Raw genomic sequence first — 1,153,433 nt, 5'->3', positions numbered from 1 at the left:
GTGACATACTAAGAGCAATGAATGGAAAGCCATAGACGGCTTTTAAGCAGGAAAAGTAAAATTATCATATCTTTGTTGTTAAAAGGTTCACTCTGAAAAGAACATAGAGGATGACTAGGAAGAGAATAAGACTAAAGATGAGAAAGGAGGAGTATGCTTAAGATGTGTAGCTTAGCAAATTAAAGTTTTTAAGACATTTAATTTCATGGGATGATGACAAGAGTTGGCATGGAGAAAGAGTCACTGAACCAGGAACTAAATTTGTAATGGCTGAGACAGCAAATGATAATAATGAGGAGTATCACTACTAGAAAATGCAACAGGTGTAAGACTATGTGAGAATCAAAGGAATCAGACTTTTTTTTTTTAATGAAGAAGTAAAACTGCCTTTATTCATAGATGACATGCTCATCGAGGTGGGAACATCTGATGGAATTTACAAAAAGCTACTAGAACTATTAAGGAAGCTCCATTTGGTAGTAGAATATAAGCTTGAGATACACAGATCAATTGTAATTCCATTTACCACAAATTGGACATTTAAAAAAAAATACTATAATAGCATCAAAAATTTTACATACTTGGGCATAAATTAGGGACAAAAGATGTGAAAAGTATCTCCATATTAGAAACTGTAAATGGTTGTTGGGAGCAATGAAAGATGATGCAATAAGGAAGAGCTTTACTGCCATATTCGTGGGTTGGAAGTCTCAGTATTACCAAGATGTCAGTTCTCTCTAAATTGATCTATAAATTCCATGCAATCACAATCAAAACTTCAGCAACCTTATTAAGGTAGAAATGGACAAATTCACTTTAAAACTCATATTAAAATGCAACAGACCTAAAGTAGCCAAAATAACTTTGACAAAGAACCAAATTGGAGGATTAATATTTGATTTTAAGATTTATATAAGACTAGGGCAATCAAGAAAGTGTGGTATTGGTGTAAAAATAGATCAATCAGTGGAACATAACAAAGTCCAGAAAAAGACCCACACATGTATGGGCAATTGGTTTTTTACAAAGGTGCAAAGGTGACTGAGTGGAGCTAGAATAACCTTTTCAAGAAATGGTGCTAAAATAATTAGATAGCATAGGAGGCAAAAATGAATGAACCCATACCTTATTCCATATGTAAAAATTAACTGGAAATGGATCATGAATCTAAATGTACAATCTATACTATAAAACTTCTCAAAGAAAACCTGAGCAGGAGGCAGAGAGAAACTTCAGTGTGAGAGAGACACATCAATTAGTTGCCTCCCACAAGATTGAGTCTACAAGGGATGTACAAGCCCTTGATGGAAACCAAACCTGGGACTGTTCAGTCCACAGTCTGTCCAAACAGCTAGGGCTCCTCCTCCTCCTCCTTGAGGCATCTGGTCTCAGCAGGATCCATCCAGTGTTCCTGGGCTGAAGGGGGCTGGGGTGGCTGTTTCTGGGCTCCAGGGTGCTGGGACAGTGGCTGCTGGGGAGCCATCCCTGGCTCCCAAGCAGGTAGAGGCTGCCGCCCGCCCCCCTCTCCCCCCCCCTTGGCTGCTGCCCATCAGAAGGAAAATGCTGCCCCTGCCCTTGCAGGGCCCAGTCCCCATATATGAGCGCCCTGGGGTCCCCCAGATGTGTGTGTATGCCACCAGCTTCTACCTGGAAGGGCTGTTGGGGAGCAGGCAATGCACCCATAGCTGAAGAGTGATGGGAATTCCTGGAAGGTTCCCCCAGTGTCTTGGCTGGAGTCTCCAGGTCAGGAGAGGCCACATTGGCGCCCAGCATACCAGTGTGCCCCCAGGGGACTGCGGGCCCAGAAGCACGCTCCGCCTCCCAGGAGAATTGGTCGCATTGGTCTGTAGAGTTCCTCCACCGGAGCCACATGGTGGGGGAAAGGCCCTGGAGGCCTTGGTGGCGGGGGGCAGGGAATGCACCCTGGCGGGATCCGGGAGCTGCAGCGTCTGCCTCCGGTCGGGGCCGCCTCTGGGAGTCCTTTGATTGTCTACCTCTCCGGTTCTGAAACCACACCTGGATTCTGGACTGAGGAATCTGGATTTGCTTGGCTAGTTCTTCTCGGACAGTGACATCAGGGTATGCGTCCTTCTCAAAGGCCTCGATAAGAACCTGAAGTTGGTTTTTGCTGAACTTGGTCCTCTTGCGCGTCCCGCTTCCTCCGGGCCTGTTGGAGGCCATGTCCGATGGCACCTACCCACCAGCAAGGACCCAGGCAGGAGCTGCCTTCCAACGGGAGTCAGGAATCGGACTTTTTGAAAGAAGACAGAGGAGCAATAAATGACCCAGGATTATACAGAGCACACGTCTGATCTTAAAATTAGTGTTGAGTGGAAGAATGAAAACCTCCACTTAGACTGCAAAAAATTCAACAACCTGCCGAAACCGGTTTGGCTCAGTGGATAAGAGTGTTGGCCTGCGGACTCAAGGGTCCCGGGTTCGATTCTGGTCAAGGGCATGTACCTTGGTTGCGGGCACATCCCCAGTGGGGGGGGGGGGGGGTGCAAGAGGCAGCTGATCGATGTTTCTCTCTCATCGATGTTTCTAGCTCTCTATCCCTCTCTCTTCCTCAATAAAATATTTTTTTTAAAAAAAATTCAACAACCTCAAAGGAGAACTGGGTTTCTTTTGAAGCCAGGAGTTCTTGAAAATGTTTTTTGTTCGTTTTGTTTTTTGTTGTTTTTTTTCCATAGGCTGAAGATGCTAGGAAATGTTCCAGTTAATCACAAATAGCTTCTGAGAATTGCGTAGAGCAGTGCTAAGGGGGCCGTGTTATTTTGCACAAACCCCTGAATACAACTTCCATAGCAGTCATGCTGGGCTACTGAGCCTGTCCTCTGGCAATTTCCATGTAGAGCTTGCTTGGTGATTTCCTGCCAGGGAAGGCCTCCAAATATGTCTTAAGGATTCTATGAAGCCCTGAAACTGCTCAAAGATATCTCACCTCTTTGCTTTCACTTGCTCACCCTGGATACTCTTTATTATAATCACACTAGAGGTCCAGTGCACAAAATTCGTGCATGGGTAGGGTCCCTAGTGGCTGCCAGCCGCTGGCCTTCCTTCAGTCCACGCTGACCCCTGGTGGTCAGCGCATGTCACAGCAATCGAATTCCCAGTTGGTCGAACTCCCAAGGGGACACTTTGCATATTAGGCTTTTATATTTATAGATTACTTGCTAAAGTTTTGTTCTCATTTTGTTTTATTCAACTGCTTTTCAACTTTAAGCATATCAAAAGCAGAGGTTGTGAAGTATTTAACTTTTTTCTTCAGTGTTTACCAATTAGAAGTTATTAATAAATATTAATTTAAATCATTAGTTAATTAATGAATGAAACCTGTCCAGGTGAGGCATCTTGTTATATTATAAAAGAAACAGTATCCCCTTTTCAGCAAAATGAATGATATCCTATATCTATCGCTAGTATAAATATTTTGCTATCAATTTTCCTTAGAATATTTGCTTTTAATGGGAAGAAATTAATATCTCTCAAAAGATTTTCTGCCAAGATGAAGTGAGATACATATTTGAGCTCATATGTCAACTCTACTCAATTAGCTGTCACTCCTTACAGTACTACTTTGAGAATTTTGAGACTCCTTCCAGGCACTGCATGAATGAGTATCAGAATTGATTTGGAATCCATAGCATTGGTTCAAGATCTGGGAGTGATGGCAATTAGGCCACATTTTGTCCATTCCTAATCTAGACCTACTTAACATATGTTGAAGTAACACTCTAATGCTCTCAGTAGAGACATTAGGTTATTTTACAGTTTTAAATGGTATGTCTATATTCCAACTCTCACGAATCTTTCCCTTGTGAAAACTATGAGATCTTATGGTTTAAACTGTACAATCTAGGTTATCAGTGAAAGTTTATGGGCATAGGGTTATTTTCTTTTCTGATTAGATTATAAGCAATATGAAATAAGAATCTTTATTTTTTTCCTGATTATTAACTATCTGACTTCGGATAAAGTAATTGTATCAGTCAGTTAGTGCTGCACAACAAACCACCCCAAAATTCAGTGGTATGAAACAAACAAAAAAAAACATTTATTATTACGTTCACATTTATTTGGGTAAACTGGGGTGGTTATGCTTCAAGCTGCAGGTTTATAGGTTGTCTGGGGCAAATTGGTTACCAATGTTTTATGGGGCAGTTACCTAGAGTAACTGCTCAACATAGGTCTTATTCTACTGAGACAAGTGAGCTGCAAAAGTCATTGTTTTCAGCAATGTCAGAAATACCAGACAGCTTCTCTAGTGCAGAAGCACATTTCAAGTCTTTGCTTGGAGCCTGTCTTATAACAAACACCTTTTGGGCAAGTCAAGTCCATGGCCAAGCCTAACATTTACCCACATGGAGGGGTAGGCGAGTGACTGATTATTTGCTAAATCCAAACCCCAAGAGTATTCATTTTCCTCAAATTGAATGTGATGATAACCTGCAGGGCTCTGAGATTGTATTGTGACCATTGAGAAGAAAAATGTCTGGCACACACTGGCATTCAGTAAATATTTGTCGAGTTATTGGATTTATTTTTCTACTCTCATAGTATATATAGTAGATGAGACCAAGTTGAATTTTAGAGATGTCCTAGGAGACTTTGATCAAGTTGGGATTTCTATATTTTATTTCACTTTACTTTGTGGCCTTAGGCAGATTCAGAAATGCTTCTCCTCATTTTATCTCAAGTCAAGTTGCAGACCTCAGAGACACTATTTACTAGAGAATATTTGGGGACTCTATAATATATATTATGTAAATGGTTCCAAAAATTCAAAATTTTAGTTTCTAATAAAATCTCAGCAGTAATTGTATGGAAAATGTTCCTGTTAAATTACTTGTTGATTTTAAGTAAAAATCACTTCCATTTTAAAAAATACAATTAACTTTCCACCTTTGAGGCATCAACTGTTGTAATTCATGAGTCCCAAAGTCAAAATCTTTGGCTTTGAAGCTTCATTTTTTGAAACTTTATAAATATAAATAAGTTCTCATGAAGTATTAATACATCATCTCCAGGCCACAAGAAAAAAAAAAAGTCATAACAAATAAAGAGACTCACAAAAACCTTTAAATCCAAATAATGAAAAAATACATTTAAAAAGCAATAATCATAAAACTATGTTATTCATAATACACCATTTAATAACACCTCCCCTTCTCCAAAATGGGGGAAAATGTACTTATCATATTCACACATGACAAAAGGCACAAGAGTGTGTCATCTGGTAGTGACCCCAGTGTGGCTGAGTAAAGAACCCTCTGTAGGAGACTTTATTTTCTTTATTGACCTTTTAATTTCTTATGGCTAATCACACTTTAATGGAAGTTTCAGGAAGGGAGAAACTTCACTCTGTGGAATGATTGTTGTTTTGGAACTGTGTCAACATTTTTTCATACTGTTTCCTAAAATATGTGGTGCAGGTTTATAAAATACCTTAATACATTAATAAATATCTGTTCATTGATTCAACTGTATTTCTCTTGGTGTATATCTTTAAATTTTATGCCAGATAAATTAATATTAAAGTTAATATTAATATTGTATGTATTATGCATCAATCTTCTAAATGGTTTACTTATATTGCATAACAACATTAAGAGGTAGATACTATTATCCCCATTTTACAGATGAAAACAAGTCACAGAGTATAGGTAGCTTAATGAAAATCACAAAGCTAGTTAAGTGTCAATAAGCAGGATTTAAACTCAAACTTTCTATTCCCAAGCTCTGCTCTTAACTAATATGAGACCAAGCTAGCTAGGAAGGTACATACTTCTTAAGAAGGCAAAATAGCATCCTAATATATTAAAACCCAGCATCCATAATGACTGAAGGCTCGACCAAACACAAACACCAGAAGTCAGTCCTGCAGTCAGTGCTGGGTTGTCATGGAGATCCAGCACTGATGGCTGCCACTGTGGGTGCAGCAAACCAGCACTGACTGCCAAGGGGGCTGCAGATCAGGCCCAGAGAGAGAGGCAGGCAGGGCCTGATCTGCAGCCTCTGTGGCAGCTGTTGATCAGCCATTGCCTCTCTCTTTCTCTCTGGGTTTTGCCAGCAACCACACCTCTGTTTCACTCTGGGCCTCTGAGGGGGCTGCCGATCATCCCTGCCTCTCTGATCAGGCCCAGAGATAGGCCGTGAGATGCTGATGGGCATAAACCGACCAATCAGAACTAAATCTGAGTGAACTGTGAGGAGCCAATAGCTGCCTAGGAGGTGGAACTTTTGATGTTGACTGGCATAGAAACTTACCAATCAGAACCAAATCTTGGTGTACTGCAAGGAGCCAATGGCTGCCTAGGAGGATGAGCTTTTGACGCTGACAGGCATAGAAACTGACCAATCAGAGCCAAATTGGCTGGCAGGGGAAGAACAGTTGGGGGCCAGATCAGGCCTGCAGGGAAGGGCAGTTAGGGGTAATCAGGCAGGCAGAGGCAGTTAGGGGTGATCAGGCCTCCAGGGGAGAGCAGTTGGGGGCAAGATCAGGCCAGCAGGGGAGGGCAGTTAGGGGCAATCAGGCAGGCAGGCAAAGAGGTTAGGGGTGATCAGGCAGGCAGGCAGAGGGGTTAGGGGCAACCAGGCAGGCAGAGGTAGTTAGGGGTGATCAGGCAGGCAGGCAGGCAGGTGAGCGGTTAGGAGCCAGCAGTCCCAGATTGAGAGATCGGGCCTAAACTGGAAGTCTGACATCCCCCAAGGGGTCCCCAATTGGAGAGGGTGCAGGCTGGACTGAATTTTGTGCACCAGGCCACTAGTAAGTGATAAAGACATAGGTTTTAGAATAAACATGCCTCAATTAAAACTGCATTTCTACTCTTTATTAGTTTGGCAACCTTGAGTAATTTTCTTACAACTCTAAACTTCAGGTTTGTTTTATTTTCTCTATGTCAAATATTTACTTAGAAGGGTTATTAATGAGATAAGAAAGTATACTTAACAGAATATTGGCATATAATAAACTGGAATTATTAATACTATTTTAGTCTAAGTGCCCAGGGAAATTAAATGGCTTGCCCAAGGTCATATATCTAGTTATGGAAAAGTGAAGTCTAAACTATGGATTTCTTGGTTCAAAGTCCAATACCTTACACTCTAGTAATGGCCAGCCCCCAGGGACTTCTTACATTAGTTCTTACATTACTTGATGAGGTGAGGTGATTCAGAAAGGAAACATATTGCCTAATAATGTGGTTACAAACCACACAGGGAGGCTAGGCTTTGCAAATGTGTCACATCACTTCAATTAACCTGCATGCTATTGTCATCATGTTTTCTTCTGTAGATCAGAAACAATAAGTAACAGAATATTCATAACAAAGCCAAAGTTTTCATGAAAGTTTTCCAAATAAAATTTAAAGTGTAATAAAATTAGGTTTACACCACATCATCAATATCTGCATCCCCCTAGTAAGTGCTTCTCCATTTCCAGCTCTACACTCTAACATTTATCATCACTCACTTAAGAATGTCATGCATGTATAGATTTCCATACCGCAGCATTCATCTGCTAGTTTCCTGCTTAATACAGGGTTGGCAAAAGTAGGTTTACGGTCATGAGTACGCAAAACACAGTTACTAAAGCTATTGTAATAATCATAATCTGTATGTCTTTTTTCCATATGAACAACTGTGAATCTACCTTTGCCCATCCCTGTATAATGTTATATCAAGCCTTTTAAAATATCTACTTGTTCCTAGTCCATCAAGTTATCTTTTACCCTCCCAAGTTTAATAGGAGATGTAAGTGTAGAGGACATTCTATTTTCCTGGTGATTTGTATTTTTTAAAGCTCTCATAGCCATTGTAATACATAAGCTGTTTTGTTCCCTTCTTATATATTACCTTGCTTAAATTATTTATATTTCATTTAATGTATAGGAATTAAATTCATGCAAACACACTTAAAGTGGTTTCAAACATCTTTGATGTCTTTCCAGCATTTTTCCAGAAAGGCCCTAAATGTACTTTTAAGTCATATTTTTGATGACTCCCTGATGCTTCCTGCAAATATTTTCTCTGCATTCTCCAAGTCTGATTTGATTAGGCCTGCAGCTTTATAAATGTCCCTGAGACACATGGGGCATGACTATAATCGATGATTCAGCACATTTCCATCACATAAAAATCAAATTTCCACTGGCACCACTTACTCTTTATTGTGCTGAGATCAATAGTTGAAGGAACCCTTCACCCAGCCGCATGACTGTCTACCCAACATTTATTCATAATATCAGTCTATAAATTCAATAGAAATATTAGGTTACAGGGGAATTCATGCTCAGCATAGCAAGATTTCTTGAGTTTTTGGAGTATGCTTCAGACAAATTACTCTTCTAATTCTCAAAGTCTTCCAGGATGAAAGTGCACCAAAAGCAGGACCCTGTGAGTTACCACAACTGTGAGTGGTGAGGAGCAGGTCCTGTATATTTTTAGGACATATAAAAACTCATTCCTGCCCTAACCGGTTTGGCTCAGTGGATAGAGCGTCGACCTGTGGACTGAAGGGTCCCAGGTTCGATTCCAGTCAAGGGCATGTACCTTGGTTGCGGGCACACCCCAAGGTAGGGGGTGTACAGGAGGCAGCTGATTGATGTTTCTAACTCTCTATCCCTCTCCCTTCCTCTCTGTAAAAAATCAATAAGATATATTAAAAAACAAACAAACAAACAAACAAAAAAAAACCTCATTCCTTCCCATCTACTTAGTTGACAACAAGAAACTGATGTCCTTGGACAGGTCTATATTCTTTCTTAGCTGAAACTTTTGCAATACCTGGGTGAGATCTGTTTCTTTCTGAGACAGAATGGGATTTCTTAGCACCTTTCCACAGAAGGTTGCACCTCACTAAATGCATACTCAGAGCTAATTATTATCCTGGTCCTGCTTTTCCTATCCATGTATCTCTTATATATTTATAGGAGATATAGCTACACATCTTTGTAATGTCACATCTAAACTCTAAGAAAAATATGACTTGGACAACAGGCATTTAACACCAGCTTTCAAATATACACAGTTTAGAAGCATCTTTGAAACTTTGGTTCTTAGAACAAGAGTGAAGCACTTTTTTAAAAAAGGTTTCCCTGAGTCCTGGCCTATGTGCCTCAGTTGGTTGAGTATCATCCCATACACTGAGAAGTCACCAGCTCAATTCTGGTCAGGGCACATGCAGAGGTTGCAGGCTCCATTCCCAGGAGAGGGTCTGCAGGAGGCAGCCATTGATGCTTCTCTCACATCAATGTTTCTCTTTACATCTCCCACTGCCTTCCTCTGGCTCTCTAAAATCAATAAAACACATTTTTAAAAAATAAAAAAATAAATACAAAGGTTCCCCTGATAGAGTTTAACACTTTCTGATTTACAATGCATTTTTTAAAAATAAAAAGGTAATATTTTCTTATGTTTTGCTTAAGTTGGTTCACTGTTAACTGATCTAAATCTAATTATTATTCCCTCTCTTACCACTCAGTCTGTGAATGTTACCAAAAACTTCGCTATTTTAAGGCAGGAAAATTCCTTTGAGAAAAGAACTACCTTTTATATATATTTCATGGAATAGACAGGAGGAGTAAGACAAAGAGAAAGCTAAACTGCTATGCATAATACAATAAATAATAGCATTTCTGGGTGTGGCCTGGAAAGACAGAATGGGAGGGCACAAGGTGGTGTGGTGTGTGTGGGGGAGAGGGGTGGAGAGGGACCTAGTATAAGGTAATGGAAGATGGCTTGACTTTGGGTGGTGGGCACACAATGCAATATACAAATCATGTATCATAGGAATGTACATACACTTGAAACTCATATAATCTTATTAACCAATGTCACCCCAATAAATTTCATTTAAAAAAGAAAAAAAAAAAACAAGAAAGTATATATTCTCAAACAATCTAAAAATAAAATAAAATGGGAGCTGGTAAAGTAGATTAGGCATGCAGGTCCACATTGCTTTTCACTAACCCCTGCATGTCCTGGTCGCCTTCCTACACATAATATGCCTCAAAAACCTACTAGATTATTCCATGGCCTCTAGCACAATTTTTTGAAGAGTTAGAGAATTTTATGTATCAAACATTAAAATAAGTCTTGCCAATGGGATTGAAAAAGTCCAAGCAAATTTAAGGATCACTGCCCTGAAATAGAACAGAAATAATTCAAGAATGGCAGGGCATGGTGTACCAAGTGTCTGAGAACATAAATGCAAATCTCACTCCTCGGCAGCCACTGCATGGTTATGAGCGAGAAGAACCATGCAATTGTGTTAACGTCATTTATATGAACCCATGCATGGCTTGCCTTTGTTTCTTCAATCTTGAGAAGTGATCAATAGCTTAATGAATTTTTCAGGAGAAATGCACACACCAACTGAATGAGGCTTCTATAAGGACATCCCTAAAGCAGAATCAGAGTTAACCAGTTAAATGAATATTGTGACCAGGAAGGTGGAATGACACACTCTAGTTTTCTTCTGCTTGGAGAACCTACTATTTAGTCTTTCTCATGATCCTAGTCCTCTGCCCACCACCTCAAAAACCTCAGACACACATTTTACATGCAATAAGATATTTTAGAATGTGTACAGGAGTGCATAGATACCAAAGAGGCTCCATCATTGCCTTATGTGAAACTTTGGGCGAATCAGCTAACATATCTGAAACCCCTTTTCTCATATGGAAAACAATCTATAATAATAAAAGGGTAATATGCTAATTAGACTGGACATCCTTCCGGACATCATTCTGGATGCCCTTTTGGACAAAGCCAGGGCCAGAGTAAAGCCTGGGTCCCAGGTGCCTGTGCGTGGCCGGAAGGAAGCCAGCCCAGGTACCGAGTGCCAGAGGGAAGCCAGTGCTGGCAGCCAGGAAAAGAAAGGCCCACTTTTGCATGAATTTCGTGCACTGGGCCTCTAGTCTATAATAATAAAAGGGTAATATGCTAATTAGACCAGACATCCTTCCAGACGACCTTCCGGACGAAGCCACGGCGGTGGGGGCCGTGGCAAAGGCGGCCACTGCAGTGGCGAGGCCGAGCCTTTTGCACGAATTTTGTGCATCGGGCCTTTAGTAGAATAATAATAACCAAGAATGTTTTATGAGAGTTACTAGTAAAATATGTTATTTAAAAGTGCTTTTGTTTTGTTTTGTTTTTTTGCTTAATCCCTTCACCTATTTCACCCAGCCCCACAAAATTCCCTTCCTTCTGACAGCAGTCAGTCTGTTCTCTGTATGTATGAGCCTGTTTCTATTTTGTTTGTTTGTTTATTTTTTTCTTTAGATTCCACACCACATATAAGTGAAATCATATGGCACTTGTCTTTCTTTGACTCGGCTTATTTCACCTGTCATAATACTCTCCATCCATGCTGTGGACAATAATATGATGATTACCAGAGGGGAACAGGATTGGGGGAAAGTAGGAGAGGGTGGGGAGGCGGGTAAATGGTGATAGAAGGAGACTTGAATTTGGGTGTAAACACAGATGATGTATTATAGAATTGTGCACTGGAAACCAATACAATTTTATTAACCAACTAGAGGCCCGATGCACAAAATTCATGCAAGGGGCTCGGCCCTCACAGCTCTGGCTTCATCTGGAAGGTCATCCAGAAGGTCATTTGGCTGTCCAGTCTAATTAGCATATTACACTTTTATTATTATAGATGACACCCCATTAAATTCAATAAAAATTTTTAAAGTGCTTTTTAACCACCAAGTAAGTAAATGTCTTAGAATGCCTGTTAATTTTATTCTAAGTGGTCTTCTGTGTCAGGGCCCTCATACTGTTGCCTCGCATCTCCTACTGAGCACACCATGGCTTCTGCCATTTCCAATCATCTGTGAAGCCAAACAGCCTCCTAGGCTAAATACATTTTTAATGCTCAGAGTCAGGAGTCTTGCTAGTGACTGCAATGAGAGAGATTTTTGGCCCCACTCGATTGTAGCAATTACAGGCAAAAGAATGAAGGGCTGGAAGCCAATGTATTGGCCAAGCAAATGTCACAAATGCCTGTTTCTTTTAAAAACAGATAAAAGCTGTATTTTCATAGATAAGCACACATATATAGACACGCACTACTACCACAACCACCTCAACCACCACCAAAGCATTAGTCATTTGCTTCCCAAAGCCAAAAGAAACTATTTACATTTTACTCTCATTTTTGCTTTCTTGGGATATGTTTTTATAGGAGGTAAATATATCACATTTCCTCCCTAACCCATAGCAATTCTAGAACTCTCACCTCCTGTTTAATGGCTCTAAAACAGTGGTACTCAACCTTTCTAATGCCGCGACCCTTTAATACAGTTCCTCATGTTGTGGTGACCCCCAACCATAAAATTATTTTTGTTGCTACTTCAAAACTATAATTTTGCTACTGTTATGAATCATAATGTAAATATCTGTGTTTTCAGATGGTCTTAGGCGACCCTGCTAGCGGTTCTCAACCTGTGGGTCGTGACAGGTTGAGAACCACTGCTGTAGAGCCTAAGGCCATCAGAAAACACAGATATTTACATTATGATTCATTAACAGTAGCAAAATTACAGTTATGAAGTAGCAACGAAATAATTTTATGGTTGGGGGTCACCACAACATGAGGAACTGTATTAAAGGGTCGTGGCATTAGAAAGGTTGAGAACCACTGCTCTAAAAGAACAGATAACTTCATTGGGCACTTGCTATATGAGAGGGGCTATGTTAAGTGTTTTGCATCTTGGCTCTGATACTTCTTCAGTTTACAGACACAGAGAAGTTAAGTCACTCCCTCAATGATCTCAGTAGTGAGTACTGAACGCTGCCCGAGTCTTTCCACCTGACTCCAGTCCATGCTATTAATCACCATTTCACATTGCCTTCCAAATTCTTCATTAACTTTTATAAAGGGGTGGGCATTAAATTGTATAAAGGGGTGGGAATACCACTCTTCGTATGGAAAAAGAGATCCAAGTTATGATTATCAAAATAGCTTTATGAACCCAAAAGATCACCATGCATAACTGTAAACCTACTTTTGCCCACCCCGGTATATATTCTTAATACTAACATATTTATCCATATTAAAATACTATTACCATTACTTAGTACACTTCTGTGTGACAGGCACTGTTCTCAGTTCTTTATATATATATTGTTTTATTGATCCTCAAAACCACACTACGAGGTTGGAATCACTTTCATCATTCCCAATATACAGGTGAGAAAACTGAGGCATGAATAGGGAGCTAACTTTTCAAAGATCCCGCTGTTATTAAACTGGAGGGACAGATCCAAATCCTGTACCTGCATCCCCTGTCTGTCCCATACCCTGCTCCCAGGGCCACGCCCAGGATCCAGAACCACTGAACCCTGGTCTCAGGTTCCTCTTTCCACCCTGTGCATGCCACGTCCTCATCATCACAGCAGATTGCCCATTATCCCGGATGTGCGCACGCTCGGGGCTATCCCAAGCCCTGGTCCCAGGCCCAGCTTTTCCTCTCCGCCCCTCTCCCCTGTGCTCACCTGGAGAAAGGCCTTCATCCTGCTAGGCCTTCCATGTGGACTTCGCCCTGTGGGCTCCTCCGTGCACCTCCCTTCCCCAGACATTTAATTATTTCCAGGACCCGGTGGGCGGGCTTCTGTTGCTCCTGTCGGTACCCTGCAGGCACACCTGCGGGACAGTGCAGGTTGGGTTCCAGGCCTCGGTAATAATAGCAAAGCCTAATGCCTTGCAGTTGGAGGGTCCAGACTTTAGGCTCCGAAAAGCACAACAGCTGTGAAGGGCGATAAAGCGAAGAGCAATGGCACGGGGTCAGCGGTGAGTTCCTGTTGCTTACGCTCCTCTCTGGAATGGGAGCTCCTCAAGCAGGATCACTGTAGAGGAGGTCATCGAGGGGATCTGACCTCCGGATGACCTTCAGGCTGGACCTGGGCAATCACAGACTCCCGCCCCTCCAGGGTTCTTGGATAAAGGTACCTGCTGGGCGCGGACCCACGCCCTACGAAGGAGGTTTTCTCAAGATGCAGCACGAGGAAGCGAGGTGAACAGGTGAGGTACCTGAGCCCGGAACGTGGCTGACCCTCGTAAATGCCTTTCTATAAACTTTAAGATTCTGGGAGGCGGCCGTGGGGCTCATCTCCTGGGGCCTGAGACAAGGCTCCTATGTAGGTTCCCTTGCTTGTTTACCTGCCACCCACCAATCTGCATGGTCTGCTGCTTTCTTAGGCCTCTCCTTGCTCTCCGTGTAGGGGAAACAGTTTCAGATCTGACCCAGGGAGCGCCTGAGGTTGTGAAGCAATAGATGGCCTTTTATTTGTTTGTGGTCTCTAATGTCTGACAAAGTTTCTGGCATATAGTAGGTATGCATTTCCTTAGGTATTGAATTGAATTTGGTAGGACTCCTTTTGTTGTCTTTTATATTCTGTACCCAATATGATTAGAAAATAATAATAATAATAATAATAATAAAACCAGAGACCCTGTCATGTAGTTTGCTCTAAGCAGGACATTTTTGTAAAAAAAATAATAGGTTTAGTCCCTATTCAGGATGCTTGAGTCCATGAATTTTGTTTCTCTGAGGTAATTTTAGTGCAATAAAATAACTGTTTGTCAGTTCATTATCATTAATACTGGGGGCCCAGTGCACAAATTTGTGCACCTTGAAAGGAACTGTGGGCCGCAAGGCTGCGGTAGGCACAGGGGCAGGTCTCAGCCCATCCTCCAAGCCCCTGCCCGGCCCCTCCCGCCACAGTCCCCAGTCCACTGTCTGCCTGAAGCCCCACTCCCGCCGCCACTCCCATCCGCTGAAGGAGAGGATCGATTGGGGCTGGCGCAAGCAGGGGGTGTGAGCAGCAGCTGCTGCCCCAATCACCCTCAGGAGCACGGGGAGGTGGAGAATCCCTCAGGGGCGATTGGGGCTGGCAGCGAGTGATTGGGGCAAGCGCCGGGCGCAAGCGGTGGCTCTAGCGCTGGTGGCAGGTGCAAGTGGGGCAGTGCGGCAGCAGGTGCAAGCACTGGACGGGACCACAGCATGCAGGAGCAAAGAATTTTCAGTAACCACCAGAGGCTCACCCCGATGACAGCGACTGGCACCCTGCCTTGGTCTGGTGCCCCTGCTCACTTGCTCCACTGTCCTGCTGCGGCCGATGCCTCTCATGTTCCGCGTACGCCCCTGGTGGTCAGCGCATGTCATAGCGACCGGTTGTTCCACCCTTCGGTCTATTTGCATATTAGCCTTTTATTATATAGGATAGTGGGCTTGAGTTTGCAGTTTGGTTTAGCACTACTCTCTGGTCTCTCTCTCTCTATCTCTCTCTCTCTCTCTCTCTCTCTCATTTCCTTTACATTAATAGTTGATTTCCAGACCTTTTATAAATTGCTCTTTGCGATCAGTGAAATTTACCATTTTGTCTTGTGTTCAGATTAAGACACCAATTTCAGAACCATCTCACATAAAATCTCATGTGATGCTTTTCTATATGAAGCTAATATTAGTTTCTTCACATGTTCCAAATGTTCCCTCTTAATATTAAGTTTTATTATGATAAGTGATTTCTGATGTGTGAAAATTTAACTTAATGTGCTATTCCTGAAATAGTCTTTCAAGTTGATGTTAGGAGCTGCCCCAGTCCCCTTACAGAATAGAGATGGGGGTGGAAAATGGGAGTCATGTCCTGGCCCACAAGGACATACAAAGTCCAGATGGAGCAATAATGCCCATACTATGGAATTTTCCCATAAGGCCATTCCTGGCAGGTTTTCGTTTTCTAAACTCTTTGATGCTCTCTACAGCATTTTGTGCGTCTCTGTTGATTTGACATTGACATTTGTCTACTCTCTTGGGATGTTCATTATCTGATTAGTGTTTGCAGTAAGCCTGTGATACTTGCTGCTTCTACACCCTCCCAAAATATTTCCCTATTTCTATTACTCTGAATTTTGCCACTCCTACTACTGTACCTCTAGTTCCATTCTTTTCCAGACCCACTCAATTCACCAGTGACCATGAATTATACCAATTAGAGCCTTTTACTCCCAAAACTGCCTAAATTTATATTGTCTTACCTGGTTTGTTGGTCTTTGCCCTGACTTAATGTCTCATTCTCAGTGTATGACTTCCACAGGAAAAAAATGACTATATTTGATATTTTTTGCTTAGATGGCATAATTGAAATATCACTGGTCTAGATCCTGTTCTTATTGAGTTGTGTATCCTTAAGCAAACAATCAATGAGGCATGTGCATCAAAATAAGTTGTACAATCTTTTTGATATGCAAATTCTCATGCTCAACCCTAGAACTATTGAAATGGAATCTCTTCAAGTGGAATCTCAGGAATGTATATTTTTCAGATACTAGATGATACTAATGTGTACAACTCAGTTTTGATATCTCATATTTTTCTTCCAGGAAGATAATGTTTCCCTCTCAAAAGTATTTATCTTCTAAGAATTCTGGAGAATCAGACACAAATATTAAAAACTTAACTTTATATTTATCCAGAAGATATCAGTTATTTTTTTATAATGTCTGTGTTAATTAGCCATGTCTTAGTATATTGTCTCAAAGGATTATCATGACCCAGGCTGCATTTTTATATTTTAAATAAGAAACACAGAATTTGAGTCATCTGGAAGAGTAACCACAAATAATGCATTTTAAATTCTAAGTAATTGTTGTACATATTTCTCAAAACCTCCAGGACTTGTTGATAATTGTGGTGGTTAATACCACATTTTATGACTTCTGAATAACTAACTGGCTTTATTTTTAAAGACCAATGGGATTGCACCTAACATCATGCATTATACATGCAATAACTATTGTCCCATGACAATCTAGCCCTTACTTTGCAAGTGTCCTCAACTACGGCCCGCGGGCCACATTAAGTCAGGGCAAAGACCAACAAACCAGGTAAGACAATATAAATTTAGACAGTTTTGCCGTTTTTTTTTTTTTTTACTTCAAAATAAGATATGTGCAGTGTGCATAGGAATTTGTTCATAGTTTTTTTTTTAAACTATAGTCTGGCCCTCCAATGGTCGGAGGGACAGTGAACTGGCCCCCTGTTTAAAATGTTTGAGGACCCCTGCTTTAGGGTATGAAAATTCTAAACACAAAACATCAGTGGTGGCAACAGAACTTCTTGCTGGAGATGGAGAGGAAACAATAAAGGGAAAGGAGAAGAATTAATATATAATATAGCAGGGGAAGTTGCACAAAGCCATTGGCTTCTGCTAATGCAATAGTTTTTTCACCTAAGAATCAATTTTAAAGTATATTTTCTTCCTACAGGGAAGTTTATATCATCTCTTCAACCACCACCTTAGAAGGTAGAACAGAGAAATTTGTCATTTGAGGGTAATTAGTAACAATACCTTTGTAGTTAATGCCCTGAAAGAAACAGAGCTTCTAACATAAAGTAGGAAATCAAGAAGACAGATAAATAGGATTATGAATTTACAATTGATGAAGAATATCTGTCTTGAAATTGTGATTTTTTTGCAATTACTTATAGGGAGACTGAGTAATATTTTCATTTATATTAAAAGCCACATCATGGAAATTGACCATTTTTGCAAAGACCAAGAATAGCAAAGATAATTAATAGAAGGCATTGAACCAGAATAAGGTCAGGATTGCACTAAGCAAAGAGAATTCATTACCAATGCCCCTGACTGGAGATTTATCATGTTCTGAGTAGGCAAGATTTGACATCAATGTTGCCCACTTCATATAGTTTGTATTCACTTTCTTTCTATGCATGTTTAAGTTGATTTTTTTCGTACACTGTGTATTACTAATTTCATGATGTTTTTCTTGTCATTTCTTTCTAATCAATTTTGTTGCTATCTATATATATTTTGAATCAAATAAACATTCAAAGGATAAGTACGTTGGATAGGGTGAACCTAACTAATAATTAAACAGAATATAAAACAGAAATATTACAACATGATGGGAGAGTGATTGAGTATTGTCAAGCTTCATTTTGCATTCTTTCTGGAAGGGTAAATCCTAGAAGGTGAAGTCTTAAGTGAAAAATAAAAGTCAGGTTTCTTTCTGCACATCTGTTCTATCTTTTCTCCTAGTCCTCTTTCTCATTCTAACTCCCTCACTTCACCCCCCTTTTTCTCTTCTCTTCCTCCCTTTAACACTTTCTGCATCCTTCATTCCCTACCATAAACATATTTTGAGCAGCAAACACAGTGCATATTTTGCTTCTTTTCTTTATTTTCCTCTATGACTAATGAAAAAAATGCTCAAAAAGGAATCATTGTCAGTGAGTTCCGGCTACAGAGTCCAGTCTCACAGCCCTGAAATGATGTTCCATGGTGCATAGCTTTGCTGAGTTGGACACACACGGCAGCACTAAGATAACAGAAAACTCAGATGATGCTGTCTTGTGAACTGAGGTGAGGCAGCTGTAAGTAAGAAGGGTGGGAAAATGCACTTTAAAAATGTACAGAAGCCTGGAGATGAGCAATCTGGCATAGCAGGAGCTCCTAGGTAACAGCTGGAGCAGACAGAGAAAATAGCCTGGTGTTTAGAAATTAAAAACTAAATTTCAGCTGAATACTAGTCTATAGTCGCTGATACTGAAACTCCATAGGATCTATTATTTTTAATGTTGAAATGTTCTCCTAATTGTCAATCTCTATATCTATACATGATTACCAATCTTGAATAAGTAGGTCCATTTGCAAGATAGCTGAATATATTACCCAAGTTGCGTCCAAGGTCTAGACTCTCTTTCTTGTTCTCACTCTTCCTTCCTGCTTCTCCTCCTCCTCCTCCTTCTTCACATTTTAACAATTTTAATGAGGTATAAAGTAAATACAATAAAATAAAAAGTGTACAACATGATGAGTTTTAGCATATATATGAATCCATGAAACCATCACCACAAACAAAATAAACATTTTGTAACCCCCAAAAGTTTCCTCCTGCTATTTTGTAATTTCAGCTCTTTCTCATCACTGGCTCCAGGTAATCACTGACCTTTTGTCATTATGAAACCATTTTCATTTTAAAGAATATTATGTAGCCCTGACCGGTTTGGCTCAGTGGATAGAGTGTCGACCTGCGACTGAAAGGTCCAAGGTTCAATTCCGGTCAAGGGCATGTACCTCGGTTGCGGGCACATACCCAGGAGGGGGTGTGCAGGAGGCAGCTGATTGATGTTTCTCTCTCATCGATGTTTCTAGCTCTCTATCCCTCTCCCTTCTGCTCTGTAAAAATAAATAAATAATAAATAAATAAATAAATAAATAAATAATAAAATTAATAAATAAAATTAATGTATTTTAAAAAAAGAATATTATGTAAATGGAATAATATAGAAAGTACTCTTTTACTGCTTTATTGCCTCAGCATAAATTTTAAGAGCCATATATTCTTTATATATCCATAATTTGTTTCTTTTTATTGCTGACTAGTATCCCACTCTATGAAAATACCATAGTTGGTTTATCCATTTCAGTTTTTTGCTACAAATAAAGCTGCTATAAGCATTTGTACACAAGTTGTGTGTCTGTGTACAAATGCTTTCATCTCTCTTGGGTAAATATGTAAGAGTGAAATATCTGGACCATATGATGGGCACAGGTGTAACTTTTAAAGAAACAGTCAAACTTTTTCCCCAAGTGATTAGCCATTTAACTTTCTCACCAGTAATGTTTGAGTTCCAGTTGTGTCATCTCCTTGTCAACCCTTGATACTCTTGGTCCTTTTCATTTTAGCCATTCTAATGTGTCTATAGTAGATTATCATTGTGTTTCAATTTGCATTTTCTTAAAGATTAAAGGTGTTGAGCATCTTTTTATGTGTTTATTAGTCATTTGTATCTATTTTGGTTAATATCTATTCAAATCTTTTACCTATTTTTTAAATTGGGTTACTTGTCATATTGAATATAAAAGGGATTTTAGCCCTGGCCAGTGTTGCTCAATTGGATGGAGCATTGTTCTGTTCACTGAAGGTACAGGTTCTTTTCCTGGTCAGAGCACATATCTGTGTCTCTCACACATTAATGTTTATTTCTCTCTCTCTCTCTCTTGCTCCCTTCTCCCTCTCTAAAATCAATAATTTTAAAAATTTTAATAAAATATCTTAAAAATTATATATATATATATATATATATTTTTTTTTTCTTCTTTATCTGACACATGTATGTCAAATGTTTTCTCCCAGTCTGACTTTTCTTTTGATTTTTAAAAATGGTGTCTTTTAAGCAACAAAGATTTTTATTTTTTATTTTGATCCAATTGTGACCAAAATAAGTTTTTCTTCTATGATTCAAACTTTTTGTATTTAAGAAACCTTTTTCTACTGCAAGATCACAAATATATTTTTGCTATGTTTTCTTTTAGTAGTTTTATCATTTTAGGTTTGTCATTTTGGCTTATGATCAATTTCAAATTAATGCTTGTGTGTGGTGTAGTATAAGGATTTACTTTTTTTTCTAGTATGGATGTTCAATTGATATACCACCACTTTTTGCAAAGACTTTCCTTTCTCCCACTGAATTTCTTTGCCATTTGTCAAAACTTATGTTAACATATGTTAACTGTATGTTTGTGCATGTTTCTTGGGCTATTGTTCTTATTGATCTACATGTTTATCTTTTCACCAAAACCAAATTGTCTTGACTATTTATTGTAACTATTTGGTAATTGTTGAAATCAGGTATAATAAGAACTCCAACTTCGTTAAATCCCTTTGGTAGTATTGGCCTTTTGCATATTCATATAAATATTAAGCTTGTCAGTGTCTACAGAAGAGCCAAGTAAGATTTGTTTGGGGTTTGCATTGAAAAGTCCTGGCCTTTTAGGATTCATATAAATTTCCTACACCTAAACAACTTCTTACTACTCAAGTTTTACATAAACTACAACTTATGTTTAGACATAGCTGCTTTGAAAACCTCTGGCAGCTGCTGCCCCTGCCAGGTAGAGAGACATAGGCTGCGGCTGTTAGTTTTCAGCTGCAGACTTACTGAGGCGCATTTTCAAATACTTTGGAACTGTGGTGGTTAAAATAACTTCTTTAAAGGAGAGAAGTGATACATTGGAAGTTAAGATCGTTATCACTGCACATTAATTTTTTTTGGTATAAATGCATTTCTTTCAGACTTTCAGAACTCAGTTTTCATAATTATTCAATAAATATAAGCAGAAGGAAAAAATTCCACCAGAATCCCAGAAGCGGAAATAACATTACAATGCTAATACATTCAGTAGGAGGCCACAGTAATCCAGATTATCATACATAACTGTCTCATGGAAACTAATTTGACTTTTATTGTGCTGCTAAATGAAATTATTACATGAGCTATAGATTATTGAGCCCTGCAGCAATGCTGGAAAAGGAGGCACTGTGCTGCATCTTTTACTTTGATGACTGCAAGGTTTTTAAAGTACTTTGCAGATTAAGAGTGAGTAGAGAAGACTATAATACTCAGAAACAATACAGTGACTAAAACCATTACTTGCCAGAAACCATAAGTATGACAGAAATAATGCAGCAAACAAAGCATTTCCTCATTAACCATGTGCATCCAATGAAGACAAGGCCGCATTGAAAATAACTTGCATGTGAGCGCTGTGTAATTATAAAGACAGAGTGATTCCTCTGACAGGCATGCCTAGGACAATGCCCGCAGCTGATTCCTATGCACTCCCCTAAGGGACTTGGAATATTCTGGAGAATTTGTCGTCTTTCATGATGGCTTTGGAAACAATGTACTGACCATGTAAATTCTACAACTTTGAAACCATTGGAAATGGTACAATCTGATTAAGGATATTGTTTATTAAAGACATAGTTTAAGGCCAAAGAGAGGACTTGTGTTTGGAGATAAGAAAGTCTTTTTGTTATAGGAATTACATGTAAACATTACAAGGCATATAATTCTTGACACAGAAATTGGCATTTGAATTACAATTATGTTAACAGCAATGGTTCAGATTAGTAGTATTTTTTTTTTCTTTATTCTATTTTCTCCACCCCCTATACCTTCTTCCACCTCCATCTACTTCTTCTCCATGCCTGTTCCTGCAATCACCACACTGTTGTTTGTGTCCATAATTACTTTCTCTTTTTTGCTTAATCTCTCCACCCAACACCCCTCACCACCACCATTTGGAGATCCTCTTTGGACACACTTTGCAAATGGAGTTAGTGTCCTCGGTCTTGTTATGAGAACCACTGTGCTTTATTTAGATCATTACTGGAGCATTTGCCACATTTATTGCATGTAAGGCTTTAATATACATACCTCTCTGCCACTTTGAAAGCTCTGGTATTTTGGGGTCTGTACTATTATATTATGCCATCCTGTCCTCCACCTAGATACAACCTATCAGCTCTTCAGGCCCATTTGTTGAATATTTAATTATGTGACTATAATCCTCCACACTAACCCAAGTCCTAACACCCCCACCCAGGGTGACTTCAACATCGTTGTGTAGCCAAGTCTGTCAGTCTTCTGAAAACTATAAATTCAAAACTATCAACCTAAGGCCATGACTTTCTCTTCTCCTAGCTTGTTTTCTTTTCTTTTTTTTTTAAATTTATTCCTGCTACAAGCCTTTCACCTCATCTAGTTTCCCTACATATTAATCCCTTTTACCTTTTTGCAGACCTCTAACTCTCTACTTTTTCAATTTCTCCCTTTATCCCGTGAAGGTTCTATGGTCTATTTTGGCAATATCCTTTGCTCTACTGTTTGTTTGTTTGTTTGTTTGTTTATTCACTCATTGCAACTAAGCATCAGACTGGAAGACATCTATTGGCTTCTTTCTTCATGTTTACTCACCAGTAGCCTAGCACTACGTGGAACAAAAAGACAGATCAATTCCATGGATACTTACAATCACCAGCTTCAAATAGGTTCTCAGTAAGTATCTAGTTGACTCATTCTCCCACTTTCTGCAACAAATATTATATGCTTTCTTCACTGTTTTTAAAATTCCAAGCCACCCTTGCTGCTCTTCCTACTGTGAGTTGATAATTGTTTCCAGAGCAATAGAAGCAACCAAAGCAATAGCAGCAACCAAAAAAAAAAAAAAAAAAAAGCACTCATTTTACTCATTTTTACAGTAACAAGTATCAATTTACCTCCTTCTGCACCTAGTCTATCATTCTTTTCTCTGATGAAATTGACCTATGTCTCCTCATGTCTGTGGTCAGACAATTCATCTACCTATTCATTGGATTTCACCTGCTCACCAATTCTTAAAAATTCAGAATATTGATAACTTCTCCTTCTGTATATTTAATTGCTTTCTCAGCTCAAGCCTTTCCTCTGATATTTAAGCATGCTGAAGTATCTCCCATATTAATAAAAATGCTTGCTGGGTCCCAAAACCATTCAAGTCTCATCCCCTCTGCTTCCTTTCTTTCACTGACAAACTTTTAATCTCATGGTCTCCATTCCTAATCTGGAGTAATCACACAAAAATCTAAAATGTAGTGTCTTTTCCAACCACTGCATTGAAAAAGCTAGTACTGGAATCCTCAATGAAGTCCATGTTATTTGGCATCCCAGCAGTATTTGACAGTGAACCGCTCCTTCCTTGAGATGCTTTTCCAGCGGCCTCTGGAATTCCTCTCTGAGTTGTCTTCCTGCCTCTCTGGTCACTTGCTCTACGCTTCTTAGAAAATAATTTCTCCTCTACCAGGCATTAAATAATTTGCTATCTTAAAGTTTAGAATCTCACCTTCCCTTCACACTATAATACCACCTAGAGATTAGAATCTCACCTTCCCTTCACACTATAATACCACCCCAAGCTTTTTAGTAGTATTAACATGCCAATGACCTTCAGCTCTGGCCTCACTTCTGAGCACTAGACCCATGTATATAGTGGTCTATCCATCAGCATCTCTATCTGGATACCTCAAATACACTTTAAGTACAACATGACCAAAACTGATTTCATGATTCACTGCCCATGTACAGGGGGGAAATATCTGGTTCATTTTCAGTGCCCTTTATCTCAGTAGAATAGCATCATCATTCAACCAGTTACATAAACTAGAAACCTTGGGGCACCCTTGACTCTCTCTCTTCACCAACCTAGATTTCTCATTTATTGCTAACATCCATTCAAAGCCTTTTTACTGTGAATATCTTTCAAATTCCATCCCTTCATTCCATCTTCATGGTCACTAACCTAGCTCAAGCTGCCATACTCTCTTACCTGGAGCTCTATAATAGCATATTGCTAATCCTTCAGATCTATAATTTAATTTTCAAAATAAAGCTAAATGGATTACCTTAAAATATGAATATGATTGTGCTCCCCCAATTCTACTGTCTAAAACTTTTAGTGTTCCTGCTGTTCCAAAGATACAGAAAACAGAAAGCCCTTAATGGGGCTATTTATTCAAACTCCTTACTGTTAAAGCCTCTTGCTACATACTATTTGTCTCACTCTCTAGAACCTTGCCACGCTAGCTCTCCCAAAATTCCTCCAATGTGTCATGTTCTGTCCTGTAACAGGAACTTGACACATCAATTTCCTGTGTCTGCACACCCTTCCTCTCTTTGTTATTGAATAAATTCATAATCAGCTTGATCATTTTCTGAAACAAGCTTTCCCCCATCCACAGACTAGATCAGATTCCTTTAGTTCCAAGCAAATTGACTTATGTCATTTTCATACATGCACAGTAGCCTTAGTTACTTTGGTCTGTGCCTATCTAGTCTCCACTGCCAAACCAGGCTGGATGCTCCATGAGAATTGGACAGGGTCTATTTAGGACTGGCCTTTAGTAAAACTAAATACATATTTTTCGTTGAACAGATGGATGGATGGATGAGATAGATAGATAGATAGATAAAATATAAAGAGCATAACAGCATGTTCAAAATATCAATAAACTAGAAGACAATATTTTTCTGTTTTCTTTGTTTCTCGTGTTTCTTATCCTATCTAATAAAAGAGTAATATGCAAATTAACCATCAATCTGCTGCACCCACAAGCCACACCTACCATCCAATCAGGAGGGAGTATGCAAATTAACCCAACCAAGATGGCTGCAGCAATGGAGTGAGCAGGAGGCTTGGGTTTCTCTGACGATGAAGGAAGCCAAGCTTTCCGCACATCCTGGCTGGCCCAGGCCTCCACTCAAGGCTACAAAGTTTCAATTATAGAAGATAAATAAATCCCAATAAAAATGGCGCCAGCCACGGAGCTGGAGAGAACAGGAGGCTTGAGTTGCCCCAGGCAATGTAGGAAGCCAAACTTCCACAGCCCTGGCCTTCCTTGGCCTCCGCTCAAGACTACAAAGTTTAAATTATAGAAGATAAATAAATCCCAACAAAAATGACTGTGGCCACAGAGCAAACAAGAGACTTGGCTCCACTCAAGGCTACAAAGTTTCAATTATAGAAGATAAATAAATCCCAGATACCAGAGCCTCCACTTAGGTTGCCTGGGGGCATGGCCATCCTGCAAACCACCACAGGCCTCTCGCTCAGGCCACCTCATGCCCCAAGGGAACCCCCACCCTGATCCGGGACACCCTTCAGGGCAAACCAGCTGGCCCCCACCTGTACACCAGGCCTCTATCCTATCTAATAAAAGAGTAATATGCAAATTGACCATCACTCCAACACACAAGATGGCTGCCCCCATGTGGACACAAGTTGGCCAGCAGGGGAGGGCAGTTGGGAGGGACCAGGCCTTCAAGGGAGGGAAGTTGGGGGCAACCAGGCCTGTAGGGAAGGGCAGTTGGGGGGGACCCAGGCCTGCAGGGGAGAGCAGTTGGGTGGGGACCCGGCCTGCAGGGGAAGGCAGTTAGGGGTGACCAGGCCTGCAGTGGAGGGCAGTTAGGGGCAAACAGGCTGGCAGGGGAGAAGTTAGGCATCAATCAGGCTGGCAGGGGAGTGGTTAGGGGGTGATCAGGCTGGCAGGCAGAAGTGGTTAGGGGCAATCAGGAAGGCAGGCAGGCAAGCTGTTGGGAGCCAGCAGTCCTGGATTGTGAGTGGGATGTCCGACTGCCAGTGTAGGCCCAATCCCGGATTGGGCCTACACAGGCAGTCAGACATCCCTTGAGGGGTCCCAGATTGGAGAGGGTGCAGGCTGGGCTGAGGGACACACATCCCCATGCACGAATTTCATGCACCGGGCCTCTAGTATTTTAATAAAGCAAAATCTATTAGTGACTTTTTAATCTCTTGTGTGATTTGATTTTTTATTTTCTAATTGAGAAAAAATTGGGTTCTTTGGTTTTTCTTTTCCTTAATCAGTGGGGTTTTTATATTAGACCAATATTCTGAAATAATCTTTCATCTCCCCAATTACCTACCTGGGTTTAAACAGAAGCAGCAGAAGTAATTTATAGCTAGGGAGTAAGCTTGGTAATTAGGGAAGAAACAGAAAAGTTCAATTATTAATTTTATTTTACTCTAAACTACTTGATTTAAATTAAAGTGTTTATACTTTCCTAATATGCGTGGTATGATAGATGAGTTTTATGAAATGATGTGATATAATGTATCCTATGTATTAGTATAAAATATTAAAATATAATAACAGGAGACAGGAAGTGGGTAATTTTAAACAATGAGTATGGAGATCACTTTAGTAGGTTGACTTCACAAAAATCTAACATTTCTGGAAAATTAGACACAGCATACAGGGAAGTTTTACTTATTCTTGGTGAAATGATTTGCCCAAGATTCTTTACAAAGATTTCTTGAAATAAGAACTGTAATTGAACAAAAACACACAAACTAATGACACCCACTAATGTGTGTATTGTGATATAAAGTACTGAAATCTATAACTTACTATGAAAAGTGTCAATAAAATAAGATGGACTAATGACTGGTTAGAGTGATGGCTGGTGGATAGTATTACATAAAGTAAGAGTTAAATTTTTTTTTAAATATATTTTTATTGATTTCAGAGAGGCAGGGAGAGGGAGGTAAAGATAGAAACATCAATGATGAGAGAGAATCATTGATCGGCTGTGACCTCCTGGTTCATAGGTCGACGCTCAACCACTGAGCCACGCTGGTCTGGCTAAAGATTAATTATAAAATCTAGGTAGAGTAATTAGTTGTCCACCCTATTATCTTATCAACCACTATGGATATTTAATTTTTTCATTAATAAAATATTGAACATTTTTTAGTACAAACAAAATAAAATAAAATTACTATGTTTCTCTGTCCTTGCTCTTGACAGATTCTTAATGTATTTTAGCCATGGACTCACTTTGCATCAAAAGGTTCCCAAACTACCCCTCTTAGTTTGTCAAAGGAGCAATTCCAGTTTTGAGCAAAAATCTAACACAAGGAAAATAGTCCTTCCTAGTCTGGCTCCCTTTTCCTGAGGTAATTTCATTATAGGGACTTTTTCAACATTTCCACTTTAGGTATTTGCCTTAGAGATTCTTACAATTTGTCTCCAAAAATTGATCCTTAGTATAAATACTACATAAAGTTCTCTGGCCTCAGGGAATAAATATTTAATTTTTCTATAAAATTTGAACATACCTATTTGACCTTTGTTGTTGTTGTTTTGCGAGAAACTTTAAAATTTAAGACCTGCTTATGAGCCAATTGCCAAGTTGTCTCAGAATCTCAGGATTGGAAGCCGAGGTGTTCAGGGAGATATTAACATGAAAGAGAACATGGTGTCTTATAAAAACCCACAATAGATTATTCAGCAATGCTGAAGGTCATGACATAGATTCATCTCATGATATTCTTTCTGTTTTTAATTCCTAATGTTCAATTTTAATGTGGATGGACCTCAGGCAAACCATTTCACCACAAATAAGTAAAACTTTTGTTCATGTTGCATCTAATTTTCCAGAAATGCTAAATAAGGAGAAGATAAGGAAATGTGGTGATTTCCAAGTATCTTCCATATTTTAGGTTCAAACATTCAGTGAGTCTTCCTTAATACTACATCTGGCTAAGGGCTAATTTTTCTTCAATCCTACTTACTCTGACATCTATTTCTACAAAATGAGAAGAGAAATGTGGTTTCTAGATGTGCCAAAGACTCAGTAAGGCCAGTATTCTTGGGAACCACTAAGCAGGACCACAGCAGAAAATCTGTAACACTTCAGCTTTATCACTGTCTCATTCAGAGAACTGGATGCCAAGAGTCTTGTTGCTGTTGCTTTGGTTCCTTGAGATATAAAGTTTCAAAACAGCTCAATAGCTCTTCAACTTTGTCCTGAGTAGTCTCTAACTAGAAGTGGAGACTTAGAAGTTTTATGTTAAGATAAAAATAAAAATTTAGCAAGTGCAAGGGCAAATGAAGCAGCAAGAACAAATGGCCAGTTTGGCTTCCCTAAGCAGTATTAAAATATGAGCTGCACATTTCGAGTGATATGAGAGCCTCTTTGCAAACATTCCACTCCAGATATTGTTGTGTTGGAGAGTCACGCCTAAAGGATCTCAGAAGCTAATAGCTTGCCAATAGCCAAAGCTCCTCACAAGCCTCTGTAAATCTCCTCTATTAATCTCCATTTTAAAAACTAAAAAGTAAATAGATAAGTAAATAAAAATAACTAACTGAACAGCATCTCCAGGACATTAAGAAAAAAATGCAATATATCATTTTTGTTTTATAAGAACAAAGAGATGGGGAGAGACAGGGAGAGAAAGAGGATTTATACAAGGGTATGGGCAGGGAGAGGTTGAGGGCTTTGAGTCAATAATGAGCATCAACTCACATTAAGAACCTTATTAATGTTTCTATTAGAGATCCCATAGCTTAATCATCCCAGGCCATCCTACCCCTGTTGCACGTGTAATGTCTGGTGTCTGTTTTCACTGTTGCTATAGGATAAACTGGATTGAGTATCCAGGGAACAGAGAAGACATTCCTTGCAGATTTTGTCTTACTCCCTGAAATCATATCACTTCTCACAGTTTCTCAGCTTTATTATCTACCCACTGGAAGGAATCACATCCTCTGAGGGATAATGCATAGTTCCAACACAAGTGGAAAGTTCTTGGAACAGCCTGTGGACAGGGACTCAGGAGACCCAGGGTTTACTCTCATCTATGACACTTTATCCCATTCATCTTGAGTAGAGTTTTTACCTTCCTGGAGTCAGAGTCCCAATGTTGGTAAGATTGAAAAATCAATCCTGAACCACAAAGTTCTGCCCTCTAGCTCCAGGCAGGATGTTATAAAGGAGTTGGGGTGGTGATGATGATTTCTGATGATGGTTTCTAACATTGATCAGGTACCTACTATATTTGGACACCATGTTAAATATTTTATGAGTGATATTTAACTTGTTCTCACAGAATTCCTATAGATGATAAATCTAAGGCATATTCTTACATTGCAGAGAGAGAGTGTATTCTAGGGCTTTTACTGTTTCTTACAAATCTTTTTTTTTTTTTTTACCTCTTTGTACCCAGAACTATTGAGATGTCAAAATAAGTAAATGTATGTAAAAATTCTTTAGAAATTATAAAACAAATTGTAAATGTGAATTACTATTTGGATCACTAGTCAGCACTCCATGCAAAATTGGGGACAAGCTATTTGCCTCTTTCCTGGATACATTGCAATCTTAATTTCATCTGCTCTCTAGTCATTTGAACTTGTATCTTTCTTACCTGTCTTTATTTTTTTAAAATTTCATTCTATTCCAATAAAAACTTAGACATTGCTTGGCCTCACTATTGAAATGTTAGAGTCTTTATTCTCAAATTGTAAAGAAAATGTAAGTAAATTGTCATAGATTATTTTCCATTATAATGGGATGGAGTTTTCAACAATAAAAATAGAAGTTACTGCTAAGTTGTCTCTTGTGGTGTTCCTACACCAAAGGTTTATTCGGGATGACTCTTAAGAATAACAGCAAGGAAGCCCGAGCCGCTCTGTCAGTGGATAGAGCGTTGGCCTGCAGCCCGAAAAGCCCTCCTCAGTTTGATTCCAGTCAAGGGCACATGCCCTGGTTGAGGGCTCAATCCCCAGTAGGGGGCGTACAGGAGGAAGCCAATCAATGATTCTCTCTCATCATTGATATTTCTATCTCTCTCTCCCTCTTTGTTCCTCTGGGGCGGCGGGGGGTGGGGGGGTGGGGGGGTGGAGAATAACAGCAAGGAAGAAAAGGGTTGAAAACAGGTTGGTAAGAGGAAGAAGTGGAACTGCAATGTAGTTTTGATGGGAGTGCAGCCATTGTTACAGTGAATTCTGAACCTGCAGATGTATTCTAAGTTGGTATGAGAGGGCCAGGCCTTGCTCCTCCCATGTAGCTTAGTCAGGAAGGGATATGACCTTGGCTTTGTTCAACAGAGGCAGGTCCCAAAGGGGCCTGACTGCTGAGGACTGGTTGCCTGCAGCAATTCCAGAAGCTGTGGTAACAGGTACTTCCTCCCTTTAGTCACCCACTGCCCTGGAGCATGGGCAAGAGGACATTTTGTGACCTGGAAAGCTTCTCTTCGAAATATACTTTGCTGTGCAAAACTGGTCACTGAATAATTTTGCTAAAGACCATCCTAGAGGGAAAAGGTATATTCCCTGAATTTTTCTTTTTTGAGACTGAATGCAGCAAGGAGACATTTTCTGTCTACTGAGATATTCCTAATTGAGATCTGCAAGCAGGAAAGGACCAGCAAAATGGCAAAGAAGAACTTAGCAGGTCACAAATAGGAAACTGGCCTGATAACTCATACTTTTCATAGGAACTGAAGGATTGTACTCAAAATGAGTTACACATGTTTTTCTCTTGTTAATCTGTCTTTTGTTATATGGGCCCCAGACAAGAATTCAGAAAGGTCGAAGGCTAATTGTTCTTTCCACCCTTACAAGACCAATAGTTGAGAATGTGATTAGGAAACAAAAATGGCTGCTATTTAGCAAACTTAAATGTGCACCACCATTGCAGATATACAGAGATCTGAACTAAAAAAAGGCAACACTGCAGTGGGCAAGGATGCTTAGAACTGGGTGAGACTTTTTTGTACTAGTGACATCTTACGGACTTGTTCAAGGCAATTCAAATATTTATTTAATAAATATTTATTGAGTGACTACAGTGTAATGAGACTTCATCTAGGCACTGGGGATACAGCAGCAAACAAAACAGATGTAATCTCTGCCTTTAAATTCTAGTAGCAGAGACATAAAATAAATAAGCAACTAAAGAAATTAGATTGCTTAAGATAGGATATCTACAATGAGGAAAATAAAACAGAATTAGTTGTGTGGAGAGTGGCTGGAGAATGCTGGCTCCTGACAAAGCCTCTCTCCTTTAACTAACTAACTAAGGTTTGGCTCCTCTGAGCCCTGTTCTCAACTAGGCCTTGACCTTGGCCCCTGTCATTGTGAGAAGCTGCATATCAAAGTCTTAGCAAGAATCTTGCTAAATCAGTTTAATGAGAATCTCCCACCCTTAATATTGAATCACATTTATATCTGATCAAATTCCTCATCCCCCACGATTGACATCTTATCTGTCTTTAGCAAGAATCCTGTGGTTAGTTTAGCAAAAATTCTCCCCTATCCTTGATGTCTCTCCTCTTAGAAACTTTCCATCCACTGATCCTTTTTTTTCTTGCTCATGGGCTATAAATCCTCAGTTGCCTTTGCTGTAGTCAGAGTTTAGCCTGATTTCTCTCTCTCTTGTTGTGATACAATTGACTCCCATTCCAATAGTCCTAATAAAGTCATCCTTACCATTTTAACAAATGTTAGAATATTTTTTCTATAATAGTCTCCAAAATCTCCTGAAAAAAAAAAAAAAGTTGTTTAATATATCAAGAACAACCACTACCTCAACAGAGTCTGATAGCATCTTGGAGGAGGAAGGATAAGATCTGATCTATTGAGATTTGGAGGTCTGGTTTAAGGTAGATCTTTCAATAGGAAAGGTGGTGTTGATCAATATTGAGTAAGCATCATGATATAATAGTTTAAGATTTGTGGACAGAGCCAGAGGAGGAGTTTGAGGCAAGGGGTTCAAGAGTCTTGAGATGTAAACTTCCTATTCATGCTTTTTCTATTAAAAGTCAGTCAGTCTTTCTGAAAGTTCTTGTAATAAGTTATTTGCAACTTCTTTTCTTGAACAACAGTCTCCTAGAATAGTAAAGTTATGCTAAATAATGACAATAGTATAGCAAGGTCATGTTACTACAGTCAGTGATTACCAAATATTTACTATAGAGATACTATAGCAAATATTTTAGACTTTGAGGACCACATAAGACATCTGTCACATTCTCCTCTTTGTTTTTGTTTTTACTTTGTTTACAACTGCTTAAAAAATAATAATTGTTAAAAGCAAAGCAAAACATTATTTCCTTATATAAGAACAGGCCACAGACTGGATCTGGCCAACAGGTCATACTTTGCCAGCCAATTAAGTAGAGAGTAAATTGTGTGAAGGAAGATGGGTTTGCCCTTTAATAAAGCTACTTTAGGATGGTCAGAGAAGGCTCCAAGTAAATGAGACTTTTTGTCTATTCACCTGACTGGGAGAATCAGGAATATCATACTGTACTCTGAGGAAATCCACTCAGGATTGGAATATTTGGTGATGGTGGAAGTCATTAAGAGGCAGGCACTTAGCAATTCTCTTAGCAATAACAGGGGATGGCGTTTAAGTAACTAATTAAAAAAAAATAAAAGTGAGCTTACTTGTACCCCAAATGTTGAATCAGATCACAGATAGTATACCAATGAAAAATTATGAGCTGGGTAAGGGGTTGGAGTCTCTTTGAGAAAAATATGCTTTTTCAGTTAAAAAGTCGAGCTTCATCTTTCTTGCTTCCCTTCTCACTTCAAACTAAGATTAATATAACTCGGAGAAATAATACTGCATCACTGAATATTTTATAAGCTTGTGAAGGTTAGTCATTATATATGTTCCAGGATGTGCCTTATTCACAGCCATTTGCAGCTAATTATAAAAGAGCCTTAGAGGTGTCTGTGGAGGGTAAATGGAGGGAGCCATTAATTGCAATGGAGATAAAACCTTGTAAACATATATATAAATATTTTAGAAGCAGGGTTAGAAGAAAAATCTACTATAGCTTAAATCCAATTTCATAGAACATCTAGCACAATAATTTGTAAATAATAGGTGCTAATGACCATTTCTAAATGAAGATATAAAAGCAAGCATAAGCAATGAAAATCATGTAGTTCTACACTGGGAATTATTTCCTTATTTTTCATCCAGGCAACATATGTTCTTAACAACTCTGTTTTCAGTTGCTCTCATACCCTTTCCCATTTGGTGATTTCATTGCTTACTGTATAGCTCCTCCCTAGATGGAAAAAGAAAACTTATATCTCTCTTTATTTCAGGAGCTGTTATAGTAGGTACAGACATAAAAGAGATTGATAAAACAAGATAATGGGGAGGCTTGATGATTTCACCGAGTTTTATTTTTTTTAGCTATCCTGCTTTACCAATATAATTTCAAGGTGGTCCAAGCAAAATAATTCCAAGAACGTAAATTGCTTTAAATTATGCTCTCTATTTCAAGCTGAGTTAAACTTCATTCCATGGTTAGCTAGTTGCTATATGGAAGTAAATACTTTGTGGTTATTTTAATCTTCTTGCCCTGTCTTCATGAAACAGAAGAAATAATTTATCAAGCAATGGAACAATATCATTGAATAAGATTTGGAAAAGTTTTATCTTGTCTTCAAGAAAAGTGGCTGTTTTTTTCAGAATCTCTTCGGTGTTGCTTTGTCTTTGGAGATAAGGATGTTCCTTCCCTTTGGCTATAGGGAGGGCACCTCTCACAGGAGGGTTTATTACCTATTTCAGGGGAGAAGTATAGAGGAGAGGTGAGTGGCCTCCCTGCTTCTGCTGTCTTCTCAAACTCCTTCACTTTAAAATACTCAATATCCCATATTTTGGGGTAACATCTCCTAAACCCCATCACTTCCTTGTGTTAATATCTGGCCCTAAAAGCATTCTCTTCAAATATTAGCTATAAATAGAATTGGCCTTAGAAATCAAGAAAATAAAGTTGTAATTAAAATGCAGCCCTAGCCGGTTTGGCTCAGTGGATGGAGCATCGGCCTGTGGACTGAAGGGTCCCGGGTTCAATTTTGGTCAAGGGCACATACCTCAGTTACAGGCTCCTCCGCGGCCAGGGCCCTGATCAGGTCACATGCAGTAGGCAGTCAATCGATGTGCTTCTCTCACATCAATGTTTTTCTGTCTTTCCCTCTCTCTTCTACTTTCTCTAAAATTCAACAGAAAATATCCTCAGGTGAGGATTAAAAAAAATAATAAATAAATAAATAAATAAAATGTTTTTAAAAATAAATAAATAAAATGCAGGTAGATTCACAGCACACACTTGTCATAGAACACAAATGTTTGTGGGCTAATTCTCAGTTGGTGTATGAAACTCTGAGCTTAGTCAAGAGGCTCCAGGATGTGAAAGCTAGTGTTTTGTTTTGGACTTTTTTGAGAGAGAGAGAGAAAACATATACAGTGAAGGGGTCCAGAACAGGCCTTCCCAAGTTCTGCTACTTTGTCATGTGAATTAGTTTGAGCTGAGGGCAAGACCCTGAAGGCTCAAGAGAAACTTTCACCTCTCCCTTAAGAAATTTAAATTGGGGACTTTCCCATAATAAGAATTATTGCCTAAAATAACTCTTTATGGCCTACCTATAGTGCAGGACAAACTTCTGATTACTGAACATCTGTTTTTCTTATCATCCTGTGAATGTCCCTTCTCCCCTCTGAAACCCCAGGAAACCTTACTTTATTCCTTGATTCAAAATATCACATAAACCTCATTTTACCTTTCTGTTTCTGAACTTCTTATGTAAGTAGGGTCTCTGACTCTCATATATGCGGAGTTCCTCTATGTATATATGTAACTAAGTTTGGTTATTTTCCTTTGCTACTCTCTTTTATGTTGACTTAATTATTAGACAAGGCAAAAGAACCTAGAAGGGCAGAGGAAAATTTCTTCCTTCCCAAAAACAGGTTGACAATATATCTATAGTATCAAAATTTCATGGAGGGTACAATTAGGAAAAATGTCTAAAAATCTAAAACATGTTTTAGAAATAACTAGTTCAGATAGAAGGCTAAAGAAAACTGAAAAAGAGAAAGGGTAGTTACAATTAAAAGAACCAAATTAAAATTGAGATGGTTGAACCTGGTTTCAGAGCAAAAAAGACATTGTTGGGTAAAAATACACAAGTAATTTTCAATTGTGTATGAGTAGGGCAGTCTAGTAGTTAAACAGTAGTTCCAAAAACTTATGGTTAGAAATGATATCTGCTAACAGAAAGAGGATTTGTTAACATAAAAAGAAACATTCAAATCTGTAAATAATTTTTGTGAGTTTATTTGAGCCAAACTGTCAATAATTGCCCAGAAGAAGAATCTCACCATATTGGGATAATGCTCCTGAGAATGGGAGTTTTTCACCTTGTTTTATACATCACCATCAAAGAAGGAGATGTAAGTGGGTTACATGAAATCCACTGGTGATAGATTAGGGAGACAGGAGAAAGTAAAGCTCCCCCCTCACCCCGCCCACCAGCCCCCCCCCCCCCCCCCCCCCCCCCAGGAAACCTCTGGGATTGGATAAAAAGTAAAATGATAGACACATACTTCTTTTACTTAGGTGGGTATAGGATAGTTAATAATCAACAATTAGCATGATAATGATAACAATGGAGGAATTTGTGGTCTCCATCTTGGCACCCAGGCACATTTGATTGTGCTCTGAGAGGTCCAGAAAAGGGGAAGTTACAAGTTACCCTAACATTTCACAGGTACGTTATCTTAGATACAAAAAGACTATAGGCTCAGTAAAGATGGAAATTGATTTTTGTCAAGGAAGATCCTGGCTTAGGACATGACTACCCACTATCAACTGCTTTTTAATGAAAGGTTTTTAATTTTAGAGCATCCTTTGTGATTACTTTAGGTCTCATGAGTTTGCAAGGCCACCATACAGGCCTTCTCTGAGTTAGTCAGGTTAGCACATGGCCCTATTTTTTCATCCACAGATTGAAAACCAGAAGGACTTATTTAATGAATTAAACCTTTGCCAAATAAATAGTGACATGAAGTGACACTTTTAAATTATGTCAATTCTATATAATTTATTATCTAAAATCCCTTACCACTCTTGTGACAATAAGCTATGCAATTTAGATTGACCAAGAATGCTGCACTTCAAGGACTGGACAGAAAGGGATTAAGTATATTCAATGCCAGTGTCCTGGTTGTGAGACCTTTTGTAGTTACACAGGGCCCCATACTTGGAAGGACTCTGTGCTTGGTTTATGACTCTGTTGCCACTGTCCTGAAATCTATATATACAAAAGGCTAATATGCAAAGTGTCCCCTCAGGAGTTTGACCAGGAGACTAGGAGTCTAATCGCTCGCTATGACATGTGCTGACCACCAGGGGGCAGCGCAGAACAAAGGAAGGCCCCAGTCAGCAGCCAGAAGGCCTCGATTGGCCCTGATTGTCGGCCAGGCCTAGGGACCCTACCCATGCACAAATTTCGTGCACCAGACCTCTAGTTCTTTATAATTTTTAACAAGGGGATTTATTATGTTCATTTTTCACTAGCTTCCACAAATTATGTTGTTGGTCCTGAGTATAGTAATAAAATAAGGGTGATCTCAGGAGCAGAGAGGTCTAGTCTTTGGAGGAGAAACTTCCCTTTCCCAATTTAATTTCTCAAGATATTACCAGAAGAAAGCTTCCCCTGGGAAGCAGTGGGCAAATGCTTCTTTCTGTTTGGGTGCTCTAGGGGCCGCTTCACTGAATATTTGCAGAAATAAGAGGCTATTCTGTCTTTTCACCAAAATGTATCCCACTTGTAGAAAAGCAATGCTACTATTACCATTGCAATTAGCTAGTTATTAACAACTAGAGGCCCAGTGCATGAAATTCATGCACTGGGGTGGGGGTGGGGGTTGTCCTTCAGCCCAGCCTGCATCCTATCCAGTCTGGGACCCCTCGGGGGATGTCCGGCTCACAATCTGGGACTGCTGGCTCCCAATCACTCGCCTGCCTGCCTGCCTGATTGCCCCTAACCGCTTCTGCCTGCCAGCATGATCACCCCCTAACCACTCTCCTGTCAGCCTGATCGACGCCTAACTGCCCCCCTGCCAGCCCGATTGCTCCCAACTGCACTCCTCTGCCAGCCCAGTCATCCCCACCTGCCCTCCCCTGCCGACCTGGCCGCCCCTAACTGCCTTCCCCTGCAGTCCTGGGTCCTCCCAACTGCCCTCCCTCCCCTGCAGGCCCGGACACCCACAACTGCCCTACTCTGCCGGCCATTTTGTGGTGGCCATCTTGTGACACATGGTCGGCCATCTTGTGCGAGGGTGTGACGGTCAATTTGCCAATTACCTCTTTATTATGTAGGACAGCAAAGGAGCAAAAGGAAAGACAGACATTGAAAGCATGGCCATCTGAGCAGCTCACTAGGAAGTTGCAACTTTATTTTTATTTTTTATTTATTTATTTATTTATTTATTTATTTATTTTTAAATATATTTTATTCATTTTTTACAGAGAGGAAAGGAGAGGGATAGAGAGTTAGAAACATCCATCAGCTGCCTCCTGCACACCTCCCACTGGGGATGTGCCTGCAACCAAGGTACATGCCCTTGACTGGAATCGAACCTGGGACCTTTCAGTCCACAGGCCGACGCTCTATCCACTGAGCCAAACCGGTTCTGGCGGAAGTTGCAACTTTAAACTCCCCAGGGAACCACCAGTCCATTACCTGCTAATCCCTAGCGGGAGAGGTCCAGCAAAGGGGGAGATGGAAGTATGTGCAGTGAGTTGGAGTGAGGTAGGGTATGCACTTGACTGTTAGTCTAACCTGGGAACCATGGATTGGCTAGAGGGGATGGATCACTGCAAGTGCACGAGATTTTAGAAGGTTAAAAATCCCCAGACAAAGGAGTTCTCACCTTCTTGGCTCTCTTGTTTCTCTGGTTTTGTTCCTGCTTCCTTGCATTTGCCCATGTTCCTAGAAACCACATGACCCATGTCCATGTGGACCCCACTTATAATGGACTAATGGACTGCAGTTGGGAACACAAGCTAAACTAATCTGATGCTGGATTAGACTTTGCAAATATGGAACAAAAACTCCAGGGAATGGCTTTAATTCTAGCTCCACTGAAGTCATAGCTGGAATTCTTTCATGGTGGGATGGAAGGAGAGGGGACCTTGGAAACTCAGGGTTTTAATTCCCATACAAATACTAGTAAGTGCCACTCATTCCCCATGTGAATCTCAGAAAATTCATTTTCTCCTCACATCGCAAGAAGCCCACTTCAACCAGCAACAGGTGGGAACATAGAGAGCTCCCCACCAGTAACACTACTGCCAATCTGTGCATGCGATTGTGGCTAGGTTATTTGCCCTTTGTAGTCACCAGTGTCTACCACCTTCATGTTGGCCAGGAATCCACTAAATCAAATCTAATATATGCTCAATTAGCCTTATTCTTTGCATCTAAAATCATATAAGGTTATACTTTGATTATTGGTATCATAAATAAATAAATAGATTCCATCAAAGTAAGCCTATTCCAAACACTTTACTCCTACCAACTCTAAAATTCCATCATTTTATAATATAAGAGTGGGAGAAATTATGGATAATTATGAGAGATTGCTTTAACTAATGTGAGAGGTACAAGTGAAAATTTGTGGATGGGCTAAGGAGTTTCTGACTGTAATGTTTTAAAAAGTAAAACTATGCCGGAGCAGCTGTTTGCATTGCAAAATGATTGTATTTCAGAAGCTGATGAACTTTAGTTGCTAGAAGTGCAATGTGGCAATGGCAAAGATGAATGCTCCCCAAAAATGTTCTCTTTCCTTCCTTATGAATGCTTCCTGTCTGGAGGCCTCTCAGGAGCAGAATCAGATCCTTTTTCAGGGCACCAGCCCTATTCACAGGTGTCAACAGGAGTCATGGAAGAAGCTCTCAGCCAGTGAAGCTGCCTTTCTCCCCCAGGGAGTCTGAAGCTCTTTGCAGGTGATGAGAAGAAGGTGTGATTCTCACATTTAATGAAATCCCTGGAATTTGAGGCTTTTCTTTAACATCTGGTCTTGAAAGAGAAACTCTTGTCAGTCTATTTCCCTGCTGCTGGCTGACTGGTTGGGTCAAAGGGACCCCCTGTCCTCCTCCCCAGTCAAGAAAGCATTAGCCAAGGTTTCAGCTCCATTCACCCCAGCAGGAGGAAAGCAGCCAGAGGGAGCCCACTCAAATGCCAGAGACTCCTGACAGCTGCCTCTCGCCATTCTCAGCCTGTGCCCTCTAATCAGGTATCTGTTCAATTATGTCCAATGAACCCTAGCTTGGCAATTAAAAAGGCAAACACTTCCTGAGAACAGCATGGCTGGAAAAATTGATAAATTTGCTTTTGCTTGTGACTCAAGGTACAGTGAAAACTGTATAAATGTTACCTTAGAGCCGTGGCTTAGTTGAGCTTTAGAAAGAGCTTACCTTTCTCAAAGGGAAGGGGCTAAAATCTGCCAAGGGCAGTGGGAAGTTCTTAAACAATTGACAATCGTTACAGCTCTCTCTCGTATCTATCCTGCCAGTAAAAACTGTCTTTCTGGTAGTGATGGTAAGTATTATTGCAAATGCTCGGATTGGCTCTTGTTACTGTGCTGGGGCTGACCAGCAGATCCTGAGCAATGGATGAATAGATTACTCAAACACATTTGCTGTGAAAGAGAGGGCTAAGGGAATGCCTGGCTAAAAGAACCAGACAGCCTACATCGCCTGCCTCATTAGGCTTTTATTGTAACAGCAGTTTGAGATAAAGCTTATATTTTAGATACAGTCAGCAGGGTAAGTAATATTGGGAGGACACGTGTTTGTAATGTCCTTGACGCAAGGACACACAAAGATTAAGTATAAGGATTCCAGTAAACACCCGGGGGTCTGTATGTGCACAGACTTGTTTGGAAAGGTCAAGGAATAATTAGAGGCACCACCTTCAGCACTCCCGTAAGTCCGAGTTCTAATAAACAGGGAAGGTGGCCTTCCACACACTTCCCTTTTCTCAGAATGTCCTCCTTATAAACTGTCCAACCAAGTCTTGTGTGCTCCCCAACATTACTGTAATCTATGCCCCACCAGAACTTTCTTTTCCCTCTCATAATTGGGGTTGTTTTGGTTCCAGAATTGATTATATGACATTATTGCAGGAAGATTTCCCAGATACAAATGGGAGTGAGATTTTTGGGGTGCCACTCAAATGAACACTTTCAGAAGCCCCCTCGGGAGAGTAAGATATGGTAAAAGGCTTTATTGGCATGGAGTTACATTCCTTGGGTTGTAAAGTCCCAGCCCCTTAACCCGGTCCTGAAAGAGGTACAGCTGGGGTTCTAGTAGAGCCAAAAGCAAGGCCAGTATCCAGAGCTTCCATTCCATTCCATGTTGCAGTCAGGTGTAGTTCAGCATTCAGGCTAATTGAAGTCCATTAGTCCACTTTGTGTAGGGCAGCGCATCCCCTGCAACAGGAGTCATGAAAGCCCAGCACGCTATAGAAAGAGACAGACAGAGGGAATGGGGAGGGTGGGGGGAGAGAGAGAGTGGGAGAAGAGAAAGCATTCCTTTGTTTGGAAGTTTAGATATTCAGGTTTTGTGCACTTGCAGTGGCCATGTCCATCCTGGCCACTAATTTGTTTCCAGGTGTGACCAATAGACAGGCACCTTCCCGTGTCACTAAGACCTTAAAGGGCATGCATCTAAACTGCCTTTGTTCAGTCCCTTCCCCCATTGATCAGCAGGAAATAGACTTGGAGAGTGTTTAATTTTAAAGCAGTATAAATGACATGCCTATATTATCTAGTATTCCCTATACTTTATTTACAAAGTATTATTTACTTTCCTGTAAAATAATAACCAGATTATTACAACAGTATCAAAGGGTTGTTTCATTGGTCATTGCTTCTCTCTTCCAATCTGCAGTTGTTTTCCTCTCCTCTTCTCTCTGGTTTCTATCCATTTCAAATGACCCAAGCTTTTCAAAACAAGAAGCTCAAAAAGTAACTATGAAGCAGGACATACAGGAACAGAGGGAGCCTGAACATGTCATCCTGTTAGTGGGGAATGGCTATATAGTGATCAATCACCGAAAACAGTTTTTCCTGTGTGGAGCTGGTATTAAATAGATTTGTATTTTCAGAAACAAATGCTATTATATTATTTGACTTAAAAGGTACCAGCTACAAAACTATATTCTTAGGAGACAACCAAAGATGTGTAAAGATATTAGTTCTTGGAAATTTACTAGTATTATATGTAGAGGTAAAAAAAGGGGGGGTATAAGTTAAGTGTTAAGTAACAGTACTGGCTAAATAAACCAATGGTATGTTTATGCCATGATTACTAATGAAGTCATTAAAAGGATTATGTAGATGTATAGTTATCCTTAGTCCATATTTAACCTTTTGCACTTGGATGTCGAGTGTGACTCGACACGGTTAGTATTAAAATAAAGGAATCGAGAAAAAAGCAAGTGAGTGCAAAGGGTTAAAGACCATAAACTGATATAGAAATACTGTTTTTAAAGTCCTGCTCTTAAGAAGCTTATAAATTAACTAGAGACCCGGTGCACAAAATTTGTGCATGGGGCGGGGGGTGTCCCTCAGCCCAGCCTGCACCCTCTCCAATCTGGGACCCCTTGACTGCTGGCTCCCAACCGTTCACCTGCCTGCCTGCCTGATTGCCCCTAACCGCTTCTGCCTGCCAGCCTGATCACCCCCTAACCACTTCCCTGCCAGCCTGTTCGATGCCTAACTGCTCCCCGGATGGCCCGATTGCCCCTAAATGCTCTCCCCTGCCAGCCTGGTCACCCCTAACTGCCCTCGCCTGCCAGTCTAACCACCCCTAACTGTCTGCTGCAGGCCTGGTTTCCCCCAACTGCCCTCCTCTGTCGGCCAAGTCACCCCTAACTTCCTCCCTGCTTGCCTGATTGTCCACAACTGCCCTCCCCTGCAGGCCTGGTCCCCCCCACAACTGCCCTCCCCTGCAGGCCTGGGTCCCCCCAACTGCCCTCATTGGCCTGGTCTCCCCCAACTGCCCTCCTCTGCTGGCCTTGTCACCCCCAACTGCTCTCCTCTGCTGGCCTGGTCACCCCTAATTGCCCACAACTGCCCTCCCCTGCTGGCCATCTTGTGGCAGCCATCTTGTGTCCACATGGAGGCAGCCATCTTTGACCACTTAGTGGTGGCCATCTTGTGTCTTGGAGTGATGGTCAATTTGCATATTACTCTTTTATTAGATAGGATTGAGAAGAAAGGCAGATGTCCGTGAACATAGCAAATGTATAACTAATATAAATATATTAACTGTTATCTATTATTGTTAAACATAGAATGTTCTGGTTAAACACTATAGTATTTACCAAAGAATTATCTTCAATGGTTTCCAACCAATAACTCCAAAATCCATTCTCTAACTAATTTACAGTATTTTTAAACATTCTAGCACTATATATTTAAAATGCCAATTAAAAGAATGATCAGCAGAATGTCAGTTAACACATTAAGTGCCCAGCCTGTTATGTCTTCGGGACGGAAAGTATAGTGTCAGTCACCAGTGAGTGACATGGCGCTTAACGTGTTAATGAAAATTATAGATTTTTTCATAGAATTTATTTTAAGCTATACTAAATAAGCCTTATATGAGGAATTTATATGTATATCTATATATGAATGTACCAACATAGATGCAAATAATGACAACCATATGGTATATTTGTATATATGTCAATGCAGGAAATAAGTAATTTCAAGGTGTGTAGCACATGATTTGATAAGGAACTACAAGGGCTTTCCACAAATACTTGCAATCACTGTGACATTTTGATTCATTGTCAATCTGGTATTGCAGTTTTTCTGACAACTCTATTCCTTTACTGTAGTTTTCCCCAGTTACCATGCTATACTCTGTTTCTTGAGTCTGAAAAATTAGTAATTACCTTTCCTGCATGAATGTCCTACCACTCTCCTTTATTTTCCATATTATTCATGGCATAATTATATTGTGATAAGCGCCTGAGTAATATAGCCATTCAACATTAAACTAATATAACTTTGATTGATATAGTAATTCAGAAAACTCTCTTAATTCACTTTTTTCTATAGTTCAGGAGTTTAAGGACCATAGGGTTATCTTACAGTTGTGGATATAAATATGTGGCTTGCACTTCCAATATTTTATGCATTATCACTTTGAATGTTCATGGAAAACTCTCATTGTCTGTATTAATATGTGAAGTCTCTGCTATTATGTAGATAAAATGAGTATCTCTTTCTATCATCCAAAAAAAAAGACCTCTGAATCTTATTTGAAGCTTCTCGTATATTTTTATAATTTCTAGAGATGAGAAAACTTATTCAAGGTGTTTTGATTTCAGTTTGAACAAAGTCCAGGAGGTAATTTGTTAAAGCATGGGAGCTGGCATCATTGACTTTGGTATATTATTATCTTGGTGCCTGGGCTTTAATGAATGCCATTCAGGGAGGCCAGATGCATCAGCCTAGGAAAGAGCCTGGTGAGGGACATTGTTATCCTTGGTATTCGTTGCTAATGTTATCTTTATGAGGAATAAGGAAATCTGCCAAGTGTGTGGTACACATAACAGACTGCTCTCTACTACAATAGAAAATGTCTTAACAAAGAAAAATAAATTAGGACATGTTCTCTGGGAAGGAACAGAATCTCATACAAGGGCAGAACTAATGATAAAGAATCAATATGGCTGAAGCAAAAACATTGGTTGAAGGCTGGTGGACAAACTTGGAGAAAACCATGTGGTCTAGGATTATAAAATAACAATGCCCACTTATAATAGGTTTCTTTCCCTTATTGTGGAATAAAACTCAGATCCATGAGGCTAAACAATATCATTCAAAGAAGTTTTACGATTATGAGGAGGCATTGGCTTCTGGATTCAAAAAGTAAAATTCTGATAAAAAAAAAATATGAAGATAAATTAAGATTACAATGACTTAGGAAGCTGGAATCTCTAATATAAAGAAGAAAATATTTTCATTAGTTTCAGTTTTCAATGCTGTTGCTTGTAAAATGAACAGCACAGTTGTTCCTGGAGTATTGTTAGTCCTTTAAAATGTTAATACATGAAAAAGCAAACTTCAGTGACATTCCCACCCTTTACTACCCATGCAACAAGTGGTATCATTAAAATCTGAATTTGGCATTGCTTTGTCTTCACTATCCTATGTTTACGAGGCAATTTTCTAATTTTCTCTATCCCCGGGAGAAACTATTAGGTCCCCTGTTGAGTTCATTAGCATTGCCCAGTAAATTAAAATGTAGGAGACAGCTTGAAAGGAACAAGAGAGCACTATTTGTTAATGAAGCATCTTACCTGAACAAGTTTTTACTAATCAGGCTAGGGAAAACAAAGCTATGTTCGACAAGGTGCCCGTGCAGGAGAGAAGGGAAGGGATCATTGATTGTATAAGCAAGAAGGTAGCTGGTATTTGGCCTAACCAGCAGGGTCGGCAACTCTCTCCTTAATGCATTCAGTAGACTGTAGTGTGGTTGTAGCTCAGTCCATGAGGGCGTGGTATTTAATCTGTTTAAATGGAGATCTGTTTAAGGCAGTCCTCGGGTTACGTCAGACTCGAAGTATGTCGTTTCATGGTTATGTCGCCATCTCCCATCCTATCTAATAAAAGAGTAATATGCAAATTGGCCATCACTCCAACACACATGATGGCTGCCCCATGTGGTCAAATATGGCTGCCCCCATGTGGACACAAGATGGCTGCCACAAGATGTTTCAGCAGTGGAGGGCAGTTGGGAGGGACTAGGCCTGCAAGGGAGGGCAGTTGGGGGCAATTAGGCCTGCAGGGGAGGGCATTTGGGGGGGACCAGGCCTGCAGGGGAGGACAGTTAGGGGTGACCGGGCTGGCAGAGGAGCAGTTAGGTGTCGATTAGGATGGCAGGGGAGTGGTTAGGGGGTGATCATGCTGGCAGGCAGAAGTGGTTAGGGTCAATCAGGCAGGCAGGCAGGAGAGCAGTTGGGAGCCAGCAGTCCCGGATTGTGAATCCCAGTGGGATCAGGCCTAAATGGGCAGTTGGACATCCCTCAAGGGGTCCCAGATTGGAGAGGGTACAGGCTGGGCTGAGGGACACCCCCCCAACATGCACGAATTTCATGCACTGGGCCTCTAGTTTATATATATAAAAAAAAAGTTCCATCATTTTGACGTATGTCCATATGTGCTTTATGTTTTTTATTATTTACTTACCACAAGTAAAGGTCAGGAATTGTTATCTTTCTTTTAATTTTTTTTACTGTTTTACTTCATTACTGCTGTGTATGTGTTCCATGTGAGTGCTGTGTATGTGTTCCATGTGAGTGACGTAGGTGCTTATGTAGGTGGGTTCCTACTTATGGCGAATATCGCGTTACGTCACGCCATAGGAATGGATCTCCGACGTGACCTGAGGACCTACTGTACAGAGACGTGTAGGAAAATTGGATCTTAAGGAAACATCACTTTTTTAATAAGGACGAAGTGATTGCATACTCGCATGGATCTTAGTTCAGCTTCTCCTCATTTCTTATTTGCATTAGTGTCTGATATTCCTGCCTCTAAGCTGCAGGCTCCCACCCCAACCAACCTCAAAACTCCTCAGGGTGAATGTCCTGAAATGTGTCACTCATCTGCTGAAAACCCTTCAGAGGTTCCCATAACCTAAAGGATAAAAATCAAAATCCTTAGTCAAGCAGAGAAATCCCTATTACTAGTAGACTTGGCACCAGATGACCTTTGCTGTTTTATCTCCGGCTGCTCTTTACCTTGGGCACACTTGAGCATTAGTGTACCAAACCGCCTTAGTTCTCTAAACTCCCTGTGCTCCATCAAAAAACATTTGGCCACCTGAACATGTTGTAGTGACCATTACAATCCTCCTCACCTCTTGTATTACTGGTGAGCAGTTACCCTGCCTTTAAGACTCAGCTTCTATACCTTCTTTCTCATAGTTTATCTGTATAGGTGTATAGAGGTATATTTGTCTTTTATACACACGTACAGGGAGAGAGCCCTCATTTTGTGCAATAGCACAGGACCACACAATGACTATGCAAGCTAAAAAACAAGCAAAATGCTCTTAATAATCAATATGGAAAAGTACAATTGTTCCATGAACTTTAATTCTTTTTTTTTTTTTTTTTGTCAAAACATTAAACACTCTCTCTTAGTGTCAATTATAAATGTATACAGAAATAAAAAATAAGATGAACATTTATTTAGCACACTGTGATTAAAAACATTAGAAACACTGAGAATTTGTTTTATTTCTTTATATAAAAAAAAGTAAGTATTTCGAAGAGTGCGTTTCTCCTCATGGCATAACTTACAACATACACTAAGCATCTTCTCCATGTCTTGACAAATGGTCATATTCCTTTCTCAGTTTGAATCAGCTTCCAACACTTCATTCTTTGGATTTTCAATGTCATGAAATATCTCTAAGGTTTTCTTTAATGCAGTCTTTTGCCAGCATCACTCCCTCTGGGACATCTTCACCCTTTTTGTAATAACCTTTTTCCTCATTTATGTCGGCAAGTTTGCTTTTATTGAGTTCTTCTGGCTGCATATCTGGGGTCTCTCAAATGGCAGCTGTGTATATATTCCCACAGTCACCTATTTCTTCTATAATTCTATTTAAATCCAATTCGAATTTCACTTCCAATGTCATCACTTTTCATTTTTTTTGCTGACTTCTCATCTTTGCTAGCCAGGTCCCTCTTTTCATTATTAATACTTGTAAAACATCACAAAGTTCTATAAGTAGGAGACAGGAGGCAACAAAACTATGTACCCTGTTGCCTGAGTCTGAGGATGCACGGTGAGCAATCTCTGACAGACTCTAAAAGGAGTGACATATTTGTCACTGATCATGATGCACTCCTATTATTTACATTACAGATTGTGAATGGGAGAGCTAGCAATGGAGTGTGTACTTTTTGCAATTACCCTCATCCCTCAGTATGGGTGGGGGATGGGTTCCAGAAACCCTCATAGGTACCAAAATCCACAGATGCTCAAGTCCCTTATATAAAATGGTGTAGCATTTGCATATGACCTACACATACCCTCCTTGTACTTTAAATCATCTATAGATTATTTATAATACCTATTAGAATGTAAATGCTATGTAAATAGTGGTCATACAGCATTGTTTAGGAAGTAATGACAAGAAGAAAAGTCTGTACATATTCAGTACAGATGCAGCCATGCTAGGCCTAACTACATAGTACATGTAAGCAATAATGTAACTTTTTCCCCCAGTATTTTCCATCCACAATTGGTTGAACCCATCCATGGATGTGGAATCCTTGAATACAGAGTGCCAGCTGTACTTACAGTTAATATACTAAAATTTAAACCATGTTGTTGAGGAACTGGTGTTATTTAAGTTAACTATGAGTCAAGATAACTAAAATGTATGTGTATTGGAATGTTGCAAAGCAAGGACTACGTGTGTGAGTGTGTGTGTGTGTGTGTGTGTGTGTGTGTGTGTGTGTGAGAGAGAGAGAGAGAGAGAGAGAGAGAGAGAGAGAGAGAGAGAGAGAGATGTGTCATATATTTGCAAATATCTTTCCATTTATAATGTAAATCTCTGTGTATGGAACATCACTTCAATACTTTTGGCTGCTAGTTTCACTCCAATTGCTCCTTGACTAACTCTGAAAAAAAAAAAAATCAACTGTGCTTAGCTTAAGGTACTTCTCACCTCCCATCCCACATTTTTCTGTTTTTACTGAGGTATGAAATGCCAGGGGATCTGTTTGATACCCACACATAAGCACACAAGTATGGAAACCAATAGAGAATTCCTCCCATTCCTTTACTTAGATAGATTGTTCCGAAACTCAGTAATTCATATAACCTCTCACTGGACATTCCTACAAGATTAAGCAATCTCTTATGCTGAACAAAAGGCAAAGACTTGATGCTGAGTTCTCAAGTGTTAACACACGTGGATCTGGTACTCAGTGAAGGCTTAAAATGCAGCTGCAGGTGATATCCTATATAATAAAAGTCTAATATGCTAAGTGTCCAGTCGTCCAGTCTTCCGTTCAACCAATCAAAGTGTAATATGCTAATGATATGCTAACCACTGGCCATGATGTGCACTGACTACCAGGGGCCAGACAACCAACTGGTTGACCAGTTGCTATGACATGCACTGACCACCAGCGGGCAGGTTAGCTTGCTACTGGGATCTGGCCAATTGGGACTGAGCGAGACAGGCCAGACCTGCCCTGGAGCCCTCCTGCGGTCCCTCCCCAGCTGGCCAACCTCCTGTGTCGCTTCCCATCCCTGATCATGCACTGATGGGGTCCCTTGGCCTGGCTTATGTCCTCTCGAAATCTGGGACCCCTTGGGGAATGTCAGAGAGATGGTTTCAGCCCAATCCCATAGGCCAGGCCGAGGGACCCCACTGGTGCACGAATTCATGCACTGGACCTCTAGTTTGAAGATAACTATCAGATGTCCAAGCAGACAAGAAGGATGAAGTCCTTCCAGGCAGAAGGAGTAAAGGTACAAAAGCATGAAAACATGCTAGAACATGGTATATCTGGGAGAATCACCAGTAATTCAGAAAGACTGGACTGTGTGAGAAATAAAAGTGAGAATGGAAATAATACCAGTAATAGTCTTTAGACCATGCTAAGCAATTATCACATGGGCTACAGGTAGCCATTAAGAAACTTTAAGCAGGAGACCAGCATAAACTGATTTTCCAGACAGAAGGGTTCTTGGAAGGTAGTGAGAAGGATGAATTGGAGATAGGAAGCACTTACTCTAATCCAGCTAGAAGATTTTGCAAGCCTGAAGTAGGCAGTGGCAATGTAGAAAATATCAGTGATCATGTTGAAAAGACTTTCAGAAGGTAAAACAGCACTGCATGAGATTGTAAGAAAGAGGGTAAAGGAGAAGGAATGGTCTAGAATTTTTACCTAATAACCAGTGGGAAATGGCTTATTTTTGGCTTTACCAATAAACTGAGTTTGGGAATTAAAAAAAAAAAAGAGAGAGAGAGAGCTAAGTTTTTGTAACCTCAACATCTAGCAGCAGAGTATTTGGGTGAGAGCTGATATTTGGTACTTTTTAAATTTATTTCTAAAGTATTCAACTTCTGCCCTAACCGGTTTGGCTCAGTGGATAGAGCGTCAGCCTGCAGATTCAAGGGTCCCAGGTTCGATTCCGGCCAAGGGCATGTACCTTGGTTGCGGGCACATCCCCAGTAGGGGGTGTGCAGGAGGCAGCTGATCAATGTTTCTAACTCTCTATCCCTCTTCCTTCCTCTCTGTAAAAAAAAAAAATCAATTAAAGTATTCAACTTCTAATACTTTCTCTATCCCACCAGTCCAGCAAACTGAATCCCCTTAAGAAAGACAGCATGATTGTTTTCTTAAGGAATAATGTAATGTTTCTCTCTTAAATATAATGAAAAAATAATGTTCAGCAATAAGTAAGTAAAATGCTTTGACTAGATTCAGGCTTTGAAGCTTAGTTTTCACATTTATGAGTTGAGTTGTTGGCCATCTGGATTTTCCACATCGATCTATTTGAAAAGGAAACTTGAATGGTTTATAACGCTAAATTAATTTGTTTCTGGGGCCAAGTAACAGATATGCGTCTCCTTATGTAGCCTGACAGCTCACTTCTTTGCATTTTATCTATGCATGTATTTGGGAAGAAATGTGTCTCTCATTTTGGTTCTTGACAGTCATATCATTTAAGATCTGAGTGTTTTGCCTTACGAGAACTTGAGTCACATTTGTTAATTTTGATTTATAGCAAATGTTTGGTACTCCACTCATGACTTTCACTTAACACACTTAATGAGCATCAGTTCTCACAGTGCCCCGTATGTGGTCTGGAAATGTGATTTACAGCCTCTCAGTGAGGGAGATGTCACAACAAGGAGGCAGCAGAATAAGGCAGACTGGGATGAGCTGGGAAATAGTCAGTTCATATATGCAGTTTCAATGGGTCACGTGCTCAGAGATGAACCTTTCTTAGCCAATGCGTATGTTTAGCCAGATAGATAATAACAAAGTTTCAAAAATCCAAATGTCACAGCAATGAAAATGCTATGTTGATGTCTTATAGATTGAGAAATTAAAGGGCAGTTGAATTTATCAAGTAGGTCATGTGTGATCACGATCCAGGTATTTCCAATAGATTACAGAGGAAGAAGCCCATTTTCAATAGGTTGATGTGAGAATAAAAATTTTGAAAATATGGGCAGAAGTTGTGACTTCTCTTGTAAGAATTTTAGTGGTGAAGGAAAGAAGGTAGCTAGAACTACTATATTTTGATTGCAATATAAGGCAGTAGTGGAGAATTAGTGTTTAACACTGTTTTTGTAAAGGGAAGTTTTTGAATCTATTTGTAGTTTTAAGTGGGAAGGCCAGTAAAGAGAGAAAGTTTGAAGAACAAAGCGAGAGGGAGGGTAAAAAGTTCTGGAGAAATAGAGAAAAATTAACTCACACAAAGGGAAGATAACTGATTCTGTTTACTTAGAATGTTGAAGTGGGATTTTGCTTTATTAGATTACGCCAGACTAAGGAAATCGACGTAGACAAAGGAGATTTATGGTGGAGGTAATGTGGGTTGCTTTCAGGAAGCTTGGTTTATACTAGTATAGGGTCCTCCCTTTCAAGGCCCTGAGAGGGCCCTAATGTTACCTGGTCATAAGTGTTTGTAAAATTTCAAAAACATGATATTTTACAACTAATTCGTAGAGACTGCTTTGTATTTCTACTCCAGCTTTATTTCCACCACACTTCTTGTGTTAAGTAGCCAAAGAATGGCTATGGACATCTTGGAGATTCTATCTGGGTGGAATTTAATTCAGTACTATAGTTTGGTTTTAGTGGGATATATATGTGGCTTTTAGGTACTTTCATGTGCAGATAAATTATTGACCTTCATTTCAGCATAGAAATATCTTTCATGAATACATTCCTACCACCAACTTGTCTACTCCCTGGAAGCGATAGCATCAGTGTGCAGGACTACAGGTTGTCTAGCTGAATAAAAGTATCCAATTGTGGCAGCAAAGTATGTGGGCAGTGGAGCGGAAACAGGTTTGAAATGTATAAAGCCAGAAGCTAATCTTTGGAAAATTCTCCAAACTATAGAGCTTATGTAGTCAAACCTCATTTCTCAAAAGTCTCCCATTTTGAACAATTCAGTTCTCTACCAAGTTATTCACAGAAAGAAAGAAAAAAAAAAGTATGTATCGGTTGTTGAACCAAACTTTGGTTTTCAACCTGACAACCCTTTCTTGCAGCTACCTCAGCATGACCAAAAGCACCTCTCAGGAAATGAACAAAGGAGGGAATGCTTTTGTTGTTGGGGGAAATCAACTATTAGCACAATTTTAAAACATAAAGAGGCCTTCAAGAATGTCAATGTTGCTAAGGGTATGAAAGAAACAATGATCACAGGCAATTGAAGAAGTAGAAAAACTGTTGTTGATTTGGATAAATGAAGAGCTGTTAGCCTGGTGACAGCATTTCGGAGGCAGTGATGTGTGAAAAAGCAAAGAAGCTGCATACTGACCTGAAAGACACCCCTGGACCAAATCCTAAAAGTGATTCATTTAAGGATAATAGGGGGTGGTTCCATAAATGTAAGGAAATAAGTGTTTATTTAAAGATTAAACAATACATTAGACATATGATAGGGGAATTTTGGACTGGAAACATGCGGTGTTTCCCTGGGCAGAATGGTGTCCTGGGCTCCTGTCCGGTGGAGTCGAAGAATGAAACCACGGATGGAAGGTGGTATAGTAAAGGTGGAAATTTATTGAAGAACAAGTACAGACTCCATGTGGGGAGGGGGAAAGAATATCATAGTACAGACCCCCCACATGGGGAGGAGGAAAGAGTCCCACTGAGTCCCTTTTTCCATGGCTTATAAAGGCTGCAGTTTTTTTGTGCCTCGAGATCCCCTCTGATTGGTCACTATTTCCCTTTGATTTGGTCACTATAGCAACTCCTGAACTCAAAGATCAAACCTCACAGGGGACACGTGAGGCTCTCCTCCCCTGCTTCCTTATAGTTTCCCTGTTCCCTCTGGGCTTTCTTCCTCCTTCCCTTTATTCTATAAATGTGTACCTTTTGCTACTCCCAGCTCCCTTATCTTATAGAAATATAACTTCTGCTGCTCCCTTGTCTTATGGAAATGTACCCTTTTTGCAACTCTGTATCCCTGTGTTTTTTCTATGGATCCCTTAATTTTTAAAATTTCCTAAACCTGCCTATTTCACCCCCCCAAATTCCTATTTTACCCAAAAAAATTCCTTTTCCATATACACTGAGTAGCCAGATTATTATGATCTCTGAACGCATAATAATCTGGCCACTCAGTATATATATATATTAGAGGCCTGGTACATGAATTTGTGCATGGGTGGGGTCCGGCCCCCTGGCCAGGGGGAGGGGACATGGACAGTTGGCTGGCCTGCCTGCTGGTTGAACTCCTGGTTGAGGGGACAATTTGCATATTAGCCTTTTATTATATAGGATATACACTGAGTAGCCAGATTATTATGCGTTCAGAGATCATAGTAATCTGGCCACTCAGTGTATATAAGAAAGGTTAAAACAGGAATCATTTGGGGGTCTGGAACAGATTAATTCAATTTATATTATTTCTAATGGGAAAAAATGATTTCATTTTCAAACAAATCACTTCTTAAACAGCATTCTGAAATGAATGGTTCCACTGTATATGAAAAATCTTGAAAAAGTCCCCAAAGCTAGCAATATTCTAAAATTGAATATGCTTTATCAGTGAATTGTAAAGCTGATACTTTTTTAAATGATCAATAATTAAAACATAACAAATTTAGTCAATCATAATCAATACAATTATCTATTTTTCTATAGAAAATTATACGTATTTAAAGGTCATTCTAAGAAGGGGCTTTCGGAGAGTATGTAGCCCAAACATGTAGGATAAAAAGAGTTTAGAAGGATCAAGCAGTTAATTAGTAAAAACTATACTATTTTTCTGAAATTTTTTGATAATTGTGTTATTTATCAGATTTTAAATATATAATTTATTGTCATAGCTTTCTCTTTATAAATATTCATCTTTGCATGCAATTTTGTACTAATAATTTTTTAAAGGAGTTTTTTGGGTAAAATAGGAATTTTGGGAGGTGAAACAGGCAGGTTTAGGAAATTTTAAAAATTAAGGGGTCCATGGAAAAAAACCCAGGGCTTCAGAGTTGCAAAAGGGTACATTTCCATAAGACAAGGGATCTGGGAGCAGCAGAAGTTATATTTCCATAAGACCAGGGAGCAGCAGAAGTTACATTTTCATAAGACAAGGGAGCTGGAAGTAGCAAAAGGTACACATTCGCAGAATAAAGGGAAGGAGGAAGAAAGCCCAGAGGGAATAGGAGAACAATGAGGGAGGAGAGCCTCATGTGTCCCATGTGAGATTGGACCTTTGAGCTCAGGAGTTGCTATAGTGACCAAATCAGAAGGGGATGGTGACCAATCAGAGGGGATATCAAGGCACAAACATCTGCAGCCTTTATAAGGCATGGAAAAGGGGACTCAGTGGGACTCTTTCCCCTCCCCAGGTGGGAGTCTGTACTTGTTCTTCAATAAATTTCCACCTTTACTATACCATCTTCCATTCGTCATTTCATTCTTTGACAAAGAGCCCAGGAAAAGCCATCCTGCCCAGGGAACATCATGCATTCCAGTTCAAAAATTCCCATATCATTTTGTAGTCTTTTCTCAAAGAAGGCTCTCAAAATTGTATGAGTTTCAAGTCTCACAGATCCTGGATTCACTGTGGCTAAGTGTCCAGCTGGGAGTTAGGGACTTCTAAATTCCCACCCTGGTGCCTGGCAGTTCACTACAGAAAATGAATGGTAAACTGACTTTGTAAATTCCAAGCTTCTGAGAATAAAAACAGTGGGAGGAAGAAGTGTATGTGAGGCAGTTAGGAAAGGGAGGGTAATATTATAGAGCATTGCAACTTTCGAGACATTGTGGTAGACAGTTTATGTAATTCATTTAGTCACTTACTATATGATAGGTACTATTCTAAGCATTTTACATACCTTAACTCATTCTATCCTCACAACAACCTTATCATATTAGTATTATTATTATTCCTCATTTTACTGATGGGGACCTTAGGAACAAGTCTAATTAGTAGTACAGTTATGATTTATACACAGGCTATTTGTTTACAAAGTTACAACTTTACCCCTACTGTATCCTTGCCTCACAGTAACATTGGTAAATCCGTTCTTTTGTTTCTTTGTTAACTATAAGTGCATACAAAATCAGATAATCTAAATAACTTGTTCAAGGTGTCACATAGTTTGTGATGGAGCTGAGATCTGAATTTATTCTCAGTGGTTTCCAAACCCATACATTTTTCTGCTGTATCAAGCAGCCACTTATTAAGTCTAGTTACTCTGCAATGGGTACTCACCAAAAAAACTCTAAATATGGGGAATGCAAGAAGTACTCATGGGTCAGTTTACTGAAATTCAGAAACAGTGAGCCCCTCTTTTAAAAAAACACACACATATTTTTATTGATTTCAGAGAGGAAGGGAGAGGGATAGAGAGAAACATCACTAATGAGAGATGTGCCCTGACCAGGAATCCAACCATGACCTCCTCGTTCATAGGTCGATGCTCAACCACTGAGCCACGTCGTCAAGCCACCCACCTTTTTGTTTCCCGGTACTTAATCTGCAGCAAAATGTAACCAGGTGAGGAGGTTGGGGAAAAAATACTGAAATACTTGGTCTGTGCCCAATAGGACAGTGCTGTTTGTTGGGCAAGTCATTGGCGGTCAACTAGAGTAGAACTGTCAAAAGATATAGAAAGCATGCACTGGATTAAGAGATGTGTCAGTACAGGTTACAGCTCAAGGCAGTTGCAGTTTCAGAAATGCTAAGTGACCCTTTACCAAACTCAAAAAATAGTGATATAAATAAACTCTTGCCACCTTCATTTTCAAAAATTGCATTCTGTTTGGGGAGGTTTTTTGTTTGTTTGGTCAGTTGGTTTTATAAGTCAACTAGAGGTCCTCATTATTTTGTCATTGCAAATCACTTAGTAAACTATTAAGTGTCTGTGACATGACGTAAAATGACAAATCTTGTTCACTGAAGTTTTATCACAAGGAGCAAGCCAGTACAGGCTAAGGCAAATGGCAGAGTTTAAAATTACGTGTGTAATGACTTATCAATAAAATACATATTTTGCCTTATGTGGCCATATTAGTTTGGTATAAATCAACTAGATTATAAATCTACTGTGATTTGTATTCTAGTTTTGGAAACAGACAGACAAATAAAATTCTGAAAAAGCACAACTGCCCAGAACATGACATACATAGGAAGTTGGAGAAAGGGAAAAACTAAAAATGACACAGTCTGGGCTTCTAGTGGCACTAGATAGACAGTGGTTTAGAAAAGAACAAAGGGAAACATATTATTAAGAAAGTGAAAACAGAATGGTATGATGGAAGACTAGAGAAGAGAGGTGGTTTTTTTGTTGTTGTTGGAGAACTATTGTAAATGATGTTTGATAGGTAGGTCAGGAGTAGATTTTCAAGGTCAAATTGAGGAGTCTGGACTTCATAAAATGGAGAATTATCAAAATGTGAAAGAGATCAATAACTGGGTGTTATTGTTTTAAGAAAATTGATTAGGTGTTAATATGCAGAGTTATTTGGGAAGTCTGAGTCCCAGAAGAGAGATTAATGAATGGATATCCTATAGGATGTTATTAACATTTTCCAGAATGAGGTGGTAAAAGGCAGAAGTGAGGTAGGAAGTACTGGAATTCACTTTTAAAAATACGTATTTGTATTCATTTTAGAGAGGAAGGGAGAAGGAGAGAAAGGAAGAGATAGAAATACCAATGATGATTGGCTGCCTCCCCCATACCCACCACTGGGAATCAAACCATGACCTCCTGGTTCATAGATAGATGCTAAACCACTGAGTAATACAGTCTGGGCCACTTTAGAAAAAACAAACAAACAACAAACAAACAAAAACAGGACTTGAAGACTATACAGTCTAGCCAGTTGTGTGAGGAAGGGTGAAAGCATTTACTAGGTAATGTATAGGCGAAATATGGTGGTGTTCAAGTACTTCAAAAGAAAGAGAATAAGCAATGTTGGAGAGAAAGAGAGAGAGGGCTAATGTACTGAATTTCAGCATTCATGGAAGATATTGGCTTCTGTGGAAGTAAACCACGAGACTGTTGGTAAATGTGTAACCTGTGTGTTTTGGGACACTGGACTCTCTAAAAAATATCCACCTTCCTGTGCTCTAGTTCCAAGCTCACCAATCAGCTATCTCATTATTTATTTGGTTTCTCATACATATATATATCAGGAAAGCACTGGCTGGAAATCATGAATACCACAGGCTCAAGAAAGTTCTCTCCCGACCGTAAACAAATCCTTGGCTTCTTGTTTATACATATGTTCTCTGTAAATCTGACTGGCAGAATGTGTCTCATTGGGTCCAATTAACTCTGGGGCTTGGACAGGACAGAACTTCTGAGATCAGCTCTGCACTGTGCCCAATTAACCAAGGTAATGCTTCTTGTGAGGTTGTCTGGGTGCTCTGCCTCCTTGTCTGGTACACTTTTCATAACGCCATCCCCTTGGAATTGCAGTCCCCTACAGAGAGAGGGCCATCCCTGTACTGTCTATACTTCCCTCCACAGGGAAGTCCCTGTGTGGTTTCTCTCTTTCATCCTTTGAGGTTCATTAGAGGAATTGAAATTTTACATAAATGTGTTGATCTGACTTGAATATTTTAGAAGGTATGATAGAGAATATTATCTTCATATATGCTCACATTTGCATTGTGATACAGTATTCGTAAATAGATGTGACGTTTCAGAGAGAAGGTCTGAAAAAAATTCTTGTGAAAGTGTCCTATGTGACCCATGCTGAACCACCACATTGTCTTCTAAATTATAAAGCAATTGTGAGAGGTAATCAAATGTGTTCCTATTGATTTTTAGTTCCCCTTATGAAAGGTGCTTATATAAGGAAAACAAATACTATAAAAAGCAATTTAGGATTATAGAGATGTTCTTGAATGATCTACAGGTTTATTACTTAATGAAGTAAAAATGAACATACAAGGACTCTTACCCAATGTGCAGCAGACCATTTATCTATAATCATGTCAAATGCTAAACATTTCTTTCTTTTCTTTTATTGCCTCCTCTTCTTTTCTTTATTCCTTGCTTTTTCAGTGTTGGAATCTATGATATACTGTCCCATAATTCCTATACCTTGATTACATTTTAAAATAAGAATCAGAAGTCCCATGTGACCCATGAATATAGAGAAGAGAAGATTGAAATGAAAGGATGTAAATTTGTGTATATATTTGTGAGATTAAAAAGAAAACAGAACAGTGTATCTTAGGAAAATAGGCAATATCTCAAAAACCCAAACCCAGATGTAATCAGATTTCAATTCAATCTAGCATCTTTTCAAATACTTTGCATCTAATAACAGCACAAACGGGAGTGCATTACATCAAAATGACATATAGAAGGGGCTCACCCAGCTGGCAGATAGAGACTCTTAGTGGTTGGGATGGTGTTATTTAATGCGTTTATGACTATTGCTTAAGCATGTTCAGAATTTTATAACAGAGATACGAATAGTACTTACTGTATATCATTACAGCCACATCTGCATAAAAAGCATATGGAATATGGGTTTCCTCTGCACACTTTACCCCAAATTACTGATGTTAATGGCTATCCAGAAATTTTATTGAAAAAACAAATACTGGGAAGCAAAGCAAAGGTGTTGTTGTCAGGAAGGAAGTTTGATCCTCAAATTCATTAGTAGGGAATATTTCAAATGAGCTTTTTATTAATTGCAAGTTGATGACCTCTTCATGAACTACGCTTGTAACATGGCATCATTTCTCCCAGGCTTCAAAGTGATATAAATGCCCTTTCCCATGAAATGGGCTTTTGTGAAACAGTAGAAGAAATTCACACTCTTCAATTTAGCCAACACCTCTAAGGAGGAATTGAAGTGAAGGACAGATTCCAGGGAAAGCCAGATGACCACATACTTAATGGCAGAATGCTGAGAGATTTTCTAAAGTATATAATGAATGTAAATAATCCTTGCCTATATAAATGCCTCTGGGGGTGCTGTACCCACAAACTCTTTGGAATATGTGGAACAGTTTTATTTCTCAGTATTTCTTAGCTTCTGAATTTAGTAGGTTCCCTGTTTTGTTATAACTCTTTCTTTTATGGCAGCAATTTTCATGTTTTTATAGCATTTTTACAACCCATCGAAAGGCCTCTTGGCACAATGTTTCAAAGCAGATCTGTCACAAAAGAAGTCACAATAGTAGGGAGCAGAGCTTCATCAGTGGATTCAACCTACACTTGCCTTAGGTCTCATAGATGTCAGCCCCAAGGTATCTCAAATGACCTGATGACTAACTTGATTCTCCTAAAAGTCCACAACCAATGATGGCTGAGCCTTTCTCAAGAGTGATTTCATAGCTTTAAGCATCTATCTTTGGACACCACACAAGAAACATACTGCTGTTCAGTCTCAATCCATCTAATTTGTCCTCTGACATAGTTTCAGTAAGAAATTTTGTTCCCTACCAATACTAGAACCTTTCAGTAAATTGTAGATGAGTTAGTTGACCTTCCTGCACATTTTTTTCTACCTAGTTCATGGCAGTTTCCAATGTCCCACATTCTGGACCTGAGTCCCATAGTCTCAGTTGCTAAATGGAGCCTTACCTGAACTTATTCAAATGTCTCTGAAATACTGATGCCCATCCCTAAGACTGCTTAAACAAGAGGCAAAATATGAGACTATTTAAACAACATTGTATAAAGTCATATTATGATTGCACATACAGCTCAGAGGTCATCGGACAGCATTGGCTCTCAGAGAACTAGTTAAAGCTTCATTTTCACCCTTTAGTCACGATTTGTGGAAATTCAAAGCCACCCCTCCCCACACACACACTTCTACTCATTCCCAAGGGCTCAAACACTCCTGATTCAGAATCTAAATTTATAGATGATGTAATTTTCAGGCATCATAACTCCAGGTCAAATGTTCCATCTTGTTAGCAGTTTCCACAAAATATCTACTTATATTAAGTTTATGAGATTGTATCAAATTCACTGAATATCTGGGATGTGTCAGAGGTTACAGGGATGCATTACACTGCGGTGCACTTAAGCTTCCACCACCTATCTTGGCCTCTGTACTCCCTCCTCTCTACTCCCTCCCTCCTGGCCCTCCTCTCTCTTCCCTGGTCTTTACTCCCTCTCTCTTGATTCCCTGGTGCCATTTGATAACCAGGCCCTGCCTAGGGATTAAATTCTATCTCAAAGATCAACAAATACAGCTATATATGTGTAGGCTGTTATAGTAATAATTAATTCCCAACCAGTTACATATATTTGCATAGATGAAAGAGGAGTATATCAAAATATTAATATCAGTTAATTCTTGATGGTAGATTTAAAAGTGACTTTATTTTATTATTCTGTAATTTCTAAATTTTCAAAAATGAGTAAATGTTACTTTTTCATTATAAAGAAAGAAAATATTTTTTAAATGAAATTGTCTCATAATATAGTGAATTATCCAAAATTAGAGACTAGATCATAATTTGGGGAACTATTTTAAAAGTAATGGTATCAAAGGGCCCTTCTATCTATAAAAGTTTAGTATTCAAGGGTAATTGTTAAGCTAAAATGGTGTAATGAAAATGAGAGTTCTTTGAGAAGTACGAATCTCCATAAAATATGTTCTTTTGAACATATTGCTTTGTAGTGCAATGATGAGCACAATTGCTGGCACTGAATAGATTATAAAAAGCAAGTTGATTCATGAATAAAAGTTAGGAAAAGCAGAGTTAATAGGTAAGAAGATTAATAAATATTTTGGGTTAGAAAAGTAGTCAGCTCTTTTACAATTAGTCCAGAAACGGTTAAAATTAAACAAATTAATATTTCTTGCTTATTGCATCTGAAAGTGTTAGCCACTTAAATCATAGGGGGCTCTTATTTGTTTTTTTGTTTTTTTATAGTTCTTTAAGACATTTTAAACAGGTTAGGATAGAGCAAAAATCAAAGGAAAAAACTCCTTAGAAATCCAAGGTCCCTGCCATCATTTTTAAGGAGTGTCATCTATGCATATAAAACATACTTTCAGTTCCGTGAAACCTTAGCATTAAGATTATTGCACATTTTATTAGCCTTTCCCAAGCTGTGAAGCTGGAAATTCATCTGCCTCTAACCTTTCCACCCAAGTCGACTTCATACATAAGTAAAGAGCAAGTGGAAATTACAGGGAGCTGTAAAAAAATGGAAGTTCTTCACTTTCCTCTTTCAAAACCAATATTAAAATATATGAGGTGCAATTGTCAAACCAAAAAATTGCCAGATGATTCATAAGAAATGAGTGGCCGGCAGGCTAGCCTGACTACTTCCTTGCATTTCTGATTTCTAACTGGTCTTTGGGAAGGAAGATGGTGACTGACTATGGAAGTCAGACAGCAGTGAAGGGGCTAGCAGGCCAAGGGAAAGGAGAATGTCCAGGTGCTGAATACAATTGGAAGTAGTACTACTTGGCACATCATGTTCAGATGTTAAACTTTTTAGTAAACAGCTTATAAAGAAACCAAAAAAAACTCCATTCCCTTATCTCTCCCACCTGCCTCCATTTTATCATTCCCCCAAGGAGAAACAAGCATACCTGTCAGGCATCCTTTTAACTTGTCAGGGACTGAACTCCAGCCAAGGCCAGATATTACAACTAAATGGATTTACACGTGAGGGTGACTATCTGTTTCCATTCACTGAACCATGACTGAGTTCTAATTTGTTGCTTACTTGTCACAACAGCATTGATTATTATTACCGGTCTGTGAGCAGGTGATCCTGCCCCATCGGAAAGGTCCTGAACCTGCATCTTCTTCACTTATGTGATAGGGATATGGTATGAACTTGGAAAGAGTGCAAAGGGGATGTGAAATCTTATTCCTGTTCTTTAGAAATTCCAACACCACTTCTGTGAACATCATGATGAGTAACATTTGAGGCTTTTCTCACATCCTGATTGCCTTATATTTGGAACTTTTATTGACTTCTCCATTCATTCATCAAATATTTATTGATATTGTTTATAAAGTACTAGCAACTGTCCTTCAAGGCCTTGAATCTAATGAACATGAAAACTGAAGTGAGTGCATTCAGATGAATATATATGTCTAGATCCCAGAGGGAGAGGGAAAGGGGTCATTCTGCTGGAATTGGACATAGGGTGAAGGTTGAAGGTTCTCATTGCATGAAGAGCTAATAATCCTAATGGGAGAGACAGTTAAGATATATTGTAGTCAATGACCAATGCCAGAATTGAAACAATGGGGTAGGAAGGAGTATAGATAGGACTAGACATTTAAACTCTTGGGAAGTTTATTTGTTTAGAAAATCACTCCAGTAGAAAATAAAGTTGGTGTGTGCCCTAGCCGGTTTGGCTCAATGGATAGAGCATCGGCCTGCGGACCCAAGGATACCGGGTTACATTCAAGTCAAAGGCACATACCTCGATTGCAGGCTCCTTTCCAGCCCAGGCCCGGGCCCTCCTCGGGGCTAGTGCAGGAGGCAACCAATTGATGTGTTTCTCTCACATCAATATTTCTCTCTGTCTTACCCTCTCTTTTCCACTCTCTCTAAAAATCAATGGGAAAATATCCTTGAGTGAGGATTAAAAAAAAAGAGATTATAAGAAAGTTAATATGTATCTTATTAACAGGCACATTCATTGAGTATCAATCATATGAGGAATGATTTGGGAGAATATTGTGTGGTATTAATTAAAGCATTTTTGACCTAGTGGCTCCAGGAAGATATACACAACTGCTATCTAAATAAACTAAACAAGCAGTGTTAAATAACAGAGAAGTGGTGCCATGAAGTAATTCTTATACGGAAGGGACAGAGTCCTTCTCCATGCCAGTAGAGTGATTGTGGAAGTGAGGTAAGGTATCAAGGACTAGAGCAGCACTGGAGATGACCCATGGAATGATAACAAACCCCAAAGTCAACTTCAGGATCAACTGAGAGCAACAGACTCTACAGCAGGTAGAGAAATTACAGAATTAGCAAGACTAGAAACCACTGGGCAGAGAATGCTTTAAAAATATAACTGACAACAGAAACATGTATCAACTCTCTTGCTGTGAAGGAGTATTTCTCAACCTTGGATACACAGTGGAATCACCTAGAGAACTTAAAAACAAAACAAAACAAAACAACAAAAAACACATGCCTAAGCCCTATCCTCAGGAATACAGATTCAATTGGTCTAGCATGAAACCCTGTCATCCCTGTTAGAATCCTCAAGGTTCTAATGTGCAGCCAGGATTAAGGACCATTATCATCAAGAAAAGGAGTGACTGGATAGGCTGGCTCAAGCAGTTAAACCCAATCTGCCCTGGAGCCAAAGACTAAGCCTATGATAATCCACGCCTACCCACTTGAAGGCAGTCCTCAAGATTGTAGTGGCTTGAGAAATATAATCTATATATATAAAAGCCTAAGTGACCATTCCACCAGTAGCTATGACACACACTGACCACCAGGGGGCAGACACTCAATGCACAGGCATGGAAACATGGAACAGACTGATGAATCTCAGGAGGAAGAGGAGAGGGGGGAGGGAGGGAAGAGATTAACCAAAGATCTTATATGCAGTGGGGTCCCTTGGTCTGGCCTGTGGGGATTAGGCTGAAACCAGCAGTCTGACATCCCCTGAGGGGTCCTGGATTGTGAGAGGGTGCAGACCAGGCCAAGGGACCCCACCAGTGCATGAATCTGTGCACTGGGCCTCTAGTTTACACATAAAAGATCAAACAGATAAACTTAATGTATCTTCAGACAGCATATCAGCTAAAATGAAATTATATTTGCCCTATAAATCAAAATAAGTCTCAGGAGATACATAACATAATATATAATACATATTAATGTATAATGAATATATATACACATATATTGAAAGGCATTAATACATTCATAGTAGATTGATCAAGAAATTGCCTATATCTTTGCAATGAAGCTGAAATACTCCCATAGTTAAGAAGGATTGCAAGATAATGTTTAAAGGCATATAATTTTTACTTTGTGAGCAAGGTAAGAGAGAAAATTTAAAACACAGGGCACACATGTATGACAATGAGGGTTTGAATGATTAAAGGATCAGAACTAGTCCAACACCTTCAAAATGTGTCAATAAAATAAACTTTGTGAGGGTGGGTACTGTGTTTTTGCTTGTGAATTGTGACTGCCATATTCACTGCTCGAGGGAGCAATTCTTTCAGTTCCTATATAACCCTGTTTGGAAGTTGGAATATGAGAGACAAAAAGGGAGCTGATGTTATTGCTATCTCCTGCAAATAGATAGCATGGTGGCTGTGCTGGGAACTAGAGGCTGGAGGAGGGGGGAAGAATCAAAGAGATCAGTGCTAGAAAGTTTCTTAAAGAGCTAGAACAAATATTTTTTTAAAAACAAATAAAATCTGAAACTGAGATAAAAAGATTTACATAAAATCCATTACTATTTCATTTATTGAAAGGGTTAGAACCCATAATCTCCAGATTCCCCATCATTCTCTCAACTAAAATATTCTTTTTTAAAAATAATTTTTGTCTATTATGAAATTGCTTTCTAAGCTTAGCATTTCTAAATTAAATTAAAGCTTAGCATTTCTAAATTAAATTAATTAGTCTTACAGCTTTATTTTATATGCTTTATCCTGCAAAATCTTATAAACCTTATCTGTCCTATAAAAACATAAAGCCTCTCTTTGTCAATCATTTGATCACCACAAAATGGCCTGAGATGATAGGGTCAAGCCAATCCCATCAGAAGAACTATGAAATGGAGAGACCATGAGAAACATTGGCATGAAGCTTCTGGGTCATATTTTAATTGTAATTCCAATGAAATAACATCATACTTTTCACATACAACAAAACACGGAGAATAGTGCAACCAGATATGCTCAGAGGTTCCAGTATGTATACATTCTCTATCTAACACCGAATATATAAGAGATGATAACTTTGATTTAATGTAAAAATTGGAAGTGGGAAATATGGAACTACAAATTGAGTACCATTTATTTGGAAAATGAAGCAAAATTTAATACATTTTTATATTAACAGTTTATGTAGTAACTTTGAGTTAATTACAAATCCAATATTATCTGCATCTCAATTCCTGTGAGGTAGGCAGTGCTATCTTCATCAGAAAGGTTTAGGGATTTACTCAAACTGACACAGCTCCAAGTTAGGAATCCAGGACCTGAAGTTATTGTGTTCTTTCTTAAACAATAGTTATTGCCCCCAACTTATTTGAAACACTTTGTTTTCTGTACTAAAAATGAATAAATAATAAATTAATTAATTAATTAATTAAAAACAGAAACATGTGTAGCATTTTGAGGTTTTAAGAAATGTTTTCCTGTAATACTTTCAACATAAACTGTATAGACAGAGTACAAAGAAGAAACCACAACTGGAAAAAGAATCTTAAAGGTCAACTGGTTTGAGAGGGCAGCCAAGGAAGTCATCTCAATTTTACTGTGTTCTTGATGTATGGATCTAAACACAATCTGAAAAGACTAACCTAATATCTTTCTGACCCAGAGTTGACCCAAACACAATCCTAACTTGCAAAAGAAAGAAAGCAGGAGTTAAAGGTTTAAGGCCATCAATCTTATAGTATATCTTAGATGGAAAACATGAACAAACTAGCCAAAAAAAGGATTACTGACCAAAAGTGAAGGAAAACAAATAACAGGTGGGAATAGTTTAGATGCACATTAAAAAGTAGTGAGAGTTTAAGTATAATAAATATCTTTTTCACTGTCAACAGTTATCTGTATATAAATTGTTTATATATACACTAGAGGCCCGGTGCATGAAATTCGTGCACTCGGGGGCGGAGGGGTCCCTCAGCCCGGACTGAACCCTCTTGCAGGCTGGGAGCCCTCAGGGGATGTCCAACTGATGGCTTAGGCCCACTCCCTATGTGGGAGCACACTGACCACCAGGGGACAGCTCCTTCATTGAGCATCTGTCCCCTGGTGGTCAGTGCATGTCATAGCAACCGATCATTCTGCTGTTCAGTTGATTTGCATATTAGCCTTTTATTATGTAGGATAATGTCTTATTATGGGCAATGCCTCTAATTCAATTTTTTTTTTTTTTTTAGGTAGTTAAAGGGAGGGGCAGAATTTTCACTTGAGCCTGAAGCTAAAATTGCCCTTAGCTCAAAAATCTTCATACCACTGAGACACATCTTGGTGAGGCTCATTCTGAACCCCCACACTGTTCTATTATGTATATAAGTATCGGGAACCATCTTATCTCTTTAGTGAAAGGAACTTTTTGTTATGTTACAATGACTAACTTTATCTCATGAGTTGTGTATTGGCTTTAAGCCTGTATCCAGTATACATGCAGCAACTTCAGCTCTTCTGTTCAGTATTTACCTGGCATATCTTTTATTTTATTTTCTCTAAATCTTTCTAGATTTTTATGTATTAGATAGGAATAGCCCATGGACACAGACCTTAGTCTGGCGAAGGCCTGAAAGGGGTGGGTGCAGAATGGAGGAGATCAATAGGAAAATAAAACTAAAACAAAGGGACATCTGTAATACTTTCAACAATAAAGATACATTTTAAATAAAGGAAAATATCTTAGTTGAAAAGAGTTTTATGTGAAATAATATAAGTAATTGCTCTACACTCTACTTTATATTCTCAACTCCTCTCAAAGAGATAGTAATTGACCCTATGTTCACTGACTGCAGGACTGACATCCGCCACGCTGACCCAGCACTGATTGCCATGGAGGCTGTGATCAGACCCTGCTTTTCTCTTCCAGCCCTCTGTCCAGGCCTGATCGCAGACCCCTCGGCAGTCAGTGCTGGGTCGCTGAGGCTGGGTTGCTGACTTCCGGTGTTTGGTCGAGGCTTTGGTAGTTTTGGATGTTACGGACCCTGGCTCTTTATATATATATATATAGAGAGAGGATATATACACAGTAATATTATTATTTTTTTGCAGCCAACATATGCTGAAATTTACCTGGAAAACCAGTGTAGGAAAAACAATGGACTATAGAATGATTGCCAATCTTCTCTCATAAAACTACAAAATGTGACTGAATGCATTAGTCAGCATTCTCCCAAGAAATAGAACTAGTAATATATATATTTAGACACACACACACACACACACACACACACACACATAGCTATATTACATATATATTATATACATCAAGAATAATAAAGAGCTTTTTGAATTTTTTTATAGTTGACATGTAATATTATATTATTTTCAGGAGTACAACATAATTATTAGATATTTGTATATTTTGCAAAATGATCACCACAATAAATCAATTTAACATCAACCCCCATTGTGATTTGTACATAGTTACAAATATTTTTATTGTAATGAGAACTTTTAAGATCTGCTCTCTTAACAGATTTTAAAAAGACAATCTAGTACTATATAATAAAGAGGTAATATGCAAATTGACCATCACACCATCACTAGGCTGCTCCACGCACCTGCCGCCGTAATCCCCTTAGCCCCGCCGGGGGCCTCGGGTCCTCTTGCATCCCACACTGACTGACAGCTCACCCAGGCTCCTCCAACAAGCTGCCCATCCCTCCCCCAAAGCTGAAGCCTGCCTGTAGTGTCAATATATTGGAAGTTATAACTCATGTCGTTGAGAGTATCCTCCATTCCTCAGCCAGGGTCAGCTGCTTGGCACGCCTGCCACTGGAGTCCCCTCAGCCCCGCCAGGGGCCTTGGGTCCTCCTGCACCCCCTACTGACTGAGGCTCAGGAAAGCAGGGCTGGCCCAGGTGCAGGCAAGCCTTGGATGGTGGCTGCCCGGCCACCCAGGGCCGGCTCAAAGCACAGGTAACCAGGGCTGGCTGAGGTTTGTGCTACCGGCAGTGGCAGCAGCAGAGGTGTGATGGGGGCATCGCCTTCCCCTGATTGCCTGGGTCGCCTCCCACCCCTGAGGGTTCCTGGACTGTGAGAGGGGCAGGCCAGGCTGAGGGACCTCCCCCCCCCCGCTCCAGTGCATGAATTTTCATGCACCGGGCCTCTAGTATTAACTATAATCATCATGCTATATATCACATCCCCATGACTTATGTGAGATGAAGTTATTATAAGTAATTGGCTTACTGGATCATTCAACTATACAGGCTGACAAAGTCCAAGACCTGTAGGGTGAGACTCAAGAAAATTGATGGTTTAGTTTCAGTACTTGGGGGAGAGTTAGCCTTTTGGTTCTATTCTGTCCTTCAACTAATCGAATGAGGCTCACCCACATTAGAAAGAGTAATTTGCTTTACTCAGTCCACCAATTAAAACCTAATCTCATCCAAAAACATCCTCTATAAACAACCAGAATAATTTTTGACCAAATATCAGGTACTTCATAGCCCAGACAAGTCAATGCATAAAACGAACCATCACAATGGCTAAAAGTATAGAGACCAATGTTATAACAAATATATAGAATTTATAAAAGCAAGTGAATTTGGTTCTTCAATGTATTTCCTTTTGGAAATAATATATTCATTACCATAATGTGGTAAAAATATTTATATGATGTCCTTAAGATCAGGTATGTTGGCAAAGGACAGGACATCCAAGAAAAAAAATTCAAAGCTAAGTTTAGGTTACATGAAAGATCAAGTGGGTCTGTAATCAATCCCATTGTCTTGGACTGAAAGTCAAGAGAAACACAGGGTGAGTCCTTCACCCCTGCTCAGGCTAAGGACATGTATATGAAAAGTTTTGTATTGCCATAGAAGTATGGTGTGTGTGTGAGAGAGAGAGAGAGAGAAAGAGAGAGAGAGAGAGTCTTGCTTTTTTAAAAAAATTATTCCTACCCTAGCTTAGCTGGTTTGGCTGAGTGGGTAAAGTGTCAGCCTGCAGACTGTAAGGTCCCGGGTTCGATTCCAGTCAAGGGCATATGCCTGGTTGTGGCTTGATCCCCAGTAGGGGGCATGCAGGAGGCAGCCAATCAGTGATTCTCTATCATCATTGATGTTTCTATCTCTCTCTCCCTCTCCCTCCCTCTCTGAATCAATAAAAATATATTTAAAAAAAAAAATAAAATAAAAAAATTATTCCTCCACTGGCAGATGAGGCAAATGTAAAGTAGAATCTAGGATTCCTCTGCCTTTAGAATAGTCTTGACAATTGCCATTTTAGAAGAAAAGTGTTGAATTCTAAATGTCAGATAGAGAATGTGTTTGATATTGTGAAAAGCGTTGTCTGTAATTAGCATGTTTTAAAAGAAGCTGAGCAGGTAAAAATCAAAACAAACAAAAATGTAAGAAGGCTTTAGAAGCGGTTAGCTAAGAGCTTATTTTTAAACTTCTGACACAAAACACATTGGGGTTTTCTATTCTTTCCCCCCATATTTTCTGTTTTACACAATCAAATATTGAATATACCGCACGACCAAATATCTAATCATATATAATAAAAGGCTAATATGCAAATCGACCGAATGGTGGAATGACTGGTTGCTATGATGTTCACTGACCACCAGGGGCCAGACGCTCAACGCAGGAGCTGCCCCCTGGTGGTGAGTGCGTTCCCACAGGGGGAGCGCTGCTCAGCCAGAAGCGGGCTCATGGCTGGCAAGCGCAGTGGCGGTGGCGGGAGCCTCTCCTGCCTCCATGGCAGTTGGACATCCCCCAAGGGCTCCCAGATTGTGAGAGGGTGGCAAGCGCAGCGGTGGCGGGAGCCTCTCCTGCCTCCACGGCAGTTGGACATCCCCCAAGGGCTCCCGGATTGCGAGAGGGCACAAACTAAGCTGAGGGACCCCCCTGAGTGCATGAATTTCTTGCACCGGGGATATGATGATATATAGTTACATTTCAAAATAACTTTTAGAATCTGTCATGTAATTGATTCTTACAAAATGTCTGATGTTGTTAGAATGGGTGTCTTATCTCCAACTTACAGATGGAAACACTGAGGCACAATTCAGGGAAATACCTTTTTAAATGTTACATAAAAATTGGGTGGCAGATCTGGGGAGGCATTAGACTTTCTAATTTTTATACCACAATGCCACAGCATTCTCCATGGTTCTCTCATGATTTGTGTATAGTCATTGAAGTTCTTTTTTTAAAAACTTTCTTTTTTAAGGGGAAGTGATACTTATTTTTCTCTTTCCTATTTTGCATGGGCTGAACAACTCAATTATATCTGGATCACAGGGACTACCATTTTGTAATGTCTGGCATCCTCCTGTTCCCTGTGCTTGAACTGAAAACCTGATGCATTTGCTTGCTCCTCTCTTCTATTGCTTAAGCAATGAAGAAAACATTACCCTAATCACACTCAGTGTGTGCTATCTCCCAGCACAGCTGTTGTGTAGGCCTTCCAAGCTCAGCCATTAAAGAGTTTTACCAATGGCAGAGCCCAACGCGAGCTGCAACTCCAGATACTTGCCCGCTAATATAATTCATTTTTGCTTTCCTAGGTAATTCCAGGAAAGACAGACTGTCAGGCAAGGTTTCACAGTCCATAACTCTCTCTTTATTGTCATATCCCCTCCTCCCCTTGAGGGGCAGTTTGTGAGCCAAACATAGCACATGGAGCAAAAGATTAAGCATGGCTTGGAGTCAGCCTCTTTAGCAAATGAACCCATTGAGTTTGAGCAAAAGTAAGCTTCAGAAAGATAGATCTGTTTTGGCATCTGGTCCACCAGTGAAGATGCCTGTAGGAAAAGCAGTTGGTATCAGAGATGAAAAATGGCAAACTTTTCTGGCTGCCTGAGAAGACAACCACTTAAACTTGTCTCTTTTTGCTTAGTAGAGTAATCAGAACTGATTGTTAGTGAACTTTGAAGATCACATTACTGAACTGCTATGGGTGGGCTTGGAGTTTTCTAGAAGTGGGAATGGAAGAATGAGAAAGCCAGATTTATATTATAACTTGATTTACAATCACACTCACTACTATTAACTCCTTTGGGGATATAAAGGTAAAAATATGGATTTTTAGTCAAAGATCTCAGTTTAAATCCCAGCTCTGTTCTTTACTAGTTGTGTTACTTAGAACAATTTATTAACACTATTTAAACTCAAGTTTCCCTATCTGTAAATTGGAGGATAATCATACCTACCTCTCTAAGTTTTTGTTTGGATTAAAATCTAGATGTAACTTAAGTCTAAAATGTAATACACATACTTCATAGAATATGGGGCATCTCATTAAATGGTGGTTATTATTACTTATTGTAAGAGCCATGCGATTGACGATGATTATTATTTCATCAGTGAAAGTAGTGAGGCTCAGATTACAGAGCTGAAAAAAATAAAGCTAAGACCAAAACCTATCACTCAAACATATAATTAATTAGTTCTGTCATTCCAGAAATTGGACAAGTAACCAAGGATTTAAAAGAGCCTCCAGCTCTTTACCTTGGCTTTTTGTGTACAAATTGCATGAGATTATAGTCCTTGATTGAATGTGCCTACTATTAAAGAGGTACACTAAAGAAGGATGATGTGATTGGCCTTGAGTAGTAGCAGAAGAAGGAAAATCTGGTTGGGAGGGGCATAGGAATAAAATACATCCTTCGTTCACTTAAATTATTTCATAGAACAAGTTTAAGAAAAATGAATAGAAACATATCTCTTCTAAGATTGAAAATAGTAAAAGGAAGGACTGAACACATTTACCTATAGAAGGGATATGGATGTGATATGTGATTTATCTATCTGAATTGGTAAGTGGAAGGAGGTAAATTAGATAGAAAGGATAATAAATAGTTATTTGCAAGTGTTCCTTAGACCTAATTAGCTTTAGTACAGCCTTGTTACCATTCGATGACAAGCTGGTATAGGGCAGACTGTAATGAAATTATTAAACTCTTCTAATATACTTCCTGTGGGGTTACACTCTTTTAGCATATCAAGATGGCTATTTCTGGAAAGAATCCCTGCAGGGTCAGTGATTCTTATTGAGAAAGCATTGAGAAACTTATTTTATGAATTTATCTTTATTGTTGAAAGTATTATAGATGTCCCTCTTTTTCCCCCCATTGACCCCTTCCACCCTGCTCCCACCCCTCCCCCAGGCCTTCACTTCACTATTGTCTGTGTCCATAGGCTATGCATATATGCATGTAAATTATTTGGTTAATCTCTTCCCACATACCCCACCCCTCCTTCCTTCTGAGATTTCTCCGTCTGTTCTATGCTTCCATGTCTTTAGATACAGAACTTATTTTTTAGGTTCTACCCTCCTAAATTCTTATCATGACTGTGCTACCATTCTGCAGCTGTGTCCCCTTATATCCAAGGATTATCAGAGTCCTCACAATGTGCCAGACTTTAAAGCTTTATATCCTCACAACACTCCTAGAAGGTAATACTGATGTTATCACCATCTATATAATAAAAGCCTAGGCGACCATTACGGCAGAACGACCAGAACGACTGGTCGCTATGATATGCACTGACCACCAGGGGGCAGACGCTCAACTCAGGAGTGTGCTAAGGAGCAGCAAGCAGGCAGGCGGTAAGAAGTGAGGGGTCCCAGACTGCAAGAGGGCACAGGTTGGACTGAGGCACCCCCCACCCCCCAGTGCATGAATGTCATACACCAGGCCTCTAGTAGTGAAATAAGAATAATGAATCACATGGAAGTTAAACAATTTGCCTTTTAGCACACAGATAGAAAACGATGACTTTGGCATTGGAACTCATGCAATCTCGCTCTAGAGCACAATCTTGTATCCAAGACAATATATCCAATGCCAATCCTTCTCAAACTATCTATGGTCAAAGACTGGATTTATTTTGTCTTTTAATATGCTAGAAACAGATACCCTTATAAACTACTAAAACTCACTTGGCAGAAATATGAATTTAAAAATATATCCAAAATAGAACTCACCCAGCCAGTGTGGCTCAATGGTTGAGCATCATCCTGTGCACTGAGAGGTCACTGTTTAATTCCCAGTCAGGGCACATGCCCAGGTCATGGGCTTGATCTCCAGGAGGGGGCATGCAGAAGGCAACCAATAGATGTTTCTCTCTCATCAATGTTTCCAACTCTCTATCCTTCTCCCTTCCCCTTTCTCTAAAATCAATAAAAACATATCTTAATAAAAAAACAAAATAGAACTCTAATTTTTAAATTATTATAAAATTTAACATGCATAAAATTACCCTGTAAATTGCCGTAAGTGTTTCTCAGTGCTTACTCTCGTCTTCTTTATGTACCCTGGTCCATTAGTGGTCCCCAAACACACTTTGAGTAACACTGCTCTAGGCTTAGGTGGCTGACTGGAGCTGGGCACATTTGTATCATTGAAATGAGTGAAGTTGGCTGCTCTGCAACAAAGTCCACTCTGATACCCTGAACTTCTAGACCTGTGTTCTTTAATCAACTACGTTAACCAGTCATCTACACTGATTGAGAAATTAACAGATTGAGGGGTCCATTATAACTGGAACTAGGGTTTATTATATATCCTACTAAGGGAAGTTGAATGTTCTGGTGCATCAACTTATAAAACAAAGTTTGCAAAATTTCTCCTTAAGAACTAGCCATCTTCTCTCCCCAAATTTCTCCTTTATTGTAATATGAATTTCCTGTTGTTTTCCTAAGAAAAAAAAGTATTTGCCACATTTTTTGAAAAATAATAGGTATCCAATAAAAGTTTGTGATTGAAAATTCATATTTTTTCAACAAATACGATTCATATCAAATCTCCAGGTATGAATGATATCATATGAGTACTACCTGGGTCTGAAGGGATGATATATCTTCCCTGACTAGAGGTTAAGTACTAAAGGGAAAATATTACTGACAAACTTCCTAAGTGATGATTTATTCAAATGAAGTAGGGGAAATTAATAAGAAAAGAGTTAAACTCAAAAGTTTTATACTTTTGTTTTATTAAAAAATTCAAATCTTTTAATTTCCATGCTACAAACTTAATGTTCTTGTTATTATAACTTGGAGGCTTTAAGTAATGCATGATTGCTTACAGAGTAAAGATTGCCTTCATAATAAAATTTTGTGTAAAAGTCTTTAAATTAAGAGTGCCAAATTTCATGTTAGTCTTCAAAACTTCAATTAGTCATTGTTTTTCTAACAATTCATAAATATGAGTCACACATAATAAAAGCATGCAGCTTGTCACTTGTGGAGAGCAAATTATTAATCTCAGCACCTACTAAATGCTGAGAACTTGGTACTACTGGATAGAGATGGGGATCGGGTAAAACGGAATATCAAACTGAGTTCTACTCAAGTAGCATGTAGTTTAGTTGGGAACATATGAAGCAATGAGGTGATGGTTATCTTTCCTTTGTATAGCAGGGCTCTGTTCCAAACCCTGAATCCTCCCATTCCCCCCCTCACTCTCCAAGCCTAATGCAAGTGGACAGTGAAAGAAGCATGCTTAGGCTTTCATTAAATGTTACATTGTTCAGTCCACTCCAGAAGGGCGGAGGGGATCAGGGCATAGGTGAAAGTTGTATAATAATTGTCAATATCTTGTCTGATTCCAACTATCAGAATTTAAAATGTATCAGAAACTTGAGAGATCTTTAGCTAAACATCCCTCGTAGAGAAGAGTGGGCTTTGAATTAGCTGCTGGAAAGTAACGTACATTGACCTCTCCTGTCCCTCTTAGTTGGCATTTCTGCTAATACAAATCAGGTCATGGGCAGGGTTAAGGCAGCCTTTGGATCCAGAAAACACTGCAATATACATTGCCCTCCCCTCCCCACACTGGATTCAAACCATAGAACTCACCTCCTTTTAGAGTTAGGCTTTAACTTAATCTATGTATTGGAGTCATAAGAACCGCACCCCAGCTCTCATAACCATCACAACCATTTTAAAAATTCAGTCTGTTGGGAAAATAGAAACATTTCTGAACCTTCCCTTCTCTTCAAGTAATGGCATTACTCCTCTCATTTTTTTTTTTTTCTTTCTTGGGTATTTAGCTTTGTCCTTTCACATAGCTTCCATCATTTGGAACACATTTCCTATTATTTATGTAGAAACCTCTTACTTCAAGATAAAATGGCATGATAAAGTCCCTGAAGAAGAGCAGGGACAGAGAAATCATGTTCTACAGTATTGACTAAACAGAATAGGAAAGTTACATAAATGTTCATCTCACAACAGATACACTTTCATGTGGTTATACATTAAAGAAGACAGGAAAGCAACTCTTCCTGATAAAGCTGGTTGGGAGAGGAAGTATCCAGAGCAGGCTAGGCTATGCTGTATTAAGACTTGAACTCCCAATTCTAGTGAGTATACACAAAAATTGCTTATCTCTTCTATAGTGTTAAGTGTAAAAATCCCTGGCAATTCCCTGCCCAAAAGTGACTCAGGGATCTAGGCTCTTTTCACTCTATGGATTCATTATTTCCAAGAGCAGACTTTCTTAGAGTCCAGGAAAAACTTAAGACTTGATGACCTAAGGCACCCATAAATAGAATAACACTTTCTTATACATCTAGAATACCGTACATCTACTAACTATGTACCATCCTAGGAAGAACTGAGGAAAAAAATCACACAGATAATTTTCTGTGTGCCTTAATTTGCTCATAGAACCTAAGTTCTGAAAGACTACAGTGAGGTTTCCTTGGAGTCCTCCACTAGATCTTCTGTATCCTACCTTCCAAAAGAGAAGAATGTCAACCATTGCTTAAGACATGTTATGGTCTCGCCAAAGAGCGATGTGAAACACTTGCACTCACTTTCCATTGGCCAGGAAGCCCTGCCTATTCGTAAGAAGTCGGAAATTGAACCTTCCTGTGTGCCCAGGAAGAGAAAATCATTTTTGTTTGTTTGTTTGTTTGCTTGTTTTCATAAAGCCATTCTCTGTCCCAGGAGCAACATGGGTAGGTAGCATTGTAAGGCTTTATCTTATAGATCATTTCCTTCTGGTGGATCATCTTTGTACTTAATATAATTTATTAACGTACTTAAAATGATGCCTGGAACATAGTTAATGCTATGAGTTTTTTATTATTTGTTATTATTATCATCAACAGTGTTATTACTACCATTATTATATGATGAACAATACACTATTAGAAATGCTCTTCCAGAGATTTTGTTCCTTGAGAAAACAGAGAAGTTCCTCAAGGTACCGTCTAGCCCTTCTCAGTTAGTTCATGGTCCTAGAATTGTTTATCATTTATCTAACTAGAGGCCCGGTACACGAAATTCGTGCACGGGGGTGGAGGGGGGGGGTCCCTCAGCCCAGCCTGCACCCTCTCCAATCTTGGACCCCTCAAGGGATGTCCAACTGCCCGTTTAGGCCCGATCCCTCTCACAATCCAGGACTGCTGGCTCCCAACTGCTCGCCTTCCTGCCTTCTTGATTGCCCCTAACCGCTTCTGCCTGCCAGCCTGATCACCCCCTAACCACTCCCCTGCCAGCCTGTTTGATGCCTAACTGCTCCCCTGCCAGCCTGTTTGCCCCCAACTTCCTTCCTCTGCCGGCCTGGTCACCCCTAACTGCCCTCCCCTTCAGGGTTGATCACCCCCAACTGCCCTCCCTTGCAGGCCTGGTGCCTCCCAACTGCCCTCCCCTGCTGGCCATCTTGTGGTGGCCATCTTGTGTCCACATGGGGGCAGGATCTTTGACCACATGGGGGCAGCCATCTTGTGTGTTGGAGTGATGATAAATCTGCATATTACTCTTTTATTAGATAGGATTCTCCACTTAGACCACAGAAAGACCCTGTCTCTAACAGAAGGATACTCTTTCACCAGGGGAGATGCTCTGGCAGCTCAAAACCTTGAGTAGCTATGACAACAGAGGTCCCAGCCCAGAGTTTCAACAGCACATGCCATGACCTTGAACCCCAGATGGAGAGTGGGGCCCTCCAGACCAGGTGCTGGGTGCAGGCATTTGATGGGCTTGGGCAGCCTGGGCAGAAGGGAGAAAGCCTCACAAGAAAACTAGAATGAATGGTGCTCAGAGAATCCCTCCCCCTGCATCCCAGTTCTCCCAATGCTCTTTCCACTCCCCAGGACCTTTGGTAAGAGTTTTTGTTTAGCCATTCTCAGTCAATAAAATTTCATTTTCCCAATAAAATGTCAAATTCCCCAAGGGAACCTTTCCTCAAAGCTTTAGTGCATGGTGGTTAACTCCCCAATCCCTCAATCTCAAGTGCCAGCCATGTGCTACAAACTACTGAGCAGGGACCTCCCAGGGCTACACAGATTGGCTTTTTATTGCTCACTGATCTCAACAACCCCCACCCCTTCCCAAAGAAAGACACACACAAAAAAATCTACACCTTTACTGCTCAAAGCCTGAAAAAGCTGGAAAGTAGAGACAGAAAGATCATTTCACTTATTTGGATTTATCTTGCATTGTTTTGTTAACGTTTTCTGCCTTTTTTTTTTTTCCTCTAAGAGTTCCAGTTATTCTGTAACCATGGTGTTAGTTAACACTTAAAGTGTCCCCTTTTGACAGGAGAATAAATACCATGAAGAAATGGTTTATAATCCACCTTCCATAGAAAAAACACATTTTGGGAGAGCAGACATTCTCCTGGACATTTGTTAGGTGTGTTTCTGTCTAGGAGACAAACGTAATGGCCCATTCCTATGAAGGCTGCAGTTCTGTCAATGAACTGTTCTTTCCCTGAGTCTGTAATTAAAAGTTGACCCATCCTCAGGACCCAAGGCTAATGCCTCCTACATCTTCTTCCCCCAACCCTTCTTACAACTTTCATGGCATTTACTCTTTCCTCAAGTAGACCTGATCCCCCTACTACATTAGGGGTAAGATTTCAGGAGTAAGATTTGTATATGATTCATTCCTGTATACCTCATAATGATGAACACAAATTAAAAGCTTAATACTTTGAGATAACATTTTAAAACATAAATATGTTGAGAAGCTCATGTCAGCAATATTGCCTGAAATGAGAGTGAACAATGCGGTTCAGAATGTGGACTTATCACAAGATAAAAGGTGAATTTGAAGGAGAGTTCTCGTATGCATGTGAAATTCAAATGTAATTATATCTTGATCTTCATTGTGTGAATGCATTCTTTCCAAAAGAGCAAAGTTACAAATTTCTACAGTAAAATATTCCTAGATGTATCAAAATGTATAGAGAAGTGTTTATTTTTGTTTACCTGCCCATAGTTTATCCAAAACATCCCATTAGTCCTATTCTATAGATTATTGGGAATGGCTGAGCATCTTAATTACAGTGGGCACCTAAAGATTATCAAATGGATAAAAGCAAGAATCAGGTATAAGGTAGGATGGAGGCACACACGGCCTTCCAAGTATGTGTTTAAAGCCGGGTCTTTTCCTCCTGGAAAAACATTTACAAATGTTACAACAAAATTTTACTGACTTCTGACTAAATGTAGGTGTCAGATGATACACATTTCAGAACATGCAATGATGAATAAGTCCTGCCCCGAAGAAGCTTCTATTCTATTTAAGAGAAGTTAGATAAATAGAAAAACAAAATATACAATGGGATATAACAAATTTTATGTAAAGCATCTATACAAAATATAAAGAGGGGTCAGAGAAAGGAGTAATTGCATTTGTTAGGGTGACTCATATATTTTTTTTTTTAAAAGAAAACATGTTGGTTGTGTTTTAAGAGACCTTGACATAGAGTAGAATTTGACTGCAAGGTAAAGTGATTGGAAGGGAACCTTAAACAAAGGGACAAAGAAGGCAAGGACCTAGTGAAAAGATTTTTTATCATTACAAAAATTATCTCATCTTTTTGTTTAATATACTTGAACCATAATCTTTCTCATAAACTTTATCCAGATATTATTTTCTTTAATTAACTCAGTGTATGTAGGTGTGTATGTAGGTATGTAGGTAGGTATGTAGGTGTGTATGTAGGTGTGTATGTAGGTATGTAGGTGTGTATGTAGGTATGTATGTAGGTATGTAGGTGTGTATGTAGGTATGTATCACCTCCATTGCTTTGCCTTCTATGGTTTTAATCTAAGACTGGCCCCACCCAGAAATCATTGGCTTGAAGAACATGTCTTGTGTTTTGCCTCATTTGCTGGCTTTCACCATCTTTATCTTGATATTTTTCTTTGATTCGAATAATCCCTGTCATTCCTGCCTTTGATGTCTCTGGGATTTGGGGATTAACATCTTTGGTTTGCTCCCAAACATCACTTCTAGCTTTGCTTTTGGATTTTGATGCTTCCTCTTATCTCCCTGATTACTGTCGTCCTAAACCAAGCATGTCAAACTCAAAGGCTAACACAGGCCAAATAAACAAGGTTTAAGTTTCTGTGGGCCACAAAAAGACAAAAGCTTCAATTTTCATAGAAACGTAGGTTTATTTCGATAGAGACATGCTGAATACAAAGGGCTGAAATAAATGAGTAATCGTTAACATAAAATAATAGAATATCTTAATAAAAATTAATATTTTTTCTTGAACATTAACTTATCAGACACTGAGTAACTGCACAAATTAATAGACGTAACGCAAATAAACCTATTTTTCTTGTTCTCTGAAAGCGAAATATTTCCTGTTGCTCACACCAAACAAGTCAGTCCAAGACTGATGATGTGGCCATCGGCTGCTAAAATATTCACTGCTAGTATTAGTGGAGAGAAATGGTGCACCTGCACGTGTAAGGCGCGTAGTAAGGGAAATGAATGCAACACGATTATAATAATCAGTCATTAGCGAACGTTGTAGTTTGTTATTAATAATTACGTATAACAGGATATTGTAAAAATTAAGTTACAAAATTTTATTAAAATGTTTCTTACATACCATTGTATTGGCTGGGCCACAAAAATATTCATTGTGGGCCACGTGTGGCCCGCTGGCCGTGAGTTTGACATGCTTGTCCTAAACCCAAGAGATCAGGAATAAAATTATCACACAATTAAAAATAAAATGACAATTAATATGGCCAAAGATAACTTCTGAATCATATAAATTGGGGGCTAAAATTCTTTCCTTGATTTAATTAAAAACATTCCTGTATAAGACAAACATTTTTATTATACAAGTAGATGCTATCTTCCACACATAACCCAAATTTTCTAGTGCTGACCTTATTATATTCAAGATATGAAATAAAAATAAACTAAAAAATATGTACTTTTTGCAATGGAAGTATAAACAAAACCATAGTATGTATTTATTTCCCAAGTTATTCTCAGTTTTCTCATCTCTGGCTGTACAAATATGGATGCATAATGAAACCAATCCTAATAAACTGTGCTGTGTTTTAAATCCATGCCAATCCTACCCTCTATCACAGCTGTGCTTCTTAGCATGCCTACAAGAAAGGAAATCAATGTCTGATTCATTCCTATTTGCTCTCCTTTATAACCTGAATTTAAATGTTAATTAATCATGATGATGATGGTATGTTTTATAATTATTAAAAATATGAAAAACACAGCAACCACCTACAGAAATTCTATTTCTTCCCCAACTGCAACTTCCCTCGTGCCATCTAGCCTACCACCTCACCATCTGTTATCATTCCTTTTCTTCACTGCCTCATCCTCTTGTCCTTTTTCCAGACTCCTTCCTCCACCTTCATTCTTTGCCAGACATTTAACAAGAGGCCCTCCCTAGAAAACAAGTTTATGAGAGAAGAAGATAAATCCTGCAATTTCATAAAGGTGGTGGCTGTTTTCTGCACTTAGCTACAAAAATTAATTTTCTCTGTGCACCCACATCAGTGTTGTCTGCTTTAGCAGATAAGCTTCTTGGGAGCGGGGACCATGTTTTTCTTAATTAGGTACAGGCTTTTTTAAAGCTTTTCATCCTGGACCGAGGTCTCAAGGTCCCTATAGGTGCTCAATAAATATTAAACACAGGCGAGCCTTGTCTAATGGCATTTATTAAGCATGCCTTTGCACATCCAGCTGCTCAGAAAAAAGTTCAACAGTCCAAGTCCTGCCTACTAGGAATCTGTGCTGGAAATCGGACAGCTCTGATGCACCATTGCAATAAAATGATAAAAGTAAGAAAGACTTTCACGTGTTCCCATACCCAAGGACTTTACATAGGTTTCTTAAGTAAATATTCCCATTCTTTATTTTGATTGGCTTTCTATCAAATCAGCCATCTATTGAGTACTGAGTCACCAGTCCTATGACAAGTTCAGAGAAACATAGCACATACTCCTTACATAAGAGATCTTGAAACCTATTTCTTGTTACTTAAATTCCTATATTTATCAATAAGTTAACTGCTTACATAAATGGCACTACGTGATGCATTAAAAGTCACATGAATAAATTGTTTAAGGGGGGATTGGGTTTGAGTGGTCTTAGGCAAATGTTGAGCAGATTTCTGTAACTCTCCTTTATTAGACTTAAATATATCTTTAGACAAATTAAAGTTATAGTTCCTCTAATCTGTAACTGAGAATATAAATCAGATACCCGCCATTTCACCCACTAGCTACATAATTTTAAATCATAGCTATCAAATAAGGTAATTCCTGATAGTTTTCTTTTCTTAAGATAATGTTTTTATTGATCTTTAGAGAGAAAAGAAGGGAGAGAGAGATAGAAACATCAACGAGAGAGGAACATCATGGATCAACTGCCTCCTGCACACCCCCTACTGGGGATCGAGCCCACAATTGAGGCATATCCCCTGACCCCCGACCGGGAATAGAACTAATGACCTCTTGATTCCTGGGTTGATGCTCAACTGCTACCAGCTGGCTTTTTTTTTTTTTTTTTTAACATTTTGATAACTATTTATTACACCTTTCTCTGTGCCTGGCTTTGTGCCCAAGGCTGTGAACTCAGTTTCTTCAACTGGAACAGAAGCTACTCAACATTATTTCTGCAAACACTAACACATTAGAATCTGATCCTTTTTTAAAGTATTGGTAACTTACTTTCAAAATAATTTATAAAATTATTGTTTTTACTTTTTATATTTTGTAGGAAATTATATAATAAATATTTTTATGTAGGTGCAAAAATAAGGTTTTAGTCTAAAACAAAGTGAAACCACCATGAAATTTCGAATTAAACACCAAAATTACAAGTCCTCTATTGCATCTGGAAGGCATATTGCATCTGGAAGGCAACCCTTGATTCCTCCAAAAGAGTTGTTTCCACTTTGTCTTATTTTCTATAGAAAGAATAAGATATATAAGGTAGATTTTTAAATAGGTGTGGGTTGATCAGATGTTAAATAAAGCAGCAGCTTCCAGGTTGGAGGAATCATTTCCATAGCTTTAGCTGACATGTCACCCTGAATTACTAAGATGTCTCTGTGGAATTTTGTCTTTATTTGAATCTTGCAGTCCCTCTGTAGAGAGTCCCCTTAATTAAAAACTGTTTTATTTAAGTAACTGGAGAGAGATCCTGGGAATGAAAGCATTAAAAATCATTTTTTATTATTACACCTGTGTTTCTATGGGAAAATACATGTATAGCTAGTACTTCCTCATCCACATATGCAGACTATTTTTCTGTCAATAGCAGCTCGTTTGTAAGGTGTTTAAAGCAAATATCAGGACACTTGACTTTTTTTAGTTATAATGGGTAAAATTAATTATTTTCTAGAAAAATCTTAGATTTCCCTGCTAGTAATCATTTTGACATTTTTCTTTTTGCTTTGCTTTCTGAAGCCAAAGCTAGAATAGCCTTTAAATGAAAAGGTGTGAAGTTTTATCAGAAAAGGCTTGCACATAATAGTGTGATCTCAGTTACAGAGTGATTATCAAAATGGCAAGCACAAGTACTAGGTCCTTTTTCATTTCCCAAAGTAAAAGCAAATAGCATTTTCTCTCACGTATATTGCTGTAGTAGGAACAGACTAAAGACTACGGTAAAATCAATATCATTTGAGAAGCAGGAGTGTATGCTAGAATGAGCACAATATTTGGAGAGGAGAAATGAGAATTAAATTCTGACTTGGTCTCTTATATTTTATGTGCCTGAACAGATGACTTAACCTTCATGGCATTATTCTCTTCGTCTGGAATCCAGAAGGATTGTTGATAAGCTTAAATAAAGCAAAATATATAAAAGAACTATCATTATATTAAATATAATGAAAATAAGCAATCATTATATTACTCCTTCAATAACATATTTATAACACATTTCATTCAAATTTTAACATTCTTAAAAGATATTCATTGCGACAAAATTATTGTTTGCATTTATAAACTTATATAGGACATAATTCATTTATTTATCTACTTCTTATTTTATTGTAATATTTGAATTATAGTACCAAAGAGTTACTGAGTTTTACATTTGGATTTCTATAGTTCATTTGAACTGTTTTTAGAAAAATTGCTAAAGCGTTGCTGCTTGGAAAGGAAACATCATTGTGTGCTAGTATTTAGAGGAGCAGAGAAACAGATTTTCATGCTATAAATTCATGATAAAAATTTTATGAGACAGGACATAAAAAGAGAAGACACCCCCAAGTAAGCAAACCTATGTGTTCTTATTATTGAGATGAATGCAAAAACAATTGTCTGTCACATGTCAGGCACATCAATTAAAAGCTATAGAAATTGTCAAATATCCTGGAACACATCATAGAATTTTCAAAGTCAGGAAAGGTTATATGAACAAGTCATACCTCATGAAATCACTCAAGTGCTGACTGTCTACCTTCAAATTTTCCAACTGGCTTTCAAGAGTCTGTTTAAATTCTATAGATATTTAATTCAATCCAGGCAAACACCAGACTAATTTGACAGTAAATCTCGAAGTATCTAATCAGTAGTAAAGGTTATCTCAATGATAATTAAAATACCTATTGATACTATCTTACAGAGGACCTAGTGTGATTTAAAAAATAAATTCTGAATATAAAGAGATCTGAGTCAAAAATTTTTGTTGTATCCCTGTGGAATAAAGTAAATTATAATTGCATTGATAAATGCATACTACTTGTTGAGTGACTTAAAAAAATCTCCACGTTTCTTTCCTTACACAAACAGAAGTTGTTATGATAGCCTCAATGTAGTAATTTAAAAATAACATAAGTGATTTCTATAAGGAATGATAATAAAAATTTAGATTTAAATAATATTTTTCTTTATAAATGGTCAAATATCCCCAAGCAAATTATTATTATATTTTATTTAGTAACTATTTTGATGAGGTAGGATAGAATATTTCATATTAGTTTACAGGTAGGAAAGTAGGTACAGAGATGTTCCATGGCTATTTTCTTATATTATCTACTAGAGGCCTGGTGCATGGGATTCATGCACTGGTAGGGGACATGGCCTGTGGGGATAGGCCCACTGTGGGAGTGCCACTCATCCCAGACAGCTAAGCTGTGCTCCCACTGTGGGAGCACACTGACCACCAGGGGGAAGCTCCTGTGGTCAGTGAGTGTCATAGCAACTGGTCAACTGGTCATTCTGGTCATTGCACCATTCAGTCACTGGATTTTTATTATATATGGTTATCTTAAAATAAGTCAGTTTAAAATAGTGAACATTTATTATGTACAGAGTTCCTAAAGGTCAGGAATGCAAGAGTTGCTTAGCTGGATCATTCTGGTTCAGAGTCTTTTAAGAAGTTGTAGCTAAGCTGTGGGATAAGGATTCAGTCTCTAAAGACTAGACTGGGGCTGTGATATTCACTTCCAGGCTCCCTCACATAGTCACCTGGCTGTTAGCAAAGGCCTCAACTCTTTCCCACATGGGCTTCTCCATAGACTTCTCACAATATAGTTTCCAGAGCAAGTGATGAGAGACAGAGAGACAGCAAGAGACCAAAACAGAAGTTGTGTCTTTTGTATTCTCAAATATGCTATACCATCGTTTTTTTCCCCATATTATATTTACACATAGACCAAACCAGGTAGAGTATGGGAGGGGACTATTCAAGTAGATGACTACCAAGAGGTGGGATCACTGGGGTCATGTTGGAGGATTTTCACAGTATTTAGTGCGCATGACTGGTGACACAGCTGGTGCTAGTGCTATTAATTCTACTCTAAGATTCAAGAAGAAAAGAATTACATTTAGAAACTACATAACTGCTCTGCATCCTAGAAGGCTAAAAGAGTTGGAATCATCTGGTTTGTATCTTTCTTTTTGTTTTGATAACAATAGAGCTAATAGCTTGATGACATTCATCAAGAATTTTCTGAAATAATGGTATAATTTAAGCCATTCAGATGTCTATGTACATACATGCAAATTGGGGAGACATCAGATAAATGCTTCCTAAAATATGCTAAGCTGAAAGTGTGCTTACTAACAGCTCCTAAACTAGCAATGTGGAGCAGAAAGTAGATAAAGAGCACTAAAACTGTTGGCATGGAGGATGCTAGATGAATTTGGAAAGTCCATTTCTAGCCTGTGATTGTATTAGCTTCAAACTGCATAATACCTAGAGAAACATTCTGGTGGACAATTATCTAATTTGTGAAGTAACTGTTAAAGTAATATGCAAATCTACAAGTTAAAAAGTCCCAGTAGTATAACTACTAAATATAGCAGGGTATTTATAGGAATTCTTAATGACATAGAGTTTTAAGCTAGAAAACAATTCCTGCTCCTCCATGACAGTAGGCTGTTTTGAGAACTTCTTTCTAGCTTCCAACTCTCTGAATTTATTTGTTTTTGACTCAATTTATTCAGGATCAATTTTTTTAAGAATTTTTTTTTAATATCACAAATTATTTCATCAGTTCACAATGAAAATAGAAGGATTCCTGTGCCTTAACAAATGGATAATAGCTATTATATTTGCATAGAATCCCTGTCATAAAATTTCAAATCACTTGGATTTTAGGGCATTTTTATCAGATAATTTTTGTTTAGAATCAGCAGACTGTTATTAGAGAAGTACAGTGGGTCCAGGAAAACTTCTAAAGATATAATGCATTTTCTCTGCTATTTTTGATACTCCCCACCCCTTCTCCCCAATTGAAATCTGGTTGTATCAGAGCTTGAAAACCTTCACACAAACAAGAGATGTCCTTTTTATCCAGAAAAAACCTCCTTATGGGTACACATTTCTAATGTCATTATGATTAAAAAGAATCTAACCAGATAGGCCTGCTCAAGATGATTGACTAAATTTGCAAGCTATTTTTCCTTCTTAAAATTCCATTAAAAGTCACAATAAATTAAAATATAAGAATAAGTATATGGTATTACTGGAAGAATAAAATAATGCTATCCCCAGACTGAAATAGTTATTTCCTAAAGATATAAATATATTCTACTGAGTGAAATCCGACAGAGAGGTGGAACTTACAAACATATAAAAATGAAAAGATTCTCCAAAATAAGATGAGTCTTCTTGGCAAAACTTACAATAAGGACTCAGTTAGTGGAATTCAATACAAAGAATGGGCCATGGGCAAGTAGGCTAATGTATTAAACAGCTTTTGTTGTAACAGTGCACACAACCAAAATACCATTGCTTTGTATCAATGAATATTAATTTCTTGCTCTTGTATAAGAAGATTGGCTCTGAAAGCTTCACTTAGAGTGTGGCTTAGGTTCAGCTCCTCTCCAGTTGTTTTCTTTTTAAAAAATATATATATATTGATTTATTTCAGAGAGGGGGAGAGAGAGAGAGATAGAACTATCAATGATGAGAGAGAATCATAGATCGACTGTCTCCTGTATACCCCACACTGGGGATGGAGCCCATAACCTGGGCATGTGCCCTGACTGGGAATTGAACCATGACCTCTTGCATAGGTCAACCACTGAGCCATGCCAGTCAAGCTTCAATTGTTTTCTCATTTCAGGACCCAGGCAAAAGCACATCCTATCTGGGGTGTTCTGTTTTCATGATCAAAGACCGGAGCACAATAAAGTAAGTGGAAACCTGTGATGCCTGTAAAGTTTGTGCTTGGAACTGGGATACCTTTCACTTACCAAGTAAATTGCATGACCAAGCCCAAAATCAATGGGACAAGAAATATACTCAAAGCATAGAGGATAGGGGGTGAACATTGTAAGCACTGAATAATAAAATCAACCACGGGCTTACCTCTTAGTCAAAAATATTCACTTGATTAGTAATATAAAATACATTCACCTCATACTTCATAAAGAAACCCAAAATCCCATTCAAACATGACATCAGACTTAAAATTTAGTACCTCAGGATAATCACTTTATGGTTCTACACATATAGGTTCTCTTTACCCAAAGACCTAAAATGCCAAGTTATCTCTCCCACAGCAAATAACATACAATGTTTGAGCAGAAATAGGATAACTGCATAAATACTCATATTCAGAAAGGGTAAAGATGGGAGACATATGCTAGTCATTGATCAACAGCAATTCTGAAATTTCACAGGAAAACTTTACAAGGTTCCCCAATCTAAGTAACATAGAACTGATTAGGCGCCAGTCTTAATTGTCCCTAGGAGTAACATTTTGTTCCCTTAGCTCTGAACTCTGTTCTTGTGAATTTCTTCCTTTTTCATTTTCTCCTTGAATGTATCTGAAAAGCATGTCAGAAAATATTCTTTCCAAGGTGGCTAAGCAGCATCCATCCCAACCTGCTTTCTGCTGATTTAAAATGTGAACGCTCAAGTGTCATTTTATATCTGAAAGATTTTAAGTATCTTTTAGTCCAGATTGGAAATGTATTTGTCAAAACTTTGTATTTTGGTTTAGTTTATTTTTATATATTTTATTCTACCAGTTCCTTATGCAGATGTACCCATTCCTAACTGTTTGCAAGTTATGACTCTGCATTTCTGCTGATTCTGAGTTTCTTAGATGTCTGTGGGAACATGCCCTGAGTATCCTACCTAATAAAATGGTAATATGCAAATAGCCATCACTCCGCTACACCCACGATTGGGCCATTGGGAGGCTGGGGGAAGGACTCGGGGTGGCCGATTGGGCTGGCGGGGGGCGGGGACTTGTGAGGACTCATGGGGCCCTGCGGGAGGACCCATGGGGCTGGCGGAAGGTGCCAGTGGCGCAACTCGGGGTGGCTGATTGCGTGGCTGCCGGCACCAGTTTTCCGCCAGCAACAGTTTTCCTCTCGCCACCTACCGATCGGAGCGCCTCCCGCCAGTGCGATTGGCCACCCTGAGTTCCTCCAGCAGTGGGTGGCCAATCGCGCTGGCGGGAGGCGCTCCGATCGGCGGGTAGTGAGAGGAAAACTGGTGCTGGCGGAAAACGGGTGCCAGCAGCCAGGTGAAGGAAGGTCTTTTGCACGAAACTTCGTGCAACGGGCTTCTAGTCTATTATAAGAGTCATTTTTATCTTGGGTCAGAATAGTCCATCAGTGGATTTAACAAAAAGTGCAATTGTCATGCCTTGTTAGGTCTTTTTCTGAGGTTTTCTTGCTCTGGGTCTCACCAGGCCTTTCTCACTCAAAGCTATTCTCAATTTTATCTTTTTTAAAATTCATCTTTATTCTTGAAAGTATTACATATGTCCCCCATTAACCCCCTCTAGCTCAGACCTGCCCCCCGCCCCAGGACTTCACCACATTATTGTCTGTGTCCAGGGGTATGCATGTATGCATGTAAGTGTTTCGGTTAATCTCTTCCAACCCACCCACCCATCTTTGACTGGTTGACAAGGAGATGGAATTGAATCATTCAACTTTGCAAGTGATGACATTTGTGGATTTTTCTCTCTTTCTCCTCATTCCTAATTTCAAACTGATTAATCAATTTTAATTTTTTTTTTAGCTAATGTCATTTTTTAGAACCTTCTCTAACACTACCAGTAACAGTCAACTCAACTACCAACGTTCTCTCTTTTCCTACTACATCAAAGGCATGACTTTGTCAGATATCTTGACTACTTTCAAGATATTGCAAGAGGCAGTTTAATCAACTGTCTACCTCTATAATAGGATTGTCTTTTTTCCAATCTCCTATAACAGTTTCCTTGCCATTCACTGTCCTGCCCTAAAGCCAATGACATATATTTTTGTTTAGTTTTGTTGTTTCCTTTTTTTTTTTTTTTTATAACAGCATCACCCCATTCCTGGTACCAACTTCTATATTAGCTAACTTTGTTGCAGTAACAAATAGTTCCTAGATCAGTCTCTTACAATAACAGGCATTTACTTCATGCCCACAGATCTGCATTGGCTCTGTTCAAGGCATTGGGAGTGGTTCAGGTCTATTACATTGGCTTAATTTGCAGAGATCCAGAGCAGTAGTTACCTGGGGCATATTCTATTTATCCTTGAATGCAGGAATAAAAGAGGATGAGCAAATAACACAAATACACTTAAAGGGCCTCTGTATACCTTTGCAGTGTCCAAAGTAAGATATGCCTAAACTCAACTGTATTAGGACAAGTAAACATAATGCTCCCACAGGTGGTAAAACAGGCAGTAATTAATAACTGCTGTAGAAAAAAATGTGTCACGTATGCATTTTCATATAAGTAGGCACCAGTATTTGCCCTCAGGATAAAGCAAGTCAAGTTTACTTCTCACAAAATAATTAGGAATTCTGACACAAGAGACTCTGAAAGCAGGTGTTCATGCTATAGAAGTAGGACAGTGTCCTACATAAATTGTTTCTGCCAAAAAGGACAGGAAAATCCTACACCCAGAAGGCCAGCTCCACCCATGACACAAAGCAGGATTCATTAATGACCCATGTTAAGGGAGGATCAGTTCTTATCAAGACAGAAGACTTGTTTCATTTGTCAGAAAAAAAAAAAGTTTCACTTTTCTGTTTATTTGAAAGGATGTAGACATGGTACACTGTCCAGTTCACCACAGTAGCCACCAATTCTCACTATGCTAAAACCTCATTAGTTTTGAGTATTTGCTTTACCTACTTGGCCGATAAAGGCAATATAGTTTCTCATGTTCTGTGAGGACCACCCATCTGGCCACAAACCTACTCCGCAGTCTGCCCTCCACCATGCCAGGGCAAAGAACTTTGAATCCTTGGTGTCTGCCATGAAAACCGATATATTCCCCAAAGCTGAGGAAATACTCTCCAGCCATAAAATTTGACCAAATAGTAGAACCTCACTCACAAAAAAGAGCAGAGAAAAATTATGAAAATGAAGCTTAAAAATAAAAAACAATAATTATCCATTAAGGAAACAGTTAATACAAGAAACATAAATGTAAACTAAGTATAATTTTCCCAGCTTTATTAAGAAATAATTGGCATACATCACTGTAGAAGTTTAAAGTACACAGCATGACAGTTTGGTATATATACAGGGTGGCCCAAAAATATGTATACACATTTTAACAGCTGATAGTTCAATTTTAAAAATGAAATGTATTTTAATAAACACTGTCTTTATAAGTGTGTGTGTGTACATTTTTGGGATGCCCTATATATATTGTGAAATGATTACCACAATAGGTCTAGTTAACTTACATGATCTCATATAGATACAATGAAAAGATAAATTTTATCCATGTGAAACTCAGTACAATTTTAATTCCTAAATATAAAATAATGTCATGGGCAGAAAAATGAGAGAGTGAGAATGGGAGAGAAGTGGAAGAGAAAGACCAGAGGGGAGAAAGGAAGGATAGAAGTGCCAAGCAAGTGCAGTAATCAAAGTTATTGAAAAATTAAATTCTGGAAATAAGGTTGCACAAATAAAATAAATAGAAGGATTAATGTTGAATGTTCACAGGTTACATACATTTAAATATGTCAGTTTAAATTAGTTAGCAGAAAGATCAAGCCGAAGTATTCTTTCAGATTGCCAATGCAAGAGTTAAAAAGATAAAAATTCTGAAAAAATAATTAAGAGATATGGAGCATCCATATTAAACATTCAATATCCCACTAAACAGGGAAGATGTTCACAATATTTAACCAACTGTGTGGCAAAAGTGCCAGACAATGGTAACAGATATCCGGCAATCACAATGGAAAGGTCCTGGTACACCATAATCATAGTTAGCTGACCATTAGCCCAGCTTTAATAAAAGATCCGGGAGTTGAAAACAGAAAGAGTAAAGAAGGAAACATATGGAATGTGCTTGGGAAATTAAATGTTACTTTAGTCATTAAGGAATAAACTGGCCTCAGAATCCTAAATTGAATTATGCTTGCTAGATAGAATACAATAAATCATTATTGTCAAAGTCCTGAAAGATGATAAAAATAGTGATGATTGTGCTGACAATTACTATTGGTTATGATAATTTTATTCCTTAATTCTATACTCAGGCACTACCTCCAATAGTTTCAGTCTTTGAGTAGAAATGAAGTTTCCTTTCCTGTTGACAAAGCTTGGTAGCCATCTAGATTTTTCCCTTTAAATTCAAATCCTAATGGACTACAACTTTACTGTGTTTGTAATTAACCACCAAAGAAAATGAAGAATTATTTAGAGAAATATGAGAACTGTATTATAGATAATCCTAAGAATTATACAAGGAAGCCCTTGTTGCTACCTAACACTGAATTCTCTTTCTCCTTCTTCCCTCTGGTAGATACAGCTAGACTTCCAGTCTGGAAATTTATCTTGATGCCCCATCACTGCCTCATTTTGCTCTGTAGGGAGGTAGTTACATGCTACTCCGGTTGAAGCCATGACAGGTTCTCAGAAAGTCACAATAGTTGAAGAAACCTAAGTTGAAACTTCTGGCAGAGAAGAACTTGTTTCTTTTGAGATCAGAAATTTAGACACTTTCTTCCTAAAAAACAGTGTCTAGCAGGTAGGAAATGGTCAATGAATCCATGTTCAAAAAAATTAAACCATTACATCAAATTTCTCCCATCATAAAAACTAGGACTTTATATAAGTTACAACTTTGTTTTTACAGCAGAATATAATGGAACCATGTATTTTTTTTTTACAAGGACCCTCCCCTTTCAAACAATAATAAGAAATGGGAGAATGGCTTTCTTAATTTATCAGTTGTATAACTTGGGAAGTGTATTAATGTCTCAGAATTTCAATCTCCTTCATATATAAAATGTGAATAATTCCTAATGTACAGAATTATTGGAAGATTTTATAAAAAAATGTCTGATTCTTAGAAAATCACATGTTGTTTTTATTTTTCATTATTTTAATCTCAAAAAAACAATGGATTTTCCACACAATTAGCATAGTTTAGAGGAAGATTTCCTCCAAGGGGAACATTATTCCTGTTTTGGCAGCCTGGTCAAGAGAGAGATTTGTGAGCAGAGTGATGGGCCAATTTGTTGCCTGGATGAATTATATTCAAATAACTTCAGCACATCTCTCCAGAGAACTGTTTATAAGGTTACAAGCTCATCAAGATCCTGCTCTGTGTAAGAGAAGCCAATTGGGTTTGAACTGTGGGATCTTAAAGCATAAACCAGGGTGTCAGGGTCTCCCAAAGCTGATTGGAGTTCTGCCCTCCTGCGCCCTCTGCTTCCATCTACTTTTGGCAATCCCATGTGGCAGGTCAGGTTTCTGGGAGGCTAATGCTTTTGAGGTTATGATTAAGTTGGAGAAAGGGAGAAGTTTCTTGAATGGCAAGTTTCTCCCTCCCAAGAATTTGCATGCTCACTTGCCCCTCCCCCCCATAAGCCAGCTTAAATATTTATAGAAATGTTAAAGATGACAGGAGACAACACCGTGTAGTTCCTGCTAATTCTGCTTCTAACATTAGCGTTGTAGTAAGGTTCTTGCCAGAGTAGTGCTTACCTTGCTGGTAAATAAATCTTAAATGTCACCTAGAAAAAAAACTTGAAGCAGCCCTGACTGGTTTGGCTCAGTGGATAGAGCGTCAGCCTGCAGACTGAAGGGTCCCAGGTTTGATTCTGGTCAAGGGCATGTACCTTGGTTTTGGGCACATCCCCAGTATAGGAGGTGTGCAGGAGGCTGATCGATGTTACTGACTCTCTATCCCCCTCCCTTCCTGTCTGTAAAATATCAATAAAATATATTTTTAAAAAAACTTGATGCATAAATTGTGTTTTATAAACACTTTCTGCTTTGTTTCTCCACAAAATCGTGGAAAGTGACTCCTGTTTTTCTTTCTGGAAAGAGGAAAGATGCGTGTGATTCTGTCCATCCCTGGTGGTCTCCACAGGGACTGCCTCCTCCTGGAGCTGACTTTCCAGGGTGAACTCTTGCTGTAAGTCATGGCGGGGCATTGACTGTGGAGTGCCCAGCAGGATTTGTCCCATGAGGCGTTGCTTTTCCAGAAGATTATTTTCCTAATCATGTCTGTGTTCTGTAAGCTCTTTAATCAGCCCTTAATCCTTCCTCTTTCCTTTGCTGGAACTAATCATGGGGTGGGCAGTCTCCATGATGTCTGCAGGAATGGATGCTTGAACGGCAGGCCAGGGGTTCTGTGGTGGAGATGGTGATCAGAGTGCCCAGCCCAAAGATGGCAGAAATGGTTCACTGACCGCAACAGGAGAGCAGAGACATCGTATCTTTTGAGGAGATGGCATTTCTCCATTAGGAAAGAGGGTCCTTTCGGACAGAGCATTCAGTTCCGGGAATTATGCAGGAAGCAGTGAAAGGGGCCTGTCTAGCCCTCCAGACCTTGGAAATCTTGCTTAAATTAATGATGAAAGGGATCCTGCTGATGTTGTCGGCTGATCACCACCCACAGCTCACCATCCTGGAAGGTACTGACCAGTCACATCAAAAGGTTGTGTCCGGTTTGGTTCCTCTGTGAAGTCTTTCATGGATCACCTGCCTACCCACTCTCATTCTTGAAATTTCTTGTATAACAAGTATAACTCACCCAGCAATTAATCTGGTGCTTTCTGATAGCATTTCTTATGTCACTGGCTTGAAGTATATTTAGTCATTGCCAGGTATCCGTCAGTGTTGTAAACTTTCATTTCTCAGTAACCAGGCCATACATTTATTTATTATCTTCCTTATATTGCTTTATTAACTACATATGATTTTCCAAGACCTCTATAGGTGGAATGTTTCCTAACTGAAAAATCTCAGGGAGTTACAATTCACCATTGCCAGGTCATCAGTTCCATTCCTCTACCATTCATGTCTCTGATGAACTTTTATTAAAGTAAGTTTACTTTAGTACATAAAGTTTCTAACATCCTAGGCCAGTGGTCGGCAAACTGCGGCTCGCGAGCCACATGCGGCTCTTTGGCCCCTTGAGTGTGGCTCTTCCACAAAATACCACGGCCTGGGTGAGTCTATTTTGAAGAAGTGGCATTAGAAGTTTAAGTTTTAAAAATTTGGCTCTCAAAAGAAATTTCAATCGTTGTACTGTTGATATTTGGCTCTGTTGACTAATGAGTTTGCTGACCACTGTCTAGGCTATAAGGATGCCTAAGAAAAGCTCTTGTTCAGCCCAGCTGGTGTGGCTCAGTGGATGAGCCTCAAACTATGAACCAAGAGGTCATGGTTCCATTCCCGGTCAGGGCACATGCATGGGTTGCAGGCTTAATCCCCAGTGTGGGGTTTGCAGGAGGCAGCCGATCAATGATTCTCTCTCATCATTGATGTTTCTGTCTCTCTCTCCCTCTCCCTTCCTCTCTGAAATTAATAATAATATATTTTTTAAAAATAAAAGAAAAACTCTTGTTCAAAAGGAAAGCAGTGCCATCAATCGAACTTTCTGCGATGATGAAAATGTTCTATAATATATACTGTCCAATCAGGTAGCAGTTAGTTATATGGTACTAGAGGCCCAATGCACGAATTCATGCAAGGGGCTCAGCCCTCACAGCCTCGGCAGCTGCCTTGGCCCTCGAAGCTCTGGCTTCATCCAGAAGGTCGTCCAGAAGGACGTCCGGAAGGTTGTCCAGCTGTCCGGTCTAATTAGCATATTACTCTTTTATTATTATAGTTGTGGTGATTGAGCACCTGGAATGTGACCAGTGTAACTAAAGAACAAAGTTTCTAATTTCATTTTATTTTAATTAATTTTACTTTAAATAGCTACATACTATATTGGACCCTAAACCTGTCATTAGTTCGCCTCACACCCCTACACACAAAACACAAAAATTACAATTGCAATTTAGTTTGCAAATACAAAGGAGGTCTCTATCCCCACCCTCCCCCCTTACTGGCTATTTACAATGTAAACAAAAAAGGAAGCCCAAACCAAGATCATTCTGGTATCAGAGAGCCTTCCAGAAAAGGGGACCTCTCTGTGTAAGCAGCTAATGAACTAGCACAGGAATTGCAGTGTGAGAGATGTGAAGATTAAAGAACATAGATTGAGTTGTTCAGTGGTGTGGAGCGCCTGCCTAGAAAATAATTTAACCTTTGATAGTGCACTCTGGGGAACAGGGAAGACTGGATCTCACTTTGTAAAGAAAAGTGCTTTCTTATAATGGATCCCCATGTAGAAATAGATAAGGTAGCTAGTATCTTTTAACATGATTGCAGATAAATGAGAATGATTATAGAAAGCCACACAAATTAGGCAGTAACTATGACATCCTCACCAACTCCCCCGACACCTTTGGAAATACATTACCACCTAAGACAGTTCTGCTCATTTATTACCACCTTATTTGTATTTCTCTCCTCCCAGGATATGTCACACAGGATGTTTATATAAAAGAAAAAGCAGGACAAGATCATCTGGGGAACTTTTCGGCTCCTGCTGTTAACAGTCTAACACAAAGAAGGCACTCTGGCAGACTTCCTGCAAACAGGCTGGGGACAGCTGATGCTAACGTTTGTCCTGCCACTCAGAGCCGGTTCTGTTAGCAGGAGTTGTTGAAGCTGAACAAATTACTCCCCTGCTTGGGTGCTCCCTTTGTCTCACCTCCACGCCCTTTCTAGGACTGAGGTTTTGCCCAGCTTGTGGCTGATGAAGCAAAACCTTAACACTATTCACTGAGTGATGGCAGGGACAAAGGTATCCATGGTGGGATGACTTAAACAGTAATGCTGGGAAATTCAGGTATGGAATTGGCATCGTGCCACTGTCTATACTACTGAATGTCAAAACAGAAGGCAAACACAGCAATGAATTAAGTAGTACAAAAACCTACAATTATTCCCTACATTAATGTGTAATGTTGAAGCTTCCCTGAGCACATCAAGAGAAGCACTTTGGGGAAATTCTACTCAGGTTTCAGTCCTCAAAAGGCAGGTAGACTATTTTGTGCTAAGCCATCTAAACGTCTTGTAACATAATTAGAGCTGTTTGGAGTTCTGGGGAACAGGCTGTCAATTCTTCCTGGATTTCATTTTTAATTTGCCTCGGGAGCATAGGACCTACTTCAGAGTCTATTCAAATAGAGACAATATCGCACAGGTAGAAAAGTAAATATCCCTCCAAGGCAAAGAGGGGATGCTAAAATAAGCTTCTATGGTTATATGCCAACTTGTTTATGCTAAACACTTGAGAAAGTCTGGTCTCCAGGGAGATCACTTTGAAACTTATAATTACCTAATAATTCTTCCTCATTCCTAAATGTGCTCTCAGTTTTGTTATTTTTAAATTTGTATAATATTAGATGATATGACTGAGCAATTCAATTTCCAGGTATATACTCAACTGATGTGTGTGTAGGTGTGTGTGTGTACTCATTAAAAGACATGTACAAGAATTGTTGTAGAAGCACAATTTAGAAAAAGCCCAAATATCTCCCAACAGGAGAATGTATAAATCCATTATGGTACATTGATAGAATGGAATACTATACAGCCATGAAAAAGAATTATGGTTGCACACAAGATGGGAAACTATCACTATATCACTAACAAACATTAATACAAATCATGCAGTGCATGAATGAGTTTATAGAGGGGTGGGAAAAAGCATTAGTTCTAAAGATAGGATGGCCAGCACTAAGATGATTATCTCAAGCTGGTTAAAACACGGTCAAGGCAGAAAGATCAATGTTTTCTATGAATGAAACTCTCCTTCAGGATTCCATAAAATATTTTCCATCATTAGATGGGTTCAGTTACTAATTTTCTGGTAATTATTTTAAAGTAAGTTTCTTGATCCAAACAATGTGCCAAAACAAAAGTAAAAAACAAAACAAACAAACAAAAAACATGTTTTATGAAAATTATAAATGAAGCAAACTTCAACTCTTCACTGCTTAATTGAGCCTGAATTGTGTTTATCTTATCATCCTACTCTTAACTTCAATTTGGTTACTATGCTCTGTTTTCATATAAGAAAAACCAACTTTTACTATTTTAGAGAAAGAAAAAGAATTTTCCAAAATAATCTAAATGGTTCAGAGAAGACTTCCCAAGCAGAAGGATTGACTTGGAGACAACTTCCAGGTCTGAGAAATTAGGAAGTATAACCATAGTTTTTTTAGCAAACACCCCCTATTAGGACACTTCTGCTGCATCGATACTACATAGCTATTAAAGTTGGGTATTGTTGTACACTACCAGTACCATAGCCATTGATGTTTGTATCACTTGCTTAAGATTCAAAGTCTGGGATAGGAGCATCTTTTTTGCATGAAATGACTGAGTCTTGGCTGCTGGGGTGAAAAGAGAGAGGAAGTACCTTATTCCTCATGTATTCATACAAAGACAAATATTGCCTGCCACCAAAAACAAAAACACAGATTGGCCGGTATGGCTCAGTGGTTGAGCGACAACCAATAAGCCAGGAGGTCACAGTTCAATTCCAGGTCAGGGCACATGCCCAGGTTGTGGGCTCAATCCTCAGTATGGGCCGTGTGGGGGCAGCCAATTAATTATTCTCCCTCGTCATTTATGTTCCTATCTCTCTCTCTCCCTCTCACTTCTTCTCTGAAATCAATAACAAAAAAGCATACACAAAGTGAGGGAGCATTCCCAACCAAGAAATTCAAAGGAATGCTAAATTTAAAAATGCATTTATTTAATAGTAAAATGATCTCATTTTTGTCTGTTAGTTACTGGTCTCTGATCAACTTGACTGTAGAAACAGCATCTGGTTGTATCTCCCTTTGCCTACAAGAATGTTTACATTTGAGCACTTAATGGAAGCTCAATGACTGTTTGATGGGTAGATGGATGAATGCAAACAATTAGTGAATCCTTCAAACCAGAACCTATGCTTGCAAAATTTTGTAAACTCTCAAACTATTCTTGTACCTGAATCTAAGCCAAAGCAGCATTTGTTTTGACCTTACATATCAATAAGTAAAAGACTAAAATTTCATCAAAAGTGGTGAAAGGACATAAAGTTCATAAAGGAGGAAACACAAATAATTATGTACATATGAAAAACCTGGCTAGTTGCTACCAAAATGCAAAATAAAGCAAATGTGAGACTCTATCTGATTCCCTGGAATCTAGAGCAGGTCTGGGTACACAATGTTTCTAACACACCTACACAGTGCTGACCACAACACACAACCACACTTCCTCAGAGTCAACCTACATAATCTCTAGAAACCATGTTCCACCTGTTGGAATGGCTGTTCCAACTGATAGCATCTCTCCCACAACAAAGGGTAGAGAGAGCTCTAGATTCCATTCCCTTCCATTCTGCTCCATCAACTTCAATGGACCAAGCAGCGGAAAAACTGCCCTTGAGATTTGAGAAGCTCTGAAATGACATAATTCTTGTTATTAAATTTGAACTTGGCTAAAGATCATTTCTTCTCTGTGGTCATTTAATAATTTTCTATAATAATATGCTCTATGAGCCCTTTAAGAGGCAAGAATATGGACTTTGGATTCAGACTGCCAGCTCTGCCACTTACTATTTGAGTAATGTCTTGAGCAATTAATTTAACTGTCTAGTGTCTCCGTTTTCTCATTTGTACTATGGACATAATTAATGGGAACTACTTCATAGGGTTGTTGTAAGAATAGAAGATGTAATTATAAGTAAAGTGCTTAGAACAGTGAATACCACCCACATTGTGGCTTCTCCACAGGTAGAATCACACAGCCCTGCTTCTGCAGTACTTCATGGCTTTAAATAATGATCTTCTAAGGAAGTCAGTAGAATATCTCTGAATAACATAGGGTATAAGGAAAGACTGCATACGAAGTACTATTACTGAAGGAGTTAGGACCCCTTGGATAACCTGGGTTGCAGGAAATCTCCAGAAAGTAGAATAAAAGAATTATTATGGCCGTCAAAATTGTAAATAGGGGTATTTTCCTGATGTATATATGATAAAAATGATCATATTCTCTACTACTACCTCTCCATTAAGGAGGGTCTATGGGCATGATTACCTGGAAACTGGGTGATATCATGGGCTTTAGAGACCTTAATAGTAAAAAGGCTTTTATTCACAAACCCAAGGAGCATCTATGAGTTACACCTATATTGGCAACATGCGGTGATAAATGAAGCTGACTCAGAGTGGTGAAATCACCATCCTGTAAAATAGTAATTCACTTTGTGTTTCCTCTATGGAGATATTTCTGTGACTAATTCACAGTTTTCCTAATTTTTTTATCTTTCCACTGCTTGTTCTATAACCTGTAAGCCATACGCTTCTCAATTTTAGGCTTTCATTAAGTCCGTCATTATTACATTCCATTTATTTTGTTCATCAACTGCTACAACATCACTGATATTTACTGGCAATTTGAATATGAGGTATCATTTCCCTATGTAGATATTACTTGACAATATTAAATGAATAACAAAAACTCTTCTCTTAGTTTTAGCCTATATGAACACATTCTATGGACACTCTCAAAGGCCTCTGGGAACAGTCCCGCTTGACCCCTGAGCTGCAACTCAAGAAGTGCACCTCCTGGCCACCATGCTGAAGAGACCACATGGAAAGCCACACCAACCACAGGAAGAGAGGAGAGAGATGCCCCGGCTCAGCTTTTCTAGCTTCTAGCCATTGAGTCAGTCAGCGTGTGGCTCCAGACACCATAATGCAGAGGTGAGTGAGCGCCACACTTTCTGCCCAAATTTCAAATAGTAAGAAATGTAAACAACCATTATTATTATAAACCATAACAATACAATGGGTTGTTTGTTATACAATGATATAGTACAGAAGCATAATCAATGTGTGCACAGCTAAATTCCTTGGCTAAAAATAAAACTGGGCACACGTGGGGTATGTAATGCACTCTATCGCCAATGACCTGAAGAATATAAGGGACAGTATACTTGACACCATATATCCTGAATGCCCAATGCTGGTAGCATTGTTGTCCACCATTACCCACTCTCGGGCCCACACATTTACCACAACTAAATCCAAATCTCAGCTGTACCCCATAGTAGTTCAATCAACAATACAGAAGATTGGCCCTGCTGGCTGAACCCTAACTTCCAGAGCTTGGGTTTTATTATATGCCAGATGAAAATTATGAACATATTTCCCATTACTTTTGTGAAAGCTTTATGGGCACTATACCAGAAAACTCTAAAAAAATTGAGTAACACCTTGTTAATTTTGTTCTAAGGAAGCTGTAAAAAACTTTAAGTATACTAGTATATTATCTGATATTTTATTTAAGAACAGTGAGACATTTAAGTCAACTGGGGAGAAAGAACTCCTTCAAATTCATGCTTTTTTGAATAAAACTATATTAATTTAATAAGATTTCATTGCATAAAGGAATGCCATTATTTCCCAGCCAGCATGACTCAGTGGTTGAGCATCGACCTATGAATCAGGCAGTCATAGTTCGATTCCCGGTCAGCACACATGGCCTGGTTGCAGGCTGGATCCCTGACATGAAGTGGGGAGGAGGCAGCCAATCAATGATTCTCTTTCATCGTTGATCTTTCTATCTTTCTCTCCCTCTTCCTTCCTCTCTGAAAGCAATAAAAATATATTTTTAAAAAAGAAATGCCAGCCCTAGATGCTTTGGCTCAGTGGATAGAGTGTAGGCCTGTGGACTGAAGGGTCCCAGGTTCAATTCTAGTCAAGGGCACATGCCCAGCTTGCGGGCTCGATTCCCAGTAGGGGCATACAGGAGGCAGCCGATCAATGATTCTCTCTCATCATTGATGTTCTATATCTCTCTCCCTCTCCTTTCCTCTGAAATAAAAAAATATATATTAAAAAAGAAATGCCATATTACATTGTTGGATACATTATAGGAAGGTGTTTAGAATTATGGTGGCCATGGCCCAAATTTCATCTTTGTGCTAACCAAAGGTTCTGTGACATTTGTCATTATTCTTTGATAAGTTTTAGGGGTTCTTTCTCACCCCTCAAGGCAGGCCTCCCTCAGCTATGTGTTTCTGTTTCACCTGCTGTCTGTCCTGACTGTGGCCCTTAAAGTTTTCCAAACCATAAGTCCCTATTCCACAGCTCCTGGAGGCAAATTGAAAATATTTACTAGGAATCACAGCAATTGTCTTTGAAAACTCATTTCAAAGATTCCTCCCACCGACAGAGGATTCTTTAGCTCTGAAACACTCTGCATTGTTCTTGTACATTCCCTAAGTTTTAAGTTGGATGTCTCTAGTTGGTCTGTCCAGTGCCTGGCCTACAACTTCCTCCAGGCACATACCTCATTCTGTCCTTGTCCTATGTTGCCACCAGCTGTCACGAAGGCAAGAGTGGGGGGATGGGTGTTTATTCTCAAGCTTCATGAAACCATACCTCAAGCCTGGCATCTGCTCATGTGATCTTAGCTGCTCTCCTTTCATATTTCACCCTCTCAGGAGTATCTGTAGTTCAGGTTGGTGCCATGGGGTGATTTCCTGGGATACTGTATCAAGCCCTACAAGTAAATTCTCCCCTGGAAGCAGGGGAGGAAATGGTTGGTGGCTTGGAAAATTTAACAACATTTCTCAAGTAAATTAGATTTTCATGGTCTTTATAGTTTATAAAACACTCCACATTTACTGTATGAATATCCTTGTAATGAGGGACATGTTGGTAATCAGCTCTCTAGATTAAAAATTAAAATTCAGAAGCTTAAGTGGCTTGCCTAAGGCCCCATGGATATGTAGCATATAGATTTGGAGTACCTTGGCATGAAGACTGACTTTACAATTTTCACTGTTCCAAGATTTTGGACTTAGACCTTGGGGTCTGGGCTAGGGATGAGACAGAGCTCAGATTTCTGTCAAGATTTCTTAATTCAGGCTTTCTAAGAAGAAATGTAAAAAGGCAAAAACAGAGCTTATCCAATGGGTCTGTTACTAAAAACAAAGGCCATTTCAGAAGGGAGGAATCACAGCAGATCAGAACCAAGAGTGGAGAGGCAGGAGTTCATCCAGATGATTCTATAGGAAGAGGTGAAAAGACGGGAGGTGAGACATGTCACACAAGGTTGAAAATGGAGTAGGTAGAAAATAATAAAGAGCAGACAGTTGTGTCAAAGACTGATAAGAGACCGATCTCTTAAATTTTGGATGCTTGCTGCAGTCTTCACTCTCTACAGTACTGGTATAATTTTTGAGGCTGGATAACTATCCAAGACCATGAAACCACTTTGATGTGACCCTCTCCCTACCTTCCTTTCCTTTCTATGCTTGAATCTCCTTTACTCTTTGCCATTTATACTTACCTGTTCTGTCTCAGCCTCTCCTCTTTACTTCTTCATGCTTCCTGGAGACTAACAATCAACGATTTATGAGAACTTGACAAGCAAGGTGATGACAACTCTGATTCCAAAGCATCATTTATGGATCCTGTTTAAATTTCCAGACTGACAGAATACCGCCTGACACTCCTTGAGACCAAATCTTAATCTACAACAAAAGATGCCCTGCTGAAGTTTTATACTTCCTTCTCCTCTCCCTTCATGGATATCTGTTAACTAACTGAAGTTTCCCTGATTAAGCTTAGAGAGTTTGTTCATTTTATTATAACTAACCCTTTGCAATTATAACTCATAGGTAGAAAATTTAATAAAGTGCCACAATTTTCTTGCTTTTGCCTCATTCTTTCCTACTACTTTGGTGCCATTGGCAACAGGCATACCAAAGATCAGTTGCTGATGATTCAAAGAAAGTGCATGCTCCTGAATGCTTCATGGCTTCCCCTGTGAATGACTTTAGGTATTTGCCTCAATCCAGAGTATTATAAGCAGCTATTGGTTTTGCTTGGCCCCAGGGAGCAGGATAACAGGAATAAATCAAATGCCTTCATATGCCTCCACTGGTTCTTAATCAGGAACTCATCCCTGCCTTCTCCTAAACAAATACTTTCTAGCTGAGTAGGAAAAGCCTTCACTACTCCTGTATTTCTCCTTTATCCTACTATAATACTCCCAACACTTCTGACACTAGCTGGGTGTCCTACTATCTAACTCAATTCTGATATCAGTTACCTGCATATAGTGTCACCTGTAACAGGTTAAGGGCTCAGTGCCACAAGACTGCAACCCTCAATCCATTTTGAATGCCAATCAGAAGTCCACGTTGTGGCTTGTGCTTCTGACCAGTACTATAGACTTTTCATGTAAGAGCCGCTCTGCCTCACTTTCTGATGGAACTGTAGGCAGGTATGACCAGGGCTTGAAGGGAAGCTACAAAATAATAACTGTAATGAGAAAAAGCTTTGAAAAATTTACAGCTATTAATTCTTCCTCAAATGACGAAGGGCTGAGCAAACATGCAAATAACCTCGACATATCCAGATGTATGTCATGGAAGTTGATGTTATTTTTTTCTTTTCCCCCCACTTTGATTTATTGTGGTCTCTGATTTGGTTGGTTTGGACTGTAATCATGCATACCCAAGTGTTTGGTTTTCTTTCACTAATGTATCCAAAAGCTATCATATTTGTTTCATCTTTTAGTTTTGCAAACAAAACAGCTTGAATTTACTGCAGGGATTTACTCTATTTTACCCTACCTTTTGTTTCATTTCCCCCCTCTCTCCTGGCTGGTTAAAATTGGCAGCTGCTTTGCGCATTCCCTGGAGGTAATCCTACAAAGCTAGTGATGCTAGTAGGGGTTCCATTCATTGCAGAAAAATGTCAAACAATGTACTTAGGAAGTGTTATTGTACACTATTATTTAGAGTGCAGGGGGTGGGGAAAGAAGGTCTGTCAATTCCTTGCATTTAAATGTCATTCTTGTCTATTTCATGGAATTTTATTTCAGATTGAATATAATTGAGATCTGGCTAGTATGAGTTAATGGAGCTACTTCTGCTGGTAAATACCTTTTTCCCCTTGTTTTCAGAAGTTATAAAAATCTTGGCAGTCTGATGAAAATTCAAAGTGTTTTTATGACACACACACACACACACACACACACACACACACACACACACACTCACACACTCCATGTAGTCTCTTGTGTCACTAACTTAAGATTTATTTGGTAATCACATTGTGGGTATTGCCCCAGCAAACCTATTCCATAAGTATTCATATATAAGACATGCAATCTTCCACTATATCATCTTACACAGAATTAGTCTCTGCCTCCTCTGTCTTCTCATCTTCCTCCTTGTTCTCTATCTATCTATCTATCTATCTATCTATCTATCTATCTATAATGGCCAGATTATTATGATCTCTGAACACATAATAATCTGGCCACTCAGTGTATATCCTATATAATAAAAGGCTAATATGCAAATTGTCCCCTCGACCAGGAGTTCGACCAACAGGCAGGCTGGCCAACCACCCATGTCCCCTCCCCCTGGTCAGGCTGGCCAGATCCCACCCATGCACGAATTCATGCACTGGGCATGTGTGTGTGTGTGTGTGTGTGTGTGTGTGTGTGTGTGTATACACACACACACACACATCCTGAGTGGCCAGATTATTATGCATTCAGAGATCATAATAATCTGGCCACTCGATGTATATATATCAATAGATCTATTGTCTTTTTTTTTTTTTTACATATGAAGATAATGAGTTTAATTGGTCCCTGTTATGAACTAAATTTTGTTCCCCAAATATGCATATGTTGAAATTCAAGCCCCAATGTGACTGTATTTGGAAACAGAGCCTTTAGGGAGGTGATTAAGGTTAAATAAGTTTGGCACCCTAATCCAATAAAGCTAGTATCCTAACAAGAAGAGAAAGAGACAACAGAGAATTCTCACTCATTTTCCTGAACACACAAAGAAGACAGCAAAAAGTTGACTCTATAAGCCAGGAAAAGAGGCCTCACTAAAAACTGATTCTGCTGGCACCTTGATCTAGGACTTTGAGACTCCAGAACCCTGCAGTTCTGGATCCAATTCAAGTTCTTTATTGTGTTTAATCATTATGCATCTTTCCCCTTCAATTTTTGAAAGTTCCAGTCTTCATTTATCTCTCATGTACTTGACAATTTTGAAGAATACTGATTAGGTGTTTTATACAATACTTCTAAAATTTAGATTTCTCTGATACTTTCTCCGGATTAGGTTGAGGTTATGCAATTTTGGCAATAATGCCACAGAAATCATGCTGTACCCTTCATAACAGGGAGCACATAATTTTGATGTGCCTTATTATTGGTGATGTTAATTTAGATCACTTTCTTAAGGTGGTATCTGTTAAATATAGCCACTATAGTTACTATTTTCCCTTTGTAATTTTACGTATCTTTTGAAGAGATACTTTGAGATTATGCAAATATCTTTTTTATCTCATCATATTTTTGTCCACTAATTTTAGCATCCATCATTGAACTTGAAACTGAACACAGGTTCAGCTGCCTGCAGGTTAGGCTGCTGCCACTTCAAAAGCCAATATTTGAGAAGTAGGTGCTGATGTAAGGAAAAATGGTTTATTAAAGAGCTGGAAGCCTGAGAAGATAGGGGACTCTCACCCCAAAGACCACCTTAACATCTCAATGCAGGCAAAGGAGGGGGAGGGAAAACAGAACAAAGAGAACAATGGGAGGTTGAAAAGTTCTCTACAAGCAGACCAGCAAAGTCCATTCTATTAAGGATCTCAGACCTGGTCAAGTGATGGTCTGGTGTGCATCATCCTGGTATTTTGGCTAAAGCTGAAATACCTGAAAGTGAGAGTCTATATCTTTTGAAGTTAGTTTCTAGTATTTTTACACAAACATGCTGTTTATCTTCAAGCTACATATTAGTCAGCATCAGCCTTTACAGAAACAATGTCAAAAGAGTGGTGGGGTGGGTTACTAACCTTATCTGTAACTATTTTTATTTCTATCACTCCTTCTACATTGTTAAATTGGAATTCTTCTGTAAGAAGATGCTTTGCCTGATCCCTAATTTATTTGTTTACTCAATTATTTATTTCTATCGGTATGGTCTGATGAATATTTTATTCTTTGCATTATAATCTATTAATGTCATATTTTGTTGTTCAAGTTGTCACACATTTGGCCAATGAGAGATCTGCATATGCCTCCTGAGTTCTTTTGTCAGACCTTCTTTATGTTTTAAGCACTTTCTTACTTCCTGGCACCATAAAATATTCCAAGATGATTTTGTATTTCTCCTGCCACAGTCCTATAATCAATCATTTCTCCAAGGAGCTCTACTTCCTTTTATTGAAGAATGATGTTTAGAAACCAAGATCTGGGTAATAGATGTGTTCATTTCTATTTTCTTACACGTCTCTCTTTAGACAAAGATAGTGAAATATTTGTATATTCACATATACACAGATATAGCCTTGCCCATTTTATTATATGTAACTTCTCTTTTCAACAGTGAGAAGCCTGATTTTTATTATATACTATATATTTATTTATTTTCTCAATCGTATATACAAAAATTTATTTCATAATTACTAGCCATATCCCCATGAAAACCAAGTGTAATAATGAGAATGACATGTGCATTTCTTTTTGTTTTTATCCTGCAGCATATAAGCAAAGACTTATTTTCCAACGTTATTTAGGTCAGTTCTTTTCTTTCCCACCCCCTTTAATGTAATTATTTTGTTCATGTTTTTCAAGCATTAAGAGTCACAGTCATTTGTTACAGTTTGAATTCCATTTGGGATTCCCCCCTTGCCCACCACAGCATCCTGGTTGATGTTAATTCTTTATTTATTGAGGAAGAGGTTCTGCTCACCAAATTTCAATGTGGAGCTAGTGATTTCCCCTCATATTTAACAAGCAATCCTAGGCCACCCATCTGAGTATCCTACAATTCAACTCAATTCTGACATTATCTACCTGGATAAAGGGTAAGATCCCATAGGTTAAAGTCCCCCTTCCCAATGTTGTAAGTGAAAATCAGGAAGACCATGGGATCTTGAGGAAAGCATTCTAAGGATGCATGCCCAGGAGATTGTGGTGTAGCAGAAATTATTTGGGTTGAAATAGACCCCTGGGTTTCCAATGTCCTATCTTTACCCATCCTGCCATGGAAAAAGTCCAACTGTGTCTTTAGCAAAGACAAAACAAAGGCCACTGTGCAAAGTTTCTGTTTTATACTAAGTTTCAGTTTAGTCTTTTAGAGCCCGTGTGGTCTGCTGTGGGCCTCAGGTTGGACTAGACTTTCATGGTTGCTTATGGAGAGAACACTCAAATCAATAGGGCTAGTTCAGGTCCCGAGGAGCGGGGGAGAGAGAGAGAGAGAGAGAGGAGAGAGAGAGAGAGAGAGAGAGAGAGAGAGAGAGAGAGAGAGAGAGAAAACTTCTTTGTTCCCCTGAGTTTTTATCATCTTGGGCTTGGGAAGAGCCAGGAGCCTCTTTTCAAAATAACTAATGAACTTCCCAAGCTTTTGTGGGCTTTCAATGGGACCACCTCCTAGCCAATGATTCATTCCCCAGGTTAGACTGACAGGACCCTGTACCATTTTGACTTCTATTGCACATGTGCTTACCTCCCCCTACTCCCCTTGACAATCTGGTACTGGAGGGCGAGAAGTGCTCCTGGGGAGATTTCCTGTCCACTCTGAGAGGATTAAGTCTCCTTGGTGTCAGTCCCCTGGAGTATGTGAATGAGTCTGTAGCTTCCTAGTGAAGCAAACAGGCTCAGTGTCCAATTCCCTTTGCTCTATTTTCTTTACCTAGCTAACCAGGGTAACAACTTCAGACACCAATTGCAAGTCCTTCTGATCTACTGGGTACAGATCAGAGGTTCTTAATGACATCCTCATTGGATTCAAATAATTTGCTCGAGTTCCTCACAGAACTCAGAGAAACATTTTACTCACTAGGTTGCAGGTTTATTATAAAGGTGTATGATTTATGACAGCTAGATAGAAGAGATGAGTAGGGCAAAGTATGGGGAAAGGGAGAAGGTGCTTCCATGCCCTCTCTGCAAACACCACATTCCTTAAATTTCCAAGTGTTCACCAACCTGAAAGCTCTCTGAACTCTGTCATTTTTATGGAAGTCTCATTACATAGGCATGATTTATTAAACGATTGACCATTGGCTATCAATTCCACCTCCAGATCCTCTTCCCTCCCTAGAGGTCAGGGGGTAAAATTTCCAATCCTCTAAATTACATGGCTGATTCTCCTGGCATCCCCCCCTTAGGTAGTTTCCAAAAGTTGCCTCATTAACATAACAAAATACAGCCTTATTGCTTTCATCACTTAGAAAATTCCAAGGGTTTTAGAAGTTCTGTGCTAGAAACTGGGATGAAAACCAAATGTACATATCTTATTATAAATCACATTATCACATTAAGCATGTAAAACTTTAGAAGAGCTAAACAATTTAAATATATATATTTAATATATATATTTATTATTGTTTAAAGTATTACATATGTCTCCTCTTTCCCCCATTGACCTCTCCCCGGCCACTCCCACCCCCCAGCACATGCCCTCACCCCCTTAGAGTCTGTGTCCATTGGTTATGCTTATATGCATGCATACAAGTCCTTTGGTTGATCTCTCACCTACCCCGCCCCTACCCCCCATCCTCCCCTGCCTTCCCTCTGAGGTTTGATGGTCTGTTCCATGCTTCTCTGTCTCTGGATCTATTTTTGTTCATCAGTTTATGTTGTTCATTCCACAAATGAGTGAGATCCAGTGATATTTATCTTTTTCTGATTGGCTTATTTCGCTTAGCATAATGCTCCAAAAAGATATATTTAAATAAGTTTCACTCCTCATCCCTTCTACCCTATTACCATTCCCCTGTTCTTCCCCACCCTCTTCTCTTAGGTAACAATTCTCACTATTTTCTGGTTTATCCTTCCTTCCTTTCTTTTGTACAAATGAGAAGATACATGCATACTTTCTAATGTCTCTTTTATTCCTATGTAAATAATAGTATATTCTAGATAATCTTTTGTAATTAATTTGCATACTAGTATATTTTGATGAGAAAATAGGATACATTCTCCACTCATATACGGACCATCCTACCTAATAAAAGAATAATATGCAAATTGACCTTCACTCTAACACACAAGATGGCTGCCCGCATGTGGTCAAAGATGGCTGCCCCCATGTGGTCAAAGATAGCTGCCCCCATGTGGACACAAGATGGCTGCCACAAGATGGCCAGCAGTGGAGGGAAGTTGTGGGCAATCAGGCCAGCAGGGAGGGCAGTTAGAGGGGACTGGGCTGGCAGGGGAGGGGAGTTGGGGGTGACCAGGCCTGCAGGGGAGGGCAGTTAGAGGGGACTGGGCTGGCAGAGGAGGGGAGTTGAGGGCGACCAGGCCTGCAGGGGAGGACAATTGGGGGTGGGGCAGGCCTTCAGGGGAGGGCAGTTGTAGGGGACCAGGCCTGCAGGGGAGGGAAATTGGGGGGAACTAGGCCTACAGGGGAGGGCAGTTTGGGGCAACCAGGCCATCAGGGGAGGGCAGTTAGGGGTTACCAGGAAAGCAGGGGAGGGCAGTTGGGGGGGACCAGGCCTGCAGGGGAAGGCAGGGAAGGGCAGTTTGGGGGCACCAGGCCTGCAGGGGAGGGCAGTTGGGGATGATCAGGCCTGCAGGGGAGGAGGGCAGTTAGGGGTGACCAGGCTGGCAGGTGAGGGCAGTTAGGGGTGACCAGGCTGGCAGGAGAGGGCAGTTAGGGGTGACCAGGCTTCCAGGGGAGGGCAGTTAGAGGTGACCAGGCTGGGAGGGGAGGGCAGTTAGGGACAATCGGCCTGGCAGGGGAGCAGTTAGGCATCAATCAGGCTGGCAGGGGAGTGGTTAGGGGGTGATCAGGCTGGCAGGCAGAAGTGGTTAGGGGCAATCAGGCAGACAGGCAGGCGAGCAGTTGGGAGCCAGCAGTCCTGGATTGTGAGAGGGATGTCCAACTGCCCATTTAGGCCCGATCCCTATTGGGCCTAAACCAGCAGTTGGACATCCCTCGAGGGGTCCCAGATTAGAAAGGGTGCAGGCTGGGCTGAAGGACACACACACACCCCCATGCACGAATTTTGTGCACCAGGCCTCTAGTAGCTTGTAAAACTGGAGACTAATAACCTGGACTTTGGGGCCAGAGAACTTGGGTTTGAACCCAGATTCATCAAGTACTAATTTGTGATCTTAAGAAAACCAACATATATAAATCTTAGTTTTTTGGTCAATAAAATAGAGATAACAATATCTATTGTATAAGGCTGCTTAAGGATTAACTAAGCATCACATTGAAAGCTCTTAAAAAAATGCTTGACATTTGGTCAAGTGCCCATGAAATGTTAGAGTATTAGTAATATTAAGTGTATTAGTACAGTATCTGTGACTTTGTAATTAGATAATTGTCCCTTGCTAGCAATTTTTTTTTGTCATAATTGCTTTCTTTAAGTGAAGACCATCATTAACTTTGCATATAAATAAAAATTTTCCCAGGGAATTATATAAAAAGCAGAACTAATCTTACTTTTAATTTGGAAGAAAGTCCTCAAATCTTTCACATTAAAATTATAGTTGTATATATATTTTAAAAGTTCAACTGTTCTGTTGTACTAATCTTAATCTCTTACTTTCTACTATGAGTCAGAAAGCCTCTCTCTGCACCAACTTTATATGCTATTTGTGATAACAGAACTTGTAATAGACAAAATCTTGGTGCATGTAATTTTTGTACTAAAATAAAAGGTTTCTTTTTATTAATTGATAAATTGTTTATTAATTGGTTGCAGATAGGCTGTTGAAGTAATTTTAATAACATTTAAATATACATTTAAAGTGGGTTGATGTTGTTTAGACTGATCAGACTTGGTTTGATGCATGCTATACTGGCAAAATTTTAATTTATCAGCATTTATTAAGAGTCTGATATGGGTCATGCCTTTGTTAGGTGCTGAAGGTAAAACAACAAAAAAGAGATAGCCTTTCCTTCAAGGATCTTGCTGTCTCATAGGCTCATAGAAGTTATTTGAGTGGTGGAAACCAGGAAAAAGGAACTTCATATCTTGGGTCTTCTTTATCCAGCCAGAATCTGGCTGGATCATTAAGAATTAATTGGGGCTATTCAGAATGAATTTATCTGGTTATAATCAATTAGAATAACCTTGAAAGTATGCCTTCATTTTACAAATATACATTGAGTAAATAGCAGATGGTATGTTCTGTTTTGATGCAAGAGCTACCATAGGAAAGCTTTTGTATTCAGAAAGCTCAGAGGAACAGGGAGTCAGCGAATCAGTCAGTCCAGATCACACCGGTGAGAATACATACTATGGACAAAGTTGATGAAGCATGTAGAATGGGTGAGTTGGATATTTTGCTAAGATTGGCAAAGAGAGGCCCCTCTAATAACAGAACATCTAAGCAAAGATGATGGAGAAATGTAGAGAGTGTGCTATGCCGCAATTTCCCCACAGTAAGTTCTTCACAGCTGTAGAGGGTTCCCGTAGCAAATTCAGAGGTCCAGAGTTGAGACTACACTTGACATATTTCAGAATGAGCAAGAAAGTCAGTTGGAAGAGAGAAAGCAAATGAAAGGGTAAAAGAAGTAACATCAGTATGGCAGTGAAGACCACTTTCCTACCTGTGAAGCTATTGGAGGATTGTGAAGCTATTGGACGAATGGCATGATTTGGCTTACAAGTTAGAAGGATCCCTTTGGCCATGGTTCTGAAAATAGGCTGTAAAGATATGTGGGTATAAGCAGGGAACTCAGTAGAGGAAGGAATCCTGGCAACTGAAATCAGACAAGAGATGGTGGATTCTTGGACAAGAATGTTGAGGTGGTGGTTTACTTGAATAATTTTGAATGTAGAACCTACAGAAAAAAAGTTATGTGGGGTATACAGAAAAGAGAATAGTTCATGACAAATCCAAACTTTGGACCTGAGCTTCCATAAGAACTGTTTGAATAACTTATTATGTCTTAAGAGCCCCAGTAAAGAAGCCATTCTCTCATTCCTTGTACCAATATACATTTCAGGAATACTGAGAAATATTGTGTCTTACTCACTTGCATAGAATAGTGACATCCAGATCTGCAGGGACATTTTCTGATTTGGGAGACTTCGGGGGGGAGGGAAGCTCAGGCTAATTCAGTCCTATGAAGTCCAGTTGGAACCTGCGTCAGTGTGGTTCACATCTCTATAGTGTAAGCTGATACATTTTCCATGTCCTCTTCCAGGGCCTGAAATATGCTTTACCCTCTAAGCACTTTTGAAAGTTTACTTTGTTAGACTAATATCTTGAGATTTATGCAGCTTAGTAAACACCATCCTTGAAATTACAAAGTTTCTGCCCCAAAATGATCTGGGGTCCACTGTCCAAGAGATTAGAGCACTTTATTTAACTCTAGAGTAGAAAGAAAAGAAGAGCTTTTCTGCCCAAATGTCTTCCCACGATGTAGAAAAATCTGATGTTCCTTTGCCCACGGTGGAGGAACACCTGACATATAATGTTTTATCTTATTGTTAGATGTGAAAGTTTCCTGTATTCTTTCTATTTTTGAAGGCTGTGGTAGGTTTATTTATTGTTGGGAATCATAGTGTGTGTGTTTTTTATGTCTGAAACATTGTGTTTTTCTTTTCCTTCCACAGTGTGTCAGGTTGCCTACATCTATCCAGATTCTTAGAAAAATAATAAGACTGACTTGAGAAAATGAATTTATGTTGGCTCCACTGCACTGCCATATGCATTTTAAATGACCCAGAGGAATTATCTGCATTAGTAAAAATGAATTATTAATTATGTCTTATAATTTAATAGTTGAGGGCTGATTTTTTTAAGTTTAATTTTAGAAAGAGGTGCCATTTAAAACTATAGTGAGCGCATTTGCACATTTAGATACACTGGTCTATGTTTCAAACCCTGCTTTTGGAGAAGGCAGTTTTAGCTGCAAATCTTGCTGCAGAAAAAAAGGAAGAAACAAGAGATTCATAGGAAAAGTTGTCCATGCATTTCATGTGACACTTGGCCTATGTTATAAGAAGCAGAGAGCTAAGTTGAATTTTATTCCTGGGGTTTCTGGCAGTGCACACAGCTGGTGTAAACCCACTGAGTGTATCAAGGTCTAATGGAAATGACTGTACTAATTTACGCATGGGCTCTATTTGCTCATTAAAAGCTGCATGCAGGTAAGCAGTGCTCCCAAAAGGATTTGGGGCTGGATTCACAAGGGACCACATCCACTGCTACTTTCCAGGCATAATTAAACTAATTCCACCCAGTTGAATCCAGGGATGTTTCATCATTGGAAAGGGTCCTAGAGTTGCAGTGAGGTAACATAAATTAAATAGTCTGACAAGTGGCAGGGCACACAGATTTCTGAGTCTCGCTTTACTTATCTGAAAAAAAAAGTGTGTGTGTGTGTGTGTGTGTGTGTGTGTGTGTGTGTGTGTGTGTGTGTATTAAGGGCCCGGTGCATGAATTCGTGCATGGGTGGGGTCCGACCAGCCTGACCAGGGGGAGGGGACATGGGCAGTTGGCCAGCCTGCCTGCTGGTTGAACTCCTGGTCGAGGGGACATTTTGCATATTAGCCTTTTATTATATAGGATTATTTTTTTTTATAATGTAAGTCATAAAGTTCTGAGAATTAGAGATATGGCCAAAACCAGAAAACTGTTAAGGTCATCAGAGCTTTGTAGCTAATAGTTCAAACAGCTCTGGATGAATTATTACACTATCTACATTGTAAACAAACTTGAATACTGGGCAAGTTAGAGATTTAGGAGCCCCCAAAATAGAGACTTAGTTATAGAAAGTAGAGTTTAAGATGAGGGTTTGGTCTGAAACTCATATTGGAAGACCTGGTACTTAAGTTTAAAACAAGCGGAAATTAGAACTAAGGTTGGTTTAATTCTGAGCTGAGTCACTTAAATTTTCATCCCTGACTTTGGGCATATTTGAATAGATACTCACAATTGGTGATACCTGGTGTCAGCATTTATAGCTCCAACATTGGGAAGAGACATGGAGAACCAGTTACGTAGATATCAAGTTCTATCATAACAAAGGGGAAATGAGGTTGGCTTTTGAGTGCTGATTAGTAATGCTTCTCTTTATGGTTTGCTTATCTGTTTGATAATAACCTTTCTAGTTAGAAAATTGGGTTAGATGAAGAACTAGCTACTTTTCCCTCTGGAAAGAAAATAATCACTAAAGATTGACATTGTCTCATAGATTCTTTCTCATGAGCATTAACCGTACTGATAACTACAGACAATTGGCTACTCATACCTTGCCTCCCTGGAAAGAGTTTTCATATGTCATAATCAGACTAGGGAAAGTCTAGGTCAATCACAGATTATTCATCAAAGACCCAGCTCACAATAATAACACAGCATCATTTGTTCCTTTATTAACTAAGATCTTCAACTTGCTGAGAATTCTATGAAAACTTTGTGGGAGCTAGACCGGCACCTCCAGAAAAGGATAAATTCTCTCGTTGTTATGAAATTCTAAAATATATATCAATGACCAGCATGCAGTTGATAAATACTTTTTCATTCAAACAAACTAGTGATCATGAAAGGAAAATACAACCTAAGACAGTGGATTTGCTTGCAACTCAAGGCAAATTACTTGCTTACCAATCTCAAGACAGAAACAATTTTGTCATCTTCTTTCCTAACTTTTTCTCTAACTTGGGTGAAACCTCATTGCCAATGTGATATGTCTGCCCAGCCAGGGTGGCTCAGTGATTGAGCATTGACCTATGAACCAGGAGGTCATGGTTCGATTCCTGGTCAGGGCACATGCCCAGGTTGCAGGCTCGATCCCCAGTAGGGGACCTGCAGAAGTCAGCCAATCAATGATTCTCTCTCTCATTATTGACCTTTCTATCCCTCTCTCCCTCTCCCTTCCTCTCTGAAATCAATGAAATATATATTTTTAAATGTGATATGTCCAAGACATGTCACAGCAAGAAAAATAAGTTCACCCAGCTGTGCCTACTCTTCTATGAAGTTTCAATGTTACCCACTAGCATTTAGCAGGAAACAGAGGTGATAACTGGCTGCCTTGTGGTCCTGATGCACACCAGGCATGGAGCCAAGTGGGGACCATCTCTCAACTTGTACAACATGACAATCAAATACTTGAAAATAATGTGACTCAGGCTGTTGCATTGTGTTTATTGGGAACAGAGACCAACTCAATGTGAGAGCAACTTGGATTAACATAATAGGAGTTAACAGAGTAATTAAATCTTCCACATCACATGTAAGTGTAATGTGTTAATAAAAAAGTAATCGCACCTCCATTGTTTCTGCAGGTTCAGTTTAATTACATGGCAGTTAGAACTCTCTCTCTCTCCTTATTCATACTCAGCAAGAACCCCCTTTACCATCTGCTGATATTTAATTAATATACATTAAACACCCGGCTCTGTTATTAAATGTAATTTAGCAACTTCCTCTGTACTCTCAATTCAGGGCAACATGAATGTAAGATGAAATGAAAGAAAACAGTCTACTCCCCTTATTAAAATATTATATACATATTTATCCACACATTATTTAATCTCATTTAGGAAAGATTATTTTTTCACCTCTTAAGCATGGGATGTCTCTTAGAAGCTTCAAGCATTTGTGGCTTATACACAGCCAAGAAAGAGGTTTTTTTGGTTGGCAGAATTACCTGGTTGGAAAATAGGGCCCTGTTGACCCTATTTCAAAAGCTTGGGAATTTAAGGAATTGGCAGATAATCAGAAGAAAAGTTATGTTTCTTTCCATCTAATATTTTCAGTATATGTTTATTACCAAAATATTATACTGTGCAGACCTCAAAGATCAAAGAGAATTATGACAGGATATAGAGAACATAATTGCCCTTTTACAGAAATTCAGATGCTGTCAAGGTTATAGCTTAACTTATATATATACTTAGCATTATAAACCAAATAATATTAAAACTGCAACTTTCTAAATTTTGTAAGTTAGGAAACAGAAGGGGAGGACAATCAGGATGGTCTGTTCCCTCCCCCAGGTACAGACAACAAAGGAGTAGATAGTGTTTAAAGACAAATTTAAAAAATTATAAAACCAATTAAAGTTGGGCTGCTTTTTATTATCACCATGCAGTGGCAATTTTGATGATAAAATACTTCTCCCAGCAGGTCAGACTTCTGTCCCAAGTTCCCCTCATTTCCTGTTGATATGCCACTGCCCAGAGCTTCTGGTGCCAAGATCCAGTCACATGTTACAACATCATGCAATCTCAATTCTCTCAAAAATATCAAAAATTTTTTAAAAGTTTTATACAAATAATTTTTCAAATGGGGTATCTTTAGAGAGGTGAAAATCCATTTTAGGTCTATCTGAGCTAATCTAAATAGTATGCTTACTGAGTTATCAAGAGGTAGAGGGCAAGGGGGGAAGTGTCTCAGGAATCCCCCCTCTGAACTTTGCATTCCTGAAAATTGAAAAACCCTGTTGTCATAGTAGCAACAGAGAACATGTTTGAACCTCATGAATGTCAAAATGTGAGTGCTGGGGTCTTGCACCAGGATCCCAGGCCCAGGCTCTATAAACACAACTGGCCCTTTAGTTTGTAAGAATGAAATCATGGGGAAATCTAAGTAGAAAAGATTGGAGACATTGTCTGAAGTTTCCTGTGCCAACCAGGCCTTTTCTCTAACCGACCAACATTGTCTCATAAAAAGAAATTGTAAAACTTAACAAAGAAAACCAGAAAACAATTTCTAAGAATGAACCTAGAGGTGCTGAAGTCCCACACCATGCTTTTAAAGTGAGGTAGAGGTCATGGGTATTGAGTCCCTTTCTTATTTGTTGTTTTCTTCTTCAAGGAAAGTAGATGTGACCTTAAGACCAATTATGTGTATGTAGAATCATTGTAAGGACTGGTTTTATTCCATTTTACTTGCCCCAAAATAAACAGCTGATAAACTCTGGACTCAGGTGTCATAAGCTCAGTGTCTACTCGGCAACAGTATACCAGAGTGCCCCATACCTGAGTTGTACACTGCCATGATCTCCCTGTATCAAATACCTAACCATCTATTCTCTTAACAACTCCACTTGCAAACACCATACACACACACACACACACACACACACACACACACACACACACTGAGTGGCCAGATTATTATGATCTCTGATGCATAATAATCTGGCCACTCAGTGTATATCCTATATAATAAAAGGCTAATATGCAAATTGTCCCCTTGACCAGGAGTTCTACCAGCAGGCAGGCCAGCCAACCGCCATGTCCCCTCCCCTGGCCAGGCTGGCCGGACCCCACCCATGCATGAATTCATGCACCGGGCTGTTACACACACACACACACACACACACACACACACATTGAGTGGCCAGATTATTATGTATTCAGAGATCATAATAATCTGTAATCTTGCCACCCAGTGTGTGTGTGTGTGTGTGTGTGTGTGTGTGTATACAGTATATACAGTATATATATATATATCCTATATAATAAAAGGGTAATATGCAAACAGACCAAACGGCAGAACAACCGAACAACAATCAAAGCATAATATGCTAATGTTATGCTAAGGCTGCTCAACCACTCGCTATGACGTGCATTGACAACCAGGGGGCAGATGCTCCAACCGGTAGGTTAGCTTGCTGCTGGGGTCCAGCCAGTCGGGACAGAGTGAGATGGGCCGGACATGCCCTGGACCCCTCCCACAGTCCCTCCCTGGCTGGCCAACCTCCTGCGTCCTGCCCCGGCCCTGATTGTGCACCAGTGGGGTCCCTCAGCCTGGCCTGTGCCCTCTCGCAATTCGGGACCCCTCGGGGAATGTCGGAGAGCTGGTTTCAGCCGGATCCCACAGGCCACTCCCCTTGGAGTCCTACCATAACAAAGGGAAAAATGTGGTGAGGTTGGCTTTTGAGTGGTGATTAGTAATATGTTCTCTTTATAGTTTATTTGTCTGATAATACTTTTACCTTTCTAATGAAGAACATATAAACTACAAAAATAGTGCCATATATCATATATATGTATATATATTTTTTCACATATTAAGATACATAGCATATATTAGTATAAATCTAAGATATATTAGTATATATTAGCACTGTGCTAATTTAGTAGTGAACATTTTTTGCAATGTAGCAGGAAAGAGAGACATTAAACCAGAAATTATAGTTTAAGTATTGTAATGGGGGGTTGGGATACACAGTATTATGAGAACACATAGCCCATAAGATCTAATTAGTTTTGAGGTCAATAAATGTCTCCTGTGGGAAAGGATATTTAAGCTGAGACCTAAAGGATCAGCGGAAATTAGTCAAAATAAATCAGAAAAAAAGAAAAAGAAAAAACATGTGAATTTCCTGGAGTCAAATATTCTGGTGGACTCAAAGAATTAGAGGCTATAGCTGGAATCCACTTGAGAGGTGATGATGGCCTGGATGGGTCTGTTGGGAACACTGAGAAGCAACAATGAGAGGTGGGCATTGTTAGCTGTGGTGGATCCGCCATGAGAGGCCAAGGATGGCTCCTGGGTGTGTCTGTCCACTCAGCCTAGTTCAACATGTCTTAGTCCTCCCATTCTCTAAGACACATGGAACATACCCCGTGATGCCTTATATTAAGGTTTGTTATTTCATATTGAGCCCATAAGATGATGAGGTATTCTTCTTTATGCCCCTAGGACTTTGATCAGCACCCCTATGTAGGTAACTTTGTTAATGTGTATTAAATTGAAATCATTTAATCAGAACCCCTGTTCTACCAACTGTTATAGAAAAAGTTAATTGGGATTAAATTATTTGCTATGAGATCATAAGGCAAAACCACAAAATTTCTCATTTTTGCCTCTGAGATTCTCTTTCCAAAGTTCAAAAAGAATATATCTCCCTAGTCCAGTTAGCGATCAAGGTTCAGCATTATTCTCTCAGGGACTATTTTTCAAGATCCTCTCGTTCTCCCCCATATCTCCAGTAAAATAAAAATCCCCTCAGGATGAAAAATTTAAAATAGAAGAATGCCTAAAAGTCTCGGTTACCTTTAAAGAGATGGTCAGAAGATGTTCTCATCATTGTAGCTGAAGCACCCTGTCAATCATTATTGAAAAAAAAAGCCAGCAAAAGCTATGCTTGGGACCATCCCTCCCTCCCTGCTATTGCTACCTTACCCATAGGAAATTCTCAGTGCACTTTCCATTCTAGACAGCCAATCCATTCCCAGAAGTCACACAAATGCATCAGTCAAGGTTGCTTTTACTTTTTATTCAGGTATTTCTTTCAAAAAAAAAAGTGTAGGCGGTATATAAAGGGAGAAAACAACCCAGGGAAAACATTTAACTGTAATTTCAGGTAGTAGATAACAGCTCTAGGCTGGCCCTCTTCTGTGTTTGATTTTACAAGTGTGAAATTGAAAGCATTCATGCTTCCATCCTCAGGGGGCCATCAGCAGTTTCACCCTGCTGGCTGCACAGTTTCTGTGTTCAGAACAGAGAGGACCAGACACTGGTGTGGCTCAACCTCATGATGCTCCCACTGTGATGAGGGACCATTATTGTTTTATGCTGGATATAGTCATTGCCTTGCCAATTGTTTTTCTACCTGCACATGAATGATATGTAAAGGGTATGTCCTATTAACTTCCAAAGTTAATATTTTCTCTTTTTAGTATTATTTCTCACTTCCTTTTAGAGTACCATTCAAAACCTTTTAAACATAACCTAGAGTAGGAAATACATTTTGCATTGTAATCCTGTAAGTATGCACGATATTTGTTGTGCATTTAAGTACATATAGTAAAACAAACGTTTCATGCTTAACCGTATGGTGAGATATTTTCTATTGTTTTCATTTTCTCTCTTTCTTCCTCTTTTCATTCTCTCTCTCTCTCTCTTCTCTCTCTCTCTCTCTCTCTCTCTTTCTCCCTCCCTCCCTCCGTGCCTCTCTCCCTCCCTCTTTTATTTTTTGAAAAAACATGTCACGGCCAACTAATGGGTTCCACTTCAAAATATTGTCTTATGTGGCGCCACAGTCATGCATATTATTCCTAGATATAAAAATCTATTTTATAACTGAAACTGATCATCTTTTCCATAAAGAAAATGATCCTGGCTGTCATTTTGAATAGTTTCTGGATGACTCTTGTTGAATATACTTCCGTGGCTAAAAGACCAATAAGTGTTTAGACCAGCCAAGAATATGGGACATAAAACAGGAAAAAACATTTCTACCAAGTGCTGGTTAGGTCCCATGTGGACTAGTGCATGCGATACTTCTTGTTAAACTACTCCAAGAAAGAGATAATGAAGCTGGGGAGATTTCAGGAAGGCAAATGACGAGGTTGAGTCTCCTGAGATACCAGGCAAAGGAGAAATGTGAGGATGTAGGCTTCTCACAAAGCACTCAGGTCCTGTTCTCATCGGCCTCATGGCACAGTCACACTGCCTTGTCTCTGGCCAGCAGTGAGACTGAGATTTTTTTAACTGGCTTTTTTATATCACTATTAAATAACATTTATTTATTTGTTTGTTTGTTTGTTTCTTACTTATTTGTTTTGTAAATCAAGAAAATACTGCTATGGACTGAATGAGTCTTCCCAAAATTCAGATGTTTAATCTCCAATGTGATGACATCTGTAGGTAGGGTGTCTAGGAGATAATTAGATTTAGGTGAAGTTCTGAGCCTGGAGCCCCATGATGGAATCGGTGTTCTAATAGGAGATGAAGGGAGCAGAGGTCTCTCTCTCATCGGGTGAGCCTCTGTGAACAAGAAAGACGCTGTCTGTCAGCCAGGACACAGGCTCTCACCAGACACCGGAAACGCTGGCACCCTGATGGACTTCCCAGCCTCCAGGACTATGAGAATTAAATGTTTGTCATTTAAGCTACCCAGTTTGTGGTATTTTGTTATAGTAGCCCACTGAGTAAAAGAAATACTATTTTAATGTAATCTGTAGCTGACAGTGAGGAAAAAATATCACTTCACCCTCCATAGATTGCTTTCACTTCTTTGTCTCCATATTCCCTGAATCTAATCTCCACACCAAACACAGGTAAATTGAACACCTGGCTACGAGTGAGACCACCTGACCACTACTGGGCATAGGCCAGCAGAGGTAAAGCAGGACAATATTATGCCTGAGACCGCTTTCTCATCTGCCATCCATATAATAATTGTGTACTTGAGCAAATATTTGGGTCAAGGTAATTGTCTGGAGAATTTATTAATTGCACTAGTTAATGAGTAATTATCAGATCACACCCAGATGCTCTCTTTTTCCATTTTTCCCCCCACTGGCACACCTAATGCAGCAACAAATTTTCTATTTAATATACTAATAGATTTGCTTTGCCTTGTGTTTCACTGGGAATTTATTTAACCAAGACTTCACCAGTGTGAGCAGTTGTTTAAATTGAAAAATTGCAATGCCTTCCCCAACAACCTTGATACAAGTCTTATCTGTGCTTGAAAGTGAAAAACATATCTTGTTATTGAGACAGTGTAGGGATGAGCTAACTACATAGACATGTTATTTTATATCTAGGATTAGAAATAAAGCAAAGGCTTGGTCCTTTCTCAGGGATCACCTGATTGTGGGCATAAACTGGATGTGAGTGAGTGGCTGGGTCACGTTCAGCTGGAACTACAGCCGCAGTCTAAATGGGGACGGTAATATACTTCCATAGAGAAAGGTGTGGATTTGACATTTAGGTTTAAAAGGGGATAGGGTGATAGAATCTGGGGAGTTCTTTTCAATGCAGGCTTCTAAGTATTAATTATGTATTGTATCAACTTGACATTTTTATAGGGGCATCTGTAATGTATTTTACTAATAACCTCTCCTTTGCAATGGCCATACTTAAACATCAAAATAATAAAAGAATATATTCAGAATAGCCACTCCTGCTTAAAAAACAGAAGTTTTAAGTATTTAATTTCTTATCAGAAATAAATACAATTCTCTAGGCCAAAATACATCACACAGATGAATACTTGTTCCTACACATAAGACAATCGTGTTTATGGAAATGCCTGGACACAATCATAACATGTTGATTTTTTCCCCTCATTTTTCATTATAATTTTCCTTATATGAAATGATAGAAATTGTAGGGATCCATAGTGTGGGGAGAAGGAAGAATGACTGGTATGTGTTTGTGAGTGTGTGTGCATGAGAAAGAGAGAGAGAAAGAAATTGGGAGAGAGAGAAATTGGGTGGGGAAGGGAGAGAGAGATTAGGAGAGAGGTGATAACGGTTTGGTTAGACATTAAGGGTACAAATAGAAGATAACTAGACCACAGGACATCCAGAGGAGGAGGAGAAATGCTCCTCAGAGAGTTGCAGCTGGTTCCAGAAGTGACTGCTGGTATGTGGACCAGGGGCGTACTGTGTTCAGATAAATCATTTCATAGAAGTCTATTCCCTAGGTGGGTTAGTAAAAGAATATTACTGGGATTTAAAAAAAGAACCAGAGAAGAGCACATAATATATTTTAGGTTCTAACACAGTCTTATAGCCTCAAATAGATTTTAAAATGCTTCATATCTTTGACTGAAGAAGATGCAGCGCCAGCTACAGACAGTTTGCCTCATTCCCATGCAGAACCCCTGGGCTGGCAATAACACATTCATTGTTATGAGATACTTTGAGATATCTTCAATCCGTTAAAAAAAAAAAAATACACACACACACACACATACACACACATTTTGTAGCACTTCTTTTCGGCAGCAAATCATCCCTAAGAGGGTTAGCTCACTTGTTTATGTCTATGTACGTGAATGAAATTTATCTGTGGTGTAAGAGAATATAGTCGCTGACCTTTACATGATATATAAGGAAACACTATCAATCTTACTTTGTTATCACTAACCCCTTAGCTAGTCCTCAGCCCACAAGGCATTAGTAAAATGCTACCTGTAAGGAAATAAAATTTTAAAAAGTCAAGTAAGAAAATGACAGTAGCTAAAGACACTTGGCGCCTATGGGCGGAACGAAGGAATTCTACCCATGGCTTTTTGCAGAATGAAATGCTTTCCTAGCTTCAGAGCCTTCACTAAATTTCCTTCTTGTTTTGCCTGCTAGGAATCCATTTATAGCCTGTTGGCATAACACCATTTTTTCAGTTATCATGAGGAAGGTTTAAGCTTCTTTTAGGGAATAGGTATTAAAGAGGATCGTCCTGACTCAGTCATAGAGAAAGAGAGCAAATTGCACATGTGTCCCCAGGGCTCAGGACCGAGGTAGATGCAGAGATGTTGCCCTTGACTTGGCAGAGCCTCACAATCCTCACCACAGAGGCAAGAACTCAGGCATTTAAACAGGGATAGAATAACCACATTCATCAAGCACATATTGTTTGTGTTCCTTGCCTTATTCTAGCCATTTTGCACATGACTAACTCGAGGCCTAGAGAGCTTAATTTATGTTCTCAAGGTCACCCAGCTTGTGAAAATAATGGCCAAGTCAGGATTTGGTCACAGGTCTCTAACTGATTTTACATTTTGCCATTACTTCACAAAGGTGCCCAAGAATCAAGCTTGAGAGGGGAGAAGTTTTTTATCCAAAACAATTGGGCAATAGCTCTCATCCTGGTACCTAAGTTCTGACTTAGTGTAAGAAAGTCTGTTGAGTATCATGGACCCATTTACGCAAACACATAGTCATGTAAGAGAATGAAACACACAGCACAAGAAAATTGTAATGAGTGTATATTGGATACACACACATACACACACACACACACACACACACACACACACACCAAGTGGGAAAAGGGGGAATGGAGGAATAGAAAAGAAGTAGATTAACTCTTTTTTGGATGATTAAGAAAACTCATGAAAATGGTTTAAATTTAATTATGTTCTGAAGGATAACTACACAGAAAGAGAAAATTATAGATAGAATAGAATGGTTGGGATCAGCTCTGAGCAAAAAAGTTTTGGGCAAAGTCTGTAAGTTTCATGATCTAGATGAATGAATGAGAACATAAGGGTTAAAATAGACTTCAAAAAAACCCAAGTTAAGAAATTTAGATTTTACTCTGCATGCAAAAGGGGTACTTGAATTTTTCTAAACATGAAAGTGGAGTGCTTGTTTTACAGACTATGTGTGAGGATAACCTGGTCCCAGTAAGCAAAAGATAGAATTTGAAAATCTTTAGACTCTGGGGGAAGTGCATAGAGTCTGATAGAAATAGAAACAAAAATATCTGGAAGAAATATTTCTGTCTGAAAGCATTTAGATTTGTAAAGAGTAGCTGGGTGACTTGCCAGTGTGCCCAGCAGGAAGTACTAATCTATACTAATAAAGAGCTAATATGCTAATGGTTGATACGCCCTAACCTGGGGTGTTGCTCCAGAGACAGGGCAGAAGGGGGGAGGCGCCCAGAGAAGGCGGGACCAGCCCAAGGCAACTCAAGGGACTGAGGGTGGGGCTTGAAGCGGCCAGAGAAGGCCAGAGGGTTTGGGGGCTGGGCCAGGCACACTGGAGCTCTGCGTGGACAGGTTTGGGTGTCAAGGCAGGGCTGCAGGTGGGTGGGCAGCTCTGCGCAAATTCACACGCTGGGCTCCTAGTAGATAATAATCCCAGATAGTACCCATTCAATTATCATCTCCATGTCTGAGAACTCATTCCTTGTGCTAAGAAGAGGTTAGTTGTTTTTAGAGGAATGGATTGCATGCATCTCCTCCAGAGAGAGAGCAATAAACATCCCTTCCACCAACCACGCTTTGGATAAGCGTTAAGGGCAGTGAACTTCCTGACAAGTGTCTGGAGAGCTGTAAAGTGTGGAGCCTTATCTTTTAAGTGCTGGCTAAGGTAAGCTTTGGGCTGACATCCTCTTGTAAAAGCTGAGAGTGAGAAAAGACATGTCTGTGCTCTTAAACCCACTCACTCGCACTCGCTCTATGCACAGAGGCCTCCTAAATACACCTGGCAAAAAAGACCAAAATTCTTTCTAAAAAGTAGCTTTTAGTGGTCACAGTCAAGCACCCAACTGTCTACTTGCCTTCAAATCTTATGTCTACATCATTTAGGTCTCAAAATATTTAGAGCAGACAAACCCAAACTCCATCATTATTTTAAATAAAGCTCCCAGGGACGGAGGTGGATTTAGGTGGAGCTAATGAAGTTTAAGTCTCAGTACTCTGATTCACAGGACTCTGGAAGGCTCTAGAAAGATCCCAAACCACAGGAACTCTGTAGTGTTTGTTAGTTTTTTTGTTTTGAATTGTAATTTGTTAGTATTTTTTTCCTTGTCTAAGTAAACATGTAGAATGTGGGTGCGTTTTTTTGTTTGTTTGTTTGTTTTTATTTGTTTTATTTGTAATAAAGAGGGCCTTCCCAAATATTCTAACCTGCACCTTGGGTCATATAACTTCCTGGTATAGTCACCAAGGTAAATTGGTTGAAAATATAAGCTATAGCTAACTACATGAATTGACTCACCAAACGCAGTCACAGTAGTTGCCCCCTGTATTCACAGTCTGGCTTTCCGCAGTTTTAGTTATCTCAGTCAACCACACTTAAAAAAGACTAAATGAAAAATTACAGAAATAAACATTTCATAAGTTCTAAATTGCATATGGTTCAGAGCATTGGGATGAAGTCTGGCACCAACCTTCTCCATCTGTGGTAGGCAGTTAGACATGAGTAGAGCAAGGACAATGGGCCAAGTACAGAAGGTCACCAGGGTAGAAAGTCCTTGGTGCCTCGCAAAAGACAATTGTAGGGCGGGACATTACCCCCAGGTGACCTATCTTCCCCTAGCACCGTGGTTGGCAAACTGCGGCTTGCAAGCCACATGTGGCTCTTTGGCCCCTTGAGTGTGGCTCTTCCACAAAATACCACGGCCTGGGCGAGTCTATTTTGAAGAAGTGGCATTAGAAGAAGTTTAAGTTAAAAAAATTTGGTTCTCAAAAGAAATTTCAATCGTTGTACTGTTGATATTTGGCTCTGTTGACTAATGAGTTTGCCAACCACTGCCCTAGCATATTGCTGGTCATTCGGTTTGGACCCTCTGATCGTTCCTCCCTAGACATAATATCTAGGCCTCAGTTGTAGTTCAGCTCCAGGTCCAGAAAAGCTGCAAAACCAGACAAGCAATGCCATGGCTGACCTCAGGACCAGCTGCATTGGAGAATGAACCCTACCCTGGTGCCAACAATCAATCAGTGGAGACCTAGACCCTGAAAGGACCCACCTGGAAAGCTGCTGAATATTCTGTTAAGATCTTCCCCTAGGAGCTCCCCTAAAATCTCCACCCTTAAAACCCTTAGGACAGAGGACCCAGCAAGCTCTCCCTCCAGGGAGCATGCCTCTGTCTTTCCCTCCCCATCCCCCTCCCATCAGACACATAACCTTACCTTCCTCACTCCCATGCTCCAAGGGCCCTTCTTTTACCTCCATAACCTGTTTCTTTAGCCCATTTCTTCTATGAATTACTTCTTCTACCTCTGTGATTTTATAAATAAATGTTCTCTTATAGTTGGAGTCTTGGCTCTGCATTCTGCCCTAGCTGGAACTCAACTGCTGAGGTTGAAGAACCCAGGTCATATCTGACCCCCAGTCTAGCCCCCACTGCCTCCGACAACCCCAGAGATGAGAATCATGCTGGTCCAGCCTCTCCAAGCAGTATGCACTCCCTGCACAAAGGAGCCATCTTGATATTGTGGTGTCTGCTGTGGTCAAGGAGGCCTTATTTTACATAACAATGGCTCTAAATCACAAAAGTAATGATGCTGACAATTCAGATATGCTAAAGAGAAGCCATAAAGCACTTCCTTTAAGTGAGAAATGAAAGTTCTAGACTTACTAAGGAAAGAAAAAGAGCGTATGCTGAGGTGGCTAGGATCTATGGTAAGAATGAAGCTTCTATCTGTGAAATAAGATATTTTGAGAGAGAAAGAGACAGTACAATTGTTCTATTTTATTACCTGTTATTGTTGTTAATCTCTTCCTGTGCCTAATTTATAAACTCAAACTTTGTCTTAGGTATGTAATACAGGAAAAAAACAGTATATATAGAGTTAGGTACTATCCATGATTTCAGGCATCTAACTGGGGATCTTGGAATGTATTCCTTCTAGATGCATTGGTTTCAAGTCATTTAAACACCAGGGGTCATACACCAATCATTAAATTGGTTTTGTAATACTTATTTTATAGCCACTCATGTTAACAGTTGACAAAAATGCCAGTTCTTTATTAAGGCCAACCCTCACCTGACAAAAATCTATGTAACCTGCATATAAGAGAAGGTATCATTTTTTTTTTTTGCTCTGTGGTAAGGGGCAATTATTCATTCTATCCAAGAGTAATTTCAAGTTACCAAGGAACAAGTTAAAAAATGGAGGTGCAGCACACATCTCAAATTTGAATTGCTGAAAATTGCATTGTTATCTGATATACATAATACTAGCTCCTCTAGTATTATGATAAATGTTTTATACGAACAATAATAATATAGTAACCAGAGCTTATATTGAGCTCCAGCAGTGTACCTGGCAACAATTCATATCTATAGTCAAAAAAAGTATAAAGGCCAGTAATAGCCATAACCTTGTATTCTTCCAGCTAATTGTACATAAGGTGATAAAGAGTTCCATTAATTGGGGTCAGCAGCCATAAAACTTACATCAAGCCTGTTTTCTTTTTGTGTAGAATATCAGCCTTAGGATAAACAACACAGTGATCAATAAGAGAATTGGCAAATGTTTTATATGGAATGTTTAGTGAGCTAATGACAGCTAATTAAGAGGAATAAAGGTTTGAAAGTTTAAAAAATTGATATATGCTGCAATAAATTCTGGCAAACCAGATGATGTTCATGGAGTTGATAAAGATAAATAAATTAGTGAGGATGTATGTCCGTCAGCCAAGTGGAGTGGTTTTGGACAGGTGCAAAAACAGAAAATCAACTATTTTTTTTTTAAAAAAAACTTCGTTGAGTTTTCTTCCAATTATGTAATAAATATGGACAATTAACAAAATTCTGTCAGCACCTAATCAGAGTGGCTTTGGCTTTATGAAGTTCAGGGCAATTTGCCTCATTTGTGAAGCTTGGGAAAGCCAGCCCCTCTGTGTTCCTTAGGATTTATACTTTCATATCATTTGCATCCCAGATCTGTTGGCCACCAAGATCTTTGTTATTACATCTGAGGTTTTGTGGTTTTAAGATTTAAAATAAAGTTTAAGTAGAATAAAAATCCTAGAGAAGTTTTTAATATTTTACATTAATATGCAGGATGTCCTCCCAAAATGTATACACACTTTAATAGCTGATAGCTCAATTTTGAAAATGAAATGTATCTTAATAAACTTCCGGGGCTGACAAGCAGCCCCTGAATGACAGATGAATGGATTACTCCAGTGATGGTGAACCTATGACACGCATGTCAGCACTGACACGCGTAGCCATTTCTGATGACACGCGGCCGCTGCGGCCGCATGCCGAGGATGAAACATTTGCTGCTCCTGAGGATGAAACATTTGCGAAATAATGTTTTTTCCTCAAAGTGACACACTACCCGAGTTATGCTCAGTTTTTTGGCGAAGTTTGACACACCAAGCTCAAAAGGTTGCCCATCACTGGATTACTCTGACACAACGTTTGCTGTGAAAGAGAGGGCTAAGGGATGGCCTGGCTATAACAACCAGGCAGCCTTAATTGCCTGCCTCATTAGGCTTTTATTGGAATTTTTATCTTTAGATACAATCAGTAGGGTGAGTAATCTTGGGAGGACACATGTGTTTACATTGTCCTCTAGGCAAGGGCATCCAGGGATTAAGCATAAGGATTCCAGTAAACACCTGGGGGTCTGCATATGCACAGGCTTGTTTGAAAAGGTCAAGGAATAATTAGGGGCACCATCTTCGACACTCCCCTAAGTCTCCCCTAAGTTGGAATTCTGATAAACTGGGCAGGTGGCCTTCCACACACTTCCCTTTTCACAGAATGTCCTCCTTACAAACTTTCCAACCAAGTCTCAGGTGCTCCCTGACAATCAACACTGCCTTTATAATTATTCAAAGTGTGTGTATACATTTTTGGGAGACACCCTATATATATATATATTTTTTTTTTTTTACTTTGTAAGCTGCTAATGTGTGTTAAACATTATGCTGCCTAGAATAAGAGTCTCCTATTTACTGATATGCTCTCAGGGTAGAATTAACTTTAGAGTATCAGCCATCTGTTGATAATGAGTTGTTTTTAATGGCTGGAAGGAGATTCTACATTTTATTTTATTTTTTTTATTTTTTTTTTTTTTTAATTTCTTTATTGATTAAGGTGTCACATATTTGTCCTCATCCCCCCATTCCCATCCCACCCCTCTCCCCACGCATGCCCCAATCCCCTGTTGAACTTAACCGTTGGATAGGCTTATATGCATGCATACAGGTCCTTTGGTTGAACTCTCCCCCTCCCCCCCACCCTCCCCCTACCCTCCCGTATCCTCCCTCTGAGGCACGATAGTCCGATCGATGCCTCCTTGCTTCTGGTTCTGTTCTTGTTCCTCAGTCTATGTTGTTCATCATTTCCTCTAGATGAACGAGATCAAATGTCACTAGATATATACTAATAAGAACTGAATGTGAGACGAGCAATAATATTTATGCTGACAGGCAAATGAATCAATCTGTAGCGAGCTTCCCCCTGGACCAACAGTTCTTTTGAGACCCAATTTCGATGTCCAGTAGTTCCTTATGTGTACATGTCAGCACTGACCCCTCAGCTCTGGATGGTGGACAAATGGTGGTAATGGAGGTCTGACTCCCTCTGGTTTGGTCTCGGCCGATCCCAGGGGCACGACGTCACCTGGACTAAGGGGCACGTGGCCTCACCCATACCCAAGGGGCGCGTGGTCTCACCCGGGCCTGGGACCCAGCCTCACCCGGATGGATCCAGGGGCGCACGGCCTCACCCGGACCCAGGATCTGGCTTCACCCGTACCCAAGGACACTTGGCCTCTCCCAGACCCAGGGGCACGTGGCCTCACCCGGGCTTGGTTGCACAAGGCCTCACCTGGATCCAGGGACACATGGTCTCTCCCGGACCCAGGGAGGCTTGGCCTCTCCCAGACCCAGGGCCACTTGGGCTCACCCGGGCCTAGGTGCACGAGGCCTCATCCGGATCCAGGGACGCATGGTCTCACCCGGACCCAGGAACGTTTGGCCACTCCCAGACCCAGGGCCACTTGGGCTCACCCGGGCCTAGGTGCACGAGGCCTCATCCGGATCCAGGGACACATGGTCTCACCCGGACCCAGGGACGCTTGGCCTCTCCCAGACCCAGGGCCTCTTGGGCTCACCCGGGCCTAGGTGCACTAGGCCTCATCCGGATCCAGGGACGCATGGTCTCACCCGGACCCAGGGACGCTTGGCCTCTCCCAGACCCAGGGCCACTTGGGCTCACCCGGGCCTAGGTGCACGAGGCCTCACCCGGATCCTGGGACACATGGTCTCACCCGGACCCAGGGACGCTTGGCCTCTCCCAGACCCAGGGCCACTTGGGCTCACCCGGGCCTAGGTGCACGAGGCCTCACCCGGATCCAGGGACACATGGTCTCACCCGGACCCAGGGACGCTTGGCCTCTCCCAGACCCAGGGCCTCTTGGGCTCACCCGGGCCTAGGTGCACGAGGCCTCACCCGGATCCAGGGACACATGGTCTCACCCGGACCCAGGGACGCTTGGCCTCTCCCAGACCCAGGGCCACTTGGGCTCACCCGGGCCTAGGTGCACGAGGCCTCACCCGGATCCAGGGACACATGGTCTCACCCGGACCCAGGGACGCTTGGCCTCTCCCAGACCCAGGGCCACTTGGGCTCACCCGGGCCTAGGTGCACGAGGCCTCATCCGGATCCAGGGACACATGGTCTCACCCGGACCCAGGGACGCTTGGCCTCTCCCAGACCCAGGGCCTCTTGGGCTCACCCGGGCCTAGGTGCACGAGGCCTCATCCGGATCCAGGGACGCATGGTCTCACCCGGACCCAGGGACGCTTGGCCTCTCCCAGACCCAGGGCCACTTGGGCTCACCCGGGCCTAGGTGCACGAGGCCTCACCCGGATCCAGGGACACATGGTCACACCCGGACCCAGGGACGCTTGGCCTCTCCCAGACCCAGGGCCACTTGGGCTCACCCGGGCCTAGGTGCACGAGGCCTCACCCGGATCCAGGGACACATGGTCTCACCCGGACCCAGGGACGCTTGGCCTCTCCCAGACCCAGGGCCACTTGGGCTCACCCGGGCCTAGGTGCACGAGGCCTCATCCGGATCCAGGGACACATGGTCTCACCCGGACCCAGGGACGCTTGGCCTCTCCCAGACCCAGGGCCTCTTGGGCTCACCCGGGCCTAGGTGCACGAGGCCTCACCCGGATCCAGGGACGCATGGTCTCACCCGGACCCAGGGACGCTTGGCCTCTCCCAGACCCAGGGCCACTTGGGCTCACCCGGGCCTAGGTGCACGAGGCCTCACCCGGATCCTGGGACACATGGTCTCACCCGGACCCAGGGATGCTTGGCCTCTCCCAGACCCAGGGCCACTTGGGCTCACCCGGGCCTAGGTGCACGAGGCCTCACCCGGATCCAGGGACACATGGTCTCACCCGGACCCAGGGACGCTAGGCCTCTCCCAGACCCAGGGCCACTTGGGCTCACCCGGGCCTAGGTGCACAAGGCATCACCCGGATCCAGGGACACATGGTCTCACCCGGACCCAGGGACGCTTGGCTTCTCCCAGACCCAGGGCCACTTGGGCTCACCCGGGCCTAGGTGCACGCAGCCTCACCCGGATCCAGGGACACATGGTCTCGCCTGGACCCAGGGGTGTGTGGGCTCTCCCAGACCCAGGGGCGCTTGGCCTCGCCCGGGCATGGGGTCCAGCGTCATCCGGGTCCAGGGGCACTTGGCCTCACCCGGACCCGGAGTCCGGCCTCACCTGGACCCAGGGGCATGTGGCCTCACCTAGACCCAGGGACGTGAGGCCTCACTTATACCCAGAGGCGTGTGACCACACCCGAGTCCAGAGGCGCGCAACCCCGCCCGCACCCGGGTCTCAGCGGGGCCCCGTCTTCCCGATCCCAATTCCTGCCGGTCAATCCCCCCTCAGCAATTCCCCTGGCCATCCTTCCAGAGCTCCAGTATGGCTGCTGCAGAACTCGTCGGGCGGCGGCTCGGCGAAGTTCCGGTGCACCCGGTGCATGGCGGTGGGCCAGTCTGGCGTCGCTGCGTCGGCCCTTGGGTCTGCATAGGTGGCCGGTCGCCGAGCATGCGCACCTGGTCGCTTCCGGGGCGTTGAGATTCTTGACGGACTCAGAGGTCAGCAAGCGCGGAGTCTCCCACCCCATGTCTCATAGGGGCTCGTCTGTCCGTGCTTGGCTGCCAGTGGAGCCGTCCCCTCAGCCGGAGACCACCGGGGGAACTGCGCCGAGCACGTTCCAGGCCGCTGTTGTATCGCCTGAGCCATAGTTCTTTTGTGTCGCCTGAGCTGTAGTTCTTAAAGTGTGGTCTTTGGGTCACCGGCATCAGCATCATCCCACATACCCCTCTTTTATTCTAGTTGTAGAGCATCTACTCAGCCAGCCCTATGGTGGTCTTGGATGGTGTCTGCTCTGCTCTCTTGTCGTAGTCTCAAAGTTGTTGTGGTAGGCAACAATCAGGCTTCCGCCCTATGCCTCCATCTTGGTCCTCCTTTGTATAGTTAAGTCTTGATTGTTGTTGGTGTCACTGGGGGGGCTCTCTTTGTCTATAAAGGAAGAGTTGCTGTGCAGGAGACACGTTTATCAGATTCTACATTTTAATGATATTTATTGCATTTTCCTGATTAAAAGGTAGTAAGTGTTCCTTTAAAAAGACAACATGATTTATTTTTAATTGTAATTGTCCATATTCCTACTTTATAAGTCACTTGAGATTTTGATTCAATAGATATGATGTGGGCCAAGACATCTGTGACTGTAATAAATCCCCCAGGTGATTCTGAGCTACACTAATTTTGAGAACCAATTTTGAATTATATATGCTATCTGGTTTTAAATATATATATATATATATTTATATATATATATATAATATTCTGCATTGTTAACAAAATATTTATAAGAAATTTTTTTCTTCACTAAAAACACCTTGAAAGCATGATTTTCAATGAGTTAATGACTTCCCATCACAGGACTGGATCATAAAATTTAAAATATTTTTCCATTTTGAGCATATGTTTATTCTAAATTTACTCTTACAAATTATGTAACAGTAAACCTTTCAATGTATAAACACTTGAAATCTTCTGATAATTTTTTGCAGATATATTTTAGAAATAATATTACTGAATAAAAAATGTTCATTTTTAAGTCTTTAAAGCAAGTTGCTAAATTATTTTCCAGAAAAGTTATGATAATTTATACTCACAACTATATTGCCCTGTGACCCTACTCCTCCAATTTTAAATGTTTTAATTATTTTTATCATTGCTAATTTGACAGCTGAATATCATCTCCTTATATTCTTAATTTGCATATATTTGTGTATATACAAGTTAAACATTTCTTTTCTATGTTTATGAGCTCTTGGTAATTTTCTTTAGTGAATTGTCCAGATCCTTTCCAAGGCAAGGTTAAAGGTCCTCAGATAACCATGGGTCATGAAAAGATTTTGAAATCCACCTAGCACGTCTAAATATTATCCTTCCTCTGGCCTTGTCAAGGCATTAGGGGTGAGTTATTTAAATGTTTGACCAAATATAGCAGGCTAATTTTTAAATTTATGATGGCCCAAGAATGATGTTACAGATATCCAAATAGCCTTTGGCAGAAGAAAGGTTCCCCACCCCTATGCCCTCAAGTCTAATGAGTACAAATGGGTTTCCAGGCAACTATGATAAGGTTATAATTTAAGGGTTCAGAATATTCCTTCTCAGGATGAAAGATGACAGGAAGGAATCAGCTTCCATAGTCACTATCCTGTCCTTGACCATAGGCAGAAAAGAGGTAGAGCCCTAAAGCTCTGTCTGCTCCTGACGAGACTCCATTTCCTCTACTGAAACTCTCATGTTCACCGCCACCATACAAGAAGAATCCCTTCAGTGCCACTAACCCTGTCAACTACTGTCACCACAAGAAACTCACTGGACACTCCAGGTTTTCCAACCTCATTCTCCAGACTCTGGCCTCCAACACCCCCAAGTCCATCTCCTGCCGTCTCTCAGCTCCTGACACCTTCCCACTGTACCCTCTGAGATTCGGGGTCCCTCATCAGCCACACCTTTTATTTTTGGGTTCTTCTTTGAATGCTTTGGATTCACAGTCCTCTATTTGGCTCAGCTCTCTCTGCTGCTGGCTGCTTTGTCTCTCAGGTACTTTGTACTCCTGAGCTTGGATGTGTAGTTGTGTCCTCGCTCCTCGGGCTCTGCTCAGAGCACAGTCCCTCCATATTCTATAAAAGCCTTTAGCTTTGAAGCTCTTGTTAACACTCCACAGGTGTCTACCCCTCATTGTTGCAGTCACCTCTGCACCCCTAGTGTACTTACTCTCATTCCCTGATTGTTTTGGCTCATTGTTGCTGGATGGAACACTAGCCACATGGTCATTTTTGGTGACTTCAATACTTTAAATTTAAAAGTTATTTTTTAATATATTCGTATTGATTTCAGAGAGAAGGGAGAGGGAGAGGGAGAGAGAGAGAGAGAGAGAGAGAGAGAGAGAGAGAGAGAGATCAATGATGAGGGGAATCCTTGATCAGCTGCCTCCTGCACACCCCCTACTGGGGATTGAGCCCACCAATCCAAGCATGTGCCCCAACCAGGCAGTAAACTGTGACCTCCTGGTTCATAGATTGATGCTCAACCACTGAGCCACCATGGCTGGGCAAAAGTCTTCTAAATTTAAGGAAATAAAGCTCTTGGACTTTCAAGAAACCAGGTATTCCCAGCAGAGTGCATTGCCCCATCCCTGAGTATTTCTGTTCACCTGATCCAAAGTGGAGTTTGATCCTGGGATCGGGGAACATTATAGGGCAGTGTTCAACTGATCCAAAGTGGAGTTTGATCCTGGGATCGGGGAACATTATAGGGCAGTGGTTGGCAAACTCATTAGTCAACAGAGCCAAATATCAACAGTACAACGATTGAAATTTCTTTTGAGAGCCAAAAACCGACTTCTGTGCATGAGCCACGAAGTTTCAATCGCACTGTACATGTGCACCCGCACGTGGTATTTTGTGGAAGAGCCACACTCAAGGGGCCAAAGAGCTGCATGTGGCTCGCGAGCCACAGTTTGCCGACCACTGTTACAGGGTATGTGGACTAGGTTTGCATCTTTAGGCTAAGTCAGCCAAATAAAATTTTCTCAAGGATTCAAATCACATAAAAGCTTCTATAGGCATTGGTGGGATAAAAGGTGGGAAACAACATCACTCAGCAAGCCAATGTACCAAGGTGAAAAGACAAGGCTCAGTGTCCAGATCTCTTGATAGTCTGGTGTGAGCTGTCTGAGCAAAACAGCCTAAGGATGGAGGTACCTCGCAGGGTGCTTTGAGGAGCAGCTCACAGGAAAGGCCTCTGGGCTTTAGGGTCCAGGTTCTCATTTATACCAACACACCTGTAGCCATAGTCATCACAAATTAAAGAAAAACACACATTTAAAATAAGGATAAATATTAAAGGAGAAAGTCTTTTTATTTATATTTTCTTATTTAAAATAATGACTGTATGGCAGACCATTAAATGTAAATAAAAACCTAAATACGGAGAGTAAAGTATGAGAAAAAATAAAAAGAATCCAAAAAAAGTTAAAAATAAAAATTCAAATTACAATAAAATTAAAGGTTAAACATTAAAAATAATAAGATAAGAATAGATGAGATGTAAAATAAAAGATAGAGAGCAAGAAGCCAATGAGATAAAAGGTTAAACACATGAGAGTAGAGAAAATGAAAAATTAAGATAAAAGACTAAAGGTCATGAGATAAAAATTTAACTATGTAAAAGAAAAATGGATTACAGGTTAAGAATAGAATGAGGAAGTTGAAATATAAAGTTAAAAAATGTGTACTGAAAAAGTAAAGAGCATTAGGAGAAAAATATATTAATGGAGGATGAAAATAAATAGCATTTTTTAATAGCATAGGAATATCTTTCAACTGTTGACCAGGAGCAAGAATTTGCTGTAACATATTTCTTAGGGGTACTTGTGGCATTCCTCTTCCTCCAGTGCAATTTGTCCTTTGAAGTAGCATTTCCTCAGGAGCCCCACTTGTAGAGAGCTTTTCAATGAAGTACATTTCATGGTAGGGCCTGGTTCTCCTTTGTTTAAAGTAACAGTAAGACTGAGCTCTGAATTTACAAAAGCAACACCCAGTTTGTCCCCTGAAAAGCTCTAGAAAAAAAAAAGTATATATGACATATAGAGTAATTATTCATCATACATAATTATGTAATATGTTCATTTAGAAAGCATTTTCATGTATTATTTCCTTTGGGCCTTTATAGCATGCTCACAAGGTGGGCAGAGATCATTTGCACTTTCAAGAAGAAACAAGTTCTTAGAGATCGGAGGCTTATAGAGCTGAGGAACATGGAGTCAGAATCCTATATAATAAAAAGGTAATATGCAAATTTACCATCACACCCTTGCACAAGATGGCCACCCCCATGTGGTCATAAGATGGCTGCCACAAGATGGCCGGCAGGGGAGGGCAGTTGTGGGTGATCAGGCCAGCAGGGGAGGGCAGTTAGGGGCAACCAGGTCAGCAGGGGAGGGCAGTTAGGGGCAACCAGGTCAGCAGGGGAGGGCAGTTGGGGGCAACTGGGCTTGTAGGGGAGGAAGGGCAGTTAGGGGTGACCAAGCCTGCAGGGGAGGGCAGTTGGGGGGACCAGGCCAGCAGGGAAGGGCAGTGGGGGCAATCAGGCCAGCAGGGGAGCAGTTAGGCGTCAATCAGGCTGGCAGGGGAGTGGTTAGGGGGTGATCAGGCTGACAGGCAGAAACAGTTAGGGGCAATCAGGCAGGCAGGCAGGTGAGTGGTTGGGAGACAGCAGTCCCAGATTGTGAGAGGGATGTCTAACTGCAGGTTTAGGCTCGATGCCACAGGGATGGGGCCTAAACCTGTAGTTGAACATCCCCCGAAGGGTCCCAGATTGGAGAGGGTGCATGCTGGGCTGAGGGACACCCCCCGGCAGGGCACAAATTTTGTGAACCAGGCCTCTAGTTACCAGTATAATAGGAAGAAAGAGTACTCTCCTTGAGAATATTATTTTAAAGCTAAAAGAGATATATCCATGTGTTAACACACTCATAAAACAAGAGGAAGACTCAGGGTGGGTAAGAGGAAGCCTTGCAGAATGTTTGAGAGAAAGCCAATTGCTCAACCTATGCTGTGAATTGCCTTAGCAAGAAGGAAGTCTCTGTAAGGGCCTCGGTGCCATTCAGTCTAATCCCTTTCCTGTTTTCTGCTTGCCCTGCCATATGCAATCTATCCCACCGTCATTTGTGCAGCCACCTTGTGACCTTGCTATGGCAGGTAAGAAATGAGAAATTTTGAGGACGGCTGCACTCCCTGGATTTTCATGGCCTTGGCATGAAAATATTTAGTTCAGGTGCTTCCTGAGCAGTGAACTGGTGAGGAAGTGTTGCAGAATGCCGTGAGCCTCAACATCACCTTTCTGCCTACAAGGGGCTACCCCTGCTTCGGGGGTCACAGTAGTCTGTAAATACCAAGGCCAGCAAGGAAGAATTATTGTTTGCTGTGCTATCATTAGAGAATTCCCACTTCTTCTGAGCTTTTCCAGACCTCAATATAAAAATATGAGTGTGTTGATTTTTGTTGTTTTTGTTTTGTTTTGTTTTAGGATGTGTGTGTGTGTGTGTGTGTGTGTGTGTGTGTGTGTGTTCTTGTTTCTTTGGCTTATTTCTGATCTTTGAAAGGAAGCACTTCATAACCAAGGATTAATATGGACTGGAAACCATTTTGGGTCTGAAAGAAGCATCATTGTTTTCTGATTAAGCAGATGTTTGATGTTGGAGAGGTTCTAGAATGAGTAGGCAAGGACAGCTATTTCTCTATAGCCTCTGCTTCCTACAAGTCTGAATCTTGTTAGTATGCTGACTTGTTTTCCATGCTCCTGAGCTGTTGAAAGATAGAAACAACTAGGCATGAAAGGGAAAAGTTAACAAGGGCAACAAAGTAAAGAGAGAAAGACATTGTAGGTTACAGAGAAATACTCATGAGATATTTTTACAGAGAGTCAAATATTCTTAAGAATAATAAGTAAGCCATGGATGTCATAGAAAAATCTGAAAAGTCTCTCCTTGAGCCCCTCTATTGTAGACTCTTGTTCCCTCTCTGTTCTGACTTTTAACCACCCCCCTCCCTTCTATTGTTTCTCTTTTATTTTTCTGACTTTTTAGAAAGCTGAACACATAGCTTCTTTCTAGCATCTCCACCTCCAGGTAGTGGCAACATGGTACGACTATACATTCATTAATTTGCAACTATTGTGTGCCCACCATGTACTAAGCACTGAGAGTGCTAATTACAATAGATGCTTATATTGAATATCTTCTATGTACAATAATATTCAGTATAAAATATTATGGAAAAGTAGCCGGAAGCCTTCTCTAAGAAATGCTGACTCAAGCTTGCTTCACTAAGAAGTTACTCCTCACCAGTTTTGCTCAGTGGATAGAGCATCAGCCCACAGATTGAAGGGTCTAGGGTTTGATTTTGGTCAAGGGCACATACCTGGGTTGCAGGTTCAATCTCCAGCCCCAGTCAGGATGGGTACAGGAGGCAACCAATTGATATGTCTCTCTTAAATTGATGTTTCTTTCTCTGTGTCTCTCCCCTTCTCTTCCACTCTCTCTAAAAATCAATGGGAAAATATCCTCATCTGAGGATTAACAAAAAACAACAATAACCAGAAAGTTAAGTCACTTCAAATACATTCTCTTTCCCTTGACCCATATTTTTTTTATTTGCAGGAAGAAATTATGGCTAGATAGTTCTTGTTTATCACTTTGTATCAATTTCTTATTCACCCAAATAACTCTATTGGCAGAAAAGTTATAATTGGTACATATCCTGTATCTAATGTCAAATATTAATGTCTCCTACATTTAAAGCCGAAGACAATACAGCAGTCCTTCTTACCCACAGTCTCAATTTCTGCGGTTGCAGTTACCCATGGTCAGCCACTGTCCAAACATGTTAAATGGAACATTCCAGAAATGAGCAATTCATAGGTTTTAAATTGCAAGCTGTTCTGAGTAGCATGATGAAATCTTGCTCCATCCCCTTCCATTCCCTCTGGGATATGACTTATCTCCTTGTCCCCTTATTCACTAAGTAACCAGGTTATCAGATCCACTGTTGTGGTATCACAGAGCTGGTGTTCATGTTACCTTTATGTTCCTGTGGCCCCATAGCACAGGAATAGTGATTCTGGCAATTTGGATGTGCCAAAGAGAAGCTGCAAAGTACTTTCTTTAATTGAAAAGGTGAAAGTTCTCAACTTGATAAGGAAAGAAAAAAATCACACGCTGAGGCTACTAAGATCTACAGTAAGAACACATCTTCTACTCATGAAATAGTCATGAAGGAGAAAGAAATTCCTACTAGTTTCACTATTGGACCTCACATGGGTCAAAAGGTCAATAGTAACCTAGTGCTATGTTACAATGCCTACATCATTCACCTCACTTCATATCGTTACCTAGGCAATTTATCATTTCACATCATCATAAGAAAAAGAATGGTGAGTATAGTACAATAACATATTTTAAGAGAGAGAGAGACCACATTTACGTAACTTTTATTATTGTACTAGAGGCCTGGTGCATGAAAATGTGTGCACTTGTGTGTGGGGGGGAATCCCTCAGCCTGGCCTGCCCCCTCTCACAGTCTGGGAGCCCTCAGGGAATGTCCTACTGATGGCTTAGGCTCGCTCCTTTCTCTGCGGGAGGCGACCAGGCAATCATGAGAAGGCACAACCCCCATGACCCCCTTGCTGCTGCTGCCTCTGGCCTCCCTCTGCAGGAGGCAACTGGGCCAATCAGGGGAAGGCAACGCCCCTATCACACCACTGCTGCTGCCACTGCTGGCCACCGTGATTGCCAGAGCCTCAGCCCGGCCCTTACAGCAGCAGCTGCCACCATCAGCGGCTTGCCTGAGCCTCGGCCCAGCCCTCTCAGCAGCAGCCACTGTGGCTTTGTCTGGAAGGATAGCTGGAAGACGTCTGGTCTAATTAGCATATTGCCCTTTTATTGGTATAGATATTGTGACATTTGCTCTATTTCATTATTATTGTTGTTAATCTCTTAATGTGCCTAATTTATAAATTAAACTCTATCATAGGCATGTACATATAGGGAAAAACATAGTATATATAGGGTTTCATACTATCCAAGTTTTCAGGCACCCATTAGGGATCTTGGAACATACCCCTCCAGAGGTAAGGGGGGACTATTAAATATAAGAAGGGGTTACCACATGAAGCAGGTCTGAATTTACATACTACTAAGATATGTAAACAACAATAATTTAAAATTTTTTAAATGAAGCACATCCTGTTATTGGACCCCATTATCAAGGTTTGTGATTCATATTAAAAGTCATTAGATTGTGAGTCTTTGACCCCAGAACATGTGTCATGAATGCTGGAATCTAGACTAAACAGCAGGTACTAACAAGATACCCAAAGGCAGCAGGTGGGACCACCACATCTGAGAAGACATCAGCAAAGAACACTCAGGGATGCGGAAACCCAGCAAAATGAGGGATGCCTCCAGAAAGGTCAGCAAGGACCACCTGTGTGGCAGAAGACCATAGGCCATTCTTCCGGTAGCTTCCCCTGTACTCAGTTTCCATCATGGGAAGGGCTGAGGAGAGAAACAATCTTGATAGAGAATTTGCAAAAGTTACAATAATTTGACAAGTTTGACTATTTTTTCTCAAGAACTAGAAGAGATCATGTAAAATACAGAGAATGCTACCATGTTTTGGACATAGGAGTCATTGTGTTTCTAATGCATTGTTATGCATTGTTCTGCCTGGAACTCTCTTTTGGAAGGATAGATCCCAAGACAGCTTTGGTGTCGATTTGTTAATAGGATACCAGAGGAAAAAGCAGATCAATGAGTAATGTAAACTTTAGAATGAGCCTAACTTTATCTATTAAAAGGTGCACTAAGCTGTGCCTTATTGGTGAAAACCTGGACTCACACTGGTGAACATATGGCAACAAAAGCCAGTGTTCGAAAAAGCAATTTTCCCCCAATATAACTCAGATAAAAAACTATTTGACCAAACTCTTTCATACGTCAAATATACCTTTGTCTTCTACTAATCTCAGCAAACAAAAATAAAACTAAAAATGAATCAATAAACTTGTTCTAATAAGTACATCAATTTTTTTTAATGCTCTGTATTGAAGCAAAGGCAACTGACATATCACCTAAAAACTGAAAAAGGAAAGAGAAAGGCTCATCACACTCTATGTCTCTCACTTTTTAAAAACTGTATGGTATTGGCAATACAGTCTGGCCTAATCAGGAGACTTTTGTTGTTCTTTTATGTTCCTTACTCAACTGTTCATTACAAGGACAGGATCTGGGAGTTTAATTAGCGGAGGGGCTCAGCATGGAACATTTGTGTCTTGGTTGGATGCAAAACCTCACTTGATTTCCAGCATTGTTCAATAATAAATATTTAACAGGAAGCTGTGAAGAGATGGAAGGTATTCAACTCAGAGGAAGATGTAACACACCAGGCCAGTGGTTAAACCAAATTACTACAGTTTGCAAACTGGAGGCAGCAGATCTATAAATGAACTAACAGAAAAAATGGAACCACCTTCTAAAGAGCATTGAGTCCAGAAGATGTTAATCCACCTACCAGCCTCAATTACTTTTATTTAAGTGTGTATAACATGTATTTTCATTAAAATGTATATACTTATTTAAACGGTATAAACATTTCATTTAAACAGGTATAGGACATAAAGGAGGACATTTATAAGTCCAGGTAATAGGAATCATGGAACGGTGATCTTTAGAAAGAGGGCTGTGTCTGTCACTCCCTGCCACAGGTAAAGAAATGACTGAAATGATTGTCCTGTCTGGTCCACACTGCTAATCAAATAGAAAGAACCCTTCACCAGGGACTCACAAGCTCTTGGTGAGTCTATTCTTCTCAAAGTCTTTTCAAGAGCTGGTATCATCGGTTTTTCTCAGTCTCTGTATCACTGCTCCTTCAGAACTTTAAAGATGAGGATTCAAGACTTTAACAGGGTTTTCGGAGGGTCTAGTTATCACTAATAAAACAATGTAAATAAATTAATAAATAAATAAAGGGAGGTTCTTAAAAAGCTGTTTGCAAACTGATTTTTGTGCAATTGAGTTCTGTTTTAAATACAACTAAGAAACTTCTCTCTCTTAGGCAGCCCTGTCTTAAATCCTATAAAAAAGCAAAGATTGCCTTATATCTGTTTTGTATGTTAGATTTCAACCCACTGAATTCCCTAAAGCAAGAAAATAATAAATAAATGCCAATGATAAAACTCACTATGAAGTTTTTAAATGATCCAAGCTATTCCTTGTCCTTCTAGCTGTCTTCCTTTTATGCCTTTGCTCTTTCTCTCCACACCTTTCTCATTAAAAGGAGACTAAGTCTGGTCTCTTGAGGCCATTATTTTTTCTGAAGACAAAAGAAAAAGACAGCAGCATCCACCCTGCCTCCCACCTCCCTTTTGTGTATACTCCATGAGGGACCTAATTGTCTAAAATAGGTCAGATATGAATATAGTCAGGAAAGATTTATGGGAGGTTGCCTCTTCCCACTTAAAATTCCTGAGGTACACACATATTCTGGCAGTCTTGTGAAACAGAACAGCTTTAATTCATTTAAATTAGAATCTTTCTCTTTTCCTCCTGTTTAAAAAAAATTCACTCAATTCAAGTGACATTTTGCTAATAGTGATTTTATCATTCATTGAATATTTAACCTCTGTAAGCCTCTGATTTTCCTGATGAATAGTCTTTATTGTGGACAGAAAGCCACTATCAGGACAGAAGGTGGAGAGACAGAATGGTTTTCTATAGGCAGAGGTGAAAGACAAGGGTGCATTTTATATCCCTATTTGTTTAATGTGTGTGTAGAAATATACAAAAAACACTGGGCTTGACTGAGAGAAAGAGGAGGAAATATGGCTGGGAGAAATAACTTAAGATTTACAGATTACACTATCTTACTGGCATAAAGGAGCAATGATTTGAAATGACTTTTGATGAAAATGAAAGAAGAAAGTGTCAAAGCAGGACTGCATTTGAACATCAATAAGACAAAAATCAGGACTACAGAAGAAATACACAACTTTAACAGACAATGAAGACATTAAAAATTATTACAGATGTTGCTCACCTTGGTTCAGTCGTCAATTCAAATGGAGACTGAAGCCAAGAAGACAAGAAAAGGCTGAAACTTGGAAAAGCAATAATGGAAGAATTAGGAAAGCTCAAGAGCAAATGATAAGTCATTAGAGACCAAGGCTAAGATCTTCCACACCTTTTCATTTCCAATTACTATGTACAGATGCAAACGTTGGGTAGTGAAGGTTGTTAAGAAAAAATGGATTCATTTGAAATATGGTATTGGGGGATAGCGCCATGGACAACACGGAACAACAAAAAGATGACCAAATCAATCTTGGAGCAAATTAATTCTGAACCATTGCTGGAGGCAAAAACAACAAAACTGAAGCTATTCAGGCACATCATGAGAAGGCAGAGTTCTCTGGAAAAGATACTACTACTCAGAATAATAGAGGCAGCTGGGAAGAAGGAAGATCAAATATGAGATGGATTGACCCCTTAAAAAGAGCTAGAGGCATGAGTCTACATGCTGAGTAGGGCTGTTGGGGACAGTACATTGTGGACATCTCCCATTCATAGGGTCACCAGGAATCAGAGCCAACACAATGGCAAGTAACACACACACAAGCCACTGACACTATTCTTGTTAGTTTTAAACACAGATTTATTGAGTAGTGTATACATGCATTTTATATGCATTGAAAGTTCAATACTTTTTAAATCTTCTAAGTAATGTAAGGGAAAAGTAGCAGTAATAATAACTAGAATTTATTAAAAGAATGGTATGTGTCAGGCCTTGTTCTAAGTCCTTTGCATGTGTTAACTGGGGATCTTTAAGATGTGTCTGTAAGTGAGAGGACGGGGTCTTCCATAGGGAACTAACTGAGAGGGTTGGGAAAAGTGGTGTTAAGTTGAAAAGCCAATTTCAGCTTTGTTCACAATTGAGTGCTACCAAGATTCAACCTCAACTATTCTCAGAGAACCACACATTTTTTGTTGTTGTACAGTCTGTTCTCAATAGAAATCAGAGCAATCCTATTCAAATACAAATAGACACATGTGACCGCTCTGCCCAGACAACTCCAATGGCTTCCCATCTACTGGAAGCAAAATCCAAACTTTTACCAGAGCCCACAGACTCTTCCACAGTGGTCCTCAGTCACATAGCTCTGGCCTCTTGCTGTTCCTCAGTTCTGCTAAGTAACCTGTCTGCCTCAGGGCCTTTGCACCCTCTATACCAGTGGTCAGCAAACCGCGGCTCGCAAGCCACATGCGGCTCTTTGGCCCCTTGAGTGTGGCTCTTCCACAAAATACCACAGCCTGGGCGAGTCTGTTTGAAGAAGTGGCGTTAGAAGAAGTTTAAGGTTAAAAAATTTGGCTCTCAAAAGAAATTTCAATCGTTGTACTGTTGATATTTGGCTCTGTTGACTAATGAGTTTGCCGACCACTGCTCTATACCAATTGCACTTAACACAGCACTAGGCACACAGTAGACATTCAATAATAATTGTTGAATGAGCAAATACATTAGACATTGCTGGGAATGTTGAATAATGGTAATGAGAAAAAAAGGTTAAAAAAAAAAGAAGCCTTATTTTATTAGTCTAGAGGCAATAGACTTACTGCCCCTAGGCTGAATTCAGTCCTCAGCCATGTTTTGTTTTATCCACAGAGCAATTTTCAACAACATAAACCAATATTTAAATATCAGGAGAGTTCACATAAAACTCTAGATTTCTGTCTTCTTTTCAAAAGTGAAAAGGACTTGGCATCCATTGTCCTATATTCCCACATTTCAACAACCGACTGGGCTTGAGTAGGAGCTGCCCCTTTAAGGCCAGGCCTGCATTCTCCAACTTGTACACACACCCACAATTATCCTCCAACATCAAGGCCAAGTGTTAGTTGCCACATATCATTGTTATTGCACTATTGCATGAATTAAAGTAAAGAAATATTTTTCTATACCCATGTCTCTGTCAAGAGCAAAAAAATAAAAGATTAAGAGAATGACATGACTCAAGAAAAATGGGAGCGAGTATACTTCTTTGTGGAAGTGAAGACATTCGTATATATTTAAAATGCCAACATTGGGCTCCTTGTGTCATATATATTACCTGCCTGTTCCCTGTAGTCACTTGAATTCATCATATCTGCGCTCCACACACACGGAGAAAGACAAGGGGAAAGAGGGGCTGAGTCTAGCAGGCCTCTTGGAGACTGGGCTTCAGTGACCTTAGGAAAAGGTCACTGAAAAGACACTCAAATATGAGTGTCTACTTCTGTGCTTTTGTCTTCCGTTTTTGTTTGTTCTATTTTTTACTTCGTTTCTTAGAAAAGTTTCTTTGGAAACAACTCTTTATCTCAGGTGAGGAACATGACATCTATGATTTATTATCAAGTATTAAGTGCCTGAAACAATGTTAAGTGTCTTACTTGTATTGATTATATCATTTAATCTCCCCAGTGAATTTACACAATAATAACTTCTACTCCATTTAATAGATTGGGACAGTGGTCGGCAAACTGCGGCTCGCAAGCCACATGCGGTTCTTAGGCCCCTTGAGTGTGGCTCTTCCACAAAATACCAGGTGCAGGCGCGCACGTACAGTGCGATTGAAACTTTGTGGCCCATGCGCAGAAGTCGGTTTTGGGCTCTCAAAAGAAATTTCAATCATTGTACTGTTGATATTTGGCTCTGTTGACTAATGAGTTTGCCGACCACTGGATTGGAATATTGAGGCACATACACCAAAACACCTTATAATAATATCAGAGCTAGTAAATGGCAGAGCCAGAATTTATGACCAGGTCTGCCTGGCTCTAAAATCTGTGCTTGTAACCACCTCCCTGCACTGCCTTCACTGTAACACCCCAGCAATCTCACACCCTGGCACTTACTGACATTGGAGGGTGGGTGCTGTTCTGTGCAATGTAGAATGCCTAGCAGCACACTTCACTTCTGTAATCACAATCTCCCCACCATGGGACAACCCAAAATTTTTCCCGACATATCCAATGTTCCCTGGGGAGCAAAGAGACCCTGGCTGAGAACCACTTTGTAAGGTGACACTAAGGATTGCTTGTCTCTTCTTGGTCAAGCTAGTTAGAAGGCTCAAAGGGCCAAAAGAAAAGAGGACAGTTAATTTTTTTTTGTTATTGTTGCTATTGTTATATATGAGTCCCTTTTATTTAACTTAGCTTGAATCAGTTTTGTTCCCACCCACCAAAAGATTCCTGACTGGAATAGTGATAATACAAATGAAACATTACGTAAGTTGTCAGTTGGTACTTTGTAAATCAAAGTCATTGTTATTATCATCACCACCAAGACCCTTTAGAGTTGACTAAAATATGTCAGTGGAATGGTAAATCTTATTGCAAGGAAAAAGATCCAACAAATATTCAAGTAGTTCTACATACCAATGTGTCCACATATTTAATTACTCAAAAATTTACTGAGCACCTACCATGTGACAAGATAATGCTAGATAACAAAAATTGCATCTTTCTATTCCTAGCATCTAGAAAGGTACCAGGCACAGAGTTGCATTCAATAAATGTTTCCTAACTTCATAAAGTTCACCTATAAGGAGATCTAGAACCCAAGGATAGAGACAATAAAAATAATTTAGCAAATTTTGAACTTAAACATGTAGATACAAATTATGCATATAAATTTTAGATACAGCACCAAATTGTGGCATGTAGGCAAAGAATGAACTGCAAGACAGGGCACTAGTGATTGTCAATCCATTCTCATCATGAATTTCCTCTGCCGAGCACCTGTGGTGTAATGTAAAGCGAAGGCAATCACAGTACTGGCGGTCAGTGTGAGGCCTGGGCAGAGGTGAATTGGAAAGGTAATAGAACCAAAAGAGCTGGGAATACTAAAATAGTTTAGCAACACACTAGGCACCTACTTGTGTTTTTTTTTTTAAAAAAAAAACATATGCATTAATTTATAAGCTGAAAGGTTTAATTTTTAAACAGAACTAAAACATGCATCTTAAAATTTCACACTGTACAATAAACATGTTTTCCTGCTCTCAAAACAGAAAATAGTACAAGAATAAAATTATGATCTATCCTTCTCAGCTTTGCTTCACTGCTGTTGCTGCTCTGGCTAAGTGCCTCCCCTCCACTCAGAACTGTCACTGGTTATACAATGCCTTTCACTGTAGAGTCAGCGCACTGTGCTTTTAGAAGGGTTTGCTTCAGTCATTTCTCAAGGCAAGAAGTGCTATTTCAGTTTGAGCAAAAAGTGGCTTCTGGACTTAGTATTAGTTATAAGAACTAGATTCAATGGTGTATTTATATTTCATAAAAATAAGTGGTTTTTTTGGATAAATACCTAAAGGAAATAAATATTTGTTGACTAAACACCTAATGGAAGTTTCTAGCTACCAAATAAAAAGAAAAAAATTAATGTAAAAAAGTGAAATATAGCTAAAGCCACTTTTGTTTGTATTTGAGTCTGCCTTCCCTTCACTGGGGGAAGAATAATAATATGTGTGTGGTTTGGCAAAATAGTATTTATTATTGGATGCCTGTTTGACAGGTAGCCTGTGTGCAAAAGAGTGCTAAAGGGAGGCAGCGTGGCTTAGTGAAGACCCTTGCGTACAAGTCACCATCTCAAACTGGCTTCATCATAAAGGAAATTGATTGGAATGATTCTCAGGTGCCACACAAAATCCAAGGACATTATTAAAACCAGGAGCCAGAAAAAGGGGAAGCAGAGCAGCCTGGGATTCTTAACAGCAGGAGTTCACAAACATTTCCTGGAGTTGTACTGTTCAGAGTTCACCCACCATTCTCAGCTCTGAGGATCTCTTAGGTCCTTGCTGGGTAGGGTCCAAGAGGTGAGAATCCTATGGCAGGAACAGGCTATAAGAGGTTCACATTTTGCTGGGAGATAGGGCAGTCCTCGATAAATAAAGACTAAGTCTAAGCAGGTACTCCATAGGTGTCTAGAATTATATCTTTGAGGTGGAGAAAAAAAATAAAGTAAGGAGAAGTAAGAATTCAGAAATCATGGGACTACAACATAATGGCATGCTCTCTGAAACAAGTGAGCCTGGGTTCAAATTATAGCTCTGCCACAGACTCTGAGCGACTTGGAGCAAGCATTTAACTTCTGTATGCCTCCGTTTCTCCATCTGTAAAAGGAAGCCAGTAATACAATCTAATGTATAGCATTGTTGTAAAGATTTAGAGTTAATATTTAGATGGTGCCTGGCTCAGAGTAAGTCCTAGATAAGTGTTAACTAGTATTAATATGATCGAGATATAACCCAGATGTGGCTGGCTGCTGGTGTTGGGGCATTGGCTCTTGATCTTGCCCACCTTTAGGTTATACTGAACCCAAACTTTGGATGTTCCCTTGCTTGAAAAATTTTCAATTTTGAAATACATTAGATAGATAGATAGATAGATAGATAGATAGATAGATAGATAGAAAGATAGATAGATGATAGATGGCACTTTTATGGAAAAGCAAGAAAATGGTTTACATATATATCAAAATTTAATAAAATCCTTACTAGGCACTTCTGGTCTTTCCTCAAATTTCTCTACTGCTGCAAGTTTCTTTTGTTTTCCCATGCAGGCTTTTTTGAAGAGCCTTCTAATAGTGTCACCAATTCAAATGGACTCCAGCTTTGCAGTCTGATGAGGGGGTAAAAAAAAAAAAAATGCTGCAATTAATCAAGTAGGTGCCCATCCAAGTATCCAGACACAAATCAAACAGACCCTGTCCTGGGCTGAGTTCAGAGAGAGGGAAAGAGCAGGAAACTGAAGAGGATGGATTCTGCTGCTAAGAAAATCTAGATTATTTTTTACTCCAAATTTTTAAAATTTCAAAACTGGAAGATATAGGAATATTATTTGAGGCAGCCTGTATCTCAGGAAAAAAAAAAAAAAAGAGTACGTATTTTAAGTTATGGGCAAATCCACTGCAGTAGGTCTGAACTGAGGAGGCTGCCAGTCACATTATCTCATTTTGGTGGAAATGAAAAGCTTAGCGTGGAGACCCCTAGTGGCCATGTGTGGAGGACACTGGGTCAAGGTGGGTCCCCTGGAATCCAATGCCCTGCAGCTTGGGCTACAAGAAGCAGGTAAAGTGTGTGATTGGCACTTAAGTTTTGAATTACAGTTCTGCCTCTCAGTAAGGCTTTGGCAAATTACTTGACCCCAGTCTCCTCGTCTGTAAAATCAGGATAAAAATAACACATACCTCATAGGGTTGTTTTGCTTATTAAACAACATATGTGCAGTGCTTATGACAGTGCCTGCACATCACCAGATCAAGTTGTTATTACAATGAGTATGATGCATTGTGATCAAATTGTCTTTCCAAGAGGCAGAAGATGCATGAGGCTTGGGGTGGGGAGTGAGGAGGTGGAACTGAGAACAGGGAGTCTGGTATGAAAGCCTGTTAAAATTCCAATTTGGTTTAAGCCATGGACATTTTAATATAATATTCGAAGTTATGAAATTGTATACTTGTATATAATTTGTGTGATTGAAACAAACTGTAATAAAGTAACTTTTCACCCTAAAGAATGGGGAGATGAAAGGGAAGTAAAAGAAATACTGTAGGTCATGATCCAATAAACTGTGGTTGGAAGAAGAGTCCCATCACTTACTTCCTCATGCCCAATGGCCTCAGAGTGTGGCACTCCTGGCCTCAAACTCTACCTCACCAAAGAGCTTGTGAAGCCTAGAACAGGGTGAGTCATAGGTTGTACCCATACATGACACCTCCTCAGCTTGGTTCTCAGCTTCATTGTCATCATTATCCACTACCTAGTTAAGTGCATAGTTCAAGGCATACTTATTTAATGAAAGACTAACACCCCTGGATGTATTATCATCCACATTACTGACAATGAAGCTCAGAGAGAGAAGTATTTCTCCAAGATCATACAACTAAGCAGGATTTAAGTTCTGACCTTTCTTCTGCTGTAATATTTTGCAACCATCTTTTTCTGAAAGAAAGCAAAAGAACAAACAGAATAACCTCCTATTGCTTCCCATTGCAGTAAGAAGTGATTAGAATGACATTTCAGTTCCTGCAGAGGCCTCACACCCATCCACCCTTTAAACTTCCTTTCCAAGTCAACTTACTTACACTTCTTTTTTCTTCACCAAGTCAACACTGCTCTCTAGGATCCTGAAATTGCTACATGTTGCCTTTGCTCTTGTTTCCACACCTATAAGAACTCCTCCACCTCATGTCTTCTCCATTAAGCCTTTTCCAACCACAAACTGGAAGTAATTCTTTCCCTTCTTAATCAGTATAGCATATTCTTGTGTCTCTACTAAAGAATTTTTTATTACAAAATGATGATTGCAGTGTCTGTTTTATCCCTGAACACAAGAAAAGGGAACCACATTGTGTACATCTCTCTGCTGCTTAAGGTGTAGTTTCTGGCAGCCTCTGACAGGCAGTCTTGAGCATAGGGGTACTCACTATTAGCTGAGAGAAGGAGCATACATTATCAGATGTGATCTGGTAGAAGAGCGAAATACACTTTTGGACACTCAGTTATGGCACAGCCTGGGATACAATACCTTCATAGAGCTAGATAAAATCCTTTGGGTGTGATACGTGATTTGAGCCAACATGTAGCTGGGACCCACAAGTCTGGGAACCCAAGGGTGGACATGAGAATGGATCCTATGACAGGTAATGACTCACTAGAAGTTTGTTGCTTTTCATCCTCAAAACTTTGGGTTCCTTTTGATTAAAGGTCTCAGTTTCCAAAAGAGAGAAACATCCATGTGACTTGACCTGAAAGTTGAGACTGACAAGTGGCTATTTTGTGTTCCTCAAACAGATGAAGAGTATATGTTGTCTGGGTGACTATCACGGGGAAACAGAATTACTGTTACACAATAGGGTATAAAGGAGGTGCCTGGAACCCAGAGATTCTCTGTGGAAACTTTTAGTATCCCCATATTCTATAGTAAAAGCTACTGAGAAACCACAATAACAAAATACCATCAAGACAACTAAAAGTATAGACCCACCAGGATAAGAACTATACCATCTGGGGTACTGGCTGAGTGCAAGGAAAAAATGAAATGAGCAGTAGAGAAAGTTACAATTTGTAATTATAGATTTGTGGTCAATTGTAAAATTGGCCACTGGATTATTTATGCATATTTTCATTGTTTTAATATGTGTGTGTGTGTGTGTGTGTGTGTGTGTGTATACACAGAACTATTTCTTTTTCCTTTCTCCAATTCACTTTCTATCTGATATCAGATGTGTTAATAGTGGTTAATTCTATAAGCCAGTATTTAAGTTAAAGGATATCAAAAGGATTGTGACTTACTAGAAGAGCAATAAATATCATCTAGGGTGAATAAAGTAGGATACACAACTTGATGTCCCCATTTTTGTGAGAAGATGAGGATGTATTTGGTTATAGTCAGAGGGCTACATCATGCTAGGCAGATGTTGTTCTGGTGTTTTTTCAAAAGCTAAACATGGACTAAAGGAGCACTATGGATGCTAAGTTGACAAAAGGGGTGGACTGTGCTAGATTGCTAGATGCCAACCATTGACTAGATCCTCCATGAGGTGGACATGAGGTGGAGATCATGAGGATGTGTTTCAGAGACCTCTGTTGCTGAGTGCTTTCTTGGGGAAGGGCCCCTTGGAGATCATGAGGATGTGTTTCAGACCTTCAGTTGCTGAGTGCTTTCTTGGGGAAGGGCCCCTGCTGTGTGCTCTGAGATTCATCACTACACTTGCATTGAGACCCATAAGTTACTCACAGCCAGTAGCTAAGTGTGGCAGGGATATAAGGCGGGCATCTTTTGCGGAGGAGTGGGATTCCACTAATGATCAACTTTTGCTTTAAGACTCTCCAACACCTTGATAAACCTTTATTAGGTTTATAGAATTACTGGAGGCCCGGTGCACAAAATTTGTGCATGGGGGGGGGGGGGCATGGGGGGGGGGGGTTTCCCCTCAGCCCAGCCTGCACCTTCTCCAATCCGGGACCCCTCGGGGGATGTCCGACTGCCGGTTTAGGCCCGATTGGGCCTAAACCGGCAGTCGGACATCCCTCTCACAATCCGGGACTGCTGGCTCCTAACTGCTCACCTGCCTGCCTGACTGATCACCCCTAACTGCCCCCACTGCCAGCCTAATCACCCCAACTTCCCTGCCCCCGCCAGCCTGGTCACCCCTCACTGCCCCCCTCTGCCGGCCTGGTTGCCCCTAACTGCCCCCCCCCCACCAGCCTGGTCACCCCCAACTACCCCCCCTGCCAGCCTGGTTGCCCCTCACTGCCCCCCTCTGCTGGCATGGTCGCCCCTGACTGCCTCCCCTGCTGACCTGGTAGCCCCATGCAGCCTGTGGTTTGGGGGTAGATGGTACCTATAAAAATAACTTGAAATACATTCAGAAGGCAAAATGGAGGTGAAGCCATTATCATGTGGAGGTTACTGTGAGCAAATGCAGTGTGTTCTAGACTTCTCTGTGAACTGTCTCTATCACAGTAACCTAGAGAATGGTCCGAATTTTTTCTCAGAGACTTCAAATTTGCAGTGCTTCATCACAGTACTTTTGAAAAACACCCACTTTGTGTTTCAGGCTGAAGTTTTTAGTGACTCTTACCCCAGTCTTACAACTGCAGCCTTCCAGAATGTCATTGTCTAAGATAAACCCTATCTCCTATATTGAACCCCTTTATTCCAGGAATATTTGGAATAGCTCAATTTTCCTAACCATATCCAAACTGATACAAGAAGAAATTGTGGTTTATATCTTTATATGATGTTTAAGAGACTTAAGTGTCTTCAGAGCCCCACACTATAATTGAATATGAAACATATTCAGTTAACTATTAAGTAAAAGAATGAAGAGAGTGGTTAATTTTAAAAGGGATAATTATCAATTTTAAAAACTAGGTAAAATGCCCAAATACTTGACCTTTTTTATTTGTCTTGCCCTATTCCACCATTTGTATAGACTCTTTGTTTTATTTGTACTCCCATCTCTGCTCTCCCCATCAAGTTCTCAATCCCACTCTTTCCCTCTGCCCTCACTCACATTTGAACCTCTAGCTTCTAGCATTTACCAGGCCCCTTCCATTCTAAACTGACTGCCACCTCCCATTGGCTCATGTTGGGTTTTCTATTAATGATCTGTTATTTCCATAGAAAATATAATGCATTCCCACACAGAACTCATATGATCTTCCCAAATCACAAATATGATTTTATGTCAAGTCTCATGTTTAACACACTTAAAGGTCTTCTCCTTGATTTTATAATAGAGCCCAACCCAATCTAACATCCTTCAATTGACTTTCATAACTCTGGATGATATATCTGTTCTCACTGAAAACACTTTTCCACTTACTCTCTATGCCCCACTACTCCAGACCTTTTTTGTTTGTTTTTATAATGCATATCTTCTTCCTTTCCAATTCATATATTTTTCTTATATAATGTGCCTCTCCCTGAAATACTTTCCTCTCTGTACACATTCACTGTTATGTGTGTGAAAGACACATGTCTTTCACCACGTTAATTTTACTCATGTTGCAGGTGTTAGTTTAAATCCCATTTTCAGGAAAGCCATTCCTGATGCCCTGACTAGGTCAAGTTCTAGTATTGTCAAGTTCTAGTATTATCCATTCTCAAAGAGCTGCTTCTGTGAAGTACTTACCACAGTGGTATTTAGTTCATTGTTCTGTGATATTTTCCATTTAAAAGTTCTGTGGGAAGAGACCAATACTCTTATATTTATCATCATGTTTATGTATGCTAAGCATTTAATAAATATTTTAAATATATAGATATTCTTTATATAAACAAAGTTCATAATATTTTTTTGTCAATGTAGCTATTTTCTGTGTTGGATTCCAAAAGTGAGCTAGTGACAGATCATTGTCTTCAAGACAGAATATTGAAACTGGAGTGAATGTTAACACTTATCTCCATTTTCCTAGAAAGCACAATAACTTACTGGCTTATCAAAAGCCTAGATCATACAAGTTAGAGTGGAAAATTATAATAAAAATAAAGCATGTTCACATACCTAGATCACTTAAACCAATCTTCTTTGAAAGTAAAACTTTATGTCCATGAAAACAAAGTTTAAAAAGAAAGAGACAGAATTAGTAGCCTGGATTGGCTTTATTATAGACTTCCAGGGAACACCACATATAGACAAGTTCTGATGAAACAATACCGGCAGCATTGTCCAGATTTGTCTTGGGGCAACAGCATGGGATCAACTGATGAACAAATGTGCCCCTCTCCCAATTACCATCCAGGCTCCCACTTCTCTCTTTTATGTTTTATGAAACAAACATGCATGCCCATGCTTTAAGACAAGACTCTCACACTTCCTAATGACTGTGAGATGAACCATTTTAATCTGTACAAACAAAAATGTAACACCTATTCCATTACTGATTTTAGAAAGAGGCAGTATCTGTGGAAAGAACAATACTTCCGGCTATGTTGAAAATCCAAACAAGCTTAAAGTCGTCCTTGGAAACCTCCTTTGCTGGTAAGTGGATTGTATTCATGTTTCACACCTCATTCTTTTTCCTCCCAACTGAAACATTAAGAATTTCTCCGAACAATCTGATCTATTTGTCTCTAGCTTCAATGGTTATAGATCATTCTTTTGGATCTTGACCTCAGAAAAATATTTTCCATGGTGTTTTTTAATTTAACTCTTTAACTTCAAAGTAGGCTAATATTACAGGAAAAGACAGTTCAAGCTTAACATTTAGGCTCTAGTAGGTTTGGTGAATCATATTATATGAAGTCCTTGGCACCCAATACTTTTGGATGAATAAAGGCAGAACTTAGAAGCCTTGTAATTTAGAAAGTGTTGCATCTCTATCCTCTAGAATAGTAACCCCAAGGCATTAGCCCTCCCCTGGGAGTGGTGGAATGATTTGTGACACCATCAATGGCTTCTAATATTTAGGAGTAGGTGATTTCTGTCTCATTTAGAAAATCTAGATGTACCTCCGAGAGTGACCATAAATTGTTATAAAGTTTATCAGATGGTGATGCCTGTTGTGGCTATAGTTCTGGAGCTGGAATCTACTATCACAAATCAGCCCAGCTTCTTGGCAATGCAGATATTGACTGAACAAATGCTTTCTTTTTAGTCCACTTCAACAACAACAACAAAAATCAAGAGCAGTTTGCCTTTAGCAGACAAAGACCGCAACTCAGCCTCATTATCTATGCTCTGAGATAAGTGAACCCTCCATCACTTGTCTGAAGGGCATTGAAATCCTGGATGTATCTTAGGAGAGACTACATTGGTTTATTACACTAAGAATAATTTTCCTAAATTGCCCTGGTTATTTCTTGGAATGTTTGTTTATGCTTAAGTAAGATATATTCATATCAGAATCTGAGAGATAAACTGAAAGAAGTGCAGGGCCCACCACATTGGTGAATTTCCTATGGCCCACTAATGGGAAACAAGTCTCTGCCCATGTACTACTCATTCAATCATTCAATACAACGAGGCACAAAATTTGGGGGAGGCAATTCTTTTTGGTTTCTGGGGGACAACAAACAAATGTCACATTTGGATGTATTGTGCTGTCCAATTTGCTAAGTAGTCCAAAAGTCTACCTGTTTTCAATAGGATCTGGAGAAAGAGGAGACTGAATTACGAGTAGGCTGCTGTGCAAGGTACTCTACTCCTTGCCTCTTTTGAGTGGTGTTGTACATATATTAGACCAAATCTAAGAAGATCCAAAAGTTACAAATAAAGCACATTAGCAGGTGCTTCAAATTTTGTTAGTACCCTCTGTTGCAACCTCTCCTTCAACCCACACATATGATCAATTCACAGAGGAGGGCAATGCATGGGCCTGGTTTATGGACAGGTATGAATAGTATGCTGGTATCAGCTAGAAGTTCATAGTTGGTACATTAAAGCCCTACTGATGGTTGCCTCTGAAAAACAATGCCGAAAGGACATCCTCCAGTATACAGAACTTCAAGCAGAAACATCTGTTTGTCCATCTTCTTTGAAGAAAATATTATCTAAGGTATAGAGACACATTGAATGATAGACAGTTGCTAATAGTTTTAGTGGTCAAGGATTTGGCACAAAAATGAAAGACTGAAGATATGTAGTTGGGCTTCTTAGAATAGAAAGAGAATGTAAATATACTTGTAAATACCCACTAGAAGGCAACCTTTGGAGAGGAGATAAACAAAATATCCCATTTGCTAAATATGTCAGCCTCTTTTATTTGTTTTTTTTTTAATTTCTTTATTGATTAAGGTATTACATATGTGTCCTCATCCCCCATTACCCCCCACCCCACCCCCCGACTCATGCCCTCACCCCCCTGTTGTCTGTGCTCATTGGTTAGGCTTATGTGCATGCATACAAGTCCTTTGGTTGATCTCTCTCCCTTATCCCCACCCTCCCCTACCTTCCCTCTGAGGTTTGACAGTTCTTTTATTCATTTCTTTATTTGTGCCTCTTTTCTTAACCACCCCAGTTTTGGCTCAATGCACCTGTTTTAAAAGTGGTCATGGTGACAGTGATGGATGCAAACCTTGAGCTCAACAGCAGAGACTTTGCTTTCCTAAAGTTGATCACCCAATGGCCACTTAGTGCCAACACTTAGACCCCAAAGAAGCTTATTACTTAGAAAAAGCAGCCATCTTCCTGGTGGTAGGTTTATTACATTGAATCTATTTTCATCATGGAAAGGGCAGTTATTTGTTTATGTTAGGATCAGGGTCAGAGTGTTTTTCTACAAGATGCAACTCATTCCTTACGCATGTGAGCAATCATTATACCTACCCATTAGCAAAGTGAACTGGTCCTGAGTAAGGAGCATGCCAACGGAAGAGGCCACTCTCAATATAACACCTCACACTTAAGGAGCTTCTACTTCCCTTCTCCATTAGCTTGAGTGGATTTGGAGGTCCGAGTGCCCAAGAAAGAAGTGCTTCTACTGGGAAATACAGATTAAATTGAAAAACTGAGGCTGCCTCCTGGCCATTTGAGGCCCCTCCTGCTGCTTAACCAATAAGTAGAGAGGTAATGACTTTACTGGCTGGGATGATTCCTCCAGGTTACTAGGAGAAAATTAGATAAATCGGGGATTTTACTGAAATTCAGCATATTCACTTGAATGCCTCTTAATGAATTATACTAATCAATAAGAAACTGAGGCAATTCAATAAAATCAGGACCACCAAGGACCCAGCTGTTATAAAAATTATTGTTTGGTTCACCTCATCTTGAGAAAAATTCCATCGTGCAATTAGTGACAGAAAAAGGAAACTTCGCTTTTCAATTTTGTCCTTATAAGCAGCTATAGAAGTCAAGACTATTGCATGTATATATTATTTTAATTAATTGCTATTGTTCTTTTAATAACTTCCCTTTTCCCACTTTTGGATAATACAGAGCATATTAGTGAGGGCTAATATTTTTGGCTTCAGGTGGAAATCTGACTGAAATTATACCACTTTGTGATAGTATGATAGCTTATGGGGCACTCCAAGAGGAATACAGATTGCTATCTAGATAAAGAAACAAGAGTGGATGCTGATGGACAAACTTAATGGACTATGCTACATAATCTCAATTTGCCATCACATTCATCTTCACCAGTTTCACTCCCTCTTTTCTAGTGTTTTGCCCAGAAAGACTAAACACTATGGACTGCCTGAACTTTCTTGCCTCTGTCTGTGTTCAGCCAATGATAGGCAACTATGAGACATCATTGGGCAAGAGATTTACACTCGTGTGTCTTTGCCTGTCAAGCCAGAATTGGTAGAAGATACATTCTTCAACTGAGGGTCAAAGATCTCCAACAACTCTCTTCTATGATGATATCTCTCCCTTATTTTTGATAACCACTTCCTCCCTGTCCCACTTTAGGTGGGGTAGTAACTACTTTATTAACTCTAGGTAGTTTCCATTAGTCTTGTTGACCTCTTTGCAAATAATTCCCTCTTTAAATTATCTTCAATTATACCTTTGGAATGTGCCATTTGTTTCCTGCTGTGACTGAATTGAAGAAATTCTATGTTCCATCAATCCTGGAATTCTTTGTTTCTTTTCAGTTCTTATCGTGTCTTTATTTTTTTTAAATCTTTTTTTTTCTTTATTGATTAAGATATTACATATGTGTCCTTATCCCCCCATTGCCTCTCCACCCCCCACTCATGCCCTCACCGCCCTGGTGTCTGTGTCCATTGGTTAGGTTTATATGCATGCATACAAGTCAATTGGTTGATCTCTCCCCCTTACCCCCACCTTCCCCTACCTTCCCTCTGAGGTTTGATGGTCTGATCGATGCTTCTCTGTCTCTGGATCTGTTTTTGTTCATCAGTCTATGTTGTTCATTATATTCCACAAATGAGTGAGATCATGTGATATTTGTCTTTCTCTGACTGGCTTATTTTGCTTAGCATATACTCTCCAGTTCCATCCATGCTGGTGCAAATGGTAAAAATTCCTTCTTTTTTACTGCAGTGTAGTATTCCATTGTGTAGATGTACCACAGATTTTTAATCCCCTCATCTGCTGATGGGCACTTAGGCTGTTTCTAAATCTTAGCTATGGTAAATTGTGCTGCTATGAACATAGGGATGCATATATCCTTTCTGATTGGTGTTTCTAGTTACTTGGGATACAAGGTGTACCAGTTAATAATGCGGATTTTGTAATCAAAGAAAACACAATAATTTCAAGAGAAACATCAAAAGTGCTTTATTCAAAGTAATGTCCATTGCTAGCTACACATTTCCCCCATCTTTCAGGTAATTTGTGGATACTGTCCCAATAGAACTTCTCTTGTTTTGAGGCAAACCATTCAGAGATCCAACTTTTTTCTTCTTCATACATTTTGAAGTCCTGCTGAGAAAGTGCGAGTGCCATCTATCTGAACAAGTGGTAATCTGAAGGAGCAAGGTCTGGTGACTATAGCGGGAGGGTTAATACTTCCCAGGCAAGATCTTTTAACATATCTTTAAGTAGTTTTGAAGTATGTGATGGTGCGTTATCATGGAGCATTATTACTTTGCTGTGTCATCTGGCACATTCTGGTCATTTCACGATCAAAGCGTGGTTCACATTGAGTATTTGTTGTTGGTAGGGATCAGTAGTAACGGTTTCACCTGGTTTTAGAAGCTCATAATACACCACACCTTTCTGATCCCACCAAACACAGAGCATTGTCTTCTTTCTGAAGCGATTTGGCCTTGCAGTCGATGTTGATGGTTGACCTGGATCAACCCATGATTTTGTGCATTTGGGATTCTCAAAATAAACCCACTTTTCATCGCCAGTCACAATTCGATGCAAGAAAGACTTTCTTTCGTGCTGTTGGAGCAACATTTTACTGATGACTGTTTCAGTTTTCCATTTGTCTTTCATTCAGTTGATGTGGCACCCATTTTCCTTCCTATAAAATCTTTCCCATTGTTTATAAATGATCAGAAATTGTTCGCTGAGCAACGTTTAATCTTTCTGCAAGTTTTTTTTTTAGGTTGACATGCATCTTCATCCAACAATGCTTGTAATTGTTGGTCTTCAAATTTTTTTGGTTAACCTGGATGTTCTTTGCCTTTCACATAGAAATCATCATTTTTAAAGCATTTAAACCAGCATTTACAAATATCTTGAGATGGAGCATGTTCACCATAAGCTTCCCAAACTATACGATAACTTTCAACAGCACTTTCTTCAAAATAAAGCAATGAATTAAAACTTCCTGCAAATGCTCATTTTTTGGCACGAAATTTGACATTTTTAAGCGTAAAAATATCTATGATGTTAACACCTTCAGAAAATTTGACATATGAAGTTTTGAAGCCTGTTGTCAATATAACAAAATAGCATACATATCAAATCGCATATATATCAACATATGTATAACTCCTTCTATTGAAAAAAAATCTGCATTATTAACCGGTACACCTGGTATATTCCTAGAAGTGGGATCACTGGGTCAAATGGGAGTTCCATTTTTAGTTTTTTGAGGAAACTCCATACTGTTCTCCACAGTGGCTGCACCAGTCTGCATTCCCACCAGCAGTACACGAGGATTTATTGTGTCTTATCTCCAGTGTTAACTTACCTGTTTCTCTTGCCTGGAAGATTATTCTGCGATAATATTTTTAAATATACTAGAATTCTATATCCTTTTCTAGTCTTTAAGTTCCATAAGTACATCTCCTCAGCACCTCCCATAGAGCTTGGCATAAAATAGGCACTGAATACCTGGGATAAATGATTCCATGCTCTCAACAGCCCCATCCAGAAAATGTTACATTAAAACTTATTTTTATAAAAGGGTTTTTGCTTAGTGAAAATTGACAATTCATTCACATTATTTGTCATGCTTTCAGCATATTCTCAATTAAACTGAAATTACCTTATTTGCCCCAGGGGTACATGCTTCTCTGATTCCATGACTAACAGAAGCTTACAGGATAAATTAAACACATGACAGAGCAGGTTCTAAAGCTTATGTTCCCCCAAATTAGAGATGAAGAATAATGTATTGACTCTGATTTCAGGTTAAACATATAAATTGCCACTCCTGTCTTTACAGCTATGATAATAATAATAATAATCTGAACAAACTAAAAATCAATGAATTTCCTTGGATCAATCAGATAATTGAATTTTGAAGGGCAAATTACCGATGTGAAATATGATGAGACAGGGAAGCCAAGAGATTCTGTTCACTTAGAGCAGTGATTGGCAAACTGCGGCTCGCGAGCCACATGAGGTTCTTTGGCCCCTTGAGTGTGACTCTTCCACAAAATACCTCGACCTGGGCGAGTCTGTTTTGAAGAAGTGGTGTTAGAAGAAGTTTAAGTTTAAAAAATTTGGCTCTCAAAAGAAATTTCAATCGTTGTACTGTTGATATTTGGCTCTGTTGACTAATGAGTTTGCCGACCACTGACTGAGAGCGGAGGTTACTAGAGTCAAAACCTCACAGAAACAATTTAAGCAAGAAAATCCTGGGAACTGCAGTCCTGGAGCCCCCGACCTTTGCAGGTTTTACCTCCAAGAGCCAACTAGTTTCTCAAGGTGGAGATCTAAGAAAGATTGTCTTGCAGTTCCAGAGAAATCAGTGCTGGGGAGAGCAATTATCATGAAATACACCCAACAGTGTTCTTCAAAACAAAGACCTACTCTCCAGGGAAAGAGATTTTACCAAAGGCTTATCTGAAATGAGGGAAGAGCACTGTTGTCACTCCAGGCCCTTTAGCTTTCCTGTCTCATCTATGGGAGGAACAAAGCTATAAAAATGGTGAAATAACCTGTGAAGGTCACAGCCCAGAGTCCCAGATCCCTGAACAGCTGGGATTAAATCTTAGGTTTATAAAATACCTTCTCTCCCCTACTTGCCATCACATCCTTTTATGATAAAAACTCTCAGCACTCTCAGCAAACTACCAATAAAAGGAAACTTCCTCAACTTGATAAAAAACATCTTCAGCTAACATGATACTTAACGGTGAGGTACTGGATACTTTCCTCTCTAACATCTGTAACAAAGCAATGATGTCCACTCTCCTTCCTATTCAGCACGGTATTGAAAGGACTAGTAGCTTCAATCATACCAGAAAAAGAAATAAAAGACACAGAGTTTGATAAGGAAAAAAACCAAACTCATTGTTCTCAGAAGACAGGATTGTCTATGTAGGGAATCTTAAAGAATCAACAAGAATTCCTGAAACTAATAAGCAAGTATAACAAGGTTTCAATATAAAATGTTAATATAATGAAGTCAAATGTTTTACTATATGCCACCAATAAACAATTAAAAGTTAAAGAAAATGCCATTTAAAAAGCACCAAAAATTGAATTCTTAAGTATAAGCTCTAACAAAATATGTAGAGACTCTATACATGAAAAACTACAAAACTGATTTAGAAATATCAGACTATTGCATAAATGTAGAAACAGTTTGTGTTCATAGATTAAAAGACTAAACATTATTAGAATGTCAACTTTTCTTAAATTGATCCAGAGATTTAATACAATCTTATTCAAAATATCTGTAACATATTCAGCATATATTAACATAAACTGATTTTAAGTTCTCCAAATGTATTCTTTTCACTTAGGCAAATAATCTAGATTAGCCAACATACTACTAAGTGAGAAAAATATAGTTGGAAAACTCACACTAACTTAATTTTAAGTGTTAACTATAAAATTGTAGTAATAAACAGTGCAGTATTAGTGGAAAAAAAAAAGACATAAATCAACATAACAATAGAGAGCATCCAAATATAATTAACTAATGTTTGATCAAGGAGTATGGACAAGTCAAAAGAGAAAGTATAACCTTTACAACAAATAATGCTGAAACAACTGAATGTCCAGATGCAAAAACAAACAAACAAACAAAAAAAACCAACAACACATTGCATAGAAAAATATCCAACACCTTTCACAGAAATTAACTCAAGTAAATCATAGCCCTAAATGTAAAATTCAAAACTATAAAACTCTGGAAAAATACTTAGAATTGGCAATGAATTTTTGGATACAACACCAAAAGTAAAATTGATGTGAAAATAAATAGGGCTTTATTAAAAACAAACAAACAACAAACAAAAAACAACCCACAAAACTTCTGCTGTGCAAAAAACACCATGAAGAGAACAGAAAGAAGAGCCACAGAAGGGAGAAAAAATTGCAAAGCACAAATATGACAAGGCACTTGTATCCAAAATACACAAAGAACTTATAAAATTAAGCAGTAAGGAAGCAAACAACCAAATTTAATAAATGGGCAAAAGTCCTGAGCATATCACCAAAGAAGATATGCAGATGGCAAATAATCATATGAAAAAAATGTTCTTCAACATTTTGTGTTAATCAATTACAAATTAAAGCAACAAATGTGATACCACTAGCACCTATAAAAATGGCTAAAATTTCCAAAAGAAGGACAATACTAAATGCTGGCAAGGGTATGGAGCAATAGAAACTCTCATTCACTAGTGGTGGTAATGCAAAATGATATAGTCACTTTGAAAGACAGTTTCACAATAGCTTATACAGCTAAACATATATTATGATACAATTCAGCAGTCATGTTCCTAGATATTTACCTAACTGATATCAAACTTATGCCCAACCTAAAGCCTGCCATTGATGTTTATAGAACCTTTATCTATAATTACTCCAAACAATAAGCAACCAAAATGTGTCTCTATATATGAATATGTAATCACACTATTCTATATTTATAAAATTGAATATTATTCTTCAATAATAAGAAATGGGCTATTAAGCCACCCAAAAAAAAAAAATGAATATTAAGTGCATACTGCTGTGTGTGACAAGCCAATATGAAAGGCTACATGCTGTATGACTCAAATTATATGATATTCTGGAAATACAAATCAATAAAAGAGCCAAAATGATAGAAAGATTAGTGGGTTCCAGGGTTATGGATTAGGGGGTATGAGGTTGAATAAGTCAAACAAAAATAATTTTCAGGGTGGTGCAGCTATGCTGTATGATACTGTAATGGTAAATATATGGCAATGTACGTTTGTCAAAACCCATGAAACTTGTACATACCTTTCAATAATTACTTTAAATGTAAATGGACTAAATTCTCCAATAAAAAGATATAGAGTAGCTGAATGGATATGTAAATAAGACCCATCTATATGCTGCCTATAAGGAACTCACTTCAGAGGTAAGGGCACACATAGACTAAAAGTCAAGGGATAGAGAAAGCTATTCCATGCAAGTGGAAACAAAAAGAAAGCTGATGTTCATATCAGACAAAGTAGACATTTTTTAAATATATTTTTATTGTTGATAGTATTGTTGATATTCTATTTTCTCCAATTCTTCCCTCCTCCTAAAACAAAGAATATAGCCCGGCTGGTGTGACTCAGTGATTGAGCATTGACGTATGAACCAGGAGTCACAGTTCAATTCCTGGATAGGGCATATGACCGGCTTGTAGGCTCAATCCTCCACCCCTGGGGCGAGGGTCGGGGTGGGGGCGGGGGCATGTGGGAGGCAGCTGATAAATTATTCTCTCTCATCATTGATGTTTCTATCTCTCTCGCCCTCTCCCTTCCTCTCTGAAATCAATAAAATCATTTTAAAACAAACAAACAAAACAAGACTGTAATAAAGACAAAGAGGGGCATTACATAATTATAAAAGGGTAAATATAGCAAGAAGACACAACTCATACATTTATATGCACTCAATGTGGAAGCACTAAAATATACAGAGCAATATTAACAAACATCAAGGGAGAAATTGATAGTATCCAATAACAGTCGGATTCTTTAACATCTCACTTGCACCAATGAATACATCATCCAGACAGAAAGTCAACAAGGTAACATTGACCTTAAATAACACATTATACCAGATAAACTTAATAGTTGCATTCCATTCAAAAGCAGCAGAATACACATTCTTCTCAAGTATACATGAAACATTCTTCAGGATAGATCACATGTTAGGCCATAAAACAAGCATCAATAAATTCAAGAAGGTTGAATTATATCAAGTATATTCTTTGACCAAAATAAAATTAAAAATCAATTACAAAGTAAAAAAAAAAGAAAGAAAGAAAGAAAAAATAAAAAAAAAAAAACTGTGGAGACTAAACATGCTACTGAACAGCCAATGGATAACCAAAGGGAAAAAAAAAATTAATCACAAAATACCTAGAGACAAATGAAAACAAAAACATAACATACTAAATCTATGGGATGTAGTAAAAATAGTTATGAGGGGTGTTCATAGCAATACAAGCCTACCCCAACAAACAAGAAAAATCTCAAATAAGCAATCTAACTTAACACCTAAAGGAACTAGAAAAAGAAGAACAAACCAAGACTGAGGTGAGTCTAAGGAAGGAAATAATCAAGATCAGAGTGGAAATGAATGAAATAGACACTAAAAAAGATAAAAAGAAAATACCAATGAAAAAAAACACCAAAATGGCAGGTTCATTGAAAATATGAGCAAAATTGCCCTAACCGGTTTGGCTCAGTGGATAGAGTATTGGCCTGCAAACTGAAGGGTTCTGGGTTTAATTCTGGTCAAGGGCATGTTCCTTGATTGCGGGCACATCCCCAGTAGGGGGTGTGCAGGAGGCAGCTCATCAATGTTTCTCTCTCATCGATGTTTCTAATTCTCTATCCCTCTCCCTTCCTCTCTGTAAAAAATCAATAAAATACATTTTAAAAAAAGAAAATATGAGCAAAATTGCCTGACCGGCGTGGCTCAGTGGTTGAATGTTGACATCTGAACCAGGAGGTCATGGTTCGATTCCTGGTCAGGGCACATGCCCGGGTTGTGGGCTTGACCCCCTAGTAAAGGGCATGCAGGAGGCAACCTATCAATGATTCTCTCTCATCATTGATATTTCTATCTTTTTCTTCCTTTCCTTTTCTCTCTGAAAATCAATAAAAATATATTTAAAAAAAAGAAAAGATAAACAAAATTGACAAACCTTTAGCTGGACTGACCAAGAAAAAAGAGAGAGAGCTCAAATTCAAAATCAGAAATAAAAATGAGGAAATTACAAAAAGAAAAAGAGAAAAAGTAATATTCTATATAATAAAGAGCTAATATGCTAATTAGACCAAACAGCAGAACAACCATCCAGACGACCTCCGATGACCTTCCAGATGAAGCAGGGGCTGCGAGGGCCAAGCCCCTTGCATAAATTTTGTGCATAGGGGCCTCTAGTTGGATTATAACCCAAAGTATAAAATAAATACCCATGAGTGCTATACTGATAAAAATAAATGAATAAACAACAAAATAAGGAAGAAGAATTCAAAATAATCTACCCTCAAGGAGATGTGGTATAATGTCCTCTCCTTATGATTGGGTTGCATGTAGTGACTTCCTTTCAAAGAGTACTGTATGGAAAAAGGAGACCATCACTTTACAGTAGAGAAACCTGGCAAACACTACCTCAGCCAGGTGATCAATGTTTGTATCAACACTGATGTTATGTTGCTTGCATGTACCCTTGGTATGTGTGAAAATGGCTTTTTATCTTTGTGATGTAGTAGCAAAGACTAACTTATCTTTTAAAGAGTTGCACAATTCCCTAATGACTAAAATGTAAAACCTCAACTTTTCAGTTCCTTCACTGAATTCTGCTAAATTTAATCTCATCTCTGATATTCTTCCTTATTTACCTTGTGTGCTAAATTAATAATTCAGTTTTCTTTGGATAGGGACATACATAGTTGGAAGTGAAATTCATTCACTCTGCTCATCTACTTCCTCAATAAAGCCACTTTTAACCCTTCAGTTTAAGATTTAGGTACTTTTTACCCTGTCCTCCTATATTATTTTAAAGTATTGCATCACACTATTTCAAAGTATCTCTCTACAACACTTGTTACATTGATGCAATTATGTTTACCTATCCACCTTTCCAACTACACCATGAGATTGTCAGTAAAAAGGGCTGTATTTTCTTCTTTATAGCCCCTATAACTCACAGAGTAGTTGGCATTTATCGTATCTTCAAATGAGAACTTATTGAGGGAATAAATAAACGTGAATATAGAAAGAAATATATTCTAGCAAGTATGTTATCCAGTGTCTAAAAAACCATAGAAATTTGGCATTGTTGACATATTTTCCACAATATTCCAGAAAATGTAAACTATCCTAAGAAATACATTGTAGAAACACCACTATCCCTCTCAGTGAAGGGTCTGAATCTTTAAAGCACATATTCCATAGATGCCACTCCATGGCTGTGGCCCTTCTTTATTACTTTATATTGTATATTTTGATTGACTTATTCTTTATATAGAACTTTACAGTCTATAATTCACCTATATTGTTTAAGGACCTGCCCTGTCCCCTGCACAAATATGAATCAGCTATCTATCTGAAGCACAGATTACCTCTCTCAGTTGCAAGTTCCCTTGAACTTTCTCTATAATAATAAAAGTGTAATATGCTAATTAGACCGGTTGTCCTTCCGGATGAAGCCGGGGCTTCGAGGGAAGCCCAGGTCCCGGGTGCCAGAGGGAAGCTGGTGCTGGTAGCTAGGGGAAGGAAGGCCTACTCTTGCACACTTTTGTGCATCGGGCCTCTAGTGTTTTATAAGAATGTGAACTACTAGAGAATGTGGCCCCATTTTCTGTCAGGTTCCAGCCAAGCAAATGGAATTTGCTAGCACATTGGTCAAGTGGCTGCTACCTGGCCCAGACAGGCACATAAGTAGATCATTGCTTTCAAGGTGCAAGTTAGCATCCTAGAATGGTAACGCTGGAAGTAGTTTCTCTTCATTCACTTAGCACACGTTTGGAGGGCACACCACCTGCGTGCAGGTGTGAAGCTGGGCTCGGGGATGTTACAGCCCCAGTTCAGCACTTTCATTTTATGCAAGAAAAGACAGAGGTCCTGAGGGGTAAGTCAGTTCTCCCCAGTCACTGAACTAGTTATTGCTGGAGTACAAACTAGAAGCCAGGCCTCCAAGATTTTTTCATTATTGCTTTTTCCAGATGTGAAGAATCTGGTCAAGTTTCCAAAAGGAAAATTGTATCCTTTCCAGAGTGGCCTCAGTGCTGAAATCCCACTATCCATTCTTTAGGGCTTCTTTCAACTTCTCCTGGGAGAAGTAACTAATATTAAAATCTATAACATTTTAAAATAAATTAATTTTTTTAAGTATGAAAACAATTAGAGCAGCATAGAAACACTGGGAACCTGGCAGGAAACAGATAATACGGAGCAGATGGGAAGAAAAACTCGGAGATGCACTGAGGCCGATGAATGCCAAGTACCGCAGGTCTTTGTCCCAGGCTGCCCCGCGTGTTTCAGAATGGAGTTAATCACCTTGCTGAAGTTTGCGCCCTGGTTCTTCGGTCAGAAGGTTTCCCTGCAGTTAATACACTTCATCCTTCTGTTTGTGAGGAGGCAGACCTACTGAAAGGTCTCCCCAGGCATGAAGTTTGCTGCTGATTAGCAGGGTTACTTCAGGAGTGCCCACTCTCGAGGCCAAAGAATCTCTGAGGGTTGTTTTTTTTTCAAGTATTGATTTGCAATGCTCTTTCTTGTTCAGGGTCATAAATATCAACAGGAAGAAAGGACAATTAAGAGAGAATTTGTTTATTAATTTTCAAGACCAAAAGCAATTCTAGCAAGAACACAGGTGTTTTGATAAGAGACAGCCAAAAAAAAAAAAAATGCTTTAGCCTAGATGGCTGGATTTTTTCACCCATAAATTGATTAGGAATACGAGGTAGACCCTCAGTGAAAGTAGAAAAGAACCACTTTGGACAACCCAAAGGTCAGGCTTAATAGGGCTGTGCCTGGGCAGGTGGCCAGCTGGGTGGAAGCATGTTAAAGGAAGAATAATGCCAGACAATGCAGAACTACAAACAAAGCGCCAATGTGTTTGGTATTCTGCTGTTGTTAAACTAATACTTCCTTTCTTTTGCCTGTTACTTTCTTTCTTTCTTTTGGCTCTTGGTTGTGGAAAGATTCAGACACAAATGGTAGAAGAGTACACAGGGCCATATTCAGGTACCCATCACTGAGATTTTAAATTACAACTGTTTGCCAATCTGGTTTCATCTCTTTTCTCCCAGTCCTCTCCCTACTACCACTGGGTTATTTTAAAGCAAACCTCAGACATCCTATCATTTTGTCGTAAATAAGTCAATGTAACTTGCATTTGTATAACCTGTATTTCTTAATAAGATGCACTTGACTACAGAATCATTTGGCTGGCTGTGCTGGGGATCAGATGCTGCCTTCTTAGATAGCACACCCACTTCTCTGTGCCCAGAATGCTGCCCTCCATTGTCAGTGACATCCTTAAGAACACTGGATTTGGAAGCTCAGGAAATACAGTTAGAAACGAGAGGGGATATCCATGGCAACTCTTCTCCCTGGCCCCTTGCCCTGAGTTCTAGTCTCTATGATTTGAATAAGGGTAGGAAGTGGATGGAACGATTTCCCTGTGAGACTGAGAATCTGGGTGTGCGGTTGGGGCTAGTGCCTGGAGGAATTGTTTGGGAGAGCATGGAAAACGCTGATCAAAATAAAATGTATTTTGAGGCCCATGTGTGAGATGGGGCTTGGCAGAAAATCACTTCCCTGACTTTTGCATGGAACACAGCAACACTCTGACCCTCTGAGATTTCTATAGTATTTGGTGGTAATTTCTTCGGCAGTCTTAAGCATTTACATAAAGGACACTATCAGTTCTGGCAAGAGCAAATTCCCACCATTTATTCATTGATTGTTTTTATTTTACTTATTTAAAAATATATTGAGCTCCTCCTATTGTGGGCTTGGTTCATGTTACCGGAGTCATAACAGAGATCAAGACAAAAAATTGCTAATATTTTATAGAGAAGAAGAGACAATAGTCTTTCCATAGACAATATAATGTTGGTAGATAAATGCAAGGAAAGTAAACCAAATTAATAGGAGACTAGCCTCAGGCTCAGGGCTGTCTTTTACACAGGTGGGTATGGAAGGCCTCTATGAGAGAAAAAGTTCTGAGCAGAGGCCTGAATTAAATATGAGGGCAAGACACACACAGGTATGGGTGAAGAACATTTGGGTTAAAGAAACAGCAAATGCAAGCTCCCTTAGATTTAAATAAGTTTGGCATATTCCAGAGAAGAAAGATCATGCCCAGTAAGGGTCATGCAGCAGGTAGCCGATCAATGATTCTCTCTCATCATTGATGTTCCTATCTCTCTCTCCCACTCCCTTCCTCTCTGAAATCAATAAAAATGTATTTAAAAAAAATAAAGACCAGTGTGGCTGCTGTGGTGTAGTGATCAAGGGGCAGAATGATAGGGGTGAGACCAAGGCAGTTTGGATCTATCTTGTGTGGCTCCAGAGACCACAGTCATGAATTTCTGCTGCGTTCAGGGTCTCTACTTGCTTAATGACAGACGCCATTCATTTCTTAGTCCACACTGGGCACCACGTAATCTGCATGAGTATGGGCCATGGGCCTGAGGCTAAGTGTTTGAGCAAGGGAGTAACAAGATCTGTTTCAATTTTAAAAAGAAGACCCTGGCTTCTGTGTAGGCAAATGATTGCAGGGCAATATAACAAAAGCAGAGATCTTACAAGAAGCCATTGGAATAGATCTTACAAGAAGCCAACATGATGGGGTTAAGCCTAACAAGGAGATAGTGAGATGCACTTGGATTGAAGCTCCTTTATCAGCTACAGCCAGCAGGACTGCTGATTGTCTGCCCTTTCCCAAGATGGAAGAGAGTAGGTTTGAGAGTGATGCAGATCCTTTTATTTGCTACCAAATCAACTTTCCTCTTTGTTCTCTTTTTTTTCTGCATCAATGTGTCCCTCTCTGTTTATTCCTAGGAGTAAACAAAGGAACAATTATATTTCCCATTCATATCTACTCCTTGGGCCTCCCTGGCTCTGCAAAATCTGAGTCAGCAGGTGGTACTTCCCATGCTCACTGGTTAGGAGGCTTCCGCTGGGTTTGGCCAATGGGAGAAAACGGGGACAGATTGGAGGATAAGGGAAAGAAGAACACAATGTTTCCCCTGCACCCTCTGCCTCAGGTGGGCGGCATCTCTGGGGGAGTCAAGGACTGATCCCTTTGGCACTCTAACTCTATTTAGGGTTCAGGAGGTCAAGAGGATCCAGAAAAGGGGACTAACATGGAGATACCAATAGAAAATGGGGAACCCCATAAACCAAGTGATAAACCCTTATCCAAAAGAGAATAATTAAATGTGTCAAATGCTGCTGAGAAGTCATGTAAGATAGCGACTGAGATTATTGATTCTATCTCACAGTTGATCCCGTTTGAAGAATTGATTAGCTGGATTAGTGGAAGTGAATGCTTGATCAGGAAAGATTAAGGCAAAATATGAGGAGAGGAAATAGAAGCAAGTATTGGTAAATTTTAAGGGGACCAAAGAAATCTGACTAACTTGAAAATATAATGTGTGATGGAAATTTTCTAAAGAAGGGATATCTATCACCAAGAGTCCGTACAGTAAAACAGAGCTCTCTCCAAGCATTTAAAATAAAGGTAACCTAAGGAAATGGGAGAGCTGAGGCCCCACACTAGCACCTGCGGGCCACTATTTCCTTCTGCCTAAAAGGACAAGGAACGAAAGATGTCACTAGAGCCCAAAATTTGGGGTCACCCGCAGAAGCTGGAACTATAGCAGTCATGTCCATCTGTAGCTGGAGCCAGGGAGGAGACTCAGCTTTTACCAGAGACATTCTACAATTTAAGATTCTTCTTTCTGCCACTGCCTTGGATAAGTTTACACTGGGCAATGATTCTCAACCATGCCTGCACACATGAACCCTCTTAGGAGCCTTTAAAACATACCAGTGCCAAGACTATATACCCCAATCCAATTAAATCAGAATCTATAAAGTGGGGAGCAAAGCCCTGGTATTTTTTTTAAAGATCCCCAATTGATTATAACATAAAGCCAGGACTGAGGACCCCTGCTCAGAATTCTGCATTGTAAAACAGAACTCAGTGCTTCCTTGCACAAAACTGTCTCTGAGGCTTGAAGCCAGACCTAAGGTATCCATCATAGCAATAAATGGTGTAAGCCCCATATCTCTCTGTAACACTGAATTAATTTCCTTAATGAAATAGGTGCCTGAAAGCTCCATCCTTTAATGTTGTTTTGAGGTTATGAGAGCAAAAACTGAAAAGCCCAGAAGCAACATTCTCTGTTTCCTTTCACCGTAACAGAATGATTAGGCAGCGTGGTTTCCCACGAGGCACGGAGAGATACGTTTTCCCGGATGCCATAGGTCGCAAGTGATAGAGGTAGAGGGGCATATGATAGCCACGTGGAGTGAGGAATTAACATATCTCTTTCCAAACCACTAAAGCTCCTTTCAGAGTGGCTCCTGTGTGTGTTCCTCTAATTTGGAATATACTATATACCTCATAACGAGGGCATCTCTTTTTCTTGGAGCCTGAAACATTTGTTACTTTTAGGGATTCCATATCTTGAGTCCGTGGATCAGAAATAAGTTTCTGGTCTTTTACTGAGAATCCTACATTTCGGATAGGTAATTTCCCCAAGCAGCTGGGATTTAGTCAGTGTTCTCAGTTATAATTAAATGATAAATCTTCACACGGAAGGCATCCAACACCAAATATGTCAGTTCCATTAAAGTGGAATAGATCACAAGATACATTTACCTAGGAAAGTGATTTCACTTTGGAAAACTACATTCTCTTGTCAGGAGCCAGATGACAAGCAGTTGTCTTTGAACAGTCAATAACAAAAGGCTCTGAGTGGCTCACGAAGCATCTTTCACAGCCGGCATCCATGCAGTTTTCTGGAAATAATGAGTGTCTCCCTCCCCATCTTCCATTTCCTTATTGGCATCAACATCTCCAATGTCCAGATAGACTTAGCATTCAGTGTAGATTTAGGGATATTGTAATACTCAGCTGGGATGTGAAACACACAGATCAATCTACCTTTCATGACTGTTGCTTATGCTACTTTCAAATCTCTTTACTGAGCACTTATTACATACCTACAATGGACTGGGCTTACTGGGCAATGTAGGAGGTACACTTTTGATTCACTTGTCCAATCAGGCATTGGAAATTCATTAAGATGAGGGAAAGAAGAGAGCCTGGACTTTGTGGTTCAAACTATTTTGTCCTTTCCAGATTACAAATTATTTGGCTCTGATTACATATGTGTCCTTATCCATATATATTTGTATGTTTATATAGTACTGTTTAATTCACTTTTGTATATCATGTATCCTAGCACAAGACTCTGTAACTATAAAGAATTCATTAAGTTTGTGTTGACAATACACTACATGAATGGGTTAATTAGTTATGATCATTGGACATGCAGGGCATAAAAATTAAAAATGTTAAGCAACACATATGTTGCTTATTATGTGCAGAACACTATTAGAAATCATTTACTCCTCACAAACCATAGGAGGTGAGTATTCTTTTCATTATCATTTTTCATCTAAGAAATTGGAGACATATGGAAAAACCCATCTAAGCACACATAACCGGAAAGGGGGCAGAAATAAATAGGCTGACGCAGACTCAGAAAAAAAAAATTCTCATTTGAAATGCAATAAGAGGAAACATACTTTTAAAGAAGATCACCTATATCTTTCTGGGAATTTTTCTTAGTAATTAGATAAGGAGGACAAAAAGTCATATAAAGATATTTTTAAATTAACTCAGCACCACACACCAGGACATGGAGGCCTGTGGAAATGAAATCAACATAGATGATACTTCACAGGGAGCATCGGCCAGGAGAAAGGCTTTGGCTCCTTGGGAACTGAAGGAGTAAAAATAGGCTCTCAGGCTTCAGAAGAGCCTTCCATCCACTGTCCTTCTACCCCAAATCCAATCATTAGGGCTGTATCAATGCACATTCTCATTGATAATAATCAAATAATTCTTTGGAGGAATATGATACTTTTGTTTAACACCAACAATGAAGTCTTTAGCTATTTGGGGTTTATCTTTTTTTTTAATATATTTTTATTAATTTCATAGAGGAAGGGATAGGGAGAGAGAGATGGAAACATCAACGATGAGAGAGAATCATTGATCGGCTGCCTCCTGCACGCCCCCCACTGGGGATCGAGCCTGCAACCATTGCATATGCCCTTGACAAGAATCGAACTTGGGACCCTTCAGTCTGCTTGCCGATGCTTTATTCACTGAGCCAAACTGGCTAGGGCATTGGGGTTTATCTTAACACTAGAGGCTCAGTGCACAGATTCATGCAGGGGGCCCTCAGCCTGGCCTGCACTCTCTCACAATCTGGGGACCCCTTGGAGGATGTCCGCCTGCTGGTTTAGGCCTGAACCCCACAGGGCCAGGCCTGCAGGGATCAGGCCTAAGCCAGCAGTCAGACATCCCACAAGGGATGCAGCAGTGCGCCAAGCCAGAAGTGGCCAGGGAGAAGCCTGAGCCAGGGCTGAGCACCGTGCAACTCACACTCATCCTGACCCACTGTGCCTGCTGCCGCCACTCGGTAGCACTGATGCGGCATCGGGAGAGGCTTCTGATGTGGTGGTATCTGCGCTCACCAGCCGTGATCCTGGCTTCTGGCTGAGCGGCGCTCCCACAGAGGGAGCGCACTGACCACCAGGGGGCAGCTCCTGCATTGAGTGTCTGCTCCCTGGTGGTCAGTGTGCATCATAGCGACTGGTCAACTGGTCGACAGTCTTTCCAGTCATTCCAGTCATTCAGTCGTAACAGTCTCTTAGGCTTTTACATACAGCGATGCCTTTATTACAAATAGCCTTTCTTTTGGCTTTAACATTGTTTATTGTGGTTTTTCAAATTAAAAAAATGCATCTTCCTGTTCCCATTACCTTTGTCATTGGGGGGTGGGAGGGTAAGTCATCAGAAGCTGGGGGATTTAAAACTCTAAGTCCCCTTCAAGTGCGGAGTCCTCTGATGGCCCACCTCTCTGCACATCTACGGTTATACAACCACTCACATCAGACTTGTATTGAATGGAATCTCTGAATTTCTAACTCACATTAAACTAATTGCCATCCATGCCCTCTCAGGTCTTTCTCTCATTTGCACATAACTTCTCCTGTATTGACAAAGTGTGTTTTGCTTTCATAAGAATAAACTTCTCTTTGTTTCCACGACCCTTTTGCAGCTTTTCAGGGAGTCACAAGTGTCAACTGTTGAGGTGGTTTTTAATTATTGACTCATCAGCCTTGACCTTCCCCGGAGAGAGGGAATCTGCTTTTCGCACACACGTTCTATTGAGGGCACTGTCTAAGATGTGATAAATACATAACAGGTCATGATGAATGTCTGATCCTCCATAGGCCACAAGAGGAAACTTCTGTCAAAGCAGCTTCTTTCTCTCTTTAACAAGGCATCATCACAGCCACAGCTGCTGTTGTGGAGCACAAGCGAGTGCTTCAAGCACCCATTTTTTTCTATGTTTGGGAAAAGGGGGTGGCAGGTTTAATAAATCCTGAGTTGTAGGGGTTGTCTCTTTTTATCCTTTCTCTGGCCCATTTTAAAAGAAGAAGAACGAAAGTGAGATTTCCTCTCTGGAGACCAAGATGCATGTCCTTGCTTCATCATTGTGGTTCTCTTAGCAACCTGCTGTCTCTGATGTTCAGTTTTCTTATCTTCAAAATAGAACTATTACTTCATTCTACCTACACTGTAGCATTGTTAGGAAACCCCAATGAAATTATATGCATGGAAAACATCCTATATAATAAAAGCCTAATATGCTAAGTGTCAGGTCGACTGGTGGGCTGTTCAATCAAAGTGTAATATACTAATGATATGCTAAGGTCTCTCAACCACTCACTATGATGTGCATTGACCACCAGGGGGCAGACAGTCAACCGGTCAACCAGTCACTATGATGTGCACTGGCCATCAGGGGGAAGACACTCTGACCAGTAGGTGAGCTTGCTGCTGGGGTCTGGACAATCAGGACTGAGCGAGATGGGCTGGACACACCATGGAGCCCTCCCACAGTCCCTCCCGGCTGGCCAACCTCCCAAGTCCCTCCCCAGCCCCAATCGTGCACCAGTGTGGTCCCTCGGCCTGGCTTATGCCTTCTCGCAATCTGGGACCCCTCAGGGGATGTTGGAGAGCCAGTTTTGGCCCGATCCCACAGGCTAGGCAGAGAGACCCCACAGGTGCAATAATTCATTCACCGGGCCTCTAGTAAAATTATAAATGTGTATTAGCATCACACATTCTTTCATTTTACAAATATTTTAAGATCTATGAAAGCTGGGGCTTTGTTTTGCTTACTGCTATATTCTCAAGATTTAAAACAACACCTGACACATGGTGAGAACTCATTAAATGTTTGAGAAATAAATGGATGAAGGAATAAAGAAATGAGTTAAGCATCCACCATGCAGTTACTATGCCTGATACTGGATAATGTAAAAGTAAATAAAACAGGTATACATCTGACCTTTTGGGATTTATAGTTTCATAGAAAATATGGTGCTTAGAGAAAAATATACTGAATTTCCTCTCTAGTTAGACAGGACTAGGAAAAATACAATATAATTTAAGTTTAAATTTTAAGTGTGCTTTTGAAGCTGACAAAGCCATCTTGGGGATTCAAAATCTGTTTTTCCTCTATTTTCAAACTCTTCTTATGAAAATACATCAGTGGTTTTCATATTAATGTAATTCTCAAACTAGTGTTCTTGGAGATGTCAATATTTGTTCCAAGTAAAGTGGATTTTCGTGTTCAATAACTCTGGAAAATGCTTGTTTAAACAATATTAAACAGATGTTATTGAATCTATACATGAAATTGGTAAGAACTGACATCTTTGAATGATTAAGTCTTCCCATGCATGAATGTGTATATCTCTCCATTTACATAAGACTGTTTAATTTTATTCAGCTATATTTTGTAGCTGTTAGTGGAGGAGTCTAGTACCATCCATGTTAAATTTATTTTTGTCTGTTGCGTTTTTATGTTATTTTAAATATTTTAAAATTAAATTTCAAATAGTTTGTTACTAATATACAGAAATATAGTTGATTTTTATATACTAACATTTTATCTTCTGACTTTAAAAAATTACTTTGCTTATTTCTAGTAGTTTTTGTAGATTCTTTTGGATTTTCTATGCAGCTAACCATATCTTTGAGAATAAAGAATATTTCTTTCTTTTTTCCTAATAAATATGTCTTTTATTTTCCTATCATATCCTATTGACTCAAGACAGCCAGGTCAATACAGATAAAATTAGTGAGAGTATATTCAATGTTTTATTCTTAACTATAATGCTAGCTGTGGACTTTGTCAGGATGGGGAAGATTTCTTCTATTCTCAGATTGCTGAAAGTTTTAAATTATTATGGAGTTAATTGAAATTTTATTAATTATTAATGTAAGTGATTTAGTATTTGTTAATAATCTTATTAAGTTATTATTTTATGAATCATGGGGTAAGTGTTGGATTCAGCATCTAATGAGATGGCAATGTGAGATTTTTTTATTCTGTTAATATGTCAAATCAATTGACTGGTTTTGAATGTTAAATCAATTTTGCTTTTCTGGAATAAGTCCCACTTATTCATGATATATTATCATCTTATATATCACTAAATTCAGTTTGCAAATACCTTTTTTAAAAGTTTGGTGTCTATATTCATGAGTAATATTTGTATATAACATGTTCTTTTTGGAATATCTTTGTTAGGGTTTGCTATCAATATTTTGTTTGTCTAATAAAACAAGTTGGTACATGGTTCCTCCTCTACTTTCTCATAATATTTGTGTAAGATTGGTAGTATTACATTCATAAATGTTTCATAAAATTAATCACTAAAGCAATCTGGACCTGGAATTTTCTTTGTGGAAGGATATTTGATAAGCAGTTAAATTATTTTAATGGGTATATGAGTCTTTAGATTTTATTTTATCTTGTGCCACTTTCTGTCATTTTAAAATTACCAGTAATTTACCTATTTTGTCTGAGTTGTTAAATTTAGTGGCATAAAATTGGTCATAATATTTTCTTAATACCATTTAATATCTCTACATCTATTCTAATATGCCATATTTTATTGCTGGTACAATATTGGTCTCTCTCTCTCTCTCTCTCTCTCTCTGTATACCTAGAGATATATTAATTCTGTTAATACTTTCAAAGGAACAACTTTCAAATTTATAATTTTCTTTTACCTGAATTATTATCACATTCTCATAACTTGTCTCCTGGTTGTTTTTTTTTTGTTTTTTTTTTTTTATCTTTGCCAAACCAGAATCTACTGTCAACCATTGTAGGTCAAATCCTATTACTTCTGGCTTTAAATCCTCTACTGGCTTTCTACTCAACTCAAAGTAAAAGTCAAAAATATTTCAAGAGCCTAGAAGTCCTACACCTTTAACCTTGCCCATGACCTCTCAAATCTCAACTGCTACTGTCTCTGTTCACTTACTCTGTTCTAGCCATACTGGTCTTCTTGCTTTTTTTCCCCCACACACATTTTATACACACTTAGGAGTTTCTGATGCAGTTTCCACTTCCTGTAATGCTTTCCTCAGATTGTTGTGTGCCTTATTTTCTTACTCTGTCAGATCTCTACTGAAAATATATTATCAATGAGGTCTTCCATGATCTTCTTATAATTAGAATCTTCCCATCTTTTCTACTCCCTTCTCTTCCTTATTATTTTCTTTTGAGAACCATCACCACCTCCCAGTGTACCACATCAATTTTTCTATCTATCGATTCATCCATTCATCCATCCATCCCTCCATTTATTTACTTTTGTCTCCCACTCGCTTACTTCCACATGTGGATAGAATTTTGCTTGTTCTATCTACATATTTTAAAATAATATATTATAGCCAAGTATTAATTTTTCCAACCAATATATGGTATATCTAAAATTTAAATAATGAGATACTTTTATGTGTTGGATAATTGAAATAGTTATTATTTATTGAGGATTTAGAGTATTCAGCCTCTAGGTTCTTATTTTACCTGTACTGTCTCATTTCATAACAATTTATTGAGGTAAAAATGTTCTTCCCAAATTTTCAGGTGAAGAAACTACAGCAGAAGATAAATAATATTCCCAAAGTTGAACAGCATGTTGGCAAGGTTAGTATTTGAACCGGGGCATTCTGATTCTTAGCCACCACTATAACATTTGAGGTAGGTGTGCCTTTCTACCAGGAATTCTTTCTAAGTTTTGTCTTTTGCTTGCTTTGCATGTATGTTATAGATATTTGTGAACAAATGTTTACTTTTCCTATAGATTATAAACTATCTGCAAAAGAGAGATTCAACCTTAAACATCTTTGAATATACCATAGTGCCCAGAGCTGGATCTTTCACATGGAAGGAGCTCATTAAATGTTGGGTTAAAAAATATAGACTAATGTGTGACAGTTTGATGATAGATTAAAATTAAAATAGTAATTTGGCATTATGGACATTTGATCCTAGAAATACAGTGAAGCTCTCCAACTTCTATTTTTTTTTTTCTTTCAAGTCACCCTTAGGAATGAGAGGCGTGAGATGAATTAGAGGCAATGATTTCTCAGAATGATGCTAAGCAAGTTTACCTTCTTTCATATATTGTTTAGTATATCGTTTTCAGCATTATGCATAAAAGTAGAATAGATTTATGTTAACAAAAATATTCAGAGTAAGGGCTTTATAATTAATTAAATAATGCCAAAGTACTCTTTTAGGTTTGTGAGATATAAAAAAAAATGACATAAATAAATTTGTCTTTCAATTAACTTGAAATAATTTAATCACCAATAAGATGGTTGTCTCTTCCCAAACATAAGTTTTTTTTAAAAAAAAAAATATTATTAATCAGGAAAAAAACTTACAAGATGTTTTAGAATTAAAAATATAGAACCATGATCTCATATTTTTCTTTGGTAGGCTCCTTATTATGAATTATGCAATTGTTAAAGTTACTTTTTTTTGTAATTGGTAGCTTTGAATATATAGTTCTTAAAAACTCCTAAAAGGACACAAGTAAAAGTTTAATGGGCATTTCAGTTAAGTCTGTTTCAATTTTGTATTAAATTTCCCTTTAGCCTTGGGTAAAGACACAGAAAAAAATTGCCTGCTTAAAAATGTAATCATCACATACAGGAACCTTCCTAAAGTCAGCATCAAATAGAATAAAATATATTTTATTAATGATACAATTCTCAAAATTACCAGGTCTGCCACTCTTTGCCCTCCAGAAACACCTCCTACTTTTATTACATGTACACCCACTCACTGGTGTTTGTTCTGTGCAATTTAACCTTCTGATTGCCTTGAATGCTTAATGAACTAGATTAAGTCCAATGCTGATTAGGAGTGTTGACTTCAGTTGAGAAAGTAGACCAGTAAAATCCCTGTCTTGAGGCAGAACCCAAGGAAGGCCCAGTCCTGGTTGAGGAACTAGAATAAAAAAAAAGGACATGCACATTTTGTTTGTTTCCACATCTAAAGTTAAGTTTAGTAAATAAATGGAGTCCATTTTCAAAGATCCAGTCAGGCCTAGGAATCTAGGTCCCTTTTAAGTTGCGGTGGCCCTGTTTATACTAAATGCCTTATTTCTTTTTTAAAAATATGTGTTTATTGATTTTGAGAGAGTGAGAAAGGGAGAGGGAGAAGGAAGAGAGTGATAGAAACATCAATAAGAGAGAAACATTGATCGCCTGCCTCCTGCACACCCTCTACTGGGGATTAAGCCCACAACCCAGGCCTTCCCCTGACTGCCAATAGAACCAGGGACCTCTTGGTGCATGGGTAGATGCTCAACCGCTAAGCCACACCAGCCATGCTACATGCCTTATTTCTTTTTCAATATGTACATCTAGAACTCATACTAAATTATAATTACTCTCTGCTCTCTTGCCACAATTTAGTTGGTTTATCTGTATCTCAAAACTAAATAAGTTTCTTCCACAAATGTGTCTCAAAGAAGGAGGAGTTATACTTCCCTAGATTAGTACACACGCCTAAGATTGGCTCCATTATGAAGCAAACACCTCACCTTTACAAAGACTCCCAGAAAGATGTTATGGCTTCTTAGAGAGATTTGTTAAAATACTATTGGTTAATGTTTATCATTTTATCAGAAATAAAATTTGATTGTTGTATTTTAATCTAGGATTCATTAAACAATGAATATTTATTGACTATTTCTTGGATATTAAAATTTGATTAGACTTTGTGGGTGAACCTTCCCCCCCAAAAATAAAATTTTCTTAAGCAGTTTGTAGCCTCAAGATCTGGCAAATAGTGATATAACAACTAAGAAATACCAAGTAGAAATTTTAAGTATTATTGGATATGGCCAAGTTTAAAAGCTAAGATGCAAAAGATAAAGTTAGAGCAATCTATAATAATAAAAGCGTAATATGCTAATTAGACCTGATGTCCTTCTGGACGTCCTTCCAGATGACCTTCCGGAAGAAGCTGGGAAGCCCAGGTCCTGGGTGCCAGAGGGAAGCCAGTGCCAGTAGCTGGGGGAAGGGAGGCCTACTCTTGCACGAATTTCATGCATCGGGCCTCTAGTTTATAATAACAATTTTCCAATATCTAACATGAATTTTATTATTTAAATAGAAGAAAAGGTCAAAATGGCACATTGATTGTTCTAAGAGTAACTTTTTACTAGCTAAGTGGGGTTATATAGAAAATTAATGATTTCATAAACTTATTTAATCCCAATGAAATTACATCTCTACTTCAGAGGACATAAACCAATGAGAAGATAAACTCTTGTTTCTGAGGTATCTTAGAGTTGAACAATAAGCTAACCCTCTTTCAACAGACAGGAGCTTTATGCATGTATTTGTGTGGGGGCTGCTAAGGGACATATACAGCAGCAACGCCATAGCTACACACTGGACCTTGTGTAATTGTCATTATTTCCATCCTGTTCAAAAGCTTCTCCTGCTCAGGGCGGGGCTCCAATTTCCTGTAGCGGGTTGGAGGCTGGGCCAGGGCGGAGCCAGACGGGCAAGGAGGGTGGGTTTAGCCGCACCCCCAGCGAGGTTCAGTGGGGTTCAGCTGTGGAGACGGTGCTGCTGCTGTGGGGGGTGAGGGGGAGTGTCTGACTCTGGGGGGCCACTCAGGCCTGCCTCCACTCCGGTCTGGAGTTGTAGGGAGGAGAGGTGTGCCCAGGTCCCAGCGGAGGGGGCCCGGCAGTGGCAGGCCGTGGGCCCCGGGGGTGCTGACCGGTGGTCGCCAGCATGCTATTGTTGTGGGCGCCCCTGGCGGGAGTGGCAGAGGAAGAGATTGGGAGTCGGAGGTGTGGGCTGCAGCTACCCCCGAGGCTGGGTCTTCTCTCCCGTCTGGTAAGCCTCCCCGTCCCCCCAGGGGTGCAGGGGCTGGGGTAGGGTGTTTGTCCGTTCCCCTGGGGGTGAGGGGGCTGGGGTAGGGTGTCTGTGCAGAGATTGGAAGAGCTCCCCGTAGCTGCTTCCTCTTCCTTCTTTGTAGTCCGGGCTCCTATCAGACACTCTCCTCAGACCCCTGGGAACTTGGCTCTGGCCACCTGCCCCCTGCTGCGTGCACATCAATATGCAAATAGGTTGTTACGGGGACACCATCACAGACAAATTAGCATATTACCTCTTTATATGAATAGATGACAAGGTTGAAGTATTTTCTGAAGAGATGGAAAAAAAAAACTTGATCAGATAGCTAATGTAGACAGAGAAAAACTTCAAGAAATACTTATACCTAATTCTAGTTGAGAAATAGTACAGTAGTTTATAACAATTATAAAATGATAAATAACTATATGTACATGTGTACATATTCACACAAATGAAAGTATACACATACATTTACATACACTTATTTGATTACACTGGGGAAAGACCAAAAGCAAGCAGATAAGGATACTGGGGGACATACTGTTTACTCTTAAGATTTGACTAAGGATATACCTAAAATAAAAGTCAGAGCTAAAATAGATCCTCACACAAACTGTAAACCAAACTGCCCAATGAAGGTGATCAACCGTAATTTCACTGCCTGCTAAAATAAAAATCATGACTTTTCAGAGAAGCATAACTGAATTCAGCATCTCTATAATGCATCAACAAAGTCAATTATGCAATAAAAATTATACATATTAGGAAGCTAGAGTGTATGGACTATAGTCAAGGGAAAAGGTAATCAAAAGAAAATTATTCTGAAGTGATCAAGATATTGGAATTAGCATACAACTATTTTTAAAAAGCTATTATAACTGAACTGAAATATTAAAAATATAGGCTCATAATGAAAGAATAGGAAAATACACAAAAACTTAAGTAATATAAACAAGGACCAAATGAATGTCTTAAAAATGAAAACTATAATGTCTGAAATAATGAATAGTTCACTAAATGGACTCCACAGTGGACTAGAGATGAAGGAAGAAATATTCAAGGAACTTTAAAATTCAGGAACAAAAGTACCCACTATGAAATGAAAAAGAAAAAAAATGGGGGGGCGGGAGAAAAGATCAAAAGCATGTGGGAATGTACTAAATGATTTGCATAATATATTCATAATTTTAGAAGAAGAGCAGAAAGAGATCAGAGAAAATATTTGATGTAGTAATGGCTAAAAAATCCACAAATCAATGAAAGCTATAACTTTTAGATTTAAGAAGTATAGTGAACTCCAATGAGAATAAATACAAAAGAAATCAAATCTAGGTTTATCATAGTAAAACTCTGAATTAAAGAAAAATTGAAAGTAGGCAAAATAATATGACACATTACATAAATGGGTGATAAGATATGAAAGATAGCTGATTTATTATCAGAAACAATGGAATCCATAAAATAGTAAAACATGATATTTAAATACCCAAATCTGCCAACTCAGAATTTTATATCTTGAAAATATAGGAGTCAAGAATGAAGGCAAAATAAAAATCCTTCCAGATAAATAAAAATGTTGATTTGTTTCTCAGTTGATCTACACTAAAAGAAATGTAAATATGGTTCTTTAGACTTAAAAAATGATTTTAGATAGAAACTTGGATTTTCAAGAAGTGATAAAGAATGTGGGTGAAGATAAATATCTATCTATAATAATAAAAGCGTAATATGCTAACTAGACTGGATGTCCTTCCAGACAAAGCCGGGGCTACAAGGGAAGCCCGGGTCCTGGGTGCCAGAAGGAAGCCAGTGCTGGCAGCCAGGGCAAAGAAGGCCTACTCTTGCACAAATTTCATGCATCAGGCCTCTAGTGTATATACATAAGAGGCTGTTTTCCTTTTTTAAGACTGAAGGAGAGCCCTAACTGGTTTTCTCAGTGTTTAGAGCATCTGCCTGCAGACCAAAGGGTCCCAGGTTCAATTCAAGGGCATATACCTCAGTTGCAGGCTCCTCCTTGGCCCAGGTGCTGGTCAGGGCATGTGCATGAGGCAACCAATCCATGTGTTTCTCTCACATCAATATTTCTCTCTGTCTCTCCATCTCTCTTCCACTCTCTTTAAAAATCAATGGAAAAATATCCTCAGATGAGGATTTTTAAAAAATAGATTGAAGGAGAAGTAAGTTGGAGGACTGACACTACCTGGCTTTAAGACTTATTATAAAGCTACATTAATCAAGATAATGTGGTATTGGTGAAAAGTAGATAAAACAAATTAATGGAATGGAATAGAGAACCCAGAAATAGATCCACATAAATATAGTTAATTGATCTTTGACAATGGAACAAAGGTAGACTTTCCAACAACTATGATTGGAACAACTGGACATCCACATTAATATCTATATATAGATAGATAGATAGATCTTATACTCTTAATAATAAAATTAACTCAAAATGGATCATAGCCTACAAGAAAATACAAAATTATAAACTTCAGTGAAGATAACGTAGGAGAAAAACTAGATGACCTTAGGTATAGCAATGGCTTTTTAGATAAACATGATCCATGAAAGAAATAATTGATAAACTTAACTTTATTAAAATTAAAAAGTTGTGCTCTCCAAAAGGCAATGTCAAGAGACTAAGAATATGAATCTCAAACTGGGAAAAAATTTGGCAAAAGACACATCTGATAAAGAAGTGTTATACAAAATAAACAAAAAATTCTTAAACTCAAAAATAGGAAAACAAACAACTTGTTTTAAAAATTGGCCAAAGACCTAAACAGGCACCTCAGCAAAGAAGATATACAGATGGCAAATAAGCATACAAAATGATTCTCCACATCATATGTCATCAGGGAAATGCAAATTGAAGCAATTATGAGATACCACTACATACCTATTATAGTGGCCAAAATATGGAACACTGACAACATCAAATGCTGATGAGAATGTGTATCAATAGGAGATCTCATTCACTGCTTGCTAGTGGAGATGCAAAATGATATAGCTTTGGAAGGCAGTTTGGTATTTCCTTAGACAATTAATGTACTCTTACCATAAGACCCAGCAATTATGTTCCTTGTTAGCTAAATTAATTGAAACTGTTTTCAAACCAAAACCTGCATTATTGTACAAACTTGCAAGCATAAGCATACATGATGTCCTTCAAGAGGTGAATGGATAATAAACTCTGATCCATCAGGCAGTGGAGTCTTATTCAGGACTAAAAAAATGAGCTATCAAGCCATGAAAAGACATGAAGGAACTTTAAATTCATACTCTAACTGAAAGAAGCCTATCTGAAAACACTATGTACTGTCTGATCTAACAATACAACTTTCTAAAAAAGGCAAAACTGTAGAGACATTAAAAAAGATTAGTGGTTGACAAAGGCTGGTAAAGAAACGGGGAGAAATAGGTGGATAAAAGAGTATTTTTAGAAGAGTAAAAGTACTCTGTATATTATTATAATGAATGCATATCATTATAACATTCATATACATCTATAGAATGGTCAACACTAAAAGTGAACCTTAAGGTATATTTTAGAGCTTGGGTGGTTATATGTTAACTAGCGTTCCCTTTGCAGGAAAAATCCTGCAATAGGATTTCCTGCTGCACTCTACCCCGCCTCCGCTCCTCCCTTGCCGCCTGCCCTGCCTTCTCCACCAGCCCGCCTGCTTTTCCCTTCTCCCCCGGCCCCGCCTCTGTTCCTCCCTTGTCACCCGCCTCGCCTTCTCTGCCAGCCCGCCTGCTTTTCCCTTTGCCCCCGGCCCCGCCTCCGCTCCTCCCTTGCCGCCTGCCCCGCCTTCTCCACCAGCCCGACTGCTTTTCCCTTCACCCCCGGCCCTGCCTTCGCTCCTCCCTTCTCCTCCCCCACCCCCAACGGCTTGCTTGCTTCTTCGAAGCTTTACTCCCTTCTGCAGCTCTTGGCTTCTTTCGACGCTGTCTTGATATGCAAATTAGCCTCATCTTTGTTGGGGGTAATTTGCATACTCATCCTGATTGGTTGGTGGGCATGGTTTGGCTGGTGGGCGTGGCTTGGGTGTAGCGAAGGTGCGGTCCATTTGCATATTTGTCTATTATTAGATAGGCTGTAAGTTCATCAATGTAACAAATATATCATTCTGGTGAGTGATGTTGATAATGGAAGAAATTTGGGCCAGGGAATATATGGGAAATCTCTGTACTTTCAATTTTGCTATGAACATAAAACTACTCTAAAATAATCCTATATAATAAAGAGGTAATATGCAAATTGACCCTCACTCCATCACACCATCACAAGATGGCTACGCCCACAGCAGAGGCAGGGTTCCCATAACACAAGATGGCTGAGTCCAGAGTGGAGGCGGGGTTCCCATAACAAGCCATAGTGAGTGATCAGCAGGGACCTGAGGCTGTATGGCGCCAGACCGGGGCAGGGGACCTCAGGCCACGCCCCCTGCCCCAGTGCTGGGCCGGGGGACCTGAGGGTGCACCAGGTGACTTGAGGCTGCGCCCCCCCCCCCACCCAGAAGAGCTTGACAGGGGCCCTGAGGCTGCATCCCCCACATGGCAGGGCTTGACAGGGGACCTGAGGCTGTGCCCCCTGCCCAGCAGGACTTGACGGAGATGGGGCCAACCAGGTCTGGATCTCACTCACTGGGGGTGAGGCCAGCCAGGTCTGGGTCTTGCATGATTTCGAGGTGCACACAGGTGGGTGGGGACTTGACTCTGCAGCATGCCCCAGACTCTGACAGGAGGAAGATTTTCATATACATTTTATTAATTTTCTTTCATCTCTGACACTTCTATTATAGAGAAAGGGCAAATAGCAATATTAAAATATATCCTCTAATTAATTTCCTTTTAATGAGCACAACTTTTGTGCACCAGGCCACTAGTTGTCTATAAAAAAATAAAAAGAATTATTAATGATGGGTAAAGGTGAATTACTATAGTGATGTCCTTGGGATGTTGGGATGAATTCAGTCCTAGAAGCACCTTAGATGGTAAATGAGGTTACAGGATATTATGAAAGTTTTATTCTGATTATTTCTATTTTCTTAGAAAATGAGGAAATACACGATAAACAGAAAGTGTTAAGGAAGAGAGGAGAGATATGAAAAAAATTTTAGGAGGGTGCTACTTTTCCCTAGTCTTTTAGTAATTATAATGAGCTGTCCAGTTTGTAGAAACTGCTGTCTGCCAAGTTAGCTTATTATCTGCTTATCTCTAACATTTTCTCTGCTGAGATGACTGACTCAGTTTTGCCACTTTACTGTTAATTGAGAACAATAATGTTTTTGTATTCCTGGCACTTATTCCAGTGTCTGGAACACAGTGGGCATTTAATTAATGCTTAAAATCAATAAATATTTTAGGACCTTATTGTATTTGTGAGAATTGCTAATTTTTTTACATATCTATATCAGTTGAGGCCACTACTTATCCAGTTAATTCAGAATACTCTGTGTTTCTCCAAAAGTTAAAAAAGAAATATGCTGTCTTTTAAGGAATATTTTAATGGCCCTGTAAATGTTAAGATTTGGAAATAATCTTTACGCTGACATGTATCTCAGGGCAGAGATTTCAATTATTTCTAGTGTACTATCAGCACCAAGACATTTAACATGGAAGAAAATCTATACTGTTTGAAATCAGAGAGATTGTAATTGGAAATTACAGTTCTATTTGGAAAGTTATTTTAACCCTCTCAAGGTCTCTGTCTACAGACATGGATTACATATTAAATGAGATATTATGACCCATATAAATGTTAATATATAGTGGGCATTTAATAAATTATAGCTAAGGAACCAACTGCCTGCATATTATATTCCTACTAGTGCTCTGGATTTGTGCACATTGAAAGGAAATTAATTAGAAGGTGGCTGGTGGGGTGGGACTTGGCAAGATTGGCTGGACATGCCCTGGAGCTAATCTCCCGTGGTCCCTCCGACATCCCTGAGGGGTCCTGGATAGCGAGTGACACACCCTGGAATCAGGCTCCCTCCTCTCTGGTTCCAGGGTGCGTCACCTGAGAACCGCTGCTGCCATGTCACCACAGCTTGGCAGCTCCTGCATTGAGCATCTGTCCCCTGGTGGTCAGTGTGCATCATATCTACCAGCCGGTCAGATGGTTAGATGGTGACTTAGCCTTTTATATATATAGATTTTTTAAAGACAAGCTGATATTGAGAGTTGTCTAGTTGGAGGCCACAAGTTACCTTTGACTGTATTTTAATTAAGGAAGAATTACATGAGTAGAATCCCATTTTAATATAAATGTAAGACTCTAAGCACCCAATGACCCAGGGGAAAAGACGGTAGTCAAAACTTTTTATGTAGGCTGAAGAGGCCAAATTACATTCAATGGACCATTTTTGAACATGGAGACAAATTGAAGAACATCAGTGGACGAGTGGACCTTACCACCCAACAACCACTGAGATTTCTGCGAGTGTTGGAAACAGAAAAAAACATAATTATCTCAGTGAAATAGATGGATTTCGACTGGTTAGACCAGTACTTTACTGATGGGCAAGTGCATAAGAAGCAGCAGTAAAAGAAGCCCATGATGTATTAACATAGTAAGCCTCCCTGGTTTCAGACATTTCTGCCCAAATGTCTGAACATTAGCCAGTGAATTAGGTCATAACAATTACAATTTTTAATTAATATTATAATCATTATTAGGTGCTATCTTCACAGAGGAACTCGAGGGGAAAACAGAATGGTCCACTGTTTCCCTCTTGTATGATTCCCTTGAGTGCCAGATGTTCCTCTGAAGCGTTTTTATCTCAGGCATTTAACTAGGACTAAGATTCTGAACCCAAGGCCCTACTATTTTTCACTTAACTCTTTTACCCTGTTTTCATTCCAGAGGACTCCAAGGACAATAGCAACAGCAGAGCAGCTGAGCATCCTCTTTGGAGAAAGTGCCAGCATGGTCTTGCCTTCCTAGAAAATCCATTAGCTCTTAGTAGGTAAGTACTATCTTATACTTGATTTATGGTTCTCCATAACATCCAGCACAGTGAGTAGATTTATGATTGATGGATTGTTTAGTTGTGAAAACCCATTTTTTAGTGGGCAGTGAACCTAGGAATGAAGAAAGCTCGGTCACAGCTGGAATTTCCAATATTCCTGTGGTGCTAATCATGACCTTCCTGTAGCTTTACTTATCTGACATGTCTATGTCTCATTAGCCTTCACCAAGTGCAATGGTTGATGTTCCACTATTCTTTACATTGACTTTGCCATTCCACCCCACCTCAAAAAAAAAAAAAAAACACTCAGAAAACTTTTTTGTGTTGCTTTTTGTGTAAAATGCCAAGTCTGTGAAAACAGTTTATACAGAGATCAAAAAGGGAAAAAGAAAAGGTAGTTGGCATGAAAATTTTACTTGATTTGTCCTGACCCTCACACTAACATCACTGCTTTTGAGCCTCTTCCTTTTGCTATTCTACTCTATGACAGCAACTATATTTAGTACATTGGACTATTTCCACTCTTAAAAGTAAAAAAAAAATAAGTAAAAAAAATATTCACTGTGTCAAAGGCCTTTAAGCATCATTTAATAGCATTTTTAAAAGAATGTTAAAGGCATTGAAAGTATTTAACCACCAGGTGAACTTCGGTAAAGGAGCAAGATTAAGAAGTACAGTGTTCCAATTCAGTGAGCAGCAGGCTGGATTGAAAGAATGTGAGTCAATGGAAGAGAAAATGTGATTAAAATGTTGGTCCTGCCAATAGTCAATTACTTTTTTTCCCCAAAAAATATATGAATAGAGTTCCTCAAGCCGTTTATTGTGTCTTTATCTCCACCATCACCTTTCTTTGGGGGGCAAATAAGGCCTTCAATATGGTTTCCCAAATAGTTTCTTACTATTGAAGCAAGGTAAGCCTTCAAAAATTATGTAATTATTATTTGACAACCAAGCACTTGAATGTTTTGTCTGGGTTTATCTTCCTAATGGGAATTTTAGCCCTAATTCTCTGCCTCATACTCTTAACAGACTAGATAAAATTGTTGTGAGTGATTGGGTAAAAATGACTCAAAAGCATTGAAACTATAGTAGGGTAAAGAGAAAATTGATGTTAAGATTAAGTTCAAGGTCCAAATATCAGGTGCTCACCACCAAACCACTTCCTCTGAAGAAGCTCCTCTGATTGCAGGCTCCTGAGCATCACCCACCCCCAACCACATCCATTCTGTTCTAATTCACCATCTCTAAGTTTGTGTGTATAAGTATTTGATGTATTATTTATTCAACCATTAAATACATATTTCAACCATTAAACATATACTTCAACCATTAGATATACTTAGCACTCCTTCTAGGCCATGTTGGGTAAAGGGGATAGAAAAATAAAATAGCATGTGATCCTTTTCCTAAAAGGCTCAGACAGTCTTCCGGGGGGTGGGGGGGGAGCACATTCATATAAACAAAACAAAGCCTGAACCAAGGGCAGTGAAGCTTAGAAGAAAGAATCCCAACTGTACGTGGGGAGACCAGCAAAAGCCTCACAGACACATAAAGCCTGAGCTTGACACAATAAATGATTGATAAGGAAGACACCCCCTTCAAGAGAGCAGCGGAAACAAATGCACGATGGCACAAAAGAAAATGGTGGGTCTAAGGAAACCTATTCAATTGCGATAGCAGCAGTGCAGGCAGCTCAGGGGAAAGGCAAGGGTGGCAATGATTGAAACAAAAAGATGCTGTCAGTGACTGGAAACTATTGAAGAAGAATTTTGTAAAGAAAATTATGTGATTGTTTGTTCTGATGGGCAAGTGTAGGTAAAACCAGAGTGAAGGAATAATCCTGGAAGGAAAAGATACAAGCTTTTGTGAAAGCAGTGGCAATGGTTATGGAGAAAAGTGGTCGATGAGATAGTTGAAGTTAAAAATTATATAACTGAGTTATACTGAAAGATAAAAAAAAAAAAAAGAAAGAGAGACTCCCAGGTTTATAATGCCCTTGATAAAATTAAAAATATAGGAGGAAGAATAAACTTGAGTGAAAAAGTTGTGCCTAGATTTAAACATTTTTTTTTATTTTGAGTTATTTGAGGGATTCCTTAGTAATTGACCCATAGCAAGGATTTAAGTATATATGTCTGTAATTCAGAAAAGAGTTCTGGTCTGGAAACTTAGAAATGTCTGTTATTAGGAAAGACTTATGTTCTGGAAAAGAATCATCTACCTCACTTCTAAACTGATTATAACATTTTAGTAATGAAGATGATGTGGCATTGACATCAAGAGAGAAAAAATAAATAGAACCATAGAAGTGAATAGAATATTCAATTCACACTCATGTGGTCAATTATCTTTTGGTTAAAATACAAAGATAATTTAGTGGAAATAGCTTTCTAGAAATGGTGCTGGAACCATTGGATAACTATATACAAGAAATTAACCTTAATATTAAACTTACAGCTTATATAAAACTTAAATTGAAATTGAGCATAAGCTTACCAGTACATGTAAGAATTAAAAATCTAAATCATCTAAAAAAAAACAGAGAAGAAAATCATAATGACCTTGGGTTTAGCAACAGCTTTTTAAAATAGGATACAAAAACAATGAACTATAAATACAAAAATCAATAATTTAGTCCTCATCAAAATAAAAAACAAAACTTCTTCAAAAGATACTTCAATAAGAGTGAAATGACAAGCCACAAACTTTGAGAAGATACTTGCAAAACACATATATGAGAAAGGATTTGATGTTTCAGTAAATAAAGAATACTTACAAATCAATGTTAAAGAGACAAATAACCCAATTTTTTTAAATAGGCAAAAATAATTAAATAAACATTTCACAAAGATAGATAGATGAGCAAATAAATATGAATAAAGAGGCTTAATATCATTAGTCATTAGGAAAATGCACATTGTTATCACAATGAAATATTACTACATAACCACTAAAAAGGCTAAAATTAAAAAGAATAATCTTATAAATTATTGGTGAGACAATGAGGCAGTTAGAACTCACATTTATTGCTGGTAGAAATGTAAAATGGTTCAACTAGTCTGGGAAATGTTTAACAGTTTCTTAAAAAGTTAAACATAAACATAATATACAACCCAGAAATTCTACTCCTAGATATTTTCCCAAAAATAATAAAAATATATGTCCAAATTATTTGGGCATGAATGTCCATAGCAGTTTTATTTGTCATAGAAAATTAAAAACTGGAAACAATATACCTATTAATATGCGAATGAATAAATAATTTACAATATATTCATACCATAGAATGCTATTCAACATTAAAAAGGAATAAACTACTAATATATGCAACAACATGAATTTATCTCTAAATAATTTTGCCAATGAAAGAAGCTAAATAACAGAGAGCCTAAGCTATATGGTTCCATTTATATAAAATTGTAAAAAGGTGAACTAAACTATAGTAACAGAAATTAGATCAGCTGTTGTCTGGGTCAGGGACAAGGGTGTGGGGGAGGAAGAGACCAAAAGGAGATACAAAGAGGCATAAAAAAATTGTGGAGTGTGATAGATATGTTCATTGTCTTGATTTAAACATTAACAAGTCGTACACTTAAAATACCATTTATCAAATGTCAATTATATAACATTAAAACTATAAAAATATATTAAAGACTAAATACCTCAAACAAAAAGCATATGCCTATTTGTATACATTTTTAAGAAAGTAGAAATAACCATCATAACTTCTGCTATGTTTACCATACCACCCTCTTTGATTCATATTTATATAATCAAGCCTCCTAGAGGTCCCACTTCCATGATCCATATTGTGTTTGGTCAGTGGAAAAGGATAACCAATAATCTATCTAGGGACCAGGAAGGCATGAATTTGCTCTTTTGCCTCAAATGCTGCCCACCAGACCCCAGATTGGTACTGTGTTTGGGTGACAATTTTGCTATGTCAATAAAGCATTTCTACTTACCAGCATTGATCGTGGAATTTTATTGAAAACTCCTGTTGTTTGAACCAGAACTTTGCTTCTATAGGACCTCTCATTTCAAGAGGACCTCTATGAGACACTTTCATCATCCCATCTACAAAGTGAATTCTCAACCTTTTCTTTCCATTGGAAATTTTGTTAAGTGTGTGTATTACCAGGTTTCTCAACAGATTGTAGAGATGTGTCATATAGACCACAATTTCTTTATCTTTCCTTCCAACTTGCTACAATTTTCCCATAAATGTTTGCACCCAATTTTCTATGGACTATGAAACTCATGTCACTCTTAGCTCCAAATATCCTTATGGCTCACTTTAATATTCAAATATTGTATTTGACTTACCAGAAATTCATAGAGGATATCCAAAGTTAGTGTAAATAACAAGCGTCAGGACCTCAAAAGCCAGGCAGAGGCAGAGACCATAATTTAATTCAAATGTCAGAATAGAGATAAGTTGATCATTCTACAGAGAGAATTACCAAGAAAAAATGATTTTTCTAGAATAATATAATCTGGTCATGTTCTCTGACACAGTAAAAGAAAAAAATTGTAGATAGGGGGAGGCTGAAGGAAATGCTAAAGGAGGGAGTTAATCTAGGGAAGCCAGTCTGAAAGAAAGAGAAGGGGTTATGAGAAAGTGTATAGGAGAGAACATTGGCAAAGATGAGGGATGCAATTTTATATGATGCTGTAGCAGACAGAGAGGAATACCAAAAGAACACTGATGATTTTTGAGATATTGAAGAAAGTAGAGAAACTTAGGTCAGAAGTTTTTTATTCTGCCAATATCACAGGTGTGATTCACACCTTCAGATGATAGGTGTAGGGGTGACAACCTAAGGAAATGAACATGTGGAATAATGTGGAGGAGTTGCTGTGAAGGATGTTTCTTGCATCCCCCACATATAAATAAATAAAGGATTGCTGAGCAGCAGGGAGGAAGACCTAACTGTGTTTACTTAGCATGAAATTGCAGTGGGCCCAATTATTTTAGTTTTTTACTTTCGTTGGCTACTGCTAACAACCCACCAGAAAGAGCAGTGATGATGCTTGTTGGGGTTATCCAGGGTTAGGGATATATAAAGTAGACTTGATAGAAGCTCCGGAGTGGTGGTGGAGAATCCCAAGATGTTAATAAGATGTCACTGAATTGTTTTACCATGGGTTCCAGGATTTGTAGGAAGCCAAGTGAATTCAGATAAAGTTGGTAGACTACAAGAACTGGGAGAGTTTCAGGGATTCAAAGTTATGAAGAAGATGAAACCCATGTCAGAAAGAAAACAGATTAGAATAAGGGCCTGATAAAAAATATTATGGTCACTCACACACACACAAAAGCATCGTAGCTATCCCATACTGAATGATAATGAGGTCTAGTAGGCATTATTATTATTATGTATCTGAAATGGAAGAAATGTAAAAGTCAAGACAGTAGCAAAAAAACAGAATTGAGAGTAAATGTGTAAGGGAAATATTATACTAGTTTCAACAGATGGAGAAATGCCCTGTGTGTAGACAGATGAATTTGGTGAACCTAATCAGTCTTTAAAGGAGACTAAAGAAAATGGCATAAAACTCCAAGGTAAATACTAGAGTCTGGAAGTAGCCATAGCATGACAGAGGTTTTTTAAAAAAAGTCTGACTCCATCAACTTGCCTCAACAATTGTCAAGGCAATGGAGCCGAGAATGATTGGAAGAGGAATTTAGAAAAAGTAATCCATTGGAGGATATGGATTTTCAATTAACGCTAAGAGATAGAAGGATCACTAGTGTAAATTTATTAATTATAGGGAAATTTTCTTGCTTAAGGTACCACAAAGTTTCCATATAGCACAATTAAAAGGAGCTGGGGAGGGGGGTGGAACGTGTGTAGAGTGCCTCAGGCAGGAAGAAGCTAACCTGAAAGGAAGTGGGAGTGCTGAAATAGGAAGGAAAGAATTTGCTCCTCCAACAGTAAGTGTCGGTAATTGGCATGAAGGAAGTGTTTAAGAATTAGCTATATTATCTCTACTCTTCTTTGCTAAATTTATTACAGCTTCACATTACTTCTTACAGATGATACTTTGATATTAGAAATAAAAGAAATCATTGAGGGTTGGTGGAGGAAAAAAATTAAAAAATAAAGTGGGAAAGACATTTAGAATTCAATCAATTCTTACAGTAAGGCAAGTGAATTTAATGAAGTTAAATAACCTGTTTAAATGTCCTCAGCTTGGAAATAGGAGTCATGTCTTTTAACAATACTGCCCCCAATTAACTACAAATCAAAAGATTCATATTTTCACCTCCTCTCTGCTATTAGCTAGCTTTCTTTGCATTATTTTAAGCACTACATGCTTTTTTAAATTGTTATTTTTCATAAAAGCCACATAAAAAACCAGAGTGCTTTAATCTCCCAGTGTCTCTTGGTGGTAGGGTAAACTCAACCTGGGACCATTTGCCAGAAATACTGCATGGAGCTTCATTTCTTTTCTCAAGTAGAATGGCAGGTAAAACTTTGAGTTTGAATTGAGGATTCTCACATTTCCAAATCTTATTAAAATTACAAACAGCTACAGAATTTCATTCTGGTCTGTTCTTTTTTCTTTTACTTATCTTATTCTTTCCCTGTGGATTAGCATGTAAAATATTAACAGACTTTGCTACTGACAAATATTTATATTAACCAGTTCTTCTTTCTGATCTCTAAGTCATTTATATGTGAAACTAGAGGCCTGGTGCATGAAATCTGTGCATGGGGGGGGGGGGGGAGTCCCTCAGCCCTAAACTGGCGGTTGGACATTCCTCTCACAATCCAGGACTGTTGGCTCTTAATCACTCGCCTGCCTGCCTGATTGCCCCTAACCACTCTGCCTGCCAGCCTCATAGCCACCTAACTGCTCCCCTGCTGGCCTGATTGATGCCTCACTGCTCCCCTGCTGATATGATTGTCCCCAACTGCCTTCCCCTGTGGGGCTGAGGGGACTTGGGGGACTGAGGTTGGATGAGGCTGGATGCTCTGGGCACTGGGTGAGGTGGGGATGAGGGGACTGGAGAACTCCAGCTGTATGAGGCAGGGCTGAGGGGACTGGGGGACTGAGGCTGGATGAGGCAGGGCTGATGGGACTGGGCACTGCCATCTTGTGAGGATGTGGCAGTCAATTAGCATATCCCCTCTTTATTGGCTTTGGGTGCCGCCATCTTTGTGAGGGTATGGTAGTCAATTAGCATATTCCCTCTTTATTAGATAGGATGAGAAAGTCCTACTACACCATTTCTAGAAGATGCAAGAATTTGCTATGAAACTCATGTGTCCTGTTCTCTTTTTTCTCTTTCCCCACAAATTTCAAAGTGTCAGGATTTCCCCCAACCTCTATGAGTTCAGAAGTCTGTTTAGTTCTGAAATGTGTAGCAATTAGAATCTACCCTAAGGGCCATGCTGCAGTAACACGTGGCCCTCAAATTGCACACAGTTTGTTATGCAAGATTTACTGTCTAACAGTGTGACTATAGTTACAATATTGTATTCTACACTTGGCATTTGGCAAGAGGATACATCTTAAGAGTTCTCACTACCATGGAAAAAAAAAACAGAAAAGAAAAAATAACTATGTGAGGTGATGGATATGTAAATTTGTTTGACCATGGCAATTGTTTCACAATATATACACATATCAAAACATCAACGTCTATACCTTAAAACTATAAATAAAGATGGAGAAAAAGTACACATTCATACAAAGTCCACTAGAAGTCTGAATAAACCCCAGGTTAATTTTCTTCCATGTGAAAGCTCAGCATTCCTGGCTGCTCTAATTGTATGGTGCCTCCACATCACATATACTATCAAGATTTCTGGGCAGATGACCGAGTGGAGCATTGAAAATAAAATGCTTTACCAGAAAGTGGCATGCATCACTTTTGCTCACATTATATAGGCCAAACAAGTTCTATGGTCCTGCAGGATTTCAAAGGGTTGGGAAGTGCCTTCTATGTCTTCTGATGAGCAAACCGGTTCATGGGGAATAGTTGAAATACCCACTACAGGATGGGAAAGTAGCATTTCAATTCTATTTTCCCACTTAAGTGTTTATAATAGCTGGCAATAATTCAGTATCCTAGGTGGTCTTGTATTTACATGCTATTAAGATGTTTATAGTAATGTGCAGGTGCTCTGGTCTCAGTTTAAATGTTAGCTAAGGGAAATCAGTTGCTTCTTAAATGGTTGTAAATGGAGAATAGTTAAGATTTATGGACTCTAAGGCATTATTTCCATGAATTTAATTCTCTGTATATATTTTTTAAATCCAGGGGAGGGGAGGTGGTTATTATTTGTGGAGTTGGTTTTCTGTTTGCTTTTTTGGAATTTTAGTCTCTAAAGACATGTAAAATCTAAAAGGTATTCATACAATATAGAAATCTGCTATATTAAATTATATATTGCAATAACATAAAAATAAAATTCTGACCCAGCTTGTTGTTCCAATGCTATACTGAAGAAAATGCTACTAGCGGTACTTTCAGAAAGGGAACTAGGAAAATTACATGCATGAAGTTTGGATTTCTTACCAACTACGTGACAAACTTACCCAAAACTTATTTAAACTTAGTAAGGCCAAGATACAATGTCTGGGGATATTTTTTAAGAGGCATTTTACCATTGGCCTCTTTATTTTCCTTGGTCTGGACTTTATCTATGGAGAGATAGAAACATATACCAGGAGCCTGCCAAGGTATAATGGGCATTTTTCTAATATGCTTCATGCTAAAAAGTCTGTGACTAAATAATTAATTTGTCTTCTCGAGGCCCTTTCTCATACAGTATGTTTCCACAATAAATGTGAACAATTGGGACTCATGATTCTGGACCTTTACCTACAGTTGATTGGACCAGGGACAAGGGATCATGTGACCCCCAAGAAAGTAAGACAGAGTGTCTGCGATGGAAATCCAGAGGGCTTTCCAAATTGTGATTCAGGAACTCCCAGAAAACCAACAACACTTTCCATAAGATACTGCTTTAACTTAAAAAAAAAATGTAGCTTTTCATATATTTGTTTTGTTTGAGGTAGTTTCCATGCCTTTAGGCCCCTTTATAGCCATATTATCACTGACTAAGAAGACACTAGGCATATGTTGGAAAATAGTAGGTAACAATTTTGAGCACTTACTGCTTTCAGACACAATTCTAAATGATATATATTTTTAATTCTCATGAATGCTGAAGGTAGTTGCTAAAATTATCCCCAATTGACAAAAAAGGAACCAAGGCACAGAAAGGTTGAATCACCTACCAAAACCACAGAGCTAGCAAGCGGCAGAGCCAGGACTCAAACCGCTAGTCTGGAGTATGTGCTTTAGCCGTTGTGCTATCATGCCCTGGAAGGTGAAAGTGCTTGTGTCTCTCTGCTTGGCTTTGTATTCATTTAGGCCAAAATCAGAAAATGGTAGGTCTGAGAAGTTCCAAAATAGACAACCTCCAGAATAAGAAGTCTGGGAAAGCATTGAAAATGAGAGAGCATCTCAGGTCTAGAGATGCCAAGGTCTAGTTAGTGTCCAGTGATGAAGACATGTCATTTATTGCCTGAAAAGTTTGTTGAAATCCTTACTTGGAGCAATGATCTGGAGAAATTCTTCTTTTTGCTTTTTCACTTTTAGCTTCTTAAGTAAGAGTTTATAAGTTAAGGCAACAGCTATTATACATAAATTATTTGCTGAGTAACCAAGTTTCTCAAGTTTTGACTTTCCCGGAAAGATAATTGATTGAGATGCTTTGAACTATACTTTCTATTGTTAATAAACTCTGAGTACTGTTGTGACTGATAAAGATTGAAGAGATAGATAGATGATGATGATAGATAGATAGATAGATAGATAGATAGATAGATGATAGACAGATGATAGAGAGGTTATTATCTATAATAATAAAAGCATAACATGCTAATTAGACTGGACAGTTGAATGACCTTCCAGACGTCCTTCCAGAAGGACCTTTCGGACGAAACCGGGGCTGCTAGGGCCAAGGCAAGCTGCTGGGGCTGTGAGGGCCAAGCCCCTTGCACGAATTTTGTGCATCTGGCCTCTAGTAATTTTATAATCAGCTAACTCCAACAAGTGAATTAGTCTCTAGCACTTCATTACCAGAACTGGCACAGACTAAGCATTCTTCTGCCTCAACAGATTTCCGCAAAGATACTGCCACAAGTCATGCTTCTAATTTCCTCCCCCTTGACAAGAGACATCGGATATATTGTGAAGTGTGGCTGATTTTTATCGACTGCGTTAAACAAAGCACCTTTTGTTAGCTCAATCATACTCGGCTCCTTCATGGGAAACACTCAGCATGATGCATGGCACCTGCTGCTGCTTATTACCTTGGGCTGTGCAAAAGGTAACATAAAAATGATCATATTTAAAGGGCCAGAAATAACAGAGATACGGAAGGAAAATCATCTGAAATAAATGGTTATTTGAAGGCATGGCAAATGCCCAGTAGCCAAGTTCTGAGCTGTGGTAATGATTCCCAGTCCCCACTACTCATGAAGGTAAAACCAAAGTTCCAACATTTGGGGCAGTGAGAATCAAATCAGTCGCTTGGCAGGGAGAAATGCTTGTGATTGCTCTGGTACTTAAGACTAAGTAAAAGTGATAAGTAGATGAGTCAAAATCATTGCAGGATATTGAGAATACCTTGCTGTTAACAGTTTTGTATCCAGGTTGAGATAAAGAAAACAATGTTAAGGAATATGTCTGTATAAAATGTTCACAGACTAAAGCTACTGAGAAATAAGATTCACATTTCTCTTTTTAAAATATAATTTTATTGATTTTAGAGAGGAAGGGAGAGGGGAGAGAGAAATAGAAACATCAACGATGAAAGAGAATCATTGATCAGCTGCCTCCTGCACACCCTCTACTGGGGATCTAGCCCACCACCCAGACAGGTGCCCTGACTGGGAATCAATCCATGACCTCCTGGTTTATAGGTCTATGCTCAACTGCTGAGCCATACCAGCCTGGCCTCACTTTTCTTTTTACCAATGAAATCAATGTGCACTTAAAAAATCTGGAGATTGAAATATGGACAAGCAACAATGTGTCCCCCTCTGTGTCCCTTAGTGATCCAGCCCTAGAGTGTAATACCTTCCACTCTAATTTTGGAATGTCCTAAGTGCTGCAGCCCTTGTTTTGAGCCTTTAACTACTGTAATAAAGGCCCCCTTTCATCAACTTGGCATTTTTTTTTGGGGGGGGAGGGGTGGCGATTTTGGAAGACTATCCATCAGTTTCATAGGGAGGAGAGCAGAGGATTACCAGGCAGTTTTATACGCTACAGTTTTCTTACATATTAGGCTCTTCTATCATTGAGGTCGGTTAGGCATTCCCCAACATCAGTGAATATAAGAATCACTCAGAGATAAAACTTCTATACAGATTCCTGGGATTGTCCCCAGTAGTTCTAGGTGGGGTTTAGTAATCTGATTTTTTAACAAAGACTTAGCTGATTCCTATGTTCCAAGGCCCTCACTTTGGGAAATGCTCCTGGAATCACCAAGTTTCAGAGCCCATTGCTTAAGAATAATCCTGGCTCGGACTCCGCTTAATACCATCCTGAGATGGATTCAGAGAAGAGCAGGATAACAGACGATGGATGGACAGGAGAGTCTATTGCAGGCCCGAGATGCACCTACCTCCATGCGTGTCTCTACAACGGGAAGCAAGTCTCGTTTTTGATGAGTAGAGAGGAACTTCAGAACAAGTTCCTAAGGAAATGGAGTTTCCTAACGTCTTAGATCTATCCATTCTAGAGGTCAGGATCTCACTCATTTCCAATCAGATAACCAGGGTTATTCAGGGAGTAAGGTGGTCAGGCTCAAAACAATAACCCCACTCCTCTCTATCTGTTCGTGGTCTGGAAATCCCAGAGAAGAGTAGCTCCCATTGATGCTGTTCCTTGCTTAAGGTGGCAAGGTATACAGAGTTTTGTTATCACTGCGATCAAGTCCCTTAAAGTTCCAGTCTTGACCAGCACAGGTCTAAGAGGAAACATGCAATAGCTCAGTCATTTGTTAAATCGTTACATATTATGTAGCTGAATTTTCTCCTTAGGCCCCATCTTTGAGATCAGAATTGAACCTTAGTGCATGTTAAATAAACAGACCTACTTAAAACAAACAAACAAACAAATAAATGATATTTTATAAATGTTTCATTTTATAAATGTTTAAAAGGAACGAGGGGAACTATTGCATTATGCACAGCATTTCAGTTAAAAAAGCAAAACTGTTTCCCCACACAATTTAATAACTCCCCCAGTTTGCACACTTCACTAAACAAAGCCCTCTGATACTAAGACTTAGGGAAGCCAAACCATGTCTGAAACTCACATCGATCCCCGGTGAAGTGAGGAAGGTCTCTTTTAATTAGTTAAGCTTTCAAACTCTGACTGCCTCCGTGAATTAAGGGAAGATGTTTCCCTTCTTATTAACCACCAGCTCGCTCCTATCTGTTCCTTTCCTTTGGAATCTGAAATAAATCAAAATGGGAAGTATTTTGGGCTCCTGAACTGATTAACTGCTTGACCAACATTTACAAAATGTATATGTTAAGGCCTTTGGGAGCAATTTCTTAACATAAGTACTTACAAGTTGCCTTCCATTTGCCTAAAGTCATCCTCTCCCATAAAATGTAGTGAGGTGACTGAGTGTCCTTGCTATTTCTTTGATGGCCAACGATGAGCCTTGCGCTAAGGGCAGTGGCCTCATCGTTTTACATGACAGTCCCTAGTCATACATCATGCCTGACACTTAACCCCTTTCCCACCCAGTGGGAACACAGGCCCCTGCTGTTTCAATGCCGGTGGGAGAATCAAATGCGCTCCGGGATGTCATCAGTCCTTGTTAAGGGAAGTCTTAGCCTCCCAGTAGCCTGTTTTTAATGTTTTTCAAAAGCTCACAGCTGAGAGTAGATAAATCTGTCAGAAAACTGTTCATATTAAAGTTTAATTGTATTATTCTTGCAGAAGAGTGGGCTTCTTTGTGCATTGCCTTTCTTGCATATCAAATATGGGAATATGAGAAATAGAAGTCGGAGACAAAAAAACAGAATCTTGGAAGAGTGAAGTTTAACAGGCTTTAGAGATGATGGCATCTAATCTCCTCATTCTACAGATGAGAAAAATGACGTCCAGAGAGAAGTGTCACTGCTCTGCAAATGTGTAACTTTCCAATGACTCCTCCAACTCCACCTGCAACTTTCCGATATCTTTTTTTTCCATTTGACCAGCTTCTAAATACCCTGAAACTCCAACTCAGTGCTGCAAGTCCAAAGCCCTTTGCTCTTATAATAATACCTCTATTTTAAACTAACAGTATTTTAGTAAATAATTAGCTGCATGTTTATCACTTTAGAGGCAGTGCCTTAATTAAACTTTTCATTCTCAGTTCCAACTGCAATGCATTGTAGAGAGAGGTTACTGGAAAAAAATCTGTGTGGCTTGCTCAAGGTAACACAGCAGCCATGAGAGGAGCCACTGATTCGTTGCTGGTTTGTGGGTTTTGTTGTGTGGGTGTGTGTGTGTGTGTGTGTGTGTGTGTTTTAGCTCTCTTCAACTAGTACTATTTCTAATTCATCATGGAGATTCAGAGATTGTACAATAATCAGCTATTCTGCTTTGCTTCTCTTCTTATCAGCCTACATCTGGGCAAGGTGTACATTGTTGAAAATACTTAGCCAGATACATTGTTTTTAGTGACACTCTATCTCATCTTTATGGAATGGAGAAACAAAAATAACAAGACTTTGGGGATTTATAATGCATAGTATTAAAATGCCAGTTCTCCCACTGTCCTTTTGTGAAATTATTCAGCTAATATGAACTATCTATCTGATAAATTATTCTTCATCTTATCTGAATCTCCCTTCTAAAAGGGTTATTGTAAAAACTAAATGAGATTAAGTTTATAAAGCATGGACAAACAATAGGCATTTTGTTGAGGTTACTCCTCTCCTGTCTTCCTCTTTAATTTGGCACATTATAATTTCCAGTTTTTTTTAATGTACATTATGTGATTTGAGACATTATTATTCTGTGAGGTGGGCAGAAGAGATATTACCCTCTAATTATAGACAAAGAAAATGGCATGCTTGAGCTACTTTTATAAGAAATAAAATCAGGCATTATTTTTTTACATCTATCAACATAGTATCCATCCAGTGCCAAGAGTGAAGGCTAAATGTTTCCATGTGCTAAATCAGCAATTTTCAACCTCTGTGCTGCAAAATTTTTTAAAATATGCAATACCCAACTATTTTGTCAGGGGCACTGACCTATTTTCCCCTAGATTGTCAAATAAAATAAATAACAGCCAACACAACAATAACCGTCTGCTGTGAATGAATCAAAATTATACCTACTTTTTTGTCAGATCAGCAAAAAATACAATATATCTTTTGGTGTGCCACAGAATTTTAGTAATTAGTTTATGTATGCCATGAGATGACAAGGTTGAAAATTGCTGCAATCAAGTATAAGATAAACACAAGCTCTTCCTTCCATGGATACCTGAACTTCCTTAGAAAATTCAAGGAGAACTGAAGATGAACCATAGTAGAATCTAGAAATAACCACAATTCTATTTAGTAAGGTCTTGTTTGAGTCAAGTGTACCATCAATATGGTAGGATTGTAAAAAATATGCAATTGAAATATATAATCCAGATAGGGGGTTATTGTCATTGATTTGTAATTAAAATATACAGATATATCTTTCAACATACCACTGATCTCTGTGTCTATATATATGCCAGTACCACGCTATTTTGATTACTAGAGCTTTGTAGTATAGTTTGAAATCAGGAAGTGTGATGCCTCCCGGTTTGCTCTTCTTTCTCAGGATTATTTTAGCGATTCAGGGTCTTCCGTGGCTCCACACACATTTTAGAATTGTATTTTTATTCTGTTTCTGTGAAAAATAACATTGGGATTTTTATAGGGATTGCATTGAATCTATGGATTGCTTTTGGTAGTAGGACATTTTAACATTAACTCTTCAGATTCATGAACATGAAATATATTTCTATTTGTTTTTCATCCTTTTTTTTTTCATTAAAGTCTTGTCGTTTTCAGCATGCAAATTTTCAATTCATTGATTAAATTTATTTCTAAGTATTTTATTATTTTGTTGCTATTGTTTATAGAATAGTTTTTCTTCCTTTTTTTCAGATGTTTTGTTGTTAGTGTATAGAAATGCAACTGATTTCCATATGTTGATTTTTGGACCCTGCAACTTTACTGCATTTGTTGATTAGCTCTAAAAGCTTTTTTTCTTGTGGAATCTTTAGGATTTTCTATATTATAGGCTCATATTATATGCACACAAATACAATTTTATGTCTTCCTTTCTGATTTGGATGCCTTATATTTACTTTTTTCTTGTTTAATTGCTCTGGCAAAAACTTCCAGTACTATGTTGAATAGTAGTGGTGAGAGTATTTACTTTTGTCTTGTTTCTGATCTGAGAAGAAAATCTTTCAACTTTTCATCGTTTAGTTGAATGTTGGCTGTGGGTTTGTCACATATACTTTTTATTGTGTTGAGGCATGTTCATTCTATACCCAATTTTTTGAGCATTTTTATCATAAAAGGATGTATTTTTTCAAATGCTTTTTCTGCATTTAAAAGATGATCCTATAATTTTTATCTTTCATTATAATAATGTGATATATCACATTTACTGATTTTCATATATTGAATCATCTTTTCCTCCCAGGAATAATTCCCACTATACCCTGATACAGATACTACAAGAAAAGAAAATTGTAGACTGATATCCCTGATTCATATAGATGCAAACATTCTCAACACAGTATTAGCAAAATGAATTACACAACACTTTAAAGAGATCATGTGCCATAAACGTTTCATGCATAAAAGTTATGCTAGGACTAAGGACAAATTAAATGATGTACTAATATCATTTTCAGGGAACTTGAATCAAGGAACTAGAACCTGTGGAAGAGAGCAAGTAGCACACAAATAACCTTCATCCTTCCTACAAGCAAGATGGAGGCAGACCATCCCAAGCTTAAATCCCACCTCTACAAATTAATAACCTATGACATTGGGAAAGTCACTTAATCTTTATGAGAATAAGATTATTATAAGACAACAAAAAAATCTTACTTTATATACCTGCATAGAAGATAACATTTTAATTGAAAAGGGGGTAATAGATCATTGTGATTGAAACCAGGCCTCAGGAGCCATACTCTGCCTGACCCACTACTATCTCTGTGAAGAGTTAGAAAACTTGTCTAATTGGAAAAAATAATTCAACTCTTTATCCTTAGTTTTAATCACCTGTGAAATATACAAATGGGGGAAAGGATAAGATTGGGCAGGTTTGTGAGGTTACCAATATATTTACTCTGAATTTTTTATTATTTTAAGAGACAGGGGGCTATTCCAGGAGAACTCATGACTGGAGATACAGATACAGGAGTGTCAGGCATTGCAGTGATATTTAAATCCGTATTAGATGTAAGGCGGAAGGTAAGAAGTGGGAACTTAAAAGGAGCATACACTTGTAAGGCTTTGTAGCCACCGCCAACTGACTAGTGGCTACCTAAGCCCCCCAACATCAGATTCCAGCTTAAAATCTTTCCTTCTGAAGCTTCAGAAGTGAAAGTGCAAAGGTAGCAAACAGGATGTAGAAATCTATTCTGTTTCAACTACCAGAGTACAGTGAGTTAACAGGAAATAGCTTGATTTAAATGTCTGTCTCTCCATTGGGATCTAGGTTCTTGAGGGCAGGGATTATATCTTCACAGCCCTAGCTCCTAGCACTGAGCAGAGCAGACACTGAATAAATGTGAGGTTGTTTTTGTGTTTTTTTTGTTTGTTTGTTTTTTTTTACAAAATGAATGATACATATAGGTTTCTTAGTGCTTGCTGGAATTGAACTTCCAAACATATAAGGTTCTTAACAGTAAAACAGCCAACACTGACATCAAATGACTTACATTCATTATTAAAGAATCAGATATGCAATATGAAATAGTCAAAAAGAAAATTGCCCTAGAAATGAGATATCATGTCTGTTATGCCTGTTTCTCTGGATTCCGGTCTCATCAGCTTCTTGTCCTGCAATAGTTATTGTCATTGTATCCTCATTCAAGCTCAGTCCTTTCTGAGGCTCTGAGCGAGGCTGTTGTGGTCCCCACTGAAGGGAATTTACGTCACTTTCCCACCGGACTACTAGACCTTTTCTGAACTTGAGACGGAGCTTTAACAATAGGACTCCTGCCTTGTTCTTGAAGCCCAAACCCTGTCTTGATTTCTGGTTTTGGACACTGGACCCCTTTTTTGTTGACTACTTCTTACCCAGTGGCAAAGTTATTCTAGGACCAGGTCTGCTTCAAACCTGTCAATCTTTAGAACTGGAATATCCCCATTGAATGGTAGACCTGAGTTTGAAGGCTGCATTTCATACCCCTTTTAATAATCTATTGGGCAATTTATATCCACACATAAACTATACCACAATTTCTGCATACCAATTTTAAATCTGCCAATTTTAAATCTTTTTCTTACCCTTCCTTTGTTTCTTACTCTTCCCTTTTTCTCTGTTTCTCCTCTGAAAATAAATGAAGGACCGTTCAAGTGAGAACAGATACTACAGAACTTGCTGTACTGAGGGAGTCAGCCACTGTCACTTGCATTTGGGCAGAAACTCCAAGGTAGTCAGAGAAGTGGCAAAGCTTTTTACTGAAAAAAGGAAGGCTCCGGTGTGCTCTGAGTGGAAGCTGTTAGACTGGGAAGTTGTAGGCTAGCTAGTCACAAGAGGGCATCCCATGTGATTGGCTCTGGATGCATATTTGGCTTCCTCTAGTTGATCCTTAAGTTGGAAGCAAGGACAAAACTCAGGAAAGCTGTCAGTTGTTAATCAAGTTCTGGTCACTTGGGGCTTATTGTTGTAGAAGTTATTGTTTACCCTCCTGGATTGTTCTTAGAGATGATAATCTGGCTTTTCACAAGTTTGACTCACGGCAAACAGGCCTCCTGGGATGTTCATTATAGATAAAGAGGTTGGCTTCCTGAGAAGTTGGCTGCAGATTGGGGATCATATTTCTATTTTCATATATGGTCTGCCCATCACCCATTTGTATATTCAGTCTCTCGGGCTCTTAACTTTTTCACCTCCTTTTCTCCAAATCTTTTTCTCATTTTCCTTTATTTCTTCTTAATGTTTATGTCTTTTCTCCGAGTTCAATAAAGACTGCGGAATGGGACTGTGAAATGTGGTTGAGTTTCAGTGTGTCAGGAAACATTTTGTTCATTCACATCAAGCTCTGAAGAGCTCTTAAATAAAAGATGGAGAATTTGGGCAATTTTATGACCCAGAATGTACAGTAAAGTTTGTTTTTATGAACAAATATTAAATGTCATGTCATTATCTGGCTATGGTCAAACATAACATTGAAATGCTTTTCTATATAAGGTTCACAGAAAACATAAAATTAAACTCTGAAAACATGATTCAGTATCTTCTGGAAGTGAGATGGAACTTAATGCACTTCCATTTCTCTGCTCTGGACTTGCCAACATATGGATATATTTTGAGGTGAGACAGCAGAAATCAGTAACAGCCTTTTCTGTGTGCCTCCAAAGTATTTACTATATTTTTTTTAGGAATTATGAATGGATCTTAAATGCAGCTATTTGCCCTAACAATGCCTCCTGTTGGAAGATGCACCCAAATGAAAAAAATTAGACTTTAAAGAAAGTGGGTGTTTGTTGTCTTCTTGGAATATTGCCAACTGGAGCAGTAAATCTAAGTGAGTCAGTGAGCATCAAGAGAGAGAAACTCATTTAAATAAAGAGCCAGAACTGATATTTTTGTATGACACCTGCTCCTGTGTACTGAAGATCTATGATCAAAAAGCTAGAAATATTTCATATTCATTGCATACTTGCTAAATTTGTGCATCACACTTTGTTATGTGAAATTTACTTTTAATGGCATTCTTCCTCTCTTTTTTTTTTAAAGCCAATTAGGCATTAGTATCTGTAGCTGTGAACATCTGCAGCATCTTCTCCACTCCACTCTTCACCTAGCATAACACTGGGTCTTTCCAAGGGAAATGAATGTTGCTGTATATCCCTAAACCCAAGGAGCAAGGCAGGTTAGGCACCAAATCACAAATGGCCTCCTACTGAACAATTGTGCCCCAGAACAGCGTTTTTGAAGGTGATCCAGCTGTGCTAGCTGAATCATTGCTCCCAGTAATTTTACTAATGCATCCCATCCTGAATTTTAAAAGCCTGATGAGTCACCCTATATGCCCAACTGCTTTCATTATTAAGCAGAACAGGAAATCATTTACATATATTGGCATAATCCATTGCTGGATCAACCAAGTTAACTCCTACTGTTATAATTCTTCAAACTTCACATGAACAAAGTAAATGATCCTTTAACCAATAGAATGTGCTGGCAAATATAGAATTAAAATGTCAGTTGTTTTATTCAATCTCATATTTTATATCTGTGTTGTTCTTCCATAAAAGTAGTTAACCACTTTACATAAATCTGAAGGAGAATGAAGGAGTAAGTTAAGTTGCCTAATATGCTAAAATGATACCCCCGTGAGGATATAGGACAATTTCCTATTGTGGTTTACCAAGAGAGTAACTTCCACTAATTTAAGAGAGTCTAGAAATTTTTTCCTTCTTGAGAGCGAGATTTATTTGAGGTGTCTTACAGTCCTTTATAAATAAATAGCAATGCTACTGTGTTTCAGAAGAGGAAGCAACTTGTGCCAGATAACAGGAGTGTCTCTATTTCCTTGGCCATTCTCTAGCACTATGATCGTCACTCATCATTCATGGTATATGGCACTTTTAATCTTCAGAACATTTGAGGCATTTTATCAAATTTTCCACACATCACTAGCAGGCACAGCTGCCTATGACATCCTGGATCTCACACTGTACTTTTGAAAAGTGTCTTGAGATTTTATTTATTGAGTCATTAATGCTAGGAACAGACCATCGATATTTATCATTATCTGTAAAAGAACGCCGTCAGTCATTTGTCCATGCTTCAAAAGTATTTGCTTATAATAATCCCCAAGGAAAAGATGTGATGTTTCCAATATTGCACTTCTTTGGGGCATGAGGTGTTTTCTTACAGTGGCTTTTACATTTTTGTTCTATGTTCTAATCATGTTATCATGCTAGGTCATCAGACATCTAGTTTGGTCCCTGAACATTTTACACTCAGTGTTCGTGTGATAATGATCTCATTAGTGGAACAAAGTGTGAGACAATATTTAAGCAGTATTAGATTATCAAAATGTTGTAGGGATCTTGAGGAATCACTATATCATTTTCACAGATGTTTGAATATCTCCAGTAATAGGTAACTCACTACCTTCAGCATTTTGAGGAGACTCTAGTTTCTAAAGACTACAAGGACTAGAATTTGAACATGAATGAAAGGGCAAGAGATCAGGCTTGGTTCTTACAAGGCAGAGAGTGGAAACTGAGATTGCCACGCAAAATAAAAACTTCTTTAGCATTACAGATATAGCAAATGAGTATACTAAAAAATTCTAGACACCGGAATAGGTAGAATCACAGAAGTCTCTTTGGGGTTTTCTAGTTGTTGCTGTTGTTTATTTTTTTTGTTTTGTTTTGTTTTCAATTTGGTTTTGGCTTAGTTTCTGTGGTTGGAAAAAGCCACCTTCACTAAAACTCTATAACATATACATTTGAGATTTAAACTTATCATACCTAAATGGTTCAAAAACACCTATCCCCAGGCTAATAAAAAATAGTCCTTGACCATTGACAACTATGAAAAACTTAGCATAAAACATAAAACCTCTCACATGTCTCAAATGATGTCATCTAGAAATCCCCCCAAAATGTCAACAGTAAATCATTTTATGAACCATGTTTATTCAACAAATAAACAATGTACTATAAGTGAGAGAGAGGGCTATTGGAATTAAATAACTCTAAGAGCTGTGTATCTCTTTCTTGTACATTCACTGTTGAATCTGAAAAATCAAGTATGGATATTGAAAATTTATGGGTACCTACAGTATTTATGTATTTTCACTTATACCACCTTGGTTGTGAAAGATTTTTACTCTATCCACCATTCTTTTTTCTTGCTTTTTTTCTTCTGTCATTTTCTTTCTATTTAGAGACTTCCTTTTATTATTATTTTTAGAGTAAGTCTACTGACAATGATTCTCTTAGGTTTCCTTCATCTGAGAATGTCTTGATTTTTACTTCATCTCTAAAGAATATTTTCATTGCATATAGAATTTGGCTTTGAAATTGCTCTTCTTTTCACACTTGAAAATGTTATGCCACTCCCTCCTGGCCTCAATACTCTCTGATGAGAAATCTACTGTCAGTTAAATTATTATTTTCATTTCTCACTGCTTTCAATATTTTTTTCTTTGTCTTCAGTTTTCAGAAGTTTGTGTTTTGGTGTGAGTTTCTTTGACTGTGTCATGTTGGGATCCTTTCAGCTTCTTGAATCTAAAGGTGTATGTCTTTTGCCAAATTTGAAAGTTTTCAACCATTGTCTTTAGTTACTTTTTCAGCCTCACTTTCTCCTCTCCTTCTGAAATTCCAATGACACAAATCTATAGTTAGAGTACTATAAGTTGCTAAAACTATAGTTTTTTAAAGTATATTGTCTCCCTGCTTTTCATAATGGGTGATTTCTATTGTTCTATCTTCACATTCTGTGATTCTCCCCCTCCCCCCATTCTGCTTTTGAGCTAATACATTGATATAAAAATTTCATTATTGTATATTTCATTTCTAATTTTTTTCAGTTGGTTATTTTTATTTATTATATTGCTTTGCTGGAAGTTTCTACTTCTTTGCTTTGTTTAGGCTGTCTATTTATTTCATTTATTTTAAGCATTTTTGTAATTATTCATTGAAGCATTTTTATGATGGCTACTGTATCATTCTAAGATAATTACAGCTTTTTCATGTCCATGTTGGCATCTATTGGTCATCTTTGCCTTTTTCTATTCAAGTTGAGATATTCTGGTTCATTTCATGGTGAGTGGTTTTCTTTTGAAATCTGGATATTTTTATATTATGTTATGTAACTTCTAATCTTATTTTTTTATCTGGCTTTTCTATAACACTGCTTAGGCAAGGAAAGGGAGCAGGAGGGCAAGGTGCTGCATTGTTGATATAGACAGATGTCTACAGTCCTCACTCAGCATCATTGACATACAATTGGGCAGGGATAGGAGTTCCAAATCTTCAGTCAGCTTCACTGATACCACCCTGGCTGGGACACAAGAGAGTGCTTTATTATTGCTCCCCATGTAGCTTCCACTGATGCGACATTGGGGTGGCTTTGTTGCTGCTGGATGGAAGTAAAATTCCTGACTCTTCACAAAGATTCTCCTTTTCTTTTCTTTTTAATATATTTTATTGATTTTTTACAGAAAGGAAGGGAGAGGGATAGAGAGTCAGAAACATCGATGATAGAGAAACATCTATCAGCTGCCTCCTGCACAGCCCCTACTGGGGATGTGCCTGTAACCAAGGTACATGCCCTTGACCGGAATCGAACCTGGAACCCTTCAGTCCGTAGGCTGACTCTCTATCCACCGAGCCAAACTGTTTAGAGCACGAAGATTCTTCTTATCTCATCCCAGCAAAAAAAAAAATGAGAGGGGTTCCTCATTATTGTTGGGTAAATGAATGGGTAAAAAAATGTCCAAGATCTTCACGTGACACTGTGGGAAAGCAGGAGGGAATAATATTACCACCTGGGAGGGACAGAAGTCTCAGCTTCTTATTCAACCTTCTCTAACAGTCGTGTGGGGATGGGGCGCCTCAATTCATCTGGGTGAAGGTGAAACTAAGTTCCTGATCTGACAACTGCAGACTTGGGTGAGATGGAGTGTTTGTCTGAAGAAGAGGGATTGTCTAACATTTTTCTGTGTTATTATATACCTCCTTTCCTTGTCCTTTGGATAAAAACGCAGGAGGGCGGAGGTTGTTTCTTTGTTTTGTGCCCATTTTCAAGTTGCTTCTTCCAGTCTGGGTATATAAGGCAAACTGAAAATCTAGAGAAGTCACCATGTATTGTTCTTCAGGTGAGGTCCCTGGCCATTCTGCCTTCTTTTCAATCTATCAGAGTCCTCCTATGTTTGTTTGTACATAATTTTCAACATGATTAGTTGTAGTTGATGGGGGCGGGGAGATACAGAAAAGTAGGTTTACTCCCTCTTCCTAAAAGTGGAAGTTCTGTAGTTTCCTTTTTGAGTCTTCTTGTGCCCTGAAATAAGATATATTATAGCCAAAAGAAGTTAATATTTGTATAGCAGCTTGGTATTTTCTTATAGTCTGTTTTACTAAACTTGGATTTCTGTTCACTTATGTTTCTATTATAACATTTTTATTCCAAAGAGCAATATACAGATTTTTTTAAAGAAAGAAAAAATTAAAGTTGTCAGGTTTTCTGTATCATATATCAGTATTACATATTAACAACTTCCCTCGCCCCTCTGGGAAGCAAACTTTATTCCTTTTATTGTCTTCTGGTTTATAATGTAATTTTAAATGCATGTACTTATTTTTCTTAGCATTTTTAGAGGTTTGAATATTTTTAATCCTACCTGCTGTGATTCTTCATTTTTAAAAATAATTTCTCATTTTGCACTACCATTTATTTAATGTCCATATGTGATCTGCCAGATGACATGTCTTTTAAAGGATGACTATAATATTACTAATTTTAAAATTATACAAAAATGGGTTTCAGAGCTATTCATTTATGAAACATATTTATCCACAAAACATGCTCACTACACACACAAAAAAAAACACCACACACACACACAAAACAACAAAAAAAACAATAAAACAGACGTGGTTTCAACCTTCATGGATTTTACAACAGAGAGAAAATATAAGTAAGCAAACAAAAATGTACAGTAATCGTACATATTGTAAATGGTATAAATGACTTAAAAATATAGACTATGGAGAATAACAGAGTAAAACAACATAGGAGGGTTATCAAGGAAGGCTGCTCTGAGGAGGTAATATATAATCTGAGAATCAAAGGCACAAAAAGAAGTCAGCCTTCCAAATAATGAAATAAATAGTGCTCTGGGCAGTCAAGGGCAAAAGCAAAAATAGAATGTACCACAAAGTGGGACAAGAGGTGCAGGGCACAGCCCACCACATTCTGCAGCTCTCATCCAGAGACCATTTCACGTTGGCTTTCTTCGGCTTTTCCAGATGTTGCTTCTGCCCACCATCTGCTCAGGCAGAAGGTGATCAAGCCTCAGGGGCATGGGCAGTGTCAGCTTCCCTGACGCTGCAGCAGCCTCTGGTCACTAGCGGGAGATCCATTCCATCTGAAGTCAAAAATCTCAGAACAATCGCTTTTTCTAATGCATCCACTCTCCAAACCACAAGCTACAAGGAAAGAAACTAAATCAAGAGAAAGGTTTGCATGGAACCATTGTAGACTGGGAATAGAATGCCAGAGTTCCAGTCTCAATTCTGCCAGGCTTCACTCTTTTGTATGTGTGGTCTATTGCCTTCACTTGAAATTATTCTTTTCTCCCCGGGAGGATAAAAATCTTAGAGGAGGAAAAGACCTTAGAGATTTGATTCTGCAGCTCTCTTAACAGCATAGCCAGGTACATGCCGATTTCCAACCTCCACATCCTGTGATCTACTACATCTCACAGCTGTTACACATAAAACCTGCCTTGTCTTAGCTCCCAGGAATTTAAACTACAATCATGCTAAGTAATCCGTTTACGTGGATGTAGATGTGTATAGTATTTGTAAACATAATCTGTAAAATACAGGTGTAAAATGGTTGCATAAGGGATTCAATTTCCTCAGAAGAACAGCTATACATACCCAAGGAAATGGTAATGTTGCATAAGATAAAGTCAAGGTCTTACAGTTTTTCTGCCTCTATGTATATTCCTACCTCTGCAAAAGACAGAGATAGTTAACTAGTGATTGCCTTAGGAAAATGAGACACACTGAACTTTTTTTTAAAGATAATGCTGAGCATCATCCCAGAGAATAAGACTTGACAAGAGGCAGAAGCATGAGAGAGTTTTCTTTTTAAGTAATCCAAACACCAACAGTCAGCCTCAAAGGGGAATAATAAGCAAGACAGAAATAAAAATGAATGATGACTTAACCAGGACAGTATTAGAAAGGGCACTGAGAATTTTAACTATGTCACTTACAAATCTTGCTTATTCCCAGAATCAAGGCATAAGCGATGTCTACACATATGAATTTAGCATGATCTCAGATATACATCATGTTTCTGGGATTTTAAAATATTTTCTACTTTGGCCAGAGTAATTTAAATAAACATAGTTTATTTATTGACTCCAGTGACATTGCCCATCTTGTTCATTATTTAGTGAGTTCATCTGACCTGCCAATCCCCATTCTGCCTCTCCCAGGACGAACATCTTCCAAAGAGTTCCATTACAATTTCAATATATTTCTTAGGGGGAAAAAATTCCATGTTAAGTTAGAGAAATGTTGAATGAAACAAAGCTGCATGTACAGTTTCTGCAGAGCTTTTAACAAAATGAGCTGCATTTCCCATATCTTTTGAGAAACAAACACCTTTATGCATCAAGAGAAGCACCAGCATTTCTTGAAGCCTAACTTAGGAACCAAACCCTAGGCACTCCAGTCAATCTGCAATACCCCGACCACAATTCATGGAATTCCTGTATGAAACAAAAATATTACTTTCATGTTGCAAAAATGTTTCACAGGACGTGAGTAGGATATTATTTGCCACTAGTGATACAAAACTTTGTACTCTTAGAACTTTCAGAAGCAAGGAAGACATATCTTTTTCTCCTTGTCTGCCTCAAAGCTTGTAACCTACAACATAATGATTGAATCTAGTTTTCGTATAGCCCAGAGTAGACAATAGCAACCTTATTCTCAATATTCTCCCCTTGTTTCTATTTTTTAATATCATAGTGTTTTTTTTGCTAGTTATCAATAACAAATTCATGCTCATTGTGGAAAATTCACCAAATGACAAGAAAATTTATATAATCTGATTTGATATTCTATAAATTATTAAAGTTTATATCTATACTAATAAAAGAGAAAGATGCAAATTGACCATAACTTCATGATGCCCACCAGCCAATCAGGAGTGAGTATGCAAATTAACCCAACAAAGATGGTGGGTTAATTTGCATACACAGGCACCAAGAGGCCAGGGGTGGGACACAGGCGTTCTGCACTGCCCCAGCCACTCTGGGCCTCTGGACAGTGTGGGAAGGCAGAAAGGTGGCTTCAGGCCAGAGCAAAGGCGGTGCCGGCAGCCAGGGGAAAGAAGGCCATTCTTGCACAAATCTTCATGCATCAGGCCTCTAGTTAAGTGATAAATACTTGAGAATAGCCAAGAAAATAGTGAAACAAAAGAACACAAGTAAAGCCCTGACCAGTTTGGCTCAGTGGATAGAGCGTCAGCCTGCGGACTGAAGGGTCCCAGGTTCGATTCCAGTCAAGGGTATGTACCTTGGTTGCAGGCACATCCTCAGTAGGAGGTGTGCAGGAGGCAGCTGATCGATGTTTCTCTCTCATCGATGTATCTAACTCTCTATCCCTCACCCTTCCTCTCTGTAAAAAATCAATAAAATAAATATATTTTTAAAAAGAACATAAGTAAAGGTAGTATAGGGATTTGCCTCACCAGACATCAAAATGTACTAAAAACTCACTGTAATGTAATTAATGTGATAGTGCAGAGCAATAGATAAGTAGATTATTAAGACCATATATCAAACCCCAAAATATATCTAAGAAAATATGCGAACTTAATATCTAATAAAGGAATATTTGAATTCAATGGCAAAAAAATGCTTTTTAAAAGGACACATGGACATCAAAGAGAAAATAAAATCACATCTCTTTCTTACATCATATAAAAGATAGATTACACACTTAAATTTATTTTTAAATAAACATATTAAACCCTTCAGCAGAAAATCTAGATTACATGTTTACAAGCTAAAGAAGAGGAGACATTTTGAACCTTAATAAGAAACCCAAACCCACTAAGAAATAAATATTTGAATATAGGTATGAAAATTTTTATATGCCAAAATATAAAATAAAAAATCAATAGATATGGCTTTGAAAAAATAATGCAAATGACCAACTAAGTGCATATATTTGTAATGCATAGGTTTAAAAAACAACAACAAACAACCCTATAAGAAAACTGGCCAAAATAGAAAAAGGCAATTTCCAGAAGAAAAAATTAGAATACCAAAATTAATACTAATTAGATAAATTCACCTAAGGTAATAATAAAATATAACCTTATACCACTAATATTAGCAAATATGTTTTCTTTAATATCTATTGCTGGCAGAGTATGGAATGGAAATGTAAGTTGCTAACATCCCTGTAGAATGTGGGAAGAAATCTGGCATGAGCAATTCAAATTTAACATACTCAGCCATTTAACATTGAATTTCTGCTCTTGGTCATATTTCCCACTAAAACAATTCCTCAGTGTGTATAAATGCATCTACATAGATGATTTTTGCAGAATTATTTGTAGTGACAAAAAATGAACTTTGCTTCCATTAGGATGTAAAAAAAGAAGAAAAAAGGAAAGTACTTGGATCCCACATTAACAACGAGAAAAACTTGTATCAACTAAAAAATGACCACTTTTCTTGACCTCATCAGAGTAGCTTGAATAACCAGAGAGAGACAGGCCCCACTCAGGCAAGACAAGAGAGGCATTACTGACTTGCCTGGGACAGCACAGAGAGAGGCGAGGGTTATTCTAGCTATCCTGGGAAGGCTCCTTTTCATGGAACCTCATCCGGCGCTCACCAGAAACACCAGTGGCAGGACAGGGGGTCAGAGTGACCCTCCACATGCCTGCTTTGTCAGTGCAGATATGTAGGAGGGGGTTAGGTGCCACCGTGGAAAAGGCGCAGAGCCTTACACCCCTAATCTGCTACCACAGACATTTACCTCATGGGAAACTGCAGCCCTAAGCTTCAAAGGAGGGCTAACAAATACTATTACCTGCTGGGTACACATCGAGGCTTATGGGGGCTAGAGGAGGGATCAAAGAATAAACAAAATGACTCACTGCTAGTGGAAAAGCAAAAAGATAACATTGGGCCCTAGAACATACATGGGAGATTACTTACCAGTGGGGAACGTGCCACAAATGCCCTTCTATTCAAGATTTCCCCCTGATACACAGGAGGCTCTGGTTATCATGGAGACGCGAGACAAGAAGGCCCTCCCCTTGAGGTCCAGGCATGGCGGGTCTGCCTAAGACTGAGCTGGACCAGAACCCCCATCACCAGCCTGGCAAAGCACTGAGAAATGAGAACCATGGTCTAGCAGTGCTCGGAGAGGGGAGGGAACTTGGAGACAGACCACCCTCTGTGCACGTATAGACAAGCATGAAAGGCTAGAATGTAAGGATAGGAAGTAAACGCTAAGAAAAGTCCTCTGACGCAGCAGTCCTCTCCCTAAACACAAGGGAACAGCAGATTAACACTAGACTATGTTTTCCCCGATAACAGCTTTATTGAGATATCGCTCACACAGCATACACTTTATCAATTTAAAGTACAATTCAATGACTTTTAGTACGTTCAGAGTTGTGCAGGTGTCACCACAATCAATTTTTCATTTCCATCACCCCAAAAAGAAACAACCTTTTAGTTATTATCCCCAATCTTTCCATTTCCCCCATGCAAGCTCTAAAACTCTACTAATCTACCTTCTTCCTCTACCAATTTGTCTAAGCTGGACATTTCATATAAATGGAGCCATATAATTTGTAGCCTCTTGTGATTGACTTCTTCACTTAGCATGACATTTTCAAGTTCATCTATGCTGTAGCATGTGTCAGTACTTCATTACTACTATGGCAGAATAATACATGGCATTTTGTTTATCAGTTCATCCGTTGGTGACCATGTGAGTTGTATTCACTTTTGGACTACTATGAATAATGCTATTAGGAATATTCATGTGCAACTTGTTGTGTGGACATATGTTCTCTTCTGTGGCGGGTATAGACTTAGGAGTGGAATTGCTGGGTCAAATAGTAATTCTAGGTTTAACTTTTTGAAGAACTGTTAAACTCTTTTCCAAAGTGCCTGCACCATTTCCAGCAATTCATGAGGCTCCTAATTTATTCACCAACTTGACAAAACTTATCTCTCTTTTAGATTACAGCCTCCTAGTTGATGAGAAATGTTATCTCATCATAGTTTTCATTTCCATTTTCCCCAATGGCTAATTGGGGACATCTTTATATATGCTGCTATCCATTGATATGTCTTCATTGAAAAAATACCTATGTAGCTTCTTTGCCCATCTTTAAGTGGGTTATTTGTCTTTTTATTATTGAGTTGTAGGAGTCTAGTGTTTTATATATTTTATATACAACTCCTTTATCAGATATGTGATTTGCAAACATTTTCTATCATCTTGTGAGTAGTCTTTTTACTGTTCTTTTTTACTAGCTTTATCCTACATAATAAGAGAGGAATATGCTAATTATCCATTATGCCCTGAGGCGTAATGACTGACCACTGAACGACCAGATCACCGATCTGCAGGAGGGTGCGGCAGCAAACTACAAGCGGGCAGCAGAGAGCTACAAGATGGGGCAGAGCAGCAAGCAAGTGAGCTACAGGAGGGGGCAGGGCAGCAAGCAAGTGAGCTACAGGAGGGGGCAGGGCAGCAAGCAAGTGAGCTACAGGAGAGGGCAGGGCAGCAAGCAAGTGAGCTACAGGAGGGGGCAGGGCAGCAAGCTATGAGGGGGGATGGAGGGAGCTACAGGAGGGTGGGCCAGTGGGCAGAGAGCTATAGGAGGGCGGTAGCAACCTACTGGCACACGGATTCGTGCACAGGGCTACTAGTTGAGATATAATTGCCATATAACATTGTGTACATTTAAGGTATACAATGTGATGATTTGATACATGTGTAAATTGCAAAGTGTTTATTAAAATAAGGTGAGTTAACACATTCTTCAACTCACATAATTACAGTTTTGGTGGTGGCGTTCTGGTGAGAACATTGAAGCTCAGAACATTAAAGCTCTACTCACATTGCAACCTTGAAGTATACAATACTGTACTGTTAACTGCAGGCAGCAGGCTATCCCTTAGACCCCCACAATTTCTCCATCTTATAACTGAGAATCTGTAACCTTTGATAAACATCTCCCCAATTCCTCCATCCCTCAGCTCCTGAAAATAACCATTCGACTCTCTGTTTCTATGAGTTTGATGTGCCCTCAAGGACCATCCATGTTGTTGCAAATGGCAAAGTTTTCTTCTTCTTTTTTTTTTTTTGATAAATAATATTCATGATAGATATACACACTGAGTGGCCAGATTATTATGACCACCCCATCAGTACTTCGTTGGGTCACATTTTGCCTTCAATACTGCGGCGATTCTTCTTGGCATTGACTCTACGAGATGTTGAAAGGTGATGCGAGGAATCTGACACCATGCCTGATGAATAGCACTGTCCAGTTCTGTGAGATTTGATGGTTGTGGAACCAGCTGCCTGATGGCTCTTTTAACTTCGTCCCACAAATGCTCGATTGGATTGAGATCTGGTGATTGTGGGGGTCCCCTAAGCAAGGTAAAGTCTCCCTCATGTTCTTGAAACCACTCCTGCACAATACGAGCACCGTGGCATGGCACATTGTCTTGTTGGAAGAAGCCATCTCCATTGGGATACGCCATCAACATGATAGGATGAACTTGATCAGCAATGATACTTAAATATGTTGTGCTATTCAGACGTTGTTCCACATGAATTAAAGGGCCCAAATCATGCCAGGAAAACATGCCCCAAACCATAACACTGCCCCACCAGCTTGAAGGGTTGTACTCATGCATGTGGGGTGCATGCTTTCATGCTGTTTCCGCCAAATTCTCACTCTGCCATCTGCATGATGCAACTGGAAACATGATTCATTGGACCACATGACTTTTTTTCCAATGCTTGACTGTCCAATTCTTGTGCTCCTGTGCGAATTGGAGACGTTTTTATCTCGGTAACTGCAGACAGCAAAGGTGTTCGAACAGGCCTCTGACTTCCATATCCCATATGATGCAGTGTATGGCTAATTTGCCTACAAACGTCAGATGGTCATAATAATCTGGCCACCCAGTGTAGATGATAGATAGATAGGTAGAAAGATAGATAGATAGATGATAGATAGATAGATAGATAGATAGATAGATAGATAGATAGATAGAAAGATAGATATATAATCACACTTTTAATGAATTCTTAGATCTTTTCATATCTTGGCTCTTGTGAATAATGCTGCAGTGAACATGGGAGTGAAGATATCTTAAGATGGTCATGTTATTTCCTGTGTATATATAAATAGAAGTAGGATTGCTGAGTCATATGTAGTTCTATTTTTTATTTTTTAAGAACCTCTATACTGTTTTCCATAGTAGTTGTATGAATTTATATTCCCAAAAATAGTGTGGAAGAGTTTTCTACACATTCTCACCAACATTTGCTATGTCCAGTCTCTTTGATGATAGCCATTCTAACTCTTGTGAGGTGATATTTCATTGTGGTTTTAATTTTCATTACCTGGCTAGTGAAGTTGAGTGCCTTTTCGTTATTTGTTGGCCATTTGTATGTGTACTTTGGAGAAATGTCAATAAAAGTCCTCTGCCCATGTTTTAATCAGATCATTTGGGTGGTGTTGGTTTTTTTGTTGTTGTTTTTTGTTTTTTCTTTGTATCAAGTAGTATGAGTTCTTTATATTTTTAGATATTAAACCCTTATCAAATATTTGGTTTGCAAATATTTTCTCCTACTCCATAGGTTGAATTTTTATTTTGTTGGTCATTTTCCTTTGCTGTACAGAAACTTTTTAGTTTGATGTAGTCCCTTTTATTGATTTTGCCTTTGTAGCTGTGGTTTTGGTGTCTTATTGAAAAATAAATCATTGCAAAGACCAATATCAAAGAGTTTTTTCTTATGTTTAATTCATTTCATATTAATTTTTAGTAATTGGTGTAATATAGGGGGCTAATTTTATTATTTTTCATGTGAATATCCAGTTTTCCTAACAACATTTATTGATGAGATTATCCTTTCCCCATTGAGTATTCTGGACTCCCTTGTCAAATATTAGTTGACTGTATATATGTGGGTTTACTTCTGGGCAATGTCAGTTTTCTGGTTCTGATATTTACAGTTGTAAAAAAAGGTTACCATTGAGGAAAGCTGGATGAAGAATAGCAGGACTTTACTATTTTTACAACTTCTTATGGAGGAGAACCTAAAAAGAATAAAATCTTATATAATAAAAGGCCAGTGACCATAAGTGTAATGACTGGAATGACCGCTTGACCAGTCACTATGAGGTGGGGGGCCGGCGAGGGGAACCAGGTGGCTGGTGGTGGTGGTGGGGCGGGATGAGGGCCAGTGAGGGGAACTGGGTGGCTGGCAGCAGCGATGGGGCAGGACCCGAGGCTGGTGAGGGGAACCAGCTGGCTGGCGGAGGTAGTGGGGTGGGACTGGGGACTGGTGAGTGGGTGGAAGATGGGCCTAATCTCAGGCTAGGCCCAGGGACCCTACCTGTGTGCACGATTTCATAAGCTGGGCCTCTAGTATACAAAGTAAGAAAGGATATAGCAGAAATAAATAAATAACCACAGATTCAGGGAGAATTCAAATTCTAGAGGAGTATTTTTTCCATCTTAGGAAAGTGATATTTAAATGGCATTAATCATTAGAACTTGATTTATAATTTATTGATTCACATCTCAAATCTGTGCATTTTCCCTCTATCAAAAGCTGCTGTATTCAAATGGCACCATCATTTCTCTCTTGCACATTGCAATAGCCTTCCAACTCATCTCTGATTCCATCTTTCACCTTTCCAATCATTCTTCACACAATAGCCATGGTAACCTTTTTAAAAGGTCAGTCCTGCCTGGCTGGCATGGCTCAGTGGTTGAGCATTGACTATGAACCAGGAGATCACGGTTCAATTCCAGGTTGGGGCATATACCCAGGTTGTGGGCTCAATCCTCATTGTGGGGTGTGCAGGAGGCTACATCTACCACTTTCTATTCATGCCTCCCTGATTTATTTATTGATTGGTTGATTTATTGATTGATTGATTAATTCATTCATTCATTCATCCATTCATTCCAAAATCTCAGCCACTGATTGTTTTGACACTCAAATTTAAACAGAAACATCACCTTATTACAGCCTTTAAAGCTTCTATGACAATTTACAATATAAAGTTTATTTAATGACCATAGGTTCCCTAAACCCAGTTTTCCTAGAGATAAAATTCTTTTAACTGATTTTTTCCCCTCTCCTTAAACTTTTTTGCTGACACACTAAGTTGATGCAAGTCATGTGATGTGCTGGAATATGAATCGGCCATCCATCTTGATACATCCCAATTCAATGTGTCAGCTGAATTCATTTTCAAAAGCCCTGCAGCTCCACAAAAATTCAGCTTTTCAAAGTCCCATAAAATAAAAGATTGCAGGTTGAGTGTTAACTTTCTGAAACACCACAAGCAAGAAAAGGAACCCCCTCAACATGAAGTGTTCCCTGCCTGTCCCTCATAATGGCACATGCCACTCTCCAGAAATACCCAAGGTAGGGCTCATCCATCTGGGACAAGAAAAGAGATAGTAAGAGACTGCATAGTCTGCAGTCCCAGTCACAGACATCAAAGCTGGCACAGAATGTAGCATTTGAGTGTAACCTGAAACTTCTTCTCTTCTACTTGGAGTATTTTATTATTATTTGACATTCTCTCTAGCCACCTAAAATGAGAGCTACGTAACTGACAAATGTACATTTATGTGTGTAGTGGAAACAAATTGTGAAATCAGATATTGCATTTCAAGTGTCATTTACTGTCTCTGGATTTAGCTATAAGAGGTCAGTGTCTCCTTGCCAAAAAAAAAAAAAAAATGCTTAGAAGAAATATTTTCATTGCGTGATGGTTAATTTTACATGTTAACTTAACTAGGCTATAGTGCCTAGATATTTGTTTGAATACTGGTCTAGATGTTGCAGTGAAGGTAATAGTTAGATGAGATTAATTTTTAAATTGGTAGACTTTGAGAAAAGCAGGTAATCCTCCATAATGTAAGTGGGCCACATCCAATCAGTTAAAGGCCTTAAGAGAAAAAGGACTGAGGTTCCCCAAGGAAGAGGGTGTTCTACCTGCACTTTGCGCAACATCAACTCTTCCCTGGGTCTCCAGCCTGCCAGGCTGTCCTAAAAGTTTTGGATTTGCCACAATCATGTGAGCCAATTCATTAAAATAAATCTCTATCTCTTCACTCTCATAAAGCTGTGAGACAGAGAGAGAGGAGAGAGGAAGAGAGACCTACATCTTTATGTATATCCTATTGGTTCTGTGTCTCAGAAGAACCCAGATAAATGTACATGGTGCTTAATATTATTAAGGAAAGAAGGTCCAAATCAATACAAAGGGAAGTTAAATTTGTTCTTTTCATTCCCCTCAACTTGTAAAAAATGAACCAAATTTGGTATCAATGAACCAAGAAGCTTATGCATTTAATTATTTTTAAGAATCAATGCTTCTAAGAAGGAAAATATTTCCTCATTTTGAACCTATAAGAGAATATGTGACACTGGCCACAGTGTTATACTTCATAGATTTAAAAGTTCCTCTCTCCTAGTATAGGCTATTAAGTATCTTTTTCAGAACAAGTATAGAGAACACACCCTTGGTTGACATTTTGCACATTTCTTCTTAATAAAAATGTTTAAAGTGTTGGGCTTAATACTTATTATCGAAAGATTTGTTTTCCAAAATAACACAAGTGGTATAGTTTTATGTCAGAGCATGTTTAATAAGCTTGATTTTTAGATGTGGGGAGAAGGGAAATGCTTATTTGGGTAAAGTACTGTGTTTCTTATCAACACGGCATCAGATCTGGCCATCCCCCAGCTATGCTTTCAGCAAAACTATAAAACAACAACAACAAAAACAATGGATAACATGTATTACTTTTTAAAAAATTGCAGTTTAACACAAAACTGCAAGCCATCAGTATACAAATGTGTCTGAGTTTGAATTATAATTTTACCACTTAATAGCCATATAATATGGGACAAGTTTTAATCTCTCTGGTCCTTTGTTTCTCACCCCATAGAGAAAAAAAAAAAGTATCTTTCCTCATGTTATTGTGCTGCTTAAATGAGTTGATGCATATAAATCCTTGAATGTAAAAAGCACTCAATCCATTTGATCTTTATGTATAGTTAGAGAATTCAAATTTATTTTTCTGATTGTATCTCTATGTAAAACCAATTGACATTAAGTGACTCATCTGAATTCAGTTTAACAAACAAGAGTAGTTATTAATTATTTGGTTTCAAACGTTTTGTTTATTCTGTACCTCTTGGCATCCATGCAATGGAGTTATCTATGTTACTACCTTTTCTGTGGACGCAGCCCCCTTTAATGGGAGACCTCTGATTCCTGATATGATGGCAAGTAATCAGCCCTGCTACCTAATGGATGTTCATGAGAAATTTTCTGAAAAATATTCCCTTGTGATTTTGTTTCTTTTCTGCAAGTGTAGCAACTACCTGTAGGCAAGTGAGTAATCTTTTTTTTCTAATTCATTTCATTAAAGTTTTCCATTAAAATACTTGAATATTTTTATTTGTTTGTCCACCTCCAATCCCTCCCACTAATTATATTCCTAACAGGTTGCATTCTTTCTTTACTTTAGTTTGCAACAGTTTTATTTGTTTACTAGAGGCCCGGTGCGTGAAATTAGTGCACCTCAGCCCAGCCTGCACCCTCTCACAGTCCAAGAGCCCTCGGGAGCAGTCGGACATTCTTAGTGCTGCCGTGGAGGTGGGAGAGGCTACCACCACCACCGCTGCACTCGCCAGCCCTGAGCCTGGCTTCTGGCTGAGCAGTGCTCCCCCTGTGGGAGCGCACTGACAACCAGGGGGCAACTCCTGTGTTGAGTGTCTTCCCCCTGGTGGTCAGTGCGTGTCATAACAACTGGTCATTCTGCTGTTCAGTAGATTTGAATATTAGTCTTTTATTACATAGGATGTCTTGACATCATAAAGCCCTACTGTGGAAGAATGGGCACATCTGAGTTAGCTTAATGAAGAAGAAGTAGTTATTAATTATTTGGTTATTAAATGCTTTACTCTCAATTTACTTTTATTTCTCTTCAATTTTTCATTTTGCGTATTTTTTTTCTTTTGTCTACTGACAGAGGTAAAACTGAAAACCACATTCAGATACTATAGTATGAGTATATAAAATACACAATATCTATTAAATAATTTTCTATTAAATAAATAAATTGAATCTCAGTTGTTTTTAGCCCATATTTTATTTATTGTCTCTTTAATTCATAGCCAAGCTAAATTCCTATTCTCTCCCAACTCTAAGGAAAAAATAAATCTTCACCTTTCCCCCCACTGAATCATTTTTTTTTTTTTTTTTTTGCTTAAGGTGGTTGCCATATGGACATGTTAAAAATTACATCTAAAATTATATGTATGCAGATGTTCCACAAATACTTGTTTTAGAGAAACATTTTTGTTGCGTTTTTTTTTTATCTGAAACTCCAGATATGTCCCATCTTTATTTAATGGAACAGTCTAAACCTTGCTAAAATTATAGCTTTCATGATTGATTACATCATTGATCAAACCAAAGCTATTCTGGCATTAACATCTGTTAATCAACCAGATGTTCTCTTTGTCTCACTGACTGAATAAGACATTTTCCCTGCTGGTTGTGGACTAATGGGGGAGAGGTGGGGTTTTTTTGTTTGTTGTTTGTTTTTGTTTTTGCAAAGGACTCTTCTCAATACTGAAGGAGGAACACATAAATTCTAAAAAAAGCAAAAATGTTTAGAGTCTCTTTAGGTTTATACTTTGGTACACTGGGGATGATGTGCACAATTTGCATTCTTCTCTGGGTTAATACACTATGAGTCACTTTCTGACATCTACTCCAGCCTTATTTTAAGGGAGTATATTTTGGCTCCCTTTCAGTGAAACATCTGCATCCCATCAAAAAAAAGAAAAAATGCTACCTATAAACCAAAGATCTTAACCTATATATTTTTAAGTCCATCTCTTACTATCCCTTTACTTGTCCAAGTAAAATTTCAGTATGAATATTTACCTCCTAGCAACAATACAAAATCTGTGTGAATGATTCACAATCAGTATCTCTTTAGTTCCTGCAGATTTAAAAAAAAAAAAATTGTTCCAATAAATTGGATGTAGGAAACTAAAGAATGAGTGACGTCACCAAGATGGCACCATGAGTTGTTCCTGATTTCACTCCCCCCACAGAATATCAACCAATATCTATTCAAGAACAAGACCCCACTGAGAGCACCTTAGAACACAGGGGTGAGGCTCAAGCACCTCCCTGCACCTCAAAGACCAAGACAGACTACATTAGAGGAAAATCGCCTACATGTCGACCACATTGCCCCTCCCCAGGACAGCACAGCACCATGTGGAAGGTCTCCTGTGAGCCTCTGGCTCCTCCAGTGGGAAGAGTGAACCGAGGGAGCCAACCAGCCTTCCCCAGCATTGAGGGTCACTTTGTGGGCGCCCCTATTCTGACCTTGCACCACAAGGATTACACGGGAATCTGTGGGGCCCAGCCACTGAAGATCTGACTTTGATGGACAAGTGGGGAGAGGCTTGCAACACACAGCACAGGCATCTTGGCAGACCAAGTTCACACCTGCATTCCTCACCCCAACCAGAGGCTTTGCTCCTCTGTACAACCAAGTCGGGGGCACACTGACCAGGGAACTCCGCGGGGTGTAGATCTGCCTGACTCAGATCCTCAAAGAAAGAGTTTCGCCCGCCCTAGAACCCAGTTTGTCCACACCCAGGCAAGGTGCTGAGTCACAGCCCCCACACCCTGCTGAACAGAGTGCCTTCCAGCCCCATCTGCCCAGAAGGGCTGGTGACAGTTCCTGGAAGCTGAGCAGCCCGGCACCTCTGGAACCAAGAGGCCTGTGGGCAGAGCTGATTGACCCCAGAACAAAGCCAGTGCTGGACGTGGAAGCTTCCTGTGCTGCAACACATGGCGGGAGGATTAACTCATCTCCAGCCAGAGAGTAACCTCCCCTCCCATTCTGTTAGACAAGGGGGCTGAGACGGGAGGATTAACTCATCTCCAGCCAGAGAGTAACCTCCCCTCCCATTCTGTTAGACAAGGGGGCTGAGACATAAGAACAGGAACAAGACAGGGACCTCCGCTTTCACCACTCTTATTCAACAACCCCACCCACTGTGGAGAGAGTCTTCTGGCCCCATCCAACCAGATAGACTGGCAAAAACATCTGAAAGGGATGCTGCCAAACAGATCGTGAGCCTAGAGAGTGGCAGGCAGAGCTGAGAGTTTGCAGAACAAAGCCAGTGACCCTGTTTGGCCAGGAACTTGGGATGCAGAATGACTTAAGACAAAGAAGTTGCAAAATATTTTAGCCATAGAGGTGTAGTAAAAGGAAAAGGGTAATGGATGTCCAATACCAAGGACTGGCCTTTGCATTGTGGGGAAGGTGAGAAGATATTTACAGTTTTGAGCTCCAGATTGTTTTAGCAGCAGGTAGCAGAGCAGTTTGGCCTTGGCTCTGTCCCCTCCCAATTTTCCTTGACCACTTCCTGTATCTAATCCCAGTCCAGGTAAGCTGGACACAGCAAAGCAAGGGGAAAGCAGGACTGATCCTGACTACCCAAAGGTAATGCTGTTTACACCACACTCGAGCTGCATGATATCCTTCCTGTCACATTTCTGTTCTTTCATCATCTCATTTTTATCCTCACAACAAACCTGGAGAGTAAGCATTATGACGTTGATTTCATAGCCAAGGGAACCAAGACTCCAAATAGTCGAGTGACCACCCAGGGCACACACGTTTTGAGGGGAAGCTGGAATTCTAACCTGGTCTTCAAATCTCGAGTTAGGGGGATTTGTCCTTTCTCTATTCTCCAGAAGGTAGCTCACTGAAGTGACAGTGAAAGGTCAGAAAGGATCAGGGCTGAACAAGCTGCCATTTCTCCTTCCTCTGTGTCACCACTTTTCTCAGAATAACATACCCAGAGCCCCAGACACACACTCAAATACACTGACTAATCTAAGATGCTAGATCCCCTAATGGAAGAGAGGATATTTCCAGAGACAGTAACCTGGACATGTGACAATTGTTCATTTCTTGAATCCATGGAAAATGAAGGAACACTAATAAATTCATGCTCACAAGCAGCCATTTTTTTAAAAAAAACAGCCCAAACAAGTCGTATTTGTGAGCATTCCTTGCCAGGTGGGACAATTACTGACCTTTCCTAAAGCCACACACAGCGTAGAGCTGTATGCATCTGTCTCACCTTAGAAAAATAACAAGAATTAATAACAGCATTCTTGACAGTAGGAGGGGTGGAGGAACTTTGATTTTGAACAGGGAGTTGGCAGGCTTTTACCATTTTGAGCTTCCCATGCATTATGCTAATGACACAAAATTCTAGGGTTTAGAAAAGCTGGCTTTTCAGGCCAAGGACCCACAGAGAAATCTCTCCCTTCCCCAGGTAAATTTCCAGCTGTAGCCAAACCCAACTGAGAACATGTCTCCTTCTCCTTTAAACAAGCTGATCACAGACTCAGATGATAGAGAGAAGAAAGGAACCCATAACGTCATGTGGCCCATCCCACAGCTGAAAAGTAATAAGAATTGCTTGTAGTTCAAAATCTGGCCCCTACTCACCTTCCTATCTACTGTCCATCATAGATAAGAATTCTTCAGCCAAGTGGTCATATTTTTAAAATATCACATTTAAAAAACTTCATGCAGAATGAGCATTTATAAACAAATGAGAAGCCCGATGCACGAAATTAGTGCAAGGGGCTCAGCCCTCATAGGCCTGGCTTCATCCGGAAGGTAGTCTGGACAATCATTCCACTGTTCGTCCGTCCTGTCTAATTAACATATTATGCTTTTATTGTTATAGATGCTATGGAAATTCCCAAAGACAAATTCAGCTACTTGTTGGCACAAGATTCCGCCCACACTAAGTCTCAGTTTCTCCAAGATTAATTCTTTTTTTGGACTTCTCTTTAATTCTTCTAAAATGTGGTCATCGGCAGTCTATATGGCCTTGTGATTATAGAGTGTGTTGGCTTGGGGTATAAGAGTTTGTGTTGTGTTCGTACAATAGTTCCCCTTATCTAAAGAGGCTCCCAAGAATCCCAGTGGATGTCTGAAACTACAGATAGTACCAAACCCTAGATATACTGTTTTACTTTTCTATATATATATTTTTTCACTTAAAGGGAGCATTTTGTAACTCTTCTTTGGCATATCTATATTACCAGTACCATTCTTATGTTTTGGGGCCATTTTAAAATAATATAAGGGTGACTTGAACACAAGCACTGCAATACCACAATTGATCTGACAGACCAGAGGGGTACTAAGTGAGTAACAGGCGGGGAGTGTATACAACACAGACACTGTGGATAAAGGCACCAGTGGGACAGAGAGGAATGGTGGGAGATTTCATCACAACACTCAGAATGGTGAGCAATTTAAAAGTTATGTTTATTTCTGAAAATTTTCATTTAATATTTTTGAACTAGAGTTGACCATGGGTAAATAAAAGCAAAGATAAAGGGGGATTACTGCACGAGCTCTACCAATTCTTGGCCTCATTTCTTTCTTTTTTAATTCTTTAATGTTTAAAGAATTACATATTATTCCTTTTCCCCCATTGACCTCTCCCCACTAGTCCCCTCCTCCCCGCACATATCCTCACCCCTCCCCACTGACTGTGTCCATGGGTTATGCTTATATGCATGCATACAAGTCCTTTGGTTGATCTTGGCCTCATTTCTTTCATCGGTTTAGTGGAGATAAGGATAACTAACGTTTAGGGTAATTGTGAAGATTACAAGAGTAATAGAGGCAAAACACTTAGTACATTACCTAGGACATTACATGTGCTTAATAAATAGTAACTATACAGATAGCACCACAAAGAAAATTAAGGAATATATATTACACATTTTTAAAAAATCTTCTAAATAAAGATTGTAACAACTAAACTTTATTTTTTTAAAGTTCATCAGGAAACTTTAATAACTTTAGAAATATTGACTCTAGCTATAAAACCATATTCCTAGTCTTACATCTTTTCATCTGCTCAGTCCCCATCCCTGACTCCAAAGTTAGCTCTACTAATTTAGCTTGTTATTCCATTGGCTTGGAGGAACAAGGAAACAGCCAACAAGGACATAGAAGGCAAGACTCTCTTCACATTGTTCTTTTAATTTAAAGAACTTGAATGTCTTGTACACTCAATAGAAAATTCAGAGCAATATCAGTTTGATTTCCCAAAGGGTAAGATTCAATGTTATAATCATCACATATGGAATACAGCTTCACAGACTCAAAAAAAGAGAGCAAAGAGAGACTATAGTCCTTGTTTGACGTTAATTAAAGTGGTAGTGAAACAGCCCATAAAACACTGTCTACAGCCAACTAATTCAACTGTAGCAAGGATGCTGATTTATCTTGCTTATGGTGCATATATTTTTCCAAGGGTATTTTTCTACTTGAATTAAGAGAGAAAACAGTTCTGCTACTCAAATAAATGAGAGTGCCTCTTTCTGTGTGAAACATTATCAGGGACACTTACAAGTGGAGATTTCAAAGACTTACCACTTGTCTTTTTTCAGGGTACCCACTGCAAGTTACAGAAAAAGGGAACAAAACTTGTGTGCCCTGTTTTATTTTCCCTCTGCATTTTAGTCTTTGTCCTTTGTCCTTGGAGCTTCCCATGAATTATGCTGAAAAATTCTAGGGTTTAGAAAAGCTGGCTTTTCAGGCCAAGGACCCCTGTCTCTAACACTTAGAGATAAGACCATTCTCCATTATGTTAAGGCCATCAAGGATACAAACCTGATGCAAATTAAGCATTTACACAGGATAAATATGGAACAAGACTCTTCCCTATTCATCGCCTTCTCATTTCCTACCATATAATAATTTCAATTTATTTATCTTTCAAAGCCACAAGAATCTTCCTTTGCTTTTCCAGGCCACAAGTAACCACTCCTTACAAACTCATAGAATATGATGTGCCACTTATTTGTTAATTAATTACTACCTTTTTTTGATATTCTATGATATTGCTTACTACTATTACTGATCCTTCCGCTATTTAATTTCAATATGCATATTCTTTACTTTATCTCCTTGCTATATTTTAAACTCTTTAAGCATGAAAAAAATCCCTTGGGAAATAGTGATCTGCTCCATATATTCTTCAAGTAATAACTCAAATTTTGTTTGGGCTTTGCTTTAATCTTTAGAACACCCAGTGAAATATGCATGAGAAGTGGGTGCATTTGTTTTCTTAGTTTAATTAATTTAACTCTATGTTGTATGTTTCACCTTTGCTGTGCCTCACTTCTGTGATGGTGATCAAGGCGCTTAAAGCCAGCAAGGCTCACTGGGTGTATTTTGATTAAACAGGAACTATTTGGTGAGACAATAAGAAAGAGAATCATTTTGTGATTCATATTATTTTGCGCAGGACTTGACTGTTTGAGCATACATGGTTCTAGAATGGGTTCTGATAGATGACAAGGTTCACTCTAAAGTTTAAATGTCAAGGCTGCTATCAACTCACAAAGCTTCCTCTTTTGTACCCTCATAAGGTCAGCTATTGTTTCAGCCTTTTCATTGTTTGGGTTTATCATACCTACTGTCAGGAAGGACTTTGTTTCCTTAAGAGCTATATTCTTGCTTCAGAGTCTTAGGTTTATATATTATTCCAATGAGGAAGAATTTATAGAAATGAGGGCCTGCAGCTAGATCCTTGAGGCTATTTTGTTATGATAAATAAATGACTATGGGAGTCATGTTTATATGATGGCAATAAACCTGCTCCCAATTTAAAAATGTGAGTGCACTTGGGAGAGAAGGGGAAATGGTCTCTTTGCTCCTACCCATCAGCCCTGGCCTGGATTCTGCTTAGAAAACACCAAAATAAGCGTCCTGTCTTCCTTCACCACCCATTTTGAATTTGGGGAAAATAAAGGAGGAATGGTCAATCAGAAGCAGAAGGTAAAATTAAAGCTATTCAACAGAAGATTGGACCACCAGTGTTGCTAGGTAGCCCTCTCCCATACAACAACAAAATGGCAATGGCTCCAATTGCATTTGGAATGAAAAGTTAAGGAAATTATCAGTATTCAAAGATTTTCTAAAGTTTCTATAAATCGACTTAATTTCAACATCAACACTGCCGCAGCGCCTTGCTAAGCATCTGCTCAAGAGACCACCTATCCTACTGGCATCCCCTTGCCTAGAATGTAGAGGATGGACAGTTTTGTATTTTGGCATGTCAGTATGCAGCCTGCTCTCCAAGGCCTCTGAAATCCTAAGCCAGAAAGTCTGTTTGCTGAATGAAATTCCTTAATCGAATGTTCAGAGCTCATTATCTTTAAAGAGGTCTGAACTTCCTTCCCCATGACCACCTGGCAGATGGAAAAAGAGGTCATTGCCACAGTTTCCAAGGGATGAAAATCTTTGTCAATACGTGTTAGTAACATGAAGCTTGAAATCCTCAGGCAGCATTTCTCTTCATTTAGTCCTCCTATTCGCTCACGAACCTTTTTTTGTGTAACAGAGTTAATTCCCAGAGCCAACACTAAACTAACACACGATGACAGCTTCTCCTTCAGCTCAGTTTGGGGAACATGCAATGTCAGGTTCAAAATGACGGAGCCATGCCCTAATGCCTTCTGTTCCCTAGCAGTGAGGAACACTACAGCCAAGCAGTAAAACCTGCCTTGAAGTCAATTTGCATTGGCCTGGCCCCTGCCCTTTGTTACCGATAGGTGGAGCTGTTGCAATGCAGATCATTACATACATGCATGAACCTATGGTGTCTACAGACAGGAGTGTGTTAAGCTGACACCTGCAGGGACACGAAGGCACTCTAGCACATGGACCCTTGCACATCCTGACAAACAGCAGAGGGCCGGCCTTATTTCTGTCACCAAAACGGGTATTTATTTACTAAACAGATGATCACCCACATGATTAAAACAGTATGTTTGAACAGGACCCAAAATTTGACCTATAATTAAATAAATCTAGGCTTCCCTTTAATCATTTTTTAGATTATTTTCCTTAAATGAGCCTAACTATAGTTTACTTCATTAACATTTTTAAAATATTCATTTCTTTTCAATTCCCTCAGCAAGTCCTACTATTAAAGTATTGATGTTGTCTGTTTTAATATATGAGAAAAAAGACTTCATTCTTTCCTCCCCTTTTCATCCCCTTACCTGGCTCTGTCTTTTTTGGCTTTGAGAGAAATGCTGTCTAATGATGCCATAGAACACAGACAAGAACAGAAGCTCGGACTTCAGAAATCTGTCCATCAGAGACAAGGAAAAATATCAAAACCCGATCAAAGATTACATATGTATGTGTGTATATAAAATCTCCCCTATGGAATTCATCCATGTTTTATGCATTAATGCTTTTTCATATCTTGGCAGAGAAAATGTAGCAACAAGTTGAAAATCACTTCTATCTATCTGAAATGTGTTGCTGATCAGCTAAAGAGAAGCTGTGAGGAAGTCAGTGCTAAATAAGGCCAATCTTCCTACCTGTCCAGTTCCTGTCCATCTTTCCTTCACAATTGTAGGATCATTAACCAGTGAATGATAGTAGAGCTCTGCTTCCTGGAATTATGATCCCACAGAGAATTTAATATAGACCAGTACAAACTCTTCCAAATTCATAAGACATCTCTGAATTTTTTATTTTTATTTATTTACTAGAGGCCCGGTACACAAAATTGGTGCATGGGGGTGGGGGGGGTTCTCTCAGCCCAGACTGCACCCTCTCCAATCTGGGACTCCTTGGGGGATGTCCAACTAAACCGGCAGTCGGACATCCCTCTCACAATCCGGGACCACTGGCTCCTAACTGCTCACCTGCCTGCCAGCCTGATCACCCATAACCACCTCTGCCAGCTGGCCTGATTGCCCCTAACTACCCCTCCTGCTGGCCTGGTTGCCCCATGCAGCCTGCTGTTCAGTTGTTTAGTCATCCTTCACTAACCCCCCTGCCGGCCTTGTAGCCCCAGGCAGCCTGCTGGTCATTATTGTTAAGGTGATGGCATCCTGAACAATTTGCATATTCCTCTATTATTATTATTATTTATTTATTTATTTATTTATTTATTTTTATTTTTTCTTTGTAGAAAAGTGACTCTAAGTGTTCCAAATTGTCCTGAATAATTTTGTTCATAATTCTAGCAAGCCATTAATTTCCAGGGACACCCAAAATAACTCCCCCCCCAAAAAATGAACTGCTTCCAGGAACCAGCTCCATCCTCTCTACATGAGCAAGTGACAACAGGCAAATGTTAGTTTCATAAGACTGGAAGAACTGGGTAGGACAATGTTAAGCAGGGTGCACAGTGGATATCAACAGCAGTGTTCCACATTAAAGTTATTGCCACTTGGTCTCAGCTCCAGTTGCACCACGAGTGAAGCTGTTCATTCCTCCCAAGCTCCGTCTTTCTAAGGAAGGCCAGAAATAGGTTTAACGCATTCAGCTTAGTGTCAGTGAATCTAAAACCTAAGCTGGACACCACCCTAGGTTTCTCCGTATTCTTAAGGTATCCCATTGGCAAAGGTTCCATGATTAATATTTTAAAATATCTTGTTTCAGAAAATCTGACTCTTTCTCTTAGGTAAATAATGTGTTTCTACTTAAGGGAAATGTTGATAGTATCAGAGAAACTGCTCTGACACCTGGACCTCCATCCCAAATGGAAAATTATTGAACGAGAAATTTAATATTATGAAAATCAACTCCTAAACCTCATACAGCTAAACATTTTGTTCATGCTTCCACCCAGGATATTATATGTCTCTCTAAATGATGTATTTTAAACTAATTCATCATTTTCTTTTTTTAAAAAATCTACCTTCCATTTCTAAAGACAGTAATACTTGTAACCCAATTGAATTAATTTTCCTTAATAGCACATTTTTTAAGTCAACTGTCAGTCAATGCAGGGTGTATCTTAGATGACTATGGAGAATTCCCTCTATTTCTGATCTCTCTTCCTCTGCTCTCTACCTTCATTCTCCAAATAAAATTTTTAAAAATGAACAAACAAAAAACAGATGCTTGTTCACTTGCTATGCAAGCAAAATATTTTAGATCCAGAGGGCTAGTGAAAGATTATAGTTTGTGTAATTTTCTTTGAATAATACATTTCCAAAGCATCATTTCAGAACACACATGATGCACTGATTGGTGTCAGTAGATTTTTATAAGTTCTTAGTCAAGGTGGTGGGTGATGAAATTTTAAGGCTGCAATTCTTCAAAGTGGTTCATCTCAATCACAGAACAATATTCTTAATACACTCATCACTCTCTAAAATTATCTATTTGTATACACATTAATTTTCTTTTTTACACTTAATGAAATCTTTTCTTTAAAAAAGACATTTGAATAGCGCTTGATACATAGAGCCTCAACAAGTAAATTATAATAAATATACAATGTCCCACATGTTCTAGCGTTATGGATGGAAATAATAATAATAAAGAATGCCCTAACCAGTGTGGCTCAGTTGGTTGGAGCATCATCCCATGCACCAAAAGGTGGCAGGTTTGAGTCCAGGCCCATTGAAGTTTCTCTCTCTTCCTCTCTCTGTCTCTCTAAAATCAGTTCCTTATGAAATTACACATACACTTACCATATGACCCAACATATGTGGGGCCCAATAATCACACTTTTAAGTATTTACTCAAGTGCATTAAAAAGCTACATTCACAAAAAAATGTATGCAAATGTTTTAGCAGCTTTATTTATAATTGCTGAAAAGTGGAAATAGCCAAGATGTCCTTTAACAGATAAATAGATAAGCTAACAATGGAACATCCAGACAAATGCAGTATTATTCAGCAATAAAAAGGAATGAGCTTTGATGAAACTTGAATTCATTTTTGCTAAGTGAAATAAAACATACCCAAAAGCCTACATATAGTATGGTCTATTTATGTGACATTCTTGAGAAGGCAAAACTATGGGGATGAAGAACGGATAAATATTTGTTTGAGTAATTTGAGAAGAAGGGGGCATGCAAATGAATTTATAGGGACATAGCACAGTTCTAATATGGTACTGGGGAGGCATATACACGATTGTGTATTTGTCAAAACCCACAAAACTATACACCACAAAAAGTGAAATGTATTACATGCAAATTAAAACAAACAAACAACCTGGCAGGCATGGCTCAGTGGTTGAGTGTTGACCTATGAATCAGGACATCACAGTTCCCTTCCCAGTTAGGGCACACACCTCAGTTGTGGGCTCGATCCCCAGTGTGGGTGTGCAAAAGGCAGCAGATCAATGATTCTCTCTCATCATTAATGTTTCTATATCTCTATTCCTCTCCCTTCTCTGAAATCCATAAAAATACTATTTTAAAAACAAATAAGCAAACAAACAGAAAATGTTATGAGATCTCAGATGGACTACAGACTTTGACAAATGAATCTAACTATATTACAAATATGTCAGAAAATTGTACTGAAGGGGGAGGGCAAAAAAATAAGCTGACCTAAGTAAATTTGTTAAACAATGGTTTGAGTGGAAAAACAAGAGAAAAGACAAAGAAAGAACTCTACATAAACACTGTACTATAATTGGTAAGTCTATTTTTCAGTGTTACAGGTTAATAATTCTGAAATGAATTTGCATGTATACTAGAATTTAACAAATCAGTAAATAAATTGTAAATAACAGGGGCCAAGTTTCTCACTGCCAAAGAAAGAAATTACAAAATCAAATGAAAGGTGGGTCAGAGTAAGAGATGTAGTATGAAATTTCTCTATGTAGTTATCTTTCCTGTGCCTGTGTCTCTCTCTCTCTAAAAGAAAGGAGGGAGGGCAAGCATGTGTGTGTGGAGAGAGAGAGAGAGGAGAAGAGGAGGGTAAGGAGGTACCAAAATATAGATTTGAATATATACATAGAATAGTGCCCATACAGAAATATTCTCTAGTTTTGTACAGTGAGAGAACCTAAAAGCAAAGCAATGACAGGCCAGTAGCAACAAGCACAACTAGTGCCCAGATCTTGGTTTCTAAATGCTATTCTCTGATAATAGGAACCAAGGCTCCTTGGAGAAATAGTTAATTCTAGGGTCCAGGAAATACAAGATGAGCCTGGAGCATCTTGAAGTGCCAAAAATTAAAGATGTGATAAATGTTGGTATCTCAGAAAGAAATATAAGCTCCCAGTGGATAGCACTGGAACAAAATAAAGAGAATATTAGATTATAGGACAAATCTATAATAATAAAAGTGTAATATGCTAATTAGACTGGTCAGCTTAACGAACTTCCGGACATCCTTCTGGACATCCTTCAGGACGACCTTCCAGGCGAAGCCAGGGCTGCGAGGGACGAGGTAAGCTGCTGCAGCTGCAAGGACTGAGCCCCTTGCACGCATTTCGGGCATCGGGCCTCTAGTAGTAATATAAATGTCCATGGCATGCTGAATAAATAAATGATAGAGTAAATGAACAAATATCCCTAATAGATGAATCCCAAATAATAAATGAGGGAAATAGAAAAACACCATTAGATCATTATAGTAATAATTGCTTCTTGCGAGATCTACTGATAGATTCTAAAATGAGTGAGCAAACTGTTAAACAAAAACAGGATAAATGAATAGCTTAAAACTTCTCTCCCATCATGCTTATTATTTGCTATTGTGACTTTTAATATATTCCTGGACATTCTTTGGTACTGCTTCTTACAGAAGGTGGACCTACATTCTCCTCCCCTAAAATGTGGGCTAAACTTAGTGAATGACTAAATAGAATGTGAAAAGGAAAAAAAAAATGACAGTAGAGAAACCTGGCAGACAATGGCTTACTAAAGTGTTTGAGGCTACATTGCCAGCCAGTAACAAGTCACTATGCTAACAGGCCCTCTGCTGCAATGTGATGATAAGGGCACTTCACCTCTTTAGTATTCATTCCCAAACTCATAACCTCCATTTAATCATGAGAAAACCTAAGACGAACACAAATGGACATACCTCTGCAGAATACATATCCAGTACCCTAGAGTGTCAAGGTCACACACCAAAACAAAAAAGAAAGTAAAGGAAAGAATAAGAAATTGTCATAGGTTTGTGGAGACTACAGTGATGTGAAGACTAAATGCATTGTGGAATCCTAGACTGGATCCTGAAACAGAAAAAAAAAAAAGGATCATATATGAAAAACTAGAGAAATCCAAATAACCACTGCAGTTTAGTTAATAGTATCAGACCAATGCAAATTCTTAGTTTGGATTAATGTACCATGATTATGTAAGATGTTAACATTAGGGGAAGCTGAGCGGCTCTGCACATGGGACTCTCTATACCAACTTCACAACACTTCAGTACATCTGAAATCATTTCAAAATTTAAAATGAAAAACAAGTTAATTAATAATAGATATCCAGTGGGTAGGGAATCCCAAAACTGACCATGAATACCATGGTGAGCTTAGATGTTATCAACAGGGGAGCACATGAGAAGTTGAGTGTTGAAGGGTGTTTAGGATTTAAAGATTTAGACATTAAGAAGCAGGTGCAAAATGAATGGAGTTGTAGCAGCTGAAATGCACAGCTGGGTTAAGAAAGCTATGAGTGAACCCGTCCAACTAAATCTTGGGTTGGAGAATAAGGGAGGACAGAGTTAGCAGGACTTTCTTATTATAGAAGTAATGGTTTTGCAAGGTAAACATCTTATTCAGTTATTTGCAACATTTATATTTCTAAATGAAAATATCTTCACCCTTGGTTCTAGATAAAAGAGTGAGTTCCATGCTATAATCCAGACATTATCTCATCAGTGTGTATAACTAGTAAATACATAGTGTTTCTTGTGATCTGGTTGAGGGCATTTTTTAGCTCTCAATGAATTCATTACTGGCCAAAACAGTTGGTAAAACATCTACTTAAGCCATTGTCTCAGGAGGAGGAAAAGTGGAGACATTAAAATCATTGAGTCTGATTGAACTCTTATTATTGGGCTAGAACAGTGAGAAATGATGTGGGCTCCCCTGCATCACTAACTTTTGTTGACATTTGTCAGTCAAAGACCTTCCCATGTGTCCCAGAGTCACAGTCCTCAGGTATTGGCTGTTTCCTCACAAGATGGTATCCAGTCAAAATTCTTGTCATATTTGTGTATTGAGGACTTGAGTCATCTTTGCTGGTAATGTTAATAGTGTCTCCATTTGATGCGCCGTTTATAGTAGTTGAGGAGTCTGCATGGAATGACCATGCATTGTGTATTTCAGATCCCCTGTGGGTCCATCTAGAAAACTTCTACAGCTCTCCAGAGCCCTCTGTGGCCTTCTACAGTGGGCACCATCGTTGCCACTTTGACATTTTATGGGAGAAATACAAAGCTGGTCATCTAGGGCAAAGATTTTCAACTGGTGGACCACAACCATTTTTGAAACAGGCAGTACCTGACTATTTAGTCAGGGACACTGACTTCTTTTCCCTCAAATTGTCATTTCTTAAAAATGACAACAGCCAACACAATAGCCATCTGGTGTGAATAAATCAAAATTATACCTATTTTTTTTGTCAGATGGGCAAAAAATATATTTTTTGGTGCAGCAGAATTTTAGTAATTAGCTTATGTGTGCCATGAGATTAAAATGGTTGACAATTGCTGCTCTAGGGAGCTAACATGCTACTTAGTTGAGGTTTAACTAATGATAGAACCACAGAGAAAGCATGGAAACGAATGCCCCTCACTATGTTGGTTTCATTGGCAATCATTAAAATGCCTGGCAAAGTGTTTCCAAGTATCAATCTCACCATCCAAATGCAAACACATATGGACCCTTCTCATTGCAATCAGCCCTTACCCACACAGACACCCCCCTGACCTCCAACCCCCCCCCGCCCCCCCCCCCCCCACTCTCCCACACACACACACTTTGCTCTCATTACAGGGAACCTAGCCTAAAAACAATTGCCAGCTTTTGGAGAGAAAAATTCTTTCTTTCCTGCTAGTAATGAAAAGTGTAAAAATGTGCCCATAAAACCTCTGTCTCCTAGGGATTTACTGCTGCTCAAGCTAGGAGCTCACTGGTAACAAATTACTGAGGCGGGGAGGCAGCCTCTCCACGGCTTGAGGTGTCTCTATCAAATCCCACGTGAACATATGGACGGTGTGTGACAAAGTAATCCTGGAAAGCGAGTCTATGTTTTGCACACCTCCTCGGTGTGATCAAAGATGAATAACTTTTAATGATTCTACTTTTGTTCCTACAATTAATTATGGCCTAGTCCAGAGAGCTCTGAAGATTAGCCCCTGCCTGACAAGAGTGTCTATTGTAGAGGCTGCAGGAAGGCATTTCCTAGGATATGGACTTAATTAAACTGAAAATACAGAATGTCAAGGTTAAAACCTTAGACTCACAGTGTGGTTTGATCCAGCAAGGGGGGGAAATGCCTGTTAATCCTTGCAAAAAATAATGTGCATAAGAATGTGAATTTGGTGCCAATGAGGGATCCCAGACAGAGTTCCAGAGGCCAAGCGAAAGCCCAGGCAATTGTCACCAGGAGCTCTGGGCATATCCCCTGCCCACCTGGCAGCTTGGCCCTGTCCCAGAAGTGCCCTGTCCTCTACAGAGAGCGGCATTACTGTGCAGATTCAGACAAAATCTCCTTTACAGGAGTGGTTTCCATCCTGTGGATACCCCAGCTTCAAAACCATGCCTCGGAACTGAATTTTCTTCTCTCTTTGGTGCTGCTGAATTTGCCTGCATGAGTTCTCCCAGGTCTCCCCATGCTCTCCAATCCTTTCTCCTTGGCACACATGCCCCAAACATTCATTGGAACCTGAATCCCTAAGAAGATGGAGACACAAGCCTCTTTTTCATGCATGGTGCCAACCAGAGCAAAAACGGTCTGCTCCTACTCATATATTCTGTTTCATTTCGACAAGAAAGCACACCCCTCCTCTCTCTCTCTCTCTCTCTCTCTCTCTCTCTCTCTCTCTCTCTCTCTCTCTCTCTCTGACACACACACACAGGCACACACATCCACTCACAGAAATCTTCCTACTTCCAAGGCATGATCAATAGGAGGGTACACTGCTGGGGAGAGTTGCAGAGTGGGCCTCCTGCATGCAGCAGGCAAGAGAAACGAGCAAAGCTTTTCCTGGGTGGACCAGCTGTGTGGTCGGCATGAGGCCTGATTTCAGTCACCAAGAGAGAAAGAGTGAGTATGGCCCAGGGTGACTTGGTACCCACGGGCACATCACCAGCCAGACAAGGTGCAGGTTGTCCTGACATGATAGCTTGACATTTGATAAACAGATGCACAGATGAGAAATCCCCGGAAAAAAAAAATAATTGCACTTTGAAGAGAGGAATAGTGTGACATTTCTGGCTCGCCAACCGCCTTTTCTAAGAAATCACTCTCTAGCATCAAAAAGTCTGGGAGTTAAAGTCAGATAAGGTTAAGGGATTGTATTCTCTCTAAAGAGAAAAAAGCAATAATCAAACAAAAACTGTTTAATAGAAAAACAATGCCGTGGTTTCTTTCACACCTCAGATGAGAACCTCAAAAAATCAATTTACAAAGAATGTCTTGCTTTTCTTGTGAAGTAGGAACTCTGCCGATGAAAAATTCTCATCTTTCACTTCAATTTCTGCTGCAAAACTGAGCAGCATCTCAGTCGATGTTCTTGAAAGCTCCCCCTGTTGGGTTAAGGGTATATGATGCCCAGGGTTTGTTTTTTGTTTTTGTTTTTTTAATAAAACTATCTTTTCCTGTCTTCTGCATACCCCTTCCATTTTCTCCTCCTGGATACTTAGCAAATACAAGTAAAATTTGTGCATTTGAGCAGACTTGGCCACCAAAGCCTCTTCAGGCATCATGCTGAAGTCTAACCTCAACCATTTCGAATACTTCTTAATGAAATCATTTTCTTTGCTTCAAAAAAAAAATGAATATCCAGCTTTGAAATGTTATAACTCAGCTCATTACAATTACCCTTTCAGTAATCAGTGATTACCCTCTTTTATGGCGCATTACAGGAACCCCGCCTCCGCTGTGGGCACAGCCATCTTGTGACTGTGTGATGGCGTGAGGACCACCTAGGCTTTTATTAGTAAGATATTTTTTATTGATTTCAGAGAGAGGAAGGGAGAGGGAGAGGGAGATAAATCAATGATGAGAGAGAATAATGGATTGGTTGCCACACTGAGAATTGAGCCTGCAACCCAGGCATATGCCCTCACAGGGAATTGAACCATGACCTCCTGGTTATGGGTTGACACTCAACCATTGAGCCACACTGGCAAGCCAACACTACCTTGTAAATGGAAGAGAATATGTATGTGCCGCACTCACACTCCATCCTATGCTACTTTGCTTCTTTCTCACCCTAACCATATGAGAGCATCACCATTGATCTCAAGGTACAAGGGAGGAAACTGGGGGTACCGGGTTTATGTAACTTATGCACAGCTCATCTGAGGGGTAGGACGCCAGTCCAAGCTTCTGTTATTACAGAGCCTAACTCCCTCTTCTGCACTGACCTATTCCCCAAGGTCATTAAATGGGTGAGAACTAGCAGAAAAGACCTAGGAAGTCTGAAACTGGGTCATTTTTATATGCTTGCCTTTCACATGAAATAGTAAGCCCTTAAAAATAGCATTTGTATTGTTTAAGCTTCAGTATTTAATATTAGTGTTGTAGGTTTTTTTTAATGAATACTCGTATTGTACACTATATCAGTTAATGTAAAATAATATGTCAAAACTAATAAATGTATATTTTTAATTCTAAGAAAAAGACAGAGAACTTTACCCCTCATTAGCATTTTCTGGATCTTTGATAAAAATTCCTAAGAAAAGAAAAATAGTGCTGAAAGACAGACACTGAATAGAAAGAATTGGGCCTTTTAATTACCCTAGCTGAATGGAATTTTAAAAGCACATCATGAATGATGAAAAATATTTCCTTTCCTGATGATAAAAGAAATCCAAATTTAATATAAAAAACATATAAATCCATCTTGTATTCGTAACAAGAGCAGGAAATATTTTTAAATATTAACTCTTTGTGTAAGGCATTTATAAATATATTGACATCAAATGGCAAAGAATCATTTATCACCTACAAATATAAATATAATCTCAGCATTTTATCCTTAAAAATATAACTTGTCTCAGCATCTTATCATTAAAAGTCCAATTCATCCAACTCAATTTATTGACAGTGTGAATTAAAATTCTGTCTTTGAAGGAATCAGGAATCATATACAATAAAATCTGTAGAGCAATAAATCATAACATCTAACTGAATTCTCATTTTTTAGTCTTTTTAATTATAATACTTTTTATGAGAAGTAATTATTAGAATACTATTAAAAAGACCAGCTGAATATCATACCAGTGTTAGAAATAAATGATATAAAAAGTAGAAAAGAAATAGTTTTATAATGCATACATCTAGATTGAATATAGAATGTGTGTTCTATATCAGAGGTTGGCAAAATACACTTACGGGCCAATATTCTGCCCTATTTGGTAAATAAAGTTTTATTGGGACACAGCCAGGCTCACTTTTTACAGTGTCTATGGCTGCTTTCATGTATAAACAATGGCAGAATTGAGTCATTGCAATAAAGACAGTCTGGCCTGCAAAACCTAAAATGTTTATCATTTGGCCATTTACAGAAAAAAAGTTTGCCAATCCCTAATCTACATGTAACACATAACTATTTAGCAGTTTTTGTGGGATTTCATTTCATTATGGATCATTCCTGAATTTGTTGCAGCAACAAATTCTGGAGTTAATTCTGTAAGTTGATGAACAGGTAAATTCATATACTTGAATAAATTCATATACTTGAATAAACTCTGTGATTATGTTTTGGTTCAACATGATGAAACTGAGAAGTTAGTATATATAGAGATGTATATGAATATGTAATTCATACAGACATACAAATCCTATAAGTATGCCTACTGATGAGTTATATAAGCAAGTATTCACATATATAGGCAAATGTTTGTGTAAACTCTCGGAGGCCTCAGTTTCCTCATTGATTAATGGTGATAAGGATAGTCATAGTATTGCTTACTAGCATATTTCTAAATAAAGATTAAAATAAATGAGTGCTTAGCAGATTGCCCAGCACAGACTAAGCACTTAATAAATGAGAAGTCACTAACATCTTCATTATTGTTGTAGTATTATTGAGAATCCTTGCCCTCAAGCAGGCACCTCTATCCTGAGAACGCGTGTGATCTTTTCTATAGGAAAGACTAGAAATCAGTATCAGAATATTAACTTTGCCATTCAGACAACCAGTATGTAACGCAAATGGATGTGCTTATCAAAGTGCTGGCAATCTGAACTCCAGATTCTTGTCAGAGCACAATCATAATCTAGATTAGCTCTTACTCAACCCCTGTGAAAAGAAAACGCAGAATGATTTGAACGTGTCAAGAGTAGTATGCTAATCATCCATTCTCATGGGCTTCCTCGAGTTTGCTGGTAAAGAGAACAGACGATGTGGGCTGCATGACCTTCATCTTGCATCAGTTTACCAGGTGCCAGGGAACATCTGGGGGACATCATAAATACTAGCTTAGCCCTATAGAAAATTGCTCTATTTGGTGGTTTTTTTTGTTGTGTGGTTTTTTTGTTTGTTTGTTTGTTTGTTTTGCATCCAGTGACATTTGGGGTCTGCTTTTTTCTTGTACCTCTGTCTGTCATCAGCTCAACCTGAAGCCAGGTGATAGTTTCTTGGCTCTGGTTCTGGTTTCTCTCTTATACGGCTTTGGTCATCTTCTAAGTATTTCATCATCTCGGCGTTCAATTCTCTTTTTCCTTTACCACAGGAAGTGAATACGGTTAACTCACTGCTTCTCCAGCTCCTGCCAATCTTCACCCCTTTTCTGCATCAGACCAGATATAGTCAAATACTATCACTGAATTAAAATATAACATTGCATCCTTATTTTTATTTAGGGTCACTGTAAGAAATGTCTTCATGAAGTAAATTTTTGCATCTTCTAACCAATTTTATTTTGAAGGATTTCTTTTGTTATTAACCAGGAACTCAAATGTCAAGATTTGTGTTAGGTTGTTATGCACAGAATTTAGTGCCAGAATCTGTCTCTTCTACATAACTGAAATACATGTGTGTGTTTTTTCAGGCTATGAAGGCAATATGAACATTTCTATCTATCTATCTATCTATCAATCATTTATCTATTGGCTTAACACCTCGAAATTTAGACTAAATGTGACATTTAAGTATACTGTTTAATCTAAGTTTGTATGAGAATTTTCATTCCATTTTCTAAAAAATTACAGATCTCTTTTTTGGGACCTAAAAAGAATGTGGGGAAAAAACCCTAAACATATAAATATGCATGTATATAAATTTATATATTTTTTTATTTTTATGTGCCATGATTTTTGAATAGTATTCTAGAATTAATAATTACACTTAAAATTTTAATGAAGTGATAAAGGCATACTTATATTAATAGCCATCTGAATTTTCCTGGAATCTTAATTTAACAAATTTTCCAGTATCTTTGATAATCTCCAGTAGGAAGTAAATACATTTAGGAACAAGCTAAAAACTATATAGAGAATAGGGTTGGATATTATTAAATACAATAGATATTGAATTAGTTTCTCACAGTAATCAGTGGTGTTTTTTATTTGTTTGTTTGTTTTTTGTTTTGCTGTGACAAGGTTCCTCTAGAAGTTATGGAATCTCTCAGTTTTGTGCAAAAAAGTTGTTATTGAGCTATAATTGCCATAAAACATTATGTTAGTTTCCTGTATACAACATAATAATTTGAATACTGTGAAATGATCACCACAAAATGTGTAGTTAATATGCATCCCCATATATAGCTACAATTTTTTTATTGTGATAAGAATTTTTAAGGTCTATTCTCTTAGCCACTTTCAAATATGATTATTATTCACTATAGTCACTATTCTATACATTATATTCCCGTGACTTATTTATTTTAAAATGGAAAGTTTATACCTTTGACCCTCTTTACTCTGACAACCACCAATCTTTTCTCTGTACCTGTGAGCTTAGGTTGTTTTGTTTTAGGTAACACATATAAGTGAGATCATGCAGTATTGATCTCTCTATGTCTGACTTATTTCTCTTAGCATAATGCCCTCCAGGTCTATACACATTGTTTTAAATGGCAAGATCTGATTCTTTTTTATAGCTGAATTTATACATTCTTTATACATTCATCCACCAATGAACATTTAGGATGTTTCCATATCTTGGCTATTATAAATAATGCTACAATGAACTTGGGGATTCACTTTTTTTTTTCAAATCAGTGTTTTTATTTCCTTCAGATAAAAACTCAGGGGTGGCATTGCTGTATTATATGGTTTTGAGGAAAGGAAGCTCCCTACTGTTTTCCATAGTGGCTGTACCAATTTACATTCCCACTAACAGGGTTCCCTCTTCTCCATATCCTCACCAACACTTCTTCTCTTTTTCATAATAGTCATTTTTACAGTTGTGCAGGGTTTTGACTTGCACTTCCCTGATGGTTAATGATGTTGAGCACCTTTTTATGTACCTGTTCACTATCTGTACGTCTTCTCTGAGAAGATGTCTATTCAGATCTTCTGCCCATTTTTAATCAGAGTGAGATTATCTTGTTGGTTTTGCTATTGAGTTGTATTAGTTCTTATAAAGTTTGGATATTAACCCTTATCCGATACATGATTTGCAAATATTTTCTCCCATTCAGTGGGTTATGTTTTCATTTTGTTGACCGTTTCATTTGCCGCACAGAAGATTTTTTGGTTTTTAATTTGAAGTTGTTTCCCTTATTTGTTTTTGCTTTTGTTGTTTTTGCTTTTGGAGTCAGATTAAAAAAATCATTGCCAAGACCAATACAATACATATTTTTTATTGTGAAATTCTTTTTTTTTCTGTGCTTATGATTTACATATGAATTGGACATAGTATTAATATACCATACATTCTCAATAAATAATCATTAGCTTTAAAATGTATGTGATTATCCCTCAGACATGTTTGGAAAAAAGAGAACTCCTTTGTCAAAATGCATGTAGATAAAAATCAAGTGGTTTGAAAGCTGTATATTGTTATGAAGATCCATTGATGTGGTATATCAGTACTTTAACAAAGATATAAAAGTGAAATAATAGGCCACCTATAGTGACTGTTGCATAATGTGGGGGAGGGGCTAGCTCTTGGGAAATACAAAACATGTAATGAATAGCATGCTTAGAAAAAATAATAATATATTTTGTGGCTTAAAACAAAAATTAATTATTATCCCTCATGGTTGTGAGAGTTGCCTGGGCCACCTGGATGTTTTATGTTTGGTCTCTCATTCTGCTGCAGTCAGATGGCAAGGAGGCAGGAGTCACCTGGAGGCTTTCTCACTTATCTGTGGTGCCTGGGCTGGGAGGACAGAATGCCGGGATGCCGGGGATGGGGTGGGGGTGGGGCGCTAGATGGGCGTGTCTTTCTCATTCTCACAGTCTCTCTGGCAGCCTTTATACACTGTGTGAAGATTTGGGGGAGTCTAACTTCTCACCTGGCACCTGGATTCCCCCAAGCAAGTGTATCAAGAGCTTAAAAATCATCTTCAAGAGATAAAATAATACTAATAGTTAAAATTTCGCCTATTCCTATGCCAACTATTATGAATATATTTCATTTCATTCTTATAACAACCCTGTAAAATGGAGTACCGTTATTCCAATAGTAAAGATGTAGAAATGGAGACTCAGAATTGTTACCTAATTGCATCAGCCACATAGCTATAAAATGGTGAAGCCAGCTTTTTTTTAAATCCAATTCAGATCCAAATTGTTCTCTCCCTAAAACCCACATTCTTTGTCCTATGCTGAGCCACCTCATTAAACCTTGAAGAGTTAAATGGCAATACCAGAGATGAATAACAGTTCGATACACAATATAAGGGATGTCATAAATTCCACGTGATTAATAACCAAATTAAAGTACAGTCACCAGCTACTCCAGGAGTCCAGCAGAGGGAAAATTCTTTAAGAGCTAGTGTTTCTGAGGAGCTTTCTTAGAAGAGAATACGTGATCTAAGTGTGACAAAGTTTTATTAGTCAACTAAAGATAATTCAAGAAAATTTACACTTCATTTTTTGTTCATCAGAAATTTGTACTTACCTCAAAATTCTGTGGCTGTATTTTCCCCTTACATGATATTAAAATTCCAGGTCTGTAAAAAAAAAAGCAGAGCAGATAGAGTTTTCTTTAAGTGGCTTAGATAATAACTCTAGATATTTTTGCTGATTTCCTTTTTACTGTGTTAGATTATACGACCATTATTATTTAAGCCTAAAAGAGAGTCCAATCTGCTGATTAAAGCAGGAAGGAAGGACTTTCTCATTAGACAAGGCAGTTGTACTTTCCTTTATGGGGAGAATGATGATTACAATGCTAAATTGATGGAATATTTTCCCTGCTGGTTACAGACAGGGAGACATGGGCCGTGTGCAATCCTAAAATTCACCTCAAACTTTGCCTTATTCCTGCTGGCTATGCCACAGTCAAGTTTAGGGCTTTATGTTTGTGTTGGCTCTTATTTTCTCCTGCACTCCCATCCTTAGAGAAAGCTCCTGGGAGGGTCTCTTTCAACAAGTGCAGATTCCAAGAGAGAGAGAGAGGGAGAGAAATGATGCATGCTTATGTGGGGAGTACAGCAGATTCGTCTTCATGCTGATTAAATTGCCCAATCAAGTAAAGTGGATCCATGACAAATGAGGTAGTGGAGGCCTGTAACGGCTTTGCAAGCTGAAGTTTCCCAGAACTCTCAGTGTCTATAAAGTAAAGTTGGCACCATTTGCTAGATAGGAGGGCCATAAAGTTGCCTGGGTAAAGTCTACACACAAGTGTTGTCCAGATCTTTCTCTTCCTAGGCTTACAGATATTTCAGACTTCTGTGGCACCATCCAGAGTTGTTTGGCTAAATACAAAGAGTAATCTAATGATACTGCCAGGCACCTCGACTCCAAGCTACTAGAGGAAGTGATGTAGGCAAAGCAAGCAGATCCTTCTAGGTATCTAAGGTAGAGCTTGCCTACATTGTTGCTGATTTTTTTTCATAAATAAATATCTTTTGAATGTCTGCCTGCTGCACATTTTACAGGCAAGTGATATCAAACTCTTGCAGTTGGTTTCATATCCAAGTCATGCGCTGTAACTTGCATCTGTTCTTTGCTCTGTCATTCTTCACTTGCCTTACTCCGCTTAGCTTCAGCTCAGATATTTCTCCTCCAGGAAACTTTCCAAAGCCTCATCCAACATCACACACACTTCTGTCATGTCCCTGAAATAGTCGGTTGGAGGCATCTATATGTCATGTCTGGCTCCATAAACTCATTGAGAATAAAGATTTTTTTAATGGTCATTTCTTATTCATCCGTGTATGTCTGTGCCCATCTCCATGCCTGACTTGTTGTTTCAGCTCAGTTGTATTTGTTGATTTTAACTGCAGAATGGGAAGAGTTAGGAGCTCAGTGAGGCCAACAAGGGAGCTGGATGTCCCAGGCACCAGCAATGTCTTCGGAGTCCCGTAGAAGGGGTTTCTTGTACAGGGATTTTGTTCAAATTAACTCCATAGTGCCTCACGGAACTATAACTCCATTTTTAGTTTTTTCTGAAGTTCAAACCTGCTATAGAAAACGTAACTGGAGGTTCTGACAATTAATCGAGTCTGTCCCTCTTCCCTTAGGAGTCAGGGGAAGAGCCAAGAGGAAAAAGGTAGAAACCAATGCAACCAGAGGGGTTTCCTACGTCTCAGAGCTGGAGTGGGAATTCCTGATGATCCCCAGAGAAGTACTGAATCCAGGAAAGTAGACAGAACAGAGGAATACCAAACTGAAGACCTGTGCCACCTTGGCACAGGAGGGAAGACAGCAAGCCAGAGGTTAAGCATAAGTGGAAAGGAATTCAAGTTAATCTCCTAGAAGAATTGACACTATTGGAGATGTGCTTGGATGTGTGAGATTTTAAACAGCCACAGGCTAAATGGGAGTGATGCTGGCTGCCTTGCCGTGCTTTCCAGAGATCTGCAGCAGACGCTGGCCTGCTGCACGGCAGATCAGAAATGAGAAAGCCTAGACTGTTGGCTGGTCCTGTGAGTGATCCCAGTGCCAGGCAGCAGATCACAAGTTTATTTAAGGCCAGCACGAAACCAGGCCCTAAGGTTTTCTGATGCACTTAGGAGAGGCAATGGGATACACTCAGTACTCTTCTAAAATCAGTGAACCTTTATTGGCATTTCCTTGGGGATTAGGAGATGGTGCCAACATGAAAGCACAGGAGAGCGTTTCCTTCACTGTCCTCTGGGAAGCTGCTGGGAGCTTAGTCCCAGCCTCGCTTCCTCCAATGCTATTTGAATGAGATTGTCTGCAAAATGCTGCTTTTGCAAAAGATGGTACTAATGTCTCCCACTGAGTTTAAAGGAAAAGAGTGAAAGAACTGCCTCACCTTCCTTAGCCTCGTCATCAGTGAGTTGGATTCATGACCCTGGGCTGAGCCAGGTTTTGGTTTCTTCAGGTCAAATACTGTCCACAAGAGTGTAGTATGAAGGTTGCCCTGAGCTATTGAGAGATGCTTCTGAACAGAGGAGAGCAATGAATTGCAGTTCCCAGCTGCATATTGAATCCTTCCTATTAGCTCACTAGCCTTTGCAGTAAATCAACTTACTCCCCATTACAATAGATGGCAATAGTGCATTGCTTGTCAGCAGCATGCTGCAATAATAAGGCTCTTTCAGACAGCCTCTCAAATACAGATTGTGATGTCTGTGGAGGAATAGAACTGCTTTTAAAAAGAATATGAGCAATAGCTCCATAATAAGGCCAGATCCACTATTTCAACAGAAGGGTCTCTGAATTTCCTTACATCATGACAAGAAATGTACTGCAAAGAGGATGATGGAAAGTCATTATTTAATTGAGAACTATTTATGAAGCTGAGGTCCTATTAACTCAGCAACAGAAATACAGCCTCTAAAATGTTTAAAGCCTACAGAAACTACAAATTATCTGGTGGACTCTGGAAACAGCCAGAAGGCTCGAATTCAAACCCTGCCTCCATGGTTTACCAGCTGTATGAGCATGGGTGGATTACTTAGACCCCCTCCTGACCTCCTCTGTCTAACGGAGGTAATGATAACGCCTTCTGTACAGAAATGTGGGTTAAATGAGATAACATCCACAATATACTACAAAATGCCTGTAATACAAAGATCTAATAAACATTACTTATTATTCTCTCACACACAATGTTTTTGAGTTTTTAACATTGTAGGGCCAGTTGCTCCATTTGATTCAGGGGACCGATGGGATGCCTACTCCTCTCTTGCCCTTCCCTCATGCCAATATTAATTTGAGTTCTCAGAAAATATTCCAGGGAGATTGGATGTTGAGCTTCCCAAATGAAGAAATGAAGAGACCAAAGTCAGCTTGTCCCCACTGGGTTGGCATCTGACAAAGATTTGAAGTGGCTCCGAGGCACCATGGAGAACAGCTGAAAATCACATCATCAACCCCAAAGGCATCAAAGCTAGGTGCAGGCTGGAGCTGCCCCAGGAAGAATCCCCATTCAGCATAGTCCCTGCAGAATCACACTTGGCCCCGGCAGGATGGGAACTAGCTTACCACCCCATATGGCACCTCATTTGTTGTGAGCACTTGATGAAAAAGAAATAATGACAGTAATAACCTCTCTTCACCCACAAACAGTGTGCAGTTAGGGACATCTGTCACCATTATAACTACAGACAAAAATCCCGATATCACTTTGTGCTGCTTCAAACCCGAAGACGGTCTTCACTTTGAAGCTAATGGGGAGGACACCTTGCCTAACCTGTGAACATTAAGGAGGCCCAGCAATGGTGACAAGTACACCGGCCCCTGCTTTCTGGGGGCGTGCTGCTGGCACAGAGAAAGGAGTGTTTCATCCACTTCAGAGTATTTCTCTTGTGCTTAATTCCACTTCATTAGCCAGAATCCCTTCTGTACCTCCATATAATCCAGATCTAGTGAGTTCCTTATTTTAAGTCTTGGCCGGCTGATGATTGTGTTCCCTCCCACCAAAAAGGTCTCTGCAGACATTGGGAGCAAGATTCTTAGGAGAGTCTTGACTGGCCTCTTCTTTCTCTCTGGTGCGTCAAGCCTTCCTATCACACATGTCACATGAGCCTCTTAGTGACCAGAGGTGTACAGTGTTCCTGGGACCATGGTTTCTAAGACATAAAATTGTTTTCAGTTTTCTTGTAGATTTAAGGTTAAGTAGCAGGCTATTTCTATGCAGAAGGAACCGACGGAGGAAGGTTTCCAAACCCTTCAGAATTTGACAAAGGTCAGCCCAAATTGGAGGCTTTGTTCCCTCCTGATTTCTTAGCAGGTCTTAATATTCTGGTTACTAAAAGGAAGTGAACTTTCCATGTGTGATTACTCCAAACAATGTGCAAATCAACGTCTAGTGAAATGTCTCCAATCAAGGCCAACACACCCCACATGGAAGTGGGAGGGGATCCAAAATTCCTTTTTCCTTCGCAGACTTTATTTTAATATAGAACCTGTAAATTCACTTAATAGTTGTTTTTTTAATAACTTATTTTGCTAAGTTAACACTCTTTGTCCGAGGTACAAATTGATAGATATCTCAAGGGTTAAGTGATTTTACTGTAATGAGGTTTGAAGTGATTCTGTCTATGCAAGACAGCATATGCCATCATAATGTGTTTTTTGCTTGTTTCTCCAGTTTTATTAAGCTATAATGGGCATATTACATTGTATAAGTTTAAGGTGTACAACAAAATGAGTTGATATGTGCATATATTATGAAATTATTACCACAAGAGTTTAGTTAACATCTATCACCTTACATAGTTACAATTTTTGTGTGTGACAAGAACATTTAAAATCTGCTCTCTTTGGAAATTTCAAATACATGATGCAGTATTATTAACTATAAACCCAGGGATATATATTCAATTAATATCTTAGAAGGTAGCCAAGAATACTCAATGAAGAAAAAAACAATAAACATTGCTGGGAAAATTGGATATTCATATCCAAAAGAATGAAACTAGACTTCTACCTTACTGTCTTCATAAAAATTAACTTGAATTAGACTAAAGATTTGAAGCCATAAAACTCCTTGTAGAAAACACAGGGGAAGAACTCTTGGCAATGATTTTTTTATATGACACCTAGAGCACAAGCAACAAAAGCAAAAATAAATAAGTGGGACTGCATAACATTGTTTTAATAATATAATAAGGATGATAGCTAATGTTTACAGTCAAACCTTCTTTCTCCAAAGTCTTTCGTGTCAAACAATTCAGTTCTTGACCAAGTTGATCAGGGAAAAAACAATCTGGGTTGTGGAACCAAATTGACAACCCTTTCAAGCTGCTACCTTAGCATGACAAAAGTTCCTCTCAGGCAACAAACAAAGAAGAGAATGCTGTTGTTGCTGGGGAAGTCAATGACTAGCACAATTTTAAAACATAAAGAGGCCATCAAGAATGCTAATGTTGCTAAGGGTTTGCAAGAAACAATGATCATATGCAATTGAAGAGGTGGAAAAACTGTTGTTGATTTGGGTGAATGAAAAGCACTTTGCCAGTCACAGCCATTTTGGAGGCAGTGATATGTGAACAAGCAAAGATGAGGCATATTGACCCCTTGAAGGAATGCTGAAAGTGATTCCTTTAATGCCAGTAGGGAGTGGTTCAATAAATTTAACAAAATGCATATTTGTTTATAGATTAAACAATACATTAGACATGCACTGTATATAAGAAAGGTTAAAACAGGGTATCATTTGGGGGTCTGGAACAGATTAATTCAATTTACATTATTTCTAATGGGAAACAATGATTCGGTTTTCCAACAAGTTGCTTCTCGAACAGACTTCCGGAAGGAATTAAATTTGAGAAGCAAGGTTCTACTGTATTTGTTCTTACTATATGTTAATAGTATGCTAAGTACTTAACAGGGCTTATAGCAGTCAATCCTCATAACAGTTTGATGAGGTCCATGCTGTTGCTGTCCCCCATTCTGTAGATGAAAACATTGAGTTTAAGAGAACCTAATGGCTTGCCAAGTGACAGACAAAAATAGATGGTGAAAATCAGGATTTGAACGTAGGTGTGTCCAAGCTCCACTATGCTCAAATAAACACTCATCTAACATCTACCTTTCATACCTTTCTGCTCCCATTTACTTTCTTTATTCCCTTTCTCTACATTGTGGTGGTTACGATTAATTGTGGCATAAGGCATTCATTTATGGAGTAAATATTTATTATGGTCCATGAGTGTATAACAGCCATTTCGACTAGTCGAGAAAATGAAGTGGATACAATAAAGAATTATTTTCTAAACTCACCCATATTATATCTTTCTCTCTCAGATTATTTATTTCTCCACATTTTGTGTGTTAAGTATAACCTCTCCATCCTGCTTTCTCCTGTGGAGGCTTCACAGCTCTGTGTACTTAACAACCCCTATTTTAGACTAGGTAGTGATGTGCAAAACAGTACATAAGATCTTTTAAAGACCACCTTGGGTAACTTTCCTGCAATGTTTGAATCTGAAATATTTACCCCAAACCCACAATTTTCCATATAGTCAAACTGCTAAATTGCCTCTCTGAGAGTCAGAAATTACTCTGTTGATTTGATTTCCTTTGTCTTCTTAAGTAGGTGTAAGATATTACAAATTTCATTTTAATCCCACCACCACTGCCACGTCTCTCTCCTCGTTTCTAGAAGTCTAGATAATTTTCAACATAAATACTTGCAAAAATATTAATGGTTAAGGAATGGTAAAAGTTATGTGCACAAATGTTCTAATCGTCATACTTGAACCTCTTTAAGAATGTTCTAGCTCAGATTAGAAACAAAACAGCAACAACATACAAGCAGTCACAACAGCCAGGACTCAGCTGCCTCATCTCCAGTCTCTGCTTCTGTGTCTGCTTGTCTAGCACTTATTGTAACGCTGCCTTAAAGAAACTGAAGTAGATGTGGCTGGTTTGTTTTTTTTTTAATCGTCTATGTGCTAATAAGTCAGTTTGAGAAGACACAGATTTATGTGTTATGAAAAGTTGTGACACCACTTTTGGTAAAGATTTGGACTCTGGCTTTCCATATGTGAAAGCTACTTAAAAAATTAGAAGCAAGCCAGTAGTTAGTGAATACTTTCTTCCTCTGAACCTGGATAATTAAGTCAAGATAATATCAAGTAGGGATAATTTCTCTCAGTTACAGAACAAGTAAAGTCTAAGGACTTATGCAACTTCTTTAAATAACCAAATCCAATCATTCAAGAGCTGGAATTTCATTGTGCACTTGTGACCAGAATCCCAGCATTGTACCTACTCTACTGAAAATGAGGCACCTCCTCCTATTTTCTGTTTTGGTCAGAAGTTTCCTTATGGAATTTGGTCAGATTTTGAATGTCTGTTCACCTTCCTTGTAGACTATTTTGCATACTCATTCTGGGTTAGTTTATGACTTAGTCATATGCTGGCTTTGTTCTGTAAGTCATATTCTGGCTTTGGGTTATTCCAGAACCTCAGAGGTAAGGATTTCATCACAGTTTGCATGAGTAATTGAAAGCTTGTGCACTTCTGTGAATAAAAGCAGATACTTAGAACATTCTAATATAAACACACAAGCATGTGCACACACACTCACAACCAAACCTAAACTTAATATACTGTACACAAAATTTACTCCCACAAAAACACTTTGGTTTTATTCAGATTAAAAGAGAAAGGGCTAAAATATGTGCAGATGGAAATGGCCATACAATAGAGGGGCGTGAAACAGAAGCTGATAAACTCAGAGAGAAAAAAGAAAAGGAAGGCAAAAGGGCTACAGAAATGAAAATGAGCAGAAAGAATACAAGGAGAATAGGTGCTGTGGCTATTAGTAGTAATAGAAGGACAAAGTAGAAATTAAAGAAAGAAAAAAATTAATAAATAATTAGAAGGGATATGTAGAGGGGGAAAGCAAAGGCTAGGCAATGTATTCATATTTGTCTTTCTTAAAAACAAACACAAAAGTATTAGAAAAAAACAAATGTCTGAAAATTTAATTCAAGGGTGGAGAGATGTGGAAGAAGGTATCCTATATAATAAAGATGTAATATGAAAATGGTCTTTATGCCGTGAAATGTAACGACCGACCGAGTAATAGCCGGATCACAGATCAGCAGGAGGGTGGGGCAGCGAGCTACAAGCAGGTGGTGGAGAGCTACAGGAGGGGGCAGGGCAGCAAGCCATGACAGGGGGCGAGGGGCAAGGAGGGTGGGGCAGCTAGCGTAGAGCTACAGGAGGGTGGCAGCGAGCTACTGGTGCAAGTATTCATGCACAGGGCTACTAGTAAAGGAGATAAATGGTAATGGGCAGAGATGACAGTGTGGTGAATACACCATACAGTGTACCAATGATGTGTTGTAAATTGTGCACCTGAAACCTGTATAACTTTGTTCACCAGTGTCATCCAATTAAATTTAATTAAAAAAGAAAATTTTATGAAAATAGAGAAACTTGACCCTACATTTTGTCCCAGAAAAAAAATGACCAAAATAGTTAAGTTTATGATGTGCATTAATAAAGTTATTGAATGTTAAAGATAATGAAAGAATCCTCCAAATACAAAACAAAAAATTAATTCTAAATTTTAATCAAGTAACATCAGACTTCTCTTTCACAATATCCAATTCCAGTAGACAGTGAAGTATCACCTAAAAAATACTAGAGGCAAAAAGAGTAGTGAATCAAAGATTTTATATCTACCCAAACTATCCATAAAGCATATAAAATATGAGAGGCCCAGTGCATGAATTTGTGCATGTGTGGGGTCCCTCCCGGCTGATCGGGGCCAGCTCGCCCAATCCTGATTGGGCTGGCCGGCCAGGGGGGAAGGACCGTGGGAGGTTGGCTGTGGGAGCACACTGACCACTAGGGGGCAGATCCTGCATTGAGTGTCTGCCCCTTGGTGGTCAGTGTGCATCATAGCTACTGGCCGGTCATCTGGTGATAACAGTTGCTTAGGCTTTTATATATATAGATATATATATAAACATATATAACAAATACAGACAAACAATTTAAAATGGAAAAATTCAAAGTATATCTATTACTTAGTGGCACTTAAAGTCATGATTTTAGTATTTTTACTCAGCCAATAAATGACTGAGAAAAGTTTAGCAATAGGCTCACGGTGAGCAATGACTATATTTTGCTATAGCTAAAATTAAAGCATGTGGGGATAAGGGTAACAGAACAGTATAGAAATACAAGATGGCTTGATAACATAGAAATAAAATGGCTAAGAAAAGAATAGAAGAGAGTGCAAGTAAAATAAACTCCCAGGTGCCTCATTACTAGTAGCTGAGTGGCAAAGATAGCATGTAAAGCTAGCAAATCAAAAACAGAAATATGAGTAGAACATAAAGGAAAAATAAGTTACTTTGGGAGTGAGTGGGGAGATAGAAAGGAGGGAGAGGAATAGGGATGAAGAGTATAAGAAGATGTAAAATAATTTTTTAATGCACATAAAATGAAACTGGTAGAGACTAGGTTTGATTATAGTGATAATCACCTGAAAAATGCAAATTTTTTCATATCAGAGGTTGTGTAATTTTTAAAAAGTAATTAGGGGTAACTAATTAAACAGAACCTAACCCACTTGGGTATTATCAGAGCTTAGATGGCCTGAGGGAAGGAAAATACCCAACTCATGCCCACCCCAGCCATCCTCCCCAACCTAAGGGAGGAAACAAAGAAGAGGGGTGGGGATTGTGAAGTTCACAGCCCAGAGGCACTTCTACACCACATTACTAAAAGCACCAGTAAACACAATGGATGCCATATGTTCATATTTCTTTATTTTGCATAAAGAAAAATCAGGAAAAATATTCAAGAAAATGATCCACGTGGTTGCCTGTTAGAGGCCAACAGGCATAAACCAGAATAAATGGGGGCTTGCCTTGGAGGGAAATTTGCATTTTATCTTAGTTTGATATTTTTTGTACAGAAATGAAAATATTACCTGTAAAAATGTATTTTCATTATTTGAAATTAAAAAATTAAATATTTAAAAATAAAATAAATTGCATTTCATCTGCAATAATTCCATCGGAAAATTGTACTATGGTTCACACTATCAATTTATTTCTTTTTCATATATACTCGGGCTTCTTAAAAGAGTAATAAATATTATTTTAATAAAAGCATGAGGAAATTGCATCAGCTTTCTCCACTTCCTCATCATCATCTACTTATCCCATAAATATTTGCAGTTGACTTCCCAAAGTTACCAATGATCTCATGTGGTCAAAGTTATAAAAACCATCATCATTAATATACCTACTTTTACTCAACATTTATGTATAATGTTAAAGCTAAATCAAATGTTGCTTGTATTTAAAGGGAATTAAAGCCCAGCCGGCATGGTGCAGTGGGTGAGCATCAATCTATGAACCAGGAAGTCACAGTTAGATTCCTGGTCAGGGCACATGCCCGGGTTGTGGGCTTGATCCCCAGTAGGGGATGTGCAGGGGACAGCTGATCAATAATTCTCTCTCATTGATATTTCTCTCTCTCCCCCTCCCTTCCTCTCTGAAATAAAAAGAAAATATATGTATTAAAAATAAAGAGAATCAGAAATGACTCTTTTTTTTTAGTAATTGATATTTATTTTCTAATTTATTTGTTTATGTTGCAACTAGAGGCCCAGTGCATGATTGAATCATGCATGTGTAGGGTCCCCTACACGCTTTCACTTTTCGCGGTGGAGCTGGGTGCCTGTCCGCTGGTGCACCAGGCCTTTCAGAAGCCTCTGGCTCAGCGGAGGCTTCTGAAAGGCCTGGTGCTGGAGCAGACAGGCACCCAGCTCCCCCTCTTTTGATGGTCCGCGGCCGCTGAGGGGGGCTACCCTGCTGTTGAGAGGCACAGGGGGCGGGACTCCCACCCCCTGCGCCTCTCAACGGCCGCTGAGGGGGGCTGCCTTGGACACCTGGCTACCCTGCTGTTGAGAGGCGCAGCTGGATGTCCGTGGCAGGCCCCCTCAGCAGCCTCGGATCTGGCCATTGAGAGGCACAGGGGGCGGGAGTCCCGCCCCCTGCGCCTCTCAACAGCAGGGTAGCCCCCCTCAGTGGCAGCAGATCCGTGCCTCTCAATGGCCGGATAGGCCACCCCAAGTCCCGCCCCCCAGCCTCCCGCCGCCCAATCGTGGGCGTATTGGAGTGATGGTAATTTACATGTTACTCTATTATTAGATAGGATTTTTGGTAGTTTTAATTTTATTAAAATAATGTTAGATAGAATGATTTTGATTTTTAAAATGGGATTTTAGTAAGATTACTTCTTTATTTTATTATTTAAAACAGGTTTCTGTGTGTAATTCATTGTGTATTTACACAAGGTTTCACAAAGTGTCCATACTCCAGTTAGAGTGCAGTAATCATGCATTGCAATTCAACCACCATGATTCCACACCACAAGTGTTCATTCATGGAAGCTCCTTAACCCACCACCTCAGGGTTTCTTCTCAGATGCTCCCCACCTACACACCCACCAGTTTTGAAAATGGTTTTTATTAAATCAACAAGTGCATTGCCATGTCCTTGCTTCCTCTAGCTAGTGCGCACTTCATTTTTCAAACTTAATGTGATAAAACAGAATCTGAAATTGTATTTTGTCTGAGGTGATAAGGGAGCACTAATTTTTGTGACACAATTTAAAGAAAATGTGTTTTAAAAATAAAAAAGCACATATAACCTAGAAAATGGCCTTTGTTTTCCTTTTGGCGCCAGAGCTTACTTCATTATGTTAATTCTAGAGGGCCCACAAAAGAAAATTGACTTAAATTGAACAGTAATCCATAATGAAATTGACCAATCCAGTTTCTCTTATTATGAACTCCATTAAATGCAAAAAGTAGTATATTAAATTGGAAATAACAAAAGGACAAACAGTGTTTCTAAATTGCTAATATATTGGAAAGCTAAGGTCCTCTTGCATGAGGTGTGCATGTAGCATAGGGATGTGTGTGCAAGTGGAAATTCTGCAGCCTGTTCTTATAAAAAACTGTATGAAACTCTATCAGAATTCAAACGCGTCATCTTTAACTCAGGCAAATCAAGGAGGCATTTTTATCTGGCAAAACCAGGCACAAACAAAGAAGAATAAGTAACTAGCAATTAAGAATTTCACTAGGAAAAGCCATAAAACATTACAAATGAATGTTCACTGTAGTATGTAATGAACTTCAACGTTGTGTCTAACGGATTCCTCCCATCCACACAGTCACCGAACTGCAGCTTCTGGCATGACAGGTGGTCTTCTTAGGAACTGTCCCAATGCCAATTTAAAAAGCATTCTCAAAAGTACTGAATAGTATGTATAGTTTGCTAGCATTTATCTAAGGGGGAAGGGATACAAATGTGTGTGTGTGTGTGTGTGTGTGTGTGTGTGTGTGTGTGTGATGCCTATAGAGGGTATGTGGGAATAAGGTAAAGGGAAAAACAATTCAAGCTAAACTTCTTTGAATATAGTTTGTCTTATAAATTAGACTTTGAAAATCAAATAGTTATATGTTATCCTATATAATAAGAGAGGAATATGCTAATTATTCATTATGCCCTGAGGTGTAACAACCGACTGCGTGACAACCAGATCACGGATCAGCAGGAGGGTGGGGCAGCGAGCTACAGGAGGGGGCAGGGCAGCAAGCTATGAGGGGGTTTCGGGGGGAGCTACAGGAGGGTGGGGCAGCGGGCAGAGAGCTACAGGAGGGGGCAGGGCAGCAAGCTATGAGGGAGTTGCGGGGGGAGCTACAGGAGGGTGGGGCAGTGGGCAGAGAGCTACAGGAGGGCGGGGCAGTGGGTAGAGAGCTCCAGGAGGGTGGGGCAGTGAACTATGAGCAGCAGAGAGCTACCAGCGGCAGTGGGTGGGTGGCCAGCTGAGGCAAGCGGCAGCAAGCTACTCACACACGGATTCGTGCACAGGGCTACTAGTATAAATATAAAGCAAAATTAAAAAATGACCTTAGTGTCTGGTGTGGCTCAGTGATTGAGCATCAACCTATGAACCAGGAGGTCATGGTTTGATTCCCAGGTCAAGGAACATGTCTGGGTTGCAGGCTCGATTCCCAGTGGGGGATGTGCAGGAGGCAACAGATCAATGATTCTCATCATTGATGTTTCTATCTCTCTCTCCCATGTCTTTCCTCTCTGAAATCAATAAAAAAATATTTTAAAAATGACTTTAGAAATAAAAAATTAAATTAAATTAAATAAAAACAGTGTAATTCAAATTTTTGCATAGCCAGTCGGGTAGAAAATATATCAAGAGACTTTCAAACACAATGATTTGGCTGCACATCTATCGTGGGATAGATCCCAAGGGAAGCAAACTGCAAAGTAAGATGGAGAGGTACCACTGTTGTGTGCAAATGGGATTCAATCCCACTGGACACGCTCAGAGACACTGGGTGGGGCATTTGTCAGAATTGTCCCACAGAATGTCAAGGAAACTGGGCATTTATACTCTGTCACATATCACAGGTTGAGAGTTATTCTCTGGGACTTCTGGACTGTACCCAGGGCCTAAAATGTCCTCAGACAGAGAGATTCTGGAAGACTATGGCAGTCCCAGGAACTACTGAGCCTCTGACCTCAGAGGAAGACTGATGGAGTGCTCCTCAGACACAGTAAGCATTCCGTATATCACTCACTTTGCACAATTCTTATATTATTTGTACTCTTTGTTTATGGAATTGGGACCCAAATAAGGTATATACATTGTGACTGATTAACATGTCTATTAAGCGTCTTCTAATTTATGATTCATCCTCCATCTCTCTATTTTTTGCATTTGTCTTATAGTTATAGGTTCTAGTCATATTTCCTATAGAAGCTATCACAGACTGTGTTGTGAAGTTTATCTCCACAATACTAACATGCTCCGTGTTCTTTATTTTAAGTACATTGCTAATTATCATATTCAAGTTGGAGTTTTTCCTGACTAGTTTATACGTAGTGGTATGTTCTGATAGATGGTACATACTTTCCAGGCTTCCCTCTCATTATGACAGTAATCAAAAGTGAAAGTCGCTATCTAGATGCAGTAACTCATTAAAGGTTACAGAAAGGTAATGTTTCAATTCTATCATTCCTTTTTCAGTCATTAGTGTTAATCCTTCTGTAAAGAGAAATTTCTTCATCAGCTATTTAGCTGCCGAGAGTCCATTTTCCTTCCCACCCCTATCCACTTCCTCTCACTCATAAAGTGCTTCTGTTGCTGTTTTTAAAAAAAATGAAGAGATTTTGGTCATATAGGAGTTTCAGGAAAAAAATTTAACCTTTTATAGAAGAAAACATTGTCACAAAAATTATAGAAAAAGCATGACCATTTTGAGCATTACCTCTGATGTTTATACTGTTGAAAACAATTAGAAAAACAGTCTTTTAATTTCTAGGCAAAATCTTTGTGGGGACTTCTTGATGGTGCAAGATATACAGTGGTCCCTTCTATCCATGTGGAAAGGTTTCAAAGCCCCTACTGGATGCCTGAAACAATGTACAGTACCAAACCCCCTACATGCTATGTATTTTCCTTTATGTACACACCATGATAAAGTTTAATTTATAAATTAGACACAGTAAGAGATTAACAATAACTAATAATGTAGAAAAATTATAATAACATATTAAAATAACAGTTATGTTAACTATAACTGTTTCTCTCTCAATCAAAATACCTTCTTGCCCTAACTGGTTTGGCTCAGTGGATAGAGCATTGGCCTGTGAACCAAAGGATCCCAGGTTCGATTCTGGTCAAGGGCACATACCTCAGGCAGGCTCCTCCCGACCTGGGCCCTGGTTAGGGTGCTTGCAGGAGGTAACCAATCAATATGTTTCTCTCATATTGATGTTTCTCTCTGTCTTTACCTCTCCCTTCCATTCTCTCTAAAATTCAATGGAAAAATATCCTCAGGTGAGAATTAAAAAAATAAATATGCCGAAACCGGTTTGGCTCAGTGGATAGAGCGTCGGCCTGTGGACTGAAAGGTCCCAGGTTCGATTCCGGTCAAGGGCATGTACCTTGGTTGCGGGCACATCCCCAGTAGGGGGTGTGCAGGAGGCAGCTGGTCGATGTTTCTCTCTCATCGATGTTTCTAACTCTCTATCCCTCTCTCTTCCTCTCTGTAAAAAATCAATAAAATATATAAAAATAAAAAATAAATAAATAAATACATATATATTAGAGGCCCAATGCACGAAATTCGTGCAAGGGGCTTGGCCCTTGCAGCCCCGGCTTCGTCCGGAAGGTCCTCCGGTCTAATTAGCATATTACACTTTTATTATTATGCTTTACTGTACTCACCTTACATTTGAAGAAAGCACTTTATGGCTTCTCTCTGGCATATCTGATTTGGCAGCATCACTACACTTGCACTTTGGGGCCATTATTAAGCAAAATAAGGGTTACTTGAACACAAGCACTGTGAGACCAGGACAATCATCTGATAACCAAGACAGCTGCTAAGTCACTCACAACCATGTAAGGTACAGAGCCTGAAGATGCTGGACAAAGGGATGAGGCATGTCCCAGATGGGAGGAAGCAGGAAGATGAAGATTGTATAAAGCATCCCAGAATGGCCTGCAATTTAAAAATATGAATTCTTTATTTTTAGAAGTTTTCATTTAATAGTTTTGGACCATTGTTGATCGAGGTTAACTGAAACAGCATGAAGCAAAACTGCTGATAAAGGGGGGTGGGACTCCTGTATACTCATGAATGTGATTTTCTTTTAATAGCCACTTGATCTGATATTTTTAGCAGCACAGCAGGTGCACATTTATCCTCCTATTCTAAACTGTATTGTAAATTCATTTGAAATACTTTCTGAAGAGATGGACTATGTTGATTCCCCTTTCAGCTAGTTGTAGTGACTCACAGAATCAGTCTTTCTCCCTTTCCGCTGATACTAACCATGTCTGACTCAGCTGCAAAATCAGTTGATTCATCAAGCCGAACTCCACCATCAGAGATGATCTATAATTGCTACAAGAAGTTCTTGTTCATCTTATAATGCGTCTTTGGAGCACCTAACCCCAGCTTCTATGCTTATGGTGTCACTAAGGTTTTGACTCTTATAGTCAATTATTTTTACGGTACTTGTTTATTCAGATAAGGATCTTGATCTTATACTTAATCTGACTTATTAAATAAACTTCAAGTTACTAACTCTTCAATTCTTCAATATTTTACTAATGAAACCATGCCTCTTGGGTGTTAGGGTGTCAAATTATGTCTGGTTTAACTCTTTGCCTTTTATTTGGTTATTTGGGAAGCACAAAAAGTGTGAGATTAGTGTTTAAAAGTTGAGTTGCCCAGTGTTCATGGCAGTCGAATTCCATCTACCTCCCTTACACAATGGAGTAAGTATAGCTGTCACTGTATTTGAGGTTCTTCAACATGACACCACTCAGACATGTGGGAACATTTTTTCTATGAAAACAACCTGAACCAAAGCTTTAACAAGGAAATGTTAACTGAATTTGAAAAGGGCCCGGTCACTCACTAGAACACAGGCTGAAAAAACCCTCACAATAGTCAAAAGGCAGATCTTTTTAGCAGCAATACTACCATTCAACTCTCCACTGCCCATGAATCATTTGTCATTTTGACAAGTTTTGCACCAGCAATTGTGACTGTTCACCAGAGAGTCATACACACCGATGAATTATTTTGTCAGAGCTTTGCTCTCATGTCTTATTTGGATCATAATGAAATCGTGGAGGGAAATACATCCAAAATATCAATTGGTACCAAGGCAGGAAGGCAGTGCTAAAAAATGGTTTGGATCAATGTGGACATTTTTATAACCTTCATTACTGTGAGGTCTGAACTCAAGGTATTACAATAAGGCAAAACTTGTCCCTTCCTTCATGTCTAATAGATGAGAAGAGAAGAGTCTAGATATAATTGTCTTCTCTCTCTCTCATCTCATATGTATAAGAATACATGTTATATATATACTAGTGGCCTGGTGCACGAAATTTGGCATGCAATGGGGGGATGTTCCTCAGCCCAGCCTGCATCCTCTCCAATCTGGGACCCCTGTGGGATCAGGCCTAAACTGGCAGTCGGACAACCCCCTTGCAATCTGGGATTTCTGGCTCCTAACCGCTCACCTGCCTGCCTGCTTGATCACCCCTAACCACTCTGCCTGCTGGCCTGCTTGCCCCCGACTGCACCCCCCTGCCAGCCTGCTCACTCCCAACTGGTCCCCTCTGCCAGCCTGCTCATCCCCAACTGCCCTCCCCTCCTGGCCTGATCACCCCTAACCACCTCTGCCTCGGCCTCGCCACCATGGCTTTGTCCGGAAGGACGTCTGGAAGGTCATGGTCTAATTAGCATATTACCCTTTTATTAATATAGATAGGATATGACAAACTGCCATAACTATAACATATCTACCAGTATTACTCTATGAGAATACATACTTCATGCGATAGGAAGGCATCTAATACATTATATTGTATATGTTGTAAGTAGTAGGAAATACTGTATTCGTAGAAATAATATACACCCTATGACTTCCCTTCCTGATTTGGGAATGGTTCCCCAGTTCTTTGAACGTTTCCTGGCCCCTAATGTATTTTTTTTTTATCATTCAGTGTAACTTTATTTACTGTTTATTGCACATGATTTGAGGTCTGTAATTTCTAACCACCAAAGATTCAAAGGACTATTTTTTCCATGAAGTTTAACATTAACATCAGTGAATTCATGTATTCATGTGTTTTTATTGTAAACATCTGAACTATTCACATTGTCATAGATCCTGAACTCATAAGCATGGACCATGCACAGGCTGGCAACAAGTGAGGAAGATACTCTACAAGCAAACAGATACTCTGCATAAGGAGAAAAAGTCATAGCTCAACATTTAATGTCCAACCTGAGTCACCTCAGAATGTTATATATATTGACTTCTTAATTCATATAGTATCAGGAACTCAACTGCTTGGTTGGTGACGGGGTTGACCTGGTTTCAGGAGGATTGTTCCTGAAATAATTAAGGAAAGGGGAGCTCAATCTTTCTTCTTGGTTGCTTGCTCCTCCCTAGCACCTTCATCTTTCTTCTCATCCTCAGCTTCTAGGGCATCTTATCCTTTACCTTCACCTCCTCCTCCTCCTTCTTCTTCTTCTTCTTTTTTTTTAAATATATTTTATTGATTTTTTTATTTTTTTACAGAAAGGAAGGGAGAGGGATAGAGAGTCAGAAACATCAATGGGAGAGAAACATCGATCAGCTGCCTCCTGCACACCTCCTACTGGGGATGTGCCCGCAACCAAGGTACATGCCCTTGACCGGAATCAAACCTGGGACCTTTCAGTCCAAAGGCCGATGCTCTATCCACTAAGCCAAACCAGTTAGGGCCACCTCCTTCTTATTCCTCCTTTGCATCCTCAAATTCTTCCTTGGCACCTTCTTCTTCTTCCTCTCCTTCCTCTTCGTCAGCCACTTCCTTCTCCTTCTACTCCTCTTCAGCTTCTCCTTCAGAGGTGGGGGTTCATCCTTAGCTTCCTCGTCTTTTGCAGCCTCAGTGGTCTCCTCCACCTCAATCTGCTCCTCCTGGATGTGGCTGGTATATTAAGAAGGGAAGGAGCAAGCGAACATCAAGTAGGAGCTAGTCTGTAATCCACTTTAGGCAGATCGACCAATTATCTGGGAACTCTGGGAGTAGCCACTGGCTATGCTTCTCACGCTGGTGAAACTGAGCTGGGTCTCCTCACCTTCCAAGAGTTTCCTGTAAGCTGCAATGTCAATGTCCAAAGTCACATTGAGGAGGTCCTGGTATTCTTTTAAATATCATGCCATTTCACTCTTAGTAGTTCTCAACTCATTTTCTAATTTGTTGATTGTGTCCTGCATAGCACTAACGTCGGAGTTCTGCTTATCCTCCAGCTCTTGTGGCTGCTTTCCCAGAGCTTAGTTCATGCCCCGGCATGCTTTGATCTCCAGGGTCTTGGCCTTGAGCAGGCGGTGGCTTTCAGACACCTCATCCTTGGCAGCGGGCACCCTGTAGGTGTTCTTGGCAGTGTTCTTGGCAGTGCTCTTGGTCAGCATGGTGAAACAGCTCTTGTACCATTCTTTGGCATTCTGCATGTTCTTGGCAGCCAGCTTCTCATACTGGGCACGGCAGAGAGGTCAGACTTGGAGAACATGTTCATCTCCACGGAGATCTGAGCGTACTGGATCTGTGCCTGCAGATTGGCAATGTCCTCTTCATGCACCTTCTTCAGAAAGGTGATTTAGTCCATCAGGCTGTCGATGTGCTTTTCGAGCTCATCGCCAGTGAGAGCCGCCTCGTCTGCACCTTTGCACACCTCCATCAGCCAGCCCTCTGCATCCTCATGGTTCAGCACCTCTTCCTGGTAGCATGCCTGCAGGTTGCTCCCAGTCCCTTCCATGCCCTGGTGCCTGCTAACTGCCCCCTTCCCTCTCCTCACCAGGGACAGGACATGGTGGGCCAGGGCACAGGCATCCCATTTTCATTAAAATGTTCAACCCCGGCCTGCTCCACCAGTGTCCGCAGGCGGCCCAGGGGCAGACAGTGATCCCAGAGACACTGGCCATCCCCGCCTGCCCGGGTCCCGATCGCAACATGGACCTCATGGGCAGCATCAGGCGCTGCCCGCCCAGCCTGCCCAGTTACTGATCGCAGGCTACATCAGGCGCTGCCCACCTGGCCTACCCAGTCCCCGATGAAGGCCTAGACCCCTCGGCTGCGTCAGGAGCTGCCCGCCTGGCCTGCCTGGTTACCGATCACGGCTTGGACCCCGCAGGTGGCATCAGGCGCTGCCTGCCCCATCTGCATATGCAAATTTACCCGCCATCTTTGTTGGCTTAATTTGCATATCACTCCTGTGGGCATAGTGGAGGTATGGTCAATTAGCATTTTTCTCTTTTATTAGTGTAGATAATTGATATCTCTCTCTCTCTCTCTCTCTCTCTCTCTCTTGATACTGCTTGGCTATGAAAATGCCATGTTAAACATAAGGTCAAGATATATATATATATATAATGACATTCTCATAGCCAATCAGTAGACTTACATTTTTATTGGATTTTTGTAACTGAGCACCTTGGAATACTTTGCATCATTTAATTACATGCTGGTAATTAAATAACTATATTCAGGGAGAAAAAAATGCCACCAAGCAGATGTTGTATACTCAAGGAATGTCATCTTTGTTCTACAGATAAAACAACTGTATTAGTTTACAGTAAATTTATGATTAGCACAATATTTCCCATGTTGTGTCGGTGCTTTCCCTCTAACTATACATACTCTATGCCAGGAGTGTTTCTCTATTTCAATTCTAAAAGCCTCTTCCCAGTTGTCAGTAAAGAATCATCTTTTTCCCATGTCCATAGCCTAGTAAGTGAAGACACAGAGTGAGCAGGTCATTTTCACAACCACCACCCAGCCTTCCTTCCCCCGGTTTTATGATCTGCAGTTCACACTTCTCAACAAATAGAATCCTCCTACAACAATATTCATGCACAATACAATTGATTTGATTCCTTTTTACCAAGTGTCTTTGCTCTGACATTTTTTTTTTCAGTATTTGAAAGTCTGCCTTGTTTATATTTATTTTTCTGAGTACACATTATTTTTGTCATGGTTATCATGAAAACCCTTAGATGGCAGGACTGCCTGCCTTGTGTTTAAAAAAACAACAACACTAATTGATTAAATTTCCAAACATATTTTTCTATAATGCAATAATAGCAATGCTGGCTGTGGTCAAGTTAAATACTGTGACAGAATACTTAAGCATTGTACAATAGATGTGCTTTAAGTTATGAGTTAATAAACACCTTGACCCAATACAACAAGAACACATAATTAGTCTATTTTTTACATATAATTAAGCACAATATAATTGTATTAGATATCACTTAAGTACAAACCTAATTGTGTTTTAGTGTTGATGGATTTAATTGATGCAGGTATATTTTAATAGAGAGTAATACGTGCCCTTTAGACTGTATAAAAAGAATCCCCACTCCTACTTAAGCATTTTGTTATCAAGTTAGAAAATATTCTACCCTATGATTTTATCACAAAGAATGAACATGTATTTTAGACAAGCCATTAAAAGAAAAACTTAGAAGGAAAATAGTTCACAAGTGGTTGATGGCATTTGGGATATCTTCAAAATCATTTCATACACACATTTTTTGGCAGTGTCATAACACCAGAATATTTTGATCACTCAAACAATAGCAAAAAAAAAAAAAAGAAGAAAATATGTGAATTAAAGGGTTTGGCAATGTGTGTTTTTATATTTTCCAAAATATCCAGTGGATATGATCATTCTAATGACCAGCTCAGATTACATAGTGCAGTGGTCGGCAAACTCATTAGTCAACAGAGCTAAATATTAATAGTACAACGATTGAAATTTCTTTTGAGAGCCAAATTTTTTAAACTTAAACTATATAGGTAGGTACATTATTAACTTAATTAGGGTACTCCTAAGCTGGCCTTTGCTAAAAACTCAAGGGGCCAAAGAGCCACATGTGGCTCACGAGCCGCAGTTTGCCGACCACTGACATAGTGAAAAGACCCTAGAATGAAGAAAGATAACCTATGATGTTAGGATAATGTGTTAGAAGTTTCTCTGAAGGTCCTTCCTCATCTTCAGTTCTATGTCTTCAAAACAGCCACTATGTATGCCTTCAAATTAGCCACTTACTAATCTCTATGCCTTCAAAACAGCCACTGTCTACAGATTGGGGCTTACTAATCAGAACTCTCCAACACTACACACTACACACCACAATCTCACAGAAACAGGTAGGATTATGTATTTAGTAATTTCTATTATTCAGTGTAATAATGGAGCATTTTTGTTCATCCATTTCACATGGGGTTGGGATTACAATGCAGCCAAATGATTTCAGCTCAAACCACTGAGAATAAGTTCTTGAAGCCACCATGATGAGACAGGATTTTAATCAGCGGTGACAAGAATAAAGTGCAGATCATCCTTGTAGTCATGCTTGCAATTGAATGCCAACTTCTTATTCTCCAATATGGCAAAATTGTTATTTTTATTAAATGCTAATTAATAAACAGTTAATGAAAATACTTATAAATAACATGATTTGTATAAAGCTAAATCAGATTTTAGTTTCTATATCCTCAATTCATTTGTTCTAAAATTGTGTCAATATCCAGAAATTTCTCTAATACCCTAAAATTGTATGATAATAATCATTTTTAAAATAAGCATTATCACATTTGCACAAACAACAAGGCCATCTCATGATCATATAGAAAAAGAGATGACTTGCTTATAAAGAATAACTCTCTTTATGGCAATGGAACAAGGTCTTGTTTTATGTTCAATAGAATGACCATAAGTCCAAGGGCTGGGGTCATGTACCCAATAGGACAGTCCCAAACTTAAAATAAAAATTGGCAATAGAGTAATGTTATTTACATCAAGAGAAATAAAATAGCATTTTGAAAATGAGTTTCAATAAAAATATAAATTATGTCAGACATATTCTTTATTTTGCTTATGTGGATTGATTTGCTTCACAGTTCAAGATTCTTGAAGTGTTGAATTTACCAGTGAACTTTTGTCATGGTATATGCTCTGTGTATATCCATATTTTTTAAATACTGAGATAAATTTGCCACATCATAGCAAGAAGCAACTCTTTGCTTTGTCTTAGGGTTTGTGAGGTATACACTACTTACTATATTAAATATTTTAAAACAAAAAAGATGTTACTTAATGTATTAACCCATAGAAAATAAATTTATTGAAAGTGACAGTTTAAAAGAGAAGGAGAATATATCCACTATTCAAATTCATAGGTTTTGGGAGCTGGAATTCAATAAATGGTTTTATACTATTTGATATAATATCCTATTATTAACCTTTGAGAACGCAGAGCATTGTACATATTATAAAATACCAACTGAAATGATTTTCACTAGATAAAAAGCAAGAATCCATTGTATATGCTGAGACCAGAAAGTACGATTGTACTTGAAAGTTAGAAGTATTTACCTGCCAAATAGTTTGTAGGATAGAGGAGACCAGAGAGAGACTGTGGGCAAAATCATGCAGTGAAGTCATGAGATCTCAGACTGGTTGGGTTGTCTGTGAATATAAGAATAAAGGAGACATCAATAACCATTTGGTCATCTTTCACTGAAAATAAAGACTTTTTTTTCAAAAAACGTGGGGCTACATCCAAATAAAAAACGTATTTTTCTTCTCCTGTCTTTGGCTTTGGTAACAAGGTAATTCTAGTCTTATAATATGTGTTAGGACATATTCCCTCCTCTTCAATTTTTTGGAGGTATTGGGAAATACAATTTTTTAATTTAAATTCTTTTTTGTCTGATACTAGTATAGTCCCTTCTCTCTCTTGTGTACTACTTGTATGAAATTTCTTTATCCATCCTTGCACTTTTAACCTATGTATGTCCTTAGATATGAGTCTCTTGTAGACAACACATAGATTTTAATCCATTTGCCTTTAAGGAAATTACAGATGGGTACTTATATTTTGACTTTGTGTTATTTATTTTTTGCATGTCTTATAGCTCTATTTTTTGTAATTTTTTTTTTTTCTATTTATCTTTAGCATTCAATTGCCTCTGTAGTGAGTCAGTTTATCCTATTTTCATTTAATATTTTTAACATAGTTACCTTTTCCTTGAAAAAATTTATGAACTGCCTTAAAAGCTTTCTCTCCTAAATCCAACCTTTTGGCTCTTATTTCCTGAGTATAGATAACATTTTCAAGTTTCTTTGCATGGCTCAACATTTTTGTTAAAAAATAAACATCAAAAATACCATGTAGCAACATCCCAGGTTCTGTTCTTTTGTGTGTTTTTTCTTTAATTTGTTTTACTTTTAATATCTTGCCAAGACTTAAACTCTAAAATCTGTCTCCCACTTAATGTGAGTGATATTTCTGCTTAATTTTTAATATTTCCATTTTATTTTTTTATCTGGTTCCCTAGGGTTTGCCCTTGTGTCCGCATAGCTTCATGGTCAGCCAATGATTTAAGAACTTAGATTCAAACGCCTAGAGCCCATAAGGCTGCTCTCCTATGCAGTTAGATCTCCTTGTGGTTTGGGGAGCACATTCAATGTTGAGCCAGTTCCTCCATCTCCCTGGCCTTTTACTCTGCTGGATTCTTTCAGGTCTTTTGCTCTTGTATGTAGTTTCCCAATCACCATGGTATCTACAGAGAATTCACCTCAGCACTTCTAGGGCTTTTCATCTTTCCAAAATCTCACATTAATTTCTGCCTAACTGTATGTTCCCCCCAACTGGGACTTCAGTCTTCGGGTAGCACAGTCCCAGCTGTTTCCGCCATTTCCTACTGGGTTTGCCATTTAAAGCAGGCAAAGCTACACGATGCCCCCCTGACCAAAACTGAGCTTCCCACTCTGGCAGCAAAACTGCTGGGAGTTTTGGCCAGGTCTATGCTGTGAAAGCTATAGTTCTCATTGATCAGGCTGGGAAGGTAGGGTGGGCCATAGACCCCCACTGCTAGGTCTTTTCATTTTGTCTTTCTGATTTGTCTCACTTTCCCCCATTAAAATGGCTCCTTTTTTTTTTTTATCAACTTTTAAATTTGTATTTTGCGGATAGGATTTGTTGACAATGCTTTCATAGTCACAGTGTGTCTTCTTTATCAATTTTTGAAAACTCTGAAATAGTTATTGTATTGTACAGCCCACCAAAGTAAGATAGATATAACAATATCTCTATGGGTTGTATTATTTTGTTTTTTAATTCTATTTTCATAAATTTTGCCCTGCATGCCTCTGTCTTCAGTGGCATTTTGGACAATTATGTCAACCACAAACACTTACTGAACAATTCCTGTCTACTAATTGTGTGCAGGATCATATTTATACAGAGAAAAATATGACACACTCCTTGAAATGGAATACCCTGTAAACTTCCTGAGGGAAATAATCTATTCAGACCTTTTTCATATCTATTTAGTCTTTTTGTGTGACATCTTGCCTCTTGCCTTGTCTTCAAGTATTTTATTTCATTAAATATTATAAAAAGGCTTATTTAAATCTTATAAACAAAATTGTAATATCAGAATTTCTCAGTAATGTGATTCTTTAGCTCATTGATTCTGTTTATGCACTCTTATGTAGGCTCTTTTCCTAATATTTGTCATGTCAATTTTATGCTCATATTTGTCTGGGTTTTATGGGGCAAAAATCCCAGTTTTCAAGAGTTTGCTCTCCCAAGAGGACATTTTTTTTCTCTTTTGCTACATACCCTGGGACACTACCCATCTTGCACAAGTTAATTTCATGGTTTTGCTTTTCTGTAACTACATAGGTAATACATTTTTCACCCTCAAGCCTATATTCAGGAAGGACTCATTTAAAATTCTTACCCATCAAATCTTTGCAATGCTTACAGTGAGCAAAGTAACCTTTGGACTGGGTCAAACCAAGACTGTATTCCAAACAAGCATTTGCAAAGCTAACAGGACGGCAGACATCCTGACTACCAGGCTGAAAATTAAAGACATTTTTTAAGAATTCGCATCACCATATATAGCTAACAAATAATTTCGGTTTATTTGTACCTATAGAAATTCCTTCCTTGACTTATAAATATCAATAAAAATTCCTTTCTTCAATACATTCCCCTTCTCTTTCTTATAAAAACTCCTTGCCTTCACCCCCTAATTGCAACACCATTTGGGTTTCTGCCAGAATCAGTATTTCTCAAATACCTATTCTTTTGAATCTCACATGCTTGTTGCCTCTCACTTTGACCCTTTATTTTTTGGATAACAGAGTGATAGCCTTCTAGTTCATTAATGGTTTTAATAAGAATGACATGTATTTTGCTTTATATCTTTGGATCTGGGTTTGGAATAGTCAATCATAAGGTTTTTATACTCATTATGGTTTAATCACTGTTATAGTCAATATACATATGAAAAATGGAACAAATGTAACAAATACCTTGTTAGCACCTATTGAGATGACTGCCAGGTTTCAAGTATTCAAGGACTAAATTATTTTGGTTGAGTAAGGGACAGCTGTTATCACTGCCATGGGAGAAGTCCCACTCCACCAGGATCTGCTGGCCCCGGTGGTCAGCTCACTCCATTTGGGGTTTCAGGAAAGACACAAATCACACAGATATTAGGTGAAACAAAACTTGCTCCCAAATAGAAGAGACAGCAATAGTAGGTGTAGGACCCCCACCGCGGGCAGGACTCCTCTGAAAACTCATGCAATGGGCCATGGTCCACGCTTGCTTCTCCCCTTGCAAGCAAAGTGTTCTGACCCCTCCCCTGTGGGGTCTGACAGACAGAAAGTTGGAGGCATACCTGACGGCCATATGAAGCACACCTTTAAGCAGAAAAAGAAGCGCACAGCAAGGCCAGAACAGGGAAAGACACTCCCAAACAGGGCACTATGCCTAGCACAGGCTGGAGGCCTTCCTGTCTCTCTGAAAGGAAATATTCCAGGCCCACGGCCACTCTTATGCGGCTCTGCGGGGGTCAAAAGATGGCACACTGGAAAGGAAACATGCAGCCTTTTCCAACAAAATTCTAGGACTGAACCTCTTAGCACTACCCAAAATCCCAACTTGGTCATATTCACACATACACACACACACATGCATACAAGTGCAAATGTATATGTATTTTATATACTAGTATTTGTAATATATATTTTACATGTATTATGTACACACATATACATTCATTTTAATTTAGGACTTTGTAATTATATTTATATCAAAATTATTTGAAGTGTGCTTTTCTGTTTCCAGTACATATTGTACATTTAGATGTCTGAATTACGTTAGTTTTGTAATTAGAAAATAATTTTTTCTTCCATTTTCTTTGTTGAATTTTGAATTTAAAAATTAACAATGCTCATTTTATCTAGTGGAATAATGTAAAGATACATAAAATAAAGATAGTGATCTCTTCCCACTCTCAAACTTTTCGCACTTTATTTCCACATTTTTCTGTTTATAAAAATATACAAACACATTATATATTTAATTGTTTTGTTGTTGTTTAGGTGGTTTGTTGGTTTTATTGAAATGGGATTTTTCCTGCTCATGACTTACTTTCCTAAAATAATGATATTGAATGTATTAGATGTGCATAGATTTATCACATATTTTTTCATAGCTCATAATATTTCATAATGTGGCTGAACTGCAATTTATTCAAATTTTCCTCTATTAGATGAATATTGACGTAAGATTTATACAGATTTTATTTTTGTTTTGTTTTTATTTGCCCCTACAAAAATAAACATCATTGTATATATAAATTATATACAAGTATTTTTAAGTTTACAAGATAATTTTATCAAATTGTGATTATAGTATAACATATTTTTTGAGTAATTTCCCAAAGGGTGTTAGTAATTCTATCTTCCATGAGTAAAATACGAGTGAACATTTCTTGTTCATATTATAACCATTTCTGTATTACATCTTATAATATTATTAGAGGCCCGGTGCACAGATTCGTGCACTGATGGGGTCCCTCAGTGTGGCCTGTGGGGATTGGGCCAAAACTGGCTCAATCCCCCAACGAGTCAGGGATTGTGAGATGGCAGTTTGCGGGTGATGCACCCCGGAATTGAGCTCCCTCCTCTCTGGTTCCAGATGCGTCACCCGAGAACTGCAGCTGCCAAGTCATCACAGCTCAGCAGCTCCTGTGTTGAGCATCTGCCCTCTGGTGGTCAGTGTGCATCATAGCTACCAGTCAACCAGTCGGATGGTTGGACGGTCGCTTAGGCTTTTATATATATAGATAAGATGATGTATAGGTAATATTATGGGTGAAAGATAGTATTATATCATAGATTTCATTGGCATTTCTCAGATTGCTAATTAGATTGATCACTTCTTCATGTGTTTATTGGATTTCCTTTTCTGGATAATTGCCTTTTATTTGAATATAATATTATTAAATTACTTTTACTTATCAATTTAATATTATCAATATAATATTATCAATTACTTTTACATGGCTAGGGCTAATGTAATCATTTTGTATGAAGCGAACCGTCAAGAAGCATCATCTGCATCTAGAAATAGGACAGTCCTAGCTGGTTTGGCTCAGTGGATAGAGCATCAGCCTGTGGACTAAAGGGTCCCAGCTTTGATTCCGGTCAAAGGCACATGCCTGGGCTATGGGCTTGATCCCCAGTGTGGGGTGTACAGGAGGAAGTTGAGCAATGATTCTCTCTCATCATTGATGTTTCTATCTTTCTCTCCTCTCTCATCCTCTCTGAAATCAATAAAAATCTATAATAATAAAAGCATAATATGCTAATTAGACCGGACATCCTTCCAGATGAAGCCGGGGATGCGAGGGAAGCCCGGGTTCTGGGTGCCAGCCAGAGGCTGGAGGGAAGCCCGGGTCCTGGGCACTGGAGGGAAGCTGGTGCTGGCAGCCAGGGAAAGGAAAGCCTACTCTTGCACGAATTTCATGCATCGGGCCTCTAGTATATTAATAAAAAAGAAATAGGACAATACCAGCAGCCAAAATATTCTCTTATTGTCCTAATATTTTATTATACCTTCCTTTATCCCTCACTTTTAACACTATGTATTAGTTATGCCCACTACTAAAATTTATATATGTACATATATTTTAAACACATTATGATTTTATTGTTGGATATAATGAATTATTGTTTTACAAAAACGTCATATTGTATTGCCTTTCTTCTCTATTTTCATATTTATGCTTTCACATGGTATCATTTTCCTTCTGCCTGAATAACTCCCTGTACTACTATTAATGTGAATCTGCTGATGATAAATTCCTTCATGTTTTATTTGTATATAAATGTGTACTTATTTACCTTCATTTTGAAGGGTATTTTTACTGAATACAGAATTTAAGTTAGCATTTCTTTCAATCTTTTGATTATACTCTTCCACTGCCTTACTACTTCCATCATTTTGTAAGCAATTATTATTCTTGCTACTCTGCCATTCCTTTGTTTTTACTGCTTCCATTAAAAAAAAAAAATGTTCTTTTTCCCCCAACAGTTTTACTTGAAATGTCTTGTTGTGGCTTTCTTTTGATGGCTGCTTCATATTTTTAGCAGTTTTTGAATCTTTGTCTTAATGAATTCCATTGATTATAAAATGTTCAGATGTTATCTCTTCAAATATTGCACCTGCTCTTTCTCCTTTCTTTTCCTCTGATACTGAAATCCCAAATTAGACCTTTTCAAAATATGTCTTTTGCTCTTTTCTCCATTTATTTTTTTTGTTTCTCAATATTACATTCTAGATATTTCCTTCTGATATCTTCTTCATATCACCAATTAACTCTTCATCTGCATCTATTATAATGTCACCTATCCAATAATTGTCTAATTTTAATTTCTGTATTCTTTAGATCTAGAATTTTCAATAGATTATTTTGACTTTTCCCAGTGAAAAGGCTGTGCCTTTGGAATTCTTACTTCCATAAACACCAGTCTTAGTGAGATGCATTTTTTTTTTGAGGCACTCCTCTTGAGTTAGATAATTTCATCCCAGTCTCTTCTTTAAGCTATGCAGTTGGCTCTGATGTCCCATCTAGCATGAAACCATTTATTACACTGCATCATTCAGACTTCCATCTACCACCGCCTGCTTTCAAGAGCCAGAGCCCAGAAATTCCCTGGAGTTAGCCTCACTTACCATTCAGCAATTCTGTTCCGTTGATGATCCATACAAATAGTTATCTTGGGCCCTAACTGGTTTGGCTCAGTGGATAGAGCGTTGGCCTGCGGACTGAAGGGTCCCAGGTTCGATTCTGGTCAAGGGCATGTACCTTGGCTGTAGGCACATTCCCAGTGGGGGGTGTGCAGGAGGCAGCTGATTGATGTTTCTCTCTCATCGATGTTTCTAACTCTCTTTCACTCTCCCTTCCTCTCTGTAAAAAATCAATAAAATATATTTTTAAAAATATTTATCTTGGTTTTGAACCAGACTGTGTGACTTCACTTTTCTTTCTGATATGCTGCCTTTCATTCAGAGTTGAAAAGGATTAAGGTGAACAATTACTATACCATCTTGAACAGAAGACATCTCTTTTTCTTCAGAGTGTTAAAGAATACCTTGAAATATTTCAGTTTTATTGTTTCATACACACATGCGCGCACGCGCATACACACACACACACACACACATACACACACTCTGGGTGGATGTGCCAGTTCATTCATACACACACACACACACACACACACACACACACACACACACACGTGTGTATGTCATTTATTCATATATACACAAACAATTCATATTCATGTATACATATACATATGTGTGTGTTTGTATGTGTAATTTGCATTCTCTTCTCAGCAGAGAAGTATGTTGTCATGTTCCCAGTAGTTTGATTGCAGGAGAATCAAAGGAGTTCTAGCTTTATTTTCTGTTTGAATTATTTGTTACCAAAGTACTAATAATGATCTTGGCCTTCTAGTAATCTCCAAAATCTATTCTAGAACTATAATGTCTGTCTCAAGGGAAGTTAGTACTTGAGTTGGGATGAAGTCATCCTTATACCTGACAAGATGAGTAGAATATGTGTTTAAATTAAATTGCAAATGGTACTCTCTTAAATTTTATTTTCAGTAAAATACTACTTAACATGTAAAGCAGATCTTTTTCCCTTCAAAATGCATGACAGCCATTTACTAATGAATGCTTTTAAATCCACTGCCTGAGCTTAAGATATAATAAATTATAAATTCATAGTTTTTTTTTTCTTTTTTGCTACCCATATGGAGGAAAGGATTCAGGTATGGTAGGATTTGGGCCAGGAAAGTAAAAATATCAAAGCTTTATTTGAAAATTGGAAACAATTCTGTTTGTTAAGCCAGCATTTTCTCTTTGCACACCAATGGAAATCATTTAACACTTAATTAAGTCCCACTTAAATGAATAAACAATTGTTTTTCTCCTCCTAGTGACAGGGATTTATCACAAAAACAAAAAATAAAAAGAAAGAACTTGTATTGCTTATTTCTTTTGTTTTACTTTTCAGAGAACCCGTTCCTCTCTTTCCTTAGTGACTTCTACTTGGCATTCGTACAAGTACCTTGTTATTGTTAAATGTTCTTAGATAAACTCATCTGATTGTATAAGCCACTCCCCAAAGGTGTACACTATCCTTGTGTTTGTCACATTTTGTTCCAGAGGCCAGATACCGCCTCCTTTTGGTTCATGGCAATATGTTCCCTTCTAGTCTCCAACTTGGACATACAGATATCCTCCTGACCGCATCCTTCTATTTCTTAGCCCTTGTTCTGGAGTAAAACAGGTAGCTTTAATGTACAAGGACATTTGACAGCCTTAGTCATGTCCATATACTAGAAACTCTGCATCCAACCCTACTGTCCCCCAACCATTCACTCTGGGTAGTTGGCCAGATCTGAAAACCCAAACACCCCTGGATCTTGTGAGAGGAATGAGGAGCAATGAGGAGGTTGGATAGAAGTTTGTTCCACTGTCACATTTCTGACTCTTAATTCTATTCCTGACCAGAGCCCCTCATGCCTTCCACCTTCTATTTGGAGATGGCTGTGTGGTTTACATGTGTGTTCTAGTAATGGCTACACGGCGTTCATATGACTTGGAATTATAAATTTACTTTTATTATCTTTGGGTGTCTCCTCCCTTGTCTCCTCCAGCAGGTATAGTGTCTACCAAAGTATGTAGAGAGTAAAGAATGAATATATAAATTATGTCCTAAGGAGGGTTATGGAAGGAATAAATAGAGAAGAAAAAGGGTAGCAAACACTTGCCAAAAATGCACACCCCACACAGGTTTGGCAGCATGTTCCATTTGACAGTAAGAGTCATGGTATTTTCTCCCACTATGGAAAGATTCCAAGCTATCCCTGAGCTACCACAACGACCGCAGAGTGCTGGAATACATAAATGGTCATGTTTCTGATGCTGAATGCCAAGGTCAGGTAACCTAGGCCTTGTGTGTTATGCTATAATCAGATACCACATCTTCTAGGAGTTAACACATCTCTTCTTTTCAAACCGCAGCTTATTATTTTTTAAAGCACTAACACATTAATTTACTGCCAAAGGATTGTGTTTCTTGTTATTATTTTTAAATTCTTTCACTTGTCTGTGTCAGCATCTGCAGCTGAAACTCCAAGACGCCTGGTTCCAGGGCGAATTCCCAGGGTGCAACATGGGAAGGGCATGCTTGCAGAGTCAGGAAAAACTTGTTTAGTTAGAGTCTTATCTTGGTGCCCTGCTGCCCTTTTTAAACAAATGTATTGGATTTTCGTACTTTATTGCTGCTTCATAGCCGAATGTCTAAAATAGACTTCTCTAATTCTGTGTGAGATAGAGTTTACTTAACAAACGATCCCATATTGCCTTTACAGGCGAGGTTGTTAACCGGGATTATTGTACACAGATAGCACATCACATGGGAAGCACTCACAGCTCCCTGGCTGTTAACATCCCTTTCCTCTGCCTCCACCAGGTTCATGAATCATGAGCAGGGCTGTGAGCACACAGTGGTGAATAAAATTTGGTATGCTCTCTGTAAGTCGCATGCATTTTTTAAATGCGTTGCTCTGATTGAACAAGGTCTTCCTGGGGGAATGACTGGCATGGAGCATATTCCCAATAGCAATATTGCTTGTAGAATATCTCATTTAATTGTATTGCCAAGTTCATCAATTGAAGTTGCCAGCTGTTGCCCTTTCATCAGGTTGATTTTGGCCTTCCCTATTTATTATCATAATTGTATGATTAACAGAGACAGTGGCGGAGCTAGAAATGGTCATCCGGGTCTTTAGTAGTTATCAGGTTCAGGAAAGAGGAACGCTACAATGTTTGCATCCCATATGTGGGAAGATTGCCTCTCTGACCCACGTCTAGGGAAGGATCTGTGTGCAGCTTTAAAAGGCCCTAAGAAAGAGAGAAAGATGGTTACAGTGGTTACAATCAACACTACCTGTTCAGTCCAGAAGGTGTACAAATGTATTGTGGAACCTTCTCAACTCTTCTCCTTTAAGTCTTTAATCAATGTTCATAAGCCCATCTTCTCTTTTTTTTAAAGGGACAGTTGTGTTCTATTCCCAAGAGTCTCAATCACAGTGACTTCTGACACTTCGCTTTCATTCAGATTTTAAATGAGGCACCTACTTCTCCTAAAAGAATCCAGTTGCATTGTTTAGGGCGGTCTAAGAATGTTTCCATACTTTCTGAAAGCTTCCATGAGTAAGGTGTTTTTTTCTCTCTCTCTCTGAGTGTCTCTTTTGTCTTTAGTAATCTAGGTGGGAACTGCAATTCCTTCACTATTTTTCATAAAGAGTTCACTTGCCTCCATAATCTTAATGCAGGCTGAACTCTAAAGAGAAAGGCCACATCTTAACAGGCATTGCTTCCACCAGCTCTTTGGGTCCTCTCTTTCTTCCCCTTCTCCTAGAACAACAAATCCTTCCCCTTTACTCATGTAAAATATTTCTACCTTCTTTAACTTCTCTTGGAGTTTTACCACTTATACCAAACAGGTAGGATCAATCATGTAAAATAATTTTTTTCAGGCATGTATAGAGCTTTTCCTCAGGAATTATAGTAAACTACTTACAAATAATCCTATATAATAAAGAGATAATATGCAAATTGACCATCAGGCCCTCACAAGATGGCTGTCTATGACCAGGCCGGCAGGGGGGTTAGTGAGGGATGACCAAATGACTGAACAAGCAGGCTGCATGGGGCGACCAGGCCAGCGGGGGGGGGGGGGGGGGGGGGCAGTAAGGGGTGACCAGGCCAGGTGGGGGGCAGTTAGGAGCGACCAGGCCTGCAGGGAGGGGGCAGTTGGGGGTGACTTGGCTGGCAGCGGAGGGCAGTTAGGGGTGATCAGGCTGGCAGGGGGGGCAGTTGGGGGGGGGAGTAGGGACGATCAGGCTGGCATGCAGAGGCAGTGAGGGGCAATCAGGCTGGTGCGGGGGGGGGGAGGGGCAGGCAGTCAAGGGCGACCAGGCAGGTAGGCAGGTGTGCAGTTAGGAGCCAGCAGTCCAGGATTGTGAGAGAGATGTCCGACTGCCGGTTTAGGCCCGATCCCTGGGATCGGGCCTAAACCGGCAGTCAGACATCCCCCAAGAGGTCCCAGATTGGAGAGGATACAGGCTGGGCTGAGAGGACTCCTCTCCCCCATGCACGAATTTCATGCACCGGGCCTCTAGTTTATTATAATTGGAAGGACATATCACTCTATGCCTGATCTCTATGTCCCCTCCTCTAAGTTTGACTTGACTTAAACATTTTCTATTTTTTGAAACTAGCTTGGCTAGAAATTATCAACAGGCAATGGAAAAAGAAGGAAGTCCTGCCATTTGTGACAACATGGATGGACCTTGAGGGCATTATGTTAAGTGAACTAAGTTAGATAGAGAAAGACAAATGCTATATGATCTTACTTACTAGTATATGTGGAATCTAAAACAAAACAAAACAAAGCAAAACAAAAGAACCAACTTCATAGATACAGAGAACATACTGGTGGTTGTCAGAGGTAGGGTGTGTGTGTGGGTGTGTGTGTGTGTGTGTGTTGTGTGCTGTGTGTGTGTAAGAAATGGGTGAAGGAGGTCAAAGGTACAAACTTCCAGTTATAAAATAAATAAGTTCTGGAGATGTACAGCGTGGTGGTTACAGTTAATAATATTGTATAGTATGTTTGAAAATTGCTAAGAGAGATCTTAAAAGTTGTCATCACATGAAAAAAATTATAACTTTGTGGTGATGTTAACTAGACTTATTGTGGTGATCATTTTGCAATATAAAACTATCAAATCATTATGTTACACTTCTAAAATTAATATATGTTAATTATATTTGAATAAAAAGAAAAAAATGTAAAATAAAAACTTTCTATCACTTTACCTTTATGTATACTAGTAACATGTTGGAAAATAAATATAGTCAATTGAAATAACAAAGAATTGAGAAAAATACTTTACTAAGTCTATTCATTATATTAATATTACCTGGTCACAGCTAATACTTATGGGTTGGCTCTAATTCAAAATAATCTCTCACAACATATTTGTGACATAATTGTCCCAATTCCAGAAGAGGTGACTTAATTTCCAATTTTGTTGTATTGAGTATTCAAAATCATAACATGCTGCAGTTGAAAATGATGGATCTTAAATATGATTGATATTAAAACCATCTAGTAAAACACTCTCATTTTAAAAGTGAAATATAGGAAATATTGACTTGCCCAAGACCCCAAAACCAGCCCCTGGCAGTGTCAGGGACTAGACCTTTGGGACTCGAATCACATCCTGATTCTACTATTCTAGGCTCTTCTCCTTGGCCAGACACATGACCCTGGGTAGCAATGGATGGGGATATATCTCTAACGGAAATGGAATACAATTCATACATGTTTCAAAATAGCCAGGATAAGGTTAATACAGGGTGTATAAATATGTGGAACATAATCGATACATTACGTACATCCAATACATGGCATGTAACATGGGGTTAATTCTAAAGATTCAATTTCTCCCAGCCCGCTAGCTAAATCGAACTGAGGTGGATGAGGTGGAATGTCTCTGGAAAACCTGATGGAATGGACACTACCTCAGTCTTGATCTTGGGCCTGGAATTGCTCTCAAGCTGGTGCCTCATTCTTGGTGTTCAGCAACTTAGTTATGTGACCCTGAGCAAATCACTTCTACACTCAGCCTGACTTTCTTCACCTGCCAAACAGGGGTCAGAGTGCCTATCTTGAAGAGTTTGATTTCTGCTCTAAACAAAATTATATGAAAGACCTAGTCCTTGAGCAGAGTACGCAATCGAAGGTTCTTGGTTTCCTTCCTTCTCTCTCATCTGTCTTTGCAATTTTACTTCCATTATTAACCTACGATTGTCTCATCTTTTCCTTGATAGTTTTTCAAAATAAAACTGTTTTTACTTTCGTTCCCCTCTGGGGACAGCAGTGATATTTAAATACTATCTTGGGAACATGGTCAGTTACACTTTCTTTCTTTTTTCTTTTTTGTATGGAAATGCTCATTTGTGATAGAACTGCCACATAGCCTGAAGAATAAGGAAAGTCAGAGGATGAATGACTATTTTCCAGAAGACAGGTAAAGCATATTTGGTAGATTAATTCTCAATTCACCTTCTCAGAGGAAAAAGGACAGAACCCTCATTTACCAAGATTCTGAAGAGATCTTCAGCAGGTCCCTAGCCAGTGCCACATCACTTGGCTTTGAAGCATTCCTTCCCCAGAGCTTGGTTTTCTTTTCCTTTATTTTTTTTTTTATTGTCTAAAGTTTTACATATGTCTCCTTCCCCCTCCCACCCCCCCCCCCCCGGATTGACCCCTCTCCCCCAGCCATTCCCACCCCGGGCAAGCCCCCACCGCCCCAGTGTCTGTGTCCATTGGTTATGCTAATATGCATGCATACAAGTCCTTTGGTTGCTCTCTAACCCGAGCTTGGTTTTCTTGACCAGGTCCCAAACCTTTCATTGAGCTGCAAGAAGACTTGAGGAAACAGTAGCTCTTTTCCCCGACATTCACATGTCTGGTGGAGCTCAGGAGAGGGAGGGCATGCGTGTTGATCAGGGAATCAATCTTTCTGCCTATCATCCTCTTTTTCTCTGGAAGAAAGTGAGTTAGTGCAATTACCTTACCCAGAACAATTACCTTGTTTTAAGCTGTTTATTCTCCAGAGAAAGGTGTTTTTGGAAACAAATAGCACGTTGCAAGAAAGATGGATTTTTAAAAAGTTACTTGTATCAATATTGATTGTGGGCAGTGGGGACCTGTTGGGAAGGCTGTCTGTCCTTCTTTCAGACTAAGACTGCATTTCCTATTGGGGTCCACCAGGCAAAAGGGGACACATATGCTGACCAGCTGAGTTATGATACCCTTTTGGGGGCTGGATATTGTGAGAGAGAATCTGGTGCTCTGACCTTGGAGCTTTAGACTCAGGGTCAACTCCCCAGGTGTGTTCTTTGCTCTGAAAAGTGTGTCCTAACCCAATCACTCTTAAATTACTCTTCTGCACAGGGGAGAATAAGAATCAACCATGAAGTACTTTCAAAAGCAGTTAAATAAAGATTTGACAGTCTATTCAAAACAACTCACACTTTTTAAGAAAAGTCTGTCCTCTAGGAAGGGCCCAGCGTGACTTCCTTTCCCTGAGACCTAGGATAAAGGCAATTAATTCCCAGAGCCTAGATTTCAGCAAACACAACAGGAGCCATCAGAAGGGAGGGAGCTTTCTGAAAATTTGGGGGATCCAGGAGTGATTAGGATCACAGACAAGGGAATTGGGGGTGTGGTAAAAAGTGAATATGGATCACATACCCCTTAAAGCACCCATGATTGTAATTTCCCCATACCTCTCCTGAGTGTCATGGTACGTGCACGCATATTTAGCATAATTGCAACAATGGCTTTATTCTAGTGTATTTTTCCCAGCTTGGCATTTAAAGCCTTTTTTCATTTCCTTTGAGTTTTTCAGGAGTGATATCTGATCTGCTGTTAAAAAAAAAATTGGAAGAAGGAGAGGCACGACTGAGAAAGGCTCAAAGTTGAACAAAACAGAGTTTCCGCGGAAGCAGCAGATTGTGAGTTGAGCTGCCGAGGCGGCCACATCTTTCGGCGCCGGGCTCACCTCCGAGAGGCCCGCCAGCTTTGCTCACATCCTGAGGCTTGTGCGGGTCCCCGCGAACCCGAGTCTGGACACGATTCGGGAGCGGGTTTCCTTTGCGGAGCGAGGAGAAACCTTGGGGGGCGCGCGGTCGCCGCAGGGCTCACCTGCGCCTCCCGCCCCGCGCGGCCGCCGGCCACCGCCCCTCCCGCCGCCCCGCCCCGGCCCGGCTCATTGGCTGCCGCTCGGAGGGGCGGAGCCCGGGCGGCCGCGGGGGTCTCATTAGCGATGCGGACTCGTTTCTGCACTCGGTAGTGCCCGACCCGGCAGCGGCGGGCACGGCCAGCGACTCCGGCAGCGGCCGCGGCGGCAGCGGTCGCCCCGCCGTGGGAGGCCATGGGGGCGCGCTCTTGCTCTGGGTGTGCAGCCAGCGGCGTCTCGGTGCGCCCTGCCCGGCTGCTGTAGGGAGCGGCCGTGGAGCAGTCACTCGCTGAGGACCCTCGGGACCTGCTCGCTCAGCCCCGGGCTCGCCGGGCAACCCCGGGCTCCCGGGCGTGGAAGAGGAACCGTCCTCGGGAACCGGGCGAAGATCATGGGGAGAGCGGCCGCCGCAGGAGAAGGCGCGGGAGGAGCGCGCCGGTGGCTCCCGTGGCTGGGGCTCTGCTTCTGGGCGGCGGGGGCTGCGGCTGCCCGAGGTAAGCGCTGGGCAGAGCGGGCGGCGGGGCTGGGGGCGAGGCGAGAGGGCGCCGGCCAGACCGAGCGGGACCCACACCTACAGCGCTGGCTTCCCAAGTTGAGCCCTGCGCCTCTCCGCGCGCCGAGCCCCGCTGGGTGGGAATCGGGCGGAGGACCTCAGAGAGGACCACTGCTTCCCACCCCAAGTTTGCGACCAGGCGTAATCCTACAGGTTGCTGTCACGGGTCCCTTACCCTTGACTCTCCCGGCTCGCTGCATTTCCCAAGCCCTCCCCAATTGCTGCAGACTGGAGTACCCACCTCTTTGCCTCCCAGTCTCGCTGTCCCCCGTTTTCTCCACTTCCTTCCAAAGCGAGATCGCTCCTGGGTGGGCGCCCATCGTGGTGCCCAAGAGTTCCTGGGAAGAGGGGTCTGGTGACGGGAGTCTCAGTGGGGTGGGCTTGGAGAGGGCACCTTTTCCCTCCCGGGAGTAGCACCAGGGCCGAAGTCCGCTAAGCTTTGCACCCCTCGGGCGACGCTAGCCCGTGGTCTTAGGTTGCACCGGGCTTTCGTTTGAGGAGGCTGCGTGGGTGCGGGAGCTGGGAGAGCTGAGCGCACCGCCCGCGTGTAACTGCGCCCTCAGTGCGGGGCGCGGAGAAGCGCTTGGCCCGAGGCCGCTCGCTGGCGCGTCCTCCCTACCGGGTGCCTACCCCAGCTCGGGAGCTCGCGAGCGCGGGGCCCCACGGAGCAGCAGGGAATCCGCTGCCTTTCCCGACTTAAAAACGCAGACCCCGTTTTCCTGGATCCTCTGGACTCCAGCAGAGGGAAATTGTATGACTGGGTTCGGCTCCACCTTGAGCGAGGACAGGGAGCGTGAACTTAGAGACCAATACCGCGGACTTGTTTGGAAGCTGATCAGAGGCATTTGGCACAGAGCTTGAGTATTGTGGCTTTACCTTTGAAACAATCGGGAAGCTTCACCTTCCCGCCCTTCTTTCCCTTTCCCGTTCCCCGGGTAGCATCCATTAGGCTTAGAATATGCCATTGCATTAAATGATGTCCCTAAATGCTGGTCTGCTGAGAGATGGAACTGATGTGGCGACCTCCCCTCTGTTCTGCTGGCCATCCTGGACAGACTCCAGTGGCCGCGAGACTGAAAGGGGTGGGAAGGGCTGAGGACGGTCACAAAAGAAGCAACATAATCTCATTTTTATAAAAGCTAACGGCTTGTTAAAAGCAGCCGTGCTGTCTGGAATAAGGGATTGTTTTTAAAAAGTAGGTTGAGGCTTTCCGTTTTATGATCCTGTTCAGTGACTATTTGCATTGCATTTCCTAAAAAGTTTTTTTTTTTTGTTTTTTTTTTAAATGGAGCAGGCTTTTTAAAAAGCAGGAAAGGTTTACAAAGGCGCCTCAGTGATTGCACACTGAGGGACAGCGAGGAGGCATGGTTCTCTTTTTCTTGCTGGAAGAAGCACAAGCTTCAGCCATTTCATTTACTACTGAGAAGCCTCCTTGCAAAGTCAGCTCCGAGTTGTTTTCAATCTACTGTGATGGGGGAAAAGCCGGCCTTTTCTCTTCTAGATGTTGACCTAAATGTACGAGTTACCAATACCTAACAGTGACTGACTGTGTCCTGACCCCTTAGACTCTGGTTGGTGGAGCTGTCTTGAAGCCAGCCCCAAACAAGAAGTGGGGGCATGCCAGGAGCCTCTTGGCTCCAGTGTTGCTGGCTGTGAAACTAAGGCTAGCACCTCTTGTCTGCAAGCTGTTCTCTAAAGGTCTCCTGGAAAACATACTGTACACTCTGCAGGCTTATTTACAACAAATGTGTGACATAGATCGTAGTAATGTTCGAGACACATGGAGTGGAAGCACTACATCTGACTAATATTTCCCTTGTAATATTTTACTTTCTGGGGCATGAAGTCCATTACCCTTAGCATCTGTCAGAGATTCTTCAGTCAGCAGGCTGTGAAACCTGTGAAGCCACGTGTACCTGGCTTTGGACAGGTGGGCACAATTGGAGTGCTCAGAACGCAGGGTGTGTTTTAATGCTACTTAAGTTCTCCCAGCCCAGGGAGGGGGCCCATTCAGTAAAAGCAAGGGCAGGTGCGCTCTGTGGCGTGCTGGCCCAGGAGTCTCACCAGGCTCTTTCTGGCTGGCCCCAGGTTCTTCTTATTTATTCAAGTAACTCGTTCTTTCTTCTGCAAACCTTTTCATGTGGATTTGAACCAAGATAATCTGCCTTTCCTACTTAACAGGACTTACAGAATTACGCCATTTGCTTCAAGGATGTAAGAATGTTTAACAATTCAGTAGCATTCTCCTTACAATTGTTCCTCATTTATTTGTTTTCATGATTGCACCAATGACCTCCCTCCCCCCTTTTTTTCACCCTTTCCTTTTCCACACTTAATGTAAAACCCTCTGAAGCTCAGAGGGGGATTTCTGATGATAGGCTCTGAATATAATGAGAGAGGAAGATACTTGAGGTAAGGGAGTGTCTGCAGAAACCAGTAGTGGCCCAAATAGCAGTGTTCTGTTTCTCTCCCTGGTAAGCAAGACTTGCCTCTTTGGATTTATGTTCCCGACTGGTGGCGTGCTCTAAGGAAGGCACTCTTGTGCCACGTTTACTGTACATTTCAACACTTCCCAACTTAAAAGAAGGTTGTTTAAAAGTTATTCGTGACCTGCCAAGTGTTAATTGAATCTACATCATGTTGTCGTACTAATTGGTTTCTGTTCTTTGCAACAAGGAGTATGCCTTTGCTCTGGTTGGGATCCTGTATTAGATACTGTTCATAAGATGTCCTAGTCTACCGGCGTGGCTCAGTGGTTGAGCGCCGACCTTTGCACCAGGAGGTCATGGTTCGATTCCAGGTCAGGGCACATGCCTGGGTTGTGGGCTGGTTCCCCAGTGTGGGACGTGCAAGAGGCAACCGATCAATGATTCTCATCATTGACGTTTCTATCTCTCCCTCTCTTCCTCTCTGAAATCAATAAAAATATATTTTAAAAAATTAAGGCAGGGAGACAGATTGAGCTTTTGCACAATTCCTTGCTTTAAAATTTTCCTTGTCAATGAAATATTTCTTACAATAACTGTAGTAAAGCATTAAGGGCAAGAGAAGCACATGCTTATTTTATAGGCATAATAGGGTCATATGGTATGTGCATGCTTAAGTCTCCTTATCTACCTAGTTCATACAGTATTAAATCTATAGTCATTTTCTCCTTTATGAATGTTATTAGCATATCCCGACTCACCCCCACCTCTTTTCCTCATTCCGTTCCCTTTCCTCAAAAAACGGCCCTTCTATAGGGCTCCACGAAAAGAGTCTTTTCTCTCAATTTCCTGCCAGGCTTGTCTTTTCCTGACTCTTGGGTTGTGCTCTGAGCTTGAGCAGACCGGAGGCTCCATCTTTTCCCACCCGACAGAGTGTTTGCATTAAGTGTCTCAGTGCTGTGACCTGGCTCTGTAGCGGCAGCACTTGTCACACTTTGCCATGGTCTTGACTGTGACAAACAGTAATGCCCCTCCATCCTTCCTCATGATTTGAATGGCCCATCCGTGGGTCTGTGGTTCTTCAAGGGGTACCAATAGGGTAGGAAAACCCACGGAGCCCCACGAATGCTCCGGGAGCTCCCTCCAGACCTTCTCACTCAATCAGGGAGGCCCTCCCGACCTTGCTGTCTTATCAGTTAAGGACACACTTGTCTATCTCCTCACTGACTTATAAACTTGTTTTTTTTATTGTCCTCCTTCTACGAAATATAGTATACAACTTAAAATGGTGCCAACTTTGAAGATTCATCAAGAAATCGGTTTATCTAATGGACACAGACAACAGGGGGGTGAGGGCATGAGAGGGGAGGTGGGGGGGGGGCAATGGGGCGATAAGGACACATATGTAATACCTTAATCAAAAAAGAAAAAAAAATTTAAAAATTGGCTTCTCAGGAGATGGGGAATATTTGATACCTTTCCCTTAGACTTTCCTTCCTCCTGTTTTAATACAGAGGCTGGAGACCCAGATCCCATGTATTAAAATGTAATCCAAAGACAGGTGTACAGAGAAAGGAAGGTGGTGGTGGTGGTGATGCAGGTGTCCTCTTAGTGGATGGGCACATGTGTTCACAGAAAGGCCAGATGTGCCCTGCTTCTGATTACACCTTTGCCATTAATTCTGACTATTCTACACTCCAGACAGTGCTACTTGACCAGCCCTGTCATTGTCTTCTCTTCTGTCCTCCTTATCCTGATGCCTTCATGAACTGACAGCGTGATGGAAACTTTCTTCTGTCATTCTCGACTGCGCACTCCAGATAAAGACACCTATCTGCTCACCCCCTTCACTGGCTACTTGGCCACCGTTGACATGACAACGGCCATCGTCTGCTACACTTTTTAGATTATGCTTATTTTTACGAGAAAGCATTTTTGCAGCCTTGTTTGATTATGAAAGAATAATAGTAATTGTTGCCTGTAGTGTCTGCCGTTGATTATTCTAAAAGCTTTACACATATGAGCCCATTTAGGTCTTAACTCTGTAAGATAATATTAGTTTCTCATTTTTAAGGTAGGAAAAGAAGGGCACACAGAGGTTAAATCACTTGCTCAAGACCATGGAGTTAGCATGAGGAGGAGCCTGGATTTGAACCGACGTAGGCCAGCCCTAGAGTCTACAGCAATGCCAATTTTCTAAACTGCGCCGAAAAGAAAATGCCCCTGATATTCTGGTGACAGAGTACTAAAATTATATCTCTATAACTGTGAGAGCTGTAGAGGAGTTTAGAGTAGCTTAAATAAATCTATAAATATATTCAGATAAATCTCAGAGATTTATGTTGTGTGAAAACAACCACCCTCTCACCATTCAGCTTAATATACTTTGGGATTGGATTCACGCTTAACATTCCGAACGCCCGTGTCTAATATGATAGCTTGCTTTTTTTTTTTTTTTTTCCAATTTTGAATTTCAACAAAAAATATTACTCTGATTGAATACACCATCCATGGAATGGCAGATCCCAAGAGACTATTTGTTGCATGTCTTATATTTTTAGCCTTGTTTGCTGGCAAAATGTGGAGCATGAGATTTGAGAATAGATTGTTAACACCAGAGGCTGCTGTTTCTGCTGTTTTGGGTACTCCTGCTGCTGCTCTCGCAAGGCAGATGGCTGGATTCATTTATAGAAAATAGATATTCATTCTATTTTGCATTTCCACTTTGAAAAGAACTTCTAATTGTTTGTGCCACATTGCATCGTATGGCCTTATTGTGCGCATACACATGCCGTGTGTAGATAATTGTCAGAATTAGGCGGGTGTTAATGTGTTCAGTTTGGACGGCGTTAGAAGTCTATTGCAAACTCTGTTGTGCTTTTGGAGTATTTCTTTGGGAAGTGGGTTTGTGTGTGGTATGGTGTGTACAGCATATTGTGTCCTTAACCCTCCCATCCCTACCCACCCCCTCCTACACTGAACTAAAAATGGAGGGCAGAAATATTAAAGTTTTGTTTATGTGGCTAAAGTAAAAATGATAAGCATGTATTATGCTTCTCTTATGACATCAGAGACATCAGACGGCTACAGGACATACATTACTTCCTAATATTGTTTCCAAGAAGACAAGAGTAAGGTGAAGATTGTATTCTTCTTATATGACCAGTTCCTCTGACGGTTTCCTTCATAAATAAGGGAAATGCAAAGCTGAAAGCTGTCTTTCAAGTGAGGTCAGTGCAGCTCCACTCAATGCAGATACTGACTATTTGCTCCCACGTTTCTGGTTCATAAAGTGCAAAAGAGACTTCCTCCCCAGAGGGAGACATTGGCACACGGATCCTTTGGAAACCAGCCCTGTAAGGATAGGAGGAATTATGTGGGAAAATATCACTGCGACAAGCGCAACTTGACTAAGAAAAGACAAATGTTTTGTTGTTACCCAAATTGAAAATGTAATTTCTCAGTCAGGTAAGTCGAAGGGAAAATGACATTGCAGACATTCCAGAAGTAGTTGACTGGCAGGCAGGCAGGCATGGGAAGCAGGAGATTCACGAGACCAAAGTGGAGAAATCCTTCTGACTACTTCAAGAACCCAACCAGTAGTGGGATAACTATGTTTAATATCATTCATACATTTTGAGAACTTACTATAAAAGCAAATTTATTTACTAAATATTGAATGAGCAGATTTGCCTCTAAATACATTTGTAGCATGTTGTTTAGAGTTGTTTGAAAGTGATTGGTGGCTTCTGCTTGCAACAGTACTTATTTAGAAACTATCATCTTTATTTGAATTTAATTTAATAAAATCTACTGGGAGAGGTGGGGGAACCAAATAAATGATCATGGGTTAGGGAAGCTAAGCTGGTAATATTTGAAACTCACAAATCAGTGCCTTTCAAATGTTAATGTGCATTTGAGTCACTGCCGATCTTATTAACATTCACATTCTGATTTCGCAAACCCGAGATTCTGCATTTCTGCCACGCTCCCTGATGACATAATCCACTGGCCATAGATGATAGTCATTCAGGTTTTTTATTTTCAATATTGTTTTTTACTTGGAAGCCAGTATGAAGTGGAATTCAATGTGTGACTATTTAAAAAAAATGCCAACACAAATGTCAGTTTTAACTCAAACATACAACCACTCATAAAACGAATAGACATTCAGGGAGCACCATTCTGGTGCAATATAATGTCTTAATTTCAGCATTTGTAAAGATAAATGAAATACTTTAAAACTCTTGAGTTTTATTTTGAAGTAGTTGAGGACTTACCTCTGCATCTAACTAATTTCCTGTAATAAAGAGGAAACTGAGTCCTCCAGAAGTTGAACAGTTTGCCCAAGGTTTTTGTTAAAGAAGAGGCACTATTCGCCCTCTTCAATGTTCCTTCATTTTACTGTATCTCTTAACTGGAGCTACACTTAAAATGATCCAGAGTATAGGATAATGAGGGAGGTAGGCTATAGTTATGTGTAGAACAAAACCAGTTGGTTAAAAACAAACAAACAGCAGCATTCATTCAGGGTCTTGATGGTCCCCAAGCAGCTGGATTGTTATAGTCACATGTGGTGTAGGAGCTGGCGTGTGGGGTCTTTGTCATAAGACAGTCATCTCTACCCATTATGTACTGTTACTCAGCACCTGGCAGCGCTTGTCCAATAGCACGTGCTAAATTATATATATATTTACTTTAACCTTTTTATGTTAAGGTATAAAAGTTTAAAATTTCTAAAATCTACTTATTATTTTGGTAAAGCATCAGGAACATTTAGCTGCTAGAGAAAATTAAATAACTGTTAGAGGGTTTTACATTTTGTTTTTTTAACGTATTGTAAAGTCTACATTCCTAGGTGGACTGCTATTCTAGATAGATGATTAAGTATATGATGTGACACAATCATGGTCTGCTGTTTTAAATAATTCATTTGCATGAAACTTGACACTTTTAAGGTACATTGACAGTTGTGGTCACTTTGTATTTTCACATCCACCCTGATGATGGCATTGAGGTTTAGAAATGTTTCAACCAAGGACAGACAGGTAGCAATAAACAGTATGGGGACTGGAAGCTGAGTCCACAAATGGTGTCTGGACATTTTTTACTTTCTTACCATGTTGTTCTCTTTTATTACCAAACTAGAGGCCCGATGCATGAAATTCATGCAAGGGTAGGCCTTCCTTCCCCAGGCTGCCGGCACCAGCTTCCTTCTGGCCGCCGGCTCTGTCTGGAAGGTCGTCTGGAAGGACATCCGGTCTAATTAGCATATTGTGCATTTATTATTATAGATAGGTGAATTACACTTATTTGGACAATACAATAGTCTTCTGACATTACATTTGAGATAGGGCTCTGGATGCCTGAGCATAGGAGAAACAAATAAATACACATTTGTAAATGATACCTGTTTTCTTCTTGGTATACATGCCGTTATGCTTCTCAAGGTTAAAAACATATTTTTTCCATCTGGGAAAAGGGGCGGTAGGAGCTGTGTCAGGAGGGATTGGAGGAAAGTAGAATTTTGAATATATTTAAAATGGTATACCATAGTATGGAATGGTGGTATGTAAAATATTCTGAGAAGCTTGCTAAACAATAATATTTTCTTAAAAAGAAAAGGAATTAAAGTGTTCATTAAAGTAGGTAAAATTACAAATTAGTTTTGTAGTTTTATTTTTAATGATGCCATTATGGATACCAAATACTTTTTAGAAATATAACACTAGCTCCTCAATCTGCATAGTTGACCAAATAACTTGTCTTTATTATTAATTTTGCGTGCTGTGTGCCTTATTTATTCTTTCTGTGTACAGTTATAAAACAAGATTATCAAGTCTTAATTTGTATTGTAATGCAGTGTAGTGGCACAATGCAGTTGGCCTTCCAATAACAATTTTCATCAATGTGTCGTTATGAGTGGTCTAACCTATTTTTTAGAAGAGATAGGGAAGAAATACAAACCCCCAAAATAAAATTCTTTGCCAGAGAAATGTGTGTTACTAGCCTTTTGAAAGGAGCTGGAATGAGTTCAACTCTCCTGCATCTAAACAGACAACCCTGTGTCTCCCTCCGTCTTGGAACCAGAAGCTGCAGTGATTGCCAGCAACTTGCATCCGGAAATTTCTTAAGTTGTTCCCCTTAAAAAAAGCAATCAGGAGGTTTACAGGTTTAGTCAGTGTGAGGTGTGTGGGTGGGATGTCAGCACTTGGGGTTTGCTTTAAAGAAATAAAGCTGGATAAAAATTTGTCATTATATATTTTTTTCACCTTGGAGAAAAAACACACCACATTGGCTATTTTCTCACATTTAGCGGACAGGTTGAAGTGCCCAGTGACCTCTGGGATAGCATGTGGAAACGACGGCCCTATCATACCACATCCTGCCGCAAAGAAGACCATCACCGCACAGCCAATTATTCATATTTGTCAAGGTGCTAAGTGCTTCAATGCATAGATATGTGTGTATGTATTATATATTAGGAGACTGTCATACATCATCATTATAGCAAACATATCATTAAGGTTCTCTGCTATTAATTTAAAAGGCATTAATAACACTTAAACTTGAGGTGTAGACACAGTTTTGACTTGAACATCAGCTTGTTCATTCAGGCACTGCCCTTTCTCTCTTTCTCCACGTATCTTCCATCTAACCTCCAATTCTTCGTCTCCTCTTGCTCCCTGTCTCTTCTCAAGTCAAAACTCCCTTCTCAATTAAGCATCGCCGCGGGCTGGTCAATTCAAGACCACGTGCCCTTCAACACGTCACTTTTCCCCCTGGTTCTTTTCATGTCTCAGATGAGAAGTGACTAGATTATTTTTAAAACTCTTTCCCACTCTAACATTTTATGATGCTATCTATTGTTTTCAGTACCATTTACTCGCAGTACTTTTTTTTTTTTTTTTATCATTTCGGGAAGCGATTCTTGGCATTTTAAATATATTTCAAAACCTTCAAGAAAAAAATGCTCTGGAAATAGAATGTTCAGGTCAAGGCTAGTGTGACTTCAGAGATGATACTGGTAACTGTGGCTTAAGCATTTTCAGCAGTGTACCAACAATAAAAGAACTTTCATTTTATGTATCAGTTTCTCTTAAATCAGTCATTCTAAACTAATGCTTACCTGTGCAACTATAGCAACAGAGTTGGGACGAGGGGAAACTGGCCCAAGGGGTTAGGAATCCCTCCAGTGCCTGGGCTCATTGTTGCTTAGGTGACTTTAGGTGGGTGCCCAGGCCCGCAGTTGCTAGATTGACATTTTCTTTTTTAATAGAAACCATATATATGACATTTCATGTTACATTTCCAGACTTGGAGTCTTTTCAAATGATTTTAATACAAAACCTTAGGCTCATAACTCACAAGATTCAGACTTCCAGTTTGTCTCAAATCAAATGACTTTTTCACATTTTGTTGAGATTTAAAGGCTCAGGGAATCAGTTAATCCTCATTTCCTTAAACTTTGGGCAATGCATGTAAAGCTTCTCTAGCTTTGTGGAGGAGCATGGTGTGAAAGAAGACAATAGAAAGCATTTAAGTAGCCTTTTATTTACCAATTGATACACACTAATTTGATCACAGAATGTATCTGTTTCCCATTTGTAAAGAAGAATCTTGACCTAGCTGGTTTGGCTCAATGGGTAGAGCATCAGCCTGCGGACTGAAGGGTCCCAGGTTCGATTCTGGCCAAGGACACTTGCCTGGGTTGTGGGCTCGGTCACCAGTAGGGGGTATGCAGGAGGCAGCCAATCAATGATTCTCATAATTGATGTTTCTATCTCTCCCTCTTCCTTCCTCTCTGAAATCAATAGAAAAATATATTAAAAAAAGAAGAAGAAGAATCTTAAAATTATATTGCTGAAAAGGACCCTAAAGTTTCTAAGCCAAAGCCCATTTCTCCACATGAACCACCAAGGTCTAAAGAAGCAACGTAACTTGCTTGGTTTTTAGAGGTCATTTCTATCAGAGCTGGCCCCTGAATCCAGGTCTTCACAGTCTCATTTTTCCTGCCTCTTTCTTTTTCGGGACTATTATAACAACAGTAATCAATGGAGGCACAAAGAAATTTTTAGAAAAAGATACCAGAAGACTAAAGACTATTGATCATATTACCCTTCTGTTCAAGGCTGTTTTTCTTTTACGTTTATATTTTTCTAAATGCCTTTGAAATAGGACAGATCCTCACTCCCCCTCCCCCCTGGTTGTGTTCTTAATCATAGAATATTGAAAGACTCAAGTTGGTTCAGTGTAGCAGAGCTAATTAATATTGCAAAAGAGGTTTATATTATAGATGCTATATATTTGTATTGAAATTTAGTGTAAATTTTAAGTTTTTGTTCCAATGAATTAAATTCTGCATCCTTGGTAAAAAAATAAATAAAAATTGGTCAGTATGAACCCACTAGTAGATGTACACATAGAAAAATGTATTCACTTCATATTTGCTAATAAATATGGGATGTTAGTGCCATGAGTTAGAATAGGAACCTTCCGCCTTACCCAAGGAAGTAACTTTAGAATGGTATTTAACCACACAGCTATTAATTCTTATCTGGATAAGTAAATTACTTCCAATTTTCACTATTCTCTGTTTACATCTGGTTTTACGTTGTGGTGAGAAGGTAAAACTTTCCAATTTGAATGGGTGGCCAGGTCTGTTGTTAGGAGGGGGTATTATTGAAATGGCGCCATGGACACCGGCTGGAGCAGATTTTAAGGAACACAAGCGCTGACTTGTGCTGCTTAGAAGAAAGCTTTTGAGGTTGGCCGCAACATACCAATAATGCCCCCATAAGGCCGTAAATCTGCATCCAGAGAGAGTGGATATGATTTTAAAAGCTTCGGATGCTTCTTCTCATGTACTCCCTATTGTTGTGAATTTTAAAGTGAATTCTGCATCTCTGAAGGCCAGGGGAGCTTGCAAAAAGCACTCCCTGTAATTGAGCTGGAACTTATACACTCTGGTGCCTCTGTCATGATTATTCATGCTGAAGCCACCTTGCTGGGGAAGTGTAAGACGCGGAGGGTGTTGCAAACTTCTGATTCTTGGAGATTAGGTGTCAAAATATTCAGAGTTTGGTTATTTTAAGCAATTATCAGTGAAGGATCTCAAGGCTGGAAATGGTAGTCAGGTTTAAAATTTTTAAATCCCTGGTTATCACCCAAAGCCATTTTTTTTTTAAACTTGCAGAAAGTTAAACATCTAATATTGGGTTAAGTGAGAAAATGATAGACAGGTGCTTTCAATGTGGGTCAGCATTAGCTTTCATTTTTCTTTTTACTTAAAAACTGATATTTCAGCCTGGCCAGTGTGGTTCAGTGGTTGAGCATCGGCCTGTGAACCAGGAGATCATGGTTCAATTCTTGATTAGGGCACATGCCTGGGTTGTGGGCTTTGTCCCTAATAGGGGGCATGAAGGAGGCAGCCAATCCACGATTCCCTCATCATTGATGTTTCTATATCTCTCTCTCTCTTCCTTCCTTTCTGAAATCAATACAAAATATATTTTTAAAACTTGATATTTTATAGTTTAACATGCATTTAACATTTAACCAGTTTTTTGAAACATAATAGATTGAAAGGTGACCACTAAAAGTTTAATGCAGCCCCTGTTTGTAGAAATACACATGATTATATTTTAAATTCGAAAGATAAACAGTGTAATTCTGACGTCTTCAGTCAGCTGATGCCAGGACCTGCATCTCAGAAAAATCAAGTTAGAACCTCAGCGGGCAGGACCCACTGATTTTTTTTTTTTTTAAGTTCTTCTGGTGATTCTCAGTTTGAGAACCCAAGATTGAGAGCCACTGACTTAATGAGTGCATTGATGGTGTAAAATTGTAGAAACTGATTATTATTATTTTTTTTAATATTTAGAGAAGATCTTTAAGAATCCCTATCAGAGCAAAAGTGTACAGGGTGAAGGTGACCGCTCACAAATCACCTTCCCCTCCGCATTAGGCCTTATCGGTCCACGTTGGATCTCAAATGACGTGGGTGAGTGAAATTAGATGCTGGCACAGAACATTCCACCTTTCAGAGCTAGACATTTCCTGCTAGGATGGAAGCACTGAGGAATTAATAGAAGGAATGAGATTATATAAGAAACATTATATAATAAGGGAAGGGACTTTAAGAACAGAGTTGGAGGGTATACCATATGTTTTTCTTCTGGAAAAAAGCACAGGGCCCACAAATGGAGATTCCTATTTTACCCCTCATCTAATGCCTCCTAGGCCCAACAATAAGCGATAAGTGAACATATTGATGAGTGGATTAATATCTTTGTGCTGGTCTCGGTGTCTGAAGTACGTAGGCTTGTACCTACTCCTACAGTGTAGGGCAAAATCCTAGTCAGCACCACAGTTGTGGCTAAAAGAAGTGTGCAGGGAAGCTGGTACACCTCCGACACTGTAGGAAGCGAGGCATAGGAATTCTTCCGAAAGCCAGCTTTTCTAACACTACCATTTCGTTCACAGCTCCCAGTGGTTCCTTATTCGTGAAACTAGAGACAAATGCTGTAAAACATGGGGTGATTTATTCATTGTTGCATATGAATATAGTTTAAGCATCAAATTTAAATGGATATCTGTGAATTTACACCACACTTCAGAAGTAGAGCACAATCAACATTTATCTGAGCTTCCCTTGAACTCACCGCTCAGGTTCTCCTTTGGAAGTCATCACGTTCACATTCCGTGCTTATTTCCTTGTTTTTATAAATAGTTTAAACAGATATGTATGTTCTTTGGAACATAGTTTACTTTTGATTTTTTTAAAGATATATTTAAATTATATTATAGTGTACAAAGTCTTCACCATTGTTTTCATACCTGGTATTGTTTCATCTGTGTTACTATTGCATGTTTTTTGTTTGTTTTTAGAGAGAGGAAGGGAGAGGGAGTGATAGAAACATCGATGTGAGAGAGAAACATTAATTGGTTGTCTCTTGCATACACCCCACCAGGAATCAAACCTGTGACCCTTAGGTATATGGGACGATGCTCCAGCCAACTTATTCACACTGGCCAGGGCTGCATTTGTTGTTGTTAATCCTCACCTGAATATATATATATATTTTAGAGAGAATGGAAGGGAGGAAGGGAGGGCAGAAAGGAAGAGAGAGAAACATCCATGTGAGAGAGACACATCCATTGAGTGCCTCCCCCACAAGACCTGACGGGGCCAGGATCGAACCGCCAGAAACCCAGATACCTGCCCTGAATAGTAATCAAACCCGAGACTCTTCAGTGCATGGTGGAAGCTTTAACCACTGAACAACACCAGCCAGGGCTGCAAGTCCTAATTTTGGTTCACTTATTTCAACTACAACATTCAATGGTGTGACTAAACCATAATTGACTTATTTATCTTACTGTAACTGAAATTTTAGTTGTTTTCAGATTTTTTTCTATTAGGAAAATTGCTACTAGGAACATTCGTGTATATGTCTGCTGTTACATCAGAACTATACTGTTTTGCTTTATGATTTAAATTACACACATATGTATTTCTATAAAACAGGAGCTCCATTAAATATTTCAAGTGTTTCGTATTTATCTGAGAATAGATTACCAATAGCTAGGGCATGAACATGCTAAATTTTCCAGATAATGCCAAAAATTTTCCAGCAATATGAGTTTCCATTACTTCACATCGGCCAACATTTGATGTTTCCAGGCCTAGAGATTTCTGCTAATTTAGTGGATATAATATGATTATCTCTGCATGGGCTTAATTTTCATATCCCTAATTACTAATGAAGTTAAACATTTTTCATATATTTTATTGCCATTTATTTTCTATGAAACACCTATTCAAGACTTCTGTACATTTCTTTCTATTTATCTTATGTATTATAGGAGTTTTAGATATATATGTATGTGTAGGTATATATAAAACTAATAATCCTTATTGTATGATTGGAATTACTTCTTTTTTATTTATTTTTTTTACTTTATGGTATTTTCTGGTGACTTGAATTGAATTTTTTGTTCTCATGAACTAAAGTTTTAATTTTAATGTAATCAATGTTATCAATAATTTTATGGTTAGTTCTTTTGTGTCGTGCTTAGGAAATTCTTCCTAAATTTCATTAAATGTATTTTATATTTCTTTTGAATTTTATAATTTGGCCTTTCATATTTGTACCTTTATTTCACCTAGAATAGATTTTTGTGTGTGTGTGTAACAGTTTGAGTTAGGGATTTAATTTCATTCTTTCATGTGAACAACCAATTGTCCCAGGACCATTACTGAGGAATCCCCCTCCTTTCTCTAATCATTGGCGATGTCACCTTTGTAATGTAGGAAAGTCTCCTATATGCATGGGGATTTGTTTTGTCTGGCATTAACTGTTTTTCGAAACAGTGCAGCATACCTTTCTGGTTTATTTTCTACTGCCCTTTTAGATACCCTCTACTCAACTGGACTCCATCCTCTGCCTCAAAACTGGCCCTGAATTTCCTTTGTCTTACAGATTTTACCTTTTAAAAATATATTCTATTGTTATTATTAACATTATTACAGATGTGCCCCATTTTCCTCCCCTTTATCCCCCTCCACTCAGACCTGCTTCCTTGTGTTTTTAGCATGCTTGTTTCTATTTTACTTCATATTATCTGTACATTTTTAAAGCAGCCATAGTGTTTTGCTCAGATTTGATACCCTTGAACAGAATATGATACCTTTTACTTAATAGATACTTAATAAATTATTGACCTACATTGGGATTTGAAATTAAAGGGATCTTAGAAATGATTCAATCAATCTCATTATATTTTCCCACTTGTAATCATTGAGATGGGTATAGTTTAAGTTCAATGCCCAGGATCGAACAGCTTGGTGGGTCCCTGACTCTTTTTGTCTTGAGCTTATTGCAGAACACCTTTCATCATCCATTCCATAGGCAAAGGACGGAGCTATCGGACACTGCCCAGGAGTATGAACAATGTGACGACACTGGAAAGCAGGTGAAGAGACACATATGTGACAGGTCCAAGATCCTTATCCTAGTTGAGTCCATTGCAAACAATGAGGTTCATGTCACTACCAGATGATGGGCATTTCCCAAGTACACTGTACTGACTCACATCTCTGTGTCCTCATTCATGCCCCTGTTCAACAGAACTGTTTTTATGGACCACAATCCACGAATCTTCCCCACTCCTAGAGATTACTTTCTTCTTATTGAATGATATATTTGCATACCTTGGCATCACTTCTGTTACTACACCAATCAGACCACATTTTAGCCTTTTTTTATAAGTTTCTCTCTTGATTTTTACCACTTGAGGTCAGATATTTTTTTTTTTTTGGGGGGGGGGGGTATTGTGTCTCCTCAATTCCAAGCACAGAGCTATGTTTGCTGTAAGTTAGGTTTCTACAATATTCTAAATGCAAATAAGTAAACAAAAAAACCAACACCTTCAAGTGAGCTTATAAATATGTTCTGTTATTCCACCATTTAGGTGTTAATTTGTTTGGGTGAATTCATTGTGCTACTAAAATACAAAAGCCATGGAAATGATAACATACTTCCTCAGTATTAGTGGCTATCACAGTCTAAATTAGCTAAAGAAATTGGTACATGTATTTAAAGGTTCCATGTCTGAGAAAAAAGCATGCTAGGTTTCCAATTGAATGAGCTGTTGAGTTGGGAATTTGTGAAATCAGAAGCGTACTTAAGGGTCCTAGGTATTTGGCTTTAGAGTCCAAAAAAGTTAATGGTTATAGGAAAAGGAATGGAGATAAGAGGGTTCCAGCTATCATTAACCTTGTAGCCTAATGAATGACCCTGGAAAACACATCCTGAGATGATTACAACTTCGGAGTGAGCATTCTGAAGAAGTAGCATGGGATCTCTTAGATATAATCACTGAACCAGCAGGGCATACAGCAAGATTTGGGGGAGCTGGCATCCTCTACTCTGTAAATCATGTGTAGGCTAAATGGTTAGATCAACACAACTAAGGGGATTTCTATTTGCATCTATTCCAAATAGTTTTTTGAGATGAAAGTGTGTTTTTTTCCTGAATTGTAAAAACATTATGTGTTTGTTATAAGAAGTTTGAAAATATAGGAAAGCATTAAAGAAAATGGAAATCCCCAATAGATAATCCAAAAGCAGCCACCTCAGGGGAGTTCTTCAGATAGAAGCCATGTTCCTTATGGTGCTCTCTTAGTCTGCAGATCTCTGCTGGTCCTTCTTATGTCCCATCTTTGGGAAAGAGGAACAACCAACCAGTTTGCCAAGTACTAAACCAAATACTTTAGTTCTGCTGTTCTTAGCTTTTTGGAATGTTCACATCTTGGTAGCAGATTCTGAGTATCTCTGTTATCTATTTTCAGTGCTTTGGGTGATGTGAAAATAGCACATCTTGTCCATTTTTTTAGCAACTGGCCAGAGCTAGAGGACACACCCTTTCAGTGCCCATGGCCACTGGCAGCAACCTGCTCAGAAGCGCATAGAGCAGTGCTTTGTGCTCACTGAGCTAACTGCAGAAGACACCCAGTCATTCTTACCTCTCAGTATATGGATGGCAGTGAGTGGATTTCTGCTTTGATATTCAGAGCAGAGGTGTTTTGATTGTTTGTAACTCTCCCAAGACAATGTTGAAGGATGGTTTTCCTATTCCTAGTGTGTTTCCATATACAGCCGATCCTGGGTCCTCGAATAACAGTGTTCTGTTCAACCTCATTTCCTTATAATGTTGATGAGATGCCTTAGGAACTTAACTCTCGCTTATATCAATTAGCCTGTGTTAAAATTGGGTTCATTATACATCGTTTTGATTAATGTCTCAGAACCTATGGGTGACATTAAGTGAGGACTTACTTTACTGATTTTATCTCAGCATCAGAATGAATCAGACCAGGGCTAATAGGAGCTTTCCTGACTATTGTAGACTTAGATAAATAGGAATACATTTACTTAAAATATGTATTACTTTTATTTGTACAGAGACTGTCTCAGTTGTGGTAAATCTTTTTTTTTTTTTTAATATATTTTATTGGTTTTTTACAGAGAGGAAGAGAGAGGGATAGAGAGTTAGAAACATCGATGAGAGAAACATCGATCAGCTGCCTCCTGCACACCCCCCTCTGGGGACGTGCCCGCAACCAAGGTACATGCCCTTGACCGGAATCGAACCTGGGACCCTTGAGTCCACAGGCCGACGCTCTATCCACTGAGCCAAACCGGTTTCGGCATGTGGTAAATCTTTGTGTAGCCAAGAGCAATGACATCATTACATATGCTTAAATTATATTCTGTATTTTTTTGAGTTGGATAGAAACAAACAATTATATGGATTTTTCTTGGACAATTAGATTAATTAGTCTTTGTCAAGTCTCCTTCCCACCTTCTCCTTACACCAATTTATTAATAAAATGAATCTGAAGTAAGATGTAGAAAAAATATGAAGACCACATTTTTTGGCAAGTTGTGACTTATTGAGTTCTCAGTTCATCTCTCCATCACCACCATCCCTCCTAACCAGAGTACTCCCCTTTGAGTGTATATATGTAATGATATCAGAGTTTTGTAGTTGGTAGTCATCTATGTAGGGAGTTGAATGTTTGTCTATGTTTTCTCATAAAGCTCCTTAATGACAGGGACTTACTGTTTTCTGAATTTTTGTAGTTTTGTTTTTTGTCACTTTTTAGTAATTCAAATAATAAGTCAATAGATGAATGGATGAGGAATTACCTTCTTGCAACGAATATTTGTGTGTTAGCTGAGCTCTGTTAGATAATTATACATGAAAATGTGAATGTCTGCTATGTGCCATTCATTCTATTAGAGGCTGATCATATATACATTTTAATTCCTACCGCAACCCTACAAGTTAGGCATTATTACCTGTTTTATAAATAAGGAAATTAAAACTCAAATATACTTTCTTAAGTCCATACTTCCAATAAGTGGGAGAGTACGTATTTGAGCAAAGGTGAGTTTAGTTTCAAAACCTGTATTCCTTTTTAATATCACATCCGGGTGCCTTCCAGCCTTGTAAAAAAGATACAAAGATTCATATGAGTGTCCAGGATTCTTTGGGTATAATACTCCTTTCAGACCCAGCTGTAGTTGGTTTTCCAAAGTAGCTTCCTCAGCCCTTTCTTAGTCACCAGGTATGGAAGGAGTTTCCTAAGCAAAAGTGTGTTGAATCCATCCTTTTGGGTTCTGCTTTTGATTCTTGTCCCTGGTATCAGCAGTTTATAGATGACAATTTATCCTCATATGTAAATGTCCTTGAACACCAATCCTGGTTTCCCATTTGAACAGTGAGTGCAGAAATGATGGATCTGGCTCTCTGGGGCTCTGGCAGGCTCACTCTGCTGGCTGGTGACTAGACCCTAGCTTGCATGTTCCTTGGATTCAGGGCCCATGTGTACATCCAGAGTAAAATTGGAACAGTGAGCCTTCTGCCATGGAGTTGGTGTATGACTGACCTTGCTTTGGGCAAAGATTGTGCATGTGTTGATGTACAGATAATAGTTGGAAATATTAATTATAGGTCAAATGATCACCTCAGGTAAAATTAGTAACCTCCATTTGTTACTGGGATTTTATTGCTTGAGACTCATTAAGAGAATTAACCTCATTGGTGGCTGTTTGGGCAGTGGAATTAACACATATTTAACACATCCATGATAGTGCTAGCCAGATTTTATTTAGTCCTCAAAGGGGGTGCAGGGAAGGAAATAAAATTAGCAAGCATATAACTTTTCCTGGGTCATACGGATTGTAGGTGATGGGTCTGGATATTTAAAAATATTCTTCCAAAAACATGTAATGAGTATATTTACTGTATACATATATTTGAAAGAGGCACGGTAGACTAGTTGTAAAGAACACAGTCTCTATCATCAGATTATTTGAGTTAGAATTGAGTTTTTAGCACTTATTAGTTTCATGGCCTCCCTGTGTTTTATTCTCCTTATCTGTCAACTGGGGATATGTAATAGTACCTCCAATGTAGTGGTATTGTGAGGATTAAGTAGATTATATAGGTAAAGTACTTAAAACAATTCTGATACATAATTTTTTGTCTATTACTACGACTCACGTGTTTGAGTGGCTGTGCTAGAAACTGAGGTCTAGAAGTAAAAGCCGCTGCCCCTGTCACCCAGGACCTCACAGTCTAGTGAGGGAGCTGCCATAATAAACTTTACAGTATGAGGTGCCGTGGGAAGCTCAGGGAGTGAGGGATCAGGCTGCTCCGGAAGCACAGCCAAGAGCCCCCAAATCTTGGAAGTCGGCGTTTACCCGGAGGAACCGATGACCAAGCTGGCTGAGGGATCGATTCTGAGTAGGAAGGCCTGCGAGTCAGAGACACCCCAGGCAGCAATAAGTTAAGGGCAAGCAAGACTCGGTCTCCTAAGAAATTCTCTTCCCCTGGCTGATCCTGCATTTTATAGAAGACAAAACTTTGTATTCCACGGAGAAAGGGAAAATACAGATGTCCTTAGGAGAGGTAACCGCTGGATTGCTCTGAGGTTTTAAGTTCTGAAATCCAGTGCTTTCTGGAGTGTACTTGCCAACAGTGGGATGGGGAGGTGGAGAGAAGCAGCAGCTGAGACTGTGGACTTAAATACAAAACTGTGGACTTCTGAAAAAAAAGGGAACCCATGAACCGGGGACTAGCTTGCGACAGGGATAGCAGGTGTTCCGGGGACTGGCTGCAGGAAAGGATGGGAGGGCTAGGGAGTGGACACAGGTTTCCCCACTTTACTGTCCAGAGTGGAAGTTTGCACCTGCTAGACGTGCATCATCATGAATAGCAGTTTGGAGAGGAGTCGGTTCCACTGGAAACAGACACCACCAAGATGTGAGCGGAGGCCGATGCCTTGCGTTTGTTTTCCAGCCCTGGACGCCAGGTGCTGCAGATATAAATCTAGGTGCTGTAGCAACTCCCCCCGACATTGGTAGTTCATTTTTACCTTTACCGAGTGAACACTTTAGGCAGGCTGATTTACTTCTTTTCCTCCTCCCTGAAATAGAGAAGTGCTCTTTAGCACTTTTACCCTTTGAAAATATAAAAATCACTCAAGGGCGTTCATATTTTCAAAGGGCAGAAGCAACTTTAGCACAAGAGAAGAGTGCAAAAAGCTGACTGATCTTTTTTTTTTTTTTTAAGTGATATAATGAAAATAAGTATCAGACATACCCTCCAGGCCTGTGTGTGTGTGGATGCTGAGAGAAACGTGGATGAGGTGAGGAGGGAAGAAGGCAGAGAGGGATATATACGTGGAGAATAAGAAGGCTTTATCTGATGCTAGGGATTAACTTGATTTTTTTTTTTCCTTTTTAACTTACTGGAGAAGAAACAATCCTTATCATGTTCCCCCCCAGACTAAGCTAAGACACAAATAAGTGGTGTCTCTCAAGATTTTAATTGAGACAATGATTGCTCCCTTCTTTGGCATTGATTTGCCAAATCTCTGACCCTGAGAATACAATCAGAAGCATCAGGAACTCGGCAGTGTTATTCCTGGGTGAGTTTTGCCTTTGGAGTGACAGGTATAGTTACGTCTTCTCAGAAATACAGAGAGAACAGTTCACCTGTCAGGTGAGAGACAAATAACGGAGCTACCAGCCAGGCCTATTATCTGCCCCTTGCACCGCACCTGCGCACAGCAGACACCTCCGGAGCGGTCCATCATCCGAAGGGGCCATATTTTACCCAATGAGGTGCTTACTACGAGCAGCTATAGAAATGATCTACTAACTCAGGCCTCGTTGGCAGTGCTAGATGATGGCCCTCTGTGTGAGATGGGCTGTTTTCCTCCTCCCCAGAGCACATACAAGAAAGACTTATCTGCAGGTGGGACTTTACTTATTTACGTTTATTATTAAATATAAACGTGAACAGTGGCATAGGGAGCTTGTGGCAGTTGTGATTCTTAAAGGCCATTTCCCAGAAATGGTGTCTTCTTTTGGCTACTCCAGGGATTACAGCATTAATCACCAGGCTGGGGAATGTCCCCAGACCTTGTTCTAAGAAGACATGCAGGGCACTGCTGGTTGTTTCCAGATGAGTTGGGCTGGGGTTTGATAGACAATAACGCCAATAAAGAACATCCTTGGCGATTTCAGTGACTCAGTGGCATAATAATGACTCTCCCTTTCTCTTTCTCTCTCTCTTTTTCTTTTTGTAAGGTAGCCCGAACTGCTCTGGTCAGGAGTCAGGGAACATTTTCCGAGTGGTAAACTTACACTCTTCTTTGCATTTACTGCAGAGAAGTGATTAATTGTGAAACGACTGGAAGAGTTTATGATGACGCTTCAGATGGACATGCCCATCAAAGGGCCACTTAAAATTCATGTGCAGTAGCAACAGGGAAAGAATACCTAAGACTCATAAATAAAGCAAACCTATCTTAATTTATTGCCAGTCCCTTCTCTACCCATTGAGCTATTCTGAACCCTGCACAATTGATGTTTCTTTCCTCCAGTTATTTCAGTAAAAAATGAAGTCTATTTTATGCCACACAAGCATACTAATAAACTAGTGTTTTGCTGCTTATAAAGGCAAACTGTCACCCGTTAAAATATGTAACTGTCATAGAAAGATAAAAAAGGATCATTTAATAATGATGAACAATGTGCATGTGGCATAAATAGAACCCTAAAAGTAAACAGCAGTTTGTTATGCGAGAGTCAGCCAGAGCTATTCCTCCGTGAAGGGCTCCCCGTGCTCATCTTTGCACTCTTCCTCTGAAGGGAAATCCAACTTGGCTTACAGTGGTGTGTGTGTGTGTGTGCGTGTGTGTGTGTGTGTGTGTGTGTGTGTGTGTGTTCCACGGAGGCTCATTACTGGTTCAGAATATGAACTGTTGCTCTTTTTAGGGAGGGAAACATTTTCAGACATATTTTCTTAACTGATGAGGACAATCCTAAGTTCTCCAAGTTACTGTTTTCTAAAGCACTATAATAGGGAGTGTTTAGAAGTTCATTGTGCTGGTAGATTTGGGAAGGAGGTTGTTTTAATTAAGCTCTTCAGCTGCTTTTGTGTGTGTGTGTGTGTGTTGTGTGTGTGTGTGTGTGAAACCAAATATATCTCCAGAAAGAGTATATCTGATGCTGCAAAATAAAGCCGGTGCTAGCAAGAAATAATCATGGTTTTATTGTAGTTTCCTGGGTTTCTTGATCTCTTCTTATTAACTTACTAGAGGCCCGGTGCATGAATTCGTACACCAGTGGGGTCCCTCGGCCTGGCCTGTGGGATTGGGCTGAAACAGACTCTCCGACATCCCCTGAGGGGTCCTGGATTGCAAGAGGGTGCAGGCCAGGCCAACGGACCCCACTGGTGCATGATTGGGGCCCGGAAGGGATGCAGGTGGTTGGCCAACTGGGGAGGGACCACAGGAGGGCTCCAGGGTGTGTCTGGCCCATCTCGCCCAGTCCCAATTGGAGCCATTCGGGGCCGGGGAGGTACCATGGGAGGGCTCCAGGATGTGTCCAGCCCTTCTCACCCAGTCTCGATCAGCCAGACCCCAGCAGCAAGCTTACCAACCAGTCGGAGCGTCTGCTCCCTGGTGGTCAGTGCACGTCATAGCGACTGGTCGACAAGTTGACTGTCTGCCCCCTGGTGGTCATAACACGTCATAGTGAGTGGTTGAGCGGCCTTAGCTTATCATTAGCATATTACGCTTTGATTGGTTGAATGGCCAACCAGTCGACTGGACACTTAGCATATTAGGCTTTTATTATATAGGATACTAAGGCCTGGTGCATGACATTCGTGCACTCAGAGGGGGTCCCTCAGCATGGCCTGTGCCCTCTTGCAGTCCGGGAGCCCTCGGGAAATGTCCAACTGATGGCTTAGAGCGGGCCTAAGCCGGCAGTTGGACATTCTTAGTGCTGCTGAGGAGGCGAGAGAGGCTCCCAGCCTTGAGCCTGGCTTCTAGCTGAGTGGTGCTCCCCCTGTGGGAGTGCACTGACCACGGGGCAGCTCCTGTGTTGAGCGTCTGCCCCCTGGTCGTCAGTGCGCGTCATAGTGACTGGTGGTTCTGCCGTTTGGTCTATTTGCATATTAGCCTTTTATTATATAGGATGACTAACACCTCCAAGGTTTCCTTCATGATGTAAGGGGAGAATTATAGGCAGTGGGACAATGTTAAATTTGTGTACCTGCACACAAATTTTAATGGTCATTTCAGGCCTCTTTGGTTTTGGTGCAAATAATAAGATATTAAAATGAAACTTTTTAAAAATAAATACTTTATTTGTAGCATGTTAAACTTCAGGGAATTAGAAACCTGGATAGTTACCACAATGAGAGCTTCTTCTCTTTTAGGGTCATTTCCTCCTCCTGTTTTCAGTTAGCATGTATTTACATTGACTAATGTCCTGGAAATGACAAATTATGGCCAATGGAATAAATATTGAATGTTTTAAATATTGTGTGAATATTTGCCCAATAGACCACCCTGGTTTCTGAAACATTTGGGCTTTTATATTAAGTTCCATTTGACACGATTTAAAAGCTTACTTAACAATGGAACAGAGGCATACCGGCTTTACAAAATTCTTTCTAAGCATAGTTAAATTTAAAGCATTGTATTCTGTAGGAAATGAATTTTCACCCAAATAAGAGGAGGTAAGATTGTATTGAAAGCATTAAGAAGGGCTTCATTGGAAAAACAGAGTGAGCTAGTTTCTGGGACTAAGAATCACAGTTGCTTATGTCCCAGTTCCAGCCCAGAATGTCCCCCTCACAGTGAAGATTCTTGATCTGGAAATTTCATTTCTCAGCAAAATGCTTACAATCATTGTGTTGTTTGTCAAAGTGATTTATAGACATTGAAAAACAATCACTTTATAAATTCAAGATGGAATCCTGTAATATTAGGTACTAGAGCAAGATTTGGCTGCCTTCCTATATCCCCTAGTAATTCATTTTCAGTACCAGAAATCTATTTCTAAAACCCTCATTTTTATTATTCCCCCAAATCGACAGCCGTTCTCTGTTGCCTTTAAGATGAAGTACCAGCTGCTTGCTAATGTCATTTGACCTCTCTCCACTCTTCGTTTCATTCCTCACCACAGTCCACCCTGTGCTTTACACTCCAGCCACAGAAATGCATCATGAGCTTCTCGCAGCTCTGCACCTTTGCAGATGCTTTTGTCCAAGACACAGATTTGCCTGTCCTGCCACCAGGCTGATGAACTCCTACTTAGGCTTCTAAGCCCATTTCAAAGGTGTGTTCCAGTGGGAATTCTTTCGGTGAGTCCACTGAGCAGAATAAATCATTCCTCTCTGAAACCAGTACTTAAAAGGTGGCATTTGTATTAATTTGCAATTCATGGGTTGCCTATTTCTGTAAGTTTGTACTATAAGGGATGGTGTTTTATTTATCAGTATGTAGCACTTTATAGACACTTAATAAATTAATATTTTTAAAAAGAATAATTGACTTTTTCATTCAACCTCGTGGTGCTGAAATGTCACATCTGTGGCTTTGTATTAAAAAAAAATTAATGACTTTAGGCCTTAAAGTGCATTTGAATAATACACCTTGATAATGGTCGAGTAGATTTAAGAATACAGACCCCACAAGTCAACTCACCTTAGGGTTGAGAATTAGGTGGTTGATTTTTATTTAGTTCCTCACATCCTCCTGGATCATCCTCACTTGACCACTGATGTACCTGTGGCTGTCAGCAAATTTTCTAGTTTGAAACTTTCTTATTAGACAAACGAGAGTAAATACTATTCTTTCCTACTATACTGGATGCAAACCCCAGTGGTATGAATTTGCCACAGGTTTATCTGAAAATAATGTCCATGTGTTTTTATTTATTTTTTGCTTTTTCTTGTGACTAGCTTTAATAATAACAGTAATAATAAGCCTAACAGGCTGTCTTACTTAATTAGTTATTATGACAGATTAACAGACTGTGTATAATTATTGCATAGTAGTGGTTGGTGTGGTTTGGTATATTCTTCAAATTAAAAGTAAAACATTGTATCTGTCCACTCTTAAATCGTAAGATCTGAAACAGAGCTCACTGTTCATTTATATTTTTATGAACCTCTTAGCTTTGTACAAATCTCCAGCAGACACCTGCCTCATGGCCATTTAAAACAGTGGCTCATAACATACAGTAAATTTATAGGCAGTCTTTGCTTACAGTTGCTAATTTTTGGCACTGTACTTGTGACTGCAATTAAAAAAATCTCTATCTCTTAACATTAGAATATGCCTCTAAGGTACATTTTGGATATATTATTCTATTACTGGGAATGGCCTCCTGTCATTTCTCATCAGCAGAGCACATCTGTTTGGGCATGCTTTGTTTTTTAAAATATATACATATCAAAGAACTTGTATGCATATATGCATAACACATGGACACAGACAATAGGGTGGTGAAGGCCTGGGGCAGGGACAGAGGTGGACTAGAAGGGGTCAATGGGAGAAAAAAGGAGATATATGTAATACTTTCAACAATAAAGGTTAAAAAATATATATCCTATATAATAAAAGCCTAATATGCTAAGTTTCAGGTCATCTGGTCATCCATTCAACCAAAGTGTAATGTGCTAATGATGTGCTAAGGCTGCTCAACCGCTCACTATGATGTGCACTGACCCCAGGGGGCAGACGCTCCAACTCGTAGGTTAGCTTGCTGCTGGGATCCGGCTAATCAGGAGTGGGCGAGAGGGGCTGGACATACCCTGGAGCCCTCCCGTGGTCCCTCCTCAACTAGCCAAACTCCTGTGTCCCTCCCCAGCCCCAGTAGTGCACCAGTGGGGTCCTTTGGCCTGGCCTGTGCCCTCTCACAAGACGTGCCCCCTCGGGGGATGTTGGAGAGCCGGTTTTTGCCTGATCTCACAGGCCAAAACGAGGGACCCCACTGGTGCATGGATTTGTGCACTGGGCCTCTAGTGTATATATATGTCACAATAAACACAACTGACCTTTTAAGGGACATTAATGAATTCTGACTTGCACTTATATTTCAGGAAAGTAACCATCCTTAAAGAGAGTGTGAAAACAGGATTTCAAAGATTCTTTCATTCAACATATGACTGTATTCAGCATCTATAATTGGCTAGACATTGCTATAGGCACTGGGATAAGATGGACAAGTGACTTCCTTTTGAATCGATATCTTTAAAATAAGTTGTAAGTCTAAGAATAGCTCTATAGATGTTTTTTGTGTAACAGTACTGTGGGTAAAAATACTGTAGCAAGCACAATAAGGATAAGGATGGAAGCTCTTTTCAGCTGCACGTGCAGTGTAGTCTTGGTAGGTGTAACACATGGGCAATCTCCCCAACCCTGAAATAAAACTCCAGAACGCACGCACAGCAGCAATGGCATGGAGTTAATGCTACACTGTTTTTGAAATTGTTGGGTTTGCATAAGGATAGTGCATTTGGATTGCTGAGTGTTTATGTAGCCCAAAACAAAACTGGAAAAAAAAAAGTTTAAAATGTAAATATTACTTAAAGTACAAGTTCAGTGGTCTACCTGGAGAATATAATGCTTTCTTCAATTTCTAAACATTTCATTTTAAGTGACCAGCATGGGTCAGGGATGCAGGCCATGTGCAGGACGCTGATTGTGGAGCGCACCAGGAGTCAGTTCTGGAGGATGTGCAGGGAGCAGGACTGAGTGAGGGAGACATTGAAAGGCACTCCACCTGCAACAGAGGCCTAAGATGATTCCACTGTAGCTATGAAAATAGAATCGCCCTTTAGAGTGGTTCCAAAGTGAGGCAAGTGCTTATGACTTTAAAAATACCCCATTGTTTTATTTTCTGCCCCCAGCAGTCACCACACCTGGCTTCCATGGGGGAGGGGGTGTTACTTTGAGTGAGAAATTAGCCCAGGGCTGGTGTCCAAACTGTACACCTGCATGTCTCCTAGCTCCCTGGTGGATGCACAGGGCCTCTGAAGGAAGTACCAGCTCAAGATAGTTCAGTTTCCGCATGTGATTGCTATTTTCCTTTCAAAGCCAGGTTTTCAGTATGAGAAAAAGCAAGTACCATGTGAAAATCAATTGCAAACAGAAAATGAAGGTGGTAGTATCTCATCTTCCAAGGCTTAAAATTGTAGTGCCCCGTGGGTGCTAAGTGGTTAAGACTTGAACACTTATCAAGTTGTTTGCCCTACTTATAAATGGTAGGTTAGGTGTATCTCTTTTAATCTAAAGAGTACATGCAAGGCTCCAAGAAGTGACCAAGCTTGAGGAACTCTGGCCTACAGCGATTGTTGGAAGACAAGTGCTCAGCTAAAAGCTGTCAGTCATCACTGCTCCCAGCAGCTGGGGGACATGCGCTCTTGTCCTGAAGATGGATCTGGATGCAGATGTGGACCCTGAGAAAGAAGATGCTTGCCGGGAAGGGTTCCTGGTGGCTTAACAGGCTCACATTTTAAAAACCAGAACCTAGCAGCCATTTCTTTTTAGTCAGCAAAATGACTTAGTACAGTGGTCGTCAAACTCATTAGTCAACAGAGCCAAATATCAACAGTACAACGGTTGAAATTTCTTTTGAGAGCCAAATTTTTTAAACTTAAACTTCTTCTAACGCCACTTCTTCAAAATAGACTCGCCCAGGCCGTGGTATTTTGTGGAAGAGCCACACTCAAGGGGCCAAAGAGCCGCATGTGGCTTGCGAGCCACAGTTTGCTGACCATGGACTTAGTATATTGTTAAAAGTGTTTTAAATGTATCAATTCTCAAAGTCTCTTTTTAAATTAAAATACAATGAAATGGGAAAATAAATCTGTAGTCCTCTGTCACTATTCTCCCTCATTTTGCTTTCTGCATTTTCACCAAATTTCTCTTCCTCTGTTTCCTGGTTTTGCTACCACCCCTTTTTTCAAAGAACCTTGGGTAGAAGTAATCTAATATTTTGGAATAAAAGTTCAAAACATAAGTGACCATCTGTTACAAATGAATTAGTGTTTCCTAATTTCAGTCAAAGTGTATTGGAAAAAAGTTTCATAAATACAAATTAATCTCGTGACAAATCAATGTGGCAGATCGTGTCATTCGTATAAGAGAATGTGATCTGCTTTTCTTTTCTCTGGAGCAATATAATTGAAATTGGTATCTGTTCAGGGCGGTGATGAGGTGTAGAAGGGTGGAAGGGGAATAAATGGAGATGGATGGATACTGGACTTGGGGTGCTGAGCACATGATACCATGTACAGATGATGTGTTGTAGAATTGGGCACCTGAAACCTGTATAATTTTGTTAACCTGTGTCAATATAAAGCAAAAGCAAAATAAAAATAGAAAATTGGTAACTGTTTTCTTAGATATTTTTTTTAATCTTTTTCACATTTCAGCTCTATGAAGTGATGCTTATTTAATTTGTTTTCATTACTTTTGGAGTCCCTGTGATTTTTTTTTTTCAAGAAACATGAACTTTTGAGATCTAATCTCTTTTTCACCAATTAGTGTCTCTGTGATCTTGAGGAAATCACTGTGCCATGGTTCTTCATCTGTAAAATGGGCATAATGAGACTTAAAATTGTATATAAAATTTGATTTGTCTTTCACTGCAGTTTTGTTTGTATGCCTTAAGTTTTATATATCTGTACCTAACAGTCTATTTGTATTCTAAAAAGTTTGAATTTGTGGTTTTGAATTATTTTATAGCATCAAGTCCTTTTGTAAATGAAATAGTTCAACATTTATAAGGATTATGGAGAAGTGTATGGCCAAAGAAATATGATATATGTGAATTCTGATTATATTTTTGGAAGGTGGATAAATAGAGATATAATAAGATTTTCTTTGTTGTTTAATATAGGATCTTTTTTTTTGTCAATGATTTATGGGAATTTAAAAAAAATGCTTATAAAAAATTTTATTTGCAGGCTATAAAAGCTTTAATGTATATCTATTTAATTACCCTCTCAATAAAGTTTTCAAATTTTCTGAATAAGTTGTCAGTACAGGTGGTTATAGTGATTTGTACCATAACTACATGGTGATGATGGCAGCAAGTTTGCCCTCTGAGTGTTGAATATTTACATGTAATAGATCAAATATGAGATATATGGAAGGTATTTTTGTTTGCTTATTTTTTTTTGGGGGGGGGGTAAGTATTGTTTTGGGGCCAGCAATATTTAAGTGAAACCTAACTGGTTATATTAGCATAGCTAATAAATAACCCCTCAGCCCGTCCACAGACAAGTGATGCCAAGGAACCCCACGTGACCTGGCAGTGCAAGCGCTTTCCAACTCAGGATGAGCCTTTGTTGGTGGATTCAAACATTTTAAGCCATTGGTATGGCTGTATCTGGCTACTTTATGCTGGTGTCGTTAAAGTTCTGATTTATTCATCTTTCCACTTTTTAAATTCCATACTCACTAAGAGTCTTCTGAGTTATGGTATCATTTTCCATGTAGATCTGTATACAAGGAGAAGTGTGCTGAATTTTGCATGATACAGTGCTATCCACAGTTACCTATCACTGTTAATTCAACATTGCGTCTGGCCGGTGTGGCTCAGTTGGCTGAGTGTCATCCCGTGTACCGAAAGGTCGCTGGTTTGATTCCAGTTTGGGCACATGCCCAGATTGGGGGCTCCATCCCAGTAGTGGATGTATGGGAGGCAGCTGATTAATGTTTCTCTCTCACATCAATGTTTCTCTCTCCCTTACTCTCTCTCCAAAAACATCAATGAACACGTATTTCCACACAAGGACTTTTAAAAAAATCAATAAATTAGCATTGCAACTATTAATTTGTCTATTGGCAGGAATATATTTTTAGGTTAGTGTTTTACTGACCGGTAAATGGATTGCATGTTTTCAGAGCATTTTCTCACTTAAAGAGAGTTTTCAATTATTTTTTCCTTTGATAATTCTTTTTTCCTATCTACTCTGGTATCTGTTTGATGTTCCTATAATGCAGACTGTCCATCCTTTGCCTGCCTTCATTGTCAGTTAGCTTTTCCTTTTTAATCTTTATCTCTTTATCCTTCTTTCTGAGTCTTGGAAAAGCTTCTTTTCTCAAGCTTTTTATTTTACTGATTTGATTTTTTTTTCCACACTCCTGACTGCTCCTCTCTGCTTTTATTGTAGTCTCTAATTATGTAGGCTGGGCTTTTTATTTTCCCGCTGTTCTTGACTGCTTCTTTTCAGAGATGCAGTGACCCCTTTGAGTTTTACTAAAAGAAAAAATTTAAAATAAATTCTCCTATATCTTGTCATAGTGGTTTTTCTTAGGAAGAGAATCACTTCGTTTCTTCAAAATTTTGCTTACGTATGCTTCTCAAAGATTGGCAATTGCAATGCGCTCTTTCAGAGATGGTATGGAATACTGTTCAAATTTGTTAGTCATTAATGAGCGGAGAAGGGAAAATTTTAGAGATTCAGCAGCTTGAGCAGGGAGTGACCAGAACCAAAAGAATTATCACAGGCGGCTTGTCCTATTTGCCAGTTTCTTCCTACAGACTGTGGTTTTCAGGAAATAGTTGGACTACTGCCTCATTCCTTCACCTGGTTTGGATCTTCTAATTCGCAGCCAGGCGAGGCTATGCTCCATTCTTCATGCCCAATGGAAGCCAGGTTTAATCTAGCAGAATTCTGATGTCAGATCCCTGCTCAGAGTGCCCGCCAGCCCCTCATTTCCCGCAGATACACCAGAACAGTCACATGTGCCTCACAACGCACCCACACTCACCACCAGCCCTACTGCTGTTGCCTAACGGGCGTTAGCAAACTTAATTTCCTGGGATCCTTTCTACAATCTTCCCAGGTATATACTTCCTTCACATTAAGATGTCTCCATCAGGCCATGCTTTCCTTAATTTGATTCAATCTGCATTATACCTAGCAAAAGGTCCTTGAAGTATGGTGTGAATAATATAGGGTGTCCCCCCGCCAAATGTAATCACACTTTGATCAATTATTAATTCCAATGGGTTAAGTCTGAAAAGAAAAAAAACCACCATCAATTAAGCTGTCAGCTGTTAAAGTGTGTATACTTTTTTGGGGACACCCTGTATGGGCAGATTATTTCTTGTTTTAAAACATCTAGTTGTCAGTCATTTCAGTGGGTATCTGAATTAGGAGATGGAGTTTCATGTGTTCAAGTCTGTGAAGTAGTACCTAGAAAACTATCTTTTAAAAACAGTCCACTCATTGTTAGGTTTTGTGAAGTATGGTAAATCCCAGTTATTATCACCTGTAGTGAATGATGATCTGTCCTAAGATGCAGGGTGTGTAGCCTTGACAAAGTTCAATTTCTGCCCTACCCCAGGCTCCCTGCTATGAACCCCAGCCCAGGAGACTATGTAGAGCTCTAACAAAATCTTGCCCTACTCAGGTACACTGAGGAAGACAGGGTGTACGTCCTGAATCCAATGACACTGTGTCGACTCAATGCCTCTGTGCTCAGTTGTTTTGTCCGTAGTGACTGGTGCTTACACCGGTGAGTTAAGGCCTCATTAATACCCTGGGTGTTTACGAAAGAGGAAGGTAAATAAACTCCAAAGAAATAGTTGAAGCTTCACTCAGTTGTCCACCTATAACTTGGCGTGTTGGTATTTACAGTGGGCAGAGGTGATGCTGGGAATAAGAAGCTATATAATGCTGAACTTGTAAACTATTCAAGAACACAAACGTAATATAAATTTTATGTGGGTAGCAAATTGCTCCCAGGCTGACCGACCCTTTGCAATGAAGAGAAAGGTTGTCAGCATTGTGTTTTTGTTGTAGGTCACACTGGTGATTAATGAACACATCCCAAATGTAAAATAAGGAGGAATTAGTCCTCCATGGCCAGTTAATAAACGGGTCTGCTTACCAGAGTAAGCCTCAGGGATGGTGGTGACTCTTCCCACCTTCATCTCCCCTACCTCCAAGCACTTATATACATGCTCTGAAGTGACCTTGCTTTGCTTCAGAAAGACATTGGGGTGGAGAGCAACTCAGGCTATACTTGCTGTTGGCTCTCCCATGAGGAAAAGATCCCCAGCTTCCCATTACCTAAGAGAAAATTTGAGCCAAAACAGAAACAGAAGATAGAATCTATACACTTGGCCTTGTATAATTAAGAAAAAATTCAGGATTCTGGGTACAGTTATGGTGGAAATCGAGCATCATATTTTCAATCATGTAGTTACTATGAATATAGCTAATATGTATGAAGAAATGCTACCTTTTCTTTATAAATGATTAAAAATTTATAAATGATCTCTACTCCACAAAATGCCTGTGATAGAGGATCTTTTTGAAAAGATAGTAGTGAGGTCTTGGTATTTATGATTGAATGTTTAGTGAGAGAGTCCATTGTGTCCTGTGTTGTGTATCAGATCCAGAGTTGACCTTCCTAATAATATTTTTCCTGAATCTGCATTGATTTATGACATTCCTAGTGTGTTGGGGTGTGGATTGGGGGAGGGTTGTTAATATGAGGACACTGGACTGACTCACCTGGAATACATCCTCTGTTTGGTGACTCTCTTTACCCGTTGTCAACCAGAATGGAGATCATACAGGCTTGGCGATATTTGCAATGCTCCTCGGCACTTCTTATAACAAATTATATCTTTAGAAATCTGCAAATTCTAATTTAGTACCCCTCCTTCTTTTCATTCTCATTGCCACCTAGTTTTCTCCGGCTTATAAGACTGCATTTACATGGACTTCTATCCTGGGTGCCTTCCCCCATCCATCACATCTGTCCTCCATCATCAGATTAATCTCCCTAATGCTCCAGCCAAATATTGTCTCTCCCTTCTCAGGTCCCCTCTCTGCTTCCTCATTGTCTAACAAAGTTCCAAAATGATATTTATTTAAAGCATATGTGCGCCTGTCTGCCAGCTTATTATATGTCTCAGCTTGATTCTTTCTACTGTCAGTTCAAGCACAAAGTCTTCTCTCTCTGCTCCTTTTGCCTGAACTCACTCAGCTCCTCACTCGCTCACCAGGCCTTCGCTGTGCCTCAGATCTCCGTTCTGTGATCACATTTCTGTGTATCTTCTCCCTGTGGGCAAACTTCTCTCTATATTGAAACCCTTTTTTCAAATAGTCTTTCTAAGTCCTTGCCCTGCTGAAAATTTACCCGTTTCCTGGCAATGTTGGGCTTCCTCATTTCCTCTTTGCTCTCACTGCCCTCATTCAAAGAAGAAGAGACGTTTTCATGGCCAGCCCCTAGCTGAGTGGGGTACAGTAAGTACAGCATTTATCAAAGGTCACCTCTTGGTCACTGCATGTGACTGATTCTTTCACTAAATGAGTAATTACAACTCTTTCCCACTAGTATTTTTTGCCAAAGTTCTCATCATTTTGAAACTCTAACGTTGCTATTCTACTGCCCTGAACACACTCTTATTGGCCACATAAAGGGTTCTTGTAGAATGTTCCCCTGTGAACGTGCCTTAAAGCTGAGGTCTAGGACAGCCTCGCTCCACTGTCCCCATGGCCTGTGTCTTCAGTATCATAGGAAATACATCTTGCTCTGCCTTTGATGATTCTTAGTGAATATCATTCTCTCTTGCCCATTTCCCTCATTTTGTCTGGGGAATGGTGTTATGATTATATCCTAAATCAAGGTATCCGTCTCACTTTTACATTCTCTGTATTGAGAATTACTTTTTTGTCATTTTTTGAATATCTACTTTTAATGACCTCTCCCTTCACATGAACTCAGTTATTGTTTTAGGTACTAAAATATTGTGTTATTTTCCATCATTTAGTATCCACCTCAGCAGGATTCTATGGAGCAGTTCTAAATCTTCAAAGGCTCAGAGCAATTGGCAGAGGCAGGAATTTGGTCTGAAAGCATTTTGCTTTTCTTAAAATATAAGTAGGGAGAAAACCCAGTCATAGTTGGCTTCCTTTTTAATATCTTGTGAAACAGTGGCCACTCTGTGAATATTCCTGTCTGTTACCACATATCAGAGGCCACAAGACAGCATTATCTGGCCTCCCTGGCTGCTAGCCCTTTTGACCAACTTCACTGCATATTTTTTCTTTTCTTTACACCTATTAACTGCTAACATTTAGTTGCAAATTATGTAAATGTAGCAAAGTAGCCTCCTGTCCTCATATAGGGAATAACAAACCGGACTTCCACTATACCACTATATTTACCATTTTGAATCAGTTCTGTAAATGGATTATTGGAATTTTTTGTCACATATGAGGTCTCTTCAGCAAAGGAGTAGGGGTTTTCAGGGAGAAAGGATTTCTGTGATTTTGTCCCATGTATATATAACTTTCCATAGACACCTGTGTGTTCCTGAAGTTGATGATACACAAGGGACTTAATAACTCAGTACTATAATTTCTGGAGTAAAAATGCTCCCCATTTCTTTAAATGTGTTATTTCAGGCTCTGGCCAGGTAGCTCAGTTGGTTGGAGCATCATCCTGTACACCAAAAAGGTTGAGGGTTTGATCTTAGGTCAGGACGCGTGCAGGAGCCAACTGACCAATGTTTCTCACATCAATGTTTCTCTCTCTCTCTCTCCCTCTCCCATCCTCTCTCTAAAATCAAGAAAAACATATCATTGGGAGAGTATTTTAAAAAGTGGTTTGTGTGTGTGTGTGTGTGTGTGTGTGTTTGTTTTTTTCTATACTGAACTTTACGTTGCTATTCAAACAGGTCAGATATCACAACAAATTTTCTTGGTTTCCCATCCTGGAGCAACAACATTTATCAGCTAGCATAAAATCAACTACTTTAAATAATACTAATGGAACTTTATACATTTTTGATTATGGATATTTATTTTTAAAATTCAGAGTGAACCACCTTATAAAGAATTTCCTATTTTATTGGCAAATATTTTACTATATGAAAACATCAGTATTTTTTAAAAATCTAAATAGACTTTCAATCTTGACAAACACTTTCAATGTTTCATGAACTCCCAGGTTGGCTAAAACCAATACTATCAGTTTACATATGGTCTATGGTTTGGACATTATTCGTTTGAAAATTTAATGCTCTTGGGAGATTATTTGGGGAAGGATTCACTCTTGAGATTGCCACTGGTAGAGAATAAGAAAATGTTTTTCACAAGAGAAAGGAATATCCTGCAGGTAAGAAAAGATTGAGTAAGATAGAGTGTATAAAATCAATTTGTGAGTTTCTTTTAAATAAAAAACTGATTTACAAACAAAATTGAATTTCTAAGTATGAGCTCAAAATATTTTTGTAACCCTGGACAGTGTTGCTCAGTGGTAGAGTGTTGGCCCGCATACCAAAGGGTCTTGGGTTTGATTCTCAGTCAAGGGTGTGTACCTGGGTTGCAGATTCTTTCCCAGGCCCTGGTTGGGGCACCTGCTGGAGGCAAACAATCGATGTGTCTCTCCCACATTGGTGTTTCCCTCTGTCTCTCTCTTCCTCCCTCCCTTCCACTGTCTCTAAAAATCAATGGGAAAATATCCTCGGGTAAGGATTAACAAAACAAACAAACAAAAAGTATTTTTGTAAAAATATTTATGAAGATAGTTTTAATTTAACACATTCAATCACAACTACCTTGTCATGTATCTTTTAGTTGGAGAAAATTTTCTCATGCAATTTTTTTCTTTTTTTATAGAGTATTATCTATTGAGATCTCTTTGAAGCCCTTTGTCCCTTCTATACAGGTGGGGTCCCTCGGCCTGGTACCCCTTGGGGGATGTTGGAGAACCAGTTTTGGCCCAATCCACACAGGCCAGGCGGAGGGACCCCACCAGTGCACGAATCCATGCACTGGGCCTCTACTTGTACATATAAAACAGGTACAGACTCAAAGAGGGTATGAGTGGCTTTTATTAAACAGGAAATATTTTGTAACATACATAACATATAGGTTACAAAATCTTCTTTTAACTAGTTAAAAAATTTTTTACTACTTTGGGTGAGATTTTCTTTGTGTAAGAATGGCAAAAATATCGCCTTCTTTGCCACCCCTAGCACCATCCATCTAAACCCCAGTTTAATGCAATGAGTTGGAGATATATTACCTCCTGACAATTTCACTTATCTGTATCAGTTGTCACTGATAAATAAACCACATCTATTTTTGATTTAGCAACAGAAAAATTATTTTAAAATATCATTTGTATTTTCTATAAGTAAAACATTTCTCACTCTCTATTATTTACTCTATAATACAGTTATTTTCATCAGTTTTCCTCCTTTGACCTGGAGTGCACTTTTCCTTTTTATACTTTTCTGACAAGTGATTTTTAACATAGTGTCATCTACTTGGCTTTGAGATAGTTATCAACACTGGCTAAATGGTGGCACTTGTGTTTCTGGTGTTTTATAAAGATTATACTGTTATGCAATATTACTAATTGTATACTCATAAAACGTTCATGTGGCCCACAAATCCAAAATGGTAGCTAGATATATCTGAAACTGTTAGACACTGTTGATAGCCTCATTGTCAGGTTCATGGATGAGGAAATAGCCTGTGGATTTCCCTAGCCAATTTTCTACCGAATGAGACCAATTTATCTTCATTGAACATCTTTCCCTGGTCCTCCCTAGGAGAATTATGACATTCATTCTAGGACATTCTGTATCATGGAGAAGCTAACCATTATCCTGTATGTTCGCCCATAGTTTTGTTTAGAAGTAGTAACTTGTTTCAGATGAAGACTCACATAAGTTTGATTTCTAGAATTCTATGAATCTGTAAAAATATTTAAATGTTCCCCATAGGAGATTGGTAGATGAATTTTACTAACCCTCTGGGTAGCATTCACTCTTGCTCTTTATATGAGGTAAAGGGGAAAAATTAAGTTAATTGGTCCATTACATTTATTCAGGGATCTGGAGTAAACAGTTTGTTATTTTGATCCAGAGTACAGAATTATAAAGAAAATCACTGTTTCATATCAAGTTAAGCTTCTTATTGAGGAAACCTTCCCTGGTAAGGCCAGTGAAAGGTGTTTCACCTGGAGAAAAGTTGACCTTCCCCCAGAGGGTTGGGGAATTCACAGATCTCCCCTCATCCATGAACCCAACAATGAGCCTATCAGTATTATCCAGCAGTTTCACGGCTGTCTACCTTCAGTTTAGAGTTTGTAGACCACAGAAGTGAGATCTTATGATTATATAGTTAGTAACTTTTCTATGACACTTTAAACTTAAAAAATATTAGAAACAGAAATATAGGGTGTCTCAAAAATGTGTACACATTTTAACAGCTGATTGCTGTTAAATAAAAATGAAATGTATTTTAATAAATACTGTCTTTATAATTATTCAAAGGGTGTGTGTCCAATTTTGGGGTGACACTATATTAGAAATATAAGTTAAAATTTAGTGTGTCATTTTTAAGGAAAAAAATTCAAAATGATAACTATTGATAGGACTCCAAATTTTTAAATAAAGATAAGAAAGCTGTTTGGGAGCTATGAATTACTGTAAACTTCTGTTAAATCTATCTTGACAACTGTTAAAAGGCATTATCATCAGAAATAAGGCTATATTTTATTGTCTGTCAAACATAACCAACATATAGGACTTGGAAAAAGTGTGACTAGAGAGTGTGTCAAACTAAGTGGAAGGAATAACCAAATATCAGCTACTTTTGGCTACTGTTGGGGAAGGGCTTTAGAATAGAACTCCCAAACCAATGCCCAGTACCCTAAGAAAACTGAGCTCTTTAGAATTATCATTCATAAACTGAGAGAAAATACAGTGATGGGATTTCAAATCACTTTTTGATTGTTGTACAAGTCAACCAACCAACTATTATAAAAATAAGTACCATAATGGAAATGTCTGTACGAGTTTATGCAACATCCTTGGTAGTCTGAGGATCATTTGTGGCCATAATCTACCATGTCCAGATGCCTCTGAGATGCTCGCGGGGTAGCACGCTGGCTTTTGCAGTGGAAACAACATTGAGCTGGGAAATGGAAGAGTTTTTTCTGCACCCAACCTTGTCTGCCCATGAGGTTGTTTCTTAGATACTTGGGTTACTTCTTTTTAAAAAAATATATTTTTTTATTGATTTCAGAGAAGAAGGGAGAGTGAGAGAGAGATAGAAACATCAGTTATGAGAGAGAATAATTGACCAGCTGCCTCGTCCCCTTGCCAGAAGATCCAGCCTGCAACCCGGCCATGTGCCCTTACTGGGAATTGAACTGTGACCTCCTATTTTATAGGTCAAGGTTCACCCACTGAGCCACACAGGCCAGGCTGGGTCATTTTTTAAATGAGGTGGGCGGTGGATTATATGACCTTGAAGGCCATTCCTCCTCTGATATATCTTCATTTTAAATTTAGTTTCGTCCATTCCATTCTTCCATTTCTACCACTTGTGTTGCTGAATTTCAGCTAACCAGATACAGATGTAGCTTAGAGTGATACATTTGCTGTAATTATGAAGTTCAGTTTGAAGTCTAACTGGTTACTCCTGTTATACTTAATTGTATACTTAACTATTATAATAGTTGTATATATTAATATTTTATTAAATTATAGCTATATATGAGTAATATATATGCTCTCTTTTTGTGTGTATAAATACACACACACACACACAGAGTGAGTACACAATTAGACTTCAAACTGAACCTCCTCATTATAACAAATGTCTCTTTGATGTGTAACATCTGAATCTGGACAGCTAAAGCTCAGCAACACAAGAGATATATATTTAATGTATTATAATATTGTAAATATTTACTGTATTATATAAATACTACCATATTATAATTATGTTATTAAATATGTTACATAATCTATCTATCTATCTATCTATCTATCTATCTATCTATCTATCTATCTAAACCTAAGCAACCAATAGAACAGAATGACCAGAACAACTGGCCGGTAGCTATGATGTGCATTGACCCAGACCTAGCTGCTGGGGCCCTGACAGCCCCAAATCTGGTTCACCCGCACCCTGGACCAAGACGGGAGGGGGGAGGGAGTCCAATTTCTTGCAGAATTGGCTGTTGGTTAGCTTCCCCCCGTAGACGCCCCCCCCCCCATCAGCCTCGATCATTGGCCAGGCCGAGGGATCCCACCCATGCACAAATTCACGCACCAGGCCTCTAATATATAATATATAGTAATATCTACACTAATACAAGAGAAATATGTAAATTGACCATACCTCCATGATACCCACCAGCCAATCAGGAGTGAGTATGCAAATTAACCCAACAATATACACAGACACAGAGCGAAGACTGAAGACTCCTGAAGGCTGAAGGCTTGGCTCCGCTGTGACCTGGGTCCCAGGTGCCAGAGGAAAACTGGTGTCGGCAGCCAGGGGAAGGAAGGCCTATTGCATGAATCTTCATGCAACAAGCCTCTAGTACCTATATAAGAGATAATATTATATGTAATAACCAACTTTCTTTTTCTTTTTTTTTAATATATATTTTATTGATTTTTTACAGAGATAGGGAGAGGGATAGAGAGTTAGAAACATCGATGAGAGAGAAACATTGATCAGCTGCCTCCTGCACACCCCCTACTGGGGATGTTCCCGCAACCAAGGTACATGCCCTTGACCTGAATCGAACCTGGGACCCTTCAGTCTGCAGGCCAACGCTCTATCCACTGAGCCAAACCGGTTAGGGCCCAACTTTATTTTTCATGTATAAATAGAAATATATTCTTACTTAAAGTGATTGCTGTTAGTTATGGAAAGATTTGTGTAGTCATGTGAAAAAGCACACATTTTTCCTAAAACATTCACTCATTGGTTTTTCTTTAATTCCTGAGACCATCAGTTGTCTTCCCCCATTTTGGCAAACTAACTGAAGTTAGACTATTTCTAGGGAGCGATTCATTAATTGAAAAGTTGGCCGGTTTCTTGGGAGATTTCGGAAAGTCAAAATAGCTAGAAGGGTTTTAACAGCTCGGAAGCCCCAAATCCCTTTGTGATGGATACAGTTCGATTTCCCTTTTTCTTTTCCTAATTTGTTGTATTTCCTCCCACTCTAGTTTCCCCTTTCTGAAGAAGGAACTAGTGTCTGAATTGTATGCAAGGCATTTAAAAACATTTGTTCTGCATCTCTAATTATTTTTATCTGCTATGTTAGAATTTTACTCACTTTGCCAAATTGCATTGCTACAAAGACCATTAGGGATTTTATAAACCAGAATTAGTGTATGCTGCATAGTCAGACTTTAGTTATTAATTCATTTTTGTGGAAAATTTTTGTTCTAATTATTGCAGCGTTGCAATTTGGACATTGGTCAAAGTTTCCAGAGATGGTTACGAAGCAACTTGAATTTATTTTAAATAAATTAGTTGATTTTATTCTAGAGTCAAAACTAAGTATACCACACCACTCCTTTATATCTCACACTGTATACTGTAATACCCATATTTTTAAATCTAAGGACATTCAGAAAATGATATAATTCCAATTTGTGATATCCATTGTCAACTACATAGTAATATTAACATTAGTGGGTTCTTTAGAGTTGAAACTCATATATGAAATTAGTTCAGTTAAAAACACTTACTAGTACAAAACCAATTTTAAGTAATGGGAGAAGATGTCTAAATAATGACCAGCAGTGGGAAGCTTCTGTTTGTCTCCATTCATTTGAATCAACAGGGTTGATCCAGCCAAACTAATGAAGTGTATTAGTAACCAGTTCTATCTGACCACATTTTTAAATGCCTCCCACAAAGGTGAATGTTTGATACCACTCTCTTTTCTTCTAAGAAAAATTTCTCATAACTAGTCATACAGTTAGTTTTTGGCTGTTATATTTGTTTCTAAGAAAATTTATTCTAAATTATAGTTTTCCCATTTTTTTCAATAAATTCTAGGAATCTAGATATCAGAAATAACTTGAGAAGGAGGGTGGAAGTGCCTCTTAAATGATGTTGTGTTCAATTACTTGGTCCTTCACTTCCATTGATGTGAGTAGCAGCAGATGAAAGTATTTAAATGATGACATCACATCCCTTCAGGGGAGTGTTCCCCTTAATAGGTGGGCTGAGTCCACTTCGGAAAGTTGAAGAGCCAGAGGGCCCGAGAATTCATGCCACCAGGTCTCTTGTCCTCCCCCTTGTCCTTCACTGGACCTAATCTCAACTCCCTTCTTAACTACTGTAGAGGACTTATTGGTGAGGGTGCATAGAAAAGTTCCAATCCTTGTTCCTTTAGCATTCATTAGGCCAGGGGTCCTCAAACTTTTTAAACAGGGGGCCAGTTCACTGTTCCTCAGACCGTTGGAGGGCCGGACTATACTTTAAAAAAAACTATGAACAAATTTCTATGCACACTGCACATATCTTATTTTGAAGTAAAAAAACAAAACGGCAAAAACACCTGCATGTGGCCCGCAGCCATAGTTTGAGGACGCCTGCATTAGGCTATAGCTGTGATAGTTGAGAATTGTGTTCCTTAATACCCTCAGTAAGATGTCTTTTACAAAATTAGTAAGTCAAATAAGGCTCAGTATCTATACTCAGCGGGATGCTATGAATACTAAGACCACATACTTACTCAAGTTTGGCTGGTACCTTGATTGTTATTGAGTGGGTTCAAAAATTGGGGGTCTTCTTTGATGTTTGGAACAGATGGTAGGAGCCTGGTCTTTAGTCAGTGAGGTTCCCTCTTAGCTTCACAGTCAGCTGTGGTGCTCTCTCTAGTCAGTCTCAGAGATGCTGCCCACAGGGCTGCCTTTCATGGTGGTTCTCTCTACAGACCACAGGCTCAGTCACAGGGGCCTCTTCTCTGTTCTGCAAAGTGTAGCTCTAGGGAGAAGCATTTGCTGACTGTTTAGAGCCCTTTCCCACGGATCTGGGTTTTGCACACAACAGAAACATCCCCTCATCCCCTCAATTCCTTGAAACCCAATTCCCCTGGTTCCTTCCTAGTCTCGTGAAAGCCAGTCTTTTCTCCCCACTTGAGCTTCTTTGGCCCTTTTCCACAATTGGACAGTTCCTACCACCTCACCCCTAATTTAGCTCCATGGCCTCTTTGCTAAAGGTAGAAAGAATGAGGGAAATAGAAAATCACATAGGGCAAACAACACAGTTGTTTTGATACAGGTCAGATTCGATGATGGAAGCTAAAATTGTGGGTGAAAATTTGTGCAGATACAGGATATTTGCAAAGTCTCAAAGTATTTTCTCTCAGGTACTTATTAAATTACAGAGGGGAAAGGAGAGGATATACAGTGGAGAAATCCTGAAGACACCACTTTCAAAAGTGAATCAATATCAGTTGTACTAAGACATTAGCATCATGTATTCCTTAACATGGTGCTCTGAGAAAGGCTGACATCACTTTTATGTTATTCTTGCCAAATGTGCATAATCTCAAATCTAATCTTGAGAAAACATCATAGGAACCCAAATGGATTGACTTTCACAAAATTACTAACCAGTTGATCTCCCCACCACCACCAAAAAAAAAAATCAAAAAAAAAAAAATCAAGGTAATGAACAACAGAACTGCCATAGACTGAAGGTGACTGAGAGACTAAGGAGTTATGAGAACTCCAAGCTAGGTGGACTTATCCTTTGGATCCTAGAACAAATAAAAAGACATATGTGGGGGAAATTTGTGAAATTTTAGTGAGATCTGTAGTTTAGTAAACAGTGATGTACCAATGTTAATTTCCTGGTTTTCATAATTATAGAATGATTTAAGAAGATTAACACCTGTGCAAGATGAGTGAAGAGTGTAAAGGAACTCCTGGTACAATGTAAACCTAAAATTATCAGGAGAAAGAGACACAGAGGAATATGGAGCCTGGGATGGCTTGAGAAATTCAGCCATGGTGGGAAAGCCATTGGTTTGAGAAACAAAACATTTTGTGCCTGATTAAATGGGGTGAGAGATAGCAGAGACTGGGGGGAGGGAGAAAGGGTAGAATTTGACTCTTTATAATCCAGCTGGGATAAATTCAACACCTTACCCTTCTATATGAAATATTCATTTGGCATTGAGCACTTCAGTGGTGCCATTGGATTTCAAGGAATGAGAGAAGCTCTGAATCTCCAAATGGAGATGGGCTGAGAGCCAAATCTGGAAAATCCTTTCATGGAGAAATTCTATCTCTCCATCGTTTCCTTTTCTTAGGATCCTGGATGTTTCCTGCATCATAAAAGGGGAAAGCGCAACCCAATGCAACTGAAATGTGATGACACAAAATGACCTTGTTACCCAATGGAAGAATTGTAGGGTTCTCTCTGTTTTCTTTTCCTTGGATGCTGTGCAACATTGAGGCTTTTAGGGGATTTATAAAAACTGCTTTAAAGAACCTTATTTTCATGACCAGATAGATAAAACAGTGTTAGCTGTGTGTGTGTGTGTGTGTGTATGTGTGTGTATGTGTGTGTGTGTGTGTGTGTGTATGTGAGAGAGAGAGAGAGAGAGAGAGAGCTGAGAGAGAGAGAGAGAGAGAGAGAGAGAGAGAGAAAATGTGCTAGAGCTCCAAAGAACAAAGAGAATAGGAATTTTGAAGGGATGCTATCTCAAGACAGGATGGAAGATGAGATAAATTTCTTTAATTCCTTTATTTCTGAGAACACATATTAAGCATTCATTAAGATCTAGTATTGCAAAGTGTTAAAGAGAAAAAAAATGTTCGTCTAGGAAATTCAGATAGTTTATTAGGATTTTAAGGTATTAAATGTTGTTCAAGGTAAGTAAGCCATTCTCTGTACTGGGTAGTCTAATTCATAGAAATTGCCATTTTTGAGTGGTATGTTAGACACTAAAGGATATGTTTTTATATATGCATTTTAATTTTTCCAAAACCCTACAGTGTAGTTTTTATCTTTCCATCTTAAAGATAAGCGACCATTGGAACAACATCACCTAATGTAAACATAACACAAGCCACATATGTAATTTTTAATTTGTAGTAGCCATATGAAAAAGGTAAAAAAAACATGTGAAGTAAATTTTAATAATGTTTATTATTTAACTCAATTATGCAAAATATTATTTCAATATGTAATCAATATAAAATATTATTAAGATCTTTTACATTTTTTATGCTGCCTTTAAATTGATGCTCGCTTATACATAGAAAACATCTCAATTTGGATGCTAAATTTTCATTGGAAATACTTGATCTATGTTTAGATTTCATAAAATGTACACCAAGTTGTTCTAATGTGCTTAGAAGTTGTTCCAATAATTGAATAGAGTACCTGCTTTTACATTTAAATTTAAATTAAAAATTAAAATTAAATAAAATTCAGTTTCTCAGTCACACTCGCCACATTTCAAGTGCTCAGTAGCCTATGGTTATCATATGGGACATTGCAAATTTAGAGAATTAAAATAAATTACCCAAGGCCCAGGGAGCTCACAAATGGAACTGACATTTAAATCTGTGTTAACAGGACTCAGAATCACATGATCTGAACGCTAACTTCCAGTATGAACCTTGGTTGCTTAACAGAAGTTGTGTGGTAATGAACATTTACTTAGTTGAATGTATTCTCTCTTCTGTTTTTAGATAATGGTACTCAAGTTCATGGGCGTGAATGCCTAAAATCAATTGTCCACTGTGAGGACCTTGTTTATCAACAGGAGGAGGCTGGCCTTCAGAGAGCAGCCAGCTAACACACTCACAGGCAAAGATGCTAATGTGTGTCTTAGTTCATCTCAGTCACTGTCAGTGCACTGAGAACCCAAATGCAAATGGTCCGCTGAAAGCGTGTACTCTGCAGGCTGGTCCTCTGACCAGGGTTCCCTAGTTGTACTTCATTAGCAGTCTGAGTTGTGTGACCTTTTCCTAACGCTTTTCGTTTTGTTTTGTACATTTCAGAACTCTCTCATGTTAAAAAAGAAAGCTATTAGACTGCAATTCTCAAGGGACTCAAATTCCCAAGTAGGCCTTTTGGATTCTAAAACAAGGGAAATCTAGACAGAATTCTTTGATTGTCAGGGGAAATTGTCATGGACTTGGATTTTTCCCCCCTAGCATCACTAGAGAATTATTTTGATGCTTCATATTTTTTACTAATAATAATATTTTAAAAACCCACACTAAAACAGTGGCTTCATTTCTTAAAGCTGGTCTCTCTGTTACATATTTCCAGGAAGGCACATGTTGGTGATTTGCAGTTTTGACAGCAGGTTTTCTTCTGCTTAGCAAAAGAAAACGTGCTGGGCAGTATCTCTTGATGAAAGTAGAAAACGCTGTGCCTTGACTTGGACTATTCCTCACATAGTCAGGATTGTTTTGGTAGAGAGGGAAGGGAAAGAGTAAAAGAAGAGAAATTGAATGACATGCCAGCAATTTTAGTTAATTTATAATAAGTTAATCTATGTCAGACAAAGTAAAATGAATCACAACCTAAAAGGAAATGGCTCTTTAATGAAAATTGTTCAGGCATGTCATTTACACTGTGTGTATGTGTTTCTATTTGAGACAGAAAAGCCATTAAACAGGAAAAAAAAAGAGTGAATATTAAAAAGCTGTAGTAATTTTGTAAGCCAGTGTTTTGTTTTTCTTTTTAGTTTTCTATATGAAATGTTGGATGCAAATTATATGGGATAAAATAATTGTTCTCTCCCTGAACTATAGTCACAGTGTGACCTATTGGGTTTGCTCTATTTACTGTGTCTGCAGCATAATTATGAAGACTTAGCTGCTCTCCCAAATAGTTACAGATGTGGGAGAAAAATAAATTACTTTTGCATGCTAGCCCTGGAAGTCGTGCTGTTGTAATATAATGTAATCGGCCATGAACAAAAGGAAGTTATTATATTCATTTATATTAGTTTGAAAGCCACAGAAATGTACTATATTATTTTAGGCTGAATAATTGAAGCAGTGCCATTGATAATTCTGCTCCCCCCTTCCCAATCATAAAGCTTTCCTCTGAAGGTCATTTTTATGAAATGTGATAATTTCAGGCTTTTTATTTTACTTAAGATATACACAAATCATAGTTGTCATCAAATATGTGAAGACATATGAAAGAGAGGTTATATTTGTTCTGTATGACTTCAGGTGAAGTAAGATAGGATCAGCAGATAGAAAAGTGACAAGGTAAATTTTAATTGAGTATAAGGAGAAAATAAAGTGGACATACACAAGGCCAAGAGACATGAAACAATACTCAAAGTCACTAATCATCTGAGAGATGAAAATAAAAATGACAATGAGGCATCACCTCATACATATTGTTCACAGACAATAGAGTGGTGAGGGCCTGGGAGGGATGGGTGAGTGCCTGGGAGGGATGGGTGAGGACCTGGGAGGGATGGGTGAGGGCCTGGGAGGGATGGGTGAGTGCCTGGGAGGGATGGGTGAGGGCCTGGGAGGGATGGGTGAGTGCCTGGGAGGGATGGGTGAGGACCTGGGAGGGATGGGTGAGGGCCTGGGAGGGATGGGTGAGGGCCTGGGAGGGATGGGTGAGTGCCTGGGAGGGATGGGTGAGGGCCTGGGAGGGATGGGTGAAGGCCTGGGAGGGATGGGTATGGGGTGGAGGGAGTCAATTGGAAAAAAACAAAAACAAACAAAGGGGCATCTGTAATACTTTCAACAATAAACATAAAAAAAGAAAAAAAGTATTATGGTCAGAATTATCTAATGGTAAAATGGAATTTGGAAGCTGGTGAGTTAGTTCCCAGTGTCTTATGTCTTATTGGCACAATCCCTTTCCCTTTAAGCCCAGAAATTCTCCAAAGTTAGAGAGGTGATTTAAAAAAAATCTACCTAAAGTCCATTTTCCTCAAACCCAGGGACCCATGAAATCAGACCTCTAAAGGGAGCATGGGCTTGTAGCAAATATTGTAGAATTGTGAGTAAACCACCTGGATATCATGACTTGGGAAAAATTCCTCCAAATTTACATATAGATATATTGCAGACTTTATATGTAGAAATGTGATTAAGTTAATAGGGCTCTCTGTGAGATATACTGATATTGATCAATTTTCTAAACTTTAAGTTGACATGAATGCAACATAAAGATAATTGTGTTTCATTCTACAGCTGAAATGATAAAAGAATAATGGTAAGTTGATTTAAACTACCAGAATAGTGAATAAATGATGCAAGTTGGAACAAAAAAAAATAAGAAGTTTGGATCTGGTGACAATTTTTGCATATGTTTGTTTTTCTTTCACTTAGGAGATGGCTTAAATATATATATTCCTACCTAATGATTACCCCACTATGCCTTATCTGCTTAAAAATATCCACTGAATTTTTCTGTTTCTCAAGGTTATTAGTTATATTTTCAGGTTTAACGTACAATTTTATAAGCATAATCTTAGTGGTCTTTTTTTAAGGGAGAGATATTGTAAGTGGTTTTACCTGAATACCATGAAATATATTTATTCAAACATACTCAGATATGTGCCTGACCTTGTGTGTGCTCACACACACACACACACACACACACACACACACACTTACACACACACACACACACACACACACTCACAGCAGTAGGGAGGAGAGGGGAAGAGACAGAGAACCCGCCCTGGAAGGGAATTCTTTAGATATATTTAAGGGGTTTGGAGGAAGAAGACTTTGTGTAATGAATTATCACCATAATGAATTATCTCTGAAATTTGACATCGCGACTTTCTTACAGAGAACATTTCTCTAAATTGGAATACACTTCTGGGACAAATGGACATTTTTTTAAGTCTCAAGTTCCACTTATGTTTGGAATTGTTTAAAATTGTTTAACTGGGAATTTGAAACATTGGTCACTTCAGTCTGTTGTCATTTTTGTTGATTTCAGTTAGTCATTTGAAATTTTCAGTTGAAAGACAACTTGGCAAATCTAAAATTTTGTTAGTAAAGGTTATTCACAGTTGGGAAACTAAAAATGATAGTCAACACCGTAGCTTAGAATTCCAGCACAGGACTTGTTTTGAGGTAAATGCTATACTTTGCATTGACTGCTTACTGCTAACCAGTCACAGGCTATCTGGACAATGTTCCTTATCCACCTGGGATTGTCTAATCTAGATTTGGCTCTTTCCCAACAGACTTGGGTGAGGAGGCATCATTTATCTAAGCAGCAGGTCTTCTACAGATGATTGTGACTCCCTCATTGCCTGGTGCTAGTTAATAAGAGGACAGTGGGAAGACCTAAAAGTTATTCTTTGGGTTAAGTGAGGAAAGGTTCCAGAGAGAATGAGAACAAAAGATGAGTAGGGGAAAAGGAAGTCCCAGTTAATATAAAATCATTTAAATCACTTCAGATTTAAATGATGGAGTTTGAAATAGAAAGAAAAGGCAATACATCATCATTTGCAGTGTACTTGGTTTAATTAACCTTGCATTTCCTCTTGTGCAGTCTTCTGGGTGGGTGAGGAGTGAATGCTTTGGGATAAAATTGACCTTGCTTTCCTACACATGCATATGGAAATTCCATGCCGGGACTTTACAATTAATATTGATTCAATGTCAGAAGCACAACATTGATTGCAATGGAAAACACTGTAGGGGGGCACCTCCTGAAATTTTCATTTGGAGTGTATGAAAGTGCAGGCCCTAATTATTGATTGATGTGGAGCTATTGAGGGTATGTGCTGAGGCCTGTGGTAATCCACTTCTCATTTGCTATGGAGGCAGTTTTTTCATTCCACTTTGATTATGCCTTACATATTTCTTACTAAAAAGAAGAAAATGCGATAGAAGCAATAGAGTTACTTACTTTATGATGATATATATACATCTATAAATACAAGTTTAGAGAGAGGGCAGCTTTTATTCTGGCACATCATTTTTGTGTATCCTGGGTCTCCATCCAAAGGGCATTCTGTCAGCAAGCAATTAACAAAGATTTCCATTGATAAGACACAACCAAATTCCTGTTGGTTAATATAATGCTCCAGTCTCACCTGGGACACCATTTTGTGACATGAATCCAAGGACATTCTTACAATGAAACTATAGACATGTGAACGTGTTTTATGACCAAACAGTCCTGGGTTAACAACCACCACAGGGAAGGCCTATTAGCAGATTTATTCATTTGGGCCCTATTTACACTTCTGCTGTCAACTCTAATTACTATTTTTGAAATAAAAACTTTGGCCTTCACTACGGTCTCCAGTGCCTGTCAGTGAATGATAATCTGTTTGAATCATCTAAGCTATATTAGAATTTCACAGGTCTGCCATCTGGTAGTAGGAACCCAAGCTCAATCAATATTTATACATACAAAATGACAATTTCTGAGAAGGGATGGTTTTGACTTAAGTGAAGGCATGGCTAATGTTTACACTTGAATTACAAGCAGAGCCATGATCTGTGAATCAATAATGATTATTCCATGCCATGGATGTTTTAGACTTTAACAGGGAAGAGCCATTATGCTGTAAAAATTACGGGACATGAAACCGGTGCTTTCACTGCTTGAAGGGAGGAGAGGTGGGGGGAGACAGCCAGGTTGGATGAATAACAGCCTTGAGCGACACTGTGGGTATAGCTATGGCAAGACAGCCATGCCTGCTTATAGTTTGCTTTATATTTAGTGCCTTTCAGAAAAAAAAATGCATTCCATAAAGAACACTGGCTAAGAGCTTATCCCTGCTCATCTGGACTCTATCTTATTCTTCAACAGGGAACAATTTGGGGACCTTCAAATGCTTGGGAAATCCCCCACAATTGTTGGTATCAACATGAAATAATGTTTGCCAACCATCAGTGCTCTGTTTCAACCTATATATTGAGAAACTGAAGCATGACTCAGATGAATGAATGACCTTGCCACCCAGAGTCATGCATTAGAAGGAAGCATAGTAACAAGCCTTGCACACTCCTGTTGCAGATGTGACACTGAGGAGCAGAGGAGTTAGACTGAACATTAGATGGCATGGTCTCTGCTTCATTTGTTCAGGGACAACGCCTGAAATCACTGGGTATCCAGTCCTTTCCTAAGAGCTCATTCAAGTTCTTATGAGTTTTTGTGGGTCTTTGTAAAATGGAAAATATGTGTGTGGAAAAATAACTTTTCTTTGTCAATATAAATATGTAGTGTGAGTCAGCTTTATAACAAACCAAGACCATTAAAACATAAGTATTAATCCAAAAGGTTAATGGTGGATAGTTATTATTAGCAGTGGGTTTCAGAATTATTCCTTCTTGGCTAAAACACTGGAATTCCTCTGAGTCATTTTTCTCACATTTTTGTCACTTAAGTTATTGTTTTTACTTAACCATTTTGGAATGTTCTCAAATTTCAAAAGACATAAGCTTCTCCTAGGGAGCTTAGTTAAGATGCAGATTCCAAGGTTGTAGCCCCCAGAGATTGCTATTGAGTGGTTCTGCGGTGGGAACCCAGAAATTACATGCTCAACACACCTGCCAGGTGTTCTGCTACAAATAATCAACAGACATTTTGGGAATCATCAACCAAGTATGCTGATTTAAAATTCTGATTAATTTAAATTTTAGTCATTTTTTGAGAAATTATGAATTATAGTGTTATCTCTAAATAAAATACACATGTGTTCATGTAGTTGGTACTACTCAAGATTCTTCATGGCTCATCTCGGCCTCTATTCTCAAAACTGGATATTTATACTTAGATACTTTATTCAAATATTCTTTGAAAGCTACAAGTGCCTGTTTGAGAAAAACCACAATGCCTTAGCAATTGAAACTTAACTTTTTTGTTTTATGTCTTAATATATAATTCAATGTGAACATGAAATTGTTTGCTTTCATATATTTTTAAAGAAATCTCTCAATAAGCAAATAAAATAAATGAAAGATAAAGAATAGAAGGGAAGCTATACTTTCATTACCTAAAATTATTAGGCATTTAAGAATTTACAGCTAATTTACAAAGCTCTCTAGGGCAAGAAGTAATATATATACTAGAGGCCCGGTGCATGAAATTCGTGCACAGGGGAGGGGGTGTGTCCCTCAGCCCAGCCTGCACCCTCTCCAATCTGGGACCCCTCAGGGGGTGTCCGACTGCAGGCAGTCGAACATCCCTCTCAAATCCGGGACTGCTGGCTCCCAACTGCTCTCCTCCCTGCCTGCCTGATCACCCCCTAACCACTCCCCTGCCAGCCTGATCGACACCTAACTGTTCCCCTGCCAGCCTGATTGCTCCCAACTGTCCTCCCCTGCTGGCCCAATTGCCCCAACTTCCTTCCCCTGCTGGCCTGATCACCCACAACTACCCTCCCCTGCTGGCCATCTTGTGGTGGCCATCTTTGACCACATGGGTGTGGCCATCTTGTGTGAGGGCATGAAGGTCAATTTGAATATTACCTCTTTATTATATAGGATATATCTTATCTAATAAAAGAGAATCATGCAAATTGACCATACCTCTGCCATGCCCACAAGCCACACCCACCAGCCAATCAGGAACAAGTATGCAAATTAACCCAACCAAGATGGCGGTGGTCACGGAGCTAGAGCGAGCAGGAGGCTTTGGTTGCTCCCGGCAATGGAGGAAGCCAAGCTTCCTGCCTGCCGTGGCTGGCCCTGGCCTCCGCTCAAGGCTACCTCCACTCAAGGAAGCACTGGAAAAAAAAAAGAAAAGAAAAAAAGGAGGGGCTCGGAGCCTGGATTTCCAGGGGGCGTGGCCAGCCTGAAAACAGCCCTCAACCCCTCACCAGGCTGGCCACACCCCCATGGGGTGAGGGTCCCCACTGGGGGCCTTGACCAGCCTGGAAACGGCCCTCAGCCCCTCACCCAGGCTGCCCCATGCCCCAAGGGAACTGCCACCCTGAACCAGGACACCCTTCAGGGAAAACCAGCCGGTCCCCACCTGTGCACCAGGCCTCTACCTATACTAATAAAAGGGTAATATGCTAATTAGACTGGAAGACCTTCCAGGAGAGCTTCTGGATGTTCTTCTGGACAGAGCCATGGTGGCGGGGCCGAGGTTGAGGCGGTTAGAGGCCAAGAGGGGACGGCAGTTGTGGGTGATCAGGCCAGGATTGGATGTCAGTTGTGAGTGATCAGGCTGGTGGGAGGCAGGGCCGTTGGGGGTAAGCAGACCAGCAAGGGAGGCCAGTTGGGGGTGAGCAGGATGTCAGTGGGGGTCAGTTGAAGGTGATCAGGATAGTGGGGGGTCAGTTTGGAGTGAGCAGACCAGCAGGGGTACAGTTGGGGGCAAGCAGGCCAGCAGGGAAGGCAGTTGGGGGTGAAAAGGCTGTCAGGGGATGCAGTTGGGGGCGAGCACATTGGCACGGGGGGCAGTTGCGGGTGACCATGACAGCAGGGGGGGCAGTAAGGGTTGAACAGGCAGGCAGGCAGGTGAGAGCTTAGGAGCCAGTGGTCTAGGATTGTGAGAGCGTGCAGGCTGGGCTGAGGGGATCCCCCCCCCAATTGCACGAATTTCATGCACCAGGCCTCTAGTAAATATATATATTCATATATTAGAATAGCATTCTCCACAGTTTTTTTTTCCATTAATTTTTTTTAAATTTTTTTATCGATTAAGGTATTACATATGTGTCCTCATCCCCCCTTTACCCCCCCACCCACCTCCACTCATTCCCTCACCCCCCTGTTGTCTGTGTCCATTGGTTAGGCTTATATGCATGCATATAAGTCCTTTGGTTGATCTCTCCACCTTACACCAACCTCCTCTATCTTCCCTCTGAGGTTTGACAGTGATCGATGCTTCTCTGTCTCTGGATCTGTTTTTGTTCATCAGTTTATGTTGTTCATTATAACCCATAAATGAGTGAGATCATGTGGTATTTATCTTTCTCTGACCGGCTTATTTTACTTAGTGTAATGCTCTCCAGTTCCATTCATGCTGTTGTAAATGGTAAGAATTCCTTCTTTTTTACCGCAGCATAGTATTCCATTGTGTAGATGTACCACAGTTTTGTTTGTTTTTTAATTTCTTTATTGATTAAGGTATCACATAATTGTCCTCATCCCCCCATTCCCATCCCAAATCCCTCTCCACATTTGCCCCCAGTCCCCTGTTGTCCATGACCACTGGTTAGGCTTATATGCATGCACACAAGTCCTTTGGTTGATCTCTCCCCCTTACCCACACTTTCCCCTACCTTCGCTCTGAGGTTTGACATTTTGATCGATGCTTCCCTGTCTCCGGGTCTGTTTTTTTTTTGTTTGTTTTTTTTTTAATATATTTTATTGATTTTTTCAGAAAGGAAGAGAGAGGGAGAGAGAGTTAGAAACCGATGAGAGAGAAACATCAATCAGCTGCCTCCTGTGGGGATGTGCCCGCAACCAAGGTACATGCCCTTGACCGGAATCGAACCTGGGACCTTTCAGTCCACAGGCCGACGCTCTATCCACTGAGCCAAACCGGTTTCGGCCTGGGTCTGTTTTTGTTCATCAGTTTATGTTCATTATTTCCCCTAGATGCGTGAGATCATGTGATACAAGAAATACCCTTATAAGAATCGAAAATGAGACAAGCCATAATGGTTATGCTGAGAGGCAAATGAATCAGTCTGTAGGTACCACAGTTTTTTAATCTACTCATCTGCTGATGGGCACTTAGGCTGTTTCCAAATCTTAGCTATGGTGAATTGTGCTGCTATGAACATAGGGTTGCATATATCCTTTCTAATTGGTGTTTCTAGCTTCTTGGTATATATTCTTAGAAGTGGGATCACTGTGTCAATTGGGAGTTCCATTTTTAGTTTTTTGAGGAAACTCCATACTGTTCTCCACAGTGGCTGCACCAGTCTGCATTCCCACCAGCAGTGCATGAGGGTTCCTTTTTCTCCGCATCCTTGCCAACACTTGTCATTTGTTGATTTGTTGATGATAGCCATTCTGACAGGTGTGAGATGGTACCGCATTGTCATTTTTATTTGCATCTCTTGGATAATTAGTGACTTTGAGCATGTTTTCATATATCTCTTGGCCTTCCTTCTGTCTTCTTTTGAAAAGTTTCTATTTAGGTCTGTTGCCCATTTTTTTATTGGATTGTTTATCTTCCTTTTGTTAAGTTGTATGAGTTCCCTGTAAATGTTGGAGATTAAACCATTATCAGTGATAACATTGGCAAATATGTTCTCCCATGCAGTGGGCTTTCTTGTTGTTTTGTTGATGGTTTCCTTTGCTGTGCAAAAGCTTTTTATTATAATGATTTAGAAAAATGGGGAATAAAGGACAAAGGAATGAGAAAAATGGAAAAGAAGGAAAAAAAGTATTGAATGATTAGGCACTGTAAATTATTTGCATAGAAGTTTGGCTCTTTTTATTCATGAAATATATAACAAATTCATTTCTAAGTGTTTTTAAGTGTCTTGTATGGGGCAAATTGCTATAGATGTATTAGTTTGTTAGGGCTGCCAAAACAAACAAACAAACAAACAAAAAACAACACAGCCTGGGTGATTTAAGCAACAGACATTTATTTCCTTAGGGTTTGGGAGGCTGGAAGTTCAAGATCAAGATGCCTGCAGGGTGGGTTTCTCCTGAGGCCTCTGTCCTTGGTTTGCAGATGGATGTCTTCTTACTGTGCTCACATGGCCTTTCTTCGGTGGACACATACCTCTAGAATCTCCCTGTGCCTTCTAATCTCTTCTTATACGGTCCAGTTAGGTTGGATTAGGATTTCACCCCTATGATCTCATTTAACCTTAACTTTCTCCTTAAAGACCCCATCTCCAAATCAGTCATATTGAGAATTAGGAATTCAACATATGAATTTGGGGGAGGGATACACAATTCTGTCTATAGGGATGGATAAAAAGGTGAGATTAAGAGTTACAGGTCTCAGTATCTAATTGGACTAAAGATAATGTCTACTCTAACGCAGCAAATATGTGATCCATTTAAAGAGGGCTTTGGAAAGCCTGGAGAAGAACAAAGCTGCCACAGGATGATGTGGAGAAAGCATCATGAGGATTATATTTGAAACAGGCCTATGGAGCTGAATACAATTACATGAAAGGAGAGAATATGTCGGGGAACTGAGGCAGGGTGCATGGCAAAGGAGCTGCTTATTTAGGCACCTAAAAATAGAAGGGGTAGAAGAGAGAATGTGTATAGGAAGTAGTGGGTCATAAAGCTGAGAAGGTTATTTCTGAAACTACTAGAAAAGGATAGTGTGCCAGAGTTTGGACCACAGATGTGAGTCATTCATTTGATGCAAAGGGGTCATGTGATCACTGGGATCTTGAAGATCACATAGGCATAGTCCAACGTGCAGACTCAAATGCTGGGCTTCCTATGGTCTTGGTTGGGAAAATTACTTAACCTTAGAGAACCTTTGATTTCTCATGCTAATATAAGGATAGCCATCTCCCCCTTTTCATCAAGCTGTTGTGAGATTATGTATGTAAAATGCTTGCCATACAGCAAGCCCTCAACATATGTTATAGTGGAGATCATTTGTTTCATTCAACAAATGTATATGATGGGCATGGCATCCCAGCTGTGGTTCAATAACATTACAGTTGTATAGAATTTAAAATACATTGTTATACCCTCATCACCAGCAAGCAAGGCAAGTAGGTGGAGGAGTTGGATGGAGAAAAGAGTAGGGAGGGCCCTGGAGGCAAAGACAACTGATCAAAGCTACTGGAACAATAAACTAATGAACAAAAGAGATCCAGAGACATAGAAACATGGAACAGATTGATGAATTTCAGAGGAAGGCAAGAGTGGGTGTGTAGGTGGGAAGAGATTAACCAACGAATTTACTAGGTGTACAGTTAATAATGCGGATTTTGTAATCAAAGAAAATACAATAATTTCAAGAGAAACATCAAAAATGCTTTATTCAAAATAATGTCCATTGCTAGCTACACATTTCCCCCATCTTTAGGTAATTTGTGGATACCGTCCCAATAGAACTTTTCTTGTTTGAGGCAAACCATTCAGAGACCCAATTTTCCACTTTTTCGTACCCTTTGAAGTGCTGCTCAGAAAGTGCCTGTGCCATCAATTGGAACAAGTGGTAATCTGAAGGAGCAAGGTCTGGTGAATACAGCGGGTGGGTTAGTACTTCCCAGGCAAGATCTTTTAACGTGTCTTTAACTGGTTTTGAAGTGTGTGATGGTGCGTTATCATCAAAATTACTTTGCCGTGTCTTGCACATTCTGGTTTTGCGATCAAAGCATGGTTCAAATCGATTATTTGTTGTTGGTAGCGATCAGTATGAATGGTTTCACCTGGTTTTAGAAGCTCATAGTATACCACACCTTCCTGATCCCACCAAATGCAGAGCATTGTCTTCTTTCCGAAGCGATTTGGCCTTGAGGTCGATGTTGATGGTTGACCTGGATCAACCCATGACTTTATGCATCTGGGATTCTCAAAATAAATCCACTTTTCATTGCCAGTCACAATTCGATGCAAAAAAAGACATTCTTTTGTGCCATTGAAGCAACACTTTACTGATGACTTTGGTTTTCCATTTGTCTTTTGTTCAGTTGATGTGGCACCCATTTTCCTTTCTTTAAATTATTTCCCATTGCTTGTAAATCATCGGAAATTGTTTGCTGAGCAACATTTAAACTTTCTGCAAGTTGTTTCTGAGTTTGACACGCATCTTCATCCAATAATGCTTGTAATTGTTGGTCTTCAAACTTTTTTGGTTGAGCTGGACGTTCTTTGTCTTTCACATCGAAATTATCACTTTTAAAGCGTTTAAACCAGCGTTCACAAGTATCTTGAGATGGAGCATGTTCACCACAAGCTTCCTGAACTATATGATAACTTTTTCTTCAAAATAATGAATTAAAACTTCCCGCATATGCTCTTTTTTTTGGCATGAAATTTGACATTTTTAAAAAAATATATATTTTATTGATTTTTTTACAGAGAGGAAGGGAAAGGGATAGAGATTTAGAAACATCGATAAGAGAGAAACATCAATCAGCTGCCTTCTGCACACCTCCTACTGAGGATGTGCCCGCAACCAAGGTACATGCCCTTGACCGGAATTAAACCGGAGACCTTTCAGTTCGCAGGCCGACGCTTTATCCACTGAGCCAAACCGGTTAGGGCTCGACATTTTTAAGCATAAAAATATCTATGATGTTAATACCTTCAGCAAATTTGACATATGAAGTTTTGAAGCTTGGTGTCAATACAACAAAATAGTATACTTATCAAATCGCATATATATCAACATATGTGTAGCTCCATCTATTGAAAAAAATCGCATTATTATTAACTGATATACCCTATATATGCATATATGCATAACCCAAGAACACAGACAATAGTGTGATGAAGGCCCAGAGTGGGGAGAGAGGATGGGCTAAAAGAGGTTAGTGGGGGAAAAAGAATATCTGTAATACTTTCAACAATAAAAATAAATTTTTAAAAAAGTATAAGGAAGAGAACCTTATGTTAGGTCCCAGAGAATTAGTGGGATATGTTTTAATCTGCATGTCTGCAATCCTTGTATCAACACTCCTGACTTCACTTTGGCATAATACATTTCCATCTGTTGTTAGATTAATGAAAAAGAAATCAGCTTTTTAAAAAATTTCCTCATTCTTTTTAAAATTCCGGGCTGTTATGCTTGTGCTGTATTCCATTCACAATCAGTATTTCATTCTCAGAGGTACAGTCATGTTTCCCAAACTAACATTGTTTTTCAATTAATTAAAATCAGTTAAGAACAATTTAATTGAATGCTGTCACAAGCGCCATGAATCATTGTGATGCCTTGCTGTCATAACCCAGCTTCTGAAAACACCTCTTGCGGCAAGATCCGACACAGCTTATAGCAATATCCAAACTGTTTAACCAGGATGACATAATTGTCAAATATGTAATTGTGCTTTTACTGCCTGTAGCTTTCACTACCACTTGGAAATGTCAGAAATTACTACCGTAGGCAAGTCGAACATTTAAAAATATGTCCGGAATACATTCTCTGCCTAGATGAAAAAGTGTCACATCTCCTTGGTGACTTTAAAGTTTAATGCCCTGTGTATCGATAAGTGTCTCCCTTTGTGTTCACACAACATTTCAAGTTTGGGAAAAATGCAGCATAGTCTAGTCCCATCTGTGTGAATAGGAACCATTAGGTGTAGAAATTGGATACAAGGATCTTTTGAAGGGAATGAGGATAGATTTGTCATACTGGGTGGTATTTTAAAATGAATTTTGACATGTTCAGTAGGCTTCTTAACAAATGATTAGCATCTCAGAATACTAATGGACTCCATGACACCGGCTGTCTTAGGAGAGACGTCAGATCATAGCACCGATTCATGGATCAAAGGAAGTGTGGAATTGGTGTTGAATTTTCCCTTCTGTTTTAGCACTTAGTCTTTCAACTGAGGACAGTATTTCATAATAGAAACTCTCACTAAATTATCACCATTGTCTGAAGTTTATTTACTCTTTTGCTTTCTAACCTAAATTGCCAAATTAACACCCCTTGGCAATCCCTCCTCTCCCCTCCCCCTCCCCATCAGCAGAGTACCTGGCTTTATCAATACGCACTCATTTGACAATTTTATGTCATATGGTAAGAGAGGTCTGTCAGACAACTGTGTAACCACTTTAAAATAATTCAGCAGGTCCTTTGAAAGGAATAATCAGTTCAAATTCAATGGAAATTTCTACTTAAAGGGCAGGATAATGGTCACTGCTGGAATAGATATGCATCCACATTTGTTTTGTTAGAGCTCACCTATGATATGTCATTAGTATGGATTATGCTTTTCTTAAAAATACAAAACGTACAAGTTCAAGTAAATTGCAAATATTCGTCCATTCAAATATTTATCTAGAAGGATATAGTTCATGGGAATCTTTTCTTTGTCTGGAAAAGTACAATCATGCTCTTTGATATCATGGTGCTTTGTTCCTGTGATCCTGCCTTTGTGCTAAACTGCAGTGCAGGAAACATGTGAGCATATTGTAGACTGCTCATCAAATTTCCGCTTCCACAAAATGAAATAGAGCCATGTCCTAAGTGATAGAAAACTACTATGATTAGCCCATTCCACATGGAAGTTTTATGATTATTTGCAGAATGAAAACCCAACACCCTTTTTAGCCAGAGATGGGCAGACCTTTTTTGATGGTCTTTCACTGACTTTTTTTCTTCTGATGTCACCAGTCATCAGAGACTTATTCCAGTTGTTTCTTTTTGTTTCCCCCATGATAGTTAAGAGGATGGACACAGGATAGGGCTGCTCAGGTCTGAATCCTGGCCATGCCACATAGGAGCTATGTAACTTCGGCAGGTTACAACCTTTTTATAAGTATTCTTTCATCTGTTACAAAGACATAATAATAGTACAACCCTCACAGGATTGTTTTGAAGATTGGATGAGTTTATGTATCACATAAGCTTCTGGCACATAGTAAGAGCTCACCGCATTCAGCCATTATTTTTATTATTCTAACTTTTGTTCATATGAATTGATGTGGTGAAATTAACTACAGTTCAATGTTTCGATGCTTCATTGAGCATGAGAAAGGTGTCAGGAGAACAGAAATATTGTTCTAATTTTCTAAATTGATGGAATATTTCTATTCTGAAAATAATAGATTTTTACAGTTTCTCCCTTAAAAATTTCTAGTCAAAATTACTAAACAGATGGCTTTTGAGCACTCAGAAAAAAACTGTGGTGGTCAGTAACCATCATAATGTGTTAATTAAAAGCAAGCCATTTCACACTAGTCTAATCTCATTTTTGGAAAGAGTTCCTGGATTGTTGAAATAGAGGTGCCCTATCTGAATTTCTGAAAATATGTGGATTCTTTCATGACATATTTTGATTGAAAGGAAGAAACATAGCTTGATCAAGTAGAATTACTTTTCATGGGTAGGATACCACAAGAGTGACTGTTATTCTCAACGGAGATCTCGCATAGCTTAAAAAAGTATAGTCATTCTGCCCATTTTCATTTAGCAATTGTATCCATGATTTCTGTGAAGACCTAGAAAACATACACATCATTTGATACACACTTTGGAGAGGTATCTCATGTTGATGACAATTGTAAGTTTCAAAAACATAAATTAGTTGGAACAATGGTTGAAACAAATGAGTTAACATTTAATAGTAATATATGTAAAGTCATATTAATTTATTTTTAAAAACTAGTAAATCAGCTAGAATAGAATTTCATCTAACAACATTTTAAACCTTTAAATGCAAATAATTTTCTTTTGGAGAGTCAACTCCTGTTTGTTAGATAAGGTTGACTTAAGCACCATATTAAAGAGGTTTGAAAGTAAATAGTATCTAATGCCCATTAGTGACATAGCCCCTACCCTTCAGGAATTTGTGAATAGTGTGGGTGACAAATATGCAAGTATTGCATTACAGTATGGAAATACTACTGTAAAGCAACACTTTTGGGAAAAGATAAACATAGTGTTCTTGAGAATTCACAGAAAGGACAATTGGCATGACTAATGATAATGGTGTCAGGACATAATCCTCAAAAGAGGATATAATTAAACTAAGAGGATTGAGAGTTTGCCAAGTGAGGGTAAGGACAATGGTATTCTAGGTTGATAAACTCTAGAAAGGCCTAGAGATGTGAGCATATGTGTGTTCCAGAATTTTAAGTACCATTAATAATGGAAAGCATGCTAATAATAGAAATATTATTATTTCTATTGATAATAATAGAAAGCAAGGTCCAAGTAATAATATAAAGTGAGTTATACACTACTGAGTTATCATACCTTATATTCATATGTGCCTGGAACTTTCAAAAGTGCTTTGCATATATTAACACATTTAATTGTGTTATCTGTTAGCTTTTGCTGTGTAACAAACCCATAAATTAATTACGTAAAACAATAATTTCTTATTACTTGTGAAACTAGGAATCAGCAGAGTAATTCTGCTGGTATGGGCCAGGCTTGGGTCATCTTGGCTAGATTCGCCAATTCATCTGTGCTCACTTGGCAGTTTATCTGGTCTGGATGATCTATGATGGTCTCATTCATATGCTTGGTGGTTGTTTTGCTTTTGATTGGAGCAATGGAGATGACTTGGCCCTGTGACTCTGGTCAATCAGTGGGTAAACCATACTTGTTCACAAGACTGTCAAAAGGTTCCAAGATCAGCAAGATAACAAACCTCAGTGTTCAAGTATGGTACAAGTCTCTGTTAATGTCCAAAATAAGTCACTTGATCAATCCAGATTGAAGGATGTGAGAAATGATTACATCATGAAAAAAGAAAAAGTATGTATGACCAAATTTGTAATCTATTCCAATTTAAAAATCACAATGAGGTAGGTAGGTAGGTATTGTCAACCTCAGTTATCTCTGAGGTACAGGCAGATATAACTTGGTCAAGGTCACATAGCTAATAAGTGGCAGATCTGGGATTTTGAGGCAATCTGATGCTGGGTCTGATTTTTACCACCTTAGGTCAGACTGTGAAGAACATTGTATGCTATTGTAAGAAGTTGGGATTTTAAGCTGAGGGTATACACAGCCATTGAAGAATGGTGATCAGAAGACTGACTGGCATGATCAGCTTTACAGCTCATAAAAATCAGTTGAACTGTAGGAAGGGGAATGAATTGTAGGAAGGCAAGATTGGGAATTGACTAACCAACCAGTAGGATCCTGATGGAAGACTGATCCAACGTGGTGATAGTTGAATTACTGTATAGTTTCATCTGAATTCAAGAAATATCATGTTAAAAAACTTTCATGTAAATATGACACTACTGACTGAATCTAAATAGCTTGAGAAAACTACAGTTGTGAGTTTGTAACACATTTACGGAAGTACACTTTATCATTAGTCAATAATAAGTACTTAAAGCATAAGATTTTAGTTGATATAAATAAATGATTGGAGTTGACAGTGGAGGGTGAAAGGGGCTTTACCAAATACATTTGCTAATTGTCCTTGAATAGATGCCAGTCCTCATCTGTCTCTATAAGTGAAACACATAGATGGTACTTATTCAGTGAACACAAAACCCCATTGTGGTTGTCGACCTGCCAAACTAACTCACAAGATGTGAACATACATGCTTACAGAATACTGACGAAGCATCTTAGAATAATCAGATGCATTGCCCTAACTATTCAAGAATGAAAGGGTGTTTTTTTAAAATCTTATTTGATATAGCAACTCCTAGCTTCTTGATTTCTGGGATGGTTCATGTGAGCCTAAGTGAAAATGATTACAGATTTAATCGAGAGCATAATTATTAGGTTAAATTTTTATGGAGCCTGCATTTTGGTGGGATGAGTAAGTAAGGTCACAGATAATGCAGAGACTACAGAGATTGGTTTTCTCATTGCTTATTGCCTTTTCAGGAAATATACTGTCAGATGGGTTGCCAATATTAGAGGCCACCAGAAGACACTCATTTAATCACCAAGAGCAGCTCTGACAGCCAAAGAGCCAATATTTGAGAGAAAATGAAGTCATTGAGCATAAAATAAATGTTCTGACTTTTAGATGATAAGCTAACATCTCATCTTAAAGTGAGAGATTGTTAGAGCTTCCGAAGGTCCTTATACAGCATATACTAGTATTTCAATTTCTTCATTTTATGGATAAAGATATTGAGGCTCAGAACAGTTAAATAACATTTCCAAGCTTATGTAGCTAATTAGCAGCGGAGTTAGAAAAATAGCCCAACGTTTTGGTTCTCATTCAATACATCTTTGGTCATCGTTTGCTATTTCAATGGCCCATAAAACTTATGATTAATTTTTCCCCAAATATCATGTGTCAGAAGAGGATTGGTATAACTGCTACTGAAAATCAGGAACTCTGTTCATTTGCTGAGAGAGAACTTCTGTTCTTGGATAGTTAAATGGGTTCTGAAGATGTTTAAAAGAAGGCAGTTTGGGTTCTGGTTACCTGATTTCACCGGCTACAAAGGATGTTGTAACAGTATCTTGGTAAATTTGTCATGGTCAAAGGTATGATTTTTAGCTTATCAGTCCAGAAATTAAATGCTCACAGTATATCAGGATGAGCTCCACTAAGGATGCTAAATCACATTAACAAATACTTGAAAGAGATTAACGGATAGAAAACAGACTGACCATCTGCTCAATGTATTACAATGAGAAACATAACCATCAGTCAGAGTAGACATTTCTTTCCACCTATAATGTGCACTTTTCTGATTCCATTGACCTGGGAAGCCAGACTGCTTGGTGATGTCAGAGATAGGCTGAGAGAAGCTAGGTGATTGTCAAATATTTTATGATTCCAAGCAAACATTGCCCATTATATCCACTGTAGGCCTGCCTTTGCTGGGACAAGACAGCTTAGTTATTGGGGCTGCATAACACACCTTGTGGTCAGTTGGAGGACAGGCACTGCTGAACCTTGTTTTAGTGACTAACCTCTTTTCCTCAAGTTCTGATATCCTCTCTTCTGGTTAATACTCCTTCCCCAGCCAGCCACCAAGTATGTTAATACATTTTCAAGTTTAAGAGATAGTCTCTGAAAGGAGACTTTGAACGTTTCTGCTCTGATTTTACTATTTAATTATCCAAAGGCAACTTAATTTGCTTTATTTCCCAATTCTTGGAAGATACCACATGACCTCACTGTCATTTCAGAGTCCTGCCTGCAGTTCTGCCCAAGTAGGAGTCCAAATCTACATAAATGTCAAAATACTTTGGTGGACTAATGTGTAAGGAGCATTTATCTTCCTGGTCTTCAGAAAGTCCTAAGAGCTAGTTCACGTTCACTCATTAATAGTAATGAAACTGACAGATGATGTCTCATGTAAGCTTTATAAACAGTAGCCTGGCCTACGAGGCTCAGTGGCTTAGTGTTGACCTATGAAACAGGACAAGGTTCAATTCTCCTTCAGGACACATGCCTGGGTTGTAGGCTCGATCCCTGGTAGGGGGCATGCTGGAGGAAGCAGGTCACTGATTCTCTCTTATTGATGTTTCTGTCTCTCTCTTCCTCTCCTCTTCTCTAAAAGTATATAAAAATTTAAATGAAAACAAAACAGTAAACACATAATATATGCATGATGCCCTAAGGCAGATATGAAAAGATAGGCTTAGAATCAGACACAGGATTGAAGCAGGCCTCAGTTCCTACTGGCTGTGTGACCTGGGGCAGGTATCTTTGTGTCTGATCCTTTTATCATCCATTACATTTTAACAGTACCTACCTTTTAAGGTTGTTTTAGAATTAAAAGTAGTTCTGTATATTTAATGATTGAATGCTTTATTAGTGTGAATACCACATTGGTGTTTAGTAATTATGTTATTTTGCATCTGAGAACTATAGATTGTTGCTATCTAAAGACAGAGAAAGTAACTTCCCATTTGATAAAACTTACTTTATTATCCTAAGCACAGTCAATACAGCCTGCACTATATCAGGGTGTGCCCCTGTGTGACACATTCTCAGTAAGAATACAAATTTTCACCAAAGACCTTTGGATAACTAAACTGCAAATCTGTGGGTTTCTGGAACAGCTGTAACTTAATCATTCAGAGTGATCCGAGTGTGTATCCTTATACTACACAAAAATTAATATTCACTTAGGAGTTTCAGATAACAGAAAATCTACTCAAGTCCATAGAGCCTTAGAGAAGGACCTCATCACCATTCCTCAAATAGGTAATATATTCTTCTAGATTTTTTAGAAAATAGAAAGGATTCTGTGGTCCACCACGGTAGCATTTCATAACCATACTAGAGGCCCAATGCACGAAATTTGTGCAAGGGGCTCTGCCCTCACAGCCCCAGCTGCCTCAGCCCTTGCAGCCCTGGCTGCCTCGGCCCTCACAGCCCTGGCTTCGTCCAAAAGGTTGTCCAGATGGTTGTTCCGCTCTCGGCCATTCTGTCGATTTGCATATTATGCTTTTATTATTATAGATTATTATAGACTAGAGGCACGATTTCGTGCACAGTGGGGTCTGGCCTGCTTGCCCCGATCGGGCTGATCAGGCTGGCCGGCCAGGGTGAGGGGACACGGGAGGTTGGCTGGCCGGTCCCGCCCCCAGTCTGGGGGTGGGTGCTGATTGGGGACGGGGCAAGCTGGGGGGACGACTGTGGGCATTTGGCCCACCCCTTGTTTGAACTCCATGTCAAACTCCCAGTCGAGGGGACAATTTGCATATTAGCCTTTTATTATATAGGATGTTGTCTATGTTCAGTTCTTTAAGCTCACAAAGCATCTTGATCTGAGCTGCAGAATTATGGTGATAAAATCTGTACTCTCCCCCTTTTATGAGGTGTACAACCCCATTACAACTTCCTATAAGTGCCCAGCGGTATATGAGTGGATAAAAAAGCTGTGGTACATTTACACAATGGAATACTATGCAGCTATAAAAAAGAAGGATCTCTTAACCTTTGACAGCATGGATGGACCAAGAGAGTATTATGCTAAGTGAAATAAGCCAGTTCAGAGAAAGACAAATATTACGTGATCTCACTTCTATGTGGAATCTAATAAAGTAAACTTACTAACAAAATAGGCCTAGAAGCATGGATGCATGGAACAGACTGGCAGATCTCAGAGAAGAGGAGGGGGGAGGACTGGGAGAAGTTAACCCAAGAACATACGCATAGCCCCTGAACACAGACTATAGTGTGGGGCAGGGGCTGGGTGCAGAGGGCAAATGAGGGGTTTTGGGGGGACATCTGTAATACTGTCAGCAATAAAAAATAAATTTTAGAAAATAAAATAAAATATATCCTTCAGGCCTACTTAACATCTCATTTATGGAAACATGGCATATCGTCCTCTGTGCTCCACTGGCCTCGCCACTGTTGACTTGCTACCATTTTCGGATTGCATTCATAATTTGGTCAGTAATAGACCACATTTTTTTCTGGTAGTTGTTGTTTAAGAAATAGCTAAGAACCTTGAAGGGCTGCATGTGAAGCTGTCTGAATCCTTGATGCAATGTGCACTTGGATAAAGGTCAGGTTAATCTGTATTCCTTAATAGGATTGCCTGTTTCCCCATGATATAATAGTTCTTGTCTTTTTGAAATGTGTATTTCCATGAAGACCACTCCACTGTCACTTTTGTTGCATGAGCTCCTGCCTTGTTCTCTTTTAAAATGGTGGTTCGCTAAGAGAATCACTCGACTGAGATAAATTGATTTCAATTTACATAGTGAGGAAGCCAGAAAACAAGACTACATTTTGGCCATAAGCTTCTGATGTGATTGAAACTTTGTAAAGTGACCAAATATAATATGTTCCTCCACAATTGTCATGTTTCTTTGGGAAATATCAGTAGTATTTGGACACCAAAGAGAATTGAAGTGGAGATTATATATTCCTTGCACCACGACTGGCAGTGGGCTATAATAATAGCAGGCCTAATACCAAATTCTTTCAACACAAACATTTGTTAGTTGGCAGCTGTCACAAAGCCCTTCTGCAAGCTCATGTTGGACCTGATTCTGTCCTCATGACTACAACAAGCATCGGCATGGAGGGCTACCTGTAGAGCAGAGTCAATAGTGTGCTGATAACAAGACCAGACCCATGAACGGGCAGATCAAGGGCCAGGCTCCTGGGTCACCAGGGCTCCTCTTGGAGTGCTGCCTAGGAGACAGTAGGAGGCTCCTGGCTTTCTGGGTCTTGATCACCTGTCATTTCTTCATCTCTTATTCTAATTAACAAACACTCTGGTGCAAATTATAAGAAAGTCTTTTGAAGCTTTTGGATATTTTTATACCCATTTTGTAGGCAGAAAACTAAAGCCCACAGTACCTATTTCACAGGTCTCTTGTGAGGAATACACACACACACACACACACACACACACACACACACACACACACGGAATGCTCAGCTCTCTGCCTTAAAGAAAGTAGACGTTAGCTTTTACTGTTACCTACATAACCAAGAATTGGTTGAAGGAGGAAAATATTTTTAATACTTGAAAAATATGAAATGAAAATTATTTTTAATAAAAGACATAATGTCATTATATCAGCAGATTTGGGTGTTCAGAGTTAGCCTTATTAAAGGGTTATTTACTTACTTGCTCACAGAATTTTTTTTGCTTCTAAATATGGCACATGCTTATATGTATTACCTGCTTATTTATCAGACATGTGAATTCCAAATATTTAACAGTTCCTATTCCTTGTGTAAAGAATTAAAAACAAATGAAGGTTTTTCTCTTCTTTTTTTTTTCCTGTTTTCTTGGTTCCTTTAGATTAAAAACAACAACAACACAGTAAAACAGTGTTTCTTTTACATGAGTACCTCATAAATTGAATAAGACAAAACATGTAAAGCATTTTACATGCTCACTTTCTTAGCATGTTGGAATTAGCATCTGCTTTGGGTACATTCATTTAGTTGTGGTCTCACACTCCAGGACTCAAATTGTTGCTTTCACATAATACAGTTTTAGATTCCCCCAAGGGACTGACTAGGTGAAACTGCTTTAATTCCCTCCCTCATCCCTGCCTTCTCAAGGGAGCTTAATCATGATTTGAATAGAGAATAAGTGTATTCCAGTGTCCCTCATTTGCAATGCATGTTGTGTCTGCCTCTTTAAATAAACTAAAGGTTAATATGTTGATTTCCTATTTATAGGTAACTTAATGCTTCTAATTTTTTCTAATTATGGCACAAAGTTTTGGCTCAGTGCTATGATATTTTAAATGATCTTTCTAAATCATTATAATGATTTGATGCGTTTACTACTCTCCTAAGAGGTCAGATTGACAGGTTTAAAGAGACAAATTGTACAGTACTTCTTTTTGCCACATAATATCTAGTTACAGTGGCAAGTCCTTCCATTAAGCAAGCTGTATTTCTGGATGATAGATGCCTAGCCTTTTTATTTTAGCCCAGGCATCTCTGCCTTGACAATCCAGTTTTAACACAGGGGCTAATATGACCTTCACATGGATCAGAATAGAATCAGACAATATTTAATCAAAAGGCTGAACTAATACTACCCAGCAGAGTGAGTAGATATTAATCCATTACATCATTTTCATTTCTGACATTAACACACACACACACACACACACACACACACACACACCTTGACATTTTACTATTTTCTCTTTCTACTTTCCTTTTTTATAAAAATTAAACTTTAGCATATGAGCATAACCAATGGGCACAGACAGTAGCGGGGGTGAGGGCATGTGCTGGGGGGTGGGAGCAGCTGGGAAGAGGTTAGTGCAGGAAAAAGGAGACTTATGTTATACTTTAAACAATAAAGAATTAAAAAAAAATAATTAGCAAAAATGGCATTAAAGCATCTATTGCTTTAAAAAAAATTAAACTTTAAAAAGCCTTTCTTCAGTCAGTATTAGACCTGTGACCATCTTGAGGAAGTGATGTAGGATCAACAGACATGAGCAGAGTAGGAATGATATGCCAGGTACAGGTCATCAGGGTGGAAAGCTCAGGTGTCTAGTGACAGGCAAAACTGGGAAAAGTACTATTATAGGGAGGGACCTCGCCCCCCAGGCTGGTCTTTCCTCCCCAGCATATCGCTGGTTATGTGATTTAGACCCCCTGACATTTCATATCACTAGTCATGCGGTTCAGACCTCCCCCTGACCTTTCCTCCCCTGGCATGTTGCTAGTCATGTGGTAGACCCCCTTAGAGAAGGAACAAGGGGACTGGAGAATAGCTTTATAGGACTCCTATATAAGCCCTGTACAACCACTCCCTTAAGCATTAAGTCCTCAGGACAATGGAATTCTGTCCTGCATTAAATAATCTTAAGAACAAAGTCTTAGGTCTATTGACCACAAAGACAGAGTTCTGCTCAAATTAGAGATGACATCTAGGCCTCAGTTGTGTCTCAGCTCCAGGCCCAGAAAAAGCAGCAAGACCAGGTTAAGAGATGCTGTGGCTAACATCAGGACCAGACACAATGACTAATGACCCTCTCCTCTAGTACTGACCAATCAGTAGAGACCATGACTCTGAAAGGACACACCTGGAAAACTTATGAGTATTCTATTAAGATTCTCCTTTGAGACCTTCCCTAAAATCCCCACCTTTGGAAAGCATATAAAAACCCTCCAAACATTCCAGGCACCTACCTTTGCTTTCTTTCTTCTAAGCTCTAAGGGCCCTTCTTTTGCTTCTGTAACTTGCTTTCTGAGCCCACGCAACCTAAGTGGCTCACTTCTTCTACCTCTGTAACTTTCTAAATAAACTGATTCATTAGAGTTCTTGGCTCTGAATTCTTTTCCAGCAGAACTCAAGGACCGAGGTCTAACTTCTAACTTCTCTGGTAACATCTGATGCTGTCTGCTGTTAACAGAAGTAATCAGTACTAAACTTGCCTCAACAAACTAGTGTATGTTCTCTGAAAATGAATGGGCTACCTAATTGGTATTGTTAAGTTGTACTGAGTATGCATGACACAACCTTTCCTCTATTTCACGTGGCTTCTAAGAAAATGCAGTGTACTATTTTTAATGAGCTGCAAAAATTCCCTGTCTGCTGCTTTCCAGTCTGTCCTTTACCATATTCGAGTGATTTGAGAGCATATAAGTTATGGAAAATACACATTTCTTCCAAGTAGAAACAAGTTTGAAGGTTCAATCAGTTATTCAATAAATATCACTCAGAACTATTTGTGGCAAGCATTGTATCAGATACTGGAAATATTATTATTACTAAGTCCAAACACATGTATCATGTTTACAGTGTGTGAAGCTTAATTCTAAGCATTTTTACATACAGTAATCTAGTTTTCTTGAGAACATCCTATAGGGTAGGTACTCCTATTATTTCTGTTTTAATGATGAATCAGTTGTAGCACAGAAGGTTTAAGTTACTTGCCTAAGATGCTTCTAGGTGGTGGAGCTGAATCTGTACCCAAGCAGTGTGTTTCCAGTATACGTTTAACCGCTTGTTCAAAGACAATTGCTAGCAAAGGCACTGCTTTTCTCAGCTCTCAGGTTGGCAAGTTGTCCATTCTTCGTTAGGAAAAGTCCCTGTTCAGTGCTCTTGAGAGCATGCTCTGTGTATACAGGTTCTGGGCAAATGTAAGAGTAATGATGAGTCGTTCTCTCATCTGTTCATTAAATGCATGTCTATTGAGTACTTACCTAGTACACCTAGTACAGTGTAAGGCACTTGGAGACAAAAAGAGGAATAGTAAAAATCCTTTTCCTAATTTCATATGCAATTTAAGTTACTCATTACACCATTTCTATCCTTTGTTTTCCTGCTGTTTTAAAGTATTTAAAATGTCTAATGTACATATTAAGAAAGCACTTCATATCTAAACTGCCGTGCAAATATTACATTTTACTTTTATCATTGCTTATTTTATTAAACAACTTTTTATGAGCCCTACTCATAGGTTCCTTCAGTCATTTATTTTTCATTTACATTCTCTCTTAATGATTAAAGTTGGTGTTTGTGATTACTGAGTAAAAGAAACATCGTCAATTAAAATTTCAAAGCTGCTATTCAGTATGAGAGGGCCGTGTTGCTAAATGAAAATGAATATCATACGACGAAAGGAAGCTGCACTTTTTCTATCAAATTAGCAACTGTCTTGTTATAGACAATAAATGCTAATTGGTTCTCTGAGCTGGTGAAGGCATCCTATACCTGTTCCAGGACAGTGTTTGTAAAGCAGTCTCATTTCTTAAAGCCTCAATTTATTCTTTTTTTTTTTTGGCACTGACATGAGAAGAGGGCAGGGGAGGATCATTATCCTGTGCCAGGACCCCTGTTGAGTGATACCACTCATCACCTCATTTACCAGCAGGACTGAATCTGAGATAGCCATGTTTCTCAAAGTAGAAGCAAATCTTGGAAAGACTGGAAGTTCTTTCCAAATGAAGTGGGTTATTCCTAGCCAATGAGAAATTTAAACTGATGAAGGCCAAGAGAGGGGCGACCATTGAAATCAGGGCTAAAGCAGGTAAATAGAATTCAGTAGGAACATGACAAAGCAGTCTCTATCAATGGAAAAAGAATTTTAGGCTTTGGGGTTAATGGTTATCCAGCTTCTTGTCAAAACAGATTTTGAAATACATACATTAAGAGGCCTGAGGTTGCAGATAAAAAAAAATTCTGGTGACTACTTTTAAAGGGGACTTAATAATGCTCCTTAAACACTTCTAGGTTGATAATCTTGAGACCACTAGTCAAGTTCAAAAGGCTCATATGTGTTTTTCTAACAAAGGTGGATAGATGCAAGTGTCAGGTCAAGAAAAGCAGGAAGAAAAGTAAGATTGAGAAAACTTAGAACAACTTGGCAAGTGGGTGGAAGTAACGGGAAGATTAGGTGGAGTCTGGGTGAAATGACCAGGTATGGGGTACATAAGTCAACAGGGGGAATGAAGAGTGTGTTGTTAGAAAAATTGCATCCGTGTTGAAGATAGTCATAATTCCTCTATATACTGGCCTGAACACACATTAGGTAGTGCTTTCCATTCTGGGTAGCATAGAAATATAGTAAACTAGAACATGTTCAAGGGAGAGGCTTGCAGGTAGAGTCTGGGTGTTATGCAGAAACTTACACAGTAAGGTGTTTTCATGATCCCAACTGGGGTATTTTGCCTTCAAAGCCCATATTTCTTATTTCCTATTTTGTTCTGACTGAAGGGTTAGAAATGGGACCCATGGGTAGAAACTTTAACAATGATTTTGGTTCCATATAATGAACAGATTTTTTTTTGCCAAATTTGAATGAGGAAGGAAACATTTCATTGTGGATTCAGTCAGGACTCATCAGGCTGCTCCCTTGACTGGACTGTTGTAGGGGCAGTGGTGGATGAACCCCTTTCTACCCTGGAAGTGTGTGTTTCCTGATTTTATGAATGAATCCTGGTTGAGCATCAGAGCGAGTAGCAGATCAGGAAGGAAACTCTTTAGGAGAGAAGGGGCAGGTCAAGGCAGATAGATGGTCAGAAACCAGAAGACATTTAAAAGGCAAGGCAGGAAGGCTCAGCTGGTAGCTAAGAAGCAGGAAGATCCATGGGAGCCCAGAGGGCAGATTTCACCTGGAAAAGAAATTAGATACAAGCCATCAGCGCCCAGAGAACATGGGTCCTGAGGTGAAGCTCTGCAGAGTCAGCAATCCCCAGTGACACAGCCGTACCCGAGTGTGGGTGTCCCAGGGCCCCTGGCTGATGGCAGATATATAAATGGGTTTGACTCCCAGCAGTAGTGTCATTCTATTTTGTCTTAAGGTTCAGCTGTGGTGGAATTGTAATGAACATTGCTCCCAACCGGATTGGCTTGTGGAGGGGGAAATTTGTCTGGATTAATGGAAATGGGCAGCTGTGCATTTTTAAGAAGGGCAAAGCACGGAATGGCAGAAAGACGAACAGGAGGAGTCACCTGTTAAAATTAGACACCCACTGATTTCTGAAACATAACCGCAATGATGTTTTCTACGCCATGTTTCCCAAAGGATATTTCCGTGGTGAGCAAAGAGCTTACTCACTCGAAACTGTAAACTATATCCATTAATTTTAACATGGACTAAATGGTCTTTATAAATGATTATAGTGATGCTCTTTGCTCAGGAGTGCTTTTTCTGTGTGTGTGCTTCCCACGTGGGGTATATCCTGTCAACAACCTGTGCATACAACTGCCCATTCATCCCAACATCCCAACATCCCAAGATCTAAGAAAGTTCCCAATTCAGGGAAAAGGCCACATGGTCTGTGTTAGGCAGGAAGACCATTTTCTGTCCTTGAGACTTCCATGACTGCAAGGGAGTCTTGGCAGGGCTCCTCTTCCATGGCAAGTGTCTGAATCTCTTCTTCATTTACCATTGAAATATCTCCTTGGAACAAGATGCTTATCTGCTGTAGGAGGAGCATGGGAAGTGAATTCCTAATCGACTGAATTGACTGCAACTGTGCTTTCTGAGGTTGGCACGGCCCGCAGCTGTAGAACTATGACTCTCTTCACATCCACAGTGATGGATTGAAGGTGACAGCCTGACTTAGAGTTCTAAGCTCCAAGCTGGTCAGTTGATTTCACAAGTACAATGTTGCAAGAGTCATTTATCAGAAGTGCGAACCCAGAGATTTGGATGTTTGAGGTGACAGCTGTTTGAGACATGACTTAAATAACTCACAGAAGATTAGGGTAAGATCTTTGATAGGTAACAGTGGGCTCCTTTGTTAATTTTTGGAGTGTGTGATTGGGGTGATGGAAAGTCTCCATGGACATTTCTATAATTTAAATGCCGGGATGGTTTCTTTCTTTTGACTGCAGTAACACCAGAAAAGATTAGAGTGGCCCCAAATTTCAGTTGATGCAACCCTTATTTAATGTTTATGTATGGATTTGTAAAGAAAATTAAAACCCTAAAGCAAAGATACCCTGGGAATCATTTTTTAACAAAGAATGATTTTTGTGTGTGTGCCTAATGCTGTATTAGTGGTGCGCAGATAATCCCTTTGAAAAGTCACAGTATTGGGTCAAATCCTTTTAATCACAGACTATGGAGTCCATGAAAATTGTGCTGTTTAGACACTGAGCACTTTTTACCTCCACAGGAAAGTAAAATTAAATCATCATCTGTGATGGTCTTTGTTCTTTTATTGTCAAGTCTAAACATTGGCTTGGAGCAAGACTTTTGACATTCATTTTCTGGCAAGGACTGAGGCTCAGTTTATTTTGTGAACTAATAGCTGCGTTCACAGCATGAGCTCAAACTCTTTTTTTTTTTCTTCCTGCTATAATAATTACCCAAGTTACACTTCAAAATATATCTGTGGGTCTCCTTTCTTATCAACTTTAGTTGGTATTGAGCCTTCTGATGCAACATAGCAGTTCCCAAGGCAGAGCAGACTTGAGTTGGAGAGAAAATTTTAATACACCAGCTCAGACATTACATATAAACGTAATAAAGTCGGATTGGCCCAATGTGTAAACTTCTTCCACGGCAGTCAGTCTGTATCAGGAACTGCATTTAGTCTCTGAGGCCCGGGGGTATCGTTCAGCATATTACCACCGAGGTGAATTGGTTCTTTCCTAATACATTTTGGAAGTACTCTATTTTTGTTTCTTCCCCAATCACACACACATACACATTACCTTCTCTATGTGTCTTTTCCTCTGTCTTTCTTACATCCTCTTGCCCCAAATCCCTGCTTTAAAACACATATTCCTGCATTAGTCTGTTATCTCAATTGTATTTTCTGAGATACTGATGAGTGAGTTTTTTTTTTTTTTGAGATGACTAGATTTTTTTTTTTTGAGATGACTCATAAAGTCATCTTTTTCTCCAGGTTTTCTTTTTCTATTTTGTGGAGTTTGGCTCTTTTTATTTCTTCCTTTTGGACTGCTTAACTCCTGTGTGTATTAAATCTCTAATCATCACTGGCACCCATAAAGTAGATATGATTTCTCTCATACAGGAAATTGTTTTCAGAGAGGTTAAATCGTTCACTTGCTCAAAGTCAGCCAAAATTTGATTTTGGAACTGTCCACTTCCTAAGTTCTATGTTTTAGTCCTCTGCTGTAGTCCTATTCCTTTTCTGTCATATAGGAAGATTATGTATTTCTGATCTCTCTCTCTCTCTCTCTCTCTCTCTCTCTCTCTCTCTCTCTCACACACACACACACACACACACACACACACACACACACACACACATATATATATATATATATATATATATACATATACACACACACACACATACTAGAGGCCCAGTGCATGATTGAATCATGCACATGTAGGGTCCCCTACATGCTTTCGCTTTTCACAGTGGAGCTGGGTGCCTGTCCACTGGTGCACCAGGCCTTTCAGAAGCCTCCAGCTCGGCGGAGGCTTCTGAAAGGCCTGGTGCCGGAGCAGACAGGCACCCAGCTCCCCCACTTTTGATGGTCCCCGGCTGCTGAGGGGGGCTACCCTGCTGTTGAGAGGCTCAGGGGGCGGGAGTCTGTTAATTTCTGTTAATAATAGCTAAAGTCTTGCCCTAACCGGTTTGGCTCAGTGGATAGAGCATCGGCCTGGGTCTGAAGGGTCCCAGGTTCAATTCCTGTCAAGGGCATGTACTTTGGTTGCAGGCACATCTTCAGTGTGGGGTGTGCAGGAGGCAGCTGATCAATGTTTCTCTCTCATTGATGTTTCTAACTCTCTATCCCTCTCCCTTCCTCTCTGTAAAAAAAAAAAAAATCAATAAAATATATATTTTTAAAAATAACTAAAGTCTCACTCATTATTTCAGTTGTATTTTGATATTTCTTCCTCCTAGACTCCTTTCCATATATTAAGCCACAACAAGGTTTGCTAAAAATGTGAACCAGTAAAAAAAAATAAAATCAAAATCTGTAACTGTGGCCTAGCCCAGTTTGCCCGAGGTAGCCTCATTCTAAACAGAATCAAAGGCTTCTGTGCCCTTTGCACATGCCACATGGATCAGACTCGATTATTATTCTTGGTTTCGCTGCTTGTTTCTAGCCTTGGGTCTTCTGGTACTTAAGCAGGTATGGAGTGTGTAATAATAATAATAGCTAACATTTAATGAATCCTTAATTCCAGGCACTGGGCTGAGCTCTTTATTTGCATTATCTCATTTAATTGTTCACACTTACAAAAAGGAGATAACTAAATACATTTGGAAATTTAATAACCTGTCTGTGGTTTCACAGCTGCTAAGTAATTTGTCCAAAGTCTCACAGATAGTAAGTAGTGAAGCCAGATTCAAAGTCTTAATTTTTCTGACTCCATAGCCCAAGCCCTTAACCCTCGTTCATACAAGATTTCCATTATCTAACGCAGTGTTCATCACATATTAATTGCTCAAAAAGTGCTTCTTGGATTGAAAAATAAGAGAGAGACTGTATTCTATTAAAACAAACACTAGACATAATTAGAAGATAAAGGTTTGAATTACATTTATTCTGCTTTTAGCTTTGTGGCATCAATAATTCATGTCACTCTTTGGATTCCCATTTTCTTCATCTGTAAAATGAAGGGAAGAGGGTTAAATGAGCTCTGAAGTCTCTTTAAACTCTGGCAAATAAACCCAGAAGTGGTAACTAGAAAAATAATTCAAAACTGCTAGCTGATGCCCCAATACTGGGCAAATAGCTATTGCATTATTCTAGTGGATCTTCAGTTCAGCTGTGGTGGCATAATTCCATTTAGATCCAATCTAGATACGTTTTTGCTAGGTCCTCTATCATTTTTCAGAATGTTTGAAAAACAAAATACATTTAGGCTTCTCACCCTGAGTTTGGAAATCTGAAATATACATAAGATGATATGAGCAGAGGCTGACTTTGATTACCATATAGTGGCATAGCCGGGGGCTGCAATAAAAAAAAAAAAAAACCGATAAAATTGAACCTGATATGAACCATGACAGGCCTCCTTAATGTGGGGATGCTTTGGCTTTCAAGTATATTCTTTCACTGTATTATACAAAATGTGGATAAAGTGATAAGTGAGTTTAAAAATGATTGTATGAGAGAAGTGCACTGTCGCACTATAAAGCTCTTTGCCCCGCGGAGATCAGAAATGTAAGGGAGCCTCATTGCCTTTCTTTTAAGTGCTTTCTGGGGTGCTTAGGGTTGCCTACAATGGCTTGGTTGGTTTGTTGTTTGCTAAATTAAGGTAATCTCAATCTTGATTCTTTTTTTTTTTTTTTTTTGAGGAATTGCTGTCCAAGGGAGATTTTTTTGAGAGGCTTAAAAAATGAAGGCAGAGAGATTGAGAAAGAGAAAAGCTGGAAAAAGAACTAGAGGAAAAGGAAGAAGATCAGAGAGAGAAATATTCATGCATAAGCCTAGATGGCATTTGAAACAGTTTTAAGGCACAGGGGGAGGCCACTGGGCTTGCTTTAAGTCCAATGATCCAAAAAAATATTCAAGCACCAAAGTTGATGACCATTGCAGCTGCCTTCGCTATAGACCCCTGAGCACCCACATTGCCTCTCCCCCACCTCGGTGACATGAATATTCAGCACAGATTTCTTTGCCCCCTGGGTATGGCAGACCTATATAGCCAGGCAGCTGGCAATGCCCACACAGCTTCCAGGGGACCTGCAGACTGATGGCGCAATTGAGCCGAGTCCACTTGTCTTATCCTTATCTCTTACATCCTTTGCACTGTTTCTCTGCTGGTTCTCTGGTCCACCAGAGAGGAAACAACTTGAGCTTACCTTGCCCATCAGTTTCTCAGTCTCTGAACACGGATCAACCTTTGCATGGATTAACCTGGCCTAACACACATCCACATTTCTTTCCTGTTTCCTTTTCATTGTGAACCAGTTTTCTCAGGAGGAAGGATAATGAATGTGAAATGAACACGATCAAACCGCCTGATATAAAATAAGAATGGGCTTTGGATTCAGACTTCCGTCCTGCCTCCGTTCCTACTACCTGCAGGACGTTTGCTGAGTCTTCTACCTCACTGTTCCTCATCTGAAAAGGGGAAAACATTTTCTTTCTCCAGATCTCGGGGCAGGTGGCGACAATACATATGAGGCATAGTTCCTAGCATATGGCACGTGTTTTGTATTTGGTAGTCATGATTATGATTTTGATTGCACTTGTTTTCCCTCTGGCCTGAAGGTAGACAACACTTCTCAAGTACACATGTCTTGAAGCTTCCAGTGTGTGTGGTCAGGCTTCACGTTGACCTGGCAAGAGCCCTCTATTTGGGGGTGAATGGTGAGCTTTCTGATTCAGGCCTAAACATGCTAAAATTGGGGAGGACGCGATGCTAGGTTTATACTCACTTAGCAGTTTCACAACCATAATAGTGTTATATGGAGGGTTAGCTTTAGTCTGCATTCTTTTTGGAGGCTTTTGCTATTTTACTCTCATGCCAAAGGGCAGGATTATTAAAAGCTCAATTTTGAAGTTCTTGGTCTAATATTCTCAAACACAAATCTTCTAGATTCTAGGGAGGATTGTGGCAATAACAACAAAAGATGCAAATATCTAGCTTTTATGTCATAGTAATCTCTTGTGAAGTATTGTTTGAAGTGCAAAGATTTCATGTGAGTGAGCTCATTGAATTTAGGCAGATCTTTTGTTTTAGTTGCTATGGTTACATATGTTGACTTTTGATGCCCAGCACATTGTTATAAAAATATGTGGTTTTTAAAAAATAAAATATTGGTAATTAAGCAGTATAATTAGACATAATAAACTGTCAACTATATGGGGGCAGACCAGTCATAGTAAGCCAAACAAATTCTAGACACTTCCTTTCTTGGCCAAGAAATTTGATAATCAGGTCACCACTAATTAGTGCTGAATACTGACCTCTGCCTACCCTCTCACATTAACTGCAGTTGGTCAGAAGGAGGAGCAGGCCGAGTTGGAGGTCTGGGCAGCTGGAGTGTGGCGACCAAGCAGAGAAGGCACTGGTCCTCACTCCAGCAGTAACTGAGCTGACATAGGCACCAAATTAGAACTCCAAGTCTTTTTTAAAAAATATATTTTATTGATTTTTTACAGAGAGGAAGGGAAAGGGATAGAGAGTTAGAAACATCGATGAGACAGAAACATCGATCAGCTGCCTCTTGCACACCCCCTACTGGGGATGTGCCCAGCAACCAAGGTACATGCCCTTGACTGGAATCGAACCTGGGACCCTTCAGTCCGCAGGCTGATGCTCTATCCACTGAGCCAAACCGGTTAGGGCTAGAACTCCTAGTCTTGATTGCTCTTCTAGGTGGGGTTAACATACCATTCTAATCAAGTACTTACTGTCTCATTTTCTGTTCCATCTGGGGAGAGGAATAGGTCCCAGGTACTTGATGCCCTTATGAATAAGCTGCTCTGAGATCAGATGTGGACTTCCCATGTAGCTAATGAAAGTTAAGCTTTAAACCCCTTACTTGAATGGGCTACTTTCAAATCCTGATTTAATATTGTATAACTTTTAGATCTCTCAGAAGCTGGAGAGTTAGTCTTTGTTTCAATCATGCTTTGGGGGTAAACCTCTTACTACAAAGTTATGTTTAGAACATAGGGTGCTGCACTACAATATTTTAAAATCCTATATAATAAAACCCTAATATGCAAATTGACCGAACGGCACAATGACTGGTTGCTATGATGCGCACTGACCACCAGGGGGCAGACACTCAATGTAGGAGTTGCCCCCTGGTGGTCAGTGCGCTCCCACAGGGGAGCACTGCTCAGCCAGAAGCCAGGCTCATGGCTGGCGAGCGCAGCAGTGGTGATGGGAGCCTGTCCTGCCTCCGCGGCAGTCGGACATCCCCAGAGGGCTCCCAGACTATGAGAGGGCTCAGGCCGGGCTGAGGGACCCCCCAACCCAAGTGCACGAATTTCATGCACTGGTCCTCTAGTGTTAAAATAATACTGTAACTTGCAGCAATAACTTACAATTACCTAGTGTCCAGATCTTGGATACTTTGGAGTGCTTCAAATTCAACCCTAAGTACTCTAAGTGAATTAACCATTAATGTCAATAAAATTCCTCTAATGAACATTTTTCTCTGTATGAAAGGTATGACAGAGGCCTCTTTCAGCGTAGAACCTTTATACTAATTTTTTTACTTGATTTGATATGTGGTGTATGCTTGCCATCTTTATGAAACTTCACAACTGAAGGTGTAAGAATCATTGACAGTGAAGGAAATAGATGAAAAGTGTAAGTTAAAAAAAAAAAAAGTCCCACCTGGAAGGGCAAAAAGTAACTGTGGAGATCAGAGACAGCTGGGAAAGACAGAGTACCTTAGATGAAAACAGCAGCAGTTTGGGGGCCATTCTGTGTAGGGACAGATTCATCAAAACCAAAATTGCCCCCAAGGATTTCACTTGCAGGGAGGTGACAAAATTACTAATTAGAACAACAGGCGTCAATTAAGCCTTCATATCTTATAGAGCAAAACAAGCGATATTACTCTAAAGTAAAACTGAATTAAAATCAATATGCTTTTTCTAGGTAGGGCTTTTTATAATATTTGAAGCTATACACTCTGGTGGTTAAGGGCACTAGCTTTGAAGTTGGACTGCCTGGATTTCTTATTGAGGTGTAATTACTCATATTTAAGCTTCCTGATTTGATGAATTTTGACCTGTATAGTCAAGTGTAAAACCATCATGATAATTAAGATAATAAACCTGTCTATTCCTCCTAAATGTTTTCTTGTACCCCTTATAAATACTTCCCTCCATATTCTATACTCCACTTCCAGGCAATCAATCAGTGATGTACTTTGTGTTACTGTAGATTAGTTTGCATTTTCTAGAAATTCATATAAATGGGATTATTCCATATATGCTCTTTTTGGTCAAATTTCTATCACTTAGCTTAATTGTTTTGAGATCCATCCTGTTGTGTGTATCAGTAGTCTGTTGCTTTTTATTGATGAGTAGTATTCCGGTGTATATCTATGTGACAATGTTTATCCACTCACTATTGGTGGACATTTGGGTTGTTTCCACTTTTTACTGTTACAAACATCATGTCATGTTAAGTCTTTGTATGGATGTGCTTTCAATCTCTTGGATAAATTATTTAGGACTGGAATGGCTGGGTCATATGTAGGTGTATATATTCACTACCTGGAGTTAAAGCTATGCTTTATCAACTACTAGCTTATGACATTTTGTTAGTCAATTAACCTGTCAGTATGTAAGGTACAAGTTTGTTAGAAGACTTAAATTATATGATTCATGTAAAGCAGGGGTAGGGAAACTTTTTTCTTCCAAGGGCTATTTTGATGTTTTTGACATCATTCACAGGCCATATAAAATTATCAACTTAAAAATTAGCCTGTTAGCCCTGACTGCTTTGCCTCAGTGGATAGAGCGTTGGCCTGTGGACTGAAAGGTCCCAGGTTCGATTCTGGTCAATGGCATGTACCTTGGTTGCGGGCACAGCCCCGGTGGGAGGTGTGCAGGAGGCAGCTGATCGATGTTTCTCTCTCATCGATGTTTCTGACTCTCTATCCCTCTCCCTTCCTCTCTGTAAAAAATCAATAAAAATATATTTTAAAAAATAAGCCTGTTAGATTTAGGCAAACATTTAATTAATTCATCCCCAATGCCTTGGCAGGGCCAGACCAAATGACTTTGCCAACCTTATAAGGCCCATGGGCCAGATATCCCCACTCCTGATATACAACATTTAGTACCATGACTAGCTTATAGTAAGCATTTGCAAATTTATCTATAATTGTTTTTTCAAAGCTTAAAAACTTTAGGCAATTTCAGTGTTGAAATTTCTTAGCTTTACTTCTCAGGAAAATTCATTCATGCGAAAAGTGATTATTCCATCATGCTGCATAATAGTGGATCTAAAAATATCTGTTTAAAAGACATATTTACTTGTAACATGAGGTATGTGCATGGTTTTTGGCTAATGAAATTCATAGAATGATAGGAAGTAAACCTTTGAAATGATAGATTGCATAAGATTTCACTTTCTAAAAGGCTATTCATATATTAAAATGCATGGGTGTGTAATCAATTTAATAAGAGTTATTAATAACTAACTAAATATATACATATATATATATACACACACACACACACACACACACACATATATATATATATATATATATATATATGTGATATATATATAAATGGAGAGTCAATGATAAAAGAGCTAAGCTTCTCCTTTAGTTAGCGTGTGGTAATGAGGAATGATCTCGGGATTGAGGGCTGAAACCACCTTCCTTATTAGCTGTGTTGCTTTGGGACATCATTTAACCTCCCTGCTACTTTAGAAGAATTAGCTCCCAGCTCAAAAATCTAGGCTTTGTGCTGCATTCTATGACAAGTTACTTCCTTAACCATCCTGGCAGTCCCTAAAATCTAAACATTGAGTTAAATCCTTGTTAATTATGCCCACGGAGAGTTTCATGATTGCCCAAGGAGAGGTGTAGTACTTTAATGCATTTATGCAGGAGTCTTCCTGGGTGTCCAGATTCAGTGCTGTTAGCTTTTGGTTGGAATGATGAAAACCAGCCAGCATCACAGGAGACATAGCTGGGCTCTCGGGTTATCATCACTGACAGAGGGTCAGAGTGGAGCTGCCACCCTCCCTCCCTGTCTGCTTGAAAGTAGCCTGCACATGGGTAGTAAGCACACATTTTTCTTTCCTCCCAACTGTAGAATAGTAATACTTGAAGAAAGGGCCTTCTCCTGAGGATGTAGGTTTTTAAACAAAAAGCCCAGATAGATGCAAGGAAATTGTATCCTTTCCTTCCCTTTGATCAATAATATGTACATATTATTGATTTCAGAGAGGAAGGGAGAGGAAGAGAGAGAGAAATATCAATGATGATGATGAGAGAGAATCATTGATTGGCTGCCTCCTGCATGCCCTCACTGGGGATTGAGCCTACAACCCGGGCATGTGCCCTTAACTGGAATCGAACCTGGGACCCTTCAATCTGCAGGACGATGCTCTGTCCACTGAGCCAAACCTGCTAGGGCTCTACATCTTATTTTTAGCTTTACTGTTGTTTTGGATATTCTTCTCTTCTCAGCACTGCCTTATATGAAATGAACTATAACGCTGCACTTAAATTGGCATCTGCTTTCTGTCTTTTCAACTCACAGCTGGATGAACAGATGCCAGTGAGCAATTGCTGTCCAATAACTCCCCTCAACTGTTTTGTCAAGGCGATCACTTGCATTTTTCATATTTATTTATTTATATGTGTCGCTCCTTTTCCCTGAGTAATATTCAAAATGATGACCCCATCATAGGAGAGTAATGATTTAGAAATACTGCAGTGGTTATAAATTCTGTATAATACATCTTAGACTTCAACTGCTGAATGATCTTAATGGGGTCTTTTCCAGATGTACACTTGAGGAGGCATCAATGTCCTTAATACATTTAAATCCCTCCCCACCGCCAACTCAGCATCTCACCTAACAGTGTGCAAGGGAGGATTCTGGATAGGCATTGCCATGGTCATTGCTAATATCTCTGCAATTAAGAATTGGTTCTTTTCTTGAGGAATCCTTAGAGACAGGAAAGTTACTTGGCAGGGCCTTATTTAAATCTTACTTTTAAACAAAATGCTTCTTTTCTTCCATTCTGATATAAGAAGCCATGTTTTGGATCACTACTGACATTTTATTTCTACATTTAGCCTATTCAGTGGGTCCTTCTGGGCTTATGCTCCAGTCACCAAGAAAACAGTCAGCTATTCATACCGAGTTAAGAGTTAAGAGAATATGCCCAATGTGTGGTCAGGTCCTCTGAGCATTCTGGTATGATATCCAGTGTACATTGAATTTTACTTCTTTTAGTAAGTAAGTTGCTAGACTGTTTTCTCTCAAACAAACTCAACTTCTGATCATCTGTTTTGGAAAAACTATAAAAGCCTCATTTTGTGCAACTATGGAAAAAAACTATTACCCTTTCCTAGTCTGGAAAAAGATGGCAAATCAGATAACCAAGAAAGTCAATTGTTGGTTTAATTTCCACATTTCCAAACTGGTAATTATATTTTTAGTTATTACTGTCAAAGTGTAAATTATTAAATGTTTGTGTTTGTGATATTTTTCACTGCTGAATTATCCAAATTGATTGACATGTGGTAAAAATTTAATTTGCCATTTGCTTTCTCATTGATTCAACATGTTTGCAGAATGCAAATGAGTATATTAAATTTTTTGTGCATTATTCATAATCAGAGTGCTAGTTCAAAGTTTTAAAAGGAAATTCAAGGTGAAGCCTTCCAACATTCATCCCTTGGTCTTCTTGAATATCTTTATTTTTTATACCTAATTTCTGAGGAGTTAAATGATCATTTAAAGCAGATAACATATTCTCCCTTAGAATGTAGAAATTTCACTAGAACATATTTTTACAGGGTAGACTGCCAAATGGCAGTTTCCTAAAAGGGAAAATTTTCCAAATTTTAAAATATGCTACTTCTTTAAGTTTTTTATTTTTATTTTTTGGTCAATTTTTTCATTCTGAGCAACTAATAACAATGGGTCTAAATTTGAGTGAATGTGAGTCTAAAATTCAGTGATGCCTGCCTGGCAGATGTGGCTCAGTGGTTGAGCATTGGCCTGTGAACCAGGAGGTCATGGTTTGATTCCTGGTTAGGGCGCATGCCCGGGTTGTGGGCTTGGTCCCCAATGTGGGGCATGCAGGATTCTCTCTCATCGTTGGGGTTTCTATTTCTCTCTCCCTCTCCCTTCTTCTCTGAAATCAATAAAAAGATAGATAGATAGATAGATAGATAGATAGATAGATAGATAGATACAATTCAGTCATTCCTTCAGCAATATTCCTTTTCATCAAGTTTAACTTCTCTGAGGTATGTAGTGTGCGCGTGTGTGTGTGTGTGTGTGTGTGTGTGTGTGTGTGTGTGTAAAACAAGAAAAGTCAGTGAGATGATTTGCCAAAAAGAAAATTAAAAAACTGATTCCCCAGGATGGATTTGAGAAGCGGATCATCTGAGCTAGCAAGCATTGGGTCTATAACTCGGAATCAGATATTCCGTGGACACTGAAGTTTTCTGTTAGGTACCAGACCTGTTTGCAGGACCGGTTCTAGGGCAGGTGTGGTAAAGAAAGGTTCTGGGAGCGGAGGGATTCTGCTCTTGTCTCTGACTTCCATGTGCTTTTTCTTCCTGGCTCATGTTTTAGAAACACTCCAGTTTCCTCACTGCTTTCATGTCTGCTGTTGACCCTCCTCTCCCCTCTGTGCCGTCCATTCTCTCCATGCACCAGACCTGCCTGCCCTGGTGAGTGCACTCTGACCTCCTTCTGATCTGAATCTCATCCTCCTCCTCCATCCCAGGCCCAGGCCTTGGAAAGTGACCAGACAGGAACCCCACTCCAGGCTCCCTAGGTATGGGTGAGTATGTGCCGTGCCGCTGCTTCCTTCACTCCCCCTGGGCATTTGACTGAATGCCATTTTGTATGGCAGAGTTCCTTCTCCACTATTCTTTTTGCCGAAAATGATTTTCTGATAACCTCGTTTGAAGAGAAAAGAAAGAGAACCTTGGAAGAGACGCCATCCCTCTAACAGCATCATGTAGTAAAAAGTGTGTTGCCATCTGTTCAGCACCACCCATGTCTCCTCCCTTCCTTCCTTTCTCTTTTCCTTCCTTCATTAGTTATTCATAGTCAGCTGTGTGCAGTCCAGGGATAAAAAGTCAATTCTCTCACATATACTATTTGGAGTTAACAAAACGGTGGAAGAGAAAGAGAAATAAGCAAATAACCACTGTACAATGTGACCCGTTTTAATATACGGGGCTGCTATTTACATGATGGTGCTTTCAGTCATGGTCAGGACATGGTGGGACTCCTTACCCCCTCGCCTTCTGTTTATTACCTTGCTTACAGTGGCATCTTCACAGAGGAAATGAGGTTTGCTTTGGAATTTGCAGGATGACTGGGACTTCTGCAGGCAGCCAGGGGTGGAAGGAAATTCCAGGAAGAAGAAACAACATGTGCAGAGGCATGAAGGCATCTGGGAGTGTGGAGGGCTCGGGACACTGGGGCCAGCTGTGTGCTGCTGGGGCAGAGAGTGGGTGGCAGAGTGGAAGAGCGTATCTAGACTGGAAAACCCAGATCAGCTGATGGGGAGAAAATGTTCAAAAACACTTTTGCCCACCCCCACCCCACTCCCACAAAAAATACATGAAAAGCACTTATCATAATAGGACAGGACACTTCTGCCTCTGACAGCAGGGATGTACTTGTCTAAATAGAATTATTCTTGGGAATGCCTTGGCATTGGTCAACCGGTACAGGATCATGGACGAACACGACAGACTGTTGAGTGACAGATAAAGCAACATAGCTAATGGTTGTGCATAGACCAGAGTTATTTCTACTCCGAGAGTTTTTATTTAGTAACTAATTGCTTTGCTTGCAATATGCTCACTAGTTTGGTGTGTCTTAGGGTTTACATAGTTGTTCTGAAGTGTGGATGAAAACAGTGAGACAGCAGATGGGGCTGGAGAGAGAATACCACTGCATGGGTAATGGGATAATATGGGGTCTTCCGTTTGCAATGTACAGAGGATTTCTCTCTCCTTTGTCTCTAGAAACCAGGTCAAAAATTCATTGCTCCTCGCTTCAGAATGTGTTTGGTCATTTGGGATGTACAATTGGGAGAAAAACTGAATATGTATCAGTATACTAGGATGCAGAGCATGGGTAATAAATGGGACTCTGATTTGATTACTCTAGTTTGAAATTTACATAATAGCTACACAAGAGGACATAGATTTATTGATTTCTTACCAACCTTGACACTTAGGGGCCAAAAATTTCCTGTCAGATGTTAGGTAGGTGAAAAGTATTTTGGTTAAAATTTATTCTTTTGATACCCACCTTCCTAAGAGTGGAAGATATTCTTCTGAGAATAGAATGATTTTCTTAATCTAATGTTCAATAGTTCAAAAATGGTTGATATCAGAACATTGGAACATATTCTGACAATTATTATAGCAGGTATCTGTGATTATTCACCTATTATATTCTATGTTGACACGACTACTAGGTGTCCCAGTTAATAATGCAGATATTTTTTCAACAGATGGAGTTACACATATGTTGATATAGATGCGATTTGATATGTATGCTATTTTGTTGTATTGACAGCAAGCTTCAAAACTTCATATGTCAAATTTGCTGAAGGTGTTAACATCATAGGTATTTTTATGCTTAAAAATGTCAAATTTCATGCTAAAAAAGAGCATTTGTGGGAAATTTTAATTCATTACTTTATTTTGAAGAAAAAGGTATCGTATACTTCGGGAAGCTTATGGTGAACATGCTCATCTCAAGATAATTGTGAACACTGGTTTAAACACTGTAAAAGTGAAGACTTCACTGTGAAAGACAAACTTTCATCCACACTTCAGAACAACTATGGTTTTTTTTTTCAGTGTGGAGTCAAAATACAGTGTTTCTCACCTTGGCCAGTGTTGCTCAGTTGGTTGGGTGTCATTCTGTGTAGGGACAGGTTGCTGGTTCGATTCCCTGTCATGGCACATGCCCAGATTTCTGGCTCGATCCCCAGTAGGGGGCATGCAGGAGGCAGCTGGTCTATGCTTCTATCTCTTCCTCTCCCTTGCACTTTCTATAAAAATCAATAAAATAAAATAGAATAACCACTGTTTCTTATCCAGTCTGTCAAGCTTCCCCCTTTCAAAAAATCTGTTTCCCATTTCTGTAATCGAAGGAGAAGGGGTCCCACTTTAAATGACACATTATGTTTGTATTCCCATCAAATATGTTATTTCTCTGCTGCTTCCTAAGTTCATCAGGCAAGAACCAAGTTCAGATGAGTCCACTGGTCCAGTTCAAGTCCAATGGTAATGCTCCTGTGGCAGCTTGTTCTCCAAGGGCCTGCACTCCAAGGGCCTCAGCCTTCAGCCCCAGATGTATTGGGTGAGATTAGTGTTATCTTACAGCACTTCTTACTCAGTTTGAGTGCTACTCTGGGGAGGGAGTAGGAAAGGAGGGAACTTCCAGAATAATGTATTATCACCCTATAGCTGGCACTTCGTTATCTACAAAGAAATAGTGAGACAGCTCCTGGGACTCTGCCCCTGGGGCCTTTCTCTGGCTGACCACGCTGGTCCTGTGGGCAGGTACACTGGGAATGGAGATGCAGAGGAATCTGTGCCAGGGACTTGGCCTAAGTACTCCAAGACAGGGACAGCTCTGAGAGTACCTGGTGGCATCTCCTAGAGGACCTGGCAGGATTGGTTCCAGGGTCCAGGGTGAGCTTCTCAGGCCTGTCCTGTGTAGTGGCCTCCTTTCCTTCCCTTTGATCAGTCTGTAGTGACAGGCATTATCATTACCCATTCACACCCAGTCTCCCTAGCAGTGCATCCCAAAGAAGCCAACTTTCACTTGAATCCCTGTCGCATAGGTTGCATTAGGGGTGGGCTGTAAGACGTCCTGTCCAGTTGAAACTTAAGTAACACTGGGAACCTAACACGAACATATAAAAACCAGCCTTTTAATATCTCTCTGGGAAGTATACTTATTTTATTAGTAATGAATGCTCATTCCTGAAGAATTAGAAAATCAGGTAACCAAAACTTAAACATTTATCAAGCATCTAGAGGTGCATATAGGGGGAAATCAGGCACCATCCCTCCACCCCCATGACTCCAGGCTCTAGTCTCAGAGCAGTGCTGTGTTCAAAAAACACATCTGACCTGGCTGGTGTGGTTCAGTGGTTGAGCACCGACCCATGAACCAGGGTCAGGGCAAATGCAGAGTTTAGGACTCAATCCCAAGTAGGGGGCATGTAGGAGGTAGTCAATCAGTGATTCTCATCATTGATGTTTCTATCTCTCTTGCCTTCTCCCTTCCTCTCTCTGAAATCAATGAAAAAAAAATATATATATACATATATATATAATATAATTTATATAATTATGTTTATAATCTTTTTTAAAAAAAGACCACATTCCTCCACTGAGAGGAAATTGCAAGAAGAATTAATGCAAATTCTTTTATTTTTTGGAGTCTTTAAAGGTTAAATATGTGCAACATGGTAATTCACCGCTAACCTATGCTTTTGTCCTCCTCTCTACACCTATCAAATGCTGTGGCAGTCCCTGCACCTTTAAAAATATTTTTTATACAGTTCTCTCCTGATAAAACTCCCACTAAAATAAAAATCCATCCAGTATCAGATTGGTATCACCTATTCTGTATATCTTTTTTTCTTCTTAAATTTACATGGTATTAAGAAATCTAAGAGAAAATGCCTGCCTGGGATAAGGCAGGGATGAATGAAGAGGGAAGAAATGCAGAAACCTTAACAGGTTAAGGAAGGGGGATCTGGAGACATTAATTAATAATATGTATTCTATTACACAGATATTTATAGTATGCTTTATTTCTCTGGGACAACATTTTTTTTTTCACTCAGCAATGCATTATATACTTTGCTCTTTAATAATTATGTGTGCAGAGTCATCACTGTGATTGGGTTTCATAGATTCAATTAAAACTTTAATTTATGGCCTAATCTTCTGTTACTGGATACATATGGCATTTTCATTTTTCTCTCCTACTATAAGTTGCTCTGCATACATATTTATGTACTAATGTTACACTTTCCTTAGGATTACTTGTAGAAGTAGATAACTAGGTTGACAATTTCCATTTTCAGATCTTCTGATATATGTTGCCAGTTTATCTTCCAGCAATACATATAAGGTTATGGTGATTTGGCCATGACCTCAAAACCCAACAGGTCATCATTCTGTTTTAATCTTTGTCAACCAGACAGACAAAAGCAAATAAATAAATAGTATTTTGTAAAGCCCCTTGTTCCTTTGATCACTCCTAATCTGTTTACCTTTTTTTTTTTGGTATGTTATACAATCTTCTTTCATTCTATAAATTGCTTTTTCTCTCTGTAGTTTTCTTTTTCTTTGAGACTTTAGTCTCCATGTTTTCTAAGGCTGCTTAATGGATAAAATAAGTTATCCATTTATGTGGGAAACATTTCCCATGTTGGCATTTTCTTTTTAACACATTAAGCTTTTATATTAGCTACTTGAAGAATTGCTGTTTTAATGAACAAATTTGAAATCTTTTTTCCTGAATGATTCCCTTTTACCTTGTGGCTGCCACAGGCTTCGTTTCTCCAGTCACAGCACATGTGGTACCACCTCATCTATGGCGGACATCATTTCTCAGTCTTAGAGTCTCGCAAACAATAGGCACTTTACATACTTTGGTATTGAATGTAAATGACATTGTTTGCAAATTTCACTTAAGGACTGCTTTTACCATTCTCCTGGCTTAAAATTGTTAACCTACACAAGAATTACACAAAGGATTTAGCTGAAGGTTATGTGAGATTGCCTAATCAAACTTGGTCTTCCTGACAAAAGTTTGAGAATTTCAGAGATGTCTGTGGCCAGTGTCAGCTGGTCAGTTGCCTTTTGTTGGAGGCAGTGACTTGAAATGGCTCTGTTGGGATTTCAGTAGGTAGAGAGGTAAAAAAAAAAAAAAAAAAGGCAATTCTGGGTCTCATTCTATTTTTTGTAAGCAAGGAAGGCTCTTCTACACAAAGCAAATGAATAAAAATTAATGGCAATGCTAGTACATGGGCCAGCTCCTCATCCATGATTGAGTTGCTCAGTAGCAACTTCTGCTACATGCATACGCGCCCTGCTGACCTTTTGGGCAACTCTCCATGTGCAAAGCACGCAGTGGCCTTGTGCCTTGGGTCACACTTGGCAGTAAATTCCACAATCTCCATGATTCTCCTTGGAGAGAAAGCTGTGCTCTTATTTTGCTTTATTTTAGGTTCACATGCATTGGCTCAGGTTTCTGTACTGTGTAACTATCGAAGACTGTAAATGATACTCCTTGATATGCTGAATGGCTGTGCAGGAATATAAATAATATTTATGAGGAAGTTAGGAGTGCTTTAAATATTGGGAAAATGCTGACTTTGACACATTGGGGATAATGATGCAGAAACAGTCGGCTCTTTGTACACTGTTTAATGACAACAATTTTCTAAATCAAAGCAATCTACACTTCTCCATTTACAATTTCATCTCCAACTACTATGGTTTCATAAACAGGTTTACTATGTGGAGTCTTTTGCTTTTCAGAATGGTTAGCTAATACTCTGATGCTTCAGACCACTTATATTTTATCTCTCAAAAACCATAGAGATGTTATATGAGGGTCGGAGGGGCATGTCATTTTGACAGAAATGTGGTGGTGTTAATAGAACATTTATTTAGGAAGCACAAGTTTAAAAAAATGTGAGATGATTCCCTTTTGCTAGTGTTTAATATTCTAGATAAATATTAATACTTACATAAGCGGGTTTGTGTGCTTATATGGAAATAATATAATGGCAATGTATGCATAACTCTAGCCCATTGAGTCATGGGTTTGCAGTAGTAAATGTGAAAAGAATTACGCAGTGCAACTCAATTACATTTAATGTTTCAAATATGGCAGTGCTTAATCTATATATTAACTTTTGTATTTGCTAAATTATAGACATTTACCTTAAAAATGCACATTTTCTCCATGTGCGAGCTGCAAAGAATTCTTGTAATCTAATTATATTTGATTTTAGCCAGTGTTGTTTACATTTCATAATGCCTACATTTATTCCTGACCTGCTATATTCATTGAATGAGATTCTTTAAGAATTTTCTATAATCCTCCTTGCTTGTATCAGAAGAGAAAATAAGTTAAAGTAGCAGAAGTATGAAAGAAAAATGCCTGCTAGAAAATACTTGAACTTTTCAAAAAAAAAAAAAAAAGCTGGAAAGAAGTTTCCTACTATGTGGTTGGTTCTTCTGGTCATAGGGAGCATTTCTAGAAATAAGAATTCTGCTGTACTCTGCTTTGAGTACATTTGAATAATACACCTCAATGTTCGTAACTTTTCCTCTGATTCCATTTAAAAAGAGAGATGCCTTTTACTCAGGAAAGGGATTTTCGTCAACTCTGGCAGTATAATGCATGGGAAGCAAAGTAGACATAGCTGCGTGTTCAGAAGTACAACGTGCCAGCTTTTTATGTCTGGAACTTCGCTATAAACTTTTATTGTAAATGTTCTTCTGTGCACTCACAAAAATTTAAAGGGTATGAAATACATACTAGATATTTTTTAATCTCAAATACTGAATAAAAATTCATGCATGGAAGTACCTAAGAAAAAGGATAATGTCCAAAGGAAGGAATAGGGATTTTATGGTTCTAATACAGACCAGATAGAAAAAATTAACTTAAAAAGCAGAGTCCACTCTTTGTGAGGAGTATCACCAACCAGTTGAAAGATAAAGAATATTTGCACATTTAATTTCCGGTGATCTTTAGTATATGTGTATAGTCAACCCTGACCTTTTGGGTCATGGTACATATTTTCTCTGGAGGAATTACAAGTCATTTCTATCATGTTGAAATTCTTAGAAAGAGACTAAAGTATTCTTGAAGTTCAAAACTCTTTGCTCTCTCTGATGCTCTCTATTTTGTATATTCTCCTGGGGAAAAGAGGAAATGAACTCTGGCTTGGGGTAAGATAGGTAATTTGTCAGTTGAAACCATGGTGCTATCACTATTTTTAATTTTTATTTTTTATTGATTTCAGAGATCAAAGGAGAGGGAGAGAGAGATAGAAACATCAATGATGAGAGAAAGTCATTGATTGGCTGCCTCCTGCACGTCACACACTGGGGAATGAGCCCACAACCCGTCCATGTGCTTCTGACCAGGAATCGAACTGTGACCTCCTGGTTCATAGGCTGATGCTCAACTACCAGTGCTATCATTATTTAGACTAGCAGGACCTGACAATGGAACTGTGTGGAGACAATCAGTGTCTTTGTATGAAATTGCAAATCAGATTAAAGACTTTCCATGATAATGACTAATTAAGTATAGATTTATGTAGGAAGTAGTGAAAGCTGATTAGGATTGCAAAGATTCTGTCCATGTAGACATTTGAAGAATCAATATAAAACATTGGTAATGTAGGGGATTTCAAGGAGTATTTTCATCTTTAATGATATGTACTAGTTTATTGCATTTTTTCAATATATAGTTGCATAGTGGATATATGGATTATAGTTGGAGCAGACTGAATTGTTAAAGGAAAATGGTGGGATAAAATAAAAGAGGAGAATTTTCAATTAGCATCTCAACTTCAGAAAAATGTAAAGCCATGAAATAAAAATAATCATATATAGGAGTATATACAGGGGTGGGCAAAAGTAGGCTTACAGTTAGGAACACAGTTTATTCTTGTATTATTATTATTTATAAATTATTGTATTATTGTTACTAACCTACTTTTGCCCATCTCTCTGTATATAAATATTTTATTGCATCTTTGTAGAACCAAGAATTTTAAAGCTTAAATATTAAGTATTTGATACATACTTAAAAATCAGATTAATAATTTGTATGATGGTCTCGAATGTACAGTAGAATCAGTTGCTCATTTTGACTACAGATAGTGGAGTGTCACTATTCTAAATATTCATCTCTTTATTAGAATTATGAATGTGACTATTTCGAGAGGGCAATAAGCCTTCCCTCCTCCTCACATGCACATCCTTTCCCCCCCTAATGATTCTGTCTGTCACATATTGACACTCACAGAAATGATTTTCTCTCCCTGTTTCTGTTTGTTTCTGTAAAACCACATTGGACCTCTTCGGAGTAACACATCAATGTAATGTGAATCAAATACATCAATGCAGACAAGACGATTTAAACATTAGAGCACAATAGCCATTATTCTTTAAGCTAATTGAAGCTTGACTGAAGTTGAACTAAAATTAAGCAGTTATAAGAGAGGAATGCTCGCCACCATTAAAAGGATAGTAAAGTACAATTTAATGTTTGTAAAATGGCTTTTGAGCCTTATAGTGTGAGTATGGTCAACAGATCACACCAATTGACAAGTTAAAATGGACTCATTTAGAACAGAATTAGGTTCTTTGTGGCAAACAGCCCAAACAGAGACTGGTCCCATGAGCAGCAGTTGTGTTAGCTCACACAACAATGATCTACCTATGTGGTAGGTGTTGTAGGGTGTATATTTAGCCATTCTCTTTTAGCAGCTTTGCAGAGCAAGCTTCTTTTCATATTGTGAAAAGAAGATTGCTTAAATATATGATGGAAATATGGCATTCACCAGTCACCTTTGGTCTATACTCAGTTCAAAATTACTGACTTTCATTGCAGCTGGCATGCATTCTTTGGGATGAAGTGAGAGTTTTCTTATGAATATTGTTGCAAATGTTTTGTTAGAATCATCGTAATTAGTGTCATCCTCATCTCCCCCCGACTCCCCCCCCCTCCCCCAGTATGCTTAGAGCTCATTCTCTGACATTTGTGACATGATTTCTTTAGGATTTGGTTGGAAGATTCTTGAGTGCCATCTTGCATTGCTCAAAGTCTAGCACATTCTTTCTTGTAAGTCCACTCTTATGAGCCTTGACATGGTCACAGGTAACAAAGAAAAGAAGTGACTTGGCCTCAGGTGTTGTGTTCCCTGAACTTTATGATGGCCTTCCTAGTGTGTATTTTCATATGACGTTTTAACTCTATTGAACGCTGTAGGATTCAATTTAAATTTATACTGTATAGCCAACATGGTCACATGATGGAAGCCCAGGTAAGTTTACTAAAGACTAATAAAGGCCTAACATAACCAGAGCTACAAATAACCTGTGATTGGGAACTAAATGTGAAGTAAATATTCAGTTTTCTTTTGTCTTTCTTCAGATTACAGATTTATTTTTTGATTTTTTTTTTATCATTGAAACAAGGTAATGCAAAGATGTATAAAGACAAAGCTGAACATATTTTTTCCCTCTGGTCTTGATCCCCATCTTCTTACCTGATACATATAGTATCGACAGCTTGTTGTCTATGCTTATACTTTTTGAAATTAAAAAAAAATTATTCATTTCAGAGAGAAAAGGAGAGAGGGAGAGATAGAAACATTAATGATGAGAGAATAATTGATTGGCTGCCTCCTACATGCCCCTCATTAGGGATCAAGCCCACAACCTGGGCATGTGCCCTGACCAGGAATGAAACTGTGACCTCCTGGGTCACAGGTTGATGCTCAACCACTGAGCAATGCCAGCTGGGCATATCCTTATACTTTTAAATGCTTATACAAATACTAGAGGCCGGATGCAGGAAGATTCGTGCAAGAATGGGCCTTCCTTCCCCTGGATGCTGGCACTGCCTTCGCTCCACCCAGAGCCGCCTTTCTGCCTTTGCTCTGGCCTGGAGCAGCCTTTCTGCCTTCCTACACTGCCCAGAGGCCTGGAGCGGCTGGGGCAGATCACCTGCGTCGTCGCCATGGCGACAACACAAGCATCCCGTCCCTGGCTGCTCGGCGCCTATGTATGCAAATTAACCCACCATCTTTGTTGGGTTAATTTGCATACTCACTCCTGATTGGCTGGTGGGTGTCGCAAAGGTATGGCCAATTTGCATCTTTCTCTTTTATTAGTGTAGATATTAAATTACTTTTAATTCCCATATCATTGGTGATATTATTTTACTAACAGGAAATTATTCTCTATGCATTAGTGTAATTTGCATTTTTCACTAAAAATATATTATGGAATGAACAAGTTGTGAGCACAAGATATATAAGCAGAAGAGCAAAAATTAGGTGTGTCTGGAATACTGTTAGGCATAGTTTAATATTCAACACAAGTTCAAGTTCAATGATTGCAAAGTCTATTTTATGCTACAGGATAAGATGGATATATCCAATGTTACTTACTCAGTAAAAAAAAAAAAAAAAAGCTTTTTTTATTACTTGTACTCAAAGATTTAAAAACGCTGTAGAACCTTTCGATCTGCCTGTGAAAATCAGTGTAGAGTTACTACACAAGATGCTCTCATCTTGTCATGGAACTTTATGACAACAATGATATATTACTTCTCTGTGCTCAGAATGATAAACATTAAAAGTTGTTATAACTCCAGAAATTGGAGAGGGTATAGAGAATGAGAACACTTATATGTAAAATTAGTAATACTTAAAAAATGATTTTTCATTTTCTAATAAAGTTGAAGCTGTGTATGTGTATTCTGAACCCAGCATTTCTCTGCTAGAAATGTATCTGAGAACACAGATTCTCAAATACTTTTCTCAGAACCCCTTCAGAGTTTTAGAAATTACTGAGAACCCCAAATATCTTTTACTTATGTAGGTTTTTCTATTGATGTTTACCAACATTAGACACTAGATTTTAGACAAATTTAAAGTATTATTATATTTAGAATTTTTAAAGAATTTAACCCATTACATATTATCATGAATGGCATATTTTTATGAAAAAATGGCTATTTTCAAAAATAAAACTTTACAAAAAATCATAATATTATTTTACTTTTTGTATGTGTATGTGTTTTTTGTTTGTTTGTTTGTTTGTAAATCTTATAAATGTTTGACTTAATAGGAAACAACAATGATCTCTTCTGGAATCAATGTCTATAGTAATATGTTATTTTGGTTGCAATATATGAAGAAAATCTGGCCCCACACTGATGTATGTATACACACATGCACTTTACAAAAGGAGTGTTCTTATAGCTTTTTCACATGATTCTTTCCACACCAAAACATGACAAGTGATAGTTTTCTAAAGATTGAAATCTGAAACACTATCAAAGAACTTTTATACTCTGTTTCTACACTGTTAGCTTACATGATTTTTGAAAATATTTTTTTACTGATTTTTAGAGAGAGGAAGGGAGAAGGAGAAAGGGAGAGAGAGAGAGAAAAAAAAAGAGAGAGAGATCAATATTAGGGGATCATCAGGGAGGAACCAAGATGGCGGCATAGTTAAACAACTAATCTGCTGCCTCACACAACAATTTCAAAAATACAACTAAAAGACAAAAACGTCTACCACCCAGAACCACGGGAAAGCTGGCTGAGTGGAAGATTTACAACTAAGAAGAGAAAGAAGCACAATCGCTGAAAAGCTGAGGTACGGAGGCACGCGAATCGGGCCGGCGGCGGGCGGCTGGGTGCGCGGCTTTTCTTCAACCCGCAGGGAGACAAGCTCCCGATCACTCTGAAATCCAGTTTCTGGGGACACCCGGGGGACCCAGGCACCTACGGGGAGAAGCTGGACTCTCGGCCATCGGGTCGGAAAGTGAGAGTGACTTTTTTGCAGTGGTGCGCCCAGCAATCATTGTTTACTGCGCTGGAGCACGGGGCGCAGGGACTTGGAAACGTGGAAAGGCAGAGACGGCTGACGGCAGCCATCGCCGTTGGCCACGCCCCAGCCTAGTGACGCCCTGAGACCCCGCCCAGCCCTGAGGCCCCGCCCTGAGGCCCCGCCCCGCACATTCTACAAACCCGCCCCGGCTCCACACAGCGGCTTTTGCATATAAATGGCCTGTTCCGGAGCAGCTTAACCAACTGCAGCTCCAGTCAGACTGCTCCAAAACCGCCCAAGCAAAGGAGGAGAAAACTAGCCCTTGCTATAGCTCCTGCTGGGGGACACACAGTACACAAGGGTACACCAAGAGTGTCCACCTCAAGTAACTGGGAGGCTGACCCGTTGAACCAATAGGACACCTAGTACACAAAACTACCCTACCAACTTAGGGAAGCAGAGAATATGAGAAGGCAAGGAAACAGATCACAAACCAAAGAAATGGAGGAGAACAAGCGACTGGACATAGAGTTCAAAACCACGGTTATAAGGTTTTTCAAGAATTTCATGGAAAAGGCCGATAAATTCAATGAGGTCCAACTAGAAATTAAACATACACTGACTGAGATAAAAAATATTATACAGAGACCCAAAAGCAGACTAGAGGATTGCAAGAATCAACTCAAAGATTTGGAATACAAAGAGGCCAAGGACACTCCTCCAGAGAAGCATGAAGAGAAGAGAATTCAGAAAGTTGAAGATAGTGTAAGAAGCCTCTGGGACAACTTCAAGCGAACCAACATCAGAATTATGGGGGTACCAGAAGAAGAGAGAGAGCAAGATGCTGAAAACCTATTTGAAGAAATAATGAACGAAAACTTCCCCCACCTGATGAAAGAAATAGACTTACGAGTCCAGGAAGCACACAGAACCCCAAACAAAAGGAATCCAAAGAGGACCACACCAAGACACATCATAATTAAAATGCCAAGAGCAAAAGACAAAGAGAGAATCTTACAAGCAGCAAGAGAAAAACAGTTAGTTACCTACAAGGGAGCTCCCATACGATTATCAGCTAATTTCTCAACAGAAACCATGCAGGCCAGACGGGAGTGGCAAGAAATATTCAAAGTGATGAATAGCAGGAACCTACAACCAAGACTACTCTACCCAGCAAAGTTATCATTCAGAATTGAAGGGCAGATAAAGAGCTTCACAGATAAGAAAAAGCTAAAGGAGTTCATCACCACCAAACCAGCATTATATGAAATGCTGAAAGGTATTCTTTAAAAAGAGGAAAAAGAAGAAGAAAGATAAAAATTATGAACAACAAATACATATCTATCAACAAGTGAATCTAAAAGTCAAGTGAATTAAAAATCTGAGGAACAGAATAAACTGGTGAACTTAATAGAATCAGGCATAGAATGGGAGTGGATTGATAATTCTCAGGGGGAAAGGGGTGTATGTGTGGGGAGTATGGGAAGAGACTGGACAAAAATCATACACCTATGGATAAGGACAGCGGGGGGGGGGGGGGAGGTAAGGGAAGAGGGGGGGGTAGGAACTGGGTGGTGGGGAGATATGTGGGGAAAAAGGAGAAACAATTGTAAACTGAACAATAAAGATTCATTAAAAAAAAAAAAAAAAAAGAGAGAGAGAGGGAGAGAGATACATCATTGATGTGAGAGAGAAACAGATTGGTTGCCTCCTGTTTGACCTCCTCTTCCAGGCACTGAACCTGCCCTGACCAGGAATCGAACCATCTACCTTTCCTTGTGTGGGATGAAGCACAACCAACCGAGCCACACTGGCCAAGGCACCATGCATAGTATTTTAACGTCATGCAACTGTCGATTAAAAATACTGGTTCACTGATTTCTGTAAGAGATCTTCCAAGTGTTGACACACTTCATAAAGCAATAGTAAAATGACGTTCATACATATTTCCACTGAAAAGTCTGAATTTTAGGAAGCTGAAAAATTCACAGTGGCCAAAAATAATTTTAAAAATCCTAATTTTCAAATGAATGTACAATTTTTATTATTGGCGTAAGTTCTGTCAATTTTTTTTTATTTGAAAATATATTCTCACTGTTTATTTTCATGAAAATTACTGCTAAATACCCAGGTCAGAATATGTTTTTTTCAATCTTTTAAGTAAAACAGGGTGTCCCATGGGGAGGGGAGATGCTAGTTTAGCATGTAACTCAATTATACAGGGCTTTTCCTTAAGACTACCATTCTACTTCAATATGTAACGGAAGGGCTTTCTGCGTAGTTGTGTGTTTTTTTTAAAATATATATTTTTATTGATTTCAGAGAGGAAGGGAGAGGGGAGAGAGAGATAGAAACATCAATGATGAGAGGGAACCACCCATCAGCTGCCTCCCACACAAGCCCACAAACCAGGCATGTGCCCCTGACCAGAATCGAGCCGGGGACCCTTCAGTCAGCAGGCTGATGCTCTTTCCACTGAGCCAAACCAGCCAGGGCAGTAGTTTTTGTTCTTAAAAAGACATGTACTCAAGGGTAGAGACCCAATAAAATGAATGACTGTTTTCTGCTTCATCAAGGACCTGAGACAGGCACTTTTTTTTCTGCTGCAAGTGTGTGGCAGTGAAAGATAAGAGTGATTGCTAGTAGAGGTCGGTGCCACTGTGTCAGTCTTGCTAAGGTGCCCACAGCTTAACCCACCATTGATTTCACACCATCAGTGCAATGTCAATACAGTGGTAAGAGAAAGTCACATTTTAGTGTTGTTAGTATTTTTTTCTTTCTGGGTCCCCTGAAGAAGTGTTGGGAACTGTCAGGGTTCTGTGGACCACATTTTGAAAATAACTGCCTCAGAAAAACTTGCATATGTTTACCAAATTACAGGTACAAATATATTTGCAGTTCAATTGTACATGATAGGAAAATGTTCAGAAATGATCTCAATGACCATTAACTTGAGAATGCGTAAATAAATTGTGGTGTAGTCATATAATGGGGTTCTATCTCAAGAGTATAATGTTAGGTGAAAAAAATAGAAGTGAAAATGATTATAGCAGACTGATTCCTTGATTAAAATTTGAACTTCATGAGAGGGGGTGTCTTTGTCTATTGTATTCATGTGTGTATCTTAACTAAATGAAAGTGCCTAGCACATAATTGTTCCTCAACAAGTATTTTTCTCAGTGAAAGAATAATCCTTTATTCTAAAAGGCTAATATGTAAATAGACCGAAAGGTGGAACAACCAGAACAACCGAACAACTGGTTGCTATGATGTATGCTGACCACCAGGGGCGTGTGTGGAACATGGCGGGCATTGGCCGTAGCAGGATGGTGGAGCAGGTGAGTGGGGGCATCAGACCAAGGCGGGGCACCAGTTGCTGTCATCGGGGTGAGACTCTGGTGATTACTGAAAATTCTTTGCTCCCACACACTGTGGTCCCACCCAGCGCTGCACCTGCTGCCGGTGCCGGCTCAACTCGTATCCACTGCTGGCGCCTGAGCCACCACTCGCACCCACTGCCAGTACCGGTCCCGCTCACACCTGAAGCCAGCGCTGGAGCCGCCGCTCGCACCCACTGCCGGTGCCTGGCACCAGTCCTGATCACTCGGCACCATCAGTGGGTGTGAGCAGCGGCTGCTGGCCCTGATCGCCCCTGAGGGCTTCTCTACCTCCCCCTGCTCCTGAGGGGCGATTGGGGCAGCAGCCACTTGCACCTGCTGCTGGCACCAGCTGCAATCGCTCTGCACCATCAGTGGGTGCCAGTGGGGCTGGTGCCATCAGCATGTGGGAGTGGTGCCGAAGGCAAAGGTGAGGCTGCCAGCAGACAGGGGACAGGGGTGGGGGTGGGGGAGTCTGTGGCAGGAGGGGCTTGACTGACGAGGGTGTGGAGGATGGGCTGAGACCCTCCCCTGTGCCTATGGCAGCCTCGCAGCCCACAGTTCCTTTCAAGGTGCACGAATCCATGCGTTGGGCCCCTAGTTTACATTAACAAAATTCAAGAGCATGTAAAACTCAATAATATTGTATTTAGAGAACACAGAGGAAATAATAAACTCCTTCACCCCTCTCCACTTTTGATTTAAAAACAAATCTTTAAAATCGACCCCAAAATTAGTTCACATTTTCCAAGTGATTATTTAGAAATAGTCAAATTTTTCATGCTCCATCTTTCTTCTAAGTCTTTATTAAAGTGAGGTTTATAGTTTACTTAATGTAACAGGGACGGGGAAGTTATGTTTGGAAATACATGTAAGAACACGCTGTCTTCTGCTTTTGCGTTTGCTTTGATTGCCAATCCATGCACCGTCTTCTTTTGTGACCAACACGTACTTGCTGATTGTTGCATTTGTTACAGTTTTTGTTGTTTCCAACATAATTTTCTATTTTCATTAAGAAGACCATGTTCAGATCCCATTTGAATGGGAAAGAAAGGATTCTGCAAATTACTCTAAAAAGTTTTGTGTGTTTTTTAAATAGAAATTTATGTCTTGAGATTCCACGTTATTTTGGTGAGGATATTTCTTTCTGCAGGTTTTAGAACAGTGTGTGTGTGTGTGTGTGTGTGTGTGTGTGTGTGTGTGTGTGTGTGAAATTAACTTTATAAGCAGCCAAGTTGAAAACACTGGCATAAGTATGCGTAAGCTTTTGATGGATGAACATTAGTTGCAGGGATCCACATGTGCAAGAACTTGTATCAGAGGCCCCAATTCCAAACCCATGAAACATCCTTTTTTAATCAAAAGATCATTGCAAAATCCTTTATTTTTTGGTTGTCTTACTCACCTAGTCTCCTACATGTCTCATAAAACTTTTAAACAGTTATATAGCTTTTAGAAGTTGTAAGTGATCTTAAACAGGGATTTATAAAATATTTCTGATGATTAAAGTGCTGAACTCAGAATATTAAGTATATCCGTACACTTTAATTACATTTTATAAAGGTGGACATGTTGACATATGCCAGTGTAAATATTTTAAAGCCTCACATATTATGGAATGCTAAATTACAGTGTGTGCTCACACATACCTACCTGAGAATTACTATCCCTTAGGAAGGAAAAAGTTTGTAGCATTAAATAACCATCACCTACAAAAGGTGAAGCTTGCTATTTTCATTCCATTTCCTTGGGGTCATTTAATGGAATATTATTCTTTTCCTTTGGCAGTATCCTGTTTTTGCTTTTCATGCTTCTTATGGCTATGCGTTGATATCTGTGCATTTGAGGGAGCAGTTTCCTCTTCTAGCCTTTTTCAGATTGACTGGTGGGGAAAGAGTTTCACTTGAAGTTGACTCCAAGGGTGCCAGCTGGGTGGGGTTCAGCATCTCTGGTTTCTGGGAGGCCACAGTGGCACAGTCTCTGTGCATGTGTTAGCTGACGTTATCTTTGGGTTTTCTGCGGCCCCAGCTGTAGAGGATCTCTGAGTGGCAGTGGCTGCTAGGGCTGTTATAATCCTCAGAGGTGAAGGATGCTGGGGTCCTCTCTCTTTTTATGCCTGTGGGGAGATGTCTTACCTTAGTGGACCCCTCCTGGTGCCAGGCCTGGTATGCAGACACTCCGTGCAGCAGCAGAGCCAGGGTCTCGGGGGTCAGGTGCTTGCAGAGCAACCACAGCATTTGGGTCCTGGGACATAGGTGTCCTGTCTGTGGTGGTTGCTTTGGTGTCGGAGACGCAGGCCTGTGCGTGTTTCCCGAGGAACTGAAGTCTGGGTCTCTGGGGCTCATTGCAGTGACGTGGACCCTATGTGTATGTGGGGACCAGAAGCAGCACAGGTCCTGGGATGACAGGGCACAGTGGTGCTTTTGGCCAAGGGTCAGGATGAAGCAGTAGCCTGCATGGCAATGGTGGCTCAGTGTCCAACTCTGGCCACTTGGCAGTGGAAGAATGGCAGCAGCTCAGCTCTGGTGCTTGGACTCAGGGAGGGGGTGTGCAGGCAAAATGCTTCCTGTGTTTGCCTTTGCAGCTGTCCTTGGTTTCTGAGCTCTGCAGCGTTTCTTCCACTTCTTTGTTATGTTCCAGAGCTTTCCCGGAACCATTTTCATCTGATTTGTAGTTGCTTATTGTTTTGCTGTTTTGTGGGGGAGACAAGTGTTGAGACCCTCTAGTCCTCCATCTTGCTGACATCATTTTCTCAATAACTTTAAAAGATAAAAAACTATCAGCATCAGAAATTATAAGATAATGCTATTGTGTAGTGAACACCAAGAAATTGTCTCCATTTTTAAAAATAACACTATAATTGCATTGGTTTAAATGTTGTTGGGAATAAAGGATTCATTAAAAAGATCTTAGAAGACATTTTGTTTTTGTTGTAAAAAGATTTCTCAATGATAATATTTGTTAATGACACTTCACTAATATCTGTTTGTTTTCTATAGAGCAAAATAGTGGATTCATTAAAGCAAAATAAATCAACAAAGGTAGTCCTCGCAACTATGACTGTAAATGCCCAGGTTATTGGAGAAAACTTTGATAAATTCAACTACTTTAAGAAAATTCTTGTCCTGACCAGTTTTACTCAGTGGTTAGAGCATCAGCCAGCAGACCAAAGGGTCTAGCTTTGACTTCTGGTCAAGGGTAGGCATATACCTGGATTGCAGGCTCGATCCTGGCCTGGGTCTGAGCATGTGCAGGAGGCAACTGATCGATGTGTCTCTCTTACATGGATGTTTCTCTCTCTCTTCCACTCTCTTAAAAATCAATGCATGAGGATTAACAACAACAATAACAAAAAACAAAAAAACTCTCATAGCAAAACCCCCATAAGCAAATTATAATGCTGTTAGGAAAGGGATTTTGGAACTCCTATCACAGTCAAAAAGCTAGTTTCTTCAAAACAAAGGATTCCTAGAAGATAAAAAAGACCAATAATTCCATAGGAAAGTAGATAAAGGATATGAGCCAAGGGTTCAAAGAATAGGAAGCACAGATGGCTCTTAAACATGAACAATAAGCCCAGTGGTTGAGGCCTGGCTCAGTGGTTGAGTATCGACCTATGAACCAGGACATCATGGTTCGGTTCCTGGTCAAGGCACATACCCGGGTTGTGGGCTCAATCCCTAGTAGGGGTGTGCAGGAGGCAGCCAATCAATGATTCTCTCTCATCGATGTTTCTATCTCTCTCTCCCTCTCCTTCTTCTCTGAAATCAAGAAAATGTATATATATATATATTTTCTTAAAAAAACACACACCAGAATAATACATAGGAGAATTATAAAATCAAACATACCAAAACACTAAGTTTTCACCTATCAAATTGGCAAAATCTAAACAGGATTAATAATGCTGTGGTCATGTATATGGATAAAATCATCCATTGCCTTCAGGATTGTAACTTTATACAGTCTCTATATATGCAAAATGGACAGTAATTATCTAAATTATAACCACATACACCATTTTACCCTGAAGTTTTGCATCTTGGAAATGTATTGCATACTAGCAAATGGTGTATCTAAAAGTACAGTCATCCCAGCATTGCTGGAAAGGAGCAAAGCTTCAGGCATCCTAATGTTTACCCATAGGGTTGTGAATAACTATAGAGCAGTATGTTATTTCTATTACTCTAAAAATGAACATAATACCTCTATGTGTATTAATATTGAAAAACCTCCAAAAATATATTGGGAGGGAAAGGTTCAAGACTGTATAATGGTTGTGCAGAGAAGGTGGAAAATTACATCTATGTAGCCACATTCATACACATAAATTTTTTATATAAAATGTGCATATATACAAATATATATGGAATGCATTTAAATATAATTATATTAAAGCATACGTACTCTTAGAATAATATATTTTTAGAAATAAGCACAGGAAACGGAATATATTTGTTTTCACTAGGGAAAGGTATAGAGTGGCTGAAGATAGGGTTGGGAGGGTAACTTTTCTCTGTATGCTCTATACAAAGTTTGGAGTTTAAATAATGTAAATGTATTCCTTAGTCTGAAAATAAATTAAATATACATCTAAAATACAGCCCAGCCAGTGTTGCTCAGTGGTTGAAAATTGACCTATCAACCAGAAGGTCACGATTTAATTCCTGGTCAGGGCACATGCCCAGATTGTGGCCTTGATCCCCAGTGTGGGGCGTGCAGGAGGCAGCCAGTCAATGATTATCTCTCCTCATTGATGTTTCTATCTCTCTCTCTCCCTCTCTCTTCCTGTCTGAAATCAATAAAACTGTATTTTAAAAATGCAATATAAGTAAAATATTAATGACTGCTCACAGTTTGTTTTGTGTATGTTCAGTAATTATTTGCAAGGTTGTGTTGAATACAGGAAAATTTATTGGAATCAAAGAATATTCTTATTTTTTTCCCTTTTGTAAAGTCTTCATTTGCTGTTACACTCCAAATAGGATAAAATAAGTGGGTCATTTTTTCTGTGCTGATGTGTTTATTCTTTCTTTCTTTCCCCTCTTGTCTTATTCATCCTTCATATATTAGGCAAAGCAGGGACAGTGCCCCAGTGCATGAGTGACAGCCTGTCATTGGAAAAGTTCACTGTGGAAATCGTTCTGAGCTTATGACATCTTTGTTAATAAGCACTTAAAATTAACATCTTGCAAGATGTTAACAGAGGGGTGTAGTGAACTCCAGTGCAACTCAAACTATTTCATATGCATGTGTTTTCAAGGTACCTGATTCTTCCCTTTCTGTTATGCATAATTCATTTTACTTTGCTTAGTCCATATAGTATCCAAGATCACTGGCCTGGGCACTTATTTTGTTGCTAATATATTCTCCCCAAAGTGAGGGAGAGGTTCCCTTGATCCCAAGAAGTAATTTTTTACTTAGGATCCTAAAAAGATGGCCTTGTTTTCATAGTTTACTTATAATTCCATTCCAATTATCTTTAGAAAATTCCTGTATAACAAACCACATGAACATTCAGTGGCTTACAACCATTTTATGTAGCTCTCAGTTTTCTGGGTATGTTAGGAAGGGCTGGACTGTGTGACTTGCTTTGGATCCATAGCTCGGGCTGGAAGATGCATTTCTGAGATGGGTTCTTCTTCACTCAATGGTCAGCACCTCAGTTCTCTGTGGCTGTTCTCTACACACAGCATTTTGTCCTACAGTGGCTTTGTATGAGGCTCACAGTTCTCACAGCTTGTATCGGGGTAGTCACTCTTCTCCCATGGCCGACGGTTTCCAAGAGCAAGTGCCCCAAGAGACAAGAAGTGAGAGCTGCCCATCCCTTTGGGACTGGACCTGGAAACTGGCCCATTAGTCAGTGCAGTCAGAGTCTAGTGTGATTCAAAGGGCCGGGGCATGGAACCAACCCCTCGATGGGGTGATGTTAATGAATTTGTGTCCGATTTTAATCCACCGCAACTCCTTTCTTGTGAAGAACTTTGAAAATATCTAAGGACTGTATTGGGAAGTTTTTAAATGCCGTTATCCAGCTCAAACCCCACAGTGTACCTTCCTACAGTGTTAGCAATCAACCTGTACTTCTGTGCCAAGTCAAAGCAACTTACTTTTTTTTTTTTTTACCTTATTAGGAAATGTGTGCCCAGATGGGAACTCTGAATATTGAGTTCAGCCTCTGTTCTTTCTCTAAATCTTAGCAGCCTGCAAACCTGATTCCCAGTGACAACGCCATTCCAGAAAGCCTTTTAAAAATAGCTTTGCTGGTCTTCCATCTTGATCTGTCAAGCGGATTGAAGTAGCCACTGAGAACCTAGTTGCGCAATGCCCCCATTCACAGGACACTAGGGCTCATTTCTAATTCCTCACCTCTCTTGTTACTCAACCAGAGTCTGAGAGTACGCTTTGCATCCTATTTGTGTGTGTTTCCTAGCACCAAGCAGCACTAGCACTAGGAATATGGCCAGTGCTCAATATGTTAGCTATGCAAATGAATGGTAATAAAACAATTATTCTCTCTAAACTTTTCTGAACCTTACCCTTACCCCTTCCCCCCTCTTTCCTACTATCTCTGTTTTGGCTACTATTATATTTTATCTTGTTCATCCACAGTCTCCTAATTGATTCCCCTGATACCAGTCTTGCCTGCCTTCTATTCTCTTCTTCACATTGCAGCTGAAGTGATCATCCTAATGTGGAAGTCTAATGAGGTGATTTTTCTGCTTAAATTTCTTTAATGGCTCTGTTGCCAGCAGAGTAAAGTCAAGGAACGAACAAGGCTCTGCGTGATTGGCCCCTGATTTCCTCTAGCCCTATCGTGACCTAGTTGCCCCTCTCACTTGATGTTCCAGCTATTTGTTTATTCTTAACTTCATGTCTCTGTGCATGGTCATGCCTCTGCCTGCCTCACTCTTCCCTCCCTTTTTCATCTCTCTCACCCCTGCCATTCTTAAGGCTGGAGGACATTTTCTTCAAGTTTCACCAAACTAAAGGGGTTTGGTTGCCTGCATACATCAAAGCTCAATAAGACACGGACAGGAGTTTGCAGCAAAGAAAGTAAAGGTTTATTTAAGGAAATAGCGCCAAACCAAGAGTCACAGGTGAGTGAGCCGATGCTCTAAAACCTGGCTTTCTGCTGAGTTTTAGGGGATGGGTTATATAGGGGACAGTCATTAATCTAAGGGAGTTAGGGTTGTGGGTTCTACTGATTGGCTGGAGCCAGGGTTGGGGGTAGTTTATCAATGCATCTGGTCCTGGTGTCAGCCATGGCATCATTCTGTCTGGCTTCTCAAGGATGTGGTCTGTTGGGTTGTTCCCTTTTCTGGGTCTAAAACTGAAACACAACTGAGGCCTAGATGTTATCTTTAGTTTCACTGAATCTCTGTTCTGTGGTCAACAGACCTGAGGCTTTGCTCTTAAGACTGTTTGATGCTGACCAGATCTGATGTCCTAAGGACTTAATGTTTAAGGGAGTGAATATGCAAGGAAAGAGGGAGGCAGGTGAGTCAGCAGGCTATTAGATGGACAAGGCCAGTTTGAATTAAGAGGAAAGAAAGGAAAAAGGAAAGAGATCAAGTTTCTGTGCCACTCCCTGACCCACCAAAGCTGGGTTAATTTCACTTTCATGTGTTCCTCTTTCACCTGCTTATTTTCCCCAAGATAGATATCATTGCACATTACTATGTTGGCTTTGCTGATTTGCCGGTCCAAATCTTCTCTTAGACTCTATAATTCTGTTCCCTAAAAGCATCAGGAAGCCAGGTTTGGGGGCACAAGCTCACCTGTCACTCTGGATTTGGTGCCATTTCCTTAAATAAACCTTTACTTTCTTTGCTGGGAACTCCTGTTCATGTCTTATTGAGCTTTGATGTGCACAGGCAAATGAACGCCTTCATTTCAGTAACACTTCAATTTTTTTGAGTGTTATATTGCCAGTGCCTAGCACAGTGCCTGATACATCCTAGGCCCCACATAAAGTTCAGCTGTGTGAATAAGTAAACATGCTTTGGCTAATAGTTCTTTGAGTAAAGCAATTTAGCTTGTTGTCTTGACAATATGCTTTTTATTGACAAGAAACTAGCCAGCTAGCTAGTTTTCTTCCTTTTCTCTTTTCTTTACTTTCTTTTCCTTTCCTTTCCTTTTGTTTTTCTCTCCTTTATTTTCTCCCCTCCTCTCTCTCCTCCTTCTCTTCCCTTTTCCTCTCCTCCTTCTCCCTCCCCCTTTTGTTTCTTTTCTTATTGATATTATTTTAATATAAACAGTTGAGATTTCTATATGACTGTCTTCCAGATGAATCAGGATTTACTGTAATCTATAATAGCACCTTTCCATATTTATTTCACATTTTGAACAATGGAAAATTTTTCTCTAGGCTCCAAATCATTGCTTACTATCCACATATTTTAAGTGAATTAAATATCCTGATAAATGAAGTTACCATTTGTATCATATGTGGATTACCAAGTTTTGATACAGCACAATATTATTAGGTCTTTTCTTTCAATACCTATATTATGACTTTGTATTTTCTAGTCCCTCAGTATTGAGTACAGTTGCTTAGTCAAAGGATACTCTACATTATATCATTAAATGGATGTGTTTCTGATGATCTTCTATGATGATTTATGAAGTGATATTGAATCTAAATCTATGAATACTAATTATCATTATGCCATAAAAGCTTAGAAGTGAGCATTAATGGAGAGTTTCTATGCATTAGCTGACTCTGTGATCACTTTCCATTTTTTGCAAATTAGTTGAAATGATTCTAGTTAGTGTGCAGACTCAAATAACAATGCACTAGAAATCTGTTTTGTTCTAGGGTTTGTGTGTGTGTGTGTGTGTGTGTGTGTGTGTCCCTTCACCATTGCCACTTTCTTTTTCTCTCCTTGAAGGCTCTGCCTCAGTACATTTATCAACCCCCAGTCAGGTGCTGTGCTTATCTCACCATGTCCTCTATCAGTGTTGTCTCCTGTTTTCTCTCACGTGCAAATGTGAATAGCTCTTCCAAATAGTTGTAACATGCTGAATCCCTATCATTCACACCAGAAGACTTCTGGGCTGTAGGCAGGGCTTTAATTAGATATCTCTGCACCCTAAATTTTGTCAAGTCCTTCTTCCTCTATAGTGGTTTTCTTGAACTTCATTAAGTCAGAGCTATGGAAGGCGTGGTCTCTGACTTTGGGCTTTGCTGAGCTGCTGATTGGCTTGATGTGTTGCTTGACATATTCTCTGGAATGCTGAGTGTGTTCCAGAATTCCATAATCTATCTTGTTTAGTGCACTGTCTATAGCTTACCAGTCATTACTTGGAAAGAAGATTGTCTTTGCTGTTCCATGCATCTGAGTGTTAACTGCAGCTGTGTTATAAGTCAAGTATCTGCCTCTCTGGTTTCAATTTGTTAATTACTGCTCTCTGAGTACATAGTTTAGGAATCTGGAAGCTGATATGGGCACAATGGTAGGTATAAAGTAGGGCTATGCGTTTATATGAATATACATTTGAAGAACAGATATGACATTGGCAATATATTTTTAAAAAATTCAAACTACAGCTACTGATAATAGTTTAATACTCCTACTGTGTTTCCTGATTGGTCCCCCCAGATGGGAGTTCTGTGTTGCAAAATTGCTGTTGCTATAGATGGCTTTATTTTTTATGCAAGTTGCTTTTAAAACATTTTTAAATATATATATATATATATATTTTTTTTTTCAAACATCATTTTGGACTCATTTTTTAAAGGAAAATAAGTTCATTGGGTGTCAAGATATATGAAAAGAGTCAGGATTGTGATAATGGTTGTTGGTAGTGGAGGAATTTCAAGGTGGCTGCAAATATTAAACTGAAGTTCTCTGCATGATGGAATGGAAGTATTGGATCAAGCATGGGGAGACCTGGATTGTGGTGGACATTGCTCTAATCGATCTTATTTCCTTTTCTTAGGCAATTATGCTCACCCTCCTTTGCTTCTGTCTTCTCATTTGTGGAATAAAGGAGCTAGACTAGATGATATCTAAGACCTAACTATGAAATTTCCTGGCAGCCCTTGATTTGAACATGGACAATAAACATACAAAGAAAGAAATAGGGCAGTTTGACCTTAAGTTGTGAGACCATGCGGCCTCTGCACAATAACAAACATTCAGAACTAAAGGCACAAAATAATTAGCCATTTATTCCAGTGTCTTCAAGATGCCAACTCTGAATGCTTAGAAATAATGGGCTGATTTCTTTCAGGTGGGATATTGACTGTCATTGATACTGGGAGCAGAACACCAATAGGAATGCAGAGATGTGTGAGAAGGCCATTAGCTTGTAGCCAACGGAGGCTGTGCAGGAGGTAATTTGGGTTCTCAGAATCACCTGTGAAGTTTCCTCTATTTATCGGATCTGAGATTTTCCAGTTTTGACTACCGTTCCTATTAATGTGAGTCTTAGCAACAACTTTAACTGACCATCTGCTTCAGTCAATATTTTCTTTAAGTCAAACCTGGAATATCATTCTACACGAAACAATCCAAATTAGTAAAAGGTACTTCCAAAAATATATGTTGGCCATATGACATACGTTGTATTTTATTCAGATACACATTTTATTATCTCTGAATTGGGAAGTATTGGTAATTGATGACATTTTCCAATTAAAACTGGCAAAACTTTTTTCTTAGTCGTACATAAAATACTGGTGCAACTTATAATCAGTGATACCTTAGATCTGATGGATTATGGTATTAACCTGTATCACAGGGCATGATATGAGTTCTTTCACTCAGATAATATTTATAACAACCTTAGATCTGATGGATTATGGTATTAACCTGTATCACAGGGCATGATGTGAGTCCTTTTATTCAGATAATATTTATAACGAAGTATAGGCAGAAAACCTCCATTAATATGTTTGGGCTGCTGGGCATGGAGGGATTTTGCTAAAAATAACCCAGTTGACAGTTGAATCACTGTCTCCTGCTGCTCCTCTCTAGCTTTTGCTTGCTTACTTTACTATCTACTGAAAAGTGTATGTATGGAATTAGACATCTTTAAGTAAATGGATTTTCCTCTTTGCAAATGCAGTTCTTTACAAGAAAATAGGTATAAAGCACTCAGCCCAGAGCCTGGCATGGAATAGATGGTGCCCATAAAGGGCTTCTGGGTAAGAGCGCTTTCTGGTTAAGTGCATGGGTTTGCATTTCCATATTTAGCCCTTTGTAAGGGTAGCCATTTCTCACCAGAGGCAACGAAGGGCCCAACTTCAATGTTTTAAGCCAAGGAAGAATTCATCTTACAAATGACCAGACCACTCTGACAGTGGAAATAATTAGGCTCCAAGGTATGGATTTATTTTTGAACTTTACCTTTTGAAATATTTTTAGACTTACCAAACAGTTGCAGGAAACAACCAGAATTCCTGTAAACCATTCTCTCAGATTCCCCAAATTAACATTTTTAAATAAGAAAAACAGTGCAATTATCAAAACCATGAAATGCACCTTTACCCAATACTCTATTTTTATCCAGAGATTAGCACACTGTTTACGAATAAGTTGTTTGGCTGTGCTGGCTGTAGGGTCGGTGTAGCTTCCTCTCACCTGCATGTTAGTGCAAGAGAATGGTAATGACTGTGTTTAAAAAATTCGAATCATAAAAATAGGTGAGCAGCTGGCCTTAGTTTGCCAACCCATGAAATCTACAGACCTTTTTCAGAATTTTGACAGTTTCGCCAGTGCTATTTTTTCTTTGGTCCAGAATCCAACCCCTGATCACATGTTGTCATAACGCCTTAGTTTTCTTTAAGTTGAAACAGGCTCTCCGTCTGTTTTTATACTTCATGATCTGAAAACTTTTGAAGGGTATTGGCCAGATATTTTGAAGGTTACCTGTCATTTTGGGCTTTTTCTGATACTTCTTCATGGCTATATTTAGATTGCACATTTTAAGAATAACACCAAGGTAATATTGCGACCTTCTCTGGACATTATGCCAGGAGGCACATCCTGTTTCCTTATCTCATTACTGGTGATGGGAACATGGGCCATTTAGTTAGTATGTTATCTGCTAGGTTTCTCCAATGGAAGATGATTCTTTTTCTGTTTGTAACTGAAAAGTTACCGTTTTCCCTTTGTAATTATCGTACTTGGAGACTCTGTACTCATACTTTTGCACATTAATTTTAGTGTCCATTATGGATTCTTTCCTTATTATCTGTTGGTCTCACAGTTAATACTGTGGAATTTGCCAAGTGGTGACATGTTAGTTTCATTTTTCTTTTTTCATTTATCAGTTGGGATTTTACTACAAGGACCTTGCTTTTCCTTATTCTTTGTTTGTATTAATATGAGATCATGGATTCTTATTTTATACTTTGGGCTAAGTTTTATTGCTGTCACTACTTATTTTGTTTCTTAAAATGATCTCAGATTTGGCTCCTGGGAGGTGCTTCCAGTTAGTGGCGTGTCCTTTTGAATGTCCCAATTATTTTTAGGCACATTTTAAAAGCAAATTCTTATGACTGGCACCCGAGATGTTGCAAGCTTATCATGCGCTTTGCTTGTTCCAGTCCTGGGATCAGGGCATTTTACTAGGATTCCTGCTTCCTTTTGTTAAAGCATAGTATTTAGATGCCATAATCAGAGTTACACATGTTATTATTACTGGAGTACCAGTGACTTCAGGCCCTCTCAGTCTACAGAGCTAGAATACATATGCACAAAAGTGTACACATATATACATGTGCACATTTGTATTCTGTCTGTATCCCTCAGTGTATATATTAAAAGTACTTCTCATTTCAATCCAGCATCACAGGAATTCAGTCTTCTTTCTTATCTATAACTTTTTTTTTCCAATGGGAAAGCTGGCTCCCATTATCTATGATATAGAAGTTGTTAACCTGTACCCCTGTGCAAACAAACCTACTATTGGTGTGCATTTTATTTGGGGGTCTTTAGCTTTAGATTATATAGTCAATATGTTATATTCCAAGGTTACTTCAGTTACTCCCTTCACTGTGTTTATGCTGTTCATTCATAATAAAGTTAATTCTATTTGTTAGTGTTTAAATACCATCTTCCCATATTTATTTATTTGAATTATTTATTATATAATGTGTGACACATTAGCATAGTTCTAAAGTCAGAAATACATGAAAAATTCTACTTAGAGAAGTGTCCCTCCCCCATCCCTTCTACCTGAATCCTATTTCATCATTTCTTTCCATTCTATTCCCATTTATCCCTCGGGTATAACTTATCCCATTTATGCCTAGAACATCTTTTCTATTTCATTTTATATAAGTGAGCAGATATACGGATATTTATATGCACTCTTCTTTGTTCAGCAGTAGAAATTACATAGGTATAAAGGTTTTATTTATTGTAGCATTATTTGTAATTGCAAAATATTGGAAACACCTAACTGTCCACACATAGAAAAGAGATTGAATTTACCATTGTACATTGTACACACACAATGGAGTGCTTTCTATGTGGCTGTTACCAAAATGAAGATCTTGATGAACTGATTTGGAGATAATGTTAGAATATATTGTTAAGTGAAGACAAACAAGCACATAGGGAGTAGTTTTAAGAGAAGTTCTCAGAGGGAAGACCCAGTAACATGTGCTTTCACACAATTCTTTCCCTACCACTTTTCATCCAAAATTCTGCCCGGGGAGGATTATCTCTTTAGTTTGCAGTGTTTATACAAACAAACCAACCAACCACCACAAGTGTGAGGGAAAACACAGAACACAGTCACCACTCATTTACCGTCAGGGGAGATGAGGGTTTGAGAATACCCGTGGTCAAGGTGGTAGGCGTGATTCCTGCAGATACCAGGCACCGTGAGGAGGAATAGAATCCTGGTACTGGGTGTAATTTGCAGTTCTTCTTTCTAGAGGCTAGCGAGATTGCCGACTAGTCAACACTTTGCAAATAACCTGCTGGGGAAAAAAAATGAATGTTTAATGAACAAAGAACGATGAAGAAGCCTTATCTTAAATCTGAAAATGAAATGTTTCACCTATAGTTTGTATTAATTAGGATATGAAAGAGCTGTCCTGCTTTGGTAGGGGCGGGGGGGGGGCAGAAAATAAAGAAATTAAGTTAGATATAAACATAAGAATTAAATATCTAGCCAAAGAAGCCACTGAAATATTTAAGTCATTTTACACCCTACACACTACCTCAAAAATGTTGTGAATTTGGGCGGTGTAGGGAAGAAAGAAAGAAAGGGAAGAGCAGGTGATCCTCTATGGGCCTGTGGGATGCTTGGCCAAAATGTTGTCATACTTGGAATTAAAATTTTTTAAATATTTTTTATTGATGTTTAGAGAGGGAGATGGGAAAGAGAGATAGACACATCGATGAGAGAGAAACATTGATCAGCTGCCTCCTGCATGCCCTCTAGTGGGGACTGAGCATGCAACTCAGGCATGTGCCCTGAGCTAGAATGGAACTGTGACCTCTTGGTGCATGCATTGGTGCTCAACCAATGAGCAACACTGGCTGGGCTGGAATTAAATTTGCTTTAATGAACTAATCGCATATATATGTTTTAAAGCAGACAGACATCTTGGAGTGTGTGAGAACATACAGAGTGAGCTTACTTTCTCTTTTACTTTGTCTATGCCCTTCCTCTGATAGAAGTAAAAATGAACTTCTATTTTTCCTAGTGTTCCAACTCATTTTTGCCTCATGCATTTGCATATGCACTTTACCTGGACACCTCACCCCATCCCATGCACACATAATCACTCTTATTTTGTCTAATTTCACTCCATCTTCGGGTCTCACTGACATGTAATTTTCAAGTAATTTTTTCCTGACCCTCCAAAACTGGTGCGATTTCTCTGTTTTGTATTTGTTTTATCAGTGCACCTAGCAAATCACACTGTATTTACTTACATAAGTGTTCACTAACTCTTCCTCTGCATCTTTGCAAAAGCTGGATCTGTTGTATACATCATTATATTCACCTGGAGCCGTATTCACCACCTACAACGTATTTACAAAGTGAATGAATTCACCAGTGGTCCAGCAATCTAGGATGCTAGAAATATAAAACCTGGAGCCTCCTTCCCATGAGTAATTTAGAAGCTCTGGGTATAATTGGAAATGTATTGAAAAGCAGTTAATAAAAGAAAACAGGGTTATTAAAGCATGATTACTGTCATTTAAGATATATTACATATTCTACTTTGTCTCATGGTAGACAGCTTGATAAAAAGCCTAATCACTTAAGATTAATGGAAATTATTTTCTTAGCTCATGTCATAATAGAGATCATCAGCCTAGTGCAATCTTCTTTTGTACAACTCCAAGTAGGATGTGATTAATAAAACAATTTGAAATGTGTTGCTATTTGACATGCCTGTAGTGGTTATAATTTAGTTAGTGGAAGTAACAACAGGCTGCATATCTTAAAATGGTACCAGTGTTTTTGTTACTCAGAACTTGGTAGAGCCTGGCATATACTTCCCCTCACTGTGAATCTTGCAGAGGATGTAGCATGCAGCATTTCCAAAATGATCATGGAACACTTTGTCTTTCTCCCCATAACCAAGTATCTTCTATAACTAGTGATTATTGCTATATATCATCTATCTATCTATCTATCTATCTATCTATCTATCTATCTATCTATCTATCTACCTACCTATCTATCATCTATCATCATCTATCTATGTAACTATTATGTTTTGATAAATCTATCAGCCATCTACCCACCTACCTACCTACCTACCTACGTATAGAGGAAATTATTACTGAGGTTTTTAAAAAATATTTTTATTGATTCTAGAGAGAAGAGAGAGGGAAAGAGAGCTAGAAACATCAATGATGAGAGAGAACCACTGATTGGCTGTCTCCTGCACACCCCCACACTGGGGATTGAGCCCGCAACCGAGGCATGTGCCCTGACCAGGAATTGAACCATTGACCTCCTGGTTCATAGGTGGATGCTCAATCACTGAGCCATGCTGGCCATGCAGATTACTGAGTTCTTAACTCCTTTTATCCTCCTGCTTTCATGCCCTTCTACAATTCCTGTCTGCCATTAAATTTTCTTTTTCTTTTTTTCTAATTTCTCATCTCTTTCCTACATAAAAAAATATTTGGACACACTATGCTTGGTCACCACAGCAGTAAACAAACCCTCCCCAGATGACAATTTGACCATAAATGAATCATGCTGGTTCCAGTATGTTGGTAGTGGGTGAGGGAATGTTCACCTACACTTTCCCAGAGGGAAAAACATTTGTCACTCTTCAGAACATAATAGAACATGCATAGCTCAACTATGGAAACTCAAAAATGCTTCCATTCTGTTTCTATAATAGTACAAAATGGCAAGTATAAAAATAGTGAAATCAAACATTAAGACAGAAAATATGACATTAGTCAAACACTCATAAAACAAAATAGGCATGAAGAGTGCATTTATAATGACAGGACTGTGGGCTGCAGGAGCCTTGACAGTGGCTTGACTTAGTCTCCTTAGCTGTTGGACCAAATGAGCCAAACTCATTCATCACTCTGTCACGGGGGGCGGGACGCAACAGAAAGGTTGCGGGAACATGTCACTTACAGTGCCCTTCGCTCCTTCCTTTCACTCTGCCTTGTTTGCTTCCTCCCTGTCTCCACTTCTCTATACTTTCCTCTGCTATTTCTTAACAAGCAGGTTTCCTGTACAGTGTGCCTCTGAACACAGGTGCTATTCTCCTTTTGTTTCTAATTGTAAGTAGTGGTTTAATAATGTGGTAGGGCTCATAAGGGAACAAAACAAATCAGGGTAGGTCCATTACGTGATATATTTCCAAAAGCCTAGCAAAAGAAGAAATCTTAAAGGTGGTGTAACTGTAATCGTAATATTATTTAGATTAAAAACCTCATTCTGGTTAATTTGATTTTTCTCAATTTTGGTTTTGAAGAATCTCAAGCCTACAGAGAAATTAAAAGAACCACAAACCAACGACTAATATTTTACAGCATTTATGCACACTCTCTCACCTCTCTCTCTCTCTCTCTCTCTCTCTCTCTCTCTCTCTCTCACACACTTACACACACACACACACACACACACACATTCATACATACACACATGCACAAGATTTTTTAAACTTAAATATTTTAAAGAAATTTGCAAATATATTTACAGTTTATCTTTGAATAGGCATTCTGTTACATAACCACTGTTTCATATTACACTTAACTTTTTTTTTCTGTAAAGTTAAATATTTAATATAAATTTATTTACTAGAAATTAAGATGTAATGTAAATTTAATATAACATATAATATAATATAATATATTATATAATATATATAAACAATATATATTACTTATATTAGGTATTTGTTATGGGCTGAATGCCTGTGTCCTCTCACATTCACGTGTTGAAGCCGTAATCTCTGATGTGATGGTATTTGGAGATGGGCCTCTGAGAGGTAATTAGGATAACATGAGTTTATGGGACTGGGACCTCTCTGATGGATTAGAGCCTTTGTAAGAAGAGACACTAGAGAGCATGCTCTCTTCATGTGCACATACCGAGGGAAGGCCATGTGAGGAAACAGCGAGAAGGCAGGAGGAGAGCTCTCACCAGAACTTGAACATGCTGGTAACCTGGTCTTGGACATCCAGTCTCCAGAGCTGTGAGAAAATAAATTTCCATTGTTGAACCCACCCAGTCTGTAGTATTTCGTTATAGCGCCTTGAGCTAAGACATTATAAAATATATTCTGATGATACTATAGATGATATATTTAATATAATATATTTAATTCTACTTTAAACACATTTTACCTAATGATGTAAAGATTGGAAGTTCAGAAAGAACCATGTTGGTGACTCAGGGAGGGTGATGACATGCCCTGTCTCTCAGGTGGTCTCTCCGCCTGGAGGATGAGCTCCCAAAGGTCACTCAGGAGCCACCTGCTTTTTGGCTTTGGGTTTTCAGCATCTGGATAATGCAGACTGGAGTACAGAAAACATGGTACATTGAGCTACACTTTGAATTAATCGTATTTAAATGAACAGGTAGAGTGGCATTTCTTTCAATGTCAGGTTTCAGAGCCTTTGAAATAGAATTCAAGTATATATACACTTCAGGGATAGTGCATTTATAGTTAGGTGAAAAACACTAGCAGTAGATATTTATGAAGAGGAGTTAGGCAGATGTTCTTGATTCCTCAGATTTTTTCTTGCCTTTGTCAGAGAAGGCTTGAACCCCTATTAGATGCAAATCTAGTCTCAGCAGTTTGCGCCTCTTGGGTTGGTCTAGGAGTGCGATACTGAGCGTTTGTCTAGTTGGCTATGTCCATCCATAGATCTGTCCTGTAGAGTTTCTTTTCTCTTTTGGTTTGTTTACTTTGTTTGCAAACATCTCCTCTAGGAATAGGCATTATGGTTGCTGTGGGAAGGTATGTAGATGATTCTAGATGTTCTGTCTATTTGTGTCTTTTTCCTCAGAATAGACTATCTTGAGCAGAACTATGTCTCTTAAGCTTTGGTTTAGTAAGGATTTCATTAGCTCTTTTTCTGCCATGCTTTCCCTATTGAATAATCATACTGTCAATGGCATAAGCAATGATGAATTAAACCCACCCACATATTTTCTGCATTGCAGGATTTTTCTTTTTGCTTTACATTTGGAAACCATCTCCTTTCTGCTCCTTCCACTCGCACTCTTAGGACTATTCCAGATGTGTTTTCCTTTCTTCTTTTCTTCCTTTTCCTTATGCCTTGAGACCAAGTTAGTGATGACTTTTATCCAGAATTTCAGAGAAGCTAACGTACCTTTGGGAGGAAGGCTGTTTCTCATTAAATTGTATTTGTGGTCTTCCTGCCTTGAACCTCGTGAAATATGATTCTGTGATAATCTATAGTGTAGACTAAATGCCGTGTATTAACTGTGGATATTCTTTTCTAAAAAGAATTTTCAAATGGATAATTAGAAAGATCTTGGGTGTTCTGCCAGGCATATGGCAATGCTAAGATAAAGAAAAAATATAGTTTCTAGTAACAGATGGATTTGAACCACATTTGGAATCTGTTGAATAGTTTTTAATATTTAACTTGCAATGAATCTTTAATATAACATTTAACTAAGTGTTCTGTCATATTCTTTTAAAATATATGAAGCCTTTTCAATGTAATTGTGTCTAGAAGATTTCATAAGAATATTGAGTGTTTAAAATTAAAACTGCTATTGAAGGAAAAAAAACAACAGTAATTTTCCCAAGATTTTTATGGTTCACTTTGATTTGTGCTGTTTAGAATGTTGTATATATTTTTTAACAGTCTGTCAGCCTCTTCTTTATTTCCTGTTAGCTGAAAAAGAAAGGAATTAAATAATGAAAATGAATCACACATGAAAGTCATGCTGAGGCCATTGAATCCGATCTGTTTGTTGGCTTGGAGCCAAGGACCACAATAGTTTCCTAACAATATAAGAAATGATGGTTGTAGCACAATCAGGGTTGTTATCCTTCATGGAGTTAGGCTGAATAAATGAAGTCACTAAGTAGGTGGTAAAACAGCCTCGTCAATCACAGCTATAGAAACCCATGTCACATTTCTCTTGAATTAATTATAATGTACCTGTTAAAACATTTCACACAAAACTTATTTTAATTTTTTTAAAAGGCGTATTAGAACGAAATGATGGCGAGCATAGCAATTAAAATGTGTTCTGAGCCTGGCCAGTTGAAGGTGGACCCATGAACCAGGAGGTCATGGTTCCATTTCCATTCGGGGCACATGCCCAGGTTGCGGGCTCGATCTTTGATAGGGGGCATGCAGGAGGCAGCTGATCCATGATTCTCTCTCATCATTGATGTTTCTGTCTCTCCCTCTCCCTTCCCTCTCTGAAATCAATGAAAACATATTAAATAATAAAAAAGATGTGTTCTGATTTATACCTCATGATGATTGATGTTGGATTGCTACATCTTAGTTGTGATTCTAACACCTGGGTGCCATTAGTGTGGAAGAGAGAAATGTAAAATTGGGTTCTTACGTCCAGGACAATATTCTTTAACAGTTCCTTCCCTTGAATATGATGATAGTCTCAATTTTGGCACATGTTAGGCTGACATTATCATTTTTTTTTAAATACAGTAGATGTTAAAGACATGTAAAGCTCATCAAGGATTAAGGCTGGAAATCAAGCCTTTGTCTGGTAACACCTGGCAGGAGAGGGATTGACACTGGTTGAAAGTCTATCTGGTTGGTTAAGGGGACCTGGAACCAAATTACAGTTTGTCATATATTAATAGCGGTCATCACTTCAGAAGATTCATTTTAGAAAGAAAAATGGGTCTGGGTCATAATTCTTGAAGTCTGTATCTCTGGACATTTCTCATACAGTCTTTTATCATTCTGGGTTCTAGAGGGGGTTTTTTGCTTGTTTATAGATTTACTTGCCTCACGCTGTATTATGCTGAGCATTTTGGCAAAGTGTCCCTTTAGGAAATAGATGCTTAGAGTTAATGACAGTTCTATAAGCCTTCATAACTAGGACCTGTGGGCTCATGGTTCTCTGAACTGAACAAACACGGATGAACTCTGAACAGTTGCCTAGTTGGGTAGGTTTTGGAGGAGTCACAAGGGCCTATATCATCTACTGTTTGGATTGTTGATCTTAGCCTCTGATCTGAGTCTACTCTTCCCTCACCATTTGATAATGGCATGATAAGATGTATCACTTGATTTGGCTGATCACTAGTCTTTGGCTCTTTGATACTGATTAATCAGTACATCTTTAGAAGTTAATGTACTTTTAAAAATATATATATATATATATATATATATATTATAAATATATATATATATATATTTTTTTTTTTATTGATTTCATAGAGGAAGGGAGAGGGAGGGAGGGATAGACACATCAATGATGAGAAAGAATCACCAATCAGCTGCCTCCTGCATGCCCCACACTGGGGATCTAGCCCGCAACCTGGGCATGTGCCCTGACCAGGAATCACACCACAACCTCCTGGTTCATAGGTTGACACTCAACCACTGAGCAACACTGACCAGTCAGAGTTAATGTACTTTCACACAAGCAGGTTGGCTTATCTACCATAGCCATTGTTTAATATTTGAAGTTGAAACTTCTTGATAAAGAGGAATAAGCGCCCAATTTCATAATGACTCAAAAGGTCCAAAATTTTAATTCACCCAATTCACAAATATGTATTTACTGAATTGTCTCTTTATTCAACCCAATGGAGTGCCAGAAACAAATTTAGTCCCAGAGCCAACTGTAGTTTGCTTTATTGTGTGTGCCAGGTAAATTGAATCGCAGTTCCCTTTGCCTGGTCCACCCCCATCCCCATGCAGTGGCTCACATAGACATCCTTTCTGGAAGAAAGGATCTGCCCTTTCCTCTTGTATTTCTTCCTCAGTGGCTTCCTGTGTGAAAAAGGGTAACTTGACGAGTGCTGAGCCCAGCCTGATGCTGTAGGACCTCAAGCTGCAATGTTGCATCTCAGAATAGTTTTACTTTTTAAACAAATGAGTTCAAAGTGAAGTGAGTTGTGAGTTATTTGTGCCCCACTGTTCAGGGACATTACCGCACCATATGGTGCTACACTGAATGATTGCAAACGCACGGGGGAAATGTTACCTACTCCACCGTACAATAGGCATTTCTTTGAAAAAACAAAAGATACATGTAGCAATAAAGCATGGGCATGTTTATCCTCCCCTTCTCCTATCAGGCATATTCTTGAACACAGTTTTTATTTTCTAGTTAATAAGCATCCCATAATAAGAAGCTCCATGCTTGTTCTGCTGGCTCTGGGACATATGCCCGAGCTGGTGAAGGCTTAATTGCTATCTCTAGTGCAATAAAACCAACAGTTCATGCAGCCGAAGGCCCCCTGATAAGGCAGATGATGTTCTTATTTTGAATGTACCCTGTCCTGGGAACGTACCAGCAATGCCTTTAGGATTGCTTACCCCAGAAGGTAAGATATCCAGAAGGGGGATAGAGAGTTAAGAGAAAGGACCAGAATCAACTGTCTGTGGTTGTTCACTATTTGAAAGTTTAAAACCCCAGAGTTAGCTCAAAATTCATGAGTCCAAACTTATCTTCCCCCTTTTGATATCATTATAGAAAAAATAATAATGTTGATAAATACATCAGAACAGACACTTCCTTATCTTATTCGAGCACCAGGGTTCCGGAGATCAAACCGATCTTTCTTCCTTTGGTGTGCTTTATTTTCCAAAATGCGTTGGGAATTGTTTGTCTTCAGGGAAGGAATAAGCAAGTGAGTGATGTGGATTTAAAAGGCTATTTTTTAATACAACGGATTAGCTTCAGAAAACACTATGAACTTTGTAGAGAAATCATGTCTTTCTGGTGACATGCCAGGAGTTTTATGTACATCTTAAATGTGTATTGATGATATTGCGTTTCAGTTGGAGAAATTACCACTGCTGCTTTACTTTGCTTTTACCGTAAACTGTCCCTCTGATGTTTCATACAAGAAGTAATTCACTTCAGTGGTGACAGAAAGCGTTTTAAATAGCATTTGTGCGGTGTTCCCAGCCAGGTGTCCAGAGATGATGATGCAATGTCAGGCGTTTAAAGTTGCATGGTTAAAGAAGTCAGAGGAAAGAAATACTAGGGAGAATGCTTTTCCAGGGCTTTTCACCCATTTCTGGTTAGGATGACAGCTACTATGAAAACAGCCTCCTGAGATGTTACTAGAAAGTTATGTACAGCTTAGAGAATGCGCAAAGCTCTTGTGCATAAAGAGTGGACTTACTATGTAGAGAAAGCATGTCAAACTCAAAGCCTAACACAGGCCAAATAAACAAGGTTTAAGTCTATGTGGGCTGCAAAAAAAGAAAAGCTTAAATTTTCATAGAAACATAGGTTTGTTTCGATAGAGACATGCTGAATACAAAGGGCTGAAATAAATGAGTAATCGTTAACATAAAATAATAGAACACTTTAATAAAAATTAATATTTTTTTCTTGAACATTAACTTACCAATCACTGAATAACTGCATAAATAAATAAGCATAATGCAAATAAACCTATTTTTCTTGTTCTCCGAAAGCGAAATGTTTCCTGTTGCTCACACCAAACAAGTCAGTACAAGACTAATGACATGGCAGTTGGCTGCTAAAATATTCACTGCTAGTATTAGTGGAGAGAAATGGTGCACCTGCACGTAAGGTGCGTAAGGGAAATGAATGCAACATGATTATAGTAATCAGTCATTAGTGAACGCTGTAGTTCCTTATTAATAACTAGAGGCCTGGTGCATGAAATTTGTGCACTCAGGGGGAGGGTCCCTCAGCCTGGCCTGTGCCCTCTTGCAGTCCAGGAGCCCATGGGGAGTGGGCCTAAGCTGGCAGTCAGACATCCTTAACGCTGCTGCGGAAGAGGGAGAGGCTCCCGCCACTGCCGCTGTGCTCACCAGCCATGAGCCTGGCTTCTGGCTGAGCGTCGTTCCCCCGTGGGAGTGCACTGACCACCAGGGGCAGCTCCTGCATTGAGCATCTGCCCCCTGGTGGTCAGTGCATATCATAGTGACTGGTTGACCAGTCAACTTTCTGCCCCCTGGTGATCAGTGCACATCATAGCGAGCAGTTGAGTGGCCTTAGCATATCATTAGCATATTACGCTTTGATTGGTTGAACGGAAGACCAGATGACCAGACACTTAGCATATTAGGCTTTTATTATATATTAGTAGAGGCCCAGTGCACGAATTCATGCACTGATGGGTCCAGTCGGCCCGCTCAATGGGGGCCATTGGGGGCGGGTCGGCTAGGGCAAGGGTATGCTGGCAGTTTGCCAATGTCCCTGCCCCCGATTGGGGTGGTGGTGCCTGCTCGAGGGTGGGACCAGCTGGGGCAAGAGGTTGGGGCGTTTCGGTCATTCCCATGTTTGGTCAATTTGCATATTACCCTTTTATTATATAGGATTATGTATAACAGGTTATTGTAAAAATTAAGTTATAAAATTTTTATTAGAACATTTCTTACATACTGTTTTATTGACTGGGCCACAAAAATATTCATTGTGGGTCGCATGCGGCCCATGGGCTGCAAGTTTGACATGCTTGATGTAGAACTAGATTAAGCCCATAAAGAGACCAAACCAAAAGGAGGTTAGTAGGAATTAGCAACCTCCTAACTCCCTTCCCACTTCCTTCCACATCACACCCAGGGTGAGCTTCAGTAAGGTCCAAAATGCTTACTTGTTGCTATCTCAGAAGGACACACTATAATCTCATTTAGGTGGTACCTAATCTTCTTCTAGGTTCTAAAAGAGATTGCAAATGTATATCCAAATACTTGATTGACGTAAGCAGAATTAGTGGTTTTTTTGGATTGTAGAATCCAAATAATAAAAGGCTAATATGCAAATTGACCCTATGGGCAGGAGTTTGACCAACTGGGAGTTAGACATGTGCTGACCACCAGGGGGCAGTGTGGAACATGGAGGGCGTCGGCGACATGGCACTGGCAGTGGAGGTGCTGCTGGCCCCGATGGGCCCCAATGAGAGCAGGACCACAGCAGGATGGTGGAGCAGGTGAGTGGGCAGCGCCAGGCCAAGGTGGGTGTGAAAGGAGGCCCCGGCCGGCAGCCCGCAGCTACTAGGGACCCTACCTGTGCATGAATTTCATGCACTGGGCCTGTAGTTTTAAAAATAAAACATAGTTCTTTGCTGTGTAATACATTGATTGAGCATTAAGTGTTCATAGCTTTGCCTGAGTTTCTTTGAAGCTCTGCCTTAATAAGGAGGTAAGACTAGTTGTTGTTTTTTATTTAATTTTTTCCATCACCTTTTATTCCTTCTATGCCCTCTACCACCTCCACCCATGCCCCTCAACCCTTGCAATCACCACACTGTTGTCCATGCCCATGAGTTCTCTCTGTTTTTCTTTTTTGCTCAATCCTTCCACCCACCACCCTCCCACACCTACTCCTAGAGCTGTCTGCCAGCTCTCTAATTAGCTTAGCAGGTCAAATTTTAATATATAAATTGACCATTTAAGAAAAATGAGAACATTCATTTTATTATTAGGAACTAAATGTTCTTTTTATAACCTTTTCTATGTCACTTATTTTTGTAGTTAATTTTTTAAAAAATCATTTATAGTATAAAGGTAGAATTCATCTATAAATTATATCTAAATTGGGGACTGTGATAAACAGATGAAGGTAGTGAGATTGTCTTTTAGGGGGAAATATGATAACTACAATCTAATATAGGAAAGAAATTCACATGTGAGTTTGTGCCATTTCTCCCACATGGAAAGGTGAAAGGAAAAAGCTTTGTAAGTTTGTTTTCTGTGTAAGACTGTCCATAGACGAACCGCAAAATATTTGAAGTAAAACTGTCTATTGCCAACACTTTGGTAACAGGAACAAGATAATTCCTATGAAGTACTGAAGTATGGCTTCCTAATGATTTACACCTTGGTAATTGCCACACTGACTTTGTGCTTGGGAAGGAGAGAGAGGAAAAAGAAAGCCTGCATGACAAATATCACCTATAAAAAATAGGGATGAAACCCCCTCTTCCACAGTTGAGATCTTATCTAATAAAAAAGACAACACGCACAAGAAAAATAAACATGAGTTACAGTTCAGACCATGCGCAATGATGGCAAACCAATCCTCATGCAATAGCAAAAGTAACAAATAAGATTAATGGTGGTAGCTTTACAATCTATATTTAATTTTAGCAGTGGGAGTTCCATTTGTTAGAAATCACCAACATTTTAGAGAAAGCACTGGAATAAATAAAGGTCATTGAGAATTTTCTTCTCTAACCCAAACTATTGATTCAGGTGAATTTCATGGACTCTGCAGTTCTTAAAGCTACAGAGGGATTGCTGGGCAATTGAATTTGTCCCATTAGTTCAATTGCATTTTTGAAAGGGGGAATTATATTTAATCCCTTTAGAGTAGAAGCCCAGGGTGGTATTTGGAATCCCAAATGCTGATTATTTTTAGAGTCTCTTTCAATATAAAAATTCCAGGTAAAACCACCTCCTTGTACTCTCCCTCATTCTGAATCTCAAAGAAAATGTGAGGCATCCTCAGAAGTTTATTTTTGCCAACTACAGCCTGTATCTCTTTGTACTGAAGAAGTGTTTATATTGTGTTGTTGTTGTTTTTATCACAAAAGATCTTACCACTTTCTATCTTAAGTAAAACTGAGGTTCTAAAAATGACTTAAAATGTGCCTTAGTACCACTGGAGTATAAGCAGAGCATGCTAAGTGTAACATTTTCGGGGGGAACCCCTTAGGTTTGTGTGATCAGTTGTACCATGCACTTTCTCTTTGCACGAGGAAGCATGTAAGCAGAAGCGATGAGAGCAAAGATGGGCATGTATGAGTTTTAAGCCTCTCCCGAAAGACCGTTGCTTAAAGGGCTTTGTTTATTATAATTTATGACAGTAGGCCAGAGAGAATTTCTACAGAATGAAGTATCTAGTGAAAAAATTATGTTGGCTTATGAAATGTCCTTTGCATGACAGAACAAACATAGGGCAGAGTGATGAGTGAGTAAAACCCATGGAATGGTGGCTAGTTAGTTTGATTGGGAAGAGCATGGGGCTAGACAGCTCAAGTTATATGTTTGTAAGTATGCCTGTTTGGAGGGGAAGGAGGGAAAGAAGAAACTTTTATGCAAGTGAATGCCACTAATACAAAAGAGAGCTGATGAAATATGTGGGAAGACATATCCTAAAACCTGTGACTCCTCTGGAAGTCACTCTCCAACTCCCAAGTTTTCAGTGGCTGCCATACCAGATGATGGAATCCCTTCAAAGCCTTCTGCACTGTGGATATCTGTGCTATCTAACCAGCAACACCCTTCCTGTGCACCTCTGTTTATAGCAGTCCATCAGCCACTGTCCCACCTCCCTCGATCCATATACTCACCATCTCCTCTGGATAGCAAAGCCATAACTTTCTCATAAAAAGGTCCTTGACCACATCATGTCAATATACGTGTTCCCTTTCTACTTGCCCTTGGTAAACTTGGGTTGCCATCCATTGAATTCTTACCTCTCCTTATGTATTTATTTTTATGCATGTCATCTTCTCCAGTTGGATATGAGGCTTTTCTGCAAAAAAAGTGCCATGTGCTATTTATTTTGTCTCTTTCTTTGATCATACCCTACATGGTGCCTTGTTGCCCAGCAAAAACTCTCTGTCTGGCAACACAGATCATTGGAGACCTTCATCACAGAATTGCTTTTGGATGTCCAACATGACCCAGAGCACAGTAGTCCCCTCACCTTTGTAACAGAGAGACCCTTCCTGGTAGAACCCTGTCCAGGCTCAGGTGTGGAGCTGCTGTTGTGGATCACAGGTGTCCTGTCTGCATTTGAAATCTTCCAAGAGCCACAGAACTCAGCTCTGGCTGCACACAGCCGCCTGCAGAGCCCAGCAGGAGCAGCAGGGCAGAGAGTGCTGGCGTGTCTCTGCAGGTCCCGGGTTTGGGGTGATTAAAGCAGAGTGTTTCTGTAATTGCAGCACAGTGGGAAAGCTCCCCATGTCACCTTCCTGTCCGCTGACCCAGCTTCCTGCTGTGCAGCCTGGGGCTGAATTAGTAATCCTCTATAGGACTACAGGGACAGCTGGAGTTCCTTTGATTCATCTGCCCTTGTTCCTCCAGTTTATCTGTGTTTACATGGGAAAGTCGTGATACGTATCAGAGGAGTCTCTAGGTAAGCCCCGGGGAAGTCGTTTATAATATGTGGGCACCGCTGGATCACTGGCACATTGCAGGTCACTTTTCTGAAGGGTTCCACAGAAGGGTCGTATCTGCACCGTTTTATGTGCTCTTCTTCTGAGTCTCTCCACTGGCTTTGAGTTTACAGTTAAACTTCTCTTTCCTCCTGAGGGAAGTTGTCCATTTCTAGGACATACACTTTATTTCTGTTTCCCTTTTTATGAGGTTCATCCTTTATCTCTCACCATATTGCAGGCACTCCAGGGTCATCCAGGGCTTTGGCTGCTATTGTGTTATGTTTTCCAGAACTCCTTGTGTAACATTTGGTGCCCAGTGATTGCGTGATTATAAACCACGGGCACTGCTATCTCATCACTCACCTCTCATCCATTTTCCCCCCCAAACCTTTAGTGTTTTTCAAATCTCTGCTGTGAGGATAGACATGCTGGCTTCCTAACTCCTATTCCCCTATTTCCTTGCCTATAATGTCTTGTGACAGCTTTTCCTACAAGGGCATGCGCATGTGGTTCTTAAATATATCTCCTTTCTAGATAAGTGCCATTTTCTACCCAAACAGGAAATTTTACCTTGTGACTCACTTTTCCCTGGGTCTCAACCCTTCAGTTCTCTTGCAGTACTTCCCCGGAACATCCAGTCTCCCACACCGGGTCCAGGCAGAGCAAAAAGGATTTCAGGAAATCGGCTCAATTCTGAAGGAGAAGGCAAGCTCTCCATCACCTGTCAGATTGGAAAGGCCTGGTGATACTTCATTTGGAGCAGAGGCTCCTGTCCCCTGGAATCAATAGTCAAGTCCTGGGTGTGCTGTTTGCCCCAGGTTCTTGCGCCTGCCAATCCCTATGACCCAGGTTGCTGCCTGGCCTTTCTGTTTGAGGCCAGCTCCTGCCTGTGCCCTTGAACTACAAGTTTAGTTGGTGTATAGAGGTTTACACACTCCAGTTTGTCCCATATCTAAGACCCAACTCTACCCTTTGAGTTTATGCATTCAAATGTCTCCTGCTAAAAGTGGGAAGCATCCTTTCTCAACTACATTGCACAGCCTCTGATTTTGGCTGCACTTGCCTCATTCTTGCCCAGTGTCTGCTCCTCGCCTTTCCTGGAAAGTCCCTTGGTTTTTGAACTCATTCCACTACATTGGCAAGTGGAAGCTATAGAAAGAGCTGAAAAAAAAACACACACGGGTATTCCTGTTTTACACCTTACCTGTAAAGGTGTTGTTGGGTGGCAGGGTGCTGTGGAAGGAAGGGTGAAGAATGGAATGGAACATCGTACCCTGGAGTTGTCATGGTGGTCTGGGGAATTCCTACAGTGGTCTGAGTCAGATTACCTTCTCATTGGGCTCCATTTGCACCCCAAAATAGTGAACGGCAAAGCCACTGGTTGTATCAGGTTGCAGGTGTGCAAGTGCTCCAGCAGGTGTCCTTGATTATTGGGAAAACCCTAGAAAGGGGAGAAGAAAATTTTCTAATCTTATTTGTAGAGCTACTTCCATGTGAAGGAGAATAACTTTTAAAATATATATTTTTTATTGATTTTTTTTTTTTACAGAGAGGAAGGGAGAGGGATAGAGAGTTAGAAACATCAATGAGAGAGAAACACCAATCAGCTGCCTCCTGCACACCTCCTACTGGGGATGTGCCTGCAACCAAGGTACATGCCCTTGACCGGAAACGAACCTGGGACCTTTCAGTTCGCAGGCCAATGCTCTATCCACTGAGCCAAATCGGTTAGGGTGAGAATAACTTTTGATTGCCTATATTGCTGATTGGGGAAACAGGAGTGACAGCATTAGTGTTGTAGTGTCTTGAGCTGAGTAAGGAATAGAAGCCATCTAATTCCACCTGCTCATTTACAGGAGATAACGGAAGCCTAAGGTGGCTTGTGTGTCCTGCCAACATCACAACGCTGCTTGGTGAGGACACTTGACACCATCTTTAGTGTCCTTCCCATTTGCTCTGACATTATCCCGATTGTTTAATTACATTTCAGCTTGTTTCCCACCAACCCCATGAACCAGTTTACGTTCCTCTTTTCCCTCTTTCTATGAATGACATCACACACACCCCCCCCCAAGTGGGAGATCCTAACATCCTCTTCACCCTCTCTCTTTATACTCTGTCAGTATAAAGAGCCCACTGAGCCTGATGGGTTCTGCCATCCCAGATTGGTCATTATATGCACTGTTCCTTTTATTATCTTTGTACGTTTCGTACTTGGCACTGTGTCTGCATGACCCTTCACCAGACTAATTGCAGTAGAGTTCCCCATGGGTTTGCCTGACTTTCTGGGGTATCTTGCCCTACAATCCTACTGCCAGATCCACCTGCCAAGCATATGGCTGCATTCCTATTTATCTTCTGCATCCCCTGTCATCTAAGTGTCCTTTGTTGCCTTAGCGTCTCTATCTGATCCCAAGTTAAGAAAACCAGTGACTTAATGAGGACAAAGGAAAAACTACAGTTCACATTTATACAAAAGCTCCTGTGTGGAGTCACAAAAGGAATATTGAGACTTCATAATTTTTAGATTTTCTTTGTCTCTTAGCCTAAACAATGTACACTTTAGCATATAAGGCTGCCTCTGTAATATATATTTACACATATATAATTTTGTATACATTTACACATATAACATCAATATGCATTACTATTTTTGAATATATTATAACATGGAGCACATATTTTAATATATGAACTCTCCATTATGTTTGAAATAATGATGTTGCTTTATAAGGCATGATCTTTTATTTAGGGGAATGCTGAAAGCTTTTCGTGAGGAATACCCTTTCAGGATTACTTGGGGATCATTTTTATTAATATTGATTATAACATTGTAACAATGGTATTACTGCCTTAACACTATTGTAAATTATCATGCCTTTTTATTATAAAACCAAATTGAAAGTGACGCTTATTTGAATTTGATCTTGTAAAGCAGAGAAAACAAAAAGTTTGCTGTAGAATTACAAATTAGATGAAGAAGTAAGAGTCAGGATCATACACAGTTGAGATTGATATAAACTGATAATTATAGCAATATATCTATTAATCTGTGTATATTACTAAAACCAATAGTATGTATGTCATAGTTATAGTTCTTCTGTTCAATGAAGAGCAGTGTTTTTGTCAACTTTAAGAGAAATAAAGTAGCCATGAGGTGATTAATTTAAGATCACATTTTCCATGATCCTGTTTGTCATTTTCTTGCTCTAGGTGTTACCTTCTAATCAACTAAAAAATGTTTACTGGACAATAAGAAGGAAGATACTGTGTTAAACTCTGTGGAGAGAGAGACAAAGGTGTGTGTGTGCGTTTAAATATTCAGTCAGGAAGAATAATGATCTAGTTAAATATACAAGGTAGTCAAATTAGTATGCTAATCAGCGTAAAAATCAGCTTCTGAAATGTTCCAAATGAGTGGAGGAGAAAACTCCTAGGATTTAGAATGAGATCTGTGTGGGTTTACTGGGGTGGCCGTGAAAGATTTTTACAGAGCAATTGACACTTAGATTCTGCCTTTACTTGGTAGAGTCCAAATAATTTATCTTGTTCTTTTTATCTTGGCTGATTCCAGGGCCCTGCCTCCTGGGTGATTTGTAAATACAGACTTTCCTATTGGAGAGGATGCTGGCTCTGTTAACAGGTCCCTCCTAGCCATGGCATCACACCAGCCCCTCCCTCGGTGATCCAGCCTTGGGGAGATCCTCTCACCAGCTCTGCTACCGAATCTTCTGAAGGACTTAGCAATGGACCTATCTTGTGTGTGTTTTTTTAACTGTTGTTATTTAGAGTGAATAATTCAAATTAATTCAAGAGAAGATGATCTATATTCTTTCAAGTTTCATTAAATCGTCATGAGTATGCTGTATCTCATGCATCTTTCTTTTTCCAGTCGGAAGCACATAGTTTCCATAGCACTTATTACATTTTTTGTCCTGCCAAGCCACTATGCTAGCATGAAATATTGAAGTTTTGCTCCCTTGATTCTAGCCTAAAGCTTTATCACAACGCATATAGTCGCCCTGTGCTTTGTACACCTGCTTGGGCTTGATTTAACAGAATTTGGGCCTCCTTTCCCTTCCCTGCTTTCCTGTCACCAATTTCCGCTGCTTTTGTTCTGTGCCAGCGTTTTCATTTCATATTAAATCTTCATTAACCTGAAAGGTGAGTGGATGCAGTGCAGCTACACTGCCAGGATCACATGTTTGAAGGTGGGATGTGATATCAAAAGTGAGTGTGGCAGCGGGTTCGAAAGAATGCATTTGTCTTTTGGGGTTTGACAAGAGCTTTGTGATTATGGATTATTTCAGTGCAAATACATTTTTCAGTAACAAGTGCCTGAAAATCTTGACACAAGAGACCCAGTGTAAAGAAATCTCCAATAACCTTTAGGCCTCCCTCACAGCTCTGCACAGAGGGAGATAACATCTGTCAAGGTGAAATGAAAGGCATCTGGAAGCCTGGAGGAGGAGGTTCTGTGTTTTCCCTTCAGCAGTTGATGACATTCTTTGATATGTAACTTGGGCCAGACAACTGTATCTCTTACTCTCCTTTAAGTGTCTGTGATGCCCTTAAACAGAAAAGCAAAGAACATTGGGGAGACTTTACGAATTGCCTCAAGTCACTTTTGCTACAAGAAAACTGAACTCGTTCAGGGTCCTTAGCTTGCACAATTATGAAGAGATGGCCCTTTTTATTTATTTATTTATTTATTTTTTATTTTGATATAAAAAAAAAGTAATGTTTTTTTTTTGTTTGTTTGCTAATTTGGGATTTTATGGACATATTTATTTTAAAAAGTACAGTTTTTTATTCACCATAGAATTTACTGGCTAAGTTACTTTATCTTTTGTATCGTCTTGAGGCTGAGCTTTAATATTTCATTGGTAATAAACTCCAGCAGATGAGTCAGAATTGCAAAGGAGATGTTTGCTTTTTGTGTCTGATAGCCACTGTGTCTGGACTCGCTTCCCACTGCCACATCTCCAGAAGGACATGAGCCCCTGCAGCTTGAGCAGTGCTTGCTTATGGAGCCCAGCGTGCTGGGGAGGTTGTGAGTGCCCCTGGGTTGAGACCATGGCTCTGGTGCTTTTGTGAAAGCTTGTCTCTTGTCTAGCCTGTTTGGCTTAGTAGATAGAGTGTCGGCCCGTGGACTGAAGGATCCTGGGTTTGATTCTGGTCAAGGGCATGTACCTCAGTTGCAGGCTCGATTCCTGTCTCTGGTCAGATAAGAGTGCATGCGGGAGGTAGCCAATAGCTGTGTCTCTCTCACATGGATGTTTCTCTCTCTGTCTCTCCCCCTCCCTTCCACTCTCTCTAAATATCAAGGAAAACAATGTCCTTGGTTAAGGATTAACAATTAAAAAAAGAAAAGAAAGTTTGTATCTCACTTTTATATCCTTTATCACAATCACTTCTCTAATGTCTGGATATCACTGAGATTTTGTTAATACCTTTCTCATCTACTTTTGATTGAATGCACAAGGAATACTGTGCTATAAGACTGCACAAGCTCTGTAAACTTCAGGTGTTGGATGGGACCAGGCTTAAAATACTCCCTGCTGGGAGGTAAGAGAGAATAACATGCATTTAGTGATGATTTAATAGGCCATTGCAACTTAAAGAACTCTTTCATATCAATGACCACATTAAAGCAATTTAACAAGAGGTCAGTTTATTATCTTCCTGATTTTATGGACAAGGGAACATCATCACAGTGACATTAAGCAGTTTGTTCAACAGCCTGCCATCGGTAAAACCGCAGCCCTGGCTGAAAGCCACACCTTGTATTTTAGGGCCAGTGTTGCTTTTACTCATCTGTGGCATTTCCTGCAATACCTGTCACAAACAAGTGTCCTAGTTAAATATCCTCGTTAAGGGTTAGGAATACATATTACAGTAATTGGATCACGCCTTGAGGAGCCCACAGTCCCATGGAGGGAATGAAAATTATAAGGCAGGTTGAGAAGCGCTATTAGAATTAGATAATTACATACCCATTCCTTTAAGTTCATATAGGAAAAACTGACTGGTGTTGTCTGAGAGGTTTCCGAAGATCTTGACATAGAGGTTTGAAAGACAAACAAGCAGTTTAAGCCCATGTTAGGTAGGGGGACAACGTGGGAAACAACACGGCCTATGGATGAGAGTGGTCTGTGGTTGAGCACAGGAGGAAATAGTAGAAACTGAGTCTAAGCAGGTGGGATTTAAACTAAATTCCAGACTGAAGCTTAGCTTCCAGGCTTGTTTTGTAGTTGAAATGTCCTCAGTTTCTTAATAAAGCTAAGTCCATTTCACACACACATGTGTGACAGCAGTAAAAAAAAAAAAAAAAAGATAATTAGAAAACCATGGCCTTAGAAACTGGTGGGTGTATTTATAAAGCAGCTCTATTTCCCACCGTGTTTAGAATAGGTTGTGCACATAGAATAGGGCTCATTGAAGACTTGGTTTGATTCATGGAGTGGGCTGTAAATGTGGGGGCATCCATATGTAGACATTCAAAGACGCCTTGCCTTGTGTCCCACTTTCTCTCTTCTTTTTCCTGTTTAATGTGGAAGTGGTTTTTATCTTTCAGATCCATGCTGATAGAGTCAACCTTCTGGTGTTAATGCCCATTTATTTGGTGGAACTTTGCTTTCAAATGACTCTTGATTTTTCCCTTAAGCGCTTTGGCTGCCTAATGAAATGCAGGCCTCTTAATCAAAGTTACAGATGGTAGCAGTTGCACAAACCCTAACTGGGACAAAGAGAAGAAAGAGGTGAGCAATTGACCCACATTTAGAGAGTGTGCTAATTAATTAGCAAGTAAAAGTTGCAGTTTATTTCTTTCTTATTTCTCAACTTGACAGGCCCAGTGAAGGTATTTGCCCCCCACAAGGAAGGTTTATCTCCCTACCACAGATATGGCCCTAGAGCCTGGTATGACTGAAGGTTTTCCATTTTTAGGTCTGTTGAGTTCACAGCGGTGTGGCCACCCTGTGAGCGTGAGACTCTGCAAAGCGTGGGACTCCGCTTGGAATCTGCATGAATGGGCAGTGTATTAGTGGGAGCTCTTGGGGACACCCTGAAGTTGAGGTAGTGAACAAAGTCAAGATCTCCCCTGCCATGCATTGAAATGTACTCCAAGTGGTATTCTGAGAATACCATGTAAAGTCCAAGGCAACCTTGGCAAGAAGCCACTGCTCACAGCACCCTGCTTCCTTAGTGAAAATCTCTGAGCTTTGCTAGAGCTGTGGAATAATGGAAATTAAGATGGGAAAGATCCATTCCATCCCATCCACCACTCCCCTCTCTGCCAGCCTGGAGATTGTTTGTTACTGTTGAGTCTCAGTTCTTTGTCCAGTCCACTTTTAAATGATTCAAGTGATAAGATATTGATCTCTCCCAGTGCTGAACTTCTTTTGATTTGTTCACGCTGTCATTCTGCACACAAACTTGTGTAGCTCCTTGTTAAAATTCTTACACCACCTGAAACCTACATGCCACCAATTTTTCAACAGGGCTGGTTACTCTGTTCGACGGGGTCACACTAGTCGCTTTGTGTTCACATCCTTCCGCCTTCCTATTCTCAGCAAAGACAATAGTAGGCACCCTCGTCAGATTTATGTCGATATTTAGCTAAAAAAAAAAAAAGGGCTATGTTCTTTCTAACTGAAATTTTTTCTTATGTTTTCCAATAATTTCTAGACCTCTAACCATATGCAGGCAGTAATGCAGTATGTGATTGTAGTAGATTGTTTCAGTTTCACTACTGTTTAAGATGCCGTATGTAGTTGGTTTATTTTATTCATTTACTCCTCAGGCATGTCTTGTAGCATGGAACAACTGTTCTGTGTACTCAGAATGATAAAGGAGATAATTCTCTATTTGAAATGTCAGCACTCATTCCTAATTTGATTTTTCTTTTTACTCTCCCCTCAGTTTATCTATTTTTTTTCCAGTAAAAATTTCTAAGGGGACGAAGAAAATAAAGTCAGCAATCACCGATTTTTCAAGCCATTTAACCCAAACTCTGTAAGAGCATTATGTGCTCATGTTTAAAGATGGACTTTCTAATAAGGAGTTATTAAAATTGTTAGCTAAGAGCAGAATATGGTATATCTTTCATTAGAGGGACACACACATGCAGGCACGCACACACACACCACAATTTAAATAAGGAAATCACTCAGCCCCAAGAGCCTATAAATCAATTGCTTAGCTTTTTAACAACAGTACCTCATTGTTTTTTAACTTGAAGATTGAGCGATTTCGTCTGTTAATTATTTTTTTGTGAAAGGAGAGGAGATTCAGTGCTGTGAAAGGGAAATCGACTGAGAGCCGGAGGAGGGAAACAGGGTGTAGGTTATAATTTTAGAAGAGCTGTTGCTCTGTTGTTAAACTTCGTCTGCAAAGAATCTCTGACCTATGAAAAATTGTTTGGATTCCCCCCATTTATCTTGTTTGAGCAGTAAAAGAAAATATAATTGAGGAAATGGCATTGAAGAGTACCCTGGGTTATTTGTTATCAAACATGGCATGAGGTTTGCCACATTAAATTTAAACATAAGTGGCTGAGTCTGTGGCTGTGGGAAAGGGACGTTTGGAGTTTACCTTTTCTTTCAAAGCTCTAATAGAAAATGATAGAGGCAGGGCTAACCATTTTTTTTTTCTTTTAAAACTGAAACTCTGAAGGTGACGATGAGTGGGAGTCTAAGACTGAAAGTGAGAAGTGACTTTTGAAATGTGATTATTGTAATTTGCAAATGATGCATGGTGAGAAAGAATATCTACCCGAGTGGCAGCATCCACGTCACCTAGGCATTGGTTAGAGATGCAGATTCTCAGGCCCATCAGGAAAGTCTGAAATAAGAGAACCTGAGGCCTAAGCAATTTTCATAGATAAACCGTTCCTTCTCTAGACTCGAAATCAGCTTCTACACCTGAAGAAAATACATCTCTTTGTTTGCTAATGCCGCAAAGTTCTTTTAACATTGAATTAATGCTTTTAGTACATAAAAGCTACTAGAAAGACAAATAGAATTGCGATCCAGTGAGAGGACCCTGACTCTCTGTATTTGAATCCTAGCAAGGTCCCTTCATAGGTGTGCCCATGGACAACTTCCTTAAGGTCTTTGATCTTCATTGTTTTCATGGGTAGAATAGGATGATGCAGTGATCAATACATTCCCCATCCCAATAGGTTTTGTGAGTACATACATTTAGCGACAGTGCCTGGGACCTAGTAAGTATGCAATAAAAATACCTATTATTTTAATTATGACTAACAAAAATAATTTTGGAAGATGTCATCTATGTCTTTGGTAGTATAATATTCAATACATGAATGCTATTGGTTTCTTTTCTAAAAGCAGCTTTTGATGGGAGAAGCAGTAAGAAGGTAAATAATATCAGATTTCCAAAAGAAAGGGCATAAACATTGAGGAAAGGGTCAAGAATGAGTAACAAATAATACCAAAGAGGAATTTCCTCAAGTCCTCATCAGGAAACAGCTTTGTTAAGCAGGGTGATTTTAAAATGGAAGCTAATCCAGGGAGCTTTACACTGGCTCCTTTTCCCTAAGTTGCCGAGCACTGAATCTTCAGTCCACCATACTTTGGTGCATGCTCAACCTGTAGTCCCGAAGGCAGTGGGTTTCCTGTTTCCACAGCTTCAAGGGTTTAAATCAGAAAGTCTTGCAATAGCAGTCCAAATAAAAGGGTTTAAGGTCAAATAGATCCCTGGCAAGTGTATGGCATGACTGTGGTGATTTGATGAGGGTTAAACCAATACCAATCTACAGGTAAGTTTTTAGTCAATTCTATTAAATGCAAACATTCCTTATGTGTCCTCCCCATGCTCAGAGCTATAGATGTGAAGATGTATGAAAGATAGCCCATGTTATCAAGGTTCTAACATGTTATTTTCTTTTGTTCTCTTTTGGTTGTTTGCCTGATTTTAGAATTGAAAGTTACTGATTTGTTCCAGAATGTATTTAAATTAATTATTCATTGACATAAAAGTTAGGCACTGATAAGAGAGTGAACATTTAGAAATAAAAATGACTGCTCTTATGTTGAAAGCATAAGATGTTCCAGCTCAGTAAACATGTGTAAGACTTTTTTCTTTTTTTTTTCTGGAGACTTAAGCATCCTTGGAGTAAATGGAGTGGTTCCTCACCCTGAATCCGTTCAGAATTTATTGTGGTTGCTTATTATGTTTCTTTCATGAACTTCAGAGTTGACAAACAGACTGAGGAACGTTTTGGAGTATGTATGAGTAGTTAGTTTTTTAATTGGTTGGGAACAAGATTCCTTAAACATTTATCTGTGATTTTCCATACCTTCTACATACATGTCAGAACCACCTGTGGAATTTTCTTCAAAAATATACCGTATTTTCCGGCGTATAAGACGACTGGGTGTATAAGATTTTTCTGGGTTAAAAAGTCATTTTATACCCCGGAAAATACGGTAGTCCAATATATCTAATCCATTATATCTAATACCATCAATATAGTCCAATATACCGTATTTTACGGCTTATAAAATGACTTTTTAACCCAGGAAAATCTTATACGCCCAGTCGTCTTATATGCCGGAAAGTACGGTAGATGTTTAGGCCCTGGCTGGTATGGCTCAGTTGGTTGAGGTCCCAGGTTCAATTCCCAGTCAGGGCACATGCCCAGTTTTGGGGCTTGATCCCCAATAGGGTGTGTGGAAAAGGCAGCCAATCAATGTTACTCTTTCTCATAAATGTTTCTCTCTCCTTTTCCCTTTCTGTTTCTCTAAAAATCAATAAAAATATCATATATATACATATATATATTACATATATATATATATGTATATATATATATACACACACATATATATACATATATATATTAGAGGCCTGATGCATGAATTCGTGCACGAGTGGGGTCCCTCGGCTTGGCCGGTGATTGGGGCCAATTGGGGCAGTCTTCCCCAGTTCCCATTAGGGCTGATAGGGGCCAGCTGGCCGTGGGAGGTTGGCTGTGGGAGCGCACTGATCACCAGGGGGCAGGCAGCTCCTGTGTTGAGCATCTGCCCCCTGGTGATCAGTGCGCATCATAGCTACCAGCCGGTCATCCGGTTGTCTGGTTGTAACGGTCGCTTAGGCTTTTATTATATAGATAGGTAATCTGGATCTGTTGCTTGAGATTTTGACTTTGTAGGTCATGTTCTGTCCTCATGTCTAATGCACAGCTATGATTGAAAAGCCATAAATTATTCTTGATTTCTACTACTTATGGCATTTTTAAGCTGTAAGAAAAAAAAAAAACTTGGTCATTACTCTCAAATTTTAATATGCATACAAATCATCTATTCATTTCATTACAGTAGGGTAGGCCTAGGACTCTGCAATTTTAAGATGTTCAAGGTCATACAGATGCTGTAGGCTCTCAGCACAAACTTAGAGTAGTAAAGAACTAGCTCAGATCTGCTCTTTGGAAAACAGGACCATCCATGATGGTAATTATGATAATGCTGGTACCCACTGTCTAAGCCGCAAAACCCTCACATTCTTCCCCCTTTCTATTTTATAACAACAGAAAAAATTACAGCTTGCTAAATAATTTCCCTTTTCTTTCTTTACATGACTAAATATATATTACCAGAACTGAAAACTATTTTGCAGTATAGAAAGGATTTTGCAACCACGGTTCACCTCCTTAATGGAATTCTAGAAGTTAATGTTCTGACTGATAAAAAAGTCAGTCTTGTGGGGCAATGTATAGAAGCAATGAGAAGTTAAAGGAAATGAGCAAGGATATCTATGTGGATATCCAGATACAATTATGTCTACATAATTATAATTATCACTAGAGGCCCGGTACACGAAATTTGTGCACGGGGGTGGGGGGTGGGGTGGGGGGGCTGTCCCTCAGCCCAGCCTGCACCCTCTCCAATCTGGGACCCACCTGCTGGCTCCCAACTGCTTGCCTGCCTGCCTTCCTGATTGCCCCTAACCGCTTCTGCCTGCCAGCCTGATCACCCATAAACACCTGCCAGCCTGATTGATGCCTAACTGCTCCCCTGCCAGCCTGTTTGCCCCTAACTGCCCTCCCCTGCAGGCCTGGCCACCCCTAACTGCCCTCCCCTGCAGGCCTGGTCACCCTTAACTGCCCTTCCCTGCAGGCCTGGTCTCCCCCAACTGCTCTCCCCTGCAGGCCTGGGTCCCCCCCAACTGCTCTTCCCTGCAGGCCCAGTCACCCTCAACTTCCCTCTTCTGCTGGCCTGGTCAACTCTAACTGCCCTTCCCTGCAGGTTTGATCGCCCCCAACTGCCATCCCTTACAGGCCTAGTCCCTCCCAAATGCCCTCCCCTGCTGGCCATCTTGTGGTGGCCATCTTGTGTCCACATGGGGGCAGGATCTTTGACCATATGGGGGCAGCCATCTTTGTGTTGGAGTGATGGTCAATTTGCATATTACTCTTTTATTGCAAGAGGATAGAGCAGTGGTCAGCAAACTGCAGCTCGTGAGCCACATGCAGCTCTTTGACCCCTTGAGTTTGTGGTTCACGAGCCATGGTTTGTTGACCACTGCTTTAGGACAATGATTTGGGTGATACCTTAGAGCAGTGGTCGGCAAACCATGGCTCGCAAGCCACAAACTCAAGGGGCCAAAGAGCCGCATGTGGCTTGAGAGCTGCAGTTTGCCGACCACTGGGATAGAGGCCTGGAGCATGGGTGGGGTCCAGCTGGTTTGCCCTGAAGGGTGTCCTGGATCAGGGTGGGGGTTCCCTTGGGGTATGGAATGGCCTGGACAAGGGGCCTGTGGTGGTTTGCAGGCCAGCCATGCCCCCTGGCAACCCAAGCAGAGGCACTGGTATCTGGGATTTATTTATCTTCTACAATTGAAACTTTGTAGCCTGGAGCAGAGCCAAGCCTCCTGCTTGCTCCAGGACAGCAGCCATTTCTCTTGGGATTTATTTATCTTCTATAATTGAAACTTTGTAGCCTGGAGTGGAGGCCGAGGCCAGCCAGGGTTTGCAGAAAGTGTGGCTTCCTCCATCGCTGGGGAAACCCAAGCCTCCTTTCTGCTCACTCTGTGGCCACAGCCATCATGGTTAGGTTAATTTGCATACTCACACCTGATTGGCTGGTGGGCGTGGCTGGGGCGTGGCTGGTGGGCGTGACTTATGGGTGTAGCAGAGGTGTGGTTAATTTGCATATTACTCTTTTATTAGATAGGATTGCCTGTTAAGGGGTCTTGTTATGCAGACCTTTTTAGAGCATTAAATTAAAATGGGTTTGAAAAGCTCTTGGAGTAGAGAACACACAATACAATATATGGATGATGTATTATAGAATTATACATCTAAAATCTAAATAATTTTATTAATCCATGTCACCCCAACAAATTCAATTTTTTAAAAAGCCTGAATACATAGCAAATCCTTAATAATTAGCAGTGATTGCCCTCATTATTACTGGTGATGGTTAGTGTTATCTTGCGTGATGGCAATGCTTTTCTATATAATAAAAGCCTAAGCAACCGTTACGGTGGAACGACCAGAATGATCGGTCGCTATGATGTGCACTGACCACCAGAAGGAAGATGCTCAATGCAGGGTCTGCCCCCTGGTGGTCAGTGCACTCCCATAGAGGGAGCGCTGCTCAGCCAGTAGCAGGGCTCACGGCTGGCAAGCACAGCGGTGGTGGCGGGAGCCTCTCTCACCTCTGTGGCAGCACTAGGGAGCAGTGAGCTGAGGGGTGAGAAGCCTGCCACTAAGGAGCAGCAAGCCGAGTGGTAAGGAGTGAGCAGGTGGGTGATAAGGAGCGAAGGATCCCAGATTGCAAGAGGGATGTCCGACTGCCGGCTTAGGCCCAACCCCCGGGGTATCAGGCCTAAGCTGGCAGTCGGACATCCCTTGAGGGGTCCTGGACTGTGAGAGGGTGCAGGACGGGCTGAGGGACCCCCACCCCAGTGCACAAATTCGTGCACCAGACCTCTAGTTTTTCATAAGATTCTTTTAAGAGAACTTTCTCAGTGTTGGTTACAGTATAAGAAAAAAGAATACTGAAGAGAGAATTTTGAGAATCAACATCTTTAAGGGATATAATTCAATGAAATATTATGAAAATTTTTTAAGCAAAAATACCCTTTTTGTTATGTAAACACTGTAAATAAATATTTTCCTGTTCATTGATAACACTCTGTCATTTCATTAATCCTAGCAAAGTCTCTCTAAATGTACTGATGTGTGGATTCCATTTTCAAATATCTCATTAATTCCTCTCTATGGATTAAATGCTCATGTTCACTAGTGAAAACCTGATTCCAACTGACAGATGTAATTTGGATGTAATGGATTATAACTCTTCTTCATTGTCATGTGAACTGCTTAAACTTAATGTACCAATCTACTCTCCTTACAGTTCAGAAAGAGTTAAAAAAACAAAAAGAACAAGAACAAACACTAAAGTCCACATGTAAAAAGGCAATCGACTTTTAGTTGCAATGTCCAAATGCTTTAAGGCAATCTGTGAACCATTTTGTTTGTAGGAAGTCAGAGCGTATGTGAGCTTATCTGTGACTAGCAACCAGGCATATAGTGGAGGGAATACAACTTGGGAGAGCATCATGAAGGATACCTTAGGTATAGATAGAACAGTCATTTGTGATTGGACCTCATTCTGTTGAGGTGAGACATTTGTTCAGACTTAAGGCTTTGAAACAAAAGGCTATGAAGTGGGGGGAAAAAATCCATCTTTTATATTTGCCTTAGGCAGGAGTCTTCTTCTCCATCATCACTTCTCCGCTCCAGATTGAATTTTTCAGTTTTTTGTAGCATAAGCCAAGCAAATTCTTTTTTTTTCTTTCTTTTTTTTTTTTGGAGATGGACTTATCCTAACATCACAAACAATACATCTAAAATTTGGATATATAATTAAAAGCAACAACAAACAAATGAAAAAAAAATGTGGTCTTTAATCAATATATATTTGCATTTCTATGATTCCATAGTTAAAGTTCCCTTCTCAGTTTAGTCGGAATTTAAAATATACTTTGGGTTCAAATGCCTTTACCTTTAAAGCTATGTAATGGAATTTGAAGTTATGCCAATGGAAGGCCTGCCCCATGTTATGTGTGACTTCCCTCAAAATAGGAAAGAATATTGACAAGGCAAAGTAAGTTTAGCATAAGAGAGAGTGCCAACTTAAGGATTCTTGGTAGCTTCCCAAAAGGAGAAAAATGAGGAAGGATATTTACAAGATTAAAAGCCTGGGTTGGTAATTTTGAATTGGGTCTTGGGAAGTGAAGAACTAGTTAGGATTGGGCAGTTTTTGGCATGAAAACTGGTCAGCAGGGCCAGTTAGTGAGCCAAATGTTAGTCTTGTTAGTAAGTCATCTATTTTACCTAGTGTATAGTCTTATCTTTCAGAGTCAAAATACAAATATTTGTTTTTTTGACTCTTTCGAACAGGAACTGGAGAATGTGATTATTTCAATTCTCAAACTTGATGGAGAAATAATATGTATTATTTTCCTATTCCTGCCATAACAAATTACCACAATCTTAGTGGCTTAAAACAATACAGCTTTATTATTTCACAATTCTTTAGGTAAGAATTCCAGCATGGGTCTCTCTGGGCTCCATACAAGGTGTTGATAGGGCCACAGTCCTATCTGGAGGCTCTCTAAGGAAAACCCTTTTCCTTTCCTGCTTTTATTTTTTAAGGGAAAGGGGTTTTGGTGTTTTAAAAAATACACACACACACACACACACATATATATATATATATATATATATATATATATATATATGTGTGTGTGTGTGTGTGTGTGTGTGTGTGTGTGTGTGTGTGTGTGTGTGTGTGTATTGATTTCACAGGGGAAAGGAGAGGGAGAGATAGATAGAATTCAGTGATGAGAGAGAATCATTGATTGGGCTGCCTCATGCATGCCCCACACTAGGGATCAAGCCTGCAACCAGGTATATGCCCTGGCCAGGAATCTAACCATGACATCCTGGTTCATAAGTTGGCGTCAACCACTGAGCCATGCTGGCTGGGCTTCCTTTCCACCCTTTAAAGGTTACCCACACCTCTTATCTAATGGCCCCTTTCTTTCATCTTTAAGTCAACAAAGTTGTATCCTCTGACCCTTTTCTCAAAGTTGCATCTCCATTTCCTACTTTTAAGAACCTCTATTGGGTCCACTCTAATAATCCATTTCTCTCATTGCAGAGCACATCTACAAAGTCCCCTTTCCAGTCCCTTTTCCCCTGTAAGATAAGATATAGACAGGTTCTGGGGATTAGGATGAAGACATCTTTTGGGGAGAGGTAGTCATTATTTGACCTACCACTTGGGAGACAGAATCCACATAAACTGGAAAAAACACACACAACAAAACCTGATCTTCTTGCAGCCTTTGGCTACCAAAATGACCTCTTGGTGCAGATCATTCTTTGGTTTTATTAATCAGTTAGCATTTATGTTAATAAAATAAAGGAATTGTATGGCTTCTACTTCTTGGTATAAGGATGGATGTCAGAGGTATCTATTTGATAACACTCATACTTTGTTTTCTTTAAAAATATTTTCTGTGTGTTTTTTTTTAAAGGAAACTACTATGTTCTTTGTATGCTAGTTAGCCCCAAGAGGACATGGGATACCTACCTCCGATGATTATGCAAATATAACTAAATGTCTGAATACCGATCCCTACTTGTTATTTTCTATAATGTAATGACTCCCTTGACACAATACTATTTCAAATTATCTTTGATGAGAAATGACTTGCATTTTGCTTTTTATATCACACTGTCATATAGATCATCCTCAGTAATGCTTTACATAAATTAGGAATACACCTTTCTTTCAGGCTTTCTGCAAATGGTACTCAACAGTATAGTCTTGAATAATTTGAAAAGCACCAATGATATGCACAGATTCCAGGGTCCTACCTTAATTACTGAAAACAAAAAGCAGCCAAAACCGGTTTGGCTCAGTGGATAGAGCTTCAGCCTGTGGACTCAAAGGTCCCGGGTTTGATTCCGGTCAAGGGCATGTACCTTGGTTGCGGGCACGTCCCCAGTAGGGGGTGTGCAGGAGGCAGCTGATCGATGTTTCTCTCTCATTGATGTTTCTAACTCTCTATCCTCTCTGTAAAAAATCAATAAAATATATTTAAAAAAAAAAAGAAAACAAAAAGCAGCTCTGACAGGGGCCATTCTCTCCTTCTCTGCTTTTCATTATCACGCAGCCTTTCAGCCAGGAAAGTGTTCTCACTAAGACCTCAAATCACCTTAAGACAATATTGCAGCTCCTATGTGAAGTATGGTATTTTTTGTTTGTTTGTTTTTTACAAATAGAATTTTTTATTTGTCATCATTCAATGCCTGGATTTTGAACATATTCTGGACTGGGGCTTATATCCATCAGCCCGGTCAACTTTAGCAACTGTCTCATCCTCAGTGGCTTTTTCAGAATTGTGACCTTCACCTTGAAGCTACATGAGTTCTCCCAATTCAAACTTGGGCTCCTTCAGTATTTTGACTTTTATAACAAAGACATCTTGGAGTGGATAAATAGATTGGCAAGCCTTTTCTATGTCTCTTCCATTGCAATCTGGAATCAATTTATTGACCACTTCTTTCAAGTCGTTTGTCTCCACCTCTTGGATCATTATTTCCATCATCTTCTAATGGATTTGGCAGACCTGCTGATGCTGAGCACAAGAGGTCTTCTGAATCTGTGTGTTGAATTTTTTAGCAAAACAACACAGACTAGATGAAGCAAATTACCATCAGTAGTCTTTGACATCAACATGGCTTCAATCATGGTCTGCCATTTTTTTTACCATTGAGCACATTTTATCACAGGTAAGACCCTTGTCATGAAAATTAGGCAATTTTTACCTTGAACATCCTGAGTAATTAGCTTGAATTTTCTAAATGCAATTTCATCATTCTGCAGTTCAGCTAGGCTCACTTCAAAACACGACCCTGGAGACCTTCAGATGCAATTTTGTTTCCTTGAGTTCTTGCGACCAGTGTTTTTCCAATAGTTCTTATATTGAACATAGCTGGTGCTTTCACATCACCAATCTTTCTTAGAAAATAGACCAATCAGATCCCTTTCTGTCACTCTTTGTAAGGTGCTTGTTCTTGCCAACCTCCATGGTGCTGTTCAGAGAGCCAAAAGGCCTAGGTGATGTATGTTTTACAGAAAGGAGAAAGAACTTGCTTTGTAAGTGTCAAGAAGGCATTTTTCTGGGGTAGTTTGTAGTTATATTGGATAACTCCCTATAGACTTAAACCAAGATAATGTCAGTTTTAAACTGGTGTGGCTGAAATAAAAAAATTAAAAAATATATACCTGGTATAAAAAATATGTTTTGTCCCTTTTCTTCCCTTTCTTCCTCCCATTCTTCCTCTACCTTATCTTTCCTATTTTCTCTCTCTCTCTCTCTCTCTCTCTCTCTCTCTCTCTCTCCAGTCCCAGGAGTCTAAATGACACCTATTTTTAGCAAACCACTTGACCATTCTGTCATGGAAACAACAAGGTTTGTGTAACAGAAGTACTTCTTCCCAAGCCGAGGAAAATTAAATGCATAAAAACATTTCCTATATATTCTTTACATGATGAAAAATGGGAAATTACCTAAATGCCCATGGAATAGAGTACAGTTAAATAATGTATGAAAGCGATGCAGCTAGTGAATATATGCTGATGTGGAAAGTTGCAGAGCAGTAGAATCCAATTTGTGGTACATTTATAATGTTGATTTGTCAGGGAACTAGTTACAAGGTATGAAAATACAAAGTTTGTACTTTCATGATGTGCACTTTTGTGTATGTACATTTTATTTTAAATAGTATTCTAAAACTATGCATTATATTTATGCCTAGAAGAATGTGGAAGGATATATTTAAAAAAAATTAATAACAATAGGATTCGGGTAGTGTTGGGGCTTTTACTTCCTATTTTATGTACATGTGGATAATTTGAAATTTATGATAACCATTTATTTTTACTGTCTAAAGAAAGAAATACAAATTAAAGAGACTGCTGAATTTATGCTATATAACATAGCTCAATAGATCTGTTTAAACCACACACAAAAATACAAACTACAAAATATTATTACAAATAATGGGTCAAACTATTGCCAGCTTCTGTGTCATTGAGGTAGCATGAGCATTAAGGAAATAGGGGAAGAGTTTCTATGTAAATATGAAGAGCTATTATTTCGTTTAATGCAAGAAATCTTGTCATTATAATTGTCACATTAGTAGTGAGAAAGGCACAAGGGACAATCTTTAGATCAAGGGTAATGTAAATTGATTTTTTACCCTTTTGTATCTCCAGAATCTAGCAGACAACCTGGTCTTTGTCACCTGATATGTGTGTGGGATGAATAGATGAAGGGAAGAATGGGAATACCTCAGCCTACTTCAGCTTTCTTTGGCCGATATTAATTTGTTTTCCCTTTAATGTGCTTTCAGTATTTATGTTTATAAAAAATAACCATAGGACTATTCTTCCTCCTTCATGGAACTAATCAGAAAATACATGGATAATATGTAATGAGGGCTTTGGAAATCTCAGGTCAGAAGGGAGACTTTATTTTTTTGCAAAACAGTGGTGGTCCAATGTTAAAATCTTAAAAAACAAACAAACAAACAAACAAAAAAAACCCCACCGCCAAGGACTATTTTTATTTTTTTTCCTGCTAATCTCTAGCATTATACCTTGAATATTTAGATAGTTACTAATACTATTTAGTTATGAAATGAAGAAGAGATAAATATTGTTTTTCCCTAATGATGTGGCTATCAAAAATAGAGGACTTTACCACATAAAGTATTTGCAAATCTGATAGCATAAGAGACAACACTCATTTGAGCAGCCTTTTCAGAATAATTTAAAAGAAAAAAAGAGAAAGCTAGCCAGAAGAGATTGTGAGGTGGAGCCCATGTCTTAATATAATCATCCTTAAGTGTATTTGGCTTCTCTTGCCTATGCTGCTAGAATTGTTATTTTGCATTGAAAGATTTTCCCTGAAGTACTTATTTTTAGATTTAATACTAGAGAGTAAATCATTTCAAATTCTTGGAGGGGTCATGAGTAATCAACATACTATCCCCAAAACTGCTCAAAATGTCTATTTCTATGTGTGGTGGTAGTTCCCTTCCATCCAGATAGGGCGGCAATGGCTCATTCTATAGTACTTTCACATGATGAGAAAGCACCTCTTATTAAGGAGAAAATCCTCAGGCACTTCCTCAGCCTCTGACATTATTTTCCTCAGACGTCAGCATGTCCCCCTCGCCCCCTTCTGTCACACTCCCCAGAGCTTTCTGTGTGGCCCGCAGCTACAGAATTTAAACTTGATTCTTCAGCACAGTGGAGAGCCAGGCACTGGAACACTGGGAAGTTTAACCTGAATGTCAAGAAAATATAGTTGCCAGTCATTTCCTTTCTTGGTGTGGTGACTTTATCTCCCTGGGGACAGGAAGGTAAAAGCCCGAGAGCCGGAGCCATGCAATCATGAGTTGGGAGAGCACTTAGAATTGGGTATTTGTCAGACTCAGTAGCCCCTGAAGTCATATCCCTGAAGTGTTTACCCTGCATTGTCCACTCTCTCTTCTCTGATCTCCTGTTCTAGTTCATTCTGTTTCAGTCTGAAATCTACATGTTGGCAATGGTCATCGTGTCAAGACCATCCTCAGATTTGATGGTTCACTTGGAGGTGTCCCGTTTGTACTCATGGCTACAATATATCACAGGGAGAAAGTGTGTCATCCAAGGGAAACTAGGTACAATTGTCACCCGGCTCTTGTCCAATACAGTCACATAGGAGCCACTTAATCTCCAGAAACTATTCATGATAACACATGAGGTGTTGTCAATCGGGGAAGTTCATTAGAGACTCGGTGCCCAGGATTTTTATTGGGGGCTGATAGAGTAGACACTCTCTATCTATGTGGCATGAACCAAAATTCCTGACCCCCATAGGAAAGCAGGTGTTCCACATAACCGTGTTGTCACATAAACAGTTTCATCACAGTGTGTCATTTTTATCAGTTCTGGGACTAGCAGAAACTGTCTTGAAATCCCAGTTTACAGAGGCTAGTGATGGTCCAACGCTGTAAACAGACCTTTTAAAGGCTAGAAATCTTGCCTGCCATGTTAGCCTTGTTTTTCACAATTTGTAAAATAATTTACAATCGTCTCAACTTGTTTACTAGAGATGTTGAAACGTTATATACTGCAGGAACTACTTGAAAACTCTGATGTACCTAACATCTTCCTAAACGCTTAGTAGGTGCTTTTCTTCCCTGCTCCCTCACGCCAACGCACAACCCCCTGCCAAGTTATATATCCTCTCCATCTAAAATATATCTGGAGTCCACACAGTTTTTTTTCTCTCCCCTGCGACATCCTGGTTCAAGCCACTTGCAGCTCTAGATGGGAAAGCTCCCGTAGCCTCCAAACCGGCTTCTCCATTCAACATTTGCCCTCTGTTAATCCATATGCCACAAAGCAGCTTGAGACTGTTTCTTAAAACTTAAAACTGGATAACATTATCCTTTAAATTCTTCTAAGACTTCACATGTTGCTTAAGATGAACCCCAAAGTCCCTAATATGACATCAGCTCATCCGGACTCTCCAACCCCATCTAGGACCACTCGCTCTGTTATTTCACTGGTCGTCTTCCATTTCTTCAAACTCAACAAGCTCTCCCCATCCTCAGGCGCTGAACAAGCTCATTCATATGCCAGGAGCACTAGTGTTTCTTTGTTCTTGTTGGGCTAACACCTACTAATTGTCTAGAGCCGTGGTAGGCAAACTGTGGCTCGCGAGCCACATGTGGCTCTTTGGCCCCTTGAGTGTGGCTCTTCCACAAAATACTACAGCCTGGGCGAGTCTATTTTGAAGAAGTGGCGTTAGAAGAAGTTTAAGTTTAAAAAATTTGGCTCTCAAAGAAATTTCAATCGTTGTACTGTTGATATTTGGCTCTGTTGACTAATGAGTTTGCCCTCCACTGGTCTAGAGCCTTAAAAGAGGGTGCTGTTTGTAATAACCCCAGCTCAGCAGGTGTGACCTTGTAAATGGCATCACCTTGCTCATGGGCCTCTCCCTTGCAGAGCTGTTTCTTGACCCCTCCTTCTAAATGGGATCACGGTGTCTCTGTAACAACTTGCCATTTTCCTTCAGACCACTGTGCCATAATCATTAATTATATACTAACTACAGGCCCAATGCATGAAATTCATACAAGAGTAGGCCTTCCTTCCCCGGCTGCCGGCACTGGCTTCCCTCTGGCACCGACCTGGGCTTTCCTCGCAGCCCCGGCTTCTTCATTCGGAAGGTCTTCCGGTCTAATCAGCATATTATGCTTTTATTATTATAGATTTACGTGGCTATTTGTTTAACATCTTCTACCCTCACTCTGCTGTGAAGTTTTGCAAGATCATGGGCAGTGTAGCCAGCATTCAGATCTGCCAGGTAATATTTCATTAGTTCCTAAATTCATTGGTAGATGATAGCAGTGCTTCCTAACAGGCATTTTTTGATCAGTCTCCATTCAACTTGCTTTATTTCCGCCCACCACCACCACCCCCCCCCCCCCCGCCCCTGCTGCCTTCCACCACCACTGAAGTGGGAGCTCTTCATTAAATTCTTGGGTTTATCTTTCAGTGGCTGACCTACAGAATGTATAAAGAATTAATTTGATGATGTGTTGGAATGTTACACCTCTGCAAAAGTTCTCAGGCATACCGGTTTGCTGGTGATTTGTGTGCATTTTAGATTAAATGGACATGCTCCAAATTTTATTTGAGTACTTGAAAAAATAATGGTACTATTCAATAAAAAAAATCTCTTTATATCAATTAATTTATCTTATCCTTGTAGGTATGAATTTGCTCTCATTTCCTGGAAGTGGTCAAGCACAAAATTGGTTTCTATGAACAAAGCAATATACTGAGAATGCTAGGAAGACCCTCTGGCATTTCCCCACCATTTGGCTGGTGATGCAGACAGTACTGCCTTTTTTCTTCTTCAAAGGCCCAAACAAGTCAAAGAGGTCTACAGGTTTAGGAGAGAATTTAAAATTCATCTCAGCTGCTGTCATCCTGCTGTTCTGAGACCATATTCTCAGCGAGTCAGAGCTTTTATTTTGTTTCAGACTCAACCCAAAGTGAAGGGTTTGCATATCAATTTTCCACTCTCTTTGTGAATTTGTTTATACGCCGATTTCTACATCTCAGCATCACAAATTTGCAGGCATACATATGTCAGAAGTCTGTATATTTAACATCTCTGTCTCTTTAAGAGGTAAGAGAAAATTGAGAGTTGGAATTTAGGACCACTTTAATGATGCCATATAGGTTTTTCACTGATCTTAATTCAATACAACAAGTTAAATTTTGATTGTGAGAGCTGGCTGTGGACACAGTTGGTTGCCTACGCTCTAGGGTTCCTCTTTGCCAGCACTGCTATTCTTGACTGTATGGCTCAAAGATACAATACTCACTTCTTCTGAAGGCCCAGCAGCCAGGGGATGGGCATATGGCACAGTGGTACCTGCGAGGACATTTGACAACAGGGTCTGAGCACAGTCAGCTTGGGAACTCCTGGAAATGGTTCCCTGATGATAAAAACAGCTGTGTGTGGAGAAACTGCTTTTGGGTAAAGTTAATAAGGATGTGATGCCTTGAGCAATGGCAGCCCTCTTTCAACCATGAAAAGCCAAGCCTGAGAATGGCCACGTGGCAAGAAGGAAACAGATGGGTCTTTAATGACAACCAGGGCAGCGGCTGCCTTGGAAGCACTTGGGCCCCGCTACTCTTGCCTCTTAGTACATGTCCTTGTTGAAGAGGCATTGCTTGTTCCAACCTTATTGCTATCTTCACCTAACCTGAACGCCACTTTAGTTGAGATTCTGTTTCTTGAGTCAAAAGCAAACAAACAAAAAACACATGCTAAGCCACTGGGAAGATTAATTTAAAACTTCAAATGCATTTATAATACATGTATCTTTAAGTGTGTGTTTGTGTGCATATCCTGGTGAAATATTTGAGCCAGTATCTGAATTCAGATGATCTATATTTTACCATTGTGCTTAACAATCATGCTATTCTTTTTCCTGGATTATGCTAACAGCAACTAAGGTATAATTTTGTTAGCTAGGATTCTTTCTCCTTTACTGGCCTTTTATCTTCCTTACTTATAGGCCTACCCACAGATACAGAGTTCATTTTTGGCTCAAAAAACAAAAGCTGACATCCATCTTTTCTAACTGTGTTTTGCTTTGGGCCATTAGAACAGCATGGTGTGGAGGGTTATTTTTGTTGTTGTTGTGTGTGTGTTTTTTAAATTAATACAGGTATTATTTGATTTCTTGATGGACACTTTCTAGACCAACTTATGGAAAGTGAAAATGTTGACAAAAGTTTTATGAATATTCCACCACTGTTATCACTTCCCGCCCCCCCCCCCCCCGCCCCCACTCTCCAAATTGACTACGTTACAGTCATTTACAACCCCTCCCTGTTCAGTTCAACTGTTAAGGGAAGGTAGGAGAAGTGGGATTAGAAAAACTGCAATTGCCACTGTTGCCCTTACTTCAGAGTTATTTGTCTTACTGAGCCATGTGTGCATACACAGTGCGGGCCATAAAGGATATACAGCTGATAGATATTGCTTGCTTATTAGCATAGAAGAGTCCCTGGAAAGTAGTCAGTCTCACTAACATCTTGATATGAATGTATTAATCCAACCTACATCCATAATATTTCTTAGAATTGCCAGAAATGAACACTAGGATTATATAATTTTAGGAATATCAGCCCAGACTAGCTATGCCCTTCTTATAAAAGAAGGTGAAATATTCATAATTTAAAACGAATAGTCCACTTAACCATACCATAAGTACTGCTAAAAAATGAGGAAAATGCATTGAGGGAGAAATAGTAGACGAGCAAGGTGGTTCTGAAGTAGAAAGACACCTCATTCTGCTTGTATATCTCCCGTTTAAGCCTTGTTACCATCAAGGGTTTTCTTAAGAAAAACTGCAAGAGGGGAAGAGACGTTGCTTGTTCCAACCTCATAGCTGTCTTTACCTAACCTGACAGGTGGTGTGGCAGAAATTGGACTAGAACACAGAGGTGACTTGCTAAATCTCTGTGGGCTAAAATCATTACCTGAATTCACAGTCTAGAACAAAAAGAAAATATGTCTGATGTTATGAACCTTCTAAAATACTGCCTCGGATGAAGATATACAGCAAAGATCCTTTTAGAATCCTTCATAAGTAACCAGCAAAGTGAGCATTATCTGTACAAATGCTATGATCCTTTATGCTTACTTTCCACTGCTGGACTCGTAGTGAAAGGCGAGGAATACTGATCTTAATTTTGCCTCGTAAATAATGGATGAAACCTGGAAAGCTTTTGCTCACTTGCTTACCCATGCACTCTCTGATCAGTCTTTGCATGATTGCTTTTCTGCTCTGTTACTCTTGCTCCAGGTGGGGCATTGAAAGGCTCCACATTTCTGAATATTACAATCTAACCTGCAAGGAGTTTGCTCTGCTGATGATATCTTCAGTGTCCACAGGAAACTGGTTCTTTATCGGATGCGACCTAAGAATCTGCAATTTATGCAAACTGTATAGTCTCAGGAGACTCTAGGAGATTGGATTCCTTTGGCCATCCACCAACTTGATGAGCACGTTAGCTGTCTGACAATGGCTTCTCCTCTTGAACTTCAGATGGCGGAGGTTAGGATTCTCTATTAGGAGCCTAATTACCAATTGTTTCTCACTAATTCTTACTCTTCAGACTACCTTTATTGTCCTTACCTCTTCTTCTGTATTAGCCCAAAACAATAGAGAGAGATTGAAAACTAGGAGCCTTAAGGCATTATGGACAGTTTAATACCCCTTAAATTATTCTATCCTCTATTAAGTTCAATTTAAGGTTTCTCCATATTTGTAGCCCCTTGGATTTCATTGGTCTACTGTCTACTTCCAGTGCTATCTTGGAAACCACTCATTGTGAACCTTCATTTTGCTTCCTAGACCCATTCTTTCCTTCTAGTGTTATAGTCACATGCTGCTAGGTCATCACGAGACAGGCGTTATCAGGTCCTGGGGAGTCAGGGAATACATGAGTTAGCATTAGCTCCTTTTTCCTGTTTCTGCTTTCTGTCACCTGTATTTATTAATCGGGCCTGGCCATCACATTACACAGTGTAAATCACAGAAGTGAAAGCGTAAGCCATTTGTAATGCTTTCACTTTTTGCTAAAGCTTGTTGGTCAGCGGTCCCCTGTCACAGTGTCACATTTATAAAAGCTGCATTCAGGGCACCTCCTCAGGGAAGATGCTGTGTGTTCACGCCTTGATATTGCTGCTTGCCCTGGACAGACAGCTGGAGGAGGAAAACTCTGTATGTAGCATACTGTGTCCTCTGTTCTCACCATTCCTAGTGCCATCATATTGCACCTACTGTGTGGGCGACAGTGAACTAGGCACTGGGACATGGAGAGTCTTGAGAGGTACTTGAAGTAGAGAAACATGTAAACACCTCAGTGTCTTAAATTCACCTACAATAAGAAAATTATGTTGCTGATATGGAGGATTATTTCAGAAAGGATCATCATCACTATCTTCTTCAACTGTCCTCTGAATGACTAGACCAAACTAAATCCAGACGGTCACAGCTGGCTGGGCAGAGTGACCCTGTCCCTGCTCTGTGCTCCCCTGGCCATCTTCCCTCCATTCCCTCCTCTGCTTTTCTCTCCCTTCCTCCCACCAGATCTTATCTCAGGCCAGCTCTCCAGCTGGCTTGTGTAGAGATTAGCGTGTGGGTGTTGACATGTGCTCTTTACACTTGTTCTGCTAGCCTGTGGTCCTGCAGATGGTGTTCCCTTCTCCAACCTCACCTCCCTGTGGGCCCGAGAGAGCTTGCTAGAGGACATGAAGTCCCTATAGCCTCTCTGATATTAAAAAATATAATAATTCTGATAGATGATAACTTCTGGTCAGTCTATTAGAAAACAGGAGAGTATGTGGAAATGGTGGGAGAGAGTTTGTCCAGCAGGGTTAGATATTTGTGGAGGAATGGGCTTCTAAATGGTTTGGGAAGAGGCCAAGAGAGCTGTTCAAGGTTGAGTCCCATATGTGAGATACCTACTACTATTCCAACAACCAGCAGCAGGTTTGAGGATGAAGAGAAGAAATAGATACCGTTATAACAGATGTGGAGTTCTGCTGTGCTTGGACTTGGAAGAAGACAGGTTCAAATGTTGTCTCTACTTTTGCTCCTCTAAGTATGACCTGAGACCAGCAGAGTTGACATCACCTGGGAGAGTCTTAGAAACGCAGACTCTTAGGCCCCAAACCCTTAGAATCTCTATTTCAACAAGATTTCTCAAATCGAGGATTCTTAAGCATATTCCAGTTTGATAAACATTGGTGTATACAGTAAGTCCTCACTTAATGTCATCAATAGGTTCTGCAACTTTAAGCAAAACAACATGTGTAATGAAACCAATTTTACTGTAGGCTTCTTGATAAAAACAAGCATTCCTATGGCATCGCATCAAAGTTATAAGGAAACAACATGACCTCATTCCAAGACAGACTGTACTAGCAGCTGCTGAAATAACTTCATATATTAAGCTCCTGGTTATTTCAATATCCTTATCTACAAAAGGAGGGTTTTATATTCTATACTATTTTTGTAAATATTTAAAAATAATATATTTTAAAGCACGTATTCAAACAAAACTTTTTAAAAAACAATATTTAAACAGAGAGCTATTGAAACCAGAACTTGAGAGACTTCCTACAAGGAATCTCATTTTCACCACCAGCAGCAATTTTAACTCAAGTAATAATAGCTGCTTTCACCCAGATGATGGAAAAAGGAGGAGCAATTAGAAGCCCAGGTCGGGAGTGAGGGGGTGGTGTTTATGATAGAAATCAGGTCGTACATGATAAGAGTATATTGCTTCCCAATGAAAATGAACCTTATACCCTACTTAATATGTTGCATTGTTCTGAAATTCTAGACATCCAGTAGACAAAATCTCACAGATGGAGATTCAAGCTGAACCTGTGGTTCACGTTGTGTTGGATTTGACCAACTGGCTTTAAATTGCATAGAAAGCTGACCTGCTGATGGAAATATGTACTTGGTGATAATTGGAAATACTTAACCAATGCTAGATGTTCAAAAAAAATCTTGCAAATTCTTTATTTCCATAAAGATGCCTGTTTATTTGGTAATGAAGGTCTCCTTAATGTTAAACTGTTCCTAGGAGTTGACATTCTATTCACAACTTTTTTTATAACTTAAATCACATTATCTCAGTTGATTTATTTTCTAATTTTCAACTTCATTTCTATTTACAACTCTGACCAGCTTTTAGCACTTCTTTCCTGTAAGAAAATATTATTACATGTGATGATATGTTTCGTTTTGTTGTGCTAAACTGGAGTATGTAAAAATAATACCTACATGAATATTATTTGCTGAATTTAGAATCCTGATGTATGTAACTTGAAGTGTTAGCCATATTCTAAGTTTGCAGATCTGAATGGACTGAAAGGGAGGGAAATGTAAAGTTACATATTTTTGAGCATTCTATATTTATGAATATAACATTAGTCAAATTAATTGTGGGATACAGATAATTCATTGTGTTTGCTGAGATTTCACCTCTCCTTCCCTTTTTTAATATTTCAGACTTTTTGGTGAAATAGTGTCTCAAATAGGATAGACAAGAAATAACAAATTGATCTTCCGATTATAATTTATCTTTTATTTCTTAAAAAACAACAACTGAATCTTCTCTAATTATATCAGTTGAATGTCATATCCAAAGATGACAATAGCCCTGGCCAGGTGGCTCAGTTGGTTGGAGCATCACAAAAAAAGTTGTGGGTTCCATTCCCAGTTAGGGTACCTAGGGGAGGCAACCCATCAATGTTTCTCTCTCTCTCTCCCCCACCCTCCCTCCCTCTCTAAAATCAATAAACATATCCTAGGGTGAGGATATTTTTTTAAAGATGACAATAATTGGCAGAGCTTAAATATTTTTACATTGCCTACTGAGAATTATGACTAATACTGCTTTTCAAGGATGCCTTTACCATGATGAAATGTAGTAACCTTAAATTTACAAGAATGTGCTTTATTTCAGTCATATTGAGCTGGTCCTAAAAATATCTTTTGGTTTAAAAAAAGTCTTAAGAGTGAAGGACAGTATTAGCCTTGGCTTCATAAAATATTTCCCAGGGAGAATTTGCTACTGGGTAAGGTAGGAGAAAGTCCAGGTGGGAAAAATATGTAGGAAGCGCTACATTTCTTTGAGGGGATTCCTCAGGACTTGAATATCATTTTAGAACTTGAAATAACCCTCTAGATTTAGGAAATTGAAGATTTTTTAAAAAATGTCCCACAGCTAGTTTGTGGCATTTACAATTATAGTTTCCTAGTATTCTAGTCTTGAATGTATTTCAGTTATTTTCATTGTACCACAAATTTACATATCTAGAATTTTATGCATATACACATATATGGGTGGGACAAAAGTAGGTTTATAGTTGTTTGGAAAGCGATACAATAATTAATAAATAATATAAGAATAAACTGTGTTTTGCATTCTCACACCTGTAAACCTATGTTTATCCCAGCCTGTAATATGGAATATACGGTGTATGTATATATGTGTGTATGAATTAACATGTATATATGTGCTGTGCATATATATACAAATAATATTTTTTAGCATAAACAGTTTTGATTGTGTGGACATAAGTTCATTTAAAAAAATAAATATCAAGGTGGTAGAATGATAGGTCTTATGGTAGATATATAATTAACAAAACTTCCAAACTACCTTTTAAACTCGCCGTATCATTTGCATTTGGCATTCTCACCAGCAGTGAATGAGATTGCCAGCTCCACCACATCCTTGCTGTTGTCATCTTTTGGTGTTTATTTTAATTTTAGCCTCCCAAAGGGTAGCAACGGATATCTCATTATGTTTATGTTTTTCTAATAACTCACGATGTTGAGAATATTTTAATCTGCTTATTTGACATAGGTATATCTTTGGTGATATGGCTGTTCAAATCTTTTGCCCATTTTTTAAATTTGGGTTTGTTTTTACTTTTGAATTTTGAGAGTTTTATATGTATATTCTGAATGTGATTTTTTTTGTGTGTGTGTTTTTTTACTTCTTAACTTTTTAAAAAACCATTTCACCTAGTCTGTGGCTTTTCTTTTTTCTCTTAGCTCTGTGTTTATCTGAACAAAAGTTTTTAATTTTTACAAAGTCTGATTTATCCAGATTTTCTTTTATGATCATGCTTTTGATGTCAGAGCTAAACCCAGCATCAACTGCATTGACTGCATTATGGTTTTTCACCTTTATTTTCTTCTAGAAATGTTCAAGTTTTATATTTTACATGTAGGTCTGTAATCCATCTTGAATTAGTTTTGATTTATGTGTTGAGGTTTATTTGTTTACTTACATAGAATATCCAATTATTAAAGCATCATTTGTTGAACAACTATATTTTCTCCAATAATTTGCCTTTGTACTTTGTCAAAAATCAGTAGACTGTATTTCTTGGTTCTCTTGTGCTCCATTGGTCTGTATCTCCATCCTTCCACCAGTATTGCCTTCTCTCGGTTACTATCATTTTATAGAAAGTCTTGAAACTAAGTCATCTTCATCCTCCAACTTTTTTCTTCTTTAGAAATATTGACTATTTAGTGCCTTTAGCTTTCCATAAAATTTGAGATTCAACATTCAATATCTACAACAAATTTGTTGAGTCGCTAAATAACAGTGGGGAGAATTGACATTTCAACAAGAATGAGTATTCTAATCCATGAGCATGAGTAACTCCCCATTTGTTTAGGTCTTGGATTCAGATTTTATTGGGGATTGTGCCCTATTTTGAGGAAATCTAACTCCCAAGAGCAAGTAGCACCTGATATATAGTAAGCATTTAACATATACTTATTGGATAAAGTATCAGCTTAGCAAAGATGCTGTTGATTTTGCCTTTTCTCCTTATGCACTTCAAGCAAGGGAAACCTTTAGGGTTAAACTACACAATTTTAAAAAAGACAAAAGCCTTTAGGAAGCTCACTGCAACTGAGCTCAGTTCCCAAAACAAAGTGTTGGTGGTACCATAGGGGTTTCTTCTACCTTTGAAAAGGGGAAGGTAGCAAGTGGCTTTGTAAGGCAGAATAAGAGTTGGTTTTTTTCAGAAAGTTTCTCCCATCCCTGCCCTGCCACCACCGCAGATCTGAAAGCCATTAGGAATCTTGGTTTTATGAAGTAGAAAGAGGCTTCAGAGAACAACTCTTCCAGTCATTATGAAATTGATTTTTACTTCAGGGCACATGTTTTCAAGCGAAATCTTATGCAGAAATACAGTCAAAACAGATAAAAGCAGAGCTGCTCAGGTTGCTCTGGACTCTGCAGAGATATTTGAAAGCCTCATGTCATTACTGCAACGATGAGAAAACTGAGCCTCAAAGCGATTATGTAACCTGCCCAGGCTTGCACAACAAATTGGTGCAGAAGCGTAAATAGAATTTCTATCTTCTGATTCTTAGGACAAAGCTCCAAATGACTGTCATTTTTAGATTTTCCTCAAGATGGATTCTATGTTTCTATGGGAACTGTGTTTTTTATTTTCTTTGTATGCTACAGTGAGGAATGTGACTGGACTTTATCTTAACTTCAATGAATTGAGAGGAGGTTATCTTGAGCGCCGCCCCCCACCCCCCTAGAAAGAAGCCCTTATTGATTGCTAAGTCTCCAGGACCAGTATTTTATGAGTTTGTATTATTCCTGTGATCCAGGTGGAAAATGCCCTTCGATTTGAGAGAGAGAGAGCACTGAAAGCCGGTTGTCAGTTTAGTTTCAGGAGGCTTCCTGGTAGAGGAGAGCGCGTTCCCCCCTGTGACTGGGGAATTCCTGCAGGTGCTTCTGGGCTTCAAATTTGTTTTTACCTTGGAGTCAGATGTCTCCTAGCTCAGCATGGATGACAGGCCATGCTGAGATTTGCCAGTTAAGCTGTTTAAAGCAGGTGCATTTGTGATTTTTTAAAATATGTGAATTGGATTTTATTGATATTTTGTGAAGAAATGAGAAAACTGCAAACATAAATTGGATGAGTCCTATTAAAACTAAAAATACTATTCCTAATTTCAGGGAAGCAGTATTCTCTCTTTCCTCCCATGCTCCTAAATATTTCTTATGGAGCCCAGGCTTTGCAAATGCCGTTTGTTAATGTATACTGAATGACCAGGACACTGCCAAGCAAAAAGTGGACGGTGATCAAGTATTTCATGAATTGAATGACGGAGTGAATGAAATGGTTCTCATTTAGATATGGGGTTGAATGTCACCTATTTAGAGAAGCCCACCCCAGCCACCTTGCCTGTAAACACAGCCTCTGTCAAGTCTTGACTCCATTAGCCAACTTTGCTTTTTTAAAACCTCAGGTTATAAGTAGTACAGAAATTGTACTGCATCTATTTATTTATTTTCTCCCTTTCTCCACTTGAATGCAATCTCCAGGAGGGCAAGAATTGTGTTTGCTTTCATTACCCATTTATACCCACAACACCTAGAACGGTTCTTGGCATATTGTATTAAAAAGTGCTCCATAGGTGTTCGCGACTGAACATAGGAAATGATTCCTTTCTGCTCAGAATGATTCTACACAAAATGAAAGAATAAATCACATGTCACTTTAGGTCCTAGCCTATCTCTGTGACACTGGGGAAATACTAAAAACAGGGAAGGAGTTGGTCTTTCACAATGAACAGAACATCTTTCATTGTAAGAAGTTTGTTTCCTACTGTAGTTTACCACCTTGTCTTTCCTGGTGGTTTTTATCTCTCGGTTACTTTATTGGTGTATAAACTGCCTCTGGTAAATGTCTAGGGTTCTACTTTACATCTATTTCAATATAAATGTTTCAGATATATCTGGAATGCAGTTTTATTGGATATTAGGTTCCATGAGCACCTGCCCCTTGTCCCTATTTTTAGAACTGTCCAATGGGCACCATTTAGGAATATCTTTAAATTGTCTACACTGACAGTAATGGGGATAAAGTGTTCTGCTTAGATTGCTGGTATTGGCTCTTCTGATCTGATGTTAGCTAAAAATATAAGCACTATTGTGTTAAGTAAAAACAAATGATCTGGCAGAAACTTCCGATGTGTCCCCTTGAGCTAAGGATGCTTGCTCACTGTTTTACATTGCCTTGGTCCTTTGCTTTTTGCATGCAATGACAGAAAATGTGAACCACAAACCAGAAAGATCTGACTTCTAATCCTAAATACCACAGTGTTCATTATAACCACAGGCAGAATATTTAACCTCTCTCTGCCATGGTTTTATTATCTGCAATGTGACAAAATGGTGTATTTTTTTTTAAGAAATGGAAGGTATGTTTTTTTGTTTTTGTTTTTTTTTTTAATGAATCAGTGCATGTAAATAAAGCACTGGGAGCCCTTTAGAAAGGAAATTCTCACAATAAGATAAGACCTGGTATTTTGCCATTGTTCTGATGAACCTTATCTACTGAGTAGACTGCCTGTTATCAGGTACTGGGAGCTGCACTGGCAGTTCCCTGTTTATCATGCACAGCTAGTTGGATGTCTGTTCCACTCCCAAGATTAGTAATCTAGAAAAAGAACCCATCTCTGATACCATTGAGAGCCCCAGAAAAGTCTTTGGAGAGGAAGGCAGGTATGCAGTCCAAAGAGAGGGGGGAGGGGGGCGGAGAGAGCTCTTTATTGCACATGCGGGTCCTACTGGATTCCTTCTCAGCATTTAAAATGTCCCGGTCCTATTGAATTTCACTGCCAAGGTAGTTTCTTGTTTACATTGTGTGACTGCGAGTGCCCCATGTAGTAGAATAATGCTAGGAGCTGAATACAAAACTTGCCAGTACCAGTTTGGGTTTGTTTACTTGGAAGAGCATCCGTGAATTGCACTGTGCCCTCAGTGCACAGGGAATCTGCATTAGATCTATTCCATGTCACTGCACTTGGATTTTCTGAAGATACACCTTTCAGGTTTCCTAATTAGGGGTTGAGATTGTTTTCCCTCCTCCTTGCAGTTTTAGACAAATTGGAGTTGGACAGCTGGAGACTGGGGTTTTCAAAGACTTTGCAAAAAGAAAAAAAAAAAAACTTCAGCTGTTTGTTTCCTCCTCTCTTAAACTCATTAGGAATACAGCCAGAACAAGAGCCTTTGACTGTACCATTCTAACTGTAAAAATAGCTGCTATCACTGTGCTGATGACAGGCATTAAATGGGCTGGTGATGAGAATGATGAAGATGGTGGTGGAGGTGGCGGTGTTGATGATGAGTGATTTTCCTTTGACTTTCTGCCATCATCTAGGTCACATGACAGAATGTAAAAGTAGACAATTTTATCTTGATGAAAGGTCCTCTCCACCCAGGAAACTTGTAATAATGTGCAAAGCCCACAATACTTATTTCCAATTCCTCAAATCTTCCCATTCAACTGAAAGGCTGGCTAAGATCTTTGCACATTTCACATGAAAGTAGTGAGGCTGGCCTAGGAAATCACAAAAAGTGCAGGAAAAAGCAGCTACTCTGATCCATCTCTTAAACTGGTAATAGAGAGCAGGGTTTTTGTCTGCTCTCCGCGCCCCCCCCCCCCCCCAGTACCCCAGTAGAATATTTCTACACAATTCCTATAGTGTAGAATTTCATAAAGTGTAGACTCTACACCTATGGGTCTTAATTAGAATCATTTTGAGAGCTTTTTTTAAAAAAACTGTGTCCTAGAGCAGTGGTCGGCAAACTGCGGCTCGCGAGCCACATGCGGCTCTTTGGCCCCTTGAGTGTGGCTCTTCCACAAAATACCACGGCCTGGGCGAGTCTATTTTGAAGAAGTGGTGTTAGAAGAAGTTTAAGTTTAAAAAATGTGGCTCTCAAAAGAAATTTCTATCGTTGTACTGTTGATATTTGGCTCGGTTGACTAATGAGTTTGCCGACCACTGTCCTAGAGCCATCCCTGTGTTGTTTGTTTGTAAAGCTCCCAGGTTGATTTAAAGTTCTGTTAAGGCTGAGACTCAACAGCAGGAACGCTGCCTTATGTCTTCTTCATGTCTTCTTGGATATTTACGTGGTATGTCTTAGTTCAGGATTTAGTTGTCATTAAAGTTTAAAATTTATGGCAGTTGCTTTGTTGTCATGTAGTTCTAACACATGATATTTTATCTACTCTCAAACTGTAGCCTACTTTTGGTACCTTTGATGCACTCTTCTTAACAATCTTAATTCGTTGTATTCAAAAATCATCTAGCATGGTTGTTAGTCTAATGAAAGTCTTCCAGCTCCTATTTAGCAACCTAAAACTCTAGAGGGAAGACAGATCGGATTTGCTATCATGATAATTTCATTTTTAAAGAAGGGAGGTTTAAGAACCAAGGGAGATTTAACATGGCCAAAAAATCACAGGAAGTTGTTTCTTGAAAATAAAACAGCATTGTTTTTGTTTGTCTGATTTTACCATGTTGTAAACTCTGGTCTGGGTGGAGTTTTAGAACTTACCTTTAAAGATATTTTATTGTCATCACAGTGATTATTTGTTCCTAGTTTTCCTTCAACCTTTTAAGGGTCAGTTTTCTAAATCATAATAAACTTGAACATAGGAACAGGCCCTGGATGTTGAACATCATTATTTTTCTCTATCTCTTGTCATTTATTGGAAAATCTCTAATAACTACCACAGTGCTAAATGTATCTCAACTAGGAGTGTGAATCCAAATTATGCAGGGACTTTTTTCAAGATACATGAGGCTAGACCTTGTCTCAGCCCCACTAAATCAGAAGTTTGTTTGAGGAAGGGGAGATCTGGGCTTAGGTGACTGTATTAAAACAAAAGTATATAGGAGAGTCAACTTAGAAAATGTTGCCTCTCCTGATATTCTTACAAAAGTTATGAATTTTCTGCTAAAATTATATATAAAACTTTTTTTTTCTAAAGGAGCAGCCAAGTGACTCAATATAGAACTGATTCTAATGTGAAGTCAGGTTTGAAAAGTAAATATCCATACCCTCTTGGACAATGAAACCTACCATTTTTTTCTTTTTTATTGTATTTGTTTGTGTATTAAATAAGTGATAAATGCACACCATAAATTATTTAAAATATATTCAAAGTTAGAGAGGAGGAAGTCTTCCTCTCCCTTGTCCCCTGGCCACTTAGTTTTTCCCTATCTCCCAAAGCAATCATTCTGGTTTCTTGAATATTTTTTATTTGACTCCTTTTACACTAGGTTGCTACATACATCTCTTACCTGTTGACCCTGGAGGGTGCATGTGTTTTCCTCTCACTTGCTAATGGAGAAATGTCCGAGTTATTTTGAATTTGCTATCATAAGCTGTTCCTATTACTTTCCTGATTTTTGTACCCACTTTTAGTTACACCATTTTTAGTATTAAGTAATTGAGAAAATGTACCAATGGTTATAAAGCCAATGATATCTCCCCCTCAATGCTCACCCCTTTTTTATCTTCAACCATGTAAGTGACCTAACCTTTGGAATTATTTTATGGATCAAAAAAAAGTGAACTACAATGGAGTAGGAACAAAACTGAGCTTATATTGAAAGATCTGGGTTTAATTTCCTCTGGGAACGCACCTTGCAAACTGTAAAGTACTAAGCAAAGTGAAGTGTTGGTATTACTTTTGCTGTTACATCACCCTTATATGATCGATGCAAGATTCCAAAGTACCAAGAAGGGTCAGACATAATCATAGGAAAATTGACTTGGTCTAGAGATTGCACCTGCTGGCTACATTGCTAGATTAGTCACTAAATTAGAAAAGGAGAACCAGATGTCAGACACAGAAAGGAGATGTGGGGAGTAAGATGAAAAAGAAAGAGCTAGCCCACTTAAAAATGACCATTTGAAAACACACTTAAATCTGGCCTTTGTCTTCATCAGTATTTCTGAAACAAGTTGATCTGTAAATGCCTGGACAATGTCAATATAAAAAATTGCTAATCAATCGGAAGAGGTACAGTTGAGGATGACTATGAATATATCTCAGTGGATAAATGTGTGAAGAACATACAGGTGGCCTCACTCTCTCTACCTTTGTGTATTTGAGTTGATGGGATTTTCTTTCTCATAATATGAATCAAGTCAGAAGTAACTATTGTGATTTTTCCAACTGGGAGAGAAGAAAATGAGCATGACTTTGATTTACTGATGATAGCATGCCAAACTTCATCTGAAAGGCAGCAGATAAATATGTGATGGTAATTGTATAATTTTTAATGTCCATTATTTGATAGCAAGCTCAGTCATCATTGAGATGAAACTTGGCAATTTGAGGATTCTTTAAAAGGAACCATTTGAAGGTGGGATCTGCTGTTAGAAGTTAGCATCCAGAACTCCATTGAGGAAGGATGTGTTGGGTGGTTTTTACATCAGATTCCATAGGGCAAGATAAGTTTGGGTACTTGCATTAGTTTTGGATATACATTCTAGGTAGGATTGATGTGGCTAAAGAGTGGGCTATACAAATGATTTATTTTATCCAACAGAACCATTTGAAAAAAGTTAGTGTGCAGAAAAGCAATGTAATATGCAACGAATCAGCCAGTACCGCACTCCATTCTTATTTTACTTAAAGTAACAGATCAAACAAATATATATATATATATATTTAATTTTTTTTTAAATGACAGAAGTCTAGGTGTTACACAAACACATTTTCTCTTTTAAACATGCTAATGCCATTTCATATACTTATTTGCTATGGCATGTATTCACCTTTTGGTTATTAAATTTTCCTGTTGAAAAGAAACTGTCTCTTCATTTTTAGAAGTGATTGCCAAAGAGACACCCCGGGCACGTTATATTTCTGCTTCTATATTTTTAAGCAAACCAACAAAAGAATCATTATGCCTGATTCACAGGTGTGAGAGCATCCAAGGCAGATTTGTGTCACACAGTAAATCAGTGGAGTGAAGACAATGGGACTTTTGACTCTGATTTCTGGATTTGAACTATGCTCATTTTCCACTCCATTGAGCAGTGCTGAGGTGAGCTAGTTTAAATCAGGTGAGTGCCTTCATTTCTTGTTGAAAGCCACCAGCAACCCTCCTTCCAGGTCCTGAGCCTGCTGCAGAGTGAATGACACGTTTTGAAAATAGAGATGGGGATTGGATACCTTGGAGCTAATTTCTCTTAAATATTTAATTTAATTTTTTATAAAAGTGTGCCCTCTTCCTTTCTGCCTCTCACTGCTCAGGATTCCTCTCAGTTGTTCAGTGGTTTATGACAGTAACCCCTGCCTCCCTTGGTTTGCTAACAGCAATCTCACAGCCCCCAGGGAGCAGTTGTTATCAGAGACTCAACCTGCTCTCTCACAGGCCTGTGGAGTTGCTGCCAGCATTTCATTTCATTTCTGTTCCATCTGCAGGTGCCAGAAGCTCGCTCCATACTTGACATGTAAAGGCATTTGGGCATATTGTTGTTCATCGCAGTGTACGTTCATGATGATTTTAAAGCCCTCACTGCAATCCCACCTTTCCCCATGCCATAGAGCCTTTGGCAGCCTGATTTAGCAAGGAAGTATCTCTGTTGAATTGGACAAATGCTAAAGCACTTGCTCTCCTGTCTCTAAGATAAATGTTAGAGTATCATTCAAAGCATGGTCACGATTGCTGATTGTGATGCAAAAAGAACAAAAAAACAAAAATATCAACAACAAGTAGAAAAACCAATAATAATGGAAATGAGCTGGACTTTGTCAGGAAAGTCTCTATACCATTGGCCTCCATCTCTCAGCAGTAGTATCATATTCTACATAAAACTAACTTGGTAAGAATTCCTTCTTTTTTACCACAGCATAGTATTCCATTGTGTAGATGTACCACATTTTTTTAATCCGCTCATCTGCTGATGGGCACTTAGGCTGTTTCCAAATCTTAGCTATGGTAAATTGTGCCGCTATGAACATAGGGGTGCATATATCCTTTCTGATTGGTGTTTCTAGTTTCTTGGGATATATTCCTGTGGTAAAAAAGACGGCATTCTTACCATTTGCAACAGCATGGATGGAACTGGAGAACATCATGCTAAGTGAAATAAGCCAGTCAGAGAAAGATAAATATCACATGATCTCGCTCATTTATGGAATATAATGAACAACATAAACTGATGAACAAAAATAGATCCAGAGACAGAGAAGCATCGATCAGACCATCAAACCTCAGAGGGAAGGTAGGGGAGGGTGGGGGTAAGGAGGAGAGATCAACCAAAGGACTTGTATGCATGCATATAAGCATAACCAATGGACACAGACACCAGGGGGGTGAGGGCATGAGTGGGGGGTGGGGGGGTCAATGGGGCGATGAGGACACATATGCAATACCTTAATCAATAAAGAAAAAAATAACTAACTTGGTGGAACACGCTTATTCTCACCATCAGCCTCTGACACATTGGTCTTCTCTCTGTATAGTCGTGTCCAAAAACTTCAGCACAAATTCCTAGACCTTTGGTTGTTGAGTCAAGGAAGTGCTTTGAGGGTTGGATGGATGAAGTGATGGAGGTGGGTGTCAATATTTTAATATTTGGTTTGGGGTGGAAACAGCCTGAGTTCCCACGGATGGTCACTGACACCCGCTAGGCATCGGGACTTTGAAAACTTGAACAAACAGGGTGCGGTGGCAGAAGCAGCCAGAATCTTCAAGAATCACTAATAGTAGAAGAATTCACATTTCTGCTTGGTTCCCAAAATACAGCCAACAAACTGGCTCATTAGCACCGACTTCTGAACCACTGCACTTCTTAAGTGGCATCAGTGCCTCGCAGTCAGTATGATACAAATCGCATGCGGGTCTCTGTGCAGCAACGGCGCTCTAGCATCTTAAGTCACGCCAATTAAACAGCTGACTGGACTTCCTGCCAGGAGGGATCCCGCGTCTTTGCGGCCCGTTAATGAAGAATCATTTGCACAGCTATTTTTCCTTTTCCTCTTTTTTTTTTTGGTACAAAATAAAATATAAAATTAAAGCTCCCCCCTCCCCCCAGTAGAAGTGCATTGATACATATTTAGTTTAATAGCATTCACAACCTGGTGAATAACTCATACGCATCCTCTAAATCAGAGATTTAAGAACAAGATCTGATCTCCTAGGAAACTTCTCATTAGAATCAACAAACACAGCATCTCCTCCTGTTTATTTTCCCTCCACTGATGTTTTTCTGGCTGTTCATAAAGGCGATGGCCAATGTGGAACTGTGTGAGCTGCCTTATGATGTATCTTGAAGCAACCTATGAAAATAGAACTCGGGTAAAGTGCCTGTAACTGCCATTAATTTGAATACAATTAGTCTGGAGCCTGTGGAAGCCACAACTCAAGAATAGACTAGCAGATGCATTAGTGAAGACACCAATCCCCCCTTAGGGAGCCAGAGGTGCTTCCTGTCCTTCCCTCCTCCTTTAATAGCCTACAGTTTAGGATGTAAGTGAGTGGAACAATCATACTGATGCCATATTCATTAAATGCATTAACACCATGGTTTTTTTCTGGAGAGACTGCTATTTCAGTACTTTGGAAGGGAGTGTGTATATCTCTCTCGTGCCTCACTAGGGAAGGGGTAAACCCGGGAGAGCTATAAAAATCGCCATTATATAAAGTGTCTGACAAGTCAAGTAGGATTCAGGTCAGAAATGATATGTGACCCCTTTGTTCTGGCATCACCACTTTGACTTAAGTTATAGCGTGGTGGCTGCTATCTTTTTCTGTAGGGCTGGGCACAGGCGAAATTGTGAAGGTATAAAGTGCCTCCTATTCCCACTCTATGTGTACCTCTTCCTTGACCCCCGTCCTCATTGAGGGACTTTTTGCCCCCAAATGCTACTTCTTTTACCCCCCATCCCCACTTCACCAATCAAAGTTTGATTTCAGGAAAGGTCATGACATTAATCTTAATCTGAGTATGTAATCTGAAAAGCACAGTAGCAGTGGGTGAGCGAGCTGTGGCATTTTGCGGCCAAGCATGGCTTCTAGGTACATCTAAAACTGCACGGGCTGGCCCGGCCAGCGTGGCTCAATGGTTGAACACAGACCTATGAACCAGGACGTCACGGTTCTATTCCCGGTCAGGGCACATGCCTGGGTTGTGGGCTTGATCCCTAGTGTGGGGTGTGCAGGAGGCAAGCGATGAATGATTCTCTTTCATCATTGATGTTTCTCTCTCTCCCTCTTCCTTCCTCTCTGAAATCAATAAAAATATATTTTAAAAAATAAAATAAAAATAAAATAAAACTGCACGGGCTGAAATGCAGTTTCCTCTCCCCTCTGTACTTGAGAGACCTGCCTCTGCTCAGCCAGCTTTGCCTGCAGAGTCAGCCATGGCATTGGTCTCCAGGCCTCACCTGGCAACTACATTTGAAAGGGGGAATAAACACGATTTAGGAAGGAAGGCACTTATATTGTTGACAAATATTTGTCAAATCTCTATGGAAGAGATTCAGTGAAGGGGTAAAAGTACTGTTTTTAGAGACTTTTAATTTATGCTTTAATAATGGGGATTTTCTAGTAATTCATCCATTTGTTACTTGTCAGCAGTATTGTATACAAACTAGTGTGATATGCTATACACTGCAGCATTGATTGCATTATTTTCTTTTCTTGTGAACGTGCATAAAATTTCTTGTAGCCATAAAATAATTATATATCAAATATGCATATATACTAGTGTGTGTGTGTGTGTGTGTACAAATAACTACAACCTTCAGTTTTAGATTACTTTTTGACTAATCTAGAATTTTCTTTATACCATCATTTAGCTTTAAAAAATAATGAAAAAACAAACAAACAAGCATAGGTTTACAGAAATGAGCAAACATAGGCTTATAATTTTGAGTACATGAAACAGTTTATTCTTGTATTATTTGCTATTAATTACTGTATTATTTTCCATATGAACAACTGTAAACCTACTTTTTGCCCCACCCTGTATATCCACATATTCTGTAGTGGACCTTTCTGAATATGACATTTTCATTGAGAACCCCCCTGAAAGACAAAGATAAAAGCTGAACTTTGAACCTCCTGCCTTTTTCATGTCCATTAATAAAACACTTTCTCTACAATAACTTTTAAGCTGTTTTAATTCTGAAGTGATTATTGGTGTGTTAATTGCGGGTATATGCACTAGGATGCCTGGAGCTGTTCGCAGCACAGAGAGACCCACCCCTTATGCTGTCTAAGTCTATGCCAGTTGTAGCAGCCCCTTTCCTGTGAGCTTATGGCACACGATAATGACAGCAGTTGGACTGCCGTTAATGGGATTCTATGGAAACAGCAAAACAGAAGATTGTGCTAATAAAAACATGCCGTGCTTAAAATGACGTTGGAGAGGACTGGTTTCAGCAGGAGACAATTCTCTCGGTTACTCTTTGTTTTGCTGAGCAGAGTGTGTTTGAATTGTTGCTGGTGTCAGAGAAGGTTGGACTATTCTTTAAAGAAACAATCTTCTTCCATTGTCAATGAAGGTCAAGAAACTTAGTTACAATGCCTAGCAGGAGACTCATTGGATTCAAGCACTAATGAGTGGAAGAATTGTCTCCACAATAGAAAATGACAAAAGATGACTTGTCTTCCCATGAATGCTGTAGTTCTGTTTTCCTATTAATGTCAATATCTATGCACACAGGGAATTATTTTTCATATTTGAGTAAAACCAATGCTGATTTTGTGTGCATAAAAATTTGGCCATGGCTTGACATCATTTGAAATAATAGTAATGAGAGAAGTCATTTATTGAGTGCATACTGTGCTTTATATAAATGATCCCTTTTAAGTTTATAATAGTTATATGAGATACATGGTACTATCTCTCTTTTATAGTTTGGAAACTGAGATTGAGAAATACTAATTAAATAGTCTATCTCCAAAGTTTATATTCCTTCAAGTCTACCATAATTTGGTCATCGTAAATTAAAATGCCAATGGGTACAAATTTCTTATTTGAGGCTCTCAATCAAGTGTCCCACAGAGGAGGACACACAAAGCCGCCGTGTTTTAGTAACTGTGTTACTACTTAAAGAGCAGCTTCTGGAATCCGAGTGTTCTCACTCTTCCTTCAGTCCTGACCCCCATCAAGTGAAAACCTTTTGCTTTTGAGAAGCAGCTGCAATGCAACTTAGCCAGTGGTTTGGTTGCAGTTATATGGCATGAGCTAATTCCAGTTGCATAGAGAACCGTGCTTATAGTTCAGTTCAGGAGGCAAGAGCATACCACATGATTGTATTGAGTAGGGCACCTCCTCAGAGTTAACATCCCTCTCCCCTACACACACACACACACACATGCACGCACACACACACGTACACACACACGCACGCACACACACGTGCACACTACTATCAATACAGGTGTCTTTAAGCACCTTCCCAGGAGCCAGGCTGGCCTTGTGGTACCCTACACAAGTCATTATTTATGGCAGCCTCTTGACCTTCACTCATGACATTTTTCTTCTCTGAAATGTCCTTCCTATTGTGTCAGCTGCTCCTACTCCATGTATAGTCAATCATCTCTTACAAACACACCTAACCTGATGAAACTTCCTTCAGGTTAGAAACCATATGACTTGTCTATTTCCATCAGTTGATTAATAGATGCATGAGCATAGAAATTTACTCAAATGTTCAATAATTGGACACAATAGATAGGAAGGTGACAAATATGTGAGGCAACTCCATTTAGGCAAGTAATAATTGATCGCCCAATTTGTAATTGTGACTGTAATGTTTAATAGGCACCATGCTTTGAAGATAGTCATTGGAAAATCCCCCCTGCCGGGTGGAGAACTAAGGGTAGTGTCTTTTCTGCAGAAGCATGAAGGGTGACTACTGTTGCCTTTAATTGAAGCTAAAGGTTTCAGAGAAGCTGGAGTGAGTCAAGGCATAAAAGAGCAGTAAGAGGTTTATAAACTGAAAGAAGTTAATAAAGGGTATAGTTCTAAGTGAGCCTGAGTAATTTCCTCTGTTGAGGTTTTGTCTGGACAATGAGACAAATGAGACACTTGGGAAAGCGTACGCTTTGAAAATACGAAAGTCTATAGTCATGCAAGAGGTAATTAATATGTTACCCAGAAGCTACATATATAGTTTAAAATTTTCTAATTACCATGTTAAAAAAATTAAAAGGAACAGGAGGAATTCATTTCAATGATATATTTCACTTAATATTATATATGCAAAATATTATTAACATGTAATTAATATTTTACAGTCTCTTAGTGCTAAGTTTGGGGTATCTAGTGTGTTTTTTGCATGCACAATGCATCTCAGTTTGGATCCTTCATGTTTCAAGTGCTTGGGAATCGTGGCTACCATGTTGAACAAGGCAGAGCTTGGGTAACAGGTCAGGAATGAGATACAAGTCATGTGATTCTTGTGTGAACTGCGAATCATCTATAAAGCTTAGAAAAAAATGTCTTCTAGACCTTGTTCTAGTTTTTGGCTTGGTAAGCTTAGGGTGAGGCCTCAGCATCTGTTGATGAAGTTCACTAGATGATTTTAAAATTTTTATTTTTATTGATTTCAGAGAGGAAGGGAGAGGTAAAAAGAGAATGCCCTCCATTGGGGATTTAGTCTGCAACCCAGGCATGTGCCCTGACTGGAATTGAACTGTGACCTCCTGGTTCATAGGTGGATGCTCAACCATTGAGCCATGCTGGTGGGGCTCTCTAGGTGATTTTCAGGTGACCCTGAGGTTCAGCTCCTCATGAATGGCTCTATAGGGTGGACTTGGGCCTCAGGCCTCCTCATATTCTAACCTCGGCTTTTCAGGAGGTCACTTCACATATAATAAATTTATCTTTATATAAGCAAGAAATTGGCACATTAGAGGATGAAACTTAAATAGTGGATTCTATAGGATTGCTAACGTTTTCTGTTTAACCCTTGGTTGTGGGATAGTGGTGGAGATATTTGTTGGGAGTGTGGGTGGTCCAGAACAGAGTGAAACTCTCCCTCTTCTAGCAAAGGTGAGAGCAAGAGAAGTCCTCTTCACTCTGTTTTTGTTTGTTTGTTTGTTTGTTTGTTTTTCCCTTGCTCAAGTGCTCATTACTTTTTAATCTCTGTGGAAACAGAGTCAGTAAAAAGGCTGAAATCTGGGAAGGTTCTGTTTCAGCCCCTGGCTAAATGCATTATTCTTTTAGCTACACTTTCAGCTTCTTGGTGCTTCTGTTTATCCATTCACAAAATGTGGTAAATGCTGATGCATACAGCCTCAGAGACCCCCAGGTTAAAACACTGCTGTGCTCAGTATACTGTGTCGCTTTAGGATTATGGTAAGCTACACAGCATGCCTGTAAGTTAAGTTAAGTGTTTGTATCAATTTGAACAAAGCTGTACTTTAGAAGGTCAAGTTGACTTGTTCAAGGACAGTAAGTTTCTTCAGGGATCTGACTCTTCTCCCTCAGAACCAATGGACTTTCTCCTGTTAACTCTTCAAGTCCTTTGTTTTCCCACAGCCCTGCCCTACTACCCCCTCCAGAGGAGCTACCTTGGCAGGCTTTGAGTTTGCTTTTTGGTGACATAACAAACAACTTGTTTTCTAACCCTTTCGGGGTGGGAAAAAGCCTGAAAACTATCTTGTTTAACTCCTACTATGCTTTTTGAACACATTTTTAAATGCCCAGATTTTTAATCCTCACGTTTATTTTTAAATAACACCAGTGATAGGAATTTCCTCACCTCCTAAGTTCATTTCATGTATAAGCAGTTCACTTTCCCCTTGAATTTATCTGACATATTTATTCCTATAACTTTTAGCCTTTGGAACTGTATAGGACTTCCAAACATGACAACCCTTCAAATTTATTTTTTAAATATGTTTTTATTGATTTCAGAGAGGAAGGAAGAGGGAGAGTTAGAAACATCAATGATGAGAATCATTGATCAACTGCCTCCTGCACGCCCCCTACTGGGGATCCAGCCAGCAACCCAGGCATGTGCCCTTGAATGGAATTGAACCTGGAACCCTTCAGTCCCCAGGCCACACGGGATCCGCTGCTCCAAACCAGCTAGGACAGCCCTTCAAATTTATTTGGAAAGAAGGACCTTAACCAATATATTCCACTGGCCTTTTCTTCTTTAGGCTGAGTAATTCTGAGTTTTTCAAGTGTTTCTCATAAAAGTTTTCTTAACTCTCCCCTGACTGGACTTCGGGGACTAGGCATTAAGTGTAACACTTTAAATGTACTCTGACCAGCACAGAAGTAGGGAAAATAAGTAAGGAATAAATAAGGAAAATAAAGGAGTAACAAAACCTATGTGAAGGTTTTCTTTTCTCCTCTGAATAGTCCTAGAATTGGGAATTTAGAAAATCATCAAGCATTTTGCTTCTTGCATTCCTTTTGTGAAACCAAGTAGGAGGACAGTGGGCATTTTTCCTTTGTTAAATATCCCTTTCTAGTATTACACCTGGAGTGTTGTTTAGAGATTCATTTAAGATCATGCTTAAGATAGCTTACGATGATTTTAAATAGGCATCCATACACTTGTAGTTCTTACCTTGAAGGTGTGTATCTCTTATTTGTGCAGTTAGCAGACGTAAAGCTATTAGAAAGGTGGTATTTTTAACTTCAGAGTTTTGTTGCCCCCACATGCCCCCTTTTGGTGTTTGAAATTAAGCAGCAGGGAGATTTAGGCGGAATGTTCCAGGCCCGTTATAGTTAGCTAGACCTCGGAGAGGCATTCAGCTTTGCAGAGCTAACAAAGTACTTAATCCACGTCATTGCTTGGACTCTAGGGTGCATGCCCAGTGGAAGGCATTTATTTACCAAATTAAAAGCACACAAGCAAAAGCCAAGGTATCATTCAGGCACATTTATCGACTCCTATTCTACTCCTATTTACTAAATTTCTCACTGATGGAAAATGATGAATGAGTTGATTTTTGCAATCACTGCTCCATTAAAGGTGAAATACATCTTTCTTGATTTATTCTTCTGGCATTGCCAAAACAGCTTTGGTAGAATTGGAGGAGTTCCAGCTCTAGCTGGGTACAGTAAGTAGAATTCAGGGGTTTTGGTTTTGATTTTTTTTCCTTTTGAATTATTCTGTCAAGCCTGCTACATGAAATCTATAAAGAGATGCTGACATGCTTGAGAGTCAATGCCAGTTTTCACCTCTGCTTACCCAAGTCCCTTATTTCTCTTCCTCTAGTGCAATGGTTCTCAACCTTTGTAATGCCGAGACCCTTTAATACAGTTCCTTATGTTGTGGTGACCCCCAACCATAAAATTATTTTCGTTGCTACTTCATAACTGTAATTTTGCTACTGTTATGAATCGTAATGTAAATATCTGTTTTCCTATGGTCTTAGGCGACCCTGCTAGCGGTTCTCAGCCTGTGGGTCATGACCCACAGGCTGAGAACCGCTGCTATAGAGCCTAAGACCATCAGAAAACACAGATATTTACATTACGATTTTTTTCTGAGAGCAGCATGAGTCCCTTTGTCTCTCGAGGCTGATTATGGACAAAGATACCCAGCCCTGTTTGACATCCATCTTGCTAAAACACATGAAAAATTCTTTGCTGATAAAAGCAGTTGGGCACGTGGAACTTTCTATAGCCTTAGTCTGGAAAATCCCTGGGTTTCTCATTCTGTTTTCCCACCTGGGTGGATGCTGCCCCAGGCAGCCACAGCCGAGGTTTTGAGGGTCGTGTTCACCAGCACATGTACGTATGTACACCGACCTATATGTGTGGGAACAAACACTCACTAGAGCAGTGGTTTTCAACCTTTCTAATGTTGTGGGTGGAGCTGGGCAGGTATAGACCACATGTAATGGGTGAGGCTATTAGATATGGAGGAGATGAATGTGGTAAAATAGGGAGAAATTGTTGATCAGAGATTAGTTGAGTTAGGATCTTTCTGCTTTAAGATCCTGAAAGAGTTCCTTTTCATCCCTTGTACACTGACCAGGCTTGGGTAACTTAGTTGGTTCTCTTTGACAATTTTGCCTTCACTAATAATCTCCAGTATGAAGTCAACTTGATCAACCTAAGGGTCTCCCTGTAATGCTCATTCATAAGTCTCAAGCTTCTGGGATATATTCCCCCTTCCCTGCTAATACAATTGCTGGGCATTCAGGGGCAGGGCCATTTAGAGCCTGTGCATTTGAAGCTCATTATTGCCTTGGGTCTGGTGAGTGTATCACAGGTGTAGTTTACAAACACTTTCAACAGCCAACTTTTTTTTTCAAACTTAATCTTTTGTGGAATTCCAATATTTGATATAGATCATTGAAGCAGGTCTCAGGTTGAACTGAGGATGAATAGTGCAGAATGCCAAAGGCCTTGATATGGTGAGAAACTTGCTCAAACTTCTTCGCCCTCATTCACTGACACAAGTCAGAGCTCAAGGGTATGTCAGATCCTATTTTTAATCCCACTTCTTGTAGAATAATGATGGTGCTTCTTCCTGGCTCTCTTCTTTCCCACTTAAGACATATTTTCTGTTGTATAACATAAAAACCCTACACCGGCACTCAGAACCTCTAGCACACACAGACACACCATCCTCCTATATATTTTTGTTGGATATCCATGCATCTTAATGAGTATTTGGGATTAATTAACAAGTTAGTTTTCAGTCTATTAAGCAGCAAGGATTCATTCATCAGAGTTTTCTAACACAGCTTAATTGGGGGTGGGGGGGGGGAGATGGGGAGAATCCACAGTAGTGAGGAAAAGATAGCTCACTAATGAAAATAACAGCAGAAACAAACCCTCACTGGGTGGGATAGTGGCTACTCTCCTGAACATTTTTGATTTTTGTTAAAGGCTTTACTTCCTTCAAATAAATAGTAAATAATCACTGGAAAAGTAGGCAATTTACAAATAAATGTAATATGGCAATTGATTACTTATTGAGATAATGGGAGATGTTGCTAAACTGGAGTAAATCCAGCTCTTGAAATTAAGCCTTTGCCTAAGTTTGCTAGTTAAATGGAAAATATGGTAGCAATGAAAGTGAAATCTGTTGGCTGTTTTATGCTTCATTTACATGTGTAAAACACACATCATAGTTGATTGTCAACACAAATATGGACTGTTTTTTCAAAGCTGCATTTGTCCCCTCATTTTTTGCTTTGTTAATACAGACCTAAGTTGCTGTGAAGGTTAGCATCTATAACAGATCAAGTGTTGTGCCAGAGATTTTGAACTATAGATTTTCCATAGCAATAGTGAAAAATGGAGGTTATAAATTAAGTAATTAGTTATTTTATCCTCTGTGTAACCTGTTATTCCTATGTGACTATTTCAGTGGCTCATCAATGTACCAATAACTTAGTGTTTTATGAGACAAGGTGTGTTTGCTCAACCCCAATTGTTGTTTACAGTGTCAATCTTAACATTTTAGATACTTATGCTACAGCATCTGTAATGTCTTGAATCCAAGTCCCTTTTTATTATTCTTGTCATTTAACTCTTTAGGTTGAAACTATTTTGGGGGGAAATGAGTTCCATAAGCTCTTTCTTCAAAGCATAAAATAATATTTCCCCCTATTTTATCCATGTCGTTACAGCAAACTTTATGTATAATAAAATATACTCACTTAAAGCAAACTCTTGGATGAGTTTTGACACCACCATAATTAAGATACAGAGCATTTCCATAACCTCCAAACGTTTCTTGGTATGCCTTTGTGGTCTATACCTGCCCAGCTCCAGCCCATGACAACTACTGATCTTATTATTTTGCTACTGCAAACAATTAACATTTTGTTTGAATTTTCCCTAAAACTGCCTTTTAAAATTTCAAGACCTAATGCTTTCACATTGGGCAAACAATTTTAGAAAGAAGAACATAGTAAAAATCATCTTCGGTTCAGCTCTTTATTTGCGGGTTATAAAGGCTATAAATATAACAGATTGTGTGAGAGGAAAAGCTTGAAAATAATATCCTAAAACCTCTATAATGTCACCATTTATAAATAAAACACAAACACTCTAAATTTATATTAATGAATATTTTTATGAATAAAGTACAAGAATTCTACACATCAGATAATGACAGCAGTTTTGTACTATTTTTATACAGTAGCACATAGTCAAGTTTCAGTCTACATTTTATAAGATGTATTTGGTTTCCAACCTAATGCAATTTAATATCTAATTTAAAATAATTTTTAAATTGTGCTTTATTTAAGATAATAATAACTTATTGTTGAAATAAATGAAGCAACATGAGACACTTGGTAAATGGAAGAAAGGAAACAATTTTCTCCACAAATTATAAATAACTTTAAATAGAGTATTAAAAGTAATGTTATGACATAGTATTTTAAAACATACTGGTTTTAACTTAAATTTTCTTCTTTATTGTGTCACAGAGGAAGAGCATGTTTTCTGGCATCAGGAGATCTAACTTAGAATCCTGGATCTGTAATGTATCTGTTTAACCTTGGGAAAGTTATTTAATCTCATTGTATTATCTATAAAATAGGGAAGTAATGCCAATCTACATCGTGGTGTTATTGGGAAGATTAAACAATTTTGGCTACCTAAAATATTTAAAATAGAATCAGGTACATAGGAAGAACTCTATTATTACAGACCTCCCCCAAACAATTTTAATGCTCCAAGTTTTGAAGGTATTATTATTATGGAACAGTTTTATAATTCAGTAAAACCTGGTAAATGTTCAACTGGAAAATCCCTAATTTTTATTCTCTTGTTTTATGAAATACTTTATTTTATTGCACTTTACCTTATTGCGCTTCACGTGTGTTGCATTTTTACAAACTGAAGGTGAGACCCTCCACCAGCGAAAATATTATGGCTTGCTTTATTGTGATACTCACTATATTATTTATTACAGTGATCTGAAACTCAACATCCCTGAGGCAGGCCTACACTTCCTCCTTTTTTGGCTCTATGACGCTGTCCAAGGTGCTGAAAAGTCCCAGTAACCTTTCACTGTTACTGTTTATGCTGAATATTTTAATTCTAACTAGAATCACTTGGGTTAAGCATCCTGGGTTTATTGCATCATTCCATGAAATTAATGTATGCTTAGAGGTGGAAAAGCAGGGGAAAATGTTTGATGGTGAAGAGACTTGGAAAAGTGGGTCACTTGTCAGTTAAACAACAAGCCATCTCTTCTTGCATTGAAATCGCATTTTACATATTTTTCAATTTTGCATGGGGAGTAAAGGTTTTCAATTTCTCAATTCAATTCAACAAACACTTGGCTGTCCTCGCTGAGCCCTTTTGATCTTCAATCACTTTCAAGGCCAAGGCAGCTTTGTCTAGTGACAGGAACAATTAATTTCTTGGGACTGGAATAAAGATTGTTTCAGTTGATTACACAGGTAAATAGTGAGTTTGTAGTTAAACAAATAAACAAAGGGACGGATATTCAAAAGTTATCTGTGAGATTTCTTGAGGTATTAGTCTATGTCTTATACATTAATATACCTGTGACAATTAATGGTGTTGGCACACAGTAGGCCCATAAATTTGTAATTGAATCGGGTAATTACTTGATTTCCAAGTCTGAATCTGAAGGCTGAAATTAATCTTCATTGGCTATCTTCTTTGCCTGACATCTTGGATGATAAATTTCCATTGGTATGCCAAATTTCTCTAAAAATAGCAAGAATCAAATTATAGGATGGATAATCTAATGCAGTGGTTAGGACCTAAAATGAGATGGATCAATTTATAACATTCACAGGTACCTTGGAATCTCCTCTTTCATCTCAAAACGTTTATGTCCTTAGTCCATTTGTTAAAGATATAATATCGAGTCTTAAATTATATAAAACTTTGTCTGAATTTCTAAAATTTATATCTTGGGTCATAATGGGAATAATGTACAAGAAGAAAAACTCACTAATGACTGCCTAAAGAAAAAATAGATTATGCAAATTGAAATGAACTAATTTCTAGCAATCTCCTCCAACAAAAATATAATCATATAAGTTTACTCAATTCTGTTGTGAAAGACTACTATTAAAAATAGTTGTATATTTTATTAGCATAGAATATGAACATAAATGAGTAGAACACACAAGAACAGTATGCATATATTTATTTTTCATTTTCAAAATTGTTTTATAAACCATTTGTAGTCAGAGACCATAAGAATAAGGAAAATATAATTGTAAATATTATAATGTAAAATAATTATTGGCTGCATGTTCATAAAGAAGACCATTTTTACTGATAATAACCCTATATTCTAATTTATCCTATCTAATAAAAGATTAATATGCAAATTAACCATCACTCCGTGACAAAATGGCGGCACCCATAGACACAAGATGGCGGCGCTCAGTCCTCTCAGGCCCGCAGGAGTCCCCTAGTCCCAGGGAAGGCTGCCGCTGAGAGCAGGCAGCGAGCGGCCCAGCCTGTTGGCCTGGGAGGTGGCTTTGCCCCCCAACACGATCCTCTCCTAGCCCTGACCCGGGCCGTGGGCCTGCGAGGCGCCCGCTCATGGCCGGCTCAATCAGCTGCCCGCCGCAGCCTGGGCCATGGGTCTGGGAGGCGCCCATGTACAGCCGGCGTGATCAGCTGCCTGCCGCATCCCGGGCTGTGGGCATTCGAGGCGTGTGCATGGCCGGCGCGATCCTCTCCCAGCCCCAGCCCGGGCCTTGGGCCTGCAAGGTGCCTGTGCACGGCCGGTGCCATCTGCTGCCTGTCCCGCCTGGGCTGTGGGCCTGCGAGACCCAGGGGCTGCCTATATACCTACCCCCCCACTTCAGTGATCAGCTCCCATCTGCAGCTGGGGGGTGTAGGCCAGGGAGGCAGCCACGCCCCCAGAGCTATTCCCTACCAGAGGCAGCCTGGGGTGTCAGGCTGCACCCCCATGGAGTGACCCCCCCCCCAAACACTATAGCCTTGGAACTTCCCTTGCTGCCAGCCAAGTGATTGGATATGGGTGGTGATATCTGGGCGATGCTGCCCAGCAAACCTCTCCCATTGGGTAGAAACTTCTGACCAGGTTAGGGAGGTAAATGGGTTTTGTTTAAAATCTTTAGAAACCGCAATGGAAATGTCTGAGGTAGGGTTTCACATCGGAAGTAACTTACAACTAATTTCTGAAGGCAAACCTGGACATTGCAGTTACATTACTGGAGAGTACCCCGAGGTCCGGAGGTTGGCTCTGCAGCGGCGGTGGTGGATGCTCCCCACCCTGGTTCCTCAGCACCTTGGGCGGGGCTTGAGCCCACCCAGGAAGGCCTTTTCCCCTACAGTTTTCACCAAGGCAGGGAGGTTTTGTAGACATGAATAAGAAGTGCCCACACACAAGTCCTGAAGATGTTGGGGCCGGAAGACCACTGATCCCAACATAGATCTTTTTCTTCAGATGACTGTGTGTTTCCCTCTTCTTTGTCTTCTGGAAGCAAGACAGATTCAAGTACTGATGATTCTACCAACAGAAAAGTTAAGAGAAAGAGAGGACAGAAAAGGAATAAAAGGAAAAAAGAAAGAAAGGACAAAAGTTGAAACATTAAGAAAAAGAGAGAAGGAAAAAAGGAAGAAACAACCACATCATATCACCTTTCTAAGGTCTCATGAAATTCCTGTTTAAGTTTATTTTACGTCACTTTTAGTTTGGGTTTACATTTTTACTGGTTTGTGAAGACCATGGCAGGTACACTGTCCAATATGTTAAAGAAAAAAACCCTATCTGCTAAAGAGGGAATATGAAGGGGAGAGCATTTGGGGGTGACCAGGCTGTCAGGGGAAGGCAGTTGGGGATGACTGGGCCGGCAGGGGAACAGTTAGGCATTGATCAGGCTGGCAGGTTAGTGGTTAGGGGGTGATCAGGCTGGCAGGCAGAAGCGGTTAGGGGCAATCAGGAAGGCAGACAGGCGAGCAGTTTGGAGCCAGCAATCCTGGATTGTGAGAGGGATGTCCGACATCCCTTGAGGGGTCCCAGATTGGAGAGGGTGCAGGCTGGGCTGAGGGACACCCCCCCACCCCTGTGCACAAATTTCATGCACCGGGCCTCTGGTATTTTTATATAAATAAAGTATATATAAATATATAAAATATATAAGTAAATATCATTTATACCAGTTAAATGATATTTACCAAGTTATCTTTTTCTGACTCCTAGTCTATTTTGTGACATATTATAATTATATTTTAAGCTAATTTTTTTATTTATTAAGGAGTTAAAATGTCTAACATAATGGTAAGTCTTGGAATAAAATAATAAAGCATGATACTTGACTTGGGAAAGTAAGAATTTTAGCCTTTATTGAAAAACCAAGTGAACTTTATGAAATATTAGGATAGATTAAGAGTAAATTAAATCTAATCACTATAGTATAGCTTTCTATAAATTAGCTCATTCATACATCCATAATACAGAAATATAGAAATAAATTAGATAACATTTTAGTGAACACAGAAATTTCTACTAAAAAATTAACTGGTTTAATTTTAGATACTAAAAGATATCAGTTGTTGCCTTAGACTTTCCTCAAAATGAAAATAGTTTTTCTTTGGTCAAGGTGGCGGGGAGTATGGAATGGAAATCAAAGGTAGTAGTTTTAAAATTATTTTGTTTATAAGTAGTACCTATGTAGCAAGAAAAACAATTTTTTAAACTTTTGACCTGGAACTGTAGAAAATTTTCTTTTAGTTTTTATTATACAATATTGTGTGTGTGTGTGTGTGTGTGTGTTTTTATAAGAAACTGTTTCCCAAAAATAAGATTATCATTTTTCTTCTTCTTGCTCTTTGATTTCCTCTTGTCTTTCTCCTTATATAATTGTTATTCTCATGCTATAAATTTGAGTGATTATCTCCTATACTTTAAATTTAATTTAGAAGTGTCTCATATACCATTCTTTCAAAATCATGCATTTTTAATAATATTCCAAAATTTAAAAGCAAGTTAACAGCCTGAAAGGTGTTATTAAAGTTCTTTCCTAGAGTAAGATCCATTAAAATAACAAAAGCTTATATTTTATATTGTAAGCGTTAAAACATTTTCTCTGGCAAATGAGAGACTCAAAACAGTGATGCTATCAATTATGAATGAAAGAATGGAAATCAGCCCTTGGTCTGGTATTGTTCAGGTGGTATGAGTAGATGTGTTTGTGCATGCATGCAAATTTTGTTTTGTTTTTCAGTACAATTCATGATTCCTTTTTCATTAACTAGTGCTCAATTTCAAAATAATGTTAATGACCTTTAAATTTGGAAAAATTGGGGAGTATTATTTTTCTGAAGGAGGTTCAATGATTTGGGGTAGAAAAATGCTGTTTTAATTGATTATATGGATATGTCTTAAAGTCATTTTATCTCTATTTCATAAACTACAGCTCAATCAAGGTGGATTCTTAATTTTGTTTAGAATATATTAAATACAGTAAACAGATTAATTAAAGAATCCTCATGAACAATTAAGATGATCCACACACTAATGCAGATGTTAAGGATTGCAGTTCACTCCAAGAATAGAGAAAATGCTATATTATAATTTTACAATTGTATTAAAACATTTTCTCTCTTTAACTCTTAAATTTTGGTAATATTTTCATGTATTATTGGAACAACTGGAAAAATTAATTGCCAGCAAAAAATGTCACTGACTTGATAATACATAAATCTTCCAGTTTCTAAGAATTGGAGATTACAGATAGAATGACCTTGGAAGTTGTGACCAAATAGTACAGCAGAGCCATGTGAGATGACCATAATCTAATTAGACATCCTATATAATAAAAGGCTAATATGCAAATAGACCGAACAGCAGAACAACTGAACAACCAAACAACTGGTCGCTATGACACGTGCTGACCACCAGGGGGCACGTGTGGAACATGGCAGGCGTCAGCCACGGTGAGATGGTGGAGCAGGTGAGCAGGGGCACCAGACCAAGGTGGGGCGCTGGTTGCTGTCAGCCCTGCTCGCACCTGCTGCCAGTGCTGGAGTTGCTGCTTTCACCTGCTGCTGGCGCCTGGCGCTGGCCCCGGTCACTCAACACCATCAGCGGGTGCACACGGTGGCTCCTGGCCCCGATCACCCCTCAGGGCTTCTCCACCTCCCCCTGCTCCTGAGAGGCAATTGGGACTGGCAGCCGCTGCTCACACACGCTGCTGGCGATGGACCCACTCACACCTGCTGCTGGCACCAGAGCCGACATTCCCACCCACTGATGGCGCTGGTACCGCTCACACCCACAGCCAGAGCCAGAGCAGCCACTTGCACTTGTTTGGTACTGTCAGCAGATGCGAGCAGCGGCTGTTGGCCCCGATTGCCCCTGAGGGCTTCTCCACCTCCCCCTGCTCCTCAGGGGCGATCAGGGCAGCAGCCACTGCTTGCACTCACTGCTAGCGCAGGCCCCAATCACTCCGCACCCTCAGCAGATGCGAGCGGGGCCGGCGCTATCAGTACATAGAACTGGTGGCGTCAGGAGCAGGGCTGCTGGCAGACAGGGGACCAGGGACCACAGAGGATGGGCTGAGACCTGGCCCTGTGCCCACTGCAGCCTCGAAGCCCACAGTTCCTTTTAAGGTGCATGAATTTGTGCACTGGGACCCTAGTATGATTATAATGTTTCTAAGCACATGAAATTGTAAAAATCTATACAAGGGGAAAAATCTTATTTGAAGATAAAGTGAAAATATCTTAAAGGGCAAAGCAATGTAAAATCCAGTCAACTAATATATAAGTTACTATGGGTGGGAAGATGCTATAAAACTTGAATATCACATGTTTGAATCCACCTTTTTTGGATAGTTGTTGACAAGGAAATTATAAATAGTGTTCTGATCATCCTATAAGTGTATCAAGATGCAGTCAGCCTCTTAGCTTGAATTTCTGGTCATTTTATGAGGTTATCTATACTGAGAAATCAATTTCAAATTTACTTTGGAAGGTTACATTATGGGGGCTGAAATAATTATTTCCTTAGGAGTAAGCATGTATCAAACACTTTTAGAAAATTTTAACATGAAGAAAGAGAGGCATTGATTTCATTGTATTAATATTTATATAATAATAAGTTTATAAAAACTTGTACTTACAATATTTAAGAATATTTGGACTATTAGAAAAATAGGTTTTCCTGTGACTTAAATTCTAACTTAATAAGTTTGTAATTTGAATAATTAATTTAGGACCATGATCTTAAATTCATTCTTAGTAAACTTGTAAATGTTGAGTACTGAATTTATAAATTTTTCTTTTCTTTACATTATCAGCTAAATATATTTGATTCTAACAGTAATTTAATTACTCACTAAGGTCTATCAGTGAGACTATTGAAATACTCTAAATATTATAAGTATAAATGTAGTTTCAAATGTTTGAATATGTTTAAATTTATAATAAAACAAATATTCAGAGCACTCTATAAAATAATAAGTTTATTAGATCTATAAATAGAAAATTAATATTTAATTGTTTAAACATTTTTAAAAGATCTAGGTTTAGCACTATCTGGTTTGGCTCAGTGGATAGAGCGTTGGCCTGCAGACTGAAGGGTCCCAGGTTCAATTTCAGTCAAGGGCACATGCCCAGATTGTGGGCTCGATACCCAGTAGGGGGTGTGCAGGAGGCAGCCGATCAGTGATTCTCTCTCATCATTGATGTTTCTATGTTTCCCTCTCCCTTCCTCTCTGAAATCAATAAAATATATATTTTAAAAATCTATGTTTGGCTCTTATAAATGTTTTAAATTGAATTTTATTATAGAAATTAAATTCCTGAATAGCCTTTTCTGTACTTAAAAACTACTCCTGAGGATTTATAAAACATATTTAGCTGAAAAAGATACTGGTACTTTAAACAAGTTGCATTCAGTTTGGCTGACAGGTGAAACCATCCAGAACTCTTTAAAACTGACAAAGTATATTGCCATGTAAATACTGATCAATAACTCCATATGGAACCCATAATAGGAGAGAATCACAATTTGTTCATTTTATCAGGAGCTGAAGATTTCTGGTAACTCTGAAACTTTCAGGGACTATGCCTGAAAGTAATGACTGCTTAGAGTCTGAATCCTTTCTGTGTTTAATTAAAAAAAAAACAAAAACAAAAGCACCCAGTGGGTGTGGCTCAGGAGTTAAGCATGGGCCCATCAACCAGGACTTCACTAGTTAGATTCCCAGTCAGGATGCTGGCTGGGTCCCCAGTAGGAGGCATGCAGGAGGAAGCCTATTGGGGTTTATAGCTCTCTATCTCTCTCCCTTCTGTCTCTCTAAAATCAATAAAAAAATATTTAAAAATAAAATTAAAAAAACAAAAAGCAAAACAAAACCAAAAAAAAAACACTTGGAGCCTTTTCTTTTTTCTACTCACTAGAGCTAACCAGTATATGATTCTATATTGGGGAAGAGAAGGAAAATATCTAGAAACTATTTTGATTATTTTTGCCATTGAAATTTTTGTGTGTGTGAAATATACATATAAAGGAGTGCATTAACCTAAGAATGTAGCAAAAGGAATAAAGTGTATACTTAATTATGTTTTTGATGTTCTGCAGTTTCACAAGATTTTATATGGTTGTCAGTTTCTATTTATCTTGTTTGAAACTTGTTGTGTTTCTTAGATCTGAGTTTTGGAATCTTTTAACAATTTTTGGAAAATGCCAGCCATTATTTCTTTGAAGACTGCCTCTTTCCCATTATTTCTACAATCATCTTCTTGTAGAACTCCAAGTAATATATGTTATTCCTTCACCCTGTATCTTCCTGTCTCAGACCTTCCTTTTTTGTTGTTCATATCTTTGTCTGCACTGCATACAGCTTGGTTCTTAAAAATAATATTACCAGTTCATTAATTTTCTCTTTAGCTCTGTCTAATTTATTATAAATTAATTCACAAATTTCCCACTTCAAGTAATACATCCTATATAATAAAAGCCTAATATGCAAATTGACCAAACAGTGGAACAGCCAGTCTCTGTGATGCGCACTGACCACCAGGGGGCAGACACTCAATGCAGGAGCTGCCCCCAGCCCTCAGGTTCTAGGCCAGCTAACACAGGTGCCAGTGGGACCCCCTGATTGTGCCGCTGGTTGCCCCACAGAGGGAAGCCACTGGCAGTGGCAGGGGGTGTGAGTCCAGCGAGTGGGCAGCACCAGGCCAGCCAAGGCGGGTGCCAGCAGGGGCCCCCCTGATCGCCCTACTGGTCACCCCACAGATGGGCCCTGATTGCTGGACAGGCCTAGGGACCCTACCTATGCACGAATTTCATGCACTAGGCCTCTATATATATATTCTCTCTCTCTCTCTCTCTCTCTCTCTCTCTCTCTCCCTCTCTCTCTCTTCTCTCTCTCTCTCTCTCAAATCAATAAAAAATTGAAATTAAAAGAAGATTAAATTAAGTTTGTGCAGTGCCTTTGCAATAACTCAATACTGCACATGATTAAGGTAACTTTAAAAATGTATTGTTCAAACCGAGACTGTTTTGTGAGTTAAGTGGAGCATTATTAACAATTATGTCAGGAAAATTGGCTTGAAATCAGGTCTGTTCTAGGCAAAGCTGTACACACACCTTAGATACTGAAAACTATAAATGACTTTACACTCACATAGACTATAACTCCCTAATATCTATCTATCTATCTATCTATCTATCTATCTATCTATCTATCTATCTATCATCTATAATGTGTCTATCTACAGATATAGATATGGATATGTAGATATAGCTCTCTTTATATATTGCAGATAGTATTTAACACAAGTCAAACAGACCACTTTCAGTGGGAGGTTTGTGTTGATCCTGGTTTTCACATAGTTTCCTTTGGCAAAATCTGTGGCAAATCACAAGACCTAAAATATAAGGTTGAAGTTTAGGTTAAAACTAGTTAAATGATTATCAGGAACATGCAAGGTAGAGAACCAGAACTAGAGAATTTGGGATATTGGTTTATCACGAGCAGGGATAAAACCATTAGAATCCTATTTACCAGAATTAGGGCATGAAGTGGTAGGCAAATGACAGGTAATTCTGAGTTCGGGGCTGGCTGTAGAGATAGCAGAACCCATGTGTGGGAATGAAGGGACCTCTGTTTAGGGAGAGTATGATGCAGAGTCTGGAAATTTGCCCTGATACATTAGACAGTCCAGCTCAAATATTGATTTTATCATACTGAGTAGCCATGGGCAAGTTATTTAAATTGAGTCCTCTTTCTAGATTTTATGATGTGGATAATAAAACATACCTACCCCACAGGTTTCTGTAAACATTTGAAAGATACTTAAAATAGTGCCTGCTGACCAAAAGGCTCTCAATAAATAGTAATCATCATTGCATCCCAGCAGAGTGACTGCATCCTGCAAGCCAGTCCAGTGTATGCTGTTATCACTAAAATAAGAGAGTAGCATTTTCTTAATTTGCAGGAAACCTTAATTTGGTGGGATATTCTCCTTTGACAGTTTCTCTGAGATCAGTGTTTTTCACCATTGGTGTTTACTGCTTCTTGTCTGCTAGTGGGCAGCAAAAGATGGCCAAACAAATGAATGAAAAGTATAAGTGGATTCCAAGTGTGTCACTACTTGGGCAAATTTAAGAACCAATGTCTGTTTTAGAACACTGGGTCTATGATAAACGATTGCTTGTTTTAGCAGAAGCCTCTTGAGGCCATGGAAAAGCAACTCCTTAATATCTCAGGCTTCATTTTTACCCCCTGCAAAAGGAGGGAATAGACAACAGTATTCCTGTCAAAGTGGCAGTTGGGGGTGACATATTCTCTTCCCCTCAACTCCTAGTGTGATTAGTGTACGAGTTAGTGATAACTATCTTGAACTCCCCACACACTAAGAAGACCCAACTCCATATTCTTCCTCTGCATGCTTCCATTTTTTGTTTGTTTCTTTACCCTCAGCTGAGTATATATTAATTTATTTTTAGAGAGAAATGAAGGGGGACAGGAGAGAAAGAGAGAGGAACATTGATGTGAGGGAGAAACATTGATTGGTTGCTCCCATATGCTGTGTTGTAACTTTGCTCCTGTATTCTTGTCTGTGTGTACCAAAGGCTGAGTCCTGATTCATCTCCCCCTTTTTATGGAATACAGGTTGTTTTCAGTCTGCACTTGTTTCTGAAAGTCTCCAGCTCTGTCACTGGGGGTTCTGTGCCTATGGTCTTTTGGCAGTTGAGTTCTGTCTTTAAATTCCCGTTGTTTGTTCTGCACACTGTGACAGTGAGAGAATAAAGTTGAAATTTTTTTGATAAGGAAAAGCCACTTCCTTGTTGGAGGCCAACTTCAAGTAGAGTTTTCTTTTGGAAAGCCTCTAACCTTTCCTGTGGATCCTGCTTCCCTTACTCCCCATTACCAGGCAATGAATAGTGGTTTAACACATTTGTTTAATTAAAGAGTTATATCAATTACTTCTCCTTATATGGTAACCTGTTTATGGACAAGGCAGTAGTTATCCAATTCAAAGTGCAGTTCAGTGCCTGACATAGAGCAACCACTAAATGAATATTTAATGAATTAGTGTATGAATCAATGGTGTGAGTCACAAGTGCACCATACAATTTGTTAACTTAATTGCTTAGAGTTTCAGTGCGTGTGTGTGTGTGTGTGTGTGTGTGTGTGTGTGTGTGTGTGTGTAAAAGAGAATTCTCATTTCCTTCATTAACAAACATTATCAAGCACCTAATCTACTTGATGTTTCCTAGTTACCACCCATAGTTCGCTAAAAAGAGATACGGTGGTAGCTTTCTTTGAATTCTTTAGGATTTAAAGCTCAACCACAGTGTTGCTGATGAATTTGCACAAGACCTGCAGACAAAGAAGGGCATTACATAAAAAAATAAATGGATACTGCTGACTATCGTTCCATGAGCTGCAGGTATTTATTGTCCGAATGGACTTATGTGAAAGGTTTCTAATGGAAAGATAACAGACTTATGGCCTCTTCAGATGGAGGCATTAGTATTCTGATCCAAGACTTTCAGAGGCATTAGTTTACTTTGAATATTTTTATACCTTTTTACCACTGAAGCCTTTAGTATTGGAACAAATTGATGTCTAGAGTCCAGAAAAGCTGTTTAGTGTGAGATAGTAGAAAATTAAATAATGCATTTGTCCTGCAGGCTTCTGGCTCGCACATTTATGCAAAATCAGTCCAATACCCACAGCCTCTTTTTTGAATGCTGGATGTCTTCATTGGAATGTGAGAAAATCTATTTAATTACTGACCTCAGATGAATGGCAAGTGGATAAAGTCGCTTTTTTGTATTTGAATTTCTATTGCTGTCACCAGTAGCATTTTCTAGCACTGAGAAAAGTGAATTATCATCTGGAATTCTTTCTTAGTCATTACCAATGTCCATTCTGTGTATTATCTTTATCAAAATGGAGAGTTAAGCCCGGCTGGTGTGGTTCAATGGTTGAGCATTGACTTATGAACCAGAGGGTCATGGTTCACTTCCAAGTTAGGGCACATACCTGGGTTGTGGGCTCAATCCCCAGTAAGGGGCTTGCAGGAGGCAGCCAATCAATGATTCTTTCTCATCATTGATGTTTCTATCTCTCTCTCTCCCTCACCCTTCTTCTCTGAAATCAATTATATATATGGAGAGTGAAGATTGACAAAGTGAATGTGTGCATTTTGAGGGCATTGAAAAATGGATGCACTAAAAAGGAAATCTAAGGCAAAGTTAATCTGGAAGTGTGTGGCAATGCCTGTGAGTATTCAAATTTCCAGCAACCTGTAGTCACACCAATTTAAGTGATTGTAATTTGAGGGACATACAGGGTCCAGGTTGGCTACAGAGTCCTAAAAACGCTAACGAGAAGCACAAATTGAATAAGAGAATAATTCTGTTGCTTAACATTAAGTTTTGAGTTTGTATCAGGGGAACAGAGAAAAGAGAGGATAAAGTCCTCTGGCATTTTCTCAGTTAATTTCTTCTCCTAATTGCTGTTTGGCCTAGTTCTTTTTTTTTTTTTTTTTTTTTTTTTTGTCTGTGTTTCCTCCTTGCAGCCTCTTTGCTGCCTTGCATCTCAAGGGAGTAGAATATTCAGGACTCCACTTTCAAACGTGTGTTTCTAAAAGGCAGAGTGAGACATCTGCCATCCACCCACTCTCCTGCCTACTAGGACATCCCTCATCTTTCCTTAGCTGGAGTATAAAATTAACCTTCTGCCTACACTCAGGAGAGGGGGCTGGCTTTGTTTTTTGTAAGCCCTCTTTTTTTCCCTCCCTCCCCCCTCTCCCTGCATTTCTCCTAACGGCAGAAAAATACAGAATCTGAGAAATAGATGAAAGCATATAAGAAAAAAATGTTAATACTGAACCTGTTTTCTTTTAATTGCCTAGCACATTTAATCACACATTATACTTGGATCTTGGAGTCCTGGGTTTACATATGAAATGCTCTGAGATCTACCAACCTGAAAAATATTCCCTCTTTTGTCTCAATGTCTTCATGCTACATAGAAAGAAGTGGCCATGACTCTTTCCATAGTGGTTCTTAAACCTCTCCAGCCTGGACAGGTAGATTGTTAGATCTTAAAAAAGGTTGCACACAGGAACACCCATTGTAAAATGGGCAGAATATCTGGGTAGACATATTTCCAAGGAAGATATACAGATGGCCAACAGGTACTCAAAGATATTCTATATCATTACTCATCAAGTAAATGCAAATCAAAACCACAATGAGATAGCACCTCAAGCCTATTACAATAGCTATTATAAACACATACACACACACACACACACACACACACACACACAAAATAGCAAGTGTTGGTGTGATATGGAGAAAAGGTAACCCTTGTGCACTATTGGTGGGAACGTATATTGGTGCAGCCACTGTGGAAAATGTTACGGAGGTTCCTCAAAAAATTAAAAATAGAAGTATCATATGATCAAGCAATTCCTCCTCTTGGTACTTATTGTAAGATAACAAAAACACTAACTCAAGACGAGATCTCTGTTACAGAGTGGAAATTTTTGAGCACTCCAGAGAGGCCGTGGACTGTGCCCCAGATAGAGTTGTCAGTGCTGACACTAGGCCAGGCCTTGAGATAGGGACTCATGGCCCCTTCCCAGCACGTAGGCCTTCTTTCATAGAACACTGTCAGCTTTCTGAAGAACAGGATGACCCTGTGAATAACATGGTTGTCAATGGCATGACTCTGACGTTACTTGGGAAAAACTGTTTTGTCTTGGGTTACTTGTTCTGCAAAAACCGGATGTGGTTAATGTGCTTAAAAGTGGTTCTACACAAAGGGTCGCTGCTGCTCTCTGGTCTCCCTGCACGGAGAATGGCAGAGCAGTCACCCGGCTAATAAAGGCTCCCTAAATTTTAATTTGGTCTGGGCTCCAGTGGTCATTCACTCACATTCGCTCCACAACAATCTCCACCCCCATGTTCATTGTGTATTATGTACTATAGTAAATATATGGAATATTATTCAGCAATAAAAAAGAATGGATCTTGTCATTGGCAATAACATGGTTGGATCGAGAGGGCATTATGCTACATGAAATAAGTCAGACAAAGACAAATACTGTGTAATCTCTCTTATATATGAAACCATATACATACCCAACACAACAGACACATATACAGGGTGAGGCAAAAGTAGGTTACAGTTGTGAGTACATGAAACACAGAGTTTATTCTTGTATTATTATAATTATTGTATTATTTTCCATATGAACAACTGTAAACCTATTTTTGCCTCATTCTTTACATTTAGTTCATAGAATACACAACAGATTGGTGGTTGCCAGAGGCAAGGGGTGGGAGATGGAAATATGGGTGAATTTTTATTTTATTTTTTATCTTAGTTTAAATAAATTTTTAAAAGTCTAGGATGGCAGTTGTGAACCAAACATATAAAATAGCCAGGCATTTAAAGACTATAGTTTCAGCAGTTAAGGTAACTCCCCAATGGCTGCATAATTGAGATTGTCTTTATTTTAAGAAAGATAATTCATTTCTCAAAAGAGGCAAGCATGTTTCTGATCCCATGTTCTGAAAGGAATTTCATTAAAATGTGACCTAGCATTGTAGGAACCTCTGGGTTACTGGACTGTTGTTCTCTTTCGGCCAGTGGTTCTCACACTTGGATGCATGTCCGATTAACCTGGAGGGCTAGTGAACACAGATTGCTGGACTGCATTGGAGAAGTTCTGATGCTGTAGATCTGGGATAGAGCCAAAATCTTTCATTTCTGTGTGCTGCTTGCTGATGCTGCTGGTTAAGGAAGCACACTTTGGATTCACTCAAGGACACAAGAAGTCACCACATATTTAGGCAAAATTAGCTTCTGTTTGTGGATGCCTATGCAGTGTGGCATTCAGTTGCAGATCTTCACTTCTACCTGAGATTTCACGTTGTGAGAATGTAGGGGTAATGCTACCCCAGAAAGCTTTGATTTCAGTGCGATTGTCACAGCATCACCCTGCTGAAAATGAATAACATGTTAAATGAGGCAGGACCTGCCTGACCACAGTGAGCTACGGGAGAAAGAGTTATTGATGTAATTGACCTTATTTGTCAGAATATTTGTTAAAAGTCAACAGTTGTTAAATCCATAGTGCCTCACTTCATTACAAAGGAATCTGGGCCTTCATGCTGCACTTTCTTAGTCATGTTCCCTGGCTTGTTAGAGAAGGACAGTGGGAAACATGATTTATGGTGTGGGTATTGGACCACTCTCTGAGGTATTGCAAGATCACAACCACTAAACATGTATCTCACTTTTAATTTTCATAGCAGCTGTAATCTATTAGTGCATGACATGCCTCTACCTATTTTCTTGTAGTGGATTTAGATGGGGTTTTGGGTCTTGGCTCAGAAGTTTATTAATGCATGTCCTTGAGCAAATTTTCTTGTTGTCTCTGACATGGCCTCATTTTTTAACTCTGTTAACAGGAGATAATACCCATCCTTAATTAAATCACACAGCCTGGCCGAAACCGGTTTGGCTCAATGGATAGAGCTTCGGCCTGCGGACTCAAGGGTCCCAGGTTTGATTCCGGTCAAAGGCATGTACCTTGGTTGCGGGCACATCCCCAGTAGGGGGTGTGCAAGAGGCAGCTGATCAATGTTTCTAACTCTCTATCCCTCTCTCTTCCTCTCTGTAAAAAATCAATGAAAATATATTTTTAAAAAATATATCATTTAAATCACATAGCCTGTGAAATGACTAGCATGTGATACATACTTAATTCTTCCCCTTTCTCTCTCTCTTTTGTTAATCCTCACCTAAGGATATGTTTTTATTGATTTTAGAGAGAGAGGAATTGGGGGAGGGGGAAGAGAGAGAGAGATGAGACAGAAACATTGAAAGGTTTCCTCCCATATGTGCCCCAACCTGGGATCTAACCTGAAACCTTTTGGTATATGGGATGATGCTCCAACCAACTGACCCACCTAGCCAGGGTTTCCCCTTTCTCTTTTTATGACACTTACTTAAAATTAAATATTTTAAAATTAAGTGACATTTTCTGATTCCAAACATAATCGCAGATTCTTTGGTCTCCTGTTGTTTTAGTTTTCTTTTAAGCCCCTGACTGGCGCCTTCTCAGTTTAAAGACTGACACACTTCAAATTCTGACCACTTACTCCCTTTATTGTCTTTCCTCCTCTGTCTCAATGGATGACAATGACCAGGGTCTAACTATTTACAACTACTGTTGATTCTTATCAAATCATTTATCATCCCCAACTTAACAAGTGTAAATATGCCTTCCAGTTCTGATAGGTACACATAACTTACCAAGTTCTATTGTAATATAACCAAGTATCCCTTTTTACAAGAGTCTTTCACGCTGTTTAAAATGTGGTCGGTCATCCTTTTGGTTTGGGTGCTCCCTTCAGGCAGGGATATGGAGCCTGATTCTAAGTGGGGGATTTGAAACTGCATTTATTGCCTCATATCCATAGGGAGGAGACATGTCTGAGGCAGTTCTCTGCTGTCTTAATATGTTTGCAGGGCACTTAACCTGAGTCCCTTAAGAACCTAATGGGAAGTCTCTACTTGTGGACACTGATTGGGTCTTATTTACTCTCTTATCCCCAGTACTTTCTTTCGCCCATTGACTGCACAGTACAGGTTCAATCATTGTTTTTGGATGAAGGAGCTTATAAAAATAGCCCTATGTCATTGGGATTTTTACACAGTCCCAAGTGATCCAAGAATCTCATGAATGGTTGGCAAGCACATTTTCCAACAACATATTCAAATTGAAAGTAAGGAACGGAGCCTCCTATAAAGACCTGTAAAGTTTTATTTGTTCATCAGCTCTGTGGTGGACTGGGCGTTGGGCCTTATGGTGATCGCTGAAGAGCATTGCTGCCTGCTGTATACCTTGATAATGTGGCGGCAGGAGAGTCTCCATCTCCACTTATACAGAACAGAATGTTAGAGCAGGGCCTAGGAGGTTGCCCAGGGCGACACCCTAGTTGAGCAGAGGAGGAAACCCACTACCCTCCTGGGGAGACCGTTTTTCTGGCACACACATGCCTACCAAGACCTTTCCCTACCTTGTAATGACCCCAGCTGTGACTTCAGTAATTTAGCACAAATGATCATCAGGATACTTTCTGCAGAGAAGCACTACTAATGATGGTTGTTGACCTTGTCAGCTGCTTGCTGCTGAGGACTCACCATGATCGGTGGTTAAAGAGTGTCACCATTTTCTGAGGCCACCATCACTGACCTGTTAGCTATGGGATTCAGTCTCTCTTCACTCCCACACAAAATCTTTCATAAACAGCATCTAAAGGGAAATAAGTAAGATAAAAAGGCTGGCATGGAAGCCTTCCCTTATGCCACTAAGATGCCGATCTTAAATAACAAGACATTTCCAGATGGATGAAAACAGGTGCACCAGGAGCGGAGCCTAGGGATGCTGGAAGTGGTTGGTACATATCCAGCGTCAGAGACGTGCTTCAAAAGGGAAGCAACAGAATAAAACAGTATGAGCAGCCTTTTAAAGCCAAGGTACCTCATGCAAGTCTCAGATTTTATTGTGTTTTCCTATTTTTTCTTACGCTTATCCAAATGGTAGCATTTTTATTAGCTATAAAAACTCTTTTTCTCCTCCTCTGTTCTCTCTCTCGCTCTCTCTCGCTCTCTCTCTCTCTTGCTCTCCTTCCATGCATTTGTGGGGAAAACATTTCAGAAGGTTCATGAGTTGTAGATTATCTCAGTTGAAGTCACTGATTGATGTATTAATCACTCTTTTTTTTCTTTTAGCTCTTTTACAGAAAGCAGTAAAATGGAAAAGGAGGTATTATTGAAGAGGCTAATTTATCTGATTTCACAAGTTGTTCTGGTTTCCTATGGATGACACCCTTTGGTTCTTTGTGGAGACAAGAGACTATTGCATTCATTCGTTTGGGACATCCTTAGTCAGTGAGGTGAGGCTAGAGAATTTCAAGCAATGATACTAAGCCTCTAATCAGAAATGATAATGTTGCCAATAACAAGGAGAGGCTGGCTAATAACATTTCAATTTTTAAATTCTTGGCCCAATTTTTCTTTCATGCTGAGACATTACTGAAGTATAACTGCTTGTTGAACACACATTAATTCCAGAATTTGTGGTGAATCCAATCACACAGAGCTGAATTTGCTGCGCTCACTGCACAAGCCTTTTGACATTTGAGGCCAAATGTTCAAATCACAGAGTTGAAGGTCATGGCATGTATCAGACAGAAGAGAATTAAGAAGATGCATAACCCCCACAGTGGTCAGCCCAGTCTTTACAAACCTGTCGCCGTCACCAATGCATTATTTATCAGATCAGGTGAAGGAAATGTTCTCTCTCTCTTTTCTTTTTATTTTTTTAAACGGGGCTTAATTATGGGGGAGGGTGGAGTCCACTTGTACTAAGTGTCACATGGGAAAGCACCCTACTTCAACTCTAGACCCTTCCTTTTGCAATAATGAGCCTTTGTTTTGATTTCTAACTTGTCGTTACATCTATTTTTAGCCTGAGTTTATGCCATTAGACAGACCTTCTGTAACTGACAAACATTTTCAGGAATATGGATCGTTAGGTATTTTTAAATATGCCATGGTCTTTAGAGGAGTGTCACTATCCTGTGGGATTTAGCTCCATGAACATTGGGAGTGGTGAGAGCAGCCCCTGAGTGTCCGCCAGCTCATTGGAGCAGGAGAGCTGGTCCCTAGTGATTTGGAAGTTTGGAGTGAGGGGATTGAAACATTAAGCTTGCTTTTACATGTACAAACACCACATTTATAAAACTTGGATTATCAAGTCTTATTCACTCCCAGAAAATTAAAAGACTCTTAATTGGACAGTGAGAAGGAGAATAGCAGCTCTGATGCTTTCTAAGACACAGGGAGGAGGATTCCAGTTTTCAAAATATCTCCAGAAGAGGTTATAATCTCCCTGGGGAGACTGTCTTCAGAGCTCCAGGAAACACCAGAGTGGGAGCAACTCAAAATTCCTCATGCAGATGTGGGATAAGACAAATTCCACATCAGGAAATATCCCAGATGCTGCAACATGAAATGCAAAGCCTGAATTTGTTCACTTGAAATTATACCAGGACCACAAAAACCTCTGAAATACACATGGCTTCATCAAATGACTCCAAATCCCCTGGGTAGATAAGGTTTGAACCAGGAAAACACAGTGGCTACACTGCTAAACCACAATGCCAATTCATTTTTATTCATTGATTTTTTAGGGTATGTTTTATTTATCACCCCTGCATCTTTTTCCCTCTTTGTTTAGAGTGTACTGAAGGTTTTAAAGGTTTGCACGTCACTTAAGCCTTGGCTGGCACATTCAGACACTTTTCCTTATGGGTCTCTTTCTGCCTGTTTTTCTCCCTTTCTTGTGTTCTGTGCATATGTCTTCAGGCTAATTTGGATCACCTTGCCCTTTACTTCAACACATTTAGAAGGCTCACTTGTCAACTCCATCCGCAACGGAGTGATTCATTCTGTTAATATTTTTCAGACTTTGTCCATCCAGTGGTCTATTTCTTTGGAAAGAAAAACAGGGAGTATGGCCGGGATGATTTTCACCGTTGGCTCATGAGTAGATCTTTGCTTATTATTACTGCATTTCACTTCTGCATTTAGGCAAAGGAAGCCGATTGGACTCCTGTGGTTGGTTGGCTGGATGTGACACTGTGTTTTGAGTGTGAGATATGGGGGTTCTGAGAACAAAGATCCTCAGTGGAGGCTACAATGTTGTCAACATGGTGAGGTCATGGGGTAGTTTGCAGAAAGTTACAGTGTATTATACTCGTTGACAAGAGTGGTGATGGGCGGGTTGGGTAGAGAATGAACATTTAATGAAGAGCATTTGTTGACAATGCCATATTCCATTGTTTCTGTAGATGAGTGGGGCTTTTAGTTCCAGAGTTTCCTCTCTCTGGGTTTCTGTCATGCCTCTGCATTGCTTACAGTCCAGCTCGCCTACTTCTGTGCTGTACTCTGATGGAAGGAGGCGAGCTCAGGGCTGCCTCTGGAAAGGTTCCCTGAGCTGAAGCAACGCGGAGCTGTGTGCAGGGGTGAGAGCCCATCAGTCACCTGGAGGAGGTGAAAAGATCTGATATACACAGCCATTAATGGACTGTAACATGTAATAATAGCAATTCCATTCCAGCTGGAGAAGGGGCGCATTCATCCCACCCTTTTAAAGTTGTTCACGCTTTTTAGAATTGTAGGAGCAAACAAAACAGGAAGTTGTTACAAGCAGATCTTGCAGAGATGCATTCTCCAGAAGCATGAGGAAGCACAGCTCTTCATTAGCCCTTACATCATCCCAGCTGGCAGGTGCTGGGAAGGCTGCTCCTGGGAGAGGCAGATAACTGTCGGGGGGAAACAGCTTGCCTAAGGTCAGAACTGTGCTTCTGTGATAAGAACTGAAATTAGACCCGGTTGCCCCTTGTAGAAGACTGTGAATATGACCGACAATGAATAAACTTAACACACTGCCCAGCAGGATGGACAGAGACCTGTGGATGCTCAGAAGGAGCTGGGAGGGATTTTAGAGATTCTTTAATTCAGACCTTTCATGATAGATTAGGGAACAGACACCCTGGGTAGTCGCATGATATATGTGTGAACTTTTTGGTGTCCTTAAACGTGGCTTTAATGCTTGGAAAGATTAAGGGCTACTTTCATTTTGAATATTAATAGTTGGTTTATTAAAATTACAAATTCAAAAACCGAGTTCTTAAGCCTTTTTAATTCCATTTACAAATCTAATTATTCTTTTACTAAATCTAGCTACTTTAGCAAGCACTTTTAAAGAGTTTTTTTACAACCTAGTTAATTAAATCACTTAAATATTTTAAAGTGCACTTATAAATTTAATATATTCTATTTTCTTTTACTGTACTTAAATTGTATAACAAATAAACTTTCCCCATGCTTAAATAACACTTATAAATCTCATAAATTAAAGTTATAAATATGGTGGATCTTATTTCTGCTGCATATTACAATGTTAATTACAATTTCAGAATTTTTTTCTTATAGCTACCAATTTAAATTTACAGTTTTAAGAGTTTTTAATTATGGATCATTTAAAATTTGAATCATAAAGAGGATATTTTAAATATGTTGAATTCTCTTAACTAATACAAACCATGCATTTAAAATATCAATTATACACAGAAAATTCTTAAATTTAACAAAAAATAATAATAATTTGCTGGGATTCCTCTACTTCATAATATTAGTACTTTATTCTAAATTTCCTTTGGACTAAATGACACTTTCACCTAATAAGAGAAAGGAAATGACAAAGCAAGGAAAAAGGGTCCCCATCCTAGTCTACGAATGTTGTGGACTCGGAAAAATAGGATGGGACAAACAGCTTGGTTCTTGCCAAAGACATCACCTAATAATGGATGCAATAAAGTAGAGCTTCCAAAACTTTAAAAGGTATTTGATCTCATAGCCCCAACTTCAGATTTAAGTGATATTGGAATTTAAGTTCTTGGTCTCTTCTCCCACAGCTGTAACCATCAGTAGGCATGTAACTAACGCAGGTGGATTTTATATTGTTGGCACTTTCTTCAGACAGGGGATGTCTTTCCCTGTAGAACATCACACCCTGTGTAATACAGCCAGTGCCTCTGTGGGTTGGGTAGGTGTTGGAGCTGTACTCTTGACAAATGTCTCCTTCCTGGCAGAACTACAACTTACATAGATTATGTATTAAAAGCATCCCCAACTGAATTTGCAACTGTTGAGGCCTTGCCTTCCTGTGTTTCCACAAACTGAAATACTGTCCCATTTCTACCACGTGGCACGCCACCTCCTCTGTGCTGCTGCCTGCAGAGTCCCACGATGTTTCCTTTACTGATATAACGATCTGTGTTTAAAAATAAATGAGTTACAAGAGAGAAAGTAAATCAAAGTGTTTATGCAACTCTAGAAAGCCACTAAAGCTAATATGGAAATAACGACTGTTTTGAAAAGTCTGTTAGGAATCACTTTTTCACACTGGGTACAGATTTCATCACAAGAGGCAAGACCTGTAGTGGTACTACCTGGCTTCGCCTCCCACTAGGACTCATGGCTCTGTCAGTAGTAGCTGCTCAGGTAACTCGTCTAGAAAACAACAATAACAAGGCCTGCCTTAATGAACTGTTGGATGGGTTGAATCCACTAAAGTAGAAATTTCATGAAGACAATAATTTTGTCTGGTTATTGATGTCTCTTTAGCATCTAGAATGGTGCCTGGATATTGTGTATGTTAAAAACAAACATCTGTTTAAATATGAAGTGCTTAAAACAGTGATCAGAATGTAGAAAATGTCCAGTAAAAGTTGGCTATTATATGCTCTGCCCACAGTCACATGCAGAGTTCCAACCTTTTACTGATTTATTACAAGATTGTTGATTAAAGATTCGCTCCCAGGTAGCTTCACACCTGTGTGTATTTGTGATGGGTGATACCACTTTCACCTAGAGAAGGACCTCCATCAAGCTGAATGACTCCACACTTGGGTTCCCAGGTTATTTGTAATTTTCTGGGTTTGTAGGTCTTCTTTGTTATCCTGCTCAGCATATGCTCAGCTTTCTTCTTTTATTGTGTGTTTTTTTCCTGTAAGCCATCTTGTCCTTAAGTTTTCATTGACTTTCTTTATTCTATTTTCCTCCTTTGCGCACATTTTAAGTGGAGGACAATCTGGCTGTTTACCAGTATTTTCATATTTCAGCTAGTCTTCCTGACTGATCTGACTGACTCCTATGGCCTTAAGTAAACCTCCCTTTATCCCTATCCCTCACCACCTCTTAAGTCATAGTCTCCCCCGCCCCCACAAACCTATTTGCATATTATCTATCATCTTCCCAAACCCAGATAACAGAGTCATATTTTTCTCACATTTGAAACTTGAGTGCCGTTAGAACCCTTTATTCTTTCTTCCAGAACCCTGGTTATCATCAAAGTCTTGTCTTTCTCCCTTTATATTGTTTTTCACATCTGAGATTTCCTTCACACATTCACAGTATCAGTTCAGATCCTTATGAGTACCACCTGGGCTCTTTGATTGCCTTCTGGTGGGTCTCCCCACCCCCACTTCCATACAGCTGCCAGAGTTATATTCTTCCTCACAAGATCAGATTATACTTCTCCATGCTGAAAAGCCTCTGAGGAGTCTCATTCCCCTCATTTCCAATTTTATGTTCCCTTACATCCTTCCCATATGCCTTTGTTTCTTTATGTGAAACCCAGTCTACTCACCAGTCTCTCATTGGGTCCTCTTCCATTGTGATAGGCAGAATAATGCCTCCCCTATCCTCCCGCAAGAGGGTGTAATCACCAGAACCATGACTATGTTAGGATACATGGAAAAGGGGAATTAAAGTTGCAGGTGGAACTGAGGAACTGAGGATGTTAATCAGCTGAGTTTCTAATAATCCAGGCGAGTATCCCAGATTACTCAGGTGGGCCCCATGTAATCACAAGTGTCCTTAAAAGTTGGAGAGGAGCGTCAGGGGGATGTGACTATGGAAGGAGAGCCATGTGGTGGGATGTAAGATGAACTTGATCTGCTGTTGCTGGCTTTGAAGGTGGGGGAAGGAGCCATGAGCCAAGGCATGTGAGTAGCTGCTAGTAGCTGGTAATGACGAAAACAGATTCTCCCTTAGCATCTCCAGAAGGAAATTTAGCTCTGCTGACCCTGACTTAGCCCAGTGAGACCCATGTCAGACTCCTAAACTACAGAACCAGAAGATAATGAACTTATGTTTTAAGCCACCGCACTTGTACTAATTTGTTACAGCAGCAGTTGGGAAACGTATACACACCTTCCCACTTTTACTCAAGCTGATCATAATGTTGAAGTTAAGCTGCTTCTTTATACTGACTTATTGAAATCTGGTAGAGATTTCAAGGTCAATACAAATCTCACCTGGCAGTCAAAATTCTTTTCTCTAACCCTGCTGTACTTACCCAAAACCTTATGTCTTGTATTAGCACTTTCTCTCTTTTGTCAGCTATGTGTGTGTGTGTGTGTCTCTCTCTTCAACCTTGGATTGTGAGTGCTCAGAAAATAGGATTTGTATATTATTTATCTTTGAATCCCCCATCAAAAGCTTTACATTCAAGTGCATGCTTTTTGAAACAAATTGTAAAAATGCCACACAGAGGAAGTGATGCAGAACATAGAGTCCTAAATGCCCACAAGATGGAGATATTTCCTAAAAAAATTATCTCCATTAGCCCAGGAGATCATTTCTCTTTGACCCTTTTCAAAAACAGAAATTCAGTTATTTTCAGTTGAAAATGAGTGATTGAATTTCAACATTCTTGCATTTACATTCATAATTTTTGGATTTAAAAATATTTTATATAATGAAAAATCAATTGATTGACCATTTTAAAAGTTGATGTGCACATACATTAGACTTAAAAATATATTTGCGCATCCAACTTTCATAAACAGTATAGCTGCACGTTCACAGGTGCAGTGCAGGCTAATGATGTATTGTGTTTCATTGAGCGTAGTTGTATTACATAGCACATTTACGGTGTTCCCTTTAGCAAGAGGTCAGGAGGAAATGGGGAAATTGTCTCGCTTGCTGCAGTTTAATTTCACATTTTCTACTGGAATACAAATTAGTGTCACAGATCCTTTCTCCTAGAGACTCTATGCCATTGCGTGGACTTCCAGGTTGTGTGAATAGCTGTAATAAATCTCAAATGTGAAGACACTTATGTCTTTTGACAAACAGGCTTTCAATGTGTAATATGCCCTCATCTTACTTAAGAATTGCCCCTAACTCAAGTGCCAGTTGTATTTACATTAAGTAATGGGTGGCCACATTATAACATCCAATGCCCTTTCCTGAGGACTCAGCTGTAGCTACATGCTCTTCTCTTTCCAATGCCAAATTTGTCATGGAACTGTATTCTGGGAAAAGGATGAGATGACGTGTGGGAGGTGTGTGGACATACCAAGTTACTTGGTTTCAAAGTGGGTGGATTGACAGTTTGAAAGCACAAGTTAAGCTCTGGAGGAAGGATGGAAGATCATTTAAATTCTGAAGTCCATGAGCTTGCTGGGTTCATCCCTTTCAGGTGAGCAGCATTAATGTTCAGTCTTCGAGTGCCACTATTTTATGTCTAAAGGCATTCCAGCCATAATGGCACTATGACCGGGGAGGAGAGGGAAGAGGGGGATCAGACTCATTTGAGTTATCTATTAATAACTGTCTCCAAATATTTAATAACTTTAGCTAGAGAAGAAAGAAATTTCTCATTCAGTCTGGCATTAAGGACAAAACTAGAACTTGTGGGCAGATGTTGGGAGTAGGTAGAGTTCATTCTCCATCACAAAGCATCATATTTCAACAAGACTGTGCGATCCTGCAGTGCACTTCTGATAATCAAAGGCTTTCAACACTGGTGATCACTGTTTAGGAAAGGTTGGATGGGAAGGTGGGATTGAATGACCTTTGTGATTTTTCTCCACTACCAAGTCTAAAATTCTGTGATATTATCAAAAGGACACACAGTCTCTATATGAATTTTGTAAGTGTCTTGAAAAGAAATTCAGAAATGTGCCAAATCATTTCTTAAGGATGATAATCCCAATTTAAGTTATTATTGGAGCACACTTTGCCTGTTCTTGACCTGAGTCAGATAAATCAAGCTAAGACAGTACTCCCAATACAGTAATTGAGGAAACCAACTAAACCTGGAAGCAGGATTGTGGTCCAGGGTTTGCCAATGCTCGAGTGATAAGTAATCATTGGAAGATGTCAAAGGGTTTTAGAGCTTGGTAAAGACAAAGATATATATCTCTCTCTCCTCTCTCCTCTCTCTCTCTCCTCTCTCCTCTCTCCTCTCTCCTCTCTCTCTCTCTCTCTCACCAGTACATACTTCTTTTTATTTTGCCTGCCCTGTTTTAGGAAACCTTAATCATTCCTCATGTTGAGTAGCTTAACTCACTGTGGTTAAGTTATATTTAGGTGCTCTTTTTCCCCCCCTGTGAAGTGAAATGAATTGTCAGACTTGAATGTTCAATCCTGAGCTCTCCCATGCACAGTGGAGATCCCCATGTTGGTGGTTCTATTGTCTGTGGCCTCAGTCTCCTGGAGGGATTGTATTTATGGAGGTCAGTGTTCTCCATTCATTCAAATTATGTCACACTCTGGAATGAGGAGTTTAGTGCACTAACTGGCTTATCACCTGGCCAGTGGCAGCAAATTGCTCTGGGACTTTTAATCTTACAAAGTGACTGGAGTCTCATTTAGCTTTCATTCCTGAATACCAACATATGGCATCGCTGAACACCTCCAGGCAGAGAAGGTGTGATCACCAAGGGACAGTGCTGACAACTTTTTAATTAGCATTCTTCTATTTGGTGTGCTGCATTCACAGGTGGTTAGAAGAACACTGAGGGTGTAGGAGCTCTTGGGAAATGGGGGAGCCCTTGGTAATTGGAGTTAGAAATGGGAGAAAAGTGGCCAGAGAGAAAATAAAGAAAATTTTTCTGCCGTGTGGAAGGTGGGAGTTGCAGAGGGTGGTAGCTGGTAATATGGGATAATCTATTATTACACCTTTCTCAGCAAGTTAAAAATGCTCTCGTGATTTGACAGGAACTCCCATCCCACTATGATTTAAAAAAAATCAAGTTTATGAATATAATTCATTATCAGATTAGCATAGGTAAAACCTTCTAAATATCAGGACATATGCTTGGTTAAAATTTGGAACCAACTAGATTCAGCTTCAACATCGGCAATTCATTTAGGCTCCATGAGACTCATTTTATTCATCTTTAAAGTGGGAGTAATAATACTTGCCTTAATTGCATTATCTTGCAAGTTAAAGTAAATGACATAAAGTATGGAAGGCACTTAGGCTACTATCCATCTGTAGGGAGTATGCAAAAAATAGAATTAAATAGTATTTTCAGGACCCATGCTGAGAAACTTATGTTACCAAAAACACTATCTTAAAAAAACCAAAAAACTGGAACGGCCCATATTGAGTGCATATACTTGGGGGAAAGAAACTATGCAGTCTTGATTTAATGACTCGCTTCACTTCAGAATAACCTACTTAATTCCATTTCTGTGCCTTACTTCCGCTACTATTCTAGGAGCTTGATCGCACTAACTGCTCCCTTATCTCAGAGAAGTCAGGAAGGTAGATATTACGAATCTGCGTAATATTTCCATTCAACCAAAAAAGGCATTTGAAGGAAACTATAATGCATTTCCCCAAGAAGACCTGAATGATCAATATGAGGTTTTCACCTCAAAATCAGTTTTCCTGACCCTGTGATTACATTTGTGTCTGACATACATCACAGTTTTTACACCTTAAGAGAGGAAGAAATCTCAAAATATGATAGAGATTTAAGTATATGGCACATACATTTTTTTGGAGTGTGGGAACGAAGGAAAGAATGCTGAACTTTTTGTCCTTCTTGAATGCATAATGGATACTGCATAATGACCAAGCCACTCCTTCCTTGTTTTTTGGGTACCATTGGTGAGGGATGTTGTAAACATAGTATTGGACAAATCACTGGTTTCAGTAAATACTTTAGGGATTTGATTTTTGAATGACTTTCCAGCAGAATAGTTAGTAAAATCATGAACAAATATTTGTCCATGAGCTAGGGATAAAAAAGTAAATAAAAACAACTAGTAATTTAGGAGACAAACATATATGCAAATAATTGCAATTAACTGAGACACGTATTAATGCAGATTTGTGTAAAATTATTTGAAAACAATATGGGATAGTGCTTGGGATCTTACAGGGTTTCTCTTCTTTCAAATATGCTTCTGTGACTAAAACATAACATGATATAGTTTTGTGTAAATTATGCATTAATATAACAATGATTTATTGAGCATCTTTTCTTCTGGTTATAGCAACTTTGTTGGCCTGTGGGAAATTGGCCTATGGGAAACTAGCGTGTGGGAGCTAGCAATAGGTATTATCATTATTCAGTAGATCCCAACCAATTTTGTATGTTTTACTTAATAAATTAAACACACATATACTAGTAGATATTAAGGATTCTGACATTAAGGAGATTATCATTTAGCTGGGAAAGGGAGATGTGTACATACACACTTAGTGTAAAGAATTAGCATAGGGTTTGTATGACATTGATTGGAGAAGCACAATTCCACTCCCCACCAAGGTCACACATTTGTATTTTGTGGATCATGAAAACATGCTTTCATAGAAATTATCTCACTTCAGGTTTGCAAGAATGCTTTGAGATGGATTTCCATTTTGTAATTGCATAAACTGACTCAGGAAGGTCTAAAGAATAGTCTTAAGTTCACAGAGCAAGCTATTAGGGGTCCCAGCACTTGAACCTGGATTTTCTGATTCTAATACCATGGAGCTGATTCCTTGATCACAGCTGTCTGCTCGACTCCCACCTCTGTTTCAGAGCCATTGCAGGAGAAGTACTATTGATGACTTTGCTTCTGCAAGTAGAGGTGACAGATGATGTTTTGCCACTAACTACTTTTCATTACTGCACATTTAATTCAAACACCCAATATCCAGGGAATGGCCATCCCAAGGGATTCCTTAAGTAAATAACTACCTCTGTGGATTGGTTTTATGCTATAGAAGTTTTGATTAAATTATTTCATGAGGAATAGGAAGTTGAGGGATTAGAGCACCTTCCTGCCATCCCCTTCACTGCAACTGGAAGGCTCTGCATAGAGCTTATCCTATCTTAGCTAAGAAAGCATTTACTGGAGGCTATAATTAAAATGAATTGCAGCACCTTGCAAACCATCATATAAAACATCGGGGGAAAAAACACTGAATAATTTTTTACTGGACTGATTCAAGTTCCCCAGTGGACCTTAAAGCAATTAATACCAAAAGAAAAGTAGTAAAAACATCCAGCTGTTGCTTTATCACATATCATCATATCATATTTTTCTCTTATTAGTGTGTATTCTTATTCTTTCCTCCAGCTTGGCTAAGACTTAATTAATATTCTGGGAGCTAGCAATGCTATCATGATTCAGTAGACCACAACCACTTTTATATGTTTTACTTAATTAATTAAACAAACATATACTAGTAGACACATCTTTTGCCTCATGGCTATTGTAGAATGTGGCATTTGGTGAGTATTTAAAGATCCATTGAGTTATTAAAAGAGGAAGCTGCCATTACAATGAGATATATTGATGCCTTGCTGTGGATTACTGCCAACCATTTAATGGCTATATAAATTACAACAAAACAAAACAAGCAAACATTGAAGTGTTTGCTTTGTGATTCAGTACTGGACAAGAAAAAGTTGTTTAATTTTCCTAGATCCCGTCTTTAAGGAGGTAAGACAACAAGAGCAAAGTGGAAAGAGACTGTAAGACCTAGACAGACCTCAAATATGCAGTGTTTAAATGAAGTTTCTCACTTATGCAGAAACTAGGGAGTAAATGTATTATAAGACAGCGAAAGGAGCCTGGCTGGCATGGCTCAGTGGTTGAGCATTGACCTATGAACCAGGAGGTCATGGTTTGATTTCTGGTCTACATACATGCAGGGTTGTGAGCTTAATTCCCAGTATGGGGTGTGCAGGAAGTGCTGGTCAATGATTCTCTCACATCATTGATCTTTCTGTCTTTCTCCCTCTCCCTTCCTCTCTGAAATCAATAAAAAAATATATTTTCTTTAAAAAAAGAAAGCAAAGGGAGTACTGAGATTTGTGTAGTTACACAAAATGTTTCCTTCAAAAGAACATTGAACAATCCCCAAAGGTCAGGAAAAACTCGATGATAAAGGAGAGATGGGGTGGGGGAGGGGAGAGAGAGAGTGAGTAGGAGGTTGAGGCATAGTTGGAAGTTGTGCTGGTGCAGGAGGGAACAGCAGGAGTTTAGAGCCTGTGCCCTAAAGATGGGGAGAGGATTTGGTGAGCATCAGCCTAGGAGAGCAGCCCACAAACAAGGGAATGATGAGTGACTCCTGGAGACATGAGTGGGTTGGCAGGATGAACAGTAAGTTGATAAGTGGTCTTATTAAGCTGACATGAATGGTAGAGTGGGAGGAAGCTAGAAAAAGGACTATTAGGAAAAACTTTGAGAAAAGTGTAAGGCTTTTGATCTGAATGCAGAATGCCCTGGTAAGCAACCATATGAACTGTAACCTTGTGCTTCTAATGGGAATTAAGGCAGTCTGACAAGAATGATAGCATACTTATGGGAAAAGGTGTGTGAAATAGAGACCATTCTGGGAAAATAAAAATAGAGCATGTAGCTCCGATTACCATAAAGACCCTTGGTAAAAAAAAAAAAAAAAAAAAAAAAAAAAAAAAGATGGAGAAAATGCTCTGTGCTCAGAAACTCTGAACCCAGAATTCTCTTGAAACAAAGAGTAATAGTGACTTGCTTGAAGTCACAAAAGTATTTAGTGGCAAAGATGAGAATAGAACCCTTATTTCCTCTCACATTGGACCTTTCCATGACATGTCACTGATCCTGACATAAAGAATGGTGAGTAGAGAATGGGGAAGAAAGAAAGATGGAAGAGATATTGGGATGGAAGACATTGCATGAGGGTGGAGTGTGGGAAACCAACTTTTCCTTGGGGGTTAATGGCATGGGTGTGAGGGTAACAAAAGCACATCAGAGAGGTAAACCAGAGTCACCACCCTACAAGAATGATGGAGCAGTGAACCAAGCAAAACAAAATGGGGCAATAACATTCAAGTTGTCCACGGCAGAACGTAGTGTTTCTTCAGATGTGATATGTGATTGCCCTGACAGTGGGTGACTGAACCTCTAAGAAACAATGAGCTGATGACCTCAATTACAGGGAAAGTGTCAACCTTATCTGACAACATGGGAGGAATGAGAGAGGGTATAGAATCTGGAAACGGGCCTCTCGAGTTCATCCATGTGAAACTAAAGGAAGACTGAAAGAAAAGAACCAACTAGAAAAATATCTTACAAACTAAGAAATCCAGATTTATTTTGGAAGGTAATTTCCATGAAGACAAGGATTTCTGTCAGGTTCATTCACTGCTGCATCTCCAAACTTCAGAATAGTGCCTGTCACGCAGCATTCATTCAGCATTTGGTGGATGATGATTAGATAGGTAGGTGGATGCTGAGCAAATGGCTGACACTCATTTTCTCCCATCCTTTGCACAATAATGGCACTCACCCAGAAGTTGAAAGACTCCTTCTAACAAACTTAGTGCCCCCCTACAGTTCAAAACTAATGTGAAGGACATCTAAAAAAAATTTTTTTTGTCTTAAGTCAGCATTCTCAATCGAAGACATTGAATGGTCACAGGTAGAAACCACCAGAATAATAGATACCATTTTCTTTGAAGTGTTATGTAGGTACCTGCCATTTGTGCATACAACTAATGATATAACAGTGCTTTTTTGTTTGTTTTTTTAGCTATTTTGGTGTGTGTATGTGTGTATATATAATTTGTAGCACAGGATGTTTACATTCAGATGCAAATCCATGTGATGTGTCCATCAGAAATATCAATTATAATGGTTCCTTTCTTGTTCTATTCACCTCTCTCCTGAAAATTTACCACAGTTCATTCTTAATCTTGTCTTTCTGATCCTTAATATATTAGAGAACAAAAATGAGTTTTTGTTTGACACTGGGTTTTGTTTTGATTTTTAAATGGTTTTCAAATTACCCAGCTATCTCACTAAAACACCCAAAAAGAATGTTTCCTAGCTCCCAAAACAGGGATAGCAACTGTTGAAAAGTGGACTAAGACCCTCTGGATAAGATTTGTATGCTAGCATTATATGTAAGAATCAGTGCTATCACAGCAGCATTTGTGCACATTACATATTCCTTGGCCTTCCTTACTTTTACTGGTCTCTTTTGTAATTAGGATGAAGCCAGGGGACTAGTTCTGGTCAATGAACAAAAGTATGATTTGTTACTTCTGGGCGGAGGCAGTTAAAAGGCAGCATGATTCCTCGTCTCTCACTTTCTCTGCCTCAGCATCTTGAAGGCCACATGCTGAGATGGTGGCATCAGAAGATGGCAGGATTATGGGTCCCTGAGTTCTCCACAGAGGAGGCCCCCCATTGACCTGCTTTGGATTTTATGTGGGAAGGAATAACCCTTCATTGTATTGGGCCGCTGAGATTTCATTGCTGGTTGCAGTAGCTAAGATAAATTATCCCGACTACTCAAGTTTTATATAAGGCTTTAGTGAAGTGAACCACTTTATAGTGGAGGAGAGGAGGCCCACCAGAGGAGTGGATTATAAACATCTCCTTAGGTGGTTGCAGTTGATTATCTGAGCCTCAGTCAGTTGGCCATTCATTAGGTAAATGACTTCCAATCGTGGGGGATTAAAGTGTGAGGAGAAAGCCTGGATTGAGTTCAGGGTCCTCCTCAGAAGGGTCTGGGAGGCTTGACCTGGAATTTTCACATTTGGGGGTTTAGGAAAGAATATTTAGGGACCAGTGTTTGCTTGGTTGGTTTTGGTTTACTTTTATTTATCCTAAACCTTAACAAAAAGGTCAAATAAACAAGGCGTGTGGTTCAGGGACCCAGCCTTGACACTGTAGTTGACAATCTAAGTGACAAAGGGGGCTGAGTCTAGGACAGCTGCACATCCGTTGCCTCCAGCCTGCTCTTTTTTGCTAGATATGCCTACACAGCAGTCACATTCAGACCCAAATGGTGACTTAAAAGCTACCATAGCCACCCAGACCCTGGCCTTCCCTCCTCTGTGCTGACTGTTCGTGGACTTGAACTTCAGGCTTGCCTCTGCTTCTGTATTTGGTGTGTAAGACCTTTAGCTTTCCAAAGTACTACTGGCTTACCTGGTGCCTCTGAGCAGTGTCTGGCTTTGAACAGTGCTTTCCATTGATTTCCCACAGGACTCAGCTGTAGGCAGGCCTGACCCCTCTGAACAGGTGTGGGAGAAGGGGGAGGGGAGGCAAACATAAGAATTATTTGTCCCCAAAGTTATGTACTGCTTTCCTTTTGTTTTAACTAGATGGTGTGGACAAACTGGTCAGGGTCCTAATTTACCGTCCCTCTTTTATTTTTTTTTTAATGTGGCCCAGAACCATGCTATTGGCACTTATGACCATAATGACTCTTCCCATTTCTATTCTGAACATCTGTGGGGAGTTTGCAATCCATATTGTGCTCGAAGAGGTATCACTTCATTCTACTATTGAACATGGTTGAGCACCAGCTGGTGGGTTCTGGTGCCATCACTTTCAACTTCTGTTTACAGAGCGCCCACTGGGTGCTTGCCCCGAAATAAATAGTGCAGTTACTGGATTGAAAGTTCTTTGAGGGCAGAGTTTGTAGCATCATCAGCTCTACAACATCAGGCAGTATCTTGCACATAGAGAGACCTCAATTAACGTCCCTTGTGTCATGGTGATGTGAGGGAGCTAGAGTATGTAATGGCTCAGGCCTACTTGCTCTCTCATGCTATTGGGTTAGGACCAGTGTTGCTGGAGTCACCTTTTTTTTTTTTTTTAAGGTATTTTTATTGATTTCAGAGAGGGAGAGAGAGAGAGAGAGAGAGAGAGAGAGAGAGAGAGAGAAAGAGAGAGAAACATCAATGATGAGAGAGAAACATCATTGATTGGCTGTCTCCTGCACTCCTCCCACTGGGGATGGAGCCTGTAACCCAGGCATGTGCCCTGACTGGGAATGAAACTGTGACCTTCTGGTTCATTGTTTGATGATCAACCACTGAGCATACCATCCAGTCTGGAGTCACCTTTTAACAAGCCTCCAACTGACTCTGCTACAAACACATGTTTTAAGAACCACTGAGTTGGGCCATGGACCTCGGCAAGTGTACTGGAATGCAGGATACCCACCTCGATGAAGGGATGCTGAGGTCTAGTCCTGACTCTGCTGTAAAGGCTACCAGACATGTCATCTCTCTGGGTATTACTTTATTCATCTAGATTAAAGGTGTCCTACTAAATGCTTGCAGTTTCCTCATTCTAAAATTTGACACATTTCTGGTTATTTTTCATTCATATCAGTAGGAACATGATTTGGGGTGTTGTCTGTGAAGACTGATAAGGAGGGAGGGTTATCTTCTGGGATAGATGAACTTGTTCTGGCCTTCACCAGGGACCTCACAACCCAGGGTCAGAGCAGTAACTAACCGTCTTTCCCCAACACCACCACTAACCAGCCGCTTCCCTTAGTGCCGGCAAACTGCGGCTCTCGAGCCACATGAAGCTCTTTGGCCCCTTGAGTGTGGCTCTTCCACAAAATACCACGGCCTGGGCAAGTCTATTTTGAAGAAGTGGCGTTAGAAGTTTAAGTTTAAAAAATTTGGCTCTCAAAAGAAATTTCAATTGTTGTACTGTTGATATTTGGCTCTGTTGACTAATGAGTTTGCCGACCACTGCCTTAGTGTATTTCCAGACCAACTTCCAGTCTCTGTTATCTCCTGTCCTGCCTTTTGCAAGGACACATGTCCTAGCCTAGCCTCGAGGAAAACCCAGACCTCTCCTGGAACTTAAGACAGCCTCCATCTACAGTTCCTTTCTCTTTATTTTTCTCCTCAAAGCTCAGGCAGGATAAATAAATGAAGGGTTATGCATATGTAGTTTTGTATTTTTTTCAGGCTTCACAGCCCAGGGTCTGGACATTGAGTTGTGATGTTGTGAAACCTATTCTGGCATTAATATTGGTTTTCATTCTGTACTCTTATCTCCTTCCCCCAACCCCCATCCCTGCTCCTGGAATTAGCTCCCTCTTTCCAATGCCTGCCTCCCATTCCCCCTGTGACCATTATAGCAGGGCCTTCATTTGAATGTTTAGCAACATCCATTGCATTTACCAGGCAGCCAGCCCCCTTGTGGGTCCTTGTGGCTTATCTGATGTGCTGCACTTTAAATGACACTCCTTCTAATCTTCTAAGGTAATTTTCTTTGTGCTTGAAAAGACTTTTGCCTCTTTGTGTGTGTGTGTGTGTGTGTGATTCATTTCACCTAATTTTGAAGTTATTTTAGGGCCTAATTTTCTTGTATTCAAACCTTAGAATGTAGCCTTCTGCCCCCTTCCCCCTGTCTTTGATGAGTTTAAGAATTAACTTTCCCTTTTCCATAATGATTATTCCCAGTGTACATGTTGCTTCCATAAGCCCAAGACTCATATTATTGTATCTTCTCTTTTGCCTCGCCCCTCATCCCTCCTTCAGTTTTCTCTTTCCAGCATAGCATTTGGGTGTTTACCTGCATAATTTCAAAGTATGAATCACATCATTGAAAATCAGCTTCTTTTTGCTTTTTTTAATTCAGAATGATTTTTATTATGTTCACTATTTAAAGATGCCACTGCTAATGAAGATGTTTTTTGTGCCAGAAAGAATTATTCTTGAATCTGTGTGTGTGGAGAAAATTGGAATGGAGCTATGCACAGACTGTTCTGACACCAAATCAGAGACAATCTTGTGTGGCTTTTAAGCAACACAGAAAATAAAAATAAAAAACACACAAAAACTAAAAACTAGCTACATCTCATGGACCAAAAGCTTAATATTACATTATTATTCACTTTTTACCAAGGACACATTGATCGTCACTCAGCGATTACATCTGGATACACAGTGTGACTTATAAAATTACATAATTCTACCATGTCTTCAGTGCTTCTAGCTAATCACACAAAGTAATTAACCATTTTTCTTTTATTTCCAATTCTAATGGTTTAAGTAGGAACATAATCTTTGAGCATGATCATTGGTAAATAAAAATAAATATTGTTAAGGAATTGTGAATTCCTCACCAGGGAGCTGACATCTCTAATGAAAATGGACAAATGGCCTTATGTTCAGAAACAGATCATTTCATTTTCAGAAAGAATTGTATACAGATTTAAAATACATGCATTTAACCAATGCTCATCCTTTTCATAACACTCAGGTATTAACATATCGGGGGCCAATATTCAGAATCTCTATTATAAAGTAAGATAAATATCCAAACTAATCAACACACCTGTGTTTACCACTTCAGAGGTGTTTACACTTGTTTAGCCTATTTCCAAATGTGACACAACCTGTGTGAGCCCATAAGGAGGCCAGTACAGTGTCCTTAGCTTAAGTGTTGATGTACCCACTTTGTTCTTTCAGTTTGGTGACTAAACATATTTTAATCAGATAGCAACACTCTATAGGTTAGAGACTTTCATATGAAATCCCCTTTTCCTTCAGCAGCTTTTACAAAAAGTGATTTGTTAATTATAAAATGGTTGCAACGTTGTTAATATTCTGACAAAAAATACATATAAACAAACTTAGATTTCAGTATTTGTTCTCACTAAGATTCTTATTTCCAAAGCCTGTGTTTCCCCAACCCTAACTGCTTGGTGCTAAATTTACTTCTTCGTAAGAGAACCAGGTTTCAAGCAGAATACCACACTTGGCTTATAGTTGTATATTCATCTCTGAAAGAAGAAACCAACACTGAATTCTGGCCTTTAATTTTGGGCTTTAGTTTAAACGTTTTTGAATATCCAATCTGAAGCTGATATTATTTAAATATGTTAATAACATTAAACATTCTATGCTTTTTGAAGTAGGAGGAAGCCAAAAAAAAAAAAAAAGTCAAATACAGCATTTTTCTAACCTGCTTTTAATTAGATCATTAGGGATTTAAGGCTCTATTGGTTGAATTACACTGTAACTCCTCACTCTTAGCTATTGAGTTTATTTAAATTACATTTCAAACTAGTCACTGTAGAAGGGGGAGTTAGCAATTTTTCTGAGTGGAAAAAAAGGGCAACTCTTTGGAGATTGATTTCTTTTTAGAATGAGATATTTGTAGAAAGGTTATTTGTCTTTGGAGCTTGGAGATAGGAATGCAGTTTATAGAAACATCTTCAGGACGTCATTGCTGCATTTTCTGTGTCGAACCCACACTGTTTGCTCTCAGAGGTTTTGACGAGCTTTGTCCCTGGCTTCTGGGGACGAGGACACACACAGAACCAGAAAGGCTACTTTACCTCAAACCAGAGCAGAAAGTCTCCTGAAATTTCCAATAAATTATTTGTTAGCCTTTGAGAGGCTGTGATTCATTAGGAAGTAACAGCAGTCCCCCATTATCTGCGGTTTTGCTTTCTATGGTTTCAGTTACCTGAGGTCAACTGTGGTCCGAAAATATTAAATGGAAAATTCCAATCAACAATTCATAAGTTTTAAATTGTATACCATCCTGAGTAATGTGATGAAATCTTGGCGCCATCTGCTCTGTTCCTCCTGGGGTGTGAATCATCCCTTTGTCCAGTGTACCTACACCATATTTGCTCCCCTTTCTGCATACTTAGTAGTCATCTTAGTTATCAGATATTTGAGAGAAATACCATATTCACGTAGCTTGTATTATAGTATATTGTTATAATGTTGTTTGGTTTTATTAGTTACACTATCTCTTTATGGTGCCTAATTTATAAACCAAACTTTAACTTAGGTATCTATATATATAAAAGCCTAAGTGACCATAATGACTGAACAACCAGTCAACCAGTCGCTATGACACGCACTGACCACCAGGGGGAAAAGCTCAATGCAGGAGCTGCCCCCTGTGGTCAGTGCACTCCCACAGCCAACCTGCTGGGCTGGCCAACCTCCTGCGGTCCCTCCCCCCAAGGGACCCCACCTGTGCATGAATTCGTGCACTGGGCATCTAGTGTATATATAAGAAAAAAACATAGTATATGTAGGGCTCCTTACTATCCACAGTGTCAGGCATCTACTGAGGGCTTTGGAGTGTATCCCCTTGGATTAGGGGGACTACAATAATTTTCTTTTGTTGGAGAAGAAATTTATAGGATTTGAAGTCAGTAATTGCTGTTCCCAATATCTTATTATTGGGATAAAAGTGTCAATCCTATGACTGTGGATTAATGGTCATGGGATTAACATCAATAATATGTACATTAAAATACGGGGGATTAGTGGCCCAGTGTACAGATTTGTGCACATTGAAAGGAAATTAATTAGAAGGTGGCCAGTGAGGCGGGACTGGGCAAGACTGGATGGACATGCTCTGGAGCCAACCTCCCGTGGGCCCTCTTCAGCCAGCTGCACCTAGGGTGGCTCCGCGGCTCAATGGGCGTTGGTGGAGCGAGCTGGGGTCCCTCCGGCAGGTGGGGTCCCTCAGCCTGGTCTGTGAGGATCAGGCCAAAACCTGCTCTCCCACATCCCCCTAGGGGTCCCAGAATTCTAGAGGGCACTCTAAAGTTGCTGTCACTCAGCAGCTCCTGCATTGAGTGTCTTCCCCCTGGTGGTCAGTGCCCAGGCTGGTCAGATGGTCCCTTAGCCTTTTATATATATAGATTCTTCACTGGGTCCTCTGGAATGCATTATTGATTGGCTCCCCTCTAACATATGTTTCTAATGGTGATCCCTAACAAGTTACAACTCTTATGAAAATATGAAGTGCTAAGACTATGTTCAAGATCTTTTTAGTCTCCAGTTCTTCAGTAAGAGTGATTTAGATGTAGAGTATTGATAATAGATTAGTCTTTTTTGATAATAGATTTTCCTATATTTGCTCTTAAATATATGATGTGATTACACTATTGGTAACACTATTCTTCTAAAGCAAAGAGAAACTAAAGTTATCAACAGCAATACACACTTTGTCACTTAAAAAAATAAATGAAACTTTTAAGTTAAGGGGAAAAAATAGTGATGCTAACCAAAACAACCCCGAGGCCTTTTGTAATATCTAGAAGAGTTTTGTTAGGAGAATTGTTGATGGGATTAAGAACTTGTGGGATTTTGAGAATTATTTTGTTTAAGCATGATAGGGATCAGATCCTTCTTTGGTAGAATTCCTAGGAATCTTGAAGAGATTTCTTGGTAGAGAAAGAGAAAGAGAAATTACTTTTCATTGTTTAATTCTGGTTGGTATGATAAAACAAAGTAAAGTAGAAATCATTACTAAGTAATATTAATCGAGGTCTACTATATGAGTCTGTTCTAGGTTGCTGGGATATATCATTCATTAGAATAGACACAGATTTCTGTTTCTATAGGACTTAAATTCTAGCAGCGGTGGGGCAGGAAATAAATAAAAAACCTAATTTACCAAGTGAATTATAGAGAAGGTTAGAATGTTAAAGTGATAAGGAAAAAGAATAGAGCAAGATAAAGGATTTCAGGAGAGGTTGCCATTTAGTTGGAGTGGTTAAGGTGGCCTTATTGAGAGGATAACCATTGGAATTAAAAGGGTTAGCTACCTGGATGTCAAATAAGAACATTCCAGGCAGAGGGAAGAGCTCAAGCAGAACCTCGACCATGGGAGAATCGAGTGGGGTTGTAGAATGCGTGCACAGTTAACAGGGGAAGTATAGGGGGGTGAGGAATCAGTTGAGGGTTCTGAGCAAAGAATGAAATGATATTTACCTTTTCAAACCATGACTCTGGCTTCTGTCAGACTGCTGGAGCCTACGGGACATGAGGCTATTACAATTATTTGTTCAAGCAAGAAATTCTGATTGCTTTGATCAGGGCAAGAGCAGTGGATTTGGCAAGAAACAGGTACAATGTGGATATATCTTGGAAGGAGAGCCAACAAGATTTCCTGGTAAACTGGATTTTGGATGTGAGAATATCTATCAACAGTTACGCCACATGTCTTGGTCTGGGCACCTAAAAGGATAAAGTTGCCTTAACTGAGATGAGGAAATAAAATTTGTTAGAGTATATCGGAGTGGGGACTGAGGATTTCAGCTTGGATTTGTGTAGTTTAAGATGACAATTGGACTTGCCAGTGGAGATTTGGAGTTTTCTCTGAACATCTGCAATTTGTGAACTGAGTGAGGACCTGGGATATCAATAGGTTCTTGCAAAGGGGTCTCAGTGGCAAAGTCTCTTACTTGGTTCTCTGGATGAAAACATTCTTTGTTAGAACCAACTAACTGACTTTATTTGCTTTTTGACATATAAAGCCTTGCACATATTTCATTGGGCAAACATGTTCTACCAGACAAGGGATTGACCTTTAACACTGAATAAAGTGCTCAAGGCCCATCTGACAGGGCAGAGGATTAGGAGCAGGAGGCAGAGGGGTGATAGTATTCCTGTTCTCATCAGAACTCAGGAAGGTGTATTTGTCCTTAACTCTACAATTAGTGCAACGGAAGTCCACAAAAAATATATATATATAACTTAAAGTGAAAACCCACCTTATACAGCAGATTTGTGCTTTACATACTTAAGGCTCGAAAACTTTAGTTTTATCTGTATTTTGCAGTATTTAACTCTAGAATAGGTACTCTAAACTCTACATTGACCATACATCCTTTTTGACCTTTGAATTCAGAAATAAAATAAAGATTAGTCTTTTTAAGAAGTCCTAATATTGAAAAAGATTTAAAACAACAAATATTTAAAACTAAAATCGTGCACAAGCACAAGTGCATCATCTAAAGTCAAAAATGTGAACTTCTAGTCATCATCCATGTGCACATGTAATAGTTCAATTTTGTGCTAATATGGATAGAATTTTATATTTTCATTTAACTTTATAGTAGTATTTTGTTCGGTCGTGTTTTGTTTTGGTTTTGGTTTGGTTTTAAATATCTCACTCCAACACCCTCCAGTTTCCAAGACAACGAGGATTTACAGCCTATTAAATAGTCAAAACACTTTTCTGAAAAATTGGATTTGAAGTGTCATAGAGGTAGACAGGTGGATAGATAGGTGGCTGGTGGGTAGATAGGTGGGTGGGCAGGTAGAAAGAAAGGTAGGTAGGGAATATATATAATTTGTGATCCTTTTAGGATTATGATATCTAAATTTATTTGTAGCTATATTGAATAGTGATTATCTCTCCAGGTTTATAGATACAGATGTAATGATTGTTGTTAATACCCACACAATATTCCATGTTATAAATTTACTGTGATATTTTAATTGTTTCTCTATGGATGGACAATATTGATGACTTTCCTTTTTTAATTTTTCCTATACTGACTGTATTGCTTCTAAAGCACTTCATGCAGTATCTGGCACAGAGGAAGCACACAATAAATGCAAGCTGTTACTCTTGACAAATTTAAAACATAATAAGTGCTGGAGCCAAAATTTGAGCACATTTCTCTCTATCTCGTAAGCCTGTGCTCTGTCATTTACTATGACTTCCATAACTCTGCTTTTCCTTCTCCCTCGCCTTTCTAGTTGTAACTGCTAAACACTTCTTGAGTCTTAAGAGCCCCTTGAATTTGAGCCCAGTGTCTGACCTTATGATGGATATTTCCTTAAGCACAATGTTTCACACTAAACTTTTGACTTAAATGTGAATCTTTCCTCCAAAGCTAGTTCTCCCCTACCTGCATTAAAAAAAGTATCAATATTGCCCATATTCCTTGACTCACTTGTGCCTGAAATTTGATTATTATCCTGTACATTTTTTAACACTTTGATAATCTCATTAGTCACAAGGATATGTGGATTGTATTCTACCCAAATTCCCCAAATATTTGCTCTTTTTATGTTCATTTTCATCATCCTAGTTGAGATATTTATGACTTCAAAAAGTTCATGCTTTTGGCTTTAGTCCATCAAATAGGATGTATTTGATTAATTACCAAATTAATCTGGTAGAATAAGTTTTAAGTATGTAATTTTCTGTCTAAAACAAGCCAAAATACACCTTTTAATCTAGAGGTTGAAAGTCACTGAGCAATGGCATTTTAGGAGGAAGGAACATTGTCTAGTTCAAGGCATTTTCTCCCGCATTTCAGGGGGCTGTGTTGGAGCTGTGGCTTGGATATACACTGAGTGGCCAGATCTCTGAACGTATAATGATCTCTGAACGCATAATAATCTGGCCACTCAGTGTATATCCTATATAATAAAAGGCTAATATGCAAATTGTCCCCTTAACCAGGAGTTCGACCAGCAGACAGGCTGGCCAACTGCCCATGTCCCCTCCCCGGCCAACTGCCCATCAGGCTGGCCGGATCCCACCCATGCACAAATTCATGCACTGGGCCTCTAATACACACACATACACACACACACACACACACACACACACACACACACTGAGTGGCCAGATTATTATGCATTCAGAGATCATAATAATCTGGCCACTCAGTGTATGTATTAATGGAATTTACATTTCTTCCTAAGAGAAATATTTAATTTTTTAGGTAATTCAGATTATGAGCATGTTTTTTCTAAACTTGAGGTAAACATGACTTTTATTGCTTTTTCACATGTTTATTTTTAATTTTTCCTTTTGAAGTTTCAGAAACAGTGTAACTTTTTCAAGACATAATTTTCAAATCCATAATGAGCACTACTATACCCCCATTCTATTCCATTCCAAGGAGTAACTGATGACTTTTATGTTGCTAATATAACACACTTTCTAGTTATTTTGCTATATTGGTCAGCCAGTTCTAGACACACTAAAAATCCTCTTAAAATTGGGACCATAGAATTTAGAACATTTGTTTAAATGAAGCCTGACAAAATAGAATTTATTAATTAATCAGCAATTTTCAGTACTTTGTGCTGATTCAATAATATGTGCCAGATTAATAATGTTTGGTATAGATACTAACCTCATGAAACAGGAGAGACCACAAATACAAACATTAAATTTAAAAATGGACATTATTGTCAAGGCAACTAATTGACATTAAAAAAATCCTTCCAAGTTTTTTAGTGTGTCTGTTCAGTCCCACATGAAATAGGAAAGAGACACTGGTCATCAGGAGTTTTAAGTCTTAGTGGACAGGCCTCCAAATCGCAGATTCATCCATGATTATCACAGAGTGAAACAGACCGCATCTAATCATTGTGAACAAATTAGGTTCTGAACGTCCTGTCCTTCCTAAATTCAGAGTGACATCTCACAACCAACTGGTACTGATAGTGGCCAAATTAGATGGATTTGTGTATCTGCTAAATTCCCTTGCCATCAAGAGCTCAAGATATTCAGTCTTTTTCCCCCATCACCAGTTGAAGGTGTGTGTGTGTGTGCGCGTGTGCGAGTGGTCATAGTCTCTCTGTTTCATACGCTGGTACTCAAGAAGTTGTCCTGAAGCAGATTAAATTGGGTTACCCATCAGGGTGGCTGTTATTGAGGGAATTTGGCTTGGAAGGTGGAAACGGACACATTTTAATTTGCATTATTCTTCTGAGTAGCAATATGGTTCTTCCCGCAATGTTGAACTCCTGATTAGCAGAGCGACCCAAGAATTTATATCCTTCCATTTATTGTAACAGATAAGTGTCAAGGCACAGAGAACACTAAGGGTTTTTGGTTCATTTATTTTATTTTAATGTATTTGTTACCTACCCACAACCTCCATGAGCCTAAGAGGTATTGATTCAGAAACACCATTCACAGGAGCAGTGGGGAGATCAATATATTAGCTTAGGATGAATCTCAAGAACAGAGAAAAATATTTTAATTATTTTTTCTGGCATGAGAGGCTCAGAGTGGTAGAGACTCCAGGCAGGAAATTTGTGCTGCCTCTAAATGCAGGGAGATGGGGAGGGGCTGGTGAACTGGCCAATCGATTGGCTGCCTCCTGAGACTTGGTTTCAGCTTAGGATATAATCATATCTAGAGAATGACCCTTAAGGGAAAGCTGAGGTCTGTTATCTCTGCCTATAATGAATTAAGCATATTTACTATATTCAATCACCAAGACATCAATGTCAAGCTCCTTGTCAGAGTCTGTTAAGGGGAAGAAAGGAAAGAAAAAAGAAAAAAGGAAGACATTGCAACCTCAGGGAACATCTACTATTCTGCTTTTGTCAGAGCCTTCCCTAAGAGCCAGAGCATGGTGTTGCCTCTGCTCACACTGCCCCGGCTTCTCCAGTTACCCTCAGTTTCCCTCTTTTCCTCACTCTACCCCAATCTGTCAGTAAATTTTACCACTTATGCTCTAAAATATATTCCTAGAGCCTTCATTTCCTCCACACTAGGCACCATTTCATAGTTCCTGTCATTGAAACAGCTTCCTAACCAGTCTCTTATACTGGCCTCACTGATGCCCATTCTTCACCCCATCCTTTACCTGGAAAAGTGATCTTCTTAGAAGGCAAATTGGGTGGCATCACTCCCCTACTTAGACCCCTTGATGGCTCTTCACTGACTTTACCGTGAAATGTTTACTTTATCCTTCAAGGGCCAGCACCATTTGGCTCCTGTCACACTAACATGGCCTCTGCTTGAGCCTCAATATCATAAGACACTAATAAATAGATAGACCTTAAATAAAGAGCCCTCCTTATAAAATTATTTTACTTTTTTTAGGAGGCAAGGATGTTGTGGTAGTAACATTCTAAGTCACCATGCTATTTTATATAATTCATTGAGTGCCGTGCCTCTATGATAGGAGAAATTCATAAAGCCATGAGATAACAAATTCTGAGAAGCAAAACACAAAAAACGGGGTAGGTGGGAGGGTGTTAGTGATGTAGTAATTAAAGACTGATTACCATCCACCTTACTAGTACTATTTGCCTCAAAATTTATTCTGGTGCTGATGATTATAATAATTGTATCTATATCCCCAGGGCTGAGGCAATATTTGTTCCTAAATACCTTCAGAGTGACCTTACTGAGAAATAGACAAGACAACTAATATACATTTTTTTTTCCAAAATGTATTAATATTTTCAGAACTTGGAGAGAGTTAGGAAGAAACTTTTAGTATATGCTACACAATGTGACTTTATTTGAGAAATATCTCATTTAATCCCAAAGGTAGGAAACTATTACCCCATTATATGGTGGTACAATCTGATGCACAGAAAGCTTTAGGTCATTTTTTATTCCATAGCCTAGATTAATTTCCAGTGTGCTAAGCCACCTACCCTGGTGCTTTGTGATGCTACCACTAAAATACCTGCAATCTCCCAGGTAGTGCAGGCAATGTGGAGCAATGAAAATTACCAAGGCTTTGCCTATAAAGAGACTTTGCTTGCCAATCTGTGTTGCCCTTTTTAGTAACAGTTAGGCCCTGACTTTTAATTTTGCTGTGGTTTGGTTTTCTGATCTATAAAATGGAGCTATCAGAACCTAAAGAGGTGTTCCACGAATCACATGGAAATATCACATGTAACACAATGGTAGCGACAGGCCTTGATGTCTGAGGTATGAGTTGTACATGGCCTCCCTGGCTGTGGATCCTCCCTGGTGCCCATTTCACTCGTGTCTTCCTGCAGCGTGGGGATCACACGGGGGACTAGCTGACTATTTCTCAATGCTTTAAATGTCATACTGCTTTTTTTTTTTCTAGGCAGTCATTTACCTTTGACAGTGATGGATTATTATTCAGCTCTGATTCATAGCAGGGTTGCCATATAAGGAGAGAGTGGCATATCAATGAGGAGTGCTGCTGTTTTAAATATGGAAAATATTTTCAGTAATTTCCTAATTAGCATGAGTAGATATAAAAGCCATTTGCTGAGCCCTGCGAGGAGCATGTTCTAATTCCTGTTATGCATACGTATGCTAAATTGCCTCTGCAATAGTAATTTGCCCAGCACACGCCATCTGATGCTATTCATCCCCTAAATGCATACCTGAGTGCCCAGATTGAGGACAGTGAGCCAGAGGATGTTCGATCCTGGTACTGATGCCGATTAAGCATGGGGCCCAAGGAGACTTTAGAAATCTCAGTCTGTCGCCTTCTGATAAATATGAAAAAAGATCTTTGCCCTTTCCTACTTCATGAGAAACTTGTAAGGATTTGAGTCTGAATAAAGAATTAAGCTTAGAGTCAAAATATAACAAACAATTATTTTTAAACTTGCTTTTATTTTAATCATCCTTGGCTGGTTTGCTCCATGAGATCAAAGCCAGTGATAGTGACAATGACTGATTTGTCAGGAGGGAATTAGGTAAGGAAATATGATTAAATAATATGTCTGTCTTTAAAACTAGAAAACAAGGCAAAATGAGTTTAGTATTATTGTTTGTGTGAAAATACAGGGTGAAAGGGTAAGGGGTCAAATGTATGGTGATAGAAGATGATTTCATTTTGGGTATTGGGCACACAATTCAATATTCAGCTCATATATCATAGAAATGTACACTTGAAACCGATATAATCTTATTAACCCTTTGCACTCGCTTGCTTTTTTCTCGATTCCTTTATTCTAATGCTAAATGTGTTGAGTCACACTCAACATCCGAGTGCAAAAGGTTAACCAACTAGAGGCCTGATGCACGAAATTTGTGCACGGGGGGAGGGGTTGCCCCTCAGCCCAGCCTGCACCCTCTCTAATCTGGTACCCCTTGAGGGATGTCCAACCGCCCGTTTAGGCCCAATCCCACTGGGATCCAGCCTAAACGGGCAGTTGGGCATCCCTCTCACAATCCAGGACTGCTGGCTCCAAACCGTTCACCTGCCTCTGCCTGATTGCCCCTAACCGCTTCTGCCTGCCAGCCTGATCACTCCCTAACCACTCCTCTGCCAGCCTGATTGATGCCTAACTGCTCCCCAGCCAGCCCAATTGCCCCTAACTGCCCTCCCCTGCTGGCCTGGTCACCCCCAACTGCCCTCCTCTGCTGGCCTGGTCATCCCTAACTGCCCACAATTGCCCTCCCATGCAGACCATCTTGTGGCGGCCATCTTGTGTCCACAGGGGGAAGCCATCTTTGACCACATGGGGGCAGCCATCTTGTGTCTTGGAGTGATGGTGAATTTGCATATTACTCTTTTATTAGATAGGTTGTCACACCAATAAGTTTAATTTACAAAAAAGAAAAGAAAATATCACACATTTCCAATTTCCAACTCATGGAAGATTCTGGAGATAGCTGGAGAGGCTCCCCTGAGTGTTACCATTATAGAGACAGAAGAAGCCTTATTTTCCAATGAGGCCTCTGGTTGAACATTAAGGAAACACAGGCTGAGAGGTGGGAAGTGACTTTCTGTGGATCATACAACTCACTGCTCATGAGACTGGACACTGAGTCTTGAGACTCCCTATCATGGAACCCTGGTGCTAGACCCTGGCAGAATACCAAACCATAGTATACAACTCAGGTCACAATGTTATAAGTAGGATTTGGTGGATGATTTTATTCTGTGCTCAACACCTAAGCAATTTTAGTCCAGTTACCCTTCATAGAAGGTGACGATTGTCAGAGTCTGTGGAACATTACAATCGCTGCTGATCTTACAGCAGAGCATAGCAACCCACCTGATGCATATGCCTTATGAAATTGAAATGAAATTTGGTGTTGAGTAATTTTATGTGTCAACATGGAGGGACCATGGTGTCCAGATATGCAGGCAAATACTACGCAGGATAGTTCTGTGAAGGTGCTTTTGGATGAGATTAACATGATTCTTTGGGTTATGGCAAAGGTTACAATAGCAACCCAGAGTATTTCAATTTCTCAGGAAACATGATACTTCATCTGAGACAGTCCATCAAAGACTTAAGTTCAGTGACAATTATATTCAGTTTTATTGTACTTATGTATATTTTTATTGAGGATTATCTTTTAGTTTCCACAGTTAATAAATATTGACCAATTTAAAAAACAAAAGAGAGAGAGCTCACTATTCATACAAACTTAAATATAACCACTGTTTTACTGTAATTATTATAGTATGTTTTCTTCTTAAAATTGTGAGGATCCACAGCCAGGGAGTCCATGTACAACTCATTATTTGTAACCAGGGATTTTTTTTAATTTAGCAGTTCCATTTTATTTTGGCTGTCAGAAATGGTAACTATAGAAATGCCTTATTTGTTTTACTTTATTTAAGATTACAGATAGGAAATGTATAATCTCTAGAAAGAATTGATTTCTCATGGGAAAGGAATTTCTAGATAACCAAAGTTTTCTTTTATCTACCAAAACTGATACAAACACCCTGATAATCTTGGCTGGAAATGTCTTTAAGCAATTCTATGATGCCTTTGCTTGGTATAGCAGATAGAGTAGACCTGCATTTAGTGTTTGAGTGACTTAGGGTTTTCATTATGAACATTATTGTTCTACTGGCCTCTGGAAAAAAGGGAGGCTCAGGAGCGTTTATTCCTGATTCTCATTCCAACCGGATGGCTGCCGGTTGCTCTGTACCTTGAAATCTTAGGAACAGTTTTATACTTTTATTTAACCAAAATTTTCTTTAACTATTTTTTTCTGTTTCTTTTCTTCCTTTTTATCCAGTCACCTATAGCATCCCTTTCCCCATTCATTATTTACTTAAAAAAATTCAGTGTGCTTAAATAATTGAATTGGTGCAGTTATTTACAAAGTAACCACAAATAGACTGTGATGATAAACCACTAATGTTTAGTGCAAGGGCTTTACAGCTTTAATATTAGGTTTTTTTTTAAAAAAGATTACAGTGGTTTCCATTTGCTTGTTTACATTTAAATAGTTGAGACTCTGAGTGAACTTAGGGAAAGAGAGTATTTTTCTAATAGGTAGCATCAAGCAGGGCTGTCTTTCCAGAAGATAATCTCTTCATGTTTGGAGCTTTTGAGAAAGTGAAATATAAATGTTCTGTTATAGAGAACATACGATAATTAATTTACCATGTCTAGTTTTTCATAATACATTAAATGAATTAGAGAAATGTTGACTATCAATATGACTATTAGCATGACAGACTTGGCTTTAAACAATAGCCCTCTGTTTGGTAAATTAGATTCCACCTGAATTACACAAAAGATGTCATTATTTAATGATAGCCCAATACTAGATCATTATATCACCATGTCCTTTAATTGTAATTATTTTTTTAAATTGAATGTTTTATGTGTTTACTTCCATAAAATGAGGAACTGCAGCATTATTATTCTTGGTAGCTTGTAACTTAAAATACTCAAAAATATACCCCCAGAAGAAGGCAACACTTTAGAAATTGTTTCTTTGTGGGGGACGATCCACAATTCAAAAAAATTTTCTGCTTTTGCAGCCTCTAGGAATGGTCTGTAGGGATTGTCAAAATGGCATGTCATGGCAAGTGTATCCTTTGGTTAGATTTCCCCCACCCCCTGCCATATGCTTCCACCATTTTAATAGTATTTTCTTATTATACACTCAGGCTTTTCTTTGCCCGAATCCAACTGTCTATCAACCATGTATATTACTGTCATTAGCTTATATGGGAATACGTATTAATCAGGCCCCTTCTTCCTTAATGTTTTCTTCCCCGTTCTCTTCTCATCACTATAGTAACCCTGTAAGAAGACAAGTGCCCTTCAGCTTCCTTCAGTAGCTCCTTTTCATGAAGCAAGTACTTGATAAACAATAATTAAATCATCTCAAATAAATATTCTACTTCCCAATTTTCTTTATTTCCCATTGCTTCCTGAATGCTGAATTTATCTTTTATAATTTCTTTCCTAGAATCTAAATGTAAGTCTTCATTCTCTCGCCATTATTTTCTTCAGCAAAGAATGAGCTTCAAGTTTAGGTCAAATGCAGCAGATAGCTGTGTCATTGCTCTGCTCCCAGAGCGCAGAGACTTCTTCATCTTATAGTTCGTCGGTTTTCTTTTTATTTTAACGATGACAAGATGTAAGTCGGAAGAAATGACTTTGTCAGTGGGGCATGCTGCTCCATCAGAGTGCAAAGGAGGGACATATAAAGTGACTCTCGGGCCAGCACTTTCATCCTTAAGGAGGGAAAGCTGGAGTTGGCCCCCAATGGTTGAGAACTTGGGGTCCCAGAAGCTGTCATATGCATGATGGCACCGAAAATTTGCTCTTATCTATACTGTGATTTTGTTCACAATAAAGATTTGCTTCAGGGAAGCCTGTGATAAAAACAACAAAAAACAAAACAAAACACGTTTGCTTTGAAGTTAGCATCTGTTCCTAGTCTTGAAACTAGGGAGCATGTCATCCATCTGTATGAAAGGGTGTGTCTGGGATGTGTGCGTCAGGAAACGTGTCAAGCGGTTCTAGAAGCTAACTGCTGTAAAACTCCATAGCATTTCCTTACGCTGTTGGTCTCATGATTATAATCACTAAATGTGATTTTCCACTTGACAAATAATTTAAAGGTAGCTTTAGGGTGTCTGGATTGCAAAGCAAAAAACGTAAATAAACCAACGGAAAAAAAACCAAACCCATAAATGGGATCAAACAGAGAGAGAGAGAGCTGTTGGTGTTACAAAGATGCAAGAAAAAATCTAATATTAAGTATTTGGGACTTTTTCAATTAAACAGAATATTGTTGAGTTTTTCTATCTGAAGTCTGATTTGCAGACTGCTTTTTAGTGGTTTTTAATGGATAATTTTTTTCTTTAATTTGTAAACTATTCCACATCTTTCTGTGAACAGGAGACCCTGCATTTTTAGGTTTTATTGGAATAAAGTAGGGAAAATTTACTGAAATTCATAGGTGAATTTTTCTCTTAACCAAAGGGAACATCCATTAAAGTATTTAGAAATTAATTTGATTTATTGTTTACTTTCATAAAATTTTGTTTTCAAGTAACTACCATTTGATTACTATGAGAGATGATTTAGGTAAAATTTACAGGTCAATGGATCCCTTTAATAAAATGAATACTGCCTGAAGAGTCGAATTCTCAAAATGACCTTTTTCATCTTCCCATCTTGCTTGTCTGTTCCACATGTTTGCAGATTCCGTTTAGTTGGCCTTTTCTCTCCCAAACTCTAAGCAAATATATAAGCTATCTCCTCCGTGAGATTATTGGCACTTAATATTAAAGTTAAATATAATATTATGTGTTTTCCAGTAACAAAGTGTCTAATTATATTGTTGGCATCTCTTCAGAACAATTCCTAAGAGTTTAGTTCAAAAAGTTTCTAAAGAAAATTAAATAACGTGTTAAGCATGCTGTTAATCTCAAACACTATTTTGCATTATAATGAACTTTCATACATGATTGGATTATTTCTCTAATGAAGGGAGTATAGTATTATAATATCTTTCCTAAACTTCTAGAACCTTTCCTTATGCTACAATATTTTTGTTACACTTCAAAAAATCCTATGAGAAAGCCAAGTGTTATTATGTTCATTTTACAGATAGGAAATCTATAATCTCTAGAAAGAATTGATTTCCTAAGAATTGCAGATAGTCACCGTGATGAAAAGCATACTCTCCATTCAACTATTTGCTATTCAAACCATTTGTACACACTGGCAGAATTCTAATTTTTAAAGTGTGTGCCTTGCATAAGTTGAGTCCAGTGTTTGAAATATTTATTCAGATGCAATTGTCCAGAATAATTCTGACAGATTAGAATGTTGTGCCCATCTACATCAAAATATGTCTGTTATAAAACTTTTGTGATTTTTAGTTCTTCATCTTTCAAGTTATTTTAATTCTATTTTATAAAAGGGGCTTTCCTTTGCCCTGTTTTAATCTTATTCTTTTAAAAAACTATTTAAAAAGTCTCTGGTAGAATAATCTTAGAAACGTAGATTTGCTACTTTTTCTACCTAGTATTTCCAATTCCTTTCTCTGGGTTTGGATTTGGGGATGGTGCTATGGGGATGGGCCCCAGTGAGGCTCAATGTTCTGCCCAGGGCATAAAAAGGAGTGACTGAGTTGGGACTGGATGCTTGACAGCTAACCTTATTGCCAAGTGATGGCTGGAAGCTTATTTTTAATCACAGGAAAAGAGGCTGAGGAACCTGGACTTGCCGTAGGTGCTGTCATACCTCGGAATAGAAGTACTGGGAAAAGTCAGTGTACGCAGAGATAAGGAAAGGATGTCAAAACATATTTTCCTAACAGAATTTTGGAAGAGTGTGAATATTTCCATTTGGCTGGCAGAGGCTCTATGAAATAGGAGCAAAGCTTTAAAGTGATTTCCACCTGATTTTACTGGAGCTGATGCTTCACCGTGTTTCCATTCTGGCTGCTCTTTTCTGGGCTTCTCAGAGACCAGCTAATAAATTCATTTCAGCCCTCAGTTTACCTGGGTTCAATGGAGATCAGAAAACTAGATTATTTCACAGGTGTATTAAGGGTCATGAGTGTGTATATATGAAAATGTCATGGAAATAATACATAATAGCTGCAATATTCTTTGAATCTCCCATAAGGAAAGGGATTTTATATTCATTAATGAAAGGGGTTGCTATTAGCTATTCCTGGCAGAGAAGTTATTCCTTGAATAATCATTTACAGGCAGGCACTAGTCTAAGTGCTGAAGATACTATGTGAACAAAAGGGCAAAAGCATTTGTACCCACTGCTCTCATGCAACTTAATTGGGAGGTGGGAAGGGGCAGACATTAACCCAAATTTTTACAGTGGTGAATGTTTACAAGCTAGAGGTAGCTTTCTGAAGACAGGAATTGTGTTTCTATGAGGACAATAGCCAGGGAGGTTGATTTAGACATAGGGATCAGGGTAATTACCCAAGGGGGAGTAGAATCAAGCACAGATGGGTGGAAGAGTATTTCAGACAGAAACATGTGGCTGACCTAGCAGAGGTGGGGGAAGGGGAAGGCTGGGGTGAGAGGGACTGGAGAGGAGTCAATGGCCTTCACTTTGGGTTGTTTAGGTCAATTTAAGGAATACGGTCTTTATCAAAGGGCTTTTGGAAACCAATAAAGGGTTTTTAAGCAGAAAAAAATCTTTCTGGCTGAAGTGTGGAGAACCATTTGTTGTGGGTACCAGAACTGATAGGAGACACTAGTGAAAAAGCTATTTCAGTAATCAGGGAAAAGAAGATGCTAACTTAAAGTAGAACATGATAGAAATGACTGAGTGATGAAATATTTTTGTAGTCTAATTGGTGGAACTTAGGAATAGATTGCAAATGGAGGTGAGAGAAATGGGTGAGAATCAAACATGACCTCTACCTATGTAATTGTTTAAGTTTTATTAAGATACTAGAGGCCAAGTGCATGAATTCATGCACCAGTGGGGTCCCTCGGCCTGGCCTGTAGGATCGGGCTGAAACCAGCTCTCTGATATCCTCTGAGAGGTTCTGGATTGCGAGAGGGTCCAGGCCAGGCTGAGGGACCCCACCAGTGCATGATTGGGGCTGGGGAGGGATGCGGGAAGTTGGCCAGCTGAGGAGGGACCACAGGAGGGCTCCAGGGTGTGTTCGGCCCATCTCACTCAGTCCTGATTGGCCGGACCCCAGCAGCACCTACCGGTCGGAGTGTCTGCCCCCTGGTGGCCAGTGCACATCATAGTGAGCAGTTGAGCAACCTTAGCATATCATTAGCATGTTATGATTTGATTGGTTGAACAACTGACTGGCTGACCAGACACTTAGCATATTAGGCTTTTATTATATAGGGTAATTTGCATCAATAATTTTTAGAGCTGCATTGCCACATCATCATCTAATTTTAAAAAGACTTCCATCACCATAAAAAGAAACTTCCTCCTTTTTAGTTACTCCCCATTCCAACCTTTGGCTCTAGGGAACAGCTACTTTACTTTAGATGTCTGTAAATTTTCCATTTCTGGACATTTCATATATATTGAAGACTACAGTCTGTGTTTCTTTTAGACATCTAATGGAACTATCCAGTCTACAGGTGGTAATTAAAGCTCTGAGCCTGGGTAAAAAGAAAAAAGATGGCTTAGGACTAGACCTTGGAGTATTCTGACATTTTAATGGTTGACTAGAGCATGGCTTTGAAGGAAACCAAGAAGATATATCCCTTGAGATAAGAGGGAAAATGAGCAAAGTTGATGACAACATTTCAAGAATAAGGAAGTGAGTAAAAGTGTCATTATATGTGTAAATTAAGTTGGGAACTTAAACTTTTTATTGAAATTCTTTCCATTGAAGCCATCAGTGATGTTTGTGGAAACTGTATTGGTTGAATGATTCTAGGTTAAGTAGGTTAAAGGTTAGATTACAAGGAGTAATGAGTGTAGGCTACCATTTTGTGAAGAAGAGTGGAATATAATCCAAATACTCTTTTTGATACATAATAGAGTTTTAGAACAGATCAATAATGACTAGAAGGATTAGTACAGGGAAACTGGAAAGCTACATAGAGGAAAGAAAGGCAAACATGATAGGTGAGCATCCTGGGAAAGCAGGAGAAATAGGATCATTGCACACTTGTAGGAATAGGAAGATGTACACCCTCCAGTAGACCAGGAAGAAAATGCAAGGCTGGGTGGAGATGTGAGTAGGTTTATGTTTGGTTTTAGGACTTGTGTTTTATCTCTGTTGACAACCTGGGTGTTGATGGCTGGCCTGTTCCACTAAAGGAGGTTGACTGGATTTAGTCATTAGGCATGACCATGGAGCCATGGTTGGATGTGTATAGAGGATTTGCAAACCTAGCTTCATTAGCTCAAAAGTCAAAATCACTAAAGGAAATGTGAACTCATACAATAGTTGACAAAAATTTCAGTTATTTAGAAGTTACCTATTCTTTCATTACTTTCATTCCTATGCTCTTATTTCCCTGGGTAGGTCTTCCTCCCCAACACTTGCTTCAGAGTGTTCAGCAATTTTTTGAAACTTCCTTGCTTGGAAACAGAAACTAAAGAAGCAGGATGTGAATAATACCACTGTAAGCACCTCTCACATTTAAATCAGCAGTTGGCTCCTTCAAATACCCTAACTGTAATCATGACAATTGATCTGCAAATAAAGTTGAGGAAAGAAGTTGGGGATTGGATCAGACCAATAGTAAATGAAAAGTTTTTCTAGCTAAGAATCAACAGCACAGCACAGGTGCAATTGTGATGAAGGCAGGATTCAGTTTCATTTATTACTGTCCTCCTGCCAGTTTGCAAATCCATGCATTACATTAGCAAACAGTTCAGACCAGACACCCGATAAGCACCTACCTTAAGTCAATAATTGCACTTAGAAGGAAACTTGGCTTAGTCAACTTTTTGGAAGATTGAGTATTAGCCTTGCTGTCCATTAGTTCCCCCTCATGGACATTTTTTCATCATAACTGACCAAAATGACAAATCTTGCCACCAAATGAATAATGTTAATGCTAGAAATGCAAAACATCTATAATCTAATTGAATTTTGTGCAAGTGAAAATATCAAATTGGCAATGAATAAAAGTTATCTTGCACCACGCAGACCCGAGACAGCATTGAACAGCAACAAAAACAAATTAGTACCATCATCTTTTATTTTAAATAATAGATTTCATTTTTGAATGGCCTTAGGCCATGTATTCTATTGCTTACTTTCAAGAAGATTTGTCTTTACCTCTTTTACTGACAATATTAGGCTTATAAGATGAAAAATACTTCTATTAAACCTTTAAGTTTCTAGTCAAAGTGTATGCTCATTAACCAATGACTTAAATATTTCCTCCTCTGTGAAGCTGCCCTGGACATCTCTTTTCTGAACTTCCCGTTATACTATACATCCAATCGGATTCACCAAGAGTGTTTCCCCTTTGTGGACAAGGCCATGGGCATCGTTTTTTTTTTAAATATATTTTATTGATTTTTTACAGAGAAGAAGGGAGAGGGATAAAGAGTTAGAAACATTGATGAGAGAGAAACATCGATCAGCTGCCTCCTGCCCACCTCCTACTGGGGATGTGCCTGCAACCAAGGTACATGCCCTTGACCGGAATCGAACCTGGGACCTTTCAGTCCACAGGCTGACACTCTATCCACTGAGCCAAACTGGTTAGGGCGGCCATGGGCATCTTGAGGGCTGCTTGTTATGTTCCGGCTTACAACAAAGTTTTCCATTCCATGGCTGTCCCTAAAAGGATGGATGGTTGGTTGAATGTGTTCTATGAATGAATGAGTTAAAGCAAGTGGTCAGCTCTGATGATTATAAAATTCACCAGAGATTGTCTACACTGAGGGGTAAGGATACCTGATAAGTACAATGTTAAAAATTAGGTTAGTTAAAAATAAAACTAAAAAAACTCCATAATACTTTCAACAATGAAGATAAATTTTTAATAAATGTGATTGCTAAAGCAGTCAAAATAAGTCCATCTGTATAGAGAGGCTTAGTGTCAGAAATAAATTCTCTAAAGAACTCCATCACTTCCAGGAGCTGTCAGGCCAAGGTTAAAGGCAGAAGAGCTCTCTGCGGCTCCCTTGGAGCATGTTTGTCCCTTAGGTGTTGCTTTTGTGGTGATGGCTGCTTTCCTTTATGCTCCTGAGGAAGGGGTCCTGAGGAAGGGGTCCCCTGTGCAGGTCACAGTGGGCCAAGGCGCTGGGCGGAGGCAGTGGAGTGCTGTGCAGGAGAGAAAAGGAGCTCCTCATGGGGGAGCATCTCTCATGTGTCCCAGAGCCAAAGCTTAATGGTGACTATCCTGGTTTTTGAAGAATTTGTGCAAGGGCAGCAGACATGCTGTAAAACAAACATGTCAGGGATCCTCTCTAGTCCTGGGTAGTATGCATCTTAAAAAAAAAAGCAAAAGACAAAAAGGAAGAAAGGAAAAGATGTTTAAAATCACATCTCTTCTCATTCAGAATTGAAATAAACGATTTGGATTAAATTACCCCATTCTTATCACCATTAGAATGTATTTAATGAATACAAAATTCCCAGCCGCCTTACAGACTTCCTGCTTGGGTATTGTGCCTGTGAGCAAATACTATCTTGCGCTTCGTTTGATCTATTCACTCACTAGAAATTTGTGTGTGTTTGAGGAATGATTCCTGTTTGTTGAATGTGGTTTCCATTCTTAATCTGAGCATTAAATAAATGTGGGAGGCATTATTATTTGCAAAGCTTGTGATCTACTTAATATTTAAATTTTGAATGTTTTGTGAATATATATGTATATATATTTATGTTAATAAAATACAGACTTAAAATACAAAGGAGACTGCAATAGGATGAGGCATTGTTTTCAGCAGATAAGAGAGACTGCTGCTACCAGTGTTTCATGAACCTATTAATCCTATTTGAAATAAATATGCTAGTCTCCCATAGCCAATTATAAACACAATTTATGGGAAGTTGACCCTTCTTAATTTCTGCAGAATTGCACTGAGGTAAGGACATCATGGTATATCATACATAATGCACACAGAGAACTGTACCAATAGAGTCCCAGGATGTGGGAAATTTAGAGATGAGAGATACATACAGCGGGTCCTTAAATAAGTTATTTCCTTCAACATAATTCTGTTATAACATTGATGAGATTCCATAGTAACTTAACTCTTGTTTATATCATTAGCCTCTGGTAAAACAGGATTTGTTATACTTCGCTATCTATCGACATTAAGTGAGGACTTAACTATCCTTCCTACAAGCCAAAGTCCTTCTCCGTACAAAGAATAGGTACTATTTATGTCTAAGCAGTGTTTTTATACCTGTGTGTGATCAAGATCAAATTTTAGGCCTGTCCTACCACCCAGATGGAAGTGAAATCTCCCCACACTCAGTCCTCCTAATCCTATGTAATAAAAGCCTAATATGCTAAGTGTCTGGCTGCCCGGTTGTCTATTCAACCAATCAAAGAGTGATATGCTAAGGCCACTCAACTCCTCGCTATGACATGTGCTGACCACCAGGGGCAGACAGTTGGCCAGTCACTATGATGTGCACTGACCACCAGGGGGCAGGTGCTCCAACTGGTAGGTGAGCTTGCTGCTGGGGTCTGGCCGATCAGGACTGAGAGAGACGGGCCGGACATGCCCTGGAGCCCTCCAGTACTCCCTCCTCTGCTGGCCAACCTCCCACATCCCTCCCCAGCCCCAATCGTGCACTGGTGGGGTCCCTCGGCCTGGCTTGTGCCCTCTCACAATCCAGGACCCCTCAGGGGATGTCGAAGAGCTGGTTTCAGCGCAATCCCACAGGTCAGGCTGAGGGACCCCACTGGTGCATGAATTCGTGCACTGGGTCTCTAGTATTTAATAAGCAGCCTTTTGCATAGCATATCTATCTACAAGTGTACCCTGTTGCTTTCTAAGGCTGTTCACTAAGTGCTTTATATGGATTCTCTCATTTAAAACTCACTAAACTCTATCACACAGATACTGCTACCTTTATTTTCTTTAACCAGCTGAGGAAACTGTGCTTCTCAAAGTGTGGTTTGTAGGCCAAGGGCATCAATCATATCCCCTGGGAATTTTTAGGGGGGAAAAAGTCATGTTTTTCATGCTGAATGACTTAACTAGAACCTGTATTTTAATAAGATCCCCATGTGACTTGCAGCATTGCCTAATTCACACAGCAAAGCAAGGGCCCAGACAGACATCCAACTGGCACCAAATTCGCACTTGGGTAAAATGACTTGTCTGAGATCACATAGTGGGAAGGTGTCAGAGAGTATTTGAGCTCAACATGTATATTTCACTCTCTGTTATAGCTGCATTCCCTTATGGAGAAATTAAGACTAATGGGTAGCATAAGTTTCTGTTAATTAGAATGCTTAAAAATGTATTGGAAGTTTTCTTAATAGGAAGGGAGTTAGAATTTTAATTCCCACTCCTACTCCTAGTGTTCCTCCCTCTGAATCATCATTATGGAAGAGCAGGTATAAAATGTGTCTCTTGTGTCTGATGCTATCTTAACATTTCAAGAAAGAGACTGGGACAGTGAAAAGAACATTAAATATAGCTCTCTGTTATGCAGGCTAGCTCTGTGCCCAGTACAGGGCTTAGCATTTAACACATCTAATCTAATAATAGACAAATATGCAAATTGACCATACCTCCGACACACCCACAAGCCACGCCCACAAGCCACGCCCACCATCCAATCAGAGCGAGTATGCAAATTAACCCAAACCAAGATGGCTACAGCCACAGAGAGCAAGGTTCCCTAGGTAACAGAGGAAGCCAAGCTTTCTGCCAGCCGTTGCAGGCCTAAGCCTCCACTCAAGCTACAAAGTTTCAATTATAGAAGGTAAACAAATTCAAACAAATGGCGGCAGAATGGAGCTTGAGAGAGCAGGCCAGGGTTGCCGCCGGCAACAGGGGAAGCAAAGCTTTCCGCACACCCTGGCTGGGCCCACCCGCTTAAGGCAACAAAGTTTCAATTATAACCCAACACAAATGGATTCAGGCCTCGGAGGGAGCCCCAGGCTTGGCTCTGCTCCAGGCTACAAAGTTTCAGTTGTAGAAGGAAAATAAATTCCAGATACCAGGGTCTCCGCTTGCATCCCAGGGGGCGTGGCCGGCCTGCAAACCACCACAGGCCCCTCGCTCAGGCCGCCCCACGCCCCAAGGGAACCCCACCCTGATCAGGGACACCCTTCAGGGCAAACCAGCTGGCCCCCACCCCTGTACCAGGCCTCTATCCTATCTAATAAAAGAGAACTATGCAGATTGATCATCACTGCAACACACAATATAGCTGCCCCCATGTGGTCAAAGATCCTGCCCCCATGTGGACACAAGATGGCCACCACAAGATGGCCAGCAGGAGAGAGCAGTTGGGAGGCACCCGGCCTGCAAGGGAGGGCAGTTGAGAGAGACCAGGCTTGCAAGGGAGGGCAGTTGAGAGGGATCAGGCCTGCAAGGAAGGGCAGTTGGAGGTGATCAACCCTGCAGGAGAGGGCAGTTAGGGGTGACCAGGCCAGCAGAGGAGGGAAGTTGGGGGCAAACAGGCTGGCATGGGAGTGATTAGGGGGTGATCAGGCTGGCAGGCAGAAGCGGTTAGGGGCAATCAGGAAGGCAGGCAGGCAAGCAGTTGGGAGCCAGCAGTCCTGGATTATGAGAGGGATGTCCGACTGCCCATTTAGGCCCGATCCCGATCCCAGGGATCGGGCCTAAACGGGCAGTCGGACATCCTTTGAGGGGTCCGAGATTGGAGAGGGTACAGGCTGGACTGAGGGACAACCCCCCTCCGTGCACGAATTTCGTGCACCGGGCCTCTAGTATGATATAAATGTCCTGAAACAAACCTGTAAACTAGGAATGTCTTCTATGATTTTAACCCATCTAATGATTGCCATGTTTGGCTGACCTTAATTAGCTATAGGCCTTGAAGGATGGGTAACAGGCAGGCAGAAAGGTAATGAAAATGTAAGAGTATCTCAGGCAGGGGATGTGTGGGGCGGGGGGCTGAGATCAAGTTCACAGAGAGGGAGTGTCACACATTCACAGGACTTTCTGGTTGGAATGAAGCAACAATCACTTAGTCCTTCACATAAGTTTTCACTTAGTTCTATTTTATGGACCTCTGTTAAAAGCACCAACTCTGGAACCAGATTCTGGCTCAGATCTTGAATCAGTTGTGATCAGCTGTGTGACCTTAGTGATTTTAACCTTCTTGCTTTGACCTTAGTAGTATAGAAAAATAACAGTTGCATAGCATTGTAAGGGTGGTTAAAAGAGTTCATATACCTAAGTGCATAGGCATTGCTCTATAAGTGTTAGTTATTAGTTTTCAAGCCATTTTGGGGATACCAAGAAGTATTAGATATACATTAGGTCCCCCTTATCTGTGCTTTCAGTTACCTGCTGTCAACTGTGGTCCATAAATATTAAATGGAAAATTCCAGAAATAAATTTTAAATAACTTGCCATTCTGAGTAGCATGATGAAATCTTGGGGCATCCTGCTCCATCTCCACAGAAGGTGAATCATCCCTTTGTCCAGTGTTTGCACCCTGTATATGCTACCTACCAACTAGTCACTTAGTACTTTTCTTGGATATCAGATCAACTGCAGTGATTTCTCAGTGCTTGTGTTTAAGTAACCCTTGTTTTGCTTAATAATGGCCTGAAAGCTCAACAGTAGTGATGCTGGTAATTTAGATATGCCATAGAGAAACTATAAAGTATAGTTTGTATAGGGGGGGATACATAGCATATATATGGTTAGGTACTATTCTCCACTGTCCATGGTTTCAGGCATCCCCTGGGGGGCTTGGAATGCATCCTCTGCCAGTAGGAAAGGACTACTGTAGTCTCAGTAAACCTGTAGTCACTGTTAACCTGATCTTCTTGTGAATGGTGGAGAGGCCCCCAAGTGGACTGTGACATTGTAAGAGAACACAGGAAGAGAGGTGAAGGAGAAGGCAGTTTTACCCCATGCTTAGAGGTCATATGAAGGTGCTTAGATACCACTCAAACCCCCTGCCTACTCTGTTGGCTCCTTTGTTCTTTCTGGCCATTATGATAGAAAGTCCCAGATTTGAGCATGCATTAGAATCACCTGGAGAAAGGTTTAAACTGCGTCTTCCTGAGCCCTGTCTCTAAAATTTTGATGAGTTGAGTCTGGTATAGGCTTCAGAATCAGAATTCTAATAAAGCCCTCGTCTGGTAAAGGTGGTTCTATGATGGCTTTTCTTCCCTCACAGTAAAACAGAGTCCAACTCCCCTCTTACCATGCAGCTTCCTGTTTCCATCCTCCAGTTCCCTCTGCAAATGGCAGAACAGCTAAGTCGGACTCCCGTAGATGCCTACATGATAAAGGAGCTATTGTTAGAGACTTTACTAAGATACAATCATGTGGACTCCTTCAGGATGATCTGGACCAAATTACTTGGGAACAGTGGATAACGATGTCAGAAAGTCATGGGATTATTTATGAGACAAGGAAAAGAACCTGGATCCTAGTACGTTTGAATGGTCAAAAGCTGCGCTGGTAGGCCAGCTTGAAGAAACTGCATCAGTTGTTCAAAAAATACCTTGAGGGTCTAAGTAGCCTGAAGCAGTGGAAGAAAAGCTAGCATTGAGAATCAGGTATAAGAGAGAATAATTTGAGACCACATTTGTGATAGGGGTTTAGGCCACCAGGATACCACTCGGAGGTTTCACAGTGGGCGAGGAGATGCCTGATACTGTAGGAAGCAGTGGGACACATCATCATGATTGCAAACCTACCAGCATATTTGAGTTGTTCCTACTTTGCACTAGGGACTCTATATGGCTTTAGCTTTTTAAAGCTAAGCCTACTACTCCCATAGCAGATAGTGTGTGTAAGGAAGGAAGGAGATTTTGTGCAGTGGTTGGCCCTTGACCAGACTGCCGGTGCTCAAATGCCCATCTTGCTGCTGAGTGAATGCAGCAGGTTACTCAGCCTCCCAGTGCTGTTTCCTAACAGCCTCAGAGCATTGGTTTGATAATGAAGTTAATATACTGAAATGTTTCAAATAATACTGACTTTGAGAAATTTCTTCATGTTAGAGACTGTCATTATATTCATTTACTATGTTGTCATCAAGCTTCAGGTGGTAGGAAAAAAGCCCTGACTCAGATGATCTAAGTTAGAAGGCTATTTATTATGTTATGCAACGTAAGTTATTAATTCAGCAGTTCATTGAGGATCTCAGAAAACCAGGTACTTTTGAACTCTGTAATCCTCAGTGAGTTGAATGTGTACTCAGGCTGGCTCCACTCATCATAACAAGATAGCTCCAGCCATCACATCCGGACACACCAGTTTCCAGGAGAACAAAGGTCTTTTCTTCTTGGGTGTATCTTTTTTAAGTCCCAATATCCCCTAACATACTGTCAATCGCATCGTAATGGTCAAAATGGTTTCCTCTGCCTTTTACTGTTAAGGGAAATAGAGTTGGGATTATCCTGATGGGCTAAGAAATTGCAGGGCTTTTTAAAGGAGGATATAAAGAGGGTTTCTCTTCAAAAGGAGGAAGATGTTGGTAAGAACCCACGAGAGAGATGGGTATAATCATTCAGTATCAGAGACAAAAGATCAGAAGTTCAAAGATTTGAATAGTTTGCCAAAAGCTAGATATGTACACATATAATACCTCAATAAAAATAAATAAATAAATAAATAAATAAATAAATAAATAAATAAATAAATAAATGAAAATGAGCCAGTTTTTGAATTGAAGTGTTTGACTCTAAAACTCATAATTCAAAGATTGTAACTTAGCACATAATTCATAGAGTTGTTTGCTTCAGGGAGGACACACGTCCATTTAGGAGTGTGAGAGCACTGAGTAAGTCCTCGTATGGAATATCGTGGGAGGGGGATTCAGAACAGGGCCACTTGGTCCAGCAGGGGCGGTGACTCTGTAGGCATCTAAGCATCTAAGCAGTGTGAGATGGAAAGGCCCTGTGAGTCCTGAGTGGGGCAGACTTGACTGTGGGTTGGGGCTGTTGGATAAGGGCTGTCCACCTTCAGGAGGAAATGAGATGGGCCGTGTTGCTTTGACTGATTTATTTAATGGTGTCCTGGCCTTTCAGAATCATGTTTGACAAATTCTTCCATCCCCTTTGAAGGTGTTTTTATAGGGGTGTCTTTTGAGAACATCTCCATCAGCGCTTTCCTCCTCATCAATCCCTGTTGAGAGGCCCATCCTGTGGGTGCAATGCCATGGTTCTTGGTGCCAGTAGAGGCAGTCTGCCTTCAACTCTGTTTAAACTTGGCTTTCTGGAGGAGGTGCTGGAGGACAAGGACAGTGCAGTCTGGCAGATGGAGAAATTGTCATGAGTGTCTGTTCCTGAGAAAAGAGGAGGAGGAAGGAAACACATAGAAACCTTGCTTTGGGAACTGAGCAGGTTGTGAGGGCTCTGGTTTAATGAACAACACTGGACCTGATGGCCAATGTGGGTCTTCAATCTTCTTCCTCAGTAAAATGAGTTTAATAATGGCAACTCCCAGTGCCATTCTAAGAGTTGTTTAACACATGGGGGCATGGGGATGCTTGGAAAGTTCAAAACTCTTACCTGAGAACTTCCTGGCACCTTGATGTGTTATCTCACTCTTTGGACTTCAGTGCATTTTAATACAGTGACTTTGGAGGGTCTTTTGTTTGTTCTTTTTAAAGTTAATGGTTATTTTTCAGAGGCAGCTGGGAAGAAAAGGGAGCACTCTGACCTAAGTCTAGATCATTTCAATTTTTTAAATTATCCTCATCTGCCGAGGGCCTGACATTTTGACTTTATCAGAGAGCATGGGGAGTTTTCTAATGAGAAAGATTGTGTTTCTCTTAGAGACCAATGAACATTAGAGACAGAGATGGTTAGCACCAAGGTACTGCTTTGAGTCTAATCATGTAATTACTAAATAGGCAAGTCAACAGTGAGCCCTCCAAAAAAGCCAAATTGCACATTTTTTTGAAGTACCACTGGGAAGTAGACACTGGCTTCACATCTCTCCCAACTTCCTTCTCACAAAGAGGATTTCAGGTAGGGAAATGGCAGGAAACAAATTCTGCTACATTGCCAGGTGGCACGGGGGTAGGGGCTGTGCCTTTTGGAATGCCAGTGGAGCACTAAGCCCTTAATTACACATCTTAGTGATGAGCTTAGGCAGAGCTGCGAGGGAGAGCATTGGAAAATATAGATGTATGGCTTCGTTGGCAGACTAGAAATGAACAGGAGGTATTTGGCAGAAATCTGTCACCTTCAGAAAATGAAATTGAGCAGTGTGTATGCCTCAGGTTTGATTAAGCAAGCATGTTTTCAAAACTTAAAAAATAATAATTTCAATTTATTCATAGTAATAACTAATGTCTAATGAAAATGCAAAATTATTTGCTTGTTCCCTTTGATTCTTGCTACCACTCCTCAAGGTAGATATTAGATGCATGGTACTAGATAAGGAGGACATGGAGGCCTGGGAGGCTTGGGGAATGAAGTGGTGCTCGTTCAGGTGTGCCTGGCTGCTGACACATGCCCTTTCCCCATATTTTCAGCTGTGTCATAGGATAAATGTCTATACTCCGAAATTGTGGGCACAGGGAAGTAGTGCATGGTGGAGTGTGGGCCAGAAGAGAGTATTGGAATCCACAGGAGGAGCACAACTTCATTTCATATGGATCAATCAAGACAAATACATTTATTATCAAGTTAATGGGAATAAGGGCAAGGGGCCTGGCTTCAACCCTGCATGGGATACAGGGAGATGCACGAGGGCCAAGAAGTGAGAAGGGAGGTCCAGGAAAGGGTACAGATTGCTGGAGCCCTGCAGCTGGGAAGGGATCCCAAGGCCAATTTAGATCTCATGTAAAGATCTTAGCTTATCTGACTTTCTGGGGCAGTGGTCAGCAAACTCATTAGTCAACAGAGCCAAATATCAACAGTACAACGATTGAAATTTCTTTTGAGAGCCAAAAACTGACTTCTGCGCATGGGCCACGAAGTTTCAATCGCACTGTACGTGCGCGCTCGCACGTGGTATTTTGTGGAAGAGCCACACTCAAGGGGCCAAAGAGCCGCATGTGGCTCGCGAGCCGCAGTTTGCCAACCACTGTTCTGGGGGAATAGAAAAAACATTTTAAGTGAGGGAAGCATGCCTTTTGCAGACTCTGGGATATACCATACACCACTTCTTTTGTAGTCTTCCCTCCCACTAAATACTTTCCCCAGTCTTTCTCAGCAGTAACTATATAGAAATAGGCATCACCCATTGAGTGTTTGTATGTTTTCACACCTGTGACCAGTTCTCACCTCCTAGCTATGACTTGTTTGGGGAAAATAGAGCTTCATGGTTGAGGTTGTGGCAAATAACCTCTTCTAACCTCTGCCCCAGGAGTTTGTCCCAAACCCAAGAAACAGGTGATTCACCACCACCATAGCCTCATCAGTAGTATTGGATACAGACAGCTGGCCCAGCTCTCTGTAAATCAGAAGCAAATCCCTTGTTGTTCTAAGGCTGAGTTTTGCACATTTCTTCCTAGGTGGTTTACACAGGTCCCATGAAAGTTCCTCTTGATGGCTCAACCGGTGTGGCTCAGTAGTTGAGTATAGACCTATGAACCAGGAGGTCACGGTTGGCTTCCCAGTAGGGGGCATGCAGGAGGCAGCCGATCAATGATTCTCTCTTAGCATTGGTGTTTCTCTCTCTCTCTCCCTTCCTCTCTGAAGTCTATAAAAATATATATATTTTTAAACTTCCTCTTGATGACCTGTTTGCTTCAGGTAGGACACGTATCTGTTTTGGAGTCTGAGAGTGCTGATTAGGTCCTTGGAGGGAACATTGCGGCAGGAGGATTGGGAACAGGACAGCTTGTTCCAGCAGAGGCTAGTGACGCTGACACTATCAAGGACTTGACAGGAAAATTGATATGTACTAAAGATACTAAAGATGATACACATAAATCCATGTCTGGTATTTATTTAATGTCACACTTAAATTATTAATTCATTCTTGACAAGGACAAATGTACAGTAAAATTTACTAATTTGGACTAATTGAGGAAAAGGCCAATTATATAGTAGAGCCTCCATTAATGAACCCAACCAACAAGACCTCAATTAATCATTTCTTGGTCTTCCTGCATGTGTAAGAGCATTCACAGCTCTGAGGAAATCAAGCTTTTGGGGTCTTTTCTCTCAAAAGTGATTTCTACATTATGCCTGAGGGCCGATACGAGAGCAGCACCTCTCCACTGAACTCTGATCTTTCCTGCTACCCTACCTCCATGAACTTATGCAAAATCCTGAAACAAGAAATTACTGAAATGAAGCTGGTACAGTTAAGCACTGCTTAATGATGGAGAGTCGTTCTGAGAAATTAGGAGATTCGTTCTGAGAAATGTGTTGTTAGGTGATTCTATAGTTGTGAGAACATCATAGAGTGCACTTACAAAAACCTAGATGGTATAGTCGACTACATATTTAGGCTAGGTCAGTGGTCGGCAAACTCATTAGTCAACAGAGACAAATATCAACAGTACAACTACTGAAATGTCTTTTGAGAGCCAAATTTTTTAAACTTAAACTTCTTCTAACACCACTTCTTCAAAATAGACTCGCCCAGGCTGTGGTATTTTGTGGAAGAGCCACACTCAAGGGGCCAAAGAGCTGCATGTGGCTCGCGAGCCGTAGTTTGCCGACCACTGGGCTAGGTGGTATAGCATATTGCTCCTAGCCTGCAAGCCTGTACTGCATGTTACTGTACAATATAACCTGAAATTAAATCAATCACAGAGAAAATGATACAATCAAGAGACACAGTAAACTTGAAGTATATGAGGCTTCTGCCAGCATAACATGGCATACTCGCTTATAGCAAACTTTTTTTTTGTAAGTAGAAAGAGTATACTCTAACATGATGATAAAAAAGTATGGCATAATACATAAACTAGTAAGAGAGTTGTTTATTATTAACTTTTTTTTTACTGTACATAATTATATGTGCTATACTCTTCTAAGACTGGCAGTGCAGTAAGTTTGTTTACACCAGCATCACCATAAACATGTGAGTACAGTCACGAGCCACTTAACAATGAGAATACATTATGAGGGATTCATCGTTAGCTGATTTTCACATTGCGTGAACTTGCACAAACCTAGGTGATGTAGCCTCCTACTGTAACTGTATACAACTGACGATACAGTAGGTTTGTTTACACCAGCATCACCACAAATACATGAGTAATGTACCATAGTAGCCCAATGCACTTAACCATTGCCAGAACCTTCTAAGCATCTGATTATTAAAAAGAGCAAGAGACAGCCTTGAGAGGCAAGATTGCCTCACTATCAGATGTGCTTCTGAAGATGGGTAATATATAGATAGGAGGTCAAAATATAAAGGATGTTGAGTTTATATTTAAATTTCATTCCATCTCTGTGATACTATATATATATTTTTTTAATATATTTTATTTTTTTTTTTTACAGAGAGGAAGGGAGAGGGATAGAGAGTTAGAAACATCGATGAGAGAGAAACATTGATCAGCTGCCTCCTGCACACTCCTTACTGGGGATGTGCCTGCAACCAAGGTACATGCCCTTGACCAGAATCAAACCTGGTACCCTTCAGTCTGCAGGCTGATGCTCTATCCACTGAGCCAAATTGGTTAGGGCATGATACTACAATTTTAACCAGAAAACACACCCACCTAATATACCTCATTCCCATAGAATATCAACTAATGGAGGTTGTACTATGGTAAAACACATTAAAAAAAATCTAAACCATAAATTAAAAAAAAACAAACAATTTTATAACTTTTTTTATTTTATACTAGAGGCCTGGTGCACGAAATTAGTGCACTGGGGGAGGTGGTCCCTCAGTCCGGCCTGCACCCTCTTGCAGTCTGGGACCCCTGGCTCCTTATGACCTGCCTGCACATTGCTCCTTACTGCTCGGCTCACTGCTCCTTAGCACTACTGCGGAGGCGGGAGAGGCTCCCGCCACTGCCCCTGTGCTCGCTAGCTGTGAGCCCAGCTTCTGGCTGTGCGGTGCTCCCCCTGTGGGAGCGCACTGACAACCAGTAGGCAGCTCCTGCATTGAGCATCTGCCCCCTGGTGGTCAGTGTGCATCGTAGCGACTGGTCATTCTGGTTGTTCCCCTGTAACAGTCGCTTAGGCTTTTATTATATAGATAGACATGCAAGTAAAGTTATCTGAGTAGATTACCAAATGGAGAAATTAGACTCTCTGTTGAATGGAGATTTCTGAAATCCTTGAAAAACAAGCCTTTGAACTAGCTTCACCAGATTTCTCTTCCCACAGTCTTATTTACATTTTTTATTTGCTTGGCAAGCTCTACTTTTATTGAGAATATAGAAATGTATCATTATAAAGTATCACAATTTCTAATTAGGGTATAAATTAAGGATACTTCATGTATATGTCTATTAAATGATTAAATTTGAAACCAGGTTGCAGTGTAATTGTGTTGTACTAGACCTCAATTAACTATGCATTCTGAGGACCATTACTCAAAGACACATTCTTATATAGAAATAATGAATAAGGGAAGGGCACCTGTCTCTCCACATATGTAGACACTAAAAGAGCAATCAGGCCTGCAGTCACTTCATTACTTACCTGGCTGCATTCTTGTTGGTTCTTAGAAACTTTTACCATTATCTATAAGAAAATGAATTAGATTTACTAAAAGAGTTTCAATTACATTTTTTTCTCTTGCAGATTATTAGGTAGGATTTTTATAACTGACCAGGAACGATTTCTTAAACTTTGGAGGGGAATGAAATTTTGAAGAGAAATACTGGCAAATTATTTTGTTTCCTTCTTACAGTGACTCATTCAAGGTGTGAGGACTTTCAACCTCATTCCACCCTTTCTCTTCTACATGGGGGATAAAGGACCCCTCATTCTTTTTTTGGTTCCACTTCCACACAATAGCCCTTTGTCATTCAAAATATAGAAGCCTTCTAGAGCTGTCTTGAAGCCATTCTTAACATCGTTCACATCTGCTTTAATGACTTCGTAAGAGCAATTTATAAAGTTCACAGCCTTACTGAGCACCTACTGAGTGCCAGGGACATGTCTAGGTGCTTAAGGCGGTCAGTATGAAAACTGGATACAAGTCTATGCCTTTGTCTATCTGACATTCTAGTAGAGAAGATAGGGAGTAAACACTATGCCTTATAAGTGAGAAAAAACATCTAGACAATTAGAAGGTGAAAGAAAGTACTGTGGCAAAAGAAAAATGTAAGCAGGTCAGCGCATGAGGAGTCAAGAAGGAAGAGGGACATGGGTTGCAGTATTAAGTAGGGTTGGTTGCATAGACCTCAGTGAAAAGGCAACATCTGAGCTGATGTGAGGAACGTGAGATCAGGACTCCTCTGTCTAGAACTTCCGAACATCCCTCATCTCACTCAAACTCAAACTCAAATTCCAGTGCCTGAAAGGCTATGTGTGTGCTGGCTCCTCCCCCTTCTAAATTCTCTTCTCCTCCTCTCTTTCCCACCCTCCCCCACATATACACCTGGCTCCACACTTACTTCCTGTGATTTCTCTAGTACAGCAATCTCACCTTATCTACAGAAGATACGGTCCAAGGCCCCCATCAATGCCTGAAACTGGACAGTACCAAACCCTATATATACTATGTTTTTGTTCTATGCTATACACAGACATCTATGATAAAGTTTAATCTATAAACTAGGCACAATAAAAGATTAACAACAACAGCTAATAATAAAAAAAATAGAATAAGTATAGCAATACACTGTCATAAAATTTATGTGAATGGCTTTGGGGCTATTATTAGATAAAATATAGATGACATGAATACAAGCCATGAGATCCTGCAACCTTCAATCTGATAACCCAGGCAGGGAGCTTCTAGAGTGTGGAGATGCTGGACAGGCATGAGACATATCCAGGCTTGATGAAGCGGGGTGGTGAGATTTCATCATGCTACTCAGAATGGTACACAAGTTGAAACGTATGAATTGTTTATTTCTGGAATTTTTCATTTAATATTTTCAGGTATTATTGATGGTGGGTAACTGAAACCATGGAACATACTATAGACATGCTCCTGCCTCAAGACCTTTGCACTTGCTATTTCTTGTGCTTAAAACGTTCTTCCCTAAGTATCCATGTGTGTTGCTTCCTCCCTCCTTTGCCTTTTGCCCTTTGCCTTCCTGGGTCCTTCTCAAACCACACTGTCTTAAGTTGCAATTCCCTCTCACGCAGTACTTCTAATCTCTCTTCCCTCTTCTGTTTTTCTCTAGAGCACTTTATCATCATCTAATATGCTGTTTATTTTAAAACATGCTAGACAATACAGGCATTTTTATCTCCCCCCCCCAAAAAAAAAATGTCAGCTACATGAAGGGAAGGGATTTTGTCTCCTCAGATTGCTACATTTTGCATTCCTGACAAAGAAATGGCACCAGAGAAATTGTTGAATTAATAAATGGTGTATGTAAAATGGTGGTTTACCTGTCAAATGGGTCTTTGAACATTTAATGATTTGCTTTTTAACACTAAATAGTGCATTCAACTGGTAATTTTATTTACATGATTTATTTAATATTAGTAAACTATTTTAAAAATACACTTAACAAATGAACTTCATACAATTCCAACTAAGTTAATTGGAATCAATTGCTTATCATTACCAACATAAGCCACATAAGTAAACTAGAAGTGAAAAGGGGGGACAGATTATCCAAATCAAAGAAAGTAGATTTAATTCAGTGGTTCAGGATGGTGTTTCAATAGTAGAACACTTTCTCCCCACCTGTCCCTCAACTGGATCCATTAGGCATCTCAGCAGCCCCGTGAGCTGACCTATGGATGCCCTATACCGAGAAGAAGGGTTGAGCAGTTTATGTGCAAGACTACAGACTCAGAGTGCTGACGTGCAGTCCTCTCTGTCATTAACTGGATGCAAACCCTTTTAGCCTCCCCATGCCATCCCGTACCCATCTGCCAAGCTCTTACAGTTAGGAAGTGAGCAAATGAGGGCTTTTGAGAGAAACCTTTAAAAGACCCATTATCCGAATGCCAGAGTGATCCATCTCTGCATCTCGCAGCAGATGGAAGTTGCTGTAACCAACCAGGAAGAGTCAGACCCTGACATACATTTCCAGGCTGGCTTGTGCACAGCATTCTAATCTGAGGGACAATCTCACAGTGGCTGGGAATGAAGTAATGGGAGAAAACGGTCTTTCGGTCCTCGCATCCTGACCTGAGAGATGCTACTAACCACGTATCGCTTTCCACATGCCTTTCTTTTGTTTGAATTTAGCATTTCCTTGGCTTTTTATGTCTGAAAATATTTTTTCTTTCCTTAGTGGCAATTCAAACACAAAGAGAAATCAACATTTTAAAATTCAGATAAGCAGGAGTTAGTTTACAGTTAGTGATTTGGAGCACACTGCTTTTGTGTGATAATATTTGAAATTTATTTCCACAAGTTATTGCACATTCATTTCTGGAGTTTTCATTGCAGAAAATTGCCAGAAGGAATGGATTTTGTCTTCTTCAGCTGGCAGAACAATTTTCCACCTGTCGCCCAAATATTTGACGAGAAGGATTATGTTGCCGGCTCTGAAAGTTTATACCTTGGATCCTTCGGAAGAGAGAGGGTCTAATGAAACTGCTACCCTGATATCAGAGTCCAGCTTGCTAAAGTGTCTATGAAACAGTGGATGGATTTCTGAGGGTTAGGGCAATTTCTGAACAACTAGCTCTAGTAGCATACACATTGGTGCATGCACTCACACAGAGTTCTCAACTTGATGCATGGCAAATGATGTTTTTTATCCTTTATGCTGTAACAGCAGTCGTGTGTTCAGCAAAACTCTTGTGGCCTTGCCAAAGATCTGAATTAATTGCCTGAAATTATTGTTGTTCATCTTCCTGGTAAATGGAACCAAATAGAAGCACTGGCGGTGCAAAGGTACAGATGAAATTGTCATTTGATTTCAGGTTCAAGTAATTTACTGTCTCCATTGAGTTTTATGTTCCTCTGTAGTTTGTTAGGTATAGAGCCGGCCTAGGCAGTGCAATCAACAAAAACAGATTTCAAAAATTCATACATAATGGCAGCAACCTTTTAAACTGTCAGAATAAATATAAAACTGTTTTTCCCCTTGTTTCTTCAAACACTTTATGAACATCATAAGTAATGATAATATTGCTGCTGTCAGAAGAATGTTCCTGAGGTATAGATTTTACCACGCCGTATCAGGACGCCTCAGCTGCCCCTGGGGGAAGGGATAGTATTCGTGGGCTGGCTTTCACGTCCCTGAGTAATGAGATGCTGACTTGGCGTTTCTATCTTATTTTCCACTGCCCCATGTACCCAACAAGCCAGTTAAACGGAACTGTTATTCCCAGCATATTCCTCACAAATGACCCAATCTCCATGCTTTTGTCCATGCTCTTTCAAATCCTGCTTTTCTATCAAATTTAAATTTTACCCACCCATCCTGGCCTAACGCAGATTCTAATCTCCAAAAAGCCATCCGTGAAACATGCGGCTGGAAATAATGTCTCATTTTGTGAACTCAGACCACTTCACGGACATTGCTTATGGGATCTTTTAGTTTATATTTTTCATTCCCATCAGCTGTGTACAGATCTAGAACAAGACAGATTCCATCACGAAAAGCATTTTGTTATGTCATTAACGTGGACATAATGGGCCTTGCTCCAGAATGAGTTGGGCGTGTTTTCCTCTGGAAATCTGCTCTGGTTGGTACTGGATGTTTGTACTTTGCACAGCTCGTTGGTGTCACCTGGCTTGCCATTTGGTGTCAAGCCACCACTGGCAGAGCCACTCTGGTGTGTTGAGGGCTTCAACAGTTTGCTAGAAGCCACTGTGTTGACCATCTTGTTCTTATATTATGAACTGATGTAAGCACAACATTAGGATAGGTGCACCCGTGATACAGAGTGGAAAAGGTAGTCATAAACTCTTCTAAATTCCCTCAGGTTTCTGTACTGCCACTCACCTGCCCAGCTTCCCTTTCAGGCTCCAGTTCTGGGCCCCCTTTCCCTCTCTCCATCTGGGCAGCAGTCCTGAGGGTATCTTTGTTTTCTTATTTAGAGTTCCCCAAGAAGAGCTCAACTGTCCTGCAGAAGTGGCAGCGTGCAAGTGTATGAGGAATCCCAAGTTCAACATGCTCATCTTTTCAGAGTGGCAATTTTACTAAAAAATACAAGAGCATTTTTTAATTAATTACATTATTATAAAACAAAATTCAAGCTTTGCCTGAATTTTAAGACGAGCCAGATGATAGCAGAGAAACATCTTATGATCGTTGCTGCTGTTCTCACCCTCACTCAGGAGGCTGCATTCATTATTCTCTGCCATTGGATTATGTTAGTGCAGACATTTGTAAGGTACTGATTTAAGATTTTGATGTGGTCTAGCCTTTTTGTAGTTGGTAGATTTTTTTCCCCCTCTCTTGGCCTTTTCCCCCCAAGATTTTCCCTTTACTTCTATTCTTCCTCACACCAGTGGTTCGGCCCTAGGTTTCTTTCAAAATCTGCCCCTCTCTGAGTTCTCTGACCAGGGAACTGGGTGGTTGATAGAGCATCTAAACTGTCATGTGATCTTGTTCAAAGACTTTTGAAACAAGGTGTATAGGTGGAAAGAGCGTAAAGGGTTGAAATTAAATCTTGCTAGTGGGATAACGGTTCTGTTATAAAGCAAATTTTAACCACGGGGGGTGGGGGGGGGTTTGGGGGGAGTAATTGAAAATAGGCAGTATTTTCCTTGTTGCTTCCTTTTACTTTTAAAGGAGGGAAGTGAGGTTGGGAAGGTATGATGTACTTGTTCATGTATAGACTATGCTGTTCTAGAGCTGGAAGGCATTCAAGAGAGGGGCCAGCATCCCCTTGATTTTAAGCTGGAGGGTCCTAAGATACCATGGGCTTGCAGGGTAGTTGGGGAAGGTGCACTATTTTCAGCATTTCACAGAACATAAGGAAAAGCATGTATTTACTCACAATGCATGTCTCTGATTTAGGCAGTAGCTTTTGAAATTCAGTGGAGTTATATTGGTAATAAAGGGTTCATTACAGATTCTGATTATTTGTTGTCTCTGATAATTTTTAAATACAAAACAATGAACACCTATATACCCATCTTAGCCCTGGTCATTCATTGTTGCTGCTACTGCTGTTGTCGCCATTGTTGTTATTATTTAGTATGTTCCATAATTGCATATATATATATTAAATCCTTACCCAATGATATGTTTTTATTGACTTTAGAGAGAGAACATTAATGTGAGAGAGAAATATCCATAGGTTGTCTCCCATATGTGGCCTGACTGGGGATGGAACCCACAACTTAAGAATGCGAACCTAGAATCAAACTCACAATGTTTTGGTGTATGGAATGACACTTCAACCAACTGAGCTTCCTGGCCGGGCATGCTTATATATTTTTAACAAAAATAGCATAGATAAAATGAAAGTGCTTTTTCTTCCACAGCTCTTTGCATCTCTTTTTCTCATCTTCTCAATAGCAACTACTAGAAGTAATTTAAATTCTTCTATTATATATTATATTTAGCATCTATTTATGTACTTATGAGTAATATTTATGCATTGCTTTATAACATAAAAATTTACAAAAATAAAATCCTACAGTGTATATCTTTCTGTAACCATTTTTTCTCATGCAACATAAATTGAAATATATCCATGTTAGTAGATAGATCAATGTTTCCTTTGTACTGCAATATAGTATTCTATTCTGTGAATATATCTTATTTGATTTATTAGTTCTAATCTTAGTAGATGACTATACTGATTTTAATTTTTCTCTAGAAAGCATCTAGAACATGGGTTCATGTCCTGGTGGAAATTTTTATAAGTCTCTAATTATTAATAAGCATTGGGGGCAATTGTTAGTTAACAAATGCTCTTTGCTAGGCTGAAACCTTTAAATCATGAGTGAACTCCAAAGGAAGAGATGTTCAAGGAAGTGGATGTCATTGACGCAATGTCTCTCTGACTGAACAGGACTAGAATGAAATCATCTTAGAAATTTCCTCTCTACCCTCTGAAAAACACACCAGAGTATGAGTGCACTTCCTTTTGGATACATATTTTAGTGTCTTAGAACACTAGAGTTGGGAAATTTCTCATAGCATTTGACCTAAAATCCTACTGCAGTAATTGAAGCCCCATTGCCTCTTGCTTTCTATAGAAGTAATGAGGGCCAGCTACTTCCCTCTACTCTTCTCCCCTTCTGTGACCTTATGCTGCTTTGCAGTTCTTTTCTCCTTTTAGCAGTGTGAGTCTAGTCTCTTTAACCTTACTCCTAGGATGTCTTCCCCTAGGGCATTTGTGTAGTTGTAATCAAGGCTTTATCAGATGGATCTATATCTTGCTTAGTTTGTAGGACTTAAACCTATTTAATAAAACCCTAATATGCAAATCGACCGAATGGCGGAACAACTGGAGGAACAACCAGAGAAACGACCGGTCACTATGACATGCAATGACCACCAGGAGGCAGACTCTCAACGCAGGACCTGCTCCTCCGTTGAGCGTCTGCCCCCCTGCCCCCCCCCCCCCCGCAGAGGGAGGTGACTGGCAGTGGCGGCAGGGGGTGGGGCCAGCCAGCAGTTGGTGCCAGGTCGCTAGCCAAGGCAGGTGCTAGCAAGGGGCGGTTCCCCCCCTCCACGATCCCCTTGCCCGCTGGTCACCCCACAGATCGGCCCTGATGGCTGGCCAGGCCTAGGGACCCTACCCTATACTAGTATATTGGGAACAGTCTCTTAGATTTCAAAATTAAAACCTGGCAAGGCTACTCTACCACTGAAAAAACAGGATGACGCAGCAATGACATGCATGGACTCTGGCTTGCACATTTTGTGGTCAGCCCTGATTCTGACACTTACAACTATGTGACAAAGCCAATTACTTAACTTTTCTCTGCTTCAGTTTTCCCACCCATAAGATGGGGAAAATGGTACTACTGTCTCAGAAGGATCATGTTATATACTACTTTTTATAATCAGGGCAAAAAATGTAGCTGCCCATACAACAGTAAGATGCCTTTCACCTGTATGAAAAGTATGGTCACTGGTGCATGCAGCGTCCCGGATTGCAAGAGGGTGTCCAACTGCTGGTTTAGGCCTGATAACCTCATCGGGCCTAAACTGGCAGTCGGACATCCCCCGGGGGTGCAGGCCAGGCATGAATTTCATGCACTGGGCCTCTAGTATATATAAGGGCTGACAGAACTACCTCACAGTTTTTATATATGACTTTCTATATTTATACTTATGTATAAATATAAATACATCTGTCCCTTTATTTAGAACATATATATTGTGTCCCTTCTGCTTAGCAGCCTTATGTGTTTATAGCACACATGCACACATACTCATGCACCAATAGTCCTGGATGGCTGGATTGTATGTGTTTAGCATGTGGCCTATTAGGTTGTACAGTTATGCCTTCTGCTATGTTGTATAAAGCCAGTTTTCACTATTTAGGCATTTATTGAATTGATAAAGAAAGGGGGGGATTATTTAGATTATACCCAAAAATATGTAAAGAATGTTTAAAGCAGGATTATGTTCAATAGCAAAGCAAAAGAAAACAAAGTTAACCTAAATTGCTATTGACAGAAGAATGGATAAGTAAATCATGATATATTCACCCAATAGAATTTTGCAGCGATATTCAACCTTTTTCATCTCATGGCACACATAAACTAATTACTAGAATTCTGCAGCACGTCAAAAAATACATTGTTTTTTGCCAGTCTGACAAAAAAATAGGTATAATTTTTATTCATTCATAGCAGATGGCTATCATTGTGTTGGCTGTTGTCATTGTTTGATTTTACAATCTAAGGGAAAAGAGGTCAGTGCCCCTGACTAAATAGTCAGGTATCACATGTTTTAAAATTCTTGCAGCACAGTAGTTGAAAATAGCTGGGATACTGCAATGAAAATGCATGAACTCTCACCACATGCATTGGCAAGGATGAATTTTAAAAACATTGTTGAATGCAAAAAAAAAAAAATCAGAAGAATAGGAATAGCTAATAAATACATTAAAAGAGGCTCAACACCATTAGCCATTAGGAAAATACAAATCAAAACCAAAATGGGATACTACTTAACTCTCAATAGGATAGCTGTAATATGAAAGAAAAAATAAGTGTTAAAGAGGATGTGGAGAAATTTAAACATTTATACATTGTTGGTGGGAATACAAAATTATTTACCCACTGTGAAAAAGAGTTGGCTGTTTTTAAAAGAGTTAAGCATATAGTTATCATATGACCCACTGTTTTCACTCCAAGATATATACATATATATATAGTAGAGGCCTGGTGCATGAAAATTCATGCACTGGAGTGGGGGTCCCTCAGCCTGGCCTTCCCCCTCTCACAGTCTGGGAGCCCTCAGGGGCAGGAGGCAACCCGGCAATCAGGGAAAGGCAATGCTCCCATCACACCTCTACTGTTGCCACTGCCAGCAGAGCAAGCCTTGGCTTGCCCTGGTTACCTGAGCCTCGGGCGGCCATGGGTGGCTGGGCAGCCCCGTCTGGGGGCGGGCCTGACCAAGCCACATGCTTGCCGCCCCAGAAGGGCTGAGGGGACTGGGCACCATCATCTCGTGGCTATGGGCGCAGCCATCTTTGAGGGCATGGCAATAAATTAGCATATTCCCTCCTATTGGCTGTGGACGCTGCCATCTTTGTGAGGGCATGATGGTCAATTAGCATATTCCCTCTTTATTAGATAGCATATACAGAAGAAAGGAAAACATATGTCTACACAAACATGTTCACAAATATCCAAAGCAAAGTTATTCACAATAGTGAAAATGGCCCAAATATCTATCAACTGAAGAGTGGATAAACAAACAATATATATCCCATCCAATGGGATATTATTTAACTAGTAGCCCTGCGCACGAATCCGTGTGCCAGTAGCTCACTGCCGCCCTCCAGTAGGACTCCACCTGCTGCACCGCCCTCCTGTAGCTCCCTCCTCCCTCCACTCTCCCATATAGCTTGCTGCCCTGCCCCCTCCTGTAGCTCGCTACCCCACCCTCCTGCTGATCTGTGATCCGGTCGTTACGCAGTCAGTTGTTATGCTTCACGGTATAACGACTATTTGCATATTACATCTTTATTATATAGGATGTGTCTGCCTGGTGTGGCCCAGTTGTTGAGCATTGTCCCATGCACCAGGAGGTCACCATTTCCATTCTTGGTCAGTGCACATGCTTGGGTTGCATGCTCATTCCCCAGTAGGGGGCGTTCAGGTGGCAGCCAATCAATGTTTCTCCTCAATGTTTCTCTCTCTCTCCCTCTCTCTTCCTCTCTCTGAAGACAATTAAAAAAAAAACAAAAACGTAAGCACTGAGCTATCCTACAACATAGGTGAACCCTGAAAACATGCTAAATGAAAGGAGCCAGTTCCAAATAATTACATACTTTATTATTTCATTTACATAAAATGTCCAGAATAGGCAAATTCATAGAAACAGAAAGTAGATGAATGGTTTCCAGTGGCTGTAGTCAGGAAAGGAGGAATAACTGCAGTGGGTACAGAATTTCTTTTTGGGGCTGATGAAAATATTCTCAACTTAGACTTAGTGATGGGTATACACTCTGAGAATGTCTTTTTTTTTTTTTTTTAATCTTGTTACTTTTTATTATGTCTTTATTTTATTTTTTAATTTTATTAAATTTTATTGGGGTGATATTGGTCAACATGAACATATAGGTTTCATGTTTGGATTTATAAGTTACAAAATCTGTATATGAGATGACAGGAGACGATTTGCTTTTGGGTGGTGGGCATGGTGCTATGTACAGATTCTGTAAATATCTTAAAACTATCAAATTGTACAACTTAAGTGGGTGAATTTTAAGGTAGGGGAATTATATCTCAAGATTTTTTAAAAAGTAATCAGGAATGAATGCACTCTTACAATTTTTTGTAAAGTTCAGAAACAATCATTTAAATGTTTTCTAGGGTTGCATACCCATATTAAAAAAAACAAACATTAAGGAGGTATAGAATTAAGAGCAGAAGAAGGAGAAGGAGAAGGAGAAGGAGAAGGAGAAGGAGAAGGAGAAGGAGAAGGAGAAGGAGAAGGAGAAGGAGAAGGAGAAGGAGAAGGAGAAGAAACAGCATAGAGTGGTGGTTGTTACCACTGAGTTTCTGAAAGGGGATCATATCAGAGAGAATCACAGAGCAATGGTGTTGAAAATGTTTTATTTAGTTGAGTGATGTGTTTCTTTTATTTTTTTCCTGATGTTTGTTACATAATTATTTTAATCAATGCTTATTACTAAAATATTACCTGCATCAAATACTTATAATAAAAATCTGAATGCAGCCTTCTCTACCTTTTGAAGGTAATAGTACTAGTGGAACAATGTGTGTTTATACTATTCCTGATTCTTTGTTTTGTGTGTGTGTGTGTTTGTTTGTGTGTGTGTTTGTGTGTGTGGTTTTTGTGTGTGTTTGTGTGTTTGTGTGTGTGTGTGTTTTGGCCTTATCAAGACAAGGCCACCAAAAATTTTGGTTGCCTCCCCCCCAAAAAAAAAATTGGGAGAGAGAGAGATTATGATTCTTGGGAGACACTACTAGGGAGGGACAAAGGGTGACATCCATTAGAGATAGTCTGTTGCTTAGCCAGTACGTGAATGTGTTTTGGGTTGTACAAATCTTAATTGTTCTGTATTAGAAAATGGAGGGAATGCAACATTTTTTCTGAAAGTAAGGTCTTTGGTTTGGTTTTTGGTTTGTTCTTTAAGAGTAATTAAGCAGAAGACGAATAGGTAAGGGTGAGAGAAAAATGACAAAACTGAATGGTGGAGTGGACCTATGACTTTTGTGGAAATGACTGTCTGATACCCAATTTATCCTAAAATTTAAATGCCTCCCAGCTCTGGGGGCATTAAAATAATCCTGTTATCCAACTAAGATATGAGTAAATTGAACATTAATTTTTATTATTTGTTCTTTTTCTATTGAGGTATAATTGACATAATATTATATTAGTTCCAGGTGTGCACCCTAATGATTCAATATTTGTGTATATTGTGAAATAATTACAATAAATCTAGTTAACATCCATCACCACATATTGTTACAAATATTTTTGTGATGAGAACTTTTCACATTTTCAATACAGTATCATTAACTGCAGTCACTATGACTTATTTTACAACTGGAGTTTGTACCTTTCAACCCACTTAACTCATTTATCCCACCCCTCAACCCTTGCCTAGGCCACCACCAATCTGTTCTCAGTATCTATTAGCTCTGGGTTTTAAACTTGTTTTATTTTATGTTTTAGATTCCACATGCAAGTGAAAAAATATGGTATTTGTATTTCTATCTGATTTATTTCACTTAGCATAATGTCTTCAAGCTCCATCCATGTTGTCACAATGGCAAGATTTCATTTTTTATGGCTGAAAAATATTCCATTGTGCATGTAAGTGTGTGTGTGTGTGTGTGTGTGTGTGTGTGGTAAATAATGCTTCAATGAACATACAAGTGCAGATATGTTAGTGTTTTCATTTTCTTGAGATAAATACCCAGAAGTTGAATTGCTGGATCATATGGTAGTTTTATTTTTAACTTTTTGAGGACTCTTCAGACTGTTTATCAGTGGCTGCTCCAATTTATAAGTGCAACAACAATGCACAAAGGTTCCCTTTTCTCCACCCTCACCAACACTTGTTTTTTTCTTGTCTTATTGTTAATGGCCATTCTTACAGGTATGAGGCAATGTCTCATTGTGGTTTTGATTTGCATTTCCAGGAAAATTAGTAATGTTGAGCACCTTTTCATGTATCCATTGGCTACCTGTCTTCTTTGGAAAACTGTCTATTCAGATCCTCTGCCCATTTTTTTAAAACATGATTGTTTGTGTTTTTTGCTTTTGAATTATATGAGTTCTTTATTTTAGATATTAGCCCCTTATCAGATATATGATTTGCAAATATTTTTTCCCATTTGGTAGGTTGTCCTTTCATTTTTGTTGATGATTTTCTTTGCTGTGCACATGGGTTTGGTTTTTGTTTTGTTTTGTGTGTTTTTTTAAAGAAATCATGGAAACAGACCAAGTTTTAAGATTGGTAGTTGTGTCACAGAAGAGGAACAGCAGCCATGACATAAAAAGTTAGTTGATAAAATGACCTAATTTATAGAAAGAGAAAAAAACAGGAACTAAGAAATACAGAGATTTAGAGCACTTGATCCAAATGCTGTGATTTCCAACACTATTAATTGTTTGGTTGGTGAGAATTCCATTTTAAACCTGATACGAATCTAATAAAATAGTATAATCCTGGGTTACAAGATGATTCTTCCATCTAAAACATCTCTATTGACTTCTTTAATGTGTCTTCCTGTTTTTATATGCCCACTCTTCAGTACTGTAAAGTTACATGATATTTTAAGCAGCTGCTCTGAGGTGGTTACACACTTATCTAAATTGGGTCTCATCAGCACCTTAATGAACAAACTCTCTATAACCCAGCCTTAATCAAAATGTTTTTAAAAATTAGAGCAGTGATCAGCTATCAGGCTCTCTGTGCTTCTCAGATATTAAACTTCAGATCCCTTGAGGAACAATTCACATTATTATTTGAGCATCCAAAGTCGTAGGTTGAAGGACATCACGTTCCCCACCCACTCAAGCACTGCACGCAACACCCCCCCCCAACTCATCCTAGTATCCTCCTAGAATATCTTCTAATTCTAAAAATTAACCTTTAAAGATGTTTATTTTGCTCTTAGACTATTCTTAGAATAGATTTTGTGATAATGCTTTAGATGACTGGGGTCTTACTTAGATGTCTAAAATCAGATTTCAGGAATCACTTTTCTAATCAGGTGTGCACCCCCTTGGCAGTAATCTGATCCAAACTCAATTCTCCTTGTCTTTGATGAGCTCTCATGTGGAGCCAAATCTAAATTCCCTCAAAGAGAGATGGTTCACTTGCCCTTTCTCTGATCAGTGGAGCCCTCACAGAACTCCGAGAGCTTGTGTAGATGATTACAATGAGCTCTGTGATTTCAACCAGTTCCTAAAACGCCTTTGGATATATTTATCTTGCAAACTGTTTATGCAAAAAGAGGAAGTTTAATCTAGCAGGAAAGAAAAGTTTAAGGCAACTTTGGGTTTAAATGTCAGATTTTTTTTTTTACTTGAATCTCAGTATTATATGTATTGAGGTCTTTCTAGTCCCCTAATGCTGACTCTGTCATGAACTCATTGGGTATGCCTAGACAACTTGGGTTCTATGATTGGCACTTTTCTTGTTTGTAAACTATACATTAAATGGGATGATTTGTACATTAACCTGCAAAGCTTCCGAAGATAGATTTGAACCACTCTGACCCTTTCTCCTTTTACAAGAACCCAATGTCCATCTAATCTTTGTCTTAAGCACATTTTTATTTCAAAACACAGCATTATATTGACTTTTACCCTTGCTCTGAAACTTGCTTGTAGAGACCTGGTTAACAGTATTTACCAATTAATGATTATCTTTGCTTACTTACCCACTTAACATAGTAAAGTATATTAAGCGGATCTAGACGTATTTCCTTCTTCAACTGATTTTAATGATTTAAGACCCATTTTTACTCATAATCACAATAGCATTGTGATTGGCTTATCAAGAACATTGATTCACAATTTAAAAAGCAACTATGGAGAGATACTGCTCTAGCAGATAATTTTCAAAAAAATGATAGATCTGATTATTCACTTGAAGAGTCACATGATAAAATCCTTTTGGAGTTTCATCACAACTTAAAATTCCCTTAGAACCTCTGAAATTATGAATGCGGCCTTTTGACTCTGCTTTTCTGCCCAATTAAGACAAAAAAAGTTAATGTGTTACTTCAAAGGTATTTAGTCGTAGTAAAATCCAGTTCAGCTATTAAAAAAGAAAATCCTCTTTTCTCCTCTTGCCCTAGAGTGTTCATAAAGAACCTATGTTATTCTGTATGTGTCCCAAATATAACTGGCACAATTATCTTCATATTTGGCTCATTAAGCATTGCATTCTTCTGTGACTCGCTGCCATGTGACAGTGGCCCCGCCGTGAAACAGTTCCCTGAGAAACAAAGGGAAAAAGCATGATTCTGTTCTAGTAGTTTCCTTTTAAGTCCATTGCTGTCAATTGATCACATTGCTTTGATGTATAATTAATCTAAGTGAAGTCTAGTCTTCTCCATTTGCTAATAGGAAACCCATAATGTGCACTAGTGACAAGCCCAGGCCTTCACCCAACCCAGGGTCCACATTTATCTTGAAGGTTTGTATTGTCCTCTGCAGGCATAGGGAGCAGCACATTCTTCAGAATGTGGCTCCAGGAGTCCTTGGACACTGGGGTTATAATAAGAGCGGGAACTCGCCTCATCCATCTTACCTGGTTCTGTTGAACGCAGATGCGGCCTCAGAAGCATTGTGCTTTGGAAGCCAAGCAAATTCCTAGATCTAGGGCCTCCTGAGTTGTTGTGGCTATCATAGTTGCATGTGGAATTAGGGTGGGGGGGGATTACAGACAGAAGGTAATGGAAAACAAGTGAGTTCTTTGTTTTTATGCTATCTTATCATTTTAAGTTCTACAGCATTATTTCCAAGAACTTGAACTGTTGAGAAATGAAGTAATAACTTTTTTTCCTATATGAAGAAACTCTATTTTCAGCCATCCAGGAAAAGGGAATTAAACAGGAAGGGTAAATGCTTGTCCCGAATACACTGCTTGTCCCTGCATACTTGAGACCCCTCCTCCCCAATTTTTTTCAAATGACATGTGAATAACCAGTTTGCTCCAGTGGGTGTTGCATATTGATATATCTGATCTTTCAATACCCTCTATGCCTGCCTCTGTTCCAGCCACATGGCCAGGCACACTGGCCTTCTCCTGACCCTGTCATGTGTGAATGAGTAAATGATTCCTAGTGTTCATTATGGTTCAAAGTAGGGTGCGTTTTCACTTCTGCTTTCATCACATTTTATTATAGGTTTTTCTCTGTAATGTGAAATCACCTGGAAAAAAATTCAAAATTTTAAAAACCTTATCAACTGCACTCTGAGACATTAAATAGTAAACAGTTGTAGAATTTTTGGTTACTTTTTTTCTCTTTGTTTGGAACTGAGACTTTTAGGATCTTCCCATATCCTTTGCCTTAAGGACCTCCAAAGCTAGTCCCTTGTCTTGCCAGTGGCATTATATAGAGCTGCTGAACAAGTAAGTATTGTTTTGCCTTTTAATCCCTTGTAGGTGATAATAATCATTGTATTGCAGAGAATTTTTCCCAAAAGGTGGGCAACTCCAATCAGGTTTACTGTGACTTTTGCAATCAACTGGTCATTTTTATAGTATACACTAGAGGCCCGATGCATGAAATTCGTGCAAGAGTAGGCCTTCCTTCCCCCGGCTGCCAACACCAGCTTCCCTCTGGCACCCGGGACCAGGGTTTCCCTCTGGCTGCTGGCAGGATCCCGGGACCCGGACTTACCTCGGCCGCTGGCAGGCACTCTAGACCTGGGATTCCCTCGAATTCTCGGCTTCATCTGGAAGGTCTTCCGGAAGGACGTCCAGTCTAATTAGCATATTACGCTTTTATTATTGTAGATATTTAGAAATTCAGTGGAAAAAATCATTTCTAAGCCTCAGTTTGCTCATTCAGTTTTCCATCATTGGAATTGTATTATGGGGATGAAATGGCAATACAGCACAAACTAGTATCTAGTGTTTTTTCCCACAATGAGCAATTTGTAATGTCATGCTTGTCAGCTTTCTTTTGCCACTGTTGCACTTTGTGGACACTGTCTTAATACTGATTTTTTAATGTCTTGACATTGTTATGTTGTCTTTAGCTATAGGTACTAAGTATGCTTTTTGTCTCCTTTGCAGTTGTTGATGTTAAATTCTAACCCTCGCTATAAACATCCCCATTGGTCTCCTGTTTGTGAGCCCTTGGATTAATGGTTCTAGATTTCCCTAAAGATCAATTCTAAATAAGCATATTCACTCATATACTCATGACTTAGATGTATCTGACACTATCTGAAAAGTATATAGCCCCATTTTTTGTTGTTGTTAATCCTCACCCAAAGATATTTTCCCATTGATTTTTAGAGAGAGTAGAAGGGAGAGAGAGAGAGAGAGACAGAGAGAGAGACACATCAATGTGAGAGAGACACATCAATTGGTTGCCTCCCACATGAGCCCTGTCCAGGGCCAGGGATGGAGTCTGCAACCAAGATATGTGCCCTTGACCAGGAATCGAACCCAAGACCCTTCAGTTGTGGGCCGACGCTCTATCCACTGAGCCAAACCAGCTAAGCCATATAGTCCCATTTTTAAGTAAGAACACCAGAAAATATTTTCTTCCTGGGATTTTGAAATGCCATTGTTTCTCTAATTTTATATTTGAAATGGCCAAAGAAACTGTATTTGACTAGGAGAGCACTGTAGACAAAATTGTTTTAATGTATATTAGGGCTACAAAAAAATAACAACTATTCTTAGCAATAGGAGGAAAAAGATGATAGTATAATCATATACACATCCATTCTTTCCTCTCCTTTTCTATCTCCATTTAACTAAAAAAGAAAATGTTGATCCTGTCTGGACTCTTTGCCCTGAAAGTCACCTCTAGGTTAGGAAATGTTTCATTTCTTTTAGGGCACATTGACCCATTTGATTGATGGTTTAATATCTTCCCCCAAAGTACCAACTAATGTTGGTTGTTTCTTTTAATTTCAAAACCTGTTCAGTAGTAACACAGGTCATTTCCCATCTCCTGACCCACACCCTAGATGCCAACAAAATTAAGTGCTTGCTGTAAGCCATAGATACCTGCAAGCAATCAACCCATGGATGGCAAATAGCAAACTGAAATGGCCTAACTATATGCATGTGATTGTCTGATTCATATTCATTTATACATGGAGGTAGGATGCTGAGACAGCTAAATAATTAAATCACATAATGTAATTAAACGGGCTCTATTAGAGTACTCTCTCCCCCCACCCATTCTTCTTGCTGACAGAATTCATACCAGGCTTCACCCCAGTGCAATTATGCTGAATAGTTAATACTAAGCAACTCAAGTATGTGGTAAGCTTTTTTTGTTGCTGCTGCTTTTTTTTTTTTCCTTCCAAGTTCCATAAGTCACATGCCAGACTTTCAAGGTACAACTTCAGGTCTTCAAATGATATGCATAGAGCACTTTACCAAACACATTACAGCAAAAGACCAGTGGCCTTAACCCTCCAAGAACACCCAAGTCTCCAAAATTGGTCCCTGGGCTATGACCTTAGATATTGCTTCGTAAAGAAAAAGGAGATACTTTTTCAGGCCTTGCTTGAAGTGCCGCTGAGTAGCCTGGGCTCTTGCTCTAGCAATTTCTTCCTCACAAAACAATTTATAGGATGCAAATCTACCTCTGTTTATCCTTCACCTGTCCATCCATTCCTTAATATTCCTTTAATAATTCATAGTAAAATCCGAACAATCATTTCTATTAAATAATGATTGCCTCTTTCATGTCATATAATATCCTAGTAAATTTATATTTATCTACTTGAAGGTACACAGTAGCCCCATGGTACTATATTGTTCTCTTTCTACATGGGGTAGAATGGAGCATGAGGTAGGTTAGATATTTTGAAGGTAATATAACTAATTAATCAGAAAGCCTGGATTTGGGTCTAGTACTAACTCCAAAACCCACATTTGTTCCTTTGCATCAGGCTGCCTCTTGATAAAATATATCATGGGGAATGATATTTTGTGCTTCCAATACAACTTAGTATAAATCTGTTTCTGACAGTGTCTAGCATCTTCTCTAAGGAAAATGAGGAAATTAAGCCCCTTCTATTTTATGGGTTCCACCTCTTTATCAGATGACTGTCAATTCAAATCAGGACACAACTTCTATTACTGACCACTACTGCCATGAGGTGTATGATCAGTCTTTACTAAGTACCACATCCCAGCAGGCTCAACTAACTAATTCTGTAAATTAGAAAAAATAACACAGGAATTAAAGAACTTCATATAAGCATCATCCTCATATCAACAACTTAGGTGATTTCTAGAAGGACTTTGTTCTGGAAAGAAAATCATTTCTTTAAGAAATTGAAGAGAAATCCTGTTCCTTTTTCTTTGCTTTATGATTCTTCCACATAAAATACTGATATTTTTAGAAAATGTAATTTTTTTCCTGCATAAGGCATTTTTTTTAATCTAGAGCTAACCATTTGAGTCAATATTCTGTTGCCTTTGGAATAGTGAAACAGATTTCTTGATTACTATTACTCCAAATGGCTGAAGAATGAAGGAATTAATTGATTGGAAGAAATAACATAAAAAGTAAGGAGTTATTGATATTTTTAAGCACTTGATACTTAAACATTGGAATCTATACATTCAAGTTACATTTTACTTTTAGAGATAGTACAGCTACCTACACTCATCTTAAAACACTATAAAAAAATCAAAATGGTAAAAATACGAATATGCAATTTATAAAAAATAAATTAGTTAATAAACATGTTTTAATATTTAACTTTGCTGGTAGCAGAGATGTATATAGAAAACAATTACTATTTACTTTTACCAATAAATTAACAAATATCCTCAAAATATTCTGTTTAATGCTGGTGAGGATGAGAAAAATTGGTAAATGGGTGGCTGTGCCAGTTTTCAAAGTCCATTTGAAAATTACTTTATCCATACATTGTATGTACTTAAGACATATTTATTGCAAAGGTAATGGTCACAAAGTTTCATTTATCTGATTGTTTATTTAGAGTTTCATTTCCTTTGCCTCATGGAACCTAGAGTCTAGAGGAAGGTACACTGACATACATGAATAATTATGTAGTAGGACAAAGTATTATGGAAGGACAAAGAAGGGGAATGCCACCTAGAATTCTTGATGTTACAGTGGGGCTTCACATGTGTCAACTAAGCTAAACCTGCAGGATGAGAATGGGCTTTAGGCAACAGAGGGGGGATTAGTACTCTAGGCAGAAGGAAAAGCATGGGTGCAGGTCCTTGCAAAGAGTATTGGATCCCAGAAAGATTTGAGAGACAGTCCCTATAGCCTCCTGGTGGTGAGGAGATTAGGTATGAAGCTAGAGATGTAAGCATGGACCAAATCATGAAAAAGCCATATCAAATAGGGTTTATCCAAATAATTAAAGGGTTTTAAGACAAAATGACATTCGAATGTTCGAATGTGCGTTTTGGAAAGCTCATACTGCTCATAGTGTATAGAATGATTGAAGGAAGGCAGGCAAGAGTGATGGAGAAGATAGTTAAGGCCAATCATAGTAATTTAGGGAAATGATGGTGCTGACCAGGGTAGTTGGCATGAAGAGCAATTACTGAATTTGGGAGATATTTAGGACACAGAACCAGTAGGGCTTAGTGTTGAATTGGATGTAGGGGCTGAGCAGGGAAAGGGTAGGTGGTACCCAGGTTGTAGCATGGGGAGCTCAGTGGATATTAGGGCCATTCTTTGATTTAGGGAATCTAGGCCAAAGAATGAGTCTAAGGTGCTAAGCAATAAGTACTGTTTTAGGCAGAAGTTTGAAGGATGGGTGGGGACATTTAGGCGAGAACATTTAGAGACCATTTAATGTACAGATTTGAAGCTCCAGGGAGAGAGCGTCAAATAACTGTGCTGAAGTTATAAACCCAGGTAAAATTAGGGTACATTTGATAAGTGGAGAGTCATAATAGCAATGTAAAGCCAACATTTTAAAATAACTAAATGTTAAATAGTAAAGAAATGGCAAGATAAAAACTGACAATTCTACTGTCAATAATTAAGAATCAGTTTAATTAAAAATGAATAATACCATGAAAAAATGACATAACATCTAATGAACATATATGTACCCTATATACAGAAAGCCAAAATATTAAATATAAATCTGAAAAAGAAAGATATGAGAATGATATGTACCAAATTATTAATACTACTAGAGGCCCAGTGCACAAATTCATGTACCTTGAAAGGAACTTTGGGCTGCAAGACTGCAATAGGCACAGGGGCGGGTCTCAGCCCCTCCTCCATGCCCCCGCCTGGCCCCTCCTGCCACCGCCCCTGGTGCAGTCTGCCTGCAGCCCCCCTCCTGCTGCCCCCATGCGCTGACAGCGCAGGCCCCACTCGCACTGGCTGAAGACTTGGAGTGACTGGGGCCGGTGCCAGCAGCTGGTGTGAGTAGCAGCTGCTGCCCCTGATCACCCCTTAGGTGATCAGGGCCAGCAGCCACTGCTTGCACCTGCTGATGGTGCTGAACAATCAGGACCGGTGCCGGGCACCGGCAGCGGGTGTGAGAGGTGGCTGCTGGCCCTGATCTCCCCTCAGGAGCAGGGGGAGGTGGAGAAGTCCTGAGGGGTGATTGGGGCCGGCAGGGGGCTGGCGCCAGCAGCAGGTGCAAGCTCCGGGCAAGACTGCGGTGTGTGGGAGCAAAGAATTTTCAGTAACCACCAAAGGTTCACCCCAATGGCAGCGACCAGCACCCCGCCTTTGTCTGGCGTTCTGCTCACCTGCTTCACCATCCCGCCACAGCCAATGCCCGCCATGTTCCACACACGCCCCCTGGTGGTCAGCGCACATCATAGAGACCAGTTGTTTGATGGTTCTGGTTGTTCCACCATTCAGTCTATTTGCATTTTAGCCTTTTATTATATAGGATTGGTCTTTGGAAATTGGGTGACAGTAGATAACAATTTATATATATACATATATATGTGTGTGTTTATAAACAAATATATATATATGTATGTATATATATATATACATACAGATATATATATATATATATATATATATACATAAAATTGGTGCTTTTTCTAAAACTTAGCATTTTATAATAAGCCATCATTTTCAATAGAAAATACATCATGAAATGTTAAAGACTATTATTGTTCATTTTACTTGATTACTAGAATGTTTGCAAGTTACAAGGCTATCATGAAAGAGATTTTACAAGATTGTTTTCTGGGTAAAATTTCTCAATATACAATAATAGAAAATTCAGTTGTAAATTTAATCTTTGGTGTTTCACTCAAACAAAAGCAGCATAGAATAATGGAGAAAATACTATTCTAGATGTCAATAGAGAGACTTTAACTAAGCCTGCTCCATAGACCTCTTAGGCAAGCTGTTTAACCTGTGAGGGCCCAGATGGCTTCTAAGATAAGAGAGTTGGCTCAGATTTTATCTATGATAAACTCCCAGTCTATTTTGCCTGAGTCCAGATCACATACAACAAATCCAATCAAACTTGTTCCAGTCAAATCGAGCCACATTCACATTTTGGGATATGAAAATAAATGGTCACAATCTGAGCTCTTAAAATGTGCCCTGACATCTAATAGAGATGTATACATTTCAAGGGGAATTTAGTGTTTATTCCTCATGCTTTTGTTTCCCCCCTTTTGTTTCTTCTTTTTGTCATAAAAAAGATTGAAAGTCCCTGCTGTATTAGTGTGCGGAACATAAACCACAAAGCTCTTCCTGAAAGGTAATTTTCCAAGGATGAAAAATAGGAGAATGGTGTTTGATTGTTTGGTTTTCTGTCATTCAATGTTGTATTAAAACAACCATTTTTCCATAACTATGAATGGCCTCACTCTTGAAAACTGTCACTTACAAATGAAAGGCGATAACAGTGTGAAAGCAAAACCTTTCCCAAACCCCACAAGGTTTTTAGATGAATTTAAAAACTAGTCAGAGGTACACATTCATATACAAATGTATCCATTGTTGGGGGGAGATTAAGAAACAATTTATAAACAATTTATAATCTCATCCACTATTTTCAGTAAAATAGTACTCTTTTTTTTTTACATCTTAAAATAAGTATGTTTTCTAAATCTTATAACCTAATTCTTTACATATTTTCCCTAGGGAAATATTTATTTAGTTTTTCCCTGATTTATAAATTTTAGTACTCTAGAAGTTAGATACCAGGAAGTAAAACCTACAAGTTGCCATAGTTTAGAGAGTATTATATGTTTTCATTGGAATAGGGAATTGTGTGTATATTTTTCCCGATTCTAAGTGCTTATTTTAGAACACATTTAAAGATATAGAAAAAGCAAAACACTTAATAAAAATTTAAATCATCAATAATCCCAGGATGCATAGAAAACTATTGGGCTAAATTTGGCCTCTTCATAGTTTCTTTGGAGAAGCTGTTATGGGACAGCAGCCTCGTGCTGAATCTGATTGTATGCTGCTCCTTTCCATTAAGGGACAAGGCCTGCCATAGGAACTGGCTTAGACCCAATTGTTACAACTCAGTTTTGTGCATGACTCAAGCAGGAGCTAAAATGGTGGTTGCAATTTAAAAACTAAACCCAAACAAAAAACTTCCCCTGTGACCCTGGGAGCTATGTCACCTGTGTCACTGCGGTGGAAAGAATCCCTGTGCTATCTGTTTAAGGACCAGCTTGGTTCCTCCCTCATTCCAAGTATACACACACAATCCCTTTAAACTGGCCTTAGGGCTCATGCTGCAAACTAAGAGAGCTCTCTGTCTATAATTCGGTGGTTACTTGGTGCCTACATCTCAGAAAGCCCTTCGTGAAAAGCACATAGAAGGAGAGATGTTGAAACTCAATAGGGCCAATGGTTTAGTACAAATCTTAAACTCTTTTACTCTAATGAAGGTAATATTTACCTCTACCTAAATTCTATTCCGAATGCTCATGCCACATGTGGGCACCTGCCATGACCCGGGTTAGAGTGCCCTCTCCTATTAGTTCTCCTGTTCAGCTCATATCCAAACCCTGCTGGGATTTAATCTTCCCTGAGATGCCTGCCTCAACCTTCCCAAGGAACGTTGGGATCTGGTTCGTTCTCTCTCTCTCTCTCTCTCTCTCTCTCTCTCTCTCTCTCTCTCTCTCTCTCTCTCTCTCCCTCTCCCTCTCTCTCTCTCTCTCCCTCTCTCTCTCCTTCCCGCCTCCTCTGCCCCCCTCTCTCCTGTGCTGCTGTGGCACTTGGTGTATACTTCCAGTGTGCTGTTGGATGTTTGTCCTTGTTCTTTAATTATTTGTCTAGTTTTACTCCATGAGCTCCCTGAGGAAATTAACTATGTCTGAGTGACCTTTGAATCCAGAGCACCTAGAACTGCCTAACCTTAGTAGGCATGCACACATATGTCAAATACAAAGAACTGAATATATTAAAGTACATTGTGGTAATTTGGAGAAATAATTAATGTGCTTTTATAAGCTCTACTGAAATCTGGAGTTTCTTGTTTGATGAACTAAGAATAGATCTTCAGATTTCTTTGACTGTGTTGTAAGTATTTACCATCTTACACTCTGCAGAATTTAAGATCTGCTCAATGGAACAATATCTTAGGCTCACAGTATATAAGATCTATACAGGTGAGGTGAACTATGCAAATGCAGTGATATAAAACATTTTTATTTCTATTAGAGGTTGGGAAGAAGGCAGAATAGTTTCTGAGTTCAAAAAAAGGAACTTTTATTGGGGCCTGGGGAAAGAGTCTGTGTTTCATAAATTACATTAAATATTTGGTATGTAAAATTCTGGCTGTTATTCTGCATTAAATGGGTACAATGCATCCCCCATCTAATTAAGTAACCATATGGAGACAAGTCACATTTACATAAACAAAAGCAGAGAACCCAGCTCCACTGCATTGTCTTAGATTATGTAACTTGGTTTCCCTATCAAGGCTTTCTACTCTGACTTGCATATATTGCTGTGGGGCAATATGCTCACAGACATTGAGTAGAATTTAAAGAGCTATTTCTAAGGTGTCTTGCTTCATCTAAATATTGCAGTGAGGGGTGTTCTGGAATACTACGAAATTGCCTGACTGCCTACCTATCAAAGCCAGTAGTTTCAGATCTGTCCAACAGGAAATACATTGTGTATCATCACATTGTTTTATAGGATGACCATGTGTCTGGTGTATGGTGTACCATTCACTACACATTTATTGAATAAATAAATGCTTCACAGCATGTTTTCAGAGATTTTACTAAAAGAATTTTACTAACATATATTTAGATAGTAAATAGTAAGTAAATGTTATAAACCAACAGTTTATCTCATAAGACCTCTGGTGTGAAAATAATAGTAATCAGAAAATTGAAATATAAATATTAGAATAATAATTTTGGAAATGGAAATTATAGAGATCATAATTATAATTATTTTCTTAGTTTATTCTTATTTATCCAGGCAGTGATGCTGATGGTGGTAACATTTTACCATATACTATTTTTAACATATATTATCTTACTTTAACATCACAAAATACTAATAAATCTTAATTGCCCATTTTTATGAATGAGAAAATGGAACCTCAGAATTAAGTTACTCACTCAAGGTTGCAGAGTTAACCCAGACTGTAGGTTATTTGATTCTAAAGTTCTTTTGTTTCACCAGATGTAGTCTTTGTTTATAATAGGACTTTGGAACAAATAATAATATTCTGTACTAGTGAGAAGACAAGCGTACGTTGGAAATAGAAAAGAAAAATGAAATGTATTTCAAAGTACTCTTGGAAAAAAAGTATAAAAATAATTTAGAATTTCTCAAAATCTGGTGAAACTCAACTTTATCTCTACTCTTACCCCATGGAGTACCAGCACAGCTCACCAGGGTTTTATAAATTCCAGTTTGGAATGACTGTGGCTTCCAGGGTTCCCAATCCCATTACAGATTTAACAGATCAAATGGTCACATGTTGGGAGTTTTTTGGTTAAACATAATGGAATAACAATGCCTGGTCCTAGTCCCTTCATCTTGCTGAGGTTTGCTGTCTACTGTTATACTCCTTGTATTTTAATTGGCGTTTTAGCAGTTAAATATTTCCACATAAAAGGAGATGAAACTATTTCCAAATGAAACACAGACAAATCCTTCTCATTATTTTATTCTCAAACAACATTTATTCTTTGACTTTTTGTCTGCTTCCGACTTCAGTGAGGATGCCTAGTCAGTTGAATATAATTAGTTGAGTTCTTGCTGTGCTGTTCTCTCAAAAATATTTATTTTTCAACATCTTCTCTGCATGTGTCCGTAACACACCCATCCTGACCTGGAATTGCAGTCTAGCTGACAGGATATCTGAACAATCTTTAAGATGACTATCCACACACATAGCACATCATTTTATATCATCCTTTGGTTTTATGAACTGCATGCTATTGCCATAAGCCAGGCACTAAATTACAGTATCAGGCTTCTAAGAGTCCATTCTTCTAAACTGAAATTGAATTGTGAGGTTGCTGGAGTCAGAGACTTGTGTTCAAATTCTCAGTCCCCATTTAGCTGTATGATCTTAGATGAAACACATCATTGAAGCATTTCCTCCAATGCAAAATGGGACATTCCCTGTACCCACCTCAGAGACTTGCTGTGAAGCTGAAATGGTTTAATCTATATACAAGGCTTATTACCATAAACTGCAATCACTCAATAAATGGCAGCTTTGATTTTTACTTTCTGCTAACAGAGTTTCCACATTTTTTTAGCTTACCAAAATTCTTTCTTTTAATTAAGTGAAGTTTGGAGCTCTGGGTTTAAGAAGCAAGATCTAGTTGTATCAATAAGTGATGTTTTCTGCAAAAACAAGAGAAAATCTGACTATTAGTAGTTTAAAAAATTGAGAATTAAAACAAAATTGTTCTGCCCTGGTCAGGTGGTTCAGTTGGTTGGAACATCATCCCATATACCAAAAGGTTGCAGGTTCGATTCCCAGTCAGGGCACTTAAAGGAGGCAACCAATCAATGTTTCTCACATTGATTTCTGCCTGTCTTCCAGCCCTTCTTCTCTTCCCTCTCCTTCTCCCTCCCTCCTTTCCTCTCTCTCTAAAATCAATAAAAACATATCCTCAGGTGAAGATTTAAAAATAAAATTATCAGGAGGTGGATTCCTTGTGGCTGGTGTTCGTTGAGCCCTTCAGTGTTGTCAGAGCTGGTACATCTGTGCCCCTCATAATCTTTCCCAGTTAAGGGCAGGAACAAAAGACAGAAGGGTCAGGAAAATAAAAGCTTTCTCAGAAACTTGTGTTTATGACTTATTTGCTAGATCAGTGCTCGGTAACCATTCCTACCTGCAAAATGAAAGTGAATCTGTGACTTTTCCAGTCTCTGCTATAAAAGTGATATGGGAGAAGGCAGTGGGCTGGGCCAGTCACCAACATTTTTCACACCAGCTTTAAAACTTTTATCTGAATTATAAAGCAGTGGCAACTGTAGGAGATTACAAGTAAATTTACCTGGAAGCCAAAAAGTTTCCGTGCAGTCTTCCACAAGCCGTGTATTAATGTTTCACTCCCCACTCCTCCTGTAAAGAACAGGATCTGTCAGCAACCAAGCCCCATAAAAGTTCCCACTTAAGTTTCTGCCCTTTCGCTAGGTGACTGCCCTGAGAATTTCCCGAATAGTTCCGTTCTAAACCACTAGGTGGGGCTGAACATGAGAGACTAGGGAGGAAGGTGACTCAGCGCCCTGGGTAAGGAAGGACAGCCTGCTGGAAAATTCCAGACTTCTTGCTGCGAAGAAGCCACCTGAAAGGCAGGGCATTGCAGGATCTGGAGCCTGAGCCCAGTGAGAAACTTGGGGGAGAGATAGGGGAATAGGGAACCTTGTCAGGTAAACATCACTCCCAACACTTCCCTATGCGAAGCAAAAAAAAAAAAAAAGGAAAATATATCATACTTCTTTCTACTTTCATATTTATGTCATTTCTTTGTTGGAAGGATGCAAATAAATGGTAAGACGTGTACAAATGTATACCTGCGATCTCTCACTTTCCCAATGCCACCCTAATACATTTATTTTCTTTTTTTGTTTCTTGTTTGCATGGGTCCTGGCCCTTTTCCTACTTATAAGTGATTTTGACATAGCTTCAATAATAAAGATATAATGTTGCATTCTGCCTTTAAATTTTTTTCTCCTTTGAATATTAAGATTGATTGATTCTTAATGAAAGTCCTTGAGGTAGCCTGCCGACTTTTCCATTCCATTCTCCTGTTCTGTTTCAGATGAAGGCTGACTTGTTACTTTATCTACAGGGCATTTATTAAAGTAGCAGGAGGGCAACCTAATTGCTTTCAGATCTCTCTGTGTTTTTGTGAATCAGATGGTTAAAACTTGATTTATCTGATTATCTAGTGTCTTTATTTGTCGTTTTATTTATGCTGGGTAAATGTGGTCTCACTATTTGCTAAGAGATTGTTCTGTATGATCCCTGCCCCCCCATTTCAGCAGTTATGTTAGACATCCATGCATTGTTACAAGTTCAGCAAAAATGCATCATTCAAAATGTGTCCTGGTGGCTGTCCTCTGAGGCTACCATAGGGTTTAGTACATTATCAGTGACCATTTTCTGCACCAGTGAATTACTTTGGACAGAGCTGGAGTCCCTGATGAGTGTGAGCTGTTCGATGCCCATATAAAATCTTTTAATACCTTTGTCATTTTCTCTAATGCATTGATTTATAAAAGCCTGAGGGGATTTGGTATTTATTGAGGAGGGAAATTGGCATGAACAGTCAGCAACAAAATGAATTAATATATGATATGTTTTATGAAGTCCATTGTAAATATAATTTAAAACATTTTTTAAAAACACTCTCAGATTTTATCCTGAAACCCATCTTATTCCATGTATTATATACATATTTTATTTTTTGAGTCACTTTATTGTACTTTTATGACACACTATTTGCTCTCTTACTATTTAGAGAGTATTTGCTTTATGGTGATTTTTTGGTACTTCCAATTACTTACACATGAGTAAACTTTTCTATTACAAATGTATTTTAAAGCTTATAGCATCTTAAATTATTATTTTCCCCCTTAAGTTGATGTATTTTTTGGAAAAAATCATTTGGAGAATCATACTATTTTTATGTTTAATTTATTGTAGTGGCACAAATAGTGCTTGTGTGTGCCTATTGGCAAGGATCCTTTTTTATAACTGTTCCTTTATTTTCTTTCTTGCACAAAAAATATAACTATAGGCAGCCATGCCTCTGTGTGCCCCCATTCTTTTGACATTTGAGAATGCCCCCTTAAAAAGTTCTTAAGACAGTACTCCTAATACTATGAATTATGTTTGCCTTTGACAATGCTTACTGATTTACATTGTTTTTTGTGTGTTTGTTTTTTTATGGTAGAGAGTATGTTTTATCACATTGATGATGGTGGATGATTTACAGTGTTGACATCGGTGTGAATGAGAGGTTCTGTTTGTTCATAATCACACCTAAAGCATACAGAAAGTCAGAGTAGGTCACAGGGTGGACCCTGTCTCCTAGGTTCTCTTCTGAGGAACCGGGTGGTTCTTCCAGTGGTTTTGCTAGGTTATTTTTCCCAGCTTCAGCCTAAGACTGGTTTGCTTTGAATGGAAATTACTCTTTCCAGGGCCTTATTGATGTTGGTATTGGAATCCTTGCGCTTGCGTTCTTTGTTCTTTCTCATTGGAAGGCACAGATCTCATTCCCTTGGTCATCTCACATTGCTCAGCAGTCACCACTTTCTTCCTTGACTTTCAGGTAGTTTTCTTGGACTTAGGTCCTTGCTAAATGTAATGGATAGGCAACGAAGTCACATCTGGGCTCCTGCTTTTCCCCCTTAATATTGCTTCACTCTACTCATCAGTTCCCTCGATTTAGGGGAAAATCATATCTATGTCTTCCTTTTGAACAAATGTAATTATAAGTCCTCAACTAAAAGTGCATAGCTACTTTAGTGATTTGTTTTAGTTCTTAGCCTTGAAAGTGGGATTCATAGTAAATAGGGAAGGAGTGCTGGGGATGGAGAATGATGGCCAATGACAGGCAGAACAGCATGCATTCATTTTAGCAAGTATAGTTAAGTTGGTGAGTATTTGGAAGAAACCCTATCCAAGTAGGATAACAGACAACCTCCGAAGTTTCATAGGCAAGGAAAGTGGACAATTTGGAGTCTTCTAGATATGTCTTATGACTGAGCATCCTCCATCAACATAACCATTATTCACACTGATTGTGGGAGAACAAAATCTATTTTCATCATTATTTTATTGTTCACTTTGAGGTAACCACTCACCAGACTGGATCTTTTTTAGTTAATTTCCTCTCTCTCTCTCTCTCTCTCTCTCTCTCTCTCTCTCTCTCTCTCTCTCTCTTTCCATCACCATTTATCCCCTCTATGCCCACTTTCACCCCCACTCCACCCCCACCCCCACCATCATCACACTGTTGTCCATGTCCATGAGTTCTCTCTTTTTCTTCTTTTTTTCTCAATCCCTCTATCCCTCATTCCCCTCCCTCCCTTAACCAGAGCTGTCTGCCTACTCTCTATAAGTCTGTCTCTATTTTGGTTGGTAGTTCTTTGAATTCCACATATGAATGAAATAATATGGTACTTATCTTTCTCTGACTTAGTATCATGTTCTCCAGGTTGTAAAGGATAAAAGCTGTGGTACATTTACATAATGGAATACTACTCTGCTTTAAAAAATCAGACTGAATCTTAAGAACCAGCCTCTCACTACACTGAAGTTTATCTCAGTTCTCTCAGCAAAGACATGTGGATTTAAAGCTATAGTAAGAGAGGGACTCCTATTCATTATTCTCACTTGTCCAGCAACACTGAAAGATAATTTATGTACACAGGGCTTATAAGCATGCTGCATTAATATGATGCAAAGTTTTTCAGCAAAGACTCTTAGAACTGGTGTGGGCTGTGCTTTGTTTCCTGATGTATGTGCTGCCTATGCAGGCTCTGTTCTAATGTCCTCTTCAATTTCGCAGGCACTGACAATGGGGAAGTCCTCCCTGAATCCATCCCATCAGCTCCAGGGACACTGCCTCATTTCATAGAGGAGCCAGACGATGCTTATATCATCAAGAGCAATCCCATTGCACTGAGATGCAAAGCAAGGCCAGCCATGCAAATATTCTTCAAATGCAATGGCGAGTGGGTCCATCAAAATGAACATGTCTCTGAGGAGAGTCTGGATGAGAGTTCAGGTAAGAATGTGAAGCAATCAGAAGAATCCATGATAGCTCTTCAGGTCCTCACATTGTTATATGGCTGGGGAAAACTGTGTAAGCCACCCACCATTGTCTTTATTGAATAAGGTGCAATCCTATCTTTAAATGACTCCACAGCTCCCTGCTGGTCTACTCCAGTATGGTACAGGGGCATTGCCTTTCCCTGTTCTGTATAACTTTGATGCCTAATTTTGCATGGAAGTTAATATTCTCACTGGAAATGAAGTTAGGCAGTCCCTGTTTTCATTTTTGAATTTTAAATATTTTAAGACAAATCTTCCACCAAACAAATGCCTTTTTAAAGCAGCATAATTTCAGTTTCTTTAATCTTTCCTCCTAGATATTATTCTTGCATACTTCCTTCTCCACAGTTGGTGGTTTCTGAGTGTTCTTTAAGCTCTTTCGATTACTGTGTAATGACAAAGTCCAAAGTAGATTGCCAAATTTGAATGGGATTTCCAGTGTAAAAGAAGTTTAGGACTGTTTTTCTTTATTGGTTACTTTGGCTGATGAGTGATGATGATGAGAATAATGATCATACTCCTAATGTTTATCAAGCACTTACTATTTACTAGGACATATCTAAGCATTTGATAGACATTATCTTACTGTCTTTGCAATTGTCCTCTGGGTAGGAAACTGAGGCTCAAGGAGATTAAGTAAACTATGGGATTGTCCTGGATCTCAGAGCAAGATCATTTGACTCAAAACTTAGAAAAATTACACCTTTTTATATTTTCCTGTATAACAGAAACAGTATATGCTTTTGAAGTTTGGCTCCTCAGACTACCTGAAAATTTAATATAATTCTAAATCCAATCTGGTATCACCCTAAATTATTGATTTTATTAGTTCCAACTCAATAGATTTTAAATAAGTCAAAAAGCCAAAGTATAATTAGGAAGTTTTAATTTATTAACTATATCCCAATGTTATTCAATACAGTAGGCGAAGCTTTTCAAAATATTCAAAGAAGGGTAAGATGCAAATACTCATCTCTAGAGCTTTACACCTACTGATAAGTGTAAGATCAATATACTCATAAGTGCAGTACAAATTAAATGTCTAAGAGAGGTAGATAGTGTTATGGAGGAAAAGAAAAAAGAGAAACACATCTGACTAGGACTATCAGGAAAGGTATGGAAGCAATAGCATTTGAAAGGGACATTGATGAATATGAAATTCATATAGCTGTAATTGATACTATACTAAGTGGACAGAGAAGAGTCTCAGTGGCCTTAAGCAAACAAAAGAAAGCTTGGTATATTTTCAACAAGATGTTTGGTTTCGTTAAAATATAAAATTGATGTTAGAGAATAGCAGCTGATTGCTGGAAGAGTTTGTTCAATTAATGGCATGAAAGGCCTCAAATATCAGGGTGAGGAGTTCTTTACTTACTTTTGTGGATATTTTGCTGGGCATGGGGATTGATTATATTGACAGTGGCTCTGCTTCAAAGGATGAGTCTGGCACAAGTGTTTGTGAAAGGAGAAAAAAGAACAAGGAAGTTAGGAGACTTGGATAATTTGGTTGAGAGAAAGTAGGGTCTATTTCTAGAGCAGTGGCCACAGAAATAAAGAGGAGATATCTGGTGTGAGAAGCACTTTAACATATCAGACTTAATAGCTGATTAATGAGTGATTGGCAAAGATGGAAAAATAAAAATTAATCTCTTAAAGGAGCAGAAGGGTAATGCAATTAATGTAATTAATTACAACAGCAAGGAGAAAAGTGTGGGATCATTGTTTGGGCAAGCTGAATTTGAAATACTTATGGGACATAATGAGGAGCTGTAGGTCTGGAACTTGGTAAAGTTCAGAGATAAAAAAGTAAACTTGCTAATTCTCAGTAAAGAATGAAGCCACGGAGATGGAGAAGTTGTTAAGAGAGAACAGGTAATATGAAAAGGAAATGGATCTAGAGACATACCTTCTTAGGTGTCTGGGAGAGTACTGTCAGCAGCCGACAAGGAAGTAACCTGAGTGTTTGCTGTGTTCCAAAGCAAAAGGGGGAAATTATTTCAAAAACAACTTCATGTAATACTCTGTCTCTGCTTAGGAATCAGTAACGGGGAAGGCAAAAAGCTACATATATGTGTGTGTGTGAATGTGTGTGTGTCTGTGTGTGTATGCGGTGTTAAATATTATACAGTTTTGAACTAATTTGGGATTGCAGTATAAATACCTAAAACCTTATCACAATTCCCTGTTCATTCCAGTATGGAACTAGTATGAGGAAGAAAAAAGAAAATGTACCTGTTTTACAGATGTTGTTCTGCCAACCAAAAGCATGTTTAGAATTCTGGAATCTAAATGTGAGAACTGGAAGGTATCTTTGTGATAACCTAACAACCATGTTTTATGCATTAAAAGTCTCAAGTTCCAGGAAATACAACTAGTTCATGACATAGCTCTTTCTAGAACCTGTATCTCCTGGTTTGCACTTCAGATATACTAGTCCTTCCTTGACACTGTAAGCCACCTTGACATCCAGATTCCCGTGTTCCCCTTCTCAGTAAGAATATTGCCAAATCCCTTTCCTGACCAAAGGATGGGTTTCAGCACATGCCTCAGCATTCGCCATCATAATTTGTTCAGTGTTCCATTTCCTGAATGTATCATCCTCTAGTTATTCCCTTGGAATTTATTTATTCCTGACCATTTATGCCATCTCTTTAAGAGCCAGTCTCTTATTCTGTGTCATGTTGCTGGCACTGTTAGACAAAAGTTTATTACAACCAAAGATACACAGACATTTCCAGGATTCCAGGTACAGTTGGGTATTTTTTGTTTGTTGGTCTTTAAAAAAAACACAAAAAAAAACCCACAATGGATTTGTCCTAATTGAGGCAAAATAAGACAGCACATGGAATCCTGATGTCAAGAAAGAGTCTGCTTTTGTGCTCCCAAGGTTGGGATCATGATAGATCTGGTGTTGGGACAGATATCTGGGCATGAAAATTTCAAAGGAAGACCCTGAAATTTGGGAGAGGGCAACAAAGGGAACAGCAGTTACCACAGGAGCAAAAGCCTACGAAACAATGGTAGCATATGGAAGGTGTACGCATCATGTACTCAATTAGTCCAACTGGAAAGGATACGTAGCAGTGGCTCAGTGGGGCTGTCTGTTCTATCCTCAGATGTGTCTGTCCTAGATTTTTAACTCAAAATAGCAGAGTCCCATTGGGTAAGCTGCTCCAAATGAAAGGGAGGAAGAACATTGAAAAATGATCAGCTATTTTTTATGCCACTGCTAGAAAATCCCATATCCGTTCTCCTTCAAAGACTTCTGGATGAGTGCTGTGAGCCACTTTGACACTGTACCCTCTAGTAATTTCACAACATCCTGTTTTGTTATTGCTTCCCCCTTTGGATTCCCCCAGCATTGCTAGGCAACTCTGTGTCTTGCAAGTAGCAGTGCTGATTATATTTTCTGTCTCCATGTAAAAGCCTTCCCTCTCCATTTTCTATATTTAAAAAAACGACCAATAAAAAGCCGCAAATTTCAAAGGAACTGGAAAGAACAAAAAGCCATCAGCAACAAAATCTGAAGAGATTATATACCATGTTTTAATTGCTGTTGAGAAAGAATTTAAATTTTAACAGCTACCTTTTTGAAAAGAATTTAATAAGCACAACCTTTTCTTCCGAGTCATTTTGATTGAATCAATAGGAAAGAAAGGTCTCTCGCTAAACAGTTTTCGTCTGTGCAGTTAATGAAAACTGCTGTCTACTGCGCACTGCAATTATGTTTCCTAAGCTCTGTATTAATAGTAGAATAGTGGAAAGTGGAGCAAGATGAGTGGAGATATTATACCCAGAACCAATACGTAAGTGCAATTAAAGTTGGAAACAAAATGGCCTCAGGTATTGGAAAATAGATGCATTACTTCCCTTGGGTTCTTCGGTGCTCAAGGCTTCACTGCCCTTACAAACTTAATGACTTTTGATTGGGTCTGTAAAAGAATCCTTGCCAGTCCAGCAGCAATGAGTGAGCTGAGAGAGCAAGGCCTGGGACCCCCATTTGGCCAGAGGTAGAAGAATATCCGTATTCTTTTTAAGAAGTTGGAAGTAACTGCTTATATACCTTTGGCCAATGCGCTCTCCATTTTTAAAATCCCAGATCATTTTGATATTCTTTTTACTTACAGGTTTCTTTCTTTGCAGAACTAATGGGAAAGGCATGGGACATTTGGAGTAAGACACAGAATCTTTTGTGTTTCCTAATTGGAGGCAGTAAGCCCTTTCAGTTGCTAAAGGCTGCAAACTGCCCTTGGTCTTTCTGGTAATTTGGCCCCGTCATCTAACAGTTCAAATAAGAAGAAAAAGGATTGTGTGTTTTCATGCAATTTAGCTGGGAAAAACCCAGGGCTCGAGTTCTTTCCTGCAAAAAGTTCAATTTATTTGACAGGAGTTAGTGTGTTTGCACAGCCATGGCTATACCTCTTAGTAATGTACACATTCCGTTCTCTGCACAAGCAGGGGATCCTTTCATTTGTTCTGCCTCATTTCGTCTGGAAATATGGGAACTCTTCTCCCTCGTGGTTTCCCTCCGCTAACATCTGGAGTTGAGAGGTAATCCCAATCCAGGAATCATGCCTCTGAGAAAAGGGTGGCGTGATCAGAAACACAGAACTGACGAGCTTTAATCTAACAAATCAGCAGACACACATACACATAAACAATCGCCACCACCACCAGCAAAACCCATCATTGGCAATCAAGATAATGTAGCCTGTGGGAAGCTTGAGTTATCAATAACCAAAAACACTTCTTTATGTGCAATAAAGACAGGAGTTTCCCTAATGGTGCACCCAGGCTCCTGTCTTATTCTACCTTGGAAATACCAAACTCTAATGGGTGAAATAATGCGTATTTCAGTGTGTTATGGAAAAAGTCTCAACTCCGGGAAACTAATATTTTTCTTCTTAAAGAATATCATTTCAGGGATTTCATTGTGTGTGATTTCTTCTTTAAACAACTGGAGGCACTCTCTGGGGATACGAGGTTAATGGAGTGTGTTGAGAAAAGGGAGAAGAATAGAACTAAAAATGTATTAAATCTTTCAAGTTTATATCTAAGAACTTTGCTATCCTGATGATGGGGATTTAAATATAGTACCTTCCCAAAAACCATTAACTTGAAGTTGCCTTCAATGATTCACAAATCACCAAGGTACATTCGGGAAGCATATATTTCAGACCACACAGCACAGAAACAGTCAGTTTCTCAGATGTTGCATGGACAACTTGTGGGTTTAAAACTCACTTTCACAGAAATGTTCTCCCACCCCACCCCAGATTGCACTTTGTCCATCACTCTGCTTCTCAGGGAGAACTGACAGAATCACAAAGGTTCTCAGGAAAACATTATGAATTCCTCCCGTAAACCTGTGACACAGTATGAAGGACTACTTGTCTCTTGTGTCTAATTTAACCTTTTCTAAAAAAAATCTGGAGATCATTTACTCTCACTCCATCCCTAGCAGAGGTATGAAAGCAGCCAGCCATTTTTATGTAATCTAATAACAATTCCTGATACTGAGCAGAGCTTTCTTCTAAACCCTGAATTTTTGGACCAGTGTCTTTGGACTTTTGCACTCTTTTCTGTTCGTGCAACATTCAGAAGTGTTTTTCTTTTACTTGAAGTGGGATGTATAAGGTTCTTTTAAAAAATGAGGCTAGTCCAGTAGTTAAGATCATGGATGATGCCCGGCCAGCATGGCTTAGTGGTTGAGCATTGACCTATGAACCAGGAGGTCATGATTCAATTCTTGGTCAGGGCTCATGCCCAAGTTGCAGGCTTGATCCTCAGTGTGGGGCATGCAGGAGGTGGCCAATCCATTCTCTCTCATCATTGATGTTTCTATCTCTCTCTCTCCCTTCCTCTTTGAAATCAATAAAAATTATTTAAAAAATAAAACAGCATGGGTGTGAGTGTTAGATGGTACCATATCTGAAAGCTGGATCTCTGTCTACAAGACAGACATGTTACTTAGCCTCCTTTCACCTCATTTTCCCCATGTGTAAGTAGCAGTAATAATTGTATCTGCCACATAGAACTGTTGTGAGGGTCACAGAAACTAATATACATGACATGCTCAGTTCAGGGCCTGCTGTGTAGCAAGTACTCAATCAAGGTTAGCCTTCAAAATGATAAATATAAAATTGCCATTTTTAAAAAATGGGACAAGTGCCTGGCGATTATACTTCAAAAATACACAATTATGGACTTTTACAATTCCAGAAAGATAAATTGGCTAATATTATTAACAGGTAAACAATTGTCTTTTCCAGAATAACATTTCACTTGCCTGTGATTCACTCTTTCCATTTACATTTGGTCTTTACATTGTTCTCAGAGCCAGTGGTAGCACTGTGGGAGATATAAGTTGTATGATAAATGTCCTGACCTCCGGACATGATCTCCCAACAGGGGTTGATTTTAGTGACTTCAGGAATGGAAGGTCATTGATTGGGGAAGCAGGGTTGGAAATCAGGCTGGTATTTCTCACCAGGTCAGGAGTGTGATGTCTGTATGAGTCATTCACAGGGTGCTGTCCTCGAATTAACCCTCCCATGCCCACTTCTGCCTCTTAAGTTTCCCTTCTCTGTGTTATCAAGCAACACAATCAAGTTAATTTGCTTTCCTCTGCCAGAGACCTTGGTGCTGATTAATTCTAATCTCTAGTGTGGAAGACACTGGAGAGCTTGGGTGTATTCTAGTTTCTGTACTTAAGACTGAACTTGTGGTGCTTCTGAGGAATATGTGGAGTGGTTATTATCCAGGAAACTAGAGAGTGTTCGTTAGGCATAGTGCACATTCAAAGGACTATTTTTTAAATCAAAATACATTTTAATCTTGTTGCTGGAATGAAGTGGCAAAACACATTTAGCCCTAATTAAGCATCTGCCAGTAAAATGAAGTACGGTTCTACCTTCTAATTATCTACCTTTAATTTCTTATTTCAGTAGCATACTGGCCTGGAGGCATATAAGCCCCTCCCCCCAAGAAATGGTGGCATGATTCCCTAAAAATGCTCTCCTTCATCTCATAATTTTGAAACTTCAACTATGTTTCAGATTCCTGTTTTCTTACCAGAGCCTTGCCCTTGAAGCCAAGCTAAATATTGGGTGAGGACAGAGCCTTCAATTCCGTGGTAGACTGGTAGCCATTCCCAGAAGGTTTTGCCAATGCTGAGGATGAGTTAAAAGCTGCTCTTGTGTGATCTTGTCTCAGTCTGCTCTTCTCTGTCACAGTAGTCATCACACTATATTGTTGGGCAAAGTGAAATATCTCCCAATCTAGCCTGTAACCTCCTTGAGGGTGTGGACCTTGATCGCCTACCTTATCATAGTATTCTCAGTACCTAATATAGTGGCAGGCACATACATTTTTTAAATAATGTATGTTGTAAACCATATGATGTCTGATCTGTTTCCTATGGTATGACATCTCTGGCAAAATAATAATAGAAAGTGGAAATAAAAATAGCATGGTGTTAAGATGGATAAGATAATGCATGTGATGGTATTAACAAAAGTAAAATAATCATTATACAAAAGCATAATAATCAATAATGATCATAACCATAATGTTATTCAACAAATGAGGAAACTTCACATTGTTCAAGCATAGTTTTTAGGCTCTACCCTGAACTAGTAAGAGACAAGTGAAAACTTTTACTTATATTTTTTATATATAAGTGGTGGACTCACCTCTTCCAGCTGAATGGCCTGTTTTCTCCTGTCTCGGGAGGCAGTGGGGTATGGAGGGCCTATCTCAGAGCCAAAGCCAAGCATCAGAGGGACTGAGCTTCCTAAGGAGACGATGGTCCATTATAGAAGGCTCTTCATACACAGCGGTGGCTTTTCATGGGGAGTTCGATTCTTATTTTCTTTCCAGAGAATTGAGTAAAGCCCTCTACTACTCAGGGAATTGTTTTAGAATAGTGTTTCTGAGCTTTGTCTATGGAAGCTACCAAAAAATTCTGTTGATTAATTCTCAATTATGAAACCTGACAATGTGGAAAACCAAGCACAGTGTGGGTGAACCACTGCACTAAAATGGCCCAGGGAAACAGGAACTGAGACTTGAATGAGAGAACAATTCATCAAAACCTCGTTGCTGGTCTCTTTTTGCTTCCATGCGGCTTGAGAAATGAAAAACATCTTAGAGGCTGGAGAGGAATTCTCACTTCCCTTCTTGATTTTACTTACTCAGTTTATTGTGCCAAGTACCCTACTATAGAGAACATCCAAACTGTTCAGGAACATAAAGCTGTGAGGAATGGTAAGCGTTGGAGAACTGGGTTAAAGTCCTCCCCAAGTGCCCATCACCAGGTGTATCTGAACAATGGTTGGCAGCTATAGCCATGGCAGAATGCCGCTGATGGGCTTTGTGGAGGCGTGATAATGAACAGTAGATAAGAGGCGTAGGGATGCTGTTAGTAGGCACAGGGCTGCAGTTGGCATGGTGCTGAATGTTAAATACTATTCCAGAATTCTTTCTTTTTACAGAACAATATGGCACTCAGACTAGAGCCCTTTTATTAAGAATTGACCAGAAATAAATGATTTTCATTCTTTTTTCTCTTTCTATTCTTTCCTCCTGTCTTCTATATTTCTCTTCTTTGAACAATGGAGCATATACCTTAAATTAGTTTGAAAATTCTCTAACGTTTAGTCTCCCAACAGGATTAGACCTGCTAAGAGTCACTAGTGTTTTTTATCTGATAAGTAAGGGGATTACAGCAATAAATGCTGTCAGCATTTTTCTCATTTAAACAAATAAAGCTGACAAATGATGAAGCTCTGTGCTGCTCTGTTATGTTTAGTACATGCAGAGCAATTATTCAACTGCTGCCAACATTAGTCTATCTACAACTAAACCATCCACCGGCATTGTGAACTTATTAGCATATCAGTCTCGTAGTCGTATTTTTATATTCTGTAAGACTCTACTCCATAACAAAGGCCGATGGTTTTAATTTGCACAGTAATTTAAAGGGTTGGATTTTTCCGTGCTTATTCGAGTTACACAACTTATCAGGTAGAATGCTACTCTTATCAGGTGGATGCCATCTTCAGTTGGCCTGGGATTTTTGCTTCCCTGTAGCATTTCCTATGAGCAGGTTACCTGCCAGCTCTGAAAATGCAGAAGGAGATGGCTCTCTGGCAACGCCACTGGTGAATGTCAGGGCAGGCAGGTGGGTTGAGGTTCCCTTAAATAGAGCTGCTTCTGTGGATGGTTCCTGTGTGTGGCTTCTTGTGTGTGTGTGTGTGTGTGTGTGTGTGTGTGTGTGTGTGTGTGTGTAACATTTTTATTTATAGTATATATGTATATATACACACATATATAAGATATATGTAGATATATATCACCAGACAGAGCTATAATGAAGATTTGAGAGTGAATATGCTAGCTTTAAAAATATGCTATTCAATAGAGTTATTTCTTGTTATGGTATAAAAATTATAATAGATAACCAAGTATTCATGATTTTCCAAGAGTTCTCCTGGACAGGATGGTTAGACAAGATTGATGACCTTATGTTAGAAGAAGAAGGTCTAATCCAGAGAGATGACATACTACTTTTGGGGGGAAGAGGAGATGGTAATGTCACTGGAGCCTCTTAAAGAAGCCTACCACCCAATGCTACATTGGTTTTGTTTTTCCAATCACTGGGAAGCTCAGAGAAGGACCTGTAACTGAGCCATTCCAATGTTGAAACTGTGACGTGAACATTTTCCTCTCAACTCTGGTTAGTCTGAGTGAGGGGTTGTAAATTTCCTGACAAGAGTAGGGTCAGAACACTTATGCCCTTCATGGTGGGGTCAATGGTATACTGTTTATGCTTTCCCAAGCAGATGCACAGTTGTCTACCATGTGTAAGAACCATTTTTTTCTGGTTCCGGTATATGGAGCCCTGGCATCTTGGGGCTTAGCTGACTCTGAAGGAACTGCCCTGCCAAGGGCTGGCTAATGTCTCCAGAGAACAAACAATTTGCCTGTGAGCATGCCTTTCACATGTACACCAACCAATCCAGAGCCTATTACCCCCAACCACGTCTTTTACTGAGCTCTTACACTCTGGACCAATAATATTTCTCTGCCCTAACCCAGGACTAGGTACCAGACAACTAGGACAGCCATTATGTCCCAGAACCCACTGGAATTCAAACTAGCCAATTCTAAATCCCTTTACCCTGCCTCTCCAATTCATTCCCCTGGAAATGAAATAAAAGGCTCTTGCCCACATTTTCCCCTGCCCTTCCGCCTGCTGATGGACCCTGGTGCTTTCCTGTGTGGCCCTGCACGGTGTGCTGTGCCTCCTGTTCCCAGGGATTTGTGGGAGTAAGCTTTAAAAGGTCAAGGTCTTCATTTTATCTAATTTTACAAATGTACCCTTAGCCCCTCTTTCTACAAAACCCTCTCTTTTCTTCATCTCCTCACACCATGGGTCCAAAGGCCTTCCTCAGTCCTTTATGGCAGGCATTTCTGTTTCTGTGTGTCTTACCACACTCATTAAAAGTGATCCCAGGTACCCTTAGAACTCCAACTGCCTGGATTAACTCCTAGCAAGTGTTGAGGTTTGGATGTGGAAACTTACTGCTGGATAAACTTGATAATCCTGAACCATTTTTGCGATGATGTTTGTCTTCATTTCCGAAAGAGGGGAATGAGATAGTTTACATACTCTTGTAAAGACGTAGACTTGTTCTCCATTAGCTTGAAGGCATGCCTGGCTTTTCAAGCTTACCACAATCTTCCAGTGAGAACCCTGCTCCCCCAGTGGTGATGCATTCTGTGCTAATATGTCTCCACGTGCTATGGCAGGGGAGCTTTGTCATGTTATTGTTTCTCTAACTCTTATGGTGTTCTCTCTCCTCCATTTTCACTATTCAAAGTAGATACTCCCCATCTGCCTCAAATCGAAGACAGAAATATAAAACCAGCCCTTTTCTCTACAGCCCACTTCCTTCTTTTTGTTTATTCAGCCTTTCTGTCCTGACAAGCCTTTGTTGTTGTTAATTTTTCCACTGATATTTAGAGAGTGGGAGGGAGAGGGAGAGGGAGAGGGAGAGAGAGAGAGGAGAGGGGGGGAGAAAGAGAGAGAGAGGGAGAGAGAGAGAGAGAGGGAGAGGGAGAGAGAGAGAGAGAGGGAGAGGGAAAGGAGAAAGGGGGAGGAGAGAGAGAGAGAGGGAAAGGGAAAGGGGGAGGAGAGAGAGAGAAACAGATATGAGAGAGACACAGATTGGTTGCCTTCTCTACACGCCCCACCAGGGATCAACCTGCAACCCAGGTACTTGCCCTTGACCTGGATTTGAACCCAAGACCCTTTGGTCCGAGGGGCTGACACTTGAAACATTTAGCTCAGGGGTCCTCAAACTTTTTAAACAGGGGGCCAGTTCACTGTCCCTCAGACCGTTGGAGGGCCGGACTATAGTTAAAAAAAAAACAAAACTATGAACAAATTCCTATGTACACTGCACATACCTTATTTTGAAGTAAAAAAACAAAACGGCAAAAACACCCACATGTGGCCCGCGGGCCGTAGTTTGAGGACACCTGATTTAGCCACACCAGTCAGGACCTGGAAAGCCATTTTTATTCTCTCTTTCCATGACATTTTCCCTTTCTCTTCACTGGGCAACTTTGCCTTGTTCTTTTTCTTATCCTCCGACTCACACTACTTTTAAGTGCAAAGTGGGGTGGGGGATGGGTGGGGGGAACAACAATAAAAATGCCTCTAAGGCTTCTTTCTTATTCAATATAGGAGTAGGCTTTCAGGACCCTTCCATCTCTGGTGGGGGGAAAGGTGTACTTGCACACTTTGCACAAACAGCAGAAATGTGAGTTATCGACTGTCTTCAACATGATGTCCTATATGTGGTACCTCCTACAAATTTAGAAAGTACAACTGAAATTGTACATGGTAATTTATGTGACCATAATGCTCTCTCTCATCACACACTGTAAATAGCACGTTATTGACTGGGTGGAAGGGAATGTTTCCCTAGCCTGACTAATCTCACACCTCCGTTCTTGTTCTTTAAATCCTACCCCCACCTGAGATATATAATCACAGTCCACCTCCTCCACCAAGAGTCCCTGGCTCACTTAGATTCTACTGATGATTCCATCCCCTGAATTCCTTTGGAACTTAAAAAGTATAGTTATGCACTTAACTTTTCTTTAAATGTTCCATATTTAGTCTTATTTCCATATTGAAGTATATGCACTTAAAATTCAGGACAGAATTGAATTTTTTAAAGAGGGACCTGAATGCAGTGCTGGTTTGGGTGTAAGACAGATACAGACCAAACCTCAGGTCTTCTGTTTATAGGTAGTGTGACTGGGCAAGTGACTGCGTCTCTCTCAGTCATAGTTCTCTCCTCTGCAGAGTGGGGATACCGTTACATCGGCTGCACTGGTGCATTGTAGAAATGGAGTGAGTGAATAGGTTGAAGGCTTATCATGATGCCAGATACTTCAGTGAAGTTCACCAGACATCGCCTTTCCTCTCTCATGCTGCCTCTCCTGACAAGGCCCAGCCTCGGCAAGTGTTCGCTGTATGGACAGAGCATGCCAACTGTGAAGGCTGCGACCCTGCTTCTGGTGATTTAGCTACTGGCTAGTGAGGGGTGTGCCCTTTCATTCCTGGCATTCTATTCAAGGTGACTGTCCTTCCCAAGAAAGAAAGGCTGGTAGTCCTGGGTCAGAGGTTTGGAAGAAACTCCCACTCCCCAGCAGGAAGCACCTAGCAGACTTTCTAACTATTAGAAGGAGAATGCAAAGCATTTATGAGGATTATAATGATAATCATGATGATGATAATAACAGCAGCAACAATATTAAAAGGTCAAGGTCTTCATTTTATCTCATTTTACAAAAGTACCCTCAGCCCCTCTTTCTACAAAACCCTCTCTTTTTTTTTTTCATCTCCTCATGCCATGGGTCCAAAGGCCTTTCTCAGTCCCCCCTCAGGGCCTGCAAACTAGCTTAGTTCCACTGGTCTGCCTCACACTCGCTGGCCCCTCCTTGGCCCCATCCCGTACATGTTTGCTGTCTCCTTTCTCCTCTAAGCCACGCTGCTAGAGGGACCCTGTCCCCACTGCCATACTCAGGGGTGGGGCATTTAGAAATGGAGTGAGTGGATAGGTTGAAGGCTTATCATGATGCTAGACCCTTCAGTGAAATTCACCAGGCATCGCCTTTCCTCTCCCAGGCTGCCTCTCCTGATAAGGCCCAGCCTCGGCAAGTGTTCGCTGTATGGACTCTGTCACTGGGGTTGGCATGTTGAGGCCTCTTTAGCTTCTAGAATCCCAGCACCTAATTTGGTACTACATTTCTCATACTTGATTTCACACCAAGGAAGGTTAAAAAAAAAAATCACTATGTTGCCAAAACCGGTTTGGCTCAGTGGATAGAGCATCGGCCTGCGGACTCAAAGGTCCCAGGTTCGATTCCGGTCAAGGGCATGTACCTTGGTTGTGGGCACATCTCCAGTAGGGGGTGTGCAGGAGGCAGCTGATCGATGTTTCTCTCTCATCGATGTTTCTAACTCTCTATCCCTCTCTCTTCCTCTCTGTAAAAAATCAATAAAATATATAAAAAAAAATCACTATGTCCAGGCACTGTGGCAACTATTATATTGTATTGGAGCCTCATTGCTTGGTGATATTTTACACTCCTTCTTTCCAGCCTAGTCAACTGTTGGGATTTAATTAGCAGTGATATATTATTGTCAGAGTAATTAAAACTGCTCCTTGATTAAAAACAGGATGGTTTAATTAACAAGGGAAGGCTTGGCTAGCCCTAACTTTCTATTTGAGAAAAACAGCAGCCTCAGTGGATTTGCTCTGTCTCCCCATCAGGCTTGAAGGTCCGGGAGGTGTTTATCAACGTCACCAGGCAGCAGGTGGAGGACTTCCACGGCCCAGAAGACTATTGGTGCCAGTGTGTGGCCTGGAGCCACCTGGGGACCTCCAAGAGCAGGAAGGCCTCTGTGCGCATAGCTTGTGAGTACTGGGTGACTTCCTTGTCCTGGGGGAACACAGACAAGACTTAAAAGGTTGAAGAGGGGTTGGACATGCCGGGTGCTTCTGCGGAATATGCATTGGCAGACAGTAGAACACTGTTAGAATTGTCTCTACCTCTACTAAGTTACTCCTCTAACATTGTCCATGAAGTGTTTGATAATCTCCTCTAGAGTATAACCAGCAAATCATGTTGGCTAAGGACGCTGCCTAGATTGTCAGAGTGCAGGTGTCTCAACAATGCCAGGAAAGAACCGGTCTCGGGAGAAAGAAACCCATGCAAATGGATTCTGCTGTTCACCATCAATGGTGAAGTTCAAGGGGCATTGATGGGAAGAGTTGAGCAATGACTGTTTACTGTACTTTCCAGCAAATCTGCAAAAATAAGACATTAAAGAGTAAAGGATTTTTATAGCCTGCTGTTAAACCTCTTTCCCCTGAATCTTAAAACTTGAAAATGGGTTTTAAAACTGCATTTCTTGGCCCCAAGTAGGGATTAAAAAAATAGACACTTGGAACCAAAAAAAAAAGAACGAAATTGCTTTTCAAGGGAGTCCAAGATTTCTTTATCATGTTTCAGCATCAGTGTTTTCTTTATCTCAAACCTATTGAGAAATACACAACTTCCTTTCTCCTCCTTTAGAGTGTCTTTATCTTACCCACCCCCATGTGTCCGCATAAAACCTCCTTTGTGTGCTCAGGAGTGTAAAAGCCCCTCAAGAAAGAAATTGAGAGGCAGAGAGCAGAGACGCTTCTTGTTGTTTTATTCAAATGCTGCCTTTTGAGAGTGTCGAGAAGAATATTGGAGGGGGGGGAGGGTTTATTTGAGGACTCAAGGAATTCTTCATAGCAGTTGTCGATGGTTTAGGGATTAAGAATAGGAGTGAATTGCTATTTGCAGAGACATGTATGCTTCTTGGGAAATGAAATCTCCCTCTCAAAATGTGCATTTCATCTTCACTGTACTGGCAATTTGGGGTCCCTCTCCTGGGTGTCAACTGGGCCCCAGGAAGCCAAGGAGAAGAGGTCATCTTGTAAACCACACTCTTGACTTAAGAGCCATAGGAAACATTTTTCCTATATTTATTTAGTTAATGTTAGCCAACAAATACTTTATGACTTTAAAGTCATAGCTCAGCTGAGAAAGGGCCTATGTTTGATTTTACTCTCCCTTAATATATCTAGCTCTGAATTCCCTGCATGGTCTCATCCAGGCTAGCCAGGGGATTTGACCCTCATCAGGGGGAAGCAGATTACCCTCTGGACTCTGTCTGAAGACGGGAGAGGTGATACAGCATGGGGGATTTCAACATGGGTTCCATCAAATTCCCTCTTCTCAACGTCACTTTTCCCCCTCTTTGTCTTCCTGTACTTCTCTGGGGCCCACATAACACATTCTATGAATTTCTAACAGTAGTATCTCCCTAATCTATCTACTTCGTCTCTCTCACTTCCATACTTGCTCCTTAATTCCTGATTGGCACATGCCTGCTAGAAACCTCCAAGGTTTGCCCTGGCCTACAAAGCTTGGCAATGAATGGCACAGACCCACATTTACTAATTTCCCATAACCTTCACGGGGGTGCACTTTGCTGTTCTGCGCACCCCCTCTCCTGGCTGGCATGTGCCTGTGCCCCTGCAGTTTCCAATTTCACACATTATCCAGGTAGTAAAGAACCCAGACACTGGAGTCTTGTCAGTTTCCAATTTTAGTTCCACTACTTGAGTTTTGTGATGATGGATGATATATCTATCTCTCTGTGTCTTAATGTCTTCCAAGGCAAAAGTGTGCCTATTCGTAGATTTATTGGAAGAGTTAGAAGTATTGATAACTGTAAGTGTTTAAAACTCTACCTAACACAGAGTCAGCCCTTATCAATCACTAGCTATTATTTTGTGATGTAGTTCAGCCTCCCTAGCACCAGCATCATTCACCAGTAGGTGCATAAATACCTACTGAAACTAATAAAACAGAATTAAAATTTTAGTGCCTTAATCCATTTTTTTTCTGCAGATTATGGCTGTATGGATTCCAAAAACCCATTCTAGGCCAGTAGTAGCTATCTAGCTCTCCCAAGTATGACAGGATCAAAGAATGTTAGAAATGGAAAACGATTTTTTCTCACCTCTGACTTTTTTAGAGTCGCCTGACACCATTGGATTAATAATCTCATAAATCTCTTCAGGGATCAAATAAAAATCATTTTGTCATTCTTGTTTATGATATGTTTATATGAACATGGTAAAGATTGGAGTTTCAAGTTATAAAAGCAATATCAATACGGCCTATATTATGTAATTAATATAATCGCTAATACTATTTACAACACATTTTTAATTTCTTCATATGTCACTAGTGGCAGATTCTTGAATTTATTTAAAATTATGCAAGTCAAGACTTGATTTGTCATTAAATATTGCATCTGACTCAGGGACCAGTGTACATTAAAATGCAAATTGGAATTTAACTATGTTTAATGACATCAGAAGTGGAGGGGAAAAAACTGCCTTTAGGACCTGGCTTGAAATTCTTTTGATTTGCTTGTAGGAGAAAGAAAATACACACACACACACACACACACACACACACACACACACACACACACATTTTTTGTAACTTTCATGTTTTGTTGAAATAAGAGATTTCTGGCTGCTATTTGCAAGCACTTCCCAGCAAACAACACATTGCACTGAGAAGAGTCTTTATTTCCAATAAATGAAAAACCAAATTGGATATAATTGTCACTATGTCGTTTTTTTTAAGATTGGTTTTTAAAGTACTAAAGACATTTTAATGTGCTAAATAAGGATTTTGATAGATGAATGTAGCTTATGAATCTGATGACAATTTTCTTGAGGGGACTGCAAAATTCATGTCGTTTTTATATTATTCATTAAATCATTGTAGTTCAACAACAGAACTGCTGTGGTTTCCAACATTTAACCAGTGATCCATTAAGAATTTAACAGTTTCAAAACCACAGTGAGCACTACCTTCATGGCGGCTGGGACATTCAGCTGAGGGATGTGTTGACTGGAGTGTCTGGACATGAAATGGTTAGCTAACCTCTGCAAAAACACCAGGAAGCTCAGTGGCATGATATCCCTTTGAGATCTTTCTGTTTTAAAGGGAAACAATATAAACACAATTATTTTATTTATTTATATAACTCACTTTCATTGACCAGGACCAACCTGGCGAATTAGTGAGATATGTAGATTTCTGGCTTCTACCGCAGACTGGTTGGGTCAGACTCTGGAGAGAGTTCCAGGGAAGTTGTGTTTGTATGAAGTTATCCACGTGATTCTATGATCAGGCTGCTTTGGATGCAGGAACAGTTTTTAAAAGTGTTTAACATGCATGCAGATAAACTTCAATCCTATTAAAATACAGATGACTCAATTAAAATGATGCAGTAAGTCCAGTCCAAAGTCACAGATTCTTTTATTTCTGAGAGTTCTCAGATGATGCTGACCCTGCCAGTTGGTCTGTTGGCTGTTCTTTGAGTCGCAAGACTCTCAAAATCCTTCAGAAAGCACTATTTGGGAAATGTTGATTTAACCCATTCTTCCAACTCTACCACTTAATGGCTGAGAAAGTGATGTTCAGAGAGGTTAGGTGACTTGAGCAAGGGCCACCAGCAGATGGAGGACAAGAAACCATACCTTACATCCCTTTACCCCTCCCTGAGTGCTCTTGCTCCTGGGCCATGCTCGTTTTTTTCTGTGCAATGAAAGTTTGAGAACCAAATACAATGAAAAGTTTATGGGCATTTGAGTATCTCCTTGAGGAAAGCAGCAATTGCTTTCCTGATCTACTTCTTACTTAGTTGTATTCCTCCTCACAATCAAGTTTTTGCATGTATAATTATATGTATGTACTAGAGGCCCGATGCACAAAGATTCGTGCAAGAATGGGCCTTCCTTCCCCTGGCTGCCGGCACCACCTTTGCTCTGGTCAGAGCCGCCTTTCCACTCTGACCAGAGCCACCTTTCTGCCTTCCCACGCTCCCAGAGGCCCCAAGCGGCTGAGGTGGTGTGGAACGCCTGACCCCAGCCGCTCAGCACCTGCATATGCAAATTAACCTGCCATATTTGTTGGGTTAATTTGCATACTCCTGATTGGCTGGTGAGCATCACAAAGGTATGGTCAATTATCATGTTTCTCTTTTATTAGTGTAGATACTTATATATACTTTTATGTATTTATACTTATATATTTATATATTTATACATTTATGTATTATATATTTATATATTATATGTAGTCATATATAGTCATATATATATATTATATTTTATCCTATAAAAGGCTAATATTCAAATTGACCAAGCTGCCCCTCCAGAGTCTGACCCAACCAGTCAGTGTGCTCCCACAGGGGGAGTGCCGCTCAGCCGGAAGCTGGGCTCATGGCTGGCAAGTGCAGCAGTGGTGGTGGGAGACTCTCCTGCCTCTACAGCAGTGCACAGGGAGTAGGCCTAAGGTATCAGTTGGACATCCCCTGAGGTCTCCCAGATTTTGAGAGGGCACAGGCCAGGCTAAGGGACCCCTTCCTCCCCAAGTGCACGAATTTTGTGCACTGGGCCTCTAGTATACATATAAAATCACAACACATTGCTTGTTGCCTTATTGGCTATAAAATAGTGTGTAGCCAATGTTCTTGTCATCTTAAACTTGTATGTCTCTTAATAATTCCACATGGTGTCAGAGATGTTGGCTGCCCATCCAACTGCCTGGGGCTGGAGAGAGATGAGGCCCCATTTCAAAGGTGATTTTTCTAAAGGTAAAAATAAATAAAGCCAGCCCACATCTTACCCTACCAGGTTGGCAGAAGTCCATCCCTGGGGAGCAGCTCCCACAGGCCTTCTCCAGTTTGTCTGTTTCAATCCAGCTGGAGGGAGCTGGGCTGCTGCGGCATCTGTTACCGCTGCTGCTGGATGGCTGTCAAAACTGGGAATATTCAATTAGGCACCGTTCTTTCTTTTCATGGGCGAACATTTGGCTGCTTAGCCATTGCTTTTCTTTCCTGTTTTTCTCCCTCTTCTTCATCTGCTCACAAAATGTTTTGCCTATATCATTAACCCTTGGTCCATCAATCCCTTCTTGACACTGGGGCCTTTTATTTTTTTTTTAATGTGGGAGTTGGGGTTTTGGGGAATGAAGGAAACATTTGCCTGTTACAGTCACATAGCTTGTTGACTACTTAGAATCAAACACAGCAGGAAACCACTATTTTCTTGATTTTTAAAAAATATACATGTATGATACATCTAGAATATAATTTAAATATGCTGTTTATTTGAAACACTCCTAAAATATCTATGCAATTATGCCAAGAATAAGTGAAGAACTTAAAGGAGAATCTCATTTCAAAGCTGTCAAACTCCCTAGCTAATTTTATAGGCACATAGTAAAAATGGCATTTTCATTTGTGGATTTTTTTTTTTTTTTTGCAGGGGGGCGGGGGCATCTTATCTTTTTGAAAACTATCTAAGAAAGATATCCAATTAAATCTCAAATATGGATCTCTGCTTAATGACTTTGATATATAATTTCAGCTGCTAAAACTGTAAATGCCCCCCTCTAATTGCAAAATTAATTATAAAAATACATTAATATAGCCACATCTGTCTGGTATTCAGATTCAACCTTGATCTCCATTTCTAGCCTCATCTCCTATTACATTCATATAGGTGTGCTGAATGCCAATTGAGTTAGCACAGCTCCGACTCTGGGACACGTGACTCGCTTTCTCCCTTCTTGACATGCTCATATTCCTTCTCCTCCCTGGAGCATAGGAATGTCTTCCCAACTAATTCCTTTATCCAAGGCCCATTTTGTGGGCTGTCTCCTTTACTAAACCAAGTTTAACAAATCCCTTAAAGGAACTGATCTCAGCAGCCTGACATACCAGCTGAGCAATTGAAGAAGATAACCTTCTAGCATCTCCAGCTTCAAGTTTGATAAATTATCAATAGCCAACTCAGAATTCTCATAGCATTTACTTAGTACTTCTCCCATGGTACTTATAATTTTCCCAGAATCAGAGTTATTTTAAAGTTATTTTTGGATTCTTTTTATTAGATTATAGCCTGCATTAAGATTCAACTGCATTACCCTCATTGTCTTGACCTCTGAGTCTAAGACAGAGCCTTATGTATAACCTCTGTATTATAAATGTTTGGTTTGAAAAGCAGCCCTGTCAATACCAGCTATGGTTCCATGAAAGGGCGTTTGTTAGCTATGTGTCATGATTGTGCCATGGGGCTGACATGGCATCTGACTTCTTAGCAAATCCCTAGCTCATAAGGACGTTATGATAAGGATAATCTTATTCTTCCCTGGCTTCTGCACTCCTCCTAATAATTTTCATTGCAATAAAGAAGAGGGAATTGGGAGCAGGTGGGTTATTACAACCATATAGGTCTGTGATGTGCAGCGTACGGCTCTGAAAACAGCTTGAGGTTGCCTGTTCCACATGTACTGGCCCCTTCCTGCTTTTCACAACATGGAATTCAGCCACATTATGGAAAATATGTTAAGACCAATTCTGAGCACTTGGTAGAAATTGCACAAAAGCTTGAAACGTCCTCCCTCCCCATGGAAGAATGCAGCCAAAGTCAAGAGAAAATATTATTCTACTCCACCCAAAGTCCATCCTCGCTTTCAGGCAGAAATTGATCTGTACGAACATTCCTGAAGCATATGAGAGTCCAGGCCTGCTGATGAAGCTGTGCGCTGTGTAAGAGCACGTAGCCAAGGAAGGGGATGCATGTGCACCCTAGAATGTGGTTGTAAGCATCGAAGGAGGGAGCTAGTTTTTCTTGGCACATAGGTGCTGTTTCCTGGGCACACCTTGTGCTCACAGGGACCCAGTTTACACAAAGGTGCCACATAGGCATGTGGTAGTAGACCTGGGTACATGATTTGTGTACCGAGTGCAAAATTAAAATGTGGGGCCTCTTGTTTAAAAATTATTAAGAGTTTCAAGCCATCAACATTAGAGCATTCAATCAAGAATGAGGCCTGTGCAACCACACTGGTCCATGGAACCGGCTGCAGGTGGCAGCCATGGTGATAGTTCAGTAAATTGTTTCATTTGTATCATGAAAGATGAGAGACACATTCAAACTGACTCCACATAGAATTGGAGACAGGATTATTCCATTTTGCTCCTAAGTCGGAGGCAGCATCCCCGGAGCTAAGTTTTAAGATGGCATATTTGGGGCGTCAAGCTGGCAACTAGAAATACCGAGTGATGGAACATTCTCCTGTGGCCACCGTCTCTGGGGAACTGTGGGCAAGATAAGGATGTATGTCTGGTTGTTGATACCTTAGAAGGAATTACTGCATTAGGTGAGTAGGCTAGGTATGGACTAATGTAGTTTTAAAAAATATTTTTATTTTGACATAATTTCAGACTTTCAGAAAAGTTGTAATATAACAACAAATTCCCTGAAACCCTTTACTGATATTCTTCAAATGTTAACATTTTACCACATTTGCTTAGGCATTCTCTCTCTTCCTCTGTTTAGCTACATATGTGTTTGAATATAGACAATTGTGATCTATATTTTGGCTTGTTAAAGATTAAGTTGCAGATATGATACTCTTTTTTCCTAAATACTTCATTGTGTATGTCTTTAAGAAAAAAAAGGTATTTTTACACAACTGTAACATAACTATTAAGAAATTAACATTAATAGAATACTATTATGTAATCTAAAGACCTTATCCACATTTCATTGATCGTTCAGTAATGTCCTTTATAACAGTAACAAAAATCCTAGAGCATGGCTTACATAACTATAGCATATCTATTAAGAAATTAACATTAATAGAATACTATTATGCAATCTAAAGACCTTATTCACATTTCACTGATTGTTCAGTAATGTCCTTTATAACAGTAACAAAAACCCTAGAGCATGGCTTGCATCCAGTCGAGAGGTTTCTGTAGCCTTCTTTAATCCAAACAATCCCTGCCTTCCTTGGTCCTTCATTGCACTGAGTTTCTAAAGTGTAATTGTCAGTTATTTTTAATAATGTTCCTCAGTTTGAACATGTAGAAAGGAAATAGCAGCCACCTAGAAGGGCCTCCCACTGACCAAATTGGGACAATTTGACCATCAAAATAAGTGACAGTGAGGTATTATAACTTATTAAATAAGAACCCATGAATCTGGGAGTGCCCTTACAGCTGGTAGAGGGGATGCTGCCCAATTCATGAATTGCTTAATAAAGTTAGTCAGGGGTAGGGTCGGGGGGGGGAGGATAAAGAATCTATGACTCTATACTCATATGTTTTTTTTAAATTAATGAATGGGTGAATATGTAAATAAATAAAGGAGGGAAAGAGAGAGCTCTTGCTTACAGTAGAATAAGTGAATAAATGTAGAAGGAATGAAGGAAAAGGAAAATTATGATTTAGCCTCTATCATAATATAAATTGATTCAGACAAGCGTTATGGATGCTAAACCTAGTGGATGAAAGTTTCAGGAGTAACAGGATGTTTACATAATCCATAATATACTTGTAAAGTACAAAGGGGGAATTAGCAATGTTGCAGTAGAAAATCCTGCCGTATACCACTTTAATCAAGTGATTGGAGTTGATATAATCAGCAATGGGCAAATCCACAGCATATGTCTTCTGATGTGGTGAACTGAGAAGTCTGTAGATATCCCTTCCAAACATGTCTACTGTGTATTGAACCACAGGAAAACACTGAAATGACCTAAATTGAGAAGCATTTTACATAATAGGCCATTTTTAACTACACACGTCTCTCAAAATGCTAGCCTCGTGTAGAACACTGCTGGGTATTCTGGGAAATAAAAAGCCACAAGATAGACATAGTACATTTTTTGAAGCATCAATTATCGTCCCCTTTAGGTCTGTAAAATATAAACAGTAGTGCAGAGTGGGGTGGGGTGAGAACTTTTCTTGAAGTGGGAAGATGCAGCTTGGAACTTGAAAGCCATTTATTTTGTGCATGCCACATCTTTTTAGGCTCTACCTGTAAATGTCTTGAGGATGTGAATTTATTTCACTCTGCCAATATGGGCACTTCAGTAGAAAGTGTGAGAAACACTGAACTATAAACAATGGTGATTCTATGAACAGAGTAGAATGATCTGTTTGGAATTGATATAAATTGTATTACCTTTGCTTACCATGTACACAATTGAGTACATCAACCTTAAAGATGAGAACTACTAGGTAGAATCACATCGCTTTATGATATATTCTTCTGTGGATGATGAAAAGAATTTCCCCAAATAATTTTCCTTCATGTTATTTATTGCCAACCATTATTTTACCAAGAAGAATTTGCAGAAATATGGCCACAACCTTTTACGGAAATTACAACTAAATTCAGCCTGCCATTCTTGTGGTAAAATAAACTTTAAACTTGCTGGAAAATGGCCACTTCTATAAAAAAAAAAAAAAATCTCAGTGAAAGCTTATCATGGAAGAAGGTGTAGATTTTACTTTGATTCAGCTCTCATTTTCTCCAGTAAAGAAACATTCTCACAGATAATGCAAGCAAATGTTAAGCCAGAAAAACAAAAACAAAACTTATCTTTGTTAAACTTTGAGGACTTCTAGAGCCTGGTGATATGATTTCTAAATCAGTTTAATATCTCACCACCAGAGTAAGTAAAGTCAAGAGTGTGCATTCTAGAGATGTGTTAAGTGGTGCAGGAGTGCTTAGAGGTTGGAGTGTCGGCCATCCATGAATAATTACCTACCATGTTCTGGGTAGCACAACAATAAAACCCCATCCCTCCCATTGAGGAGTTTATAGCCTAGTGAAGGGATATACTTATGAACAAGTCTTTTCCATTGAGCATGGTTAATGGAAAGCACGGTGTGTTTTAGGAACCCATAAAAGGGACAGGTTACTCATCCTTGAGGTCTGAGATGCACTTTCTGAGCTAATTCCTAAGGAAGAAGGGGGCTACCAGTCTAAAGAATGTGTGCAGGTTAAGGAGAGAGCTTGAGTAAAAGCACAGAAAGATGGAACAGTATGGGAACTACATGGGTCTATGTGGGAAAACAAGGAGATGGGGCTACCAGGGCAAGTAGATGGGTTGGATTATGGAGGATGTTTGCATTCTCTAAGCGTTTATGTGGGCTGGGGCCACTGAAGTGTCATAAGCAGGGCAGTGATGGCAGTGATGTGATCATGTTTTCAAAGCCGCCTCCCACCCTTCCATTTACCACAGCCAGGGAAGAACAAGACTCAAGGCAAAGAAGCTTTGTGCCCATCTATGAGGCCACTGATGGGACTTGAATTTTTGCAGGGACGGTTGTAAGTTGAAGAGGAGGTGGCAAATTTGAGGTTCCAGGAAGGTAAAATTATCAAGTGTCTGTGGCTGCTTGGCTGTGGAGCTGAGGGAAGGGAAGGTGGGTGATAATTTGGAAATTCCTCCAGGTTTGGGGTTTTCTGTTTTTTGGCTTAACTGACTGAATTGATGATGATTCATTAATGACATTACAAACAGAGTAGACAAAACTAGGTGGAAGAACAAGATACCGAGTTCAGTTTTTGATCATGGTATGTGTGAACTACCCATGGAATGACTATTCAGTGAACTGTTTCATCATGCTGTTGCATTTTTGAGCCTGAAGCCCAAGCATTAACATCAAACTCAGAATCGAGAGTCATTGCCAACATAGTCATTAGGACAGTAGATCTTCATCAGGAAGGTTGGAGATGTAGGGTTTTATCAGAATTGCTTAAGGTGTTTTTCCATACTATACATTCTCCCAAACTGCTGGTGAGGAGAGAAGGAGCAGCAGGCTCATTAAATTCAATGAATGGTTAAGGTGGGAGGAGGGGCAAAAAGAGAGGAAGCCATGAAGAAGACTGAGGGGAAAAAGTTGAAGGGGTGCTGAGAGATCCGAGGGGGACCGGAGGTTTTCCTAAAGAAATAAATGGTCAGTAAGTAGTGTAATTGTCACCATGAGATTAAGGTAAGAAGTCAGAAGGATCAATGACATTTGGAAACATGAAGGCCTCCATGGACCTGAGCAAAGCAGCATAGTGAGATTATAGAGGATCTATAGGGATCACCGGGAAATGAGAAAGCAGAGATGGTATGAACAGCCATTTCCAAAAATTTGACTGAAGAGAGAAAAGCTTGAATGGTAGCTGGAGTTAGCTATTTGAGGAAGAGATGGTGATTTAGTACAAGCATGAAGATTAGATGGGCTCATAGCGGTCGAAAGAGTGCAGAAGTAAATGTCAGAATGTTATACGGCAATCAAATTCCTCCCTCGTTCATGGAAGTGAGGTTAAAGTTCTTGGGGTACCACTGAAATAAGAATTTTCAGAAGTTCCCACAGGAGAAGAAAATGTGGGAAAAGACTTTATTTGCATGAAGTTACATTCATTGGGTTGCAAAGTCCCCTACTTCTTAAGCCAGTCCTGGAAAAAGGTGTAACTGGGGTCTCAGGAGAGCCAAAAGCAAGGCCAGTGTCCAACCGTTCCAGGTTGCAACTGGGTGTGGTTCAGCATCCAAGCTAATTAAAGCCCATTAGTCCATTGTGGGAGTCCCACGTGGCCATGAGCCACGTGGGTGCAGGGGAGTGCACCCCCCTGCAACAGGAATCACAGTAACGCAGCACACCAGTGGAGAGTGCATCTCTTTGTTTAGAAGTTTAAATATTCAGGTTTTTGGACTTGCAGTGGTCACCCTATTCTGGCCACTGACTCGCGTCCATGTGTGATTGACGGGAAAGCTCCTTCCCACGTCACTCAGACCTTACTGGGCATGTCTAAATTGCCTTTGTCCAGTCCCTTCCCCCATTGATCAGCAGGGAACAGACTTGGAGAGTGTTAAATGCATCTTTTCGGCAGAGCTGTATAAATGGCACACCTATGTTATTTAGCCTTCCCTCTCCTCCTTTCCTGTTAAATAATAACCAGGTTATTACAATGGCATCAAGAAGAGCTGGATTTGAGTTCTTGGTTCAAGTAACTAGCTTTGCACTCTATTATAGACTAAAACCTGCTGCATGTGAAAATCATGTGTGGAGCTCTTAATCCTATATAATAAAAGGGCAAATTGACCCTAACGGCAGAACGACTGGGAATGTCCAGTTGCTACGATGCACACTGACCACCAGGGGGCAGACGCTCAGTGCAAGAGCTGCCCCTTGGTGGTCAGTCCGCTTCCACAGGGGGAGTACTGCTCAGCCAGAAGCCAGCTAATGGCTGGCCAGCGCAGTGGCAGTGGCAGGAGCCTCTCCCCACCTCCGCAGCAGTGCTAAGGATGTCCAACTGAAGGCTTAGGCCCACTCCCCCACGGGCTCCCAGACTACAAGAGGGCACAGGCTGGGCTGAGGGATCAATCCAGTGCATGGATTTTCATGCACTAGGCCTCTAGTATTTAATAAAAGCTGCCCATCTTTATGACCTTAGGAACACAATTGCTGGGAGTGGGTCCTGGGAATGTTTTGTAACTTTGCTGTCTTCTGTATTCCTCCTTCCTAATGACCAAAATTTAGTTTCCTGTGCAGATTCTCCCCTTTCTTCCCACCTCTAAATATTGTGGTGTTCTCCGCCTCTCCTTAATCCACAGACTTTCCCTAGGTGAAGTTTTTCACTCTATGGCTCTGGTTACTGCCTATCTGCTGATTATTTGCAGCCTTGAGCTTGCATCTCATCTCTCAATTTCTTTGCTCACTGACTACCTGAGATAATATCCACTTGGATATCTACTAGGCATCTCAAATGCAGTATCTCCCAGGGAGAGCTCTCTTGGTTTTCATATCATCAGCTCTCCTGCAAAGCTGTGTGTAGTCCAGCCTTTCCTGGTTCGGAAATGTCCCCTCAGAGGCTCACAACAAGACCTCAGTGTCACAATCTAGGTTCTTCAGTTTCCTTCGGTCACATTCCTCCAGCATCAAGTCCTGCCAACTCTATCTCCAAAACATATTCTGAATGTATCCACTTCTCTCCATCTGGTGCAAACAATTGTTATTTCTCTACTGTGATAATCTTACTGCTTCTATTCTTGCCCTCTTAAAATCCATTTTCCACACAGTGGCCTGAAAGATTATTTAAAAAAAAAAAAAATACAAACCAGATCACACTGTTCTCTTGGCTGAACTTCCCTATCTTTCCAAATTTCTTGATATTGGCCCCCTGGGAATTACCCAGCCCTCTCGTAACTTCCCTACACCTCAATGCTCCCCTTCATTGTCCAGTCCCAGTGACTTTTCTTCCTCAAATACCCGTGCTGGTTCCTATTTCAGAATCTTATGTTGTTCTCTTTTTCTTAAAATCATCCCCCAGACCTTTGAATGGTCAATTCTTTCCTGTCAGCTTTAGTTTTATCTGCATTATTTGTTATGGATTTTATTACCCCAAAAGGGAACAACTTCTGGCTAAACTGTTCTCTTAGATCCTTTTGGAAAGGTTGATTGAAGGTCAGACAAACTGCAGCTTACCTTCAATTGCTCTATGCAGCCAAGCAGGAGGCACGTGTGCTGGATGTTTGGCGGCGTATCCCATAATCCACATGCTCAAGACACTTGGCCACACCTTCTGGCTTCAGGGAGACCTGGGTCAGGGGTGGGTTGGGGGGAGGATCAAAAAATCTAACAGTGTAGTTCAAAACTTATATGACTTTTTGTTGCTGGTTGTTTTTTGTTTGTTTGTTTGTTTTTGACTCTTTCTCCCCTCCCTTTTCCCCGCCCCTATCTCTCTGTAGCACTCATACTGAATTATAATGAGGTGGTGAATATTAAAGCTTAAGTTTATGTTTAGGTCATTTCTTTTTAACTCCTTGCTAGTTCATATCCTTCTAATTTCCTGTGGAGGGCTAGGAGAGCGCTGAGGAAAGTCAGGAATTATTCTTCATGTCTGTGTTGTTCTTGAAACTCTGTATCCCATCAACCATTGAATTCTTTTTGCATTCAAGTGTTCATTAGGATGCTGAGCTACACACATGCTCTGGTGCTTTTGTAGGGGGTGTGGGTTTAACTAACATCATGGATAGGAATCCGGAGAGTAGGAAGATGAGCAGCATAATCTTTCTATATGCTTCTGGACAACTGAGCAGCCTGGTCTAGACAATCGTTTCTGGGGCTTCACTTTAACAAAAAAAGTCTACATCAAAAGTACTTTGTTTCAGTAGCTATTTCTGCATTCAAACAAGAATCAATATTCCCAATAGCACAGTAAATAGAACAAAAATACAAAAATATAGAATGTGGAACTTAGGGATATTCTGCCCCTATACCTTTCAGTAGAAAACAATGTAAAGATACAAAATGTGAGTTATTAGCTTTCTTTTAATTTGATTTAAAGCCTTAAGAACAAGGGAGCAGAGAATTTTGGATTTTTCACCTAATAACTTTTCCCTGTTGAAGGTTGTTGAGATCTGCTATTTAGGTCAAGCTTCAGCTGTCCTTGATGTATTGACACAACCAAATCAATGTAATCAATGCGCAAAAGGTGCCTTTTATGGAACTTGGAAACAAAGCAAACCCCACAAATCCTTCCCCATGAGTGGTTTCTATATATGGAGTTCTCACCCATAGTCCCTGCAGGAAGAATTGGTGCTGAGTGGCTTCTGAGATGGAGGTGGCCATGTTGTGTCCCACAGGTGCCCACTGTCATGTCCATGGGTCCAGGAATGTACAACTAGGCAGGTTAGCTGCATGTGAATTACTCAAGAAGGATAAAGTGACTATGTGCTTGTAGATTATTGCTCCTCTGAGTATAACTTGATCCTGAAAGAGAATCTGCCATTGATAGTGGCAACAGAAGGAAAAAAGACAGACGAAGAAGCAGGCAGCAGTGACCCTGAACTATCAGAAGCCATGAGTAAAAGCAGAAGCCATTAAGACAGCACAGAGTGAGAGGCAGTTGTTCAGGAGGAACAAAAGTAAGAGAAGCAACATCTGTGCTAAAAACTATGAAATCACCCAGTTAATGGAAATGACACTGGATCTCTTCATCCTCTCATCAGGCCATGGTACAGTCTCTTTAAGGCCTGCTTGTTTTGTGATCCTTACTCTCTTTTTCAAGCCTGGTCTGTGGTCTTTCTGGGTTTCCAATCAGTCCTGGACTCAAAATTAAGATTGTCATCCTCCTGATTTTTAATAAATTTTTAATTTGGGGGATACGAATGAATATTTTGCATGTCGTTGTAAACAAAAGCGGCCAAATATAGTGGAATGTAATAAGGGAATAGGTCAACTGAGGGCAGGTCAAATTAGTGCTCAAGCATTTTGTAAAATTGCAGCTGTTTCTGCCCATCACCATGTGTCCCTGCCGCTGGATACTCCCTTTGCAACATCACTGTTGCCTGACTCACTGTGCTGCTTGTTGAGGAAGGGCTAATGTCACACAGTGCTAGTTATAAAATGATTGATTGATCACCACAGAGGAATTGCAGATCACGGAGGTGGGGATGGGATTCTAACAATGCTCTCAGGTTATTCCAGGGCCCTGAAAACAGCCTTCAGGAACCTGCCTGACAGGAGTGCTGGCTTCAGCCCAACTCCTTGCTTTCCTAGATCCTGCTCATTACCTGGTACCAAGGTGAGGTCAAGGGGAACATGAAGAAGCCCATGCAATTCAACTAGGGCCAAAGATGTCTTTTCTTTCCTATCGCAGCAAGATTTACTCAGCAGGAGTTACCTCTGCTATATTCAGAAATCTTAGGAATTAACAGATGTCACCTGTACACCCCTGACATATGGGAATCTACACATGAAATTGTGCTTCAGTGTGAGTTTCTTTCAAGGAGACTGGCGAGATCAGAACTTGAAGATCCACAGCAAAGACATGAAATGACAGATAAGAGTAGCATAGTCTTAATATGGATCACTGGGTTAAGAAATTTGAAGAATTCATAGATCTAAGCAAAGCAGAGGGTTTAAGCCAGGCTGGCAAGAGAGGCATATATAATGTGCCAAATACAAGAACACTATTATCTAGGAAAGGACTGACCTGACAGGAAGCCTTTTATATGCTTCCTTTGGGAACTGAAGTGAGTAGCTGACTTCTCAGGCCATAACCATCTAGGGCTGGAGACTGAGGCAGAACCAAATGAGGGCACCAGACCTTGACTTTCATTTTGCTGGCATCCATCTGTTCTGCATTTGAACCAACACTTTCATTACAATTGATCTGTATTTGGCTAAGTTACAAATTCCTTTTATGTATGACAAATGTGACTTGTTGTTTCTTCAGAAAAAAATATGGGTGGGGAAGATTCAAAGCTGATTTGAATACCATTGTAGTTGGACACTAATGGGACATTGTACCATCCTCTTGCAATCTTAAATGACTATGACCATGCCTATTTTCTTAAAAAAAAAAAGGACTATGATTTTTCACTGGCTGATTTGGTGTGAATGAGTAAATTATTTTTATTTCATTGCATTAACGGCCAGAACATTGAATGAGCCAATAACTCCCTAGTGTTGCTGAGCTGCAAAGAACTATTATTCGCAATTGAATTTTTATTGATTTTCTTGTGCTACAATGACTTTTCTAACATAGTAGCATGAAAGGAAAATTAGAAAAAGGCCAAATAGGGCATCGGGTGAGGAAAGGGAGGCTGCTGCTTCCCATGTTCTAGCCCCAAATTCAGGACTTACTGGCAGGTGCTGCTGACTCTGAGTGATCTTGTTGCTGATTACACGATTTACAAGTTAGTCAAGGGCCTGGCTCCATCACTTTTCCCTCCTAGTCCCTTCTGATATTTTTGCTTCCAGTTATTCTTGGCCGTGTTGGCATTCTACTGCAGAGCTGACTAGGGCGGAGAGATGGAGAAGGAGCAGAAGTAGACAGGATGATGCTCCAAATGGGCCAGGGCTGATGTTTGTCAGTGTCATTCAAACATACACACTCACACGCGTGAAGGTGAGTAAATGAATGTGTGTTACTTTAACATCATTGTAGTACATTTATCCATTCATGTGTTTGCTTTTCCTAATCATCTTAACTCTTGGAGATTTCATTGTATATGGGTTTAGAATAAATATTCAGATGAATTGAAATGGACTCTCACTCATTCAGTCAGTATTTACTAATAAGTGATTACTATATACCCTTACCAGTACTAGAGGCAAGGCAATCAACAGAAAAAAGGTGTCCTCGTGCACAGATTCCCATGATGAAAATTAAATTAAAGGAGAACATTTTATAATTCACTGAAGATTTAAAAATACAGTGCTTCTTGCTTCCTTCTTTAATAGACATCGTAGGAGTGAAACTTGTATAATAAAAGCCAAACACAAAATATTTCCTCCCTCACTTCTGATTCAGTTCAGTCTAGTTAAGAGGATCTCAGGAACTAATAGGAAAGAGAAATTTTTTGGACATTGATTTTTACTGCTTATAAAAGTAATGCATGTTCATCCCAGAAGTTTTGGAAACTACAGAAAGAAATGAAGAAGATGATTGATATACCCATAATCATCCAGTTGCAGATCTTTGAAATGTTGAGTGGTTTCTCTGTAGGGCTTTTCCTATAACCTATATAGTAATCCCACACCAGTTGCTATTTTAAAATCTTTAAATCATCAATCTTGATGTGTATGTGTGCAGTTCGGTTGAGTCTCCTTATACCAAAAAATGTGACAATTATTATTTTTCTTCCTCCCATAGACCAAGTGAGCATGATTATAAGTGAGATCACAAGGTGGGAATCTATTTATATTCCACCCTCACAGTATATATGAATAGAAGACCAAGTCTAATAAAAGAGTGCCCTTATGTGGTGTGATAACGTATGGAAAGAGAGGTAGATAGGCAAGCATTTTGCAGAGAATTGCAAGAAAGAAACAAGAGAGCATAAAGATGTTTTTAAAAAAAGCATTAAGCCAGTAAAAGTCTGATCGAAACAATAAATGAGGTCTGGTGTGTATTATGTAGGCCTGTGAGTTGCTCTGTCTCTGCTTACTTATAATTTTCTCTGAGAATCTTTTCCTGGAATCACTCACTAGATTTAGTAAGGTAGGTCCCACTGTGATGCATTTTTAGAGAATTTTCTCCCCCTCTATCTCCTCACTCATCTATATACCTCATAATCACTTGTTTAATGTCTATCCTTCCTGCTGAAACATATGCTGTGGGAGGGCTAGAATGGTCTATGTCAAGTTCAGTAATGCACCCCCACTGCCTGGCAGCTGAGTGAATGTAGGAGGCTGTAGCACATTTACTGAAAACTAAATGTAAATTAAGAAAATAGCTACCAGCAGAAACCAGTTTTTAATGCAGATGTACCTATTTTTTTTGGGGGGGGGTAAGTAGATATATTCTGTAAAGATATAATTGCTGCATTTGATGGAAGAAAGTTCTTACTAAATATATATTAAAGATAGAGCTCACTCACTACAAACTACTTTATATTCAAACATTTACTTGCAAACTTTTAAATATTCTTTTTTTAGTTACATTTTTAATTTTGAGATAATTGCAGACACATTCAGTTGCAAGAAGTAATAAAAAGAACCTGTGTACCCTTAGCCAGTTCCCCAAATGGTAATAAATTGTAAAACTGTAGTAATATAACAACTGGAATATTGACATGGACAGAGTCAAGATAGAGAACATTTATATCATTTTAAATAATCTTTCATGTTGCCCATTTATGGGCATATCCACTTCCCTCCTGCCTTTCCCCCTTCTTTAATCCCCCAGTAACCATTTGCTCTTCATATCTACATTGTTGTCATTTAAATAATCCTATATAATAAAAGCCTAATATGCTAAGTGTCCGGTTGTCCAGTCGCCTGTTCAACTAATCAAAGTATAATATGCTAATGATATGCTAAGGCCACTCAATTGCTTGCTATGATGTGCACTGACCACTAGGGGGCAGACAGTCGACTGGTCAACTAGTCTCTATGATGTGCACTGACCACCAGGATGCACAGGCTCCAACCGGTAGGTTAGCATGCTCTGGGGTCCGGCTAATCAGGACTGAGCAAGATGGGCCAGACATGCCCTGGAGCCCTCCCGCAGTCCCTCCCTGTCTGGCCAACATCCTGTGTCCCTCTCCGACCCCAATCATGCAGCAGTGGGGTCCCTCGGCCTGGCCTGTGCCCTCTCACAATCCGGGACCCCTCGGGATGTTGGAGAGCTGGTTTCAGCCCAATCCCACAGGCCAGGCTGAGGGACCCCACTGGTGCACGAATTCATGCACCAGGCCTCTAGTGTTATATAATAATTAAATCATATGGTATGTAAGTTTGGGGGATTAGCTTTTTGCACTCAGCATTATTCTCTGCCCATTCATCTTGGTCATTGTTGTATTAATAGTTCATATCATTTGTAATGTCTGCATGGTATTCCATTATATGAAAGCACCAAAATCTATTAACCATTCCTATATTATTAAATACTTAGATTGTTAGCAATTGTTCAGCATCATAAATGAAGATTTGAGCAAAATCACTATACTACATTTTTATGTAGCTATCTAATCATTGTCTTAAATTATTTTTTCAAGAGTAAATCCTATATAATAAAAGGTTAATATGCAAATTGTCCCCTCGACCAGGAGTTCAACCGGGAGTTCAACCAGGGGGCAACTGCCCCGGCCAACTGCCTGCAGCCTCTCCCTGAGGCCAGCCCCACCCCCAATCACCCCCCCCCCCGCCCCGCCCCAGCCAGCCAGATCCCACCCATGCACAAATTCGTGCACCGGGCCTCTAGTTATTAAATAATATAAGTGAATTTTTAAATAGTAGATTTATTGAGATATAATCCATAATAACAGTAATAAATTCACCTATTTCAAGTGTACAATTTAACAGTTATTTGGGTATTCTCAGAGTTGTGTAACCATTGCCAGTGTCAAATTTGGAACACTTGCATCACACCAAAAAATATGGGGTAAGAGGCACTGTTTTCAATGCCTCTTACCCCACACCCACCTACAGCCCTGGGCAATCACCAATCCACTTTCTGGCTCCATGGATTCATCTTTTATAGACATTTTATTTAAATGGAATCATACATTCCCTAGCCAGTTTGGCTCAGTAGATAAAGCGTTGGCCTGTGGACTCAAGGGTCCTGGGTTCAATTCCGGTGAAGGGCACATGCCCGGGTTGCATGCTCGATCCCCAATGGGGGGCTTGCAGGTGGCAGCCAATTAATGATTCTCTCTTATCATTGATGTTTCTATCTCTCCCTCTCCCTTCCTCTCTGAAATCAATAAAAATATATTTAAAAAATAAATGGAATTATACAGTGTGTGGTATCTTTTTTTTTAAATTTAATAAATCTTTATTGTTCAGATTATTACAATTGTTTCTCCTTTTCCTCCCCCATAGCTCCCCTCCACCCGGTTCCCACCCCACCCTCTGCCCTTACCTCCCTGCCACTGTCCTCATCCATAGGTGAATGATTTTGTCCAGTCTATTTTCGTACCCCCCACACCCCTTTCCCCCTGAGAATTGTCAATCCACTCCCATTCTATGCCCCTGATTCTATTATATTCACCAGTTTATTCTGTTCCTCAGATTTTAATTCACTTGATTTTTAGATTCACTTGTTGTTAGATATGTATTTGTTGTTCATAATTTTTATCTTTACTTTTTTCTTCTTCTTCCTCTTCTTAAAGAATACCTTTCAGCATTTTATATAATACTGGTTTGGTGGTGATGAACTCCTTTAGCTTTTTCTTATCTGTGAAGCTCTTTATCTGACCTTCAATTCTGAATGAGAACTTTGCTGGGTAGAGTAATCTTGGTTGTAGGTTCTTGCTCTTCATCACTTTGAATATTTCTTGCCACTCCCGTCTGGCCTGCATAGTTTCTGTTGAGAAATCAGCTGATAATCGTATAGGTGCTCCCTTGTAGGTAATTAACTGTTTTTCTCTTGCTGCTTTTAATATTCTCTCTTTGTCTTTTGTTCTTGGCATTTTAATTATGATGTGTCTTGGTGTGGTCCTCTTTGGATTCCTTTTGTTTGGGGTTCTGTGTGCTTCCTGGACTTGTAAGTCTATTTCTTTCACCAGGTGGGGGAAGTTTTCGGTCATAATTTCTTCAAATAGGTTTTCAGTATCTTGCACTCTCTCTTCTTCTGGCACCCCCATAATTCTGATGTTGGTACACTTGAAGTTGTCCCAGAGGCTTCTTACACTATCTTCAAATTTTTGGATTTTTTCTTTTTGCTTTCCCGGTTGAGTGTTTTTTTGCTTCTTTGTATTTCAAATCTTTGACTTGATTCTTGTGTTCCTCTAGTCTGCTGTTGGGTCTCTGTATAATATTTTTTATTTTAGTCAGTGTATGTTTAATTTCTAGTTGGTCCTTTTTCATATCCTCAAGGGTCTCATTGAATTTATCAGCCTTTTCTAGGAAATTCTTGAAAAACCTTATAACCGTGGTTTTGAACTCTATATCCAGTCATTTGTTTTCCTCCATTTCTTTTGTTTGTGATCTGTTTCTTTGTCTCTGCATTTTCGCTGCTTCCCTGAGTTGGTAGGGTGGCTTTGTGTGGTAGGTGTCCTATATGGTCCAATGGGTTGGCCTCCCAGTTACCTGAGGTGGACACTCTTGGTGCACCCCTTTGTGGACTGTGTGTACAGCCTTGTTGTAGTTAAGTCTTGATTGTTGTTGGTGTCACTGGGAGGAATTGACCTCCAGGCCAATTGGCTGTGAGGACCCGCTATGTCTATAATGGAAGAACTGCTGTGCCGGAGACACGCTTATGGGGCAGGACTTGTTTCAGTGGGGCTTGGTGCTCACTGAGTCTTCCTCTTGAATGTGTTACTTATGGATGTGAGTAGTTGAAATCTGGTATCGTTTCACACTGACCACTAGATACACTAGCTTCTGAATCTCCAATGGGGTGCAGTTCAGCTACTGTCTGAGGCAACCCAGCAGGAGCTACAGCAAAAACTACAGTTTTCTCCTCTTTGCTTGGGGTTTGGAGGTTTTGGAGCTGTCTGACCAGAGCTGCAGTTTGTTAGGTTAAGTTGCGATAGGGCAGGCCATTTAAATGCAAAAGCTGCTGTGTGGAGCTTGGATGGGTTTGTAGATTGTGTGGGGCGGGGTTTCAAGGAGTCACTAGGCTAGGGCATGGCAAACAGCGATGGCTGCCAGTCAGCCCTCTCTGCGTCTCCACGTTTCCAAGTCCCCACGTCCTGCGCCCCAACACAGTAAACAATGATTGCTGGGCGCATCTCTGCAAGAAAGTTACCCTCACTTTCCAACCCAATGGCAGACAGTCCAGCTTCTCCCCGTAGGAGCTTGGGTCCCCAGTGTCTCCCCAGATACTGGAGTTCAGAGCAATCAGGAGCTTGTCTCCCTTCGAGTTGAAAAATACAGTGCACCCAGTCGCCTGCTGCCAGCCCGATTTGCGCACCTCCGTACCTCAGCTTTTCAGCACTTGTGCACATCTCAATGTTCTTTTCTCTTTCCTTCTAGTTGTAGAACTTCCACTCAGCCAGCTTTCCCGTGGTTCTGGGTGATAGACATTTTGTCTTTTAGTTGTAGTTTTTTGTTTTTATTTTTTAATATATATATTTTTTATTAATTTTTTACAGAGAGGAAGGGAGAGGGATAGAGAGTTAGAAACATTGATGAGAGAGAAACATTGATCAGCTGCCTCCTGCACACTCCTTACTGGGGATGTGCCTGCAACCAAGGTACATGCCCTTGACTAGAATCAAACCTGGTACCCTTCGGTCCGCAGGCTGACGCTCTATCCACTGAGCCAAACTGGTTAGGGCTAGTTGTAGTTTTGAAATTGTTGTGCGAGGCAGCAGTTTAGGTGTTTACCTATGCCTCCATCTTGGTTTTTCCCCAGTGTGTGGTATCTTGTGTCTGGAAGCTACAAAGCCTGTTTGGATAAGTAAAGGGACATATTAATGGTTTTTTAGTTGATGTAAAAAAGATAATGTTTCTTTAATAAATAGTGATATTATTCCTTCTAAATATCTTCCTTAGCCATTTGTGTTTCTTCTTTTGTAAATTCTGTTTTCATGCCCCTTTGCCATTTTATTTTAAGGTATTTATCCTTCTCACTGTCCTTTACATGTGTCTTTTCTATATTAAAGCTGTTAAGCCTCTGCCTATAATTCTGTTTATAATGTTTTAAATTAAACTGATGTTTAATTTTGACAAAATATTATCTATCAATCATTACTTTTCTTAAGTGTTTGTTGTTCTTTCAGTTTTAGGTTTAGAACGGTCTTCCCCATCCTAAGATCCAACACATATTTTAATGCTGCTGTAGTTTTGTCCTGTTATGCTTCCAGTGCTCTTGAAAGGATTTTACATGTATTGGCATTTCATTTTCACAAAAAAAAACAACAACAAACTATAAAAGGAATTATTATTCTCATTTTATAGATGAGGAAACTGAGGCAAAGAAAGATAAAGATACTTATCAAGGTGTTAGTAAGCCCGAGACCCAGAATTCAATTAGATACTCTGGCTCCAGCCCCGACCCTCTTCCATGGTTTGCAGTCCTGCCTAGTGAATTTCTGGGACACAAGACCTATTTAAATGTTCAATATTCACTAGAGGCCTGATGCACGAAATTCATGCAAGGGGCTCGGCCCTCGTAGCTGCAGCAGCTGCCTCAGCCCTCGCAGCCCCGGCTTAGTCTGGAAGGTTGTCTGGAAGGTCATTTGGCCGTCCAGTCTAATTAGCATATTATGCTTTAATTATTATAGGTTAGTTATTATGCATGCTTTTGATATATTATGTATTTCTCTTTCCAGAGGTTTTGGATAATTACATAAATAATTTTATATATTACAAAAAGTATTTCAATTTATTCTTAAGTGGTTTTAATTGCCCACTGCCAGATTTTATAAAAACCCAACTTCCAATTACTTAATTCATTGTTTTGCATATCTTTTCATTATTTGTTTTATTTAAAAGGTAATGTTTTCAGGAAGGGTATGAGGCTGATTAAAATCGCTTGGCTCAATCATGTCTGAGACTATTGTCAGTTTGCTCATGAATAATAGCTTGTTTGGGAATAAAAAATTAGTACCTATGTGTTTTTTTTTTCTAAAAAACAAAAACAGACTTGATTAATTATACTCTGGTATACATCAGAGTTCTAGGGAAAAGTTCTAATCATAGCCTGATTATTTTTTCATTGTCAGTTACTTTTTAAAAAAAAAAATTGAGATATATTTGACAAAAGCATTATATACTAGGTAACTTTAAAGTATGCAATATGATGATTTGGTATATGTTTATATTGTGAAATGATTACCACAGTGAGGTTAGTTAACATAACCATTACATCACATACTTACTTTTTTTTTGTAGTGAGAACATTTAAAATTTACTCTCTTGGCCCTGGCCTGGTGGCTCTGTTGGTTGGAGCATCATCCCATACACCAAAAGAGGATGTGGGTTCAATTCCCAGTCAGGGCACATACCCAGGTTATAGGTCTGATCCCTGGTCAGGCTTGTAGGGGAGGCAACCTATCAATGTATCTCTCACATTGCTCGCTCTCTCTCTCTCTCTCTCTCTCTCTCTCTCTCTCTCTCTCTTCCTCTCTTTTTCTTTCTACCCCTCTTCTCTCTCCCTTGATCCCTCCCTTCCCTTTCCTCTCTCTAAAATAAAAACTTATCCTGGGATGAGGAGTAAAAAAAATAATTAAATTAAATTACTCTTTTAGTAACTTTCAAGTATTTAATACAGTATTGTTAAGTATAGTCACCATGCTGTATGTTAGGTCCCCAAAACTTATTTATCTTATAACTGGACCAACATCTTCCATTTCCCTCACCTCCCAGCCCCTGGTAGCCACCAATTTACTACTTGTTTCTAGTAATTCGGCTTTTTCAGTTTCACACATACATAAGATCCTACAATATTTGCCTTTCTCTCACTTTTTTCATCTAGCAAATGATCTTAAGGTTCATCTGTGTGTGGCAAATAGCACTGAGTAATATTTGTGTGTGTGTGTGTGTGCGTGTGTGCATGTGTGTGTGTATGTGTGTTTGTGTGACATTTTCATCCATCTATGGACACTTAGGTTGTTTCCATGTCTATAAATAATGCCTCAACATAGAGGTGCAGGTATCTCTTTATTGTAGCAATTTTATTTCCTTCGGGTACATATTCAGAAATGGGATTGCTGGATCCTATGGTTGCTCTATTTTAAACTTTTAAGAAACCTTCATGCTGCTTTTCAAAGTGACTGCACCAACTTATTTCTACCCAAAGCGCATAAGAGTTCTTTGTGCTCCACATCCTCAGCAGCACGTATCTCTTGTCTTTTGGGTAATAGATATTCTACAGGAGTGAAGTGGTATCTAACTGTGGATTTGGTTTGCATTTCTCTGATGATTACTGATGTTGAGCACCTTTCCATGTATCTGTTGGTCATGTGTATGCCTTCCTTGGTAAAATGAAGTCAGCTCCTTTGCCCTTTTCTCCCCCAGCACCCCAGATTATTTGTATTTTGCCTATTGAGTCGAATGCGTTTCTTATATATTTTGGATATTAACCTTTTATCAGACATGTGGTTTGCAAATGCTTTCTTCCATTTTGTAGGTTGCCTTTTCACTTTGCTGGTCATTTCTTTTGCTGCACAGAAACTTTTTAATTTGATATAGTCATACTTCTTTATTTGTGCTTTTGTTCCTTGTGCTTTCGTACCAAAACCAATGTCAAAGAGCTTTTCCCCTATGTTTTCTTCTATGAGCTTTATGGTTTTAGTTCTTACAGTTAAGCCTTTAATTCATTTTGAGTTAATTTTTATGAATGGTGTAAGCTAGGGGCCCAATTTCATTGTTTTACATATGAATATCCAGCTTTTCCAGCATAATTTATTGAAGAGACAACTCTTTCATTATTTAATATACTTGGTCCCCTTGCCAAATATTACTTGATTGTATATTTGATGGTTAATTTCTGGACTCTTAATTCTGTTTCATTGGTCTATATTGTTTCTATGCCGGTACCATACTCTTTTGATTACTAAACTTTTGTAATAAAGTTTGAAATCAGGACGTGTGAAGCTTTCAGCTTTGTTTTTTCTCAAGGTGGTTTTTGCTCCTCAGGGTCTTTTGGGGCTTCCATGTGAATTTTAGGATTTTTTAATATTCCTGTGAAAAATTGAAATTTTGATAGAGATTGCATTGAATCTATACATGGCTTTGGGTAGCATGGACATTTTAACAATGTTAATTCTTCCTATTCATGAAAGTTTTAGTTACTTCTGCTTATTTACTACAAATAAACTTGTAAATAATTATTTAAAATTTCCTTAATTATGTCAAAATTTAAATTTTCAACTATGACATATCTAGTATCTTTTTAAAATGATTTTGCCATGTATCCAATGACCTCTTTTGAAAACACAAGTCTATTTTTTAGCTCAAGGATTAATTATTATGATTGTATTAATTATCATTTCTTTCAGCTTATTGTCTTCTAACATTCCTATTATATTCAATTATATTTCCCTATCTCAGCATTATCTCTTGTTCATTATTTCATCTTTTCTTCATCATTAACATTGTGCTATTTTTCTCTTAGCTTACTTATTCAGCATGTATTTGTTAAGGACCTGCCCTGTACCTGATATTCAGTAGGCACTGGAGATTTAAGGGGGAGCATTTCAGATATAAACCCACCTTCATAGAACCAGATCTAGTGAGGAAAACAAATGGGGCAAGCAATTATAAGAGCTGTACTAGAGGGAATTTCCTAAACTGGAATTTCTTGGTTCCCAAGCTATTGCCTCCCATCGCTCTAACCACTGGTCTATAATTTGTGACACTTGGGCTGGGACTCCCTGGCCAGATCCACCAATAGGAGCACCAGAGGAGACTGGCCACAGGAAGAGGGAGGCAAGGATACTTCTTCCTGCTCATTTTTTGTCCCTGTCAGCATCATCCTAGCAGAATTTCTTCATCTGGGAAGTGCCAGTTGACTCTTATTTCCAGCTTTTTTTTTTTTTCATATGCTTGCAGAACCAGCTTAATGATGCCCCCTCGAGATGCCAGCACTCGTCTGGTGAGCAATCCTTCTTCAGAGGTCTGGGTCGCAACTCCTTAAGTCCTGAGGCACCAGTACTCACCGTCCTCTCCTTAGACATTTGATATCTCTCTAAGCTTCAAAATGCTATAACCCCCATCTCACCCTTTGTTCCTGCATCTCCCCCCCACTTCCAGGGTGGGACCTGCTTCCCACAGTTCCCCTTTGACCTTTTTATTTCTCTGATTATTTACATTAATATTTTCTGTTAAAACAACTGCTGTGCTATGTTTTACACCTGTCTTCTGTGTCATTAGTTCAGATTTCTGCAATATTCAGCATGCTGTTTACCGTCTCTATGACAGATATATTACTAATTCAGCAGTTTTGATTGTATATATTTTTTCCTGCATAGTGTCAATTTCCTTGATGTCAGATGTTATCCTATTTATAACTCCCTGTTCTAGATTCTCAGTTGCTATTTCCTTTTAACTTTAAAGAACTTAAATTACAAATTATCTAAAATGTCTCTTGTTTTGTATCTTAAGAGGAAGCCATTTAATTTCAGTTCTATGAATTGTCTCCCTTATTTTTTAAAATATATTTTTATTTATTTCAGAGAGGAAGGAAAAGGGAGAGAGAGATAGAAACATCAATGATGAGAGAGAATCATTGCTCAGCTTCCTTCTGCACGCCCCCCACTGGGGATCCAGCCCTAAACCCAGGCATGTGCCCTGACCGGGAATTGAACCCTGACCTCCTGGTTCATAGGTCAATGCTCAACCAATGAGCCACACTAGCCAGGCTGTCTTCTTCATCTTACCTAATAATAGACAAACATGTAAATTGACCATACCTCCGCTACACCACCACCCAATCAGGAGTGGTATGCAAATTAACCCAACAAAGATGGCAGTTAATTTGCATACACAGGCGCCAAGTGACGGGGGCAGGACACTTGCCCCATCCCCGGTCTCTCAGGGCCTTTGGGCAGTGTTGGAAGGAGGGCCAGAGCGGAAAGAGGCGGCACCAGGGCCTGAGCAGAAAGGAGCTAGGCCGGAGTGGGAAGGCGGTGCTGGCAGCCAAGGAAAGGAAAGCCCATTCTAGCACGAATCTTCATGCATTGGGCTTCTAGTTTTATTATAATCCTTTTTATGTGGCTGGGGATGTTTTCCGTACTATTAGAAGTTGCATAGGTTCCCATCTGAATCTTTCAAGCCTTGGAACTAAGATAGGTGATAAAAGTCTTTAGTTTGCCAATTCAGAAGCCAATTAGTTTGGGTGACCTTTGGTGGGAATCAGAGGGAGGATTGAAAGCATTTACCTCTGAGTCTAAGAGTTTATTTCCATAATTTGGATTATATTCAGTATCTAGCTGAAATTTGTCTGGTATATTTGCCCTCTTTGGGAGTCCAGAATGTCAGTGTCCCTGCCACCAGTGTTAGGTGCAAGCCAGGCCTTCGTGGTACTTGGGGTTTTCACTTGGTGTGATATCTGGTTCCTGAATGGCTGGCTGCCTGTTAGGAGCTGGACCAGATATATGACACCCCAGTTGTTCTCTAACCCCCTACTCCATTTAATCTTTGAATCTCCACATTGAGAGGTGTTGATATGCTTCTTGTTGGAACTCTTCCAGTTATTTCAAAGGTCAATTGGGAAGAGCAAGAGGTTGGGTAGATCCTTTCTTTAAATGATCTTCGTTGTATGGGATCTACTAGAAAGGTCTTAAAGTTTCTTGTTTATAGATAATACCCGTTCCTATATCCCATAGTCAATACAGGGCTTTCCTTTTTATATACATATTTACTAGTAATTATCTGTTTATTGAACGATTGGTTTTCTGTGCTTCATGGAGTTGATTACCTGGCATTGTCAACCTGCATTCTTTATTTAGCACCACTGAGCAAGAATTCCTTTAAGAAATCATGCAATTAAAGAGATGAAAAAAGTGACAAACACAGCAAACAAAATTCGCCACAAAAACACAACCCTTTCCATTAGCAAACTGATGTCTTGTGTTAGTCACTCACTCTCTAATTTAGACTAATTTCTGTATATTTCTAATAAATAAATGAGTCATGTGGAGAAGGGATTTTTGGCTCAAAGATATCTTGTTGGGAGAGCAAAGGAGAGTTTGTGGTAAGAGTGTGGAGGAAACGTGAGATTTTTTTTAAATCTGGAGTTTACGCGCAATCCCTTCATTCACAGTTTTGTCATCAGTTATGTGACCTTCATCACACTTAAAATGAGAAATCTGAATCATAAAGGCTGTGACAATATATGGATCTCCAACAGAAGGAAGCTGGCCTTACCATTTGGGGACAACAGAGAAATAAGAAGATGGGTCCTGCCATTTGCCTGCAGTACAAGCCTTTTTGAGGATCTTTTGCCTCCTATACACTCATGCAGATCTCAGAATATACAGCACCACTGACAGAAGACATTGGTTGCCTCTGGGAGGGAAAACATTAAGAGTAAAATTCAAAAGCAAGTGAATACATGGATTGCTGTGCTTGTTATTCATCGAGTGTTTTTGACTTGCTAAAAGCAAGTTTAATGTATTTATAAAATTTATAAAGATGTAACTGATTCTGGAGCTCTGCTCTTTACAGGGAACATATTTCATGTTATTGTAAGCACTGAAGAAAATTAAATCAATAAATCCACAGCCTGTAATTTGAGATACTCAATTGAAGAAAAAATACATTGTCAGGGAGGGAGGGGGATCATTTACATGGAGAAGGACTTGTAAAACTGTCTGTGCACTCCTATGCCGAGCTTTCAAGTGACTGCAAGAATTCAGCTGGCGCTGTAAAACTATTCAAGTGTTGTTATGACACCTCGATGGAAGCAAAGGTCAAGTCCCCCTGTTGTTCATGAAGCATCTGCTCAAGTGGAAAGCCATGCAAATGAAGCTCTTTCTGAACTGCCCATGCGTCCTTTTCCCTGAGAAAGCTTTGCTGGTGCGCAGTCAGACCGCATGTCCGGAAGCGTGGTGAATTTCTCACTGGCATCGATGCTCTCTGTGACCGCTGGCCAGCCAATGACCCTCTTCACGCGTCTCCCTTCCACGTGTAAAAGGTTAACAGTGCCGCTTGTTTACAAAGTGCCTGGAGCCCTCCGTGAAGGGCACTACACAGATACCCAGCACTTGTGTTTGAATAGAGGGCACTGCATTTTTAATTATGTGTTTGGTTGGCTGGATTATAGATTTTATTGTGGTTCAATGTGGCCCCTTCTCCCTGGTTACAAATAAAAGACTAATAGGTAATCTCACTCTATTATCATCTTCTAGAGCCCCTTCGAGGGTTAAGGAAATGCCAGAGGTTATAGATTAATAATGTATTCTTTAGTTAATAAAAAAAAAAATATCACACATATCTCAGCTGCATAATAGCTGTGGATGGCAATTTATTGGGCCAAGTGTTTCATCTGTTGCTAAGCAGATAATGCCGGCAAAGACTCATGAAATGAGTTTTGTTTTTCTGGCTCCCCAGTAAATCTTTTATCCTCTTATCAATATCAAGCATTAAGCACAGTTTTGTTAAGGTTTATTTTAAATGTGCTTGTGCATATTTGGGGAAATGGTTCTCGCATTCTGGAACTCCTGAAACAATGAGTTTTGTGTGTGTATCTAGGTCGTGACAGTAAGCTCATGTTTTTACTGTATTTGGAGCAAATGTGAGTAATTCTGCCCCTGGAGCTAAGTGTCCTATATCTCCCACTTCTTTGCAGATTTACGGAAGAACTTCGAACAAGATCCGCAGGGAAGGGAGGTTCCCATTGAAGGCATGATTGTGCTGCACTGCCGGCCGCCGGAGGGAGTCCCTGCTGCCGAGGTGAGAGGCACCTGGGACAGGCCTGTTCCCAAGTGGGAGGGCGGAGTCCTGTGTGCTCATCCATGTGGAGTGAAAGCCTGTGTCTGGCATCCTTGCCCTCTGGGCCAAATGATAAAGGTGGTGAAGAAATAATGAAGGCAATAAGTTGGAAGAGGAAATTGCCTCTCGTCTACTTTCTTGTTGACACTGAGCTCTTGCTAGGCAGCCTGGGTAGGATTTGGTCTGTGTTCTTGCTTTGGTGGCCTCAGATCATGTAGGTGGCACCCTCTGTGTCCTCCGCCGGTCACCTTGGGCACGCTGATGTGCACATGGTTAATGGACCGATCTGAGCTCTAACCAGCAAGGCCGTGGGAGTGAGTGTCCAGGGAAGGAGCGTCCACGTTCAGTGGTGTTGGCGTGTGCTCATTCTTCACTGGCTCCTGGAACATCAGTGAGCCTTCGTTAGGTTTCGGGCGCTGTGCTGACCTGGTGTAAAAGGGGCTGACGCCACACGACTGCGATCTGTTATTCTTTCTTCTCAGTGAGGACTTTATTTTTCGCATGTTCTGCCATATTCTTTGAATATAATTGTCAGTAATAGGACACTATGATAACAGGAGGGCTTCCTGAACCTTCCAGTCGCTGTTAAAGATGGTCTGAGAGGCTAGGAATACAGTGACTAAGGCAGTGTTGGCGGAGGCTGGCGCGTCAGAAATACCAGGAGTGCTTAGTAGACCTGCAAGTTCATAAACCCGGGCCTGAGTGGAGCCTTGCACAGTGTGGCTTTTCTCTGGGAAGCTGGGGAGCTGTCCTTCGAGCTCCGGTTTAGTCACTGAGAAGCAGAGGTCTTTTAAAAAGTCAAATAAACAAAAGAAAACAAAAGGAGCCTCTGCTTCCCGTTTTAGCTAAAGGTGTTGTGGGATTTCATAGTTGAGCAGACAAAGGAGCAGGAAACATAAAGGGGAACGGAAAGACACACACACACCGGCCTCCGTAGACAGAAAGGGTGCTGGGCGGACAGCAGTCAAGGTTCTAATGGTTCAGAGAAATGAAGCAAACGGACTTGAAAATTAAAGCGAACATTCCATGCATGATATGAAATGATTAGAAAGGAAAAGGCTTATTTTTTTTTTAGGTTTTTATGTAATGTGAAAGAGAAAGATATTTGATTTTTTTTTCTTTGCCACCACCTTGCTCCTGAGCAGGTGCCAGGCAGCCGGGCGTTCGGTGCCCAGGTGAACGTGTCAGCCTCATTTAAGGGACGCCCTAAGCGCTCCTGGGGGTCTAATTTGGGCATCAGCAGTTCACTCCAGTCACTACCCATCTCTCCAAATCCCAAACACTCACGCATATAAATGTCTCGCCTGTGTCACTGGCTGCGCGAACAGCCAGGCTTCCTTCCAAGCCTCAGGCAGGTCGCCGCTGTCAACTTTGGCAGAGAAACGGGGAGGAAGGTCACGTTTTTATTAGCTCCCTGCCGGTGGGAACCTATCGTTCTCACATGTCTAGGAATCAATTTTTACAGCTGGAAGAGAACTTTGATATTTACCTGGCACAGCCTTTGAATTTTAAAGGCAAGAAAACTGATGCTCAGATCAATGACCTACCAAAGGTCTTGCAGCCATTTAAGGGCTAACTGTGTTTAAAATCTTTAAACAGCTCCTCAAAGCACTCAGGGTAAAGGTCTCTGTTCTCCTGGTGCCTTACGTGGCCCCACGTAATCTGGCCTGCTGTTCTCTCTGACCTCATCTTCTGCTACTCTTCATCTGACCCCCCTATAGCCACACTGGCCTCCTCACTCCTCCTCGGGTGTGCCAGTCATGCTTGTACCCCAGGGCCTTTGCACATGATGGCCCCTCTGCTAGAACATTCTTCTGCAGCTAATAAATTGCTTCACCCCTCCATTTAGGCTTGCTCAAATATCACCTGCTCAGTGAGGCCTGCTCTGGATACTTGATTGAAAGTGTCACTAACCCACCCCCTGCATATACTTTCAAGCTCCCTTCTCTGCTTTATAATTTCTCCTTAGCTCTTATCATAAACACACTACTGTATTTACTCTGCTTATTGTCTGTCTACTCCACTAGAATATAAGGTTCATGAGGGACATTTTTCTTTATTTTTCTATTGCTGTATCTCCAGAAAATAAGAGACTGCTCTTAGATCCAGGGGCTCAGTAACTGTTTGTTGGCTGTGAATGAAAACTAGTTTTCTATATTGATGAATATTTGAGGTTATATGAGGGCCTACCTCAGACAGAACTGTGAAATCCATTAGACTGGTGTTTTTCTCCCATTCTGGTACTAGCAAGTGAGTAAAACATCCACCTGCTCTTTGAAGACATAACTAATAAAATAAATGACTAAAAGAGAGAGGACAAAGGAGAGAAATATAAAGAATGTGCAATCTGGTAAGATAATTGCGAGGAGGGAAACTATACCTTGGTGTGTAAATGCATCCATGAGTGTGCATGCAGGCATACACACACCCCTACCCACACCTCTTCTCTCTCTCTCTCTCTCTCTCTCTCAGCTTTCCAGAGGCTGCAGGGGAGCAGGGGATTAGGAATTTCGGGACTTCAGGGCTCTTCAGGGCTGTGGTTGGAAGAGGGGGTTCCTGTGGGGACATGGGCTGACCTCTGGGAAGCAGCATTCCTATCTGTTCAACCACTGGGGCAAGGCTTTACCCGGAAGGCTTTACCCGGTTGAAGCTTGGAAACAGCCCTTTGCACATCCCTCCACACTTCTTGCCTCTGTTCTTGAAGGCAAATGAGTTCCGCCTGTTCACTCAACTCATTCTCCATCTTCATTAGCTTCTGAGGGTGCTTTTCAGCTGTCACCACAGGAGCAGAGCGGACCTGAAAACTTCCAGTGGCCACACAAACCAGTGTCAGTGGCAAAATGTTTGGAAGAGATGCTGAACAGGGGAGAGAGGACTCAGTACAAACGTATCCAAAAGAAAGTGTAATTTCTTTTCTGGTACCTACCCTCCTGTCAGATTTCCAAACTGTAGGGATTCACTTTCTCTATTAGTTACCTAGGGCTGCTGACAAATTACTACAAACTAGATAGCCTAACACAATAAAAAATGTATTCTCTCACAGTTCTAGATGCCAGAAGTCAGAAATCGGGATGGAGGCAGGATTGGTTCTTCCTGTGGGCTCTGGCAGACAATTTGTCCATGCCTCTCTCTTAGCTCAGGGGTTTTCGGTGGTACGTGGTGCGTAGACACATCACTCCAGTCTGTACCTCTGTCTTCACATGGTACTCTCCTCTCTGTGTGTCTGAATTTCTCTCTTCTTTTTTTAAAAACATATTTTTATTCATTTCAAGGAGAAAGGGAGAGGGAAAGAGAAATAGAAACATCAATGATGAGAGAGAATCATTGACCGGCTGACTCCTGCACGCCCCACACTGGGGATCCAACCTGCAACCTGGCATGTGTCCTGACTGGGTATTGAACCATGACCTCCTGGTTCATACTTTGACGCTCAACCCCTAAGCCGTTCCGCTGGGCTGAATTTCTCTCTTCTTATAAGGACACAGTAACTGGTGAAGGGCCAACCTTGATTCAGTATGGCCTCATGTTACTATTCTAGGTCACAGTCCATCTGTAAAGACCTTATTTCCAGATCAGGTCATATGCACAGGTTCCGTGTGGACGTGAAATTGCAGGGGGCACTGATCACTTCAGCGCACTTCCCATTCTCCCTTTGACATCACATCACTCTTTCATGTTAATCATGTATGAGTTTTAGGAATAAATTTTCGAGTCAGGCTGGCTAAAATTAAAGAGGGCTATTCTGATTCTGAGGAGCAACTGGGGCTAGAGGGTGGTTTAAAACACAAATTCTGAGCTGGGAGCAGGGGAATAGCTCTGTTTCCTATATTTTATGTGATAGATGGATATGGAGAGTGTTTCAACCACACTGTGGAATGGGCTATTGTGGGGCCCTAGCAGGCATTTATAGCATCATCTTAATGCAGGCAAGCGTCCCCGCTCCCAGCACTTGAGTTATTTGGAATTTCACTTGTTTATGAGCTGATACTACCTATATCTGTGCACCAGTATTTACAGCTCCTTGTCTCAGCAGTAGCTCGTGCAGTAGTTATTACCACCATCTGTGTTGTTGTAGAAGGGAAGGCAGAAAGAGAGCGGAGAGCTGAGGAAGAGAAGGATGGGGAAGGAAAGTGCAAACGTGCATAACCTTCCACAGCCAGGGTCTCCCGGGGTGGGGATGTCTGCCAAGGCCTGTCAGGTGGTCTGCAGCTCCTGAAAAGTGTATCTTTGTGTGTCCTGTCTTCACAGTCCTGTGAGGAACCCACAGTGGATGACTCTTGGGAATGGTAGTAATTGGGAACTGTGCTTGGAAATGGATCGGTTATGTAACTGTCACTGTCAATAGTATCATGCATCTTCCCTGCACAGTCCATGCTCCACCCTCCCCACTGCCTACCTGCTGGGGGAGGGCGCACTTGAGGGGCCATCACTGGAAAGGGTTGTGGCTGGCAGGGCTGTTGGATTTGTCCTGCAGTGGAATAGGAGGTCTCCTACTTGGCACATTGAAAGGCACGTTGGGGGCAAGTCCAAGTCTTGTTTTCACAAGACATACACAATGGTCTTCTTACTGTAAGATAGAACTTTTTGGCAATTAACTCATCTATGTGACCAGAGAAGGTGGTTTATATAAGAATAGAAAGAGCTACCATTTATGGATGCCTCCAGGTGCCAGGTACTATGTTAAGTGGTTTCTTTATGTAATTTAATTTGCAAAAGACTGCCATGAGATTCTAAAAAACTATGCGTGTTTTCACGCCCACTTTACAGGGACTTGTTCAAGCTCTCAGATCACTGGGAAGCCAATCTAACCTTAAAGTTCCAATCATTCCTTTCTCTAATAGTTTGTGTTGTGTGTGTGTGTTTGTGTGTGTGTGTGTGTGTGTGTGTGTGTGTGTGTGTGTGTGTGTGTTTTAATGAGACTATGGGTTTAGTTCCTTTCCTGCGCCTTTTTGAAGCTTGGGAGCCATAGGCCAGTGATAGCATATATTTTTGCTATAATACCTGGCAGTCCACCCTTAGGATTAGAGGTTTTTGGATTAAAATCTCTTCTCACTAGTATGCTAATCCTAAACCTGCTGTAAATTCTGTTTCTTTATTGGAAATAGATAATCTCATGATAAAACTCAGACTAGAGTACTGAGAGTAGAGGCTTTTGGAGTTGAGGGGGGCAAGAGCTGGGGCTTGCTGTTATCCTAGGGGAGAGAAGTATAGGATGTGTACAGTTTTAGACATGTGGGCCTGGAGGAGCAGAAAAGGGGGCATATAAAAGGGAAGGTGAGAGGACTGAGGGTAATATTCCCTCATTACAATTTTCCTACATTCGGTCATGGCCCGGACATACCTCATTGTCATGAAGGGCTCCAGATATATTCTGATAAATGTATAGTAATGTCTATCGCAGGGAGCTCTTTCCTGGTGTACATCAGCGAGGTAGAAACGGAACTGAGGATTGTTAATGTGACACAATGGGGGGAAAGTATGAAATTTGGAGTCAAACAGGCCCAGGGTTAAACCCTGACTAGCACTGACAAATGCTAGCAATTTACTAGCCACTCTGGACGTCAGATTCCTCATCTGAAAATCGCAACAATAATTTTCTTCTAGGATTGCTGTGAGTCAAAGAGAAAACAACCTCAAGAATATGCAAAACATTTAGCACAATTTCTAATACTAAATAAATAGTAGAGATTACTGTGATTTGTATTCTTCCTTCTCTTCTAAAGTTTCATGAACCTTTGATTCTCAAAAAAAAAAAAAAAAAAAAAGATGCAGGGCTCTCTTATGGTTGGAGAACCAAATTAAAACTGAAACTCTCGCAATATCTAATATGTCTTCAGCCCCATGAAGAGTAGGATGCTGCTAAGACCATCCCTCCTTACCCTGGGCTGCCCATGAGCTCTGCCTCTCCAGCCAGGGCCCTCTGTTCTTGTTCTTCAATTTCATCAAAGGACAAAGACACTCACCAAAAAGCTTCCTGCTTCCCTCTCTTATAATCTAGCACATGGGAAGAAATAAATTGTTATTCACAGAAGCTTGTGACTATCAATGTTTATTCACCTTACTTGTCCCATTAAAGAGTCTTATGAATGGTAGTATTGTTAGTAAAAACACTTTGGAAAAATGATGCATGAACTTGAAGAGTCTCACCAGACTCATTTAGATACTGGTTTGAATGAAATAATAGGTCACATTCTTTCTCCAAAATACTGGAATGTGAATGGATAATAATTCAAGCCTTTCTAAATTCTGTGAGCTCATCCTATTGCTAGATGTACTGGAACATATTTGCCACTAAAGGTACTTTTAACCTTGACCTTGGGGCAGTTCTAACTAAAGATAGCAACTTTAGGATTTGACACTTGTTTAGCTAAAACCAATTTGCTCCTTTCAAAACAATTCATTATCCCACACTGCACTATTTTATACTCCCCAATTAAATGGAAAATCTATCTTTCATAAAAGTTAGAAATTATGTCCAATGAAAATCCGACGTTTTAATGGTTTTCCACAGATTAAAATTGTAGAGTTCTCAATAAACCCTGATTTACTGATGTTGGCTGTAAAATGGTTATTGCTGTTAATAAAGTCTGTAAATCTTAACAGGTTATATTTGCCTTGGACAATAAAACTTGCCATAAAGGCTTAGTGTCTAAGGCTAATTCTGCTCACATCAAGGTAAACAGCTCCTCAAAACACTTCTGTGTTTGAGAACTAAGGCCCCAGAGCTAAGAAACTGGCAGTCTAGCCTTGAGCCACCACATGCCAGACACTATTCTTGTTTTTATCTCATCAAGAAGTCAAAACTGAGCTGGAATTAGGAAACTCAGAAAGATCATGGACCTGGAGCAATGCAGTATGGGTAAGGAGAAGGTTCTCTCTGCTGGCCACCACCTGAGTTTTGTCATTGCCGTATCACTAGGTCAGAATGCTTGTATAACGGGGGGAGGGGGGGGGGTGTCTAGAAGTTGAATGAAAGGATGTATTTTCTATTTCATAAAGTGTGCCAGAGCCATACAAGTGTTAGAAGCCAAATTATTGGGGAAGAGGATGTAGAGTTTCGGGGAAGGAAGTAATTTCCCTTCTAGATGTCCTTGTGAAAATCAAAGTGTGTGTGTTTTGTTTTTTTGTTTTTTAAGAGGCTCTATTAATCTTGGTAGACTTGGTGGATGTTGTTGTTGTCATGATTCCTGATGTGTGGGTAATTTCTTTGTAAATCTTACCTCCCTCAGGTAAAAGCCAAAAAAAATGCTTTTCTCATCATTTTCGTGGTTCAGCCACACTAGTCAGGTGTTCCGCACACGATGGGATGGAGGAGTGAGCAGTGGAAGGCGGTGTTTGTGCGGAAACCTCCTCTGGAGAGGGCGGTGTGGAGATGCCAGCTCTTGCCGGCAGCAGGAAGAACGTGCACCCGTCCTAAGTCTCATAGTTGTGAGCCAGGTTGGGTTTCTTAAACTGCAAGGGTGTTGCTAAGCGTCTGTCGCCTTCCCTCCAGTGTCCTTGGACATTGTTTCTGGCTGCTCGAAAGCCAGGCCTGGCTCTTTGGCCTTCCTGGAGGTTTGGCGCACTCGTTTTTAATAAAGTCCTTTCCTGCAGAAATCGTCCAGAGCAGAGTTTCTTGTGTGCAATGAAGGATCCTGCCCATAACAGTGCCTGTGCCGTGTCTTACTACCTCAGGATGCCTTTGACCAATATGCAAAGGTGGCCATTGGAACAAGCAAGTCACTATGAGCTAGAGGCCATGGGTGGGATATTAATCTGCGTTTCTTTCTCTGGAAAATAAGGAAGGAGACTAGAGCGCTCCTAAGGCCCTTTTCATCTAATTTATCCCTGATATATAAACAGTAGAGTCTGCATGCTATCAATGACTTGTTTTAATAATTCCGCCCAGACCGATGCCAGACAGTTCGCAGGTCAGACGTCCTTTGCCCTTCTTCCCTGGGAGGGTATTCTTGATGAAAGGCTCCTTTGTTTCAAACGTGTTCATTGGCATGAAACCCGGGAGAGAATCTTATGACATTGAACTGTTTAATACAAGAATTGCTAGACTATTGTGTTTAACCTCAATCAAACAGACTATGAAATGAGGATTTTATTTAAAAACTAAGACTCTTAATAATTCACCGGGGAAATGTTAAGTGAGGCGCCCACGTTCTGAAGCAGCGGACCTCAGGTATAAATAATTAATCTAATTTGGTGGAGCCAAAGCCAAGAGAATGTCTAATAGTCCAGATAAACTTTGCCTTGAGGAGACTGACAATGAGGACCTTTGCAGAAAGCCACATTTCATTCGAATGTATAATATTGTAATAGAAACCTAATGGACTCTTAAGAAAAGAGAATATTGAATTGCTTAAATACTAGTAATTAAGTGCCAGTAAATTACTTCTCTAAAAACATTTCTGCTAAAAAATTTGCTATCGTAAGGGAGATGGGAAATGAGGTTAATATAAGTTATTTAAAAAGTGAATGTCTAGAGCCCAAATACCATCGTCATTAATACTGGTCCATAAGTAAATTTTATTAATGTGCTAATTTTTGTCCCATCCATATCTAGGAAGCTCTAGTTCCTTACTGCGGAAGGGAAGGATAGAAAATATCTAAAGTTCTTGATTTGTATTTATTTTCCTTTTTCTTACTGTTCTATATTCCTAGAGGGGGTGAAAACATGGAAGAGAGAATCCCCCTTATCTGCTATTTTACTTTTCATTGTTTCAGTTACTCACGGTCAACCAGGGTTTAAAAATAATAAATGGAAAATTCCAGATAAATAATCTTTACCTTTCCAATTGTGTGGCAATCTGAGTACCTCACAGTATCTCATCACGTAGGCATTGTATCAGATCACATCATCACAGTAAGAGAGTAAGTACAGGGGAGTTAGGATATTTTGAGAGAGAGAGACCACATTCACATAACTTTTATCACAGTATATTGTTATAACTGTTCTATTTTATTAGTAGTTATTGTTAAGCTCTTATGGTGTCTAATTTATAAATTTAACTTTATCATAGGCATGTATATATAGGAAAAATAACATAATTTATATACAGTTTGGGACTATTCGCAGTTTCAGGCACCCACTGAGGGTCTTAGAACATATGCCCCATAGAGAAGAGGGTACTACTGTACACTTTTCAAAGCAAGGGTTGAGGCCCCAGATGAGATTAGTGAGATTGTTGGCTGCTGGTCTTGCCTCCCCTTTACTTTTTCTATGTACTCTGCTAAACAGCTCCACACACTCCACTCTGACTGTGTTCCTTGCAGCCCTGTCTCTGCGGCCTCTTCATTTCTCCTTGCATGGAATGTCCTTGGCCTCCTCCATCTACCTGTACTTCACACAGCCTTGGAGGGTCTGTTTAAACCCAGCCAGTCCTTGACTTCTTCCAGGGCCATCCCAGCTGACACTCATCTCTCTTTCTCAGAAGTAACTAAGTTAATGGGAGTAGACTGCTCAAATAAGGACAACATTCTCTCCCATTTCTCTAAGCCAGTGGTTCTCAACCTTTCTAATGCCGCGACCCTTTTATACAGTTCCTCATGTTGTGGTGACCCCCAACCATAAAATTATTTTCGTTGCTACTTCATAACTGTAATTTTGCTACTGTTAATGAATCATAATGTAGATATTTGTGTTTTCCAGTGGTCTTAGGTGACCCTGCTAGCGGTTCTCAACCTGTGGGTTGAGAATCGCTGCTGTAGAGCCTAAGACCATCAGAAAACAATCCAGGACTGCTGGCTCCAAACTGCTCACCTGCCTCTGCCTGATTGCCCCTAACCGCTTCTGCCTGCCAGACTGATCACCCCCTAACCATTCCCCTGCCAGCCTGATCGACGCCTAACTGCCCTCCCCTGCAGGCCTGGTCCCAACTGCCCTCCCCTGCAGGCCTGGTCACCCTTAACTGCCCTCCCCTGAAGGCCCGGTCCCCCCCACTGTCCTCCCCTGCTGGCCTGGGTCTCCCCCCACAACTGCCCTCCCTGCTGGCCTGATCACCCACAACTGCCCTCCACTGCAGGCCTGGTCCCCCCAATTGCCCTCCCCTGCAGGCCTGGTCCCCCTCCCCAACTGCCCTCCCTTGCAGGCCTGGGTTCCCCCAACTGCCCCCTTGCCGGCCTGGTCATGCCCAACTGCCTTCCTCTGCTGGCCTGGTCACCCCTAACTGCCCACAAATGCCCTCCCCTGCACGCCATCTTGTGGTGGCCATCTTGTGTCCACATGGGGGCAGCCATCTTTGACCACATGGGGGCAGCCATCTTGTGTCTTGGAGTGATGGTCAATTTGCATATTACTCTTTTATTAGATAGGATATGTATACACACACACACACACACACACACACACACACACACACACTGAGTGGCCAGATTATTATGATCTCTGAATGCATAATAATCTGGCCACTCAGCGTATATGTATATATATATATTAGAGGCTCGGTGCATGAATTAGTGCATGGGTGGGGTCCACCCAGCCTGGCCAGGGGGGAGGGGACATGGGCAGTTTGCCGGCCTGCCTGCTGGTCAAACTCCTGGTCGAGGGGACAATTTGCATATTAACCTTTTATTATATAGAATATACACTGAGTGGCCAAATTATTATGTGTTCAGAGATCATAATAATCTGGCCACTGAGTGTGTGTGTGTGTGTGTGTGTGTGTGTATATATATATATATATATATATATATATATATATATATACATACATACACACACACACTCACACACACACACACACACACACACACACACACATACTGCTATGTACTAACATTTATTCCATATACTTTCTATGCCAGGCACTGTTCACTGAATCCTCTCTTACCAGTCCTTTCAATGGGTACTAATGATATGCCAGTTTTATAATTAAGGAAACTGAGGCACAGACAGATTAAGTAGCTTACTTAAGAGTACAGTTATTGAGTGATTGAGTAGGTAATTAAACTCAAACAGCCTGGCTTCTGAGCCTGTACTCTCTCTCTTTGTTTTTTTGTTAATCCTCATCCGAGGATATGTTTTCCATTGATTTTTAGAGAGTAGAAGGGAGGAGGAGAGACACAGAGAAACATCGATGTGTCAAATGGTTGACTCCTGCACGTGCCCCAGCTGGGGCTGTGGATCAAGCCTGCAACCGAGGTGTGTGGCCTTGATCAGAATTGAACCCACGACCCTTCAGTCCACAGGCCGATGCTATAACTGCTGAGCCAAACCGGCCAGGGCTAAGCCTGTTCTTTTCAACTCTGACGAAGCTTCTCTATGTGCTGGACATTGCATGCTGAGCACAAGCTGAGGGAGATGGCATGCCTGTCCTTAACTGGCCCACCATCTCCTTTCACACACATTCAGTGACGAGTGTTAGGGTGTCAGGGTAAGAGAAGGCCATATGTGAATACATGCACACCTATTACTTCTCCTCTGTTTTGTGCTCATTCTATGATACTATGTCTAGCCTTATTGTTCCTCAATGGCAATTAAACCCTGTTATTTTGTGACATTGGAATCTGCATTGTGCTCAAGTTCTAGAGATTGTTTGGCCGAGTTGCTCGGTATCAGTAGCGAGGACTTTGAACAGACTTTGATGGGATGGAGAGACACTGTTAACAGACCATTTCTTTACCCTCCTCTTTTTTTTTTTTTCCTGGTAGGAAATTACATTCTTTATTTTTTCCCCAAAAACAATATTGTCATACTATGCCTAAGGTTTCTCAAATTGGGGGAGAAGATGCAAATGGATCAAGGGGGAGGGCAGTTGGGAGGGAAAATTAGAAGGCTAGTAATCAATCAATCAATAGTAAAAATGTACAGAAGAAAACACATAAGAAAAGGAAATGCATGAGTTCTAAATTAACATAATGAAGGCGTAGACCTTTTTCTCCGCCCTGTGCCTTCTTACACAGTTTAGCGGCAATAAGCAGTCTTTATATCTTGAATTATGCAGGAGTGACACAGCCTGGGAGGCCTCCCCATAAAAAGCCACAGTTCTGTAATTCAGCAGGAATGCTCATGGGCAGGAATCACGAACTCCATCCCAGTGCTGCTGAGGCAGCACCGATTTTAATGCTTCTAGGAAAGCACACACACCATCCTGATTCACTTAGTAACCGTGGACTGCCTTTGTTTTTTAAGCAGAACTTCATAAAACGACACAAGCAGAATCACTACAACAACAGCTTCTCCCGGTAATCCTTTGCCATGTTTCCCAAATCCTAACTGCTGACGCTACAGTCTCTGTGGGCAGAAATGCCACCCTCGGTCACGTCTCTTGCTTTTAGTCAACGGTGGGCACCTACAAAGTACACCAGCACCGTGGGCGATTTTTCACATAAGTGCTAGTAAAACAGAGCGTGTCCATTTCTCCTTCATTGGGTAGTTTAGAACCCCGCAGGATAAACACCTGCCTACAGGTGCTATTGAGGTACACCCAGCGATCTTATTGCAATTTAGCTTCAGTTCCAGAATCTATGGCCTCTTTCATTGTGCGGCACAGCTCTTAAGCTCCCCCGCTCAATAAAAATCCTCAGGAGCCACGATCTTCTCTTGAGAGCCACCTTACATTCAGCACAGTAAGTACAGCGAGTGAAAGAGTGACTTATTGAAACTCCCAGGGCTTGGGTTCGTCTAAATTGCTGTGGCTTCCACACCACAGATTACAGGCATACCAACCCTGGCTCAGCAGCTGCACAGCCACACAGAACTCAGATGTACTTGGCTATATCAGTTAAGCTTCCAAGAGAAACATCCAACATTCTGAGCCGAACAGCTGATAAACCCCTGCGGTGGAGATTTTTGATTTAAATATAACTGAATCTCTCTTGGCTCTGACTTAACTGAGTTGGAACTGTTCTTTTAATTGTTGATTCAGTATTGGCTCGCGGATCTGGCTGTCAGTCCTCCCAACAGATTCTCTCTGTAGATGTGTTTATTAATCGTGTGTGATATTCCTCATCCTGCACGGATTGCCAGCACTGGTCCACACTAGTTACAAGTGATGGTTTAAGCCTTGATTTCTGTGTGCAGGACATGTCAGTGGAGGGTTCATGTGCTGGCTCACCAGTATCGTTTGGTGATCACCTTCAGAAGGCATCTCTGACATGGCCCTGCAGGAAAACAGAAGAAGAGACCTACCAAAAGAACATTATCTACAGATAATGTCACCAAATTTTAATAGGAGCAGTCACTCCATTGCATTCATTATGTGTGAGGCTAGGTAGTCATTGAATCTTCCCTTTAATGGGGTCATCCATCTACAGTAGTCCCCCTTATTCAGGTGTTATTTTTCTGGTTGCACTTACCCATGCCAATCCCAATCTCAAAATATTAAATAGAAAATTCCAGAGGTAAGCATTTCATAAGTTTTAAACCACATGCTGTTCTGAGTAGCATGATGAGATCTGTGCCATCAGCTAGCTCCATCCTGCCCAGGACATGAATCCTCCCTTTGGCCAGCATATCTGCCTGTAGATGCACCTGCCACTAGTCACTCAGTAGCCATCTTGGTGTCCCAGTGTCACAGCACTTGTGGTCAAATCACCCTAATTTTATTTAATAATATCCCCAAAGTAGCAATGCTGTCAATCCTGATATGCCTAAGAGAAGCCATAAAGTGCTTCCTGTAAGTGAAAAGGTGTGTATGTATAGGGAAAAATGTGCAGTACATATGGGTTCGGTACTATCTGTGGTTTTAGGCATCCACTGGATCTCTAGGCGCCTAACATGTCCCCTGCAGATAAGGGGGTGGGGGCTTAGTTACAATATCTGGGTATATTTAGAGGAGGAACATGTTACATGGTAATGAACATTGCAGGTTTGCATGTGCAAATGTGTCTCCTTCCTGATAGCCAGGGAACTCACATTTTCCTTTTTAATTAAAGCATTCAAATAATAAGCAACATGAACCAGTGCTGTAGAGGGGGTGATCGTAATGCTAGGTGAAGAAAAAGGAAAACAAAGCTAATGGAGAAAAGACCTCAAAGTAGATGGAAGTTGACAAATGCTGGATTGTGGTATGTTTATTTTTTTAATTTAATTTGTTTTGTTTTATGTGTGTGAATGTGTGTGTGTGTGTGTGTGTGTGTGTGTGTGTGTGTGTGTGACAATGAGCTTATTTATTTTGTAGGACATCAAGACATAGCTTTTGTTTTGTCCTTTCCACTTTTTAATTTTCTTTTTATTCATTTATTTAATTTATTGTGGCAACACTGGTTAATAAGATTATATAAGTTTCAAGTGTACATTTCTAAGATACATGTTCTATATAGTCCATTGTGTGCCCACCACCCAAAATCAAATTTTCTTCCATCACCATATATTTGACCCGCGTTTCCCTTTAGAACCCCACAATCCCCATCTCCTCTGGTAGCTACACATACTGTTGTCTGTGTCTATGAGTTTTTGTTTGTTTTACTTGTTTGTTCATTTGTTGCTTTCAGTTTTATATCTCACATATGATTGAAATCAAATGGGTCTTAGCTTTTTCTGACTTATTTCACTTAGCATGATATTCTCAAGTTTCATCAATGTTGTCTCAAATGTTTTCTTATGACTGAGTAGTATTTCATTGCATATATGTGCCACATTTTCTTTATCCAATTATCTATCGAAGGACACTTCGGGTTTTTTCCATGTCTTGGCTATGGGGAATAATGCTGCAATACATGTAAGGGTACATATAATCTTTGCAAATAAATGTTTTCATATATTATGGGTTGTGTTTATGTATCATTTCATCCAAATCCATGAGCTGCTGAGATGATAGGATCTTCATGAAGGATCATTAGCTACCATATATTGAGGACCACATGCCAGGTCCTCCGCTGGACACTTACCACATGTTCTCCTATTTTATTCTTTCAGCTGACTTAGGTACTATTATCATTTTCATTTCACAGATAAGGAAATTAAGGCTTAGACTGAGTATCTTCCCCAGAGTCTCTCAGGCAGTAAGGCACCTAGTTCTTATTTATTTCAAAGCCTGAATCTTGAGACCACTCCACAGGGCTTCTTGTTAGTGATCACATGCCATGTACTTGGTAAGCGAGGATGGAAGAATTCTAGCAGGAGTGTATCTGATTCTCATGGTGGGTTCTTTCTGTTCTATTACAGTGCCCACTCATGATGCAGGGCCAGTTTTGTTGAACCTGATATCAGAGCATAACTTAAAGACAGTCATGGGCCTTGCTTGGTGTAATACATCTTAAATCTCTTACAACTTGAACAGATGGCTTCTTTGCCTCACGGCATACAGCAGTAAATGAGTCATGGTCTCTATTCCTGACAAGCTCAAGCATCAAATAAATGAGGTGTTTATGTAAATAACTATAGAAAACAAAGTATGCTGCCTATAGCCATGATAACAATAGTAATATAGAAGGAGAACAGTTATTTCTGTTGGCCAGAGTGGTCAACCAAGATTTTACCGATAATTCCCATGCAGGTTTTTAGAAGATGAATATGAGATCATTGTGGTGGAAAGTTACACAGCACATTCAGGGCCCAGGGTCAGCATGGTCAAAGCCCACAGGTATGAAACAGCATGGCTGGCCAGGAAGTACAGTTACTTTCATCTTGAGAGCCTAAAGAATCAGTGGGAGAATCACCAGCATAAAGACCCTAGGTGGGATAGGCAAAATGGCAAGATGACATCAGAGGAAGCCTTGTTTGATATCCTGAAAAACTTAGATTTTTTTTTATTTTTTTTTTTTTTTTGCTCATCCGTGGTAGGGAGCTACTGAAGGGTTGGAATCAGAGAAGCGGGATGCCAGATATACCAGGTGTACCGGTTAATAAGGCAGATTTTGTAATCAAAGAAAACACGATAATTTCAAGAGAAACATCAAAAGTGCTTTATTCAAAGAAATGTCCATCGCTAGCTACACATTTCCCCATCTTTCAGGTAATTTGTGCATACCGTCCCAATAGAACTCTTCTTGTTTTGAGGCAAACCATTCAGAGACCCAACTTTCCACTTCTTCGTACATTTTGAAGTGCTGCTCAGAAAGTGCGTCTGCCATCAATCAGAACAAGTGCTAATCTGAAGGAGCAAGGTCTAGTGAATACAGCGGGTGGGTTAGTACCCAGGCAAGATCTTTTAACGTGTCTTTAACTGGTTTTAAAGTGTGTGATGGTGTGTTATCATGAAGCAAAATTACTTTGCCATGTCTTCTGGCCCATTCTAGTCATTTTACGCTCAAAGCTTGGTTCAAATTGATTATTTGTTGTCAGTATCGATCAGTATTAACGGTTTCACCTGGTTTTAGAAGCTCATAATACACCACACCTTCCTGATCCCACCAAATGCAGAGTATTGTCTTCTTTCCGAAGCGATTTGGCCTTGCAGTCGATGTTGATGGTTGACCTGGATCAACCCATGATTTTGTGCGTTTTGGATTCTCAAAATAAATCCACTTTTCATCGCCAGTCACAATTTGATGCAAAAAAGACTTTCTTTTGTGCGTTGAAGCAACATTTTACTGATGACTTTTCAGTTTTCCATTTGTCTTTTGTTCAGTTAATGTGTCACCCATTTTCCTTCCTTTAAAATATTTCTCATTGCTTGTAAATGATCAGAAATTGTTTGCTGAGCAACGTTTAATCTTTCTGCAAGTTGTTTTTGAGTTTGACACGAATCTTCATCCAATAATGCTTGTAATTGTTGGTCTTCAAACTTTTTCGGTTGACCTGGACATTCTTTGTCTTTCACATAGAAATCATCACCTTTAAAGCATTTAAAACAGCGTTCACAAGTATCTTGAGATGGAGCATGTTCACCATAAGCTTCCCGAAGTATCCGATAACTTTCAGCAGGACTTTTCTTCAAAATAAAGTAATGAATTAAAACTTCCCGCAAATGCTCTTTTTTTTTTTTTTGGCATGAAATTCCACATTTTTAAGCGTAAAAATATCTATGATGTTAACACCTTCAACAATTTGACATACGAAGTTTTGAAGCTTGCTGTCAATACAACAAAATAGCATACATATCAAATCGCATATATATCAACATATGTGTAACTCCATCTATTGAAAAAAATCCGCATTATTTATCAGTACACCTGGTATTTGTCTCTCTCTCTTTTTTTTTTCAATGTCCAAATGATTTTTTAGTGCAGGACCCTTGCAACAGAGAAACTGGTAGGAAGTTTTAAATATGTATTTCTCTATGCCATCATGGGAACTAACTTTTTAAGAACTATTTATTTGTAAGTAATTTTGAACTTGCAGAAAAGTCTCAAGAACCAGAATAAGCAAGCCACGGCAGAAGCCTGCTCTCAGTAGTACCCTGCCAAGTGCTGGGAGGACCACCCCTGCCTCCATCACCCCAGCAAGAAGCAGGCTTGTGTTTCCTAGGCCTCTCGTTCTTTCTGTTGCAGAGGTCGCTCAGAGCTGACCGGCAGAAGTGCAGACGATGTAGACACTTATGCTTTCCAGTCTTGATGTTGCTGCTGCTAAGCAACATGGCCTTGACTCACCCCATTCCCTCTGCGCTGCTTACCTAATGGGCACCCTTCTCTTCCCTGATGCAGAACAAAGGTAGGAGCTGAAGAGAGGGGTCAAAGATCTTTGTGTCATTAGATGCCCCCTCACCAAGCCCTTCACCTCTGTATTCAGTATGGACTTCCCCGCTATTTGACAGAGCCTTTGAAGATTTCACTTGCTTCCTTTGTACTTGCTCCACATTTTCCTTTAAAATGTGCTGAGATCTTTCTCTTCACCAGTGATTTTTGAGCCCATTAGAAGCACATATAAAGCTTTGGTTTTTCAGGCTCTATGCCAAGTTGCTTGCGTATTTCGCTAAAGCCTGGGTTCAAGGCAGACAAAAGACAAAAGTGTTGTCATGAGGCAGGATCTTTTCATCCAGATAATGGAGATATCCTCTCAAAGGTCCTTTGGTACCACAGTCCTAGAAAGAGCTTTTGTTTTCTCCCAGATCACCTCTGCGATTCATCATGTGAAGAGTTTCTCCTCTCTTCCTACCCTTTCCCCATTGTCTCAGTCGCCCCTTGCATCTGCTCTTACCCTGCCCGCATTTGTTCAGTTGGGCTTATTTAATCAAGTCTCCTTCATGCTATTGTGGCTTAGCTTATCTGCTACATTTAAAGTGCCAGGACCATTATCCCTTTCATTTGCCTGCTTTGAAGTCTGAAATTTTGCTTTGAATCACTGCTGTACCTGGGTCTAATCATGCTCTTATTACTGGGTTTCCTGGCTTGAATTGCTTTCCTGGCTCCCAGAAGTGACTGCAGATCCATGAGGCAATTGAGGACAGATTCTACCAAAGATAATCTCCTTCCCTTTCCTGCTACTGGCCAGTCAATACTAAACTCTGACTCGGATTTGAAGGAGCATAAGACAGAGCAGGGGTTTGCAGCCTCAACACTGTTGACGGCAGAGGCTGTGTACTCCTTTGTGTGGTGAGGGCCCTCCTGCTCCGTGGAGGAGGATGTAGTAGCATCCTTGGCCTCTCCTCATTGGAGGACAGTAGCACCTCTACCCTGACACCCCCAGTTGTGACAATCAAAAATGTCTCCAGACATTCATTGCCCAATGTCACCCCTCCTTGAGAATGCTGAAGGCAGAGTCTCTGCTCACAAGTAGTTTAGAATCTAAGATGCTGTACGTATTAGCATAGTGGCTGCCGTATAGCAGGTGCTCAGTAATTTTCTTGTTGAACTGAGCCCAGCATCAATAGATAGTTGTTACCATACGCCCGCTGGCCTGTGATCACATTGTAGGCAGAGGAAACTATGCCACATTCAGCTCTCTACATCCAGCCCTTAGCAGAGTACCTGGCATGTGATAGGCACTCAGAAAATATAAGTTGAGGGGATGCTTAAATGAAAAGAGAAGGCAAAAAGCCCTAATAGAAATGATTATGTTAGATTTTGCAGATTAATCAAGGAGTTACATGTGTTGGGTGGGCATGAGCTTGGGACAGTGAATGATGCAATAAATTTGTATAAAAGAGATAAAGGGGAAATCAGTATGAGGAGCTCAGGGGGTCAGACAGGTATATGCTCTCTTCCCCAGAGTGCTCATTGTCTGCATTCTACCTGTACATCTCAGAAGGCCCGATTTGCTTCACATGGCATAAAACACACATTGCAAAGCTGTAGACTAGCCTTAAACTGGTGGGTCAAAACTGCCCACGATGGGTGAATCACATCAGGCCACCACCCTGCAGAGGAAGTCACTGCAAAGTAGAGAGCCTGCTGAACCATGTCAGCACCTCAGTGGGTGCACAGTGGGCTGTGGAACATATTTCTGGAATGTGTACCTCAGTCTCCACTGGGGTGGTCCCTTCAAACCCAAGATGTACACTCTTACATCTCAGCTCCACTTGACATGACTTGAGAAAATGTGACATGTTGAAGGCAGGAGACGTAAGTTTTAGATTCCCTTCTCGACCTCATAACTAGCAAAGTTATAATCCATTGGGATTTCTTTAAGTGGATCTATTACTTTTTCTACTGGAAAGGCGAGTGGGTACAAAAGAGAATCTTCAGAGGGCCCCATAAAAATGAACAGAAGCTTTATTCATTATAATTATATTGTTTAAGAGCATGAACCTTGCAGACAAGGTGGAGTTTAATCCAGGTACTTCCTATTATTAGCTATTTGATCTTGCATTAATTCTATAACCTTTTTCAACTTCAGGGTCCTCATATGCAAAATGGGATAATAATGCCTCATAAGGGTGCTGTGAAGATTAATTTAAGTGAGATGATATATTGATATCACGTAACACAGCATATGGTTATGATTATTATTAGTAGTATTAAGTCCATTAACCCTTTGTTTCTCTGTTTTACTGCTTGTCCATACCATGCCACTGGCATGTTTGGGGCACCAGTTCTGCCTCTGTGTAGTTCTCACATTGTAAAGAGTATGCTGCTGCCTCCAGGTCATGTTGAGCTTTGCATCTGTTATTCTCTCTTTCTAAAACAATTCAGTCCAGCTTCATCCGCACTTATCCTATAATAGCTCATCATCTTCTGGTCAGGGCTAATGAATCCTTTCTAAACAATAGTGATGTCTTTTTGGTTTTAGGGAGGCAGCTGCTGTTGGAGTCATGTTTGCACAGAGACAAACACATTTATTTTCAAAGTAAAACAATGAAGAATGGGAACAACTTGCTTTTGTCATAGCCAGTGCTCTGTACCAGTCAAGGTGGAAGGTCTAGAATCAATATGACTAATGGATCTAAGCTCCAAGTGATAGAGTCAGCAAGAAGAATAAATTATCACTTCCCCGTGCCTCTGGGATGGTAATTTCTCCTCAGTGTCTGATCTGTGATAGTCGCCTTCCTGTTCTCCACAACTGCTGTCAGACCGATCACAAGCCAAGTCTGGGAAGCACTTGGTCAATACATCCAGCATGTCAAGCGTTGAGTCATTTTTATGTTTATTTGTTCCCCTTATTACTTTCTTTGGCTGAGTAAAATCTCTATTACTTGGGGCTCAGAAACAGAGAATGTGCTGTGAACACCCGAGGCGTACATTCTATTTTATTTTTATTATTTTTTCTGATGACTTCATTATTCCCTTATGCCTGCATTTTTCCCACCATTGTTTTTCTCCCTTCCTCTTTCTTCAGCATCCTCTTCTTTAGCTTCTCCATTTATTTACCCCAGCTGCATGGAAGTGAGTTCATGCCAATCCTCGGCCTTTCTCCTTCAGCTTTCTAGACTCCACAGGAAAATTCATCCTCTTCCCTCTCCCTCAGTGGAGGGATTGGCTGAGTCTTGCCCACTTTTAATTTCTTTTCCTGGAAAGGACATTAAGACATAACAAGAGCCATGTTCCTTAAATATTATTTAATTTTCCAAAGGACATTAACAACATGCAATTGCAGAATTATAAATTTAAATAAATGTATCTATATATAAATTCATTATGGTGTTTTTTTCCCCTCCATTTTCGCTATGAAACTAAAAGAAAATCATCTTAGGTCATACCCTTTGTGCATGATTGACACATGGCAGCAGCTCTCTTCACCCCTGCAACACTGGTAGATCAGGTTAGAGACAAGAACAGGGTTAGGGAGGTAGAAGCAACAATTGAAGACCTTTTTCCTTCTTTAATCAATTACTATGCATTGCTTTCATTTTCAGGAATACCTTTCTTCACATTTTATCTCCCAGAAGAGAAATTATTTATCATTTCCATTAAGAGCTCCAGCAGTAAATAAACCACCAGAGTTTATGTAGATATCCACTAGAGCCGTGGTCGGCAAACTGCGGCTCGAGAGCCACATGCGGCTCTTTGGCCCCTTGAGTGTGACTCTTCCACAAAATACCACGGCCTGGGCGAGTCGATTTTGAAGAGGTGGCGTTAGAAGAAGTTTAAGTTTAAAAATGTTGGCTCTCAAAAGAAATTTCAATCGTTGTACTGTTGATATTTGGCTCTGTTGACTAATGAGTTTGCCGACCACTGCTCTAGAGCATCCATTGCAGCCCAGTAAAGAGCCAAAGTCAATGTTAAACACCAGTGTCACATAAGAGAACGATTGGTCTTTACAATTGATATCAAATATTCATTCACAACACACCTGACTTATGATGAGCATTTCAGTTTTCTATTTGATTTGCACCTTTGTGCACCAAGACCTGAGCTTTGGAATCAACAGACAGGAATCCCAAGCCTACTTCTGACCCTGGACAAGCTCCTCCCTCTAAGCTGATTTCCCCACTTACAGAAATAAAAGCATGACAGTGCCCACCTAAGACTGTCCTAAGGAAGGAAGTATGCAAGAATGACTAACGCCTTGCATGGCACGTAGCCTTAGGGGATACAAACATTCCCTTATTCTTTTTCATTTTATTGCAACCACATTTTTTTAATGGGAAAACCTAAGTGGGACATCGCAAAACCATTCACAGTAATCTCTCTCTAAATTAACTAATTGCTGTGGCTCTTTCCTCTCCTCAGCCAGCTGTTTTGACCCATATTCCATATATGTATTTGCCTACCCAAGTGTCCTTGTTAATTTATTCTTTAAAAGAGGATCGTTTCAATTACGGGACTGTTAATTATTTATCACCTTTAATGATTGTAACCTACTACATGCTTATTTTGAGTGCGCATGCCTGCGTGTGCCAAGCCAGCCGTCTCTGAACTTGAGCCGTCTCCGGTAGCCTTTCTCTGCTTTCTAGTGTCACCCACCATTTCATTTCCCGCCCGACGGGGCATTCGGTGGCGATGAGCTGTACAGTTGCTTTACTGACAAACATAAACTTTCCCTGATTTTTGAGGGTTCTGCAGAGGTTGGTACAGTATTATGAAATACCTTTAAAACTCTATCACTTGAAAAAAATGTTGGAAGTGTACCTTCTAGGTCCTCTTTTATCAAATGTTTAACACAGGATTTGGCACTTTAACGGGCGCCCCTCGACATTCAAGTGGATATCTACATAAACTCTGATGGGTTTATTTACTACTGTAGCTTTTAATGGAAATGTAAAATAATTTCTCTTCTGGGCAGGACGGATTTCATTGCAAACGTATCAACAAAATGTGAAATCCACATAAAAAGCAAAATTGCAGGCATCACCAGAGCTGGGAGAGTCTGCGGCTGCATATTTTAGATGGGCTAGTGTATTTATGGTTCTTGTACACATACTGTAAAATGTAATGCGGCAGGATTGCTATATTGTAATAAAACAATGTGGTGCTTGCTGAGGAAAAAAAGGGGCTGGTGAATTATAGCAGTCATTGTACCTTGTTTCCCGTTATTGAAAATGGAGTATGATTATTAAATGCATGCAGGGTGCATTTTACACACTTCGTTATAGATCTTGGTTTTTATGTGTGCCTGGAATATCAATATTTGCTTTACTTTAAGGAACATTAGTTACAAATACAATAAGTGTGTTTCATTTTTCATTGAGGGCGTACCGGCTTCAGTCCTCAAGTCAGACTGTGCAATATATGTTTCAATGATTATTGATCTGCGAACTCTTTGGAAAGTAAGCAAGGCTGGTTTGGTAATAAGCTTGCTGCTGCTCTCTGAAACCCATGAAACTGGAGTGTGTGGCAATAAATAAGAGTTTAATTAAATGGCTCCGTGGCAGAGAGCAGGGCTGTCTCTCCGCTTTGGGTTTAGAACCCGTGGGGTCTCTTTTTCCTCTTGATGTATGCGTGTCATTTTCATTCATACTAATAGGAACTGTGCTCAGTACAGGGGCAGCTGGCCCCGTGTTCCATTGTGTCTGCAAAATACCACATGGATTTTTCTCCCTCGGGCTGCTCAGATGAAAAAAAAAAAATGCAAAGAAAGAAATCGAAATATACAAGCAACTCTCAAGATCTAAACTCTGCAAAGCACTCCAGAGCATCTTACACATACTAAAATATCATCGTAATATCTTAGAAACCCATAAAATATCTATATGTGTTTTATGTAGGACTTAGTTTCAAACTGTAATTATAACAAAAAGATTAAAACACAGCCTCCCCTTGGAATTTAAGTCTCTGGTTAGCTATATGCATTTACTGTATGTGATTATGGTGCTTGGTAAACCATGGAAACCATGCTCTTAGGCTAGAAATGAATGAAGATGATTAATTAGATTCTGTAAGGTGTTGCGTTTATAGCAGGGCACACGTAGCCTTCAGCTCATTTGGGTTCAAAGCCATCTGAAAGATACGAGTGCTTGAAAATGATTAAAGCGGGGCTTGCAAGGTACGATTTCCACTTGCTGTGTGGCTATTACTTTCCCCAGAGCACCGGCTGGGAATATGTATCATCCAGGCATCCCCAGAGCTCTAGCAAAAGAGATGTTTCATTATTTCTCTGTATGAGTTCAAACAGTTTCCGATAATACAATCAGGCAAACCTGCATCTGCATGTAGAGCCCAGGTCTCTATATGCAGCTGCCTGGCTGGTTTACAATTGCTGTGTTTTCTCCCAGACTTTGGACCTGTTGGTACCAGAGATATATTTACTCAAGTGAAAATCTAGGCTGGCTCTGGGCACATTGGTGAACACTCCGTGCTACTTATAACCTAGCTCTTTATTCACAAAAACAGATGCCTCACTCCCACCTACCCCAACATCCCTTTACTAATAGTGACACATGCAACAACTTTATTCATCTCTCTAAGTTAAATACAGATGTTTAAAAAAACTTACTCAGGGATTTTTTTTTTTTTAAACAGGACCCAAACGAAAAAAGCTTTCCATTGATTCCATGGTATGAGTCTCTTCTTCCCTAATTCTTCTTATCGGCTTTATACACACCTTCTTGAGTCAAACCCAATGACCTTTCAAGAAGAGTTACGGGTTTCAAACAATAATGTTCAGACATAATCACCTGGCTTAATTAATCTAGTAATTTCTCCCTGGATTTGTTTGATTCATCATCTTGCTATGACAGAGGAGCAGGGGCTGCTGCTTCTTAGCACGCTCAGGACATCGTTATTGTATTAATTTGTCGCCATTCCCTGCACAGCAGTCATGCAGTCTCTTGTCCTGGAGGATAATTTATAGTATGTGGGTATTCTTCTGCCTGAGAATGCGGGCATCTTTACTTAACAAAATCCAGCCCTTTGCTTATGTGGAATATAACCCAAGATTTTCAAATAGTCATCGCTGCAGAAAATTTCGAATGCCATTCTTCAGTTAATCAATAGAAACTCGCCTGCCCTCCCTCCCCCGCCTTTATCTCTCTCTCTTGGGAGTAAGATTGGAGTTTGATCTACATGTGACAGATAATACCATATTTTGTAGACTATAAAGATAACATCATTGTAAAAAGAACCGTTACTTTATATACCACTAAAAAAGTCCACTTAATTTTAAGATTGTATCAACTATAAAACTCGTCCTGATTTCGAAGATGTCAGTGTAAAAAGTGTGCATGTATATTATAGAATCAAAGTAATGGGTACTGTTTCTTTTTTCTCCTTTGGATTTTCTTTCTTTCCTTTTCCTTAGTATTGAACCTTAGAGACTTTACACTCGATACACAATCATCTTAAAAAGATACTCTGAACTTAATTATTTTCAGAAATGGTTTAGGTATTAAATTCCTAGGTGAACTAAATAAACCTAGAGTGATAGGTGATAGGTTCAGTGGGTTCAAAATGAAGTTAGGTTTATGAAGGGGATAAAGAACAAGCATGCTATCATACACACTATGAGAAGTGGCTTAATGTTGTATCACAGTAGGAGACTTACCCTTGAAAAATAGAGATTTGCAACAGGGTGGCCCCTTCCAGAAAATACGTAACTCATAGAATTAGTGATTGTCAAACCCAGATAGAATCATAATAATCATATAGACTTGTCCAGCCCCTATTTCTACAGATAAGGACACCTATCTCAGATGCACGCACAGTCACGGTCTGGGCTGGGACTCCATCCTCTGTGTGGGTTTTCTTGTGGTTTTCCTAGGTGCTGAGATCAGGAACAGACCCATGGTTCACTTTCCACCCAGAGCTTCTAACCCCTGCCTTTTGTGTTTGCCATTTTCCTCCCAAACTACCAGTACTGTTGCCATAGCAAACCTTTGCCCATCCAAATGCAGTAAACCTTCGATTTTAAGGACCTTGATTTAATAGACTTCAAATTTAATGGGCAGAATTTCCAGTCTGTAGTCATATATGAAAATTAAAACCCTGTTAATTTATAAGTGCTTTTAACAAGATTTGCTTATAATGAAATTAAAAGGTTATGTTTCTTTTGTTATTAATTCACTGTTATTTTTCACAAATATTCGCAAATAGGCCATTTATTGGAGAAAACACTGTAGTAATTTCACTGACATAAATATTACATATCTACACCTACAGTCTACATATTTAAACCCAAGAGTCACCGCTCATAAACAATGTTCAGCGAATGCTTAGAATGGGTCACACCACATCGGGTGAGGTACATAATTGGTTCTGTTGTCACATGGCCTGACTTTCTGCAGCAGTTTTTACATGTGCTGGCTGATGTTCCCACATGTGCTAAGCCATGCCCAGTCTTGTACATTTGTTTATTCCAGGTGACTGGTGAATGCACACATTTACCACACCTATTCAGTATAAAATTACTATAGTACATATATAGAAAACTGTTCTGTGAAATTAAACTTTTCATAATACTTAATTTTAATTACACAAATGTATCTACATAAGTAAAAACAGGTAAACTAATTTGTCAAATTTTTAACCGATGCCTTTGGAAAACCTACTTTATTATATAAGGGACTTTCGGCTTTAACAGACACCCCTCCCCCTCGCCCGAATTAGCCCATTATATTGAGGTTTTACTGTAATGGCAGCAATGTTTTGTGTTGTTTTAAATCAAAGAGCAGAAGCTACTTCAATGTGGGCATTTTATTCTATTTTAAATCTGTCAGCCACTCCATAATTAGAAGGCGTATGCTTTCAACTTCACAAAAGTGAATATCCACATGCAGCTGTAACATCACTGTGCTGATCTATTTATCACAATCCTAAGTTCTCCTCCAAGTCATAAAAGTGTTGAGATCATTACAAATGAAGTAATTGTATGATGCCTAGATCCAGAGTTGTTTTTTAATTCTACAGTAACCATGAGTTGTGTTTTGTGCGTTTCTTTTTTTAATTCCCTGCTTTTTCATTTCCCTTTTTTATTGAGTTATTTGTTTAGAATATTTTCTTGCCTGGCAACCTCATATATATCTACTAGAGGCCCAGTGCATGAAATCCGTGCACAGGGGGGTGTCCCTCAGCGCAGTCTTCACCCTCTCCAATCTGGGACCCCTCAGGGGATGAAATCCGTGCACAGGGGGGTGTCCCTCAGCGCAGTCAGACATCCCTCTCACAATCCGGGACCACTGTCACCTAACCACTCACCTGCCTACCTTCCTGATTGCCCCTAACCATTTCTGCCTGCCAGACTGATCACCCCCTAACTGATTCCCTGATGGTCTGATTGATGCCTAACTTCTCCCCTGCCGGCCCGATGGCCCCCAACTGCCCTCCCCTTCCAGCCCGATGGCCCCCAACTGCCTTCTCCTGCCAGCCTGATCGCCCCCACTGCCCTTCCCTGCTGGCCTGATGGCCCCCAACTGCCCTCCCCTGCCAGCCCAGTTGCCTCCAACTGTCCTCCCCTGCCGGCCTGATCGCCCACAACTGCCCTCCCCTGCCGGCCATCCTGTGGCAGCCATCTTTTGATGACGTGGGGGCAGCCATCTTGTGGCAACGTAGAGGTGGCCATCTTATGATGATGCAAGGGCATGAGGGCCACCTAGGGTTTTATTAGTATAGATATAATAAAAGCCTAAGTGACCTTTACGGTGGAATGACCAGAATGACCAGTTGCTATGATGCACACTGACCACCAACGGGCAGATGCTCAATGCAGGAGCTGCCCCATGGTGGTCAGTGTGCTCTCACAGGGGGAGCGCCACTCAGCTAGAAGCCGGGTTCATGGCTGGCAAGCTCAGCGGTGGTGGTGGGAGCCTCTCCCACCTCCACAGGAGTGCTAAGGAGCAACAAGCCGAGTAGTAAGGAGCAGTGAGCAGGAGGGCAGTAAGGAACAAGGGTTCTAGGACTGCAAGAGGGCGCAGGCCGGGCTGAGAGACCATCTCCCCCAGTGCATGAATTTTGTGCACTGGGCTTCTAGTGTGTGTGTGTGTGTGTGTGTGTGTGTGTGTGTGTGTATGTGTGTGTGTGTGTGTGTATAACTTGGAAATGAATATATAATGGCTATTTACATGTAGAAAAGGTTTTAGTTTGGTCTTTCATTTTCTGGACTGAGTTGAGATGAACTCCAGGCTTTTTATGTTGGACCATATCTACTTTTCATAGGGAATGTTATTATGACAGTGAAATTAGTGGGAAAAATTGGACTTCAGCCACTTGGACCAGGGTCAAACATTCTTGCACTCATTGACCTGCAACGTCATTTTTTACGTTTTGGTTTTTTTCCTGCTTGCAGTTGCTTTGTATGATCAGTGCATGATCAGGGATTAGTAGGCACTCGGATCAGGAGTAGTCATATCTCAAAATTCATGGAAAGTTGACTGCCCTTCTGACACTGACTGTCATCCAGGCTGGTCATATCTGGAGTGGAGGAAAAGGCCTAGTAAATGCTTATTAACAGCTGAGAAGCAGCAGCATCCTTCTGTGTCAGCAAGTGAGGTGTATCATGGCAGTGGGCATGTTTGACAATGGTCTGGCTCTCCCCAGGGCCCACACTGCGAATTCTTGTGTCATTTCCCAGGATTTTCTCTAGAATTTTAGGAGTGCACCTTCTGATCCAAATTCTTCCTTGTATAGTGATTCCGAGAGAGAGAGAGAGAGAGAGAGAGACAGAGAGACAGAGAGAGATACTAGTTAAATTGTCCCCATCTAATTCAGTTAACTGATTTAAAGTGCTGGACCAGAGCTATTATGATTAATTCAGAGCCAGAATAGTTTACTAGGGAAAAGGAAAAATATGCCGGAAGGTCACAAACTTTATCCCAAATTTCAGCCAGGCTTCTCCCAAGGGCATAAGTTGGGGCATCGAAACGGCACGTTGCCCTCTGCACAGCTCATCCTTTGGGAGTGGAAGCAGTTTCTCTGGGAGGTGGGCCTGTCATCTCCGCTCTGTGGAAACAGACTATTTGAACTGGAAGGAGTCTTAGGAAGCATTTGGTCTGACTGCCTCCTTTTATGGAAGGTGCAGTGAGATCCACAGGGGCCTGATGGTTTCCACCCAATAGCACAGCTGGTTAGGTCATGGCAGCCACTCAGCCAGCTCTTCTGACCCCTGGTCATGGGTCCTCTCAGCCGCATTTGTCTCTGTCACTGCGGCACACGGACAGAGCAGGGGCCACAGGGTTTATTGAAGCAGAAAAGTGCCTAAGATGCCCATTCCCACAGCAACAGGATAGGTGAAGGAGGAACTCATTCTGGTTCTGCTTAGAGTTCATAAGCAATATATTTTGCCTCCATGGGACTCAGTTTCTTCACCTGTACTATGAGGATATTGAGCATGATGACCCTTGAGCCTGACCTTACGTGATTACGTACAGGGATTATTACCATTGTTACAGAGCTTCACTCTGAGATTCACGTTTCATAGCTCTTGCTCTTTCTATAGGGCATGCTTAAACATGACTATTTTCATATTCAATATGCTTTTATATTAGCCAGAAAATAATTCCTATGCATCATTCATGCAATACTCTCATGACAAGATGAATTTCTAACGGGTCCATATAAGCATTTGCACTCTGCATGTGTCTGGCATTTCTCTCTATTTATCAGGCTCATGATAAAAGCGTCACCATTTTTCCCAGACTCAAGAATAAAAATCTATTGCATTTCCTCCGAGTAACCAGGGCCTTCTTGCACTTAAGACCAAGAACCAGCTATAAGCAAACTGTTTATTCTGCATATGTGAGGTGAAACCAGTGGCCGATCTAACTGTTGTCCTTGGATCATTCATTTCAGACAAAACTACCTCTTGACATCCCGCATCTCTACAAACTGCCTGTTACTGGAGCCTCACCTCCTTTGCTGGGACTCCAGTTTTAGTAATCAGCTCCCTCCTTACAGAAGAGAAGTTGGTTCTCAAGTGCCACCTGGCAGTTCCTGTAGTCTAGGTCCCAGGTAATTCTCACCAGGTCATTGTGCTTGGGGCCTGCTCTGAACAGCTCCCTGCCTCCCTTGACGGTGCCATTGACAGCAGAACCACAGCTAGGCCGTCTGCTCCCTGACGTGCTGTGCTGCTTTGGGGACCCGACATAGTGTGGAAAAGACTGAATTACAGCTCCACAGTTTTTAGGTAAATCAGCAGTCTATCTTTACATGCTTGTTAGCTTGCTGCCAGGTCTAAAACCTAAATACTCCCTTATAAGTGATCCCTCATGTCCCACCTTTTTCTGATTTACAGACTTTTCCTAAACCACAGCCGATAATTTTAGGGGCACCTACACCTTCCAGTCCAACACTGAGTACATTCTTTTGTTCCCTGAGAGGAAAATCACCTTCTGTTGAGATCCCAGATACACCCTTAAAAGTATCTGGTCAGAATGGCTAGACCCACAGTTTCTAGTGTCCAGTCCTATGGAGGCCCAGAGCAGTGGGTCCAGCGATGTGGTGTCACAGACCTGGGTCAGGCATGAGGCAGAGAGCCACTCACCTCCAGGTTACAGTGGCCAGAATAGATCAAAACCCTGTAGTTGGTTCATACCAGTCATCCATTAGATTTACAGAGGAGAACACAGACTTTGTAGTAAAAAAGCAAAGCAACAACAACAAATAACAACAAGCAAACAAACCAAAACAAAACCCTGGCATTTGATTTTAACTCTACCACTCATTGACCTATGTGATCTGATGATTACTGAATCTCAGCTCAGGTAATATCTATCTTCCTAGGCTGTTAAAATCTTAAATCAGTTAGAAAATGGTTTATAAGCAAGTGTGATTAAAAACATTAGCTATTTTGTTCTGTTGAGCTTACGCATTTTTGTAGAATCACATAGAATTTCCATTTAATCAAGGCAAGTGACATGGTACTCATTTTCCCTAAGAAACAAGAAGATTACCTATTTTTACTTCTGTGTTAAACTATAAACTAAACAAAGCAACACACAAAGGAGTAGCAAAGGTTAGAGAATAGGAACACTGGAACAAAACACATTTCTAGCACGGGGAGCGCTAAAATGAGAACAATCTGCAGCGCAAGGTCCCGGGCTCTGACTAGGGAGCTCCTGCTAAAGCTGTGTGAATTCATTTCCTGGGCCTCCCCTGACCTAAGTCTATCTATTTGGTGGAATTAAGAGCATTAGAAGAAGTATAGTCAGTTCTAGGGTACAGAGAGACAAATTATTTAGCTTTGAAAGGTTACAAATACTGATGCAAGGGGAAAAGAGAATGTGGTAGCGCATATTGATTTTGAAGTGCTTTTTGTGCAATTATAAAGTAAATAAGGGAACGATTCTTATGGTTGATTTTTTTTTTCCTCTCTGGATTTTTCTACAAAGTTACACAAAACAGACTTCATGAAAGGGGTCTCTAGGGCTCTGTCCCCCACCCACCCCCTTTTTTTGGCACCATAATCTAATCCTATTGGGGGAAGAATGGGTCTTCCATTCTTTCTTCCTCCTGATGCTCCCGCCCTGCCTCAGTCTCAGGTGTCTCCTTTTGAGTACTTGCACCCAGGTGCTTCCTGTGGGTTACAGTGATCCATCTACAGAAAGCCCCTAGGGCTGTCACCCCACATATCCATACACAACACAATCTTTTGACTTAGAAAGGGATACCCATTTTTTCTTGACCCATTAAGTGTTTGTCTTCCAATTGTTTTGTCACTCATCCAAGGTCTACTCACCTATCCAGGAAACCCACTCTGGCTCTGAGGCAGTTCAGCTCTTAATAAGAAGTTGAGCAGAAGTTACAATAACTCATTGCCTTGCCTGCTTGGAAAACATGATAATGCTCCTTAGTTGTAAGAAATCATTTTAACAACACTGACTGGTGGCAGTTCATTGATGAAGGCTATGTGAAACCTGCTATAAATAGCACATGATGCATGTAGGCAAGGGTTCTTCTGGGTGGCATTTATTTATTTGTAATTTATACCCTGCCTGCTTTCACAAAGGGATTGGAGCTGGCTGACAATAAAAGACACATAGACAATAAGATTGTTATGTATGTAGGAATGGAAGATCAAAAATCACAGGGAAAAGGAGAAAGGAAAAGAGATGTTTGTAAGTGTTTCCCTCCTCATCAAGGCCATAGAAGATGATGTTCTCAGCCCCTCCTCCCCCGCCCCCAGGCTCACTACTTTGTGCTGAAGAGAAGACATGCCAGTCACCCTTCACAAAAATAACACAAGTAACGTTCTAAAGGTGCGCAAGGGGAGGAAACTATATATGGAAAAAAAGAAAGCAGAAATCTTGGAAGATCTTGTTGTTGGCTGAGAGAAGGTATAGAAGGACACCACAGAGTAAGCAAATCTAGATAGTGATTGTATTTTTCCTAATCACTTTAGAGTTCTGATCACCCATTTCCCCCAATGCTATTTTGCACTTGCCTGGGATTATGGGGAAGCTATTGATTTGTTCTACACTCCTTTGTGTAAATTATTTCTCATGGGAGGGCGAAGCAAACAGAATATAACAATAGGTTTCATAACTACAAGTAATAGTTTTAGTAACTGAGCATCTGTCACAAAGGAGATGGTGAATGTCCTACAATTAAACAAGGAAAGGATATATTCTTTTGATTTAGGTAAGGCTTCCTGAAACCTCAGTGCTGTTGACAGTTGGGGCCCAATAATCTTTGTCATGAGGGCTATTCTGTGAATTGTAGGAAGTTCTTAGTAGCATCCCTGGGCTCCACCCTCTTGATGAAGTAGAACATGCTCCCCTCCCCCCACTTCAGTTGGGCCAATCAGAAATGTCTTCAGACATTGATGAATGTTCCCCCTGGTTAGTGGGTGAAATTTCTCCCAGGGTAACCATTGATTTAGGTAAAGACCTGTACACAGGCTGCCTCACAGAGCAGGTGCCACCACACAAGCCTTCCCTGGCTGTCTCCTCTATAGCGAGGGAATCCCCTGGGGCCCTCTGGAAGCATATCCTCCCCTCCCGTTCTCATGAGGCCTTTGTGTATCTTGCCCATCCAAACATTTGGAGACTCTGGCCGCATTCCTGCTAACTCAGCAAATGCAGCATAGCCCCAGGAGCAGCATCCCTGTGTGTTTATTCAGGCAGTCCATAAATCACAAGTCACTTTCACAGGTTCCACACCCTGGTGGGAGCAGTTCTGCCTGAGGTCAGTCATTCTGGTTTCCTATGGAGAAAAATCTGATAAAGCCCTTAATTCAACCAATGAGAGAGAAATGTGTGAAGCATAGAGAGTTGAACTACAATATGATCACATCTGAGCACATAGTACAGTTCATTGCTATTAGTTTCCCAAGTAGAGGTCTAATCACAGTTTCCTAAAGTGGTTTCTAATCAGTAGCACACATCCTTTGTAGGTCAGGTCTAAATACAGGTTTGTAGTCTGAAGGAGCTTGCCTCTTTTGTCTTATTTTTTTAAATACTCACACCATTTCTTCATGATTGAGTCACAAACTTGTTCTTTACCTGAGCTCAGGTTCAGTTATCACAGGAACCAAAAATACCCTTATTTAGATGTCAGGTAGGAGCAAGCTTCCCAGGGGCATAGACTCAATGAGTTTCTGTGTAGTTTGGCTTCACCTTCCATCTAAAATGCCTGAAGCACCCAAGGAGTAGCCCTTTAACCTGTAAAATTTAGAGGGAGCCCTATAATGAGCCCACTTTCGGGAAGGATGTGAGAGGTGGGATTAGTTTTCACCTTCTCATAGGCCTCTCTGATTGGTCTGGCCTGTCTTGGATTGGACAGTGTCAGTGTATTAAATTATAATAATGAAATAAACAATGGTAATTTCTTAACAAGAGAATTTAGCCTATTCTGTTGGCATTGGCATCTCTTGGTGCTAATTAGGATTTTTCTTAGTTTTAAATCAGAGGTGAAAGAGATGGTGTGCTCCATTTCCTAGAAGAGAGCAACTTCATCCTTGCTGGGTTTAAAAAAAAAAAAAAAAAAGATGATCTCAAGAGACACTCACACTCTGGTATTATTCAAGAGCTGCTTTTTGAACTGTGAGTTTGCTGATCCTGCTCTTTAGGCCCCTTGCAACAACAAGCCAGTATGATCATAACATGATAGACCCTGGCCCTTTATTATGGTTCTGATTCAGGACCAGTTGTCACTCTTACCCCTCGCCATCCTTCTTGTCTCTGAGATGATGCTCTCTTGCTCTTGAGAAGGACAGAAAGGAAAGTATGAAAAAGCCAATGGTACAGCCTTGCATGGAATCTTTTTGTTATTTTTATTCCAAGAACTGATTGTGTACCAATAAAGGTTTTTCACACGTTTTCCCCCATCTTTATAAAAAGCAATTATTTTCTTTTTGATCCATAAGAATGAAAGAAGTATTTTTTCTACATCTCCTGCATATCTTTTTGTTTTGAGAACAGACACTTGTCTCATAGCCATTAAACCATAAGACATAGCAGCTTAAATGCTAGGCTTTGAGAAAGATGATGGGACTCAGCTAAAGCAGGTATCATGTTTGCGTGTGAAGATGTGTATAATAAAATGTGTAATATATGTATTCTCTTAGGAGAGAAGGAATTTTCAGAATGAGAATACAATGCCTGCAGTAGTATCTGACAAGTAACAGATACAGGGTGGGGCAAAGTAGGTTTATGATTGTGAATATGCAACACACAGTTTATCCTTGTGTTATTATTTATTAACTAGAGGCCCGGTGCACGAAATTCATGCAGGGGGGGAGGAAGGAAGGTCCCCTCAGTCCAGCCTGCACCTTCTCCAATCCGGGACCCCTCGGGGGATGTCCAACTGCCGTTTTAGGCCCAATCCTGGGGATCAGGCCTACACCGACAGTCGGACATCCCTCTCACAATCTGGGACTACTGGCTCCTAACTGCTCACCTGCATGCCTGCCTGATTGCACCTAGCTGCCCCCAAAAATCTTTTGACCTTTAAAATTATGTTTAGGGTTCATTTTATTATTTTGAAAAATATTTACAATGTCTCTATAAAATTTCAGAATTTTTAAAATGTTTTTAAAGAAAGTGAAAATGGCAATTACTACCAATTATAAAAGCCCAATTTCTGCTTATACTTTAATTCCAACTTTATGTGTAACAATGTTAAACCCAAAACAGGTCAAATATTTTCCAGTTCTTAAAGTTCTTCAGTTACACAAAATTGAGGATTTATTCACTCTCTGACCTATCACTCATATTCTGATCAAATTATGATCTTTCCACACAGGATTGTGGAGTTAAAGAACAAAGTCCTTCAAGACTCCATGTACTCAAAAGACTGTAACTCAAAATTAGCACGATGTCAGACCTATCCTTTTCCTTCCTGGTATGGTGCTCTATGGACTGAGTAGCTTCAATTCAGGTTTGATTAAAGAGTTTGATCTTTAGAGGATGACAAGCTGTCATGACAGGAGCCCTAGTATTAGTAATTTCAGGTATCTCCCTTTATCACAGACCTGCCTGGAGAAAGATAACCTTGAAGGCCACTCAGTCAAAGGTCAAACTAAAAAGTCTGCTCTAATTCCAAATAATGTGTCTTTCAAAATCTGAAGTACCTAGAAGCTCAGAAATATTTTCACACTTGTCATCTTAACTATCACGTCTCTTGAATTCTGATCTACTGAACAGTTTCTGTTTAATAAACTACAAATTTTAAAATATGCTCTAGTTCCACCATGAGTAAAGGAATATTTTCTGTGGAATTAATTTGTTAGACATTCTTTCTCCTCTTTTCTTTAGTCCTTTAAACCTAACTCTCTGACCCTCTATCTCTTTTGCTCTTGTTCTGTAATAATCATCTGAACTGTAAATTTAACCCCCTAGGGCATGTCTTTTTTTTTTTGTTTCTCATCACTTATAAGATGGCCTTTTTGAGACTTGAAAGTGGATTAGATTTGGGCCCACTCAAAGCCTAGTTGTTTAATATATACATTCATAAATTATAGGTTAGGCTTTAGAAAGTTTTCCAAAGTTTCTCAGAGAGACAAGTAGCTCACATTTCTAGACTTCGATTCGTCATTATTCATTATATATAATTATTTATATACTAGAGGCCCGGTGCACAAAATTCATGCATGGGTAGGGTCCCTTGGCCTGGCAGGTGATTAGGGCCGATAGGGGCCTTTTGGCTGCTGGCCGGAGCCTTCCTTCCCCCAGCTGCCAGTTCCTAGCTGGGGCCTTCCCTTGTTCCGTGCCATCCCCTGGTGGTCAGCACATGTTATAGCGAGCAGTCAAACTCGCAAGGGGACAATTTGCATATTAGCCTTTTATTACATAGGATATGACTACTAAGCAGAATTTTCCCCCATATTCCCATTTAACTCCTCATTTGATATGAAAGCAAAGTCTACTAAGTTATATTTTACTGATGCCAAAAGATCTTATCATTCACTCTCTTTTCAGTTTTAGGCTAGCAGGATTACATAGCTATATACTAGTAATTTACCTTACTGCCTGGCAGGAAAAAAAAAAGAGTGGACACCATTTGGGAAGTCAGAGGTCACTGGGATGGTGGGCCTGGTCAAATCTTGAAGCCTATTTAAGTCAGTGGCCTGTGCAAGGCATATTCTTTCCCTTAGTGAGAACACATACAGACTTCATTTTAAAAGTAATGCCAGCCTTCATTAGGAATTGAGTCATATTCTACAACTTGTAAGGTTTTATGATCGTCAGCATAATATGTTCTGTATCATTTCATAGCAAGAAAGGAAAAGAGAAACTGGGACTCCAGTTCTTGCCTCCAGTCACAGAGTCAATGCAAAAATATCACTATTTCAAGATTGCTTGGGAAAATAGGAGTGCGGAACCTCTAAATAGACAGACTTTGAAAACAGTATATTGTTTAGGCTCACAGATTCCAAATGTAAGTGCTGTCCAATATTTTTATAATCAAAAGATAAAGGCCTGGCACAATTTCATAGGGACCTTATGTCTCCAGGTCCTTTCCTGGGTGCATATGGTAGCACCATCTCACAATTTAATACCCTGAAAATCCTCCAACCACTCCAGGACAGGCAGCTAAGAGCAAGGCGCTGGAATATCTCTGTAAAGCCCATTGCCCTTAGTTCACCTTTTTATTTTTTTTAAAATATATTTTATTGATTTTTTTACAGAGAGGAAGGGAGAGGGATAGAGAGCTAGAAACATCGATGAGAGAGAAACATCGACCAGCTGCCTCCTGCACACCCCCTACCAGGGATGTGCCCGCAACCAATGTACATGCCCTTGACCGGAATCGAACCCTGGGACCTTTCAGTCCGCAGACCAACGCTCTATCCACTGAGCCAAACCGGCTTTGGCATTTAGTTCACCTTTTTAGTCTGAGACTTTTACCTTTCCCCTGGCTCCTGACCTCAGGAATAACCTCCTCTGGGTGAGATTCTGACCCTCTACTTTGAGCGTTGATTTTACTCCTGTTGGTCTATAGAAACACAGATCTCTTCTTTTGCCATTTTTTAAAAAATGTATTGGCGGTGACAATTGGTTAATAAAATCATATAGGTTTCAAGTGTACAATATTAAGATGCATCATCTGTATATTGCACCCTGTGCCCACCACCCAAATTTAAATCTTCTTTCGTCACCATATATTTGATCCTCTTTACCCTTTACTACACCCACCTATCCCCTCCCATCTGGTAACCACCACACCATTGTCTGTGTCCATGAGTTTTTGTTTTTCTTGTTTGCTCAATTGTTGCTTTCAGTTTTATATCCCACATAAGTGTGAAATCATATGGTTCTTTTAATGTTTTCTGACTTTTTTTGCTCACCATGATATTCTCAAGATCCATCCATGTTGTCATAGATAGCAGTATTTCACCTTTTCTTATGGCTGAGTAGTATTCCATTGTATATATGTATCCATATGACTGTCAGGTCCTTATCCAGTCATCTATCAAAGGATAGATGTCTTGGCCACTGTGACTAATGCTGCAATGAACATAGAGGTGCATATATCGTTGTGAATAAATGTTTTCAAATTTTTCCGGTAGATAATCAGAAGAGGGCTTACTGGGTCATATAGTAACTCTATTCTTAATGTTTGAGGAGCTTTCATATTATTTTCCAGAGTGGCTGTCCCAGTTTACATTCCCAGCAGTGAAGGAGAATTCCTTTTTCTCCACAGCCTTTCCAACACTTGTTACTACTTGTCTTATTGATAATGCAGATCTTAATGCAGTATCTTTGCATTAATAAGAATTAACAAGAGTGTTGCTGCCTCTCACCTCATTTTAAAGCTGCAAATTAAGCACGTGATCTGTAGGACCTGGGGGGTTAATGAAAGCAGTGTTAGAACCCAGGTCCTAGGATCAAGAGATTTTTCCTTTTACTGTGTATTTTCTCTTTGTATTTTACTAGTAGTACATTATGTGTCATATTCTTGAGTTTTTACAGGTCTCTTATCACAAAAGCAATAGAAATCACATAGAAAAATATATTTTTAGAAATGTTTTTGTCTTCTCTCTTTCCCCAAGTCTTTCATTGGATGAATTGTAGTTGTGCTTCTAGGGTTTATACTCAGGCTTGAGCCAATGGGTGTCTACGTTTCATGGTAAACCAAGTGGCAGTGGCCAGTGGGCTCGTCTGAACCCCAAATCAAATCAATCTGGAGAGGAGGCATATGAATAGATTGCTTTTCTAGCTGGGTTCCTGGCTAATCTCAAAGCATTTGTTGACCTTAATTAGTATATACTCCAAAGATTACCAAGAAGTACTGTTTTTTGGCAGGTACAGGTTTAATTTTAATGAGGCATTGAGCACCTATGAGACATTTTAATGGTGCACTTAAACTCATAGAAGATACATTTTTTGCATAATTCAAAATGCCTTTCTTTCATATCTCTAGTAACAAGGAATTGTTTTCCTCTTCTCCCTGCTCCATTCCAAATCTGGTAAAGTATGGTGCTTTGTTAAACAGTGTTAACACCTACTGGGATGGTTAAATATCTCAAGCTTAGAAACCTGCTAGGAAGTTGTCCTTAAGGAAAGGAACACAGCTTCTGGTCATCCTGCTAATTCTTGTCTACAGGAGAGTGAAAGTTCTTAATATCCCCAATTTAGAGTTTCTCAACATCAGCACTTATACTTATGTTTGGGGCCAGATAAGTCGGCCTTGGGAGGCTTCCCTGTGCAGAGTAGGATGTTTGATAGCATCCTTGGCTTCTCTCCACTACATGCCACTAGTACCTCCCTCCAGTTGTGACAACGGAAAATGGCTCCAGACATTACCCAGTGCCTCCTGGGGAGGGAAGTGGGAGAGGCACAATCACCCCTCAGTTGAGAACCAATGCCTTAATTCTGTCTTCATGTTTTGAATCTCTTTCTTCATTCAGTCCATCTCTGTTTTAAAAGTTCTACAATTGAGATTTATAAAGCATATTGTTCCTTACATGATTTAAAATAATTTAGAGTTTTCTAAATGTCTAAAAATGTTTTATAATGCTAATGGGTTAGGAAGCAGACGAGAATGAAAACCAGAGAGGTTGTTTTATCATTTTATTTAAGCTGTAGATCAAAATTGATATATGATAAAGAACAAATCCCCAGTCTTTATCAGGCAGATAACCTGAGACCATCATCATTCCAAAACCTCAAATGCAGCCCATCATTGTAGTCATAATACCTTCAGGAAACAAGGGGAGAACAATAAAGGTTGTTTAGGTATTGGGCAATCAACTATGCTTCTCACCAGTTTAAAGATTCACTCCTCCAAACAGTTTCACTATGTAAATTTCAAATTTGTTCCTCCACAAATTCAGAAATTGTAGTGTCATGGAATTTGTAATTGCTAACAAATAGTCAAAATCCAGGCTTTGCTGGGTTAAATCTGAGGCTTATATAAAAGTCAGAGGTTTTGATCTGATCCTTTTAGTAAGAAGAGGAAGACAAGATTGAAATACAAGTAGTTAACAGAGAAAGAGGGGATGGGATTTCCCTTGGGCCTGTTGCAAACAGTCCATGACCATGCTTTGAACATTTAAAGAAAACCCTTATTTCTCATTAGCACCATGATGTCAGTAATCCATCAACAGGGAACCAAGAAGTGTGTCTTCAGTGTAGCTGTGTTGATTTATGCTCATTCAACATCTTCCCTCTCCCTCCATCTTCTTCCCGCCCCCCTTGATATTTATAAGACCTTGAGAATTAAAGTTGATTGTAGACCTCAGAGTGTAAAGTTTATGATCACACTCTGTTCGGGGTCTACAACTTAGCACCATTGTGAGCATTTTTAAAGATCTCTGGGTTAATTCTATCAGCTGAAAATAACTGAGCACTAAAAATGCTGCTGCTATAACCCTCACCCAGGTTGTCTGCCTGTTTCGAGCCTGCTTCTGTCCTCACTGATAAAAGCGTCTCAGATTCTGCTTCAAGGATATATTACATATTCTCCCTTCATGTGTAAGTTTTTCTCTGATCATCTTGAAGGGTTATGAATAATCGCATTTGTGCCTTGCTAGCAGAAATGCATGCAAACTATAAGATTCATTGAACCCACTTGCAGCATTACTCCATGAAAAACAAATTTTTAAGTGAATTCTCACTTGTTTCTCATACTTGCACTCTTTTCAACATATGTAATCTGAGGTGAAATCATTAAGAATCAGATGTCTGATGATTAGAATTTCCATTGAGGCAGACACAGATCAGTGAGACTTAGCAGTAACTAATGGAATTCTGGGACTAATTCTCTTCAGTCCCAGATAGAGCTGGGATATAAATATATATGATAGCTGAAATAAATATAATATCTAGGGACTCTAAAGGTATTTGTCTGTCTATCCCACCATTCTGTTTTGAGCAATCTAAAAATCTGAGCAATCAGATTGACTTTTGGACAGGGTTGTTGAAATGCCCCCTAGCTGGACTTAATGTCTCCCACATCTAGTATTTTGAGAGTTCAAATAGATACACTGTAGACTACCCACTTCCCCACTCCTTCTTCCTGCACAAGTCTGATTTTGTTGTCTTATATAAATGTCTCAGCATCTTGAAACTCTTGGACAAGTTTTCCTGAGCTAGCTACATGGAGGATTTTCCTCTGGAAGGTTGACAGACCCCTTATTTGGGCTTAATGTATTGTTTCTGAGGAAGCTGAAGCAGCAGCCTGGTCTCTCTAATTAATCAATTTTTTAATCTATTGGGCCCGCATTGTGTTCTGCTGGGAAGATGCATGCCTGCTGTCTGGTTTGCAGTTTTAGCCTCCAGGTGACCCTTTAGCAGAACAATGGAAGAAACTGGAGAAAGAAAGGCATGCAAACTAGAAGATTCCTTGAACCCACTTGCAACATTTCTCCATCAAAAAAAAAACCCAAACACCTTTTAAGTGAATTCTCTCTTTAAAAAATATGTATATAAATTGATTTCAGAGAGAAAGAGAAAGATGGAAACATCAATGATGAGAGAGAATCACTGATCGGCTGCCTCCTTCACACCCCACATTGGGAATCAAGCCGGGGCATGTGCTCTGACCAGGAATCTAACTGTGACCGACTGGTTCATAGGTTGATGCTCAACCACTGAGCCAAGCGGGTTAGGCAGTGAATTCTCTTGTTTCTAGTATGTCCACTCTTCTTTTCAGCATGTGAAATGTCAGGGAGGTGTTTTTCCATGGTGGAATACATGCAGCCTCACTTCCTCTCAGTAGCATTATCTGAGGGTCTTTAAATCAGGACACATTCAAGTAGATATGGGTGTTCTCTTGAAAATCCATAATGACAAGGCAAAAGAACCACATTATTATATAGAGATTTTTGTTCTCTTTTCTGTCTTCCTAGACTCTTGCTGGTCAAGGGCAAGACAGAAAAGACATTTAAATCAAAGAATAAGACTTAGACCCAACCCTTTTGTCTTTAGCCCACTGGTCTAGATATGAATAACATCTGTGTTCTTTTGGGACTTTAATTCCCTAAAAGCATTTTACTTTGGGGGATTTGGATTTTAGGAGATAGCTATCTCCTTGACTCAAGAGACTAAGGATTTCCAACCAACTCAGCAGTATCATCCCTCTATTGAGTTCAGCAGAGACTATTGACCCATGTGTGGAATACTATAAGTGACATGAGAACATCTGAAAAAAAAAAAAAAAAAAAAAAAAGGATTAGAGTACATAGTATTAAATAAAGTTTTAAATAATGCAAAGCATTGGCTTACAATTTAGCAAATTTAACACTTTCTGAGCAGGCGTTATGCTAGATTTAGAAAAGGCAGATAGAATTTATTCTCTGCTTTTTGAACGTGCAGATAATTAGGAAGTAAGTGAAGTTGAGAAATAAGAGCTGCCCATTTACACATGGAAAAATCAAAGAAAACTACACTACACTTTTTTCCTACATGGTTAAAACTTTCTTTACAAAAGTGGTAGGATGTCAGAAGCAATGTGAATCAATAATGACTTTAGAGCCTTTGTCGGTGTGGCTCAATTGGTTGAGCATCATCCTGTATACCAAAAAGGTTGTGGGTTCAATTCCAAGTCAGGGCACATACCCAGGTTGTGGGTTTGATCCCTGGGCAGGGTGCCAAGGAGCCAAATGACTGATGTTTCTCTCACATCAATGTTTCTCTCTGTCACTTTCCCTTCTTTCCTCCCTCTCAAATAAATTAAATTTGTTATTAAATTTTTAAAAAAGAACAACTGTGGAATGAAGCACAGAGAGAATACTGGAAGAACATTGGAAACTGGTCATGAGCCAATTAAAACCAGCACACATATCTCTCTCTCTTTGCCCTGATGTCATCTTTAATTTGGATATTATTGCCACCACACTGATTGAACCTGTGAATATTTCTCTCTTTTCTGCATCCAGCCCGGCTAGAGAGCGATCTGGTTCCTGAGTAAGGGCAGCTGGGGATGGAGAAAATGAAAGAGACAGACACAGAGATAGAAGGAAAGCCCTGGGGCGGGGTGGGACCATTGTCCTTGGACAGCGACAGGGACAGGGACCCTGAGCCAATATAGTGTGTTTATTTTATACAGCAAAAAACAGGAAGTTTTACTAAAAGTCAAGACAAAGGAGATTATGTACATTCTAGGGTGGGCCCTAGTCATATTCATTCCTGTTGCTTGGCTGGATTTAAATAACAAAACCCACCCCCTGGCACCTGGGCTGAAGGTCAAGCTGACAACACTCCTGCCTCTGGCAAAGCGTGTTTCCAGGACACGCCCATGTGCCTTCCCAGGCGCTCTCTACATGAACCCATGATTGTAAAACCATAAACACCTCTGTCATGATTGATATTTGTCAGTTATGCACTGGGAGGGTGGGGATTAAATACAGTATTGTAGGACTTAAAGACTAATACTTCTATATCTACTTATATCTCTCCCTCTGCTCTCAATATGGGTACACTGTATACATATAAATTACTTTTTGTATTATAATAAAAGAGCATAGACACCAAAATTGTAACAGCAGTTATTGCTGAATGATGAGATCATTGATGATAATTATTTGTTGTTTGTTACAATAAATGTCAGTGATAAAGAGCAATATTAATTTTAAAAACACTAACTTTGACATGATAAATATACTTAACATAACAATATAAATGTGTATTTGCTTAGGTGAAAATGGAATGTTGCCATTGATGTACTGTATTTTTCTAGCATAACAGACCCAACGCTAGCTTGTAGTTAGTATTCATCCAGCCATACCACCTAAATGTAACACATTTGTTAACCAGTAATTGTATTTCTTCAAACACAGATATAGCACTGAGTTCAAACACGTATTCCCAGTGCAAATAGGATGATTCATTAGCAGATCTTAATGATGTTTCTGTCTGACTTCACCTGCATTTTAAAACAAACAAAAAATATATATTTTTTGAAAGCAGCTGTTCATCAAGAGAAATTATCTTATATCTGCACCTTCTTGGCTAGCTATAATTCTAAGCATAATCATATGTAAACTCCATTGCTTTTATACACAGTACAGAAATATTCAAGTTGCTGCTGTAATAGAAATAAGGGCCACACAAGCCAGCGGGGGAAAAGAATTTACTTTTTCAGACTATGGCACATTTATCAGGGTGCTTCCTTATCATTAAAAATCCTGGTTTTTGAGCTCCTTATAGTGTGCATGTATACGTGCGTGTGTAGGTAACAAAGTGCTTTGTGTGACTGCATATATTCAATTATGTGTTATTAGGAAACTCCAACATTATACAAGTATTACTTTTTTTTCTACATTGTATTTTTAATGTTTAATCTTCATGCTATGGAATGGGAGATATGCAAGAAAAAGTTCACTGGTTTATTTATTTATTTATTTTTTATATATTTTATTGATTTTTTACAGAGAGGAAGAGAGAGGGATAGAGAGTCAGAAACATCGATGGGAGAGAAACATCGATCAGCTGCCTCCTGCACACCCCCTACTGGGGATGTGCCCGCAACTAAGGTACATGCCCTTGACCGGAATCGAACCCGGGACCCTTCAGTCCACAGGCCGACGCTCTATCCACTGAGCCAAACCAGTTAGGGCAAGTTCACCGGTTTATAGCATTAGTTTTCTATGATTATTGTCCAGATCCTAATCTTTGAAATGAGTATTGCATAGACAAATGGTTTATTAGTAGATTATACAAAAATACAATCACCACAATCTTATCTACAGCTGTCCTTTTGCATGGTTTATCTATTGGCAAAGTGCAGGCACCGTCTGGTTAATTATAAATGAAGACAAACTAGAAATAAGTATAGACAATGGTTTTGGACTTCTTTTATCTACTAATCTAGATTTTTACAAATATGCATCATGGCCATTATAAAAAGCAGGGCTTTGTGTTTCTCTACATCTTTACTTCTCAAGTTAGCAAGATAAAGTTGTACTCGAAGGCAACTGAGATCATGTGTTCTTTTCATTCCCACGCATTACAGTAAAGGCATCCAGAGTTTCAGCAGTAGCCAGGCCATTTATTTCTTACTAGAAAATAATTGAAGTCAACTGCTCCACCTGAACTATCTGGAGTCCCTTCTGCCAACAGTGAATCATTGTACAGCATCTGCAGGAAGGGAAGAATGAGTGGGTATTCCAATTAAGCCAGAAAAGAAATCCCAAAGATCTCCTCTTTATAGGATGTGTTGTTCCTTTAGCGATTTGATCTCATCTTTAAGGTACAAAATTATTATGTAATGATGTGGCCTAAATCTAGAATTGGAACGCTATACCCTGAAACAACATTAATCTTATGATTGTTAACATCATTAACGAATGGGACACTGGTACCTGCTCCCACAGTATCCTCAGGGGACTGAAACCTTAAATAAATTAAGAATCCCCAGCTCCTTCGAAAGTCAGGAGTGACAGAAGCTGCAGAGAGGAAGTGTTAAAGTGATAACTCTTAGCAATATTCAACTCAGGATCTAATAATGTAAAGTTATGTCATTGACAAATGGAGTTCATTATACTCCCACATGATGTTATGCCAAGGAAGTCTGTTGGACAAGGTAAATCTTGCCTCTGTAGGCAAGAGATTATAATCTAAAATACTTAACTGATTTTGGCATTTATAAAAAGTACAAGCAACTGTATACGGTCTAGTGAAGCAATATAATGTCAAGAACAAGAAAATATCACAAGGAGATGATATTGCATTTTTGTCACATGCTAAGATTTGGTTTGTCTTTGAGATTTTGTTCTTAGGGAAAAAAACGAATCTTGTCACATCTACATAATCACATTTGTACATCAGAGTTTTAGAATCCTCGTGGGAAGATATTTCTGGAATGGAGGAAATTTCTCAAAATAAAAGAAGGAAGTTGCAAACTGTCAACCCAAACTATGAAGACTGAGTAAGAAAAGCAACCACTTAACCCACACCTAACAACTCTGTAGCACCAGGAATTTAGGATGGAGAGTGGCTGATGACTGAGGCTTTGGTTTCTGCTCTGTTATTGACTTTGGGGGAGGCTTTTGGTCACCTAGTTCCTCCTATTATTACTGCTTCCTCTTTGAGGTAATATTTATCTTACTATCAGTGTCTGGAGCCTTTATTAACCCTGATAAAGCAGTTTTCTATGGTAGGATTTTGAGAGCAGGAGTATTTTCATTCTTTTTTAATGATCACTACCCTGGAGTACAAAGTGGAGGACCTGTAGAAAAAGATTACTAATTTATTTTCCTAATATATTTTAAAAGTTGTATTCTCTTATCATTTTTTAAATTCTCAACCGAGGGTATTTTTCCATTAATTTTTAGAGAGAGTGGCAGGGAGGGGTTTGGGAGGGGGAGAGAGAGAGAGATGTGAGAGAGACACATCGATTTGTTGACTCCCACACCCATCCCAACCATGGTGGGGGATTGAGCCAGCAACCAAAGTATGTGTCCTTGATTAAAATCAAACCCAGGGCCCTTCAGCCTACCTGTGGGCTGACACCCTATCCACTGAGCCAAACTGGCTAGGGCTACTAATTTTTTGATACAATACTGGGACAGTAATTATAGCAAAGAAGCCAGGGAATTTAAATGTGCATTGCTAAAAATAAAAAACATCTTTGCAAATCATGATGCTTTCTTTGAGAATGAGATAGATACCGTGTCAAGAAATTGGCTCATTTGTTTGTTTACTCTATTTCTTTCAATTCCTTCAAGTTCTTATAGTCTCAGTGGCCTTGCAGGTGTTTGGCTCTGTGAGCAAATGGCAGGCTCTGCTCATAGAACTTTTTTTATCTATCAGGGATAGTGAGATGTTCACGTGGTCTCGCTCATTGCATTGCTTAACACAGCAGAGTCAATGTGGCTTAAAGGACACTTGGATTAAAAACTCACAACCTTTATTTTTCTGTTATCTATTTATAATCTGGGTCAATCCAGGTGGGACTTTCCTTGGAAACAGAATATGTGAATAGAAGTTCCCAGGGGGCAGTACAGAACAGGAAGTTTATGTTTAAATATAGGGAGTAAAAGAAGAAGAAAAGCATTGCTGAGGGACCCAAGCTTAGAAGCTAAGAGTCACCATCCAAGGTGCACAAATGAAGGGAATGATGGAAGTGGGAAATGGAGAGAAAGTGAACAATATTGAGAACAGAGCTAGAAGCTAGGTTTGGAGAGCCTGAGATCAGACTATTTGAGAAATCAAATTCTTGATATGCGGATGAATCAGGTAGGTTTGCTTTAATTTAATGAGAAATATAAAAGAGGACATCCCTGGCTGATATGGCTCAGTTGGTTGAATGTCATCCCATGCACCAAAAGGTTGCTGGTTCTAGTCCCAGTCAGGACACAAGCTCATTGCAGCGTCAATCCCCAGTAGGGAGTGTGCAGGAGGCAGCTGTGGGTGTTTCTCTCTCACATCTACGCTTCTCCCTCTTCCTCTCTAAAAGTCAATAAAAATATTTTAAAAATAAATGAGGACATATAGAGAAAAACTCACTAAACAGTTTACAAAATAAAAGACTGCTGGGTGACACCCCCTCCCCCGATCCTGCCATACAGCCACTTTCTCTTCCCACTAAAGATCACTTTTATTTTGAAATTTGGCTAATCATTTCTTTAATTTTCTGTTGTATCATATAAAATATATCCCTGAACAATACCATTTAGTTTTTTCTGGATTTGAATTTCATGTAAGTGAAATTGTACTCTTCTAGGTCTTAGTTCATGCCTTTTTTTATGACTGAGACTCATGCAAGTTGATGTGTGTAAATTCTAGTTCATTTAGGCTCCCTGCTGCATACTGTTTCATTATATGTCACATTTTATGTAGTCATTCTCCTACTTAAGAACCTTTGGATTGTATCCAGGTCTTAGATATATGCAAACAACACTGTCATTTCCGCTCTTGACATGTTTCCTGTGCAGATGTGCAGGAGTTTCTCTTGGGTGCATTCATAAGAATTGCTGGATAAGAGAGTCAGTGCACATCCAACTTTGCCATTCAATGACAAATTACATGTAAAAGTGAACTCTCGCCAGCCATAACCGATCCTTATGGCTCCACATACTCAGCAACTCTCTATATTTTCAAACTTTCAATGTTTTGCCAGAGAACAGGGATGTAGATAAAATGGTATTGTATGAAAGTTAAGCATACTTGTATTTAGTCAACTAGTTTAAGGAAGTTTGCTAATTTTTTTTTTTAAATGCATTCATTGCTCCTCAGAACTGACTACCTATAATCATTTTAACATTTTTTTGTTTGGTATTTCCACTTAAGTTTCAATTGCTGTGCTTTGATTTGTCAAATTGAGACAGTGCTTACTGCTTTACTCATAGAAAAGGGTAAATTTACCATTCCCTTTCCTCTTGATTCTCCTTATATATGCACACTATCTAGTCTCCCCTGTCTTCCCAATGTAGTTATACTTTTTAAGATCATTATCTGATATTTCTATTAGTATGACTATATAAAAGCTAGTCACAGGTGAGCAAGATGTGGCATGCTTCCTGTCATTATGCAAAATTTTGTTTTCACTGGAGAGTAACTATTAGATTTTTTTTTTTTCATTTTCTTACTTTTCTATGTGGTTATCAGTCATTCAACCGCTAAAATTTTCTGTCAGGTGTGAAAATCTTCTGTTTGTACATTCAAGGACATTAGATATTGAGTGTTTAGTGAATATTATCTTGAAGAAATCTTTCCTCTAGCCTTCTCATCTGCTTTTCTCTGGATTGATCTCCCTCTAGACTGGACTGTATTTTTGCAATCTAAAACTCTAAATTGAAAATTTTCTCTGAATTTTAAGATCTTCTAGTTGTCTTTGGTGTTCCTCATTTTCATTGTGAGGATTTCTTTTTATTTATCCTGTTGGAGAGCCATTGAATAGTTCAAGCCCAAGGATTGATGTAGTGTGTTAATTTAATTAAATGTTCAACTATCTTTTGCAATGTTACCACTCCACTATTTTATATGTCCTCGAATAGAACTTAGAGATATATTAGACCAATGCTTCTCAAATTTAGCTGACAAAAAAATATATGGATTTGTTTGTTTGTTTATTTATTTATCTTATAGCACAAATTCCTATTACATGGTAGGTCTACCTTATGTCTTGAGAATATGCTAATGCCAATACCATTAGTCCATGGACCACATGTGGACCCAACTATGTTAGACCATTTCACTCAATTTTTCCATGCCTCTTAACCACTTGACCATATATGCCTTTATTTCCCTCTCTCTCGGTACAACTTTGTATGTAATTTCTTGATATGTATGTGTCAGCTTATAAAGTTTCTCTTCAACTATGTCAAATTTTATATTTTGAATTTTATTCATTTGAGTTTTACATTTGAATTTTATTTTAGTATTTTCTGATCAATTCTAATAGACTCATTTTCATGTTATACTTTAATATGTTTTTATTTGAATATATCAAGACTCTTATATCCTGTACTTGTTAATTACATATCATCAGTCTTACAAATCTGAGACTTCTACTAATTCATTCATTACTTATTTCCTTATGTACTGAAGAGATATTTTTCTACAAAGAGCTCATGTTTGTTTGAATTTATCTATAGAGATTCTTTGTGGCCTATGCTTAGAATGTCTTTCTCTAAAGAGTATTTGTAACTTGGTTCTATTAGTTAGACTTGGACTACTATTCATTTGATGCTTAAGTTTTTCCCTGACATTTTATTATATAAATCCTGGCCTCTTTGGAAAATGGACTGTAAGGAACTATGAAGAGAGACTTTATTATTATTATTATTATTTTTGTTGTTCTGTTCCACTTACTATCAACTCTAAGAAAGGGTGTTTTCTATAGACTGTGTTCTTTTCCTGGTGCATCTTCTGTCATTTGTTGCCCTCTATTGGTACTGCTTTGTACAGGTGTCTCTGATGACCTCCTATTTTACTGGAATGCCAAGCTTTGTCCCTGCCCTGTGTGTGTGTGTGTGTGTGACTGAATACCCTGGGGATTGGAGGAAATATGGTGGGAAGTGCTTGTTCCTTGGTTCACTTAACTCAGGAAACTCCTTGTGATGTCTGGCCTCTAATTATTAATCTTATTTTATCACAGCTTAGCTATGTTTTCAAAGAGGTTTCTTTTATCATGTTATGTATTATTTTTTAGTTGTTCTGTACTAGTAAGGATTTCTCTACACATCTGCTCTGTACTAGTAAGGATTTCTCTACACATCTGCTCTGTCACATTTACAGAACCAGTATTCTAAGCATTTTATTTGGTTGGGGGGAGAAGGGTGTAGTGTAGAGCTTGGTATATCTTTCTCTGATGTGAGTAGCTTGCTAACTACAGTTAATATACCAGGCCAAAAATTACAGATTAGTTGTACAATGTCAAGTTACTTGCGTCACTCCTCTGTCCCCGCTTTTCTCAGATCAAAAACAGGGGACTTGAGCTAGATGGACTTTAAGTCTCTTTCATCTCTGAAATCCTATGACTTGAAGGTGGTGAAGGTGACATACAAGATCTCTTCAGGTAGAAGATTGATTAAACCGACTGTACTAGGACACTGGACAGAAATAAGTGGTCATGTTTAATATGCTTGCTCATGAAACTCAACTCTTCAGTTTTTCCTAATAAGATAAACAATAATAATATTATAAAAGTTTCTTTCAGCCTGCTTCATAGAGTAATTTTTTAAAGAGCTCATTGGATTACCAGTTGTTTTACATGGATCCTAAAAATGGTCAAGCTATCTCTCTCCACAATTTTTACATATTCAACTGGGTTTAACCAGCTATCACATGGATATTAGCCAAAAATATCACCATCTCTTATTGAGATGAATGTCTCCTGGTATTGTAACAAGTATTCATACACATTGTCTTCTCAATTGGTTATGTTGGGTGAGTGCCCAATTCTCTAGGGTATTTAATTGGTATCTAAGGAGTCATGCATTAAAATAATGGACTTTGTTACCATCTAAATCCTTTTATACTTCAGCAACTCTATTAGGATGACATAGATCTTTTCTGCACTTATTCGTAAAAAGAAGCAATATAGTCACATCTTAAAAATAACTATTTGTCCCCTGAGATGTACATCATGCCTTAAGAAGTTTTTTTAAAAAAGAAAATTTCAATTTAGTTGAGATAGAATTTATGAAAAATAAATTTAAATGAAATTTAAATAAATTTATGAAAAATACTAATTTAAAATACAGAAGTAGCTAAGTCCTCATTTGGCATACACACAATAATTGCTCTAGAAATTTTGAGGAGGAAGGTAAAATAGTTTGATAGAGACAAGTAACTTATGAGGAGGGGCAGTCTATCCAAATAGCATGGTTTATACAAGAGGAGAAAATGGGTAAAAAGTTACAAGGTGTAGGCTTTTATATAGATTTTACCAATTTTGCTAGATGAAGCTTTATATTCTAAATGTGAATAGTGTAAAACTAGGTCCAATGTGAGTCATATCCTCCTATCTAATAAAAGCCTAATATGCTAAGTGTCCAGTCGTCCTGTCATCAGTTCAACCAATCAAAGCATAATATGCTAATGATATGCTAAGGCTGCTCAACCACTTGCTATAACATGCACTGACCACCAGGGAGCAGACGCTCTGACCAGTAGGTTAGCTTGCTGCTGGGGCATGGCAGATCAGGACTGAGCGAGATGGGCTGGACATGTCCTGGAGCCCTTCTGTGGTCCCTCCCTGGCCCCGATCATGCACCCCTGGAGTCCTTCAGCCTGGCCTGCACTCTCTCACAATCTGGGACCCCTCGAGGGATGTCAGAGAGCCAGTTTAGGCCTGATCCCACAGGCCAGGTCGAGGGACCCCACTAGTGCACAAATTCGTGCACTGGGCCTCTAGTCCTATATAATAAAGAGCTAATATGCTAATCCAACCAGAGGGCAGAACGACCTTCTGGAACAACCTTCTAGAATGACCTTCCAGAATGACCAGTGAGTGGGGCTACGAGGCAGCCGGGGCTGCTGAGAGGGCCAAGGCGGCCACTGGGCTGCTGTGAGACCTGAGCCCCTTATACGAATTTTGTGCATTGGGCCTCTACTCCTAATAAATAAAAACCCAGGGTCCGTAACGACTGACTGAAGGCTCCACCGAACACTGGAAGTCAGTCCTGCAATCAGTGCTAGGTTACCGTGGCAACCCAACACTGACTGCCACCAGTGTGGGCGTGATGACCCAGCACTGACTGTTGAGGGGGCTGCGGATCAGGCCCAGAGAGAGGCCCAGAGAGAGAGTCAGGGTCTGATCCGCAGCCTCTGTGGCAGCTGTTGATCAGCCATTGCCTCTCTCTTTCTCTCCATGCCTCCATGGGGGCTGCTGATCAGCCCCACCTCTCTGATCAGGCCCAGAGATGGGCCCGGAGATGCTGACTGGCAAAGAAACCGACCAATCAAAACCAAATCTGGGTAAACTGTGAGGAACCAATGGCTCCCTAGGAGGTGGAACTTTTGACGCTGACTGGCATAGAAACTGACCAATCAGAACCAAATTGGCTGACAGAGGAGGGCAGTTGGGGGCAAGATCAGGCTGGCAGGAGAGGGCCATTGGGGATGAGATCAGGTCAGCAAGGGAGGGAAGTTGGGGGTGATCAGGCAGGCAGAGAAGTTAGGGGCGATCAGGCAGGCAGGCAGGCATGTGAGCGGTTAGGAGCCAGCAGTCCCAGATTGTAAGAGGGATGTCCGACTGCTGGTTCAGGCCCAATCCCACAGGCAGTTGGACATCCCTCAATGGGTCCCCGATTGGAGAGGGTGTAGGCTGGGCTGAGGGAACACCCCCTACCCCCCCACCCCCCCCCCCACCCCCATGCACGAACTTTGTGCTCCGGGCCACTAGTATTTATATAAAATGCTATCTGAATTTGCATGGGAATAACATTCAACTTGGGCACTCTTGATATTAACCTTTTCTATGTTTAGTAGAAAGAACATGTTATAGTTTTCAAGTTATACTTATGTAGTCCTACCATCAAACTTCCTCTCACATTACCCTCTTCTTCTTTATTTGGTAGAGACAGAATGTGTCTCACACCCACTCCTGAACCATCTTCCTGCCAGCTGACATGGAGGAGTCATGAGCACCTGCCCACCATTCCCTTCTCCAGCTAAGAACACTGCTTGCTTTGCTCCTGGCCTCTTGAAACTGCTGCAGTGCAGTCAGCTTCAATGCAAAGGATGTGTGCTAGGACACACTTCATTGTCTCAAACCTTCATTCCTCCTAGTATAACGAGAAAACACTATAAGGTATATTAGGTCTTACTGAGAAGTTGAAGGTTAATGAAAGGGGATTCTAGTATAGAAAGCAAAAAACGGCAGTAAATTAAATATATTTTTTTCTCATCATTAAAGAAAAAAGCTTTAAGAGTTAAATATTTCATAGGGTTCTCCCTCTGAAAGTATCCCATTTCTGACCTTTCCTTGTTCTCCTTCCTCCTTATCCTCAAGTCAGACCATAGAGAAAGTCACCTTTGAACTTACACAATGCAAATCTTAACCCTCTTTGGGGAGCTCCACCCCAAAGCTCCCCTAGTGTAGGGTTTGGATGAAGTCCAGAATTTAGCTCCCTGCCCTTACTTTTGCAATCCCAGGAACATACCTGCCAATAATAGAACATTCCCCAAAGTCTAAATTATTCACTCTTGCCTGCACACAGGGAAGCTTCAGCAGCACAGTTCAGAGTAGAATTTGGTGTTATAGCTTGTCAATCTCCATGAAAAAGTAAAGTGCACATATGCCTTCTCAATCTTCCTGTCTTCTAGCATCTCTTTAATAATATAACAAACAGGCAGGCACAGACAAAAAGACACACACACATAAAACACACATACACACACTCCACCCAAAACAAGTATAATTTTTCAGATACAGTAGTCTGGAACCAAATTCAACACTATACCAGTTGCTCTTTGATGCCCATTCTGAGTTGACACAAAGACCTGGCTGAAAGTTTGAAATTGCTGGGAATATTCTGTTTGTTTGCATTTGGGCGAGCTTAGATTCTTCAATATAATATGTACTTATACTAATCTCCATATGCAAAAGGGGGCAGAATGAAAGTTTATTGTCCTTATCCAAGAAACTTGAAGGGCTACGTTCTAGTTGTAAATTATCATTCTCGGACATTTCCATCATTTTGTCTTATATTATGACTAGCTTTCCCGTTGCAGGAAAATTCCTGCAATGGGATTTCCTGCTGCACTCTACCCCGCCTCCGTTCCTCCCTTGCCGCCCGCCTCGCCTTCTCCTCTTGCCCTCCCGCATTTCCCTTCGCCCCCGGCCCCGCCTCCGCTCCGCCTTTATCACCCGCCTCACCTTCTCCTCCACCCCGCCCGCATTTCCCTTTGCTCCGCCATTGTCGCCCGCCTCCGCCCCGCCCTGCCCTTGCCGCCCGCCTCACCTTCTCCTCCGGCCCGCCTGCTTTTCCCTTCGCTTCCGGCCCCGCCTCTGCCCCTGGCCCCGCCTCCGCCCCGCCCTTGCCGCCCGCCTCGCCTTCTCCAGCCCGCCCGTGTTTCCCTTCGGCCCCGGCCCCGCCTCCGCCCCGCCCTTGCCGCCCACCTCGCCTTCTCCTCCAGCCCGCCCACGTTTCCCTTCGCCCACGGCCCCGCCTCCGCCCCGCCTTTATCACCCGCCTCGCCTTTTCCTCCAGACTGCCCGCATTTCCCTTCGGCCCCGGCCCCGCCTCCGCTCTGCCCTTGCCGCCGGCCCCGCCTTCTCCTCCAGCCCGCCTTCGTTTCCCTTCGCCCACGGCCCTGACTTCGCTCCTCCCTTCTCCTCCCCCCGCCCCCCTGGCTTGCTTGCTTCTTCGAAGCTTTACTCCCCTTTGCAGCTCTTGGCTTCTTTCGACACTGTCTTGATATGCAAATTAGCCGCCATCTTTGTTGGGGCAATTTGCATACTCGTCCTGATTGGTTGGTGGGCGTGGCTTGGTTGGTGGGCGTGGCTTAGGTGTAGCGAAGGTGCGGTCAATTTGCATATTTGTCTATTATTAGATTAGATTATTTTTATAGTACTTCAATTTCAGCAGATCTACAAATTTGAAATCAAGAGAAGAGGATTTTATTTCATTTATAAAGAATTACTGAACCAATAAGGCACACTGTTATAACTTGATAACTGAAACATAAATTAGCTTGGAGAGGTAAAAAAGTTAAGATGAGAAAAGTTTGAGAAGGAATGCTCTGTAACTTGTTACCATCAAAGACATTATGACTATATACAAATGACACAGGAAGACATGTTAACATTACATGTGAGTTAACATATACTAGTATTTTAATATCTTTCGAATCCTTAATAGAATTCACATCTTCTGAGGCTGACTTTGTTCCTCTTTGGAACTGAAGCATATTATATGGTTTCAATTGACCAGTGATGTTTTAGGGGACAAGATATAAAATGAAGGAAAAACTTCATTTTGTCTGTTCAAGAAAATATTGGTGTTTGAACAATTTTTAAAATTTATAAGAAGTATTATGTCCACAAAAGGTATTTTTTTAATATTTTATTTTATTGATTTTTTAAAATATATTTTATTGATTTTTTACAGAGAGGAAGGGAGAGGGATAGAGAGTTAGAAACATGGATGAGAGAGAGAAATATCGATCAGCTGCCTCCTGCACACCTCCTACTGGGGATGTGCCCACAACCAAGGTACATGCCCTTGACCAGAATCGAACCTGGGACCCTTCATTCTGCAGGCTGACCCTCTATCCACTGAGCCAAACTGGTCAGGGCCACAAAAGGTATTTTATAAGGGATGTCTATTCATTATAGATATGTCAGCATGTACATGCCAACATTTTAAAAAAGAAACCTCTTTAGTTGGGATTTAAATTGTGATTTCACCCCCCCCCCCCGCCCCATATGTATTGAAGTCAGGGCATATGTCATCTTTTCTTTTCCATCCCATTTAACACCAGACAAGGTACAGGACATGTTGAAAATGTGCTATAAAAATAGATATGTTGGTGGTCTCAGAGTACCCAGATGTTGCATGATATTATACAAAAAGAATAACTGATGTGATTAGATGGGGGGAAAGTTAGGAAGTGACCTTTTGGAAAGATTCATGAGTAAAAGTTTTAAAATGTATGATTGCGCATGAATCTTTGGAAGTCAGCATGACGGTCCATGTGACAATAGGACTAGGCTAAATCAACAATGAAAATAAGCAGAGCGGCCAAGTAGCATCCTCTGAATGGCTAAAATCGTGTTGTGCTATGCATTTTTAGCACACTTTGTTGCTGCTTTTTTTTTTTTTTTCCTTCCTTCGGCCTCAGGAATAGAAGTAGAAGCTGATTTATGAGTTGAGAGTCAGTGCAGAGTGTCAGATTTCTATAATGAGATTATATATTAAATCTAATGAAGGGAAAATATGCTTACCCAAACCAAATGACAGCACCATGATTAAACGACTCAAGATCCCTCCATGGGTTTGTTTAGACAATACAGCAGGTACGGCGACCTCCTCATCTCCTAGGTTTGTGATCAATTCTGAAATGAAGATTTATGACTTTTATTATTCTGATGACATAACAATATGATCATAGAAGCCAACGTGCACAGGATGGAACTAGTAAACCAAGTGATGTGTTCTGGATACTGTGGAGGTTCGTTTAATCACATATATTACATTTTATGCTGCTAACTTCCTTGCAGCAATTCAGCTAGGCTCCTTTATTTATTCTGTATGTCCTCAAAGTCCATTTTTGTAAGTGCACGCATGCATACAACACACAGAGGTATGACTTCACCTCTATGTTGTAGGTGACAGCTATTTAAATGGGTATTGTGAATACATGGTCAACAAGCATGGTTTCTAAGATTCCTCTACTTGGCTGGAGTGATGGGGAGAGTGTTATCAAGGACTTGAGTAGTAACTGGACTTTTACAGCATCAGCACTTGAAAGGCTTGATAATCTCCAATCTCTGAGCACCCCACCACCCATTCTTGGAAGGGAAAAGAATAAAAAGAGTTAGAACAGCAGTCAGCCCTGATGAAAAGAATTTGTATGAATGAGGAAAACCATTTATGTGGTATAATTTAAGGACGGTTTCATTTCCCAAAACTTCCATCTGTTCCCACCTAGCATTCATTTTCCCATTCTTGCCTGAAATTCTACTATTGGAGAATCATTTTGTAGATTAAACCTTTCCCTTCAGTTAAAATGCAGATATCTGGGGCTCTGTCATTTGCATGCTCTCCAAATAATTATTTTCTCTGTAGGTAGAACATGATAGAAATGGAATGATTAAGGAGCATGGGAAGAAGAGAGAAAGGGTGAAAGAATGTTCTAGAAAAAAAGTTTTATCTATGTTATGGTTTTGCCTAGAGCTGGCCTTATGAAAGAGAGTAAGGCTGATGGATGTGGTTTTCCCTTAGCTTCCTCCTCTACTTTTAGTTGCTCCATTGCTGTTTTTTCTTTAATATTCATGCATTTCAGGTCTGTGATGTGTAACTGAGACTTCATGGTATTTAGTGCTGCCACATGCAGATACTTTTAAGAGCAAGTCCATTAAAGATCATTTCTCCTGGGGCAGGCTGTGCTCTCTGGTGATGTTTATCACCCAGCATTTAGTTTTGAGCCCTGTAATGAATGCCAAACCAAAGACACCCCTTCATCACTCTGACTCCCTCAGCTAGGAGTCAGTTTCTGTTGTAAAACAGGGGAAATGGGAAAGAAGGGAGCCAGAGGGGAAGAAAGTTGCAGATACACAGTAATCCATTGAGATAAAATAATGCCATGGAGCTAGACAATTAGGGAGGGAGGGCAGTGTGAAGTAGATGGATTTCCTCCCCTCAGGGCTGTCTATTTAAGGCCAATTCTGGCTGACAACAACCAACTGCCTCCTGCCTGACTCTGGCTGGGTTCTAATTTCTCTTTTTCCATGCAATGTGCTTAGAGCAAGCTACCATTCTCCCTCTCCCCACATTATCCATAGGTGCAAGGTGCATACTTAAGGAGTTCTGATCACTGGGTGAGGGTGCTGGGTAAATAAAGACAATAAAAAAAGATGATTTGTAGCCCTAGACAGTTTGGCTCAGTGGATAGAGCGTCCGCCTGCCGATCAAAGGGTCTGGATTCTATTCTGGTCAAGGGCACATATCTCAGTTGCAGGCTCTGTGCAGGAGACAAAAAATGGATGTGTTTCTCTCACATCGATATTTCTCTCTGTCTTTCCCTCTCTCTCCCCCTCTCTCTAAAAATCAATGGAAAAATATCCTTGGGTCAGGATTTTTTTTTTTAAAAAAAAGATGATTTGCAAATTCCTCAGGCACTCCTTTCTCATTAAACACTGCAAGGCACAGCTGAGTTGCCTCAGACAAGAAATGTTTATGAAATTCATTGTTGTAGAGAGGAGCTTGATTGAAAGGTACTGGCATAAAGGATCCATTGCTCACTTCTAGTGGTTGAGATAATGAGACTTTTTTTTTTGCTGAGAAGACAAAAATCTCAGGATTTTAAATCCAAGTTTTGGATTAAGCATGTCACTTCTAGTGTCTTGTTTCTAGTTCAATTTTTACTTTAATATTTAATTCTTTAAATTACTTTTAAAATTTAATTTAAAAAGTTTTATTCTGGTTTAATTTTTAAATTTCTCGTTAATGGTTTAATCTTATTTCTGGTTTAAATCTCAGGCGGTGGGGGGCTTGTGGATAGGAAGAGCTTGGGAATGGGCCCTTATTGGCCTAATTGGATGGAAAGAAACCACAGAGAATCTATCATACACGGTCAACCTTATATCTGCGATGATTAGTTTTCTTTCTTTTTATGTTCAGGACCATTGGCCCCAAGTCTAAGTTGTCCCTGATGTCAGATTCTGGAACCTCGGGCCAACCCATTCAACATGCAGACACACCAGCCTTCCTGTTAGCCCCAAGTACACCTTTTCCATTATCTGTCCCTGTCAAGTCTTGCCACATTTTACCACCTATGGGTAAACCCCCTCAGTCAGAAGTGAAATACATACCATTTGAGAAATAATCAAACCAGTCACTGTATCTAGTTAGTTAGATCGTGATTTTCTCACTCTATAGGCTTCTTGTCAGGGGCTCCTGACTGGACCCCAGCAATGGGACCTGAGGCGATTCTAACCCAGAAGGTGCTTCCTCCTTCACAGACAGGGCCTCCCTCCTGCCACCCCGGATTCCATGGCGGAGGACCTTGCGTCATTGTGCCAACATTATCTTCTCAATGGAAAAAGGGCAAAGGGTAGCAAAATACATTTTCTGCTGCCGGAACTGATCACTCTCATAAAAATGTATCAATTCTAGTACTTTCTCTGTATGAAATACAGAGGAAGTGTGATCCTTTGGACCTCTTGCTTTAAGCAGAGTCAAAAGGAAACAAAACAAAAGCTTAAAAAATAAATAAACTGCACACAGTAGTCTGGACAGATTTAAGTGAAATCTGGTCCTGGAATAAGATGCAGTCGGGCAGCCCCATCAGTAGTTAGACCTACAGACTAGCCTGGTGGAGGGAAGGCAGGCCCTGTGCATTATTGAAGTCGCAGTAGTTCATAAAGCCATCATGCCCTCTGGTGCTACTGCCCTACCACCAAGCATAGGGATTACAGATGTGGGGGTGAGAAAGTGAACAACTCCACTCAGTCTGTGATTGGTGTAAAAAATATGAGCTTGTAAGAGAAGAGTCTGGTTTTAAAACAAAATAAGTATAAGGAAAGGAAATGTTCTTTTAACTCCAGGGTCCTGAAGGGGAGAGGACGATAACGCGGAACACAGAACAAGTAACATAAGTTTACCACATCCCCACTAACATTTTCAAACAAGCAAATCGGGCTAAAGATAAGCAGCCCCAAAGAGGAAAAGAATTAATATAAGGTCACTCTACAGTGGCAAGTTAGAAGAGTGGGAGTCATTCAGGGGATTTATTTATTACCAACCAGTGTGTATAGACATATGAACAAGTGGATGGACTTGAGGTTTTACTGATATTTGCCTGAGAACAGTGGTCAGGGTGGAGGAAAAACAGCTGACACATTTCTGGTCTTCAGGTGGCCCAGAGCCTGATAGAAAATGATTATTTGATATTTTTAGCACCTCCTGGTCAAACAACCTTCCTGTCTTTATTTCAGTTTATTGTATTCCAAAGATGGATCCAATCAGCTCACATTTTTGCTACTCTTATGCACTAGACAGATTGGCACTATTAACTGCAATGGCAGCTACAGTGCATTTGATGGTTTGAGCCTTTTGGCCTAATGGTAACATGAGTATTTATGACAAGCTAAAAATCCCAGGAAAATGAGGAAGGTACTACATATCAGTAATCACATCTGTAAGTCTGTCTAGACCATTCGGGTGATGGTGGTAGTGGTGGTAAGGAGGGTGGTGTGTAGTTGCTAGGGTGATTATGTGTAGATGCATCAGAGAGAATGACAGAGAGAGGGAGAAGAGAATGTTATTTCAAAATGAAAGAAATAATCCTATATAATAAAAGACTAGGTAGCATTACGCCCTCGCACAACATCATCACAAGATGGCCGCCCTCACGTTGTCACAAGATGGCTGCCACAAGATGGCCGCCACAAGATGGTCGGCAGGGGAGGGCAGTTGTGGGCAATCAGGCTGGCAGGGGAGGGCAGTTGGGGGTGACCAGGCCAGCAGGGAAGGGCAGCTGGGGGCGACCAGGCCTGCAGGGGAGGGCAGATGGGAGCAACCAGGCCTGCAGGGGAGGGCAGTTGGGGGCAAGATCAGGCCAGCAGGGGAGAGCAGTTGGGGGTGACCAGGCCTGCAGGGGAAGGCAGCTGGGAGCAACCAGGCTGCCAGGGGAGGGCAGTTGTGAGTAATCAGGTCAGCATGGGAGGGCAGTTGTGGGCAATCAGGTTGGCAGGGGAAGGCAGTTGGGGGCAATCAGGTTGGCAGGGGAGGTCGTTGGCGAGATCAAGCCTACGGGGAGGGCAGTTGGGGGCAATTAGGCCAGCAGGAGAGCAGTTAGGCGTCAATCAGGCCAGCAGGCAGGTAGGCAGGCGAGCAGTTAGGTGCCAGTGGTCCCGGACTGTGAGAGGGATGTCCCAGATTGGAGAGGGTGTAGACCGGATTGAGGGACACCCCCTCTCCCCCATGCACAAGTTTTGTGCACTGGGCCTCTAGTTTGATCATAAGTGTTTCCAAGTACAATGTCCTCATTTCTATCCCAGGTACAATGCCCTTTGTAAAATGATTGAAAGAAGACTGAAGTGGTTGTTTATTTTTATGTTTTCTACTTAATGGTTTATAAACTTAAAAGAACAGGCTATAAGGAAATGAGTTGTGACCACCAGCCAGATGTTGCCCTTTTCTACATTAAATCAGTTACAGTTTTATCTTCTATCCAGAAAATAAATGATCGATTACTCTCTTCAAGGAGTGCTGACATTCTGGATGTGATACTTCTGATGTTTGTATACCTCACTTGTTGACCCAATTGAAAGTCAGATATATTTAAAGGTCAAAGTGACTTCATTGTAACTCAAGAATTGTAAAGTTATTTTATAGTTTGACCTATAAAATTATCACCACCAACCTGAAGCCCAAAATAAGTGTTGTTTTCATTGAAGATTACTCTACAGATTGCTTTATTCTCAAACCAGAAACACCAGCTGTTGCGGATGTCTGTTTAGCTGGGTGAGTCAAGTTGCTTAAGTAAACCATCAGTTCTTAAAAGTGTCCCATGGCACAAAATGCTAACAGGTACAAGAGACGTACTTGACTTTGAAAGTCCAGGACCCCAAGTCTTAGTTAAGGCTCCCAGTTGTCCAGGTTGGGCATTTCTGAGTCATGCTTAGTTTCTTCATTCATGCTATCTCTCATTTTCCATTATCACTGCTTATCAATGCTATTTATTCTGCATTTTGTCTTCTCCATCTTTACCACACTGCCTTATTTAGGCCCTCATTATTTCTCTCATTTAGTGGAGTAATGACTTCCTGTCTGGGCTTTCTAATCCTCAGTGTCACTTGGCACCTTTCACATTGATGCCAGAATGATTTTTCTTAAACAAAACTCCGTTAGTTAAAACCCATCAGTGGCTCCTTAGTGCCTTCAGGGTTGAGTTTGAACTCTTTGATTACCATGCAGGGCTTATATTCAACATGCTATTGTTCTGGTCTCATCATTTTAAACTTTTGGCACCCTGAATGGGAGCCACATGAGACTGTGTGTTCCTGGAATCTGCTACCACATTACATTAATTTATTGCTTTACACTTTTACAAAAATCCATTTATCCACAGTTTCATTTTCAATCTCCTGAGATCCCTATGAGGTAGGGGAAAGAAAGTGACATTTTTGTCATTCTACAGAGGAAGAATGGGAAATTAACTCCACACTGACTTAATAGGCAAGTACTACACAAAATCAACTCTTGATAATCTTTATGTAGATTCTAGAATTTGTGCAATGCATACTTTTATGGCCTAGTATCCTACTGATTTTCTAAATCCTTTGTTCAGCTGATTCTTCATGAACTCTACACTCATGCATGTTTTGTTTTCCCCAAATAGATAGTGAAATATTTAATTTCAAAGTAGATTTTACCTTTCTTTCTTGACAGTTTTGATCATGGTTTTTCTTTGTTAAATGTGTTATTCGAGATTGACTCCTCAAGTGTTTTGAAATCTATAAGGACGACCTCTTTCAAACAACAGTTTATGGTGGTCTAGGAGTTGCATAGTGATTTTATTTGTCAATTTCTTTTTTGTAAACGTATGACCATGAATCAATAAGTAATATGAAAAGGTGGATTTTTTTTTTCTATCCCCATAGCTTAGTTTGTCTTCTTTTTTTTGTAATATTTCAAGAAAAACGATTTTAAATATAATACAAGAAAAATACTTTAAATATGATAATATTATCAAAACTGAAAAGGTGGATTTCTTAAGGCAAATAAACTGCTAATATGCTATATATGTGTGTTGTGAAATCCTAGAACAGTGATGGATAGGAGTGGGAAGAATTGTAGACTAATTTGTACATTGCATAAACAACAAGTGTCTCCCCTAGTGATATTAATGGAATATCGTAAACTCACTTTAGGACCAAAATTTAAATTAAAAAGGAAGGAGAAGGTTATGGAATAGAAGCTGTTGAAAAATCTCATTTTCAGCAAGTTTGAAAAAAAAAAGTCATGAGGCAATTTAGTTTATTTTTTAAGCATTCCCTGTAGTGTTGTGAAGACCAAACAGCAGCTTTGTGCTAGTTCATAAAAACCAGAATGCAAGGCAGAGGAGGATAAACTAGATAGAAACAAATAGGAAACCATCCAATTTAATTGACCAGGCTGATTAAAATGAGAAAGGTAAACACCCTCCCCAAATGAGAATATGTTGGGTATGCAAAGTCACTTCTTTTCAGATCTCTAGTGGAATGTTTGTAACCCATGAAACCTACTTAAAAAAATGAAAACAAATGAAAAACTCAATTGTGTTAATGAAACTGTATAGTCAAGCGAAGTAAGTATGACATGTAAAAATAATAGAATTTTACTTAAGTTTTTCTCTTTGAATTTAGAGGTTAGAGTTTTTAATGCAATGACTCATTATCTATGATTTACGACTGTAAGTTTATGCAAAAATCAAGTTGTCTAAAATAGTCAGGTGAGGACAGCTATGAAGGAAAAAAATGCCATGTGGGACCGTCACTTAGACTCCTACCTATCTAGAAAGGGATTGTTTTTCTAGTTAATATATTACTTTATGAAATCGAAGGATATGCAATTTCAAATAATATGTTTACTTCTTAGAGACAAAGAGTATTAAAAATATTTTTGGGACCATATATTTGTTTAATGAAAAGAGCTTTTATATCTGCTTGTAAAATAATGTGGATTGTGGAAAATAGGGTAGGCTAGGTAATGATAAAGTAACAAACAACCTAGAAATCCCAATTACTTAAAACAACAAAGATTTATTTTTCCCTCATATTACATGGCCATCACATGTCAGCCTGGCGCTCCGCTTCATTGACACTCTTACTACAGTTCCAAGGCTAAGGCAGTAGCCATTCTCTAAACTATGATCTGTTCTGGCAGAGAAAGAAAGAGCTCTAAGGAGTCTCTATAGGAAATTAAATATTCAGTCCTGCAAATGGCAAGTCATTTTAGTGCAACTCAGTGGCCAGCACAAGTAGCATGACCCTCCCCCCAAAAAAACTAAACAAGACCAGGAAGTGCAACTGTACATGTAAAAGAGAAAGCCAGAAATACCTGGTGAATAGCTCATACCAAAAATTACAGCAATCTAAGAACCTATAAAGAAGAAAATTCTGACCCCTGAAAATTGTTCTACCCAAATAACATTTCATGAACTGCTTTCCAGATCTTTGAGTGTGTTTGAATATAGAGATAATAAAAATATAACTTTGTAATCTGCCTTTTTTACACTCAGTAATGTCTCATGGAGACATTCCCCATTCTATGAAAATTAGACTATCACATAAAGTAACTGAAAACATCCATTCCTTTACACTTTTGCCAACCCTATATAGTATCAGAATTTGCCGTGGTAATAGGCTACCAGTAATATCTCATTTTCATCTTCATTATTGGAAAGGTTGAACAACTTTATATATGTTATTTATCCATTTATATTTTTGTCTTCTAAATAATCTATTCAAATACTTAGCTCATTTTCTATTAGAATACTTGTTCCCTATTGATTTTAGCATGATCTTTATATATTAGGAACCAGGCTGATATTCAGTAGATACTAGTCAGACTTACTGACTGGCATTCATTTTTATTTGATGGGCATTTGGTTGTACAAGTTGTAAAATGTTTTTGACATCTCCCTTGGTTATGGTATAATAACCCTTTGTAATATGTTACCAACATTTTTTTTTCATGTTTGTCCTCTTTGGGGCATCCTTTTGTTATATTGAACTTTAATAGTCAATATTTATGAATTTGGTTGTTACACCATGCAGGAAATCCTTCTCTATTGTAAAATTACAAAATATTCACCCATGCTTTCTTATAGTTCTTTGGTGGCTTCACTTACTATATTTTTAATACTAGGGGCCCAGTGCACGAATTCGTGCACCTTGAAAGGAACTGTGGGCCGAGAGGCTGCAGTAGGCATAGGGGTGGGTCTCGGCCCATCCTCCACACCCCTGCCTAGCCCCTCCTGCCGCAGTTCCTGGTCCCCTATCTTCTGACAACCCTGCTCCTGCTGCCGCTGCTCCCACATGCTGACGGCGCCGGCCCCACTTGCACCTGCTGACAGCGTGGAGCAACTGGGGCCAGCGCCATCAGCGGGTGTGAGCGGCGGCCACTGCCCTGATTACCCCTCAGAATCAGGGGGAGGTGAAGAAGCCCTCAGAGGCGATCAGGGCCAGCAGCTGCCGCTCGCACCCGCTAATGGTGCCCAGTGATTGGAAGCGGCGCAGGGCACCAGCAGTGGGTGCATTCAGTGGCTCCAGTGCCAGCAGCGGGTGTAAGCAGGGCCAGCGCAGGCAGCACGTGCAAGCGCCAGGCAGGACCATGGTGCACGGGAGCAAAGAATTTTCAGTAACCACCAGAGGCTTCCCCCATGACAGTGACTGGCACCCCGCCTTGGTCTGGTGCCCCGGCTCACCTGCTCTACCATCCCGCCATGGCCAATGCCCACCATGTTCTGCACACGCCCCCTGTTGGTCAGCGCATGTCATAGTCGTTCCACCGTTTGGTCTATTTGCATATTAGCCTTTTATTATATAAGATTTTATATGCCTAGGGTTTAATTTTGTTCTAAGGAGTGAGATAGATATACTATTTTATTTTTCAAGTGACCAATTGACTTTGGAGAAGTTTCAGTGAATACTGAGGCAAGTGAACAGAAGGAGAGCATTTTTATTATTATTAACTGTGAAATTAACAAAGACAAGAGTGGAGTCCTTTAACATGCATAGAAGGAGCGTCACATTAAACTAGGGCTTTACTTACACCCATTTTTTATTTCATTGGTGATTTTAAGCGCAGTTCTGGGTCACAACAACTCTCTCACCAATGACAAACTACATAAGTTTATAATGAAACTAAAAAAGTTTCCTATCACCTAGGGATGTCATGGTCATCATAATATCATAGTGTAACATAAAGTTACTGTGCTGCCAGTCCTATAAAAGTATAGCACATACAATTATGACAGTGCATAATACTTAATAATGATAATAAAAATCTGTTACTGGTTTAGGCATTTATTATGTATTTCTATACTATATTCTTTGTCATTATTTTAGAGTGCACTCTTGAACTTATAAAAAAAGTTTCCTGTAAAAAAGTATTCTGTTACGCCAGCAGCAGCCTCATATAGTTTATGTTTACTGCTTCTTTTGATTGCATCATTTTCTTTTGTGCTTGATTTAATCTAGTGTTGTTTTGTACAGTAACTGCTGTATAGGTTTGCAGCCTAGGAACAATACACCCTACCATACAGGATAGATGTATAGTAGGCTATACCATTTAGGTTTGTGTAAATGCACTCTATGTTGGCACAATGACGAATCACTTAATGACACATTTCTCAGCATATTCCTGTCATTAGGCGCGGTGCATGGGTGAACTTAAAATATTTTTCTTTCTTGGTTTCTATGACACGTACATTTCTGATTTCCCCCTTACCTCATGATTAGTCCCCATTTCCCCCTTTTCTGATCTTAAAGTGCTGCTATTCTTCAGGTTGCATCTGAAACTCTTTTTTCCCATCTTACACTTTCTGCATAATTTCATATATGCCTATAGCTTGGGATACAATTTATGCTGAAGGCTGAGGAGTAAATATGCTCAAAAAGTAGTTGATTATAAAGGTCTGGAGCTGATTAAATGCCTCATATACATCTTAAACCTAACTGTATGCGTCACTGAGTTAATTTTCAAGTACTTGGACTCTTTTTCTGCTGCCATGTTTGGTCTTTCTCCCATTATTTATTCTTATTAATTTGACAGTACTCTTTGTATATTAGGGACCAGGGTGACTTTCAGTTAATGCATATCAGTATAGCATCTAAAAAGGTCCTTTTCCTATATCACTTGTCCATGTAAGAGTATGGGTGCCAAATTTGTATTACTCTGTCTTCAAAACTTAGATCAGTCACAAATTTCTATTCATTCCATTTTACCCCTTCACATCTTATCAAGGCTCTTTACTATATACCCATCATAGCCTTACAGTTCATTCCACCACAATGTCAATCTCCTAATGATCTCTGCTCCTAGCTTTCCCTGCCCCTCTTTATCCCATATATTCCATACATTATGGCAAGAATATTATTTTTCATGTGAAGGTATTATTTCATCAACTCTCCAAAAATTTTAGTGATAATATTCAAATATATTCATGTCAGACAAACAGGTAAGGAAATCATCCATCCCTTTAGTTCTGCAAGGGGGAAAAAATCTAAATCCAATTCCATCTGTTAAGCTTGAAGTATCTTTGAAGCATTCAAAAGTAGATGCTGAATAGGCATCTGATTATAAGAGTCTGTATCTTAAAAATATATCAGTTTGGGAATATTCAGTGTATAGCCATGAATACATGAGTCTGATGTTATCATATGGCGGGGGGGGGAGGGGGGGAGATACATTGTATGACCAGATGTGGAGAAAGGACTAATCCTGAGACCTTAAGAAATACAATGCTTCATGTCTGGATAGAGAAGAACCCAACAAAAGAGAGCAGGAATGGCAAGAGGGGTACAGAGAGAGACTATGTGGTATTATAAAAACCAGTGGAAGATAAAATTCAAGAAAGGTATCATTAGCCCTGAAAATCAACTAAGAATACAAAACAGTGTGCACTGAATGTAGCAACTTGGAGATCATTGGTGACGTTAGCAAGAGCAATTTCAGTGACTTGATGGGGTGGAAGGCAAAGTGAAATATAATGATGAGGGATGAATAAAGAATTCAAGAGAGATGCCTATGGGGGGAAAAAAGGATTTTTTGTTTACTTATTTTAAGATGGCAGAGCCTGGCTTATGTGGCTCAGTGGTTGAACATCAACCCATGAACCAAGAGGTCACCAGTTTGATTCCCAGTCAGGGCACATACCCACGTTGTGGGTTTGATCCCCAGTATGGGACGGGCAGAGGCAGCTGATTGCTGATGATGTTTCACTTGCATCAGTGTTTCTATCTCTGTCCCTTTCCCTTCCTCTCTCCCTAAACGTCAATAAAAAGGAACATATTTTTAAAAGGATGGCAGAATTTTGAGCATGTCTGAATATTTCAGTTCTTTGATGGTTAGTTTTTTTATTATTATAAAAACATAATTAACATCCACCTCACCAAGTGGTTTAAGATGTGAAAAAGCCTAGAATCTTATGCATAGCAGACCATCAATAAAAGGAAGATGTTTCTCTGCCTTTGTAATAATAAAACCCATTGCATTTAGTTACAATAGAAATACCCTTTTGCCTTCTGATTAATCTGCCATCTCTTGTGTATCTCCTAATGCCTGTTTCCTTAAGTGCTGGACACCACGTATGTGTAAAATCTTAGCTATTTAATGAAATCGCCCTTTCAGCTCTGAAACTTTGAGACTAAGTCTGCTGCATCCTTTACAAAACATGTTTCATTGCTCTGCACACTTTCCAGGTTGGCAATGGTTAACAAAGAAACAGGGCCTATTTATAACGGAAGGCAAAATGGGGGAAAAAGCAATAAGGCTATCTTTTGCAAAATAGCACTTTTGCAAAACAGCGCTACCTTTCTGCACAAAGAACTTTTGTTTGGAGCAGGTAATGACAGGCTTAGTCACAGCTTTATTCCTGATCAATATTTTGGAAAGAACACAAGAGATGATGTGCATTACTGTCTAAAATTTAAAAGCAGCGTCTGAACCACTGACCTGGAGAAATTACACACAGGAGACTTTAGAATTTGGTTATTTTGCAGTTGTGTTGTTACGTTAAGCATTTTCTTTTCTTATAGTATGTAGTTGTTCTTCGTTCACTATGGCTCTGTGTCTGTCAGCTGAAAGGAAACGTGTATGGACTGTACAGTAATCAAAGGGATGAAAGATGAATGGGTGCAGAGCCTTTTTTTTTTTTTTTAAGCACCATTAACTCAATGGCATCTACCTGGAATGTCAGTGCACTTTGCTGATTTCATTTTGATAATGCTATAAGCTGGTCTCTGATAATTGCCTTCTGTAATTGGAACAAATTTATGATTATGCTAATTCATTCTCAGCCACCCAGTATATGGAACTGAGCTAATCCATATTTGTCCCAGCGTTTCCTTGGCAGATCATTACATGATTAGCCTTTCACTGTGGCTGATGGAATTGTTCTTCTGAACAGATCTGATTTCTCAGATGGTGTGTATATAGTATATGCAAGTGATCTGTGTTTGCATTCTTTATCTAATCATATGACTTCTATATCAAAATTTTAAACCAGTTTGATATGAACATTTAGAATCTTGAATGTTCTAATCATTAATGAGATGGCTATTGTCTCACTGCCTGAGTATATATTACATGACAGTAAGGAACGGGGAAATGGAATTGTTCATTAATATCCCCTCACCACCTCCTTAAAAACCTTATTCACATACCAGAAGTTGCAGGAGGAATACAGAAACAGTTATGAGGCTCCCTGAAAGCCAGCTCTTTCTCATCGGGCTAGAGAGTTCTTCCCATCCTAAAATAATCCCTTAAAATGAATCAGCACATTTCACTGTATTTTAGGTCATTCCTTAGGATACCAAGTTTTGGAAGCATCTCCTACAGGTTGCTTCATCAAATATTCAAAACCAGAATTCCTTTTGCCCTAGCAGATGGCAGTGAGCAAAGGTGGAATTAGCCAGGAGTGAGAGCCCTTGCACTATGGAAAACACGGCTGAATGGCAAATGGCGGCCTGTGTCCTCCCTTAAAAATCACCTTCTGATTGCATATCTCTTTCCATTCTTATCTCTATGTTTCATCCATTTGATGCTATCTTTTCTCTCTGATCACCATTCTTGACAATGCTTTACATTCATGCAAACATGTCTCATCTGCACTCATGACAATGTTACATTTTCTGTTAACAGTGGATCCAGGGTGTTCACTGTCCCCGTGACCATTTACCTGTCAAAATGAATAAAATATAAATAAATAACAGGAGGCTGCTCCTGACTTTCATAATGGAAGCAGGGAAGTGAAAGGACAACACTGATCTGACAAGAGACATACAATGTCAGAACATAAAGTTCCTTAGAAGCCAGGCCTCTACAGAGATCCTCACGTCTGTCATTTCATTCAGCATCAGGGAGTGTGATTCTCTCTGTGATCATTAGGTTTCCATCCCTTGCCTGGCTCTGCTGCTGTGGCTTCCCAATTAAGCTGAATTTCTGCTTCCTTTTGTGATGCATAATCAGATAAGTAGAGCTAGATTGAAGAAACTGCTGTGTAGGTGGCTTTAAAACCAATCTACACAGATTGGAAAAAGAAGGAAAACGAAGGGGAAACATGATAGTACTGCTATAAATAACTTGAAGGAAATATTAACAAGGAGAGAGAAGAGGACAGGTGACATCTAATCTCGGAAAGCGGGGAAGAGAGTAATGGCCTAAACTAACATTAGAAGATAATATGCTCCCTTATGCGAAAGGAGATGTCATGCTTATCAGTGGTGAAGTCCCAGTTAAGACATATGGGAATATGCCAAGTCAAACTGTGGGAAATGGTAAGGAGCCGCCATTTATTCGGTCAACAAGAGACATAAGAAATGGCTCATGTTTTGTGGTAGAAAAATTATTTGATGACTACTAGGTCAAATTCTACGATTTCTCAAGTATGTTAACTTAGATCACATAATCTGCAAAATGGGAGGAATAAGATTTTCTTTGCCTGCTTATTTTTTGGGGGGTAGGTATTGTGAGGATCAAGTGAGATAATGTATTGAATAGCTATGTGTGCCCTTGTGAGTATAGACATGATAACCAGTATCTCTGTGTGTTGCTTTGCCTTTTATTCAAGATCACAAGACAGCTGCTATTTGTTCAGAATCACATCCATGTCCATACAGGTGAACAGCACAAATGCCTTCCCCTTTTCTCAGGAAAGCAAGTGCTTTTCTGTAAGTCACCCAATAGGCTTAGCTGCAACCAGCCTCCTTAAGTATTTTAAGACTGCTGACTGTATCAGATTCTGGGGACTACTTGTCCCACTCATTTATTCTCATTAACAAAAAGCAAAATGAGATAGCAGATAACATTGAGAGGGTTACCATAACTTCTTATGAGCTACATGGGGACAAATATTGTTTAATTTTATTTGTTCATTCATTTAGTTATAGTTAACACACAACATTATTAGTTTCAGGTGTACAACACAATGATTCTATATTTGCATACACTGTGAAATGATCACCTCAATAAGTCTAGTTAACATTTATCACCTTACATAGCTACAAAATATTTTTTTCTGATGATAACTTTTAAGATCTACTCTCTTAGTAACTTTCAAAATATGCAATGAAGTATTATTAACTTTAATCACCATGGTGTACATTACATCCCCGTGACATTTCTTATGTACTGGAAGTCTGTATCTTTTGACCCCATTTCACCCCACCCTGTCTTTGGCATCCACCAATTTGTTCTCTATATGTACGAGCATGGGGTTTTCTATGTGTGCTTTTATTTCTTAGATTGCACATATAAGTGAATATTATTTTGCAAATAACATGTGATCATTGCATCCAAATCTGGCAAACTATCTGGATGACTGAGCACAGTCATGATGTGACTTAAAGTGAATGAGGCTTTTAGTGGTTAGATCAATTCCTTGGTGTGAAAGTCTAGAGGCCCACCCATAGTTGCTGTGGAATCCCATCTTTATTCTGCCTTTTCCAATCTGTCCCTACCCTTGTGTCCATGGGTGCCATCTCAGCCCTTCACCAGCTAGAATGCATACCTCAGCCTTCTGTTTTCTCACAGAAATCCAATCACACTTGCTATTTGGTAAGATGGTACCTTTACAATAAGTTTGAGAAGGGATGTAGAGAGGCTCTGACCACATTGTGAACTGCTGTGGCCTTCCAGTATTTCCCTAGATCTACACCACATCCCTCTAGTGTAGTCTTGTCTCTCCACCCAGTTTCATCAGACAAGGTTGCCTTCTTTTAGCAACTACTTTAAAAATATCTCTACTAGATCATATCTACACTCGACCGTGGGATCTAAAGCGAAGAATAATCTCTCTCTCCTTTGGCCCTTACCCTAAAATGCAGTTTGAACCTTTGTTGTATGTGTGTATGTGTTATCCCCAATCTCTAAATTTGCATGTACCTCAATTTGGGCTAGAACATTTATTCCACAGGTGCCAGTGAACATCCTCTGAAGTAGTTGCTATCCTATATAATAAAAGCCTAATATGTTAAGTGTCCAGTCGGCTGTTCAACCAATCAAAGCATAATATGCTATGATATGCTAAGGCCACTCAACTGCTCGCTATGATGTGCACTGACCCCCAGGGGGCAGACGCTCAACACAGGTCAGTGAGCACCCACAGGGGGAGTGCAGCTCAGCCAGAATCCCAGCTCACGGCTAGAAAGCACAGTGGTGGTGGTGGGAGCCTCTCCTGCCTCTGTGGCAGCACAAAGGATGTCTGACTGCCGGCTTAGGCCCACTCCCCATGGGAGCCATCAGTTGGACATCCCCCAAGGGCTCCCAGACTGTGAGAGGGCACAGGCCAGGCTGAGGGACCCCACCCCCCATGCGTGAATTTTGTGCACTGGGCCTCTAGTGTAATATATAAGATTTTAAATGATGTTCATGTTCTTAAGGAGCTTGCCAGTAAGTAGTGGAGAAAGTGATCATAGGTAATAAGTAGATGGATTGAGAAGCTTCAAATGTCATAAATCTAAAGTTACATCTATTTTATATTGAGTCTAACTGGAGTACTGGAATTGGGGCATAGAAACACTTGGTAGATAATATAATAGCTGGTGCTCATTGGCATTTTTTGTGGAATATGAAGGGAGAATTCAAGTTGATACCATCTAGAGTCAAAGGACAAAAGGCTTTGGATCCTGCCTATTAAAGTAGCTTTTTCATTCTAGTCTAATATTTTCTCCCCCACTTATAAATGGTTAATGACACCAGTTACCTTCTCATTCATTTACAGAATATTAATACTAAGAACAGGAGCTTGGGAATTCTGACTTACTACCTAATGGAAATATTTAGGTGTAAGATTTATGTATGTGTATAAATGTCTCTGGCAAAAGGTCAGAAGAGGTAAAATATCAGACTCATGCAGACATTTTCAAATGTAACTCAGGTCTCAGGCAAAATAATCTACCACTCTTCCAAAGATGGCTCCCTCCCCATCCAATTACAACATGCTGCCTATTGTTGAGAAAAATCTATAGACTGGTCAATTATATACCTTCTGTCCCCAGCTAACCAGAATAACGGATCAGGAACTGTCTGGCATGATGGTCTGCTTTTTCCAGATTTGTTTATAAACTGGTAAAATCTACAAATTGCAGACCATCTGCACATGGCACTATGTTCATGAATGTGGACATCCTGCAAATCCATCAGCTCATTATCTCTAAGTAACTAGTTTCTGTACATGCTTCTAACTTTGATTATCCATGTAAACAAAATAAATAGAAATCAGATGACATGTTTCTCTGAGGGGTGCATGTTTCCAATAACCTTCAGAATGTTAAGCCTCTCTGTCAAAGAGATGACCTGTTTGCCTGAGGTCATTTGGATCAATGACACAAATGTTCCTTAGCCTGGAAGTGGTCAATGTATTGATCCCATGCTAATCTGAAAATTTGTATTGCTTTTGTTAAGAGTTTAATTACGATTTTTCTTGTTGACAACCTCTTGTAAAATAATTTCTAAACTCAGTACAGATGCCTTTATGATACTTAAAGAATACTGTACATAAGTTCAAAAGGTCTTTGATGCTTGCCAGTCACTTCTGTGAGGAAGCCTTGAGAGTGGGTCATGAGGCATGAACAGTAATATTCTAGGATGATGGGGGAATTCCTAGCTAATGAAAAGGAATTAACTTTAGGGAGGACACTGAGCTCGTTTTTTGTGAAACAATCATGAGAAGCCAGAAAGCTGGTATGTGGAAAAGAGGAAGTAAATCTGCTTCTGATTCATGTATATGCTATGTTTGGCTCTTACAATATATTTTGTAATATATGATCCATCATGTTAGTATCAAGGAATGTTACATTAAAATATACACCCATGGCTTCTCATGAAAGATGGACGATCCAGTTACACTGGCAACCCTAGTCTGACCTGCCTGGTGGGTACACATTTGCACAGGTCCTGTGATCTTCATTTTGTCACAGTTGCCACCACTTCCCATACATAGTGATGTTAAATAGTCCATAAATTTGAAGACCGTTGTGAAACATGAAAAGCAAAAGAGATTTTAAGCAAAATGAGCTCATTGTCATTTTTCAGGGCACTAGCATTGTTATTTTTTTTTTAAATACTCTTATCTCTATCTAAAGTGGGAAAAGAAAACAAAACGAGAAACAAAGCGATAACATTTTTAAAGAAAAATGAGAGTGAGCTCATTTCTTCGTGGAAATGAAGAATGGCCCGTTGTCATTAATATGCAAGCAATGCACATGGATGTCTCACACACAGGGCCACTGCGGTGATTTATGTTACTTCCCTGGCCCCCAGGACCATTTGAGTTTGGAATGGCTGGTGTAGGGAATGCTTTTTTCTACCTTATTTATTAAACTATTCTACATTAGGAGCACTTAGCTCATCAAAAATGTTTTAAAATTTCTCTAAGTGACAAAAGCATAAATCCCAAAAGCAATCTGTCACTTTTATTAGCCCAGAAAATACCAAACTGATTTCCTCATAAAGATCTTGCCATCAGTTAAATGGATAAACTATTAGGTTATGAATAAAAATAGCCCCACAATTATGAGCCTACTAATGTGTTGATTGTTTATAGACATAATTGGATTGATGGACCTCAGCTATGACAGCATAAACACCAAGGGTACCAGAATGTGTATATCTATGACACCTCATTCATCCTACATCGATGTTTTTCAAACTATGATTTGGGAGACCCAACAGCAGATCATTGTATATGTCCATAGTACATGCAGGTGGGTAGGGGGATAGATTGGATGACAGGGGCAAAGTATATGATGGCAAAAGATGTGCATTGGACATCTCTGCAGGGTATGATTGACGTAGAAGGGGAAAGATGTGAATGATCTCCCCTGGAATTATGCAAACTTGGTCCTGGCTATGGCCAATCTTATACAGCTTAGGGCCCCTCACTTCCGCACCAGTCAGAAGATCTTTCCTTGTTAATCTGTTTTTAATTTTGAGCTTCAGATAAACTAATTTGAGGAAACATTTTATGGCAAAATATAAATTTGAAAACTACTGTGCTACATGAGAGTAAAAGAGTTATCCTACCTAATAATAGACAAATATGCAAATTGACCATACCTCCGACACACCCACAAGCCACGCCCACCATCCAATCAGAGCGAGCATGCAAATTAACCCAAACCAAGATGGCTACAGCCACAGAGAGCAAGGTTTCCTAGGTAACAGAGGAAGCCAAGCTTTCCGCCTGCCCTTGCCAGGCCTAAGCCTCCACTCAAGCTACAGAGTTTCAATTATAGAAGGTAAACAAATTCAAACAGAATGGTGGCAGAATGGAGCTTGAGAGAGCAGGCCAGGGTTGCCGCCAGCAACAGGGGAAGCAAAGCTTTCCGCACACCCTGGCCGGGCCCACCCGCTTAAGGCAACAAAGTTTCAATTATAACCCCAACACAAATGGCTGCCGGCCTCGGAGGGAGCCCCAGGCTTGGCTTGGCTCCGCTCCAGGCTACAAAGTTTCAATTGTAGAAGGAAAATAAATCCCAGATACCAGGGCCTCTGCTTGGGTTGCCAGGGTGCGTGGCCGGCCTGCAAACTACCACAGGCCCCTCGCTCAGGCCGCCCCACGCCCCAAGGGAACCCCCACCTGATCCGGGACACCCTTCAGGGCAAACCAGCTGGCCCCCACCCCTGTACCAGGCCTCTATCCTATCTAATAAAAGAGTAATATACAGATTGATCATCACTGCAACACACAATATAGCTGCCCCCATGTGGTCAAAGATCCTGCCCCCATGTGGACACAAGATGGCCACCATAAGATGGCCAGCAGGAGAGGGCAGTTGGGAGGCACCTGGCCTGCAAGGGAGGGCAGTTGAGAAGGACCAGGCCTGCAAAGGAGGGCAGTTGGAGGTGATCAACCCTTCAGGAGAGGGCAGTTAGGGGTGACCAGGCCGGTAGAGGAGGGAAGTTGGGGGCAAACAGGCTGGCAGCAGAGTTGTTAGGGGGTGATCAGGCTGGCAGGCAGAAGTGGTTAGGGGCAATCAGGAAGGCAGGCAGGCAAGCAGTTGGGAGCCAGCAGTCCTGGATTGTGAGAGGGATGTCCGACTGCCTGTTTAGGCCCGATCCCAAACGGGCATTCGGACATCCCTTGAGGGATCCCATATTGGAGAGGGTACAGGCTGGGCTGAGGGACAACCCCCCTCCATGCAAGAATTTCATGCACCGGGCCTCTAGTTTCTAAGATAAAGTGATTGTTTTCAGATCACTAAATAGCTTTTCCTTGAAGGTGCCACAGTGAACCAACAGGAAGAAAAGAAATTACCCTAGTCTTCTCTGAAAAATTCTGTGACCACATATTCTTCCAAATATTTATATATGTATATACTATATAAAATATATATATATATACACATATGTACATACATATACACACACACTAGTATATATATGTATATACATATATATAATTTTATTGTTTTATAAGTTTATAACAGTAATCATACAATTGTGCATTTTGACTGTAATGTATTATGAGCATTTTGTGTTTTCACTAGTTGAAATCATGATTTTTAATGCCTATATACTAATAATACTATATCATATTGTTGAAACACGATTTATTTAAACATAGCTCTATTTGGCATGCATGTAACTTTGGCATAATTTTCCCTTTTTCTTTCTTCTTACCAAAAATAACTTATTGTGGTTAAGGTTTTGTTTATAGCCCTACTACTTTTTTCAGTAACTTCCTGGGATCATAATTATAAGAACAAAATGCATTACTATATTTAAGACTAGCTGATGGAGATAAATTAAAGCAGGATGGGGAAGTGAAGGGAAGGGAACTTGCTGTGCATGTGTGTGTGTGTGTGTGTGTGTGTGTGTGTTGTTAATCTTCACCTATATATATACACAAACACACGTACGCATATAGTGGTTTTTAAACTATTCAGATTGTCCTCAGATCATCACAGCATTAACCTCCTACCTATCCAATTTGTGACAAGTGTTTTCTTAGTTTATTGGCCACTTCATTGTGTATATGATTTAAATTTTCAATTTGAAGCCAAACCTCTACTTGATGATTATGGCTTTAATAGCCTCTCGGCCAAGTTTTTTGGTTGTTTTTTTTTTGTTTCTTTCCCCAATCACAGTTTACATTCAATATAATTTTTTTCTTAGTTCCAGGTGTACAGCACAGTGGTAGACAATCATGTACAAGATCTGGTCAGGAAAGCTTTCTTCGATTTCCAGGTGCTGGGACTTCCTTTGGCTTCGTCTCCAGGGATACTGCCCCAGGGTTTTTTTCTGGCTAGTTAACTCACTAGGAATAATTTACTTATGGACCAGGGCTGACTTTCCTGACTTCCTGACCAGCTGTTTGAGGGGAAGCATGGAAAATGATCCCTGAGGTGGGGGCACAAGGGAACAGCTTTCTAAGTGCTACAAATCTCAGGAGTAGGGAATTAATCAGAAAACCAGGCAATTTACACTCTGAATTTCAGAGTCAGGAAGAGTGTGGGGTGGGACAAAGCTTCCAGACCTACTTTTAGCAGGCAGATCTATTCTTTCAAAACTCCAATACTATTGGCTTTTAGTGTGTGTTTCATCCCAGATATTGGTGACAGTGTTACTCCCAGCTTTTATTTTCTTGGGGTGATGTGCATTTAAATGTTTATTTTCATCGTACCCATAAAATACGTGGGTACGTATTTTAAAATTCATGAAAGAATAAACTATGCTGGTTAGTGGGGAATGGAGGACATTTGTCACAGACTGGTGGCCAGATGTGACATAAACTTGGTTGCACTCTCCTGCTTCGCTCGCCAGAGCAGTGCTTCTGGGCTCTGGGTCATTAGCCAGAGCCACACCTCCAGGCTGGACTGCGGGGTGGGTAGTCAGCTTGCTTCTTTACTTCATGGCCCTGCATCACATTGGCTTTTCAGCTCATCTCCATGTTTTTAAGCAGTTCTCAGACCTCTTCTTTGGTCTATTTGCTATCATTTTCTTTTCTAATATTGAGTTTTTCTAGGGATGATTTGAGATAGTGATGATTTAGGGTACTCTAAACTCTCATTTACATGTCGGCACTTGAGATAAATATCATTAAAGGTTTTCTTCTGATAATCCCTTTTTATAGAGATTAGCATATCTTGATTACATCAAATTGTTATATAACAGATGCCACTTGTTTATTGGTGATAAATTAGAATTCTCAAGATTTAAGCATGAAATGAGGCATCTTCTTCTAAAAGCATCTCTCAATGATCTGTGCTAATGGTGGGCAGAATGATGAAAAGTGCCCTGGTGCATATGTTACTGTGTGATGGCTCTGGGGTAGCCACTGCCCTTGCTTTCCATGCTAAGTAATTACTGTGTGCAGCATATGCCAGTAACTAGAGCTAAGCGGTTACTGTTAAGCAAGAGATGTGTGCAGTGCTACCAAGATGGTGTGAAAGGTGAAGATGTCATTCAGATGTGGAAGCAGAGGACACAATGAGGAAGGAGAGATGTTAGTTCAGGGGAGGACTGGCCTGCTCAGTGAAATAGAAGAGGTATAGGTAGTGCACCCCAACTCGGGGGAGGATGAGGATCTAGGGAGCCGACGGTTCCATCTGTGTCTTTTTCAGGTGTCCAAGGTAAAGAGAAGTTTGGACCAAGGATAGGATTAGGTGGAATTGGAAGAAGAAAATATGTCAGAAAAAGCAAATCTGAGATGGGACTAGCCTACGCTCAGAGGAGGTGGAAAGTGAGCTTCCCCAGAAGCGAGGATGGACCTTAAATGTGGTAGATGTCTAACCCCATCTAAACAGCCACTGAATCAATGATGGAATGACATAAATGATCACCAAAGAAACCTATACCTAAAACTAGGGAACACTGAAATTTCAATTTATGTGCCTATGATTGTCCAAATATATATGACCGTGGCCTTTACACATTTTCACCCCTATATTAACATTTGTTTAAAGTGAAATGTACTGACTTGGAACTTGTCTGACAGCATAATATTCTCTCAGCACAAAGTACGTGTGCTGCTCTCTGAGCTCCATTTTGCACCAGTGTTGAAACATCATCATAGTCATCAGAATTCTAATAAAATGAAATATAATGAAATGACCTAATTGCAGTCACCTCTTTTCTCTCTTCTACTGCGTTTTTAGAAAATGGGTCAAAGTCAATAGGAGGCAGTCCTTTTCCTGCCTCCAGTTTATTAACTTGAGTATTCATTTCCTGAATATACCAAAGTTCCTAATTAAAAGGGATGGGATATGGAATAAAGAGGGGGGAAAAAATCATTGCTGTTGCTCTCTTTTCCGCACATCAAAATTGCTCACCTTCCAATGAAAAAAAACAACAACAAAGTGTTTTGTTGTTGTTGTTGTTTTAAATGACTTGTAAAGTTAACATTCTTTCTTCTTATAGGTGGAATGGCTGAAAAATGAGGAGCCCATTGACTCAGAACAAGATGAGAACATTGACACCAGGGCTGACCATAACCTGATCATCAGGCAGGCGCGGCTCTCAGACTCTGGGAATTACACCTGCATGGCAGCCAACATCGTGGCCAAGAGGAGGAGCCTGTCCGCCACAGTGGTAGTTTATGGTAAGACCAGCCCAAAGGCCAGGAATGGAGTACAGAAAGCAGAGGAGTAGAGGGATGTGTGTTTTATTACCATTTAACTTTCAGAGCTGAAAGGTCTTAGGGGGTCATCCACCACTGTGTTCTCTCCTGCTTCTCGCATTTGGCAGGTGGGAACACATTTCTATTGCTATTAATGTTTGCTCCTTCCTCCAATATTGGACTTCCATGAGGTAGGCAGTGACATTTCCAACCACTCTTGATCAGAAAATAATTTTAGAAGTTGTTTATTTTCTTCCATTGCGTTTGTATTGAAAAAAAAAAAAATTGAGGTGGGCAACTTCTGCTCCCCTCCCCCAGCCTCCCCAGACCTGCTGGTGGGAAGTTTCTCTCCTGGCATATGAAATCCACCATAAACAAACATCACTATTTACTGAATATCTGGGGTATTGTATATAAAAAAAAAAATACCCAGCTATTTAAGTAAAGGCATTCCTTTCTACAATAGAAGAGCCCTGGGATTTATTTTTTGAGGAACTTAAAGTAATAGAAATTCAAATGCTGATATTTTCTTCTTATACTCTGGATTTTCAAGTGCTTTAGAGATATGGTAATGAGTTCTTTCTATTTTTCATAATTTTCCAGCAAAGAAAATGATCTGTGTCCCTCCTTATATCAGATGAATAGGCTGAGGGGCACAGATGCGGTAAGCCTAGTCGCTCACCTCATGATGGAGCAGCCAGTGTGTGTCTGCAGGGTCTCTCGGTCCCTGGATGCCTAACTCACAACTACTGGCACAGTGGCTTGCACATAGTAGGCAATCAGTAAAAACCTTTCTCCTTTTTTTTCTCCCCTCCCCATTTTCTCTCTCAGTGAATGGAGGCTGGTCTTCCTGGACAGAGTGGTCAGCCTGCAATGTTCGCTGTGGTAGAGGATGGCAGAAACGTTCCCGGACCTGTACCAACCCAGCTCCTCTCAATGGTGGGGCCTTTTGTGAGGGAATGTCAGTGCAGAAAATTACCTGCACTTCTCTTTGTCCTGGTGAGATATACACAGACTCCTCCCTTTCCCCTCCTGATCCACCAACACTAGTAAGCTGGTGTGAAGCATTCCACATATCACCTTCTTTCTCAAAGTGACCCTCTCCCAAGTTCTTAGAGAGCCTTTGTCCAAAATGCTAATGTAGAACTCAGTGTAATAGCAAGAACATGGGTGAAATACCTCTGTTTGGGGGCATATGTAGTTTTTAATCCTCAAATGACCCTGAACACTCACCATCAATAAGCCAAATGCTTTGAAGTATTTTTATACCTCCCGTGTTTGATTGGGCTAAGCCATGCCCTTCTCTCCCTGGGTTCTCCCATTCTATGGCATTAATTTTTATAATAGCTAGCAGAAATTAAGTTGTCTGTGAACACAAAACAGGAACCAAAAATTTGACTCTTTATTATATCAGTTGTCAATCCACCAAGCTTACCAGTTTTAGCTCTGTATTTAACTGCAATACAATTGGCAGAGATTGTACAGCATCACAGCAGTTTATTCTACATTTGATCTATGCTTGCCTTCCTTTCTGAATAGAGATAGACTACACTTGCCAAATATGGCTTTTATAGGTTATTTTGTTCATCTCTTATTGGCTCTAACCCAATTTCTACAATGAGAAATAGATGAGACGGAAGATGACTTTCTTTATGGAAAACATATCCTCCCACTGAGAAATAAATTGATCCTGGGTCTCATATGCATTATGAAACATTAACTCCGAGGACACTGGACTAGAGCCTCTTGTCTAGAATTTCAAATCTAGTTCCACTCAAAGCTAAGGTGAGGCTCTCTCCAGCAGTGTATTCTTGGAGTTTCATTTTGCATTTATTGAGTGCTTACTATGTGCAAGATACTTTTATACACGTAATCTCTTTTAACTCTGTGTTGTGAGTTTTATTATCCCCAGTTGACAGAAATAGGCCAAGTGACTTTCTCAGGGTTGCTCAGCCAAAAAACTGGCAGTCAAGGACTCAGACATTCTGTTTCAAGTTCAGTATTTTTTTGTTACCCTATTCCTAATTGCTCTTGATTAAAAACTGCAAATTCATAACCCACATAAACATGGTTGGAGTATTCCTAGGAGGTAATAGGACAATTGCCTCAAACAGCTGCCATGATCTCTAGGGTTGATTGTTAGTAAAATTCAGTTTGTTCATTTCTACATACAGCAGCAATTTGTGATCCAAGGAATCTATTTATATAAGTCTTGGTATCTTGGGGTTTGACTGACCTGTTTTAGTTTAATACTATCAATATATATGGGTTTATTGTTTAGGGGGTTTTAGAGCTTAAAGATAGTTCATTCTGCTCTCTGTTCTAAACTGTCAACACCCAAGGAAGTGGTGACTACCACTGCTTACTGCACATTGTTTATCTGTCCATCCAAGCTGCACTTGAGCGTGAAAGACTGGGGAAGAATGGATAATGGCATTGTTAGCCAACCCGAGGGCACTGGTAAAGAGAATGCTCGCCTAAATTCAGTAATTGGCCTCATCCTGAAAGAGCTAGAGAATTACACCACTGCTTTTGCTAGTCTATCTCTTTAGGAAAGAAACCATGGAGAGAAGATAAATGAATATGTTATTTTGTTTCTTGTTGTTTTGGTTATTGCTTTAAAATTCAGCTCTAAGAACAGCAGTCCTGGGGTGAGTCTCCTGACCGCTGCCTGATTCATTCTAATGATGGTTCCTTTGGTTTCTCTTTGAAGTGGACGGGAGCTGGGAAGTGTGGAGCGAATGGTCAGTCTGCAGCCCAGAGTGTGAGCATCTGCGGATCCGAGAGTGCACAGCACCACCCCCAAGGAACGGGGGCAAATTCTGTGAAGGGCTAAGCCAGGAATCTGAAAACTGCACAGATGGCCTCTGCATTCTAGGTAACACCTTCTGTTTAGCATCTTCAGTGTTTGTCCGTAATATGAAAAGAAACATCATAATTATTACTTGTGTTAAATATGTTAGCAGAAAGCAAAATCTTCAAGGGTGAAAAGTATAGAAAAGTAAGCAAAATCTCCAAGAGCAAAATGAAAATGGGTGAAAAGTGTAGAAAAGTAGACAAATACATTTTTAGTAAAGCTGGGATCACTTGGAATGTTTTATAAATGTGTATAGTTATTATTGATTTGACTAGATAATGTTTTAGAAGAAATGATGTAAGAAGACATTTTAGACTTTTTAGCTTAGCAGTTCTTTTCTTTTAATAGCCTGCATTTTAAGTTTGGTGAAATTCTGACCACCATGTCTATATTTCTCCCAAGAATTATATAGCACTATAAAGCACTTAATCATCTTCAGAGACCATGGTTTTGTGGCAAGGGATGTGTTGTGACTGTTATCTTACAAGTGGGGGCTGGGATTTATGATACCTGAGGAGGTGGGTGGCTTTGTATCAAATTGGTCTGGCAGAGAAAGAAATGGAATGTACATTTCAAAACTCCCAAGCCTTTATTCCTGAAATTACATTCTTCCATCTCCAAGTGACTCTGCCTGAGTATGGGAGGATCAAGTAGTCACAGAGAGACAGGTTTTCCTCTGTTGCTGTCCCTCACTACCTTTGTGACCCTGGATAAGTTGCTTGTGTCTCTGACTGTAAGTACCCCAAATGGTACCCATTTTTTGTTATTGTGAAGACTAAATGACAAAAAATATATACTTGAATATTTCGTGGCACAGAGTAGGTGCTCAGTAAATATGAACCCGTTCTCCATCTGCCCACTCATCGAGCTAAGGTTTACTGATTTTGCTTAGGTCCTTAAGGAACCAGAGATTCAGGGCATTGAACTAGGAAAATATATAGCAAAAAATAACATAGCTCAATACTAGTGTGTCACTTTTTATTTGGGAAGATGGCAGGATGAAGAAAATATCTATTCTAAGTTGGATTTATTTTTCTAAATCAATACAACTGGGTACCCTTGAAAGCAAGCATATTCAAACATGCTAACTTATATTTTTTTAAACTAAGTCTACATGTTTAATACATTGGTTAAAATGATGAATATGTTTTTAAATGAGCAACAATGGTGCCTTTTTTTTTTTTTTTTTTTTTTTTGCTATTACAAGTATTGAGTACCTGCGTATGTCAGATACAATACATGGGACTGAAATAGAATGCAACCTAGCCCCCAGTCTCAGTGATGGAAGGAAGGACCCTCCACTCTAATGAATATATTCCAACCATTTGTCTTCCTCAAAATTCCTTTGCCCTTCTAAAATGTAAGGAAACCTAACACAAACTCAGTAGCAAGAGGTTTAAGGAAATATGTTTCTGACTACTCTTGACTGTTACCAGATTTTTCTGAAATATACCTTGGAAGTATGACTATTTTTTTAAATGTGTAGCCATATTTGAATTGACACAGTTAGAACTGTGACACTCACAGGTCTTCTAAAGAGGCATTGATAATACAACTATTTAGTTATCAACTGAATTTTAGGTAATCATAGTCATAAGTTTCCCATCAACCACCAGTAAGATCTGCACTAAAGGATATCAGGCCTAAACCTTACTTGACTAATACTTAGTCCAGTTACCATTGAAGATGTATAATGGTTAGCCCCTCAAGTAAGAAAGAATTGTTATCAAGTTCAGTGATCAAGAGTTGTTTAGCGCTGAAATGAATTACCAGTACTGAGAGGGTATTGGACAAGCCTACATCCCAACTCTAAAATTTGAGATGCGTGATTGTCAGGGTTCTCCAGAGAGAACCAATGAGATAGATAGATAGATAGATAGATAGATAGATAGATAGATAGATAGATAGATAAAGATAGATAGATAGATAAATGAGATTTATTATGAGGAATAAGCTCACATGATTATGGAATTTGGCAAGTCCCAGATCTGCTGAGCCAATGTCCCAGTTGATAGACTAGCAGGCAGGAGAATTCTAACTTGAGAAGGATCAAGCTTTAGACAGACTGGGTGAGGCCCTGGGAAGCAATTATAGAGGGCAATCTGCTTTTCTTAGTCTGGGGATCTAAATGCTGGTTTCATCTGAAAAGACCCAGGTAATGTTCAGTCAATTACCTGGGCACCTGATGGCCAGTCAAGCTGACACATAAAATTAACCATCACAGATGCAAATTTACTTGTGAAGTTCCAAAGTGTAGTTCCTTCCTTTGAGCCAGAATGGCCATAGTTCAGACAGTCGCTTTTAAGCAATTCCTGTGGGCATTGATCATGTATGGTTTTAGTCACGTGTGTGTGGTTTAATGGGTATCTCATTCCCATTACCCATAGTGGAAATAATATAACTAGGAAGGCAATGAGGTTTGAAATATGTTCAGCATTGTAGTGTGAGTTTAGAATGCTTTGTGAGCCTCTTCTTTCTATTCAATTTACTCATGCCCGCATTCCCTTTTCTGCTTAAGCATGTTTTCTCTAGCATCTTTTGTGTATAGTGTGCATATTAGTAACTGTCAGATGTGATCAAGAATATTGATGGCTACAATGTGTTAGAAATTAATTAAATATATTTATACTAGAGGCCTGGTGCACAAATTCAAGCACGGGTGGGATCCCTCAGCCTGGCTGACGATCAGGGGCCAATTGGGGCCGTCTCACCCATTCCAGGGGGAGGGACCACGGGAGGTTGGCTGGCTGGAGCACACTGACTACCAGGGGGTAGCTCCTGCATTAGGCGTCTGCTCCCTGGTGGTCAATGCGTGTCATAGCAACCGGTCATTCAGTCAACAGGTTGTAACCGTCGCTTAGGCATATATATAGATATAGATATAGATATAGATATAGATATAGATATATATATAGATATATATATATATTTGAGAAAGGGGTATGTTTATGAGTCTAACACCAGGATATATTCTGTCCTTTCAGACAGAGTGGCTACCAATATCAACAAAAATGGATAACAGATTACTATCTCTGCAGAAAGCAATGAACAGCATTCTAATTAAAAGATGTCAATACCCCTTTGCACCTCTTGCTGGCACTCTGTTCCAATGGTCTTGGTGAACTAGCTGTGCTCTCTGGATAAAGATTCAGTGAATGCTGGGTTTGATTAAAATAGCATTTGCCAACAGCTTTATGGAGCAGTAGTTTTGTGAAGGATCTAGGTCATGTTACAATTTGGGAATTTTCTCCATCCTCATATCCTATATGTTTTCATCTATGCCAAACAAGACCCTAAAGCAGTTCCTCAACTTCTCTTAGAAGACCTATAATTCTTTGATTTTATTTAGCTTTCAACAAAGCATCTGGGTTGCCTTTGTGGTCCCTGAGGGTAGCATTTCACCAAGAGATGGAGCTGCCAGCTCTGAATGATCACTTTAATATTTGGGTGTGATTGTTGCTTGGTCAGTTGTGACTGGAGCACAAAACTTTAGTGTGAAGCTGTCACAGATGGTCACACCTAGGTGCTGTCATCAAGAAATTACATGCCCCACCCTAGCTGGTTTGGCTCAGTGAACAGAGTGTTGGCCTGTGGACTGGAGGATCCCGGGTTCGGTTCCAGTCAAAGGCACATGTCTGGGTTGTGGGCTTGATCCCCAGTGGGAGGCAGGCAGTAGGCAGCTGATCGATGATTCTCTCTCATCATTGATGTTTCTATCTCCCTCTCTCCCTTCCTCTCTGAAATCAATAAAAATATATTAAAAAGAAAAAGAAGAAGAAGAAGAAATCACATGCCCCAAGACTGGTGATAGTAAGATTAGGCCATCTTTGCCAATAGTAGTTAGTGCAAGGATCCAAATTGAAAGCATAAGCTAATCCTCTGACGCCTTTCTTTCCAGAATGATAATTACGTGACATATTGTTGAGAAATAAGAACTTGTGTGGTTCCATGTTTTCTAAACACCAGAGTCAGGTAGTTTTTTGACCATGTCATTTCTGCCTGCTGAACTTAGCTTCGTCTATGCTCTGAGGAGCACAACCAGAGGTAAATGACATATGCATGCCTCATTGAAAGGAACAGAAGGGTGAAAATAGCAGGGTATTTAGCTTGATCCTAAGAAATAAGAAAAGCCTGCTCCCTCTTCCTTTACTCCAGCAGATATAAAACTAAGGGCTTTGACTTGAGAAGATTAAATAGATCTGCTTCAGAGAGGATTAGTGCCTTGAGGTGTAGTAAGACTGAAGCCAGAGAAATGCCACAGGGGCCTGAAAGAGAGAGGAAATCTTCAAGGCTGAGCTACCTGATAGTTAATCCAGCCTTCTGGTCAAGATATAAGATAGGTCAGTTCAACATTGATAGCTCAGAAACTGAAATAGCAGTTAAACTGTGGTTTGTTTTCATTTCTGATGGATACATTGATAAGAAAAGTTTGAATTGACAGTTTGGAAACCACATCAAGGACAAAGACAATAGTAGGTTCAATTAAACAACCCCAAGCTTAGATTTAACAATCTAACAACATTATCTATTGAATGATCTACTTAAATGACCTAAAAAAAGCACCTGAAAAGGTGAGCTTGTAATCACATCAAAATAAAGGTCGTCTTGCTAAGCATTTTATCTTGGACTATTCTCAATGTCATTGTCATCCTTACAGTAATTACCCAAGTCCCTTCTCTATCTTTCCTAGGACACCATTCTGGAGTTGGCTCAGTGCATCTGAAACAACTTTTACATTTTGCTAATGGTTTATGGAATGCCTATTTTGTATATAGGATTATAATGGATAGGTGTCCTTTTACCTTAACAAAACCCATCATTTCCTTTCTTTAGGCAAAAAGTCCTGAATCATACTTGACTCATTCTTAAACTTTTTGTTGGATAAGTTCATATTTCAGAACCAGCTGCACTGCACAATTGCTTAATTATAGTGTAAACTTTATATAGCAAAGAAATGAAAATGGCGTAGCAAGATAACATGCTAGCACAATCCATTCTTAAATTGTCATGAAATTTCCAGCTGCTTGCTAATTCTCCCAGGTAGTTTTAATATTAAAAATCCATTTTCAATTTACTGTACATAGTAGGTGCTCCTTTTTTATAATAGGTGCTTTCTGCATAACAAACAATAGATTAATTCAGAGTTGCCTTCATGTGTACTTCATAGCAAATGTGAATACAGTATTGCAAATCCACAAGAGTAAATAAGAGGGTAGGACTGGGAACATATGGTATCATTAGCAGCTTAGCAACAATCTCTCCCCCATACCCCAATAAACACTTTACCATTATGGGATTCAATAAGAAGACCAGTGACTAACAAGCTTTAAAGAGACAGAGTAGAATGGCTCATGACTAAAATTTCCATTGTGCTTAATTAAAAAAGAAAATAAAGCAGAGAGAGCCCCATACTCATGTGTCCTAGTAAAAGCATTTTTTAAAAAATTCGATAAGGCTAAATGTTTCGTTTTTGTGCTTAAATTCAAATGCCATGAGTAGAACTGAGCATAAAGAGAATGAAGATAAACCATATACAACAAATTATCATAAAATGTCTCTCCTTTGTTATCCACCCACTGTAGACTTTTCTACTTTTATGCCTTGTTAATAAAGATAGCCTTCCAGTCAAGATGGTGGAGTAGGTAAATGCAGTGCTGGCCTCCTCCATGATCACATCAAAATCACAACTAAATTATAGACCTATGATCATTGAGAACCACCTGAACAGAACTCTTTAAGGATGTAAAGAAGAAACCACAAAAGACTGGTAGGACGGGTGGAGAATCGAAAAGGATAGGTCCCACACCCACAGTATACTCATTAGGACTAAGGAGGGGTATCATAGCTGTGAAGCTTTCATTGAGGAGCAAGGGTTATAAAACAGTTAAGATACCTTTTTTTTTTTTTATCCAGGAAATTTCCCCCTATCACCATCTTTATTTTCTCATAGACCTGTGCTACATGTACATAGTTATGACAGAGTAACCAAGGTAAGAATTTCTTTTTCAGCTAATAGAAATCAAGGTATTTAGTTTACCCTCATCTCTCTTCTATCCACTTTTTTCTATTCCTATACACTTTACTTCCCAACATATATCAATATGTACTTTTTTTATACTTGGCTTACATTATTTTGGTGGAATTGGACAGGAAGTGCTATGTCTTGCTTCAGAAACATGATCTCTGGCAGTTTCTCTCAGGCACATCCTGTTCACTTTATCCACTTTAGAAGAAGAATTGAAATAAAACACCTCCACTGTAAATAGGAAGGACTTTAAAATTAAATTTGGGCATCTGGAGAGCAGAAGCAGGATCACATTACTTAAAGTAGAAAAAGACAAAAACAAAGCAAAATAAAACAAAAACGCAAGGAAATTAAAGAGACAAATAAGAACCAATCCCCATGATAATGTAAACTGGAGACAGAAAACCTATTAGAAAACTTAAAAACATTTCTTAAGGAAATGAAATTTTAGCCATACAACCAGAAAGTTGGTGGAAATGCAAATCATTATAGCAAAAGTAAAAATATTTTGTAGGTAATATATGCCTAAGAAGCACAGGGAAGGCAGCAGTTCTGAAGTAGGCATTGTTAGAAGACACAGAGGTTAAGCTTCCATGAGGCTGATCCAGGATGGATCTGCATTGATTTGGCATTCAGAGCAAAGGGTGAATAGCCTTCCACTGCCCTCTTTGATTCTCAGTTTATACTGGTTATCCTGTTTGCAAATTAGGAATAGACATGAACCTAGAATTGTGAAAAATAAATGAGCTGGGCCTACAGCATTCAACATTAACCTCGTTTAGAAAAGAACAAGTTGAAAACTCAGGAGTTTGGGGGTCAGATTTCATGAGTTTGGATTTTGATTACAACACTATGAGCAAGTTTCTTAAGCTTTAATTATCTATAAAATAAATGTTATAATAGTGCCTCATAGAAAGGGTGTGTTTTGTTTTTTTAGGAGGCAATAGGCAAATCCATTCAAAGCATTTAGCATCCATAGTAAAAACAATAACTATTGTGTGTGTGTGTGTGTGTGTGTGTGTGTGTGTGTGTGTTCTAGTAAAGGGATTCCTGTTTCAAAAAAAGTTATGTTTTTCATGACCTGCAAAGGTACTGACAGTGTGACACTATATATATTTAGTTAAAACATTTCCTAGTGCATCTATTAAAATAAGTGTATTTGTCATTAAAATCTATTGTATTGTATGGTCACCATTTTATCCTCTTCTATCACCCTCATGAGTTTTTTTTTTTCTTAATCTCTCCACCTTTTTCACCCAGTCCCCCATCAGTCCTCCCCTCTGACAGCTGCCAGTCTGTTGCTATGAATTTGTTTCTATTTTGTTTGTTAGTTTAATTTGTACATTAGATTTCATATATAAGTGAAATTATATGGCACTTGTCTTTCTATGACTGGCTCATTTCACTTAATATAATACTCTCTAGGTCCAAACATTCTGTTGCAAAAGGTAAGATTTCCTTCTTTTTTATCCACTCATCTACTGATGGGCACTTGGGTTTCTTCAAAAGCTTGGTTATTATAAATAATGCTGCAATGAAATAGGGATACATATATTCTTTGAATCAGTGTTTTGGGTTTCTTCAGATATATTCCCAGAAATGGAATCACACAAAAGGAGGGCATAGTTAAAAGAATAAAATGGCAACAAATATGTATCAACAATAATCACTTTAAATACAAATGGCTTAAATGCACCAAACAAAAGACATAGGGTAGCTGAATGGATAAGAAAATAAGACCCATGTATATGCTGTCCACAAGAGACCCACCTCAAAATGAAAGATATACAGACTAAAAGTAAAGGGAGGATGGAAAAAGATATTTAATGAAAATGGAAATAAATTTAAAAAGCTGGGGCAGCAATACTTACATATGACAAAATAGACTTCAAATCAAATGTTAAAAGAGTTAGAGACAAAGAAGGACATTACATAATGATAAAGCCATCAATCCAAAAGGAGGATATAACCCTTGTAAACATTTATGCACCCAACATAGAAGCCCCTAAATATATCAAGCAAATCTTGATGGACATAAAGGGAGAGATTGACAGTAATATAGTCACAGGAGGGGATTTTAACACCCCATTGACATCAGTGAATACATCTTCCAGATAGAAAATCAACAGTGTAACAGCTGCCTTAACTGACACACTAGATCAGATGGATTTAATTGATATCATCAGAGCATTTCACCACAAAGCAGCATAATATACATTGTGTACATGGAACATTTTCTAGTATAGACCACAAATTAGGACACAAAACAAGATTCAGTGAGTTTAAGGAAAACGAAATTATATCAAGCTTTTTCTCTGACCATAATGGTATGAAACTAGAAATCAAGAAAAAGACTGAAAAACACATAGGGGCTAAATAACATTCAATGAATGGGTTAACAACGAGATCAAGGAATAATTCAAAAGAGACATCAAGACATATGAAAATGAAAACAATGATCCCAAATCTATGGACACAGCCAAAGAAGTTCTAAGAGGGAAAGTTATAGCAATACAGGCCTACACTAAAAAAACAAACAAACAAACAAACAAAAAAACCTCAAATAAATAATCTAATCTCACAACTAAAGGAATGAGAGAGAGAGAGAGAGAAAAGTCCAAAGAAATGGAAAGGAAGAAAATTATAAAGATCAGATTGGGGGTGGGGGGGTGGGGGAAACAAAGTAGTCTAAAGAAATAGAAAAGTTCAATGAAACAAAGAGGCAGTATTTTGAAATGATAAACAAAATTGATAAAACTATAGCAAGACTCATCAAGGGGGGAAAAAAGGAGGTCCCAAATAAAATTTGAAATGAAAGAGAAGTGACAACTGACACCACAGAATTACAAAGAATCTTACTTACATGTGGAATCCAATGAACAAAATAAACTGACAAATAAAATATTTTATATACTAATAACCAACTATCAAAATGCGAAATTATTAAAACAATCTATTCTACAATTGCATCAAGTAGAATAAAATTCCTAGGAATAAATTTAACCAAAAATTTAAGATTTGTAATTGGAATATAATAAGACATTAAAGAAAGAAATTGAAAAATTTGCAAATAATGGAAGGCCATAAGTGCTCACTGATAGGAATAATTAACATCTTTAAAATGTCCATACTACCCAAAGAAATCTATAGATAAAATAAAATTCCTATCAAAATAACAGTGGCATTTTTCACAGATCTAGAACATATAATCCTAAAATTTACATCACAAAAGAAAAAACAAACAAATAGGATTTGTTTTATCAAACTAAAATTTTTTGCATAGTGATGGAAACCATCAACAAAATGCAAAAAAACTATTCAATGAGAGAAGATATTTAAGGAACTCATACAACTTAACACCCAAAACACAAAATAATTCAATTAAAAACTTGAGCAGAGGCTATGACTAAACATTTCTTCAAAGAAGACATACAGATGGGCAGTAGACATATAAAAACATACTCAAAGTCTTCAATAATCAGAGAAATGTAAATTAAAATCACGAGGAGATATAACCTCACATCTGTCAGAACAGCTATCATCAATAAATTAATCAATAACAAATGTTTGCCAGGATGTGGAGAAAAGGAATCTTCATGCACTGTTGGTGGTATTATAAATCAGTGTGGCCACTATGGAAAACAGAACTACCATATGACCCAGCAGTTCTACTTCTGGATATATATTTGAAGAAATCCAAAACACTACTTTGAAAAGATATATGCACCCCACTGTTCACTGCAGTATTATTTATAATAGCCAATGTATGGAAGCAGCCTAAATGATTATTGATAGACCAATAGATAAGATGTGGTACATATATATAATGGAATATTACCCATAAAAAATCTTAACCATGTGTGACAACATGGATAGACCTAGAGGGTTATGCTAGGTGGAATAATTCAGACAGAAAGACAAATACCATATACATTTGCTTATATGTGGAAGCTGAGAAACAAATATATGAATGAACAAAACAGAAATAAACTCACAGAAATAGAAAACAAATTGATTGTCCCCCAGACGGGAGGGGCTTCAGGGGGATTGATGTGGAAGGGTAAAGAAATTAAGAAGTGCAAATTGCCAGTAGAAAAACAGTTCCTGGGATATAAAGTACACTATTGGAAAGATAATCATAACTATGTATTGTGTCAGGTGGGTACTAGACTTATCAGGTGAACAGTTAATAAGATTTATAAATGTTTAATCAGTATGTTGTACACCTAAAATTATTATAATACATCAACTTCAATTGAAAAGTTTTTGTTTTTCTTTAATTATCTATGCATGGAAATCAGAACATTTTTATGTAGGAGGTTTGGAGGGAAAAGGACATCCCAAGGAAAGGCACCAGCATGGGCAGGAGCGGTAATGGATTGCTCAGACTAGGGCATGAACTTGTGCTGAGGTGCTGTGGAAACTAAGTCCTAATTGTTGTGGTGGGATCAGCTAATAGGAGACCATAAAGATAGGCAGGGCAGTTGGCTTTGACTTAGGGCAGTGGAATCATGGTAGATCCCTGTGTGCTGATGCTAGAGGATTAGCCCAGTGACAGGGAGTGGGCAGAGAAGACTGACAATTCCACAGACTTCAGAAGCACCTCCGAAACCATTTAAAAGTACTAAGACTGTGGAGGGTACATTAAAATAGTCAACAAATATGTTTTTTTGTGGGATGAAAAAGGTTTCAAAGAATATGATCAATGAAGAAAGAAATCATAAAAATGATATTTGGAGATGGAAACGGACATGGCTGGTTTAGTGAAGAAGAAAATGGCAATCATTAACTATAATGACATCTGTGATTGTTGCCTGGTGAAGAGTATCTGTCTGGGCTTTCTGTCTGGTGGGTGTTTAGTTCAATGAGCGGCTCTATGCCTGAATCTCAAAAAAGAACACAGACTCTGGTATCAAGTATTTTTGTTAGTTGTCAAAACTCATAGGAAACGATTTCAAATAATCACAGCCCACAGGTTTTAGGAGGCAGCCCCTTCCTTGCCCAGTCTATAGGCTGGAGATTGACTGCATCTGTCCACACATGCTGCCTCTCCCAGGCCTGCTCTCCTAGATCTGCAGCATGTGGGCTGCACGAAGCTGGCCACATTTATTCTCTGGGAAAGAACAGATAAGGCTGGATGTGGGCATGTGGGAGGGAAGGTAGGGGTGCAGCTATAAATATCTCCTAAGAACAATGGATACCATGGAAATGCTTTAGGAGCATCCCATATAACAAAGAAAGCAAGAAAGGTGGAAAAGAACCAAATCACCATCAAAAATACATAAATTGTTCTGTCTCTTTTTCTCTCCCCCTCTCATAAATGTATTATACATGGCACATGCAAAGCAATATTTGCATTATAGTACAGTACTAGGAAACAAAAGCATACTACAGAATGATATATAAAAGATAATTCCATGTTTTTATAGGTAAAAATGATCAATAACTGTCAATTTCATGTAGTTTCCTGATAATATATATGTGTAAGTATACACGTGCACATAATCTCATCTATAATAATAAAAGCATAATATGCTAATTAGACCAGATAGCTGGACGACCTTCTGGACAAAGCTGGGGCTGCGAGGGCTGAGCCCCTGGCACGAATTCTGTGCATCGGGCCTCTAGTACATATCCTATCTAATAAAGAAGGAATATGCTAATTGACTGCCACGCCCTCAAAGATGGCGGCACCCAGTCCCCTTAGCCCCACCGGGGTGGCAGGCGCACGGCAAGGCCGGGCCTGCCTCCAGAGTCCCCCAGTCCCCTCAGCCCCCCAGCTGCCCAGGGCCGGCCTGAGGCACAGGCAAGCCTCAGATGGTGGCTGCCCAGCTGTCCAGGGCCGCCCGAGGCTCAGGTAACCAGGGCCGGCCGAGGCTCGTGCTGCCAGCAGTGGCAGCAGCAGAGGTGTGATGGGGCGTCGCCTTCCCCTGATCGCCGGGTCGCCTCCCACCCCCGAGGGCTCCTGGACTGTGGGAGGGGGCAGGCTGGGTTGAAGGACCCCCCCCTCCAGTGCATGAATTTTCATGCACCGGGCCTCTAGTATAAAATAAAGTGAAAAGGCTTAGACTTGTATAGATAACCTAAAGAACACATGACATAATTTAAGACACTATTAACATTTAAAAAAACAACAACACTCCTGTTTCTTTAGCTTATAAGTACACAAATAATAAGACTGAGTTTTAATTACTTATTATCAATGTCCATTTACCCAGAAGGTACCTCTCAGTGTACCTTAGGTATTTGGAAAATGGTTTTGATTTTCACAAACTGAAGCTCAGCTGCCACTGGCTCAAAATTACATTTCTCTGTCTGCAGAATACAAAAGGGATCTTTCTGGGCCCATCAGATACCATAGCTACCCCAAAGCCTCCTAGGGAGGCAGAGACCAAAAGAAGTTCAGTACACAAACCCCCAGATGTGTTGCCAGGAAGTGGTGGTGCCCTCAGTTATTACAAAAACACAGACCCCAATTAATCAGGAGCTCTTGGAGTGGGGCCCAGGCATGGGTATTTTCTTTTAAAAATAAGCTCCCCAGGTGATTCTGATGTGCAGCCAACATTACTAGAACTATGGCCCTAATGGATTAATTTACTAAGGGGTCATTTGAACATGGCCTTGGAGAGAGGTAAAATCAAAGCAGAGAGGATTTGGTTGACCAAGGCCAAGTGGATGCATGGCCCTCCGCCTTGTGAGAAAATGATTATGCAAACAGAATAAAAGGACATCAAGCGTGGGGTGGGCAGGCCTCACAAAAGATAGTGAGGTTGATGGGAAGCCCTCTCTCAAGCTCATGGATTAGAGACTGTTCAGACGTTTCAAGCTGGGAAAATGCTGTATGCTCTCAGGCTGATGACATGAGACTGGTATTTCACAAAATACAGTAGGACCCAATTTTGATGCGGATGCTAGAGGACTAAAGCTCTCCTGGGCACCAGAGGCTTCCAGCCTTTTCCGCGAGAATCTGCACACTGACCCACAAGACTCCCTGGCCCTTCGCACAACAAATCCCACAGTCCAGCAGAATCCCTTGGAATAAATTTTGCTCTGCTCTAGGAAACCATGTCAAATAGATTTCAAATGGAATGTCATTGCTTGTTATTCTGCTGATTTATGGTGGGTGAAAGCTAGGGAGCCCGCGAGGGTCTCCTGGTCCCTGCCTGTTTTTATCCCTATCAGGAAACTGAAGTTTTGACTCAGTCTCATAAAGCAGCCACAAGGGCCTTCACTCTCTTTCCAGCACCCCAGAAATGCACTAGAACATGGGGTTGTGACTCATCTCCAAGAATCATGCAGCTGTTTGTTTTTTTCACTCTGAACAAGTGACAAGGATGATCCTATTTATAACATGTTGAAACCATAATATTAGTTATTAGCTACCATTTATTGATGCTTCACCTGTGCCAGCCCTGTGCCGCACACTCCACATTCATCATGTTTAGTCGCCAGCATCAATCTTCAAGGAAATTATCATTCGCATTTTACTTTGGAGAAGGACACTGAGACCACATAGATAGGATACAAACAATCCAATATTTAAATCCTGTCTGGGCTCTGAGAGTTTGCACTAATCCCACAACACCACACTGCTAATAGTGAGGGCACCAGAGCTGGTTCAGGGGGGAAATGCCCACTCCTGTCCATGTGCCTTGTGGCCTGAGGCCTATCTTGGGACCTCTGCCCTCAGCTTGCCAGCTTCAATCACTCTGTTTCCTGCAGAGCTATATCCAGTGGAACGCACCACCCTGATTTTTTTCACAGCCTGGCTGTATTCAATTTTATTTTTCTGGGGAGTAGTTATATATAGCACCCATTTTTAATGGAGCTTCATTTTGCTACCTGGCATAACCTCCGTTCCTGTGGTTTAGAAGGAAGATAATACAGTTTAGCTCAGCCAGGGTCCTAAACAGATGTTCTGCATGTCTCTCTGTGTAGTCCTAGCAATGCATCACGTTAGATGGCTCAGCCTGGGCCTGCCAGCATCGCTGTGCCCATGCCAAATGCTGTCAGATAGCATGCAATAAGCAAAAACTGAGGTTAGGTTTAGACCCCACAGTGGTTTTATTCTAATTCTTGAGTGCATTAGCATCTGGACTTCGCCAGGCATCACCTGCTCTGGGGAAAGCTGGTGGCGTTAAATTGATGTAATAAACTGAGTGCGAATATTGTCCTGTTTTAAGAAACCTGACTGTATAAAAATCTGAATATGAGCATATCAACTTGAACAAATTATTATCTTTTATGAGGATTGTTCATTGAAAGAAAGATTTGCCAGAAATTGCCATTTGCCAGTGAACTTTCCCCATATATTGAAGAGGAAAAAAATGGTGGCCCATTGGCAAGAGTGTGATTTACGTGCAACTTTTAACAGCTACTCCCTTAACAAATCAGATGGCAAAACACACAGGAGATGTACTTAAATCACACTGCCAGGGCTTCCTGTCAAAACCAGTATTAAGTGAAGGACTGGGTTAAGGGAAGAATTCCATGAAGAATTCCGAGTGGAGCTGCATCTATCTGCCTGGGAGAGGTTATGGTGCAGTCAGTGAGATGATATTTATGAAGATCTCAAATGTGTACTGCACTAGGTTTGATTCGGTTAAAAACATAATCCAAAATGACAGTGTCTCACCCCGTGCGTGGCTCGCCTTCAGGCAAACGGAGGAGGGGCACTGCACAAGGTGACCTTGCAAGGTGCCCCGATCACAGTGTGGTTCTGTGACCGCCTAGCAGCAGCCTCAGTGCTTGGAGTCTGACTGTTCCGTCTGAGCCCTTGAAAGGTCTAGTAAGAGGGCTGACTCGCCATGCAAATCTTCTGGCACCTTGGCCTTGGTGTCTGAAGTGTGGGCTTCCCAGGTTTCTGTATTGTGGAGGAGCCCTTGGCAGGGATGGGACCAGGCAGGGGAGATGGGGAGTGGAGAGGCTGTGGTATAAAACAGCGGGCACCCAGTCTCATGGTGATTTAGAAAATTATTGCAGGGTTATTCGGTGATGGGAGACAGGGCAGGAGAGGGTGGATGGAAGGCAATGGGGAAAATTCAGAAAATATCTCACCTGGGCTCTGGCTCCAGTGGTCCCGCTTCAATAAAAGTCTGAATGTCTTTTCTCTGTACCCACCTCACCTGACTGCTTCACTGCTCAACACTATGGCTGTAAAATGACACCTTTCCATTGAGAGAAACTGTGCATGTTTTAACAATTAATAGAGATATGAAACCAAAAAGTGTGATTTCTTAAAACATGCCCACAATACCGCACGCATACCCAAGGAGAATGCATAAACAACACAGTTTGGAACATTTTATCCAGGCCATGATAACCGCCGACCAAGGCAGGATCCCTTTAAATATTTATTCACTGGTTCATTTTTCTACCCTATATAGTGAAATAGCATCCCTTACCTGAGCCGTCTCCTGGCTGTATATAAAAAGGGGCAGCCTGCAAGCTCACAGCTCTCATCATGTGGATCAGAATCTAGCAAATGCAACAGAAAGAAACTCTAGTAAGCCTGAGGAAAAAGAAAGGAATGAGACAATCATCCTAAAAAAAAAGATTGCAAAACAGAAAAATAAAGAAATAGAGCAAAAAGGAAAAATACTGACAACATAATCTATATGTTATCTGCAAAAATAGACAAAATGTTCCTTTATAAGAGATAGACCAAATGATATAGGAAATATATCTGCTCCATGTAAATTTATTAAATGCAACTTTTTTCTCTCTTTCTTTCTTTTAGATAAAAAACCTCTTCATGAGATAAAACCCCAAAGTAAGTTCTTTTTCCTCTTGTGACTATAATTTATTCTCATATCTGCTGCCTTACTGTTGTATTTGCTTAGGAGCCACACAGAACTGAAGTTTGTACGAAAGATCCAGGGCTTTCGGGGCTTCTGCTCATTGGGTTTGGAGTCACATATCAGAGGTTTAAATCAGAAAGAAATATGCACACCCCTCCCCTCCCTCAGAATAAAAGTAAATCTCTCCTCCTGATTCCGCCTGCCTGTAAGTCCATTTCTCTACAACTGTCATCTAGAATTCTCATTTCTGAAGAGATTTACAGCATTACAATTAATAAATACTTATCAGCACACACTTTCATGAAAAGCAACTTGGACATAAGCCTGACTACACCCCTCTCCACTTAGGAGGAGGAGGGGTGCCTGAGATGCAAACTGTTAAATCCATGGCAAGGGGGGTAAATGAGGAACCAGTAAAACTATCAGAAACTGGGAATGAGAGGGTGGTGCTGGCTGGAGCCCTGTAATTACAGCCTTGCTTCCTGGGAGGGCCTGTGCGTTATCTCTATCTTATGCAGGTGGTAGATTTGGGGAAAGGAGCAGAAGTTGAATGGGTGGCAGCTCAGCATTCGATCTTATAGTTCAGGCCTTGACTGACCTTGAGGACCACACAGAGGACTTTTAAAAATCCCAATTCCTAGGCTATACCCCAAACCAGTATAATAAAAATGGGGGTGGGGGTTAGATCCCAACAATCTCTAGTCTTCAAAGCTCCCCCAGGTGACGCCAGTGTGCAGCTAGGCTTGAGAACCTCTGTCTTAGAAAAATATTTTGCAAAAGGTAGATCAGGGACCACATGCATGAGAATGTTGGGGTGTGATGGGAGCTTGTTAAATATGCCCCACCTCAGACTAGAACAAAGGAATTGGAATTCCTGGTATGGGGCGGGGGGCACTAGAGTATCTACATTGTAATATGTTCCCCAAGGCCCATTGGTGTGTAAAGCAAGCATGTCAAACTCACGGCCCGTGGGCCGCATGCCTCATTTATTTGGCCCGTGTTAGCCTTTGAGTTTGACAAGCTTGGTGTAAAGCATACTTGAGATCACAAGGCTTCTTAGCAGTAGGGAAGAGAGACAAGGGCCTGGCAGGTTCGGTTTGTAAATCTTGTGGAAGGTGTCCCTGGTCAGTATTGCCCATTTTAGTATAAAATGAATGGTTTTTGATCTGTTTAATCCTAGGGTATTAAAATTCAAATAGCTTTGGAGAGTTAATAGCTCTTACTAGCCACCTTCTTTGAAAGAATTAAGAGGCTGTGAAGACAGAAATAGGTATCATGGGACAGGGGTCAGGAAACATGAGAGAAGGGTCAGTAAAGCTATTTATGTTCATAGTTTATTATGTTGCTTCAGTTAGGCTTGAGATATAAAGAAGCCATTTCTTGCAGAGTCTGAAATCTTTGCAGAACAACAAAAACAAACTCTTCTTTTCCATGCAGTCTGCTGCCCATAAAGTAATCTTTAGTACTTGGGTAGCAACCCTCCTACATCATGTATGCTTGATTTTGAACTCCCTGGAAGATTGGAGGGGAGAGACCTGGTTGTTTATGTGTGGTTGTGTGTCTGTATATGTGCATGTTGAGGGAGGGAGAAGGGGAACAGGTCACTGCATATTTGGCTAGTGCCTGAGTCAAGACCTCAGGGTGGCAGCTTGGGTAAGTGGACCCTCAACTTCCACCTGCTCACAGACCCTGTGCCACTTGCTAGTTCTGGGGTATAGCACAAGCAAGATCATGGGTATCCATGTGGCGGCCCATGTGAGAGTTACCCAGAAGTGCATGTGTGTTTTTTAAAAATTAATTTCATGCTTAATTTGTGAGTCCTGTGCCATTCTAATTCGGTTACATCTGTACTTTCAGCCATAAACCCCACAGTAGCTATACCTAGTCCTCGGGGACTCCTGAATTGGTTTTTGCTTGGGGTTCTCGCTCCTAAACACCAAGCTTAATTGCTAGATAGTGCAACCGAATCGCTTAAACTGTTTTAATTTGTCATTTCCTAAAAATAAAACCTTAACAGAATCAATGTGATTGCAAAAGGCTCCCAGAGGAATCCAACCAGGGTTCTGTAAGCTGCATGGTTAGGCATGCATTATACAAATTCAGGCTGCAGTTGCTCAGTGAAAGAGGGGCTTGGTTGAAGAGTGCATGAATCATCACTGATGCAAAATCAAAGTCAATTATGAAGATAATTGAGAAACAACCTGTTCCTATATATAGCTGTGCACAGGATCCGTAGCAAGAAAACATCACTCAGAGTCTCGCACACAGTTGCATGGAGGTGTAAAAAGAAAAGAAAACAAAACAAAAAAACACCCAAAACAGACACAGACAACAGTATGGTGACTGCCAGAGGGAAAGCAGAGGGTGGTGGGGGGGGAGGTGAGGGGGAGAGGCAGGTGGAAGAGAGCAAAGGGGAGATAAATAGTGGGTAAAAGAGATTTGACTTTGGGTGATGAGCACATGATGTGGTATGCAGATGGTGTTTTGTTGAGTTGTACACTTGAAACCTATATGGTTTTATTAACCACAGTTACCCCAATAAATTCAATTAAAAAAGAGAAAAAAAAGAAAGTGAAATCTTTAGATATCTGTTGGCAAATCATAATGACAAACTGGGGAAAATATGTGCAGTGCATAGCTCATGAAAGCACTTATTGTAAATGAGATAATTTAATCAATTACGTTTTCTAATGTACTGAGCTGAATGTTTCATTTTCTGCTTCTGCACATCTTAAATTATCTTCAGGTGCTTTATGAGATTTAATCATAGTTAATAGAAACTTCATTACCATCAAATGTGCTTTCAATAAATGTTGTGTAACAATGTCAGGAGGTGCAGTAAAATATAGTGGGCTCTGAATGGCAAACATGCACCCCCAGAGTCAGACTGAGAAATGGTTGCATTCAGACAATGAGATTCCTGGGAGCCTTAGGGATGTGGCTTTCGGAGAGGCTGTAAGCTCCTGTGCAGTGACTAGTTCAGCTTCAACGAGTTCATCTTAGGGGTGAAAAGAATTTAGCTTCTCCTTAGAAAGTAGATCAGAACCACAGATTCTCTCTTCATCTGCTTTCCACAGAGTTGTTTGTATCTAACAGAGTTAAGTATGAATCCAACGAGTAGTGCCAGAGTCAGCTACCTCCAGGTCATCTCTAGCTGAGTATCTCTCAATGACCTTAATTTCAACTTTTTCAAAATTGAATGTATCCTTGTTTGTCCCTATTCTCAATTCAGTACCGCTCCTGTCTTCTCTAGGTCAGTGAATAGTAGCCCAGCGACTCAGTGGTCTAGGTTAGGAACTTGGACAGCCTTCTTGGCCCCTCTATCTCTTTGCTCTCCCTTCTCCTGCTCAGCACCCAATAAATCATTCTGTTCTACCACATAAAGAGATCTCAAGTTCATCAACCTTTTCCATTTTCATTCTACTCCTATACATCATTCCATTTAATTCAACAGGTATTTGTATATTTTATTATTTGTTTGTTGCTGTTAATCCTCACCTGAGGATATTTTTCCATTGATTTTTAAAGAGTGGAAGGGAGGGAGATAGACACAGAGAGAGAAGCATTGATGTGAGAGAGACACATCCATTGGTTGCCTCCCACAAGCGCCCCACCCAGGGCTGGGGATCAAGCCTGCAACCGAGGTAAGTGCCAGTAACTGGAATCAAACCTAGGACTCTTCAGTCTGAAGGTGGACACTATCCACTGAGCCAAACAGGCTAGGGCTCAACAGGTATTTATTGAGTGCTTACCCCGTGCTAGGAAATATTCTAGGTGGTGGAGGGTTGGCACCTAGCACAGCAGATACAGTTTCTGCTTCCACGGAGCTCACAATTTTAGTGAGCAAAGATGGAAACAACAATCCAGAAAATATATAGTGCTAAGTGACATGGAGATGGGGACACGTGTTGTGAGGAGGAATAAAGCACGGTAAGAGGCTCAGGGAAGGTTGGAGGGGGTGTTGCTTTTATGTGTATCAGGTGTTTGGGGAAGTCCTCTGTAATAGAATTACGTTTAAGAAGAGACCTGAAGAAAAGCAATGAAACAAACATCTGGCTATCTGGGGGAAGAGCATTCCCAGCAAAGGAAACAGCAGGAAACAGAAGCTGTGAGGTAGAGGCTTGCTTGTACTGTCTGAGGAACAGCAAGGAGGCCAGGATGTATGGAGCAGAGTGGCAAAGGGAGGAGTCACCGTAACTGAGATCAGAGATGTGGGACAAATGGCCAAGTGTAGTACAGGCCATTGTAATGATTTTGACCTTTGCTCTGAGCAAAATGGAAAGCCTTTGAGGGTTTTTATCCGTGGTGACGTAGCTGAATATTTTCAAGGATGATCTGTTCCCGCTGTGTTGAGTGTAAACATACAATGAGAGCAGAAGCAAGGAAACCTCTTAGAATGACCTATTGTAACAATAATCTGACAATTATCTAGACATTTACAGTATCCAGGTTCAAGATGATTATGGCTTGAGACAGATAGATAGCATTAGAAATTGTCAAAACACATAAAATATTCTACATATTTTTTGAAGGCAGAGTCCAAAGGATTTGCTGGTAGACTGGCTATTGAGATTAAGAGAAAAGGATTAGGTTGAAGGAAAGAGTTTTCAGGCAGAAGTAACAGAATGTAGAAGGTATTACATGCCAAAATGGGTTATGAATGATTCCAAAATTTTAGCTATGCAACTACAAGATGGCATTGCCATTTCTGACAAGAGAAAAATTTGACATAGTAAATTCTGAATAAATAAGACTTCCGTGTTACAAATGCCAAGTTTGAGATACCTATTAAACATCAAAATGGAGAGGTTGAATAGGCAAGTTGAAAACATGAGTCGAGAGGTCAGAGGTGAGTCCTGGCTAGAGACATAAATCTGGGGCTTGTCGGTTTCCAGATGATATTTAAAGCCATTAGTTTGAATGAGATCACAGGATAATGAGTGGGAATAGAGAAGAGAAGAGGTCTGAGGACTGAGCCCTCAAGGATATCAACACTTAGATGTAGAAGAGGTCAGAAGTCACTGCAGAGGAAACAGAAAAGTAACAGCCAGCATAGTGTGAGAAAAACCAAATGATAAGGAAATGGTAGCCCAGAACAGTTTGAAAGTTCAGGCCATCTTCATTCCTAACCATGATTTCTACAATTTCCTCCCTGTGTCTATTTTTGCCCTATATCAATTTATTTGATCTTTTAAAAATAAATTCTGGTGACATCATCTCTGTCTTTAACCCTCTTCAATAGCTCACCATTACTTTTAAGATGAAGTCCAAAGTAAGTAATATCTTTACGATCTGATCTCAACTTTAAAAAAAAAAAAAATCACATCAGTTATTCTTAATCACCTTAATTGTTAGCATTTTTCTTCCTGCCCTCTCACCACTTTCTGTATTTTTCAGCCAAACAAAGCTTCTTAGTTTTCAGAATACCGTATGCCCAATTTGGCATATGATACCTTATACTAATACACTCCGTTACTTCTGCTTGGAAACTTTTCCTCATCTAATCCTACATCTGTTTAACTTATTCTTCCTCCCAGATTCAGCTTAGGTGTCATTTCTGCTAGGACTTCACCAACACCCCACCAAGTCTGAATTAGTTACTCTTGTAATTTGCCAAGTATCAGATTATTTCCCTCTTTCTAAAGAATATTTTCAGTATCTTTATACTGGCCTAGATTCCCTTTCTGATATAGACAGAAAACCCTGCCTTCTGGTAGACAGGATAGTCATTCACACTTACACCTGTAGTATTCACTGCTGTGCCTAGTATGTATTAGATGTTCAATAATTATTTGTTAAGTTGTGGTCTGACATCTTCCTGCTAACTCCTCACGCGGGTCTTTTATTGTTAAGGTGAAAATAAAGACTTTGCTTCTATATATCCATTGCTGCCCATTCAGGTAGCAGATATTTATTATGCAATTATTCTACATAATAGTCTTTGCCCAGTGAAGCTTGATGGGGAAAAATATGAAAAGTTGCTTCCCCACAATTTCAATACAAGCTAGTAGGAGATGATAAATGATTTGAGAAAATGGGAAGGAAACAGTTTAATAATCATTTAAAGCCCAAATGTATGCCTCCCAGAAGCATTCCCACCAGAATAGCCTGATTGTGTCCTTAAAGTCTGAAAACTGGGAATGCTCTTCTCACTCACAGACATTCCATTCCGCATCTTTTACCAGGATATACCAGCTTCCTCTATAGTAGAACCGTGTCTGCAACTTTGGGCGATACCTTTAAATTCCCAACAGACTCCTAAGCTCTTTTATGCTAACATTACATTACAGACTTCGATGCTGATCTTCTCGCCATGCCTTTTTTATTTTCTATTTTGCCCATCATTTTCCTTCATCTCCTGCTGATTATTTTCGATTACATAACTACAGCACTTAACACAAATTGCATGACTTGCTTTATCCTTCAAAATTGTTCCTACTGTGAATCAATTCAACCCATATACATGTGCAATATCCATAGTTCTTACCACTTTCAGTTTTCTTATTATCTCATTTTTATCCCATCATAAGCATATGCCTTTTCTTACTACTATGTTCAATGATATGGTTGACTCTGCCCTTAATGGGCATGATATAGGATTTTGTTCATGAAATAACTTAGAACTAAGCACAGAAATTACAAATAAGTAGTAAACCAACATGTTCTTCAGCAACAGAAAAATGCAGGTTACTTATTTAAGTGAATTCACAGGACCCATTTCTCCAAATGTTAGTATATTCAAAGTTTATAGAGTTAATATCTTTAATAAAGTCATTTTTCAAGGTCTGGAGTTCAAATCCTGTTCTTTTTTATTCTGTTGCCCATTTTAACTTGGTCTTGCTATCTGATGGGGGAAAGCACAGTTCTTTTGCAGTTCAAATGTAGTTACCAGATAAAACTAAAGGGCCTCCTACTTAAATTTGAATGTCAGGTAAACAACCAATGCTTTTTAGCATTAGCATGGGAAATACTTATACTAAAATTATTCTTTGTTGCTCTGAAATTCAAAATTAACTGTCATATTTTTATTTGCTATATCTGGCAACTTAAAAGGGAGAATAAAACATGTCTTCATGGCTCTATCAAGAAATATTTTATAAATTAGATTCCCTTTATTGCCAATTTTGGTGGAATTATTAGAATTGAAACGCATATTGGTGGGGCAGAGCCTTTGAGTAAAAGGGCAAAAAGTCCACTGATGTGTTAGGTCTACTTGAAAAAAAATGGGTAATCAGATTTGGTTAGAGTAGGGTTCATATAGATGAGAAGAGGCCAAAGCAGTTGAAAAATGGGTTGGGGCAGAACATAAAGTATTTTGAGCTGTAAGATAACTTCCTGTTGGAATGGACTCATAGCACAATCACTGAAAGGTATTGGAGTGGCAGTACCAGAACCAAGCTTGGGAAGAGTAATCCATGTGTAAAATGGTTCAGTGATCAAAGACTGGGAGCATGCGTACTAGGTAACACAGACTGCAGTGTGGGCATCAACTGTTGAAATTGAAATGTGAGAGGCCCTGGAGATAAAATCATTAAGGTGTGTGAGTGGAAAATATTTAATGAGATAAGAATGATGAATTTGTGACTTCCTCTAAGCCGATGACAAATTTGAGATGTAACACAAAAACATGCAGGTGATTTTGTCCACCAAGCAAGACAGAAATGTGGGATGATATCTCAGACAGGAGATGAGGCAGGAGATCTTGATGGGAAACTATTTGGCATTAAGGAATAGTTAGCACTGCTGGTGTGTGAATGATTACCCAAGTAGGTAAGCAAGAGAAAGGAAGAAAGGTGAAGACCTAACTTTAAAGCCCATTTATAGAACTATGAGACTGAAGGGTAGTTACTAAACAATAAGAAAGGAGAAGGTAGGAGAATCAAAATTAAGGGACTTTTTTCCCTAGAAGGTAGATTGGCTATTGTTTACTGCTGCAGAGAATAAGACAGAGACATTGCTGTTGAAAATAACATTCGGACAGTGGTTTGGGTAAAAGACAGATTTTAGAGGGAACAATCAAATGATATAGAAATTGTGAGCTTGTCAAATTATCCTACACCCTGTCAATGGGCTAGGCCAGTGGTCGGCAAACTCATTAGTCAACAGAGCCAAATATCAACAGTACAACGATTGAGATTTCTTTTGAGAGCCGAAAACCGACTTCTGCGCATGGGCCACGAAGTTTCAATCACACTGTATGTGTGCACCCACACGTGGTATTTTGTGGAAGAGCCACACTCAAGGGGCCAAAGAGCCGCATGTGGCTCGCGAGCCGCAGTTTGCCAACCACTGGGCTAGGCAAATATAAGAAGAAATGAAGTAGTCCTGTGGGTTCTGATAAGGATAGATCTACAAGATATTATACATGGAAAATAAGCAAAGTACAGTAAAGGAAGTATAATCTGGAGCCTTTAGGGCAGTGGTCGGCAAACTGCGGCTCTCAAGCCTCAGTTTGCCGCTCTGTTGACTAATGAGTTTGCCGACCACTGCCTTAGGGAAAAACACTTAAAAAACATTTTAATAATGTACTAATATCTTTAACCTGAAGTCAAAACTTCTGGGTAAGGGTAATGCCTTACGCAGTGGTCGGCAAACTCATTAGTCAACAGAGCCGCAGTTTGCCGACCATTGCTTTAGGGTAAAGAAAAATAAATGAAGGACATTTACTTTTTTTTCCTGAACGGGTCTCAAAGGTACTAACCAGAGTAGCTACTGTTGGAGAAAGGGTAGTTGGATGACAAGTTTTCCCTTTGCATAGTGAAACTTTTCCTAAAACATTTTCTTATTTTATATTCAACTTATTCCTTTAACAAGGGCAGGGGGTAAAAGGTTAGCAAAATTATGAAACATGTATTAAGAGATGTTTAATGTTAAAAATGCTTCAAGTTCTTGTCAAACAAAGAGCTAAGGATTCTATGGGTGTAAAGCAGGCTGCATCTGTGAGAAATTTATTAGGAAATGAGTTGCAGCAAGGATTTGGGGAGAGGTGATTAGGGAAACTAGACTATGTTTATAGGCAAAGGGCAAAGCTTGAAGTTGGAGGAAATTTTTGAAGATGCAAGACAAACAGGGAATAATGAATGAGGGCAGGTCCCAGTGGAGGCCGCAGAGGACGTGATCAGGGCTCCCTGACACAGAAGAGGAGCAGCTCTGCAGGGAGCAGAGAAGAGGGAAGAAAGACTGCCTGAGGAAGCAGAGGGAGTTGGAGTTGTAGGGCAGAGAACTCACATGGGAGGACCTCTATTTTTTCACCTAAAAGAGGGCCAGTGAGAAGCAGGAGTCCTGAGAAAGGAAACAAAGTTCAGAGTAACTGTTTTAATGAAAAATGTTTTTGGTCACGGGCCATGAATGAAGTCATTATTCAGCTGTAATAAGGCCCAGCTAGCCAGTAGGGTTTGTGACTTCCTCCAAGCAAGGCAAGGTAACTGGCGCAGGCATATACAGAGCAGCGAGAAGGGGCTAGGAAGCCAGGCAGAGAAATAGATAAGCAGCTTGGGAGTGAAGACAGATGCATATTTAACCCCTGGCTTTGTCATTGTCTAATTACGAAGTCTTGCGTGGTTTCTACCTTATGTCATATCTGTGAAAAAGGAAATATAACATCTTCAAATAGATTTGGTTGTAGGATGAGAATGTGGTCACATCTATAGTTTCAAAAATTTGAGCACAAACAATGCTCAGTTACTGGGTTACTCTTGTGGTCCAGAGGTAGTCAGTAGAGTGATCAGAAGGCCAGGGGTTAACAGCTGGAGAGGGGCTGAGCCTATCCTAATCCATTGATTCTGGAACCAGAGTGCCTGGGATTGAATCCCAGCTCTGCTCCTTACCAATCAGGAAGCTTTGGGCAAGGCAAGTGATTTTCTTGCCTTGGTTTACATGTTTGAATGGGGACATTTTTACAGGTTTTTGGAAGATCAAAATGAGTTAATAAGTGTAAAGTATTAATTAGGCCAGTACCTGGCATATAATATTGTAAGCACTATTTAAGAATTTGCTATTGTCATTAACTAGAACAATAAAGTAACAATTACCACAATAATAATGTTTTTGAGGATGGGAGATTGAAAAAGAAGCTGAGATGTTGATTGGTAAAGGGGTTAAGAGATTCCAAGGAATGCAAATATAATTGGAATTGCTCACAATGGTTGACCATTTAAAAGCTATTTTCTCATGTGTTAAAAAAAAAATGTTGCTTGTAGGTGACAGCAAGTATAAATAGCTCTAACAATGACTTCGGTTATATCGTATTTCAGCATGCAGTTAATATTTTGGCGTATCACTCTGTATCCACAGCACTGCCTGGGGTGGAGACTTGGGGGTAGGGTTCATGAGATGGCTATAGCCTTCTAGGTCCAGAACAGCAGGTGGTTCTTTAATTGTCCATTGGTTAGCCTCTCTCACACCTCTCTCTTTGTGAATACTTATTGTGTGGATGCCTTAGTAATTCACTGTCTCTTTTATATATCAGTTCAAGTTATTGTTGTTTTTACGAAATAGGATCTATGGTCATTCTATATCTAATAGGAGGTAGAAAAAAATAGCATGTTTTGAAGGGCATTTGCTATGCTCTTTCATTAATTTTGTGTTGCTACCTAATCCTGTAAAATAGATTCTAACCTGATATATAGTTAAGCTTATACCATGGGAATTAAGTTAAATTTCCATTAACAAGTGGCATTAATATGTCTTTCAGATGGGAGTCAGGTACAGAGATAAAGGCAAACTAAGTAAATGGCTCTTCTATTTAATCTTTTGGGGACACTGCTTAGTAAAAGTGACTAAGATGGTTGTAATTCATAAAGCCACCGAACTTGTTAATGCCTCTTCCTTGAACTGTGAAGTTCAAAGGTGCTTTAAAAGGTCATTTGGCTCCTCTCACCAGCCTTGACCCCAAAAATAAATAACTGCAGACTATTGTAAATTCATGCTGTCTTTTAGAGACTTTCTGAAAGGAGATTTCCAATCTCCCTCAGATTTACAGTGAAGTTTTTTAACAACCCTCATTGTAGAAAAGGTCATTTTAATATCTAACCAGAGTCCCAGTTGCTGTAATAAAAGGCCACGTCCTCCTTTTCATCCCTGTTAGAGATGGCGGAAGAGTTGGTTACTAGCTTCAGCATAAATGAAGGGTTATTGAGCACCTACGGTGGGCCAGTTCTTTCCTTATAACAACCCTTTCTGCATTAAAGATCACCACAACTCACTTTACAGCTCTTTTCTCCAGCCCAAATAAACCCATAAACATTTCCCTACCAGGGTCCTAGTTTCCAACTCTCTATTGAACATGTTCCGTAGTACTGTCTGAACAATTTGAGGATACAAGAGATTTCTCAGTCAATTCTCAGATGTTTTATTTGTTTGTTGTCTCTGACCTATAGCTTGTACACAACAATCTGTCCTGCCACCAGGCTGGGTCCTTCCAAGTTTTACCTAAGATTTTGTGATTCTTGGGTAGAGGAAAAATTTGTAAAGCTTCGCCTATGAAATAGAAAGTCACAGAAAAGTATCCTGTGTCCACCAAAAAAAAAAAAAAAAGGCAGAACAGCCCAGTCCATCATGGGGTACCAAAGCTTTTGTTCAAAATCACTTGAGCAAAGAAACCAGCAACACAAGTGTATGTGAGCGAGCAAACAGGTGTAAATGTACATGTGTATAAATGCACAAGAAAATAGAGTCCCTGTGGCAGGGGTTCTAAAACTAACCTCAGACTGTGATTTCTTTAATGTTTCTCTTCCCATAGTTTGAGGCAAGGCAAGTAATTAATAAATAGTTTTACACAATGACTTGCAAAATTTCTCAGGGGCAACTATAGAGATACAACTGTTTTTGAAAAGTTTAAAGCAGTAAGGAAGAATGCATTGGCATTCAGATACTTAATAAAAAGTATCATCCAAAATGAGTTCTAGGAACCATAAGAGATACAAGAGTTTAGATGATCATAGGTTGGCAGGGAGGGTGAGACTGTCCAGGACAGAGTTACTTTCTTGGGGGAGGGGATCTTCAGCTGTCACCTGACAGGCAGATAGAGATGGGAAATGCCTAGATGCCTGCTGGGGTGAGGGATGTATGACAATGACCTGTCACTGTAATACGAAAGGTAAACAGGACCTTTCACTAGCAGTAGTCCACCTAGCAGGAAATTAATTACAATGAAATTTGGGGCATAAAGCTGTGCAGCAAAGAAGAGGGGGAACACAGGAATGGATGTGGAGAAGCTGTCAGGCCCTGGGAAGTGCCCGCACCATGTGGTCATGACGGTAGAGCAGTTCCCCTGGGAAGGAGCGGTAGTGGCTTCTGATGTTCTGACCAGAGCTGAATGTGTGCTTATGTGCATGCATATGCACACATGTATGTGATGATTCTGCAGTGGCTCCCCTCCGAGTGCCCATGTGCTCACAGACACACATATACCCATGGTGGAAAATGTGGAACTAAACCTCAGGGTCTTCTGGGCCAGTCCTGAACATATGTGAAAAGAAAAATCAGTGAGTGTTTATAAGCACACAGAAATTCTTATAGGGAAAACCACTCTACTCTCTTGAAAGGACAGAGTAGACATTGGTGTAGAGGGGAATTAAGGAAAATAAAAGTATGAGGTTAAATAAAAGCAGGTAGATAGAGAAAAGAAGAGCAACGAAAGAAGACAAAGAAGAAAGAAGCACTGTGAGCCAACTTGAGAATTTCAGCTGTAGGAGAAGATGTCTGGTTCACTCTCTTGAGACATACACATGTAGCTTTGAATACTTGTGTCTACCAGTACCTGCACTTGGATACCAGGATTTACCACTTTTAGTCAAGAAACAGCTGAGAATATGGACCATGTATTAATTCAGCCTTGCATCCTCATTTTCATTGCATGGTTGGCTGTCAACAAATATTAAATAAATGAAAATATTAGATCCTGAACTTTGTACTTCCTAGGACAGATTGTTATTATAAAATAGATACCACTGTGTTTATCTTTATGTAGAAGTCCGTTGACTTCTGGCTTTTAGATTGCACTAAGTGCTGGAAGAACCTTATAATGAATGGGACTTGTCATAGAAGTCTCTCCCTTCTTAACCCACTCTATCTCCAAAGACCCTCTACTCATTTTTTTAATTCTATAATTCAGTATTTAATTTCCTTAAGTCAAGTAGATTCTGCAGACATTCCTGAGAAAGGAAACACAGTGATCCATATCATACACTTAAACCTCAATCTAAAGGCACATGTAGATTCCTCTTCTAAACACAGGATTTGTAACTGAAGGGAGAATAATTCCGGTTACCAGGTAACCTGGGTAGCAGGGATTGGATAATAAAGATACAGATGAGAATCCAGAGGAGCAAAGACAACTTGTTCTTGCTACTCAGTTTAGTCTCAGAATGTTCGTGTCCAGTGATGTCCATTTTCAGCAGACGTATTTGCCCTGGTCATCCTCCTGGCTTCTGTCCCTTCCTATTTTAGGACCTGGGAAGCTAAAGATGTCTTTGTCTGTACTTTGCCAACTCAGCCAAAGAGCAGCTGCGTTCTGTACGCTGCCAGGCTGTTTTTCTGTAGGTGCTCAGTTGCTTAGCAGGTGTGTTCTCCCCAGATGCGCCTTTTATGATGATAAGTGTCATCAGTCATAGGTGCCCAAGGAACTGGAGGGGAAGGGGAGAAAAGGCCAATGGTTTCAATCCAAAGTTCTCTCACTGCTCCTGGTACCCTGGCTTTCTATATCTGTCATGTTCCCTGTCCTCTCTCTCCTCTGAGAATAATTTATTATTCCCTCAAAGGAACTGGGTAGCAGGGATTGGTTAATAAAGATGAGAATCCAGAGGAGCAAAGACACAGGCAGATGTTGGAACTTGTTCCCCCATGTGACACAGATAGATGTTGGAACTTTGGACTTGTCATGAACCATTGTGCCTATTGTTTAGGTGGGTCAAAGAAGACAACCACAAATACCTCCATCCTGTCTCTCCTTTGGGCCATCACAAAGTTGGAACTAAAGCTTAAATCACAGCCCTGTTTCTCCTAGGCTATTGTGGTTATTAAAAGTGTCTGATAGCCATGGCCAGTGTGGCTCAGTTGGTTGAGTGTCAACTCATGCACCCAAGGTCACCAGTTCGATCCCAGTCAGGGCACATGTCTGGGTTGCAGGCTCAGTCCCCAGGAGGGGGCATGCAGGAAGCAGCCAATCACCTGTTTTGCTCTCATTGATCTTTCTCTCTCTCTCTCCCTTCCTCTTCCTCTCTCTCTCAAATCAATGGAAAGTTTTGTTTTTAAAGTGTCTGATAATCCTCTGACCTTTTGGGTGATTGTGTTCTCCCTCGCAAATTATTTTTCTGTGTTTACTGCCTTATTACCGAACTGGTTCTGCTTGATTTCCTTGTTCACTCTTTAATTTGGTAGCACCTTATTTTACAGTCCACTAACTTTGTTGAAAATAAATTCACTTTACTTGTGTGGTTAGTATTACTCATTTGATAACATAAGCATCAAATTAGGGTGCGGTGAATGCATAGTAAGTGCTGTGCAATTACAAAGTAAATATATAATGGGTTTATTTTATCCTCCAAGCCCAGCACAGGGTGACACGGCAATTATTTTTGGACCTATTAAGTGCACTGACCACATAATCTGTAGAGAGATTAATTACATAGTTAGCATTTGCCACCTTCCATTTCCACACACCTTCCAAGATTCCACCTCCTTTAGGATTATGTAGTCTTGGATAAACCTCATGCTGAATTCTAATAACCATGCTGCATCTCTTTAGGAATGAACCATACCCAATGTGCACTGAGCAAAAGAGTTGAAAATCGACTGCAACATATCTTGGGGGATGGGGAGACACCTTCAGTCTCAATTCAAACTAATGCTTTTATTTTTGCTTTGCCCATGCATTCAATAGGATGGAGTAGGAGAGGTATGGGAGAAACAGCATGTGCCCTCTTAGAGACCCGTCCTCTTCCACTAAAAAAGTATTCAAGTCTAGCATCTAATTGGTGCTAGAAAACATTTACCATGGACATAGAGCACCCAGGACCAAAACCTCTTCATATCTCACAACAGAAAGTCTCTCATAATGATTGTATATACTCTAAACTGATGTTGTTAATGTGTTCTCTTAAAATGAATGATATGTGCCCCAGCTCAAAGTCCTACTTGCGAACTCTGGTCCACTCTTTTGACTCACAGACCATGTGTCATCTTCTAACCTTAGATCGCTCTCTGTGAATGCATGTGCCCAGGCCATATATAAGTAAAACCGTTCACCCATATTCTGTCATTGTATGTGGGTCTCATGTTTTCCCTCTAATAAAACTATAAAAAATAATGTTTAGGTAAATATGACTTCCTAAGAAGTTGCCTGTTTTTACTTGAAAATATTATATTCTTTGCAAAATTGATTGTCTTCAAGATTCTATTACATGGTAAGCTACCTAATGCAGTTAAGATATTTGACTAGCATCCCTTTGATTTATACAAGGTATTTTAGAAACGTGACTGTTGTGCAAAAGAGAGTATAACTTGTGGCTAGCTGCAGATATAATTTTCTTTGAGCAGTAGCTCCAAAAACCCAATAGCATTTCATTTTGTATCATGGGGTGGCTCTTTGGCTCTGTGCCCATGTTGGCCACTTAGGATTTCTCTTGTGTCTTTCAGGCATTGAGAATGCCAGCGACATTGCTTTGTACTCGGGCTTGGGTGCTGCAGTCGTGGCTGTTGCAGTCCTCGTCATTGGTGTCACCCTTTATAGACGGAGCCAGAGTGACTATGGTGTGGACGTCATTGACTCTTCTGCATTGACAGGTGGCTTCCAGACCTTCAACTTCAAAACAGTCCGTCAAGGTCAGCGGCATAGGTTACTCCAACACCACGTCCTCAGGACCAGACTATGCTCACACAGGACCTCCGTGCTCATTGGCATATGTGTGAACATAGCACTTGGCATTGGGGGCCGCTGCCAAATTGTATTCATACATTAGGAAACCTAAGTGCTTGGCTATTGTGAGGACAAATGGCTCTCAATTGACCATTAGCAACATTTTAAATGAGGTATTTCCGTCTTTAGTAAGTTCCTTTTTCACAGATTATCCAAATTTCTATTTTAACAAGACTGCTTTGAGGATATATAATTTAGATCACTGAAATTCTGATTATTCAAGGCTAAGGACCAACTACTATACTGCAACCTCCCAGACATATATATTACACTGTTTATTAGGTGTAATTATTTTTGTACTTCTGTTCTAAATAAGTAAAAGGACTCTTGATATATGATGGGTCAGTTTGCTAGAGAAAAAAATGAAATTCCTAGTTTAAATAACTCTCAGCTGTTGCCCAGTCAAGCAATCTTTTGTTGTGGGGAAAGGAAAATCTATCATACCAAACTACAGCAATGCTCATTTTCAAAATGAAGGAAGAGTCATTGAATTCTCTTATAGGAACCAAATCTATTTCTGATTGGTGATGAGACAGACACAGCTTTAATTTTAGAAAAAAAATGAAACTCTCTTCAGTGGATGAAGATTTTTTACGTGGACTCTCATTGTCAATATCATCATCTTTATTTCTGGCTATGACATGTCAATATCACTGGTACCACAGGACAAGAAGGAGAAGTCTCACTGCTTGGCAGGTTTTGCAGTGGAAACCCAAGGGCACTAGAAATTGGGAGAAACATTGCTTCAAGGCTATTCACTCACTTCTAGGCACCAAAGTTTCATATCAGTCTGAGTAGCCTCATATAGGGTTTAATATATATTATTTTATTAGAAATAAATCCAATTAAGACCTAATATTTAGGCTCCATAAGAAACTAGAAATAGAGACTTCAGGTCAAGATGGCAGAGTAGGCAATCACTGTGCTCACCTCCTCCTGTGACCACATCCAAGTTACAACTAGCTGAAGGGAATTCCTATAACCAAGGACATAAGAAGAAGCCAAGCCAAGACAGGTAGGAGGGGAGGAGAAGCAGAATGGGCAGGTCCCACAGCCATGGTGTGGCAGTTAAAAATGAGAAAAGCTATTTCAGCTGAGAGGTCTCAGTCCCACACCAGGCTCTCCAGCCCATAACTACACAACCTGAAAGAGAAGTTCCCATAACATCTGGCTGTGAAAATAAGCAGGGATTGTGTTTAAGTGGGATGGAGGGCTGCTACAGATCTAGTAGCCATAGTTCATAAAGATACCATGAGCAGACTCACTGGAACACAAACTTACTTACTGGCTCGGCTCCAGCCCTGGGGCAGTAGCTCACAAAGCACCAGGGGCAGACAGAGAGGAGGTGACCTGACTAACTTCAGAATGAGAGCTGGTGTGGGCAGGAATCAAGGTAGCTTTCTCTCTGGGGAGAGTACTGGCAGAGGCCATTGTTCCCTTGTTGAGCCCTTCCCCCTCCCAATCTTCAGGCATAGGCCTGAGCCAAATATGAGACCCTGCCTCACCCAGCTGCCTCACCACCCATACTACTTACAGTGTTTATTTCACATAGGTGTCCTGCCTCAGCTTATACTGCTAACTTTCTAAAATCTTTCAAGGTCCATAAACCCCAATCAAATGGCAGCTGGCCTCAGAATGCCCGGTACCTCTTGCTAAGTGGCCCTAGGCCTAGCACTAGTTGACAGCCAGCCTCAGTTCACAGTCCAACCTCTTTCAGCACAGGTGGCAACCAACCACAGGTCACTTTGTAGCTTCTAACTGGTGGCTGCAGACCAGACACAGGATCTGATCATGGGATGCATCAGAGTCCCTCCCAAGAGGCCCCAGAACCAACACTTCTAGTGGCCAGCTTCTTACCACACCAGAGCATCCCCCAAACATTCCACAAATGACATACCCAAGGGCAGACTCAGCAGACACCAGAGCCCAACTAAAGTGAATCCTGCTGCATGGGGTCAGCCCCCGCACAGTACCTTGTTTTCTGTAGCCCCAGAAATTTCTCACAGTCAGTCTTTCCAAAGATTAGTCTCATCCACTGTCGTGACAGCAGCAGTTGAGACTCAACTACATCAGGAGGGCACACGCAACCCATACAAGGGATACCATGGAGCACCCAGCTCAGGTGACCAGAGAGATGGCACCACTGGGCCCCAAAGGACATTTACTAGGTAAGGCCACCCTGCCAAGACTGGGAGACATAGCAGATCTACCTAATACATAGAAATATACACAAGGAGTCAGCCCAAATGAGGAGACAAAGAAACATGTTCCAAATTAAAGAACAAGGCAAAAATTCAGAAAAGAATAAACGATATGGAGACAAGCAATCTATCAGATAGAAAGTTCAAAAGATGCTCAAGTGACTTAGGGGAAGAATAGGTGAACTTGGGGAGAATTTCAACAAAGAGATAGAAACCATTAAAAAAATCAGAAATGCAGAATAAATTAGAGGGAATCAAATAAGATTAGATGAAGCGGAATACTGAATCAGTGATCTGAGACAAGGTAGTGGAAAATACACAATCAGAACAGCAAAAAGAATTTTTAAAATGATTATAGTTAAGGGACCTCTAGGACAACATTAAGTGTAACGACATTTGCTTCATAGGAGTACCAGCAGGGGAAGAGAGAGAGCAAGGGACTGACAACCTATTTGAATAAATAACCAAACCTGGCAAATGAAATAGACATATAAGTCCAGGAAGTACAGACGGTCAAAAACAAGATGAACCCAAAGAGGCCCACACCAAGATACAACATAATTAAAATGCTCAAGTTTAGAGACAGAGAGTGACCCTTACAAGCAGCAAGAGTAAAGAGTTAGTTATGTACAAAGAAACTCCCAGAAGACTGTCAGCTGATGTGTCGACAGAAACTTAGAAGGTCAGAGGGATTGGCACAAAATATTCAAAATTATGTAAAGGAAAGAACTATGGCCAAGATGACTCTACCCAGCAAAGCTACATATACACTGGAAGGGGAAACAATGAGTTTCACTGGCAAGAAAAATATTACAAAAAATATTAAATGGACTTCTTTAAGAAGAGATGACCAAAAGTATGAATAGCAAAATATAGGAAAGAAAATTTTTTTGTTAACAAAGCCAAACACTTAGTAATAGCAGTGGATCCACCAATATAAAGCTAGTACAAAGGTAAAAAGGCAAATGTAGAAAGAGAATGTGTAATTATAACAATAACTTAAGAGATACACACTAACAAATGCACAAAAGAAGTAAAAAATGATGACAAAACTATAGTGATTTTAGTATGTGTTCAAACATAACCAATCATCAACTTAAAATAGACTGCTATAACATAGCTTTTTATATAGGAAGTACATGGTAACCATAAAGCAAAATTCTACAAGAAATATACAGGAAATACAGAGAAAGAAATCCTAAAATAAATTGATGGTTGCCAGATGGGAGGGGGATTGGGGAATGGATGAAAAAGGTGAAGGGATTAAGATGCACAAATTGGCAGTTATAGACACAGTCACAGGGATGTAAAGTATAGCATTGGGAATATAATCAATAATATTGTAATAACTATGTATGGTGTCAGGTGGGTGATCAGTTTGTAAGTTATAAAATGTTTAATAAGTATGTTATACACCTGAAACTATTATAATATTGTATGTCAACTGAAATCGAAAAAAAATTTAAGAAACTAGAAATATATATTCATCCAATAATAAGATATCAGTGTCTTAGACCAAGCACTTCAAAATGGAGGAAAGCTAGCAGTATGAGAGCTGCATGTACAAGTGCAGAATCTTTGAAGTCATAAAGATGAGTCCAAAATTGCTAAATGACCTAGTTAATCAGTTAGTTTCTCTGAGTCTCAATTTACAGCTGTAAAATGGAGATACTCATATCCACTTCAAAGGGTTCTTCTGAGGATGAAATTACCTGGAATAACATGACTTACAAGCCCTTTGCATATGGAAACTGCTCAATAAATGCAGTGAATATTGTTCTAGAACCTGGTTATTTCCTCTTGCCTGGGCACAGGAGGCTACTGTGTTCATAGAGCACCTGGCTCATTTGGAGAATGCTGACTGGGATAAGCTTAAACACATTTCCTTACTATGGGGCTTCTCTGAGCTTATGTGTATAGTAAGCCTTTCCAAACTTTATCATTTTGATTTTTTTTTAAACCAGGAATCTCACAAAACTAGTGATATAAGAAAAAAATTCTCTATTCAAATTCCACTCTACCCTATTAATTGTTGTGATAATACCTCACATTGATGCTCATTGGTTCTGCCCTCCATTGTCTTGGAGACATCCCTTCTTGAGCAAATATAGTTAGAACCCAGCAAGGTGAACAGCGAGACTGTTAAATAGGATGAGACACTCGGATTACACCAGGAACTTTATAAAAAGGATTTCCAGCGAAAAGCTTGGGGTGATCAGATATTTGTTCCTGATCAGACTTCAATCAAGTTGGCAGCCAACTTTTGTCAACTGTAGACTCTATTATACATAACTACTGTTACAGGGGTGGGCAAAAGTAGGTTTATAGTTGTGAGTACAAGAAACACAGAATTTATTCTTGTATTATTTATTTATTAATTATTGTATTATTTATTTACATTACAAGCGTAAACCTACTTTTCCCCACTCCTCTATAATCCTATTTTCCATTTAAGCGCATATGTTAGGCTTAAGTATAACTCTAAGAAATGTTTTTTGCTTCATGGATTCACTTAAGTTAGGAGGGTCTTTTAAGAGTAGCCAGAAATTAATCTTCAGAAGGTGAGAGATTGAGATACAATAGCCATGAGACTCAGGGATATGATTTTTCAGGTCTCTGTGGAAACACCTGTTCCCAACTCTTTCAAGATGTTAGGTGGATCTTAAGCCCTGCCCCTTGCCTGGGAAAACCATAAATAAGAGCAAGGATGGTGCCTGTAGAATTCAATGCAGTCCTGTTAAAAAAGCACAGCCCCTTGATTGTGCCTGTGTCTTAGCACAGGAGCCTTAGGCATGAAAAAATGCATCGCCAAGGAGCCTTCGGCCTATGAGGTTATTTCACCTCATTCTGAACCTCTTATTATGTAGGATTTTTAGAGCATTAGAACTTTACTGGGAAAAATCAGGATTACAGATTTCCTGCTGGGGTTGCTACAAATTATGAAAATGGAAAAACAATAGAGTCTAATACAATATGTCCTGGAATTGCAACATCTTCAAAAATACCATACTTTAAACATTTTCGTCAGGCCCGAAAGGAAAATGGTTTAATATGGTTTGGGTTTCAATTTGAGATGTCACATTGACGGACTGATATGGGTGGGAGGTTTGGGACTGAGGGTTATTTTGTTATTTACTAATAAATGAGATTACTTCATCACAAGAAAATATCACAGCATTTCGTTTTATTATATGGCTTAGGAAAAATTGGTAAGCCCCAACATATGAGAAAGTCCAATTTCTCATGTTTTTGTAAAGATTGTATTTTTCTATTTGTTTTGAGACCGAAAAGGAAGTCATTCTATGCCGCCCTTCATGGAGAATGTTTCTCCCTAGCCCCATGTGGTGCCTCCTTTCCCTCTCAGAGTGGCATATGCATTATTAGAACAAATTGGGATCTCCTGAACTTCCTGCTCTGGGGACACATCATTCCCCGCCCCCCAAATTCCAAAATGCCCAGAATTTCACGAGATGTGTGGGCACCCACACAGCTTCGGTTATAAACAGCACTACCCAGTCACCATGCTGTGTCATCTCGTGCCATTTAAAATGAACAGATGTTATTTTTGCTCCAAACTGGATTATAAAACATCTTTCTCCCTCCCGCCTCCTCTTTTTTTTTTTTTTTAAGTTTCTCTTGCCAGTTAAAATCACATCAACAAAAATACCTGATGGAGTATCAGAAATACCTGTTTTGAAAAGACAGCTTGTAAGGAACTCTGAAAAGTGAATGATTTAGGTTAGTGGCATTCAGAGAACCGCCTAGGAAAGCCAGAGTCCAGGGCTCTGGTCACTAATGACCGGTCTCACAGAGCCAGTCTAGCTGCTCGGGGTGGTCCTGATCGGAGCAGCAGGCAAGCACACGGGCTGTTATGCAGTTCGTGGAAACAGATGCAAAGGGGTAACTGTGATGCCTTTTAGTTTCTGAGTGACAGAGCCCTTTTCTGTTATCAGGTAACTCCCTGCTCCTGAATTCCTCCATGCAGCCAGACCTGACCGTGAGTCGAACCTACAGCGGACCCATCTGTCTACAGGACCCTCTGGACAAGGAACTCATGACCGAGTCTTCACTCTTCAACCCTTTGTCAGACATCAAAGTCAAAGTTCAGAGCTCGTTCATGGTTTCGCTGGGAGTGTCTGAGAGAGCTGAGTACCATGGCAAGAACCATTCCGGGACCTTTCCCCATGGAAACAACCGCAGCTTCAGTACAGTGCATCCCAGAAATAAAACACCCTACCTCCAAAACCTGTCATCGCTCCCCACAAGGACGGAACTGAGGACAACTGGTGTCTTTGGCCATTTAGGAGGACGCTTAGTAATGCCAAATACAGGTGGGTGGTAAGTGTGCGTTTGTGTATCTTCCAGCATTTGTTTAAATGTTTTGTATTTGCACAATTACGTCCCATCAGATTAATTCTTAAGATGTTTACCATCCCCTTGTCAGACCTCCAGGTACTGTGGCTCCAACAGTCTACTTGATTTACACTGCAAACAAGAACCAAGGCTGAGATGAGATTTTGCAATCTTCATCCCATCGTGGACTGACCAGTCCATTTGATGCCCTAATTAGAGTTGGTGGCCATATTTGTTCAAAAGATTTGGGGTGGTCTGCAGAGTTTAAACCCATTTGAAATGTATTTCCTAGAACATGATCAGAAAGCACTGAGAACATTCTTTGACAAACCCCAGGTTTATGGACAAGCATGGTTGATGCACTGGTAGGTAATTTAGTGAAATGACATTCCGAGTTGAACCTTCCCAGTGACTGACCTATTCAACACTGTGATGTCCACAGCCCTTTCTATGTTACTTCATGATGAGCAAGGCTACAGTTTCAAGGCTATATCATAAATATACTTAATTCTCAAGAACTTTTTCCTCCTTTTGGTTAGATGTTCTGTACAACCCAGAACACTTTAAAAATTATTCTATCTTTAGATTGGTCTTCAAAGTAGCCACCCAAGACCTAACTGGAGGACAAAAGAGGGCCATCTCTCCTCTGATTTCTAAGCAAGGAGACTTAGGAAGTGCTCAGAATCATCCTGGCTACTTTATGGAAAAAGAGTGCCCTGATCTGCCAGTTTGACTAAACAACAGGTTAGCATTGTTTAGGACCTTGTCAGACTTCTCTCTAGAGGAGAGCAAACCTTCCTCTCCAAGTGAAACATTTTTTCTTAGAAAATGAAATCTGCAATGGGACTAGTCTGATGTGACCATTCCTGCTGACGGACCCTCTGCTAGCTTAGTGACTTGAGACCCCAGTTTGTTTCAAGTTGATCAATAGTCTTATTCTACTATATCAATTGCTTTCATAAAAACTTCATTTCAGGCAAATAGCCCTCTCATACAGATCTAATAATGATTTTGTTTTCTAAACTTCCAAAACTCTAAATTTTTCTTGGTCAGTGTTTTAGGACGTAGTAAGGACAAAGGTTTAAATGTGTATGCATGTCTCTGGTGATAATGGCAGATAGATGAATGGGGAATGAGTCAGCCATACTTACCAAGTGCCCCTCTTGGAAGAATCGTATGAACTAGAAGTGTGGGTTCTAGAAAAAGAAAACTAAAAGATGCAAACTCAGTCCTTTCAAAGATAGTAGGATATATTAATCAGAAACATAGAAGTTGTACATTGAGTTATTGTACATTAATCTTATCTCCACATTCTAACCCATTCTAGCAGGCTCTCAATAGTTATTGGTTGAATAAATTGGCCCACAACCCTCTTTTCTCTTCCCATCCTCATTTATTAGTATGTGTGTTTACACACATATGGAGGGAGTGCCAAAATCAACCCATTCACTGGCTACGTTTGTTTAATGTTCCTCAAAGAAAAGAGATGAAATCATGGTGAAACAGATTTTTCTTTTTCTTCCCTTCGGACTTAAGAAGTACTGCTGCTTAAAAAAAAAAGTTTTATAGAGGGGATAAATGGTGATGGGAAAAAATAAAGTAAAATAAAATAAAAAGAAAGATGAGGAACCTGAAAACAATCCCCTGCCCCCCCCCCAAAAAAAAAAAAGAAGAAGAAGAAGAAACGTAAAAGTTTTGATAGCATTTTCTCTGATTCCCAAACACTTCCTCTGTAAAGGGGTATTTTTAAAGTTCCTAACAAGAAGCCCCACATAAGATTGAAACTGTTCACTGGGAATGAATTTGAGGAAAAATATGTGTGGGGAAGTGAAACATATGCTCTGTTATTTACAGAACATAAATGTAAAATATGCCTCTAGAGCTAATGTGTAAGGAAGCAAGGCACAGAAATTAAGTTGTTCTAACGTTGTCCATCCCAAATTGTTGTCTGGTGTCTGGCAATGATTTATCAAAAAGGTTGGGGTGGTCCCCACACTGTAAAAATCATGCATTATGCAAAATATGAAACAAAAAACTCAGACAGGTGGTTCTGTTGTCATATCAAATAAAAGGCTGTCAGGGTAGCAGGTGGAGTTTGGGGAAGAGTGTGTTTTTCCTTAATCAGAGATAACTGGTGCATGACATATTAAAAATGGCTACTTCTCTAGGGAGACACAGGTATAAAGATGTCCCACAGTGCCTTTCCTCCTTCATACAACATAACACGCAACCAACAGGATCACCCTGCCAGAACCCTGGTCTCTGTGTGAATATCTTCCATCTCCATGTAGAATTTGCATGTTTGCCGGGAAGAAGGGAAGTATGTTTGAAGGATAATCATACGCTTTCTGATCGAAGGAAAGATGAAATAGTGTAAAGCTCCAATGATCCTATAGATTCAGGTTGAATTTAGAAGTATTATGAGCAATGTTTCCATCTAAACACAGGGAATTAAGCTGACTTGAAAGACATGAGATAGGATCTGTTCTACAAACAGCCCTTTCTCCTAAGTCCACACACATATTTATTCTGCTTCGATCCAAGTTGACCGTCAGGGCCTCGTGACATACAGAACACAGCATATCTCAAGGCCTGGCCTATTTTTTTTTTTTTTTACTCAGAATTTTGAATTTTATTCATTCATTAACATATTCATGATTTATCTTTTGAGGGCCTACTGTGTGCCAAGCATTGTACTCTGAGTTATTGATGTAATAAGCCATTATTGTGTTTGTTGTTTTTTTTACATACTGTATGATTTCATGTATTTAAATGTTTAGAATAAGCAAACTAACATGTCAGAAAGCAAGTAAGTGATCACTTGGGCTTGCCATCAAAGAACTGACTTCTAAAGGGCACAAGAGAACTTTTTGTGGCAATGAAAATGCTCTATATCTTGACTATGATGATGGTTACAGGAGAGTATACATTTGTCAAAACTCATCAATGTGTACACTTACAACATGCATTTTATTGCATGTGAATTATACTTCACTAAAGGAAATGTGGGAAAGGGAAATGTGAGATACAAAGTTGTTCTTTTGGGTTAATGGCCTAGAATACATTAATGCTTGATCATAGCCTCCTGTACTTCTATAGCTAAACAATAGTGACTTCATGTCTCTTGTCATAATGGCTTAGATAGTCTGAGTGAGGGGCAACAGAGAGAGAATACACAATGTCTAGGGTATGTATTCAGGTTGACACCCACATACACTGAACATCTTGTGGATTACAGTTTCTATTCAATGCAGGGAAGGAGTAATGGAGGCCACTTCATTTGGCAACTACATTTAAGGAAAAATGGGCAGTGAAAGGAGGAGCCTAATCAGAGCCCTCCAAGTATAACCGTGACAAACCTCCTACGATTGGCATTAAGGTCGAGAATATAAATGGATACCCTTGCTGAAAAGCTATAAGCAAGATTTAACTGCGCCTCATTCTCAGGGCTGGGGAATGATACTGATAACTAGTGTGCCACTGAATAATGCTCATAAATGTGAATCACAAACACCTTGTTTTGCAATGAGTCTTGCATTCCTTGATTCTGTAGCAGCTAACAGGCCCCGAGAAGGATGTCACTAAAGCCTGCCATCTCTAGATTTAAATTATCATCAGCAAGCAGAAAGCTTTCTGTGTGATTACATTAGCTCAAATGAAAGGAGGAAAGGTGAGAGCTGCATTATTCAAAGAATAAGAGGATGCCTTGAGATTTTATTTTGTAAAGATCTTATTGTGTTTCTATTTCATTTCTTTTTATAAACAAAAAGCTACATTAGAGAGAATCTCTGCCCTCTCTAGACTGTTCTCTCTTGTCCAAAGTGAAATATTTACTTCGCAGCATTCAAGAGAAAGAGGAGGCATTTCAAATTCAGCGTCATGTGCGCTCCCGGTGCCTTCCCTGCTTGCATTGCATGATTTTACTGAAGCAAGGCTACTGAGTATTTTTCAATTTGATGCTGACATGAATATGGCTCAGTCACCTTTCCTAGCTTCTGTTTGCAAATATAGGACCAAATAGTGGCCATGCAATAACCTGTAAGGTTCAATGCAACAATCTATAAGGTTCCTAAGCTCGTCTGGGCTTCTTCTTTCTCCAGTTTTCTTGACAAAAAAAACAGTACTCCTCTAATCTCTTCCCTAAACTTACTTCAGGATGCACATTTTAGAGGACTGTTTTATTCCAGGCTCTAGCAATATGTTACATGGCCCACCCATCATTGCAAGATGCCCTTTCAGGAAATGAATGGGTAGAAACAAGATAGAGAGGCACATTTTTTTAATTTTTATTTCAGAGTAGATTAACTGATAATTGATAAACTTTTATATTCTCAGATATGTTTGATAGTCTAGGATATCCACTTTTTAAGAGAATTTAAAAGTGGTAGGAAGACTTTAAATAAAACCTAATTTGAATACACACTTGAATAATATGTTTTTCTTTATGTCACTGCTGGTAAATAATGGGTTCTCCATTATTATCTTGGACTTCATGAACTTTGCAAGGATCAGGGTTTCACAGACTGCTCTGAGAAGGTCCTTTTTTTTTTGTGTGTGTGAGCATCTGCAAGGTGCCCAATAATTGGAAAAGCTACGAATAACCTTTTGGTTTTTTCTCTTTTAGGGGTGAGTTTACTCATACCACATGGCGCCATCCCAGAGGAGAATTCTTGGGAGATTTATATGTCCATCAACCAAGGTGAACCCAGGTAAGAGACATAAAGAAATGACATATCAGTGACATCTTGAATATGGAATAGAGCTTCTGCAGAAAATCTGAAGTTTGTAAGATCTGTGACATGGAGGTGTGTAGGTACGATTATGAGCTATTGACTTTACAGAAGAAAAACCAGCTGCAAAACTATTAGCTAGAATTAAAGCACAGGCAGCCTTGCATTTTTAGGTAATTAATCTAAGTCTCTGACATCTAGACAGCAGACACTAAATGTGAAACAGTGACTTGGTCGGCAAGTCCTAAGCAGGGCTTCTCCACAAACATAGTCTGCCTCCCTCAGTTTTCCTCTTAAAAGAAAAAGAAAAGGAAAATTAACCCTGGAGGCACTGTTTGGTGCTAGGGTTTATGCAAATGCAGGGAATGATTGACCTGTGACCTTTCAAGGTCAGCAGAAGACCTGCAATAAGCAAGAAAGACAAGTTCTTAGGAAATTTTCCTCACATGAAAATATGGTCTACGCTTCAACAGCTTTCAGATCTGACAAATTTCAGCAGCATTAAATTCAATTACATGAACAAATACAAATCTTGTCACATATTCTTTTAATGAAAGGAGTTGGTTATTTTCTTAGCACAGCTATAATATTTGCGGAAATGTTGCCTTCCACCGCACAAGATAAAGCTACCTCCTCTTTAGAAAGCAATTTCTCTCATAAACTGGATATATACCTCTGGCATTTTCAGTCTTAACATCTTGGTTATTTTAGAATAGATTTTTTTTGTTTTTAGCAAAGAACACATGAAGGAAAAACACTGAAAGGAAAAACAGCCAGAGAGACAGATGGTTGAACAGATTTTGATAGCTATCTCCATAAAAGGATTTGCTGGTGCCCAGTGGTTTTAACATAATGCTCTACAGGGTTTGAGAGGAATGGATGGAAGAAGGCTCTGCTCATTGGCTGTGGGTGAGGCTCTTAGAGGATTTGCATGTAAACTCTATTCTGTTGGGATTTCCTGTTAGTTCCTCAGTCCTGTAAAGCTAGATCTTTACCTTTACACTTGAAAACATGCTAGTGTCTAACTATCTCCACTTACTTAGGGGAAACTAAGGAACAGAGGGGTTGAGGAGTTTCTTCAAAACCCAAAAATGTAGTTCTCTAGATAAGAATAACCTCTTGTTTTTTCCCTTTGGTTCATTTATATAAGAAGTCGTATCTGTTTAACATTGAGATCATGGTCAATTACACATATGCTTGTAAACACACATCATCCTGCAAAAATCAAGTACGGTCCTGCACCGCTTAACAACATTTTCATAAATGCCGGACCACATATATAACAGTTGTCTCCTAAGATTGCAATGGAGCTGAAAAATTCCTGTCACCTAATGATGTGTCATAGCACAGTGCTTCACTCATGCGTTTGTGGTGATGCTGATGTAACAAACCTATCTGCTGCCAGTCATGTAAGAGTACCTTCTAGATTGTGTAAGTAACTCAATGATGTTCTTACAACCATGAAATCGCCTAGTGATACATTTCTCAGACCATATCCCCATCGTTAAGCATAGTTCACATTTTCAAAGGCACCTAATTTACAGCTCACTTCCATCCCATCCGTATCTCTTACTAGAAGTTTCCTCCTAGGAGGTCGGACTAGAATGTGCCAAAAGGCATCAAATGTACAAGAACTTAAATACAATGGCTCAAAAATGTGGGAAATATTGATTAGGGCATCCTGTAATTATAAAGTAAGAAGGATAAATACTTAAAAACTCACCAGAGACCACACACCTTGAAAGACAGGTTTAGCCTAGTGTGGTCACTCCCTAGACCACTGCTAGCTGAGCATGTTCCATGTCAACCACTCTGGTTTACCCGACTGTATTTAAGGTGTTGAGTTCTTTACTACTGCCTAGGAAGGTGGACGGAAAGAGTTTACTCAAGACTTCAGATCGTTGAGGTGTGTGCATTTTCCCATCTATTAAGCTGAGGATAAATTAAAATTGCAGGAAGCACACATTCTTTTTCATGCTGCTGAAACCTTCCAGATGTTCACCTTTAAGGAAATGACCAGTGCCTGGGCTACTGCCCATTAGCTTCCGTGGCAATCTTCACTCCCTTTTGAGGAGCTCCAACCTACTTACAAAAACACTAAAAATAGCAAATGCCTTTCTGTTACTTTTTTTTTTAAAAGCTTAGGCTGAATTTTTTCCCCCCATCCTTCCAGGAGGCTGTTTGAATCTGAGTTCTTCAGCTTTTCATCCCGTGATTAATCAGGAGAAGGCCATTTAGTGTCACCTTTTCTTTTTGATATCATTTGAAAACTCATTTTCACTTTATGTCGCCCTCGGTCATTCTGAACATGTGCTCAGAGCAAGGCCCATCTTCCTCAATGTCGTGGCGATGCAGCGGTGCTGCTGTTTCCTTCATCTTTGCCTCTGGAGCCATCACAGTGCCCTTCCTTTTAGCTCACAGGTGTGAGCATTGGATTTCCTGATTCCATCACTTCCACACACAGAGAATGACCATGGGATCTTCCAAACAACACCTAGGTGCTGTATTTAAGTTAAAGTCTGTTCCATTTTCCTACTGATGTTACATTTCTGTTGCTCCTTCCTGCACTAGGTCCTGGTGTAGCAGGGAGGTGGTTTAGTGGAACTGTAACTGATGTCATTGATCCAAATTCTGTACCAGGTTCCCAGGGATATGGCTGTGTGGGATGAATCGCAGACTCAAAATAACCTCTTGTGTTCAAATAGTCTCAGATGGTTGGTTATATTTCGGTATTTTGGTAAGTTTTAGGTGAGGTCGTCAGGATAGAATGTACCCTGTCTTTCTTGGGAGAACCTAGAGAGGACACTGTGCTTTTCATTAAGTGGAACGATGTCGCTTTCCTTCCTCAATGCCCCTGCTCTGTCTACACTTTCAGACTTGACCAAACATCTTAATGAAGCTTTTCCAACCTCTTTTAGCAATCTGGACCTTCAGGTTGGTTATAGTGCTTAGGAAATGATGTCTGATCATTTTTTGTATATATACACACATTATATGTTTTGCTGGAAGGGGAATTTGCATCCTTGAAAAGGTAATAATTACTTGCCTTTATTTTAGTGTATTTTTTCAATGTACTCTTACATACCTCTGACTCATTTAATCTCCACAGTAATGTTCCAAAGAGGAGGATTTTATACCAATTTTAGAGATGTGGGGGAAAAATCTAAAAAAGGGTTCCAAGAAGCGAAGCTGCTTTCCAAGGCATGTTACTTACTGGCTGAGCGGAGATTTGCCTTCAGAGTATCTGGCTCCAATTCCAGAGCTCATGGACTAAAGGACGCCACCTCTCCTTGATGCTGGTGACTTGAAAGAGACAGCTTTCTGATGCTGGATCCCCACTCCTCCTGGCCCCTATAAGGAGGCATCCCCTGGAACAGCTCTGTAAGAGCACTGAGAAGTAGGCAAGGCAGGATCAAGTTGAACTTTTCTTAGAAGGGCATAGGGTAAATTGCTGTTGTTACATTTTAGACTTGAGAGAAGAAAGACTAGAAGCAGGTCTCACTCCAGGGCTGAATCTCAGCAGACACGTTAGGGAACATTCGAGTTCAGTGATTAAGAGTGTGAGCTCTGGCATCAGAGGCTCTGGGTTCAGATCTAAGCTTCCCTGCTATTATCTGTGTGACCTGAAGTAAGATAATGAAGCTCTTTGTGAGTGTCCTTATGTGAAAAGCAATAGTACCTACCTTATAGAGATACTGTGGGGTTGTAGGAAATAAAGTGATGCAACAATCTCAAAGATAATACATAAAAGAAAACCTAATGGATATATTTATATTTGATTAAGTATTTTACCTACAGTCTATCCTTTAACTTTCACATCAATTCTATATGGTAAATAACATAATCATCCTAATTTTTATAGATTTGAAAATTAAGACCAAGAAAAGTTAGGTTTGCCTTAGGTTGTAGCAAGACTGAGCACCAAAGCAAGATTTTCTGTCTCACAATGTAGTGTTAGACTATCTCACACTCCCCAATTTAGGCTTAATTAGGCATATTATTCTTGAGTCCAGTAAGACATGTTTGATGAGGGACAGTGCTTATGCTTAATAATAGAAATACATTATGAAACAGACTGAGAGGGACCTGGGTTTGGGAAGACAATAGCTTTATAATTCAATGTGGAATTACACTGCAATAGAGGATTTCACAGAAAGCAATGGAAAAATAGAGAAAGGCCCCTGAATCTATTCTAAAATAGACTTCAGAGGAGATGGTAGGGAGGATGGCTCTCAGGAGTTGTCTGTCACTTGTACTGAATCTAAAAGATCAGTAGAAATGGCTATGGCTATCCCTCAATAATTTCTAGATTCCAGATACATTTTTCTAGTATCTATAGTGTACAAGGTGGGGGAGAGTCTTTAAGAGTGTCTAAATCCAGGCACTATTCCCTGCTTGGAAGTCACTCTGATGCCAGAACATTGCCTTCCAACTCTAATCCAGGGCTTTCCACAGAGCAAAGTTAGGTTGCATGCAGTGCCCATTCACAAAATAGAGGGCACTTAGTGACCTCACATGAGCAGGAACTAGAGTGCCCTCACAGGAACTCAATGGCATGACACTGGGGCTGCCAGGTATTGCGGTGATGAGCCCTTGATGTCCTCCTGGATCCGGGTATTTAAGCAGCTAGCTCATGGCCAAGCATGGCTCCTCTATTGCAGGCCCCTTTAGAGGGCAAGAACTGGCAAAGCAGTCATCATTCTCAAAAGCCTGTCTCCATTCCCAACCTTTAATTTGAAAGCAATTGGGTCCTTTTAATTTTACTTTTTTTTAGGAGTTATTTGGGGGGGGGGGGGTGGATAATTTTTCATTCTCTCTAACCATGTTTTGATTTTTTTTAATAAAATAAAATTAAAGTGTTTAAACAAGAGGATCAAAAAAGTCATTTGTCTCACTTCAGAAATTCCCTCACATACATTCCAATAAGAAAATGGGCCCAGCCAGCTGGTGTAGCTCACTGGTTGAGTGTTGACCTATGAATCAGAAGGTCACAGTTTGATTCTGGTCAGGGCATATGCCTGGGTTGCAGGCTTGATCCCCAGTAAGACATGCTTGATGAGGGACAGTGCTTATGCTTAATAATAGAAATGCATATTACAAACATAAATATGTCTATTACAAATATAAATATATCCATTAAGTTTTCTTTTATTTATCATCTTTGGGGCGCATAGTAGGCAGCCGATCAATGATTCTCTCTCATCATTGATTTTTCTATCTCTCCCTCTCCCTTCATCTCTGAAATCAATAAAAATATAAAAAGAAAATGGTATAGATGTGGCATAGTCTTCCCAGCTCTCTCATGCACCCCTCCCCACCCCGTGGTTGGAGAGTGGAGAACTGGACCAGAAAATTATTATATGGAGCTTTCTTCTGAGAAGCAATAAAATGAAACCAAAGGCAAACATTCATTTCTTTTTTCAATTACACTGTCATGTGGATATTCCTGACCAAATGCTTAGACTAAAATTGGAAATGTAAATAATCTTACTGAATAATTTACAAAAAGGCACATATTTTAGAATTTAGGCTCATCCCAGAGGAATATTTCAACTAACTTTTTTCTTCTGTTGTTGTTTTCTTTTGTTTTGCTTTTTGTGCTATCAAATGGGTATATCTCAGGGGAGGCAGACATGGTGGTGTTATGAAACTCACTTTTCGAGGGTGCCTTGGTTATGCAGTGGCTTTTTGGTGGTGCAGTGGCTTTTTGGTGGTGCAGTGGCTTTTTGGTGGTGCAGTGGCTTTTTGGTGGTGCAGTGGCTTTCATAGCAAAGCATGAGTTAAGACCAAATACAAGACTAGAAAGATAGAAGAAAGTCACTATGGGAAGAAAGTCACAATTAGTTCAGTGGTCTGACTCTTGAGCTCAGAATAAAAGCATCTGTCTTTGGTTCTACCCTGACACCAGGTGACTGGTCAGGACATTGCCACAGGGAGAAAACCTGGCTCAGACCTGCTGGGTTGATTTTCATCTCTGTTAGCATTCTTCAGCTTAGACCAGTGGTCTGCAGACCACCGGTTGGCGACTGCTGCTCCAAAGATTTCCTTAAACCAGCGGTTGCCAACCTTTCAGACCACCAGTTGTCCGCGGACCACCGGTTGGTGACCGCTGGCTTAGAGGACTTCCCCACCAGGTTCTGTCTCAAGCTATCCTCCAGCTCTGGCAAAAACACTGTACTATCTCACTATAAGAAAGTCGTGGACTTCTGTGATAGTTTTCACTATTGATATTATGAGCTCAGTTCAGTGACTATTAAGTGCCAAATGTATTTGGTTCTGTGGACCTAGAAAAATAGGATCCCTTACGTGAAGTTGTTTATTTCTGGTAGAGGATATAGGATCCCTTAAAAAAAGAACTAAATACCCCAACATTCTAATTTCCGGTATTTTCCAGCTATAATGCCAAGGCTAATAGTCCTACCTCCCTGCAGCACCTGCAGCATCATTTCATCAGAATGGGCACTACCACTCTCCCATCCACTCACACACCATGCTCCCTCCCTCTGTATTGATATAAGAACGGGGCTGGAAGAGACAAAAAGAGGAGTCACATTTTGGAGGAGTACAGGTATCAAAAAAGGCTGTCCCTGCCCTCACCAAGAAAACAGCCCCAAGAGAATTACTCAAAATTTTGTGTCACCTGCAGGAAGTGGACATGGATGCCTGATTTTCTCGTTGTCCATCAGTTTGTTGATTTGTTCCATGTTACCAGAGAACAGCAAAAGAAAAAGCTGAGAAAGGACATACTGCTAAAGCCAAGGGGAAAATGGCAAAGAGCAGTTCCATCATTTCCAGGTTCCCATATTCCCAAGAAGTAGAGAAGATGCGCCCTGGCCAGGAGTTGGGTAAATGAGATTGAAAACAGGTTTTCCAGGGGCCACCTCAGTATGAAGCAAAGAGGCTCAGAGAGCGGGGACAAGATGCTGTCAGTGGGGGGCCAGTTGGCAGATGCAACTGATACCCACAAGGAACTACAGATGCTTAGGGCAACTGTTTGCAGTCTAGCCACCGCACCCTCTGTCAGTTAGGCCTTTTGGAGTCACCACCCATCTATACTGAATCCATTAAGGATTATCCTCAGAAACTTTTGTCACTCATGAAAAAGATCATTGTCTTGCCCCAGGAAGAAGTAAGGAGATGATATTTGTTTCCCTTCGTTCTCCTTTCTATCACACTACCATAGGGATAAGCTCATGCCATTGGGATAAGCTCAACCTGCTCCTTCCTCTCTATACTAAGAATCCAGAGCCTTATATATGTATATGCTAATGATCGTGTGCATGACTGTGGGTCCGTGTGCATGGGTACTGGGGGATGGGGATGGAGTTTGAATCAGATGTAAGATTAAAGTTTTAAAATGAACAAAATGAGTCCTACCAATGAAATCAAACTATTTTAATAACTAGATGTCACTGAAAGTTATAGAATCAAAATGAAATGCTACCATGGGTAGTTCCACTAAGCACAATTGTTAGCAATGACTAGGAAAATTAGATACTTAATACAGTAACAGATGAAGCCCAGAAGCAAACCCAGTTCCTCAAGGGAATAATGATGTTGCAGTGTGATTCATGTGGTGACAAAGATACACAAATGTTTACCAGTAGTGAAAGGATGAACCCCATCCAAAGGCTCAGGGAAGGTTCAGAGAGGATGACAATTGACTTAAAAATTGAAAGAGAGTAAAAGGCATTCCAGCCAAAGATAATAGAACATGCAAAAGCACAGATGAATAAATACTATCAAATATTTTAGAACTAAGCAAATCAGAACAGAATATGAAAGAGTAGAACTGGGGAAATTGAAACTTACCTGGTGTGTAGGTATTGATGAGGCTTAAGAATTCGGAGACCTAGTCATATTTACATCTATAATAATAAAAGTGTAATAGGCTAATTAGACTGGACAGCCAAACGACCTTCCAGATGACCTTCTGGACGAAGCTAGGGCTGGAGGGCCGAGCCCCTTGCACCAATTTCGTGCATCGGGCCTCTAGTTTTAGATATATTATCTACTGCTTCATCTCCACTGCCACCACCCAAGTTCAAGTCTCATTATACCCACACCCTCCTTGTGAGCACAGTGAAAATAATAGTATGCCTCATTTTGCCTGGCACAGTTATTAATAATGCCCCCTTTTCACCCTCAAAAGTATCTCAATTTGCATAATAAATTAGTCACTCTACTTTTGAGTATCCTTGTCTCTAGTTGTGAACATTTTAAATTCTTTCTCTAATCCTCACATTGCTGTTAGTGGGGAGTTTTGAGAGAGACTTGGGGAGGAACTCAGCAAGGTCATCTGTGCACGTGTGCATGTGCATATGCAGTGTGTGTTGAAGGAGATGAAGAAGTTGAAGATAATTCCCAGAATTCTGGCCTGGGAGCTGATGATTAATTAGTAGAGAGAGATTTGCCAGCTGAAGGTCACCTGAGAGTTTGTGATAATAGCTGCTTGGGGAGCAACTCTGGATTTCTTTCCAGGGAATAAACACAACTCTTTGACATATAAGAAAAGGGACAGGAAGAAAATTGATTCAAGAATTAATAATAGGCAAAAGTAATATTTATAACCAAGGAAAATATTGACTGCTGAATGGAAATTCCATGACAAGATTTTGGCTACAGCACATGGTAGCAGTACCACTCAGAGCAAAAATGTCACAATATCGGGCAGATAACTGTGCCTGCCTGCTTCGAGCAGGGTGAAATCTGCCTGCCTTTGTGGCCTGTGCCTTCCTAGCTGGGAAAGAATCTGCCTGTCCTGGAGTTCATTGAACTGATAATGTACATAACTTGTCAGGAAAGTAGTGCAGATTCGATCATTGGCATCACCTGGGAAATAAAGGATTATAAGAAATGAGAGGACATCATAGAATGAGGAGAACACAGGGATTCAGAAGTCCTGAATTCCACTCTGCCTTGCCACTTACAGCCTAAATGGCTTTGAGCAACTCATTTCCTTTCTCTGGACCTCAATTCTATTATCTATAAATATTGTCTATTACTAACTGCATTCCAGGATTTGGGTGAGGACAATAAAGGGACTTTATATATGAAAAGTCCTGTGCAAATTGTAAAGTGCCATGTAAATGCTGTATTTTGCTATAAAATAAAATGCTGTATTTTTAATTACATAGATAAGCTCTCTAAAGTCCATGGGATTTGTTTTCGCTCGTGCCATTGATGCAAAAGAATTTAGGATCTTTCCTTTTTGACTGATACCAGATGAATCCAGTGATAGCACTATTAACTTTTCATTGTAAAATCAAGAGCCTTGTGAAGAGACAAAGGACACCCTGCATCAGTTCCTTTGAATTTCCCTCTATTTCCCTTAACATTCTGGCTTATGACTTACACATTGAGGTAGATTGTATGAGTCTACCTCTGGATGCCAGGTGGGCTGGTGTTAGACTTAGGAGATCAATGACCAGTTAAGAGGGCAGGTGGCTTAGGCCACCTGGAACAAGCTTTGTCCCTGTCCACTTTGCCATGCTTTCTTTGCTAGATAGCGATGGATCGACATGAACAAACCATTCCTGCCACCATTTCTGTTCAATGGTCAGTCATGAATTTGAATCCAGTTTGTTGCTTTGAGTTTGACAAATTTTTCTTGGAAGAATCCAATTGATGGCATACACCCATGCTCTGGAGGAACTTTGGCATTAATTAACTTCATATCAGGCCCAGGTAGCTGCTGAGGAGAAAAGGGGCTTCCTAAGTCACAAACAAAGGGGCTCTTTCTGCCAGCGTGAGGGGAGTAAATTGCTGCAATTTCAAAAACACATTAATTCTTTCAGGCTACCAGTGCGATGCAGTGTCATAAAAGGTGCAATTTATCAAATGGCATCCTAATGGCCTAGAAGGGTTGATGCACCTTTAGAAGACTGCTCTTTGCCTCAGTAAAATCCTGACAGTTTCTTCACAAAGTCATTTAGGTTACCATTACCCACAAAAAGTGAGGAGGGAAAATAAAAAAGGGGGGAGGGACCCTCACATTGTCATTTTATGATCTGCCTTTTGAGGGGAAGGAGAATTTTCCCATATCATGCCCTTTACCATCCCTTCCTCTTTACCTCCCTTGGGCCACAAACAAACACGCATAAATAAACATTTCTGCCATTTTAATCAAAGTGCTCTGGAAGGCCCTGTGAGCTCACAAAGTGAAGTGAGCAACGTGGTCCAGAGGAGTCTTTAATTACTATGCCATTGACAAGCTAACAAGGGTGTGCAAATGTGGTTAATAGATGTGAATGGAAGGTGCCTTAATACAACGAGAGAGTCACCAGTTCATGAGTGTAATTGCACATTGTAAAGGAACACCATAGACTGCAATTATTTTTATTTGTATGTGCCATCTCTTTTATTGCCCATGCTGGAAGGAGAAATAACCTGTCCTATTAAGATATTTAATATATATCATCCTTTCCACTTCAGTTAGTTATAGCCTAATAAAAATGCTGCGAGAAGACACCCTCTGGGGCCACCCTCTGTGCTCTCTAAGGTGATCCCCACAGCCCTTCCAAAACCTGGGTGATCAACCTCCTAACTCCCTTGGTTATCATCTTTAGCACAAACCATAATAACTCCCCAGGACTCCAAGTTGCATGCAGACATGGAGCTTCACCCTGGAAATTATGTGAGGCTGCTGGCAGCTGAAACAGCTGAGATAACACAAAGGTCAACCAACACCTTGGTCTGTTTGTATGGCGTCTGGGAGAAAACACTGGACCAGGAGACAACAGCAGGGGGTCTCTAGGTTCTAACTCTAAAGTGAATAAGCCATGAAGAGCCTGGTGGTAGACAGAAGAATGAATGCCACCTTATCCCCCCAAAAAAAGAAGTCACATCTTAATCCTGGGAACCTGTGAATATGTTACCGTCCATGGCTAGTGTGAAATTTCCCTCCCGCCCCAGTTCCCCTGGTACCTTACTGATGTAAATGAATGAACTTACTGATGTGATAAAGGTTAAGCAACTAGAGAATAAGAGATTATTCGAGATTATGCAGATAGGCCTATGCAAGGAAGGCAGGAGTAGCAGAGTCAGATGCAGAGATGTGAAGATGCTATCCTGCTGGTCCCAGAAGAAGGGGACTCCAGCCAAGGAAGGCAGGTGGCCTCTAGAAGCTGGAGGAGGCAAAGAAATGGATTCTACTCTGGAGCCCTGATGACACCTTTATGTTAGGTTAGTGAGAGTACTGACCTACAGAACTGTAAATAATAAGTCTGTGTTGTTTTTAAGTCAGTAAGTCTGCAGTATGGCATTAATAGGAAACTGATACCAGACTACTCTGAGCACTCTATATACCTCCAGTGTCTATGAATACAACCTTAACAACTCACAGGCCAACGTTTTAACCTCAAAATCCCAGGTTTGGAGACTATGTCCCAGGGAACATCTGTTCTTTCCACTGCCTTACCCCCCACCCAACCCATGGCTGCCAACACTAACAGGACAGGGGATTTTAGTCCCAACTCTGTCAACAGTGAGGTGTGGCTTTGGTCCTGTCATTCCACCCCTCACCATGCCACACCCTTTGTTTCCTCAGTTAAACAATGCTATGGGCCTGATTACTCCCAGCTCCTTTCCCCGCCTAAAATGAAATGATTCTGTGAAATGGGACTTCCTCTAGAAAAGGCTGTTTCCCCCATTCAAAATGCAAATGAATGAACAGCCTAGTAGATATAAAAAGTGCTGTAGCAGCGTGCCCCATAGATCACTCTCTCCCTTCCCCTCACTGCTTTTACTTTAAAGCACTTTCAGGGAGCCATCATTCCACTTGCAGTAAACAAGCTACCCGCAAGCCTGACACTGCATGAGAGATGAGGCTTAAATTGCGTCTAGGAACTGGTGATTTGCACATGATTTGTGATTCCGTTAGTATATTAATTGGTAAACACCCTATGTGTGTGTGTGTGTAAACCAAAGCCATTTAACATATGCAAACAGTTTAATCTCTCAGTGTGGTGTTGCTCAAATTTCAGCAAATTCAGATCTTTATTCTAGTGTGTAATTTCCCTCCCGCCCCAGTTCCCCTGGTACCATTTCCCTTCCTGTGATCCTATTTCAGATAATACTGGGTGGGTGACCCAGATCTTTAAACCCTTTGATAGTAGAGCCATATGCTTCTATCCTCGGTTATTGCACTTGTTGCCTATTGTAATCCACTGTTCTAACTGCTCCTTTCCCAGCCCCAACTAATGCAATATAACGGCTTGATGAGCTTTAACATTATTTCCAGTTACTGCTAACCTACCCTCCAACCTGACATCCTTGCTTATTAATACATACTAGAGGCCTGGTGCACGAAATTCATGCCATGTACGGGGGGGGGGGGTTGTCCCTCAACCTGGCCTGCGCCCTCTCACAGTCCAGGACCCCTCAGGGGATGTCCACCTGCCGGCTTAGGCCTGATCCCCAGGGGGAACGGGCCTAAGTCAGCAAGCGGACATCCTTTTCGCAATCTGGAATCCCTCGCTCCTTACCGCCCACCTGCTCGCTCCTTACCACTCTGCTTGCTGCTCCTTAGCACTGCCACGAGGCGGGAGAGGCTCCCGCCACCACTTCTGTGCTCGCCAGCCATGAGCCTGGCTTCTGGCTGAACAGCCACTTCCCTTGTGGGAGTACACTGACCACCAGGGGGCAGCTCCTGAGTTGAGCATCTGCCCCTGGTGGTCAGTGTGCATCATAGCGACTGGTTTTTCTGGTCGCTTAGGCTTTTATTATATAGATGCTACTTCAAGAAAAGGCATGTAGGACCAGTTCCTATGCAGCTGAATTTTCCATTGCAGTAGCATCATCCAAGGCCTTGATATTGAGCATTTCAACTTAACAGGCATCCAATTTCCATTTGAGACACTTCCCCTGTTGGTACTTGACAGACCTCCAAGACTACATTGCGTGAGGTGTTGCTTTGGATATTCTCTCAAGAACTACCCAACTTTTCTCAAATGTTAGTGCCAGTGCTACCTTGCATATAGGGAATACAAGTAAACAGGGCAGGTTTCTGGGCCCTCATGGAAAATGATCAGAATGTTCATTGGTGGTGTCCAGAAACATCACTTGAAACAAGCTGCCCAAGGGAATTTGGAACCACCTTGCAGTTTTAGAGCCACTTAAAGATTAAAAAGGGAATCTATTATGATAAAGAGAAGATTTTGCTCATCTTCACTTTTGTCTCTCTCTATTCTGCTCCTGATCCCCTAGTCTCCCTTTCCAGGAGTCTGTTTGCCTAAGTCATATATGGCAGCTAGAGAATTACAGCCCTCAGACCTGGTCATGATATCGGGTTGACTGGTAACCATGCTGGCTTTATAAGGCCCATCTCTCCAGGAGATAGGGTCTGTGATGCTATTGTCCTGGGGCTGATCTGAGAGCTCCAGAGGGAGAGAGGTTTCTGACTCAAGGGAAAACAACAGAAATAATAAACCCCAAATCTTGATTTTTATCCACAGCAATGTTAGCAGCCTAGGTCAATATCTGAGGGTTTTAATGAAAAGAGAATAATATTAGTTAAAACTATGAATCTTCTTGGGTAGAAAATTGTAGGAGACTGGAGCTATCTTCCTTTCTGAGCTTTAATTTTAAGACTAAGTGCAGCTTCCATCTATCTGCCTTTTATGTCTATTCCATTAAAAGATGATTTAATTATGTATCGACCCAGGGTCTGGCATAGTAAAACTATCATTACTCTCCTGCCTGCATTCCTGAGTGATACTCTGGGTAAAGGTGATCAAACCTACATTTATCTATAATATAGACCATAAGGAGGAGAGGAGGGAAGGATAATTACCAAGCGCAACATGGCAGAAAACAACAACAATAATGAAAATCTCATCTCAAAATACAGAGCTGGTTGTTTTGCATAAAGAGAGTGACATGTTACAAGTCTAGAATCGGGTAAAAATTACTGAAAGCAAAAGCCAAATGTGCACAGATAACCTCCAGACCTGCCGGTTAGCAGGTGCTGCACTGTAGCTGACCTTCACCAGCATGACCTTCTGGTGGCAGTGGTGTGGGGGCAGGTGACAGAATATTAGTTACTGTGTGATGAGGTTTGACCATCACCTCATCACAACCCAATGCAACACTTTTCTCACCCTCCACTACACATTTTATACTGTAGTCAGCGACCTGGCTGATTTATTGTAAGAAACCTGGAAAAATTCTCCCTGGTCTCTATTTTCATTCATTTATTTATTTGAAAAACATTGTGGTGTTTTGTTTTTGACACAACTTTAACCTTCAGTGTTGCAAGAGTATAAAGAATTCCCAGCTATCCCACATCCAGATTCACAAATGTTAACGTTTTACTGCATTTGCTGTATTCTCCATACATGCGTGTATACACAAACAAAACACACGCATACACACATACTTATTTTTTAGCCATTGTAAACAAGATTCCCTTTGTCCCTAAATATTTCAGCATGTACGTATATCCGAAAAATAATTTCTCTTACCTAACCACAGCACAATTATCAAAATTAAGAAATTACCATTAACATATTACTATCATGTACTCCACAGTTACTCATATTTCACCTTTTATCCAAATGTCCTTTACAGCAAATGAGAATCTAAGTCCATTCACTACATTCTATTGCCACGTGTCTTTAGTCTCTATGAATTTGAAACAGTTCCTAAAACTGTCTCTATTTCATGACATAGATGGGTTTTAAGAGGGTAATCACTTATTTTGCTAGATTAGCACCCATTCATAATTCTCAACTGTGTCAAAAGTTAATAATGTTGGTTGCCAAATGATGATTTTCTACATGTATTAGCTGGCTTCCTATTGTATGAAAGACTTTCCCTTCTCCTTCATTCATTCATAGGCATGTAGTTAATAGGTTCTTATGTTATTCAATGGATTATTATCCTTTGGTACCATGGTTTATTTTGCTCACAATTTTCCAGGTTTCATTAGTAGGAACCACCTCATGCTCCTATGTCCTTTTCAACAAATATGTTTTAGTGCTTACAACCAGCATTGGGGATACAACAATGAACAAAGCAGAACAGAAAAAAAAAATTATTATGGCCTTATAGAGTTTACATTCTAGTTTGTGGAAGGCAAAAAAAATAAAATAAAAAGTAAGTAAACAAATGGTAAGTGCATTAAAGGTCAATACATGTTGTGGAGAATGGGAGAAGGCCAGCTTTTGGTGTAGGAGTGCTTTAACTGTGTTGCTTAGGCATAGTCAGGGAATATCTCATTAGCAGGTGCCATGTGAGCCAAGACCTCAAGGGTCTGGGGAAGCCAACCATGTGGATCTGGAGGAAAACTCTTCCAGGCCCCACTGAGCACTCCGGAGCAGCTGGACCAGCTGGAATTCCTGAGGCGGGAACAAATTGACATTTTAGTGGGATTCCTCTGCTTGCTGAATTGAGCTCAGACTGGGAGGTAAGGATGGAAAAGCATCCTTACCTTAAATTCTATGCCTTAAATTCCCATAGTACACATCTCTAAGGCACTGAAAATTTTGTCAAAGCATGTGTTGATATAATGACAGTTTTGTTGAATAGATTAGCCACCTCAAAGAAGCACAGTTATGATAGAAGGAGGACAAGTGACAAGTCAGTAGGGGTGGGAGTTTGGGGTTGGGGAAGCAGAACTATCCCCCAATGAGCATATACTAGGTGCTGTTTATGTTTCTTTTAACTCTCAGGGCAATCTTAGAGTCGGTGTTACTTTACACGTGAGGGAAGTGAGGTACAGAAGGGCGTGGGCTTTCCCTTTGCCACAACGTCTGGTTTTAATAACAGAGAAAAGGGGAGAAGAGGGATGAGGTATCGGGGATGATGCCACGAAGAGCACCGTGAGGACATAAGAATGTTCTTTTGGCCCAGTGCCTGTGTTCTCTGCAGCCACTTCTATTATGGGTTTCCCCTCCTGGTAACTAAACAAGGTTAGCAACATGGGACCAGATCACCAGGCTACCCCTCTGCACCCTCCCCCACCCTGTGTTTTCTGCATCAAAGCTGCATACCTGTCAGTTCTCCCCAGAACCCTCTGCTGCACTGTGTGAGCAGAAATGTTAATTCACAGCCTTATTTCCATACAGTTGCTCAGCAAGCCACCTGGTTACACAGACCTGACTCTTAAATTATTGATCTTCTCCTACCCAGAAGCTTTCATAAACATGCACAGCAGATAGATGATAGATAGATAGATAGATAGATAGATAGATAGATAGATAGACAGACAGACGAGAGAGAGAAAGAAAGAGACAGAGAGAGAACACAATGAAAAGGACAAGTAGCAAAAGTCCACACAACCAGACTTTTCTAACTACACTATGGTATTCGATGCCCTGAAGTGGTTCACATTATGGTCTTGAAATTGCTGCTGTTATTATTTCACAGTTATTATTAGCTCACAGCAATTTGAGAAAACTGTCACCTTTTCTTCTAGCAGGAGCATGGCTACTTTCTTGACATGTACTATATAATGTGGGACAACTTAAATGCCATCCATACTTTCCTTATGAATCTTCATTTATGCCCAGGCCTAATTAAGTCTCCCCAGCCCTCTGTCCTCCAAGGCCCTAAGTCTGTATCCATGACTACACTCAGACTATGCTTTCCCTCCATCTTGCCTTGGATGTCACAGGAGCCAGCAATTGGACCAGAAATCTCCTACTGGTAACAGAGGAGGAAAGTACATATGGTCACAGAGAGCAGGAGCCTGCGAGTAGAAATATAGGGATATTTTGCTGCCATTGCTTTGATAGACTTCTCTGTGACCTTCTGCTGTTCACACCTGCTTCCCAGGTGTGTGAAGAGCCTTAATTAATATTTTGTAAATCTTCCTGATAGATTTAAATAAAAATGTAGCAGAAAAGGGCAATTTTTTTCATTAATCGTGGGGGGAAAAAATGGAGAGATTTAAATTCTGTTCCTTCACTAGAGAAACCTATACCCAGACACTGTTTCACAGTGGGGTGATTAGGTATAAATCTTGATTTACTTCCTTCCCACGTATGGAAATGCCCGATGCCTGCCTAACACAAAGCTCCCGATCCATGCATGCCTGTACTGGATGTGCACCGCCTGTGACTCCTAATGCTGTTTAAGTTATTACGGAAAGGAGCCTCGCTATTCACGAGTGTGAGAGTTCATCTAATTAGCTGATTTCAGTTCATTTGGCATTAAATAATTCCCCAAATTCCCATATGTTTGAACAATATGTTCAACAAGGGGGATGATTCTCTGAAAGCAATTAAATAGTTCTTTTAGGAGAGCTTGTCATCGGTCACTCATAAGCATCTCTGCTATTCCTGTCTGTGATGGATGCAGGCGGCAATTACAGGGAAAGCGCTTAGCCCTCTCTAATGGGCCTGGCAGGCATCCACACGCAGCCTGCCACTCCGTGCTGGTTACAGCTCACATGGGCATTTTCCCTTTTTTTTTTTCAAACCTCAAGTATATTCATAGGATGTTCATAGAGCATTTGTTATTGCTAATACACCACTTTCTAAACCCAGCCCATAGCTTGCCTAACCAGCTTAAAGTTAAATGCAGACATATTTTCAGGTGCCTTATGCTTTGCTTGTATAGAAAGAATTGCCAGCTTTGGACAATGGTTGGCTACATGGGAGGTTGAATTTTTTGAAGTCGTCTCTGGTGCTTCTTGGGGAGGAAGGGAGACTGTGTGATACGTTTAGGTCTGTTTTAGGTACAGTAGATGAAACATGTTTCTGCTCAATTATATGCCTTGGCTTTTAGTGCAGCAGCAAATTAGAGATAATGAAGTAGAGTGTGACCATTACTAACTTGAGCAGGAACAACAGATATCAACAGAGCAAGTCAGAAACTAATAACATGTTAGATGTACTCATAGAAACACTGTTTATACAAGATCACAGAAAAGGTGGTACTGTTGAGTACTGATTTTCATCTTTCTCTTGCTCAAGAGGTTGCTGCTTTGTTCAGGGGCGATATACTTAAATGTCCTTTCTGGGTTAAGAGAGAGCCTGAGTAATACCAAACCCAGCTCTCAAGTACCTTTGTCCAGGAGGAATGCTGAGAGTCCTCGGTTACTTTATTGGCTATCTACAGTGTCACTATATCTCTTACAAGGGAAATGTCTCAAAAAAAATTAAATACTGTTCAAAAATGCATAAGCATCTGGTGGGGTGCATGAGTAGGCTTCTAGGGTCTCCTCAATGACCACTGTCCTATAATGGTCCCTGCCTGTTTGGGGACAGAGATTAAAAACAAAAGACAGAAAATGAAAGAGAGAGGCATTCACTGAGGTGGTATTATCTCCTTTTAATTAAGCTTCACTTTCTTTTATCTGTTTCATGACTCTGTGTTCCCATCATAAATAATTCACAATGCAGAAAAATCTGAACACCAGCTTTGGGTAAAATGATTTTAAATTTAGATCTAAAATAGAAATTTAGATCTAAAATATATATTTTAAATATATGTATCTAAAATACATATATCTAAAATATATATTTTAAATATATGTATCTAAAATACATATATCTAAAATATATATATATATGTATTTGATTGTGCACATTTATAATGAGCTGTTTACTATGCTATCACTATGCATTGGCAAAAAGTAAATTTTTTTAAAACCAGAAGAGACATACTCAGTTCGGGTGTGTTTCAAGTGTTGCTTTGTTTCATAATACTTTGTTTTAGCCTCTACTAGCATTAAACATATTTGTAGAATGTATTAGAAGGAAGGAATCTGATGCTAAGATTACCAGATTAGTCATTTCTATAACGTTCTTGGCTTTGGTCATTGACAACATCATCAACAAGAATAAGGATTCCATAGGTGGCGTGTGACACACTGGTCACATCTTTGCTTTCTTCTGTTCTGCCCTTTATTTCTGCAGAAGCACTTTGTCATTTTGTTTGTTAGAACCCAGATTTGAAATCCAGGCTGAAGCCCAGTCTGGGTGCCTGAGCAGCTCAGATGAATGGCTGTGGTCCAGCCCAGCCCTCCGCATGTGTGGTGCTGTCCCGGAGGAATGCTGGGAAAGGACTGTGCTCAGGCTGAAGAGAACCCCCCACTCCCCACCCTCACCCCTTCTGTAACTAAATTCTCATTCAAATAAGCCCCCTCCTTTACATTCCTCTCTCTTCCATCCCTTCCCAATGGTAAAGCCTCCAGTCCGATGGATCCGAGGTGCTCCTGAGTCCTGAAGTCACCTGCGGTCCCCCAGACATGATTGTCACCACGCCCTTTGCATTGACCATACCACACTGTGCAGATGTCAGTTCTGAGCACTGGAATATCCATTTAAAGAAGAGGACACAGCAGGGCACGTGGGAGGTGAGACTCTATTTTTCCTTTTTTTGAAAACCAGGATTTGGGTTACACCTACAGGATAGATTTAACCTTATGCTCTCTTAATACCAAGAGTCAGCTGTGAAATTTGTGAGCATTTTCTTGTTTTTCAGAGGGTTGGTGACATGTGTTTTATAACACCCTGAAGGTATTGGCTAGTGGTTTTCCAGGATAATGGAAAAGAGATGAGAGAATCACGAGCTATTTTTGTTTGGTTTTAGAATACAGTTGTAATTACCCACACAGATATATCCTTATGTACCTCTCTTTGGGACATAAAACTGTGTCACTATATCTGTTTTTGTCATCATGGGGATTATATGGGATTATATAAATAGGGATTACATAAAATCACAGTATCTGTTTTATCATCAGAGGGATTATAACAAGTCTATGTTTAAGTAATCAGGAATGCAGTAGGTGCTAAATATATTTTGGTGAATTAATTAATGCATTGAAAATTATTCTGAGTGTCTGCCTCCCTGTGTTTATGAGCACCCATAAAAGAGTTACAGTACAAAGACAGAACAAAAGAGACAAGAACAGAAAGTGAGGAAACATGAGACAAGGGTAACAGCAAGGGAGACAGTCACAGCAAAGAAAGATTGCAGTGGAATTACTGTTTTAAGTGAAACCTCTGATTTATCTGTCTGATAGGAATTCCTTTTCTGTCCCTCTGAAGTCAGTTTGCATGAAAGCAGGTGAATTATCTTGTTGGAACACAATGACCTGTTCCAGCTAGCCCTGGGACCAGACCTCCCAGGAGGTACTTCCAGCAAAAGAAGTAAAAGGAAAATCGTGTTTTCCTATGAGAAGAAATATGCCAGTTGCTGCAATAGATTACATTTACTCTGCCCAGCTATGTCTGCAAACTGGTCTATATTCTCTGTTGAAAATGCATTGTGCTATTTATTCAGTCCTCATAAACCATAGGAAAATTTCCTGAGGCATGAAGTTCCATGGGTTTCCTAACTGGGCCAGGTTTGGGTCTCTTTTTTATTAAGTTTTGCTTTGCTTGATTTCCTCCTCTTTAGTTTCTCAGCACTTCCTCACAATCTTGTACATCCAGGTGGTATTGGATTTATGCTCTACCAAACCAGCCACACACGTACCTAAATTCTTATCAGAGAAAGTGATATATTCTTAGTACATCTTATCCAAACTATTTATTTAATGGTTCCTCGTGAATGATTTTGGTGAAATGAAAGAGGATAAAATATTTGAAAAATATATATAGTACCATTAGGATAGCAAAATATATTTTCAGAAATACCTTTTTTAAAAACATAAATGTTTACTTATTGATGTTAATGTTTAAGACATTTTTTTTTTAATTTGGCATTGAACAAATTAACAAAAAATAGGAGAACTTGAAACCAATGTTTGCTATAATCTACTAGAGGCCCAGCACGGATTCGAGCACAGGTGGGGTCCCTCAGCCTGGCCTGCGGGGATCAGGGCGAAACTGGCTCTCCGACATCCCCTGAGGGGTCCTGGATTGCGAGAGGGCAGTTCTCGGGTGATGTACCCCAGAATTGGGCTCCCTCCTCTATGGTCCCTGGCGCATCACCTGAAAACTGCAGCTGCCAAGTCACCACAGCTCAGCAGCTCCTGCATTGAGCATCTGCCCCCCTGGTGGTCAGTGCGCATCATAGCCACCAGTCAACCAGTCGTTTGGTTGACTGGTAGTAACTGTCACTTAGGCTTTTATATATATAGATTAAGTAGAATTCCAACACTGAATATAATCTTTTCCTGAGTTTCTGGGGTAAACATTTATTTTGACCGAAGAATAGTTAGCATCAAGAAAATTAGGGCAGCCCTAGCCGGTTTGGCTCAGTGGATAGTGCATTGTCCTGCAGACCAAAGGATCCCAGGTTTGATTCGGGTCACTGGCACATACCTCAGTTGCAGGATCCTCCCCAGCCCAGGCCCTGGTCAGAGCTCGTGCAGGAGGCAACCAATCAAAGTGTTTCTTTCACATTGATGTTTCTCTCTGTCTTTCCCTCTCTTTTCCACTCTCTCTAAAAAAGCACTAGAAAAATATTCTTGGGTGAGGATTAAAAAAAAGAAGAAGAAAATTAGGGCAATGAAAATGCCCTAATTCTGAAAATGTTTGTTTGGTTAGTTATGTCCTTGGAAAGTAATTGTTAAATAGAATCACATCTTTTATTTCTAAACTGAGAGAATTTAATGCACCTTTTCCCAACAGGAGGTGATGTCAGTGGAGGATGAATCCACATCCTGTTACTGCCTGTTGGATCCCTTTGCATGTCATGTGCTCCTAGACAGTTTTGGGACATATGCCCTCACTGGAGAACCAATCACAGACTGTGCCGTGAAGCAACTCAAGGTGGCAGTTTTCGGCTGCATGTCCTGCAACTCCCTGGATTACAACCTGAGAGTCTACTGTGTGGACAATACTCCTTGTGCATTTCAGGTCAGCCCTATCTCTATAATTATTTTGGTGTCATGAAAGCATGGGGTTTTTTAAAGAACAGTATCAATAGAGAATTCTATTGCTGAAGGTCTGGAAAATGAACCCACACCACTGGCCTGATGGGGATACCTATCTTGAAGCGAGAGCTGTGTTTACTGTGTGTCCAACAAGGCACTTAGGTACCTGGCAATCACAAAAAGAGAAGGGTTAAATTAACGCATTGTGTGCTAAATTGTAAAACTGACTAGATGTGAAGTCGGAATTCAGAAAATAGAGACCCAATTCAATAGAGGAACTGGAGAAGAGTTGTTGAGAACTCTTTGTGAACCTTCATGGATGGATGAATTTTAGGAGCAAAAGAGAAAGGGTTACCCTGTCAAGAATGGAGTATGGGATGAACGACAGACACAAGTTATTTGATGTGCAGAGGGCAAGGAGAAAATTGCTTGAATTAACCAAAGGTTGTAGTTAGAGAACAACAATTATTAATCATACCTATCATAGTCTATTAATTATCAGGGCTACTAGGGCAGAGATGGTCAAGGTTCCTTTCCACTTTTGATACTTTTAATCATGTAAGATTTATCTTAAATTAGCTACCCACCGAGTGTGGATTTATTAATAGCAGAAAGGATGGTGCAGAAGTGCCTGTGTAAGCTTTGCCCACACCTAAGTAGCATAGCTCTCCCGACACACCTCATCCCAGATCCCTGCCAGTCCAGTCCTAGGTCATTAAGTCCATTATGCAGAGCACTTCCTCAGTAACTAGCATTTAAGACACTGAGCTGGAAAACTCATGTTTACCAGGACAAGGGATACATCACCTGAATCCTGAACATAGCCGATAAAGATGACAGTACCAACTTTCATTTCCAAACCTTCCCTATCTCTTAGGTAGCACAGGTCAAGGGCACACTTAATAGCTAGCTATACATAAAAGGTTGTTCACAGGGATGCCATTTTGTAGTGTAAAGAACTTCAGTATAAGTAGTTACACCTCTTCCTATGATTGGCATTTTACACATTTCATCTGCTTTCACCACTTCTACGAAAAGTTCTCCACGATAAACTACATAAGACATTCAGTGATGTACTGAGAGTGTTACCATCACTTAACAATTATAAAACGCACCATAACTCAAGTTGGATGTTTAGTATAGTAACTCAGCCAGATTCCGAAGGCTGAGTAAGCTGAGGGGAGCGGGCAGGGCCATGGAGCAGTTCCAGTCTTCTGGCTCATGTGCATAGCCCACTGCCGCCTGGAACGATTATGAGGATCTGTTCGTCACAGCCGCCTTGGAAGTCAGCCTTCATAACCAATTTGGAATTTTCTTTGAATAATGGTCTCACTGCTGTTGTGTATACCAGTGAGTTAAACATTTGCCTGAAGAGTTTATTCCGATAGACTTTCCAGATAATCTATTTTTATTTCCGTTGATTGCTACCAGATTCCACAATAGCTCAACTGTTCACAGAAGAATGTGAATGAGGCCCTGAACACAGCTTTCCCAACCACTACCCACTCCTGTGGGTAATATACTCTTCTTAGTCAATACTAGGAAAAAAGGTATTAGCCCTCTAAATTGAATCCAAGTACCTTAATTTCACTTAGAGATGTTTCTTCAAACTCTTTATTTTTGCTTTAGAGAAATGTTTTTCAGGGGAAATAACTTTGACCCCATTTTTTGTAATCTATTTACCTCCAGCAGTTCTTTCCTGCTCCTGTTATGTCGAATGAAGCTGACGTTAAAGTTGGGTTTGGTTGTACATATTATTGACAGGATGTATGTGACAGCCGTCATGAGCAGCAAAGGACATGCTTCCCCCTTGGGGTTCTGAGAGAGCATCGGTCGTGGTTGAATAACTTTTCTGACCCATGGGATGATTGAAATATAACTTTTAGCTTTTCTGAACACAACTGTTTTACTCCCTGGCCTTAGTCTCTGGGTATTGCTTCTAAAAGGATCTTGCTTTCTGGATTCTTACCTAACTAAGTGCATGTGTTCCCGCCTCTTTACACGGGCTTCATTCAAACAACCTTAATGTCCCAAATAATCTCTTTCTTATGGCTTCATATGTGGTATTTAATTAGAGGGGAGAATTATATACCAGTAGTTACTAACCCATTCAAACAGTCCCCCTTTAAGAAAGCCTTACTATCAGTTCCCTTGTTGAACCTCTGAAAGACTTCACACGTTAATAGGCACTTTCCCGACTTATGTGGTCTGAGCTGAAAATATTGTATATGGTAGTGACTCATTTTCTACAGTGCTGATAGAACCCTGACTTCTTCATCAAAATTAATATGTAGTTTTTCATGAAGCATTTCTACAGAAAATGCCTATCCAGGAATTTGCCTCAGTTACCACTATAATGGAAATGTTTCTTGTGATTTGGAAATAGATACAAGGTGAGGATCTCTGGCCAGATAATGGTCCACCAAAAAAATATTCCTGTAGAGGATTTTAGTAACCAAACAGAAACATGCTCCATTTTCAGCCACACCTTCCTTCCTATACCTCCTGCATGCAGAACTACTATTCTTGCTGCTCATTTGCTCTGGGAATGTTTTATCCAAATCATAGTAGTTTTTAATAACAAAAACAAATGCCTCAAACACCTTGGCAAAACATAACTCAATTAGTTTCAGATCTGTTGCGATAAATACATCTAAAAACATCTCTATGAAAATCACATCAGTTCTGGTATGGTCTTTAAAAACAAAAATGCCATCTGCCTGAAGGTGAGAAGAGGGTGAGAAGGGCCTAATGACTTTGTGTCCTTCCCACTGCTGTGTTTCTGTACTAATTAGAGCTGCCATTTTATGTCTCTGTGTTTGACATCACCTCCTTGGATGAATTCAAAGCAGAGGTTGAGGAATGGGGATCTTTTTTCAAAGCAGTAACATTTTAAGAACTAGGTTTTTGTTACTGTATTCTCTCTTTTTCACACACACACACACACACACACACACACACACAGAGCTCAAACAAACCTTGACACAGAGAAAGGAAGAAATTAAGCACTTGTCCTATTTTAGAAAGGAAAAAAAAACACAAAAAAACTAGTTGTGTTGTGTGGTTGTTGTTGTTTTTTTTCTCTGCTGGTCCCAGCACTCCCATTCAGTACCTCTTGGTACTCATTACTTACTTGGCATTAATGTGGATTTAAAATCTAATTTCAAAGGATTTCCTCCAGATGTAGTTCTTGTATTTATCAATAATGCAACCTTGGGAAATATTGTTCACGTAAAGCATTTAAAGGAAAACACCACAGCAACATAATTTTTCTGTGTGTGTGTGTGTGTGTTTGTGTGTGTGTGCTTAAGTTCAAACAGTTTTGTCTCATAAATATGTAAATCTGGTCTGCCTGTTTTCCTATCCCTGAAGCACACCTGAATTTTGTTGCCTGTCTCATTAAATCAACAGAAAGAGCTCAGTGAGGCACAGAGCACAAGTTTCTTGGCCACAACTCCTAGAACCGGATGTCTAGCAACTCCCAATGTGAAATGATGAAGCAGAGACTGGAAGACCACCACCCAGAGCCTTTAGTGACATATTACATATAAGAAACTGGTCAGACCCTATTTTCTAGTTCAATTAATGCAAATATCAATTTTACAATAGATTTAACAGAGGGTCCATGTTATATAGGAAGCCAATAGGAAAAAACACAAGAACATCAGGCCCCGCTCCTGAGTGATGCGTCCCTGTGGGTGACTCAGACCTAGCTCAGCAGAGTTATTTGTATCACTGATTCCCAAACCTAGCCAGGATTCAGAACTGGCTGAGAAGCATGTAAAAATTCAGATGTCCAGGCCTGGCCCCTGAGAAGAATTCAATAAGCCAGGGGCATAACTGTTAAGTACAGTTTATTCTATTTGAAGAGTGTTTTAAAGCTTATACTCGGTGTTTATTTCTTTAATTATGAAACCAGTTGTGTCTTTACAAATATATAAATGCAAGGATTAGTTCATTATTGGGCTTCTTCATTTTAATAATTAATAATTAATTATTTTGTTACTGTAATTGCTTACTATTTTGTGCGAGATTAGGAGATGCTGTTAATTGTATACAGTCGGTTCAATCTATGGTAAGCTAAAAAAAGCAAACATAAATCATGGTTGTATTTAAATTTGGAGACCAGAGCAGAAACTTTTAAAAGGTACCATTTTCCTCTGTGATAATTATAAGTAGGTATCCATTTTTTTTCATTTCTTTTTTTCTATTCTCCACTCTGCATTTCAGGGACTACTTAGTATATATAACCCTAGAACTAATACAGACTGACTTGTATCATCTTTACATATATCTTACCAATGAAAAATTATTTATGGGACAGGGTTAATAGTAGTCTGACCACATCTTTTCTTTCTTTAAAAAAATCAAGCATAACATAGGGAAATGCAGGGAAATCTAGTAGTAGAAAAAATACTGTACTATGAACAAGTTCTCTATTCTAGTCTTAACTTGGTCACTAACCATGTGGCTTTAAGGGGGGATGGGGATCTGCATGTTTTCACCTGTAAATAGGTTCTTAGTGATTGAAAACTTGCAAGTTCCCTTCTGGTGGGAAGAGTCTACATCAGTGATGGCGAACCTATGACACGCGTGTCAGCACTGACACGCGTAGCCATTTCTGATCAGCGGCCGCATGCCGAGGATGAAACATTTGCGAAATAATGTTTTTTTCCTCAAAGTGACACACTACCCGAGTTATGCTCAGTTTTTTGGCGAAGTTTGACACACCAAGCTCAAAAGGTTGCCCATCACTGGTCTACATAGTTTCAAAATATTAAAATAGCCTAGCTCTCCACTAAGTAATGCATGACCTCAAAGAAATCATTCCATCTCCTGACCTCGGTTTACTTCTCTGTACATCCAGGCAAGATAGATGTAAAGAAAAGGGGTGCACTGTAGAAAACCTGGTCAAATATACTTTGAAGAATGGATGCTGTTGTAACTCTGTGGCTTAAATATGGTTTTGAAAAGCACATGTTTTATTTGTACTTATTTCTAACCTTGCACTAGAATTGCAAAAAGAGGTCAGTATATTATCATGCTAATTATTTTGCTTAGCTATGAATAAACTCAAGTAAGGGACTGAGGCCTAAAACAACACAGAAATGAGATTAGAAGCTTGTGTTTCCATTTTGGGTTACAAAATTAGAACTCTTTAGAACCGTGGTCAGCAAACTGCGGCTCGCGAGTCACATGCGGCTCTTTGGCCCCTTGAGTGTGGCTCTTCCACAAAATACCATGGCCTGGGTGAGTCTATTTTGAAGAAGTGGCATTAGAAGAAGTTTAAGTTTAAAAAATTTGGCTCTCAAAAGAAATTTCAATCGTTGTGCTGTTGATATTGGCTCCGTTGACTAATGAGTTTGCCGACCACTGCTTTAGAAGAATATGTAACCCCCAGAAGGTTCCTATGCACCTAAAGTCCTGAGCAATGTTAATACAAGTCCTTAGCATAGCAAGCAAGAATCCATGATCTGGTCCCTGCCCTACATGGTCATCATCTCCAGCCACACACTTTCCACCCTCACCTTCTACTCCAGCTCAGTCTTCCCTCCATGCATTAGTGCAAACCTTGCCCATTGTCCAGAAGGCGCTCTCCCTCCTTTTCCGGTGGCTAGTCCCTATTTTACTTTAATAGTCCCTATTTTACTTTAAGGTTCAGCTCAAACAGCACTTCCACTATCTGGCCGCTCCTCCAATCTGGGTTAGGCACCCTTTGTCTTGCCTTAACTTCTAGGCACACATGTATTGTGCTATTTGTATGTATTGCACATGTACCGTGATAATATTAGCCTACTGTTCTGATGCTCTCAGTAGACTGTGAGCTCCTTGGTGGCAGAGACAGTTCATTTCTGGACACCCAAAGTCCAGCTCAAGCGTAGCTCCAGGGGACACTCATTAATCTCAAAAGAAGGAACCAGTAGCCAGCATCTATGAAAGACCTCAAGTCAGCATTAGGAATGAATTTCCCTTTCTCCCCACCCTGCCACTTTCTTTCCATGGTTTGAGACCCCAACCTGATACCATCTACCATGTTGTATTACCCAAGTCTTAGATCGAGAACATAAGGAATCACTTAGCATAGCACTGTTAGGTCCAGTAATTACTAACCACCTGTGGGACTCTACATTTAATGTAATTAAAATGAAATACTTAATTCCTTAGTCACTAGCCACTTTTCAAGTGCTGAATGCCACTGTGCCTAGTGAATAAATACCATATTAGACAGCTTAGACAGAAAACATTTCCATATCCCAGAGGTCAGCACTGACCTAGGGGCCCCAGAAACACCCTCCCAGTAACAAGATGAAAGAGCTGGAGAAAATGACATCAGAATGGAAACAGTCCGAACAAAAGATACTTAGCAACCTATTTATATGCACATGAAGGATTAAAGCTGGGCAGCTGCTTCTTAGTCAGAAATGTTTTTATTAATGTTGTTTTATACATACACAAGAGATAGATTAAGATCACCTTCGGAGCAGCTTTTACTCACTGATAATTGTAAGTTATATTTATAATTAAAATGTATTTATACTGTACTTATAAACCTATTTGTTTGACTTCTCACAATCTTTTTTAGAATCTGGGAAGATTACAGAACATAATTAAAAGATTTCAGCTTTCATATTTATCTTAGCTTTGCAAGAAAATTATAACTAAATTAATGGTGGTTTTAAAAAATAGGTTTAGGTAGGTCTCTTATCTCTAGTAACAGGAAAAGCCTCAGCCCATGGTTTAAAATTTTACAGAAGTCATATCTATTATTTCACTTACTGTATCGCCTCTCCAATGTTTCTGAACAACACAAATTTGGAACCAATTAAATGGTTTACTCAATAGGATGTATGTGCATTGTGTTTGCATGAAATGTATTTATAACGATTTCTCAGTGAAAGATGCAGGCATGCTTATCTCAGAAATTTGATTTTTTTTTTTCTGAGCTCAAATTGACTCATAACTTCGGCATAACTTGGTCTTTGGCATAACTTTTATGAACATTAGTACAAATGAACATGACATGTGCACTCTGTAACATCTGTTTTGAGACAAAGAATAAATATGGATAATACCTATGTTAGTGACCAACAAGTGAACCAGAGAGGAGGCACTGTTTCTACCTTTATTGTGAAATATGATGGGATGTTTTTGTACCTAATCTGACATATGGATTATAGTCATATCAGAATGGAATTCATACAATTGTGGAAATTCAACAGTGTTAAAATTTGCTTGGTGCAATGGAGGTCTTTTAAAGAAAGGCATAGTGTGTTCAAAAGCCTAAGCAACATAACATAATGAACTATTGTTTCTTTCTGCCCAAATCCTATTAGCAGCTTTTAATCCTTAGTCTTGACCTCGAAAGGGTATGAAGGGTAAAGAAGAACTGCATCCATCATGCTGTTTGTCTATTTCTGGGCGATACTTGGTGGTGAGCATACACATCTATGGAAGGAAAAGCAGAGACAACTGGATACTTCATTGTTGTGCCTCTTCTCTCTCCCCTGTCCTATAGGAAGTGGTGTCAGATGAAAGGCATCAAGGTGGACAGCTACTGGAAGAACCAAAGTTGCTGCATTTCAAAGGGAATACCTTTAGTCTTCAGATCTCTGTCCTTGATATCCCCCCATTCCTCTGGAGAATTAAACCATTCACTGCTTGCCAGGTACTGGCCAAATGGGTTTCTAGTAAAACAGCTTTGCTTTAACCAGCAAGTGTGTCACAAACCCTTGAAGAGGGTACTCTTGACTTTCCTCCTCCTTTAAAAGTATGGATATAATCTCAGAACTGTCAGAGAAATGTAACAGTTTGGGCTACACACGGGTAATTAAACATATTAGCATAAATTTGCAGGTTTCTAACTGGTGGGAGAAAGGGAGCTTACAACTTAAGTAATGTGACATGTCTCCTCTCTCATGTTCAAATGGTTACTTGACATATGTGGAAGGCAGTAATTTAAAACTTAGAGCAAGGTTTATTAGTTGGTTTGTTTTTATTAAAAATCAGTTCATTATAATATGTTGTTTTAATCATGTTCAGCAATTAATAAACTGGATGTCAGTGAGAAACCTCTTCAGGGTGATTCTGACTTGTAGAGAGCTATGGCTGACCAGGTGGGAACAAAAGGTTTATATGCTGAAAATATGAATTGCTTGCTGCCAATGAATTGGGCAAGATGTGAAGAATTATAAATTGAGAGGCAAAGAAAGGGTAATGCTCCTTAGAATCCTTTCATAAATATATATATATATATGTATATATATATTATTGTTCATATAACTATATATATAATTTTTTTTAATTGCAAAATGGCTTAGAGTCTCCTTGGATAACTTTTAGGGAATTGGAGTAATTGCTTAGCATAAAAAGATCTCTTAACATATGACTCTGCCACTGAATTCTACGGAAATTCCCAGTAAGGTTTGTCATCATTTGCAGCCAGCTGGTCTACTATAGTTTCTGAAGTCAGAGTCCCTGTGCTTCAAGTGACCAGACACTTCCTTAACTCTGGAAAGGCTTCTGGTGGACTCATATTGATCTGGAGTCACAGGAGGCTTTCAAACTTCTTCATTCTGTCCATCAGCATCACCTGCACAGCCCTTTGCATTTTTTTTTTAACTTTTCATCCTTGTAGCATTCATTAAATTTAAAAAAAAAAATCTTGCACAAGGCATACCAGCTTGTCAGAATGGGAACAAGCCAAACCACAAAGAGAAAAACCTTCACTGCATCATAAGAGTTAGAAAAAAGCTGAACTGCCAACCCTTTCAATTTCTAAAATACAGAATTTTCAAATTAGACAGGGCCGTACATTCCTATTTCCTTTTCAGACTTTTTGTTACCTTGGGAATTGCCTCTCTATGCACAGTTTTAGTGCATTCAAAGGAACAATAACTTCTCTCACAGCCCTGAATGATTTTGGGGGGCACATTCAGCATCTTTGCGCATGGAGGGATGTTTTCTATGGATGAAGATTTTGTTTAGGATGTCCTAGACCTATGTGTCTGTTTCCCAGAAAGCAGTATTCAAAGTTTCCAGTCCAAATTGAACATTAGGATATTATCAAAACAAGCACTAACATTCATGTAAATTCTTCTGTATTAATCGTTATAGGTTTAAGGGTGTCACTTCACTGGATCTAATGCAAGTGACTCAGTCCAAAGTAACTATTAAGTTTAACGCTTTGAGATAAAAAAACTAGGTGAAAGAACCATAACCTTTTAGCAGTACTTAAACAATAATTCCAACACCAGGGATTTCTAAGAGAACCCTGGGTAGAGAAGGCTTTGGGGGTTAAGTGCCTGCCGACCTCAGAGGATACAACAGGGCCAGGCAAAGCCAAAGGGCATTGGCTTACAGGAAACCCAACACGCTTTAGTGTTGGAATGGGCTGGATTGCATAGAGGTTGTGAACATGTATAAATATGCTTCTGTAATTGAGCATAATTCTAGAGAGTTTTGGAAGGCCGAGAAACAATTTACTTTTCCCTGTACCAGGAGGCCTGCCACTGAGTTTCCATTTCCATTTCATTTTTCTCATCCACAATGGCTTTCTGCTTCATTCCTCATCTCTCTCTACCATCCCTACCACCAATTTTCTTGCCCTTGTCACCATGGAAATTTCCCAGCTTGTGTGACTACAGAGTGTGCTTGTCTTAATGGCCATGCTGAGCTTGCTCCCAGGCATCCGATGAAAGCACTTTGGGGAGGGTTTGTGTTCGGCCTGCTTGAACCTCATGTGCACTGACATACTGGGTATGGAGAACAGAGAATGGCTTTGCATTAGGACTTACTGGAAAGGAACTAACAGAGCTACTGTGGGATAGAAAATCTCAGGACTATTCCTGACATATTTCATGGGTCTCTTCTGCAAATGGAAATCTCCCTGACACCGTTCAACCTCATACATGGAAGACCTCTGGTATCCTTTACTTCTTATTCCCCTCTCCCTTTCTCTAACTTCAAATCGGGGATCTGGGAATCAACAAATTCCAATTGGTACCCAAGGCCTAGTCTCCTAAGAAACATTCCCATTTGCTTCTGGGAAGGGTAGAGTGTCCCAGGAAGGTATCAAACCTAGGAGGTATCTAGAATATTCCCTCTATCAGATACCAACCAGCCACATGAGAAATGTTTTCTGAATGCTATGAGTTCAAGTTTGGGTCCAGAGCTATGGGATGAGAGCCTATGTATAAATTTTAAATCCTGTTGGTTACGGTTCTGGGGGGTTACATTTTATGGGATGCTATGCTACAGAGCCCAATTGCTTATGAAGCCAGGTATGTATTAGAGGACAGGGAAGGCTATATATGAGTTCGTAGGTCTGGCTGCAGTAGCATCCATCAAATTTGATTCCAAGAAAAAATGAGGTCCCCAGTGCTAGTCCTCCCAAAATCGTCATCTCAGGCTTTTTAAGTCTCTGCCACAATTAGGGTTCTGCTATTGTGCCCTCCATAGATTAGAAACCCTCCCCTAGGAGGTAAATAGCTCTGCTCTCCATAGGTCCCCGGGACCTGACAGCCATTTAATCATGGTTTCATTTATTCCTCACTGGCTGTGGAGTGGAGAAGCTGTAATAAACAGTATACAATAAAATATTAATTTATTTTTTAAATCCTACAACACATAAAGTCAGGCTGTCACCTCCCCAGCATAAAAGCAGCTGTCTTTTCAGCAGGCTATGTATCTTGGAGAACCCAGTGTCTGTCTCCTGCTAGGATATGATTTACATTCTCTCCATCTGCCAGCAACCTAATTATAATGGGAATCAAAATGAAAACATTTCCGGAATTCTTTAAACACTCATAACTTTGCTACACTTTGTCCTCCCGTATTACTTTCCCCATAATTCCTCTCAGCTCAGTGAGCATCTTGGTGGCTTTTGTTTTTTGTGTTTTTTTAATAAATGCGAACAAAGATGATTGCCCTGAAAACACACTAATCACAGTGCTTCTAATTCTTTCTTTTTTAAAATGTTTTGTTGAGTGCTATTGGCAGCTGCTACTCAAGTCAACAATAAAACTTATTCTTTTGATCCTTTCTTAAAATCAGATTTTTTGAATGTTTTGATTGTGTGCAGTGGAATGGAAAGAAAAAAGGATTTGTGTGTGTGTGCTGATTCTCATATCTTTCTGGAAGGAAAGATTATCTCTGAAGTGGGCATTACTCTCCTACCTTTCTTCCAGTATTTTCAAGAGAAAATATAAGAAATTTAGCAGTAATACCAGAGAAGACATTTTTCAATAAATGGTCAACAATGTCATGGCGGGGGGTGGGGGGTGGGGTAGGGGAGAGGGTAAGGCTAGGGGCAGGTAGCTTTACCAAGGATTCACATCCACTACAAAAAAAAAAAAAGTACATTTGTTTAATAGCTAGACCTTGAATTCGGCTCTATCTGGACCTGTAATCCAAGAGCTTATATTACACTGTAATGATTTAAATTGCAGTTTTAGAAATAAAAACTTCCTTAGCTAGCTTAGTTAGGCAAAACCACCTTAGTTAAGAAAAACTGCCTCTTAACCAGAGAGCCCTATGTTATAGTTCCTTTCATTGAAGGGGATGGTGTAAAGTAGCTCTATAAACATTTAGTGGTTTGAAAAAGAGAGTTCATTAGAGGGCTATTAAGAATAGGGCAACAGATGAGGGGAGCCCTTGAGGGCCAGGCAGGGGACTGGGTTTAGCATGGTAGTCATCAGGAGGCCATTCTGGTGCCCCCGTCCCAGCAGAGGAATCTTGTAATGGGAGGTGATCTGGTCACATCGGGGCCCCCACTCACGATTAGAGGTAGAAGAGAGACCACAATCCTATTTCCTAAGGAACACCACTCAACTGCTTTCTGTTGTCCTTATCAGTGAAGCACTCATCCCCTCACTAGCTCTGTATAGTGGAGACTAAAGGCAGGAAGATGGTGAACTAGGTTACCACAGTTAGCTATAATAAGGTGAGAAATGAGGATCATTAATGGAAATAGGCAAATTGTGGAATGCCAATGAGAATGATATGGTGATAATCAGTTTTCAAAAAGGTAGAGTTGGCAGACAAAGTAAAGGCTAAATACAAAGATTTGTAATGATTAGCCATATAATGCCAGTGATGGATGATAGTGAAATAAGTACTAGGGAGGTCACTATTGGGATCCTCCACAGAGAGATAGCAATTGGGCATACATGAGCAGTTGGGACCTTCAAATAGGCAGAGAGGGAAGTATTGGAGGCTAAAATATGAAATAAGGGTTACTTATGTTTTGCAAAACAGATGAAGGCTCAGAAAGAGAAGAACAAAATGTTGGAATGGATAACAAGAGGAAATGGCAGAACTTGCAAACATATTATTTTATTTGGGATAGGATTTTGTGCAGGTTCAAAGTCATTTTTTATGGTTTTAGGGAAAATTACTTCCCCTAAAGGTTGCTGGGAGGTGCACCAATCAGAAGTGCCCTCTGCTGCCATGGCTACCAAGGTGAGATCAAAAAGTAAAAGCCTCTGTAGAGGAAGAAAGTGAGAAAGAGATGCCGTTAAATGGACCTGTGCTGGCCTGCTGGTGGTATAAGAAGTTGTGGCCTAGCCAAGAGCTCCCTTCGTGACCATTAGCTCCGTGCTTCTCCCAGCATTTCCCCTAAAAGAGGACAGTCTCCATGTGGAACCCACTATTGGCACCTTTCAGTGTTGTCCAACTTATATCAGTTTTTAATAGAACTTCTTCAGATCTACGGAACTTTATTTAGAGAATTAGAGAATTATTTTGGTCAAGAAAACAACAACCACTCAAGCTATTTCAAACAATGAGAAACTTAATTGAGGGAGTTTGAGCTTACAGAACCTTTAGAAAGCCTGGTAGAGTCAGAGAAAGCCACTGATGATATTACGAAGCCAGCAAATTCATGACTTTCAGGAAAACAGCACTAAACCAGATGGTTCTCAGGGGAACGTTCAGAAGCCCCTGCAAACCTCACGTGTGCTAACAGCTGACGCCTTCTGGCTTTTGCTGATGTTAGAGGGGCAGTGATGGCTTCAGCTCCTCCTCTACCACCCAGTCTAGCACAAGTGCCTCTCATTGGCAGAATGGAAATGTGAACCCCATGCTGGCTAGAGAGTCTGTGAAATGTAGTTTCCAGGCTTCCAGCCCCTGCCATGCGGGGGAGAACTGAGGATGGCAAATGGTGTTGCATCCTAACAGCCCACATCTTGCACAAGATTGAAGTCAATGAAACACCACACACACACATCAAAAACAAACAACAACAAAAAACACCACACGGTGTCATGCACATAGACCTTTTCTGAGCTCTTGTTTCTACTTCCTGAGACAAAGGTCCACTGCCTTTTCCTTGATTCAGGATCAAGAGCAAACAAATAAAACCAAAACACAAAGCCCTTCTATTTCTTGCTGGGATGTGGGGTTAATGCTTGAGTGTTTCTCTCATACTCCCTGAAGCTGACTCTCCTCTCTTCATTTGTGTAACTATTTAAAGTACACCCCTCCTATCCCCCCCACCCCCAAAAATATCCAAAATCAGGATCTGTGAGACTACTACAGGAAAAATTAGGAAACAAACAAGTGTGTACAATAGAGCTCAGGAATAACTAGATAACTCATAGTTCCTCAAAGGGAGTAGACTGAATTTTAATCATGGCCCCTGGTCTTATAACACATGCTGGCTTCACTACCAGTCAACCTTCAGAATATCTAACTTCCAGACCACCTTTCAATTTTAGTATTATAGAAAACTACATTTATGACAACACCTAAAAGTGCAAATTAGTGAGAGCAGAGAGAGAAAATTGAGGATGAACAGTACTAGAGGGTGATCAGTGCCAAGGACCCAGCCCAGTATAAGTAGGCATGAGAGACTTTTTAGTAAATATTCTAACCTCAGAATATCGACTGACCTCTACGTCACGTTATCATAAAGTCACATGCCTGAGCACACTCCATTCGGTGCCAGGCACTAAGTGGTAATGGGGTAAAGGGTGACCTATATAGATTTTACAATCTCCCTCCTCATATAGTAACAATTGTTTTTGCCACTCAACTATCTATACTCCCTTAAGAGTGGGGACCAAACCTAATTTCTTATTGTTTACCTAGTAAGTGTCTGCTCATTAGCTGGAACCATACACAGAATTGTGGGGTAGATGAACTGAATGAAGAGTTGGCAAACTAGACTGCTGTGGGGCGGCCCATTGTGTTTGTGTCTCTCTCTGGGATGTGCATGTATGTATGTGATTTTGCAGTAGATATAATTTTCATGCTAGATACGTTAACAATGTTGTGTTCTGTTTACACAACTCAGCATGAGTTTGTGGTATGGGGACAGGTTCTGGGCAATCAGTTCTGTAGCATAATTTTCATTTCAGTGAGAAAAGGTATCATCCTTCCCCAGGCTTGGGTAGGAAAATGGACCATAGCAGTGTTCTAAGAACCTTTAAGTGGAAAAGCATTCTGAATCGTGTTTGATGCATTCTTTTTAATTGTGTCACCAAGTGAAATCTGAGCTCTTGCAGTGTGCTTGAGAAATTTAAATGTTATCAATTGGAATTGACATTAATTACCTTTGTGCTGCTTGGCATATGCTGGAACATTATTTCTACAACAATTACGCCAAAGTCACTCGGGCAATTATCTCTGTTGCAATCATCGTCATCATCACCATAATTATTGCTATTAAGTCTCCTCTGAGCCAGGTTCTGCACACCATAGCCCTCTTCTCTCCCTGTCTCCCTGCAGGAAGTCCCATTCTCCCGCGTGTGGTGCAGCAACCGGCAGCCCCTGCACTGTGCCTTCTCCCTGGAGCGCTACACGCCCACCACCACCCAGCTGTCCTGCAAAATCTGCATCCGGCAGCTCAAAGGCCATGAACAGATCCTCCAAGTGCAGACATCAATCCTAGAGGTGAGAGCTAGGTCTACAGGCCTGCTGACCCCATTTCTAAAGGACAATAAGAAAAATATACCTATCACAGTCATGCTGCTAGTGTACAGGTAGCACTAACTCTTTTAATCCTCATTATTGATTGACAAGTCATTTGGCCTTTACTTTGGCAGCTCTACCTTTTGAAAACTGACTATCACCATCTCACTCTCATTGGCATTCGTCAACTCTTTTAATCCTTATTACTGATAAGTGAAAAATATAATTTTTCTCAGACTTTGAATTAAACTGAGCTTCCCACTGGTCAGGGAAACAACCCATCAGAACGCAGGCTCTGTGAAGGGATCTTTGGGGAAGATACAGAGCTTTTTATACACAAAACCACAAGCAGTCTAACAGTAGTCCATGGTAGGCTTGGAACATCATTTGAAATGCATTATTAGGTCTCTGTACAATTGGGACACACACGTGCCAGCAGGAGGCACAAGGTTACCACTGTGCAATTTTATGTTGCTTCTGACTAGTTTTCCAGAAGTCAGTTGCCCATAGCTGTCATTTCTTCTTCAGGGTCTTGGCTCCTTGTTGTCTTACAGTTTCTCAGACCCTCCAGGTTCAAGGTTCTATGCATCTCCATTTCCATTAAACCTAGACTCATCAATACAATAATATAAGATAGAGTAGATATTAATCTCATTCTACAAAGTAAAGAAATGGAAGTGCAAAGATGGAAAGGACCTTGTCCAATGTCATATCACTACTGAAGGGCAGAATTAGAATGGGAGTCACAGAAGAATTCACAGTGGGAACTTTTGTGAAAAGATACCTGATATCTGCCATGATTGTGATAGGCATACCCTCCCATTGGTTACTTGAGAGTAGCCGAGGGATAGAATCAGGGGAGGCATGTGATGCTTTTTAGCAATTAATTCTAAAGTAATCCCTGGCTAGTTTAGAAAAGCACATACATTTTATTGTTCACCTATAGAATGTGTGTGTGTGTGTGTGTGTGTGTGTGTATGTATATGTGTGTGCACATACACATACGTATATACATATTTATGTGTAAAGATATAAATAATATATACTTATTCATTTCAACTTGGCAGAAGATTTAACACATTTTGTACACATACAATTCAATTTCAGAGGTGGGTTTTTTTTCTTTGAAAATTTGTAGCCTTATTACTTATTACTTCCCTCCGTTCTCATGTCAATTCATTGTTCATGCAAAATGAGTATTGCTAATTCCCCAAATAGTTTTTCTGAAGAGCGGGTGACTTTCCAAAGGACTGTGCCTCAAAATTGATAGCTGTCTTAACTGACATGTTTATACAGTATTTGCATTCATTATGGCCAATTAGCATTATGTGGTAAAGTAGTTTTGATAGGGAAGGTATATCCAGAAACCTAGGTGGGATATTTTTAGAGTATCTTTCTTGAACAGCCATGGCATATTTAACACAATACATTTCAAAGTAAAATAAAAAACAGAGGAAAGTTTTAAAAGAAAAACCAAAAGGAAAACCTAGGTTTTCCTCTGGTATTCAGGAGCATTAAGGAAAAGGCAGAACATAAAGATGCCTCTGAAACAAACTGCCTTAAATACGTTAACAGGTCAACAGAAGAATTTTTAAGTTTAAAAGATTTTTATTTTTTAAGGTGCTCAGATATTATAGATCAAATTCTGTTATTATAGAATATTTATGTAAAAGGAATGTGATAGAGTTGATACATCCTGGTACCTTTGCTCCTTGCTTAAATAAATTTTTGAAGTGCATGAAAGGAAAATGAGCTAATAAACATAATTTTATCCTTTACTCGCCAGTCATTTTTTTAATGCTTCACGAAGTTTACAATCACTTTGAAATGCCTTGAAGAAGGTAATAACATAGTATCTCTTGATAAAAGGAGGCAAGTATGAGAATAATACTTAGATATTCAGTGTTGACGACAGTCATCCAATTTGTAAGCTACTGCATTTTAGAAGCTTTATCAACACTTTTGATCCTGTAAGGATTGTTTTATTAATTGCTTCAAATTTTTTGTTCCTGCTGGAACTTGGCCCAGTATATCTCCATCTCTTTGGAATAGACTGTAATTCTTAGGCAAATTTAGTTTGTTATAATTTCTTATGTCAGAAGAAAATTGATTAACTTTCTGGAAAGCCACTGTATTTCAAACACCATTTTATGTGCTTTCACATACTAGTACAACCTTTACAACTCCATGGATTACTATTATAACAATCGTACATGCTATCACAGTCTCAAAGATGTCAAAGTTCTTGTTCAAGGTCATAGAATAGCCAGAGTCCCCTACTGAGCTGACTTCAAGACCAAAAACTGGATGGATTTCCATACCATGCTACGCCAGTATCTCAGTCAAGGAGGCCTAATTTATCAGTCCTAACTATGGGCCTTGTCCATAATAAAAGCCTCCTCTTTGGGGGCTTAGGAACTAGTGACAAACATCACAGCACCAGCAATTTGTCTTTGAGTATAAAAATATATGAACATTGGGATATTCTTTCCTTAATATTGTAGAAGGATGAGATGTAACTATTAATGAGATGGGTTAGAATAAGTATTTACTAGTATTCTATAGATCTAGAAGAATAGAACATATTTCTTACATATAGATCTTCCTGTCAAGAACTGTCTTGATTGAATGATCACTCAAGGTCCTTCCAAACTTAGGACTGTCTCACTCCTTGGAAAAGCATACATCTGGTGATATATTTGATGAATAAAAACCATCCTTTTCTCCTTAAAAATATCTTGGATTTTGTAGTAGATGGTTCAAGGAAAAGTGAAGATACATAAATTGCTGAAAAATTGAGATTAGATGGGGAGGAAGCAAAATAAATTCCAGACCAGATCTGTAATAATCAGTGAATCAGGAATAATAGAGCAATTATTAAATTGCATTATATTTCATGGCCACTAGGTTTTTAATAAGTTATATAGGGTTTTATTAATTAATAAAATTATTATAATAATAAGGAACTAAAACTTTTGAAGATTTTTAAAGATTTCTTTGAAATACATTTTTAATAACTCCCCTCCTCCCAAAGTCTCTGTATATTTAGGTTTAGAGCTTCCAATTCCTACCTTACTTTAATGGATTCTTAGTGTTGCTATTTCATGAATTTAACAATGGAACCATGAGAGGTAAAAGAAACACACACACACATATATAATTATGTATATAAAATAATATTGATTTTTAAATATCTCAATACAGTGATTATTCTCATTAAAAGTATTTGGTCCTTTATGTTCAGCCTCACATCCATCATATTCCTCCATGCCTCTTATCTACAAGATAAATACAATCATTCATATCCTCTCACACTGAAAAATTATTTCAGTAATCAAGATAATATATCTTTTTGTTCCTGAGAGTGGCTATTATTGTGTCAATCTTTAGAAGCAGGCTGGTTCTTCTTAAATTTAACCCAACTGAATTAACTAACAATTATCACCAATTTACACTCTATAAAGCAACGGTATCACTGATCTAAAAATTATACTAATATGGAAGAGAAGGGAAGAATCATCAAGTAGCTTATTTCATCATTCCTTATTAATATTATATTATTGAAGAATCTATTTTTTGATAGAAACAACTTTAATTGGGAATCTTACATGTTACAATTTTTCCTTCAAGCAATTTATCTTATCTTTCCTCCAAAAGTGTGGAAGTTGGGGATGATTTGTCTGCTACAAAAAGACAGAATACTTGGAATTTCTCATTGATTTACAACTCCCAAGCTAACCAGGTAGCAGCTGCTTATCTCAGATGTGCAGAGCATGAAAATCTACTGTTCCTCTGAATATTTAATTTAAACAATCAAAAAATGTGATGTATCTACAGGATTCTTATTACTTGGCCCAGATGTCTTTTAGAATGCATCATAAATGTTACATAAAGTGTCATCCTTATGCATGGAAAATATTTAAATTTGGAAAATGTATAAGAGAAATGGGGAACACTTAGTAACGTGTTAGTAAATAGAAAAATACTTATTTTTAGAGTTAATCTCATAATAGTTCATTCACCTTCAAACTATACCACTCTATTCATTTTTTTCTGAAGACTTTAAGTATCAAGGTGGTCTTTCTTCTACCAACAGGGAAGATAGAGCTTGGTGACTTGGTCAATTCCTAGATACCAGGAGGGCTTCCAGAAGCCATTTCTCTGTCTACTGCACTCCTATGGCATGGCTACTTTCAATGTTTTCAGCTTCATGGGCAAGACACTTTTCATGTATTAACACATTTGGGTACTATTTTATATTAACTACCATGTTTTCTGGCATAGAATTCCTTTTCTTCCTCTATTCCTAGTTTCTACCATACTTTCTAAGCACATTGCCCTGCCTTAAGTCAGGAAATATGTCTTGTAACATAATAATCATGGGAGTTATACAATAAAATACTTTTCAGGCCTTAAAATTCTGTTAGTCTACCTAAAGTTCAGTATCCACTCCAGTGTGGCCCATTTCTGTGTGATTTCATGTTGGATATGATGACCCAATTGCTATGATGTACTGAAATAACAAATCCTCACTGAACAACTCTAAATCAGAAGCAAGGGCAGGTGCAGACAGCAGGCAGAGCCTTCCAGTCTGCACCACTCCACAGACTAGTCAAGGTCTCATCACTGACTCATGGCTGGATCTACCAAAGCAATTTAATTCTAAAACAAGATCACATTTTTTCTATAGAATCACATAAACTTTAAGATGATCAACATACGATCCGTTCCCCTTTGTAGCTTTTCTGACAAGTGGCTTCCCAGCCATCATCTTTGGTCAGACCTGACTCTCAGAGCATCATTCCTTGTACTGAACTGAAATCTGCCATTTGGTAGTTTCATCCTAGTGATTCTAGATCTCTCCCCAAAAACAAAACAAACAAAAACCATAAAAATCTAAGTCTGCCCTCACCTGATATATCGTCAGATGTAGGAAGCTGATCATTGTGACTCTCCTGAGTGGGAGAGGCTGTTATAAATCTCCAGCACATGATTCACTATGCTACTGCAGAGTTCTTTACTACTTTAGTAGAGAGGGGAACTTATCAGTCTGTTTTATAGAGTTCATCACAATAGGCAAGCATTTTGTGTGTGTGTTAACACAGATTTTCTTAAAAAAATAGAAGTGTTAATCAGGTATGCTTCTACTTGGATCTGATCATGCCTTCCTTGTCTGATTTCAGAGTGAAAGAGAAACCATCACTTTCTTTGCACAAGAGGACAGCACTTTCCCTGCACAGACTGGCCCCAGAGCCTTCAAAATCCCCTACTCTATCAGACAGCGGATCTGTGCTACATTTGACACCCCCAATGCCAAAGGCAAGGACTGGCAGATGTTAGCACAGAAAAACAGCATCAACAGGTAATTGGGGGCAACTTCTGAAAGAGACTCAAAGAGCTTTGAAGAATGAAGTGGGTTGGGGGTACCCTTGTGCTTACCAGGCTCTGAGTTCTTTGATTCCTCTGGCCATATTTCATGTGAGGTCCAGCTAAGTAAGTGCCACCGCACTCTGCCTTTGGGGACATAACAAAAAAGCCCTACTTTGGCCATGCTCCCATCTCCAGGCTTGCTAACTGAGCCACACAAATGGGAGGGTTAGGCTATGTCACGTTGGTGCTCGTGAGGGAACACAGCACAGTCTTGAGACAGAGATACACAAAGAAGAAACAAGTTTCTCAAACCTCCTCCCTACCAACAGGTAACCTTAAGCATTAGTTAACCCTTAATGGAGACAAGCTCAGCCTACAGAGGTAGGTGCCTCCATACAAAAAAAGGAAGTATGAGGATAACTCTCAGGTGTGTAGGCAGATGGCATTAGACAAGCAAAAGTTTGCCCAGGCACCATGAATGCATCTGCTGCTTAAACCAACACTGCTCATTATTGAGCTAACATTGTTGTTGAGTTGAGAGTAGATAAGAAAAAGCAGGGTGATGCCACCAGAGCACTAGTGATGGGCAGGCAGGTTTTAGCTGCCCTTGATGGGTAACTAGCAGGGGCAGGTATTGACAAATAATATCTCCTCTCTTCCAAACCCACATTGCATTTTCCAGAATAAATAGAAAAGAGAACACGTAGTTTTGCCAGAACCATTTTATTTCCCTTTTCTATGGTACTATTTTTTTTTTTTTTTTTACGCAAAGCCTTAGTTTCCTACTGTTTGGCTTTGTCATTTCCATTTTTTGTTCTTTACTTTCACAGACATGCTACCTGACTCTTTCTTCTCTGAAAGTGAGGTAGATGTCTGCCAACAAAGAACAGAGTGCTGTTCCTATTCCAAAAGGGATCCAGAATGCAAGAGTAAGGACCCCATTAGAAAGTAGACAGGCTCACCGAGGAAAATCAGAAGGAGGCATTGCTGCGAGAGAAAATGGAATTTACAGTGACAGCAGGCCCAGAAAGAACTGATCCATTCTTGAAAGGACATATATAGAAAATGAAAAAAGACAAAAGTGAGTCAGAGGACAGGAAAAAAATATTAATTTGAATATTTCCCAGCAACTCTGAAACAGGATAAGATATCTCATTTATAAGATGAACACCATGGCAATTTTGCTTTCTGACCAGCGTGGCTACAAGAATGAAAAACTAATTCAGAAAACAGATTTTGGTTTAAAATAACGTTGGGCAGGGACTCAAAAGATGTGCAGGGCCCTCCTTGTTCAATCCACCTGGCTATAAAAGTTTATGAATTTTTTTTTATATTTTTATTGATTTCAGAGATGGATAGGTAGAAATAGAAACATCAATGATGAAAGAATCACTGATCAGCTGTCTCCTGCACACCCCACACTGTGGATTGAGCCTGAAACCCGGGCATGTGCCCTGACTGGGAATCAAACCCTTATTTCCTATTTCATAAGTCGACACTCAACCAACCACTAAGCCATGCCAGCCAGGGAATAATTTATGTTTTTTAATTCATCATTTATAAGAAGTAATTACCACAAACTCTTCAGAGGTTCCATGGATGCCGTCATTAATTTGCTGAATGAGCTTGTGCATGTTCCTGCCTTGTTCCATTTTATTCTCCATTTACAGTATATGTAAGAGAACTACAGTGACTGCCTCTAAAGACATTAGTTTCTGACCTTGCACAGCAGGGAAAATGCATCTCAAACTGGGAGACTGAGGTTCACATCTTTTTGTCTCTGAGCTCTAATGAGCAATATAAAGGGCTACACAGGAGCAGACTGCCCCCTCCAAGGTCCAAGGTCAAGAAATGTGAGCACTTGATGTGTCTGTTTGTGGGCTTGCTTTTATTTTAGAAGATTCCCTTCTCCAGGAATGTCTAAACTTCCTTGACCTAAGAAATATAGATGACCTACTTTTTGAAAAATTTCTAACATGGTCCCTAGAAAATGTCGATTTTCCAAAAATGCTAGTTACTCCCTTTGACATTTTCACAATGAATAGCAAATTGGAATAGCATGAATATATGTATATATGTAATCTACTTCTATCTTTAAATCTCATTTAGTTAACATATTCAACATCAGTGAATGGCACTTCCTGCCCTCCCCTGTATTCTCTAATTTAACTCTCCACATATAATCTAATTATGAAGTAAGAATGATGTAAACTAGGGGTCAGCAAACTTTTACAAGATTCCTCTGTTGGGAAGGAATGCCACACAGTATAGTTTAGACCAGCGGTCGCCAACCAGTGGTCCATGAGGTCCGAAAGGTTGGCAACCACTGGTTTAAGAAAACCTTTGGAGCAGCGGTCACCAACCCATGGTCCACGGATCACTGGTGGTCCGTGAGGTCCAAAAGGTTGGCGACCACTGGTTTAGACCATATGGGGTCTGTTGCAACTACTCGGCAACGATTCAGCTCTGCTCCTGTAGTGTGAATCAACAGAGCATAGGCATGAATGTGTGCCAATAAACTGTATTAAAAAAACAGGCAAGGACCCCTATCTGGCCTATAGTACATAGTTTGCTGGCCCCTCGTTTAAATAAGCCTGCCCTTACTCAGTAAAGCTTCCATAGGATCTTATTGCTTCAGTCAGAGTCTGCATCCCAGCCTCTTAGGAGGGGAAGCACAGGGTAGGGTCTTCTTCAGGCTGCTGAGTTTCCATTAGAGATGGCCACCAAGGCATTCAGAGAAGAGGAGAAAGCCTGCTGAAAATCACCTCGCATCCTGTTAGCTCATTCTCATTTTGCAGAAACTGTCGGATGCCTTTTATGTTTTCATTAATGTACCAAAAATAGATGTTCTTCTACATGGGAAGAAACACGTGACAGAGATGAAGGGGATTTTCCTATGTAATTTGTCACAACTTTCTATTGTGTAATCCCGAATCACTGGTCTCGCTCTCATGGTTATAAATGATCTAGTACAGAACTGATCATCAACGTGTGTAAGACCACAGAAATCTAACACTGTCAGTATGCCCATACACTGTATTTGGGTAAGAAAGCTTTCTGCAACTTGATAGTTCATCAACTGTGGCATCACAAGAGAAAGATAATCACATAGTTCATCTTTCTATGCAAGGAATTCACCGACATTGATTTTGTGACAATACATTTACCTGATTCTTCCCCTCTTCTTAATTTCCAAAAGTGTTAAAAATCTAGTAAAGCAACAGCCCTCAAGTCATGAAGGAAGAGTTTGCAAAGGAAGTGGAGGGAATCATTTGCTTTTATTTACTTGCCTATGAAAATGTTCTTACCCTCTTTTGGGTAAATGCAAATGTCACTGATGATAATCTGCCTTTTTGCCAAACAAGTTTCTACTTAGATCTGAATAGGAGAGAAACGTGATGGAATATGAAGTTAAAGGCTTAGTAGAGCAATCGATGAGAATGTGAAAAATGCCAGTGCTGTGCTATAAGGCAGCAACACAGGTGGCCTTGCAACTCGCCTGGCATATGGATCGCGCTAAATAAGCTCCCAGACTAGCAAATAATGTCATAAGTAACAGTTGCAGTAATAGATTCTGTGAGCAAACTCTATTACTCAGAATCCATACTTGCTGCATATCAAAGCTGAGACTGCACATTTATTCTATAAATTCAGCTGCAATTATTCTCAGTTTCAGTGTTCTTAGCCACATGTGATGGGTAGAGGGATAGGGCTGAGATCTGAAGAATTGATTGCACAGGAGTTGATGGTGGGCAGCATTGCTGAGGACTAGGCAAATTAAATAATAATGGAAGCTGCTTCAACTCTAAGTATCCTCCCATCTCTAAACTTCTGCAGCACTTGGTATTTTTATGATACTTTACTTTTTTATTACAGTTAAACGTATCATATTAGGGGAAATCCAATAAACTTTTCTTAAATGAATGACATGAACTTTTTCATTAGATAGTATACTTGACCTTAAACACTTACCTTCTAATAAATAGAATAGTTATAACAAGCATCAAATGATGTTGAAAGTTGGTCTCAAAAGAAAGCAAGTTTCATGGCACATTGTGGAGAATTCCTGTCTTTTCTCTCAGGTCATAGATAGTACCTGAAACCATTACATAATTCTTTTTTAAGATCTCATGATTTTCATAGTTCAGATACCCTTCTGAGAACATAGCCAGCTTGACCAAGTTGTTATGGGAACAGGTGCTGGATAAAGTGCATGAGATATGGGAGGATAAATAGAGAGGAAGCAGCCAAAATGGAAGAAAGAATTCCAAAATGGAAAATAGCAGATAAGTTACATCTGACTAATACTTTCAAAGAAAATAATAGTATACTTATTTGAAATGTGTAAGCACTTCCAAAGAGACAGATTTCTTATTGGTCAACTGGTTGAAATAGTTCAAGTGTATTTCAGATGTTAGTGTTCATGGGTGATGGTGAAGAAATCATAAACAAATGAAATACATCAAACCTCACAGCTGATACACACATTTACTATAATAACTTGTTTTTCCACCAAATCTTTTAACAGGACCTCTAATGACAAGCAGAACCTTCTCACCCTAAGGTCATACCCTTTCATTCTTTCTGTCCACCCCCTTAATTGGACGCACAGCAACGGTGAAATGGCCAGAGGGCAGTGGGAGAGGACAGAGGAAGGTCACAAGGCAGCTTATTAATCTGTCTCTGAATAACTGTTGAGAATTCACTGGAAGTGACCAGTCCCAGCTTCAGCTTTCTTATGGGCAAAGAAAGGAGGGAGGAGAAAAGAGAAGAAGATGAGAAAAGATAGGAAGACCACTGTGCAGGGTCACTCCGGTGGCCACGGAGACTGGATGTTTCCATTCCTGTGTTTCAGGATTTATTATGATTACTCCAAACGAAGCTTTCTCAGTTCTAAAGCTTGAGGCTAGGAAATACACTCTAATGCTTAAGTGTAGAAATGGATGTGTGGCTGCCATTTCTAAAAAACAATCTTCATGACTCTTTTAAGGAGAATTAATATATAGGGGGATAGCATTGTGTAGGTCCTTGGAGGCAAAATCTGAGGAAGTTCAAATCAGATTTTCAAGTTCTGGCCCAGTGGACTTACGCAGGGTCTGAAATTTAAAGAGCCCTTACAGTGAAGCCAGCGGGATCTAACACAGTAAAGTGATGGCGTTTGGGCTTCATTCCACCAAAGTCAATGACTCATGAAACTCCCCACTAACATGAAGCTGAAAATGACAGCCCTGAGACAAGTTTAGCCATGAACAAGCTGTATAGGGTTTGTAAGTGGCAGGTGTCCGTCCTTAAGGCAGTATGGGCAAGCAGCTCTTTATGTTCCTCCAGGAGAACCAAAGTCATCCTCCCGTACCTTCTAGGCAAGGGGTAAATCTGTCCTGATCTTTGAGGAAATAAGCTTTCCTCTTTTAAGATAATTTAGTTTTCAGAAAAGATGGACATACCAAGTCCCCTTTAGAGTCTAAATAACCCCCATGCACAATGCTGTCTCAAGCAGTACTGAAAAACCAGACAATGTCAGGGTGTCTGAATAGGATATTTTTATAATTTGGGAAAATGAAATTATAGGAAGGATTATACCTAGTTTATTACAGTATCCTTTAAGTGATTAACTTTCTCCCCCAATTATTCGTGAGGTTTTACTCAAGCACATAGTATTTTGCAAAGAGAGAAGAATAGACATTCAGCCCTTCCCTCATTCAGGATTAGCACAGTGGTCTTTCCTTTTGGAACAAACGGTGGTCATTCTGCATCACCCTCAGGATGTTTGAAAATGTTTCAAGGTCATTGAAGTGGAAAATTAATTAAACGAGACTTCTTTGTCCATGGTATACCCCAGTTCAAAGAAAAGTTGAGATCTGATTTGGTAGTTTTCAATGCCCTTCATTTCCACATATGAGAAATTAACATGGATTTGTCCTGTCAGGAATAAAACTGGAGAATTGAAAATGGGGCCCACAATTGGCTTTATTCTCATCTGATAACTCACAGGCTGTCCTGGAAGCTCCAGGGCTCTTAATACATTTTCCAAAGAAGGAAGCATCCAGACAATTGAATAGGCAAAAGGAAAAAAGTAGGAGGGAAAGTATATTGCCAAATTTGTTGGCCTCAAAGAATTAAGGCAGCACTTTTAGGGCAAAAAGTATGGAACTCAGCATGTTTTGAAAGACCTGTGTCCTTTCCTTTGGGCGCTCCATCCCAGCTTTCTTTCACTTGAAGGCACTAGAGGGCAACAGGCACAGGTTACATTTTGGTGATGTAACCGGCTGGCTTTACCCTGAAAGCTGCTTTGCTGTCTATTGAATGCCCAGTGAGGTGATGTTTGTACATGAGCCCTAACTGGTTTGGCTCAATGGATAGAGCAATGGCCTGCAGACGGAAGGGTCCCAGGTTCGATTCCGGTCAAGGGCATCAAGGGCATGTACTCTCTATCCCTCTCCCTTCCTCTCTGTAAAAAAAGTCAATTATATATATATATATATGTATATATATATACACACATACACACACACACACACACACACACACACACACACACTAATGTTTGTACATGAAAGCTTGATGAATGACTCACATGCTTATGGCAGTCCAGTTACTACCGTACGCAATACATGTGTTTTTCTTTTCTATTTGCATTTTAAAAACCAGACGGAGGATTGGTTTTGGTCACATAAGAGAGGCTTTCATTAAATGAGACAATTAGGATGATAGCAGGGATATTAAGATTTTTTTTTTCATTATGACTATGTCTCAATTCCCTATTTGGTACTATACAGTAGGATTATGCATTATTCTTATAATGATGTTTCCCAATTGATTATAGGCAGCTAAGCTTAGTTTAGTTTTCACTTTTTATACTGCCAGCCTACTCAAAAAATGATGTTTTTAAATATACTTTTAATAGTAAAAATAGTTGTCTTAATATACATGGCAATAGTTTGTAGAATATAAACAAATTTGCTGCCCTCATGTTACAGGTGAAAGTGCTCCCTTCTACTTGAAAGTGTGAAGTGAGATCCTAAATTCTGAATGAAATTATGGCATGTACCAGTTGTGAGGTATCTTTGATGCTAAGGATGGAATGCTACAACTCAAATGTGTTCCCCTTCTATATTTTAGTAGGAAAATAATTCTCAGTCACAAGAATAGCTCACAGCTTGTGAATAGGTTTATTGGCCCCCTGGTAATATGGTTCTGAATAGCTAAAATAAAAGCTTTGTTATCAGGAACTCAAGCAAAAGTCCAGCTATAAGTGTAATGTGCCCTGGGTAGCTCTTCAGAGCTTCAGACCTGTGCCTTCCTCCATTGCTGTTATCTGACCTCTATTAACTGATTGAGGATATGGAGTTACCATTTCCCAAGACACCTGCATTTGAATCACAGCTTTCAAGACCTAAAGAAAGGGTGGTATCTCTAAATTCAAAGTGAATGAACACCTAGTGATTTTTCCTTTTCATAAAATCAGCCCTCTTACAGTAGTATATAAAGACCTAACATACCATGTCTCATGGTTCCTCCAAGCCTCCCCTCCTGTTTTTACCCAAAGAACAAAACAGAAGTAGCAGTAAATATTTCCAAAAATCCTAAAATATAACCTAATTACCATGATTAATCTAACCTAATTTCTATGATTGAAAGTGTCTTTTGGAGACTGAGATTCTATATAAAAATTCAGTTTGTGGCCCCGCACTCAGGTTAGTGAAATTATTAAGGTCAAGATTTATGTTCCTAATTCTGCCCTGGTTTCTACATTAAGTATGGGATTTTAACTGGGGTTCAGGGATGGGGGTAGGGAAGTCTCAGACAGATGAAATTAATCATTTTAATAAAACAACCCCCCAGGAACTCAAGTGAATAGAAAACATATAGGCTAGCAAAGAAAATTAAACTTAATATAACTATTACTATTCAGTAAACTTAGGTGAATACCTCTATTAAAGCTGTCTTAGCATGTGCTTTTTATGGTTTATCTGTATTCTTTCAGGGAGGGTTCCCAGGGAAAAGATAAAGTCACTGAGTCCATAGGGCTTAGGACAAATGAATAGAACTGAGGACACAGAATGTTCAAAGGAAATTCCTAAAATTTACAGAGTATATAATCTTATAGCATACAGCTATAAGGACATCACCAAAAAAGAAAATCTTATTTTTCAAAATTACCTCAGTCAGTCAGAATTTGAAAATTCTATGATAAAAGGTTCCCCAAAGTTTGGTACATACAACAGAACAATTTGAAGCATCTAAGATGAGAACAAGCATTTACTTCTTTAAACATTTTTCAAAGAAAAAAGTAAGTTTTACTTAAAGGCATTCAACCTGAATTTCAGGACTACTGTTTTTGCTAAATGTTATTTCATTTCAAACAAACGAAGATATTCAGGGAATTTTTTAAATTAACTATTGCTATGAATTCTCTTTTCTAGTATTAACAGTGTTCTCTGAATTGTGTGTGCATTTATTTGCTGGTGTCCAAATGCACCAATATAATTAGGAAGCGAAATGGATCACATATATTTCGGTCAGCATAATTTTAAAAGGGTGGAATGAAGATGACCAAATGAATATATGGTATACTAATTTTCAAAAAGCCATAGTGCATTTGCACATAAGCAAGCAGTAAAATAATTCAGATGTCTGAGGAATAGCCTATTGCATTGGGATTTTAGGGTTTTCTATATATTAATTATTCTGGCATAGACAGGTAAATGTAGTTTAATAGGATGTCTGTTTATCACAAAGCTAATTAAATCATTTTTAATAAGGCTGATATGCTCCTATATGTATCTACTAAAAATTAAGTGGCATGTGAGATTTGTGTATGTTATGCTGAGCAAGCATCCTTATATAAATTCAGAGAATAAATCTGAAACGTGCTTTGGGGAGCACATTTTATTGCTCCAATATGTTCAGAGGCCTGTGCCAAATGAGAGTTATATTTCTGTCCTTTTTGATCATGTAGCTTCCTTTAGCCCTGGGTACCTTTTCTACATATCAGGACATTTGCAGGACTTTTCAGAATCAAGTGGCTGACGGGAGTCATTCTCCACTCTGCTCCTCTCCAGCTAGGCAGGTGTATTTATAACACCTTCCCTCTCACCCCCACGGATTTATGAATTTTTAAAAATGTTGTGTTGGGACAAAGATTCATTACAACCACCCAAACATATTCTGGGTGCCTCTCCTAAAGTTTCTTACTATGTTATGCCCAGGTCTTCCTCACTGGTCTTGAAATGTCCAAGATCTGGAGCAGTTACTGAGAATAAAGTGGACAGAGTACTTGAGGCAGAACATGTAGCTCTGGGATTCCGCAATGTTGGCCCTCTAGGTGCTTCTTTCCAAATGCAGCACCAAGAAAAGTTTAGTCTAATCTTCCTTCAGACAGTGACTACCTCTGGAAACCTAGGTTGGGTTTTTAGTACAGTGTGTGGGGCAAGGGTCCACCATCTGCTGTCTATAGCCCAGAAGCTAGAATAGGTTTTACATGTTTTAAAATGGTCAGGGGATGCCCTAGCTGGTTTGGCTCAGTGGATAGAGCGTCAGCCTGCAGACTGAAGGGTCCCAGGTTCCATTCTGGCCAAGGGCACATGCCTGGGTTGCGGGCTCGGTCCCCAGTAGGTGGCATGCTGGAGGCAGCCAATCAATGATTATTTCTCATCATTGATGTTTCTATCTCTCTCTCCCTCTTTCTTCTTCTCTAAAATCAATAAAATATATTTAAAAATAAAATAAAATGGTCGGGGGTGGGGGTTAGAAATCAAAGAAAAATAATACTGTGTGACATGGGAAAACTGTATGTCAGTCACATTTGAGTTCTCTAAATAAAGTCTTACTAGAACACAGCCATGCTCCCTCACTTATGTATTGTCTATGGTTGCTTTCATGCTACCATGCAGAGCTGAGTTACTGTAGAGACACGAGACCTCTTCAGTCAGAAATATTTATCTGTCCCTTTACAGAAATATTTCTGAACTCTTGCAGTAAAACAAAGTGTACCTGGGGTTATTGGGGTCACAGGAATTCCAAAAGTCACTCCCTTAGGACTATAGTCCATTATTGGTAAACAGCAAATAGAAAATATAAACCCTCAAGAAAAGGACTAATCTGTGCTTCTATTGACGTGTTTGCTAGCACTGTTGTTTTTGTTTTTGAAATGGCAATGGAGAGGATAAAGAATTGTTTACCCATGCCAGGAATAAGTGTATGTCCTGTGGTCATCACTCTCATAAGTTACCTGGAAAAAGATGGTTACACAGCCCATGCAGAGTCCACTCAAACCTACTCTCTCAGTTTGCCGCTTTCTCAGCTATTCTTCTAATTTGTACACGCTGCCTAAATATTGGTTGGGGGTGTGTCAATTTATTTCGAGACCTGGTGATATAACTTTTCCCACAAACAGTCCACATGACCAGGAAGAAGTGACAGTATTCAAAACAATTTTTTAAAATAATAGAAACTAGGATCCCTTCAACTACCCAAGTGAGGTTAAGGTTGCTTTGCCATTTCGTATTTCAGTGTAAAAATAAATAACAATAGTTGATTCTAGGGCCCTTGGGATGGGGGGTGGAGGTGGAGATAAGTAGAAAAAGACACTAGAGAACATTTTAACCTGGCCTTCTCTCTTTCTCAATTAAAGATTCAGAAGTAGTAATAAGTATATAGAGTACCCTGATATTTATACTATTTGGCACTCAAACAGTCCCTTAAGACCTTTAAATAAAATAGTACTTTATTCACTCAAAAGTACCATGTATTGCTTGTGAATGGTAATGTGCCCTTAAAAAGCTTGTCTTCTCTTCCAAGTGTTCTTCACTGTATGAGTCTACTTATTTTGTGATTATATACTGAATGTGGTGATAAAAAGTAGTGCCAACCTCAATATAGGCAATTCTTGGTTGACTAGAAATTCTTTTCAACTCATCAGAATTTTACCAGAGGTGACATTTCTATCCCTGTTGTAAAAAGTACCTATGAAAAACTGTGACCTTTAATACTTTGTGTTGCCTTAGTCTTTATCATAGCAGTGTTATTATCAAAAAGGTTACCATTTTGTTTTTCACTGAAGATCCCATCATCTAAAAAAAAGCTCATGCCAATCAATTACTCAGTTGATGGATATTGAATAAACGCCTGTCACAGTATTATGATAAGTGCTGTTGCAGAATCAGAAAATTACTGCCTATGATCCTTCCCCTTAAGTTGTCTGTATTCACACTGGAAAGGCCAAGCTCATACACAAGAAATATATTAACCATTTTATTCACATGACAATTTAACCACAAGCATAGAAAGAGTACAGAGAAGAAATAAATCACTTTGAGCAAAGAGGAGATGAAAATTGAAACAGGTTATAGGAGTGTAGGATCTGATAAACAGAGGTAAAGAGAGAAAGTGGGCATTTCTAGTGAACGAACTACATTGAATGAAAGCAAGAAGCCAAGTATTACCTAAGTCAGCATTAAAGGCTGAAAGGACAAAAAGAATACTAAGTAAAAATTTATACATGTTGCCTGAGCTAGGTTGAGGACAGACTAAGGAATACACTGAACATAAGTGGAGTAGATACTCAATAATGGAAGAAATATAATGCAGGGTATATTAGAGTTTGGAGGCATAGAGAGATATCAAGCTTTGGTTGTGATTCAAGCTATACAATGATAGAGCACAAATCAAATGTAAGTACTATAAATGGAGAAGGTTGAAGCTGATGAGTATGTCAAAAAGAAACAACATAAAGGGAAGAATCAAAAATAAATGTGTGAGTGTGAGAAACTGGAATGATAGTTGTAATTACTGAGATAGGAGGCATGGAAATTAAATATATAAATTTTTGATGATGAGGATGAGGAGAGATCTAACTGGAGTGATTTCAAGGCCATTTAGACGTTTGTAACTGGCTCACATAACCTATAAGACTGGAGGTGCTGATCTAGACACTGTCCACGTAGAGTGGTAACTAATCCACTTAGTACATGAGCCTACTGAGGAGGGAAAGAAGAAATCAAAGATTAAAAATTCATCATCCCATATGTTTACCAAGGGAGAGATAAAGAGGAACCAGCTATTTTGAAAATATAGGAATGAGTTACAGCATCACATAAGCTAATTAAATTGAGACTTTCAAGGGGGTTAATCAGGGAGAAATACACACACACAGAACTCAAGGAAGATGAGGACTAAGTAAAGAATTGGAGGATAAGAAGGCCATTGGTAATATTCCAAAGTACAATTTCACTTCAGTGTTGGGATACAAACTAGACTTCCCCATCACCTGCCTCAAGAGCTCTGTACTTCTATTATAATAATATCCATTACAATTCCTTTTTAATTTTCTTATAGTGGTTTTTATTGGTTCCTTTATTTCTATTTTCATTTTTGTTCTGTTATTCTTTTTATTTAACTCTCTCTGTCTAGGAATTTATCTTATTTTGCTACACAAAGTAGCCCATCTGCTGTCATTTTGAACCTGTGGGAAGCTCGGCATCAGCATGATGGTGACCTTGACTCCCTGGCCTGTGCCCTTGAAGAGATTGGGAGGACACACACGAAACTCTCAAACATTACGGAATCCCAGCTTGATGAAGCCGACTTCAACTACAGCAGGCAAAATGGACTCTAGTCCACTTCCTCTCAAGAGACAGAGTGACGGTCAGCTTCGGGACACATGCTTTAAATGGAAGGAGGAGGCAGCTTTCTGCCAGTGGTACTTGGGGAATTCAGCCTTCATTTATAACCAGTGAGAATCTCTGGTTGAAGAAACTGAATTTAATATAGGTAAAATATATTAGTAGGGAAAAGTACAAGCTCTCTTAAACAAAAGAGGGCTCTACTGTCCTCCGAATCCATAATTGGGTTAACACTTGATGAACTTCTCAGATTTAAGATGGTAAAGGATAAAAGTAAGGGCATAACTAGACTGAAGTAATTGGTAAAAGATGAGCTACAATAAAGGCAGAGAATAAGTGCATGTTTTGAAACAGGTTTTTAATGATGTGCCCCCAAAGTACCAGCTGATTCTGGTACCAGATTATCAAGATATTTCTACCACTTGGCATCTGTGATGTTGGCAATCATAGTAAAACTGGCTTTCAGAAGTGAAACAGGGTTACCAACCCATTGCTATGACTTGAACAACATCAAGGAGGGCATTTAGAATTTAGAACCTGAGTACATCACACCAGCACCAACCAACCACTTACCTATCCTAGCCACTAAATGGAAACAAGATCAAGAGGTAAGACAGACCACAAATGAGTTCTGGCAGTATATTCCACCTTCATTTTCTTCAAATCTACCCACATTTCCCTTCCTTACCCATTATAGTAGAGGAGGGTTTTCAAGCAGCATAGACTTTTCAATGTAGAAATTTCCTTCTCCTAACTCAACAAAGAGGACTATCTCTATTCCCAGCTAAGCCATTCAAATTGCAGAATGTTAGTAGTACACAGCTTATGACATGGATTTGGAGACAAGAGAGGTTAAATTAGACCCAAGGAAACATGAACTGCAGATGCAGCAGTCCTCAAATAAGCTGTAATTCTAGGATGCAGGTGTTTATTCTATAGGAATAAGGGGGTTTTACTGTACTTTCCAATCTAGTTCTTGACATTTTTCTAGCCTTTTGGGACTATGTTATCGCCACATCTCTCCATAGGGCTATATTCCCCTTCCTTTTGCCTCTTGGGAAATTAGCAGATAGCCTTTGCTCTAAATGATATCTGAGTAAATAGACCTCTACCACAATGTCCTAGAAACCATAGCCATTGTTCGGGGAGCCTTCAAGCTCTGATAACTTGACCTCACCGACTATGCTTTCTCTATAGCACCATTAACATGCTGCTTTATGTTTTAAGTAAGAGGCAATGATACCGTGGAAAATTGAAATCCACAGATAATTCATGACCCCCATTGTCACACTTTACTCCATCTTTGATACTATTTAATGTTTTTGACAAGATGTCAGGGTTAGACTAAAGCTGAAATGCTCTGCTCCTGCTCATCTTCTGGTGGATATGTTAATTAGCTGTCCACAACCAAGGCCCTAGATTAACCACAAGACTGATCAGTTACCTAGAGGTTGGCTACATAGAAATAAAATAAAAATAGACAGAAAATGGGGGAGGTGGGAAGTACCTGGCATTGGGGATATGAGCAATTTTTTAAACAATGTTTTTGTAGATCCCATGTTTTATAAAAAAAAAAAAATGTGGTGAATCTCCACCTAAGGGAAAAAGACCTAAAGATCAGATGAATTTATGATACCATGAGTAAGGGGCTGGAGAACCCTTGAAGGTATTGGCCATTTCTTTAACTAATGTGTGGTATATAGGGTATGGTTCCCTATATTTGATAGAAGCCTCTGCTACGTGAAATTCAAAAGCATCTTGCTTTTCTCAGGAACCAAAGGCATATTACATAGAACAAACAAATCCTCTTAGAACGATCAAGTATATTTTCAAAATACCATATCGAGATCACAAAACATCATTTTGCTAGTATGCTCAACTTGTTTATTCCTTCTAGGAAACAACAGAGAGAAAGCATGAACGTATAAATCATTTGACATCCCTGATATAATTTCTGAGAGAGAAAGAAGTGGAAGTATATAGTCAATCACCCAGAGTAAACTTGAGATTAACTGGTATGGGTGATATGCAGAAAAAACCCACATTAACTGTTGAATAATTAGTAGAAGACACATTATAAATATTATGTTAGTACTCCTCTTGGAGGATTTTTGTTTTAAACCATCCTACCCTTTTTTCCTCTTCCCTTCTAATTGGCCTTATAATTGTTTTATCTATACTGTGAATCCACACAGATCCTTTTTAGATTTTTGATAAATTTCGTATACTTTAAAAAAACAGATGAAAATTTTTAATGTTTTCCCTAGAATCTATCTAGTTTATTTTTAGAGGTTGTTATCAATCCCTGAGTGTTTGGAATTTCCTCCATAGACTTTTTCTTTTTATTTGGGTTTTATAAATGCACTTCACCATCATATCATATTGAGTAACAATTGAAGCAGTTTACAATGATTCACCTCTGATTTCAGCCCAAGATTCAAATCCATATTACAGCCCATTTTGTTCCCTCCTTATATTTCTCTTAATTCTGCTAGGATCCCACATATGACTTCTATAGAAATGCATGAAATTCTGTGACCATTTCATGTCAGGATTGTTTGAATCCTATTTTACAACCGAATTCCAAAAAGAACCCAGGCTTGTGAGATTTACAAACCAAAGTGTGTGGGTGGGTGTGGCAGGGGAGCATAGAATTACAGAACAGGCGGACTGAACTGACAAACGGTGGATACTCACTGTGACCCAAACCCTTGAATATTTGCCTGTCAACACAAATTCCCCTCTTGAAAGAGATTTACTTATCATTCCAAGCCCTTACTTTAGAAGTGTTACTATCCTAATGTGAAATCAATCAAGAAATTAAAAGTGCCCTTTAATACTTAATTTTTTTACAAAATAGCCTACTTAATGCCAAGTCTTTTGGTCCTCAAAGGTATTTACATCTAATAATCATGCTTTAAATTTGACTTAAAATCATGCCACCAAAATGGTACACTTCACAGCTTCACCAGACTGCAGCACTATCAAGTTAATTTACGATTTTTACAACATTGCTTGTGCAGTCTTTGTAGTTTACACTAAAATCTTTTAAGCCAAAAAAGGAAGCTCACTCTATGGATTTAAATGCGAACTTCATTTACCGATGCAGAAAGTCTCGTAAAACTCGGATGCACTCTCACAAAAATTTTACTGGCCTTTTTGTAAGACATGAATAAGAATTGACACAGTTCTCTTTAAAGAGGGGGAACTTTTCTCTCTTTTTTATTATTTTTATCTTCAACTGTAAGTGTTATCCTTTGCCATGTCCCTCTGTTTTTTTGTTTGTTTTGTTTTTCAGTTGACTTTGAGAGGGGATATTAAGTTAGGTGATTAAAACAGGGTTCTTTTTGGATTAAAAGTTCTGGATTTATTGCAACTACTTTCCCTAACAGAAATTCTGAACATCAGGATTTGATAAGCAAAGGTAGAATGTTATAATGGCATAATTGGTTTTGGATAGTATTCTCCACTTGCCAAATTTCTGGCAAATCCACCTGTGAATTTCAAAGTGTCATAAAAAATTTTGATGTGCTTTTGTCTTTTTTGCCATTTTTTCTCTTGAATTTCTTAGTCCCTCTGTAAAGTGTTTAATAATATAGTTAACAGATGTGTTGAAGGTGATGTTCTCTCAGAAGTCTTTGTTCCGGATCTGTGAAGGTCACAGGAACCATGAAGGAGCTGAGAAATGTGCTTCTCTGGCCCATTGTGTGGCAATTTTCATTCATGTTCCTCATGAAACATTGCAAAGTTCTGAATCCTTAGTAACTCCCATCGACTGGACCAGAGTCCACATCCATAGCAAATGGGAGAGCAAAATGTTGTCGGACAGATAGTGACAAAATTTTATTAGCACTTGGGTGTTAGTGGCCATAGCTCTGTATTTGAAAATTGATGCTTTAGCCAAAAGCTGAATGACCACTGTTTCCGCAGTTTCCACTGTTTTGTCTGCATAGAATTTTCCTGAACTACACGCAAAAATGTATTTTGTCAAATGTCACAAAGTGAAAACGTTGCTGAGTTTAGACGTGTTGCATATTCTGTGTTTTTACTTTCCAAACTCTTTCAAAAGCTGCAGTTATAAAGCTGTTTGGCTGTATTGACAGCATGTGGTGTTTTTTGCAAAAGCAGTTCTAGGAGAGCCAGTGTCTACCATGGACTCCTCACATCCCCACTCCAGGGTTGTCCACAAAAACCAAAATAGCAATTTGTATGCTGTAGTTTTCAAAACGCAACAGGGGATGGAAATCAGACCTGGCCATTAGTCACTAGTGTGTAGTACTGTGATCTGAAGTAGGAAATTTAACTCAAGTAGAATAATTGTGGTTTTTGAAGCAGCTACTTTGCTTTTTCCTTTTGCTGTGAAGATCATGGATTTGGAATGTCCTCATGAAGTGGGCCTAAGAAAATAACATTAAACTCCATGTCTTAGAGCCCTTCATCTGAACCCAAAGATTAAAATAGGCAGTAAGCTTCATACTTAGGCCTAAGTTTAAAAATGTCCTCTCCCACCCCTATTATTGAGTTTCTCAGGGGGGTATGTCTTTTTCTTTTTTTCCCCCAAAAAAGTTATAGCCCTGAATTATTAAATGTTACTAAATTTGATAATGTAATTCTTTGCATGAATGGAAATGTATGTTAGATACTTTTACAAAAGGCATGATTCTAATGAAAATGTCCTTTTGCCTCAAATTTTACTAAGCCCAAAATGTATTTTACTATTTCAAACATCATATACATACAAATTCCAAAATTAGACAAATGATAAAATTCTCTTACTATTTGATATAGTAGGTAGACACTTAACTGTGATTCTATTGAATCATGGTAAGGAAAGATGATATTTGAGGGAGTTTTTAAGCACAATGTCATGCTTTTGGGTCCCAATACTGAAATACAGACATTACAATAAAAAATAGACCTAGTAATTCTAATATCCCTCCATTAGGGAGGTCTGATGATGCTGAAGGGAGATCAGCCCTTGCCAGGGGCTTCGTCTAAGCCTCATCTCAATCTGAAACTCTCTCCAAGGCCCATCCTAGATTATGTCAGTCATTCCCATTCAAAACTTCTCTGCAAGAAAGTGGGTAAAATTCAGTCTGTGGAAACTTTCTGGTCAGGAAAACAATCTTCTTTTCTAAATTAGAATAAAGACTGACTTAAAAAGTCCCATTCTTCATAATTGATTCTAATTGTTATATGCAATCCAATAAGTGTTGACCTAGAAACATCCCAAATATAAGCAATTAGAGAAAAATTGGCATATTCTTTTGACCAAAACTCAAAAAATATGACTAATTATCTCAATTTCTGTATGGGAGAATTTCAAAACATTTTATTTTGTTCTGTTTATTTGGGGAAGGTATATGGGCGGGAGGGGGGAGGTGGGGGAGTGTCTTTCAAGTGATTCATACCTCAACCCCATACCACTCTCACCTTTTATTTGACGTGTTCAACGCCAACAAAAAACAACAACAAACTGAATACTTAATTTAACATGAGGCTGAAGGAGTGAGCAAGCCAGAGGAGAGAGTTTGAATAAAGCATGGCCTTGGCTTCATACCACACTTTTTGTGCCTTGTATTATCAATGTAAATTCTGAATGTTGTACAGTAAATACTTGGATGGACTTCTTAGAAAAGGCTGCACTGGCTTCTTTTTCAGCACATGTACATATCTATAAATATATATACATATATATTTGGTAATGCCAAATAGCTGTGTTATATTGTATTGAACAAAATGGACGGTTTGATGTTTTATGTAGAGTTTGCAAAAAAACAACTGGATGGTTACAGACTTTTCAAGATAAATGTACAGACGTAAATTCCTGCTTATCAGTTATTTATGAATAAAGAGTCTTTTATTGACATTTTAGGATACTCCATGAGTAGAACTCTGAAATCCCAATGAGGACCCTCTCTACGTACCTCCTGCCACATCTGGGCAGGGGCTGGAATGCCCTCCACATCAAGGACAACCTCCAAATACCTGTTAACATATTGGACCTAATTTCTCCTTCTGGCCTCAAGAAGGAGAGCCTATGATGCTATGGAAGCAAAGATGAAACTATCATTTTACATGGCCACCTCACCACAACACACACATACACAACTTCCTTAGAATATAGTTTTGTGGACTCTGAGATAATCCTAGCCATACCATTACTGAGATAACCATTCACCTTATTCCTCAAAATGTGTGAGTTATTTCTACAGACTGAAGAGAAAATGTTCTGCCTCTCCATGGGAAAATATTAAGAAAATAAGTACATTTCAGATACATCTTCACTGATTCAATCTGTTTGAAATGGTTTTTAAATGCTGGAAGCACCCAAGAATTCAGTAACTATGGAGCGCTGGTCAGAGCCAGTTTAAACAGTATGATCTACTCAAAGGTGGTTTCTGATCTAGTTAAATTAGTGGTTATAAATTAAAAGATTAAAAATTGCTTTAAACCAGTATTTTTCAGAATCATTTCTTAAAATGTCATTTCCATAGAAAGATAACAGGATTGTTTTGTGTTTTTGTTTTTGTTTTCAAATTAAGCTTGGAAAGCAATGGAAAATGAAATACCATTCTCTAACCTAGATTTCTGAAACCCTTTATTTCTATGATGAATCTCATATTTTTGATGGTTCTCCAAAGAGGGGAGTATATGCAACATTTCCTACACCTTTTTGATTATATAACTTTTTGGATCATCATGTGGAACTAGTAAAAATGGGTATGAATATCCACAAAGAGGCTGTGAGTGGTTCCAACTGTTATTTCTGACCACTTTAAGTTATGTAGCACTTTAAAGCTGATTAAGCATATTTTAAAGTTACTTGTAAAATGAGAATTGGTTCTAACTAACTAAACTAGGTAAATCATTATGATTAGGCAGAACCAAGTTGAAAATTCAGAATAATTTGATAGAACAAATAAATTCAATTTGAGTTGGTCAAAATAGATTTTAACTAGAAAAATGCTGTGACTGACATAAAGATCCAGCCACAACTAGTTCATCCAGATGAAAACTTCACAGATCAACTTGAACCTGTAATAAACTGCTAAAATACTTTTTAAAAATATTTAAAAATTATTTTGATCTTGTTAGGAACTAATTTTGAGTGGATTAAGGTACTTTGAACTAATTTATGTTTGTTCTATGTAACCAATGTGTATTAGAATTTGATCAAACTTATTCTGATAGGGTGCTTATTCATTAAAAATATATATTTATTTAGCATTTACTACATGGTAACAGAGTCTTGGATCCAAAGTCTGACTACCATTTAGCATTTGATATTAGGCAAAATACTTGACATTTCTATTTCATCTATAATATAGGGATGATAAAAGAAATTTAGATCATTTACTAAGTTTGAAGATTAAATGAATAACATAAAAAGTGAAGCCCTTAGCATGGTTCTTAGTAAGCAGCCAACTGCCTCTCGAGCTTCTGTCTTATTTTAGAGAGGCAGTGTGCATAGTAGTTAATAAAATGTATTGGACCAATACATGCTGGGGTAGTAATCCTGAGTCTGCCCTTCTCTGAATACATGACTTCAGCCAAGAAACTCTTAATCTTTACAAGGAGATGATCATATCAAGCTCACTGAACACAAAATAAATGTTCAAGAAACAGTATACAATACTGTTCTGCTTATTGATGAAGATAGCTCTGAGAAATGTGTCCTTAGGCAATTTTGTTGTCTGAACACCACAGAGTACACTTACACAAACCTGAAAGGTATTAGCCTACCACACACCTAGGGTCTATGGTATAGCCTACTGATCCTAAGCTACAAGCCTGACAGGATGTTACTGTACAAAACAACATGAAACTAAATCAAGTACAGGAAAAAAAAGATATAATCAAGAGGCATGGTAAATGATCTATGAGGTTACTGCAGGCATAACATACATACTATTTTACAGCAAACTTACTTTTTATAGTAGTCCATTCTAAAATCACAATAAAAAATACAGTATAGTAAATACATAAACCAGTAACATAGTCATTTACCATCATTACCAAGTATTATGTGCTGCACATAATTGTATGGGCTATACTTTTATACAACTTGCAGTGTAGTAGGTTTGTTATCAACAAAGGCATCACCATAAACACGTGAGTAAGACGTTACGCTAAGATTTCTTTATTGTAAGGCCTCTCAAAGGTTTGTACGTAATAGTTGACACTTTTTGAATAGAGAAGTCTGTCCTTATTTCAGGGATATGTTCAAAACCCCCCAGTGGATGCCTGAAACTGGGGATCATACCAAACCCTATATAAACAGCTATGATAGAGTTTAATTTCTAAATGAGGAACAGTAAGAGGTTAACAATAACTAATAATAAAATAGAGCAAGTATAATAATATATTATAGTATAAGTCATGAGAAGGTGGCATTTTTAATTAAAATGAAGCTTGCTTGAACACAAGCACTGTGATTCCAAGACAGTTGATCTGATAACTAAGAAGAGTGCTGACTAATGGGCAGGTAGTGTATACAGACAGCGTGGAGACCCTTGACAAAGAGATGATTCACATCCCAGGTGGGACAGAGAGATTTTATTCTATTCAGAATGGCATGCAATTTAAAACTTATGAATTGCCTTTTAGAATTTTCCATTTAATATTTTTGGACCGAGGTTGACAATGGTAACAAACTGAGGAAAGGTAAAGCACAGATAGCAAGCAAGACTGTGGATAAGGGGAGCAGGGGACTGGACTTTCAATGTGCTAGGTACTTTACATGGATTTACTCAGTTCCCTAGCAACCAGATGAACTCAGTGCCATTATTACTCACATTTTGTAAATAGGGAATCTGAGGAAAAGAGAAGTTATGCTAATGTGCATTTTTAATCACTCAGCCAAGGCTATTGTTTGCAATATTTCTCAGATATTTATCACCAACTAACTCCTACTTAATGAGCATGGGATAACATCTTAAGGTTCACATTTGGGGATTCACTTCTCTAAAGATGTGTAAGAGATAAATTCGGTCCTCCATCCTAAATTAACTTAGTGCAAATTTTCTTCAATTTATTTTTTCTTATCTCTACACATATAGCAAGTCCTTGGCAACCTTTTCAACACTTTAATTCTTGCCTGTGAATGCTCGATTGAACCATGCTCCTCTATAACTAATTACAAATGCACCCTTAAAACTGATGAGAATGAGTTGTAAATATCTGCTCAACCTTATAAAAACTACTTTTAAAAGCTAGAGGCATCTTTACAAATAATGAAATGACTTGTAACAAATAACCTTGCTCTCTCAAGGGTCAGAGAAAAATTCAATGTATCCCTCCTTTCAAAGGTGTGAGTGCTGGTGGGTAAGATGCCATGCAAGAGCCCAGAGTAGGTGAAGAAGTCACTAATTGAAGAAGGTTCTAATCTTAGCTCTCATGCAGATCGGTGGAGTCTTGGACAATTTTACTTTTTGAGTCTCAATTTCCACGTCTGTTAAATCAGTATCATGAATATCCTGTCCCACTTCCTACATGTGGCTATGGCAGTGATCAAAAGAAATACTATGTGTGAAAAAAAAATACTTAATATTGTAAAAGTCCTATGCAGGAATTTTAACACAAAGAAAACTACACAGTGACTGTCAATTCATACTTTTAGGCCAAACTATTTGTTAAGACATGCATGTAAAAATTATAAGTGACCTAAACTTGTTCCTTCCCTTCCTCTGATCCATAGGTTCAATAATTTGGTTAACTAAGAAAAACAGAAATGGTATTTTTTTCCTAGAATTGTATCTCCTGAAATCTAAGTACTTTGAGAAAGATCATCAATATCAGTGTGCTCTTGACATCATAAACGAAAAATTATATAAAGTGCTAAAGTCAGCTACCATTTTGTTGTCACTAAAAGGAGAGTTAACACTTCTGTTCTGGCTTTTATGGGCCCAAACTATCATTTCTTTTTATTGTCCTTTATATTCTTGACAAAAAAACAAACAACAAAACACCGACTTATTGTTTGATTTTGCATTGTATTGGCTTACTAGTTTACCCAGGTCTTGAATTTATTAAGAAATAATATTTAGTGACTGTCTACTATGGGGGAAACACTATACTAGGCAACAGAAATAGAACAATGATAAAAAAGCGAAATATCCCACTATCACAGATGTTTCATTCTTCTGAGAGGAGACAAAGAGTAAAGGTTAAATAAGTGAAATATAAAGTAAGTTAGACATGGGAAAGAGGAATGGGGTTTCAGGGGTGTGATTCCGGCTATATATATATATATCCCTTTTTTTTATTAGATGGAGTATGGAGAGGTAACGCCTATTTAAAGTAGATTCAAGAAAAAAATGTAAAGAGAAAAGGGAGAAAGCAAGTATAATCTGTTCGTTTGATGAGCTTTACTATAAAGGAGAGATTTTTAAAGGACATAAGAAAGTGAGATTCTTGAAATAGGGATTGTGGAGAGGAGTATTTGTTGTAAACATAGTTTATTTGGGGGTTTCTGAATCTTGGCACTATTAATATTTAGGGCTGGATAATTCTTCTTTGTGAGGGGCTGTCATCTGTTATGCAGGATGCTTGGCAACATCTCTAGCCTGTACCCACTAAATGCCAATAGCGCCTTCCAACTATGACAATCACACACTTCTCCAGACAGTCCCAAATACCCTCTGAGAGCAACCATGGTTGAGAACCACTGGTCTGTAATGTGTTGCTAGGTCATAGTAAGTAGCTGAGGTAGGGTGAAAGGTGAAATCATTGGAGAGTCAAAATTCAATGAACTGAGAGGGCAGGGAGGTAGAGGGATTGTCTGTATGTATGCTGAAATCTCCAGAATTAAAACAGGAGTATGGCCCTGGCCAGTTTGGCTCAGTGGATAGAGCATTGGCCTGCGGACTGAGGGGTCCCTGGTTCGGTTCAGGTCAGGGGCATATGCCCGGGTTGCCGGTTTGGTTCCCAGTTGGGGGCATGCAGAAGGCAACCGATCAATGATTCTCTCTCATCATTGATGTTTCTATCTCTCTCTCCCTCTCCCTTTCTCTTTGAAATCAATAAAAATCCTATCTAATAAAAGGGTAATATGCAAATTAACAGTCACTCCGTCACAAAGATGGTGGCGCCCATAACCACAAAATGGCAGCACCCAGTCCTCTCAGCCCTGCTGGAGTCCCCCAGGCCCGGGGTGGGGGTGGGGAGGCAGCCACTGAGAGCGGGCTGCATGAGCAACCTGGCGGAATGCTTGCTTCATCACCGCGGCAATGGGCCTCTGGCCAGGCCGGGGCGCAGAGAGCCTCTGTGGAGCAGGCGTGGAGCAGCCAGGCCCCACAGAGAGCTACTGGTGCACGGATTCGTGCACAGGGCTACTAGTATATATATATATATTAAAAAAACAAAACAAAACAGGAGTATGTTGCATAGATTGACAGTGAGCCAGAAGCTAACGCTTCAATGAATAACAGGAATTGACTTAGGTATCTGTGGACTATTGCAACTAGGAGACCCAGTGGCTGGTATTATCTCAAAATATGAGCATTAAAGTGGAAAATTTTAGGGAAAAGAGAGATAGTCTGGAAATGGCCATGAAAAGGAAAAAGAACTACCAGCCACCTCTGGTGGTATAGCAAGTTTAGGAGAGGAAGTAGTTTCTTTAAAGAAGAGCCAGGTTTTAGTAAAAGGAAGGAACAAAAACAAAAATCAGAAGTAAGATTTTTGGTGGAGGAAAAAATTCCCTCTACCCTCTTTGGGTCTCCAGCTAGACTAAGAATTAAACTGACATAAAACAGATTAACCAGATAAAAGCATACAAATGTTATTGAATATTTACGTGTACATGGGAGCCTTCACAAGAGAATGAAGACCCAAAGAAGTGACAGAGCTGGAAGCTGTTATACCTTTCAAACAAAGAAATAATAAATATGTGAAGAACTGACAAGACAAAGGGGTTTGGGCTAGTGGTGGTAAATAATGAAGTAACAAGGTTTCTTTATCAAGTCTCTGGGGTCTACACTCCCTGTCTCTGGGGCTAAAAATCTTATAGGGTAACTAGAGGCCGATGCACGAAGATTCATGCAAGAATAGTCCTTCCTTCCCCTGGCTGCTGGCACCGCCTTTGCTCCAGCACCCGGGACACGGGCCTTCACTCTGGCCGCTGCCTTCCACCTTTGCTCCGGCCCTCCTGCTGCCCTCCTGTAGCTCCCTTCACCCTCACCCTCCCCTATTAGCAGGCGTCCTGCCCCGCCCCGGCCGCTCCACACCTGCACATGCATGCTGCCCAGAGGCCCAGAGCAGCCATGGCAATGACGCAAGCATCCTGGCCCAGCCACCGCCATCTTTGTCACATCAATTTTGATATTCCCTCCTTATTGGCTGTGGGTGCCACCAGCTTTGTTGTGGAGTGATGGTCAATTTGCATATTGTCTTTATTAGATAGGATAATCGATACCCTATAGGATATTGACAAATTTTAGAATAAACAATAAATGGATATCCTAGAGTGCAATAAAAATGTAATATTTATGATTATCTTTTGTAGAAAGTAGAACTCAATTGTATCTGGAAACAATTCATTTGCATGGCTATGGATAAAAATCATGTACCTTCCAGTTTTCTAGTTTAACTTCTCCCCTGCTAAGAAGCTGCAATGTACTAGTAAGCAAGTCAAAGAGTACATCCAAGGAACAGTCCAAGGAGCACACCTCTATGGAATCAAATAATCCCTAGGTCAGGTAAACAACACCCAACACTTAACTGAAAAGACAAGCAGTATTTTCTTTTGTCGAAGTTCAAGCATTTGGCAGCTTTTTCTTGACAATACTAAATGTGCATCAGCTCTCAACAACTTTCCAAGTCACTGTTGTCTGATTTACCCCTTCTGTTACCTCAGGAATTGGCAGATCTGTTTTCTTTCTTTACCACCAACATCAGTAACTCAACATCTGAAGTCACTAGGGGAGACAGAAGTTGGTTGGCCCCTCCTACTGCCTCCATTCTTGTCTAAATCTAAGCCATTGCAAGTCCTGAAATTAAGAATTTTTTTTTTTAAAGTTACTTTTCAATGGTGAGCCCGGGGGTCAGGGGTGAAAAAAAAGTCTTTTTCAGTGTGTGAGGTTCCATCCATCACTGACAAGTACAAATTCCCCTCCTTTTGTTTCTTTCCTATTTACCCCCATTTTCAATATAATTAGACTCAGAGGGACTTAATATTTGTCTTCAAATATTTGAAACTCTGTCATATGGAAGACAGATTAGACAAGGGCTGCCTGGTCCCAGGTGGAAGAACTAGGACCAATTCTGCAGAAACTACAGGGAGACTTGTAAATCCCTTACAGCGAGGCTCCTTTTCATAGAGCTGCCCAGATCTGGGAGGAGCTTTTCAGGAACCTTAAAAAAGCTTCATGGCTTTTACTGAGACAAGCAAATAGTGTTCTCTTTGTTGACACTGTTTTTTACTTTGGGGTAAGTCCTTTCCTCCTAGGGTGCCACTAGGAATTTTTTTTCTCTTCCTCTTCAGATTGAGGTTCTTGTTTCCTCCCACTTACCCGATCTTCATTCCCTTATCCAGGGATGAGCAAGGTTGTTGGTAGGCTAGAGTGTAAACTACAAGGCTCTGTTGAAACTACTCATCACTGCCACTGTTACAGGAAAATAGTCAGCGCAATCATCAACAAATGAGTGTGCCTGTGCTGCAATAAAACTATTTATGGACACTGAAATTTGATGTATATATAATTTTTATGTATCACAAAATATCACACTTCTTTTGTGTCTTTTTTCAACAATTTAAAAAGTTAAAACTTATTTTTTTGTAAATTTTTATTGATTTCAGAGAGAGAGAGAAACATCAATGATGAGAGAGAACCATTGATAGATTGCCTCCTGCATGCCCCTCACTGGGGATCAAGCCTGCAACCCAGGCATATGCCCCAACCAGTAATCAAATCATGACCTCCTGGTTTATAGGTCCATGCTCAACCACTGAACCATGCTGGTTGGGCTATTCATTTTTTTTAAATCCTCAACTGAGGACATGTTTATTGACTTTAGAGAGAAAGGGAGGGAGGGAGAGAAACATCAGTTGTCTCCCATAACCCCAACCAGGGATCGAACCTACAACCAAGATATGTGCCCTGATCAGGAATCAAACCCGCAACCTTTTCGGTGTAGGGGGCCACGCTTCAAACAACAGAACCTGGCTAGGGCTTGAAAACTATTATTAGTTCGTTAGTATGTGCTTAGCAGGTAGCAGCCTGAATTTGGCCTGAGAGCCATAGTTTTCCAATAGCTGTCCTAGCCTCTCATGGTAACTAGTCAAAGCCCACATGCCATCTAGTGACATCTCAAAGGAGGTCTAGTAGGCTGAGAATCTGCTGAGATTTGGGGGCAGTAAAAGGCCTATGGCTCAATCAGAAGGCTTTATATCTCAATGTTTTTTAAATCTAAGTCGATAGTTTTATTAAGTGGTTCCATTTGAAAATATTTTGTTGGTGTGTATGTTTTGAACAGACAACCTGGAGCAAAAGTCAGAAACTCAAGTAGGGGAAGTAGGAGCAGAATTGCCTTTGTTAATAAAACCCTGAGACTGTCACATGGTGAGAGTGGCAACAGCTCACTTGGTAAGAGAAAGCTTTGTTGAAATACACTGCTGGGCAGCCTCTCTCACAGTAAAGTTTGACTGCTCAGACACCACATTATTGCCTTGTAAAACCAGAGCATCCCCTTCTATTAGTATCCATTTCAGGCTTAAAGTATAATAGGTTATAATAAAGACCCTCTTTATAAGATAGTTTAAAGATTATTTCCCAGTCCATTTGGTAGCACTTATGTTAATACTGCCAAGGCAGGTCCCCAAAAGGTAGTAACAAAAAATTCCAATAGTACTTACAAGATTTCTTCAAAGGGAGGCTCTGGTGAAAACTTTTCAATTTGGAGAAAGCAGTAGAAAGGAATTTCTAAGGTACTTATCTCTACTTTTACCTCTATGGTTCAATACGTGAGGCTTCATCCAATACTGACATGTACCAATCCCTCAACTTTTCATTCTGTTCTATTTTTTCCATTTTCAATATAATTAGACTCAAGGGAACTTGATATTTGTCTTCAAATATTTGAAAGTCTGTCATGTGGGAGAGGGATTAGACCAGGGCTACCTGGTCCCATGTGATAGCACTAGAACCGATTCTACAGAAACTTCAGGGACACTTTTTTTTTTTTAAAAATTATTCTTATAGTGAGCATCATTTTCATAGAACTGTCCAAATCAGGGGTACTCTCAGAATTTCAAGTCACTAAACATATCCATGAGACCAAACTACCATTGGAGGGGATTGTATAGCTAATTCAAACATCCTAAAATAGTTGATCTACAAGTTCTAAAATTCTATGAGTCAGTAAGTTGTTGATTATTATATAACTAGAGGCCTGATGCACAAAAATTCGTGCAAGAGTAGGCCTTCCTTCCCCTGGCTGCCGGCACCCGAGACCCGGGCTTCCCTCTTCCAGTCACCAGCAGGCACAGGGACCCAGGCTGCTTCCCTTGGGCCGCCCGCAGGCACCAGGGACCGAGGCTGGCTTCTCTCAGACCCTGGCTTCATCATGAAGGACGTCTGGAATGATGTCCGGTCTAATTAGCATATTACCCATTTATTATTAGAAATAATTATAAATAATAATAGCAGCTCCATTGTTTGACTTCTTCATATTTATCAAATACTGTATTGAAATCTACATATTTATTTAATACAATGATGAGGTCTACGCTATTGGTATTTAAAATTTTATAAATAACTATACCAAGGCCTAAAATGTTAAGTAACTTGCCCTAAGTAACACGGCTGGTAAATGAAAAATTCTAGATTTGCATCCAGATCTACCTGACACCAGTATTCAGGCTCTTAAAACTAGGCTGCTTCTTAGTAGTGGTGAAACGCAATGAACTTTAAGGACTTGATCTGTGTTCCATGGTAGTTTGTAATCTAAGGTAGACAAAAGTCAAGGATATATAGAATATATGATGGGATGCCTTACAGCTGTTAAAGTGAATGCATCAACATGTATGCATCACAAGAACATGTTGAGTGGGAATAAAAATGGTTACAGAACAATATGTACAATACTACAACATTTGCAAAGAATTTCAAACATACAAAATAAACCAAAAATTACTTAGGGCTACATGTAGGACATTAAGATGTAAACATGCGTGGGAATAAGATATATCAAATGAAGTTAAAATAAATAAAATGAGGAAAAAGACTGAAATTGAAGAAAGTTGAATCTTTAATTATATATCTGTGCAATACTTTGGTTCTTTAAAAATAGAAACATTTAGTTTCAACTTAATGATTGAGGAAAAACTCCCAAAACCTACAACAAAAGATATAAAAATTAGATAAGAAAGTATAAGCAAATTAAAGAATTAAACTTGGAAATTTGTATTCAAATAATAGCAATCTCAGAGAGAACAAATAAACATTGAAGATGAAATTGCCAGAGGAAATTTTTTTTTATATAAAATGCAACTCGAATGGCAGAGCATGACATAAATTGAGAACACTTGTAAAATAATAAAGAAAATGAAAGATCCACAATTGGACATACTACTTTGATATTTCAAAACACCTCAAATAGAGATCCTATTAAAGTCCTTAAATGTTTCCAGAGTAAAAAAGAGAAAAATAAGTAAATAAAACACATGAAAAAAATATCACTGTACACCTCTATTCTAAGGGAAATAATTTAGAATCTGAAATCTTATAACTAGCTAAGCCATCACTAAATGTCAATACACAGAAAAGACATTTTCAGACAGAAAAGTTCTTGAATTTTTCTTTTCTTAGGGAACTTCGAACAGATATGTACATGCAAACAAGAGAGAAAACTAGAACAAGATAAATCTGGAATCCAGAAAACAAAGATTCAAAACAAAAAAGAAGGAAGGGAATACCCGGGATGCTGGTGAAAGTCCCAAAGGACTGCTGTGCTTCAAGCTCAGCCAGCAACCAATCACAGCTGGAGCAGGAAATCTGTAGTTTCCAGAAGTAAAGCCTCCAGTAAGAAAATAAAACAGATAACACACCTGACATGCTTGAACATAGTCAGGGCATATCTTCAAATCCATTAGAGACTCTGAAGATAAGTTTGTGATTGATACAGAGATAGCTAAGCAAAATTAAATGTGATAATGAGATCTAAGGAAGGACTTAACATTCTATCAGAAAATGTGATTGTGATAACCTACATGGCTCAGCTGTGTATGATGTTTCATTAATGTCTCAGTAATGTTAATACAACAGTAATCTAACAAAAATGTGATAAAACTATATTGAAAAAGAATATACTGAAATAGGGTATTTATGAATAAATGTAGTTGCATTGTATGTGCATGCCATTGTGTCTGCATGTGTGTGGGTGGATGTGTTGTTAAGTATTGCAGAAATATGACTTCTTATCCTCCCTTGTAGGCATTCAATGAAGACTATTTAAAGCTTAAAATATAATCCAATAAAGAGTAGTATAGAAATAGTACTTACAGATTCAGAAGTAAATATAAAAGAATAGCTTACAAAGTTGAAAGGAGTTTCCTCAGGGGATCAAGAATTAGGAGTGAATGGTACGGAGGGGAAAAAAAAACTGCTATTTTTTAGTGTAAGCTCAAAAGTACCATTTAACAGTTTAAAATTTACATGTATATTTTACTGTGATAAAGATAGGGGCGGGGAAGAACTAATACACCAGGAGATAATGAGGCATTTTTATAAAAAGAAAAAGATTTCTTTGGCAAAGGCAATTTACCAAAAGAATAAGGTGGAATTGATGTGGAATGCCCCCCATATGTATTTGTTCACTTTAAACTGGAGAATGCAAAAAAAAAAAGGGGGGGGGGGCCTTTACTGATCCTATCAATACATTTAAAAATCCTGATTAACCTGAGCAGAAACCAGCATGAGGCCAAAGGTTAACCGTGTGATCATCTTTGCTCTGAGGTTTTACAAGCTTCTCTCATCGGGTTCAATGCCAAGCACATTTTTACAAACGCAATTAAAATTATAATTATCTTCAACATACATAATGCTTGTAGGGTGTGTTACATGTATTAAGCCTGATTGAAAATATACTATGGGTAGATGCCTTTTTCTGGCACACAGAAGATTCAATACAAGTCAGATTAATGATGTAACATTACTTCAGGCTGTGGGAGCCCAGACAGGTCAGAGCTGGAGTAGCAGAAAGACAAATTGCCTAAAATCACATGGAGTTATAAACCAGAAACACGACCAAGTATGTCATCATACATCAAACATCTCTCTGTTCTGAATTTTTTCAATGGATTTCAAGCCCCAGAGAGTGAATACTCACAATAGTCTGATCAAGAAACATGAGTTATACAAGGAATTAGATCATTCAATAAAATTACCTATGTTCTTTTCATTGTGCTAGGTTCTTTATGAAATAGAAGGAAAATATGATATGGTTCCTGCTCTCAGGAAGCATGTAGTCTAGTTGACGAGATATAACTAGCATATCTATATATATAAAAGTCTAAGTGACCGGCTGACCGGTAGCTATGATGCACTCACCACCAGGGGGGCAAACGCTCAATGCAGGAGCTGCCGAGTTGTGGTGACTTGGCAGCTGCAGCAGATCTCGGGTAACGCAGAGAGGAGGGAGCCCAATTCCGGGGTGCGTCACCCAAGAACCACCCTCTCGCAAGCTGAGACCCCAGGGTGATGTTGGAGAGCCAGTTTCAGCTCAAGCCCTGCAGACCAGGCTGAGGGACCCCACTGGTGCATGAATCCATGCACCCAGCCTCTAGCCCATTGGCTCCCCACCTCGGATCTGGCTCCCCACTGGGCGTCTAGCCCATTGCAGAGGCCTTGGATCTGGCCCTTACAGAAACTTTTTGACTAGATTAGCTAAATGATGAGATGTGCAGGACCTACTGGCTGTGGCCCCAACATCTGGCGCCCGTGCTGGCCCATCGCTTAATATTGATTTCCAGTGAAGGCAGCAAATTTTCCCACTACCACTCTTGGCTGGGAAACTGACCAAGCTTCCCTCCTTCCGGGTGGACAGTAGCGCCAGCAGGCAACTTCTGGGGAGGAAAGAAGGTGAAGGAGCAGCTCAGGTGGGAAGAAGGAGGTTCCCCCCACCACAGGACTCTGCCTGGGCAGAAGGGCCTGGGCGGGAGCCTGACATTGAGCAGGGTCCTGTCCTAGGCCGACTAGATTCCAGGCTAAGTAAATCCTGTTTGCTAAATAATTGCATTTTGCAGCTAAATGCCCACATGCCATCAGTTACTGCCAAACTTAAGGTAAAGTGAGATGAAAGAAGTGAGACAGATATAGAGAGAAAGTGACATAATATTGGAAGAAGAGAGGAGGGAGCCTGATTCCAGGGTGCTTCATCCAAGAACCACCCTCTCGCAATCCGGGACCCCTCGGGGGATGTTGGAGAGCTGGTTTTCGGCCTGATCCCCATAGACCAAGCCGAGGGACCCTACCGGTGCACAAATCCATGCACTGGGCCTCTAGTATATCAAATATAAGGAAGGATTTGGACACTTTTATAATAGGTAACCAATTTAAAGGCAAAGTAGTATGGCACAGGGCTCAGAGCAAGGAAATTAGGAGGAAAGGAATTCATAGAGAAAGTGGCCTTGAGTGAGGCTTTGAGGAATAGGTAGGGATTTGGGCTGGTGATTGGAAGAGGTTTGAATTATGTGTAGTTTAGACACTTGAGTTGGAAGCAATTACACTGTGTTTGGGGTAGGGAGTGGAAGAAACAGGGGACTGGTCAGAATTGAGTGTAAAATGTTTGTTTTTTATCAACTTACTCTAATTTCTGGTTATATTTCCCCAACTATCCTTTAGCTTTTTCTTTGGAAGACTAGGTATATAGCTATTACATAATATCCACCAGCTGACACATGGTAAAAACATTTGTCAATGTTGTCTTACTTTTAAATTTCCTTTATTGTAACAGTGATTTAAAAAAAAAAAATTTATTATATACATATATATATAAATATATATATATATATTGAAGTCCTCTCCCTAGTAAAAGTTATTTTTCACTGCAAAATACAGTCTTGAATACATCATTGAACGGTTCATCTAGTAGAAAGGTAGACGTTGGAAAGTGAAGAAGGCATTTGAAAGTAATCGACTATTAATTTTAAACAAGATGGGGGGAACAAACCACAAGGTGGAAGTGTTACTTCTCCAAGGCCAACATATTTCCATTAGCAACCTGGGTCACTGCTTCCCATGAGGCCTTTTGGAAACCATTCTGTAGAAGCTAGAACTTTGAGACTGCGCCAGGTGACAATGGGCCATCCTGGCATTCCCCAAGTTCTCACTGCTCACATTTTCAGATAGGTGGAAGAAATCACGGAGGCCTATAAAGTGAATCATGAGTAATTCTAATCTTAGATTAGTCAGACAAGCTGAGTACAAAAAAGAAACTTTCTCTTAACCACTTCAGTCCACTTGTCCTTTGATTCTATACTAGGTTAATAATGGGTCGCAGCTAAATAGGAATACAGATTGTTTCTACTAATCTGATGCTAGTCCATAAATAATACAGATTTAGAGTTCTGTCCTCTAGCACACCCAACTTTACATTTATGAAAAGAGATTTTATAAGATATTTGCAAGGATTAGTCAATTGGCAAAATAAAATGGCTACATGTGCCTCTCCTGGTGGCTGGAAGGAGTGTCTCGGGATAGAGGTGTCCCACACTCTTCCCTTTCTTGACTGTGTGAGCATATCATGTCTGCATGGAGCGCTTGCCTGGAGTTTGCTGTTTTTCTTTTATTTTAACCTCTCTCAACTACACAGTTCCTCAAAATGCCTCTCAGGGTATAGACCTTCTTCCCAGTCTTTGCCCAGGCAAAGCTAATAATCTAATTTAGGCATGACCTTTCAGGGCCACAAGGTTTTCTGAGCTGCTAAAGGAATAGCCAGGGGCATTATGTAAATGTTAATAAGACTCAGTCTAGAACTCCTACCTAAAAGGGGAAGTTGTATACAAGAGTTTTTTTAAAAGTGAACCTCTGATCTCGAAATTCTACAGTAGAATGGTGATGATAGTTTTAATTACTGGATTTAGTGGTGCCAAAAGGAAGCTGGGGAAGCCGGGGAACAAATGTTTCTGCTGCTTGGTAGGCAAAATCCAGTAATACAAACTACTGAGCAAGAGTGGCCCTCAGAGAAGCCCCAAACTTCGCCAACAATAATAATAAATACACAAAATGCCCAACCAGAAGGCTATTCAATGCCGACACCAATTTCAATAGGTAGGTTTTTTTCTCCACATCACCAAGTAAGTCTCTAACACCAGCTACAATTTAACTCAATTCTGACCCTGTCTACCTGGCGATAGCGTCAGATCCCATAGGTTAAGCGTTCCGTCCCACAAGACTGCCCCCACACCCCCTCACACCCCTCACCCCGCCTCACTTTAGATGCCAATTGAAACCCCAATTGTCACTTGTGCTTCTGACCCAAAGCTACAGATAGGAGGTGCTCCCTCCATAGGTTCGATTAATTTGCTAGAACAGCTCAGAGAAATCAAATAAAAATTTTACTTACTAGATTGCAGGTTTGTTAAAAGAAGATGTAACTCGGGAACAGCCAGAGGAAAGAGACGCAAGTTGGGGGAAAGGGTGGGGAGTGTTCAAGTTCTCTCCAGGCTGGTCACTCTTCACCAACCTCCCAGTCTTCATCTACTTGGAAACTCGACAACCCCCTTGGGTTTGGCTTTTTATGGAAGCTTCATTACGTCATCAGGATTGATTAAACCATTGGCTAAGCAGCTCCTCTTCCCGAGGTGGGGGGTGGGAGTCAATGGCCCAACCCTCCAATCATAGGGTTAGCTCCATTGGCAACCAGACCCTGTCCTCAGGTGCTTTCCCAAAGTTGCTCATTAGCATAACAAAGACACCTTTACCACTCTAATCACAGGAAATTCCAAAGGTTTTTAAGAGCCCTGTGCCAGAAACTGGGACACAGACCAAATATATATTTCATATTATAAATCACAATACGATAAGAGGGTAATGTAGGTAGATCCCCATTTCACCTTAGTAACCGCTTAACAGGACGAGATCAGAGCAGAACAAGTCAATGTAAATTAAGTACTGAGGTTAGAGAGTATGATCAACTGAAAACACCTGAACTGTGTTTTCTGGAGGTTTTGTAGAGCAGGGACTGGAAGCTTAGAAGACTGTGTCTCAACGAAGTGGAGAATTAAGACTTAGCTTAGAAAGTGTAACAGAATTTTAGAGCTAAATAGCATGTTTTTAGTGGGAAAGTTGTTTACTGAAATAGGCAGGGAGAACTAAACCCTAGGCTTTAGAATTGGAAAAACCTGGATCTGAATTCCCATTCCATCTCACTTACTAAATGTTTGATGTTGGCAAGCTACTTAACGTTTGAAAAGTCATATTTCTTTTCAGTAATTTGGGGAAAATAGTAGTACATATCTCAAGGAGGGTTTTGGGGTTTTTCTTTATACTGAGTAAGAGAATGTATAAAATGTGACTGGAACAGCGATAGGTATATAGCAAATGCTTAATCAATGTTAGTTGTTTTGTTATTATTAGGCCTAGGAATTACACCGTGGTTATCTTTCTTTATCTTGGTGGCTCCTTAAGTATAAGCTAAAGATATTATTAATTCTATGATGTAAAGGTAGAGCTTGCTAACAGAATTATGTTTTCAATAATGTAGAATTGAACATTATTTGGGGGTGAAATTAGGTGAAAACTAAGAAAAATTTCATCCTAAATCTTCTATTGTATGTAGAGACCACAATTGTTCCAAGCAGAGTCCTGCAGCTAGAGGCCAAAGAACCTGGATTCCTGTCACACCCCTTTACCCCAACATCCACATAATCTTGTAAAATCTACTTAACCTTCTAGCACCCCAACTACTCCATCAGCATGAGTATCGAGAATTCCACCTTGCCTATGGACTGTTTTAAGGACTTAATATTAGCAATATATTCAAAAGTGACCAGAGAACATATGAGCAGCTGAGCACAGCTGCAAGTACTATGATGGTACATAAAAAAATTAAACTTTATGGGACGCTTACCATATATCAGATACTATTAAAACATTTAGACACTTCATTGGTGTCACCAACATCATTAGTTTAATATACCATTAAAAGGAAAAGAACATTCGAAAGAGAAATCTAAGACATTAACACAACCATATAATATACACAGAAGTTAATTTCTGTTTTTTAAAAGGAATGCAGTATATATAATATATGATAATGAAAAGAGCAACCTTACAGACCTCATAAAACAGAATCATTTACACAGTATATTGTGTTTGGATTCCTCTCTACTCAAAAAGAAAAATGTCATTCTTCTGTTACAGATGGTTGATGATGCCTGAAATCTGATTTCCTAATAAATAGAGCATTACCCGCACTGTTTTTATTATAATTGATGTTGAATGAGCTGGGGTACAATGAGGTGAATTTTTGGCTACCCTCATTTAAAGTCTTGTACTTAGACTGCTCTTCTGACTATCTCTTTGTCTTTGTCTTTCTCTAAGTTGTGTTGTCAGAGACTTTAATGATTTGGGGGGGAAAAAATTCATGATGTTCAGGAGAAAACAAAAGCAGATTACAAGTTATTGTTCCACTTTAGCAGTACACACAGTTACAAGACCAGGAAGGAACTTCCTCAAGGTGCTGTTACCATTAATGATGTCACTTCTGGGGAATGGGATCCCTAGCCTTAGGATTTTGGCCAATGACAGTGCCCATGAAAGAATTCACAACTAAAAGAAGTGATAGATGCAGAGAAGTTTATTTTACTTTCCCAGAAGGGAAAGGGCTGGTTCATTGCTAATCAATACAAGGGCAAAGAACAAAAGTTACTTTCCCTTTTAAAGCCTTGGCTGCTGTTGCTAGGTGACAAGAAAGGGAGGAGAATTTGGGTTGAAATTGAGCAGTCATCAGGGGGGTTGTCTTTGTTAGTTATTCAGGAAACAATCCAGACAGAAGACTGGGAGGTGTCTTAGTGTTTTTCCAAAGCCTGTAAAACATTCTCAGAGTAAAATTTAAAAAGAGGCTTGTTTCAAGGGGAGGGGAGAAGGGAACTTTCTACTAATAATCCCTGAGTTGTAGAAACAGCGGGGAGGAGGGGTATGTATGCAAGAATGTAGTCTAGAGTACATTACTTTGTCTTGCAGTTTGAACAGAGGGGTTGCTTGAACCAGAGGAGCTAACAATCTTGGGGTTTAATTAACAGGTGCTTCTCATAAATTTTGAAAGGCCACAGCAAAAGAAATAAAAAATTTTTAAAAATAAAAAGAAGGTCCTTTTTTTCTATCCTAATACCTAGTGATTTTCATTCATATACTTCCTGACATTCTTGAAAAATTTCTAAAATGTTTACAATAAGTGTGCATTATTGCTTTTTCCAACATTATTGAAATAATATTAATATAGAACATATATAAGTTTAAGGTTTACAACATGATTTGATACAAATACAGATTGTGAAATGATTACCACAATAAGGTTAGTTAACACCTTCATACTCTCAAATAATTACGTTTGTGTGTGTGTCATGATAATATTTAAGATTTACTTTCTTAACAACTTTTAAGTATATGCTACAATGCTATCAATTATAGTCACCATGTAATACCCGGAACTTATTCATACTTAATTGGAAGTTTATACTCTTTGCTCAACATCTCCCCATTTCCCCAACCCCTCTGCCCCTGGCAACTACCTCTACACTCTATTTCCATGAGTTCAGTTTTTTCAGATTCTACATATAAGTGAGAACATAGAGTATTTGTCTTTCTCTGTCTGATTTATTTCCTTTAGCATAATGCTTTCGATGTCCATCCATATTGTTGCAAAAGACAGGATTTCCTTTTTACATATGGGTGAGTAATATTCCGTTATAATATATATTGCCTGCACAACTATACTAAGCAGACCTACACCTTTAGAAAAGTGTGGTTTCTGGAAAAGTATTATCTGGAAGGATATGGTTTGTAAGAGTTAAGGCTCTTTCTTAGTACATATTACAGATATTAGTTGTTGTCATAACCATAGATCTGTTAAACTGTATAAGTACTGAGAACCAACATATAACTAGAAAAAAAAAAAAGCAGATGTCCTTTATAAAACTGGATAAAACCGAATAACATAGTTCCACGTGTTGACAATTAGCATTACATATGTGATGCTTTTCCTTCATCTTGAGTATAGGCCTAAAGCCCATAAATGTCAAATCCTGATACATTCACAATTACAAGAACCCACGTGTGCCTTACTTACTTCTATAGCCTTTCAGCACTGCTTCACTGATTTAAAACAAAAAAAGAGGGAAAAGCAATAAAAGATGGGTTTTATAAAAAATTATTTGTGTGACAATAGACACTTTTTTTTTCCTACAAAATACTTTTTTCTTTATTTTTCCATCACCATTTATCCCCTCTATACCCTTTTCTACCTTTCCCCAACCTCCTCCCCCCTGCAATTGTTGACCACCCAGCCAATTGTTATGTTGTTTCTTACTAGTGGAGCACCTATTGGGTTTGCTGTTCTCTTGGCAAATTCTGATTAGCCTAAGTTAATCATGGTATCTCATTTCCTTGCTAACATTTGGTTTAAGGACAGGTATCTGACCAATTCTAGATACTATATAAAAAGAGACCTACTGTGGGCTGTCTGGGAGAGGGCTCCTCATTATTAAAGAGAGGCACAAGGAAAATACACTTTATTTTCTTCCACTGGTCTGTATTTCTAAAACTACAGCATATCTTACAAGATGACAACACTTGCTTTTCCTGCCTTGAGGCTTTTAGAAAACATTTTAATGTAGTTTTTATTTTTATCAGAATACATGCACAAACTTGAAAAAAATCAAGTGATCCCCAACATTGTCTAATGATAAACAGCAGTTCCCTGCCACATCTATTTCCAAACATTCATTCAGCAGAGGCAGCTGCTTTTACTTTTTTATTTACTCCCATGTTTCCAAATAACATTGCTATTTCTAAATTTTCAGTTTTAGAAAATTATTTTTTCTCAATAAAAAAAAGAGGATTTAACTCCTATGCTACAACTCCTGCATAACTTTTACAACCACTCCTACCCTCCCAATACACTTTTTAATTAAACACAAATGCAGCATTCACAGATGAGCCAAGTGGGGCAATGTAATACACTGTCTTCTTGTGCCATTGGTTTTCCCTGGAGTTAACAATTGCCTCAATTTTTGTTGTGTGTGTAGTTTTTTTTTTTTTTTTTTTTTTTTTTTTTAAGATATATAATGCTGAGCAATCTCTAAGCTCTCTACCCAAACTGGAAAACTTCTCTGAAAATAGCCAAACTTAGTCTATCAGCTCCATTTTTCCATGCTGTGTGTCAATATTGGCAAAGGAAGTGACAGCCTACATAGAGGGATTAGGAGCTATGGCAGCATGTCTCACTCTACTCCCCTTAAACATCTACTCATTGTCTTTATTGATTCACTAGAGGCCCAGTGCACAAAATTTGTGCACGGGTAGGGTCCCTAGGCCTGGCCAGTGATCAGGGCAGATCAGGGCCTTCCTTCCCCCAGCTGCCAGCTGCAGGCTGGGGCCTTCATTCTGTGCCGCCCCCTGGTGGTCAGCGCACATTATAGCGAGTGGTCGAACTCTCAGCCAGTCAAACTCTTGAGAGGACAATTTGCATATTAGCCTTTTATTACATAGGCTTGGATTTACTTTCAACCCTTCATCTCTTTCTATTAGCTATTATGTTCTCCCAATGACCTTCTTTGAAAATGTGTGCACATTTAATAGAAGGAACACTTTAAATAACCAACATGGTAGGGAGACTGGATTATACATCTTTTTTTCTGTGGCAGAGGGAGGGCATGGCACAGAAAGGCTAAGAAAGGGGCAGGCAGCAATAGTGAAGATGCTGCCACCTCCTACTTCACAGACTCTGCTGCCCAGCTCTGCCATGGGGCTCTTTATGCTTGTTCAAGCACCAAGCAAAGGAGGCAGCATTACATTTGAGACAGTAACATTTATGACCTCTCATTCACTGGAATGTACAATACATGTGTCTTGCTTTTAAAGGCTATGACTATTAGTGTAATTTCTCTTAAAATATTTCTCTTCACAGGTGAATGGCAGCGATTATCACATGCATGTGCACTGCACACATACACTCACGTACATACATGTACAAACATACCTCTCACACGGATAGCCTCCCAGAAGAGAGTTGAAATAGATGAAGTGGCTTGATTTTGGCCTGCTGAGTAAGAACAAATGCTGTACCCTGTCTTTCTCCTTCCATAGCAGTGCTGTGAGTAGAACAAAAAAACTAAGGCTAACATTAAAATGGTTTTGTTTGCCTGGCATCCACACAGATACCTTAAGACATATAAAACCAAGTATGAACTGCAGGTGATACATACAATAGACAACCAGTATGCTCTGTGGGCACTTTTTTGTTGTTAAATTTGACAAATTTAATAATGCAACATCTTCACAGTCAATATTAACATGGTTATTTGGTCAAGATTTAACATTGCATAACTAACATTTATAACATCTCCCCTTGTTTAGCTTGGATCTTACTATATCATTTAGTAAATGTCCAGAAAAATCAGTTAATCTCAAGCTAGCAAGTTCCAGACTCGCTTTCTTTCTTTTGCTTTTCCTCTAATTCTTTTCGTCATCTAGTAAGCGGTGCTAGCTGGATATTTCAATCTGGGATATGCAAGAATGTGGGGGTCAATAAAACATTTTATTAACCCCACCCCTAAGTAGAAACATGTTTCATGATTTGCCTGGGATCTAGGAGCCAATGGTTAAGAACATAAACCTTGACAAAACTGGGATTCAGAGTAGTACTGATGTTTATTAGGGGTTGAATAGATCCTGATGCAAACCAGACTGCAGGGAGGGACTATAGGGCTTTGAGGAAAAACATTAACATGAAGGAGTCTGGCCCAATAGCAGGGCTAAATTGGAGGGAAAAGTACATCTTAGTACACTGAGGCTATGTTTAAATGCATTCCAACCAGCCCTCTGGAGGTGACCCAGCTCCCCTGAGAGGAGAGGGGTGTGTGTGTGTGTGTGTGTGTGTGTGTGTGTGTGTGTTATGTGTGTGTGTGTGTGTGTGTGTGCATGTGTTAAACTTATAATGACTACATTCATTGAGGGTGGGGACAGCACCTGGGCTGAGATATGCCCTCCACCTTATCAGTAAAAATGATGATGCTAGAAAGGGGGATGCGGGAAGGAATTTCCTTACAAGCCAGAAAGAGATGAACATCATGGAGAGATGAGGTAAGAATGCCCAACAGTAAAGAGGGGAGCACAGGGGTCCAGAGGTCTGTGACTAGGAATGGGAGTGGGTGGGTGGGGGATGGAGGTAAGAAGATTGGTGCTACCCCTTTTAAGCAGGCATAGGTTAACAACCACTAGAACATGCTGGGTTAGCAAGAAAGGCAGATGTGTCATCCAGGACCAAAATAAGTGTAAAACACATTCCATGTCCTGTTTACAACTCTCATTGAACACCTGGAGAAATACAATGTACTCCTGCAGTTCAGTAGGAGGAGGTTATCAATAGTATAGATGTACTACAGGAATCTGACTTTGGACCCATACAAACACATACACACATACATGCACATCACATATATATCACTTAAAATAAGAACAGCTTTATATATGAGCCTTATCTAAATCAAAACCTAACGATTGCCCCACACCTGAAAAACAGAAGTTAGACAAATGGTTATTAATATGCACACATAAATATCAAACATATTATTTTCCTTTTACAAATAAAACATTTCCAAGAGGAAACTGAATGCATGTGCCACTTCTGAAATGGAAAATGGTAGTGATACTTTTTCTCTGGAAGCTTTCATATTGTATGGCTTTCATGGTTAATATTAAAATAAAATATTACAATGGAGAATCTTGCTCACCCCCCTTCCCCAACCAGGCAATATGGCTTTAGGCCTCTGTCAAATAGTCCCCACCATATGGTGCTAGCAAAATAGTGTTATTTCCATTTCAATGAAGCGTATACAAAGAACTGACAGATATGCTAAGAGGCTAACTAACTAACAACTTATTCCCTTTTTATCCTATTTGGGTCACACACATGACCTCTTGGCTTCCCTTCCCAGTCACCATCCTGAAGATCTGAGGGCTGCTAATTGTTCCCCGGGGCTGTGTTCTGGCCACCATGCCACCCTGCACCAGGCAGGACCAGGCATCTGTTGTCTACTGCATCTCCCTTTTGTAATTGGGTACCTCTTGAGGAGAGCTGGGAAGCTGGGGTGACAGACTCCCCTTCCCTTTTGGTGAGATAACCAGCTCATTAAATCTAAACGTGAAGGGCATTTTATTATGAAGAGTCAAATCCAAAGATTTACTTGCCCATTTTTCACCTGCTCCCCCCTCCTGCTTATTCCTTTGTAGTCGCTAATGGCCTTTCTCAAAGTTATACAATCCTGTCACGGGTATAAAAATATCACTCCAGGGCCGCTCATGTGGCCTAAATCATTCAGCCGTTAGCAGTGACAGGGCGGGTGTCTGAACCACCCTGGAGGCAGGAGGACAGCTGTCCCACTTTCTACTCGTCCTCACTGGGCTAAGAAACGTGGAGATTTTAATAAGATCATAAAGAAGAGTGACATGGACTGGCATGATAGGTAGTGTTCATTAGCATTCAGAATGCCTGGGATAATAAATTAGAGCAATTGAGCGGAAATGGGCAATTTGATTATTCAACATTTTTCAACACCAGCCCAAGCAGCTGGACCTGGAGCACTTCTGCTGACTTCTCCCCACGCAACCAGGCTGGTGGGCCACAGGTGAGTGCACAGCCATCATTCTCCTTTCCAGACTCAGGGAGGGGGAGGCTTGGACGGTGTGGTACATGCCTGGTGAGTGTGAATTGATGATTGGGAGGAGGAAGTCTTCATATATCTTTGCAGTGGAAGTGGCAGAGTTTGACTGGCTGACTTTCTTTCATTGCAACAGGCCTAAGCTGATTGAGAGAACACTGGTGCATAGCAACATGAGAGGGGCCCCTATACACACGGCAATTTACATTCCTGGCAGAGGGCTCTTCGTCAACATGGTTTTCCTGTAGAAACTCTAACACAGTGTGAGACTAGCCTTTAATTTATTTACTTTGGCTAGGGGGCTAAGAGCCATTTCTCTAGAACTGTTATCAAACCATATGTATATATTATCTATAATAATAAAAGTGTAATATGCTAATTAGACTGAACGTCCTTCCGGACATCCTTCCTTCCAGACTAAGCCACAGAAGGCGGGGGCCACAGCAGAGGCCCCTGGCCTCAGTGGCAGCGGGGGCGGGGGGTGAGGGGAGAGGGGAGGCCAGGGCCAAGGCCCTTGCATGAATTATGAATTTCGTGCATCGGGCCTCTAGTGAATATATGAATTATATATTAAAATATATGTTATGAATTATATATTATAATATATAATGAACTATAAATCTTGTGTATAAATGGATTAGATACGGCAGTATAAGCAATCATAGAATTTTATTTTTAACACGACACACGATCATTTGAACATGTTCCTTTGAGTTTCGTGCCCATTTATTTATTAGTGTTCTATTAGCCCTAGCCAGTTTGGCTCAGTGAATAGAGCTTCAACCTGTGGATTGAAGGGTCCCGGGTCCTCAGTTGCAGGCTCAATCCCAGTTCCTTTTGGTTTTCTTGATGTACCATCTCATTAATGTTAGATACTTGGTCTCACAGTCTGATGTCATGGAGGGGTCTTAAATCTTTAGCTTAAATAGTAGAAAAACTCCAGAGTTCAGTGCTAAAATTGATTGTGACATCAAAAGTAAAAAAAAAAATTACCAATTCAACCATAGAGACTCTTAATATTGCTATATAAGAGGATTATCATTATCTTGTAGTAACTTTTGGGGTGGGGAATCAATACATATGTGTGTACATATATACACATACATGTAAATATGTACACACACATATATGTATTTACATGCAAACTGATTTTGCCTTTGAAATAGTTTAATGGAGAGACTACCACCTATCCACTCACTGACCATGCAGACCCATTTGGAACTACTCTTCACATATGTTTTAACAGTCACATTGTAAATATTAGCATTATTGCTATGAGTTAGATGGCATCCTGCATTAACCAAATATGTTTCCTATTTTTCTCCTCCTTTCCTTGTTTCTTCTAGTTAATGCTACTTCTTTTCACTGTCAGTTCTTCAGGCAACATCCTAAAGAGACTCACAAAAGGTGAGTACTAGGGAAGAACACACACCAAGAGACTAGGAAGAACCTAGAGGGTGAGGGTGCTGACTGAGGCTGTGAAACAGAGAACCTTCCAGGCAGCAACATGGGAGGGCTGGTATTGGAATATTAAAGGTATGGGCTCTGAAGTCCAGAGCAAAGCTGAAATCCTGATCTCAGTACTCAAAGCAGTGTGACTCTTGACTAGGGTGACCTCTGAGCATTAGTTTTCTTATCTATGAAGTTGGGATAATAATTTAGTTATATCATGAGATTATTGTGAAGATTAAATAATTTAAAATGCCTCAGGGCACAGTATTTAAACCTCTTGTCTTCTCTATTTTTACTCATGTAGTCTCAGGACTTCAAATATCATCTATAAGTGGATAATTCCCCAATTTATATCTCTAAAGCAGACCTCTCCCCTAAACTCCAGACTTGTATATAGAACTGTCTACTAGACATCTCTGGGATGTCTCTACAATTTAACATAGCTCCAACTGAATTCTTTATCACCATCCCTTCATCAGCCTTTCTCCTCTAGGATTCCCTTCCTCAGGCCAAAATCCTTAGAGATGTCCATGACTCCACACTTTCTCTCAAACTACCAATCTAATTCATTTGTAATCCTTTGCAAAGTGTGTGTGGGGGGGGGGGGGGAGCGGAGGGAGGATATAACTTCAAAATAATTCTAGAACCCACTATCTTCTCTGCTAACAATAAACTTGATACAATTGACATTTATAGAATATTTTGCCCAAGAGCAGAAGAGTACACATGCTTTTCAGTTGCTCCTGAAACATTTACCAAGATAGACCATATACTGGGAAATGACACACATCTCAACCATCATTACCTCAAGCCTGAGGCTCTAGGTGCTTCCATTTGCCACTCACCCCTCCTGATGCACTATCTACTAAGCTGTCTGCCTTCTGCCCTGGAGGCAATCTTGTGTGGGCAATTAGGGGTTAACAAACCTTTTCTGTAAAGGGCTAGATGGTAAATATGTAAGGCTTTGCAGGCCAAATGGTCTGCATTGCAACTATCCAATGCTACTGTTGTGTGAAAGCAGCTGCATGTAAGACAATGCATGGTATGACTGTGTTCCAGTAAAACTTTCTTTACAAAAACAGCCCGAGAGGCCAGATTTGGCCTGTGGGACACAGTGGACCAACACTTGCTCTGTGTCAAGGACCTCCTTTACCCTGTGGATTCCATTAGTTTTGTCAATGGGGAAATATTAACAATAAATGAGAGGGAGAGAGGTGAGAAAGTTGGCATATGCATCCACAGGGATCTGCAGAGTCACTTAGCTTGGCTACATCCCTCAAGCAAAGGGATGAAGCAGCCTATGCATGTAGCACTCTCTGTCTTTGGTTCTTGTGACAGTTTTGTCCATTACCCCTTCAGGCCTAGGGGTAGAAACAGTAAATGCTTCTATTTTTTGTGCATCCCTGACATTCTGCCCATTGTTTTGTAACAATCCTTTTACCAAACTGTTCTTCAAATTACCCACTTTAGTGGGTCCCTGTTTCCTCTGGGATCCTGACTGATGCACTTAGATTATAGTAATAGCCCTATGTCCCCCCCTACCTCCTTCACCTAGTCTATTTTTAACATAGTAGCTAAAATGATCCTGCTAAGACTGGTAGGATCAGATCATGTCACTTACCCATTAAGTCTCACTTTATTTCTTCCCTTCCTCCCCTGTGACACTGGCACACGTCAGGCTTACTCCTGACTCAGAGTCCTTGCCCAAATATCCACAGGGCTCCCTCCCCACCACTTGGCTTGCTCACTCATCTTTGCTCAAGTCAGTGAGGCCCTCACATAAAATTTTATGTCCTCCCCTATCATTTCCATCATTTTCAAGTCAACTTTCCCATCTCTGTTTTATTTTTATTTTTAATCTTTACCAGAGGACATGTTTTTATTGGTTTTAGAGTGATAAGAAGAGAGATACTACCTGAGATACTACCATCAGCATGCTGATGGCAATCCTCACATGCATGTCTTTAGGCACCTGTGTGTATGTGTGTGTGTGTTTAAAGAAGAGCATAATAAATGCTATTTTTAATCATTGGATCTATAAATAACCAGGGTATTAATCTACTACATAATATTTTATCCATGGCTTTCTCCAGTTCACTTCATTTTTAAGTTGAGATTCTAAGGTTTGTCTTTTCCTAGAGAAAGCAATACAATATCACTCATACTTGAATATTCTGGATTATTTTAAAGTAAAAATAAAATTATTGTAAACCCTGATTACTGACTTTAGTTATTTTGTTTAAGTGTTACTTGATATGTACTAACATACAACTCAATATTTATGTTTATAGCTCTCATGTAAAGCCAAAGCAAGTTTATAAATTAAATATAAAAACAACACTCTAAATTCAATAAAATTTAAATTAATAACATTAATATAACACATGATGCTATTTTGATGAAACAAAATTACTGTTTGGTTTAATGACTGAACAATATAGCCTCAAGTTTGGGCCTATATTTAATTTCAGCATTTTAACTTCAATAATACAGAAAATGTTAATTTGTAATTGTGTTTTACAAATTAGTATTAATACCTTTAAGGCATTGTTGGCTAGTTCAAGTTAATGAGAACACATACTTAATCAAAACTGCCACCAATCAATTCATAATTGCCAATTTTAATGAAGTTTCATTCTGTAAAGTTGTCTACTTCAATTAAAGATACTAATAATCTCAGTATTGCTGCATTATTGAAGTCTGCTTTCAAATGGTAAATTTTCTCTAGAATTAAGAAGAGAAATAGTAGCCTGGACAGTGTTTGAGCTGTCAACCTATGAAGGAGGAGGTCACAGTTCCATTACCAGTAAGGTTGCATGCCCGGGTTGCAGGCTCATCCCCAGTGTGGGGCATGCAGGAGGCAGCCAATCGGTGATTCTCTCTCATCAATGCTGTTTCTGTCTCTACCTTCCTCACTGAAATCAATAAAATAATATTTTTAAGAAAGGAGAGAGAACTAGTCCCGATTTCATATTTACTACTACCTTTCTGTTACTGTGCCTATACATAGAGATGGGCATCTTTGTGGGGTGGGGCTGGCCACCTGCCTGTGGTGTTGGCAGCTTTGGTGCAGCTTAAGTTGTATGAGGTTGCTGGGTTGGATGGCTCTAATTTCTTACACCTTTTGACTACTTACATCAAAGTAAAATACCGAATTGTCAGGTGCTCCCTGATATTATCTGGTTGTCACTTGGAAGAAATATACTCATAAACACAAACTTGGACTTTTTTAATTTACATGATTATGACATGATTACTTTTGGTGAGAAGTTGGTCAGAGTGATGATAAAAGTGCTTATGTTTCTCCTGAGGATGATCACTGTAACTAAACAAAAAATTAACACACTTTCTTAGCGATCTCACTGGCCTGAGGACATAGGAGTCCTGAACCCCAGACTGAAAAACAGATACAATGGGCTTTAAATCTACATGGTTCTGGACTCAAATGATACTTTCACAGCCTACAAGCTATGCAAACTTGGGCTATTTACTTAACCTTTCTACTAGTAAACCTCATTTTCCTTCTCTGTAAAATGATGACCATCCTCACTGCTTGCATGAGAAAATCAACATTGCGGTGTTGTGATGAGGACTTAATGAATTGAGACATACCAAGTGCCCACCAGATCTAAGTGTTTTGGAACTCTAAGCTGCTATTAAAAGCAGTGCAGCTGATGGAGTCTCTAGCCCCAGGGGAAAGCCTCCACAGTTCGCTTGCCGGAGTTCCTAAATCACTACCCTGAGTGGGTGATTACAGACTTAATCACCAGCCAGATATTAAGCCCCAGTTTTACAACCACAACATTGCATAACTTTCCAACAAGCAAGGGGATACTCTTTTTGCATATGACCAGTCTCTGACCTAATGGAAGCATTTTCTCTTCTAAGATTAAGATCCAAACTCAGTCCAGAGAAAGCGGGCCAGTTAAATATGCATTTGAATTAGCTGTGATGCTCTTAAGGAGCAGTGCTCAGGACAGAAGAGAACACAAGGCAATTAACAAACTTTTGCGGATGATTAATATTCAAACACATGCAGTGAACGGTTTTCCCTATCTGATGGCAGTAAAGCCAAGAACGAGGGTTGATTGTGATGGCTTCCATCTAAAGAGTAGGTTTTAATTTAACTCATTCAGTAGATATTTATTCAGACCTATTTTTTCTTTCTTTTTTTTTTTTAATTTCTTTAGTCATTAAGGTGTCACATATTTGTCCTCATCAGACCTATTTTTTCTTGCAGTCTCTGGGAGCTCCGTGGAGGAGATGGTAGCCTACTGGACAACCACACACACAGACACAGGATGAGATGTGCTATATTACTAATGTCTACAAATGCCGTGGCAGGGTTAAGGGTTGTTCTGTGGATTTAAAAGAAACATTTACAAAGAGAGAAAGCCTTCTTTTATTGTTACTTTTTCACCTGTACACTTTTTGAAGTATAGTGTACTTAACTACCTTCACACAACACTTGCATTTTCTCTAGGGTTTAAAGGTAGGTGGATAATTGCCCGAAGTTGGCGGCCACGCTCATGCCCAGTAAGATTTACATGTGGGTGGAAGATGGTAAGTCCAAGAGCTCATAGAAACCGGGACCTAACACTGAGCTGGGAAAGAACTCACCTCCCATCCTGCATGACACCTGAACGTTGGCTTTTGTCTTAGAAGGCACACTTCCTGAGTCAGTGCAGGGAATGGGCCAGCTTAAGAAACCATCTAGTTGGGTCCAGCCAGCGTGGCTCAGTGGTAGAACACTGACTTATGAACCAGGAGGTCACGGTTCGATTCCCGCTCAGGGAACATGCCGGGGTTGCCGGCTGGAACCCCAGTGTGGGGCATGCAGGAGGCAGCCCATCCATGATTCTCTCTCATTATTGATGTTTCTATCTCTGTCCCTTTCCCTTCCTCTCTTCTGAAATCAGTAAAAATATTTAAAAAAACAAACAACGAAAAAAAAACCCATCTAGTTGGGAGATTAAAAAAAAAAGCTAGGAGGATGAGAGACCTGAATATAAATTGCCAGAGGAGGCTAGAAACCAAGAAATGACACTAACTGTGTGATCCCTGTAGTAGCACGGGCCTCTGAGCCTGGCACCAGCTGACAACAGCATGCTGTAAACCGGGGATTAGATCCAGTGCCAGAGCAAAGAAATATTCCTTTCTCTCCCCATTGGAGCTCTGGACACCTACCGTCATTATTTCCATTATCTGTTCTTCCATGAGGCCACCTGGCCACTGCCAAGCTTTCTCAGCAGACCCCGCTGATTGTGTTTATTCAAAGTCCTCTGCGTGCCTCGCTCCGCCTAGCGTTGCCCCCACTGGGCTGTGTGGGGCTGTAGAGCTTACAACATTCCTTTCAACAGCTGGCAGCTACAAATTAACTTTTTGACTTCATTAGGCTAATATGCTGAATTATCCCTAATTTGGAGCACCTGAAGCACTCCGCTTCACCTCCCTCTCCCCTCCAACCACCTTCTCTCATCAATCAGGGGCTGAGTAGCAGGAAAGCAGCATGTGCAGCGCCAGGCGGCTTGGTCGGAGCTGGGATTGTGTTTTTCCATCCCTGCCGAACAACCAAAGGGCACAGACTGCCCGATCAACACATCCCATCTCTGTAGTCAGGGCTGGCGTGAATACAAGATGCCACCTCCGTGTACAAAGAGTGAACATGATCAAAGAGGTCAGGCACCTCTCTGCCTTTGGGCTTGCTCCCCTCCTCAGCCAGGAGCTCCCTTCCTGGGTGGTCTAACTCAGAGTCGTATTCAGTACAGCTACTTTGTTGTTGTTGTTAAAATATTTTTATTGATTTCAGAAAGGAAGGGAGAGGGAGACAGAGATAGAAACATCAATGATGAGAATCATTGATTGGCTGCCTCTTGCACGCCCCCTACTGGGAATTGAGCCCACAATTGTGCCCTTGACCTGAATCAAACCCGGGACCCTTCCATCTGCAGCTCTATCCACTGAGCCAAACCAAGTAGAGCAGTGCAGCTGCTTTAATTTTTTTATTATTGAATAAATTTGATGGGTAACATTGTGTAAGTCTAAGATATACAGTATGTTACTTTGATACATTTATACATTGGAATATGATTGCTGATATAGTGATGTATAGACAATAATATTCTACTGTCATTATATAACACTAGGAGCCTGTTGCATGAAGATTCGTGCACGGGAGGTGGGTCCCTCAGCCCGACCTGCACCCTCTCCAATCTGGGAACCCTCATGGGAGCCCTTTCCAATCCAGGATTTTCTGTCTGTCTTTGCAATCATATGAGTGAATTGTCTGAGACCCCAACCCAGTTTGGTTTGTTGCTCACAGAATAATAGAGGCTTTTTTTTTTCTTTGCTTCATTGGTGGAGATTTCCTGGAAGTTTTAGGATATCTCCCCTTTAATTTTTCCTAGACACTCTGATATTACTTACGTCTCTCACTTTTGCTTCCCCTCCATCCCCCACCGCAATAGTAACTTGCTCCAGGCTCACTTTGCTCTAGTGTCTAGGTCCAGGAGATCCGTCTGCCACCAGAACTACAATTCCCAGCATTCCTGGTGCTCCCTGCGCTCTGGGCTGCCGCTTTGGTCCTGGGGCTGCCACCAGAACTACTACTCCCAGAATTCCTGGTGCTCCCCGTGCTCTGAGTTTTCCCTTCCTGCTCTGTCTCTGTCCCATGGCTCTGCCAAGTCCCCCAAACCACCAGCTCTCCCTCTCTGCTCTCTGTCTGGCGGCTTGGGGAGCCAAGTTCCCCAAGCCACTCCACTCTCTGCCAACTCTCCCACTCTGCTCTCTGCATGCACCTGTGTATGCAAATTAACCCGCCATCTTTGCTGGGTTAATTTGCATAGTCACTCCTGATTGGCTGGTGAGCGTAGCGGAGGAATGGACAATTTACATGTTTCTCTTTTATTATATAGGATACACATGGCGACAGAACTGCTATTTGGATTTCCTCCAGCATTCTCATGAGGTCAGACTAAGTGGGGATAGCATTCCCTTTCACCCCCTCCCCATTTTTCCCAGCAACCAGATGGCCGAAAGCTTTGACTTGACTTACACAGTGAAAAACAGAAACAACAAAACAAAAACACCAAGTTTTACAGTCTTTCTCGCATCACACCTGCATTTACTGATAGGGACTCCTGGCTAGCTCCCTTTCAGGTGGATTTCCTTAAAGCCTCCAAATAGTTCAACATAGTCTGTAGAGTTGAACAAAGATCTTCCCACTATCCTGTCAGGCTCAAGTGCCAATTTTCTTCCCAGAAAGTTTTCCCTAGAGGTCACTGGAAGAAAACCAGCACAAACAGAATTCTTAAAATCTCTTTTGGATCCATGGTGCATTGCTCCCCGCAGTTTTAGCGGGCAAAGCTCTTTTCATCATTTGGCTCTCCTGAAACCTCCCCTCCCTAAAAGCTTGGCCTTGAGAATAAGGCTGGGGAGACTAGAAAGGCAGATAAACAAGATTTGCTGGAACAAAAAAGCCCACATATCCTTGACTTAAATCTTATAAGGGGAGTTACACTTTGTGAAAGCAATTCAGATGCACTTTGTATGAGGAGCAGTAACGGGAAATAGTCTAAGAGATAGAATTGGAGCCTAGAAAGTGCACATTGATGCCAGAACCTTAAACTATATATTACTTGATTTTATTCCCCTTTTGTTTTATTTTCTGTAAGCTCTTATTTTTGTAGTTTATAGTTCAGGCAAACATATGTCCTCATTTTCCTAGGACAATCCTTGTTTACACCTGTTAATCTTGATAGAATTTTCAAAAGGGCCTTTTTCCACTTTAAAAATTACTCCAATTAATACAGTAAGTTATAAGATTTTTCCATTTGCTTTGAACTCCCCAATAACCATTTGTCCAATCTCTTAATCTCAAGATAATAAGCACATTGGATCAGCTCGTTTTTGAGAATTTACATTAATGTTACGAGAGAAGAGTAGTATTTCCGATCTCATTTCCTCTTTCACCTTTCCCCCTTCACTTGGGACAAAAAGTGATGGAGAATCCCCACAATGGAAAAAGTGTAGAATTTGGAGTGATATGGGCTTGTATTTTAATCCCCCTACTGACACTTACTCTACCTTTGGTCAAGTAAATTTAGCTCTAACTGAACCTCATGGTCTTGGTCTAAAAAAATGAAGCTAATTATAGCTCTCTTCAAAGATGCTGGGAAGGATTCTATAAAGACAGTGTACATGTGGAACCAGCGTCATGGCGGGAGCGGCAGCTGGAGTGACAGTGGAGATGCAGCTGGCACGGTGGCTCTAGTCACAGGCAGAGCAGTCTCAGAGCAGCAGAGGAAAAGGCTCTGAGTTAGGGTCAGGCCATCTCTAGTTAAGCTCTTCTTCTGTAACCAGATAGCTATGTAACCTTGGACAAGCAAGCCAATTTCATCCCCTGAGTTCCATCTAGGTCTTGCCTAAATAGCAATTTCACTTAAAAAAATGTTGTTGAGAGTATTACAGATGTCCCCAACTTTTTCTCCCATTGCCCCCCTCCACCTGGATTTCACCCCACCCCAGGTCTTTACCACCCTATTGTTTGTGTCCATGATAATGCATGTATGCATATATGTAAATTCTTTGGTTAATCTCTTCCCACCCACTCCCTTCCCTCTGAGATTCGTCATTCTGTTCCATGTTTCCATGACTCTGGTTCTATTTTATCAGTTTATTTTGTTCATTAGACTACCTGTTTGTTTATTTAGATTTTTACACTCAGTTGTTTATAGATATGTATTTATTGCCATTGTATTGTTCATATTTTTTATCTTTCCTTCTCCTTCTTCTTCCCCTTCCTCCTCCTAACTGCTTTTCTCTTGCTGTCTTGCAGCTTTTAAGATTCTCTGTTTGTCTTTAACCTTTGGCATTTTAATTATGATGTGTCTTGGTGTAGGCCTCTGGGTTCATTTTGTTTAGGACTCTCTTTGCTTCCTGGACTTATATGTCTATTTCTTTCACCAGGTAAGGGAAATTTTCTGTCATTGTTTTTTCAAATAGGTTTTCAATATTTTTTCTCCCTCTCTTCTCCTTCTGGTACCCCCATGATGTGAATGTTGGTGTGGTTAAAGTTGTACCAGAAGCACCTTACACTGTCTTCATATTTTTGGATTCTTGTTTTTTTTTGTTGTTGTTGTTTGTTTTGTGTCTTTCTTTCTTTCTTTCTTTCTTTCTTTCTTTCTTTCTTTCTTTCTTTCTTTCTTTCTTCCTTTCTTTCTTTTTCTTTTTTTTTCTATTCTTATTGTGTTTTTTGCTTCCTCATATTCCAAATAGCTGATTTTATTATCAGTATCCTCTATTCTATTGTTGATTCCCTGTAAATTATTCTTCATTTCAGTTGGTGTGTCCTTCATTCCTGACTGGTCCTTATGTTGTTTTTGTTCTAAGTTCCTTGAAGTTCTCAGTAATTTCCTTGAGCATCCTTATAACCATGTTTTGAACTCTGTGTCTGTAGTTTGCTTGCTTTCATTTCATTGAGTTATTTTTCTGGATAGTTCTTTTTTTCTCTCTCATTTGCAATATGTTTCTTTGTCTCCACATTTGTACTGCTTCCCTGTGTTTATTTCTATGTATTAGGTAGAGCTACTATGTCTCATGGAATTGGTAGAGTGGCTTTGTGTAAAAGATGTCCTGTAGGGCCCAGTGACTGAGCCTCCCTAATCACCTGAGCTGGGCACTCTAGGTGCACCCTGTGTGGGCTGTAATTTTACTCTTTTAACAATAAAATAGAATAATGCAGATGAAAAACTTTATAGATTATGAAGTTTATATGAAAATCAAGTATAATCTCCTGGATGCTCTCTCAGTGCTTCTTCAGAGAGTATTCTCACATGTTATGAGAAGATGGTTGGTGTTATAAGTGTGTTAGACTTGAGAATGAGGATTCTGGTTTCTTAAGCCCCAAAGTCTTCCAGGAGTGAACTGTGACCCGAAGTTAATAGGTGAAGGCATATAGAGGCAAACTGTTGTCAGTGGAAGAAAGACCTTCCTAATGATCCAAGTGGTTGGGAGCACAATGTCCATTCTGTATGGCTTACATGATTAATTGATTACCCAAGAGCCACCTTCTCATATTATCTACTAAAGGACCCCTGATGTTAAGGTAGAAGGAGACCCTCCATTCCAGTGGAAGTCATCCCTGTTCCTAGATTTAGGGGATGAATTATGCTTGCTATAAATCAGCCATGATGATCTCATGCCACACCTTGTGCCAGAGATCACCCTAGGTTTGGGCTCAAGCTTCACTCCTGGCCAGCAAGACATAGAGTGAGGTGTGGGAGCTGGGGAGACTTCATTTCCAGGATAAAAAGACAGATCATTTTTAGGAATAATAAGCCTTTCCCCCACATTTTTATTTCATGCCTTGACTCCCTTGTTAAAGGGGTTAGCAGGTGTCATGCACTCAAGAGACCACAGGCATGAGGATAAGCAGACAGAATGTGAAGACAGTCCCATTGCCACTGATGAGCTGATGATCAGCCCAGGAGTGTATATCATTGGTTCACTTCAAGGAGAAAATAAATACAGGGGTGGGCAAAAGTAAGTTTAAAGTAGTGAGTGCATGAAACAGTTTTTTCTTGTGCTAATACAGTATTAATTACTGTATTTTCCATACGAATAACTACAAGCTTACTGTTGCTCAGTTGTATATGTGTACTCCTTGTTCCACTCTTAGACATGCAACCAGAAGAAGCATTCCTAAGTGACACATTCCATATGTTAGAGAAGTAAATCCAAAAAGTACTTTATAGCTTCTTTTTTTCAGGTGCTTTCTTTCAGGTGTCTTTGGCAATCAGCAGTTTGGTTGAATATCATGCTTGGGTCATGAAAAGAATAAAGTATGGCTGTAAATTGGACTCTCTCATATGTCTTTATGTGTTTTTCTATTTATTTGCAAAGATAAATGTGCAAATTATGGGGTAGTTGTTCTCTAAAAGAAAGGGATTTTTAGACTCAGTCAGAGGATGCATAAAATTCTGCTATAATGAAACCATAAAGTGTAACTCACTCAATTGGGCTGAGCATTTAGAATTTGTATTATTGGAGTCTAGCATCATTTATGTGTCCAGACAACATAATATGCATATAAAAACGAAGAGTTAAAAATAATAAAAAATAAGGTTTGAAAACCACACTGGGCTTTCCTGTCAGCGGCAGTTCCATTTTCATGTGTCAGGATTAATATTTCACACATACCAGCTCATTAAAAAACGTAACCTTGGAATACAGTGTCAGGTAGAGATATTTTTTAAAGATGTGCTAGAAATTGTGCAGACATAAGGAGCATTTCTACTAATTAACTTGGCACTTACGTTATGCTGACCAATGTGCCACCATGTTGGGGTGGCAGCGTAGAAAACCCTCCATGCTGTCTCATGCATTGCTTTTCTCCATTTTCTCTCAAACTCATTTACTCAATGCTCATATTTATGCAAGAGAGGGTAATGAGGTAGCCAGAGGTTATTGGGGGTACAGAGGGCTTTTTGGATGATGAGAGCCCTGGTAACTAGGGAGGCAAGCCTCAGGCTGTCTGAAATTGAAATTTGGGGCTAAATTAATAGTAACCTGAGCACATGCAGTTTTACAGTATGCCTGTCTACTTTAGGTTGACACTACATAGTTTGACATAAAAGGACCTCTACTAGTACATATGAGAAAAAAAAGTTCAACATAATTTCATTGCAAGTAGCACCTTTGGGAGGTGGTGGTGGTGGTGGGGGGGGGGTCAGTAAACAGAAAGGGGTAGTGGGACACATACTTATTAAAACTTTCCCCAGAATATGCTTTCATATTCTAATTTATGGAATATGTGCATCTACGTGTAGTCTCAGAGATCAAGAATAATCTTGCACATAACTATCTATGCAAACAAACAGGCACCTACTCTACAATTATGCTCCTCATAATTCCCTCCAAGTCAGTGTTAGCTAGGGTCTTGGTCAAGTTCAGAAGCAGAGCAAAAGGCTGATTGGACTCATGCCTGTGTTTTTCTTTTACTTTATTTCTTTGCATTTTGGGATAGAAACATGGAGATAATGTCCCAAAGTCTGGTTAAGAAGATGGTGGAGTATCTATCTGTAATTTCAGTGTATGTTCAAGAGAATGTTCCCAGGGGGAAAATGTTAAAGAATGAAAGTGAATAAGCCAGAAAAGATGATACGTGGGGGAAATTATAGATTGGCCCCTAATACTAACTTAAAACTATTCTCTAGACTGAAAGACCACCACACATAATCTAAGGCATTGCTGAGACAGATTATAATGAAAATAGAAAATATAATCCTATCTTTCTCCCAAACCATGTTTGTCCTTCAGGTATTATGCTTCAAAGTAGATATCATGTCTTGATAGGATCCAGAGAAGGCCACCAAATTGATTAGAAGAATTAAGAGGTTGCTATAACATGGCTAACTAAACTTCTTTGACCTAACTAAACTTCTTTGACCTCACAGTTAAAACATGACTGATTGGAAACTGTGATGGGAATGGAAACAGTGACTTAACAATATTTGCAATTCAAGATACTCAATAACTAGACAAATCAAAGGATTTCTTTGTATAAGTGAAGAAGACAGAACTTAAGTAATTTTTTAAAAATATATATTTTATTAATTTTTTTACAGAGAGGAAGGGAGAGGGATAGAGAGTTAGAGTTAGAAACATCGATGAGAGAGAAACATCGATCAGCTGCCTCCTGCCAACCCCCTACTGGGGCTGTGCCCACAACCAAGGTACATGCCCTTGACCGGAATTGAACCTGGGACCCTTGAGTCTGCAGGCTGACGCTCTATCCACTGAGCCAAACCAGTTAGGGCTTAAGTAATTTTTTTAAATGTCATATAGTAGCTGTGCTAGAACCTTGTACTCATGACTCACACTATGGTATGTGTTCTGTTCCCAACAGTGCTTTGTGAATGGGGATCTGAGATATATGAATGGAATGGTTTCTAAATTTTATTGTGATAGTACCATCTCATAGACTGTTCCATACCATTGATAAGGGCCATCTCTGTCCAAGGACAATGCAGAGATTGTGAGGTGGTCTATATACTTTTTCAGCAAGAATTCATTCTCTCATCAGTCCAGAGTAGCATAGAATAAAAGGCAAGACTCCATTCTCTCCCCTAGCACAGGCAAGAAGAATAAAGGTATCTTAAAAAGTCTCCTTATTTAAATTTGTTTTTAAAGTAGCTTTTAGCTATAGGTTCCTTTCCCACTTTTCCAATAAGGCAGCCAGAAGCTGAAGGGAGGGCATGCTAAACTTTATAACTGGTGCCCCCTACAATTTGGACCCAATTTCTACTCCCAATTTAATTTCCCACAACTCAAACCCTAAGTCAAACTAAATTGTAGATTTCTTTCCACAAATGCCTATTTTCATGCTCTTCAAACCTCCTACAACATTCTCTTTCTATAACTTTCGTTTTCACCATCAGGGAATTATTTACTCTCCAGGTCCACAGAGAAATAAAACCACAGATGCATCCTCCATTTACCATATTGAAGCTCTAAACTTGATGCACAGTCCCAGCATCTCTGTTTTCTGTGTTTTGTTTTGTTTTTAATATAAGATCATCCATGTTCCATGTTCTCCAGAGACCATCTCCTTCAGCTTTTTAAAAAATATATATTTATTTTATTGATTTTTTTACAGAGAGGAAGGGAGAGAGAGAGTTAGAAACATTGATGAGAGAGAAACATCAATCAGCTGCTTCCTGCACACCCCCTACTGGGGATGTGCCTGCAACCAAGGTACTTGCCCTTGGCTGGAATCGAACCTGCGACCCTTGAGTCTGCAGGCCAATGCTCTATCCACTGAGCCAAATCAGTTAGGGCCCCTTCAGCTTTTTATGGGACATTAAGCTATTGGTTATTTGTTCTTTGATTTCTATCTTACCTACTAAATCCCTGCTATCAGGATGCTCACATTTCATCCCTTATAAAAATACCCTTCCCCATCCCACTCCCCTGATAACTATGACATTCCTCTTACCTATCATATATAGTGGCTTACAATTATAGGTAGATAATCTATATCATAAAAGGCCTGTGGTTGTGATGTCATTACGGCATCAAAACCAAACAACCAGGAGGTGCACGGAGCACCTCTCGCAGGCCAGGACTTGCGGCTCATGCAGTGAGGCGGGGCTCGTGCGGGGCTGGCAGGGGGGCTGCACGGAGAAGAGGGCACAGCAAGGTAGTTGGCAAGTGGGCAAGGCCACACGGTGAAGGGGGCATGGGGGAAGGGCGCTGGGCAGGCGGGGGTGGGAAGCTCGGCATGGGTCCCCAGGTAGTGAGGGGAGGTGCTCCTGCCAAGGGGGGAGGGGCGGGGGTGCATGTGAGTGGAGGTGGGGGGAGGTGGCGCACAGGGGAAGGGTGTGATCTGGGAGCATTGTGGGGCGCTGGCAGTGTCCATGGAGTGTGAGAGGCATCTTGGGGCGCGGACGTGGCCCTGATGGCAGGCTAGGCCTTGGGGACCCTACATGCGTACAATTTAATCATGTGCTGGGCCTCTAGTCCTATCTAATAAAGATGAATATGCAAATGGACCATCACACCATCACAAAGATGGTGGCACCCACAGTGGAGGTGGGGTTTCTGTAACACAAGATGGCTGCGCCCACAGCAGAGGCGGTGTTTCTGTAACAAAAGATGGTTGTGCCCACAGCATAAGGCCGAGTTCCCTTAACGAGCCTTAAGGAGCAATCAGCAGGGACCTGAGGCTGCGTGGCGCTGGGCCCCGCGGGGCAGGGGACCTGAGCCTGTGCCCCACCGCCCCAGTGGGGCTTGATAGGGGACCTCAGGCTGCGCCCCCCACCAGGCAGGGCTTGATGGGGGACCTCAAGGTACTCCCCTGCCCTGGTGCTGGGCCAGAGGACCTCAGGCTGCTCCTCCTGCCCCAGGCTGGGGGATCTCAGGCCACGCCTCCCACCCTGGCACCGGGGGACCTGAGCCTGTGCCCCCAACCTGATGCTGGGCCGGAGGACCTGAGGCTGCACCCCCACCAGGCGGGGCTTGATGTGGGACCTGAGGCTGTGCCCCCCCACTCGGCAGGGCTTTACGGGGGACCTGAGGCTGCGCCCCCCTCCTGGCACCGGGTTAAGGGACCTGAGGCTGCACCCCCCTCCTGGCACCGGGTTGGGGGACCTGAGAATGCACCGCCCGCCTGGCAGGTTTTGACAGGGATCTCAGGCCACACCCCTCGCCTGGCAGGGCTTGATGGGGGACCTTAGGCCACACCCCCCCCACCCAGCGGGGCTTGATGGGGGACCTCAGGCCATGCCCCCAGCCCTGGTGCTGGGCCGGGGGACCTGAGGTTGTGCCCCCCATACAGCATCAGGCCAGGGAACCTGAGGCTGTGCCCCCACTGGGTGGGGCTTGACGGGGGTGGGGCCAGCCAAATCTGGATCTTGCCCAATGGGGGTGGGACCAGCTGGGTCTGGGTCTCCTGCGATTTTGAGGTGCCGCAGATGGGCGGGGACTTGACTCTGGGTCTCTCGGCACACCCCAGACTCTGACAGGAGGAAGATTTTCATATACATTTTACTAATTTTCTTTCATCTCTGACACTTCTATTATAAAGGGTAAATAGCAATATTAAAATATTTCCTCTAATTAATCCCCTTTTAATGTGCATGAATTTCATGCACCAGGCCACTAGTACTTATATAATTAGCTACATAATGTTTTTCTTCCCTCTTAATAGCAGTGTTATAGAGCAGGGACTAGATTTGTTTAACTCATTACTGAAAATTGAGTGCCAAGCACAGTGTTTCACCATACCAGGGAGGGGTTGAACAACTTTTTTTAAATATATATATTTTTATTGATTTTAGAGAGGAAGGGAGAGGGAGACAGAGATAGAAACATCAATGATGAGAGAGAATCATTGATCGGTTGCCTCCTGCATGCCCCAGCAGGGGATTGAGCCCGCAACCTGGGCATGTGCCCTTGACCAGAATTGAACCTGGGACCCTTCAGTCTGTAGGCCGATGCTCTATTCACTGAGCCAAACTAGCTAGGGCAAATGACTGATTAATAAGTGAGTGAATGAACGAATGTGTGAATAATGTTCTTCCTTTGGCTCCTTGTTCATATTGTTCCTTCCAAATCAGAATGACTTCCCCAGTTCCCTTTTTATCTTATCCAAATCCTATAGAGCATCAGTTGGTATTCATATTGCCCACCTACTCCCATACCAGAAGGATTCCCTGATGTCTCCAAAATAACGGCTGTCTTCTGAGAACTCTCCTGTTCAGAAGCTTCTGCTACCTTACCCTCCAGAACTTTGTATGCATGACTCCTCTCCAAGACAATACTGAATGCTCATGGAGGATATGTCCCTGTACAGTGACATCAAGTGTCTTATACAAGAATACAGCTTTGTACAGGAAAAGTGCTCAATAAGTGCTGAGCTAATCAATTTATTCATTCGTTCATTCCCTCTATGACGTATTGAGCTGCCACGAAGGCCCAGGCAATGGGGCCAGGAATAACATCGTGTATAAGATAGTCTCTGTCCTACAGAACTTATAGCAGGTGATACAGAAGAAATAACAAGCAATTGTGTTAGTGTGACAAGTACTATAGTAAGGATAACTGCAGAAAAGGGGCACCCAGGGCAGGCTTGCTGACTTCAGAGAAGGCTGCTCAGAGAAAGGGACACTTGAGTTGAGTCCTGAAAGATGAGTAAAATAAGGAGCTGAAGTTAAAGCAAATAAAAATCCCCCAAGGTGAAACAGAGCCTGGCAAACTTAGGGGATAAAAAGGGTGTGGTGGTGGAGACTAGCTGGGCAGCCGGAGGGGAACCAGAGCTAGCTCCTCCATGGCTTTATTTAAAGGCAAGGGGAACCAAAAAACCATTGAATGGTATGACTGGGTTTGTGTTTTTGACAGTTCTTTCTGGCAGGAAAAATGAAAGCACAAATAAATGTAAAAAGAAAAAAGAAAAAAGATGAGGAATTCCAGTGTGGAAGACTTCCACAGTAGAATGTGGAAATTAAACTCCTTCATCTTGGATTTCTCTCTCGCTGCATGCACATTTTCTGGGATTTAGCATTTACCCCTGAAGTAAAGTGTGTTGTGCATCTTATCCTTCGGTCATTTTTTTCTGGGAGACTTTAATAGTCTTCTCAGGTTGTTTAGAATTAATGAGGCAAATGTCCTCAATCAAGAAGCAATTTAAGAACATGCTGCTAATTTCAATGAGTTCTGTAAATGAACTAATTTAATACAAGTTGACCTTTTTATTGAGGGAGAATGATTTGTGGCTGTATTTTCTTGATTTGTGCCTATAAGCCTCAGCAGTCAGAATGGGCATTTTGAGCCCAGGGGTAAACATTAATCATGGCACAAGGATGGTGGAGCATGAGCATGGGACGTTAGTAAGTGGAGGGTATCTTTTAAGAAGAAGGTCTTCACTATTAAAACTGAAAGCCATAGCCCTAGCCAGTTTTGCTCAGTGGATAGACCGTGGGCCTACAGACTGAAGGGTCCCAGGTTTGATTCCTGTCAAGGACACATGTGGGGGTTGCAGGTTCGATCCCAGTGGGGGGTGCTCAGGAGGCAGCCAATCAATGATTCTCTCTCATCATTGATGTTTCTACCTCTCTCTCCCTCTTCCTTCCTCTCTGAAATCAATGAGAATATATGAAAAACAAACAAACAAACAATAAAACAACCCTGAAAGCCATCGAATAAAGAATATCAGACTTCTCTGGTGATATAGAACAGGCAGAAGGATGCTGAATCTCACTGTGAGATTTTAACCATGTCCTAGAGAATTTTCTATCCTATTCTTCTCAATACCTTTAACCTCTTTAGAGCTGGGATGATATCAATTGTGTGTTTTTTTAACTTCTTTAATAGCCTAGAAGTTCTTACTTCCTGAGTAAAACTGAAGTACACTGAATGATACTTTAATGATCCTGTCATTTCTTCTGTCTCTTACCACTTTATCTGATAAAGAACCAATATTTCTGTAGTATTTTGTCTAAGATCAAGCTATCTGTAAGAATGTATCTTTTCCTGGTGATTTTGTATGAAGGGTTTTGCTTTAAACCAGCAAATCTAGAGGTCTACAAGCAATGAGAACATTTGACAATGCCATCATACCAATAAAAGGATAAAATATTATTTCTGCTAGTGCAGCACTTTCCATTTAATGGGAGTATTGTTCTAAGTGTGGTTTAGCATTGTTGCATCAAGCCTGAATCAGCACTTTCAAGTGCCTGGTGACTCAGTCTTCTTAGAAAACCAAGGGGAAGGAGAGTTGAATTGACAAAATCAGGATAGCACAGCATTTCTTTTAAAACAGGTAAGAAGCAACAACCAAAAATAAAATGATTAATCCATGGACACAGACAATAGTGCAGTGAAGGCCTGGAGGAGTGGACATGTGGTGAGGGTCAATGCGGGGGGGGGGGATTCAAAGGGGGAAATCTGTAAGATTTTTAATAATAAAGATAAATAAAAAAGGAAAATGATTAATAAAATTACCACTAAAATTAAGAACTCCTATTCATAAAAAAGTATTATAAACAGAGCAAAACACAAGTTACAGAGTGGGAAAAGATATCTGCCCCACAGAACTGCCAACAGGCTTGTATCAAGAACAAACACAGAACTGCAATCCTATAGAAAAATGTCCAAAAGATATAGGTAAGCATTTTAGGAAAGAGGAAATTCAATGGCCAATGAAGATTTGAAAAGAAACTCAAACTCCTTGTCAATGATGCAAATTAAACTACTAAAAATCATTCTATGCCCACAGATTGGCAAAAATGAACAAATTGAACGATATCATATTGTTTGGTATGAACCAGGAAAAAAAGGAACTCTGATATACTGCCGGAGTGAAACTATTAAGACCACACTAGAAAACAATTTGGCACTGCCTGGGAAAGTTATAGGTACATATACCCTGTGACTCGGTATTTTATTACAAAGTGAGTGTCAGACACATATGTTTGCTCACATATTTTACTTTCAAAACCTGAAAGAAAGTTTTGTTTTGTTTGAATGTGAGAGACTCTCTGGAACAAATGTAAGGTGATAGAGAATTGGGGAGTGAATGAAGGGATATTTGTACAAAGAGGAAGGAAGAATGAAGGAGAGAGGAGGAGAAGAGGAAGAAGCAAGGAAAGATGGAAGGATCAAAGGAGGAAGGAAGAGAGGGAGAAAAGAGAAAGGAAGGAAAGAGGCAGGAGAAGAGGAAGGGAAGCAGAAGGGAAAAATGTTTTTTTAAAAAGATATATTTTATTGATTTTTTACAGAAAAGAAGGGAGAGGGATAGAGAGTTAGAAACATCGATGAGAGAGAAACATCGATCAGCTGCCTCCTGCACACCCCACCCTGGGGATGTGCCCACAACCAAGGTACATGCCCCTGACTGGAACTGAACCTGGGACCCTTGAGTCCACAGGCCGAAGCTCTATCCACTGAGCAAAACTGGCCAGGACAGAAAGGAAAAATGTGTTATGAAGCTCAATGCAAAATGAGCTCTTGATGAAGAAATTGAAAAATGTTTCTATTTTTATGCTCTCAAACCAGATAATTTTCTTTAATTTTTATGAGAAACAAACCAGGATGAAAAAACTACTATTCCTTAAATTAGCTATTGTGGCCTTATAAGCTAACATTGCCCATAAAAGTGGGAAAGTCTAGCTGGAGCCCTCATTTATCTTGGATTATAAGAAAAGCCAATATTTATTTAGCACCACTTACTATGGTCTACATACAAAAATCTCATTTAATTACCATATTATATAAATTCTCACTATAACCTCAAATTTAACTCTAAAACCAAATAAAGTGTCATCTCTATTTTACAAAAACAGACACTTAGGGTAAGTAACATTTTCCAGGATTACAAAACTTGTAGGCAGTAGGGGCTGAAATGCAAATCTATGTTCATGGTTTCTAAAAGGAAAGAAAAGCAAAATTGTATAAGTGTACACTTGGCTTTTCTTCCTTTGAGCTATAGGTCAAAACCATTGTGAAAGAGAAACTTAGAACACTCTAAAACCATCCCCCCCCCCAAAAATGTGCAAAAGTAATAGCTCTTCGGTATTAATAATCTTGCCCTGTCTTCTGTTTAGTGACTGGGGGGAAGGCACTATTTTTGCCCATAGGAATAGGGAAATCAAAGCACCTGGTTTGGTCTTATCTCCTTTTTCTATGATATAGATACAGAAAAATATGTTCCTCCCCTCTGGAAGTGCTCACTCAGAGAGGTAGTAGCTATGGCATTTTGCTCTATGTTAAATAGATGAACACAGGAAGCGAAGATCTATGCAAGATGCAAGCCAACTTTGCTGATGAAACAAAAATTCACATATTGATCACCAATTTAATGTGTGTGTTTTTTCCCTTCTTTTGGAGAATGTGTCCATCTTTGAAATAACACACATCACCCAAACTGAAAGCCATAACCATTGTCTGTGACAGAAAATTGTTAGTGACATCAATTCAACAGCCTGATAAAACCATGGGAAACATACTGGAGAAGTCTAACGGATGCCCTTTATCAAGGAGTGTGTGTCAAGGGGCTTATCTGAAGATGCATTTCCTTCTTCAGTAGCAGGCATGAAAGTTTTCAAGGGCAGCTCATCTGGTCCCTCTGTCTTAATCTGCTTAATTATTCATGTTGTCTGAGCTACACAGCAACAGAAATATCTCAGTGACTTGTATTCTCAACATCTTAAGCAAAGTATCATAAGAGTTAACATCTAAAGAAAAGAAAGCAAAGGCAGGGCATAGGAGTATAAGAATAAAAAGTGTAAGGCATGTTTTATTCTGGGATCTTAACATATTGTGCTTGGGGTCTGAGAGTTATCTTTCTTTGAAAGGTAATTTCAAAAAGAAGATAGAAAATGGCATATGGTGACTTTATAATTTTATATTTTATCCAATTTTTACTTAGGTTTTCAAGGTCCAAGTGATTTCTATTTCCCTAAATTCTTTTTTTTTTTCTTTCACTGACTTCCAGCCATGAACTTGATTTCTATGCATCTTATTGATATCCATTAGTCAAATAGAAAGAGTGATATCCATTTTTCTATTTCTAAAGGAAATGGTTATGAATATCAATGATATAATGTAATCATATCAATGAAATAACACATTGAGCTTTATAAAAAAAACTTTACAGGGAGTCTCAGCTTTTCTATAGTTTTAAATTTGGCTATCTATAATAATAAAAGCATAATGTGCTAATTAGACCAGGCATCCTTCTGGATGTCCTTCCGGATGACTTTCCAGGCAGCGGAGGCCGAGCCCCTTGCACAAATTTCATGTATTGGGCCTCTAGTGTTAATATAAAAATGCTTACAATACACTTACATTTAGTTCTTGTGTTTTTTTCCCCTCCAGCTTCCTGAATATTTTTCACTTTTCTTTAATGTGGGGAAAATCTAAGTGAACACTTGGCTGTGGAAGGCCATCTGGTGTCATTAGGGAGTAACTACGGGTTTATGTGGAAGCTTATGAAATGTGTTTTCCACTATACACATCCAGACAGGCTGTTCTTTATTTCTGAAAACTTGGAGCCATTATGTACCTTTTGGTATTGTTTTGATCATGTTAAGGAATAATTTTTTAAAATATATTTTTATTGATTTCAGAGAGGGAGAGGGAGAAGGAGACTGAAAGGGAGAGGGAGAGAAACATCAATGATAAGAGAGAATCATTGATTGGCAGCCTCCTGCACACCCCACATTGGGGATTGATCTCGCAACCTGGGCATGTGCCCTGACCAGGAATCAATCCTGACCTCCTGGTTCATAGGTCAATGCTCAATCACTGAGCCATGCCAGCTGGGCAAGAAATAATTTTTATAGGATTTAAATTTGACTCCAGAATATGTTTGAACTACCATTGGACTGTGCATACAGTTAATAATTTTAGACTTTATCATATATTTCTATTGTACTATACAAAGTTCTGACTCAGAAGACTAGTAAGTTATTGAATTTCGCTATTGAATCCTCTGGCTCTTCCCTTACCTTCCACTGCACTTTGTATAAAGCAGAAATATCATAACCTATGAGAGATATATCAAGACCTCCTTCTACCCTGTTCTTGCCTCTGAAACTCTGCAATTCTTAGGTTTATGGAGCCATAATTATGTCACTTGTAACAGAGCACTCTTTCCACTTCTTTTGGCCTAGAGGGAAAAAAAGAAGGCTTATATGTTTTAAAAAGAACAAAGTATCTAATTTTCTAGTGATGCAAACATGAAATTAAAGATCTAAACGCAGTAATCATGGTAGGTTACTTGGGGGCAAAAAAATCGTGGTTATTTTACATCTATATATATAAAAGCCTAAGCGACCATTACGACCAGTTGCTATGACATGCACTGACCACCAGGGGGCATATGCTCAATGCAGGAGCTGCCCCCTGGTGGTCACTGTGCACCCACAGCCAACCTCCTGTGGCTGGCCAACCTCCCACGGTCCCTCCTCCCACCCTCCACCCCCCGGCCACCCTGATCACTGGTTAGGCCAAGGGACCCCACCCATACACAAATTCGTGCACTGGTTCTCTAGTATTTTAATATGGTCAATACAGTAAACATAGAATAGATAACAGCCATCCTTTACCCTTGATGAAAAGTTTTAGAAACAAAAATTGCAGAAATGATAACTGTAGAACTTACAATTCATTGTTTGAAGTAGAAACAAATGGACTCATTCAGTTGCTCTCATCTCATCTCATGTGTTTGCTTACACACCCAAAAGGACGCATTCAGGATAGATTTCTACAAAGAAGTGACTTAGAATTTAAATGAACCTGAAATTAACATTGTTCTCTTTGGCAATTGCTTTCTCTCTCATGGTATGATGGATGATGTTGTCAATGATTCACTCAGTTTTGGGAAATAATTTGTGTCACCAAGTGTTCTTTTCAATGCTTTGTGTTTCAGGCTGATGAATAAGGAGAGAACAATGGAGATGCCTAGTGATAAGAGACCGGGCTGGGGAGCATCCCTCTTTTGTTCTTTGCTCCCACTGAGAGTTTTAGAAACCCTGAGTAGATCAATTTTCTGTGGATAATTTAAGCTGTAAAACAGACATAATTAATGAAGATTGGGGATCTGAACTCTTCCTTTTTGGGTAATTTTGTTAAACTTCTTAGTACCTTAGATTACCTATAAAACAGAAAATAAAATGGGAAGTGAGAAGATGATAAAAATATGGTTTTAAAAAACCTGTGGCTAGTCTCTAATGCTGGCACTGCTAGAAGTGAAGCATTTTGCTATGAAAATGAATGGGATGCTTTTTGCCTTGCTGGAATGTCAGGAAATGTAATTCATTAGTGGTTTGAAAAGTGCTTTGAGCTAATGGAATAAAAGGCACTGGAGAAATTTGAACTAATATTATTAAAAGTGAAAAATTACAACACAGCAACTTATTTCCCCCAGAACACAGACATCAATATTGAGTCTAATATTGCCAAAACAACCAGTTTGAGGAGGGAAAACACCAGTCACTCATCTGGACATCTCGCCTACATATTTCCAAATTACCAAGTTGACTAATTTTGTTTTCCCATGAATTATATAAATTTAGTTCTTTTCTGAGAGCCTAGATTCATATTCATATTTGGGGTACAATGAATTTAAATCTACACTACATGTTATAAATTCTTCAATTACACTACCTTCTTTCTTTTCTCTGAAACTCTATCTTGACTTGTAAGGTCACATATATTCTTCTCAACCTCTCCCCATACAACCCTTGAAAATCATATTTCAGATCAATACATGTCCTCATCTTTAGAGATGGTTGTATCCATCATATTGCCATGGTAATTAAGATGGGATGTTCCAAAGTAAATGTAATGGATTGCAAGCATTTGTGAAGGTTTCTGAGAATATGAGGAACATTATTACTTTGTTCACATTTAGTTTTCCCACAGTAATGTTGGGTTGGGAATTAATGAACACAATTAGGATGTTTTTATATGGTAAACCTTTGAAACTATTCATTATTCTGTTAACAGAACCTTGCTAATTTTCTTCTATATGAATGTACTCCTGTTGCAATGTAGATTATGTTTTATAATGCAACTCAGTCTGCTTTCACTTTCCTTCCTTTGTTTATTGATTTCAGCTGCTTTGTTCATTGTGTCATTCAGGTGAGTAATAAACTAGAATAACTTTCAATAATATTTTAGGAAAGAAACATACTTTATCTCTTTTAAAAATTATGACATTATTTAATACAGCAAGAAAAAACTAGAAGAAACGTATTTTATCTTAATGATAATTGTTTATCACTGCATCTCCTTTTAAATATTTCATCCAAATTCAAAGACCAAAAATAATTGACTAAATGTATTTTTAAATGCATTTACTTGGGCTTTTTTAAAACAAGAAAGAAGGTCCTAACTCTCACCTTCTGATACCGTTGTAATTAGCTAATAATTAATAATAGGAAAGGAGAAAAGGGAAGGCCAGATATTAAAGCCATGTTCCCTGTAAAACATTGGGGGAAGGGGGCTGGAGAAAGGGAAGATTGATGTATGCGCAGTACAGTTGGGGTGGTATAGGTAAAATACTTGCTGTGAATCATACTTGGGGACAGAGATTTTGCCATTATTTAGTAATACAATGTAAGTGCCAGGAGCAACCACACAGAGTGCACATTAGAGAGTCTAGACTAGTGGTTCCCAACCTTTTTTTGGCCATGCCCCACCTAAGCATCTCTAAAATCCTGATTGCCGCCCCCCTCCAGCCCTGTGACATATAATTCTTATTATTCAAAAAGTGAACCCCTATTCGTGTGGAGGAAGGCTAAAAGGCCATTAACTTGGTCTAAACAAGATTCGAAAAAACATGGCATCCATGAAAGAGAAAAATAAAAGAAGCAAGTACAGTTGAAGTGCTGAGGAATAAATCACTAAGAAATTGTTTTTAAAAAATAATAATAATATGAAGTTATATGAAAAAAATAGCAAATAAAGTTTCAAAACATATAATAGAGAACTGAAATGAATAAATATGTCACAATATATATTTATATAATATATATGAGGCCCCTAGAACCATAAGAAATGCAAAAAATTCACTGTTAGTAACTCATTCTCGAATTGCTCCCCCCCCCTTAAAAATAAAATTGCCCCCCTGTGGGGCATGTGTCCCACAGTGGGAACCACTGGTCTAACATATATCATGTTGATGGATCTAGCCTAATTACCGAATAACTACATGGGGAATGAAAGGGAGCAAAGGTTACATGTCTGTCTTTCTATAAATTTTAAATCTGAATGAACTACCCTGAGCCTTAATACAAAAGCAGGGTTGGCTCATGCTAATTCACAAATATATGTGTTAACAACAATATTTTATTATGTTTCTCAGCTGCAGAGACAGAATGTCTTCTTCATTAGTAGCACTGGAAATCAGAATTGAAGTGAACTAAGAAAATGAAAGACTGCTAAAGCTGTCCTTTATGTAGGAGATGGAGAGGATGCATTAGAGTTGGCCTTTCAAAGAGATTATTTTCTGCACTCTTATCTCACTGTTTTGAATTTTTAAAAAATTTTGGCACTGGCTACTTTTGCCTTCCTTACTTCTTCTCTTGTCTTTTCTCCTTACTTACCTCTCTCCCTCTCTCCCTTCTTCTTTCCATCATTTTTAATTTGGTGGAGAAAAATAAAATGCAACAAAATGATCTGACACATGAGAATCTATATAAATGCAGAGGATGAAAATGCCAAATTGGAGCCTTGAGAAATCTTTGCCAGAATATGTCTTCTGCACGGTTTCCAAAGAGCTAGATTCACTGTCGCAGGTGTGTGTGCCCATCCAGTTTAGACTGCTTTAATGTCTCAGGATCTCCTACGTCTAATCAAATTGGAGTTCAGTCTAATCGAAAAGTCCACAGAGGATTAAGTTTAATGCACTATAATAGGTTACTGAGCTTTTGTTAGTGCATGTTTTATAAAAGTGCCTCTCAGTAAGGACCCAGAAAATTAGGTTTACAAGCATCTTGGAATGCCTCCTTATGGACTTTTGCATCCTTTCTTTTATGTGGTGATCTCTAAAGAGACCACATGAATGTTGGAAATGCCAAGTGAAGAGTCAGAGAAGGCGGGAGTGAGGGAGACTTTGAAGCCTGGTGTTTTGAAACCGTTGTTTCAAGAGGCTGATAGTGAGATTAAACTGAATTGATTTACACAAAAATTGGACACAGAGTCCCCAGTAAAATGTCAAATACAAGGGAAGAATTACAAAATCTGTAAGCATAATAATTATAGAAAAGAATAATAATGTTTTTCACAGCAAGGGGCTAAGTGTGTCTGACTTCAGCTTATTTACCTCTGTGTCAGAAGGGAAATTAAGAACCAGTGAAGGAAGTGGCTCACCTCATAATGTATTTGATAACCCAAGAAACCTGGTATGCCAGAACTTTGTTAAGCAAAGAAGCCAACAGGCTTCATAGAAATACATATAGTGCCCGGCTGGCATGGCTCGGTGGTTGAGCATTGACCTAAGAACCAGGAGGTGAGGAGGTCAGGGTTTGATTCCCTGTCAGGGTACAAGCATGGGTTGTGGGCTCAATCTCCAGTGTGGGACCTGTAGGAGGCAGCTGATCAATGATTCTCTCTCATCACTGGTGTTTCTATCTCTCTCTCTCTCCCTTCCTCTCTGAAATCAATAAAAATTGATTAAAAAAAGAAATATATATATATATATATATATATATATATATATATATATATATACAGTGACAACCTGCATGTATTTAGAGTTTTACACCTTTCAGAGCACTCTCACTTCCATGTTTTAAATTAATGTTCCCAATTATTTTAGAATACAGTTAATGTAGGTATTCAACAGAAGAGAATATTAATACAGAACAAAGTTACAGAAAAAAGTACTTTTTCCCACTGTACCAATACAACTGTTTAACTGTGTTACTCAACCTTTATTCACTTACTGTTCATGAATTTGAACTTTATTTCTCAGGGGTTGGGATCTCTGTTTCTGAATAGAGAAATACCAAGATCAGGACTGTGTTTGGGAAAATATCCAGAGTGCTTTGGAGGAGGTGTGTGTGTGCGTGTGTGTGTGTATGTGTGTGTGTGTGTGTGAGTGTGTGTGTGTGCATGTCTGTGTGTGTGGGGGGGGTATGGGGGGGGGAGGGGAGGTCTCCAGGAGGCACAAGAGACTGCACCAGTGAGATACTGAGTGAAATGTAAAGGAAGGGAGGATTTTGAAAGGATTGTAAATGAGAATCCTTAAATATGCTGGTGATGAACTTGCCTGGGAGAAGGAGGGAATGGGAAATGTAGGCAGAGCTCACTCTGGATTGTCAGAAACACCATGGTTTTGCAATCACCCACATTTTCAAACCCTTTTTTTGTAAGTCCAGAGGGTTAAAGCTTGTGTTAGTAATTATCTTGATGGAATTTGAACTCTATTCCTCCAGAAACAAATTATCTTGGAGATGGAATAAATATTGATTATGCTCTAACTTTACTAATTTGAAATCTGTGATTATTTAAGTAGGATCTATTAGTTAGAAATTCTGTACCATCTGTAGAAAATAATTTCTTCTTAATCAGATTCCTAATAAAGGCAGGCCAGCATCATCCTCACAATCTAAAGGAAATGGTTTCCATGTATCTGAAACCACTTGAACAAGTTAATGATTAGTGTTAAAAAACAGAAAAGTTTCATTACTATTACAACTAGAGTGTTTCACAGCCTCCTGGAAACAGTTCAATTATATATTATATATAGGTGTGCTAAAAATAACATTAACATTATTATATTCTGTATATTTCAGATCTGTCCAATTATTCTAAATTAATGTGACTTTACTAACACTGAAAATCTATATATCAGACCCATAAATATTTTTACTTTTCCTAACATTCACCATACTCATAAAGTCCTATGTTTAAACAAAGTTAAACAAGTGTAAATAAGTTTGAACTAGTTCCAGAAAGTTTAAATGACTCTAATGTATTTAGATATGTTTTATATTATGGAATAATACAAAAAGAGAGTAAACCAAGCTCCTGACATTTAAGGTTGTTTGATCTGTTTCACCATAACTAATTCTGCTCCCCAACTAAAATGTAGTTCTCACTGAACACCAAGGCTTTGTTGATTTGATCTACATTGGGCCTGTGGAGCTGTGGGCAGCCTTGAGGCAATAGGCAAATCACTGTTCGCTCAACCCATTTATGATCGGCTTACTCCTGGAATCCTATTAGTTTGCATGTGAAATTAGGTTAAAACAAATATCAACCATCATTTTGTTTGGCACTGCTACCAGGGTCTAAAGCTAATTGTATACATATGTTATAGAAAGAAAGGAGCTTGAGCCCAGCCAGTGTGACTCAGTGGTTGAGCATCGACCTATGAAATAGGAGGTCATGGTTTGATTCCCCTTCAGGGCACATGTCTGGGTTGTAGGCTCGATCCCCAGTAGGTGGCATGCAAGGAGCAGCCAATCAATGATTCTGTCTCATCACTGATGTTTCTATCTCTCTCTCTCTCCCTCTTCCTTCCTCTCTGAAATCAATCAAATATATATATATATTCTAGTGACCCGGTGCATGAAATCCGTGCACATTAAAAGGGGATTAATTAGAGGATATAATTTAATATTGCTATTTACCCTTTCTCTATAATAGGAGTATCAGAGATGAAAGAAAATTAGTAAAATGTATATAAAAACCTTCCTCCTGTCAGAGTCTGGGGCACACCATGGACCCAGAGTCAAGTCCCCACCCACACACATGCACCTCAAAATCGTGTGAGACCCACACCTGGCCAGCTCCCCCCCCCCCACTGGGCTAGATCCAGACCCGGCCAGTCTCACCCTTGTCAAGCCCTGCCAGGTGGGGGACACAGCCTGAGATCCCCTATCAAGCCCCACTGGGTGTGGGGCATGGCCTGAGGTCCCCTGTCAAGCCCCGCCAGGCAGGGGACACAGCCTCAGGTCCCCTGGCCCAGCACCAGGAGGGGGGCGCAGCCTGAGGTCCCCTGTCAAGCCCCACTGGGCAGGGGTGCGGCCTGAGTTCCCCTGACCAAGCACTGGGGGTGCACCTTGAGGGCCCCCATCAAGCCCCACTGGGGGGGGCACAACCTGAGGTCCCCAGTCAAGCCCAGCCAGGCAGGGGGGCACAGCCTCAGGTCCCCTGTCAAGCCCCTCCAGGTGGAGGGTGCAGTCTGAGGTCCCCTGGCCTGGTGCCGGGGTGGGGGGCATGGCCTGAAGTCCCCTGTCAAGTCCCACCTGGTGGGGGGCATGGCCTGAAGTCCCCCAGCCTGGAGCTGGGGTAGGGGGAGCAGCCTGAGGTCCCCTAGCCCAGCACCAGAACGGGAAGCGCACCTTGAAGTCCCCCATCAAGCCCTGCTGGGTGGGGGGCATGGCCTCAGGTCCCCTGGCCTGGCACTGGGGTGGGGGTGTGGCCTGAGGTCCCCTGTCAAGCCCTGCCATGTGGGGTGCCTGGCCTGAGGTCCCCTGTCAAGCCCCATGGGGGCGGGGGAGGGCATAGCCTCAGGTCCCTGCAGATTGCTCATTAAGGCTCCTTATGGGAACTTGGCCTCAGCAGTGGGTGCAGCCATCTTTGTGACAGAGTGATGGTCAATTAGCATATTCCCTCTTTATTAGATAGGAGGTATATATATATATACACATACACATACATACACACACACACACACACACACACATATTTTAATGAAAGGAGCTTGAAAGGCAACTTTTTCTCCCAGTGACCCTCCAAGGTGGTGGCACCAATTCACTCTGCCCATGATGTGCACATTCTTAATTTTACCTGCTATGATCTCTGCTACAGTTGTATTGAATAACATAATGCTGTTTGTTTCTGTGGTAGCAAGTTGGTCATGGGAGTGGTAGGCAATTCTATATTAAAAAATAATGTTGACTTGATATTTCATGTGTATAAGCAGCTAAAACCAAATGTCATTCTTACACTGTAGAAACATCCAAACATCTGCTTACTAAGACACTGGAGAATAGTTTTATTTTCTTATATATTTACTAGAGGCCTGGTGCATGGATTCATGCACATTGAAAGGGAATCTGGTGCGGTGAACCAGATTCGGGGTCGACAGGGCCTCAGTGGCAAGCTAACCCATGGCTGATTCCACGAGGAATCAGGCTCCCTCCTCCCTCCTCTCTGGTTCCAGGGTGCGGGTGAACCAGATTCAGGGCTGACAGGGCCCCAGCAGCAGCCTAACTTACTGGTCAGAGCGTCTGCCCCCTGGTGATCATTGTGCATCATAGCTACCTGTTGAATGGTCAAATGGTCACTTAGGCTTTTATATATATAGATTTCAAACTTGATTCTTGGCTGACTCTTTAGGTCTTATCCAGAGAATATGTTGCAAATATGATCATGTGGATGTTCACATTAATGCTCTTCTTTCTTGAGGACTTTAAAATGGAATTTATCCATTTCCTCTGGCTTAGCTTTTTACATTATTTTAATTGTAACCAGGAATTTTTATGAAACCATGTCATATTGTCAGTAATGGCCTCCCTGTCAAACTTTGCCTTGTCAAAATAATTTTATCATTCATAAATATTTCACTGAAAACCAAAGACTGCTTATAAATGATTGATTCCGTAGAGTTCACTGACTTTTCCTGTGAAGGCTTTTATTAAAATTAGAGTATCCCATCCTAAATCTGACCATTAATTGTTAATAATGTGCTGATTGAACCCTATATTTCTCTAAAACATGAAAAATTAAATTGGTAGTTATAATGATATATTGAAATTAAGGAGGGTCATTACAGTTCAAAGCTCATCCTCAAGCTTAGCACTACACTAAACTGTATTTTGGTTTCTAAATTAAATCATGCTAGCACTGTACTTGGAAGTATTCTATGTTATCGGGAGAGGTCCAGAAGCAACAAGGTAAGAACACTTCAAGAAGCTAGAAATTAACATGAGTGAGCTATTTATGTCATCTGTTCAATCTTACCATTTTCTTTTCTTTGTTGAAATACAGCATGGTTATTTTAGATGGGCATATAAAAATAATTATCACTTAAGCAACCAATCACCACATTATTTGAGAGTTGAAATATTCTGATATTATACAGATCTAGTCATGAATGTAGGGTTAAATTAGATTTTAAGAAGGAGCTTGTTTTTTTTTTTTTCTTTCATTCTTGTATAAAAGTAAGATTTAAATAATTTACTTTTTTGGAGCGAGGGAGAGGGGTAGAGAGAAACATCGATGAGAGAGGATCTTCCTCTACAGTAGATGCTCTCAGTGTTACCACTCTGTCCATTGTCCTAACCATTGCCATGCAATCTGGCTGACTTCCCACACCATGCACCAGCTCTCCTTGCCCAAGGATACTCTTCGACCACACAAGCCTATTATGCCACCCATGGTGTAGGCCAGAAGTACTGGGGAGTTAATGCCCCACTTGAAGTAGTTTTTCACAAATAACTGATGGGAGGTGGTGGATAAACATTCAGGTTCCTCAGCTGTCATAGAGAATATCTCTGGGGCATAACCTACACTGTCTTTCAGAATTTACCAGTGGGATCAAGGGCTAGTTTATAACTTGTAACTAATTGATAGCACACTCTTTATTGGATATATTCCATATCTCATTTTCGTGTAACTCTATGATTTTTTGTTGTTGTTGTTATTGTTAATATCCTCTTAGCTAAACAACTTGCACTTGATCTCTGACAAAGGGTCAGTTCTGGGGAATCCAAACAGAGACAGCAATTTTACCAGCTTCCTATCACCTACTTATTTTTATACTTTAAAAAATATATGCTTTTATTGATTTTTAGAGAGAAACGGAAAGGAATAGAGAAACAGAAACATTGATGAGAGAGAAACATCATCAATCGGCTGCCCCTGGGGATTGAGCCTGCAACCCAGGCATATGCCCTGACCAGAATCTAACCGGTGACCTCTTGGTTCCTAGGCTGACACTCAACCACTTAGCCACACTGGCCAGGCTTTTTTTTTTTTTTTTTTGGCTTTTAAAGCTTATTGTATAAAATTCTAAAGCTGCAGTACAAGATCATTCAGTAACATCCCTATCTGCTAAACAAGTTTTCAGGGGTTCAAGGCAGGAGAGGTCATCTAATCCAACTACCTTCTAGCAGATGCTCTTGGTACCCTGCTTGTATCTCCTTGGCCCACCTTAGATGGTTTCTCCCATACTCAGATGGATTCCTGCAACTCTCTGTACTCTGGTGGTGAAAGCATGTTTGCTTCAAATGGAGCAACTGGCAAACCATAAGCCAGAAGTGTTAATGAATAAATATGCTGGTGGACAATTTTGATAAGCAGTCATCTCAAAGGGTCTCTAGAAGGTTTAGATTTTTTACTTTTATTTCTATTTTTTTCTCTTTACCACTCTTTCCCCACTCCCAAGTAGAAAGCTCCAACGTGATGTGCACTTTCCAGCTGATTTCTCTTCAAAAGGATTCATCCCCAGTTTTCCAAAGGGTGAACTCATTGCTTAACACCTTGTCTCTTTTCTGTATCTCACTTCCTCACTATTTACTGTGCTTCTGGAGTCATTGCTTGATAAACTATTATACTCAAACCCTTGATCAGGTGCCTGGAGGAACTCAAGCCAGGACACTTATTATAGAGAAGAAGAAAGTGAGACCAAGAGAGTGAAATTCACTTGCCAATTGGTCTATGTAGTTTTGTTAGATGGCAGAGATTCTGGCACATATGTAGTTTGTGCCATCCCTTTGTCACTTAAACTATCTTCATCATCTTTGAATTTAAGTAAATATATTTTAAAATTCTAATTCATCATGTCAGACAACCGTGATAGACTTAACCAGTCCCTGATGCTGGGCATTATTTTTTTTCCACCAAATGTAAACAAAAATTTATTGTTATAACTATTTTTATTTGGGGATTGGTGCATTTATTGAAGAAATTATGGAATCTCACTGAAAGAAAACTGTTTTACCAGAGAAGCTCCTGAAGCTACCTGCACTGAAGATATTCTCCAATTGCATTTATAAATGTCAAGGTCCACCCTCCTCTGCATGTATTTATGAATACCAGATGGGCTTTTTTTGAATGATAGCACAGTGAAATGATAGCAACCCATTAAGGTCATTAAGGGAAGATGGTGTGGAATTTATGATCAGTAGGTTGCCACTTATGCAACCAACTAGGATCCATAAACTACAAGATAATCTGACATGGATTTGATTTCTGATCTGAGTGAATGAATAGGAATCTCTACATCTGTAGACATGCAGTGTTTTCTCAGCTCTTTTCCAATGCTGTCCATTTTTGTCCCGTTGATGATCACATCCACTGCATTATTCAGGGATAAAATTAATTACTAACTGCTAGGTTTCCTGAGCAGAGTCAGTTAATGCATAAGCCTGTTTACTGCATGCCAGATGGTTCCAAGTTATTTGGGAAGGAAAAAATATCAGCTGAATGGTGTCTGTGGCACAAAATGGTGCCACCAAACAGATCTCTACAATGAATACCTGAAGCTAGGGGACTTGGAGAGAAGAAAAACTTCCCAAGTAGTTTCAGATTCTTTCTTTGAAAATTAATCAGGCCTGCCAGTGCCTTATTCTTTAGTCTCGAAGCTGTGTGTGACAAAGGACAAATATCTTATATATCTTTAAAATGGGTCCTACTCAGATGCTGCTGTTAAGATGATAGAGAATGAGGGTAAAGGGGATGGTGTTAGGAAGTTTGCAAAGTGTGGAGGGATCAGGGCAATGGCAATGGCCCACTGGAGGTATTTCTATTAGCTCATACAAGTTTTAGTTTAGGGTACTTGAAGAGTGCACAGCCCTCTGAATCCTCTTCCCCTGCCATCAATAACTACTGAAGGTGCTTTTCTTTGGGCTGGAACATATGTACCTTTCATCGGATGTGGTGACCAAGGGGCACTCACATGGCAGTGCTGTCAGAGTGACAAATACATCTAGACTTCTGCCAGTGGTGTCCCCAGGGCTGCCGTGTTTGTCCAGAGGCCATCACCTGCTGCTCAGGGTGGAATCACCAGTGCAGAATCATTCTGAGGAGCCGGTTATTCATTTTTTCATATTTCAGGAAATAGGAGGTAGAATGAAGTTGCTCTTCCTGCAAGTGTCTGGATATGAGATGGTCTGTGAATTGGCCCTGAGCTCTGTTAAAATCAGCAAATACCATCGTGAGAATGTTAGGTTTCTTCTTTAGTGTAAAGCCCCCAAACACAAGTATGTAAGCATGTTGCCTGGCAGAGGAACACACAAAACTCTTATAAACCATTAAAATATGCATGCAAATTAGAGACCTACAGTCACTTCAGCATTGTAGCAAGGTGTCTGGGGAATAGAGAGGAAGGGAAGCAGCAGGCATCAGGACTTCTGGTGGGCTCTAGGTAGCAGTGGACAGCGGGGAGACACTGCACACAAGGGGAAGGACCCTAATCAGGGCAGAGGTGGGGCAGGAGTAGATGGTCTTGAAGGGCACACTTTACTTCCTTCATCATAGTGCCCTCACAGAGGCTGTTTTATTTCCTCCCTGCAGCACCAACAGAGCTCTGTTCGGTGTCTTGAAAATTATACATGTGTCTATGAATATTGATGAATGATGATGAAGCAGGTATAAAATGTTACAGGATCTCTGGAGAGATTCAAAGAGCCATTTCTTGATCAGATTAGGAAACAGAATGCCCATTAACATTGCCACTTTGGAACTGCCTTGTAGACAAAACATCAGCATTTAGTTCAAATTAAAATTATATTTCTTCATTTATAATTTGAATAATCTTGTCAATGCCAGAAATAAAAGAAAATTTGTCATCTTTCAGCCACTAAATAAAAAGAAGCTGATAGGTGCAGTTTATAAGACCTTAACTTTCTTCTTAATGGATCTGCTGAACTGGGCACTAGAAATCCATCTACATTCAAAGGATTGATTGCAGAGCATTAATTTCATCAATACAAGCCCAACAGTTTAAGAAGAGGGTTATGTTAAATGTTGCACAGGGCTTGTCAGTTCTGACAGTGAAAAATCCAACAGAATACAAACAGAACAAAATGATTCGGCCTTTCTTTTCTAGTCTCTTTTTTTCTCTCTTGATTTTTTCTTCCTCCTTCCCTCCCCGCCCCTGCACCCCACTTTCTTCCTTCCTTGCAATGAAAATTGTGCCTTTTCATGACACACAAGCTTTCCTTCCAGGTAAATGATTTTATGCCTCCTGCTTTCTCTTGCATACAACTCCTCTTTGAAGGAAGACGGAAGGAAAACAGAGGACTTGTGTGGTAATTAGAAATGGCTACTAAGAACTAACTATTCCTCTGTTTTTATTTTAACCACAAATATTAGTTTTGTGCCCAACTTGAAATCATTTGGATGTTATTTTTAAAGGATCTGACCTCTCTCTCTCTCTCTCTCTCTCTCTCTCTCTCTCTCTCTCTCACACACACACACACACACACACACACACACACACACACACACTTCACTGAGAAAATTGATCTGCTGGGCCCATAGATTTGAAAGGAAAAATTAAACTTTGACTCTTAGGACATGAGGTGACCTTTTCAAAGTTTGACAAATGAAAGTTGAACCAAGTAAACAGTATTTATTGCTCTGTGACTTTCGTTCCTTTTTGGGATCCTAAAAATCAACAAGTTCTATCTGTTGTGGTTACAGAGGAAAAGGCCAGTACAAACTAGAAATGACAGCCCCAGGCTTGCTCCACACGATTCTCTGTGATTTTACAGAAGCTGGTGATTCAGAAGTAGAAGTTTCTCCAATCAGGCATTTACACAAAAAGTGACAGAATTTTAAGTTGCAAATTACCTTGCTAATTTAAATGTGGGGCAAAATATAGTGGAATAGGAGAATAATTTGTGGAAAAACAAGTCAGTAGTTTTCACAACATCTGAGAACTGCAGTTTCATTTTTTAACATAGTGCATAGTTGCTGCTCTAGGAGCCAGAGAAATAGATTCTTAATTGTTCTTTAGTATTATATTTACTTCAATCAAATAAATGTCAAGGTGTGTTAGTTGGAAATGTTGAGGGTCATTAGCTCTGACAATGGCATCATGTCCTCATGATTTCATTTACCTTGATTGGCTGTACGAAGTATGTAAATGCAGCCCAGCAGACATTCTGAGAAAAGTTCTGGCCTTGAGACTTAATAGTGAAAGACATTTCAGCTCATAATTGGTCAAAATCCAGAGAATACACAAGCTTATGAAGAATCAAATCTTTGGGTTATAGAGATTTAAAAAATAATCTGCAGTTTCAATAGCATTCAGACCTATAGCAAAAGTATTCAGTTTTTATACTAATGACATAAAATGCAAAATATGGTTTCCAAAGATGTCCAGGAGATTCAGCAATTTCTTAGATAGAAGAAACACACATTTAGCAATATTGAGAAGTTTTAAACAGCTAACAGTGATTGATTATAAATAGAGATCACGTCTTTAGCAGTTAGTTATGCTTTTTGAGAAACTTAGAGAGACAAGAAAAGGGAAATGAATTATTTTCCTAAGAACTATATTGTTAAAAATATATTCTACCCCTAGAAGAAGTTTAGTCATATGTCACTATTTGTTTCCTTGAGGTTTGGAATTATATAATGATGTTTAATACCCTAAGCCTTAAATACATCTACTAATGATGTACTTAGTTGGGGGAAAATAAAAGGAGAGACTTAATTGAATACTAGAGGCCTTATTGAATACTAGAGACTTATTGAATACTAGAGGCCTGGTGCATGAATTCGTGCATGGGTGGGTCCCTAGGCCTGGCCAGCTATCAGGGCTGATCTGGGCCAGGCTGATTGGGGCCTTCCAGCCTGGGGGATGCACTGGGGGGAGGGACTGTGGGAGGTTGGCCGCTGGCCCCCAAAGAGGGGGCAGCCGGCCCTCGGTCCTCCTGGGAAAGGATCCGCGTCCGCCGCCACCTACCCTTGGTTCCCCATCGCAGCCTGGGCCCTGAAGGCCCTGGTGGAGTCAGGAGAAGAGGCAACAGTCGCCAGGCTGGGTGTGGAAGGAACAATGCCAGATGCCGATGCTGCGTCGGCGCCGGTCGTTCTGGTCATTCAGTCCTAATGGTCGCTTAGGCTTTTATATATATATAGTTTTTTTTTTTCTTTATTGATTAAGGTATCACATATGTGTCCTTATGGTTCTTTTAGTCCTTTGGTTTTACAAGGCTCTTGGACTAGAAAGCAATAAAATATATCCCTGGAATATGTTAAATGTGTTCAGAAGAAAGCAAGGAACTAGGATAAAGTTGAGGACCCAAAGTATTTCCACTGGGGACATTAGACAGACCAGAAAGATCTAAGGAGGGAAGCGGAAGTAATGGGATTTCAGATATAAATTATCTACATAATATGTTCCTTGTTAAAATGGGCCACCAGATTTAGAGAACAAAGCAAATGTGTTGAATATGATTGCCTTTTCCAATTGATTTAGCATGTGTTATGGACATACTTTCCCAGACCTCTGGGCTGATAAAAGTGAACTAATAGACAAACTAATATCATCTTATCATTATGATAGAATTCCCCGAGCATAAGAAATTATTACTGAAACTTAAAAAATTAGTGAGGTCCATAACCCTCTTCTAGGTTGGATTGTGAGAATTAGATGAAAGATTTAAATATTAGTGGTCGGTGACAGAATCTTCCTCTTAGCCTTAGAACAATAGAAAGAGAAAGAGAGGAAAGGAGCGAGTGCTATAATCATGTGACAAATAGTGTCTGACACAGAGAACACAGTCCAAGACATAGTCATCATGTGCTAAGATCAGAGGCAAGATTCATTTATTCTGCAAAATGGCTTAGTTCAGGCATTCAGTGAGTCAACATGTTCCCTTAAGACACAGAGCAGTTGGCAGATGAAGTAAGCTCTTTGCTGCTGTTTTTGCCTGTAGCCCTCATGGTAATCTTGTCAACAACACTAGTATAACAAATTGCATCTGCTTATTTTTGCTGTTTCCCAAAGGTGAGAAAGGATATTTAACTTGAGGTCCATCCTCGCTCTCTTGTTCAGCAAACATTTTCTGTGTAGTTCTCAGATGAAGGCACTTATAGAAGGTCTTAGGGATGGCAAAATGTGCTGGGCAAAGATGCTGGGTCTCTCAGAAGAGAGCAGTGGTGAAAAACAAACATGCAAGCAAACAAAATATGAATGTGGATTCCTTCAGATGGGAAAAGTGATTTGTTTTAGAATTTCTGCCTTTATGTGGTATGTGTGTGGGTGTGTATAAAAGGGAAATTTCAGAATGCCTATGGTTTGGAGATAGGCGATTTGAAAATATTCTCCAGGTATCAGTTGACGATTTTCCTTCTCAACCCCTTAATGATCAGTAATTTTCAAATCCTGCACTTATTGAGTCATGAGGAGGGCTAGTTAACACTCAGATTGCTGGTCTCCCTTCCCAGAGTTTCTGATTCAGTAGGTCTAAGGTGGAGCCAAGGAATTTGCATTTCTAGAAAGTTCACAGAGGATGCTTGATGCCTCAGAGATGAGAGCCAGATCAAGTCTATTTGGATTATTACCATGTATGTATTTATTTTCTTCTCTACACAATAAGTTGCTTTAGGAGTTTTTATTCCAATTCCAGGCTACCTGATGTGGTATTGTTTAGAAAGCAAATCTTTATCATTATTGGTCCTAGCAAGCTTGTCAGTCATTCACAGCTAACCAGAAGCTGGGTCAAGTATATTCCAGTCTGAAGATACTGCCATTCCAGGATTTGCTTAATAGGTATTTCTTTTTCCCCCCACCACAAACAGCTCTCTTTGGCATGCTTTTGTTTAATAGAGTTGTATAGTTTTTTTCTTCTTTCCTCAAGTTTGTTTTTAAAGCAGTTTTTTTTATTCATATAGGCATATGAGTATTTAATTCACATGCCATACAATTCACCCATTTAAAGCATACTATTACATGACTTCTCATGTATTCACAGAGTTGTGGAGGCATCACACAATCAATTTTAGAACATTTTCATACCCCAAAAGAAGCCTTACTTTAGCAGTTACTCCTCCTCCCCACCCCCATTCCTCCCAACCCCCCCATCTCTGAGACAATACTAATATACTTCCTGTCTCTGTATTTGCCTATTCTAAATATTTTATTTATATGGAATCATACAATATGTGTTCTCTTGTGACTGGCTTCTTCCATTTAATATAATGCTTTCAAGGTTCATCTGTGTTGTAGCATGTATCATTGCTTTATTGCTTTTTATTACTGAACACTATTCTATTTTATGGATATACCATTTTTATGGATTTATTCATCAGGAGTGGAAATACTGTAGCATATAGTTACTCTATTATTAACCTAAGCTGTCAAATTATTTTCCAAAGCTGCACCAGTTTGCATCCCTAACAAGCAAAGTATGAGGGTTCTAATTTCTACACATCCTTGACAACACTTACCGAACTATTTGATTATAGATACCCTAGTGCAGTGGTCGGCAAACCGTGGCTCACGAGCCACATGTGGCTCTTTGGCCCCTTGAGTGTGGCTTGGCGTTAGAACCACTTCTTCAAAATAGACTCGCCCAGGCCGAAACCGACTTCTGCGCATGGGCCACGAAGTTTCAATCGCACTGTATGTGTGCACCCACACGTGGTATTTTGTGGAAGAGCCACACTCAAGGGACCAAAGAGCCGCATGTGGCTCGCGAGCCGCGGTTTGCCGACCACTGCCCTAGTGGATGTGAAGTGATATCTTATTGTGGTTTTGAGTTGCATTTCTGTAATAACTAATGATGTTGAGTAACAATTCATATGCTTATTGACGATTTATATAGCTTCTTTGGATAAATGTCCATTCAGATCCTTAGTATTTTTAAATATTTGATTATGTATCCTTTAATAAATGAATTGTAAAAGTTCTTTATGGATTCTGGATATAATTCCCTGATCAGATAAATGATTTGTAAACATTTTGCCCCAGTTTATGGGCAATTCTTTTACTTTCTTGAAAGTTGTCTTGACTTTCTGTGAAGCATAAATGTTTTCTTTCTTTCTTTCTTTTTTTTTACATTTTTAAGTTTTATTTTGATGAAGTTCAAGTAATCTATTTTATTCTTTTTTCTCTTGTGCTCTTGGTGTTACATCTAAGAAGTCTGTGTAATCTAAGATTATGAAAACTTACTTCTAAGTTTTTTTCTAAAAGTTTCAAAATTTCAGTTGTAAAATGAAGTGTTTAGGAGATTATCTCAAAGCTTGCTTGCAAACTGAAAGCTTCTAATTTTCTTAATAGAAAGTATGTTTGCCCACTTACACCTCATGGAGGAGGCCTGAGTTGACTAAGGGCTAGTGCAATAATGCCAAAGTGCAATCCCTAGAACTGGAGGAACCTGGGAACTTGTAAGAAATGCGCATTGTGTGCTCCACCCCTGGCCTCCTGAATCAGAAACTGGGATGGGGCCCAACACCTGCATTGTAATAAGTGCCCTCCGCCCCCTGGTGACTAAAATACACACTAAAGTTTGAGGAACACCGAGCCAGGATATTAGAAAAGACTTAATGGAGAAGAAGGTCTGAGTGGCTAATTAGATTCTAACTAAATCAATGGTTCTCAACCTAGTCTGTATGTCAGAACCCCTAGAGAAAAAAACAAGTCAGATACCAAAATCTGGCTTCAGCTCCAGAAATTCTGATTTGTTTTGATTCTTCCAAGAATCAGTATCTTTGAGAACATTCCAGTTGAGTTCTATTAAGACCCAGATTGTTAAATAAATTTTTATGCAAAAAAGGGGGTCTCTGAGAAGTTACATTGCTTATCAAGGTTACAGGACTAATTTGAACTTTAACCCAAGGGTCTGAATACTTAAGTCAGTCCTAAATCATGTTTATTTTGTTGCATTTCATTAAGTTTTTATATAGTGATATTTTAAAAGGCGAAAGATTTATGCGGTCTGAAGAGAAACTAGAGCATATATAGTGATATTTTAAATTGATCTTAGAGAGAGAAAAGATAAGAGAGAGAGAGAGAGAGAGAGAGAGAGAGAGAGAGAGAGAGAGAGAGAAGAGAGAGAGATCAATGTGACAGAGACACATCTATAGGTTGCCTCCTGCACAAGCTCCAACCAGGGATTGAACCTGCAACCTGGGTATGTGCCCTGATCAGGAATTGAACCCTCCACTCTATGGTGCCTAGGATGATGCTCCAACCAACTGAGCCACACAGGCCAGGACTATTAATTAAGTTTTTAAATTACCAGCCACCTTTTGGGAAAAAAAAATCACAGAGTGAAAGTATTTCAAGCACTTAGTTGTCTATATATTTGCCAAAAAAAAAAAAAAAAAAGGTCCAAATCTTTCCATATTAGGTCATTAATGATTTGTTTTTTATTTTATCAACAGTTGTCCAAATACCTCTTTACACACCAACCTACACACACCACCCAGAGTTCTAATTTCCTATGTAAACATGGGTACAGTAGTCCCCCCTTATCCATGGGGGAAGCCACAGATAGTACCAAACCATGTATGTATAATACATACAGACCTAAGATAAAGGTTATAAATAAGGCACAATAAGAGATAACAACTAAAAAATAGAACTGTTATAACAATATACTGTCATAAAAGTTATATAAATGTGGTCTCTCTCTTTCCAAATATCTTTCCTTTTTTCATGGATAGAAGATTCATTCTTACCATAGATCTTAACAACATCAGCATAAGGTTGTTTTCTTTTCTTATTAAGTTGAGAACTTTTACCTTTTCACTTAAAGGAAGCACTTTACAGCTTCTCATTGGCATATCTAAACTGGTAGCATCACTACTCTTGCACTTTGGGTCCATCATTAAGTAAAATAAGGGTGACCTGAACACAAGCATTGAGATACCAGGACAGTCGAGGTGATAACCAAGAAAGCTACTATGTGACTAATGGACAGGGAGCATCTGCAACATGGAGATGCTGGACAAAGGGTGATTCATGTCCCAGGCAGGACATTTAGAAATTTCATCACATTACTCAGAAGAGTGTGATTTAAAACTTATTGTTTATTTCTGCAATTTTCCATTTACAAATTTTGGACCGTGGTTGACTGGTGGTAACTAAATCCACAGAAAGCAAAACCACAGATAAGGGAGGACTACCATATGAGGACTTGTTCATATAGGATATCAAATAAACTCCCTTGTAAGTTGACATTTAACAGAATTACAGCAATGGAAAATTGGAAACAGTCATCCCTATGTTGGCAAATTTCCAAGAGGAGTGACCTAAAGGAAAATATAACAGAACCTATGAACAGTGTTTCCTGGGCATGTACTAACCATGTCACTCCCTGATGGCTTTGGGAGTCACTTACCCAACCAGGATAATTTTTTAGAGGGTGATTTTATATCTTTGAAGATACTCTGCTTTTAAAAGAACTACAGAAAGACAAATTTTTTTAGTTCTTTTGCCTAATATGTTTTTTTTTTAATTTTCTTTATTGATTAGGGTATTGCATATGTGTCCTTATCCCCCCATATCCTTCCTACCCCCGCTCATGCCTTTACCCCCCTGGTGTCTGTGTCCATTGGTTAGGCTTATATGCATGCATACAAGTCCTTTGGTTGATCTCTCCTCCTTACCACCACCCTCTCCTACCTTCCTTTTCAGAAAGACAATTTTTAGCAAACAAGTTAAACTAGTGCCACCCACTGCTTCACTGAAACTTGAAGTGAAATAGACTGTGCCTTTCTAACCATGTTTATTCCTCAGGGTTGTTGATAGGTTCCATAAAGGACTCAAATCTCCCATTTCACTTTATTTCAGACTATTTTAAAACTTCAATTAAAAAGAAAGTTTGCACATTCAAATATATCATATGAACATTTAACACATTGCAACTGACCATGCATTATCTTGACCACTTATTGATTAGTTTCACAAGTATATGTTATAAATTTGGAATTGTTTATATTTGTACATGTAAATCTATCTAATAATAGGATAATATGCAAATTGGTTGGGATGCTATCACATAACAACCTATCAGCAGGCTGTGTCTCCGCCCCCTGCGCCGGCCCAGAGACAGGCTCACATCCCGACCCCGGCAAGGGGCCCCAGGATGTGAGGCTCACATCCCCGCCCCCTGTGCCATCCTGGGGATGTGAGGCTTGCGTCCCCGCCCCCCTGCACTGGCCCGGGGGTCTGCAGGCACACAGAAAGGCCCCTCCGCCGAGGGCCCAGCCAGGGGTCCACAGGTGCACGGAGGTCCGCAGGCCTCTGCTGCGGCCTGGCCTGGGGCAGGGTCATGGCAGAGCCTCCATGCGCCTGAGCCGAGGATCCGCAGGCCTCCACTGCAGCCCAGCCCAGGGGTCTGCAGGCCTCCCCCGGCTCTGGCCTACCTCTTTGGGGCAATCCATTGAGGAGCCCCGGATGGGTGAGCAGGGCCTACCTCTTTGGGGTGATGGACCATGGGGCTACCACACTGTGACAGGGCACAGGCCAGGCTGGGGGACCCCCCTCCCCCGCCCCGAGTGCATGACTTTCGTGCACCGGGCCACTAGTATACTAATAAACATACTTTTATTTATTAGGAATTTTGTGCAACTCATTACAAAACCTGATTCTATGTCTACAAAGTTTGAAAATCACTGACCTAGAGAAAGATAAATAGGAATGCTGAAGAAGTCTCAGAGCTACTGGCCACCATCTAAATAAAATAGCCACCTGGAAGAAAATACTTTCAGGTGTCTGAGGCATACTGACATCTACTTTTTTAACTGGATGGATTACTAGATTGACTTTACATATATGACGTGTGTAAAGATACTTACCCAGCATCTCTAATAGCATCAAATTCTGCAGATCCATTTTCTCCTTTCCTTTTTATATAATTCTGAGTTGCTGATACTCCCCTCTCCCTCAGTGGTCTGTAAATAAAGGATATATTAAACTTGGTTAAAGAAGAAAATGATCCCTTTACAAATTCTCTTTTCTTCACCAGCTGTAATCTATACCCAAAACTGAAAGTAGGAATATATTCATGAATAGTAAATCCATAATGGCAAAGTTATGAATATTGAAGAAATGTTTCCTACTCTCTCACTTATTGTGTCACCCATTCCAACAGCTATGATCTCCCACAGATTATAAACAAATATAGTCATTGCCAGTCAGGGGTGGGGAACCTTTTTTTCTGCCAAGGGCCATTTGGATATTTATAACATCATTTGTAGGACATACAAAATTATCAACTTAAAAATTAGCCTGCTATACTTGGTCAAACATTTCATTAACTTACCATTGATGCCTTGGCAGATCAAATGATTTCTTGGGCTACATAGAGCCCCGCTGGCCGGACGGACCTCACCCCTGGATGAGCCAAGGTTTGCTTTAACAGCACTGAGTCCCATGTCAGAGGTAACTTAAACATAGTTGATATCCTGCTCACTTTGAAATATATATATATATATATATATGTTTCAGAGAGGAAGGGAGAGGGAGAGAAGAGAGAAAAAAAAAACATCAATGATAAGAAAGAATCATTGATTGGCTGCTTCATGCATGCCCCACACTGGGATCAAGCCCACAACCTGGGCATGTGCCTGACCTGGAATCAAATCATGACCTTCTTGTTCATAGGTTGACACTCAACCACTGAGCTGCCAGCTGGGCTCCTGCTCACTTCTTATGCTTACTGCTGGCTCAGCCAGAACCACATTTTAACGTCTATAACTTTAATCTTTGTCCAGGTAAGCTCTGAGTTTCTATAATTGTGTCAATAATAAAGGGTCCACTAAAGGGGAATGGTCCCTACTAGAAAAGCTCTGTTCAGTGCCCTTCTTAGCCTTGAAGGATTATGGGCAAGAGAAATTCTTCTAAAGAACAAAACTGAGGGTGGTCAGGAGTCTGTGCTTTTCTAGAAAGCAGGATATGGTACTAGATATTGTTTTCCACATTGCCCTTTTCTACACTGGCATTTTTAATGTGATGATCCTACTTTTCCCACACTTTGTAAACTGAAAGTATTAAAGATGGTTGCAACTTTACTAGGTGTACCGGTTAATAATGGCGGATTTTGTAATCAAAGAAAACACGATAATTTCAAGAGAAACATCAAAAATGCTTTATTCAGAGTAATGTCCATCGCTAGCTACACATTTCCCCATCCTTCAGGAAATTTGTGGATACCGTCCCAATAGAACTTCTCTTGTTTTGAAGCAAACCATTCAGAGATCCAATTTTCCACTTCTTCATGGTGAATACAGCGGGTGGGTTAATACTTGCCAGGCAATATCTTTTTAACATGTCTTTAACTGGTTTTGAAGTGTGTGATGGTGTATCATCATGAAGCAAAATTATTTTGCCGTGTCTTCTGGCACATTCTGGTCGCTTTACGATCAAAGCATGGTTCAAATTGATTATTTGTTGTTGGCAGCGATCAGTATTAATGGTTTCACCTGGTTTTAGTAGCTCATAATACACCACACCTTCCTGATCCCACCAAACGCAGAGCATTGTCTTCTTTCTGAAGCGATTTGGCCTTGCAGTGGATGTTGATGGTTGACCTGGATCATCCCATGATTTTGTGCATTTGGGATTCTCAAAATAAATTCACTTTTCATCGCCAGTCACAATTCGATGCAAAAAAGACTTTCTTCCGTGCCATTGAAGCAACATTTTACTGATGACTTTTCAGTTTTCCATTTGTCTTTTGTTCAGTTGATGTGGAACCCATTTCCCTTCCTTTAAAATCTTTCCCATTGCTTGTAAATGATCAGAAATTGTTTGCTGATCAACGTTTAATCTTTCTGCAAGTTATTTTTGAGTTTGACATGCATCTTCATCCAATAATGCTTGTCATTGTTGGTCTTCAAACTTTTTCAGTTGACCTGGACATTCTTTGTCTTTCACATCGAAATCATCACTTTTAAAGCATTTAAACCAGCATTCACAAGTATCTTGAGATGGAGAATGTTCACCATAAGCTTCCCGAAGTATACAATAACTTTTTCTCCAAAATAAAGTAATGAATTAAAACTTCCCACAAATGCTCTTTTTTGGCACAAAATTCGACATTTTTAAGTGTAAAAATATCTATGTTGTTAACACCTTCAGAAAATTTGACATATGAAGTTTTGAAGCTTGCTTTCAATACAACAAAATAGCATACATATCAAATCGCATCTATAGCAACATATGTGTAATTCCATCTATTGAAAAAAATCCACATTATTAACTGATACACTTAGTAGCTCAAAGATGGTAGAATCACAAGGAATGCCTATGGATCTAATTACATTCGAAAATGAGATGTAGAAAGTGGACAATGATTTTGTTTTTTTCTTCAGTGGGGCAAATTAGTATGGTTGTGCTTATTTATATACAAAGCAGCATCTATATTATAAAAGGCCAGTGGCTGTAATGCTGTAACACTGTAACACCGTAATGACCAAACGACCAGTCACCAGGAGATGCATGGAGCACCTCTTGGGCCCTCCCCCCCCAACATCCCTCCAGGGTCGGTGGAGAGTCGTGGGGTGCCGGCAGCATTGGAAGACCGTTGCAGGGTGCCGGCAGCATCCGCGGAGCATCATGGGGCATTGGCAGTGTCCGTGGAGCATTGTGGGATGCCAGCAGCATCTGCGGGGAGTGCATGGCATCGCTGGGTGGTGGACATGGCCCTGATTGCAGGCTAGGCCTAGGGGACCCTACATGCGCACGTTTTAATCGTGCGCTGGGCCTCTAGTATTATAATAAGCATGAACTTTTTTCAAATTGTATGCATAGGAAAGGGTGTGTGTGTGTACATATACACTGAGAAGCTTTGAGACTTAATGTAATAGATACAAATTGGAGTGGCTACCTAGCTTCCAGCATATCGCTGGTGACTGTTTCCATGCCTCTCCCTCTTATGTATATAACATCCTACTGCGTGGCCATAGCAACTGGTTTAGTGATAAGCACTTGGACCAAATCAATTCACTAGGTCTCCTATTCCAGTATTTTTCAAGCAAGAACTGGTGAGAAAGTGACATTTTGGCTTTTGGTCATAAAGCTATAAAGATGTTAATTCAAAGCTTCCATTTTTATTGTTGACATTCCCACTCCTAGACCTTCATTCACATTTGGTATTCCCTCTGGAATTCTCTTCCCTTGATTTTTGCATGGCTGGCTGCTGCTGATCATTCAGTCCTCAGCTCAAACATTACCTCCTCAGAGGGAGTCTTTTCTTTATTTATACAACTCTCAAGCTGTCTGCCTCACTGCCCAGCCCTAAATCTGTAACCACTTACTTTCCGTTAGGTAATCCTATTTCATTTTCTTTATAGCTTTTATCATTATTTTAAATAGGCACCTGTCTCAGTCTTGGCTTCTCTCCTTTTTTCTCTTTGTCTGTTCTCCCAAACTTTGAGCTCTAGCAGAAGCACATGGCCTCATAACTATGACCCTCACCTCTACTATATCAGCTTCAGTTTCATCTTTTACTGCCATAATTTCACAGTTTCAATTCCTAAGATAATTTCATTGGCTCCCCCCCCCACCCCCGAAGCCATGTCAGATGGAAGCAATCAGTTTAAATATAACCTAATCTGGGGGCAAGTGCACACTCTTCTGTTATGGGAATAATCTTTTCCTCTTTCCTCATTTTCTCAAGTGGCTGGTTTTCACCAGGAAAAAGAAACATGCTTTGCAGTGTGGGTTCCCAGACCAGCAGCATCAAACATCACCTGGAAATGGGTTAGAAACACAACTTTTCAAGCCCCACGCCAGACCTATTGAATCAGAAACCCTAGGAGTGCTTTAATAAACAGCATTTAATCTGTGTTTTCACAAACCCTCTAGGACTTCTAGGTACCTGGAGACAAGTGTGGTTGCCTAGCTCCCTTTCCCACAATACTTTCTTCAGAATGTAGATTAATAAAAAGGGAAAGATAAGTCTACACAAAAACCATACCTATAGATAACTTAAAGACAGAGCATGCCCAAATGTCAAAATAACTCTAAGTAGAATAAGAAAGAAAAATGACCAATTGGACTTCATTAAAATTAAAATCTTTTGTACTTCAAAGGACACCATGAAGAAAACAAAAAGACAAACTATAGAACAGGATAAAGCATTTGCATATTTTATATCTGGTAAGGAATTTACTTCTAGACTACATAAAGAATGTCTACAGCTTAATAAAAAGATAAATACACTAATTAAAAATGGGCAAATGATATATATAAATATCTTTCCAAAGAAGATGTATAAGCATACAAATAAGCACATTAAATAATGCTTAATATCATTAATCATCTGAAAAATGCAAATCAAAACCACATTGAGATATGATTTCCGAATTACTAGGATGACTAAAATAAAAAGATAGATAATAACAAGGATTAATGGAAATATGGAGAAATTAGAACCCTCACACATTGTTCCTGGTATGGTAAAGTGGTACAGCTGATTTGGAAAACAGTTTGGCAGCTCCTTCAAGAGTTAAACATTGTGAATGGTTATCATATGATTCAACAATCCCATACCTAACTATATACCCAAGAATACTGAAATACATGTGCCCACATAAAAACTGGTACATGAATGATAATAGTAGCTTTATTCATAAGAGCTAAAGCTGATGAATGGATAAATAAAATATGGAACATTTGGCCATGAAAAGGACTGAGATACTGAGTCATGGTATAATATAGATGCATCTTTCCCAGGGATGGAGAAAGTGGAGAATTGGGAATCATTGCTATCAAGTACACAGCTTCCCCTTGGGGTGGTGCAAATGCTCTGGAATTAGGTAGTAGTGATGGATGCACAACAATGTGAATATACTAAAAATCACTGAGTTGTACACTTTAAAATGGTGAATTTTATGTTGTGTGAATTATAACTCAAATATTAAAAAATGCAAAAAAAAAAAAATCCAGGGCTAAAACTTGAAATCACTATGTTAAGGGAAGGAAGCCAGACACAAAAGGCCACATATTGTAAATTTCTCTTTATATGAAATGTCCAGAGTAGGCAAATCCATAAAGACAGAAAATAGATTGGTGTTTGCCAGGTGCTGGGTGGAAGTGGTGGTGCATAGTTAGTGACTGCTAATGGATATGAGGATTCTTCTGGGGGTGAAAATGCTTTTGTTTTGTTTTTGTAAGATTCTTTTTTTAAAATATGTTTTTTATTGATTTCAGAGAGAGGAAGGGAGAAGGAGAGAGAGATAGAAACATTGATAAGAAAGGAACATAATGGATCAGCTGCCTCTTGCATAACCCCTACTGGGGATCAAGTCCACAACCCAGGCATGTGCCTTGATGGGGAATTGAACCGGCAACCCCTTGGTTCCTGGGTCGATGCTCAACCGTTGAGCCACACTGGCCAGTCTTTTCGTTATTAATTCACTGTTATTATTAACAAATTGTAGCAAATAAGCCATATGTTGGGAAAAACACTGTAGTAATTTCACTAACATAAGGAAATATCACTTATCTACAACTATAGTCTACATATTTAAATCCAAGAGTCACCACTTGTAAACAATGTTTGGTGAATGATTGGCATGTGATCACTCTGCATGCTGCATGAGTTTCTGCAGCAGTTTCAACTCATCCATACCTGAGCCATGTGCATTTATTTACTAGAGGTGACTGGTTAAATGTGTGCATTTATTAGACCTATTCAGTATAAATTTAAAATTACAATAATACATATAGAAAACTTTTCTGTGAAATGAAACGTATCCTACACACTTAATTTTAATTACACAAATGTATCTACATAAGTAAAAACAGGTAAACCAACTAATTTGCCAGTTCTTTAACATACACATTTGGAAAAAACATATTTTATTATATAACTAGAGGCCCGGTGCATGAAATTTCATGCACTGGAGGTGGGGGCCCCTCAGCCCAGCCTGCACCCTCTTGCAGTCTGGGACTTCTTGGGGAATGTCCGACTGTTGGCTAAGCCAGCAGTTGGACATCTCTCTCGCCATCCAGGATCCCTTGCTCCTTACTGCCCGCCTGCTCGTTCTTTACCGCTTGGCTCACTGCTCCTTAGTGGTGCCACGGAAGCGGGAGAGGCTCCCGCCACCACCGCTGTGCTCTCCATCCATGAGCCCAGATTCTGGCTGAGCGGCGCTCCTGCTGTGGGAGTGCACTGACTACTAGGGGGCAGCTCCTGCGTTGAGCATCTGCCCCCTGGTCAGTACGCATCATAGTGACCAGTACTTCTGGTGGTTCTGCCATAATGGTCGCTGGGCTTTTATATAATAGATGGACTTTCAGCTTTAATGGGCATCCTTTCACCTAAATTAGTCCATTATATTGAGGTTTTACTGTATATAAATCACCTTATCTGCCTGGGTCCATCCTTATGCCATACACAGCAGCACATTGAACACCACAGATGAGAGGACTCTACGTTGCTGATGCAGGTAACCATGCTGCTGTGCCAGCCCAATAAGCCAACTCTGGCCACACCACGTGGCTATTGAAATGAACTGTGCCATGTTTTCAGCTTTCCATATCGTTTTCAAACTGAAAATGTTGTGCAGTGGTACACCACTCAGCAATGAGCTAACAGTAGAGACACTTGATGGACTTTCCACACTCCTCCTCATACATAGGCATCTGCTTCTGTTGAGCTTAGAATGGCTTCAAGAATCGATTGAAAAGGATTTCTGACTGTATCTTCCTATCTTCTGCACACCTTAACAAGGCGGTTTGCTCACAGGATGAGTTGTCCCTAGAGAGGTTTCATCTTCTCTTAGCTGCTTCCTGGGTAATGATCAGGATGAAAGGAGTAAAAAAATAATATAAACCTATTTTGAAAATTTGGGATTTCTCCATGTCTATTCTTGGGCATGAAAACTTTTCTGTGAAATTAAACATCATGCATACTTCTTTTTTCCTTTTTTTCTTTTCCCTAATGATAACCCCATGTCAGCCCAGTTGGCATATACTTTGAATGACAGCCCAGCCCAAAGGGACCTAGAGATTGAAATTTATTTTTGGTTCAGACCTTTAGATTCCCTTGTTTAACCCATAAAAGTTTAAAATAAAAACATATAATAATTACTTAGTTGAGTATTCCACTTTCAGAATGCCCCTTTGGAAGTCAAGTGGGTTAAAATCGGTGGTCATAAAGGGTCTCTGTAAAATTTATAAAAATTAACTTTTTCCATCTTGCACTGACCCTCCTAGACAAAACTTCTGAGTGCATGTAAGGAACATGCCACATTTTTTTGGCAATAGAATAAAAACAACAATCTTGGCACCTGAGGAGGGAACAACTTGGACCTTGGGAGATATTGGTGGGGGCAGATAGTAATGATCTCTGTGTTTCAGAATTGCCTCCGGGGCCTTCCTCATAAAGGAAAATGCCCTGTTGTGCCTTTCCCAAACTACTGCAAATGCCTTAATTTTAACTGAGTTTTGGGTTGCCATTCCTGACCACAGAGTCCCAACCATGACTTGATCACACTTTCTCTTTTTTTAAAAATATATTTTTATTGATTTCAGAGAGGAAAGAAGAGGGAGAGAGAGAGATAGAAACATCGATTGGCTTCCTCCTGCACAAGCCCTCTGGGGATCAAGCCCACAACCTGGGCATGTGTCCTGACTGGTTATTGAACCATAACCTCCTGGTTCATAGGTCAACACTCAACCACTGAGCCATGCCAGCTAAGCTGATCACATTTTCTCTTAACTTTCCTGACAGGTGCATCAGAAACAACAGAGGATGGCCCTGTTTCTACCTGTCATCACCTTTTGATGTCTTTGCCACCATGTTCCAGTTAATCCATAGGACAAACAAATGCTACCAGGAGTGTGGTGTGGATATACATGACAGATTGGACTGACTGCCCTTTGGAAGTTCCTTCAAAAACAATAATTAAAATCAAATTGGAAAAACTAAATCTGTGACTAGGAGGCCTTCCCAGATATACTGTCAACCTCGGCCATCAGATTGATGTAAATTCTATTGGGCAGGCCCTGATAATTATAAACTTTTTCAAGTGGTATCATGTGTGCCCTCAGTACGGTACTCCTTGTGAGAAAGCCACACATTTATTAACTTGCCCCTCTCCAAAAATATGGTGACGTGTACCTTATAGGTGAACATAAAAGAGACTTTCAAACGTTTAAGGAAACACCAACAATAGATCATGCAGCCCTCAGATAACTGTAGTTCTCTCTAAAGTAAAGCTATCCCTGAATATTAGGGGACATTTCTGGGTGACATAACTGACTCATTATTTATGTTCACCCTGTATAGTTATTCACATGATGGACAGTTATCCAAATGATAAGTGTCATCTAATTAGAAACGTTGGTAAGAAATTTGTGTCTGATACAAGCTGATGCCATCAATTACACAAATTTTACCCTAGAAGACATTCAGGTTAGCCCCAATTCTCTGGCAAGGGTTATTGTGGATGACAAAATTGCTTTAAACTTACTTCTTATAAGCCAAGGCACAGAGCCTGGAAAATTCCCAATACACCCTGCTATCCCCTGGATTAATGTCAGAATAAGTGGAAAAGTCCATACATAAACTTAGAGAGGAAGTCACTTGACTTTCTAATGTAGAATCTGATCGCTTGTGTGGTCTCTTCAGGTGGCTGGATCTGGGGTCCTGGGAGGCCTGGCTGAGGTTACTACTTCAGGGTGGCCTCCTCCTGCTGCTTGGGGCCTTGTTCTTACTAGCCTTTATTAAATGCTGTCTGAGATGAACTGAATGGATTTTGTCCTAGCCTCTGTCAGCCAGATCAATCAGAGTAGGCACTGGAGTGGGATACTCATGGGAAAATTTGCCAGAAGCAGGGATGACATAGAATTGTTGGGAGACAGTTCTCCAGGTGTCTCCTGCATTTCTGCACAACTTGTGAAGCAGTCACTGACCGCCCCTCATTCTAGACTTGCACAGCAAATATCCGTGAAAGGTAGAGGTTGTGTTTCCCTCCACAGCAAATGACATTTATTTAGAGTCTTGGAAGACAGACATAGCGTCTCCATCTGGAGCAGCAGGTAGGCATGTTCTGTGGTCACCTAAGCTCAGGGTTCCTCTCTTAGAATGGAATCTACTCCATATGATGGTTTCATCCGGCCTTCTTTGTGTTACTGGGTCAGAGAAATGGCATAAATGCAAATACTCTGGCACGTGCTGTTACTGTAACACATATTCTTTGTCTTTGATATAGGAGCACTATATTTTCTACCAAAAAATACACAAAGCTGTGGCAGGATAACTTCCTGACTTGTAAGTAGAGTAAAAGTCATAGTCCTTGATACTGTACAGAGCAGTTACATGATAGAACTAGAAAGACTAACAACTGATCATTCTAAAGTTGCTGAAACCTTGGCAGGTATATCTCTTGCTGTGGTGGGAGGAAGAGGAATTTTGGGGGCAACATAGAGCAAATCCACAGGGCAAACAGGAAGTACACTGTCTGCATTAATCTAGCACTAAAAAGACTGACAGTAGGTGACAGTGGGGAGCTCGTGATCATTATGCCAGAAAAAGTACGATGAAAGCAGTTTGTTAAGGTACATTAATTTGTTAGCATTTTGTAAAATGGACTGTAAATCAATGAAACAAATTCAATTCAAGTAACATATTGAATATATTGAACACCTACTAGGTACAAAGTCACTATGCTGAGCTCTACAAATGATGCAGATATGAATAAGAAGAGAAATATAAGACAGCTTATAATTTAGGTGGAAAAATATTTGTATATAATCATATTATAAGTTGGAATGAAGTTAAATAGATTGTATAAATACTATAAAAATAAAGAGGTGACAGTAATGAGATTAGACATTTTAAAGGAAGGAAAGTAGATGACTTTGCTGTTTTAGCATGGTTCAATATGTGTGAGTTCCTGATCTCTGATTACTATATACTAGAGGCCCTGTGCATGAATTCATGCATGGGTGGGGTCCCTTGGGGTGGACTGTGGGGATTGGGCCCCAGCTGGTGCCCCCAGCCTCACAGCCCCACAGCCCTACCTGGCACCCTCTGTGGCCTGGTGCTGTCCCCTCACCTGCTCCATCATCCTGCCTGAGGGGCGACTGATTGGGGCTGGAACCCCTGCCTGGCTCCCTCAGCCAGCTGGTGTCCCCGTTCTCCACCACTGCCACCATCTGCAGGGCGATTGGGCCCCTGTTCACATCTGTCTTGGCCTGGCGCTGCTTGCTCACCTGCTCCACCATCTCGCCCCTATTCTGCTCTTGCTGGGGCCCATCAGGGCCGGCAGTGCCTCCACTGCCACCTGCTGCCAGCGCCGCGTCGCCCACACTCACCATGTTCCGTGCTGCTCCCTGGTGGTCAGTGTACATCATAGCAAGCGGTCAAACTCCAGGTCAAACAATTTGTATATTAGGCTTTTATTATATAGGATGTTTCCAATGGAAAGTTAATGGACAAGCCTCTTCCTGAACAAGATTGGAGCAGGATCATTGAGAGAACATTCATTATAAAATCTACCAAACACGTCCAAGCTTTTGTGGTACTGACCTGGATTTACTCAACTTGGATCTTAGAGTTGGGATCACTCATCATTCATTGAGCAAAATATTATTTGAGATAGGGAGAGAGCAGAAGATGGTAAATTTAAGGCAAAAAGTATAATATCTACACTAATAAAAGAGAAAGATGCAAATTGACCGTGTCTTCACGACGCCTACCAGCCAATCAGGAGTGTGTATGCAAATTAACCCAACAAAGCTGGCAGGTTAATTTGCATATGCAGGCGCTGAACAGTGCGGAACAACTGCGTCGTTGCCATGGTGACAACGCAAGCATCCCAACCTGCCACAGCCGCTCCGGGCCTCTGGGCAGGTGGGAAGGCAGAAAGGCGGCTCCAGGCCAGAGCCAAGGTGGTGCTGGCAGCCAGGGGAAGGAAGGCCCATTCCTGCATGAATCTTCGTGCATCGGGCCTCTAGTATCACTATAATAAATTAAGTAGCTACATATAAAATGCACCAAAAGATAAATTTGGATAACATATAATTATATTGCATATATTATAGTCTGCATATATATTAGAATTTGCATATTATGTATAACTTATTCTCCTTAATACATTCATTGGCATATGGTAAGTAGTCACCAAAAACTTATTCAATGACAAAAATTTTCTTTTTTAAATTTTTATTTATTTTCCAATTACAGTTGGCATTCAGTATTATTCTGTATTAGTTTCAGATGTGCAGCAAAGTGGTTAGACTGTCATCTACTTTACAGAGTGGTCCCCCCACTGCTCTGCTGGAACAGAAAGAGGTGACTCCAGGGCCGGAGCGGAAAGAGGCGGCTCCAGGGCGGGAGCAGAGGTGGTGCTGGCAGCCAGGGAAAGGAAGGCCCATTCTTGCATGAATCTTCGTGCATTGGGCTTCTAATATATATATATATATATATATATATATGTATATATATATATATCCCAAAAATGTATGCACACACTTTGAATAATTATAAAAGCAGTGTTTATGAAAATACATTTCATTTTCAAAATTGACCTATCAGCTGTTAAAGTGTGTAAACATTTTTTGGATACAAACACACACACACACACACACACACACACACATACCAACTGAGTTAATCTTCATATTTTCACTTCATATTTTCATCTTCTCATGTAGGGATCTTCTTCTGTGCTTAAATGTATAGACATGGAGAGACCCAGAAACAAGATTTCTGCTTCTATCTCTATAATTGCTCATAGCTACACAAAGGCATCGCAGAATTATCCCTTTACTGGCACCACCATGAAGCACCTGTATACACAGGCAGTGCAAAGTAAGCCTAATAAATACTTTCTTAGAAGTTTATACTTTTTTTTTTTTATTTTTTTTTTGGTTAATCCTCTCCCGCAGATATTTTTCCATTGATTTTTAGGGAGAGTGGAAGAGAAAGGGAAAGACAGAGAGAAACATTGATGTGAGAAAGAAACACATCAATTGGTTGCCTCCTGCATGAATTCCAACCAGGGCCTGGGCTACCGAGGAGTCTGCAACCAAGGTAAGTAAGTGACCAGAATCAAACCCGGGACCCTTTGGTCCATAGGACAATGCTCTATCCACTGAGCCAAACTGGCTAGTGCAAAAGTTTATACTTTAAAATAAAACATGTGAAGGGGTAGCTTTATCTGCTATCAAATTTTAAAGTCACAATTTTTAGTTTTACTTTAGCAATAAACTCCTTTGGGGCCACTTAAAGAGTGGTTGGGAGGATTAACTTGGGTTAATTCATGTGAAAAACACTTGGTAAATAGTAAAATGGTAGAAATATTTAAGAATGTATTTATTCATTCCAAGTCTTGCTCCAGAAGGAAGTTAAGAGTTATAATTTCTATTTCTATTAATAGCTGACCATCTACCTTTTGGCTAGGAGCAAAACAACTGAGATACTACCTTTAAACATTTGTTCTGACTCTCTCTTTCCCCAGAGTTCCCATGCTGGGAAACTCTTTCCTTCAGAGAAGAGATGTGCCTTTGGGGAGACTTAAAAAACTATATATATGTATAATGCTTTATTATATATTATATATTTTATGGTAAAGGTTACAGTTTTATTATAATATTTTATTGTATATATTAATTTTTATTATATATATTGTGTTTTTACTAGAGGCCCGGTGCACGATATTCATGCACTGGGGGTGGGAGGTGGTGGAGCCATCCCTCAGCCCGGCCTGCACCCTCTTGCAGTCTGGGACTCCTTGGGGGATGTCCACCTGCCATGGGGAGTGGGCCTAAGCCGGCAGGCGAACACATCCCCCAAGGGGTCCTTAGCACTGCCACGGAGGTGGGAGAGGCTCCTACCACTGCCGCTGTGCTCACCAGCGATGAGCCTGGCTTCTGACTGAGCAGCACTCCCCCTGTGGGAGCACACTGACCACCAAGTGGCAGCTCCTACATTGAGCATCTGCCCCCTGGTGGTCAGTGCACGTCATAGCGACTGGTCATTCCACTGTTTGGTCAATTTGCATATTAGGGTTTTATTATATGATTATATTTTATTGTATATATTATATATTTATTTTTTATTGTATATATTATATGTTTACCTTTTTGTATATTTTTATATTATATATTATACTAGAGGCCCAGTGCACGAAATTCGTGCACGGAGGGGGGTTGTCCCTTAGCCCAGCCTGTACCCTCTCCAATCTGGGACCCCCCAAGGGATGTCCGACTGCCCATTTAGGACCGATCCCTGGGATCGGGCCTAAACGGGCAGTCGGACATCCCTCTCACAATCCAGGACTGCTGGCTCCCAACTGCTTGCCTGCCTGCCTTCCTGATTGCCCCTAACTGCTTCTGCCTGCCAGCCTGATCACCCCCTAACCACTCTGCTTCCAGCCTGTTTGCCCCCAACTTCCCTCCTCTGCTGGCCTGGTCACCCCTAACTGCCCTCTCCTGCAGGGTTGATCACCTCCAACTACCCTCCCTTGCAGGCTTGGTCCCTCTCAACTGCCCTCCCTTGCAGGCCAGGTGCCTCCCAACTGCCCTCTCCTGCTGGCCATCTTGTGGTGGCCATCTTGTGTCCACATGGGGGCAGGATCTTTGACCACATGGGGGCAGCTATATTGTGTGTTGCAGTGATGATAAATCTGCACATTACTCTTTTATTAGATAGGATAGAGGCCTGGTACAGGGGTGGGGGCCAGCTGGTTTGCCCTGAAGGGTGTCCCAGATCAGGGTGGGGTACCCTGGGGGCGTGGGGCGGCCTGAGTGAGGGGCCTGTGGTGGTTTGCAGGCCGGCCACGCCCCCTGGCAACGCAAACAGAGGCCCTGGTATCTGGAATTTATTTTCCTTCTACAATTGAAACTTTGTAGCCTGGAGCAGAGCCAAGCCTGGGGCTCCCTCCAAGGCCCACAGCCATTTGTGTTGGGGTTATAATTGAAACTTTGTTGCCTTAAGTGGGTGGGCCCGGCCAGGGTGTGTGGAAAGCTTTGCTTCCCCTGTTGCCGGCAGCAACCCTGGCCTGCTCTCTCAAGCTCCATTCTGCCGCCATTTGTTTGAATTTGTTTACCTTCTATAATTGAAACTTTGTAGCTTGAGTGGAGGCTTAGGCCTGCAATGGCTGGCAGAAAGCTTGGCTTCCTCTGTTACCTAGGAAACCTTGCTCTCTGTGGCTGTAGCCATCTTGGTTTGGGTTAATTTGCATACTTGCTCTGATTGGATGGTGGGCGTGGCTTGTGGGCATGTCGGAGGTATGGTCAATTTGCATATTTGTCTATTATTAGATTAGATATTTACTTTTTTTCTGTTAATACATTTCTGTCTCAGAATATTTAGAAATAAAAGGCAGCTGGAAAGAAATTAAGATTACCTTTAGAGATAACCATTGTTGACAATATTATACAAATTTCATTGTTTTTCTAAAGAGCATTGTTTGAAAGCCTGTTTTAATTTTTTTCACTTAACAATATATTATAAACATTTTCTCATGTTCATAATATTCCTCAGAACAATAATTTAAAATGATAAATTATTGCATAGTGTTCCATTTGGAGATAGCATCATTAATTTACTTAATTATTATTTTTGTTTGTTTAGTGTAAAATTTTTTACTTAATGAGTTCAACATATACCTATCACATGATACAGGCATCCTATTGCTTAGATATTTACCCAAGAGAAATGAAACATCTGTCCATACAAAGGTTTATATACAAATATTCACAGCAGCTTTATTTGTAATACTCCAAACTAAAAACGACCCAAGTGTCCATCAACGATGAATGAATCAACAAAATTTGCTATATACCTACAATGTAATAATACTTAGCAATAAAAAGGAGGGGACTACTGATACATACAACAATATAGGTGAATCTCAAAATCATTGTATAGACTGAAAGAATCTAGACACAAAATAATATGTGCTGTTTGATTATGTACATCCTATAGACCACAAAGGACTCTATAGCGATGGCAGCTGTCTGAGGATAAGGGTAAAGGGAGGGATGGATTCCAAAGGAGCATGAGAAAACTTGTGGTGGCAATGGAAATACTTAGTATTTGATTTTTCTGATAATTTCATGGGCAAAATGTAAATCACAATTCATTGAGTTTTACACTTTAATTATGTTGTTTAGTGTACATAAATGATACCTCAGAAAAGTAATTTAAAAGTCTTCAATTTGACATGACAATAGTGTGTTGACATGTGATTACCAACTGAGTTCATAAATCTATTTTTACAAAAGTTTTTTTCATGTAACATATTCCTAGAGGCTATTTTCCTGGGGGAGGGGGATGCATGGTGTGAACTTTTCAGAACTTTCAGCACATATTGTATAACTGCCCTTCAAATAGATCTTAATATTTAAGTATCACTAGAAGTATAAATGTATGCTCATTTTTTGACAATTGTGAACCTACTTTTATATTTTATTTATTTTTTTCCTTTTTATTGAATTTATTGGGTGGCAATGAAATTGTAAATTATACAGGTTTCAGGTACATAATTCCACAATACATCATCTGTACATTATATTGTGTGTTCACCACCCCAAGTCAAATCTCCTTCCATCATTATTTATCCCCTTATTCTCCACCCTCCACAATCACCACACTGTTGTGTCCATGGGATTTCTCTCTCTCTCTTTTTTTTTTTGCTCAAACCCTCTACCTTCCCAGCCCCCTCAACAACTTTCTGTCTGTATCTATCTATGAGTCTGTCTCTATTTTGCTTGCTAGTTCTTTATTTGTGCGTATTTAAAAAATATTTTTATTGATTTCAGAGAGAGAGTGGGAGAAAGAGATAGAAATATCAATGATGGGAGAGAATTATTGATCGGCTGTGTCTTGCACACTCTGCACCAGGGACCGAACCCACAACCTTGGCATGTGCCCTGACCAGGAATTGAACTGTGACTTCTTGGTTCATAGGTTAATGATCAACCACTGAGCCACATGGGCCGGGCATTGTGCATCTTTTTATACCAGTAGTAGAAGCCCGGTGCATGAAATTCGTGTACGGGTGGGGGTGTCCCTCAGCCCAGCCTGCACCCTCTCCAATCTGGGACCCCTCGAGGGATGTCCGACTGCCCATTTAGGCCTGATCCTGGTGGGATTGGGCCTAAACGGGCAGTCGGACATCCCTCTCACAATCCAGGACTGCTGGCTCCCACCGGCTTGCCTGCCTGCCTTCCTGATTGCCCCTAACCACTTCTGCCTGCCTGCCTGATCACCCCCTAACCACTCCCCTGCCAGCCTGATTGATGTCTAACTGCTCCCCTGCCAGCCTGTTTGCCCCCAACTTCCCTCCTCTGCCATCCTGGTCACCCCTAACTGCCCTCCTCTGAAGGTTTGATCACCCCCAACTGCCCTCCCTTGCAGGCCTGATCCCTCACAACTGCCCTCCCCTGCTGGCCATCTTGTGTCCACATTGGGGCAGGATCTTTGACTACATGGGGGCAGCCATCTTGTGTGTTGGAGTGATGGTCAATCTGCATACTACTCTTTTATTAGATAGAATGACTTAAACTCACTTTGTGGTCTATACAATTCTTTTCAGGGTAAATTAATAATAGAGAATAACCAACTTATTCCCAAACTGGACAGTGTCTGGTTCTAGGAATTAGTAATTATGGGACTAAAGACAAGAGAAAGGAGTTATGTGCAGGACTATCTGTTAATCACCTCAGTCAGAACCTACCAAACCGAATCTTCTTTGCATTATCTAAATTGCTAACTCAAATCACCCAGTCTCATGGGTAGAACAGAAATCTGAACACATCCACAAAGCCCAGAAAGCTGGCTGTGGAGATCAGGACAGCAATTCCATTTGCACCAGGTCATGTAAAGAGGCTGAAAATCAGTCTGGGCTAAGATCCCCATGGTCCATGAAATCCCACCTGGCCCTCTCCATTGCAACCTCACCACCATCACCAAAGTCTGAGGAACACTGAAATACCAAAACACTGTGGCTCTCAGCACCAACCCTTTAAAAAAAATTACTGCAGATACTATTTATTTATTTTTTTTTACAAATAGTAGTTTGTGTGACTTAGTGGAAGGAGCAAGTATTGGAGCTGGCTTCAAATATGTGATTTAGGACAAGTTACTTCATTTTGCTGAGGCTGATTTGGACAGTAACATTTGTCTTACAAGGTTGTTATGAGGGAAAATGAGATAATATATGTAAAAATTTACCACAATGCCTAGTTCAATGTTAGGTAAATATTAGCTCCCTTCCCAATTAAAAAAAGTGGACATGTATAAGTCCTATGTCCCCAAATAGAATGTTACTATAGCTTATGCTATCTAATCTGTTAGTGGAAGGAAAACATGACACTTATGAAAATGTTTTGTAAACTGTGGAGTGCTGTCCATATGTAAAATGCCATCATTATGTTTCCTTTTGCATTCTGTAACACCTGATCAAAGTTAGCTCTATGGAAACAAACAGAAAGTCTGTAATGATTGACTGATGAAGAGTAAAGATAGCAAATACTCAAATGCTTCCATTGATGCCGGGATGCCAAACTACTCTTTTTCTTTTGTTAGGAAAAGAAAGAAAGCCCTGTGCTGACTATGTCTGCTGAACGTTACCTGAGAGTGCAGCGCCTGCTGCTGGGAGTGGTGTAGCGTCATTGTGCAAAACCTGGAATGGAGCCAGACAATTTATTTAAGGAAGGAAGTTTGTTTGAGGAAATGTATTCACAAAAGCAGTAGTGGCCACGATTTCTAACAAAGGGGAGACTTCAAAAAAAAAGCAGGCTTGAAAAAAAGCATTTTCTTACCCTTGATAACAAAGGTCTATATGGATAAGGACTGAGAATTCGGAACAGCTGACCTGCTGTTAACAAGATGCTTACAGGAACCTCAAAGCTGGGAAGAAAACCAGAGCCTCGTTTCCTAAGGGGCAATGAGCATGTGGACGTGCTGTCTCCAAACCTCCTGACAGCTTGGGAGGTCTCGGAAGATTCCTCGTATTTTTGGAAAGTGGGAAGCTATGCGCATGCATGTGTGCGCGCACACACACATACCCCCCCCCACACCACACACACACACACACACACACACACATCCTGGGAAACTATCCAAGTTTTAAAAACATATTTTCTCTTTATGGCCCTCTGCTGTGATTTCAACTCTGCAAAGATGGCTAATCCATAGTTATTTTTAGATATTTAACACATCATGCAATTGGTAATTAACTAGGGCAATGTTTCTGAGAAGAATCTGCATGAGGATTTTTCTCCTCTACAGCCAATATTTGTCAGCTCTTTGCAGCCATTAATTCCTTCCAGCCATGTCCAATGGTCACAATTACCTTTATTGCTAGAAATTGTTTTCATACCTTGTACCGAACCCAATATGACAGGATGCAAGGAAAAGGACCAGGGAGCCCGAGCAAGTGGAGTGGCTGAGAGAAGGTGTCCAGAAGAAGCAGATCACTGCCTCCTTCTTTTGGGGTAAAATGATAACATGAAGGAAAACATAAGAGACTGAGAAATACCCAGAGGAAGAAAGATTACAGTTGGTAAGCTATTCTGATAGAAGGTGAAAGAAAAATAAGATAATGTCATGGATCATTACATTAAAAACAAGAGAAAAGAGGGAGCTCTCAAGCAAGAAAATCCTGCTTATTCTAAACAATCATACAAGACATAGCAAAGATGATTATCTCATGTTAATAAGAAGCAAGCACATTCCTTGTTTCCATCCTCTTTGAAGTTGCAATTTTTTAAAATAGATTTTTCCCCCCATTGAGAGTGGGAGGTAGGCTCCCCATATCTCTTACACACTCGCTGCCGGAGCTACGCCATTTCCTTATAATTGCAAGATCTGCTTCAGAGGCATGAAATCCATGGGAGAGAGATGCCAGGACATTAGCACATTGTGAACATCTGACCTCTGGTTTGGGGAAATGATGAAATATTAATAGGTGCAGATGTGCCCATCCTGCAGTGGACAGATGTTCACTTTACACACCATTTAGGATTCTCTGGTGTGTTTGACTAGAAGATGATGAATACAATGGCTAAATGATATGGAGATCAGCAAAAGTACTAGAAAGACTAAACTTTATGCAACAGGATGGCCACATTGTTCTCCATCAGCTGGCATTGGTATAAAGCACAGCATGCTGCTGGGATGGAGATGGCTGCACCTCGGGCAGCAGTCACACTCAAGCTGGCTTGGATTACTGTGGCCCATGCACAGGTCTAATTAGAGGACAAGTCACTTTTATTTTATTATTATTTTTAATATACATTTTTATTGAATTCAGAGAGGAAGGGGAGAGAGAGAGAAACATCAATGATGACAGAGAATCATTGACCGGCTGCCTCCTACACACCTCCTTTTGGGGAATCAAGCCCACAACCCTGGGCATGTGCCCTGACCAGGAATCGAACCTTGACCTCCTGGTTTATAGGTCTACACTCAACCACTGAGCCATGCCAGCCAGGTGACAAGTCACTTTTAAATGTTTAGCTGGAGTTTAACTTTCACCAGGACAGGTGAAAGTTATGTACATATGTATTTAATTTGGCAACCTCTGGCCACCTTCCAATGATGTCAAATGAGCTTTATACTCAGACTAGGCTGTACTTCTAGTACCATGCTTCCTAGCTTTTTAAAATAACATACAGATATTATACAATATTATTTTCCAATAAGCATGCACTAAAATATGCTTTCTTTCCTGAAAAACATTTACAAATTAATTTATGTGAAAATAATTTCCAAGCAAGAAAGAAATCTGTGAAAATACTTTTACCCACATGTTTAACCCAATCCAGTGAGGGTTTCAAAATAAGGTATAACATTGAAAATCTTTGTCATTACAGAGAAAGACAAATACCATTTGATTTCACTTATATGTGGAATATAATGAACAAAATAAATTAAAAAAATAGAAACAGACTCATAGATACAGAGGACAGACTTACAGTTGTCAGGGGCGAGGGGAGTTTGGGGGCTGGGTGAAAAAGGTGAAGGAATTAAGCAGTATAAATTGGTAGTCACAGAATAGCCACAGAGATGTAGATTACAGCACAGGGAATTTAGTCAATAATATGGTGATAACTATGAATGGGGCCAGGTGGGTACTTGAAGCAGTGTGGGGACCACTCTGTAAAGTACATGACTGTCTAACCACTTTGCTGTACATCTGAAACTAATACAGAATAATACTGAATGTAAACCATAATTGGAAAATAAATAAAAATTTAAAAAAGAAAATCTTTGTCGTTCAATAAGTTTTTGGTGACTGCTTACCATATGCCAATGAATGTATTAAGGAGAATAAGTTATACATAATATGCAAATTCTAATATATATATATATATATATATATATATATATGCAGACTATAATATATGCAATATAATTATGTGTTATCCAAATTTATCTTTTGGTGCATTTTATATGTAGCTACTTAATTTATTGTAGTGATATGGATGTGTTTGTATACTGTCTAGACCTTCCATTCCCAGTTATATAACAGGTTTATGTTGCTATATATGAAGTCTCTTGTGAAAGAGAAATGTGGATAATAATCACAATAGGATTTCAGAAAAACAGAACAATGAAATAAACAAGAGTGGCTTCATGGAAGAGGCAAGCAGGAGGGGTACAGGATTAGAAAGAGTGAGAGAAATAAGCCGTCAGTGCAGACACAGCCTAAAGAAAGCTCTGAAGTTAAGAATTGCACGAGGATTACCTCCTGGCTGTTCAGAGGTCAGGGACGCATTGTACATTCAGCAAGGAGAGAACATTGGACAAGTTTGAGCAGTGAAGTGAAATGATAAAGCCAGTTTTAAGGAATCACTTTGCCCAACTCAAACTTCAATCTGTTAGTGCCATACCAAGGGAGGCAAGCAGATTAAATGAAGCCTGGGGAATCATTCTGTTCTAGGCAGTCCTGGACATGATCCGTAAACTTGGATGAGGTAGTGATTTGAGTCTATCTATGTTGCTAGGCATTGCATACTGAGTTCAAACTAAGAACTATATGCCCTTACTTTATGGAAATGCAGCTCTCTATACAGCAAAGTAGAATACCTGAGGTGTCTCAGAAGAGGTTAGTTTAGAAAAACTAAAACTAGGAAAATGGTAACTATGTTTTAAGGTTAAATAAAGAAAATAAATATATCTATCTGAAGAACAGAAGGCTTGGTGGTGAGATAGTAGGAGTTTTCAGCTCCTCTACTAAAACTGGAGAGAAGCTGAATTGAAACAATGCAGGAAACTGAATCAAAGTGAGAGGCATGACTAAAGACATTTAGAACACTAGAATTATGTCAAAACACCTCCTTTAAAATGGGACAGACACGCCCTAAAAGAAAGGTTTTTGTACCAAACTATCAAGAGAAAAAGAAAGGAGAAAGAGAAAAGTGGAATGAATCAGAGATTAGAGATTCCTTCCAGAAATGGGATCTTAATGAGACTTAGGAATGAGGACATCCAGTAAAGCTCACCTTACTTCTTACATTTCTTCTAGATCACACAATCTAAAGTTTTCTCCCTGCTCATTCCTCTTGCCAATCTCTCATAACATCCTCCTTTATAAATTCTCATGCTAATCTGAAATGACCTAGTTTATTTTGTTTAGTTACTAGTATGGTGCCTCTCCTCCCTAAGAATGTGTGATCCCCGAGGGCAGAGAATGGCCCCCATTATATAATGCTTTGTTTTGTATATAGTAGGTGCTCAATAAATAATTGTAAAAAAATAAAACGACATGTAGTTGTTAAAGGGCTGGGGGAAATGAGGTAGAATGAGATGAGAAAGCAATTTCCTCTCTTAGTTGCTAAACTGTTTGCTTCAGAAAAGACTTTTTGGAATTATTTAAATTTCCTGCTGCTTTTTGGAATTAGACCAAGGGCAGAGTGGCAGCAACGTGCCTGTGATAGAAACTGCAGAGGCTGGCCCTTTCTCAGGTTTCCTGAAGGCCATTAGGTACCTCCTGGTCTGATCCATGTTGCTGGAGGAGTTGGCAGCCTTTCTTGAAATTATTATTTTTTTTCTTTCTTCTATCATGCTTGTCTGATGTGGCACTTATACTTTAATGCCTTCTAGATAAAATGGTCTCTGTCAGTCTGCACTTCTCGTGCCTGGAGAAAGTTTTACTGCTTCATAAAATCCTGTAATGCCCCAGTGTTTAAAAAAGATCTATCACCCTATCAGCGGGTCTTTATGGACGCTGTGTACATTTCTTTTGCAATGCAAGGTTGGTTCCTGAAGCAAAAAAGGGACAGAGATGAATGGATTTGTGTGTGCTACCAAATGTCAAGAATTCAACTCAATTTATACTGAGGGGATTAAATAGTAAAGCAAACTGTAGACTACCTCACACACAATGGCACTGGACATCACGAAGACACTGGAACATAAGATTTCCTCTTTATAACTGGTTACAGGAAGATGACTGTTTTATTCACTGGCTTGGGCTAGAGAGACTTGATGGTTGCTCTGTTTAAAATTTTTTCCTTCCTGACAGAGGTTCAGAGGCCTGATGCCTGTGAGCTTAGTTGGTGGACAGGGACATTGGCCATGACCTGCCTCTGGGCACCTGTTCTACACCAATCATGTGCATCTTTTCAAGGTGTAAGCTGAAGGGAGATCTGTCGAATTTCAGGCATGAATCATACCTCTAATTTTTTGTTTTGGGACTGAGTAGCCAGCCACAGGCTGACAGATTTCTGTCAAGGATACGTTTGTGTGTACGTGCATGCATGCTTGTGTGTGTGTGTGTGTGTGTACATGTGTGTGCAGGTGTGCAATCAAGCACATAGACATGAGGCACCAAGATTGTGTCTGTATGTGTGCAGGTGACATAGAGCGACCTGCTGGAAAGATATGTTACCGAGGCTCTGAGGAGCTCTCCAGTTGCTTCTTCCCCATGCAGTGCTGCTCACTCACTGCCTGTTGAGTTGTGGGTGTGTGTGGTATGTCCGTCTTCCATCTTCTCAGTATCTGCTGTGAGAAAGTACAGACAGCATCACCTGCCCAGGACCAGCCAGTGGGAATAACCTGATTATCTGAGGGTGGGTCCTTGAGCCAATTAAGCATATCACTCTACTGCCCAGTTCACTGCCAAAGAGCCACCCTCTGTCACGGCGCATCAGGCCTTGTGTCCAGAAGCTCTCAGGGAGTAAATGATTGTCTGGTTCTGCACAGCTGAACAATTCCTCATGCTCGGCTCAGAAGTATTTACTAAGTAGTTTATTTATGCTCTGTGCTTTGATAGTAACTATGATGAATAAACAGACAGCAACCGTAACTGGAAATGGGAGCTGATGCAGGGGTGCTTGGGTAATTTAAACTAAATAACACAAACAAATAGCACAGAAAACTGGCAAATAGGAAGCAGGCAGCTCCTCCATGGATGTGCCCTTGAAATCTGCTCCATCACACAGACGTTCTGCATCTCTGCAGCTGGCCTACAGTATATTGAGCAAATGCATATGGAGTGCCAACTGCTTGTACTACCCAGGAGAGGGGACCAAAAAAAGCATTAAAAAAAAACCCCACAAAAAACCTGCCACCAAAGAGTTTACTTTTGACCTTCAAAGATGTGATTTTCAAAAGGAAATAGAAGGAATGGTCTGTTGGTATTGAGATAGTTGAAGTGCCCTTTCCATTCTCACTGCAATGCACCAGAGAATGTCCTCTTAAAGGGCACTCACTTGGGAAGGAGAGAGCAATAGCAAGGAAGAGAGGGCATGTTGAGGAAAGTCAGTTTGGGATACACAATTTCTACACCTTACTCTTTAAGTCTTAGTTTTCTCTTCTGGAAAAAGAAGGGTGTGTGTGTGTGTTGTGTGTGTGTGTGTGTGTGTGTGTGTGTGTGTAGAGATGGGGTGGGCAGAGATAAAAGACTACCTTGTCTACTTCTCAGGATTGTTGTATCAAGAAAGATGAAGGGATTAAGAGGTACAAATTGGCAGTTTCGAAACAGTTATGGGGGTGTAAAATAGTCAATACTATCTAATAAAGAGGGAATATGCTACTTGACCTTCATGCTGTAACAAAGATGGAGGTGCCCACAGCCAATAAGGAGGGAATATGCTAATTGACTGCCACACCCTCAAAGATGGTGGCACCCACAGCCAATAAGGAGGCAATATGCTAATTGACTGCCACACCCTCAAAGATGGCGGTGCCCAGTCCCCTCAGCCCTGCTGGGGAGGCAGTCGAGCGGCAAGGCCGGGCCCACGGCGCGCGCCTGTCTCTGGAGTCCCCCAGTCCCCTCAGCCCCCCAGAGCTAGTCTGAGGTGCAGGCAAGCCTCAGATGGTGGCTGCCCAGCCACCCAGGGCCGCCTAAGGCTCAGGTAACCAGGGCCAGCTGAGGCTTGCGCTGCCGGCAGTGGCAGCAGCAGAGGCGTGATGGGGTGTTGCTTTCCCCTGATCGCCGGGTTGCCTCCCGCCCCTGAGGGCTTCCGGACTATGAGAGGGGCCAGGCCAGGCTGAGGGATCCCCCTCCAGTGCATGAATTTTCAGGCACTGGGCCTCTAGTGGTATTATAATAGCTATGTCTGATATAAGATGGGTACTAGACTTAATTGGAGGGACCACTTTGTAAGCTATATAAATATCTAACCACTATTCTGTACACCAGAAACTAATATAATATTGAATGTCAGCTGTAAATTGAAAAATAAAAAAAAATAAAGAGACTGGGTGTGCAAGGGCTTTATGAACTAGATTATTCTTCACAAGTTAGTCACTAATATTAGGCATGAGTTCCAACTCAAATGACAGGTGGGAACTTGACTCTGGTGCAGGTGACACTCACAGGAGAGTGCCAAAAGGAACACCTCCTTACCGTGAGCATGTATAGGGAACTGCCTGGTCCCTATGCTCTTTGCCCAGTGCTCTTCCTACTACCCAAGGTACAGACACAATAAAAGATAATTTTATTACTATCTTTAATATTATTAGTATTGAAATTCTAATAAATACCCTGTAATAAATACCCATCAAAGGTAGTAGCAAACCCCAGGCTGAAAGTCACTCTGAGGTGTTACAGAAACAATGACTGCTCAAAAATGTCCAGTGGATTCTCATTGCCTAACATACTATGTAGCATACAGACCATTAGAGGCACAATCTAACCATGGAGGTGACTGAAACCAAAAAGCAAATGCTGCTCTCTTGGTCCCATACTATTTGAGTATGGAGAGGGCTTTTCCTCAACTGTGCTAATGATTTAAATTCTGGTTGCTATATGTAAATTTTATGCATGTGTGTGTGTGTGTGCAAGTATATATATATATATATATATATATGTATATGTATATATATATCCTATATAATAAAAGCATAATATGCAAATCGATCAAACGGCGGAACAGCCAGTCGGCAGGGGGCAGGGCTGGCAAGAAGGCGGTGCCAGGCCAGCCAAGGCATGTGCCAGTGGGCAGAGGGAGGGAATGGCTATGGGGGTGGTGACCAGGGACGATGGGGGGGGCAGCACCATCCCCTGATTGGTCTGTCCAGTCACCTCCCACAGAGGGAGGCTGGCAGTGGCCACAGGGGGGTGATGGGGACAGTGCTGTCCCCTGATCGCCCGTCTGGTAGCCTCCTGCAGAGGGAACCCAGACTGTGACCCAGGGGAAGTGGGCCTAACCTGTCAGTAGACATCCCCTGAGGACTCCTGGACTGTGAAATAGTGCAGGAGGGCTGAGGGACATCCCCCCTCCCCCAGTGCATGAATTTTCGTGCACCGGGCCTCATATATATATAATGCAGTGGGCATGTCAGTCATTGCCTGAAGACCAGCTGTGATAGAAGAGGGTCAAAATCCACAGTCTTGCATGTGAGTCAATAAGTGCTGAACCTGGCATCCTGCTATGTTGGTGTCTGATTGATCTGTGTCCTGGGTAGAGCCTTTCCAGGACTGGCTCTTCCCTCTACTCCCCATGGGAGGAGTCCAGTCTCTGTGCTTGAGTTTCTATCCTGGCTCTAGGCTTGTACACTGGCTCCCTAGTGTCCTGGGACTTGGCTCCACTCTCTCCCTCTCTGGAGGGAGTACATCCTTCTCATAGTACTTCAGCTCAGTTCAAACCATCGAACCATCAGAAATTCATTCAAAGAATTCTCCAGTGATCCTTTTCTCCAAGGTGATCCTGTTCTGGATTCTGATTTTTCTTGAATTCTAGATGAAGTCTGAAAAAATTATTTCTTAAAAGCTGCAAAAGCATGTCATGCTTCTCCAAAATGGAGGTTTGATATTTTTCTCTGGATAACTAAAAGGCTAATTTATTACAGCTTTCCCCAAAACATAGGTCAGTTATGCTTAAGAATCCTGATTCTAAAGAGGAGACAAAAATTTGCTACATAGGGGACATGGTGTTCTTTGGGGAGCAGCTTCTTAATGTAAACTGAAGGGTGAGGAGGAAAATTGACACATAATTCCAATTCTCTTGTTCATTGGACTGGGCTGGGAGTCTGTGATTATGAGATGAGGTCTGTTAATTATACAACTATTTATGAGAAAATGTGTGGGTCTCTATTCTTAAGCAAAGCTGCTTTAGGTACCAGGTGACAAAATGCAACTCAGCAATAGAAAAGAAGATGCTCTCCCTACTTTTTGCACAGAATCCAGCTCTGCTTTGGCTCCCTGAGAAATGGCAGATTTGGAAACATCAGAGGTTGTACCTCTGTCTCTTGTGCTGTGGTTCTCATGACAGAGAGTCTGAGCAGTTGTGGTGAAGGTACTTCATGGATGTGACAAGTGGGAGCTAGAGTAGAGCATGCCTATGCCATGTGCTGCTTATAGCCAAAGGATTGGTCTTTGGGCACGTGAGGTATCCTTTTAGAAACCACCAGAAAAAAGCAAACAAAAACTAATGACACTTGCCAGAGGGGACAAATGTCATGCTAATATGCATTCAGAGGATATTGGGCCAAGAGTACCTGGGTTGCACTGCAGCCACAATTCTGCCACTTCTTTGATGAAGAAGAACCACTGCTATTTGGTGAATTCGACTGCTCATTAGATAGAGCATTTAGATCATCAGCACTGATTTGTGTCTACCTGGAGCCTGCCTTGGACACTAGCTGGGTCTGCTGATAAGCACATCTATGGGGTTAATTCCTTGAACCCTAGGCCAAACTTAGTCCCTTTTCTGGAGTCAAAGACTATATACAGATACATGATATGAAGGAATTTGGTGAGAGAATCTGAAATTCTCAAGAAATTGTTGGTTTGGGGACTGCCTTATGAAAGAAGGTAAAAGGGGATAAGTAGAGAAACAATAAACAAAAGGTGATATCTATATATATAAAAGCCTAAGTGATGGTTACGACTGGTCGACCAAACAACCGGTCGACCTGTCGCTATGATGCGCACTGACCACCAGGGGGCAGGCTCTCAATGCAGGAGCTGCCCCCTGGTGGTTAGTGCACTCCCACAGCCAACCTCCCATGGTCCCTCCCCCTGGCCAGCCAGCCCCAATCGGCCCTGATTGCTGGCCAGGCCGAGGGACCCCCACCTGTGCATGAATTCATGCACTAGGCCTCTAGTAATAACATATTTATCAAAAAGCAAAGCATATGGATAAAATGGACATATGTTTATCAAAACACAGGCTAAAAGAATTAAGGAGCCTCATTTAAAAGTTACAAAAGGAAAATAGTTAATGCACATTTCATTAGAATCTTGACATAGGAAGTAATAAATAATTTGCCCAAGTTGTTATAGAGCTTTTAACCAATTTTTTGGTCAGTTGTAAAAAATATCCTCATTATTTGAGGTAATGAGTTAGTGTAGAAGTTTATCATCTGGGGAGATCCTTAACTTCTAAGGTTGATACTGAAAAAGATTCAATTTTCTCTCCAAACTATGCCTGATGCCATCACCTTAAACATAATCTTGGTGGGATGAGCCACAGAAATAATCAGCTAGGGTTTACAATTTTTTTAACTTTTTTTTCCCCAGGGCTGTCATACACTTAGCCCTTAGTGGGAAAAAGTGAATATCTGAAGTTACATTGTACCTACTATAGCTTGGAAAGAACTAGATAGCCCTAGAGAGTATTTTCTAGATAGACTGAATAGAGGGCATTCGTGTCACCTCTATGAGTAATGCTGAGAGCCTCTACCAGCTAAAATTCTAAGTGGTAATTGATGATCCTATCTTTTTGAACAATAAAGAAGTGCACTTCCCTGAACAAACAGCTGGTTAGTGAAAGCACTTCTTAGCACCAGTTCAGTGCCTTCCCACTCTAGCTAGCTGACCTTCCCAATCCCACCTCCAGTCTGGGTGCACAAGAGTTACACATACATGCTGAAAAACATTTCTTTAGAACCAGCTTAAAAATCCAGTTATTGCTGGTTGAAAAAGTCAGTTTGCGGCCAGGTAAGTCTCAGTAAAAGGACAAATTATACATGTACCCCATTTCATCTGTTTTAGAAGAAGGGTGGAGATGGATTCTGTGCAAACCGAGAGAGTAAAAAACTTTTGATATAAAGTCAGGATCTGTCTTACTCCTTCTTCCACGGCCACTGCAGAGGGAATGTGATGACAGCCAGGGCAGATATGTGAATGCCTAGGCTTTGATTTAGATAAACCTTCATAGTTTCAAACTCCAAACTTAGTGCTTGTCTGTGACTTGCCCAACTTACTAAGGCCTCCACTTTCATATCTCTAGATGAGATTCATAGTACACATCTCATAGGAATATTGGGAAGATTAAATAAAATAGCCTGGATGATACACTTGAATAAATGACTGACTAGTTAAGTAAACATTTAATAAATAAATAAATAATATATATATAAAAAAATTTGATGAACTCCTTTTAGTGTTGTGTACAGTTTATCATAGGGAGAAATAGATTTTAACACAAATATTCTTACATACAATTGCTTGTACCACATGCTAATTTTATGGGAAAAACAGGGATGTCGATTGGACCCAGAGGATGCTTTCATCAGCTTTGTCACTAAATACAGGGTGGGTACAATCATGCCTCACCCAGCAGGGGCCCTGGACTCAGGCCAGAAATCACCTAACAAGTGCCAATGCTGGCTGAAAGGATGTAATCAACATTAATCCTTGAATATTACTTACAGAGTTTATGAGGAATAAAATGTAATTAATCCATACAAAAAGGAAAAAAAAAATCCCATTTCTCAACTGAGGAGGAAAACTCCTTTGAGCATAAACAGATTGCACTATTTATACATGAAATATTTTCTGCATCTATAAACTTACCATGCTCAAGTATTCTAATTAATCGTGGTGGTTGCCAGGGAAACCAAACTAACTCAATTATAGGTCTGCAGGAAGGTGCAGCATATTTATGACTATGAGACAGGTACTTTTCTGTGCAAAAACTAAAGCTGAGCAGATGCCCAAATAATTTAAATGTTCTAGAGAACACAGTGTTATCTGAATGGATTTCCTTAAAAAATGTCTTTTCTTTCTTTATAACAACTGGGTTTGGTGACATGGACCATGAATGTGATAGAGTAAGAAGAGATAAGTAGGAACATGATCAGCAATAAAACCATAGGGAATGACTGAATCAGGAGACTGTGATTTCAATTAAAATATAGTCTTAATTCCATATACCTTTTGTGTTTTGCTATCTTCTTATCTAAATACTTGTAGTCTAAATAATAGAAGAATTAAAGGGAAAGCAGCTGGCAGTGAAAAAATGATTTTAAAATGCCATAGAACTAACCTGGCCAGTGTGGCTCAGTTGGTTGAGTATCATCTCATGCACACAAGGCTTGCTGATTTAATTCCCAGTCAGGGCACATGCCTGGGTTTTAGGATCCATCCCTGGGAGGGGGCCTGCAAAAGGCAACCAATCAATGTTTCCCTCTCACACCAATGTTTTTCTCTCTCCTTCTACCTTCCTCTCTCTCTAAGAACCAATAAAAAATATTTAAAAAACAACCACAGAACCAGTAAGTTTAGCTAAAGTAATTATTAGAGAAAAATTGTGAGACATTAATGACATTTGGCCAGAGGATCCAGGAATGTCCACAGTTTCACTTCTAACAACCTGCTTTCCCATGAAAATCTTAAAAAGGTGTATACAAAGAACTAGGAGAAAATAAAATAAATGGAGGGTGAGGGTCAAGTTTAATCAGGTTTGAGGAAGTTTCTAACGTGCCACAATACTCATCAAGTAAAGTTATAATAATTATTAAAACCTATTGTTTTATTTTTATAATTGAGATATACCTAGTATTTCCTCATTACATAATACAAATCTATAATTAGAGTTTTTAAAATATCTGAAATTTATAGAATCATTGTCCAGAAAGAGCTTAATCTTATTTGTCATGTAAATAAAATATTATGCTTTTCTGGGGCCCAGACTGACTATCCATCCATCCATCCATCTATTCATCCAATTACTTACACAATTAAAAATTATTGAGCTACTACTTGGCTCTATGCTAGATCTTGGGTATACAACAATGAGTAAAATTTCTACCTTTAGTGAATCTATAATGACTAGGGAGACAAATCATAAACTGATCATTATAGAAACAAATATTTAATAAATTATAACTTTGTAAACTCTTGAGAAAAATTGACAGGAGCTGAAAGCTCAAAATACTATTCTATCTTCATAAAAAATCCACACTCTGAGTGAATTGCCACTTTTATCATTAATTTCCTTATCTACAGTAATAATCCTTATTTTAAAGTCTACTTTTTGATCAACAATAAAAAATTATTGATCTGTTCTAGGGATATTATGGTTACTGTTACAATATTTCTGTATTTTTTTTAATTTCAGGTGTGTCTCATATAAATAGCATATGATTGAATATATGTTACTAGAAGCCCGAGTGTCCCTCAGCCCAGCCTGCACCCTTTCCAATCTGGGATCCCTCTCACAATCCAGGACTGCTGGCTCCCAACTGCTCGCCTGCCTGCCTTCCTGATTGCCCCTAACTGCTTCTGCCTGCCAGCCTGATCACCCCCGAACCACTCCCTTGCCAGCCTGATTGATGCCTAACTGCTCCCCTGCCAGTGTGTTTGCCCCTAATTGCCCTCCCCTGCAGACCTAGTCACCCCCAACTGCCCTCCCTTGCAGGCCTGGTCCCTCCCAACTACCCTCCCCTGCTTCCCATCTTGTGGTGGCCATCTTGTGTCCACATGGGGGCAGGATCTTTGACCACATGGAGCAGCCATCTTGTGTGTTGGAGTGATGGTCAATCTGCATATTACTTTTATTAGATAGGATAGAGGCCTGGTACAGGGGTGGGGGCCAGCTGGTTTGCCCTAAAGGGTGTCCCGGATCAGGGTGGAGGTTCCCTTGGGGCATGGGGCGGCCTGGGCAAGGAGCCTGTGGTGGTTTGCAGGCCGGCCATGACCCCCGGTGACCCAAGTGGAGGCCCTGGTATCTGGGATTTATTTATCTTCTACAATTGAAACTTTGTAGCCTGGAGTGGAGGCCAAGGCAGGCCAGGGCTGTGGAAACTTGGCTTCCTCTATTGCCGGGGGCAACCCTAGCCTCCTGCTGTCTCCAGCTCCGAGGCTGCCGCCATTTTTGTTGGGATTTATTTATCTTCTATCATTGAAACTTTGTAGCCTTGAGTGGAAGCTTAGGCTGGCAAGTGCAGGCGGAAAGCTTGGCTTCCTCCATTGCTGGAGAAACCCAAGCCTCCTTCCTGCTCTCTGTGGCTGCAGCCATCTTGGTTGGGTTTATTTGCATATTTGCTCCTGATTGGCTTGTGGGCGTGGCTTGTGGGTATAGCAGAGGTATGGTCAATTTGCATATTACTCTTTTATTAGATAGGACAATCTAATCCAGTAAGCCTAGTTTTTTAATTAGAGTATTTATTCTATTTAAATTTAATGTAATTACTAATGTATTTGGTTTTAAATCTGTCTACTATTTGCTTTCCTTTTTATCCCACCTATCCTATTCCTGTTTCTCTGCCTACATTTGTTGGATCAATTAGTATACTTTTTATCACTCAATTTTCCCACTTTATTAGTTTGTAAGTTATACTTTTTCAATTTCTCATTTTGAGTTATTTTAGAGAAGATAAAATGAATGCATGGCTTATTAAATCTGGTATAAATTGAAATAGTTATAATTTTTCAAACAAATGCAGGGACCTAAGTACACTTAATTCCCTTTACTCATTTTACTTTTTGTGCAATTTTGTCATGTTTTGTATTCCACCTAAATTCTACCCCTAAAGACTGATTTCACATAACCAGTATTAATGTATGTTTATATACATATTTACTTCTACATTTACTCATCATTTCCCCTGTATTTTCATATTCCCCTCTGGGACTATTTTCCTCATGCCTGAATTACTCATTTAATAGTTCTTTTCATGCAATTCTACTGGTGAAAAATATCACTTGCTGAAGTTTTTGGTTGTTTGAAAACATTTTTTAGCATTAATTCCTGAAGTATACTTTTATATTTTTACTCCATATAGAATTCTATATTGGCAGTTATCCCCTCCTCCTCTGCTCCCCTCTTCCATGATCCTTTTAAATAGTTTTAAACATTGCCTTGCTTCTTTAATGGATACATGCCTTTTTTCCCCCTTGGGCTGCTTATAAAATTTTCCCTTCTGTCATTGATCCTCACAGGTTTTACCATACTATGTCTAGGTGGTTTCTTTTGTAATTAACTTGCTTGGGGAGTTTAGAAACCTTTTTGTTTTGGGGCCTGATTTTTTAAAAAATCAGTTTTGAAAAAAAATCTTGATTGATATATTGCTTTTTCCTTTCCTCTCTAATTGCACATATATCATAACTTTTGACTGTGTCCCATATGCATCTTACATCCTTTAATTTTTTTCTAGGTCCTTATCTTGTTCTATCTTGAGTTCATTTCTCTTATGCTATGTCTAATCTATTTTAAACACATTTACTGAGTTCTATATTCTATTTTTTCAGATCTAGAATTTGCATTTGACTACTTTTATACATTTTCATTTTCTGGTGAAATTCTTCATCTTGTCCTCTAGTATCTTAACATATCAATAACAGTTATTTTATATCATATCTGATAACTATAAAATCTGGATCACATAAGAATCTGCTTGTATTGAATACTAGAGGCCCAGTATACAACTTCGTGCATGGGGCGGGGGGAGGGGGGGAGTCCCTCAATCTGGCCTGCGCCCTCTTGCAATCTGGGACCCCTCAGGGGAAGTCCAACTGTTGGTTTACGCACAATCCCTGCAGGTCGGGACTAAACTGGCAGTCGGACATCCCCCAAGGGATGTAGCAGTGTGCCAAGCAGCAGGTAGTCAGGGAGGAGCCCGAGCTGGCACTGAGCTGCTCACACTCATCCCAGCCCACTATGCCTGCCACCGCCGCTCGGTAGTGCTGCCACAGAGTCGGGAGAGGCTCCCGCCACTGCAGCTGCACTTACCAGTCATGAGCCTGGCTTCCGGCTGAGCAGCACTCCCCCTGTGAGAGTGCACTGATCACCAGGGAGCAGCTCCTGTGTTGAGTGTCAGCACATCATAGTGACTGGTCAACTGGTCATTCCAGTTGTTCTGTTCATTCAGTTGTAATGGTTGCTTAGGCTTTTTATATATATATATATATATATATATATATATATATATATATATACATACACACACACACACACACACACACACACACACACACATTTTGGATCAATTTACCTTGTTTTTAATAATTTCATTACCTTGTTTTCAGTCATTTCATACTTATGCCTGGCATATCTAATATTTTTTGACTGAGTGTCAGTCATTATTATGAAAAATTATATAAAAACCTTGAGACTCTGGCTCCAGTTATCATTCTCCAGAGATTTACTTTTGCTTTGGGACAGGAAGTTAGAATTTAGGACTGTGCTGTTTCAAGATAAGGCTTTAAAATGTGTGATACTGAGTCTATTTTTTTGTTGCTCTTACTCCTAAAAGGTAGCCCTTCAGGGTTTTAACTAGCAGTCTGTAATGTTTACCAGGGTCCCTACAACTTGGTGGGCCCTGAAATATATGTTTGTTATTCCATTCCCATGAGATTGTTGAAACTTTTGCTAAATTTTCCAATCAGCCACTGATTTCCACTTAGCTTCTTTGTCTTTTGTCCTGGATTCTTGATAAATGACTGAAGAGAAAAACATTTGTCTCAATAATATTTTCTCTGGCATCCCAAGCCCTCAAGTCCTGGCTGCCATGGTAATGCCATCTTGTCTTCAGATGCAATTTTTAAGAATTGCCCAGCTTTTCTCATTAGATGAACAGTTGGTTTCCAGCAAACTCCTCCACTACTAGAATGGAACATTCTTTATTATATTATTTTCATTTCCCTAAATTTCCTATTTATTTAAGTTTCACCAACAGGTCAAAACCATATATACACATATATAATAATTGTCCCCTCTCCCCCACACTTAATGCCATTTCCTTTAAGAGAAGTCACAACTTGTGTTTTTTTCATCAAGATTCATCATTCATCCTTATGTTGGCAAAAATGTTTTTGTCAGTCTTTATTCAGTCCTACTAAGGTGGCTTTTCAATAATCTCCATAGTAAGCTGTTTCATTGAAATGAAAAATAATTTTGGTCCTAGCTTTTAGGTTGACATCTCTTATTCAAGTCATTGATAGCTATGTTCTTCTGGAGTCATTAAGCTGCCTTTATCCTGGAACACACTCACTATGCTTCTTCTCTTACCCAAGCAGACTGCGCAATGTGGAAGGCCATCCTCAACGAGCATGTAAATCTACCTATTTGCAAGACAGCTTCTCTCTGTGTAGTTGCCTCAAAATACCCAAATTTATAATAAGTAATAAGTTTTAGCAACATCTGTGGTGCCTGACTCTCTGGATTCTCCAAAAGGGTTTAACTGGTGAATTATCTTCAAGGAATAGATAAAAGTGAATTTTAGACATTGCTGGTAGGCTGTGATAGGAAGGGAGTGCCTCTGAAAGGCTCCTCATGCCGCGAGTACTATCCAGAAAGGAGACTGGATTCTGTGCAGTCCAACCAACCTGCGTGACAGCATATCGCACAGAGCCTGTGACAGCACCACGGATTGGAAAATGGAATTGCAACTATCAGGCATCGAGTTATGTTTTAACATTTAGTTATAAAGGCCATGTCATGCCCTCAGAGATGCAGCAGGAGTATTAGGCCTGACATTTTGAATTTCAAATGCAAATTGGAAAATCCAACCCAAACCAGGAAAGGACAATGTGTGTAAATGGACTAAGTTCAGTATTCAGAATTGGCTCCTGGGTCAGGCTAATCAAGTCTCCCAAAGGCCCTTGTCTTACTCTATCACCCACATAACTGAAGAAAAATTTCAGTTAATACATCTGAATAATATCTGAAGAGTACCACCTTAGTATCTTATTTTCCAAAAAGATTATTGACAAGATATGTCCACATGATACAAGTAAATTATGCCATACCAATTTAATTTGTTCCACAACTAGATTATAGCACTGATTTATTTATTTATTTATTTATTTATTTATTTATTTATTTATTCATTTATTTATTTTTACTACAGGTGATCAAAACCTTCCCCGCTAATGTACCCATAGTAAACAGATTTATATTTTCCAAAGTCCTTAAGTTAACTTGTTATGACAGTTTTCAGCGTAGTTAGTGACTTGTCTACAAGCACATTTTGAGGAAGTAATAGGCTTAGGGCCTGTGTGTCTCACTTCCACTTCTCTGCCTTTGCTCCCACCGTAGCACACTGTACGACTGCATGCCATGTACCAATCAGTAATGATGAAGAATGGAAAAAACACAGTGAAGCAGAAACATGGGTCCATTCTTTTTCATTTAATAAGCACAACTGTGTGCATAGGATGTAAGAATTGGCCAATAAATGCATGACTTTTACAATGGGCCACAAACCCTAGAAACTTGCTATGTTCTCAGTGCTTCATAAACACAAATTTGATAAAGTTCTTTTCCTTTTTAAAACCCTTTCATGGCCCCTCATTGCCTAGAATAAAAGTCCAACTTCTGTAGCATATCTTACAAATGCTTGCCCTACTTTTCTCCATTCTTGCTATTCCTTGCATGTTCCATGCTCTCTTCATATCTGGGTCTGTAACTTTGCTGCCTCCTCTATCTAGGAAACAACCCCCTCATCCTTTTCCTGGATAATTCCTTCTCATTTATCTGGTTCCAGCTGTTTCCCCTCCCTCTAAATTAGATCTGTGTGTCCCAGATCTAAATTAGATTTACCTTCTCCATGTTTTCAGGCACCCAGTACTTGTTTTATTATTGGAGTCATAATAGGCTTTGGAATTGCCTATTTGTTAGTTTATATGACTCATCATTCTCTATGCACCATGTGTGTAGGATCTGTGTCTATCTTGTTCTTCATTTTATTTCTGGCATTTAGCACCCTGCCTGGCATAGAGCAAACACTAGATATATATCTGAAGAATGACTGAATAAAAAACATTTCAACACTTTGAGAAAGGCCTTTAATAAGGCAAAAAACTCCACAAGGACAAATGTCATACTGATTTATTATCCTCTGTGCCAGCCATTTTCTATATATTATCTCTCATTTGTGCTATTTTTATAAAAAAAGAAAAAAGAAGATTTTGTGATAGAGCAATCAGTGCCTCTCCCTAAGGGTGTAGATCCCTGCCCTGTTTAACTCAGGTGTGGTCATGTGAAATGGCAACAGAAATGACAAGTGTGACTTTCATGCAGTAGCTTTGTGAAGCAGGTCATGGTGGCTAGCCATGTAATTGATCATTGATATGTTTCTAAAAGAAGGTTTTGTTCATCAAGCCCTCAAATACTGTGGAACATAGTCACAGCTAACTTGAGCTGAGTGAGAAATAGAAATATCTGTTATTGTCAACCATGAGTATGATGTGAGGTAGAAATATTTGTTATTATAAACCAATGTGATTTTTGTGTTACAACAGCATACTGTAGCCTATCCTGACTGATAGATCTCCATTCAACCTTGCTCGAACAAAGGGGAGTTTAGTGATAAATTCAACAAGAAATCTATCTTAGGCACAATATAGGTCAGAACCAAGAACACTTAGGTTTCATTGGAACAGGAAACTAAGAAGTCAGAGGGTGGTGCTATTTTATTCCTATCTTAGAATGTGCACAGCCTCTCACATTTCTGCTTCTCTCTGCTACCTGTTACTGTTTCCTCCTCCCTCAATAAACTTTTTTTATACTTACTAATCTTAAATATGACCCAAATGAGGAGCATCTCCAAACCATATATCTATATGATCTTCTAGCTCAGAATCTACTACCAACTACCTCTTCTCTTCCGAGTCTCTTGGTTATATTACTAAGAGATATATTTATGGTTTTAGTGCATCTTTTTGAACCAAGTCACAAGACAGATGCTACTGATTAGTCAGTATCACTGGTTACTAGTCTAAAGCTTGGCTAATCAGTTGTGCCTCTGTGTGGATGTGTTGAGGAGGCGTGTGGTAGCTCAGCAACAAGCCATGTCCTACAGGGCTGTTTGGGACAGCACATACTAGGGGCAGGGTTCAGTGTTTTTAAAAAGTATATAAAGTATGCCAATTCAGCCTGGCCGGCATGACTCAGTGGTTGAGCATCAACCTATGAGCCAGGTGATCCCGGTTTGATCCAGGTAAGGAAACATGTCCAGGTTGCAGGAGTGGTCCCCAGTTAGGGGAGTGCAGGAGGCAGCCAATCAATGATTCTCTCTCATCATTGATCTCTCTCTCTCTCTCTCTCTCTCTCTCTCTCTCTCTCTCTCTCTCTCTCTCTTTTTCTTCCTTCCTCTCTGATATCAATAAAAATATATTTTAAAAAATATGCCAATTTGCCACATTAATTTCATAAAAATATTATTACTATTATCATTATTACCACATTTCATATTATAAAACTAAAAGCAACAAGGTAAATTAGCTAAAATTGCATACTAGAAAGTGAAGGGCAGAGTGGATTTACAATGTAAATCTTGATATGTTTAGTTGACCCCAAGTTTCATGTTCTGCAATATATTAAATCACCTCAAAGATTTGAACTGTCCCCATATCAGTGAAACAAGTATGAAAAACTATAGCAAAAATAAAATAAAATAAAATATATTTAAAGTTGTAATGCCCTAACTGGTTTGGCTCAGTGGCTAGAGTGTGGGCCTGCGGACTGAAGGGTCCTGGGTTCGATTCCAGTCAAGGGCACAAGCCCAGATTGCAGGCTCGATCCCCAGTAGGGGGCATGCAAGAGGCAGCTGATCAATGATTCTCTCTCATAATTTGTGTTTCTATCTCTCCCTCTCCCTTCCTCTCTGAAATCAATAAAAAAAATACTTTTTTAAAAAGTGTCACAAATGGGGTTATTTTAAAGGAGAAGAGTGATATGGCTAATATATATTGAAAGAGGGGAAGGGTTTCAAAGCTCCAAAATGTTTTTCTTCCCAATTCACTTTTCCAATATTTTACTGTAAAAAAAAAAAAAAAAAAGGTACAGAACTTCACAGTAAATAGCCATATAGCCAACAATTAGCTTCTAATATTTATATTTTGTTATAGTCTTGCTTTACCATGTATCTATCTATGCATTCATCCATCAGTCCATCTTATTTTTGATTCACTTCTAAGTGAGTTGGTTGTTCCCCTCTCTTCAAATTTTATTAGTTTGGTGGGGTCTGGTAAAAAAAAATTTCTTAAAACCATTCTAAGTCCTTGCTACTTAAAGTAAGCCCCATGAACATGAGCAGCATTAGCATCACCTGGGACTTGGTTAGAAATACAGAATCTTCGGCTCTGCTCTAGATCTACTAAATCATAATCTGCATTTTACCAAGATGCCCAGGTGAATTCTGTGGGCAGTAAATATTGACAAAGACTGAGATAGATAATTCCAATGAACAATGAAGGTTGAGAAGTACTAAATTAAATAAGTAGTTTCATTATTTGTTTCTTCCACTTACCTACACTATCATCTTGGACAATTACCCATTTAAAACTCAGGTTTTTTACTTGTGGTAATGGAGAGGACAATAACTTCTTTGCAGAGTAGTTATAAGGGTCAGCCATGATCATGAATGGAGTGGGACTGAGATATAGGTAGTTTTTGTTCCTATAGGCATATGTATGGGTATATGGGCACAAAGGCAGTGACATCCAACTCAATACCTCCTCCCCAAACAAAGTTGTTCTAGGTTTGTCTTGTGTTATTATTTGATTTTGTAGGTAATAATGGAGAAAATAATCTGAGTAAAGTCTAAAGAGAACAGATGAACAGAATTCAAGTAAGTTAGATAAAATTTATTAAAGGCCTGGATAGGGCTCTCAGCTTCATGTAAAGGAAGAAAATGGAGTTTTGAGTGAGTCTCCAGGATAAAGAGAAGTTATTAGAGATAAATTTCTTTGTTATTTACTGATAAGATTTACTGACACGGGGAAGGACAATATGCAAGGGTCACTGATTCAAAGATGCCAAGAGTTCATAGAAAGGGAAAAGTGATTTGGCAATGGGATTTAGTGGAAATGACCTAACATTTACTGAATGAATAGGCAGCATCACACTAAACACAAGTTCTTTGCAGATAAAGAATGGTAGAGAAGAAATCACACATAAAAGAAGAGGGAGCAAAAGGTAGCTTGTTTCAGTTGTAAGGGAGAAATGGGAGAAAAGAGAAATAGATCACAAATCCCAGTAGCTCAGGGCATAAAGTAAAGAGAGACATTGCAGAGTAGCAAAACTCAGAAGGAAAACAAAACAACCACCCTGAGCATTTCCACAGCAAATGCATGCCTCTCAGGGCTCACAAGTAGAACCGTACAATCAACAGTCCCCAAACAACATCATTGTCAAGTTCTCCAGTATTATTACTCAATTCTGTATTATGCCAGCACCCCTTACATCTACAGAACTTACATTTGAGTCTCCTGAATTGGGCCAAAGTCCTTCCAGTGACTGATTCATCTTACCAACCCTCCTTGTTGAGTCAATGTTTACCTTGCTTGTTGTTGTTTTTTTGTAAGTATGTGTTCCCTTTTCTTTTTACGCTCCATTAAAGTAAAAACACAATGAAGACAGGGGGAAATTTTGACCAGTAGGAAGTCCCAATACTGTAGGACAGAAACCTAAGGACATTTGCATTATACCCTAAACATTATGTGCAACACCAAACTTTTGTTTCCTGCTCCAGCTTCCTAGGGGATTATGGTATTGCTATGGTTAAGATGTCCTAAATGCTTTAGGCACCTTCTCAAAAGTGTCCCCTGACAAATGCATTCTTTTTACCAGATGTTCCTCTTTCTCATCAGCAGTTGTGGATACTATTTTTAGCCTGGGCTGTTTTCTTTCCACAGCAGTGCTGTTGGTTCTGTTTCTTTTATTCTACTTCCATTTGTTTAAAAAAGACTCATTTCAAAAAATTTCTAAAGGTGCCTTCAGCAAATTTCAATGTGATTTCTTCCTAGTCATCTAAATAGAATAGGCCAAAGAATGTAGCCTTTAGACATTCTCTTAAAGGTTATTATTTGATTTAGGGAAAACAATCTCAACTATTGTGATTTAAAGTAAAAAAAACCTAAACTGTGCAAGAATGGAATATTTTCCTTTTAAAAGGAAAGAAATTAGTGATGAACAGGCAATGGCAAAGAGATATGAAGTATCTAGCATAAATAAAATTTATCTTCTACAGAAAATGTATGTTAACTTCAAAATCATACTTTTGTTCCATCCCATCCATAAGATATTTATTATATGTGACAGAGGGTAAAAGCAGATAGTTTCCATTTGCCTTTCCAGATTTGCTCTCCATCCTTTCCTACCCCACTCTGGGCATGGGTGCTGGCTGTTTGGAAATGTGTTAACAGTGTTCCTTGTCCTCTGGGCAGTTGGGCTTAGTTAATGGGAGGTACTGGCAGGATATATGAGGGCAAGAGAAGGCAGAGGTCTGGTTATTTATCTTCTAGGCTCTTTCCCTACTGAGTCACCTCTGATTGGCTGTGTTCCTCTACTGACATCTACAACTCCTATTAGACAGCTTTATCTTACAACCACTCTCTTCAGAGTGTGGCATCTGACTCCTTTCCTTACTCCTTAGGTACAGGAATAACAAGAACACCCCACTGTTCCTGGCACCTGGGTGTTTCACCACCCGTATTGGTCTCTTTCACTCCTGTCCACACTTTTGTAAATATTCCCTTCTTTAAACTTACTTGAATTTCCCCACTTGAATCTTTCCCTTGCTTCCTCCTGGTGCCCTAATAAAAAAGAGTTTAGCTTCATTCATTCATTCATTCATTCACTAACTCACTCACTCATTCACTCATTCATCTAGCCCTTTATTGATTTATTCATTAAATATCTATTGTGTGCTATCTGTTGTTCTGGGCCTTAGGAATATAAACACTGGTTTTTGTTTTGTTTTGTTTGTTTTTAAAAACGTGAAATCTCTCTCCTTAGAAAAGTTAAGTCTAGTCAGAGGATACAGATAATACATAAAAGTAGTAGCTAAATAATAGTATGTTAGAAGGTGGAAAGCACTATGGAGATAAAAATAGAAGAGGAAAGAGGGATAGAAAGTATATATATGGACAGGGTATACTTTTAGATAATGTGGTTAGGGAAAGTCTCACTGAGAAGGTAGCATTTTGATAAAGATTGTAGGAGAACAGAAAAAAACACACAGATATCTAGGGAAAGCATTATAGGCTGAGGAAATAGCAACTGCAAAGGTCCAAGGGAAGGGGAGTGCATGAATGTTCGAGGACATCATGTTAGAATAAAATGCGAGAGGCGGGTATTCTGTGAGATGAATTCAGGGCACTAAGGGGGTTCCAGGATATAAATGACAAATAAGCCATTATAAGGACTTTGACTTTTACCCTGAGTTAGGCAGGGAACCACTGGAAGGTACTGAGCAGAAGAATGACATATGAAACTTTGGTTTTAAGAGGATTGTACTGAGAACAGACTATAGGGGAGTGAGAGTGAGAGATCAGAAAGACCAATTAGGAGGCTATTGCAGTGGAGAGACTTTGATGCCTTAGAGAAGGCAGAAGAGAAGATGAAAAGTGGTCAGCTTCTAGATACCCTCTAGAAAAAAAAAAACCCTTGGCAAATTTACTGATAGACTGGATATAGTGTGTAGTACAGACTGAATGTTGGTATCTCCCCAAAATTCATATTTTGAATTCCTAACCCTCAATGTAATGTAATCAGCGGTGGGGCCTTTGGTATGTGATTACTGAGAGCTCCCTGGTCCCTTCCACCACATGACACAGTGAGAAGATGGTTGTCTATAAACCAGGAAGCATGCCCTCACCAGACACTGAATCTACTAGTACCTTGATCTTGAAATCTTCAGCCTCCCTGACTATGAGAAATAAATTTACGTTGTTTATAAGTTACTAAATCTATGGCAGTTTGTTAGAGTAGCCCAAATGGACAAAGGGAGTGCATGAATGAGTTTCAGAACAACTCCAGGGCTTATACACTGAGCTAATGGAAAGTTGAGTTTCCATTAAGTGAGATGGGAGAGATAGTAGGAGGGGAAGGTTTGGGAGCGAAGAGCTAGATTTTAGGCTTAAGCATATTGAAAATTTGAGATGTCTATGAGACATCATGTGCAGATGTTACAAAGACAAATTGGATAGATGAATCAAGAGTTCAGAGAAAATTCCTAAGTAAGAGATATAGAAATGATAGTTACTAGTTTTTATATTGTTTGTGTGTGGGGGTTGTGGTGGTCATAAGATGGATGAACTTATCAAGGCAGGAAGCCTCAGGAGAGAAGAAGCAAAAGGAATGAATTTTAGGGTACTCTAACAATAAGACATTATGAAAAGGAGGAGGAATTGGCAGGAAAGACTAAGAGTGTCTAATAATGTAGAAAGAAATCCAGGATATCATGGAATCCTAGAAGTCAAGTGAATACAGTGTTTCAAGAGAGTGATTAACTGTGTCAAATGTTCCTGATATTATAAGACAAAGATTGAAAATTATCTGTTAGAGTGCAGAATCTCAGAGGGAAGGCAGGGGGGAAGGTGGGTGGGTGGGAGGTAATCAACCAAAGACCTTGTATGCATATATGCATAACTCATGGACATAGACAATAGGGTGGTGAAGGCCTGGGGCGGGGGTGGAGGTAGGCTGGAGGGGGTCAATGGGGGAAAATGGAGCTTATGTAATACTTCCAACAATAAAGATTTTTAAACAAGAAAATTGTCTGTTAGATTTAGTAACATGGTGGTCAGTGGTGATCTTCAAAAGAGTAGTTTCTAAGGAGAGGATAAAGGAAAAGCCTTATTGGAATGGGTTCAAGAAAAAATGTGAGAGATGAACTGAGGATAAAAGCATAGACAATCCTTTTGAGGATCTTTGTTTAAAAGAAGAATAGAAATTAGGCAGTAACTTGGTAATAAAATGCTGTTGAGAAGAAAAATAACATCATGTTTGTGTGCAGATGGGGAGTATCTAATAGAGATTGCAAAGCAGTGTTATACGTGGTAATGAAGCAAGAATTTCTGGAGCAATGTCCTTGAGACAAAGGGGGATGGCACAAAATTTTACTTGTGAAGTATCCCTTGCTAAGGGCATGAATTGTATGAACAGTAACAGGAATAAATATAGGCAGGTGAGTATATGTAATGGGGGAAGTGTGTAGAAGTTCTACCTATTCTTCTATTATCTCATTAACATATCAACAAGATTGTCAGCTGAAACAGAATGGATAGGTGGTGTTGGAGATGTGAGAAAGGAAGGAAAAAAAAATGAAATAGTAATCCAAAAGAAGTTGAGAGTTAATGGACAAGGAAAATATAGTAAGATTTCTATGCATCACTAAACATCTATTTGAGTTTAGTGGTCATGAATTTAAAGTGAGTCCAGTAAGCATTGCCATGTTCTTTTCTCTGGACATAATCAACATCATGAATGTAAACATGGAATGAGAAGAGCATTCTATTTAACCAGGTTGTGGTTTAGCACATGTGGCATCAATTATATTTCTTGGGAAATAAACTCGAAAGCAGACATTTGCCTATAGGTGGATTTTTTTTAAGGAGTATTCTTGGGAAAAACACTTCTAAGTGAGTAAGAAAAGCAGATTTGAGTAGGAGAAGTTGAACTAATCTCTGGTATGGCCTTTCAGAGGTCCTCAGTATTCTGAGACTGGAATGACCCTTGAAGAATGTCCTCAATTTAGGAAAGGGGGTATAGAGCCTGGTCTGCTCTAGGGGTGAGGGCCAATTTGGGCAAGGAATTTTATTTGGATGAGGAAAATGTCTGGGGAGGGAGTCAGTTGTGAGTCACCAGAGGCAACACTTCTGGTAGCAGGGAAAATAACTACTTCAGTGTCAACAGGGGAGATCTGGAAAGCATAACACGGAATTCACTACAGTCCACTTCTTGTGCCATTTAAATCCATTTGCTTTGCATGATAAATTCTCAGTGTTTTGAGACCAACTTCTCCAGGATTCCAAATGGCCTCTTTTATTAGGGAAATTTACAAGATAAATATTGGTAGGATGAACTATAGGCTCTACTACTGCTGCTGGTCTTAGAGCCACAACTGATACTCATAGTCTTCATCCTCTATCACCCATGCTAGACTACTCTTATCCTTGATGAGCACCTCGATTAGTCTAGATGGTTATCCTAATAGAGGGATTCAAATCCATGAAAATTTGAACCCCTGGTCACCATGCTCCTTGTGGGCCATGGCCACTGCACCTGTTCCTGTGAAAAGTAGGCAAAGGAGTTCTGATATGATGGTGACATCAATGATTCCCACCTGCTATGTATATGCAGTCTCCTCCCCATAAATATAGGTGGAATCCGTGACTGATTTTAACTAATAGACTATGGTAAAGGTGATGAGATGCTACTTTCATGATTACATTAAAATATATAAGGCTCTGTATTGCCAGTAGACTTATTTTTGCTTTTCTGCTGGCCCTATGCTTCTATATAGTGAGACCATCTAAAAACATATGGCAGGAATCTATGGATTGTCTCTAGTAGCTGAGGGCATCCTCTGGATGACAGAAGAGAAAAGCTGAAGCTCCAAGTCTTACAGTTGCAAGGAAATAAATTCATATGCAACCTTAATGAATCTGGAAGCTGATTCTTCTCCACTCAAGCAAGAGGGGAGCATTAGCCTTTAAAAGAAGGAAATGGGCCATGGCTGCAGTCCAAGAATGCTCAGGGAATTCTAGGCATTCAAACTTTTCAAATGCCTATATGCTCCCATCTCAAGTCTCAGAGTCACATTACTTCCCAATCATGGCCTTAACCTTGGTGCAGCAAACTTTACAGGTTTTAGAATTCAACGTTATATGGCACCCCACTGCCAACAAAGTCCTGGGCCTGATATTTAGCTTTCTTTTTTCTCCAGCTGCAGCAGATGACAGATTCTTTGCATGCTGTCAAGGAGGCTTTCACTGTTTGCCTTAAATAGATGATTTATTACCCTTGGCCTTTCATTATCTTTCTACAGTGCTTTAACAACCCCCCAGTAACAGCTATTCAACTGTATAGTTCTTATAATTAGAAATTCTTATAGCTTTCAAATGCTGGAGACATTGTAGCTCTCAGTGTATTCTCTTCCAACTCAGTTTACCACCAAAGTTAGTTTAACAATTACACCACTGCATTATGTAAGAACCTATCATAACTCCACCTTCAACCAGTAACACTGTCCTTCTCCCAAACTTGGAGGCAGATGATCCAATTCCAAAATTGGACTTCATAATCTGCTCTCTTAGCACCACTCCTCATCCTAACGTTTAGGTCTTTTTCCTTGCTAAACACACTCCAAAATGGAGATTTGTATACACATGTACCAGTGTTCTATAGGGAAGCAGTTGGGGAATAAACCTGCATGACTGTAAGGGGAGCAGGATCTGAAAGAGGAAGTTAAATGAAATATGGCTCAACAGCAAAGTCCTTAACTGATTCCATTGAGAAGACAGAGTTGGAATGGCCTCTCAGAGATGTCTCTGATTGAACAAACAAAAAGCTGGGCCTTTGTACCCCTACATCAACCAGTCATTGATTGTGAAGTGGTCCTGGGGAGAATGTGTAATCTTGGGCAAGTCAGCTCCCTTTAGTGGAGGGCAATTGCTGGCAGGAGGGACTCAGTTGTGAGCCAACAGCAGTTGGGCAAATAAATGCCTCTATCCTGAAAGGGGCTTCCTGGCCATGCTCTATAGCAAAAAAGGTGCAGTTAGTGAGTAAGGCAGCTCAGAGAGACAATGGAATTAGATAGGTGATGAGAAAAAGGAGGACATGAGAGGTAAAGAAGTGGTATATCAGTAAATTGTAGGTCCTAATAATGCCAATGGGTTGTTGGAGTTAGCATACTAGATGTCACAAGCTAAGAAAATAAAAGATGGTATTTGGAGAGAGGGATGATTATAATTGAAATTTTGGAAAGCTACATTCCAGGATGCTTATATGACCCTTTAGTCTAAATATTGAATCATTCAATCAGAAAGTCTTGACATATATAAAATTATATGCCAAATGAAAGCTTTTCTACATATACCAGTGTACAATTTCACTAGAATTGTATGTGTTTTACCATATTCACATATTTAGTATTAAGAGTGTGAAGATTACAATCATTTCTGCTCCAGTGCTGGCAACAGCTTACATTGAAAAGTTTGGTGATAACTAGCTCAGCAGTTTTCAGTTAATCTCAGTAGAAATAAACGGTGATTTTGTATCATAAGCAGCTATCACCATTTCCCCCCCTTCAAATCTACCTAACAAGTAGGCATTACAACACAAATAATCAATATATTCTTTGTCTATCTATACTTCAAAAGCCAATTCTCTTACTTTCTGGCCTCAGAAATTATCCTCCCCCCGCTCCCCAACTGAAATGCAGAAGTTCCTTAAGGAGGTAAACTTTGAAAGAAAAAATTGAAGGTTGTGTATTTTAAATGCCAAAATAAACAACTGCAGACTTTCAAACTCCACCTAGAATACCCTTCATTAGCAACTTCAATATTTCAATCACTTCCCTAAGAAACTAACTATCCTCCACTAAATTTTAAAAGCTGCTAGACTAATTCAGAATGAAATGGCTACTTGCACATGGTGCATAAAACAATGATGTGAACTTTAATAAAAATTAGAGACTGCCTGGTTGGCGTGGCTCAGTGATTGAGCATTGACCTATGAACCAGGAAGTCATGGTTGATTCCAGGTCAGGGCACATGCCAGGGTAGTTGGCTCTGTACTCAATGTGGGATGTGCAGGAGGCAGCCAATCAATGATTCTTTCTCATCATTGATGTTTCTATCTCTCTCTCCCTTTTCCTTCCTCTCTGAAATCAATACAAATATTTAAAAAATTAGAGACTGAAAATAATATTTGAAGTGACCATATTAACATCAGGCAGTGCAGATTTCAGAGCATATAACATTACTGAGAACAAAGAAGGTTATTTCATAATGATAAAGGTATTAATTCATCAAGAAGATATTGTATTCCTAACTGAGCTACAAATATGTAAAGCAAAAAACTGCTTTACAACTACAAAGAGAAATAGAAAATTTTCCAATTATAGTCAGAGATTTTAATACTTCTCTCAATAATTTAAACCAAGTAGACAAAATTAAATCCATAGGGATGTAGATTTGAACAACTCCATCCACAACTTTATCTAAGTGACATTTGTAGAACTCTCCATTCAGAAGCATACTCATGCTTTACCAGTGCACAGGAAACATGTATCAAGGTAGAACATAGTCTGAAAGTAAAGCGAGTCTCAACAATTTGAAATCATTCAAGTCATACAAACTATATTCTCTGACCAAAATGGAATTAAATTTAAAATCAGTCAGAGAAGGAATATCTATAGTCTAAAAATCATATGGATCTGCAATGAATCTAGAATTTGCAAAACAACTTTGAGAAAGAACAAAGGCAAAGAACTAATAACTGCCTGATTTTGAATATAGTAAACTTATAGAGAACAAAAAAGAGTCCTAATGGTATAAAGATAGACAACACAGATCAGCATAACAAAATGGAAATTTGAGAAATAGATCCATAAATATATGAATAACTAATTCTGAACAAGTGTACAAAAGTAACTCAGTGAATAAAGTAAGGTGTTTTCAACACACAATACTGAAACAACTATATCTATATGCAAAAAAGAACATTAATACTTCACATCATATACAAAACATTGACTAAAAATGAATCATAAACTTAGATGTAAGACCTAAAATAATAAAATTTCTAGAAGAAAGCATAGAAGAAAATGTTCTGATCTTGGATTAGACCAATATATTTTGGATATGATACCAAAAACATGATCCATAAAATAATACATTTATCTATTGAATTTCATTAAAATTAAAAACTTCTGCTTCATGAAAGACATTATTTATTTTTTAAAAAATATTTTTATTGCTTTCAGAGAGGAAGGGAGAGGGGGAGAGAGAAAGAAACATCAATGATGAGAGAGAATCATTGATTGGCTGCCTCCTGCACGACCCCTCCTGGGGATCTAGCCTGCAGGCTGGGCATGTGCCCTTGACCAGAATCGAACCTGGGACCCTTCAACCAGCCAGGACCATGAAAGACATTATTAAGAGAATGAAAAACAGCCCTGACCGGTGTGGCTCAGTGGATAGAGCGTCGACCTGCGGACTGAAGGGTCCTGGGTTCGATTGCGGTCAAGGGCATGTATCTTGGTTGCGGGCACATCCCTAGTAGGGGGTGTGCAGGAGGCAGCTGTTCGATGTTTCTCTCTCATCAATGTTTCTATCTCTCTGTCCCTCTACCTTCCTCTCTGTAAAAAATCAATAAAATATATATATATATATATATATATATGTGTATATATATATATATGTATATATGTATATATATACATATATATATATATAAGAGAATGAAAAACAAGTCACAAACTGAGAAAAAATATTTGCAAATCATATATTTGATGAAGGATTTATATCCAAAATACATAAACTCTCAAAATTTAATAAGAAAACAAAAACCCAATTACAAAATAGGGAAAATACAGGGTAGGGCAAAAGTAGGTCTACAGTTGTAAATACTTGAAACACAGAGTTTATTCTCATATTTTTCATATGAACAACTATAAATCCATTTCCCCCAACCTGTATATAAACAGATATTTCATCAAAGAAGACATAGAGCTAGCAATAATTACCTGAAGCAGTATTAGTCTTTGGGGAAATGTAAATTAAAACCACAATAATATTTTATGACTTATCTATCTGAATGGCTAAATTATAGACAATATCAAAAGTGGGCAATGATGTGGAAAAATTAGAATTCCTATACATTGGTGATGGTAATGTAAAACAGTATAATTGTTAAGTACTTTCTTTAGGCATAAATCTACCATATGACCCGGCCATTTCAGTATTTGTTATTTCCCTTTGAAAAGTGAAAGCATATGTCCATAGCAGCTTTATTTGTAATAGACAGAAACTGGAAACAACTCAAATGACCATCAACACATGCATGAAGAGATAAATAAACCATTGAATCTACTAGTACATATGAGATAGTACTTAATAATAATAATAATAATAATAATAGAACAATTGATACCTACAACAATGTAGATAAATATCAAAATAATTATACTGAAAGAAGCTGGACAAAAAAAGAGTATATAAAGTACAGGTCTATTTATATAAAATTCTAGAAAATAAAATAATCTATACTGACTGGAAGATCAATGTTTGCTTGGGGGAGGGCATGCCAGTGAGGAGTAAAAGGGAAAGATTATAAAGGGGTATTAGAAAATTTAGGGCTATGATGGATATGTGTCCATTATTTGAATGTGGTGATTATTGCAGGGATATATACATATGTCAAAACTTAACAAATCGTACAATTTAAATATATATCGTTTATTGGCCTGTCAATTAAAATAATATCCACACATGCTTCTTTATCCCAAAGAATAAATGTCTAAGCACTAAAACAGTATTATCAAGTTATATTTCCACTAGAGGCCTGATGGATGAAGATTCATGCAAGAATGGGCCTTCCTTCCCCTGGCTGCCGGCATCATCTTTGCTCTGTCCCAGAGCCGCCTTTCCACCTTCCCACACTGCCCAGAGGCCCAGAGTGGCTGGGGCGGTGTGGAAAGTCTGCATCGTTGCCATGGTGATGACACAAGCGTCCCGCCCCCGGCTGCTCAGCGCCTGTGTATGCAAATTAACCTGTCATCTTTGTTGGGCTAATTTGCATACCCACTCCTGATTGGCTGGTGGGTGTCGCAAAGGTACAGTCAATTTGCATCTTTCTCTTTTATTAGTGTAGACAGTGCTTTCATTATATAGAAGCTTACCAATTTTCCATATATTTCATTTAATTTTCCAAACTGATTAATGATATTCTATATATCTAGTTTTCTATCCCCTCCCCACTCTAAATCTCACAAATGTACCCAAAACTTAGATATAAGATATCCCTCTGAGAAGTGTCTTTAAAGTCAGTATGAAACAGATCAAAGCAAAAGCATGCAAAATCCTGATTTAGAGTCAGGAATGTTTCCAGGTAGAAATACTTGATTGCAATTTGAAAATATCAACTTGGTTAATTTTATTAAGGAAAGAATATGCTAATTATGAAGCCTAGACATAGGAGCATCTTTGAGTCCTCCTTTGTCAGTGACCACTAAGCTCTATCCAGGAGAGACAGTCTCCAAGAACTTGACCTATCCAATTTTATAACAAATGTATTTTTGTTATGAAGAAGGGTTCATAGGTCTGAGTATGTTGTACTCAAATATAGACAATAAGATAATTAAACATCCTGCATATTCAGAAAATACTCTTCTAATAATAATGGGGCTATCCATGGACCCCCACTTTAGAGAGGTAGTATACTGGTCAGAGAACTCTGGTACCCCTTGCTAGTTATAGTTTTCATTTTAAATTAAGCATAGGCTTTCAGGAGTTATACCTCAATCTCTCTGTACATGACTAATGAGAAGCTTCACTGGAAAGACTAGCCATTCTCCTTGACACTAAGCCTCTGAGATGGAGATGGAAAGTGGGACTTGATAACACCTATCATGACAATACCACTAGGGGGATGGGGGTGGGGGAGCTTGCCACAGAAGCCTAATAGTCTTTTCTATAAAAAAATTCTTTGGCCATATTCTCCATTTTCACAGATGAAAAACTGAAGATCAGTGATGTTATATTTTTTTGCTCAAGTTTATCTAACTGGTAAAAAAGATGAAGCTTAGAATCTGTCAGGACTTCTGCCTACAAGCCCACACCTCTCTTTGTTGCATCCTGGTAATAAAATGTGGTCAAAGTCAAGAGATTTAACTTGGTGACACCTGCAGGCTCTCCGTAGGTGCTGGTGGAAGGCCTGCAGGCTGGTGATTGGGTGATGGATGTGGGGCAGGAAGATAACATTTCTTAAAGTGTACCTACCAAACGAAGTAAAGGCATTTAAGTCTTAAATTGTCTGTTTAATCCCAGTCTTTCTAACAGCAAACGCATCCACTGCCAAGATTCAGTTTCATGTCATCTACTGACTTATCCCCACTCAGTAGTCTCCACTTTGATCCAGGAATACTGTGTGTCCATGTGTATCCTGTCTGTTCCAGGGATACAAATGGGTATGTGAGTTTTCGTGATTATCTTTAGACATTGTTGGTAATTGGAAATGACTTTACGTCAGTAGCAAATGCTGAGCTGGAATCTGATTGGGAATTAGTTCATGCCTCAATCGCATGGCTAAATCTCAAGGGCTGGGATTATTTGGCTTAGGTTAGCAGTGAGTTACATTATAGTTCATTATATGTGACTGGATGTCTCAGGGGGCCTGGAGCGGCCCTGCGAAGGCATTCAGGAGATATCAGCCTGCATGGCTTATATGTATGTGGGAAGGGGGGAGTAAGGCAATTTTTTTTCATTGTGTTAAAGCTGAGGTAATTAAATACGACAGAGCTAATCTGTTGTTGGGATCAGTATGGTGACTGGTTATTCTTGCAAATTTAAGGATGACAGCCTCACCAGGTAAAAATACTTGATTGCCACCTACACTCTTCCCAAAAGGAAGAGTCAACACTCACTTACCGTGCTAAGTAAAATGCTCTACACAGAGCTATAATTAACTCATTGTCCAAAGGAGGTGAGGGTCTGGTATTCTGTAAGGAAGTGAAAACTAGAATTTCAGTCTTTAGTGAAAAGAAAGAATCAACTCTCAAAATAACTAGGATTTACAGTAGAATCTGGGTCTAAATTCCTTGAAGGCAAAAACTGTATTCTTTTCATTTTTATATCATAGACAAGTAACTGGTACATAATAGGTACTAAATAAAGATTTGCAGTATTTCACGGAAGCATGGTTTCAAAAAGAAAGCCAAATCACACGTCAGGATTGTATTTTGTTTCATGAATTTGTTTCAATGCTGTCCAATTCAATTCCACCTTCCTGTGATTCAATACCCACAGGTCCATTAAATTTACAACAGCAAGCTTGTTCTTGTTACTTGTATTATATTTATTTATTTTTACATACTTCCTTGTATAAATGTAGATTTATATATTAATTTATAAATCTTTATTTACATTGGATTTATCAAGCAATGATTGAAGTAGTGCAAATCGAAAGGGGAATTTGTGCCCTGGCCAATTTGACTCAGTAGTTAGAGCGTCTGCCTATGGGTCTTGGGTTTGATTCCTGGTTAAGGGCATGTACTTGAGTTGCAGGTTCCATCCCAGCTCTGGTTGGAGGCGTGTGGGAGGCAACCAAAGGATGCGTCTCTCTTGCATTGATGTTTCTCTCCCTTTCCTCCCCGCCCTTCCACTCTCTCTAAATCAATGGAAAAATACCGTTGGGTGAGGATTAACAACAACAAAAAATTGTCTTGGGAGGATCTTTTATGGTGGGAACAATTTCCAATTTATTATGAGGCCTGGAAGATTATGCAACAATTACACACTAGCTGAATTAGTTTTGTGTCTTTAAGACCATTCCACTGGTCTTTAGACTTTGGCTTCATTTAATCACTCTATGAAATATACAAATAAATTTAGTCTCCTAGACTTATTAGCTGTTTGGCTTAGATTCTATATACAATATTTGACTATGACCTTTCTTGGATATTTTTATTCTAATATTTTATGTGTTTTTTTCCCCATAACATTTTGGTATCGCAGTTAAGTTGATACTTTTTAATAATAATCATTGCAAGGTAAGTTGCTTTATTTGAGTATTCATCTCATATAGTTGTATTCTTGAACTGATTATTACTATCAATTATTATATATGTGTTATCAAATGAAATTACATGTACAATTACATTGGGTCTATGCAACTCTAATATTTCAATATATTTTAAAGTGCTTATAAACTAATTCACTTGTGATGACTGAATTAATGATCATTTATATGTTCATATATGTGCACATGTGAATATATTACATAAATATACACAATATTTAATTAAAAACTTAAATCTAAGAATTAATGATCTGAGCATCCCTAACATTTTGAATATAAAATTTTAGGGGCATGAAATACCTTACAAGGAATAAACTATCTGATAAAACAATAACTTATTTGTCTGAGACTTCAGAGACAAAGAAGGCAAACTTATTTTTTAATCCTGTTCTTGATAGTAGCTAATAGCTTTGAATATTTAAGTTTCAATTGTTAAAGACTGAAGGGAACATATTAGGTATTTTTGTATATATATTTTCATATGGAAACAATACAACACAAATAATCTCTAAAAATAATGTGATACATGTTTCTAATTTTTCTCTGAATTAATTCATCAATCAATATATTTATGAATATATTGGGCTATGTGGAAATCACTATGGTAGGCAGAAAGCAAAACACAAAGAAATTAAAGGCATTCTTATGGAGCTAACAGTTTTTCTGGGAAGCAAATGTTTATGTAACATATTTTTTGTTTGTTTTGCTCTACCATGTAGAAGGTATGGTGGTATGTGTTTTGATGGCTATAAAAGAAGATTAGAAAACAGACCACAAGTAAAGAGGCTTATTGTCTAGTAGGAGGGATAAAACAGCATGCAAACACATTTAGTGATAGAATAGAAAATTTATAATAAAAGAGATCTAAATAAAGTGCTTTGGAATTTAAAGAACAAAGAGAGCATTGGTAATTTCAGGGCCTTCATTGAGCAGGTGGCCTTTTAAATAAAGTTTGACAGACATAAAATACCAATTGCTTTCTAGTCACCTTCAATATTTCTAAGACACCAAAGAGAGTTTGACACCCTCTCCATTTCTCTTAATAGTAGTTATAATTCCAGATGGCTCTGGAGAGAAGTCAGGATCGAATGTGATGTGTGATGTGATGTGTGTGTGTGTGTGTGTGTGTGTGTGTGTGTGTGTGTGTGTGTGTTTATGTGTATGACATGGAGAACTGTGACCTTATAGGATATTTATGGATGCATCTACTTCTGGAATCTCTTCCATATCCATGACTTTCAATAGCCACATACATACCAATGACCACCTGACTTTTATTTTTAGCCTCTCCTCTGAGTTCCTAACCCCACAAAGCTAACTGCCTATTTGACACATGGATATATTAAAGGCACCTCAAACTCAACATGTCTTCAATTTAATTCTTTTGTCATTCCCCTCAATGCTGGTGGTAATAGTCACTGGTGCTGTTACTGGATCTCTTCTTTCTGATATTGCACTTCTTTGTGCCCTTGAAGTTTGGTGTGGTCACATAAATTGCTTTGGTCATGGCATAGGAGCAGAAGTGATGACATGTATCATTTCCAAGGATAAGCATTTAAGAGCTGCTGTAAAATCTGTCACATTCCCTTCCCTTCTGCCAAAGAAATCACTGACATTTGACATGGTGGAGACATCATCAACTTAGTTTCCTAAATGAATATGCTGTGGAACAGAGTCTCTGTCTTACATGAAATGGACAGGCAGTGTAAATGAGAAACAGAACTATAGGGCTTTTTTGCACCATGGTTGAAATATATGTCACATACCATAAAATTAATTCAGTGTTTTTTCACATGTTCAGAGTTGTGCATCCATCACTACAATATAATTTTAGACCATTTTCAGTACCTCCCAAAGAAACTCTATATATATATTAGCAGTGTTTTTCCATTACCACTTATCCTAATCCCTACCGCCAGCTATAGGTAAACACTAATCTACTTTCTGTCTTTGAACCTCTGTTTGTTACATCACTAATGATGTGAGGAAGCTTGCTTGTGAAGCATAACTCATCTGATACATTGGTCTCTTCTAGCACTCTCTCTGTTCATAAATGGCACTCACCATCCTGAAAAATCAGAAACTTAGAACCTATTCTTGACATTCTGCTCTAGCTCATTCCCTACATCCAGGTAAAACAACAGCTCCTCTGAATTTTACTTCCTTGATATTTCTTGGATTTATCTATTTATCTCCATACCCATTGCTACCACTATAGTTCCAGGTACTACCATGTCTTTCTATGACTTTCAGATACATTTTTTTCAGATACTTGTTTCTTGTATAGACAAACTATGATAATCACTTTAAAGTGAAAATTAAGTATACGGATGACCTTTTCTTTGGTTAAAGAAAAAACTCCAGTTTATTCCAGAGGCATGATAATGCCAGCATGTAGCTGTTAAAATGAGGACCAAAGATGGTTTTAAAGTGTTGACAACTTCCAGACCAACAACCTCAGCTGAATCAACTAATCTTCCTTAGGATTCTGAGAAACCTGGTGTTAAGCTCGGTTCAAATTGTGTACTGTCACTTATTTTGAATTACCTTAGGCAAGTCACTTAATGTTTCTGAGTCTTGGTCATCATTTATAACATATAATGACATCTCCTCCATAGGTATATTTGAGGATTGCAGGAAATACTATATGTGAAACCTACAACAAACTAGGTACTCAACAAAGTTGAGTGTGTGTGGGGTGAGGTCAGTCTGGCTTTGCAATGTGAAAGAAGAATTATAAAGAGAGAATCAGCTCAAAATTTAGGAGACCTAAAAAACAAAGAGAGAGACAGAAAAAGGTAAAAGGGGGTATTTAATTCTGTGATTTCACAGCCAGTCACTTCCTGGAGGAGCGCTGGTGCACAGAGCTGGCAGGCAGTCAGTAAGGGAGGAAACCTGGGTGCCAGACTGGGCATCAGGTTTATAGGAAGCATTAGGAGTGAGCCATCCCAAAATAAATATTTCTAATTGACAATAAGAATGAATAGTAATCACAACTAGCAGTTATATATGCTTCATTTTATAATTATCCCATTTTGTATGTGTCATTGGCCTCATTTTACAGATGAGGAAAGTCAAACACTGTGTTTAAGTGACTTAATCAAGGTCAGAAGTGTGGGGGGAGATACAAGGTAGAACTGGCGTAGAATCTAAGAAGGGTTTACGCTTTTTCTTTCAGAGTGGATTTAAAAAATGACATTAAAAGGAGAAGAATGCAAAGTTGATGCTTGACAACTGAATAAGCACAGTAGTTTAGGAATATGTAAACATTTCTTATATAACAGTCATTCAAAATATGTTAAGAGCACAAGACTATCTTTAGCTGGCAGCAAAACAACTGCAAAAATCATTTTAAAAAAGGGTACAGTGCCATCAAGATCTGCATGATGATTAACACTTATTTGCCTCTTCCTAAATATTAGAGCCAGTGAGAAAAAAGCTTAGAGTGAATTACAATGTAAATTACTCACAATTAAATGAAATGTTATGGGCCCACAGGCAAAGAAATATTCTATGATTGAATTTTTTTCAGATGTCTAAAATTAACTTGCTCAATTTTATGTTTCTCTGCATCTTTCCTCATCTACAACACGAGGGCTTTTTGACCAAATAAATTTCTACATTCCTTTTCATGACTCTATTCAATTTGTTAGGTAAGGGATGAGGCAAAAGACTTTAACTTTTAATAGGAAATTTCTATTTTATCAGAAAGATAAAATAACATGTCTTGTCTTAGTAATTCTCCATATAAAATAGTTTTCCCTTTGTATTTTATGCATAACACATCAGTAAAAAGAGATTTCAAAAAATTATTTCAGGTCTGATAAAGGTGGAAGAATTGTAAGTATAAAAGATATAACACATACTCTCAGAATCCTAACTCTAGATTGGAAATATTCTTAAGCATATTTAAAAATTAGAAACCAATGAGAATTTCTACATAATAAAAATTATCAAAATTCATCATTTTGAATGGTCTATTAATTTGGCTATTCTAATAGTTTGCTATGTGGTTGGTTGTGTTGCAGAATTAATAAATTGACAGCATCAAATCTATAAACATAAGAAAATTTTACAAACATTTTGAATAGAAATTTAAAGTCATCTAAATTATGTAGGTAAAAAAGTCAAAGAGAAGTTTATCATCTGAAATACTAGGCCTTGGGGTCTTTTCAAATTCTTGTCAGCTTGTCAAAATATCTTACCCTTTACAGAATGTAATATAACCCTATCAAGCTATAGAAAATTGAGAAAGAAATAAAATATGTTCATGGGGTTCCCATTACTAAGGCAAGAGTGAAGTGTGTCAATGTCACCAGGTTAATTAAGAAGTATTAGTAATAAGAAAATAGGTGCTTTTACAATTATGACACCACTGAAAAGATCTATATATATAAAAAGCCCGTGGCCCTAACTATCAAAGACTGGCGCGAGTAGGCGGGGCTGCGCAATTTCGCTTGCTGGGCTTCTAGTTGTTTCATAAAATGCTGATTCAACAATACAAAATAATCCTAATGTGACAAGTTTATAATCTAAATGTCACTATATAATTTTGTGTAAATCACTTAAATTCTTTGGAACTCAATTTCCTCATCTATAAAAGACATTTGGATAGAATTAATCTTCTCAGATCACGAGGGCACATAAGAGCAAATAGTTACTGGACATTAACTATGTCTCAGGAATTATTCTACATGTATTTATATATATAAATTCATTGTGTCTTTAAAAAAACATATGAGGTAGTTACTAATATTGTCATCTCTGGTTTAACAGACAATAAAGCAATGATTTCAATATTTGCTTAAGATTTCATAGCTACTAAATGACAAAACTGGAATTTGCAGTTAGGCCATCTGGCACCAGAGTCCATGGTCTTAACCAAGATGCCATACTGCTTATCCTATCTAATAAAGAGGGAATATGCTAATTGACCATCACTCCATCACAAAGATGGCTGTAACCACAGCTGAGGCCAAGTTCCCATAAGGAGCCTTAAGGAGCAATCAGCAGGGACCTGAGGCTACACCCTCTCCCGCCCACGTGGGGCTTGACAGGGGACCTCAGGCCATGCCCCCGCCCCAGTGCCAGGCCAAGGGACCTGAGGCCACACCCCCTACCTAGTGGGGTTTGACGGGGGCCTCAAGGTGCACTTCCTATCCTGGTGCTGGGCTAGGGGACCTCAGGCTGCTCCCCCAGCCCCAGCGCCAGGCCAGGGGACCTCAGGCCGTGCCCCCCACCCAGCAGGGATTGACAGGGGACCTCAGGCCGTGCCCCCTACTAGGTGGGGCTTGACAGGGGACTTCAGGCCGTGCCCCCCACCTGGCAGGGCTTGACAGGGGACCTCAGGCCGTGCCCCCCACCCTGCAGGGCTTGACAGGGGACTTCAGGCCGTGCCCCCCACCCTGCAGGGCTTGACAAGGGACTTCAGGCCATGCCCCCCACCTGGCAGGGCTTGACGGGGGACCTAAGGTTGTGCCCCCCCTCCAGGTGCTGGGCGGGGGGACCGGAGGCTGCGACCCCCCGCCTGGCGGGGCTTGACAGGGGACTTCAGGCCATGTCCCCCACCCAGCGGGGCTTGACAGAGGACCTCAAGGTGTACCCCCAGTGCTGGGTCGGGGGAACTCAGGCCAAGCCCCCCACCCCAGCACCAGGCCAGGGAACCTCAGACCGCACCCCCTGCCTGGTGGGGCTTGACGGGGGACCTCAGGCCGCGCCCCCTGCCCCAGCACTGGGCCAGGGGACCTGAGGCTGCACCCCCCTGCCTGGCTGGGCTTGACAGGGGACCTCAGGCCGCACCTCCCACCTTGGCACCAGGCCGGGGGACCTCAGGCCATGCCTCCCACCCGGCAGGGCTTGATGGGGACTCTGGCCATGACCTCCGCCCAGCGGGGCTGATGGGGGACCTCAAGGTGAGCTTCCCATCCTGGTGCTGGGCTAGGGGACCTCAGGCTGCTCCCCCCCACCAGTGCCAGACCAGGGGACCTCAGGCCACAACCCCCACCAAATGGGGCTTGACAGGGGACTTCAGGCCGTGCTCCCCACCCAGCAAGGCTTGATGGGGGACCTCAAGGTGCACCCCCAGTGCTGGGTCGGGGGAACTCAGGCTGCGCCCCCTGCCCAGCGGGGCTTGACAGGGGACCTGAGGCTGTGCCCCCCTCCCAGTGCCAGGCTGGGGGACCTGAGGCTGCACCCCCCCAACTGGCGGGACTTGACGGGGGACCTCAGGCCATGCCCCCACCCAGTGGGGCTTGACAGGGGATCTCAGGCCATGTCCCCCACCTGGCGGGGATTGACGGGGGATCTCAAGGCACGTCCCCCACCCCAGTCTGGGCTGGGGGACCTCAGGCCATGCCCCCCATCCTGGCCCCAGGCCAGGGGACCTGAGGCTAGGTCCCCTGCCCAGCAGGGCTTGACAAGGGTGGGACTGGCCAGGTCTGGATCTAGCCCAATGGGGGCAGGGGCTGGCCGGGTCTGGGTCTCACATGATTTTGAGGCGCATGTGGGTGGGCGGGGACTTTACTCTGGGTCCCGTGGTGCGCCCCAGACTCTGACAGGAGGAAGATTTTCATATACATTTTACTAATTTTCTTTCATCTCTGACACTTCTATTATAGAGAAAGGGAAAATAGCAATATTAAATTATTTCCTCTAATTAATTCCCTTTTAATGTACACGAGTTTCGTGCACCAGGCCACTAGTTTTTCAAATAATGTGTGTTACTATACTCCCCCCTCCCTTTCTTGAGAACACTATTTATGTGGACAGAATAATGTCTCCTTTGCCCCTCATCAACACAGTCTAAATCCTAATCCCTAAAATTTACAAAAGGGATTTAGCAGATGTGATTATCCCAGATTATTTGGGTGGGCCTAATGTAATCACAGATGGCTTTATAAGAGGGAGGCAAAAGAGTCAGAGAAGTCAGGTCCAAGTGACCTGACCACAAGCCAAGGAATGCAGGTGGAGTGGTCTCTGGAAGCTGGAAAAGGCAAGGAATACCTTTTCCTCCAGAGGAATGCTCTGAGACTCATTTCAGACATCTGGCATATAGAACTACAAGATAATAGATGTGTGTTGTTTGAAACCACTAAGTTTGTGGTAATTTTTCATAGTAGCAATAAGAAAATAATACACTACCATGAGTTTCTGTTGATGATCAGTGTGTTTCTCAGGTATGCTAAGTGAAATAAAGGTCATAAATCCATGGACTAGAAAACCTCTAAGGTCTGTGTATCTCTGTAATCATATATATATATATATATATACATTCTACTTAATAAAAGAGTACTATGCTAATTGACCATACCTTCGCTATGCCCACAGCCAATCAGGGCACTATGCAAATTAACCCAGCAAAGGTGGCAGCCCCAACGCACTGCCCAGCTCCCCATCGCTGAGCTGCTAACGGACCCAGGTTGGCGGGAGGCGCGGGACCTCCCGCCACTCCAATCGCTGAGCCACTGATGGACCCGGGCTGGCGGGAAGTGCGGGACCTCCCGCCGCTCCGATCACTGAGCCGCTGACGGACCCGGGCAGCGGAGGCGCCCAGATCACAAATGGCGGAGCGGGACTGGACAGCACTCACCCCACGTCGCCGCCGTCACCGCCGCCCGGGTCCAATCCCCGACCCTGAAAGAAGGCGGAAGGCAGTGGCCAGAGCCAAGGCCTGGGTCCCCGGTGCTGACGGAAAATTGGTGCAGGCAGCCAGGTGAAGGAAGGTTTATTGCACGAATCTTCATGCAATGGGCTTCTAGTATATATATATATATATATATATATATATATATATATATATATATATCATATGCGTTTTGTAGCTACATGTGGTAAATTGCTGTCTTAACAGTTAGTCTTTAAGATGATACTTTAGTAATGGTTCTTATAAAAACAAAAGCAACAGATTCCAATTATATGTATGAGACAATTGCTAGAAGCCAATTCCAGCATGTCAGCAGGGCTGAATCATCTGGAACGGCTAAAAAGCATCTCCCCCAAACCTGAATAGGATTGCTTGCTGCCAGACAGCTCAGGGCATTTTATTCTACATGTTATTGCCTCCTGTTGGCCAAACACCTGAACAGTTGTAGGCTATTCTCCAAACTGACAATGCTTCTATAAACCCTACCCTTTGAAGCCCTACCCTTTGAAGTGTATTATCTCCATCCTGCCTTAGGACAAATTGTGTTAATAAATCGCATGGGGTCCTGAGTCAACGGTTAGTCTTTAGCTCCTTTAGCTGAAACTCCTCTGACCCCCAATGCCTTTCAAAACTATCTTTCTTCCTTGGACTCCTTATTGAATCTACGCACAGCTCCTTTCTCCAGATTGCTGAGAACCCTTCCTAATGCTGGGACAAGAACCCCGATATTAATGGATGCCCACCCAGGGGCACCAATAGACAATACTAGACACTTAACAGTAAAATTAAAGTGCTATATGATCAATATTTTTCACATTTTTTATATAGTCTCCAAAAGTATTTAAAACATTAAGTTAACAAAAGTTTCAACATAAAGGAACAGATTATTGAGGATTTTTTTAAATGCAAAAAGGAAGTATCTAGTTTATTTGTGAATAAACTCAATAAGATTTTAATAAACTGAACTAGGTTCAGATGCTACTAGAAGACAGTCCTAATTCAGCACATGGATATAGTTAAGAACTTTGTTTTCTTTTTATTATAGTCATGTTTTTGCTCCAAGAAGAGTTAGGCATAAGCTCTAATATTCCTGATTCAGCATTTAGATTTTGTGTGTGCCTAAGAAAATTGATTGCAACCAAAGTGGACATGCATAGTATCAAGTTGAAGTGAGATATAAGAAGATGCGCTGATTGAGACATTTTCAATCTATCTCATTCCCAAGAAAAATCAGAGTCATGATATAATAAGGAGATTCATTTAAAAAATATTATTTTAAATTCACAGAAGTAAAAATCTATGTGCATAATTCTTTATGTAATCATTTGATGAGCTTCTCTAATATTTCAAAATATCAGAAAATGTAGAGCTGTCCTTATGACAATATTTAGCTGACATAACTGATTTTGACATTGTTTTATAGTTCTCAGGTTGCATACAAAGATATTTTTCTCATGGAACTTCAGGGATAGCCGAAGCAGGTTCTGAAACGAAATTAACTGGCAAGCACTTTAAGAAGCACTTGCTCAGGAGCATGTAAATTGCAGTGTTTTATAATGCCTTACACAATGCCGAAACAATTGGGGGTATCATGGCAAGAAGCTAAATCTTAGTGGAGCTTTTTAAAAATTTTTAACATCTAAGGATTTCCAGTCCATGTGGAAAAGTGGATTCCATTTCCTAAAGACAGCATAATAAGTGTGCGAGCATTAGAACAGAGCATCTTGTGTAGCTCAGCTGGTTCTGCCTGAAACTTATTACTGTATAAATTGAAAATGACTGTATGCATTTTACAAAAGCAGTGTGTTGTCCTGAAGGAGCATCTTCCGTCAGCTGCGTGGGGTTAGGAAGTTCATTTCCGTGGGTTAGCAGTGGTTTCTGAGGCAGGTTTTTATCAAGAGCATGTTGCATAATTACAAAGCAGTAGAAGGTGGCTCAGGAAAAAAAAGGCAATGAATATAGTTCTCAAGGATCTGTTTAGATAAACAAGGCATGAATATATGAGCAAGACGAAGAACAGTGGAGCACACAAACGTAGAATAATGTGCCCCGGCTGTGACTCTGGTGCTGGAGAAAGTCAAGTCGAAGGAGAGCAATGTAAGGTTAAATAAGTGAGAAGAGGCTCCTGAGGAAGACAAATCTTAACTGACTACTGTGTGGAGTTAATTCAGGATGTTGATGGTCTGAGGAGAGAAAGAAGAAACTCCAGTCAGAGAAGGGTGAAGAAACTAAGAGTCAGTTTATTCATTCAAAAATCAGTGAATGATGCCTATATGCCAAAAATAGTGCTAGGTGCTCAAAAGACAGCAGTGAACAAAGCAATGAAAAAATCACTTCCCTCATAGTTTACATTCCATAAAAATAAGTAAACTGAATGGTTTGTTCAATGATGATAAGAGTTATGGGGGAAAAATAAAGCAGAAAAGATGATGTGAGGCTATTGCAGAAACAACTTTAAATAAGGCAATTTGGGAAAGTCTCACTTAGAATGTGACATCTGAGTAATGTCTGAAGCAGTGAGCTAGCAGATCGTATGGATTTAAGAACAGAGTATTGAGGCAATAATCAGGCGGGGAGGCAAAATCATGTACGGTTTGTTTGAAGAAGGGTGGGTAGGGAAATGTGGCTGGAGCAGGATGAGCAAATGGGAGAACTAGAGGAGATGAGACCAGATAAGTGCCACAAGCCAGTCCTGCAGGACCACATGGATTACTGTAAGGATGTCGGCTTTTACTCTGAATGAGATAGGGAGGTAACGGAGAGTTAAAGTAGAGATATAACATGAACCCGTTTGTGTTTAACAGGATTACTTGATGATGTGCTGAGAATAGATGATAGGGGGCAAGAATAGAAAGAAACCTTAGTGGGAAGTCAGCAGCTTTGGTAATCCAGGAGATAGAAATCAGTGGCTTCGACCACAGAGCTAGTAGTGAAGCTTGTGAAAAGTGGTCATATTTTGTAGGTGGGAGTAACTGATTTTGACGATAGGTTAAAAGTGTGGTGAGAAGGAGGAAGGGAATGAGAGAAGGGGAGAAAGAAAGGAAGAGAGAATATGAATGAGAATAAATTCTGAGTTAGTGGAAGGAAGGGATTGCTGTTAGAGTGTGGGAATTTTTGAGCATGCTTCCAGAGAGGCCATGGACTATGCCCCAGATAGAGTTGTCAGTGCTGACACCAGGCCAGGCCTTGAGATAGGGTCTCATGGCCCCTTCCCAGCACGTAGGCCTTCTTTCATAGAACACTGTCAGCTTTCTGAAGAACAGGATGACCCTGTGAATAACATGGTCACCAATGGCATGATCCTGACGTAGCTTAGGAAAAACTGTTTTGTCTTGGGTTGCTTGTTCTGCAAAAACAGGATGTGGTAAATGGGCTTAAAAGCGGTCCTTCACAAAGGGTTGCTGCTGCTCTCTGACCTCCCTGTGTGGAGAGAGAACAGTCACCGGCCAGCAATAAAGGCTCCCTAAATTTTAATTTGGTCTGGACTCCAGTGGTCTTTACTTGTGTTCACTCCACAACAGTTGCCAGTACTGAAATAGGGAAGAATGTAAGTTTGAGGCAAAGATCCAGGTCTCAGTTTATGGCAAGTTAAGTTGATGACACCTATTCCACATTCAATAGAGATGTGATGGGTATGATTTTAGAGTTGAGGAAGAGTCACATTGAGGGGAATAACATCTGGCAATCATAAGTGCATATAGTATTTAAATCACTGAGATTGCATGATGTCATCAAGGGACTGAGTGTAGGAAACAAAATGTTTGAGGAATGAATTTCAGGGCTCTGACATTGAAGAGATGAGAAAGTGGTACATGAGGCTGAAAGCAAGCAGCTAGTTATACAAAGAGTAAAGCCAAGAGGGTGGGATGTCCTGGAAGCCAAGTGAAGAAACTATTTCAAGAAGTAAAGAGTGATCGCCGAAACCGGTTTGGCTCAGTGGATAGAGCGTTGGCCTGCGGACTGAAAGGTCCTGGGTTCGATTCCGGTCAAGGGCATGTACCTTGGTTGCGGGCACATCCCCAGTAGGGGGTGTGCAAGAGGCAGCTGATCGATGTTTCTCTCTCATCGATGTTTCTAACTCTCTATCCCTCTCTCTTCCTATCTGTAAAATAAATAAATAAATAAATAAAAAATAGAAAAATAAGTAAAGAGTGATCAACTATGCCCAATGTTACTAATAGGTTAAATAAGGCAAGGACTGAGATTTAGCTCCGTAGAGTTTATTGGTAGCTGAAAGCTTTGGCAAATTCTGATATTTTAAATGTAGTCATTATTTTCCTGTCACATCTCCCTTCAGGTACAATATGGTTTCATCTCTTGGTTGTTGTTGTTTTTTCTCTCTTTTTAAAAAATATATCTTTTTATTGATTTCAGAAAGGAAGGGAGATGGAGAGAGAGATCGAAACATCAATGATGAGAATCATTGATCAGCTGCCTCCCACATGCCCCCCACAGGGGATTAAGCCGGGCATGTGCACCGTGACCTCCCAGCTCATAGGTCAACACCCAACCGATGAGCAGCACTAGCTGGGCCATTATGGTTTCAATACCAATTACAAAGTAGTCTTAGGTTTCTGGTGGTTTAAAAATATGATTACAAATTCTTTGATACACTCTCCTTCATAAGATGAGGCTTAATACCCTCTCTCTTAACTGGGGACTAAACCTAATGACTTGCTTCTAATGTATGTGACAAAAGTGGAAGCATGTGATGTCAATACAATATTGTGGTTTCCTCCTGGAATTGACTCCAACCTCCTGTGATACTGTTAGCCAGAAACACACAGTTAAAGCCATTTCCAAATATATGGCTCACAGAAACTGTGAGATAATAAATGTTTACTGTTTTACATTTTGGGATACCTTGTGGCAATAGATAACTAATTCATATTTTAGTACCTGGAAATGAGCTGCTGTCATAGCAGATACCCCAAAATGAGGAATGACTGGAACTAAATAATGTGCAGAAGGAAGTCTTTGAAGAGAGGGTTGGTGAAAGCTTATGTACTTTGAACAGACTGTTAGTAAACTTTGGGACTTTTTAGAGAGACTGAGAGTGAGGCTCAAAGAAAAGTGAAAACTATCTCATTAGAAACTGGAAGGAAGGGCTCCTTGTTATATAGTGCCAGGCAGATTCACAGCACTGTAACCTGCAATCATAGTGACTTCATGAGCTGAGTGAACGAGCCAAGGTAATTTCTACATGGAATGTTGAAGGTGCTACTTGGTTTCTTTCTACGTACAGTAAAATGTGAGGAGAGAGGTAAGCTTATCGAAGGTCTGCTAAACAAAAAGAAGCTGGTGTTTTTGGCTTTAAAATTTACCAGCCTCTCCAGATAGTGAAAAATGATAAATTAAGAAATAGTCTCTGTACAAATCAAGGTTTCTGCCAGGTCTAACAATGAGGCTGAGGGTGTGGCTATAAAATCTCTTATTAAGACTTCATAGGAATCAATGGTGCAGCTTCAGAATACCATTAAGTCAGAAAACAGGGCTCTCTGCAGATCCGTGTGTCTCAGAGCTCCCCTCAATTAAACAATATTGCTTTAAGAAGCTTAAGGACATTGTCCCTCAGCAGAACCCCACACAGAGAAGAGCTTAGCTTGATTTATATGTGTAGATTCATCTAATGAATTGGAGCCCAATAACATTCGAAAGAGACCCGCAAAGTTTTAGAAAAAGAATTACATCAGCAGAAACATTGTTAGCTTAAACTGAGAGGGTCAAAGCTAGTACTAAATAAAAAGAGGCCTTTGGACACCCCACCTCATTCCACTGACAAGAATTGGGCTCAGAAAATTACTGAGTTTTCATGTACCTTTCATAAAACACCTGTTATCTTTCATGTTAACTTTCATTAAAAAGGAAGGATGAATCAAAAGGCCAAACCTTTTGATTGCCCCCTAACCACAAGGAAGGGGCCAAGGACCATGAAGAATTATTTACAGGCCTTGTGTCCCATTCAAGAAACTGCCAACCTATGCTAGACTGGATTTTGGACTTGGTACAGACCAGTGATTTCCGTGTATCTTCCATGTTTATAGCCATTATCTTGTGCCTATCCGACCATTGAATATAGGGCATGGGGAGGAAGCAATAACTTGACTCTCTTTCGTTCATAGGTCTTTAGGTTAAGAGGAACTGTACTCAAGGGTCTATACCTAAGAAACTACATCTGAGAGGCTTAATTCATGCCTCAATGTCATTTAGAAGACATCATTCTGGATTTCAAGCTAATACTGAGGTTCTTATAGGAGGGTAGAGTGAATATATTTTACATATGGGACAAATATAAATAAATTGTGACCAGAGTGAAAATTGCAATGGTTTTAAAATATGTCTAGAAATTCTTGATACATCTCTTTTTAAGATGTAGAGCTTAATATTCCTCCTCTTGAGTGTGGGCGGACCTCATCTCTAATGAGCAGTTAGGTGGAAGTGACAGAGTGAGACTTCTGTGATGAGGACATAAAAAGCATTGTAGCTTCCTCCTTTCACTAACTCTTGGATTGCTTGCCTGGGGAAAGCCAACTACCATATCACAAGGACACTCAAGCAACTTTATGGAGTGAGAACTGCGGCTACTAGGCAAATATCACGAAGTGAGCTTGGAAGCAGATCATCCAGCACTAAACAAGAAACAGAATTCCAACTGACATTTTCATTTCCACCTCATGTGAGACTTTGAGCCAGAAACACTCATAGTCATAATCCATTGAAACTATCCTATATAATAAATCTCCTTTATGCAAATTGACCAAACTGTGGAACGATCAGTTGTTATGATGCCACTGACCACCAGGGGGAAGACACTCAATACAGGAGCTGCCCCTTGGTGGTCAGTGCGCTCCCACAGGGAGGAGCGCCACTCAGCCAGAAGCTGGGCTCACGGCTGGCAAGTGCAGCAGAGGTGGCGTGAGCCTCTCCCCGCCTCTGTGGCAGCACTAAGGACCCTTCAGGGGATGTTGAGCAGGCCTAAGCCAGCAGGCAGACATCCCTTGAGGGGTCCCGAACTGCGAGAGGGTGCAGACTGGGCTGAGGGACCCTGCTCCCTCCCCAGTGCATGAATGTCGTGTACCGGACCTCTAGTGAGATATAAATGTTTGTTGTTTTATGACATGAAGTTTTTGGGCAAATTACTATGCACCAATAGGTAACCAATATAAGGATAATCACCCTCTAGCTGAATCACTGGCACCCAGCCCCTAAATTTTCATTTAGGGGTATGTGCATGTGTAGAGGGGGTGGGGCAGAATTCCAGGGCTCCTGTATGATGCTGTTTTTCTTGCTTTCACCTGGCTTTCCTCTTCTGGTCATGGGAGGTTTTAATCTCTGCCATACCCTTTATGCTGCTGTTACTTTTATCTGTGCCAACTCTCATCATGCTGATCTAGAGAAAAGTTATTCCTCTTAACCTGTGCTATAGTCCATGCACATCCCCTCCTAGGAAGCTAACACAGTTTGCTCCTGAGGAGCAAAGCTGGAAGATAGTCTGGGAGACAACAGCCCTGAAGCACTCAGCATCTTTCTACACTCTGACTACTAACAACTGCCTCAGAGGTGTCTGTATACAGTTTCCCTCTGAGTAATCCAACTAAGCTTGCATTATCTACAAGTTTAACACATGTATATCAATATAACTATGATGGTAAAGATAGACTATTAAAGATTAAGAACTTAAAAAATAGATAGTGATATGATCTAAAATATGTTACCAGATGATTTTTTAAAGGTACATAAAGTTTAGCATTACCATAAGTGGTTATTATAATGATACTAGAGGCCCAGTGCACGAAATTCATGCACGGGGGTGGGGGGGAGGTGGTGTGTGTCCCTTAGCCTGGTCTGCACCCTCTCCAATCCAGGACCCCTTGGGGGATGCCCTACTGCTGGTTTAGGCCCAATCCCTGTGCACAGTCGGACATCCCTCTCACAATCCGGGACTGCTGGCTCCTAATTGCTCGCTTGCCTGCCTGATTCCCCCTAACCGCTTCTGCCTGCCAGCCTGATTGCCCCCTAACCACTACCCTGCCTGCCTGAATGCCCCCAACTGCCCTCCCCTGCAGGCCTGGTCACCCCCAACTGCCCTCCTCTGCTGGCCTGATGGTCCCCAAATGCCCTCCTCTGCCAGCCTGGTCACCCCTAACTGCCCTCCCCTGCAGGCCTGGTCACCCCTAACTGCCCTCCCCTGCAGGCCTGGTCACCCCCAATTGCCCTCCCCTGCAGGCCTGGTCACCCCTAACTGCCCTCCCCTGTAGGCCTGTTCACCCGCAACTGCCCTCCCCTGCCAGTCTGTTTGCCCCTAACTGCCTTCCCCTGCAGTTAGGGGCAAACAGACTGGCCCTCCCCTTCTGGCCTGATAACCCACAACTGCTCTCCCCTGCCGTTCATCTTCTGGTGGCCATCTTGTGGTGGCCATCTTTTGATGACATGAGGGCAGCCATCTTGTGGTGGCCATCTTGTGGTAGCCATCTTGTGATGATGTCAAGCGAGGGCATGATGCCACCTACTCTTTTATTATATAGGATAAAATGTCCTTTCTTAATAGAAACTACCCTGAAGGGATCAATAGGATGACAGGTACACAGAGTTTCTAGATACTTCTTCAATACAGTCTCCAAGCAATAAGAATAAAATAACCTCTTAATTCTCCTAGACAAAATGTCCAAAAACAAATCCTTACACACATGTTGTTAAACTTTGAGCCATTTGACTTTGTCACCCTCACCCCTAAGGATTATGCTATGGGTTGAAATTCTGCCAGAAGCAGTCACCTGTGGAGGCTACCCAAAGTTTGTGAAGTGGCTTGGCATGAAAAGTCTATTCAGTACAAATGGTCTACACTAGACTGTGACTAAACCTTCTAAATGAGGATCAAATTTTACCAGTTATTTCTGAAAGATGATAGAGTACTAAAGAAAGGCACAGGTTCAGAAAGGGAGCTGAAAGAGGAATCATGGTTTATGTTGACAAGCACATGGCAACTGCAGAGTAGAAGCAGAGCACAAAGAGCAGAGTGGGGAAAGATAGATTGTTAGACTCTGTGGGGATATTGGGGCTTCAGGGGTGTCTGAAAGCTCCAGTTCTCTACAGGGCTCCATTGCACTACCCTTGAGATTGATTACCCTCCTTTGTTACTTCTTATCTGTCTTGACACTAAACTCTTATCACAGAGAGAACCTGATTATTTCGTTCTTTTAAATGATATGAGGTAAGCCCAGCAGTGTCAGTTCTTAGGGCCAGTTATTAACCTCCGTATATCAAGTTGGTACTCGCCTGAGCTTCCTCAGGTTCTCATAAAAATGATCCCTGCCAACCAACCTTCTCTACCTCCACGTCTAAATAATAACAATGGATGCCATTTCTTGAGTGAGGCATTGTTTTTAGCAACTATCATCCCCATTCCTTATAGTGATCTGAGAGGTTCGTTCACTAAGTCAAAAACTATTTATTTTAGGATTTCTGATCATAATTTTAAAAATGGAGAAATTGAAGCTCAAAAAGATTAAGGACTGTCCCAAGGTCACACAGGTATTAACAGGCAGAGCTATGATTCAAACCAATCATTATCTGGCTCCAAGGTCCCATCGACTAATTCAATGGTTTTCAATCTCACCTCCAAATGAGATTCATTCAACTACTAAACACTGAGCCACTGATATGTGCCAGTCACTGCAGATTAACCATGAACAAAACATCCTAAAAGATGAAGACAGAACAAATACATTGGCTACCTGAGGGGCTAAAAAACAAAGATTCTCAGGTGTTAGCCCCAACAACCATGCTGTTGAAGGTCAGGGTTTTGGACTGTGGAATCTATATTGTTAACAAGGACCTCAAGTAGCATTTGATACTTAGTCTTGTCTTGAGTCCACTGTACTAGAGAATGCTGACTCCTTTGATACATATTTCAATTCTTTATGGTTATGCTGCTTAATCCTCATTCTTAAATACATCTTACATAGTGTTTTCTTATTTTTTTAGGAGAAACAGTAAGATTCTCTTAAAATTCGAGATTAATCCTTGGTAGTGCAATGTATGCTGATTAATAATAGGAATCCTACAATGCACATATTTCTAAATATCTGATTAGGATTAGAGAGAGACTTAGAGAGCCTTATAAACCCACTAGCAGGAAAATCACTGATTTTAAAAGTTCAATCATGGGGTTTTTATTAAATAACCTCTATTCAAGTAGTTGATTATTACTTTATAAGTTTGAATTTTATAGGCACAACACTTAAAGAAGAAATAATGAGATTTGGAGACCTGACCTTTGAAACTTTAAATCTCTAGAAAGGGCATGGAAGGAGGTAAGAGAGGGGTTTGAATACACTGACTGGGATGGAAGGCTTGTTGGTGGGAGGGAAATTGAGGGGAGTAGGACAAGTAGGAACATTTGTTAGAGGCCAGCAGATGCTGACATGTGCTTTGATTTAACACGGGAAGTGATAGGAGAGTATTTTATTCTGAACTAGGAAAGAGGAAATAGGCAATTAGAGCACATGGCTGGTCTGGAGAGAGGAATAGCAACTGCCAAATTAATTCATTTGCTCAGGGAATAAGGGACTGCTGGTGTGTCTCTGGCTCTAAGAAGGGCTTGCTTTGTTGTAAAGAGATAATTTTAAGAAACAGAGTTGAAGACATGAGTCTTTAAGAATAACCTCACCCACCCTCTACTATCATTCCCTAAATTTCATGGGTCTCCAGACTTCCCTGAATGGTCTGGTAGTATAGAAATGTGCTTAGCCCATTTTAACTATGACCTGTTTATGAAATATTACACCGAGATGCTCAAATTATGCCAGCATCATGGAAAGAATATTCTTAAACCCAGGTACTAAAAGACAAGCTGAATTTCTCATTGTTTTCCTACCCATCAGCCAGGACTCTAGAGTACATGTTGAATAATAACTATGCAAGAAATTACCAGCATGAGTCAGCCTTATTACAGATGAACAGTTCATCACTAATGTATTTAACTCAAGTTCTTCTTGTTCTAATGAATTAACCGCACTTAAGTGGCCTGCAGCTGAGAAGTTGCTTGGGGGAAATGGCTTGGATACAAATCCCATTTGTAATCACCCCTTTAAAACATTGAATACTTGTGCAATATTTAAATCAAGGACACTGTCAGAATATCTTAAAGTAATGTAAACAATTGGTGTTAAAAAACACCATCGCACAGCAATATGCCAGGCATGCAGATGACCACTGGGGATAACTAAAAACTAATATAAAAGGACTCTATAATTGGTATTTTCCCCTATTTATTTTATAAGTGCTGAATTCCTATGCAGCTTAATTACTTTACCAGAGAAAATTCCAGCTGATGACTAATCCTATGAGGTACAAAATCATATTGTAGACCAGCTATAGTAAATCCTGTGAAGTCAAACCACCATTATTTGATTTATCCACAGTTTGCAGAAAGGAGATACACATGTCTGAGTGTCTTAGGAGTTAATAGCAAAAGTGCCATGAGATCATCTAGTATGCAGTTCATCATGTAGTGATTTGAGCAGCATTTGGGAACCTCATGTCAACACATTGAAGGAGAGCCTATAAATAAACACTGCTGAAAGTGCTTTGCCTATGAGCTAACAATGTCAATAATGTCTAGAGAGAGCCAAGGTCCCTCTAAGAATCTGTAACTTCCTTTGGTCAGTGAGCACAGACAAAGAGTTCTGGTTTAAAGAGGGCTCAGACAGGCTATATGCAACTTGAGTGTGAAAAAGACCCACTGTCCATGACTCTGAAGTTTTAATAAGATGCAGAATCACAGATGCTATTCAAAAGTGGCCAAGACCTTAACAGAACAATTTGAATGTCAGGATGTTAAGAGAGATGCCTGGATACTGGATGGAGTCCAGAAATGAAAACAAGAGATGACTGAATGGTAGAAAAAAATAATAGTTCTTGCTTAAGTCTAAAGCAATTGGGATTTCTTTTTTTATTATTCTGAAGGAGATGGGAGTGGAAAAAGTTCTTTAAAAATCATCTTCCTTTTCATGACAAAATGTTATAAAGGTAGATTGAGAGAGAAGTTGTATATGGAGATAGTTTATAATACATATGAGTTTAGATAGAGCGTAAGGAAAATGTGCTCTCTGCCTTGAAAGGTTTTCAAATGCAGAAAAAGGTAACTGGGGGTGAGAAAATGCCTTTTTTTCATTGTCTAAAATTTTATGTATGTCTCCTTTTTCCCTGCTTGACTCCCCCCCCCCCCACCCCCCAGCCATTCCCACCCCGGGCAAGCCCCCACCACCCCAGTGTCTGTGTCCATTGGTTATGCTAATATGCATGCATACAAGACCTTTGGTTGCTCTCTAATCCCCCCTCCACCCCGCTCCCCTGCCATTTGTCTCTGGATCTATTCTTGTTCATCAAGTTATGTTGATCATTATATCCCACATATGAGTGAGATCATGTGATATTTATCTTTCTCTGACTGATTTCACTTAGCATAATGCTCTCCAGTTCCATCCATGCTGTTGCAAATGGTAAAAGTTCCTTCTTTTTTATAGCAGTGTAGTATTCCATTGTGTAGATATACCACAGCTTTTTAAAATATATATATATTTTTATTGATTTCAGAGAGGAAGGGAGAGGGAGGGAGAGAGAGAGAAATATCAATGATGAGAATCATTGATTGGCTGCCTCCTGCACACCCCCTACTGGGGATGAGCCTGCAACCTGGGCATGTGCCCTTGACTGGAATCGAACCTGGGACCCTTCAGTCAACAGGCTGACACTCTATCCACTGAGCCAAACCAGCTAGGGCTGTATCACAGCTTTTTAATCCACTCATCTGCTGATGGGCACTTAGGCTGTTTCCAAATCTTAGCTATGGTAAATTGTGCTGCTATGAACATAGGGGTGCATATATCCTTTCTAATTGGTGTTTCTAGGGATATGTTCCTAGAAGTGGGATCACTGGGTCAAATGGGAATTCCATTTTTAGTTTTATGAGGAAACTCCATGCTGTTCTCCACAGTGGCTGCACCAGTCTGCATTCCCACCAGCAGTGCATGAGGGGTCCTTTTTCTCCGCATTCTCGCCAGCACTCGTCATTTGTTGATTTGTTGATGATAGCCATTCTGACAGGTGTGAGATGGTACTGCATTACCATTTTGATTTGCATTTTTCGAATGATTAGTGACTTTCAGCATGTTTTCATATGTCTCTTTGCCTTCCTTATGTCCTCTTTCAAAAAGTATCTATTGAGGTCCGTTGCCCATTTTTTGATTGGGTTGTTTATCTTTCTTTTGTTAAGTTGTATGAGTTCCCTTTAAATGTTAGAGATTAAACCCTTATCAGAGATAACATATGGCAAATATGTTCTCCCATGCAGTGGGGGGCTTTCTTGTTGTTTTGTTGATGGTTTCTTTTGCTGTACAGAAGCTTTTTATTTTGATGTAGTTCCATTTGTTTATTTTATCCTTAGTTTCCATTGACCTAGGAGCTGTATCGGTGAAGATATTGCTTTGGCAAATGTCCGAGATTTTGCTGCCTGTGTATTCCTCTAGGATTTTTATGGTTTCCCATCTTACATTTAAGTCCTTTATCCATTTTGAGTTTACTTTTCTGTATGGTGTAAGTTGGTGGTCTAGTTTCATTTTTTTGCATGTATCTGTACAATTTTCCCAACACCATTTATTAAAGAGACTGTCTTGACTCCATTGTATCTTCTTGCCTCCTTTGTCAAGTATTAATTGAGCATAGTGGTTTGGGTCAATTTCTGTGTTCTCTATTCTATTCCATTGGTCTATATGTCTGTTCTTGTGCCAGTACCAGGCAGTTTTGAGAACAGTGGCTTTGTAATACAGCTTGATATCTGGTATTGAGATCCCTCCTACTTTGTTCTTCTTTCTCAGCATTGCTGCAGCTATTCGGGGTATTTATTCCAGATGAATTTTTGGAGAGTTTGTTCTAGGTCTGTGAAATATGCCATTGGTATTTTAATAGGGAGTGCATTGAATCTATAGATTACTTTGGGTAGTATGGACATTTTAATGAAGTTGATTCTATCAAACCATGAACATGGTATGTTCTTTCATCTGTTTGTCTTCCTCTATCTCCTTTTTCAACATCCTATAGTTTTCTGAGTATAGGTCTTTAACTTCTTAGTTAAGTTTATTCCTAGGTATCTTAATTTTTTTTTGGTGCGATGGTAAATGGGATTGTTTTTTTAATATCTCTTTCTGTAAGTTCACTATTGGTGTATAAAAATGCCACAGATTTCTTGGCGTTAGTTCTGTATCCTGCTACATTGCCAAATTCTTTTAGTAAGCCTAATAATTTTTTGATGGAGCCTTTAGGGTTTTCTATGTACAGTATCATGTCATCTGCAAATAATGACAGTTTTATGTCTTATTTTCCAATTTGGATAACTTTTATTTCTTCTTCTTATCTAATTGCTATGGCTAGCACTTCCATATGGCTAGCACTTCCTGGGAACAGGAGTGGTGAAAGTGGGCATCCCTGTCTCATTTCTGTTCTTAGGTGAAATGGTTTTAGTTTTTGCCCATTGAGTATGATTTTGGCTGTAGGTTTGTCATATAAGGCTTTTATTATGTTGAAGTATGATCCCTCTATTCCCATTTTGCTGAGGGTTTTTATCAATAAAGGGTGTTGGATTTTGTCAAATGCCTTTTTTGCATCAATTAATATGACTATGTGACTTTTATCTCTCAATTTGTTTATGTGATGTATCACGTTTATTTATTTGCAGATATTGTACCATCCTTGCATCCCAGGATAAATCCTACTTGGTCATGGTGTATGATCTTTCTGATGTACTGCTGGATCTTATTTGCTAGAATTTTGTTGAGGATTTTGGCATCTATGTTCATGAGGGATATTGGCCTGTAATTCTCTTTCATTGTGTTGTCTTTATCTGGTTTTGGTATTAGGGTAATGCTGCCTTCATAGAAGGAGCTTGGAAGTGTTACTTCCTCTTGAATTTTTTGGAATAGTCTGAGGAGGATAGGTTTTAGTTTTTCTTTGAATGTTTGGTAAAACTCCCCTGTGAAGCTGCCTGGCCCCGGGCTTTTGTTTGCTAGAAGCTTTTTGATGACTGCTTCAATTTCCTCCATAGTTATTGGCCTATTGAGATTTTTAGATTCTTCCTGATTGAGTTTTGGAAGGTTGTATTTTTCTAGGAATATATCCATTTCCTCTAGGTTGTTTAGTTTGTTGGAATTGAGTTGGTCATAGTATTTTTTAACAATTCTTTGTAATTCTGTGGGGTCTGTTGTTATTTCACCTTTCATTTCTGATTTTGTTTATTTGGGTCCTCTCTCTTTGTTTCTTGGTGAGCCTGGCTAGAGGTTCATCAATCTTGTTTATCCTTTCAAAGAACCAGCTCTTGGTTTCATTGATCTTTGGTACTTTTTTTTTTTTTTTGTCTCTATGTCAGAAAATGCCTTTTTCTTGCTTGAAAAATCATTGGTCTCAGAGGCAGGACTGGCTCTCACTGAGCCATCTCCACAATTAACTTGGTACAATTTCCCTCAGACACTTATTCATGGTGCCTACCTGTGACTTATTGATTGTGAACCTTTTTTTCTCCCTACTCTTGTCCTGGGGGGTGTGGCGGTATTTTTCTACTAATTATTTATCTGCTTAACAGGTTCAAAACATCTGATGTAGCTTTATGAAGTATGTAACTCTGAAATTCTGCATACCTATTCTAGCTCAGTCCAATTTATACATTTCTGAACACCAACTTCATTGGTTTTACATAGTGTGGAGTAGCAAAGAAGTATCTTTAACTTACTACCAAATAAATTTCCTCTCTGACTACTCCGGCAATACAGTTGGATACACAGATTGTAAATATATTAGTGGTTAATTCTGCCTCCCCCAAATAATTGAATTCTCACCAGGTAAAGGACTTTTGACAAGATCATTATATAATGTAATTAGTCAAAGAGCTTTTATAAGTGGGGAAGGAAAGGGATTAATTTATCTCTTGGACTGTATAAAAGGTATGTCATGATCACTCTGAATAAAGGATATATGTGTTTATAAAACATTTCTTGAATGAATGAATGGACTGTGCTTTAAAAGTAGTATCTTAAATATACAAATGACTCTTAAATTACTCTCAAATCACACACCATGGTGAAAAGTTTATATTGGCTATTATCCTAATTCTGCAAGTGAGTCACCAGAGCATTATGAGTTCAATAAAGACATTTTCCCATATTTAATTGTTAATTAACTCCACATTTCCTTTGCCAATAACCATGAGCCACAGAAGTCAAGAATATATGCCTACCATTGAAAAATCACTCTGTAGCGATAGCTCAAGTGTAATTCCATAAATAATGAATCAAATACTCCCATGTATCTCTTTTACCTTATTGAATCATTGCACACTTTAAATTGCTCTGTGGTGTGTTTAACAAATCTTTAACCATGTCCCAAAGTATTACTCATAATTTAGTCTGAAACACTTAGCAATTTCATAAAGTTTTGCATTCTGGCTCTAAAGTGAACCTTTAGAACAGAACTGAAATGTTAAATGTGTTTTATGTAAGTAGAAGTGATGTGAATTCATATATTACTAAACGTTTTTATACGTTTTTCTATTTAACCATTAATGCTTTCTTCTTGCGTGGTCATTAATTTTTGTTGTAGCCAACAGATACAAAGCCCTTCCTGCTCACTTGCAATGAAGCCAACAGATATGATAGAATAAAAAAAGAAGAAGCTTTAATCCATATCTATTTGGTGCCCTGGAATGGCTAAATGTTACTGTTAATAATTTTGCAGGGGTAGAACTCAGAATGTGGAGGAAATTGCTATTACTGCTTGCTAGCTAGGCAAGCTCTCCCATACTCCTTGGAGAGAGAAATTATTTTAGGGGAGAGGGTAAATGCCAGAAGCTATCATGAAGTCATGTGTCTATCAAGCAGCCACTGAGATGATTCTTCCTCTCCTTCCCTTGCCCCTGTTTCCCTTTCTACCCCTTTATTTCCATTCTCAGTCTCAGATTCCTCACCAACTTCACATTGCTTACTCCCCTCCTCACCCAGCTTCTTTTCCCGAAGTGTTGACTGTTAGCAGATCGAGCCCCTCTGTCTGGACATGCCTGTTCCTTTCATTTCTGCTCCATGCAGACAAGTTGACTAAGAGGAGTAGGAATAATGAGAAGTGTGACTGAGATCCATCCTATTGTTCTGTATCCATCTACTGCACAGCTTGCTTCTCATGCTCTAATTTACAATCTTAAATTAGAAACAATGTCATGTTTGTCTCTGTGGATAAAAGTTAAGGTAAAAATAAATATTCGAAAGCTTTTTTTATAGAATTATACACAAGTTTATGAAAAGCCTTTAGTCTACTAACAGGTGGTAGATTTAACTTAGTATATTCACTTTCTACAGCTGCATAACTTATATTTATTATGGGTAAGGAGTCTTGGCCTGTTTTCATGGGTAAGGAGTGTTGGCCTTGCTTAGCTGGGTCCTCTGTTCAAGATCTCACAAGGATACAATCAAGGGTGTTATCTGTGGCTTGGGTTCTCTTCCAAGCTCACGTGGTGGTTGGCAGAATTAATTTCCTTGTGATTGTAGGAATGAGATCCTTAGCTCCTGAAGGCTCTTCCCCAGCCCATTGGAAATAAACGACATGCTCTTGGCTTTTCAATGGCCAGCAGGAGAGCATTTCTCTGGCTTTTTCCATCTCTGACCTCCAGACTTTCTTTTAATGACTCATCTGAAAAAGCCAGGCTCACCTAAAAAAAATCTTCTTGATAAACCAAAAGTGAACTGATTAGGTATTTTAATTACACCTGCAAAAGGCCCTCACCTATGCCATATACATAACAAAACCATGGGAATGAAACCCCATCACCTTCACATGTTCTATTGGTCAGATACAAGTTATAGGTGCCATCCACAGTCAAGCCCACATCATTCTATAAGGGTTAGGGTCTTTAGAGGTAATTTTAGAATCCTTTCAACCACAAGTAGGAATCAACAAGTTTAATAATTGTCTTATTTTTTTCCTAGCCATCCCTGTAGTAATGGCATCTTTCCAAAAAAGCCTTATAAATTACATCTACCTTTCACATCACCAAGAATGATTTCAATGTCAATTTTCATAATCACTCCAACTATTCTCACATTTATTTCACTCACTCAATTCTGAAGATATTTTTTTTGCCTGAGCACCACTCAAGCTGTGCACCTTGCCTTGTCCTAATCCACATCACCAAGCCGAAAAGAGAACTGAATCAAAAACCTTAAATTCAACTATCCCACTCTTTTACCTCAGACTCTTATCAATCATGCTCATGTCCTCACTAACACCTACTCTTTAACTGCAGAGAGGGAAGGGCCCCATGACTGTTCACTATTTTTCAGATTATCAGCTGTCTCTTGACTCTCATCTGATTTATTTCCCTAACTTGTCTAAACTACTTAGTTTATAACCTCAGTCACATTCTCACTAACATCCTCAATTACCTTGAAACTCAGTATTTCCACCTTCCCTTCCCTTCACAACCCCAGCCTTATATTCTCTTCAAACCCCTGGGTTGTTTAGCACTGGTGGAAAAAAGCAACCAAATGTGTCTAGTCTTTTCAAGTCATTACACGCTCAGTAGGCAGGGCTCTTAATTACCTTACAGTTTTAACTTTTATTTGTTCTCTCTCCCACTCCTCTGAGAGGCTGTCTTTAAACCTCCTATCCAAATTATATGTCTTTTCATGTAAGTGAGCATCCTATATTTCACACAGAAATCTGAAGCCTTCAGGAAGACCCGAACTTTTGACCACCTACAAAATGTATCTTTAACTGTATTTATTCCCTGCCATGTCCCTTAAGAAAATCTACTATCCTCTTCCTTTTCAATTTTTTCAACTTTCCTCCCTTTCTTAATATTTACCTTTTTCATATGACTCTTATCTACCAAATGAGAATACAATACACCCCCATCTTTTCCTGTTACCATAGCTCTAGTTCATGCCCTTATCATCATTCATTGAACCTATATAAGTAACACCCTAATTGGTCTTCCTGTATCTATCACTGTTATAACACTGCATAAACTAAAATATCATTATGTCATTTCTTAAAGACCTTCAATAATCCCCATTGGCTTCTAAAACAAAAGTACTTCTTAGCATTGTATAGAGCCCCTGCCAAATACATGTCTGCATTTAATGCTCTAGTATTATCTCCTGTCCTTTTATTTTATATTCTATCACTACTGAACGACATCTTTGAGCTTAAATTTTGTGAGATGTCAGTATTTACTCAAAATACGTGTTGCTCTTCCTTTTGAGAGCATAATACTTCCCTGCTTCATAATGCTGTTTGATCATATAATTTTCTTTAGCCAATAGAATGTGTGTGATGGTGACAATTTCCACTTCAAACCAGAATCTTTAAGAGCTGTTGAATCATGTAACTATTCACTCTTTTCCCCTCTGCCATTAGTCTGGCATGCTCTAGACAGGACTATTCCTTCAGCTTGGTTCCCAAAATAAAGAGTGTGTAGAGTAAGGCCACAGCCAATTAACAATGAACATTAATGTAAGTGAGAAACTTTTATTATTGTAAGCCATTAAAATGTGTGAGGGCGTTTGTTATTGTAACATAATCTAGGAAAATCTAACATGAAAATTGGTGCCTCCATAAAAACAACAGAACTAAAATATGTAGCTTTGACTTCTAAGCCACATAGTGGGGATTGATAAATTGAAGAAACATGTTTTATCACTATTCTTCCAGCATCCAATTTGTAAAACCATTCCTCGTAATGGTTCAGAAGGTAAATAATGTGCCTAGTAATCCTGTGGCTTTAGGAAAATTAAAAGGAAAAAAAGAATACTGGAAATATGATTGCTTTCGGCACTATTTGACAAAGTATTGAAGGAAAAAGAGCTCAGAAAGAAACTAATCAGTTGACAAAGTATTAAAGGAATATAGAAAATGCAAAAATTATGAGACTTGCAGAGTTTGTAGATGCAATTGATTGCCATTTCTAACTAGTAACGTATAAAATCTAGAATGTCCATGGATACCAAAGGCCAATTAAAACAGCCTAATGCACAGTCCAAATTTAGGGTACTACCAACAAATTTTCTGTTAAAAACTCTGAATTGATACAGAGAATGTAGTTAATCTGGAGCCCCAAATATTTTATGGATAGGAAGCAGACTTAGAATGCTTGTGAGCCTCTTAACAAGGACACATTTCTCCAGTGTCACTTGAAACTGTAGCCACTGATGACAAAGAGAAGATAAAGGACCCACAAAGAGTGGGGTCAAGGTTACAGAGGAGCTATTCCTAGGTTGCAGAACTTGGGCAAAAGTAAGAAAAACTCAAGATCTCCAGTCTAGGAACCCCTTACACGTATTATTTAAAACTTAACTCAATCTAGAAAGTTTTCTTTAATCTCCCAAGCTTGGAGAGAAGTCCCTAGAGGCTACTTTTAAGCCTACAAAATGATATGAAAATTTTCAGGTATATAAAGACAGAAAAAATGGTCTTAATCATCATAGTACTCATCCAAAATAACACTGTGCCTGTGAGGGCTTTGTGATATGTCAACTTGTCTGGGTTGAATTACATTTTCTAGAATTTGCTTTTTTGTATATTTCCTGTTAGGGTGGGCCAGCTAGGAGATTCTTGGTGAATTCAGAAGGCAGAAGAGAAGTAGCAGCCATTTTGTAGCTTACATACATTGCTAATCTGCTGACTGACTTTGCTGGCATGAACCAGCTGGGCCTGGAATTGGTTTTCCTTCCCCTTTCCTCAGCTTCTTTGACTCCTGCGCCAGATATGAGTGTGTGCGGGGTGTGTGTATAGCTCTGTGATGAAGGGTCCTGACTTCTATAAGATACCTTCATCACCAAGGTAAGAGAAGTAAGAACAAATATGGGATTCAGTCTGTTCTCCTGGGAGTCCAGTTTTCTATATTTGTAGAATCAGTTGGCTTGTGATCTTCTCTTCCGAATGTCTGTCCTATGGACTTCAAGTTCCACATCAGAAGCAGAGACAGCATTCTTATAGAGACTCAACTGCTTAACCTGCTTCCAAATCGTGTTACCCAATTCCCTAAAACACACACACACACACACACACACACACACACACACACACACACACACACACATATTATATAGATAACAAGGCATAGCTTCCACTAGTTCTGCTTCTCTGGTTGAACCCTGATTGATACAGTACCTGGAAAATAGCTACTTATTTATCAACTTAACTTGAATGTTTAAAAGGCAACTCAAATTCATCATGGCCTGTAAATTTTTATGGTTCATTCAAACTTAGTCTTCTCAGTGAATAGCTCTACATTCATCCTATTCATCCTATTATACAACTTAAAAAACAAACCAACAGATGTCTTCCTTGAAATCTCCTTTTCTTTTTTTTTTTTTAAATATATTTTATTGATTTTTCACAGAGAGGAAGGGAGAGGGATAGAGAGCCAGAAACATCGAAGAGAGAACATCGACCAGCTGCCTCCTGCACAACCCCACCGGGGGATGTGCCCGCAACCAAGGTACATGCCCTGACCGGAATCGAACCTGGGACCTTCAGTCCGCAGACCGACCTCTATCCACTGAGCCACACCGGTTTTGGTCTCCATATGTAACCTACAATAAAATCCTATGAACTATACCTTTTAATTATTCTCCTGTATCTACCATTCTCCATCTCTGGGACCAGTAACTTGGCCTAAGTTAACTATTATCCCTTGAGTGGACTACCTCAAGAGCCACCTAATTCTTCTACTTGTATACATTATACCAGTCTTCAATCAGTTCCCTATTTTGCAATATAGTGATGTTTTCTAAAAACAAGTATGCTCATATTGACTCTGTTAAAGCACTACTTAACAAAACATTTGTAGGCTCCTTCTTATGCACCTTTCCATCTGCAGCTTCATTTTGTTTTACTCTCCTCTCCTTTTCAATTCTTTGAATGGTTCATACTCCAACTAACCAACCCAGGGCCATTAAACATGCTATTTTATCTGTCTATAATGCACCTCTACCCTCCACAACCAAATCAACTTGTATTCCTCCTTCAAAAATCTGACCCAATATCAAACTTTGAAAAAAGTGAGAAGTGCACATTACTGTTCCCCAATACAGGTTCACATTATAAAAGTATTCATACAAAAACTTCTATTAAGCAACTCTCTTGGATTTAAATTCAGATAATTCAGTTGGATTCTTGGATATCCAGTCAAATTTCTCTCTTAGATTTAAATTCAGATGTGCACATAACTCTCCTAAAATTTAGCCATTGTTTATTATGGTACTCTCATACACAAACTTTTTGAGGAAGAGATTTTATAAATTAAGCTTAGAGGTAAAACCACATACCAGGTTACATGTATAATACTTTTACATGAACTAAGGGATTGATGATTTGTACTTTTCTATACTTCTGTAAACTCCTTGAGGGCAGGAAATTTAGTTTATTGTTCATTTCTGTGATTGAAAGCATCTTGTACATTGTTTTGTGCATGACAGATGTTCAATTAATGTTTGGTATACACAGTTTATTTCTACTATATAATTTCATAGTCCGTATTTGTTTTTATTTGCTTTCTTGTTCATTTGTTTCCTACCATAAACAGAAGGCAAGTTCCATGAAAGAAGAAAGATTGTCTACTTTTTTTACAGCTATAGCATTACTTTCTTGAACAGCATTTTCTACTTAACAGATATTTGTTAAATAATAAATAAATAAACTAACAAACAACATATGTAAAAATATCTGGCATTTAGTAGGGGTTCAATAAAATTAAAAATACATTTTGGGATATGTACAAGTTCAAAGTGAGGAAAAGTTAATTTAATTTCCTTTCAAATCAGCTTCTCTTCCCATTTATAGAGAAAAAGGTTCTATTTAAGAAGAATCTATTTTAGGAACTGAGAAACATCCATCAGAAAAGTTTCTTAGCCATTGCTATTTCTCTGGAATAGCAATTTCTTTTATTATACAATGCAGCATAAAAAAAGTCTTGTTGAATGACACAAAGCATCATCCAAAGCACAGAGAGTGTCTTAGAAGGTAGGTTTAGACATACTGTAATATGATTACATTGTTTTGAAGTTTCATTACTTTTTCATCTGAATGAATATAAATCCTAGAATATTAATACAATGAAGATTGACAGTTGATGCCCCCCACAGAGGATGTACCAAGTTGCTGATAAACATGGACTATGATACCTCCAAATCTCCGTCACTTGTAGGTGTCTTGTCTGTAATCAGGATTTGCAAGTGATGGAGCATGAAGTGTTCTCTGGTCATTGTTATTCAACTCCATCACTTACCACTGTCTGCAATTTTAAATGGGCTGTCTCATCTATCAAACCTCCCCTTCCTTACTCAGTATCTGGATGATCAACAAAGCATGTAAAATCAGCACTTTATTTGGTCCTTGAGAGGGTGCTGCTTTTGACATGATGAGAGCTCTTCCTTTCCCTCCCACTCCCCATGACAATTTATAGCCCAGTCTGCATTTGACTTTTGCCAATACCTTCCCTGATATAATGAGGCCCCCCGGGGTTGAAAGGTGAAAGGGGTTCTGAGTCATGCCATTTCCTTTTTTGATGCCTTTGCCAGAGTACTTTGTGGAATATTTAATACCAGCTCTATTCCTCTGATGCATATGACAACATAATATTCTCTGATTGCATCTGTTATGTCTTTGTACAAGGAGGAAAAACATTTTTTACAGCAAGACTACGAAATTATATACATTACAACTAAATATTCAGGTATTAAAATAGGCTTTTCTGCTTATTAGGGAAAAGAAGAAACTGGAAACCGTTTCAGTTTTTATTTGGTATTTTATCTACCATGGGCCTGAAGGAACTAGAGTGTGTGATTTTACAGGTGTTTTGAAATACATGTCTAATGGTTATTTGAAAGGAATACCTCGGAATGGGGATGCAAAAGTTCCTTCAAGTAAACAATGAATAAATCCATGTTATATCATTTTTAGTGCTATTAAGGGGAAAGTTAAAAGGTGATTGAATTGCCTTTTCTTTTAAACCAGCATCTGTTTTGCTTTTTATCACTTTTATTCATCCATAGATGACTAGAGTTGTACCCAATCCAGGTAGTATTTAGACAAGTGCATTTTGTGGGTATATGAAACTGTGACTGCATACATGTCCAAATTTGACCATTTGCATTACAAGGGTAGGAGCTTGTGCAGAATGCCAGGCACTCCATAGCCACTAAGTAAATATAAAATAAATGCAACTGAAAGTGGCTCTCAATCCTTAAAAAATAAAAGCATTTATTAAACATCCAATTGTCTTTCCAATGCAGTATAATTCATATCCTTTACCCCTGCTTGTAAAGAATCCATCATTTCCAGTAACCAATAATGGCACAGACCTGCTGATATGTGGCAATGGACACATAAATATGTAGTTTTTGTTTTATATAAAGACAATATCATGTTCATGAGATATGTCTTCATAATAACCCCCTTTTGTCCAATTCTCCTTGTGGAAAGACAGATGGCAGCACTCATTTCTAGATTCCTGAGTCAAAAATTTTATTCCTCTAAAGCTGGCTATTCCAGATGGAAATGAAACATTCTATTTTGGTCTCACTACATGATCTTAATCAACAAGCTCAGTTAAGGTACACACTTCTTTGCCCACCAATGTGCCTACCATTTTGCATCTGATTATACAAAAAGTCTATTAACTTGTATCTTTGAATAAATACACACACACACACACACACACACACACATACACACACACACAATGAAAATAATAATATCAGAGATATCTACCTTCTCACTAACTTTGTTACTGAGGTCATTCTCAGCTTCAGAGTGACACAGAAACAATACGCTTGAGAAGAAAAGAAATATAGTTCTGCTATTTGTATCCTCTTGGTCCTGGCAGAGCTTATCGGTAAGAGTACATGCAGAGCTCTATACACATTTCTCTTGGGTTTAAGTGAAGCTTTAGGATAGAAATAAGATACAGAAAAAATATAAAATGTAACAAGTTTTACAAGTAATAATTAAAATCATGTTGTTGTTTTTTAGTATGTGATGGATAAAAACATTAATTAATATTCTCAAAAAAGTAAGGGACAATGACTTTACTCATCTTTATTCAGTTTCTTCATCTTTCTTGGCCATAACTAAAAAGTGATTAAATAGCAAATTAAGAGCTTTCACACTCAAAATCAATAATTAACTCTGTTCTATAGTCCACTTGAAATAATTGGAAAATTAATAGGTGTTACTGTACTCATTATAGCCAGACTATATCTATGATATCTATATATATAAAACCCTAATATGCAAATAGACAAAACGGTGGAACAACTGAACCACCCAACAACTGGTCGCTATGACGTGTGCTGACCACCAGGGAGCACGCGCAAAACATGGCAGGCATCAGCAGCAGGCGGCAGAGCGCATAACATGGTGGGCATTGGCTGCAGCGGGATGGTGGAACAGGTGAGCGGGGGTGCCAGACCAAGGCGGGTCACTGGTCACTGTCATTGGAGTGAGCCTCTGGTGGTTATTGAAAATTCTTTGCTCCCGCATGCTGCAGTCCTGCTGGGCGCTCGCACCTGCAGCGGACACCAGTCCGCTTGGACCCGCAGCCAGTGCCAGAGCCACTGCTCACACCTGTTGCAGGTGCCAGCCCCAATTGCTCTGCACCATCAGCAGGTATGAGTGGGGCTGGTGCCTTCAGTGTGTGGGAGCAGTGGCAGCGGGAGCGGGGCTGCCAGCAGACAGGGAACCAGGGGCTGTGGTAGGAGGGGCTGGGCGAGGGCATGGAGGATGGGCCGAGACCAGTCCCTGTGCCTACCGCAGCCTTGAGGCCCACAGTTCCTTTCAAGGTGCATGAATTCGTGCACTGGGCCCCTAGTCTAAAATAAAGGTCTATGTCATGTATAAAAGCCCTCAATGTTTTCCTTTTGCATCAAAATTAAAAGTACAAGATTATTTGCATAATATATACTTCTACTAAGATCCACTTCTTGACTGATAACTTTGCTTTTTGAAATAAGTACAAAGATTGAGGTTCAAGCCTCAAATTTTCATGTCCCACACGATGTGTAGGCCAAAATAAAACAATAAAATAAACTCAGTATGTCTTTGGTGCTGTCTTTCCTTCTGGGGTCCGGCATGAGATATTTACCCTCTCACCTAGGCTCACCCATTCTATAATGAGGTCCTCACTTTTAGCTGTCAGTCTGATACAATGACAAAGGAATATAAGAATCATGGACTTTTAGAGTCAGAGAGAAGTTAGAAACTATCAGGCCCCTAATTTTCAGATGAGGTTATCAAGGTCTAGAGAGCTAATGACAGCTAGTAGCAGAGTCAAGATGAGAAACTATGTCTCCTGGCTCCAGGACCAGGATGGCATCTATTTAATCACACAGTCACGTTTGTCCCAGCGTGATAGTGAGGCTAGGTGCTCCTACAAATTTTACGAAGGCAAATGCTTTTTAGTACTTAGCTTCATTCTAGTCCAGACTACAGCTCTGTCAAGCACATCTGTATTGGCGTTCAGAATGTTAAACATCCCACTTTCTGCTAATAAACTTTGAACTGCCCATCTGCTGTTATTTCATTTATTCAATCAATATATAATAAATGTCTACCAGAGAGTGTACTAGGTACAGACCATAAATGGATAAATTGTACACTTCTTCTCTGAGATAAGTCAGAAGAAGAAAAGGACAGGAGATGCTGTAGATAAGATTGGAACAAAGGTGGTAAGGAATTAGAATAATTCATGTCTGATGGAATCTGCTTTTTTGTTTTTTAATTTTTTTTCAATAGAAAAGATGTGGTCTTATGGTGAGCATGAGGGTACAGTTGGAGGCTTGAGCAAAGAAAGAGCACAATAGGGGTGAATTAAAGGGTTACCAAACAGAGCTGAGATTCTAATTGTACTTTCTACCCTGGAACAGGATGAAAGGAAAAGAATATCGTCATTGCTAAGTCCATTCATTGTTAAGCCCATTACACTGATATTGTAAGACCAAGTACATTGCCAAAGTAAGTCTAATGTATAGTCATATAACAAAGGCAACTTTTAGAAGCTTAAGAGAGTGAATTGAAATATTTAGTCCTAAGTTCTAAGCAGAAAAGAAAGAAAACGGAATTTAGCGGACTTATTATGAATTAGAAGAAAAAGGATTTAGTATCTAAAATCAGTGAGAGCTTCAAGGAAAAAATAAGTTGGATTGAAGAAAAGGTTGTGGTAATTACTGTCTAAGAGAGAAAAAATTTTAGAAGTTTGAGATGATGGTAAATTCTGGTTCTGAGAATGGCTCATTGAGATGGAGTAATGACAAAATACACTTAAGGAGAGGAATTCATGGGACTGTACAATAGAGCACTGAATAGGCCATTAATGGGGCCTGGACCCAGAGCTTTAGGAGCACAATGGGTGACCTGGATGCTGGTGGAAGTCAAAGGGGGACAGGAGGAAAGTACACTGATGCATGCACCAGACCCCGTCCTGAGCCCTGGAATATGAGGTAAATCAGAGCAACATTCTAGTAATAAACAAGTAAGTAAATGAACAATATATTTGAAGGCAGTGAAAACTGTTATAAAAATAAAGCAAAGCAATGGAATGAAGAATGACCGGATGAAGAACACACTGGAAAAGGAACAACTACTGAAGGAGGCCACATTTGAGCTGAGGAATGAGAAGACAGCCACGCTAAGAGCTGTGGGAAAACATTTAGGCAGGGGTGAAACTGTGCACAAAAGCTCTGACACAGGAAAGAGTTGGATGTGTTTGAGAAAGAAGACCAGCATGGCTGAAATGTAACAAATGAGGCAGACTGATAGGAGGGTAAGTTTGAAGAAGTGAGGGTCAGATATTTGGGGGCCTTATAATCCATAATAATAAAGAATTTAAATGTTATTCTAAGCACAATTGGATGCCATTAGTGGCTTCCACTAGATGGAATTAACTCCAAACTATGACGGATTATTAAACAGAAGTGAAAAGTCATATTCTCAAAATAAGCAAAAACCAAGAGAATGCTATGCTTTCTACTGGTCCTGAGATATTGAGAGAGGGGAAAAGAAAAGTGGGGAGACAAGGAGAATCAGGAGTCAGTTTTGTTTCCCATAACCTTCTTGGATGTACAGAGTGTCAAAAAAAATCATTAATAATCAAGCCTTTATTCATGTACTGTGATGGTGCAAAGGAACAAAGAAGGAAGCAAGAGGAACAAAGAAGTTCCAGCCTCCTAGTGTTCAACTTCCTCCTATAGAACAGAAACAAGCAAAGGTCAGATGGGAGCAGTGCAGAAAAGGGAAATCATCTCATTGCTGAAAAGCCCCAAAGGCTCCTGCCTCTTTATGGACCCCCGGGCTTGGGGGAGAGGGAAGCATAGAAAGGTACTGAGTCAAGTAGAAAAAAGTACCTGAGTCAAGGCCCCTGAGAAGGCAGCCTCTTCATGGAGGAACCTAGGCTAGGAATGTAGCTAGACATGCATAGGAATGAGCATGGCCGTGCCAGGGCTGGGGGTGGGTGAGTACTTGACTACAAGTCTCTCCAAAAAACTACAGTGCATGGGCTGTGCAGCTGTTAGGGGCAAAAATAGAATACCGGGGACTAGCTATGGTTATGGGAAATATTAATAATGCTCTAATAACTATGATTGCCTTGTTCTGGTTAAAGAAAGGACATTTTAACTTGGCTGGGGGTTGTATGCCCCTGGGAACGGGGAGTCAACGTTGGACCTGGGAATCAACCTTGGAAGCATTCTCATTCAAGAACTGCCTATCATCATGGAAAGATTAACAACCTGTTGCCCAAACAATGGAGTCCCACTCCAGCCTCCTACTTCCCCATGCCTATAATCCACATTTCTCCGTGTAACGTCTTACACTATATCAGCAGCTGGCTTATGGGGGGCTGCAGAGCAGATTTTTGTGGATGACCTGCTGCTCTCCCATACGGCCGGCAGTATTGGAATAAACGCTCATATATGACTGAACCCTGTCTCTGCTTAATTGGGTCAAGTAGTGACAGGCAGCACAGACCCATTGATCGTCTGGTTACTCAGCCAGTCTGCATCAGGGAGGGCAGCTTCTCTCCATGAGGCTTGACAGGCAAAGCCTGGATGGACCTAAAAAATCACACATGGGATCCTGGATTGGAACCTGACTCCTCAGAGAGAGAGATCTATTTGTTTAGTGAAGATAAGTAAAAAAAAAAAAACTTAAAACATGCGGGTAAAAGGAAATAAGGAAATAACTAATGATATGTCAGAATGAGAGTATTGCTGAAATATGGCCTCCCTGGGGAGAAAAGAAGGGCTTTGGTGTTAAACTGGAGGGCCTACTGGGTGTGGGATTCAGACGTTTTGTGACATTAGGTTTTCAGCTTTTGAGGAAGAGACTTTCTCATCTTTGGTTCTCGCACTTACTAGCCCAGTTCATGACAAATGCTCAATTCACAATGAATCCATGAATTATGGCTTTGTCCTCTGTAACATTGTTCTCCAGAACATCTTTAAAGTGAAATTAGCAGGTCACAAACTAAAACACCTGCAAAAATAATGCAGGCAGGTAAAGTAAATATGTAAATCAGCCAAGTGTAAGACATATGAGGGCAGAAAGCATGGTAAATCATAGCATTTATGATCTATCTAAAGGCATTGAATTCAAGGGGGGGGGGGGAAGCAATACTGTGTAAACAAAGATTCTGCTTTATAGTCTAGAGGCTGCCACTGTGGAACTCACTACCCTGAAGTTGATCTCAAAACAGTAGGGAAATAAATATTTGCCCAAATCCCAGACACACTAGGCTTTTCATCTATTCATTAACTTCTCAACCATTCATTCACTCATTTATTTATTCAACAGCTATTTTTTTTACTACCTACCAGGTATTATTTTAAGTGCTGAAGATACCACCACACACAAAAAAGACAAAAATCCTGCCTTCACAGAGATTACATTCTAGAGAGGTAAGACAGGATGCATCTGCAATGATGTGTTCAGTCTTTGGAACTTCAGCCAAAAGCCAAGAAAGAACATGATTCATTGTATTGTATGTCATCAAAGAATCCTGTATCTACCCATCAATGATAAAACCTACAGTTCACTCTGTGAATGTAAAGGGGGCTATATAATAAATCTGACAAGTTTAGTGACCAAAAGTAACCTCACAGGGTGAACTGATGATAAATGCCTAACTGGGCAGATCTCACCCACAATTTACGAAAGGCTTATCTTTGCCCTGTCCATTGTTCTTGTTCATCTAGGCTAAGGCACATTTGAAATGCCAGTGATCTTCTTTTTTCAGACACCTGGGAAGAATAACCACCCCTAAGAGAACACATAATCATGTCAACTATCCTGTAATTCCATCATAGAGATTTTCCCATCTTGCTCTCTCCCACCTCCATGTAATCAATCTTCCTTAGTTCCATCCTTAATTCCAAATGTATAAGAAAAAAAAAAAACCCGCATAACTGTCATTCTCTGGAGCATTTTTCTTTGTCTGCTGAGATCTTGCTTTCAGGATGTCCTCTGTTTGGCTCAAATAAAATCATGCAAATTAGCTACAGGTTTGAGTGTTATTATGTTGACAACTCTTTTTCAACTGCTTTTCTATGGTTGATGTAAAAGGCTCTTGTCAAATAAATCTGATGCCTATATTTTGATATTTTTTATGATGTGATTCTTCACAAGTAAGAACTTCTAAAGTTCTTACTTTTTCCGTATGTGTAAGGCAACTTTGTTCTCCGTTATGTTCATATGTACTGTATACAGAGGGAATGCATGATGGCTTTTCTCCTTTACTTCTACCCCGCTCCCAAAGTGAGTAACTATATAAGGTGATACATGCTACATTCAAGACCATAGATAGATGGTACTTTGGTGTTTGTAGGCACAGAAAAACTATCTACAAAGTTAAGATTTAAAAAATACTGTTTCAATTTTTGTTTTTCAGAATATTACCACTCTCAGGATAGTAGAGAGTGTGATGAAGTAAAAAGCATTCTGGGTAAGAAGTTACAAGATCTGGATTCACCATATGTGGTTGCTCTTCATATTGGACTACTTCATCTTTGCTAGCAGTCATTCTTAGGCCCAATTTTAAATTTAGTTTGTCAAATTCCTCAGCATAGGGAACCTCCTTAGAAGAGAGGGCATATTCATAAATTCCATTTATTCACCATCCGCAGAGTCATTCTAAAAGTCACAGCTTCTCTTGAGAGGATTTAAGAAACAGCCAGATAACAGGGAGGCAAAATGCGCTTTGACCTTATCTGGAAATTTGAATTCTGACAGGGACACCTCAATGCCATGCATTTGTCATTACTCTATTCAATTTTGTGATAATGATTTAACACAAATTCTAGCAAGGTATTTTGCCCCATTCTGTGATTTGTAGATAGGAGCTCTAGTAGGTGAGAGAGAGAGAAAAAAAATCCCACTTGCCATTTCAATCCCAATACCCACTTGCTGCCAAGAAATGTGCAGGGACCCCATGGATGTAGTCCCAGAGCACCTGGAACACTGCATCACTTGCTTCTCCTGGGTTCCCATGTTCCCTGCACTCCCATGCTGGAGTGTTTCAGGTCTCATGCAAGTGTGTGTAATTTTACCTAAGGCTTTCTCCAAATAGAACTTTCTCCAAATTTGTGACAGCAAACTTTGTGTTTCAATTTCTCTAGCTTTTAAAGAGTGCTGAGACTCAAAGAATGAATGGGGATTCAGATAAGTATGCTAGCAAGCCAGAGACAGGGAGGAACCATCCTGTCTTTACCATAGGCGAAGACCATTTTAATTTTCACTAGCCCTGGGCAGCTGGGCAAGTGATTATCTGCAAAGTCAGAAAAATTTTAAGGAGCTTGGTCTTTTCTTTTCTTACTGCAGAGCCCTGAGTCCTGCTCTGGCATTTATTCTGTTTAAACATAAAGAAGGAGCGAGCATTTCCCTCTGTCACTCTGAGCAAAGCAAAGGGAGTCTCCTGCTCTCGGGACTCTGCTTCTCATGGGGTTTGCCAGGCTCTTTCAGTGCCGACTGACTTAAATGATAACGTTTTTCTTTTTATTATTAGAAACGACAACACTCTCAAATCCTTTTCATTATTTTTTCATAAGTTCCAGGATTTAGTCTTCCTGTTGCAGCCTGTGATGTTCAAATAACATTTACCCTGAAGCTTTTATCAAATTTTCAGAACATCTCTGTTATTTTAATCCATTTCAGTGATAGCTCCTCCGGCTTGCCATGTTGAGTCCGGAGGAAGACAAGTATTGGTACTTCTGGGTGAGTGAAATTTTACCACTTACACTTTTACCCAAATTAGGAAGAACAGTCTACTGGACAGCAGGAGGTTAAAGAAGCAACCTTGATGCTTAAAGAGAACCTTTTTCCTGCCTTCTGTCCTCTTCTAGCATATATCTTTGGTCTCCAGCCCTCAACCCTGTTAAGGGCCCACCAGGTTGTCTTTAAGTTGTTTACCTTTCTCCCCACAATCCACTTCTCATTTCCCTAAAACTTAAAGTGTCCATTTTCACCCATTCATAGACATTTACTGAGCCCCCAATATATATCTTAGACTTGTTTCTCTGTACTAGGGATAGAAAGATGATCTCTATCATCCTTAGCATTCAAGACCTGAAGTCTGATAAGAGGAAGGACAGACTTCAAGGTACAATGAAAGTACATAGGCTGTGAAACCTACTTCTGCCTGGGAGCCTGGAGTAGGCACTCCAGGTTGGAGATGGCTATGCCAGGCACTTAAAGATAAACTGGAAAAGCAGAAAAGGACTTCAAGATTGAGGGAACAGCATGTGTAAGCTTATATGGGAAGAGGTTAAAGTACTTAAGGGAAAAAATCTTCTAACAAACTCCATTCAACAAAACATTTTCTTTAATACAGACCAGCAGTTCTCAACATTATTTTACAACCCAGACATATCTGAGAGATATGATGGCTGCACTGGTAAAAGTAGCTCTGTGATTTGTAGCATATCTGAGTGCATCTGCATCTCTGCAGGGAGGAGAATCATGGGGTATAGTTTAGAAAAATCCTCAGGAGTAATTTTGATATCCTCTCGTTAAAAATCATAAGCACAGATGTTCCTAGGTTGGGGTAAAAAGTGTGTCTTATCTTTCCTTGGTAAATTAATAATTAAGAAAAACAACTGTGATAAAATAGAACTTAAAATTTTAAAACAGTAAAAGGAGAAATCTTTTCAAGGGGGGAGGAGAAACAGGGATACTGTTTAAAATATCTTACCTAATAAAAGAGAAACATGCAAATTAACCATCACTCCGTTATGCCCACAGCCAATCAGAGTGAGTATGCAAATTAACCCAACAAAGATGGAGGTTAATTTGCATGTGCAGGCACGGAGTGGTATGAAGCTTGCTATGAGGGGAAGAGGGGCAGCGGAGGGAGCTACTGGAGTGGTGCTCTGGACAGAAGCGAGGACTTGCCGGCTCCAGGCGGCTGCGAGTGAAGCCAGGGGAAGGAAGGCCTATTCTTGCACGAATATCGTGCAACGGGCCTCTAGTACCTTTATAAGTAAACAAAGCTCTATTTGAAATCCCTATGAAGAATTACTTTTTTTAAAAAGACATCTCTAAAATTCATACTTCTAAATAACATCTTTAAAAAATTGTAGCAAGAACAATGGGAACTTGAAATATTTTAAGTTATTGTTTTCCTAATAAAGCATTGGATAAAGCAGAAAAAATGTTCCAGAGGACTCAGCTTAGTATCATTCTGAATTGAAATGAAGATTTCTCTCTCATTTGCTTCAACTCTGTGTTAAAAAACAAAACAAAACAAAAAACACCAAAATCACATCTTCCCCAAGAGATTCATTACCATATGGAAGAGTTGGGGCAGAGGGAATAGTCAGAATAGGATAGATGAAGATGTTCCAAAACATGAAGGTCTCTGGAACAGTCCTTTTTTTTATGTTGTCTCATGGCACGTTGAATGTAGGAGCTACAAAGTGGTCAGACGGTAAATTTAAAGCCAATAAAAAGAAGAAACTTCACAGGGCATGTAGCTTGCTTATGGGAATCAGTGACAGGGAAGGTCAAGGAATTAAATACTGAAGCTGGATTTATACTAGAGCTGACTGTTTTTATGGCCAGTACAACATTTATTGGTATGCTAGGATAAGTCTTGTGCTTCATGGTGAAGCAAAGACTACCTCTCAAGAGTTAGAAAGGGATCTCTCCCAGAACACCCCAGCCTACACAATTGCACAATCATTTAGTTTTCTCTCCTCTTTGGAGATTATTAAAAGTTCACGTAATAGGTGTGCAGGAGGCAGCCGGCCCATGATTCTCATCATTGATGTCTGTCTCTCTCTCTCTCTCTCTCTCTCTCTCTCTCTCTCTCTCTCTCTCTGTCTCTCTCTCTCTCTCTTCTCCCTCTCCCTCTCCCTCTCCCTCTCCCTCCTCTCTCTCTGAAATCAATAAAAACATATTAAATATAAAAAGTTCACGTAATATTTGATAATCCCATTGGCTTTAAGAAAAAAATAAGTATCACTCTGAAGTTGCCACAATTTCTGGGGTGCATTATCCAAAGATCCTTCATTTTTAAACTTCTGACAAGGCAGGACTTAAACATTATTTCTGTACCTAATTCTTTGCATAGTCAAAAGCCAATATCCTAAATTCTCTCCTTTTTCTTTTTAAAAATTGGGGTGGCATATATTTTGGGAGTGGACAGCTGGTTAGATTAAGCTAAAATTTATAATCTTTTGTCCTTGAAGTATATCCTCCAGACTAGTTCCCAATTACTAATGATGATTTTAGAGGGAACTATTAGTGTGATGTCAGGTTGACAACCTGAAATACCAATAGATCAGTATTTGGGGAAGGCACAACCCATTTATGGTTTGGGTTTTCATAAAGATTAGAAAGTATCATCATATGGTTAATTACTGATTAGTTTTTTTATTTATTTTGTTTTGTTTTTTTTTCAGTTTAGTTTCAGAATTTGAATTAATTTGATTGGAGACAGTGGAAGGTTGAAGAGATGTAGAGTAGCCATTAATGAGCAACTTAATGTCATGGAAAAAAGAATAAGTTGAAATTCTGGCACTTACTCTCCATGTGACCTTGTCTAATCATTCACGTCCTCTTGATCTCAGAATTTTTCTCTATAAAGTGGTGATATTAAAAGTTAACTTGTATTCCTGGCTGATGTGGCTCAGCTGGTTGAGCATTCATTGTCTCATACACCAGAAGGTGGCAGGTTCAATTCCTGGTTGGGGTGTTTGTGAGAGGCAACTGATCTCTCTCTCTCTCTCTTCTCTCTCTCTCTCTCTCTCTCTCTCTCTCAAAATGTCAATTAAAAAAAAGTCAACTAATAATGTGGTGGTAAAGATTAGACCTAATACATGGTCTAAATGGAACAATTTTTTGCCTTAGGAGGATTTGATAATGTCTGAAGACACTTTTGTTTTGTCACTACTAAGTGAAGAGGTACTACTGGCATCTAATGTGTAGAAGCCACGGATACTAAACATACTACAATTCATAGGGCAGCCTCCCATCCAAACCCAACAAAGAATTATCTAGTCCAAAATGTCCTATTGCTGAGCTTGAGAAACCTTGAACTTAATTTATATAAAGTGACTAGAATCATACCTTGCAGAAATAAAGACTATTAAATGTTACAGATTAAATTGTGTTCCTCAAAATGTATATATTGAAGCTCCAGTATCCCAGGTTATAATTATATTTAGAGATAAGGTCTTTAAATACTTAAATTAAAATAATAAAGTGGTTAGAATGGGCCTTAATCCAATACAACTGGAGAGATTAGGATACAAAGAGAGGCACCAGGGTTACTTGCTCACAAGAAAAAGATCATTGTGAGGACACAGTGAGACGGTGGCCATCCACAAGCCATGAGGAGAGGTCTCAGAAGACACCAAACCTATTGATACCTTGATCTTGGACTTCTAGCATCTACAACTGTGAGTAAATGCATTTCTGTTATTCAAGCCATGTAGTCTGTGTTATTTTGTTATGGTAGCCTCGGCAGACTAATACAGTAACAGCTATTATTACTATTAAGTAGTTAAGTATTTGATTTTGATAATCTTATCACAAACCTCAGATCTAGAATACCATCTCTATATTGGTGTGCTCATAGTTTTTAGTCCTATTATTAAAAAAAGCAACTTGAAATGATAAAAGCAAATAGAAATGCTTAGCTTATGGATATGGCAAAGATCAGCAGCAAGACTTTACCAAAACAGAGTTTACTGCTATTACTTGGACCCCAAGTGATCAGGATCTGACACCATGAACCTTGTACAAACTCATTGGTGTTACAGATTCCTGAGTGAGACCTGCACAGGGCACAAAGCCAGCCAATGAATATTCTTATTAAAAACTAATTTTATGGTCCCAAGCACTGTGTAGAACACCAAACCTTATGTGTCTGGCTGAGCATCTGATGCGTGTGAGGATTCTTTGTGCCTTGTTATTCTGAAACACCCCACCAAAACCAGAGCTCTTCATGCTTTTATCCCCTAACTTACATCTAGAAGCCAGAAAAGACAAGTCAAGAGTATTCCTCCAGAAGCCTAGAGAAGAAGTTGCCTGACTGATGTTTCCCTAAACATTCCCCTTAGGCCTTCTCTTCAATTGAACCTTCCAAAAGAAACTGATCTCAGACATTGGTATAACTTGATAGAATGTCACTAACAATTAGTGAACATTAGGTGATATTTTTATAAGGATGAAGCATTGCTGCTGTCACCATGTGCTTGTACTCAATTAGAACAAAATGATAATTACGTTAATCCACAGTTCAATAGGAGAACATAAAATTTGTGCAGGTCTCACACCCATTTTATGGACACAATGACTAGAGACCATTAAGGGTAATACCAAGGCTAATTATAAGGCAATTTATGATAAATAAGAAAAGGTATCCCTATTCCTTTTGGTAGGCACATGGAACATTCATATTCTTATTAAAAGCTGACTCTTAAAAAAATAGTCGGAGAAAGGTAAATATCCCATGATCATATTCATTTGTGGAATATAATGAACAACATAAACTGATGAACTAAAATAGAACCAGAGACATAGAAGCATCGAACAGACCATCTAACCTCAGAGGGAAGGCAGGGGAGGAGGGTGGTAAGAGATCAACCAAAGGACTTGTATGCGTTCATACAAGCATAACCCATGGACACAGACAGTAGAGGGGTGAGGGCATGTGCTGAGGGGTGGGAACGGCCAGGGAGAAGTCACTGGGGGAAAAAGGAGACATATATAATACTTTAAACAATAAAGAATTTAAATTAAAAAATAATATAAAAGCTGACTCTTAAATGTTGGGAAAAGATAGCACTTTATTCTGGCAGGCAGAAACCAGCATGGCAGGCAGGTTGAATTTCCGCCCTAGAAGCTCCCTCTTCAAAGTGTTCTTGTGTAATGAATAAGAATGCTGGAATAGTTTATATCCAAAGTTGTTTAAAATGCTAAGACTCTTGGTTTATTATTGAAGAAACTGAGGCCAAGGGAAGTAAAATGATACACCAACTTCAAACAGCTAGTTAGTCATGCAGGGGCCTCAGGGAGCCAGTGTGCAGATTTTCGGAACATGGCTCTTTCCACTGTACCATGCATAAGGCACTCACCCTAGATCTTCCCAGGGGAGAGTCAAGACATATGGATTCACTAAAATTACACATCTATTCTAAGACATTTGTTATCTAATTGTTCTAATTCTCCTAAATTTATCTACCTGCCTTTTAGACTCTCTCCTCCTACCATCCCTAGACTCCTGTGTAGTCACGAAGATGGAATAGTCAAGAAATATTTTCAGTATGACATTAATCCGGAGTATAGATTACTATTTAGGTTTTATGTAAGGTGGTAAAATGTTTGGTTTCAATCTGCACCAAATCTAGCATCTCTCAAATTTTCTTTTAATAAGAGTACACTGGAATAACTTATATGGATACAGTAATAAAATAAAATAAAATAAATATTTAAAAGAGATGAAGAAATAAAGTTATAAGAATTTTAAAGCAGAATTTGATAACTATGAAAATAAATATATCTAATAAAGAAAAAGATTTGGGGTCACATAAGTTCTTACCCAAAATTGAGCTTTTCTGCTTATTATTTATGATCTTCCACAAGCTTTTTAGTCTCTATAAACCTCAGTTTCTTCAACTTTAAAATGCAGAAATAGCCCTAGCCAGCTTGGCTCAGTGGATAGAGCGTCAGCCTGTGGACTGAAGGGGCCCAGGTTCAATTTCAGCCAAGGGCACATGCCTGGGTTGTGGGTTTGATCCCCAGTAGGAGGTGTGCAGGAGGCAGCCGATCAATGACTCTCTCATCATTGATGTTTCTATCTCTCTCTCCTTCTCCCTTCCTCTCTGAAATCAATAAAGAAATATATTTAGGCCTAACTGGTTTGGCTCAGTGGATAGAGCGTCGGCCTGCGGACTGAATGGTCCTAGGTTCAATTCCAGTCAAGGGCATGTACCTTGGTTGCAGGCACATCCCCAGTAGGGAGTGTGCAGGAGGCTGCTGATCAATGTTTCTCTGTCATCGATGTTTCTAACTCTCTATCCCTCTCCCTTCCTCTCTGTAAAAAATCAATAAAATATAAAAAAAAGAAATATATTAAAAAAAATAAAATGCAGAAATATTTAATTTTTTAATATTTAACTTATTAGGTTCTTGTAAAATTTGTTGAAAATATGTTATCTAGCATGTTGTATGTACTATTGAATAGTAAGGTAGATTAAAAAAATGGTTCCTCCCTCTTTGTAGCCACCGCCTTTCCAAGGTAATATTGTATCTCCTTCTATTAAATCATGGAATCTAATTCCCTACCTGGTAAAACTGAGCCTCGGCCTGTGACTTGCTTTGGACTAATAGACATTTCACTGGTTTCAAGTCAAGGCCTCTACTTGCTTGCTTGGACCCTCGTGACCACATGTAAATATGTTGCAGCTAACCTTCTAGAAGAAGAGAGAAGTGTAGCCCAGTCACCACCACCCTTCCATCTACCTCCTAGTAGCAGCACTGCCTAGCTGACATGATTTGATTGCTTAGGGAGCCCCACCGAGACCAGAAGGACCAGTAGATACAACAGTTTAAATTTCTAACCCACAGGAATGTTAACTAAATAAATGCATGTTGGTTTAATCCATGACGTTCTGGGATTATCTATTACTAGAGGCCTGGTGCATGAAATTCATGCACAGGTAGGGTCCCTAGGCCTGGCTAGTGATCAGGGCCAATCAGGGCCTTTCGGCTGCCGGCCAGGGCCTCCCTTCCCCACCTGCTGTATGCTGGCTTCGGCCTTCCTTAATTCCTCACCACCCTCTGGTGGTCAGGGCATGTCATAGCGACAATAGAACTCCAGGTCTCCGGGTTGAACTCCCGTGGGGACACTTTGCATATTAGCCTTTTATATATATAGATTCTACAATAACAAACGGATAAAAGTAGTATTTTTATCAGTGTTTAAATTATCAAGGACATGTCCTTGAGTTTAAGCAATTCCAGGCATCATAATTTTCTCTCTCACACACAAAGGAGATCTGCAGAATTTTCTTTTCCAAAGTACAAAAGCATCCTTTCACAACATTTTAAATTTGGCTCTCAAAGTACTGGTTTTGTCCAAAATGTCAGGAAGTAACTTCAGTAAATGACTACAGCAAAAAGCAGGTACAAATGATAGCAAAATAGACTGGAAGCTTATGTTGCTTCCTGCAAAAATTGTTCTTTTTAAAGAGATCTTAAGAATGGTTTGAAGGAATTGGGGAATTATAGAATGATTTGATGATAGTCTTCAGTTTTCAGGTAATAATTACATATTTATATTACCTCTCTAGCGTGTGGGCATGCACGTGAGCGCGCGCGCGCGCGCACACACACACACACACACACACACACACACACACACACACACATATACACCACACACCACACCACATCACTCTTTCCCTTTGCAATAGCATTTTCAAGGGCAGACAACTGTACTCTTCACCCTTCTCCAGTAAACAGTATCAGCCTCAGGCCAGGCATTGTCCCCAAATGTTTTCTGTTTCTTCTAGTGTTAAAAATAAGTTCATTTATCCTATCCGACACTGACCTCTGTATCTTCAGATGAGTTCTCACAGACTACAGCTTGGCCCCTGTCTCAGACTGAGGCTCCACAAGGAAGCTGTGCTGTTGTACCCATGCCAGATGTCTGCCTAATGGGCAAACTGGGTATGGCTTGCAAACAGACAGAGATGGAGACTCTTGAAAGCAGTTTGCTTTGGCTCTCGCTGGGAAACAAGGGTCCAGACTTCACAGAGGATTGAAAAAAAACAGGTCACATGCCATGGGAACGTAAACAGAGACAACTGTTGCTTTTTATATTTGTTTAGAGATTTTTTTTTCTGTACAAATACCTTTCAAGAGCAGCAGGCATGGGGAAGTTTGGCAGAAGAGAAAGTTCCTTCTTTCTTTTCAGTGAATTGCTCCTGGATATATCTTGGGCTGGATGCCTGACCAAAGGCACCTGCCAGTTTCATCTTAGGTATTGATAAAGAAATTGAGTTATGAAAAAGAGTGTGGTATTGTATGTCATCTCAAACTCAAATCCAAGTAATCTGGACAAGAGAGATCAAAGAGAAGAATCTCCCCTGCCCCAATTATTCTATATAGCCAAATATATTTCAGTAAAAATTAAATTATATTTACTTTGGGGGGCAAATATAAAAGATCAGAGAATTAAACATGTTAGATATTGAATAGGCCTTAAAGATCCTAGCATTTCACAAATAAAGAAACTGAGGTCCAAATAGTTAAAGCTTCCAAGCAAGTACCTTTCCTCAGAAAAGCAGATAAAATTAGAGATCTGGTATTGGTCAATGTTAATTATGCCAATTGGAACAGAGCAGATTAATTTCTCAAGTATTTTCTTAGAGAAATTGGCAATTGTACTTCCTAAGTTGTAGAAATAACATCTTAGTTTTCTCCCCTAACCAACTTTTTATTACTACCAATAACAACTAAATATTCTGAATATTCGCTAGCTAATTCTAGATTAATAATCTATTTATTGCAGAAACCCACCCCATGCCCCATAAAGTGAATTCTCTCTCTCTCTCTCTCTCTCTCTCTCTCTCTCTCTCTCTCTCTCTGTCTGTGTGTGTGTGTGTGACTAGTACTTGCCCTCAGACTTTAAAGTTTAAATTATTCAATAATTGGAAAGGTTAACTCATCTACAATTCCAATATTAATATCTTTATGAACTGTAAGAACTACGATTTCACAAAACAACAGCAAACAAAAACTTGTAACAGAGTTATTTCCAATAAATTCTGGCCCCAGACTATTTTTGTTTCTAGAATATTATTTCACTGTGTCTTCTTAATTAAGATGAACCAATGAACTGATAATTAAGTCCTGCTCATGTTAAGAGTAAATAAACCAATGTACATTAAAATCCTGCTTCTGAATTTAATAGTCTTGGGAATGATGAACCAGTGAGACAGGCAGTTATTTTGGATGGAGAGGAGCATGGCAAAAGGCACAAAGAGAACTGAATCTCAAGTCATAAAGCAGAGTTACCATGACTGGCATAATCACATTCTTCTTTTTTCACAGAGTACCTAAAAGTCCTGACTTTTTCTTTTAAAAGTTCCACCAAAAACCAGCACAATCATGCTAAAATGAAAAAGGGCTACTAGTCTTCAATCTACCACCAGCCACTTCTATCTTAAAGATAACATGATCTTACTAGAGGCCTGGTGCATGAAAATTTGTGTACTCAGGGGGGTCCCTCAGCCCGGCCTGCACCTTCTGGCAGCCCAAAAGCCCTTGGGGGATGTCCACCTGTCAGCTTAGGCCCAATCTAAGCTGACAGTCAGACATCCCTCTGGCAGCCCGGGAGCCCTAGGGGATGTCTGACTGTGGCAGTTGGACATTCTTAGTGCTGCTGAGGAGGCGGAGAGGCTCCTGCAGCCGTCAGCCAGGCTTGTGGCTGAGCGGAGCTCCCCTGTGGGAGCCACTGACCCCCTGGTAGTCAGTGCACATCATAGTGATTAGTCATTCCAGGTCATTTTTGGTCATTCTATCTTTAGGGTCAATTTGCATATTACCCTTTTATTATATAGGATAAGCAACCTGTCCTAGGAACAGCCCGGGGGGAAAAAAGGATTATGCCATTGGTGCCACTTTTCCTTTGGCCATTGCTCCCCACAAGTAAGTCTCTTTTTCTTGATGTAAACTCCTAGTGTAAAGAGTGTTCAGGCCCAAAGGGAAAAGAAAACTAAGTAGAAAATAAACAAACAGGACTACATCAAAAGAAAAAGCTTCTGCACAGCAAAAGAAATCATCAACAAAACAAAAAGGGAGTCACTGTATGGGAGAACATATTTGGCAATGATACATCTGATAAAGGGTTAATATCCAAATTATATAAGGAACTCATACAACCTAACAGAAGGAAAACAAACAATCCAATTAAAAAATGGGAAAAGGACATAAATAGATACTTCTCAAAAGAGGCCAAGAGACATACGAAAAAATGCTCAAGTCACTGATCATCAGAAAGATGCAAATTAAAATGACAATGAGATATCATCTCACACCTGTCAGAAAGGCTACCATCAAAAAATCAACAGATGACAAGTGCTGGCAAGGATGTGGAGAAAAGGGAACCCTAGTATATTGCTGGTGAGAATGCAGACTCGTGCAGTCATTATGAAAAACAGTATGAAGTTTCCTCAAAAAATTAAATATGGAACTTCCATTTGACCCACTGATCCCACTTCTAGGAATATATCCTATGAAACCCAAAATATTAATCAGAAGAATATATGTATCCCTATGTTCATAGCAGCACAATGTACAATAGCTAAGATCTGGACACAGCCCAAGTGCCCATCAGTAGATGAATGGATAAAAAAGCTGTGGTACATTTATACCACAAAATACTATGCAGCAGTAAAAAAATAAAAATCTCTTACCCTTTGAGACAGCATGGAGGCACCTGGAGAGTATCATGCCAAGTGAAATACATCAGTCAGAGAAAGCCACATATCACGTGATCTCACTCATATTTGGAATCTAAGTAACAAAATAAATTGATGAACAGAGTGGATCCAGAGATTTGGATGCATGGAACAGAGTGCAGAATCTCAGAGAGAAGGTGGGGGAAGGTGAGTGGATGGGAGGTAATCAATCAGGGACCTTGTATGCATATATGCATGGCCATGGACACAGACAATGGGGCAGGTGGGAGGCCGGGACAGGCTGGAGGGGGAAAAACAAAGAAAAGATGGAGTGACTGGAATAAATGGATAAGGAATAAAAAATTGAATGCACTCTGTGTCGGGGGTTGGGGGGTGGGGGATTAAGGGCAGGCTAGAAGATGTCAATGGAGGGTGGGGGGAGGGTCAGGGAGAAGAAGACAAATGTAATACTTTCAACAATAAAGATTAAAAAAAAAAAAAGAGTGCTCAGGCTCAGCCATTGTTGCTCAGTGGTTGAGCTTTGACCTATGAAGCAGGAGGTCATGGTTCGATTCCCAGTCAGGGCACATACCCAGGTTTTGGGCTCTATCCCCAGTAGGGGCCAAGCAGAAGGCAGCCGATTAATGATTCTCTCTCATCATGGATATTTCTATCTCTCTCTTCCTCTCCCTTTCTCTCAAAAAAAAAAATGTATTTTTTTAAAAAAAGAGTGCTCAGTATAACAGGCCAATGTTGATGATATTAGGAGAAATGAGATAAGTATTCCTTTCACCTGTCTTTTAACTAATCTAAGACCATTTGGGGCATTAAGTAAAACTGTTAAATATATCAGCATTTTAAATACACTAATAATGCTTTTTTTTCCTCCTTTATTTGCAAATACTTAATTTTTTCTTTTTTCCCCAGCCTCAATATAAACCACTCCTTTATGTATTTTAAGCCAGAATGTCCTTGATCTAAAAGACCTACCATACGAAGGCCCTATGGTGGTGCCCACTCAGGGGCTTCTGCAGTTGTCATCTTGACAGAGGTGACTGCCATTAGTTCCAGAACAGACCTGGCATGGAACTGGTTACATTGCTTTGTTGCTAAACTGATATATCTGTCTCATTATATATGTGTGTTTCATGATCTGATAAAAAATTATGAGTTGAGTTGGTAACACCTGTGTTATGCACAAAAGACTTCATTGAGTCCTGATCAATGAAGTATTCACAGATGCTTTGAAATTCCATACTCAGTAGGTGATTTCTCTTATCTTCCACAAATAGAAATTGTCAAACACAAGACCATTAAAATAAATGAAAGATTCGATGCAGTGAACTACTACCTAGAGGAATCAGAATGTGTGTTCAGTGAGGGGGCAGGGAGATTATAAGGTAGAAATTCTTAAATATAAGAAAATGACAGCAATTTCTGTCTTAACCTCTTCAGCTCTGGTTGCTAAGTTACCATGACATACTGTGTGTGCTTTTCAGCTTTTGGTCTTGGGCCTGACAGTTTGATTAATTCTCTGGAGTGCAAAATCTGCACACTGCATATTTTAAAATTACACACAAAAACACACACATTCACCCAGCACCCATTATTGCTTCTGATTTATAAAATCTGCTTTATAATTAAATTGACATATGTGGGTGGAAAAATAAAATGATGCTTCGTTTGGGGGAAAGAAAATCCTCTATGTGACAATTCTTGAAAGTCTTTATTAATTTTACTATAGTTTACTCTTCCCTAATAGCAGGCATTTTCCCCCTTTATTTTATTTTGTTTTGTTTTTTTAAAAATTTTATTTTATTGTTTAAAGTATTACAAATAGTAGTACATATGTCTCCTTTTTTTTCCCCATTGAACTCCTCCCCCTGCCTTCCCTACCCCCCTTTAATGTATTCATTTTAACTATTGACTTAATGCCTAAGAAAAACAGAAAAATAAGACAAGTGTTATTTAACAGTTGTCATTGCTTTCTCTTCTGTGTGCTTTACTTGCTGTGTGACTGGGTTCAAAGGTGTCCATAAATACAACTGTAGGCTGGCTGACTAGTGGGGCTGTGAGTTGTCAGAGGTATCCACAAAAAAATATGTCAGTGTCAGCTACCTAGACTAGTCATGGCTCAAAATCCCAAGGCACTGCTTTGCAGATAATGTAAAAAACATTTTATAAAAGTATACTAAAAACTGGTTTACAAGCCATGCTGTAGTCTTATACTTCAGCATTTTGGTGCAGTGATTGTGTAGTCAAAAGACATACTGCATTACTTTCCCAGTCTGTGTGTGTGCTTCCTTATTTTTATACTTTTAAAACAGAAATGACAGCTTAAAACCCTTATTGCTAAAACAAAATAAGTTTTTATAACAGTGATTAGAAAGAATTCATAACAGCAGGTACACAATATGTGAGTAAATGCAGGGAAAGTATTCTAGAATTTGCCTTTTACTATCACTGTTGCATTGTTATCCAAAATCTGGCATCTGACTTCCAGAGAGCAGCTGGAGAAGTTAGAATCTAGGGCTCTGCTGACCTGGTAGCAAGGAGAAGTCTGATTGGGTTAGTCTTTATCCCTTTTTTAAGTACAGAATTAGGACTTTGTCGCTCTTCTGACCAAGGAGGGGTTGGTAAAGTCTGGATTTGTTCGATAAGTCTATGAAATTAATCTGCATCTATTCTTCCTTCTCATTCTTCCTGTTAAAATAGCTAAAGGTTCCCTCCTGTTAGCAAAATCCAATCTCTTGCTTGTGTTCTGGATCCCATGATGTATATAAATGGAGAAATACATCATGTTTCTGAAAGGAAAAACTCAATACTGAAAAAATATCAATTCTTACATTATTCTAAACTTTTAAGAAAATGAAAAGTTCCAACAGTATTTTTTAGGTGGTGCAAGGGGTGTGGAGATGTATGGTTCAGGGACTATTGGTAGAATTACTCTAATATTCATGAAGAAACAAATTGATCAGAAGAGTAAACTAAAATACCATCTTAATTTTATTGTGATTATAGATGCTAATGCTCTCTAGCCAAAGACCCCAGCAATGTATCAATAACTGAAAGTTGGATTTATAACTCATTGTGTCATGGGAGATTATACCCCCTTGGGAACACAGGGAGGGGTAACCTCAGTAAGAAGGTGTTATAAAGGACCTATTATCAGATTTGGGTGACTTGGAGGAGGATCTCAGAAAACAGGAAGTTTATTCTTTGTATTGAATACTGTTATAAAATAGGGACAATTTTATAATTGAGTATTTATAAATACTATAGAGACAGCTGGTTAGAGTGAGACAAAAGCTGTGATTGTTAAAAGAAAAAGTAGCATTCGCTTATATTAGCCAGAAGAGGGAGATGTTTGGTATTTTCTGGATTGCCCAGTGACAGTGACAATGTTTAGACAATATTATAAAGTGGTCTTGTTGTGTCTCACTTTATCATGTTTTCACAGTGACTTTGTCTGAAGTTGGTGTTCTGTGAGATTATTTATGTCCAACAGGAGAACAACATAGCCTGGCTTTGAGTGACAGGCCTACTTCTAACAGCTCTGACGTCTACTTGTAATTGTCAGGCTAATCCTGCATCTCAGATGCTGCTACTTTCTCTTTCTCACACTCAAATTTACACTTAATTGTAACATCTTCTTTTTAAGCTTTCTTTTTATTTATTGCTTTTTCTTACTTCTTAAAGATTCTTTTTAGTGGTTACTCTTAAAAATATTAACATTCTTTATGTAAAAATCTAGTTGGCCAACATCTCTGTCCTTTTATGGAATGATACATGAACTTTGAAATATTTTAACTCTGATTTACTTTCATTCCTATATTATTGCTTTAGTTTTTAAAATAATTTTTAAGCACAACAGATTGCATTATTAGTACTATTATGGATAGTCATTCTTATTTAAATTCTACTGACATATTTTCTAAAAATTCTTTATTTATAGAAACTTTTTATATCTCCCTGCTTCCTTCTAGTTTGATTTTCTTCCTTATAGGTCTTTTTAGTAATTCTTTTACTTGGAATTAGCATTGTATAGATTATCTCAGTTTTTTGTTTATCAGAAAGTATGTTTATTGTGCTCTCTACTTTGCCTGGTAACCTAGCTGGGTACAGCATTTCATGTTGAAAGCAAGCAACTTTATTTTCTCAGCAGTTTGAAAATGGTGTTGTATTGTCTTTGAGAATCTGTTAGTGTTGATGTTTCCTTCTTTAATATTTTCCAGAGATTATATAAAATAGGTATTAAGGCATTTTAATTAGAGGTAATATTTATTTAGAATCAGGAAAGATATAACAACAAACTTAATAATAGTAGTAAATGATTGATCGATATTGTTTTTTGAGTCAGTTTAGAAAAATTTCTTTTTTTATTTCACAATTCATTATAGTAATGTCATATAATTTTTTTAGTAATGTAGCCAAAATCTGAAAAACCTCTGTCGTTTCTTTCATTTATGAGCTATTGCAGAAATACTCAATGCTAGAGTAGTATTTCTACAGTTTTGTGTTCTACAATAACATAAACTCAGATAAAATATTTTCTGTATGATTACCATACAAAAATAAAACTACAGGGTGCTTTTATAATTTTTTATGTTGCATTACCTAATATATTCCTGTCTTGAATAGACATTGATAGGAACTAAGTTCTCTGCTTAAAATTTTACTTGTCTGATGATTGAAAGAATTTTTATATAAATAAGCTTCTAGCTTCATATTTGCAAATCTCGTTTTCCCGCCACAATTCACAGATTTCTGTGCCAGGTGTTGAAGAACACATTTATATTGTGATACATCCTCTATTTTTGCATCTTAATGTCACAGTGGTTGAGTCAGCAAAGTGGCTAGAAATAGAATTCCCAGAGCAATTTTTTTTTCTATGGAATAGCTAGCAGTAAATTAACTTTACTGAGAAATACTATTAAACAGCATAAACATCTCCCATTAAACCCAATGAATGCCCAGTTCAACTTGCTCTTAGTCATATCCCACAAAATATCCACAGCTATTTCAATTTTACCCATCATAAGAGAAAATGTAATAGTAGGGAAGGCGCAGTGGAAAGAGTAATTTGTCTTACTTTTGCAAATTTACAAACACATATGACCTTATGTACACAGTTCTTGGCCTCCTGCCAGTCTTGAAAGGAGCTTTTATAAGTGAGGGGTCCTACAACTTAAGATTCAACAGTTCACAGTAAATCCATCCTTGCCATTATTCTGTCTGAACTAGTATTGCAATTAGGTTCTTCCACTTATTGACACCTATTGGGTGAGGGACAGTTCATCTTCAACAAGAGGTCAATCTCTTTCCTTAAATGGAAACCAAAAGTAACCTTTGGGTTGTTTAGCTTCTCAAATAAATTATTTTCTAACTAGAGGCCTGATACATGAAATTCGTGCACGGGGGAGGAGGTGTGTGTCCCTCAGCCCAGCCTGCACCCTCTCCAATCTGGGACATCCCTCTCACAATCCAGGACTGCTGGCTCCCAACTGCTTGCCTGCCTGCCTGTCTGATTGCCCCTAACCACTCCCCTGCCAGCTTGATCGAAGCCTAACTATTCCCCTGCTGTCCCAATTACCCCCAACTGCCCTCTCCTGCAAGCCTGGGTTCCCCCCAACTGCCCTCCCCTGCAGGCCTGGTCACCCCAATTGCCCTCCCCTGCAGGCCTGTTCACTCCCAACTGCCCTCCCCTGTAGGCCTGATCGCCCCCAATTGCCCTCCCCTGCTAGCCTGATCGCCCACAACTGCCTTCCCCTGCTGGCCATCTTTTGACGGCCATCTTGTGTCCACATGGGGGTGGCCATCTTTTGTGTTGGAGTGATGGTCAATTTGCATATTACCTCTTTATTATATAGGATAATGGAACAAAGAAAGGGTTAAGAACAACAAGAAAGCCCACTGCATAGGAGAACATATTTGCCAATGTTATCTCTGCTAAAGGCTTAATCTCCAAAATTTATAGGGAACTCATACAACTTAACAAAAGGAAGATAAACAATCCAATCAAAAAATGGGCAAAGGACATAAATAGACACTTTTCAAAAGAGGACATAAGGATGGCCAACAGACATATGAAAACATGCTCAAAGTCACTGATCATCTGACAGTGACTCATTGTCAAAAGGACAATGAGGTACCATCTCACACCTGTCAGAATGGCTATCATCAACAAAGGACAAATGCTGGCCAGGATGTGGATAAAAAGGAACTTTCTTGCACTGCTGTTGGGAATGAAGACTGGTGCAGCCACTGTGAAAAACAGTATGGACTTTCCTCAGAAAATTAAAAATGGAAATTCCATTTGACCCAGCGATCCCACTTCTAGGAATATATCCCAAGAAAACAGAAACACCAATCAGAAAGGATATATGCACCCCTATGTTCATAGCAGCACAAGTTACAATAGCTAAGATTTGGAAACAGCTTAAGTGCCCATCAGCAGAGGAATGGATTAGAAAACTGTGGTACATCTACACAATGGAATATTATGCGGCTGTAAAAAAAGAAGAGATTCTTACCATTTGCAATATCATGGATGGAACTGGAGAGCATTATGCTAAGTGAAATAAACCAGTTGGAGAAAGATAAATATTACATGATCTCACTCATTTGTGGAATATAATGAACAACATAAACTGATTAACAAAAATAGAACCAGAGACATATAAGCATCGGACAGACTGTCCAACCTATGAGGGAAAACAGGGGGTAAGGGGGTAAGAGAGCAACCAAAGGACTTGTATGCATGCATATGAGCATAACCAATGGACACAGACAGTAGGGGGGTGAGGGCATGTGCTGAAGTATAGGAGTGGCTGGGGAGAAGTCAAGTTGATGGGGGAAAAAGGAGACTCATGTAACACTTTAAACAATAAAGAATTTAAATTTAAAAAAGAAAGGATTAAGGACTCAGGAGCTAGATTCAGCTTCCTTTCTTTTGTTTTCATCTTGTTGGCTACTTGGAGGTCATGCCACCAGACTTTGAGTAATTTTGACCTGAGATGAGAAATATGGTTAACCAAAGACAGAGAGAAATAATAGCAACAAAAAAAAATCACAGTCCTTTTCATGACAGTTACTACCATTTGTTGAGCAATTATTAAAAAGCAAGGCAATCCTAGTATATCAAAGATGTTAAATATTGTATCAGTTTGAGTCCCTGCAGGCAAAACATGGCACACTCAAACAGGATAATTCAGAGGAGTTTAATAAAAAAATTATTTAAGTGAGGATATGTTTAAGAAAAGCCAACAAATGATGGTGGAGCATCCTGGGACTCAATGTCCGAGAGCTATTAGCTCCCTGAGGCCTGAAGGAGCGAAAATATGGATAAAGCTGAAGCTATTGCTATAGTTTTAGGAGGCCACCTGGGAAGAGCTATGGGATTACTGGAGGAATGCAGCTGCTGGCCAAACTGTCATCTGGCAATGAGAAATCTGGGGAATAAATATCCCAAACATACTCTCTGCCCTGCAATCTACTGCCTGTCCCTTCTGAATTAACTGAAAGCCAAATAGCAGGAGAGCTGTTCATGCAACTCTGTCTCTCAGGACACAGAGCAGAGTATATGTCAAAATACAGGGAGTGGGTCTGGAAATGCAAATAAATATTTACACAGGTATAGGTGGAGGTATATAAAATCACCAATATTTGACCAATGTTAACCTGTACCAACAACTTTTAGAAGTTTAATTTACAATTATTATATTTAAACTTCACAACAAACTTGCAAGGTCTATATTAAGATCCTCACTTTATGACAATTCTGAGGCTCAGATAAAAGAAAAATTCTAAAGAAGAGATTCTCCAAGCATTATCTAAAAACACAGACTATGCTGTCACCTAACCTAATATTTTATAGAGAATAAAAGTTTCAGAGATCATCTTATTTAAAACTCAAAAAGGAGAGTGGTATGGTAATTCCTCAAAAAATTAAACTCAGAATGACCATATGACCCTGCAATTCCATTTCTGAATATAGATATACTTAAAAAAAAAAAAAAAAAAGGAAAACAGGAACTCCAATAGATATTTGAACACTTGTATTCTCCTCAGCATTATTTACAATACCCCAGAGGTGAAAACACTCCAAGAGTTTCTGAGCAGGCAAATGGATACACAAATGTGGTATATCAATGTACAGTTTCTATATATATAAAAGCCTAAGTGACCTATGATCGAACGACCAGAATGACTGGAATGACTGATAGACCAGTTGCTATGACGCACACTGACCACCAGGGGGCAGACGCTCAATGCAGGAGCTGCCCTTTGGTGGTCAGTGCACTCCCACAGCCAACCTCCTGTGGCCAGGCATCAGCGTTGGTATCTGGTGTCCATTCCTTCTGCACCCATCCCAGTGACTGTCGCCACCTCTCCCGACCCTGCTGGGGCCTTTGGGCCCTGGGCTTGAATGGGGAATCAGGGGTGGGTGGCGGTGGACGAAGTCCCTTTCCCAGGGGTGCCAAGGCCAGCTGCCTCCTCGGGGCTGGCGGCCAACCTCCTGCACCCCATCCCTCCCCCCAGCCAGCAGGCCCCAGTTGGCCTGCAGCCCCTCCCCACAGCTGGCAGGCCCCAATTGGCCTGGCCCTGATAGGCCCTGATTGCTGGCCAGGCCTAGGGACCCCACCTATGCATAAATTTGTGCACCAGGCCTCTAGTAATATTATTGTCTTAAAAAGGAAGAAAATTCTACACATGCTACAACATGGATAAACCTTGAAGACATTAAACTAAGTGAAATAAGCCCATCACAAAAGGACAAATTATTGTATGGTGCCTTTTAGTGAAGCTCCTAGTATAGTCAAATTTATGGAAACAGGGTTTCCAGGGGCTGGGATGGTGGGCAATGGGAGTTATTGTTTAACAGGTGCCAAGTTTCAGTTGGGAAAGGTGAAATATTTCTGAAACTAGATGGTACTGGTCTTTGAACATAATGTGAATGTAGTTAATGCGATAGATCTGTACAGATAAAATTTGTTAAGATGTTAAATTTGTTATACATATTTTACCACAATAAAAATGTACTAAAAATTGCAAAGTCTAATAAAATTTACATAGCAGTTATTATTAATTGGTAATAACCTCTAAATATATTCAAATGCCAGGCCACAGAGAGGTGAACTATCTTGTATAGTAGCATAAAATTAAAGCACATAGGGACTGAGCTTCAACCTCATGTCCTCTGACTGAAAATCTAGTTTCTTTTCTAGAGATACAAAACTTTTTACAAACTCACCCCAGGGCCCAGAATAATTCCAGGTTCTTTATTTCTAAGGTAACTGAATAAGGCAACTGATGGTTTGGTGAAGAAAATCAAATCCATTTCCATGAATAAGGAATGTGTTTATCAACAACTTGCTAATTGGTAAAATCCATAATTTTCAAAGTTAACTATTAATGATCTAATGCACAATGCTTGCTTCTCATTAAAGTGTGTAGCTGTAGATGTGCAGTTCTGGATGTCTCTTCCATCATGGCCAAAGCACAAAAACACAGAGGAACTGCACTTGTGTTTTTGTTGCTTTTCAACTTTATCTTCTATTTAAAGGAGTGAATGAAATTTGAAGTGTATGTATGTGTAGAAGGAGATGACAGATGGAGAGAGAGAGAGAGAGAGAGAGAGAGAGAGAGAGAGAGAGAGAGAGAGAGAGAGAGAGAGAGAGAGAGAGACATTGGATCAGTTTTGGCTTGAGAGTTTCCTCACAACAACAGAGACTAAACTCTTTAGACTGCACTTGGCTTGAGAAACGTGGACAAATGTCACAGCAAGAAAGGAAAATAAGAAAATAGATAGTTATCCTTTTATTGTGAAGGATTATAATTTCTGAGTTTAACTATAAATGCATGTGTTGTTAATCAAGTTCAGAGCTAGAATCCATTGGGTGGAATACTGGGTGAGTCTCTAAAATTCCTTTGTGGAAATACCTTTGTGGAAAACCTCACACTTTCATTTGGCAAAGGGCACAACAGAACAGAGCCTAAAGCAAATATTCTAATTGAAATTAAAAAAAAACTATCATAATCAGGGAACAAGTTTATATGTCTATGATCAAAATTACCAAATAGTTTTTCCTTAATGCAGAGATTAATTCATGATGAACTCTTACTCTGATAAGGCAAAATAGACAAAAAAGGAAACCAATTCAAGTCAAATTAGTTAGCAATGTGAACATCATTAGGAGAGGCTATCAATTAAGACTCTAGGCTTATCAACTTTAAGAAACATATGTAGTGTCTTTTTAGGGTCTCAGCTTCAGTTCCTATATGGAGTACAATAGAATCTAAATTTTAGGCAGTTTCCTGATTTTATTCAAAATCTAAATTTTGATGTTGATACAGTTCCTCTAAAGTTTAGGAATTTGGTTCTCTCTCTAACTTCAGTTCCAAATATACAGTCAATAAATGTTTGGAAGGGAGAAAAGAAAGAATAAAAACTTAATCAAAAGCTGAGAGTTAGTGTGTGAGAGAAAATTCTATGCAGGTAAAGCTAATGCAGAGCAATAAACAATACATACAAATAGGTTGGTGACATATGTAGATACAAAACAAATATTGGGGAAATTAAGGTTCAGGGATACAATCTGGCCACTGATATTCAGGAGTTCAAGGTACCAACTTCATTATAACTGTAGAACATGGCAAGAATCCAGTTATCAGAAAGCTTATTACCAAGGTCAGAAAGACTGGATAGTAAGACTGACCTTGAGGTTGAGCTAGTGAGTTACTGCCACACTTCAGCAATTCATGGATGTTCTTCATTTAGGTTAGAGATTAGTTCCAGAGTCTGGGTAGAAGCTGGCTCTCTTGGCAGAATTTCAGTAAGCATATTGAGGTAATTATTGTCGACCTGGAGAGCTGGATGAAAATGACAAAAGCAAGAGAACAAAAAAAGAGCCCATTTTCAAATGATCTAAGTAGGTTGAGGTCTGCTTTGTGATTTTTAAATTTCTAAGTGAGAGCCCTGCCTTTTCAGGGTGCTCGTTTGGGATTTTAGCTGCAATGCCAGAGGGAGTTCTCAGTTTTAAATTCCCATATTTAGAGATTCTGGAGCACAACAGTCTAGAAACAAAAGAAAAAATACCTCTCAATATTTTATTTAAAATAATTGAAAATATCTGGATGCCTATTTCCTTGAGGGACTTAATTTTCCTAGTTTCTCTGACGGGCTTATTTAGTTCTACCCCAGACACCTATTCTCACATATTCTAGCATGGCTTTTCATGTTTCAATGGTTAATATAAGCCACTGAACTTGTGGGTATTTACCCAAATCTGGTATGTGAACATTTGGAGGTTTGCTCACAGGTCCCTTTCACTGAAATCTTCTTTTCTGGGCACTGATTTGGGCTGAACACACAAAGTACAAATTGACTCTTGGGACAGAGATGCCAGGCTGAGGTTGATAAAACATTTACCACAGAGTGCTTAGAATCACTGAGCTTTGTTATGGAATTATTATAGTCTTTCCCTCTGAGATGCAATGATTTATCACCTACTGATAGACAAGACTGTTTAACTCCATTCCCATTAATTGATTGAACAATTTACTTTCTGCTTTGTGCTCACACCTGCTCTTGATCAAAGCTGGTTCAGACTCTGCTCTTGGCTATTGCTTGATGCCATATTAATGGTTTATTGGTTCCACTGTGCCTATAACACAGCAGAGTTTATGATGTTTAATAAAATGACATGTCTAAATAGTCTCTTGGCATTGAATTGTCTTTTTATCAAATTAATATATGATGTGGGTTTTCCTTGTACTTCAGAACTACACATTTCTGCCAAGTCTGCCATACAACACTACATATTCTAACAGTATTCCTATATAATACCTAAGAGGAGAGAAAGGACTTTTTTGTTCATTGATGTTCTTTGTCATTTACTTGCATCAGTAGGAGTCTCTTGGGAGGGTGGACCTGATGAATACAGACAATTATAAGCAAGTTCTATCTCTCCTTCTCCCTAAAATCGGGTATTTTTAAGGAGACACTGAAGAGTGCTTCACCCTGAGAAGTACACTGGGGAAGGTGAAGATTTCTTTCTGAAACAAAGGAGGTCAGAAACTCTGTGAAAGCACACAGAAACATAAAACAATGTAGCTGAGATAGATTGGCCTGTTTTGCTAAATAAATCTTGATGACTTAAAATATCTTCTCATAGGGTTATTATTATTAAATATATTTTTATTGATTTTAGAGAGGAAGGGAGATGGAGAGAGAGAGAGATAGAAACATCAATGATGAGAGAGAATCATTGATCAGCTGCATCCTGCATGTCCCCTACTGGGGATCTAGCCTGCAACCCTGGCATGTGCCCTTGACCGGACCCTTCAGTCTGTAGGCTGACACTCTATCCATTGAGCCAAACCAGCTAGGGCTCTTAGCGTTATTATTAAAGCCACATGGGAGGCAGGGATCTGCACTTATTGAGTTTATACACGTTATCACTGTATATTCTGCCTCTAGTAATAGCAAACATTTATTAAAGTATTTCTATAGACCATGTACCATAGTTAGAATTAACAGCATGAGTTCTGAAATCAGGCTACTTGGGGATTCCAACTCAACAAATCAGAGGCATGCTTTGCCTCAGATTCCTCTGGAAATTAGGTATAACAATAGCTAATCTAGGTTTTCGAGGTTTAAATAGCTAAAATTAGTAAAGCTCTTTGCATAGTACTTGACATTCAATAAACACTTTACAAATGTTAGCAGCTATCAAAATAACATTAAGTTGTAGGTATTTTAACTGTTTTATAGATGAAAGGCAAAATACCTTACCTGGTACATAGAAGGAAGAAGGGTGAAAGAGATAAATATATAACTGTGGAAGTTACCTTCGTAGTGACAAATTAGGTCAGATTGTCTAGTACAATTGCTCAGATTAATTGTTCAGTTTAATATATTGCCTTGTTTTTAGTAAATGCTCAAGAAATGGTAGTAATAGTCATGAAAGTTCTCAAATTTTTGCTACTATTATTTTTCTCTCTCCTTGATTCATATGAGGTCAACTGGCTAGGTTATATGATGAAAGATTATATTCCCAACTTCCTTAAAAAGCTTTGGATATGTGTGCTTAAGGGAGACAGCAAGGATATTACGTCATCACCAGTGGAAAAACAAACCATGCAAAACAGAGACTCTGCTAATGAAAATTATATTCATCTACAAAGAACTTCATGATTTTTAATTGTCAGAATATAATGTCAAGACAAACCAACCAAAAATAAGAGCTGATAATGTTAAGCACATGTATTTTTTTTTCCTTTCTGGAGTGTTCTTATTCTGGCTCTCCAAATGACTGGCTCTTACTTATCTCAACTTAAATGTCACTTTATCAAAATTGTCTTATCTGACTTTCTCTTCAAAGTTACTTCTCCCTTTCAGGGCCTTTGCTAGTCCACATGATGTCTTTGGGCAAACTGGAAAAAACAAACAAACAAACAAAAAACCCAGTCCTTCCTCAAGAGTCTACTTACATAGTTAGAAAATGATTTTCATATACAAACTTATTTGAACAGAACACTTTACTGACATCTGCTGGAAAATTAATAAACATACAAATCTGCAATGTCCATGATATGAATTGCGCCCCCTAGGGTTGTGTTGTGTAAAATATGCATGATTGTACACAGCATTCCTAAAACCCTTTATTCTTCATAACACTGTCCAGTTTGTTTCATTTACAGTATTTACTGCATGCTGAAATTGTTATTTATGTCTATTCCTCCATAGTTTAGAAGCTCTAGGAAGGCAGAGACCATCTTTATCTTATCTTATTCACTGCTATACCATTCTATATAATAAAAGCCTAATATGCTAAGTGTCTGACCATTCATTTGAGTGTTCGACCAGTTGGTATGATGTGCACTGACCACCTGGGGCAGATGCTCTGATTGGTAGGTTAGCTTGCTGCTGGGGTCCAGTTGATCAGGACTGGGCAAGAAGGGCCCTGGAGCCCACCAGCCATCCCTCTCTGGCCCCAATTGTGCACCAGTGGGGTCCCTCAGCCTGGCCTGCACCCTCTCGCAATCAGGGACCCCTTGGGGGATGTCAGAAAGCCAGTTTCAGCCTGATCCCCACAGGCCAGGCCTAGGGACTCTACTGGTGCATGAATCCATGCACCAGGCCTCTAGTTAATAGATAAAATAATGTGTCTGTTTCATTGTAGGTGCTCAAAATATATTTTATAAATGATTAAATAAATGCATATATCTATTAGTCCAAATTATCTAGCAAGAAACCTGATTTAAATTTTGGTTGGCTATAAATGTGCATAGCATGGTATTTTGAATGTAGTAGAAAATTAGTAATTATGCACTGACTAAAATGGAAAGCCTTGTTCTAGAATTTACAAGGATTATGAATCATATAAAACACAGGGATTGCCATTATGAAATGAATATTTAGTATCAATGATTAAAAAAACAACTTAATTATCTTTGTCTTTTCAGAAAAAGAACAGGGATATTGGAGGTAAGTGTAAGAGTAGTTTTGGAGCCTTGCTTTGATTTGGATTTGGTTTTGGAAGTCAAGAGTCATAAGTGTTTTGAACCTTCTGTTTGGCCAAGTCTTCTCATCTTTTGGGATCTCAGTCTATACACTTATAAATGAAGATAATTGGATGAGAATTCTCAGAGTACTTAGATTAAATGCTAATACAGAATCTACACATTACCCTGATTTGAGAATCCTGTTCAAGATGATCTCTTTGATCCCTTAGACCAGTGGTTGGCAAACTCATTAGTCAACAGAGCCAAATATCAACAGTACAATGATTGAAATTTCTTTTGAGAGCTGAAAACCGACTTCTGCGCATGGGCCACAAAGTTTCAATTGCACAGATATTTTGTGGAAGAGCCACACTCAAGGGGCCAAAGAGCCGCATGTGGCTCGCAAGCCGCAGTTTGCCAACCACTGCCTTAGACCGTAAGAATCTATGAAAATGATACCTTATTATGACTCAGTTTTTGCATCTATTAAAAGGGAAGTAATGCACATCTTATTCTCTATCTTGTTATAAATTTGGTAGATATATGTGATGACATGTTGGTAAATGCTAAGCAGTCTTGAGCTTATCTGGCTAATTTAACTAAGACAATAATTTCCAGATTCATGATCTGTCGATTGTGTCAAATAAGAGTATTGGTCTCCTACTTCTTGTGACATTAATGAAATAATCAACTCATGGTTGTGTGAGTAAAATATGGTTGTAAAGTTATAATTTGAAACATGGATAGTTATATTAGTCAGGATATATTAATCCAACAGTATTTACAATATTTAGAAGAGGAAGTACTAAATGCAGGGAATTATTTATACAGGTAATAGAAGAACTGAGAAGTCAAAAACTGGCAGGCAGTCATTCAGAAGGAAATCAGGGGAACAGAAGAAGGAGGCAGTTTCATTGAAGCCAAGAATCTGGAGGTCCCAGCAGAAGCTACAACCATAATACTTATGATAGGAAAGAACTGAAACAATAAAAGAGATGCAGCTCTTTCATCCTCCCCCCCCCCCCCAGGTTTATTAAGAAACAATTGATATATATCATGGTGTGAGGTTAAGGTATAAAATGACATAAATTGATACACTTACACATTGAGAAATTATTACCACAGTAGTGTTAGTTAAGAAAGATCTCCATCACCTTACATAATTACCTGTGTGTGTGTGTGTGTGTGTGTGTGTGTGTGTTAAGAACATTTAATATCCCCTGACACATCAACTTTCAAGTGAATAATATAGTTTTGTTAACTATAGTCACCATGCTATACATTAGCTCCCAGAACTTACTCATCTTATACCTGGAAGTTTGTACCCTTTAACCAACATCTCCCCATTTCTCCCAACCATCAGGTCCTGGAAACTACCTTTCTACTCGCTATTTCTACCAGTTCAGCTTTTGTAGGTTCCACATATAAGTGAGATCTTACAGTGTTTGTCTTTCAGTGTCTTGTCTGACTTCTTTTACTTAGCAGAATGCCCTCAAGTTCCATCCATGTTGTCATAAATAGCATGTTTCTTTCTCATGACTGAATAATATTCCATTGTATATGAACACCTATATACAATATACATGTATACATATATATACATATATACATATCAGAACTTTATGTAAATCTTCATGTATACATTGTACATAAATATACATGAATACATATCACATCTTCTTCATTCATTCATGAACACTTAGATTTCATATCTTGGCTGTTGTAAATAATGCTGCAATAAACATGGGAGTGCAGACATCTGTTTGATATTTTGATTCATTTCCTTTGGATAAATACCCAGAAGTGGGTTTGCTAGGTCATATAGTAGTTCTATTTTTAATTTTTTGAGGAATATCCATACTGTTTTCCATAATGGCTACACCAATTTACATTCCCACCAACAGTATACAGCATTGTCTTTTTTTCCACATCCCTGCCGACACTTGTTATCTCTTGTCTTTTGGGTGATAGCCCTTTTAACAGGTATAAAGGGATATCTTGTGGTTTTGATAGACATTTTCCTGATGATTGTGCATCTTTTCATGTACCTGTTGACCATTTTTATATCTTCTTTGGCAATATGTCCATTCATGTCCTCTGCTCATTTTAAATAAGAGTGATTACTTTTTTTGGTTATTGAGTGTATGTATATATATATTTAACATTAACTTCTTAGCAGATATATGGTTTGCAAATATATTCTCATAATTTTGTAAGTTACCTTTTAATTTTGTTAATGTTTCCTTGCTTAGAAGAGTTTTTTTAGTGTGATTCAGTTTCACTTATTTTTGTTTTGTTGCTTACATTCCGGTGCCATCTCTCAAAAATTGTTGCCAGGACCAATGTCAAAAGGATTTTTCCTATGTTTCCTTCTAGGGTTTTTCTAGCTTCAGGTCTTAGGTTTACATTTTTCATCCATTTTGAGTTAATTTTTGTGAGTGGTGTAAGCTAGGAGTCCAATTTCATTCTTGCACATGTGGTAACCCAGTTTTCCCAACACCATTTATTAGAGAGAGATCATCTTTCCCCATTTGGTATTCTTGGTTCCCTTGTCAAATATTACATGACCATAGATGTGCTATAGATGCTGAAGATAACTTAGATCCTCTATGGATATGTCTGCTCCCCACTTTTTGCTCCTCTGTGGCAGATTTCCTAACTTTGCATGCCTTCTTTGGATCCTGCAATGCATCAGACCAGGTGGTAATAGCCTCCCATATGTTTTCCCTAAAGCAATGCTAAGTGTTTCTGGCCTGCAGATTTGGGCCAGCTTTCTGTGTGTGCTCACTAGTCTGCAAAGCTTGCTCTTGCCATTATTAGCAGCATGCACAGGAGGCCAGCCACTGGGTGGAGGGGTGTATGGGTGAGGCTCACAGAGGGCTAGGGACATCTGTAAGCCTGTTAGGGGTATCTACAGGTGAGATGCCTCAGCAATTGGCAGACCTCCCAGTGGAGTCTGCGATGCCACATCCCTTTGATATTATGTGGGCCCTGGCTGCCATTCTCCTATCTGCTCACCATCCCCTAGTTGTGCAGCTCTTGCGTCATTACTCTGAGTGGGGTGAGAGAGAAATGGGGCTCTTTGGTAGTCTCACACAGCTGGGGAAGCTGGGCACTCATTCATATGCACCCACTTTCTCCCACAGGAAAAATCACTGGCCCAGAAGGGTTCCTTGGCAATGAGCTGCTGCCTTGAGGGGGGATTATGAGGTTAAAGTCAAACTGCTCCTCTTATCCTCTCCAATGAGTCCTAGCTTAGATTTTTGTTCGTTTGCTTGTTTCAGAGGTATGCTGGAATTTCTCCACGGGACTCCTAGACTTCTATGAAGGCTCTTATCCATGGGTGATTATCTGAGTTGGCATTCTCTAGGGGCTTCCAGACTGTACCCATGAGGGGCTGAAGCCAGGTCATGGGCCACTTCAAGGTCCACAGCGAGGACCAAGGCCTGTATGTCTAATACCTAATGCATGGTGGGATAAGGATCCTCCTGGGTCCTTTGGCATGTGGTGCTGGATCATATAAAAGCATTTTTGTCTATGAATGGATACCAATTGTGGTTGCTGAGAGGAGAATACAACAAGGGGATGTCTTATTCAGTCATTTTGTTGTTGTTACTTGCAGCTGCTCCTAAAGTTATTGCCTGAAATGGGGTTGGGGGAGGAAAACCTTTATATTCTCTTATTTCCACACTTCACCCTTTTACCAGGACCTTCACTGATTAAGACAGCTGGAAACAAGGCAGTCTTTTCTGCCTTGTTTGCAATACAGAATAAAGCAGAGGAGGCACAGACAATGGGTATGAGAGCAAACAGGCCTGGGATAGGCATAAATATCTTCCATCCATTATATAATAAAAAAGTATCCCAGTATGTAAGAAAGTCATAGAGATTGGATTTTGTCTCAGATAGAGCAAAGTGTGTTTTCCTAATTTATCATTTTACTGTGATGAAGTGTGATACCAAAGTGAGACAATCAAAATATATAAACCTTGATATATGATCCATTTTGACTCTTACAGATAAAGATTGCTGAATCCTTATACTTTTGACTCAATCAATTGCTACATGGTCAATCACTAAGAGGGTTAAAAATATGAAATTGATCATGCTACAGTCAATTTATACCATCATATAGACTTGGTGTAAATTGTGATGAGTGTTAACAATCTGCAAGATAAGAAAAAATTTAAAATAATGACCTTGAACATACTAAGATAAAGTACAATGGCAAAAACTACACAGCTGAAATGTGCACACACAAAAAATGAAGCCAGAATGGGAGGCATTCTAACAACAAGAAAATATTATTATGATGGGGGAGGGGAAGTGTTATTTGCCTAACTTAGGAAGATATCAAAATAAAAAGCAATGTGTTATTTTATGAACTATTATCTCTTTGAATATAAAGTAAAAATGAGAATTGAAGCAAATAGCCCTGGAATACTACTTTAACTTGGATTTATCTTCAGCTGATGAAATTTTACCTAGCCTTCAAGGTCTGTTTCAATATCATTCTACCATGGGCCTTTTACCCACCCCCCCACTCTCAGATAGATACTATCCTATAGCAAGTTACTGGTGTTTACCATATGACATTTTGATTATATCACACCATTTAATACTCTTACTATTATGAGTTTGTAATGTCTTGTATATTATAAACTTCTTAAGTAAGAAATTTTGGTCAATTCATTTTGACATTTATCACTGCATTTGTACAGTAAGTTCTCCATAAATTTTGATTTGTCTAATTGACTGTAAGTTCACATGTTCATCATTCATTCATTCCATAGTTACCTAAACCTTACACATAAAGCTTTGGAATAACTTTTAGTTTAGAGTTCTTTAGTAATTTAGGCTGATACAGATTTATTTAACTTTTTATTAAAATATTTATTAATACATATTTATAAATATGATAGGATTTAGCTTTTAGTTTTTGATGATTTTTCACAAACTGATTATTGATATATGATCAGCTCTCAGATATAAAAATGCAATTTTACTAGTGCCACAGAACCCATTTTCTCTCTCTTCCAATCACTGCTTCCTTGTTCCAGGATAAATACCACCTGATTTCTATAGCTTTGACTGGCTTCCTTTGCTCGACATTAAATTTTTAAGATTTTTTAAAAATGTAGGTAGTATTATTATAAATTATTCAGTTGCAGTACTACATAAAACTTATCTTAATATATTTTGTTTATTAAGCTGCTAATGGGAATTTTGATAATTTCCAGTTTGGGGCCAATTTCTATTTATGATTACTACAGCAGTGAATACATGCATATGTATATTATCAAGTGTATTACTAGAAGTATAATTGTTTTGCATATGTTACTGGACTCTGTTTTGTTCCATTGCTCTGTTTGTTTATCCTTGCATCAGCGTTTTATAATGAATTTTAATATCAGAAAAATATCAAGCCAAAAAGTACTTCAGCTTTTTTATTCTTTAAGTTGCCTTAACATTCTCAGGCCTTTGTATCTCTACATCAGTTCTAGATTGCTTTTCAAGTTCCACCAGGACTTGCTTTTTTAAAAAGCAAAACATTTTGCTGATTTCTGAGATTAATTGGGAGAAATTTGGTATCTTTACAATACTGAATTATCACTTCATTAATGTGATATAGTCTAACATTCCTCTCGGTGGCCATCATAGAAGCGCAAGCGGTCAAAATGAAGGTCAATCCCTTTGTGATTTTGACCAGAGCAAGAACCATAAAAAGCATTTCAATTCACCTTCCCACATCCAAAGGAAGATTATGTCTCCTCCTCTTTGCAAAGAGCTGAGACAGAAGTACAATGTTCGATCCATCCGAAAGGATGATGAAGTTCAGGTTGTCTGAGGACATTACAAAGGGCAGCAAATTGGCAAAGTAGTACAGGTTTACAGGAAGAAATATGTCATCTACATTGAATAAGTGCAAGGCGGGGGAAGCTAATGGTACAACTGTTCATGTGGGCATTCACCCCAGCAAGGTGGTTATCACTAGACTAAAGCTGAACAAAGACCGCAAAAAGAACCTTGAACATAAAGCCAAATCTCACCAAGCAGGAAAGGAAAAGGGAAAACACAAGGAAGAAACAATTGAGAAGATACAGGAATAAAGTATATTAAAAACAACTTTCATTAAAAACTTAAGATAAAAAAATAATTCTCTCAAAAACACGCTGTAACTTTTAGTTTTTAAGTTCTGCATATCTTTTAGAAGATATTTTCCTAGGCATTTAAAGTTTTTGATACTATACAAGAGGCCCGGTGCACGAAATCTGTGCACAGGTAGGGTCTCTAGGCCTGGCTGGCAATCAGGGCTGATCTGTGGGGCAACTGGCAGTGTGATTGGGGCCCCTCCTCGAACCCGCCTTGGCCTGGTGCCACCCACTCACCTACTCCACCATCCCGCCATGGTCCCGCTCTCATCAGGGACCATCAGGGCCAGCAGTGCCTCCATTGCTGCACGCTGCCAGCGCTGCATTGCCAAAGCCTACCATGTTCTGCGTTGCCTCCTGATGATCAGCGCATGTCTAACTCCTGGTTGTTCGAACTCCCAGTGGTGGGGACAATTTGCATGTTAGCCTTTTATTATATAGGATGGTATGTTTAATTTTCAAATTGGTTTCTAGTATAGAGAAATAAAATTGATTTTTAAATTTTTATCTAGTATCTTATGACCTTGCTAAATTCACCTATTAGCTACACTATATTTTTGAAAGTGATTCTATATATTGGCAGATTTTATCTACATAATCACATAATGTCAGTAATGATAGCTTCACCTCTTCCTTTGTAATCATTTTGCCTTTTGTTTCTTTTCTTACCTTATTGCACTGCTTAGCACCTCCAGTACACAATGCTGAACACAGTGGTCTACAGTGAGCATCCTGTTTGTGTTTCTATCTCGGGAGCAAACTCTCTTATACTTCACTATTGAACATGATATTTGTTTTAGGTTTATTTTTTAAATATATTCTTTAGTTCTAGTTTGTTAAAAATTTTATTTTTAAGTCATATTATTTTGTAAGTTTTTTCTACATTTACCTGGATGATCACATGATTATCTCATTTGTTCCATTAATGTAGTAAATTAAAAAGACTAATTTTTGAATTTTAAAACAACCTTGCACTTCTAAATATTCAAGTTGGTTGTTATATATTATCTTTTAAAATACATTTACAAATATTGAATTTTATTTGCTAATAATGTCAAGGATATTTGTACCTATAATTATGAGATATTAATTTGTAATTTTCCTGTTCTGTAATGTTCTCTGAAAAAATTTAGAATTGAGATTATATTAGTGTTACAAATAGAAGCAAAGTATTTATTCTTTTTGCATTTTTTAGAAGAGTTTGTACAAAATTGGTATAGTTTATTTCTTAAATAGAAGAATTCACCAGAGAAAGTATTCTCACAACACCAAAATTTAGCAAGTGTCTCACGGGGAAAATTATCCAGAAATTTTTGTTTTCTCAAATTTCTAAGTTTAGTCCACCACCACAGAAATTCCCTCAAATTCTATTTGTTTTTATTCCCACAAAAGAGATGCTCAGCCATTGCTTTCATCAGCCCTTGCCCAGAAGTGGGAAATGCTCTTAGATGATGGTAGAGGCTGAATATGATGAGGCCATCTTAGAAATATTCTACTATTCTTGAATTTTAGATAATCCAATCATCATTGATTTCATAGCTCTTTGATGCCTTAAAATATGTGGGTTTTGTGTTTTTTTTCTGGTTGTTACTGCATAAGCACTGATCTACCATTGTGCACTACACTCTATGTGCAGAAATGTAGGCTGTCTTTTTAAGAAAATAGATGGTAGCCCTAACTGGTGTGGCTCAGTGGATAGAGTGTTGGCCTGCGGACTGAAGGGTCCCAGGTTCGATTCCAGTCAAGGGCATATGCCTGGGTTGCGGGCTTGATCCCCAGTGGAGGTCATGCAGGAGGCAGCCGATAGATGATTCTCTCTCATCATCGATGTTTCTATCTCTCCCCCTCCCTTCCTCTCTGAAACCAATAAAAAAATATACTAAAAAAACAAAAAAATAAACAATAAAAAACAGATGGTAGTTTTTCTCTTGTCTGGAGTTAAGGTTCTAGAAGGCTCAGAAGAATTCTTTTTTTTTTTAATGCTTATGAATATGAACTCTTCCTTGACTTTTTAAATTAAAAAATAGTATCTGCTAATTTTAATTATATGGTAGTCATTGTGCTCTTATAAATTCCTAAAATGGGTTGAAATAAGAATTTTCTTAATTCTAGCTTAAAACACAGATTCAAGGCTCTCAGTTACAAAATTCCTCCAAAATGACTGGGATGAAGCCCAGATAACTGTAATTTTAATAAACTTCCCAGGAAATTCTGATGCAGCCCATCCACACAAAGACATTTGAAAATCACTGAACTGGGCATGAAGTGATTAAAAAGTAATGTTCTGTATCACTATGTTTATGGTGAAATGCAGGAAATTTCATGGACTGTAAATACGGGGGTGGGGTGGGGGGGATCAATTTAAGTCCCCACTGCTATACAGTATGGAAATACAGATCTTTAAAAGAGGTTTAAAACCACTCCCCAATATCACAGTACATAAAAGAAAGTTGAGATGATAGAAAGAATGGTGAATGCCAGAGCTAAAGATTTTTGATCCTACAGGCTGAGCACTGTCTCTCACCCGGAGGCTGAAAATCCATCTCTAGGATTATTTAGAAAAGACCAAGCACTCTGGGTGATAAGTCAATGAGGACCCTGAAATAAGAAGCAAATAGTTCTTTTGGGTTTTTTTGTTTGTTTCGGTTTTGTTTTGTTCTTTGAATCTGAAAGCTTGGGACCAAGCTTATTGATACCTGAAGTTGCTTTAGCTTTCTTTCTAAATAATTTTATTTTTCAACTGTAATTTACATTCAAAATTATTTTGTATTAGTTTCAGGTGTACAGCAGAGTGGTTGGACAATCCCAAATTTTACAAAGTGGTCCCCTGATGTTTTAAGTAACCATTTGGCACCATATATAATTATTATAATATTATTGACTATGTTCTCTGTGTTGTACTTTACTACTGTGTGACTATTTTGTGACTACCAATTTATAGTTCTTAATATCTTCACTTTTTAAAAATAAATCTTTATTGTTCAGATTATTACAGTTGTTCCTCTTCCCCCCCCCCCCATAGCTCCCCTCCATCCGGTTCCCACCCCACCCTCTGCCCTTAACCCCCCACCCCCACTGTCCTCATGCATAGGTGTAAGATTTTTGTCCAATCTCTTCCCACACTCCCTACACCCCCTTCCCCCTGAGAATTGTCAGTCCACTCCCTTTCTATGCCCCTGATTCTATTATATTCACCAGTTTATTCTGTTCATCAGATTTTTTATTCACTTGATTTTTAGATTCACTTGTTGATAGATATGTATTTGTTGTCACTTTGTTATTCATAATTTTTATCTTTACGTTTTTCTTCTTCTTCTTCTTCTTCTTCTTCTTCTTCTTCTTCTTCTTCTTCTTCTTCTTCTAGAATACTCTTCAGCATTTCATATAACATGGTTTGGCAGTGATGAACTCCTTAAGCTTTTTCTTATCTGTGAAGCTCTTTATCTGACCTTCAATTCTGAATGATAGCTTTGCTGGGTAGAGTAATCTTGGTTGCAGGTTCTTGCTATTCATCACTTTGAATATTTCTTGCCACTCCCTTCTGGCTGCATAGTTTCTGTTGAGAAATCAGCTGACAGTCATATGGGTACTCCCTTGTAGGTAACTAACTGTTTTTCTCTTGCTGCTTTTAAGATTCTCTCTTGTCTTTTGCCCTTGGCATTTTAATTATGATGTGTCTTGGTGTGGTCCTCTTTGAATTCCTCTTGTTTGGGATTCTCTGCACTTCCTGGACTTGTAAGTCTATTTCTTTCACCGGGTAGAAGAAGTTTTCTGTCATTATTTCTTCAAGATATTTTTTCAATATCTTGCTCTCTCTCTTCTTTGGCACCCCCATAATTCGGATGTTGGTACATTTGAAGTTGTCCCAGAGGCTCCTTACATTATCTTCATTTTTTTGGATTCTTTTTTTCTTTTTGCTCTTCCATTTGGGTGTTTTTTGCTTCCTCGTATTTCAAATCTTTGACTTGATTCTTAGGATCCTCTAGTCTACTGTTGAATTTCTGTATATTATTCTTTATATCAGTCAGTGTATGCTTAATTTCTTACTGGTCCTTTTCCATTTTTTTTGGCATTCTCACTAAGATCCTTGAAGGTCTCATTAAGTTCCTCGGAGGTTTCTAGAAGATTCTTGAGTAACCTTATAACTGTGGTTTTGAACTCTATATCCAGTAGTTTGCTTGCTTCCATTTCTTTCATTTGTGACACGTTTCTTTGTCTCTGCATTTTGACTGCTTCCCTGTGTTGACAGAGTGGCCTTGTGTGCTAGGTGCCCTATAGGGCCCAGTGGCTCAGCCTCCCCAATCACCTGAGGTGGACACTCTTGGTGCACCCCTTTGTGGGCTGGGTGCACAGTCCTGTTGGTCCTGTTGTAGTTAAGCCTTGATTGCTGTTGGTATCACTGGGAGGAATTGACCTCCAGGCCAACTGGCTGTGCGGACCAGCTGTGTCTACAATGGAAGAACTGCTGTGCTGGAGAGACCCTTATGGGGCAGTAGTTGCTTCAGTGGGGCTTTGGTGCTCACTGAGTCTGCCCCTTGAGTGTATCTCTTATGGATGTGAAGAGTTGTAATCTGGTATGGTCTCACTCTGACCACTGGGTACACTGGCTCTTGGATCTCCAAGGAAGTGCAAGGTCAGCCACTGCCTGAGGCCACCCAGCAGGAGCTACAGAGAGATCTGCAGATTCCTCCTCTTTGTTTGGGGTTTGGAAGTGCCCAGATGAGGCCCAGCTGAGAAGCAGGGCAGGCTGCTGCTGCCAGGTCTTGGGCCTTCTTTTGGAAGCTTTGAAGCTCTCTGACCTGGATGCAGTTTGTTAGGTTTTAGAAAGGACAGGCCACTCATATGCAAAAGCTGCTGCGCACAGCTTGGATGGGGTTGTAAATTGGGTGGGGCAGGGGTCTCAGGGAATCACCAGGGTGGAGCAAACAGCAATAGCTGCCAGTCTGCCCTGCACCAGAGAGGTCTCCTCATCTCCTCGTCCAGCACCCCCAGGCTGGAACAATGATTGCTGCAAGCTCCTCTGAGAGAAAGCTGCCCTCGCGTTCCAGCCCAATGCCAGACAGTCCAGTTTCTCCCCATATGAGTCTGGGTCCCCAGAGTCTCGCTTGAAACTGGAGTTCAGAGGAATCGGGAGCTTGTATCTCCCTCCCAATTGAAAAAACAACAACAGCGCACCCAGTTGCCAGCTCATTTCGTGCGCGCCTCCGCACCGCCTACCAGTCTCAATGTGCTTTTTTCTTTTGTTCTAGTTGTAGAACTTTCACTCAGCCAGCTTTCCCATGGTTTTGGATGATCATTGTTTTGTCTTTTAGTTGTAGTTTTGATGTGGTTGTGAGAGGCAGCAAGTACAGGTGTTTACCTATGCCGCCATCTTGGTTCTCCTCTAATCTCTTCATTTTTTTACCCATATATTTTGTTTATTTTGTTCTTAAGATTCCACATACAAGTAAAATTACCATATATTCTGGCATATAATATGACTGGGCATATAAGACGACCCCCAACTTTTCCAGTTAAAATATAGTTTGGGATATACCCACCCTATAAGATGATACCCGGTGTATAAGACGACCCCTGACTTTTGAAAAGATTTTCCTGGGTTAAAAAGCCATCTTATACGCTGGAAAATATGGTATATGGTATTTGTTTTCTCTGACTGATTTATTTCACTTAGCATAATACCCTCTAGGTCTATCTATGCCATTTCAAATAGTAAGATTTTGTTCTTTTTTCATGACTGAGTAGTAGCCCATTGTATATATGGACCAACACATTTTTATCCATTGATGGGCACTTTGGTTGCTTTCATATTTTGGCTATTGTAAACAACACTGCAATGAACAAAGGGATGCATATATTCTTTCAAATTAGTTGTGTGTTTTTTTTTTTTCTTTGATACATACGCAGAAGTGGAATCACTGGGTCCTAAGGCAGTTCCATTTTTATTTTTTTGAGAAAACTTAATACTACTTTCCACAGTGGCTGTACCAATCTGCATTCTTACCAACAGTGCACAAGGATTCTCTTTCTCCATGTTCTCACCAACACTTGTTGATTTATTAATGATAGCCATTATGACAGGTGTGAGGTGATATATCATTGTTGTTTTGATTTGCATTTCTCTGATGATTAGTGACATTGAACATCTTTTCATATATCCATTGGCCATATATATGTTCTCTTTGGAGAAGTGTCTATTCAGATCCTCTGGCCATTTTTAATTGGACTTTTTGTGTGTGTGTGTTGAATTGTATGAGTTGTTTATACATTATGAGTACTAACCCCTTACTGGTTGTATCATTGGCAAGTATCTTTTTCCATTCTGTAAGTTGTCTTTCATTTTGTTGATGGTTCCTTTGCTGTGCAAAATCTTTTTTCGTTTAATGTAGTCCATTTTTTTTCTTTTTTCCCCCTTGTCCAAGGAGTAATATTCAAAAAATTCTTACTAAGAGTTATGCCAAAGAGTTTACTGCCTATGATTTATTCTGTAAGTTTTATGGTTCATTTTGAGTTTACTTTTGCATATGGCTAAGAAGGTGGTCTAGTTTCATTTTTTGCATTTATATGTCCAATTTTGCCAGCACCATTTATTTAATATACTGTCTTATCACTCTGCATTATTCAGTGCATAATATATGAGTATAAATATATGCAGTAAGTGACATCTACTCTTTAAAGAAGTCTTATGTTTAAACCATGGTAAAATTTCTTTATATTGTGAAATCATTTTAAATGGTGTTTAAGTAGTATAATAACAAGAACTTTTTTTACGATATAGCATTTTTAGAAAAGGTAAATACAAAATGCATATGCTGCATTATACAATACATGAAGTTATCCTATTCATTGTGGGGGGGGGGAACCTAAAATATATATCAATCTGTTAAAAATTATAGTTTTGAAGAAAGAAACTATATATAGTATTTATTTTCTTTTAGCATTTAGTATCCAGACTTTATTTAATAAAACTATTTTTTTAATGAAAATGCTATTGAAGATATTGGGAAAGAGAACACTGACAAAGAAAAAAATAAAATTTCCTAAATTGAAAAAAAATAGAGATTTTTCTGGAGCTGAGGCACAAATGTTTAATGCCACCAATGTACATTGGTGAAATGATCTCAAGTATCATTCTGTATGATAAGGAAAGTCCAGAAGCTGGAATGACCAGGCCCACGTTTCTTCAGGAGGGTGTGTTAGAAGGGGAAAGGTGTGAGGAAGTTGCAATTAAATAATGAACCTTTGGGATATGACCAGGCAAGGAAACAAGTGAAGCCAGAAGATTGTTGAATTTTTTTGGGCTCTATGTCTACTGAGGCTGAGTTTAGGTATACCATAGGTGAAGAAATAACAGTTGAAAGGGTTATAATGATAAGAGTGTAGATTTTCAAATTTAAGTTTTCAAAAGTGTACAAGTTCTGATGATAACACTTTGTGGTTGTGACCCTGGAGTGGGCTGCTGAAGCAGATGTCAAAGTCATTGGAAATCTGTTAAATTCATTAACTTAATGATCAGTCACAATGTTTAATGAGATTTACAATTTTTTTAAATGATAATCCAAACCAAGTCATAGCATCACAAATATGAAGAGAAACTTGAGAATAGGTGTAGTATCTAATAACTTTTAGATTGTTTCTTAATAAGTGATTAATAATTCATTATCAGTTATTGACTGAAAAATCTTAAAATAAAAAGTTGAGAAAGCCAGGCAGAGAAAGACAAGTACCATATGATTTTACTCATATGTGAAATTTAATGAACAAACTGAACTGACAAGTAAAATAGAGACAGATTCACAGATAGAGAGCAGGCAGCTAGTCCTGTTGGGAAGTGGGGGTGGGAGTTGTGGGGTGGGAGGCAGGGGATAGGAGGGTGGAGGGACTGAGCAAAAACAGAAAAAAGGAGAAATAACTCATGGACATGGACAATAGTGTAGTGATTGTAGGGGAAGGGAGGTGGGTGGAAGTGGAAAAGGATATAGGTTAGATGAGTGGTAATGGCAAAAAAATAAAATAAACAAATTAAGTATTGCTAAAAGATAACTCAAAGTGTATAACAAAAAGATGTACCATCTAGCCAGTTTTGCTCAGTGGATAGAGCTTCAGCCTGCATATTGAAGAGTTTTGGGTTCAATTCCAGCAAGGGCACATGCCTGGATTGTGGGCTCGATCCCCAGTAGGGGGCATGCAGGCTATCAATGATTCTCTCTCATCGTTGGTGTTTCTATCTCTCTCTGCCTCTCCCTTCCTCTCTGAAATCAATAAAAATATATATTTTTAAAAAGATGTAAAAAAACACTTCAAAAATCCCTATTTATACCATGTCAGGTATATATGCATTCTTATACTTATTATAAATGAAATACATATTATTTGTCTACACATGTTCTCTTAAGCTGATTGTGAATTTTCTGACTTCTAAGACTTTTCTTTTATACTGTCAATATATTGCACAGTGTTTTGCACATGATGGGTGCTCAATGGCATTTCTGTTATATAAATGTTTTTCCTGACATGGTGCTAAAAATCTATACTCCTAAAGCTTGCAATCTAAGGACCAGTCATTCAAAGCAAACAATTTTACATTTTCAATCATAGGATCTGTTTAAACCCAAGTAGAGGGTTTAGTATTGGAAATGGAAAGAAAGGGCACACTGACAACAGGTTGAAAACTAAATGGTTTTATATGCTCCTTTCAAGCTTTTAAAGGCTCTGTTGAGTCAAGAACAACTAGTTTGCTTCTCTTTATGGATTAATATGGTCATGGATCCCATCTTTTCTCACTGTATATTGTAGACCTGAAAAAAACATATCAATTACCCATCGTATATCTTATTATACAATTATAGAACTGCAGGATTCAAAAAAACATTAAATGTCACCTCATTCAAGAGCCCATCTGTTTGAAAACCTCCAATTTAAACAAGAGAATTGTAGATACAAGGCAAAGAAAGATAACTTTTCTGTTCTTTCATTTCTGTCTCCACATTATTAGGATCCTGTGGAGCTTTATAAATAACCCTTTTTATCCCCTCCCATGATGATAAGGTGGTGATACATAAGTAACAAAAACGAAGATAAAAATGATAATATTGCTAATTAGAGATAATACCTTTAGATGTGTGACCATATGGACATCCTATTACTCACCCCCAAACTGAATTTCCTCCCCCACATTATAAGGCTTTCCCTTTCAAAGGTAGAGTCTGAACTTATAAACTTATCTTATGGTGGGGAACATACCAAAATGCATTTCCTCTGCAGGCAGGCTGAAGTTGAGCATGAAGAATCTGAGTTGAGCATGTTCTAGTAACATAAGACCTGTACCATAAGTGGCTCCTCCTCTTTGGGGAAGTCTACTCATTCTTTTCTCTAGCAGTGGGTAGAGTAGAAATCCCCTCCCACTGTAGATACTATTCTCTCTTCACAACACCCAATGCCTAAGTGTTATCCTAAGTAGCACAGGGACTTTTAAAAGATCACCCAATCCAGTATTGTCTTCGCTAAAAATATCTAATGACCTCCCTTTTCCCCTCTCTTGTTTCCCATTTCCCTTTGGCTTTGCTCTATATGCTACCAACAGAAATAGTTGATCTGTATTTTGGATAGTATGTTGGTAGTCATAAATAAGGTATTATATTGTACCTCTGGAGATCTTCCTCAAGACTTTATGAGAAGACGTTTAAGGGGAAGTAATTCATAATAAATACCCTCAGCTCATACATCAAGGCAGCAGGTTACAATGGGGAATCAACCCTGCAAGGTAAGTTGCTCTTTTGGCTCCTTATCTAGCCTAGCTACATTGCATTCATTATGAACACTCTTTCCCTAAACAAAAGATATTTAATTTGGTGCTTCAAGTTCCTGCAGCCCATTCATATCACATCACCTCACTGATGATTATCTGGTTCTTCCTGCTGTTTCATAGCTAGGAATAGTTAAATCAGAAGTCACAAGCACAAACATCTACAGAGGCCAAGTGAACAATGTAAATAAGCAAAGCAGAAAAGTGGAATTAAAAAATGGGGAACGTGCTGAGTAGAAAATACATGTGCCATGGAAAAAGGTAGTTGCAACTCCATGTTATGGTTTGTCATGATTTAACATGGTAAACTAGCTGTCTTTCTACCTTCCAATTCTTAAAAGAAAGCTGAGAAACTCAGACTTTAAATAAAGTCTTTTTAATATGAAATATGTAAAACTAATTTAAAATAAAGACCAATTAATTTTTGCATCAGTAGGAAACAAATAAAAATAAAACCCCAAACTAAAATACTCAGACTGTACATGGCCCATAAGCTACATATTTACAGCTGTTATTCTTTATTAAATCACTTGACTCTTGACCCACTGGCTCTACCTTTTACCAGATAGAGTCCAAGCATACCCCCATCCTGCTGGTCTTCTCTGCTTGACACCCATGATAAAGACTCCAGTCCCATTATTGTAAATTGTATCTGCAGAACCAAGCTCCCTTTCTGGCTCATTCTCAGGGTTCCAGAATCAGAAAATAATCTTTTTCATATTAGAGTCTGGCTTTTAAAGAGGATATACATTTTCATAATGTGAGCCCTGGAATGTCATTTAAAAATTTTTTTTATTGTTTTGTTTGTTTATTTGTTTTACCTTCAACCTGGCACAGAGTAGAAAGAATTCAAGTTAGGTTTGGGAGTGTGATATAATGAACAAATCCTTTGTGAAATGTCTGATAAACATAGCTTCTAATCTTGTCTTTGTCATTTCTTAGCAGCATGATCATATTCAAGTCCCTCAGCTCTACTGAGTTTTCATTTTCTCATATGCAAAATGGAGATGCTAATAAAGGATTGTTATAAGGATTAAATCAGATAGTATATAAGAAAGTACCAAGGAAACCAATAAATGTTATTGAAACATAGGGCATTATTATGATTAATGTTTTTAATATTTAAATCTAAACTTGCCTTGAATTTCTTTTGTTTCATTGAAATTACTTATGTTTCTTTTTTATCTTATAGAATGAAATTAACAAAAGGGAATAACTAAATCTCAATGCAGGGTCAAGTTTTAATGGAATAGACAGTATTGATCTGGCACAATATTTTTCTCAACATTTCATTCTAAAAACAGATATATATTGAGTACTCACTATTGGCCAAACATTGTTCTAGGCACTGGGTATATAGAGATGAACAGGACAAGAAAAGGACCTGCCCTCATAAAACTTAAATTTCTTATTGGGGAGACAGATCATAAACACTGAAACACATAAATACAAAATTTAATATGAATTACATGCTTTTAAGGTAAAATAAAGCAAGATGTGGAAATAGAAAGTGATGATAGAAGAAAGAGGAGCTATTAAATTAAATAAAAATTTAAATTTATGTATTTATTTTTTAACAATTAAAAATCTTTATTGCAAACCTGCATATATTTTCAAAATATAATAAAGTCTTTAAAGAGAGAATAAAATATAAATGTTTACTTGGGAGATTTATATATATATGTGTGTGTGTGTGTATATATATATATATATATATATATATCCTCTCTAATAAAAGAATAATATGCAAATTAACCATCACTCTGCCACATAAGCCACACCCACCAGCCAAGCCACGCCCATCAGCCAATCAGGACGAGTATACAAATTAACCCCAACCAAGATGGCTACCAGAAGGGATGCTTGGGTTTCCCCGGCAACAGAGGAAGCCAAGCTTTCCACACACTCTGGCGGGCCCAGGCCTCCACTCAAGGATACAAAGTTTCAATTATAGAAGGTAAACAAATCCAAACAGAAATGGTGGCAGCCACGGATCGAGCAGGAGGCTTGGCTCTGCGCCAGGCTACAAAGTTTCAATTGTAGAAGGTAAATAAATTCCAGATACCAGGTCCTCTGCTTGGGTCATCAGGGGCGTGGCTGGCCTGCAAACCACCACAGGCCCCAGCCCAGGCCTCTCCATGCCCCAAGGGAACCCCACCCTGATCCAGGACACCCTTCAGGGTAAACCAGCTGGCCCCCACCTGTGCACCAGGCCTCTATCCTATCTAATAAAAGAGTAATATGCAGATTGACCATCACTCCAACACACAAGATCAAGATAGCTGCCCCTATGTGGTCAAAGATCCTGCCCCCATGTGGACACAAGATGGCCATCACAAGATGGCCAGCAGGGGAGGGCATTTGGGAGGGACCAGGCCTGCAAGGGAAGGCAGTTGAGAGGGACCAGGCCTGCAAGGGAGGGCAGTTGGAGGCGATCAACCCTGCAGGAGAGGGCAGTTAGGGGTGACCAGGCAGGCAGAGCAGGGAAGTTGGGGGCAAACAGGCTGGCAGGGGAGCAGTTAGACATCAATCAGGCTGGCATGGGAGTGGTTAGGGGGTGATCAGGCTGGCAGGCAGAAGTGGTTAGGGGAAATCAGGAAGGCAGGCAGGCGAGCAGTTGGGAGCCAGCAGTCCTGGATTGTCAGAGGGATGTCCGGTGGGATCGGGCCTAAACGGGCAGTTGGACATCCCTCGAGGGGTCCCAGATTGGAGAGGGAGCAAGCTGGGCTGAGGGACACCCCCCTGCCCCCATGCACGAAATTCGTGCATGGGGGGGGGGTGTTCCCGCAGCCCAGTCTGCATCCTCTCCAATCGGGGACCCCTTGGGGAATGTCCAACTGCCGGTTTAGGCCCGATAGGGACCGGGCCTAAACCGGCAGTTGGACATCCCTCTCGCAATCTGTGACCGCTGGCTCCTAACTGCTCACCTGCCTGCCTGCCTGATCACACCTAACTGCCTCTGCCTGCCTGCCTGCCTGCCTGATCGCCCCTAACCTCTCTGCCTGCCTGCCTGATCGCCTCTAACTGCCCTTCCCTGCCGGCCTGATCTCACCCCAAATGACCTTCCTCTGCTGGCCTAATCTCGCCCCCAACTGCTCTCCCCTGCTGACCTGATTGCCCCTAACTACCACTGCCTGCCTGATCGCCCCTAACTGCCCTCCTCTGCCAGCCTGATCTCACCCCCAACTGTCCTCCCCTGCCAACCTGGTTGCCCCCAACTGCCCTCCCCTGCCAGTCTGATCTTGCCCCCAACTGTCCTCCCCTGCTAGCCAATTTGGTTCTTATTGGTCAGTTTCTATGCCAGTCAGCTCAAAAGCTCCGCCTCCTAGGCAGCCATTGGCTCCTCAAGGTTCACCCAGATTTGGTTCTGATTGGTTGGTTTCTATGCCAGTCAGTGTCTCCAGACCTATCTCTGGGCCTGATCAGAGAGGCAGGACTGATCAGCTGCCCCTGCAGATGCCCGGAGAGAAAGAGAGGGCAATGGCTGATCAACAGCTGCCACGGAGGCTGCGAATCAGACCCTGCTTCTCTCTCGGGGCCTGTCTCGGGCCTGATTCACAGCCTCCTCAGCAGTAAGTGCTGGGTCGCTGCACCTGCATCACCAGCACTGACTGCAGGACTGACTTTTGGTTGGTCGAGCCTTAGGTCAGTTGTTACGGACCCTGGGTTTTTATATATTAGGATTAATATCCTATATAATAAAAGTCAAATATGATAAGTGTTAGGTCATAGGGTTGTCTGTTCAACCAATCAAATCATAATATGTTAATGATATGCTAAGGCTGCTAACACACTCACTATGACGTGCACTGACCACCAGGGGACAGATGCTCCGAATGGTAGGTTAGCTTGCTGTTGGGGTCTGGCTGATCATGACTGGGCTACACTGGCTGGACACACCCTGGAGCCCTCCTGTTGTCCCTCCCCAGTCCTGATTGTGCACTGGTGGGGTCCCTCGGCCTTCCCTGCACCCTCTTGCAATCCAGGACCCTTTGGGGAATGTTCAGAGAGCCGGTTTCTGCCTGATCCCGCAGGCCAGGCCGAGGGACCCCTCTGGGGCATGAATTTGTGCACTGGGCCTCTAGTATATACAGTGTATAATGCTCACAAAACACTGGGAAATGTAGGTTGATGGAGATTCAATTTGAGTAAAAGATGCTGCTGAGAGAGTTTCCAAACATTCTGTGACTGTAGAGGAGTCCCCCCCTTTTTTGGTGTGTTTTCATGTTCTTCACACTTGGAGGGATCCTCCATGCAGAAGTTGACTGCTGAGTCCAGTATGTAGAGGAAGAGGAACCCAGCCAAGCAACAGGGCTCTCCTGCATCCACTGTCCTCAGGGACTGTCTGGTAGAGGTAGAGGTGGGTGGTACAGTGACAGTTGGGGAGGCCTCAGTGGAGAAAAGGAGCATCGCTGCTTTAAGACCCAAGTCCACTCCTGGGGAGGGGACCATTAGGGCTTGGCGCCTGGCATCCTGGCAGATTTGGAAAAGCAGCTTTTGAAGTGGGGATTTTCATGATCTCTCCCAGAGACTTGAGCATCTTTAGCATCTCCACCATCCCCTCCTCTTGCCTGGAGCATCTGGATCTCTCTTCCCTCAGTTTGTGAACCAGGGAGGTAATTTCCTGCCTCAGTATCCAGGAGGTTGTAGTTACCTTTCTGTAAGTGTTGGTATATTTAATGAGACTCTCTCTCACGCTTGGCATTGTTGGGTATATTTAATGACTCTCTCATGCCTGACATTGTCTAAGGATGACTCGATCCCAGCATACTCCTCTCTCCTTGCGCTGTACTTGTCAATGAGATGACATTTCTACTCCATCTGTGCTGCCAGTGCTTTTGTGAGCTGCATTTCACGTCTTCCATAAAGTCGACTCAACATAGACTGAGCAAGTTTGACTAAATATGAGACCCACAAAGAAGACTACAATAGGTGGACCCACCAATGTCTCTCACTAGAGGATGTAGACATGAGGCATGGGCAAAGGATATCAGGCAACATTTTCATTGCCACCTGGCCCTGGCTCTAAGCCAGCTCCACAGAGTACTACACTCCTCCATGGATCATCTGCACAGGGACTGCCCTGTCACCATGGAGCTTCTGACCACAACAGACCTGTGACACACAACATTCCACCCAGAACCCGGCCATCAATGGCGGCTCTGATTGGTTTTCAATGATATGGTTGGGGTGGAGGGAGATTTGTAAGTAAAATGACTTCATCTCCATGACTACCAAGTGATCATTGTCCTTCATCTCTATATGTATGTTTTAGTATCAGAATATATTAAAATATAGCAAAAAATAGATCTCTTAAGTCTGTGACATGACACATTTTTAAAACTTTATACCCTCTTATGGTTCCAATAGCCCTATCTATAAAAGCATACGTCGGATACATTGCGGGTTTGGTTCCCCACTGTCTCAATAAAGCCAGTATCACAATCAAGAGGATTGTAATCTTTTGCTGGTGGAGGGTCTTGCCTTCAATTGGTAAAAAACACATCTTCAGAATACAATAAAGTGAAGTTCAATACAATGATTGATGCCTGTACATGAATCTTGTATATCTAAAAAAATTGTTTTGTTTTTGTTTTTCAATTACAGGTGACAATTATTGTTCTATTAGTTTCAGTATACAGCATACTGGTTAGACATTTATATTATTTGTTAAATAATCCCTCTCCCCATAAGTCTAGTACACAGCTAGCACCTGCCCTCAAAAAATTTAAATTTCTTATTAGGGAGACAGATCATAAACACTTAAATATATAAATACAAAATTTAATGTGGTTTATATGCTTTAAGATAAAATAAAACAGGATATGGAAATAGAAAGTGACAAAAGGAGGAGCTACTAAATTAAATTGAGTTAATTAATCTTAAAATTTAATTAATTAAATTTTGAGGAGCTATTTTAAGTTGTATGGTCAGGGAAAGCCTGTCAGAGCAAGTGACATTTGAGCAAAATTGTGACTGAATTGTAGGAATAAGCCTTTCAAGTGTCGGGGCGGCGGAGGTGGGTGTGCAAGAGAAGTATTCCAAGCAGAGGAAGTGGCAAATTCAAAGTATAAAAGGCAGGAATAAGCTTTGTACATTCAAGGAACAGAACAAAGACCATTGTTACTAAAACAAAGTGAGAGGATATAAAGGGTAGGAAATAAGATATAAGAACTGAGAAGGCCTGTATGATGTGGTATTCTATAGATCACAGTATGGGTAATGGTCAAATATGTGGATTTTGTCTTGACTACCATCATGTTTGAGATGGAATAAGATCACTTTAGCTGCCAAGTGAAGGGGATAGGAGTGAAAGAAGGGTGTGCAGTCCAGGAGAGATGTGATGCTAGCTATAATTAGAGTTGCCCCAGTGGAAGCAGGGTGACATGGTAAGATTCAGAATATATTGGGAGGGTGGAACAAATAGGACATGCTGGTCAAATCTAAGTGCATGTGAGGAAAAGAGAAGTATCATGGGTGTCAGGATGACTTTGTAGAACAAATTATAAATTATTTTTTTTCTTTTCATTTTTCATCTGTAAGATTTTATGTGGAATTGGTTTTGTTTTTTTTAAATGTTTGACAGAATGCCTTAGTGAATCTATCTAGGTCTGGAGTTTTCTTTGTGAGATTTTTAACTATAAATTCAATTTGTTTCCAGGTATATGCTATTTCATGTAAGTTGTCAAATTTATTGGCATATAATTTTTTTCATAATATTTCCTTATGTCCTCTTAATATTTGAAGAATCTGGAGTAATGTCACCTTTCTCATTCATGATACTTACAATTTGTAGTTTTTCTCTTTTCCTGACCAGTCTAGCTAGAAGTTTATCAACTTTTAGTTTCATTATTTTTCTCTATTTTCCATTACATTATGCTTTTTTTCTCAGACCTTATTTTCTTTCTTCTGCTTCCTTAAGGTTTAATTTTTTTTTTCTTTTTTACATGGACACTGAAGTCATTAGGTTGAAAACTTTTTTAAAAAAGTCTAATTTAATTGTTAAGCTATAAATTTCCTTCTAAGTACTATCTTATATGCATCTCACAGATCTTGATATGTTGTGCTTTCTAATTTCAGAGAAATTAGGAAGATATTTTCCAAATATTTGAAGATTTTAGATATCTTTCTGTTATGTATTAGTATTTTTAATTTAATGCCAGTTTGTTTGGGTCCGTCTTGTATGTATGTAACCTGAGGCTCAGAGGTGTGATATATATCTTCCTTTTGTCCCTATGGGTCCATTCCCTACTCTCCACTTTGATTTGTGCCTTGGAAGGTTATATGTGTAGATGGCAACAATGGGCTCTCTTTGGACTTTGCATTTGCCTTTGCTTCAGTTTTGATTTTTCAATAGGGAGCACCACCAGAAGATTGGAGGGAAGGAGGGGAGGCATATGTGACCAGGGTACTAATTCCCCTAGTATTCTCCTTACAGAAGCACTACCCCTGGATGCTTCCCTTGAACAAAGATCAGTCAGCATGCTCCACAAAGTTTGCTCAGCTAAGATGTCTGTTCTTTTTGCCTTTTAAGACTAGTCAAGGAACCGTCCTATAATTACTAGTCTCCACACACTGCACTATCGTTTAGGGGTTGTAAATAGCCCCTGTACTACATTTCCTCAAACTATACCAGTGTGAATAAGGCATCTGCTTCCTCTGGGATTCTGACTGATACAGAGAGAACTTTGAAAGGTGGGAGAGCTGTTCTCAAGGCGCTAATAGGAGAAAGAGACCACACATTCTACAACCTATTGCTAATTGTCTTTAATGTATCTGCAAATGAGTGAAACAGTCACTAATGTATATAGGGATTCCAGCATGGGAAAAAGAATTCCAAATAACACATCCATTCTAAGTTCTTGTCTGATTTTGGAATACTTTTATTTGTTTTCTGGGCAGAGAAAGCTCTAATCCCAATTGTGAACTAGGTAATAAGAAGACTTCCCATAATAGGTGGAACTCAGCCAACTAGTTGAAATATGTAATGTATTTGAATAGGCAGAGATGTGGCAGAAGTTATATGATAACCTGGGATGATTCTCTAATTATTTAATGCATATGACTGTAGGGAAAAAGCCTGTTGGGAAAGCCAGAAACTTGGATTAGTGCTAGGGTCAGATGCTTTGGCCCTGCTTCTTGGGGATGGGATGGAAATTATCCAGAAATATTGGATAGAAACAAAGATAAATCACAATTACATAAAGAGTCAAAGATTTGAGTCAACAGACAAGAGACAAAGCATTACGTGAAGAGAAGATCAGTAACATATCAGGAAGTGGAGTACAGGGTATAATGAATCAAAAGAATTCAGGTCATATGTGGTGAGAAAATAAAAACTTTTGAGTACTTAGAGTAGTCCTCCCTTATCTTTGGTTGCATTTTCCACAGCTTGTCACCTGTGGTCAACAGCAGTCCAAAATAATTAAATGAAAACAAAGAAACAAACCCAGCAATAAAGGATATATGAGGTTTAAATTGTGCACTGTTCTGAGTGGCATGATGAAATCTCACAACATCCTGCTGTCCCACCTGCCACGTGAATCATCCTTTGCCCACTGCATTCATGCAGTATATGCTACCTGCCCATTAGTCACTTAGCAACCCCCTTGGTTTTCAGATTGACTGTCAATATCACAGTGCTTGTGTTCAAGTAACCCTCATTTTACTTAATAATGGCCCAAAGGCAAGAGTAACGGTGCTGACAATTCGCTTATGCCAAAGACAAACCTTAAAGGGATTCCTTTAAATGAAAAGGTGAAAGCTCCCAATTTAATAAAGAAGAAAAAGTATATGCTGAGGTTGCTAAGATCTACATTAATGATAATGAATTTTTATCTGTAAAATTGTGAAGGAGAAAAGAAATTTGTGCTAAATTTGCTGTGTCATTTCAAACTGCAAAAGGTATAGCCACAGTGTGTAAGTTATTAATTAAGATGGAAAAGGCATTACATTTGTGGGAGGGATAGACAGGTGTCTGATTGATGGTAACATATTGCACCCGAAAGCATTGAGCCTATCTGAAGACCTCAGCAAGGGATCCCCTGAGATAAATGACCACATTTACATAAATTTTATTACAGTCTATTGTTATAATTATTCTATTTTATTGTTACTTATTGTTGTTAATATTTTACTGTGCCTAGTTTATAAATTAGGTGTGCATGTACAGGAAAAAAAAAACATAGTATATTCGCATAGGGTTTGGTACTACCCATGGTTTTGGAAATCCACTGGGTATATCTTGGAACGTATCCCTGTGAATAAGGGGGGACTACTGTATGGCTACTGAGTAGTGTACAGGAAACCTTGAAATTACATTTTTATAAATATCAGTATACAAAAGAATGGTTAAGTGAATGATTACATAGACAACACGTAAATTTCTACAAGAGAACACTTACGGGCTAAACTAAAGTAATGTGCACAGGCTTCAGATATTGAGACTATAAGGTTTGGGTGAAGAGAAAAGTGATGACTGGCAATCTTGGAAATGCACTAAAATCTGGACTCACGCAAATAAGTTGTGACTTTATTAATTACTGTGAGGCAAAAACAGACCAAAATACAGCAGTGTTTTAGGTGAGCTAAATATTTAAATTTTTTCAAATGTACCCCACATATTTTTTAAGAAGAAGGTGATGCTATGGTGGGGAAGGACCAGAAAAATGACTGCTGTTATTATTACTCAACTTCTCCTTTATGTCCTTTATGAGCAGTTCAAGTTTGTTCTCAAATTGTATCTCCTAATAACCAGCCCAGAAGCTTTCAACTAACCAGTCTCATCCTTCTTGAATAAAAAATAAGGACTACCGATTGTTATTCAAGCAAGTCCCTTAGAGATCTTAATTCAGTACCCTTAAGACATTCTAATGCTCCTCAAAAAATAAATAAATAAATAAATGAAGACTTCTAAGAGCTTGTTATTAATGAAAACAAGCTTGAGAGCTTTGAAAAGCAACTTTAAAGAATACCAATTTATGTAAATGGCATTTCTATCTACAGACCGTATGAATAACAATTTTTCCCATTTCATTTTTATAATCATCTTTTTTCCTATTGATCTGCTATTTCATTGTATCATATTTAAAATTCCATATATGTGTTGATCTTTTTATGGGCTCTCTATTCTACTTTATATCATTTGTCAATTTGTCTCTTACTGCATTAATGCACAATCTTAATTGTTGTAATTTCATCATAAATTCTGATATATGACAGGATATGTCTCCTCTCCTAGCTGTCTTTAGACATATCCTGATTATTGTTGGCCCTTCACATTTCCATAAAAATTTAAGAATCAGCCTCATTCAAATCCTGATTATGTCTTTGATTGGAGTTGCATTGAGTCTGCAAATCAATTTGGGGTGAATTAACATCTTCTATGATATGTTTCTATCACAAACATGATCTCTTCAATTATTTAGGTTTCTTAAATGTTGCTTAGTGGAGCCTTATAATTTTTGCTCTTAGAACTTATTCATCTTTTGTTATATTTATTCCTAAATATTTTACAGTGTTACTTGCTATGCTAATATCTTTATTTTAAAATTTGTATTTTCTTATTTGCTAATGTAGATAAATACAATAGAATTTTATGTTTTTCCCTTTAAAATTGTTCAATTCTCTTATTTTTAACAATTATAATTTTATATAATATATTTTAAAGATAATCTGCTAATTCTTTAGGGTTTTCTATTTATACTTTATATCATCTGTAATCATATCATCTGGAAATAATGACAATTTTTGTCTTGCTTTCAAGCCTTATACCTTACTTCTTTTTCCTAGCTTGTTCTACTGGCTAGAAAATTGTATACCTAGTTTATACTATACAAAACAAACAACTTTGATGCATTGAAAATTCAAATATCAAAAATAAAACTTTGGTAGATAATAGAGATGATAGAAGTAGGAAACATTTTCTCCAACAAGATAACCATAAAGGAAAATATAGATACATTTGTGTTTATTAAAATAAAATCTTCTGAAAATAAAAAAAAACAACTTAAATAGGAAAAAAAAAAACACTCCAAATAAAAAAGAGTATATGTGCCACACATACAATTGACAAAGGATAGTCACTATCTGTTTAGTGAGTAAAGAACTCCTACAATAAAATATTAAAATAGGAAAGCTGGAATTTCATGGAAGAAAATATATTCATGGCCAATAACCATATTTGGAGATATGCAACTCCATTAGTGATGAGGGAAATGTAGAAGTAGACCATAATGACATAAATATTTTACTCATTCCTTTAATTACAAAAGGAATGAAGACACCAAGTATTAAAGAGTATGCAGATCAATAGGATCTCTTACCAATTGCTGGTTGAAGTGTAAATTGATATAACATCTTTGGGGGGAAAAGTGTTGTCTTGGAAAGTTGAATAGTTACGTATCTTACAAGCCAAAAATTCAATTTTCTGGTATATACCCAGGAAAAATAATTACACAGGATCACTAGAAGATGTGAGCAAAGACTTTTACATCATCTTTGTTCACAGCAGTAAAAGCCTGAAAGCAACCTTAAGAAAATAAATAATCTACACTAATAAAAGAGTAAGATGCAAATTGACTGTACCTTTGCAATGCCCACCAGCCAATCAGGAGTGAATATGCAAATTAACACAACAAAGGTGGCAGGTTAATTTGCATATGCAGGTCCCACACCACCCCAGCCGCTCCTGGCCTCTGGGCAGTGTGGGAAGGCAGAAAGGCGGCTCCGGGCCAGAGCGAAAAGGCAGCTCCTGCCAGAGCAAAGGCAGTGCCAGCAGCCAGGGGAAGGAAGGCCCATTCTTGCACGAATCTTCATGCTTCAGGCCTCTAGTTAAAATATAATATTTTCAAGCAATGGAATATTACAGAGCAGTGAACTGAATCAAGATAATGTATTCACTACAATGTAGATGGATCTTGCTAATTTAATGGAATTAAAAAATAATCCTAGACTATAAACAGCATAATATTTTTTTACAAAATTCAAAAACAATTAAACCTAAGACATATATTGTTTAGGCATACATATATATCTCTAAAACTATTAAAGGGAATAATTAATTAAAGGGTGGCAAAGGAGGCTTAGAAACAGGATTAGGAGGAGCATGTAAGTAGACAAAAGTTATGTCAGAGTTCTAATTATTGGGTTGAATGGTGCATTTGCGAATGTGTTTATCATATTATTAAAAATTAATATTATGTATAGATACTGATTATAGTTATTACAAACTGAGGATTATAATTAACCCAATTCTGTACACTAGAGATTCTTTAAAATCATATATAGCAAGAACTCTTCTGAGCTGGAATTAATTAGTATGTGGGACTTCTCGAGGAATAGAGAGTAAGGACGAAAAGAAAAGACAGGTACTTCAGTGACAAGTACCATAGAAAGGCACAGATGCCTGGATAAATATACTTCCTCTCAAGCTGACTGTGGGGTGTGTCTCTCTTGGTCATTGTTGGGAGGAAGATTTGCCAAAATTATCTTTCTCTTATTCAAAGGCTCACATCAAACAGAATTTGACTGTTTATATGAACCATAGATTTCACCTACTCAAATGATTAAAAAGATTATCTGATATTTCTTTATAGCTGCTTGAATTATGTGACCTTTTCTTTTAACCTAGCTATTTAATACTTTTCTCTCACACTCACCTTCTCATTTTTATTCCTCAGAGTTTAGATCTTACGGTGATATATAATTTAACTTAGAAATGTGATAGTACTGCCTTATGTATTTCCTAGTTAATTTTATTAGTAAGGTTGTACTTGCATATTTTCCTAGTTAAAGTGTAACCCCAACTCCTTTTCCTCTCAGGGCCCTCAAGCCCTTACCAAACCCACACTGGCAGGGTGGGGGATGGGGACAAGGGGAGGCCACAAGGCATAGCAGAGATTCAAGGGGAGTTTGAGGTGGTAGAAGGGATGTTAAAAGTCTTACAAATGAGAAAACTGAAGCAGAGAGAGAGAAAGAGAAAGAAAGAGAGAGAGAGAGAAGAGAGAGAGAGAGAGAGAGGAAAATAGTTGCTCCAATTCACTCAGTCAATTGATTAATTCATAGGTATATTTGTCGTGGCTAGTGGTAGGGCCAGAGCCAGAACCCATTTCTCCTGATATTAGACTAATGCACTTCTTAGTTTACGAGATTGCTCTGCACCAGCCATGTGTGCCCTGGAGAGGGAACCAATTTTTTCCTGCTCTATTTATATCGCAAAGTTTCTAATTTATACCCTCTTAACAATTCCTGACATTCCACTCCACAGGAAAAGTATCTGGTTACTTTTATTTATTTATTTCTAATTTTTATATTTAAAATACATTTTTATTGATTTCAGAGAGAAGAGAGAAGAGAGAGATAGAAACATCAATGATGACAGTATCATTGATCGGCTGCCTCCTACACACTCCCTACTGGGGACTGAGCCCGCAACCTGGGCATGTGCCCTTGACCAGAATCAAACCCGGGATCCTTCAGTCTACATGCCGATGCTCTATCCACTGAGCCAAACCAGCTAGGGCTCAGGTTACTTTTAAATCTATGGAATCTCTTCATAGTCTGAAAGAAAGGAGTTATCTCAGCTCTTGTTGACAAGGGACACAAGAAGGGTTATCACCAGGTGCCATACACAGTCCAAAAGAGCTTTCTGAGCCACCTGAGTCCCTACCGGTAGTGGGAGGAGGGAATGATGGCAGGTGGAAGGTGGGGTGAGCGGGTAGACAATAAAGAAAGCACTTTTGCAGAATTGTGTAGTGTAGACAGAACACGAGATTTCTTTGGTGCTCCCCCATGAGTCTATTCATCCTGACTCATATAATAATAAACCGATTACCTAGAATATTTAATTTTGTCACATAGTCATCACTTGATCTTGTTTTCTTTGAGATGTGTCTTTCAGCTGGTTTCTTTGCAGCAGCCTTTTAATTAAACTCCTAATACATCTCTCTAAGACCTCCCAGACTGATTAATCTAGTGCACCAGGAAACTGAAATTCCATCATAAAGCAGTTACTAATGTGTGAGGGGGGCATTATTAAATTGCTGTTTTATTACCAAAATTGACAAAGACCAGTGATGAAGAGTGAGTGTACGGGCGTTGCGTGGCAACACGCTCATCTAATTAATGAAGAGACAGCTTTATGCTAGGAAGCAGCAGAAGGACTTGACAAGACTCATGGCTTTGCTCATTGACTCCAACAGCTGCAGTGGTGTTTCTTAATGTCTTCACAAGGTTTGGCAGTAATGTATTACCCTTGTCACATTTAAAGAAGGAAGGAAGGGCAATTAAATATTTTCCACTGTCGATGAATCACAATGGAAGACAATGCTAGGAGCCGAATACTCACCCCTCCTCCCACACACATACACTTTATAGAACTACCAATGCCCACCCATCCACCATTCACACTTCAATCAAATATCTCTATTGGGAATCTTCTTGCTTTTTTTTGGTAACTTTTTTTGGGGGAAGATGGAGAAATCAACAGTGACTGACATCAATTTTCCAAGGGAGAAAATAAAAGTGTAAGGCATTGAAACACAATTTGTTAATGATTCTGAATTCATAAAGCAGTGGAATAAAAAACAGAAAAGTGGGACTTACTTTGAATTAATCAGACATGAATAGTATCAATGAATGGCTTTAGTGACAATAAAGACTGGATCTTTATCAGAAGAAAAGGTAGATGACAATCTGTCTTTTCTGAGTTTTTTTTTTTTTTCTTCTTCTTTTTTTTTTTTAAGTATCTGTTGCCTGGCTACTTCTGTTGTTTGGCCAAATGTTTGGGCCTCTGTGTGTTTTAATCTGCTCACATAGGCAAAGGGGACCCAATGGATTTGAGCACTGAGTATCTCTTGAGTCTTGGAGAGTCCTCTGGAATCAGATGAAAAACAGCCTGCTTATTTCTGGGATTACAAAGTTCCAGGAAAACAAGCTACATGGTATTACAAAGGTAATCTTGCTTCTGATATTTCAACTGTTCTATTCTTTCATTATCCATCCTCTGCCAAGGACCCTCTATTAAATTAAAGAGAAAGGGAAAAGCTGCTTCTTAGATGGATTACATGGTTGCTATGGGTAGGTCCAGCCTCAGGTCTAAATCAGATCTAACCCCAGGGTTAGGTATATGAAGTTTGGTCCTGAAATGATTATAAATGTAAATTTCAACTCCCCCATGGGGCTGCTTGGCCAAGAAGGATTTCTAGGCTTGGCACAGCTCAGTGGTAATTATCTATACTTGAACACAGTTTTCATTTCAAGGGGAAAGACATTTGGCAACAGCTCCTGCAGGCTTTAAAAGGCCACTTCGTTATTTCCCAGGGATGCCAAAACCTCTAATTTCCAGCCGTAAAATGTTAATGCTCTTCTTTCACCCATATCCTCGTCCCCTCTGGCTCTGAGAAACAGGTATGGCTTTTTCTGAAACACTCTCCTCACAGGAAACCACAGAGCTTACAACCTGGCAGAATTCCTCTCAGCACCAGTGTGTCATTTAGGCTTGTCCATTCTAACATCTCCGCAGCCAAACATGTGTTTCACTTGAAGGGATAAACCAGAGTTGCTCAAGCAAATGATATCTAAGCTTTTTGTACAAACCACTAAACAGATTCATCTCTTTTTCTTCTTGAGGCAGCAAGAAGAGAAACAAAAGCAGAATTTTTAAGCATCAAGTATATGTGCAGGGTTGTGCTAACCAATGCAGAAGAGAAAACTGAAAGATACAGCTCTTGACTTTTAAAGGTCTGAGACATGTTTGGGTAATAAAACAAGGCCCTACATGAGTAATCAAAAACTAGTAAAGTGTGTGTGTGTCTGTATGTGTGTGTGTGTGTGTGGTGTGTGTGTGTGTGTGTGTGTGTGTGTGTGTGTGTGTGTATGAAAGATGAAAGGATGAAAGAGTGGGGAGGGAGAAAGAGAGAGAGAGAGGGGGAGAGAAAGTGAGAGAACATATAATGTATTCATTTCTTTCAACAAATACTATGCTGGTATCTCAGGATATAAAGATGACTAATATATTGTTCTCATCTTCAATGAACACACAGATGATACAGAAAGCATTGAACAAACAGATCATTCATTCCTTCAACAAATATTTATTGTATACTTACTATAAGCCAGGCACTATGCTATATGGTAGAGAGATAATACTAAGATGCTCATTATACTCCTTGCTCTTATGGGGCTTATAATCATGCACTTATTCACATAAAGAATTCAGAGTACTAAGTACAAAACTGTGATGGGCTTTGGAGTAAACACTACCTGTGTCCAAATTTTAGTTTTTCATTGTGCTACCTATAAGGCTAGACAAGTTACTAAACCTATCTAAGCTTTGCCTTCCTCTTCTGGAAAATAGCTATAATGATAGATAACATAGTGATTAAAATTGTTGTAGTGATTAAAATAAGAACTATAAGTACAACACCTATTTCAGTGTCTGCCACATCATAGATGCTCAGTAAATAGTAGTTATCCATACATATAACTAGGGCTTTATAAAAAAGCAAATAATAGTAAGATGTAGTTGGGATATTTAAGCCAGAGGATGGTACAGATGCCCGGAGCTGGTCTTGAAGGATGAGAGCAGTTAAGGAGAGGACGAGCAGTGTGTGCAAAGGCCCAGAGGCCTCATAGGCCAGGACGTTGTCCTAAGGCTGGAAGATAGAGTACTAACAGTGCGGAAAGTAGTGAAGGATTACATTGAATAGGAAATCTGGGTCCTGATCATAAAGGACCTGCTATGTCTCCTTAAGAACTCTAATTTTTTATTCTGAAGATAATAGGAAATCATTAGATAGTAGTTATAGGAACATTTCTTGAAGGAAGTGATACTTGACCTAAGCCTTGATTGATAGGTAGGATTCAGATGGGCAGAGACAAAAGCCTGGGATAGTAGGAGAGAAACACGTATGGAGTGCTCAGAGCTAGGAGTTTTGGCTCTAATGTCTCTTGGGACAATTTTAAAAGTCTTAGATGACGATTCCAGAGGGGTTTAGAGTTAGGGCTCCTAAGAGTGTGGTTGGGATCAATTATTTAAATTATTTACAATCACATAACCTATTATCTTTAGATTCTATCTATCTATCATCTATCTATCTATCTATCTATCTATCTATCTATCTATCTATCTATCTTCTTCTTTCTCTCTTACCTTTTTCAGAAATAGGGAAGATCTACATGCTCATTACAGTAATATAAAATGGTCTATATGTGCCTGCAGAATATTATATGCTTCTCTATGTTACAATGAGTATGTCTTTTTGAAAACTCTATCTATCACTGGATACAGATATGACAATATTTCCTAAACTCAAAATTAGTTAAATGGTTTGACATGCCTAGTAGCCTTACATGTTTGAGTTCGTGTGTGGTCATATGGGATGCCACATAACTGGCGGCGTGAGGTTTTGATTCGCCCAGTCCAAGGAGCCACAGCTGCTCTCTGACTTGATGAGTTGAATCTTCAAAACCATCATTTCTGCATTGAACAGTTCCCATTATAATTTTATCTAAGCATAATGCAGTTCTGAAAGAATTTTTAAAACTTATTTTTATTACAGTTTTTATTTGGTTTACGGCATGCAAAATTTTCTCTCATGTCTCTAAAGATCATACACATCTTAAAAATTATTCAGCTCTCCACTTGGTTTTGCTTTCTCTGATTGTCCTTTTCTTATTTGACTTGATGATTAGGTGCTCTTCAAATGCTGTGAGATCTAAAGTATGAATTGACAGCATGGGGTTGGAAAGGATGTCTGTAAGTCAACCTTCACATTACTCAACTTTTAATTAACCCTCCAGTTTTAAGCTTCTTCTCACTATGACCACCTGAGGTATCTGGGGCCTCCAATTCCTATTCCTGAACTCTCCCTGTGTTCCCTGCATGGATCCACTCCCCGCTTGTTGCTTTCTTTCTCTGCAGTCACTTAGGATGCAGCTTTCCCTGTGGTGCAAAGGCAGTTACCACTCAGCCCCTATCTTCTATCTCCCAGAAAATCATTGACCTCTCTTTTCTGGTGTCATTTTTTCTCCCAGTTTGTCTTTGTGGATTTATGACTTAGTTGATTCTAGGAGTGAGAAGACATAAGTCATGTGTGCAATTTATCTTATTTAAGTGAAGGTATTGTTTAAAGACATAGATATTTGGATTTAAAATCATAAAACAATGCACTGAATATACAGAGAGATACTCTGAGACCAGTGTTCAAAGTGTAAACTTTTAAAGCCTGTAGATAGGAAAAATGTGATCATTTGAAAAGTGCCAGAAATGTGCTATCTATGGTTTGAAAGGCATAATGGGAAATTTATCTTTAGGACAGACTCTTTGTTCTGGGATAGAATCATTTTGGTTGGGCGTGTTGTTCATGCAGTGTTTCACTTTGTTGTGTTTTGCTGGAAACCAAACATTGTCTCTTGGTAGTTATGTGAAAAGGGAACCCAGGAAGACTGGTCAACCTTGAAGCTAAAGGTCAGAGCAAACCACTCCCTATCTAATTGAGACAATGGTAACTGAGGCAACTTCCCCACCAAATAATCATGTAAATCCTTATTGATAAGGTCATCTGTCTGTTACTGGAATTACCTGCCTAAGGGCAATGGGTGTATCTCAGAACTCTAATAAAAGGGATAGCAAAGGCCAGAGCGTAGCAGTCCTCCCACTAGAGGTGGGCTCCCGCCTGGCCCCACATTTTCCCAAATTGATTCTTTTCTAGCTTCTCTTCATTTTGATTGCGGCCTTCTCCAGAAACCGGACCTGAACGGGATCTCTGAAACACGCGGGACGTGACAAGGGATCCTACACAGTGTTTATGGTAGTTCTAAATATTTTTGAAGCAAACAAAGTAAATGCTGTTATTCATTCATTCATTCATTCATTCATTCATAATTCAACTATTTACTCATTCATCTGTTAATCTTCTTATCCAACAAATATTTGTTGAACCCCCTACTCAATGCCCTGCCTAAACTGCCAGGAAAGAGGCAGACATAATAGCTGTCCACATGTTATCCTGTTTAACTCTGAAAAAAAGCTGTGTCAAGTGGTTGAAGGGTGGGGATAGTGTAAAGCAGCACTTCTTCATGTTTGGTATCCTGAATAGCAACATCAGCAACATGTGAAAATTTGTTAGAAATGCTAATTGCCAGGCCCTACCCCATTCTGTTACACAGACCACACACTGAATCAGATACTGTGTGCTTAAACTCAGCAGCCAGTTTTCAAAAGCTCTTCAGGTGATTACAAATGCACACTAAAGAACCACTGCTTTTAAAAGGAAAAAAGAAGCTTTAATTTAAAAAAAATGTCTGTTTCTGTATGTGAAAGCTGTGAAGTGTTCCGGGTCTGCAAAAAGAAGAGACGTGATGGAGAGAAAGGACCCTGATAACAGAATTTCCAGCGGTCCATTTGTTAAAATCCATTTGTCCTATATTTGGACTTAGCTTTCTGAAAACAAGGACACGCTACTACCTGCCTTATTGAAAATTTCTATGATTACTTTTTTTAGTTTATTTAATGTGCTTTGGAATCCATTTGCTGGTTGTATAGGGAAACAAGATAACCCTTATATTCCGGTATTTATGTTAAAACTATAGGCAACTCTGGTGCTGACAGAAGCAACCAATCCACTGTGACTATTGTCCCCATCACTATTAGTTTTGCCAGGGCCAGTTCTCTTGTTATCTCTGCAAGTGCCATGGCCAACGCCAATACTGCTTTCAATGTCACACCGATATTTTATTGAAATTCATTCTGTAGCTTTTACTTTTCCTGGGGTGTGAGTATTAATTAATAAGAACTGATTGTCTCAGTGGTAACCTAGTATTTTCAGCTTCATCCTTTCAATGATGGCTTAATACATATGAGATGATTGCCCTACAACCTCCATTTTCTTGTCCTTTTGGCCACAGTATTACCAGGAGGCTTCTTTTACGCTCCTGCAAATACACACCCGGGGGATTTGTCCCCAGCCCTTCCTTTATGTCCACAGATGCTGTTATGTTTGGATTAAAGCTGTCACTCTGTTACACAGACCACTCAGTTGGGTTTGTTAATTACGTGCAGTGATAGCAGCTGCAGTGATGCTTCTCATTGTTTTATGCCTGGAAGATGCCAAGGCACAATGGAAAGAGACTGGATTTAGTGTCCAAGCTGGATCTAAAATCTCCTGATTTCAGCAAAGTCTAGAAAAAACTTTTATCTCTTATTGCCATATTAAAACTTTTTTATATCCCTTTATCTCTAAGAATCTTCCATTTCTACTCTATGATTCTGTTACACAGAAGTCACAATCTCTACAAAAATATTATTCTTGGGATTTCAGCAATGAATATCATACCTATTTGGGAATCAGAAATATAAGTGTGTTGGGAGTACTAGGAGGAAATGAGGAAGGGGAGATATAAGGTCAGTTTTTTATACTTCTCCCCAAATCCCAGAAGCTTTTGTAGAAAACCATTTCCTAAAAATAACCAGTATGAGACATCAAGTTCTCTTCATTAAGGTCATTGCTATGGGGGTTAGACTGGGTTGCTGAGTTACTTCTTTATGGTAAATTCAAATACATTTTAAGCCATTAAGAATTTTTTGAATAGCACAATTCTCGCATTTCCTTTCCTCAATTCTTTAAATGCAAATAATTTCTCATCACTTATGAGAAATAATTCTTTAAAATATTTATTATGTGTATACTTATCTTATCTCACATGTTATACTGGGGGTCCTACCTTTGAAATTGAGCCTGGCTCATTTTGGGGAATCCTGTGTTTAGTACAGTGCCTAACACATTCTGAGTACTTACTGAAAAAAATGGAAAATTCACTTTATATGGCTATGTCATTTGGCTAGTGGTCTATAATTTGGGACCAATCCATAACATTTTTATTACCAACCTATACTGGGAGAAGTATAGCTATTGAGAATAAGTGATAGAAAATGTTATAGAAATTTGACATTGCTACAGCATCAAAATATGTGGCCAATACACTTACCTCACTGAATATGGTATGCAATACATTTTTTACATTGATCTATAAAGTTGTTAAAATAGCTTATAATTTCTAGTTGCTCTTTGGTAGACTGATTGTGATCCTATGTACTCAGTTGTGTCATTGGCAAATAAAAAAGGTTGTATTTCTTCCTTTCCAATCTATGTACTTTTTATTTGTGTTTCTTTTTTCACTACCAAAGACCTCCAGAATAATGTTAATTGAAGTGATAAGGTGGGTTTTCCTTGCCTCATTCTCAGTCTCAAGAAAAAACATTGTCTTTTGTCATTACTAAATGTTATCTTTAGGTTTTAGCATAGATGCCCTCCATCAGATTAAGGAAGTTCCCTTCTACGCCAATAATAATATTTACTGAGAAATATTATTGTGAATGGGTGTTGAATTTTGTCAGATACTTTTCCTAGAAGTCATCATGATTGTTATTGTTTGATTGTCAACACAGTGAATCATATTAATTGAACTTCAAATGTTAAGCCAATTTTGCATTCATGGAATGTGCTTCAATTGATCATGATGCACATATTGCTGGATTTGATTCACTAAAACTATGTCAAGAAATTTTGCTTATATGCTCCTGATGGATACTGATTTATAATTTTTCTCATTGCAATATCAATTTTTTGGTTTTCAAACCAGCATACTACTAGCCTTTTAAAATCAGTTGGAGAAGGTTCACCTTTTATGTTCTGGAATAGCTTTTGTGTGATTTGTGTTATATCTTTCTTAAATGTTGAATAAAATTCACCAATAAGGCTATATGAGTCTGGAGTTTTGTTTGTGAAATTTTTAGTTTATGATTTCAATTTTTAAAATTAAACAGAACTATTCATCTCTTTTTTTTGTAGTTAGCATTGGCAATTAGTGTCTTTTATAGAATTTTTACACAGCATCAATGATGTCTACTTTTTTATAAAGTTATTCTTAATAGTCCCTTATTATATTTTTAATATTTTAAAACTGTATTGTTGATCTCTTATATTTTTGATTTTTAAAAATGTCTAATTGACTTCAGAGAGGAAGGGAGAGGAAGAGAGAGATAGAAACATCAATGATGAGAGAGAATCATTGATCTGCTTCCTCCTGTACGCCCCAAACTGGGGATGGAGCCTGCAACTGGGGCATGTGCACTGACAAAGAATCGAATGGTGGCCTCCTGTTTCAGAGGTCGACGCTCAACCACTGAGCCATGGCGGCCAGGCATATATTTCTGGTTTTGATTGTGTTCTCCCTATTTTCTTGATCAGTCTTGCTAGTGTTTGCAAATTTGCTAATTTTCAAAGAACCAGCATATAATTTAATTGATAGTCATTACTGTTTCTGTGTTTCCTATTTTATTGACTTCTGCTACTGTATTTATTATTTCATTTCTCTACCATAGTCTCATATGCTATAACTCTTGTTTAGTGCTTCTCTAACTTATCACAGTCTATTTTCAAATAAAATTATCACTTCATATATAATCAAGAATCTTAAAACAATAAGCTTCCATATGCTGAGACATTTATATTTTAATATACATATATTATAAAGCCCATGATATAGTGCTATTATTTTTGTTAAAACTGGAGATTATAATTTTGAGAAACTTTTAAAACTATTTATCCATATTTGAGGTACTCTATTTCTTTGAATAGATGCAAATTTATATCTGGTATTATTTTTCTTTCTATATCACTTCTTGTAGTGTAGGGCTTTTCTCAGCTTTTATTTCCCTGAAAAGTGCCTTTTCACCTTTATTTTTTAAAGATAAATTTTTCTGATTATAGAATTCTGAGTAGACTTTTCTTTTTCTTCAGCAATTAAAGATGTTGCATTGTCTTCTAGTTTGCATAGTTTTTCAACAGAAATCTGGTAAAATTCTTCCCTTTATTTCTCTGTATTTCATGTTTTTTTGTTTCTTTGAAAGCTTTTCTATTTATTATAGGCTCTCAGCAATTTGGTTATGATGCATATTGCTGTGGTCTTATTGTGTTATATTATTTGGATTTTATTGAGATTTTTTTGTTCTATTGGTTCTAAGTGTTCATCAAATTTGAAAAAAAGTTAACAATTTTTAGCAATTCTTTTTTTCCTTACCTTTTCTCCTTCTAAAACTCATATACATGTTTCTTAGATCACTGGACACTGTCCCACAGGTCATTGATCTTCTATTCATATTATTTCAGTCGTTTTTCTCTGTGTTTCATTTTTGAATAATGTATATTGCTTTTTTAAAGTCCACTAATCTTTCTTCTGTAGTGTACAACCTGATATTAATTCCATCCAATGTGTGCTTTTTATTTTAGATATTTTATTTATAATCTCTAGAAGTTTCATATGAGATACTTTTATATATTATATTTCTTTCCACATTATATTCATATTTTCTTCTACCTTATTTGTCTTATGGTGCATATTTATGACAGTTTACATGTCCTTATCTGCTAATTCCATTATCTATGACATTGAATTGTCTGTTTTGATTGACTTTCTACTGGTATTGGGTGATATTTTTATGTTTCTTGGAATACTTGGTGATTTTTTATTGAATTTCAGATAATGTAAATTTTATATTTTGCGGAGCCAGAGTTTTAAAAATTTCTTTACATAGTGCATGTTGTTCTGGCACTCCTACTTAGGAAAGATAGATCTTGAGATAATTTTAAATATTGCTTTTCAGCTTTGTTAGAGTAGGTCCAAAGCATTCTATGTTTTTTAGTCTATTTTATCCCCACTACTAAGGTGAACCCTTCCAGGACTTCATCTGATGTGTATCACGTGGATTGTTTCCAGTTCTGGCTTAGTGGGAACAAAAATTATTCACAGCCCTCTTTGGGAGTTTTTTGGCTTAGTTTTCCAGTGGTTATTGTTATGCATGTTTATATCAGTAATTAGTCAAAGACATGAAGGGACCTCTCTGTAAATATCTGAATTTCCCTCTTGGTATGTAGCCACTTCTCTTGTTACTCCACCTCCCACATTTCAGAATTGCTGACCACCCTTTACTCTAGTATGTTTCGTTATAAGATTATAAAAACTTCTAGGCCAAGCATGTCAAACTCGCTGGCCATGACTGTTTTAGACTGTCATTAAGTTTCTTTTTCCTGAGGCTTAGAAACTTTCACTGAGCATGTGTTGGGTGAATCATAGAACTTACCTCTCTTCCCCCCCACTTATTTTAGAGGTTAAGTTCTGTGCTTCTTAAACTCATGCTTTCCCCCCCAGTTATCTAGTTATTTAAGACCAAAAGTTATCTATGGTCCTTATTGCCCTATTGTGGGCTGAAGAGAAATTCTCGAATAAAGTAGAGATAAAAAAGAATTTGTGATAGATTAAAAACACACACATCAACAATGACTGGTTCTTCACTATAGAGCAATGTGGTTCAATAAAACCTTTGAGTTGATAGAAATGTTTTGTACCTGCACTATCATTTACAACAGCTATTTTTAACCTTCTTCATCTCATGGCACACATAAACTAATTACTAAAATTATGTGAAACACCAAAAAATATACTTTTGCTGATCTGAAAAAAAAAAGGTATATTTTTGATTCATTTACATTGGATGGCAATTATTGTGTTGGCTGTTGTCATTTTTTTTTTTTTATTTGACAATCTAAGGGAAAAGAGCTCAGTATTCCTGACTAGATAGTCAGGTATCGCATGTTTTAAAAATTCTTGCAACACACTAGTTGAAAATTGCTGCTCTGCAATAACCATTAGCAGACATGTGGCTATTTCAAGACATATTAAGCACTTGAAATTTGGCTAGTGTGTCCGAAGAACTAAAATTTTAATTATACTTAATTTTAATAAATTATATAATAACATGTGGTTAGTGGCTACTCTATTGGACAATTCAGATCTAGAGCTTTTAGAAAAATGTTAGCAAAGCTGAAACAGAAAGAATATCAGTAAAAGAAAACGCGGCTAGCCTGAGGATAAGGGATGGGTGTTTTTCCTTTTAGGTAGAGCAAAGCTGGTTAATTTGTGATTAAAGCTTGGGTTTAAGAAGAGGATAGGACAATTAGAAAAGACATTATGACACAACATAGTTAGGGTTAAATCAACTTATATTTACAAAAATATTTTGGAAAAAATAATAAGGAACCTATGCGCTAGTCATTGCTGCTAATACCATTTCTCTGCTGATCTGAGGTTAAGGTGAGCAATTAAATGACAGGCTCACAAATGAGTAGGAACATCTTCATCAATTTCAACCTCCCCTGCCACTTAGCTCCAATAGGGACTTCTAATCCCAAAGAGACAAAACAGTTTATGGTGTCTTTGTTGTTCCCTAAGTTATATAAAGAAGCAAAAGTTAAGTTAATCAACGATAGCATCTCGTTCAGGATGTTAAGAAAACTGGCACTTTCCCAACATGGAGCAGAGAGGACAAGGGGTCTTACTCAACTTGCCTTTCACAGTTATCTACTGTCCAGAGTAATCATCCATAATGACATCAACTCCTGATGTCCTATTACTGAAGCTTAAATATTGAGAGACCAGCATGTCAGGAATCCTTCTTGTGTGCAATCCTCATGATAATTGTTGGCCCCTGCATGTGGGAACATACAGGAATCTCCTCAGTAAGTCATACATATCTGTAGTAACTTCAGGCTAAATAAGAGGCAAGGGGTCCTTTCTCCCCTTTGGATTTTGAATTATATAAGTGTCTGCATGGATATTTCATTTCCAGGTTATCATTCCAAAAAGGCCTGTTCATGATTGACCTATTTTTATGGGCCTGACCATTCACGAAAATAGGAGATAAACTACATGGTTTTCCTTCTGTTTCTGCAGTGCAGCATATATAATTCACTAAAAGATACATAAACACACAAGCCACTATTAGTCACTGTCAGGATATCTAACTGATTTTCTTGCTTGTACCCAGTCTACCATAAGTTTAAATCAGAGATATGGTGTAGTTGTGTTTTTCTTTGGCAATTACTTATTTTTAACATATAATGAGTCAGACAGTACACATCAGTTACTGGATTGTAAGAGAACATTACAGACTCTAAAGTAGTCCCAAGTAGGTCACAAGGGTAACAGAGGTAGGATAAAAACACTGCGATAAATTCATTCACAGGAGGAATGTGTAAAAATGACAAGGGTCTCTTAAATAAGGAAAACTATTAGGCGTGCAGAACCAATAGGTGCACAGTGGAGGACTGTGGTTGGGAGGTGAAGAATGGAGTCTTTCAAGTCCTGTGGGAGGTATAGTGGTACAGTGCTAAGAGCATGAGCTCAGAGGGTCGATTTCTGGCTTAAATTCCTGACTTTGGGTACTGGTTCTATGACCTTGAGCTGGTAACTGAAAACAGAAGCAATATTTTCTACTTCTAACAGTTTTGTAAAAATCAAATGAGTTAAAGTTTGTATAAACACAGGCTTATAAATTTAGATTAGTGTTCAGATATGGCTGCTATAGGATTTTTCTGTGTGAAGATAGAGACTCAGGAGGGAGTGGGAGGTAACTCATTCTAAGGCAAGGGAGAAGCGTAGAAGACACTTTTTTTAAGGACATGACAGAAGTACTAGAGTGGAAATGTGATTTCCTCACCAAACATTGCATAGTAGAGTACATGTGGACCAACCTATTTCTGAATCTTAAGATAGGGACTACAATGGACAACAATAACAACAAAAAGCCTGTTTTCACTAGGTGAGTACTGGGAGTAAAACACTTGCTTTGTTGTAATTATGTGCTGTGCTTGTACCAACGAACAGTATTTTCCTCCTTTTGAATTTCTACTGGAACATGATGCGGTGAAGAAAAATATAGCAGCTTGATTTGTGAGGCGTACCAATGTGAGGTAACACCAAAAAGATGTCATACTGCAGTGGCTTCAGAGTCTGCATCGTATCAGCTGAGTTAGAGGTGTTAAAAGATAATGTTCACTACCTGAAGTAAAGTTTTTTTTAAAAAAAGAGGAATATGGTAGGCATTACTCAGCAGCTGTGAAGATGTTCATAGTAGAAGTGAGACTCTTCATAGGATGATCAGAATTGATGCAGGAGAAGGAATTTTGAAGACATCTGGGTTTACTGTTAGGGTGGGTTGAGGGCACCTAATTTCCCCTCTTTTAGATCCAGGTTGGTGAAGACTGGAGAATGTGAGATCATGGAAGGACACAGCAATCTGGTGCCAGTTACAAAATAAGCACTCATTAACAGTTATTTCATTTCTCGCTTTTCTTCTTCTCAAAGATGGACACTTACACATGGGACAGAGGAAAGACATTTTCCTCTAATTCCTGTTCTGCTACTTAAATTTCTCTAAGATCTTCTCCTTTCAGGAAGTTTTTAGGTGGCTACTCTTGTCTAAGTTACCAAATTGAAACAAATCCAACCAAGGCAGCTGAGGAAGGGTGGTAAGAACAGTGGAATTGGGGTCTTTATTCTGCTTCTACCATTACCTGGTTGCATGACCCTGAGCAAGTTATTTAATCTTCCAGGACTCCGTTTTGTTTTTAAAAGAGGGCTAAATGATCTCCAAGGTCCTTGCTCTCCCTAACATTCCATAAATTCCTCTAAGTTCTAAATTGTCTGTCACAGTTTTCTCAGAACGTGCCAGAGGGAGTTACAGTGAAGGTTATAGTGGTTACAGAAGGCTTCTCAGAGTACATGAGAAATAAGTGGGGTGTGGGAGTGTTTAGTGGACACTGATGAAACTAGTTTGACTAAAATTGAACGTTCTTTGGGGTATTAGTAAGAGACAAGACTGAAATTATGTGCTGGGGACCAAAGGTGATCCGAGTCCAGCTAAAAACCTCTCCCTAACTTGATTTCTTTCAAATTTACTGGGGCTGGGGCTCATCTCAAGAAAGCTGCCTACAATAGTAGGGCAAAGAAAGAAATGATTCATGTATTTTACTTTTGTGTATAGTAGAAGGCTACCATTTCCACAGAAAAATAATAATAGTAATAATTACCATTTATTGAGGGCTTGCCTAAAACTAGTCATAAGTTTAATAGGCTTTACATTCATTTTTACATTTAATTCTCATAACAACATATAAAATCAGATTCAATGCATTACCCATTTTACAAATGACAAAACCATAGCTTAGAGATGTTTATTGTCAAAAATCACACAACTGTCAAGCAATGAAGCCAGATTTGGATCTGAATCTGTTTTGAGCCCCAAGGCTGGGCTTTTATGGTGAATCCTTTAAGACTGACTATAGAGCTAACACACTGGCAAGCCACACAGTGCAGAACATGTCAAAATATTTGGGCAGTTTAATGATAAATGAATTTGTCAAATATAATTAAACATATCAAGCATATTAAATACAAAATAACTAGGACATGGCTGGATCTCCACATGAATTCCTCCTGATGAAGCATTTCCTACTATGACAGAAATAAAATATAGTTTCCTAGTAATTTGAAGTATATACAGCAATTAATTCTACATTCATATGGTCTTTTTTTTAGAACTGTATTTTAATCTTTTAAAGCACCATTTTAATATATGTACTGTAACTGCTAATTATTTTAGGAAGGGGGCAGGAAGAAGAGGATTTTAGTGGCATCACAAACACTGTTTAATGCAACAGCTGCAAGGCTTAAATCAACCATGGCCAAGAGCCCTTGAGCCTGTCAGAGAGAAGATACTCTGTAACTAGTGCCTCCCATTCCAAGGTCATTGGTTTGAATCTAGTCAAAGCTGATTGTGGCTGAAGGTCACCTTCACTTGATAGCTCCTTTGTGGCCTCAGCAAATGAGATAATGGACTTACCCAATTTTCACCTGAGCAACCACCCAGGACTAATTCTTAAGGTTCTATACTGCAAATGGGAGGACCAAGCCTGGCAGAGACACTCATCATTGTGTCCCCTCATAGTCTGGGCCATGGCTGATTATTATTATTATTATTATTATTATATACTCATTGAGGAGCATCAGGCAGAATACTAACTTGGAAAACACAAGCATATTATCTTCATTTGCTGCTGGTCAGGATGGCTGGAGGTAAATGCAGAAACAAGTACAAAGTTCATTACTTCTATTTCACTCATGTCCTAACCACACTTAAAAGTTCCTTTCAGGGCCAAACCCACCAAAAAGCTGTTTAGGACCAGTGATCCCATGATGTTCCATGAATTCCAATAGTCTCTGTAGTCTATGTCTCATTATCATTCATGATTTCAAATTGGTTTGTATTCTCATTTTGGATGCTCAAGTAGGAAGGGCATTAAACTCTCCATCAGTCCACTGGCTCATAAATCTTGGCTTAACATAGCCCTCAGATGTCCTGATTTGAACAACCATGGTTTTCTCCAAGGAGTCCTTCCCTGAGACCATCCTTAATATATCAAATCTAGAATATACCTATAGCAGTCACACACCCACCTGCATCCTTATTCCTAGCATACATAAAGCACTTATTTAAGAGGTAGGTATACTTCTCTCAGGATACCTTCTTAATTACCTTACCCAGCTTACATCTTATAATTCTTAAGTTACTTTAAAAAACAGGTAGAACATTAATTAATTAATAGGTAACTAACAATATTTAAATCTATAATTTCCCTGGACACTTTCTATCATACCTCTGTTTTAGTTTGTGATTTTTTTTTTAATTTCAAATAGATGTTTGCTTCTAACTATTATTACTTTTGTTCTTCCTGTGTTTTCAATCTTCCTATCTCAGATAGGAATCCCTGGACCCACATGTGTAGTGAAGTATCATATTTTGCCTGAACCCAAACATCTCTCCTGATTGAGTATATCTCCCACATGTGACTCTTCAATCTGAGATAACATGCACTTGTAAGAGGGACCTAGGCATAGCCAAAGAGTCCAGGGGAAAGAGACAAAGTATTCCATTTCAGCCATGGAAGAGTTAGTGGTGCTTATAAATACTTGTGGAATCAACTGAATAAATTAATTACTCTACAGTGCCTCTGTGGGCAATTCCCTCTATTCCTATCCATTTGGCTCACCAGGCTCTAAGAAAATCCCAGGCCACTAAGAACTCCAACTTCACATGCTTATTGAAGAAGATAAAGGCTCCTGATTCAACCATCTAGTATTGGACTCACTGCCACCTGTCTACCAATTACTTTAGTGATGCAAACAGAGGTTTTTAGCTGCTTATATAGCACATATGTTTTTCTGTCTATGCACCTGGCTGCAAGACATACCACATTGTTTAATTTTCCTAAGTCAAATTAGTTCTGAGTTTGTGCCTACACTAGTCATGGTTGGAAGAAATACAAATTCAGTAATGGTTTAGGAAACAGGTGCCTTATGTGAGTATCCAGAAACTAAAGACATGTTCTCTTGTCTTCAGTCTACACTGAATGTGCATTGTTGAAGTCCATATGATTGATACACAATATGCAGACCTAGCTTAGGTGCAGGGGTCTTTTTTATATATTTTATTGATTTTTTTACAGAGAGGAAGGGAGAGGGTTAGTTAGAAATATCAATGAGAGAGAAACATTGATCAGCTGCCTCCTGCACACCTCCTACTGAGGATGTACCTGCAACCAAGGTACATGCCCTTGACCAGAATCGAACCTGGGACCTTTCAGTCCACAGGCAGACACACTATTCACTGAGCCAAATGGGTTAGGGCGGAGTGCAGGGGTCTTAATGTAGTTTAGGTCTTTAGCACCTGGCCTCTAACCTCAATGGACATACCTGGCAGGTCCAGGGTACTAAGATGTAATTAGCCAATACTATTTCTTTTCCAGTCTTTATAAATCTTTTTCTTATCTAGGACCGGAAATTCTGCCTTTAACTCTCCAAGTATTTCTTCCTATTCACATTTAGGGGGAGGAAGATATTGACATGTAGTGTGACCATACAATATATCATCCAAATCAGGACATTTCTAAGGGTAAAAGGGAGCATCCTATATAATAAAAGACTAATATGCAAATTGACTTAACAGCAGAACAACTGGTTGCTATGACATGCACTGACCACCAGGGGGCAGACGCCCAACACAGTAACTACCCATAGTGGTCAGTGTGCTCCCACAGGAGGAGCATCACTCAGCCAGAAGCCGGGCTCCAGGCTGGTGAGCACAGCAGCGTGACGGGATCCTTCCCCACCTCCACAGCAACACTAGGGATGTCCGACTGCCGGCTTAGGCCAGCTGGGAGTGGGCCTAAGCCTGCAGTTGGACATCCCTCGAGGGCCCCCAGACTGCGAGAGGGTGCAGGCCAGGCTGAGGGACCCTCACCAAGTGCATGAATTTCGTTCACCGGTCCTCTAGTTAGTAATAATAACAATACAAGGAAACCAGTCACATTAGGGTACATAATTACTAGGGTAGGAATTCCTATGGGTGTCTTTAGAAACACAATGTTGATTTCTTTTTCTTAGAGATGACAATAGGGATAGAAGATGCTGCTATTAGTTAGCCTTTTTTCATGAGATCATCATATTACTTTTGTAGAACTTCGATCAAAAAAAATTATCTTTCTGGGAAGGTTATTCTCCTTAGAAGTGCATGTGTGAACAGAGAGGGGGAATGTCAACACCCTATCGATCACCAAGATCTACCAAAACTACCTTAGAGAATATTGGGATAAAGTGTTTCAGAAGTGATCACCAAGGAGCAAGTGGGTGTAAGCCTAAAATATCAAATTATCCTGCCCAGTGGCTGCCATTTACCTTCGCTTTATGCTATGAATCAAGAAGCAGAGGTAGTTTCATTGTGCAGTGGAGCTGCTATTTAAATATAAGTCTAGATATAGCTCAACTATGATGCTCTCAGATTCAGAGCTTCCCGAGACAGGAAATGCAGAAGGCCTCTATTTCCGAAAGCCCTTATGGAGACTAGCAAGCACTCTCACACTTTCACTGTAACAGCAAAAAGTGTCCATCACAGGAGCCTAAATCTGTCTCCAAGGTGAACCTAGGAAGGTGGCAGTAGTGTAACTATTATTATAGCAATTTGTTCCCTACAAACAGTAGCCCCCAGGTGGAGAAATGTGAGTAGCTAACTTGCTTTTTTTTCCTCCTGGATTTTTTTTTTTTTTCCTGAGTCCCCATGGTGCCACCGCAGAGGGCAGAGTGGCCTTTTGCTGTCCTCCTGCCATACTAAGTACAGCCCAACATCTAGTGGATGCTGTAGAAATCTAGTCTCTCCCCAGTGGACAATTAGACATTTGAGAGTAGAAAATGTCAATCTTCAATCAAATGACACAGAAAAACCCAATTATCCTACAAAGAGAACAGAAGAAAAAAGTAAGCACTCTCCCCATTCTTTCACAGGTTTATAGAGGAAAAATGCCTGATTCATTCTGGTGACACTTCTGAGGTGAAAGGTTACTTCTTCTGTTTTTGTGTGAATCTAGATTTTTTTTCTTTTTTATCTTTTATCTTTATGTAAAAATATGGCCATACGTTTTTTGTTTATGGCCTGAAATAAAGCAGATAGTCTCCCATATTGCCAGAGAAGTAAAAATATATATTTTGTTTTTGCTTTGAATATCCAGGCTGCCAAAAAAAATATTTTCTCAAGATTCTTATTTGGCCTTTGCTTTGTTTGTCGTTTCTTCTCATCTCTAACAGAGGAAAAAGGGTAAGGCACATGAAGAGGAAAATTTTACTCCCTTGTAATTAAATAGATTCTAAAGGAATTTTTTTATATTTCAAGGAAAATATGTTAAATCTGAATCAAGGTTAGGAGAAGGGACTAGACTTTATTTCCCTAGCCTGTAACAAGGAGTATGAAAAATATTGATTTGCTCCTCGGAGAGGCTAGAGCAACTTAATTAAAGTTGTTTAAGTACTTTGGAATTTTTTGATAGAAATGAGCATATAAAAGTGTATTGGTCTTTTTAATTTATTTATTTTTACTGTGCTTTTATTTAATGTGAACTTTTCAGATACCAGAAAGCAGCCTTTCCATACGCCCCTCCTCCACTTCAAAACAATACGCAGGCAAAGATATCTTTTCAATATCCATGTATGTTTGGTTGTGATAAATATAGTCTCTGACCTTTAACAGATGTAAAAGTGAAAGCACAGAGAAACTGGGCATGCTGTGATGGCTATCGCCTATTTTACAGAGCCTCTCAGCATATTGATTGGCTGGAAGACACTTCTGAGAACTTGTATATGGCTCTTACTAAATCCGCTCCATTGGGAGAGGAGTGTGTGGGCTTCTAAGATCCTACACACAAAACAAAGGCTGAAATAGTCAATAAGCCTAACTGTGTGACAAGAGGGCTAGCAGGAAGCTCTGAGTAACTTTTGTCAAGGGATAGCCAATTTCTCCCTCTTGGTTCTCTACACAGTCTGAAGCACAGATATTCACCTAATAAGTAATATGAGGTTCTGAAGGGCTATTCTTAGTTGATGCCTCCAGGAGCACATTGGGATCGGGCCTAAACCGGCAGTCGAACTTCCCTCTTGCAATCTGAGACTGCTGGCTCCTAACTGATCACCTGCCTGCCTGCCTGATCACCCCTAACTGCCTCTGCCTGCCTGCCTAATTGCCCTTAACCCCTCTGCCTGCTTGCCTGATTGCCTCTAACCTCTCTGCCTGCCTGCCTGATCACCCCCAACTGCCTCTGCCTACCTGATCACCCCTAACTGTCCTCCCCTGCCGCCTGATCTCGCCCCCAACTACCCTCCCCTGAAGGCCTGATCTTGCCCAGTCTCTGTCTCTCTTTGTTTTTCTCAGCAGTCCTCCAGGCCTCCCTACCTCCCTGTCTCCCTCTTCCTCTTTCCCGGCTGGGAGCGGGTGGGGCCAGTGGGGGCCGCTCCACCCTCTGCCCACCCTCCCTTCCATCTAGGTCTCTTCAGGCCCCGGCTGTTTTGTTTCTTCATTCTGAGAGAGGCTCCGAGAGCGAGCTGGGAGGGAGGGAAAGAAAGGGAAAGGCTGTGAGCTTGTAGGCGTTGTGTGTGTCTGTGCGTGTGCGGTTGTGAGTGTGAGTGCAGGCCCCGCTTCCCCTGGCCCCCTCTCTGCTGCCACAAGTCCGCACCCACCAGAGCCTGCTGGGAACACAGCCTGGGCGTTAGGTAGAGCCTCCGGTCGTTGTGGATGTGATGGACCCAGGATTTTTATATATTAGGATAACCTTATGAGGTAGATACTATTACTATGTCCATTATTAGATAAGAAAAGAGACCAGGAGAAGTTAAGTACTTTGTCCAGAATTTGACAGTTAATCAATTATGAAGCTGAGATTCAAAGTCAGTCAGAATCATTCTGGAGTCTATGCAATTGATGAATATAATATCCTTGTCTACTGGATGGGAGAAAAATTATAGCTCACTGTTTTACTTTATATATCCCTGATTACTAATAATGTTGAAGCTCATTTCATATGTTTATTAATCCTTTAGGAGTTCTTTTTTTATGAACTGGCTCTTTTTTTATTTTTATTGTGTGTATATGCATATGTATGCTTTCTTTTTTTTTTTTTTTTACTTTTTCCTCCTTCTTTCCTTCTTTCCTTCTTCCCTTCATCTCTTCCTCCCTCCTTCCCTCCCTCTATTTACATCCCTTCTTCCCTTTCTTTCTTCCTTTTTAGCTTCCTTCCCTCCTTTCCTTTCCTTTCCTTTCCTTTCCTTTCCTTTCCTTTCCTTTCCTTTCCCTTCCTTCCTTCCTTCCTTCCTTCCTTCCTTCCTTCCTTCCCTCCCTTCTTCCTTCCTTCCTTCTTTCCTTCCTTCCTTCCTTCCCTCCTTCCTTCCTTCCTTCCTTCCTTCCTTCCCTCCCTTCCTTCCTTCTTTCCTTCCTTCCTTCCTTCCTTCCTTCCTTCCTTCCTTCCTTCCTTCCTTCCTTCCTTCCTTCCTTCCACTCTTCCTTTCTTCCTTCTATTTGCTGTCATTGTTCAGTCCATACAGCTGGCCTTGTCATTGAGGTCGACCAGGGCAGGCCTAGACTCTGGTTCCACTGGAGCCTGGGGCCACAGAAACTACTCTGGTGCTGGAATGGGCCTGGAACCTGGCTCCATAGGTGCTGGCCTGGAGCATGTGGCTGTGTGGCCCAGCCTGGTGCTGAGGCAGACTGGTATCCTGGGTTTGTGAGGGCTAGCCTGGAATCTGGTCTCTGAATGCTGATCTGATATTGAGGGAGGCCTAGAGCCTAGATAGGTCTGGAGCCTGGGCATATGGATACTGGAATGAAGCCTGAGGGCTGGCCTGGTACTGGGGGGATTGGGGGGATTAGGCTGGGAGCCAGGGACCCAGGATCAATTTGGAGTCTAGAGAGCCACAGGTGATAGTCTGGATACTTGGTCCATGAATCTGATCTGGCACTGCAGCAGACTAGGAGCCTGGGCCTGGGAGTTGGACTAAGATCTGAGTCCACTGTGACTGGCCTGGAGCTGAGATGAGCCTGGAGCCTGGGGCTATGGGGACCCCCTGGCACTGGGGAAAATCTGGAGACTGGGTTAATAGGTGCCTAGGGCCATGGGGCAGGCCTAGTTCACTGGGGTGGGCCTGGTGTTTGGCTCTGCATTGAAGTTAGGTGCTCATATCATTTTCTTCCCCAATTGGATAGTTTCTCTCTGTGCTGGGCTCCACAGGCCTGGGGGAGTAGTAATGGAAGTAACGTAAAACTGTCCTTTCTGCCTTCTTAAATGCATGCTTTCTTATTTCTATGACCTATCCAGGTGCTTTAATCTCTCCTCTGGAATTATTAGCTCTTGTGAAGGTATTTTCATGTGTGAATAATTGTTCAAATTGATATACCTGGTAGGGGAGGAGCACTGGAAATTCTTATTCTGCTATCTTCCTGATATCTGTCTATCTGAATAATTCTTTTTCTACTGCTCTGCAGGTTGGATTTGCACCAAAAATGAGTACAATAGTTAAGTGCAGCTTTGGTTAGGAAGAGATAGCATGAGCACAGATTTCTTTGGAGTTATTTTAGTTTCGGTGTATCCTGGATGCTGACTTAAGAGCTAGAAGGCTTTCCACAGGGCGTGTTTGGTAAAACCACTTGCTAAGTGATGACAAGAGCTCAGAGAGATACGCTAAAACAAAGGACCTATAGGAATACTTATTGAGGAGGGAAAGGTCATCAGGCTCTGGCGGAGCCAAGGAGAAAGTTCTAAGAGTCACAAAAAGTAAATGCAGACACTAGCAGAACCTACATGCTCCCAATAGAAGACAGTGCACACCCAGGTGCTTATAGAAGTCAGAAGATCCCCTCTGTCCAATGTCAGAGTTGATAAACCCTCCACATAAATCAGATGTTGCTGGAAACCAATCATTGTCTCACTAATAGAAAGATGTGGAAGGCTGGTCAACCTTTAAGCTCTGAAAGGTCAGAGCCAACCACTCCCTATCTAATTAAGACAATGGTAACTGAGGCAACTTCCCCACCAAATAATCATGTAAATCCTTACTGATAAGATAATCTGCCTTTTACTGGAATTACCTGCCTAAGGGCGACGGGTGTATCCCAAACCTGAATAAAAGGGATGGCTAGACCAAAGCAAGGCGGTAGTCCTCCCACTAGAGGTGGGCTCCCGCCCGGCCCCCAATATTCCCAAATTAATATTTTTCTAGTCTCTTTCATTTGTGTGCGGCCTTCTCCAGAACCCGAACCCTGAATTGGAACCCTGAACCACGTGGGACATGAAAGGGGTTCCCACAAGATGTCAGCTGGAGAGCTGTGGAAAAGAAAACAAAAAGAGTGAGCAAACACCTCAAAGAATATATAGTTGTACCTAGAGAAACTGTTTACACTATTGGAAATACTATATTTTAAATCAAATGGGACTGAACTGAGTGCTTCAGCTCTTGCTACTTATTAATTGGGGGCTGGAAGACAGGTCAAAGGGATTTTGGAAAATGAAGAAAACCTGAGGAAATTTGCTCTAGTGCTACAATGAGAATATGGAAATTTTGATCAGTTTTTTTTTTTAATTTTACCCTATTTACTGCTTTAGCTAAATCTCACATTTTTATATTAATATGTTTTCTTTATTCATTTTTTAAAAAAATATTTTTATTGATTCCAGAGAGGAAGAGAGAAATAGAAACATCAATGATGAGAGAGAATCATTGATTGGCTGCCTCTTGCATGCTCCTACTGGGGATCAAGCTGGCAACCTGGGCATGTGTCCTGATTGGGAATTGAACTGTGACCCCTTGGAAGGTTGACACTCGACCACTGAGCCACATGGATAGGCTTATCAGTTTTCAATATTAAGAATGATGCTTACTGTAAGTTCCTGGAATATACTTTTAAATACATCAGGGCTGAATCTTTTTATTCCTAGCTGGTTTTGTATGTTTATAAAGAAATAGAGTTAAATTTTTTAGAAAAAACATTTTTTAACTCCTCTTATTTTTATCTTTTATAAGTTTCTTTAGTGAGATGTGTCAATAAATTGCCTAATATCAAATCATCTTTATGTTCCTAATATAAAGACTTTTAAAAAATTCCAATCAACTTTATTTCTTAATGGGTTAATTAAAAAACATCTGTTGTTTTTTGTTTGTTTGTTTTCCTTCCAGGAACTGCTCAAAATTGCCACTGCATACTTTCTTGATTTCCAATGCTGGTAGAAATTTATTTTTCATATATTTTTGTTAATTTCTAGAGATCTTCAGTAGAAATGAAGTTGGGTATATTACAGAACCTACCATCTTGATTGGTATCCCATCTGTTTTAGTATATATATCTCATTTCACCCTTAAAACATTTAGTACAGTAGTTTAGGCATTCCAAAGAGTTGCACGAGGCTTATCATCTAAGTACTAGTAGCTGAAATTTACTGGTGTGTTTTTTCTGTTCACAATCTCTTCTTAGAGAACTTAAACCTTCTCCATCTCCATCAACACAACAGAAGAGATGGTGCCTTTATTTATTAACCGTAACCTTTACTAGGTAATTGTTCTAGGAGTAAATATCTGGCCCATAGAGTCCTTTCTAACTCTCTCCCCCTTGAGAATTTTAACCAGGACTTGGTTCATGGCCGTTTTTGGGTCAAGTATGCTGGTGTGCAAGCAGGGCAAGCTTCTTAGCAAAGAGAAGTCCTGCAGAACAAGGAAGAGATCTCCCCACCCTTTGGGGATTCTTTAGTGTTAGGACAAAAAGCTAACCATAAAGAACTGACTTACCCTTGCATATTCTGATGTAACACCCACCTTCAGTCTTCCTCAATTATTCTCTTGTTGGTATAAAATCCAAAGTTTTCTCCCTCTTCTTTAAGATGATCCTCATTTATAGGTGTTTCCCCTATGGTAATATCCTAAGTAAAATCACCTTCATTATTCAGAGTGTTTTATCTTTCACACAGGAAAAGAAATGCACAGAGAAAAGTGATCCTGCAAGTGATCTGGTAAAATCAGAGATAAAAATCCTTAAGCCACCTCTAGGACCTTGAATATATCATTTTATACCAGTATCTCTCAGCTTAATTTGGATGTCTGTTTACCTCAACAGATCAAGATAAATATACTGCAAAGGACTCCCAAACACTTTGAAAACTCAGGGCCACAGAAATATGGGTAAAAATCATTGGCATACAAACTTGCCAGATTCTTTAGACCAGTGGTTGGCAAACTCGTTAGTCAACAGAGCCGCAGTTTGTCGACCACTGCTTTAGACCAACTTTTCTCCTATAAGACAAGCAGAACCTTAATCCAATACATAACCAAATTGGAATTTGGGGAAAAATAATAAGGTCTTAGTTTTCTTGTTCAGCATTTAGCATAATGTGGTTTCAATCACTGTATTGAGGTTCTTGCCATTAAAAAATGCCTGGCCCCACAGGCAATATGAGACAGGATGTTCCCAGGTACATCCCCTTCTGAAATTCCCCAGATATTTTCAGTGCATCCTATATAATAAAAGCCTAATATGCAAATCAACCAAATGGCAGAACTATGATGTGCACTGACCACCAGAGGGCAGATGATCAATGCAGGAGCTACCCCCAGCCTGCAGGCCCCAGGCCAGCCAAGGAGGGTGCCAGCCCCCGCTAACCCCCCGCATCACCTTGCCGGTCGCCCGCCAGAGGGAGATGACCAGTGTCGGCAGCAGTGGGAGGCTGGGTCAACAAGTGGGCAGTGTCAGGCCTAGGGACCCTACCTGTGCATGAATTTCGTGCACTGGGCTTCTAGTAGGAATTAATAAATAGGTTGGCTTCTGTATGACATTGCTGGGTCAATAAACAAACACATCTGGGGCAGGTTCTGTCAGCAAATGTACTCAATTCTGATGTAAATTTATGCAAACCATTAATTAATAAAATGCAAAAGTGGCAAAAAAAAGCAAGTGATTGTCTGATTTTTAAAACTAGATATTTGTTGCTGTAAAAGCCATAATTAAATTTCTTTTTTGCAGAATAGCTCCATTTTCCTCACTGTTAATGTCACTAGTAAATGGAATAATTTATCTCTTGGAATTTAAAATCTATGAACAATATTAGGCTTTCTTTGAGTTAAATAAAGAGAAAACAAAGATACCCAAATTCAGAAACTTTCAGATGAGCAAATAAGATTTTATTTGTATGCAGTATGATAATTTTTTTTCAAAACAGAGAAATCAGATATTTGGGAAAATTAGGCAATTATCAGTAGTAAAAATATATCAGGGAACAAATATATCTCATCATCAGATATCTAATAAATGGGGACTCCCTCCACATAGATGCCCAATCATTCATGTCTTGGAATTGAATATGCATGACCTATGGAAACAAAACAGGAAAAAAAACCCAGACATACTGAGCTTGAATTCCTTGCAGCACAGCAGGCATAAGACTCAAGAGAGATATTAAATCAATTCAAAGAAAATTAAAAATTCTCTATTTCTTACCCACCTGGATTTTGTGTACTGTAATGTATATAACTGTAAACATCTTATATATTTTTATATTCTGAGCATATAACATAGCATGTGCTAAGCAGTCTATACTCAGCAAATAGGGGTACATAAATGTACGTGGATGAGATTCAAGATGAATCCAATCTACAAAAAAAAAAAATTGACCTATGGCACATAATTGACCATAAATCTGATGGTCTTAGGCAACCCTGCTAGCGGTTTTCAACCTATGGGTCGCGACTCATAGGTTGAGAATCGCTGCTGTAGAGCCTAAGACCATCGGAAAACACAGATATTTACATTACGATTCACTAACAGTAGCAAAATTACAGTTATGAAATAGCAACGAAAATAATTTTATGGTTGGGGGTCACCACAACATGAGGAACTGTATTAAAGGGTCACGGCATTAAAAGGTTGAGAACCACTTCTCTAAGGCATTCCATACATAACTACTAAATTATTTTCCCCCAAGAATAGATCTGATCTTGTGATCTCTGGTTCAAAAATCTTTCCTTGTTTTCTAATACCAATGAAATTAAGTCTTCTCATACCTCAGGTATTTGAAGTATTCCATGTTAGCTCTAATATGACTGTGAAAATTTTCTCTTCCATAGGTCTCCTTTTTGTCCCTGTGCTACAGCTAAACTGCAAAACAACTTAACATATAGGCACTCCCCTTTTCTGTCTTGATTCATGATGTTCCTTCTGCAAGAAATGCTATAATACTGATTTCTACATGATCATATTCTGTCTTTCAAGGGCCAAATCCCATGTTGGGTCCTTCATGAAGCTTTCTCCTAGTTTCAGATAACACTAGCTTTAGGAAAAGAAATAATGAAACCAAAAACTGAGATAAGTTTATGGCTAGTACCAAAAAAACAGAATGGAAAGTTACTTTGGGATAAAGGTAAACATGTGAGGTGAAGTCATACTCCCATAACAGATATTGAGATGTGAGTTATTGGGACCTGAGTGAAGGGTTACCTGGGACTGAGTGGTAACGAATCCTGTCAGGTGTGGGGTGAGAATACTCAGGAGTAGGGCCAGGTGTTGAGGAAGGGATGTAACAAGTCTGTTCTATAGTGTTGGCAGACATCAGCATTCTTTTTAACTCTAATTTGGGGCAATGCTGTTGTTTTTCAACTTAGTGGCAATAACCTCCTGGAAGTCTCTAGATAAAATGGTGTTCTGAAGCTATGGTATTATTTATCAATAGAGTACATGCTAACTAGACAGCAAGATCCAATATTTAGTTTTATAGTTCTGACAATACCTTGACACTGAAGAGTTTAAGGTAAGCCTGAGGGGTCCAACTCTTGGTATATTAACCAACATCTGCAGATGTAATAGGCAAGAAGCCAGATTCTCCATGGGAGTTAAATCATCCTAACACTAGAGATGAATACAGTCATTATACTTACCATAGCACATAAATAACATGATAAACGGGGGGAGGGGGCAAATAGAATTGCTATAAAATACTGAAGCTCCTTTAAAAGTCGACCACATTCTTCTTTAATGAAGTGGAAAACCCTTCACCATCAGCTACCTGTGAGCAATTATGACTTACTTTATAAATGAGATACTTGGGGTGAGCCTGTATAGAAGCAACATGATGAGGAAAATAACTCTTGTTAATTAAAAAAGTCTTTGTCTATTTTAAAATTCTTTGTCTGCTTTATCTTTTGGTACTTTCCCTATCAATAACTACCTACTCTACCTGGTCCCAAATAATTCAGGTATATAATACTTCTATCAGCATTGCTTCTGCTCAAGGAACCTCTTACAGAAGGCTTTGAAACACATTTCTAGAAATTTCTCCTTCCTTCCATTGTGCCCTAAAAGGCACTGAGATTTAAATTTACTTCATTCTATCTTTTAGTAAAATCTTTTGCCCTCCTTTGGAAAAAAATGTTTTAATATTTTTGGACATCATGAATTCTAACAGTTTCCATATGTCATTAGTATAACTGACTGACTGAATGTTTTATTCCTTTAATATTATCCTTTCCACCTTATAACCCTCATTCCCTGACTGAAAGAACTAAAGGAAACTGAGAGCCTTGGATTAAAAGATGGTCCAGTAATAAATTATTTGCTTCCCTGTCTTCTCTTTGGCTCAATGCTACATTAATTTTAATACCCAAAATGTTGCCATATTTAGCAATACAAGCTTCACATGATTTGATATTCAACTTGCAGGAAAGGAGCCAAATCTCTCTCTCCCTGTGTTTTTACTAATCTAGGAAGTGTTATAACCAGCTTGCCTGCTTACTTTCAGCCCATTGTTTTGGAAAGAATAAGGAGAAAACTGACTAGCATTCAGAAGCAGCAGTCAAGAAAAGCACACATCTTTTTTTCTTCTTACTTCTTACATATCAACTTGTTTAATCAGAGCATTTGTACTTTGATTTATTGTTATTATTTCTCTCTATGGGAATTGATTTATAATGTTACCTAATCAGTGTGGTTCCAATTTTAATCTTGGAGCTGAGTAATAAATATCAGACATTAATTTCCATAAACCATATATATTTGAAGGCTTCATTTACATAGTGAGCAATTTAGGCCTATAAATTCTAATGTGTTTCTATTCCTTTTGGGTTACTGTTTGCATAACCTTTTTATAGCTCTGGCAAACCATAATGCTGCCCAATGCTGACAAATTTCTTGCTGCTGTCCAATGCATAAAAATGTGTTTTAAGTAACTCTCTAATGCCCCCTCAGTAATTTTTCTTATTTCTTTCTCACTCACCATTGATGATAATTCCCTGTTAGGAGATGAAAAATTCTATTTCTTTTCCCTACCAATTTCAGCAACTTATTTGGCAGTATTCTCTATCCTAATACACGGTTCTGATATAGCTAGACACAGTACACCCCCATTTATTCCAGGAAGGATGACTCAATTTTCAACTTTGAGAAAAGTGCAGACTCAGGTCTAAGTAAATACCACCTGGTCTCTAAGAAGTTGGGAGCATGAGACTGAGTATAGCTGAATATATAACATATAACCTGAGCATCTTTCAAGGTGATATAAGGATGAATCAAAGATGTTAAAATGGATCATCCTATTTCAGAAAGAAAATCTGTATCTAAGTCTATGTATATGTCTATATCTAATCTAATCTATATCTGTATCTATACCTATATCTATATCTCTATACCTATATCTATCTATCTATCTATCTATCTATCTATCTATCTATCTATCTATCTAAAGAGAGAGAGAGAGAGAGAGAGTGCGAGAGGAAGAGAGAGACTGAGAGGCTTACCATAGGAAAAAATAGATTAATCTTCAGCAGTTTCTACATGCATAGTTTCAAATATTTTTAAAATTTTGCTTTTTATAGCCATCTACCTTGGGCCTAATTTAATAGCATCTTAATTGTGGGTAGTGCTTAGATAGCATTTATAATTTTTAACATACTTTTGTGTACACTATCACATTGATCTTTAAAATATTTCCATAAGTTGTTGCTATATTCATGTTAAAGATAAGGGCCAGGGTTTTTAGTATTTTATTGTTATTGACACAAAGGGACTATTTATTGGGTTTATCTGGTGTATAGGAAGAACTGAAACATACACTGGTTCATGCAAAAATAGACATTAAGATATTGACACCTTTTTATAAGACCACAGTAAATGTTTCCCTGGTTACCCGAGCCTTTTGAACCTGAGGGAGGATGAATTATGGCCAAGACACAAGTATGCTGGCTCATGCCCTAAGTGTGCTCTCTGTGATTCCATCTAAACGACTTTCCCTGCATCTCAACCAGGTGGATCATGAAACAAAATCATTAGCTGCTGTTTCACAAACAAGGTGAAATAAATCAGGGGTCTCAGCTCAGTTCCTAAAAATAAGAGTCCATTCCACCCTCCCTGCCGCTGCTGGGTGTTCCTGGTGGTCAAGATTAATTGGTACACTAGAAGTGTTCACTGCTCTCCCTGGAGTCAGATAGATGGATGCTGAAGAGGATGTTGGTTCTGTGGGGTAGACACCGTCAGAGATAATGCTGCTCAGAGAGGCAAAGAGGCTGACAGTGAGGATGCCAGGCTTCAGTACTGCCCACAACAACCTCTTGCCATACTGCTGCCTCGGTATTTCGCTGCATGAGTTGAAAGAGGGAAGGAAGCAGGGCACTTGAAGTCAGGCAAACCTGCTTTACAATCCTTGCTGTTCCACTTAGGCACTGGGAGTTTAGCCATGTTGCTTAACCTCTCTGAGCCTCAGCATGGAGAATTACTGGGTATCATGTGTACTTGTTTTCTGCTGTATAACAAATTGCCACCAATTTTACATCTATTTATTATCTCGGTTTCTGTAGACCAGAAGTCCTAGCATAGAGTAGTTGGTGTCTGCTCAGGTATTCACAAGACTGAACCTGAGGTGTTGACCAGGACTGCTGTTTTCACCTGGCACTCAGGATCATCTTCCAAGCTCAGGCCGTGGGCAGAATTCATTGCCTTGTGGTTGTAACACCGTGGTCCTCGTTTTTCCTGCTAGCATGTGGCCTGCAACTGCTCTCAGCAATGAGAAGCTGCCTGCAGTTCCTTGCCATGTGGTCCCCGTGGACAGTTCACAAGATGAATGTTTGCATTTCTGTAAGCCAGACAAAGAATCTCTCTCCAATTTCATCTTTTACCACTAGCCAGAGAAAAAGTCTCTGCTTTTAATTGGCTCTTATGTTTAGGTCATGCCCACCTGGATAATGTCCCTATTTTATGGTCAACTATGCCATATAACCTAAACACAGGAGTAAAATCTCTCATATTCACAGACTTAGGATTTTGCAGAGCACATATGTCACTGGCAGGATATCTTGGGGACACCTTCAAATTTAACTTATCAAAGTGATATAATTTATGTGAAAACCACTACCTCCTGGCAAATACTTGGCATATAATAAATCATTATATATATATTTATTTATTTATATATCCTACATAATAAAAGGGTAATATGTAAATTACCATCACTCCGCAACACCCACGATTGGGCTGGCGGGAAGCACGGGGGGCGGGACTCAGGGTGGCTGATTGGGCCGGCAGGAGGCGCAGGGGGCGGGACTCAGGGTAGCCCGGGTGGCCGATTGGGCCGGTGGGAGGCAAAGGGTGGGCAGCGGGGATGGAGTGTCAGTGGTGCAGGGGCTGAATGGAGCCGGCCGGAGGCAAAGGACAGGCGGCGGGGACAAAGTGTCCCCGCCCCCTGCCCTTGCCTCCGGCCTGACGTGATTGGCCCCCGTGCTGCTTAGCTGGGGCCAAATGGGGCCGGCCAGACGCTGAGCTCGCGTTGCCAGTGAGGCCGGCGGGACACTAAGCTCACGCAGCAGCGCGAGCTCAGCGTCTGCGCCATGGCTGTGCTGCGGCACAGAAGGGCCTCTAGGGCAGCGAGCCCATGTCCCTGCCCAGGCGGCCTTGCGACGGGAGTGAACGGGCCTGTGGGGCCCGGAGCTCAGCATCCGCGCGGCAGGGGAGGAACCAGAAAAATGAATCTTTCCAGTTCCTGATGCTGACAGCCCTATGGGTGCCGGGGTCCTCCACCTGCAGCCCCCAGTCACAGTCCATCAGCCCAGTCGCAGACTGGAAGCCCCCTGCCAGCAGTCCAGACGGGACCAGTGTTGCGCCACAGTGGTGGGTGTCAGCGGGCATGCTACAGACATCAAATCACTGCCACCGAGGCCCCCCCACCCCCCCCCCCCCACCGCCACACACACACACACTCGCAAGTAGTATGGTCCAAGGGGGTGACTCCTAAGGCAAGGCTCCCATGGCAGCTGATGCTCACCATGCCAGGTGAGGAAGCCAGACCTGAAAGCCCAAGCCCCCGAGTACCCGAACTGCAGGGCGTTGTGGGCCAGGGCCTTGAGTAGGCCCTAGGACAAGCATCTTCCCAGAGGCTGTGCAGAAGGAGGGGAGGAACCTCTGGCTAGAGGCCGGGGTGAGGGATGCTGGCGTCTTTGCGGACCAAGACAGGGATGAGGGACGCCCCCCCCCCCTGCACCCCCATGCACGAATTTCGTGCACCGGGCCTCTAGTATTAAAGGATAAGTGACCGACCGTCCCTCCAACTGTCCAATCAACTGACTGGTCGGTACATATGACGCGCACTGGCAATTTAAAAATAAACTGACTCGCACATATGTGATACATATAAAGCTCTCGGAATGGATATTATTAAAATTCCCTGTGAAATGATTTGTAATGGATCTATTATTGAAGCTAGCTTTGGAAATAGTATGTCTACAGATAATATTAAATATATATCTAAACATGCAATTCTTTGTCCAAAAAATGAGCACGTTCATAAATTAAATGAAGAAATTTTGGATATATTCGATGGAGATTTTCACACCTATTTGAGTGACGATTCCATCGATTCAATGGATGATGCTGAAAATGAAAATGACCCCATCAAATTTCTTAATAGTATTACTCCTTCCGGAATGCTGTGTCATAAATTAAAATTGAAAGTAAGTGCAATCATCATGCTACCGAGAAGTCTTAATAGTAAATGGGGTCTTTGTAATGGTACTAGATTTATTATCAAAAGATTGAGATCTAACATAATCGAAGCTGAAATATTAACAGGATCTGTGGAAGGAGAGGTTGTTCAGATTCCAAGAATTGATTTGTTCCTGTCTGACACTGGCCTCCCATTTAAATTAATTCAAAGACAGTTTCCCATGATGCCAGCATTTATGATGACTATTAATAAATAACAAGGACAAACTCTAGACAGAGTAGGAATATTCCTACTTGAACCCATTTTCAGACATGGTCAGTTATAGTTTGGTTTCTCTTGAGTTCGAAGAGCATGTGGCATAGTTAAAGTTGTAAATACTTCATCACAAGAGAAATTAGCCAAGCACTCTGAAAGTGTCTTTACTCTTAATGTGGTATACAGGGATATCTAATCTAATAATAGACAAATATGCAAATTGACCATACCTCCGACACACCCACAAGCCACGCCCACAAGCCATGCCCACCATCCAATCAGAGCGAGCATGCAAATTAACCCAAACCAAGATGGCTACAGCCACAGACAGCAAGGTTTCCTAGGTAACAGAGGAGGCCAAGCTTTCCGCCTGCCATTTCCAGGCCTAAGCCTCCACTCAAGCTACAAAGTTTCAATTATAGAAGGTAAACAAATTCAAACAAATGGCGGCAGAATGGAGCTTGAGAGAGCAGGCCAGGGTTGCCGCCGGCAACAGGGGAAGCAAAGCTTTCCACACACCCTGGCCGGGATCACCCGCTTAAGGCAACATAGTTTCAATTATAATCCCAACACAATGGCTACGTCCTCGGAGGGAGCCCCAGGCTTGGCTTGGCTCCGCTCCAGGCTACAAAGTTTCAATTGTAGAAGGAAAATAAATTCCAGATACCAGGGTCTCCGCTTGGGTTACCAGGGGGCGTGGCCGGCCTGCAAACCACCACAGGCCCCTCGCTCAGGCCGCCCCACACCCCAAGGGAAACCCCACCTGAACTGGGACGCCCTTCAGGGCAAACCAGCTGGCCCCCACCCCTGTACCAGGCCTCTATCCTATCTAATAAAAGAGTAATATGCAGATTGATCATCACTGCAACACACAATATAGCTGCCCCCATGTGGTCAAAGATCCTGCCCCCATGTGGACACAAGATGGCCACCACAAGATGGCCAGCAGGAGAGGGCAGTTGGGAGGCACCCGGCCTGCAAGGGAGGGCAGTTGTGAGGGATCAGCCCTGCAAGGGAGGGCAGTTGAGAGGGACCAGGCCTGCAAGAAAGGGCAGTTGGAGGTGATCAACCCTCCAGGAGAGGGCAGTTAGGAGTGACCAGGCCGGCAGAGGAGGGAAGTTGGGGGCAAACAGGCTGGCAGGGGAGCTGTTAGGCATCAATCAGGCTGGCAGCGGAGTGGTTAGGGGGTGATCAGGCTGGTAGGCAGAAGCGGTTAGGGCCAATCAGGAAGGCAGGCAGGCAAGCAGTTGGGACCCAGCAGTCCTGGATTGTGAGAGGGATCCGACTGCCCGTTTAGGCCCGATCCCACTGGGATCGGGCCTAAACGGGCAGTCGGACATCCCTCGAGGGGTCTCATATTGGAGAAGGTACAGGCTGGGCTGAGGGAGAACCCCCTTCTGTGCACGAATTTCGTGCACCAGGCCTCTAGTATTAAAATAAGTTTAATCAATTTATCAGTCATTTTTTTTATCAATGTTGTTTTTGTATCATGTTTTTGTTATATCATGTCTGTTGTTGTTATATCATATTATTATTACTTATTAATCAATTTATATATTATTTTAATATACATTTTACTAATTTTCTTTCATCCTCTGACAATTCTATTATAAAGAAAGGGTGAATAGAGATATTAAAATATTTTTTCTAGCCCTAACTGGTTTGGCTCAGTGGATAGAGTGTCGGCCTGTGGACTAAAGGGTCCCAGGTTCGATTCTGGTCAAGGGCATGTACTTTGGTTGCGGGCACATCCCCAGTGGAAAGTGTGTAGGAGGCAGCTGATCGATGTTTCTCTCTCATTGATGTTTCTGACTTTCTATCCCTCTCCCTTCTGCTCTGTAAAAAAAAATCAATAAAATATATTAAAAAAAAGTTTTTTCTAATTAATTTTCTTTCAATGTGCATGAATTCTTGCACCGGGCCACTAGTTCTTCTATAAAACAGGATTAAGAATCAATGGATCTTAAAAGGCAGGATTATTCTGGTAGTTTTAGTCATGCTTCCCAATAAGAGAAAAATTCCATGTAAATTGAAGTCTTTTTTATATACCATACTGCCTCACTTACCACCAAGCACATAATATGTGCTTAGTAGACATTTCAATGATACAGGCTATGTATGAGAGGTAAATCAGCCTTTCACACTAAGTACTTATCTTGACATTTTGAAGATTATAGACTATTATTCAAGACTCTCTCAGGGCATTCATATTCATACTCATAGTTTTAACCAATATTCATTTATTAACAACTTAAAAACTTTTATTTATACATCAGACCACTGTCAGCTCTTGGGCCTCTATCTCCACCTGCATACTGGTAATTTCCACTTCTGTGCAACCTACACATCCCAAATTAAACAGGTCACCTATGAAAATGCACCCTCCCAAGTCAAGTTCTTCTTTTATAACTTCTATCTCAATGAATTAATGTATTACATTCTCCACAGCCTCCAAAGCCTGAAACTTAAGAATAAATCTTTTAGACTCTCCTCTTTAATCCAACTGGCCAAATCATGTCAATTCTATTTCCTGAATATGTTAATTATTTCTCTTTTCTTGATCTGCACTATCCCTTATCATTTCTTACTCGGGTTACTTCGATGTGTATTTCTACTCAGATTTCCTGTTCTCAGGTTCTTCTATCTATTCTGTACTCCACTGTACAAGTTATTTTTCAAAAGTATAAATCTGATTCTGTCTCTCACCAGTTTTCAATGACCCTCAATACATGCGAAGAAAAAAAAAATCTGGCCATCAGGCTTTTAGTTCCTCTATCTGGCTATATATGAATCTCCAAATAATGGGAAAAGTCTTTACAAACTTTTTGAGGCATAACTTACATATGATAAACCACACAGATATTGTATGTTTTGACGAGTTTTATATAGAGACTAGAGGCCCAGTTCACGGATTCGTGCACCAGTGGGGTCCCTCGGCCTGGCCTTCACCCTCTTGCAATCCAGGACCCCTTGGTGGGTGTCGGAGAGCTGGTTACAGCCCGATGCCCACAGGCCAGGCCGAGGGATCCCACCGGTGCACAAATCCGTACACCAGGACTCTAGTATGCATATAAGATCTTTGGTTAATCTCTTCCTGCCTTCCCCCCCTTCCCTTCCCTCTGAGATTCATTAGTCTGTTCTATGTTTCCATGCCTGTGATTTCCACTCCTGTATTGAGCATCTGCCCCCTGGTGGTCAGTGCATGTCATAGCTACTGGACAGTCGGCCAGTTGGCTGGTCAGCCGGCCACTTAGGCTTTTATATATATAGATATATTTGTAAAACCACCATCCAATTAAGATATAAAATATCAAAGTCATCTTTTTAAAACATAAATTATGTTTTAAAACATACATTATGTTCCTTGATATCAATCTCAAAAAAAATTTTACAGAATGAAATTCAATTTTCTTTCTTGGCTATGTAATTAGATAGGTGGGGACCTGCTCATCTCTGCAACTTTTCCTCCCATCAGCCAGCCCCTCAGGCACACAGCTTGTGCCTTGTTTTCTTTCCTAGTTGTCTCAGATATTACAAGTTCATCCCTCCTTCTGCCTAGAGCATTTTCACAGTTTTTCCCCTCACTTCCTTTCAGTCTGTTCAAATGCCACTTCCTCAGAGCTCAAGCAACCCTTGTTTAAATAACTTGTGCTTTGGGGAACTTTTTTGATTACCTTATTTAAAATAGCACCCAAATCTCAGTCCTTCCCCTTACAAGCACAACCATCTGCCACAATTTTTAACATTTGTGTGTTTATGTATTTGCAATGGAAAAGTAAGAGGAATTTGGATGTCTTGTTTACTGCCATATTCCCCAATGTTTCAAACCGTGTCAAAGAATAGTTTTTCAATTAATATTTGTGACTGGAGGTGGGAGATAAAATCTAAACTCTATACCATGATACAAAGGCCCTTCATGATGTTTTTTACTTGTATTTTTCCACTTCCCATAAGCTCTAAGCTATAGTTGGTTTCATTTACTTGCAGTTCCCTAAAGATTTCACTTTTGCTGAGCACACATTCTGAAAGTTCCTGGAATGTCGGCATTTTTTGTCTACCTTCCCAATGCTTGCTTCTTCTCAGCTTGAGTTTCTTTGTGAACCTCCCTACCTCCTTCAACATACAGAGATCTCCTGCTCCCTGCTTCCTCCTCCCATAAGTCTTCTTAGAAAAGCCCCTAGAAGGTCCAGTAAACATTCATATTTCAGCAGTGTTTTTCTGCCTATCCTTGAGCTCTCTGAGGATATCAATAGGTCTTTTCATCTTCAAATCACCAGTACTTACCCAGTTTGCCTTATAATTTGAGCTCAATAAATGTTTTGTTAAAAGAAGATAACAAAGAACAAAAGAGGGAAGAGAGAAGAGATAGGTAAGAAGAGAGGAAGTAAAGGGAAAAGCTAGAAAAGAAAAATAGATATTAGAATATTAAACATGAAGATTTGAATTCAGTCCTTCAAATGTAAAGAGTCAAAGGACTCAGCAAAATAATTTAGAGTTAATTCATGTCTATTCTCAGTTATTAAATTTAGGGCTTATTTGCATTTAGTATTTCCAAATTCTTCTTTCTTTCTGTGTGTGTGTTTCAGAAGACATATGAAGTTGTGATTTGCAAATAACCCCACAAGAGGTTTAACCTTTTGCACTCGGTTGTCGAGTGTGACTCAACACGGTTAGCATCGGTAGCAGCTCGTATGTGGAGCCACACTCGACACGTAGTTTCACCGCAGGGGGAAGGGGAGGTTTTGTCTATTTTTCCAGTATCTTTTCTTGTTTTCATTAGCATGAAAGGACAAGTAAAATGTAAATGCCGTCTCAACTGATGCCACCACCTAAGCTTATCTTTTGCATAGGCAGCAATCTTGAGTAGGAGGGTCCAAGTCTTTTTGAGCTTGCATCATCTTCCCTTGGTAAAGAATCTTCCTTATCTTTTCGTCTCCTAGGTTTGTTTAGGTTTCTATTAGCATATCACAGATGTTGTCTTGACACAGGGTTTAGTTGGATGATTGGTTTGCCCCCTAGCAGTCGAACGTTCTGAGTGAATTTCCCCTCCTCAGGATGGATAAGTTTTCCAAAGACATAGAAAGCAGCGATGATGAATTTTACTTCGAAAACGAAGAAAAAAGTGAAAAATGTAATAGTGACGAAAGTGAGTTCTCCGAGGATGCGAGTGGAGATGATGAACAAATCGCTGGTCCTAGTGGAACTACAGAAAGGAAAAAGTCCCTTGCTGTAACGCCCGGAACGCTGGCTTGAGATGTGAGGCATGGATCCAAGACGTGATGTCATCTACTTTTACTGCTGTCGGGGTGGTCGGCAGCACCACGTAGGGTCCTTTCCACCGGGGCTCTAGGCTGTGAGTCTGGTGTCTTCTTATGAGTACCGAGTCTCCGACTCGGAATGAGTGGGGCACCTTAAGGTCTCCTGGTTGATAAGCGGAGGCCAACGGCTTCCATTCAGACAAATTACTGGATCCCTTCCAGAGCCTTTAACCTGGCAAGCAGAGGGGTATAGGGTAATGAGCCTTTACCTAGAATGGGTGATATTCTTGAGACCGGAGGTGGGGTTCCATACAGAATTTCAAAAGGGGTGAGATTGTACATAGGGGACGAGGGCGTGTTTCGAGCCCAAAACAGAGCATAAGGCAGGAGCAAGGTCCAATCCTGAACGCCAGTCTCTAAGGTCAATTTATTTAAGGTCTCCTTAATGGTTCTATTCATTCTCTCTACCTGCCCTGAACTTTGGGGAAGATAGGCACAATGTAATTTCCAATTAATCCCCAACACCCTGGCCACTCCCTGACTTACCTGGGCCAGGAAAGCAGGTCCATTGTCTGACCCAATTACCTGGGGAAGTCCAAACCGAGGAAAAAGTTCTTCCATAATCTCCTTTCCTACCACTTGGGCTGCTTCCCACCGGGTGGGGTAGGCCTCTACCCATCCTGAGAAAGTATCTACAAAAACTAAGAGAAATCTTAACCCATACTTGGCTGGCCTGATTTCAGTAAAGTCCACTTCCCAGAATTGGCCAGGCCTATTCCCCCTTAGTCTCTTTCCCTCTGAGGTTTGGGATGGATGTGCATTCACAACCTGGCAGGCTTGACAATTTTTAGCCACTTGTTCCGTCAGCCTCTTGTTTTCTGTAGCCGCTAAGGAAAAGGGTTGCTCCCTCAGCAGTTCTTGCATTTTTCTGGCACCCAGATGAGTGAGCTGATGAACATGCTGTAACAGTTGTGGGTGTCAGATTCTCCTCTTGGGTCTCAGTTACTAGTGCTAGAACTTCTGTCCCTCGAAGGGCTGCTGCCTTTGCTTCCTCATCTGCCCGCCGGTTCCCTGCAGCTATGGGGTCTGATCCTTTCTGATGACCGGGGCAATGGACTATAGCCAATTCGGTGGGCAGCAGAACGGCCGCCAGTAGCCTAAGGATTTCAGCCTTATGCTTAATGTCCTTTCCGGCTGAGGTTAGTAGTCCTCTTTGCTGGTATATGGCCCCATGTACATGAGCAGTAGCAAACGCATAGCGGCTGTCAGTGTAGATGGTGGCCTTTTTCCTTTAGCCAATTCTAAGGCTCTTGTGAGAGCAATTAGCTCCGCTTTCTGGGCTGAGGTCCCTTCTGGCAGCCCTGCTGACCATATGGTCTTAGTTCTGCTGACTACCGCCGCCCCCGCATGTCTCTTACCATCTCGCAGGAAGCTGCTACCGTCCGTGAACCAGGTTACTTCTGAGTTGGGTAATGGAAGGTCCTTCAGGTCGCGGCGAATTCCTGCTTCCTCTGCCAAGATGTCCTGGCAGGAGTGCAAGACCAGATCCGCAGCTTCGTCCGGGAGCAGGGTGGCAGGGTTTAAGGTAGACGGGGGCCCGAAGGTTACCCGATCCTTATCCAACAAAATGCTCTGATAATGGGTGATGCGTGCATTTGAGAGCCATCGGTCTGGGGGCTGCCTGATGACACTTTCCAGAGTATGCGGGGCTATGATGGTCAATTTTTGTCCCAAAGTCAATTTGTCAGCGTCTTTGGCCAACAGAGCAGCGGCAGCTATAGCTTTCAAACAGCGGGGCCATCCTCCTGCTACTGAGTCCAGACATTTGGACAGATAGGCCACTGGCCTCCTCCAGGGTCCCAAGGTCTGAGTTAGGACTTCTCGGCTCAACATCGGGGAGTGCCAGTGCTGGGGCTGACAATAGGGCCCTCTTGATGTCATCAAAGGCCTGCTGCTGTTCTGGCCCCCAGGAAAATTCCGCATCCCCTTTTAGAAGTGGATAAAGTGGGGCGGCTAATGACGCAAACACCGGGATCCATAGCCTACAGAACCCGGCCGTCCCCAGGAACTCTCGGAGTTGTTTCCTGGAGGCAGGTACGGGAATCTGCACAACAGTCTCTTTCCAGGCCTCCGTCAACCACCGCTTTCCTTCCCGGAGAGTATATCCTAGGAAAGTTACTTCCCGCCTACATATCTGGGCCTTCTTAGCTGACGCCCGGTACCCCAGCTGAGCAAGCTCTTGCAATAGGGAACGGGTCCCATACTCACATTCCTCCTGAGACCGCGCAGCCAACAGTAGGTCGTCTACATACTGGAGCAGAGTCACCTCCGGGTGTCGGGTTCTGAAGGGACCCAGGTCCTGGTGGAGGGCCTCATCGAAAATGGTGGGTGAATTCTTAAAGCCCTGGGGTAGCCTTGTCCAGGTCAGTTGCCCCGCTATCCCGGCCTCTGGATCAGTCCACTCAAAGGCAAACAATGGTTGGCTGCTTTCACAAAGCCGTAGACAGAAGAAAGCATCCTTCAAATCTAATACAGTAGACCAGGTTCTGTCAGGTTGGAGGGTGCTTAGAAGGTTGTAGGGGTTAGGTACAGTGGAATGTATGTCCTGTACCCTACTATTAATCTCCCTCAGATCCTGTACTGGTCGGTAGTCTCCCGTTCCTGGCTTTTTGACAGGGAGGAGTGGTGTGTTCCAGGCTGACTGGCAGGGCCTCAAAACCCCCTCTTGGATTAGCTTCTGAATATGTGGTCTGATTCCTTCTCGAGCCTCCCTGCTCATGGGGTACTGCCTGACTCGAATTGGGACTGCAGAGGTCTTCAAGGTAATCACCACTGGGGGTTGATTTTCTGCCAGCCCTAGCCCGGCTTTTTCGGCCCAAGCATCTGGGTATTCCTCAAGCCATGCCGTCATGTCCTGGACCTTTTGAGACAGTCTCTTTTCCAATGGCCCTTCTCCTTGCAATATGCGCACTGGTCCGAGTCCAAATTTGACCGCCATTGTGGACCCAGGTCCCCTCCCTTTCTACTTCCTTTCTCTTGTGTTACTAACTACTGTGGCCAGGATTTTAGTCAATGCCTTGTCTCTCCTCTGTCTCCCTTTTGTGAAAAACCTTGTCTGCCTCCTTAACTAGGTCTCTGAGAGTCAAATCCTGGAGCCCATCAAGGCACCGTAGTTTACGCCTTATATCCGCAGCTGATTGGCCAATAAAGGCCATGGCCACCGAGGCCTTCTGTTCCTCTGATTGTGGATCAAAGGGCGTAAACCTCCGATAGGCCTCCATTAACCTCTCTAAAAAGACTGTGGGCAATTCGGGAGGCCCCTGAACGATTTCCCTTACCTTGGCCAAATTGGTGGGCCGCCTGGAGGCTGCCCGGAGACCTGCCACAAGAGCCTGGCGGTAGGAGGACAGATGCTCCCTACCTTCCTGGGTGTTAGGGTCCCAGTCTGGGCGGCGCAGGGGGAAGATGTCGTCAATTCGGTCTTGCAATTGCGTTGGTCGTCCGTCCCACCCAGGAACATTTTTCCACGCCTCTAGGAGCCTAGTTTCTCTCCTCAGTGATGAAGAGGGTTCCCAGGAGTTGCTGACAGCCATCCCAAATGGGTTGACGGGAGAACATTGAGGGCTCCACGAGACCTGTTAACCTAAGATAGGGCGGAGGAGAGTCTAAAAGGATCAGATCAGGTTGTGAGTCCGGGAGGACGGAGGGGCCGAGGGCGGCGGGGAAGGGGTAGCTGGTTTCACAGGCAACATCACGGTCTGCGACGTCGTTGGCAGGGTCCTGGGGAGAGACCTGAGGAGCCAGAAAGGCTTTCTGACCAATGATCCAAGGTCAGGGACAGAGGAGTGGAGGTGGACTGACCCATGACAAGAACCATACAAATGACAGTAAACATTGAACAGAAGACAAGGACGAACACAACACGCTCAGACAAAAATCCAAAAGGTCTCACAGCACCAATTGACCTGGCTGGCAACAGAATTTCAGAGTACTCTAACAGATGGGAGGATTCCAGGCGCCCCTGGGCCTCCCCAGATTGGAGGATTCCAGGCGTCCCTGGGCCTCCCCAGATTCCACCAGGGCGTCCCCCGGGGATGTGGCTTGCGACCCGAGGACACGTCTGTCGTGGCAGTCGGGGGAGACTTACGCCCCGCCCCGACAGCCACCAGACCAAACAGATTTGCCAGCCTTAATCCTCAAACTAAACAGCAAACAGAAGACAAGGACAAGCGATCGCTATCCGAGAGGCGCCGTTACTTACCCCAAGAAGCGTCTGTTGGAGCCTGAAGGCGGCTGCAGCAATCTCGGTGGAACCTCCAAATGTAACGCCCGGAACGCTGGCCGCACTCACAAAGCACCAAGAGAGGCTTCTCATGCAAAAAGCAAAGGGTTTATTGGTACAGGCATGCCCGGTCCCACAACATACTCTGAACACAGAGCAGAGGTTGTGGGCCCCGAAGCAGGGTTTGAGCACAGGTTAAATACATTTTAGGGGGCAGGGTCTTTCCATTTTACAACCCGGTAACTTTCCACAGCGGGTTTTCTGCTTCCTGGAATAGTTAAGACAATTAAGTCTGTTGACATATAAACATTTTTCTTTATCTATGCACAAGCTCTTGGTATCAGTTCCCCCCAGCTATAGATTTAGATTATAGGTTTCTATCTCAACATTCTTGGCTGATTTGTTCTAATTGTCTTCAACTGACCTTGTCTTCAACTGACCTCAGGCCCTTACTGAAATGCTGGCTTTTATGATTTTACAACTCTTCATTGCTTTGCCCAAAGATCTGGCTGAAAGTACTGACAGTGACAGTGACATTGAATTCATAAAGGCAAAAAGAAGATACACAATTGTTTATTCGAGTGAGAGTGATGGAGATATAGGTGATATCATTGAGAATTTGGGTATAAGACCCAGTGAAAGTTATGTTTCTAGGGGAAAACAGGAAAAAGAAAAGTGGACCTCTACATCTGTGAATGACAAAGAGCCTAGCAGAATCCCTTTCTCCACTGGTCAGTTACATGTTGGACCTCAAGTTCCTCTGGATGTGCCACACCAATAGACTTTTTCAGTTGTTTTTTACTGAGACATTGATAAAAAATATAACGGATGAGACAAATGCGTATGCTAGGCATAAAATTAGCCAGAAAGAACTATCCCAGCGATCCACTTGGAATAATTGGAAAGATGTGACGATAGAGGAAATGAAGGCTTTTCCTGGTGTAATACTAAATATGGGTGTATTGAATCACCCCAACTTGCAGAGTTCTTGGTCCATGGATTTTGAGTCTCATATACCATTTTTCGATGTTTTCAAAAGAGAAAGGTTCTTGCAAATATTTTGGATGTTACACTTGAAAAACGACCAAAAGTCAAGTAAAGTTTTGAGAACAAGAACCGAGAAGGTAAACTGCTTCTTGTCATACCTGGAAATGAAATTTAGGGAGAGATTCTGTCCTGAAAGAGAGATTGCTGTTGATGAGGCTGTTGTTGGTTTCAAGGGAAAGATACACTTCATCACATATAATCCTAAAAAGCCAACAAAATGGGGTATTCGTTTATATGTCCTCTCAGATTCAAAATGTGGTTACGTATATTCATTTGTCCCTTATTATGGAGGAATAACATCTGAAACGTTGGTGAGACCTGATCTCCCTTTTACTAGCAGAATAGTTTTAGAGCTTCATGAAAGATTGAAGAACTCAGTACCTGGTTCTCAAGGTTATCATTTCTTCACTGACAGGTATTACACTAGTGTCACTCTTGCAAAGGAATTGTTCAAGGAAAAAACACACTTGACAGGGACAATAATGCCCAACAGGAAAGATAATCCACCTGTTATCAAACATCCAAAGCTAATGAAAGGAGAGATAGTAGCTTTCAGGGATGAAAATGTAATGCTTCTTGCGTGGAAAAGAAGAGAATAGTCACAATACTCAGTACATGGGACACTTCAGAGACTGAGTCTGTGGAAAGGAGAGTGTGTGGCGGTGGGAAGGAAAAAGTTCTCAAACCCAAGGTCGTGACCAACTATACAAAGTTTATGGGGGGTGTTGATATAGCTGATCACTACATAGGCACATACTGTTTTATGAGGAAGACTCTAAAATGGTGGCGTAAATTGCTTTTCTGGGGGCTTGAGGTCAGTGTTGTAAATTCCTATATATTGTACAAAGAATGCCAAAAAAGAAAAAATGAAAAACCTAGATAACGCATGTGAAATTTATTAGGAAACTAGTACATGATCTTGTTGGAGAATTCAGAGATGGTACACTAACTTCCAGGGGTAGATTATTATCCACTAACTTAGAGCAACGTTTAGATGGAAAGCTCCATATAATCACACCTCACCCTAACAAAAAACACAAAGATTGTGTTGTTTGTTTTAACAGAAAAATCAAAGGAGGAAGAAGAGAGATGATTTATATTTGCAAAACATGTGAATGTAAACCAGGTCTTCATGTGGGTGAATGTTTCAAAAAATATCACACCATGAAAAATTATAGAGATTAAAATTACTCTTTGAATGTATCAATAATTTGAAATATAAAAAAAATCCAAATACATAAGTTTGTATGAAAAGAAACTTCAGTTTTTTATTCTACTGCCGCGCTTTGTAAAATCTGGGGTATTTAAAAAATTAAATCCCGAGTAGAATAAAGGAATCGAGAAAAAAAGCAAGCGAGTGCAAAGGGTTAAATACTAGAAAAGTGGTAACACACACTTGCATGATGTTCATTACACGTACAACCAATTCCCCAATGTTTTATGTAAATAATGGAATCACACAACATAGTCAAGTGTGAAAATGATCTGTTTATATATTACATGCAGTAAACCCCCGATTTTCCCTCATTTCAGTTTGGTTCCTTCCTTGACCAATCTTTTTTTTTTTTTTTAATTATACAAACCAAGAAGAGTAGAAAAAGAGCTTAACAATAGCTGTAGTAATCATTTTTTAAAACAGTTCTATATTTTATGATTCTTTGACACCTTGGTATCTTGCTGGCTGGGAAAGACTGCCTCTCCCAGGGCTAGTTAATCCCCAGAAAGAAAAGGACTCCAGAGAGAACATACCTTTCAGATGCAAACCAAACAATCCAAAACCTACACCCCAAGGACCTCTTTTATTTAACTCTCACACACCAAGTCAATATTTCCCTTACCCTAAATCACCCCAGGGTCATGTACCAGATAACTAGCCCAGAGTCTGCTGAAAATTTTAATCTGTCTAATGCCCAACTTGCTCAAACTTGCCTACCTTACCTTGCCCATTCCTTCTCAAGGAAACCACAGTAAAGTTCTGGGCCATCCTTTCTCCTCTGCTCCTTCTGCCTCCTGACCCAACCTGGGCATTTCCCCATGTAGACCTGCATGGCATGGCAAGATATGGCTCCTTTTCTTGTGAACTGTGAGTAATAAAGCTTCTTTAAATGGCATTGCCTCTCTGTGCTATCACCTCTGAATTAAAATCAGTTTTCATAAATTAAATTCCAGGTACAATCAAAACAGTGGTTCAATATAGATAAAACAAGAAGTGGTAATAAATCCTTGAATAATTTGATTAATTCTAATTATCAACATGCTGTATGCCTTTTCCCCCTGAGAACTGCCTATAATAGTAACATACCAGAAAAATAAAAAATCACCTATAATATAATCACACCAGAATGCAGGGAGTTAGGAGGAATTCCCTGAGAAACACGACAATATATGTTCACTTCATTCTCTGGAACAACACTTTGGACAAAATCCATTTAACTTGTTCTCAACCATCAGAGTTGTTTTCCTGAATCATAAAATTCCCATTATAAAATACACCCTGACATCAACTTGATTAGTATGATCATAAATCTTAACAGCAGCATGCATGCTTTAAACTGCATATTTTTAGGCCACAATTATAGATTCTATTATTTCCCCTACCTACTGAAGTAATTAGATATTATTTCAATGCACTGCCAATTGTTGGCAGTACTTTTTTAATACATGTAAAAAATCATTGGTTTAAAACCATTGAAACAAGATTTTTGAGAGCTCAATGGCAATATATTAATATTAAATTTGTTGATTAATTTTAGAGTCAATGAAAAAGAAACCAAAATTATTCATAGCCTTTATTTATAAAGCTATCCTACCTAATAATATAGTAATATGCAAATTGACCGCACCTTCACTACATCTAAGCCATGCCCACCAGCCAAGCCACGCCCACCAGCCAATCAGGAGCAAATGTGCAAATAAACCCAACCAAGATGGCTACAGCCTCCGAGAGCGGGAGGGAGGCTTGAGTTTCCACGGTAACAAAAGAAGCCATCCTGTTGCCGGCCTATGCCTCCACTCATGGCTACAAAGTTTCAATTATAGAAGGTGAATTAACTCCAACAGAAATCGCTGCTGGCTGCGGAGCGAGCAGCAGGCTTGGCTTTGCTCCAGGCTACAAAGTTTCAATTGTAGAAGGTAAATAAATTCCAGATACCAGGGCCTCCTCTTGGGTCGCCAGGGGGCGTGGCTGGCCTGCAAACCACCACAGGCCCCTCGCTCAGGCCGCCCCATGCCCCAAGAGAACCCCCACCCTTCAGGGCAAACCATTCAGCCCCCACCCATGCACCAGGCCTCTATTCTATCTAATAAAAGAGTAATATGCAGATTGACCATCACTGTAACACACAATATAGCTGCCCCCATGTGGTCAAAGTTCCTGTCCCAATGTGGACACAAGATGGCCACCACAAAATGGCCAGCAGGGGAGGAAAGTTCGGAGGCACCAGGCCTGCAAGGGAGGGCAGTTGGAGGCGATCAACCCTGCAGGGGAGGGCAGTTAGGGGTGACCAGGCCGGCAGAGGAGGGAAGTTGGGCGCAAACAGGCTTGCTGGGGAGCAGTTAGGCATCAATCAGGCTGGCAGCGGAGTGGTTAGGGGGTGATCAGGCTGGCAGGCAGAAGCGGTTAGAGGCAATCAGGAAGGCAGGCAGGTGATCAGTTGGGAGCCAGCAGTCCTGGATTGTGAGAGGGATCCCAGATTGGAGAGGGTGCAGGCTGGGCTGAGGGACACGCTCCCCCCCCCCCCTCCGTGCACAAATTTCGTGCACCAGGCCTTTAGTATATTTTATATATAACTTTTGAGTCTTTACATGTATGTGAACATCTGTTTATAGATAACTAGTTGTTAGATAATTTGGAATGTCTTTATGGGCAGCTTTTTATGCTAAATTAAAAGCTTTGTTATAAAAACTTTTCTTTGGACACATTTACATAAATTTCATACAGTAAAAGAAATATTCATTAATAGTGTGCTGTTAAATGGGCTATTGGTACAGGATGCTATATGTGCATTAGTGTGGAGATGGAGGTTTGTGATTCAGGTCTTTGTAACTGGCTGGCTCATATTTCTAAAGGTAAGGAGTTTCCAGCTAATATCAAGACACAGACAATATCAGTGCTCAAAATTTCCATTCATAATGAAACTTACCTACAAGAGGACAGCTTTGCTCCTGGATTTCAGCTTTGCTATTATTTGATTGTGAGTGAACTTGGATCCATTACTTGACCTGCATAACCATTAATTTAATCATCTATAAATGGAGAGGTTAAGATTAATGATTTGTAGGGCCTTTTCAACTGCTAACCTAACAAAAGTATAGAGTTAAATAATTGCATAACATAAATGTCTGAATTGCACATATAAATAGAAATAAAGAAGGTAACTGTATCTTTCACTATGTTGTTTATATACATTCATTCATTATCTTATTCATTCAGTCACTCATTATTTAGCCAACACTTGTTAGCTATATATCAGATACTAGAGGCCCAGTGCATGAAATCCGTGCACAGGGGTTGGGGGTTCAGTCCAGCCTGCACCCTCTCCAATCTGGGACCCCTCGGGGGATGTCTGACTGCCGGTTTAGGCCGGATCCTGTGAGATTGGGCCTAAACATCCCTCTTGAAATCTAGGACCACTGGCTCCTAACCACTCACCTGCCTGCCTGCCTAATGCCCCAACTTCCCTCCCATTCTGGCCTGGTCGCCCCCAACGGCCCTCCCATCCTGGCCTGGTCACCCCCAACGGCCCTCCCCTGCTGGCCTGATCTAGCCCCAACTGCTCTCCCCTGCTGGCCTGATCTTACCCCTAACTACTTCTGCCGTGGCCCCCACCACCATGGTTTTGTCTGAAAGGAAGTCAGACGTCCGGAAGATGGCCGGTCAACCCGGTTTAATTAGCATATTACCCTTTTATTAGTATAGATAGTGCCCTGGTGCACAGATTTGTGCACATTGAAAGGAAATTAATTAGAAGGTGGCCGGTGGGGTAGGACTGGGCAAGACAGGCTTGATATGCCCTGGAGCCAACCTCCTACAGTCCCTCCCTGGCCGGCTGGCCTCACCTGGGGTGGCACTGTGGCTCGAAGGTTGTCTGCGGAGTGAGCGGGGTCCCTCTGGCAGGTGAGGTCCCTCAGCCTGGCCTGTGGGGATTGGGCCAAAACCAGCTCTCCGACATGCCCTGAGGGGTCCACGACATCCCCTGAACATTCCCGGATTGCAAGGGAGCATTTCTCAGGTGACACACACCAGAATCAGGCTCCCTCCTCTCTGGTTCCGGGTGCATCACCTGAGAACCACAGCTGCCAAATTACCGCAGCTCAGCAGCTCCTGGGTTGAACATCTGCCCCATGGTGGTCATCGTGCATTATAGCTACCGGCCAGTCAGCCGGTTGCTTAGGCTTTTATATATATAGATTGCAAGAACAATAGGATGAGCTACTTGCTTCAAGGATGACCTCTCTCTACCTCCCCGTTAGAGGTTCATCAAATAATACCACTTTAATATTTGTCATGGCCAGATTATTTGCTTTGAATTCTGGCTCATCAGATAACATATAGACATAAATTATTGAATAAATAGTTATCTTGGTGAGATTAGAAAAGTTGTTACTTAATCTTAAAAATTATCTTTCAGTTCTTGTTCAACTTAATTGCCTTGTGCAGTACAACCATGAGAAACTAAAGAGTAAATGTTTTGAAATTTGTGTTTATATAGAATTGTTTTTATAATAAAGATAGCTGGATAACTGAATGGGATTCCAAGCTGAATGATCAAATCTTTTATTTAAGTTTCAAAAATGGACTGGATTTTCAATGGTCTTAAATGACATGAAATGGAGCTCACTCTCATGGATCCCTGGATAACATGTATACCACAATCCAGAACCAGTTCTAAAATATAGCCATCTAATTAAGGAACAGGATGAGGAAGAAAGACTAGAATAAGTCTTACTTTTGGACCATAAACACAGGAACTCAGAGACTCCATTTTCATTCTCCTCGAAAAGATAACCCTTAGTGATTAAAACCAAAGTTGAAATAACATGACACTAACCCTTTTGCTTGTCTATTCTTTTATTTTTAAATATTTTTATTTATATTTAGAGAGAGAGAGAGAGAGAGAGAGAGAGAGAGAGGAAGGGAGAGGGATACAGAGATAGATACATAGATGAGAGAGAAACATTAGCTATCAGCTGCCTAATGCATGTCCCCTACTAGGGATCAAGCCCATAACCTGGGCATGTGCCTAACCAGGAATCAAACCAGTGACTTCTTGGTTCATGGGTAGATACCGGCCAGGCTGCTTGTCCATTCTTTTGGTACTTATTCATCTGTCACATTCCTTGGCTATCACACCACATACACACACACACACACACACACACACACACACACACACACACACACGATAAAGCAAAATGTGAGTCAAGCAGAGAGTGGCCCACTGTTGTCCATTAACAGAAGACAAAGGCCTGCAGCAGAATGAGCAGAATGCCTAGTGGAGGGAAGTCTAAGCTAGCTGACTAAATATTCAATGTGCTCCAAAATCCTGATTATCAGAACAAGAGCTAGAATAGCTAATGCACAAGCAGGCTCAATTAACCCTAATTAGTTCAGAGTCAGGCTACAAAAGACTTAATTAGCAATTATTAGGTGGTATTCAGAGAAGGAGCATAAATAATGGTTGGTAGCAGGCTGTGTTTAAGGGTCTCCTGGCTGAGTGTCACAAAAAAAAAAAAAAGTGAAATCAATGTTCCTCCACTGGAGATTAAGTAAAAAATAATAATATAGGTCTTGACTTAAATTTAATTAATTTGAAGTGGATTATTGATTTAATCATTTTTTTCTGGATGACTCAGATGTTTCAAAAGAGAAGTTTGCAATTGTGATGGTTAGATTCTACCACAAAGAGAAGAATATCAGCTTCGAGAGGATAATTGGCTAATAAGGTTCAGAAGAATAGATGAAAGGTTTTCCTTAAACATTTCAAAAGTCAGATTTTGGAGGGCCCCACATTGAGGAAGACCAGGGAGGGAAGTTTGATGTGCAAACAGAGCAGGGAAACTGAGTTATGATGAGCTTACTAAATATACTTAAAGTTGGTGACTGGGGCCGACTCTGATTGGTCCAAGCCTGAATCCTGGCTGCACATGAATTGGGCTCCCTTCAGGTCAACACAAATTTCCCTTCCTTTATCTTGCCCCATTTATTCACCAATATGTTTCTCATAGGAACTGAAAATTGAACCCGCTCTTACTTCACAGTAAAATACTTTTTATCAAAAAGACACAATGAGCAGATTAAGACAAAAAACAGAAACATGATATAACCCTCTCCACCAGTCTCACTCTCTCTCTTGCTCTCTCTTTCTCTGACATATCTTTAGAATAAATATGGCCCTCAGAGAGGTAGAAAATTATAATATTCCTCGTAAGTTTCATAATATCCTGCACAAAATATGGGCTTGACATAAGTGAGGCCAGAAATTTGTTTTAGAACATCAGAGTTCTTATGTTTTAATGCATATTTGATTACTTTTATTTAACATGACTATAAATATGATCACTCATAAAACTATTCAGCATTGTCATAAATTATTTTATGGAAAATACTGTTTATAGGTGTATGTAAACATAGAAAAGCTGTCATTAGAGAGTCTACTTTAACCAACAAATAATTTTATATAGTAACTGGCTTCCTCTTTAAAAAAATATGCCAAAGGGCCACTTAGAAAGAATAGAGGTGTATTAGTTTTCCATTGTTGTGTAACAAATCACCACATACTTAGCATCTTAAAACAATACTCATTTATTAACTTACAGTTTTATAGGTTAGATGCCCAAGCTGACTTGACTGGGCTCTTAGAAGGTCAAAATCAAGGTCAGGCTGAGCTTTTACCTGAGAACTGGGGAAGAATCTTTTTCTAAGATTATCCAGGTTGTTTTCAAAATCCATTTACTTGTAGCTATAGGTCTGGGGTCCTATTTCTGATGGTTAGTAAAAGGCTGCTCTTTGCTTCCAGAGGCCCCCACATTCCTCCTTACTTGGCCCCCACTATCCTCAGTGCAGCAATGATACACCAAGTCCTTCTCACACTTTGAATATCTCCGACTTCTTATGCTCTCAGCCAGAGAAAACGCATTGCTTTTAAGTTCTGTGTGAGTAGACTGGGCCCACTTGAATTCTCTCCCTTTACATTATCTCAAAGTGAACTGATTAGTAACCTTAATAATCTCTTAAAACCATTTCTGTCATGTAGCATGACATAGTCATAGATATAACTAGGGGCCCAGTGCATGAAATTCGTGCACTGGGGGTGGGGGGTACCTCAGCCCAGCCTGCCCCCTCTCACATACTGGGAGCCCTCAGGGGATGTCCTACTGATGGTGTGGGCCCACTCCCCATGGGAGGCGACCAGGCTGATCAGGGGAAGGCACCAGCCCCATCACCCCACTGCTGCAGCCACTGCCAGTCACTGCAGCCACCAAGGTGTTCTCATCAACACAGACTCCAGTCCCTTCACCATGAAAAAATGACAACTTTCTTTAGGCATTTTCAAGATGTGTCTTTCATAGGATATGACATTTATTTCTTTTTTTTTTTTTTATCCTCACTTAAGGACATGTTTCCATTGATTTTTAGAGAATGTGGAAGAGAAAGGGAAAGACAGAGAGAAACATCAAAGTGAGAGGAACACTTTGATTGGTTGCCTCCTGCATGAGCCCTGACCTGGGCCCCAGCCAGGGAGGAACCTGCCATCTAGGTATGTGCTCTTGATTAGAATTGAACCCGGACCCTGTGGTTGGCAAGCCTAGGCATCATACACTGAGCCAAACTGGCTAGGGCAGGATATGACATTTCTTAGCCCTCCATAAGCAGACCTTCATTTTATTCTCCAGGAGTGTGGTGGAAAAACCCTAGATCACCTTTTTGGATTCTTATACCCAAGTTACTAAGAATATTACCAGTGGAATACAGGGAACTTAGCCAATGAGAAGTCAGAAAAGGTGTTTCCTCTGTAGTTCATACTGATTGCCTCCAATCGCCGGCTCTGCCCTGCCAAGGTCTAAAGCCTCAGGGCCTGGACAGGGGCCCCCCAGCTCCCTCTGATCATGGGCTCCACCCCTGCCCAGGCCCAAAGCCTCTGGCCAAAGCTTGGGGCCTGGGCAGGGGCCCCCTGGCTCCCTCCCATTGCCAGCTCTGCCCCTGGCCAGGAGCCCCCTGGCTCAAGCCCTTCCCAGGTTGCTCAGGACCCATGTGGGGCCTACCTTGGAGTGACCTGGGTGCCGAGAAAGTTCCTGAGACCCAGGCTGCTGGGTGCCTACATATGCAAATTAACCGCCATCGTTGTTGGATTAATTTGCATACTCACACTGATTGGCTGTGGGCGTAGCGGAGGCATGGTCAATTTACATGTTTGTCTATTATTAGGTATGATATCTCATCATATTCACAGTATTAGAAATTAGGGATCAATCTCCACCTGGGCCCCTTCTGGGGGCAGAGGGTGGCAGTGGTCCTTGGGCAGGAGCAGGAGAGGGAGGCCAGCAGGTATGGAGAACAGGTGGTTGAGCATACATCCTAGAGACACAAAGGTCATAGGGAGGGGCTCTGCATATGTGCTGGCACTCTAAGCCTCCAGTGCATGCTCCATTGTCCCACTGGATTTCTCTTACGAAGTTAAAATGGTGACTACAGAGTATTAAAACCCAGTGGGGGTTTCCCTTCTGAGTGTGAGAACCTGTGAGACTGTGCTGAGCACATACTCATGAAGCTAGCCCTGGAAATAGGCACTATGGAAGGATTTTCTATTATATTTTTAGTGATAGTAGTAGTATTTTGTGGACATTAGTCACTTAGTAGAGAAAATGCTTAGTTGCTACAAAATACCTGTTTTAATCTTATTTTGTACAAATGTACTTAAGAAATGGGACCTGATACAGAGGCATGTTATATTCAATGATGCTGTTCCAAAGGACTGTCTATAAGAACTCCAAACCATTGACTTAAAGTATGTATTCTTATGGTAGAAGTACTACTGACATTTTAGATGAAATATGCAAAACCCCCTTCTTTCCATTGTTCTGGTTATTGTCCTAACTCCCAAGTTGTTAATCTGGCTTGTTTCACCATCACTTAAATTAATTAAAAATAAATTAACTTGAACTTACATTCACTTTAAGTATTTATTTTTTCTTTAGCTTATCACATAATTCAATTCAAATTCTATTCTATAACAGAATAAGTTATGACAATTGCACATAGTTTTTCCTTTTTTCTTCTCTCGTTGTCAAAGCTACTACAGATGGTACAAGCTTAATCCCAAGGAAACTAATAAAGTGAATTGTTCACACAATTACATATTATTTTCCTGTTATGTATAATTCTCTGTGGGTGCCCATTGCTCAGTGATTGATCTATGAAGCCGGAGTCCTGTCTGATTTTGAGCTTTGAGTATTCAACCACCTCTAAAGTTTTGACAAGGTTGTTAAAAGAGTGGTGTGATTGAAGCATAAGACCACTCCAAATCAGTAACATATGCTGTACTCTGTGTGGGGAAAATGTCTCCCATCATCCACAAAAAGAGAAAGGGGAAAACATAACAACATTTTTTGAGTGTTGAGCTGAGGCAAAGATGATGCATATTGGACAGAGATGCATGAGACTTGGCTTATATAAAACAATGAATCCAAATGCAGCAGTGACAGCAGACAATGGGTTTGATTATCTCCAGAGGGGCATTATAATGTCCAAACTCCAGCTTCAAGCAGCTGTAAACTTCTCCAGTCTAGAATTTGTGTTTTTAGAGTGTAACAGCAGAACTGTTTCACCAAAAGACTACAGTGTCGATGCAGAGCCAAGCCAATGCTACTCTTAGGTGCTAGGAGACTCGTATAAACAAATCTGGTCACTTTTCTAGATAAATGGCTCTGCTCTAAAACATAAAATATTCATAGTGATACCACTGAGATTTCCAAACAGTAAACAGGTTCTGATCCTGATACTTGTAAGATAGTTGATCAACACCATTGAATTAAATTCTACAAACATTTATAGAGCACTTTACCTGGGGAAAGCATTATGTCAAGTGGACAGCTTCATATGGTGATTAATAGCAGACTTTTTATCTTTTGTTACCTGGAACAAGTAGCCTAATCTCTCTAAGCAAGGAGGTTCTCATGTGTATCATGGCAAGAATAATTATCTAGATAGTTGTTGTCTTATTTTGTGTTTCCCTGGAAGCAGATCCCAAAACTAGGACTGGGTTCAAATTGTTTAACTGCAAGGTGATCTCAGAAACAAAAGAGCAAGGGAGGGAGAGAAGAGAAGGCAACTAATGAAGGATAGGCTATGAAGCAAGTTATCACTGTAATACCTGGAGCGAGGATGCATTCTCAAAGTATGGTTCATGGTTGACAAGCATCATCTGGGCACTGATTAGTTAGAAATGCAAATTCTCAGGCCCCAGTCCAGACCTACTGAATCAGAAACTCAGCATGTGAGCCCATCAATCTGGTCTAAACATACTGCAGGTAATTTTGTTGCGCACTCAAGTTTGAGAACTGATGAGCTAGGAAACTTTGGGAGGATGCAGAACACTTTTCCAAGAGTTATTCTACCAAGAGGGAAAAGTAACTGGGATATTTATACTCCAACTCCCATCAGTCATTACTGAAGACTGTTAAGGAGAAGGAGTTAGAAATGAACATTAATTCTCCAGCACTTTTGCCTGTGGTACCTTTGGGCAGAGCAGGTTTCAGAGTAGTTTCTTAGCAAAAAGATGTTGGTCCTGGTAGCTGGAAGCCCTAAGAGCATCACAATTTCCAGGTTCAAGGACATATGGGTGGGACATCAACAGCTACAACTGTGGTGTATTAAAGATTGAGAAAATGCACTAAAATGCATAATGGAGTACCTATTACAAAAACCCGTTGTATATTAAAATCTAACAGTAATATAAAGGTTAACAAGTTTTACCCTCTGCCTTCAGAAAGCAGACAGTTTACAAAGAGAGCTAGGATGCAGATACATAAGTAGAATCCAAGGCAGAATGCCATAAAGGCCACAGTAGTGAAAGTGCAGAATGGATGAGAGCATAGCTGATCTGAGGAGGAAGGAAGATGCCCAAGATTCAGTGGCATCTAAAATGGGAGAGGCAGGCTTTTTGGCAGGATGGGATGATTGAACAAGAAGAGTGATTGAATTGTGGGGAAGAACACAGGTGACTGTATCAGCTGCTCATCGAGTGTCTATTGTATCTGAATGTTTGAACTGCACATATTCATTTAAAAAATAGTCATAACTTCCATAGCTAACAAGTTTGAAATGTAAGGATGCTAAAATTAGTATTTCCTTGCTACTTCACAGCTCCAACAACATCACCAGTGATTTTCTGAAAAAGAATTAAGGCATCATGTTTTGAAAAGCACAGAAAAATGTTTCCAGTAACTAGCTACACAGATGTGCTGCTTTCCTGGGACTTGTATGGAAATGAGAAAGTGCTGATTTATTTTTTTCAGTAGCATTATTACCATTATAAATTAACTTGTATGGTTTTATGTAGAGTTGTCAATACGTACTGTTGAGAATTTTGCACAGCACATATAAGTTTAAAAAATTATTTGAGGAGAATGGCATGTAGAGAGGAAATAGGTTAAGTAGAATGAATACAGAATTCCATATTTTTGTAGACTTTGTTACTAGGATCCCAGGTCTCACAGCAAAATACATTCCTGCACTCTGCTACCCTACTTCACAGTCCACCCCTCTAAAGCCACTAGTATGGACTGTATGTTTGTGTCCCATCCCCATACATTTATATACTGAAGCCCTACCTGAAATATAAAGGTATTTAAAGGTGGAATCTTTGGGAAGTAATTAGATAATGAGGATGGCTCCCTCATAAATGGGATCTCTCTCTACCATGTGAAGATACAATAAGAAGGTAGTTGACTGAAAACCACAAAGAGCATTCTCACCAGCACAGAGGAATTGAGTAGATATTTTTTTCCAAAGAAGATATACAGGGGTTGGCAAAGTAGGCTTAGAGTAGTGAGTACATGAAACAGAGAATTTATTCTTCTAATTATTATTAATTATTGCATATTGATTTGTATTATAATTGTAAACCTGCTTTTACCCGCCACTATACAAATGACTGATAGGTACATTAAACCGTGCTGGAAATAACTAATTATCAGGGAACACAAATCAAAACCACAATGAGATATCACATCTGTTACAATGGCTATTGTCAAAAAGGCAAGAGATAATGTGTTCACAAAGATAGGGAGAAAAGGAATTTTTGTACTTAGTGTACTATTGGTAGAAGTGTAAAGTGGTATAGACATTATGGAAAACAATACGGATGTTGCCGAAAAACCTGAAAAATAGTACTGCTATATGATCCATCAATCCACTTGTGGGCATATATTTAAGGTAATTGAAATCAGTATCTTGATGAAATAGCTGCACTCTCATATTTATTGTAGTATTAGTCACAAAAGCCAGGATATGAAAATAATGTGTCAGTGGCTAAGTAGATAAAAAAAAAAATGAAAAAGAAGGAAATCATGTCATTTGCAACAACATAGATGAACCTCGAGGGCATTATGCTAAGGAAAATATGTGAGACAGAGTAAGACATGTATTCTATGTTCTCATGCATTTGTGTAATCTAAAAACCCAAAGTCATAGAAACTGAGAGTGGAATGGTGGGGGTTGAGGGAAATGAAGAGATGTTGGTCAAAAGATATAAACTTTCAGTTATAAATGAATAAGTTCTGGGGACTAAAGTACAGCATGGTGATTATAGTCAATAATATTTTATTATGTGCTTCAAAGATGCTAAGAGAGTAGATCTTAAATGTTCTCACCATAAAAAACATAGTAATTATGATACATGATAGAGGTGTTAGCTGTTATGATGGTAATCATTTTGCAATATATGAGTGTATCAAATACGCACATTGTACACCTTAAACTTACACACTGTTATATGTCAATTATATATCTTAATACAACTTGAAAAATAATCTTTGCCTATAAATACATTAAAATTTAATTGTATATAGGATAAAGCTAGCATATATACTATGTAGTAAATGATAAGTGATATATAAAGGTATGTACTTAGTTCACTATATACATATCAGAGAAGGAGGAAGGTACATAAAAAATTTAAAATAAAAGATAGTTTTTGCAAGGTCAGGGGTCTGACAAATATTAAGCTGTAGTATGCTAACTAGATGGGTTTTCCAGTTGTCACAGAGAAAGCCCCAGTGTGGAAGGTATAATGTGCGTCTATCTGACTCCACAAGCAAGTGATCACATAAGAACTGGGTACTACTTCATATAATACAAGTCTTCACAGCTTTATGGAAGCAGTCTCAGTTAACATTCAGTCATTTTTCTTAGGCTGTATTAGAAACTGAGGTACTTAATGTACAGTATAACTCACGATATAAAATTTTAAGCAGGATACACATTTTATCCTTCTTTCTTTCATGAACACTCATAAAAATATTCCCTGTGCTGTTAATGAAATTTCTAACTAAACTGAAATATGCAATATGTAACACTGCCTGTCATGCAAATTTAGTTTTTATACTTAGAACAAGAGCACTTACAGTCCACATTTAAGCAACATGATGGTGTTACTAAAGCTAGCAAAAGGAAATAAATTATGCATAGACCTGACCCTTCTCACTTAGCTTATTGTATTATATTTAGGCACTATGACAGATGTTCAATATATGGAATACTTTTAAATCCCGACCTATTGTTAGAGTTATGTATCACTATATAACAAATTATCCCAAAACACAGTGACTTAAAACAAGATTTATTATACTGTTTTATGAGTGACTGAGCTTACCTGAGCTATTCTTACCTGAGGTCATTCAGAGTTGCAGTCAGATGGAAGCTAGGGACCAACTGAAAGACTCAGCAAAGCCTTGTGCCTCGCCTGGGAAGGCCAGAACACTTGAGGATGACTGGGCATTTCTCCCTATCTATAGAGCCTCTCCATTACTTTCAGCTTCCTTACTGCATGGAGGTTTCAGTTTAGACTTTTTACACATTGGCTGATTTTCCCTTGAACACACCAATGTGTTCCAAGAGACCAATGCAGAAACTAAGTGGCTTTTTAATGATGTAGTCTTGAAATTAACATAATGCCACTATACAGGACATGATTTCTGGGAAGCATGGTTCACTGGGTAATCCATCTTTAAAGACCAATGACAAACTTTATCATGGATACCTTATTAATATATGATGATGCCTGGCTTTGGGAGACTCTTGTTATACCAAACCAGTCAGATAGTCAACAGGATTTAAAATTTGTGTCACAGCTTATAGCAGTAACAAATTATTTTATTAGTGATTATTAATGATCTTCTATGTGCCACAGACTGTGCTAGACACTGATGAATTACAGTAAATAGATGAGGTAAGTACATGAGAAAATTAAAGCACAGGAGACTTGAATGTAAGTAGGATTGGCTTTTCCAAAGATAGCAGTCAGATGTCCATACAATGCAGTGGCACTGGGAACACTTGTTGATACAAGGAAGCAGGACAAAAAGAAACAAAACAAAATCTTGTACTGTACCTTTATAAATATAACTTAAAGAAAGTAAATGCTATAATGTGCTGAGTTTGATATTAAAAACTTAAGAGATGAATTTCTAATGTGTCATAAAAATAATTCCTTACATGGTCTCTTAAAATATACCTCAACAAAAAATACATTTACTAAGTATCATGCTAAATAGCAGTAGTTCTCATATTTTAGAGATCCTCATACTCATCTGGAAGGCTGGTTGAAACATAAATTGCTGAGTACTATTCCCAGAGTTTTTGACTCAGTGGGGTCTGGGGTATTTGCAAATATTTGCATTTTTATCAATTTCCCAAGTCATGTTGGTGTATTTTAGAGAGGACACTGTGAGAACCACTGCTATAATAGTTATCTACAATGCACAACAGTGGTTAAAAGCAGAGATATTACTAAGTCATAGGCAAGATACTGAGTGAATCTTAAACATGTCACTTGATCTTTTTGACTTTGTTTCCTAATCTTCATAAAAGATAATGGCAGCTACCTCATTAGATTATTGTGTGGATGAAATGACATATAGCTAGAGTTCAATAAATGTTAACCATATTAATAATTATAGTTCTATAAAAGATATAGTCCTATTCTCATATATCTTACCTGAGGAGTTAGATGCTGTGTGTAATGGTACACTTGCTCATTTGTTCTGCAATTACCTTCCAGATTTCCTACAGTCATCTTCCAGACTACACAGCTTACTGCTGTGAGCATTGTACCTTTCCATGCCCCTTCTGAAGAGTAGAAACAATAGAACTCTCTGATTGTCTATTCTCTTCCTTGTATACAGTGCATAAAATCTAGCAACTAAGTATATAAATAATCTACAGATTCAAAATAAATCTTACTGTTTTGAAGCTAAATTCTTCCTGGGATTGGTATTAAAGGAGAATTATGTTTGCATTAGTTGAGCTTTGCAGGAGCCCTGATAATGCCTCAGCAATCAAAATGTAATTATAAAGCAAGGATGTTTCAACTGCAAAATATATATGTATGTATGTATGTATGTATATATATTCTATTCAGTGTGAACTATAATAGTTAGGCATGTAGTTGCATTAAGGTGAAGATAAAACTAAGTTCCAGACCACTTATCAACCTGTATGGTCAAGCACACAGGAATAGTTTACAACAAAACAACCAAATAATAAATAAATAACAACGTATTTTCTTAACTGTCAATAAATGTCATAATCCATGATGCTCCAGTAATATAATCCTGGCTGTGATGCTGCTGGGGGTGAATAGGATAGAAATATAATCATCTTGCTTTTCTTTTCACTGTACCATTGCTTGATCCATCAGGCCAATTCCTTTATGTGCCTTGGTTTACTTATCTATGATAAACTAAATTAAATTTAGTTTAGAGAGATACTCAGTAGGAAAAATTTCCTATAGTCAAAAAAGTTCTGGAAGCATTTCAAGCTCTACTTTTTCCTTTAAGAATCAAGACACACATTATCATTTGGAAGACTCTAAGAAACCCTACTGTAAAGAAATCAGTGTTTTCCAACTATTAAAGACCCTGAATATTCCATAGCAACTGAACTTTTAAAGGATATATTTCCTTAGGAAATTATGCTCCAAGTCCTAATTGCCTCAATTTAGTGGATTTGTAGACATTCATGAAGTTTCAATCAAGGATTCTTTTTTTTTTTTTTTAAATATATTTTATTGACTTTTTACAGAGAGGAAAGGAGAGGGACAGAGAGCTAGAAACATCGATGAGAGAGAAACATCGACCAGCTGCCTCTTGCACACCCCCTACCGGGGATGTGCCCGCAACCAATGTACATGCCCTTGACCGGAATCGAACCTGGGACCTTTCAGTCCGCAGACTGACGCGCTATCCACTGAGCCAAACCGGTTTCAGCTCAATCAAGGATTCTTTATCTAGCAAAACTATCCTTTAAACATGAGTCAAAAGAAAAGCATTCTTAGATAAACAAAAAAGAAGAGAATTATTTGCTAACACATCTGTCCTACAAAAGTCCTTTAGGTTGAAATGAAATGACACCAGGTATGAAGTAAAACACATAAGAAAAAACAGAGCAGGAAATGATAAATATATGGTTAAATATCACTCTTTAAAAATAAATATACACTGAGTGGCCAGATTATTATGACCACCTGAGGTTTGTAGGCAAATTAGCCGTACAGTGAATCGTATGGGATATGGAAGCCAAAGACCTGTCTGAACACCTTTGCTGTCTGCAATTTCCAAGATAAAACGTCTCCAATTCACACAGAAACACAAGGATTGGACAGTAGAGCATTGAAAAAAAGTCATGTGGTCTGATGAATCATGTTTCCAGTTGCATCATGCAGATGGCAGAGTGAGAATTTGGTGGAAACAGCATGAAAGCATGCATCCCACATGCATGAGTACAACCCTTCAAGCTGGTGGGGGCAGTGTTATGGTTTGGGGCATGTTTTCCATGCATGATTTGGGCCCTTTAATTCATGTGGAACAACGTCTGAAAAGCACAACATACCTAAGTATCGTTGCTGATCAAGTTCATCCTATCATGTTGATGGCATATCCCAATGGAGATGGCTTCTTCCAACAAGACAATGCGCCATGCCATGGTGATCGTATTGTGCAGAACATGAGAGAGACTTTACCTTGCTTAGGTGGCCCCCACAATCACCAGATCTCAATCCAATTGAGCATTTGAGGGATGAAGTTAAAAAAGACATCAGGCAGCTGGTCCCACAACCACCAAATCTCACAGAACAAGACAGTGCTATTCAGCAGGCATGGTGTCAGATTCCTTGCACCACCTTTAAACATCTCATGGAGTCAATGCCAAGAAGAATCGCCACAGTATTAAAGGCAAAAGGTGGCCCAACGAAGTACTGATGGGGTGGTCATAATAATCTGGCCACTCAGTGTATATATATACTAGAGACCCGGTGCACAAAATTCATGCACGGGGGGTGGAAGGGGAGAGTGTCCCTCAGCCTAGCCTGCACCCTCTCCAATCTGGGACATCCCTCTCACAAGCCAGGACTATTGGCTCCCAACCACTTGCCTGCCTGCCAGCCTGATCACCCCCTAACCACTCCCCTGCCAGCCTGATTGACACCTAACTGCTCCCCTGCCAGCCCGACTGCCCCTAACTGTCCTCCCCTGCAGGCCTGGTCACCCATAACTGCTTTCCCCTGCTGGCCCAGTCACCCCTAACTTCCCTCCCTTGCCAGCCTGGTCACCCCTAACTGCCCTCCCCTGCTGGCCTGGTTGCCCCCAACTTTCCTCCCCTGCAGGCCTGGTCACACCCACCTACCCTCCCCTGCAAGCCTGGTCATCCCCAACTGCTCTCCCAGCAGGCCTGGTCCCCCCCAACTGCCCTCCCCTGCAGGCCTGGTCCCCCCCAACTGCCCTCTCCTGAAGGTCTTGTCCCCTCCAACTGCCCTCCCCTGCAGGCCTGATCGCTCCCAACTGCCCTCCTCTGCCACCCCGGTCACCCTTAACTGTCCTCCCCTGCAGGCCTGGTCACCCCTAACTGCCCTCCCTTGCAGGCCTGGTCCCTCCTAACTGCCCTCCCCTTCTGGCCTGATCACCCACCACTGCCCTCCCCTGCCAGCCATCTTGTGGTGGCCATCTTGTGTCCACACGGGGTGGCCATCTTTGACCACATGGGGGCAGCCATCTTGTGTGTTGGAGTGATGGTCAATTTGCATATTACCTCTTTATTATATAGGATACTAGTACACATATATACATATATACATGTACACATATATGTATACATATATACATATAAAAATATATACTCTTTACATATATATTCTCTTAATTTAAAAAAATCCATATTGTTTAAAACAGTGATGGTGAACCTATGACACGCATGTCAGCACTGACACGTGTAGCCATTTCTGATGAATGTGGCCGCTGAGGCGGCCGCATGCCAAGGATGAAACATTTGCTGCTCCTGAGGATGAAACATTTGCGAAATAATGTTTTTTCCTCAAAGTGACACACTACCCGAGTTATGCTCAGTTTTTTGGCCAAGTTTGACACACCAAGCTCAAAAGTTTGGCCATCACTGGTTTAAAACAATGATTAAAACACAATTACTGTGTTCATAGCACATATAGGTGTGATATATATGGCAATATTAGCACAAAGGAGGAGGAAATTGAGCTTTATTTGACTAGAATTAGGTCAGTATTAATTTGAAGTAGATTGTGATAAATTAAGATGGAGAAGTGGGAAAATAGGGAGATGCTAGTTAAAGAACTCAAAGTTGCAACTATGTAGGATGAATAAGTTTAGAGATCGAATGTATAATAATGTTCAACAGTATAATACTGTATTGAATACTGGAAATTTGCTAAGAGAGTAGATCTCAGGTGCTTAGGTACACATAAAAAATGGTAAGTATGTGAGGAGATGGATATATTAATTAGCTTGACTGTTATAATCATTGTATTATGTATCTGTATATCAAAATATTATGCTGTACATCTTAAACATATATAATTTTATTTTACATGAATATTGTAATCTATAGTGTAAACCATTTTGAAAGTTAACACAAAAAATCTCAACAGAGTAATTTAAATGGTTTACTAAAAATATTGATTTACTACAAAAAAGGCAACAAAGGAAATATAGTGGAATAATAACAACAAAAATATGTGAGACATACAGAAAACAAATAGCCAAATGACAGACATAAATCTCACGATATAAAAATTACATTAAATATGAATGCACTAAAGACTCCAATCAAAAGGCACAAATCAGTTTAGATAAGAAAAAGGAAGATTTAATTACATGCTCTGATTTAAAGTTTTGATTTAAGGACATAGGTTGAAAGTTAAAGGTTGGAAAATATATACAATGCACACAGTCACCAGAGAGAGCTGAAGTGCCTATAATATAATTTTTTATTTAAAAATCAGTATTTATAAAATGCTAGAATGTACTTTTTGGCAAATATTTAAGCATATTTGAAAATATAGATGCCACTTTAAAATGCACAAGGGAATATAATATTTGTTTTTTAAATTCTTTTAGGGGCTATGGAAGTAAAAATGTTAGAAGTCTGCTCTTCTATACCAGTTCTGCCATTATACAGAGAAATAAATTAAGTTTCGTGGGTTTCTGACATTCAAAATTACACAGTTATAGCAAAGTCAATATTAGAAGCCATGTTCTCTCTCTTGGTCCTGAATTTCTTGCCCATTTTAAAGGGGCACCACAGGATGATGATTAAGCTCCTAGAATTTAGAGCTACATTTAAAAAATTCTAACTCAGCCCTGCTGGCATGGCTCAGTGGTTGAGTGTTGACCTTTGAACCAAGAGGTCACCTTATAATTCCTGGTTAGGACACATGCCCAGGTTGTGGGCTCAATCCCTAGTGGGGGGCTTGCAGGAGTCCACTGATCAATGATTCTCTCTCATTATTGATGTTTCTATTTCCCTCTCCCACTCCCTTCATCTCTGAAATAAATATATACATACATATATACACATATATATATATATATATATATTTTTTTTTTAAGAAATTCTAACTCCAAACCTTGTCAACATTGTGACCCTGTAGAATTTTCCTAACTTGTCTGTGCCTCAATGACATCATCTGTAAAATGGGGGTAACAATAGTAAATATCTTATATAAATGCTGCGAGGTGATGCATGTAGAGTAGTTAGAATGATACCTAGCACAAGGGAAGTACTCCATAATTGTAAGTCATTTTGACTGAGGGCTTTGGAATGTTCCAATATATGTACGAGAGATAAATCATTATCACATCTGCCAGCATATCTGCACAATGCTGGCACAGTTTTTAGTGCTCCTGACTCTGATGTTGAATCTGTATCTGGACATCAAGCCGTTTTAAGAGTCAGCATTAGAGAGACTGGGTTGCAAAGAGGCAGCACTGAAGGGAAAACCTTGCTAACAAGATAATATATGCTGAACTCAGCAGTTCGTCTGTTATTGCTGATGAAGGGGAGACAGTGCAAAATGTGAGACATGAGACACTCAGAGGAAATTCTGTGTGCTGCACATAATTTATTGCTTACTGGAAGACTAGAATGGAACACTAGGTCAGCAGGACAACCAGATGGCAACTCACTGACCTCAGAAATTCTCTTTTCCAAGAACATTTTTCTAGCCCTCTGCTCCCCACTTCCCTTCCTGAATTCCACGTGCTTGACTCTCCCAGACACAAGCAGAGTTCTCTTGCCCCTGTGACTTTTCTCATGTGGATTACTTGTTCCAGGATGTCTCCCATGCACATGGGACTTTTCCTCTACTAACCATCTTTTGAAATACACTTAATAGAGTGCAATTCATTCAGATGAGCACTTAATATGTCCTGAACACGGAGATGAACACTGAGAATACAAATTCACACAATTTTACAGTCAAGTGTGAGGTAGTTTCCTTATCACACTTTATTATGAACACCTTTGCAATAGTGCTTACGCAAAGGTGTTCTGAGCATAGACAAAGTATCTTACCCAGCCTAGGGATAATCAGAAACTACCTCCAGAACAGTTCAGTGAGTTAAAGTTAACCTATACATAAAGAGAAGAAACAAAAGCAATAACACATGCACAGGTCAGAGGTGAGAGTGTGGCATGCTAATAAAAATAAACCTGGAAAGGTAGGAATGAGTCAGATCATTAAAGAGCTGCAGATGATGAATGCCTTGCTAAAGGATTTGTAATTTGTGACCATCATGGAAAGCCACATAAAGGACTGGATTTGTATCTGAGAAAGACAGTTTTTACAGAAGTATAAAGAATGGATGGATTAAAAGAGTAGAGGCAAGAATGGAGACATTAAGTTATTTAGAGGGCTATTGAATAACATCAATAGGGAGAAGATGAAGACCTAAACTAAGGCAGTGATGGTGAAAAAGAGAAAAGAGATCAATTTGAGAGACATTCAGGAAAAATCAGTGTTCCTTGAAATCTAATTAGATATATGAGTTGAAATTGAGAGTGGAATACAAAATGACTCTCAAATTTTTGGTTTTAATACATGTATACTGGTATATGGTGTTACCACTCTCCTGAGAGGGTATATAGAAAGTAGAATACCTTGACAAGACTGCATTAGAACATGTTCACTTTAAGATCCATTTACATATCTGTTTACAAATATTTGTAGAGACCCTACCTACTAGATGCCAGAGACTACTATAGGCACTGTAGATATAGCAGTAAATAAAACAAACAACATTCATAGCCTTCAAATAGCTTACATATAGTAGTATATCTATAGATACTCCAGTAGGTGACTGAAGTGGTACTGGACTTAGTTGAGAGATTTGGTTTAGAAATGATCCAAGAAAGAACAGCTTATAGGTAACAACTGAAACCATGGCTTACTACATTTCTGTACTTAAACATGTTTTTTACTACACAGAAAGATGTAGTTTAGCAGAAACATTTTATATAGCAGGAGTATTTAGGATAATGTAGGTAAAAACTAACACAATCATAGAAAAATTGTGCCAATACATGGTTTATTAGCAACATATAGCATTAGAATCCATGTGATGATAATGCCACTCTGTACCTAAAGGCTCTGTACCAAATTATAGTGACTATGAGGATGGAAGAACTTATACCATGTCTAATGAGGTATGGTTACATCAAGGTGAGATGTTTGTTTAGACAGCAGAAGGTGCTCATGGCACCAACCTGCAGTGAGGGTGCAATTTGCCTTACTCCCTTTATCAATTAAAATGTTTATCGTATCCAAAAACCCTAACAAAAATACCCGGAATAATGACAGACCAAATATCTGGGACACGCCTATGGACCAACCATATTGACATAGAAAATGAACCCTCAGGAGTAAAAATAGTTTATGCCCATGGGTTGTTTGATCTCTAGACAGCATGATTAGGATTTTGAGTCCAACTAAACAAATTTACTTCTGGGTGTTTACTCAAAGACTTGGATGAAAAAAACTCCAGATTCTTAAAAATAAAGATAAGTATCACCATGTTCAGAGGTCTCTCTGTTCTCCTCTAAGCATGAAGCCCAGACAGCCAGGACATTGGTCAAGGGTAGAGATGGTGCAATGCATTTCACAATTGTCTCACCCACTTCCCAAACCAAGAATATCAGCAATAGGCAAACACTTTTCTCATCAATTCATATTGCTACTTTAGTCTTTCTAAAGGATTTGTAATTTGTGATCATCATGGAAAGCCACATAAAGGACTGGATTGTTTCTTCTCAAGGACTAGACCCAGAAAATAGAAAAGAGAATGTGAACATTTAAAACGTATTTTAAATTAGAGGAGTTTTACCTTAATCAATAAAGAAAATAATAATAATAAAATAAAAATAAATTAGAGGACTTTGATTTAATCCAAAGCACTGGGAAACTCCACGCTCTGACTGCCCTAGTTCCCATTTAATCTTCATTTTTCCATTTCTTGTCAGCTGTGCTTGCAGATGCTGTAATCTTATTTGTTTATCATGGGGCCAAGAAGATTTATGGTTGGGTGCATGTTTAGCTGCCTTCTCTGCTCTCTTGGCACAGTTCCTGAGCTGCACAGCACAGGCACACTTAAACAGGCTTAAATGGGAAGTCATCCCCACATGCTCTCATCTGGTTATTTTTCATCTTATGCTTTGGTTGAAGTTAAGATAATTACCAAGTTATTATTTGTCATTTTCTTTATCTTTGGGATCACAAAGACATCTGTTGAAAGTTAGGATCATCTGTCATTTATGCCACATATTGGTCAGTACCTGAGTGGATGTAAAAAACAATAAGGAACTGGATGTCCATGCAGGCTAGCCGTGTGTGTGTGTGTGTGTGTGTGTGTGTGTGTGTTGTGTGTGTGTACTGTGTATATATGTGTGTGTTGTGTGCATCTGTGTGTGTATGCATACAAAGGAATCCTACTCTGCCATGAAGTCTGGAGAAATCTGTGCATTCTTGCAACCCCTGTAATGATGAGTTGTAAGGAACTATGAAAAGCTGTTGTCCTCAATATTTGCATGGTTTTCAAGTCACTAATGTGGAGAAAAGTAATGAAGTCAGATAAAATATTCTGAGTTTCCTTCCTGCTAGGCTATTTATTTTCTTCACTAACATATTGTATATAGTTCTCTTTGCAGAGTGAAAATGAGAAAATGATCTAAGATTTGAACTGTGTATCATTTAATGAAGAAATAGGTGATATATATGATTATGCTGGCTTTTTGAGCCAGAAAATACTGTAATGTTTGCAAATCCAAAGTTATCAGTTGATCCTTCAGTTCAGAGTTAGCAAACTTTTTCAGTAAAGGATCAGGTAGGAAATATTTTAGGCATTTTGGGCCATACAACCTCTGTTGGAACTAATAAACTCTGCTGTTGTGACACCAAAGCAGCCATAGGTAATGTATAAACGAATAAGCATGGCTATATTCCAATAAAATTTTATTTATAAAAACAGGCAGTGGGCCACACTTGGCTAGTAGGCCATAGTTTGTCAACTCCTCCTTCCAATTGACATTCCATAATGAGTGGAATAACAAATCAATGTTTCTCTATTTCTCTCTCTCTCTTCTTTCATCTCTCTCTAAAATAAATAAGTAAATAAATAAATAAAAGCAATGTAGCATTCTGATGAAGATCTTGAAAGTGATAGGCCATGCACACACATATGTGACACAGCAGATTTTCTGAGCATAAAATGACATGCTGATATTCTCTGTGTAACCTAAACCTTACCCTGCTTGGGGAAAGGACCCTTCATTATTTCCTTTGTCATTATTAACATAACTATATTTTTCTTACTTTCATCTTTTCTTTGATGGCAAGCATTCAAAGTCTTGCATAAATAAAAGTGCATGTAGCTGCAGGATACTTAAAATGTCTAGACTACAGGAACAAAGAACGTATTATTTTCATTTATATGCCCATGAACGGCTGCATATCCCAGAATGTGAAAGGAGAGGCAGAATGGTGTAATGGCAAGTTAGTGACCCAGGCATAAAGACTCTTGTGTTCCAGTGTTAGCTTTGCAACTAGTCACTTTTGAATTTGAACGAATCTCTTAACTTCTCTGATCTTCAGTTATGTAATCTGTAAAAGGACATGATAGCCAGTGCTCAGATCTTGATTTCTAATACCAATACAAGAAACTAGGGCCACTTTAAAAAGATGTCTGATAGGAGGATTGAGGTAGGGAATATATCAGATGAGCCAGGAAGATCTTAGCCTGACAGAAAGTAAGAAAGATCTCAAAAAACAATAATAATAGGGCACAGGAGCCAATTGAAAAAGCTCCCAAAGGCTAAAGCTAGAGCAATTTGAACAACAAAATACATAATATAATGTTAGATTAAATATCAAAGTATAAGCCAAAATATAAAATATCTATCCATGAATTCATACTGATATAAATAAGTAACTGAATGAATAAATAAGTAGAGAATAAGAGACAAGTCATCGATAAAGAGAATTATAAGTAATTTCTATAGATTGTTCCCCATCAAAGGTAGATCATAGCTTCTAAGCCTCTAAATGAGTACTACAGTTTGTGACTTTCCTCAAAGAGTATATGGACAGTGAAACAAAAAAGTAACTTTAAAATGGAGAAACCTAGCAAACACTATAGGTAGGATCAAGGTTAAGATCAGTAGTGATGAGCCATGTTGGTAGCAGGTACCCTTGATATAACATATCAGGGCACTTCACTTTCTCATCTTTCTCCCCAGAACTTATAACTCCAGTCTGATCATGAGAAAAGCATCAGAAAAACACAAACTGAGAGGCATACTGCAACATAGCTAACCAGTGCCAATATTTCTCAATACTGTCAGGGTCATAAAAAACAAGGAGAGGGAGAAATCAACATAGCCAAGAGGAGCCTAAGGAGACATAACGACTAAAAGTAATGTAATATGCTGGATAGGATCCTGGAACAGAAAAAGGAGGTTAAGGAAACATTAATGAGATCCAAAATAAAGAATGAAATTTAGTGAATAATAATGTATCAGCATTAGTTCATTATTTGTGACAAATGGACCATAATAATGTAAGATAATAATAGGGGACTATTAGGTGGGTATATGGGAACTCTCTGTACCATCATTGCATCTTTTTGTACAGTTAACACTAAAATAAAATGAAAAACTTTAAGTATTTAAAAATGACATGGTTGGACTAGATTATACATATTAGCTTTTTATTGCTCTATGACTTTAATATCTGGTTATTGAAGTATTATTCCTTTGTGAGTTAGAGCTGGAAGAAATCTGTTTCTTATAGCAGAGTTCATTATAGCAATCTCAATTCCCTGACAGCCTTCACTAGCACCAAACGTGAAATTCTCAATATATGTTGATTACAAGGGGAATAATTCTTAATTATTTTTTCTCAGGATAAATAAGTAGAAACAAATCTTTGCTCAGGTATAAAAACCAGTCTTTTTTATTTCCATAAGTACAGTCTATGATCCTTTACAGACCTCAAAACAATTCTAAAATTTTGAATGAATAGTACATAAACCCACCTTTTAAAATATTAAAATATTTTAATACCTATTAAATATCTATTAAAATATTTTCATTGCAAATGTTGCTTGTCAATACTCTCTACATACTAACTGTAACTAATTTGCAGTGTCAAAGATTAAGCAAACTCATGCATAGTCCTTGCTTCCTGGCTCAGCCCAGGAAGCAGTAGTTTGAAAGGTATAAACTATCTGCAAGTCCTGGTACCAGGGTTACTTCAAGGGTTAAACCAGGCAAGATTTTTGGAAAGAGATCTGCCTATTTTCTTCCAGGCAGAACCTCAAGAGTGAAGGGCTTCTCAAATACCTTCAAGCAAAACAACTTACCAAATAAAGAATGGTATAATGTGCATTTTCCTTTCCATTCCTAAATAATGATGGATAAGAAGAAGATTTTAAAGGGAATATATTTAGAAGTGTAATTTTGACCTTGGAAATATTTCGGCATTTATTTTTTAATTGAATTTGTTGGGGTGACATTGGTTAATTAAATCATATAGGTTTCAAGTGTACAGCTCAATAACACACCACCTGCCTACTGCATCATGCAACTCACCACCCAAAGTCAATTCTCTTTCTGCCACCATTTATCCTCCCTTATGTTCATTGCAGCAATATTCACAATAGCCAAGATTTGGAGTCAGTCCAAGGGCCCATCAATAGATGAGTACATAAAAAAGCTATGGTACATTTACATGATGGAATACTACTTGGTCATAAAAAATGAAGGAAACCTTATTTCAGAATTTCTGATTTCTTAGGGTGGCTTTCTTTGTGACATTCGATTACATTGCCTTTCCCTGTCACTACTTTATCCGCATGGATCTCTAATTTCTCCACTTCAGGGTATGATTAGCCAAACCATGTCTTCACCTCTGAAGTGTTGGAAGGATGAGTAAGTGAGGAACTGTCAGGAGCTTTGTGAGATGTGGTCTATTTAAACATAAGGTTATTAGTGAAATTGTCACCATCTGGTTGGTAAAAGGCAGAAATCTCAGGGCAGTAGCCATATTTGGCAATCATGTTAGAGAGACTGAAATATGTGCCCAGTGAGGGAAGATACTGGCTAGAAGTAAAGAATGACAGCAAGAAAAAGATATATGAAAAAGGAAAGCATTTCCAACTGATTTTGAAAAGAACACTATATTAATTGTAAAGATAAATAGGATATTTAAGGCACATATTTGATGATTTGCTTACTCTTGCCTTCATGAGATCTCCTGTAATAAAAATTTTGTTTTAATACTTTTCTTTGGTAGATTTTGTTAAATAGTATTACACTGACTCAGAATTGGTGATAAATGGAACAAGACTAGCTCTAATTTACCTTCATATTAACTCCATGTTTTTTATTTGGCTTTAAAAAGTATATATATCTTTATTAAATGGTACCAAAAGGTCCAAAATATTTGAGAGAATAAAATTTTTGTAAAAAGTATCAAATGCTTTTGAAACTCTTATTGCTAACCTTAATATCAGTTTGTTATTTTGAATTGTTTAAACTGTAAAGATTTTCACTTTGCCCCTGTAATCCAAGTTGTTATAAGTTTGAATGCATAATAAAATTTTATTAATTTGAAAATACCCTGAAAGTTATCCCTTTCAATATTTCAAATTCACCTTGTCCCAAAGTATTTATATTTGTGTGTGTGTGGTTTGTGTGTGTGTGTGTGTGTGTGTGTGTGTGTGTGTGTGTGTTTTAAGTGCTAGGGTACTGAACTCACATGGTTATGTTTTGTCCCTTATGAATTTCTAGTGTTTTGTGCTGTCATGGTAGGGGTGTTAGTAACTTTTTATGGATGGAATTTTCATCTCTTTTCCTGCTTGAGAACTGGTCTGCATGATGTCATCCCTTGATTCTCCATGGAATTGTTTGTGTTAGTCAAAGAAAGGGTTAAAGCAACAATTGGGACTCTAATGCTGAGTCTATGACCTGTTATAATAGAGGCTGGAAGGGAAGGTCCTTAGAAGCCACCTGCTTCTTCATTTTACAGATGATAAAAGAGAGGCTCAAGAAAACCCACAAATTACTTGTCTAAGCCTACCAGAACCAATCAGGGATACCTGAACTTTCCCTAAAATATGTCCCGTATGCTGCTGGTGCTTCTCACAAACTCTGTTGGGACCATTCCCCAATCTCTAGCCATTCAGGTATCACTGTTTAAAAAGTCCCTGTCAAGGTTAAGTTGCTCTCTCTGGGATCTTTTAATAAGAGTGAGATGTTCTTTTGTTTAATAATAGAAAGCTCAAATTAATTTAAATGTAAGTTTACCTCTCACCCAGACTAACTACATGCAACGTCTTCTTGTTATTTCTGCCCTTGGATACCTCTCAAGGGACTACTCCAACCTTTGGCAAAACCCTTTCATCTTCAAGGCAGCAGGAGAAACAGGAGAAATCATCAAGGTACATGCTTAGCAGACCATTGATTTCCATTGAGCCCTATTCTCATTTTGCTGTTGAAGAAAATCAGTCGTAAAATATAAGCTCAAGATCTGTCTCTGTTACTTTATGATACAAGCTAAAGATGGAGACCTCACTTCTCTTCCCCTTTCATTTCACCTAGAGAGTTTAGGTCACTTTTATACTTCTCTGATGTGGTCTTGGAATGTATCTCTTTAAGAAGATGAACTTTAACTCTCTGAGGTTAGAATATAAGAAATATTGGTGCCCAGAGAAGCCTGTTTTTAGGGGATATTGTTAAATTGCCCTAATTTAGAATAAATTGATCATTAAAATATTTACTTTAAAAATAAAGAATCTATGGGTTCAGGGGTTCTCTATTATGGCTGTATCCCCAGATGTTGTATGGCTCAATTCAACCAAAGAGCCACTAACTTCCTCTGGTTCTCCATGTATTTCCGTCCCAAAGCTGAGAGCTTGGTCAAAGATGATGGACTTTTTATGATGGAGGAGAACTATATATGTATTTAGAAATATAAATGCAATTTCAATTTCCGTCTAAAGCCTCCATGTCAGCAGCTAAATGCCTTTTATTGAATTCACAGGAAACAAATGAGAGCTGAGAACTTTTAAGATCTATATTCATATATTCAATTCTCATTTAGGTGTAGCAAACTTATAAACTTTGAGAAGCAATGAAAAGTAATTCTATTAGGAACAAACACTCTAATTTTGTAATAGGACACTTTACACTACCCAGGAACCTTTTCCCTCACAGGCAGCATTGCATATGGTTGTTCTAATATGGTCAAGTGAATTCCACTCAAACATTATGCAAATTTATGTCCAGGCTACCATCTACCTTCCCAATTGCTTAGCAATGTTTTATAGTGGCTCTGAGAGTGTTCCCTGTGGTCCTGTGTGTGTACTGAGTAGGCATCTTTATTGCCTTTTAAATGAAATAAAGATTAGAAAACATTGATTTACATAGCAGGGTGACTCCTAGATAAATAAGTAGCAAAATACAATCATCATTTGTATGAAAATTGAGTTTATCAGCCACTTTGGAAAAGACCTAGAGTGCAAATATCATCCACATGCTCCAATTTAATGAAAGCATAGTCACTGATAATAGCACAGGATTAAAGAAAGAATTATGTTGGGAACACTTCTCTGACCGTGAACTTACTCTCAAATATTTCTGCAGTGAGAATAATATTTTGGAAATATTTTACTGGTTAGCAATCCATGTTTTTCTTTCCTCAGTAGTATATCTAACATGAAAGCTAGACATGAGGTTTGTGGTCCCAGGGAAAGGAATAAGAATATATGAAAAAAAATCTATACAAGGTAAGATGAAAAATGACAGAAGTGGAGGTATGACTGCACAGGAAGGGGAAGAAGAGAGCTTCTAGTGGTGAGAGGAAATGGGGAAACAGTACAAGCACCAAGAGCTCAGAGTTCAGTTCTTGGTTTTTTTTTTCCCCTTGAAATAAAAATCCTTTTGGAATAAAGGGGTTAGAAATATCTAGACTGTCCTGAGAAAGTCCCAGTGGATGTCTTTATTTCTCTCTCCTTGGGGCTTCTGAGATTGAGAGTACAATTAATTCAATCATCCTATATAATAAAAGGCTAATATGCAAATTGTCCCCTCAGGAATTCGACTGTTCGCTATGATGTGCGCACCACCAGGGGTGGCGGGGGGGGGGGGAGGGGGGAAGGGAAGGGGGGCATGGAATGCAAAGGGCAGCGCAAAATGAAGGAAGGCCCCGGCCAGCAGCTGGGGAAGAAAGGCCCCAGCCAGCAGCTGGAAGACCCTGATTGGCCCTGATCGCTGGCCAGGCCTACGGACCCTACCCGGGCACGAATTTCATGCACCAGGCCTCTAATATAAAATAAAAATAATTAAATCAATCATATTAAATAAAAAAAAAGCTTAATTATCATCACCAACTAAATTTCATTTGAACTGTATTTATTTCAACCTTGATACATTACTACAATAAATATGATAAAGAGAAAAACATAGCTAAAAGATTTAGGCTAGCAGCTTATTTGGATATTAACCCTGACTTCTTTGGCTTAATTCATAAACAATTTTAAAAATATGTATATACTTTGCCTCTTGAAAACTATTTATGTACTTTACATTAATGAAATAAAAAACAACAATCCACAACCACCAACCAAACTAACAAAAAACCCACAACTAAACTTTGAAATTGATGACATAGTCTTTGTTTTTTGTTTTTGTTTTTCCTTTATTTTATTCAAGCATTTGTGAAGTGTTTGTCAGAGTTAAACATTTACACAGGAGTTTTTGTTTATAGTATTAATTTACTAAAAAAAAAACATGCCTTTACAATAGTGCCAATTAAGCTTTAACCCAATCCATACTTAAAATTTTTACCAGAATAGTTTGTTATCAATTCTATGTGATTGTTTTAACTGGTTGTTATGTCCATGCAACTGTGTATTAGCATAGGCCTGTAATAATTCTCTAGGCAGTGGACATAAAAAAAGAAGAAAACCCCTCTATAATTTAATTTCCTCCTGACTCCTGCCCTTTCCTTCACTTGATGAGTAAGTGAATTAAATGTACTAAAATCCTCATCACTATTTCCTCCTGCCCCATGAACACAGGTTTGGCTACTCTCAGAAATAATTGCCTTCTTTCTTTTTACATGCACCAATAAACTGAATTACTGTCTGTGAACTGACATTGGTGAGAGGGGAGGAAAACTTCAGGTTCAGAGTTTAAAAAAAAAAAAAGCAACTAAATGTCTCTGCTTATATAAGCTTCAAAGAGATACCACCAGAGCTGCATACTTGGTGAGCTTATCTTAGCAAGAATGGTTTTGCAAACGGAATCTATTAACATGCATTATGACTTCCCACACCAAGGAAACATTTCCCTTACTGTTATTCTTTGAGGTCAGAAGGGCTCTGTTATTAAAGGCTGCAGCCTAAGAGTGGCCCTGCAGGTGCAGAGAGGAGAGAATGCTTGGCAAGCCAGGGGTGTGCGCATTAGGGATTTTTCTCTGTTGCAGTGTGGATGCTGTGGAAGCATTCTATTGATTCCAGGGGAAATTTCAGCTGCTTTTCAGTTCAGATAAAAAAATTTTTGACCTAACGTTTTCACTCAGAAGAAATAGAGAAAGGAAGAAAGAATGAAGTAAGACTGGCTTACATCCATTGTGTCCTTGGTAAAAACTGAATGAAGGGCATTTAAAAATCTATCAGCCTTCTAACACTTTTTTTGGTTTAATGTAGAGCAGTAAGTGTTAGGAGGCGTGTTAGATAGTGAAAGGAACAAAACAATGGACAACATAGAGCATAGGGCTTAATTACGGTTCCCATTAAGATCTAAGGCATGCCAAAGAATTATTGAGCAGAAAACATTGATATCTGAAGATAAAAAGAACTTCACATTAGATGGGAAGAGGACTGATTTTAAAACCTGCCAGAATTAGATCCTGAAACAGAAAAAAAAAAAAAAAGGCATTCATGGAAAAACTGGTCAAATTAAAAAAAAAAATTGAGATTCAGTTAACATATCACTGTTAATTCCTTAGTTTTGACTAATGTACCACAGTAATATAAGATGACAACCCCGGAGAACATTGAAACCAGGTGAAGGGTATGCAGGAACTTTCTGTATTATACATCTAAAACTAACACAAATGATATCCCCCCTCCAATTATTCTAAATAAATACTCCATTAAAAAATGTCTGGAGGCAGGTACACAGTCTCCTTCTGTGTGATGCCCAGGTCACCTTGAAAGCCTGTCTTGCAGAGGATGCCCAAAGATCTATTAGATTCTTGAATGAGGGGACTGGGCAGCATGCTGTGCTCTTTTGTTTGAAAATGAAACAAACCTCTCTCATTCTAATGATGTGCATTGTAATACTGATAACTACAGTCGGAATGCTCAGAGGCTGGGATGTTTGTAACTGGAGGCTAGTATCTTTGAAATTGGATACTGAGACCATCATCTTCCAGTGAACAAGGCAGAGATAGACAGTGGTCGGCAAACTCATTAGTCAACAGAGCCAAATATCAACAGTACAACGATTGACATTTATTTTGAGAGCCAAATTTTTTAAACTTAAACTTCTTCTAACGCCACTCCTTCAAAATAGACTCGCCCAGGCCGTGGTATTTTGTGGAAGAGCCACACTCAAGGGGCCAAAGAGCCGCATGTGGCTCGCGAGCCGCAGTTTGCCGACCACGGTACTAGAATGATGGCACTATGAAAACTAACTTGCTTGAATCCCAAGCAGTGAGGCAGCCTTCATGTCCTGACAGAGTTTAAGTGAACTCAGAGAAAGCCAGTAAGATTCTATGAAAAGACACTACCCTACATGGACATTTATGACATTTCCCTAATCGACCTTGCCAGCATCACATGGTGTCCCAGTGTCCCCTGCCACTAAAGAAAGCAGGGTAAGCTGTCCAAAGATATTTTCAGAATGAGACTGGTTAAACAAGTTGAGACGTATAATCCTCCCTGTGTTAGACATGACCTCCTCCATGTCATCTACTTGCCACTGAGGTACTGAGGCATTCGGGCCACCAGAGCAAGCCCCAAATTGTGTGGAGACAGATAGATGATTGTCCATACAAGGCAATCTGAAGGAAGGCAAAAGGCTGCCTGGCTAAAGCTGGTAAAGGCTTGAAATTCTCATTACTCACTCCTTTGGGTTAGGATAGATTCTAAAAAGCATCTTTTAAAATGTTGCTTCAGTGAAACAATGTGTTGGCAAACACTATCCCATTACTAGAGCAAGATTAAGAAAGACTGAGAATCTCAAATCACTTTTGAATCATGGGGATTAGGCAAAGGAAAACCCTGAAGCCAAGGACATTTCTGACATTTCCCTAATCGACCTTGCCAGCATCATATTTCATCACTCCCTCAGACCTTAGCACATACCCAGTTCTCATTCACTGTGAGCTTGTGATTCATGACAGAAATAGTTCCAGTTAAGATCTAGAAGCAGAAAAGTTCTAATAAAAGTCTGAAGATAGAATGTTTAGAACTGATAAGAGAGTTTGTGGTACCAACTGATTTTTTTCCTGAGCTGTTCTCATCCTCTGTCAAGGTATAGAAGACCTTCAACTTCAAGACCAAGTCCAAAACTGGTTAATTACAATACTTGTATGTCTAATTAAATTTGAGAATGGCTTCTAATTATTGATTTCATTAGCATTAATTATTATTTCAAGTGGCTAGACATATATTATTGCCATAAAGTGCATTTTAAGGTCAATTCACAAAGGTATATTTTCTTTTTTACACAAAAGCATAGGAGAAACTTGCTATAGAGCATCCATCCTATTCAGTGTTCTACATGCTCCCACTGAAAAGTATAATTTTCTAGCTGCAGTAAAATGATTTGACAATTCTTATAGCTCTCCCACGGGTAGAATATTGATATTTACCTCTGTTAGAAAGACATGATTCACCCTGGGAGTGCTTACAAATGTTATCTAAATTAGTGATCTTCATAATGAATCTGACAGAGTCAAAATTGATCAACCTGAACAGTTCCTATAAGTAGTAATGACAATTTTTATCTTCCTCTGCAGTTTTCCCATAAAGTGACAGCATTGCCTGCTATCTCAAATTCCAAAATACCAATAAATAGTCAACCAGCAACTAAAGGCTTCAATAAAGTGAAGAGTCTAAGAATGCTCTAAATCTTGATCTTGGTTATGAGGAACCACATATATGTAAATATTCATTGTATTGTACAATTAAACTTTCTGTGGTTTAGTATATTTCATCATTCATAAAAATCAAGGTAAAATAAGAGTATACTAGTAAGACTACAAGAAATGCACAGCAAAATAGAGCATTCTCTTAAGAATTTAAATGTAAATGTTTTCTTGTATACCAAAATTTCAAAATTGATATACAAATTTATTTGCCTTTGTATGAGGTATATTAGTGGAAGACATGCTTTAATAGGTTGCTCAAATAGGGATATGTGCTTTGTCACCCTTAGCCCCACATCTGGTGATTTTTCCTGAGTCTCTAATATTCTGTTCCTGTAGAACCCTGTGTACACACATATCACATAATATATTGCAATTATTAAATTAGTTGTCTATATCCCCAACTAGACTATAAAAGAAGGAACTGTGTCATGTTTATTTTGCTATCTAGCACAAGGCCTAGATCATGAAATACTTAATAATTTTTTAAAATTCATTTTATGGACATAAAATTTACATACCATTAAAAATACCAATTTGACAGTACTATATAGTGAGTTCCAGACATGTAACCATCACCACCATCGACATACAAAGATACAGAATAATTTCACCACTCTTAAGCACCCCTTCATGTCTTTGAAATCAATTGCTTCTCCAACCAGCCTATGACCCTGAAATTGCCGATCTACTTCTTTCTGTCATCAGATTTTAAATTTTTTTTAAATACAGAACACTTCATGAATTTGTGTGTCATCCTTGCACAGGGACCATGCTAATCTTCTCTGTATCATTCCAATTTTAGTATATGTGCTGTTGAAGTGAGCACAAGATTTTAATTTTTGTAAAATTTCATATAAATGGAATCATAAAGCATGGAAATTCCCTCCCCTCTCTCTCTCTCTCTCTCTCTCCTCTCCCTCTCTCTCCCTCTGCCTCCCTCCCTCCCTCTCTGCCTTCATTTAGAATAATTTTTTTTTACAATTGATCTATGTTATTTAATGTATTAGTTCATTATTTCTTATTAGAGGCCCGGTGCATAAAAATTCATGCACTGGAGGGGGGCGGTCCCTCAGCCCAGCCTGCTCCCCTCTCACAGTCCCGGAGCCCTCAGGAGCAGGAGGCAACTCGGTGATCAGAGGAAGGTGATGCCCCATCACAACCGACAGTCGGACATGCCTCTCGCAATGTTGTTGCTGTTGCTGCTGCTGTTGCTCCATGGCATCTCTCTGTACTGTGGTTCATACTCGCCACGCTGGGGTTGCGCCCCAGGTTCATGATGTTCAAGGCCTGGCCCTGGGGATTCAGGTCTCCCATTCCTTGCTGCTGTGGAAGGACAGCAGGTCGTGGCCCGCTGGCTTGCATGGCGTTCAGATTCAGCAGGCTGGGCTAGAGCTGAAGGCTGGGCTGGCTGGCCACATACTTGGCTGTGTGCCTTTTGATGAGAGCTGCCATCATCTAAGGGTTTGACTTGAGGATGTTGAGCATGTGCTGCTGCTGGGGGAGCTGGGAGACTTCAGGGTCCGCAGCAGGTCCTGCAGGGCACCTGGAAAGACGTTCTGAGGTGGCTGCACCTTGGGTCTGCATAGACATCATGAATCTGGGCATGCCTCACAGTGACTATTTCTGGGGGATGGGTGCTGGCTGCCACTGCTGGGGCTTGGGGGGCAGAATAACAGGCCCACTGACCTGGTTGGGTAACATTCAGGCCCCTGGGGGCCATCTGGCTCTCAGGGGTCACTGTGCCTCAGGGGCATACCATTGTTGGTGCTCACCCAGTACAGATGCTGCTGCCGCTGTGCCTCATGTGCAATCTGCTGGGCGCCTCCACTGCTGCAGGTGGGCCTGGGCCGGGGGCTGTGGGGCTGGCACCTGGTTAGTGGGCTTCCCAGTGCAAACTGCGGTGGGGGTCTGGCAGAGTTCTGGCCACGCTAGAGAAGCTGACTAGTGACATGCTCACAGGTGAGGCCTGGGGCAAAGTCGGGGGCTGTGGTGTCCAGGGTGTGCTGGGATGCAGTGTGGGGGACCTGGGTGGTGCTAAAGGAGGGGAAGGCAGACTCGGCTGAGGCACAGTGCGGGTGTTGATGGTGGCATCTGCTGGCGCATGAGCTATGCATGCTGCCGGCGGTGCTGTGTCTTCTGCTGGTGGAGCTTCTGCCTGATGTTGAGGTAGCAGGGAATGGGGCATGTGTTTTCTTGGCAGTGTTTGGCATGGTAGCAGCAAAGGACCATGAACTGCTTGCCCACTCCGCAACCTCCATTGGTCTTGTGCTGGCAGCCCTTGGTGTGCTGCACAATCCAGTTCATCTTCTGGCAGGATGGCTGCAGGCAGGTGGTGTCGCGGTACTGGTGGGAATGCCCCAGGGACTGGATGCAGTGCTGGATGGCCTGGCGCCGCCACTCCCAGAGGCTCCTGAACTGCGGCTCACCCGCCACCCCTGCAGGAGCAGAGGCGTCACCAACTCCTCCGCTTCCGCTCCCCCGCCTCCTTCGCTCTAGCTCCGCAGCGGCAGTTACTGCCTCCTCCCCAACGGCTCCCTCAGCGGCGTCAGCGCTGTTTCCTGAGCAGCCAGTAGAAGAGCTCTCAGGACCCCCTCCTGCCCGGACTCCCCAAGAAACAAGCTGTTTTGGAGCCAACTTTTACTGTACTTGCTGCAGTGACAAAGCAAGCATTCTGCCAGGCTGCTCATGCTGCACACTCTCAGCAGCTGCCCCCAGGACTGGAGGACTCCCGCTGGGCTGAGAGGACTGGGCGCCACCATCTTGTGGCAACGAGAGCCACCACCTTTGTGACAGAGTGATGGTTAATTTGCATAGCATCCTTTTATTAAATAGGATTACCGATCAGTATTTCATTGCATATACCACAATTCCATAATTAGTTCATTCATTTTATAGTCAATATACATTTAGATTGTTTGGATTGTTGGCCAGTTTCTCACCAGCATTCTTCATTGTGTTGTGTATATGATTCTGCCTAATAAAAACTTCCATTAACATTTTATGTACAGCAAGTCTGCCAGCACTGCTTGTTTCAGGTTTTATTTTTCTGAAAGGGTTTCACATTCATTTGAAAAAAAAAATATTTCCACTGAATATAGAATTTAGGTTGATAATTTTTAAAATATATTTTTAATTATCTGCCTTTAATGTCTGCCTTGCATAGTTTCTTATGACAATATGTCATAATTCTTCTTTTTATGCATGTTTTTATTGATATTAGAGAGAGAGGAAGGGAGAGGGAGAGAGAGAATGGGACTCTCTACCTATGCAGATCTCTGGAGTAATCTGCTTCACGAAGTCTAGGGTTTTTGTTTTGTTTTTTTTGTTTTGTTTTGTTTTATTGTTTTTAACTCTGATCTCAATCTCTTTAGCTGAAGAGAGCCATTAGGTTGCAACTATGTATTCCCTCTCTGTGCTGAAGCCTGAAAATTTAGTCTAGACAATAAATTGGGGTAAACATAGACCTTATTTCATTTGTTTCTCTTCTTTCAGGAACCACACTCTACAATTGCTTAGTGTCCAAGGTCTGACAACCATAGTTTTATATATTTTTTTCCAATTTTCCATCTATGTGTGGTGTGAGCGTAAGTCTGGTCCGTAATGTTTTCTCATGTCTGAAATTTTTCTTACTCTTGATAATTTTTTAAATGGAGTGAAGACATAAAATATCACAGTCATTTAATGTGCAAATTTACAAAATTTAAGAGGAATAGCTAAGAAGTTGAACGATAGAATCAGTATTCAAGGATATCAAAATTATACTGGTAAATATCAATTTCATCATTTAGGCTCAATTAAATCAATTGTTCAGGTAAAAATGGAAAGGGAAGTAAGGTATGGCAACCCTGGTTTAATAGCAGTTTATGTAAAATTACTGCTCATCTTTTGATAATTTTAGAAAAGTTCTGTGCAGGATGTTTTATTAAGAAGATTGTTTTTTTAAAATGCAATCTTCAAAAAAGACCTTCATAAAAATATGTGATCAGATCAAAGGAGTTATTATTATCACTCTGTAATTCTATACTGAATTTAATTTTCTTAAAAATTTGAACATAAACTTACCACACAACCTAACAATTATACTCTAAGTTCTACCCAAGAGAAAGAAATGAAAACATGTCCATACAAAGACTTGCATGCAATTTTTTTAACAGCATTATTCATAACAGCAGAAACTGAAAATAATCCAATGTTTATCATCTGGTGAAAGAATTAACAAAACATGGTACATTTATATAATGGAGTATTATTCAGAAATTAAAAGGAACAAACTATTAATGCATGCCAGCTTAAAATCCACTTTTATAAATAAGTGATAAACTAATTGTGTCTGAAAGAAGAAAATCCTGGCCTATAATAATAGACTAATGTGGTATCTTTGTAATCACCAGAGAGTGATCCAGAAACAAGTTTTACCACCTCATGTGGTCTATTCTCCATTTACCTCTGCAATAGTTATGGTTCTGTTTCATTTTCTACCATCCTGATTTTTTTCGCTTCTGGTGTTTTCAGAAATTTTGATAATGTATTTGATCATAGGGTAATTTTGTCTAGAAATCACCCATCAGAAGAAATTGGAAAGAGAAAGTGAAACAATGATGTATAAATAAAAAATCTTTTAGTTTTAACTGACAGAAATCCAATTCAAAGACAAAATTTGAAAGGAGATTACATTTTAGATGACTCAATATTCTTAAGATGGCAGTTCTCTCCAAACTGATGTATAGGTTTAATGCAAGGCATGGAGGTGGGGTGAAAGGGGGAGGGAATCTCTGATGAAAAAAGGGGACATCATAATGATTTCAACAATAAAGATAAATTTTAAAAATAGAGTAACAAAATACTCATCTAATCTAATAATAGACAAATATGCAAATTGACCATACCTCCGACACACCAGTAAGCCACGCCCACAAGCCACGCCCACCATCCAATCAGAGCGAGTATGCAAATTAACCCAAACCAAGATGGCTATAGCCACAGAGAGCAAGGTTTCCTAGGTAACAGAGGAAGCCAAGCTTTCTGCCTGCCCTGGCCAGGCCTAAGCCTCCACTCAAGCTACAAAGTTTCAATTATAGAAGGTAAACAAATTCAAACAAATGGCGGCAGAATGGAGCTTGAGAGAGCAGGCCAGGGTTGCCGCCAGCAACAGGGGAAGCAAAGCTTTCCACACACCCTGGCTGGGCCCACCCGCTTAAGGCAACAAAGTTTCAATTATAACCCCAACACAAATGGCTTTGGGCCTCAGAGGGAGCCCCAGGCTTGGCTCTGCTCCAGGCTACAAAGTTTCAATTGTAGAAGGAAAATGAATTCCAGATACCAGGGCCTCCTCTTGCGTTGCCAGGGGGCGTGGCCCGCCTGCAAACCACCACAGGCCCCTTGCTCAGGCCACCCCATGCCCCCAGGGTACCCCACCCTGATCAGGGACACCCTTTAGGGCAAACCAGCTGGCCCCCACCCCTGTACCAGGCCTCTATCCTATCTAATAAAAGAGTACTATGCAGATTGATCATCACTGCAACACACAATATAGCTGCCCCCATGTGGTCAAAGATCCTGCCCCCATGTGGACACAAGATGGCCACCACAAGATGGCCAGCAGTTGAGGGCAGTTGGGAGACACCTGGCCTGCAAGGGAGGGCAGTTGAGAGGGACCAAGCCTGCAAGGGAGGGCAGTTGGAGGTGATCAACCTTGCAGGAGAGGGCAGTTAGGGGTGACCAGGCCGGCAGAGGAGGGAAGTTGGGGGCAAACAGGCGGCAGCAGAGTGGTTAGGGGGTGATCAGGCTGGCAGGCAGAAGCAGTTAGGGGCAATCAGGAAGGCAGGCAGGCAAGCAGTTGGGAGCCAGCAGTCCTGGATTGTGAGAGGGATGTCCGACTGCCCGTTTAGGCCCGATCCGGGTGAGATCGGGCCTAAACGGGCAGTCGGACATCCCTCAAGGGGTCCCATATTGGAGAGGGTACAGGCTGGGCTAAGGGACAACCCCCCTCTGTGCACGAATTTCGTGCACCGGGCCTCTAGTTTGATATAAAATCCCAGCAAGCTTTTTTTCGCCATAGAATTTTACTTATATTTACATATATACACCAGCACATATGTACACATACAAGAACTAATCTTAGCTTCTTAAATCATACCACAAATAAAAGTCAATTAAAATGAATCATAGAACTAAATATGAAAGCTAAACTACAACATTTTCAGAAGAAAATATAGGAAAAAAATCTTTGTAACTTTGGATTAGGCAAAGATTGTTGGATACAACACCACAAACACAATTCATAAAAGAAAATAATTGATAATTGAACTTCATCCAAATAAAAATATTTCCTTTTCAAAAGACATCATTGTAATAATGGAAAGCAAATCATAGAATACAAGGAAATATTTTCAAATTATGTTTCTAATATAGGACTTGTATCCCAAATGTACAATATACTCTTACTACAGGAGTATAGTAAGAAGACAAACAACCCAATTAAAACATGGGCAAAATCTCTGAACATCCAATTCACCAAAGAGATATATGAATGACCAATAAACACAAAAGGATCTCAGCATCATTAGTCACTAGGGTAATGCCAATTAAAACCACAATGAAATAACACCACACACATACCCAACAAACTGACTGACTTAAAAGTTTGACAAATCAAGCACTGTCCAGGGTGTGATGAAATGTTATTGATAGGGATATAAAATGATAGAATCACTTTGAAAAACAGTTTTCTTAAAAATTTGAACATAAATTTATCATATAACCTAACAATTATACTCTAAGTTCTACCCAAGAAAAAGAAGTGAAAACCTGTCCACTCAAAAATGTGTATACAAAGTTTTTTTAGCATCATTATTCATAATAGCCCCAAACTGAAAAGAATCCAAATGTTTATCAGCTGGTGAAAGGATAAACAAAATATGGTATATTCACATAATGGAATATTATTCAGCAATTAAAAGAAACAAAATATTAATAGATGACTCAACATGAATGAACCTGAAAAACATTATACTGAATGAAAGAAGTCAGATTCATAAGACCAGTTACTGTATGATTCTATATATATAAAATTTTATTTTAAAAAATCTATAAGAGACAGAAAGCAGATCAGTGGCTGCCTGGAACTGGAGGTAGGAATAGAAATTGGCTGCAATACAGCAAAAGAAAACTTTATGGAGTAATAGAAATGGTATAAATTGAAATACGTTACTAGTTGTGTAACTCTAAAATGTTACTAAAATTCATTAAATTGTATGCCTAAAATGGGCATATTTTATGATATGTAACTTATACCTCAATAAAACTGTTAAAAAATAAGAATGAAGGGGAGAGGTCATTTAGTCAAACACAAGTGAGGCAGGAATATAGCTAGTTCTTTGGGAACCACAGTAACCCTTAACTTGAATACCATGAATCTATCTCTTACCGTCCATCTCAACTTCTGTGTATGTGTGTGTGTCTCTGTGTGTATGTATTTCATCTAAACTTCCTACATACCACTTTTTATGGTGAGGAAACATGGCTTCTTGGCTTATATTTATTAGCATTTTAGTGGAGAGAGGCTGAAACTAACTTGCTACTTGGTTAAAAACTCCAATTATCTTGTTTTGGGTATGAATGCTCCTTCTATCAACCAATAATCAATAGCAATTAGGTCAGACTCTCTCTGCTATATTGCATATACTGTATGTGTGTGTTTTGTGTGTGTGCTCTTAATTACACACATACACCCATGGAATCTCTTTTCCATCTATTAATCTACTTAATCTTAATTAATTCTTAGGACACTTCTATGAGGTAGATGCCAATATTTCCATGTCACATACAGGAAAATTATCATGTATAGATGTTAAAATATATAATGAAGGTCATATATCTAAAATGTTAGTGCCAGATTTTGAACCGAGTGTGTCAAGCCTTTGTTCCTTTCTCAAAACAACACCTCTTCTTTTAGCATTTCCTCTACTAAGAATTTGAGTGTTACATTACTCCTTTATCAGTGCTAGATTGCCTCTAATTTTTCTAGATAAAAGATTATTTTCTGAACCCATCTTAAATGTATACTTGTCTCTGAAATCTGAATAAATGAATATTCTCTCTCAAGTCCAGGGCTTTCATCACCACAATTTATGTTAGCTCCTTTTTGCTCCATGCCACTAGCTCTCTGCTTTTCGTCGGGTGTTCTAATGTCTAATTTTCAACAGTTTTCCTCCAAACGAAAATCACTATTGGCATGGTAAGCATTTGGAGTTTTATTATTGATTTATGCCTTGGGTGAAGAGGTTAATTAAATGTGAATTTTAAGCCGACAACATGATTAGGAGAGTGAAGCAACTGGAATTCATGAATACTTCCAAAGCCATTAAACTGTTTAAAATGAACAATGAATAGAGGTGGGGGAATGGAGGTGGAATGGGGAGATAGACCAGCCCTCTGTTATTTGTGACTGGATTAATGAAATTCTGAAGAATAACAAAATCTTTCCAAGGCTTTTCATTTTGCATTTATATTGACATTAGCATGGAATATAATACATTCCTAATAAACCACTCTTCCGTATTCTCTTTGTTTCTTCTATTTCAAATTGCATCATAGAACCTTGAGTTTACCAAATCAACTAGAAGGGGGAGGGGGAAAAATTCATGCATTATCAAGCCTTAAGAGTCCTCAGGAAAACTTTGTAAAGCTTGAGGAAAATATACAGACCAAGCATCTTCATTCTCCCTTTTTTCCCAAATGACCTTTTGGAGGTCATAAACCTAAATCCAGAGTGAATCTCATCTCAAAAAGTTGCATAAAAATTATTACATAACAATAATTGTTATCAGGAAATGAGGAATCTGGGTTTGGTTTCAACCTAGATTATAATCCCCTGAATTTAAACCCTGGTGGATTTTATTTACCATTTGTAGCTATAACTTTCCTCCTTTAAATCCCAGCCACATAGTGGACAGCCATTCAGTCTGGTTAGTGGTAAATAAAGTTCTACAACCCTAGGAGATGTTAAAAAATAAATGATAATGATTACCTAAACATACTCATTGATATAAAAAAGGATAGGCAAATGTTTAAATCAAGTGGGACAGTTATTCAAGAAAAATGAAAAATTACTAAGGACAGGATATATAGATATTAATAATTACATGATTATAGAAAAGACATCTATTTTAGAAACAAGGCAGATGATTTATGACACTTCATTGTTATTGCAAATATATGTCCTAAACATTATCAACACTATAATAGTATTTATTGCATTTTAATTTGCAATGGGCATAGCCCTGTTAACGAATAGATAAATAACTATAATGTGGGATAAAGAAATGATGCAACATTAAATGGCACAGTAACACTTCAGAATCAACCTTAGAACACTAAAGAAAGCTATTGTCATTGTGATTCAATCCAGGAAAATATCTACTGTGCCAAAATAACAGAAAATATATAGATATGTATGGAGGTGGAATCAAAGACTCAGCAAAATGCAAGTTAAAAATCAGCCTAAGAATCAGATATCTATACTAATAAAAGGATAGTATGCTAATTAGACTGGGAGACCTTTAGGAAGTCCTTCTGAACAAAGCCATGGTGGCAGAGGCAGGTTAGGGGCAATCAGGCCAGCAGGGGGAGCAGTTGGGGTAAGAAGGGCAGGGGGGGGCAGTTGGGGTGAGCAGGCCAGCAGGGGGGGCAGTTGGGGGGCGAGAAGGCTGGCAGTTGGGGGCGAGCAGGCTAGTGGGGGAGCAGGTGGGGGCAACTAGGCCGTCAGGGGGGTGCAGTTGGGGGTGAGCAGGCTGGCAGAGGGGGCACTTGGGGGTGAGCAGGCTGGCAGAGGGGGCAGTTGGGGGCAATCAGGCTGGCAGGCAGAGTGGTTAGGGGTGATCAGGCAGGAGCCAGGGGTCCCAGATTGGGAGAGGTCCCGGATCGTTTAGGGATTGGGCCTAAAGCAGCAGTTGGACATGCCCGAGAAGTCCCAGATTAGAGAGGGTGCAGGCCGGGCTGAGGGACACCTCCCGTCCTGCATGAATTTCATGCACCAGGCCACTAGTTTTAGATAAAAAAGATTAAAAATACTAACAAACACTAAACTAATAGCTACATAAGGCTGAGGAAGAAAAGATGAATCATTTCCTGTTAGAGACTGAGAAGCCATTCAGTAAATCATTGTGAAAGTTCATGCAGGACACATGCACAGGGCAATGACCACAGCTAGGCTCTGGACAATGAGGTGCTGATATTTTGCCTTAAAAGCTGTAGCAGATCAAGGCCTGAGGCACTGACATCCAAGTCCAGGTCATAGTTGCCTGCTTTAGAGTGGTCCAGGAGTCAGAATCTTAGAATAGTTCTGCTGACTGAAGTGGCTAACTCCTAGAACCTAATTTCTCAGAGTCATCAGAATGACAAGGAACTCAATCTCCCTTTCAAATATTCTTCTCCACTCCAGGAAACTCCACTGTATCCACAGTGAGTATCACTATCACCCATGATATCTTCCCAACCCCTGCTTCTCCCATGCACTTTATTTGGTTCCAGGTGGCTAGTTTTGCCTTCACACATAGGCCTCACTCTGCACTTCCTACAGGTCTGAGTTAGCAGGCTCTCCTAAGAGCGGGGTTTCTCAGTCTTGGCATTGTTATCTTTTTGGAGATGATTCTTTGCTTTGCTGTACATTACAGGACATTTAGCAGAATCACTGACCTTTACCACTAGTTTCCAGTAGCACTCCCAATTATGATAATAAAAATGCTGCCAAATATCCCCGGGCAGGACAAGAATGGCTTGCCCTGGCTGAGAATCACTGATTTAGAGGTTGCTACTTTTAATACACTGGCCTCAAAGTCTGACTCTCAACCTACCTAACCCCAGACTGTACAATTGTTAAGACAGTAAAGGACATTTGAAGATTAAAGAATATATTAAGCCAGAAAAATATTGCAACTGACTACTGGACGTGGCTGTTTTCAGGACCCAGAAGCCCTTGAGTCTCTAACAGAAGATTTCTCTAAGTAACTGCAAAGCAACCTTCATGCTCAACCATAGGGATGCTTTGTTACAGAGCCCCCTACCACTTAGAAATGAACTTAGTTTTTCTATATTTCTAGCAGACTGGTCTCCAAATAGTCAAGTAGTCAAGACTAGAGAAAACAGAGTTTTCTCCTTATTCTGTGTCATAAATCTTTTTTTTTTTCTAGGCTCTGATTCATTTCAGGAAAGTCAACAGTCTGAATATCTACTCCCTTCAGGGAAACCCTACTCTCTACCTATGTGTGTGATCCTGCTATGTTTTTAACAGAAAACTACTTTACAACATAAATGTACAAAAATACACATGAAGTGGCAAGTGGGTAGCTTTTCTATATCTGTTTCTTCTGAATTATAGGAATAAGTGATAACTTTTTTCATTTGTAACATGTATCAAAATTTTCTCCTGAGGAGCAATTAAATGACGGACATGGTGACAAAGAGTAAAGGACCAAAGGATGGGACTTACAGGAAGGAGATTTCATGTCAGCAGAGAGTCTAATGTCTGGAGTCATTCAAGATGCAATTGAAGGTAGTTAGTTTCAAATCCCTTTGGATACTTCAATCAGAAGCTGGAAGATATTGTGAAGGAAAATCCATGCACTGCCTAGGTGGTTGTCCAAGATGATCCTTTATTTATATGGCTCTGTGGACAAGAGCAGATGATGAGAACATCATATAATCCAACAAGTCAAAATTTCAAGATCTTACCCTCAGAAAAATGGCATACTTTTTTGATTTACCTGAATAGCAGGTGCCACTTAAACAATATTCAGATGCATTAACAAGAATCAAGGGACCAATTATTTGCCATATTCCAGTATGAGAGTATGTGTGCACATGTGAATGAATTATGTTCATTAGGAGTAATTAATCAGTTTGGAATCATAATTGATTTTTTAAAAATTTGTATTAAAATAATTAGAGTGAAACTGTGAAAATGGTAAAATTGCCACAAATCCACGACTATTCAAAAATAAGGATGTGTCTTAGTTTGGATATAGCACATATCTCTCTCTTATGGTCTCTCCTCTACAGTAAGAATGCCCCTCCTCCTTACCAATTAGGCCAATGAGAATAGCATCACCCCCCTCTGCCCAGAGAAAACAAAGTTGAGAGTACTGACAGTCAGCTTAGAGCCCATACCTGAGGCTTCTAAATTCAAAAGGAGGCTGTGATGATGAAGGATTTGAGTAAAGGAGAGAAGGAAAAGGGAGAGAGCACACTACCAGCAGCCTGATGATAAAGAAGGGATGGGTATAGGAGGTAAGGAAGACAGAATAGGGATTTAATTCCTATTTGGCTTAGTTCTTATTTGAGTTAATGGCCAGAGAGATAGAAATATTTACTATATTATTTTTCCAACTATTCCAACCCACCAGGTTACCTTTTTATAAATTCTAGGCACAGCAATAAACTTGGCTTTCATAGCATATCTTGTGCAAATCTTTTTTCTCTTCCTTTTCCTTTTCCTTCCTTCCTTCCTTCCTTCCTTCCTTCCTTCCTTCCTTCCTTCCTTCCTTCCTTCCTTCCTTCCTTCCTTCCTTCCTTTCTTCCTTTCTCTCTTTCTTTCTTTCTTTCTTTCTTTCTTTCTTTCTTTCTTTCTTTCTTCTTTCTTTCTTTCTTTCTTTCTTTCTTTCTTTCTTTCTCTCTCTCTCTCTCTCTCTCTCTCTCTTCTCTCTCTCTCTCTTTCTTTCTTTCTTTCTTTCTTTCTTTCTTTCGTTCGTTCGTTCTTTCGTTCTTTCGTTCTTTCGTTCTTTCTTTCTTTTTTTTTTCTTTCTGTTAATCCTCATCCGAGGACATTTTTCCATTGATTTTTTAAAAATTCTTTACTGTCTCCTTTTTGCTTCATTGACCTCTCTCCTGGCACTCCTCCTTGCCCTCCAGCACATGTCCCTGCCCTCCTACTGTCTGGGTCCTTTGGTTATGTTTACATGCATGCATATAAGTCCTTTAGTTGATCTCTCCTCCAACCCCCAAACTCCTCAACCCTCCCATGCCTTTACTCCAAGGCTCAATAGTCTGTTCAATGTTTCTATGTCTCTGGGTCTATTTTAATTCATCAGTTTATATTTTCATTATATTCCACAAATGAGTGAGATCATGTGATATTTATCTTTCTCCAACTGGATTATTTCGCCACAGCAAAATGCTCTCCAGTTGCATCCATGCTGTTGCAAATGGTAGGAGTTCCTTCCTTTTTATATCAGCGTAGTATTCCATTGTGTAGATGTACCACAGTTTTCTAATCCACTCATCTGCTGATGAGCACATAGGCTGTTTTCAAATCTTAGCTATTATAAATTGTGCTGCTATGAACATAGGGGTGCATATGTCCTTTCTGATTGATGTTTCTGATTTCTTGGGATATATTCCTAGAAGTGGATTTACTGGGTCAAATGGGAGTTCCATTTTTAATTTTTTGAGGAAACTCCATACATATTTCCACAGTGGCTGCACCGGTCTGCATTCCCACCAACAATGCACGTGGGTTCCTTTTTCTCCATATCCTCACAGCACTTGTCATTTGTTGATTTTTTTGATGATAGCCATTCTGACAGGTGTGAGATGGTACTTCATTGTCATTTTAATTTGCATCCCTCAGTTGATTAGTGACTTTGAGCATGTTTTCATATGTCTCTTGGCCTTCTGTATGTCCACTTTCGAAAAGTGTCTATTTAGGTCCTTTGCCCATTTTTTATTGGATTGTTTCTCTTCCTTTTGTTAAGTTTTATGTCCATTGATTTTTAGGGAAAGTGTAAGAGAGAGAGAAAGACAGAGAGAAACATCGATGTGAGAGAAACACATCAATTTGTTGCCTCCTGCATCAGTCCTGATCAGGGCCCGGCTGGAGGAACCGAGGTACATGCCCTTGAACAGAATGGATCCAGGGAACCCTTGGTCCACGGGCCAACACTTTATTCACTGAGCCAAACTGGTTAGGGCTCTTGTGCAAATTTTTACAACACTGCACCATGGAAATCAGCAATAAAGTGTTACTTTTTCTCCTTTTCCATGGCACAGTGTATGTGAGTAGTTCAACCACAAAAAGGGGGTTGCCTAAGCCATTTCCATCCTATAATATGCTATTGATATTTGTTTCCTGGTGACTAGTGGGAAAAACATATTTCTGTTTTTGTTTATTTCCCAGCCTCTAGATTTTTATTTATCCACTGAAAGGTTAGAGAACAAGTCTTCTGGAATACCTGCTTGCAAGATAACTGGAAAGAAGCACAGATAGAAACCTTCCATAGCAGATTAATAATCAGAAATGTTAAAGCCTTAGGAAGGAAAATGCAATATCAAAATTGTTTTTTGTGTCCTTCTTTTTATCTACACTATTCCTAGGAAGTCCTTTAATTTTGCCAATGATTTACAGCACTAACAAAGAGAAAATGTTGTGGTTACAAATGGCTTACTATGGCCTATTTGAACAGTGCAGGCCCCCCAAAAATCCACTCACGTGACTGAATTATTGAATTATTTGCAATGTATTTCTGCATCAACAAGCAACCAGTTAATTGCTAAATGTCCCCATCTTTGCTCCATAAGCACACATACATTTATTGAATTTGATTAACTAAAGCAAGAGGAAATAGCTAACAATTGCTTAAAAGACATTGTGGATAATACCAAGGCTGTTTTGGAAGGTCTCTGAACTAAAAAAAATATTAAAAAAAAAATTCCTGCCTATACTCATTAGAAAAGTAAAGAAAGCCTGACCCTCAACCCCCAAATCATTTTACTTATGGCAACAATAAAATCGTATTAGTTTAGCCTCCAGTGACTGAAAGATCTTGACATTTCAGAGTAAGTGCTATACTGCCTGTGAGGTCTGATACACTGACAAAGGCAGGTGGTCCCTTTCCCAGGAGCCATGTACACATTTTGACTTTTTCTTTAAAACTGTCATCAGAGCTTATGACAGGATATATTTACAATTCTCAATTATTATAGCTCTGAGCACTATGCTTATTTCTAAAAAAAATAACAAAACTTAAGAGATAAAATTTAAACTGATAACTAACATGGGAGTTTAATCCACTCTTGGCCATATTTACCATGAGGTAATGATACCCATTATCTTAACCAGGACACAGTAGATAGAATAGGACGATCAATTAATATTGTTAAAATACTCTCAAAATGAAGTCATATAAATTAATGTAGAATTTACTTATTTATTTTTTACTTTTCAATACACACACATAATGTCTAATCATTGTTGGACAGTAAGAAAAAAATAAATCTTTCCAAATTCCTTCTATTTGTATATTGTTGTCTATTCTTCCAAATGTATGTAAAAGATTCGTCCTGCACATTATTGAAATGGTATTCAAAAAATTTTTTTAAATAAATTAAAGCCGAAATTCTCCAGTAGGTCAAATTACAGAGTAGTGGTCTATTCTCTCATGTGCAATATGAAAACATTTGCCACTCACTGGGTGTGTGCACTGCTATACTGCCTTGTGTTGAGATAGATGTATAAATATTTAATTCATCCTATATTTCAAATTAACAGAGATCAGGAATTGCATTGTTTGATTTTGATTTTTTTTTATTTTTTATTTTTTTATTTTTTTTAAATTTCTTTATTGATTAAGGTGTCACATATTTGTCCTCATCCCCCCTCCCATCCCGCACCCCTCCCCACGCATGCCCCAATCCCCTGTTGAACTTAACCGTTGGATAGGCTTATATGCATGCATACAGAAATTTGGTTGAACTCGCCCCCTCCCCCCAACCTCCCCCTACCCTCCCCTATCCTCCCTCTGAGGCCCGATAGTCCGATCGATGCCTCCTTGCTTCTGGTTCTGTTCTTGTTCCTCAGTCTATGTTGTTCATCATTTCCCCTAGATGAGCGAGATCATATGTCGCTAGATATATACTAATAAGAACTGAATGTGAGACGAGCAATAATAGTTATGCTGACAGGCAAATGAATCAATCTGTAGCGAGCTTCCCCCTGGACCAACAGTTCTTTTGAGACCCAATTTCAATGTCCAGTAGTTCCTTATGTGTACATGTCAGCACTGACCCCTCAGCTCTGGATGGTGGACAAATGGTGGTAATGGAGGTCCGACTCCCTCTGGTTTGGTCTCGGCCGAAACCAGGGGCACGGCGTCACCCAGACTAAGGGGCACGTGGCCTCACCCCTACCCAAGGGGCGCGTGGTCTCACCCGGGCCTGGGACCCAGCCTCACCCGGATTGATCCAGGGGCGCACAGCCTCACCCGGACCCAGGATCTGGCTTCACTCGTACCCAGGGACGCTTGGCCTCTCCCAGACCCAGGGCCACTTGGGCTCACCCGGGCCTAGGTGTACGAGGCCTCACCCGGATCCAGGGACACATGGTCTCACCCGGACCCAGGGACGCTTGGCCTCTCCCAGACCCAGGGCCACTTGGGCTCACCCGGGCCTAGGTGCACGAGGCCTCTCATCCGGATCCAGGGACACATGGTCGCACCCGGACCCAGGGACGCTTGGCCTCTCCCAGACCCAGGGCCACTTGGGCTCACCCGGGCCAAGGTGCACGCGGCCTCACCCGGATCCAGGGACACATGGTCTCACCCGGACCCAGGGATGCTTGGCCTCTCCCAGACCCAGGGCCACTTGGGCTCACCCGGGCCTAGGTGCACGAGGCCTCACCCGGATCCAGGGACACATGGTCTCACCCGGACCGAGGGACGCTTGGCCTCTCCCAGACCCAGGGCCACTTGGGCTCACCCGGGCCTAGGTGCACGAGGCCTCACCCGGATCCTGGGACACATGGTCTCACCCGGACCCAGGGACGCTTGGCCTCTCCCAGACCCAGGGCCACTTGGGCTCACCCGGGCCTAGGTGCACGAGGCCTCACCCGGATCCAGGGACAAATGGTCTCACCCGGATCCAGGGACGCTTGGCCTCTCCCAGACCCAGGACCACTTGGGCTCACCCGGGCCTAGGTGCACAAGGCCTCACCCGGATCCTGGGACACATGGTCTCACCCGGACCCAGGGACGCTTGGCCTCTCCCAGACCCAGGGCCACTTGGGCTCACCCGGGCCTAGGTGCACGAGGCCTCATCCGGATCCAGGGATGCATGGTCTCACCCGGACCCAGGGACACTTGGCCTCTCCCAGACCCAGGGGCACATGGCCTCACCCGGGCCTAGGTGCACGAGGCCTCACCCGGATCCAGGGACACATGGTCTCACCCGGACCCAGGGACGCTTGGCCTCTTCCAGACCCAGGGCCACTTGGGCTCACCCGGGCCTAGGTGCACGCGGCCTCACCCGGATCCAGGGACACATGGTCTCACCCGGACCCAGGGACGCTTGGCCTCTCAGACCCCGGGGCACGTGACCTCACCCATGCCTAGGTGCACGAGGTCTCACCCGGATCCAGGGACACACGGTCTCACCCGGACCCAGGGACGCCTGGCCTCCCCCAGACCTAGGGGCACTCACCTGGGCCTAGGCGCACGAGGCCTCACCCGGATCCAGGGACACACGGTCTCACCCGGACCCAGGGACGCCTGGCCTCCCCCAGACCCAGGGGCACGTGGCCTCACCCGGGCCTAGGCGCACGAGGCCTCACCCGGATCCAGGGACACACGGTCTCACCCGGACCCAGGGACGCCTGGCCTCCCCCAGACCCAGGGGCACACGGCCCCACCCGGGCCTAGGTGCACGAGGCCTCACCCGGATCCAGGGACACATGGTCTCGCCCGGACCTAGGGGTGCGTGGCCTCTCTCAGACCCAGGGGCACGTGGCCTCACCTGGACCTAGGTGCACGAAGCCACCCGGACCCAGGGGCGCGTTACCTCTCTCAGACCCCTGGTCGCGTGGTCTCACCCGGATCCAGGGGCTCACGGCCTCACCCGTACTCTGGACCCAGCCTTACCCGGATCCAGGGGCCCACGGCCTCACCCGGACCCAGGGTTCAGATTCGCCCGGACCCAGGGGCACATGGCCTCACCCGAACCTGGAATCCAGCTTCACCTGGACCCAGGGGCGCGTGGCCTCACGCAAACCCAGGGGCGTGAGGCCTCACCTAGACCCAGAGGCGTGTGACCACATCTGAGCCCAGAGGCTCGCAGGCTCGCCTGGACTCGGGTCTCAGCGGGGTTTCGTCTTCTTGATCCCAATTCCTGTTGGTCAATTCCCTCTCAGCAATTCCTTCGGTCATTTTCTCAGAGCTCCAGGGCGGCTGCCGCAGAACTCGTTGGGCGGCGGGCTCGGCAAGGCTCCGGTGTGCCCGGTGCCCGGCGGTGGGCTGGTCCGGTGTCGCTGCGTCGGCCCTTGGGTCTGCAACGGTGGCCGGTCGCTGAGCGTGCGCACCTGGCCACTTCGGGGCATTGAGATTCTTGAAGGACTCGGAGGTCAGCAAGCACGGAGTCTCCCACCCCATGTCTCCCAGGGGCTCGTCTGTCCGTGCTCGGCAGCGAGTGGAGCCGTCCCCTCAGCCGGAGACTGCCGGGGGAACTGCGCCGAGCACGTTCCTGGCCACCATTGTGTCGCTGAGCCATAGTTCTTAAAGTGTGGACTTTGGGTCACCGGCATCAGCATCATCCTGCGTACCCCTCTCTTTTATTCTAGTTGTAGAGCATCTGCTCAGCCAGCCCCCCGGTCTTTCTGGCTGGTGTCTGCTCTGCTCTCCCGTCGTAGTCTCAATATTGTTGTGGTAGGCGACGATCAGGCTTCCGCCCTATGTCTCCATCTTGGTCCTCCTTTGTACAGTTAAGTCTTGATTGTTGTTGGTGTCACTGGGAGGAATTGTCCTCCAGGCCAATTGGCCGTGAGGACCCTCTTTGTCCATATAGGAAGAGTTGCTGTGCAGGAGACATGTTTGTGGGCCGGGTCTTGATGCAGCAATGCCTTGGCGCTCACTGAGTCTGCCTCTAGAATGCCTCCCTTATGCAAGTGATTGAAATCTGGTGTCATCTCCCACCAACCACTAGATGCCCTCGTTTCTGGGTCTCCAATGCAGTGTGGGTCAGCCACTACTTGAGGCACTCAGCAGGAAAAAGCTTCTGCTCAGCTTGGCTGGGGCGGAGCTACAGGGTGGAGCCTACAACCTTGGCTTCCTGTCAGCCCCGCCCTATGAGGCTCCTGTGTCTGTGTCCCTCTGTATTCCTTGCAAACACCTCTGAGAGAAACGCGCCCTGGAGTTTCGCCCACTGCCAAACAGTCCAGTCCCTCCCCTAATGAATCTGGACTCCCAGATTCTCGCCTGGAACTGGCTTCAGTGCAGTTGGAACTGGGTCTCAGCACAGTCTGGCGTCCCTGTCTCCTTCCCAGCAGGGCCACCCAGTGGCGCAGGCAAAAGTCCGTCCTCTGCACACCTTCCAGTGCGCGCGTCTGGAGCCGCCGCTTCTCTGTGCCTCCGCCACCACAGCCCAAATTCATTCCCCCAGCGTGCGCCTGGCTTCCCAGGGTTTCGCCCGGAACTGGGGTTCAGTGCAGTCGGAACTGGGGTTCAGCACGGTCCTGAGCTTATGTCTCCTTCCCGCTAGGGCAGTTCAGTGGCGCAGGCAACAGTCCGTCCTTTGCGCCCCTTCCCGTGCGCGCCTCTGGAGCTTTGCCTTCCCCCGCTCCTCTGTGCCTGCGCCCCACAGCCCAGATTCATTCCCCCAGCCTGCGCCTGGCTTCCCAGGGTTTCGCCCGGAACTGGCGCTCAGTGCAGTCGGAGCCGGCGCTTAGCGCACTCCGGAGCCTTTATCTCCTTCCTGCCAGTGAACGCCGGCCAGGCCGTCAGCCGCCCTTCCTCTCCGGCTCCATCCTCCCCGCAGGCGCGCGTGCTCGTGTCTCCGCCAGTTTCTCCATACCTCAGGCTTTTACGGCTCCCCCGATTGTCCCCGTGGCCTTCTCCTTCCCCCAGCTGTGGGCATTTCAGTCCGCCAGCTCTCCTGTGGTTCTGGACGATGTCCGTTCTGACCTCTAGTTGTGCCTTTGAAATTGTTGTGCCCGGCTGCAGGTTAGGTGTTTCACCTATGCCGCCATCTTGGTTTTCTCCCATTGTTTGATTTTTAAATATGTTTTTATTTCTCTCTAACTTAGTGACTGTGACTTAGAAGGTGCTCAATATATATGTCATAAATATAGTTTCATACTGGCTGTAAAGGAAATGCCAAAGAGAAATTCTAAATATATAAGATTTTTAACAATTGTTACGTTAGTGGAATAAGTTAAAAAAAAACTTCCAAATTTACTTCTGTAAAGCATTTATCTGCATTACTTGTTCATGTAAAATGAACCAAGCAATTTCACTTATCTGATAAGCCAATCTTTATATTTTCGTCACATATACTGTGGTGCCTTTTAACCTTTTGCACTCAGATGTCGAGTGTGACTTGACACGGTTAGCATTAGAATAAAGGAATTGAGAAAAAAGGAAGCGAGTGCAAAGGGTTAATAATAGAAACAAGTACATTCTTTGGCTCAAACTGAATTCAAATTTGAGCTCTATTACTTACTAGTTGTATAAACTTGGACATGTTACTTAACCTTCCCAAACCTCAGTTTTCTCTTCTATAAAAAAGAAGACATCAAATACACTTTAGAATTAAATTAAAGGAGGTGACATATGTACATTTTCTAACATAGGTTTCAACATCCTATCTAATAAAAGAATAATATGCAGATTGATTATCACTGCAACACACAATATAGCTGCCCCCATGTGGTCAAAGATCCTGCCCCCATGTGGACACAAGATGGCCACCACAAGATGGCCAGCAGGAGAAGGCAATTGGGAGGCACCCGGCCTGCAAGGGAGGGCAGTTGGAGGTGATCAACCCTGCAGGAGAGGGCAGTTAAGGGTGACCAGGCCAGCAGAGGAGGGAAGTTGGGGGCAAACAGGCTGGCAGCGGAGTGGTTAGGGAGTGATCAGGCTGGCAGGCAGAAGCGGTTAGGGGCAATCAGGAAGGCAGGCAGGCAAGCAGTTGGGAGCCAGCAGTCCTGGATTGTGAGAGGGATGTCCGACTGCCCAGGATCGGGCCTAAACGGGCAGTCGAACATCCCTCGAGGGGTCCCAGATTGGAGAGGGTACAGGCTGGGCTGAGGGACAACCCCCCTCTGTGCACGAATTTCGTGCACCGGGCCTCTAGTTTAGTAATAATTCCATGAATAGTTGCTCCTTACCTTACTTCAGATCAAAATGCATTTTAGACATGTCATTGTATTTCTATGAAAACTGAAGGTTACTGAAACCAATTCATCTTATCTGTTCATTATATTGGAGCTAGTCATCTCACTAACTGTAAATACTCTTCTATAATAGTTACTCTATGCAGCTGAAAGCAATGAAACTGTATTTGCCTTTTAAACATCCATCATTTTGGCTTATTTTTTGTATGCATTTCATTTTGACCTCTATATGGCTAACATTTTCTGTGTAATTTCATATGACTTGCTGCTGCAGTATTTTACAGTGTACTTTGTTCACTACCAATTATTCAAAATTAAGGACATTCACTGAATTGAGATTAGAATGGAAACTCTCTGAGGTCATCTGTTTGCTTGTTCAGTGTCTTATTCATGAGCCTCTACACAAATCATGACAGGATAATAATTCTGGCAGTGGCTGTCGATACAGAGACAGAATGCTGAGTAAGCTCTGTGGCTTAAAATGTATATCCTGTGTTGTCCAGGCTGTTAGATTTAAAGTGTTTGACCTTGGAAAGGGTTTGGACAAAATTTGATAGACAACTACTAACCCAGGCCTGGAACTCAATTCACCTCTGAAATGAGAAAGGTCACATTTCCTTTCTTGTCCCTCTCCTACCCTCTTCTTCAACCTCATTTTTCCACGTGGTCTCCAATGACCAATCATCCAGCAGACAGATGGTACACTGAGAATGTGCACAGCACAAGGTTACTCAGGAGAAATGCCCTTCTCCCTGGTGGTGGTGGTGGGGGGGAGGGTTCCATTCCATTTCAAGCTGGACTTGAAATCAATATGTCATTATACACACATATGATACAGGGAGAGACAGGAAGTGGATACACACCCAGGATAAAGTAATTTGGAAACAGTACTTTGATGTGCTGCTCACCAAGGAGACATGAGCATTTCACAGTGGATTTCTTTGCCTCAATCACTGTCCTTTCTTTTTCTCACTTGCAGCAGTTTTCTAGACAAGCATGGTTACTTGCTTAGGAAAAGTTCAAATTCCAGTAACATTTTCTGACTGCTTGTCCAGCTCCCAACTTCTAATTTTTTTTTTTACTTTTAACTGCAACCCACAGTATTTGCCTTGGGGAGAAAATCCCTGGTACATTTAAAATAAAAGGAAAAAAATGTTTGCTTCATTGCATCCTACAAGTAATGGTGTTTTGCACTTAATTGTTTTTTAGCAACATAACTATCTTGAGAGTAAACCCTTTGATAGTGTTCTTATTCCTATTACCCCCTCAAAAAATGCAATAAGCTAGTATGACAAGCATGCAATAATACATACAATTGAGAAAGGGGCTAGAGCAGAATTTATAAAACTCTCCTCTAGCTTTTCATGCCACTCAGACTTTCATAAATCTCCTTAAAAATATTTTTCTATTTCAACTAAGGTTCTTTGAACCATCCCACCCCAATTCTTCAACTTCTAAACTTCTGTTTGGGACGATTGCTATCATGCTCCCTGTTCAACTCTAGAACAGTTCTTTTTTTCTTTCCAAGATTTCTCTACTCCTCTATCTTCAAACCTGCCCAAAATTTAATGAGCTGTATTTTATAACTTTATGGCTATTCTGATACTCTTTACACAGGGAAGTATTTTTATTTAATTTCTAAGAATGAGGATACATTTTTGCTGATCCAGCTTTATTTTCTCCTTGGATTAGGAACTAAAATTTAGACTTTGGAACTTGAATGGAGTCCAGCAAACTCATCAATGTAGAGATTGAATATGTAACCCCAACTTCATTAACATCTTGTTTCAATGAATTGATTGACCTGTTTCTAATCTTGGCTGGCTCCATTATGTATTCCAATCCCAGTCCTAGTTCTAATAATATATATATAAAGGCTTGGTAGATGAATATATATAGGTCTTTTATGGAAAAAATGTTTTAAGAGGAAATGCAGCTATTTCTTGAAATTGCTTTTAAAAGATTATATTAACAATGTTTTTTGGGACATAGCTAACCTAAGGTTGCTAATTCTTTGGTTGGCATGTAAAATAAACATTTACAACATAAATCTGTGTAGTAAAGATTAGTTTGACTTAAAACAGACTTTCCAATCCTTTGTCCTTTTTCATTGGTATAGTTGCTTGCTGTATCAAATCAGTCAAAAATGAATGAGACTTTGGCTATCAAATAGATCTAATACTAAATGCAAAATTCAAGACATATTATATTATTTTGTTTGCTAAATTTAGCCAGTTTAGAAGTCCACATATTTTAAAGAAATAGGCCACTTAGCAAATCTCCAAAGTCTCATTTTAAATTCTAGTTACTCTTGCATCTTTATTCTCAACTATTCATTTATTCATTCATTCACGCATCCAGAATGTAATGAGTACTTGCAAAGTGGATGGCACTAGGCAAAGAATTGTGTGAAGATCTAGTGGGAGAATTGAGACATATGCAAACAACTATAACACACACAGAACATGATACATCTTACCAGAAAGGCATAGAGGACTGTGAGCATTCATAAAATTGAAAAAAGGTAATGTTAATTGGGGAGGACTAAGAATGACTTCATTGAGCAGATATACTTTGCTCACAGTATAAAGAAAAAGAATCTAGACATATTCAAAATGAAGGAAAAGGGGAGGGAATATGTGAATAAGTCAAAGAGCAGAAGACTCTGGTAGAAGTGGAACATACTGATTGGTTGGAGTACAGTCTATAGAGATGTAATTGAAGATAAAATTTAAAATGAACACTAGATTAATGAGTCTTTAAAATTAGGTTAAGTTTTTGTTTTTTTTTTAATGGTAATAAGAGAACAAATTTTTTAAAAATCTGGTGTTGCTAAGTGGTTGAGCATCAACCTCTGAACTAGAAGGTCACCGTTCAATTCCTGGTCAGGGCACATGCCCTGGTTTCGGGCTCGATCCCCAGTAAAGGGAGTGCAGGAGATAGCCAATCAATGATTCTCTCTCATCACTGATATTTCTATCTCTCCCTCTCTTTTCCACTCTGAAACCAATTTTTAAAAAATCTAAAGTTATTTTTTGTTTGCTTTTTAGAAAGAAAATAATATTAAGATTAAAAAACAAACAAAGAAACATGAAAAACCATGACACCATTAGCTTCAAAAAACACTATTAAATCAATGTAGGTGAAAAATAAAAAGGCTCTGAATAAGGTAGCACAGTGAGAACAAAAGGATGAAATAAATTAAGACATGGTATAATTGAAATTGTGAAGTCCAGCTTTTAGAGGGATGAAAGCAGAAATGAGACAAGCTCAAAGAAGAATAAAAATTGGAGGGATCACAATACCACATATCAAGCTATATTACAAAGCCACTGTTCTCAAAACTGCCTGGTAATGGCAGAAGAACACATATATAGACCAATGGAACAGAGAACCCAGAAATCGACTCAAGCCACTATGCTCAATTAATATTTGTCAAATGAGGCAAGAGCAGACAATAGAGTCAAAACAGTCTCTTCAATAAATGGTGTTGGAAAATTGGACAGATACATGCAAAAAAATGAAACTAGACCACCAACTTACACCATACACAAAAAAATAAAATGGATAAAATATTTAAATGTAAGACAGGAAACCATAAAAATCTTAGAAGAATCCATAGGGAACAAAATATCAGGCACATGTCGTAGCAATATCTTTACCGATATAACTCCTAGGGCAATGGAAACTAAGGAGAATATAAACAAACTAGAGGTTCGGTGCAGGAAATTGGTGCACGGGTGTCCCTCAGCCCAGCCTGCACCTTCTCGAATCTGGGACCCCTTGAGGGATGTCCGACCGCCCATTTAGGCCCGATACCGATGGAGGACTGCTGGCTCCAAACCACTCGCCTGTCTCTGCCTGATTGCCCCTAACCGCTTCTGCCTGCCAGCCTGATCTCCTCCTAACCACTCCCCTGCCAGCCTGGTCGACGCCTAACTGCTCCCTGGCCAGCCCGACTGCCCCTAACTGCCCTCCCCTGCTGGCCTGGTCACCCCTAACTGCCCTCCTCTGCTGGCCGGTCACCCCTAACTTACCTCCCTGCTGGTCTGATTGTCCATAACTGCCCTCCCCTGCAGGCCTGGTCCCCCCCAATTGCCCTACCTTGTAGGCCTGGTCTCCCCCAACTTCCCTCCCTTGCAGGCCTGGGTCCCCCGCCCCCAACTGTCCTCCACTAACTGCCCACAACTGCCCTCCCCTGCAGGCCATCTTGTGGTGGCCATATTGTGTCCACATGGGGGCAGCCATCTTTGACCACTGGGGGTGGCCATCTTGTGTCTTGGAGTGAAGGTCAATTTGTATATTACTCTTTTATTAGATAGGATGGGACTACATCAAAATATAAAGCTTCTGCACAGCAAAAGAAACCATCAACAAAACAACAAGAAAGCTCACTGTAATGAGAACATATTTGCTAATGTTATCTTTGATAAAGGCCTAATCTCCAAAATTTATAAGGAAATCACACATCTTAACAAAAAGAAGATAAACAATCCAATTATTAAATGGGCAAAGGACCTAAATAGACACTTTTTGAAATTGTACATACAGAAGACCAAGAGACATATGAAAACATGCTTAAAGTCACTAATCATCTGAGAGATGCAAATCAAAATGACAATGAGGTATCATCTCATACCTGTCAAACTGGTTATCATCAACAAATCAACAAAGGACTAGTACTGGGGAAGGTGTGGAAAAAAAGAAACCCTGGTGCACTGCTGGTGGGAATGTAGACTGGTGCAGCCACTGTGGAAAACAGTATGGAGTTTCCTCAAAAAATTAAAAATAGAACTCCCATTTGACCCAGTAAACCCACTTCTAGGAATATATCCCGAGAAATCAGAAACACCAATCAGAAAGGACATATGCACCCCTATGTTCATGGCAGCACGATTTATAATAGCTAAGATTTGGAAACAGCCTAAGTGCCCATCAGCAGATGAGTGGATTAGAAAACTGTGGTACATCTACACAATGGAATACTACACTGCTGTAAAAAAGAAAGAACTCTTACCATTTGCAACAGCATGGATGAACATGGAGCACATTATGCTAAGCAAAATAAGCCAGTTGGAGAAAGATAAATATCACATGATCTCACTCACTTGTGGAATATAATAAACAACATAAACTGAAGAACTAAAATAGACTTAGAGGCAAAGAAGCACAGAACACACAGTCAAACTTCAGAGGGATAGTAGGAGTGGGGGTGGTGGGGGTTAGAGATCAACCAAAGGACTTGTATGCATGCATATAAGCATAACCAATGGACACAGACACCAGAGGGGTGAGGGCATGTGCTGGGGGTTGGGAGTGACCAGGGAGAGGTCAATGGGGGAAAAAGGAGACATATGCAATACTATATGTAATACTTTAAACAATAAAGAATCTAAAACTAAAAAAAGAAATGAGACAAGATCCATACTGTTTATAGAGTAGCACAAAGAAATAAAAAGAGAAAAATAAGCAAGAAAATTAGTTTAAATGTTCTGTTATTTAAATATTCTCCTATAGAGGTTATATCTTCTGTTCTTGGATCATTCAAATGTATTAAATTGCTTTCAAAGGAAAGTCCATTGACTCTGAAGTCTGATTGCTTCAGCATGAAAACTGACCACCCACTGATCCACTGGAGCCAAGGATGTCTGCCTGCTCCCCAAAGCAGCTTTCCTAAAGGTCAGTCAAAGTCAACCCTGTGTTTTCAGCTTCATGACAATAATCAGGTCTTGGCTTGCAGACTTTACAGAGCTGTATATTTTATAAGTTATATTTATCCAAGAATGCTATGCACAAGTCTTGTTCTAGATGCTGATTTCTGCCTCCAAGAGGCCCAACGACCAATGAGGAAGACCATCTTTTCTTCACTTGATTTTACTTCCTCACTACCTATTCATTACATAATCCTTTGAAATATGATTTTTGTCCTTGCTATTCAGCTGAAACACCTAATTCAAGTTATATCAATATAGTCACCACATTGAATAGCTTGTACTCAGTTCTCATTTACTATGATATTTGAAATTACTAATCACCTTTCTGGCCTCTGATCTATTTCCTGCCTTACCATCCCCTCCTCCTTCCTCCCTCCCCCCGCATTTTTAGTGCAAGCAGATACAAAACAAACACGTGCATAATTTTTTCTTTTGTTCTTCCATTTATTTCTGTGACACTTTACTAGTTTTTCAGACAATTCTCTTTTTCTTTTCCATTCTTCCTCTGGCCTTCCTCCTTTCTGGAATCCCTTTAATATGTATTTCTGCCAGGATTTTTTTCTGAGACTTTTTGTCACCTATTTAAATGCTCATTTCTTTGTTGACTTATTCTACCCTTAGAAATGAGCTCTCTTCCCTCTCTCTTTATTAAGATATAATGGACATATAACATACATTGTGTAAGTTTAAGGTGCACAATGTGATAATTTGATATACATATATATTACAAAATGATCACCACAATAATGTTAGTTAACACATCTACTAACTCACACAGTTACCACATTCTAGTTGTTGCTGTGGTGGTGAGAACATTTAAGATCCATTCTCTCAGAAACGTTTAAGTATATAATACAGTATTGTTAACTGTAGTCATCAGACACAACTTTTAAACATCTTACAGAAACAAGAGCACATAGAACTCTCAGTAACAGTAAGTAGGTTATGAAAGATACAGTTTAGACTAGGAAAGGTTGAGAGTGCTAGAAGGAAGATTGATAAGATAGGCAAAACCAGATACTGGAGGAACTTCTGTGTCAGAATAAAATAATAGATTGTACCCTATAGGCAAAGGAGAACAATTGAAACATTTCAATAGAGTGGTGGCAGCATCATGTTTTTGTTTTAGAAGGACCACACTGTAACACAGTGGAGAATATTCAAAATAAGAATGACAAATAGTTTTCAACTAGCATCAAGCTTCCATTAATTGGCACTGTCTTCAGAAAGATGCTGATGCTATATTTAGGAAAAGCTGGAATAAAGGCCATCATTACATATTCAGGTATGGCCATTATTCCAGGGACAACTTCCAAAAGACGTCTCCTGTAACTGCATCACTTCTAAAAAAAAATACATCTGACTCCACCACTAAATATTTAGGAAATGTGGGGCATATTGAAGATTTAATAAAAAGTATAAGTCAGGGAAAGATTCAGCTTCTGAGAGAAATAAAATATTTTTCCATTGTCAAAAATAACTGTGGCTGTGAAGGGTTCAGCAGTGGAGAAATGTAGATGACATGCCACATATTTGCCATCAAAGAGGTGGCAAGTGAAGCAAGGCCATGGGAACAACGGAAGAAGCAGTTAGGAGGCTGTTGCTGAAATCCAAAGTAGAAATGATGAAGTTCTAAATCAATGAATGTCAGTGGTGCTGGAGAGAAGAGGATGGGTTTAGGTGACATTAAGGGTGTAGCTGAAATTACTGACAGAACCATGTCATCACAATCATTTAAGTGGCAGGTGGAAGAAGAAAACTGAGATGAAGCCTCTATTTAGAGTCTGAAAACAACTCAGAAACTGAGTGGAGTCACAAAAGGCCAATTCCAGTTCAGAAAGAATAAAAAATGTTGCAGAGAGGTAAAGTATGAGATGATTGAAAGATGCCCATTGAATTTAGCTGCTAGGATAATTAACACTTTATTGATAAATTCAGTATCCTGGTGGGAGGGAAAACCAAGTTACATATTTTTATTTTCTCGCCTTCCATTCCAGCCCTTTCAAGAAGCTAAGCTATAAAAGTGAGGAGAGTGAGAGTGAAGCTTCTGAAAAGTTAAGGTCATAACTCCTTCTTGCTGTTTTTGATTAGGAAAGATTTGAGTATGTTTATAGATAATAAAAGACATATTTTGGGGAGGGGGACATAGAAGATACAGAAGATAGACCCCTGAGCTTCTGGAGAAACAGTGGGGAAATCTTAGAAGAGAAGAAGGAAACTAGAAAGTGGGTGTGGATGCAGATCAATTTGTAGGTGCTGGGGAGGAAGCTAAGGGAATTCAAATATAGATTTTTTTTGTTCAGTCAAGTAGGTTCATTTCCTGATAGAGAGGGAGATAGAGGACTTTGGAAGAATACTAATATTTGTATTGTAAATTATGGTCATTTAGAGACAGGTGACTAGCAACAAGTAAAATATTCTTTGAGCATTTCTGAAAAGCAAACTGTGGTTTTCAAATGGAGTTGGTAGTTCTTATCCTTGGTAGTTCTCTTAGTTTGATAAAACCTGTACTTGTTTGTTTGGAACAATGCTGGCAAGCGAGGCCTGCTTCACCCTCCAATTCTTGGGGCTGGTGTCCCTGGGGGTTGGGGGAACACCCAGGGCATCTGGCAAAGCTGATTCTTTCTCAATGACTCCCTGAAGAAAGTCTTTGGAACTTACTCCTTCTAGCTTTATGTAGTTTTCATAGAAGTACAAGGATATAATAAAAATACAATTTTTTTCCTCTTCTCTTCCTTTCTCTTTCCTTTCTCTCCCTTTGACTAACAGAATGTATAATTAATTAATCAAATGTACGTATTTAACCTTATGTTCTGGCTAAGATCTGGCAGTTCCCAGTTGACCAGGCAAGAACAAAAAGACTTTTAATACTGAACTTACACACCTGGACACCAGGAATGCAGAGACTGATCAATTAGGTCTCAGAAACACCAGGATGATGCACACTGGATCACCACTTGACTGGTTTCAGAACTCTGACCCTCCTGTTCTGGGAACCAGTAATTAAGACATTCATAAAGACCCAAGACTCCTACATGAACTCAAATTCTAGGACTGCACATCACCAGAACCCCACTTGTGCTCTCTACTTTTATTCCCTTCCCCTGACTCCCCTATATAATTATTCCTAACAAGCTTAAGGAGAAGGTAGATGTTAGGGTTTTTACCCTTCACATTCCAAGATTTTGGGCATATGGTATTATTAAACACTCACTTATAATCCAATTTCTGTCTCTGTTTTTTGGCTGAGTAGTGACAGGTAGACTGAGCTCTGGTAGTTGACCTCTGATTTTAGTTCTTGTCATTTGATTATCCTATTAGAGCCTCATCATGGGGTGTCTTCAACTGGCTAAATATTGTTATAACTGAATAACCAGTTTGGACCTTCTACCCAATCCCATGAAATTATATTTTTCTCTAGATGCCTCTAGATTAAAAGCTTCAATCGTTGGGTTGGTTCTGTCCCCATTGACCATATACATCTTTCTCCAGTAAAAATCTACGAGTTTTCTCCTCATCTGATTAATACCAGTGAGCAACCTCTCCCCAGGACAGAAAACCAATAGGTTATTTACAGTAACTGACCAGCATGCTGTTTTGGGATGTAATGAGATTGGCTGCTAGACTCTATAAGATGTCCAACTACAGCTGTGGTTTACAGATACTCAACAACAGGGTAGTGTCAATGATCATAGAGATTGTGTTTGACAGCCCTGAGAGATACAAACCAGGGAATCTGTTATTACTGATTACTCTTATGGAATGTGGTTGGTTGATTGTTTAAGGTATGTGACCCAATGGGTTGACATTTTAATTATATACACACGTGTGTGTGTATGCTGTATGTACACTGGTGTGTAAACACATACAACAAAGTGCACTCTACTGCTTTAGGTCTTGATTTGGTTAGCTGAAAATTTGACTCAGTAAAGGTTCACATGCCCTTATCAATAACTATGAAATCATAAATGGTCTGAAAAAAAAATGGTTCTAAAATATGGGTAAATTCATTTGGTGGCAAAACTTGACTTTAGTAGATGCAATTGTAGCTACTTTTAGTTTTCTAATTTAGTGTGCATGATTTCCTGAAGAAATATTAGCTTTGTGGTTATAGGGTCTTCTATCTCTATATCCTGATCAGGGAGTTACATGCTATAAAATATATACTATATAACTTCTAAAATCTGAAAAATTCTGAATAGCAAAACACATTCATTCCCAAAGATTTTAGATAAGGAATTGAGAGCCTATGCTTATGCCCATCCTGTCAAAATGTGATTATTTGCCTGAACATTTAATTTCATTTTGATTTTTTTTGTTTTTGTTTTTGTTTAAATTCCTTTATTGATTAAGGTATCACATATTTGTCCTCATCTCCCCATTCCCATCCCACACCCCTCCCCACGCATGCCCCCACCCCCCTGTTGTCCTTAACCACTGGTTAGGCTCATATGCATGCACACAAGTCCTTTGCTTGATTTCTCCCCTTTATCCCCACCCTCTCCTACCCTCCCTCTGAGGCCCAACAGTCTGATCCATGCCTCCTTGTTTCTGGGTCTGTTCTTGTTCATCAGTCTACGTTGTTTATCATTTCCCCTAGATAAGTGAGATCATGTGCTACTAGAAATACACTTATAAGAACCGAAAATGAGACAAGCAATACTGGTTATGCTGAAAGGCAAATGAATTGGTCTACAGTGAATTTCTTTCTGGGCCAACAGTTCTTTTTGAGACCCAATTTCAATGTCAAACAGTTCCTTATGTGTACATGTCAGCAATGATATTTCAGTTCTGGATGGTGGACAGATGGTGGTAATGCAGGTCCGACCCTCTCTGATTTGGTCCTGGGCAACCTGCAGTGATGCACAGCTGCTAACTGCTAGTATGGCAAGGCGACGTAAGCGTCTTCCATCTCTGGACTGCTTCTCTTCTGTCTTCATGGCTGGGGTAGTCCTGTCGATTCCTCTCTGTTGCCGGAATCCACATGGTCTCGGAGTTGTTGGTTATTGATATCTAAATCCAGCCTACCACCAGGAATGCTCAGGGCCTACTCAAGAAGGCAAATAATCCTTTCCACTAATATTTACAGGGTAAAATAAGATTGATGTTACAGTAATAAATTTGACAGTAAAATAGTAGTCAAGTTTTCAGGGTAATTTAAATTGGCTAATTGAAACAAGTGAATATTCTAGAAAAATTAATTGTACTGCACAAAAAGCAGTTCCTAAAGTGTTAACCAAATTTTTATTGGTAGTTCATCTCATGATAAAATTGCATAACACGTAATGAACCCAAAGCAGTAATATTATAGTGCAAAAAATTAAAATTTAAAAGCTATCAAGACTACATTATAAAATTTTCAAAAGCCTCCTAATATTTAAATCAAAAAAGGGGGAATAGTAGAAGAATATCATGTAAGGAAAAATATCCTGTAAGTAAATTACATCTAGAAAACTTGTACTTTAGAAAATTAATTGTAAGGCTAAAAGCAAGACACCCATGAAAAACACACATGGTGTAAAAACAAGCCAGAGGAAAATCATTTGGACCAAAAATGCAAAAGGATCCCAAGTCAATTTTATAGAAAATATCCCTTTATTAACTTTTGGTCGAGAATATGTTTGTATATTTTCAGAAAACAACTCTGAGACCATGTGGATTCCAGCAACAGAGAGTAATTGATGATCTTTTAAACTTAAAAAAAAATAATTCAGTGATGCTCAAATTCTATTGCACAATGAAATTACTTGGGAGGTTTTAAAAATATTGAAGTCTAGCCCCCACTCCCAGAAATTCTTATTTAATTCATGTGGGATGTAAACTGGGTGTCAGCATTAAAACTGCCCAATTAATTCTAGTGTGCAGCAAAGTTTTGAAGACTATTTTATAAACCTATTGCAGTTATTTCCTGGGACATGAATGTCAATGGAGCCACGCCTGGACATCTTGGGGATGCTGACACTTGAATTAAATTTGACTACATAGACACCACTCTTGTGTTAAAGCACCCCAAGATGTTTTGTGGTATGGTGGATTTTGCTTTTGGTCTTCTGCATGGGGCTCTCTTTGGTACTAGAGTCACAACATCACCTTTTTAAATCCCTGTAGCACAAAGATCTTCAATTTTTCCTAATTATACATCAATACTTGTGTTATTTGGAGTAAGTATAACTACAGCTAAATTTAGGTACACACATCCTCCAAAATATTTAATTACATAACTGATTTTTGTCTTCTAAATTAAATGATCATTGTGAATGCAACATATGTTTAAAATGTTTGCCCCATTTGTGTCCTAGATATTTTAAAAGAAAACATATTATTTTCTAATACATCTTCTGCCCAACTTCATCCAATCTAGGTTGTGAATACTTACAAATACAAAAAAAAAATTAATTAAGAGAAGACTTTCCAGAAAACCTGGGTGTCAGTTTGGTTTCTATTTGGTTCCTAATCCTATTGCTGCCTTACCTACTTGGAGAATTGTAATAATTTCAGAGTTAGTGCCTTCCCAGATCCATGTAAGTTATGCCAACTTTATAAAAATACTGGGTTTCAAGAATGAAAGAAACCACTTTTTTTCAGGATTAAAAAATGTGAATATAAAAGCACACAGATTTTTTTTTTCATTGCAAAGAATGGAGAAAGATTTAAATGTTTTTTCAACCGATGCAGAAGGAAAATTCTCCTTGTTGGTGATTGAGTTATAATGTAGCAAATTCACTTCCATTTATGGAAAATGTTTTCTTTGTATTGTTAAAGGAGGAAAATGAATTAGTCAGGAGGGAGCCTGCAGCAGTCCTTTTCCCAAGGGAAGAATGACTAAAAAGTATACGTTTAGTATTTGTCACAACTTAAAAGAAAATAACTTGCTTTCACATTGACTAGGTGGCTATTTCTGTTACCTAGATCTTCAAAACCAGAATTTGTTTTTATAAGCAGATGCTGTTTTCTCAGCATTTTGCTTTGCTAGCTATCCAAATAGCAATTAAGGCACAGCCAGCTTTGGAATTTGTGAGGCAATATAGTGAGGAGCACAGCTTTAGTGCAGTAAGCCAACATTCTCTAAGAGGTGTTTTCACCTACTTCCCTCACCTAGAAGCTGGAATCTTGACTGTAATTGTCAATTGGAAGCCACCCAAGAGAGAAAACTATATAATAACTGAGAGGATCTTTTATTTGAAATAGCATTAAGTAAGCACTCAAGGCTTGCTTAAGAATGACCAGGTCCAGCCGAAACCGGTTTGGCTCAGTGAATAGAGCGTTGGCCTGCGGACTCAAGGGTCCCAGGTTTGATTCTGGTCAAGGGCATGTACCTTGGTTGCGGGCACATCCCCACTAGGGGGTGTGCAAGAGGCAGCTGATCGATGTTTCTCTCTCATCGATGTTTCTAACTCTCTATCCCTCTCTCTTCCTCTCTGTAAAAAATCAATAAAATATATTAAAAAAAAAAAAAAAAAGAATGACCAGGTCCATACTGTGAAGTAAACGACTGAGTTAACTATAAAGTAGGCTGAAGAGTAAACATATATTTATAACTGAAAATGATATGCTTGTGATTCCAATGTTATTGCCTCGCTATGAGAGAGAGAACTAGTCTTTATACCCTGGGTGTATTTGAACCTTCCTTTGTGTTATGAATTCTGGTCTTGGCCTCTCTGCTAATCCTCTGTGTCCTAAAATTGCCTGCCTGGAATTAATTGTTTCTTTGTATTTTAAGTTTGGACTTTTTTCGGGGAATTTTGTCTCTGTGCTTGCTCATAATTAATATATCAACTATTTCTGTATCTATAGCTATTGCCATTTCTAATGATTGTTACACAAATTCAGGCAATGCCGAGAGCTGAAGTGTGAATTCTTTTTTCTCTACATGCACAGTCTGCTTTCCTGAAAATGAATTTTCTACGCATACTGTGCTATGTAGTTCTCAGGGTTTGGTCTGTTACTCACCCCACCCTAACTTGTCCTGAGTTGGACTGTAATGGTGTGAAAACCCTGTTAGTTCAGTGTTGGGGGAGTTGTGTGGGCAGAGGGGGAGAAAAGGAAACTGAGCCTCTGTAGGAATTTTTCAGAAAGGCTCCCCAACTATACTACAACACTCTCAAATATAATACCACCCATGTGCCTCCATGCTCACAGAGGACAAACCAATAGAGGCAAGTCTCAAGCAATACAGGATTTGAGATTTGTTGATTTAACAATTTCACTTTGACTCTGAGTGAGAAAGAATAGCACAGACAAGAGATTCTGAGGGTAGAAAATCTCAATGTCCAGATGTGAGTATGCAGCCCCATGGTTACAAGTCCAGCCAGGAACACTCCAACTGTTACTCCTTCAGTTTAATTGATGAGGTTTCATTTGGGGCTAGGCATTCCTGGGAATTAAAGGTAGCCAAGATGCTCTCCCTGCCCTCATAGAATCTCCTTCAGAAGGCCCACACACTATTTTGATCATAACGTACTTCCCAGCCATGTGTCTTCTTATGTAGACACTCAAAACTATCTTTTTTTTAAAAATACATTTTATTGATTTTTTACAGAGAGGAAGGGAGAGGGATAGAGAGCTAGAAACATTGATGAGAGAGAAACATCGACCAGCTGCCTCCTGCCCACCCCCTACCGGGGATGTGCCCGCAACCAATGTACATGCCCTTGACTGGAATCGAACCTGGGAGCTTTCAGTTCGCAGGCCAACGCTCTATCCACTGAGTCAAACCAGTTTCAGCTCAAAACTATCTTTTTTTGGAGAGTGTCATAATCAGAGTATCACTTGGCCCACGGTGAAGCCCCCTGGAACCTAAACTCCTATACATGTAAAATAGTATCAGCTTCAAATCCCTGGGTCTCAGGTCCCAAGAAAAAGGACACTTACCAATGCATTCATCAAAGGGAAATTTGGTTTCCTCTATTACTTTAAAAATCATTTTTTAACAAGAAAGAAATATGACTGGGGAGACACTCTGGCAGTATTCTTTTTTCTTTAGAGCAAGAAAATAAAATTAGAGAAACATTGCATAAACCCCAACGCAACGTTCTATGCATGGTGGGTATGTAATAGATGTTGACTTAACTTGGGCTAAAGAGAAACCTGAGTAGTGCTGTGTGCACTGGAAAGTACTCCCACCTAGTAAGGAGAACTGGTTAATTGATAAATAATAATTTATTTCTAGATGTTCTTGAATATATTGAGTTGTTTACTCACACCCCCTTCAACTCTTAAACTGTTTTGAACAGATTATATAGTTCTAAGACCAGACCCATGAGCAGTCAGTATCATTACTGTATGTCCATAAGAATAGTTTACTCCATATCTTACCAGAAAAACAATGTGGATACATGTGAAATAGATCTTGGCAGTAACAAAAAAAAATGAATGCTGGTATCCAGGCCCTTATTATAACCGCAGGATCATACAGCAGACCTGCTTCAGAGTTGAGAGAAATGTGATAAGTGGAGTGAAAGAGAACTTTGCAATAGTGTCTATTTGATTCTAATTGTTCACAGCTTAATAATGCCTTCATATCTAAACATTGTACGAGGCAAAAGGCAGGACAAAACTGTCACTGGAGGTTTTTATTTTACCTTAGGGTTTTGTGGAATTTTTGTTTAACTTAACAATGATAACCCTAACCACAGCATTTGCTTGGAATTTAATGACTAGATGGGACTAATTGAGAATGGATAGAGACCAATCCCTAAGACACATTATACACTATGGTCACGATGGATTGAATACTATCCAATAAAATTAGGAAATATCAAGCATTTATATTCTGAACTCTATGTCTCACAATAAGCCTATTAAACACATAGCTAGTAAGTTACTGAAAACTCTACTACACAAACTCTGCTACTGGATAAAGGTCACCCTGATTTTGGTGGAGTCAGAGCCCAAGCTGATCGATAAATATTACTAGAACAGTATAACTCTCAACCAGGAATGCCTTTCCTCATCTCCTTTGACCCCCATTCCATCCACCACAGGTTAAAGAAAAGTTCTTAAGGTTTAAACTCATTTTATCAATCAGGCCAGAAGCACTGAATCTCTGTTCCCTCCCCCTTTGTTCTGGTTTCTGAGGGCAGCTGTAAAAGACCCCAAACTGGGTGGCCTAACTGAAATTTATTCTCTTCCAGTTCTGGAGGCCAGAAATCTGAGATGCAGGTCCCAGCGGGGTTGGTTCTTCCTAGGGGCTGTGAGGAACAATCTGTCCCATGCCTTTCCCCTAGCTTTTGGTGGTTTGCTGGCAATATTTGGAGTTGCTTGGCTTCTAGATACATTACCCTGATCTCTTCCTTATGTTCACATGCCTTTTTCCTATGTCTACCTCTGTGTCCACATTTCCCCCTTTTATAAGGACACCAGTTATACTGAATAAGAGCTACCCAAATGACCTAATTTTAACTTCATTACCTCTACTAAAGACCACATTTTGAGAGACTGAATATAGGACTTCAGCATATCGGGTTTTTTTTGTTTTTTTTGGGGGGGGTGGGGGAGAGAGGGGCGCAAATTTCAACCCATAGCACCAGGCATTCACCATGGGCAGTCTCCATCCTCATTCTGATCTGATCTACCTGATGTTAGGTTATAGGTAGAATATTAACATGAAATCATTCAGCCCCATGGGTTTCTGTGGGAAAGGGGATTATCTAATCAGTGGGCAAATAATGCTTTTTCCTCTCACCAGTTAAGACCATCACTAGACGATACAGTGCTCAGGATAAAGCAGTACTTAATCTCTTTTATAGATCACTAGAGGTCCGGTGCACAGAATTCATGCACTGGGTGTGTGTGTGGGGGGGAGTCCCTCCACCTGGCCTGTGCCCTCTCACAGTCCAGAGCCCCTCATTCATTACTGCTCACCTGCTTGCTGCTCCTTACTGCTTGGCTCACTACTTAGCACTGCTGCAGAGGTGGGAGAGGCTCCCACCACCGCTGCTGCGCTAGCCAGCCATAAGCCCAGCTTCTGGCTGAGCGGTGCTCCCCCTGTGGAAGCACACGGACCACTAGGGGGCAGCTCCTATGTTGAGCGTCTGCCCCCTAGTGGTCAGTATGCATCATAGCAAACGGTCCTTCCACTGGTCATTCTGCTGTTCAGTCGATTTGCACATTAGGGTTTTATTATACAGGACTAGAGGCCCGGTGCACGAAATACGTGCACTAGAGTGGTGTCTTTCAGCCCAGGCTGCACCCTCTTCAATCTGGGAGAGGCAGTCAGACATCCCTCTCACAATCTGGAACTGCTAGCTCCTAATCACTCACCTGCCTGCCTGATCACCCCCTAAGCTCTCCCCTGCCAGCATGATTGACACCTAACTGCTACCCTGCCAGCTTGATCGCCCCCAACTGCCCTCCCCTGCAAGCCTGGTTGCCTCCAACTGCCCTCCCCTGCAGGCCATCTTGTGACAATGTGGGAGCAGCCATCTTGTGACAACGTGGGGGCGACCATCTTGTGACGACATGGGGGCAGCCATCTTGTGGTGGCAATCTTGTGATGATATGGGGCGGCCATCTTGTGATGACGTGAGGGTGGCCATCTTGTGGCGGCCATCTTGTGATGATGTGGGGGTGACCATCTTGTGGTGGCTACCTTGTGACAACATGGGGGTGGCCATCTTGTGATGTGAGGGTGTGAGGGTCAATTTGCATATTACCTCTTTATTATATAGGATGCTTGTACATGTGGGCATGTACACCCCCCACACACATACACATGTCTAAGAAATTTGTGTGAAAATATCCAAGGGAAACCCTGAAAATAAATAGTTACATGCCACACATGCTAAATACAAAATAAAAGCTCCTTGCCAGGAAGGAGTCATTATATAAAGACCCTAGCAAGCCTGTGTCTTTTTGTACAGAAGCAGCAGACTCACCTCCTTCTCCTTCACTGACTACACAGCTCTAATGATCTGGCCCAGGAAGCATCTTGGGAAACTCTTCTGGTTTTTGGACTGACAAAGGTAACTACTTGGGGTTAGAACAACCCTTCTTTGGGTTGACAGTTTGGGGCCAGGCTCACATATGTCTACAACTGGGAGTGTAGCAGTTAGAAAGAAGAAGGGCAGAGCAAATGCTGACTTATTGTGGCCGATTTGGTTTTCTTTCAAATGCAGAAGTTCTGATAGAGCAATCTTGAAGCATATCCAAATCTGCTAATATGCCACCTATGTACCTAAGATAATGATTATGATATGCATAGAAATTAAGTATTTCCTTGAGGTGGAGATGACATTTTAAAAGAAGAACTGGTAATCTTTTATAAGTAATGATCCATGAGCTATGTTTTCAAAAGGTATCTGTGCTTTGAAATGTTGTTGCACCCACATACACACACACACACACACACACACACACACACACAGGGAAGCAACCTTTTGAGGTGGTATCTGCCTGCTTTGCTCTGGTATGTAACAAGCCCTGCAGTCCTTTACAGTAGGTGGGCTTCCTCTACACTGTGCTTACTAGCTACACAGCCTCATCTTGTGTAGAGGATGCTGCTAACAATGGCTGAACCTGAGGAGACACCTGGTGGAGAATGAAAGCATTTTTCTCTCTGGGTAAGGTGTACTTATTTCTTATTTTCCAATATTTCAGGTGATAAGAGATCATGAATCTTTGCATTCATTTTTAGCATTCTAGAGATGAGAAGCAATTATACAAGCAGTTACAAAGACGCTGTGCTAATTTAGCCTCCTTGTAGTGTAGCTTATATGCTATGAGTTTAATTATTACTTATTAATTCACGCACCTATTTATTCACAGGTGCACCAGGGAGCAGAGGTCTTGGTCCCTGTGGGAAGCTCTTATATTGAACTATGGAGGCAGGTCATGCAGTCACCAAGAACAGGGACTGAGAGTGTCATTGTGTGGGATTGAGACTATATGTCAATGTTAAATGCTACATAAGCAGAGAATAAATGAATAGGTGAGAACTCACGAGTGAATGGATGGATTACAAGTGGGTGTTAATAAGTAAAAGATTTGATTGAGTAGAGAGGGAGAAGTGGCCGCTAGGATTGAGTATATAGGGAAAGATAATGTGTGTGAATGGCTGGTGGGAAGGACACCAGCCTATCTTTATCAGAGAACTATATGAGGGAATAACGAGAGATAAATTGTACTAGCTAAAGTACAGCTTCCTGAAAGGAAGTTTCTTAATCTTGTAACTAAAAATCTGTCTAGTTTCAAATGATATGTTCAGTAGGCAACCTGGGGTAATGGAATCAAAATGGTTTTGGAGTGACAAGTAATGACTGATCTCTGACTGTTCCTGAAGAACTCTGTGGTCTTGAGCAATTTGTCATTTACTTATTACTACTAAACCCAGCCCAAACTCAGTGGTTTAAAACTCGAATCATATATTATTTTTCATGGGTTTGCTGGTCAGGTAACCTACCTTGGGCTTAGCCAGAGTGGCTCTACTTCAACTTGCTCTCATCTTTCTCTTGGGACCCACTGGCCATCTGGGGCACGTTCTTCTCATATTGTTGGTGAAGGATCAGCGCATAAATGTAAACATACAGGTTTCTTGAGCCTGAAAAAAGAATTGATATACCACTGCTTCCCTCTTGTATTAGCCAATGCAAGTGATAAAGGCAAAATCACAGTCTAAAGATGGCAAATATTCTCCATTCCTTTTGTGGGAGGAACCTGAAGTCACATGGAAAAAGGGATTGATACAGGGAAGGGTGAGGGATTTAGCCAATAATGCAATACATCACAGGCAATACCCTCAAATCCCCAGCCATACTGTCTTCATCTCCAAAACAGTAATGTCTGCCTTTTCACCTCAAAGATTATGAAGATAAATATAATGTATTATGAATTTTTACTGGCAGTAAAGCATAACGCAAAGTAAGAGATAATTATTTTGTACCTGCTTATATTCTCTCACCTTAGCAAAAACAGAAAATTTCTTTAACAGCCATCTTCCACCTAATGGACTGCTCCAGATGACCACTGGCTATTTCCATGGGGATGGTGGTGGAGCGGAACAGAGTTTCACATGTCTGAGCTCCAGTTCCTAACCTCACAGTTAATTCTCCAGGGTGTTTTGTTTTTGGGGTGGGGGCAGAGATTTAAACTATTGGAGCTGTGGATATTAATATAATCTGAGATTTGAGAGATGAAAGAGGTGACCAAGCTGATTTAGAACTGAAGTCTGTTCAAAGCGAAAGCATGTGGAGATCATGCACTGAGAAGAAAAGAGGAACTGGCAACTAGAGAGAGACACATGTTGCCACTTTCCCTGATAATTTTCCACTCCTAGTGACTAAATCTAAAGGCATGTCCCCACAAGTTAAACTTCAGAATGGTGTGTTTCTGTTGCAAAATTGCAGCTACATTCCTTAAAGGCAGAGTTGCCATTCAGGTTGCTCAAATGTTTTGACTGGGTTAAAATAAAAACTTTTGGAAACAAATCTATTTACAAAGTCTTTGGAATCCTTCAGATGTGTGTTCTTTTTCTCTCTCCCTCACTCTGTTTTTGTTTTTTTTTTTTTTGAAAGGCAATGCCTTGTAGCGCCTTTTTCTGAGATAGAAAAAAAAAAAATCAATGATCAACAACACTCCAGCACTCAAGAACAACCTAGAAATAACAGATCAGTCTGTGTGTGTGACAGAAGAGGAGAGTGTATGTGGTGAGAAAAGCAGCTACTGTTTCAGACTTCCACAGGGCAATTTTAAGGAACAGTGCAGAAAACAGAAAACATGATTGGAAAAAGGTGAGGGAAACGCCAATTCCACAGAGTTGTGAGGACCCTGGAATGTGTATGCAGCTGACATGAACCCACTCTCTCTTTGTGGACAGTTCTGCTGTTCTCCTAGCCTCACTGACACTGAGCAGACCTACCTGTCTCTCTACTATAGCATGGGGGCAGAGGGCTAGCCAGTTAAGAGATAGCAGGCAGTGGCTGCTAATGCCTGCCTTGAAGTTCTTTAAGTACAAGTGGCTAGACACTATGGTTTATAACAAATAGCAAAACAAACCCAAGTTCCCTTCAGACAATGAAAGAGACATAGACTTGAAAGTCAAATAGCTGTGGTTTGTTTATTTTTAAACTATTTTATTGAGGTATGCTTGATATTAAAAAAGCTGTATATATTTGATGGATACAACTTGATGAGTTTGGAGATAAGTATATATATCCATGAAAACATCATCAAAATCTATGCCATAAACATATCCATCACCTTCCAAAATTTTCTCCTGCCCCCTATTTTATTCTTGTTATTATTTGTGTGGGGGTGACAAGAACACTTGACATAAGATTCAGCCTCTTAGCAAATTCTAAGTATACAATATAGTATTATTAACTATAGCCACTATGTTATACAGTAGAGCTTTAGGATTTATTCATCTGTAGAAATGAAACTTTGTAGCTGTGTTTTATAATCCAGGTTTACTAGCATAGTTACTAGCATAGCCTTAGACTAGTGTCTGAACTCCTCTATGTCTATATTCTCATATGTGGGAAAGAAAGAAATTAATAACACACATATTCTTGTGAGAATCACATCAGGTAATGTGCATAAATAATCTAGCAAAACAGCCTGTACAAAATAGGTACTTATCATGCCAGTTCCAGATGTGAAATTAGGGAAACAGGAGGCAATCTTAGATATATTAATTATTTATATGAGGATTTAGAGTCTACTAACATCAAGAGAGTCACATGGGCTTGTGTACCAACTCTGAATGATTGGCAGTATCTGGCTGAAGAATTAGAACAAGGATGATTTTGAGTAAGGGGTCAGTAAGAAATTACATGGTGATGGATTATTACTGTCTGTAGTGAGTGAGGAAAGAGAGAAGGGGGACAAATATGCCATACACTTGTTATTTCCCGATAAGTACCAATAGACAAAAATAAATCAAAGTAACACAATCTTCAAAAATCACATGGCCTAGTGGGAGAGAAATATCAAAAGATGCTCTACCCTGATAATCTGGGAAGATGTCTCTTAGTGTATTTATTCCAGAAGAAGGTGTCACTGAAAGTTTCCAAACAGATGATCTTGAGCTATGATGAATGGCAGTTAGCCAGGAGGAGGGTGGAGGAAAAGAAGCATCTATTCTTGTAAGAGGAAACAATATAGACAAAGACAGGGTCAAGAGAGACTATAGCATGAAGGTGAAGAATGGAAAGGCTTGTAAATTTGGAAGACGGCATTTGTATGGGGAAGTGGCTGAAGGTGAGATTTTTGAGACAGGCAGGTGTGTACCATGTTAAGCTGTTATTAAGGTACTTTATTAGCTTGACTTGAAGATGGTGGTGGTGGTGTGTAATACAGTTCATAGCTCCAAAAAATTCCCATTCATATGCATTAAAATCAATTTCTTTGACATGTTGAAACTTAAAAACTAATGAGATGCTATAAATTCTTATGTGTAATTTTATTCTCCTATCATGATTTGTGCCATCTCAATGAGGGGTCAGGCCCTAAGATAAAATAAAATTTTGTGTATTTATAGTTAACTAGAGGCTCAGTGCATGAAATTCGTGCCCAGGGGGTGGTTCCCCTCAGCCTGGCCTCAACCCTCTCCAATCTGGGACCCCATGGGGGATGTCAGACTGCCAGTGGGATCAGGCCTAAACTGGCAGTCGGACATCCCTCTCACAATCCAGGACTGCTGGCTCCTAACCACTTGCCTGCCTGCATGCCTGATTGCTCCTAACCGCTTCTGCCTCCCAGTGTGATAGCCCCCTAACCGCTCCCCTGCTGGCCTGATTGATGCCTAACTGCTACCCTACTAGCCTGATCGCCCACAACTGCCCTCCCCTGCAGGCCATCTTGTGGCGGTCATCTTGTGATGATGTCACGTGAGGGCGTGATGCCACCTAGGCTTTTATTATATAGGATTATTCTGATTGATTGTAATCATCATTAATATAGGCCAAAACAATGGGAAGCAAGGATTTCTTTTTTTTTTAATTTTACTGAATTTATTGGGGTGATACTGATTAATCTATAATAATAAAAGCATAATATGCAAATCGACCAAATGGCCGAACAGCGGAATAACTGTCCGGACAACTTTCTGGACAAAGCTGGGGCTGCAGCCATGGCGGCTGCGAGAGATCGGGGCAGCTGTGGCAGTTGTGAGGGATAGAGGCAGCTGCTAGGGCTGCGAAGGCCTACTCTTGCATAAATTTCGTGCATTGAGACTCTAGTAAAATTATATAGGTTTCAGGTGTACAATTCTATAATACATCATCTGTATTCCACCACCACAAGTCAAATCTCCTTCCTTCACCATTTATTGCCCCATTACCCTCTTTTACCTCTCTCAGCCCCTTTCCTTTCGGCAATCACCATACTGTTGTTTGTGTCTGTGAGGTGTTGTGTGTGTGTGTGTAATCTCTTCATCTTTTTCACCAGCCCCTCAACTATTCTCCTCTAACAACTGTCAGTCTGTTTTCTGTATTTGTGAGTCTGTCTCTATTTTACTTGCTTATTTTGTTCATTAGATTCCACATATGAGTGAAATCATATGGTACTTGTCTTTGTCTGACTGGCCTATTTCACTTAGAATAATGTTCTCCAGGTCCATCCATGCTGTCACAAAAGGTAAGAATTCCTTCTTTTTTTACAGCTAAGTAATATTCCATTGTGTAAATGTACCACAGCTTTTTAAATCCACTTATATACTGATGGGCACATAGCTGCTTCCAAATTTTGGCTATTGTAAATAATGAAGATAGGAGTGTATATATTCTTTTGAATTAGTGTTTTGGGTTTCTTCAGATATATTCTCAGAAGTAGGGATTTCTAGTGGATAGCTTCTGTTCACCTGGCTCCTTTGCCTACTCTGTCTTTTCTTCCTTAATAATTACTCTCTAATGCTCCTGGGAAGCCTGTACTAATTTTCCTACAAAGTATTAATCACAGCTTTCTCCATTTACCCAAAGCACACTGCCTATATTTCTGTCATGGCCAGCCAGAATTGTTTTTTCTGTCATAGCCAGCCAGAATAGTTTTTTCATATTTTTAAGCTGCTGGAACAGGGGTCCTCAAACTTTTTGAACAGGGGGCCAGTTCACTGTCCCTCAGACTGTTGGAGGGCTGGACTATATTTTAAAAAAAACTATGAACAAATTCATATGCACACTGCACATATCTTATTTTGAAGTAAAAAAACAAAACGGCAAAAACACCCGCATGTGGCCCGCGGGCCGTAGTTTGAGGACGCCTGTGCTGGAAGATGGTCAGATCTTTTCTGAAAACTTGTAGAAGATAAGGACCAAAGGTTATCACTGTTCCTCTCACAGTACTCAATATGTGCTTGGTACACAGCAGGTGCTCAATAAATGTGCACCCAATTGAATGGAATGATGACGATTATTTTATATTTAAAGTTTAATCATCATTCCAATGGAATTGGCCATCTACCAAGCTTGCACTATAGTTTATAAAGCTATTTTTTTCTAAATACTTGCCATATTATCAAGTTATTTGTATTTCAAAAATAGATTAAAGGACAGAGGCCATAATGAGTTTAAATAAAATTTATCTGGCTTATAAAGGTAAGTATAAAGCAACTTAGACTGTGATTTTAGTTACCATGATAGCACATTAATACATTAAACCAATTTAGCCTCTACAATAGACACACTGAGATTATCAGTTCTTGGCATAAAATTCTTCTGGTTACATAACAAACAATTATCTTCTTAAAACATTGTTAACGGACATAAAAAAATAAGAATGTGGTTAAATATAGGGGAATGTTCTTGGTCTTTTGAGGATTAAAGGCCCATCAGGCAAAAGATGCCTAATGGGAATTTGTAGTGCTTCTCGGGCATGTTTATGAAGAGCTGCAAGAGGGGTAAGCTAGGATGACTATGGGAAGAATAAAGGAGAGGTGACATTGCAAAAAGAGAAGCAATTAAAGTCTCCCCTGAGTCTTCAACAGAAGGCTGTGAGGGAAACATGAAAGACAAAGATAACTCAAGGAACAGAGAAGATGGTGGCAGAGGGCACTCGCCTGTGGTTCTACTAGTCTTCACTTGGATTATGGATGACCCCAGGAAAAGTATGAACACTTTTTTCATGTGGGTGAGGTATCATCCAAAGATCTGATTTCAGACCATGTCGGTATTATGTAAAATGCAAACATTATTTTAATTACAAATTAATTTGTCATGTTATAAGTTTTTGTTGAGATGACAATGCAGTTATAATATCAGTCCTGGATTTTAGGTATTTCCTGGAATGTTGCTGGACTAGGTGGTTAGGGGAAAGAACTAAGAAAACAATTACAATATTATCTGAAAATAAATCCCATGGAATTGATGTTAACATGAATGCTGTGCTAGTTCTGTAAAGAACCATGGATAAGTTGAAGGAAGGAATGACTTTATTTGATGTTCCTTACTCTCCAAATTTGCTTTAACTCTTCTACCAGAAGTATCCTCTTTGTTTTATGTCAGTCAGATTGTCTCAGTAGTTTTGCTCACACCTCTAAATCATCAACAATTTCACATCACTTTGGACATATTTTCCATTTGATATTGAAGTATTTCCTAAGCACAGTAGTAAGATACATCCAGGGTTCACAAATGGAAGAAACTCTAAATAAAACCAGCAATGTATATCCTGGATACTTTGTTTCATTTCATTGACACTTGGTTTTCAGCTATTGCTTCATTCTTCTACCACATCTTACTTTCAGGATAGGATCTAGAAATAGTTAGACTTTGAAATGAGTTTGAGACTATGTTCATGGACATCATTGATTTTTAGGCATGGAAATGATTGCAAATGTATCCTAGTTCAATCTCCATGTTTTATATATAAGGAAACCATGCCCCACAGATAAATTTCAGGTGCCACAGCAAGTTAATGGCAGGCCAGGGAGCCTGTAGTTCAGGTTAGAACAGCTATTTCATTATTGAGATTGTATTTGGTTATAAACAAGGGAAAACTCCATGTAACCTGATTTAAGAAAAAGAAAAAAGAAAACATGTGCTGGGGGAGAATCAGCTACAATCCCTGACTAGGAAAAAGTGGGAAAGTATATGGTGTAGTTCTGGGCATTTCTCCTAAGTTCTAAATTCCATTCCCAGTGTTAGCAAATGGCTTCTAGGAAACTATTAAAGCATTACTCGATGAAATACATGGGGCTATTAAATTGGTGAGTTGATTCAATAAAGCAAGATTGACCACTCAGAAAGCAGGACTCTTCAGGAACCAGAAACCATTTATGATGGTAGATAAACCACAGGAAGCAAATGAGGGAGGACAGATGGGAAGATTATACTTTGAGGTGGAGCTTTGAGCCAAATATAAAAATGGAAGAAATTGTGATAGAATATTACCATAGAAACATCAAGATTTCTGATAGTTACCTTAAATTTCAGTTTTCCAGAACAGTATAAAAAATAAACCAAAACAGTAAACTACTTCTTTCACCAGTGATTTTAGAAGGGAGAGCCCTGGGTACCCTTGGAGGATGATCTCCACGGGTTACAGGGAGATATTTGGGCTGGTAACTATAACTGGATGCTTATTTCAGACAATGCAGATGGGCATGACTGACACCCAAATCCCGTTTTCTGTTAAGCCTTGTCACCCACCATAGCTCCCAAGGACTCAAAGCCTGTGTGCCTCTTTGGGCTGCACAGTGCACCCACTGCTGCCTTCAACCACTGTCCCCTCCCTTTGATGTTTTGTGTGCTGTCAGTCTTAGAACTAGATTCTATACCCACGTTGGTCCACAGGTCAGGTGGCTCCCATTCTCCTTCTAACTTGCCCCTCTTTTCAAGCCTCTAGGCAAAGGCCAGAGGATGAAATCAAAAGTAGCAAAGTCCTTGCTGCTTGAACTACTTCTTAGTCCCTGGCTTTTCCTGAGCTTTTCACAACTGCTTGGACCCTACATCTGTGAACAAAATCCCAAAGCTATGCACTTGTATCTCCATACCTGAAACACACAGGGTTTTAAATTACATGCAAAGACATCGACAGTCAAAGTCCTCACTCTCCTATCCATTCCAAAAGCCTCTCGATTTCCATTTACCCAGGTGTTTATTATTTTCCCCCTAATCCAAAAATTTCCCACCTAGAATTATTCCCTGCAGTACTACCATTTATGGTTCCAAATATCCTTTCAGGAGTCACTTCTTTGAGGCATATATCTCCTGCATTATCGTATGGTCACCTACCTAATTTTGTAGACAAGGATGGTGAAACCCAGAGGGCTTAAGTGACTTTTTTAAGGTCATATGCCCAATAAGTGGCAGAGCTTGCTAAGTCTCTAAATGCTGTTAGCTTAATAAAAATAAAAAAAGGAAATGATTCTTAAATTACTAAAGCACTTAAAACCCACCACACACTGATTGCTTTGATCCTAGCAATACTTAAAATAACTTCTAAATGCACAACTTAGAGCAATGGAGGAGAAAGGGTGGATGTTAGTCACAATGATACAAAACAAGAGAAGGTTGATGATCTATTATCCTGAGCATTTGCCTTTTAGGGAAACTGTCATGAAGTCAGATAATTACAACAACATTATGAAAGTGTGACTCAAAGTATTTTTCTTTAAATTTAATAATAATAAAACAATCAATTATACATCTCTGAATTCTCATTTGTTTTCTAGCCTCAAGGAACAGTACATCTTCGGGGAAATCCTACCTTATAATAGAGAAACATGCAAATTGACCGCACCTCCGCTATGCCCATGATTGGGCCTGCGAGAGGCTGGGGGCGGGACTCCGGGTGGCCTATCTGGCCGTTGAGAAAACCAAGATGGCGGCGCCAAATCCTCTTAGTTCCGGGGGTCCTGGGGAGCGATGGCAATCCTAGAGGGGCGTGGCCGGGCACAGCCAGAAGCCTCCCAGGGGTCCCCGGCGGGATCAAGACGTGGGGGAGGGGGGCGGGCCGGGCACGGCCAGCAGCCTCCCGGGGGTCCTGGGGAGCGATCGCGACCCGGGGGGGCGTGGCCGGGCACGGCCAGCAGCCTCCCGGGGTCCCCGGCGGGATCGCGACCCGGGGGGGCGTGGCCGGGCACGGCCAGCAGCCTCCCGGGGGTCCCGGGCCAGATCAGGAACCCGGGGGGCGTGGCCGGGCACAGCCAGAAGCCTCCCGGGGGTCCCGGGCCAGATCAGGGACCCCGGGGGCGTGGCCGGGCCCAGCCAGCTGCTCCAGGGCCGGGGTTCCCGGGCGATTGCCACCCTGGCCTAAATGGCTGGTGCTGAGAGGGATCAATGGGGCCAGTGGAAGGAGCAGGTGGTAGTTGACCACCGAGGCCATCTGCAGCAGCCGGATGCAGAACTGGGGTCCACGTTCTCCAGGTTGGCCTCCGTGGGGCCCGTGTCGCACCCATAGTAGCCGAGTGGGCATGCTGGCATAGTAGCCCCAGCATGAGGCCAGCTTCCCAAGCCAGGCTGCGGAGGGAGGAAGGGCCTCTGGGCTGGGAGCACTCTCCCACCCCAGTGGACAGGGCACAGAGAGCGAGCAGCAGAGAGCTACTAGCGGTGGTGGGTGTGGTGGCCTGGCTTCCAAGGGGCTGGCTTCAGCTGCTGTGGCCTGCGCTGAGGTGGCTGGTGGTGGGGGCAACTGCGTGGGCGCATCCGAGGCTGGGGCACTGGGAGACGTGGGACTGCAGCCCAGAAAGCGAGGCTCTGGAGGACCTGGTCACCGACCCCCGGCATTGAAGCCGCCTCCTACAAGATGGATCCTAGCCTAGGTGTGTGGGAAGCAGGTTCAGGAACCTCTCCCTTTGCGGCGCCAGAGCCCAGGCCTGCCAGCACCCCAGAGGAGACCCCCGCCAGGATCGGGGGCTTGACCAGTCTCTAAACCAGGGCGGCCATTAGCCCAGGCCTGCCAGCACCCCAGAGGAGACCCCCACCAGGATCAGGGGCGTGACCAGCCTCTAAACCGCCCGCAGCCCTAGCCCAGGCCTGCCAGCACCCCAGAGGAGACCCCTACCAGGATTGGGGTCATGGCCAGCCTTCAAACTGTGGCGGCCCCTAGCCCAAGGAGGCCTCCTGGCCGAGGACGCCTGAGTCTGTTCCTGACCTAGGGCCGGGCTCTCCCCGCAAGGGACTCAGAAGCCGCCAGAGTCTAACTGCCAGTCTCTGGGAGTGCATCCACTGTCCACCAAAAAGTAGGGCCATCAAACCATTCAGTCTCAGTGCAGGCACAGGTTCGTGGCTGACGGGGTGGAGGCCAGACCAAAAACAAAACAGCAGAAACACCCTGCCCACCTGGGCGGGTACTGCTGTAGTCCACGTGGCCTGGGCAGTGTAGAAAGCGCTACCTTCTCCCAGGTCCTGTGCTGGCACCTCCGCCTCGCTCACCCTCAAGCCCCCCTGAGTCCTGACAGCAAAGTGTGTGGGGCATTCTGCAGGAGTTGTGCCGTTCTGGGTGCTTTTGCCCAAAGACACACTTTGGGATGAATTCAGAGCCACATCTCATTTCCCATGAGACTGGAAGAACCATGTAAAAGGATTTTGACAAAAGCTTTCCACATCTCTGTTTATTCTTTTGAATCCATAAAACGACCTTAAAAAAAGCATCCGGGCCACCTAAGAAAGAATGCACTTTCTGGCCAGAGCACGCAGGATTCTTTTGCCCAACAGGTTAAAGGGAGCAGAGCTGGCACAGTGGGAATGGCCCTGGTGCCCTATGAGGAGACCGGGGGAATGGGGTTGTCGAAATTCCATAAGCCTCTTGCCACCTTCTCTTTTGCAAACCACACCATCCAGATCCACCAGGACTGGAGGCAACTGGGAATCACAGCCGTGATTTGGGACATGGTGAGCAAATCTTGAGGGGCCTCTGAAAACATTTGCAATTGATTATAAGACTGGACTTTATTTAAAAAGAAATAAAAGAACAGCTTTGTTGAGATATAACCCATATACTGTACATGTCACCTAAAGTGTACAATGAACTGGTTTTTTAAAGTAAATTCAGAGTGGTACAACCATCACCATGCTCAATTTTTAAATATCTTCATGACCCATCCCCTCCAAAAAAAACTTCTACCCATTGGAATCACTTTCCTGATCATCTTTCCCAAAATAGATTGCACTTTAAAGGTGGGTAAAGGAAAGTTGAGGGAAGTTAAAACACTGCACAAAGGATATTGTAAGATGACAAAGCCCAAAGTGAAGATCATGTGTTTTCTTTAAAAAATATATATTTTTAAAATTTCAGAAAGGGAAAGGGAGAGAGAGAGATAGAAACATCAATGATAAGAATCACTGATCAGCCGAAACCGATTTGGCTCAGTGGATAGAGCGTCGCTCTGCGGACTGGAAGGTCCCAGGTTCGATTCCGGTTAAGGACATGTACATTGGTTGCTGGCACATATCCCAGTGGGGGGTGTGCAGGAAGCAGCTGGTCGATGTTTCTCTCTCATCGATGTTTCTAGCTCTCTATCCCTCTCCCTTCCTCTCTGTGAAAAATCAATAAAATATATTAAAAAAAAAAAAAGAATCACTGATCAGCTGCCGCCCACAGGCCCCCTACTGGGGATTGAGCCCGAAACCCAGTGCCCCTGATCAGAATCAAACCTGGACTCTTCAGTCCACAGGCCGATGCTCTCTCCATTAGGCCAAACTGACCAGGGCCATGTGTTTTCTTCAAGTTCTGAGTGGTTGTAATGGTCCCCAAATCTATACTAATAAAAGGGTAATATGCTAATTAGAGTGGTTGTCTTCCGGACATCTTTCCAGACAAAGCCGCAGTGGCTACAAAGGCCAAGGCTCAGGCAGCCATAACCGGCTGCAGTGGCAGCAGCATTGGGGTTATGGGGGTGGTGCCTCCAGAGGGAGGCCAGACGGGGGGCCAAGGCACAGGCAGTTTGGGGTGATCAGGCTGATAGGGGAGGGCAAGGTAGGGGCAATCAGGCTGGCAGGAGATCAAGGTAGGGGCGAGCAGGCAGGCAGACAGTGGGGTTAGGGACAATCAGGCAGGCAGGCAGATGAGTGGTTAGGAGCCAGCGGTTCCGGATTGTGAGAGGGATGTCCTACTGCTGGAAGTTGGACATCCCCTGAGGGGTCCCAGATTGAAGAGGGTGCAGATTGGGCTGTGCGGCACACCCCCCCACCCCCCAGTGCACGAATTTCGTGCACCGGGCCTCTAGTGTTCTATATTAGGAGTGACTGACAAAAATTTCCCACTGAGTTATCTGGCCCCAATGTAAACATGTTCTTACAGAAAGGAATGAATGTCATTGAAGACTGCACTATAATGAAATCAGAGTCCGATTTTAACTGGATAACAAATTATGTTTAAAAAGGTGTTTTCTGACCCTGAATTTAGTATTCGTGAGTTCAAACACCTAATTTTGAGTTCGAGAAAGTCTCATGCAGACCTGTAAAATGTCTTATTGGAGAAATCACAAAGTGACCTCTTCAAACTGAATTAGTTTTATTTAAGTTCGATACTGGAAAAAATGATTTAAGTGAAGAAATGGTCCTGGTTTATTATGACATTCCATTCCACTCTGAATCCATCAGATTTTTCAGATAAAGACTGATCTTTGGGAGCTTATCAAAACCACTTGAAAAATCTACCCCTTCACTTGGGCTTTAGTAAATGTTTCTTAGTTGCATTGCACAATGGCTTTGATTAGCTGATATTTAGTAATTCTTAAAGTTTTGACTTCAAAGATGATAATTGCTGGCATAATACTGCCATTTTAACAGAAGAAAAACAAAGTCAAAACACTTTACTTTGGATTTTTCTAGAATACTATTTTTTTTTTCCACCTTGGCAAAGCTTTTTGGATCCTGTCTTCAAGCTGATCTCAGTAATTAAAGGAAGATTTTTTAAAAGTTTCAAACAAGGATTCTGCATACTAAAATTCCTTAAAATCCAATATTGATGAAACAGGATATTTTATTGTAACTGTATGTGGAGAGAAATTTAAAGTATATTAGGTGCTTCCTCCACAACCATTGCCCATGTGTGTTTTTATTACAGTTTAGTTGTAGGACTGAGAACCTGACACATTAACATGACTATTAGCTCCATTTTTCTTTTGAGACTTGAGGTAATGAGAAAAGAATGAAAATCAAGAGGAAAGAAAAACCTTACTTGCTAAACTTCCCTAGAACAACAGCCTTTCATTTTCATGAAAGTAGTATGTTCATGGCTAATGCAGCTATTTCACTGGTGAACAAAACTAGTCCATTGTCATGATCTGATACAAAACCATTTAACTCAGAAATAAGGACTATGTCTAACCTTAAAAGAGGTTGTTGTAATTATGCTAAGTGACATAAGCCAGCCAGAGAAAAATACATATAACATGATCTCACTCATATATGGAGTCTAATAAACAAAATAAGTTGATGAACAAAATAGATCCAGAGACATAGAAGCATGGAACAGACTGCTGAATCTCAGAAGGAAGTTGCGGGTGGCAGGGTGGGTGGGGAATAATTAACCAGGAAATGTATATGCATGTATGCATAGCCCATGGACACAGACAAGTGTGTGGTGAAGGCCTGGGAGGGGCGAGGATAGGGATGAAGGGGTGATTGGGGGGGGCGGCTGAGAAACATCAGTAATACTTTCAACAATAAAGATAATTTTAAAAAAATATATTTTTATTGGTTTCAGAGAGGAAGGGAGAGGAGAGAGCGAGAGATAGAAACATCAATGAGGAGAGAAAATCATTGATCAGCTGCCTCATGCACGCCCCCTACTGAGGATCGAGCCCGCAACCCAGGCATGTGCCCTTGACCAGAATTGAACCTGGGACCCTTCCGCAGGCCGACACTCTATCCACTGAGCCAAATCAGCTAGGGCAAGATAAATTTTAAAAAATAAAAATACATTTTTTTTAAAAAGAGGTAATTGTAATCAAACAAGTAGGAGAGTCATTCACATAAGTCACTCAATATTATGGAAATATAGCAACTAGATAATTGATGGACTATCCCCCCAGTCTCGGTCATTGTTGCGGTGATAACAACCAAAGTGAGCCTTCCTATAAACTTGGCACAAAACATTCCTCGCTAAGCCAGGCTGCCAAAACCTGGGTGCCACCTTTCTGTAGCCAGACCTGGGGAATGATGAAACAGGTAAGAAGTTCTCACTGTGACCTAATGCAGAAAAACTTGGATAAAAGTAACTGTAAGAGGAAGGACATCCCAGTATATCTCATTTTAAAAATGCTACAAAGTACATGACAAGTTACTCAGTAACATAAATGGAAATCATGTTAATAGTTGATAATTTCTCCTACTTAATATTAGTAATAATTTTAACAAATTAATGTTCAGTCTGAAAATTCCATTTGATTTAAAACCAAATCTTTTCATTATATTCCAGCTTGTGACATATCTTAGCACTTTACCTTAATGAGATTTTTGTATTGTTATGTAACACTTTTTACTATTTATATCTTGTCTTCCCAAATTGACTAATACCATCTAAAGAATAAATACTCTATATAATCCTTCTTTTATCCCAGGACTATCTATTTCTCCTACTCTGTAGACTAAGCAAATATTTGCCGATTTAATTGTGTTTAATTGTATGGGGCATTTCAGACAGGTCTGTCAGTAGCTTTTTCTCTTCATGACACACACTTCTGATTTCCATATTGCCTCAGCTGCCTTCAGACCAAGGACCTGCCATATTCTTACCAGTCACCCATATACAAATACAGTCTGGTCCAAACCCCAACCTAGTAACTGAGTTCCCACTGTCTACTCAGCATTTGCTGACAATGATCCTAACTCTAATGGTAACCTGCCCTGAATTGTTGTTTTTTCAATGTCTGGATCCACCATTCATCTGAAAGACACTCTTCTCTTTAGACTGGTTTTATATATACCTTCACATCAAGTAGCAGGAACTACATAAGAATAGTCCATACTATTTCTTCTTATTGGAATGTTCTTCTATTCTTTATGTAGCCAAATTTTCCACATCCTGTGTTAGCTTCCTCTTTCCTAAGCATTCTGTACCTCTTAGTCCAAATTTGGCCCACCTACAGTTCTTTCTCATAGCATCTTATTCTTTCACTAGAGTCCCAGTGCACGAAATTCATGCACGGGGGCGGGGGAGGGGAGGTGGAGGTCCCCTCAGCCCAGCCTGACCCCTCTGCAATCCAGGACCTATTGGGGGATGTCCGACTGCCGGTTTAGGCCCGATCCTGAGGATCGGGCCTAAACCGGCAGTCGGACATCCCTTTCACAATCTGGAACCACTGGCTCCTAACTGCTCACCTGCCTGCCTGCCTGATCACCCCTAACTACACTCCCTGCTGGCCTGGTCACCCCTAACTGACCCCCCGCCCCGCTGGCCTATTTGCCCCTTACTGCCCCCCCTGCCAGCCTGGTCACCCCTCACTGCCCCCCCACCGGCCTGGCCACTCCCAACTGGCCACCTCCCCCCCGTGGGCCTGGTCACCCCAGGCAGCCTGCTTCTCTGTCATTTGGTCACCCCTCACTAATACCTCTGCCGGCCTGGTCGCCCCATGCAGCCTGCTGCTCAGTCATTTGGTCACCCCTCACTAACCCCCTTGCCAGCCTGGTCGCCCCATGCAGCCTGCTGCTCAGTCATTTGGTCGCCCCTCACTAACCCCCCTGTCGGCCTGGTCACCCCACGCAGCCTGTTGGGTCGTCCATTCGGTTGTGATGGTCACTTAGGCTTTTATATAGATAGATATTTATTACAGTTTATAATTTTACTAGAGACCTGGTACACAAAAAACATGCACTGTGGGGGAGGGGGAGGTCCCTCTGCCTGGCCTGCACCCTCTCGCAGTCCGGGAGCCCTCAGGGGATATGTGCCTGCAGTTGGCAGTCAGACATCGCTCTCGCAGTCCAGGACCCCTCGCTCCTTAACAATCACCTGTTTGCTGCTTTTTACTGCTTGCTCAGCTTGCTGCTCCTTAGCACAGCCGCAGAGGTGGGAGAGGCTCCAGCCGCCAGCCATGAGCCCGGCTTCTGGCTGCATGGCACTCCCCCTGTGGGAGTGCACTGATCACCAGGGGGCAGCTTCTGCATTGAGCATCTGCCCCCTGGTGGTCAGTGTGAATCGTAGTGACCAGTCATTCTGTTTGTTCTGTCATAACGGTTGCTTAGTCTTTTATTATATAGATGTTTTTTATGATTGTTTTTTAAAAACATGATTTCCTTATTAGGCTAAAAGATTCACTAAATATGGTTTATGACTACTGTGTTTATTTCAATATACACTGTGCCTAGGGAAGGATCTAGCATAGGCTTAGTAAATAGTTCTTATTCAATTAATTGATGAATAAGGATGATTGATCAAAAAGTAAATGAATAAAAATAAACTATTTTTACTCTTATTTATTTCATTGCATATTCTTATGTTTAAATTGACCTATTTTTCACTCTAAATCTTATTTTTCTTTATACCCTCCCAGCTTCTGACATCATTATTTTTTTTTTTGCCTGCATATGATTTTCAAGTAACCAACATAAATCTAATTATTCACCACCTGAAATTTTTCACTGCCTTGACATATTGCAATTACTGGATCCCAAGTTTGAATGAACCATATCCAAATTCAGTATGATCTCTGACTCTTCTCTGTGTGGGCTGCTGAATCAACTGCCTTTACCTGGCATGGGATTGGTCAACAGATCAGATTTTCCAGCCGCATACTATGCTTCAGCACATTTACATGTCTCCAAGCCATGTGTTGGCCAGCCTCCACTTAGCCCAATCCTGATCACCTTCCGTGGTGACAGAGGTGTAAGATGACTTTTCAAATGAAATTCAAGGAATCACTCAACCTTTGGAGAAATGTGTTTCACAGCAGAGGGGGAAAAAAAGCTACATGAGCAACAGTGGTGGAGTAGGAAACTCCAATAGTCTGTCCCTCCACAAACGCAGCAAATAAACTAGCAAAACTGTTGGACTCAACTATTTCTGAACTCTGGAAATTAGCCAAAAGTCTGAAACTATCTGAAAACTTTTTAGTCAAGAAAAAACAACAGCTGACTCTAAGTAAGAAAGCTTTGTGACTTTCTAATTTATCCTGATTCCATTCCCCTAAATTACACTTCAAAATGAAGAAAAATTAAGAAATTGAGTTTGTTCCTAGTGGATCTGTTACAAGCAATGCTACAGAAAATCCTTCGGGCTGAAATACAAGAACACTAGACAGTAACTTTAATCCACATCCTATATAATAATAGAGGAATATGCAAATTGTCCATTACTCCGTAACGTCACAACCGATTGCAGGAGGCTGCCTGAGCATGTGCGCAGGGCGTTGCTCCAGAGACAGGGTGGAAGTGGGGCGGCGCCCAGAGGAGGCGGGACCATCCCCTGGCGGGGAGGGCGGGGGTGAGAGCCCACAGCATCCCCTCATCAGTCCTTCACCACCCACCGCTTGCAGTCGGAGCACCCCGCCATCCACCTGGCAGGGGAAGGAGCACAGCACAGCAGACAGGAGGCTTCCATGCTCTCCTCCAGAGCCATGATGGGGCAGAGCCACCGCATTGCTCCAGAGATGAGGCAGAAGTGGCACCCGGAGAAGGCAGGACCAGCCCAAAGTGACGAGAGGGACTGAGGGTGGGGCTTGAAGCGGCCAGAGAAGGGCAGAGGGGTTGGGAGCTGGGCCAGGCGTGCTGGAGCTCTGCGTGGACAGGTTTGGGTGTTAAGATAGGGTGGGCCCACGTGACTTTATGCGCTGGGCTCCTAGTGAAGAAATAATGAGCAAAGGGAAGGTACCAACATAGGTAACAATCAAAACTAATATGTTTGGGGGATGTACTGTAACTTTTTGTTTTATATGACTTAAAAGACAACTGCATAAAATAATAAATATAAATCAATATTGATGGTTCTATAATGTGTAAATATAATTTGTAACAATAACAACATAAATAGGGAGTAGGATTATACATGAGCAAAGTATTTGTTCACCATTAAAATGAAATTTAAATGAATCTGAACTAGATTGTTATAAAATAGGAAAGTAACTTAAATATTTAGTAAAAAAATTTAAGTTATTCACTAGGAAATATTTATTTAACACAAAGAAGGCCATAATAGAGACACTGAAGAGCAAAATACCTACAAGACATAAAAAACAAATAGCAAAATGGCACAAGTAAGTACTTCCTTGTTAGTAAGTGCATTAAGTGTAAATAAACTAAACTCTCCAATTAAAAGGCAGAGATTGGCAAAACAAATTTAAAAATATAGTCCAACTATATACTGTTTACAAGACACTCACTTTACATGTAAAAACACAAATAGGTTAAAAGTGAAAGTCTAAGATATTTCAAGCAAAAACGAGTGTAATGTCTATACTAATATCAGACAAATTAGACTCAAAGACAAAAATGTTAAAAGAGATAAAGTAGGACATTATATGATAATATATGATCATTCAACTTAGAAGATATAACAATGACAAACATACATACCTGACAACAGAGGCCCCAAATATATGAATCAAATAAAGACAGAATTGAGGAAGAAATAGGCAGTTCAACAATAATAGGTGGAGACTTGAATTCCCAACTTTCAATAATGAGAACAACTATCTATAATAATCTATAATAATTCTATAATAATAAAAGCATAATATGCTACTGAGACCAGACATCCTTCTGGATGTCCTGGATTACCTTCTGGACAAAGCCACAGGGTCGAGCCCCTTGCACTAATTTCATGCATTGGGCCTCTAGTAGAATATAAGCAAGGAAGCAGAAGACTAGAATTACATTATAAACCAGTTAGCCCTAACCGAAATATATAGAACACTCTACTCAATAACAGAAGAATACATTTTTTCTCAAGTGCATATGGAGCATTCCCCAGGATAATCTACATATTACACCACAAAAAAAGCCTCAATAAATTTAAAAAGACTGAAATCATGCAAAGTATTTTCTCTGACCTCAATAAAATAAAATTAGATATCACTAGCAGAAGAAAATATAAAAAATTTTGTAAAATGTGAAAATTAGCCCTACCGGTTTGGCTCAGTGGATAGAGCATCAACCTGCCGACTGAAGGGTCCCAGGTTCGATTCCAGTCAAGGGCACATGCCCGGATTTCAGGCTCGATCCCCAGTAGGGGTCGTGCAGGAGGCAGCCAATCAATGATTCTCTCTCATCATTGATGTTTCTATCTCTCTCTCCCTCTTCCTTCACCTCTGAAATCAATAAAAATATATTTTTTTAAATGTGAAAATTAAGCAATTTAATAGTAAATAAACAATGGCTCAAAGAATAAATCACAAGATAAAGAAAATATTTTGAGATAAATTAAAATAAAAACATAGCATAACAAAACTTATCAGATGCAGAAAAATTAGTTATCAGAGGGAAATTTAAAGCTATAAATACCTACATTAAAAAAGAAGGAAGACCACAAATCAATAGCCTAAACTTTCATACCTTCTAAAACTAGAGAAAGAACTACATCCAAAGCAAAGAGAAGAAAGATAATAATAAAGATTAGAGTGGAAAATAACTGAAATAGAGACTAGCCAAAACAGGAAAAATCAACAAAACGAAAAGTTTTTTTGAGATCATAAAAATTGAGGAACATTTAGCTAGAATGACCAAGAGCAAAAGAGAAAAGACTAGTAATTTGAATTATGTACTAAAATTAGGAATTAATTTGGGGATGTTACTAATGACCTGATGTAAATTAAAAAAAAATAGAGTACTTAAAGAAGTGTATCCAAATTTTTAAAAAAACAAGTGAATTCCTAGAAAAGCACAAACTATCAAAAACTGACTAAAAATAAAATAAAGTGTAAATAAGCCTTTAACAATAACATTTTTGAATCAATAATCTTTTAAAAATGCCAAAGAAAAGCCCAGAACCAGATGGTTTATTGGTAAATTTTACCAAATGAAAAAGAATTAACAGCAGTATTTCTGAAACTTCTCAAAAAATAGAAGAGGTGCAAATACGTTCTAACTCTTTCTATAAAGCTGATACTAGAGCCATAAAACATCACAAGAAAAGAAAACTACAGACCTATATATCTGATGAATGTACATCTAAAACTTCAACAAAATAATACAAAACCAAATATAGCACCTTGTATAAAGAATTATATGCCATGACCAAGTACGATTCATCTAAGGAATGCAAGGGTGTCTTGATATATGAAAATCAATCAATATAATCCACAATATGAATATACTAGGGGGTGTGGAAGCACATTATCATCCCAGTTGGCACAGAAAAAAAGCATTTGACAAAATCCAATACCCTTTTGCTATAAACAACTGTCCAAAAAAAACTAGGAGTTAAAGGTGTGCAGTAAAAGGTCATCAACATAGGCCTAGATTGATCAAACTCTGCACATTCTCAAGTAAGGTCTGTCTTCAGGACTAGTTCTTTGACTACTAGGAGATGAGCTTTAGCACTTGGAATAGTCTGCCTGATAAGAGTGTGTTTGTATTTCCGAGGCTTTGGGCCACATAGTGTCAATTTAATGAGATAGTTTATACTAACAAATGCGATTTATGGTGAATGCCTATTTATTTTACTAATAAATTATGATTTTTATTATTTGTATACCAAAATATAAAACCTTACTTAAAATTCAGTTCAGTGTAATCATAAAGTATGACAACAATGATCTTTCCCCTTTATTATCTTGACAACAGAGAAAATTATAAATTTGTTGGGAGATGATCGACACTTTAGTAGATTATGACATCACTACAATATTTCCTAAACAGTGTTCAATCAGTCAGGTTTTTAACACCGATGGCTTGACTTGGAAGTAGATGTTTTCTAGAACTTTGTTGTGTTAAAATATTTTCATTCAACACTTTCAACTGTTTTTCTCGAACTCTCTTTCCAATGAGCCCTTGCCTGCAACTGCTATTTTGCTAACCTATTGTCAAAGGATTACTGTACCTGAAACTGGGGCTAAACTGAAAAATCTAGATTGTTGCCTCAGTTAACATTTGAAAGTCAGCATTTGGCTTCCTCTAACTACATTTGTTAGGACTGACCACTAGATAGGAATATATCCTTTTTTTCAAACTAGTTCTTCACCTTAATTACTCCCCCTTCCCTATCAATCCCCTCAGATAAAAACAGGCTCTTCCCATTCATGTAATTTAAAATCTATATTCTATACAGTAAATACCTAAAAAGAAGGAATGCTGTTAAATCCAGTTGCCTTTTAAGTAATTCCAGTATAGGCTAAGATTGGGTAGATTAAAAAATAACCATTTTTCTTCACAATCAAAACTGACATATTCTTTGCATCAAAATTAAGATACAAAGGTGTAAGAGTATAGACACAAATATAAAGGGGAGTAAGTACAAAGGTAGGAAGGCATAGTTTTAAAGCCCAGAAAAATAATACCACCTTATTTTGAAATTTCTAAAACTGATGTAAGTTTAGTAAACATTTATAGAGTGCCTACTATGGGTCAGGTACTGTGCCGGGAGAAGCTACAAAGAGTAAATGAGAGATGTGAATACCTATTTTTGCTCTGGGCTCTGGAATCTGAGTAGCTGAGGTCAGTCATGCAGGTAGATGTATGCAAATATAACTAACCCTCAATAAAAACTCTGTAAATCAAGTCTCAAATGAGCTTTACTAGTTGGCAACGCTTCTTACATCTTGGCAACAGTTCACATCATTGCTAGAAAAATTAATCATGTTTTTTTGATCACTATAAAAGAACACCTAGAAGCTTTTTCCAGGTTTCCCCATGTAACATGTTCCTTAGATGATTTGAATTTGTACTGAAAACTATAATAAACTGTAACTGTGATTATACCAGCTCTGAGCCTTATGAGTCTTGCTAGCAAATTACCTTGCATGATAGTGGCCGTGGACATTGGCACAATTGACATCAGAAGTAGGATAGAATAGAAGTCTCTGACTCAAACATTTGTTGGGAAAAGTATTATTTGGGAAAATGAGAGCTGATGGGATGGAGGATTACCCATCTTCATATTGTATGACTACCGAGTCACCCTGGTATGAGACAGCAGCTGCCCTGTAATCAGTTACTGGAGTAAAAGTTACCAATGGAACTTAAAATGATAGACTCAACTCATAAGAAATTGTTCACTATATACATAAGATAATGTAATATAATGAAAATCGTGCTGAAATATACAATACCTCGATTATGCTTATCTGTAATAGTTAAAAGTAAAGTGAAGAAGGGGCATATACTGGCACTATGCCAAGCTCAGATTTCAGCCAGTTTAAGCTGTAACCACCAGCCATGAGCCACTACCAAAGGGAAAACTTATGCTGGAACAGAAAATAGTGCCCTTATAATCTCTGATAAACAAAAATGTAGTCTAAGTCATGGGAGCACAAAACTAAGGAACTATTGAAACCAATAGTTACAATGTAATGGAGTTGTCTAGTTTTGTGGATTGATATAATCAGTTCCTGAATAATCTTTATCAAAGTGGATTGTGAGAGTGACTAACATAGAAACAGTCTTCATGATTTTAACTGCAGCAGATTGGAGAGAAGCATATTTGGGTTGATTGATGCAGGTTATACAGCTTACTATTGACAATTACAGATGACTGTTCATGATCCAAACATACAACTGCTTTTCTTTCAGTGACTGCTAGCTTGGTGAACTAGATAAAAGTTAATGTAGTTTTTGTTTTGTTTTTAATCCCGAGAAGGGTAATTGTCATTGTAATGCCAAGTGGAACTTTCCAGAAAAATGTGGCTGATATGTTGCATTGCCAACCATGCTGGATTTATGATAATCATAATTTTCACCCACCTAATATGCTTCTTTCTAAGGTCATAGTAAATGCTTTGGTTAAGGCATCCCTTTGCATGAATATCTCATATCACCTTACTGCTGAAAAACCAACAAGGATTGAAGAAGTCATTATCAACTTCATTGTCTCAGATTCCCCTTATGGGTATTACAGGTGCTAAGAAAAGTACATCTTACCTTATAATAGACAAATATGCAAATTGACCGCACCTTCGCTACGCCCAAGCCACGCCCACCAACCAAGCCACGCCCATCAACCACGCCTACCAGGAAACCGTTGTCGGGAAGCTGGGGTGCGGGGGAGCCCAAGGCCGGGAAAGCCGCCTGAGGCTTTCCCGGCCTTGGGCGCCAGCGGGGTGCCTGCTCCAATGGCAGGAGCGAGCCGACCTGGGGGGTCGGCTCACTCCTGCGATCGGGTCGCAGGGACGCTGGGGTGCGGCGGAGCCCAAGGCCCGGAAAGCTGCCCCGGGATTTCCGGGCCTTGGGCACCAGCGGGGTGCCTGCGATAGGGTCCCCAGGTCGGCTCGCTCCTGCGACTGGTTTGCAGGTACACTGGGGTGCGGCAGAGCCCAAGGCCCGGAAAGACGCCTGGGGCTTTCCCGGCCTTGGGCGCCAGCGGGGTGCCTGCTCTGATCGCAGGGACGCTGGGGTGCGGCGGAGCCCAAGGCCCGGAAAGCCACCCGGGGC

At 39.7% G+C, this 1,153,433-nt stretch overlaps 1 protein-coding gene, 1 long non-coding RNA gene, 1 other non-coding gene and 1 pseudogene across 3 annotated transcripts; 2 read left to right on the top strand and 2 right to left on the bottom strand.

Moving 5' to 3' along the window:
• Positions 1-285,941: 285,941 nt before the first annotated feature.
• Positions 285,942-788,657, top strand: UNC5D (unc-5 netrin receptor D). Its single transcript, XM_008146184.3, has 17 exons — positions 285,942-286,044; positions 563,273-563,491; positions 577,395-577,538; positions 608,232-608,335; positions 687,564-687,744; positions 688,594-688,761; positions 690,476-690,640; positions 706,384-706,416; positions 722,081-722,266; positions 728,515-728,892; positions 733,539-733,623; positions 752,779-752,947; positions 755,175-755,402; positions 762,936-763,085; positions 770,147-770,311; positions 775,513-775,691; positions 788,111-788,657. Exons 1-17 carry the CDS (start codon positions 285,942-285,944, stop codon positions 788,313-788,315), a joined length of 2,862 nt encoding a protein of 953 aa, XP_008144406.1. The 3' UTR covers positions 788,316-788,657.
• A 198,926-nt stretch (positions 788,658-987,583) lies between these two features.
• LOC103290271 (60S ribosomal protein L26-like) lies at positions 987,584-988,015 on the top strand (annotated as a pseudogene).
• A 61,602-nt stretch (positions 988,016-1,049,617) lies between these two features.
• On the bottom strand, positions 1,049,618-1,110,044 carry LOC129150114 (uncharacterized). Its single transcript, XR_008556843.1, has 3 exons — positions 1,110,001-1,110,044; positions 1,053,869-1,053,974; positions 1,049,618-1,049,839 (listed from the first exon to the last, which is right to left on the bottom strand). It is a non-coding gene; the product is annotated as an uncharacterized LOC129150114 (long non-coding RNA).
• LOC114233282 (U6 spliceosomal RNA) lies at positions 1,090,893-1,090,999 on the bottom strand. The gene has a single exon (XR_003619432.2). It is a non-coding gene; the product is annotated as a U6 spliceosomal RNA (small nuclear RNA).
• Positions 1,110,045-1,153,433: the final 43,389 nt, after the last annotated feature.

The sequence above is a fragment of the Eptesicus fuscus genome, chromosome 8, assembly GCF_027574615.1.
Source record: "Eptesicus fuscus isolate TK198812 chromosome 8, DD_ASM_mEF_20220401, whole genome shotgun sequence".
Lineage (NCBI taxonomy): Eukaryota > Metazoa > Chordata > Mammalia > Chiroptera > Vespertilionidae > Eptesicus > Eptesicus fuscus.
This window is presented reverse-complemented; position numbering and strand designations above follow the sequence as displayed.

Excerpts from the sequence above, each read along its gene's own strand:
- UNC5D (XM_008146184.3), top strand. The coding sequence starts at position 285,942 with ATGGGGAGAGCGGCCGCCGCAGGAGAAGGCGCGGGAGGAGCGCGCCGG. Across the intron at positions 722,267-728,514 it reads CTTCAAAACAGTCCGTCAAG|GTAACTCCCTGCTCCTGAAT; the intron begins GTCAGCGGCATA and ends TTCTGTTATCAG. Across the intron at positions 733,624-752,778 it reads ATCAACCAAGGTGAACCCAG|CCTCCAGTCCGATGGATCCG; the intron begins GTAAGAGACATA and ends CCAATGGTAAAG.